Source organism: Anopheles maculipalpis, chromosome 3RL (assembly GCF_943734695.1).
Source record: "Anopheles maculipalpis chromosome 3RL, idAnoMacuDA_375_x, whole genome shotgun sequence".
Classification (NCBI taxonomy): domain Eukaryota; kingdom Metazoa; phylum Arthropoda; class Insecta; order Diptera; family Culicidae; genus Anopheles; species Anopheles maculipalpis.
Window position 1 is genome coordinate 52331480 of NC_064872.1, and position 1153433 is coordinate 53484912.

Below are 1153433 nucleotides of genomic sequence, written 5' to 3' on the forward strand. Positions count from 1 at the left end.
AGAAAATGAGTTACGATAGAGTTTAGCATTTTAACAAGCCGAGTTAGCACCAACCGAAAACTCTAAATGGATATTGTATATGGACAAACAATTTTTAAATAAACGTGATCATGATATTTTAACTGATGGTTTCCATTTTTTTCGCATGTTAAGTACATTGTCTTTAGATCCGAACATCAGAATTCGACACCATCAGTATTTTTTTTATCCGTTTTCATCGAACAAGTTTCACCCATTTTTTACGATTATACTGTTTGCGAAATTCCGTAGTTAGTATAGCAAATTTCCCCTTAATGTATGTAAGATTCCATTATATGATTGTAAAGTTCCACAATGGGCTCGCCATATTCCGCTATCTATTTAAAACACTGCATTCAAATGAATGTAGTTAATGTTAATTATTCAATAATTACATAATATGAAACGGATCCTTTTGAAAGGCAGAAGATTTGGCTTTACTCCATATGCTTTATTCATGAGATTTATATTATATACGGGATATTTACATCCACATATTCACATACTTCATATATAAATACGAGTTTTTCTGTTAACGATAGGCAATCCGGAGTAGGAAAGGCTCCATTTTTTAACCCTTCACCCATAATGAGCCTTCACCGATTATTTCCAGGTTACCAGCTAGGGTATTACTTCAGAAATGCAAGGTATAGACGATTTACCTTCCGAAGAAAATGTCTCGGTGCTGCGCTATGACTACTTGGTACGGTTAGTCAGGTGTCTTAGGTTTACATACACCAGTGGCAACTGCAAGAACTAATGAGACCCTTCCAGTACTCAACGGTGATCTATTGTCTGCCATGCTCCTCCATAAGAGTACTAGCTACCGCTACAGTATAAAGCCGAGACGGCTGCTCCAGCAGACATCCAACCTGGACCGGTAGAACAGGATACCTAAAGGGTTTTATAGGCTCTCTTAGTCAACTTCCATTCCACCACATCCTCGTCGGGCAGAGTCATATCTCTACACAGCCTACACGATCAACTTGTTCTATTCGCCGAAGTATCTCTTCGTTAGAAATTATTAGAGGATTATTAAATGGAACAACGATTACTGACCAGATTTTCACTATGCAGCAAATTTTGGAGAAGATGGCGAAACAGCAGCTACACTCCGACCAATTTGTCTTTACTCTCTTCTTCATTGATTTTAAAGCCGCATATAAAAGCATATAATCCAAACAGCAAGAGTAATGCAGGAAATGCAGATACCATTAGCACTACTGCCAACAAACTGACCGTCTACCAAGCATACCACAGTCTGAGGAACCACTTCGACTCAAAACATTTGTCACGACGGACGAAAATATGTTATATTATACATTAAAAAAATATATATATTTTAATTACAAAAATTATCTACTTACCTACTTATATGAAACCACAACCGCTGGAAAGTCTTGGCCTGCCTGGGCTTCCCTCAGCGATGATATTGCAACGGGCGTCGTTGTTTCTTACTGTCCTCCATTTTAAAGAAGCCTGACCCATAAGAATTCGGGTACGGTCTTATCTCGAACGCAGCTGCAATCTTTTCATCGGTATATCTTGCCCAAGCGCTATAGACTGTAGAGAAAGGTGATTACCTTTCTTCCCAACTGAATATGTATCTTATCGGAAGCTTCCGTACCGTTAAATTGTTCGATAACTTCGTTCAACCATTGCGGAAGACTTACAATGTCTTTATCAGGTTGTTATTGCACTCTTCAACTTTCATTGGACTAGTAATTTCTATAACAAAAAAAATCAAAGCATTTCTTTCACTCTTCAATTCAACACCGAAAACTGGCTTTGACACATTGGTTTACGGAGGATTCACCCTTCTATCGATTTCATATTCAGTTCTATTTTCAGTAAGCTATCAATCCTCATGTTCAAAATAAAAACAAAGTAATAGTTTACATACTGCGATACTGGAACGTAGCAAACTTCATTGCAGGTGGTATGAGATGGTGTTATGGTTATTTTCGTTTAGCTCGTACAACGTCACAATGGCGTTCTTTTTCTCTCTACATTTTCTCATCCGGCACTGTCGTAACGTTTTGCTGAATGTTTGCTAAAGAATCAAACTTCGACAACAAGGCAACATAGAATACTCGTCATTCTAGGGCTTAACACCCAATCGAACGGAAACTAATCAGCAAAATTTTGTACGCCACTGGTGCCAGTGTTGCCGCGAGCCCACAATACGCCATGTATGACTATAAATAAAAAGTGTGCAAAATTCTGCAGCGAGAAACCACAATCAAGTTCATGTTCAGTATAGTCGCCAACAAACTCCACACTGCTCTGTGAGTCGTACTGTATGACACCGATTACCGCTTCCAAACTAAACTTGCTTCACGTAACTGATTGCTATTCAATAAAGAATGATATAAGTGTTCATCACATTCCGCCGTACAATTGCCTGATTAAACACTTAGCATGAATTTACGATTACATACATCCTTTTACAAATGCTGCCTTGCTTTCTTTTTTTTAACACCGGACATTTTTTATCTCATACAAAAGCTCGACTCTTTGTCACTTTGCGATTCGAACCGTACGCTTCGCTCGGTTAGTCAATTAACACACCTTTTTTGCACAATACACATACATATATTCCTTCTAGTTCCCCCTGACATCGTCATGACAGCTGGCATATTAATGGTAGAACATTAAACTAAAGCACAATCTCTGCAGAAGGTTATCAAGGGTTTAGTTCATAACATTCATCGCGTGGATTGTAAATCAGAAAAGTCATCAGGAAAACGGTTTAGTAATGCCAATCTTTGCGACTGTCACTCTTCTTAAACAATACGTCCGGTTCCAGATGCCGGTTATCGACCGGTGTGTGTGTGCGTGTGTGTTAATGCACCGATGTAGAATAGTGGAAAGGAGTTGCTTAGTCAATCTTTACGTTGGAATATATCTTTCGCACAAACAGATTTGTACCGAAGTACCCTACTGTCCCGCAGATGATACCGAGCGCACCGGAAAACAGGGCCATATAGCCGAAATAGAACGCTGTTTGGAACAGACCGTACATCCTGCGAAGGAGATATAAAGAGGATACAATTTTGAACCTCACTAGGAACGGTGAAAAGGAAACTTACTTTGTTTTGAAGAAAAAGTAGTAGAATGAATACATATACACATATATGGACGTGGACGCCGCTGACATGAAGCTGGTCCACTGCCATCGATAATCTTCCGCATTTAGCAGGAAGTAGGTGCAGACAATCGTCACACATACGGTCACGATAATGAGGATCAGGAACACCAGCAGCATGAAACCGTACACGTAGTAGATTTTATACGCCCAAAAAGAAGTGAAGATGAAGTACCTGTGAAAAAAGGAATTAAGCGACGATAATTTCAATTTCAATTTGATTATATTTGAATTTTTTGCCTTACGACTATGCAATGAACTTAAACCTCGCTAACCCTAACCTAAACTATATTGCAGCTTAATCTGGGATAGGAGACGAGGAAAAAAATAATAGACGAGAACGAAAGATTGATAAGGATATATTAAAGTCAAAGAAGTGGGATGGGTGTTAAACTAACGCATTGCAAGCAACAGATGATATTTGCGTCCTACTGCAGTGCGACGCGTAGGTACAAATAGAGAAGGACGAGTACGAAGGGAACGGGAAGGTACATAGAAAGATAACGACGAGAGCAAAGGTGAATCAACACAATCGAGAAAAAGGATGGCAGGGACTGCATGCCGAGCAACATGTCCTCGAAACACGGAAGTGCAGAGCGTCTGATACCAAGGATCTTGCGAACAGCAAACCTTGTAAAGGATCTATGCACACTCTCTATACGATCTATGTGGACCCTTGCCACCGGTGACCAAATCACCGAGCAGTACTCCAGCAACAACCTGACCAACGAGCAGAATAATACCTTAGGGCAGAGAGGATCAGCAAAATTGCAGATAACACGCTTCAAAAATCCCAGCATTTTACGAGCTCTGGTAACAAGGGAGTCGATGTAATAGGTGAAAGTGAGGCCAGCATCCAGCCAAAGAACAAGGTCCCTGACGACAGACATTTGGTTATCAGAGATCTGTTCGGAGGTATTAGGATAAAGAATAGGGGAGAGGGAACGGATAAACGAGATAACTTTACATTTAGTAGGACTCAGAACAAGCACATTGACATCACGCCATGTAGAAAAACGATTAAGAATGTTTTGGAGGACAGAACAATCGTTGAAAGAGATAACAGGATAAAAGATTTTTATGTCATCAGCATTACATAAATAACAATCAAGAGACAAAACAGAGCTAACATCATGAATACAAAGGAAAAACTATAGAGGACTAATGACACTACCTTGCGGTACTCCAGCGTTGGATAGGAATGGAGAGGAGAAGGAAGAATTAAATTAAACACAATATGAGCGATTATAGAGATAATAACGGAAGCTGGAGATAAGAGAGAGGAGAGAGCCAAGTTGAGATAGTTTATGTAGGAGGAGCGGATGAGGAACTAGATCACAAAGCAGCAAAAGACTAGTAGCGCGAATAGGTAACAGAGGAAAGAATACCATCAGGACCAGGCCTAAGCGAGTGCATGAGTTTGATCCGAGTTGACATGACGGCATCGTCATCAGTCAACTCAGATAAGTTATAAAAGTGAAACAAATACTATTGTATTACTGCGGTTACTTACATTTCGATAAATATCGACCCGAATGGTAACACTCCTCCCAGAAGAATAATCACAGCCGGTTCCATAAACCATTTCTTTTCGGGTATAGGACGCGGAACAGCATTCACCCGGCATGGGTAGTCTGGTTGACCGTCCAGGTTCCGGCCAACAATTGTTCCAATGAGTGTTAGTGGCAGAATAACGAATATGCAGATACACGTTACAGCAACCTGAAAACATCAGAGCAACAGGTAAAAAGAAAGGATTTTTGTTTAACAATTTCTACAATTTACACAACAAACATTTCCTCCCACATTACCATTGTTCCGAAGGGAATTGCTCGCGAGGCGTGGTAGTAGATTGCGATAAAGTTAATAAAGAATGCGGTTCCACAGACGAGCGCTGGCACAATAAATGCTGACATGAGCATTTGCTTTATCCATTGCTTGCCTCCCATTCGCGCATACAGAGATCCTCCAAAGTATCCATTAATGGGTGAAGTTGCTGCATAAACAAATATTGTCGTCGACAACATAGATCCGCGCCTATTTGCATAATAATCGAACCGTTACAGAAATAGGAAATGCCACTGCAAAGCCTGACTTCACACAAAACTTACTCCGTGTAAAGTTCTCCCAAGATTGCAAATGTAATCACACACAGCACTACGGATGTTAGTTGATAGCCGGCACCGATTAAGGCAGAAAATAGCATCACATTCGATGCTGGTCGGAATACGTCCCCATGTATCTGTTTCCATCCGTACTCGTCACCAAGATCGCGTTCCTGTTCATCGTACAAAACACAAACTTATACACGTGAATAACAGTCATCGGGGCATTTAATCCTTTTCAACTCACCATATCGTCAGCTTCCTCATCCTTGCTATAACGAGCGTAATCTTTACGTAGCGTGCGCATCAGAATCATGGACACCAGCCCTACAAGGAATATCACCATCATGAAGCTGTTGAAGATGCTAAACCAATGGATGCGATGCTGGAAAAAGTTCGGATCCAGATACTTGTCGAAGCGATCTTCAAACTTGACCGAGCTTGGTTTCCAGTTCACTTCATACGTGAACTTGATCTTTGCCCCTACTCGAAGCAGCTCCTTACGCTCCGGTGTGAGCGTAACGTCCACAATCTGTTTGCCATTGTAGCTGATATCAAACTTTTTGTGGGTATAGATGTAGTACTTCTTTTCTTCCTCCTTTCCTACCACACCCCAAATTGGCAAGTCGTCGATGTACATTTGATACCAGTACTGGTTCTTCACGGCGTATACGAACGCTTTGTGCTTTTCCTCCGATAAATCCACCATACAGATCTCCGTTGGGCTTATGTCATCTGGAAGTAAAAGGGACAAAAATAATAATTCATAATCTTGCGTCATAAAGGCCATCGTCGCAAAGCCACCAAATTTGAACTATTGAAGTTGTATCTTTGTAGTAAAAAACTATATGAAATAATTTGCATTGCACGCGCACTCGACATAAGGAATTAGAACCTATTTAAAGACAATTAAAAGTGCACGACCATGAATACATTAAAAGCGTCAGACAATTATTAGCATTTTTTGTGTATGCCTAATTGTAGCCCTATTTGTGAAAAACCCCAGTTGCATCAGGAGTAAAATGTCTTCAAAAGAGAATGACTGACTCAGAAAAAGGCAAGTTTCTCTTAAGCTGTTCATCGGTCTAGCTGTGTTTCACGTTTTGTCTGGAGCCAGATTCTAGACACCCCGAAAGATGGGCTGTTATTCTATAGGTGTTTTTATGTTACAAATTGTGCTAACGCTGGTTCCAAACATAACAGCACTGGATGAATGTACGTCAGAATTCTCGATAAACGAGGTGCAAACAATATTGAAACACCTTCTTTTCATTAGCTCATAACGCGTCAGGATCGCTTGCTTCGAAGTGCAACGTTTGCTGGAGTCTCGTGAGTGCTGCTCAGTGTCAAAATAGTTCCAAATCCGAACCATGCTCTCCCGAGCAGCTTGATTCGACCTTGAGGAAGATGCGCATGCTTCATCCGCAAACATCAGACGGAAGCTTGTCGACGGCCAACGTTAACGAACATCAAGTCCCGTACCGTTGTTTTACACTGTCCGCATCGGCGGAAAATGGTGACTCGAAGAAAGTATTCTACGCTAAAGGATGCACAACGGCAACGAGTGACCTGTGTGCTGGATGGGTGAAGGAAAAGGGTGCTACTTGTGCGCTTTGCACGGGGAATAACTGCAACACTGCGCCACCGATGGATGTTAGTCATAGCGCAATTAAATTAAACAACAAGAATTGCTCTTCCTCAAATAGCAACCGAGCTGGTGCAGCGAATAGTACGTTCAACTGGATGGTACTAATGATATTGCTGGGAAGTTTGTATACTGAAATCTTTAAACAATGAGTCGGCAATCCAGATTTCAAACCACGGATTATTTAACTGTTGTTTATAATCTAGCATTTCCATTGTAAAACATTTTCGTTCAAAGTTAATGATTGCGTTAAATGATCAACCGAAATTGTTCCTTATTTAACGCGTGGAATTAAGCAATACGGCCTGGCCGTCCTTTATGAATAAAAAAAAATGCTTGGAATTAATAAACAAACTAAAATTAACGAACTCTAAACACTTTATGCCAGCATCGTTAAATGAAGCATGTGACAAGAAAATGTGCAAAATTTAAAGCTATAACAATCCCATCCTTTATGTTTCAAATTTCAATTTCAAATAAAACTATTCCACATGTGCTCTAGTTTTATCATAGAAATTTTCACGACGTCACTGGAAAATAGAATCTCTTACGAACATATTGTTTCGCTATCTACTCCATTAGGCGTGTTATTATAAATTTCCAAATTTTCACAGTAATGTGCGATGAATTGCAGGTTTGTGCATGAATAATGAAGGTAAGTATTGCCAGAATGCTACACAAAACTGCTTGCTACATTCAGTTATCGTTCTGTATGAGTTGATCGCGGGGCTGACACTCGATCATGTTGTAGAGCTACGTTTTGCGCTGTGAAGAAGCAGACGGTACCCTAATTTTTCTACATAATTTACAGTATTCAATTTAATGACACACAAAACTTAGAAGAAAAATCGTCTTGCTCAGAAACATTTTCAAATCGGTCTAGAGATATCGATTTTTGTAACTATTGAACACAATATCAATAGTGGAAAGATATTACTCTAAAAAGAGATTTCATTCGTTTTCTTCGACAAGGAAAGAAAATGTATCAAAAGAATCAACTGCGGCCCAATGATATCTTACACACTCAACGACCTTTTTCGGTGTGTTCTGGGTGAACAGCAAATTTATGACCATTTCTGAATATTATCACAAAATTGACGTGAATCAATTCAAATCTGTTCATGTAGTACTTCTTCTCTACTTTGTCTACTCCTTGGATTGACGAAGGTCTAGGTCACGCCGGCCATCGAATGGTTTATTATACTTGCTGATACCACGTAGTTGGAAAGTTAGTCCTCAGTAAGGGGAAACTTATCAATAGTACTCATAAGGAACTATTAACAAATCATTTGTCAACTAAAATAACTCAACAATTTTAGCAATATTGAAATTTTATCAATTAATCGTTTACACTGCATCACCCTGCAATGTGGATTAATTAACTGTATTCAGTTTTGAAACGGAATTACTTGATGTATTGAATCATTCGATAAGATTTAGTAAAAAAAATGTACTCCACATCTACAACATGCCTTCAATAACACCAAACGACAAATGTTGCAGATTTTATCAATACACTTTATCAACCACTTGAACATCTTCAAAGCAACACGTGTGCTAATATACTTCAAAACATACAATGTATGATTCACGCGTCTTATAAAATTAATCGATTGAGAATGAATTTCATGGCCTGTTGCACCCATCGTCTAACAGTACTAAGAGCGGGAGAGGCACACTGGTCGATGAAAAGGTAACGGAAGTCTGGCTTTGTCCTTCAACATGTCCTATTTACCCATCGATACTACAAACAAAATCTAATGACTACCAGCATTTCCAAAATGAGGACAAGAAGTGTCATAAGCTGCAGGACATAAACATCCGTATGCTACAGTGGCATCCATGAGTCACAACGCAAATCCAACCATCAACAGTATCGAAGTGTCGGACAATTCAAGCACGCTCCCTATCACAGCCAAACGGATTCTGCACTAGAGTGCCGTTGCATATGTTTGTGCGATAAGCACACGAACGATGGAAAAGATATAAATACTGCCAGCGTAGGTTCCAAGGCGGTGCAGTTGCATTTACAATTGCGAGCGATCTGGTCGGCCGTCCTGGTTGTGTGTAATTGAAAAAGTTATTTAAGTAAATATTAAATAATCAGTTTCTAGAAAAAGAACACAGAAAATGGAATCCTACAAGGTGGTTGCGTTCATTTTTGTGCTAGTGTTTGCAAACGGTTAGTTTTGGGAGCGGAATTTTCTGCGAGCGATTTATGAGTGAAATACGGAAAAAAAATTAACACATCCTCACCCATTTTTGCCTTCCTTTTAGGCGCGGCATTAAAATGTCGGAACTGTTTCAGCTCGAAAAGTTTCGACGAATGTGAAAAGATGGGCCTAGTACAAGAGTGCAACGCTACGATCGTCAACGAAAACCATGAAGCGTTCAAGAACGACAATCCCACGCTAACGCAAGGCAACGGGACTGAGTTTCAATGCTATCGGTTTGAAGCTGCTCGGCTCAATCCGAACAACACGGACACGGGATTACGCGGATACGGTCGTGGATGTACATTTCTCAACACTACCTTTTGCAGTGGTTGGGTCAGCAGTATAAATATGACCAGCTGTTTCACCTGTACGACCGATAACTGTGAGCAAAATCCTCCTGCCACAGCAACGCCAGTTCCTAACACAACTACACAACCACCAGGTCAGGGCACTACCACCCCCGCCAACTCCAATCCAACCACCACCACCACCACCACCACCACCACCACCAAGAAACCATCGAATGGAGCAGGTGCAGTAACGCTTAACAGCCTGATCAGTTTAGCATGTCTGAGCATTCTGTTTGCCATGGTGGTGGCGCGATGAAACTTGTTGTCTCAATCTCGATTGTTTAATAAAATGTAAACAACTCATGTTTTCATAGATATAGTCATACGTTGTTCTTTCTTTTCTTTTGCATATAATTCTGCGATAGCGAAACGTAAAGAACATTGTCGAGGGGAATGATACGAATAAGTAATCTCAATACACATTGTATCGGTATTTACGAAAATCAAACTGTGATTTGCACTTGGATCGTTAATAATTTTCTATTGCTGCTACCATTAAGAGAACCAACCGATTAAAAAATGCATGTTCTGAAAGAATTAAACAGTTTAAAAAAAAATTTGGGATAAAGAAAAGTGAATATGAAAATCATCCGACAATAAAAATAGATGAATATTATAATATCGCTCCGGAAAGAAAAAGATCAAAGTATAGTTTTTCAACCTTATCACATCGTTTTGCAAAGGGAAGGTGCCCCCATGAATCAGTAGTCATCAACCTTACGTTATGCTTTGCCCCTTTTCATGTTGGAAGACTGCGCACTATTGTCCCGTATTGAAATAAAATTTAAAATAAATACACCGTATCCCTTTCTCAATAAGCCCAAGACGTACAGGCAGACGTAGAGAGACAGGCTGGTAAACTTGTCTCTCGAATATCTGAGCTCGGTTAAAATCAACCCCTGGGGGCGATGGGAGGCAAGGCTAAATTGAGAAGGGTATAGGCATCACGGGTAACTGGGGTGTCTGAAAGAAGGGGAGGGGGGGGGGGGGTTACCTCAACAGTTAACAAAACTGCCACGAGGGCGCTGGACCAGTCATCCCGTCCCATCACACCCCAATCACTACGAAAAGTCGAAGCATTAAGAAATTGCCCAACTAAGAAATCCGGAACTACGTGGAGGTGATGTACGGATAGGTGATCGCAAATTTGAAGTCGTGTAAAACTTCACCTATCTCGGGTCAAAAGTCAGCATAGAGACCCGAAAACAGCATAGATACGGAGTTGCATACTAGGATGCTGGCGGACAGCCGGTCATTCCACAGCCTGAGGAAACATCTCACCTCAAAAAATCTGTCGTGACGATCGAAGCTGGGACGGTATCGTACCTTTATAGTCTCACATACGCCTCTGAGACATGGACCCTGTCCAAAACAGACGGAGCCCTCTTAGCCGCGTTCGAGAAGAAAATGCTCAGAAAGATCGTTGGCCCCGTATGTGTGAAAAGACAATGGAGGAGCCGGTACAACGACGAATTGTACGAACTTTATGACGACCTCACCGTCGTGCAGCGAATTAGGATCGCCAGGCTCCGATGGGCTGGCCATTTTATGCATGGCACCAGACGACCCAGCTCAGAAAGTCATTTTTGGCCGTCCACACGGACAGAGGAGGCGTGGTAGGCCCAGATTGAGGTGGGGTTATGTCGTGGAATCATCCGCCATCAAGGCCGCGATAACGGATTGGAGGACGACAGCGCGGGACCGTGAGCGGTTCCGGATTCTGCTGCGGCAGGTCAAGACAGCAAACCGGTTGCAGCGTCTGATAAGTAAGTAATTTCAACGCATTTCCATATCTTTTTCTACTCGTCTTGAGGTTTTTTGGACACGTTCCTATTAATAACTGGCTTCTCCTACTAGTTTCTTAGTTCGTTTAGGTATATTAGTATATTTATGACTCTGAGGAACTCTATAAAGCTGTTAATGTCACTTGTTTAAAAATACAAATTTACCGGGTTGTTTAAATAATTGAATTTGAACATAATTTTGAATGAGGGTGCATTGTTAATAATATATAGTAATGAAATAAAATAAAGCTGATGTATTTTTTATAATATTTTTAGCATGATTTAAGTTGAACAACGATGTATCGTCTTGTTTAAAGAAGTACGGTTTGATCTGGGAGAAAAAAAACAAATTCAGAAATATTTTCATCGAATCGAAACAAAATGCTGGTTAAATTTCATGTTTATGCCATACATTTTTAGTAAAATTGTGTGAAAATTGATTTATTTATACACCCTGGTTAATTTGTATATTAAAATAAATTACCGCTTTACACAGTTCCTAAGAGTGTTAACAAACTTTTATACGAGAAATTCATTTTAATTCTAGCATTCAAAAAGGAAATCAACAATCAGTAGTGGAAACCAGAAATATGTTAGAACGTGCCAAAAATTTGCCGAACAAAAAAATTTAAATCGAAACGAGTGAAAGCACCTCACATCAGTCTACATCTATCACTAGCTAGACTCACATTAGTGTACATTGATCTGAATGCCAATCATTTTGTAATTCGTTACTCTTCCTGTAATCAATTAGTGACATTTTTTCCCAACCAACCGGCAAAGAACAAACAGCACGTTTGATAATTAAAATAAAATTCTATACAATTTTCTTTGAGCGCAGATAAATACAAGTAATGTTCATTTCTTTACCGTGCCGTTTTGAGCTGAGATGTAATTTGTAACATCCACATTCATGAAATATTCAGAAAGAGGCATGTTTAAATTCAATCATTAGATTTAAAAACCCAATTCGTCACATTCCGACAAACAACAAACATTGGTATGATAAAAAAGCATTTAACGATTTGTGTAATTTTTTAAACACTAAATTGTTTAACAAATCTCGAGTTTAAAAGCAAATAAATTTGAGGTAAAATATCCTCCACTCTTTAGGGTAAAAGAGCCTTCGCCTGTGGGCCAAGATTCTCACACACTTTAAGCTATTTATATAAAAATTCAAACAATCAAAAACGTTGCGGATCCATCCGGCTAGCGACCGAATCCCAGTATTCGATCCGGATATGTTTCATCGATAGTCATCACCAGTAAAGCAGTGAATGAGATACCAAAAAGTTGACCAACGGCTAGAACGGAAACGGGTATATAGTCCTTGACCCAAATAAGCACTTCGGTGACAAGAACCGATCAAGTGCACGAAGTTACACCTATAACACCTGTGAAATACTTGAAGCCCAAAGAATCAATTCCTATCGCCAGTATAGAGCCAAGTGCTAGTCGTTACAAAACGATTTTTAACACATAGAAATAGAAAGAATTGTTAAACTTAATGTACCCCTAACATGTACCTGATAAGATTTTACATTTTCATGCATTGCTTGCTTTGATTTTATCTATGTGGCTGTCTTGCCATTTTGCTCCATAGGACAAAAAATCACCAAATTTTTTACATTTTTAGAAGCTTATACAATAGATGGATTTGCATTTATTTTTTGTGGGACAATAAGTGTGACATGGCAATTAAAGTACCATCAGTACAAAAACCCCATTTATCATCCCAAAAAAAAAAGTCTACTGATGTAAAAAATTACTTTTACTGAAGCACCGCGATGTTTTTCTTATATTGCACCAAAAACAATAATTGCTATTTGATAACAATTAATCCTCTACGTCATCCGATAAGCCAGAAAGTTTATAGAATAAATTAAATTACCATTTAAATTAATCCTCAAAAGATTGAAAGTAAAATTAATCAAATTAAATTCAAAAAATTATCCGTGATAAGCGTCAAATTCTAAAAAAGTTGAAAACACCAATCCTTTGAAGAATTATACTAAATGTGTGAATAAAATGCTTTTGTTTTACGTTTTTTACAAATACAAAGTAACGTTGAACGAAGTAAATATAAATTCGTTTCAAATAATTAACCCTAACAAGAGGTAACAAGGCAATTCTGCGAGAAAAGAAAAAGTGCCTACTAGACGTACGCATGGTACACAGGAGTGGATCTCCACGTCCTATTGCGATGCATACAGTTCTGGTAATGTTTCCCGGAAAGAAGTTTAACTCTAACGATAAGTTTATTGTTAAGCTATTAAACGCTTTCCACGTTGCACAGGAATTCAGAAGTTCGGTGCTACGCGACACTTTAGCTAAAATACGTCGATGCTTTCTATTCTGTTCTATACTATATTCTGTTTCGTGCGAAAGTAAATTATTTAGCGCTAATGTAAAGTACCAAACTTCCTATTTGGCAGATGCTTTAAATGCTTGACAGATCTTAATTATTCCTTACCTTTAAAATCGATGTCATATCCGCTGAATTCCAGCTCAACTCCCTGGAGTGCCTCGCTCATGGTCTCATGGTAGTGATTGATCGATTGTTTGGCACCGACACAGAATGGGAGCGAGAAATAAGCGTACGTCTCCTGCCGATTGTGATACGGACCGACAGTATTCATCCATAGCACAACTTCCTCATGGTCTTCGTACTAAAAAAAAGTCATATGTATCGAAAAACAGGGTCAAACTAGGCGGCACAGTAACACGGAAGAAACAAACGACATGGCTTGTTTCCAAACCCCAACCATTCTTACCATATGATTATGCTCATCTGCCGCGACATAGGGGACAATCAGCGAGGCAACAACTGCTATGACGTACCACCACCCCACCGTACGATAGGACGACCTCATCTTGGCTTTTCTACGTGCGATCTGCTGCTTACTGCCCGAATGGCTGACACTGGGTTCTATGATCTAACCAGATAGTGATGCACCACCACCCCACATAGGCTAGCTATTGCCGATCGAACCGGAACAACCACGACGGAAAGCTTTGTTTTGGTAGCATCAGTGGGCCTAGCACAACGGAGTACGCAGATTACTGACACATCGCATCCGTCCAATTCGGCCAATGTGCAATATGAGGTTCCGGCAATGGTTCGGAAGGCTGGGAGATGATGGAATTCCGCTCGCACAAGTGTACCCTGGGATTAGCAGCAGTTTCCTGTTCAATGCAACACGCAGATGCGCTTGAGAAGTAGTGAAAATCGTTCTTATTTACTTTGCTCGTTTAATAAACCACACGCAAACTTTTGCTGGCCCGTCGCAAAACATCGGGGCGAAAAACACGTACACAGAAACCGATGTGTCACAAGGTATGTAGAGACAGGTTGTCAAGGGATGACATTTTGATTTCCCATTTTGACAGCTAAATCTTACCCAAGGTAAGCATAGTGGCGATTTGAATTTTGTGAAGGTTTACACAATACCGGTAAATATTTTCAGGAGATCAAATCACATTCGAACAGTTCTCCCGTAGTGAGGCCGACGCTCAAATTAAGAGATGTCCAAGGATTACGGTATGCTAGTAACCACATACCACATACTATTCAGCTATGTGGTAATGGCAAGCCTTTTCGGGTGGCCGGCATGACGTTAGCAGATCGTCAGCTAAAAAGAATCGTTTTGCAGTGTTGGTCGTTTTACAGCAGCAGTCGTCTGGCATTCCGTATTCCCTGGACATATCTTATTATGAGGGTAAGCATATCTTCTCTGACGATTTGGACGGACTGAAGATACTCTAACGCCTTTCATCGTCCACTATTATTCATGTTCAGCCTGCCCGATCGTGGTAAGTCTAATTTTCAGTATTGAGGTTATTATACAGCTTGCTCTCCTCGCCATAGTACTTACGGACATCACATAGTACGAGATATTCCATTTTCTGTCCCTTTTGGTAATTTATTATTGCATACAGACCACATATCAATGAACCCATTTTATTCAGTGTTTGAGGTCAATTTTATTTTACACATTCAGACAAAAAAATCAATATAGTAAACAAACGTTATAACATTTCGCGAATGGCACGCGTCACAATAATATGAACATTCGACTTTCGAGCAGTATTATTAAATCATCGATAACGCACGATGATCAGCTGAAAGAAGAATTCTTTCATTCACATTTCGAGAGATGAGCAAAAGTTGTAAAAAGGGCACAATTAAACACATAGATCTGTTCATAAATAAAACATTCGACAGAAACAAACAAAAAAATTACAAACAAAAATGTTATGAAAACTACAAATTCGCGTGTGTTGCCTCAATAAGTGTGGTGTGTGTTGTCTGTGGTTGTTTAAAACTGAAATTATTCAAACAAATCAAAACCGTTCTCCGACACAGTAATAATTTCACGCCAACCATGAAGTATTCTATCTGTTTTTTTACCCGCAGGACTACTATTATATCACATTACGGTCGACAGTATTATTTACGATTCAAACCGGGAGAATGTTGATGGAACAAATCAGACATACTGGCAGTGTCCTTCCGAAATATCATACAATTCGCCTGCGGTTTCGTTGCATTGTGCATGTAACCCTTGCCTGCTTAAAAAGCCATGCTGGCCTCTTTCCACTGCTGAAAGAACTCTTACAACAGCACAAAATCGCTGATATTTTTCTTCGGCTGGCACAATGATTCTGGCATCAAATCAACCAGTTTGTTAAACAGCAAGCATCGCCTAATCTTCATCTCGAACTGTTGATCAACGGCTCGATTGCGTGGCGTGACACCGCCACCATTCGAACGGGAAGTTGACGGTGTTGCTGTGCTGTTGCTGGCATTCGTCCGACCAGCTTTTCCATCCTCAACAGCTTCCCTTTCGCTACTGTCCGTTTTATGAGCATTAGTACTAGCTTCTTCGGAAGAGACTGATTTTTCAGCTTTGTCAGCGGTTGCCGGAACAGTACCGGGTACTCCAGCTTGAAGTGGCTGCGTTTGCGAGTTGGAGCAATCGCTACTACTCATCGAACTAATGCTGGAAGTGTCGGCTTCTTCGATGCTTTTCGGTGATTCTACGCGCATTACTTTTGCCATGTTTTCCTCTTCCTTGTGGCCATCATCGTCGGCCCGCTGCTGCTTATGTTTGTTACCACCGATCGGTGCATTTGCACCAAGCGAACAGGTGAGCAGACTGGTCGGCTCCGTTTCACCGTCCACCGTGTCGGACTTGAACAGCAACGAGGCGAGCTTGTGGAATTCCTTCAGCTGTACCGGATCGCTATGGTCGATGATGTCGTACAGCTTCGTTTGCAGGTACAGAATAGCCGAGAGGGGATCATTTTTCGTGATCTCTTCGTACTCTTGCTTTCGCAACAGGTATTTACAGTAGCGCAGTATGTTGCCACGGTTCGGTTTCTCCAGCCGCAGCACCCAAAAATCGTCCAACCGGACGTTCGAGTTCGTGCCAGGGTTGCCACCGAACAGGAAATGCACCTGGTTAATGCTGTCGTACACGATCTGGTGTGCGTACCGGGGGCACGGTTCGTGGCAGGTGTTTTGGCTCTTCTGGTAACAGTTTTCTCCGTTCGAGTGTTCGCTCTTGTACACGCAGCACCACTCTTTCTTCGCCAAAGAAAATAGCCAGAAAGAATTGATGTTCAAATCACGCCGTTCCTTTTCCTTGCTAAGACTCTGCAAGTAAAGTAAAGACCGCAAATTTAATAGCCCTCAGCCTTTTACCTACGTAACATGTGGGTAGATAAGACTTAGTCCTAACCATTGTAAACTGATTTTATGGCCATTTCAATTTATTTACTCAACTTAGTTGTCGTCGAGGGCAAAGCAGTGTTTATGATTTACCGTCTTTTCGATTTATTATTTTTAAAATACATTAAACGAAGATTAGCAGAAGAATAGCTTCCAGCTACAAATAAGATTAGCAAAAGAATAGCTTCCAGACCAGACACTAAGGAAAATCGTGCAGTTTTTGAAAAATTATAATAAAAGCGGCCACATATCTTTAAATGAAAGACAAAGCTAAAATAAGGTGCGGAAGAGGTAAATATTTACTTGTTGTTCAGGAGCAGAATTTTGAGCAAAATGGTAATGTCCAGTGAACTCACAAGATGCGGGCTGTAAATTCTGCTAAATCAATGAAAATTCAAACCAGCACAAAAGCCTCAGCAAAATTACCTTTACAGAACAAATATAAGCTCAATAGGAACATTTAGGCGAAAAATACATTTCCCCGAAGAATGAGTGTTAAAATGTGATTTTTTCAGTTTAACATGGTGTTTGATGGTCCCAATCATTGACAACAATGGAGGCATGATTTCCGCATGATTAACCTGATTTAAATATGCTCTTTAACATTGGTGCTGGTTCTTTGATAATTTAGGAACCCGTTTCTTTTGGAAAGAGCTCTCACTGCCGTTGATTTCAAGGACTCACCGATGTCAAAGGGTGTCATTTAAATGTTAAACATAATAATAAACGATCACAACGAGTTTTACATGCGTTGATGGTACGTTTCCTCCGCGGGTAATGCCACGGCTAACAGGCCTGAATTGAGTAAAATCTGGTTTCCACATAAAAACATGAAGGATATGGATGGCCACCACACATATTGCGGATCTGTATCTCGTGGGAAACCTTGAGTCTATTGTTTTGTCACATTTAGAAAAACAACAGAAACAGTTAGACAGGCTTTGATAAGCTGTAATGTCGTAATCCCGAATGCTAAGGACTCATGGAAATGACCACGGTCATTGCAAAAATTGGCCACGTAATCACTGCTTATCGCAATACCACGTACATTCACTGAAAATATCTTGAAAATGCAGCTGGATTTTGTTTTTTTTTTTGTTATTATTTGTGCATCTGATGATCAAAAGCCATGGTGGTGCCATTAAATAGTTAGCAAAAATTTCGACACAATTTATTGAACTAACATTCTAAATCTAAAAAAATCAGAAAAGATTCATACATTTTGAAGATTTCGTCAAAAAACATGGTAGTGCTATTCTTATTTCGCTCAGTGTCAAGCCCCAAAGTAGGCCTGTCTTTCAGCGATTACTTCATTTTCTGGTCTGCAAACGGGAAAAAGTTTGTTTTCTGTTGTGTCGTTCATAGTCACACATCTTCACAAAAATCGGCAAATCTCGGCTTCATTGTAGTTCAAATGCTTCAAACCATCCGATATTTGTGCTGTTCATTTGTAAGCTCAAGCTCATTTTGCACAAAGCGCGAAACAAATACTTAATATTTGTAGGCGATTGTGCAGAATACGGATAAGAATTCTCAAGCCATTGTTTGATTTGAACAGTGTTTTTACCCATAAAAAAATCAATGATCTATACAGACAATCTATACATTAGCACTACAGCTTATTTTGCCCATCGGATATCCCCTGTTTTGGAATCTTACCGTTAAAACATAAATCTCATCCTTTTCGCAATCAATCGTCGCCCGTTGCGTGAATCCCGACTGGGGAACATTTTTCGTGTCCGTGTTGTTGTTCTCGGGAGTCATATTGGAAAGCTCGTTCGTGGCCAGATCGTAGATAAGAAAATCTGTCATGTAGTCCTTTCCTCGCTGACCGCCGAAAATGTACAATTTACGATGTTTCTAGGAACAAAAAAAAAAGAAGAAAAAGCAGTCAAAAATAACTCAACACATGAAAGATTAACCACATGCATCTCGTAATTTGTTGGTTCTCCCTCCGTATCTTGACAACTGGCCAAGCATATTTATAGAAACGAAATGGCCAAAAATCGATACACTCGATTTAGTCGAAATATTTTGGCAACATTGCTTTGATATTAACGAATGAATACAAGTGACCAATAACGCTCTCTCTCTACTGGCTTCCCCGGCCGTATACACTTACATGATGGAATAGCATGGAATGGGTAACCCTCGATCGAATGCTCTGCACGTAAGGGCTGGATGCAGTCGGGTGTTCACAGTCGACGAGTATGTGCGTCCAGGTGTTGGTGCTGATGTGGTACGAAAACAGCCCCGAGTACCGGTACTGGCCCGTCGTTTCCTCCTCATTTCTAAACGACAAAGAAACTCTGTAACTTGTACGTGAAAGTACATGCAAAACGAAAAGCAAGCAGAACGGAAAATAAAATAAAAATACAATTAAACGGCAACATGGTGAATTTAAAAAAAAAATACAGACTTTTAGAGTATACAGGATTTTCGAGGAATTAAGGAAGAGATATTGGTTTATTCAGGTACATTATAGATTCAACCTGATAGTGATGATCGGATCACCACTCGGAATGCTGTCGTTAGTTTGTTCGATATTTTTGTTGACTCAGGCGTTTTTAGTCCTAGCAAACGGTGCTGTAAAATGTCTAGGCAACCCGAACAGTTGTATAAGCTATGGATGCTAGGTTCAAAAACGTGCGAATCTACAACCCTGTGGAACAATTCAATGACAACAATCGAGCAATTCTATATCTCACAGATCGTATCAATAATATACCTGAACAAATCAATATCTCGACGAACTTGTTTGTTATATCCTAGAACACCCTGTTAAGTAACAACATCCTTGAAATGCATGTAAAAGAGAACTGCATGCATACAGGTGCTAATAGGACACAAAACAAAACAACATTTACACTACAGCATACCTCGGTTCTAGGATACGTCCCCCAAACACATAGATCGTCTGCTTGTCCACATCGATACACATCTGATGGTCGAACACTAGCTGCGGCCCACTGACCTGGCTGGTGTCGTTACAGATCAGAAACCACGTCTTGCTAATGGTGTTGTACAGATAAAAGTCGCTATTGATATTTTCTTCCGTGCGTGACGCACTGTCAAGATAGCGGCCGAGCATAAAAATTTGCGAATTTCGCGTATCGTACACCATTTTGTGACAGGCTCGCGGTGTCGGTCCATCCAAAAGTTCCGACCGTTCGTGGATCAATGTCCACCGGTTTGTCTTCACATCGTACGACCATAGATCGCTCAGATCCTCGTTCCCATCCCATCCACCGTACAGATAGATCGTGCTAGTCATGGGATCAATAATCAACTGATGGCCACCACGCCGCCCTGGCCGTGGTTCGTTCTCCGGTGTCAGCTGCAGACTCCATTGGGGTTTGTATTCCTGCCTCTCGAGGTAGTTATCCATTAGGCCATCTGCCAGAAAAGAAGCATAAATCCTCCTTAGAATTAATTCCAACAAAAATAATTCCCCATCACTTACTTTCAATGAACTCCATCAGCATTTCTTCAGTCTTCTTAAAGTCCCCTCTATTTACAAGCATTTCGTGCAATTCCGTCATCCTTTCGTCTTCCAGCTTCACGCCCGTCTCCTCCTGAAGCGCACTAAACGAATTTACGTACCCTTGCTGACGGCAGTGCTTTAGGAAGAGCCGAACGATCTCCACCTCCCGCAGCATGTTGTACTTTCTCAGGTTCGATAAAATAAACATCGAATCCTCGATCCCCAACAGCTCAACGTACCAGATGCAGAAGTTAAAGCTTGGGCCCCATGACAGTAGCGGCACGATCTGAATGAACTTGATCGGCAACAGTTCGCCGGAGTTTGTGCGATGCTTGAGGTTGAATGTTTCCGGCACCGAATCATTACGCAGCCCACTAGAATCGAAGGGAGGAAAGAAACGGTATCAATGATGACTATTCCGGCGAAAGAAGAACGATGTTACCTACCCTTCAAACAACAGTACCATGCGTTCCTCTTCCAGTCCGCCGAGTATTTTGAATTTACGCAAATTGCAGACATGCGTCTTTTCGTACTTTCCAAACTTGATCTTCGTCACGATCGCGGGTCGGTCCAGTTTCAGAATCAAGTATTGTGGCGGCGTGTTGGTATTCGATGACCAGCGCGACGTTTGGTTCGATGGGTTGTCCTCTCTAATATTTCTAAAAAAAAAAAAAAAAAAAAAAAAAAAAAAAAAAGAGTGAGTTTTTTTACCCTGGCAATGTGCACTGGAAGTGGAAACTCCGGAATGGATTCTTGAATCCACTCCGATTCCAACGTATAAAAACCGGATTCAACTCCGGAAAATATATGGATTTAGCTCCGGAGTTAAGTCCGGAGTAATCTGGAGTTTGCTTCGGAGATTACACCGGATTTAAATCCGGAGTGCACTGCGGAATCAACTGAAGGATACTACGGAGATTCTGACAATTTAATTTCGGATTCAAAACCGAAATCGAAATCGCTGTCGACTCCTGAGTAATTCCTGTACCTGTCACCTCCGCATTCTCATCCCTTTCTCCCGTTAGCAATGCCAGGTGTAGACTCCGAAATGTCTCTGAGTCGGATTAATCCGACTTTGGGAAAAGTAAGGATTTACGCATCATCAATTTGCATAAGGACCGTGAAACATTCCGACGCTACCCCAGTACCAGAGATAGTGCCGAATCTTGCTGGCCATTTTTTGTTTGCGGATTTCAAGGATGAGCACGGTGGCCGGGTTGTGGTGGTGTTGGTGATTGATAAATAAATATGCATAACAATGAGCACACCGCCGTTACGAAATTAACCAAACCGGTCAACAACAAACGATGGCAAAGAAGACAGCACAGCGCTACATACGTGCTATTTTTGTACCCTTCACCAATGAACCTGTCCGTTTCAATGCAAATTGCATTCCGTGCGGTTCACCTTCATTCTTCCCCACAACAAACCGTACAAGCGGCACAAGTGTGTGTCTTCAACAAGAGCACAACAAACCGCGGCACCAGCGTACACCAATACACCTGCTGCTGCCTGCTTGCTGGCAGCTTCATCGGCCAGCAAAAATTGATGCGCCATCGCCCCGCACATCGAAACACATCAGACTTAAGCCGTAGGGCACTCGCACGATTCGCGACGGCAAAATCGCGAGAACCAAAATTTGCGATAACGCAAGAATGACTTTTTTTTCTTTCGCATTCTTCATCACCGTTCCACCGTTGCTTATCCGCCACACACTCCCGCCAGGAACTGCCGGCGCCATTCGCTAGCCATGTGGTGGCGGCGGCGTTCCTCATGCAGCAGAATCTCCTACCATCTGTACTTTATCGAACACTTTCGCATACTTACTCTGGGAGATAAGACGATGAATAGCTCGAATATTTGTAGATATCGTAGTCTAGCTTTTTTATGTCCGAGATTGTTCCAGCCATTTCTCTGCAATGCTGGCTTTCCCACTGTATGTGCTGCTGCTGCTGGTGCTTGCTGCTGCTCGGCTCCCGGTTCGAACAGGACTACGTTTCGGTTGCGGCTTTTTGTTGACCACTGTGGCACTGTACTATGTCGGTACCAAACTCACTGAATACGGTACGGAAGCGAGTATTTGCTTGTGGGAGAGAACACTCTTGGGGCGGCACACAAATTGATGAAAAGATGGATTTCTTACCAAACGAAACTGCCACCTTCCGCTCTACGCGATTACCAAGTCGGATATATATTTTACACCAACACCACCACTACCAACACATACAACTTTCCTATCGCACGCTCGTTTGACAGATGTGTGGCAATTAATGGTGCGCTTGTGTGCGTGACATCGAACGGCTGTCATCTGTCGCCCTGTACGCACCGGAAAACTCAATGTTTTGATCTTTTTAATTGCAAAACAGTTTTCATCACACCGCTATCACTGAATTCTATCGTTTTTGCTCCAAGCACTAATCTTCACCATGAATGCTCTTCCGAAGGTTTTCCTGTCCCGTTGGCCGAGCTATACAGTGGTAAGTGGAGCCTGCGTGGCTCGAAAATGAAACCGTACTGAAGCTGTCGCTTTCTATCTTTCCAGAGATCATCTCCGATGTGCGCGGTCCGTTGCTACAGCACTGCCGGTAATGAAACTAAATTTCCCAAGAATGTTATAGAGCATCTCAACACAGCACAGGAACAGCAAACCAATGGGGTTGTATACGACAAAAAACCATTCCGAATGGAGCTGGAAGAAGGTACTACCAATGGTTGCATGTACACTAACGTCTATTACCTAACCCCGAGAATCCAAATCTAAGCTACAATGGCTATTTCTTCTGTTTCAAGGCAAGCGTTATTCCTGGTGTCTTTGCGGACGCTCCAAAGGTCAACCACTATGCGATGGAACACATAAGCTAGTGCAGTACAAAATCACCCAACGGTATGTAGCAAGTGGACGGATATTATATTATCCTTAGTAAAAAAACTCCGTTAATTTATATTTTGGTTTGTGTGTGTGTGCGCACTTTTTAGACCCATTCGGTTTCAAGTGGAAAAATCTGGCACATATTGGCTGTGCAACTGCAAACAGACAAAACATCGACCCTTTTGCGATGGAACGCACAAATGCGAAGAAGTGCAGAAAACCGCTGGCAAGTAGAGTGTATGTGGTCACGTACTCCTCAGCAGCTACTACTGTTGGCATCGAATTTCGCCCTAGTACGAGGGCTTGTTTAGTGGAATAAAAATTAGACACAAAATCATCTTTCTTGCTTGCTTGCTTTCTTACTGGTTTTTCTGCTCACTGTGTGGATCTGCCACTGGTTGCAAAACAGATCGACATTCCGTCAAGGCCTTCTTCTAAAATTTACCAAATGAACCCCTGATAGTGAAGGGTAAATCCTATTTTTCCCGGAGACGGATTAATCCGATTACAAGATTTCACCCTAAGAGTATACCGTTCCCGTTCAATCCTTAAAAGCTGTGATCTTCTTGAATTTTAGATATTTTTGGTTTGATTGCGTTAATGTAACCACTCCAAGGAACTTACATATTTGGAGCGATCGCTTAAAGAAACTTTGAAATGATATTTGGAGAGACGATCATCGCAACGATATTTGCACCGATCGCTCCAAGAAACTTAGAAACGATATTTGGTGCGTCGATCATAGGAAAGATATTTGGTGCAGTTTTTTTAACGGAACTGAGGAGCGATTTTTTAACCTCATGTTGTTCACACCAGAAAAGGAACGATTTCGGTTTTGAATCCGTAGATAACTTCCCAGCAGACTCCGAAGTAATCTTCAGTTGACTCCGGATTCAGAGTAACCTTCAGTTGATTTCACAGTGCACTCCGGAGTTAATATCGGAGATTATTCCGGATTACTTGGGAAAAAACTCCGGAATTCTTCCGAAATTGAATCCAGTTTTTAAAACGTCGATTTCGGCGTGGATTCATGAATCCACTCCGGTGTTCCCACCACTAGAATCTCATTGGGAGTATTTCTCCGAGGAGATCAAGAAAAAGGCTGTTAATTTAATTGAATGAGTCATCATGTAGCAAGCGCGAAACTCGACGTAATTCTTTTAGCAGTTTTTTTTTGTATTTTCAAGTTAAACAAAAACGGGATAATGAAAAGATTGCATTGAGCGCATATTATGAAGTGTTGTTACATTGTTAGAAATTCTCTGAACTTGACTGAACTCAATCTGTACAGTCGGCCTTCATATTTCAACGTAAAAATTTGTATGGATAGGGGTAGAAAACGATGAAAACACAATATACGGTTGGTTGGTTGAGTAATAAATGAAAAGCAAATGCAATTCCTAACTTACATCTTGTGACATGGAAGAAGCGAATACAGAATGTTGTGTACCTTGTATTACAGTAGTAAATGCGTCTATACATTGTGACTATTATTGGTCTTTTTCGTATGCTGACAATATGTCAGACATGAACAGAACGCAAATCAAAACAAGACACACACTCGCACCTGCCAGAATACAGAACAGAATAACTCATTATGCTCGCTCTCATTCACTGATGTAGCGACCGACTGACTTATGTTTTTTTTTTACTAATAACTTCTCCTTTTCTTGGATGACTTATTCCAACGACTGCATGAATCACATTCCAGTTGGTTATCGTTTTTTTTTAAATATTCATCCAATTTCTTTGTTAGCTATGTAACAGGAGCCTTTGAGCTATTATACCTATACAATTGTAATCGATTCCTACAATTAATGTCCCACTCCTTTGCCTTGCTTCGTTTATATTTTTGTTTTATCAAACATTCTTCTTCGGTCTTATGAACTAGTGACAAAAGTCACCATAACGTTACAGAAGATGTTTCAATAATCTAATATCCTGTCGCATTTTATTTTCATTGGTAGATAGGGGAAACAAAAATATAAACTTTCAACATAACTTACACATTAGTTGAGAGAAAATGAAAAAAAAATCTCTTATGGATTGATCTTTTGAATAACACATCAGTACCGAAGCACCGAAAAGTCATGAATGGTGCAGTTTTACCATTTTATTCGTAACACTCTATCCGAAGTTGTGGAAATCATTTACAACGTATAGCTGAGTTAGCGTTACATTTCAACGTAAAAACAGGACAAAGGTAGTAATATAATGTTTAAAAATAATATTCGAATTAATTTGCCCCTTTGGCAGCAGAAATGTAATTGGCAATTCATTGTCCAAGTGTAGATCTTACTTCTTTTCTTTATGCAGCCTAAGCCGCTACACCGAGCAATATAGTCATATGACATATTAATATATTAATGATCAAACTCTTTCCTCAACGTCGCGTTTCTTGCAGTGTTTGTTTTCAGGCTCGATATTCGTTTTTAAAAATATTTTTTTTAATAGCATAGAGAGAATTGGAAAATTAATTCTGGTTTCGAATTGCGCCAATATTGTACACCATTTATAGATAAAGTACACCAAAAAGGACATTCCTCTATGTTGGGAAAGGAAAATTATATTGACGAGAAATATATGCGCGTACGCTGTGAGTTGTTCTCATGTCTTAAAATCTCATTATTATTTTCACTACTCACAGTCAACAATTTTCCTTCTTTAGTGCTCTCGTTGTTATGTGGTTTCTCTAGGACCGTCCAACAATTGCTGAGTAGTGTGTAATCTTGAAAAATAGTGAAGCATACTTACGCTTTCAGCGCGATTTTTTGCTATCTATTGCTTCCAAGAAACGCAAGTATGTGTGAAGTAGTTTAAATGATTAGGTTTAATAATTTACCATTACCAACATTTTTTTTCTCACGTGAAGCCTGCTTTCCCTTTTGCCATTCATTTTGGCGTATTTCCTTTGGGATGCAGCACACCACTGCATCAGCATGTTACGTTCATTCGTTTTTTCTTATTTTTCTATGATCTTTTTCCGTCTCTACACTTCGTTTCAATCGAATGATCACTAACGGCGCAAATGAACTACATTAGCGAAAGCGATCATATCTTCTGCCTGCTGGAGCAATTATTTGACGAGCGGCCGCGCACGAACCGACTCCGAGTTTAATATTCCTCTTCTTCCGGCGGTATTTCATCTGGTGGCGCAAAACCATCCTAAACAAGGATTGAAAGAAAAACAAAACAAAACATTAGAAACGCCAAAAGACTGACAAGCTTTGAAAGCTCGGCGCTAATGTACCTCCGTCGCGTAAAGGATCTCTAGAATTTTTTGAACGAAAGGACTCTGGCTTTGTTCATCATCTTGACAACTGAAAAAAAGGAAGGAAAAGTACATAAAATTAGCTTCTATCGAGTCATCCGTTCAACGCGTTCAACCGTTGCAAAAAAAAAACTTACAGAATTTCGATGTCCCTCAATTTACTGAAATAGAAATCGCGCTCCTTTTCCAGGCCTTCAAAGTTTAGTCTCATATCATTCATTTGTGCGGTAAGTTCCTCAATCTGTTGATTTGTCACACTATTCTGGGAGGACGATTTGCTCGTATTTACATTGACGCCACCTCCAATTCGGCCTGGCGGGCTCTGCACCATCTGTCGGGTGGGTGCAACTTTGGACACTGGATAACGTTAGATATGTTTATGTGTATTTGCAACAGTATGTATGTGTGTACGCGGGTATGTGTGTGTGTGTATGTGTGTGTGTGTGTGTGTGATCATAGTTAGCATCACGGATGGGCCGAATACACGATGATTACGGGATAGGAATGGATTTGTGTCGGGAAGTGCGTTATTCGGTAACATGCAGGATTCCGTTGATAGAGTACCATATTGTTAGGGAGTACCGACATGGATGTACGTCACGATGGATGGACATGTTGCGTCGCAGTCAACAACAGGGACATTCATCATTATTGTAAATGTGTGTAACGTGGGAAGGTGTCGATACGTCATCAGTGTGTGTTAGGTTGGGAAATTGACAACGTTCGAAAGATAAGAAGCAGAAATAAAATGGAAAAGAAAAAAACATACAGTCAATATATTGCACTACTGTTCAAAGAGGTGTTAAAGTCTTCCAGCTGTTCCAGAAAAAAAAACTACTCTACTCCAATATGCACGGTGAAACGAAAGAAAACTAGGAGTATTAGAAGGATTTGCTGCTTTTCTGTGTTGCACAGTGAAACAAAATTGTTGCTCATACATTACATTAGCGCATGCTTTTATAGATTTTTGTACAATGGATTAATCACGGGAAAGAAGATCGTCTTTTTTCATATTTTTAAACTCATTCGAAATTCTGTACACACATCATAATTACCGTAAAATACGCCATATAAGATATTTTATGATACACTTAATCAGATAAAAACCAATATCAACATGATTATTATTAGTAGTGACGGTTTACAAAGCAAGCATTATCCCACAAACAAAATTTCCTACAAGTTAGATGCTGAAAAGGTTTATCTGTACAGCTCCAGAGAAAGATGATAAAATATGGTTAAATTCTATTTCGATTTGCCCTACATATTTTTTTATTTATTTATAATTAATTTTGACGGTCCAGTGCCGTATTGTTCACACCGCTTGTGTTGAACAAATTCTATAATCATATTGATAAGGCATTTCCTTCTTATTCCGTGCCTTATCCCGGGCATACTCGGTTACATATTTTTTTTTTTTTATTCATAAAGGACGGCCCGGCCGTATTGCTAAATTACATAATTTTTACTTGATGTGAAAATTGTAAAAGCAATAATGATTTTGGTAAATACTTGAGATGAAACGATAGACTAGACTAGGTGACTATGTAATAGCTTCAGGTGACATGGTAAACAACCCTTTTATTGTAAAGCACAAAGTCTTGCTTTGAGGTCCAATATGTTGCGAAAGTGCGCGCGTTACAAGGCAATGTACAATCACATCTGATTCGATTACAATATCATCTAATAGCATTGTAGTAAAAAAAGATGTCTACATCAAGCATCTGAGGTGTTTACCAAAACCATGGATGATTTCACATTATCAACAGATAAACCACCCTGTATCATAAAGGTCAGTGTTGTCTAGACCCGAAAAAAAAGTAAATGTTTGACTATACACAGTAGCTGTTTTGTAGATATTTACATAGTATATAAAGCATCCTTGGTTTTGTATCGTATCTCAAAAATAACCTGTAACATGCAGATTTAATAACAATACGGCACTGGACCGTCATAATTAATTATAAATAAATAAAATGCAGATTTAATTCAAATACAGTTGCGAGAAGCAGCGTATGAATATGAAACGAATTACAATGTGCGAAAAAAACTCAAAAAACTTGAATATATAAAATATACATAAATGTAAGAGGATAATCAATCATTCCTACACTGATTTAATATGTTGTCTGGTATTTCGGCAAGTTTATTGTTAATACGAAATTTTATCAATTTTGCCAACCAGGGTAACATATTTTGTCTCTTTTTGAAGCATACAAATCCCTTCAAATTATTCTTTTTTTTTCTGTAATCATGCATTCAAAAAATCACATCGATTTTACAGGTGGAATCCAAAGAAAACAATAAATTTTCACTTTTTAGCACAGGCAGATTAATAACACATGTTCTAACAATTTTAATTTGTCATCAAAGAAATTATCTTTACCGATTCTATCAATTTTTTTCTTCTTTAAAATTTGTTATAATCGCTATGCTTAACATTGGTAATTGCCAAAGCGAAGATAAATACTAGAAATTTAAGGTCCAACATAATCGGACAAGATTGCACTTATAGGTTCACAAACAAACACGCTTGATATTACTGAAATGCGATTGAATATTGTTAAAGAACATTGTAAGCACCATTATAGATAACCTCTTGACAGAGTGAAAGTGAGATCGAATGTGATAAGTAATGTTATGATGTGTGGACATTGCAATTAGGCGCCAACAATTAATTACTAATATTGTATTAGTATCCTAAGATTGAAAAAGGAAAGTGAGGAAATCGTTTAACGAATTGGAGCGATGGCTAGGGCGTTAAATTAGGTAGAGGACTATATGCTTTGTAAATGTAAATAGGTAAGTATAGTAGGAAGGCAACATACTCGGTTTGATTCCAGCACGTGGTGCCGTAGTGCCGATTGCCATTTTACGCGGCGGGGCAACGGCTGACACGCCGTTACCTTTCGGTGCACCTGCACCGGAACCCAAACCCATCGGTAGGTTATCGCGCGCTAATAAAGCATCATACTCTCTACCATCATAGTTTGCGTCGAAGAATTTTTTGAACCATTGCAAAAATTCAAAGTTATCTTGGAAGCGACCCTTAATTAGTTTATCGATTGGAATAATCTAAAAATGAAAAAAGAAAAAAATTAAATTAGAGGATGACAACTTATTATAATTCGATGACCTGCCACCATTTTTGAACGGAATAGTAATGTGAAAAATGAACGAGAAACCGAAAAGCAATCAGCAACGCGAGAGATAAACCAACAAAAACATAATTTTGGTGCAAAAATGGCTTCACATTTCTCACCATAATAATATTTTACCCAATGTGCAGGCACACGCATACATGTCACAGTGTAAAAACAGCTTGTTTTGTAAATGCCACATAATAAATACACCGTATCCTTATGGATTTCCTAACAAACCCCCCCAAAATGCGTGTACAAATCATATGATAAATCAATGTTCCGAATGTTCACACATTAACCTCTGATAACCTGTGTAAGTGATGCACGCGCGACTTTGTTACACGTTGTTTGCAATGTACATTAGATTTAAGCTGGTTGAGACATCTTATTACAATCTTCTCTTTCCCTCACATGAATTGTGTACAACTGAATAAGTTGAACGGATATAATTTTTTCCTAAAATAAAGTTCTCTTATCAGGCTTCACTAATTTTAAGAAATACTGATATTCGTTCAATTTATGATAACTTAAAATAGTATTCGCTTTTACTAATTGTTTGCACCAGCAGCGTCATGTTTCTTTACCGATGCAAACACATAAACGCTGGTAGTCAGCAATGAACGCAACTGAGTCAGAAACATAGAAACTAACTGACAACAACTAATGATCGAAAACGAATGAACAACATTTTGGAGCAGAGAAGTTTTTGTTTAAGAATATAAGGAATAGAAGGAATGGGGATTGTTTTTCTTTTGTCCAGAGATAGCTTCTTTTTTGTTGTAATCATGTATACTACTGTACCGATCGTCCCGCGGTTGGCGGACGCAGCTGGTCTGGTGTGAATTCGGGTGGTCGGCAGTTCACCAACACCCAGCTCGTTCTGTATCGCTCCCTGACCAAGCATGATGCCGCCGCGTGCTTCCAGCGCATCGTACTCCCGGCCGTCGTAGTTTGCATCGAAGAATTTTTTGAACCACTGTAAAAACTCGAAATTATCCTGAAAACGGCCCTTGATCAGCTTGTCCACCGGGATGACCTAGGTTACAACACAGGAAAGGGAAATGAGGAACGGATGGAATAGATGAGAGTAAGAGATACGCTATTTTCCCAAAGATTCATTCTGTCACAACGTTGTTGTTCGATTGTCTTCGATGCTTAGGGAGCCAAAAAACAAAAAAAACGTGATCAAGCTAAATACCACGCTTATCATCATTAGCTTTCAAACGTTTACGTACACACTGCTGCCCTAATGGTGGTGCGTGCATCACAGAATTATTTGGAAACTGGTTGTCAATTCTTACGGTAATCCCACATACGCGGTTGCCAATTTCTTGGAACAGATCAGAATTTTAACGTCACAGCATGTGAGTTATTCTTTAAAAAACCCTTATTTTTTATCTCCTTGGTATTTAGTATTTCGCCCTATTCGACGATATCATACTATACAGATAAATGATATCGACTATACAGACGATATCATTTGAGTACAAATTTTCAAAATATCACCATTGTCCTCGCCCCTTATCGGATCATACCTTATCGACGTTCATCTTCTTGAAAGCGGCCTGCAGGATTTTGAAGTTTTGGATGTATTCGTGCTCGAGGTTGGTGCGAAATTTCACACGCTTCATTGGTACGGATCCGGGAAATAGCATATCCATATACTGGCAATAAGCTGCGCCGGTGCACAGTTCCTCGATCTTGGTAAACTGGGATCGCAGACAATCGTTCACCCACGACAGCATATCATGCCGCGAGAGATTGTCTGTCGTGACGTTGGTCGAATAAACGTTGACGGCCATTGTTCAACTATCGTGTACGGTACTAAAACGAAACAAAAGGGACAAATATTATTGTTGGGAAATTGTATTTAACTAATCAGTAAAGGTAGAACACGGGAGAAGAAGTGTTTCTTAACATTTAAATTTTATCCGCTCATCGAAACCCGAACCAAACAAATACGTATAGCTCCGAATCCAACACTACCATATGCTTTTAGTCGATGGTTAAGCGCGATCAAGTAGATGTTCTCCCGCTGTTACGAAAGTAATCATCTATAACGAGCACTGAACCCAGCATGCTAAAACCGGCACTTACTTTTGTTCCCGTGTCTCGCATGAATCGGCCGAGATAGAACGTTTGGAAGAATGTTCTACTTTTGCTCTTGACATTTTTAGTACGACGCAACGCTAACCGAGGGAATGCAAAAATAAAGAACCTGCTGCCTGCATGCACACCACACCTCAGTCGTTAGGTGCTGTAGCATACTGATGGCGGGCCAGCTCATGCAGAACGCAGACGCATGAATTTAGAGCAGCCAATTTAAAATAATTCTTAAACAGAGAAACGCATAGAAGCATACAAGTATTCTATCGGTACGGTTACTACAACACAACAGCAACAATGTGGGGCAACTGAATAATTACACAGTTTTTTAGTAAAAAAAAAATCTTTTACATGCTCACTTTCTAGTAAACTTGTTAAAGCTTGAGCAGTGTTCCTTGTTATCGACCGCAATTATAGTTTATATCGACCGCAAATTTTTTTATTTAGGCGGATATGAAGCTTCTGGAAATGTTAATTCAATCAATCTATCGCCACATCTCCCATTCATTCTAATCGCACATCTTCATATGCAAACGTTTGTATTCTTTAGGCCGGTTAATAATCCGGTTTTCTTCAAGGAAAGGGAGATCTTTAACGTCCAAACGTCTGCACTGGGACACACAGCGGCGCAAAGGCAGAGTGTTAGATACGGAATAAAATATTTGGAATAAATATTTACGACTGCGGAGGCTGTCTCCGATCGTATTGGCATTCGTTAGTCTTTCGTTTTGTTTTGCTGTGATTTCAAGTTTCTTCTTCGCAGCGGTGATTATATTCAACAACCAATTGCTGTGTCGAACTATGCAAACTTTGCTTTCACTTGTCTCTGTATGCCTCCACATGTACGGCAGCTAGCTTATACAATTATTTGACTTTCCTTTTCATAGTTTTTGGAATAATTAATTCCAAGGAGCAAATAATTTCTTCAAATACTTTACAACAGTGACAGATAAGATGATTAATGAGGTAGATCGTATGGTCTATTGTCCGGTACACTCATCCATCCATCTGTATCTGTACCACAGCTTAAACCATCAAGACAAATTGTTTATCGACTGTTTGCCAATACACTACTAACACACCGCTCAAGCACTCGATGGCTCCGTCAGCAACTCACTTTCATCTTTTGCTATACATGCAGGACACTCCTATGCTTTTGCGTCATCAATCCCTTTCGTTAAATGATAATTCATTCACGACTGTTGTGTCCACTTCCTGATCGCCTATTATAGCGCGCCTCGCGAATGCAACTCTTCCTGGTGCCAAGACGACTTTCTACATTTTCTACATTCCAGTGATGAATGTAATGTCAATTGTAAACGTATATCGTTAACATTACCAGCTCCCAAGTTCTGCATGATAGATAGTTGCATTTAGTTAAAAAAAATTGCTTTTGCAAAAACGAACAAAAATTGTTAAATGGGTTGCGCCCATGAGTATGCAAACAGTATTACATAAATATGTTATTATAGTTCAAATTTATGATAGGTATTAATATTAGTGTGATATAGTAAAAAGGTGTAAATAAAATTGTAATTCGTTTTCAGGTAGAAGAGCCAAGAAGATCCGAAATATATTGAGCTTCGAATCAAAATGCTTACATAGAACACAAATGTTATTGAATTGATAAGTTTTAACAAATATGTACCAAATATACAGAAAATACCATTATATACTAAATAATAATTCATCTCCATACATTTATTGAGTGAGTTCGCTAATAAATCTCCCTTCTAAAGAAGAAAATTGTATTTTCTTACACTTTAATGCAAATTACACTAATTTGCATTAAAACCAAGTAAAATTTGATCAATCGTTTGAGTAGACAGCGCAGCTGATCGATCAGCCGATGAGTCACATTTTAGGTACTGCTATCTGCAATGTGCCGAGGGCATACATTATGATCCCTTATATAGCCTGCGTTCGAACAGGTACGAGGGCTGTGTGCAATCAACCAAATGTTCCATGACATTAATTTGTAAAGGCACATGTTTTATAGGACGAGACGCTCCTACCTCTAAAAGGTATCATAACAAGAACCGCTCCCATACACGGTTGCAATTCTCGCAAGCATCAAACAAAATGCGTTAGCAATCCATTTATATTTTTCCCAGATTGTGCGTTTGGTTGCATTTGGTTTTGCGATTTAATTTATAACTTGAAATCACAAAAAAAAAATAATCGGAAAAAAATAAAAAAAAGCAAACAAACAAACACATTTAAACTTATGTATGCAACAATGCATTTGGTGGAAGCAACACTCCTCCGTCAGATCAACCCTTCCATATTTCGTCAGGGGTACCGCCGTGCATGGTACGCCAAGCCCTACAGGAAATGGTACCGGTTTCAGGTATTGAGTCATATGATTTCTACAGTCGGATGCATCCGCCCGCAAATGCATCTCCCACGCGCGCATCAATGCAATACATATTACATTATGGTCGAATGAAAAACTAAGAACTAGACGAAAAATAATCTAACAAATAAGTAAAATTGATGACATCGTATTGCACACAGATATACTGCAAATAGGATGATAAAAATGGTTACAAAACAATCGTTACATCCACCTGTTTTTATGTCTTCTCAGATTTTTTTTTATGCCTTTTCAAACGACAATAACCACTTTTTTTTTAAATCGTCTTATGTTCCGGTTGACCTACTCTAAATTAGCCAACAAAAGCCCAACTCTTTCCGTCGCCAGTTAGCATTGTTACCAGGTGTCTCAGGTACAAAAGTAAAATTGCAAACAACTATCATCGCTGGCCCGCGTGTATCTGTCGTGCGGCTTTACGATATGCTGACTGTAAATTTTGCGAATGGAAAGCTTAATAAAACTCGATCTATAAACATTGCCCCTTTGGGTGGTGGTTATCTACTGTAGAAATAAAAGAAAAGAACAGAAATTTTGTAAACCACAAAAACACGATGAAGTGCCAACAAGTCAAGCCGTTAATTGTTATAAATAAATGTAATAAAAGACAAACTTTCCATCCATAAAAAGTAGCTTTTCCACCAAATGCCAATAAAGGCTACCGAAAGCGATTGATACAATTGATTCAACGTTTTTTCCTTTTCAATTTCATTACCTTTCTAATTTTAATGCAATTTCTATGCCTGGTATCTTATAAGTTTACTTTTCATCTAATTAAAAGTTCATTTTGCTTTATATATTTTTATTTAATAATTTTCCAAATGAAGTCGGTTAAGCTCTAATGGTTTATACAACCTAAGCTATTCTAAATTACCGAGTTTGCCCGGCATAAGGCAAAGAATAAGGAAGAAATTCCTTTAATCTTTAATTGAATCATGAGCGGTGTTGGCAATATGGCATAATTATAAATTAATTTAATTATAAATAAAATAATTGAGGCGAATATTTTTAAACTATCTTACAGCGAGGCGTAAGACACTATTGAATTGAATAATCTAAAAAAGAACTCATTATCAAATTCATCAGCAGTAGTGCCAAGTCAGTAAAGTATGTGTCAGAATCAAGTGAAACAGCCCTTACATGTTTCGTACGAAAATTTTCACCCGTACGAACATCATCATCAACGACTATATACCGTGCGATCGGTGCCTGTCTGCCGGACGACCGCAAAAGTAGTATGCTCACCTTCCACAACATCGATTGCCAAAATAGCGGAGCATTCGCATCCCGTTCGTTTGCCAGTGTGTGGGGCTGGGGCGGGTGCTATTGCTAACGGTATGTATACGATGATATTGTCTATCATACCGAAACCGAAACCAAAATGCGGCACACACTATAAGGGGGCCACAACAACAAGCCATATGGAAGCCCCCCTCAAGAAAGCAGTAGCTCGAAGTGGCGGTGGAAAGGAAGTGTTTGGGGTCCTGGCATTACTGGTCTAAATTTAAACTCAATCATTACTGCACCAGAAAGTCTTACCAGTGGCTTCCTTACACACCGATCTGGAAAAGCAGATATCCCGTTCTATTTAGATAATTAGGCAAACAACGCGGTGTGTAGCGTACCGTTCCTTTTTAAGCATACTTCACGATTTCTGCCCCGAAAGAAATCAATTGCAGAGCCATCAATTGGGCAGAGAGCGAGATTTTGGATGTTCTGATCGTAACAACATATTCAACAAATTGTGCCACCCAACTGTTTCAACATTCTTTGGGGTACTTTTCTTTTCTGTCGTTACATAAAAGTATGGATCCCAATTCTGGTCTATACTTCCGCTTCTTTGGGCGGCGTTGGAGTCCCTAAATAGCAGGCAACATTATTGGATGACACAAAAGAATTAATTAGAAACAGAAAATATCGCAACAAATTTGGACGTAATTATGCGACATCGAGTCGAACACCCCCCGTGGCCACACGTGCATCAATCTTAAACGGTAAGTAAACAGTTATTCCATCTTATTTTGGTAGTGAAATAAAAAAAGGTGTGAAATTGCTTGATGATATTAGAAAAAAAAAATTAAACACAAGCCCTACCCCTATCAAACTGTTTCAAATCAACGAAAGCAATCGTTCGTGTGTGATTAAAATCAAACTCCTATTCCTTCTGCTCAGGCAGGTTTTTTGCTGCCACAAATCAACAAACGTCTAAGCGAAATGTGTATGTAAGTAGATGTTATTTTTCAAGCATTGCTTCTACCTCATTTCCCGAACCAAACACGCTTATTTCCCGTGCAGATGATGGAGCTGTGGTGCATAGCATGCGTGCACGTTTTTATTCCCGGACCAGAACTTCCGATTTATCGGCTCAGTTTCAGTCAACTGGCTGATGAATCGTGTTACCTTGGAGTGTGTTGAGTCGAAAAATGATGCTTTGGGAAATGTTAATTGATACTTTCCAATACAATTAATTCTTTAAAAAATCACCAAAATAGATAAAGAAAACACGTTTATCTAAGTAATTTTCTATAAGATAATAATTCTGTAAAGAATGTCAAGACCGAGGGCCACAAGGGATTGCAACATGAGAATTTAAGGTTCTCATAAGTGTTTGTGAAATTTCCTCGCTTTGAAATCGCTTTTTGAGAACCTGGCGCGTATGCTGGCTACCTACACGAGGAACAAATGAAACAAAAGTTAAATACACAATTTCGAAATTTTTTGACAGTTTCATATCGATTTCAACAGTTCGGAATCTCGCGTGGCCCGGGGCCTTTAAGTGAATGAGTTAGTCATCGATAGGAAGGTGAAACATGCCGGTTTGCAAAAATTATAAATAGCATTACGCAGAAAATAGTAGATAACATAATGCACATTAGTAAAGGGGTCTCCTACTTGTTTTGTTATGTTTTTATTTTAATATTTTCTTTAAAAAAACGTTACTCCTAAGCATTAGTTGATTTCAAATGAAATCGGTCATAAAAAAACCCACATGTAAATGTTTGAAATTAGATACTATACATCTAGGATTAACTAAAGCAGTATTTGGCCAACTGCTTTAGAGAGCGTTGGACGTTGGGTTCCACCGCATTAATAGAATGCTAGCGTGAAGTTCTGCTAGCCTAGCATAAACAAAACATTTGGCAATGAAGGAATGCAGTATTGCGAGTCATAAATTTATCCTTTCTTAAATCATAAACCAACGTATATACATGGAGAATGATAATTTTAATTGAAAAATACTATTGATAAAATTACATTAATAAAAACAACTAAGAGATTTTTCTATACAAATTTGCCTTGATGGCAGAAGTATATCTAACTTTGAATAATCTAGGTCTTATTTAGAATGACTTATCTAAATTATTAAAACTTTGGTAATAGTCGGAGTAATGTTTTTGTTGTTTACACCCACCCGAATCCTGGTCACAGTTTAATCATTAAAAACCGTAAAATTACTGCAACATAAATAGGTACACAAAAAAAATTTGGCACATTCCAATAGCATGCGGCCGGGAAATGGAAATTCATCAGGAAAACCGTTTCGATCGTGGAAACACACATTTCAGCCAGGGAGCGCTTACACACACGAAGAGCAGCACACGGTCTACACGCATACAGTGAGACACATAGCCATGCCTCTCAACTTCACTACCACATAGCGGTGGATGCGGAATATGCATCAACGCTTGCTATGGTTGTGTGGTGTGTTGCCATCTTACGCCCAAGTCCGACAAAATGCCGATGATGATGAATCATAGCTAAAATCTTCACACTTTCTCGACGGTAAAAGCGCACATCTGACAATTTTTGCACCGAATGCACTATCCAAGGATTTACCACCAGCGTAATTGGGACTTTAGGTGCTGCATAAAATCAAGAACGTGAGCAAAACATTCTTTGAAAAGTTGCAAAACGTTCTTCCTTTTTGCAGCAAGCGAAACCAAAATTACCACATGTTTTTGGGCAGTCAAATTACATCCACACCCATAACATGCGAGTAGTGTCTGTTTAGTGGGTATTATAATAAAAGAAAAATCACATCACAAGCGGAACAATCGTTGGCCTGCTTTGAATATTAGTAGAAAGTAGATATCTCACTGGAACTTTCTCTAAATATCTTCCACTATGTGTTTTTTTTTTTATCTTTACCAATACCATCGCTTCAGTAAGCGGCTGTATGTGAACTGTCTTACGCACGCAAATAGGCGAGAATTGATTGCCGCAACAAATTTTCACAAATATTTGAATCCTGTCTCGATGGTTTACACTAAATTCAACAGTGTGCTTCCGCACAAGGGAACAGTTCACAAAATGCCAAACCCGTCACTTGCCACGATCGTTACAAGAGATTCATCACAATTTAACAGGCCTGCTTTGTTCCACGAATGATGCTGTCCGTCCCACGAAAAGCGTACCTTTGTCCGTAACGTTCAAAACCACACTTATCACAACTGAGACTTTGAAACTTTTCTTTTCGACTGCAGAAGTATTTGCTTTTCCCTCTACCGCTGCTTTCCTTCAACTAGCTTCTTTGCACGCCAATCATTCACACATTCACCCAACGCATACACACACACACATACACTGTTTCTTTACACGCGTGGCGCTTACTCACACGCAGCTGCACAGCCTGGCAGTGATCAAATCGAAGCCTGCAAACGCACTAAAAAAACAGCATTACTGCTGTTACTTTAACCCACTCACACACGACCGAATATACCACAGCAGCAAAACCACCTTTCCAATTTGGTTTTGGAAAACTATCTCTAGCAGAGATTTTTCTCAATCACGATACCTGTGAATTGCACATGGAAGTAAAATGTCATCCGGAACATCCTTTCCCTGCCCACATACGCTCTTCTGGAATGCACACAACTCAAAGACGCCATGTTCAACGGAAACCTAACTATTCCGCATACCACTAGATATTTTACAGCAGAGAAAGCGTAATAAAACTATACCATATGATGAAACTAACCCACCGATGCTTCTCTCCACCGGCAACTTGACACGCAGCAAACACCTTTACACACAACTAACTCGCTTGATTACCGTGCGGAAACACTGTCGACTCGTGTACGGCAAGGCGTGCTTGGGAAAACTGAGCCCGTGTACGAAACGAGAAAACAATTGATCTGAAAACTGTCTGCGTCACACTGTGCCAAAACGCTGCGTATTTGACAGCTATCATTTTCGCTCCTCGTAATCTCTGCACAGTGAGAGGCAATCGGACATTTCGCATAGGATGCTTCTACACAACACGCTATCTCAGCTCAGAGGATTTGAACCAGACCGGAAGAGCTGGGAAGAGGTTTAAAAAGGAAATTTTTGGGTTTTGTAATATAACGGCAGTATAACATCGTGTATTGGTTGACCGGTCCTGAGGTAGAGGTGGTAGTGACGCCGGTCTTCATACGACAGGACCAGCGTTCAAATCCGTACCACGTTCCTCTGTAGTGAGGATTGAATATCCAACTACGTGGTAGCAATAAGTCTCGTAAACCATTAGCCTCCAGTAATCTTTATGGAGCTATACAAGACATACACGACATTAACATACGAAATATGCTTAAAAATTTTGGAAAACCATCACATTATTAATGATGCCTAAAGATGAATAACATGCTTCCTAACAAGCGCACAATATAAATATTACACAAACAAAATATATTTCCCGACAATACGGTGACGAGGCGACATACTTAATAATAAATGAAACAAAATCAACTTCAAACGGTCTTAACAAGATGACGTACTATCATCGTCTATACTCTTTATACAGAAGCAACACGCTAAAAGATAAGCACAGACACCAAAACATAATTAACATGATATACATACAATTATAGAAATAGAAAAGAAATCACAAGAACTATAACTGGGCAAAATGCGTCTCGAAATGTTAAAATAGGAAATAGGCAATTTGTAATAATACGTGTCGTCCTACTTATAGTACATAATAAATAGACAATCAAAAACTACCCATCAATATAGTCAAAAACAAGTTTATGAAATTTGGAAAAAATATATCGGAAGATCCTGGAGCATGAGCAGATCACACTATTTAAATTAGCAATTAAATCATTGAAAAGATAGCCATCTTCAGGGAGCTACAAAACAATTTACAAAATCAATAGCCAGGAAAACAAACAAAACACACAAACCGAAAGACGTACAAGAAATAAGGACGCTTAAGGAACATCCTAACCCTATAACATTCACAGACAGTAGCTAAGTAGAAGAAAAGTGCGGAATAGGTATATATTTCTGTAAGATCGGAAGAAGCCTCAACGATAGAAAAAGCTTTAGAAATAGAAAATTACTTGAGAAATTTTATAACATATTCAGACAGGCAGCATTGGAAAGAGCTAGGAAATCGAAGCCAGAAATCGGATTACCCGTTTTTTTTTTTTGTTTAGTGAAGTACAATTTGCACGTACTGCTGTTATCAAATTTAATAATAAAAAAAGTGAAACAAGCTCACATTAATTTCACAGGCAACGTAAAAAGCTGACTATCTGACAAAAAACTAGTAAAATGAAGACGACAAAAAGGACAAAACCTAAAACCTTCCTCTAGAAGAAATGTAAAACGAATACCGTAGTTTACAATATCTAACTAACGGCACATGACCTGAACAAATGCTGATAGGCAAACACAAAAATGGAGGACAGTACGGAATTTAATTTCAATACGGCAATATGCAAAGAACGAACCAGAAACTGAGATCTAAAAATTTGTAATCGAGTGTTAATGATAAACAGAAAAATAACCACAAAAAAGGACAATTGACTCTATAGACATCCGTAGTCAGATGAAGTAAGCGATTGATTGTACGAATTTAATGTAGACCTAAAGCCGCATTGAAGCATATACATATTTTACTTCCACAGAATGAACTAGACATATAATTTTTTTCCTTCTATTTTTTTCTTTTATTGAACAATTTGTAATACTCTATCGCTTAACAATACTTTGTCTATTCTCTTTGAATGCATTCTCCAAACACTCTAACGCCTTCTGCAGAATATTATCCTTTTGCTGACCACATGTTATTTCACCTTGGGAAACGTCACAGCGCATTAAATCAATCATCGAACGTATAAAATTGGGCTTATGATCGACAAGACGGCACATGAAGTTAATGTAACATTCGGCCGAAACGGAAAAGTATTTGTGGGTGAAGGAAACCAAAACACTGCCCATTTCTTGTTTCACCGTATCTGACGAGCCCTCGGTGCTGTTTAGCAAATCATACACAATTTCCATCGCAATCGCACGGGTAGAATGCATTGCATTGCACATAAACGCGTGCTGTGTGATTGATAGTCCCATTGTACGGATGAAAAGTGCTATTTTTGCGTAGTTTTTCCTACTTACAAGAGTTTCTATCAGCTTTTTTAGCAACTGCATTATTGGAAGCGCATTCGGCTTAGGAAGACACCGTTGAAGATCTACAAACATCGTTACAAAACGGGGCATCGTGTAAAGCACTAACGCTTCGTTGCGGCCACAAAAAAATTGAATCAAAGGTTTAAGTGCGTCGTTAGGATTTTTAAGCTTGGCAAAATGCGGCAACCATTTGTTGATCATGTTGTACGCAGTATCTTCGATCGTTTCATTACCGCTATAGTCCATGTTACCGATAATATCCATAACATTGTGAAAAATTCTTGCCATTTCTTCTACGAATTCGTGCTGTATGTCCCGCTCAGCAAGAACGGAACATGGTAGAAAAAAATGCTGGAATGCTATACTGTATAAACAGCTGTAATTACCCGGTATGTAAAACACATCCGGACATTTGGTCAATGCTAGCACAAGCACAGCAAGTATGCGCCTTCTAATAATACCTTCCGGTTTAGAAAACCATTCGTCAAAATTCTGAAACAAATTATGAAGCTTGTTTTGCATTTCTATCTGTGTAACAGTATCCGATTCCTTATAGCGTTTGGCAATCGAGAGAAAAAATAGTTTCATTGGGATTGCGTTACTTTCGAACAGGTCATATTCTGCTATTTCGCATAAAAATCTGAATTCTTTTAAACTATAAACGGCGCGGGTAAGATCTAGCAAGCTTTCGCGGTCAAAATAAAATCCCAGTTTCAACCACTGCTGGATGATTATACTCTCTCCTATTAATGTTAAACATTTGGAACTTTGGGATAACTCTTTGAGGTAAACTAGCACCTGCTCCGGACAAGCGGTTGGGCAGTTGATGTAGGTAGTAAAAAACGAAGGAATATGAACTAACGTAGTATAACTTAACAATTTTTGTCTAGTCATATGGGCGGCTATTTGCGCAATGCATGATGGAGAGACCTTACTTGAAAACTTTTCCTTCACAAACGGCATAACGTATTGATCCACTGCGTTGAAATACTCATCATCCAAAGGCGCATCCTTACAGTTCAATGAGGCCAATATAACTGGAAAGATAGAAAGAGGTTTTAAATGACATGTGTTATATGTTATTAGCGGACGTATAATTACCTTCGAGAAGCTTCTGTCTCTTTCGCTCAGACGATCGGTTTCGCAGATATTTCAGGATCCACGAGCCAATCAAATGTTTTTCGCCCCGATTGAACGATTTCTTCAACAAAGCCTTTTCGTAGATCAATTGCATGCCTTCGGCAATAATTTTTAGTACAGGTTGCATCCTATTTCCGTACTTTCTGTAGGGTATTTCAATGCTTTGCAAAAATGAAACAATGTGCTCCGTTTTATCGAAGCTCGAACCGGTAAATAACACTAGCAATGCCATGTGAACCTGTGCAGCAACTACTATACGTTTGATTCTCGCTTCGATTGGGAAGTTCGTAGGTCCACATATCAATGGAATCATCTGAATTAGTTTCGATAATCTCGGATAGTCAGTTTCAAAACTTGTAGCACTGATCATTGTAAGAAACATCAACCCGAGGTTGTATATAGCTTGCTCTGTAATATTTTCAAACTTTTTTGGTCCGAGTTTGAGGAAAATGCGATTGAAAATAATTTGCACCTTTCTGTTGAGCGCTTGTGTCGTGCAGTGTCGTATTACCTTACTTAGCATGACGAGAAACAGATGGAAGCTTTTCTGTTGCAGATTTAAATTAACGGGTGTCGTTTCTGATGCTGCAAGTAAGCTTGCTTGTTCAATGTACCCAGCAACAGATTGACTGACACAACTCATAGCTTCCAGAGAATCGTTTTGCGCGATAAAACACGAGTCAAGCCGAACGCTAAAATAATCCCAAACCGCGATCACAATTTCAAATCGTTCCGGCCATAGTGTGGTAATGATCGGGTTCAGCAGGATCAGAAACTCTCTTACTTGCACTTCCTTTACGTTTGATTTTAAAAAGTTTTTCACGATATCATCCATTACGATATTACCGGAAAGCAGTGTCGCTGATGGTTTTTCGCCTTCCAATGTTGGCTTATGTACGAAGAATTTGGATAGTGCATTCATAATCCATATCTTAAACAGATAACCATCGCTGCTTTCCTTCACCGCTGACGGCATGCTCTCGTTAAAACATATCCAGAAGTCAAGTCGTTCCTTCGTTGCTTCCGCCAAAACCATCATGCCAAGCCACATGAGCTTTGTACAGTAACAGGTGTACGGAGTTTTAGCGATAATATTTTCCGCCCCATACATCCGGAACAGATGGTAAGCTAAACTCAGCATATCGGTCATCATTCCACCATATAATCGTCCGAACGTTTTCAGTGGCCTGTTTTCGAACAGTCCGACTAGAAATTCGTCATTCGCAGTCACGGTGCAGTCCTTCACGTCTTTAAGAATCAGCATCAGAAGCCAACGCCATTCCAGCACACCGTGGTAAATTTGGTATCCGCAGATTTCCTTGTCACAAACACTGTTCCATCCGTTCTTTTTGAGAGGCTCCACCAAATCCGGCAGGGCACCCAAGACCAGCGCAATACTTTCGCTTATTACTTGCCCTTCCATGCACGATGCGTTACCTAAAACCAGACGTAAGAATCGTGTAATTTCTAGTCGTTGCACACGAATGTGGTTTGTTGTTTGTCTATCGGAGAATTGCAGCTTTTGGATGCGTTCTCGTGCAGTTTTGGACAAACTGTACACCAACTGTTCGTAAAGCTGGTGCACTTCTATGCCCAATATGGTAGTAGTTTTATCCATTTCAAAGGGCAGACCGAACGATTGTCCTCCATCCTGGGCAAATATTAGTAGACTGTCCGAATTTGATGAACCGTAATCCGACGATCTACAGTCGAATACAGTGTGCCAGTGTTTTACTTGGCTGTTTAACATGGTTTTTACTTCACTTTACTCCATTCAAATAAGGCCTTAGTTATAAAAATATATTTGGCGAGATCCTGTCGGTATAGGAATATAAAATAAATAAATACAATTTGTCTGACTACCAACGATTACCTTCACCGCTGCTAGTAATACTACCTAAGAAACCGATTAGAATATACATATACGACACACGTTCGAGTCTACTGTGCTATAATAGCAGCTTATGAGTTGTTTCAACAGTATTATTTTCTTCAAGGCACTATTAAATACTAGAATAATAAAATTGTTAATAACGTTCTCAACTGCTGCACATCGCAGTAAAAGCGGGAAATACTGCGTCCTCCACCAAACCATAACAAAACAACAAGTGTCAATGTTTGACAGCGTTATGTTTTTAATTTGACAGCCTAGGAACGCTTCTACCGTTAGTTAATAAAGGGTCTTTGCGATTCCGCGATAAAGCCTGTGTGACACCTCGTTACGATTTTTGGGAAAAAGGTAAAATTGAGTTCCAAACAAAGATTTTTTCATTTCAAACATGCTAGGGGCCTGTACACACGGAATGCGTGTTTATTCAATCGGAGGTATGTTGTTTGTTTACATTTAGCTCCTGAATTGTGATTCCGCAGGGAAGTGATTAATTTTTTTTCCTTTCGTTAGGTTTAATTCGTTGTGAAAAATGTATTGCTTTAATTAATTTTTATTTCAGGTGATTGTGCAGTACGTGCCGTGTACGGTTGGTGAAATATATTTTTTTAAAAGTCCGGTCGCGCAGTGATTCTTTCCCAGGCCGGTGCAACTTTCGGTCGGATGATTGTTACCGGAGGTACCGGAGAATGTGTAGGCGCTGTTTAATACATCAGAAGGTGCACCAGAACATTGATCAACATTGCTCTGGAGGGTGTCATGCGAAGCGCGGGCTTCGACATCCGGGGCACGATTTTCATCCGATCTCTCCTATTCCTTGGCTTCGCGGATGACATCGACATCATCGGACGGACAACTGTGGAGTTGTGCGAGGCGTATACCCGACTGAAACGCGAGGCCAATAGAATTGGATTGAGCATCAATGCGACGAAGACAGAATACCTGCTTGCCGGAGGCTCTGACCGTGATAGAGCCCGACTCGGAAGCAGAGTATCAGTTGACGGCGACGATCTCGAGGTGGTAGAGGAGTTCTGCTACCTTGGTACGATCGTAACTTCGGACAACAACTTAAGCAGCGAAATCCGAAGCCGCATTGTTCAGGGGAATCGTGCCTATTACGGACTTCACAAACTTCTGCGATCCAGAAGACTCCAACAACACAAGAAATGCACGATTTACCGCACCTTGATACGTCCGGTAGTCCTCTACGGGTACGAGTTTTGGACTATGCTGACAGAGGACGCCAATGCACTCGCCATTTTCGAACGACGGGTGCTAAGGACTATCTTTGGCGGTGTGTGCGAGAAGGGCGTGTGGCGAAGGAGAATGAACCACGAGCTAGCTGAGCTGTTTGGCGGTGCTGATATCCTGACGGTAGTCAAAGCCGGAAGGATACGGTGGCTGGGGCACGTGATGAGGATGCCGGACTCATGCCCCACCAAGAAGGTGCTCGTCAGCGACTCTTTCGGCACGAGGCGTAGAGGAGCACAGCGAGCTCGTTGGCTGGATCAAGTGGAGTCTAACCTGTCGGAATTCGGATGCAGCCGTGGATGAAGGACTGCAGCCCTAGACCGAGTTTCCTGGAAACTAATTGGAGACTTGGCCATGTCGACACGACGTGCTCAATCTTGAACAGGCCAAATAAGAAGAAGAAAAAGGTGCACCGATGCCAGCGTTAGGAGCGCTGATGTGCCCCAACACCCGGAATATGTTTCCGGACTGCAACTTCCTGCCGGGTGTTTTTTTCCAACTTCCGGATGCAGCAGCAGCGGCTTCTTCGTCGACAGTTCGGCGGATAGCTAACCGCAGCAAACTGAGGAACCTTCCCGTTGAATTCCCAACCCGGAGAACTACTCAAACTATGTTAGCCATCGGAGGTTGCTGTTGAAAAAGTGGTAAGTTTTTTTTGTTACATTGAATGGAGAATAGTTTCCTCTATTAATAGTTTTAAAACTTAACTGTTGCTGCGCAGTAACGGATCTGCGGCCAGGATGTTTACAGGATAAAACCGCATACGGCCGCGATCGGTCGCATGATAGTCGCGTTCTGTGCAGCTTCTGCTTGGCTTAACAATCTTCACACTATGGGGGGACGGTTCGGATGGCATTTGTATCCCGGTCTCGCTGTGTCCAGCCAGCCCTTGTGTCTTTGAATCGGAAATTGAATTTTGCATGTAAGATAGAAAAGAATGAATAATATACATAATCGTGTATCGTGCTGTGAAAGTTCTTTTTGTGAGACATATCCGAAATCATTTATGATGAGATTTGGGCATAATAGTTGCGTGTACATATCACCGTTGAGTGTAATACTGGTCGAAGAACGGTTGAGAAAATATACACGAGAAACTACACGGTGGTTAAACATTTCGATCTAGTGGACCCAGTGTGTTGTTTTTTAAAATTGTTCTACATATTCAATGATGGTATGTCGCGCTGTGTAATCATCTAAAAAGGCTTCATATTGAACACATACTAATGTCATCAAGTATCTATCCTTCTTCGTAATTCTTCTATTGTTTCTAATGGTTTCGTTTCCATTACTAGCTCGGAAGTTAATACCATGGATAAATTCATTATTACTTTGCTAGAAAACAAAACCTTATTGTTACAATAAGGTACACTAAGGTAATAATTTATAAGGCGGAGCGCCTTATAAATTGCCCCTACAAAGGTGAAAGGATTTCGACGCTTTATTGCGTTCGTTTGCGTTTCGAATAAAGTTTGGATTCTAGGCTGGTCAATCACAATGTATGGAGTAATTATCCGAGGGGATAGGTTCGTTCCCGATTGAGTTATCCATCAGGTGAATGCATTTTCTACAGTGCTTCGCCAGGGTCATGTGGCCGAATAACGAATATGTACACCACCCCGTAGTATAAGGATAAACGATGGTTAACGAGCGAACGTTAACACGCATTAAAAGGATTGTTTAAGCAATTAAATAAGATGGACAGCTGTTGCGCAATTCTTTCTTTGTAACATGATAGATTTAAGGGTTTTTAAATGAGATTGATTGATTACGATTATGATAGATTGATTTAATTGTACAACTTTAAATTAAAAAAGGAATCTATTTGCATAAATTTGATGCAATATTATCTGCTTCTATGATGAAAATAGAAGTAATAAAAGTGCACACAAATTATTTCTGCTGTTTTTTTTTTGCTGTCTTATTTTGCCGTTTTTCTTTATTTGTTCGGTTGCATTTATTTATTTCGTTTGCCGAATCAATCTTCCTTTTCGTTTGATTGCACTACTTGAGTGTTTTTATAAATACTTTATTTCAATGCACGAATAAAATATACACCGGAACTGGTTTTCCCACAGTTACTATAATATAAAATATAGAATAAATGATAACTTTGGTGATATAGAAAAGTAAATCATATCTCGTAAGTTAAGAGAATACTAGTTCATTCGAAAATAGTACACTTATTTGATAAGATTGAATAAAAAAGTCTTAATATTCGATAGCGGCTGTAACTTTTTATTTGGCAGCTAACATAAGTAATACCCTTATAAATAAATACATTATAAATTACCATTACTTACTGGGTTATCATTGTATGACATGAATTACTTCTGATTTTCAGCTATCCTGGTACCAAACTTACGGTATCAGGATAGCACTTAAGAACCAAACGATACGGTAAGCGGACGAATTTTTAGCCTTGCTTTAAAACCGCAAAAAGCCGTTCTTTGTGAATATTCGTGAAGTTCACTATCCGAAAAGTTTATGTTGACTAAGTAGCCAACATTCTAAAAATTCGTATCGTGTCGTGGCCGGTTTTAATATCGCATTAAAACTGAGATTCGGGACGAAAAAATCAGCCATCGCAAAGTGATCGATACAACAACCCGCGTGTTCGCTGCTGAAGCCGGGCTCATCGACCTCACATTAAAACGACAGCTGATTAGGAGAAGGACAACGAATCCGTGTTTCACCGCATAAGTTTTACCATCGAAAAATAAGTGCAAGTGAATCGCGAGCTCATCTGTCGCCTTTTCCCGAGGAGGAAGTTCGGGGAATGCGGCGGAGCGCCGCACGACGATATGGCGCATTGCGACGGATGCGAATTATGGTTTCACTTCGAGTGTGCGAATGTGTCGGTTGAAACCATTGCAGAAGATTGGCGGTGTCGCTCATGCCACCCCCCGTTGCCCCCTAGTGAGTCCTCAAATGCTGAAGACGCGTTTGGAGCCGTGACGCGTGAAATGATCGCCTTGAGACAAGAACTAAAGGACGGTCAAGAGAAGATGCGCCAGGAGAAGGAGGCAATGGAGGCGGAACTAACGCGCTTGTATTCACACCTTTACCAGGATCGTAATTGTGGAAAGTGTGACGAGACGCCGAATGACGAAATGTTGCCATGCGCTATCTGCAAGCGATGGTACCATTTTGTATGTGTAAATATTACGAAGCAAATGGTGGATGGAAAATGGCAATGCTGCACGTGCCGTCCTCCATCGCGGTCAAACCTAGCTAACAATAGCGAGGAACTAAGCGCGGTTACGCGAGAGGTGAACGCTCTAAGACTGGAGCTAATTAATCAGCAAAAGCAGTTCCACGAGGAACGAAAAACTATGCAGGATGAGATCAGTAGACTGTCCCATCGCCACGTAGACACCTATGATCATCAAGGCTGCACATTTCGTCCAGGGAATCCAGATGCCCATTCAACGACCCGGCATTTTTCATCTCTAGTAGCCGCACACGAACTGACCAGTAGCCAGTTAGCCGCCAGGAACGTGATCACCGGATAGCTTCCTACCTTTTCAGGAAATCCGGACACGGGTACACGGACGACGAAAACGCATTGCGGTTGCAAGAGTGTCTCAACGGGCGTGCATTAAAAGTGGTGCAGAGACGATTGCAAGAGGCGGAAAACGTGCAGGAAGTAATGAGCACTCTGGAGAGGTATTTTGGACACTCTGAAGTGCTTATTGATGGAGTTATGCAGCAAATCCGTTCTGCTCCTCCGCCGAGACTGGAAAAAATGCAGACCTTGATCGACTACGGCGTATCGGTGGAAGAACTGTGCGCTACTATCAAAGCACGCCGGATGGAGGAGCAGAACCATAATTCGTCACTTATGAAGGAGCTCGTCGATCGCCTTCCACCGTGCCTTAAACTAATGTGGGGTATTCATAAAGAGTCGAAACTAATTTCCTCTTCGTTACAGGAATATGGCAAGTGGATGAGAACAATAACTAATGCGGCCGTATCCGTCACACCGCCACCACAGCAATCTACAAAAAGGAGCGATACAAAATACGTTAACACCCATACGGAGCCACGAACAAACAGACCACCTGTGATAAGTTGCTTTCGTCTTCTACAAATGAAAGATGGGGCTACGTACGACGGTATCGCTTATGTAGAAGGTGTCTCTGGAAGCATCCTGGACGATGCCACATCGCATCACCATGTAACAAGAACGGATGTTCCATGTTCCACCATGAATTGCTGCACGGAGAGACTATCGCCCGCGACTCTATGACAACTTTCGCTCACAACTGCACTTCGGAAAAGTCCTTGCTAAAATACGTTCCAGTAACACTCTACGGCAACGGCAAAAATGTAAACACCTTTGCGCTTCTCGACGATGGTTCTTCCGTTACGCTGATGGACTACGCGTTGTTGGACGAGCTAAACCTGAAAGGCACCCTTAGTCCCATCTACCTGAGCTGGACGGGAAACCAAACAAGAGAAGAGACCCGCTCGCATACAGTTGCCGTTTGCATCTCTGGCGACGACAAGGATGGAAAAAGGTACACGATGCCAAAAGTGCATACCATCTCCAAGTTAGCGCTTCCCACGCAATCATTGCCTTTACCAGAGCTAGCAGAAAAGTACGACCACTTGCAAAAGTCCAACGCTCGCAGCTATCACGAGGTAGCACCGCGGATTCTGATTGGTGTCAACAACTTCTTCCTGACAAGACCACTGAAAACAATCGAAGGAGCTGCCGGGGAACTAATTGCTATCAAAACTCGTCTCGGCTGGGTCGTTTGCGGCCCTCATGACCAGCTTACGAACCAAAAGGATGCAGAATCGCGCGGTTTTCATTTATGTACATGCACTAAATCCGATGAAGATGTCGATGCAATGTTACGTGAAATATTTTCTTCGGAAAAGCACGAGACATGTCGCGCCAATCCCGTTTTGTCCAAAGATCATGAACGAGCCTGCGCCTTATTGGATGCGCATACGAAGTTCGTCGATGACCGGTTCGAAACCGGGCTGCTGTGGCGATCAGACAACGTAAGCTTACCAGACAACCGACGCATGGCTTTGCGCAGAACGGAGTGCCTGGAAAAGCGATTGAGGTGAGATAAGAATCTTGCCGCGGTGATCAATCAGAAACTGGAAGGGGTTGAAAAAAGGGGTCATCATCCGGTGTGAAGCCCCTCCTTCCCTTTGATGATTCCTCTGCCACGCTACGTAGCACATGGGTAGCGTCACAAGTATACGCGAACATTTTGTGGAAGAAGTGGTTGAAGGAGTATTTGCCGACGCTCACGAAACGATCCAAGTGGTTCGAGCCTTCCCCTCCGATTGTTATAGGCGATCTCGTTTTGATAGTAGATGATAACAGCCCACGGAACTGTTGGCCGCGCGGAACAGTAATCGAAACGGTACGATCAAAAGACGGAGAAGTGCGACGCGTAATTATTAAAACGGCAAAAGGGACACGCTTGGAACGACCGTCAGTAAAAGTCGTAGTATTGGACGTCGGACAGAATGCAAAGAAGTGCTAAGGCAAACGTACCTTCGCACGGGGGGAAGTGTTCACAATAACAAGGGTTTATTGCAGTTACGGCGGGAAGCTGCAATAAAAGCGGTGTTAGTCCCAACCAAAACGAACGGGGCAAAACAGCGTGTGTCTTGCTCTAAATCGTCTAGCTCACTTGTTTACACTTATGTACGAGTATTCTGTGACGTCATGAGGTTTTGGATTTGCCGTAACCGTACGATTCTGTGTTTCGTTCACACTCGTATAACTGTTTCATTCGCACTTACAGACGAGATAGGCCGAGCAATGTTTGTTTGCCAACGATATCGATGTTGTGTCTAGATCGTATCGATGCATTGGTTTTACATTTCGCTCAAACTCGTATGTCATTCCTCTCGCACTCACGGACAGTATAGACGGAGTAAATTTTTGTTCTGAAAGGTATCGATACATGTGTGTATACGCCGGGTGTTTTCCCTTGCTTGCACTGCTATACCTCACACACAAACGCATACATACACGCCTCGTACCTTTAAACGCGTAACCGTCTGAAATCACGCCAGACGGCGGAGTAAGTGAAAGCGAAAAAAATATGCTGGTGCCATGAAGTTTGTAACTCTTTGATATTAGAAGAAACATATATTTTTTAAATACAGGAAAAATCATTATCTCACAAAGTATTTAGTTGTTCAGTTCAGTTTTAATAGGTGTTTATTTCTTGGGTGTTGGTCCAGCTGAGAGATCTTTGTAAAATAGTGTTATTTGAAAGTGTTGTTACCGTTTTTGTAATGGCTGACTTAAAACGTCTGCGCAAATCTGGCATGTTTTATCGCCAAGCTGCAAAGTATATGGCGCTGGAACCTACGGGAAAGGATAATCAGGATGCAGGACCAAGCCAACCATGTTAGTTGACTTTATTACACAAGTTTAACGAATATAAAGTTCGATTACATCGTAGTGTTATTGTTATATTATTATTTACAACATACCCAAAATATAGCCACGAGCAATTTAAACCATGAAATGCAGCGCACATCGCCAACCCCAGAACAAAGTCCAGTACCAAATATGAACCAGACCGAAGAAGAATATGTCGAATTGGCTGACTACATCGATTGCTGTTCTTCCTGTGAGATGAGAATGAAATCAACACTGACGATACGTTCAATCAAATTATCGATAAAATGTCAATAGTTGATGGAATTCGTTACTGCGCGCTTTCCACCAACGCGTCGCATAGCTCCATAAACATAATTTGAAAGCTTTTTAAAAAAGCCAACGTTAAAGTTCCTTTAACCGCTAAAACTTTTCTGTGGACAAATCGGAATCCTTCGACGGACTTTAGTACTAACAAAGTAGTTAATACAATTTTTCCCACGTTAACATACCTTTTGCAATTGGAACAGTATTTTCCTTTCCAGTGTCAGTAGCTAACGCACAATATTTCAATATATTTATAAAAAACTGTTTAAACCATACAAAATGCAATTTGAATGTTACCTTTCGATCCTAATACTTTCACAAATTTGTTGTACTCAGATGAAAACGTCATATCATCTGTTTCTTTGTCCAGCGGCATTTTGCTTAAATAGTAAAAGATGATAATGAATAAAGGCGATGCATTACAACACGGTCCACCACGACGATTCTTAACAAAACCATGGATCATTGAAACTCAACAATGATATTCATTATAGTTTGCTAGTTTTGCATTTACCAAATACAAATACAAGAATGTACACAAAAAACACATTTTCTTTAACTTGCGATCCTATATAGCGCATGTAAAACAAAACCTACTCCGATCCACACTAGATTATCACGACTAAAAAGGACCATCGCATCACCGCCGCAGCAAATCATATGGTAAATATGCATTATACACTAATAATCACAGTTCAATTCTCACTTCTCCTGCTCACCTCTAGATATCCAGAAAAAACAGTACTGCATATTTCAATCTCTTCTCTCTACAGTTCAATTCTCACTTCTCCTGCTCACCTCTAGATATCCAGAAAAAACAGTACTGCATATTTCAATCTCTCCTCTACACACAGGCTCAAAAGCAGCTACCTTGATCCATAAGAGAAACAGAGCAAAAAGCATGGAAGAACGAACAAGCAGTGCGAAAGAGAAAAAAACAGCATACACAAATCAATTTTTTTGCACATCTCCATGACGTCAAAAATTTTGTGACGTCATAATTTGTGGTAAACAAAATTGCCCCATCCGTTTCTGACTACGGGGCAATTATCGTGACAAAAGTAGGGCCCCATTTTAGCCCCATTCTTGCAACGACTTTACCTATTTTGTTGTGCTTGGGGTGTGGACGCGTCCGACTTCGTGCCGAAAGAGAGCGAGAGGCCGTGAGAGAGAGATACAAGTATTAGGCAATAAATGCGTAAGCAGCCGTACTCATTTGCTCGTGCACTTAAGAACCAAACGATACGGTAAGCGGACGAATTTTTAGCCTTGCTTTAAACCCGCAAAACGCCGTTCTTTGTGAATATTCGTGAAGTTCCCTATCCGAAAAGTTTATGTTGACTAAGTAGCCAACACTACCTATTGTAAATCTAACCGTATCCAAAATAACCTAAACAAATTTAAACACAATCCTATCTTTTCTTCTGAAAGATCCGCGTGCAACGCTTTTAATCTTTCCCTGCACTGCCATGCCCGCTATTCTATTTTTAATTTTAAGCGTTCCTGCGACCTCTGCCAAAAGTCGCAAAACGTTTTTGTTTATTAAACTGCACATGTGCAGATGCAGATCCAACTGCATTCAGCCAAGAATGCTCGGTTAAATAAAATATATAATGCCTCGTGAAGCCGTTGCTTTATCTCAGAAGCTTTCATTTTTACAAGCAGTATATTTTTTAACTTATTACTTTTCTCTGTGTAAGTTGGATTGTTGTCAAACTCTTTTAACTCCTTTTCGAAAGCTATCTTGGGCAGAGGTTTGGGTGTGGCTATTGTGGTTATGGTACGTTGATGGTTTCTTTTTATATTTTACTGTCCTGCTTTATGAGAATTTGCGATTGCGGTTCGGGGTTTAGTTGTGACGACGAATCATTTTGAAGCAATTCTATTATTTTATTATTCTGCTCTATAATTTGAAGTACAGCATTTGTTAACAAATGAATTTGTTTGCTGTTTTCCAATGCCAACAGTACACATAAGCATTGTCCTGTAGCAGCCTCACACACGACTTCAAGAACACATTTGGAGCTAGGATCCATTGTACATCTTAAATTGTGAATAGGTAAGTTCTTTAATTTACTTTTTATTTATGTTGGACTAATTCTTACAGGACATCGAAAAGGCCAAAAGACAAATAACTTATAAATGAGGACCAACAGAACATCAAAAACCAAAACGATACACAGCAACAAAAAAATACACGCGAGATTTTCGACAATAAAATTATAAAGAAAAATGTCTTTTGAATATCGCATTTTGCGCTTTAGAATAGGTTTATACTATAAGGATCCATGGATTGAAATATTGTGTGGTGACGCCGGTATGCCATGGCGCGCCTGGCGGGTGCACATGGAAAGCGGTTCATTTCATCATTACCTCTCTTTCACTTTTTATGCTCTGTCTCCCTCTTCTCGGACTTATCTTTTGAAGCGAACCCTGCCCTGGTGACAATGAGGTTCATTTCATCATGACCTCTCTTTCATTTTTACGCTCTGTCTTCCTCTTCTCGGACTATGCGTTTGAAGCGAACCCTGGCCTGGTGACAATGAGGTTCATTTCATCATGACTTCTCTTTCATTTTTTATGCTCTGTCTCCCTCTTCTCGGACTTAGCTTTTGAAGCGAACCCTGCCCTGGTGACAATGAGGTTCATTTCATCATGACCTCTCTTTCATTTTTTTATACTCTGTCTCCCTCTGCTCGGACTATGCGTTTGAAGCAAACCCTGCCCTGGTGACAATGAGGTTCATTTCATCATGACCTCGCTTACATTTTTATGCTCTGTCCATGTGAAAACATGTGCTCGTGTCGAAATTGGATGATTTCGAGTGCCAACCACAGGAAGAAAGAAAGCAGCGATACGTGATCCGCTTCTCTTACACGCATACATAACAGGTTGGCTGATAAGTCCCCGGTCTGACAGATAGAATGCGCCGCTAGTATTAAATGCATATTATTTTTATATAGCACCAACCTTCAAATGATTCGTGTCAAAATTTAACGTCTGTATGTCAATTAGTTTGTGAGACAGAGCGTCTTTTGTCAAGCAACTTTTGGTTGCTTGACGAACGAAAAAAGAACGAAGAAGAAAAAAGTGTTGTTCCACCAAGACAACGCACCGTGCCACAAGTCATTGAGAACGATGGCACAAATTCATGAATTGGGCTTCGAATTGCTTCCCCACCCACCGTATTCTCCAGATCTGGCCCCCAGTGACTTTTTCTTGTTCTCAGACCTCAAAAGGATGCTCGCAGGGAAAAAATTTTGCTGCAATGAAGAGGTGGTCGCCGAAACTGAGGCCTATTTTGAGGCAAAACCGAAGGAGTACTGCCAAAATGGTATCAAAAAATTGGAAGGTCGTTATAATCGTTGTATCGCTCTTGAAGGGAACTATGTTGAATAATAAAAACGAATTTTGACAAAAAAATGTGTTTTTCTTTGTTAGACCGGGGACTTATCAGCCAACCTGTTACATACATACATACTTGTACTTCAGCGGTTCATTTCGTCTAGTACTTCGGACTAGCGGTTCATTTCGTCTTGTACTACAGACCAGCGATTCATTTCGGCTGGTTTTGAGTGAACCAACATTTCATGTAGTCTTGTTCTCGAGTGAACGATTTCATACATTTTCTCTCTCGGATTGTTACCAGGGTAGCGTTTGGAGCGAACATAACAATCCGAGAGAGAAAATATATGAAATCCTCTCGGCTTGTTATGGGCTTGTTGGTACAAATCCGTTCACTAGAGAACAAGCCTAAATGAACCGGTGGTTCACTCTAAACCAACCGAAATGAATCGCTAGTCTGAAGTAGAAGACGAAATGAACATCAGACCAGCGGTACATTTCGTCTTATACGAAATGAACCGCTGGTCTGAAGTACAAGCCGAAACGAACCGCTAGTCTGAAGTACAAGACGAAATGAACCGCTGAATTACAAGCCGAAACGAGCTGTACAGGTGCATGTATGTGTCTCCTCTTTGCCTCTTCGTCGGCTTGTTCACGTGACTAGACAGTCGGGTCCTGAAAGTGATAGGATATGGATGTGTGACGTCACTGTGTGATGGTTTAAGTTGATTTCATGTAATAGAATTTGAATTTTTGTTCAATCTCCGGTTGCCGCTAAACTCGATCGCTCCGGGTCCAGATGGCATTCTACCATCCATACTGAAACGCTGCGCCACCGCTGTTGCCCCTATATTAGTCGCAATTTTTCGGGAATCTTTGAGATTGGGTGCAGACCTCCACAGCCATTTTCCAAATTGAAAGGACGCTAAAAATCTTCTTCAATAAAAACCCGAAAATACAAGTGAAACATAAACCAAATACGACCGGACAAAGACTAAACCGACAGGACTAGGACGGACTAATCACGAACGAATAAAAAAGTTTCAAGGTAAGGACTATAGTTTTAAAAAAAAGGAGCCAAAAAAAAACCCACCAGAAAAGGACGCCTTAAGGATGGGGGTCGACGACGACCCGGGTGGAGGTAGGATCTTCGGATCCTACTTCAGCATTCTAAACGAAGAAAGAGGGACAAACAACAAAAAACGGAAAAAAACAAGGCTACACCTAGGAGAAACACAAGACCCAGAAGAAGTATATCTGGTAGTCGAATGCACAACCCCAGGAAAAACCTTAGCCACATACAACCCATTCCTATTCGCAAAAGCGACCGAACTAGCAATCGGAAACAGGCCACTCCAAACCAACCTTCTACGAGACGGCAGAATACTCATAAAAGTAAAAAATAGCAATGAAGCGAAAAAACTAGAGAAATTAAACCTTAAACACGGTGACAACACAACAAATGTAAAAATATATGAGCACGAAGCGCTAAACTCTACCAAAGGTATAGTAAGATGTGATGGCTTCAGGTACCTATCGGAACAAGACATTTTGGAGGGATTAAAGCAACAAAGAGTTACAGAGGTTGTAGTGATGAAAAGAAAAAACATGCAGGGCGAGTACACAAACACCAGAACGGCAATAATCACATTTAAAAGTACAAGGCTGCCAAGATCGATAGAAGTAGGGTTCTACAACGAACAATATATTCCAATGCCAATGCGCTGCATGAACTGCATGCGTTATGGGCATACAAAAAAAAAAAAAAAAAGATGCAACCGGGAAAAAGTGTGTGCTAAGTGTGGAGACGCATATCATGGAGAGTGCAACAAAAACCTTAAGTGTAATGAATGTGGGGAACCACATTCAACACTAGATAAAGAGTGCCCAGTATTCAAGGACGAATACGAAATTAAAAAATCTAAACAGTGAACAGAATAACCATGAAAGAGGCAAGAAGAATAAGAAGGGAAACTGCACCAACAGTACCAAGAATGTACACAAACAGACAATATGCCAGTATCGTGAAAGGAACCCCAAACAATAACAACGCAAATCAACAGAAAAAAGAACAAACCCAAGTAACAAATCCAAACAGACAGAAAATAATGAAAGCCCAACAGAAATGTACCCAACCCAAGAAAAAAAAATGAACACAGAAAATAGAAAAACAAATACAGAAAAACCACAAAAACAAGAATACTACAACACAGGAAAAATGCCAACTCCGGAAAAGAATACCTTCAGTGACACAGACGTCACTCTCAGTGAAACAGAAATCTTCATGAGCCCAGTAGACAAAAACGTAAATCTGGAAATATCCCCATAAAAAAAGTAAAGCAAATCAAAGAAAAAAAAAACCAACAAACACATACACACAAAAAAGAAAAAAAAATTAACACAGGAACCCCATACAAAAAGAAAAACACTAAACACATATAAGCCAACACATAAATACACACAAAACAAATAAAACCATCATAGATAAAATGCATAAAATAAAAATCCTACAAGCAAATATACAAAGTATCAAAAGTAACAAAGAGGAAATAAAACAATTAATAGTAAATGAAGAAGTTCATATAGCGTGCTTCCAAGAAACATGGCTAAAACCAGAACAAAACTTTAGCATACCAGGGTATAACATAATAAGAAAAGATAGAATAGACGGATACGGGGGAAGCTGCATCCTAATTAAAAAACAATTAAAATACAAAGTCAATGAACTTCAAGATGTAACTGGAAACATACAAACAGTTCACATAAATCTCATAGATGGAAACACTCACATAATAACAACATATATTGCACCACAAATCAGCACAATAGAAATGAAAAACCACATAAATAAAATCATCCACAGCACATCAACACACAATAATATAATAATAACAGGAGATTTCAACGCACATCACACTTTCTGGGGAGATGATAAAACAGATAGAAAAGGAGAAATAATAAAGGAGAAAATAGAAAACTCCAACCTAATCATAATCCCAAACAACACATACACACACATACCAACAGACACAAGCAAAAGACAAACATCCATTGACCTCACTATAGCATCAAACGAAATATACAATCTAATCAAGAGAAATATCAGAGACCAACACATAGGACACAGCAACCACAAAACAATAGAAATTATAATAGAAAAAAACGCAAAAATTGAACCACATATAGTATTCAACAACAACAAAATAACAAAAGACATAAACCTTATTGATGAAAAAAAATTAACACCATTAAACAATTCAGCAATCAAGTTAAAAAAATCATTAAAAACAACAAACATAATACACTCTTCAAACTAAAATCATGGTGGAATGAAGAAACTAAAACGGCTATGGAAAACAGAAATGCGGCAAGAAGGGATTTCAATAACAATAGATCCATAGAAAACGCAATAGAATACAGGAAAAAGTCAGTCGTACTAAAACAAAAAGTGAAAAAACAAAAGCAAAATAATTGGGAAAACACCATAAATGAAATAAACGAAAATACAGATCTAAAGGAATTATGGAACTTAGTAGGAAGTATAAATAATAACCAAAAAAATACTCAACAGTCCAATAAAGAAAACAACTTAATACACAACGACAAAACGAAAGCAATAGAGTTCATAAAAACAAATTTCGTTGACAACTCAAGATCCAAATTCAAGATAGATATCAACGTAGTAGAAGAACAAAAAACAGAGCTCATTAATACAGAAATATGGGAAAAAATTCTAAAAAGAAAAAAGAACACAACACCCGGAAGTGACAAAATAACATACAACATGCTAAGAAACATCAACCACAAGACCTTAGAAAAAATTATAGAAGAGGGAAATGCCATGTGGAACAAAGGAGCTATAAAAAAAACCTTAAAGAAATAAAAATTATAGCCATTTGCAAACCCAACAAAGACGCACAACTGATCGAAAACTACAGAACAATAGCATTGATACACACAATAATAAAAATATTCAACTCAGCTGCCTTATTGCAACCAAACAAACACATAGAAAACAACATGATACTCCCACAATTTTCCTTCGGATTCAGAGCAAAAAGGACTATAAATCAATGCATCAATTACATAACCAATGAAATATACCACAATAATAGAATAAACCTAAAAACAGGAATAGCCTTCATAGATCTTGAAAAAGCCTCATCGAAAAATGATTGAATCGCAGATACCTTGCCAGATTACCAGATGGGTTAAAGCATTCATAACAAATGGAACCATAACAATTGAGAGCAACAACCAAACTATAAAAAAACTCATAACAGATGGCCTTCCACAAGGCGACGTCATGTCCCCAACATTATTCAACCTCTATACCAAAGACCTACACAACCAAATAAACAACCCACAAATCAATTTGATACAATATGCGGACGACTTTGCCATTATAGCTCACGGAAAATCACACACAGAATTAGAAAACAACCTCCAAACATCACTAAACAAATTCATCGAGGAAATCACAAAAATAAACTTCACTATAAACACAACAAAAACCAAATTCATGACCTTCAATGAAACAACAAACAGGATAATTCTAATCATTCAAAATAATCCAATCGAGGAAGTCAATACATACAAATACCTAGGAACAATAATAGACAAAAAACTTACATTCAAAAAACACATAGAACACATAAAAAATAAAGCAAATAGTAGACTAAACGTACTGAAAATACTATGCGCCAGGAAAAACAACCTCTACCCACACAAAGCCCTAACAATATATAGAGCAACCATCAGAAACATACTGGAATCAGGGTGCTCTTTCACAAAGAATAGTAATAAAAATAACCAAAACAGCTTAATAACTACAATACACCAAGCAATTAGGAAAGCGACAGGATGCACTAAAACTACACCAATAAATACTCTACACGCCATTGCCGCAGAGATCCCATTCCAAATAAGAAATGAATTTACAACCAAAAAAGAACTGACAAAAAACATAGTATTCTCTAAACCTATAAGGCTACAACTCCTAAAACACCAAAGAACGAAGTACAAAAAAAGAAAGAAAACATACCAAGAAAATTTATTTGAAAAAAACATCCAAATATACACGAACTTATACTTAGCCACAAACAACAATATCCAGGAAAAAATTACAATAGACACGTCACTCACAAACGAAATATGAAAAAAGACTAACAAAGACAAGGAAACAATGAAACAAATAACATTGAAAAAACTAAAACAAAACAATTAAAATAGACCTAATATCTATACGGACGGAAGCATATGCAACGAAACAGCAGGAATAGGAATATACATAAAAACAAAAAACATTCACGCATATTATGACTACAAAATAAAAAACTACGCGTCCATAACCTCGACAGAAATAATTGCTATACACGAAGCGCTTAAGAAGGCAAACGAAATGAATTTATCTCAACCTATAATATATACAGACAGCCTTACAGCATGTAAGATAATACAAAATGCACAAGATGAAATACTAATAGAAGAAATAATATACAACATAATTAAAATAGGAGTAAAACTAAATGCAGAGATAATCTGGATTCCATCTCACACAGGGATAAGAGGTAATGAAATAGCAGATGAGCTTGCCAAAAAAGGCACAATAACAGAGAACATCATTAAAAACAAATTCAGATACACTGACGTCATAAAAATATATCAAAAAGAAATGGAGAAACAGACACAAGAATGGTATAAAAACACAACAACCAGCAAAGGGAAAAAATTCACTGACTTTCAAAAAGACTTCCAATTTGAGTTATGGTACAAACACACAATACTAACAGCCAAGGAAGTAAAAATAGCAAACAAAATATTAACGGGGCATGATTTATCGGAATACTGGCTACACAAAATGAAAATAATTCAGGAAGGTAACTGTGATACGTGCAACACACCAAACACCGGTTGGCATAAAATTTTTGTATGCCCAAAGTTTAACAGACACAAATACATTACCAAAGAAAACCTCATTAAAAACTGGCAACTCACATCCGGAAAGATGATCAAACTAATAATAGACCATTTAGAGAAAAACAAAATAGAAATATAAAAAGCATAGAACAACAAAGAGAACATCGAATTGAGAAAATAATAGACACCGATCACCAACAAAAAAAAAATAATAATAATAATAATACATACAAGCCAAAACCAAACAATAGCCAGTCAGCACAGGACATTATGAACTAAATATGTATATACAAAAAAAAAAAAAACTCAAACACACATCCATACATAGTATTTATTACACAATAGCCATAAAAATTCAGTTTTAACAGTACTCAATTCAGTACTTAATTTATTTTATTTAGTTGAAATCAGAACTAGGAAATAAGATAGGTAAAAATAGGATAAGTTTAGAAAAAAGAAAATAAGAAAACCACACAAAACAATAGGCACACAGATATCCTATCCCTTCCACGAGAAGAGAAGAGGATATTAAAAAGAAAAAAAAAAGAAAAAAAGGGAATACCCAAGAAACAAAATGCAAGGTTTTGGGTTACAAATTAATACCAAAGAGGTTTTTAGGCTATATCAGGAGACCTATTGGTACAAAATCATTTTACAAACAGACACAAACTCTTAGAAACGAACCTCTAGTGCACATTTGTGAACAAATAACGTACAAAGAGAAAATACAAGAGTTTCTAACCACACACAGGAAATAATATATACAAACAAAAAAACAATAGCAATAAAAAAAAAAAAAAAATAAAACAAAAAATAAAGTAAAAATACGTACACAAAAAAACAAAAAAAATATATATACGTAGTAAATAAATAAACAAAAACAACAAACACATACAAATAAACAAATATACACATACAATAAATACACAAACCAACAGGCAAATCTCTCCTTACCATGAACTTAGACACGACAAGACACACAAAAGACATAGAAACGAAGACAGAGACATAAACAAACATAAAAAGAAACAACAACAACAGAAACAGAAAAGCAAGAGAAATGGACACATGTTCTCTCGTTCTACCATGCAGTATGCCTCTGATTATGAGTCTTTGACATCATAGGAGGATACAACCTGCAACCAAGAAGAAGAAGAAGGAGAGATTGGGTGTTTACCCAGGCCTGTTGGAAAACCTCGTGGCTATTTCCGGAACACAAAAAAGACGACAAATCAAACACGTCTAACTACCGCGGCATCACGTCACAAGTGGCGCCACGAGCCACTTCTTGCAGCCGCCTCGAACTACCTCAGCACGTTTGTCCCTAAGCATTCGAGTTCCTTCAATCTAGTTGAGTATATCAGTACCTGCCACAGGACCATCGATGCAAGCCTTCAAATCGATGCGATTTATACGGACATCAAGGCAGCTTTTGACAGTGTTCTGAAGGCTCATGGTCTTCCGGGACTAATGCTGAACTGGATGCAGTCCTACCTCACCGACCCTTCGTGTCGTGTGAAGATGGGGGATCAAGGATCTCGACGTAACAACAGGTCTTCAGGAGTGCCACAAGGGAGCAAACTTGATCTGCTTCTCTTCGTGATATTCTTGAACGACGTCACACGTGTGATTCCTCCTGACAGCCCCTTGATTTACGCTGCAGACGCTTAATTATACCTTCCGATACGCAACCAGGAAGATCAGCTGCATCTCCAGAATGCTCTCAGTGCGTTCCAATCCTGGTGCTGTACGAATGGCTTGGAGATATGCGACAATGGCGTTGTTATTACGTTTGCCAGAAAGCGTAATCCCTTCATCTGCACGTATACCATTAACGACACTGCCCTTGTCCGTAAAAGTTGGGTCAGAGTTCTAGGAGTGCTCCTTGGCGATAAGTTGAGCTTTCATGAACAGCTAGAGCACATCGTCACTAAGGGCAATCAGCTGGTTGGCATTTTGAAGAAGCTTGAGCGCGATCTTACAGACCAGATTGCCGTTAAGAGGGCCATATCTGCAGGTTCGTTGGTTCGCCTGGAATCTATCCAGCGTAAATTTACATGGTTTGCGCTGCGTGGCTGGAGTGTCCAGGTGAACTACAATGGACGTTTCGCGTTACTTCACAACGTAATTGCGTATTGCGTAATATGTGTTGATTTTTAGAAAATGTGCATTAGAGACACCAAACATATCGTTGAATATTTCAATCGGTGGCTTGTACGATGTATAACATTGATAGAATCCAGCAATGGCCATTCAAATATCAACATATTTGAAATACCTCACGTGCTGCCGAGGTGTGTTGCTGAATTTTGTGGCCAGCTGAAGAATGTACTGGACAATGGCATGTATATTTTAGGCAACAATTATGCTATCAAATTAAGGGCCATAATTGCCGATGCAGCAGATAATTATTCAAACTATATTCAAACTTTTGTTTAATTTTTATATTTTCCTCGGTGGCAGAGTGCCATGGTAGAGAATGCTATCAAATTGTGTGCTTGGTAGAGAATGCTGAATGCTGTTGTATGGGTGTTTACAACAATAAATCGAAGAAAGTTGTACGATCTCGTATTTCCCCGTCTGAACACTGTCCTTAGAACTGATGCAGCTTCCAGAAGACAGCAATTGAATAACCACAACAAGGGAACGGCTCCGATGTCCTCTTTTGGGATCTGATTCGTGACATAATTGTAAGTGATCGACTATATTTGTTGCATTTGGAAGTTTTTCGTAAATTGCTTCATACGTGGAAGGACGGAAGCTTATGCGAGATTATTGTATGTGACTGTTATGTACTATCTATTTATTCTAAAAAGCGTAGAAATAGTAGAAATTTAGAAATATCACTACTACATGTATGTCAGTATAAAAGGCTCAAGTCTTATCAGTGAAGGGGCACTTCAATAAAGCACTACACATTGTAGTATAATACACACCGTACATTACAGTGACTTACTGCATCTTCAAGATGAAGCGAAATATGTTGGACCCTGGTCATGTAAATCGATGATGTTCGAAATCGTCAACGGCGAAACGCCCACTGGTTTGAACAGCATCTTTCGAATGCGTTACGAAACATTGCGCCTGCGTTCCGAAACGCACTTTCACCCAAAACCTCGTGTCCGCACGTCAGGTTATCGATAAGTCATGTGGGAGCGTGCGTGAGAGAGAATTTTGTGCGTAAATTCTCTCTCAGTATCCTGGGGAATCGGCTATCGTGGGCTTAGTGCGATCGATCAGCGGATCGATCACGGGATTTGTATACGGTCAGTTGATGAGAATAAACGGGCTTGTTTTTATAACGTTTTTAGAAAAGAAAGTCTCCGTAAAATATTTTGCGTTTCTGCGACTTCGTGAGAAAACAGACCGATTAACACCATTTCATTATACTCCTTTGAGAGTCATTTGGGTTATTTGAAATATCTTCTGCGGGGTGGTTCCACACTCACAGAACAAGTAGTGATGGCATTGTGGGCTCTTGCATAAATTGAAAGCACAAGGTTTTCCCATCCGTAATGCATTCAACACTGCATCTTGGCAGTCCATCGTCGATGCATTGAATGTCAAAAGAGGTTTTGTTTGGTCACGGATTTTCCGGGACTAGCTGTGCAACATACATGTCCTGGAGTGGCCGAAACTACGGAACATGCCGACTTCCACTGCCCACGGCTTGCCGCCATGCGTGGAAAGCTAGAAGTAGAAAAGAAAAAAAAAATTCGATAAAACCTCCTTCTATTTTATATAAAAAATAAATACGTTAGACTGTCATCGAGCCAGGTGCTGCAAAAAGGGCGCAGCCATCGCGATGGTGCCGTAGGTGTCGTAAATCATCCTATCGAAAAAGAATTGTTGGCAATTGTTTGGACAGTCGAGCACTTCAAGCATTACATATATCGCCAAAAATTCATCATATATTCCGATCACAGACCACTTGTATCGATATGCCGACTTAAAGAAATCCAACAATATTTTCACGCTTAAGATTGAGACTACAGGGTCTAAAGAGTGAAATACGATACAACACTATTGACAAAATCTTTGTAAATTCGCCACTACTAAGATAAATTTGTATAGAGAAAACCCTTAGTAGTGGTTACTAAGGCAATTTTGTCAGTAGGGATACGCAAGTATATACACCGTGGGCGCATTGCCGATGCTCGGTCCTATCATTACGTGACAGCGACCGACGCAACTCATTCGGCTTGCATCGACTATCATCGGCTCCACGTGCGGTCACGATCTCACTCTTTCGACGCGACCACCGGATTGTAAGGACGTAGCGCGCCCGTGTCCTATTTTAATGTTTCCAATGAGTGCGTTATTGTAATAAAGTATTATTATTGAACATGTTCTGTGTTTTTAATTTGTGAAGTGGTATTCGCGTTACGAGGTTTTCCAAAGACGTTGCCAGGATTGACGACTCATCGAAGGTGCGATTGTTAATGCGGAAGGTGGAGAGCGCTAGCGCATGAAAGGACGTCAATTATTTTCTTCACCGAAATCCCCGCGTTTTTACGCTCGAGGAAACGATAGCGAAACTAAAGTCGGTATTCGGTAAAACGGAAGTGCTTCTAACCAAACGCTGCAAGTGTCTGCAGCTAACAAAGAAGAAACCGAAGATTTTTTAGTAAATGTATGCCGGGTGAATCGAGCTTGCGTAGTTTTAAAAAAAAAAGCCGTTTGATCGAGGAGCAGATCAAGTGCCTGGTTTTTGTATGCAAACTTTATGAACAAACCAACAAAGATTTCAGCAAATCATAGATGCGATGCTCGACGAATTATGCGACACTTCTGGTTATATGGACGTTGTTGTCGTCGGAGCTAGAACGGAAAGAGTAGAACGAAAATGTCAGCAAGGTGCTCCAGCGTGTTAAGAATTTTGAGATCACGATCAAGGCCGAAAAATGTGCTGCAAAGCTAGCAAAATGTTCGGCCTTGCTAGCAAAGCAAACAAACAGCTGTTCAATGTTAAGCTCACCAAATATTTAGCTTCCTCAACCTCAAAACTTACATTAAGCTTCTTCTGCGATCAGTAAATGCCTTCTAGAAAGCCTTATGAGGGATCGAGTATCCAATAGTGCCCCTAGTCCGTATAATTAGAATGTTAAAAATTATCATACTTGATGGCTCTTCAATTTCCGGCCTTATCGTAACCTAAAATAAAACAATAATCGACTGTGATTAGAAATGATAAAGTTATTCTACTTATTTTTTATACCTACACCACTCCCGGCTGTTTTCTTCACTTTTACCTTGTTGTTTGCGATGGATGCCAAGGAATAGGTGCCAAAGATGTTGCGCATTTTGTGGCAAACCGTCCTCCTTAGCCGCTATCGCAGTCAACGCACTGCTCTTTCAAATTACATTTTTGTAGTTTTTGCCTCAAATCCGGATGCGTTTGCACCTCGGCAATATACTGTAGACTTTTTTCATGACCCTGGAACGAAAAAGAAACTTTTCGGGCGTTTGGTGCTTTGGCTGTGATACATCGTGTGTTCTTTGGATGAAGTTTGCTCTTTTATTGCAACATTTGTCGTGTGTATGCACCTGCGAGAGTGTGAAGAAGAGAGAAGAACATATTATATTCACTGTGTGCTATTTATATCATATCTTACTCGAGTTGTATTTGATCCGTGGTCGTTTGAGGTAAAGAATCATGGTCCTTCGCGTACGGCCGTTGCTCAGTTGTTTGATGATCAATAATTTTCTCGGTTTTAACTACTTGCAGACCGTTTGAAAAATGAAACGCACGTCGATCGATTCGAATGATAAATCCAACAGAAAACGCTTGTTGGTTGATGGACCAAAAGCCACACTTGTTCAGTAATCATCCGCTAATCAACTACAAAAACCGGCACCAAATCGTTCACGCAACCTCTTGATAAGTTTACCAAAACGATGGGAACATGGACAAGCATCAAAACCAGTTATGTATACAGCCACGCTTCCGCATACACCATCCAGTAGTCAGCAACAAAAAGCCTCGCTCCTTCTAACATCGTACAATTGTAAGCCACGAAAAATCACGCTTCTGCCAATACCATCTGCTAGTCAGCAACGTAAACTGACACCAAATCATCCGCGTAACGTTACCGTCAATGTTCCAAAGATAAGACACCAGGGTAACCCGCAGAATCTGTTTGCCTTCAATGTTCGCCTTCAAATACACCCACACTAAGCAATACGGCCTGGCCGTCCTTTATGAATAAAGAAAAAAATACACCCACGCTCCCGCAACCATTCGCAACCACCCGCAACCAGTCAGCTCCCAACCACCCAGCTGTCCACATGTGCCAATGGTCAGTGAGCCAAACAAAATGAATCTAGGAAAATCCGCAAAACCACGTTTGCAACGCCAGATAAATGAGATGAAAGAGACTATGCAAAAAATGGTGATAGAAATGAATAGCCTGAAAAAACAAATTAAACTCATTCAAGCCATTTTATCAAGCAATTTTTAACTCCATTGTAGAAATATCGGCCACCATCAATAGCCGTGATATTCATAGATGTTCTTGGCGTCTGCAATACTGTTCGTGCCCAGGTAAACAAAATACCCGAAAGTGCCCAAGTGCCCGTAAGAAAATTAATGTGCATGTTTCGAAGTGAGATTGGTCAGCTTTGTACGTGAGAGAAAGGGAAAGGGAAAAGACGATGTCGAGTGGGATCGTGGGAAGCTGTTTCATTTCGGATGCCCTCTGTTGAGCTGCGTCAACTGTTTGCTCTCATTCTTTCTGAAGGAATGCCTTAGAATCCTTGCCGCCTTTAGGACGCGTACGTGGACGATCTTTGCGAAGATTTTCATCAGAACCATCGGGATCGAAACACTACAGACAATTTTTAGATAAGAATCAACTGTTGCGTAATGTTGAGTGTTTTAGATCTTTTCGTACCATCGATCAGTATCTTCGCAGACGACTGAAATGCATCAGATTAAATTGTTAGCCGGTCAAATTTGAATATGTTTTGATGAATCCCGAAAAAGCGTACACTCTGGTATTCAGATATACCCTGGAGTTTTTTTTTACGTAGCCGGAGTTATGTTGCGTAGCCCTGTAACCGGGACAATTGACTAGTAAATCTAAAGCGTGACAGTGCCATGATAGAAGCGAAAAGTAAAGAAATCGTGTCGGCTGTACAGTCCCGAGAACAACAGTTCACACGTTCCAATACAACGCAGTCCACAAACAAGTCCAGAAATCCTTGTTTTCAGTGTGGTAATTCGCACTGGGTCTGTGATTGCCCTTTTAACACTAGCAAGTGTAATGCCTGCAACCGGTTTGGGCACAAGCCAGGCTTCTGCAAGCCACGTCAAAATGGAAAGAAATTTAAGACTAAAGGAGGACTGGATACAAGAATCGTTTCGGAGCTAATACCAAAGTCATTACAGTGAATATTTTTAATGTGAATAATCATCGTCGTTTTGTAAATGTCACGCTTAACGCAGATATAGAAACAAATCGGCAGCCCTAGACTACAACCATCATCGGTGATCACGAAAAACGTTTCGGCAGGGCAGCATTCATTAGTACCGTGAGGTTAGGTGAGCGAACAGCGCGGGCTCTAATAAGGTTTACCGGAATGAACTTCCTGCTCCTTGGCAGAGATCTAGTTGATGCGTTAAAGTTAGGTTCAACTCCAATGGACGGATTCTGTAGCCAGGTTAATTCTATTACTGCAACGCAGTTACAGCAACGATATTCTACTGTGTTTTATGGAACAGGAGTTTGCTCGAAAGGAAACATTCAACTAGTATTGAAGGATAATTGTCGCACTGTATTCCGCCCACCGAGACCAGTTGCTTACGCAATGCAAGAAGCTGTAGAAAGCGAGCTGGATCGTTTGGAGCAGCTTGGGATCATCACCCCTGTGATTTTTTCGAATTGGGTAGCGCCGGTGGTTATCGTTAGAAAAGCCAGTGGTGCGATTCTCTTCACGACTCTCTTCATCCTTACGATTACCCTTTGCCCCTACCTGGGGATATTTTTGCGAGGCTGGTGAACTGCATCGTCTTCAGTAAGATCGATTTGTCAAATGCATTTTTACAAAATGAAATAGACTCTCGTTATCCCAAATTGTTGGAATTAATACACACAAAGGATTGTACACTTAAAATCGTTTACTACCTGGCGTTAAGATAGCTCGATCGTAAGGGATTGGCAATCATATTTGCGGTGGTAAAATTCCACAAAATGATTTAGGGCAGACACTTTAATTTACGAACAGATCATCGTCCTCTACTGAGAATATTTGACTCGAAGAAAGGAATGCCCACATACACAGCCAACCGTTTGCAACGTTTTGCTCTTATCTTGCTTGCTTATGACTTCGACATTGAACACGTGCGCACATATGATTTCGGGAATGCAAACATTTTATCAATATTGATTAGCAACCATGAGAAGCCGGAGTCCGAATGCATTGAGGAGATTGAGGAATTGAGGAGGACGTAGATCCCAAGGAGGGACCTGATCATAAAGATGCTCTAAACATCGATCAAGGCTGCATCATTTTTGGAGTGGTAATCCCGAAAATATTACAACAAAGATGCCTTGAACAACTAAATAAGGGTCACTCGGGAATAGTTCGCGTGAAAGCCCTCAAAGGCGTCAATGGATGGAAATAATCGCAGCAAAAGCACCACCGAGAGAGAAAAATGCAGTTTGGCCAAAACCAAATGCGCCTTAGGAGAGAATTCAACGATATTTATTTCTTTGCAGTACTGGATGCGTTTTCTAAGTGGCCAAAAATTCTTAAAACCTCATCTACGACATCGACTGCTACTGTGACAATGCTGCATGGATTAGTATCACGTTTCGGATCACCAGTCACTTTGGTCAGCGACAACTTGCCACAATTCACGAGCAGTACGTTTAAGGAGTTTTGTGATCGGCACGGTATCCATAATATAACAACTCCATTCTACCCACAATCGAACGGTCACAGGCCGAGCGGCTTGTGTTGTTAGATGAAGCGTTGGAGACCTTCTTGCAATCGTATCGATCAAACACCACATCGCTTATTGCAACATAATAAAACACCGGCCAAGATTATGCTGGGTTGTTCCATACGTATCGATTTTGATCTCCTTAGATGCCCAAAAATTGATCCAGTGGAACAGATGGATATCTTACGTAAATTTCAAGTAGGCGAACCGATTTTCTTGAAATATTTTAAGCGTAAGTCTTACAAGTGGATATCTGGCAAAGTGATAAAGCGATTAGGAAATGTAATTGTTGTGTGCGGGTCTATACACCGTGGGTGCTAAGCGCAACGCCGTTACTCGGTCCTGTCACTGTATTACAGGACCCGACGTATCCACTTCGGCGTTGTTCGGCTTACGCACCATCACCGAGGTCTATCTCCATCGTCAGCACCGGTAGCGTAAAGACGGCGGTTCTCGTTGTATTGTAATACAGTAGCAAGTAATCAATTATTTGTGTTTTGTTCTTTTAAATACCATGACCGTATACATTAATTTAATCATGCGACAGAACACAAAAGTAATGTATGAAGTTAGGGCTGCGGATGATAAGATACATAGGCGTCACATTAATAAGCTTAGGAAACGTAATGCAAGTCAAGAAGATCGTACTTCTAATCAACTACCAATGGATGTATTATTAGATGAGTGGAGCTTGCCAAGTATGCGTCAAACAGTAGAACCCACAACGTCGCCTTCGCCACACATTTTATCTGTGACTGACATGCAGGCTCCTCCAATTCAACGTTCATACCATAACCGCCAGCTGGAGTGATCTTCTCGTCGGTCTTCGCGCATTAGAAGACCACCAAGCAGATTAGAATCGTACCATCTAACTTAAATGAGGGGGGGACCGAGATGTTGGGACCGTTGTGCGGCTGCCTGTCCCTGGCTCACAGCTGATGACAGCTGTCGATATCGAGGCGATAGGTGAACGGTCAAAGGACGATTAATCTCTCTCTCCCAGGGACAGGGACAGGGACAGCAACAGTAAATAGAATAGGGCAGCTAAGGGGTGCACGTTGCACTGCGCATACAAAAAGCGTTAGCGTGCTCGAAAAAGTTCTCTCTCTCTCTCTCTCTCACTGTTTCGAACGAACTCTAAACCTGGTGACCCAAAGTTCAGTGTGTAAAATACGCGTTAGTGCATGTGGGTATGGTGCAAAAAACCTACGTGGTCGCATACACTCGCGCGTTCGAACATGTGTTCACGAGCTACCAGGACCAATACAGCCAATGCCGTAAAACGACCTAAGTGCACCGAGACTGAGAGTGAATTGCATCCTTAGTAGTGTTCATCACGAGTGTCTGTGTGTCGTGCGATGCGCCAAAAAACTTTTTCCCCAGCGCCTTCGATTGGTACGGTAAAAAGGACCAGTAGTGTATAGTGTATAGTGCCGCGCGTAACTAGTGTACGTAACAGTGGCGTAAAGCAGCCGAATCAGTCCTAGTGTCGCGTACGCACCGGTCCACGTCAGGTTACAGCGGAGCGGCTCGGATCAGTTGCGGACAGCAACGCGGCGAAACCAGGGCGAAACCGATCCGAACCGAAGGAGCTGACGAACGAAATCGTGTTCGGGTCGGTCGGAGAGCACTGACCGCTGAGAGGAGATAAAAAGCAGGCGCGCGCAAGGAATGGGCCCTTCTTCAACGCGCAGCGGATTAAGCATTCACAGTAAATTTGATTTTTTTTTTGTACATCGGAATTTACCTTTGTGAAATTGGCAAATCTGTGACATCCGAAAGGCGAACAGAAGAAGCTCTGTTGCTGGACGCAACACCTAGATTCGTCCAATTATGTACCACCGAGCGGGTACATACCAAAAGAAGTCAGAGGTTCAAAAAGGGGAAGTGTATGGGCTTACGAGACAAGTAGCTGATTTGACGCAACGTTTGGATGCCGTCCTGGATCAGTTAAATAGGGGACGCATCCGGTCTCGATCACGCAACTGCACACAGTCAAACCAATCCACCAGTATCGCCGCAATCGACTTGTGTTACTATCATCAGCGTTACGTTCAACAGGCACGTAACTGCCGAGCCCCATGCTCATTTGTCAACCGTCAGCAAGGTAACATTATATCTTCGACGTCTGCGTGACAACTCGCGGGAGATTTTCGGCAACAACCAGTCCATTCTGTATCATCGACAACCCATCGCCTCGTCATAGTAGACTGAAAAACAAACCAACCATTTTTGATTGATACTGGTGCCAACGTCGCCGTAATTCCACGAGAGCACAGTCAGTGGTGCTCCCCATAAACCATCGTGTGGAATGAAGCTGTGGAATTTTGTGATCGCCGACGTGCGCACGGCCATTATTGGTGCCGATTTTCTCGAATATTTTCACCTGCTAGTCGACCTTTGCAGCAGATGCCTTGTAGACGCCTTCACTAACCTCCGCACTCCCGGTGTTACTATTTGTAATCCAGGGGAACCAACCGTCAAGGTTTGCGATTCAACGTCACCGATAGCTTCCTTATCAAAGAAATTCCCTGGGTTAACCTCGCCTACCACGGGTAAGCGCGTAACAGATAAGCGAGAGAACAGAGATTCTGTTATGATATTTTAAGTGTTAATAGATTGTAATTTAGTTTGTGTCTTAATACACTGTTTTAAATATTCAACAACTCGGACACCTTAAACCAAAGACACAACACCACTAGATCCCGATTCACCGGGGGACATTCCTAAAACAGCCATCACATCACGACTCCATTCGGGCAGTTCGAGTACACCACGATGGCCAGCGACCTGAGAAACGCGACGCAAACATTTCAAAGGCTCATCTACGATGTTCTTCGAGGACTCGACTTCGTGTTCCCATACATTGACGACATGATCATCGCTTCGCCGACATTAAAAATACACCACGAACACCTGCGTCAATTATTCCAGCGTCGCGAACAACACCATTTGGCCATCAACCCAGTCAAATGCGAATTCAACCGGACCGAAATCGTCTTTTTTAGGACACCTGGTAAATGCAGAAGGGATTCGTCCTCTCCTGGAGCGCTTAGCAGCTATCACTGAGTTAAACAGGCGCACAACGACAGCTTATTGGAGATTACGCCTGGAAACCGAAAAAATGATAAAACGCCCCTAACCTAGACACCCCAGAAGTCCGAAGCATCCAATTCAACTTTTTAAGCAAGGATCAACTTCAACAAGCAGCATTGTTGGCACACACGATCCCGAACCTAGAACTCTCACTTTGAACAGACGAACTTCTGATTTTGCCACCGTAGCCGTATTGCATCAAAGAATCGTCAAAGAGGTTTCTTTTCCAAGAAATTCAAAAAGGTACAGAGGAACTACTCGACCTATGACCGTGAGTTAGCGGCTATTTATCTCGCAGTACACCATTTTCGGTACCAGTTAGAGGGCAGGGAATTCCGTATCTATACGGACCACAAGCCTTTAACGTACGCCTTTAGACAAACGCAAGATAATGCCTCGCCGCGAAGAGCTAGACAGCTTGACTTTATAGCACAATTTTCGACCAATATACACCACGTCTCTGGAGAGCGTAATGTTACAACCGACATGGTTTCACGTATCGAAGTAGTGCGCGCGATACCGATCATTGAGTTCGAACTTTCAGTCGACGAACGGGCCCACGACCCCGAGCTTACCGCTATACTGAACCAGAAGATGCCATCTGATCTGTTCCTCTAAAAGACGCCGATCCCCGGAAGTAACAAAGGGCTGTACGCAGACTTCCGCTGCGGAATAGTACGACCGTCTATCACCAAATCATTCCGCAAACAGCTGCTCCACGCCGTTCACGACATAAATCATCCCGGAGCCACAGTTCGACTGATTTGACTTAGAACGATTTATCTGGCTGGACATCAAAAGGGAGACGAGCGAGTTCGTGAGGAACTGTTTGGCTTGCCAACGTGCTAAGGTCGGACGTCATACCAAAAGCCCGCTCACGCCGTACCCGGCCACGCAGGACAGGTTCAGCCACATCAATGTCCGATTATGTCGGACCTTTCCCAGTTAGTAACGGAAACCGGTATTGCCTGACAATTATCGAACGATTCACTCGTTGGCTTGAAGCAGTGCCGTTACCGGACATCATCACATCAACTATGACCATAGCGTTGCTGTATCATTGGATCGCCAGATTTGGAGTTCCATCTATAGAGTGACAACGGACCAAGGAAGACCGTTAGAGCCGTCGTTATTCAGCGAGTTGAACCAAGCCCTCGGAACGAAACACATACGGGCGACTGAACACCTTCCCTTAATACTGCTTGGCCTTCGCACAACTTTTAAAGAAGACATTTAACCATCACCAGCCGAACTCGTGTATGGTACGATTCAAAACATTCCCGACGAATTTTTCTCCAGGGAACCACAACCAGTATTGGCCCACCAATCCGGCCAATCGCCAGAACACTACGGTGTGCAATGAGCAAAATCCGACCACCTGACACCGTTTGGCACACCAACCGAACTGCTTTTGTCCATCACGATCCAAACCAATGCACCCACGTATTTGTTCGCAAACGGCACCGTCTGTCTCGCTCTAACAATCCCGTATTACGGTCCATACAAAGTACTTACACGAAATCTTTAGTCTTTTCAGATAATGCTGAATCGACCCTCGCTAATATCCGTCGACCGACTGAAACCGGCCTACACAGTTGAGGAAACCAGTACAGCATCCCCGCCTCAACCGTCAAGGGAAACACCACCGACGGACCCGGAGCAGACGTTCCCGACAACCCAACGACCGTCACCTGAGCAACCGGACAAGCATCCACGGTACCCGAGCCGATGTCGCACGATCGGTCCAACACGCCTAGCGCTTCGCCGACGCAGCAGCCTCACGCCGCGCATCCGTCGTTTGCACCGTTGCCCCAGCCACCGGCACCACCATCTATCTTGCGACGCAGAGGACACGATTCATCGACGGGTATTACCAGATATAACCGAAGAATGAATATTCCGTTTCGTTACCGATAACGCCGCTCTAAGGGGAGACTACTGTAGCGACCAGGACGCCACCTGGTGCAAAACGGAGCCGTTTCTCCTTTCATTGCCTGTGACGGAGCCCGAGCCTTAGGAGAGTTGTTGACGATACAGAGACACCTGTTGTGTGCCAAACAACTGATCTACCATCAGTTGTGCGGGGAGTTTGTTGTTTGTGAAGTGCCCGAGTGCGACTTTCTGTGTGCCTGTGCGACGTTAGTGACTGAAATGTGCGCTATGTTTTCGTTAGTTTTCAGTCAATGAATTAGCGTCAGTTGCGTCCATATCTAAGCAAGCACACACTGAGCATACTACGCTTGTGTAAGTGAAAACAGCTTCGAAAGCAAAACCCATCACGCACACTAGCGGTAGCCTGAGCTGTGGCTAAGTGAGGTGGGTCAAGACCCGAAGTGAACGTATGCGTGCGCGCTAGCAACTTAGTGCCTTGTGAGTGTCCTGAGAGTGTGAGTGTCCTGTGAGAGTGAGTGTCCTGAGAGCGTTCAGTGTGGGTGCCGTAAACGTTGTTAAGTGTCAGTGCTTAAGGCTCATATCCACGAAGCGCGATCAAGCATCCCAAATGTGATGAGCAACCACGGCGCGAATCACCCAAATCCTTTGGGTATTACCTCCTTCTTTGGGAGGAGCAATAAAACCGTACGATCACCACCGGTAGGAGATGCCCAGCAGGATGCAGTAGAAACTGGAGATGAAGGTGGTGTGGCAGGTAAGCCAACTTGTGCTGTAGAAGGAGAACTGGTTGTGCTGGAATCGTACAGCAAGATGCCTGCAGAGGATTCCGTGCAAATTTTAAGCCGTGACGAAGGAAGCCATGTTCAGAGGACTGAGCCATTATCGCGTGTTCCGCTGAGCCAGGCTTTTCAAAAAAACATTGAGCTGCAGGAAGCCCTGGAGACTGCCAAGGAATTGCAACTTTTCACAAAGGATCGCAACAACGTCCATGCTCCCATTAAGAAAATGGCGGTGAAGATCTTGGCATCCCTTAGCCGTGTAGAAAGTGACCTGCTCACTTGGAGGCTACGGGCGGAAAAGGCAGAAAAGGCACTCAGCGAGGCTCGAGACGCTCGAAGCCTACCTTCTACACCCTTCTTTCCGTTAGTGGGAGGGTCGAAAAGGGGCATGAAAGACCGAACGCCGGAAGCGGAGGAGGAAGAGGAAGCACAAAAGAAGCAGAAAAAAGGTGAGGCAACAAAGCCTGAAAACAAAACTGTGCTCCAAGAACGATGGACTACAGTAGTGAAACGAAAGCAGCAGAGGGCGTTTCATACCGGCGAAAATACAGCAAAAACACCAACTGGGCATATTGGCATTGAGCCCAAGCCGAGAAAGGATATACGGCCGAAGACGGAGGCGATCATGGTTGGGCTAAACGATAAGGAGTCCTACGCATCAGTTCTCCAGAAGGTGAAAGCAGATCCCAAGCTCAAAACGCTAGCAAAGCAAGTATCGAAGATCAGGCGCTCCAGGGAGGGCAGATCTTTGAACTGAAGACAGAGGATACTGCATGTGGAGCTGACTACAAGGATCTTCAGCAGGATTCGATAGGAGAAGCCGGCCAGGTCACCGTTCGCGGAAATGACGCGACTATTGAATGTCGCGACATAGACGAGGTGACAACAACGGAAATGGTAGAGGGTGTTTTGCGGATGAGATTCGAGCTTGGCAATGTTCGGCTGGAAACAAGAATAAAGCCATCTTTTAACGAGACACGAACAGCCTACATAAAGATGCCTGCTAAGGCAGCATCGCTAGTGGCTGCAGCCGGTGAAGTGGAGATAGACTGGTCTATCTGCCGTGTCCGCATCCTCCCCCAAACAAGGAGGTGTTTCCGCTGCTGGGAGTTCAACCATGTCCAGCGGGATTGCAAGGGCCCTGACAGAAGGGACAACTGTCTTCGCTGCGGAGATAAGGGACATCATGCCCGCACTTGCGTAAAACCAGCCTTATGCCTGGTGTGTGCTCCTGACAACAACGCGCACCAAGTCGGAGGAATGTACTGCATGGCTGCAAGAAAAGCATGGAAATAGTACAAGCAAATCTGAACCACTGCGAGGCTGCGCAGGATCTACTGTGGCAGACGATGCGCGAGGAGAAAGGAGATGTTGCCATCTTGTCGGAGCCATATCGGAAACCAAATGGCAATAACAATTGGGTATCAGACAAGACGGGGATGGCCGTAATCTGCGCGGCGGGAAAATATCCCATTCAGAAGGTGGTCTCTTCGACCTACGAGGGTTTTGTGATCGCAGAAATCAACAGCATTTGTTTCTGCAGCTGCTACGCTCCCCCAAGCTGGGATGAGCAGAGGTTCGAAATAATGCTAGACAACCTCACTTCGGAACTCTGTGGACGAAATACGGTGGTGATTGCGGGAGATTTTAACGCCTGGGTGGTTGAGTGGGGCAGCAGGCACACAAACAGCAGGGGCGATGCGGTTTTGGAGAGCTTCGCCCGCTTGAATCTCGTGTTGGGTAATGTTGGCTCCGTACCTACGTTCACCAGAAACGATAGGTCCTCTATTGTGGACATCACGTTCTGCAGCCCAGTACTGTCGCGTGACCTGAACTGGAGAGTGGATGATACCTACACGCTCAGCGACCACCGTGTGATTAGGTACACTGTCGGAAGAAAAAGGCCGCCCACTCAATGGCCCTCTGTAAGCACTCGTGGTTGGAGATTACAATTCTTTGACGAGGAACTGTTTGTGGAGGCTCTAAGCTTTGGCGGCTTCGGAGAGGTGCAGAACGCCCAAGAGTTGGTATCCGCCCTGGCAGGGGCCTGTGATGCAACGATGCCGAGGAGGAATTTTGCTGGCTGTAGGCGGGCTCCCGTGTATTGGTGGAACGACAGCATCAAAATTCAGCGTGCCGAGTGCATCGCATCCCGGAGAAAGCTACAACGTGAGACATGTCCTGCGATCAGAGAGCGGTTGCGAGTCGACTACGTTACGGCCAGATCAAATCTGAAACGCGAAATAAAGGCGAGTAAACGACGCTGCTTCCTTGAGCTCTGTGCAGAGATCGCCCATAAACCCTGGGGTTTTGCATACAAAACAATTATGCACAAGGTGAAAAGCAGTCGCGAGCCGGTCGAGCGCAGCCCTTCAAAACTTAAGGAGATTGTAGAGCAGCTGTTCCCCACCCACGATCCTCCGGTATTAAGCTCAACGTTCAATACACCGGAGACAGAAGCAGAGCATATAACAACGGCTGAAATCCTGAAGCTAGCGGACCGCCTCAAACCTGGGAAAGCACCCGGTCCTGATGGCATCCCCAACGAGGCAGTGAAGGCAGCGATGCAGGCCTACCCTGAGGTTTTTCGAACGGTGCTTCAGTGTCCTCTATCGACAGGACAATTTCCAGCATTTTGGAAGAAGCAGAAACTGGTGTTGATTCCAAAGCCGGGTAAACCAGCAGGCGATCCGTCAGCCCTTAGGCCATTGAGACTCGTCGACTCCCTGGCTAAGGCACAAGAGATTCCAATCCTGGATCGCTTGGCTGTCTACACTGAAGGACGACACGGCCTTTCAGAGAGGCAGTACGGATTTCGGAAGGGGAGGTCAACGGTCGACGCCATGTTAGCTGTGCTGGAAAGAGGCGATGCCGCGTTCAAACGGAAGAGAGGTGGAGCTCGCTACTGTGCCGTCATCACAATTGATGTTAAGAATGCCTTCAACAGTGCAAGCTGGGCAGCAATTGCGATGGCGCTGGATCGCATGAAGGTTCCCCCGTACCTGTGTAGGCTGCTAAGGAGTTATCTCGACGAACGAGTTCTGCTGTACGACACGGAAGAAGGGCCGAAAACAGCCAAAATAACCGCTGGCGTTCCGCAGGGCTCAGTTCTCGGTCCCACTCTATGGAACGCCATGTATGACGCAGTGCTTACTCTCTCACTCCCGCCCGGAGCAGAGCTCACCGGATTTGCGGACGACATCGCACTGACAGTCACCGGGGAGTCGATAGAAGAGGTTGAAGTGTTGGCTACTGACGCGGTCGGTATGATCGATGCATGGATGCGGGAGGCTCATCTCCAGATAGCTCACTCGAAGACTGAGTTTATCATCATTAGCAGCCATAAAGAAGTGCAGAAGGCGACGATACGAGTTGGCTCGAGCAACATCGAATCTGTACGACACCTCAGGTACCTTGGAGTTACCATCGATGATCGTTTAAACTTCAAGAAACACCTTGAGGAGTCCTGCACGAAGGCGATGAAAATATTCAACGCGTTGGCGTCCTTCATGCCCAATATTGGAGGAGCAAGCAGCAGAATAAGGCGACTTCATTGCAACGTAGCCACTTCAGTGTTGAGATATGGTGCTTTGGGCGCACATTTTGCAGCAGAAGCAGCACCAAGACGCAGTGAACAAAATGCATAGGCGGCTGGCTATGCGAGTCGCTAGTGCCTATCGTACGATCTCGTACGAAGCAGTTTGCGTGATTGCTGGGTTGACGCCTGTGTGCATAACGCTCGAGGAGGACTCAGAGTGCTTCCAAATTGCACGTACGGGGGAACCCAACGCGGGAGCCGCTAGAAAGGCTGCGAGGGCGAACTCCATCATGATGTGGCAGAACAGCTGGTCCAACGCTGTGAACGGTAGGTGGACACACACGCTGATCCCTGATATAGCAGCATGGTTGGACAGGAAGCACGGTGACGTGGACTTCTTTGTCACCCAGATACTTTCTGGCCATGGCTGTTTTAGGCACTACCTGTACAGGTTTCGGCACACGTCTTCACCTCAATGTCCAGCGTGTCCGGATGCAGACGAGACGGCAGAACATGTCATGTTCCGCTGCCCAAGATTCAGCGCAGAACGTCAGCAGCTGAACGGCATATGCGGTACAGAGGTGAGCCAGTCGAACCTGGTGCAGCTGATGTTGCAGAGCAGTGAGTTGTGGGAAGCAGCGTCAACAACGATGCGGCTGATAACGTCCAAACTGCAGCAGTGGTGGAAAGACGACCAGCTACATAGTCGTGCCTAAGCATTAAGCGTTCAGTGTTAAATGGTGTGCTGTTTGTATAGTGAATGTCCGTAAATGTCTGTGAACGTTTGTGTAGTGAACGAGAGTGTTATAGTTGCTAGCGCGTATTAGTCAGACTAAGTGCACAGCACTGCCCCTCCCATGAAGTAATACCGCGTGATCCTGTGGGAGGGTGCATAGGGTCCAAGGAGAGTTTTTTACTGGGTAAAAATCCCATGTCGCCCTATTGGGTGTCTTTATGAAGATTTTAAACTCCTTGTATAAAAAAACACACACACACACACACTCAATGTTTCGGCTTACGCATCGAGTTCGCCACTTCCCTACATAGCACCGCGTGTAGCAACTGAGCTAAAAAGAAGGTTCGAATAAATATACCCCTCGTAACAAACCCTAAATGTCCTAAGTCCTCTGTTGTTTGTCCTGTTTATTAATGATGTCTTCTCTATCCTACCTCCTAATTGCTTCCTCTGCTATGCTGCCGATCTAAAAATATTCCACCCTATCTTCTCCCTGGCCGACTGTTCTATCCTTCATGATATCCTTGATTAGTTTACATCCTTGTGTTTTCATACATCCCTTACACTCTGTCCTGTTAAATGTAGTTCCATTTCATTTAGTCGTTCCCGATCTCCTATTCTGCTCCCTTATGTTCTCAGTGGCGTCAGTGTAAATCGTTTTTCTATTCGATTCTACTCGTCAAAGACCTAGGTCTTTGGATTAACTCTGGTCTTAGTTTTTCGTACCATATGTATGCTGTTTTGGGCAGGACTTGGAGATCACTTGGTTTGTTGAAACTTGTGGCTAGCGATTGTTTTGATTCTCTTTGTCTCAAGGTTCTATTCTGCTCATTGGTTAGGTCATTGCTGGAGTACTGCTCAGCTGTCTGGTCTGAGCGGGTTCGGAGGTATTTCACCTGGCTTGCTACTCATAAAATTTCTGGATAATTCAGCCACTGTTCTACCTCCTAACGAAACCAGATGTCAACTGCTAGGTTTGCGCTCTCTGCAAGATCGCCGCTTCCTTCTCGATCTCCTAGTTTCTCCTGCTCTCCTATCCTCAATCAACTTCTATGTGCCTTGCCGCTCTCTGCGCCCTCGTCCTCCTTTAACAATCCCTAATTATGCGGCGCTCTGTTTGTTTCATTGGTTATTAAGTTAAATTTCTTTGACCGCATAACAGACAGATTAAAATAAATAATATTACTAATAATAATTATAAAAATGATAATACTAATAATAATAATAAAGTAATACTAATAATAATAAAAATACAGAAGCGAACGGAATATCAATTCGAAACAGGGATGCTTTTGTTTTCTTCTGTTGAACCTACTGCATGTGTAAGGTGTCATGGAACAAGTTTATGATAAAACATCTGCCCCTGACAAGCAACCATTCTATGGAATATTATAATTGGAAATATCCTATTCATCACTCAATAGCAATAGCAATAGCAATAGTCTTTTATGAAGAAATGTTAGTAACCCATTTGTTTTACTCACTGCGATGTCTCTCTGTTCAACACAACGATCTGATTGCTGGGGAACCTACAATAATAACAAAAGTTGTTTTTAACGATCATACACAAGCCGCCTTCACACTTACGGTTATTGCGCATTATTGTTAACTAAAGATCCAGTACCGTTCCATCAGCCTACAGCCGTCGTGCAACATCTAGAAAATATTATACAACCATTAATTTAACCTCATACCAGTAGTACCCAGCATGCAAATGGGTTGAAAGAAAAGAAGCCACCGCGCACAAGAATTGATCCGTACCTCTTAATATAACATAAGCTAAAACTTTTGCGGAACCATACTTAGGCTAATGCTCACATAATAAATTCACAAATAACAAATAACAAATTCACGCTAGATAAAAGAACTTTATTCACTGAAAACTGCCATTCCTAATGGCGGAATCTTTAAGCACTCGTATACACTTCACAACGGGGTTTTCTTTCTACTGCACATGTAGAAAACTAGACCGAACCGTTCAGACGTTTCAATCGGAGCTGCCAACATGATCATGCGAGTTGCTTAGAATGTTCGGACGTCTAGCTTCCTTCCCAGAACCACCGATGACCCAAGTAGCAAAACTGTGTGAATTCAAACATTCCCTACAGGCAATAAAATATTTCATGACCGTGTTAATGGGTAATTTGAGGCTTAAAGTATGAAGAAAATCTTCTAAACGTAGGGCAAGCTTACATTTTACACGGATCGAGCACGAATACATTCTCAAAATGCCGTGTTGAAGCGCACAGACCTTTGGCTGTATGTCGCATAGTTTGCTTGCGCTGGTTATAAATATGAGTTTTACAACTTTTTCAGATTGCTGCTGTTGGTTCGATACGCGCAAACAAAAACGATTTGGATAAAGAATACAAAAGAGCCTTAAGTTCCACACGGCGCACTCTCGAGCAAGTTTGCTTGGTAGCAGCACGCAAATAGTACACGCAAAATAATAATATAACTATTAGGTTACAAACAAAAAGAAACTTATTTAAACTTTTTTATGTAAGATTATATATTATGTATAATATAATAAAGTTTCTTCTTCCATCATATTTGAATAATAAATAAGTTTGCTAAAAAAGCGATTTAAAAGAAAAACATACCCTAAGTCCGTTGTGACCTTAATGTCACAAGAGTTTTTCAAAATCAAAATTTCGGGTTCTAGCGATAGTTTGGAAATATGTTTTCACTTTGAGATATTTTTAAGTGTACTTGGCTTCGTCTGGAGGATTTTCTTCACACTTTAAGCCTCAAATTACCCATTAACACGGTCATGAAATATTTTATTGCCTGTAGGGAATGTTTGAATTCACACAGTTTTGCTACTTGGGTCATCGGTGGTTCTGGGAAGGAAGCTAGACGTCCGAACATTCTAAGCAACTCGCATGGTCATGTTGGCAGCTCCGATTGAAACGTCTGAACGGTTCGGTCTAGTTTTCTACATGTGCAGTAGAAAGAAAACCCCGTTGTGAAGTGTATACGAGTGCTTAAAGATTCCGCCATTAGGAATGGCAGTTTTCAGTGAATAAAGTTCTTTTATCTAGCGTGAATTTGTTATTTGTTATTCGTGGATTTATTATGTGAGCATTAGCCTAAGTATGACTACGCAAAAGTGTTAGCTTATATTATATTAAGAGGTACGGATCAATTCTTGTGCGCGGTGGCTTCTTTTCTTTCAATCCATTTGCATGCTGGGTACTACTGGTATGAGGTTAAATTAATGGTTGTATAATATTTTCTAGATGTTGCACGACGGCTGTAGGCTGATGGAACGGTGCTGGAACTTTAGTTAACAATAATGCGCAATAACCGTAAGTGTGAAGGCGGCTTGTGTATGATCGTTAAAAACAATTTCTTATTTCTTTTGTTATTATTGTAGGTTCCCCAGCAATCAGATCTTTGTGTTAAACAGAGATACATCGCAGTGAGTAAAACAAATGGATTACTAACATTTCTTCATAAAAGACATCAGATTGCTATTGAGTGATGAATAGGATATTTCCAATTATAATATTCCATAGAATGGTTGCTTGTCAGGAGCAGATGTTTTATCATTAACACTTTGTTGACTGGCGAGTGTTAGCCAGAACGTGCTGGTATCACCGCATAAATTTGTTGTCTTAGGCGCTGGAAAGCTTAGCGTGTTCCGCCGCACGATGTCATTCATTACCTGAAATCTTTCACACACATAGAAGCATTACACTTCGATACTTGGATATCTCCGCAATGTTTAGTGCTTGGCTCTCCAATCCATATAAAAAAGCGTGTACGAATGCGCTGGACGTAGAGAATGCTAAAAAATGTTCACATCAATTTATTACGAATTTTCTTTATTATTTTGTTATTTTTGATGCAATATGTGGGAATATTATTTCTTTATTTTTGATAAAATATGGGAACAAATTTTTGTAATTCAATTTTTTCGATGAGATTCGAAGAAGCATTTATATGCATGTAATGGCACATCGCATGCTTTACAAATATATCTTGTTTCTTTACGCAAGCCTTGTTGGCTACAAAATTTACATTTTCTGGTTGGCCGTTTTTTAGATTTGTGACAAATTTTTCCAGAACATGTTCTCTCTGTAATTTCTATTGTGGGTTATTTTGAGAGTCCTGTTGTGGTGATAAAACGTTGCTCGACTTATCAGAATCACCCGCACATATCCATTCTCTTGCTACTTCAAGTATAAATTTTCTATAGGGAATTTTCTTGATCCTATCACTATGTGAACGATAACTACGTAAGTGTTGAATAGTGCACAGCTTATAAAAAATGCCAATTTTTTGTATCATTTTATGGTTTTTCTAAAAATGTTGGCCAACATTATAGACTACAACATATACTTGTTGCAATCTAATGCACATTTAGGTTCGAAATTCGCCAAAGTAATAGTTCTCTTGTTATTGTTTGTAGAGTTCATCGATGCATCATGGATAGTTGATATCATGCGAACTTATCGTTTGTCTTTCCACGTTAGTAGCAGAATGGGGCCTTTTGTTACAAATGCAATTTCCCATTTCTGAATTGTCTTTTATTTATCTTTTAGTATTTTTGGCAACTCACGATTTTCCCGAATTGTTCCACAAACATAAGTTTTATTTTTATACAGCATTTCTGCCGTGACAACGCTGTTGTAGTAATTATCTTGGTAAACATGGTACCAATGACCGAAGTACGGTTGTATTACATCAGTAATGGTTCCAATCAATTTTTTCCCGGCACCTGAGTCAATTTCCATGTTTAGAATATAACCAGTGTCACTCTCACTAAGCATTCTTATCAAAATCCCATACTTTATTATTTTGGATGGATTGTATGTTCTAAAGCTAAGTCTTCCTCTCCAAGGTACAAGAGCTTCATCCAGCGATAATTGTTGTTTTGGTGTATATATTGACTGGAATTTAGGGTTGAAATGATCCAATATCTTATCTTCCACAATTTATCGTTTGATCCAATGTTTCGAACATAATTTGCAATGTGAAAGAACCGACGTACCAGCTCAAATCTATTTCGGGCCATGGTTTTTGGAAATATTGGTGTTTCAATCAATGGATCCTTAGACCAATATTCTCTCCAGTGTGATTTTTTAATTTGCACCATCAGCAACACCAATCCAAGAAACATTTTCATTTCGTTCGTAATGACATCTTCATGTAATGGACTTATCGCAGCGCTTTTATAGGATATTATACGCTTGTTTTTTTGGTATAAGTTGGTTTGAGAAACAAATAAATTGAAAAAAAATTATCGCAGACCAATTCCGCATATTTACTAGGAGTCGATCTAGAACACAATTAGATGATTGGCCCAGGCACCTTGTCGAATTGTCGTAAATGTTGTGACTTACCTCGTTCAACCCACTCTTCATCCTCACTGTCACTAAATATAACGTTCATCGCTCGCTTAGTTGGTCTATTATCGTTTTCGTCTTCTTCAGAATCACTAAATATTGATAAAAAGCCGCAAGCGTCAAATTTGTCCAAACCATCGTTATCGTCGTTACGTCCAACCAATAACCAGCTAATAATTGCACGATTGCACTAAAGAAATTCACTAGTATATTCAACTAGCGTTAGCTTAGAACGTATAAACCAGAAAAGAACACAACACAGAAAACTACTACACAAACAGAATTAGCCCGTGTGCATGTATGTGCGCACGCGTCTTTCATCGATGCGCCGGTCTTCAGGACGGACATGTCCGTTCCCCGTCAACAACGTTCGGCTAAGCGAGAACGGATATGTCCGTCCCCCGTCAACAACATTCGGCTAAGCGAGAACGGACATGTCCGTCCCCGTCAAAGTGTTAACTTGTTCCATTGCTCATTACACATGCAGGGTAAACAAGAAAACAAAAGCATCCCTGTTTCGAATTGATATTCCGTTCGCTTCTGTACAATTTGTATATCAAGTACATTTGAAGCAGTACATGAATACAGTTTTAGCAGGAGGCCTACGGCGACCCCTGTTTTGAGCATATGGAGATGGTCGCGGCAGCTAAATGACTAAATGTCTCAGCATTTGCTGCCAGCTGAGCATGTTTTGCACATCGTTCCCTAGCTATCGAATATTTTGTAATGCTACGAGGTCCATGCATTGCGCTGGATGTCATTTAGTTGTAACTGTATTGATGTATTTGAAGGGAAAACTTATTCTGATGAGAGAAAGGTGTACTTCATCGGTCAGCTTTTGAATTTTAAAATTAGCCAAACGTTCTAGAAACTCTTGCAACCGTTTCATCAACCAGTTCAAATATGACTGACCAATTCTTATTGACCATTGTCCACTTCATCCTAGCGTTTGTCTAGTTCACCTTGATCATTGTCTAGAAACGGTGACGGTTGTCTAATTTTATCTATCAATTGTACACTTAATCGTGACCTTTGTCTAGAAATACTCGCATATGTCTATTTCCACTCGGAAGCCCTGTAAAAGTGAAAATTAAATTATTTATCGGGGGTTTAAAATCTAAATGAGCTTTGAATAAACTTTAGAAGCATTTTAGAGAACAGAGAAATCGAACTTCAAATTTTTTATGCACTAGTTAGCTTAATCATAATACCTGCCGAATTACTATAATAGCTCAAAGCAAATCAGACGAAAGTTTCGGTTTGCGAATTTTTCGATATTTTGCTAAATATCTATCTAAATGTCTCCAAAATTTGTATTTCCAAAAAAAAATTGGTGTTTAAAACTCGGTCTAGGGCTGCAGTCCTCCATCCACGGCTGCATCCGATCACCGACAGGTTTGATTTCACATGATCCAGCCAACGGGTTCGCTGTGCTGCTCGTGCCGAACGGGTCGCTGACGTGCACCTTCTTGGTGGGGCATGAGTCCGGCATCCTCATCACGTGCCCCAGGCAAAATATCCTTCCGGTTTTGACTACCGTCAGGATATCAGCACCGCCAAACAGCTCAGCTAGCTCGTGGTTCGTTCTGCTTCGCCACACGCCCTGCTCGCACACACCACCTTTTTTTTTTTTTTGTTAACGGGGAGGGAACCTTCAAAATGTCCCCATCTCGGAAGGTGGTCTGCGGCTACAGACCAACCCTCAAGATGGGGTATGTGGGATTTATCGTGACGCTGGGCCCGTGAAGCGGACCCGGCAGCCGATGCGACCCAACTAAACCACTCCTCGACCTGATCCGAATCCTGCCGATGCGCTGATGTGCGTAGTACTCCATGCAGGTTCGTTTGTGCAATGCACTCATCCCGTTGACGCGCGGTTGCTGCTGCTTCGTGCCTTCCTTTCTGTTGCTGCTGCTGCTCAGACCCGTCCGTCCGTAGCCGTTACTCCCGTTTGGGTCTAAGCTCCTGCTGCTGCTGCTCTGGTTACTCGTCGCTGCTGCTGCTGCTTCCGTTGTAGTTGTCGTCGTGGCAGCGAATATCCTCCTCTAGTAGGAGGACTAGCGGGATAGTACTTGCGACCACGCAAGCTGCATCGTAGGAAACCGTCTGGAAGGCGCTGGCTACTCGGAGTACGAAGGTGAATATCTCTCTGTAGAAGTGTCCGTCCCCTCGATGGTGTCGCGTAACGGACAATGCTATTCCCAACGTTAACCAGGGCTCTCCTTCTGCTGCTTTTGGGGCCACACTTGTTCGGCATCAGAGCGGTCAAGGCATTTGCGATACGCGTTGCCTTGGTGCAGACCTTCTCCAAATGCCGGCCGTAGTGCTGCTTGCGGCAGAGCTCGACGCCGAGGTACTTGAGCGATTCCGTGGAAATGATCGTGTGTCCCCCCGCCTGTAGTTGACCTACTTGCGGGTTGTGATGCGTGCAGAAGATCATGTAGCCGGTCTTTTGATGGGCCAGCTTCAGACCCACTGGATCCATCCAACGTTCGATCATCTCCAGGTTCCTCGTAGCATGGTTGCTGATTTCCTGTGGGTCCCTCCCGATAAGGGTTAACGCCACATCATCCGCAAATCCAATAATGTCCGCACGCTTCCCGGACAGCTCCAGACGTAAAAGGTCGTCGTACATGACATTCCACAGTGTTGGCCCTAGAATCGAACCCTGTGGAACACCTGCCGTCACTGGTAGCGTGACCATTCCTTCGTCCGTCTCGTAATGGAGCGTGCGATTGACGAAGTAGTTCCGCAGCAACGCTCCAGGGTACAACGGCGTGTTTCTTCGCTGCAGAGCTGCTCCAATCGCTGTTCAGTTGGCCGTGTTGAAGGCGTTCTTCACGTCGATTGTCACCATTGCACACAGTAGGTCGCCCTTGCGCTTTTTGTCCAGCGCAACCTTTCCGTTGGCGATCACACTGTTGATGGCGTCCATAGTAGAGCGTCCCTTCCGGAATCCGTATTGGGCATCAGCGAGGCCGCCCGTCGCATCGAGATGCTCCGTAAGTCTGCGGCCGGTACGACGATGCTTCACCCGGTGGTTTCCCGGCCTTGGAGAACAGTACCAACCGTTGCCTCTTCCATTCAACGGGGAAGTGGACGGAATTGATATAGTGTTGGAACGATCTCGAGAAGACGCGTGGAAATGCCGTCATCGCCGCTATCAATGTCACGTTCGGGGTGTTATCGTCTCCAGGGGCACGCTGTGGGTTCAGCGATTTTGCAATGCCCAACAGCTCGTCCTCGGTGACTGGATCCCTAGCCGTGTCCTCGTCCGTCCGTCCTGTCTCTGCTGCTATTGCGGGCCACTCATTGGGCGGTTGCACCGGAAACAGTTCCCTGACGATGTGCTGCAGCTTCGCTGGGTCCCATTCCATCGGTACGCGGGCACCTTCCCACGCCTGCTTCCGAATTTTGTAGCCCAGTCCGAATCCGTGGGGACCCAGCTGTTCCGGAAGTTGTTCACCGTGCTCCTTTTTGCTCCGCTTAACCGCTTGTTCCAGAGCTGCTCTCGCCGCTGTGTACGCTGGCCGCCGATCCTGTTACTGTTCCTCCGTTCGCGCTCTCCTCCCCATCCCGATGTAAGTACGGCGTAGCTGGGAAATCTCGCTGTTCCACCAGTATACCGATCGCCGTCCTCCTCGTGCTGCGGGCAGTCTCGGCATTGTGGCGTCGCAAGCAGTGGCCATTGCCTGCGTCAGCTCGTCCGCCAAGAGGGTGCGGTTGTGGATGTCCAACGACCCGAACATTTCAACAAACAGCTCTTTGTTGAAAAACCGGGTCGCCCATCTACACTCCGTTGTCTGTTGTGTGTTGTCCTGTCCCTGGTTGCGCAGCGCCGTCGTCCTTCCGACCGAAAACTTGATGGTGTTGTGGTCACTCGGATTTTCGTCGCAAACTCGCCAGTTGTTGTCCCCCAGGAGCGACGGGCTGCAGAAGGAAACGTCGACGATGGAACTACGGCCATTGTTGCTGCACCAGGTTGGCCGGTTACCCCGGTTCAACAAGACCAGCCCCAGCGAAGCTAGCGTCCATCACCACCGCTCCTGACCAGGCGTTGACATCCCCGCCGATCACGGTGTCCCGGTTCTGCGGAATAACTGACGCAATCTCGGTCCATTTGCGTCTGAAGTCTTCCACTGTCGAATCGGGACCCACTGGAGCTGGTAAGTACACGGAGCAGAACACAATCCCGCGCATCTCGACCACAACGAAACAATCCCGCCGAATCTCGATGATGCGCTGGATGGGGTACCGTCCTGTCGATACTGCCGCAACTCTGCCCGTCGGGTCCGCGAGTTGCCGTTGTTCTCCGGGATCAGATATGGATCGGAGATCAGCACCAGGTCGCATCCTTCCTGCCGGGCAGTTTGCAGCAGCAAGTCCTGCGCCAACCGGCAGTGGTTGACGTTCTGCTGGAGTATATTATTTTTGGGGAGGCCGTATACTCATCCCAACTACTTGTCGGCAGGGGCGCTGTCCGAACGAATGGCTTATTGCTTCTGGGCCCTTGCAGACGAGACACTTCCGCTCCTCCGTGCATGGTCCTGTGTGCTTCAGTTCCGCACACCGAGGACACCTGCTGGATCGATCCTTTCCGCGGAATTTGATAGCGATGTGACCAAACTCGTAGCACCGGTAGCACTGTCGTTTTGTTTCCACCTTCTTCAGCCTGCAACACTGGCTGAGACCGACTACATGCTGCTTGAGCAGTACGTCGTCGGTCACGGCCACCTCAGGGCAACCGAAGAATGCGACCAGCGTGCCGTAATTGGATTTCACGGTCGTGATCTGGTCGGCATCAATCGCCACTCCCAGGGCTGTGCTCAGGTCCGTCGCAATCTCTTCACTGGTGCAGCTTGGGGGTATATTGGAACACGTGAGGCGAGTTGTGGGGGTCCGTGGTCGGGCTTTTGCCTTGCCCTCCAGTAGACCGGACACTTTTCTCCACATCTCGAGCGTCTCGGTGTGGCTCTCACAGTTGAGTTCCAGTAGGAGATTCCCCTGGAAGTTCATCCTAGCGCGCTGCACCCTTTTTCCTGTCGTCCCCCAGCCTCGTGTTGACGATGCGCAGTGTCTCGTCCAGTGTCGCGTCGTTAGTTGTTTTTAACTCCAACGCGTTCTGGACCCGATGTGCGCGTTGCTTCGGCTGTTTCGGTGGCTGCGGTTGCTGCGGTTGCTTCGGCTGCTGCTGCTGATTTGCGTCAAGTGCTGCTGCCTCCTGCTTCCGCTGCTTCTTCCGTGCCCGTCGCTTTGCCGACTTACTGACCACCTTCGTCCATTCAGATGTCGGTTCCTGTAGTTTGTCCGTTGTCCGTGGTCTTCTGTTTGTTTTGTTTGCGTTGACGTTTGCGTTTGTTGGTCTTTTTGTTTGGCTGTATGTTTGTGTGTTGGTCTGTCGCGTTGTTGGTGGGGGGCAGGGTCGAGGGTGTGTCCGTGATCGTGGCGGTGTCCATTTGACTGTCACATGTCGTTGTGGTCTATTTAGTTGTTTGTGTTTTGGTGTTTGTTTCTGTTTGTGTCTTTGTCATTTTGTTTGCGAAAGTCGAGAGAGTGTCCATTTCTGTATCTTGTGTGTTTTTTGGTTTGTTTGTGAGTGTAGTTTGTATTGTTTCTGGGTTGTCTAACGCTATGTCCGTCTGTGCCTGTCCATGTTTGTTTTCCTTGGTCTTTGGAGTGTAGGCTTCCCACTTCAGCAATAGCTGCTTGTTGGCCTCCAAGAGCAGTGCCGTCATGTGCTACAGTTCCTCAGTCTTCGCATCGGTGGTTCTGGGAGACAGCTGCGTCTCGGGAGATTGAGGGGACGGCTGGGTCTCCACGCGAGAAAACCCTGCCACTTCGCCCTCGCTACCCGCGAGCTGCCGCTCAACCGGTTCCACAGTGAGTTCGTGTCCAGGTTCGTCGGCACATGGCGGTGACTCGGGAACGTCCGTCGTTGCGGTGGCGTCTTGGTTTTGCGTCTCTTTTTCCGTTACCTTGGCAAGCGTATCCAGGACCTTCCTGATGACGGGCTCCCAATCCCTCGGCAGAGTGGAGAAACCCTTGGCCTACTGTCCATCGCGTATCGCACGGACGAAACCAGCCAGCGTTGCAATCGCCCTCTCCACCGGGTCCACGGGGTTAGTGCCAGCAGGGTACCGCTCGAGGAAGACCTCCAAGCTGCGACCAGCAACGGATGCAACCAACGGCCCTGTTCTCTTCTCCATGACCGGCTCAAGACTCGCCTGCCCTGCCAGGCCCCATCCAACCTTTGACGTTTTCAAAGGTGCGGTAGCTTCCGCTATTGGTAGGGCTGGCATGGCCGGCAAGGAGCTTCTAGTCATGCGTCTGGTGAGCAGGGCCTCTTGTCTGGCTGACATCATCGGGGCCGTCGCGCCTGAGCTGAGCCGTCCTCTGGTAGTTACCCGGATCGAGCCCGATAGTCGCTTTGGGGATGCGGTTAGATGCGACTTGGAGTTGTTGCGTGTCAATGGAGACATTATGAATGAAACGAGAGGAGGGAGAAGTGTAGTACCGTTTGATTGGTCGCACACACCACCTAAGTTAGTCCTTAGCACCCACCATTTGAAAATGGGCGAGTGCATTGGCGTCCTCCGTCAGCATAGTCCAAGACTCGTACCCGTAGAGAACTACAGGACGCATCAGTGTGCGATATATCGTAAATTTCCTGTGTTATTGAAGTCTTCTGTATCGCAGGAGTTTGTGGAGTCCGTAGTAGACACGATTCCCCTGAACAACGCGCTTTTGGATTTCGCTGCTTAAGTTGTTGTCCGAAGTTACGATTACTTACGGTTCTATCGTGGTCAGTGTCTCCGGCAAGCAGGTATATTGTCTTCGTCGCATTGATCCTCAATCCAATTCTATTGGTTTCGTCTTGCACTGCACCCCGTTCATAGTGACCCTTAACAGCCATACCAGCCTCGTACCGCATTCAACATTCTGTAGAACTTGCGAGTCCCTCGACTGGTGTAGCTGCTGCATCAGTTGCTCGTTCGACTCGACTCTACAAAGCTGCGCTTTTTGTTCTGGAAGAGCCGGGTTTGCTGCCTTCTCGGTCGTCTGCCGTGTTCCACGTTCTAAAAGGCTGGAGCATGCGGGTGCTAGTGAAGGGAAGTTACAAACGAACCTGGTGAAGGTTCCGTCCCCTTTCTGGTGTGAATGACAGGCTTGAATCAAGGTTCAAAATAATTCGCTCTTCAGTTACGCTCCAAACATCGCTCCTGCGAATATCGCTCCAAATATCGTTCTTCGTTCCATTGAACAATCGTTTCAAAAAGCATTGCTAAGTTCCTTGGAGCGATTGCTCGAAATACCGTACTAATGATCGACACTCCAAATATCGCCTCTATGGTCGACTTTCTATTTATTGTTCCTATGTTCCAAGGAGCGATCGCTCCAAATATCGAAGTTCCTTGCATTGGTTGTCTCTTAGCGCAATCAAATAAAAAATCTCCTCATTACGACAACAACAAAAAGTTTATTTTTTTGCTCACTGCTTAAGCTCATTCAATCTCACATGAAAATTGTTGAATGATGTTTGATCACTGACCGGGTTAATCAATGATTTCCACGCCGAACGATTTGAACTATTTCTACCAAACGTTTAATCCCTGCTAAGGGGCGCACGAATTAAAATTTGTTCTAAGGGAGTTTCCTTTATCATATTCCTTTAGTTTTCATGGTACTGCCAATGCGTGTTAACTTTTTTGCGCTTTTTTTTATTTTTTTATAGAAACGACGTACATCGCATGTTTCATGCTCAGTTAGGAAACTTTTATGTGAACATATTAAATATTTTAAAACAGATTTTTTTTTATTTCGTAATGACGGCCAGGTCGTATTCCTAACACAGAAATTATAACATTGACATTAATATTTCAATTTATCTTGAATTGAGCAAGTGATATCCGAACATTTCTTTGATACCAGGTTCAAAAACCTGTTGGAGCGGTTCGTCTCCTTTTGAGGAGTGAATTGATTCTGCTCGTTCCTTTCTTCGGAACTATTCCCATCACTAGCGGATACGCCCTGCATTCTTCTCGGATATTGCTTGCACTTACCATCAAATCATTCCTTTCTCTGGTTACGTGTCTAGCGGCCAATCGTTCGCACGGCTGTGCTGTTGATGATTTGCTTGCCCATATGTCAGTGGTCATTGAGGGACATCGCCTTGGTGGTGGCGTCCTCCGGCAGCGCTTCCCGAAGCGTGTTCCTGAAGTCCTTCGCCACATCAGCTTGCCCCAGTCGATCTATGTTGAGTCTTGGGGTAGGCTGATAAAGTAACTTATTGGCGGTGCAAAATTTTTGACGTAACTAAATCATAACCAGGAAATGATCTGAGTCGACGTTTGCTCCACTATACATAGGTCCTTACGTTGATAATATCCGAGAAATGCCTTTCATCGATAAGCTGTGGTGATCTCCAGGTGTAACTGTAACGAGGTGCGTGCTGGGAGAAGGTGCTGCGAAAGCCGAGGCTCGTTGACGTTCGTCAGCTGGTGGGCACTGCAACTTCCTATCGTTGGTGTAAATGCCTCCTCTCGTCCGACCTGAGCGTTAAAATCTCTTATGACAATCTTGACATCGTATTATGGATAGCAGCTCCCTCTACAACTGCGCGTAAAAAACTGTTTTTTTTTCGTCATCGGTGCTTCCAAGGTGTGGACTATGTACATTGATAATGCTCAGATTGAACAACCTTCCGCGGATACTCAACCTGCATTTTCATGACTGGAACATTTGATTTCACATCTCACCTTTGACCTGGAACGCCGTACCGAGTATATGCTTTTCTCCACCGCTTTGGTAGATCATGCAATCACTGCGATAGGAGAAAGGCGCTCTGTTTCCTTTCCATTTCGTTCAGAAGAATGCGGGTACTGCCGGGTGTTGTGAGGGATCTGCAGTTCCATGCTTCCAATCGTTGTCCTTGTTCCGTAGCATGGGTCTGATAATGATATAACTATTGTATTTAGTCTTAAATTAAAAGAATCATTAAGCTACTCAAAATGCTCACATTACCCAAATTTCCATTATTTTTAAATTGTTTCAACTTTTAAACACCATAACATGCAAACAGCTTAACTGGAAATTAGAAAAGTTTAAATATTTTTAAATTTTACTAGAACATTCCATCAATCTGGTATCAATATACAGGTTACAGGCTTCTAAAGTTGCAGAGTAAGACGGTTGTGGTTTGCACATATGAATCTAATTTCATTTGAATCGGATTCTTAGAACCGGAAAAATAGGCAATCTAGATCGATTTCCTCACCCAGGTGACCTGGGATGCTTGGAATAGGATTAAAATGTTTTATGATAAAATACTTTGAAATTAAGGTATTGCGCAAGTAGATAGACAACCGAAAAATAAAAATAAACCGGGATTCTAAAATCGTTATTTGAGTGGCTCCCCTGGATATATAGGTTTGTTTGTGTGTTGGTCAAATTGGCGACTAATGACACGAAGACAGTACTTTCCGATTGGCATTAAATTTGACGCAGGATGACCAATAATTTATATTAGCCGTGATGTGTACAAGCAAAACGGGATAGATTATTAAAATATATAGACTTTTCAAGATTATTGACAATACGACGACGTGCCGTCATGCCTAATAATAATAAAAAAAAATTCAAGATATTTTTGTAACCACCGAGTATGCCCAGGATAAGGCAAAGAATAAGCAGGAAATGCCTTACCAATAAGAATGTAAAATTTATTCAACACAAGCGGTGTTGACAAAACGGCACTGAACCATCATAATCAGTTGTAAATAAAAAATAAAATATTTTTGGTCATTGTAATTAATGTGTTACTTTTTTAAATATTCATCTAATATCATGCCCGGTTTCCTTTAAAATTTTGTCACGTTTATGCCTTGCAAAAAAAATTATGTACTTGATTTCAATGTAATCTGATCTACCTATTGAAAAAATGAAAACATCCGATAAAATTGAGAAAGAAATGGAAAAAATATTTTACGTCACACCACGTACATAGTTTTCGGGATAAGCGGCATAAGAAGAGGTAAAGGAGAGGCAAATGAGTAAAGGGCTAAATCCCCAATTCAACTCTCGATTACCATACGAGTACTGTACTGTACCATGCGGCAAGCTGTTGGCGTGTTTTATTCCTTTTTTTTATCATTCCACTATTCCTGTTGAAAAGAGCATGTTTTCATGTATGGTAATCTTAACATAACATATTAGTGGTGCTGACAATACGGCGCAAGCCGTCATGCTTAAAATAAATAAACATTAATGGTGGCAACGTACAGTTCAGTGTGTCTTTACTTAAACATAGTAATTATTTCGAAGACTTTGTAAATGGTGTGACGTAAGCTATTTTTTTCATTTCTTTCTCATTTTCGACATATTTGTTTTTATTTTTTTCAATAACTAGAATAGATTGCAATGAAATCACGTAAAAGAACGATTACGCGAGACATTAACATGGTCAATTTTTTCAGCAAAGTTGCTAAGGAAAATAGACCAGGGATGCTATTAGGAGAAAACTTAAAAAAAGTAATGCGCTAATTACACTTACAAGCAATAATCATAAATAAGCTGTTTATTAAAAAAGTCTATTCCGTTTGCGTTTTGGCTATAGACATCACGGTCAATGTAAAATATGGGCTATTCTGGTACTAATATACCGCTAAAGTACTAATCACACGATGGAAAACGCTGTCATCGGTTTCGGCATCCATCCTTCAAAACGGATTTGACAGATAGATGTCGGACTGAAAATCGGAATTTAGCATGCACAATTCCGATTTGCACTTGGGTGGTAAATATCTGTCAAAAAGAATACGAGGCGTTGTTTTTGTCCCGAATTGTTAGCAAATAGCAAAAGAAAGCATGGTATTTGTCTTGAGATTTTTTACCGCGCATGTCCACAAAAACTATTTTTTGTTCACATTTTGAAATCGGAATACGAAACTTTACAAATATTGTATCACACAAGCGGAAGGCATTTTTCTGTCAAAAGCCCATATTGACAGATGGAATCCAAAATTGGCCGACAGAATTTTCCCCGTGTAATAAACCCTTAATAGGAAAACACTGTCTTCGTGACGTTTTGTACGCCGACCAAAACACACAAAGCTATTTGAAAGCAATCATCAATCCGAATTTCGTACTCTCTACTCAACCCAGCTAACATATTAGTATGGATGAAAATTTTAAAGAGCAAGTTGTGCTCCATGGCTGATGTAATATGATCGCGCACACATGCACTGTCGGACTGCATCGGCTGCAAACGCTGTCACATTGCTCGAGTTGGGAATGTTCGTTCTCCCGAAATCAAGGTGGAAACTTTCGAATCGGTATCGCCTTTGATCATCCAGGCGATCATAGAAATCTGGAAGAGATTTCCCTTACAGGATTGTTAGAGACACTCGATGTCCCCAAGATTTCCCTTACCTTGGGTAGGGGGACTCTCGAAGCTCATGAACTAAAAATGCGATTGGTTTAAAGATAGGTTGTTCTAGTCTTGGCGGTCCGATCAAACACGATCGTCCAAAACTATTTCGCTTTATTTATACCATAATTTTGTTGGGTTTTTTTTTTGACAAATTTCTTGTTATAAAAAAATAAGGTTAACATAATTATTTGTTTTCTGTTGACGTCCGTTCAATTTGGTAATTTTATTAAAGTTGGTTCGGCGTGGGAACCAACATGACGATTTTGGTTCAGCCTCAGCGATAAGTTGTATTTGGAGACGTTCTCTCCTGTTTGGGGTCTCGTTTCTAGTGTGTTATTTTTTAGTTGCTTGTCATGAGTTGTGAGAAGTGCTATTGCTATGTTTGCACATAATGTGTCGTTCGCTCGGCTTAGACTGAACCGCGGTGCGGTTGATTGCTACGCTTGCATAAAATGTGTCGCCTATAATTCCGCTTTGGTTTGATTCGTTGGGTATGCCTAAAGTTATTTATTTTGTGTTTAATTGCTGACCGCTGCCTGTACTCGCAAAAGGTGAGTGTCTGGATGTTTTGAATTAATATCGTATTGCATAGCGTCACACAGTAGCTGGGTACGCTGGTCAATGTTTGGTTGTTTCGTTTTAAGCGTGCGCTTGGTCAAACTGCTAGATGTGCATTTCTTGCGTTCTTGGTTAATGCAGGTTGTTTGTTGAATTGTTGAACTTTTGTTCACCGCATGTTGTTATGTAACGCTTGTCATATGCGAGATAATCTATGCTCTAGTGAGATGTTTAGCAGATATGCTACACAGATGCAATAGCGCATGTTTTTGTGTCGCACGGTGAGTTTTCATGCTACTTTTTGAATATTTCATGTATCACCCTACCTTTGCTGCTATGGAAGCCCAGATCTCCATAACAGCAGTTCGGATCAAAATGGTTACGCACGCTTGATTTGTACAGCAAAACTTTTGTTCTGCACATATGGCATTTTTTCCACTGGCATTTTTCACTTACCCACATCCTTAGGACATTGGCATCAATCCGGTGTTCACCTGCTTTTCCTCACAGCTTCTCTTTGTGCCACCGTTTCGAGTAGCGCAGAAAATCTATTTCCGTTTTAGCTGGTTCTTTCCGCTGATATTCTTACTCAGCATTCAGGGCAATGCTCGGAGTCGGCACTTCGATTTCAAAGCTGACATTGCTGAATTCCTGAAAATGATAGTGAAACACACGAACCACTGTTAATCAATCGTTACCAAATTCTCTGTTTTCACTTGTTTACCTAAACATCTGCAAGCAATCTTCATCGCAATCTTTAGCTGAGTGTCCTCCGATGACTTCTGATTGATTTTTTTTCTGAAAAGATCTGATTTGCAGCAATTGTTAATACACTATGTAATGTATGCTATAGTAAAAGTTCAAATCAAACTTACTTCATTGTTAGAAAAGTAATTGTGAAAAGTCGGGTCCGGTTCTGCTGCTAAACAGCTAAACAGAAAGTGTATTCATCCGATGGTCTTAACACGGCAGGACCGAGTTTCAAACCTCATGCGTAATGTTCTCCCGTAGTGAGGACTAAAATAAAAAAAAAACATATAAAAAATAAGATGGAAATATTCTTGCAAACATTGATTGTAAGCCTGTTGGGGTCATAATTTATCTATAATACCAATTGTTTTATTTTGTACGCTTCTTTTCTTGTGTGCTTCCGGATCCATAACGACGGTTTCCTGGGCACCAAGATTCGGCATTGGAGATGGTTGGCTAGGAGCAAAATGAAAATGAATCAATTTGGATAATTGCGCAACAGTTTCAATATGTCTGGGCCATTCAATATGGATAGGTCGTCTTTTGGTTTTGGTGGCCAAAATAAAACCGAAGCAAAGAAGATCTTGTTTCATCCTATGTTAGCACCATTGAAAAAATATACACCTGTTGTGATGAATCATTCTAAACAAAGCATCAACATTAATCCAAAACACGTCAAGGCCAAATATCAGACAAATAGATCAATGGGAAGCAGTAAATCACCACATTATTGCGAACCGACAACGCCATTCAAAACCATTCCAGTCGAAATTAATCTGAAAAGTACCATGGCAATATAACAATATTTTACATGTAGTCCAAATCCCTTCGAGGCCGTGCTAGGCCAGTCAATACTTTCGCCATCGAAATAAATATCACCTTTGGCTTTCATTGCATTATTTTCACAATTTTCAATTCAATTCAATTCAATTAATTGCTCTTTTAAAGAGCACGTCGTAGTGAAATGGCCCGGTCAACTCGAACTCGATCCCTGGCTGCAGCTTCCCATCCATGTAAGCACCCGATCTCCGACAGGTCACCCTTCACCTGACCCAGCCAACGAACTCGCTGTGCTCCCCGACGCCTCGTACCGAACAAGGGGGTCGCGAATCAGTGTTCGATATATCTCACATTTAGTGCGGTCTCGAAGTCTTCTGGTTCTCATCAGACGGTGAAGGCCGTAGTAGGCACGATTCCCTGCTTACATCATTATCCGAAGTTACGACAGTCCTAAGATAGCAGCCTCCGACAAACCCCGCTTGGTAGCTGCCGACGAAATCTGTAGCAAGGAGGGCAAGTCTGCAGAACAAGATCTGGAACAGGGTCCTATAGGCTGCATTGAGGACTGAAATGGCACCATAGTTCGAGCATCCCAGTCTGTCGCCCTTTTTGTAGACTGGGTGAATGGCGCCCAGCCTCCCCTTCCCCCATTTTTCCTGTTCCCAGATTCTGGTGATCAGCTGGTTCATTTCGAGCGTTTCGTCTGCTGTCTCCTCAGTCGTTTATAGTTTTCCACATTTTGACGGTTTTCATGCTGTAGCATGAGGGTGCATGCTGCAGACTTCTCGGATAGTGCACGAGTGCACTGATCTAAATCAGTGCCTCACGATTTAGTACGTTATGCATTTCGGGGACAGCCAAAACGTCATTGATGCGATACAGAACGTCCTTAATTGTGTAAGTTGGTTGCCAATGGTTTTCTTAAAACATATGAATTTTAATACTTCCTGCTGTACTTATGTTTGGATGGTAGATCTGTTCCTCAAATATGGCTACTGGTGGTTCTGCGGGGTAGCGCGATCCAAACAGCACCGACAGCCGATACATTCCATTTTCCCATACCGTCTACAAGAAGCAAGAAGAGCAGATATTTTATGTTTACCGCTCCTCTACAGCATCTATCCGTACTTACTTTTTCCGGACCGGGGACAAAACACTTCCAATCAAAATAATCAATCGTTCCATTGTCGTTACGTTCCAAACAGGCAGAAAAACCCAAATTACGGTAAGATGCACAGAAATGAAACACGCTGGGAAGTGATATTTGCGCGTTTACTATCCCACTTGTGATCCTTCCGCCATGTCCTATGCTCCTGTTTCAAACGGTCAGCAGCATTCGCCATCCAGATAAGGAATGGCGGTGCTCGAATTGGTGTTGGAAAAAAAAACTTCCGACGCACTGGTCAGCGGACATTGGTTGGAACGAAAACTGAGAAAGATCTGAAACGGGAACAGCACCCTACACGTTTAAATGGTATCACTAACGTATTACATGGCCAATTAGATGGGGATGAACGTCTTCCGTAGCTATGGCAACGGGTACGGTAACTTGTTTTTAAAGCAACGGTACACGGTTCGAGATGTCAAAAAGTTTACGGTTGAAGGAGTGGGGAGGGGGGGGATTTTTTGGAAATTTGCCTCCAAAAGGTTTCGACTCTTCGTAGCGAAAACATGGATAGCTCTCACCTCCCTGCCATTTCCTAAGCATTAACAGATGTTTTAGATGATCGTAAATGACAAAGATGACAGAAAACATGCCTGTACACAAATACTACAATTCCATAAAAGAAACGGTACAGAACATTAATACACAAGGAAACCAAAAACCAGAATACGTTAATAATTGGGAAACTATTCGGCCTGATTGTCAAAGCTAAACGAAAAACATTCCGACGGAAAGACTCTAACCAAACGGAAAGCAAATTTGTATTATGGTCTCCCGTTAGAGTCGACGAATGTTTCGACGACTTTCAGGTTGCTCACTTCATACATTCACAGATGATTTCAATCAAATTATTCCTATCTTGAATTGCTTATTTACAATAGAATCAGTTACTAATGAATAAGTTTAATTTAATAATATGCTTTTTGTGGTGGACATTTTTTCGTGTGGGACTTTCGTGGTTCTTGCTTCAGAATATTCCTGCAAACCACCAAATAAAATTACTAAAACGACTTCAAAATGATTGTCATAACATATCCATGTAAAATATATACACTTTTCTATAGATTTAGGCTTAAACATGGTTTTTACGAATACAAACTATTCTTGGCGTTGCACTTGACTGACGGAAAACTTGTGGTCTATGCAAATTTTCTCAGGCAATGCAAATTTTTTACTTTCCGTTTGACAAAGATCTGTCATCGACTTTTAAACGCCAGATTTAGCCAAACGGAAAGTCATAATACCAAAGTGACAATTATGTGACGTTTGAGAAGACGTTTGCGTTTCACAATCAGGCCTTATATTGAAGTGAACAGCGAATGAAAGTTTGCAGTCCAACCATACACCCAGATCCTTTACAAGTTGGACTCGGGTCAATGGCAAATCGGCTACTTTGTATCTGAACTAATCTGAAATGTACTGCAACTAATCACTGCGCATTTCGGGACAGATAGGAATAAGTTGTTTAACAGACACCACATGTAAAAGTTGTCAAGATGGGATTGTAGGGATAAACAGTCAGAGTATGAGAAATATACGGGAGAACAATATAACATCGTCAGTATAACAAACAAACAAATTTTGAGGTAGGACCTTGCGTAAATCGTTAATAAATAGACATGGTCTTAACACACTTCCTTGGAGTACGCCATAAAGTGAGACATAAAGCATGACGGAAAAGTATTGCTGAACCGAGGTGCCTGCTCGGTAAAGGTGCTGCGAATGCGCATGTGCTTGGAGGAGGATACATTGATAAGCCTGTAGCCGTTTACGTTTGTCAGCTGGTAGGCGCTGAAGCTTCCAATGGTTGGTTTATATGCCTCCTCCCGTCCGACCTGAGCATTAAGGTCTCCGTTGACGATCTTCACATCAAGTTGTGGGCAGCGGTCATACTCCCTCTCCAGCTGCGTAAAGAAGAGCTCCTTGTCGTCATCGGTGCTCCCAGGTGTGGACTGTGCAAATTCTGTGATGCTCAAATTGAAGAACCTGCCATGAATCTTCAACCTGCACATTCGTTCGTTGTCTGGCCACCATGTTACTGGCGCACCATTGTACCCTTCCAGCGCACCACCTAGCTCGAAGCCGCAGGCCTGGTCCTCGTCTAATTGGATTCGGGTGTTTCCATCAGATCAGACCTCTCCCCCAACCTCATTTGTCGTCGAAGGGCCTTCCTTGCTTAATGTCCCTTCGGATCCTAGTAAAGAAGCGACAACCAGCTGCCCTAACATGGAGAACAAACTCTGACCATTCCACCGACTTACCCCCCCCCCCCCCTCCCCCTCCCCCTCCCAAATCACTCAATGTTACTGAATCAGCCACAATTGCACGGACTTTTATCTTAATGAGGGTGTTTTGAAGTTCAACTCATTCACCAGCGGCTGAAGGTATTCCAGAGTCGAACATGGTTTGATTTGATGGGGCTGATGTGAGGCATTGTATGCACATTCATCAAGATCGGCCAAAATGTTGTTCGTGAGCTTTTATGTAAAGGAAGCCCGTCCATCGAAAACGTTAATTGCAGAACTATGTTGGTGGCCAGCTGCACTTTGCTATAAGATAGTTTCAAATGTCAATGAAAATCATCGTTTTATATTAGAATTTATATTTAAAAAAAAACTCACCTTAACGCATATTTCAGGCACTTGCCTACCAAAATTGGCCATCACTAATGTTCACACTATATTGCGCTTCTTTATTTGTATGCAAGAAAGACCGAGCATCTTTTGGGAGGTTAGCCTTGATTTTTAATCGCAAGATTCGTAGCACAATATTTATGGATGAATGGAAAGCATTTGTTTTCAGAGCCCAGAATCGGGCTATGATACATTCTTCCAAAGAGTGAGTTCTTAAGTCAAACCCTAGGATTATATCGCTCTGCGTTGTATGTTTCTCTTCTAGAACGTCATTCATAATAATTTCGGCATCATGCTCTTCCAGCACACCCACTCCATCGGACAAAGAATCACCAAATCGGTCTCTTCTTTGTTGGGTAAATAATCGTGCTCTTTTATGTTGAATTCAAAATGCTTCAAACAAATTTAACTTACCCATTTGAGTGGCAATCAGTTCGTTAAAGTTTTCTTCGATTCCAGCCTCATATGCCGTTCTTTTTCTAATTTGGCAATAGAATTGGCATTTCCTCCTTATTCTTTGCCTTATCCCTTATACTTTTGATGGTCCGGTACTATTGTTGTGGCTATATTGTTTTGATGGTGGTTGATTATATCCGAATTCCGGCTATTGTGGTGTTGTGGCCGTTCTATTGTTGACCTTTGTGATTTGGTCTCGACGTGTTCTCCAGTGCAGTCCAGCAATGACATTCCAAGCTCTAGTCAACTTCCAATCAAAGGATGATCGACAAGCTCTATCCCGCAGCAGCGAAAGCGACTACACTACTTTCGAGACTGAACCCGCCAAACACCCGAACTCGACGTCAACGCTGTCAAACTCAATGTGTCAAAGCTGGACTGGAGTGGAGAACACTGTACTTTCAACAACGCCTGCCTCCCTTTTACGGCAGTGTTGGAATCGCCCTCGAGTGCTGTTACCAGTGAGGAGGTCACTGGTAGCCAACACTTCTCTGATTTCTGTACCCGGTCGTCTGCCGACATTCTCGACTGCGCTTAACAAGGATGGTCTTGCGGTTTCAAATTCCACGCAGAGCCACAGAAGGTGATCCACATCGTGGAATCCGTCACCGCAGCCACATACTTTTGTCTGAGCCAGAGTTATACGCTGTAGATGAGCATTCAACGCAAAATGATTCGACATCAGTCGAGACATCATTCGTATGAACGCCCGGTCTACAGAGAGCCCATCGAACCAAGGCCGCAGGGACACTTGCGGAGAGATCGAGAAAAGAAAACGCCCGAGTTCATCCGCCTCCCACATGCTCTGCCAGCGAGACAGGAAAAGTTGCTGTGGGAAACGAAGGAACTCCTGGGCCGAGATCGGTCGGTCGTAAAAAGCGCCTTCTTGGACGCCTGTTTTGGCCAGTGAGTCTGCCTTTTCATTGCCGGGAATTACAGAATGAGAAGGGACCCAGATTAGCGAGATCCTAAACGGCCTTATCGAACATTGAGCCAAGCAGTTTAATGATTTTGATGGTGAGGAAATTCTTAACAGCCTTCGGAGATCTCAGTGATTAAATAGCACTAAGGCTATCAGTGAAGATGAAGTACTGGTCCGAAGGTCTCGCTGCTATCATCGATAGTGCGTACAAGATTGCGGCTAGTTCTGCGGTGTAAACACTACATGGCTGCCTCAATTTGAAAAATACCTCGGTGAACTCGCTAAAAACACCGAAGCCAGTGCCCTCCTCAGTGGATGATCCATCAGTGTAGTACTGGCTTATTTGGTCTAAATGACCATACTTATTCATGAAAATGCCCGGAACTACCCTCGGGCGAAGATCATTCGGTATGGTCTTAATTTCCTCGCGCATCGAGGAATTTGTTGTTAAAAGGGAACTGTAATTCTCAGGAAGGCCAGCACGATTTAATTTAATGCCTGTGGAGCGCTAGCATGCACTTGTAGGGCAACAAAATCTTTATAAATCTTGAGGATTTTGCTCTTAGAACCTGTCTCTAAAAGCGCTTCAAAATTTTCTTTTATCAAGGGATTTGATACTGAACAACGGACTAGAACACGAAGCGACAGATTTTTTTTTTTTTATTTATAGAGGCTTTGAGTCTTAGAAACTACATTCGCCTCTCTACTGTATATAAAAAAAGGATGGTTTAATCTAATACAAAATTATGGCATATGTGACTTATATATTATGGAAAACTATTAAGCTATTAAACTATGGAAACTATTCTGACATATGGTATCGTATAAGTTTGAACTATTGCTAAAATTTCTTGGTATAAATGACTGATGATTAAAAATCTAATGAGGCGGTTCTGCTGGAGTTTGTCGGGTGATAGGATTGTCGTTAAATCAGTTTCTAGTTGACATGTGGCTCGGTGTGTCGTGTATCCATGGCAATCGGTGAGTATGTGGCGGACGGTGATGTCATCACCACAGAAACTGCAGAGTGGAGGACTGGATTTTTCTAGGAGGTAGGAGTGCGTAAGGCGGGTATGACCTATACGAAGGCGGGAAAGGACTCGTTGGATGTGGCTGGATTCGGTATCTTCCCATGAAGAGGTGTTGTTCTTGATAGGACGGAGTTTGTTGCTGAGGTCTACGTTGTGCCATGTGGAGTTCCAGTGTTGGGAGATGATGGTGTTGGTGAAGCGGATGGCATCTCGGCGAGAAAAGGTGTTGTATGGTTCGTCAGGACGGAGCCGACCTTTGTTGGCAAGTTGGTCGGCTTTCTCGTTTCCGTTGATTCCGGAATGACCCGGAATCCATCAGAAAACGATTGCCGGGGATGCAGGTATGGAGTCTAGGAGCTGGATGTTGGAGTCTTTGGAGTTGTCGTGTTCCAGGGCAGCCAGAACACTGGCACTGTCGCTGAATATGACGTTCGGTCGGTCAGTCTGTAGTCCTTCGTCGGCGGGTAGTTGAATTGCTATCGCTTCGGCGGAAAAGATGGAGGTGTGATTAGGAAGTTTGATGGCGCAGTTGTCTGTGGTGGAATGAATCCCACAGCCGGCTGAGTCCTGATAAACGGAGCCGTCTGTAAAGATATGATGGAAATGTTTGTATTTAGTCTGAATTAAGTGAGTAAAGGTACTATTGGCGATGTGGCTGTTTTTTCCGGTTCCCTGGAGAGAGCTTTTAAGTTCCCAGTCTATGGCAGGTGTACGGATATACCAGGGACGGATTCCCCGGCGGGTGGATAGGATGATCGGTGGTATTTGTTGTTTGGTGAGTGTTTGTAGTTCTGCGTTTGCTCTGGTGATGAGTACAGTAACGTCGAGTCCTTTCTCAAGGATCCGAGCTGCAGCTTCCACTAGTCGGTTGGTGATGACATGTTCCATAGGGAGGAGGCCGCTTTCGCAGAGGAGGTAGTTGATTGGACTTGTGACAAATGCACCAGTGGCATAGCGGATGGCTGTGTGGTAAATAGGTGCTACTCTCTTCTCGAAGGTTGCTCGTTCGCGTGATGTTGATAACTTTTCATCATATAAAAAGACATCAATTTTCGAATCAATATAGTCTTTTTCCCCTGTTTTTTTCCCGTGTCGCTAAAAGGAGAAAAGACTACCATCTCAGTTTTCGTAGCAGAGAACTTGATACCAAGGTTATCAGAACCACTCAGAAAGATTATCCAGAGTGGTTTGTAAAGCCAGTTGTATATCATCGGCGTCTCTGCTTGCAAAAGATATAACGCTGTCGTCTGCTAATTGTCTAAGACTGCAGTTTGGCTCTAGACAAGAGTCTATCTCACTAACGTAAAAGTTATACAACAGGGGGCTCAAGCAGGACCCTTGTGCTAGTCCATGGAAGCTGGTTCGTTTTAGCTGCACGTGACCATTGTTGAAATTCATAGATTTTTCCGACAAAAGGTTGAATAACAAGTTATTCAACTTTGGTCCCAGGCCCGCATTTTCTAACTTTTGACTCAGCTTGTATGGTGAAACTGAGTCGAAAGCCCCCTGTATATTCAGGAAGATAGACCCCATGTTCTGCTTGCGTGCACGGGCAAGCTCTATTTCTGTCACCAAAAGCGCTAAGCAGTACCCCTGGCTCTACGAAAACAAAACTGTGTATCTGATAGAAGGTTGTTTTTTTTCAACCATTCTTCTAACCGTAAGAGAATCATCCTTTCAAGGAGTTTCCTCAGTTACGAAAGTAACGATATTGGCCAATATGAATCGTGTCTTGATGGCGGTTTGCCAGGCTTCAAAATAGTGACAACTTTCACTGCTCTCCATTCTTGCGGGACGCTGTTGAACTCCAACATATTGTTGAAGATTCTTAACAGACGTTTCTTGCCCATGTCGGGAAGATTTTGCAGCAATTTGCTGCTAATCTGATATAGGCCTGCGGAAGAATTTTTGCTTGATAGAAGAGCAAGCGATAGCTCAACCATAGTGAACGGTGAGTCCATGGTAGGGTCACTGCCAGGCGCATTTTGTGCAAAGTTCTGCGCAGGAACGACATCGGGGCAAAGCTTGTGGGCAAATTCATTCAGCGACTCGCCACAAAAGCTTTCGCTCTTGTTGGTGTTATTGCTGTTTCGCATCCTTCTAGCCATTCTCCAAAGCGAATTAAGTGAAGCGGAAGGGTCTAGGTTATTGACGTATCTACGCCAATAGCCCTTTTTCTTCGCCTTCAACAGGTTTTTGCACGATCTCTCCAGTCCTTTATATTTTTCATATAAAGACCTTGAGCCCGTGTCCCGGAATGCTTTAAACGCCTCCCGCTTCTTATTAAAAGCCGCTTGGCAATCCTTGTCCCACCAAGGAGTGGGAGGTTTTTTGAATTTCCTTGCTTGCTGGGAGCGCCTTGTTTGGGTCTCAAGAGCGCATTTGTTTATAACTGAAACAAGTTTTTCGTACTCCTGAACTGGAGACAAATCTTCCAAGTCAAGAAAAAGCGAAGCGGCTACTAATTCACCGTATCTCGTCCAGTCGATGTTCCTCGTTAAGTCACATTTAACGGGGATTCCACCACCTGGACATCCTCGCTTGATGTAGGAAAATACTATCGGCAAGTGGTCACTGCCGATAAGGTCCTGGATCACCTTCCAACTAAAATCCAGGGCCATCGCTGATGGACATAGAGACAGGTCCAGTGCACTCGCCCTACTCTTAGGTGTCTGCATCCTAGTTGCCTCTCCTGAGTTGAGAATTGAAAACCCAGATCTGTCGCAGATGTCTCGGATTATAGGAGCGCGAATGTCATCCTTATCGCAGCTGCAGTCGACTACGTGATAGTTAAAATCTCCCAGCATCAAAAGCGATCCAGGCAAGACTGCTGCTAGATTTCCAAGATCCTCTTTGAACTTTTCAATTTTTTCTTTTTCATTGTTGGCTATCGGGGGGATATAGATTGAGGTAATTGTCACGTGAAGATCGCCAAGTTTTGCCTTGACTGCGACAGTTTCAATAATATCTTGTTCTGGGTTCTGGTGGGGATCAGAGGGGGATTCAGGTGAAAGTGTGACTCTTTCGAACACCAATCAGTACCCCGCCACTCCTTGTAATGCGATCTTCACGGATTATATTATATCCCGGGAAGGTAAGATTAATGTCTTCCGATAGCCAAGTTTCACAGAGGGCAAACACATCGCAGTTGTGCTCTCCCACTAATGCTTTAAAGGAGTCTAGCTTACCAAGCAAACTCCTACAGTTCCATTGTATGATGGTAGGAATTGGAGGAATTAATCGTCCAATCGGACCATCATGCTTAGGAATGGCCATTGAGCCAGCCACGGTTTGATCATCCCCTTCAGGAAAGGAATGACCCAAGTAACGATCATGTGAAAGTGTTGCGGGAGATTGAGGATCATGAGGAGAAACTCTAGGATCTCGGAAAGGGACGGGGTAGGGGTTTTCGAACAACCCCCGGTTGGAAAAGCCAAGCTTTCCAGAGGGGCTTCGGTCCGCGGGGATCGCTTCTTCTTGGGCTCCTTTCTGGCAGTTTGAGGAGCGGGAGTAGAAGGATCAGCGTCTCGAGTTGGGACTGAGGAAGTTGCTTTTGCAAGACGCTGTTGTGCCAAAGCTTTACTTTTTTTAGGACTTGTGTATAAATTGTAGTTGTATACATTATCTATAATGTATACCCAGTAGGGCATTCACCTCGATTCCCTCGATCGCAGGATTTAGAGGGAAGGTCGGTTCATGTATGTGCCTGAATGTCGACTGGTTTTGCATTTCAAAATGGCGTCCGAAAAAAAGTTGCGTTGGCGTTCAAAAACGTTGAACTTACCCCCGTCTTGGTACGCATGTGTGCTGCTACGTATTTGGCATCTCTTTCCTGCCGAAATATTGTTGTTGTATACCATTCTCTGTTTCACATTGTCTCATTCTGCTGCGTTGGATAGATGGGTTTGGGGGTAACAGGATGTAAACACACAACCTGTTGCGTGCTGCTGCATTTTTCTGGCTCTGTGCGGCTTCGGTGTATTTCTGGTGAGGCTGATCTTTCCTTATATCAACCAGCAGTGCATGTGATGCGAGACGGTCATTGATAACAAGATAGTTTGTTCCACTTGCAGGCGGGGAGTTTCCCAGCAAGAACAACAACATCAACAGGAAAATTTTTTGCAGTGGCTTATGTATGTTGAATTGTATTTCTGTTTGCCTAACTTTGCTAAAGGAATTGTATAGTTATGCGCGTAATGTAATGTTTCACACGCTGAGTTGCATCCGACACCTCGGTCCCGTGTTGTACTTCCGTGACTTCCGAGCATCAGCACGTCATCTGATGCATCAGCTCTAAATAAAATTTTAAAATTTACACACCTGTGTTCTATCATTTAAAGAAAGATAACCATAACTGTATATTTCAAGAAAGGAGGATGGTGGTTTGCTTTGTAAAACTATCAACAAACATCGCAAAATATGTCCTACATACATAAAAGCTGCAGACACAGACGGATCTTATATTAGAATGAGCGTCAGCGGAGGGCTGCGAGTTGAGTCGAATCAGTGATCTCTTTCCGGATCTCCTTCCCACTCGTGGTATGTGTGAAAGTGTTAATAAAATTGCGTTTAACTGAAAGGTGCAAATGCCTTCTTCGAAGGTCCTCTCTCCCCGGATCTTGCCAGATAGCTTGATGACGTCATTGGTCGTCAGCAGGTGTAGGATGAACCCGGTGATATGAAGAGTTCAAACCATTTATACGATATGATTTCTCGCCCAGCTCACCCGTTGGGCACAAATTCGGAAAAAAAATATACTCTTGATGTCTATTTGCTAAGTAGCTCCCGTCAAGATCAGCTCGTGCGAGGAGTTGGAGGGCGTTAGGACAATCGGCATTGCAATTGCATGGTATCATCCACTCTACTGATCAGCGCTGGCCTTTGGTTCTTTACGATGGGTAGTCTGGATAAGTAGCCTGGGAGTTTTAACAACCGCTGATTTTCCTTTTGCACTGTGTGCCATTATTATTGGGCTCGTGTAACCGGCATCTCGGTTATGAGGCTGGGGCTGTCGATAATATAATAAATATTGAGCTGTTAAAAGTCCCAAGGTACTTAGTCGCGGGTTGCCGAGACTGGGATGCGCAAGCACAGGAAAAACTGTTTTTATTTTTTTTTATTTGGCAAAGGTCCCAAGGCTACTTGTAGTCATCATTTCCGCGCGTCGCTTCGGATTCACTTTAGGATAATTGTTGGTACATAATATTGAATAGATAGTTTAAACAAAACCTTCTTTTATTACGGGTCTGAGGCACACCTTGAAAAACGCTCCTGCAGATGTTTGTTCTTACGGTTCTTACAGCTCGCTGTTGTTGCTGTTACTTAAGCATAAGCGCTATCCCCTACTGTGCACTTCCTAGTTTCAGGTTCTTTTTTCAAGTACAACAATGACATTCAATAATATAAAGTATGATGAGGCATCAGAGTATATCAACGTCTCTTTCTTCGACTCTCGCTCGTTTAGGTAGACACTCCTGTTCTGCGCTGTACGATTTGTGGCGCTTTATAAAGGTGAATCCTTTGCGCAACGCCAGGCATAAGGATTAAGGGTTCAACCTTTTCTGCCCGTAACCTAAACCGTGAGTGTTGTATTAAATGCAAAAATTAGTACAAGGTAAAGGTAAAGGTAGAACAGGGACACGTGTAAAAGCGCTTGTAAACGAATGCAACTTTCATTTCAGTTAAATGAGAAGTTTCTGATCTCGTGGTTTTTATACACGGCAAATGAAAATTTAAGTGGTTTCCAAGAACTGTCGAATAGCAATACGGCCAGGCAGGCCGTATTGCTCGCCGTTCGGAATACAAGAAGGACTGTCAAATGTTTATTTGTATAGATGCGTGACAAAATCGGTCAAATAACGCAAATCAAATCAATAAGAATACTAATATTCAATTCAAACTTTTGATGCGAGAAATAACACCCAAAGCACAATAAAAGCGAATCTTAGCGACGTCTTACTAACTAACGACCAAAATTCAAATAATTCCATGATCTGACAACTAAATTGAGCAATTGAGTTTCACATATGTCAAATATCAACGAGCAATGAGTGGCGTTAAGTGAAATTTTTGTTTGGCTAACAAAAGACGTTTAGACATGTTAAGAGCTTATGGACACCGATGGAAAACATTTTCATTGGTTTTTGGCATCTATCTTTCAAAACGGGTTCGACAGACAGATGCCGGTCGGAAAATCGGAATTCAGTATGCACAATTCCATTTTCAATATTTGTAAAATAATATACGAAGTGTTGAAGTGTTTTTGTTCCGCATTGAAGGCATAACAGACAATAACATATAATTCGTCGTTCGTAAATTTGTGGAGCGCGTATATCAAAAGGAAAAACTATTTTCCTGTTCAAATTTCGGAAACACAATGCTAATTCTTAAGGTTTGGTTACATGGAGTTAGTGCCGTGTCCAGGATCCAAAACGAATGAACCTGATTTTGCCGAAGACTATGCACACACTACCATAAATCATTGAGCGAAATCAATATGAAGGCGAAGGCCCGCTTGCTTTCTTCCTTTGGCCTGTAGGAGAATAATCCACTAAAAACGGAACCGAAAGCGAGATCGGGCGTGTTCGGTAGTCCATTTTAGAAAAGCCGAATATCAATTCAAAACCCCATTCCATAAACAAAAACCCTAGAGTGTTTTTTTATGTTTTTGTTTTTGCCTGTCATATCCCTAAACAGTTTACTACTTCGTTTAATTGTTGAATGATTTTTCCATCCGAAGAATGATTTTGGTGTAAGCAAGGAATTGTATGCAAATTGTACTCACTTAAACAATTACCAAATCAAAATAAACATTTTTTAACTGGAAGGTTTTCGTTTTTTTGTTTTCTTTGGTCAAAATGACAAAGTGAAAATAGTGGTGCGCTTTTGAAATTACACTCTCGAGAACTATTGTAATCAAACCTGGTTATACAATTTCCTGCTAACAATAGCAATCGCAGCCTGGTAAAGTCTGTAAACCCAACTTAGTTAGAACTCTTTGGGTGGGAACAGTTTTTACAAACTGCATTATACATTTACGTTAGTTACAACATAAAATTACGACAACGTGTCAATTAAATGATGTATTGCTCCGAATGAATAAGGCTGGTATCGTTGCTCGGTGGCATACGATTTTATCGTACGACCAAATTGATAGGGGTGGTCATTGCTCGGCAGATTAGTCGTACCACCATTTTCGGTTTGACGTTTGAATGTAAACAAACGAAGAAGGAAGGCTTTCCTTATTTAAGCACTCTGCTACTAGAGCAGTTTCAAGTTTATGGTTGCAGCACTGATAATTTTGCCTCTCATCGGCAGTTCTGTTAGTGAACACTAAATTTTGGATCGGGCGAAAAACCGTACCACAGGAATTCTAAACTTGCGCTGTGAAGGTAATTAGACTGTTTGGCTCAACATAAGAAACCGCTAGCCATTACAGTTGTATCGGTTTACTGTTTTTTATGAAAAAATATCCTTGTTCGCAAGTCACCTGTTTACATTTCAATTTTTCACTTCCAGAAAAACGTGTTTATACAAGCGAGTTCAATTTGTTGCAGGCCACCGTGCAACGAAATCAATTTTTTTTATTACTAACGTTCAACCTCAGCTGTCAAATCCCATACATTTCCATTGCAATTAATGCCATGCCACCTAGCAATCCCTGCAGGCATACAAGTGCTCGAATTGCGTGCAACCCTCTAATTTTGTGTTATTAGCCGTCAGCCAGAACAAAAATGAGGACGCTTTTGCTCTAGCTGAGAGCAAAATTAGGGGACTTTTGCTATAGGGATGTGAAGTTGTGTAAGTGAGCACACGCAACCCTGTGGTATGTATGTATTGGTAGATACGATGGCATGCATGTATTGGTGAGGTAGGACGGTATGTATTGGTAGAACATAGTAGTTTGAGGTGTGAAAAGATACGTGTAGTTAAAACAAGGTTCTGATTTATTTTATTTTTTTATGAGCTTACTATGTTAATCATACAAACTCTTTTGGCTTCGTTGCATACTAGATGCTTCTATATCCAACACTCCTCCTCAACGAAGACATCTTCATCCTTTAACACCGATTGCCGTTCGATGTCGTTCCAACTTGATTCGTTGAAGTGGCTTCGTCATAATGTCCGCTTCCATTTGATCCGTTGATAAGTAACGTAGCTCGATGATTCCTTTCTGGCGCAAATCTTTGGTGAAGGCATGTTTGGTATCAATATGTTTGGTACGACTATCAATACGATCTGATTCTACCATTTTGATACAAGACTGGTTGTCTTCCCACACGACGATTGGATTCGTTTCTTCTTCACCAAGATCATCACCTAACAGTCGTTTGATCCAAAGTAGTTCTTGGCAACAGACGGACAATGACACGAACTCAGCTTCTGTTGACGAAAGCGAAACACACGTTTGTTTTCTGGTTCCCCAACTTATGAGTCCTCCGCAATATTTGGTCAGAAACCCGGAATTCGACTTTCTGTCATCTTCATTACCGGCCCAATCAGCATCAGCGAAACCTTCGAGTTTTCCATTATCATCGCCTAAGTGTAAACGCAGATCCTTAGTTCCCGACAAATAACGTAGGACACGTTTTGCTTCAGTCCAATCTCGATTAGTCGGATTCGATACCTTCCTGAACAGTAATGACCTACTGCTACAAATATCGGGTCGTGTATTCACCGCAACATACAGCAAACTCCCCACTAACGATCGATACGATTCATTCGTTTCCAGTAATTTCTTCTCCTTTTGCTTTATATACGCGGGATAAAAGCGATGGGTATCTTCGATGGTTTCGAATTTTCATGACCAAACCGAGCAATGACTTTCTCGATGTAATTCTTCTGGTCAAGCGTATAATGTCCTTTGACTTTTTCAACATGTATGCCCAGGAACTGCCGTATATCACCAACCTTTGACACCTTGAATTTCTTTTCAAATGTAGATTGTATGCTGTTGTATTCATCCTCCGAATGAGAAAATATGAGCATATCATCCACGTAGATAAGAATTAAGCAACGCTTACCATTCTTGTTTCTTATATACAGACACGAGTCTGCTTTCCCGGATTGAAAACCCATGTTTCTAAATGTATGATCAATCCATTTGTTCCATACACGTGCTGACTGTTTCAGACCATATATGCTCCGCTTGAGCCGACACACCAGATTTTCTCCCGACTGAAATCCTGGAGGCTGCTTCATATAAACTTCATCAGATAAGTAGCCATACAGATAAGCGCATTTGATGTCCAAGTGCTTTACCACCAAATTCTTCTTAGCAGCTATCGACAGCAAGGCACGAAGAGTGGTTTGTTTCGCCACTGGGACAAAGACTTCATCATAATCCATGCCGAACTGTTGAGAAAATCCTTGTGCGACCAATCTCGCCTTATAGCGTACCACCTCGCCGTTCTCATTTTCTTTAATCTTGTATGTCCACTTACATCCGACAACTTTCTTTCCTGCTGGCAACGGTACTAGCTCCCAGGTCTGATTTTCGATCAAAGAGGCTATCTCCTCCTCCATAGCAGATATCCAAGCCGTTTTATGGACACTCTGCATCGCCTCCAAGTAGCTTCTTGGTTCGCAAGTGTCTTGTTTCGTAACATCGGTTACTTCTGGATACAGCTTCGCTGGTACTCCTTTCGTTGTTCGATTTGACCTTCTCGGTACACATTCGATGTCTTCACATTCGTTAGAATCATTTGCAGGGACATGATCTTCATTTTCTTCAATGATATCACTAGTGGCCGTATCAAACGTTTCATCTTCGCTATCACTTTCTTGATGAAACAATTCCGATTTCTTAGTAGCTGTCTGAAACTCTATTTCCACATTATGATCGGCTTTACTAGTACGTTCGTTTGTTAAACGCTTGGTGTTCTCATCAAACCGAACGTCTCTACTAACAATTACCTTTCGTGTATCTTCGTCAAGCAATCTATATGCCTTGTGCTCCGACGAACAACCTACGAAAGTGAGCCGTTTTGCAGTAGCTGAAAGCTTCCCTCGCTTTTCCTTTGGGATATGCACCCACGCACTGCAACCAAAAACCTTCAAATGTTTGACGTCAGGCTTTACTCCGTACCACAACTCGAATGGTGAACCTGCAACTGATGTTGTAGGCAAGATGTTCTGCAAGTAAACTGCTGTGTTCAACGCTTCAGCCCAATAACATTGCTGCATGTTTGAGTCGGCAAGCATGCATCACACCATCTCCAAAAGATATCGATTCTTTCGCTCTGCAACTCCATTCTGCTGAGGACTGTATCCTGCCGTAAACTGCGCTTAAATGCCTTGTCGTTTGTAGAATTCCCTTAACTTATTCCCGCGATATTCTCCTCCTTGATCCGAACGAATTATCTTCGGATTGCGCCCGAACATATTCCTCGCCATTGCCACGTACTCCCCGATCTTAAGAGCTACTTCCGACTTCTGTCTAAGTAAATACAGAACGCAGTACCTTGAGTGATCGTCGATTACCGTCATGAAATAACGATAACCGGTAACGGAAGCTGTCTCTAATGGTCCACAAACGTCAGTATGAACGAGATCCATCGTCGCCTTCGTGGATGATATCGATTGTTTCGGGAATGGAATTCGTACACTCTTGTTCTTCACACAACAATCACAAGGTTCTTCAATGCCGCACTTATTCATGTTACATCCAGTCGCAAGCTTCTCTTTGTTAATTCGATGCCCGAACCTTTTATGCCATATGTGCTCGCATTCCTGATTGTGGTTACTTCTAGCTGCCAACACGATCTTGTCCGGCTGTTGGAAATTTTATAAGGTTCTCAACGCCCTGTCAGTTAGGAGGCAAGAAGAAGAATAGAAGAAATAAGAAGGATCAGAAAAGGGCAGGATGAGCCTGCCCCGGGATCAGTTAGGGAACGATCGATTCATTCGAAAACGTATCACGAGCGGATAAAGATCGGAAAATTAATATTAGCGCGCGCGAACAGCGGACTAATTTTTTGGCTCTCTTTCTTTCTTTCTCTCTATTGTATCTCAAGAGCTTGGTAATAAAGAAAAGCTCAGTACACTGAAAAGGCAAAAGAAGCCGCTCGTTTTTTAACATTCCAAAAAATTCTCCGACTTCGATAATAGGAACGTGAACGAAAGTAGTGACGCTAATTTTACTTGCACTGGTAACACTTGTTTCGCGGAGCGGAAAGTATAGAAAGCTAGGCGCGCGAGTGAGAAAAAGTGTAAAGTGAAATGGAGCAGAGTAAAGCGAGTCGTATACCGCGAGTAGAGGATACTCTAGTGGCGAGTCCGGAGATGGAACGCGAGGACAGCGGAAACGTTTCCGGCGGGCCAAGCCGATTATCATCAACTCCATCATCGGCCGCCTGCAGCATGCGCTGAGAGGAGCGGCGCTCGAAGCTGTGGGACACCTTTTGTCCTTTCCGGGTGGTTTGAAGGAGGCTATGGCAACCCTGCACGCGCGTTTCGGAAGACCCGATTTGATCGTCGAATCGATGATCGAGAAGATCAGGAGGATGGCACCCCCGAAGGTTGACAGGTTGACAACGGTGGTGGATTTCGGATTCGCAGTGAAGCGTTTGGTGGGAGCGATGACGGCGTCCGGGCTACGAGGCTACATGTACGACGTAGCCCTCTTAAAAGAGTTGGTGAGAAAGCTGCCACCCGTCATATGCATTGACTTTTTTTTTTAATATACATGTACGTGTTTATTTACAGAAATATAACAGATATACAACAGTAACCAGACACGCACTAACGCCCTAGCCGGCGGCCTTCCCAAACGGGCGTTACCGTCGGCCGTAATGCGTTCTGACCCAAACACGCGCATGGGCCAGACGCTTCTCCTAATATTTCATTTTCTCATCATCATCTAGGATGCCAAGGCGTTCTTTTAGGGCCCGAGTATGCTTGGCACTCTCCTCTGAGTTTCGTTTCTTCCTGAATTCTTCTTGTCTTCTCAAGGCGGATGCCTTCCCGGGTTTGTTCTTCGATCCAAACCCCTTGCGTTTTGAGTCCGTAGAGGTTGCAGACGTTGTAGTCTCCTCCGTTACTTTCAAATTCTCAAACTTATTCATGATGAATGAAGCGTAGAGTTCCGTCGAAATCAGACGAAATTTGGATTTCATTTTCTCCTTAATTTAATTTTTATTTTATTTAACATTATTAAAGGCCCATTGGCCACGATAATTAGCGCGCGGATGTCTCCGCCTCGGTAGTGGCAGCCTCTGCGTCCTCCGACATCACGCCACGTCTGCGATCGGCATCGTCTGTTCGCCGCCGTTGACGCAGCGCTTGTTGTTGGGCCAATCTACTCGCCGTGCTCCCTGACGAATGATTGGCCGTTGTCGTCCCCTGAGGCCGTTGGTGCCGAAACGGCTGACACCGAGGTCAGCCTGCTCCGGTTGATAGAAGGTGGATGAATGGTGACTCCACTCACTCTATCGGTTGATAGGTTGCGGCGGTGATCGGCTTCTGCGTGTCGCCTCGCTCGCTCCCGTTCACGCCGATTCGCCCGTCTCCTATCAATTTGCTCCGCAGTCGGTGGCTCCCTGTCTTGGCGCAGTCTCCCCGGACGAACGGGCGGGAGTGTACCCGCTCGCATGCGTTCGCGATACGCCCGCTGCTGTTGGTTTCGCCTCAGCTGTCTACGAAGGAGGACTTCGGCTGAGGGCGGACCAGCGTTGCGCACGTTTCTCCTTGGTTGGGCTACCATAAGACGCGATATGGCAGCCCCTTCGTCCGGGTTGATAGTAGCCAGTCGCTCGTTCCGCTCTCGACGCCTTCTCCGCTGTCCCTCGTTGTGCCGCTCGCGACGGGCCTGTCGTCGTGCTGCTTCCTCCCGTTGGGCGGTTGTGTGGATGTCAGCCATGACCGCCGCGTTCTCCGTAGCCTGGTGCTCCAGCCAGCGTAACTGCAAGAAGCGGCATACTCGCCGTGCCGCTTCCGCTGCTGACTGCCAAGCCTCCGGACTGGTCAACATCCACGGCACCAGCCGTTCGGGAGTAACTGCATCGCCCTCCTCGTCGACCAGCAGTTGAGTTCTCACATCCGCGAACCGTGGGCACACGAACATAACGTGCTCAGCCGACTCGACCACGTTGTCGGCGCAGAATGGGCAGGTCGGGGCAGAGACGAAACCCATGGCGTGCAAGTACTCTCGGAAGAAGCCGTGTCCCGAGAGCACCTGACTCAGGTGGAAATCCACCTCGCCATGTTTCCGACCTACCCAGGCAGTTATGTTCGGCAGGGTGCGATGTGCCTAGCGTACGAAACGGCTCGCCGATGGAAGTGCGGCCTCCTCATCCCATGACGTCTGCCACATCGCCATGGTCGCCGAACGCTCGAGCCTTTTGATCACCTCCTTGTCGATCAGCACTCCCCTTCTCAGAGCCTCCTGGTTGCTCTTGTGTCGACGGGCCATCTCCAACACTTGAAGGTGAAGCGGAATCAGCCCCGCCAATACCACCATCGTCGTATATTTGACGGTTCGGAAGGTTCTCGCCACTCCCTTCGCCAAAGGCCGTTGCAGCTACTCCAGTTTCCGTCTACACCACTGGAGCTTCACCGCCTCCGCCCAGATGGGTGCCGCGTATCTGACGATGGAGTCCGCAATCCCCGCCAGCAGCCTGCGCTTCGCCATCCCCAGTCCGGCATGGTTTGGCATCATGCCGGTGGCCAGCTTCACCACACGGAGTGCCTTTATCGTGGCCTTCTCGACGTGTGGCTTCCACGATAGATGGTCGTGAAGCTGAACCCCGAGGTAGCGGATTGCAGGCTTGGATCGCACCTCCACTCCGTTGATGGATACGGGCACCTCTGGGTGGCCCCTTCTGAGACTGGAGATGAGAACAATCTCCGTCTTCTCCGGGGCCAACTGCAGCCGATGTCGCTACATCCACCCCGAAACAGCTGTAACCGCCTTTATCGTGGCCTTCTCGACGTGTGGCTTCCACGATAGATGGTCGTGAAGCTGAACCCCGAGGTAGCGGATTGCAGGCTTGGATCGCACCTCCACTCCGTTGATGGATACGGGCACCTCTGGGTGGCCCCTTCTGAGACTGGAGATGAGAACAATCTCCGTCTTCTCCGGGGCCAACTGCAGCCGATGTCGCTACATCCACCCCGAAACAGCTGTAACCGCCTCCTCCGCTATTCCAGCCGCCTCCTCCGGTGTGCACCTCCTCGCCAGTACTGCTAGATCGTCTGCGAAGCCGATGATCGTTGCTCCTTCGGGTAGCTGCACATTCAACACGCCGTCGTACAGGATGTTCCACAAAGTGGGACCGAGGATGGATCCCTGTGGAACTCCTGCCGTTACTCGACGTGTTACCGGGCCGGAGCTCGTGTCGTACGTGAGCTCACGGTCCCGGAAGTACTCCTGCAAGATGCGACGCAGTCCTGCTGGTACTCCCTTTGCGTGCAGCGCCTCCGCGATGGCCTGCCAGTCCGCCGAGTTGAACGCATTGCGCACATCCAGCGCAACGACGAGCAGACAACGCTTGTCGCGCCGGTTCGTGCGTCCAAAGCTCATGGCAGATCTGGCAGCTTCGACCACCAGTTCAACCGTCTGAAGGGTGGAGCGACCACATCGGAAGCCGAATTGTCGCTCAGAGAGCATCGGCTCCGTTGGCCTCTCGATGTGGTCGTTAAGGCGGTTCAGCAGCACTCGCTCGAACACCTTGCCAGGTGTATCCAGAAGCATCACCGGTCGCACGGATGACGGCTCGCCTGGCGGTTTCCCCGGTTTGGGGATGAGGACGAGTTTTGCCTTCTTCCACTGGTCCGGGAAGCGGCCCGCATCCAACAGCTCCTGGTATAGCCGGACAAACGTCGATGGGTACGCCCGGATGGCTGCCGTGAGGGCAGCATTGGGCAGTCCGTCCAATCCGGGCGCCTTCCTAGGGTTCAGGCCGGCCGCGATGTCGAGCAACTCCTGCTCAGTGACCGGCCTGATACCGACTCCGTCCGGCTCGATGATGGGCCAGTCGAATGGGGGATGGTCCGGGCAGAGAGCGTCCACGATTCGTCCTAGCGTGGATGGATCGCTCTCACTTGCCACACGGCTGCCACATAGCCGTTTGAGCGCTTCCCCCAGCCACCGACCCGTCTCGTCGTCCTCCAGCTGCTGAGCGTACCGCTCCTTCTTGCTGGCCAAGATGGCTGACGTCAGCCTATGGCGGGCGTCCTGATGGTGCTCGACGGCCTCGGAGTGGGCCACGCTGCCAGCCAATGCGCCAGATGTCCTCTCGCAGTCGGCCAATTTCCGGCGTCCACCAATACGCCGGTTTTCCGGTGTGGCCGACTGCAGGAGAGACTTCCGCCATAGTCTCACTGCACGCGCGGCTCAGGATGCGCGTGAGGCTTTCCGGATCTGTGACCCTCTCCGAGAAACGAGCTGCCTGCAACGCCAGGCGGTACAGCTCGCCATCAAACTGGCGCATTTGCCATCTTCGGCCAGCCGCTCGTACTGCCGGTGCTGCCTCCCTCGTTGCTCGCCGACTGATGGCTGTCGGCCGGTCTCCAACTGCGAAGCGGATGTAACGATGGTCGCTGTACGAGTAAACCCGCAACAGCCTCCACTCCTGCCTCGGATCCCCAATGAGGTCGGAGCGACTGATGGCCGTGCTGGCAAAGGCGACGTCGACAATGCTCGGGCGAGCGACGCCGTTCCCGAGGAAGGTGGCTTCCCCCCCAGGTTCAGGACATCGAGCCCGAGCCCCTCCGCCAGCGCCAGTAGCTCCTCTCCTTTGTTGTTGGAGCGCGTGCTGCCCCAGGCGCTGTTCCACGCGTTGAAATCGCCGACCAAAAGCACGCGGGAAAGCCCTGTAGCCAGCACCTCGATGCGCTCCAAAAGGTCGTCGAATTGGGGCATCCCGAGGCTGGGCGGCGCATAGCAGGCAATGATGCCCGCCACATCGGCCGCCGCGATACCGGAAAAGCCCGTACTCCTTATACGCTGAACTGGGTGGGAGTGGCCGCTGACGATGATGGCGACGTGTTTGTCGCAGTCGACCACCCAGTTCGCGTTTCCGTCCGGTACCGAGTAGAGCTCGCACGCAACCAGTACATCCGCCCGCTCCGTTCTCATGGTATGAAGTGCCAGGTCCTGGGCACTTCTGCTCCGGTTCATATTTAGTTGGTGGACCTGGAGGCTTGAGGCCATCACACGTCCGTCCGTCCTCCTCCTCTGCAGTTGAGCGCGGCAATGCGATGAGGGCCGCCACACCTCATACAGCGTACCTCCTTCGTGCATTGAGCTGCTCGATGGCCGCTCTCGCCGCATCTGATGCAGCACAGGCTCCTGTCCACGCCAGTGCAGAAGGCCGCCAAATGGCCTCTTTCCAGACAGCGGAAGCAGCGTCGTTGAGAGGCCGCCAGCCTCGGAACGCGCTCCATCCGGCAGGCGGCGGTCGATGATCAGGGCTTGTGTCCTGCCCATAATTGCTTCCGCCCCCGCCCGCGCCAGACGAATGCGAGCTCGTTTGGTGGCGTCCGGCAGCTCCCACATCCGTATGGAGGCCACTGTCGGCTCTTTAGCGAGAGCCCCTCTTAGTGCCTCCTTAAGTGTCTCCTCCTGCGTGAGATGGTCGACATTACGGACGATCACCTCCGCCATCTCCGTCAGCACCTTTGCCGTCCCCAGGGCACCGAGGACGCCCTGGATTCGTTCGCAGAGTGCTTTGGAGTCGACCTCACGCGTCAGCTCCATACGGAGATTCCCCTTCGGCGTACGCTTGCCGATGCGGATGAACTTCTGCGCGTCCTCCAGCGCAGGGGCGGTCCTATGCATTGACTGGGCGCGTGCTAGGAGACACTTACCGGAGGTTACGCTGGTGGAGTTTGGCCGATGGATCGGAGATCTAGCGGAAGATCTCTGCGGCGTTATTGATGTAACCCCCGTGACGAGCAGCAGTGACCAGAATCGCCGACAGCCGGAACCTCAAGCTCAGCCATCCCGTAGTCAGCCTCAGCGATTCCAGCCCCATCGACCCCGTCAGTGCAGCCCGATCGACGGCAACCTGTTGGTACTGGGCATGTTCACCCAGCGTACTGCAACACCACGGTTCTGCTGAGAGAGGACCCAGGCAAGAAGGACCCAACTTCGTCAATCGACGCGCCAGCCCTGCTACCCCGTTGTCTTCTGTGCGGCGCCGACTGTTCATCTCTCGCGCAATGTAAGCGGTTTCAAGGAACAACGGTTACCGCCAGGAGGGCCTTCATAAACGAGTGCAGGATATGTCGTAAATGTCTCGGGTACCACGGAGGTCGATGCAGTGCGAAGACGCCGTGTGGCGTAAACGGATGCACCATGCAGCACCACGATCTGCTCCACCTGGATGATCGGACAACTGCTAGCCCCGACCAGCGCGATCCTCGAGCCGACTCAGGTAAGGGAGTAGATCTTAGCATTGCTAAAGTTCTCACCCATTCAGGACTGAAGGATAGCACGCTCCTGAAATACGTGCCCGTGACACTGTATGGACCCAACGGACATGTAGACACATTCGCCTTCTTGGATGACGGGTCTACATCCACCTTCATGGAACACGGACTCCTGCAGGAACTAGGCATCGCCGGAACACCGCACCCGCTGTGTCTACAATGGACGGGAGACGTAACCAGAGAAGAAAAGGATTCCGTTAGATTGACAGTTCGCATATCGGGCCGAAACGAGTCGCAAACGCTGTACGAATTGACTGAGGTCCATACCGTCAAAGAGTTTGCCCTTCCAACGCAGTCCGTCAACATGGCTCAACTGGCTGGCTGCTATGCGCATTTGAGAGGTCTTCCCGTTATGTCGTACGCCTGTGCCTTGCCACGTGTCCTCATAGGCGTCGACAACTGCAACATCACCCGAGCGTTGAAGAGTGTGGATGGGAAGTGTGACGAGCCAGTCGCTTCGAAAACCCGCCTGGGATGGGTTGTCTACGGTCCTTGCTCGGTTGCGAGTGCCGCACCAGGGATACTGAGAGTGGGGGGACGGTTGACGGCGTGCTCGGGCATCAACGAATCCTCCCGGAACTCGATCATTCTTCCCAAACAAGATTATGGGACCGATCTAATAATTCGGGAGTATCACGAGCGATACAAGCACGCAAATCACTATACGGTCTTGAGCGAACTGAGGACGCGGTACCACATCTCTAAGCTACTGGGAGAGTATCGACGCGTGAGGAAAAGCTGTCAGAGATGCAGGGTGCACAACGCGATGCCAGAACCACCGCTAATGGGTAACCTACCGCAACAGCGTGTCGCATTTGCTCAGCGTGCCTTTTCGTTCACAGGAATCGATTATTTCGGCCCGTTCTTAGTGTCCGTCGGCCGCAGAGTCGAGAAACGGTGGGGAGTTTTACTTACCTGCCTCACGTCGAGAGCCATCCATCTCGAGATAGCGGCATCCCTCACCACAGCGTCATGCATACTGGTGATTCGACGATTCATCGCTCGACGCGGTATGCCACTGGAGATATTCAGCGATCGCGGCACAAACTTCGTCGGGACCTCGCGAGAACTGAAGGAAGCGTTGGAGAAGGTTGACCACAACGCGTTGATGACGGAATTTCGTGGCCGGCGAATGAAATGGACGTTCAATCCACCTGGCGCGCCTCACTTCGGCGGCTGCTGGGAGCGCATGGTGCGCTCCGTGAAGAAGGTGTTGAACCAATGTGTATTCCCCAAACGCCCTACGGATGAGGTACTCCTTCCAACCTTCACGGAAATCGAGCTGATCGTTAACTCGAGACCACTTACCTACGTGCCATTGGAAGATGAAACGGCCGAGCCTTTAACGCCGAACCACCTGCTCCTCGGGAGCTCTGATGGGAGCAAACCGCCAGCCGTTTACTGCGACAGTCCCGCAGCCTTGAGATCAACGTGGAGAGCGGCACAGCAGACAGCGGATTCATTCTGGAAGAAGTGGGTTTTAAAATAATTACCTGCTTACTCGTCGAACCAAGTGGTTCGAACCGGTGCGGCCGATCGGGATAGGGAAGTTAGATAGGACTGCACACAAAATAGCAGTCTTGGACGTTACAGTCTAATAGAGAACCGCGAGGTTCCAACGGAGCAAGGAAAAGAAACAACTACGCGACACACAAACACACATACGTACACGACACGTAAATGACAGGACTACACACGTGATAACTGACAGGGTAAAGGAAGTGAAGCCACGGTTTATAGCTTAGATAAGAGAAAGGAGAGGTTGCGTCATCACATAAGGCGGGTTAAGCGTTTCAAGCGTTTACGGGCTCTAGTTGATTAGATGATTCGCAGATAAGTTAAAGGAGAGGTTGGGTCACTACGGCGGGTTAAACGTTTCAAGTGTTTACGGGCTGTAGACGATTAGATTATTCAACCGTGGCACACTTGGGGGGACAAAGTTGGAAACTTTGTAAGGTTCTCAACGCCCTGTCAGTTAGGAGGCAAGAAGAAGAATAGAAGAAATAAGAAGGATCAGAAAAGGGCAGCATGAGCCTGCCCCGGGATCAGTTAGGGAACGATCGATTCATTCGAAAACGTATCACGAGCGGATAAAGATCGGAAAATTAATATTAGCGCGCGCGAACAGCGGACTAATTTTTTGGCTCTCTTTCTTTCTTTCTCTCTATTGTATCTCAAGAGCTTGGTAATAAAGAAAAGCTCAGTACACTGAAAAGGCAAAAGAAGCCGCTCGTTTTTTAACTCCGGCTGTTCCAAAAAGTACAATCCATTGACGGAATGTGCACACGCCACTGTCGCTTTACCGTACATAATTCGACATCCAACATGATCGTCGAACTCCACTCTTGCACCTTTATTAGTTATCTGCGACACCGACAGCAAATTCATGGTTAAACTTGGCGTAAACAACACATCGCTCAACTTGACCTCCCTCGATACTCCGTTTTCGTCACACAACGTAATATTCACAGTACCTATTCCGTCAACTGGAGCTCGTTTTCCATCGGCCAATTTCACCCATTTCACATCGCTGCTTCGCAATTCACTAAAATATTTCCGGTCTGCGACGATATGGCTAGATGCCCCAGAATATACAACCCATAACTTTGAATCGCTGTATCTTTCACTTACCCCGGCAAACGCAAAAGTAACTGTATCGTCCTTCTTTCGATGTATCTTGCCACGTCTGCTGTTGCTTTCCGGAGCTCGAGTCAATTCCGGACAATCCAGCTTCTCGATCTCATCGATCAGCTTCCTTTTCACCAACTCCATCATAAGACCCTCATCAGATCGAGTCTCTAATGCGGTGGTAAAAGTGTCGAACGAACTTGGTAGGCTTCGCAAAATCATCGCGACTTTGAGATTTTCAGCAAATTCTTGTCCGGCATTTTGGAGCTGCTCGTACAGTTCTTCCATCTCGAATAAGTGCTCGGCCATGTCATCGCCTTCCGAAAAACGTTTATCGCAAACCCTTTACAGCAATGACACCTTCGATGTAAGTGCCGTTTTCCTATGATGGTTCTGCAACGATAACCACGCCTCACGTGCTATCTTTGACGAACGAATTTAATCCGTGTTGGTTGTCTTCAATGAGTAGGCCTATTGTCGCTCTGGCCCTGGCTACACCGGCGTCCCAAACATCTTGCGACACTGCTTCCGGCTTCACTCCTGGTTCCACGTAGCACCAAAGATCCTCACGGACCAACAGCAATTCCACTTTGAAGCGCCAGCTGTTGTAGTTACTGTTGTTCAGTTTCACCATACTAAATCGGCCATCCATTCTGGAACAACGATTTTACGAACGTAACGAGACAAATATTCACTTTTCTTCCGAAAAATGCCCTGGGCCCATAACCTGTTAGAACAGAGTAGTTTGAGGCGTGAAAAGATACGTGTAGTTAATACAAGGTTCTGATTTATTATTTTATGAGCTTACTATGTTAATCATACAAACTCTTTTGGCTTCGTTGCATACTAGATGCTTCTATATCCAACAGGAATTTCAAGCGGCATTCTCAGCGAAGAGGGAGGCTTTTGCCCAGTATAGAGCCACTGCCTCCACAGATCTATATGATCAATATAGAGGCCTGGAGCGCAAGTGCAAAAACTTGCTTAAGGCAATAAAGAGAAGCTACTAAGAAAAAAGAGGAGGTATGTAAATAACCTCTGTCCTTCCATTTCGCTCAGTTCGCTACAGAGCATGGCCAAAATGATGCGAAATAGCAGAGCGTCCAACGAGAGCGAAAGAGTTTCCGGGGCATGGCTAGAGCCATTTGCTCAGAAAATCTGCCCAGACTTCGCTCAATCACCTCCTTTTACACAAAGTGCACCTGGTAATGATTACTCAATGTATTAGATGGTCGAGCAATCGTCCGCTTGCACTGTACTCCAACAACAATACCTCGACAGGAATGGATCATGTCAGGAACAATTTCCAGGTTTGGCAAAGAAACGGCTATTGAGGTTTTTCAACATCATGTTGAAGCTTAATACCGTCTCGTTGGAATGGAGGGAGGTGAAGGTTATCGTCCTGTTGAAACCTGGCAAACCTTCATCCGAGTTTGACTCGTATCGATCGATTTCGATGTTGTCGTGTCTGCGAATACTTTTTGAGAAAATGACTCTTTTTAGCTTCGACAATTAACTCGAGTCCAACGTCTTTTTGTCAAGTACCCAATGTACTTGTATACGAAATAGAGCTGGCTCATTCCCGAAAGGAAATGATTTCTTGACATCAAGAGGGCTTTTGACTCAGTGTCAGTGCATGTGCTGTGTCGTAAGTTAGAAGCTGCGGGCTTAAGCATTGTTTCCAGCCTCCTTTCGGAAAAGGTGATGAATTTCGACAACGGCCATCTTTAAATTCGATGGGCCAGTTTCTACGGACTACCATAAGGTTCCTGCTAGAGAACTCTCGAACACTGCATGAGATAGTTTCTAAATGTCAAATCATGAAAACTTTACATGATTTTACCTCCTTACAGATACACCCTAGCACTCAAGCAAATTGGAATCGTGCCAGCTTACCAGTGTCCAGCAGTTCCCGGTTTAGAGTACATACCTCGATAAGAGAGCAAACTAAGTCCATCCCCCCCGATCTTTTTCTTAGGACGGAAATGTCCCAGCATTTTGGTAGAAAAGTATGGCCATTCGACCAGCAACTAATTTTATACTAATGGATCCTCATTAGAGCAGGGCATCGGCTTTCGCGTATACAACATTGTATCCGAAGCATATTTCCAGCTACGCCAGCCATGCCCGATATATGTAGCGGAGCTCGCCGCAATCTTTTACGCCTTGTTGATTTTAAGAGCTTGTCCTCCAGACGAATATTTTATATTCTCCGACAGTTTAAGCGCTGTCGAAGCATTAAAATCTGCGAAGGTTGTTAAGAGCTCGGACTACTTCGTAAAATAAATATTAAAGGTCATTGTTTGAGAAGGCTCATTGTTTGAAAAATCATTCCGGATATCTCTTGTTTGGCTGCCTGCCCATTGCGGTATTGCCGGCAATGAAAAGGCAGACCAATTGGCCAAAAAGGGTGCTTCGGAAGGGTCCTTTTTCGACAGGCTTATCCTACCTCACGAGTACATGCGTGCCCCACAGTCTCTCTGAATGGCTCGGTGGCAGAGTTTGTGGGACACCGATGAGCTCGGGAGGTTTCTATATTCGATCACTCCCCAAGTGTCCTTGAAGCCTTGGTTCCACGGCATCTCAGGTGATCGTGCGTTCATTCGAATGATGTCTAGGCTTAGGTCTAATCATTTCGCTTTGGGCGCGCATCTCCAGCGTATAGGACAGGTCGACTCCAAAGTATGTGACTGCGGCCTCGGATACCACGACATAGATCATCTTCTATGGTCTTGTGTGGAATACGAGGCTGCTCGACCCGCCTTGTTAGACGCAGTCCTTGGCATTGAAAAGTAGCCGAACACTCCAATTCGGGACCTGCTCGGAGACTGCGACGAGGTCTACCTGAGAATTATCTTCCTTTTTTGCCGTGCTAACGGATTATTAGTATGAGATCTATTAGGGAGGCGAGATCTCTCCATGGTTTCGAACAGCCTAAATCTTTTGAAGGCGAATTTTCAACAAATTTCCCCGCTTTAACCGTAAACTTTTTGAAATCTCGAACCGTGTACCGTGACTTTTAAAAAAAGTTACCGTACCCGTCGCCATAGCTACGGAAGACGTTCATCCCCATCTAATTGGCCATGTCATATGTTAGTGATACCATTAAAACGTGTAGGGTGCTGTTCCCGTTTCAGATCTTTCTCAGTTTTCGTTCCAACCAGTGTCCGCTGACCAGTGCGTCGGAAGTTTTTTTTCCAACACCAATTCGTGCACCGCCATTCCTAATCTGGATGGCGGATGCTGCTGACCGTTTGAAACAGGAGCATAGGACATGGCGGAAGGATCACAAGTGGATAAGTAATCGCGCAAATATCACTTCCCAGCGTGCGCAGGGTTTTGCTGCCTGTCCAAAACGTAAAGACAATGGATAGATGTTTTGTCCCCGGTCCGGAAAATGTAAGCACGGATAGATGCTGTAGATGAGCGGCAAACTAAAATATCTGCTCTTCTGGGAAAACTGAAGAAAGCGTGGGAGAGCTTTTTGGCGTAACGCTTCTCTGAAATTTCTTGGTGGGACGACAGCATGGTCACGCTCTCTCGGCCGTTAAATTCGGGTGAGTGAAATGTTTCATCTTATCTTTTCGCGCAGCTCACACGATCGTTTGGAAGGTATGCAATGCGTTGATGGTCGTTTCACGAGAGCGAATCGCAGACGTTCTTCGTCATGTCAGCCACCGATGGGTGACGGTAATATTTTTGTTCTCGTTTTGTTTTTTAATTAATGAATGCATAAATTAGGACTAGGAGATAAGGTGGCCTTTCACGGTTTGCAGAAGGAAATGTCTCCAAACCAATATGACTAGTTTACTAGCCTGTAAATACGATCAGACTGTCCTTTACGAAATAAAAAAAGGTCAAACAATTTTGCATTTGCAACAAAACTATTTAGGCGGGACTAATCATTCTTACTCGATCGTTCGGAGTGTACGGAGTGTTTGGTGTGATTAAGTGCAGTGAATTAAAAAGTGTCTCGTGATGTATAACATAGTAAAAGTGCAGTTTGTCGATGACTTGATCGTGTTAGCTCAGGACAAGGAGAAGTTAGCTAGGGCTATGATGGAGGTAGGACTTTTGGGTCCTGTGTGTCCAGTTGTGCGAGTACTGCGGGCTCGCGATGGAGACAAGGGTGTCGCCTAGGCGGGATCAATTGTAATGGATTTGTGTCTACGGTAGATGTGTTGGTTCCAAATGCAATATCCGCAAAGGTAGTGCATTCGAGAACTCAAATTTATCGTTGGCACAAATCGTGCGTTTTCTCTTCGAGTGGGCTCGCAACTCACTCACGACACACAAATGCCAGGACGCAAAGTTATCAGACCACACGGCGCACAAATGGAATAGGTTAGTTCAGGATAAGTGTAGGGCATCCTTTGAAAAATATGTGAAGCCTATTGGTGGCGACGGACTGACGGTCGAAATAGACGAGTCGGTCGTCACCAAACGGAAGTATAATCGAGGTAGGGTATCCGAGAATAATCAGGTTTGGGTAGTAGGGGGCGTATGAAGGGAAACGAAGCGAGATAGGGAAACACTGCACGCCGTAATCCTGAAGCACGTTAAGCAAGGATCCACAATCGTGACAGATTGCTGGAGAGCTTACAACGGTATCAAGGATTACGGATACCAACACAAAACAGTCAACCACTCGGAGAAATTTGTTAATCCGTTAGATAGGGATGCTAAAACACAGGAGAGGGTGCGTGGAAGTGGTTGAAGAAGGTTTTAGCTAGTAAGGGAACGAACAAGGTAGGTCTGATTGGGTACGTCCGGAAGCACCAATTCAGACGGCAGTATCGTAGTAATGTTTTCGAAGCTACAATACTTGCTTTAAGAGCTGAGTAGGCCCAGCTTAGATAGGCCCAGAACATAGGAGCACAGGAAGTGGTTGACAGATAGGGCCAGGGAAAGAACATTATAGGAGCCCAGATAGTTGATAAGTATAGTGGGTTTAGCTAGCTTGGACAGGTTCTAGGCCCCACTTTTAGCATCAACGGTTCGATAGGCAGGTTTAGTAGGGACTGTTAGTTCGGCGGCAGGCTGTGAAGTGTTTGTCAAGTGATGGTTCCAGCAACACCGGTACAACAGCAGAGACTAAGTATTATTTACGTTCCTTTTATTATTTTTATATCGTTATATGCAGCTTTAATTAATTGTTTTCTTAGGTGGCTGACAAACGCTGAAGTGTGCGCGACATTAAGATGCCAAAAGAAATACCATTTAAAAAAAATAGCAACTAATGCGCGCACAGCTTTAGAACTCCGATCTCTTACCTCCACGTGGTGTCAGCTGGAATGTGAACGTTATGCTTTTAGTACAACGTTCATGTACAGAAAGAGACGGTTGATGATTTTCCATCTTTTCAGAAACATAGCAACAATAGTATACTTCCCAACGCAGCAGGCATGATGCGGGCATTTAGCACTTCAATCGAACGGTAAGTTTCTTTCTAAACTTATGATGTATATTCTTGCCTATATTGAGCTCATTCTAGGAAAATTAACGAATTTCGCGTTGTACTGGGTATGTCTATATTATCGTTTTGAGCGTAAAGCATTCCAGAGCTGAATAACTTTTAAGACAAACTATGCTTTACCGAAGACAAAGGCAAAACGCGTGAATTTATGCTGCATGTTATAATGCTTTTTCATCAATAGCAAGCCTCCAAGACTATTTGTGAACGGCAAATCAGTAAAATGGAAAAATAGTGAAGTTTACTCTTTGGACGTTACACGATTGGTTTTATTGTTCACCAAAAAAAAAATAAAAAAATGCCCTAGGTCATTTCGAAACCGTAATACGAGGGCTGACAATAAAGTAAGGTCTCCAACGATGCAATTTCGCCGGATCACGCGCTAGGCGAAATCTGGCAACACCGCCGTGTTCCTTGGTTCCCCCACTACCACTTTGCTGCTGGGGGAGGCTTTTCCGACCGCTCAGTCTTGGCTGAGCAGCCGTCAACGATGGAGATACCCCTCGCGTCAGCGTCCAAGTGCGAATTGCGTTCTGTAATACGTTTTTTGAGTGCGAAAAAGGTGACACCTATTGAAATCCATCGTCAACTAGTTGAAGTTTACGGGGAAAAGTGTATGGACGTGAGAGGTTAACGTGTGTGTCACAGAACTTGTTTACATTTGTTTTTCCTATCCATCATTCTACTAATAGTCTTCATCGTTTTCAGGATTTGGAAGAATTGGCTATCTAGCTGTAGCACGCACTATTTGCTTTCATGCACCCTTTCGCAACGTAATAACACGAATTACTCCATCCTTTCCTGGGTGTAATTTTAAAATTCTTCCCATTGGCCATAATGTAGGTGGCGCGTTATCTTCCTTGATTATGACAAGTTGTCCCTTTTTTTAGCTCTATCGGGTTTAAAGCAACATTCTTTGCGCGGGCTTGTAATTGTTGCAAATGCACCCTACACCCATGGGTGCCCATATACACTGAAGGTGTTTTTGAATCAGTTCATACTTCTTCAACCGATTAAACGGAGCGTTCCTACGATTTAGTTGTGGTGGTGCTAACATGTGTGAACCTACCAAAAAAAAAAGACCCGGTGTCAGTGGTTCTAAATCAGTGGGGTCACTTGATAACGGAGCTACTAGGGGTCGAGAATTAAGACGTTGCTCTTCCTGAGCCAACAATGTCAACCAACCTTCCTGGGTGAGGCTCACCGTTCCAATCGTCCGCACAATGTGGTGTTTTGCCGATGGTACCGCAGCCTCCCACAATCCACCGAAATTAGGCGCCCGTGGTGGGATAATCTTCTACTTGATCTCGTTGTTTGCGCACCCATTGAAGATGGCGTCGCGATCTGTTTCCTTGCACTTGAGCATCTGGAAGACGCGATACAGCTCATGTGCGGCAACTTTGAAAGTTGTAGCATTGTCCGAATGGATTTCTGCAACTACACCCCTCCGAGCGATCAACCGCCTAAGTGCAGCTAAAAATGCAGAAAAGTTAGATCGGTTACTAGTTCAATATGCACCGCTCTCGTCGAAAAGCTCACAAATATTGCTATGTATGCCTTGGTTGCACTTTGATTGCGAACGGCTAACTTGACCATCACCGGTCCGCAATAATCCATTCGACACACTGCAAACGGCCTTGTCGATGACACTCTTGACGTAGGCAAATCTGCGACAGTTTGCTTCACTAACGCAGGTTTGATCTTGAAGCACTGATGGCAGCGATGAAACGTCGATTTCACTAAGCTGCGTCCTCCAAGAATCCAGAATCGCTGACGAAGTGAGGCGAGTAGAAGCTGTGGTCCAGCATGCAACAGTTTGCATCACAGAGTCAGTAATACTGCAAGCGGGTGTTTTGACGACAACACAATCGGATATTTGGTGTCATCCATCATCTGCGCGTTCCGTTGTCGGCCACCAACACGCAAAGTTCCTGCACTATCAATGAACGGTGATAGCTACCTCAACCGTGAGTGTCGCGGGATCTCTCTGCCTCTCTGAATTGCGTGAAGATCCTCGGGAAAGCAGTCTTGTTGCGCCAGTTGTCTCAAAAAACGTATCTCAGCATGATCTAGCTCATCCCTAGACAATGATGGCACCAACGCGATGAGTTCTGGGAGCGTTGTATATGTTCTGCTCCCCGTAGGTACAACCGATGTCTTCTCCTTTATTTGGCAAAAGTATTGGCTGCAAAAATCGTTGGTAGAGGCTGTTGCGAACTCCACTTGGATCGCTCTCTCCTCTTCAAGGCCAACGATTTCTTCTGCGATAGGAGTTTCTTGTGGCCAATCTGTGGTGACAGATGATGGTGATAGGAACGTTGAGTGAATAACAGAAGAAATCGTTGGAATAATTGCATTGCTAATCGTGCAGCGCACAACTCGAGTCTGGCAATCGAATTGCTATTCGTTAGTAATACAACCTTGGACTTGGCTGTTACAGCCAGCAATAACAGCAGGCACCGTATGCTGCTTGAGAGGCATCCGCGAAGACGTGCATTTGAACGGTTTTGCTGATTAGAAGCGATATGAATCGTGGGGTGCGTAGTTCGCGAAGAGAGTGTAGTGATGAATGAAACCGGCTCCACTTCTGTTGAAGCTTCGATGGTAGCACGCTGTCCCAATCCATTATAACACCATTGTCCTTGAGAGACCATAACTGCTGCATGAATATTTAGGCGACGATTATGGTTGGGCCTAGTACTCCAAGAATATCGTATATCTTAGCGATGTATGATAACACCAACCGCTTTGTTAACGATGCTGCGGCAGGTGGCAGCTCGATGCGAAACCGAATCATGTCTTTGGCTGGTTCCCAGATTAGTCCCAAAGTGGACACAAATTGCGCATTGTTCCATTCGTGAGAGACCAGCTGGGAGTCGTTTAACGAAAAACCGGACGTCGTCTTACACGAAGCATCGAAGACTACTCGGACCTTTCTGGATGTGCTGGATTCGTTTACTACAGCATGAAATTTTATCATGTGGCCTAACCGTCCATACTCTTGCATGAATGATGCGTACGCTTCTCTCATTTGAGGACTACCCTTCAGGCACCGTTCCACCGCTACCAGAAGACGATCTGCTATCTGCCTTGAGGCTCCTAAAATGATACTAGGATAAGATTTATGTGGTAGGCAAATGAAAAACCTTGCTGAATCATCCCGAGTTGTATTGGCGAGGAAATTATTCTTACAGATCTCTTTTTCCACGGATAGAGCGGGCTCATCGGAGATGGTTTCGCTATCCCAGAAACGGGTCATGATGGGTCTACAAAGGAACTTCACTCGTTGCAACATTACATACTCGAGGGGCTTGAGATCGATGCACTGCATTACCGGAAACAACCCATCCCAATTGCGTCTCTACGAGTCACGGCTGGCCAGCGCCTAACGATCACTTACGTCCAGTATGAAGTTCCCAGAATGGATTACCACCGATGATGAGATCCAGATCCTGGTAAAGCCAGGAACATGATAAGTGGGATCTGCAAGTGACACAATCGGTATTCTCCATGTAGAAACGTCCATCAGGGTGGTAGGAATGTCTGCTGTGGGCGCGTCTAAGATGAAAACCTCCATCGGCGTGGCGAAGCGTAGGTCCTTGGATCGAACATTCACGGTGATCGAACCTTGCATCTGCTGCATTGCCTTTCCGATCTCAGAAATACACACATTGACCTTCGTACGACGTGGCACCAGTTTCCAACCAATTGATTCTGATTTAAAATTCGACATCGAATCAGAATCCAGAAGCGCCCTCGCTTCGTGTTTCGCTCCATAATCACCTTCTATGTACACTAGTGCAGTTACGAGTTGTCGTAACGCTTATGAAGGGACGCCCAAGTCACTGCGTAGTTTTCAGTTGTTAAAGTCACATGTCCATATGGCACCGCTGCGTTGCCCTTCAAAAAAGGAAGTAGATATTGAAGTTTGGCAATGGGAGGTAATCCTGCTGAAGCCTCAATCATCGAGACAAAACGATCGCGACATGACAACCATTTTGTGGAATCCCCATCGAACGTAGGTAGTTCGATTTTTGACATCCGAAGATTGGGTGAGTTTGGCAGTCCAAACGCGAGCGTAGAATTTGCCAAAAGTGTAGATTCGTTCAGCGGGTAGGCATCCTTCCGTTGGTTATTTCTGTAGAAGGCCTTAAGGCGCTGACACCGTTCTTCCATATCGATCCTGTCGTTGGTACAGGATTGAATCGCCTCGCTGTTGTAGCATTCCTCCAGCTTTGACACCGCCACAAAAAAGTTACTCCTGTGCTGCTCCAGCCCCTCCAACGCCTCCGGAATCTTGCTTGCATCGCCACTGTTGAAGGCCTCCCTAAACCGCTCAAACGGTTTAATATTCACCAGCGCGATGAGAGCTTTTTGTGCTGAGCAACTTTCAACTTTTTGTCCGTAATTATCACTTCCAAAAACCGAACGAAAATTTCACGAAAATTCGTTTTATCTGTGCGCGTGATCTTTCACCAAATCTTTCTCAACCATTGGTTTGTAAAGTTTTGCGTGTAACCCGTTCGATGTTCTATATGCGACTGTATATTCCATTGTCTAGCGAGTACATGTTACAAGTTGAATTGAATTGATCTAGCTCAATCTTATCAATAACTTTTCTAGTGCAATTCGCGCGATCGTCTTTTTCGTGAAATATGTCATGCAAGATTTCATTCCAATTCCAACACAATCAAATTATCTTGATTTTCATTTTACTGCATAACCAAAGTGTATCAATTCTACGATGCCATCCTGTACCGGGAAAAGGAATTCATTGCATTAACAGTCAGTTCATTTAATAACAGCTAGGTGTGTTCATTTATCAATTTATTTCTTTTTAGTAAAATAGCTACAACATACATTTTTTACTGTCTTTATAGCCTTATGTCGGGTATGCTCGGCAAATAAGGCAAATGCACCTATACAAAAGTTGAATTTAAAACAAATAACACAAACATCTCAGACTTTGTATAGCATGGTATTGTACGCAAGTTACATAATCTACGTTGTTATTAAAAGCAAACACTAAACACTAAAAACTACATCTCGATTACTAAAATTGGTTGGTGTTAATATGTTTTTGACTCTGGCGCTTGCAGGCTGGCTGTTGACGTCGGCTGGTTCGCAAACTAGCTGGTTGGCAGGTTGTTGACGTCGATTTGTCTGTCCCCTGGCTGGCTGCCTTATTCCTTTATTTTATTTGATACTGTATGAACGATCACATTGTAATAATGACTGCAAGAGTACTTTTTGTCTTTGCAATTTCTGTTTTATTTTTGACGTTTGTTATGTTAGCGATTTTTAATCCGTGTATATGGTTGATTATAGACAATACGACGTAGAGCCATTAAATTATAAGCCTTATAATAAATTATAAGGTTGATTTTTTTTTTTATTCATAAAGAATGGCCAGGCCATATTGCTATAAGGTTGATTATCTTCCTTCAAGAAAATTGTGAAAATGCCTATTTACTAAATACCACTGTATATAGCCGGTCATGTATATAGCCTACATAGATCACCGCTGTTGACTTGGTGTGATCTTTTTAGATTAAAAGACACCTTTTTTACACAATCTTTGTAAATCCGCCAACTAAGGCACTATTAAGACAATTTTGTCAATAGCGAATTGATTATGTTGTTCCATTGATATGTTGTTGAAATACGGCTCGTACGGCTACGATGCGTTAGAAGTTACCGAAGGGATAAACGATGTACAGAGTCAACATTATGAATAAATTTCGCGAGTCCTTTCGATATATTGATCTGTTAAAAAAAGATTGATAGTTCTTGGACCCATATATCTTACAAATGGATGCGCAATTCGACTCAAACTTCAGTCTGTCTGTTTACATTCAGTTCATCAAATTATTTACAGTGATATTGCCAAATTAAAATGCGATGAGTAGTTGATTTCTTAAATCGATCCGCAAAATTAAATGTGCTTAGGGGAATATTTCAAAATAACAGTGGATTAATGCAGTTCGAACTTAGCAATTATACAATTGAATTTTGCATTCATTGAAGGGAAATTTGCATCACAACTCGAATATTCAAATATTCATGATACAGCGTGTCGATGTTAACGAACTATTGGATTTCAACATTGGAGCTTCAAACGTTTAGCAGAAAATCCGCATCTCATTATAAACTGCCACAGCAGAAAAGTCACAAATTTTCCTTAACTGAATCCAACATTTAACGGTGTGATTGTAAAGATCCCAAAGAGGCTTGCAATAATCCATTCTAATCATTTAAAAAATTACGGATCAAAAGCCTGTATTTAATGATTTCAGCTGTGGAGAACGTCCAGAGTTGTGCGGAGAGCAGAGATGTTTTTGTAATATTTTTTTATACATTACAGTCCGGATGGTATTTGAACCCCGGTTCTGTCGTGTGACCAACGGGTCGCGCCCTTATTACACACTTGAAGTGGGGTTGACTTATTTTTATTACTGCAGATGTTTACTGCTGAGCTTGCCAAAACCTTCTAACCTGTCCCTGACTATTTTTCACTTTTTATGTGCTTTTGCGCACATAACCCCAATGAGTGAAAACGATTGCTGTTTCTTTTTCTGGTCCTCGATCCTTGATCCTAACAGCGTGGACGCTACAAACTTATGCTATCTGAATCTATACCACTGGAATCAAATCCCATCTAGTGTAAACAAAGTTCTGGCCCATGCAGGTGATTTTTGTCACGAATGCACCAGCATCAATTGGGAAGTTGGTCAAAGAAGTTGCTGATATCCCACACAAGTTTTACAGAAGGAGAAAACGGATGCCTAAGGCTGGTGTCATTGCTCGGTGGCATGCCACTAGTTGCAGGGGAAATCTATGGGATTTGACGTTTGACGTTCAACCTCATATGTCAAATCCCATACATTTGCCTTGCAACTAGTGGCATACCACCGAGCAATGACACCAGCCTAGCATCCTGAACTAGGTCAGGTGATGTTAGGGTTAAATCTATTGCTGTGTCTCTTTTGTTAATATTTGTGCATACAAAGGTCACTTCCTTGTTGTGTATGAGGGATTGCCCCTTTCGAATCAGTAAAATGGTTACCCCATGATTTGTTATGACCATTTGAATCACCTGCTTTTAGTGATTTTCTATGCCTATTTGCTGCATCCAATATTTTTGTTAACGTAACGTTAAAAAAGATTGTTGGCGTTGTTGGTTCGACATATGATCATATTTTTAGTGTGTGTAAGTTTTTAATTTTTATGCCAATTTTCTGAATAAAATTGCTAGGATGATGTACATGTATAGGTTCAAATTTGATTTTTTTGTGTATAAGTATGCTGCTTCCCCCGTTACCATCCTCTCTGGTTTGGTACACATGGTGGTAGTTTGCTATTTTTACATCTTTTACAGTATTTTCTGTAATCCAAATTTCTTGGATGCACACAATGTCTATGTTTTTGGATATTAGGATATGTTTAAGTTCATTGATGTTTTTGAGTAATCCTTGAATGTTTACTTGCATTATTATGAGCTCTGCGCTGGTGAGAGAGGTATTGTGTTATTTTTTTAATTTTTGTTATTTTTTTATTTGTTTAGGTACAATCGTGTCTGTTTGATTCTCTAAGCTAGAGATTGCTCTTTTCCTTAGCAGTAAGTGGCCTCAGTGGGATTTTGGTTCCGTCTTTTGTGGTTATGTAAATGTTTTCGAGGCTATTTCTTAAATTGTCGTTTGTTTTGGTTAGTTTTGTTTCGTCTCTTAAAGTAACGGTCTGTCTGGGTGTTTCGGTGCGTGTGTTTGGGTCTTGTTCTGTGGTATGAAAGTTATCTTTTTTTAGGTTTGTTTGTGTAAGTGTGTGTTTATTTTCTGTTGCGCTCCTAGTAATGTGAGCATAAGAAGTACTTGGTGAGTTTTTTTTTTTTTTTTGTGGGTACTGTAGGGCACTGCCTACGCCGGATTGCCTTTACGTCTTTGTACGTGAGTCTGTTTATCGTTTTAATTTTTTGAATTTCCACCTCGTCCACGAAAACGGGGCACTCCCTGTTAAGTGTATTGTGGTTGACCTCACGTACGTACACCTTTGCACAATTTTTTAGTATGCCCAATTTTGAGACACATGGCGCAACGCATCAGTTTTGGGATATACAAGATCCACGAATATAGGGTAAAGCCCAAAGTCGACTGATCTTGGCACTGTCGTAGTGTTGAAAGTTAATATGGCCGTTTTTGTGTTAATTATTTCATTGTCCACTTTCCTTTTCATTATGTGGTGAACCTCAATGACCTTCTGATTTTTGAGGCCCTGGAGGATATCCTCTTCATTTAAGAACTCGATGCCGGGGCATCTTATCACTCCTTTTGTTGTATTGAGTGTCGGGCGCTCGTATACTTTCACTGCTATGTCACATTTATTGTCTGCTGGATTTTTTCAGCTTGCATTTATTGTTTTTGGATTTTTTCAGCTTTTTCTACAATTTTTCACTTTTCACTTTTATTAGGAGCTTTCCTCCGTGCACTCTGTTCACTTGCTCGAGTTTGCAACCTAGAGCATTTTCGACTATTTTTTGCAGTAGGAATGGGTTCACTTTAGATAGGTCCTTGCCCTCTGTTATTGCTTCCATTTCTCTTCCTCAAGCACGTGTATTGCCTAAGGATGTGTTTGCTTTTGTCCCTACCTTTCGTTTAGGCTCCCCATAGGTCCTCAAAAAAGATTTTGAGGGGTATACCCCCTCCAGGGTCAACGACCGACCCTCATCTTAAAGCACGTCTCTCATTTTGGTGTGTTTTTTGTTATTCTAGGAATTAATTAATTAATCTAGGAAAACGGCACTTTCAGCACGCACTAAGGTATGAAAGAGATTTCACTTGTAGAGTTTCACTATTTTACTCAGTGTTGAGCGTTGGTAACGGTACACTTGAAAACACGTGTCTTTTCTTCAGGATCAAACTGTCGAATGATATCTCTTGAACGCAAAGTGTTTTTGAGCCCAACGATAAACGCTATGAACCGCTCACCGTTCTCTGACCGATTGTGGGTGGTGTAATGCAGCACACCGCACCTATTCATTGCACATATGATAGAGATGTTTCTGGTCCGTAGCTGTGGTACGTTGACAGTGGTCGGCGTTCCTTTAAGAGATCGTCCTTTAAGCGTGCGCATGCTAACAATTAAATCTAACTTCGTCTAGATATATGAGGCCATTGGCTGGGATTTCTCGCGCTATTTCATAAAATTGTATGGCGTACATTTTCCGATCCTCGATGGTCGTCGATATGTTGCGCCGCTCCGTGCTATCAGCTTTACCATCTTCAAGGAGTAGTTGAAGTCTTTTATTTCCCTCGCTATAGTAGTACCGGAAAATCGCACACCGTGTTCTTGAAATAATTTTTCTGCGAGTGATTTTAGCGACACCGTACAATCCTCGTTCATCCAACTGAGAATATCGCTTGTGGTTTGCTCCGACAATACTTTCTGCCTGTTGCCACCTTGTGGCTTGTCATCGACCTGCCATGTTGTTTGGTAATTTTCACAATACCATAAACTGTAGATTATTTAATGTTCAGCATTTGGCTAATGAATGCATGAGATGCTCCATTTTCATACGCCGTTACCACGCGCTCTCTATCTTCGTTGCTCGTAGTCTTTCGTCGTCGAGGTGCTCCTACTGCTCTATTTGTATTTTGATTTTGTTCAGTGTTTTGACTAGCGCTCATGATTGCTGAAATGCAAAATGAGCAAATTTTGTTAGGGTTTTTAGCATGTCTTAGCCCGTAGCTCGATTGTAACTTACTTTACTCTTTCACGGTATGTTCTTGAAGCAAAAGATTACAGACGAAGAAATTATTCCTTTCTTACCAAAGCGCCTGTAACACCTGAAAAAGGAATGGAGTTTTAAACCTGTACATTATTTCAAATGTGGTGCAAATGCTGATGCAAATACGTACATTTACGAAAATGATTGCAAGCACCGAAAATTGACCCACGTAATGATATTTTCATAATGCTCATAAGACACAAAATTTGCAAAAATAAATTCTAGACACCTCGCTTGCTAGACCAACATATTTTTTTTGTATCTAAACGGATTTTACCTAGCATGACTGAACGATGTTTGAACGCATTTGTATATACGTACGTACTGGTTCAAATCTTGAAATTAAAATTTCAATATGTTTTTGGGATACGACTTTTTATTTTTGTCATTTTATGGTAAAAATCAAGCAGTTTATGTTTAACCACTAGTAAAAATATAGTTTTCATTTGGCTTTCGTGCGCAGAAACAAGGCAATTTCATAAAATAATAATGTAAAAATTTTTTTTTGCATTTTCACCTCTTCAATCGGCTAAATATACATTTCCATATATAATATAATTATAATAATATAATTTACATATAAGTGCTCGAGTATTTCATAAGCGCTTGCGATATTCGCTAAAGTTGGTCCGCCGCACGCTATCATTCGCATTTCCCTTTACTCATTCCATCCTATTACGAAAAAAAATTGGTTGTTATTAGTGAAACATGACACAACGATACAAGAACAAACTTTATCATAAAATTTTAATTATGAAGTCATTTCAAATTATCTGTAATGCTACCATTTGTCCACTGCACGGAAGCTTTCGCACACTGTTCTAACGCATATTTGTAATTTTGGAGGCAAACATTTGGCGTTGTCTCTCAATTTTCTTTCGCTCAGTAACTCAGTGAGAATCTTTTGTTCTTTACACTCTCTTTCTTTGCATTTCGTTTGCCTACCCGGTCAATAGTTCTCGTTATTGTTTACCCTCAACAGCTGTACCATTTTCAAGAAGCATTGGCCGTGCTTGCTGCTAACAACAAAACACGTGGTTTTGTGTTTTTTTCTTCTGTATTTCTAGAACATGTTGTATTCACAAATGCCCATGAACCTGATGTATTCCTTTAGTACCTGGTCATAAAAACAATTTCTTTTTTGATTTTAATAATAGTAGATAAATCATAAAAAAGGTGCATAACGTATATTATATTCTGTAAGTGCTTAACTCCTTCAGATGGAACCCTCAGCGGAATGAAGTTCTGCTTGCTATTTTTTATATTTTTTTATAGAGACTTGTATGTTGGCTTAATGATGAAACTCGTCCTGTCTAAATGATTTGTCTCTTTTTACGCGGTAACATACAATTTCCATGATGAGATAGTGGCACAATTATTATTGGACTTCGTTATGCCTGTAAAATTTGCCAAAGAAACACATATCAAACATTCTCATACAATAGATGCGCATAAAAGCTGTCTTAACATTCTTATTTTTGAAAAATAAATCACTAATATACATCACCTAAACGATGCGCACATTTGCCGAAGTAGATGCACGTTATATTCAATATGCAACAAACTTTTACTCACAGTTTTATGCGCCTTGTCCTTGGAAACATACCGACTAAGCTTAATTTAATCTTATTTTCTTTCCTCTTTCGTTCTTCGCGCACGCACGAATGTGTGTTAGTGAGGAATGGTGGAATGAAATGTTCAGTGGCGAGAGGACAAGTAAAAGATAGAAAATTGCCTGTTAAATGTAGAAAAAAAAAGTTTAAATTTATACAACATCTATATCCAACAGGTAGAGAAGATTTACGTAGCAATGTTTCGGTTCGTGGAATGATATCATTACCCTTTGTCAAGTGTAGAAGTATTATTAGAATACATCCGAACGCTTCTCTCGAGAAGCACCATGCTTTTTTGCTTCAAAAATATAGCACCTAATCGTCTTTATAAGAAACGCGCTATTTCCAATAAATTTTACCTACCCTACGTGAGTGTGCGTGTTCAAAAGTTAAAATTTAACGGCTTTCTCATAAGCACAACAGAGCTGGGTAGAGAAATGTGTCCGGCTGTATACCTATGCTATACACACTGTCGCTATTCGCATTATGGCGCAGCTGCTACGGGTAGAAGCAAAAAGGGGACTTTTAATGGTTTTCCTGTTTCTAAAATTGAGCGCCTTTAGGGGTACATGGCACGACACAACCACAGCCATATATTTCGCTACCCGTACTGGAGTCTATATTGGCAAGCGCTGATATTCTTCAGTCAGTTCCGTGTAATCTCTGGGGTCGTTCGGATGTGTGGTTCATAGTGCGCCAAGTACAAACCAGCAGAGATTTGTTTGTACTTGTGAGTGTAGATTACGTCCAGTTTAGTTATTGACCAGATGCAGCCTAAAACAAGTTTCGTACGTGTACAGTGATGTTATAATGTGCGACGTTCTATACTTCGAGGCTCAATCTATGGCTTGACCAGGTTTGTTTAAGATTGTCACTACATGAAAATGTTCAGAAGCTCCGACGGGTATTAGAGGAAACCGCATGGGTAAAGAATCTCTTTCATTCTAGTCGAAAAGGCTGCATGCAGCTAAAGTAACACACATACAGCCAGACAAAATGAGAATATCAAGCGAGTCCCTATACCGCGTCTTTCGCACAAAGCCATTTTATTAGCGCGTGTTTTGTGTTCGCTCATGTTTTATGTGGTGTGGTGTTTCGTGAACGTTTGATTGACTTCTTTTTTGTTTTGATCATAAAGGACGGCCAGGCCGTATTGCTTACAATAGTTTAAAAATAAGATATTCCTTTCATCTTTGCTGGGAGATATTTCCTTCTCCGAGCCGTGAAAGGGGACCATATCCCGGGTGTGCTCGGTTGAGATTGATTAACGTTTTGTGCTATGAACATTGTAGGAAAAGTGAACACTAAACAAAATGTATAAAGCGAAAGACCAAGCGAAGTTAAATTACGTTTGTTGATGGTGTATTCACGCGCTCTTTCTCTCTATATGCTGCATATCCCGATGGCTGCAGTCAAAAACTTAGCGTTAGGTATGTGTTGGTGATACCATACGGTTCCAGCCATAAGCGGTGTTTATATGTGCGCATCAGCCAGCGTGAAAAGATCGTGAATTGCTGTCAGTTTTAGGCCAGTTTTTTGCGTTTCAATGTTTTGCAGAAAATAGTTTGTCAGAACAATTTTTTTTGTTAATTTAAGTTTTGTCTTTTACGTGTAACAGTGCGTGTATAATAATGTAGCCTTATTTTCTTTGTTTTTATTTATAATTCATTGTGCCGGCTCAATGCTCTATTGTCAACACCGCTTGTGATGACTAAATGAAAGACAATTATTTTTTTATATTTTTTTTAAATTTATTTATTTATTTATAATTCATTACGACGGTCTAGTGCCGTATTGTCAACACCGCTTGTGTTGAGTAAATTTAATAATCATATTGATAAGGCATTTCCTCCTTATTCTTTGCCTTATCCCGGGCATACTCAGTTATTATTATTATTGTTATTTATTTATTTATTTATTTATTATTTATCATGCTCAATTGTCCGACAACAACGGCTAACACTAAAGGGTTAACAAGTAACTCAAGTAATTAATGGGAGGAGGAGGTAGAGGATGCTAGGAAGGATTGTGAAGAAAGGATTCACGAAGACGAACACGAAAGTAAGACAGAGACATTGTAGTCAAACACAGGTGGTAAGTGTACCCCAAACAGGGCGTAACGAGCAATTTTTCAACGTGATGTGGAGCGGCAGAAGCGGCTGTCGAACCCCATTCGTGCACCGTTTACGCAAAATTGACTATTCAACAAACAAGTAAAATAAGAGAGTGTTAGGAATTGCAGGCCAAGACCACTCGTGGTTGAAGTACCAAACGAAGAAAAAGAATCATTTCGACTTCCGCACGGGAGAACATTTTTCGACTAGTATGATTTTATTGCACTATTGAACACCCAGGTCCAAGATAAATTAAACCGGCTTTTATTTGGGGGTTTTGACGCTTCGGAGCTGAAATTCTGCATGCAGATGTTCGAAAAATCCAATGTGGGTATAGAGACCAGACGGTCTCGTTCATAAACAATTTGACAATTGTGCTGTTGGAAAATGAATCGGTATTTGGATTCGATCCTTTTTATATGTCTCAACTGGAATACCGATGGGTTGAATAACCTTGTTTTTGTAGCTCAATCGAACCCATTTCTGTCAAATTCGCATCCAATTTGACGAAGCTGTTAGAGCTAAGAGTTCACCTGGTCTCTATACCCTAATTGGAAAAAAAGTTCAATTTTTTGTTCGTTTCGTTCGTTTCGAGTTATTTTGACATGGTCAGCACATCATAAACAATTTCTTGAATTGACTTGTAAGCAATTCTTATTACATAAATTTAAAATCATCACGAAATATCATACCATGCGTAAACACTTATACATTTATTACAATTATAGTGAATAAATCATTCCAGAGAATTCGATTTAACTGTTCGACTGTTCGATAGAAGCTGGCTAAAAATATTATGAATAACAGGCTGAAGTTATCGGATATCAAAAACAGGTAAATAAGCAAAAACTGTGCTTTGATCTTTTAAACTCCTGCTCAAACGAAGAGTACAAGATTTTATATGATGATCCTAAAAAAAATCCTTCTTTTCAGCAGTTATTTGGAGGGTACAAAAGAGAAATTTGGTCATGTGAAACGACGTATCTTAAACTCGCTCGTACTTTTACACGAAATCTTTCGTGATCCGATAAAATCTTTCTATTCCTTGCTTGGTTTCTTAGTTAATGGCACGAGCCAGTATTAGCATACCTGTCTCGCAGTGGACTATAGGACCCTAGTAGATAATTACGGCATTTCGAATGGGAAGTCCACTGGCAAAATCCGATCCCTGCCTCCTCGTGGCGCTGCCGGATGTCGGTCTTGGAGTGTTTCATCCTCTCAGTCAAGACCTAACAAAAGGGACGGTGCTGCTGTCAACTCAAAAGACAGCAGTAGAGCCTACGGACGTTCCTGTACCTGTACCTGTAACGAGGCTTAATACCTCCTGCACTCAGTGTACAGTGATATGACCGTAAGGCTCTGGAGATTGTAACACTGGGCATCAGCATTGGCGTCTTGGGACTAATGCTATGGGCCTGGAGGGTAAGATCTCAATGTCGGAGAAGGGGCTATCCAAGAGCCCAATGGAGTTGGAGTGCTGTGCATCGGGTTTCGGTAGTGGAATCTTGGAGCCATTACTATTGGCCCGAACGTAAGCTTCTAAAAGTGGTAGTGGACGTCCAAGCGTCCAGGAAGTGAACTGTGGCTTTTGTATCGAAACTAGAGTAGTGCACTAGTGTTATTGCCGAGAGTCACGGTTTTACAAGATCCTTGCATCAGGATCATGAGAGAAGGGATCGTGGAACGACCATTAACATCTGGTGGGAGATTGGGAACCTCCTTCCCAGTGGGAAATGGTTTGACCAGATTGATCAACAAGATCCTTGCACGAGGATCATGAGAGGGAGGGATCGTGGAAAGATCATAGATCTGTATGGGAGATTGGGAACCTCCCTACCAGTGGCAAATGATCTCAACGCAAAGGTTCTGGAGATTGTTACACTAGGCATCTGCATTGGTGTCTTGGGACTAATGCTGTGGGCCTGGAGGGTAAGATCACAATGTCGGAGAAGGGGCTACCCAAGAGCCCAATGGAGTGCTCTGCATCGGGTTTCGGTAGTGGAATCTTGGATCCATTACTATTGGCCCGAACGCAAGCTTCGAAAAGTGGTGGCGGACGTCCAAGCGTTCAGGGAACTGAGGCTTTTGTGTCGACACTAGAGTAGTGCACTAGTGTTATTGCCGAGAGTCACGGTTTTACAAGATCCTTGCATCAGGATCATGAGAGAAGGGATCGTGGAACGACCATTAACATCTGGTGGGAGATTGGGAACCTCCTTCCCAGTGGGAAATGGTTTGACCAGATTGATCAACAAGATCCTTGCACGAGGATTATGAGAGGGAGGGATCGCGGAACGATCATAAATCTGTATGGGAGATTGGGAACCTCCCTACCGGTGGCAAATGATCTCAACGCAAAGGTCCTGGAGATTGTTACACTAGGCATCTGCATTGGCGTCTTGGGACTAATGCTGTGGGCCTGGAGGGTAAGATCTCAATGTCGGAGAAGGGGCTACCCAAGAGCCCAATGGAGTGCTCTGCATCGGGTTTCGGTAGTGGAATCTTGGAGCCATTACTATTGGCCCGAACGCAAGCTTCGAAAAGTGGTGGTGACGTCCAAGCGTTCAGAGAACTGTGGCTTTTGTGTCGACACTAGAGTAGTGCACTAGTGTTATTGCCGAGAATCACGGTTTTACAAGATCCTTGCATCAGGATCATGAGAGAAGGGATCGTGGAACGACCATTAACATCTGGTGGGAGATTGGGAACCTCCTTCCCAGTGGGAAATGGTTTGACCAGATTGATCAACAAGATCCTTGCACGAGGATCATGAGAGGGAGGGATCGTGGAAAGATCATAGATCTGTATGGGAGATTGGGAACCTCCCTACCAGTGGCAAATGATCTCAACGCAAAGGTCCTGGAGATTGTTACACTAGGCATCTGCATTGGCGTCTTGGGACTAATGCTGTGGGCCTGGAGGGTAAGATCTCAATGTCGGAGAAGGGGCTACCCAAGAGCCCAATGGAGTGCTCTGCATCGGGTTTCTGTAGTGGAATCTTGGATCCATTACTATTGGCCCGAACGCAAGCTTCGAAAAGTGGTGGCGGATGTCCAAGCGTTCAGGGAACTGAGGCTTTTGTGTCGACACTAGAGTAGTGCACTAGTGTTATTGCCGAGAGTCACGGTTTTACAAGATCCTTGCATCAGGATCACGAGAGAAGGGATCGTGGAACGACCATTAACATCTGGTGGGAGATTGGGAACCTCCTTCCCAGTGGGAAATGGTTTGACCAGATTGATCAACAAGATCCTTGCACGAGGATCATGAGAGGAGGGATCGTGGAACGATCATAAATCTGTATGGGAGATTGGGAACCTCCCTACCAGTGGCAAATGATCTCAACGCAAAGGTCCTGGAGATTGTTACACTAGGCATCTGCATTGGTGTCTTGGGACTAATGCTGTGGGCCTGGAGGGTAAGATCTCAATGTCGGAGAAGGGGCTACCCAAGAGCCCAATGGTGTGCTCTGCATCGGGTTTCGGTAGTGGAATCTTGGATCCATTACTATTGACCCGACTGCAAGCTTCGTAGAGTGGTGGTGGATGTCCAAGCGTTCAGGGAGAACGGTGTACATTGTGCTGCAATACTTCACCAGGGCACTGGTATTGTGGCTCTTACCTCGGGTTTTGTAAGCTTGTGTTATTAAAACGCCTGGAAAATCGTGCGCATAAAGTGCGACAAGAATATAAAATACAAAAAAAAAAAAAACAAAAAAAGAAGGAGGAAGGAGAAAAAATTGAGTAACGTTGTCGTGAACGAGAGAAGATTCTATGATTCTTCAGTTCCTAAGATTATTATGCTATGGGTATCCAAATTGGTGGCTTGGGACCAAAGTTTTAGGCCTGAAGCGTAAAATCTCAACGTCAGAGAAGGGGCTACCCAAGAGCCTGATAGAGTGCTGTGCATCGGGTTTCTGTAGTGGAATCTTGGAGCCATTACTATTGGCCCGAACATAAGCTTCCAAAAGTGGTGGCGGACGTCCAAGCGTTCAGGGAACTGTGGCTTTTGTATCGAAACTAGAGTAGTGCACTAGTGTTATTGCCGAGAGTCACGGTTTTACAAGATCCTTGCATCAGGATCACGAGAGAAGGGATCGTGGAACGACCATTAACATCTGGTGGGAGATTGGGAACCTCCTTCCCAGTGGGAAATGGTTTGACCAGATTGATCAACAAGATCCTTGCACGAGGATCATGAGAGGAGGGATCGTGGAAAGATCATAGATCTGTATGGGAGATTGGGAACCTCCCTACCAGTGGCAAATGATCTCAACGCAAAGGTTCTGGAGATTGTTACACTAGGCATCTGCATTGGCGTCTTGGGACTAATGCTGTGGGCCTGGAGGGTAAGATCTCAATGTCGGAGAAGGGGCTACCCAAGAGCCCAATGGTGTGCTCTGCATCGGGTTTCGGTAGTGGAATCTTGGATCCATTACTATTGGCCCGAACGCAAGCTTCGAAAAGTGGTGGCGGACGTCCAAGCGTTCAGGGAACTGAGGCTTTTGTGTCGACACTAGAGTAGTGCACTAGTGTTTTTGCCGAGAGTCACGGTTTTACAAGATCCTTGCATCAGGATCACGAGAGAAGGGATCGTGGAACGACCATTAACATCTGGTGGGAGATTGGGAACCTCCTTCCCAGTGGGAAATGGTTTGACCAGATTGATCAACAAGATCCTTGCACGAGGATCATGAGAGGAGGGATCGTGGAACGATCATAAATCTGTATGGGAGATTGGGAACCTCCCTACCAGTGGCAAATGATCTCAACGCAAAGGTCCTGGAGATTGTTACACTAGGCATCTGCATTGGTGTCTTGGGACTAATGCTGTGGGCCTGGAGGGTAAGATCTCAATGTCGGAGAAGGGGCTACCCAAGAGCCCAATGGAGTGCTCTGCATCGGGTTTCTGTAGTGGAATCTTGGATCCATTACTATTGGCCCGAACGCAAGCTTCGAAAAGTGGTGGCGGACGTCCAAGCGTTCAGGGAACTGAGGCTTTTGTGTCGACACTAGAGTAGTGCACTAGTGTTATTGCCGAGAGTCACGGTTTTACAAGATCCTTGCATCAGGATCACGAGAGAAGGGATCGTGGAACGACCATTAAAATCTGGTGGGAGATTGGGAACCTCCTTCCCAGTGGGAAATGGTTTGACCAGATTGATCAACAAGATCCTTGCACGAGGATCATGAGAGGAGGGATCGTGGAACGATCATAAATCTGTATGGGAGATTGGGAACCTCCCTACCAGTGGCAAATGATCTCAACGCAAAGGTCCTGGAGATTGTTACACTAGGCATCTGCATTGGTGTCTTGGGACTAATGCTGTGGGCCTGGAGGGTAAGATCTCAATGTCGGAGAAGGGGCTACCCAAGAGCCCAATGGTGTGCTCTGCATCGGGTTTCGGTAGTGGAATCTTGGATCCATTACTATTGACCCGACTGCAAGCTTCGTAGAGTGGTGGTGGATGTCCAAGCGTTCAGGGAGAACGGTGTACATTGTGCTGCAATACTTCACCAGGGCACTGGTATTGTGGCTCTTACCTCGGGTTTTGTAAGCTTGTGTTATTAAAACGCCTGGAAAATCGTGCGCATAAAGTGCGACAAGAATATAAAATACAAAAAAAAAAAAAACAAAAAAAGAAGGAGGAAGGAGAAAATAGTGAGTAACGTTGTCGTGAACGAGAGAAGATTCTATGATTCTTCAGTTCCTAAGATTATTATGCTATGGGTATCCAAATTGGTGGCTTGGGACCAAAGTTTTAGGCCTGAAGCGTAAAATCTCAACGTCAGAGAAGGGGCTACCCAAGAGCCTGATAGAGTGCTGTGCATCGGGTTTCTGTAGTGGAATCTTGGAGCCATTACTATTGGCCCGAACATAAGCTTCCAAAAGTGGTGGCGGACGTCCAAGCGTTCAGGGAACTGTGGCTTTTGTATCGAAACTAGAGTAGTGCACTAGTGTTATTGCCGAGAGTCACGGTTTTACAAGATCCTTGCATCAGGATCACGAGAGAAGGGATCGTGGAACGACCATTAACATCTGGTGGGAGATTGGGAACCTCCTTCCCAGTGGGAAATGGTTTGACCAGATTGATCAACAAGATCCTTGCACGAGGATCATGAGAGGAGGGATCGTGGAAAGATCATAGATCTGTATGGGAGATTGGGAACCTCCCTACCAGTGGCAAATGATCTCAACGCAAAGGTCCTGGAGATTGTTACACTAGGCATCTGCATTGGCGTCTTGGGACTAATGCTGTGGGCCTGGAGGGTAAGATCTCAATGTCGGAGAAGGGGCCACCCAAGAGCCCAATGGTGTGCTCTGCATCGGGTTTCGGTAGTGGAATCTTGGATCCATTACTATTGACCCGACTGCAAGCTTCGAAAAGTGGTGGTGGATGTCCAAGCGTTCAGAGAACTGTGGCTTTTGTTTCGACACTAGAGTAGTGCACTAGTGTTATTGCCGAGAGTCACGGTTTTACAAGATCCTTGCATCAGGATCATGAGAGAAGGGATCGTGGAACGACCATTAACATCTGGTGGGAGATTGGGAACCTCCTTCCCAGTGGGAAATGGTTTGACCAGATTGATCAACAAGATCCTTGCACGAGGATTATGAGAGGGAGGGATCGCGGAACGATCATAAATCTGTATGGGAGATTGGGAACCTCCCTACCAGTGGCAAATGATCTCAACGCAAAGGTCCTGAAGATTGTTACACTAGGCATCTGCATTGGTGTCTTGGGACTAATGCTGTGGGCCTGGAGGGTAAGATCTCAATGTCGGAGAAGGGGCCACCCAAGAGCCCAATGGTGTGTTCTGCATCGGGTTTTGGTAGTGGAATCTTGGAGCCATTACTATTGGCCCGAACGCAAGCTTCGAAAAGTGGTGGCGGACGTCCAAGCGTTCAGGGAACTGAGGCTTTTGTGTCGACACTAGAGTAGTGCACTAGTGTTATTGCCGAGAGTCACGGTTTTACAAGATCCTTGCATCAGGATCACGAGAGAAGGGATCGTGGAACGACCATTAACATCTGGTGGGAGATTGGGAACCTCCTTCCCAGTGGGAAATGGTTTGACCAGATTGATCAACAAGATCCTTGCACGAGGATCATGAGAGGAGGGATCGTGGAACGATCATAAATCTGTATGGGAGATTGGGAACCTCCCTACCAGTGGCAAATGATCTCAACGCAAAGGTCCTGGAGATTGTTACACTAGGCATCTGCATTGGTGTCTTGGGACTAATGCTGTGGGCCTGGAGGGTAAGATCTCAATGTCGGAGAAGGGGCTACCCAAGAGCCCAATGGTGTGCTCTGCATCGGGTTTCGGTAGTGGAATCTTGGAGCCATTACTATTGGCCCGAACGCAAGCTTCGAAAAGTGGTGGTGGACGTCCAAGCGTTCAGAGAACTGTGGCTTTTGTGTCGACACTAGAGTAGTGCACTAGTGTTATTGCCGAGAGTCACGGTTTTACAAGATCCTTGCATCAGGATCATGAGAGAAGGGATCGTGGAAAGACCATTAACATCTGGTGGGAGATTGGGAACCTCCTTCCCAGTGGGAAATGGTTTGACCAGATTGATCAACAAGATCCTTGCACGAGGATCATGAGAGGGAGGGATCGCGGAAAGATCATAGATCTGTATGGGAGATTGGGAACCTCCCTACCAGTGGCAAATGATCTCAACGCAAAGGTCCTGGAGATTGTTACACTAGGCATCTGCATTGGCGTCTTGGGACTAATGCTGTGGGCCTGGAGGGTAAGATCTCAATGTCGGAGAAGGGGCTACCCAAGAGCCCAATGGAGTGCTCTGCATCGGGTTTCTGTAGTGGAATCTTGGATCCATTACTATTGGCCCGAACGCAAGCTTCGAAAAGTGGTGGCGGACGTCCAAGCGTTCAGGGAACTGTGGCTTTTGTATCGAAACTAGAGTAGTGCACTAGTGTTATTGCCGAGAGTCACGGTTTTACAAGATCCTTGCATCAGGATCATGAGAGAAGGGATCGTGGAACGACCATTAACATCTGGTGGGAGATTGGGAACCTCCTTCCCAGTGGGAAATGGTTTGACCAGATTGATCAACAAGATCCTTGCACGAGGATTATGAGAGGGAGGGATCGCGGAACGATCATAAATCTGTATGGGAGATTGGGAACCTCCCTACCAGTGGCAAATGATCTCAACGCAAAGGTCCTGGAGATTGTTACACTAGGCATCTGCATTGGCGTCTTGGGACTAATGCTGTGGGCCTGGAGGGTAAGATCTCAATGTCGGAGAAGGGGCTACCCAAGAGCCCAATGGAGTGCTCTGCATCGGGTTTCGGTAGTGGAATCTTGGAGCCATTACTATTGGCCCGAACGCAAGCTTCGAAAAGTGGTGGCGGACGTCCAAGCGTTCAGAGAACTGTGGCTTTTGTGTCGACACTAGAGTAGTGCACTAGTGTTATTGCCGAGAGTCACGGTTTTACAAGATCCTTGCATCAGGATCACGAGAGAAGGGATCGTGGAACGACCATTAACATCTGGTGGGAGATTGGGAACCTCCTTCCCAGTGGGAAATGGTTTGACCAGATTGATCAACAAGATCCTTGCACGAGGATCATGAGAGGAGGGATCGTGGAACGATCATAAATCTGTATGGGAGATTGGGAACCTCCCTACCAGTGGCAAATGATCTCAACGCAAAGGTCCTGGAGATTGTTACACTAGGCATCTGCATTGGTGTCTTGGGACTAATGCTGTGGGCCTGGAGGGTAAGATCTCAATGTCGGAGAAGGGGCTACCCAAGAGCCCAATGGTGTGCTCTGCATCGGGTTTCGGTAGTGGAATCTTGGATCCATTACTATTGGCCCGAACGCAAGCTTCGAAAAGTGGTGGCGGACGTCCAAGCGTTCAGGGAACTGAGGCTTTTGTGTCGACACTAGAGTAGTGCACTAGTGTTATTGCCGAGAGTCACGGTTTTACAAGATCCTTGCATCAGGATCACGAGAGAAGGGATCGTGGAACGACCATTAACATCTGGTGGGAGATTGGGAACCTCCTTCCCAGTGGGAAATGGTTTGACCAGATTGATCAACAAGATCCTTGCACGAGGATCATGAGAGGAGGGATCGTGGAACGATCATAAATCTGTATGGGAGATTGGGAACCTCCCTACCAGTGGCAAATGATCTCAACGCAAAGGTCCTGGAGATTGTTACACTAGGCATCTGCATTGGTGTCTTGGGACTAATGCTGTGGGCCTGGAGGGTAAGATCTCAATGTCGGAGAAGGGGCTACCCAAGAGCCCAATGGTGTGCTCTGCATCGGGTTTCGGTAGTGGAATCTTGGATCCATTACTATTGACCCGACTGCAAGCTTCGTAGAGTGGTGGTGGATGTCCAAGCGTTCAGGGAGAACGGTGTACATTGTGCTGCAATACTTCACCAGGGCACTGGTATTGTGGCTCTTACCTCGGGTTTTGTAAGCTTGTGTTATTAAAACGCCTGGAAAATCGTGCGCATAAAGTGCGACAAGAATATAAAATACAAAAAAAAAACAAAAAAAGAAGGAGGAAGGAGAAAATAGTGAGTAACGTTGTCGTGAACGAGAGAAGATTCTATGATTCTTCAGTTCCTAAGATTATTATGCTATGGGTATCCAAATTGGTGGCTTGGGACCAAAGTTTTAGGCCTGAAGCGTAAAATCTCAACGTCAGAGAAGGGGCTACCCAAGAGCCTGATAGAGTGCTGTGCATCGGGTTTCTGTAGTGGAATCTTGGAGCCATTACTATTGGCCCGAACATAAGCTTCCAAAAGTGGTGGCGGACGTCCAAGCGTTCAGGGAACTGTGGCTTTTGTATCGAAACTAGAGTAGTGCACTAGTGTTATTGCCGAGAGTCACGGTTTTACAAGATCCTTGCATCAGGATCACGAGAGAAGGGATCGTGGAACGACCATTAACATCTGGTGGGAGATTGGGAACCTCCTTCCCAGTGGGAAATGGTTTGACCAGATTGATCAACAAGATCCTTGCACGAGGATCATGAGAGGAGGGATCGTGGAAAGATCATAGATCTGTATGGGAGATTGGGAACCTCCCTACCAGTGGCAAATGATCTCAACGCAAAGGTCCTGGAGATTGTTACACTAGGCATCTGCATTGGCGTCTTGGGACTAATGCTGTGGGCCTGGAGGGTAAGATCTCAATGTCGGAGAAGGGGCTACCCAAGAGCCCAATGGAGTGCTCTGCATCGGGTTTCTGTAGTGGAATCTTGGATCCATTACTATTGGCCCGAACGCAAGCTTCGAAAAGTGGTGGCGGACGTCCAAGCGTTCAGGGAACTGAGGCTTTTGTGTCGACACTAGAGTAGTGCACTAGTGTTATTGCCGAGAGTCACGGTTTTACAAGATCCTTGCATCAGGATCATGAGAGAAGGGATCGTGGAACGACCATTAACATCTGGTGGGAGATTGGGAACCTCCTTCCCAGTGGGAAATGGTTTGACCAGATTGATCAACAAGATCCTTGCACGAGGATTATGAGAGGGAGGGATCGCGGAACGATCATAAATCTGTATGGGAGATTGGGAACCTCCCTACCAGTGGCAAATGATCTCAACGCAAAGGTCCTGAAGATTGTTACACTAGGCATCTGCATTGGTGTCTTGGGACTAATGCTGTGGGCCTGGAGGGTAAGATCTCAATGTCGGAGAAGGGGCCACCCAAGAGCCCAATGGTGTGTTCTGCATCGGGTTTTGGTAGTGGAATCTTGGAGCCATTACTATTGGCCCGAACGCAAGCTTCCAAAAGTGGTGGCGGACGTCCAAGCGTTCAGGGAACTGAGGCTTTTGTGTCGACACTAGAGTAGTGCACTAGTGTTATTGCCGAGAGTCACGGTTTTACAAGATCCTTGCATCAGGATCACGAGAGAAGGGATCGTGGAACGACCATTAACATCTGGTGGGAGATTGGGAACCTCCTTCCCAGTGGGAAATGGTTTGACCAGATTGATCAACAAGATCCTTGCACGAGGATCATGAGAGGAGGGATCGTGGAACGATCATAAATCTGTATGGGAGATTGGGAACCTCCCTACCAGTGGCAAATGATCTCAACGCAAAGGTCCTGGAGATTGTTACACTAGGCATCTGCATTGGTGTCTTGGGACTAATGCTGTGGGCCTGGAGGGTAAGATCTCAATGTCGGAGAAGGGGCTACCCAAGAGCCCAATGGAGTGCTCTGCATCGGGTTTCTGTAGTGGAATCTTGGATCCATTACTATTGGCCCGAACGCAAGCTTCCAAAAGTGGTGGAGGACGTCCAAGCGTTCAGGGAACTGAGGCTTTTGTGTCGACACTAGAGTAGTGCACTAGTGTTATTGCCGAGAGTCACGGTTTTACAAGATCCTTGCATCAGGATCATGAGAGAAGGGATCGTGGAACGACCATTAACATCTGGTGGGAGATTGGGATCCTCCTTCCCAGTGGGAAATGGTTTGACCAGATTGATCAACAAGATCCTTGCACGAGGATCATGAGAGGGAGGGATCGCGGAACGACCATTAACATCTGGTGGGAGATTGGGAACCTCCTTCCCAGTGGGAAATGGTTTGACCAGATTGATCAACAAGATCCTTGCACGAGGATCATGAGAGGAGGGATCGTGGAAAGATCATAGATCTGTATGGGAGATTGGGAACCTCCCTACCAGTGGCAAATGATCTCAACGCAAAGGTCCTGGAGATTGTTACACTAGACATCTGCATTGGTGTCTTGGGACTAATGCTGTGGGCCTGGAGGGTAAGATCTCAATGTCGGAGAAGGGGCTACCCAAGAGCCCAATGGTGTGCTCTGCATCGGGTTTCGGTAGTGGAATCTTGGAGCCATTACTATTGGCCCGAACGCAAGCTTCGAAAAGTGGTGGTGGACGTCCAAGCGTTCAGAGAACTGTGGCTTTTGTGTCGACACTAGAGTAGTGCACTAGTGTTATTGCCGAGAATCACGGTTTTACAAGATCCTTGCATCAGGATCATGAGAGGAGGGATCGTGGAACGACCATTAACATCTGGTGGGAGATTGGGAACCTCCTTCCCAGTGGGAAATGGTTTGACCAGTTTGATCAACAAGATCCTTGCACGAGGATCATGAGAGGAGGGATCGTGGAAAGATCATAAATCTGTATGGGAGATTGGGAACCTCCCTACCAGTGGCAAATGATCTCAACGCAAAGGTCCTGAAGATTGTTACACTAGGCATCTGCATTGGTGTCTTGGGACTAATGCTGTGGGCCTGGAGGGTAAGATCTCAATGTCGGAGAAGGGGCCACCCAAGAGCCCAATGGTGTGTTCTGCATCGGGTTTTGGTAGTGGAATCTTGGAGCCATTACTATTGGCCCGAACGCAAGCTTCGAAAAGTGGTGGTGGACGTCCAAGCGTTCAGGGAGAACGGTGTACATTGTGCTGCAATACTTCACCAGGGCACTGGTATTGTGGCTCTTACCTCGGGTTTTGTAAGCTCGTGTTATTAAAACGCCTGGAAAATCGTGCGCATAAAGTGCGACAAGAATATAAAATACATAAAAAAACAAAAAAAGAAGGAGGAAGGAGAAAATAGTGAGTAACAAAGAAGTGGAATATCGCCGGGTGCATTTCGGGCAAAAATATAGTTGTTCAAAAAATAAATAAGAAGGAAGAATGTGATTGAATCAAATTTTTTAACTCTGTTTCACAAACATTGGGATATGAACGGATAGTTCATTGATTGTTCAATTTAACGTGCTGCATCATCTTACCCCATTCTCATGTGTACCATTGCTGTTCTTTACTTTGTTTCAAATGTGTAAAATGTAGAGAAGACAGAAGATTATATCAAAATGGTTAGGTTAGCGTGGCATGTGCGTTACTGATTCTGAAGTTGTTTTGTATAGATTTTCATGAAAACATAAGATTCCATAAATGATTTGAAAAGTTCTAGCGCATGGCTATGTTTCAAATGAAGGGCCCAAAATTTCAAAGTTGTTTTTACTTAATTTTGTGATCTCGAATAACTTGCAGATTGTCGGGATGCTTTATACATAATTTGTTTTTTGTTGTTGTTGTGCGAATCGTTACAAATTTATGTCATGTACACGGAGAAATCCATGAATTGCAAAATAGTATGAAATTATAGTAGTAGGTTTGTTAAGATCAGTGCTACAAGATTTTCAAAGACACGCTTCCATAAAAAAAATGTACAACTCCACTCCAGGTACTACTCCAAGTTGAAAAAAGAAAAAAAAGTATAAACAAAATCGTTAGGAAATCTGCAAAAAGCGACGTCTTGCTTGCATCTAGAATCTTTGTGAAGATTGAGGAAATCATGATTATGATGTTACAATAGTTTGAAGCAGTCCAGATCGTTAAGCAAAAAACCTACCTCAACCAGTGATGGCGTGTAAAAATATCATCAATGCTTCGAATAAACCCACATGGTTAAATGTTTCTGGCGAAACAGGTCATCGAATAACAACGCTGCTCGAATATATAGTCACGCATATCCAAGTGCTCAGAAATGATCTTAGTTACTGCGAAACTTTAAAGAGCATTCGAACTGTAGCACCTTCTGAGAACTATTCAGTCCCCAGTAGTTCTGTAGAGAATTATTCGGATGCGGAAATATTAATTCTTTAGTGCAAACATTGAGTAGCCGCGACCATTAGATAGTGAAATTCAAAACTACTTGCTGCACATTGCAATAGGTGAGCACAAAGTATGTAAAGAGAATGTTCTTGAAGTACTCTACAAATGCTATTGGAAATAAAGAATCACTCGAACTGCGACACGCTTCTTCACGGTAGGTGCACCATTATCAGCATGTTTATTTATCATTGTTCTAATTTTATTTTTGTATCACTTTTCCTAGATTCAATGGTTCTACTTATCGTTGGAAAACAGTTAACCAAAGAACTTCAAGTGTTGGAGTTAATAACTTAAAAGGTACATTATTTGTTTAACTTTTTCACGCTTGATTTCGTTTAGGTTGTAAACTAATACTCGTGTTTTTCTCTTCAATTGTTAATAGATCTACTCGAGTACAAATGGATTGAACTGTTACCCACTGCTTCAGTGGGCAACTACAAGAACATCGGTATAACATGATAGCAGTGTACGAATGTGTCCAAAATTCAAAATGAATTTGTTGAGCAAAGGATTGCATACAATTTTGTTTGCGTAACCAATTTTCTACTGCGGATTCGTTGATAATGGTGCAGAAAGCCTTTGGAAATAATGCAGCAATGTAAAAAAAAAGTTTACACTTGGTATAGTGAGTTCCAAAATCGCCGTGAATGTGTCGAAGACAAAAACGTCATGGGAGACCATCAACCTCAACCGACGAAGCACACGTCCAAACAACTAAGGAATCATCATGTTCGCTTCGCTTCGTATGACATCTTCCAAGGATATATTGAACAGTAGACAGGAGTGTCCGTCCCCTTGCGTCAGACCCCTGTGAGATTCGAACGATTACGACAACATGTGCGATACTCTCACTCTACACTGCACCTTGCTCATAAAATTGGAATATGCAAAGGATCAGCGAATACAATTTTGAAGGATATTTTGGGACTGAAATGCGTAAAATCTCGACTGACTACCGGTGGTTTTTGCGTCATGATAATGTGCGCTCGTTCTCGGTAACCATTGTGCGAAAAATTTACATACACACATACATTCACACGTGAATAAACAAAATGATCATGTTTAATTTTTCGGATAGGTCGGTTTTCGAGTGAGGCAAACTAATGGAGAAACGGCATGTTGTTAAATGCAGGTCTACCACAACAACAAAAAAAATAAAGATAAGAAAAGAAGCACAACAAGTATTGTTTACTAAAATGATTTTTATTACTACATGAGGTACCTGAAAAAACTAAAATAACTTGTGACAACCTTGGACAGCACGAATAAGAGAACAGTAACAGATTGAACAATACGAATTTAGTATAACAGTATACTATAGTTTAGTATAGTATAGTCCGCTGGCAAAGTAATGGCCTCTGTTTTTTGGGATGCGCATGGAATAATTTTTATCGATTATCTTGAAAAGGGAAAAACCATCAACAGTGACTATTATATGGCGTTATTGGAGCGTTTGAAGGTCGAAATCGCGGCAAAACGGCCCCATATGAAGAAGAAAAAAGTGTTGTTCCACCAAGACAACGCAACGTGCCACACGTCATTGAGATCGATGGCAAAAACTCATGAATTGGGCTTCGAATTGCTTCCCCACCCACCGTATTCTCCAGATCTGGACCCCAGCCACTTTTTCTTGTTCTCAGACCTCAAAAGGATGCTCGCAGGGAAAAAATTTGGCTGCAATGAAGAGGTGGTCGCCGAAACTGAGGCCTATTTTGAGGCAAAACCGAAGGAGTACTACCAAAATGGTATCAAAAAATTGGAAGGTCGTTATAATCGTTGTATCGCTCTTGAAGGGAACTATATTGAATAATAAAAACGAATTTTGACAAAAAAAAGTGGTTTTCTTTGTTAGACTGGGGACTTATCAGCCAATCTGTTACTTAAAGCACCAGCCATGTACTTGGAAGTATGTATGCAATAAAGAAAATGTCTGAAGCTTTATAGCAAGTGTCGGAAGTTCTAATCAAAGTTCATGTTGTCTACAATGGATTAAAAGCTCATTCATATGAGCATTCAGCTCATATTCTTCTAACAGTTCTGAAGGTGATTTTAGCCTCAATATACGTTATAATGGACGGGCTTGAGGCTATATCCATACCTGACACTGCGTCTGCGTATCCATTTTTGTTGCGTCTGCTATGAATGCCGCTTGGAACCGATAATTGGTGTGCAAGGTTGTTGAATTGTAGGCCCAACAATTAACGTGTCATTTAGTGACAAACCTGTCCATGTCTTGTAGGATCCATCGAATACTACGGGACACTTTGTACTTGTGTTATCCTCTTTTGTCGGTGGTCGCGTTGCAGGCTCTCGTTCCAACCGTCGTTCAATGGCCGGAAATATTCTTAAAGCAATTGATCAGAATTTTCCAAGCCGTCCAATCATGTCTGGTTTATGGGGGGGGGGGGGGGGGGGGGGACAGTTGTTTGCTAGATTTTCCGGTTCGGTCGCGTACCGTTGTCTCAGCATAGAACCTTTCACAATCACTTTCTTTAAGACTCCAACTTGACGTAGCGTTTAAAGCTTCGATTGCGAAGAAGCCTTTCATCAACGTGTTGAGAGATTGACGTATTGTGAAGGACGTTGCTGGAACATGGGTGCATTTCCGCTGAAAATCCTAATAAAATTAGCCTCCTGATGTACGCGGGGCGATGTCTTCGGAGCGATAATCCGCTATCTATGAGGAAATCATAAGAGTTATCCGCTCCTGATAACGTGATAACGGTAGGACTGGAACTGATTTGCATAGACTCGTAATGGTTTGCAGGAAACATGACCGTTTCTGTGGTTTTAATGGTTTGAAATATACGAAGAAAAGATCACACCGGGCTTAGCAGTTTTTATCATCACTTTCTTAGCGGAGTTCCTGCCGTCGAATGCCGTCGAGACCGCTCTTTATAGATGTGATTTTTAAATCTTTCTATTTCACTCACCAACCTATCCTCATCGTCCAAAACCATACCAACATCACATGTAGGTAGGTAGTGAATGATGTCTTCCGCTGGCACTGTTTACACCCATATTTCGATGAACACTTTTACCCTGAATGTTCCATCCCGAGACAGTTGAAGCATAAACTGAGCTCCTTTGTCTGGTTTTTTTGTTCTTGTCTAACGATGACCGATAATTTTAAAAACTTACTGCAGGATCTTCTTCTTGGCTTAACGACCTTTAAGGTCATGCTGGCCATCGAAAATGGCTTCCTAGACTGCCGATGATACCACGTAGTTGGTTAGTCAGACCTCACTACGGGGGGACGGTCCGGATGGGATTTGAACCCCGGTCCTGTCGTTTGAAGACTGGAGCCGCTGTCGCCTATACCACCCGGTCGCCCCTGCAGGGTACGACTACTTATTCTATAGGTTTGAATAGTATTGCTAAAAAAATTCGAGTTGGATTGCTTGGTTCTGCTGGCTCGTTCTTCAAGTTCCGAACTGCTCCAGAACATCACACTGTCTTGTTACGAATCTCATTGTGGCATAAAGCTCGAGAAACTCGTTTTGTCGTAGTGAGCGCTAGCAAAGCTTTATGATTTCCGGTATAAGCACGAGAATATAATGTTGGTGATTATCACGTAGCTTGTTTTATCGATACTAGATAAACTAGTGCATCAACATGGTTTGTGCACGTTTCAACTAAATCACGAAGACCCTGATTACCTGATTCACGCGTTAGGAAATTTAGGCCTTAACAGCCCGTTAATCTGATGCTCTACGATGAACCGGGGAACCGCAATAAACCGCTCTGCCAACAGCTTCCATGCCGGTGCAAAACTGTATACGGTTTCGCATGTTTTAATCTTCTTTTCGTTTTCATATAAGCCATCGCTTGGTCTGGTATAATAGATTATTTTTTATCCCTATTGTAATATTCCACATCTTTTTCTTGTTTTATCTCAATGTTCTTTAAAACTTTTTCTAATATTTTAGGAGTATTATTTGTTGGTGTTATAATTTCAAATGGTGTAAATTTCGTGCAAGAATTAATTGAACTGTTATATTTGAATAACGTAGTTATTCAAATGATTTCGATCGTAGTTATGCTTGGATTCTCGGATTTTGTGATCCGATAAATCTCCAAAAGGTTGAATGGAATCGCTCAACAATGCCATTCATCTCACTTCTGCCTGTTGCTGTTACATAAGATTCTATATTGTAAATGTTTAACAGGTTTGTCATTTCCCCAGAATTAAATGATTTTTCGCCGTCCATTACCAACATCTTGGATGGTTTTATTTTCAGTATCATGTCTCTCAAAGCGGGAATGATATCCACTGTGGCTCTTGATTCTATTTTCCTTGCCTGAGCATACTTTGAAAATTTATCTATGCACGGGAGGAAGTAGTGATTCTCTAAGAAAAGAATGTCTATGTGCATTATTTCTAAAGGTTCCTTGGGTAAAGGGGTATTTTGAATTGGTTGTTTTGAAGAGTTTCTGTCATATTTACATTCATTACATAAGCGACAGTTCATTATAAATTGTTTCACTTTACTAGTAAATTGGGGAAACTAAAATTTCCTTAAAATTTTTGCTTTGTTTTCCTCCAATCTGCGATGGGCTTTATTATGTTCATCGTTTATAATATCCATCTGTCCGGTACTAGATTCTACATCCTCTAGTATTCTTTGAGTGAAACGTATTTTCAAAATATTTTGTTGGCTGAAGTTTTTCTTGTATACTTCCTGTATCTTACCCATTAAGGATTCTGAAGTGAACAATCCGTTCAACTTCGATGGATCAAAATGTTCTTTTAATAGTTTAAGTATATTTTCTTCATTTGTGTTTTGTATTTTTACTGATATTCGTTCAAAATTTGGGAATCGGTGAGATATTTCTACCTTATCTTGTCCTTCTTTTAAAATGACTTGGTGTCTAAAGGCATTTAAAGGAGCCTCTGTTGAAGGAATATAAAAGGTATCGCTCTCTTCTGCAGAATGTTGCGTAGCAGTCATTGAATATACTGCTCGACTTAAGGCATCTGCAACAACGTTCGTTTTTCCAGCCTTATATATTATTTCGTAATCATGCTCTTCTAAGAAAGCTTTCCATCTTTTCAATTTCGAATTGCAGTTTTTCTCTGATAACTTATATACAAGTGGTTGATGATCTGTTAGAATTTTGAATTTTGCTCCATACAGATAGTTTTGCAAAGACTTGATTGCCCAAACTATGGCTAGCATTTCTTTTTCTGGGACTGAGTATGACGCTTCTGTCTTAGTAAGGGTGCGAGATGCAAAGTGGATTGGTTTATCCTTCCCAATCTCACCTTGTGATAAAACTGCACCAAGAGCATAATTTGAAGCATCTGTGGTCAGTATGAATGGTTTGGTATAATCTGGGTGAGTCAAAACATCGGACGACGTGAAAATAGCTTTAATTTTCTTAAAACATTCCAGTTGTTCTGAATTCATTCTTATTTTCTTCTTTTCCGAAGATTTGCTTTCACCTCTTAAAATTTTTGTTAATGGTTTATCCGTTTAGAAAAATCCTTGATAAACCTTCTATAATAGTTTGCCAACCCCTAAAAACTTTCTTAATTCATCGAGTGTTGATGGCTGAGGATAATCCTTGATTCTTTCTACCTTCTTTGGATTGGGCCTTCTTTTCCAATAATGTGTCCGAGGTATTCGACTACTTCGTGTAAGAATTCAGACTTGTCTAACTGAATTTTCAAGTTAGCAGCATTTAATGTAGTGAGAATTTTGTCAAGGTTTTGCATATGTTCCTTAATTGTTTTGCTAAAGACGATCACGTCATCCATATAAATGTAGCAAATTTTTCCTATATATTCTCGAAGAACATCATCAATTACTCGCTGAAAGATGGCGGGTGAATTTTTGAATCCAAATGGCGTTCTCAAAAACTCATATTTGCCATGATTGACGGAAAACGCAGTTTTTTCCATATCTGCCTCTTTCATTTTTATCTCATGAAATCCTGAGGTAAGATCGAGTGTAGAAAAATATTTTTGCCCATTGAGTTGTTCCAGAACATAATTAATTGGAGGTACTGGGTATTTATCGCTAATGGTCTTATCGTTTAATTTTTTTATAGTCTACGACCATCCTAAACTTTTGTATTCCTGACGCATCTTCTTTTTTATCGACAATTAAAATGGGAGAGGATCATACCGATCTCGATGGCCTTATAATTCCGTTATCCAAAAGTGCCTTTACTTGTCTATTTATTTCTTCTGTGTATTCTGCCTTTTATGGGTAAAATTTTTGTTACACAGGTATATTATCAACAGTGTTGATAGAACATTCAACATTCGTGGCACACGTTAACTTTTCATTTGGCTCATAAAATTTATGTGTATGGCGTTTTTATTTTTCAGCAGTACTCCATTCAGTATCTGTTTTTTTGTTGATGTTTAAATGATCCAAACGAAATTCTATAGGATTGCTATCTTCGTGGGCAGCATATGATTGAAAAGGTATTATAAATGGTTTGCCTTGATCGGTCATAATTGTAAGAGTATTAGCTGAAAAGCAGATATTAGCGTTCAGAGTTTTTAAAACATTTGAGCCGATTATACCGCAGAAAAATGGATGAAAGTCTTTCACCAAAAATTGAAATTTCGTCATTGATTTTGGCTCAAAAAATGCATAATCAATGGCTGTTGACACATTGAATTTACCATTGGCACTTTTAATATTATCCATAACAATGTCATATGGTTTTATGTTTTTAGCTCGAAATGCAAATTCTGATGATATTAAATTAATATTAGATCCACTATCTATTAAAAATGGAAATTCTCCCGACGCTGTCCGCAAAATGATGTATGGGAGGAATGGCTTTACCACTTTGCGGAATGGTCTGAAAAATTTGTTTCAGCATATCCCTGGGTATACGCTTCGTCCCTTGGTGGTTGCATATTGGCCCGTTGTGGCTGATATTGCTGATTATAGTCAGCTTCGGGCCTTGCTAGAGGACCTGTATGTTCTTTCGCGGATTTAATTTCGGATAAGTTTTGTTTGTCGCAGCTAACAGTTACCGGTTGATTCGCTTTAGGAAATGGAGATAGCGCAAAAAGCCTTTTCGCCCCCTATTTATTGTGTTTTGAGGAACAGTTGGTTCTCTTGCCATCACCACAACAACAATCTTTTGTGTGCCGCAATCCGCACCTCCGACAAGTCGACTGTCGTAGGATTTACAAAAAAAGTAAAACAATGTTCAACATCCTCCCCCACCTTGACGGATGTCAAAACCGTGATCTTACCAGCATGTGTTCACTCTGTTCACAAAAATTAACTTATTTTCAAAAAGATTTCCAATTTGAGTTATGGTACAAACACACAATATTAACAGCCAAGGAAGTAAAAATAGCAAACAAAATATTAACGGGGCATGATCGATCGGAATACGGGCTACACGAAATGAAAATAATTCAGGAAGGTAACTGTGATACGTGCAACACACCAAACACCGGTTGGCATAACATTTTTGTATGCCCAAAGTTTAACAGACACAAAGACGTTACTAAAGAAAACCTCATAAAAAACTGGCAACTCACATCCGGAAAGATGATCAAACTAATAATAAACCATTTAGAGAAAAACAAAATAGAAATATGAAAAGCATAGAACAACAAAGAGAACATCGAATAGAGAAAACAATAGACATCGATAACCAAAAAAAAAAAAATAATACAAGCCAAAACCAAACAATAACCAGGGCATATATATTTGGTCAGGGTGTTTACTGAAATTAAACCACTTGTTAGTTGTGGTACATATAACACGTTCGATAGGTTAATTGTACATGGTTCACCGTTACTGTTCAAGCATTTGATTTCACCGCTACCAATGCCAGCCACTTCCGTCCTTTTCCCGTTCGCTAGTATTACGTTCGCGATTTTCGGTGCTGAAAGTGTTTGGAAAAATTTCTTGTTGGATGTCATATGTTTCGATGCTCCACTATCGACATACCATTTAGTAGCATTATCATTGCCTATTGTCCAAGCGAATGGTTCATCATCATTTTCCGCCATTTTAGCTGTCTGCAGATTCGTTTTGCCGTTTAGCTGTCTGCAGTTGCGCTTGAGGTGCCCTGTCTTTTTGCAGAATGTGCAAATCTTTTTCTTAGTTGTGTGTGTGTATTCGTCGTTTCGCTCACGATGCGTGTTAGTATATATGCCAGGATGATACTTGTGTTGCACGTAATGTTCCGTTTTCATGGCTTTTCCGTTGTCACTCACACTAATTTCGGATCTTTCTTTCCTCTTTTCTGATTCTGCAAGGAGCTTTGATTTAACCAATTCTAGCGTTAGTTCGTGGATCGGTCCTTGTTCTATGACGGTAACTAAGGTTTCATACGAATCCGGCAAGGAACATAATAACATCGCTGTCTGCCACCGTTTTGGTATTGGTTCACCAGTGGCGTTGATCCTCTGAATAAGATCGGTGTATGTGTGTAGGTGTTGTTCCATGCTTCCTCCTTCAGCTAGTTCGAGGTGTGTCAATCGTTTCAGCAAATGATGATCGGATGTTTTATCATGGTATTTCTTCAATTCGTCCCATGATTCTTTTGCACTTTTGCAGTTACGAATGAGACCGATTTGGTCATCTTCGATGTATAGGCCGATGGTAGCTCGTGCCTTCGAATCTGCTTTTATCCATTCTGGCTTTGGGTCTGCTGGTTTGGGATCGTTTATTACATACCAAATTTCTTCCCGCTGTAGAAACATTTCCATTTTGAACTTCCATGTCTGGTAGTTTGAGTTGGAAAGTTTTTGTAGTGGCAATCTAGTCATTTCCATCTTATAGCTTCTTTCGTTCGTTCTGAACGAGTAATTTCTTTATTAACAGTTTATCTTATTGCTTCAACAACAGATATTATTAGTTAAGCTATTGCCTGGGCCCATAACCTGTTGGCTTATAAGAGTGGAGGAATCTATTCACAGCGAGGTAATGAAAAGTGTACCGGTGCGGTTGATGGTTTTACGCAGACTGAGCTGATACTTTATTCCTATCCTTATTGTGTTAGTATTAGTATTAGTGTAATGCTTGTGATTCGCGCATCATCAATATTTCCAACAATCCCGACCCTAAAATAGAGTTTTCTCAATACATACATATAATAACATTGATAAAACTCGCAGGAGGCAACAATTTGAACGGCCTGACAATTGAAAACGTAAAACAATTTTTACAAAAAAAAAATGCATCATGGTAAAGGTCGATGCGAAGTAAAAACGTTACGGCAAATGGGATTGAAGCGACAAAAGCCAGACACCGAGTAGCAGTCGCAAATTTAAAGGCATGTGTAGAAAACACAGTTAAAAAAAGTCTAGAATTAGTTGGGAACGCTATTTTAGTGGAGCGAACCAAAAAATTAGTTTGCTTTATTTCCTGGTTTTCTAGCGGTACTAATGCCGCTCACGCGTTGTTCAGCCCTTTTATAAACCTATTTCTCGTCCTGGTCCTTCACTCATCGCGGAACTCAGTTATCCCGACCGCGAAGCTTTCTTCCGACTTCGTATTTACGAAGTATACGAATTTCGACATTCAATTCCGACAATGACAGCAGCGGTCGGTGTAAACACCGCTTGTTTACAACAGCATGCGTTTAATGTTATGAGTAGACCCAGACCGTTTTATGGTTTTAGTGCCAGATAAATGCCTTGGTCTCTTTGGCTTTAAGTCTACCAGGCACGCATACATGTGGCATACAATGATTCACTAGACCTAGTTTTGTCCAGAAATAGAATAGTTAGGTTGAATCCAAAGTGATCTCTACTGCGTGATGAATATTATTTAGTGAATAAATTAGTTGTATAGTGCACGTTTTTACGAAGAAAATCGTTACTAACATACGACTGAACATGAAGCTTTTTTTTCTAAATGTTTAATTGAACATTCATTTATTTTGTTTTAAGTATATATTTTCTAGAAGCGTTGAAAACAAAGTTTAAAATAAACTGAACATATCTTTATTATATTGAAAAACTATCTTCTATCTCAATTCTTTATCACTTGGAAAAAGGAAGAGAGCATACATGTTGTACATATACACTTCTTGAAAAAGTTCGTCTTATATCCCATGATCGCTGCTGTCTGTATAATTTGGTCTGTTACAAACATAGTTTTTATTTATATTATTAGTTAAGCGTGTGAAGGAGAGGAGCAAAATTAAAGGTGCATCCCTGATCTATTGAAGCGGCTACCATTTTTCATTTTATGTTTTCAATAGGAATTATGTTTATGGTAGAAGATAAATCTTTTATGTCTCCATAATAGTTAAAGAATATGTCCGAGCTGCATGGATAAGTAAAAGCTGGAGATAATTTTGTCATAGGATAGCCTTCAATTACTAATGTTTCTGACGGATTGATCACACCATTGTATTTAACAATTAGACCATCACGTGTTAAAAACCAACCGTCTCGATTTCCCTCCTTTAGCATAAAGCTGGAAGTAACATTAACAATAGTTTTTCCCTTTCTCATGGATGTTGAAGGAAATCGGTGATCCTGACTCTCGGAAGCATATTTAATTTCTCCATACTCTGTTAATCTCCCTATCAATTGATGTAAAAATTTACTTCCACCTCGTATACAATCTTTAATTAACTTCAACTTGTTTTCAAAAGGGTACATAGAAAAGGTAGATAGTGGTCCAAACCTATTTACTTCTGCTGCAATATGTAAAAGGTTGTGCACATTACTGGTTACATGACCTGCACCATAAACTTTACTGAACTCTTCAACAAACTGTTTAAGTAGTTCTCCAGCATACGTATAATACTGCTTGTAAACCTTGGAAGAGAGCAGTGTAATGGCTACATAGTACAATGTGAAATGATAGAAAGCTTTTTCTGAAATTCTGCCTTTTAAAATTGGTTAAAATGCTAGCATAATGCAAAAATGTACTAAACGCGCTTCCTTTCCAGAATGTTAGATGTTTTAGAGTCCGTAGCTTACGGTGTATCTCTCCTGGTATTTCTATTTTGCTAAGAAGAAATGAAATTTCTTCTTGTTCGTAAGAAGACCATTTAGGAAATGGTGGTAAAAATCCTAATACTAAACCCTTTAACAATTTTTTTGTAACACCTAAATCGATTGCGTGAAGTCTGTCACCTACAACTATGTCTAGTATTACATTTAAGTCATGAATTTCCGATATAGGTGATGGCCGTTTCTGATGTCCTCCAGCTTAGATTCCGCTTCTAAATTCTGCATCCGTTCTGTCTCTTCCTACTCCTTCAAATGTTACCTTTCTTGCGAATTTGTCATGCGTTCCAATCAAAGTGCATTTTGAGCAACCGTGCGCTGCATTGAAATAAGCTGTTCCTGAAAATAAGAGATTAAATTGACATATTTGATATTTATGTTGAACACCAGGGACATTACCTTTTATAAATGCGCGAGCTGGCGAATCTGCAATGATCGCTCTTATGTCAATGTCTATGAATTTCCCATTGATTACTACCCCTTGTAGTGTAACATGATTCAAATCATCGACAAACGGGCGTAGATACCCTTCAGCGTTTTCCGGCTTTGATGTTCCACAGTATGCTCCAAGTACTAAAACTTCAGCTTTAGGATCATTATGTACTTGCATCAATATTGGCCAGAATTTCGATCCTGTTGTGAAGAGGTAGACCATCCATCGACAAATTGATTTTAAAAGCGTCCAAAGCGGGCGTTACTTCTCTATACAAAATCATATCATATATTAACAAACTGATAGAAAATAGACAAATGAAATACTTACTGATAATAATTTCTTAATGCATTCTGGATCCCCTGGTACCAATGCTGTCCACCAGCAATGCTGAATATGTCTTTTCCTACTTGAAGCGGAGTTTTCAGCAGCGTTCTGGAATCCAACGACAGGTAAAAGTCGGTGTTTTCTCGCACCAGATGCAACAATTTGTTCAGCGTGGCGTGAGGCACTTTGCAAGATAATGCCCAGTTTCTTAAAGCGTCACAAAATGACTGGTTTTTGTCGGCATTATGCTCATCGTTATCTTAGTGAATGTATTCGTCAGCCTCATCCTCATCGTCTTCCAAAATGTAGTCAAAAGGCATATTTTCGAAACACGCATCCCCTTCGACATTGATGTTAGCGCTTCCTGTACCTAAAAGCGCGAACTCTGTTTTAGTAATTTCTAGCGAGGAAAACCATTTCTAATACAGTGAAGCAAAGCTTCGGATACATAAGTTGCATTTTCACCTTTTGAATCCGGCCAGAGACTTGAGCTTTGTTCTGAAGCAGCACCACTCGTTTCAGTAAGGTTTTTTTCTTCCCTTTCCTCTTGATACTGCTTCCATAATTGTTTTCCCAGCCTGCTAACCGTCGCACTGGTTTTCCTCGTTTCGAGTTCATAATATAGAACCGAAGGCGTTTAAACTGACGTGAAATAGTTCGGAATGCTATGGCGGTTATTATTTGTAAACAACGACCGATCAAAACAACACTCTTCGTTTTACTCTTTTTCCTATATAATTTGCAATGTTTTTCTAGTTTTCTGAACAGAGCAGTCCAACAAGATCACACACATACACGAGAGTCTCGTACTGTCTCTTTCCTTCCTATGAAGCCATAAGTGTCGCTCTCGTCCCGTGAGTGAATTTCTCCTGGTTTCTCGTTGTTTCATACCGTTTTACCCGTAAAGGTAACTCATTCTGCGGGCTGGGTAGTTTAAAATGAATGTGCCTATGTAGCACCCCACTGTAAACCACGGTACCACGTGGACTTTACCCTGGGTTACAAAATCAAGGAGTGAAAATATAACCGGGGTACAGAGGTAAAAAACAGCACACGGGACACAGTATACGCTAAACAGCACAGCGAAGAAGGGTACAACAACACAAAGGTTTTTTCTCGGCTACAGGATACGAGTAGGGGCACGTTCGACCAGGTCGACTGTCGCAGTAAAAACGATTCGCCTTAGGAAAGCCGGTGACTTCCGTCGTCCCAAAGCGTTATCAGCAGATACGCGGAGTCACTGGTAGGAACTGGCCAGGAATAAGTAAATCTGGTAACGCCAAGAAACTGCGCGAGAGGTTCGGATTCGGTCAGTCCTTCGCGTGATTGGTCGCCGCATCGGCGGATGCTTCACATCTGGTTTTGTTCCCGTCAACAACAGTACGCCAATCAGTTTCCTTACTATCCGCCCGTTTTTTACACCCGATAACTATTTTATATGCAACAGCAGTTGCTGAGGACTCACCAAGCTTAGGAAAACTGTGTGTTACACCTAATTCGGTACATCTGTTTTTTTTTTCTCGAAATCTGCTCACGGCAGTATCACAAAGATCAAGAAAAAGAAGAAGAAGGTGAACATCGAACAATGTTTAGAGCACGAAACCCGGGACATTTTCCCTGGATGTAGTATGATCTGTCCCAGGTGCAAAACATCCCATATTAATGGGTAAGAATCTGGTTTGAGCTATACGCTTACCGCTTCGTTTAAAAAGGATGCCCTGCACGGGTAGATCATTCAGGAAACCATTTTTTTCAGAGCCTTCTTTACCTCCTACTTTGTAAAAACTGCATTCATTACATATGCAGACTTCGTAAATAACACCAATGCCAGTACCACGATTATGTACGCATGCCCTTACAGCTTGGGCAGTTGATCGTTCTTCATCGTTCGTTGGTCGTCAGTTGGAAGCGATCTGTTGAACGCGCCAGACTCAGCGCCGGGATCTTGTGAGTTTGTTGGGCTAACGTGGAGTTTGAGTTATTTTTATCGATCGTGTGTCGTGTAATAGAAAAACAGTATGAGTGAAATGCTAACATAACTAATAATTAGAACAATTGTTCGGAAAAAACGCAGTGAATGACAGAATGCCCAATGTAAATGTTGGGATGACATGCCAGCGGAAAACAAGTGGAAATTAATGAACGAGTTTTAAAGTGTGTGCCAGTGAAATGTTAAGTTCTTTGTAAATTGAAAGCTAAGCACTGTATATATTTGCAAACGCCATCATTAGAAGCCAGTGTAGTATGTGATAGGTTTTGTTCTTTTATCTTTAGAGTGGAGAAACCGTGTATGTTTTAAGTTGAACGTACTAGCGTGGATGTGTTAAATGACACAATTTCAATTGAAAATGGAATACATTCGCATTTTCTCTGTTCCGTATTGTATTTTTAGTTTCATATTTAACGATTATACGTGGTACGCGCTTTTGGAAGTTAGCTGGAAGAAGCGGCTGGTAAAATCCTCTCCCAACCTCCTCATGCGGCTGGAATATGCGAAACACTCTACGCGTGTACCAATATGGAACCAATAGGTTTTTTTTTATAGAATCTGTTGTCGTCATGGGATTTGGGGGTATATCTTCGGCTGATCTGCCGATCGATCGAGTTTTATCGAGTGAAAGGAAAAAGCGGACGCGACTTCTCTCGTTCAGTTTAAGATTGTAAGTCGTTTAATTCTGTTGTGTTATAATTTTGTGACAAAAATAGAACCAATAATGCAACACCGTGTAACCGAGTATGCCCGGGATAAGGCAAAGAATAAGGAGGAAATGCCTTATCAAGAAGATTATAAAATTTACTCAACACAAGCGGTGTTGACAATACGGCACTGGACCGTCATTATTAATTATAAATAAAAAAATTAATTAATGCAACACCGTGAACAGCTACCGTGCGACTGACAATTTTTATTGAATGTATTCAAATATATACAGTGTTGTTTGCGTCTTAAGCCGCGGTCAAACGTAGAACTGCTTTACAGTTTATACATAGAAAGTTGGATACTTGATGTTAGCGACGGAGCCAGGCCAGGCCACGCGAAGGTTTGGCACGAGTTAGCGAAACTATCACTTCGGATTGTAGAGAAGTTAAGAGAAACGAAAGCTTCCTTCTTCTAAGGCGGTTAGGCTGAGAGTGCCGTCCTTTTGCTTTATTCCGATTTAAATATAAGTTTCGTGTTCAAAAGGGATCGGGTGATGAAAGGAAGGATTTAGAGAAAGGACGTAGATAACGGTGATCGTCCGGATGACGATCTTGTGTTGGTTTAGGGCTGATACCGTTGAAGGGATGCTGAATCAGGTACGGACGCTCGATATGTTGGTTTAGGGCTGATACCGTTGTAGGGATGCAGAATCAGGTTCGGACGCTCGATCGACCGGATGACGATGCTGTGTTGGTTTGGGACTGATACCGTTGAACAGTTTTGATAACTGTATCTATGATTCTGCGTTGTTCCGATAACTTGCCCCTCCTTAAATCTGAGGCTCCGTACGAAGGCATTCCTTCATAGTTGGCGGTCTATAGATTGTCGATGTTTGTGATGCTGGTTGTGTATTGATGTTGATATCTGTTCTTTTCTTACATATTTTTGACACAATGTATCCACCGACGGCGATCAATACTATAAACGGAGTGCTTATCAGGCTTGATATCGACCACGTTTTCCATGTGATGCTGTGGGATTCCAAATGGATTTGATTTATCTCCGTTCTTAAATCTTTATGTAGTTCATGTAGATGCTCAAGACTCAATTTAACGATTTTGTCCTGTTGCATCACTTCTATGCCATAGAGAGGAAGATTGATCGGTGACCCCGGAAAACTAATCGTGTTGCTTGAAATAGTTTTGTTATTGAAGAAAATATTACAATCTTCATATGTGACGATGAATGAGCCAGTAAGGTTTCTCTTTTGTATGCCACACGTAGTATCAAATGTGAACCAAACGGATGAACTGATGAGCAAGTGACTTCTATCTAAAGTCAGAACTTCTTGTGTTGGTGGATTCGATACAAAATCGCAAGATGCTGGTTGTCCCTTCATAATTGCCGGTATGCACGACGAGTTGTCTTCTTGTAGATCTTCCGTATTATAAAAGTCCTTATCCAGTGATGCGACAGTAAACATTTGCGATTTATGGGAAAGGTAATAGGGATGAGGAACGTGGATCTGTTTTCCTATATTTTTTATGCCATAGACTTGGATTTTGTTCAGTATGTTTTCGCTTAATCTAGGACAACTGATTATAAACAATAATTCTTTGTTATTCGTCGCTATTTTCGTGTTTGTATATGTTAACGCCTCGGATATCGTATGCACCGTTATGTTTTGCTTTCTAATGTCAACCATTATTAAATCTGCTTCTTTACTATTGAGTATACGTGGATTAGTGATTCCAAGTTTAGCTAGTGCGATGCTATCTGTAATTAGTCCTAATTTTTCAGAAAGATATTTGAGGTTCATCAAGATATATAACGAATGGAATTCTGCTGATGAATCCTTGTATAATTGTAGAGCATCTTTCACACGGAGTAACATTTCTGTTAATTGCATTGTAAGATCTTTGTTAAACCTAACTTGATTATTATTATTTTTAATTAAATCATTCATTGTAGAATTTATTAGTTTTAGATCGCGTCTGGGTTTCCTGCGATAAACTTCCAGACAGTGCCTATTGTGTCCCATCTTTTGCTTCTACGAATTGGTGTAGTAATTTTTAACATTTCAAATACGTTTTCAAGTTCCTCTTCTATAATCCTTGAGAGCTGGTTCCGTTCTAAAAAGCTAAATTCCCTTGAAAGTAGTTTGATATCCTGTCTTATATCGGAAATATTGAAACGGTGAATATAGTAATTATTTCCATTAGATATTCTTGCTTCGCCTCTATGGAAAGCTAGTATGGGGACGTTATCCAGGTTATTCATCGATATATTTTGTGCCTCGGCATGGCATAGGAATCTGTGGAATACAATTATTCATATATAACTTTTAAATCATTCTTATGAATCCTTTTTCCCTGTTTGGTGGTTATTGTCGTTCTGTTGACTCGTTGGATGTCAACTTTTTTGTAAGGTTTTACTAGTTTAACTCTACGCTTCGTTTTCATAAACACCTTTGATTTGGTTGTTATAACCCGTTCTTTTTTATTCTTGTTGTAAGAGCAAATGTCTTTTTCTTGTTTCTTCTTTATGTTATCCCTAACTTTTTGCATAATCGTCATCGTATGTTGGGAAGGTGTTATAATCTCAAACGTCGTGTATTTAGTACTTGAATGAATAGAATTATTATACTTGTGCACTGCGATATTCATTAATTCGATAGGATTGTAGAAAGGATGAACTGACTGTGTTATGCGACAAATTTCTATAAGGGTAGAATGAAATCTCTCTACAACTCCATTCATCTCATAGCAAGCATCTCTTTTTCTGGAACAGAGTATGACTCTTCCGTTTTAGAGAGCGTTCGGGAACTGAAATGAATAGGTTTATCTTTTCCCAGTTCACCTTGTGAAAGGACCGCACCAATTGCGAAATCTGAGGCGTCCGTTGTAAGTATAAACGGCATGCTGTAATCTGGATAAATTAGAATGTCTGACGATGATAATATGTTTTTTAATTTTTCGAAACATTTTATTTGTTCCGTGGAGAGTGTTATTTTGCTATTTGAAGTCGTATTTTTCTCACCTCGTAGGCTATTAGTTAAAGGTTTCGCTATTTTCGCATAGTCCTTAATAAATCTTCTATAATAACCTGTCAATCCCAAAAACGATCTCAATTGTTTGATTGTTTTTGGTAAGGGAAATAATCTTATGGCTTCAATCTTTTTTACATTTGGTTTCAATCCTTCACTTGAAATAATATGTCCTAAAAACTCAATCTCCTTGTGAAGGAATTCGGATTTGTCTAGTTGAACCTTCAGATTGGAAGCATTCAATGTAGAAAGAACTTTATCTAGATTATCTAGAAATGTTCTTTAATTGTTCTACCGAATACAATTACATCATCCATATAGATGTAACAGATTTTGCCTATGTGTTCGCGAAGTATATCATCAATGGCTCTTTGAAAAATGGCTGGTGCATTTTTCAGACCAAATGGCATTCTTGTAAATTCATATTTACCGTTATTAATAGAGAATGCAGTTTTTTCAATATCCTGTGCATTCATCTGAATTTAATGAAATCCTGATGCAAGATCAAGATTTGAAAAGTATTGTTGGCCTCGTAGTTGATCAAGGACATACGAGATTTCTGGCATTGGATACCTATCGCTTATTGTCTTTTCGTTTAATTTTCGGTAATCTATTACCATCCTAAACTTTTTTTCACCAGAAGCATCTGCTTTCTTTGGAACGATCCAGACGGGGGATGTCCAAGCGGATCTGGATGGCCTAATTATTCCATTCTCTAAAATTTTCTTAATTTGTGAATTAACTTCTTCTGTATATGCAGCTGGGTATGGATAGACCCGTTGATGCACCGGTATTTCATCAATTGTATTTATACGGCATTCAACTTTTGTTGCACACGATAACTTTATATTAGGTTCGTAAAAAACTTGTTCATTTTTATACAATACACGAGCTAATTTTTCTTGTTCTGAGAGATCTAAATGATCTAGTCTAAAATCAATCACATTATATTCTTTTTGTTTCGCATACTTCATAAAAGGTATTACAAAAGGTGTTCCCAAATCAGTTGGTATAATCAAACGATTTTCTTCGAAACACAACTTTGTTTTAAGTGTTTTGAGTATGTTATTTATTTATTTATAATTAATTATGACGGTCCAGTGCCGTATTGTTGTGTTTTGAGTATGGTTGTACCTATAATGCCACAAAAAAAATGGATGGAAATCGTGTATGAAGAATTGAAATTTAAGCATAGATTTAGGTTCAAAGAAAGCAATGTCGATTGCTGATTTAATATTGAATTCACCGTTAGCGCTTGTAATTTTAAGGGCTTGGAATTCGTATGGTTTGCTTCTTTTGTAAGATGAAGCCAATTTATACGAAATCAAGTTAATATTCGATCCTGAATCGATTAAAAATGGGTATTCTCCCGTAACTGTTCGCAAGATGATGTATGGAAGGAAAGGTTTCACCATCCTGCGGTCCATTCTAAAAAATTGCTTTCTACTTCAGTTTGTTGATTAGAAGTGCTGCAAAATGTATCTGCGTTCCTAGTTATATCTGTTTCATTGACATGCGGGGACCTTTCTACCTGTATTGCATATCGAGATGCTTCGTATTTTTAACGTTTCCGGTAATCGTTTATTTAGGATGACGAAGCTGGTGGTCCCTAGTTATGAATTACATTTTGGCTATGTTTGTCTCAGCTGATTGTTGAGTTTGTGAGATGTGAGCTTATGATGCTCTTAGATGAACATAGTTTTTTTTTTTAACACATGGATTAGAATGATTGATCGTTGCGTTCGCAACATTCCGGCCCTCGTAAAACTGCAAGTTTTACCAAGATACGCAACGTTTCAGCTATGAAGAAAAATAAGAATGAAAGGTATAATCTAACTATTTGTTATTAACCTAATTAAATGCGTGCAATCATTGACGTTCGCAATCGTTGTTACGCGAAGAGCGCTGCGGTTGAGAGGGTGCATCTGAAGGTGTTGTCATCTCGTTGTTTGCTGGAGGCGCGACGGTTTTAAGTGTGGGATACAGAAACCTTGGTTTACCGCGACACGGGATTGCCTCAATCGTATGCAATTCTTCATTTTGTTGTTCTTCTAGCGGGATGCTGATGTAATTTTGCGGGCTTGCTTCGTTAGCTGCTTGCTGTCTATGGCCGCGATGAGATAGCAGATTTGTCAAGGAGTCCCAAAAGGATGCTAGCAATTGCCATCCTACTCCGTAGATTTCGAATAGAATTCTGCCATGTATTATTGTATCTATTATGAATTTAATAGCTCTGCCACATACATAGATACCGATAGCTGTTGACGTAATGTTTCCGAGCCAAGTAGACCAAGATACTAGTTTAGACCAGTACTTTTCGAACGCGCCGTGAATTACCTTTTCTGATATAAGTGTATCGAAGGTAAATCCTTGTAGATTCGGGTGTTCACCGGTGATCATCTTATGTAGTACTGATGATGCAATTCTTTTATCTCCTTGCTCATACACCATATTTTTCATCTTTTGTAGGCTTTCGGCGTCGTAAACACCGCTCTCCATTAAACTCGGCAATGGTGTATATGTCCAGCTTGTTACAATATCGGTTGTTAGTTGTTGTGGTGCCGTTGTTTCGCGCAAGCGTTGGTCGATTGTATACCATCTTCCACCAATGGTAAATTTTGCTGGCAACAGCGGAGTGCAATCTATTTGCGTGCCTCTTAGTTGTAACATTCGGGTTACTGGAGCTATAAACATTGAACGATTATTGTAGTTTACCGGGATTTCATGATAGCAGTCTTCTTTGCTTTCGTAAGTAACGTAAACTGGTTTACATTCAAGAATGTATAATGCTTCGGCTGCTACAACTGCTGTATATCCAGGACGTTTCACAAGGTTTGTGACGAACTCACTAGGGTTTAATCGAGCCAGAGTTAGCTTAGTTTCCAAAAGTGCCTTATCGATTTTGCACAATTCGGTCATTACTGTGACGTATATATCGTTTAGTTTCTGGCCGAGATAGTTTTCTACCAGAGTGATTTTTGAGTTGAAATAAGTGAATAGGTCGAGGTTTCTTCCATCGACCGCTTTTCGTTTAAATGGCGATTGGTAACCACTTAGCTCAAGGATGAATATTTTTGGATGATCGGTGATGTAGCTATTGAAGCTGCATATTTGTGTAGCGTCTCGAGCTCTTATCGAGAACATATGCTCCTTTGAGATTAAGGTATATACTGTGCTCACTGCAGTTCTTGCATTATCAATGGTTTTGTTCACAGTACCTTCATAGATGATTTCGAAATCGTTTCGCTCGCATTGCCATCGCAGATCCACTTCCCAGGTAAGGTAGCCGTAGTCTGAATCCAAACACGTCGTATGCGCGCAAACAAGACCGCTACGCAGCGTGATTTGATCGTTCTCGAGGTCTGCTGTAGCCACGTAGTCGTATAACCCGATTTCGTACTCGTAGTATACCAACGCGTCTTCCCAAGTGTAGCTCGATGTCCGATACGTTCCTCCGCTGCAAGCTGTTCCTTGAATGCTGCCAACGATCAGTGCTTCCCCCCTTGTGGTGTGATTGCGACGCAATTCCCTAACCTTCGTATTGATTGATAAGGCAACTTCTCCTAAAGTTTGAGCTAATTTACATTCCTGTGGTGTAAATTCTTTAACGATATATTCATAGCTTCGTTCATAATCCGATGTGTGCGAAAAGGCGCCACAATGTTTAATTGATCTGGTGATAATTACTTTGCATTGATGAACGTGAACGATGGTTTTTGGGCTTCTTTGTAATACTTGAATTCGTATTTCTTCAGTCGAAACGTTTTTGGATGGCGGAACGCAGGATGCTACGTCCATAAGGGAGTAGCTAGTGATATTAATATCGTTGTTAGCGCAGTCATACGCTATTAAACCTCTTGTTGATGCCCCAATCGCTTGGGCTGAAAGAAACAAAAATATTAGTATAGCCATGGTAATGGTATTTAATGTAGTGACTTTCGCTTGTGTCGGCTTTTCTTTTAATTTTGCCGCCTCCGGCCCTTGTTTGAAAGCCGACACGTGTGTAGTGTTTGCCATAAAAGTGTTGTTATACCAATTGCAGGGTTTGATTTTTTTCTTTTTTTCTTTTATACCTGCTCGGCTACGATCCTGATTGCGGGACGTTTTTGGTTTTTCGAATATCGCGCCTACAAATTCAGGGTTTTTGTTTTTTATGGCGTTATTTTCATTGGTGTACACGTCAAGAACTGCCACTCCCGTAACTGGGCGACAGTATATGCCCTGAATGGTCTTGATTTTAACGGATCTTACTTGTCCGTCCTTGCTGGGCTGTAGTTCTATTACTCTTCCTTTTAACCAAGTACCGGGTTTCATCGAATTTGTATCTGTAATTATAACAATATCGTCGACCTTAATCGGTTCTGTCAATTTATTCCATTTCGGTCTTTGAGCAATTAGTGGTAAATATTGCTTAACCCATTTGTCCCAAAAAACTTTTCCATAGTGAAGCGCTAGCCTGTAATGTTTACGTTCTAGGCTATGTGTTGGAGTTTCAATCGGAATCGAGTAATTCCCAGCTCTTCCGATAAGAATGTGAAATGGTGTTAACGGTTCATCACATTCTTCGTTGAGAGGAATGTTTGTCAATGGACGAGAATTTAGAATAAATTCGGCTTGTATCAATGCGCTCCGTAGCACTTCAATGGATGGAGCGCGATGTTGTCTACAATGTATCATTTCCTTTAAATTAGATTTGATAATGCGTATCAACCTTTCCCATGATCCCCCAAAATGCGGGGCTATTGGCGGATTAAAGTGCCATGCTATTTGTAACTTCATTGCTTCCCCTTGTTCCATACGTGTGTTAATTTGTTTAACCAGGGATCTTAGTTCGTTGTCTGCGCCCACAAAGTTTGTCCCGTTGTCGCTGTAAACATGTGTTACCGCCCCTCGTCTTCCATGAAAATTAAGAAAGCACATGATGAATGAATCGGTATCCAGTTTCTCAGCCAACTCAATATGGCTTGCTCTTGTGGTCATGCATGTGAATATTACGCCCCAACGTTTTTCTATAGATCTTTTTACAGCTACTTCGAATGGTCCGAAGTAATCTATACCTGTATGAGTGAACGGAAAAACGTATGCTTCTGTTCTACAAGTGGGCAAGGGAGCCATAAGCGGTGTTATTGGCTTTGCTTTAATATTTTTACAGTATCGGCATCTAGCCTTTACGTAGCGAAATGTTGTATTCAAACTGAGTATGAAGTATCTTTGTTGAATAGCTGCTAAGACTATTTTATCCGATTGATGGTAGTATATTTCATGATACCATTGTATGATCAAGCGCGTAATGTGATGATCTTTTGGCAATATAACTGGTATTCTTGCCGATCTTCGGAGGTGTTCCGTGTATTCTAACCGACTTTTAAAACGCATTACGCCATTTTCGTCTAAAATGGGCGTTAACTTTGAAAGTGGTCCAACCGTCGTCAGTCGTCCGTTCTTCTTTATATCCTTTATTTCGTCAGGATAGGCATCTTGCTGAGCTTTTCTGTACAGGATATTTTCGGCACGTATTCGATCTTTCATCGTGTATGCCTTGATGAATGAGGTTTTGTTTAAACCGTAATCGACTATCTTCATTATGGTGGAAATTCTAAATAATATTTTCCACCAGTTGGAAAATGTTTGTTCTTGAATATAGTCCTTTTCATCTCTATGGATGTTGCAGAAGTGCCCTTCTTCATCCGTTTCAACGGTTATATTTTTAGGCCACTCCTTTTGATCTAGTGCCAAACACATTGGCCCCGACAGCCATATTGAAGGTTTCGTTATAACCTTTGTAGCTTCGTCTGCTGGATTCAATTCTGATGGTACCCATCTCCATTGATTCATTGTTGTCGTATCGAGAATTTCCCCGATGCGATGAGCAACAAACGGTTTATATTTTCGGTGAGAGGAATTTATCCATGCCAACACCGTTTTGGAATCGCTCCAAAATGTTGTTTCGGATACCTTGATTCTCATTTCACCTTTTACTGTGTCCAGCAGCCTAACTCCTAATAATGCAGCTTGTAATTCTAAACGAGGTATTGACAGCATCTTTATTGGTGCCACTCGAGATTTGGCGGCGAGGATTTGAACGTGCGGTTTTCCATTATCCGCGCTTCTGGCATAAATAACGGCCGCGAACGCCTTATCGGAAGCGTCTACAAAAACGTGTAGTTCTATTTCCGATGTGGGTGATTTCATGATCCATCTAGGAATACGAATATGTTTGGTTTGCTCGACATATTTCAGCCAAGTGTTCCATATTACAAATAAATTATTTGAAATTGGTACGTCCCATTCATTCGTTTCTTTATGCACCTCCTGCATAAGAATTTTTCCTTGTATCGTGACATTGGATATTAATCCTAATGGATCAAAAAAGCTCATGACAAATGATAGTACCTCTCGTTTGGTAGGAGACCTTAATTTGAGAGACACATCGGCTGGTAGCTTGTCTAATTTTGAATGAAATCCGATGTTATCTTTTTTAGTATTCCAATAAATGCCAAGTATTTTTGATTCCTCGTTTTTGTTTTCTAACACCTTAATGTTATCTGCGTCAATCCTATCACTTGATATGGTATTGAGCAATTCTTTGTTATTTGAGCAAAATTTGGTAATAAAGAAGCCCCCTTCGTCGTGAGCCTTTATAACCTGATCCACGGTTTCTATTGCTTTGTTTATTGAATTAAAGCTGTCATTGTAATCGTCGACATAATGTTGATGTACGATTGGTGTTAATGCTAATGGGTACTTATCCTTCAGCCGTTCAGCGTTGGAATTTTTTGCGGCCTGTGCGCAGGATGGAGAGCAGGTTGAGCCAAAGGTCATTACCTGCATGACGTAAGTGTCCGGACTACGATCTTCGCAGTCTCTCCAAATAAATCTTTGGGTGTTTTGATCCTCCTTGCGGATCTTTATTTGGTGGAACATTTCTTTTATGTCACCACATATAGCATATTTTCCTTCTCGGAATCTTATTAGTATCCCGAATAATGAGGTTGTGCTATCTGGCCCTGATAATAAGGCCGAGTTAAGCGAATGTCCTCTAACCTTTGCGGCTGCATCAAACACTAACCGTGGTTTGGGCGGCATTTTATTTTTATTTATCACTATGAAATGTGGTAGATAAAACGTGTTTGGCGGATTTATTTCGATTTCCCAAGGTTCTAGTTTCCTAGCATAACCTTTTTCTACATAGCTTTTGAAAGTTGTTAATGCCCATTCTTTTGTTCTGGATCCTTTTGCAATTTTTTCTCTAAGCTTATGAGTCTTGACATTGCATTGTCAAGGCTAGTGGGAAATTTATGATTTTCCTGTTTCCATAGCAAGCCGACTTCGTAGCGTCCTTCTTTGAATTTTAGGGTGTTTGCTAGGATTTGTTTCGCCCTTTTTTCTTCTTCCGATTCCGGAAGTTGTTTTATTGGTTTTACACCAAAATCTTCGACAGAGAAATAGTTAGATATCAGTTTTTGGATATCTTCCTGTTCTTGGATAACCATTGAAAAATTTGTACTTTCATTATCCGAGTTCCTTCCGTAAACGAGCCAGCCCAATTTAGTTTTCATTGCAATGGGCTCTCCTTGTTTACCGTATCGATGCTTTAGCCCCATTAATAATTGATTATGTTTTATACCGATTACGATTGTCGGTTGTACATGGTCAAATTCATTAATTGGTAAGTTTTTCAAATAAGGGTACTTAACGCACAATTCGTTATAGTTTAATGTTTGTATTGGCAACATTAAATTTTTGATTGTCCTAACATCTTTTAGGTTGAAAGTCTTTTTTGATGCGCCCCTAATTTTCAAGTTTACGCTTTGACTTCCTTCTTGGTTTGCTTTCGTACCTTGAGTCCAAACCAGTTGAAGTGGAATTTCTTCTCCCGTTAAGGAGAGTTTCCTGGCGATTTTTGCATCTAATAGCGTTAGAGATGAACCCGGATCTAAAAAGGCGTATGTATTAACGGATTTATCCTTATTCATCAATGTTACAGGTAACACTTGATAGTGTGTCGAAGATGGAATCTGTATTCCGTGATGGTTATTAACGGCTTCTTGTTCAACTGCTGGAGTTGTTCCCATAGGATGAAGCATTTTGTGATGTTTTTTTGTACATCCATTAATACCACACTTTTGTGCGCTTCTACAAGCTTCTATTGCATGATTGTTTGATTTTAAACATCCTGCACAAATACGTTTGTCTTTAACTATCTGTTGACGCTCTGTAACATTTTTATTAACTAAGGCGTAACATTTAATAGTTTCGTGTAGCTTGTTGCATATTAAGCAGTTTGCTTTTGGTTTACTGGGTCCCGGTTGGTTAGTCCCTGGTTTTTTCGTCTTTGATTTAATTTCACTTTTTGACTCATGAATGTTAACATGTCCCTTTTGAGTAAGTGATTGCAACGTACTCATAACAGTTGCGGTTTCCGCATAAGGTTTAAGCCATTCGCATAATTCATCTAACGTTTGATTTCTTATGCTGATTTTTTTCTTAGTTACATACTTGACTCTATCAAGTTGTATGTTATAGGGAAGTTTTGATGTTAACTCGAGCACCAATCTATGATCATTAAGATAAGATGGTTCATCCATGAGGTTTACAGTATGCACCAAATTTTCTAGTGCATTTATTAAATCAACGACTATATTCTTGGAATCCTTTTTAATTCGTTGCAAGCCATTTAAGAGTTCTAAGTAAACTAGATCTGTTCCTCCGAACTTTGCTTCTAATCTCTTGATTATTTCGCCAACGTTTTTGGATTCCATCATTAGCTGTTGAACGTGCCTTAATGCGTCTCCGTTCAAAGCTTGTCTTAAACGGTTTAGATTTTCTAAATCCGTAAATTTGCCTTCTTCGTTTGTTTTTTCAAACGTTTGTTTGAAGTTCGTCCATTCTTTTGGATCGCCTCCAAACTTTGGCAATTGCATCAAGGATTGTCTTCGTAGAAGAGTTTCCATGTGCGATGGACCCTGTCTTTCATCCATCATGGATTTGAAAGCATTAAAAAAGTACTCCATTTGTTGTTGCTGGTTATCTACCATTTTTCCTTGGTTGATAACCATTTCCTTCATCGTTGTGTCCATAATGGACTCGTCCATTTTCCTTTCGTTTGCCTTTCCCTCATCCCTTTTTGCAGATGCCTCTATTTCAGATGTCAAACGCTTCAATTCGTATTTGATCTTTTGACATTTAGGGCATAGCCAGCATTCCGCTGGTGTTGGACTGCGTGTCAGTCGAACGCACTGCAAATGGAACCAACGGTCGCATTCGAAGCATTCTGCCATTTCGCTTTCCTCGGTATCAATACCTTGGCATAAGCGGCAGGAACCGTTTGGGTTTTTAACAAAATTAAAAGGCATTTTGAATCCTTGCCTTGCACTGATTTCCTTGCCTTATAATGAGAAGACTGACTTACCTGGATAAGTTGACGCGTTTCCTCTTGTAAATTGGGCAGGAGCTAGAACCGTCTGGAACTGGGATGTCTTCGCTGTGATGATGTCTGCACGGTACTCCTCTGGGTTTCTCGCGTGTGGCGGAACAATGTCTTTCACAATAGTTTTTTTATTTTTTTTTAACCTTTCACAGCACAGCGTAAACACGAATGTTCCGTATTGTGAATACAATAGTTTTAAGCGATAGTGGTGGACACAACACTAAGAACAACGACGATTTTGAAACAAAACGGAGATCGACGATACAACCTTATTGAACTGCACTTTGCTCCTGTTTTATTTCACACTAACTTTTATCTTTCAAGTGATTAGAACACTCTACGGATTGAAATTTTAGACGAATAAGTTCGACACTGGAGTTATAAACACTTTTGAGATTAATTATAACTCCTCTCTGGAGCCACCATGTAAATCACGACACGGGATTTGTTCACGAAGACGTGCTTTTCGAGTAAAATAAAACGCGGACGCGACTGCTCTCGTTCGGTTTAAGATTGTAAGTTCTTTATTTCTACAAATGTATGATCTTATATATTAACAAATTTTAACAGTATTGGTGCTTTTCCTACACGCCGTGAGTGTGTGTTAGTGCCAAGAGTTTGGGAGGTAAAATCCTAGTTTTATCTGAAAATGTTGTTTTATAATTTTTTGTTATCGCTGTCCGATTCGGCCGTTTTAGGGGTATCAATTGAATATATCTGACCATTGCGAGGATAGGGTTTTTTATAGCTTTGCCGATTGCTATAGTTCAAGGAGTTCGATCGTATCGAAGGATCAACTTCCATAGGTACGGGGTAATTATTACGCTGTTGTGTTGAAGGAATCCGTTGATGATTTATGGGCTGACTGGTATATCCTTCAGGGTACATGTTCCTACGTTGTGGAAAATTCCTATACTGAGAAAAATCTCTTGGTGGGAGAGGTGGTCTTTGCTGATTTGTATTAAAAATAGGGCGAGGTGGTGGTGGTGGCACGTAAAGCTCTCGTGGTTTTGGTATGTTATTTACCCTTGTGTCTGATTTAAATGGAGCAGACCTCATATTCATATTGCAATATTCAAGGCAATAGTTATATGCAGCATTTAAGTTACTTGGATGATGATTTTTCAACAAAAAGCAAAGAGGGTTTTCAAGGCCTCTAATAAAACAATCGAGTGCTTTTTCTCTAAAATATGCTATATGTACTTCTGAATTTATAGCATATTTAGGATCAGTCTGAATTTGCGTTACTATTGCAGATAGTAGATCATTCACTCGACTAAAATAACTGCTTAGGGATTCTGAAGATTTCTTACTGATCCCTGTGAGTTCATGATCAAGAGTTTTTAATTCCCTCTTATATTTGTAATAAAGCAGCAATGTTGATTTGATACTAGACCAATCGCCTGTTATGCAGCTAGTATTAAGCACATCTGCCGCTTCTCCTTTAATTTTCCTACGAATTGTTCCCTCAATTACATGATACTCAATGGATTCTCTGGGAAGACGGGCGTACATTCTAAGTACGTTTTCTACTTCTAATATCCATCTCATAAGGCTACTAGCGTTTCCTTCGAAATTTGGAATATCGCGAACATAATCCGGAACTTTTCCGATTTGCAAAAACTCCTCATGGCTCATAGAATTTTCAATAGGGGGATTCATTCTGATTTTATCACACAGTGCGTTTCTTTTTTTCTTCCTATTCGAACAACCTTTTTGCATAAGTTCCTAACGTTTGTCTAACTTGTTTCACTTGTTACTCAACGACACTTTTTTTTTGTAAATTATGCACTTTATAGCCTTATAAGTCAGAATTATAAATAGAAATATAATATATTTTGACTCACGCCAGTATCGCTATCACGAAGATCATGTTCCAGGTTCTGATTTCGGCTGCTCGATGCTTCGGGTGGTCCTAGGCTTCTTCGGAGAGAGATGTCTTCGAGTGCAGATCGAAAGTGGTCCTTCGTCGTTTGTGCAGGGTTGGTATTTTAAATCACCTCACTTTTACTTCAGGTCCCTATTCGGGCGCCAGTAGCGAAACTATCACTTCGGATTGTAGAGAAGTTAAGAGAAACGAAAGCTTCCTTTTTCTAAGGCGGTTAGGCTGAGAGTGCCGTCCTTTTGCTTTATTCCGATTTAAATATAAGTTTCGTGTTCAAAAGGGATCGGGTGATGAAAGGAAGGATTTAGAGAAAGGACGTAGATAACGGTGATCGTCCGGATGACGATCTTGTGTTGGTTTTGGGCTGATACCGTTGAACAGTTTTGATAACTGTATCTATGATTCTGCGTTGTTCCGATAACTCCCGCTTGTTCCTAAGTTCAATCGCTAGCCAGAGTAGACTTCATACGAAAAGGGTTACCGAATTAAGATTTTCAGAACTTCCCGCTAGGTCTCCTCGGTACATCGGGAGCTATGCCGCAGAAGTGGAATTTCTCAATTCTAGTAACGTTCGGATGGGGTAGGAAATCAGAATAAAAATCTGTGTCAAAAAAAAAAAAACAAAATGTTCTCGTTTGAATTCCAGACTAATACTAAATTTTATTCACAAATTTCGTTTCTTATATACTAACAAGATTTCGATTTTCAGAGATTTCGAATGGAATAGAATATACGAGAGAGAAATAGAATCTTTTTATGTAATCTCTGTATGGGCTTCATTAACGGGTTTATCTCGTACCTAGAACATTGTTTCGTTTATTTTCCTAAATTGTACGTGTTTTACCTATTCCGTGGGAGGGATCCTATTTTTGGTTCCTTGGATAGTACGATTGTGCAGCGACCTTTTGTCGTCAACGGTGCATCCAGTTGATGCGACCTGTATTTTAATTGCCCTCGCTTTGCGGTGGTCCGCATGTAGACCTACAGTGGTTGTCAAAATAAAGTACCCACCCCTTGATTTTTTACATTTTTGCCATGATTTTAGTGAGAAATGAAGTTAGAACACTGCACTGCAAATTTTTGTAAAAGCTACTTTTAACGTACTCTAACAGATTCATTACCTAATTATAATAAATAAATTGTTTTGCACGCACCAAAAATAGTTCCATTTATTTTTCTAAAAAAAAGGTTTCAAAAAAAAAGTGCCCACTTCAATTAAGTCAACAAAATATATATTTATTTCACTCACAAAATTTGCTAATATTTTATATGGCCCCCTTTGGCTTTCAGAACCTGCTGAAGGCGTTTCGGCATGCTTTCAACTAAATTTTTTAAATGTTGTTGGTCGATATTCTCCCAGGCGTGTTCCAGGGCTTTAAAATATGTTTCTTTATTTTTCACACCTGTTTTATCAACCCTCGCATCGAGAATCGCCCACAAATTCTCGATGGGGTTGAGGTCTGGGCTTTGCGGAGGCCATTCCATCGGTTTAATCTTACATAAACGGAAGAAGGCCTTCGTTTTGTTCGCTGTGTGTTTCGGGTCATTATCCTGCTGGAAGATGAATTTCTCTTCAATGCCCGTCTTGATGAGAGACACTTCCAGGTTTTCTTGTAGGATGTTAATGTAGGAATCAGAAGTCATAATCCCATCGATTTTGACTAGATTCCCCACACCTGCCCACGAAAAACACCCCCAGACCATCACATTGCCTCCTCCATGCTTTACTGTTCCTTGTATGTGGCGGTCTTGCAACTCCTCACCCGCTCTGCACCATACACGGTCCCGCCGTTTTCGGTTGAACAGTTCGAATTTCGATTCATCTGTCCACAGAACCGTTTTCCAAAATTCTATTGGCTTATCCGCATGGTCTTTTGCAAATTTTAGCCTCTTAGCTTTATTAACCTTGCTAATGAACGGACGTTTCCTAGCAAGCTTGTTGTTGAAACCTTGCGCTTTGATCCGGCGACGAATAGTACTATCAGAAATGGGTAGCCGAAGGGTTTCCTGGATCTGGCGGACAGTCACTTTTGGATTTTTTTTCACCTCTCGAACGATCCTAGTGTCCGTTTTGGAATCCGTTTTGGGTTTCCTGCCTCTGCCTGGCCGATCCACCACTGATCCGAACGTGTTTTGTTTCTGTATGATTTTTCCCACGGCTGCTTTGCTAATATTTGCTTTTTGTGGTGTGGTAACTGCTCTTTAAACAATTAAGGCACAGATTGTAATTATTTGCAAAATCATATCGCTCCTGGATCGTTTTTTGTTTGAACTGATCGCAATTGGGAATCAATTGTGCCCCACTGCACATAGGACATTTTGGTGTCCATTGTGGTTTTTTGCTAACTGGATGTTTGTAAGTTGAATATTTGTTTCTTGATCCTTAATAGCTTTGTTGTTATTCATCGGTGCTCTGGCGTCGTGTATATTAAAGGATGGACGCTCATTTCTTCTTGGCATCAGTCTTATGTTGTTGGCAATTGGAAGTAGCCAACTGGACAAATGAAGAAGGGTTATGAATTCATCATCATCTAATGTTTGTTTGTGCTCAATCCATTTTGTCTGAAGATGGACAGGTATTTTCGCGATTATTTCATCGATTAATCGGTGGTCATAGAGGTAGGCAGTTTTCTTCATGACCTGAAGATTTTATATTGCCTCGCTTAATTTGGGAATCTTGTAATTGTCCACTCGAATTTTGGTAACCTCTTTCAATAGCTCTTGATAAACTAATTGTGGTCTACCATATAATTCTTCTAGCATTGTCATTTTATTTTGATACGTGCTGTGTATCAAGGAATAATGGCCTGACGCTTCATTCTGCGTCTCCTTTTCCGCATCATATTTTCTAGCAGGCTAAACCCAGCTTCTTTTGAGGTTTCGTCAAAGATTTTTTTGAATTTTGGCTAATCTTTTGGCTTTCCATCGAAATATGGAAGATCAATTAATGTTGTACGTTTGATGTATGAAGACTCAGATATGCTGTTTTGCTTTAATACTTCAACTAAAGCTTTGATCGCGGAATCTTGGCTGCGATCTTCGGGTATGGGTATTGATTGAGAAAGATCAACCTTGCACTAGATGCAAATAAACTCATCTTCCTTTGAATGCTTCTTTTCTAAGCCTAAGTGTTGTGTCTTTGGGTTTCGGGTGTCCGAGTTGATTATATTTATCATTTCATTTAAGACACAAACGAATACTAAAATTTATTAGACGTAATTAAAATAACGCACGCACCACACGCAACACACCGAATGCTTCGCTATCTTAAAACTGAGTCTCTCTCGAATCCCTCTCTACCTGGTTGCTTATAGATTGCGCGAGTTAAATTTCGGACGGAATAATGAAGTGTGTTCACTGGTCGAGTGCCGATTAATGAGTGTTCGTTTATTGTCTTGTCTTTGATTGGCTTGGTTTATGGGTAGGAAGGGAGGGGAGGGAGTGTGCCGATCGACAGCGTCGATTTCGTCGATTAGCAAATTTGTTGCTCATGCTGCATTTTTAACCGGTTGGAAACAGCGACGACCACCGATGATGCTAACGCTGCATGTTGATACTTAACTTGCCCCTTCTTAGTTTTGAGGCTCCGTACGAAATATATCTTGCATGGTGGGTGGTTGAAAGCTTCGAAGGTTTTCGAAGTTGGGTGGTTCCGTTGGGCTAGTAACTTGTACTTCGATTCGGCTAGATTTCTTTTTAAGCTGCAGAACGATGAGATAACCGATGAAAATGATGAATGGTAACCCGATGATGAGAGGAGGTGATCACTTCCATGTCCATGTAAAACTGTTTGACTCTAATTTGATTGCTTCTATTTCCTTTCGCATTCCAATGTGCAGGTCGTTTAAGTTATCCAGACTCAATTTAGTTATATTGCTTTTTGAGTGAATCTGTACACCATAGAGAGGAAGATGTATCATTGATCCTGGTAAATCGGTGCGATTATTAGAAATTTCCTTCCCATTCATAAGAATCGTGCCAGATGCATACGTTATTAGGAGTGGCCCGTTTTTTTTTTAAACATTGTTTATTTAAAACAACTTAAAAACTAGCTAAAAAAAGAATAGTGGGGTACATGTAGGGACGACGTACAGGTTTTACAAAGAACACTTAAGGATATTTTCATCAATCACAGCATTGTTGTTTCCAACAATGTGGATGATGTAGTTTGCAAACAAACGTAGGATAGGAATCCTCTTACTTATGCTAATGTGACTTAAAATAGGTAAGAGGAGGGAAGGGAAGTTGAGGTTGTGGTTTGGAACAATGGCTTCCATAGCCTGCATCAGTGTGCTCCAAGCACTAGACACCCTGGAGCACAGGGCAAACTTGTGCTCCAGAGTCTCTGACCGGGAGCAGAATGAACAGGCTGAAGGAGCCCGATTCATCCTGTCGAGCAGCAGTCCGTGTGGCACCTTGTTGTGCACCAGCAAATACAGCATCGAACGTTGGTCGGATGAAAGTTTGTAGCTGGTGACGTTTTTCCAAATCCATCGCCAATCCGTGGAAGGTGACTCCATAGCCACTTTGGAGTCTGAAAGTCTGTCGACCATCATTTGCCGCAAACTTTTGGTTGTGACTGTACCGCATACCGCATACCGGACGCATACCGGATGGTATGCGAGCTGCTGGATTACCATCCGAAGGCACGGATAAGTTGTGGCAATGGAGCCTATATTCGGGGGATTCCCAGCACAATCTATGTGCTGAGCCCCGATTTTCAGGTAACCCTGCTCTGCAACGTACCGATTCACCAGCAACGCTGTTGTGGTAATGGCGGAAATGTGAAGATTGAGTCCACCTCGGTTGCGTGGAAGGGCCAAATGGGTTAATGGGATTCGAAAACCCCCAGATCCGTCCCACAGGTAAGACCGCACCGTCTTGTAGGCCAAATCGATGTCCAGCGATCGTGCGCCACACACCGATGCAACAAACCAAAGCTTGGGCAGAAGGAAAGTGTTCAAAAGCACCACCTTTTGCGCCAAATTGAGGTCTCTAACACGATGCAATCTGACCAAATGACGGAACTGTTGGATCACGTTTTCCCAGTTATGCCCCATGGCCTCCCGTATATTGTTCGTGAACAATATGCCAAGCAGGCGCAATCTTTCTACTTCCCGCAGCCACGGAACATGCATCGGGGTGGTTGTTGGTATGATGTGTCCTATGTCCAGTGCCGTTGTTTTTTCCACGTTCAGCTTCGCCCCAGCGGTTCTGCCAAACGCTTCTATTGTTGTTTTAACCTCCTCGAGTTTGGGAAGGGAGGTTGTCACCACCGAGATGTCGTCAGCATATGCGTATCGATGATACGTAACATCGATCGATACGTGAACCCGAACTACGTGTGATGTGGGTAAACTCTACAAAGTCGCCTTTGAGGACCTCCCAGCTATCACAAATCCCCATAACGTTGACAACATTCCTCAGAGCAGGGCTAATATTTCTCTCGCCCGTTGCGTCCTTTTGATTCAACACGCAGTTGAAATCCCCTGCGAGAATGACATGCTGAGATGCATTACGCAGGTAGTACGCTATGGTGCGATTGAAAAACTCCTCCCGCTCTGACCAACGTTGGCTTCCAGAGGGAGCGTAAACGTTACAGAGTGTGGTAGAATTCTCAAGACGAAGACAGATTATACGTGAGTCTAAACTGCGTTCGACGTGAGAATATTTAAGGTGTTCCCGTATAGCGATCGCTGTTCCACGTTTATCAACATTCACATTCGAGAGCACTTTGTACCCAGGAAGCGCAATGTTGCCATCATGCACTTCTTGTAGGAAAATAATATCTGCGTCAATTGATCGAACAAATGAACGCAGAGTATTTATTTTAGTCGGGTTTGAGATGGTATTTAAATTAATTGAAACTAATGTAAAACTAGCGAATTTCAAAGAACTTTTTTACCCCTCAGTGTGTGTGTTAGTAGCCGTGATTGTCTTTGCATTTTTCGGTGGTCTGCCAGGCTTACGCCTGACTGATTCTCCGATCGATGCGTTAGACGTGACACTGTCAGTCTCGTCTTGGTTTTTACGCTTACCTTTTGTTTCAGCGTCAGGATTTGTGGTAGGAGGTGTGGGGGTAGGATCCCGAGGAGCTTTGAACACAGATACAACTATCGCCGTAGCGCACTCGAGTTCCTTCTGCTGCTCGGTTTCATCGGTGCCACCGTCAGAGCCTTCGGTGCTACGGTCGGTTCCGTCGGTGCCACTGTCGGAGCCTTCGGCGCTACGGTCGGATCCTTCGGTGTCACGCTCAGAGACTTTGGTGCTTCAGTCGGAGCCTTCGGTGTCGCTGTCGGAGCCCTCGGTGCTACGGCTTTGCTAGTGAGCGGTGCACCCGCTACTTTTAGCGTTTTTGCCGGAGCTTTCGGTGGTGCAGTGTTTTTGGGTGCTGTTGCTGTTGCTGCTGCTTTTGTCACTCCAGCATATGATGTGCCTTGCTTAGCCAAGCTACGCTTGCTCTGCATGTATCCCATGCCAGTGTGTTCGGGCATCAAGCAGTAACGGCAGTACGGATTTTGCCCATTATATTTTATGGTGGTGCGCTCTTCCCCGATGGTAATCGTCGGTCCGATTTGGAGTGTCGGTGATTTAAGGATGATCTTCACCGCGATGATCCCAGTTTTTTTCCCCGGCACTTTACTATCCGGACCGTACTCAGTCTCCGTGATAGAGATGATTTTGCCGCAGCAAGACATCGCTGCCTCGATTTCTGCTGCCGTGACATACGGCGGAAGCTCGTGCAGCCGCATTTCCGTTGCACCATCCTCTAGCATAATCGGCAGCGGATATGATGCTCCGTCGATGGTCAGGAAATGCTTCCCCTGATGTTTCGATACGATCTGCTCTGCTTGTTGCATCGTTTCCGTCTCAACGTAAACGATTGCCGTCGACGTGCACATTTGGATCCTCGTGACGACCTCTCCGGCTTCAAGCGTATCGACAATAAAGTCGATCACCTCTGAACGGGAAGGGCGTCTCGGAATCCCTTCGTACACTATTTTTAAAGTGTTTGCCCTAATGGGCCTTGGTTTGATTGTCTCCATGACAATTTGAAACTCTGGTTACGAGATGAAAAAGTACTCTTGCTACTGTAAATGTAGCTAAATCTCACTTCACACTTGGGGTCACACAGAAAACACGTTTGGCTTTTTCGGTTTTCAAGTGGCAATTGAGCCGGTTTATTTCTACGATTTGACATAACAACTGTCACCGGGTTGCATCACTTCGCTTCACTCTCAGCTGTCAGAGGTTGACGTTTGGGCACGAAATTTATAAATTACTACACTACTTGAAAACACACGTCTGCTCGCTGCAGCAGTCAAGAGTCAAATATCATTGATCCTGGTAAATCGGTGCGATTATTAGAAATTTCCTTCCCATTCATAAGAATCGTGCGCGATGCATACGTTATTAGGAGTGGCCCGTTGAAAACTTGTTCTTTTAAACCGCAGTTGGTTGTTATAACAAATGTAGTTGCAGTATTAACCAATAAATGTGTCATGTCCAAGCACATTAGCTCTGCTATTGTTGGTTGATAAACCATGTCGCATTCTGGTTGTTCCTGGTTCAAAATTGCCGAAACACATGATGACTCTTCATCCTGCAGATCTTCAGGTCGATAAATGGCTTTTCCCAGTGACGATACGGTATATATATGGTGTTGATAGGATAGGATATAGGGACTGGGTATATGGACACTTCTATTACCATTTATGACAGGGTACACCTGAATTTTCTTATATATCTTGTCTTCCAACCTAGGGACAGTAATTATTAAAACTAATTCTGAGTTGCTAACAGCAGCCTTTGTAGTCGTGTAAGAAAGGGATTCTATGACTGTATGTATTGGAAGATTATTACGTTTAATGTCTGCTACTATCATATCAATCTCATTTTTGTTAAGGAGCTGTATATTGGTTACTCCTAATTTTGCTAAAGTTATGCTTTCCATTATGATTTTTACCATTTCTGATAAATGTTTTAAGTTAAAGAAAATATTTATGGAATATCAAATATATAAAAATTGTAATAGCTTCCTTTATTTTACCTAGACTGTCGTTCAATCGAGATGCTAAACCTTCATTTATTTTGACTTGAACATTATTATTTATGATAAAATTGTTTAAAGTAGTATTAATTAGTCTTAGATCATCAGCATCTGGATTACCTGCGACAAATTTCCAGACCATTCCTATTGTGTCCCATCGTTTTTGACGGTTAGGTAAAATGGTTTTGAGTTGGCTTATAATTTGATCGAATTCTTCCGTAATAATATGCGTATATTGGTTTTCCATTACCTTTTTGAACTCGGCATGCAATAATTCCACTTCGTTTTGAATATCGGTTACTCGAAATTGGTGAACATAATAATTGTTGCTTGTTGATATCCTAGCTACACCTCTGTCGAAAGCCAGTAGTGGTATTTTCTCTAGACTTAATATTGTAATATTCTGTGCCCATACTGCCAACACTATCCTGTAATATAACAGGGTATCAGATATTAATTATTTTAAGATCATTTTGATGTACCTTTTTTATCTTTAGTAGTAAGTAAGTTGTTTTATTTATCTTTTCAAAATAGATTGATTTAAAGGGTTTAACTTGTTTCATTCTCCTTTTGGTCTTCACGTAAGCTAATGCTGATTCAGGTATCATGGTTTCTACTTTATTTTTGTTAAAGAAATGCAAATCTTTTTCCTGTTTTCGACGCAATTTTTTTTGGACCTGTTCAATAATATCGAAACTTTTCTCTGAAGTATTAATTATTTCAAAAGGATTGAATTTCGTTACCGAATGAATTGAATTATTATATTTATAAACGGTAAGCTCAACGAGATCAAATAATTCCATTAATGGATTGTCTGCTTTAGTTATACGATACATTTCTAGGAATGTTGAGTGAAACCTTTCTACGATTCCGTTTACTTCGCTGTGGCCAGTAGGAGTAACATAGGGAATAATGTTGTATGTGTTAAAGAAGTTCGTTATCTCTCCTGAATTAAACGATTTTTCTCCGTCCATGACAATGCATTCGGGAGGCTTATATTTAAGCAACATTTCCTTCAACACGGGTAACACATCAACAGTTGCCCTAGATTCGATTCTCTTAACCTGTGCGAATTTAGAGAATTTATCAACGCAAGTCAAGAAACAGTTTTTTTTTTCTAGGAAGAGGATATCGATGTGTACAATTTGAAACGGCCGTGTTGGTAAAGGCGTTTCTTGGATTGGTTTTTTAATCGGTTTTCTATTGTATTTGCATTCATTACATGTTACACATGTTTTTATGAAGTTTCTGATGATAGCGGTCATCCTGGGGAAATAATATTTCCTGAGGATTTGCTGCTTGTTTCGACACCTCTGTGTGCCCTATTATGTTCTAGACACACTATATTCATTTGATCTGAATAAGATTCGACGTCCTGAAGTATTGTTTGAGTAAAGCGAATCTTTAAGATATTTTGTCTACCAAAATTGTTTTTATAGACCTCCTGAATTCTTCCCATGATAGATTCAGTAGTTTATAAACCATTTAATTTAGAAGCATTAAAATTATTCTTCAGTATTTTAAGAAGATTTGCTTCGCTTGTATCATCTGTGGTAATAACTATTCTTTTGAAATTATTGAAAATGTTTGTTTCCTCTATTTTATTTTTCCCTTCTTGTATTATTACCTGATGACGGAAGGCGTTTAGAGGACCTTCAGTTGAGGGTATGAAAAGCAAATCACAGTCGAGAGCTGAATGCTGTGTTGCAATCATAGAGCAGCAAATTCGACTTAAAGCGTCGGCTACCACATTTGTCTTCCCTGGTTTATATACGATACTATAATCATGCTGTTCTAGATAGGCCGTCCACCTTTTTAGTTTTACATTTGTATTTTTGTCTGATAATGTAAAAGTAAGAGGTTGGTGATCAGTTAGAATGGTGAATTTTGCACCATATAAATAATTTCCAAATGATTTAAGAGCCCATATAATAGCTAACATTTTTTTTTTTGCTGGAACCGAGTAAGATTCTTCAGTTCTTGACAGAGAACGAGAAGCAAAATGGATTGGCTTGTCCTTTCCTATCTCGCCTTGAGACAGAACTGCTCCGATTGCATAATTGGATGCATCTGTTGTTAGTAAAAAGGGCTTATTGTAATCTGGATATTTGCTTGTCAATCTCAGTACAGAGAAAACATAATAGAGAGCTCCTAAAGCATCAGCAACCATGGGAACCTCTCCATACCATGCTGGAGTTTCCTTTAAACTATCTATTGTTGAGATTTCGAACATCGTGTTCAGTCTAACAAGCTTGTTTTCGTCATTCAATACCAACCCAAACGATATCCAATCATCAGACAGCTGTCCTTCCCAAGTCTCGACAGTCTTATAAATCATCCAGTTTATGTGATCGATTGAAACTAAATGGCCATCCTTAGGTGTAAAGAAAGCGTTGGCTATCGTGTTAATGTCCAACTCTCCCTTTGGTTTAACCAGGGTGATGGACGGCTTCTTTCCAGGGTTCTTGTCAAACCACTCAGAAACGTATTGTATCACAGTAGCTCTCAATGTCCCTGGAGATGGTTTTCTATTTTGCCATTCTTCAGCCATAAAACGTAAAGCCTTTTTTATTGTTTTAATTAGTCTTTCCCAAAAAGTCCTCCAAAATGTGGTGCGGAAGGAGGATTGAAATGCCATGTAATGTCATACTTGATTGCGGCTTCCTTTCCCATTATTTCATCAATTTCTTTTATAATATTTTAAGGGGTTATATAAGGGGTTGACCCTTTTCGGCTGCCCACAAAATTTGTTCCCTTATCGCTGTATATATGTGTGATTTTTCGTCTTCTGTGCTGAAAGTAGCGATCTTCCGTAGCGATGTGCGCTGCTTGCATCAATATTTTTTCATGGATAATAAGATGAATTATCAATCCCAAAGGATAAAAAATACTAAAAATTCAAATACTAAGAAGTTTATGTTTTGTGAGTGTTTCATAGTTGTCTGTTTCCGGTAATTTCAGTTTTCAGTATCCAAATGTATCATCATTGGTATTCCACTGAGCTCCTAATATTTTCTCTACGAGTCCTTTTCTTCCAACACAACAATGCAAGATGGGTTTTGCACTCGGTCACTTGGAATCGATTTTAACAATTCCCTTTTGCTCGAAGTGATATTGCGAATACAAAATCCTCTCTTTTGATGCACTTGAATAACTTGTCTTGTAGTTTCAACAGCTTCGCCTAATGGAAGAACCTATCTAAATAATCGTCAACATAATGTTGCTTCACAATGGCTTCTAGAGCTAACGAAAATGCTTCTTTTTGCCTTAAAGCGTTTCTATTTTTCACCACTTGCTTTGTGCACAGCATTCTTCTCCGGAAGATATTAACGTTTATTAACGTTTTCATAGCCTTGGCTTCAAATCCTCTATCGAGAAATATTTTTTATCATATCATTCATTAGCTGCTCATTCTTGTGAATCATGAAATGATTTGTTTCAATGTAATCTTGTGTGTTATCAGATCCAAAATTATCCATCGTAGTTTTGTGTTTATAGCACTCGTCATCGTCAGGCTTTGACATCACCTTGGAGTGTGGCACAAGTAAATGACTATGTTTCAAGTCGATGAGAATGCCGATGAGAGAAACACATTTCAAGCGTGGATATTTTTTGGCTAGTTGATCTTTATTGATTGATTGTTGGGTTAACTGAAGATTTGCCACTGTTTTAATTTTGTTCTATTTGTATTTGGTTGCCTCAGAATTCCCTTAAATGGCGCACACTAATTGACGACTGGTATTTTCTTTTGTCCCAATATTTTGTGTCCAAGTCATAGTTAGTGGTGCTACTTTGCCACGCAATTTTAATTTGTTTGCTGTTTCTTCCTCAATAAGCGTAAGCGGAGATCCCGGGTCTAAAACTGCTTCTCAAACAAATAAGATATAGCATTAATGTTGTACGGTTGATGTATGAAGACTCAGATATGCTGCTTTGCTTAGATACTTCAACTAAAGCTTTGATCGCGGAGTCTTGGATGCGAATTTCGGGTATTGGTACCGATTGAGACAGATCAACCTTGCACTTGATGCAAATAAATTCATCTTTTTTTGAAGGCTTCTTTTCTAAGCTTAAGCATGATAAATGGAACCATCTTTCCCATTCGTCGCATTGTACCATAGTTGGGTCGGCATTGTCCGGCCTGGTACAGAGTCTGCAATGACCAATAGAATTTTCAACAAAGTTTTTTTTTTTTCCTTTTGAATCCATTCTAATATTAGTTTAAGATTTTTCTTTAACTATCAAATTTAGTTATGACTAATGTCCGTTGTGGTTAAAAAATGTCTGCAAAACAGAAACCTGTCTGTCCAATTGCCCAATCTAAACTGATGTTGCCGTTAGTGGCTTGTTTGCGAATCAGTTCCCTGAACAATCTGAAGGTTGAATCCTAAACAATAATTGTCGCTTGTTCCCTAATTGAGGTACGTCGGTCCTCTGTGTTTAGAATGAAGTTCTTATTTGATTTCAGTTAAAATTTCTCTCTGATTTGAGTGAAGTTCCTATCTGGATTTGTGGTAAGCTCCTCTCTGGAGCCACCAATGTTAGCGACGGAACCAGGCCAGGTCACGTGAAGGTTTGGCCTGCTTGTTCCTAAGTTCAACCGCTTGCCAGAATAGACTTCATACGAAAAGGGTTACCGAATTAAGATTTTCAGAACTTCCCGCTAGGTCTCCTCGGTACATCGGGAGCTATGCCGCAGAAGTGGAATTTCTCTATTCTAGTAACGTTCGGATAGGGTAGGGAATCAGAGTACAAATCTGTGTCAAAGAAAAGTGAAACGTTTCTCGTTTGAGTTCCAGATTAAGATAGCATAGCTTTAGCTCCCTTTTATCTTTGTAATAAAGCAGCAATGTAGATTTGATACTAGATCAATCACATGTTGTCCAGCTAGTATTAAGCACATCTGTCGCTTCTATTTGAATTTCTCTACGAATTATTCCCTCAATTACATGGTACTCAATGGATTCTCTAGGAAGTCGGACTGTACATTCTTTAGGGAATGCCTCCCTTCAAGTTTCGGATTGTTCCGATTATTACGCGTGTTCATTGGTTGACGGTTCACACAAGAGTTCTTTGGTTTTTTATTGCGTTTCTGATTTCGAGTGTCAGACAACTATTGTTTATACAAGGGTGGATTCAGGAGTTGAAGAGTTGAATGAAGGGCTTAAGGTTTAACGGCGGTTTGAATGTACGTGTACGCTACACTACAACGGGTCCTAGGCTTCTTCGGAGAGAGATGTCTTTGAGTGCAGATCGAAAGTGGTTGAGGGTTGGTATTTAGAATCACCTCACTTTGACTTCAGGTCTCTATTCGGGCGCCAGTTAGCGAAACTATCACTTCGGATCGTAAAGGAATTAATTGAAACGAACGCTTCCTCATTTGTTTTATTAAAATTTAAATATAGGTTTTATGTTCAAAAGGGATCGGGTGATGAAAGGAAGGATATAGATGAAGGATGTAGATAATGGAGTTCGTCCGGATGACAATCTTTTTTTGGTTTAGGCTTGATATCGTTGAAGAGATGCAGAATAAGATAGATTCTGCGCATCCGCGCAGAACTTGACGAAAGTTCACGTTTAAACCATTTCGACTAGTGCACTGTTTAGGGCAGTATTCTGCAATCAGGTTAATCGAGCCGCGTGTCGATGAGATGTTGATGTTACTATCATTATACATTATAGGACATAATTTGGATTGACGATTCAGTAACACACACACCAGTGTTCAGTGGTCAAATACCACGGATATTACACTAATGAAAAAAAAATAGAAAATACAATCATTAACCATACAGTAAACAAATCGTGTTTACGCCAACCAAAGTTGTCATTATAGATTATGATGCAGAATGTCAGAGTACGATTCGTTGAAACTAGTGTCGGAAAGGTCGCCTCAGCGAGAGAGATAGAGAGAAAGAGAGAGAGAGAGAGAGAGAAAGAGAGAGAGAGAGAAAGAGAGAGAGAGAAAGAGAGAGAGAGAGAGAAAGAGAGAAAGAGAGAAAGATAGTAAGTCGGATAATGCGAGACATTTGATTCTAAGCTGGGCGTACTAGAAACCTGTAGCAATTTTTACAAACAAAATTATTTTTTATAAATACAAACAATTTAACAATGTAAAGCAAACGGTAAAAAAGAAACAAAAGATAGTTTACAATTACTCACAAAGATGTTACTATAAGAGGCCATAGGACTAGTAAATCCTCATCTTTACCATACGGCTATTCTAGAGAGAAATTTCAACTGTAGTGAGCAGCTGGCAAGACTGAAAGTACAAGAAGAAAGTACATCCACAACTAAATTGAGCAGGTAAGAATCATAAATGTGGGTGTACTTGTACGAGATGTTAATTATATGAATTTTGTTTCTTCCAGACTTCCATACAGAAGTACAAAAATGAAAAATTATGCTTTATGAGAATTTACATCAATCAGAATAACTTAGGAAAAGAGTGTATTAAAATCGTAAGTATGGAATTATGAATCATGTGGTTAGGTTTAAAGCAAATAGTTTAAGGCAAAGAATACATATTGATGATTCGTTTAATTTCAGACACAGATCCCTTTGCACCACCTGTTAATCAAGGCGGCCTACGATACCATATATCGGACCGAACTATGGAACACCATGCTGCAGTACGAATTCCCTGGGAAGCTTGTACAGCTTTTAAGGGCCACTATCGACAGGGTGCAGTGTCGGTGAAGGTGAGAGTATCGAGTATGCTGTAGGAATCGTTCGAATCTCGCCGAGGTCTGAGGCAATTGGGACGGTCTCTCCTGTTTGTTGCTTAACATCGCTCTGGACTATGTCATGCGAAGCGTCGTCGCACATAAATCTAGTGGCGTAATCTCGCTTGGTATATGTCACAAGTTTCCGGACTAAAGAAGCCCTACATCAAACGAGTGCGATGGATTACACTGATGTTTTTGGTGGAATGTCAATGTTATCGTTAATTTTGAAGCCCTCGGTGCAAAAATGATCTTTTGTCGTCTGATCGTGTGTCTCAGACGAGACGTGTCTCATAGCAGGATAAGGATAAACGGCGATCGTACTGAACTGAATGGTTGAATGAATATTCGTACGCACGGCGAGTCCCTAACAACAGGTTATGAAATAAATACGATCGTACTGAGTTAAACTGAACTGATCTGAGCTGAAGCTGATATTTGGACGATCGCTGGAAAATTTTTGGAGACTTAAATGCTGTTGTGAACGCACCATTACGATACGCTGTATTTCGCGTGAACATGCAAAGAGAGAGCTGAATTTAAAGCAGTCTGGATTCATGGATAGGCGACAGCGGCGCCGATCTTGCCATGGCCGATCTTCCACTCGGACCGTAACCCCGTAATGAGGATTAACTATCCAACTACGTGGTATATCAGTTTGGCTTGGCTTACATGGTCGTTAAGCCAAGAAGAAGAAGAAGGATTGATGTATCGATGTTAAATCTACAAAAGTTGGAACATGTTTAATAGTGTTATGTCATGATAACGTTCATGAATAAATTAATATAAGGAAAAAAACAGTTCTTCAATTGTTACGCTGTTACAATTGTTTCTTCTACACGTTTGGTAGATACGTTGTCTACATCATCGATGCCGATGATGTAGACAACGTATCGCACCGCTTTTTTAAACCTTTTGCTTATACGTAAGATAGTGATGTTAGTTATTTTTTAAGGACTATGCTATTGGTAATAACGTATGAAAAATGTACAGCTAAGTAAAAGAAGAGATTTGTTTTAGTGATAGAAGGTTATACATTTTTAGCGTTTCGTATGGAAATGATTGTAAAAGGATAGATTTGACACATGTTTCGCGCGACAGACCTGCCACTTTCACTTTGCCATTTAGTGTAATTAAGTTTTTTATATAAAAATAAATGTAACCATGTGTTAAAAAAACTGTATTATTGTCCAGAAAAATCATTACTTCTATAATCCTACTACCGATCTTTTTGTAATTTCTTGCAGCACATTAGTACATCATTTTTATTTATTTTTCCACTTTTTTGCTTACTTATTTTTGGTTTAGTGAATATTATGAAAATTGTGATTAATATTAAATGGAATGTTCTGAATCACAACTACATGTTTCGATCTGTGTGAGTGGACGAGTCCAGTTCATTGATTTACGTAAAGCAAACGGTCCCTTTCGGGCATGCGCTTAACAAACGAACAAACGATCTGTGTTTTGTTTAATTTTTTTTATGAATGAACAAGCCTTCCACTTCGTGATCTATTTTGGTATTCGCTGGAGCTAACCTACCGCTTTCGGGAAATGTATAATGTAAACAAGCTCGGACATGCCAACGGATTGGGGTAAACAAAAATCCAAAATCGAGTCTTTCTGCCGTACTTACGAATTTTGCATACAGTATCCGTAGAGCAAACGTTCGCCAAACAATTCATTCCAGCAATCATTCGGTTCCGTGTGGTTAGTCAACAAAACAGTGTAAAATGTTGGTACAACTTTTACTTTTTACCACATTGGTAAGGTGCATTGCCAATTCTTTGGCACAAAACGAGTACGCCTGCGAACGATTTAATACAAGCAGTGATGATGGATGGGATTGTGGAATAGTACCTGCTGCGTGCTTAATTTTGACTACGGTCAATTATCGAGTTCCGGAGAAAGAGTTTGCCATCAATTTCCGCTGCAACTTACCACCATTCCGGAACGCACACTCGGATGAAGTTTTCCGTAAGGTTACTAGCTACCGTATGGATGGGAGCAACGCCTGCAGTACGTTTGGGTTTGGACTAGAGTATTTGAGTTTTCCCGAGCGCATAAACTCATTGGTGTTGGACGGGTACTGTTTGCAAACAATAGGGAACGGTACATTTCAAGACTTCCATACATTAGGCCAGTTGGAGCTAACGGGCTGCAAAATACAGCACGCTACAAGTGATGGCTTCCACAGCCTGCCAGTGTTACAGAAACTTGTTATAGAACAAAGTGTATTTTTAAAAATGAATCGTGACGTGTTTGACAACTTTAAACAATTAAAAGAGCTTACAATGGACAACTGCTCGGTGATCCATTTTACTGCCGGTGCGTTGGAAAGCATCGAACGGATCGTTGTGAAAAACAGCGTTGTGCATAATATATCCTCAATATTTGATCATCTTCCATTGATGTTAAAAATCATACATTTTGCTGGTGTACATTCACAACAGAGCTCAAATCTTGTACTGCGATCATCAGATGCAGGAGAAAGTACAGTGCATAATATTACTGTAGTACAGTGTGAGCTTACTTCGGTTGCTGTGAAAAACATGCCGCTGTTGGTTTCGTTAAATTTTTCGAAAAACTCGCTCTCCGAAAGGTCTGTGGAGTTAGTGAATTTGCCTAGATTGGTTAGTTTAGTGTTGAACCACAATGCCTTCGACGCTGTATCGGAAACGTTCCTCAAGTTTGGTTCTTCTTTAGAAGTGATTGATCTTAGCTACAATCAGATATCTTACCTCCATCCACACGCGCTTGATGCCGCACTCTCTTTACGCCTGATGAACCTATCCCACAACCAGCTTTCGACCATGCAAAACACAATACCTGCTGCTCGTCTTGCGCGTATTGACATTGATAGCAATCCATGGGATTGTTCGTGGTTAAATCGTTGTCGATTGTTAAATCCGACGCTCTTCAACATCTTCCGATACAACAAACGCTACGATGTACTGGCCGTGTGGGGTATACCGTGCTTATTGCAAACTACTTCAACGGATCCCAATTTTCCTCCGTTCCAAAGTGAACCAAACGTATCGTCTACATCAGAACCGGTAGTATCTTATCCACAGGGGAAACTTTTCTTACAAGGCAACAAAATATCTATAACTTCCCCTCGGTTCACCGTGCCCAATACATTAATGGTGATAATATCGATATCGGTTGGTGTACTAGTTTCGAACGTTATTATACTGCTTTACAATCGTTATCGGAAAATTATGCAGCAGCCCTTCTACCGGCTACTATCCAAGTCGGTTTCTGCTAGAGATACGGCAACAGAAAAAAGTACTTCCTTTTGGTATGAAGTTCCCGTTTGTGGTGAGTCAAATGCATTGCCGCTGAATCATATTTACGAAGAAATATGTGACACTGAAGCACAGCGCGATATCTATGATGCACTTAACTTCAATCGGGATAAGCAACAGCAATTGGATAGTGCTAGTTCTAGTAAGTAGATCCTTAGTGCAAGTTTGCACTGTAACTTATAGTAAACTCCCTCAACTCCCCTTATAGTATACCACCACTAAGTAACGTTTACAGAAAATCGCTTAGTTTTGTAAATAAATTGAAATACAGTATTTTTTTATCTGATTACTTTGTGTTATTTTTAAAACAACTTGATTGTGTTCAGGTTTTATTATGGAATCATTTATACATAATTTATGAATATCACATTGATATTAGATAGAAATATTCTTTTCAGATTGGGTTTAAATATGAAATACAGGTTCAACACTGAAAATTGGCCACTTACCACGCAGACAGCGAAAGGAATGGTTCGACGAAGAGTGCACTCGTGCACTCTTCATCCGGGAAGAATGAAGCACGCGCCCTCATGCTTCAGCATGAAACCCGTCAGAACGTGGAAAACTACAAACGACCGAGGAGACAGCAGGCCCTGCTCTTCCAGGACAAGAAGCGCCCCATTGAAGAGTTAGATGAAGCTGCCGAGCTCTTCAAGATGGGACCGAAGAGGCTTACCATCGGAATGCACATGCTGATCACGAGAATCTGGGAACCGGAAGAATTACCGGAGGATTGGAAACTGGGCGTCAATCACCCAGTCTACAAAAAGGGCGACATACTGGAATGCTCGAACTATCGTACCATTTCAGTCCTTAATGCCGCCTATAAGCGAAGGTGTGTGAGGCGTACACCCGACTGAAACGTGAAGCAGCAAGAATTGGATTGATGATCAATCCGGCGAAGACGAAATACCTGCTTGCCGGAGGCTTTGATCGTCATAGAGAGCCCGAGCGGGAAGAAGCGTGTCAGTCCACGGCGACAACCTCGAGGTGGTAGAGGAGTTCTGCTATCTTGTGACTGTCGTAACTTCGGATAAAGATGTCAGCAGCGAAATCCGGAGACGCATTGACGCATTGGGCTCGAAATGTGAGATATATCGCACACTGATTCTCCCGGTGGTCTTATATGGTCTTGGACCATCCGAGCGGAGAATGCAAACGCTCTTGGCGTGTTTGAGCGTTGTATCCTCCGGACCATCTTTGGTGGTGTGTTCGAGCATGGAGCGTGGAGAAGAAGGAACCACGGAACCACGAGCTTGCTGAGCTACAAGGAGAACCGGCCATCCTGACGGTAGCAAAAACGGGCAGGATACGATGGCTGGGCCACGTTATGAGGATGCCGGACTCATGCCCCACCAAGAAGGTCAAAGACCCCCAGGGCGGCAGGAGGCGAGCACAGCGAGTTCGTTGGCTGGATCAGGTGAAGGGAGACTTGTCGGAGATCGGGTGCCTACTTGGATGGGAAGCTGCAGCTAGGGATAGAGCTTCCTGGAGATCTATTGTTGACCGGGCCATGTCACTACGACGTGCTCTTTAAAAGAGCAGGCCAACATGGGTGAGTGAGTGAGGTTCAACACGCTCCAAAATAATTAAGATCCAGATACTGTCTAGAATATATTAATTAACTACTACATGTTTTGCTCAGAGAATCTTTTGATCAGTTAAATTGAATGTACTCTGGATGAATCCGAATAATAAAAAAAAAAAAATTTACGTAAATGTTAGGTACCCAGGTACTATCGCCTGAAAATATTTATAAAAAACCTCATTTGTACTGTGCTAAATTAAAATGATGGAAATTTGTATAAACGAAAAAAAGCACTCGAAACATACGCAGATGCACAGTTGTTTGCGTACTATTTTTCTAATGTACTAGGCTGCTTGCTGGCAACTGACATCCGGCTAGTTTATTTGCTAGTTTCGCTAGCTCTTCTCAAAATTCTGAAATTGTTAAATTTCTTTGTGACATCATTTCATTTTGGAATGCTCGAGGAGAAATTTTTACTCCAAATTTAGCCTTTAATGTTTTCTTACAACTTGCAATAGAAGCTTTCAGATTTATAGAGCCACGAGCTGGGCCCGTCAACCTGATTTTTAAAAATGACAATGTATCGCCAACGAGTAAACTGATTATTAAAATTATGTTTTAGGGTTAGTTTTTGTGTATATAGAAGCGATATTTCCACTTCTGTCAGATATGTCTACGACCACAGAGATTCTAACTAAAAAATGGAGAAAATGAGTGTCATTTAATTCATAACCAAGCAACGAATATCGCGAAGGAAGTCATATTCAGTTTGATCTACGCGGGAAAATCAGCTAAAAATAACTGAGCTGTGGGGTGCCTTATGGCTGTTGTATACCGCATGAAGCGTATTCTCCTCGATGGTCAACATGCCATGAAACCAGGAAGTAGTAGTAGTACCTCAAGGGTGATTAAACCCGTGAAAGACAATCTGTAGCGAAACCCAGTGCAAACCATTCGACAGTTGGCAAAAGAGGTCAATACATTCAAAACTTCAATGCAACGAAAGTCCAGGGCACGAGTGAAAAGCAATATAAAAACGGATAGGATCAAAGCTTTACGACTGGAAAGATCGATTATAATGTTGTACATGCACAAGAAGAAGCATCTGATCGGCATGTTCTGTGATGAGAAAGCTTTCACTATTGATCCTGTGTCAAATTCACGCACCGATAGGTTTATTTCGTCGCAGAAGCTTGAGGATGTTCCAGAGAAATTAAAGCTTGAGTTCACAGTTAGCTCTAGTGGATTCAAAATGCCCGCGGGTATCATCAAAGCTGGGTTGAAGGTGAATACGGATATCTATTTGGGCATTTTGAAGGAGAAGTTCATTCCTTGGATAGAAAACAACTTCGATGAGCACCAATTGGTCATTTTTTAATAGGACGGTACGCCGTGTCACACCTCTAAAGAGACACTAGTGTCGACTTCAGTGTCGACGCCCTGAAAGCTTCCTTTGCAAAAATATGGACTTCGATGGCTGATTCAGCCATTCAGAAGGTATCCTTCCAATTATGATCACGCCTGGAGAAAGTGATAGAAATCGAATAATGTGAAGTATGAAGGTTGAATAAACATATCCATAAACTACCTTTATGATGCCATTGACTAATCCAACTGAAAATGATCTTAAAAAGTAGTATATAGATTTTTGCATTTTTTATTGGCCATACTGTATATATTCACCGGGAACTCGATAGATCTCGCGCATGTAAGTAACAAGTAGGTTTTTACAAAACTCCGTTATTGACGTTACACAGCTCCATTCAAAGTTCCCTGTAATAGAAGATTATTAGCAGATTGCAGTAATGACAGACATATAATTATGTGGTTGGTCACAAGTTCACAATAAAAAAATAATTTTTATTGTTTACAAATGGCACCACGCGGTCCCACTTCCTAACAATGACAAAACTAGAAACGAAAATGAGGCTCTAAGCTCTATGTTCCCTGTTCTTTTATACCTATCGCGAAGGGACAAATTATAATCAGGCATTCTTATCGTGGGGAACGGGCTGCTGGACGATCGCCAATCTGCAGAGGGGAGCTGGCTTCCGTTGAACTGTTGAAGGAGAATCGGACTCTCAGGAATGCATCTGTTTCCGTAGGGGAGAAGATTGTCCGTTGGCCGATGACTAACGCGATCGTTCCATTGGGGCTGGATTCTGACGCACGGATGATACTTGTTGAGACATCCATCTTCTGTAGTGAAGAATTTGTTTCTGTTGATCGAAGCGAACGAACGTATGAGAGTCAAAGTTGACTACGCGTGTAACATAATTATATATCAGAACATCTGCTTTTGGAGTGGCCGATTTTTACGGTTATTAGGCATGGACAAACTGAATCTGAACCGTTCGATTCGTTCCAATCTTTCTACTGAATGAACGATTCCCGCTCTCGCTAGGAATGACGATTCTTCTGAATGAATTGTACTGCACCCAATCTTAGATCGTTTTTCCCATGTCCAATGGCTATCCATAATCGGAAAAATAAACACGCTAGAAACAAAAGGGACTGTTGAAAAACTGTAGAAAAGTACGGGTATTTTTAAGAAACCTGTCGTAAACATATCTTGTTTACACCGATGGCCGCTATCATTGTACCGTCTGTCGAAATACGTGTGGGGAAGTTTGTCGGAGACAGATAGTCCTGCGAAGAAAGTGAGAAGAAAGTGGGAAGGGCAAGGATATAAAAGGGCAAAGCGCGTAGGTTAAATGAGACGTTTTTGATTTTCCGAATAACGAAGGATATTTCATGAAAACAATCTTTTTGTTTATAATACATTGGTACACTTTAAATTTGTAAGCGAATTTGCATCACTCTGATTCACAGCTGTGATCATTCTACACCGTTTCTACTCGATAAAGGTCAACTTCTAGCCTTGATAACCGTATGTTTCTAGCAGATCGCCACCAACTGTAAAAAAAATTATAAAAGAAGAATTCCTCACTCAAAAAAATCCTGAACATCATTTACACATAATGTTTTACGTTTTGCTTTGCTGTAACATTTATATATGCGAATTTTAACATACCGGTACCAAGGCAGCATATGATCCCTTGCAATAACGATCACATTGGAAAAATAAGCAATCATCTGGAAAATATATTTAATTGAAATGTAAAATCATCGTTTCAACCGGAATTTACATGTACCTACCACTAGGGATAGGAAGCAGATAACAGCAACTTTTGCGAGCTCTTCTCCAAATGGATCGTGTGGTGAGTGTTGAAAGCGTAGCACGAGCATGCAAACAAGTGTTAGCATGAAACACACAAACGACAGTATTGAGTAAATTAATAGGTCGGACTGGAAGCGAATGAGGGTAAAAATGAGAAACAATCTTCAGCAAAAGCAGAAAAAGTAAGTTTATGTAATTACCATCAAAAGATTGCGATTGTCCGGATTGCGATACCACACTAGTATTGATTCGCAACAACCATAGCTGATAAATATATGAAAAAAAGGTTTTTTTTTCGTAAACAAATCATTTCACAAAATCATGTATTACTTACCGCAGCGTTTCGTGCGTTTGAAAGGTGTGTAAGCATAATTCACAATGCGTTAATCCAGAACGGTTCAACCAAAGCTCCAAACATTCCAGATGCACGTACTTCATCGAGCCCTTGCACAGACAGGGAGATATCATACTTCTGATTGAAAGCATAAGGTGAAACTTAATCAAACACTTTTACCCATTTTTATTCATCTAATCAAACCAACATACCTAACATCATCGGTTGAACCTTGGCAAATACGACACACTACCCAATCGATGCTGCTGCCCCGAGGTTGAGTAGTGGAAATAGTCGAAAGTGATTCATCTCTGCCAATATCGCTAGAATCTGATGATTTACGTATATCATCTTCGGTTAACTTTTCGTTCATAATTTCTTACACTAGAATTTTTCTATACTTTCAATATTGTTCCAATTCAAATATCCGATACCAAATTCTTGTTAAATGGTTATTTGCAAGACAAAGCAAAATACATGTGAGTACTAGATTACCTCAAACAAATTTGACGAACTCATCTGATGAAAAATAAAGCTTGCTTAAAGAAATAAACAAACAGATATTTTATCGCACGAGTTTTTTCACTAGCCACACGAGCGCATCGTCAAGCTTTTGTTTGTTTGTTGTATGTTACCTAGAAGAAAATACCGCCAACCTATACATATCGGACGACGGTGACCGTTGCTATAAAATGACTGAAAAATCGGTTCCCAGATCATCCCATCACGCCAGACCGAATCACTGGACAGGGGGCGTTAGGCAAACACTTTTTAGACGTCGTCGGATCACAGGTGGTCCAATTTTTGTATGGGATTTGACTACGGAATCGGCTGATTTTTCAGTACTGTCCGATGTCGTTCGATACGTAAACGTTAGTTGCGGTTCGATATCGCTCGCAGAAAAGAACCCTCGTCGTGCATTTACTCTCTTACTGGATTACCAGGATTCTAACTTCACTTCAGTTAGAGAGTATAGACGTTTCCAATGAAGAAATTCGTGGTACCGTAGTATCGTAAGTATAAGTTCCGTCAGACTGTATCTAAAGTTGCAACTCCGCAGCTCCTACATCCAGGAACCATGCGTCTATCGCATGGACATCCAGTATGATCGGAAATAGATGGCCCCTCATCTATCAGACGTGTTACCACACAGTCCACTAATCAGGCCCAATGACCGTCAGCTACAGCGGCGGCTACAAGACAACGCCTTAAGTGGGACCTGTAAGCTTACAGCCTCCGTTAGTATGTACTGCGTACTCTTGCGGCTGTTTAGCCCTGCAATCAGGACCACCGTCTTATCTGCAGTCATCCCAGCCGGTCCCACTTCAAGGATAGCCAAGCAGGGCTATGGATTCTCTAATATTTGAGATGGATAAATATCACTTGCTTTCATTTTCTTTACATCGTTGTAGAAAAGGTTTTCACTCCATTATTCCTTTTTCCAAAAGTTTCTGTAACGACATTTTAGATAAAGGAGTACAAGCTAAACTGTGGCGATCGACTGGGGTGTCAGGCGCTAGCTGGAACTTAGTACGCCCAAGGAGCATCTCAACGCGATCGCTACCGAGCGCAGGACAGAGCGCACTTGATCACTAGAGGCCGGGCGGGACGACCTCTAGCGTATATTAGTTCTAGCATATATTATTTAAGATTCAACGAGTTTGACAGCGTTGGCGTCGGGTTCGGGGTGTTAGGCAGGTTCATTCTCGAGTCACTCTTGCTGCGACGGGATGGAGTTTGTCGATCATCCTTAGACTGGACGCTAACCAGAGCGAGCTTGGAATGTCACTGCTGGACTGCGCTGGAGAACACTGTACGCAGCCGAATTCATGTTTGTGCTGTTCAACTCATTTTGCTTGTTTGTTGCAGTCCAGACCGTATCATAATGGTCAACAATAGAACGGCCACAACACCACAATAGCCGGAATTCGGATGCAACCAACCATCATAGAAGTAATAGTTACAGCAATATAGCACCGGACCAAAAACAATCACCACTACAGCATCATCAGCAGCACCTTCACTCTTACAACCCAGCTAAAACCGAGTATGCCCGAGATAAGGCAAATAACAGGTAGGAAATGCCTTGTTAATATTTTGTATATTGCGTATAGTCACCAAAACCGGTGGCAAGGTGGACAATACGGCGGTAAGCCGTGATAGTATAATATAAATAATTTTTTTTAAACTAATAAATAATGCAATTTTGTGATTATTGTAGAACGCGTGTTAATACATGTTTGCTGTTTGAAAACAAAACAAAAAATGCCATAAAAGATAAAAAGCTCGTATAAGTATCCTTGGAAAACTTCAACTATATACCGTGAAGAGCAGAAGGAGGGTCCAAAGCCTCCAAAGCCTAAATTTGAAAAAAATGAACGACTCCTGGGCATAGTAATGGCTTTCATTTGTTAGGGTTTCTGCCATAATAATTTTGTTTTATTTCTCAAAATATCAAAACCAATAGAATTCTCAGATTTTTTTTGAAGTTATGAGAATCAGAAATGGCTATATTCCTTGTAAATTAAACTGTTGGGCCAATTCTGTTTGTTGTTTGTTGTTTCAATCACTATCATAGGAAGATTTCAAATGAGAAATTAGTGTGTGGAAAGTATGGCTTCGATGTTAGTTTTTCAGGCATTATATCCGCTCGTATGCTGATTGATAAAATCCACATAGTATGAAACCTTTGTGAGCACTCCGGGATATGGAGCGATGGCACACGGCTTGATACTCCAAGATACAACGCCTACTTGGAACTGTTTGTACATCAACGGTCCACCAGAGTCTCCCTGGAAATAATGATGATAAATTACGGGGTTTCGCAAAGACTAATAGCATGCAAAGCAGAGACTTCAGAGCAGAGGCCATCAAGTGACTACTTACACTACATTGTCCTTTTCCACCGCCTGGCTCGGCTGCACAAATTTGGGAAGGATAGATGTGGTTACTGTGGATCTGATTGCACTGATCATTTGGCACAGCATAATAATCGATCTGTTGCAAAGTTGTCTGCACTGGCCCATCCGAAGCGTTCCGGCCCCATCCAACGAGTGTCACTATATCAGATTGTAGCGTATCAATCTCGAAGAATCGTTTTGGTAACCGAACAGGTTGCACCTGTTCACTGAACACCAGAGGCTTGCGCAGCTTTAGTAGAGCAATATCATCGATGTAGCTGTCCGACGGATTGTAGTTCGGATGGATCACAACATCCTCAATCGCAAATATGGACTCGTCTTCAGTTCGCGAAATGTTGGTTCTGCCCACCTGCACCGTTTGGTAGAGCGGTGTGGTATAGTCGACGCAGTGGGCAGCCGTAAGAATCCAGAGTTTATTCAAAATGCTGCCACCGCACGAATGTCCACCAGTAGAACCACGAAGAGACACAACAAATGGATAGTTTTCGATTTCCGCATCCGTACCATTGACGATCTTGCTTTGATCGATAGGGCCAGCTGCAGTGCGATGGAATAAAACACCGTCATGAGAATTTTAAACAATTTTATACTATGCGCCAACGCAACGTACCTTGTGCAAAACTGACAAATAAGAAACACACCACCAGTTGTAAAATCATCGTGATCACCACTTCACTTCTCGGACGCCAATAGCGAGATCTTGAAAGTAGCGTGTAACTTAAGTATGCCCAATCATGTTGTCTTATCTCTGATAGCACAATAATCGGTTAACTATGACAGATAAGCGCAGTCTAGGTTTAAATCATGACTATTGTACACTCTTCGCTAAATCTCCATTGTTGATAATCCACCAGTTGATTTTTTACTACGTAAGACCGCAAATCTTATCTGCTCATTGAAATGGAGCTTCTGTATTGTTTAAAAAAAAGTACACAGTAACCCTCATTAGATTTCAATTTCGTATCGTTACGGCACAAAAAAACTTTGTTATTATTAATCTGCAAATCTAGAACTTCACAAGAGCTTTGTTGTAATGTTGTAACTCTATGAGCAGAGGATGTTTTTGTTACACCTATTCTCAGATTACTGTAGGATGCATGATGCGAACTGTGCACAGGTAAATAGAGGTTTAGGTCGTTCCAGTTAGAACTCTTTTCTTCATCAGGCCTGGACAAGCACGAAGAAAATTCATCTTCCCTCTACACCAATACCTTAGCCCCAAAAGCGGCATACCTTTGTCGACATAATAGATATCACCATAGAACCAGCGTAATACTCAAAGCACACTTGAACTTGAACACACCAAAGTACCTGCAATAGTTTAAAATCGTGTTTCCACTTGTCGAGCTCCCATAGTGGGTATCGAATTCGCCGTGTGTGTTTCACGTTTCGTAATGTACAATTTATTTACTTACATTTTACAACCAAAAATTCGATGGATTGTCATGTTCGATACCTCAGCGTTCCACCAGTTGCGAAAAATAAACTGAGTTCGACACCCCAGAGTTTGTTGTGTCGAAAGATGACCTAACGGAACAAACCGAAAACAACTGTGCACAGGCACGATGCCCGTGTTAATGCAACCGTAACACTACAACATTTATAAAATAATTCTTACATTTTTCTTCTTTTTCTTAACTTTAAGGACTACAAGACCACGTCAGCCATCGAGTGTTGTATAGCGGGAGATTCTGTTGAACGCTGGTCCTACCGTGTGAATATATAGTCCCAACAATCGTACCGCCACAATTTGTAGATTATTCGTAACTAATAGTTAAGCTAACCAAGGAATTCGGCCTGGCCGTCATTACGAAAAAAAAGTTAAGCTAACCAAGTCTTAACGCCTTGCAGAAAAGCCATCAAGTGTTGCTTGATTTCATGTGGCAATTAAACTATATTTCATCGCCTCAACTCTTCGCCTTCTTTTCTCGAGGATGAGATCCAGAAGACTTCGAGACCGCACTGTCCGCGCAACAGTGTGTCAGATGACTACTTCGGAATACGAGAAATTTGTGGAGGATTTCGTGCCAACCCGACAGAGGTGAAAACGCTTGTCAAATGTTTCTACAGCTCAAACCAGGACCTGTAAAAAGAGCAATAAATTTTGGAAATCGAACGCAACGCCGCAATGAGAGAAGCGTTTGAAAAAGCGTTGCTTATAACATAGATTGAATAGTAACTTTAGAGAAAACCGTTAGTAAACCGGAAGTAAAAGGAAAACGTAAAAAAAAACTGTTGACTCCCAATAACCCTTCGGTCACAGTGATAAGTTTAGCTCGATTCTATAGTTTAATTGTATGTTACATTTGTGTTGCCGTAAACCACTTTTAAATCCAAAAACGTACAGGTTTTCTTGATTGCTCTTAATTATACTTTTTTTATTGCAAATTTAATCCGGATTTCAGGCGAGAAGAGAAGTAAAACATCTTGACTTCTGTTAGAAAATACCCTTGATGTATAAATCCAATAAAACCCCGAAATTAATCCGATGTCCTTTTATCTCATGTCCAAACTTTCACACTGTATTCCCGGGTAGCCAGGGTTGTCACACCTTGGACTACCGGAATCAGAATTTAATTTGTCCAAACCTATAATTTAACTTTTTAGATTTATAATAGTCCTAAATAACATATAATTATGTTAATTCGTTTTAACATTTCATACTTCACTTAACTAGAACCTAAATTAACCTAACTAAACTATTCTTCTTCTTGGCTTAACGAACTCTAAGGTCATGCCGGCCATCGAAATGGCTTTCTAGACTGCTGATACCACGTAGTTGGTTAGTCAATCCTCACTACGGGGGGACGGTCCGGATGGGATTTGAACACCGGTCCTGCCGTTTAAAGACTGGCGCTGCTGTCGCCTACTCTACCGGGCCGGCCTAACTAAACTATTATTATTATCGGAAAATTCCCTCAATATGTCCTAACTACTCGGGGTAACAAGTATGAATGTCCATGCGCTTCTTTCAGCGCTGCCACTATAGCGCGGTTAGGACGGGTAGAGGCTTTTATATCACATAATTATACATTTAATTGTTGGTGTTATATTCAATAATGCATCGTGTTTTTCTCTTTGACTTAACGACCGTCCAAGGTCACACTGGAATGAGAATGGCTTACTAGACTTGCTAATATACCACGTACTTAGCCAGTCCGTCCTCACACTACGGGGGGACGGTTCAAATGGGATTTGTACCCCGGTCCTACAACTTGAAGATCCGCACCGCTGTCGTCTATACCACTGAGCCACCCCAGCCGGATCTTGCTTTTGTATCACTCAAAAAGATACAGAATTGTTGATTGATTTTAAAGATCTATTGTCAAAGAACAAAGATGACTTCTGGTAAAAGGAAAGAAACACTAAAACGTTAAAAAATAATCTTATTTCGAGTACTATACTGTTATGTAAAACCGTAAAGTGCAACAGCGAAGAATTCTGAAAATTTCATCCAGAGATAATAGAGATTATGACGGACATTATGAGCTTTGATCAACAAAAATTGCTAGCCATGCCTGAGATGAAGTCATGTATGGGCAAATCATTCTTCCGATTTACAAAATTTTAGAGTGTGGAAACTCATTCAAAGTTCGTGATCATTCATACATTCATTCTTTCATACATCCATTCATCCATCACCATTCATACAAGCGAGGTTCAACACATATGTATAAGACAGACAAACATTGGGAGTAGAGGAGGGTGGGGGATCACACTAATAATCCGTTAGCACGGCAAAAGAGAAAGATCACTCTCAGGTAGACCTCGTCACAGTCTTCCAGCAGGTCTCGGATTTTTTTTCTTCCAAAAGACGGCCCTTCCATTGTTTAAAAATGTAACATTGAAAGAGACCACCTCAAATATTACGTAATGCTAAGGAAACCCTAATACCCCCTAAATGTAGGAACGGTTCCTACATTTCACGTCGTTATAATAAATATAGATTTTTTATGGATTTTTTCTTTATTTTGGGATTTTTATCAAGCTTGTTTCACTCTATAAATATCACAAGCGATAAGGATACTGTCGTGGCTGTGACATAGTAATGTGTCAGCTAGGGCGTTCGGGATAATTTCGACAGTCACCTACGGAGAAAAAAAAAAAAAATTTTTCTACATTTAGGGGGTATTAGGGTTTCCTTAGCATTACGTAATATTTGAGGTGGTCTCTTTCAATGTTACGTTTTTAAACAATGGAAGGGCCGTCTTTTGGAAGAAAAAATCCCCAAGTAGAATAACAACGGAATCCAAACATTTTTTAAAATGAAAAATAGCTTGATCGGCTGCATACAACCCTAACATTTTCAGTCCACAGTGGAACATGATTGATGAAATCGAAAGAACTGATGATATGGTTTGATCGTATTAAAGAAATCATCTCCAACACTCGTGTTTGATAATAGGCGCTGCCCGTTGAAACACGCTTTTTAGTACAAAAGCATTTGTATACAATGTTGTGTGCAACTTGAAGATAGCTTTCTACCGGTTGAAACTAAAACTGAAATTGGAATGGTAAAACTTTTTGCATTGTACTTCATTTACTTAATACTCTTATTTACTACTTCATTACTTCATTTGATTCAGTCCGTTTTTATGAACGAGCTTACAAGTATTTAATTTTTCTTTTATCAAAATTCACAATCACACCGAGGCAGTAATAACTACAATTTTTAATGTGCTTTTACCTTTAGATTTCTCTTGATTGTTAGAAATCATAACAATTATGCAATCGAACAGGTTTGCTGTTTTTGTTGTAGTAACAGGCAGTGCCAGCCTGAACAACTGTTCAAACATTTTTCTGCGGTGCTGTATGCACTCTGTTCCAACACGGCAATTCATCTCATTCGCGACTAGCAATCATGTACCATCGATCAGTTCAACCTCAAACATAGAGAAGTAAGTATGGCTTTCAATTTACGTATCTTACTTTGTATCATAAGCTTATGTGGTTGTAACATAACATGTGCAAAAAAATCTTCAGCTAATGAATACTCGACAGAAGACGAACTGGTAAGTTGTGTGTTGGGTACACTTGACAATAAAATTTATTATTTATCTGGCCTACAGTTTCCCATCTACGAGTGTGACGAACGAAGCCGGGACTGGACTATTCGTTGTCTTGTACCTTTGACAAATGCACAAATGTCTGTCGATCTATGCAAAACCGGTGAGGTATGCTTGCTTCGCTTCACACAACCATCAGTTATTAAAATCGTTCCATACTTAGGATCCCGACCAGCAGTTTCTCATACGCTGCGCTAAGGACCTACAAATCCTCGGCCAGTCTTGTCCGCAACCAGGGCCTGTGGTAGATATAGCTAAAAATATGCAGGTTCACAAACCACCACCTATGACGTACGATTCGCCAAACATGCCAAAGGTTGCAAGACAAGCAGCTGGGAGGAATAAAAAAGATAAATTTTCTTTGTGATTTTTGAATGTGATCAGATTCAAATAACCAAATAAAATAAACGATGTGAGTCATATTATCAGACTGGTCAAACGGCTTGAGTTGAAAACGGCGTAGAATGTCTTCGAAATTCTTATTTATTTTCCTTCTTCTTGGCTTAACGACCTTCTCGGTCCCGCCGGCCATCGAATGGTTTACTTAACGTGCTTATAGCACGTAGTTGGGTTTGGCTGCCCTCACTACGGGGGGACGAGCTGGAAGAGATTTGAACCCCGGTCCCACCGAATGAAGATCAGGGCCGTCGTATTCTCCATATTTTAATGATTATGTTTAAGCATAAGTTCTTATGATGTGAATTGGAAAATTAGGTTTCAACAGACACTAGTAATCAGTGGCTGCAAAAGGCGAGGGTAAAACAAACTTCAAATAAGACCTTCAACTTCATTACTGCTTAAAATTAAAATACTTTAAAATATTTTAGTCCAAAACTCAATACTACCCTTTTAAGTAGCTCAAATTGATTGACCTCTAACGTAATAGGTATAGCGAAAAGGCATTTTACTCGTTTGCGCTCCACACACATACACATTGATCGCAAATCGCGTGTATACGCTCTTTTATCGTACGCAGCTTCGTGGAAACATGCGAATGCACGCACAAAGTCAAGTCCTAATGCCGTGTCGTTTTGGGTGAGTATTCTTCAGAAGTGAAACTCTTCACAAGCGTCACTTGCCAAAAACGCATTCCTGCATTACGTGCACTGCAGCAAATGGTGCGTACGCATTTTGGAGGATTAGTGCGTATGCATGGGTCGCATAACAGTGGGATGATGTTTACGATGCACGAATGCTGTTGGCGTGTAGTGCATCGGTTGAGTTGGCTCCACCAAAATTGCATTTCCCGTACCCTGGTTGTATCCTGGTTCATGCGTACCATGGATAAACGGTGCGTAACTTTATTGATGTCGTTAAAAACTAATTATCAGAATGGTCTCTTGTACCAAAGGGAGCAAATGGAGCTTATTTTTAGGGTAACGGTATAGTAACTATGCTTTTTTTCTTACTTGGCACAACTTTTTATAACTATTTTTAATTAATATAGTCAAATAACTTATCCTTTGCTAATCGTGAAGAAAATGCAAGTGCAGATTTGTTTGTATGACGAGTTTTATCCTTTTAGTAATTCCACATAGATTCCACTAATCCAGCAGTTTTGTTGTAAGGATCTTCTGATGTATCAGAAACATACGATGAAACCAAATATGTTTAGTCTAGTGACTATATCGTGACTATATTGTGACTATATTCATCAACTTGTTAATAAGGTATGGAATAGCAAATCGCTGCCTTTTTATTGGAATCTCGACATCATCTATCCCATATACAAGAAGGGAGATATGTTGGAGGACTGCAACAACTACAGGGGTATTACGGTGTTGAATACCGCCTTCAAAATATTCTCCCTAATCCTTCAGGATATGCTTGTCCCATTCGTCGGACGGATAGTTGGAAACTATCAAAGAGGATTCTGAAACGAAAAATCTACCACTGACCAGATCTTAACCATGTGGCAAATCTTGAAGAAGATGGCTGAACAGCAGTTGAACACTTTCCATTTTTTCATGAATTTCAAGGCCGCATATGACCATGAAAGGCCTGCGTCAGGGAGATGGGATCGCCTGTCATCTATTCAACTTGGCGCTAGAGAGGCTCATCCGTGACTCGGAGGTGGAGACTTCGGGGACCATCTTCTATAAGACAACCCAGATCCTGGCATACGCTGATGAGACTGACGCTGAGAGACGGAGTTGCGCGCTAGGATGCTGGTGGCCAGCCAGTCATTCTACAGCCTGAGGAAACATCTCACCTCAACAAACCTGTCGCGAAGGTCGAAGCTGGGACTGTATCGTACCTTTATAGTACCAGTACTCACATTCGCCTCTGAGACATGGACCCTGTCGAAAACAGTAAAAAACAAAACAAACAGTGTCCTTCCGTTTGTGTGGCAGGGCAATGGAGGAGCCGTTACAACGACGAGCGGTACGAACTCACCGTCGTGCGGCGAATAAGGCTCGCCAGGCTCCGATGGGTTGGCCATGTTATACGCATGGTACCGGACGACCTAGCTCAGAAAGTCCTTTTAGGCCGTCCACACGGACAGCGGAGGCGTGGTAGGCCCAGATTGAGGTGGGAGGATGGCATGGAATCATCCGCCATAAAGGCCGGGATAACGGATTAACGGAAGAAGGCGCGAGACCGTGAGTGGTTCCGGACTTTGCTTCGGCAGGATAAGATCGCAAAGCGGTTGTAGCATCTGATAAGTAAGTAAGTAAGTGACTATATCGTAGTGAAAATATGATCAATATCCTAAGAAAGATTTACTTAAGTTTATTAAGTTTGATGAGTCCAATATTTGTTTGATTGATTCTACATGCTTTTTATGTAGCCTTTGTCAGTGCCTAGGATTATCGTCTCACTTGTATTACATAAGAACAGATATTATTCTTAAACATTCGTGTGTTGATGAAAAACAATGCGATGAAGGATTAGATGTTAAGGCAAACGAGAAAAACACGATTAATATAATTTCATAAGAAACACGACACTGGCTAAGCATTATGACACTAGTGAAGGAGGGAGAATATACTGCAAGATATCAGATACAAGAAGACAACTAGTTTTTCATTCCAAAAATATACTGAAGAGAGAAAAAGGGACGGGAATGTTGCAGAAAAAAAACTTAAAGAAAAATGGAATGATAAGGGAGCGTTCTTAAAATACGTAACGCACTTCCTAAACAACTTCCTGTCTTGTTAAGACCACCCCTAAGCTGGGAAAAATTATAAAGACAATCTCTAGATTCATGCAGGAGGTTCTGATAAAAATTTGAAAGAATAGGAAAGAACAGGCATTCCTATTGACAAAATCATTATAAGGCTGGTGTCACTGCTCGATGGCATGCAACTAGTTGCATGGCAAATGTATGGGATTTGACGGATGAGGTTGAACGTCAAACGTCAAATCCCATACATTTCCCTTGCAACTAGTGGCATGCCACCGAGCAATGACACCAGCCTAACTCCGCCTGCTAAGGCACTACTATGGGAAATGTGTATTTAAAAATCCCTGCTTCGTCTTTTTCTTGGCTTAACGACCTCTATGGGCATGACCATAGAGGACCAAAGCCATCGAAATGGCTTTTTAGACTGCCGATACTACGTAGTTGGTTAGTCAGTCCTCAGTAGGGGGGGAACGAGCTGGAAGAGAATTGAACCCCGGTCATGTTTGCAGACCATAGTGTGTTGCTACTAACTTAATAATAAATTTCACGAACTTCATGGTTGTTTAACTTGATGTGCAACGGAATGACATCTTATTGCGGGATTGCAATAAGCATCACATAAATCCTAATTAGAAAGACAAAGATTTTCAGCTTTCTTCCTCGACAAATGTTTTATCGTCACCTTGATCCATTATCACAACCATCTCTAACGAGGGATTCTTCACGTACGTATACCCTTCAGCTGAGATGCGCACTGCGCTATCCTATGCCGTCCATGAACCGAATTTAGAGCCATTCACCGATGGTTTGTGTGTCGGGAAATTGGAAACCATTACCTCGATGGTACGGTTTCCAAGGCAAGCAAAAGCGAACAGTGATTTAGTCAACATTTAGCGTGCGAAGAAGAAAAATAGAAGCAAAGCAAAAAAAAAAACACACTACAACGAGCTAAAGAATGAAGGATCCGAATGGCAAACGGTTGAACGATTGAAAAAAGGAAGCTGGTCGGCAAGTCGAGACAGGTTCGGCGGCACCTTCCCGAGTGCCAGATTTTGCTGACAAGAAACATTCGTGCACGGACGGTGTCCCTTTTTTTGTACGTCTTTCGCCGGGTGTCACATTTTATGGTCAACCGGAAACCACGAAAACTTGGTGTGGGTGAACAAGTGCGTGAATCTGCCGGACGTTACATCAAGGGTACGTAGGAAAAGAAAAGAAACTTGGGATAGTAAAAGCTTGTTGGTGGTGAAAGCTACTTGACATTGTTTCAAGTATGTACTGCTATCGGTGGTATTTAAGGGTGAGTACAGTGGCATTTTAACAAGAAGTAGACATTGTTTCATGTGTTGTTTACTGGTATAATATGAAATAAATATTTAAATTATTAACTTGGAGCTGTTTCAGAAACACATTCCGAGATTTTCCTTCAACTTAAGCTGTTCAGTTCGTGACTACCAAAACAATCGATAACAATCACAATTCTTGAGGTTCGTAGCACACTTCTAACGGTAAGAAAGCAGATCTTATATGGTGACTGCAAAAGAAAAAAAAGAAACAATGCTAAAACTCCAAACATGTACCCTGACCAAAAAGGGGAGAAAAACGTGACTTTTCGCTAACTGAAAGCAACCCGAATCTTCGCAAAGGGTGCTCCAAACGACGCACAGGAAAAATAAAGCCCCCCTCCGCCCGCCCAGATACAGCGAAAAGCGGACCGTGCTCGTTAAACATCGAGACACCGCGCCTGCATGCTTTCGATTCGCAGAAAGTGCGTGATGCTGGAAGTGGCCGTAAATTTGAGCTTCGTCGAAGCTTGGAATCCATTTATTTTGTCGCAACCGCATCGCAACCGCCGCAAAGGAGAACACCGTAAGCGTGGTACTTCGTGCACGTGCACCCGTGCGAAGGTCTTGGTTTGTGTAGTGTTTCAACTTTGCGGTGCTTTTTAATCCACCCCGTACGAACTTTGATTGACGTTTAGCAAAATGTTTTTGAGGTGGTTGGGCTGGGCAGAGTTTTAGCAATGGCATTACCACGAGCGAAAGGAAAAGCGCCCGGATGTCGTAGTGCCGGTCTCTTCGCCGGGTTAGGCACTCATCAGCGGCTGTAGCGGAAATGTTAAGCAGGAAGTTCCTGTCGTACTTCGAGCTTCGTCTCGTTGGGCGATTTTGTGTCTGGCAGGTGGTGTTGCAGCTTCAACATTGCCGGGCAATGGCCCCGTTGGAATTGACTGTACTGATAGATCTGCTGACGCCTGATTCAATCAGCCTGCGAAAACATCGGTGACGTTGGGAATAATTTCGTTGGACTATTAACTGAACAGACCAGTAATATGTTACGCTGTAATAAACCCTCGCTTTGGTGTAAAACGTTAAAGCCAAAAATATTACGAGACGGTCCATCATTGTGCTGTGTAAAACATTGCAAATTAAACACATTGAAGCGGTGTACACGTCACTGGAAGTAGCATTGTGTAAAACGATACAGGACCTGGTAAAATGGTTTGTGAAGAAATTTAACACCGCTTATTGCAACGACTGTTTCTCTCTTACCCATTTGTGTTACATACGTCGATTAGCAGTGTGGAGGGCGGCAAGTTCATTTCACTTGAACTGCACCCATGATTATCGGACAGCGTCGGACGGAATTTCGAGCGGAAATCGTTCGAATGGTAATTTTACACAGTATTGACTTTTGATCCTTTGCCAATACCCGAGGCAACCGAAAGCTTGTTTTGGTACCCTTTTTTCCCTGTTGGTCGACAACGTGGCTCTATGATGGACGAGCAGATGGATTAGTCACGTTGCGGGATTCGATTACATGGATCGATTTTTATATTTTGGCCAATAAGCCCGGCCTGTAGCCTAAACATGGCTGTAAGGGGAAATGTCGCCACACTCGGTAGTTGTTTGCCTTTTTTGGCAGCAATATGGACCAACTTTAATGGGTACGTCCATCAACGACAACAGTTGAAGAACATTATTTATTGTCTTTTTTTTTCTTCCAACAAGTAACCTTTTTACATTAATCGATTCGGTAATTTTTTTTTTCGAGATTTTCGGAAATTGTAGAAATTGTCGCAAACGCTCTTCAAGTCATGATTATGTGTGATCTATTTTTTAGAAGTTTAAAACTACCTTGTCTACGCGTATAATATTTTAAACTACATATCAAGGTGATAAAATTCGTAGTAATTGCCTTAGCAATAACTTCCACCAATAAAACTCATCAAATATTTAACAACACTCAAATGTTTGGTGTTCAAATGCATTATAAATCCTTATCCAACATAGTTCAATCGTTTCGCTTTGACATTTTGTGTGTGTGTGTGTGTGTGTTTTTTTTTCACTCCAATTTCATGGAGCTGGATGATGTCCGAATTGAAATTAAATTGAGCACAAAAGAATGATTGTCAGAGAACAGCAAACCCAGAATGTGGGAAAACAATCGAACGAACAAAGGGCATGAATTATCGAGCAAAGGTAGAAACGACAAGATCAATTCAATATGTCAGAATGGAAATTCTACAAACACAACAAACCTCCAACTCAACAATCCGCCTCCATATTGTCGTGCTGGTTGCAGGCCGTTTCAGTACAAGCACCCAGAACCCAGACCCAGCAAAAGGATATGGGAACTGTAAATGCGGCCGAAAGCGCAAAGATGCTGCCCTATGTTGGAAATTGTAGAAACTGTCCAATGGTACCTCGGGCTCGAGCGTTTCTGTTTGCTTTTCTATGAATTGACCGAAACACAAGGCCTCACGCAGGCACAATTCTAATCTAACCTGCCGGCTAGATAGAAACCAAAGGGGTAGATATTGTTCCCTGCTTTTGTGCCATTCATAAAACAGCCGTTTGCTTGCAGGTAAGCTTCAGGTCAGCGGCGATGCAGCGCGCTACTGTTCCTGCAACGGTGCCAATCGATATCGAAGACGCAATCGTACGTAGCCCGTGCACCGCATGGAGACGCATCGACCTAATAATAATGTCCCGAATCGGTCAAACGAGATGCAGCAGCTACCGTACCGCACCTCCGTGTCGCGTATGTCCCCCTGCGTCCCTTGGTGATAACGGGCAGCTTGATATTCACCACTGAACTAATTGCACGTAGCGTTTGAACGGGTTTTTGGGCCATTTCAAACGGCATGAACAGAACGGGATGCGTCTCCATGCATGCATCTCCGGAAAGTGTTCGTGAGCCGCATTCAGCCACACCGTTCAATGTCATCTACATCGGTCATTCTATCGGTGCGACCGAACAATGGTTTGCACCGGTGTGCATGGTGCATGCAGGTGCACCGGGTTTTTCCGAGTACTTTGTGCAGTGTGTCGAATGCGGCGTGTACGGGCTCGGGGATCCTGTTTCCTGTCAGCAAATCCCCACAGTAGCCGCTAGCAATCGAGACACATCGAGCCGTCGTACGGTCGCGTTTTGGGGGTGTTGATTTTTGCGGTCCACACAACCATCGGCGAAGCGCAGAAAACCGGGGGTGGGGGGGGGGGATTGGGAAAGGGAACCGTTTGAACCAAATTATTGATTAAAATTTGCACCCGCTTTGCATCATTGCGATGCATCCGCAGTGCTGATCACGGCCCGATGGAACGCATGCAAATATGAGAATTGGTTTGCCGCAAAAAAGCAAACCATATTTGACGAACCAGGCTTAAGTCTAACCGCGAACGGAACACCCGGTACGTGGGAATATATTTCCCCACCAAACTATTCTGTTCGGTGCTTTAGTTTCATGTATCGATCTAGAGGGCTGCATCTGCTATAAGGGGATAGTTTTGGTGGTTTAAATTTAAATTTTTTATCGAATATAAGCTGTGAATTCAGCCCAATTGTTATTTCTTTATGTTTTTAAAGCGATAGAATTGGAAGTATTAAAATTACAAACGTTCAGTTCTGCCTAGTTAAATGCAACATCAAATTGTAAGAAACTTTTCAGTTGGCCAAAATGGACTACAGATTTTGCAGGAAACCTAAAATGGGTAAGAATTACGAAGAAATTCTGCAGTAACAGCAATACCATCCTCCAATGTATTGAAATCCCTCACCAGACGTGTGTGCGAATCTGTTTGTGTGTACGAAATTGGATTCATGCTCCCGTCACGATGGCACCCGTTTCCGTTGTCACTTTGTCAGTACGTGAAAATGTTGATTAACGGCATTCTTCTTTTCTCAAACGGGCCACCGAGCGACCCTCATCTCGTTATCTCATAAATTTACATTACACGTATCGCGACCGTAATAATGCAATGTACCTAGTATAGTGCCAGCAGGGAAAGACACCGGTACCGACAGCTTCGTGACGTGAGGATGTTATTCTTCTTGTACGTAGCCTCCGTCCGGACACGTCGGAAGTCGCACGTCTTCAGGTACGATTCGGCGCCGGTTTCGACGTGCGTTCCAGGCGCTCCGCACTAGTGTTCGGAGCAGTGCCGGGATTGGGGTTGTAAGTGGCACCGTATCATGGTCCCTTGTTGCCATTGGAGAGAATTTTCACTGACGGGATGTCATACTGTTGGCACAATCAGTACAAACACCTGAATCAAATGTATGTACGAATAATTTTGCAGACTGTTGCATGCTAGTTTTGAATTTTTATTTTCAAAATAGGAGTAAAAAAAAAAGGAACGGAACGAAATCCGCTCTACAAAATAGAGCGCAATCAAGCATCAACACTGAAAAGGTACAAATTTCGTTTTTCCAATCCACGAGGAAAACCATTTTACAAATACTTTTAACTTTCAAATCCCATCGTACTGTGAACTCGTCTGCACATCTTCTATAATTTGTTCATGGGCAGTATTTTGAGATCATATCGCACATGGCGACGAAACAATTTGGAGCCATTAGATTATGACATATTGGTTCTTTGGAGTACACCAACGGTTCCGGTTCTTTTCCAGCCCATGTGAATCCAGATCCGATTCCGAAGACATGGAAACGAAGTCCGGATTCGTTTGTAATCGTCAGAACCGTCAAAATTGTCAGAACCATCGAAAATCATCGGAACTGTCCGGAACCGTGGGAACTGTCGAAACCGTTGAAAGCATCAGAACCGTTGGAGCTTTCGGAATCGTTGGAACCTTCAAGAATGTTGCGAATCGTAGTCGGCTAGACAATTTAAAAAGTTTTTATGTGTCTATGATTTGCGTTTTTATGTAAAAAAGCGAATGTCAAACAAAATATTTTTTAGAATGACTTTATTTCGAAACCGTCTTTGAATTTAACGCACTGATGCTGATGGTAAAGGTTGGCCAAACAATTCTGCTGGAACCGAGTGCATGTTTATACTCGTACTGGTTGACTATGATTCCGAACATTCTTTCCGGTTCCAACGGTTGCGTGCCGTTCAGACGCAACCGTTCCTAACGGTTCCGATGATTCCGATGGTTACGGACTAACTGCCGTAACTGGTTCAGATTTTTGTGGAATCGTTGGGAATCAGTTCCGCTTTCATACCAATTTTTGTCATCTCTAGCGACAATACAGCACGTTGAGCAGCAGATTGCCTAAGTCGAGACACGAGATGAGTCGAGACTGTCTAAGTTGAGACAGTCAGTTTGTAAGCTAACAGGTTAGCTGATAAGTCCCCGGTCTAACAAAGAAAAACACATTTTTTTTTGTCAAAATTCGTTTTTATTATTCAACATAGTTCCCTTCAAGAGCGATACAACGATTATAACGACCTTCCAAATTTTTGATACCATTTTGGGAGTACTCCTTCGGTTTTGCCTCAAAATAGGCCTCAGTTTCGGCGACCACCTCTTCATTGCAGCCAAACTTTTTCCCTGCGAGCATCCTTTTGAGGTCTGAGAACAAGAAAAAGTCGCTGGGGGCCAGATCTTGAGAATACGGTGGGTGGGGAAGCAATTCGAAGCCCAATTCATAAATTTATGCCATCGTTCTCAATGACTTGTGGCACGGTGCGTTGTCTTGGTGGAACAACACTTTTTTCTTCTTCGTTCTTTTTTCGTTCGTCAAGCAACCAAAAGTTGCTTGACAAAAGACGCTCTGTCTCACAAACTAATTGGCATACAGACGTCAAATTTTGACACGAATCATTTGAAGGTTGGTGCTATATAAAAATAATATGCATTTAATACTAGCGGCGCCATCTATGTGTCAGACCGGGGACTTATCAGCCAACCTGTTAAGGAAGGGCATACAGCGAATTGATGTGTGAAACAAATTTAAAACAATTGTTTTTCTCCTTGAAAAATTGATACTTTTCTTACCATGCTAATGCTACAAACTTTATTCACAGTTGCTATAATGAAGCCTTTCATGCTACTAACATTATATTGTATCAAGGTTTGTAACCAACTCTACCCGGTGGTTTAGGCGACAGCTGCGCCAGTCTTCAAACGGCAGGAACGGGGTTCAAATCCCATCCGTACCGCGTTCCCCCATACTGAGGACTTTCTAACCAACCACGTGTTAGCGGCAAGTCTAGTAAGCCATTCGATGGCCGGCGTGACCTTAGAGGTCGTTAAGCCAAGAAGAAGAACCAACTGCGTTGCAAAGAATTGTAAATGTCGAGAAAAAAATTCTTGTCATTGCCATTACAACATTGCTTCGATTCTCTGGTGACCCTTAGCTACCTTATGCCATTCATTACCGGAGGTTATACGTTATTAGACAACTAAGTACCTTTCTCACAATCACAGGCTATTTTCATCTGGGAAGATTTTATCCAATAATATTGATGCCGAACCCCCACTATCATTCATAAACCTGTATGTCCTCAGTTGTCGTGTCCGAAGTATACTTACAAACACCCTGCGCCCTGAAACCTTGCAGGGCGTTCGGGATAATTGTGACAGTTACATTTTTGTTTATAACTCGTGATCGAGTTGGCATAGGAAAACAAGCAATACGTCATTCGACAGCTAACCAGCACCCCGGATCTTAATCCAATGGATTATTTCGTGTGGGGCGCGGTGGAACGGGACACCAACAGGACCTCCAGCAACACCAAGGCGGAGCTGATGGCGAAAATCAGGTCCGTTTTCGCGGCCCTACCCCGCGAAACTGTCGCCAGGGCTTGTTCCCGGTTCCGGAGACGAGTGGCGGCCGTAATAGAAGCCGAGGGCGGATATTTTGAATAAAATGAATAAAATACATGGTAAGCTACTATTTCTAAAACAAAACAAAAATTACCCGATGATTAATTATGCCATAAATTTTTTTTTTCTTTCTGCGTAGGTGACTGTCAAAATTATCCCGAACGCCCTGATACTCCCGAGCGCCCTGAAGTATACTTACAAACAAATAAGATATGAGCGTTTTTTTAGCTATAACAGGAAGATCCCACTTGTTTGTGTACCATTGAAAGCAAATGTGACGTAATTTTGCTCAGTGTTTTTGTCAGAGTAGCCAAAATGGCAGAAATGCTGCACTAATAGCTTTGTGCTCTTAAAAATATCTGACTCTGAAATTTATGAAATTGTGTTTTAAAATGTATAAATATCACTTCAATCACGGCAAACGCAACGGAAAACGGAAACAAAACAACCATGTGAAGTATGTTTTTGCCAGTATTTATTCTTCGAATACTGCAACGATTTTAAAAACTGCTTGCTACAACATTGAGTAGGGTCCACTTTCGGGTCTATTTGACTGGACGGAACCGTCCGCTCAGGTTTTTTCATTTAATTTTTGTCCCAATACTTCACGCTGCTTCAACAGATGTAAAGCTCCTGCTGCATTATCGGCCGGGAGACGAAACACTGTGTAGTTGGCTGTCTCCGGCGGGTACGGTGTTCGTTTTTCAAGTGCACTTCAAGTCTTTCCGATGCTGAAGAGTTTTTCGGTGCTAGCTCGTTCACCCGCTTTCGGCCATCGTGGATTTGTCACACGCAATGCTAACGACCGCACAAAATGCAAAACAACCCAAGCCCCCAACGCGCGCCGTCATACCTTCTTGACAGCATGTCAGCAAATGTAGATACTTTTCATTCTACGCTTTTCTTGGGATTTCTGTTCGTTTCGCGTTATTTTCTTCCGAAGCCATTGACACGCTGTTTTCCTCGTGTTTGGAGTTTCTACTGTAGTACGCACTCGAGGCGGTCGGTCCCGGTGGAGCTTATATCCATATTTTCTTGCTGAGGTGGTTTATGCTTTGTTTTGCTTTTTGACAGTGATAGTTTGAAATTGTGCAAATAAGTTTGTAGCATTGCGGATTTTGTTGAGCTTAGAAATGTTCACTTTGAAAATGATACAACAGACGAATTAAGCCCATAATCATAAACATGCTGTGACTTGATTTAAAATATCTATTGCTTCTGCTTCATCGCTTAATTTCTTCGAAGGTAATACCAGTCAGACACTGGCTTACGAGGCTTGAAGTTGAATAGTAAGCCCTCACAATGAAAAGGCTATTGGAGCGGAATGCGAAAACTGGCATTACTGTGTGACAATTGACGCCGCTATTGCCTCAACCACCGGAAATATGTTCGAAATTTATTTAAAGTGTATAATGATAATAATAAGAGTTGGTTCATTGACTTACAAAAAATAACCTACAAAACAGTTGTAATCGAAAATCCACAGGTTTGGAACTACTTGACAAAGAGAAAGCCTTTGACACTATTTGGCATCAAATTAAATTTCCCGGAGTACCTAATTAATATTATATTTCCATTTCATATTTCAATATCCCAAAACAAAATTTTAGAGGCCATACTTAAAGTCCCTCCTTGCCATTTAGCCATCAGGTTGTATCGTTTCAAATAAAAATTTAGTACGTGTCTAAGGTAATCTGTAGATTTAAGGATATGAAGCTATCAAACCACTAGTGTATGAAAACAATTTAGTTATGGAAATAATCTTAACGAACTAACTAAAGATAATTTGGGGCAGCCCGTTGGTTCAGGCGATAGCGGCGCCAGTCTTCAAACGGCAGGACCCGAGGTTCAAATCCCATCCAGACCGTCCCTCCGTAATGAGGACTGACTAACCAACTACTTGGTATCGGCTACGGCTACGGCGGCAACTACAGGTCTTTAAGCCAATAAGAAGAAGAAAGATAATTTTGATTTGGAACCCCATTTCAAGTGATTTTTAAATTTAAATTATTGTACACTTTGGTGGTAATATGAAACATTGTGAGCTCGTGTAGTCGTATCAAAATAAAATGACTGGACGAGAATATAAATAAATAGTAATGTTGAAAAACGAGACGCAGTTTCTTTTGCTTTTTCTGTGTAGTTCTTAGAAATAAACCAACAAATTAGTCCGCTGTTCGCGAACGCTTATATTTGTTTTTTCGATCTTTGTCCGCTCGTGATTGATTTTCGACTGTCTCGATCGTTCCCTAGCTGATCCCGGGGCAGGCTCGTCCTGCCCTTTTCTGATCCTTCTTATCGGTCGTTTTCTTCTTGGTGCCTCCTAACTGACAGTGCATTGGGAACCTTATAAAGTTTCCAACAAGTAGCATTCAGGATGTTATACTTGTCGTAAGTTTGCATCCATTAAAAGACAGTCAACATTAGAATCTTATGTGTATAGATGGTGTTAAAAGGTTTTATTTTTATTTCTAAACTCATTCCTAAAAGCAGCGTATAGTTGCAGTTCATCTTATGTTTTTCGGGAATACGGTCATTATATTATACCTGACAGTAACTCAACTCCCGTATCTCCTAATACCCTGGAAACAAACGGTACGTTTCACATCATTTTCGTCTGGATCCATCCAGAGCTCAAGGCGGTCTCTTATGTATTTTCCCGTTCCTTTGTGTTTCCGTTTCTTTTAAATCATCTCCAAACGGGGTATAATTACTCGAGAATTCTACCACACCTTCACCGTGTAGTCGTGTGGATGCAAAGATGCATCATGGAAGAAGAATAACGAGCAACGAAAAAGAGAAACAACAAATCTTTCCGAGATACAACTGCCATACAACCAGGCAGCTCCATCGTGTGCTCGTGGGTTTGTGGATATACATGGTTGCAGAGTATTTCCTTCCCTCATCTGACTGGCTGTGTCAACCGTGGCCCTATGTTGTGACCATGTTTGACAGCAACACAAAAATTATTCATACCTTTTTTTTTATAAAAAGTCCTCATTTACTCATCCCGGGTTAGGGACAAAGTTGTGTGGGTGTTAGAGCAACACTGTATCCATATTTACATACCGTCTCGTTGCATTTCGTGGGGCCAAAAGAAAGAAGGAAAGGAAGAAAAAAACGCCACACAAGCGAATCGGAAAACGATGAAAAGCATATACTTTTGCCGCTGCTTTTGCGCCTCACCATTGCTTGGTAAATACTTTTCCTTTTGCGATTGCTTGCATTATGTTTCGGTGTTTGGAAGGGGGGGGGGCACCCTTGCCGGTTTCGAATTTCATCGACATGTCTCGCACGGCGATGAAAGCATTAACGGTGGAGTCGCATTCCGCCCTTTGGTTCTTTCATTTTCATTATGCTTGCACCGTTCCGGGAGGGGATGTATTTTTCGAATTACTTCTCTTTAGCCCTTCCGTTTGGCCGTTCCGTTGTTGAGCTGAGGACGGTGCATTTTTAATTCCACGACCGAAGCTGAAACGGTTCCTTGTAGCGCTCTGTGGCACCGTTCGTCAGCCACCTTTGCCTCCGGTGGTGCCGCTGAGCGGAAAGGTGAGCCGGTTTGTGGCAACTTCAACGACTCTTACGCCTTTTGCCGTCCGGCGCACACACACACACACGAGCGGAATTGTTTTGTTTTACTTTTCAAGTGCAACGGGTTCGTCATTTTCGAGGGTTTCTTATTTTATTGATTTTTTGTTCCTTGTTTTGCACTTGCCGTACTTCAGAATTGTTTGCCGTCGGTGAAGATTTTGTTTGTCCAATGTGTGATGTAGGGATATGGGTCGATGAAGGATTACCACTGCCAGCAAATGCTATATTTTTGAGAGTGGAATCGTGCAATTCGGCAAAAAGCAGTGGATGATTAAATGTTATAGCGTGGAAATAGGGTATTATTTTGCGCAGCGTTGCAAAGAAGGATTAGCGATTTGAATGATTGTGTGTGGGTGAATCCGATACATTGAGGTTAATTTAATGTTTTACAAACAATGTTTTGGTCTGATGAACTAGATCATGGCCTGTTTTATATTTATATCCTGACAGCTTGAAATCATTTACTTGTCCATGATTTGGTGTTAATCCCATTTTTTTCCTCAATATCTATTCGGCAGTCAATTCACGTAACTTCAATTAAAATTAATCGTTCGTCCACCTTCGAGTTGTGTTGAAAATCATCACTAACTGCTACGTAGATATAAAGCCTGAAGGAATTTCTGCATAACAAAATCCATCACAATGGATGAAGCAGGGAGTTCTAATGCTCATATACATAGGTGTGTGACGTATTGGCTATGGAAAAATAGGCGAAAACATCTTCTTCGATCAATGAAGATCTGTGTCACTCTATTGCCTCTAACAAAAGAGCACCAAGTAGTAGAGTAAGTAGGCATCAGCTTTTCGGTAAGCTGGTCATTTCACGAGAATGGTACCAGACAACCGAACCTGTCAAATCTATTGATCTTTACATTAACAGACGTGTGTTACATTCGACTTGAGATGTATGTATTATTATGCGAACCAGAGGGATCACGTGAGCCAAACGTTATCCGGGGCACCATTAGTGAAACCATTGTCCAAGACCGAAGCGTCCTGGCTGGCACGTATAGATCTACCGATCTAGATTTAGATCTGTCGTTGAACAATGAGCTATAAAGACAATGAAGCAATGGCAATGAAGGCAATGAGGGAGGTACCCCGAGTAGCAGATACCTTGACTTATGGTCCAGGCTACGATCCCAGCAGCGAAGGTCACATCGTGTAAGTCTACGTCGAATAAACCCGAGCCGCACCAAGGACCGGGTAGAGGAAGGCCCATCACACTGAGCTCGAATACTCCATCAGCGATCGAACCTGGAATTAGTACTATAGCGACTTGGTGCAGAGTGGATCATGCTATTGGTTGCTCCTAGCCACGACAGCCTTGCATCAATAAGCACATCTAGAGGCTAAAGAGAAATAAAGGCCCTCAAGTTGTACGGGATTCATCTCATGCAAGCTTGTGTGAAAAATCACGGTAGATTGTGATCATTAAGCGTAGGACATAAAAATTTTATTTAAATAAATCATTATTAAAATGAGGAAAGTTATTTGACATTATTTTCAAGTGTCGCAAAAGCTAGCATATGTATAAGACTAATTTATAAAAACATTTCACTAACTTATTTCATCATTTAAACGTGACAGTTCATACTATAATTAATTAATAGTGAGTTATAATTTAAATGGCTCAATATACGGAAAAAAAATAATATCTAAACATGATTTGAGTAGAAAGTTGATTGAATTACTAAAAATTTATTAAAACTAGCTAAAATAAGCATTTTTTTTTTGCATTTTATAAACCAAAAGTTTTAATATTTTCAATATATCCTACTCAGCCATGTTCACAAACGACTGTGGGGCTTGCATTTGAGTTTGCTGCGTGCAACTTGAGGGCCTATATTACTCTTTAACTCATCTAGATCTTGGAGACAATTTTTCGCACAAGGATCCGTCCGTTTATTTCGTAGCTAAACAATGCAGAGGATCTCGATCGGCTAAAGGTGGAGGAGTCGAGCTCACACAGTGTGCTTGAAGAGTTTGATTGTCCTCAGGCATGCGAATTTTTCGGCAATGTTTTGCATCATTCACGTATAGAAAATTGTCATCAGGTACCACTATTGAACCCTGACATGCATGTGTCCAGCATTACTGCGTATGAACGATCAACCAGATCGGAACCATGTCACCAAGGGAGTTGCTAGATCTAGCCTCTCGAACATTGCAATAAGAACGACATCAGGCGCGTTATCGAAGGCTGCTTTAATGTCCGTAAAAATAGCATCAACCTGGAATAAAGCGAGTAGTTATTTTGTGACAATTACTCATGAACTGCACTTGGTTCGTCGTCTAAAAAGTTTTATTACAAAACCGTGTACTGGAACTCTGATGTAATTGAGTGCTGAGGCTAGTAGATCTGGTGAATTAGATGCTCAAACACTTTAACAGAGGCACAGAACTATGTTTTACTACGGCAGTTAAAAGCCTCGTTTTTGTAGCGTTTTTTGTGGGTATATGTTAAACAAGATTCCTTTCAGGGAGCTGGAAAAACACAGGACAAAACAGGAGCGATGGAAGTAACGCACTGCTTGATGATCGTCGCTGGAATGCAATCTGGGCTTGAAGTGAACGATGACTTAAGACGGCTAATACCTTTGGCAACTTACGAGGCGTTAACGATCGGATATTTTCCGGAACGAAACTGTCATCTGAAGTGTGACATTCTCACATATCTTGTAACGTGGAAGTAGGTAGACCGTTGTAACTAATAGTGACAGAGAGGCCAGATGGCTTTCGTTCATCGTTGACGTAGTTCCATAAGCGTCGGGGATTCTCTCCCCGACGCCGGGGGTTCGTCGTAAATACCAACGATGGCAGGATCTGTTCTAACGCCGTTGTAGTACATTCGTGATGCTGTGCATCCTCGAAGTCGCAGCTCGTTTCACTCATTTACTCAACATCATGCCTAAATCTTCGAGAAATCATCATTGGTATGGTCAATAGTTGAAAAATTAGAACAGAGAATGGTAGAACAAAATGAAATATAGTATTACTATGTTAAAGACATGCAGGTTTGGTGGCGATTTAGACAGGTAGTGATGGGAGTGCTCAGGCCACACTACTAATACTTTAACTGGCTATACCCGATACAGTCGATCAAATCATAACGTCTGCCAGACAGGCCTGTATCTTGCATTTGAATTTGTTTGATCCAAAAATCCTGCATTAATGAAGAACTCCTCTCGCAATAGGTCAAGCGGGTTTATTAACAGATTTGCAATTTCAGTATGTTAGCAAGCATGTTACTGATGATAATATCGGCCAATCGAAAGGCATTTAATGTTATTCAAGTTTTCGGTTATATAATTCAAAACTATATCAATTTTTCGCACATTATAAGACAATGTAGACTGCTTATAATAGGAAACTAGAACAGTTGTTACCCAATTGAGCCCCAGTAATGGTTGTTTGGATGCAAGAAGCTCATAAACAAGTTTTAAAAATTCATTTCATTTAAAAACTTTTCTTTTTTTTCTGCTGAAGAAAATCCTGAACTACGAATACTGCCGCGAACAACAATCTTGCAGATAATGATAAGTGTATCTTAACGACAAAAATTATTCAACTTTCTTTCTTTATCCTTATTTTGTTGCTTCCAACATTCAGCCTAATGCCGGTGGCTTCGCTTGGATGAGCCGCGAATAAAAAGGGTGTCAGTGCTGTGGAAAGTGAGATAGTGAAAATCGATTACGTTTTTTAACGAAGCAAAGTGCACCGGGTGAGAGAAACTTTCCCTGATCATGGCATATTTCTTTTGGCTTGCGTCGTGTTTTCTGCCGGTTATGTATTTTGCTTTGCGCTTTCAGTCTGTTGTAAGGCAGCTTTTTTTGTATGCCTGTATTGCTCCCATATATTCGTCCCTAACGTTGGTGCGTCTTGACGCTAGCTATGCAGCGTCGGATGCAACGAAGCGCATCCGTGAAAGCGACCAGCGCGTCCTGCCGGCGGAAGTAGACGGGAACCGAGGATAAGCACCGAACGCCCGGTGCCGGAAATGTAGCGCCCAAAAGAAGCGTCGAAGTACCGAAGGCAAACGAGCAGACAGACAGACGCAAAAGTCCGCTGCAATTCCGAATGAAAGCACAAAAATCAATTTGACAAGGGAAATTGCATTTCTTCCCGAGCGGGTGGCGAAGACGCGGTAGCGATAACGTCAACGATGACGCGACAAATTGAATTTGACAGAAACGAAGACGAAGAAGCTGCAATGCTTATTTTCGTAGCACGTCTATGTTTCCCTATCACTTATCATCGTCCCATCCCTTTGGCAGCCCTTCGCCGATGACTCACTCGCTGGGTAGATGGGATGGTGGAAGCAATGAGGAACAAGCAATCCTTCTTTTACTCTAACGATGCTGTCACTGGTGCATCGATGCATTGATATCGGGCTGAACGAATAGACGGACAGAAAACGAAGTATCATCGCATGATTCAAACTTTTAGGGTGCTTGTACTGATGCGTTAGCGGAATGTATACAAGATTCGGTTAATGTTAAGTTGCACCTTCCACGGCGGATTAGGATTGATTTGGGTAGTGTGAACGGTAGCCATCTGTTAGTGTACAAAGTTACCGATTGGCGGCTTTTGACAAGTGTTGAAACCTCTTTTACTACTCGATCATATTAACAATAAAATGATGAAGAAGTTTAGCAAAAATTCGAGCGAGTAAGCTCACAAATTCGTATTGACATTTATTTTCACAATACACCTCATAACTTGACGTTTCTTGCTAGGCATGAGGCTGTTTGGGATGACAAATAAATTGCAAACAAATAGCCAAATCTTACGCCTAGTGTTGGCGAAGAATGACATTTCAGACAAGAAATGGAAATTTGATGAAGTTTCAAATAAATTTCTTTTTATAATACAAAAATACATTTGTTTAATGAAAATAATATTTTAAATCATGCATCAACTGTTCTACACAAACGAGACAAGCAATATTTTGATTTTGTAGAAGGTGTTAACGGTGGCAATTTTAGTGAAATTCTTTACTAGGTCATTAAAACTTTGCGAATAAAAATAATCTGTAACTAGATTATTCTCTAATAAAACATAATCAATGATTTTACGATACAGACAGTCTGAAAGAATAATTTCTACAGACAAGTTTTCATTTCTACTTCTTCGAAAGTAGAAAATTCTCGAATAAGATATGAAATTAAAGTGAAAGATTCCCGGAATAAGGCAAGGAATAAGGAGGAAATGCCTTACCATTATGTTTATATAATTCAGTCATCACAAGAGGTGTTAACAATACGGCATTGTACCGTCAAAATTAATTTTAAATAAATAAAATAATTAAGTTTGAAGTTGTGTGCTTCTGCACAGTATTTAATGGTCCAAGTAAATAAAATGTTTTCATGACTTGTTGATGCGTAAATTTTTTTATATAATGTAATGAAACATCTCCATTGAAAATTTGCTGATCGAATAAAAATTTAACCAACGTTTGACTCTTTTTTCGCTAAACCTTTATTAGCTTTCTTCTACTTCTAAAGCGAATCAAAAATAAACCACTGACTTCGAGAAGTAAACAAAGTATTGCAAGAAGACCCTTTTGTCACAGCCCTCCGTTAAAAAAGAGTTTCTGTTTCGATGCGCTACAATAATTTTTGCAACGAAAGCACTCGGGCGAGCATTTTGTTGATAATTTATTGCCTGAAAATGTTAATTCTTCTCTATCTCGTGCACCACGCCAAAATTGCATACTACAAACGTCTTTGCCCAACCGAAGAGCGTGCAGCATGGCCCGCACATAAAGTTGACGCATATTATAACCCTGTACGGTCCTGTTTGTGTGCGCTATCGATAAGCTCAGCAAGCAACTAGCTGCTTGAGCTGCATGATTCATTTACAGTTGGTGGAGTATGCTAGAGAAGGTAAATAATTGGCCAGATAGTGAAATGTATTCCATTGTTTGTGTCGATAATGATGGAAGCCGTCTTTACAGCAAACTCCTCAAGCTTCTCTTCTGACGGTTCAACTAAACGCTATCATCGATCCAATACAATCTTGAACCGTAAACCGATAAGCAACCGATAATCGAAATTCCGTTCGGGGTTTTCCTTTCCTACTTGCTTGCCTGACTTCGATCCTGTGCAGGATTTGGAATTTTTAGTATAAAACGTTTCCGTCAGTGGCAGGCTACATGTCAGTTGAAGTTCAGTAGCAGCTGTGTGTGGGGGTTTGCTGATGGACAAACATTCCCGGTGGATGTTAAGTAGGCACTTGCAGGCAAAGTGACATTCCGATCGTTGACTGCTTTTTCCTACTTTACATTGAGGCCAGGATTATTCAACACACCCACATCACCGCCAGAACTCCCAGCCAAGAGCTCCAATTTATAGTTTCCGTATGTGCTAGTGTGTGTGTGTTCGTATATGTGTCTATATGTGTGATATTGAGTGTGTTTATGTTGTAAGGGTTAAAACAAAAAGCTACACTTCGTAGCTAGTAAAGCTTCTCATTTAGCTGAAAAGGGTGAATATTAATTTCGGCTAAAGGTAAACATTGGGCGCTCTGACGATTTTGAACTATGAAATTCTAGCAATTGGCCACAGCTGCCGAGATGATGGTGCAGCACGCAGCTACGACACGTTTTTGCCAACTCTACCATCCAGAAGTATCCACTTTTGGGGTTGGATATTTAAGGGAAAGTAATATCTTCACCAGTAGCCAGTTAGCACCTGCACCTGAAACGGGCAACTGGATGGAAACCGTACGTACAGCTCAGCACGCTTCCCGGAACGAAACCGAGCAAAGTTTCAAAGTATGCCAAGCATAAGTATTTTTAATAGCAACAGATGTTCTCGAACCGACGCTAGACAACCAATCGAGCGCGAACCTGAAATTGTGATGCGGCAAAGTGAAAGTTAGGTGCGAAATGCTCCAAACCACCCCCACTACCGCTCATGTGTACTCACACACACACACACACACCCATACACGCTATCGAATGCAAAAAGGTACACACGCAGTCTAGAACTGGCACCGTTGCAGGTGGAAAGGACGCACCAAGTCCTACACACATCGCCCGGCTACCATTTTTGGAAAAAGAGAAAGTTTTAATTGCTTCAAGATCAGCATCCGGTCTTAACAGCAACCGGTAGGGGACGTCTGTCCGATGTACAGCTGCTACTACTACCACCACTACTACTACTACTACTACTACTGGGAAATGATTATACGTGGGATCATACGTTGCTTAACCGTGTGCGAGAGTGGTTTCTGTTGCATCAAAGGTAAATTATTTGCATCGCATCGCTTGCGGAAGGTGTCTGCCTTCGTGGTTAGGTGTGCTGGTTCTAGTCACGACCATTGGCTAGACTTCCAGGCGATTGAACTTGGTTAACATTTTAATCCTCCCGAAAGTGTTTTCCTACAGTTGAGAAATCGCCATACAATGCGTTCAATAGCTTATTATTGTATGTGTTTGCAGTGATTGTGTTAGAATAATTTCTTCATCTTGGTTCCACATATTCAGCTTAGTTCCACGAAATTGTCCGAATAGGCTATTTTTGACTGAGCACGTTAACATTTCATGAGAAAGATATTCCAACCAAAGAGGAACGATTTAAATTGATTCTTCAGAAGCTGAAGGCTTCTGTCCCTAGATTAAGATCAACCAAATAAGCCTGCTCAAGCAATTTGTAAAAGTAATTAGTGTTCATCGCTAATCACTTCCTCAGAGCTCCTATACTTTAGATATAAATTTCAAACGTAATCGTGCAGATCGTAGGTCAAAACAGTATGTTTAAGAAAACCAGTGAAGCAAGCAAAGGACATGAAGATATAATCGATTGGTTGTGCCTTTTGATAAATCGTGTTGTTGCGCTGTGTTGCATGAAGCGCTTGGGAAATTATTTAATGCATGTTTTATGCTTCATTCCATTTTGAATCGAGCTCAGCAATCACTCGAATGGTGTTTAGTGCATCTCATTCTTGGTAATTTACAAAATAGGTATGAAATATTTAAATTAGTTGCGTTCCATACTCCTGGTACTGGTAGCAATCCTTTGGAGTAATAATGTTTGTGTTTAATAAAAAGTATGAGAAGCCATCTTTAGTCAACGAAGGTTCGTAGTCGAAAGAGAACGAATCACTTTGTTTCAATTCCTACCCCTACGATTTACAAATAAGTGTTTTCCGCTAATAGATAATTCCTAAACTATGATGTAGAACACTCTCGTTGCAGAACCGGGGACCAAATCCCATCAGGATCGCTGCCACGTATACAATGGCAGCATTGTTTAGCCAACTGTCAGAACACCAATTTATCGGCTGGCTCTAACATCGCTGTTGATAAGTGGTCGAGCAAGTGCTGTACTGTGGACTGTGGAAGGTCAAGATCACCCCGGGGAGGCCGCAGCTAAGGGCAGCTGGGCCTCCTCTCGCACGGGCCTCCAAATGCAAATGAATTAATCTCCAATAGCAAATACCACAAGCCACATGCATCTCCTTCGCTTTTGATATGATCGGTCGTGATCGCTTTCGCTGATGAAATGTACTGGCTATACAACCAATTGGCATTAAAATTTCAGTATGCCTTAACAGATGATTAGGCAATACGAAAAAAGTGTTATTATTAGAACGATAGCGATAACTATCAGCCATTAAATAGCATCTTAATCGCTTAGCGGTGTAACAATAAGTATTTAGTTTACCCATGAGGATGTTAGAAGACGTCCAGCCTTCAGACACTGTAGTATGTATAGTTCAGATACGATCGATAGGAGCCGGTATAGATAAATTACGAACACATTTGTTACTAAAAATTCTAAGGAAAATCATGTGAATTTCAAAATACACATTGACGGATTAAACAAACTACATCATATTAATCCATAGTAATAGTAACGACGCTTCTGTTAGCCGGTCCCAATACGACTGTCTTTATTAAAATCTCAATACTATGGTACATACTATCTAATATATGTACTTACGCCCTTAATACACTTACATAAGGTTAATTTTGACAATACGACGATAAGCCGTCATTTAAAAATGAAAATCTGCTACTTTTTTGGTTTAACAAGCTTCTAAGTTCACGCCGGCCATCGAATGGCTTACTAAGTCCTCACTTTGGGGGGACGGTCCGGATGGGATTTGAACCTTGGGTCCTGCCGTTTGAAGACTGGCGCTGCTGTCGCCTACACCACCGGACTGCCCCAGGGACGCTTACATTCTTACATCTTAGTACTAAACTAACTCTGCATTGACTTATTACACAAATTCTATTGTAAAGGTAACCGGTGATACTGCTGCAATTTCCTTAAACTAAATGTTCATGGAACTATTCCTCTTGAAAAGTACAGTTTTGAAGCATTTATTATGTATAGTCATTTCAATTTATGGTAAAATTAGCAAAATAAAATATAAAATATTACATTTCATTCATTGTAAACTGTAATTACATTTCATTCATTAGTGTTACAAATTTAGAAAACTACTAAAACCTTCGTGAGATGTTCAACTCTCATAGTAACTGAGCTAACTCTTGCTTAAGTTAAAGGAGTTTAAGGAAGCTACTCAAAGCAACAAAGCAACAAATTGTTTACAATCTCTAGTCAATGTTTAAAATCGATTTCCTGATTGATGCAATAATGACATTACATTCCCATTGTACTTCGACGACTTTTCACAAACCAAAAAAATCAATCTGCTCGATGTGGGACTCTTAACTTTACTTTTAAAAGACATATTGCGTTACTGTATTTGTATTTGGTGTGTTATACTTGGTAAATAAGTTAAATTGTTAAATTAAGGGGGGCGGCCCGGTGGTATATGCGACAACGGCGCCGGTCTTCAAACGGCTGGACCGGGGTTCAAATCCCATCCGGACCGTCCTCCCGTAGTGAGGTCTGATTAACCAACTACGTTGTATCGGCAGTCTAGAAAGCCATTTTCGATGGCCAGCATGACCTTAGAGGTCGATAATCCAAGAAGAAGAAGAAGAAGACTTGTTAAATGTGAAGCTAAAAAACATTTCAAACTCAAAAAGCTCAAAAAGTGAGCATGTAAGTAACTACAAAAAAATGTAGTAACATCTACCGTTCATCAAACCGTGCCAATTATCATTTATCTGAAAGATCTCATCTGAACATATTCTCAGCGGTGATCTTTCAAAGCTTTTCGTCTCAACTGTCTGTATTTTTTATCACCATGCAAAAGGAATAAATCTTAAGAAAGTAAACCCCAACCAAGGAAAAGCGTGGAAAGCTCATCTCGATGAAAATAAAAACGCAAGAGAGTAAATTTGCATCAGCCTAGTACGCATGCCCTCTCAATTTCCCCACCACTTGTGCCAGTATTTGACAGCTGACAGATGCTTCCAACTGCCGGAAGCATGTCCGAGCGAAAATTAAAGGTGCTGAAAGTAAAATTTTCAATGCTGTTGAGCAACATTCAGCACGATTGAAGGGTGAAGGTATCTTTCAAATGTATTAAATTATGTATACCAATCAAGAGCTATTTTGGAGCTCTATTGTAGTATTCAAACATTGCGATTACTCAATGTAAAGTAAGTGCTTGATAAAAATCATCTCGTACTAAGTGATCCTTTCCTTATTTTTTCTTTTACTTTTTGTGTCATATACACCGTAGCAGCTATAATAACAATATACAAAAGCTTTCTAGGGATGCTGCGGTGAGAGAGAGAGAGTGAGTAAAAGCTGTATTCAAGCCGAAGAGCACACACGTTTCTCTCTTTTGCAATTTATTCTCGACGGCCCTGCCGTGTACGGTTAAGGATACTCATCGGAAAAACGCTTGCTCCCTCATGCTCATTTTCGCTTTCGCTCGCATATCTCATCTCTCACCACTAGTTTGCCGAAGGAATTGTGCCAATTTTTGCACGCGTGTATGTGTGACCGCTTTCCGGCGGATGTGTAGCGTTCAGGGCAAAAGCTTGCCCGAAGCGAACTGGTCCTCTCAGTCGTGGAGCAAACGTTGTGTCGTTCGGATTGGGAAAGGAAAGAAATGCACTCGCCACTTGAGTGACTCCAGTTGCCAAGCCAACGCGACGCGGGAAACAGGCACAGGGATTCTACCGTACCGCAGGCGGCAATGCGGGTTGGCATCGCGAACGGTAATCAGCAACCCTCGCAGGAAATTTCTTGCGGCAGGTCGACCACTTAACGGGCAAACACGCACCGCTTCGGAAGTTGAGGATACGTTTCCGCCTGTGCTCGGAGCCGTGTGTTAAGTTCAACGTTAGTTCCTTTTTAGTTTCGGTTCTTTTTTTTTGTCACGTTTCATCTAGTGTACGGCAAGAGGCTACATTGGTTCGTGAAGCTGTAGTTGTGAGAGTTTGGAAGTTTACAAGTGAAGTAAAAAAAAAAATCCACTCAAAGCATGTGGTCGCGCTCGTTTATGTCTACGGATAGCTTCACCGGCACTGCACTTTTTCGGGGAGTTTCGTTGGCAATCCTCAAGTGCAAGCAGTGCAGCGTTCCAGTTAATGCCCCGTGCGTACACCAGTCAGTGCGGAGAGACTGTAAAAGATGTTTGTAAGGGTGAGAAATTTATTTAGGCGGGAACGTTTGAAAGAAAAATCGGTGCGATGTGTGCAATGAAAATTTGCGTAAATCAACTGAGAAAATAAATGAAAGAAAAAAAAAATGCTATTCAGTTGTAAAATGTGGTTTAAAGTTCAAATGTGTGTCAAATTAAATTAATTCAAACGATTGCCAAAGCAACAAAAAATACATAGCGAATGCTTATCATTTGATACAGCAGTAGTAAGCATCCATCAATCATTATTTTGATTAAACCCTGTGCAAAGTGACATCAGCTAGTTTTAACTCTCTTCCAGCGTCCTGGTGGATACGAACCCTTCCATAAGAGCGCTCGAAGCTCTACTGTCGACCCAACTAAAACGTACAATGTGAAAGGAAATGCAGAAGTGATAAAGCAATGAGTGAGCAAAGATGTGTGGAAATATCTATCGTACGTGTGCAGCTAGTGTGTTTGTGTGTGTATGTGTGTGTTTGTGTATGTAAATTGTGCAAGTGAATATGTGTAAAACGGTGCATCCTGTGTTCACGTCGAATGCTGCCAGCCAGTAAATAACTATGGTCGCACAATGTTGCACAGTGCTAATGGTCATGCTAATAGAGGGAAACGATTGGTATGTGTGCAGTTGGTAAAAGTGGCCGGTTAAAGTTTTAAACCTTTGATGACGTACGTCCGACCTGCATTCGATTGCATTGAATTGTGATAATTTGTGCTTGGTCAGAAAAGCCCAGAAAAAAAGATTGGAGAAAAGCTAGTGAGTGGAAAAGTGTTACGCCAACAGTGACGGAATTAACATCATGGCACAGGCAAAAAGGATGTGGAATAGCAGAATATCGTTATTATTGGGTTTTCTAATTTTTTCTATAAGATACGGTAAGTGAATGAGCAAAACCTTCAATTTATTTGTGTAATTATTATGAAAATTATTCGTCGTATTAAAAATTCAAATATAAAACAACACTTGCATCGTTCTCGAGATGTTCCACACTTTCAATGAGGAAATTCTGTTATTATATTTCAGCAGTTTGATAAATAAACAAAACTAATTTTCATGAAGATTGGTTTCGGATAAAAACACTTACAGAAGCTTATAGAATAAATGGAACCTTTTTACTCACGTATAGAATTAGTGCAAGCAAGCAAGCTCTTGGCTGACCAATTCAGCCTCTCTAGAGAACGGGAAATTCATTAACTATTTAGAAATATCAAAACAAGTGTCTGATTCACCTTTGAAACTAGTTTCTGCAATTTGAATTACAATTCAGCAATATTTTATCAAAGAAAGCAACGAAAATTGATAGAAACAGCTTTTTACGTAACGTACGAAAGCAAGTTTATGACGCACTTGTGCAAAATTCAACAAACGCACCGAGTACGCATTTTCTGGTGGTATAAAAATTTAATGCAAACCAGCAGAACCACCCACAATGTAAAACTAAAAATAGTCTCAATCCGTAAGGCGGAAGATAAAATGAATGCCAAAAACAAAATCTCATTCTGAGTAGCGATACTTTGTATTGAAAATCGAAACGCAAGAACAACGCAAACGGTTCATAGCTGAATTATTCAATCACTGGGAGAAACACACACATACACAAAAAATGCTGAAACTCTACTGTTTCGATGGCTATAGAAACTATTGCACGAGCATAAAAAAAAACACTGTTCGCCCATTCGCCTGTTCCGTGGCCACAGTCAGCGAAAAATGATGAAATCGGTACTGGCGGTTATTGGATTCCTTTCGTGGTGGAGCAATCGAGATCGTGGGCACCGGGCGACAACTTTTAGGGTAGCTTCTTTGCATGTGAAACACTGCTGGGCACCCGCCGCTCGCATGTAGTAAGTCGCCACGCAATGTTGCAGGAAAGCAAAACACAAACACGAGTTGCCCTGCTCCCGTATCCTGGGGCGCACCGGGCACCGTATAGGTCGGAAGACATTTATTGGCAAGATGTACCGCAAGACTTGTACCGCATGCTGAACATTCGCAGCTTGTGTTTTGGGATTGTAGTGGCAGCAGAACTGCAGCCACCCAATGGATGGTTCAACGAGGTTCGGCAGGAATACGGTTTGCCCCGTCATTCTGCACTAGCCTTACGAGCCGTGTGGCACCGGAACCGTACCGTATTGCGTAACGCACAGTTGGTAAAGCAGTGCTTCCTGCTGTTTGATATCATTTCTGTGATTTGTTGTTAAATCATATCACTGCATGGGGTAAGTGTTTTTCTCTCTCTCCATATTTGGCTATTGTTTGTGAAATGATGAAATAGTTCGTAGAAGTGAAGTTGTTGGCATATGTACTCAATTACCACAAACGAATCTAAACTTTACAGCGAATGCGTCATTCACAGCTTCACAGCTAACTTCAAAACAAGCATCAATGAAAGAAGTTTGTTTGTTAGTTTACAGTCTCTAATGATTTTAGTCGGTTTTTAACAATCAACCATTTTTTAACGAGGGGTCCCTCAAGTCCATCGATCGAATAAATCAAATAAAAATGAAAAAAATGTTCATATTAAATGGCAAATGGCGATCGCACTTTAAGACGAACTTATTCTACAGGGTGTTCAATATATTCAAATACACTTTAAAAACGAGCTCAAACAATGTAATGATAAGATATATTTTTTTTTTTGTATTTTTTTCTTGAAGCCATGTTTATTTACTATCTTTTTGGCACATTAGGAGGGAGCACCCTCCCTTTGTACTTTATCACAAGCTTGAGGCGTTATACTCGCTTTGCTTGGCCAGCATGTATGAGCTTACATAGCAATCAAGGGGATTGAGATCCTGGGAATTGGGTGCCCATTATCTAGAGATCCTGAAAAGCCGGAGTCATAACCTTCTCCAGAACCACTGTTTTGTAGTACGCGGCATTAATTTTGACGTTTTTCTCAATAAAAACCAGTAGAAGCATCCCACGCCTGGATACGGCCCCCACAAACCATCACCGACGCGGCATTCTGGAACCGTAGGATGTTTTTTTGGGACGGGGGGATGCTGACCAACGTCAGCACCCACAGTCGATCATTTTGAACATTGTGCGGCTGTTCCAAAACGAAGAGTTGCTCATTGGAAAACACAAACTCCTGGCCTGCGTGCCGCGAAAGTAGCAATTTGCATCGGTCCAGCCTCTTCTTCTTTGCAGCCTCCGTTACTCCATTTACTTTATGTTTCTTGTACGGCTTGTACCCTAGGTCCTTCGTCATAATAGTATGAGTCGTCCCGATTGTCCCATGCGGATCAGCAGCAGTCTTCCGGATCGAGCGGGTCATTTTTGATGACTGCTGGCGTCCTCGCCGAACGTGGCCGCCCGGATCTTGAACGGTCCTTGGTCGAGCCTGTCTCCCGGTACCAACGGATGGTAGTATAAATAAAATTCCGCTTCACCCCGTAAGATTTCAACCACCGGAATATGTCGCCGGGCTGCTTACTTCCCACAAACAATTTTACTAAAAGATCGCAGCACTCTTTCATCGTGCACAGTGCTTACACACTAAGTGACAGTTATTCGACACCATATGCAACGGTTAGCCTATACATGATACTAAAGCTGACAAAAATATTAATACACAGAATACACAGAGTGCACAATTACAAATCGATGAAAAGTTGTATTGGAACATATTAAACACCCTGTACACAAAATTTATGAAACTCCACTGAAACAATATTTAGTTAGTTAGTTAAGTATATTTTCATTTTAACCACTTTAATCTTACACTTGTGGCTGTGTTCTTAATATTAATGGGTACGAATGCATTTTCTCTCCTCAATGACGTCTTACCTTATTAGCAACGTAGCGGAAGTGAAATTTGGCGATTGTGCGTGTTTTTGTTAAGGGAAAAAAATGTGTTGGAAATTGAAAAACCCTTGAGTTGAAAGGAAACTAAAGCTTTTGTTGCTAACCTATCCTTATTGCTTATAAACTAACAGCATAACAGGGCAAATCTCTTAACATTTCCACCGTTCCGGAAAGGCACCTGGCATCATATGCCGCTTTTGTTTTTCAAAATTCCCCCTGTAGTGAGTAAGTTACAGGGGGTGAATTGTAAAGTGATTAAATACTAAGTGAATTGTAGACGTTTTGTACCAAGGGGGAATTTTAAGAAAGGCTTTTAAAAATTTGTTTTGCAATCTTTGCAGATTTAATTAGTGTGTTGTAGCACAGTTTGACCATACTGGTGATGCATAGGTTTGGGTGAACTAATGATTTGTATAATAACAGTTTGTTATGGAATGAAAGTTTGGATTTTCTGTTGAGGAAGTATTAAATATTTTAGAAGGATAATATATGTATTAGGATAGTATTAAATATTTTCAACCTCAATCCATCGAGAAATAGTCCTAAGTATTTAATGGAGTTTCGTTCGTTTCCGTTAATGTTTGGTAAAGAATATGGCTTTTGATTTCGATATTTGAAATATTATCGCACACGAATTTTAACTTATTGAAAGTACTGTTTCATTTTGCTTATGTTAGGTACCCAGGACATTAATGGCAGTTTATTGAACAATTATAGAGCAAATTACGCCAATTTTTGTTTGATTTACCGGTTTAGCTATGTGTATCACAGAAGTTTACACTTTCCATTTTATTTTTTTTTTCATGTTAATTGCTTTAGGCATATCGAAGGATAACAAATCCTATTCGAAATCCGATCCGAAAATCCGATGCAAAATTAAATCCGATTTGAATCTTTCTAGGAATTGAATCTATGGATGTCTCGAGTCACAAATCTTTTAAAAAAATTAAAACCGTCTCCCCATACGCAGGGATGACTACAGTGCTGGGTATTCAAAATCGGACACCTCGAATTCAGCCATTCTCTCTACATTTCAATGCATTTATTAGTTTCTTAGACTTGTAAAACATCATCAAAAATGTAAAGTGGGCTTCTTTAACTTCTCTTCTACACGGTGATGTGAAAAAAGAATTGAAAAAGCTCTTTTCTACGAAAATAATGGGGAGCAAACGACAAAAGTCTTCATATTGCGCTGGGCATTCAAAGTCGGACACCTTAAAATGTATTTAAAAAAAGCATCGTATTTATTAATATTTAGTAGCATTTACATGAGCATGTATTACAGCATTTGGACCAATGTCAAACGAAAATTTTAATCGATTTTATGCCGTTCTTCGTTCATTATTTTCACCAACCTATTCAAATTGGAAGGCTTGCGTTTTGCAAATTTTTTTATTTTTATTTTTTTTTTCAGTTGGTACCAAACTTGCTCGATTATATTTAGGTCTGGTGACTGTTGAGGAGTTGCTAACACTGATGGGCAGTTGTACAACCACCACATTTGTATCGTCCGTGCCTTATGCATGGAATTATTGTCCTGATAGAACATATAATCATCTGCAATACCCAATTGTTCAACACTTGGCTGAACATTTGCCTTAAGAATTTCGATAGAATGCATAGCATCCATGATTCCACGTATAACACGTGATTTGCCAACTCCTTTTGATGTCATACAGCCCCATAGCATGACGGAGCCTACACCGTGTTTTACTGTTTGAATGGTAAATTTGCCATTAAATACTTCACCAGGTTTTCTATTCGTCCGTGAATAGAACCTACCAAATAGCAATACGGCCAGGCCGTCCCTTATGAATAATAAAAAAAAAGAACCTACCAAAAACAATAATAACATACATGTTTCATTGTATTAAAACTTAGGTTTGAAACGGGTCAGATCTAATAACCTTAGACCAAAATTCAATATTTTTGACCATATACTTTTTGGCAAACTCTAGCAGCCGAAGCACTCTGTTCTTTTCCGATATGACTGTTTTTTTTTTTTTAATTACAGCCCTTCCGAACAAATTTTGTTTTCTTATATAACGCCGAACTGTTGAAGATTCTACATCAATATTACGAATATCTCTGATGTTGTTTTTTATTTCAACTGAGGTCAGGAAGGATTTGTTTAAAATTTGTCGAATAATGTGTCGTCCGTCTTTATTATTAATTTTGCGTTTTGATTTGTTGTTTGGTGTTTTATTAGCAATTCCACCATTTGTTTTTTTTTTCATTTTTGTATTTTTTTTGTGTCGTTGACTGTAGATTTGCTAATATTGATGATTTAACTGATTTTTCTAACACTTCTACCCTTTTCTATGTTAGAAATTATAGTTTTTCTAACTTCAACAGTTGTTTTTCTTCGACATTGTTGAAACGTACTTGTTCTACCAATCACTAAGTTGCTACTGAAAGAAGTGATGCGTTTTAACTTCATATTCGCTTAGTTTGTTCATATCATACGAAAATCCCTACCAAATCTAAGGGTCCGACTTTGAATGCCCAGTGCGATATGAAGACTTTTGTCGTTTGCTGCCCAGTTTTTTCGTAGAAAAGAGCTTTTTCAATTTTGTTTCACTTCACCGTGTAGAAGAGAAGTAAAACAAGCCCACTTTACATTTTTGATGATGTTTTACAAGTCTAAGAAACTAATAAATGTATTGAAATGTAGAGAGAACGACTGAATTAGAAGTGTCCCATTTTGAATACCCAGCACTGTATCTACGGGAAAAACTAAGTCAAGAAAGCCAGTAATGGCAGGCCAAAACCTTGCGAGACTGTAACTTTTAAATAATTTAAAGATGTAATAATTTAAAGTAAAGTATTTCGTTCTGGGGCGGCCCGGTGGTATGGGGGACAGCAGCGTCTGTCTTCAAACGGCATGACCGTGGTATGATATGTGGTATCGAGTAGCCTAGTAAGCCATTCGATGGACGACGTGACCTTAGAGAGGTTGTTGAGCCAAAAAGAATTTGTTCTTAGCCCTTACGATTAGATGTATTACAATCGTTTCTTTGCATCGATAGCGAATAATCATCTCCTAAACCTTAGAATGGTGTTAATATTTCATGTTTTCATATTAGTTTCACTCAAATATTCACACTATTTGTAAGCAGCGTAAGAACCTTTCTATAGAAATATTGGTGTATCTAAAAATATATATTCCTAACAATGAACAAACCCGCGGTCAAAGCAGTTATACAAACACTCGATGAAAAATGTTTTCGATTATAAAACATTTCGGAAGTGAAAAGGGCGAATGCAACGTCCCACAAGACGTGTCCTCCTACAATGCCTTTCAACAATTGGCTGATATTTGATTTCACTCTTTGCAGCCTGCCAAACCTGCCTGCCTCCAACAGACTGCTAATATGTTTATACGCCTCCGGACGAGTGTGGTCTGGCGGAAAAGCACTAAAGCCGCCCACTAGAGTCGGCACCGTTTTGGCATTGGAAGTATTGCTTCAAATAATGGAAAACCCCTTGCGAGCGAGAACAATCCGTTCTGCCTTTTGTTGGCCGGGTGCAGTCGGCAAAAACAAAACATTGCAAAATCGTGAGCTTGAGGAATTCACTTTCTTGCTTTCTTGGATTGGTGAACCGTCTTGCGAATGTAACCGCATGCTGTCGCTCGCTTCTTACAAAACGATGAAAGAGAATTGTGTGTGTGTGTGTATCAGCTAGATTTGGAGTTCGAAGTTGAGTGTGTAACTCTCGCCTTCGCCTTCTTGCAGCGATGCCAGCGTGAATTCTTAAGCGTGCCAAGATAAATATTTGTTGGAAAAACAAACGCATTTCGCAAGTCTTTCTGACTTGCGAAGCTTGTAGGATTTTGACGTCTTTTCTGAGAATTAATTCTTTATTTTTATTTTTTTTTCTGCCAAGGTTTTATGAAAACCCGGTAGAATCAAAATTTAATTTTCCGAATAAAAGATGTCGGTTTGATGATGGATTTGGATCTTGGTATGCGCTTATTTTATCCTTTTAGTTTGGAATGATATTTATCATTTCTAGCTATTAGTAAGCTAAAAATGGTAAGTATTTTATAATCAATTTGAATTAAAATTGCTCCTTAAGATCAAACGCTTAATTAATGCTTAATAAGAGCACAATATGTGGTAAAGCGCACAATATGGAAGTGACAGCCTGATGATCCCAGTAGTGATCATCGGTTGTGAGCATTGGTTTTTCACACAACAGGATTATTTATTTACTTATTTAATTTAGTATGACGGCTCTACACCGTATTGTCGACACCGCTTGTGTGGTGTTGTGGCCGTTCTATTGTTGACCATTATGCTACGGTCTGGACTGCAACAAACAAGCAAAATGAGTTGTCAGTCCAGCAGTGACATTCTGAGCTCGCTCTGGTCAGCGTCCAATCTAAGGATGATCGACAAACTCCATCCCGTCGCAGCAAGAGTGACTCGAGAATGAACCCGCCAAACACCCCGAACCCAACGCCAACGCTGTCAAACTTGTTGTGTCAAGGCTGGACTGGACCAGAGAACACTGTACTATGGGATACGCCTTTCCTCCTTTTTTGCGGTAGAGCTGTAACCGTCCTCGAATACTGTTGAGCCGTTAACGAGTCACCCGTAGCACTACAAAGAAAACACTTAAGTCATAGACAACACAACATTTAACAAAAAAGCAATGGTGGGATAAGATTAAGGATTGAAAGGATACTAGGGATGTGGAATCATAGAAGAAGACCGTTATCTCTGGCGAATCGGAAGATGATCCTCATGTAGGGAAGCTCATTGGTAGCCAACACTTCTCTAATTTCAGTACCCGGTCGTCTGTCGGGCCTCGACTGCGCTCAACAAGGAGGGTCTTGCGGTTTCAAATTCCACGCAGGACCACAGAAGATGATCCACATCGTGGAATCCGTCACCGCAGCTACACACCTTTGTCTGAGCCACAGTTACACGATGTAGATGAGCATTCAACGCAAAATGATTCATCATTCGAATGAATGTATGAGGCTTTGCCAGCGAGACAGGAAAAGTTGCTGTGGAAAACGAAGAAACTCCTGGGCCGAGATTGATCGGTGGTAAAAAAGGCCTTCTTAGACGCTTGTTTTGACCAGTGAGTCTGTCTTTTCATTGCCGGGAATTCCACAATGAGAAGGGACCCAGATTAGCGAGATCCCAAACGCCTCATCGAACATCGAGCCAAGCAGATCAATGATTTTTATGGTAAGGAAATCCTGACTCTTAACAGCCTTGGGTGATCTCAGTGCTTCAATAGCACTAAGGCTATCAGTGAAGATGAACAACATGATTGTTATCACATATTCTCAGTATGCGGAACAGAAAAAACCTAAAATAGCAGTGTCTGAGTTTCTAGTGACAAAATCATTAAAGCGACTTCGAAGCTATTAGAACCAGACTGGAGCAGTACCCCATCTTGTGCTACGATAACTCTGCTGGTGAGGCATTTCTATGTTCTGCTGGATTTAACTTATGTTATCGATGTATACTCCTTAAACACACACTTTTTGATGGCTAGGGCGACGATGGATTTAATTTCAACAAAAGCATTAATCGATCGCACAACGATAAACTATTGTTTAACCTATCTAGTTTTTCCTACGACGATGACGACTATCGTTGTTTTTCGTATGTCTGTTTTTGACAACGAAAATACAACAATAGACATTTGAGCCGTTGAAAAAGTTATAATTAAATTTTGTTTTTATTTTGTAAAGCCATTTAAAAATGTTGCTTCCTTGAACGAAATCAAAATTTCACATATAAAACTCCTCTAACACAGAGTAGCTGCCTGCTGACACAATACTATCTAAGTGAATTGGCCGAAATTCGCGTCATGACAAAACCAACCAGATCATAAAATTTTAACTGTGCAGTCAAACACATCCTGTATTCGGTACAAAACTTCACATTCAGCTTGTCGCTTAAAATCGAAATAAACAAGACAAAACAAAAAAAAACATCGCGATTCAATTCCATAGCGACCCACACCAACGGGCCACCCCACGAAAAAAAGGGTTGATGTTGTTCGAGAGATGGCAATTTTATTTATGATTTGCACTGCGCTTTGACGCGTCTATCCGCAACCCGTCCCATTGGTTTTGGGGAAAAGCTCATAAAACCGTCAACAACCGACCGCAACCGGCACGGAGCATCTTGCGCCGGTACCAGCAGCGAGGGTAGGCCGTATATGCCGCGCGCCGAGACGTAGGCTGGCGTCGTCGGAACAAAGTGCTTGGGGACTTATCTGTGTGTATCGCGTTGTCAAGAAACGATGGTGAAAAAAAAACAATTTTCTTATCCAGCCCTCGCACGAAACCCAAGCATTCATTGTGTGATGGTTTGTGTGCAAGTAAATTTCCCATCGGACCAACTTGGGTTCCACGCTGCCGGCTCTCGCTTGTTCGCTTAGTTCGGCATCCTCACCGAAGGATGCCCAAGCTCTTCATTGTGTTGCGAGACTTTGCTTACTTTTCGTGTTGTTAAGCATTTTTCGCATTTTTGATTCATTTTTCTTCCTTTTATGATAACGCCTTGCAGTCTTTTTTGTTGTTGTTGCTTTGTTTTGGTCGAACAGTCAGAAAACCCATCGAAATCAAACCCACAGGCCACCACCCAAAGGCCCAGTGCGAGGACGGAGGAAGTTGGGGTGAAACTTTTTAAATTAAGCGATTCCAGCCAGAGATTGTCAGAGAAATTTATGTATATTAAACACCAAACCGTTGCTGGGAGGCACAGCCAGTTGAAGTAAATGAGGCAAAAAATGTGAAAAAGAAATTAAAAGACAGTCGGTGTCGGTGTAACGTTGCAGCCATTGGAGGCGTATCGTTTAAATTGTTAGCAATTCGCTATTTATTGATTCGCTGCCATGATATCACATGGTTCGATATTCGAAATCGAGGCAATTGGTTTTAATGAATTTTAATGTGTTTTATTATGCAACTAGCAAATAAGGAGAAAGTTTGTTACAGGTTATTTTTACATACATAGCAACCCATGAAAGACACTAAAAACTTTATAATTTCGGAAGTCAACCTTTTGTTTTTAAATATCAGCCAATGGTTTTCATTGTGTTCTGTCGTAGTAATACGGCAAAAAATCATGAGGATCTCCCGGTCATACCTCAACATCATCAGCTCGGCCGAACATCCATAGATAGTTATGCTGAGTATTTGGTGGGACCAGCTCGGCGTCATCTACTACGAACTTCTGAAACCGGGAGAAACAATCACTGGTGAACGCTACCGGAAATAATTAATGAGTTTAAGCCGAGCACTGCGTGAAAAACGGCCAGAATAATCGGCCACATGTTGCGCAACCTGTGTAAAACTACCTTAATACCCTTTTAGCACCTTGTATGTACTACTTTTTACTTCTGATCGTCTTCGGAACTACACTTGGATTTTATCTCGCGCGAGTTGGTCTAATCTCTTGGACGTACCGGGAACGAATGAATTTTTATCCGGTGCGCCACCGAACGTCTAACGTCTTACGTCTGGTGACGTTGCCTGCCTCACATGGTGACATGGCCCGGTCAACAATGGATCTCCAGGAAACTCGATCCCTGGCTGCAGCTTTCCATCCTTGGAGGCACCCAATCTCCGACAGGTCACCCTTCACCTGATCCAGCCAACGAACTCGCTGTGCTCCTCATCCTCATAACATGCCCCAACCATCGTATCCTGCCGGTCTTTGCTACCATCAGGATGTCCGGTTTTCCGTATAGCTCAGCAATCTCGTGGTTCATCCTTCTCCTCCACACTCCATGATCGAGCACACCGCCAAAGAAGGTCCGGAGGATACGACGCTCAAACACGCCAAGAGCGTTTGCATGATCTGCTCGGATGATCCAAGACTCGTGGCCATATAGGACCACCGGGCGAATCAGTGTGCGATATATCTCACATTTCGTGCGGTCTCGAAGTCTTCTGGATCTCAGCAGACGGTGAAGGCCGTAGTAGGCACGATTCCCCTGAACAATGCGTCTCCGGATTTCGCTGCTGACATCGTTATCCGAAGATACGACAGTCCCAAGATAGCAGAATTCCTCCACTACCTCGAGGTTGTCGCCGTCGACTAACACGCTGCTTCCCACTCGGGCTCTGTCACGATCAGAATCTCCGGCTCTCCGTCCGTCCTCTTGCCTCAGTCTGTCTCCTTGCCTCAGACACCTGTGAGATTCGAACGATTCCGACAGCGTGTCGAACGATTCCGCCTCAATCTCAAAAATAAAAATGCCACTGTAAAACTAAACTTACGAAAAAACAGCCGTTATTTATTTGCGCATCTAATATTTGAATATTTGTTATTGCTTTTAGTTTCGAAATTACGGCCAGAGACTTAGTTGGTTTGTGCGATCTAAGAAAAAAATAAATTATCAATTAATTGCAATGGTCAAAAAATAAAAAAAAGCAGGAAACTGATGGTATTGTTACGGGAAGTTTTAGTTTTTTTTTGTATGACATCCATTGTACACCCCTCAATTAAGCTCAAAATTGATTTGAAACAAGGCTGATTTTTCAAAGTGATTTTTTTACTCATAAAAACGGTCTGCCCTTATGATTCAGCTCAAAATGATATTAATAGCGAGATATTAATAGTAAGAATAGCGTCAACATTTTTCCAATCTACAGCGATGAAAAATTAATGGTGGTGAATCATGTATTAAACAGATAATAAATAAAAAAATGACAGCAAAACTATGTTTTTACCAGTTTTATTATAACGACTAGAGTTGTGTTGAACATTGGAGGTACTGTATACACGAATATTTAATATTTTGTTATCATTTCACAATTCACACAAATATTAGAATCTACAAGAATCTGTAAGAAATTTGTAGGGAACATGTAGCGATAATTGTACTGCTAAACAAATCAGAAAACTTTCAGAAAACTCAGAAAAGAAAGAAGGCATGTAAATAGTGTAGAAATTTAGCCTAACGGAGAAGTAAATCATATTTATTATATGTGGTTGTCATAAGTTGAACTGGAGCGGCCCGGCGGTGTAGGCGAAAATGGCGTCGGTGTTTACGGGGCAGGACTGGGGTTCAAATCCTATACGCACCGTCCCCCCGCTGTGAGGACAGACTTTCCAACTACGTGGTATTGGTGGCAGTCTAGTAAGCCATTTTGGTGGCCGGTATGACCTAGAGGGTCATTTAGTAGAGCAAGAAGAATTTGAATTATAAAATCTTGCAAGAATGTATCTCTAATTGTGTGCGATGCTTTTTATCATGATAATAATATTGTTTGTTAGTAACCTATCACTGTATAAAGAAAAATATCTCGACAATTATGTTGCTTAGTAATGCAAAAATTGTGTTTTTTTTTTATTTTAAAAAAGGTCCGAAGGTCAGACTGGTAGCAGAGACGACACCAGGGCCGGTCTTTATACGACAGGTTCGGGAGAATCGTTTGGGTCGATTAATGCGTAGGTCGTCTTTACCATCGAGCCTCCCGATTTGGAGTGCAGGCAATCTCATTGAAAATTTTAATATAAATATAAAATATCCACAAGTTGTTACATACATAAAAGATACATAAAGGGACATAGCTGAATATTTCATCCGAAAAATTTGTACTGGAAATGATGCGTCACCCCTCCGTCTCATCTTCCCCACTTCCCACAAAATCTTTCGTAACTATAACACAGGAATAAATGAAGAGAAATATTTGGAAAATTCTAGTTTAGAAGAATTTTTTATTTAAAAATATTTTCTTCTTCTTCTTCTTGGTTTAACGTCCTCTAAGGTCACACAGGCCATCAAATGGCTTACTAGGCTCTTCCCGATACCACGCTCCTGGATAGTCAGTCTTCACTACGGGGGGACGGTCCTGTCCTTTGAAGACTTGCGCTGCTGTCGTCTTCTCCAACGGGCCGCCCCGCATTGAACATATTTTAAATTATGTTCCAGACATAATTCATCTGTTTTATTTACATTAAATTTATAAAACTTATTATGTCTGTTACATTTATAAGTCTACCTTTTGTGCTAAACTAATAAGACGAGAGTTAGTTTTTAAGATTAGGAATGTAAAGCTTTTCAAAGACGGAAAATGTTACTGATCATGCTTTCCATTTCTTTTATCAAAAGAGCACATCAAACCATTTAAAAGCTAAACTCTGCCAAGACATCGACAAAGGGAAACCCAATTATCGAACGCAAAAAATGACATTTGTTCCCGCCGTGTGAGATACTTTTCCTTTTCATATACAAGCTCAATTCTATCATCTCATTGCCCGATAGAAAAAAGCAATGCTTTGTAAAACGTGTATTGAAGAATATTTTGAACACCTTCGTAGAAAAGGGAAACACGTCAGAGATAACCGTTTCTAAGGAATACAACCTTTATATCACTGGTTTAGGCCAAATGCATGCAATACACCGCTAGTGTATAGAAGAAAAGATCGGTTCTTTACTACAGTTTTAGCTCACTAAACAACTGTTTGATATTCGTTGAAAACATTCGATTCATTTTGTCCGGTAAACCGGACGCTATCGAGTGGATCGTTACGTCGGGCACTGAATATTCATCCGTTGCAAGCACAGCCCACAATGCCTTCGATGGCAGAAAGCAGAATGCAATTTATTCATTTGATGTCACGTGCAGCATGAATGATATATTATTCAGCAAATATTTACCCTTGCTCCGTTATTTGCAGCTATTTTGCGCACAGAGCATACTATCTGACCATTTTTTGACCGATTCCTCATTCACCAAGTCGTCGAGCAGGTTTCTTCGGGAAGGGTGAATTTTGTATATTGTCACCGCCATTGCACATCACCTGGATTGAATGTAGAAAAATGTTTGGAAGGAGGAATAGCTGGGAACGGTGAGTTAAGAGGTACGAAGGAAAAATGCTCTATAGGTGTTTGCTACCATTTTACTTCCCTATTTCCACTTCCAATATCGTCCGGTATCGGGAGCTCGGGCAGCATCCCGTATGCCTTTGCCCAATGCGATGGACGTGTTATTACACAAGCACACAAACACCACCCTCATATGCCACTCAAGTGGTGCTGCTCGTGTCGAAGCTCGGGATGCTCGTGATTTTTACTGAGATTTTCTCGGTACCATCTTCGGAGGGATAAATACTAAGCAGCGTCTCGCCAGCACCATGCCCTCCCAGTGACATGAGTTCAGCCAATCACAATCGTGAAATGGAGAAAGAAAACGAAAGTCCTATCGAAGCATTCGAGCATTCGGTCGGATGCCATCGTGTGCGCTTCCTTCTCCGGAACGGAATGACATCACGTAAACGAAATGATGTTGCTTAACGGGTGATTGGATTGTGGAGAAATGCTTTGTTGATTCTTCACCGCCCATTTTTTTGTGGGGTATCTCGTGCGAAGAAGGAAGCACAAGGGTCTCTCCAGAGTGTATGATTGTTTTCCACTTTTGGCGTGATTCTTACATTCTGTTTCTCCGTCTTGGTTGTGGCAGTATGGTGCGACACGTGCAGGATGGTGCGCTTTGTAACTAATTCCATTACCGAATTTTGTCACCACAAATCCGATGGCTATCGGTTTGTTTCGCTTTTTGTTCTGTACGTTCTTAATGATGTGGGACGCGTAAATCTATCAAGTCAATCAATGTCTGTTTGTGATAATCGCTCACAATAGGACAGTACGTTCCGTGATATTCAGTCTGATTTACTACAAAGCGATTCCCACCTGCTGGCAAAGCAACCCAGTTTTGCAACGAATCTGTTCCACGTTTCCGCTAACACATGGTTTTCCAGATTACTCTCACCCGCCGAGCAGTTGGCGCACGAAATCGGCAAAAACTGCCAAACGTGTCGTGCTGCGGAAAGGCAGCCGCATGTGGGGGAAAGTCCTCAAAACTTACTTCATGTTACACATGGGCAATGAAAATTTATGAACAGCGAATACCGCTCACAGCGGAAAAGGTTACGCTCAATGGCACGGAACTGTCAAACGAGCAGCAACACGACCATGTCCTCGCTCCCAGTGCGGCTTCCGTACATAGTACGGCGCCCTTCATACGGCGCCAGCTGACTGGCAGAGGTTGCAGCCAAACCGCGAGGACTTTTCCTAACTTTTCCGCGCGACACGCCGGTTCTGGTAGCCGTGTTGCTCGGGTGTCGCCTGGGGCTTCTTTATCATTCGTCTTATCGTAATCTGGAATCGCGCTCGCTGTCTTACACGCCTCGGTGAAAGTTCGCCTCTGCTACGGCTGGGAAACGTACCATCCTAGCCAAGCGTGCACATTGGAACGAATTTTTCGAAATGTTTTGGACAAAATATTCTTTGCTTAGCAGAAATTTAATTGTGCACCTTTAGTGCTTTTATAGAAACAAAACTACGGATTGATATAAAACTAAAAGTAAAATACATAATAAAAACATATTTTACTTGTTGCAATAAAGAAGCTTTCGGTCTTCTCGTTCTTCTGAATCTGATATTCCTTTCTAAATGATTCTTTATTTATTTAACATGAAATATTTTACTACAATTCGTGCAATACTTTTATTGAGTAATGTTTTTCCTTTCGCACACCAACAAACGGTTCACCGTGAGTTTTGTTGGATGTTTGTTGCAAGTTCATCACTGTACTGTTTACCATTCTTCCCAGCCCAAGCATACTAATCCCTCCGCCGTGCGACACCTAGCGGTTAAACTCTGTATCACCACTGGGAGGACCCGTTGTTTGTGCCATGTTCTTTGTCAAAGTTGTTTGATTTTTGGACATTTATTATTCCCACAGCACTGACCTCGCCGTGGCCAAGAATCGCGTTCGTTCATTTGGGGGATGTTGCTCGCTTTTTTTTCTTGCTTTCTTATTACTTTCATTCCCTGATTACTCCCGTGATCCCACACAGTCTAGGTAGAATGTCCAACCGTTTTTTTATGTCTTCTTCTCGTGGATTGGGAACAGTCGCTAGATCTGTTGTATTTTGTCATGATTTTGTTTTTCCTTGCCCTACCTTTCGCGAGCTGCGCCCGTCGGCTGGCAGTACAAATAAGTTCAACCAAGTGACACAGCCTTCGACAAGAAACAATAAAAGTAAAGCAATAAAGCCGAACCGCCAGAAACGAACGTGCACTAGGCGAGTCATAGTGAGATGGCAAGGGACGAGAATCACGGCAGAAATTAAGTTTGTTTTCTTGTTGCGACCAACATCGACAGAGCTTTAGCGCGCCTGGAGCTAGGCAACGTGGTGTTTATTTTTGTTTGCACCGTTTTCCCATCGTTGCCCGAATATGTGCCTCCAAGGAGCAATCAATTAGGTGGCTTCTATCTTTTTATGCTGTTTACTGTTTCGTGTTAGTTTGTCCCACCCGAGAGCTACCCCGCATTGGCTGGGTAAGGATGCTGGTGTCCCAGAACACGGGTGGAGTTTGTCGGTCGGGTCGGTTAGGTACATCCCAAACGTACGTTTGCCTTCGGATATTGTGCCCTGGCGTGCTTCCCCATGCTCAGGTGATGATTGCAATAACGTTGCACATTGGGCAATAAACGGAGGAAATCTCACGGGTAAGATGTGCTTCACAGGTAAATGTTGATTGCTTTTAAGGGATTGGTCAACTTAGCTTGGCGCAACTAGCAAAGCACCAACTCCAACGGCTGGCTTAGAAATTGCGTTCGGTACGTACATTATTCATGCCGCATGCTAAGCACTTATCGCAATATTTATCATCCGAAAATATCCGCAAAACGAGTCCTTTCATCTCACACATCTTATGTGTTTTGTATTGGAAAACTTTAGGACGATTATTACGAGCGCAACGGCACTGTTTGCCTTACCACGCGAACAACTTTGTCTCGGTCGTTTAATTTTCATCTGCCTAATTGCGCGTTAAAATGAATACCACGTGCGCAACAAAAGGTTGGACCGCTGCGTACCTTTTTCCTGGCCTCGTCGCCACCCAGCACCAAGCCCCATACCTCTACAGGTGGTTTGTTCGGCGAAACAAACAATGGATTCGCCTCAAACCATCGTTGGTGAGCGATTTTCTTCGCCAAACAAAAGCCCAACCGTGTTTACCGACCACCTTACCGCGCTGCTAGCCAGAACCGGGTGCAGAAGTACTTATTTTCCTGCAGCGCAGCACCGAGGGAAATCAAGTTTTGCGAGATGGAAGCGAACGGTGGAATGTTGTGTGCGCGTGTGTGCAATGTGATTTACCATCCTGTGACGGTCTATTAAGCTAATACACGACACCGGTACGTGCCCCAAAGGAGACAACACAAAAGGAAAATCGTTCGTATTTCTTTGCCAAACTGTCCATCTAACCACACAACGACGGGATGTCCTGTTGTATGCTTTTTTATTCTGGAGTTTACTTTGATGATTTCAGGGGGGTTTTTTTTATATTGTATACGCTCCTTTTGGACAAAGTAATGTAGGTGAGTGTAGATCAAGCACCAAGCAATCCTTCCAATTGGTTCCACGGATCGGTACTTTACTCACGTCTTAGAGTGAGTCGTAGATTTCTAACTGTCTCTTATGGCGAGTTTATTGTTGGTGGTCAAAAGTCATGAGAAGCGATATGAGAAGGACATGCATAGCTTCTGTAATGTTTCAGGTAATTCCACTTTTTACCTTCTTTAGAAGAAAAATGCATATAAATATAGAACACGCTTGTTTCCGAATACTTTGAATTTGTTTAGCATCATTGCAGCGAAACAACATACGTGCAATTTGCAAGCAACAAACCAACGCCACTTGTTTCAACTAATCCCTTCTTAACCGAGCGTAACCCTCACCAGCACGGTAGACAGCTTTTCTTATGGAAAGGAAAATGGTACCCCCTGGCAGGCAAGCTTGCCGACGCCGAATGCTAACGACCTGCAAAGCAGAAAGGCAGCACATCAATCAATCATCTTAACAGACCTCGCCACGCCGGACGAACCGGCCGGAGTGTGTTGGGCCCGAAAAACATCTTAAGCAAAGCTATCCAAACTTATCCCATGCGAAAGCAGTGCCCAAGAAAAGAGTTTCCGACGATGAGCCGACAATTTGGTGCCTGCTGACTGCTGAACCTCGAGCGCCTTCAGCTTGGACCCGACGTTCATCAATCACGCCCTCAAAAGCCCAAACCTAGGTTCAGCGTTTGTTCCTAGGCGGTGGTTTCGAAACAGCTTCCAGGGGGGGACGATTTTTCCATGGCGCAAATTTCGCTTGCTAGACTAATGGCTGTCATTCAAAGTTGACACATATCACATGTGGTCTTGTGTCTGTGTGGGTTGATAGCAAGGTGCTTTGACCTGTGGTATTTGATCCGAAATCGGCGGTGGTGAAGCGTATCGGATGTGTTTTCGTAATGGAAGGATAAGAGCACAGCCGGGCGTCCAATTACTGTAAACGAAGGATGCTAATGCATTTGAACCCTTGCTGCCGCGTGGCTTACGTTTGGGTGTTCTAAAAGGATTGAAGTACCAAATTTGTCCCTGCTGTGCAAATAAAACGGAAAATCTGTGTGGGAAAGTTATAGAAAATGTACATGTACACATGTCAAACCATTATTTTAAACAATGTAACCGTTCAAAGTGAACACTACTGCTTTTGTCAGTGCTTGAAGAGATCCACAAACGTAAGCCTTGTGCTAAATGCACCTTTTCCGTGGAGAGTATAAAGCCGAGAACGAGCGAGAAAGTGAAAGCGAATGGAGCAAACACATTATTAAGGATAATGCTATTTTTATGATGAGGAACAATTCCGACAACAAGCATCTTCCCATGCGACTAACATCGGAGTGTCTCCGGAGCGTTTTACTTTCGGACCAAACTTTCCTAGTCTGGTCTGGAGCCTAGTGATCCGAGCCGCCGACAGTGGATGGAAAGGATAAAATAAATGGAAACAAGTACTCCCATTTTCCCATCGCTGGGAAAGATTTACGAAATTCAATTTCAACCCTACGGAGGCTTGAAGTATGGTCACAACCTCGACGTTATTGTTAATACGGTACGGGCATGTAATATCAAAAGTAAATACTTGCCCTCACGGAATGGTCCACGAGCTGCAGTTTGCATAAATATGGCAAAAAAAGGGATAAGCGCGATAGTGTGATAATCTTTGTAAGAGAGAAAACCCTTTTTTCTCACGCAACATCCTTATAATGAACGGTGTAGGAAATGTGTGAACGTTATTGTTTATTGGCCATCGACACGATTCATTCGGTTGTCTTGCTTTTCGTAAGAAAATTAAATATTATGGCTAACATTTTGCTAAAACTGTTAGTTACATGGAAGAAAATATTTATTTTTTCATCTCAACCATTTAGGGGCGGATCGTTGGCGTAGGCGACAGCGGTGCCGATCTTCAAACGGCAGGACCGGGGTTCAAATCCCATCCAGATCATCCCCCCGTAGTGTGAGGACTGACTGTCTAAGTACGTGGTATATTGGCAAGTCGGGTAAGCCATTCGATGGCCGACGCGACCTTTGTGGTCGTTAAGCTAAGAAGAAGAAGAAAAAAAGAAGAAGAAGAAAGTCAGAGTCAGAACTTATTTCAAATTATTGAAAACAAAAATCAAGAGAATTTTTCTTTGGCTTTAAAAGTTAACGCCATTCTTTTGTACAACTGAAACAACGATCTAAAAGTTTTGCTGAGTTAAAGTTCAATAATAAATTAAATCGGTTTGATAGGTGTTTTGACATCAAGTCTATAGTAGATGAGATTCGCTTGTAAGAATTGTTGAGCGACTAACTAACAAAAGGACGCCTACAATTGAAGCGGTACCGATAGCTAACAACAAACGTGTCAATGTAAGTGACGGTGAAGCCGTTTTCTCAAGTCATTTCACCGAACGGTAGCAACTGGAATCAATTCCTTCGTAGGTGGCACGAACAGAACTCTCAAAGTACTTCCCGATCGAACCACCGAGACAAGAAGTGCTTCTCGAGTGAAACACAATAGCAATACGATGCTTTTGAAACACCCTTGGATTGGTGTGTGAATATTTTTCCGATAGAAAATCTCAAGTTGCGCCGAGTTCTTTTTTTTTCACCCGTGCTTACATTCCATGTCCGTGCATGCATAAGCAGAAGTACCATGGGCAAAGAAGCCACGGCCACCCTCTCAAGTGGCTTCAGCCCGGTGCTAGATTTCTGTCATACACTTTTGTCCAATTTTATTTTTTCGATCCTTTTAGCGCTTTGTGGCTAGTGGATCAATCTAGCGACACCACTAATAGAACGAACGGATGCGGATCGTAACGAACCCGCCGCGTACAGCAACGTTAAAGGATAGAAATGAAGCGAAGGATTTTACGTTGTGCATGGCTTCTTCGTGTTTGTGACCATCATAGTGATACTGCAGCATCACTTGACGACCATTTTCAATCAAACTACGCTACGAAGATGGTATCGAGCCCTTCAGTTGATGTATTTGTGTATGTACATGACTATAGCATCCAACCATGCAATTTTTCATTCAAAAACCATTCAAAATATCTGCGCATCATCACGTCAGTAGTTGGTCAAGGGAAAAGAAATTTGTTGATCAATATTTCTTATGAAATATGTGTATTACAGGCAAAAATAAATATAAATTAAAAGTAATACGGTGAGGCCGTCATTCAGGAAATAAAAGCAAACAAAATGTATAAATGGAAAAATTTCATGACGATAAGATCACAGACAGCTCCAAACCAGGCTTACAGGATTTTCATTGCAAACAAATAATGGACAATTTTTGGATTCTCTTCAAGATGTATTGAAACATTTTGAGTGAAATTTATGCTAGATAGTAGTTGTCTTCTTCTTCTTCTTCTTCTTGGCTTCTTTTTCTTCTTACCCTGCTCAGGATTGAGCACGTCGTGTCGACATGGCTAGGTCTCCAATTAATTTCCAGGAAACTCGGTCTAGGGGTGCATTCCTCCATCCACGGCTACATCCGATCTCCGACAGGTTAGACTCCACTTGAACCAGCCAACGAGCTCGCTGTGCTCCTCTACGCCTCGTGCCGAATGGCTGCTGGTGGGACATAAGTCCGGCATCCTCATCACGTGCCCCAGCCAACGTATCCTTCCGGCTTTGACTACCGTCAGGATATCAGCACCGCCAAATAGCTCAGCTAGCTCGTGGTTCATTCTTCTTCACCACACGCCCTGCTCGCTGCCATAGATAGCCCTTAGCACCCGCTGTTCGAAAATGGCGTCCTCCGTCAGCATAGTCCAAGACTCGTACCCGAAGAGGACTACCGGACTATCAAGGTGCGGTAAATCGTGCATTTCGTGTGTTGTTGGAGTCTTCTGGATCGCAGGAGTTTGTGGAGTCCGTAGTAGGCACGATTCCTCTGAACAATGCACTTTCGGATTTCGCTGCTTACGTTGTTGTCCGAAGTTACGATCGTACCAAGGTAGCAGAACTCCTCCACCACTTCGAGATCGTCGCCGTTAACTGATACTCTGCTTCCGAGTCGGGTTCTATCATGGTCAGAGCCTCCGGCAAGCAGGTGTTTTGTCTTCGTCGCATTGATGCTCAATCCAATTCTACTGGCCTCGCGTTTCAGTCAGGTGTACGCCTCGTACATGCAGTTGTCCGTCCGATGATGTCGATGTCGTCCGCGAAGCCAAGGAATTGGAGAGATCGGGTGAAAATCGTGCCTCGGATGTCGAAGCCCGCGCTTCGCATGACACTCTCCAGAGCGATGTTGAACAACAAACAGGAGAGTCCGTCTCCTTGCATCAGACCCCGATGAGATTCGAACGATTCCGACAGCATGCTCGAAACTCTCACCTTGCACTGCACCCCGTCCATAGTGGCCTTTAGTAGCCGTACCAGCTTCCCAGGCAATCCGTACTGCTGCATGGTGTTCCATAGTTCGATCCGATCTATGGTATCGTAGGCCGTCTTGAAGTCAATGAACAGGTGGTGCGTAGGGATCTGATGCTCCCGGCATTTTTGGAGGGTTTGCCGTAGAGTGAAGATTTGGTCGGTTGTCGATTTGCCACCAACAAATCCAGCTTGGTAGCTTCCGACGAAATCTGTAGCAAAGGGCTCCAGTCTGCAGAAGAGTGTTCGGGACAGGATCTTATAAGCAGCATTCAGGACTGTGATGGCCTGGAAGTTAGCACAGTCCATCCTGTCGCACTTTTCCATTCGTCCGGTAGTTCCTCCTGATTCCAAATCTTAACAATCAGCCGATGCATGTTGGTGAAAATCCTCTCCAGACCCATCTTGAACAGTTCGGCCACCAGCCCATCACTGCCAGCTGATTTGTTGCATTTCAGCTGTTTGATGGCACTGATGACTTCGTCCAGGGATGGCGGGGGCACCTCTTCATCGTCTTGCTGGCTGTTGTAGTACTGTTGTAACGACCTCTAAAGGTCATGCCGGCCATCGAAATGGCTTACTAGATTGCCGATAATACCACGTAGTTGGTTAGTCAGTCCTCACTACGGGTGGACGGTCCGAATGGGATTTGAACCCCGTTCCCGCCATATGAAGACCGGCGCCGTTGTCGCCTGAACCACCGGGCCGCCCCGTCTTCTTGGCTTAAAAATCTTTAATTAAGGTCACATCAGCCATCTAAGAATATGGCTCTTACTAGACTTAGTTCGATAGTCCCGTCCTCACCACGGATGGATTCCCGGATGGGATTTGAACTCCGGTCCAACCGTTTGAAGACGGCCGCCGCTGTCACCTACACCTCCGAACCGCCTCAAGATAGCAGAGATTGAACAGATAAAAATGTTGAATGATCAGTCTTTGTAAAATATAATCATCTTGCATTTGCCGATTTCATTCTAAGTCGAGAGGGATTTTATATACTATTTTATATGCAAGGAAAATTTAATGATTTGCTAGACTAGGTGCTCTATCCATACTTGGTTTGCGAGATGTCCAAGCCATGTTTGACCTATTTCGGGACTTCGCTCGAAATGTAGTGAGCATGTACAACTGTACAAGCTTGTAAAAATTTCAAAAAAATAATTGATTCAGCAATTATAGAACATCAGTTCTACATGTAAATTTTCCTACTCATTTTCAATGGTGTCCGAAAAGTGTGGCAAAGTCTAGCTCTATTTGTAAATTGTCCACTTCATCTGGAGCAGAGTTTTTAATTTCTTGGTCGATCCTGCTTAGGTTTAAACTAGATAGGACATAATTAATCCATTAGTAGATTTATACTGATTAGTAGTTGCTGCACCAAATAAATAAAAGCTTCTTTTCTTGGCAGAGATTATTGTTTTTTCCAAGACAAAGTACCGATGCATGCAACTGCGAAACCACTGAAGTCATAGTTTTCACATTTTGCGACTCAACACCCACTCAATCAACAAATTAGCGTTATATCCGATTCCCACAAAACTCTCCTTACCACCGTACTGCAGGATGCTTCGATTCGATTTCTTTTTGTCACTTAGGAATTCTTAGCACGATTTCGATGAGAATCGCTTTCGTCGCCACCATAATCTTACCATAGCCAAAAGACAGCACCGAGAAAAAAAGAACATGCCTCCCAACACCAACGAGGATTGGACGGCGACGATTCGCAACAGATGCAGTTCTTGCCAAAAGTCCCACCACCCGTGCTGGCACAGCCATGGGAAGCGTCACCCGTTTTTTCCCCATCTGCACAAAGGCACCTAGCACATGCATTTCTTTAAGATCTGGTTGTCGAGTTTCCTGATCCGGGAACGACTTTTAGTTTCTGACCCTAGCGCACCGTAACATGGCAGCAAGGAGACGCGCACGTACCTAATAAAGTCACCGAGATAAAACTTCTTCGACTCGTCTCAGCGGAAGCACCAGTTCCGGAACTGGTGGAGAAACCAAAAGATGTTACTTGTTGCATGCCGTTCCTCAACAGGATGTAGAAGGAGAGCACCGTAACCGAGGGTTTTGTCTCATTTCGGTGTACGCTAGCTCCGGTTTCCCATCGACGGTTGGGACCTAGACCGCATCACTTTATCACAATCTAGAAAGCTGAAATTTCAGATCACACAGACCGGCTAAAGCAATGCGGAAGTGAATCCTAGTGCAGCTGTAAGCAGGAGAGCAAACGGTTTCAGACAGTGCATTTTTTTTTTGCGTATGTCCAGATTAGTGAGCAAAGCGGCAGATTCTTTGCACCGAACTAGCGGGACCAATGCCGGTGACAAAGTGCGCTGGAAAAAGGATATCCACCCGGAAGCGAGTTTGTAAAGCACTTCGTAAAGCTCGGTAGAGGAGAACAAATGGTGTCGCTTAATCACTCCCGGTGCGAACGGTGCTCGTTGTAATGCGGATATTATTTTTGGCTCGATTCTGAAACGATAAGCTAGCTTCAGCAAATTTTCCATCCACGCTACTGATTGGGAACGTGATGTTGTGCATTTTTAATTGAAATCCAAGAGATAACGCTGAGCTGCTGGCATTTTGCTTTACGTTTCTAAAATTTAGGGCTTTTAAATAAAACCTGTTATGTCAAGTTTAGCGCATATTTCTATCTTTTTTTTTCGTTACGATTGGAGTATAGGCCATTAGAAATAAGATTTTTACTTGTGTACGGACTGGTTATTCACTAATTGTAGCTTTATGCGATTGTGGTATCTTGATTTTCTAACTATCCTAATTTATCTCTTTGATCTTATGTAAGTCACAAGGATCTTGCTCCGGGAGTGGTTTTAAAAAATGACTCGATCTTTTCGCTGGCTGGAACAGAGCAGGTTTTATTTTGCTAGCTTACATTTTACCACCGCAATCCAATGATTACGGAAAGACAAATCAGAAATTTTCGACACGGACTTTAGTAAATCGATATGCCCCCGGACTACTCTTAAAAAGGGGTCATGGAATGTACGCGCTCTAAATAGAGCCACACTGGACATGGACCTTGTAGTACTACAGGAAATGCGATGGCTAGGGAGCGGTTTGCTAAGAGGTTGTGGTAGTCAACGGTACGACATTTATTATGGCTTCCTCGACCGCAAAAACGAGCTCGGAACTAGTTTCGCCGTAGGTCCCTGACTGAAATCCGTTATCATCGGGTTCAGGGCTATAGATGATAGGCTATGCACCCTGCGCATGCGAGGCAAGCTTTTCAACATTAGCCTCACAAACATTCACGCCCCTACCGAAGACAAAGACGAAGAGGAGACGGACCTTTTCTACGGCCGCCTCACCAAAATCATCCTGGGAGTCTTCAATGCAACAGTCGGTAGGGGGCCAATGTCCCGCCGATACATTGGTTGTCACAGTCTACATGAGCACATTGACGACAACGGTAGTAGATTGGTCCGGTTCGCGGTTGCGATCAATTTGGTTGTAGGAAGCACCAAGTTTGCGCGCAGGAACATCCACAAGCTCACTTGGGTGTCCCCGGATCTTCCAACCAGATCGACCACGTGTTGGTAAGCCGCCGAAGACATTCGAGCATGTTAAACGTCAGAACATATCTAGCCTACGTCAGGGAGATAGGCTCGCCTGTCTCCTATTCAACTTCGTGCTATAGAGGGCCATTCGGGAACCATCTTCTATAAGTCAACCAAGATCCTGGCATACGCTGATGATATCGACATCATTGGTTCACCGGCTCTCGCAGGTAGCAAAGGCCTATCAAAGGATTGAGCAGCCGGCAGAAAATCTCGAATTGCAGATTAACGAGGCAAAGACCAAATTGAAGGTGGCACCATCAGCGGCCCTACTAAGAAATCCGGAACTACGAGCTGTACGAACTTTATGACGACCTCACCGCCGTGCAGTCTTTCTCAGCTCAGAAAGTCCTTTTAATCCATCCACATGGACAAAGGTGGCGTGGTAGGCCCAGATTGAGGTGGGTTTATGTCATGGAATCATCCGCCATTAAGGCCGGGATAACGGATTGGCCATCGCCGATGATAAAATTGCTGACACGGTAGTACGAAGTTCTTGAAATTGCTCACAGTCTAGGGCGGCGGTGAGTACAGTGTCCTAGTGTTTCTGATGGATGCATTTATCTTACTCTTCTTATTTTGACTCTACTCTGCCTCCAGAGATCTATGTATGCTATTGTTGGCTACATTGACTTAATTTACCGTCGGACGATTAAGTAATAAGTCCTAATATTAAACCCTTACGTGTTAGCGATTGGTGTCACTACCAACATGCCGCTTCACCACTTTATCTCAACTTTAGCGTTGAGTCGTTCGAAAAAACAACTGTGGAGTTGAGTTCTTTGTTGCTATTCTCTTGGTCAACATAAGAATCCTGGAAAGTCTAATTCGTTGCACATTAAAGAGATGATCACAGCATTTCATCGATTGTCCACAAATCCAACTGATCATCATCGCCAGTTTTAGATCGCAGAGCTGGAGTCTGTAAATTAGAAGCTCGTCTTAGTGGTGAGTCAACAATCTACAACAGTCCGCTTATTGTCCATCGCGACAGGTGTTTTGAATGAAGATGTTGTGTGCCAAATCCATGTTGAGGCCGACGATGAATTTTTATCATATATAGGATTGCATTTTTGACATTACGGCACTGGACCGTCATAATCGATTGTAAATAAATAGGATTGCATTTTAGATCGATTTCCATTCCATGATGTGTATCCACCAGAGTACCAAGATTGCTTTACAGAAGATGGTTCCAAAAGTTTTTTACTTAGAATTTTTAATGCTCATTAGCTTTAGGTTGACTCATTCGCCGTTTTGAGGAATTACTTTTAGTGTAAAAAGCAATGGCGAGGTTTCGAGTGTCCTCAAAATATTTTGCATTATTGACCAAAACGACCATTTTTTGACAAAAACGGAAACGTTATTTCAAATTCATTTTGTAAATTACAATAATTGCTTATGCAATCTAACTTAAACAAAAATTAACAATAAACTTAAGTAAAAAGTACAGTGATCAGTAAAGTAGCTAAAATTTAGCCGAAACCGTGGCTGAACTGTAATTAAATTTATCTAAAAAAACAACTTTTCCTCGGCCATTCGTTGCGATGAAGCAACAGTTTGTCCACATCAAGCATGCAACGAAGCACTCCGTGGATGGTCTTATGATCGCATTATTATTAGTACATAAAGTTAATCAAATAGAAGAATCTGCCAACAGTTCTTCTCTTCAGTGACCCTCTGAAGTCACATTAAAGGACTATTCTGCAAGGCACAAACCACTTCACACCGACCATTCGCAGCCAAAAATCAGCGACTGATTCAACTGTTTCGCGTTGGCTTTTTTTTTGTTTTTCTTCAGCATACGCGCTCTGCTCATGCCATTTATGCACGCCACAGCATCAAACGTTTGGCCTTTGTGTACGTGACAGGCATTGAAAACGCAGCACGACGTTTTCTATTCTGCGAGCGTCTCAAAGTGTCTGTACCGGTTAAAGGAGAGCCTCTGGGATGTGTCCGCCGTTGATGCTGTGGTTATGTACAAGATTTACTAATGATAAAAGAAATATTGTTGTGGAAGAGTGAGATAATCCTTAGTAAACATCTCACAGCGTATTTGTTTCATTTGTCCAACGGATAAGAATTTCACGGTCATTTACGCGGTCTGATGAATATCATTCTCTTTTTTTCTTCAGTGCAAGAAACAGATGTCGTTACTAAAACATTGATGAATCTCTATCGTATACTCACGCTTTACCTGCTAGTTTCTAGTGGTCAACTGGGTGCTCAAAAGAAAGTCAATCCCTTCCTGAGCAAAACAGAAATCGCACGCAAATGCGACGGTCATCGCCGCGGGTGGTCAAAAAGGGCAAGATATGATAAGAACCGGGATCGGCTAATTCCTTTTTCCGAAAGGGAAACTTCCTGCGAAGAATAGGTACCCTTTAAAAGTGAGAGAAGGGACCTTGGATGAAAGGAGAACCCACATCGTACTACTACTGCCTTTCATCGGCTTTTACGAAATCCATCCATTTCCGGCCCCTACCAATCGGGTAGATGCTCTCTTATGCTGGGTGTTTCATATTTTATGCACAGTTTGGTCCACTTTCTACTTTTTTATATTTATTGCCGGAAACCGGAGGTAAAAGGCGATTTTATGGCGGAATGAACATTGCGCTAAGAAAGCTGCCAGGAATGGGAATGGTGAACGCAACAGTCTCATTTTCGCTTGCTGTGAACTTTGTGATCTTTACCGGACCTGGTCTCCACACTAAGAGCGTATTTTGCCTTCCCTTCAATACATTTTATTTCTTAGCTACTTGGCGTATTGCGCCTAGGGTATTGGGCATGTTTTAGTATTTTTGTTTGGTTTTTGCGTTTTTCTGCTTTAGCCATTACTCAACACGAAGGGGCAAAAAAGACAGGCTACCAGCTAACGGAACTCTGGGTGAATAAGAACATCTTTCTTTCAACAGGCCATATTTCTTTCTCCCCGAGTACTTCTTGGCTTTTCTTCAGCGTTTGTAGTAAAGGATGAATAAAAAAAAAAAAAGGTTGCGAATGCCAGAGGAGCGGATGGTGGTCGCGGTAGATCGTCTTAAGCATCCCAATCTCCAACCACAACCATTTGATCATCCGACTGAGGCACTTTGACCACCGGTAGAAAATCGCTCTGCATCGATCTGGAACCAAGTGAAAAAGGCCAAACCCGAAAGAAAGCAAGCGGCACGCTCATCCTCCATGCTTCGCATCTTTCACTCCCGGTTTCCCAGCTTTAGATGAGGGAAACAGATTTTGCACACCCTTAATGGCCTGGAGAATTCAACCGGCAGAAGATCCTACCAGCGCTCCGAGCGTTCCGGGTAAAGCAGGCAGAAGAATGTTGTCGACCGAATCGAGCATGGGCGCGTCATTCCTTGGCACCATTAAGCGTAAAACACGTCGAGCCAGCGCCGACCGCCCAACGCCCAGCAGGATCACGGACGTACAGTGTTGATGGAGAGCGTACTTTTCCAGTTGTTGCACCCGGCAAGCAACAGTTCGCTGCGGCGATGTGGGCGCCATTTTTGCAACGCGTCGCGTGTTGCAATCAGCTTGCCCAACCTTCCGCTGGAATTGGTTTGAAAGTGCGTGGCAACTGATGCTCCCGTTCGCTGGGGAGTAGTTGCGGGGCCGCGGGTGTGCACCATACATCGGAAGATTTATGTACCACGGTACAATAAAACCAACATTTTTACAAGCTACAGTTTGCGCAGCACGAAAAACTAGCGCTTGGAAACGGAGGCTTGGTTTTAAGTTTTTCACCCATCTCTTATTTTGTGGTTAGGTGTAGAAACACGCTAGGAATTATTGCCCGGAAACAACGGAACAGTTTTCACGCCACAGCAGGAAAAAAGGCTAAGAAATATAACGAAATAGTGTGATTTTCTTGTGCAGTTTTATTTTCTTCAGATCACATAGTTGTTCGATTCCTTAAATGCTGTTTGCGTGGCTGAGATGTGCTCTTGTAGAAATTGTGTACAAATACAAACTTGCCAATACCACGTAGTTATATAGTCAGTCTTCAGTACGAGGGGACGGTCCGGATGGGATTTGAACAACGGTCCTGCCGTTTGAAGACCGGCGTCGCTGTCATACCACCGTGCCGCCCCAATGGATTGATACAGTTTTTTTGTTTATTAAGGTATTCTTTGTCGAGTCAAGTTATGCGACCCGGTGGTCAACGCTGTAGCAGCATCGGTCTTCAAGCTACTTTAATGGGTATTGAATCCCATCCCGACTGTCTCTCCGTACACTGAGCCGAATATATGGCTACTAGACTACAATACAGCCGAGGAAGCCATAAATTGCATTTATATTTATTTTAGGATTTGCTTTTCAGTCACTACTACAACTACTTGTTATGTGTCACTGTTTCAAAATATTAGTTAATGGCTGAGTTTAGCTGGTTCTTCTGACGAATAATTCTACTTTCGTATGTAAACCACTCATATGCATTTGAAACAACGATTGTTTAATTATCGTTTCCTAAATTTTCCCATGTGTTCGATCACACTCAGACTGGTGTCATTGCTCGGTGGCATGCTACTAGTTTCAAATGAAATATATGAGATTTGACAGATGAGGTTGAACGTCAAACATCAAATCCCATACATTTCCTTTACAACTAGTGGCATGTCACCGAGCAATGAGACCAGCCTCAAACATCGGAATTCCACTTAACCGTGCTTTCCCGGGATAAGGCACAAACCAGGTATGGAATACCTCGTCATATTTATAGCTAGTCAATACACACATTGTTAACAATACGGTTATGAACCATCATATTGGAAATAAATTTAAAAACCCCTTTTCACCTATCAGGACTCGACTATTGACACAGCGCTAATCCGAATCAGCACTTTTTTTTACAGATTTGCGATTTGTCGATCTTTTTTGTATTTTGTACTCAGTTATATTTCTTAACATAAAGTTTAACTAAAAGACAGACTTATACTATCAGCTATATTTGGTGCAATCACTGAATGGAGCATCAGTACCTGCTGGGGAATTATACATGGTTACAAATAAGAATATAATAAATAAACAAGCTAACATAAACTAAACAATTTTAATAAAAATATAAACAATCAGTAATTAACTAGTTTGTTCAAAACCAATGCATTATACATGATGGATAATGTAAGTTTTTTAACACACGGAATATGAAGTGAATTCAGCGATAAAATTTGGTGTCTAACATAGCACAAGAAGTTGCCCAGCAACGCAAATTGTCAATCGTTTTCCCTCTCATCTACTTACCACAATCAACGAAATTAGGCATGTTAGGCATAAAACATGGCGGTGGAAGCAAAAGATGAGCCTGAAAGCCGTGTACCACTTGCATACTAACTCGAATATTACCGCCCGTTCAACGACCTTCCGCTAGCTCCTTCGTTCGGAACTATTGCAACACACACGGTCGTCGGTCGACACTCCCTTTATCGGAGAGACTTTATAACACGTTCACAACCTACCATGCAGCCTTGCGCCATCGTAAAAGCCACCCGAGAACCATAAACATATTCAATAATATCCACCACACAGTAACGACTCGCTTCCCTTCTCCTCCCTTGTTGTCTCGATGTGTTGTGATGCAGCAAAGAACAAGAACAAACGAAACAGAAACAATAAATGCTTTTGGCTTCGTTTGCCGTTTGCCTGCTCATCTAGGCTCTTTGTGGGAGTGATTAAGTAAAGGCACCCACACTTATGTGATGGTTTTGGTGTGTTGTAACCGTGGGTAACGCTTCGGTTGGTTCTTTATTTCATGTGGTTTATGGTGGCATTTTTATTCGAGCAACTTGATACAATATTACACTTTTCAAATGCTTACACAAACCACAATTAACTTCTAAACTGTGGTTCAATCGCTAACATCATTTTCTTTTAGCAAAAGTATTTTCTTACCACTGATACAACACTAACCCGTGCTGTCATTTTGCTCCACAAATGCATTTGCAGATGTTAACTTTTTTTTATTACTCGTTCACCTGTTACCGTTCTGCAAACTCTGCCAAATTTTCCCATAAAAATCGTCCCAAACAGATGTCGAACAGGAATCCGCCCTCGACAAACCGATACTGCTCATTCATTAATTAAAGCATCTGTACCAAAATCCATACCTTTGTCCAATCACTTCCATCGAGGAACCAGGGAAAGATTTATGACTTTCAATATCGATGCAGATTGTCATCGTACATCACTGGGGATTTTATGCCGACGCATGTGGCAACACTTTTCGCGAACACAGCATGGCAGTGCGGATGCTTAAGCGAACCTTACGGCTGAACCTGACACCTATGTTAAAGTATCGTAAAAGAAATCATATTCATTCGCCCCACTGCCGCACCAGGGTAATGTTTGATGGTGGTCTGGGCAGGTTGAACCAGGTTGGGGGTGCAAAAGGTATATTTGTGAAGGGCGCTAAAATCTTATTTACGGCAATAACTTGCACCTAAACGCTTACAAAACACGTTCACAACAGTGAAATCTACCCATCACCAGGCTTAACGCTCCAGGATCAAACCCCTGGACGTTTTTGGAGCTTTTTTTTCGAAAACCGAAAAATTGTGCGCGAAATGGTGTACAGTCCTTCGTCCTGAGATGGAACCCAAGAAACATGAAGCCGGGGAAGGTGACCAGCTTACCAGTGGGGCGGTACCGGCGCTAGGCAGGAAATTGAGTTTACGAGCTCAATTTCAGCTGTGAAATTACTTAGATAGCGTCAGTGTCAGCCCCGCACGAAGGCCAACCATCGTCGACGAGCTGTAAAAATGTAATTCTCCAACAATTTTCCAACCATATCGTTTCACGGGTGCACGGTCCTCTGGTGCCCACTCTTCGGCGCTGCTGAGCGAGATGACTTGATAGCAAATCGACTCCTGCTGAAGGATTCCCATGCTGTCGCACGGGCAGGTTGAACGAAAACCACCGCAGGCCGTGTTTATAATTCGTAATTTTATTTTTATTTAGATTTATGCACTCCATCGCATCGGTTCCCTCAACCCGACGATGGTTCATTCCACGAATCGCTTGAATTGTTCAACGTAACACGCGAGAACGCGTAATAAAATGGTGGCTGTGCCTAACAACAGTTGCCTCAAAATACACATTCCACCTATCTCGTGGTAAAACACCTTGTGGAGGTAAAGAAAAGTTGTTTTTTTTTTTTATTCAAGTTTGGTTGTTATAGCTTGTCTAGAAGTAGAGAAATGTTTCATACTTCAATCGATTTCACTTATTTATTTCTCCATTCTTTCCTAAACCGGTACTTAATGGAGCCGCCTGGTACGCCGTGCCCGTTGAGGGTGTGCGAGAAATGTAAGATGGTGCGAAAAGATAATATTTCTCGTGCTAGAGCACGCTGTTCGCGGTCGTCTAAATTACCAACATACCATAAAATGAGAAACCATGAGCGTAATATTTATGTGAGCGATTAATCTCCCTCGGCGTTATGCCGGATGAAAGATAGCCACGCGGCTAGGTAATTGATATAACACGTGAAAGGGCCGTTGAAGGAATGTTTTTTTGTTTGTTTTCAAAAACAAGCATTTTAAAACATTTCACAAAATTGAAGTTTTTATTTGTATGTAAGCAGTGGGGCTTCATTTACGGAAAACAAAAAAAAAATAGATAATTATACTACAATAGAATTAGAATCGAGAATAAGGTACAAGAAAATCGAACGATCTATTATTGATTTATCTCTTTGACTGATCAAAGGCTTTATGTTAAAAAAGGCTTTAGCTACCTTTTTTATGTTTTTTTAAGAATACTCCGACCTCTTTATTAGCCTGATTTAAGCACTGCATAATCTCATTACTCGTTTAACTGTCAAGTCTAGTTCGCCATTTCGATGGCTGGCGTGATCTTATAGGTCGTTAATCCAATAAGAAGAAGAAGGACCACATTAATGTTTGATTTGTAAGTTAAAAAAAACTGTGTTCGCAGAATCTCTTTTAACTCGTATTATGCAAATAAGTTACATTTTTTGAGATGGTAATATCCTTACTATCGTTCGTAAAAGATATTTAAAGAACGTATGAATATGGGGGATAAAAATTACCTAAACAAAGATTAAAGGAATACATTAATAATTTGTTATGAAGTTATAAAGTTAGTTTATTCCGGAGAAGTGTTTATTGTAATTTCAATAGTCAATAAGTTTATGAAAAATTATCTACATTCTCTCTCTTCTTGACTTGTTGACTTGCTGATACCACGTAGTTGGGTAGTCAGTCCTCACTACGGGGGGACGGTCCGAATGGGATTTGTACATTGGTCCTACCGTGTAAAGACCGGCGTCGCTGTCGTCTACACTACTGGGCCGCCCTGATCCACATAAATATTTTAAAAAAACATGAAGCACTGGGTCAAGGTTGTGCTCGAACTTTATGATTACGTTGTCAGATGTTAAATTAATCAGATTTATTATAAAGCGTCAGATTCATAACTGTTCAAAACAAAAGATTCAAGATCAGGTATTGAATCCTGTTCGGGCCGTTTACAGGTTCGCAGAACTGATTATTCGATTTGGGTTAAACGAAGCACAGAATAGCCAGAAACGACAGATTAAAATAAGAAAAGTGGAACACTAGGCAAGCTTACATTTACAATCGAAATATTGGCAAACAGTTAACAAAAGTTAAACAAAAAGTAAAAACAGAATACTAAAGTATAAATGTAGGATGGATGTGAAGATGAACCACCCTGTGTTGCATGATGGCAACCCCGATCGAATGACAGCTGAGAACGATTGTACACATACAACCTCACGCTAGAAGAAGGAGAGCACGGAACGATCAGTCGTAGAAAAGAAGTAACGGTGATCGGTTGAAAATCTACTTTGTTGAATAAAGCTACTTTTCTATTTTTTTCCTTCATAAATTTGTATTAAAATTAACCATTTGCCTTTTGTTGGGCATGTGGAACGTTTACTTTATTTTTTTTCTCAGAACTACAACCTGGTTTGCATAGATTGCCAGTTTTCAACACGGAGAAACAGTTCGAATTAAAATTCGTGTTTATCCTACCGTTTGAAACCTTATTACAAGTTAAATTAGTTTATTATGTAAACAGGTGGTCGATTCGCTGTTATATGCTTAAGCTTAGTTTGTTGCTTCATATAAACGGTGTCTGTTTACCATTCGCTATACAAATCCCCACGAAAGCATTTATTTTGGACTTAAATAACACGGGTCATTGACTGATCAATGAGCGTGAAATTATGTGCCGCACGCCATGCCACACAGCACGGGAATATTTTAATGCTGAAGATTTCTTTCCAGTTTCCTTGCCAGGATATCTGTCATCCAATCAGCACACTGGTTTCGTTAGAAGCAAATTGTTTTGCTAACCACGCACAGCAGTTCCATCGATACCAACCCATCATAAGCATTTCATGGGAATATGAAGCGGGACAGTGAAGTTTAAATACGAACCGTGAAAAGTATCGTAGAATACAACCTCATAAAAACAGTTGTGATTAATGGATTAAAATTTAATGCTCCAATTTACGACTTGCTGCCCGTAAAATGGATCCAAACAGGCGAAGAAGTGTAAGGATTTCATATCCTGCGTCAGCAGGATATTTTTGCGTTTTTTGTTTTGTTTCTGCAACACGTTACAAACCCGGCTGAGCAGCGTGGGCAGCGTGTGAAAATTTTATTAAGATCCTTATTCTCATATCGCTGGTAATGGAGGCGCCTGGTTGTCTTCGCCGATTAAAACCGCTGCGGGAAGGAATAGTGAAACAAAAAGGGCACCCACCATGAAGGCAAGATTAATTAATCATTTGTTTTTATTAGCCAAGCCACCGGTAAACTATATCCATGTGCGACAACAGGAAAGCGGTATCCAGCACCGGCAGCAGAAACGAACAGTGCAAAAGTGTGTGGCAGGCTGGTTAGTCCCTCCATCCTGTGCATCGGCCATAAGGCGCACATAAAAACTGGGCCCCTAGGATGGGGTAAGATTAAGAAACACACCACGATGCGTATCTTCCGAATGGATGGCTGGGCAAGCTAAGGTCGCGAAATTGTCGAGCTGAACGCAATCGCAGTTGACGAGTTGACACCCGTGGGCTATTAAGATAAATGCCTTAACCGTAAGGGTGAGAGTGGGTGGTGGTGTTGGTGGTGGTGGTATACAATCTCGAAAATCTTGTCTTCCATTGCGTACAGTGAATGATCCGCGCCGGGTTCGGTGTTCTAGCGCACCCCAGCATACAAACGAAGACGTCATCCGTGTTAATTAGTGCTGTTTGCGTGATAAATGAGCTCTTTTGTGACGGGTGAAAAATGAATTCTGTGCAATTGCTCAAGCAGTCCTAAGAACCTAAGGGCTATGGTGGCACACATTGGAACAGATCTGCACTTTTAAGTAAAGTGGCACTTTAAAAACAGTTTCGTTATTTGCTTAAAGAATATTAAGCGAAGGAAACTACTAGGAAATACGGGAGTTGATGTATATAAAACTGAATATATTTGAAATAAAATTTAGGATGTCTCGGATCATCTTATACGTGCCCATGTCAAATGTAAGGCTGAGTTCTATCATACAAGATTTCAAGAAACATATTAATTTTATAAAATAAAGTTCTGTTTCAACGTCTTTTCGATACGCCAATTAGTCGGCTATACTTACTTACTTATCAGACGCTACAACCGCTTTGAGGACTTGGCCCGCCGCAGCAGAATCCGGAACCGCTCACGGTCCCGCGCCTCAATCTGGGCCTATATCCTACCTCAATCTGGACCTACCACGCCTCCTATGTCCATGTGGACGGCCTAAAAGGACTTTCTGAGTTGGGTCGTCCGGTACCATGCGTATAACATGGCCAGCCCATCGGAGCCTGGCGAGCCCAATTCGCTGCACGACGGTGAGGTCGTCATACAGTTCGTACAGCTCGTCGTTGTAGCGGCTCCTCCATTGCCCTTCCACACAAACGGAAGGACACTGTTTGTTTTGTTTTGTACTGTTTTGGACAGGGTCAATGTCTCAAAGGCGTATGTGAGTACTGGGACTATAAAGGTACGATACAGTCCCAGCTTCGACCGTCGCGACAGGTTTTTTGAGGTGAGATGTTTCCTCATGCTGTAGAATGATTGGCTGGCCACCAGCATCCTAGCGCGCAACTCCGTCTGTATGCACATGATCAATCTGTGCCACCATCACCCACCATCTTTGCCTCGTTAATCTGCAACCCGAGGTTTTCTGCCGGCTGCTCGATCCTTTGGAAGGCCTTTGCTACCTGGGAGAGCCGGTGAACCAATGATGTCTATATCATCAGCGTATGACAGGATTTGGGTTGTCTTATAGAAGATGGTCCCCGAAGTCTCCACCTCCGAGTCACGGATGAGCCTCTCTAGCGCCAAGTTGAATAGATGACAGGCGATCCCATCTCCCTAACGCAGGCCTTTGGTGGTAGCAAAGGATCCTGAGAGTTTTCTATCCACCTTCACCTGGCATGTGACGTTGGTCATGGTCATTCTAACAAGCCTGATCAGTTTGGCAGGGATTGCAAAAAAGCTTATGGCCTCGTAGGGTTTTACCTTGGTCATGCTATCATGTGCGGCCTAGAAATCTATGAAGAGATGGAACGTGTTCAACTGCTGTTCAGGCATCTTCGCCAAGATTTGCCGAATGGTGAAGATCTGGTCAGTGGTAGATTTTCCGTTTCGGAATCCTCTTTGATAGTTTCCAACTATCCGTCCGACGAATGGGACAATCTTATCCTGAAGGATTAGAGAGAATATTTTGTAGGCGGTATTCAACACCGTAATACCCCTGTAGTTGTTGCAATCCAACATATCTCCCTTCTTGTATATGGGATAGATGATGCCGAGATTCCAATCACAAGGCATCGATTCGCTATCCCATACCTCAGTAACAAGTTGATGATTAGTCGGCTATACGCTTTGATTTTCGAAGATCGTGAGCATAACTTTAGTTAGCATCGGAAGCCTGATATGACACTCGGGCTACAAAATCCAATTTTTAAGGCTATCGGAATTTCTTTTGATGTAACGGATTGCGGGTGTCTTCGATGCTTTCTTCAACTCTTGTTCAACTCTTTAATATTGAATTATTTTACAAATGAAGCAAATAGACAATAGTTAAAGAAGCAATTTATCAAACCAGTCGAAATGATAGCGGGTGCGGTAGAGATAGGTACCTTCTTCTTGTTCTTGACTTAACGACCTTCTAAGGTCATGCATGTCATTAAATGGCTTACTTGACTTGCTGATACCACGTAGTTAGATAGTCAGTTCTCACTACGGGGAAACGGTTCAGATGAGATTTGGACGTCTGTGCTGCTGTGTGAAGACCGGCGCAGTTGTCCGCTCTACCATCGGGCCACCCCTGGAGATAGGTATACCACATCTGAATTTTAAATTAATGATACTTTAATACACTTTAATTTAGTGTATAAGTTCAATTAATGTAATTATACATTTACAACTAGGGAAAATTATTAGTATTTTCTATATTTACTTACAAAGTTAGAAAAATTGTAAATGTTAATTTATTTTGTCACTTTGTTCGTTTGTATTTAAAATCTTAAACATTATTTTAAGTATTAACATCATTTTAATTTCGTTTTGCTTTGATAAATTTAATACAACAACTTGACTAAATCTGGTCCAATTTCGGGTTGGTACAAAGCGAACGAATATAGAGAGTTTAATGTCTCGCACGGAGCAAATCAATCGATATTCGTTCTCATCTACCTCAAGCGTTCTTCAACTTGTTCTCCCCAGAAGAAAGATGGGATGCAATTTTTCGCGGCCTCCAAGGCTCGACATGGCATTTATTTTACTATCGCTATTTTCCGAACCAAGAGACACACTCTTCGCACATACCGCAGCACAAAGCGCTTTCTGAAGAGGCAGTATCGCTTCCCGCACGGTGAGCCACCGGAGATAGGAGGAAACACACGTTCGCCTTATGGCCCGACGGCAGTATATATCGCGCCATATAGACACTGGCTGGTTGACGGATGCCGGAAACGGCAAGTCAGCCATTCGTGTGCCTACCAGGCGAGACAATGAACTGTAGCCATATTCTTCTTGATTATACTCGGCGCACAACGAGCGTAAAGAAAAGTGCTGCGTTTGTTGTTGCGGGGGGAAATAAAACAGCGTGGAAATAAGGTGCCTTATGTTTTGCGCACATTGCTTTAAGTTAAATTTGTAAAATGCAAAATCCTTTAGCACACATTGTTGAAAAATTTCATTTACTAAAATGTGCTCCACACTGCGTGTTCCCTGGAAAAGCACGCAGTGCTGCATATTTATAAATATCGCTTTTCATTTTCGCTCTTTATCATCGTTGTTTTTTTGTATCATCTCCGAATGTCCTGCTTTTGCCTTATCGCATCCTGTTTTTTGCTACCGACAGCCCATTTACCAACTAACATACAAAAACCGTCACAAATACATTTACATAAACCAGTCTCCATATACAACAAGCTATCCATGAGATGCTGTGCGGTGCTCCCTATTCCCAACGACACCGTCATCCATTTGCACCTGCACAAACTCTCCCTCTCTCTCTCTCGTTCTGCACAGCCCCTCTGTTACGAGCGTGTTAGATCCACTATCACTCGAAACGGAAAAGCGAAAGGCGAACAATTAAAAAAATATATATGTACGTGCAGCACAACAGATGCCGGGCGGTCACCATAGGCTTTTCGGTGCATCCCGTCGCAGTCTATGTTCGACAAGAGGAGCTGATGCTGGAGTTGAAGTTTTTTATGCAATCCTCTGGGTTATGTTTTTTTTTTTTGCGTCCTCTCTTTCACAATATGCAAGTCTGCTGGTCCACTGTCGGTGGTGCTGGCGGTTGGTTCCAACACGATGTTTAACTTTCGTTGCGCTACAATCGCTCGACGGTTTCGATACCGTTGAAGCTGGCACTTTTAAACCCTTCGGTGCATAGGTCTGTGAGTCCTAGGAGATGTGTTTTAGCTGATCTTTTCAAATATATCGTTGTGAAAACAGACAGAAATGATCCTACGTTTCGAACGCTGCTCAAATTACAAATGTTACACTACATTTATAAATTTTGTAATTATATATTACCTTCCATACTTTGAAGCGTAGTGCATGCAAGAGCCTAATGAGGAACATCATCCACTCTGCTTTTTTATACACCCTTTTTATACCCTTGCGCTTACGATAGCCACTTCAACCAGGTTCTGCAACGACGGTGGGCGATGATCGTGGTCGCGCCGTTCATCGACAAACCGTACACCGACCCGCTATTTCTGCTCAACAAGACAAATGTAGACGTCCCTGTAGCGTGAGGATTCGCTGATACACCGGGACGACTGCACGGTGGACCCATCGTAACGTAAATGCAAATTGCAGACACAAACCGAAACCGGTAGCTACGGGACCGGGTTGAACCGGCGCGTCCGCAGGAGATGCCAGTGCAGTGAACGAAAACCGAGTGTGTCGGGAGGCTGAATGTGAATAGACATTATTCTTGCCACCTATCTGTTCGCTTGTTTCTCTTTCTGGCGCTTTCGTTCCTTGGGCGCAGGACGTTGAGCGAACGATGTGTAACGGATGTGAAATGACGTTGCACAAAAAATGAAGAAGGCTCCCTGTCATTTTCCGACGCAAGGATCCATGGCAGCACCCATCGAATGAACGGAGATTGACGAAGCATGAAGCGAACGAGCCATACATGCATACCAAATTTACCTCGCCCTTCGCTCCTGAGCGAGCGTCTTGTCCCTGCTGGAGGTTGAAGCGGCGTCTCGACTGCCACTTGTCATCATCCGTCGGTATTTTTCTGCTACCGTCTTCTTCATTGCTCTTGAACGTTTATTGACGCTGCTGCTGCTCTGCTTTTGTCGCTACTACCTCTCCACCATTCGGCTTCGGTTGAGTTTAACTCGCATCCTGCCATCAGGGTTTCGTTGATACTCTCAACGTTGGCTTTTCTCATGTATTTTCGTCTTGGTATGCATGAGTAGTTAGGAGATCCGGCAAAGAACAAACGCGGGACTTGCATTGAATCTGATGTAAAAATTGTGCGTGGTTGTGATGTAAAATCCGTAACGAATCACATAACAAAACTTTAGATATTCCAATCATAGGTATGAAAGACTCTCATTAATTTATTAAAAATGGACATGTAGCACACCCTCTTGGTGTAATGATGGCGGCGCTGGTTGATATTTCTAAAGCAAAGGTAAAATACCGCAATCAAAATATGTCTCAGCAGGCAAGACTAACTATCAATACATTCCCCATCATCAAAACGCTCTTACGGATTTACCTTCTTGGACTGCTGCAGACACCGACAGGACCTACCAACATCTTCGTTCCACCTGATTCTAATTCGCATGTCTATTCTACAAGAGCCTGAAAAAGCTGGTCCACTGCACAATTGTGATATTTCTAAAAGGCTTCTTCATCAAAGTTTTGGACAGTACCGACGTCTCCGATTTATTAGAGTAATGAAATTTTTAAGGATCTAGACAGTTCAAAATTCGCCAGGCACGACAGTTGTTTTGAAAATGGGAGTTTCTCCAAGTTGTAGTGTATCGGTTGACATCAACAATCCGTATCTCAATCTTGTGTTCATATCATCTGTATATGCCAGGATGACGAGTAACTATGATCCTCAATGTTTCATCTTTCCAATCTCGGATGGCACTCAAAATCTAACTATCTAACTATTTATAGTTGTGTGAATTGACTAATGTTGGAGATTTGCACATAAAACAGTGATATTGTCTCTTCGTCTCTTCCTTGTTGCCCAATGACCTGCGAGACCACACCGACCTTCTAATGACTTAAGAGACTTATTGTAGTTGGTTAGTCTATCACTAGCAGAGGAGTGCAGAACTATAACAGCCAGCAGGACGATGACGAGGTGCCCCCGCTATCCCTGGACGAAGTCATCAGTGCCATCAAACAGCTGAAAAGCAACAAATCAGCTGGCAGTGATGGGCTGGTGACCGAACTGTTCAAGATGGGTCCGGAGAGGATTTTCACCGTCATGCATCGGCTAATTGTTAAGATTTGGAATCAGGAGGAACTACCGGACGAATGGAAAAGTGCGACAGGATGGACTGTGCTAACTTCCGGGCCATCACAGTCCTGAATGCTGCCTATAAGATCCTGTCCCGAATACTCTTCTGTAGACTGGAGCCCCTTGCTACAGATTTCGTTGGAAACTACCAAGCTGGATTTGCTGGTGGTAAATCGACAACCGACCAAATCTTCACTCTACGGCAAATCCTCCAAAAATGCCGGGAGCATCAGATCCCTACGCACCACCTGTTCATTGACTTCAAGGCGGCCTACGATACCATAGATCGGTATCGATGAACTATGGTATCGTAGGCCGCATTGTTCTGGAAAGGCACATTGTTCTGGAGAATCGTGCCTACTACGGACTCCACAAACTCCTGCGATCCAGAAGATTCCAACAACACACGAAATGCACGATTTACCGCACCTTGATGCGTCCGGTAGTCCTCTACGGGTACGAGTCTTGATCTATGCTGACGGAGGACGCCAATGCACTCGCCATTTTCGAGCGGCGGGTGCTAAGGACTATCTTTGGCAGTGTGTGCGAGCAGGTCGTGTGGCCAAGGAGAATGAACCACGAGCTAGCTGAGCTATTTGGCGGTGCTGATATCCTGACGGTAGTCAAAGCCGGAAGGATACGGTGGCTGGGGCACGTGATGAGGATGCCGGACTCATGCCCCACCAAGAAGGTGCTCGTCAGCGAGCTGGATCAAGTGGAGTCTAACCTGTCGAAGATCGGATGCAGCCTTGGATGGAGGACTGCAGCCCTAGATCGAGTTTCCTGGAAACTGATTAGAGACCTGGCCATGTCAACGAGACGTGCTCAATCTTGAGCAGGCCAAGAAAAGAAGAAGTATGGTACGTACTTGCCGTTATGCCGTAATGCAGTTATGAGCTTGGCTAGCTCCGGCGATACTCTGAATCGATTACGATTCAGTATGTACAATAGTAAATTATAAAAATGCGAATGAATTAGTTTTCTTAAGAATTCAACGTTGACATAAAAAATATATAAAAGATAAATTACATTTTAACTAAGAAAAACCATAAACATTTGTTTGTGTAACATAAGGGCGTAACGCTTCGCAAACGTTAAAGCTTCGATCGATCATCTAGATCCATCACACGGAAGACAAATGTGCCTTGATGTTGATTTGAAGATTATAGAAGGGAATAAAAAACGGAAATAATCTTCGAAAACCGTAAATAAAATAGAATAAAATAAACAAATTGAAAAGTAATGGCTAAATAAAATTGAAAGTAGGAAGCCAAAATCACTTAAGCTCAGAAAACGTGTCTCGATTTTGCGGTTGACTATCACAGGGTTTACTTACAAACCAAAGACTATTTGTAATATTTTAATAGAAATACTCCACTTAGCATACACTCCCTACATCAACAATCAGTCATTTCATATAAAACTTGCATCTTCATCCTCCCAAGGATGTCTGGAAACTTGTACTACCACAGAAAAGTAACTCAGTCGATTCATGAAATCACACCATTTATTTACCAATTTATAAATCTTGCTCGCACCGTTCGTAGCCAAACAAACAGGGAAGCGTGACAGGAGAGTGCATGAAAGAAAAATTATGTAGCCCTTTAAGATCCAAGATGCTCCAGAGTCCTGGTGTCTGACTGCAAAAGTGCCCCACGATAGTTCAGCTGCCTGTACGGCTGTGGACTGGCATCTCGATACGCTTCCCCCTATCCGTTTCATTGAGTGTTTCGGACGAAAAAACGTTGAGGAAGGGCTGTAACGAACGTACGGCCAAAGTACGAGTATCCCCTCTCGCTCGCTAGTTCCAGTTTTGCTGCAACGATGGTGCAACATGCCAAATGCAATCATATTCAAGTGTGGCAAATAGGATGGATAAGGCAAAAAAATAAGAGGAAAACGAACGAAACGAACTAGAACAAACTATTCTTTTTCCTGTTCGCCGCTTCTTCTTCCTTCGATAGACTTGCAACAGAACTCGATGCCACGATCGAAATGGGTATTGTACCGGGACGGTTTCAGTCTCGAATAAGCCACTTACGAATGGAGTTGGAAATTGAAATTGAAATGGCAAAGTTTCGCGTGCGGTCTTGGACTGCACGGTTGTGTGTGCGCTCCGGAGCCACACATCGTTTGTGGGTTCGCCGCTGATGGGCTTTGTGGAGAGAAATAAGGATCTTTGATTGTGAGTAATTGTAATGTGATTAGGTTCCTTCGTCGGTTTGTCTTGCTAGTTTGTTTTGCGGTGGGTTCATTTTTCACCGAAGGATTTTGGCATATATTACTATCATATTTTTACATTTGTTTGGTAGTGATCTGTGAAATTAATTTTATTTTTTGTACCTTTAGAGTTTGTGGCATTTCTTTATTTCTTAATAAATACATTTGTTCACATTTCATTTTGCGATAATATTACAGATGATTAAAATGTACCTACGGTTGTATTCGATCGAATGCGCCTTTGTATGTTGGTAGTACAACAGGTTTAATGATCGTACATGTGCAATGGAGATTTCATAGTCGAGGCCTCTTTTCACCAAACGGCAAAGGTACCCAGGGGCTCTGGATGTTGTGTTTTTGCGTCTATTTATGTGCACTCTACCTCTCCAACAGCCGACATATCTCGTCAACAACTAGCGTCCGACCACTTCAATGTTGTTTCCGTAGCAAGTAACAAACTGCCGCTCGGTTATGCGAAAGCTTGGTCCTAGCGCTCATTTGCACGCTCAACAGCGGTACAATTTTCCATATCCTCGTGGTTGTGCTCCAGAACAAAAAGGTTAGAGAAGGTTCGGAAAAAACCACTCCATTCTACCCTATGTCGGGGTTCCACAGCTGTGGAATTACTGACGGTTCTACGACCTCTGAATGCAACGAGTGCCAGCCAGTGGAATGGAGCGCGAATGAAGTAAAACTTTTTTAATTAATTTTTTCTCTTTCATTTTCACGTACACAAGGATCAGAGGATTGCGGAGTGAAAAAACACACACACACACACACACACACACACACACACAAAACAAACAAATACAAGAGCCGAGAAGCATTCATGAAGGTTGAAGGTTGGTTTTAGTTTTCATATTTGGCGGTTCGCACGATAGGCAAACATCGCATTTTTAACTCGTGTCCAGCGTACGCTAGTGCGCTCCGCATCACTTGGTTGATTTTGTTTGAATTAAGCTAAATGAAGCAAGCAGCAAAACATGGTTACGGGGGAACTGTTTTCCTAGACAGAACAGAACAGATTGTCCGGATATTGTTTTTTGATTGCTATGTTTCAAGCATGTTCTTTTGATAAATTGTGTGCAATATTTGGTTGGGTTCATGCTCGAGAGTATTGAAGTCGCTCTTGCTGCTGCGGGATAGAACTTGCTGATCATTCTTGAATTCGATGCTGACTAGGTAGAGCTGAAACTGTCTCTACTGGACTGTTTGAAGAACACTGTACGCCAGCAGATTCTTCAGGCTCACTGACCTCTGTTAAACAGGACTGGACAACACAACTGCGCATTCTTCACACATCCGAGCACAAACGAGCATGTCCGAACTAAAGCAAAGAATTCACTCACTCACTCTCATTCATGTTGGCCTACTCTTTTAAAAAGCACGTCGTTGTGACATGACCCGATCAATAATAGATCTCCAGGAAACTCGATCCCTGGCTGCAGCTTCCCATCCATTTAGGCATCCGATCTCCGACAGGTCTCCCTTCACCTGATTCAGCCAACGCTGTGCTGTGCTCCCCGAAGCCTCGTGCCGAACTGAGGATCACAAACGAATACCTTCTTGACGGGGCATGAGTTCGACATCCTCATAACAAGGCCCAGTCATCGTATCCTGCCGGTCTTTGCTACCGTCAGGATGTCCGTTTCTCCGTATAGCTCAGCAAGCTCGTAATCTTCAGCTCCTCCTCCACACACCGAACACACCGCCACAGATGGTCCGGAGGATGCGACGCTCAAACACGCCAGAAACGTTTGCATCCTTCGCTCGGATAATCTAAGACTCGTGGCCATATAGGATCACCGGGTGAATCAGTGTGCGATATATCTCACATTTCGTTCGGTCTCGAAGTCTTCTGGATCTCAGCAGACGGTGAAGGCCGTAGTAGACACGATTCCCCTGCACAATGCGTCCCCGTATTTCGCTGCTGATATCGTTATCCGAAGATACGACAGTCCCAAGATAGCAGAATTCCTCCACTACCTCGAGGATGTCGCCGTCGACTAACACGCTGTTTCCCACTCGGGCTCTATCATAATCAGAGCTACCGGCAAGCAGGTATTTCGTCGCATTGATCATCAATCCAATTCTTGCTTGCTTGCAAAGCAAAGAATTAGAACAACCAGATAAACCATATGCAACCAATCTTTGAAAATGACTTTATTTCTCCAACGAGTCAGTAAAGGACATTTTTTTACGTAGTCTAATGTCCGAAATCGCCAGCCTGATACTTCAATGATCAACATCGGCACTTTAACTAAAGAACTTGATTGAAGATGCTCGCCTAGTTTACAACTGGTTGCTCAATATGAGAAAAAAAATTAAACTATTCATGGTTTGAGGTTCAACTATTCATTTAATGAGGCTGAGTCGCAATTAATGCAATTAATGCCTGCTGAGTCGTGTCTCTCAAGTACGCGACCTAGGAGTGACACTTGACACAAAGTTTCCTTTTGACGACCACATTGCAAACTTGGTCAATTCGGCTTATCGGACACTTGGACTTGTCCAAAGACTATCCTCGGATTTCTCCGACCCTCAGTGCTTTAGAACGCGCTTTATTGTGGCTTTGTTGGCGACCGATACTCGGATATGCAAGTGTTGTGGATAAATCCACGAATATTTATTGGTGGATTGATTCTTGGAGTTTCAGACGCGTAATCCCTCCTTTCTGTTATTCCTTTCTATGTCCCATCAAGATCCCTTTGTCCTCGTCCGCCTTTAATGATTCCTGCGCGCCACACAGCACAAACGATCCAATGCTAGTTTGTTTTCGTTATTTAATGCTTTTTCTGACCATTTTGACTTTCGCATATCTCTGTTTTCTTTCCGTTCTAGACTTTCTTTCTCTTTTACTTCTTAATGTTCTTCTACTCTAATTCTTTGCTATTTCTTCGATCCTGGCTCAGGCCATCCGGCCATCAAATGGCTTACTAGACTTGCCGATACCAAGAAGTTGAATAGTCAGTCCTCATTATGGGGGGACGGTCCGGATGGGATTTGAACCCCGGTCCTGCCATGTGTAGACCGGCGCTGCTGTCGCCTACACCACCAAGCCGCCCCTGTTATATATTATTATACATTTAGCATAAATAATATACTTTGTTATTTTAGTAGCTATAAAAATTTGATTATGTGCCATTACATAACATGGAAAAAATCGCACATAAATTAAAGATATCTATGAACAGATTTATTTTGTAATGAAAATGAAGTGTTTAAAACAAATAAATCCGATCCGAATTCGAATATACCGATGAAAACCAATAAAATACAGTCGTTGCGAATCAAAATTAACTATACTGCTAACGTAAATACATATCGGAAAACGTAAAACATGCGTTTAGGAATGTGAGGATTGTTTGCTGATGTATTCACCTAACAAGAGTATTTCAAGGCAGTTTGAGTTTTGCCATGAATATAGGGCAATGTAGACATATGAAGAATACTAACAGCGCCACACATATCCTATCTTCTGTTCCCAGATGAGTTCAAATGGAAATTAACCTAATTTTTGCATCGGTTTGCTTTGCAATCCCAAGGTAGACGTAGGCCGCATTATCAATTCCATTTCTTTTAGACCCTCGCGGATTGCTTTAGATTGTAAAATTACCGAAGCTCTTGCGAACCTTCGCCATGTACGTTCGTCTGAAACTGGGAACGATTCTTAATGTACCATCGAGAAAAGCAGTGACGTTTCGGAAGTATTTGATAGGCAAGTATGTGCTTTGTGGACGATGCCAGCGTATGGGAGCTCAAAATCACCCCCCCCCCCTCCCCCCACTAAATGACTGAAACAGCTTAACATCACTTCTGGAAATTACAAAAAAAAAAAATGCTGCTCAAGGTGTTAAGTTTGATTGCACCTTTTATCCCGTGCTTTCTGGGTCGGAAAGCTTTCGGTACGGTACATTTTCTTCACGTCTTTTCCAGCGGATAGAGCGCGAGAGACACGCCACTCTCATTAGAGTCGAATAACTTTTCGATAGACCCTTCGCTTTCTACCATCTTACGTGCCGAACTGGAACGGGGGACTTTGTGCAACCCTGCGGCGGATAAAGTTGCTCATTAATATTTTACGGTTCATGTAGAATCCTCCCATTGCGAACGGATGGATGGGCATGTTCGTTCGAGGGTGCCTGGTGAAACTCCCACCGGGTATCCTTTATCTCTACCGAGTACGCTCTCGTTTTATCCCACAGCCTATCGCGTCCAGTGCAGAATAATGTCATTCTCGGTAGGAAAGGATTTTCATTCAACATTTTCCACCCGCCTAGTCCCACGGTAACCGGTGGACGTCTATTTTGCTAACATGACCGAAAAAAAAAACCGGCAGCACCCTGCTCTGCCATGTCGTTCCAGGTATGTTTGGGAGTTGCAATGCGGCGGACGTGTGTGTGTTGCTCAATGGAATCGAGATGGAAAAGAATGACAAAAAGAGCAGGAATAACGACAGCAACCTGAATTTTGCGGCTTGGAAAACCGTAAGCGTTAGAGTGAAAACTCAGTGTCCTTTTTTGAGTGAAATGAATCTTTGCCTTTAGGGGAAGAAACCTTTTTAGGAGTTTCATTTTTAATGTTTTTTTTTTCGCTACACTTCCTTTCCAACCAGGGAGTTGAACCGATTTTCAAAGATACACAGAAACTAGGACATTTGAAAAACAATAAATTGGACGGAGTTTTGCGATGAGCTAGTAAATTGGTCTCGGAAAATGTACTTCATATAAAATACATAGCCAAATAGAATCGTGTAAAATATACATCGAAGTACAGAATAGCGATCGGTCCATGTTTGAAATCATGTTAAAGAATCGATCGAATGCATGTTTCAAAGTGGCTACAATCTTGAGAGAACCGAATAGAGAGTCTAGCTTAAGTAAAATTGTTTGTTGTTCTTAATGATAGTGGAAAATGTATGTTTTAAATTTTATTATAAGAAGCCAATATGTAAATATGCAAGATATAAGAAACAAATCTTTGGGCTAAAGAGTAATATAGACCCACAAATAGGCACTCACATGCAAGCTCCACAGTCCTTTTTTAACATGGTTTAGTAGGACAAATTGAAAATATTAAAACTATTGGAATATAAAATCCACAAAAATATTTCAACTAGTTTTAATAGAATTTTAGGGCTAAAGAGTAATGTAGGCCCTCAAGTTGCACGCAGCAAACTAACATGCAAGCTCCACAGTCGTTTGTAAATATGGCTGAGTAGGACATATTGAAAATATTAAAACTATTGGTTTATAAAATCCGAAAAACTCCTATTTCAACTAGTTTCAATAAAGTTTTAGTAATTCTATCATCTTTCTATTCAAATCATGTTTAAATACGCTTTTTTCCGTGTGTTAAGCCATTTAAATTAAAAAAATATGACTAGCTATAGAATTGTTTCAATTTCACTATGAACTGTCTCGTTTAAATTATGAAATAAGTTTGTTAAATATTTTTATAAATGAATCTTATACATAAGCTATCTTTTGCAACACTTAACAATAATTTCAAATAACTTTCCTCATTTTAATAATGATTTATTAAAATAATATTTTTATGTTCTACGAATAATTGTCACAATCTACCGTGATTTTTAGCACAAGCTTGCATGAGATGAATTCCATACAACTTGAGAGCCTTGATTACTCTTTAGCCAATTTTAGTAATTCAATCATCTTTCTACTCAAATCTTGTTTAAATATAATTATTTTTTCCGTATATTTAGCCATTAAGCCAAATTAAAAAATATGACTAACTATAGAATTGTCTGGATTACAGTATGAACTGTCTCGTTTAAATGATAAAATAAGTAAGTTAAATGTTTTCATAAATTAGTCTTATACATGAGCTAGCTTTTGCGACACTTAACAATAATTTCAAATAACTTTTCTCATTTCAATAATGATTTATTTAAATAATATTTTTATGTCCTACGCATAATGGTTACAATCTTTCGTGATTTTTCACACAAGCTTCCATGAGATGAATCCCGTACAACTTGAGGGCCTTGATTACTCTTTAGCCAATTATTCTCATACATAGCTTTTGCGACACTTAACATGAATTTAAAATTAAAATATTTAAATATTTAAAATAGAAAAACTTTCCTCTTTTTATGGCTAGCTAAAGAGTAATATAGGCCTACAAGATGCACCCAACGCACTCACATGCAAGCTCCACAGTCGTTTATGAATATGGCCGAAAAGGACATATTGAAAATTGAAAATTGAAAATGGTTTATAAAATCCAAAAATAATTTTTCTTACTTATTAATAAGATTATTATTATCTTAATTATTTTAGTAAGAAAATAATTTTTCTACTTGAATCATGTTAAGTAATTTTTTTTTCGTACAACTAGCAATTTAAAATGAAAATATGACTCAGTATAGAATTATTGAAATTACAATATGAACTTGCACGTTTAAATGATTAACTAAGTTAGTGAAACATTTTTATAAATGAATCTTATACATAAGAAACCTTTGGGCCACTAAACAATAATTTCAAAGAGCTTTCATCATTTTAATAATGATTCATTTCATTAATATTTTCATGTCCTACGCATAATGGTCATAATCTACCGTGATTTTTAGCACAAGCTTGGATGATATGAATCCCGTACAACCTGTAGGCCGGCCTTTATTACTCTTCAGCCAATCTTTGTTTCATTGTTTTTGTGCTTGATTTGAAAATTATAAAGTACAAATTAGGCAAAGTTAAATAATCGGTTGAATACCTTTACACTTCTTATATCATTTATCTTCTTACATCATTTGCCGCTATATGAAAGTCATCATCTATACGGTCATTAAGTGCTAAAGCACTCATTCGAATTCTTTTTTTTTTTTTTGCACTGGACGTTCAAATATATGCAGCCTCAACTATTTTTACCGACTCCACTCATTGTATTGCTGTTACAGTTTCAAATTACTCTGTTTAATTATGGTCAGCGCAGCAATAATCACACCTGTTAATTACTTTACTGCATTTTCTCTGCAACGAAACTTGACGTACAAGATGGGATGTAATTACTTCAGGGTTACAGTATGCTCTGTGTTTTGGCTTAATGCTCTATCCCAAGCCTGTTACTAGCCACTTTTTCCTTTATGCTAGAAAAAAATTAAAACGCACTACTATTCCCGGAAGGAAACTACATTCATCCACATCTACCGGTATTCGTAACACTCGACGAATCTGATCGATCTGACAGAAGCCATTGGAAGTGGTACGTGACCGCTAAACCAGCAACCATCCGCTTCAAAGAAGTCTGAATTCATCACATTGATAAAATACGAAAAGGAGCTGCGGTGGGGGGACAGAAGAAGCAGCAGGAGCAGCAAACATTCATCTGTGGGTATGAATCATTAAGGATCCATTTCGAAAATTAAAATCGAGCATAACCCCTTAGCAGTGCTCGTTTGATCCCGTGAGAGACCAGCAGAAACACCAAGGCAATGGTAAATTCACCGCTGCGAAATGGTACACCGGATTCTGTGGCTGTGTTGCAATATTTCTAAGCCCGTCCCTCAACTAGAGCGAGCTGATTCGGCCCCACTGCAGGGCTGCTGCGTCTTGCTTTTGAAGTGAAAAAAGAGGAAATGTCGACGAAGTAGAGAAGAAAAAAATTTGGTAAAAACACGAAAAAGCAATAGGATGGAAAATAGTAAAATCCACCACCCGAAACCGAGCCAAGTGTAAATGAGCCGTCCTCCTCGACACATCAACACCATTTGCGGTTGCTCTGAACCGGTTCCCGGGAATGTGGTGCGAGCCCCCGGTGAGAAACCAGGAAGGCGAACAAACACACCGGGTGAAAGCGTGCCGCGTGGAGTCATAGCCAAACATAATTACGGTGTGAAAGTTTTCCACCAAAACCCAAACTTCTTAAAAACTCATTACGGGCTAGACATACAGATCGGGTGGGGTTTTTGTGGTAAACGACGGCACAAGAAAGGATGAGCGAAGGGAGCCGTTCGTCTTTCCACGTTCAGTGATAGTGAAAATGAACATATTGCCATCGGTTTCCATGGGGTAGAATCTGTTTTACCGTTGCGCTGGCAATATACCTCAACCAGTTCGAAACAACCCCGAGCCAGAACCGTATGGATTCGTTGAGAAATTTAGCTCGCCCGGTACCGATCCTTTCTCGAAATGCTTCGCACTGATGCCCCGGTTGCTGTTTGTTTACCGAAAGCATTTAGCTTGGGAATTAATCTTTCCGCCGACTAGAAACAACAAATCCTTCCTCTTCCCCCCGTCCGTTTTTGGAGGCCGTTCGCACCATTCTTCAATCTCGTCGCATCCAGGAATCCTGAGGCTGACTAGTATGCTTGTGGATCTACGCGAGCCACCAGTGGGACACGCTCACTCGCCGGGTGGCATCACGTAATTCAGTTCGTCCGTGTGAAACGGTAAATGCTCTCGTCAGCAGCTCATCACCCTCGCGTCAAGGTGGCAGTCGCCGGGTGTCGTCCAAAAGCACATCGTCTTGGCAGTGCCAAGACAGGGCCGAATTACTTTGCATCAGGTACGTCGTTGATTTGTGCCACGTCAGTGCGTGGGTGTCGCTTTAAGGCTGCGGTAAGGAAGAATGACAACGTGTTCCGACAAAGCTTTGACTAAGGTTTCAGAGAGAAATATTGTTGTACTTGGAAAATTCAGTACACCTGTCTGGAGAAAGCTTCCGCCTGGAGAAAAGTGATGCACAAAAAGAGTAAGACGCTGTTAAAAATATTGTATTAAATTGTTGCGCAGCGTGTGATTCACACTTCCATGCAGGATGTAATCAAGCTTGAACCTGCCATGAGAATTGAAATACCTATAGTTAGTAGCAAAAGTTTTGACTAGGACAATCTTCATGCAATGGTAAGCAATAAAAAAATAACACTATCAGTGATTGATCTCTATTAGGTAGTTAAAATACTTCAAATTTTAAAGATTGTGTGCCGTTTATGTGTAGCATTTTGCGTCTTAACAGAAGCAAACGATCCAATTTCATTAAACTCCCGCTAAGGATAGTTATGTCTTTCCTTGTGTTCTAGGCCTTCAAGGGTAACTAACCGCCAGTTACACTTTGGTATCGATTGTACGATGGGATGCAAGTTTTTAGTGTTCCCACGATCGGACGTTTTACCCCGCAAAGCACTAGTGAAGCTCATTTTCATTGTTGAAGTTATTCATAACATCAATTAAATATTCTGACAGCTCTGAAGTTTGTGTTCTTTTTTTGAGGCCAACAGTCTTAAGACTAGATTTGGTCCAAAAGTTTCTAGTTTTTTGGGCTTGCTTTACCAGTAGTTCATCAAGTGATTAGTAATTGATGATGATGTTAATAATAGTCCGACCTGCACTCCTGCCTAGGATCAAGAAAGATGAATCTATTTAGAAATAACAGGTATTTTTCTGTAAATACCAGTAGGATACAGCTAGCAGTTGTAAAATCCTGTAGAATATAGATTGAAGATCACGGAAGTGACTTGTCTTGCAACTATCACAAACAGCGAATGAATCAGGTCCTTTCTTTCATCATCCAATCCCTTTTAAAAACAAAACCTATATTTAAACCGGAATAAACCAAAGGACGGCACTTTCAGCCAAACCGCCTTAGAAGAAGGAAGCCATCGTCTGTTTTAACTTCTTTACAATCCAAAGCGATAGTTTCGCTAACTCACTCTACGTTTTGCGTAGTTTGTCTGGGCTTCACAGGAATGGCATTGTATGTAAGCGTGAGTTTACAAGTTGAAGACTAGCTAGAGCATCGCATGATTGAGTTGCGTATTAAGTCGACGGATATAAAGTCCCTTTATATCCGTCGTTATTTAACTAAGGTTCTGACCATGTTTGAACCTGCTTGGCAAGCAAAGTATAAGATTTGTTTGTTTTTTTTTTCGTTTTTTATAGAGGCTTTGAGTCTCTGCTGTATACAAAAAGGGGCTAATACTAGTAAAAAGCTATTGCAGATGTGACTTATCTATTTTTAGTAGCTATTGCGATAGAAGTTACTAAAAATTGGAAACTGTTGCTTGAATTTCTCTATACAATTTGGTGATGCTTAAAAATCTAATAAGGCGATTCTGATGTAGTTTTTAGGGGTGATATGATTTTTGCGTAATCGGTGTCTAGTTAGCAGGTGGCTCGGTGGAGATGTGGCGGACAGTGATGTCAACGTCACAGAAGCTGCAGAGTGGAGAATTGGATTTGTTGAGGATGTAGAAATGGGTCAGGCATGAAGGTCCTATTCGAAGGCGGAATAGGACTCGTTGGTGGTGACTGCATTCGGTATCTTCCCATGAAGCGGTGTTGTGTTTGAAGGGGCAAAGATTGTTGCTGACGTCTAGGTTCTGGCAGCTGGTGTTCCAGTGTTGGGAGATTATGGAGTCGATAAAACGGGAGGCGTATCGACGGGAAAGGGTGTTGTGTGCTTCTGCAGCAGAGTATCAGTTGACGGCGATTGTTACCACAAGGTGGTAAAAGCGTTCTGGCAATCGTTACTTCGGATAATAATCTAAGTTTTAAAATCAGAGGAATCATGAATACTATGAGTTGCACAAACTCCTGCAGCTCAGAAGTCATTGATGCTTAAAATGCACTGTATATCATATACGTCAGGCAGGAAAAAAAAGATGAATCATGAGCTAACTAAGCTATTTTGTTAACCAGTTATCCTGAGGATGGTAACATTTGGCACAATACGGTGGTTTGGGTCATGCGATGAGGATGCTGGACTCACCTCCCTTAACCAGCTCTTTGGCTCGATTAAGTCAAGCTGATCCTACCGAAGAACGATTGTTTTTGTGGAAATTTATCCTTCAACGTAATTTGAACGAAAAATTTCATTCCTTGAACGGAAGGCACCTTGTAGACCTGGTCATGTCAAGCTGACATGCAGAATCGAGACCAAACGAAGGAAAAGGAGAAATTTGCTACTTTAGATTTCGTAAGTACTTCCAGTCCGTATTGCTGGCAGTAAAAATTTATCGAGCAATCAATAATTTTTCTCTAAACTAAAACTCTAAACTCTCTAAAGGTAGCGTAACAGACAATTCTATATTTTTAAGTAAATGTACATTATACATACATATGAGATGGTCCGGTGGTAGAGGCGGCAACGGCGACATACTGTACACGACAGGACCAGGGTCACAAGAAGACAGAAAGAAGAAATACATATGTATCGAGGATATTAGGTCCCACCCAGACGATCTTCTCACACGCACTATTAAGTCAAGGATTCCACCAATGACAGACAAAGACCTACTGAGGTTTAAATATCTGCGAAGCAGTGCTGCAAGACGCGCTCCATCTCACCAATTATTTCTCTTCTCGTTGGAACGAATACGAATTGTGATATTTTTTCCCGTGCCAAATATGCACCAATTCTTTACATTCATAATTTCCGCTATCACATTGATAAATGAACGAAAGTTTACTCTTGTTAAATGCCAACAAAAATACGAGGAAAAAGAACAGTAAAAGAGGCAAGTTTGTCGCTATTCAGGTGGACATTGTGTACGATGAGAAAGGGCAAACCGCAACCCAAAACCCCATTTTCTCATCGACGCTTCGGCAAAATGAGTTTGCAGCTTTCGTACGAACTATCGATTGGATGCATACAGCAGTGGTGTGTGCATTTTGTTGCACAATGTAGTTAGTGCATGTGAGGCGTAGCCTTGCTTTGTCGCACTGCTCCTCCGGGTCGCTCTCCGCCCTGTGCCCCTCGTAGTGCGTGCGTGAGTACTTTACATGGGAAGCTGCAGCGTGAAGCGAATACTCAACATGGCAGAAAGTCGAACAAGAATAGAAAGAAAAAAAACACAAATATACATCCCAACCACTCTCGAGATACGACCATCATACGTTAAAGCCTCCGATTCACCAACACCCGTGTACCGGCACTGTTCGAGCTCTGTGCGTACACTCTATTTATTGCCAGTGTTAGTTGTTCAAAAAAAGAAGAAAAGCACACACACCCAAATTTATGAATTTCTGGCTCAAAAGCAACCGCACCAGCGCACATGTGTGCTGCCAGCGCACATGCTATAGGCCTTACCATAAAGAATTGCCCCTTACGCTAGCAGTGGGACCGGGAATGAGGGCCCGGTCGATGAGAAAATACGCAAATCACGCCGCAGAATCAGTAAAAAGCTGGCAAAGTCACAGTCACAGTATCTTCCCAAGGGAGTGGTTGCGGGGAGTGAACTGCGCCACGAACGTCCACTGCGTACGGATGCGTACTATCTTGTGTAAGCCTTTTCATGCGAACCGTTCGTTGGCTGCGTGTAAGTGTGCTTCGGGTATGCACGTGTGCGTGCGTGTTCCGTGTATTGCTGATAACGTTGTGCAGGCTCTACACGCTTAGTACCAACATACAGCACTAGCAGTCGCAATCTCTTTTGAGCCTGCCGCTATTGTTGTGGAGTGTTCATGCCCGCTGAACTATGAAGGACCTTGCCTGAGAGTGTGTGTTGGGGAGAGTGACCCACACACAGGGGCCTTTGAGCTTCAGGTGAGTTATGCACACCAGGACGAAAAGTAAGCTGCAGCTAGCGAGCTTCTGGGCTCGGACGGGAAGCATTCCCAGCTTGTTAATGACTGTGTGTTAGTGCAGTGATGAGCCGCATTTCACGTTCCGTGTGCGTAAACATGGCTAGCAGAACGGGTTGAGGTCCGTGTATTTCATAATTTTGCAAGCGTTGCAATAGTGCTGGTGTGCGTTTAGCGCAACCGCAGCTTCCCTTTTGATGCTGGCCCTTTGACAACGGTACAGGGTTTGGGGGGATATTTACGATTTATCGTAACATCTACATGTACGATTTTCGATTCGCACAGTTTGGATGACAGTTGACGTTGAGGACGCGTGTAGGGCGTTGGATTGGCTAGGGTGAGTACCTCGACATGCAAAGGTCAAACCGAATGCTGCGGTCTATCCTGTGGACAGAGGGAAATCGGCACACTGGTAGAGGATCCGTTTTTTTTTCGTGCTCCCCTACAGGCAGCACAGGGCGTGGTAGCTCGTTGATTTCTGGCCACGCTTATGTGTGAGTATGGGCAGATTGCATCGCTATTTGTTGAGGTCACTTTTTTGCATGTTCACTAGACTCTCTGGGCTCATTCATCAATGCAACGGTAAGGGTGACATTCTCACCACAACATTCAAATTGTGAACCGGCGCGCGGCCTTGATGTTAAAACGATAAATCCTCATTATGGATGCATCGATCACTCGCACACAAGCAAATCATGTGTACTTTAGTACGCATTTTTATTTTTTTCCTTTATTTAACCAAATCATTGCTACACGCACACATGCAGAAACACATGATTGCGAGTGAAGTTGGAGCAGTAAAATGTAGCGTAAATGTCGTTTTTTTATAAATTCAGTGCATTCCTCGCTTGCAGACGCACACACACACACACACACACACACACACACACACACATGTGACTATAACCTTTTACGCCCCAGCTTCCCGGGGGTCAACTACTTTTTGCTTTGGCTTCGTTAGCATTCTCTCACACTCACATACACACACACACACACACACACAACGCTAATAAAAAGCTTTTTTTGTCGCTTGCCAATTTGCTTGCAGGTATCGGGAGTGAAAACGATTGGAGAAAAACTACGTAAATGCGCCTGCTATTTGTGCAACAAAAGGGTGCACTACACTCACACCACTGGGCGCTAGTGTGGGTCGCTGAGAGCGGGGATTAATTTGTGCAATTCCCACGCATGTAGGTCAGTTCGATATCCAGCCTCTGCTGCCGCACCGTACCGTCCGTCATGTGTTGCCAGCTCGCTTGCCATCTCGTTTTTACGCCTGCGATTCCTGTTTGCACGGCAAGTTCCCATCAACCTATGTACCTAAAAGCGCACAGCCTATGTACAAAACTGCACAGCATTCACTGATGCCCGTACGCATCGGACCACAGCGGTTGCCGTCGATGACGCTGCAGTCGAATGCATCTGCATTTTGTGCTCTCCGCAAAGGGAATACCGTGTGCGTACGAAAACTCTCTTTACGTGTGTGTGTGTATGAGTGCCACCACCCACCTACGCACAAAACGATAGTGCGTACGGCTGCGTACGCAAGTGTAGCTTTCATTCTGTGTGACGCACATTCGGCAGGAGCTTGCCCGATGCAACCAATGCTCGGGATGCATCGGGAAGGATGGACATCGCCCGAAAAGCTCACAAACGCTTATGACTGATGATTCGAGGTGAAAAATGCGAATCGAACACTCATACACACAGACAGTTGACCAGCCCATCGTACGCACGTGATCCTTGCCAGCAAACGGACACAAACGGAAGTGAACACAAAATGGAAGCTTTTGCCCTGTTACGCCCGCCGACACGACTTCGAATCCAGGCGGACGAAGCTTTTTACCCCGTGTGTGTATGTGTGTCCGTGTGTAGGGTTTGCTGACCGCAGCATAATTGTGACATTAATATTAAATTGTTTATGAAGGTGATTTGATTTGAAAATGTGCGTCTCAGGTACCAAGGGCGTCCGTCCCCGGTTAGAAAGCAGAGCCCATGGGTAGGGGGCGTGATGAATTATTATTGCTTCCCGTCCCGGAACGCCCGTCGCCATCCCGTTGGTCAGGTTGGGCTTGACCGTGAACGCTGTATACGCTGGTCCGTGCTCTCGGCCCACTTACTCACTGCGCTGGGTAGTCGTGCGTTTGCATGTAATCAATTTTTCATTTTAATCCTGGCAGATTTGATTACGGTGGGAACTGACTGGAAAGGTCCCACGGTTTGTGAGAAAACCATTTTTTTTTTGTCGCTGTGTTTGTGTGACGACCAGGATCGGTGGCGATAGTGTGGTTTGTGAAACATTGCGGAACTGACAGTGCGGGAATCTAATTTATTTTGTTTCAACATTGTAACATCCACAACACTTTAAGCTGCGATAAAAAAAGACTAGGAAATTTTAGGGAAGGGAATACCATTTCTAAAACCTTACCATCTAAAATCAGTCTGAAAATTGCAAAGCAAATTACTGTATTTGGATAAGTTATTAAATTCTACAATAACTCTACACGCATGAATTATTGGAAAATTTGGGAACGGTTTCCCAGGTTCAGGTTCATAATACGGTGCTGAGTTAACATTGGCCGCCAGCCATCGATTAAATGCTCGTTGGAGTATAATTGAAAACGCATTGCAATCAATTTAATCACGATTAGATAGCAGCCTAATCGAAATGGATGAAGCATTTGAGTTTCCAAGCTGTCGTTTCGGTAAGAACTTTCAATCATTGCTTTTTTTATTCCGTAACGATTCGTTTAAACAAATGTCCACAAATTGTTGCGATTGACCATTCGCTATGATTGTCTGAATAGTAATTTTGCGGGTCTCTTAAATTCTTAGATTTCTGCAATCGACAACGGTGTTTTTGAATGATAAATTCCATTTCATCGAACATATTAGTCATGGTTTAAACAGATAAAAACGCATGGCAGTAGAGTATTGGTTCTCTCGTAAATTACTATAGCATTTGAAGGACTCACTTTAACAGTTGTAGTCAGTTGATGACTCATAGCACCAAAAACCTTCCTTAAATTAATTAATACAACAAGATTCCACATTTAATTAAATTAATTTTTTTTTCATTTTGAAACGGTTTGCGTTGTTAGTTTTAGATGTGGTGGCTAATCAATAAAAAGTAAAATAGCTGCAATATTACACCCTTACTCACACGCACCAAAGCACACACCATCCAACTACGAAATCTCCTATCGTGTTGTCACAACATTGCTTGCATGTACGAGCAGCGTGCGAGCAACATGAAATGTCCTGGCTAGCGCCACAAAAAAGAGAAAAACGCAGCAACCTCAAAAAACCCATAAAACCCCGTTGGAGACGCCTCTAAATCTTCCTATTACTTAAGAGCGACAGTCCCGTAGTCCACTTTTATTGCGTATTTCTCCCCAGGAGCTAATAAAATACGAGCAACTCGGCAACGTGCAACGTGCCCAGGAGGAGTTCGGAAGCATTATTTCTCTTCCTGCTTTATGGTTCGTGTGCATCATGCGGTCAGCCGGCTCCCAAATTCGAACCAAACCGTGCCGGAAGAAAATAGACACACGGGGCATGAGCCAAGATTTATAGGCACCTTGCTTTTAATTGCAACTGCACTGGAACCCTCAGCTACCGGGGTTTTCTCATCGATTTGATGATTGTTTTCATCTTCGGCGTACAACGGCCCATTGGTAGTGAATTGGTTTTGCGTAAGCACATTTTCATTGGTAAAATGATTCTGAGTGAAATGGTTAAAACCGTATGATAAGTAAGCTCTAGCAGACACTATAAATCTAGCAATTGAAATTCAAATTTCTAATCTTTTAAATAACGATTCTGCTCCTCAAGGATAACGAGTTTGAGGAAAAGATGTTGATCTCTTCAGCTTCGTCTAACAATGCTGGCTGGTTGGACTGGTTTATTAGCTTAGACCTTCTTCGAACAATTTTTGTCAGGCAGACCAAAGTCTTAAGCTACAAATGAGAAATATTTTATTGTACTTTCAAACGCTGTTATGCAGGAATTAATCTTATCATTGGATATAAACTTAAACAGCAGCAAGCAACATGAGTCAAACATATTAGTCCTAAATGGATTTTATTGGTTCCTCTGGATATTCTGTAGTCCTCATGGGAATTGAGAGATTCAAATAAGAGAGAAAGAAAGAGAAAGAGAGAGTGATAGACTACTTTTTCTTCTTTTTCTTCTTGGCCTGCTCAGGATTGAGCACGTCGCGTAGACAAAGCCAGGTCTCACAATCAATTTCCAGGAAACTCGGTCTAGGGCTGCAGTCCTCCATCCACGGCTACATCCGACCTCCGACAGGTTAGACTCCACTTGAACCAGCCAACGAGTTCGCTGGGCTCTTCTACGCCTCGTGCCGAACGGCTGCTGGTGGGGCATGAGTCCGGCATCCTCATCACGTGCCCCAGCCACCGTATCCTTCCGGCTTTGACTACCGTCAGGATATCAGCACCGCCAAATAGCTCAGCTAGCTCGTGGTTCATTCTCTTTCACCACACACCCTGCTCGCTGCCATAGATAGCCCTTAGCACCCGCTGTTCGAAAATGGCGTCCTCCGTCAGCCATAGTCCAAGTACCTTTAGAGGACTACCGGACGGTGCAGTAAATCGAGCATTTCGTGTGTTGCTGGAGTCTTTCGGATCGCAGGAGTTTGTGGAGTACGTAGTAGGCACGATTCCCCACAACAATGCGCCTTCGGATTTCGCTGCTTACGTTGTTGTACAAAGTTACGATCGTTTTGTCTTCGTCGCATAGATGCTCAATCCAATTCGATTGGAACCCCGGTCACAGCGATCGATCACCCGATCGCTGCCAAAGTCCCTAACGATGTTTTCGACATCATATGCTGTCAGTTACATGACAGCATTGAGCATTCGCTCCCTACCCAACACACTCACTGTAGAACTCATAGAGTTCTTCGTAACGGATCCTCCATTCCACACATACGGGACCAAAAAGCCTGAAGTCATTTGCTGTAAGATGTAAATTTGGACTAAATTGGGACAATTTTGCAATGCTCAACAGAGTTTATGTCTAAATTAATTGTTAATAGAAGGTTTTGTGCGACTTACTCAATCCTATGGTAACCTTCTCCTATATTAGAGAGCACGAAACCAACGAAGTCTATGTTATAATCGAATACCAGGCTCTGAATTGGCTTTTAGAAGATTTATTTATTTATAATTAATAATGACGGTCCAGTGCCGTATTGTCAACACCGCTTGTGTTGAAAAAAAAACAAAATTACAATCATATTGATAAGGCATTTCCTCCCTATTATTTGCCTTATCCCGGGCATACTCGGTTGTGGATGGTTGTGGTGATGGTGTTGATGATGCTGATGATGATGATGATGATGATGATGATGATGATGATGATGATGTATTCGTGGATGATGGTCCGGTTCTATTGCGGTGGCTATTGTAATGATGGTGGTTGGTTGCATCCGAATTCCGGCTATTGTGGTGTTGTGGCTGATCTATTGTTGATCATTTTGTTATGGTCTGGACTGTAACGAACAAATAAACATCGTTAAGACAGCACGAACATTTATTTGTCTGCGTACAGTGCTCTCCAGTGCGTTCCAGCAATGACATTCCAAGCTCAATCTAGTCAACGTCCAATCAAAGGATGATCGACAAGCTCTATCCCGCAGCAGCGAAAGCGACTTCACTACTCCCGAGACTGAGCCCGCCAAACACCCCGAACCCGACGCCAACGCTGTCAAACTCAATGTGTCAAAGCTGGACTGGAGTGGAGAACACTGCACTTTGAACAACGTCTGCCTCCCTTTTACGGCAGTGTTGGAATCACCCTCGAGTGCTGTTGCCCAGTCATCGGATCACCCGTGGCACTACAAAAAATACACTTAAAACATAGACAACACAACATTTAACAAAAAAGGAATGGGGAAATACGAATATGGATTGGAAGGATACTTGGGATGTGGAATCATAGGACAAGACCGTTGTCTCTGGCGAATCGGTGAATGATCCTCATGTAGGGGAGGTCCCTGGTAGCCAACACTTCTCTAATTTCTGTACCCGGTCGTCTGCCGATATTCTCGACTGCGCTCAACAAGGAGGGTCTTGCGGTTTCAAACTCCACGCAAGACCACAGAAGGTGATCCACATCGTGGAATCCGTCACCGCAGCCACATACTTTTGTCTGAGCCAGAGTTATACGCTGTAGATGAGCATTCAACGCAAAATGATTCGACATCAGTCGAGACATCATCCGTATGAACGCCCGGTCCACAGAGAGCCCATCGAACCAAGGCCGCAGGGACACTTGCGGAGAGATCGAGAAGAGAAAACGCCCGAGTTCATCCGCCTCCCACATGCTCTGCCAGCGAGACAGGAAAAGTTGCTGTGGGAAACGAAGGAACTCCTGGGCCGAGATAGGTCGGTCGTAAAAAGCGCCTTCTTGGACGCCTGTTTTGGCCAGTGAGTCTGCCTTCTCATTGCCGGGAATTCCACAATGAGAAGGGACCCAAATTAGCGAGATCCTATACGCCTTATCGAACATTGAGCCAAGCAGTTCAATGATTTTGATGGTGAGGAAATCCTGACTCTTAACAGCCTTCGGAGATCTCAGAGCTTCAATGGCACTAAGGCTATCAGTGAAGATGAAGTACTGGTCCGAAGGTCTCGCTGCTATCATCGATAGTGCGTAAAATATTGCGGCTAGCTCTGCGGTGTAAACACTACATGGCTGCCTCAATTTGAAAAAAGCTTCGGTGAACTCGCTAAAAACACCGAAGCCAGTGCCCTCCTCAGAGGATGATCCATCAGTGTAGTACTGGCTTATTTGGTCTAAATGACTATACTTATTCATGAAAATACCCGGAACTACCCTCGGGCGAAGATCATTAGGTATGGTCTTAATTTCCTCGTGCAATGAGGAATCTGTTATTAAAATGGAACTGTAGTTCTCAGGGAGGGCAGCACGATTTAATGCATGTGGAGCGCTAGGATGCACTTGTAGGACAACAAAATCTTCATAAATCTTGAGGATTTTGCTCTTAGAACCTGTCTCTAGAAGCGCTTCAAAATTTTCTATTATCAAGGGATTTGATACTGAACAACGGACTAGAAGGCGAAGCGACAGCATTTCAAAACGTAGTTTGAGCGGCATCACTCCGGTCATCACTTCTAGGGACATGTTGTGTGTAGATTTCATGCTCCCTAGTGCGAGTCTAAGACAGCGGTACTGTAGCCTTTCGAGCTTGAGTATCAACGTATTGGATGCCCAATGGAAGCATATGCTTCCATATTCCAATACGGATAGTACCGTTGTCTTATACAGTCTCAGGACGTCTGATGGATGTGCGCCCCACCAGAATCCTGTGACTGTCCTTAGAAAGTTGATTCTTTTACTGCATTTTTGCACCAGACGGGTGAAGTGAGTACTCCAGTTTAGCCTAGAATTGAACCATACACCAAGGTATCGAAAATTGTCGGTAATTGATATCTTTTCACCATACAGAAAGACATCAATTTTCGGGTCATATAGCCTTTTCTCCCTGTTTTTTCCCGTATCGCTAAAAGGAGAAAAGACTACCATCTCAGTTTTCGTTGCAGAGAACTTGATACCAAGGTTTTCAGACCACTCGGAAAGATTGTCCAGAGTGGTTTGTAAAGCCAGTTGTATTTCATCGGCGTCTCTGCTTGCAACAGATATAACGCCGTCGTCTGCCAATTGTCTAAGACTGCAGTTTGGCGCTAGACATGAGTCTATCTCACTAACATAAAAGTTATATAACAGTGGGCTCAAGCAGGACCCTTGTGCTAGTCCATGGAAACTGGTCCGTTTTAACTGCACGTGACCATTGTTGAAATTCATAGCTTTTTCCGACAAAAGGTTGAATAACAAGTTATTCAACTTTGGTCCCAGGCCCGCATTTTCTAACTTTTGACTCAGTTTGTATGGAGAAACTGAGTCAAATGCCCCCTGTATGTCAAGGAAGATAGACCCCATGTTCTGCTTGCGTGCACGGGCAAGCTCTATTTCTGTCACCAAAAGCGCTAAACAGTCATTAGTACCCCTGGCTTTACGAAAACCAAACTGAGTACTTGAGAGAAGGTTGTTGGTTTCCAACCATTCTTCTAACCGTAAAAGAATCATCCTTTCAAGGAGTTTCCTCAGACACGAAAGTAATGATATCGGCCGATATGAATCGTGTCTTGATGGCGGTTTGCCAGGCTTCAAAATAGTGACAACTTTCACTTCCCTCCATTCTTGCGGGACGCTGTTGAACTCCAACATATCGTTGAAGATTCTTAACAGACGTTTCTTGCCCATGTCGGGAAGATTTTGCAGCAGCTTGCTGTTGATCTGATCCAGGCCTGGGGAAGAATTTTTGCTTGAAAGGAGAGCAAGCGATAGCTCAACCATAGTGAACGGTGAGTCCATGATAGGGTCACTGCCAGGCGCATTTTGATGAAAGTTCTGCGCAGGAACGAAATCAGGGCAAAGCTTGTGGGCAAATTCATTTAGCCACTCGCCAGAAAAGCTTTCGCTCTCGTTGATGTTGTTGCTCTTTCGCATCCTTCTAGCCATCCTCCAAAGCGAATTAAGTGATGCGGAAGGGTCTAGGTTATTGACGTATCTGCGCCAATAACCCTTTTTCTTCGCCTTCAACAGGTTTTTACACGATCTCTCCAGTCCTTTATATTTTTCATATAAAGACCTTGAGCCCGTGTCCCGGAATGCTTTAAACGCCTCCCGCTTCTTGTTAAAAGCCGCTTGACAATCCTTGTCCCACCAAGGAGTGGGAGGTTTTTTGAATGTCCTTGCTTGGTGGGAGCGCCTTGTTTGGGCTTCAAGAGCGCACTTGTTTATAATTGAAACAAGTTTTTCGTACTCCTGTACTGGAGACAAATCTTCCAAGTCAAGAGAAAGCGAAGCGGCTACTAATTCACCGTATCTCGTCCAGTCGATGTTCCTCGTTAAGTCACATTTAACGGGGATTCCACCTCCTGGACATTCTCCCTTGATGTAGGAAATTTCTATCGGCAAGTGATCACTGCCGATAGGGTCCTGGATCACCTTCCAACTAAAATCCAGGGCCATCGCTGATGGACATAGAGACAGGTCCAGTGCACTCGCCCTACTCTTCGGTGTGTGCATCCTAGTTGCCTCTCCTGAGTTGAGGATTGAAAGCCCAAATCTGTCGCAGATGTCTCGGATAATTGGAGCGCGAATGTCATCCTTATCGCAACCCCAGTCGATTCCATGGGAGTTGAAATCTCCCAGGATCAAAAGTGGTCCAGGCAAGACCGCTGCTAAATTTCCAAGATCCTCTTTGATCTTTTCAATTTTTTCTTTTTCATTGTTGGCTATCGGGGGGATATAAATAGATGCAATTGTCACGTGAAGATCGCTAATTTTTGCCTTGACTGCGACAGTTTCGATCATTTCTTGCCTAGGGGTAGGTATTCTGTTGAAAGCGTGACTCTTTCGAACACCAATTAGTACTCCCCCACCCCTTGTAATGCGATCTTCACGGATTATATTATATCCAGGGAAGGTAAGATTGATTTCTTCCGATAGCCAAGTTTCACAGAGGGCGAACACATCGCAGTTGTGCTCGCCCACTAATGCTTTAAAGGAGTCTAGCTTGCCAAGCAAACTCCTACAGTTCCACTGTAAGATGGTAGCCTTTGGAGGAATTAATCGTCCAATCGGACCATCATGCTTAAGCATGGCCATTGGGCCAGCCACTGTTTGATCATCCCCTTCAGGAAAGGAAGGGCCCAAGTAGCGATCATGTGCAGGTGCTGCGGGAGGTTGAGGGTCATGAGGAGGGACTCTAGGATCTCGGAAAGGGACGGGGTAGGGGTTTTTGGTAAACCCCCGGTTGGAAAAGCCAAGCTTTCCAGAGGGGCTTCGGTCCGGGGAGATCGCTTTTTCTTGGGCTCCTTCCTGGCAATTTGGGGAGCGGGAATGGGATGTTCAGTATCTCGTTTTTGGACTGGGGTGGAAGCGTTAGCTTTGGCGGGACGCTGTTGTGCCAAGGATTTAGTTTTTGTCCTTAGGACTTTCCTTTGTACCTTTTTATAAGGTACTCTCTTCACCGGTCTCAATGGCACCTGTTCGAGTGCAGTCGGGCTGGACTTGCCATTTGCATCTGTACCCAAAACAGCAAAAGGGTTTGATGCGTTTGCTCCCTTTAGAGCATCGCTGTACGATCCGCGTGCCCTTTCGGATATTGTTTTCGTCTGCTCCTTTTGGAGTTTTCGGTACACGGGGCACAAAGCTACCTCGTGCCACTCGTCCCGGCAATGCGAACATTTTTGGGAGGGAGCTTTGCACTCCTCGGTGGCATGTGCCCCTCTACATTTACCACAGCATGTTTTACGGGTGCAAAACGGTTCAGCGTGTCCAATCTGACTGCACTTGGAACAGGTTGCCACCCTTGGTACGTACGGCCGGTCAATGGGTATCCGGAGGCCTTCTAGAATGAGGGCCTGCGGGAGTACCGTACCCTCAAACGTAACCCGGATTGAGGAGGTCGGGACATATTTTTTTTCTGGCTTGCTTGAAGCATCAAGCTTGAAGAGCTTTTTTGCTTCAAGCACTTTTATCTTGGGCGAGTTTGGGGTTTGAAAAACCCCAAAGCCCAATTGCACCACTTCCTCCTCAGGGTAATCGAAATCCTCGATTACGCCGGAAACCTCAACCAGACTACCGGGAATATAAACTCGGTAGTGCTCCGTATATTCTGGGTCAGCCGCAATGACGTTGGCTTGAGCCCGGTCCTTTGCGGTAACCCTGATCTTGTTTGGGCGCATCCGAAAAACATCGGCAACGCCCGGGTACTTTTTGAATAACGATGCCGCGATCGTCCTTACATCGAGTTGTTTAACTCGCGGCATAAAATATACTATTGGCTTACCCTCCCACGACGGCGGGTAAGCACGCGCTCGGTGTTCTGATAGCGGCTCGTTAGTTGCTACCAGCGGGGCACTCTTTGTAAGCGGGGCACTTTTTGTCACCTGGGCACTCTTTGCCAAAGTGACACTACTACAAGTGGCCTTCGATGTCGAAGGCCTTTCGTCCAAGGCAATTTTTTTTGCCGCTGGTGCAACCTTGGGACGCCCTGGCTTTCTTTTCACTTCTTTCGAGTGATCATTCTCCCGATCAGAATCGGAAGCATCCTGCTCTACCGCCATGGTAGGGCCGGAGACAACGGAACGGGTAAAGAAAAAGGGTAACACTTACCGTATCACACGATGCACAAATAAACACACACCGACACACACACACTAACTTGTAGCAGCGCCGATCAAAGCGATAGCGTTGCGTTGATACGCTTGCTTATCGCTACGATCAGCAGACACACACACTAACACCACAGGAGCACACGTCGATCGCCAGTCGATCTATAGGGATAACGGGACACTCTCCGCACGAATATCGGAGTAAGACGGAGACACCGATAGGTGCGTTACGGGTAATCGCGTTGACTACGCATTCGCACTCGAGAACAATAGCCACTCTCTGCCGTATGCAAAATCGACAATGACGCTTCCGAGCGGAATACGTCCTCTCACTACGGAAGCTGGAGGCAGACTCATTGGCTTTTAGAAGATAATATCCAAAATTTACGGATACAAAAGAAGGCAGATGAGTGCAGGGATCCAGCCTGCCATCCTAATTAACAGTTGAGTCGCTTTCTTAATCGCCCTACATAAAATGCACTCAATCTCCATCAGCTCTAGATCTATCCACTCTAGACGGATCTCGAGCTCAAATAGGGTTGCAGCTACCCTGCCTCCTGTCCTGATATTCAGCTGACCCATCGCCAACATCGCTCTGCATAAAACCCGCTGACCAATGATCTAGTAGGTCAGAATTCCAAAAACTTTACCATCGCAATAACCCATAGACGATGGTCAATCGTTCAAAGTGTCAACTTTTTCGATCAATCGATCGAGCTGTCGATGTTCTAGCTGTGAAAGTGCTGGCGACGGTTCAACCGTAGCAAGAAAAATGCCCTAGATAAAACTTACTGACGAATGTCAATCGATTAAAACGTCACCGCTCCAGACTGATCGATCGAATCATTAATGTTCCAGCTTTAGGAACCAGAAACCTGCTGACGATTAATTACACCTGAGAACCTTTGAAAGTTTTGGTTTTATTTATATTATATCATTGCGGCTGACCACTACATTGCCAGAATCATCGAAAGTAATGTTGGGGAAATTCAATGTAGGGTAGATATTAACTTTAAACGATATTGGGTCAATAAAGCGTTCAAATCGGTCATCACTTGTACGGTGGGTATAGTTGTTGTACGTGATCGGTCAGAGTGCAACCGTATCTCTCAGAGTAAGTGTTTTACTTATTTATGTTTGAGGAATATTAACAAGTCAAACCGTTCACAATCCTAGGGATTTAGTCTGGTGGAAGAGGCGGCACCGATCTTCTTACAGCAGTTTCATCCAGAGGTCAAGAATCATCCTGACTGTGGTGAGGACTGAGTGTCCAAACAGTAAAACATTGGACGGCCGGTGTGCGGCGAATGTAGTCTCAGAGACTCAAAGCCTCTATAAATAAACGAAAAAAAAAGTTAAGCAAAGAAAAAAAATTCTTTATTTTTAATACGATATTAATCATGTTCAGAGTTACTTAAAGTGCTGTTATTAACGGCTTTGAAATCAATGAAATAATTATTGATTAATGGTAAATGACAAAAATGAAATCAATGATAAAATTGATCAATACAATAGACCCACTACCAATCCCACTCAATTCTTGACTATGGATGATACTTCAATTTCCTGGTTTAGAGTAATTTATCAAATTAAATGCAAATACCGTGAGCTGTTTCAGTTCATCGACTTCCTAACGTTATACAATCGTGTGTTACATTTGTTTGCATTCAACTTAAAAATATTTTCTAATTATCACTTATGCATGATAGTGTGGATTGTTCAATTATCTTAAAGTGTATTATTATTATTTTTCAAGTACTTTAATGCTGTAACAAGCATCACACAAAAAACATTTACAATTCGTTTTCTGACAGTTCTCTGAAAAAAAAAAAAAGAAATAAATCAATGGCAATGGTAAAGTATTCATCCGTAAACATGCGACCCATCTATAACGAAATGCAAATAATCCGAGCACAGGAATTCGCCTCTAATTATTTATTTACCTTCACTAACCGGGCACAACTGCGCCACCGGAAACGTTCGATTTTCGCCGCCGGTAAAAGGCTGGCAGAGTTTGTTTGCGAAACAAATGCTCTTGTTTATGGTTGCGTTATCGGCGCATCCGCTTCATGGCAAATATTTTGCAAATTAATTACCGCTAAAAACATACTGAGTAATCTTTATAAACCTGTATAAAAGATTGACTTAATATTATTTTAAAATAATTTTTCCATCATGTTCTTTGCTTGCGAAAGGATTTGCTTCTTTTCAAATGCAAAGAAGGAAAGAAAATTGTCATTTTCCCCACGTGGTAAAGCAATTGCTCAAACCTGAATTGCAACGTAGCTGATATCCTAGACTTCTTTGCATATTCTGAATGGCTGGCAATCATGGCAATATCGATACAGAAATAGGCCGCCTATAATGCTCCAATTTCCCAAAACCCTGCACGGCAGATCAAAACGTTTTGCAAAATATGGGTAAAATTGTGTTCACCCATCCCGGTTTCTGAAACCGACCAGGCACATTATCGAATGGAAGAAACTAGACCAATTCAACCAGAAACAGAGACTGAAACGTTAGTCGGCTGATTGAAGGAGGAAGCGAAGAAGGGCGTAGAGGTAATTTTTATTATTAGAACCAACCGGGTTCTACACCAGAGAGCCGTTGATGCGGGCAAAGTGGGACGATTTTCCGGCAAATGGAAAGAAGCGCTAAACACGCTGCACAGAGAAGGAAATCGAGCTATCGAATCCATCTGCAAACCAGTGCCGTTCATTCATATCCTGAAACGACATATTCCCTTGTTCCAACGCCCATCACCCTCAGCACCATCATCATCATCATCATCATCATCATGATCGTTGGGCAAGTCCTGTTTTTGCTTCAACAATTCTTTCAGCCGGGCAAATGGGTTAGCAAAATGCTAGCTCACAGAGTGCCGGACAACGATGGCTAGCTATTACGGGGTGACCAGTTTGCTCTATTGACCAGCTGGCTCTAAGCTTTTACCCCGCAACGTGTCGCTCCGTTGCTTCCAGTGCCGTGTTTGCAACATTTTCCAGCCATCGCGAGCATAACTGAGATTAACGTTTATGTTTCTTGCACGGGAGTTAGGCACAGACAAAAGGGGTCAGCCCCGGGGTTGTTTTATCCTGTACCAGCATATGTCGTTCGAATGACTTGCGTTGAATATGGTTGTTGGGTGATTAGAGTGGGTTAGCATAACACATAAAGAAACGCTCTGTACGAGAAGCATCGTAAGAAATGGGAAAAGATAAAGTACAATGTTTTTTCCCCGGAATATTTAATTGCTTCATAAGGTTTGCATAGCGATACGGCATGGCTGTTTTTTTTCAAATAAAAGAATGTTCGCATAGTATTGCAAGGGTGTACCAAGAAATAGACGAAAACATGGTATGTGGGGAACGATTTATTTTAAAGTTAGTTCATAAATTCAAGTTCATAAAATAGAAATTTTAATAAGCGTCTTAGTTTTGTCGATGTTTTAACTTCGTAATCATGGTCTTACCACGGTTTTAGACTTCAGATTTAGTTTCCTGGTCAAAAGAGAATTTAAAACAATATATCACTAGGGTGGGCAGGTAGTAGATGCGTTAGCGGCGCCGGTCTTCACACAGCAGGACCTAGGATCAAAACCCATCCGTATCGTTCTGCCGTAATGAGGTCTTGACTATTTAACTACGTGGTATCAATGAAGAAGAAGAAAATAAAACAATTTTTCGTGATTTCAAGATCGAAATACGCTAAATGTGTTGAGATGAGGACCTCTTCTTTAACTTCATTTTTTGTTAAGTTTACATGAAGAAAAATTGTCCAATCCATGTGTCATGGAATGATTGTCGGTAACTTGGTGTATCATATTGAAACTGTCACAATCCTTAAAGCTACTCATCCGTTGCTCGTAGTAAATGTTTGTCTTACAACCGCACACATCAATTTACATTCAATTAACTAGCGGTTAGCGTTCATCAATTTGAATACCAGTACATGAGGAATTGCACCGTCGGAATCGTTGTATTGAAACGTACTTCACCACACCGCACAGCACCCTGCTTGTGAACATTTCCTTCACCGTTTCTATTATGGGACGCCCGAATCAGCTCCAAGAATTGTTACGCTAGGACGGGCCTATGTTTCACAAGCTGAATGCATGGAATTTCCGTTTCCGACGCAGGCAGGAAATGACAACGGTAGCAAACGTCAATGGGCGTCGTTCGTTGTTTCTCTCACTGCCGCTGGCTTTGGCTCAAATCCTTTCGCCGAGATCGAGGTTTTAAGCATACAAACAGGACTTAATTATCGTTCCCCGGGAGCACAACTTCAGAGGACTGTGATTGTTGACTTTTAATTAGTTTTACCGATTAAACTTATTTACACGAAATCACAAACAGCCTACGGTTTCGTAAGCTACGCAGTTACCGACGCCTTAAAGTGGCCGGATCGGTTTTCGCTCACAGATGCGAATTCGTTTTCGCTCGAGTTTAAAAATAATACCAAATTCAGCTATTCGATTGCAAATCACCCGACGGCCGAGGATGATGAAATAGAATAGGAAAAGAAAACATTCACTGCGTACCTGAGAGAAAGCCAATTTCGATATTGAATCCCAGCGGGATGCTTGCGCAGCTCCACAGAAAACGCTAATGATTTGGTTTTATTCTTATTTTTGCCTCCTGGCTCACACTGACTGATTGTGCCTTCTTTCATCATTCCAGAATTGACAGCCGCATTCGACTCTCATCTCCGGGGACCATCGTTTGTGATGGAGCCTCCTTCCCGGCTCGAGTTTTCCAACTCCTCCGGCGGCTGGCTGGACTGCTCTGCCTCCGGAAGTCCACAGCCCTCAATCGACTGGCTGTCGGTGGACGGGACGTCCGTCGGCGATGTCGGAGGTGTCCGGCGTGTCCTGCGCAACGGAACGCTGGTGCTGCTACCGTTTCCTGCTGCCGCCTACCGGCAAGACATCCATAGTACAATCTATCGATGCGTAGCGTCGAACACCGTCGGACGGGTCATCTCACGGGATGTACAAGTCCGGGCAGGTAAGTTCATCGACAGCTTTCACCGTACCACGGGTACGGTTCAATTTCCGCTGAAATGGCGTTAAACCACGTGCACGTAAAGCAACGACGGACTAAGGGAATCACGAATCGCATCAACGAACACAAAGACACACTCGCACACAGCCGACCGCCGACAATGAACCCCCCCAAGAACAAGGGACTAGACGCGGATGGTACCGGCGACGGGTAACTTTTCCGGTTCCGCTCGAACACGCTCTCAATCACATTATAAACGAGAAAATCTCGTGCTACGTGATTGGAATTAATTCCGGAATTTTTACTCTCTTAATCTTCGAATCTTTCCTCACACCCGCGGGGCTACGGCTGGAATCGACAGCAGTGCCAAACGCAGGACGCGGCTTGCGCGGACGGTGCGAGGACATTCCGTGCAATGCAATGCGCCGTTGTTTGTGTTGTTTCGTGGCGACCTTTCTTTTGGCCCACGCAACCATCCTCGCTCCATCGGGTGGTTGGTACCGTTCGTGCTATAGCATCGTGAGAAGTTTTGCCATCCCGGTTTCAACTCTACCGCGCTTTCTTGCAGACTTAAACGGTGTGACGGATGGCGTGACTTGACAAGAACGTGACGTGAGCATTGCCCGGAGCATTGGCTATATTTGTTGACCCCCAGCGAAACATCCTCGGAAAATGGTTTAAAGAATGAAAACCGTTCAGTTTTCAAAGATTGGAAAAAATAGATTTACCAAAACTTTTAATTTGAATTTCGCTCCATGGTAAGCGTGGATTTTATCGTAACTTGCTTAGATACATTAATTCTCAACATTTGTGTAAATACTTTTGTTCAAGTACTTTTGATCATCGCCTTATAGATTTATTTTATGGCAAAAGGGGCTTTTTTTAAAAATGTCTGTTCGTTTCAAGTTGTTTGGCACCCATCAGTGTTGATAAATACTATGTTCAAATGTTAGAAATATTATTATATCGCTGTATCCTCGACCATTAAAAGTTATGCTTATGATCTCTAATGCACCTTGCTAAAGTTTTAGTTCGAAATAACATAGAGCGACGTACAAATAAAATAATAAAAACGCAAAATATTGCTTGTGACACGTAAAATGGGTATATTCACGTTTAAATACATTTATAGCTTCAGCTACATTTTGAATTTATATCTCAATTTTGGTTTCGTTTTGAAATGATCAATTCTTTGTCTATTGCCAATAGGTAACGTAGGCAACGTTACAATAAAATGACAAAAATTTTCAAAACAAAAAGAAAAATTCAACTGTTTATTACTGTATGAGCATATCTGCTTTTTTTATAAAAAAAATGTTCATTTAAAACAACTTAAAAACTAGGGAAGGAAAGTGTAGGTTGTGGTTTGGGACGATGGCTTCCTTAGCCATGGCTTCCATTCCATGGCTAAACATTTTATTACTGTTATAGAAATAAATGATCTTTCTAGTTGTTGTTCTTGGATTAACGACCTCTAAGGTCACGCCGGCCATCAAATGGCTTACTATAGCCTTGCCGATAACTATGTTGTTGGATAGTCTGTCCTCACTACGTGAGGACGGTCCGAATAGGGTTTGAAACCCAGTCCTGTTCCGTAAAAAACGACGCCTTTGTCGCCTACAACACCGGCCCGGGGATTGATTCTAGGAAATGATTTTCTATGCTATAATTTCAGATAGACACTGCATTAAATTTAAGTAACTAACATTTCGTCACGATTGCAAGCAATGTATAATTTGCTATTTTGACCAAGCTCCCGTAAAAAAAAAAACGAATATTAAAAATAGTACTAACCGGTACAATCGACTAGCGCCCAAGTAGCAAGCAGAAATAAGCAGTGGTGGTAGAGGCGACTACAAAGCTGACCTACAGACGGGCAGGATCGGGGGTCAAATCTCGATCCCGAAAAATGTGGAATGACTATCCAACTACGCGGTTATCCGTACATCTAGTAAGGCATTCGATGGCCGACGTGACCTTAGCAGGTCGTCAATCCAAGGAGAATAAGAATAACAAGAAGAAGAAATCGACACGTTTACAAACTACAAGAATCTAAATTTCTTCTTCTAAATGAAAAAGTACTTGTAAGCTGATTTCTGAACCGTGCAGTCATACGAACAGACAAAACAGAACTAATTTAAACTTACAAAACAAGACCGCAATCCATCCAACTTACAATGGAAATGTGACACTACTTCTTCTTCTTCTTGGCATAACGACCTCTAAGGTCATGCCGGTCATTGAAATGGCTTACTAGACTGCCGATTCCACATATTTGGTTAGTCAGTCCTCAGTACGGGGGTACGGTCCGGATGGGATTTGAACCTCGGGTCCTACCGTTTGAAAACCGGCGCCGCTGTCGCCTACACCACCGGGCCGTCCCTGACACTACTGTTTACGACAAAACCTTATGCTCTTATACTCGCCAACTAGAAAAGCTATTGAGCAATATAACTGTGGCATCCTTTTTGTCTGGTACTGTTAAAACAACCTACAAACAAGACCACATACACTTACAAAGTACACTACGTACTCTGACGTACACTTATATTACACACACTTTACTACACATTAATTTTATCTCTTAACTAAAAATTAAATTAGTCTGATTCAAACTATTAACACGAGCGTTCACTCTTTATTACCAGAAGCACTCTTCATTACCAAAAGTAATCCGAACGCGCATTTTATGAAAAGTGAAAAGAATATTAAACCACTATACCGATAAGAAAAAAATATTAAGATTAAGGTTAAAAGTTTAATTCACTCTTCAATCATTTTTAGGTTACAAATGCATTAATACTTCGATTCGTACTTCCTTTTCTGAAGATCTCTAACTAAAATGTACAAAACACAAAAATTATTCGTATAGTATACGAACGAACAATTAATTCGTGGAATATACGAACCATTACCTCATTTTAAACATTTATTAAGTATTGCGGTCTTCTGCTACTTCCAGCTTCTGTATGGTTTTAATAAGCATCGATGCAATAAACATTCGCCTTTACGTTCCATCAAACAGTCCATGGCTTTAATCATGGACTGCATACTGTAAAATTGATCAGAAGCAACCGAGAAATTTATTATGTAATGAGAATACAAAAGACGATTGCACATAATGTGACGTATCCTGATGCTCCATAACCTCTTCTAATATTTCCGTATTTTTGTACTAATGAAGAGAGACAAACACATTCTACAAAGTACACATTCTGGTCAACTAACGAAATTTGACGACTCTTTAAAGAATTGTTTTACTACCTTTATTAGCATTGAAAATCTTTTCCATTTACGGAAGTGAATCCTGACCGGTGATTGTTCATAACATTAAATAAATATTACTATGCTCACTTGGAATAATGTTTGTAAAATTTAGAATCATTCCCATTGTCATGCAAAACCTAACGGATCAAACATAAACAATGGGGAAAAAACTAGACTTCGTATAAAAAAAGTTCAACCTTTGCGAACCTAACTAACACCAGCTCAAGCAAATTAGGCAACTCAACTGGTATAGTTGAGCGTTTCGGATGCAAAACTTCGAGCGGTGGTAGTTATTCCATCCGCAACGAAATTACAACTTGCAGCTTCACATACGAGCATCAGGCGCATGATTCCGAGTCCGAACTGATTTTATTGATGCCTTCTGAAGCGAATTCCTCCTCCCTACCCAGGTTCCGGCGCACGCCAGGATGTCATTTGGTCCGGATTTCAGCCCGAAGCCAGTGTGCAAGAAGCAACCTGAATATATGGCATGGTCGATGGTAGCGTGCATAGAAGGAAATTCGCTTTTATCCCCTTTCGTGGATTCGCTTCTCCCGTGGACGTAGTTTACGCCGCTGCCTTGCAAGAATTTTGCATAATTGGATAATGAATCGGGACGGAGTAAATTGATGAAATGGTTGGCTGCTGAACGGATTAAGCGCTAAAAAATGTCTAGCGCTGGTGGGAAATAAAGTCGAACGGGGAATTTTTGCCCTGCCTTCTTCCACCGTACTCCGTTTCCTCTCTTTGGTGTAACTAGAAAGCGGTTTTTTTTTTTTGGTCGGTATTCATTGGCACTGGCTGGACTAGCTTCATGGTGGGCGTTTGTGGGCCCAGATGAAAAGCTCCAAACGACAGAGGAATGAACCTGCTCGCCGTAATTGAATTTCTAAAGCGTGTACAGCACGGACTGTTGGATGCAGTAGTGCACAAGAAAGCAAAACCAGCAGCAAAACAAAAAAAAAATACTAAACAAAACTTCGTACGGTTGTTCGTGGTGTTACACCGGCACAGGTACCGCTTTTTGGACAAACGTTAAAAAATCATTAAAATTAAAAAAGAGCTTCAACAAACAAAAACTCAAAAGAAGAATTTACTCATAGCCAAAGTAAAAAGAGAAGTATCTAGAACTATGAAAACATTCATTTTCAACCAAACCAAAAAATAAACGAAGGAAAAGGTAAACGAAAAAAGCACAGTGCAGTTGTGGAATGCAAAAATCGTTATCGTTAGTCTAGGAAACTGTAAACTGCACATTTGATGTGTGCTCGCAAAATATTGCCTTTTTAGGAAATTTATGTGGTATTTATGAATCAGATATACTTAAAAAGATATTAAATATTAGTTTAAAATGGTTAGTTTCCAACTCGTATACACCACTAGAAATAGAAAATATATTTGCCGTTTCGAAATTTATTAAAAAGCTTTGTTTTCCAGCAAACCTTTGCCTTTGCTCCCTTTACTTAAGCTTCTTTTCATTAAGAACAAAACCGCCACTCCTTGCACCGTCCGTTTGGAGTCAGCCGTACCAAGCAGCATAAAAAGTTTTAATATTCAAAGCAACGATGTTTTGGTGTACTTGAAAAGAACACTTGCAGCGATGTTTGTCGAGGCAATAGTAGCAGTGTTTGGTATGTGTTCGTTAAAGTTGAATATTTGTAATTAAACCCCGCAAACGAAACGAGATAAAAATGTTACACAACATAAGCACAATGGCGTCGAAAACCACAAGCGAATGACCATAGCAAAGCAGCGCTACAGAATGAAATTGAAAAGAAACGGACAAAAAAAACCACTGACTTGAGGACCACAAAAACAAGGATATGGAAAAAAACTCATACACACACACTTTGCTGCATTGGGGTATGCTCGATGCCCAGCCACCGATTATGGTGGCGCTGGGGTGTGTAAAGAAAAATCTAACCAGTTGGAAACACGTCGAGAAGTCATCTAATGAACCAACACCGGTTGGGCTTCACCGGAATCACCGGTTGGCGCCCTGTTCCGGTCGTTCAAAAGGAATGAATTTGTTTTGCCAAGGCTATTGCACTTCTCCTGCCACGACCTGCAAAGATGATGGCCTGGTAGCCAGAGCATCATAGCAAAATGGGTGGAAACCGTTGCCCACGCATTTTGTTGTTTTTTTTTTACGAAGGCAAGAGCAGTTCCCTTCTGCCTGCTCGGTGCCATTTTCGGTTTTGCTCGTTTCCCGCCATTTTGTGCAATGAGGCCGGTGTGCCTGTGAATGACTACAAGTCAGCTTTTATTTGGCGCGTCTCACGAGCCACAGATTCGTGCATTTGGCATGGTGGGGAATAACGCGCGCAAAGGATAACGACCAGCGTCAACGGGCTAGTGCTTCGCTCACGCTAATTACTTCGTAGCTTGGGCTGAGCAACGCTAAAACCATCGCTGAAACAGTTTTTCCCATGCAAACCTTTCGGGCGCTTTTCATCCGACGGCTAGGTGGAGTCCTTTTACTTCCATCCAACCGACTTGGCACAGTGCGCTGCGAAGGTTTAATTACTCGACGGTGTTCCCCGCCATTCCTGCTAGGAAACGACTTTCTTTGGGCGGTTTGTTTCACTCCCGCCAAACTCGTGCTTCTTTTTGTCCGCCGAGACGAATCGTTAGTATCGTCGACAGGAATGTGTATTGTACTGCATTGCAGGTTAAAAGATGTAAAGCAACTTACTGATAAAATAAGATTTGTTGTGTAAAGCTATAAGATAAAGTATGTTATGTACGAAGAGATCCATTTCCATTTTTCATATCAAGAAAATAAGTATATAACAGATAATTTGTAAGTTTGCTCTCAGCTATAAGGTAAACAGTAAAATAAAATTAAGCAAATATTCAGAAACTCAACCTTGCGAACACTTCCTTCTTAATTTTTGAAACTGCGACAGCCATTACCACTGGTTAATTGGCCAGTCCTGTGTACTAAGAAAACAGTTTGAACGAGAATCGATACTCCCTGTCCTATCGTATGCAAACTAGTGATGGGAATAACAACTCATTTCAAGAAATTAATTCACACTTACTCACTCCCTATTGAGATCAAATATTTTTCACTGCTCTTTTGGGAGGAATAGTGTGGATAACAAGGAAGATCTCTCAAAACGATGTCACGCCTGCAGTGGCGGATCAAGGTGTTTGGAAACCACGGCGGAATGGATATTAGGGCCGGACAACTCCTTGCGCTTCGAACCCTGAAACAGCCTTCAAAACTTTGGTCTGAATCCTAAAAGAGTTTTAAATCTCTTTGCGATTCAAATCTCTCTACCGGCTAGCAACTCACTCAGAGTGAGTTTTATTATAAAGACTCCCAAAGAATTGAAGAAAAAAATCTTTGCAATTCGTATCTAAAGTGAGTTGTTAACACTCTTTGTGGACAGTTTATTCAATCTGTTTTTTACTCACTCACTCTCTTACTCACTCATGTTGGTCTGCTCTTTTAAAGAGCAGGTCGTCGTGACATGGCCTGCTCAACAATAGATTTCCAGGAAGTTCGATCCCTAGCTGCAGCTTCCCATCCGTGTAGGCAGCCGACCTCCGACAGGTCTTCCTTCACCTGATCCAGCCAACGAACTCACTGTGCTCCCCGAAGCCTAGTGCCGAACTGGGGGTCGCTGACGAATACCGTCTTGGCGGGGCATGAGTGCGGTATCCTCATAACATGCCCCAGCCATCGTATCCTGCCGGTCTTTGCTAACGTCAGAATGTCCGGTTCTCCGTATAGCTCAACAAGCTCCTTCTTCACACTCCATGCTCGAACACACCGCCAAAGGTGGTCCGGAGGATGCGACGCTTAAAAACGCCAAGAGCGTTTGCATCCTCCGCTCGGATGGTCCAAGACTCGCGGCCATATAGGACCATCGGGCGAATCAGTGTACGATATATCTCACATTTCGTTCGGTCTCGAAGTCTTTTGCATCCCAGTGAAGGAGAAGGTGAAGGTGAAGGCCTTAGTAGGCACGATTCCATTGAACACTGCGTCTCCGGATTTCGCTGCTGACATCGTTATCCGAAGTTACGACAGTCCCAAGATAGCAGCCTCCAACAAACCCAGCTTGGTAGCTGCCGACGAAATCTGTAGCTAGGGGGGCAAGTCTGCAGAATAAGTTCTGGAACAGGGTCTTATAGGCGACATTAAGGACTTAAATGGCACGATAGTTCGAGCATTCCAGTCTGTCGCCCTTTTTGTAGACTGGGTGAATGACGCCCAGTTTCCACTCCTGCGGTAATTCTTCCTGTTCCCACATTCTCGTGATCAGCTTGGGCATTTCGACGGTAAGCCTCTCCGGTCCCATTTTGAAGAGCTCGGTAGCCAGTCCATCAGTACCAGCAGCCTTGTTGCTTTTAAGCTGCTTGATGGCGGTGGCAACCTCATCCAGAGATGGCGGAGGCACTTCGTCTTCTGCACTATTGCTGTGACTTATGTTGTTGCTGCTGTGTTGCTGCTGCTGCTGGCTTGTTCTGCTACTTGCACCAACCTCTCCTGTCTCTGCTCCGTTCAGGTGAATCTGTTTTTTAGAAAGATTTAAATCACTCATTCACTCTTACTCAGTACGTACAATACTAGTGCAGTCCATGGCCACTGTCGCCTCGGCCACCGGACCTATGAACAGATCTGACAAACATTTATTTCAGACATTTTGTGATAATTGACCGTAGCGAAAAGAACAATAACATGTGCACGTAGTTTTTTTTAATGTTTTACTCTATAAAAGACTCTGTTAAAGATTCCAAATTAGAAACATTCATAAAATGTCAGAGATCGTACTTGCTATTTTTAAGCTTATTTACTGTAATCTACCAATCCGCTTAGAGCCAACGTTACACATGCCATCAACGAAAATGTTCACTGCGCCAGTCCACTTGAGTTTGACATTACTGCTGCGTATGACGATAATATTATGCAAATAGTGCAAAACAAGAGTAATCTTGTAATGAGTGTCGTATAAAAACTCTAGTCAAACCAAGAGGATTTGTGTATGATGTGAACATAAGTGAGTGCAAACCTTCTTCAGATATTCACTCATAGGCTTAGTACCTAATTAACTCTTTGCTCCAAAACCATGATATGGTTGGATGCAATTAGGGTATTTCAAGTTACCATTATCTTAATACATGATTACTTTATTACTTACTTACTTATCAGGCGCTACAACCACCTTGCGGTCTTGCCCTGCCGCAGCAGAGTACGGAACCGCTCACGGTCCCGCGCCGTCGTCCGCCAAATATATGATTACAGTCATTTTTATTTTAAACTTTTCATTTGTCAACTTTTGCTGCAACTATAGGCCTGATTGTCAAAGCCAAATGGAAAACTTTCGAACGGAAAGACTCTAACCAAACGGAAAGAAAATTTGTATTATGGTCACCCGTTAGAGTCGACGAATGTTTCATCGACTTTGCTTTGTTCATACATTCACAGGTGATTTCATTCGAATAAAACATATACTTAAATGCTATTTTTGACTAGAATCATGTACTAATGAATCAGTTTGGTTTAATAATATGCTTTTTGTGGCGGACATTTTTTTTGTGGTGGACTCTTGTGGTTCTTCCTTCGGAATAATTCGTGCAAACCACCAAATAAAATCACTAAAACGACTTCAAAATGATTGTCATAACATATCCACGTAAAATATATACACTTTTATATAGATTTAGGCTTAAACATGTTTTTTTACGAATGCAAACTATTCTTTCCGTTGCACTTGACTGACGGAAAACTTTCGGTCGAACGCGCGATTCCGTTTGGTTAAGGCAATGCAAAATTTAGACTTTCCGTTCGACAAACATCTGTCATCGACTTTTAAACGCCTGATTTATCCAAATGGAAAGTCATGTAATACCAAAGTGACAATTATGTGCTGTTTGAGAAGACGTTTGGGTTCCACAATCAGACCTTATATGTTTCCTAATATACTTACCGCTGAACTAAATTATTGTCTTACAATTATGTTCATTTTCTAAGCCAAGCAGTATCCATTAAATCAATATTTCATAGAACGATTTTGCATACAAAATGATTCACTGCTGTCCTCGAAATCATCTCACAAAGATGATAGCAAAAAAAAAAAATCCTTAACATTGGTCTTGTTAAAGTAAGATCAGGAGAAAGAATATTTCAAAAAACCCAATCATATCACCCCAAGGGGTCAACTGGATGAAAAAGATACACACCTTTTCTACTTCACCGTCCGTGCCGAACTCATAGCTAAAACGGAGAACAACACAAAAACACTCATGGCTGGATATCAGGTGTACACCATTGATTATGACGAATGTAACGAAATAATAAAGATCCGTTTTATTTTTCGTAATATGATTGGGTTTTTCGCCGACTGTCCTGTACAATCGTACCGCGTACAGTGGGAAGGGTTTCCGAAACCCTCTCGTTGTATCCTTCCTTTGCTGGCAAACACAAAGAGGTGCGGTGCGCTTGTTACGCTGACGAAAAGAGACCCAATTTTACTAACTTTTTTATGACAGGCATAGAGAGAACATAGAAAATTGTCCCATACATAGGAAAACGAGGGTTCTACCTTCATTCCGAGGGTCTTTGAAAAGGTTGATTGGTTCCTTGAAGGACCGCCGCCCGAGACGCCCAGTTTCATAAAATAGATCCAATTCCTTATTCTCTTGATGGACTCATCAACACGTTCCATTGTCGTTAACCGTTTGAGGATCAAAACTCATCAAACATTTCGCAGTTGTTAGTAGGAGTAGAAGCAAAAATTGTTTCCCTGCAGCTATTTCAAATTGTTCGAAAAAAAAAACGAATATTCAATTTTTTTCTTATTGTCTGACAATACTTTTAGAATACTACCATTTGCCTTTGAAACATACATCACTGTCAGTTGTGTTGATTGACATGTGGACAACATTTAATGTTCGAACTCCGCTTTCGCTTGATATCATCGTAATCAGTTTTTATTTTCTTCACTCTCTTCCAGTCGTTGCTCAAGCGTACAAAGTTGACGTTGAAGTGCTGGCAGCTTCCCGCGGCTGTACCGCGATCCTGCGTTGTGTAGTGCCTAATTTTGTTAAGGAGTTAGTAAGGGTCGTTTCCTGGGTGCAGGAACCGGCATTCTACATTTATCCATCGCTGCAAGGAGGTAAGCAAGCCGGTCGGCAAGCTGTCTGATAATGTTGTTGGCCCTAAAGTACGCTTTCTGTCACTGCTCTAGATGGAAAGTACCACCTGCTACCGACGGGGGAGCTGCTGATACACAATTTAGAGTATAACGATCGCTACCCATCCTACCGGTGCCGGACGATGCACAAGCTTACGAGGCAGGTCGTCACAAGCAATTCGGCCAAAATACGCATGAACGGTAAGTAACGTCTGGGTAATTTAGTGTTTATTCTTTTGGTATTTAGGTATCCAGGGTAAGAAATTGGAAAACCAATTGTTAATTGAAGTGTTTTACAATTTTTGTCTTAAGATCGAACAGAAATCTGACATCAGACTACTAAGACATATTGATACATTAAGCCATCTTTTTCCTTCCGTTTGAACTTGATAATTGTTTATCTCATGGTTTGAGTAAAACATCGTCTGCTGGAAATATACCAAAACCAATACAATCTCCATTTAAAGTTATGAAAAACGACAGTGAATATTATTTTTATTTTCACCCAATCCTTCACAATGTCCAAATCTTCTACACGAACCAAGAATGGACATAATGTGTAACATCTCGCACCCAAGCTACGATGCGTTTGAGTTGGAAGAAAATAAAAAAGAACCAATGCTACACACTTCCAAAGATCCAAACACTCTTGTACTTGGGTAAAAACTCCATCAACCATGCACTGTACACTGGACGGCATGACAGTTCCGACGAGAAGGATTCGTTTCCGTTCACCAACCTCGATCCGCATCGGACGACGTCCGTTTTCTACCGTTCCCACCATAAACCGGCTTATGTCAGCTTGCGTAAGCGATGGATGCTTGGAGCACAGGCGCAGGCGACGGCCATCGGTAGGTCGGGTTTTGGTGTAGAGTGATGGCCCCAGCCCTCCTTAATGGGATGATAGTGGACTGAAAGCGAAAACAAATGAAACAAAATACGAACCACTTCATGCAATTGCATCAATGCTTTCTCGGGCTTCCGGTTGCTTTTCTGGGCTGGTCCTTTCCATCCTTGTTGCCCGTGCATTGCCGCCAAGAGCTCTGTTAGCAAATGTTTTAAGCTGCTTTTTCCCTTGTGTCCCGAACCGGAAGCGGCAACTCTCGTCGTCGTTGCCGAAAAGCTTGCCGCACAACATTTATTTCACGCTTCATCATAACAATGGGATTAAATCTTCAATGTAACAGCTTCACTGGTTGAGAAACGGTACCCCGGTACGAAGGTGGCATTTAGGAAAGGAAAACTACTGGTAGTAAATGCGCCAAAAAAAAGGAACTATGCGTCCTTGTAGCTACAGACTCACGACCGTTAGCAGTGACCATCAAAAACAGGTACCGTTGGCCTATTTTGTTTTTGTTTGACGACGGTAACCCAAAAGACAATATTTGAATATGATTATTTCAACAAGAATTGTTCCTTATTGCAGTTGTCGTTATGTCTTAAAGGTAATTCTTTTAAAAATAATCATCCTTGGACGTAGTCTAAAAAACATTAGAGTTTCATAATATAAAAAGAAGTCAGAGTATCGCGGGTAACGCCACTGAAAAAAGCACAATTAGAAAAAAGTACTTTACATAAAAGACAATTGTAATATGAGCAAAACAAAAGAAAAATTCGCTTTCAGTCAGTACGAGTGTGTCTGCACAGTTCCAACTGGAACTGAAAAGCAGCGAAACATAATTATCGGCGCAATCAGACTCTTTTCAACAATCGTCCAAACTAAGTTACCTACTTACGGATACAAAAGAAATCCCTACTCTAATAGCTCGCTCGGCTCTTCTCTACAAGGGCTTAATGAATGCCGACGGCGAACGGTGTTAAACGATTTCGTCAAGTGTGCTGCCCATACCCAGCCCACACACCCACAAACACACTTTTGTTTGATCTTGAGCAGACGGGATTTCTTCAACATACTCTTTTGTCCATTGCAGAACAACGAGGAATAGTTTCGCCGAGTGTCGTCGAGCATACGTCGCATGTTTCCGTTTCGCAGGACGAAGGAGCAGTGTTGCTGTGTGTTGCCCAAGGTTGTCCGTCACCAGAATATCGGTAAGCAGCGTTTTTTTTTCTTCATTTTAAACTTTTTTTTTGTCAGCATACTATGTATGTGTTACAGTGCATGTTATCTGAATAATCTGTACCTACAGGAATAATTATACTTGATGAAATGTTGCAGTGAACCACACTAGCTAGCGATTCGGAAACGATAACCAATGAACAATGCTTATCAATATCATTTTCGTTTTCAATTTTGCTCCTTTGTGGAACAGTCATATCTTTCTTTTTGACGACAGTTTTTAAAATTAAATTTTTCGTATGTATTTTATTACAAGAAATAAAATTTTGTTATAAAATCTTTGGGGTTTTCAAGGAAACTTTCATTTTAAATAAGTTGAAAATAAGACATCCTAAATGTAATTAGTAAGGTCTTTCGATGTCGTCAGAAAACTCTATGAAGAAAAATATTTAATTTCTAAATTAATATTCCCCGAATAACAGAGAGTCTCTTGATAACTTCGATTTCTTAATTCATTCCCTGAATACTGGTATGAAACCAGATTGAAGTCAAAAAGGTCACTTAGTTCATTCAATACTCGCAAAATTTCCGTAATAGAGTCATTTGATCCGAAGCGTGTGTTTCTGAAGTCTGGTCTTAATAAAGTTCGGTTCCTTAATGTGAACAAATGGTCCTCAAAATCACTTCGATGTGGATTACAACTTTGGCTTTATTGATTGATTGAATATTGCTAAACAAGCGAGTCTCTGCGAAGAATCCTTGATCGTTAATGGGCGGTGCAGTGAGTGTTAAGTCGTTTTTGTTGCCGTATTCAAGCTCCGATCAACACTTTCGTTCTCGACTAGCAACTTGTCAGCTGAGTCACAGCCTTCAACCACACGGGTATCGGGTTAGAGAATAATCTTACCTTCAATTGGCAAATCGGATAGGTAGTCAGTAAAGTCTGGATGATCCCAAGCCTTCTTAAACATATTCTTCTTCTAATGTCACGCCGGCCACGCATCGGCTGCCGGGTCCGCTAAACGGGCCCACCGTCACGATAAAATCCACATACACCATCTTGAGGGTTGGCCTGTAACCGCAGGCCACCTTCCAAGATGACCTTTTGAAGGTTCCCTCCCCGTTAACAAAAAAAAGGTCACGCCGGCCATCGAATGGCTTACTAGACTTACCGATAACCACGTAGTTGGATATTCATTCCTCACTATGGGGGAACGGTTCGAATGGGATTTGAACCCCGATCCTGTCGTGTAAAGATAAACATATTACTCTTGATTTTTCGGACCTCCTGTGCTTAAAGACGAAGTACCGCTTGGTGGTTCGAGCAATGCTGAAGTACCAGTTCTGTTGTGTCCCACCAAAAGGACTCTTTTCCTCCGTTAACAATTTTTTTTTTTTTTTTCGTAATGACGGTCAGGTCGTATTCCTTGAAACAAATCTTATATCGAGCTTTACACTTCATTAAACTTATATCATATTTTGAGGGTAGACATATCCTTCTCCCTCAATTCAAGAGCACCTTGTCCCGGGTGAGCTCGGTTGTGGATGTTGTTGCTGCCAGGTATGGTTATAAAGTTGTCCTCTCAATGTCTGCTAAGGGGTATCGTGCCGTGGAGATCAATTGGCTCCCAAGAAAACCCCATTTGTTGTGGATACTCTGTGATGTTCGCCACACCATATTGTTGCCAACATTAGCATGTTATGGCTGGCGGCCCCACCATCGGCAGAACGCACGAGTCCAAAAGCCACTACAACTTTGTGAAGCTACAGTAGCATCTAACTCACGGATTCCGCCAACTGTAAAGCCGCCAGTCACAACTACACGTCGTCCAAACCTAATTCAATTGGTTCAGTGATCTAATGTTGTCGCTGGTGACCCTGACGCCAGTAAAACGCAAGAAGCAAGGACGTAACAAACTACAATCCGCTAAAAGGTCGATAGTGCGTACAATCTACGGGAAGAGGAAGGGATCAAAGAACGATTCCCATTTCTTTGGCGAAGTCAAACAGAATCCGCGCATATTCGTAGTCTTTCTGTCCCAGTATATCGCGCATAGACACCGCCGGGGATCTTCCTGATGCCCGAGCCAGCTGCTAAGAGTCCGGGTCTAGCCGCATCGAACTCCACGCATGACCAGAGGATGTGATCAATGTCCTGGTATCCGTTGCTACAGCTACAAACCTTGGAGTCAGCGCATAATGGTTCGACCAGGGACGCAGGGAAACCCGTGGTGAAATGGAGTGCAGGAACCTCCCAAGTTCGTCCTCATCCCACAAGCTCTGCCAGCGGGCCATGCACAGCTGTTTTGGGGTGCGAAGAAATTCGTGACGGGGAATCGATCCCTCAAAAAATGCTGCCATTGGAGGCACCTCGCGTTAAGAATCCTTATCACTGCTTCATTACACGTTGGGTACTGTCCGGATTTGCTGAAGTAGTTTCAAACCCATGCTCATACTTCCTGTCTTACTTTGCTTCGCCTGAATCATATCGATGTTAAAGCATATCTGTCATTCATACTATTTTCAATTTCCTCGCGTATTCTTTGCAATCTTTCCGCCTTATGGATCTCTTAAGGCAGGTTATATTTGGTATCACATATGTTCGATGGACACCGTTTGTGCTTCTCCCGCGCTGGTCTTTGACTCCATCTTTCCTTCATGGGTTAGCTGCGTTTGAAAATAAAAGGTTAAGTTTTATTTATTTATATTATTTTATTCCTTGTGGTGACTATATGCAATGTACAAAATATTTACAAGGCTTTTCTTCCCTGTTATTTGCCTTATCCCGGGCATACTCGGTTTTAGCGGGGTTGTAAGACCGTAGTTGCTGCTGATGATGATGTAGAGGTGATTGTTTTTGGCCCGGTACTATTGCTGTAACTATTCCTTCCATGGTGGTTGGTTGCATCTTATCTATGCTTCTATGGTGCTTGCAAAAAGTTTTTCATATAACAAGACGATTATGTCGTCTTTGTAAAGTTAATGGCTTGGTTAAATCTAACGCTAAATTGTTTAATCGGAACCAAGCAAACTAGTCCAAATCGAATTTCGCCTAATATAATTCGCCCCAATATTGTGCCATTGACAAGAGCGTAATTTATTCATTCCATCAATCCACCATATAATCACTCCCACGACGTCTTCCAATCTGTGACGGAACTAGGTGCCGGAAAATATATTTTCTACGTGCCTGAAACATTGACAAAAATGCACCAAACACACCAATAACACCAACAGCCGATGTTTTCCATCAATTTCTTCCGATTATCACATTCCGCAACATAATTCGCATACATTTCCTTTCGATTCGATAGACGATCTCCCCCACCGCACTGATTGCCTTGCCAGCGCCTCACGTACGTCTCGTGCGTTTGTCTTGGGTTTTGTTTTATTTTTGCTTTATTTTATTTTATACCACTGCCACAGCATCTGCCCGTGCCGTGCTCATGTTTGCTTGTTGGATTGACAGCGCCGGAGAAAAATTAATTCAGTAGAGCGTCTGAGAAATCTCCGCACTGATTTCCATTGCAAATTATATCACGATAGGGATTATTCTACTGTACCGGCTGGGCCGAGGAAAAAATCGGTCCATGGTTGCAATTTTATTTTCGTTGGCGAAATGGTCGACGTTGGTTGTTTTTTAGTACAAAAAACAGAAAATAATTTATTGAAAATTTATCTATTCTTTAACGGTTGAGCTCAATGAAATTAGTATATGTAAATGTATTGTATATTTTGCACCGAATACATTTTTACTACACTTTAGCGCAGGAAGTAGTGGAACACATCCTTTCTAGCCCAACGCGAATCCGTGTTGTCCACTTGGGATAATTTAAAACGAATGACAAGCGTCTGTTTCCTAGCCTCATCATGATTAATTGGATTTGGCAATTTTCATTCCTTTTTGCTGGTTTCTTCTCTCCCTGGTCTCCTCATTTCCATCGCCACCCGCTAATGATACACACCATACACTCGTTACGTTTGAGTGTTTTCAGATCAGTTGAGTTGTTTTTCGTGAGGTTAAATTTATCCAACATTTTAATTTTGCCACCATTTTGCTCCACGTCATGCCCGAATCAACCTATCTCCGTCAAGCGTGCGAGGGTCAAATGGATGGATGGCACAACGGCACGTCATCATCAAACGTCAATTTGGGTTTTGGGGTGCAAGTGACCGACCCAAACTGTGGCCCAACCTCGATACTTCAATCTGCTGCTCCATCGTAAGCCTTTTGTATGAGTTCGTTTATTGTTTTGCTTTTTTTGTGATAAACCATTATCCAGCTATCGGCGCCAGCTGGCTCTTACTGGCAATCAAGCATCGGTGTTAGTGTGTTGGAAAGTGAAAAAAGGAAAATATTTGGGTTACCAAATCCGAAGACGGCTTCCTACCGACTCTCAATGCTCCAACTCAGCAGTGCTCGTTAGCACTGCTGGTTGAATTGTTGTGCAACATTTTAATTCTTCACTGCAAAAGCAAAGTCCGTTTTCTTGTGTTGGTCATCATTTGCTGAAACATGAAAACGAATCGTTAATTTATAATCCTCTTGTTCATCAAGATTCGACTATTCCCGCGCTGGTGCGGCAACCTGAAACGGCTAACCATTTTGTTTTACCTCGATTAACACGAACGAAGTCCCGGCGACAAACGGTTGCCTGGCTCTAATCACCTCGGCTCAAGTTCATCAGCTTAGTGCTTAACCCTTGATTGCACAAAGCGCTCATCTGCCTTGCCCGTCGGCACCCATCGCCTCGGCAGTCTGCGAGCCGATCATGGCCGGCAGCATCAACTGCAATTATATTCATTTCCGCCCGTTCGTAAATGATTGCTAATTACGGTTGGCGGAACAAGGCATCGTTTCCATTCACGACACGGTTCCATTCGCCCGAATCTTCCCGATCCTTCCGCAGGGCACAGCGGGACTGCGACCTATCCTGGCAAAGTAGATCGTGTCGGAAATGGGAAAAGTTTGCACTCATTTTCCGTAAATCGCAAATGGCGTTTTTGTTTCGAGGCCTTAAAGTTTATTGGCTTAAGCGTTTCGTTGTGCAAAACGGGGTAAAAAAGGGGGTTCAAGACACGGTTTCGCGTCTTAACAAAGCTCACATCATTCAGCGCTTTACGAGCATCGTAAAATATTTTGGCTGTAAGGGTTTTTGTAAAACCCTTAACTTTGAAAATGGGGAATATAACACGTACGTTTGTTTTTCTATAAATTTTAAACTATTTTCCTATTGTATTGCTGCTGTGACTGAACGCTACGCTCAGCCGTATGAAGCTCATTAAGAGCTTAGCAGCACGCCTTCAGTCAAAAGTTTATCAAATAATTCGACAAGCTGATGAACGTTTGTTCCCGTTTAGCAGTTCTCACGTTTTTCTTCCTACAGCAAATGAAATCAGACAAGAAAAATGGAACCACACCGATAGAAAGTTGCCGAGACAAAAACGATCAGAATCAATCGAAAAGTACTTATCGGAAATGAAATCGAGAACTTTTTATTCGGTTCTCTACTTCCCGATTCGACTCACCGTGTTTCCTGGTCTTATCAAATTTGAAAACGAAAAACAAACCACAAACTTGCCGACTCTCAAGTTTTAAGCCTTCAGCTTTCGTGTTATCCTTGTTTTTTCTCTCGCCTGCACAGTAAAGTTGCCGTTCGACGTTCAATAGAGAAGGACAAGAAAAAACCCCTTAAGCATGGCGTTCTCGTTCCTGAGCATGCGGGAGTAATCTTTTTCAGCTTTTGTAGAGCAAACTTTTCACTACGCAGGTTCTATTCTACCATTGCTAGAAAGAAGAAGCGGAGCAGTAGATGACAAAACAAAAAACAAACAAAAAATCCGTTCTCCATTCTGGCTGGTTCTGTGTTTTTAGTCATGTTTCCCGTAGCGTTCTCATGCGCAGCATTCTTCCCGCCACTTCCCGTCCCCGTCGATATGTAAAGGTTGGGTTTTCTCTCTCCCTCTGTCATTGTTTGTCGAGCTCAATCGGACGGAAATTAATTTGAACATTCGATTGACTGCGAGACGACAAGCTGTGAAATCGACTTCTTGATGGTTGTAATCGAACTCAGCAGACAAAGTTCTCTCGCTTTTTTTTTCGCTACACATTTCGTGGAAGTTACTAAAAGTTCTTCTTGGATGTGGGTCGAATTATTGAAAACTTTTTTACAGCACAACTGTAACGGGTACTTTCTCGTACATGCTACTACTGCCCTGGCGCTGCGAAGCATATTCTTTTACAAGTAGGAAAAATTTCAATTGTCTCTTTTCTTTAAAACGCAAATATTTGTTTTAATTAATGCTCTTCCAAAATGCAGATCACAGATGTTTCTTAATCGCTGTAACCAAATCTCCAGAACTAAGCTACTAAGCTACTAAGCGTTGGTGTTAACCATTTTTTTGTCCCGTATAAGGAACAAGTAAAAAAAGCCTTGTCAAATGGACTTCTTTTACGGTGGCTGATCTGTCATCTGTAGGGTGTTGATCTCCGAGAGGTTTGGCAGTCCTCTGTTCGGGAATGCTGATAATTAGGCGCTCTCGCCTACCAAATGTTTATCACAGGCATCCTGGCGGTTACATCTACACACGTCATCTTAACACTTAATTTCAATTTAGTCCAACAACGCTTAATCCACCGTGAGATTTGCATGCTTAGGATTCAGCAGAATCCCTTTTTTTAGCATCGCATGCTTTGAGTAGATTACTACAGCACTTCGTCATGTTTATAATACTTTTTAATACAGGTGACAACTTTTGAGAGGGACCTAGCTTTTCATCAGAACTGGCAGAACATTATTTTCACTGAACAAATTATATGCCAAAGTTCGCTCAATATGAAACCATTTCAACGTGCACCTCATCTATGGTAATGTTGTGCTACCCCGATTTGCTTCTTAATCGTAGTGTAATAGGGAAGAAGAATTGCATTCACGGTCGCCATGTAATAGAGAAGAAGATGTTTATACAATCGGACTTGTGCGGACCAGTGAAATGAGACATCACACGGGTTTAAGTTGTGTCTTAAGCACGACCAGTTACGTCGTTCCGGCATCTGTCCACTGACTGGCCCAGAAGAACTCCGCGAGCTTAATCCTCTCGGATGGTGGTCTAGTTCTTTATTTATACCCAGTTTTATAGTTGGTGTTACATTAATTGTTGTTGCTTTCATTATCTTACTTCCTTTTCTCTAGCTAGCGTGTGTTTAGGGTTCTTGATTTTCCGTATTCAAATAACTCAACTGAGTGTGTCAAGGTTCTTGGTTTATTATTATTATTATTATTATTATTATTATTATTATTATTATTATTATTATTATTATTATTATTATTATTATTATTATTATTATTATTATTATTATTATTATTATTATTATTATTATTATTATTATTATTATTATTATTATTATTATTATTATTATTATTATTATTATTATTATTATTATTATTATTATTATTATTATTATTATTATTATTATTATTATTATTATTATTATTATTATTATTATTATTATTATTATTATTATTATTATTATTATTATTATTATTATTATTATTATTATTATTATTATTAATTTATTTACTGGACCGTAATCATCAAATGTAAATAAAAAATTATTAATTTATTTATTTCATCGAGCATTCAAGTGTCTTAATGAATACATACAAGTGTCTTAACCTAAAGAGACAAATTGAACAATGGTGGACGCTTACGTCGACACTCACAAAACGCAAATTGAGACATACTAAATTCATACATGTTTTCATTAAATATGGTATTCATACATGAAGTTTACATTAAATACGGTACACATTGCGTTGACTGGGTCCGATTGCCCAAAAGTAATCCTGAAGCGAGCAGTCCGGATTATGTCTGGCTGTCTTAGACTCCTAGAGGGCACAAAAAAGTTAACGGAGCTAAGGAGAGCTGAAACATCTATTTCGTTGCCGATCAAACCAGCTACAAACATACACTGAGCTGTCGAACGACGAACTGCCAGTGGTTGGGGTCCCGAAGAGAAGACATCGAGTGGTATAGTCTGGGCGTCGATCATAGGGTCTACTTGGGAGGACTCTAATGGCAAATCGCGTAACTTTTCTTTGTATTGTTTCTATGCATTCTATTTCTATGTAGGATCGCGAAACTCCTTTGTCATACGAAATACAATGCCTAGCATCTGATTACCACGGTTAATTAGATTTGTCATGTGAGGTTTAAAGCTGAGTTGCTTGTCAAGAAGAATCCCTAAGTCTCTAACACACTAAGGACGTTGAAGTAAACTATAGTCAATATTGTAATCAAATAGGATAGTAGTGCTGCATCTCGAAAAGGACATTACTTGACATTTACCGACGGAAAATGACAATGCATTTCTACGGCACCATAAACTAAAAACATCCATCGCTTGTTGTAACCGAGCACAATCTCCACTATCTTTCACCGTGGTGAACAGCTTTACATCATACGCATACATCAGTATGTTAAAATCAGCTAATAGTTTTGCAGCATCATTGATGTAGAGCAGGCCGAGGATGCTGCCTTGAGGAACACCAGAGTGAAGGCACGTGACACACTATCCCCACGCTTAATACTGTATGATCGATCAGATAGATAGGATTTGATCCATTTGACCATACTATAGTCAAAACCTAGCTTCTGTAATTTTGCCACAAGAATAGGATGAGACAATGAGATATCCACTAAGCAGTACATCGTCTTTAAGCATAGGAGGTCCGAAAAATCAGAAATAATATGTTTAAGCAGGGGGTGGCCCGGTGGTGTAGGCGACAGCGGCGCCAATCTTTATACGGCAAGATCGGGGTTCAAATCCCATTCGAACCGTTCCCTCATAGTGAGGAATGTATATCCAACTATGTGGTTATCGGTAAGACTAATAAGCCATTCGATGGTCGGCGTGACCTAGTAGGTGGTTAAGCCAAGAAGAAGAAGGAGATTTTCTTGCCCAAAAAGTCAGACCCCAAGCCAAGGTCTGAAATGACTTATAGAACATGTATGAGTATCGTATGGTTTTTTCCAGCGTCAGCATGTATAAAAAGGGCAAGCCTATCAGCCTGACAATCGTTCAATATGATAGCAAAGGTCTCAGAGAGTTTATCCTTATCTTGACATATGATTAATGCCCTTTTAATTTTATCAATGACTCTGGTTGACTTTTCCGAACTTCCAAATCGATCATTTATTCACTGGAGATAGATAAGGAATATAAATTTTGTGTAACAATCTTTTCTAACATTTTTTTAAAACATAAAAATAACCTATTTGGAAGCTTAATGTCTACGTCTCTCTCCCAAAGCAGTTGGCAAAGTTTCAATTCCAAAGAAAGCAAATAAATCAAATTATTCGATTTTCAAAAAAAAACACCTGCTTAGAATAAACAAAATTATCATCTTTATTAATATAATTTTTAATTAACTTTCCTTCCAGATGGTACACTCACAACGGTCCCGAACCAATTCCCGTCTCCTCCGGGCCTCGGATACGATTGCTCGGTCCTGTACTAGCAATCGAAGCCGTTACCGCTGAGGACGGTGGAGTATACAAATGTTCCGCATCGAATGCAGGCGGTGAAGCCAGCGCTGATCTGCGGCTCACCGTATCCACACCGATCCACGTGGAAATCACTCCGAACGTGCTCAGTGTGCATATGGGTGGAACGGCGGAATTTCGCTGCCTGGTCACCGCCAATGGTATGTCGGCGGGTCCGCAACACATCACCTGGTTTAAGGATGGCCGCCAACTGCCTAGTTCCGGGCGTGTCGGTGATACACTGCAAGTGACCGGTGTAACGCGCGAAGACAAGGGCATGTATCAGTGTGTGGTCCGTCGGCAAGAAGGTGATTCATTCCAGGCATCTGCCGAGCTACAGCTGGGAGGTAAGTGCACCGTGACAAAGCTCAAGAATCTTTGTTCTAGAAAAATGTAAATAGATTAGATTGGATTGCGCCCGGCACGGTTTTCTTACGACCGACCCAAATTAGCTTCGTAACTCATTAAACGCCATCGGTTATTAGGAAAGTAATCGGATTAAACGAGGGCTAGTTACCATCCAACCTAAATAACTTGCAGGTAAGGTACGGAAGGATAAAAACGATCTTTGTCCGTTATTATTTTTCCTCCTTTCCACCAGCACACGGAGAGCAAATGATTTTGTTCTGTGAAATTCATTTTCATATTTCACACTTTTTATGTGTTTTCTTAATAATCCTTACCTGTCTTCAGCTATTTGCAAGTCAGCTCCTGAAAGAGAAACATTTTAAATTACATTCGTATCTTCGTGGGCTGTGTGAAGTGAAATTGATTCGATGCTCAGTGAAGGTAGTACTTTTTTTCTCCAAAATTCACTCTTTAAATTCCTGAACATTCTCCGAACAACGAACCAAACGATAACTACAACGTGACATGGACAAACGTTTCCGTTGCCTCACGGTAAACAGTGCCGGATTTACGCTTTGCCAAGGGTCAGATCCGTAATTTTCGTCTGTTGTCTCCATCTCCGACGACCGTTTCGCGAATGTTTGCCGTTTGTGTTTGCTTTTTTTTTTTGGGGCTCGTCTGTAGGTTTGTTTTTTAATGGCTATAATTTTTCCAACCAAACCGTGGAGGGATTTATTAACACTTCCACGCCGCTGGAAGGCAAACCGAGCGCGTAGGTCTGGCGTTAGAAAAGATTTAACACACATTTGGTCGGGAGAAGGAGCACCAAAAAAAAAAAAACATCAAAATAGATGAGGTTTCGCCGTATCCTTCGACTGGTAATTTCCTGCTACGGTGTGGTTGCAACCGCAAATTATTTCCACACCAACGTACACCGACGTTTCGTTTATCGTGTCGCGAACAAGGCCAAGGCAGGTTGGGGTTTTGGAAATTCCTCTTTTTTGGTTATTAGATTTTTTTTCGCCTTTCACTTCAACGAAAACCAACTTATTTATGATAATTATTATCCGGCCTGCTGGATGGTGTTGGTAATGCTCTTTTTCTCGTCCTCGTATTTTGTAGACGCACCACCTTCGCTGGTGTACAGCTTCATCGAACAAACGCTACAGCCCGGTCCGGCCGTTTCGCTGAAATGCTCTGCCCAGGGAAACCCAACGCCACAAATCTCATGGACGCTGGATGGATTTCCGCTACCAACAAATGGCAGGTAAGCCACAAAGCAATTATTTTCTTCCAAGTACATTTAGCTAATCTATAGGTATATTAGCAAATTTGATGTTCTGAAGATAGCGACGTCTATGCAACTTGTTGACCGTGTTGTCTTCATAACTGATAGTAGTTATGAAACTTTTACAATACTTTGATAAACATTCTTGTAACAAGATTTTATCATTATTCAATGAACAATATATGTACATTGCATTGTATGTAGACATTGAAACAATTTGTTTCATTTTATTGGTCCATACATTGTAATTTGGATAAAACCGTTAAGAAGCTATATTTTTAAAATATTTACATGCAGTTCCAAGCAGCCCTACGATTATTGACATCTGACTAATACACGGTCATGGCTAAAGGATGATGCAATGCGAGCTTCCTATGAAGGCTTGTTCAAAATGTTGTAATGGTCGCTTCTTAGCTTACTAGAGAGTCTCTCTTCGGTCGGCAACGAGTTCATCGCTCCGATTTGATTTACAAGTAGCATCACCTGCTTATTCTTTGTTATTGTTAAATGGAAGAATTAGATTTAAAATATGAACGGTGAATTTCGAATCTCACAGGGGTCTGAGGCAAGGGGACGGAATCTCCTGTCTATTGTTCAATATAGCATTGGAAGTCGTCATAAGAAGCACGAGGCTAGACAACGACATCCGTGGCACGATTCTCTATCGGTCTCTTCATTTTTTTGGCTTGGCGGATGACATTTATATCGTTGGCAAGACGACAGCGAAGGTGTGTGAGGCGTACACCCGACTGAAACGTGAAGCAGCAAGAATTGGATTGATGATCATTGCAACGAAGACGAAATATCTGCTTGTCGGAGTCTCTGATCGTGACAGAGCCCGAGTAGGAAGCAGCGTGTTAGTCGACGGCGACAACCTCGAGGTAGTGGAGGAATTCTGCTATCTTGAGACTGTCGTAACTTCGGATAACGATGTCAGCAGCGAAATCCGGGGACGCATTCTTCAGGGGAATCGTACCTACTACGGCCTTCACCGTCTGCTGAGATCCAGAAGACTTCGAGACCGCACGAAATGTGAGATATATCGCACACTGATTCGCCCGGTAGTCCTATATGGCCACGAGTCTTGGATGATCCGAGCGGATCATGCAAACGCTCTTGGCGTGTTTGAGCGTCGCATCCTCCGGACCATCTTTGGCGGTGTGTTCGAGCATGGAGTGTGGAGAAGAAGGATGAACCACGAGCTTGCTGAGCTATACGGAGAACCGGACATCCCGACGGTAGCAAAGACCGGCAGGATACGATGGCTGGGCCTTGTTATGAGGATGCCGGACTCATGCCCCGCCAAGAAGGAATACATCAGGACTTGCTAGCGATCGGGTGCCTATATGGATGGGAAGCTGCAGCCAGGGATTTTCCGGGCCATTTCACGACGACGTGCTCTTTAAAAGAGCAGGCCAACATGATGATGATGATGACGGCGAATTTTATATTCCAGTGGTATTTTCTATATTTTTACCCCATCCAGGAGGATGTACTGACTCCTGGAACTAACCTGTACAGCTAAACATTTTCATACAATACATTCGAGGCAATTCGCGAAAGTTTCTGCTGTATTCAAAGGGGGCAATAGTGTTGAGAACAATCAATTCCCTGTTCTTTTTTTTTTCTTCATGACTTAACGACCTACTCACGCCGGTCCTCGGATGGCTTACTAAGGTTGCTGATACCATGTAATTGGATAGTCAGTGCTCATTACTGGAAAATGATCTGGATGAGATTTAAACACCTGTCCAGCCTTGTGAAGATCTGTGCTGTTTTATTATTAACGAATGTTGATATATTTCAAATTCGGTCAGTGATAAGACAAACATTATTTGTGAAACATTATTATTTTAATTTGGTTATCATTACTTCATTCATATCTGTTTTGTTATTTAAAATGTTATAAGATCATTGAAATTGAAGAAGTAATGGAAATAGCCCAAAATTGTCCTGCCTGAAGTATGAATGAAAGTATTTTCCATTCTCTGCAGGCTATAGCAGATGTGAAATCTGGAATTAAACGTCTCGAAGAACATTTCGCTAGTAGTTGGCAAAAGCGATAAATAAACTGGTAGCTACTTAAGCAAACACATGCCTCGTGGGTATGTTTGATTTGGTCACTAAAAATATTTCGTTCTCCAACAAACGTAAACCTCATGCCAAACCAAAGCAGAAATGGTAAAATGGAAGGATTTTCCAAACTCCGCTCCCTTGTTCCGCTTTACCATAGCCGCAACGTTGGAGACGATTCATTTCTATTTCACATTTTCTCATTTTCCCGTGGCCGTATTTGAATAATCTCGTTTATCTTCATGTTTGCTGTAGCAGACATTGACGGGACGTTTGAGTGGTCGGGATGGGATTCAATTTTTTTCCCCATTCACCCTGCCCGCCGGCCAAGTAGCGCCCACCACCTACCGACGCCTTTCGTACGGGGCGCACTACTGGGCGCACTGATACCAGCGAAAGACCTTTGCCATCATCGCCAGCCACCGTCGTAACGGTTCCGAGAATGATGGGTTTTTACTAAGGGAATCATTTTTTCTAATTTCCTTCATGCCTTTCCCAACTTCCGGTAAGCGTCATTTAACGGCATCTTGTGCTCGGCCGGATGGTGCACCATGCGTTGCGCGGCGCTGGGTTCAACGAAGAGGTAGAGCGAGGGAGGAGAGGGTGGGGACGGGAGCAAAGCATATTAACCTTCCGGTATGGTAAAATCTGTATTGGCATTGTGCTATAATATAATAAAACAAAATGCAGAACATGCTCCCTGTAGTATGTGTGCTTAACATATTCATCATAAACGTAAATGTAGTTATTACTTAAAACCTAACCTATATTTTAACCGTGTTAGTACTTCAGGTGGTTCTGATATCGTAGAATTTACACACTTCAATCATAAAACTAAGTATTTCTGTATAAATAGTTTAAAAATGTAGCGAATTCCTCTTGTAGCGAACAAACATTCACTTATGACACCTTTAACTCAATTCCTGTTTCATCGTAATTCTTCAAAATAGCGAACCACTATACAGCAAGAACAAAACATCCAAGGATTCGAGGAGCCTCAAATAAAATAGCGTCAAAAAAAATCCCAATGCGCCTTTAACCCCAGCGGGACGATACACGATACAGGATCCCATTTCCCCAAATGGATTCTAAATCAAATAAAATTTATTAGTTCGTATGGAAATCAATCTTCGCCCGACCGTTAACCATCATGTACCGAAGTTTCCCCTACGTTTCAACACGCTCCACCAAGCTCCGAAGATTGGACGGATCGAAGGGATTTCGTACACGTTCACTTCAATCGCCGTGTACAGCGTTTCCTTCTTCTCACACGCTAGCCAATGGATTGGAATGCTTTCGCATTTACTAAACTTCCGGCAGCCGGATATCGGACCCCGCACGGAAACGGTTGTACGGTAGTAAGTTCCCGAACAGTCCTTCCCAATGCGGAACGGAACCGCGAAGTCCGTGTGGATGGACTATTGTGATTAATTAGTTTCTGTTCAAACGTTCCCCGAGCACTGCGCCGGTTGCTCGATACGATATACGCTCTGTTTATTGAAGTTCGCGCGTCCCGTCCAGGCACAGCCGGCGTCGTCCAGCTGATGGAGCACGAAGAAGAATGCTTGCTGAAAGCACCGGGAACCAACGTAGCTTGCCCAGTAACGGCGAAACTTAGAAACTCATGTTGCTCATGGACAGCGAATCCTAAATTAATGACTTTTCCATGATGCGCTCGGCACGGGACGTGACCACAGTAAACGTTCAGCTAGTCGTTTTTTCCTCCCCCCGCAGCACTCCAAAGCATCGTACTCTGAACGGCTTCATTTCATGAGTTTCATTTTGATCGATAGCCCAGTGTTTGAGGTTGACGTTGGGATGTTTTTCTTGATGTCGTGTCGGTGCCGGTAAACGTGCTGCAGTTGATCCAAACGTATAATGAAAGTAAGGAACGGAAAGGGAAAAATGAGGGCCCGTAAAAAAAGTTTAAACATATCCGGAGAATGTGTAGATGTACTCGGCTGTGAGGTAGCGGCGCACAAGAGGTGCCAGGAGTACCAAAAAAAAAACACACACACACACACACCCACATTTGAAAGCTCGTCAAAAGCGAAGGACACTCCTTTCCTGCTCCAGAGAGTTCTTTCCTTAACTCTCGAGCACACCCTGTGACGAGGGTCGCATTTAAGTGCCATTTGATCTGTGGTTGATTGATTGATGGGCTTCTGGCCCCGATCCCAAGCCTAATGAACCGGTGGCAGAGAAATTAAGCTGGCCTCGATTTTAATAAAGCACAACCAAACATTGTACATTGGGAATGAAATTAAAACATCCTGCATCCGTTTTCGAATTCTCTTTCTCTGCGTATCTCTTTCGCTTTTTCGGTTCAGTTTCTCACTTGCTTTCACGCTAAAGTTACGACAATCAGCATGAAAAACCGTTCGCAATAAATCTAACCCAGATACTAGCAGCCATAAGTTGCGAATAAAAATCAAATCAACGATTAATAACACTTTGCGCAATTAAAGACGTGCCTTAACGATTTTGGGACCATCCCAAGACCATCTATTAGTTAACTTGATAGCGCTCCAAGTTGCTCGGTTTCGGCCGTCCCAATCGTTTGACATGCCTCCGTGCCTAATTTCCGTATCAATCTGTCGCGCTGCAAGAATGTAACGCCTCTCCAAGGCGCCCGCAACAAGGGGGATTTCGCGAGTTTTGCGAGTGACAATTTACCATGGCAAATTTTAATCGCATAATCGTTAAAATCTAGCCTCTGCTAAATTCAATTTGTTGTCCTCTACATGCCTTCACCGTCCCCATCGATTTTTTCCTGAGATGCTTTTCATTTCCCCTACACAAACACATCGCTAAAAGGTGTTTCAAATGTCGTCGAGCGGTTTCCGGCTCGCTTCAAAGCCCACCGTAGTGAGTTGGTCCCGCTGGATGCGTAAAATGAAATGTAACGGAATATTTCAGCATGATAATTTAATTACACCGCACCGTGCACCGTGAAGCATCCTCCCCGCGACCGACGGCTACATAATCCGTGACCGAAGGAAAACACACTTCGCTCACTTCGCACCTCGGCTGGAGCTATTTTATGTTGTCGGGAGAGGGTGAAGATGGCAAGCCCGGATCTATCCTAGCCGAACTGTTGAGCTGTAAAGGTGTTTTCCGATGTGTATGTGCGCCCCATTTGGCAAATAACCTGCATTTAGCAGGTACACGACTTTTTGAAACGAAGTTTGCTGTTTACAGATACCCCTGCCTTTGCCTTTTTTTGTGCGATGCTTGTGGATGAATGCTAAACGGTGTTGGGAAAATATTTTCATAAGCACAGAAACCGCTTTTAGCGCCTGTTCAGGTTGGTGCAGGAATGCGCAAGCTACTGCTGTGCAGTAATGTCTTGTAATCCTAATTTGTGTATGCCAACAAAACAAAAAAGAAATTTTATAATTTTGAACACTTTATTGAGCGCTTCATATTTTTTGAAGCCATGGCCGAAGCAGATTATTTGGAACCACGAATTTTCAATATTAGCCTGTACGTAAGGCAGCAGTAAAACTTCAACTTAAATACCATCGAGGGAAGGTTAATGTGTCTTTCATTAGAAATTAAATACGCTCCTCCTAAAAGCCTCCCTGTATTTTATCATAATTTTTTTTTTAGAAGAAAAACATCCACTATAAATGTGGGGCATACATTCCACCACGTTTATGACTCTACGATACGTTTTCGATATCCTTGACACAAGCCTCTTGGGAGCCGGCACACTGTGGACCTGCACAAAACTGCATACAACCGACAGTTCGTTATGTTAGTAACACTTTCTCAAAAAAAGCATCCTCCCTTTAGGACATTACCTAAGGATGCGGTCCAAGCAGCACAGCCATTTCACATCGAACAGCCCAATATGGGGCACCATGTGCATGGAGGCAGTACATGAAACTATTTTTTATCCGGCTCAATGTTCCCTGTTTCGTTCTTCTTCGCTCCGACCACCACGCGGTAGTGTTTTGGCCTGCGATAAACTTTTTATCTGCAAAACCCTCGTGTGCATTGGACAAGAAGCGGCACACGAAGCTACCTTTGGTGAAGGATGTGCCTGGTTTGTGTTTCCGTTCGTGCCAACAACCCGCAACCCGAGTGTTCTGCATGGTGAGAGCTGATAAACTGTACACATGCTTGTATCTACAGTACTTGCTGCTTGTTCCGGAGGGTGGGAAACGGAAAAGCAATGGATAGGATGTGCTTGTTAATATTCGACACAATTTAAGGCGACATTCTTAGAGACCGTGTGTTAGGGCTGTACGATCGATCGGAGGCGAAATGGTCTGGAATCCATGGTAATGGTGATGTAAGCTGATTATATTTTAAATAACTCAAATTCCATTTAAAACAATAAATACTAACCAATTCATATTGCATTGTTTATTATTTTCGCTGTAGCATTCTGTAATGTAGTTCAAAATAACACCTTGAAACTGATGCTGATAAAGCATTATGCGTATTTTGTTCGGTTGCGTTTTATTATTGTGTGTTTCGACTTAATTTATAATATCTATAATGGCGATCTTCGTTATTTAATGTCGATTAAAGATTTTTAATTTATTTATTTATTTACCTTTGATTATTACAGTCCAGTGCCGTATTGTCAACACCTTTGTGTTGAGTAGATTTTCACATATTGATAACGCATTTCCTCCTTATTCTTTGCCTTATCCCGGGCATACTCGGTTGATTAAAGGTTTTTAATAATTTAAAAAATTTTTAACTTCAATGCAGTATCATTTCTGTATTTTCTCTTGATTTCATTTGTCACTGGATACTGCGTAATGTGGAACGGTCTGAAAGGCATTAGATAGGGGCTGCCGTGTAAAAGACCAGAACCGCTATCTCTGCTCTTCTGGGCAGCCCCAGAAGTTTGATATTCTCTGACGCGTACCGTAAATTAAATTGGTCAATCAACTTTTTGTATCGTATAGGTTTCGACCAACATTCTGTTAGGTTATATCTATGTATATCTGTTAACAAATAACACATTTCTTTGTTAAGTCGATGTACATAAAAATGTAACAGCCGCATGAAAAAAAACCGACGTCACTACCATTGGGCTAGTGCAAAACTAGTGATTTCTCATCACTAGGTTCTGCGCCTATCAGCGGAACAATCGAACACAGGTTTTTATAAAACCACAAAATAGGTATTTTGCACCGACATTTTGCTGTTCATCTTCTTCTTCTTCTTGGCTTAAAAACCTCTAAGGTCATGCCGGCCATTGAAATGGCTTACTAGACTCTCCGATACCACGTAGTTGGATAGTCAGCCCTCACTACGGGGAAACGGTCCGGATGGGATTTGAAACCTCGGTCCTGCCGTTTGAAGGCCGACGCCGCTGTCGCCTACACCACCGGGCAACCACACCGGGCGTTGGTTAAAGTTACATTTTTTTATTCCGATGGAACGGGCTGGCCGTATTGCTTTTAACTAATTTACATATAAAAACTCCTTTCACATAGCAATACTTTAGCAGGCCGTCTTTTATGAATAAAAAAAAACTCCTTTCACATTAGTTGGGAGACATATCCTCCTCCAATCCGTGAAAGGGCACATTATCCCGGGTGTGCTCGGTTGTTTGGCTTCGTGGTGATCCGTCATCCAAAAATCAAGTCCTATTCTTTGCGAGAGTCTTTATCGTGTGTCGACACCTCACTTTCTCTCTTCTTGGCTTAATTAGTTTCTCAGACAACGATTACATCGCAGTCGTGAGAAAATAGAACTAAAATAATTTATAACACATTGCAATCCTACTGCGAAAAAACCTCATTTAATGTCACAAAATGCACGAGAAGTTGCCACACAGTTTGTCCAACTTAAGTGTTGGGATCTTTTGTGAGAGTTCCATCGTCCATTTAGTTAGGAGGTGGATAGGAACAACACGAATAGAAATAAGAACCTTAAATTAACACATTTGGAGTGGATTTTTTTTTTTTGGTTATTTGCATAGATGTTTTAATTAAGCAGTAAAATAATAGGATTCATCCTTTTTTGGTTCGTTCAATTTGAGAAGCTCATAACACCATTTATAAATCTATTGCCATACGTTATGTCTCTTGCATGGACTGCTTCTATTCCCCCAACATTCCACTGTGAAATGTTCATTTGTGCTATGAACTGCACCGTTCCGGCTGCTCGCTCAGGCTGCTAATAGCAGTGTAATCATAATCAACATCATTATCATCACACCGTTCTCACCTTCTGCGAAATCGTTTATATTGAAATTATGCACTTTACCGCATATTTTGTCACGTCACAAAGCTCCACGATGTGTCCGCCGGAAGCGTGTCGCTGGCAATTTCAATTCAACAATGAAGCTATAGCGAATTCATGAGAACAACTTAATCGAACTCATTGTGCATTGTGCAGCACTGCACACTGCAGGCTGCATATGGTACGGAACTTGGTGTTCCATCCAGCCAGCTTGTCCTAGTAAAAACTTTTCACCCAGCTTCAGGTGAAGCATGAGAGAGAAAAGGGGTAACATGGCATACGGATTTCTTGCACTTTACGCGTACTGCAACTTTCACGATCAACGCGACCGGAAGACGGTGCTTCGTTGGCCCTGCTGCTCTAGCGATCCAAACAACTAGATCTGTAAGGTTTTTCTGCCTTCTCCCGCAGAGTCAGTTAGACAGTCAGATTTCATACGATTTCCAAGCGCGAAGCACTGAATACAATGGTGGCAATGACTAACTTTTACGTTACCAAAGAAAAAGACAATCTACAACAATGAACCAAGGCTGACAAGGTTAGCCCGTCGTTGTCATTTTTGTGAAGCGTTCACAATGCTCCCGGCTAGACGGCTAAAGATTTCTGCCCTAAAGAAACAGTCCCCTTACGCTCAGGGCCTCTAAGTCATCGGTGAGAAGTGATAAAAAATAGACCTCAAGCCTCACACTACCCATAACCCAGCTGCATCTGCTACAATACCAACGTTATCAACAAAAAAAAAAACCCCTCCGGCGTGCAGGGTTTGTGGGAAAGTAGAAGCAAAGTCAAACATAAAATCGGTGTTGGTAAAAGTTGCAAACTAATTTAAATTCTCCCAGCAGCACCAAAGAGTTGTCTGCGTGACGCCAATGGAAAACTTTGGGCGAACGTTGAACGAACCGAACACGGCAGACGAGTTACCTACTGGCAGGAAGAGTTGACTTCAGCGCTCTCAGCTAATAATGGATAGCAACGTTTTCATTCTGCTCCCTTAAACCTTGCGTCTTGGCGTGTCACCGATTTGGCCACTCTTTCCAACCATCGGTTCCGAACAAGGAATCTCAAGAACCTCCAGCTTACCGACAGTACAGTCCCGCAGACACATCCACAGACTCAGTCAGTAAATGTCCTCCAGCGGCAACACAACCGAAGATCCAATTATAATAGGATTCGGATTAAACTTAAATATTTCATCTTTACACGTTACCTTACACCAAAATTCAACAGTCAAAAGTGTCTCAGGTGATGACGATGGTACTTCGCATCACCACCATTCCCGGATGGTTAGACCACAGACGCTACAGTATGAAACGAAGGTTCGGGCGGTTCCTGATTCATAACTTTCCATACCATCATTTGCACTGGCAGGCACTAAGTGGCAGTACCATCCGGGGCCAGGATGAATCATCTCGCAAAACAGAACGGCACAGTGGAGGACGTATACCTTTCCCGAAAATCTTCACATTATTCGAGTTTAGAATCGGTAGGCATCAAAGGGACGGTGACAGTCCTGGGGAAGGAAAGTTTGTGAAATGAGTGTGAATATTTTGCGCTTTTGCGGTGCCTTAAAACACCCGACTTCAAATTAACTTCTACCAGACCCAAATCGGTTTGTGGTGCACCGTGTCGAGAATAGGGTCGTGTAGGTTGTGGTCAGAAAACACATGGGAGGGCGTGTGTGTGTGTATTGCAGTGAAAAGTATCGTCGTGTATCCTACGCTTAATTAGTTACCGCAAAAGGGAACATAAGTAAGATAGGTCCAACATAAAGTAACATTCAGTTTCAGTTAACTTCCTGGGCTATCCGTTAAAGGACAGTTCGATAAGTTAGTCTGTTCTACAAGACGATAGAACAGTTGTCGAGGCTCACACAACGCAAGTGTCACTTTTATCAGCTTTAGAACGGCTTAACAGCACTCTCTCTCTCTCTCCCGTTATTTCTCCCGTAGGTTTATGATCGGTCAGTACGTAACCGTTCACGGTGACGTTATCAGCCATGTCAACATTAGCCACGTGATGGTAGAGGACGGTGGCGAGTACTCGTGTGCCGCAGAAAACCGTGCCGGGAAAACATCTCACTCCGCCAGACTCAACATCTACGGTAAGGAAAGGGCGTTGGCAACCTGGGCAGACAACTCGTTAACCGAGCTCTAATGCAATTGACAGGATTACCGTACATTCGCCTCATACCGAAAGTGACGGCCGTTGCTGGCCATACACTGTATCTGAAATGCCCCGTAGCGGGCTATCCGATCGAGGAAATCCACTGGGAGCGGGGTGGTCGTGAGCTGCCGGAAGATATGCGCCAAAAGGTACAATCGGACGGAACGCTCGAGATCAAGGAGGTGCAGAAATCGCTCGACTCCGGTGTCTACACATGCTGGGCACGTAACAAACAGGGCCACAGTGCGAGACGTAGCGGCGAAGTGGCTGTCATAGGTTAGTATCCTACAAGCGGCAATCGCTTGCTAATCGTTTTTAGTATTTTTCCAACTAGCATTATGCAGCGTAGTTAGCGAGCTTCTCTTCTCATCAATCAACTGAACGGATCGGAGCACACTTTGCAGCACTTGGCACATCAAGTTAATGCGCTCAGGATTGAAAGGACATTCCTGAATCTGAACGCTTCTAGTAATCACCTTTCTCCTACCGAACACCTTTTGCAGTCCCGCCCAAGTTGAACCCGTTTCATTCGTCCATTCTTTCGCTGAACGTGGGCGATCGGGCCTCGATCACCTGTTCCGTCATCAAGGGTGACATTCCGCTCACCATAACCTGGCGCAAGGATGGTCGCCCGATCGATCCTACCCAGCGCATGTCCGTGACGCAGGTGGACCAGTACAACTCTATACTGCTGATCGAGAATCTGTCCGCCGACCATACCGGCAATTATTCGTGTGTGGTCCGTAACACTGCCGCCGAAACCGAGGGCCATCAGTCGCTGCTGGTGAATGGTAACTGTATCGTGCCTAATACTGACTCACGTGTTTTCTTTGTTCTTTTTTCTTGTTTCTTTTCCTTTCCTTACCGTCTCTCACTTTGTCGCTCTCTTCGGTTGTCATGTTGAATTTTCGGTTGTGCCACTCAACTACTACTACTACTACTACTACTACTCCTACTACTACTACCTCTACTACAACTATCATCAACACCACCATCAATACTATTTCTTCTACTACCATCTACCGTGTTGTCACTAATAATCTATCGCCAATGTATCAATATTGGTGGAACACAAATATGAACGCACATCGTTAAACGACATCTTCTCGATCCGGCCACCTTCCGGGTGTTGTATAAACGTTCAAACGAAAATCTCTTACAAACGGCCCTACCTTGGCTGTGCCAGTTCCTCCAAACATTGAGCCGTTCTCCTTCCAAGACGGCCTGGCCGAGGGTATGCGGACGCGCACCGTGTGCGGCGTGTCCAAGGGTGATCCACCGTTAACGCTCAAGTGGCTGAAGGATGGCGATCCGCTGCTGTCCACACTGCTCGGCGCCAACGTGTCCACCCTTGACCAATACTCGTCCCTCCTTAACATTCCCTCCCTCTCGGCGGCGCATTCCGGCGACTATACGTGCGTGGCCAGCAATCCGGCGGCCGAAGTGAAGTTCACGGCGTCGTTACAGGTAAAAGGTAAAGTAAAGTACTCGCCACTTGGTTTGCCACTCACTTCACCAGCAAAACCGCTATTTATACCACACACGTACACACCTTTTGCCAAATAGTTGTTGCCTCTCTTGTTGCACCATAATCCAAACGAAAACAAAGCATCGCATACACGCATACAGTGCTAGCGCAGCACTGTATGGTCATGTGCCAGTATATAACCTTCCGCTAGCTAATGTACCGATCACTACTGCTGCTGTTTGTTGTCACTCGATACAGTGTAAGTTTGCCCGGGAAGTGTTTGCTTTAGCACGCTCAAGCGGTTTAGTCGATGGCACACGCGTACCCGTCTGCATTGGTGCTAATATAAATTCGCTGCCTACAGCTTCGCCTCGAGATCTCTGCGTCTCTCTAACGATTGCATTACGCGCGACAAACACACGCGTAGCAGTAGTAGTTTGTGATCCGTGCAACGTCAGCTGTATTGCCCACTTTTACGTTACCACACTTTCGTTTCGCTCCGCAAGCAAGCATTAACCGTTTGATATATCAATACTTACTTACACACGAATGCGAGCATTTAATGCCTACATAATCACCACTTGTGTGTCCCCTTCCCAGTTGCTTTAGCACGCAGTGGGTTTGCGGCCGATCACCAGGTAATTGTTTTGTGCACCGAACAAATAATGTTTTAATTTTTTTTGTTTTTACACTTTAGTTGCGGAGACAAAGTGTGTGTGTGCGGTGGCATTTATCGCTGCTCATTGCTTTGTTCTCTTATTATGTTTTACATTTTTTTGCTTTCTAGGTTTGAGCATCCAATTTTTATTTTTGTTTTAATGCTTACTAATATTGGTATCTGTGCGTCGGTAACGAATGTTTTAGGTTTGTTTTGTATTAGCTGCTGAAACATGAAGTCTAAGTTTGAATTCTAAGTTGTTCAAATAAAAAAAAAAAAACATTTTATGTAGAAAGAAGAGTTTAGAGGTCCAAAGACTTCTACGCAACCTTCCTAATATGTCTGTAGTGCAGATAAGTTTGTTTAGGATATCAGTTAATCGTTTTATATTCTTATTTTCAATACTTTTTGCTGTAAGCATCGGAATTCTTTTATTCCTTTGTTGACTCATTGACATTTTTACTTTTTGTTTGTTATACAGCTTTAGTTCTTAATGTTTTTATTATTTTATAGCATCGATGCGCAGTTATTTTATACATTGATCGTTTTATTTCATTAACACAACCAATACAACACTTACACACTGCAAAGCTGTGTTCTAACACAACTCCAGAAAGTATTTACTCATTATTATACGATCAGGCTCGTTTCAGGCGTAACAATTTTATTTTTTTTTTTTTTTGCAATATATAACATAATATATAACAATTAGAACGAATTTGAAACAAAACTAACGAAAGTGGCTCTCGAAACCACCGTTTTATTTTTTAAACCGATTTATTGCTATACTGTAGCCTTACTTTCAAATGTATACCTTATTTGCGATTTCTATCCACTAAAAAAGAGCACTAGTGAATGTTAAAGCACCCGGTTTTCTTTAGAGTTTAAATTATTTTAGCTACTTTCTTTTTATTTGGTTTTTGGGACTCAAATCTTGCAACAGTTTTTGTTTTTTTAGTTTTAGAATTTGGAACAGAAGGCCTCCGCAAACCCAACCACACCCACAAACGCTAACCCTGTTGTACTAATTACTAGCAACCACCACCACCAAACATCACCACTGTATTGCCGTATTAGCTGACCACCTTGTATGCATTTGTTTGAAGCACCCCCAAGCGCTAAATGTTTGTTATTATTTTCCTGCCAAATGTCTTCTTTTCATAATACTGTGTGTGTGTGTGTGTGTGTGTGTGTTTTGACTGGCTTCACCACCACCACCTCGAACTCCAGGCACCTAATGTTGTTTCCTGCAATGAAAGTAATATATTTATAATAATCCCACGCCATTTTGCACCACGCTACTGTAACTACGCTTCACGTTTGATACACCGACTGATGTGTGCAGCTTTTGCAATGCATTGTATTTTGGCCTTACCGCACCACAACACCACCGTAAAAGCCTTTCCTGAATATATTTATATATTTTTTTTACGCACTTAACCATTGTTATAGTCCAATTCATCCATCGCTAACTGGCTGGAAATGGGTGCTTGGATGGAATTTGTATCGTGGCAACGTGTTGCCAATGAAAAATCCCCGTTCAAATTACCTTTACAATACCTGGAAAATGACGGACAAAGAACACTCTTTAAGCGAAAACAGCTCTCCTTCGTCGTTAAATTGAATGTTCCAGATTCTGTTCCATAGTGCATTCATTTCTGTAACGATCCTTGGCAAATGTTTGATTTTAAATCGTACCTTCGCTAACTTTGTTTATATTACTTTCAGTTATTTTTTCGAACACTTCATCAAAACAACCAAAAATCTAAAAAAAAAAACTTCCCGTAGTATTAGAACACAGCTTTTACATAAAACACACAGCCTTTGCCTATATAAGTTGTGCATTCCGATTTTCTTGTTTGTTTGTTTTCGTTTCGGTAAACACAGCAGTCCATGAATGTTAAATAACGAATAACAGTTCTATGTTTCTTTGTGTAGCATTTTGCTCTTCCTTTCTATCATTCCCGAACGTTTTGATAGTGGCGTAGTAAGTAAAGCAACTACTTAAAAAAAAAAAACCGTCCAATCCTCAACAGCAGTAATATTTTCGCATGTACAAGCAAAAACTGTACAAGCTGCAATAAAACTTGTTTTTTTTTCTATCCAGCCATGTGCTCTGAAGCAATACAGACGAGCAGAATATTTATTGGCCATAGTTTTCCACACTATGGCTCCGAAATTCCACAATTTCGCAAAACCACAATGCGACAAACGCTTAACGGTTGAGGGTTTTTATTTTCTCTCGGGTGGATAGTTTTACATTCACCAAAAACAAAACCGCAGATTTCTTCGTAAAAAGTTCAAACAGGCCGCCAAAAAAATAAAAGAAAAACTGTATCCGAACATGGTCGAATTATAAATAACAAAGGCAACTCTCGAGAAATCCTTCCTGACAAATAACAATCGTGTTCGTGTTTGTTCTTTTTTTTTGTGTACTTTCCATAAACAGTAGGAGTTATCAACAATATCCAGCAAGTAGCTGCTTTCGTCTGAGTTTCAAAATCGAAAATGTGTGTATGTGTGTATTTGTGCCTTCAATTATGTTGCTGATCTTGTCTCAGTTTTTTTTTGTTGTTGTTGTGTTTGGCTTCCGTTCACAAAAAAGGGACTGTTTTCGCCAATCGACGCCAAAGACATACACCATCCTCCTATAAGCCATTTGCTGCAAAAATAGCATTTTATTCTGTATGTGTGTGTGTGTGCGTGAGTGAGTGTGTAATTTTTCCGTTTTTTTTATTCATTTTCTTGCAAACTACGGCAAAAAGCACAACAATGTTAGCGAATACGAATTCCAACCAAATCGGGTTCGGTATCCGTTCCAGCCATCGCACGCCTCCCCGCACTATTGTCTTTATCTCTCTCTCTGTCTCTCTCCCACATTGCTTTCCCACCGTTCCGCCTCAGTGTGTTAACGCACCCCCTCGCCCACGTAGTTGCCAAGCCAAGGCCCCAAGGCTGGCCCCTGGAAGCTGCCGAAGCCTAAATAGGAGGAGCCTCACAACCGCACCTACCCTTTGTTCGATGTGCCCTCATCAGTGAAGAAACCCATTCCCTGCCCGTGGTTTCGTAGCTCGAAAGCTCGCCAGATCGTTAAATTGCACCGCGTGACGCTTACATTAAGTTCCACCGCCACCACCGCCTAGGATTCGGTTACTGTTGCATCGGTATTAGTGAGTGAGTTGGCGCGGGTCGCACCGATACTTAATATATGTGCAGTTGTGCGCTTCTTCGTTGCATCGTCTTTCTTAATTCCTTAACAGGATACATTCTAACCGTGTCGGTCACCGACCCGTAGAATACTGCTACCTGTCCGCTGACTGCTCTGCTTAAGGGAAAGGTAAAGACTCCATTACTCCATGATTTCCGTCCCTGCAGGCAAAGCCCGGCCGATGTCATTATAATGACACAAACCTCTAATGAATCTATCCGGCATCCCATCCGTAAAATCGTTGTCGTCGTCGTCGTCGGTTTCCCCCATGACACCGGATGACGTGATGCATAAATTTTAAAAAATGCATACCGCTGCACAAAGAGCACGCTGAAGGGTGCGCCGAGCTCTCTCTCTCTCTCTCTGACACGCTATTTGTTCACATTCACGGCGCTCTACGCCGTGCATCACCATTCGTTTGAAACGTAAAGCTCTGCCAACACAGCAAATAGGCGGCTTTTAATCATCAACGGAGGTTTCTGCTAAATTGGAACCAACTGGTTCCACACTGGCACGGGTGGAAAACCTAGAGAAAGCTTAACATCGGAAAATATCATCATTTTTCTGTTGCTTTCTCTCATGCATTGGGTTGTGGGCCGACGCCGTAGGTTTTATTTTCGGCTCTTATATTTTGCTGACTGACGATGAGCATTTTATTTTTTTTGTGACAAAATTTGTTCCCTCTTTTTTTGGGGTGGCAATCGTTTCCTGAAATTAATAGCGAAATAAAAATGCAAAAATCTGCACCCGCCTTCCAATTCTAGGATCGGGTTTGACTCGGTAACTTCCTCGAGTGGAAATTAGCGAAAAAAAAAGGGTCATAAATTGTAAGCTTCAAACTGCGCTACATCCGTCGCTGTTTATTCACTTTAACCGATGCAACCGTCAGTGATCCTAGCCTTACATGTTTCATTTACTTTTCCTTTTTTTAAACACATCTTCACTTCACTGGGTCTCTCTCTTTCTCTGTTTCAATCTATCAAAAACTTCCTATCCTTCACAGTTCAACCTGCTACACGAAAACTTTCGCTATCTACCTATTTCTATTTTGCACACACTTTTCACTCTCAAATTTCTTTGCACATACTATTACTATATCTACTCTATATCCTGTACGATTCATATGCACCCCACGCACTTGCCTTGTTTAGCGATCGTGTGTGTTTCAATTTTATGCAAAAAACTAATCATCATATCAATTTTAAAAATGCTTAGAAGTTACAAAAGACTTTGTTTTGACTATATTCAATTGAAAACTACACTTTCGATAAAACAATTATAATTTTAAAAAATGTGTATATGTTTGCTGTATGGTACACAATCCTCCTATTGCACATAGTATCGATAACAGCAAAGCTTTTGCTATTTTCCTTCCTGCCCTAACAAACAATCATTCTCGGCACTTAGTTAATGAAGTTTTTCTTCCATACCTACTTCAAAACATTCTTTTTTTTTTGAAACATTTTTATTTTCTTTACCTAACTTTTATTTGAAAACCAAAAAAAACTCGGCAAATGTTTTCCTGCAGAAACCAATTTCCTGTGCTTTCCTTTCTGTACAAAAACTCCAGTTATAAATCGAAGCAATGGAAGATTTTTCACGTCGCGTGCTACTGCAGTAAATGGTGAACAGCGCACACAGGGCATACGGTAATAATTTATCATCTGTTCCGAATACTTTTGATTAATATTTAATCTCGGTTGAGCTCGCAGCCTGGCAGCGAGTAAATGATTTTTGTGAGTATTTTTATACTTCTTGTTTTTTGTTTTATCCCCCCATTTTTCCACCATGAATGGGCTCCTACACAGGGGGGAGGGGATCCTACATCTCAATACTTCAGTGAAATGGAACTCGTTTTCGAAAAATTAACCCCGTGGTCCGTAGTTCGCTCCTCAACCCTGCTTAATGAGCATTTATTTATTTTGAAATTCAATCAGGCAAGTATTAATTATCGGGCTAATAGAACAAAAAGTCACACCAACCGATGCCGCACGCAACACATTCCGTCCGGTACAGTGCAACAAAAAAGCACTCAAAAGAGAACGCACAAAAAACGATTACACGCTTCAGCGTGCGGCTCAAACACTCGCATGCAATCAAATCCATTTGCAATGGGACAGTTTATTAATGACGTTTTATTGGCCGTTTTAGTAGATGCTTATCGTTGGCAGAAGTTGTCTCGCTGTGGTAATTTTGGTTTGCACTTTGAAGTGTTGATTTCGTTGCAGTTTTTTTTTTTTAACTCCCACTAAACTAAGATAACATCAAACACAACGTAAACCAGATAGCTCATGGCAAATCGATTAGCTGCACTAGCAAAACGGGTGTTTTCATGCTGCCGATTCTTGCTAACCACTGGGTCGGAATCACGATTCCGATCCGATCCCACCCAAGAATAGTTCCGATCCGACCCGAAAGAATGATTCTGGATAGTTGCGGAATCAAAAACGAGTCCGGACCCATTATGAGTCGTCTACATTGAAGTTGCAATGGCAGCATTGGCTGCAGCCATGAGTTCTGATGCTATATTATGAAGGGTTTCTTTTTATTTAGGAGTTTGAAAGGTTAAGGAATGTAATTATTATTGAACTTTTACCTTCGGAAACAACCCCCCCCCCACCCCCCGTCTGGTGGAAATGGAAAACAGATACATAGAAAAATAATACGAAAAATTAAACCGGAGCGCGAAGTAATAATACAGACTCGGCTCCGACCTCAGAGCGTTCCTACATGATCCGATCCGGCAAATGGTCGGAGCTTCCCATTTCTACTTCACGGATTACTTTACGGGACACTAAGAGAGTATCGTAGAAAGCTTATTTTGTGTTAGGGTGCGATTTTTTTTTTCGGGCAAAGTTGTCAATTCATCCTCTTGAAATATTTTGGGCCTTCCATCGCGAACAGTTCCCTCAAAAATCACTGCTTCGACAGCGTCCAAACTACCCGCAACACTTTGTTCTGCTAAGAGCAGTGGAAATCAAATCCAAGGTCGACTCCCCTTAAGCTAGACTGACTACCCAGCAACGGAGAAAATAAAGTCATCGAAAGCCAGAAAGGCAGGTTGACTGGCGTCCTCTCGAAGATGTAGAGTCCAAAAATAAACACTTCAGGCAATTGTTCTTTCAATAAATAGGCGACCATCGATTAAAATGGTTGGTATGACCGACGAAAATAATATAACAGAATTCTTGCTAACCACGCACTTATTATGATTGCAGCTAGCATTACTGCTTGTCCCCGGAGTGACCCACTAGCGCAAACCAAATCACCATGCAAAAAGACAGTAATAACAATCAATAAGCTCAGCTAATGCTCCCCATTATTAGTCAGAAATTAATAAAACAAACCCCTTGCCAACCTGCTGTTTTTTGCCATACCCGCCAATGTGTGAGTGCATGATTGTTTTTCCCGCCATTTTGCCGCTCTTCCGCGTTCCTGGCGTGGGCTTTATCGTGAAGGCGACCCGACCAATCGATGGCTACCTTCATTCGTTATCGATGGAGGCTTATGTATGCTATTTTTTTTTTTTTTTGTCGTTTCATTTTCGTCCGCATTTACGCTACCTAATGGAACGAAAATTCACGCACGCAAGCACGCACGGCTCATAAAAATGCACTCTCAACGTTTCGATGGTTTGCTGCACCGTGGCTTTTCCACGAAAGCCACACCCATACCAAGTTTTTCTATATTTTTTTATCTGCTGTGGTACAGCATTTCTGCCCAACTGCACTTGAATGCACCGAAGTACAAACGCGTCATGAAAAGTTATCGATCGAACAGCACCAGATGAAAGGCGCTATGTGTGTGTGTGTGTGTAGCAGTGAGATAGGTTTTTCCTCGCTGTTTTTGTTTTCTTATATTTTCCCCTTTGTATCCCGTTTCCCGTGGTTTTCATTTACCCGTTGAAATCCATTCAAGCGTCCCGGTGTATCATTTGCCTGTTTTGTTTGACTTTCTTTCATGATTTTCGCGCTTTGTTTGGCTGTACGTGATAAGTGAACGGAGCCTTTACGGTGCTTTACGGAGTGTGACTGCAAAGCGCGCGTTGCCAAACCACAAATATATAGTGCAATTTTTATTTTTTGTTTTTCGGTTGGTCATCAGCCGGTTCGTTTGTGCTGCAGTTTTATTTTTCTACTGATAAAAAATACTGACGCATCCACCACAGTTTGCAAACGCCTGCACATGTTTGTCGTATTTCTATTCATTTAATTCGTGCGGTACAGCTAACAGGGCGTTTAATGAAAGGAATGTTATGCAATATGGTGAACCAGAGTTAGAAAGCATTGTTAAACTACAAACAGCGTAGAATTATTCATATTTATCTGTATTCAATTTGCACTCCTGTAGTACACATCCTATGGCCCACGTATGCAATTTGAAGAAACGATGGAGACGCCTGGTGTTTTTTTTTGTATTGTTTTTTAAGAATTATCCACCATTGGTTTAACAATATTGTAAGTTCTTAAAACTAATCGTAGTGGTTGGGGTAGATAGGGAAGGAAAACACTTATGAGGAAGCTGGAAAACGGAGGCGTGAATGGAAAGAAGTTAGGGAAAGGCCAAAATCGAACAGAGAACGGATCACGGGCACCTATTGCCGTACGGCGAGTTTCTACAAAGATGAGAGGGTGTGGGCGCAATTGATGCATGGGTACATAAAACCCAATTGAGGACAGAAGTGGAGAAACATCACAATTATTAAGGAGTAGGGAAGCAATGAAAGAGGCTTGGGCATGAGATCGGCGTGTCTCAAGAGTTTCCAGACCAAGTAATTGACAACGCCTCAAATAAGGCGGAATAGCATCATATGGTATTCGTAGACATTTGCAGATCGCAAAACGGGCAAATGCCATTTGGATGCGTTCGATTCGAGCAATATCCGAAGCAGTCGTTGGAGTCCAAATGATAGACGCATATTCTAGGATCGACCTAACCATTGAACAGTACAGTGCTCTTAGGCATCCCGGATCAGAGAATTCAGATGCTAGGCGCCAAATCAAACCTAGACACTTGCTCGCTTTTGGTACGATTGTATTCAAGTGATCAGCGATTGAAAGTTTGTAGTCCAACCAGACACCCAGATCCTTTACAAGTTGGACCCGGGTCAATGGCAAATCGGCTACTTGATCGTGTCGGATCGGATCGCGAAGTCTACTGAAGTTGTCAAGATGCGATTGTAGGGACAAACAGTCAGAGTGAGAGAATATACGGAAGAAACAAATCTTTAACTGTTCCGAGTTATCTAACAACTATCGATTATTCAACGATCAGTGGAAATAGAACAGTTAAATATAGGAGTAAAACATGCCATAGCAGTCTGTTTGCAATTATATGTATGCAAAGTAATTTCTATGCTACTTTTTTTTAAACTAATTGTGAGTGTAGTGACTCTATTCGGCACGATTTTTCCGATAGCACATCAACAACATCATGCAAAAAACAAACACAACAGGATTTTTGAAAATAACTGAAAGCTATCAGACAAGCAATACAGATACATTAAGAAATTTTCTCCCATTAGCGCTCGGGAAATCATAACTTCTAGACACAACACAGCCCATCCAAATATTGTAATGGATAAGATGAGATATAATAATTATTGCTGCTAGTTAAAACCGTAATAATAGAGTAAATACATGCAGAACACTAATTTATAAAAATTTTCTACCCAATCTGCGCTAATGTGGCGAAAGAAAATTCGCTAACTGTCTGGAACCAATCTGATATGGTATTTGGTGAAGTAATGGAGGCGCCTGGTGTATCGAGCCCTTAAATGAATATCAATCAAGCGCTGTTGTATCTACTAGCAGACTACTTACTACATTGAATTATGATGGAAATAAGTTTCAAATACATTAACAACATATTTGACGTTACTATGCAACAAGTGAAATACGCTGACTAGCTTTGAGAATCAACTCATTGATCATTTTTAACCGCAAGCTAGTAAAGGTTTGTTAATCTCTCTCAAACTGATGTCGTTTTTCTTCTTCTTCTTCTTGGCTTAACGACCTCTAAGGTAACGCCGGCCTCATCATATGGCTTACTAGACTGCCAATATCACGTAGTTTGATAGTCAGTCCTCATACTACAGGGGGACGGTCTTGACGGGATTTTAACCCCGGTCCTGTCGTTTGAAGACCGGCGCCGCTGTCGCCTAGACCATCGGGCCGCCCTATGTCGTTGATGTCGTTGTTATGTTCTTTATTTAATTCATTACAGCTATTTCTATTTACAAAATGGCTGATGTTGTTTCACGGTAGTAACGGGCGCTCTGGGTCGGAATCACGATTCCGATCCGATCCCACCCAAGAATAGTTCCGATCCGACCCGAAAGAATGATTCTGGATAGTTGAGGAATCAAAAACGAGTCCGGACCCATTATGAGTCGTCTACATTGAAGTTGCAACGGCAGCATTGGCTGCAGTCATGAGTTCTGATGCTATATTATGAAGGGTTTCTTTTTATTTAGGAGTTTGAAAGGTTAGGAATGTAATTATTATTGAACTTTTACCTTCGGAAACACCCCCCCCCCCCACCCCCCGTCTGGTGGAAATGGAAAACGGATACATAGAAAAATAATACGAAAAATTAAACCGGAGCTCGAAATAATAATCCAGACTCGGCTCCGACCTCAGAGCGTTCCTACATGATCCGATCCGGCAAATGGTCGGAGCTTCCCATTTCTACTTCACGGATTACTTTACGGGACACTAAGAGAGTATCGTAGAAAGCTTATTTTGTGTTAGGGTGCGATTTTTTTTTTCGGGCAAAGTTGTCAATTCATCCTCTTGAAATATTTTGGGCCTTCCATCGCGAACAGTTCCCTCAAAAATCACTGCTTCGACAGCGTCCAAACTACCCGCAACACTTTGTTCTGCTAAGAGCAGTGGAAATCGAATCCAAGGTCGACTCTCCTTAAGCTAGACTGACAACCCAGCAACGGAGAAAATAAAGTCAACGAAAGCCAGAAAGGCAGGTTGGTTGGCTACCTCTCGAAGACGTAGAGTCCAAAAGTAAACACTTCAGGCAATTGTTCTTTCAATAAATAGGCGACCGTCGATTGAAATGGTTGGTATGACCGACGAAAATAATATAACAGAAATTTACTGAGCTGCATTAGTTCAGTTTTACTATTGAGCTATATGTATTAGTACAACTTAATTACCAGCAAACCAGTACTAGGTGTCTGTTATTCGGACTGGAATTCCTCAAACACAGGCGAAAGACGGTTCAGTGCATTTTTTTACGTAAGTCTGTTAGCAAATACATAGACGCCGCTTCACATATTCTTGAGAAATTTTACTTTAAGCCTCCTATTAAGAATTGAAAATTGAAGAATTAACGATCCTCTTTCAAATATGATTACATCTTATCTTACTGTAAATAACGCATTTGATCTCAACAATAGCTTAAATAATCTTAAATCTTAAATTTTTACTGTTTTCTGTAAAGATTTTCGTTAATGATTGTTATATTTTTTATACACTTATGCAGGTCGCATTAGGGTAGATAACTTTATGTTTTAAATTATAATAACAAACAACTCTTTCATAGTCAAATAAGAATAAAAGTACAACCTGTCTCGAATATTTAATGCGTTACAGATTTCAATGAGCGATTCCCTTTTGTTTCTAAATTTTCACTTATCCAGTATCAAACTATTCGAAGGGTACCAATTTGGGGTCTTATTAAATACGTTAATTGCATTTAATATAACCCATAAAATGTCAAACGATGCTACAAGCTATTGCCACAGCTTTTAGTGAAATTATAGCTTCCTGCACTGTATGCTTACGTCCACAAGAATATAAACTGGCCCGCAGTAGGTAATTGGCATAACTGTAACTCGTAAAATACATCACCGTGCATGTAGAACTTGTTGCCCATTATCGTGCGCATACAACCGCAAAGAAATGCTAAGTGTCGTAAAAACCAGAATTCTATTGCAATGTTTGCCGCCATAACCAAAGTATATTGCCTGTTTGCTTTCAAAATAATTATCCTTTTAACTATCATCGTTCTTTGCTCTCCGTATATTGTATACCTAAACAATGGTACTGTTGTCAACTTTTTTTTTATTTTATGCTTAATTTTTTTCGCTTCAAGTTTTAAATAATTTTCCTCGTATCAATACCAATCGCCAAATCATGATAAAAATCACAAGATAAAAAAAAAACCGTATCTACAACATACTAAACTTCTTGTCCCTGAAGCTCTATTACAGTCTGGAAATCAATAGCACAACCCGCATCGCCAATAGATGCTGTTCTACCCGATCAAGTTTATGCCATTCTCATGCAGTGCTAATACCGTAAAGAATAACTTTTCGCCACCGGTACGGTCAAGAAAGTTTCACAAGGGCTTTTCTGGCTAGACGAGCGAACGAAAACAACAGCAAACAAAAAACACTAAAACAGATGTCAAACCGATCAAGAGAAAACAAACCGAGTACACTTGTAGCTTTGCTTTGAATATGTCATAATACTTGAGGAAGAAAAGTTTCGATTCGTTTATTTTCTATTTCGCTTATCCGGAGCCATCTTCTAGAGGCTTGTGTTGTGTGTGTGTGTGTATGTTACGTGTTTATGATTTTTCGCTTTCAAACTGCCGTTATAGCTAGAGCAGAGGCAAAATAGCAGTCCACCATTTATTGCACCCGCACCGCACCTGCACTAATCTTCCACCCGACCCCGGTCGGATAGAAATAATGCTGTACCAAAATTTAACAAAATATATCACTACCACTTTGCAAACCAACAATAAACAAAAGCCAGAGCAAGCCATTCCCCCGGTTCCATCGTCGGGATCGACACTGTCCCGGCCTGCCTGTAACCATTTTCCGTCACCCAAAACTCCCCCAAAAAAAAAGAAACCCTGCACCATTTGCCCGAGAAAAACATGATCGAAAATCTACGAACAACTTTTGCTACGGCAAAGGTTTGCCTCTTTTGCTCGCCTTCCACTAACGATAAACTTTTCTTTCCGCCACTTACCGGCACCGCCGCGCACTGGTACCGGTTGGGGTTTCTTCTTTCTTTCTCTCTTGTACTTTCCAACTCGGTAACGCACACTCGGTTGTGTCATTTTTACCCCGCACACTTTCCATGACACCCGGTGGGGCCACTCGTTGGTTCCTGCGAAATTACCTCCCGCATCCACGACCACAACCGAAAACCCGTACTCAATGGAACGGATAAAATCGTCCTACTTTCCACGGTGTGTCTGCCACGCAGTTCCACCCCGTTGGGTAGTTGAGCCGACGGACGTGAGTGTCGAACGGAACCGCCATATTATGCTTCACTGCCAGGCTCAGGGAGTCCCCGTTCCGACGATTCTTTGGAAGAAAGCAACAGGTGAGTGATTTGGGACGATCAAGAGCGCCGTTTTTTTTTTTTTTTTGTTGGTCCTGCTCAAGTTTTCGTAGACATTGGGGTCGTCGAGTACGGGACAGCATTTATCGTGGTTCCCGGGTTTTTTTCTTCCCATCCCTTAAGCTAGTGCTTGGTTAACACAGAAAAGGTCCCCACACTTTCGGGACCTGCTCGTAAATCACTTCCATCAACATCAGTTTTCCCTTTTTTGCCAAACCAAGTACTGCCCAAGGCGTGCAAATTTTGGTGCTGCCTGTAGGGAAGGGCATAGAAGGGGAGGGCAAAATACACCGGGAACTCATTATAACTCAATTTCACTCTTCCGTCCATTCCGTAATCTGTGTTTATTTTACGTTCCCCCTTTCCCGCTGCTGACTCGGTGTGACTTATTTTTCAACGCCTTAAGGAAGCAAATCCGGTGACTATGAGGAGGTACGGGAGCGACCGTATACGAAGCTTCTTGCCAACGGGTCGCTATTGCTGCAGCACGTCAAGGAAGACAGGGAGGGTTTTTACCTCTGTCAGGCAAACAACGGCATAGGAACCGGCATCGGGAAAGTTATTCAACTTAAGGTCAACTGTAAGTATTGCCTAGTGTCGGGAATAATTTTATTGGATCTAAATTACGCGCCATATTTGGCTAGTTGGAAGCTGGAATTGGCAATAATCACATTGTTTACAGATCAATTCTTCCTTCGCTGGAAACAGAATCTCGAAGAGTAGCCAATCATGTTCGAGCTATTGCTGGACACTGCTCAAGAAGAAGTGGATATTTTACAGGGAATCCTGTAAAGAAACAATCCAAGCATATTTCAGCAATTTTTTAACCAGTTATATTTCCGATTTGTCCTCTTGAGCTGTTCAGTGAAAGCGTCCTGTTATACCTACACACAGTCCATTTAATCTTGCGCAGAACCTAGCATTGGTATGAACTTCGCATGTTCTGTCTCAGAAATCAGGAATCAGATGAAAACATCCAGATATTGTAAAGCCTAACACGAAGAATACGATCACCATTTGCGATGTTGTGCCTACTAACGGTAAACCCCACAATTTGAATAACACTCTCTCTTTTTTCAGCTTCCCCTTACTTTGCCGGTCAATCCAAGATGGTCACCGTGAAGAAAGGTGACACAGCAATCATGCAGTGTGAGGTGAAAGGTGATAAACCAATCAACGTTGTTTGGTTGCGCAACGGGAAACATGAACTGAACCCATCGACGAACTATCGCGTCTCCATTAAACAAGACGCCACACCGGAAGGAATTTCGGCCGAAGTGCAAATTTCGAACGTGGATAGCAGCGATAGCGGTGCGTACTTCTGTCAAGCCAGCAATCTTTACGGTCGTGATCAGCAGCTGGTACAGCTACAGGTACAAGAACCGCCACAACCTCCTTCCTCACTCGAAGCCGCAACCGTCTCAAGCCGTGTGGTGAATCTGAAGTGGCAACCGCGCGGTGGTGACGCTGCGGAAGTTTCCAAGTACATTGTCGAGTACCGTGAGATCGATCGACAGTGGCAGTACATCGAGATATCCGATCCGCCCGCCTATTCGACCATCATCGAGAACCTCAAACCAGCGACCAACTATGTGTTCAGAATTATCGCCGAAGGACCAGCCGGCCGGAGCTCACCGAGTCAGGAGCTGTTCATCAAAACCGACCCGCAACGACCGGCCGGGCCGCCGCTCAATCTCGGCGCTAGACCAATCTCCTCCACCGAAATACTTATCAGCTGGATGCCACCGTCGTACGAGTTGCGGCACGGCGAAATACAAGGCTACAACATCGGTTACCGTTCGATGCATGCCACCACTAACAGCTACAACTTCACCTCCATCTCGGGCGATGGTGAGGACGGTACCGGCGAGCTATTGCTAGGCAATTTGGCCAAATACACGCGCTACACCATCGTTGCACAGGCATTTAATCAGGTGGGACCCGGTCCACTTTCCGAACCAGTTACCGCTCAAACGATGGAAGATGTACCGAGCAAACCACCAGAGGACATCCGTTGCATGGCGCAAAGTTCCACCTCAATTCAGGTGTCTTGGCAACCGCCACAAGCACACCATACGAACGGACTTCTGCAGGGCTACAAGGTATTCTATGAGTGTGCCACCGAGGATGCCATCAGTAGTGGTGAGATGGAAACGCGCAAGACCACTTCGTTGACGATACACCTGTCAAACTTGAGAAAGTTCTCCAACTACAGCATCCAGGTGCTGGCATACACTCGCATGGGAGACGGTGTGATTTCTCCGCCTTCTTTCTGCCACACGGACGAAGATGCGCCCGAAGCACCGGCAGATATCAAGATCGCGATCAGCTCACCATCATCGCTTTACGTGTCTTGGCTTCCTCCGCGAGATCCAAACGGCATCATAACGAAGTACAACCTTTACATGCGCGCTGTTAATGGCAGGGAAGAGTTGAACAACGACAAACGTAATCTACAAGCTCACCAGCACCATTTCGAAGCGAAACAGCTGCAAAGCCACACCGAGTACCAGTTCTGGGTATCGGCCTCAACGCGAGTTGGTGAAGGCAAGAGCTCACGTGTCGTTTCCCAACTCACGTCAAACCGTGTCCCGGCTAAGATCGTCTCGTTTGGCGGACTTACCATACGTCCCTGGAAGTCGTCTGCGTCGCTAAACTGCATGGCCGTCGGACAGCCGAGACGCGAGTGGTTCAAAGGAGACACGCTGTTACGTCCCGGCACACAGCATAACATTCAACTGCTCGATTCTGGTGAAATTATAGTCACGATGTTGCAGACAAGTGACACCGGTAACTACACCTGCCAGGTGGACAACGGTATCGGTACGGACCGACTAACGCACAATCTGCTCGTACAAGTTCCTCCCGGACCACCGGTACTGTATGTAACTAGTGCAACATCTAGCAGCATCCTACTGCACTGGAAGATCGGTTCGACCGGTAATGCGCCGATCACAGCATTCTCGCTTCACTACCGCCGAGTGCACGGGAATCTCGAGGAGATGCAACTATCCCGGCACGCCTCTAGCCACGATCTTAAGGGACTGTTCTGCGGCAGTACCTATCAGGTGTACCTGGTGGCACACAACAAGATCGGTTCGTCCTCCGCCAGCACCACGCTGAACGTAAAAACACAAGGCCAACCACCGGGCATACCGCCCGACTCCGTACTAATTGCACCGAACTCAACCTCCGTCGTGCTCCGGTTAAATGGATGGCCCGACAATGGCTGTCCGATCATGTACTTTGTGCTGCAGTATCGTTCCGTTTCCACCGGGCTGGATGACGAGTGGCATCTGGTATCGAATGCGCTCAAACCGCAGCGACGCTTCACACTGTCCGGACTGTTACCGTCGACCATGTACCGGTTAAAGATGGAGGCACACAACGTAGCCGGTTCGACCAATGCCGAATATACGTTCTGGACGCTCACCAAAGACGGAGGTACAGTGACAAACAACTGGGCGCCCAACATTGAAACGTGATCGCTTACAGTGACTGTAATTGTTGTTTCCTTTGCATTACAGACCCACCACCACCAGAACTAGTACAAAGAGGACATCGTTCTCAAATTTTTTATAACAATATTCAACTCCTGATACCAATCATCATCACTATCACCGCCACCATCATTTGCATCGCGTTTACAGTAGTTTGTTACAAATATCGTAAGTATACGTAAGATTTTATTTCGTCATATTAAAAGGTTGTAAACGTAATCGAATAATTTGATCAGGTCAAAGAGGCCGCCAGCGAAAGGACACGATGGAAAGTCAGCAAACGACCGATGCACAACGGGATCGCTACTATGCTACGATTCATAAGGTAGCACTGCAAGCTGGTGACAAAATACCAGGTAAGTAGTGTAAATCCTGTAATGCCCCTATTGTTTTGGATTTTGTAAATATTCAAATCAATCGATAAAGTTAACCGTTTAATCATTTGTCCATCGATCATATAGCACTTCAATTACTAAGGTTTCGCCATTTTTTTCGTATTGCTTTCAGAAACATCCGAAGATATCTCTCCGTATGCTACGTTCCAGCTTTCGGAAGCTAGCACGCTTGCCCAACCACACCACAGCGGACCAGCAAACACATTGCTCCATTCTTTCATGTACCATGAACGCGCCATGACCGAGGGTTGTGCCTCGCCACCACCAGCAGCGGTACTGAGACTTCACAATCAATCACCATACTACAATATTGTGCGTTTTTTTACTTCTTCTATCCCGACATAAACACACGTACAAGCACACACACACACTGATTGGCTATTGAATGGCTTCTTTTTTTTTTGGTTCAATGGGTTTGTGTTTGTGATTTGATTTGATGGTAACGATTAATGAGTTGGCGATCCCTTCCATTCCTGTTCAACCCTTTAGTATTCCGGACAAAAGAAGAAATTCAAATTTAAACACAGAAACATTAGCAGACACAGATAGGCACGGTACGCGCGTGTACTGTCGTTTCTGCTTCCAGCTGCCTATCCCAAGCCTCCTCCTCTCCTCATCCTTTGTTGCGTTTGCGGTTTGTTTCGACCTCAGTTTGGTAGCGTTATGTGTTACTGCTTTAGTTTGACATTTGTGTAGCATGGCCAGGTGTAGTAGTGGCATGCGCAACACCATACACTTAACCAGCACGGGTGTGACCGTGTAAGGCGTAATGATGCTAACAACTCTTTCCTTCCCGTGTGCTTCGCTGCAGAACTCGTCCAAGGGCCGCCGAAGACACTCGCGCAAAACGGAACCCGAAAGCGAGGAGTCAGATTCGGACCCAGATCAGTTAACGTCGAGCAGAACCGAATCGTCCAACCAGCTGGACGCGAAGATGAAGCACAGTAAGGAACTGGACGTGGCAGCTGGCGGCCCAGGCGACCACGGCTATAACCCGAACCACTATATGCGTTCTATTCCAGGTCTCATATATCACGGCACGCAATCGAGCACATCGTCCGATTTATCGCCGATGTCCGAACAAAAGTCCTTACCTCGGCGTGGCCGTTCAAGGTACCATCATCTTCACCTTCATAACACTAACACCACACCAAGACACAAGCCCTCCAAAGCTCAGTCACCACTAGCGTCACCCCGTAGTAGTTGCCAGAACGATAACGTCCCGATACAACTTCCCCGCATGCCGTCCCAGTTTCGTCCCATACACAGTAGTAGAACAATCGGCTCCACCAACTCTCGTCTGTCTCCCAACTGTTGATGAAATGGGTGTGCATGTGAGTGCGCGCTGGGCCATACCCAGCGGTGCACAAGGAAAGGAGCATCACGGCGCTCAACTTGTTGAAACTATGCATATAGCTACTAAGAAATCTGCTAAATCGAAACCAAATCGAAAGTTAGTCGACTGATTAGGCAAGGATATTCTGTTATCACATTAGAGTACAAGCAGCAACAGCAGCAGCATCAGCAGCAGCAGTAGCACCAAAACTGTCTCGCCAAAAAAAAAAAATTATCCGCAAAAAAGGGCTCCGTACCATTGATCATACGAAAAAAAAAACAAAACTGAGATGAAAGCTAACAAAAAAAAATGGTGCCTGAAGAGCAAATCGATTGATCAGAGCAGCTAGCTAAGATGTAGTTGGATACGATCAACACAGTGCCACCTATCGTCACTAACACACCTGTGTCACTTGTCCAGAAAATATAGTAGTCAAAACCAAAAAAGTATACACATCCTTCACCATGATCACCACCACATCCCTTCATCATCAAAACCTACAATATATGATCGTTCCGCATAGCAATTGATCACTAAAACGACTCTACCTTCTTCTCGGTTTCGATACCAACTACTACTACTACAACTACAACTTCTACCACTACTTCTACTACTACTACTACCACTACTACTACTACTACTACTGCCTACTCATCACCTGTTTGTTGTTGCGTCATCTCTCAAAAACTTCAAAAATTAAATAATCAAAACCAAACGATTGTAAATTCGCTTACTGCTATGGCTATGATAAATGAATCTTAAAACAAAACAAAACGAATGCACTGACAATTTGATGTACAATAATTCGGAACCCCACTTTACACATGCGGCGATCCTTCAAACACAAACCTAACTACTTAAAAGTCAAAGTCAAACGCATCACATCTACATGCCCCGGGGTACGATGCGATCGTTGCTGACACCGCTCCATCTGCCGGACGGTAGTGCACCGGGCGGTGGTCCCCTGTTCCATCAGGTCCCGATCGAGGGTGGCACGCCCGACCGGATCGAGCTGTCCGAGGCCGAGTGTGACATTGACACAATCAAGAAGCTCAAGCTGGGCATGCGTTCATCGCTCTGGTCGAGACCGAACCAGAGCAACAGCACTGCCGCCGGTGCTACCGGTGGGGCCAATGGTAACAGCAGCAGCAGCAACAACAACAACAACAATAATGGCAGCGGAAGCAACAACAACAACAACAATAACAACAACGGCAACAGTGGAATCGTTGGTAGCATCATGAGCGGGACCGCCGGTGGCAATCCGACCGGGCATCCATCCGATTACTCGATCGCGGTATAAACCCGCTAGTTAGAGTTTGCGGACTGCACGGACGACGAAGATCCAAAATCAAAATGGGAACCCGTTGCATGCCGGAGAAGTGATGAGGTTTATTCCGTTTTAATTGTATAAGAAGCCCACAAAGCACGTGCTAGACGGTCATGAGGTAGAGTAGGGTAATGAACGAACAACTACTAGCGTGCCCCATCAATGCATCACATCTTCTGTAGCTCTTTAGACAGTGACCTTTTCCACACTATTCCCGGTTGCTACCACCGATATACACAGTGTGCACTGGTGGAGCACTCAATCAAAACTAGATAATGTTTTATATACACTAAACGAACGTTTGCACTATACACTAACAACAACTCAACACAGGTAAGGTTGCAAGAGATCATGCAGCTCTAGTGATGCAAGCATCAACCATTTCTTAGGCTAGGCTAGTGTCAAAACTAAATCTTACCTAGTTCATACGTGGACAAATGCATCTTAGACAATTATTGGTGCGTCACGTCAGCTACAGTGTGCGAGGATCGCGAGCAAAATGTTTTTTTTTTTTGAAAATGGCAACTATTGTGTTTTCCTACGCCACACTACTTCTAGTCTGTTTACAAACCTGATAACGCGTGTGCCAATAGTACTTCCTTTGCTCTTATTCGTTGCCTTCGTACCTACTGTATAAGTCCCAAAAACAAAAAAAAAGCTTTAACTACGTTATCGGTGTATAGAACTAATTACTAAATGCTACCCAATTTGATTGGCCGTTAACTTTCGAGGCGCCAGCGTGCTCTAGACATGGTTTGAAAATTGTATCTCTTCTCCCTATCCTCAGTTATCGAGGGTGTTCATTTCGCTAGGGCACAATTATTGGACCCGCAGAGGAGTCGCATGCATTGAAACGATGCACGATAATGAACGATTCAAAGTAACACTACTAACTACAACTACTTCTAGTACTACTGCAAGGATTTTGTAATCTGTGTATAAAGACTGAATTTTCATCACCACTACACTCTTAACTTTTAAAAACAGGCAGCAGTTAGTAGTACGGTGCCAGACGTAAAATATGCGAGCAACTAGCAAAAACCACGAACAAAAACCCGTCTCTCATTGAGATCCAACTGGTATGTTCCTTAGCTGTTTCGCGTGCTGCTGTTGTTCGTCCAGCACGGGTGAACACATTTAGTGAAGCCGTAGTCAGTTCCCTTTGTCTCTCTTGCCATTCGAATATCCGCTACAATCGCAGAACAGGGCGGCCGATAATGCATCGAATGCTTGCATTACAGTACATATATGGTTGCCCGTGAGTGTCCGATGTGTCCCCTTAAGTGCGGTGTGCAGGGTCACGGGACACGGGAGCTAAGGATTTGTTCGATAGAGCGGGTACCAGAGCGGGAGCGTGTATACCACAATCAAATTTACAAAATGGCCAACAGCTATAGGCTTTGAGCGATTTGCAAGCAGGAGCGCGTAGTGCGTAGTAGCAAACATCCGTACGTAGACTAGGAAAAATGCATTACAAAAAATCCGTTCAGTGACTACACAATGTCAATCTCGTATTGGTTCTTAACCCTGAGCGATGGAATTCTTCCTGCGTACATTAGAGATGTAGATCAAGATACAGCAACGTTTTTCTTTTTGCCCTTTAATAAACGTAATAGACAAGGAAACTACTTTCAAATATACGTTGCAAAAGCAAGACACAGCGAATACTGTTTTAGCACCAAAAAACAAAAAATAGAAACGAAGGTAAACACCCAAAGCCATGTTGTGCAGACAACTGTTGGCAAGTTTTTTAATATGTTTTTGTTATATTTTTTACTAGCGGCTTTTGTGCCAATGAAACGATGAACATTCCAAGCTCAATGCAAATGAAGATCGGGATAAATAGTTACAGTAAACGGTATTATTTACTGCTACTCTTTGCTACTTCAATTTTTACAGACATATGCTTTTCTATACACACTGCTGCTTTTTTTTTTTTTTGCTACCAGAACTCAATCATTTGGCACGGACATTGTACGTTTCGTCCGGCCATTTCGGATGTTGGTTTATTGTGTGTGAATTGGATAGCGATTTTTTTTTTATACTATGTACTCTTGTTAAATACCTTCGAAAGTCAGGAATTTATATGTCGATTAGTCGTGTTTACAGACATACGCTGCTTAGAGGAAAGGAAGAACAACCTATGTCTAACGGTAGACATAATTCACCAGGAAGCTCATGCACAAATAATTACCCCGTTACATAAGATAAAGTTAGTTTAATCCAATCGTAGCCAACAAAAAATAAAGTGTGTGGAACCCGGTAGCTAAACGTTAGAAGGCCAAACATCGAACTGTACGAATTTATTGATGAGCAAAACCAAGCCTATTCACAGCAATTCAGTATGTAGATGGAATGAAGTGAATGCAAAACAGCAGACAACTCATATTTAATGCGATATAACTTATATACCATAGTATCGTCCACGGGACGTAAATTATACAATTCTCCCAATCAATGTGCTGCACATTCAGAAACATTGTTCCATGAATTTGTTAAGCATCAGACACCACAGGCAACAGGTGGGATCTTGGTCGCAAATGTTAGACCATAATCACATACCTCATTTAAAGTTATTTTTTTCATTTAATTTAATTTAATTTAATTAGTTACTTGTATTATTATATATTATTTATTTGTTTTGTATGCCTTATGGGTTTTACAAATTTAATTCAAAAATTTCGAGAATTTTTAAACATAGGCGACAGTGGTGTCGATCTTCACGTGGCAGGATAAGGGTTCAAATCCCATCCAGGACTGACTATAAAATTACGTAGAATCAGCAAGTCTAGTAACCCAAGGGATGGCCGGCGCGACCTGATAGGTCTCGGCTAAGATAAACCAATATTTTGCAACTTTGTTGATTGCATTTATGGTTTCAACGTCTTCTCAGATCAAACTACTTTTTGTGTCTTCTCTTGCAGAGAATTACACGTCTTTTAAATGTGGGCTTTGGACATCGGCGACCACGTATGTATTTTAAAAGTTCACAATCTGCTTGGGTACGATCGTTTGCAATCTCGTGCTTTAACGTATGTACCAAAATTGCATAATTGAATTGAATTGATTTTTTTTATATTTAACAGCTGCTATTTTACTGTCATGTGAAATCCTACTCGCTTAGAGATTTTCAAAGATGTATGCTGTAATCAAAAGATTTAAAAGTTTAGAATTAGGACTACGAACAAGCATTAATCTAAAGTAGTTAACTGAAATAAGTCATTATTGCGCTTGGACCCTATAAGCGGACTGAGCGGCCGCGTGGAGCCCCACCTCGAAAGGGGCCCAAGTTGAAGTCCAAAACGAATTGTTTTTTCACTGCTGCCAGCAAAGACCCCTGCCCGTGGCGCGAAACTACCGTCATTGCGTTAGGCGGTCGTTATGGGGCCCGAGAGCTGCCTCGTATTAGGCGCCTCGCAGCAGAGGGGTGGCGATGTTTGAATGTCCACATAATAGAGACGATGGAGGGTGCAGCTTGTCAATTGCATCTTTCCCCTTCCCTTCCCACTTACCCACTCAGCACATTCAACGATGCTTCTTGGTGGCAAGATGTCTTCACAGGACATTAAAGACACCACTCTCCCCATGGCCTGTTGTATTCCGATGTCCATTCCGCCAAACGCATTCAAACAGCTTGATCCACCACAGTCCTTCGACCACATAATATTCGGCACTTAGGGCCGTTAGAGGGCTAGATTCGGCTCTGGCGACACCTAATCATTTACGCATTTTTCCCGCTGCACCCAGTAAAATTACATTGATAATGTTTCGTTTTGCTAGTAATCTTATTTTTCCAGTTATTTTTTTTATGATTTCTAAAAGCGATATTAAGACCCTACCTGCTGCAAAATAGAGATAAAATGCAATAACATGAACAAAATCAACACACAACCGTTACTACATCGATCCCGCAAAAATCACGCCATACAGCAAAACCGTTTCGGCATATCTTTTTCGGCCAATTTGTACAAATACGTACTAGGATAGTATGTGCAAACAAAGCAAAAATCTGTTAGGAGAGGTGAGAGATGAGAAAAAAAGACATGAACTACAACAACAAACAAACAAAAAGGTGATCAAAATTAAAAGCAAATTTTTACACAAACACAATACAAAAAAAAACGAAAACTAAATAATAAAGCAGGGCCCGTAGTACTTGTAAGCTAACATGACTAACAAAATCATACAAAATGCCAAACAAAAAGCATTAATTCACACCGTAAATGAAGAACAAATCAACTACTGCCCTACACGAATTGTGCGCGGTGAAACCAAACGCGAACAGAACAAAAGAAACCTAATAGCAACAACTTTTAATTATAGTTATGTGCAGACGAATGTGGGCTGAGTCCAAATGGGCGTTGACGCATCAAAATGTAAGGTATATTGTAGGTAATAAATAGATATGTATAAAAAAAAACGTATAAATGTGTGAACAGAAAACGGCAGCAAGGAGTCAAAGACGGTAAAAAGGTTAAACCATCTCGTTGTGTCTGATAGATTGAATGTTTCTGTTGATAATGTAAAGAAACAGCTACGATTGATTACAAATGAACAAAGAAATATAGATTTAACTAGGAGAGTGTGGAACACGGGCATGTAACTCGCAGCTGAGGTGCAAAGTTACTTGATGTCGGAGCAAAGCAAGCAAAATACAAAAACCGATCAAATAATAATTGAGATGTACGTTACACAATATAAAAAAAAGTAGCCAATAGTGGAGCCAGTACTAAATAATTCCAACAGACCTTCTTCTGTTTTCCCTCAAAGCAGTAAATAGCAAAAAAAAAAAAAAAAAAAACGGGACGAAAACAAACAGTGATGCCCACAAAGTAAAACCTCAAAATAAAAGCCAACCGGACTACCCGAAGAAACTAATTCCACTAGATTGTGAGGCCATCATTCAGCTAACAGACATTTAGTGTCGTAGTGTATAATCATTGACTACACAATTCCAAACCCAAATTCAACTATTAAAACACTGTCTAACGGTATCAAAACAAAACAAAGGGACGAAATGATAAAAGTTCCCATGCTGAACAAAACATTCCACAAAGATATGGAAATAAAGTGAACATTAAATTAAATGTACGACACAAAGAATGGATCATACAGCAAAATTGTCACAATAGGATGCAAATGTGCGTAACATACAAGCAAAGAAAAGACAGGAAACAAAGAAACTTAAAAGTAACGTGTTAATAAAAAAAAAGACATTGTTTGTATTTAATTCACCTGATCATCTCATACACCGAAACATATGATTATATGCAGATTATTATTCACTCACGACCCAACACTAGCTCTGATGTTCTTCTTATAAGATTGGTCAAGAAGCATTTTGAAAGCTGCTTCAAATGTTTAAAATATTTAACTCTTTCTTTTAACGAAAATCCTTGCCTTTATGCTAGTATTTTCCCTCAAGTATAAAAGCCTGATAGGCTATATGCTATAATACTGTCCTTTAATTATTCCGTTTTTACTGTCTTTTATATATCCTATAAATTGTTCTTCTTATTTCCTTTTTGACCTTATGATCTCCTAAGGTCGGTCACGCCAGTCATCTAATGGCTGACTAGACTTGATGAAATCACGTAGTTCGATAGTCAGCCCTCACTACGGGGGAACGGTCCTGATTTGAGTCCAGGTCCTGGTCCGCGTGAAGATCGGCACCGTTGTCGCCCTACCAACGTGCCTCGCCGACGCTGATGCCGTTTGTTCTTGCCTGTGCTTGTTGGAAAGCATTTAAGTTCATGGTACTTGCGTCTCTGGCATTGTTTGGTCGCCAATCCCAGGAAATTTGGCTTAACTGCCGTTGATAGTCTTGATCGTACCCTACAGCGCATTGAAAGATAAACTGAGTATCAAGTTGCTTTGGAAAATATCCAAAATCATTTTTTGTTGGCCAAACTCCACAAAACGTGGGTTTCCTTCTACCTAACCGGAGGCCACCGGAAATTAAGACTCCTGGTCGTTTTTTACTTTCACCAGCACCTCTGCAAATCCCCAGAGTAATTATGCAGTCACAATATGACCTTCTTCTACTCGATCCTTGACGCGGAATGAGTCCATTCATCGAAATGGCTTACAAGACAAGCTAATGCTAATACCTCGTAGTTGGTTAGTCAGTCCTTACTACGGGGGGACGGTCCGGATAGGATTTGAACCCCGGTCCCGCCGTTTGCAGACCGGTGCCGCTGTCGCCTCAACCACCGGGCTGCCCCTAACTAGACGCATACGTCATGATCAATATCCTGTTTGCCTTTGTTGCTTCAAATTCCTTCTCGATCTGTATGAGTTTTAATCTTTCATTGCCTCATTTACAAATACGCTTTCTTTTCAATTTCACGCAATCCATTCTAGCCTTCTCATAACTCAGAGACAATGTAAAGTTGAAGAACTTTATGGTTCTAAGCTAAAGTAACAGATTGTTTATCAACTATCAACGGTCAACTATAATCAAGTAGAATGTGGAACAAAATGAAATACCTTGATAAAAAGACAAAAGCTCCCAAAATGTATGTTCTGGATAAATATCAAAACAATACTTAACCAAACTTTAACCGTTAAACAATCGCTTCGCTTTATTCGACCTTATCGATCTTTCTTTGCCTTGTCCTCACCAATACTTGATCCTCGGGCTTCTTCAAACTTGAAATCGATCGGTTTGTCGTATCCCATTATTTTGATGTAATGTGTAGGATCGGCGAATAGCTGTGGGTCCACAAAGAGCGCTTTGTTTTTCACTAAAAATGTCGTAAACAATCCGCCCACTTCCGGCACGGTCACATCTTCCACTTTGAATTGTGTCTAAAATGATATAAATTTGCATTAAAACAGGCAAAGTAATTTTTACGCGCAGTTCCATTGAATGGATATTTTACCTTTTCCCGCTGCAGGAAAAACGTGATCGTGGTAGCGGTGTATAGTTGATTCTGTGGGTCATAATGCAGCTCTGTGATGTATCGTTTCGTTACCAAATGCAACAGTATCGGTGTAACAAAGGTGAAAAAACCGGCAAAGCCACAAACTGCCACTATCATTGGCATGCCGCCTACTTTGCTAGCTTGCTCGAGCAGAATCGGTTGCGCAACGATGCCACCTATGCTGGTGGCTAGCGAGAATACCTTCACCGCACGTATTTGTGGCGTCAGACTTCCGTAGTATATTCTGTCGGCCGGATTCTCATCTGCGGTAGGTTTGTTTGATTCTGGAACACCAGCAGCACGTGTTGTTTTCGTACACAGCGTCCGGGCGGATAGTGCTGTACCGAGCCGTTTGTGAAGTTCACAGAAACGTTCCGACGAAATTGGGTGCATTGGTGCTCGAACCGCAGTGTAGCTTGGCATCACACGAACGATGCCGACAGCACGCGGCAGCACCAACCGCAGAGAATGCATGCTAAATTTGTGTTTTACTATATTAGTGTAACGATAAAAACTGATTCTTGTCTACCGGCAACCAGCGGCACAAACACAAAGGACACGAACGACCGAAATTGTATAATCTTTATTATTGTGTCAAATTGACAGCTGAGCTCGATAGTTGGATCGGATGTTTTCAAGTTTAGTTCATCAGTGGTCGCTAGATGATTAATTGACAACCAATATGATTTTAAAAAAAATTCAAATTTTTTTTCAGAATTTTTCCTTTATTTTCGTTTCATTTTACAGTCCAGTTGAAATATATTAATTTGATAATCAAGAAATTGAAAAAAAATAAAATTACATCTCATTATATTAAATTTAAATTCCTCAATATCTCGCCCTTTTTCATCAATTTAGTAAAGAAAAGCAAAATATTCAAAAATGTTGCTTTCAATACACAATATACAAGCAGTTAAACAAAGTTAATAATACATTACAACAAAATTTTAAACAAAAACATTGAATGACTAAAAGCTTGGGTCACCCTGTACTAACGAAACGGAACGCTCCTCGCTCTCGGAGCGGATTGTTCCGAAACTTTCATATCAACGTTGAGCGGTACATCACTAGCGTTCGTTTCTCTATAAAAATACGTCAACAATCCGGTTATTTACCTTCAATTGTTTCAAGCTCGGCTTACAATTCGGTTGTGCCAAGTGTTGTGCTACTCGTCCTACTACTGTGCCTTCTAGTGGGTTTTCCGCTTCCGTTGTTTCCACCAAGCGCACCGGTTCCACCCATTCGCGTTGTGACAGTGAAGTAAAAGCAAAACTCATCAACAATGTCGCGCAATCCGGCCGAAAACCAGCTTAATGCGTTCAAGGATGCCCAAAAGGTAAGAAAGAGAGTGAAATGTTTGGCCATTTCATTGTCGTGTCCTGACAATATCGAACTTTGAAGCACAAACCCAAAGCTTCGGCGCAAACATCCATTACCATTTTTTGTTGTTGTTCCATGGTTTGGCGAACAACACGGGAGGCACACGACAACGAAAAATGGCACCGTACGGTTAATCTTTATTCATCAAGTGGCGATTCTCGAATGGCGAAAATTGTAGAACGCAAAGCATACAGTGAGCATTGTACCGTCCGATCGTAGGGTATAGATTATGAGTAAGGAGAGTGCTGCTGCGAAGAAAACTGCGCAGTGTAGTAAGGCTGGAATTAAAGACTGAACGACCGTGCTGGAATCAACACGTCTCTCTTTAGCGTTGTAAATTCATGGGATCTTACGACCCAATGCCATTGGACGGTGAAAACCTTGATCAGTTGGTAAATCTGTTTTTGTTGGCTTACAAGCGGGAAAAAAGCTTTCAAATAGCCTGACTGTTCAACCTCAATCGGACGGTTGATACATTCGATCATGTAATACGATGCTGTTGTACGGTTATCGTTGCATAAAGTGTTTGTTTGGTCAATTTGATTTTAGTATTTTGTAGTTAAACTACTTAGTGAAGTATAAACTGCACCACAAAAAAAAGAAGTCTTCCTGTATGAAATTTTATCTTCTCCTCCCCATATCTTACATAGAAATGTAAATAAAACCATCACAAGTGGGTGCATCTGGAAATGATAACGCCATTTTCAAATATTTACCCCAGTACACACAGAGGGACTGCGCATCTCACCCCACTCACCCGCCCGACACTACCTTGCTACTAGTCAGTCGGCAGCCATCGATAGCATGATTTGCAAAATTAGCAGGCAAGAACTGTGAATCACTTAACGACAGCCGGCCCCATGCCCTAACACACTAGCAAGCCAAAAGCTGACCGACTGATGATGAAATAGGTTCCGGTTCGATGATGGTTCAAGCTCCTGCCAAGCAAATGCATAATCTATTGAAAAACAAATCCTTGCAGCTGAAATTGCTGCGCAATGATTTAACTAAACCGTTACACCTCGATAGAGCAGATCACTGAGATATTAAATTAACCAATTCCTCACCGTTGGTTGGTTGATTTATTCCGATGATTTGATTGTTTGGATAACCTTCATAAGACACGGAATCACGTACAAGAATCGTAATCAGAAGGGCGGAACAAATAATTACACGATTGCGAAATTGCTTGGTGGTGAGAGCTTTGGAAGTTATTGGAACAGTTAATTTATTAAGTAGGATTCACTAGCCGCTACATGTCATGTATCGATGATGATGGCGTGCATTTGTTCTGAAAAGAACTCGAAAACCGTTTTATAATTTATTCGCATTGATAGCTTAATTGCAAGCCGATCAGCTGCAGCTAAACAAACTTACATGTGATTACTAATGCGATGGCTACCTACTGATGCAGGTGTGATTAATTATAGTTCGCAGCGGAATAGATACAAAACTCTTTGTGTCGGTTGAATGCAAAAGAATGCATTACACATCGACTGTACATCATCCGACGGTAATTCGAGAATAATATGCATCAATCACGCGATTTCGCAGTACATTTTTCATTTCATGCAATTTTTACCGCAAGCTGCTATCTTAACACCTTAAGACGATGTAATCAATTAGCCGGGATGTACAGATTTTCGCTTCATTGTGCTAGACATTAAGCAACCGAACAAGCACAGTTTCACAATCTTAATATTGTAACCGCTGGAATGTGCTTTATCCAATAGCTGTATTTATTGAATAGTAAAGTTCTAACTTTAATTGTTACAAAATAAGCATTCAATCAACATTAGCAATACATTGATGAGTGATGAGACGGCTATTAAAACATGACAAAAAAACACGCACTAGTCGGACCAATCGTCCAAACCGAGAAGATAATTATGACCGAACCGATGGGTGAAATGTGATTAACAAAAGGTTATTTTTATGCTGTTGCCTATAAAGTCATTGCGCTCGATGATCTGGTTAAATATAATTACAGCACAAACCGCGCCATCGCGATCGGAACTTTACGTGAGCATCGAAAGCTACACTGACCACATCAGTTAAGATCACTTCGGAGCCGTTTATGTCAATGATAGAGTTAATCGCTCGTGGTGCATATCAACTTCCATGGCGCGATGGTTAGATATCAAAGTCCTTCTCATATCGGTACGTGCACAAACTTGCCGTAGTTTGTGTGCTTGTGCGTATAACCCGGCGTTTCGCAGAGAGCTTCAACCCCCCCACCCATTATCGTACCGGTGATACAAGATAACGCGCCCATTTAATGAGCCCCTGCTGTACCTCTTAAGATTGTCGATAGTCTGTAACGACCTGTCACATAACACCAAGCGACCAGTACTTAACCCTCCTGCGTGCTAAAGAAACATGAACTTACCGCAAAACGGATTTCTCCAATCAGTCAACCGGGACTGAGTAGAGGGACGAGTAAATAAGTTTCTTTATCAAATTTGGGACAGTTTACGAAGGTACGGGTAAGGTTTTTTTTTTCAATGTCTTCATCCCCGATAAATAAGGGAATGGTCGATTCTCCGAACGTAAAGTGCTGACCTACTGATAAGCTCTAATCTGCTACCGGGATGTATAGATGACGGTTTTGTTTAGATTTGCTTGGGGGGTCTTAATTGTTGGCCTCTGGTCAATAGGTTAAACCACGGTTGACAGCTGTGAAAGTTTCGTCAAGCTAGCGAAATTAACAAATGTTCAGCAATTTGAAACGTCTAGGGCCAATCGTCTCTGGCTGGCGAGTTGAAGCTGAGATAGAGCTTATCATTCTTTGTTTTGAACAACAAGAAACTTTACCAATATCAATTTGAGGATGCTGCTGCTCCATTGGACAGCCCAATCCGGTTGATGGTTTGTAGTATCAGCATTTCGTATGAGGTAGCTTGTATGGATGAATTACAGTATGGCAAAACAGTCCCAGGGCGATCAATCAAGAACTGTATGCTGTTTGATATGCTGGCAAAGGTGGCCTATTAACACTGGTCTTTTATACTTAGTTGCATGCAAAAAAAAAACTAAATGACTTAGCAAATCTGTTAACCATATTGACTCGTTTTCTCCTTTTTCGCACTTTACAGCCCAGCGATGGTACTTGCGTTTTTGTCATTTCTTTTCTGCGGCCGTGCCACCGTTGGAACTGTGTGGCGTTGTTGAATCAACAATGATAAGTGTGGAGCTGTGGCATGAGTTTGGAATTATCAATCATCTTCCTTTGGGTTCAAAATGGCCTCCACATTGCTCACAGCTGTGGTTGTGAGATGTGTTATGTAGCATCACAGAAAAATAAGACAATCGTACGGCGCTTTGTGTGAAAACTAATCACCCTTCGGTTACTTTCTGACATTGAAGCACAGAATTGATTGAAGAATGCTGAGTATGCTCGATTGTGGAGCAAGAAAACTGGACGCGGACATGTGTATGGCAATGTTTCTAAAATACTGCTCTCACAGTGTGCAATGTGGCCTTCCTTTGATGCTTATTTGTACCGCAAATTCCAAAGAAGAAACTTCAGTTTTAGAGGTGACGTGCTAAAACGAGTTCTGTGCCTGGCAAATTCTTCACATGCAAGAATTGTGGAGAATGTTTACGGTTTTTTTAATTACATGTGAACGAAATACAACTTGTAGGGACAGGTATTAATGATTGGCCTTTGATTTGGTTGGGCGAGTTGCAACTATCTGAAGGATTCTTATCAGCTTGAATCCTGTGTGTGGTGTGCGGTATTTGGCACTCCTTCCTCTAAAAGCATTAGTTTTTCTTTGTATGTTATTATTATGAACAAAAATATATTAACATCATCATACTAAAATAAAAACATTGCAATGATTATAATTATAATAAGCTCCTTCCTCAGTAAATTGTTGTCGCTGTACCACGCATCTAGAAAAAAAAATCTGTGTGCAAGAAACATCGGTCGGCTGGAAATGCAATCGCGAGAAAATTGTTAACAAGCGCAAGCTCCAACAGCTTGAGTAACAGACCCGACGCATGCGTTTCCCTTGACTTGGCAATACAGCGAAGAATTCGAGCAGTTGTTGATCTAAAAAAAAAATTTTAAAAAATATTTCAAAATGCTCGCTACCCTCTCATACAGCAGCGACTCATTGAGATGTTAAGCGTGACCGGTTTGGGGGTTGTTTTCTCCCTATTTAAGTTGCTGTTTTTACGCTCCGATCATAATGTCGAGGAATCGGTTAGTGGCGGCGGCAATCCTCTCAGGAACCGGTACGACTGCAAGTGCGAGCTTGTGTGCGCCTCACATTTTGCCTTGGGCATATGAATATAATTGTAGCATTAATGTTTTTATTGGTGCCCTGGTTGCTAATAAGATAATTAAATGACTTTTGTTAGAAGAAATAAAATAAATGAGATATATTTAAGCATCATCGAATAACTTGCAAGGAGGTTAAAGTTCATGGCGTGATTTAGCATGAGAAGTTCTAGTGTACCGTGTGCAAAGAATTCATACATTTTCTAAGCCAGCAAATTTTTGATAAGATAATTTGCTAAAACTGAAAACACCTCTGCACGCGTTTGTCCACACGATGCAAAATATAGTTATTGTCTTGTTTAGCTCTGCTGGTGACCTTTTTTTAAGTAAACCTTCTTTTGTGATAAGATAAAGCACACCTCAGTTCAATGATGTTACATGTTTTTCGACGAGCAACACATTGGACGATCCACAACAGTCTCTGTGCATGCATACCTGGCGGGCTGTGGTAAAGAGCGTGTGCATGCAGTGTTTTGTAATTCCTTTTTTGCTTGTTTATGTAATTCTATTGTACTATCATTTTTTCCGCTAAAGCGTGTGTCTTTCTGCGCCGTCATTTAAACGGGGTCGATTTCTTTGGCTTTATTACAGCTATATTTTTCGGAGATTACATATGTACTCGCGACAAAGCTCTGATAAGATTTGGTCGAATAGACGTGATAGCGTAGCGCACACACCACAACAATCGAATCAATTGCTGCAACACAACAATCCCCAACCAACATGGAGTTTATTTGTTTGGCACCCCGGTAACAAGAGCCGCGCTAATGGCAGCCTTTTCTTTGACATTCCCTTGATCACATAGAGCACGCGAATTGATAATGTATGATAAAATGGTTATTGGGCGTTTTTTTGTATATTTGATCAAAATGTGAGTTACAAACCGGCATGCTTCAATCTCGTGCAGTGTTCAGCGAACCGTCCCGGCATGCTAAATGTGTACAGTGCTAACTGTTAGCACCCACAATGCGTTTTTGTTAACTGGTCAAATAATTTGCTAACCGACTTTCAAGGATCGCAGACAAGCGAGCAGACGCAGACATGCAAGCAGACGCAGACGATGCACTTAGACGAGCTATAGAGCAAAAAAAAAAAGAAATCTGGCAATCGAAGCTTTCGTTCCAAAGGGTGTCGGTTCCACGTTGCTTCCTGTGTTGCGCTGGCTGTGCTGTCCAGCCAGGGTCAAATTTAAATATCCCTTGCCCCAGCGCACAGCAAACAAAAGCTACGCTACTTAACGATATACATAAGCACGATGCTCTAGTTTGAATATGTTGCATGTCGTTTGGATGGACGGCCTCTGGTGCATTCTGCCGCAAAAACAGGGGTAGAAGAATGGTAGTAAGATGCAAATGTAACACACCGTGAAGGTTGCTTTTAATTGTGGTTAAGTTTAAACTGCGCAGGGTTTATTAGTGCTGTGTTGCTGCAGTTATAAAGATGACTCCTTTGTGTGTTTTGTTGTTAAGTAGTGATTTTCTTGTCATAATTTGTGTCAGATAGGGAAACACGTAAAAAAAGTGTCACTTAAATATTGTTTTGTTTTTGTTGTTTTCCTTAAGTACTAGTTAGGATATTTCGAATATTAACGTAGCTTACGTTTTATGACGATTTAAAAAAATGAAGCTTTTTCTTGCGAGGATCATGTGTTCTAACGAACCTCCAAAACATCGATTGTCTTGGGTATTAAGTTTTCTAGCGAATTGTAAATACTGCAAAGCGGAAGTTACAGTGAGTGGTGCAATCTTTGAGATGGTAGATCTTAAAAAAAGCAGGACAAACTCCAAATCGCAATCCTTAATCTTATAGAGATTATAAAGTAAAAAAAAAGACGATAAAATAAATAAATAAAATAAATAAGGTATCACATGGCTATCGATTAATTTGGAGTTGATATCTTTAAATCCGACTCCGTACTGCCCAAATTAAAATACCAATATAAGTTTGTGGGAAGTACTCCAAGGGAGACTACAATCAGTGTTTTTGTACAATGCTTCTTGAACGTAGGCATTTTACCAACATTGAGCAATAGTTGGATAATCATCGACGTCCAAAGTTAGTCTATCTTTCCATTTTTAGTAGATTTACACTCCCCAATATTTGCTCATCGTTCCATTCAATCTGACTTACAGTAAAAGTTTTTCAAGTTATTACACTTAGAGCGGCTTTTGTACAATTTTAACCGATATGTGTATCGATAAATGGGTTTAAATAGTGATTCCTCTTTAACATTTTAAATTTTTGACCACAAGCACCCTTTGTGCGTCCCTAATAAAACACCCACGGTGAATGGCTATTGCTCTCTTAGCACAGAAAACCGCTGTGCACTGCATTCGAAAGTCACGCGCGAATTCTGTTTGCGCGTGAGGAACCCACGGTTACAGTCGCGTGAACGCACCTGGAATCTATCTGGGTCAGTCATTTTTTTCCCTCTTCTACGTTTTAGTTACCCTGGTTAAGCATGCCGTTGAGCTGATGAACTGGGCAAGATCTTGGCATCGTTCAAGATCGTATTGGAAATTGAGCATTTTCATCCTTTCTAACTTGTTGTCGGATTAGTTGGACATGTCTAGCTGATTAGAATGATGCGTGCGTAAGAAATTAGAGTCAATGAAAATGGAGCATTGATTCAGTGATGAGATGTAGAGAAATCGTAGTTAAATTTATGAGTGTTTTGGTCTTGACTTTTACCATTTTATCATTTCGTGTTATCGTTGCAGGAAAAGACGACGGCTACCATGAGCCATGGTGCTCCCGTCGGTACGAAGACCGCCTCCCAGACGGCCGGTCCACGTGGCCCGGTTTTGCTTCAGGACGTTCACCTAATCGACGAGCTGGCCCACTTTGACCGTGAGCGTATTCCGGAGCGTGTTGTGCACGCTAAGGGTGCCGGTGCTTTCGGCTACTTTGAGGTCACGAACGACATCACCAAGTACTGTGCCGCGAAGTTGTTCGAGAAGGTTGGCAAGAAAACGCCACTGGCCGTGCGTTTCTCTACCGTGGGTGGTGAGAGCGGATCTGCTGATACCGTGCGTGACCCGCGTGGTTTTGCCGTCAAGTTCTACACGGACGATGGTGTGTGGGATATGGTGGGCAACAATACGCCCATCTTCTTCATCCGCGATCCGGTGCTGTTCCCGAGCTTCATTCACACCCAGAAACGCAACCCGGCCACCCATCTGAAGGACCCGGACATGTTCTGGGATTTCATTTCACTTCGACCGGAGACGACGCATCAAGTCATGTTCCTGTTCTCCGACCGTGGTACTCCGGACGGCTACCGTTTCATGAATGGATACGGTTCGCATACCTACAAGCTGGTTAACGCTGACGGCAAGCCAGTGTACTGCAAGTTCCACTTCAAAACGGACCAGGGTATCAAGAACCTGGACACGTCTCGTGCCGATGAGCTGTCCGGCAGCGATCCGGACTACAGTATTCGTGATCTTTACAATGCGATTGCTAAGAAAGACTTCCCGAGCTGGACACTGAAGATCCAGGTGATGACCTTCGAGCAGGCCGAAAAGGTTCCGTACAATCCGTTCGATCTGACCAAGGTTTGGCCCCAGAACGAATTCCCGCTAATTCCAGTCGGTCGCATGGTGCTCGATCGCAACCCGAGCAACTATTTCGCCGAGGTTGAGCAGGCTGCCTTTGCCCCATCTCACCTCGTGCCCGGTATCGAACCATCCCCAGACAAGATGCTGCAGGCGCGTCTCTTCGCGTACGCCGACACGCACCGTCATCGCGTGGGTGCCAATTACTTGATGCTGCCGGTCAACTGTCCCTATCGCGTGCCCGTTCGCAACTACCAACGCGACGGACCGATGAACTGCACCGACAATCAGGGTGGTGCCCCGAACTACTTCCCGAACTCCTTCAGCGGCCCGCAGACGTGCCCAGTGGCGCATAAGCTGCAGAACTCGCCGTTTAAGCTGTCTGGCGATGTAGATCGCTATGAAGTTCCGGAAGATGACGATTTCTCGCAGCCGGCTGCATTCTACCGTCGCGTGCTAGATGATGCTGGCCGCAAGCGGTTGGTTAACAACATTGTGGGACACTTGAAGAACGCTTCGCCGTTCTTGCAAGAGCGTGCGGTAAAGAATTTCGCCATGGTCGATGCCGATTTTGGCCGTCAGCTGTCGGAGGGACTGAAGCTGCACCGTTCGGCCAGTTTGTAAATGATAATTACTCTTTAACCGATTACGCAAAGCATTCGGTATCGTGTAACATTTGATGATGAACCGGTGAAAAGGTTAAGAAAGTGGGTCGGCTTCTTACGAAACTATCGGAAATCATTTTGTTTCGAATCTATATCAACAACTGGAACAAGGGGGCCGTTATATGTTTTTTTTTCTGTATTTTCGATATGTTCATTGTATTCCACGCTCAACTGCTGAAAATCCAGTATAAATGTGCTCGAGTGCAATATTCATGTGCGCGTGCCAGTCACTCGTATATTTGTTATTTTTGTAAACAATTTTACGGAATAAATAAAATCTGGTGGTTTTATAAAAATACAAAACAGTTTTTCAAATCTCCACCAAATCAGTTCCCCGAGTTCCGGAATAAAGATACCACATAGTGACGGTTTTCAAGAGTTTCAAGTCTTTTAAATACTCCGTAACATTATCCTATGATCCCCAATAACTGTTGGTTTTATGCAATAACGTTATAAAATGTTCGTATGGTAAATAAAGATAAAAAAAATCAGTTTTTCCTTACTGCGCCTAAATGTAGATAACGCTGCTTGCAAACTGTCGGAGTCGGATTATCCGTGCTTTGAAATATGGACGACATTTTTGATTCGCTTTGTCGGAGGCCCATTGTTCGTATTCGAAAAAAGAGGTAAGTTCAAACTTAATAATTGTAACTATAACATTGTTTGACAATTTATTACCATAATAATGTGTCCATCAGTAAAATAAATCCTATAATTGCATATTTAACAAAAGATACATTTTTGTTGGAAGATCAAGACATGAAACATGCGTTTATATCTTAAGAGTGCGGTTTAAGCTCAAAACTCATCATTAGTTTGACATCAATAAGAAGAGGAACCCACCGTGTTTCAAAATAATTACAGCACATAATATTGACCGATACGTGGAACCACGACCTACCATTGTCCGATCCAAATGAAGTGTGTCCGACAATGTGCGTGTATGTGTACAATTATTGCTTTTAGGGTGAAAAGGCGCAGGCAACAAACAGCAGCATTAGCGTATAGCATTAGCTTTGACGGGTATCTGTGGCACACTACAGTGGCACACCACAGTGGATGGGAATGTCAAAACGCGCTTTGTTTCCGAAAGTGTTCCGCTCAAAGGTTGATAACCGTGTCCAGTGATCTGCCGTGCAGGGCTTCTGATAAAGATTCCCGGAAGAGCTGTGCTACATGTTTGTGTGGAAACCCAAAACTCCCGGAATCTGCGTTTCGCTCGTTTTGCGTTTGGTTTGTGACAAGTGGGTTTGAGCGTCGTGCGCGACACCACACACTGCGTAGTGGTGGTTCGAGACTTTCCCGTTAAAACTTTTGCAGCCTGCCTCGCACCGGTGAGTGCTGTTGAAGCGTCCGCTTAGTGCAAGCCTACCCCGTTGGTGTTTTTGTAGCGCACGATTGTCCACGCGCCAGCATCGGGTGAGAGCGCGCCGCCCGAAAACACACGCACACACACACACGCACGCACATACACGCACACAGTGGTAGAACGGTACGGGATCGGGAAACCAGAAAATCCGAATTTGTGTGTTGGAAATACCGCGCGCGCGTTCGCTCGCTCGCTCGCTCGCTCGTCGTCGTCGTTGGTATTCGTAGAGGCGCGATTATCGGTCGTCGGTTGGTCGATTCGGACGTTGTCGCTCCGCTGAGGGCGCAGCAAAACAACACATCTCGAACAGCGATCCGCACCTGTACCTTCCAACCTCCACCCTTCCCCTTCCCCAACAGTTCCGTCACGCACGCACCAGCACGGGAGGAATCCCTTTTTGTGTGTTCCTACGCGTACACATACGCACGCGCCCCAGCTAGCGAGAACTCCACCAGGCGGCAGTAGCAGCAACAGCAGCAGTTGGCAGGCAGGCGCACATACAGGAGAAAACTCCAATACATCCCGTAGCCTCGTCTGTCGCTTTGTCCCCGTGGCAGTACAGGATCAACGCCGAGGACGGAAGCAAAATTCCGCTGAAAATATCTCCGTCCGTTCGGCCGACAGGCTCTGGGAGGCTTTCGGTTTCTGTCATCATCATCGTCGGTCGTCGTAACACCGAACGTGTTAGCGGACGTGAAGCGGATTCGGCGAAATCATCCTTCGCAATTTTGATTGTCCTTGCTGCTGCTGTGTAGTCAAACTTCTCGTTCGTCCCCACCGGAAAGCCACACTTCAATGGATTCGGAGATTCCGGAACTTTCGGACGAAGCCGAGGAACACGTCAAACTCGACAACGGTGAAGAGGTAATGTATAAATCAGTGCAGATGCTGCTCCCGTGCAGTTGCATTCGTTGCTACGAATATCCCCCTCCGCCCATGTCCTCGAGCTGGGGGGAGTGGGGGAGAAGCAGAAGAACAGTGCGAAAAGTCGATAAACATAGGAACAATGGTTATGGAGACTTGCTGTGATGTAGCTGCTGTTTGACGTGTTTTTGACAGTTGTGTGTTTTGCTTTTAGCTGTGAAAATAATAGTGTGTGACTTTGTCAACATCCAGGATGGTCGTGTCTTGATAAAAGCGTTCCCCTGGTCGTTGGGCAGGTTAGTGTAAATGTGTAAACCTTCAAAAGCGTTGGATACGCCTTGGGCTGAAAAGTCCTTCCTCACTAAGCGGAAAAGCTTCTCCACGGATGAAGGCAAACCTGCCGCTGAACAACACAACGGCAGCAAGCGAAAGACCCATTCCCGCCTAGCCCCACCAGATCCGCGATTGCTTGACAACAGAGACAAAAACAACAACACACAAAAAACCGACCGACCATGCCGCCCGATCGGGTGAGATCGATCGGACAGTGCACACGGAGTTACGAACAGGGAACGTCCGAATATGTCGGTCAAATCTCGGCCGCTGCATTGGCATCAACATCATCAGCAGCAACACCCTCGAGTAGGAACATAACGCGAAAGGCAAACGAACACGCGTATAGCAATCGGGGTGGCTCTGTGTGTCCCCGAACGAGACGACACCAGCACACAAACACAAGCACACATGCTCACGCAATCCTCTCCCTTTGTTCCCTCTCTTGACACATCAGCAGCATCGCGAGCCGCGCGGTCGAATCGTTATGCTGCGATCATCGTGCGTCCGTCGTTTCCTATCGCAGCGGAACTTTTTTTTTCTCCTTGGGACAGCATCGACATTTCTCAACTGGAGTCGCCAGTCGGCAGTCGGAACCAGCGACAAAGCGTTGCTAGATTTGTGTCCCCTGATGGGGTGAGCAACAAATATACTGCACGCGTGGCTTTCCTTTCCGTCCGCTAGTTTGTCTCGTCTAAACGTAATCGGACAGTAAGTGTGACGTAAGTCGCGCTGTGGGCCGCCCGGGATTGTCTCTCGAAGGAACTGGGTTTGTAAAATCTGTCTAACGAGAGTGAGAAAATGTTTGGCTCATTGATTGTTATTGGTGTAGGCTTTTGGTAAATGCAATACGATAGGATAGGTTAGCATTTAAAATTATGACGGACGCAAACAGCCTCATAGTACCATCTATTGGTATCTCTGAGGTGTTATTTGTTGCAGTAGCCAAGAGACGCTGATTTTAAAATTGACCTGAAAACAAAGCCCTTCAACAGTGTTACACTCTACCACCGTTGGGTGCGCATGGGTTGTATGTGTGCAATATGCGTGTGCGCACAAGAGAGTATAAATTTCCAGTCTTTGAAGTTATAACCTCTAGCGAAAAATGCCATACAAAAAATGGCTTGCTTGAGTACTCGCCACCTACCATTAATCTACCTCCGATAAGACCTTATTAACTATGAGCTGAAGTGTAAAGGGTCAACGGCGAGAAACAGAGGCTATTACATGCAAACGTAATGAAACTTTAAAATACTGATTTGTTACACTCGATACACTTTTGTCGATTTCGATGCAGCTTCAGATTTTATTTGCACAATTCGTTTGCAAAATTGCGTACTTTAAGGGATAGAATGACCAGATGAAATGAGCTTGGTCATGATGGTAGAAGAGGCCGTCTTGGATTTGTATGCATTTTTCATTGATACCTAAGGCGAATGGTCGCTAACAATATACGCACACATCAACATAAAGAAACCGCGAAGAAGCAATTCTAGAGCGAACGAAACATCATCGCCCAGCTCTCAGCGGCGAGAAGGCTACCTGTTCATCTCCCGCACTGATGTAAGAGCAACTTTGCGATCGGTTAAGGCTTATGATTGTGTTCTCTGTTTTGTTCACTGTCTGGTGATGCACAGCACACAGAACGAGATGCTCTAAGGTCGGCCGCGTACCCTTTGCGGCTGACGGATGATCGGTCTCTGTCTCGAAGATCTCAGGACAGTTCTCGCTGGATCATCGCGGCAAATATACCCGCTCAACTGCATTCTGGAGTGTTTTTCTTACGTTAGACGTTCGTATTTTTCTTCGTCTTGCCTCCACTTCTCTACGGGGTTCCCTTTCCGCGGTTCTTGGTGTACACACCGTGTATACCGTTTGATATAGGGTATGGCCCGTTCGGAAATGGTCGTGAAATGTGGTCGGGTCGGGTCGGTCGGATTTCGCTTTCTGCCTATGTTCGTTCCGTCCCGTTTTCGGGTGGCCGTCGGTGGGTTTGTTTACGTTTTTTTTATCGCCTTCGGTGGCAGTGCGTCTAGATTCGCCCTTGCGTTAGCCCTCTTTCGCTCCGAGTGATTCCCCACACCCTCCCCCAAAGACTTCACGACGGTACGCGACAACACCTGTCCGATCAGCAAACGCTTTGGCAGAGTGGAGTTTTGGCCCGACCGTGACTAACCGAAAAATCTGTGATGGCCTTCGGGACTGAACAAATTTATGAAACACCCGACAGCCAACGGTGGCAACATTAGCCAGGGAGTGGGGAGGGACTGCTGCTGCTGCTTGCATTCGGTTGTAGTATCGGTTCAATCGGCCACAAAGACAACTACTCCGTCGTCGCGGCCATGTGTTCACTCGGCTCGTTCAAGATATGCTTCTGTACGTTTCCAGCTGATCGCACGAAGAACGCGAACTCATCCCAGCTTCGTGCCATAGATTGTGCCCGCCACGATTCCGTCCGCACGTATTTCGTATATACAACGCGCGAACATCTTCGCTCCATACGCACATGTGCACGTGGCTTGCGCCACACACGACGTTGTCCGTTTGCGTAAAGCGCAGAGCCCGTCGAGCGTATTCGCACCAACCAAATAAGTACACACGCGGCCCACCATCGACGATCTTCTCGTTCGACATGGTGCATGAATCAGCGACAGCGAGATGCAGTCCTTTCGGGTCACAATCGTGTGTCAAAGGTCAGGTTTGACCAACGCGCAACCAAGGAAGGTGAACGAAAGTGGAGCACATTTTGGGCACAGTCAAGGATTGCCTTGCAGTCGTCGGTCCATTGCATTCGACAGCTATTTTCGAGACGTTGGCGAATGAATGTTTGTTGCCTTCAACGAGCGCTGCAGAGAGTTAGCGCAACTGACGGTACTTGCTGCGGCTTTCATTTTTAACTTGTTCTCGATAGTACGAACTTTCGAATGAGTCTATTTTTCCTCAACCCGCTACCGTACGTCGCTGGCGACGCGTGGCGAACGGCTCGTTACTTTCACTTCCAAGCATTTACTTCCTCTCTCGATGCCCCCCCCTGCTATTCTGATGCTTTCAGATAAATGCTTCCCGAGCACTCGAAGGCAAACATGCGCAGTGTATGGCTTTGTCAGCAAGCGAACACGACTTCGATTGAAATAGATATTGGGTCTCGCGCTGATATTCGTGTCTCGATGAGTACTCCATGCTTATCGATACAGTTGCAAAAATGCATTACTATGTTTACAATGCTACGGTTATGTTGTTGAGAGATGCATTAGCTCCGCAATAGAAAACAAGCAACAGGAATACAATTTCCTACAGGGTCAACCTGAATTTTTAACTATTAATTTTAGTGTTCAATTGTTTTTATATCAGTATGAATACTACTTCATTCCATGAGTAAAAAAATTAATGCAAAATTAGTGATCTCAAGTTTGTTTGCCCTAAGATATCGCCAAGTGTGTAGGATTCAATTTGTGCCCAGTAATCACAAATAAACATTGTATAAATAAGTATGTAGACGAATATTCTAAGCAATGGAAATTGTTAAGTGAGATTCTAAGGACCAAAGACTGCAATAATGCAATAAAATTAGTCCGGGTGGAGATTGCTCGGTATCCGGTAAATGCTACATAAAAGCAAGCTTGCTGCACAGAATCATCAAGAAAATTTTTTACAGTTTTTAGAACCAACAAGAACTACAACAAGCTTTCCTTTTTAAAAATAACAGACAAATGATAATCCTGTTCAAACACAAGTTGTTCGTCGTTGATTGTAAATTGTCATTGGAGGTTCAAAAAAAAAGTCGTCATACTTAAAATAAATAAATATCGGAATTTTACATCACAACGTGCTTTGCTAGGTAGCGTACTACTTACTTCTCTGCAGATCGCATCCTAAGTCATTAACTCTCGTTTATTTGTATGGACTCGTGGTTCATGGAAATCTATCAATCCTGACCTTAACCCGATGGGTTATTCAAATTGGATGTATGGTTAGGCACAGATTAGTAAAACATTCCACCCTGGTGTAAAGATCCTACTTAAACAAGCATTCGGTCTGCCACAGTTAATGTCAAAAGACCTCGTTCTGCAGACTATTCAAGCTTCATGTGTCGTTTTAAAAATATGTTCGTTGAACATGGAAAACGAATAGAGTAATTTCGTTTGAGCACTGTGTGAATCATTAATGAAATTTTATGTCAATGTACCAAAAAAAAGCTGACCTTCGAAGGAGTAGCACAGCTTATTCTTGGCTTAACGATCTTCTAGGTCACGCCGGCCGTCGAATGACTTTCCGGCGCCATTGTCGACTCAGCACCAGAATTGTAGCACAAATAATGTTAAATAAAGTTGTATGGCATTGCCTTATGCTTACAATTACAGTTAAATCACTTACAAAGCTAGGTTAATCTAATGGCTGATCTTCTATCTTCTTTTGTAGGTTGCATTGCCTCCACGCACACGCCTGGTGGCCACTACCGACGTTCAGCAAGGAAATACAGTAGTACAGGTGCCAGTATCACTTCCGGTTGGTACACTAATTGGTGGAGCTACCTTCAACGTTCTCACCACCGAACAAATACAACACTTTAAACCAATGATTTGCGTCGACAACAACGGATTCGTCTCGAGCAGTACGGTGGTCGGAGATTTGGGCAACGAACTGAAACAGACACATATCGTGATCCAGCAGCAGAGTTCCTCCGACAACAACAACCAGCAGCAGGATGACTCGGGGCTGGTGGAAAGCGGCCAGTCGCAGAACAATTCGCAGCAATCCTCACAGCAACAAACCACCCAGGAGTACCGTGTCGAGGGTAACAGTGCACTAGCGAACCATTTGGCCAACGTGGAGATATTGCAGGTGCGCTGTAAAACCACGACCGGTGAACTGTACAAAAGCCGGCTAGGTTCGGGCGGGCGGGGGAAATGCATCAAGCATAAGGACGGTTGGTACACGCCGAGTGAGTTCGAAAACATCTGTGGCAGAGGCTCGAGCAAAGACTGGAAACGATCGATAAGGTATGGTGGACGTAGCTTGCAGACGCTCATCGACGAAGGTATCCTAACGCCGCACGCCACTAGCTGCACCTGTTCTGCGTGCTGTGACGATGAGTCTGGAGAAAGTGAGTATTTTGTAAATATAAAGATAATTTGTAGTATTTTTTGTGTTACTATTATTTGTATTCCATCAAGTTACATACACATGTTTTCAGTTATAATAATGTTGTATCTTCCATTTTAGCTGCAACTGGTCCCGTGCGTCTTTTCACACCTTACAAGCGCCGACGAAGAAACCAAAGTGAACACGAACCACCCCAGCTGGACAAAAAGAAGCGCATCGTCGTCACGACGGGTTCGGCCACGTCAACCGGCGCGAACGCCACCAGCACATCTGGCACCATTGTTAACAGCAACAACAATTCTACCAGCAACAACAACGCAGCACACACCAACAATGCCATCATTAGCAGCAATAGTACCACCACGACGAACAATACCGCCATAAATAATCAGCAGCAGGTAGCTGTGCAAGCAGCACAAGTGCATGCGGCCACACGGCAACAGCTACATCAAGCGACCGCCACAATAAATGCAACTCCCATCATTACCAACAATACGAGCACCACAACGACCACTACGACGGTGAAGGTTGTGCAGCAGGAACAGCAGCAGGAGCTGCAGAACGAATTGATCACAACCAAAGAGGAACCGTGGCAAACGTTAACGGAGGGAATCGACTCAACGACAGAATTCGTGGACCAACAAACTCAATGTAAGCTTATGTTTTTAATATCCGTCCCGGAGAAATGGTCTTTACCGGGTTTATCAGCCCATAGAACAGGCATTAGAATAGCAGCAGAATAATGCAGGATTTAAGATGTACAACATTTTCCGATTTTAACACACATTGCATCAGTGTTGCTTCGCTGTTTCAATCGATAAAACATAGGGTTTTGTTTAATATGCCGGCGGATTCGGCACTTTTCCGGATTGGATTCGGAACGGTTCGGGTGTTCTGTTTAGCATTTGCGATTAATTTCTCCAGGCGCTTGGATTGTTTATCACTCATTACAAAATATCCAATCAAACAACTCACCATTGTCTGATAAACATAGCATGATTGTTATTGACAAAATCAGTCAACTAACACACTGCTAAGACAAATTTGTATTGAAAAATCCTTTTTTTCTTTGCAGTGTTAGCTGAAGCTAATTTACCATTCGAAAGGATGAAATCGTTCTGCACGCAGCTCATGAAAATGGTGCAGGAAATGCGAAAATGCATTGTGGAAACGCAGGAGATGCATAACCGCCAGCTGGAATGTATGCAACGGGAACGGGATGCCGCAATACTTACCGTGACACAACTCGAACAGGAGCAAAGCATCAACAGCAACTGCATTCCCCCGGGATCTATCCATGCGAATAAAAAGGTAAGAACACGGCATTAACATTGAGCTGTGATTCGTTGATTCTCGCCCGATTGTACTAAGACTTGCATGGCTTATCTTCTCTCCGTAGTGCGCCAACTGTAACCGAGAAGCTTTGGCCGAATGTTCGCTGTGCCGGAGGACACCGTACTGTTCGACGTTCTGTCAGCGCAAAGACTGGATAACGCACCAGAACGAGTGTGTGCGCAGTACGCAGGAACCAACGCATCAGATAATGCTAATAGTGGACGAAACGCAATAGCCTTTAATGTTCTAATCGGACCAACCCGCAAGGGTAAAGCTTGATCGACGTGTGCAAATCTAACAAATCGATCGGCTGGACTCCGATGAAGGACAAACAGGATACTTCCTTGGTAAACCGATAACACGCTACGCGGCGTGGGATGTGTTGGATAGTATACTATCTAGTAAAATATTACTTTCCGTAAATTTTCACTAGATAGTAAACTATTCACGTCAACCGAGCAAATCAGCTTGGTATTGTAAAAAGTGAGATTGAATCGCATTGCATTGGCATCGGGTTTTCAGAAATATTAAATTGAATTTTTGCGTATGATTGTTGTTCATCATATGTATTCTATTTTCGTTTTATGTTGCAAGCACTTATCACCGATGCCAGTGTACAGAGTGTAAGCACAATTCTTCAGAACTGAGCTTTTGCTCAACAATGGAGAGGTGTAAAGGTTGAGAAGTCGAACCAAGACTAAATGTACTTTCTTCTCGTTTCCATGGTGAAACGATGAAAGCAAAAAGCAATGCTAAAACACTTTTCGATTGATGCTCTAGAGAGACACATGAACTAATCAAATGATACAATGAAAATTGCATCGTAATTGAAATAGACGTGCTAAAGTTACTTCCTTGCGAGTACTTTTCAACGAAGTGTTAAGGAGTGTTTCGCTCCTTGCAATTGTATGATAATGTCTAGATATTGTAAAGATCGTACATATTTTATAGTAATATTATTGTACTTTTACGCCTATGTTTTGTTATGTTAGATCAATTAAAACCAATCATTACATGTATGTAATTGGATGTATATTTAAGTAGAAGAAAGTATCCTTAGTTTTGCGGCACGCCCACATAACGTACAAGAATGATTTTATTTTAAAAATACTTCTTTTTCTTTGAGCCCCTTTGGTGGTAGGAAATGGAGTACGAGTTGTAGTATCACGGTACATATATACTTCCGATTGGGCAGATAAAAATCATCGTTGGTACCTTCGCATGCGTGTAAAAGGAAAGATTATTTTAGATTTAGGCATCTGGTTAGATAATTTTAACGAAAGCGAAGGAATAAGGGGAAAGGAAGAGTTCCAGGGTGCACAAGAAATTTGTATTAACTTGTAGTTCGAAAGATAGAGCCGTGGAAAGACTGTAGTCACGTAGTAAGGTAAGATGAGAGGGGGTTTTTATGCGTTCGTTTGAAAACAAAATGAATGATTAAAAAGTGGTAAAAGATTTTTCTTTCGTAGTTGTTGTCTTGTAGTATAATTTTCCTGATAAGTTGCTGATTCGTTTACCATATCGTTTGCTTTATTTTGTTCTCCTTCTTTCTTTGTGATGGTAGTTTGCTTATACTTCGTATATCAGCAATCGTTTTTTTTTTATTGTGCTTGGTTTAAATGTTCTTTGGAAATTGAAAAGATTTGTAGATTTTAAGGCAATACACGCGAAGTGTCTAGTGAAAGATTTTCTTAAACTAATTGTATCTCTACCACAACCTTCCTTACTAACTTAAGGCAATGTAGGCGATAACCTACACGGAAGCAAAATGAACTGAATATTTAGAACGTCGTCCGTTGTTTCCCCGCTTTTTGGTTCCTGTGTTCTCGTATTCATTCACTAACTGTACAGTAATGCATAAGAAAATCGGTAGTAAAATATCGTTCGAACCTTCCTATTTTTGGTTCACCATCATCTGCATGCAATACAACATTTTGATGCATTGTAAAACCAAAATCAATCACATTTGAAATATTGATGTATTTCTTCGTGCGAATTTTCTTACAAAATAGTGTCGTAGCGAATTAGTGCATAACCATTACAATGACCAAACGAATGATGAACATACTACTGTACCACTGCACACGGTAACACACCTACTTACCATTTGTTAATATTTTGTTAATTTATGTCTGTCTTACAACGGATTACTTATTGTTCGTTTATTTCAATTCATCACCTTACTGTAATGTGCAAAGACGGCGTAAAGAATAGCAGAGGGGACCGAACGACAAAGGAAGGACAATTAATTTAAAGCAAAAACGGTCTTGCAATACGTGCAATAGACGATAGTTTCCCTCATCTGTTCATGCGTGTGCAATGATCCAACCGGTATGCGTTATATCCATATTTACGCTGCAAAGATTTAGTTCGTAAAGAGTTTAGCAACAGGGTGTCAAGTATCTCGTGCGATAAACGAAATTTTATACAATGAAATGCAATTATAGATGTGAATATTTGAATGTAGCGTGAACTAAGAAAACAACATACTTTAGCTAAATACAGGATCTAAATTAGATTGCTGGTGTCATACGAAAAAAGAAATAAATATTTGAAAATCTTAAACAATGTGTATCTATTGAACTGAATAGGTTTGGTACGAAAAGATGTTTTTAAACTCGTTTACCATTTTTGATTTGGGTAAATTGTAATAGGGCTTCCTTCATGGCTGAAAGATCTAACTAAAACTGTGTCAGGCCGGCCACCGCGAATGGTTTTTTGTAACTTAACTTATCAATACCACGTAGTAACTACTACGAGGGAAAGGTTCGAGATGATATTTGATTCCTTGTCATGCCATGCCGTCTGTCGTCTCTACCATTAAACCTGTAAAACTAAATTACTAAAAAAAATCAGGTTATGTTGGTTGCAAACCACTGGACATGCAATAACAATTTCACAGATGCTCAACAAAATATCACACAAGACGTGTTGGTTTGCTAACCTTTGGCGAATTAATTATTGTAAATTACTGCATCCCTTCAAAAAAATTTCCTTTTAATTGAAATAAACACTTTTTACAATTAAAAACTGTTTTAAAAGAATCACAAATATTCATTTTCAAGTTAACCTCACTTGTAGTACTGAACTCGTAGTTGAAAACAAAGCTAATGATTGTTTTGATGGTGCTGGATGGTTTTGGGCTGGTGTAAATAATTTATTTTTATTTCCTTTAGCATACAGCTCAGTACGGTACGGTACCAGTTCCCTGTTCTACCTCGAATATTCCCTACCATGTCGAAGATTTATCATGGTGTCGTAAACGCGGCCGACAAATTTGTCCCTAACGCATTACGGCCACTCTGGAACCATGCGGCAGGTAAGCTAGTTGGCCCATCTGCGATGCCGTTTATGTAACATCCGTCCAATTGTGTTGAATTTTGGCAATACTGGCTAACTTGGGTTGTTCTTCTTGTATGCTCCACAGGACCGAAAACAGTTTTCTTCTGGGCACCCGTGTTCAAATGGGTATGTTTGAGCGTCGTCGGTAGCTTCCAATGTGTGGAAGCGATCGTGATTGTACCAAGCGACCTTATACAGGTTTTGTTTATTTTTAGGGTTTAGTCGTAGCCGGATTGAGTGACCTTCGTCGTCCCGCAGATCAGCTGTCAATTTCGCAGTCTGCCTCATTGGCAGCGACCGGAATTATTTGGTCCCGGTACTCGTTGGTTATCATTCCCAAAAATTGGGGCTTGTTCTCCGTGAACTTGTTTGTGGCCGGTACGCAAATATTGCAATTGTATCGCGCCTGGGACTTCTCCCGCAAAGCACCGAAAGCTGCTGCATAGATCAATTTGCGAATGAGTTGTACTATCTCAATCCTGAATGTAAAAAAATGAACACAGTAGTGTTTATAAAACACTGCTGATTTTGTACACCTTTTATTCTGCTTGAACTGTACAGTGCAAACTTGTTGTAAATGATATTAGAATGTGTACAGTATAAATAAATGCACAAAAGATAAAACAGTCATGTAAATGGAATCTGTTTGAAACTGTTAATGGGATTGTGAAAGAACAACTATATGACTTTTATTTTCAATTCGAGCGTCTTAAAATTCTTCGATTTGCCGAAGCCACTACATGACAAGAAAATTACAGGTGCAAAAGAAATAGTGCGACGAGTCAACTTTAAATCCCTGATCAATGATATAAAAAAAAAAACACCCAATGCATTACCAAACCAGCAAAAATAGACACAAAATCATCCACAATGGTTACGGAAACCGGTGCAATTGACATAGAAAATAAAATGTAATGTATGCATGTATATCAATGCCCTATAAAGTCAGCCCGGGAAACTAAAGCTGGCTCGACGCACCCAATAATTTGCATTTCTCTGCATAAGTTTATAAATTATGTCTCAATACTTTCGTCTAGCTAATGTAAAATTTTCAATATTTTCGTTACTAGAATTCTTATACTTATGAATAAACAAGTTTTTTTTTTTTTTTGTTAATAGCACAAGCGTCGCGGACTAGTGGCCACGTGGGGCCCCGAGCTTAAGCAACAACCGAATTGGTTATCGTAAAAAGTGGCTGATCTATACGTATGTTTCGAAGCACATGGACAAATTGGCATAATATGCATAATTTAAAGGGTCTGTGCAAGGAGCATGGTAACAATCATCAAGGGAAACCCGTGGTACTTAAACTTGTACAATCGCGCTTAAAAAGTTCGAGGAAATTTTATTAGCCCGGAAAGAGTACTTCGAGGATAGAAAACTAACGCAAGAACATTTTACTTTACGCCATGGAGATCATCCTCAGGAATCTGACCTCACTGAGTAGCACAGCTTCAATCGACAGAATCACGTTTGCGGTGGTTGGACAACAATGACATGTGTCGAAAGGTTTCCCTAAGAGTTGGTGATCTACACGGGTGGACGACGTTGTCCAGGGGCGTAGCGTTTGAGGTAGTGTACGACGAGATTTGTTGAGTGCCATAGACTGTTCAAACGAAATCGACACGATCTGATCACATTGGAGAATACTTGTTGACCATTTACTGGTTATATAATGATGTATAACGATTCAACCTTAATATGTCCGGTAGTCCTCTCTGGGTACGAGTTTTAGACTATGCTGATGGAGGACGGAGGACGCCAACGCACTCGCCATTTTCGAACGGCGGGTGCTAAGGACTATCTTTGGCGATGTGTGCGAGCAGGGCGTGTGGGGAAGGAGAATGAACCATGAGCTAGTTGAGCTGTTTGGTGGTGCTGATATCCTGACGGTAGTCAAAGCCGGAAGGATGATGAGGATGCCGGACTCATGCCCCAACATGAAGGTGCTCATCAGCGACCCGTTCGGCACGAGGAGTTGAGGAGCACAGCGAGCTCGTTGGCTGGATCAAGTGGAGTCTAACCTGTCGGAGATCGGGTGTAGCCGTGCATGGAGGACTGCAGCCCTAGACCGAGTTTCATGGAAACTGATTGGAGACCTGGCCATGTCGACGCAATGTGCTCAATCCTGAGCACTTAAACAAATCCATTTCACGGCTAACTTGTTCATTCTAGTCCTTATTGGCATAAGGATATTCTAGGTCACGTCTGCTTACTAGACTTGATAATACACCATACCACGGGGGGGTACGGTTCGGATGGGATTTGAACCCTGATTCTGCCATGCGAAAACTGGTTTCATCTCTGGGCCAACTCGCTTGTTCATTATATTCACCAAAACTCAATCAGATTGATGGAAAAGTAAGGCTTTTCCTGCAAAATCATTTAGAGTAACTTCAATAAGTTTGGCCATCTTCCTTAGAGAGCTGTTGGAGGTATAGTTGTTAGACAACTATGAGTAAAACAAGATAAGACAACCCAAAAATGGTAGATCACGAATTTCCGAGGCTTTCGTACAACAGAGCAAAATGTAGCAGTATGAACAATCGAAGATGTGATGCAGAGTTATCTACATTTTACAGCGTCCGACATTACAGAGACAGTATAATTTCTGTATTATAACTTAACGATTTTAAAGCGATTACACAATGTTGCTACATCATTAACTGACATTAAACGAAAAAACGAAACGATAGAGATGCAAAATATTGCAATTCTCAAAGATTAATAAACGAAACTGCTCCTCAATATCAACGTAAAAAAAACTTATTTTGAAGCAATGTTGATTACTTTTGTAAAATATCATTCATCTAAATCATATCTCTCGGTATAGCCCCATGACTCTGTTTAAAGCATGCACAATTACTTAAGAGAGAAATATATTTAAAGTCGGTGTCGGTGTCCTCTTGATTAAAATATCGCCCTTTCGTATGGTTTGCACCTGCGATCAGCATAACGGATGCCCCATCTGCAGGAATAACAATAATAGTAACAGACTGCCCAAATGTTCTGGCCAGCGGTGGGCGTGACTACAGCATTCCCTTGTCCAATGGCAAAGTCAGGATGCTGTATTTTTCAAGATGGCTGCCGAGTCGTCCCAACACAAATGATGCTTCAGGATATGCCAGGACCAGTCTGCTGGATGTTTTCGTTCAGTAGGAGTTTGAAGCCCAGTGGCAGTGGATGCATGAATTAAGGGTTGAAACTCGAAATTTGTAGCGAAAAATAAAACAAGCATAATTGCAGAGAGAGCCGAAGGACTTAAGCGTGCAATAGTGTTGTGATTTGGTGCAAAAGGACTGTTAACCTGTGACAATAGAAAAAAAGCATTGTGTTAAATTGTGCCACAAATAACATTTTGAGGACATTTCAAAGTAATTATGTGTGCCATTAAGTGGATTTGAATAGTGTGTTGAGTTCTTACGGTATTTGGAAGTTAAGCAGCTTTATATTTCATGCATTAAGGTCAACACTTTCCCTATGTATTTGAAGAAAAAAAAGTTAGAAATCAATTAAAAATAAAAAAAGGTGTACAAGTGTGTGTAATCATTATCAAGGATCTATATTGAACGCATAAGGGAAATTTTGTATTAAGAATGAACATTAATTATAGCTTCAGTGGCATCCTTCAAATATTTCCAGATCAAACAATGACTTGAATGTTAATTCTCCTTTTTGAATGATACTAAATGCAGCCTTAATAAACTAAAAATAAAACTAGCTTTTTTTACAAAAGCATTAGAAACCATTTCCTTTATTATTATAGCATTATAATGGTATCTTATGCGCTCTTATATTATCTTATTTTACGTTAAAATAGTTTTGGAATGTTCGAAGAACAGTATCCAGCTATGAAAATAATAATCTCCTAACAACACTCTTCACTACGCACAAATTATGAATAGTTAATACATTTTTCTAAGACCACCAATAGATTAAATCCATTGGAAAGAGAGGATTAATGTTTCGCGGTTCTAACCTAACATCGTCTCTTCAATCCATGTCTTCCACTTGAGCTTTGATCATTGTTCAAAACATCCGTCGTTAGAAAGCGTTTACCGATTCACCCCTAGTAATTGCAACTAATCTGTTCGATTGCAGATGGTTTATCAGATGAAGAACCCGATGGAACTTTCTTCCTGTGCTGTAGGCGTACGGAAGCCACGAACAAAAAGCTCCCAAATGTGCTCCGCGAGTGACGATCATCTTCCCGCCGGACAAGCCCCAGTGTACGGTAGTGTGGGTCCGGTCAGACAGCGCAAGCAGCAAGATCCAGCCGTTCAGACGGAGTTTTCCAACCTAACACGCGAGGAACGGCGCCGGCGACGGCGGGCCACACTGAAATACCGCACAGCACACGCCACCCGGGAAAGGATTCGGGTCGAGGCATTCAACGTTGCGTTTTCCGAGCTAAGAAAGTTGCTTCCTACGCTGCCACCGGATAAGAAACTGTCGAAAATAGAGATACTGAAGCTGGCCATCTGTTACATCTCCTATCTGAATCATGTGCTGGACGCTTGATTTTGCTTTTGTTGTTCTAATTCTAAGTTGCAATACATAATTTTTGAATCTCTATAAAACAACTCGTCTGTAGTATGTGTGTTCGGAAACGGAAAGAAATCATGTTTCACGACATGGTCGTAGTTCTGGTGTCCTATTACTGAAGTGAAGCGAGTTGGAAGAAATTGTTTCGGATAGACAAGTGTTTGAAGTAGGTACAGCTTAATCGTCCAAGTGTGTTGTGGCTAGTGAGGTGGTTTATATTCTTAATACCCAAATAATTACCGATTTTTTATTGAAAAACTGTAAACAAAACGGTTTATTGGTAGAACCCGTGCAGGTTAGTCTCAGCCACTACTTCTTCTTGGTTTTAAAGACCTTACGAGACTTAGTGGCATGACGGCATGTTGGATAGACAGTCCTCACCACGAAGGAATGTTTGGGGCTTCAGCTCAGACCCATTCTGAGCCGGAGATCCGACGCGCCCGTTCGGTCCGCTTATCACGAGGGAAAAATGAATTCCGTTTCTTTGCATTCAAATACGAATTATCATGACTTCCGTTTTTGTGCAAAATATTTTTCTCCTACTTACATGACCTTTAAACTCAGAAAGTTTTGGCTGTCTCTAATTATCTTGAGATTAGAGGATATTTACTACAGCTTCATTAGTGTTCAAATTGGTGGAATTTCACAGATTCTGTTGTGGATTTCAACACTTTAAGACTTTAAGTTCTAGTTCAGAGCATGACGAAAGTACACATGTAAATATGTGAAAAGTAATCGTCTTCTTTTTCGTTTATGACACTGGCATCTCGAAGGTTTGACTTGGCTTATTATTTTTTGTTTCTTGGAGTTTGATATTAGTGGTGGACTGGACCACTCAGTCCTGCATAAGGGGTAACGGCCCGGATGCAATACGATACCTGTTCCTGCCATGCGAAAGATCGGCGTACTTCATCAATTTCTGGACATGATCATATAGAACATATAGAAATTATTTCTGCAGCTAAAAGGAAACCATAATTAGGATTGCAAGATAGGACTCTTGGGGCCGAAACTAGTCTAAAATTCATTGATAAGTACTCGCATGATCGCGTTGGCTCGGCTCCCGAATTGCTCGCTGCTCCTTACAGGATGATGGACAGTGGAGAGAGGATTCTGTTCTGGACCGTCGCGATGGATGGAAGTACCAGTTTGATCTGAGTCGTGTTTGTACCGTGTCGTTGCATCAATCTTATCTACCGTGATCGAACAAATCCTGAGTGTTTTGGTACGAACAATTGAGGCAATAATGAATTATCAGACGAGCTATGAAGGGACAAGGGATGAAGGAAGTTAGAAGAAACAATTGGTAACCGAACGGCACAGAAAGCACTTGTTTTCCTACTAGGCTACTCTGTGAATTCCTTCCCATCACCCTTTCAGAGTGAATATCTCACACTAACATTTTATTTATTTATTTATTCACAATTGATTATTACGGTCCAGCGCCGCATTGTCAACACCGCGTGTGTTGAATAGATTTTAACAGATTTATAAGGCATTTACTCCTTATTCTTTGCCTCATCTAGGGCATACTCGGTTATACACTAACATTTTGATGGAGAAAGAATTATTTAACACACAAGAAGAGGAAAATAAGTATCAAAGTCACAAGATCACCAGGAAGGCTTAAAATATATAAGGAGTTATCGATCTTTGCTCAAAGTATTGCCTTTTTTCCCATTTGTACGCGTTTCAGGTGTCCAACGACATATCCAACTGAGAAAATAAAGATCGTTGGTCGAAAAACGTGTTATAAAAATTTAAAAATTTGATTAATCTCTTTCAAAAATCTTTACAGAAAATACCCCAAAATATCATCACTGTTTTGTATCTTTCAATTGATCTAATTTTTGTTGCCGTGAAATAATGATCAATAACCGATTGATTTTGTAGGGTCTCTGTGTTGCTTGGGAGTACATATAGAAAATAGTATCCAACGCATTTTAAATAAAAATTACTTGCATTTATTTATTTAATCCGATTTTTCGACTGAGCAAGACTATTAGCAACATACCAATGCACTTTCAGCGGAATCTTAAACGTTGAATGGATTTGTTTGAAAATATTTTTATGAGAAATATTTGCAGAATCGCCATTCTGAAGCGAAGATATTAAAATTTTAAACTAAACCTACCACATTTTTTCTGATTTCTCCAACTAATGTACATATTGATATAATGCACCACAATCCAAAACCATTAAATCTGCTGCACCTGTACAGAAATTTAAAAATTCATCAAATTTATCCTGATTCCAATTCTCAATTATCAAGATTATTAATGATCTGTAATAATCTCACTATTTATGGGTGACACAAAAGGAATATCATTTGGGGGTAACGGAAAAAAAACAACACGTCTCGAACCATATTGGCATAAGATCTCTCCCAGGAGATCTTCGAATGTTTCGTTTTTATTTTGCTTTCGCATCAGACACTATAAGTAAAACGGGGCAATTGACACAATCCGCTATTGGTGAAAATCGACAAATCAAAAGTCATTGACTAAGGGTGTAAATGGGTGTGTGGTGTGTGATAAACACACACACACACGTTTGTGTGTACGTGATAAGGGCTATGAATAATTGAGCTGATGTAATTTGGATAGATATCCCTTCCCAAACTACACGGATGAACCTATTGATATACGGTCTTGAGCAATGGATATTTCCTCTTCTCGATCGGTTTATTGTAGGCCTGCTGGTAGACGCTGATGAGCCGCCAGTAGTCCGGGTAGCCGGAACCCTTCTTCCAGAAGGCAAACGGTGGCGCCAGCGTATCGATTACGTAGTTCTTCTTGGTGTAGGGTTCTCGCGGTTTGGGAATGTGCAGCAGTTTTTTGTAGTCGGCCGGTTTACGCTGGTGGCCATTGGGTCCGGTATCGAAACTGCTCAGCGTGCCGGACACGTTGCTTTGCGGTATGCCCGCCTTAAAAGCGCACCGATACTCCTGGTGGAAATTGTACGGAAATTCCTCCGGCACAAACTTGTGACAGAAGCGTTCAATGCGTTCCGCGTGCTTGGCCGCCGCTTCGTGCATCTTGCGTTCTATCGAGTTGGCGCTACCTCCTTGGCGTTGAAGTTCCGCAAGCTCCTTGCCCTGCGACGAACCATGCGAACGTGCTGAGCCACGGACTGCTGGCAGGTTGTTGTTGTTGATCTCCATCGTGGTAGAATCGTCGTGTTGTTTCTGTTGCTGCTGCTGTAGATGTTCCTGTTGTCGCTCACGTCCACTGCCATTCTTTCGATGCTGCTGCTGATGTTGCCGTGCTGCATTCGGAGATTTGGAGGACCGGGCAGAACTGTTGCCACACTTGCAACGATTGCTGGTCGGACGCACCAGACGCTTGTGCTGTCGAATAACGTCACGGTCGAAAAAGTCCTCCTCGCCCAAAGTGTTGGAAAAGACGCCTCCAGCGTGTACCACTGCAAAAGGGTGTGGAATTAAACAAAAGGGTTTGCAAACGACAAACAATAACCATCCGAAATGGCATTGATTTGTGGCGTGAGGTTTATTTGAGCGTTCCCTCGGGGACGCTGCTTAACGTGACTTACCCGCGGGAAGGTTTAGGTCTTTGGCAGGTTCGACCACCTCGAATATTGGCGGTGCAACCGAAGGTTTCGACCCGTCCATGTAGGTTTGCGAGCGGGGCTCATGTTTGGTGCGGAACTCCCACCCGATCGCCAAATCCATCGCACCGACCTTCTTCTTCACGCGCATACTTTCCGGCCGCTCGGGTGTGTCCAACGCGCTAGGCACCTTCGGTATGACGCCACACGTTTTTGGTCGATACACGCGATACTTGGTACACTTGGTCGGTCCTGCTTTGTAGTTTTTGCAACCGACGCCTAAAGAAATTATAAAAATTAAACGCAGGGAAAGATTCGGTGTATGGCTCCTACTCACCGGTAGCGTACGGTCCAACGCTTAGCTCCATGCCGGGATTGGGAAAGCCGGCTGCCTGCGCTTTCCGAAATGCAATATCGATCACTGCATCCGGTAGCGGCTGATGCTCGAGGTTTTCCTGTGCCATTTTCCGCGCCGTTTGAAAGTTGCAAATGGCCGGAATGAACTGGGACTTGGTGGCGGCAGACTGAGCACCGAACGACCGTTGATGCCGATGGTGAGCTGTTTCCTCGCTCTGCGTTGGTTCGGGACGTGGGCCCTCGCCGGACTCTAGCAGTTTTAGGTCGCGAAACCGGCTTATCATGTCCGGGGAATGTGTGCCGTTCATTTTGTCCTCAACGGTAGGTACTCTAGGATAAGGAGCTGTAATAAAACTGAAAGGATACTGGAATGAAAAGGTTCCTTGAAGCTACCACACAAAAGGAAAAGCGTCCAGTGCCTGTTTGTGCAGGAATTATCAGTCTAATCTTATTAATCTAAAGTTATTAATAAAGACCGTAAAGAGGGATAGCTGATAGTAGACAAGGAACATCCAGGTCATGGGAAAGAAGTTTCGCTATGAAGCAGGAACGGAACAGGGAATGTCGAGTTTCTATGGTTCTATGTAACCCAAGAAATCGACACGAGCAGGGTATGACAGGAGAGCTGTATGGTAGCCTGCAAGCAAGTGACAAATAGCTACGCGCAGTATACTCTCTCTAATCTTTGCAGTACACTCTCCAGTCTGGCTATTGCGGTGGAGTCTTGTGGGGACCAGACATCGTTGGCGTAGTCCAGATCGTGGATTATGGATCGGACCCAGCAACAAATCAAGGTCTTCAGGCTGAGAGGATCTCTGAGCTTGGAGGAATGTCTGACCATAAGACCCAAGGATTTATTGGACTTGGCAATAACATGGTCAACGTGTACACTAACAGAGAGAGTCTCATCCAGCCACACTCCACAGCCAAGTATTTTATGGAGGTTACTCGACTTTTGAGAGTGTAGCTGTATGGAATCTTGCAAGATCTCCTAAACGAAATCACACAACATTTATCGGGACATAATAACATACCATTACTACGTCACCAAACGTAAAAACTTTTAACTCTTCTCGTCTATCCAACAATATCGTGAATCAAGGACCTCCTCCCTTGGAGAGCACTTCAAGAGTTCCTCAACAATTATTATTCATCTGATTTCTTCTTCTTGGTTTAATCTACTGGGCTACGTCGGCCATCGAATGGCTTACTAGACTTCCTGATATTAATAAATTGGATAATTAGTCCTTATTACGAGGGAATTCACCTGATTTTTTTTTAATTTTATCAAAGAACCTTCAAACCTTTTTTTGTTGTTTATTTTATAGATATTTTGGGTCATTAAGACCTCATTAGCCTCTTTCCGGTATATGGTTACATGTAAGGTTACAAATTAATGCAGATATGGCTTACTTTTAATCTAAGACTGCTGCTGATATGGTTCGTTTATTGTGAAAGCTATAGAGATAAAAATTTAACTTAAAATTTAAATTTCAAGCTATTGATGCGAAGAAAACGGGTGAGAAGGTAGGAGTATGTTAGGCGGGTATGACCAGTACGAAGGCGGGAAAGGACCCGTTGGATGAGACTGGATTCGGCATCGCGGTGTGACAGGGTGTTGTGTGGTTCGGCTGGACGGAGTCGACCTTCGTTGGCAAGTTGGGCGGCTTTCTCGTTACCATGAATATCGGAATGAACCGGAATCCAACGGAAAACGATTTCGGGTAAGGAAGGGATTTAGTCAACACACTGGCACTGTCGGAACCGTTCACACTGCTTTCGTGACAATACAATGGTACTTTATACAGGAAAAGAAGGATTAGATTGCACGTTTTGACATTCTAATGGCCAGAAAAATGTAGATGGAAAAAACCTGCTTTTCGATTTTATTTGAACTTAGCTTCGATCGTTCCCCTGAAGGAACGAAACGAACCTAATAGATTCACAACGAAATTTACGTCACTAATTTTTAAAATATTTTCGATAGCAATAAAAATACTCTCGCCTACTGAGATTTGAGTTTGCCTACTGAGATGAGATTTGTTTAAATGTCCAAAGAATTTCATACTGAACCTCTCAAACTATAAAATAACTTACCCTATTTCGGCACGTTACTTGGCCTTAGTTCTTAACTGTACAAATACTATTTAAATTGAAGAGTAAACAATTTTTAAGCATTGGTGCTATCTCATACAAACGCTTCATGCAAGAAAGCTAGGCGCAACATAAAAAAAACTTAATTATGGCTTTACAATTTTGTAGATTAAATTCCACGGCAACAATATTCCATTCCGTCCTTGCGTTGATTGATGACGGAGTACGTCCTGGGAAGTGTTGATTAGAACCATCCCATAAGAATACTCGTTTCGGTCACAACGAGACCAAAATAGAGACATCCTCCGCCCCGCCCGGTGTAATTGTAATTGAATGTTGTATCCCATTTTCATTCCAGCAATTCACACGCACTTATCAGCCGTTCCTAATTCGACACCAGCGCACTATGGCGACGGCCAGCCCATCCCGGCTTGACTTTCACACGCGCCGCTGTCAACACTTTGAGTTGTTGGGAGCGTGCAGTGTGTGTGTGTGTGCGTGTGTAGGTGCATAATTTACTTACACCCAACAATTGGCACCACCATGACCATGACGGATCGGATGCTATCCGGTTTCATGCCATTCGCGGTTACCTCAGATTCAGCATCAGACAATTCTAACCCCTCCTCGGTTCCGTTTAGCAGCGGGGCGCTTCGGGTTCACGAGGGTGCAGGTGTTAGTGCCTAAACTGATCCTGATCGTCTCTAAACCAAACGACCGACCAATTACATCGTAATTATGGGCGTTTGCATTCATAGACCGTACCGTCGTCGTCGTGGTAAATTTCGTTTCCGTGAATTAAAGTTTGCACATTCAAAAAATACCAACTCCACACCCTCGCTCTCGCGTGACACAAGGCCAACATTGGTCTCGAGGGGGAAGGATGCGCTATAAGAGTTCCCAAGTTAATCCCGAAATCAACACGTGTTTCAATTACCCAACAGGATCGTTCGGTGGTACCGAGGGTGCGTAAGCACAACAACAGAAATGCTGTAGGATGTAGCAAGCATTCGGTAACAGTTTTTACAATAGAAAAATATGCTAACGATTTGTTTTTTAGTAAATCGTACAAACAATTTTTCTTTTTTCATAAGAATTCCATTGGAATATTAATATTTTTTTCTCCAAACAGTGGCGATTTCGAATGTTCACACACAGGTTCTTAAAGTTGCTGTGTTGCAATGTCAGCCCAAGATGTCCCTGCAAAACAGGTTCACCGCAAGTGCTGGACGAGTTCTGTGTACACATGGCACCGGTAGCTTCTGTTTGCCGTATCCATCGAAGCTAGTGCTGCAGCTGGTACAACGAACCCGGTGGATGCGCATCCGCGTCGGGCGAAACACTTTTAGAGACACATGTGCACACACAGCGGAATCCGAAAGGACACACAACCTGCCAAAATGGGATTTCACAATCTGTCTAGGGAGCAATTTATCACTACCGGATTTTTCGGTCCGCCCCTTCGACACTTCGTCTGTAATTGTTTGAAGTATCGCTGCTACAAAAGGGCGTGAAGTGTGTGTGTGTGTGGGTTTATATGCTTAAGGATTGTTAAATAAGAAACAATTGGTTCACAGCGAGAGAGCAGCGCTTTAGCAACGATTCCGTAGGGGTCAGCTCAGCACCCTCCGCACAGTTGGGAAATTATTTGGCGGAAAATTACCATCATTACATTAGAATGGTCCCGCTCAATCGACCCGGGCGACGCAATCGATACGTCCAAAACACTATCGGATGGTGTCATCAAAAGGTGAAGGTGGTCCATATCGGTTTTCAATTAAAGTGCGCCTCAATGTCCACTTTGTATTCGCATGAAGAGCGCAAAAAAAAAAAAAAACAGATTCCACTACTTACCCTTCCCGTTGGAGGTTAAACAACTTACAAACGTTGGTCAGTACGGTCAATACGAAAACTCAATTAACGACCGAAACGAAACAGTACATTACATTTAAAAACAAAATCAAATTTGCAAGACACAATTTCACAACACTATTCGGTGCTCGAAAGGTGCGTCCGACACACACTGCGGTAACGGGCCACCACACCAAAACCCGTAGCCGCTGTAGCGTTATGTTGTAGCGAAAAGAAATTGATTTTCCTTGGCGGAAGCGCGACACCGTGTTGTGGAACGATAAACAATGCGCCGTTGCCGTGGGTTATCAGTGGAAGTTGCTCAAAACTTCGTACCTTCCGTTGGAGCGCTTTGCCCGGACATGGGCAGCACACGGCGGGAAATGGTTTGTATCGGGTGTATGTTGGTATTTTATCCCTCTTTTGATCATTCAGGGAAGATGATAATAACATTCCTTCATCCTGCAGATAACTGATATGCTATTATTATTAAATGCTTTAAAAACTTACATTTTCTAAGTATTAGAACTTATTTTACAGTTGAAAAACACTTGCACTTGCAGCAGTTTTAAAAATCCATTTTTAACAACATGACTACGCAAAATACACCCTAGATAGAAGGGAAATGTTACGAGCTAGACTGGTTCTAATTCTATTAGCATTTCGTCTGCATGGTTAAGCTCTCATACAGTTTCGATGGATTACACTCTCGCGCCTCTTTACATAAAAAAGGGCGTCCTAGCTAACAACATGTCCGAAAGGGGGAACTTTCGCTTGCTTGCAGCTAGGATAATTGTCTCCCTACCAAGGGGTGGGTCGATAAGCTAACCAGTGGGCGTTATAAGTTTGGATTGAAAACGGTGTTTATTTATAATTATTTTTTTCTGCCCTCCTCGGCATAGATAAATGATAGTTCTACTCGTCGGTAATCCACGAAATCTTCTGGACATATGTTTGATACTTTTTTTTTTTGAGACCATATTTCATGCTCGGTTTAGTGCTAAATATAATTGTATGCAAATTTGTAAAGACGAATGTCTTCCTTCATATTTATATTTGATGCATGAAAACATAATTTTGTGTCTTTCGTAATTCTAGACCATCTTCTTTTTCTTCTTCTTCTTCTTCTTCTTCTTCTTCTTCTTCTTCTTCTTCTTGGTCTGCTCAGGATTGAGCACGTCGTGTCGACATGGCCAGGTCTCCAATCAGTTTCTAAGAAACTCGGTCTAGGGCTGCAGCCCTCCATCCACGGCTGCATCCGATCACCGACAGGTTAAACTCCATTTGATCCATTCAACGAGCTCGCTGTGCTCCTCTACGCCTCGTTCCGAACTAGGGGTCGCTGGCGAGCACCTTCTTCGTATACATCGTATCCTGCCGGTCTTTGCTACCGTCAGGATGTCTGGTTCTCCATATAGCTCAACAAGCTCGTGGTTCATTCTCCTTCGCCACACGACCTGCTTGCACACACCGCCAAAGATAGTCCTTAGCAATCGCCGTTCGAAAATTTCGAGTGCATTGGCGTCCTCCGTCAGCATAGTCCAAGACTCATACCCGTAGAGAATTACAGGACGCATCAGTGTGTGATATATCGTACATTTCGTGTGTTGTTGGAGTCTTCTGGATCGCAGGAGTTTGTGGAGTCCGTAGTAGGCACGATTCCCCTGAACAATGTGCCTTCGGATTTCACTGCCTACGTTGTTGTCCGATGTTTCGATCGTATCAAGCTAGCAGAACTCCTCTACCACCTTGAGATCGTCGCCGTCAAGATCATCATCGCGCTTCCGAGTCAAGCTCTATCCATTTCTATTACAAAGCCAAGGAATTGCAGAGATCGGTTGAAAATCGTGCCCCGGATATCGAAGCCCGCGCTTCGCATGACACCCTCCAGAGCAATGTTGAACAACAAACAGGAGAGTCCGTCTCCTTGCTTTCCTTGATTCCGACAGCATGCTCGAAACTTTCACCTTGCACTGCACCCCGTCCATAGTGGCCCTTAACAGCCGTACTAGCTTCCCAGGGAACCCGTACTGCTGCATGGTGTTCCATAGTTCGATCCGATCTATGGTATCGTAGGCCACCTTGAAGTCAATGAACAGGTAGTGCGTAGGGATCTGATGCTCCCGGCATTTTCGGAGGATCTGCCGTAGAGTAAAAATTTCCGTAAATTTCCGTAAATTCTAGGCCATCCTAATTAAACATAAAAATATTATCATTTTTAAAACTGCAAGTATAAGTTGAATGAAGGAAACATTACTAACTCTGAATGTAAAATTCAGATGTAAAATGTTGATTTGATGAGTTTGGAGTCTCATAGTACAATGTTTTATATATTGTTGAGTATAGCCACATCCAATAATTGTAAACTTAAATGGGCATTAAAAATTTATGCATTTAAAGGGTACTAAAAATGTTTTTTTTCTGCTCTTCTTCTCCCAATATTCATGAGTAACTCTGCTTACGATTGTAGACTTCCATATTTATGACATTTGGGTCTCCAAATGTGCAGGGGGCCACGGCACGGCAGAACTGAGGATTAATTATTCTCCGGACGACTTTTCCGTACTAAGAAAGAGTAAAGAACAAGAATGAGTAGTTGTGTGGGCAATCAGGGGCCACAAATCGTTAGGCCAGATATTTAAAATTTGGATCCGTTCCGATTTGATGTTTGATACAGTGCTCCTGTTGTAGAAAAATGTTTTATTCATCATAGTAATGGGTCTTCATTCAGAGAAGTATCAGTCCTTAAATATCGCGATACTAACAGCAGTATTGAAGAAAATCGCTGTCTTCTCTAGACTCTAGACGAGTGCATGTAAGGGCCACAAAACAGGGGTCCCAGTGTTGGGAACCTTGCAGTAGTAGCTCGTTGCAGGAAATCTTATTCGGAACTCCTGATGTTCGTTTTGGGGCCGCGGTGCAGCTTGTCTCAATTGCAAATTTGTTCAACAAAACATATATTTTCTTCTAGTTACTTACTTAACTTTGTGGTCTTGGCCTGCCGTAGCAGAATCCGGAACCGTTCACGGTCCCGGATATCCCGGCCTTCATGACGGATGATTCCACGCCATCCTCCCACCTCAATCTGGGCCTACCACGCCTCCTTTGTCCGTGTGGATGGCCTAAAAGGACTTTCTGAGCTGGGTCGTCCGGTGCCATGCGTATAACAGTGCCAGCCCATCGGAGCCTGGCGAGCCTAATTCGCTGCACGACTGTGAGGTCGTCATACAGTTCGTACAGCTCGTCGTTGTAGCGGCTCCTCCATTTTCCTTCCACACATAAGGGGCCAACAATCCTTCTGTATGCATCATCCTCTCAGAGGACTTCGTCTGTTTTGGACAGGGTCCATGTCTCAGAGGCGTATGTGAGTACTGGGACTATAAAGGTACGATACAGTTCCAGCTTCGACCGTCGTGACAGGTTTTTTGAGGTGAGATGGCTGTAGAATGACCGGCTAGCCGCCAACATCCTAGCGCGCAACTCCGTCTCTATGCTGTTTCAGGTGTTTATTTTTGACCCGAGATAGGTGAAGTTTTGGACGACTTCACCTATCCGTACATCACCCCCACGTAGTTTAGGATTTCTTAATAGGGTTGCTGATGGTGCCACCATCAATTTGGTCTTTGCCTCGTTAATCTGCAACCCGAGGTTTTCTGCCGCCTGCTCGATCCTTTGGTAGGCCTTTGCTACCTTGGAGAGCCGCAGCCGGAATGATGTCTATATCATCAGCGTATGCCAGGTTCTGGGTTGACTTATAGAAGATAGTTCCCGAAGTCTCCACCTCCAAGCCACGGATGGCCCTTTCTAGCGCCAAGTTGAATAGGAGACAGGCGAGCTCATCTCCCCGACGCAGGCCTTTAGTGGTAGCAAAGGACCCTGAGAGTTTTCCATCAACCTTCACCTGGCATGTGACGTTGGTAGAAATGTTTTTGGTTCTAGAATTTGCATAGAATTAACATATTAACTGTCTTTGCAAGTTTCCTCATGCAGCGTTATTTGATCACGTTTGATAGGCATTTGATGTGCTCTAGACGAGCAGCATATTCCTTCTGCATGGTGTACGTATCAATACCGAATAGTTTTGGTACGTCTCACGCAACATTGAGTGACCGAGCTAATAGTTGACCAGGAATTTTAATTGCAGTAATGAATTCTCTGTTCGTGAACATGAATAATACATTTAAAAGACATGCTTTTGGGCGTACTCGGATCTATTAAAAAGCTATAAAGATTTACGATTTCCAGTTATTAAGGCACAGTGGCTGCTTCCAGAGGGATTTGTGATTAACTGTTGTTAACGTTTTGAAAATAGTTCTTCAAATAATCATACAAATAATATACCCAAGTGTTAAAATTGCAATTTAAACATGGTAAAATACCTAAAAAACATCTCAAAGCTTCCCCAAACTGAACACAGCAGTGAAAAGTGGGCTGTCATCAATAGTAAACTAACACAACAACAAAACGGATATGCACCAGGCTCAGAACAAGCGCACAAAATTGAAGGAGTCCTAAAGAACAAACTTTTAATCAACTATCGCTTGCGTAAGGCAGTAGATAACAGCACAATTAATGGTATAAAATATCTCGGAACGCGCTGCAACACCTACGAAAGGCAAGAGGAGCAATTCTGACGAATGTTGAAAATAGCGGCCTTTATATCGGGGAGTTTATTCTTCCTTTTTGCAGAAGCTTTTGGGTGCTGGTGTTGTGTGCATCGTTTGCCTCGATGATTCTTATCCTGCTGCTTACGATAGACACTTACGATGAGACGATCAGCGTAAATCCGGACACATCGTATCTGCGTTGGAACAGCACCTTTCCCGCCATATCGCTTTGTTACGCAAAAGGACGAACCAATCAAATTTCGAACTTTCTTAAGGAACATTGGGCGGTTACTAATTTCACGCCACCGAAAAGGTAGGATGGGAAAGTGTCGTGGTTTTTAATGAAGAATCTTTCATACTGATGTGTTTCATCCCAACATTCCAGCTCGAATTACTTGTGGCCAAAAATGGCTCAAACGTACTTGTTTGTCAGTCCGAACAGTAATTTGGATGAGGATATTACTGCCATATGTGCAGGGCTAAACAGTACGTGCAATCTCAATTTGAAAGTGATGAAAAATAGGGTAAATTGCTACTGTATTTCTCGTTCCTGCCATTCACTTCCTCATTCCAATGTCAATGGGGGCATTTTTTCCCAATTTGTATATTTTCAGTTTCTTCCATCCGATTGTAAAGATGTTCTTTTCGATGTAAAGTTCGTGGGGAAGCCGTTTGATTGTAATCTTATATTTCGATACACCTTGACGGAGATGGGAAATTGTTTTACTGCTAATAGCATATTTGATCAGTAAGTTTTGTTTGTCACCGGTTGGTGGAGTTGAAAGATCTTAAGAGTTAAGAGATCTACTCTACAAAGAGTCCTAGAGTTGAAGAGAAGTCGAATCGTCTAATTTTTTTTCCAGATCCCCGGAAACGTTTGAACATTTGCCGTTGAAATTTAACGTACGGACCCGCAGAAGGAGTTTGGAGTTTCGTTATCGAAACCACGACACAATCAACTACATGGTGATCAAGTGATTCAACGAGCTGTTTCTACTAATGTCTAAACATGCACCTTTACACCTTTTTTTTTACAGATGTACATACACAGCCCAGAAGATTATCCAAACTTTGTTGAACCATTCTATGCACTCAGAAAATCTGGCTTCGTTTCCCACTTCATGTTGCAGGTAAATGCTGTCACATTGTTGTATTCCTTGTGTTGTTATTAATATTTTTTATCGTTGTCCGTAATTTTCACAACTCTAGATTACGGAAACAGTAAACCAACCCGAGGTAAAGGATGAACCGATTGATAAACGGAAATGTAGATTCCCCGAGGAAAGACTCTCGCCTGCGCTGGCGTACAGCTTTTCGCAGTGCTTTCTCTACAATCGTATAAATTTAGAGTTGAAGTTGTGCAATTGTACCATTCCAACTTCGCCCAAAGAATGTATGAAAATGCACCCCCTAACTGTGTGGATTTTAATTGGTTTTAAAATGTGTGTTTTTTTTCATTTTTTTAGATGAAAAGTTTTACTGCGATTTAAAAGGACTGCTGTGCATTAACAAGGGTATGCGACTTTAAGTCGAAATGTGAGTAAACATTTTGTAATGAATTGGGTTATTTTTTGTACTTTTGAAGTAAACGTAAAGCAGTTAACTAAACACGTGCACACCGTACACAAAGATCTTTCATGCATGCAAGCGTGCGAATCGCTGGAAACGCACGTGATTGGGTATGTGTGTGAGTTATTTAAATGACTTTTAAGTAAGTCTATTACACACCTCAATATCATTCTCTTTCGTGTTTAGTGAAACTTATAACCCTACCAACGTAAGTTCCGAAGCTGGAAAAGTGATCCTGGAAGTGTTGAATGTACCAATTTTCCGCTACCAAAGGCGAGTGATTAGAAATAAACTAGATTTTGTTGGTAAGCATACCTTTACGCGTCCAATATCGTATCGGATTGAAATGTAAGCGTTGTTTTTAGTTTCTTTAGGTGGCATAGGTGGTTTGTTCTTTGGGGTCTCATTGATAAGCATCATTGAGCTGGTGTACAACATGTTCTTCAAGCCGTACCATCTTAAAGTGAAGTTTACTACAAACTAATACATTAAAAACGTGTAGCTTAAAATATAAAAAAAAACTATTTTTATAACATTTGAGATGCTTAATGAATAAATATTGGTCGCAGAATCAAATTTCTCCATGCATGTCGTCATTACCAACCGTCTTCGTTTAAATTCACCACGTGTTCCTCTCTCTCTCTCTCACTCTCTTTCTCACGCACACATTTAAACAAATCTCTATTTCCTTCATCCAACACAACCACTTGACAATTTACAAATGTCATAACAATCTCACAGTAAACAAGTGAAACCGGCACGAAATGAATGCTCTCGGAAGATGCTGCAAATATCGGTTGCCCGCATTTATCGGCACATATGCAACGAGCAAAGGTGCATCTCGTGTATTTATACGCTCTCAATGCTATAAAGCCGTTAATAGGCGTGCAGTGACCGAGTTTAAAAATTTACGCCGTGACCCTCCGAAGGAATCTTCCGGCGCTGGCAGTGGAAGAACTTTAGCCCAAGCACTGCACGCTCGGATACGTGCCACTGGTCCGATAACGGTGGCAACTTACATGCGAGAGGTGCTGCTCAATCCGGCGGGTGGATATTACAGCACGAAGCAAAATGTGTTCGGCACAAGTGGAGATTTCATTACGGCGCCGGAAATTGGACAGATTTTTGGTGAGGTAGGTAGTGGTCCGACCAATTACAAAGCGTTCAGATAATACTAGAATCGTGTTTTCTTCTAGCTCGTTGCCGTTTGGTGTATAAATGAGTTGCAAAAGTTCAACTATGATGGACACATTCAACTCATCGAACTTGGTCCAGGCAAGGGAACACTGATGCAGGACGTATTGCGCGTATTCGAACGATTCGGTCTGTCGACAGATCGCATCAGTGTCCATTTGGTAGAAATGAGTTCCAATTTACAGCGCCTTCAAGCAGAACGACTTTGCAGCAGTACCGTGCATCGTACGGCCGCTGATCAAGTAGAGTCCTACGTGCAGGAAGGAACAACTAGTTCCGGTATTAATATTCGATGGTACAACGATATCGTAGAGGTCCCGAAAGGGTTTTCCATCATACTGGCAAACGAGTTCTTCGATGCTCTTCCAGTGCACGTGTTTTGCAAAGAACCGAAAGAGGGAGGTGCTTTTTGGAAGGAAATTTTGATTGATATTAATGCAGACCAGAACGAGCCGAGTTTTCGGTTCATCCAATCGAACAAGGCAACCCCGTACTCGGTTGTGTTCGGAAAGCGGTTTGAAAGCAAGGCACAGCTTTTGAAGAATCGAGCCCGCATTGAAGTTTCATTTGAAACGGAACAGATAGCTCAAAATATTGCCAAACGCGTCGACGAGCATGGAGGATTTGGTCTCATAATTGACTATGGCCACGAAGGTGATAAAACCGATACACTAAGGGTAGGTAGAAGTATAAAATCTGATAATGGAGTTATTAATTTCACATTTCCATACTTAAGTCATTCAAAAGCCACAAGCTTCATGATCCTCTGCAAGATCCGGGCAGCGCCGATTTGACGGTTGATATCGATTTCGGATTTCTGAAGCACTTTCTGGAGCAGGACGACAAAGCGATAGCGCTAGGACCCGTTAGCCAAGGATTGTTCCTGGAAACTATGGAAGGGTCAGCACGGTTAAAGGTGGGCTAACATTAATAGCATAAATCGCTAGAATTTGGATAGTAATAAGAAAACCATTTCACTTTTTTTAGACCTTGCTAAGTTCAACCACAGACGACCAGTATCGGAAACTATTAACCGAAGGTTACGATGAACTCACAAACCCAGCTAAAATGGGAGAACGCTTTAAGCTACTGGCAGTTTTTCCAGCATCACTGAAACAGTTTCTTGCATCCTCGAACAAAGTGGTAGGATTCGATGCAAAAACGTGATCCGCACCCTTGTCGCCCAGGTGCTGCTGTTAATGGAAGAAATGAATTGTTAACTGAATAAAGAAAAATAAATCATAATCGGACTGTTTTCTCAGTTTAAGTATTATTTTTCAGAAGCTATTATTTACGTTACATTTTCTGTTACATGGAAAACCAAAATATCTTTCCGATCAATCTTGCGTTTGCCGTCGAAATACCGAAATTCATCCTTTTTTCACCATTTACACAATCACGTTATGCAAGCTTCACATTATTCTATTTTAAATACGAACCCGACGCTCAAACGCACTATCCCTTCAGTTTTTAGTGAGTGTGGTCTGTCTGAGATTGTGTTGTGTAAAGAATCTTCCCTTACCTTACAGGTGTTTATGCACGATCGTATTTTTTTTTTAATCTGAATGTGTATCTTTTGGTGTGAGTTGTGTACCATTTACATTCTAGGATTTATGTGTTCTTGGTGTGCTGTTCTCTTAGTGCTTATAAATTCCGTGACTACGATCGACTTGAACCCAGTTTACAGTTTTTTCCCCCCATGAGTAACAACTGCTGGACCAATGCTTATGCCCTCAGCCCTTCTACGGTCAACCATTGATTTACCCGCTTTTTGTTATTGGACAAAAAGATAGAATTTCAGTACGAGTACGTGCTCGAGGATGTGCGGTAGCAAACTAAGAGAGCAATAAGCTTGTAAATTCTGCATCACAATCAACTTAAGCACGAATGAGAAATTATAGGAGTATATGAGTACATTGACTAGGCTATGAAATAATCGCATTTGCCCTGCTAACCCAAATTTTTAACCCATATGGAACATTGACGCTTACTTTAAAGATTAAACATTGTGCAGTGCTGTTAAGTCTAAATAAGTTAACTATAAATTAATGTGAAATCCCACAAGTTTGTTAATTGGTATAACCTAAAAAGCTAAATAAATGAAATCTCGAATGATGAAAATAAATCTCAAAACATTGTAACTGCTTTGTAACTGGTAAGCTAATGCTCCAAAAGCATTCAGTAAACGCCGGACGTTAGTTGAAAATGTCGGCTTAAATTTGCTCTTCATACACTCGACCAGCTCGAAGATCACATTCAGTTTAAATACTTTAAGTGACAATGATAATTCATCGATCCGCTATTACTGGTGATGTGCTGGGGCGATGACAATGCATCCTATTGCTCCAACCACGAACTGGTAACGGAGTTCGGACTCTTCAACTGCAACGGATAGAGTAATTGTAGAGTGTAAAAATACTAACAGCATTTAAAGATGAAAATTAAAACTTACACTGATGTTGAATTGTTGTAGCGTCTTTTCTAAACCGTTAGCATTACCAGCAAAATATGCGGCTATAGCGTTGTGGAAGAGCAGCAACTGTTTGTGCATAACTTTAATCTAAAAATGAACCAAATTGCGTGATTAATAAAACATTTAACAGCTCTGGTGTAAACTTACTCTATTTTCTTCGAGGAATTGCATCTTTACTACAATGTCCGAGCGTAGCTTCTCGTACTGGTCCTTACATTTTTCGTACTTTTTCTGTACCTCATCGTTGGAATACTTCTGCTGCGGTTCACTGCCACCCGTTCGCTGCTGCTCCATATCCACCCGGTAAGCATCGTACTCTACGCGGGCCAACTCGTACTGTCTAATGGTGATTAGTGTGTCATCGATGGTCTTATTGCACAGTGTATTTATGGACGATATGAAAAAGTTCAGCGCGTTCAACAGCAGCTCGCCATTTTTCGTTAAAATTCGCTGCGTTTCGGCATTTCGCAGAAACTCTTCCTGCAGTTCCGGACTTTTCTGTGCCAGATCGGCAAACGTTTCCGACAGCAGGCTCTGCGTTTGCATGCAGTTGTAAAAGTGGGACGTGAATGCACGCGACAAACGTAATATGCTTAAATATTTCTTCTGTGTTTCCTTCAGCTGATCGATTTGTGCTTCCAGCTCGAGATCGACTGTGCGGGTCGATTTGCCCAACTTTTCCAGCATGATCTGTTTGGTGCATTTGTACGTGGTAATGCTCCAGTTACGGAACGTATCGAGCTTGGACGATCCGTTCTTGATGTACGCCGATTCGTCCTCCAGACTGACGGACGTCGGCGACGTTAAGCTGTGATTGCTTACGTTGCGCAGGGTTAGCGTGGTCGAGTGCTTGATTGTTTGCTGCTCGGACCCGGAATGCACGACGTCGGTGCTATCGTTCATGGACGGAGTGTTTTTCAACATTTCGTGTATACTTTTTTCGCTCGATTTGTTCATGTTTCTAGGGTACGGCCACTTCCTGTCTGGGTGAGCAACAAAGAATCACACAAATCGATCCTGCAGCTGAACCTGCAGAAAAGAGGTACAATCAGAGCCAAAATTATAGCCACAAATTAAAGAGAGGGAATTGATTCGGTCTTACTGCCGTTTTGAATACCTTTGCCTTTGCTTTCACTGAGTTTCTTGAGGCTGAAAATCACAAGCTAATGAGATTTTTTCGTTTTGTGTATACTTCGCGACAAACGTCATCCTTCACGGCTCCGTTTTTCTACGCCTGCGCACTCCGGTCGCTGTCTCCGGATTGTCGCGGAACCATCCTTATGTCGTTTCATCAATTGGATTTTAAAACTACAGTTGGGAAATCATCATTCCAGCAAAGAAATGGTTGAAACTTCGTACCGAAAAAATTATTCTGATAAGATAATGTGAGGTTTTTAATTCGAAAATAGTTAAATAAATGGTTGTTCTTGAGACAGCTATGAAATACAACTTTGGCTTCATGTATTCAAACTCAAAGAAATATGAGTTTTTTAATGATTGTACTGTTTAATGCAAGACAATACTGAAATATATAACGCATAACAAATATGGTAATCCGAACAACATTGATTTTTTCAGAAAGAAATGAAAAATTAAAAACAAGGATGATCCCGATTTTGTGTGGCTTTACCAATGTGCTAAAACATATTTCACCACTACAATGAAAGGTTTGTTTATGTTGCCTATTTCATCTACGCTTTTAGGTTGATTTAAAAACAGTCAAAATCAAGACCGGCCAATCATTTTTTTCTCTGGAACAGATTACGGATTAACTTCTAATGTTTATTTCTTGCTGTTACCCTATCAGTCAGAACAAAGAATGCAAAGCTGCCATCAATTTATTTCTCAAAAAATGCAACGTTCAACGGTTCAATCTTTTACACATAGCAAGTTTTCTTAATCTAAGATTACATGAAATCAGTTCTCTTGCACGTGTTACCGTTCGTATATGATCTACTTCAATGAATGGAACGTAGCGGGTTTGCATTTCGCTGTACCTTTGTTTGGATTTCGTTTCATCATCGCATTGCAAATTGCTACGTAACATGCCCGAATCTGTCGTAACTCCAGTGTATATGTTGCGATATTTTAGGATGCCGGTAATCTCAACGTGGCTACCTTCACGAATGCTCCCACAGTAATTGTCGAGGCACAGCTCAACACTGCTTGTTCCATCAGGTAGCTGCAACGCACTAAAACCAAATGCAAGAGTAGAATTAATCGTCGTTTGTACAACTAAACCAAGCATACAACTTACGGTGGCAAATCAGGAACGCTTAGCGACTCTAGCTTATCGCCAGTACAGGAAAGCCTTCCAATGACCGAACACTTTCCATAATGTCCATGTGCTGGATGCTCTACGAGTGCAATTTCTTCAACCAGCATATTCTTATAATGCTCACAGAACGAAATATTTGAAGAGGATGACGTGCATGCTTTACTTTCAGATTCTTTCATACTGCAATTTGTTTGATGAAACCCGCGCAAATGCAATATGTATACAAACACTGCACGTATGTATTGGTCTTGTCATCGCTCAAGCGTCAGATTGGTGATGTTCAAACGTCATCGAGTTGTGGACAAAACAAAAGATTTTCAACATCGTACGCCATCTTGCTGCGAATAGCCAGCTGTGCTTTGATCGAGCAATTTCGTAATCATTCACTGCTTTTTGGACAGAAATTAAGCGTTTAACATGTACGTTACCGTGCAGCCTTGAGTGCAATCGTGGTAAAGAACTGAGTGTTAGCCTTTTCCCCATAACTTTCTCGCAGGATTCGTCGTGGTGGTCGTGACAGCCGTAGCGCTGAAAGAAGTGGCCGCAGTTTTGGAGCAGCCACATCCAGCTTGATGCGTCGCAACGACCGCAATGGTGGCCGGGTGGAGAAGCGCTTCGATCGCATGGAGCGCAATGGAGAAAATTTGCGTAGCATCCGATGGGATCAGGTAAACTTGGAAGCGTTTCAGAAAAATTTCTTCCAACCCGCTAGCAGCGTTCTGACCCGTTCGCGGGCCGAGGTGAACCAGTATCTGGACAAGAACGAGATTACCGTGTACGGAAAGAATGTGCCTGCCCCGATCCTACACTTCCACGAGAGTGGCTTTCCCCAGTACATGCTGGACGAGTTTCAGCGGCAGAGTTTTAAGGAACCGACCTTCATCCAGGCGGTCGGTTGGTCGATTGCGATGAGTGGACGCGATATGGTCGGAATCGCCAAAACGGGCAGCGGCAAAACGCTGGCCTACATTTTGCCCGCCTTGGTGCACATCAGCAACCAGCCGCGAATTGTACGGGGCGATGGCCCGATAGCGCTCGTGCTGGCTCCAACGCGCGAGCTAGCGCAACAAATCAAACAGGTTTGCGACGATTTTGGACGTCGTATGGGTATCTACAATACGTGCGTGTTTGGCGGAGCTTCGAAATATCCGCAGGAAAGTGACCTTCGGCGTGGGGTGGAGATCGTGATTGCTACGCCGGGACGGTTGATTGATTTTCTTGAGCGCGAAACTACCAACTTGCGGCGCTGTACGTATCTCGTGCTGGATGAGGCCGACCGTATGCTGGACATGGGCTTCGAACCGCAAATACGGAAGATTATTTCACAAATCCGCCCCGACCGTCAGGTGCTGATGTGGTCCGCCACCTGGCCGAAAGAGATTCGCAAACTGGCGGAAGAGTTCTTGCGGGACTACATTCAGATCAACATCGGTTCCCTAAATCTGGCCGCAAACGAAAACATTCTGCAAATAATAGACTGCTGCGAGGAGTATGAGAAGGAAAACCGTCTGTTTAAGTTGCTGGAGCAAATATCGTCGCAGAACGATGGCAAAACGATAATTTTCGTAGAAACGAAGCGCAAGGTGGACAAGATCGTAAACGTTATCCGTCGGCAGGGTTGGCGGGCGGATGGTATCCATGGGGACAAGTCGCAAAAGGATCGCGATTACGTACTGAACACATTCCGTCGCTCGACCAATGGCATCCTGGTAGCCACTGATGTTGCCTCTCGCGGTCTAGGTGAGAAATACTGTTACAGAGTAGGCCCGTAGCGGCCTCTCGCGGCCGCGCTAGAACTGTCGTATTTATGTTTTTTTCCTTTGGTTGCTCTTATGTTTGGGTAGCTATGTAGCTCAGGGAAAGAATGTCCTGTGCGGTTTGATTTTTAGTTTGAAATGTGTCGTGTTGTAATTGATAGTGGGAACTCCGGAATGGATTCATAAATCCACTCCGACTCTTACGTATAAAAAACCGGATTCAACTCCGGAGTTTACTTTAGAGTAATACGGAGTTAAATCTGGAGTCGACTTCGGAGTAATCCGGAGTTATCTGCGGAATCAACTGAAGGTTACTCTGGATTACTGCGGATTAATACGGCTCCTTGAAAAATGAGAATTTAGCCATAACTAGTTGTAACTCAGTAATTAGGTCAGTCGTTGTTGGCAGTGCGAGAACGAACTTGCATAAATGAAAGCTTAATCTTCGTTTCTCATGCAAACGATACGGTGGATCTCTCGCTCGGAACATTCCAGTGTTTTCGCAACGAACCCTCGGCACAACAACGTAACGCATGTTTCAAAGCGTTCTCATTTGCACTCGACGTGCGGAATCCATGGCTCCCAGGAATCCAAATCCACCACAGGGACGGAAGCACAGCATTTACCAGTCGCATTTGACAATCGTTAATACGCTAGAAAATATTCCGTTTATTCTTGTTTCTTTTTCCAGAATTGCATCTCAACTGGCGGGGCACGGTTTAAAGATGATTGTCGATGCGATGTGTTTCCGTTCGTTAAAAGTAGGGTTCCGTTCGTCGAGCATTCACTTATCAGTCACGCCTTTCGCCTGACACTGGCCAGATAAACCTTCAATCGCCGCGAGATCCCGGATACCGTTCTGTGTTGGGTGGATCTCTAGGGGGTGGAATCTAGCGAATTCGTCCCATCCGATCGTTTATCTATTGCGACGTTAGTTGAGATGCGTATCGTGAACGTAATGCGCGCCAGTTCCTAGCAGTAAATAGGTGTCTCATTATTAGCACTATTAAAATTGACCACACGCAAGGTTCAGTTCTGGTAGAATCATCCGATCGTCTACACCAAAGCGATCGTCGTCCTATAAACTCGATGACATCGCGTCATCGCCAATGGCTCCTAATGATCGCCAACGGAGTCAATTGGCGACGTGCACGTAGAAACAGTAGTGGCTGCATCATGTTACCCCATGGTGGAGACACGTGTTAGGGCCTGTGTTAGATACGGTCAAGCGGCGTTGACGAGATCAGCGTGGGATGGATGGAGATGGCACGTTTTGGGATGACAGCCTGGAAAGTCAATATCTATAGGTAAGTGGCCATCTCCTCTGTAGCACAACTCTTCCAACAATTGACCGTATGTTAAAAGGCCAGGTATGTTTGCTGTTAGGTATAACATTTTTTTGGGAAACTGTTTCATTCATTCTGCATTCGTTGGTGCACACGTTCAGGTTCATGTCGCAATATTGCGAGCGATTTGCAGATAGCTTCAGTATTAGGAATTCTTTAATATAAGGCTTCTTTTAAGATAGTGTAGCAAATTCATAGCATAGCGAATGGTATGGCTGACAGGCGTGTTGTATGAAAAGTAAGCAGTACAAGCACGCAGATACATTTGAATGTAACACATTGCTTCAAGGAACTGTCCGCGCATTAGTAGATGTTTATTTTTCTCTAAAAAATGGTAAACGCTGGAACAGCAGGGTATTTGCGTATTTTAAAATATTTCCTCCTATAGTATTCGATTGAAAGCTAACGGCATTTTGGTGTAGTTCAAAGTGTAATGTTTTCAATGCCGCAAACAATTTCAATTGTTGATATGTGTGATTCCAGAGGAATGGAATCAACCGTACCATCCGGAATCGTTGGAAGTCCTGAACTGGTTCCGATGTTTTGTGAAATCGTCCGGAATCAGTTCCGCCTTTTTTCTACTTTTTCCCATCTTTAGTTGATATCCTTGTCCATGGATATCAGTACCATGAAGCATAAAATCAAATTATGATTATGCGACAAATCTTTAAATTTTCTTATTTTCCCATTTTATATAAATAGATAAAGCCAAAATTACTTAAATGAAATTTTCATATCGAAAGTATTATACAAATACGCGATTACCTGTGCTCCAAATGCTTCCGTGTGACGCCAAAGATGGATATGGAGCTAAAATGTTGCTATTGCTTCAATACAGTGGCGAATTCGTTCTATTCTCTTCCCTAGACGTGCTGTAACGCACAGCGTAAGGCTTGCTGGCATTGATTTCCTATAACCAATTTTCTATTAAGCTGGGACACCCTTCAATTGCAATGACTGACCGAATTTTCTAACTGTTTTATGTTGTGTAAGTTTTGCATCGTTTGATGTTGGTTTTACGCTATTGACTGTACTTCTGGGAGATACATGGCATGGTTTGGGTGATTTGTATTCTTTCCCTTTAGCTATCTTTGCGATAAGAGTATATTTCAAATTTAAATTTTAATACATTTTATTGTTCTAAACTCTTGTGTCCTTCTGAAGATGTGGACGATGTAAAGTTCGTTATCAATTTCGATTTTCCGAACAACACCGAAGATTATGTGCATCGCATTGGCAGAACAGGACGCTCAACTAACAAGGGTACATCGTATACCTTCTTTACCCCGGCCAATTCGTCTAAAGCACCCGATCTTATCAGTGTGCTGCAGGATGCCAACCAGGTAGGAACATTTTTAACATAGGTTTCCAAGGCTTTGCTGGCTCTTAATGTGTTAATATTTTCATTGGCCTACAGTACATAAATCCGGAGCTACAGGAATATGCTCGTGGAAGCGGCCGTTATCGCGGAGGAGGTGGACGCATGCGTGGAAACATGAGCGGTGGCCGCGATCGTGGCATGGGACCACGCAATGGAAGAATGGGAGGCGGAGGTGGCGGTCGGTTCGGTGATTCAAGGATGGGACGTGATGACGGGGGATATCGCAATGGAAATGATGATCGCAATAACAAGTATCCCCGTCGAGATGAGTTCAACCGAAACGATCGTGATCACCGTGATGGAGGCTCACGTCCCGTTAGCGGTTACAACTCTAGTGCAGGATCTCGTGGCGCTCCCAATGGTATGGGCATGAGCTCGAATGGTTACGGGGCCGGGAGCTCGGTTGCTCCGTACGGAGTGGATGACCGTAATTACGGTGGACATTACGGCAGTCAGTCACATGGAGCTTACGCCGGAAGTGGATACAGTGCGCAAGGTTCCGTTCCTCGTCGTCCCGATACGGATCGTACGCGAGCTCCAGCCAGTGCTGCCATCGGATTAGCTCCCACACCTTCAATGCCCAGCGCAATCGCTTACGCTCATCCCGCCATGGCACTAGGCGGACCATATGCGGCCGGTGTAGGATATCAGTTCTCTGCCCCACCTCCAGCACCAATGGGACGTTCCGATGGGTACCCGCCGCGAGGAGTAATGCCTCCGATGGCCTCGGGTGGTATATAAAAAGGACTCGCGCCAGCAACATTACTATCTAATCGCGCGCACTTATACTCTCGCCTTCTGACTTATCAATGGACTGCAGACTAGTGTTTGTATCCATGTAGTGAAGGCAGGATGTGCGAGATGAGCTCTTGTATATGAACAAAACCTCATAAAATCGTGACAATTTGTTTCGGCTGTATTATAATTTTAAATTTCATTACGGTACATGATACTAAATCCTTTTTAACATTACCCAAGTGTTTAATCACATTATTGAAAGCGAGAGCGATGATATGCGACAAAACGCGTTTAATTTTATCTCTTAAGTTTAATTGAAACTCATATTCATAATTATAATCATTATCAATTCCCGGAAGAATATAAATAAATAACATTCGATTAGTTTTAATATTTAAAATTCTAGAGTTTATGATTATTGCACCTTATTTACGATTGTCTAAATTGTGTTTGTAGTAGTTTGGCTGATAACAAACGATGCTCCTACCCTGTACATCTCCATCTGAGGCCCGATTCCAACCGGGGACCCCAGTCCGCTTATAGGAAGAAATGAGTATGTTCGAGCAACTTTGTCGTCTAATGTTTCCGGAACAATATAATTGGGGAATTGTGAATTTGACGATATTGTGCAAAGAGACGATCGTGATTCGTGGTAGCTGTTGAGGATTAATTCGTTCCCTGATCAGCAGAATGAAGAATGAGTAAACTACATGAGGCAATGCAATGCAGCAGCAGAATTTGTGTGTTGAGAAAAAGTTTACTTATTATACATGGGGACGGCCCGATGGCAAAGGAGACAACGGCGCCGGTCTTCACATGACAGGATCGGGGATCGAATTCCATCCGTTCCCTCATAGTAATCTTCGTGGTTTCAACAAGCCATTCGATGGCGCCGCCGTGACCTAGTCACGACCAGCCAAGAACCATGCTAGCATGATTCATTAAAAGAACAAAACTACCATGGTTTATTTATATACAACTTAATCTAACTTCCACAACTAAACAAACAGCATTTAACGAAATCTTATCCAGCTCTACAGTTTACGAATCCTCATCATCGTTGATCAACCTGGACAAATATCATCCAGCACTCGAAATGAAGCTATCGGTTCCATTAACCTCAACAATCTCTAACGGTCAAAATCATAGGAACTTTGTCAGAAACGAAATCAGACGCTATAATATTCGAAGACTTGACTATTCTGGACTTGAACGAATCTTAGCGAACGTGTACCTACATTTCATCGAATCTGCCCCTACAATTGACGACGCTGTTACTCAACTGAACAATGTTATCCTTACATCCTTTTCCTCGTGCTGTCCTCTCTTGCCTCCTTCTCCCAACGCGGTTTGGTCTAACAGATCCCTAAAAGCTCTTAAAGCCGACAAGAAGCGCGCACTTCTTGCTTTTAGGCACACTTGTTCATCGCATGCCATGCGCGTGTACAAATGCGCTTCCACGGCATACTGTATCTTTAATAGGGCATGTTATAGATCTTACCTAGTGCGCCGTCAAACTAAATTTGCCTCTGACCCTCGATCATTCTGGCGTTTTGCCAATGCCCGTCGCAAATCCAATGGCATTCCTTCCTCAATCTCTCTAGGCGATGATGTGGCTGATCCTCCCGCTGGCTGTAGTGAACTATTCGCGAGACATTTTTCAGGCGTGTTCGTTGACCCATGTAGCAGTACAGTGTCTCCCCCTGATGCTTTGGCCTACAGGTCTAGTAACTTCATTAGCTGCAACAACGTAGAAATAGATGAAAATGCGGTTTCAAGGGCTCTAATGAAACTAAAATTATCTTTCTCACCTGGGCCAGATGGCATACCACCATGTGTCTTGAAGAAATGTCAAATTTTCGTCCCAATTCTGTTTCGTCTTTTTTCAAGATCGCTCAGAGAGGGAAGTTTTCCAGCCGTCTGGAAAACGGCCTGGATCTGTCCAATTTTTAAAAAGGGAAATCGTTCAGTCGCGTTCAATTTCCGTTGCATTGCCATCCTCTGTGCTATGTCCAAAGTGTGTGAATCCCTTGTTCAATCCTTTATCCTTCCCGTAGTGTCTAATTGCATTTCTCCGCACCAGCATGGCTTTATGCCCAAACGTTCTACCTCGACAAGTCTTATGTGTCTGTTATTATATCCAACATTGTCTGTAAACTTCAAGTAGACACTATACATATACTGACTTCAAAGCAGCTTTTGCTAGTTTGCCACATGACTTGGGTTTGGAGGACCAATCTTGTCCTTGATCGGGTCCTTTCTTGCGAATCGATCTTATTCAGACAGATTGGAACACTCGTTTTTATCTTCATTTGTGGGCTTGTCTGGCGTTCCTGAGGGAAGTGCACTTAGTCCTATCCTTTTTACCCTATTCATCAATGACTGCATCAATGTTCTTCCAACTGATGGACACCTTCTTTTTGCTGATGATTTAAAAATCTTTCTCCCCGTGTCTTCGTCTTCCGACTGTCGATCTCTCCAACGCTCTATTAGTGACTTTTCTGTTTGGTGTTTGAAAAATGGGTTGGTGCTCTGCCCCCCTAAATGTTGTGTAGTCTCTTTCGGGAGGCCTTCTGCTGACCGGCTGTTATGGAACTGCTCCTTATTCGGCACCGTGAAAGATCTTGGGGTCTGGTTGGATGAGGGACTCTCATTTGATGAATACATTAACCATGTAGTTAATAAAGCTAATACTGACAATACGGCACTGGACCGTCATATTCAATTGTAAATAAATAAATAAATAAATAATAAAGCTAATAAAGCACTAGGCCTAATTTTCCGCATGGCTTCTGAGATCAGAGATCCTTTATGTTTAAAGGCACTGTACTGTTGCTGGGTTCGCTCCGTTCTGGATTATGCAAGCGTAGTGTGGACCCCGCCGGAGAAATTGCTATGTATGGAAATAGAGAGGGTTCAGAGGAAGTTTACGCGCCTCGCTGTCCGCAGATTTCTACACGGTTACACAGTTCCTGTGCCCTCATATTCTTTCCGCTGCCGTATGTTGGGTCTAATAGATATTAGATTCCGCCATTCGCACGCGCAGTCCTACTTCATCGCCTGTATCCTTTCTTCTGAACTCGACGTTCCTTCACTTTTATTTTCTATATCCCTGTATGTCCCTTCTCGTCGACTTCGTGATAGACCACCCATATTTATCCCTTCTTGCCGTTCGGTTTTTGACCAGAATGATCCTTGGTTAAGATGTTGCGTCTCTTTCAACAGAGATCACGAGCTGTTCGACTTCAACTTTCCTATTTCCCACTTCCGAACCCGCCTTCTAGAGTCCACTACCTTTACCCCATAAAAGTTATTTATCTATGTAGCCCAGAGAGGCAGACAATTTGAATTAAAACAAATATATTAATAAATAATTGTGAACAAGAATTCAAATGTGTTTATATGTTTGCTTGGAAAACAAATTTCCAAATCTTTTGATGAGTTTACGTTATGGGAAATTTTGATTTTTTTGGAACCTTACTGTCCGACGACACAAAATCGGTGCCCCATATGCTTAAGATGAATGCTACTTATCCACCGCCATTTATCTGCCAAAAAATGGAAGAAAAAACAAAGGCAAACCATATTGGTGAAGCTTGAGCAAAAAAAAGGACCCAAGCCCCTGTGCCTCGTTTGATGTAAGCAAAAGGCCGAAGCGCTTGATAAGAACCACCGCCGCTGAACGATGCATATATAATGCAATAATCTAGCTTAGGAAACTTTTCACTTGGCGAAGTTCCAGGATTAGACGATAGCAGGCAACCAGTGCAAACGGGAACAGCGATAGCGGTTGGATAAGAGTGCGCACTCGAGATGGGAAAACCCAAAAAAAAATATATATATACGAAAAAATAGTGAAGCATAACGCCATGAAATGAACGGACTGGCGAACGGCATGCATTAAGCCCAGGTACCGAAAGCACCGCAGGTGTCAACCCAGCACGAGCCAGTCGGCGTGCCTTCGGTAAAGCAACCTCTGCATTCCCAGTGTCAGCTTGATTCGGCCCGGCACAGGAGCAAACTGGGTAGCCAGCATTGTGCGATAAAAGTTTACTACTTGCATGATAAGATAGGGAAAAACGCGCGATGACACACCGAGCTCGGTTTCACACTGCAATATCTGGAGACTCTCGTTTGTAGGAGGGGGGGTCGCAAGATTTTGCCGGGCCACACGGTATATGCGGTCGGATGTTGGAACTCCGGAGAAAAATCTTCTCCACATCCTCTTTGTATATGCGGGAAGCAGGTCACCATTTTGCGGCCGAATCCTACTTTACACCAGGTACGGTACGGTACCGAGGGTTGTCTTCCTTCGCAGTGCCGTTCCTAGCGCTGTGTTGTTTATTCTTGCATTTTTCATATCCTGGTGGCATTTTTGCTGATGCTTGTAAAGCGCTGGAAAGTGGAGAGCTTAGTTAAAGCGGCAAAGTGGCTGTACGCCACGGTGCTCCGAGAACAAAGCGTAGATTGTGCAAATGTGCGATGGGGCAGCAGTCGTGCGATAGAAAGCATCGGCGTTTCGGTCGAAATGCACTTACGGAGTGGAGATTAAACAACAGAACAGAAAGCAACTACTACAACCTACCGAAAAAAAAACAGCAGAAGAAAGCACAAATAAATGCCGTGAAACGAAAAGTAATACGTGGCACGTTAATATTTTATTCAATAAAAGGGATAGCCTCTCACTACACGGCGCAAGGCACTTGTCGGGCGGGTGGCGGAGATCTGAAATAGAACGACTGCGATGGAAAGTTTAACCATTCCGGACACTCGGTTACCATGTGGTGCTTTAGCATGGTCAAAAGAGCGTTTTGCGTACATACACTCCACCAAGGCGATGGTGTAGGTTGGCCGAAAATTAAAAAAGCGTATGGTGATGTCCGGACCGTTGTTTTACAATTATTACCATGCTTTCTAGTACTTGATGGTTTTCACACTAGCATGGGACAACAGGTGAAGATCGTATAAGATGTGCTACGAAGGTCGATGGCATTTGCTAATTGAGCTGTACTTCATTTGTGTAAGCTCCATGGGGCTGCTGATTTGAATCCTTTGTGATCCATCATGCATTGTTTTATTTTGCATTTTCGTTATAACTTTATTAGTGGCATTATTTGCTTAGTAAATCCCGCCAAAAAGGAACTAGTAAATACTATAAAAAGAAACTATATTTAATGTTTTGTTACGCTTGCTGTTTTGCAAGATTGGAATTTTATCTTAACGATCATCGTAACTTGGTGCGCTAATTGGAGTTATAGAGTATGTGACGATTCGGTGGCCCGGTGATCTTCACCGGGAAAAACCGGGGTTAAAATCACATACGGACGGTTTATCTGTTCTATTCAATTACGTGGTATTAGCTTTTCTAGTAAGCCATTAGATGACAGGTGTGACCTAGTAGTAGGTCGTTAAGCCAAGAAGATGATAGCAAATGATTTGGTGAAAACAGGTTAATTGCTGTAAAGATTCGATTGGTCTTAGGTAAAACAGTTATGATTGAGTCTTGGACCCTCTTAAAAAGTGAAAAAAAGCTCAGTAGCTTAAATTATTCAAGCTTAGTCCTTTATATCATACATCGACCTAAACTCGTTAAGGTGGCCGATCATGTCATGATAACGACACCAGACAACCCAGCCCGTTAAGTCTTCTTAAGTTTGCACATGGACAAAGTAGCCGAAGTAGTCCTACAACCAGATGGAGCAATTCTTGACCGTGAGTGGAACCGAAGACTTCTGTAGAAAATCACGAAGTGCAGAACCATTTAATTTTCCGCCACAAACTTTTTCACAAAACATTTTATTTGATTTCGTAGCTCATTTTACCTCCAACACGAATAAGATAATGAATCCTAATCGGTTCCGAATCCAATCGAATCCCAATCGATTCCATCAATAAAGTTCCAATCTGATTCGCCTCTATCCAGGGATTGAATTTTCGAATTTTCCGAGCCCTAAATCTGCCAACACTTCTTCTTCTTCTTCTTCTTCTTCTTCTTCTTCTTCTTCTTTTTGGCCAGCTCAGCCATCGTATCCTTCCAGCTTCGATTACTGTCAGGATATCAGGCCCGCCAAACAGCTCAGCTAGCTCGTGGGTCATTCTCCTTCGCCATACGCCCTGCTTGCACACACCGCCAAGAATTGGTGTCTTCCGTCAGCATAGTCCAAGACTCGTACCCAAAGAGGACTACCGGACGTATCAAAGTGCGGTAAATCGAGAATTTCGTGTGTTGTTGGAGTCTTCTGGATCGCAGGAGTTTGTGGAGTCCGTAGTAGATACGATTCTCCTGAACAATGTGCCTTCGGATTTCACTGCTTACGTTATTGTCCGAAGTTACGATCGTATCAAGGTAGCAGAACTCATCTACCACCTTGAGATCGTCAACGTCAACTGCTTCTCTGCTTCCTAGTCGGGCTCTATCACGGTCAGAGCCTCCGGCAAGCAGGTATTTTGTCTTCGTCGCCGCCGCAGGTGTCCGTCCGATGATGTCGATGTTATCGGCAAAGCCAAGGAATTGGAAAGATCGGGTGAAAATCGTGCCCCGGATGTCGCAGTCCGCGCTTCGCATGACACCCTCCAGAGCGATGTTGAACAACAAACAGGAGAGTCCGTATCTTTGCCTCAGACCCCGGTGAGTTCGAACGATTCCGACAGCATGCTCGACACTCTCACTTTGCACTGCACCCCGTCCATAGTGGCCTTTAGCAGCCGTACCAGCTTCCCAGGGAATCCGTACTGCTGCATGATGTTCCATAGTTCGTTCCGATCTATGGTATCGTAGGCCACCTTGAAGTCAATGAACAGGTGGTGCGTAGGGATCTGGTGCTCCCGGCATTTTTGGAGGATTTGCCATAGAGTGAAGATTTGGTCGGTTGTCGATTTACCACCAACAAATACAGCTTGGTAGTTTCCAACGAATTCTGTAGCAAGGGGCTCCAGTCTGCAGAAGAGTATTCGGGACAGGATCTTATAGGCTGCATTCAGGACTGTGATGGCCCGGAAATTAGCACAGTCCATCCTGTCGCCCTTTTTGTTCACCGTGTGTATGACACCCAGTTTCCACTCCTCCGGTAGTTCTTCCTGATCCCAAATCTTAACAATCAACCGATACATGATGGCAGAAAACCTCTCCGGACTCACCTTGCACAGTTCGGCCACCAGCCAATCGTTGCCTGCTGATTTGTTGCATTTCAGCTGTTTGATGGCACTGATGACTTCGTCCAGGGATGGCGGGGGCACTTCGTCATCGTCCTGCTGGCTGTTGTAGTACTGATCTCTTCTACCGCCCCGTGCCACATTCAACATCCTGTAGAACTTGCGAGTTTCCCCCGACTAGGATAACTGCTGTATCAGTTGTTCGTCCGAATCTTCGAAGCTGCGCTTCTTCTCCTGCCTCCTCTGTCGTCTGAAGTGTTCCACGTTCTGCCGGGTCTCGCGCTGGAGCATGCGGGTACGCGCTGCGTTCTTCACTCATCATCCACTCATTATCAAACCATTCCTTCCCCTGGGTACGTGTCACGCGACCAAAGATATATATCGTTATTGACATAAATGTTAGTAGCTTTAGCAGAACCTGGGCATTTTGCATTCCAAAAAGGCAAAACAGGCTACACGAGAATTTAAAAAAAATTGTATTAAAGTCAATTTAAAGTGAAAGACTCCTTATACTTTATTGAAATTTTTTTTCTTTGTATTATTTATTTAAAGCAGCAATCAAATCTCCTACACATTTGATGTTCATGCAGGTTTCATGCACATCTTCATATGAAAAGATTCTTCGCAAAAATACAGTTTCTTTGAAGTGTCCTGTTGATGAGGTTTTTTTTTCTTCATGCCATTCTGTTCCATTTACTCCTGGGCGCCGAGAAAGATTGCGAAAAACACAATTTGTAGTATCATTTTATTGCAAAACTGTGCGAACAAAAAGTCCGTCGCCGGGCGTGCAAGATGAGATTTTTCAGCACCAGCAGCGTGTCTCGCACATTGGACAAACTTTGTGTTCCGTTCAATATCGTTTAGCGTCGAATGGTCCGCTACTAACCGGTGTGACCTTCCCATTCCGAACCGGAGTACTTTCCGGTTGGGGAGGGGACGAAGCAAAATGGCAATGTATAGAAAAATCCCATCGATACCAAATGGCACCTACGGACAATTTTAACCCGATTTTTTGTGGACCCTTTGTTCCATCTGCCGGGAGCGTGTTCGGTCACGCAACCCGATTGCTTTCCCGGTCTGGTGAATGACGGCGAAATTAAATTCGTGAAAGCACCATTAAAATAAAATTAATTCGCAAGTAGCGACACCGGAGAGCACTCGCGCAAACGCCTCGCGCGCGCACACACACACACAGAAACCGCCCACCAGAAGATTGGTGAGGCGTTTCGGACTAGTTTTGCCCCATCGCTTTTGTGTATGGTCTGCCAATTGCCTGCACACTTTGGCTTCCGGTCGAATTCTGAATCCTAGGCCATTTTCCGGTTTCCTGTTCCGGTTTTCCAGAAAGCCCCGTCGAGCTGGCGGGAGGTAATGCTCGGAAAGTTGCAATTTTTTTGTCAGGATTGAAATTTTTCAAAATTCCAATACACTCCAATGTGGCTGATGGGTGGTCGGTGGACGCGCTGGGCGATGGGTGCGGTAATTTTAATTCAAACGACACCTGAGGTAGCGTTCACCGGCAGAGGTTTCCACACATGCAGAGCAATTCCCTTCATGTGGTCACACCGCTGCTCGACGAAAACGCCACGGGGTGTATAAAGTGTTATGCCGGGCTTTAAGGGATTATCGTTCGGTTCGTTTTGTCGCTCGAACGTTCAACGCTAACCGGTAACGCAACGCTTCCCATTTTTGGGGTTTGGTTGGTTTTACGGATCGGTTGAAATTGTATCCACCTACAGACCTACTAACTACGTCTTCGTTGGCCGTTCGTCGGAGAAGTAAAACACGTATAAAAAAGGAAACATTAACACGTTCAAGCCGTTGATTCGTCCCCCATCTTTCCAACGAAAACAACAGCAACAAAAAAAAGCCGCTAACTACGGCGATGGATCGAATGGATGGTGGAAAAATGCTCGTTAAGACTGAGTGACCGACCCGTTCGGATCGGTGCGGTGGTGGTGTGTAATGGGTAGGATTTAATGAATATTGAATTGATGTGGTAAATAATGGTGGAAATCGTACCATTTCACCGGATGCCAGATTTATCTCCTTTGATGCTAGTAGGGCGAAGGTGTTTCCGCGATGATAATAGGATTATACGCACAAGAATAATGCCCTTAATTAGCCAATCATATGCACCGCCGGTTGGATGCATCGCCAGGCAGGAGCTCACACACGGTACACACGATCGTGAACTTTCTGGGCAGAGTTTAATCGTTGTTAATCATGGTTATGATTGAAGTTGGGTTGCGGTTGTTGCGGATGTTGCGTCAACTGTTGGTGGCTTTTTCCCTTGCAAGAGAAATTAATACTTCCTGTATCTGAGTAAATGTGAACTTTTGTTATTTTTTTTTGTTGAGAATGTTCTTTTTCTTCTTGGCTTAACGGCCTTCGAGGTCATGCAGGCTAGGCCATCTAATGACTTAAGTGATTTATTGATACCTCGTAGTTGGTTGATAGTCAGTCCTCACTATGGGGGTATGGTCCAGATGGGAACCTGGGGAAATTTGCCTAGTGAAGACTGGCAAGTACAATGTATGATGTTTATTGTCTTTGGTCATATTGTATTAAGTACTAGTATTACGATTTCGAATAATGGTGCTATAAAAAGAGCAAACCACTCATGTTGGCCTGCTCTTTTAAAGAGCACGTCGTCGTGGCATGGCCCGGTCAACAATAAATCTCCAGGAAGTTTGATCCCTGGCTGCAGCTTCCCATGTAGGCACCCGATCTCCGACAGGTCTCTCTTCACCTGATCCAGCCAACGAACTCCCTGTGCTCTCCGACGCCTCGTGCCGAACTGGAATCGTTGACGAATACCTTCTTGGCGGGGCATGAGTCCGGCATCCTCATAACATGCCCCAGCCATCGCATCCTGCCGGTCTTTGCTACCGTCAGGATGTCCGGTTCTCCGTGTAGCTTAGCAAGCTCGTTGTACATCCTTCTCCTTCACACTCCATGCTCGAACACACCGCCAAAGATGGTCCGGGCGAATCAGTGTGCGATATATCTCACATTTCGTGCGGTCTCGAAGTCTTCTGGATCTCAGCAGACGGTGAAGGCCTTAGTAGGCACGATTCCCTTGAACAATGCTTCTCTGGATTTCGCTGCTGACATCGTTATTCGAAGTTACGACAGTCTCAAGATATTAGAACTCCTCTACCACCTCGAGGTTGTCGCCGTCGACTGACACGCTGCTTCCCACTCGGGCTTTATGACGATCAGAGACTCCGGCAAGCAGGTATTTCGTCTTCGTCGCATTGATCATCAATCCAATTCTTGCTGCCTCACGTTTCAGTCGGGTGTACGCCTCACACACCTTCGCTGTTGTCTTGCCAACGATGTCAATGTCATCGGCGAAGCCAAGAAATTGAAGAGACCGGTAGAGAATCGTGCTGCGGATATTGTTGTCTAGCCCCGCGCTTCGTATGACACCTTCCGAGGCTATATTGAACAGTAGACAGGAGAGTCCGTGCTCTTGCCTCAGAGTCCTGTGAGATTCGAACGATTCCAACAGCATGTTCGATACTCTCACTGTGCACTGCACCCCATTCATGGTGGCCTTTAACAGCCGGATCAGCTTTCCAGGAAAGTAGCTCATTTCAATCTATGGTATCGTAGGCCACCTTGAAGTCGATAAACAGGTGGTGCGTAGGGATCTGGCGCTCTCGGCACATCTGGAGGAACTGCCGAAGGGTGAAGATTTGGTCGGTGGTGGATTTGGCTCCTACAAGCCCCGCTTGGTAGCTGCCGACGAAATCTGTAGCAAGGGAGGCAAGTCTGCAGAATAAGATCTGGAACAGGGTCTTATAGGCGACATTAAGGACTGAAATGGCACAAAAGTTCGAGTGTTCCAGTCTGTTGCCCTTTTTGTAGACTGGGTGAATGACGCCCAGTTTCCACTCCTCCGGTAATTCTTCCTGTTCCCAGATTCTCGTGATCAGCTTGGGCATTTCGACGGTAAGCCTCTCGGCGTTGACAATCTCATCCAGAGATGGCGGAGGCACTTCGTCTACTGCACTGTTGCTGTCACTGATGCTGTTGCTGCTGTTGGCTTGTTCTGCTACTTGCACTAACCTCTTCTGTTTCTGCTCCGTTCAGGTGTTCTTCGAAGTATTAAGGCCTCGAGTCGCTAAACATGTGGAATTGCAACACCCAGAGGAATTTTTGTGCGATCTTTCCTTGTTAGCCTATTGTCCTGCTGTAATCGCTTCGTGCAAGATCGAGACGTAGATCTCCGAATCTGATGGCGATTTGGAAGATTGTAAATTTTGATTCAAAACCGCACACAAACGGCTATCGAAAACTAAACCCTACAACAGTATTCGTTTTTTGCAACAAAATCTATGTTTTTTGTCCCGCTTCAAAAGGGCGTCACGCGTTCCGTTGAATTTGATAAATAAATCAAATAAATTAAACAAATAGTAAAAAGTTATATGGTTTACCGCTCCTAGCACAGATTCTGATAGAGAATCGGCTTACATAAATCACAGATAAAATAAATCTGTTCGGGCATTTGTGACAGCTTTTGATGGCTCAGCGATAGATTAAAACTCCGTATTAATCGTTGCAATTGATAGGATCTAATATCGATGCCGCGCTAACATTCTCCTTATGACATGTATGAATAATGTTTTCCAAACATAGAAGAAAACGGGCTTTCAAGATCTTCTGAGTACCTCCCATAATTAAAACCTTCCTACATGTATTTGACTTGACAGCAAGCAGCTAAATGAAAAAAGATTCAATCAGTTTTAAGAAGTATTTTTTATGTGAAATTTCAATTTAAGGAAAGGGCAAAATCCTTTCCAGAAGAGATAATCGTTAGAAAGGATTTCACTGTTTATGAAAAACTTTCAAAACTTAACAAAACTCTCTACGAAAGAAACCTTAGCTGAAGAAAATAAGAGAGCATCAATAATGACTTGCATAAGGATGTTGCCTTAAAAAAGCTGGCCACCAAAACTTCCCAAGAAAACTCGTTACCCAACGACCTGAAAAGTTAAACCACACAAATGCCTAACATTGCTCCCGATAGACGTGCTCGGTTGCCCTAGCCCGAGCACATGAAATCGAACACCAGCACTTGAATGCGACTGGCATCGGTGCTCCGGCAAAGGGTAAATCCGGGTGTTCGGTGAGTGTAATTAATAAGTTTCGCTAGCCGGTACAAGCCGCTCATTCCGTATGCGAAGAAGTTTCGCTCAAGAAAACTATACATCACGCCAAAAAACACCGCCAGCAGCCACGGTCAACAAATCAAACCCACAAGCCATGTCGCTTTTTCCGGGTGAGCCCGATGAATAATTAACTTTCCAATTTACGGTATTCCCCCAGCGGACTCTGGGACACCGGATCCCATTTGGCTCGTTGTGATGCTGTTGAATGTTTTATCCTTTCCATTTGCTGCCGGCGTCAGCGATACTAACAGCAATACTCACAAGTAAACAGCATCAATCTTAATCACAGGTAATTAGGGTACATCAATTTTGCACTGAATTAATAGAGGTTTGTGGGCGTACTAGCTTCCAAACGAGCCATAAGGGAGGGCCGTGCGAAATGAGCGTTTTCGGCTGTGTGCCTGAGCTGAGCGGTGCTCTTCGGTGTTGCATAGCTTCTAGGTTGAATCTAGGTCGGCGCGAAAAGGCAAGACGGGCTGTCCTCGGTGCGCAATCGGAGACGATACACTGGCAGCGGCAGCAGTTTGACCAGCCTTTGTTCAGTGCGGTAGGTAATAAAATATGTAGTTTATGTATCAATATTCAAAATCGTATTAAGATAAATGCCAATTTTGAATGAGTTAGTAGGAATTGAATTAGGAACTAGTTTACCACAGAGGAAATAAGTAGGAAACTTGTTTGCGTCATATAAATAAGCTTGCTGTCGTCACAGACTTTAGCTGTTGGAATTCTAATTGTACAAACAAACTCTACAATATTCCTCATAGTTTCAGCAGTTTCAGCTGGAGGGATCGAAGTCGTTATTTATTCATTTTTCCCTATTTTTTCACCATTATGTACTGGATATATTCCAGAATTCCGAAACTAAAAGCGTGTAGTTAACAGTTTTTTTTATGTTCTTAGAAATTTTCCTCCATTTGTAACAAGTTTATGGTACTTGCTGTGAGCACTGTATTGAATCTATACGATAATTGCTGAAGCTCGTCTTTGATCTCTCGTGGATGCGATGATTCGATCCCACGATCAGCGCTCTCCTTAACTCACTCACTCTGGTTACACACACATATCATACTATGGCCATTTACTGTCATGGCTAAGTGGCTGAGAGTGCGTCGATGCTTCTCTTGGGGCCAGATCAGGTTCGCCTGTATTTACCAGAATACACAACAGAACTCCATAATTTACAACAACCAATTCGCTTTGGGCTTCTGCTCGGGGCTCCTTTGCGGGGTAGGGGCGCGGCCCCTTAGTTCACTTATAGGAAGTTCCGCCGCTGTTTCGACTGATTAAATATATTTTGTTGAGAATATCTTAAAGAAAAGAATTAAACTAGCAGAAATTGTAAGTAATTTTTATGTAAATTGAATATTTTTTATCAAAATAATTGTATTAATAATTTAGTTCAAGAAAAGTAGGTAAAAAAACTTGTTTTACCTTAAAAATTTAGCAATTTTTTCTGCATCCTTGGGAATTATATTACTCTTGTAATCATATATTGACTTGCATTCATTCAAAATGATATATCTGCATGGAATTTATGAGGTCTATATTTTATCTCATTGAATTGTGTAACATTAGTTTTGAAAACGATATAGTTACGCATGCGGCATTGTGGTGAGGCGACATCGACACTGTCTACACATGGCAGGACCGGAGTTCAAATCCCTTTCGAACCGTTCCTACGTAGTGAGGATTGATTACCCAACTACGTGGTATCGGCAAGTCTAGTGAGCCAGATGGTTGGCGTGACCAAGTAGGTTGTTAAATCAAGAAGAAGTAGAAGAAGAAGGAGAAGAAGAAAAAAAAAAGAATAAGAAGAAGAGAAGGATAATTACACATGGGATAGAACTAGGCAATACTTAGGAAACGCTTTCTCAAATACTTCTGAATTGATATCCTGATTGCAGGTAATCGTAAATAAACTATGCCCGACTTTTCTAACCATTTAATCAAAGTGCTGCGCCGAGACAATCTAGTAACAGGGCGAAGGCACGAAAATCGGGCAGTACCAAGGGCATAGTTGCCAGGCGAATACTTGATCTTTATTAAGATTTCCTCCTCGGTAACAAAAAAAAAAAAAACAAATCAAAAATTGTTTTGAATTAGTTTATTATATTGTAAGTCTGAATCAATTCATTTCAAAGCCACAAACGGAAGCAAATAAAAACTTTCTTGACGCTTAAAATAAATAATATAAAATATTCTAGACGCTTTTCTACAAAAAAATCTGATAACATCTGGTACGGAAATATACCATAATGCAACCATGGTTAGAGGCAAACATGGTAGGCTATGAATGCAAGAACTTTTTTCAGGGAAACAAAATTCGCAGTGTCGGTGTAGCAAAATTCTAAAACAGTGGTATTAGTATAAAAAAAAATAAAAAAAAATCTGTAAAATTTTGCTGAAAAAATGAGAGAAATAGTTGTGTTTCATCTGGGACAGTGCGGCAACCGTGTGGCGGAAAACTTTTGGGAGTACATTTGCGACGAACACTGCCTAAACACACAAGGTCAGTTTGTAGGACAACACTACCTGCCGCTACAGCGCATCAATGTGTACTTTGACGAGTCACCATGCTGCAATTTCGTGCCTCGAGCAATCTTTGCCGACCTGGAACCAAGCACGTTGAACTATCTTCGCTGCAGCCGTTACGGGTGCCTGTTCTCGCCGGAAAGCTTCATCACCGGTAAAACGAGTGCGGGTAACAACTGGGCCCGTGGTTACCATACGGAAGGAGCCGAGCTGTTGGACCAGATAGAGGACTGCACACGGCGAATGGTGGAAGGATGCGATTGTCTGCAAGGTTTTCAGCTGGTACACTCGATCGGCGGAGGTACCGGGTCCGGGCTGGGGACGCTACTGCTGGAGACACTGAAGGACCACTTCGCGGGGAAGATCACCAACACGTTCAGTGTCATACCATCGCCGAAAGTATCGGAAGTCGTGGTGGAACCGTACAATTCCGTCTTCGCTCTCAGTTCAATGATTCGTTCGAGTGATGAGACGTTCTGCCTGGACAACGAAGCTTTGTACGATATTTGCGTGAAAACGCTTCGAATGCCGGTACCGGATTTGGACGATTTGAATCATCTGATTGCATCGGCGATGGCCGGGATTACTTGCAGCTTTCGGTACCCGGGTCAACTGAACTCGGACCTGAGGAAGCTGCTGACAAACATGGTACCGTACCGAAGGTTACACTTTTTCGTGCCTGGCATTGCGCCACTGTGTGCAAGGGATTCGGAATGCTATCGCCAAACGACGGTACCGGAGCTGGTGTATCAGCTGTTCAGCAACAGCAATCTGATGGCTGCGTGTGATCCACAGCTCGGCACGTTCCTAACAGCGGCAGCAATCTTTCGCGGTCGTCTATCGACACGCACGGTCGAGGAGCATATGAGTGATGTGCGGCTGAAGAAGCAGCTATCGTTCAGTAACTTCATCCCGAACAACGTCAAATCGGCTATTTGTGATGTGCCACCGCGCGGTATGAAAATCGCGGCCACGTTCATTGCCAACACGACGTCCATCACGCAGCTGTTTCGTCGCATCACCGGTCAGTTCGGGACCATGCTCAGACAGCGTGCCTTTTTGCATTGGTACACCGGTGAAGGCATGGACGAGGGTGAGTTTACCGAGATGGAAAGTAAACTGACGGAGTTGGTGGAAGAGTACGATAGCTACAAGGAGGAAGGCCAGGTAAAGGATGAAGTTGAAGATGAAGATGAAGAGGAATAGAATGGAACTAATGGCTAGGAAATAAATTTTAGCACATTCTCAATCATATTACTATTTCTCTTTGCTGAGGACAATAATGTAAAATTTATTAATATTGAAACGAACTTATTTATGTTCTCTCAAACATCCCCAACTTTGTAAAGAACCGAGTGACACGAATGGTTGGGAATTGTTGGGTTCTCCAAAAAACAGGTATAAATATCGGTCGCATAATTTTGCAACCTATCAACCTAAAGCTTCGACTGATGGGACACCCGAGACTACGGCCAAAATCAAACTACCACGCCTTGTGCGGCTATTGTTCGAAGGGGGTGATTTCGGATGTGCAATTTATTATCATTTCGTGTCAGTGTCCTTTTTTTTCGGTGCCACCGCTTTGGGAGATCAGTGAGCGAGCGGCCGTACAGATATCTTGCTGGAAAAGTTGACCACCGGATAGTCACCAAAACGCAATGTAGCTAATGGAACGTTCCGGTGAAGAAAGAAGCAACGTACAGCCAAGATATAATAATTCCCGTGCCGAGTCAGCGATGAATATCCGACATCATTTATAACGAGGCGCCTTATAACGAAGTCAAACGGCGACCCGATGAAGATCGCAAATGGCAGTCAGTCGGGTCGGTGGGTGGGAGGGATAGTATGACGAATGGCTTTTAATTACACATATTGACCGATCCGTTTCAGGGCACACGCCAGAGTGGAATAGGTTAGCGAAATTGAGTGTACTTTTGCTGCCCGATGGTTGTGGGTGGGCCGGTGGTTTATGAAATATGAGGTTGCATTTAGGGAAAATTAATCTTTCGTCGGTTAGGAACGGATGCCGCCCAGTTGGCATGCGGTTACGGGCTGGCCGGACCTTGTACAGCACGACGTGTTGACAATTAAGCAGAGAAAAATGCTTAACCTTCTGGGGTTTTGTAAGAAAGTGTTCGGAAACGACAATATTAAAACACCATTTTTCTAGCTAAATCGTCCTTTTATTGCGTTGAAGCTTCTGCACAATAGGGTGAAGTGGTTGTTTGGATGTTTGCGAGCTAACGGAAATACTCATGATGAACGAAAATTTAATACTTCGAGCAATAATGCGTGTTCTACGAAACAAAACAAAAACCAATAAGTATATACGTTTTGTGACTATTAGCTTCACTTCTAGGAAATCTTACAGTGCAAGCAACAACTTTAAAAAATGACAAAAAAAGGTAAATTTGTAAAATTGACCCAGCAGGAATTTGACTCATATTTTCATTCATTAAAAACTGTGGCATACCTGACACGTGGGTGCGAATATATTTCAACCTGTTTCTGTTACACTCCATGGGCTGTAATATGGCGGTGCTGCAGAGAATGAAATCATAAATTCAGTTAATTTTTATTGGAAAACTTAAATATGATTACTGAAGTTATAATTAACAAAAACAAGTACCGCACGAGCATGCAAATTGATGGTTTTCACAGCGTAAAAACCGATAAGATTGGGTGGGTCTGGCTTTTTTTTTTTTGTTTATCCCCTTTCCCTTTTGGTTCACTGTTCACCCGACCTGGGTACCCATGTACCGCGTGCGTCACTGAACATGAAGGACACTAGATTACGCAAAGAGTGTGCTTTATTACGGGGTAGGTTTCATGAAATTAACTGTACCTGTGCTTTTTATGGGAAATGAATATTCACCAAAACACGTAGCAAGTGAGCTGATGGCACACTCGTCTCTACTCGGGAAGTACAGGGCCTCCCTCCCTTTAGTTGTAATTTGTGGTGATGGCGATGGGTGGTAGTTGGATGAGCTTCACTTTAAAATGCAAAATATGTTCCGTTAGAGCACAGAAGGTGATTTTATTTCAATACCGTATGGAGTGGGAAAGTGTTGTGACAAGTGTTGTGTTTTTTTGGTTTGAATGTTAATATTTGATTGAAATAGGTTATAGGCAGACATAACACAACAAAATAAGAAACAGTTTCAAAAACTAATGGAAGTAAATATTATCATAAAAGTAACATTGTTCAAAAAATATAACACAAGTGATCAAACTCAAAATACTTGTATGAATTACGAATTGAATTTTGTTTATCGAAATGGGTTGTCCTTGCCGTCTTGCTTGCCATTTCTGAATACTTTGGTTTCATTTTATTTGTTACAGAAGCTTTAACAGGATCTGCCTTTACACAACAGGACTCGCGGTCAAATCGCTTCGGGATCTTCTTCAATTGAGCAGGACTGACTAGCTAGCTACGGAGAGCCACTAATAACAGGCAAAATTAAGATCTTGTTAAGGTTGTAGAGTCAAAGAAGAAGAGTGTGGCGGGGAAGAAGAAACTCGAATTTATAATACCGGACCAATATCCTTCTTTTATCTGACTGTCCAGGCAGTCTGAAGATTCTAGATGAGAATCTCTTCTTCCTGGTGCAGCGACCCGGCTTTCTCGACATGGATTCACCGAGTGTTCACCAAGCAGATCGCGCCGTCAGCGCATTGGTTGCGATCGCTGACACGGTGACACATGTCCTTGCGTATGCTACCCATCGATCGCGCGATACTTTGGAAACGCGTCGTCAGCCATCGTTCTATCCGTCCCCAACCGTAAACTATGTCGGCATCAACGACCGAGCTGACCTACTGGCGATGTTGCCGAAACTACGAAGCGACGAAGCTCCAGGCAGCTGAGGCGATTGACCGATGGAGAGGTTATTTGTTAATGTAGGTTAGGTTAAGTTTATATCAACCGTAACCGGGCTTTTAATAAAGGCAGTTGGTAGAAGATGTTTTGTAGAGACGCGTTCGATGTTTCATTTTCCACCTTCTCTACACTGGAACGTTGCAGACATCGAGGTCTTACCTTTGGTAGGGGGACTCTTGATGCTCATTGGATATCATTGGATATCCCTTACAGGCATGTTGGAGGTTTGAGGCCTTACCTTGGGTAGGGGGACACTCAAACCTCTAGAAAGAATTGAACGCAAGCTTTAACTTGTTGCACCTTCTTTCTAGACTGCGAAAGTAACTGTAATCAGACCAGCGTATTTCCCATACGCAGTTGTGTGTTGAATTGAACAAAACAACTATTAACGCGTTGAATTAAGTTAGCTAGCAAAAATCAATGGTAAAATTAATATTCCTACCAAAAGGAAATTTTTGGCAAAACAGTTCCATCCCCTGCACACAACAATATTTTGAACACCTATAAAAGCCTCCAACCTATCTTATACCCATGTGTGGTCATAATAATTGCACAAACAATCATTCGTTCAAAAGTGTGAAAAATGTGGTCTACAATAGACGATTGAGCATAAATAAACAAAATGCAAACCAGTGATAGTGATAGTGAAAAAACTGGATCAACTTGACAAGTGCACTGCAGGAAAATGGCGTAAGAATATATACTTTAAAAGAGCTCAGCAAACCAGCATTAACATTAAGTACGAACTCCGAGAAACTGAAAATTATAAAAGCTTTATGAACTACATAGAACTAATAGTGTATTGTATTATATTGTTGCTTATTAAAAACAGTTTGCAACAGTTTGCTCATGTATATAAGAATATACTCTTTGAAAATTTAGAAGTAAAACTAGAAATAAATGTATTTTTTTATCGTAAGAACGGCCTTACCATATTGCTTGACTAATGAATACCACGTAGTGAGGCTAGTAAATCCTTACTGCGGGGGGACGGTCCGGATGGGATTTGAACCCCAGTACTGCCGTTTGAAGACCGACGGCGATGTCGCCTACACCACCGAGCCACCTCGAGAAATAAATGTATTGCTTTATAAAAAAAATTGAGAGTGGCCTGGCCGTATTGCTATAGAAAAAATAATGTTAAAAATGTTATAAAGAAAAAACAATTGCTATTGAAAATGCTTTGAAATTTTACTGACAATTTCGAGCGTTCCAACAAATCATGTTGACTTTCCGGTTATTGCTCTTGAATCGATCTATTTTCAATTTATTTCATTTTAAAATCAATTTATTGAAAAATTGTTTTGAAATGAATGTTACTTAGTTCTCTATCAGTCTCTTCAATTTCTTGGCTTCGCGTATGACATTGACATCGTTGGCAAGACAACAGCGAAGGTGTGTGAGGCGTACACCCGACTGAAACGTGAGACAGCAAGAATTGGATTGATGATCAATGCGACGAAGACAATGTACCTGCTTGCCGGAGACTCTGATCGTCATAAAGCCCGAGTGGGAAGCAGCGTGTTAGTCGACGGCAACAACCTCGAGGTGGTAGAGGAGTTCTGATATATTGGGACTGTAGTAACTTCGGATAAAGATGTCAGCAGCGAAATCCAGAGAAGCATTGTTCAAGGAAATCGTGCCTACTAAGGCCTTCACCGTCTGCTGAGTTCCAGAAATGTGTATATCATACATCGCACACTGATTCGCCCGGTGGTCCTATATGGCCATGAGTCTTGGACCTTCCGAGCGGAGGATACAAACGTTCTTGGCGTGTTTGAGCGTCGCATCCTCCGGACCATCTTTTGCGGTGTGTTCGAGCATGGAGTGTGGAGGAAAAGGATGAACCACGAGCTTGCTGAGCTATACGGAGAACCGGACATCCTGACGGTAGCAAAGACCGGCAGGATACGATGGCTGGGCCATGTTATGAGGATGCAGGACTCATGCCCCGCCAAGAAGGTATTCGTCAGCGACCCTCAGTTCGGCACGAGGCGTCGGGAAGCATAGCGAGTTCGTTGGCTGGATCAGGTGAAGGGTGACCTGTCGGAGATCGGGTGCCTACATGGGAAGCTGCAGCCAGGGATCTAGTTTCCTATTGTTGACCGGGCCATGTCATGACGACGTGCTCTTTGAGTGCTTAGTATTTCTCTGTAGTCCATATAGAAGAATTTTAATTTTGGTTTGATTAATCAGTGTTCTGTACATAGAACTCATTTTAAACTTTACGACATAATAACAAATTTTGCATAATTTTTACTCCATCCTGACATGTACTATTACGAGTATCACTTCTACATATTACAGTTTACAGCACGAAACCGATTTAGCTACCTCCAAATTGATTCTTATTTGTAATGGTACTTCCAAACAATCACTTGTGTCGCTCGTATGCTTTTTACGCAAACATTTGAAGAAAGCATGTAAATATCGTTAGGATCGTTCACATATCACATTGCTGGTAGGAAAATATTTACCGTCAATCAGAAAGCAAATTGAATCAAAATAATGTTTTCTCCCCCCTTCGGATCACTTTCGTTTGTCGGATGTGCCCGGCAGCAAAGATGACATCGAACAGAACCGTAGCAAAGACCCTTCTACGAAGGGTTTTCAATCGTGTTTTCTAATACATAAAAATCTCAGTGTCTTTTTCGCGTGTGCAAGAAATAATCAGAAGTACATGCTGCACGCGTAGATCATTTGGTTCCTTTAAACAATTCGACTCGTGTAAGGGAAATTTATTAAAATTTCGACGAACATACAAGTTATCGTGCGTTACAATTGTTAAACTCATTCTGCTAAATTGACTTCAAAGCGTTACCGATGGTTCGCAAAAAATGGAACGTAATCACCAGAGATTTAATCCCATAACATACATTTCCCGTCTGGCTTGTGGCAGCATTGCGTGAGCGGTGGATAAAACATTCCGTTTTCATTCAATTAGTGTTTACCGCTTGTCAATAGCCGTTGCTCCTTTTACATACACTAGGAAAACGTGCGGTGACATCGGTTTTACGGTAGGTTGATTCGCAATGTTTGTTTTACAGTCGTACAATCGGTTGCCAAACGTACCGTACCGTGTCTGTGTATGTGTTTTGCGCGGTTAAGGAGAGGAAAAACGCGTATCAATTGGTTTGCAAATGATGGTTTGACGGAACTCGGTACGTGCTATGTGCTAATAAAACGCTTTGGTTTCGTTTCTTTTCTCTTTTCCTGCGCTTACCTTCTTGCCGATGCACAAATTTGATGGCAAAGCACGTAGCTGCTTGTGTTCAATGTAACTTAATCTGGCAGTCATATTACAGATATTGTGTACATAACAGTGGAAACAATTGAGAAAGCATTTGAAACGGATGACACAAGAATGCAAACATTTTACACAATCTGTACTTCAGCTTATGGCATATTCAGACTTATATTATTTGTCACAGAATAATGAGTACAATTTTTTGTGTGATAAAAATGCTCTTGTGAATATTTGTAAAATAAATACCACTGTATAGGTATGGCTTAAATTTGATCAATTGATACAAACATAAACCATGATTAATAATAGATCGTTGGATATGCAAAAACTGACAACAAACATGGTTAGATTAACTAAAGCGATTGTTAATAACCAAACTTTTGCTTTTTTTTTTTTGCTTTTTCTGTGTAGCTTATTTTATTGGTAAGATCTTAGAAATAAACCAAAAAATGAGTCCGCTGTTTGCGCGCGCTTATATTCGTTTTTTTCCGATCGTTGTCCGCTCGTGATTGATTTTCGACTGATCTATCGTTCCCTAACTGATTCCAGGGCTGGCTCATCCTGCCCTTTTCTGATCCTTCTTTTCTTTCCTTTTCTTCTTGGCTCCCCTTAACAGACAGGGCGTTGGGAAGCTGATAATGTTTCCAAAAACGATAATTTAGATTTTTTTTTTTCGTTTATTTCTAGAGGTTTTTAGTCTCTGAGACTTTTATTCAACACAAGACCTTCAAGACAATATGGCACTGGACCTTCATAATCAATTGTAAATAAATAAATAAATAAATAAATCGTCTCTGAGACTACATTCGCCTTTCTACTGTATGCGAAAAATGGTTAATACTAAAACAAAACTATTGCTGGTGTGGCTTATCCATTATTTGTAATTCTTGCGGTTTTTTTTATTCATAAAGGACGGCCAGGATTATAGGATAGGATTGTCGCGTAATCGGTGTCTAGTTGGCTGGTGGCTCGGTGAGGATGTGTCGGAAGGTGAAGTTAACGCCACAGAAGCTGCAGAGTGGAGGACTGGATTTGTTGAGGATGTAGGAATGGGTCAGACATGAAGGTCCTATTCGAAGGTGGAATAGGACTCGTTGGTGGTGACTGCATTCGGCATCTTCCCATGAAGCGGTGTTGTGCTTGATGGGCAAAGTGTGTTGCTGAGGTCTAGGTTGTGCCAGGTGGAGTTCCAGTGTTGGTGAAGCGGATGGCATCACGGCGTGAAAGGGTGTTGTATGGTTCGTCAGGACGAAGCCGACCATCGTTGGCAAGTTGATCGGCTTTCTCGGTTCCGTTGATTCCAGAATGACCCGAACAGAAAACGATTGTCGGGGATGCAGTTCTGTAGTCTATGACCTGAACTAAACTGGGGGTCTTTGGAGGTGTCGTGTTCCAAAGAGACCAGAACGCTGGCACTCTCTTTAGAATGTGAACTGTTTGGTATGAGATTTGAATGACAACTGTCAAGTTTGATTTAATTTTTACAATTAATTTATTTATTGTCAAGTGTGTTAGTTTATTTATTTATTTATAATTAATTATGACGGTCCAGTGCCGTTCAAGCATGTTAGTATTTACATGATTAATGTTAGTTTGCGAGATGCAGCTTATAAGTTTTTCAGCGCTGTTGTCGTAATGTATGCTAAGAGGCAGGTGTTTAAGCTGAATAATTAATATGTTAAGCGCCAAGGCTAGTGGTTCGAACAAACTTACATACTAATCAACTACTAAAAAACTGGTCAAACTGCTTTACAAAATAACTTATCATCCTTCAACTTACTTTATAAAATAACTTAAAAACTAGGTTGTGTACCAGTTGGTGAGTTGAGGCTTCTACTGATGCTTGTAGCCGGTTAATGATGTTGTCTGCTATGTCGTCAAATGGTGCTGTGTTGGCTTCATCCTAGAGCTCCTCAAGCCGTGTCCAGCGAGGAGCGTGCAGGATGAGTCGGAGGAATGTATTGCAGCTAGTTTGTACCTTTCGCAGATTCGTCCTCGCACAGGAATGCCGCACGTTGCTGTGGGCAGGACGATCTGTTTGTAGATGGCTAGCTTGTTTTTTGGTTGGAGCTTGGAGTGTCTATTGATGAGTGGATATAACTTCCTCAATAATATGAGTAAGCGGATGGATGCATCCGGTTATGGTGATGGAACAGCATTCAGTTGTCAATAGTGACTCCGAGGTACTGGATCGTGGATCTCCACGGCAACCGGATGCTGTCTAAGGTGGTATTGTGTGTTTGTGGGTTGTAGAGCCGGTTTGTCAGACGATGAGGGATGATCATCGCCTGAGTCTTGGCGTGGTTGATTTTAATTTTCCAGTCGGTAGCGTACTGTTGGATTATGGACAGTGAATGTTGGGCGCTGTTCCTCAACTCTGCAGGTGTCCTACCCTTCGTCGCGATGGCCTTGTCGTCTGCGAAAAAGAACATGTGCACACCAGCAGGAAGGACCGGTAGGTCTGCCCTGCGAAACACCAGCTGGTACTGCAGTTTTACCGGAGGTGGCCGATGAAACAACGATCCGGAACGTTCGCTGTTTTAGATAGTTGTGCAGAATCTTTACCAGGTGCTGTCAGGTTTGAGCCTCTAATTCACTTTTATACCCCTTTTCGCGCATAACCTGACTATGCGTTGGGTGAAGAGAGACCGCAATGCAAGGAAGAGTTGCGCCTGCAAAGGTGTGCATCCCGACCAATGCGACCACAGCCTAATTCTTGCGAACTCTTTACGATCGGTGCCGGTACGCTATTGTCTTCCTTGCATCCGGTCTTTCTGCATGCGGTTTGTTATGTAAATTATGTGTTGCAGAAAATCCCAATACATATGGGGGTATAAAAGGGATGTTAAGCAGAACCTAGGCTATGTTTGGGACAGTGTGGTATAGCTTAGGCCTTAACAGTGTGTATTAAGAGGGTAAATCTGCTATTGGCAATGTGGCTGCTTTTTCTGGTTCCCCGGAGAGAGCGTTTAAGTTTCAAGTCTATGTGCGTCGATTCCTTTCCCAAGGATCCGAGCAGAAGCTGCGACGAGTCGGGATGGTGATTATGTGTTGCATAGGAAGAAGTCCGCTTTCGCATAACAGGGAATCAATCGGGCTGGTGACAAGTGCACTAGTGGCATAGCGGATAGCTTTGTGGTAATTGGGTGCTACCTTCTCCTCCAAGGTTGCTTGCTCGCGAGAAGCAATCTCGATGCCATAGAGTAGTTTGGGCAGGGAGCAAGGTGTTAATGATGCGGTTTTGAGTTAAGCGGGAGGCTTTGTCGAGCATACGGAACAGCTTCAGCCAGTTGTTTGCTTCCGTCTTAACAAATTTTTAAACTAAAAGGTGATAATAATATCTTGAAAGTCTGTAAATGCGGCCAATTATTCCAGGATTTTCAATTATATGTTAATGTGTATTCTAACAATTTCATAATGCATAAGGTTAACTACTATGGGTTTGATTAATCCTTTGAAAAGACTTTTGTGTTTTTGTGCAGCAAATGTTTAACAACGAAGTCTGCTTCAGGAAAAAAATATGTAAAATAAAGAGCAGCAGGAAGTAAAGAGAAAGAACACAATTCAATGAATAATTCCTTTTAAACTGTTTCATGCTTAGCAAAGGCAAAATATAAATTCTGCGACCAACTGTTGAGAAGGTAAATTGCATTATCCGGATTAAAGGACTACGCTGACAACAGCAGCAGTCTCATGGTCCGAGCCTTAGCTCTGCTAATAGTACTTCCACTTAGTTTCTAACACACCACTGACACGTCCAAAGGATGGTCAGCTGAAATAAAAAATAATACACCGCCAGCCGAAAACGGTTACCTTTAGCAACAGTGGCGGAAGTGGCATAGCTCCGAAAACACACGTACAGCGGACAAAAAGCCAAAGATGTAGGAAAAAAAAATCAACCCCAGCGAAAAGCAAACAAACCACAAGTCAGCATGTTGAGTAGCAATTGCAGTTTTGTGCTTTAGTCTGACTAGCTTTACTTACGATGTTCACACATTTATAATGCATTATCACCACAGCAAGTCATGAAATATTTATAATCTCATTATTTTTGTATGTCACGGTAGGCTAGCGGCAAATGGTGGGCATTTTATGCTGTCGGCTGCATACGAGCCCGCATGAAAGTGGCATTCGAAAATGGTAACATTCCCACCGTTGAGCAGGTCGTATGATTTCAAGTGCATTTGCGAATACCCGACGGGTTGGACTTTAAATGAAGTTGTCTCCAAATGTATAACTTTTCAATTTCGTAGAGTGATATGAAATTTCAGAAATTGTACGTTTTTCATTTTTGTAAGCTAATAAATTGGACTAAATTTTACGAACGCTTAAACAATTAACTCACTAACTTCTTTAATGTTCGAAATAGCTATTGTCGTACTAATTGTTTCGTTCGTGGAAGCTTCACGCTCGCATTTCAAGCAAACAACGTGCTCCACAACGGCTGAGCTCTGTGTGCACTTTCCGGCACAAAGGCACACCAAACAGTGCTCGAATATAATGATTCTCCCAACGTGAAGGGTTGCTAATGGCAATCCAAACAAATTCAAACAATTGAGCATAATTCACGGAAACGGCATATCGATGAAAAAGAAGAGCGAAAAAAAAAAACGAGTACACTCGAAACCTGGCAAAAGTTTATACAACGAGCGAGTCTGTGGTTTCGGCTGCTTCACAATTGCATCGCAAGCCATTTCTAAAGTTTAACGGGTTTGATATTTGGTTCGTTTGAGCAGTGGCGAACCAGAAGCAGTCTACGGCACTAAGGGACAGAAAGTTTGAGCGGCGAGCTGCTTTTCCGCTTAGAAAGCAGGTAAATTGAGTTTTCAAAAGTAGGATTTCTTAAGTTTGTGGTGTGCGCTGCGCGGCACTACATCGAACATGACGCTGCAACGACAAACTTCCAGGCGGAAGTAATCCGCGAGCAATTGCATACCAAATCATTAGTACGTTTCTTTCAATGGTTTCTAATGCAACATGAAACGACTTCTGTGTGAGTTTCTTTGGCCGTGCAAAGGAAGGAAGTGAAAAACTTCTGTGCTGCTAGAAAACGCCCCTCAGCTCGCCCGAACCCGATTGACATTAGATAAATGTGCAGCAGCTAGGGACATGAATGAAACTAGCACAATGATTGTGCCCGGCGTGGAGGGCGGAGTTGAAGTGTGATAAAGACGGTACCAAACTTTTCTGCTGTATGACTCGCATCTACAAGTGTTTTCTAGCTCTATGTGGTAGCTCACTTGTTTCTAAATTGTGTCGATTAGTCTTTTTCTTCTAAATTTGCTCAGATTTTAGTTTTGTATGTACTGGTAGGATTGTAAGGCTTTAGAAAATAAAGTTTTTATTTCATTTTCATGTTATTTTTAGTTTGTTTGATTGTTTTGTGGTATAGGACATTAATTTTAATCCTGCTTCAAAATTATAATCAGTTTGTTAATATTTGTTCTACTTTCTTTTATTTTACAGTATGACGACTATGTATATAAACAAGATTATTAGGGCATTTCTTTCATATTTTTTTGCCTTATCCCGGGCATGCTTGGCTGTGGGTGAATGTTTAGTGGGTGGTTGATGTCCTGGTCGATTTTGGTTGTTGTTGGTAAATGTCTTCGTTGATTGATCATGGTTGAGTGTTTTCAGTTTGGCTGTTGTGGTGTGTTGTGGCTATTTTTGGTGACCTTATGATGTTCGGGTCTGGACTGTAATAAAACAAGCAGAGTTATTTGAACAGCACAAACATGGATTCGGCTGCGTACAGTGTTCTCCAGTGCAGTCTAGAAATGACATTCTAAGCTAGCTCTGGCTAGCGTCCAATCTAAGAGTGATCGACAAGCGACTCGAGAATGAACCCGCCAAACACCCCGAACCCAACGCCAACGCTGTCAAACTTGTTGTGACAAGGCTGGACTGGACCAGAGAACACTGTACTGTAAATAACGCCTGCCTCCCTTTAACGGCAGTGTTGGAATCACTCCCGAGTGCTGTTATCTCGTCATCAGATCACCCGTGGCACTACAAAAAATTCACTTAAGACATAGACAGCATTTTACAAAGAAGGATTGAAAGGATACTAGGGATGTGGAATCACAGGACAAGACCGTTGTCTCTGGCAAATCGGAAGATGAGCCTCATGTAGGGGAGGTCACTGGTGGCCAACACTTCTCTAATTTCTGTACCCGTTCGTCTGCCGACATTCTCGACTGCACTCAACAAGGAGGGTCTTGCGGTTTCAAATTCCACAGAGGACCCCAGAAGGTGATCCCCATCGTGGAATCCGTCACCGAAGCCACACACTTTTGTATGGGCCAGAGTTATACGCTGTAGATGAGCATTCAATGCAAAATGATTCGACATCAGTCGAGACATCATTCGTATGAATGCTCGGTCTACAGAGAACCCATTGAACCAAGGCCGAAGGGACACTTGTGGAGAGATCGTGTAAAGGAAACGCCCGAGTTCATCCGCCTCCCACATGCTCTACCAGCGAGACAGGAAAAGGTGCTGTGGGAAACGAAGGAACTCCTGGGCCGAGATCGGTCTGTCAGGCTAAAGAGTAATAAAGGCCCTCAAGTTGTACGGGATTCATCTCATGCAAGCTTGTGTGAAAAATCACGGTTGATTGTGACCGTTATACGTAGGACATAAACATATTATTTAATTAAATCATTATTAAAATTAAGAAAAATATTTGAAATTATTGTTTAGTGTCGCAAAAGCTAGCGTATGTTGAAATCTAATGTATAAAAACATTTCACTAACTTATTTCATCATTTAAACGGGACAGTTCATACTTTAATCGAAATAATTCTATAGTGAGTCATATTTTTTTATTTAAATTGCTCAATATACGGATCCTAGTCAAAATAAGATTTTCAGGATTTTATAAACCGATAGTTTAAATATTTTCAATATGTCCTACTCAACCATGTTCACAAACGGCTGTGGAGGTTGCATGCGAGTTTGCTGCGTTCAACTTATTACTCTTTATATTATTTACGCCTATATTACTCTTTAGCCCTCTGTCGTAAAAAGCACCTTCTTGGACGCCTGTTTTGGCCAGTGAGTCAGCCTTCTGGGGGGGGGGGGGGGGGGGGGGTTTCTGGTTACCATGATTATTATGTCTTATATCACAAAAATTGCTTCAGTTTTTGCTCCATCACCTCTTAAGCAGATGTTGGGATCTATTTATTTACACCATGTAGCTGAACAATCCATCCTACTTTCGGTGAGAAGGTACATGAGTTACATTTAGCTGAACAATATCACTTTCATGCTCTCAAAAAAAAATTGTTTCAAAATTTTAATGATCTGTTGATTAAATCGTGAAAATGTCGGATATTGTAATCCTAATACCGAGATAAGTGTTGGCTACCGTAGACATCAGCTAAATGTAACTCATTGAATGATTCGCCAGAGACAACGGTCTTATTCTATGAATCCTTTCCTAGGAATACTCTTCTGTTTCTGTAATGATGGATAGCATGTTTTTTTGTAACATGTTGTGTTTGTGTCTTTGTCATAGGAAATTTTTAGTAATACTAAGGGTATTCTGTTGACAAACGAACTTCATTCGGGAACAACGTCGATAACGCCGTTAAAAGGAAGCAAGCTTATTTAACCATAATAGGCAACGTAATCGGACGGCAGTGGATTTTGCTATACTTTTTTTTACAAATCGTTTCCCAGATTAACAGATCGCGGCAGACCGGGTGACGTCGGATAGCTCGCTGCCATTGTTGTCATTTGCAACAAAGTAGGTCTAGCGCCTCTACGCCATGAAGTAGAGGCACTAGACCTTTACACGGCAGGACTGAGTGTTCAATCTAATCAGGGAACGTACTCCCTTAGTGCGGATTCACTATTCAACTACACCATTAGCATTGTGAATTAGTAAAACACATGAACCACAATAAGACCTGGATAACAACCCCGAAACGGATAGACAAATAACACGAAAGAAATGCTTCGCTATGTGAATCTTGTAATAAGTCAACATATTCGATTTGGACTTAAAAATTTAAATAAATTAAATTAACTAAATCAACAACTAGGCGTCTCCATTGTGTTACATTCATTCGTTATAATAGTCGTTTCATGAATAACCAGGCGTCTCCATATTCGGAGTTCCAAAAACTCGAAATTATTTGCATAGAAATAAAAAAAATATCACCTTTTTAAATCAAAAGGTTTTTTTGAAAAACCTGGTATGCAGTTTAACTATAAAATAGTATTGACAATCTCTATTTTACAAATTTAAAAATTCTAATACATCAGACAGGTAAACAAAATACTTCAGAAAAATTGCACACAATCCTGATAGATCATGCTTCGTGTGATTGAAGTGTTGCTGATACATTTTGATATTCATCACCAGCCGCAAATGCGGAAGTACTCGTAGATATGTAACCCTTCCTCATGTTTCCCTTCATAGCATTCATACAGGGGGGAAAAAGCGAAGCAGACCACAACAAAAAAACCCGGTTTCCAAGTAAGCTACATGCACGATTGTTCATAAACAGTTGCAACCAGCAACGGTCTTGTACCTTTTGGTCGTAAAATTTATCTGACGCTTCAATTCACGCAGATGTACGGCGATCGATGGAGGGACGCGGGGTAAAGGAGGGGGGGCAAAAAGAGCGTTTCGCAGAAGGATGAAATGTAGGCAAAATGTTGATATAAAATGCACGCACTGGCAGTTACAGTTGCTGGTGGAAAGAAGGTCCCATAATCTTGGTACGTGCTCGGAATATGAGAGCAGGGGGAAGGGAAAAAAAAGGAAACAAACTTTAGTAGCAGCCACCGGCCAGATAGCACATGATAATGTTGTGGTCAATGAAGAACCAAGAACGAGAAAGGAAGAAATCTGCAGCTTTTTTTTGTTGCTGTTGCTGTTGCCGACCTCAAGTTATGTTGGTAGTGCCACTGTCTTTCCTACTAAAAGTCTTCACTTGAGGGATTTTTTTTTTTGTGTACCATTAATCCTACAGGTATTCTTCATCGCTGTGCAGCCGTAGCTTGAGGTTCGCCTTTGTTTATGTTCTTCAATATGTTACATCTGTCGTACGCTTGGTGCAAGCAGACGACGGTAGCAATGAGACGTAACATGTTAGTTCTATTTGCTGATTGGTGGTTTTAATATTGATGAAATGTGGTTTGTCTGGCCGATTGTTGAAATGTTTTTGTATTTTTTTTTCTCGAGAGGAAATTTTAAACAATGGGCCTTGAGACGGCTCGATATGTTTTACATCAATCAAAATGATTAAGTATGAAAATGAACCCGTGCCAAGAAGTATGTTTCCAGCCAGAGACTTTTCACAGCGTGTGCATGTTTAGAAGCAGCAGACTTAAAATTAATCTTACGTGTGGACAAGGTGCTAAGAAACTTTCGGGGAAACTTTCCAGCTCCGTTTGTAAGAATAACATTTCCAACTGTTTGATGAGGGTTGAGCAAACTCCAGGTTGGGAAGGTTTTGGAAGAATCGGTCGGTACTACCAACATACTTGAAAAGCAAAGAACAGCCAATCTTCTTATTCTAAAAATAAATGGAGCTTGTTTTGTCACCAATCGATGATTTTTTAGTAAATCTTTAAAAAAATAAGAAACTCTTTTACAGAGATAATAGCAATTATCATGATTTGGAGATAAAATCAAGATTTGTTCGATCTCATTACAATTATTCCATTAGATCAAAGCTAGGCGGTTTGTGGTTTGAGATGTGATGAAAAAAATAATTTTCAATTTACCAAGCTAGAACACTGGTGAAAAATAAGATAATCTCCTTACTTACGCCTAAGATGTTCGCTCCGATAGCCAGCGATGCAAACAATTTGGTAATTTAGTCAAGCATATTGAGAGATAATTTGTGTGACCGATAAAGCCATCCCTGCGGTTGAGGATTATTCACAAACACAAAAGCCAACAGAATATGTCATAAGCCCTTATTAACTGTCCCGTATCTTTTCTTTTCTCCATCCGCATCTTTGCATGCCCGTTTGTTCAAAGGCATAGCATAGCTTTTTCAGTAAGGGGCGGGCTTGTTTTTTTTTTTCGTTCTTTCTCGAATGCTTGTTGCTGGTGGACACTTATCATGGGACAATCGTGAGAAGGGGCCGCAGTGCCGTCACTATCTTCCATCAAAAAACCCGTCCGGAAATTATGAAACTTTCCGCCAAGTGTAAGGTAAGGAAACTTGCACGGAATCCGTGATGGCATCCGTATTTTTCTTTTTACCGTGGCATTTCTTAGCGAGCGTGCGAGCGTCTCGGCACCCCGGCCGTCTCTTCATCAGTACACAAAAGGACGTAGTGGCCGCACATTGCTTAGCAGTGAACCTTCCCTGCCAGCAACAGGCACTCGATGACATTACCCGCATTTATGCGAAGAGAATGGAGGCAACAAAAAAATAAAATAAAGCGAAAGCAAGAGAAAGGCAGGCATCAGCATCAACTGCATCGTGGTCCCGGCCTGGTGATGGGAGTAGCATTATGCTGCAGAGAGAAAAAAAAAAATGGAATCCGGGAACAAAAGAGCGTAAGGAACAAAACCCACCGGGTACTTTGGGTCCATTGTCAGCGGTATGATCTGGTCGCTCGCTTTTCTTGGCTAAACTGATTGCTATAATAGTAGTGGTCTGTGCATTTCTGGAAAATTAAAAGATTTTTCTGTGTGTGTGTTTTTTTTCTACCCTCTTTTTCCGTGAGCTTTTCTTTGACAGATAGGGTTTGGTGGTTTTGTATCTTTTTGACGGCTGTAGCTGATAGCCGGCAAATGAACAGTCCGGATGCAGATAGCTTGCTTGTTTGTTTGCTTGCTTGCTTGTTGGCAAACGCCGGACCATTCATCGTTGCCTCGAGCACCTTGGGTACGTAATCATTTAAGCAGTCAGGCAGTATCGCGAGCCCACAATCGGTAGGATAATGGTGGAGAAAACCGTTCTTTCTTTTTGCTTGCCAAGCAGTGCGAATGAGAATATAAGTCGTTTGTTCCGTTTTGCATTCTTTATTCCTTCTAAGTAATAAAGAATGGGATGGTTCTAGTGTTAGAGTAATTATTATAAACGAATGGCTAAAAATTGCTGTATATTCTACTACAATTAAGCACTTCTTCCAATATTGTGTACGTGCAATTGATTCATTCGAAACTTGTTACATTTATATAGAAAATTAGTTCAAAATAAAACTTGATTTTCACATTTCTCATTCATTAGATTATATGACTTGGTATCGTAATACGGTATACAATTTCTTACTATAAGAGCACATGGACACTTACTTACATCCACTGGAACCGAATAGTATTTGTGTGCTGTGGTAGTGTGCCATCTGTGTCGGATCGTAAATTCCGCAATACAAGTTAATTACTAAACCATTACTTCGTGTGTAGCGGGAAGGAATAGGTTAGGTTACCCAGTGAGTAGTTACGTGTTCTTGCAACCAAAAATCTAGTTCCCTCGACCAACCGTTGCTGTCACGATGCGTACTTTCCATCGAGAACACATTTTGTACCGGGTGTATAGTTTTGCGCCATGCTGGCAAATGTGTTCGCTACTTAAGGGTTTTGCTGAATATCGTTCGGTTCAGCAGTTGTTGCATGGGAGGGTTAAACCTCCGAGGATTCGGTTAGTTATGATAGCATCGTGCCTAAGCCGAACATTAACATTAATATAATTAAGGCGGTGCAAGGCAGAATCGGAAGGTAAATAAATCTTAGTTGCTAGTTTGTGTACGATTGGCTAACTCTGTACCGAACTGAGACGCGTTACGAATGGGATCGAATGGGATTTTGTGGAATGAAGCCGTCGGGAAACGATTTTATTTTCTTTGTTAGAATGAAAGAAAAGTGTTGAAAGTAATGAACCATTTTAAAGATGAAATAATGCATGCATGTGTGCGAGTAATTGTGATAAACGGGGAAAATTGTTCTCACTTAAACTTCATGTCCATTATTATTTCAAAATTAAATCGTAATACATTACGTAAGTAAAGCATATGTTCCAATCTTCTAGTGATTGAGTGGCCTTGTATTAGTCGACTACTTCCCCGAACATAAGCTTCAATTGAAAATTATTTGAATATTAAACTTCAAACTAAGAAATTTCAAATACACATAATGATAGGATGTATCGGCTTTAATTGGGTATTACGCACTAAAATAATTACATGAAAAAAGAATATTTAAGTATTTCAATTAACTTTTCGATAATCCAATACAATCGTTACACTCATCGTAGAGGGTATTACATATTTCCTTCCAGTAGTATAGCCAGGCTGGCTGTAATATAAGTTGAATATCCTTTAATCTTTTTTTCGATACCTTGGTGTATGGTTTAATTCAAGGCTAAACTGGAGTACACACTTCACTCATCTGGTGCAAAAATGCAGTAAAAGATTCAACTTTCTAAGGACAGTCACAGGATTCTGGTGGGGCGCACATCCATCAGACGTCCTGAGACTGTATAAGACAACGGTACTATCCGTATTGGAATATGGAAGCATATGCTTCCATTGGGCATCCAATACGTTGATACTCAAGCTTGAAAGGCTACAGTACCGCTGTCTTAGACTCGCACTAGGGAGCATGAAATCCACACACAACATGTCCCTAGAAGTGATGACCGGAGTGATGCCGCTCAAACTACGTTTTGAAATGCTGTCGCTTCGCCTGCTAGTCCGTTGTTCAGTATCAAATCCCTTGATAATAGAACATTTTGAAGCGCTTCTAGAGACAGGTTCTAAGAGCAAAACCTTAAAGATCTACGAAGATTTTGTTGCCCTACAAGTGCATCCTAGCGCTCCACAGGCATTAAATCGTGCTGCCCTTCCTGAGAACTACAGTTCCATTTTGATAACAGATTCCTCGATGCGCGAGGAAATTAAGACCATACCGAATGATCTTCGCCCGAGGGTAGTTCCGGGTATTTTCATGAATAAGTATGGTCATTTAGACCAAATAAGCCAGTAATACACTGATGGATCATCCTCTGAGGAGGGCACTGGCTTCGGTGTTTTTAGCGAGTCCACCGAAGCATTTTTCAAATTGAGGCAGCCATGTAGTGTTTACACCGCAGAGCTAGCCGCAATATTTTACGCACTATCGATGATAGCAGCGAGACCTTCGGACCAGTACTTCATCTTCACTGATAGCCTTAGTGCTATTGAAGCTCTGAGATCTCCGAAGGCTGTTAAGAGTCAGGATTTCCTCACCATAAAAATCATTGAACTGCTTGGCTCAATGTTCGATAAGGCGTTTAGGATCTCGCTAATTTGGGTCCCTTCTCATTGTGGAATTCCCGGCAAAGAGAAGGCAGACTCATTAGCCAAAACAAGCGTCAAAGAAGGCGCTTTTTACGATCGACCTATCTTGGCCCAGGAGTTCCTTCGTTTTCCACGGCAATTTGTCCTGTCTCGCTGGCAGAGCATGTGGGAGGCGGATGAACTCGGGCGTTTTCTCTTCTCGATCTCTCCGCAAGTGTTCCTTTGGCCTTGGTTCAATGGGATCTCTGTAGACCGGGCATCCATACGAATGATGTCTCGACTGATGTCGAATCATTTTGCATTGAATGCTCATCTACAGCGTATAACTCTGGCCCAGACAAAAGTGTGTGGCTGCGGTGACGGATTCCACGATGTGGATCACCTTCTGTTGTCCTGCTTCGAATTTGAGTAAGGTAATATCACTTCTTAGATTTGAGTGAGTGATTGACTTGATTAGGATTTGAGTGAGTTAAGTAAGGTTGTATCACTTCTGGAGATAAGTTTTGGAGATAAGATTTATTTTTATGTTTGTTTGTTTTGCCTAGCCGCGTAGATTTCATGATTTAAAAACATTTAAAGCTTTCTAACTTTCCGTTTTGTACCATCAAAACATGATTACATTATCAAAATTTACTTATTTATGTTTGTGTATTATGGTTTACCATCTTAATGTCACTACAGCTTGTGAGGACTGCGTTACATGTAAGAAATTAACAAGACATTTCCTCTCTGTTATTTGTCTTATCCCGAGCATGTTCTGTTGTATGCTGATATTTTTAATTTTTAGTTTTAATTTTAGTTTAAGTATTACGGCTCGGTGTCGTATTATCAGCTTATTTATAGCTGATTTTGTATATACGAGGGCTGACAATAAAGTAAGGTCTCCAACGCTGCAACTTCGCCGGATCACGCGCTAGGCGAAATCTGGCAACACCGCCGTGTTCCTTGGTTCCCCCACTACCACTTTGCTGCTGGGTGAGGCTTCCCCGACCGCTCAGTCTTGGCTGAGCAGCCGTCAACGATGGAGGTACCCCTCGCGTCAGCGTCCAAGTGCAAATTGCGTTCTGTAAAACGTTTTTTGAGTGCGGAAAAGGTGACACCTATTGAAATCCATCGTCAACTAGTTGAAGTTTACGGGGAAAAGTGTATGGACATAAAAAACGTGCGTAAGTGGAGCCGCGAGTTCAGTTTCGGGCGCACTAATGTTCACGACGAGTAGAGAAGTGGCCGACCGTCGGTCTCGGATGCGATTGTTCAAGCAGTGGAGGCAGAAATGCTCAAAAACCGCCGTGCGACAATTAGGGACTTGGAAGAGAAGCTTGGAGGAGTGTGTAGCAGCGAAACAATCCGTCATATCCTTGTGAACAACTTGCAGTATCACAAAGTTTCTGCCCGATGGGTGCCGAAACAGCTGAGGAGGAGTGAAATTTCACCACGACAACGCGCGCCCGCACACAGCCAACGTTACCCTTGACCTGATCAAGAAATTTGGCTGGGACATCATCGATCAACCTCCCTATAGTCCCGGCGTGGCCCCAAGTAACTACCACATGTTCCCCGCCCTGAAAAAACATCTCGCAGGGAAGAAGTTTGAAAGTGACGCGGAGGTTCAGAAAGAGGTCAACACCTGGCTGCGCGAGGCGGACGGAGAGTGGTATTCTGCCGGCATAGACAAGATCATCGTGCGGATGCGCAAGGTGTTGGAAAAAAATGGCGATTATGTAGAAAAGTAGCCAAGACCTTGGCCTTTCCAACGGTGTTTCGCTTTTTGTAAATAAATGTCATTTTCTATGAAAAAAAAATTGGAGACCTTACTTTATTGTCAGCCCTCGTATTTCTCAAGGCATTCTCTTCTTTTTTTGCTTTTCACCCGAGCATACTGGATTGACATTTTTATATTAGGTGTGCAAATAAATAACGGCCGTTTTTCCAAAAGTTTATTTTTAATCGTGGCATTTTTATTTTTAGAAGTAGGGTCCATCAAAGTATTGGCCATTATTATTTATTACTTTTTTCCACCTGTCGTTTAAATCGCGGATTCCTTTGCGGAAAAATGATACGTTTTTCGACACAATCCTGGTATCCAACCAATTCTGGATCCTGTTCATAGGAGGAGAACTGCTGGTCTGTCAATCCATGTGCCATGGATCGGAACAGATGGAAATCCGATGGAAACAGATGGAAATCAGATCCGGTGAATACGGTGGGTGCGGTAAAACATCCCATTTGAGGGTATTAAGGTAGTTTTTTGCAGGTTGCGCAACATGTGGCCGAGCATTGTTATGCAGCAGAATAACTTTGTCATGGCGTGAAGAGTATTCTGGCCGTTTTTCACGCAGTGCTCGACTTAAACTCATCAATTGTTTCCGGTAGCGTTCACCAGTGATTGTTTCTCCCGATTTCAGAAGTTCGTAGTAGATGACACCGAGCTGATCCCACCAAATACTCAGCATAACTTTCGAGCTTTGTATTTTCGGCCGAGCTGATTATGACCGGGGGATTTTTTGCGCTTAGGATTGCTGAACAAAATCCACTTCTCGTCTCCCGTCACAATTATGTGCAGGATCTCGTTTGTGTTGTGTCGCTGGACAAGCAATTCACACATGAAAAGTCTGCGTTTAATGTCCCGCGGCTTTAACTCGTGTGGTATCTATTTGCCCTCCTTCCCTCCTAGGCATGACACCATGCCTAACGCATTCAGCAGTGATGATATGGCCTGACGAGTTACTCAAAGCACGGCTGCAAGCTCTTCTTGCGTTTGGCAGTGATTTTCCTCCAGTAAAGCCGTCAATTTTTCGTCGGCGAACGTTTAAGGCCTTCCTTCACGTTGAGCATCCTCCACGGCGAAAAAACCCCTTCGAAAGCGTCGAAACCAATCCCGACACCTTGTTTCGCTTAGAGCAGCATCGCCGTAAACACTCGAAAGCTCTCGATACGCTTCGGCTGACGTTTTCTTCGCTCAAAGCAAAACAGCAACACCTACCGCATATGGCAGTTATCCGGCTCAAAATCAGACATTTTCAAAAACTACTTTTACTTTTACTCGCACGAAATAATCACTAATCTGTTTACACAGTCATTCCCGAACTTGATTTGTGACGTTTGTAAACGTCAAAATCGCGCCATAGTCCACAGTGGCCCCATCGATTTTAAAACGGCCGTTATTTATTTTTGGACCTTATACGTTGTAGTATCATATTTGTTCTTGTTTTGAAATTGGAGCCATAAATGTAAAAAATGCAACCGAGATGGTTTATACATAGTTTAGCTTAATCCTAGGATTATTTCCCGAAAACTTAATTTCCTTAATGACTCAAAAAAAATAAATAAATAAATAAATTAATATCACGAACTAAGTAAACTAAGTTAAAGTAAACATTTGAAGCTCAATCCATACTGTCTAAAATAATTTTCAATGTAGTTTAAGGTATTTTTCAAGGAAGCAAAAGTACATTCTTTTAGCAATGAAAATGCAAGGGCTTGAGTACTCGCAAAATCTAGGTTTTCTATGCCCACGGAAAATTTGCTTAATAATCTCAAATTTCCTATCTGCACATTATTTCCATAGTTTTTCTCAGATTATATTACTATCTAAACAGCTAGCTGGATAACAGCTGCAAACCTTAAAAGTCCGAAATCAATAAACTGATACATTGCCACGGGATGAAATCTGAACCGTGCTGATACACCTTTCCTGGAAGGGCCAGCGGCAAGGTATGACTTCTTGATTTCCGATGGGCAGCAGCAAGCGAGCAGTAAGCAAGGATACCATTTTTAACCGTTGGGCGGCGATACTTAGGCGCAGCTGATGGTCCATAAAGTACGAAATAAAACACACACCATGCACACGAGGTGCATGGTTTCGTAGCGTGTCGTATTTTTTCTTCTCTTCCGCTTACTAGCACAGCTCCGCATTAGTGGAACGAAGTGTAAAGTGTAGCATAACTTCTATTTTTTGTTTGCTGGATGTACCCTACTCCAGAATCAGGGTACCATCAAGCACGCGGCTACAGTGGCTACGTACTTTTTCCCTTTTCACCATGTGTTCCGTTTGGTAGGCGCTAGGAAGTTAGGCTTGGGCTCTTGCTCTTTTACAGCAGTGTGAGAGCACCGAGCTGCTCGGCGTGTGTGTGTGTGTGTCTTGGGCCGTGGAACTGCTGCCACATAAAAATCGGACCAAAAAAGGTGAAACATCATGCGAAGAGGAACCAGCGCTGGCAGCAGTCACACCGCGTGTCTGGCGCTGTCATCATTGTTGTTGATGGCCAAACATTACGATCATGATTATTATGTTGCGAGCGTCAAAGGCATACATCATTTTATATGGGTTTTACTTCATCATCCTGTGCGCAAGATGTACTGCCATTTGTGCTTCCCGTCGGCGGACGGTTTCGTGTGGAAAGTGAAAAGCGTAAACTTAGATACAAACACGCAACAGTGCAAGTGTGCGTGTGCGAGGCAGGGATGCGATTCAGACAGGCGAAACATACATAAAAAAGGAGCCGAGCAACCAACGAGGTTCTGTACGGCCGCTCCGTCGTGTCAGGATCAGCCAAAATTCTGCCACCTCGGCAGGCCTTCAGCGCTGGCTGTTGTGCTTATTCATTTCCTCGATCCGGAATCCGGGTGAAACGAAAAGTGTTTCACCGTGGCTGCCGAGTGGCAGTGTTTACTTTTCATTATACAAATAGATATCAAATATTAATAATGCATTCGTTGTAGCGAATGAAGATGTATTTGTTTAGCGGTGGCAGTAGTGCTAGTGCACCCACCCTCCACTAACAATGATTGATTGTCCTCTTCAGGATGTTTATGCGAACAAAGCCGGCACACGGCATTTCGACAGAGAAACCACCGCACCATGCCAGGCCGCTGCGTTTGGCATGCAAAGATGCTTTGATCAATCGTTTCTCCGCAGCCCGAAGGCGCTCTAGGCGCTTTCGGGTGAAAGTGATTTGCCCAATGCGTTGCCACCTTTCTTATCAGCGGGTAAAATGAGTGTCATAACCATAACAATCAGTTTTATGGCAACGGGCATATATTGTAACAAGCTGACTGTTACGCTTCCGCAAGCACATGGGGGGTACATGGGGACGAAAAAGCTTTTCCGGGTGACGGCACAGTTCGTAAAAGTTCAAGTGGTTGAAGTGATCGTGAGTTACGGAAAATAATGGTCCAGGTTTTTCAAATGTCTTCATACGGAAGGAACAAGCTCAATGGGTCGGGGAGAGTAAGATTTTTCCCAAACTTTTGCCTTCTGATTGAGCATACTGTTTTTTGGAGTTTTTTTTTTATGGTTTATTGTTGTAAGATTTTGTTAAGAAATGATTGATACATGTTCATATCAACGATTTTTAATTAACAACTAATTGAATAAATTATGTGTCCGCTTCCTCTTATCACTTCCTCTTCCGATATTTCAATACATCCAGGGCAAAATTTAGTTTAGAAAATAATTCTGCTGATGGTTGTTGTTTATGTCCGGTCAACTTGTTCGTTAACTTTTCTCATTACATTCCCAATCGTCCCGGCAACGGGTCATCATTTCACCGAGCACATGAGAGAGCTGCAATTTTTCGAAAATTAATTGAAAACAATGCGGTTTGCCGTGCATCGCCCAGAATCGCCCCAGCCATTGGAAAATAATTAAAACTTAGCTTCCCGGTGTCAATAGAATTGGAACGGGCGCTTCTTTATGACAGAGCAGCAGCAAAGGGTGAAACGCGAGAATAGCATGCCGGCTCGGGTCGGTATGAAAACCCCACAACAATTTCCATCACTGTGTTTCTCCCCTGAACCTTCGCATTCGCAGACTCCGATGCAATATCTCACCATGTGGGAAGGGCTTGTGTATGGCTGAGCGAGGGTCCTCCCACAGGCCATCCAGAAAAACAGAAAACTTCCCAAGCCTTAGTTCGAGCTACTCTCGGTAGCCGCTTTTGACCATATGTTTACGGCAACTAAATTGCGAACACCACTGTTGAATGGTGGTGTGAGAGTGTGCACGTGTGTGTTTGTGAGGTTTAGGGAACATGCTGAAAACTATGGCAGTTTTAAACTATGGAACGTAATATCTAGTAAACCGATGATAAAGAGGGAGGAACAGCACGGGACAAAAGAAGATAAATGGAAATATTACTCCGATGAGGCACGTTTTTCGTGCCGTCAAGCGTATGAAGTTTGTCTCAAGGGCTTAGAAGAGAAACGAGGGGAAAAAGGGAAAATGAAATACGGCACAAAATATGGAGGAATGTACAAATATTTTCGTTACTCTCGAAGGAACGTAGAACACAAAAAAAAAAACTTTAAACATTTATTACATCAGTTTCCGGCTGTACGTTTGTAAATGTTTTGCTGCACTGAGCACCGCTGAATGGCAAAATGAAAATGTAGTATTTTTGTTTAGTTTCGAGTTCTCGCCAAATATGATGGTGGAAAATGGGTGTACCTGCACTTGGTAAATATATCCTTTGGGATGCTTTATTTTGAATAGTGCGTATTGTGTGCGTTGTTTTCAATATTTTATCTAAAAAAAGTCCACTGCCAATTATGTCAGATTTAATGCTGGTGCTAAAAAAAAAGCTGAGTATAAACCTGTATGACGCCACATCGGTAGCCGGAAGATAAATTAGCGTAAGAAGTAGCGCATAAAATAACGTCTATTTTAGTTTATCTAATTTGACCTGGGATAAACTATTTACCGCTGCTTTACGTGCCGGGATCAGAGACTGTATCAAAGAGAGCGCCCGGTTAAAATATCCGGTTATCCAGTATAATTAGATTTTTCTCGATTCCGCATAAATTAAGTGGGCAGGCAAAAATGCCCGCAAGATGACAGCTGTCGTCCTTTGTAGTCGGCATTGTGTTGGTTGTACAGTAAATTTTACCCACCACTGCTGCCATCTCACCAACGATTGTGCCCCACCAGTCCAGCAGACTGACGCTGGTGGACCCTGCTGAACCCCATCTTCAGCCTACGGCTCGTCGCCCGCACCGCGGCATTGCACCGCGACCAAGAACCCTCCGGAACACTCTGGCCAGGTCAGTCTCGTTAACGCTCCTTGGGGGATGACAACACGGGACCGTGGCCGTGTTCGCGTTGTTGAGTAATTTAATTCAACACAATTGGTGAATAAACAACGTGACAGCAGCAGCAGCAGCAGCAGCAACAGCATCAGCACCAGCAGGCAGTAAAAGCAACCGCTGCAGAAGCTTTGGCGACCTGCTCGAAAAGTGGTGTCCGCCTCCGCGAGTGAGCTGAGTGGGAAAATGCTTCGGGTTACATGGACGGTTTTCGGTTTCGGCGGCGGCTGAGTGACGTGGCAAGTGGACGAATATAATTATACGGCAAACTGACACTGGCAGCAGCAGCAGCAGCAGTGCCGGTGCGTTCGACTACCGGCTGATTACCGCCGGGGGGATATTCATGAAAATTATGTAATAAGGAAGCACTCGATCCAAAGCCATCCGCTTTCCTCCTCCATCCGGGCCCACGGGAGGAACCTTTTTTGGGTGCGGAGGGGGAGAAAGGAAGCACAAAGTAGACAGCGCACAACGCAATTACTTAATCGGTTTGTTTGAGCAAATAGCATTTGTGGCATCAAACATACCTGGAGCCCGGTCCAATCGTCAGCGTTACCAATAAATGTAAACTAATTATTGTGAATGTAAATAGAGTGTTTTTGCTCTGTTTGATAAACACTTTGAGCTAATATGCGTTTTGTAAGCGAAGAGTAATATTTTTCAACGTGTGTGTGATTTGTTTGTGGCAGAAATAGTTGATCAGCACGGATAGCTAATCATGAAACTGTATTCTAAGTAAATTTAAAATAATATTTAAAATGACGAAAAATAAAATGTACAATGATCAAAAATAAAATCATGAAAATATAAAATAATTAAAAATAAAGAATACAGTTTGCCATCCAGTGTCATCCATCGCTACGTACCAATATGCACGTTAATCATTCAGCTTATTTAACATTCATTGCCCTTTGATCCCATGTTCTACTTGATATGCATGAGTGCTGTTAAACGAAGAAGTTATAGTGCTATAGTGACCACTCTGCAGTCCGGTCGAAGCGTGCTCTAACGTGCCAGGCAAAGTTTATTGCAAACTTTTCGCAAAATTCTTCATATATTAAACAGCTTTGTGATTTCGTCATACATCTTTATTGTGTTGCTTTTTCAATTTTGCGAATCAATGATTCGGAAGATAAGTTTGTAACGTGTCAGTGTGCCCTTTGATGAGAAAAAGTCTACTTTACAACCGTTCAAGTGTTCAAGAGTACCGGAACAAGGGAATGGGGTTGGAGCCTTGTTTGAAACTATCCATTTCGGAAGGATGGATGCCTGTCGTTCGATCCGGTGTTTGTTTACCCTGGATACTAGGCATTGCACAATTGCGAAGTGCAAGATGCTTGAACCGAAATCAATATCATGTCAATGTATAAGTAATGAAGTTTTACTGCCAGCAGCGTTTGCTTACCTAGGTGGCCACCCCGGTGAAGTGGAGTTTTGAAAAGAAAGTGAAGAATTTTGCAAACAATGCTGCTGTACGGGGGTGGCGCTAGAGTTGCTGCATTGTTTGTTGTTGATGCCTCTTGTTTGTTGTTGACTTGCCTCTACAGTAGAGGATCAAGGCGTTCTGCTTTCTTAACACTCATCTCGAGCAACCCCGCTGACACACTGGTTATGGTAATATTGGTTTGTTACGATGCATTTTGAAAATATTAAGCAAAGGCTAGGATAATTATATTCTAAATCTAGAATGTTTGCTACTGTTTATTGAAAGTGTCACTAATGTTATTTGGCGATTTGAATTTTTATGATAATTTCAGGAATCATCCCAGAAACATTAGTGTTACTGATCTTCTTCTTCTTTTTCTTGATTGAACGACCTCTAAGGTCACGCCGATCTTCAGATGGCTTACTAGACTTACCGATACCATGAAGTTGTACTGTCCCCCCGCAGTGAGGACTGACTCCGGATGGGATTTGAACCCTGGTCCTGTCATTTGAAGATCGGCGCCGCTGTCGCCTATGCCACCAGGTTCCCATAAGGGAATGGGAAATGGTTATTTGAACTTATTTGAACGAAAAATGAAAACTGTCGCAGTGTACATCTTGCGGTAGAGGTCAGATCATTCTTATCACCTACAAAATCGTGGATCAATGGCAGTTGTTTTGCTAGAGAGAGTCACATGTTCCAAACATCAGCTCTCTCTCCATGCTCCGCAGCTTCCCATCCATGTAGGCACCCGATCTCCGACAGGTCTCCCTTCACCTGATCCAGCCAACAAACTTGCTGTGGTTCCCGACACCTCGTGCCGAACTAGGGGTCGCTGACGAATACCTTCTTGGCGGGGCATGAGTCCGGCATCCTCATAACATGCTCCAGCCATCGTATTCTGCCGGTCTCCGTATAGCTCAGCAAGCTCGTGGTTCATCCTTCTTCTCCACACTCCATGCTCGAACACACCGCCAAAGATGGTCCGGATGATGTGACGCTCAAACACGCCAAGAGCGTTTGCATCCTCCGCTCGGATGATCCAAGACTCGTGGCCATATAGGACCACCGGGCGAATCAGTGTGCGATGTATGATATACACATTTCTGGAACTCAGCAGAAGGTGAAGGCCTTAGTAGGCACGATTCCCTTGAACAATGCTTCTCTGGATTTCGCTGCTGACATCGTTATCCGAAGTTACGACAGTCCCAAGATATCAGAACTCCTCTGATTCCTCGAGGTTGTCGCCGTTGATGAACACGCTGCTTTCCACTCGGGCTCCATCGCGATCAGAGCCTCCGGCAAGCAGGTATTTCGTTTTCGTCGCATTGATCATCAATCCAATTCTTGCTACTCTACTTTTTTTAGTCGGGTATACGCCTCACACACCTTCGCTGTTGTCTTGCCAACGATGTCAATGTCATCCGCGAATTCAAGAAATTGAAGAGATCGGTAGAGAGTCGTGCTTCGGATATCGTTGTCTAGCACCGCGCTTCGTACGACACCTTCCAAGACTATATTGAACAGTAGACTATAGGAGGAGGAGACTATATTTAGGAGGCTTTAATATAGGAGGCTATATTGAACAAACATCAGCAGACTTAAAAAAAAAAAACAAATGAAATAAGCGTTAGAATTAGATTAGCTACTTTTAATGCTGTTATCGTTATATCATAATTTTACAGAAATAGCATGCAAATTGCATCATAAACCAAGGCAAAAGCCGTGGATGGTCAACCGCTATAACGCCACTAGACATAACCAAGGTCTGTGATAGTGTATGGCACTGTGAACTCTTGCATAAATTGAAAGCACATGGTTTTCCAATCAGCATTGTTAAAAAACATTCTAAGCTACTTGTGTAACCGCAGTTCATTTGTCAGCGGTTTATTTAGGCTCAAAAATATTAGAACACTATACCAACAGTGCAAGTGTTCCATAGGGGAGTGTCTTAGGACCTCTCCTATACAACTGTTATATCGAAAGCGCAATTAGGCTCAACTCAACGAAAAGAAGGACCAATACTATTCCACAACAAACCTATTTCCGGGACCACTACGGAATTGTATATCGGTGTTACTTTAGACAAGCAGCTCAAATTGACCTTTAAGACACATATTGCAAACACCAAATTCAAAACATGCGGCCTTCTCCTTAACTTATATCCTCTAATCAAGCGACAGTCCTCTCTTAGAATGGAGAGTAAACTTACCATGTACAAACCGGTTATACTCCCTACAGTCCTATATGGATCCAATATCTGGTGGTCTTGCTCCAGCAGGAGTATGCTTGTTTTACAGAGAATTCACAACAAATTCCTTAAAAATGATAATCAACCACCCACTAAGATGCACTGCACAGTTTCACAAAGAAGCTGGGATCATGCTTATCAGACAACTGATTGAGAAAAACCTTGAGAACTTTAAATCTGAAAGTTTGTTACCAGACTTTAGGTTAATGCGAACTCAAATCATAGATGAAAAGATAGGAGTGAGAATTATAAGAAATATGTACATATTGTAAATATTGTCTAGTTGTAAATAGGATGATAAAGAAAGGCTAGAGGGATTATGAGACAGGCTAGATTGGTTAGTTACTTACTTACTTACTTATCAGGCGCTACAACCGCTTTACGGTCTTGGCCTGCCGCAGCAGAATCCGGAACCACTCACGGTCCCGCGCCGTCGTCCGCCAATCCGTTATCCCGGCCTTGATGGCGAATTATTCCACGCCATCCTCCCACCTCAATCTGGGCCTACTACGCCTCCTTTGTCCGTGTGGACGGCCTAAAAGGACTTTCTGAGCTTGGTCGTCCGGTGCCATGCGTAGAACATGAAGAGCCCATCGTAGCCTGGCGAGCCTAACTCGCTGGTGAGGTCGTCATACAGTTCGTACAGCTCGTCGTTGTAGCGGCTCCTCCATTGCCCTTCCACACATACGGAAGGACACTGTTTGTTTTGTTTTGTGCTGTTTTGGACAGGGTCCATGTCTCAGAGGCGTATGTACCTATAAAGGTACGGTACTGTCCCCGGTTCGACCGTCGCGACATGTTTTTTGAAGTGAGATGTTTCCTCAGGCTGTAGAATGATCGGCTGTCCGCCAGCATCCTAGCGCGCAGCTCCGTCTCTATGCCCATCATCAATCTGTGCCACAATCAATTTGGTCTTTGCCTCGTTAATCTGCAATCCGAGGTTTTCTGCCACCTGCTCGATTCTTTGGTAGACCTCTGCTACCTGGGAGAGCCGCAGACCAGTGATGTCTATATCATCAGCGTATGCCAGGATCTGGGTTGACTTATAGAAGATGGCTCCCGAAGTCTCCACTTCCATGTCACGGATGGCTCTTTCTAGCGCCAAGTTGAATAGGAGACAGGCGAGCTCATCTCCCCGACGCAGGCCTTTAGTGGTAGCAAAGAACCCTGAGAGTTTTCCATCCACCGTCACCTTAGTGAATTTTCTGGTGAATTTTCTGATTTTAATATCAAAAGAGGCAAAAGAGAACCACAGCGTAAACACTTTTTAGAAGGAATCCTGAATACCTGTTCAAACTGAACTAAAACATGTAAAATTTAATTATTATTATATATTTTTATTTTTTTTTAAACTGCAGCAAAAAGGAGTTACAGAAGAGCACTTATTTAATCATTTTTTAAAGTAATAAAAGTTTAAAGTAACTTTCGATGTCTAGATTCTAGCATTTTTAACCTTAATCTTTTTTGATATAAAATTGGATTGTGTGATTGGATTGAATAATCTTAACTTAAGAGAGGCAAATGTAGTCTCAAAGACTCAAAGCCTCTATAAATAAACGAATAAAAACCAAATGAATTGGACAATCTTAACTAGTGAACAAACTTTTGAACCTATCTTTAACCAGTATGTAGTCTTCACATTTTTCAATCCGCAGGAAATCACGTAGGGAATACGAAAGCAGTCCAATGCATAGTTGAATAGACAATGATTAGTTATTTATTAAATGAATTAAAAGTTATATCGTAATGTACGTTCTACATATTTTGTTGTCATATTAGATAAAATATGTACTCAAAATTAGCTAATTATGCATCAAGAATATCATCGATGCGATGTTTATTGATTATGTCTAATATACGAACGTAAGTAACGTCATACGTAAGTAATTCAATTTCAAGTGCAGATTTTTTATACCCCTTTAACAGTTACATATTTCATCAGCTCACTTGAGACACTCCACTCATGATCTGCTAGAAGTGAAAATAAATATCCGTCTAATGAACACCTGGACTAAGGAGTGAGAATAATTTAATTAAAAATATAATATTCTCATTTATTTCATTTCCATGCAGCGCTGAACCCTGTCCCTTCAGCAGCATACTTTACTGTCATTACGTACGGGTTCTTGCGCGAATTCTCTTGTGCGCGTTAACTTTCAAGAAAGTCCAACCGTAAGACGATAGCAGCCGCTTCAGCTACGAGCTCTCCCCAGATGTTGCCCGAGCCGTGTGGCATCGGTTGGTGGTAATGGAGCTCGGGTCCCGTACGCGCGCCACCGTTCCTCCAGCAGATGAAGTGCACTCTATCTCGTCCCAATCGACATTGAGTAATGTCACACTTTTGCACTTTTCGTGCTCATGTCCGCGTACCATTTGCAGTTGGTAAAGTTTGTCCCAAGTTCGAGGAGCTTTTTTTTTTATATTTTGACTGTGCCTTTCGCGCTGTACGTCTTCACGCGTCTGTTATCAATTGTCGTCTTCTTAAATCTTGTCTTTCCCATTAGCTTTTGTGACACGATAAAATTGCACAGAGCACCATACCGTGTACGGTTTGCTGTTGCTATCGGGGCGAGGGATCGAGCGTTTTTAGACCGTGTCGTCTTGTAAGGCTTCTAAACGACTGACTGTGCAAAGGTGCAGATGGATTACGTGCTAAGTAGCGCCTCGTAGATCACCGGTCATTGCAGAGGTACATCAGTTATAAGCACTTCTCGCGCTGGAGGCTGCCACCAGCACAATCACTTGGTGTTGTGGAAAATTAATGATAGTACAAAGTAGTAGTGTAGCATAAGGCCCAACCAAAAAAAAATGCCGAAGAAGCTGAAAGAATTTAGATGTTGTTTACCGACTTAGATTATCGTTACAAGACTATGAATATTTTGAATTACTTTTCCAACGCACATCAATACCATCGAAAATATGCATTCGATCGCATCGTTCGTATTGAGGGCAACCGGGCTCGATGGTTGCATAATTGGACAAGAATGTTGGTAGCAGCTCAAGAAACCATTGTGTGTCGGGGGAAAACAGCAAACAGGATACGGCTACAGGCAACGGGAAAACAATTCCTCGGTTATCCGTGCAGATTTAATGCAAAGTTCAAACAAATTTAATAGTCGAAGAACTTTTACTCTTTTCTTCGCCCACCGCACCCGAGTTGCTGTTTGTCTGCGAAAGAGAACAGAAAGATATGCCAATGGCAAGGGGCAAACGAACCAGGGTTTCGGACTGGCAGGGTGTTCGGAAGTTCTGGTTCTCGTTCACCCCGGATCTGAAGCATATTGACACAAGAATTTATCCCATTGCCTACCCTGGCGCTGCAGGACCGTACCACATTTATCCGCCAAGCGTTTGGGTTTAGCTTCGTAATAGTTATTCCATTCCTGGAAGTATCCTTTTCAAACATTCATTGTTTCATCGTGTTCGATTGCCTGCGCACGGGAAACCCGTTTGGGTGCGCTTTCCATTGTTCCACAATACTTTGTTAGTTTGACACCATAATCCAAAAATCAGATCACCGTATGTGCAACGAAATGTTCATACTATACTAGGCCAAGTAAGGGGAACAAACATTCCGTTCCGGCTGCCACATGCAAATGTTGAGATTTTGTTTTTTTCGATTCTTTTGCAGAGCGTTGTGATGTAGATACACAGACTGACGGTGGCGAAGCGTTACCATGCTCAATTGTAGATAGTTTTTGGTAGAATATAGCATTATGAATTCCGTGCAAACGAGCTGAATGTTTCACTTTTTCTTCTCTTTTATTGATCATTTTGCGTTTTTAGGGTATGAGCTATGTTTGAAGAGAAGTACGGAATATTTGTGTCGTTGTCAGTTTTATAAAATAAAGATATTTTAAAATAAAATCATTAGTTGAGGAAACCACGAGGTAACAGGTTGGCTGATAAGTCCCCGGTTTGACACATAGAATGCGTCGCTAGTATTAAATGCATATTATTTTTATATAGCACCAACCTTCAAATGATTCGTGTCAAAATTTGACGTCTGTATGTCAATTAGTTTGTGAGACAGAGCGTCTTTTGTCAAGCAACTTTTGGTTGCTTGACGAACGAAAAAAGAACGAAGAAGAAAAAAAGTGTTGCTTCACCAAGACAACGCACCGTGCCACAAGTCATTGAGAACGATGGCAAAAATTCATGAATTGGGCTTCGAATTGCTTCCCCACCCACCGTATTCTCAGAATACGTAATAGTTATTCTCAGACCTCAAAAGGATGCTCGCAGGGGAAAAAAATTGGCTGCAATGAAGAGGTGGTCGCCGAAACTGAGGCCTATTTTGAGGCAAAACCGAAGGAGTACTACCAAAATGGTATCAAAAAATGGTTGTGAGGTCGTTATAATCGTCGTATCGCTTTTGAAGGGAACTATGTTGAATAATAAAAACGAATTTTGACAAAAAAAAAATGTGTTTTTCTTTGTTAGACCGGGGACTTATCAGCCAACCTGTTATATGTGGATTAAATAACATAGTCCTTCTTCTTCTTTTTGGCTTATCGACCTCTAAGGTCACGCCGGCCATCGAATGGCTCACTAGACTTACCGATACTACGTAGTTGGATAGTCCAACTACAGACCGTCTCCCCGTTGTGAGGGCTTCACAACGAGGGGACGGTCCGGATGAGATTTGAACCCCGGTCCTGACGTGTGAAGACCGACGCCGCTTTCACCTACACCAACAGGCCGCCCCTATCATGGGTTATGGTTACTAATTACTACTATGTTCTAGTTTCAGTTCATTGACTTCAAGATTTCTTGAAATGTGCGTTTCGATTGAATTTTCAAGGTCCTAACTCATCTGTTTGTTTGAGTGTTAATTATTTTATTATGTTCTCTCGCGTGTGCGTCCTGCTTGGTAAAGTACCCGCACTCTTAAGCTACCTTTAGTATATAAGAATAGTATATACAGTACAGCCCTCGAGGCAAACATAGCTTAGATTGAATAATAAAAATAATCATACTGATCATAAAAGTGCTTTTAAGAACAAGTTCATCAGTAAATGCTTTTATAATAGAATAATGTAACATTGGTTTATTCTCATTTTCCGTCTTCACATATGAGTCTTTTTTCGAGTTTGGAGACAGTTTGTTTGGAGACATTTTTTATCTAACTAACCTAATTTCACCTTACTAACTAACTAACCAAACTTTCAATTATTAACTAAGATTACTTTGAAAAATATCCTTGATATGGATGTGAGGTAAGTTTAGACAATTATATCTTATTTTTTCGCTTGAAATTATTATTATGCCCTTCGAAGACAAGATATTGCTTTTACTATATAAATTTACTTATCTTGTTCTAGAGGGAGCATTTAATAGCATTCTAAGAACCCTATTCAAGGCGACCTGAATTTTATTTAGGTTAGTACTGGCACACGTCTGTCATACAGTTTTTGCATATGTTGCTGGCAGAAGAAAAACTAATATATCGTATATATCCATTCTGACAAATTTAATCTTACAATAGTGGCTGTGATCTTAATATTAATGGGTACGAATGCATCTTCTCTCCTCATTGGCATTTAACCTTATTAGCAACGTGGTTGAATGTTAAGGGAAAAAATGTGTTGGAAATTGAAAAACCCTTGAGTTGAGAGAAAACTAAAGCTTTTGTTGCTAACCTATCCTTATTGCTAGCACTTAATTTAAACAAATACTTACAATTAATTTGGACGACACGCTTATAAACTAACAGCTTGAGTGGGCTCAAATCTCTTAGCATTTCCACCGTGCCGGAAAGGCGCTTGGCATCATATGACGCTTTTTATTTTTTCAATATTTGCTCTGTAGTGAGTAAGTTACATTCTAAGTGAATTGTAGACTTTTTGTACCAAGGGGGAATTTAAAGAATGGTTTTTAAAAATTTGGTTTGAGATCTTTGCAGATTTAATTTGTGTGTTGGAGCACAGTTTGACCATACTGGTGATGCATAGGCGAACTCATGTTTTGTATAATAACAATTTGTTGTCGAATGAAAAAATATTAAATATTTTCAACCGCAACTTTCTATCGAGAAATGGTCCTAAGTATTTAATCGAGCTTGACCATGCAATTTCATAACGTTAATTTTTAAATTCGTACAAGGAAATTTGCGGGAGCTTGTGTATATTGTATAGAGTATGGCTTCAGATTTAGCGCCGTTAACTTTAAGTTTCCACTTTTTACAGTATTTAGAGTACTTTATAAGGGCTTTGTATAGTGTTTTAATCACCGTCTGCGGGTGCTGATGATGATAGTGCGACATCATCAGCGTAAAAGTATTGTTCGCAATTCGGCATGATTGGAATATCTGACTTGTATATATTAAAAAACAGTGGGGACAGGACACTTCCCTGCGGTACCCCTGCCGATGCCCGGCGTAGGGGTTTGATGTTGAATTCGCGATGTGTATTTTGTTACACCGATTTGAGATGAATGAATCTATGATATTAATTAAATACTCCGGGAAGTTTAGTTTGATAAGTTTGAATATTAGTCCTTGGTGTCAAATGGAATCAAACCCTTTTTCTGTATCGAGTAGCACTACTGCTGTTGATGTCCTGTGTTGTCTGTTGTGTCTGATAGTGTTTGTTATTCTATGTAATTGATTAGTAGTTGAGATAGACGGTCCGGAATCCAAATTGACTTGGTGGGATTATGTTGATATTGTTTGTGTGCAACTATAATCGGTATTCTATAAGTTTTTCAAAGATTTTTCCTAAACAGCTCAGTGAAACTGATAGGTCTATGATTTTGAGGGAGGCTGTGGTCTTTGCCAGATTTAGGTATAGCAATAACTTTGGCTATTTTCCAAGCATTCGGAAAGCAGCCCAGATGTAGACAACCATTTACATATAATTGAATTTAGAAATATAATTGCTTTCGGAGGTAGCCTTTTGAGAACGTTGTTATTTATCTTCTCAAAAACAGTTGATTTTCTAGTTTTCAATTGGTTTAAGATATGGGAACTTTTTTGTGTTTGGTGGAGGATAATTAAATTGAATTTTGATTATTATTATTTTCATCTGAGCAAAAATTACGTATCGTAACATTGACTTGACGTTCTATTGTACTGATAGGGCTATTGGTTACGTCATGGGCTGATTCAAATACATTTTTAAGCACCTCTCATTTTTCGTTTGAAGTGATAAAAGTTTGGTTATTGTTTTACGAAACGTGGATTGATTGTTGATTGTTTTTAATTATTTTGAGGCAGCATTTCGCTATTCTGAAAATTTTAGGTCAATTTGTTTTTTTTTTAGGAAATAATAAGAGCGTTTTAGAGTGATATTGAGCCTATGTCTTTGCCATTTTTTCCTAAATGTGTTGCGAAGTTTAATGAGCGAGAGAATATCTGAAGGGATAATTGGGTTGTATTTTTCCTGGAGATTTTAATGGAACTGCAGTGTCGTGCGCTGATAGTATTGTTGATGTGAGTTTTTCAATCATGTTGTCTATTTGTTCATGTGGATTAATATTATTGAAGTAAATATCTGATGGGTTTATTCTAGAGTTAATGTATTGTTTGAATAATGGCCAGTTTGCGTTGCTATAGTCATACAACAATTGTTCGGGTTCAAGGATGGTAAATGGTCGGATGAAAATTGCGTTGAAGTTTTCAATTTGGAAAGATTAAGACTATTTTTAACACCACCTAATTACATCATATACATGGTCGCGGAATAATAGCTTTTTATCGAACAAAATTCCAAATTCCTTTCTCTCGGTGACCATGGGATGGTGGAGTCGGCGAGTTTTAGGAAATGGGAACCTGGATTTATTTTGGGTTTTGGCGCATTTTGTGTGGTAAGATCTTTGCTTGCGCTTTGACTTAATTTATCTTAACTTTCCACCTATTTAAATGTGTGGTATTACTCTATTTATTATACAAATCAGAAGAACTTAACGTGGTACCTTCTTGGCGGAATTTTTACACTCGCGGACTTTTATTACAGTTGGTCAGAGTTTCGCTTTATCTTGTTCAAGTTTATCTGTGCCATCCTAAATTCTATTCCGCTATTTATACTAAAAACTATCAATCTAATCAATCTAGCTTAAATTATTTACTTCCTATGTATCTTGAATTCTTTGCCTCTCAATGCCTAATTTCCTACGCTACCTATGCAATTCTTATCTTTAAGTATTATCTATCCTATTCTAACCTATACTAACAATCTTCTACCAATCACAATCTTACTATCACACAATATCTTAATATGATTCTATAATCACTATTTTGCTATATCTTTTGCTATAACTATTGCTATAATATATCTATAGATGGTGTTGCCTATTTGCAGGCGCCACAAATGCTTTATATAAATTATATTATACATAAATATGAGGAAACATATAATTACAGGACTGGACCTCACACTATAAACACGCTCACGCATTTGTGCGTGACATTTGTCCGTCCATCGTGTGGTGCAGACCAGAATTTATTCAATTTGTTACCTCTACCAAATAATCATCTTGTAATTATAAGTTTAGTCATTCATTTAAAGTTTTAATATTTGTGTAACATCTTCTTTTGTGGAGAAGTTTGAAAATTAAAACCAATATAGTTGTTTTTTTTTTGCAAATTGAAAAGAATATCTAATAATTCCAGAGGAAAGGAATTTGAAGAAAATAAGAGGATTTTTTTTCTAAAGACTAGAAAATTCCATCACCTTCTCAGCTTCTTTTGAAGAGTCTACACATGAAAGCAGTTATGCTAAGTATCGTGCTTCTCTTATGGAACAGGTTCATTAATGTTCTCTTGTATCGGCGTAAGACTCTTACACTGTCTTACACTGTTCAAGCATCCAGAAAGAGCAATACACCCATTGAACGTGCAGAGCGTGGGGTCACAAATATTACTCTCGTTGAAAGTAAATCAAGAAGCAATCAACTTCCAATTTACCACCGTTTTACAACCACTTTCTCATATACACAACCAATAAATGGCAAAATGTGCCACGGAGCAAAGCTAGGGGGTAAACGTTTACGCACCAGGTTCAAGTATCGTTACGTTTTGCCCATCGCACAGCGCTATTCAGCTTCAATGGACTGGAATCGTGCGGTTTTAGCCCTCGGGAAGCTGTAGTGCCAAGATTGGGACGAAGATATTTCCAATTTGATCCCTGCGCCGGAGAGTCCCCATCGCGGGCGAGTTGGTACGTCCGTAGGATGCCAGCGATGGGTGCCGATGGACCGAAACTCTTCTCGGTTTAATTTTCTTCACTTCAAAATCATTCTCCATTTGGTCGATTCGGAACGCACAGACACCGCCAGCGGACGCTCATCCATTTGTATCGCATCAGTTGGAACAATATACTTATTTATTAGATCCGTCGGGAAATGTGTGGCAGTGAATCAGCGCGAATAGCATCACCAAGCACCATGACGAAGCGAAAAGTTTTATAATTATCCGTGCACTATTGTTGTCGAACGTTTGGCGGGTGCTATTGAAAATTTCTTCAATTGCAACGTCCTGCTGCATTCGCTGCAGCGCAAAACTTCGACGAATCCATGGTGGGTTGTGTTGGGAAATTTCAATTTTCCACGAAAATACTGGTTGATCTCGTTTCGAGAAGCACCTAATGCGCGTCCCTTTGTGTTCTTTTCGGGCATTATGTGCCCTGCATGCATACCGGTGTCTGTTGGTTGAATTTCTCCACCGTCCACCAATTCGGGTGCCTCGGGCTGGAACAGAAGAAATACTTCGGCCAGCTGGGGATTGGTAAATTTCGTACGTGCATTTATTTGTAGGTTCAGCGCTGTGCGCCTGTGTATCGCGTAACAAACTCGAGTGAAAATCATGCATGAATTTTGGATACGACCAAACGTGCACGGTTGTTATTTCCTCCAACATAACGCCATTGCAGCGCGATTATTTTGCACAGTGACATTGAATGGTTGCAGCAGCTGACGGAGCAGAAACTCGCAGAAGGCAGCTGCGGATCAGCTTTTCCATGAAGAAATTTCCATAAATATAAAATTGATATTATTTTTTTGCCTGATCCTCCGTTTCGTATGTCCCGTCAGTGTTTTACGCTGCGAGGCCCATCTCTCAACGCTCGGGAACCATCTTCTCCAGAACCAGACAGCAAGCCACAACATTCGTTTACCGAATGGACCGGGATTCGTAGCAAGCAGCCTTAGCCATGGTGACGCGGTGCAGTGGTGCAAACGAGCAAGAAAGAAAGCTGGCAAAGGTAGGGCGAGCGGGCATCAAGAGACATGTGGTAATAAATTGTGATAAATGATGTCTACCGCTAGGATACCCGTTGGTGGTGCAACTGTTGGCAACGCATTAGCAATGCAGTTCTGCATGAGCCGCGGGAGAGAAGGAGCAGTAAGCGGACGACGGGGAGGAACATCAAGAAAGAGTGGTAAAACAATTCTCTGACGGGTTTAGGCACTTGCCCTTTTTCCAGACAACCGCCCGGTCACCTCTGACATGGGAAAGTTGATAACGTCAGCTCTTTTGTTTCTCCAAGCCTGAGCAGAGACAAAGTGTTTGCTGGTGCGAGCGATTTCAATTCAATGAGTTACGACAACCGCCCACGTGAAGCTTTCGTGCGAAAGGGTTGTGGTTTTTTTCATAAAATTATGTTAGAAATTGTGGACGAATTGATAGTGATTAAATTAATAGAAAAACTTTTATTTGAAATAGCTAGTTTATGTACACAAACTTTCAAGGCATGATAAGTGCAATAAATTATTGAATTTTTGAAAATATAAAAAGATCAATAATTAAATCCTCGACCACTGATATAAAATACCCCAAAACTTTAGCGAATCATCATAAATAGACACAAAATTCTACCAAATAGATACGGAAGTCGTTGCGATTGATATAGAACACCAACATAAAAATGATTTGTATCTAAACGGATTTTACCTAGCATGACAGAACGATGTTTGAACGCATTTGTATATACGTCCCGGTTCAAATCTTGAATTCAAATTTTAATATGTTTTTGGGATACGATTTTTTATTTTTGTTATGTCATGGTAAAAACCAAGCAGTTTATGCTTAACTTCTATGTTTTCATTTGGTTTTCGTGCGCAAAAACAAAGTAATTTCATAAAATAGTAATGTAAAACAGTTTGTTTACATTTTCAACTCTTCAACTGGCTAATATACATTTTCCATATCAATCGCAACGACTTCCGTATCTATTTGGTACAATTTTGTGTCTATTTATGCTGATTCGCTAAAGTTTTGGGGTATTTTATATCAGTGTCCGAGGATTTCATAAGCGCTTGCGAGATTCGCTAAAGTTGTTCCGCCGTACGCTATCATTTGCGTTTCCCTGTAAATGATATTCAGTTCAAACGTTCGAAATGGCATTTCTTGCAGCAAACTCATAACCCCGAGGCTTTAAGCAATCAAGACTCTGAGCTAGCGGTTGCACAGATCCTGTTACACAATCGCTTTGAGAATGTCTCACTTTTGAAGCGCTACACCAGTGAGCGCCACGTCAGGAACATTAATTTCATTATGATTTCATTAAAACCACTACTAATCCGTCAAGCGATACGGAAGACAACGCCACAGAAAATGTGAACGAACCCCGATTCCAAATCTCAGCCCCCCCCCCCCCCTCCCCCCTTCCGGATTTATAGGGTGAAAATGGCGGCAAGAATACTGCGCCACCGTTCTCGGTTATGATCTTGACCTGCTGGAATGACGGAAATTACCCGAAAACCCGTGAAGGTGCCGCCCAGCCCACGGTCGGCAGTTTTCCAGCGCTTCGGGCCGAACGGGGTTGTAGCTTTTAAAGTTCCATTAAAAAGTTACGAGGGTAAATATCATTAGCCGGCGCTGATGACCGAAACCGCGGGGCCAGAAAGGCACACAGTGTGGGCAAAAAGTAAAAATGGAAAGGAGGAAAAAAAGCTCTGCAACACCGACATAAACCAAGACATCCCACCACGCTTCGTTGGATGCTGGCAAAGCGTACGTAGGACGTTTGCAGTGTGGTGTGTGAATGACGCGGTTTTAAATTTGGTTAAGCATCCGAACCGACGGCCTTGGGCGTTTGCGCCCAGGAAGTCCGGAAATACGCCTGGACCCACTTCGGATTGGTTTGAGCGTTCGCAGAATGGGACGAAGAACAATGTTCATCATCATCATCAGCATGACGACGCACGATGAATGCAGGTGAATGTGGCTTTAATGGATTAACATGGCGACATGAAAACAAGGGGGTTGGGTGGGTGGTGTTCCAGAATGGTGGCAACGAACGAAGAACGAAGCTATGAAACCAAATAGATCACCGTTTATGTGAAGGAGGTTTTTCGATCTACCTATTTTCTATAACTGCGTTAATAATAGCTCGCTATGGAAAATATGAAATTGTTATTAAAAAAAAAATAAAATAAAAATATGTTAGTTTGCATTCTCTTACCAAATACTAAACTCCAAGCTGTAATCTACATTGTACAACAAAGCTGTTTATCTTTAATATTATCGATGAAATTGAACGGATTCATGTTTAATTAACGACTAATAGGTCAAACCGGCCATTGATTTACATACTAGACTTAATTATACCAAGTAGATAGATAGATGAAGTTCTCTCTGTGGAGGAACGGTCCAGACGGGATTCGAACACTGTTCCTGCGTCACACTTAAGTTTCCCTGGAAATCCTCGATTTTGCTCGAGAAAACCTTTTTGGACAAGGAACAACATAACCATGTACATCGGTACAATCAACTACAAGGTGTTTTGGTTAATGAGGTTCAGTGAACAATGTGCTTTTATTGTCTATGAAGTCACAACTCTTAGATCGCATCAATTTTCTTTACGTGACAGACCCAATAAGCTGATTTTGAACAGTCCGCAATATAATCGATGAACCGCTGGATCGGTGCAATTTCCTGTTAGCCCATAAGTATTACGTTGATTAAGATTTTTTTTTAACATTTACAAAACAGTTTTTATTACAACAAAAGCGCTAAGGATTTTACAGTTCATGTAGTCTAGTAACATTATTAGTTAAATATTATTTGTTTTAAATGATACTTATCAACAAAATTCCAATTCGTAACTTCATTATTTTAATTATCATAATAGAGTTGATGAATGCAGACATGACATTTATATTCTCCAGCTCTGGCTTAATCAGCTGTGCAAATGTCGATAGAACCATTTGTTTTTCCACAATTATTTAACAAAATAATTTCCAAATATTTCCTCCCGCTTTACAGTCTTTGAACTTATGTTGCATATTTTCAGTCGTTCCGCATTTCTGGCAGTTCGCAATTGCACTCATACCAAATTTATGCTTTAGCTCCTGGCTGAATATTTTTTCGTTTACTATAAGGTAATAGTGACTTCTTTGTTTCGAGTTCATTGAGTTACTATTAATATTCTTCCATGTCTTTTTCCATTTCAAATATGTGTTATGTGTTTGTACATTATGTGAATTCAGCATCATTTTGTGTATTGCTTTTGCACATGACTGTTCAACCGTCTTTTAGTCTAGATAAGCCAGTTCAATTATTAGAGTTCTTAAGCATGGGAAAAATGTTGGAATGTTTGAAGCATTGGACGGATTGTCATATTTTAGATGGCTATTTGTATGTGGCATAAATTGTTTTTCTTTGAAAAGCACGATTAATAAACAATGAGTTTAGTTTTAGTGCAGGAACTAGAAGGTTTAGCCCTGCTTTTGATTTAGGTAAGTCGAGTTGATTCATTTTTACGCGAGGTCCTCCCGGATTACATATAAATGGCCCTAGCAGTAGTAGTTATACGTCCTAATAAGTATTTGCTGATGGTCAATATTGACCCTACATACCATAATTTCGACGTGAGATATGTGTTTGCTAAAATAACTTTTTGCTGTAAGTTCCCTTTTTTGTGTTGCCTTATTCATTGCGCAAATTTATGGGTTGTTGCTTCTCAGTTTAATTTTAAGGAATCTTAGGCAATTAGTGAATATTATACCAAGGATTTTGATTTTATACGTATTTTCATGTCATTCAATAACAATTTTGATGATGTTTAATCTTGCTCCGGATATGACACTACAGTCATGGGATATTAAGATAGTAAATATTTCCGATGAAAATAGCATAAATAAAATTCTGTAGATTCGGCTGCTCCTTCACTCACTCACTTCAATCAATTCTCATTATTTTCAAATTTGCGTCGGATGGTGTGTTTGCAGATTTCCAAGAACGAGCCACATTATTGCAAAAAAATAAAACCACCCTGTCCACCATCCATCCTAGTTTCGTTTGTTTTGTCCCGGTCGGACAGACGGTCCGAACTCTGTAACTGTATGGTTGTTTTATCACTTGAGTTGCTAAACCCCTGGCCGGCCGAAACCTTCAACTCGGTGCTAGTAAAACGATCAACATTTACTGCTTTCTGATGCATTATCCGATTAAGGCACTTTGGGACGTGCACACGAATGTGTGTGTGTGTAGTAAGCGCACATGTGGTCAGCATCGGGTCGTAAGAGCTGTGTGGCAGTGTTTCAGTTTTAATTATCACTCTCAAAACTCGAAGATGTGGTCGCTGCTAAGCGACTTCAGTAGCTTAGAATCAGTGTCCGGAATGGTCTGCTGGGTCTGTGGTCCGTTGCCAGACCGGATGACCTCATGTTTGTGGTCAAGACGAGGAAGCCCTCACTAGCGCCGGGTCGCACTAGCGCTAACGCTCAGCACGGTGAACGATAGTACCAAATCGCGGTCGGTTGGAATGGAAGTGGAGGCGGGCATCACTTGCTACTGCTAGGCACTCCGGTTAGGTATAGGTCGGCAAAGTTGAGTTAGTGGAGTTAGGTCCTCGGGCCGCTCACGGGCACGCTCGGTGTGGGTGTTTGACAGTGCGAAAGGGCTTTCTAAAGCCAACACTGACGTAAGTTATTAATTTATGTGTGCAAGTTGTATCGTTTAATGCGACACCGGAGCCTCGCCGAATGCAACAACGGCCACAGTTATGGGGCACTTACTATCGGTCCCCCATTTCCTCCAGACGGTGCTTACGCATTTGGCTTCCGGCGTTTTCCACGGGACCAGTGTGTGCCGGTGTGGTGTGCGCTTCGGTATGTAAATGGTGCGGCTGGAAAAGTTTGTCATCTGGTGAATGAGTAAGCTGCCGGTAAACTGACAGCGGCGCAAATCTAACGACCTTCCTCACGCCGTTTTGGAAGCTCCGGTAGCTGGGCGAGGCGATAAGATTAAAATATCACTTTTCATGACAAATTGATGGCACAAGTTTCGAAAACTGCAGCGCCGGGGAAGGTGAACGGCGTGGCAAACCATACGAAGGAATTAGTATTACTCGGGTTAGAAGGTAACATGGTTAGAGGATGAATTTATGGCCAATGCCAAAAACCAGGACTGTTCTTCGGAAGAGTGCTTTGTTTTTGCATAAATATGACAACATCGGATAAGTGAAGGTGGATTAGAGTCGTTCAGGGTCGATTAGTTGACCATATGGGTTCGTTAAGCTGCCGACTGTCGGTGCTATTGTCCATTCACTTTACTTGAAGCAATAATCTGTTCTGTACCATAAGCATGTTATCTTCGTCAGCAAAATAATGCCGAAAGGTATATCTGGTTCCTTTTTATTTAGCCATTAAATCATCACCGTCTTCCCATGCGCTAACGCTAATTGAGCAAAACGTTTCCCTTCCCTTGCGACAGCAATTCTTTCGTCGCATGAAATTAAACAGAAGCAAAAGTAAACGCCTATTTGCGACTGTTGGTTTGCTCGCTTCCATGTACAACAGCATGTCAAATGTTACAGCCATTCAATAACTGCTATTTTAATTATTCAAACGCTCATAACAGCACGGTCCGTTTGTTCAATGGTTGGCCCCGTCGGTTGATTCCGTGGTTAGTCAAGTGGGTAGCCCGCCAGCCCGAATTGGGACACGGCAGGGATGAAATCAATACACCTGCGACTGCAGCTTACACTCGTCGCAAATTTCACAGTCAAACGGGTCCGAAAAGCGCCAACAGTCTCCTCCCCAGAGGGATGAGGTTGCCCATGTGTTGTGCGATGGTGAATTGATTGAAATTTATTGTGGTTTTGGAACAAAAGGAATGTGTGAAGTATTTATTATTGATAGGTCGGCAAAGGCACACAGCATCGACCAGAGGCATACAATGAATGGATGAATGAACGAGTGAATGGAACGGGAGCAACAACAAAAAAAAAAAAAGGATTCTGAAAAAGGAACCGCAACACAGATCAATACCTTTAACAACAATGAAATACTGCATTAACACTGCAACGGTTGGTGCTGGGTGTAAGTAATCAGCACCCAAAATGGACTCTAATGTATTGTTAAAGGCAGTTTTTTTTTTAGGTTACAGTTTTATCGTATCAAATGAAGCAAAAAGAGGAGAATTTCGTATTAGTTAATATTGGAAAAAAAGTCGAATTTAACACAACTTTGTACAAGAACAATAAAAACCTTTCTAATGTATTGAAAGGTGGAAATTAATTTGCTGGAAACAAAACACAAAAATCGTGTTCGATGCCCTTCTACCTCACTGAACTCTCACTGCAAAAACAATCTTCAGAAAACATGAAAACTTTTTAATTTAGCAAACGTGCACGATTTTGTCCCCGGCCGGCATGATCTAGTGTGACAAAGTACTTTCAGATTTGGTTGATGGTGGGTAGCGTACAGCAGGAAGAAAAAAGTCTTTCTTCTATCGTCAGAGTTCATGCTACGCGGCTACGGCAAGCTTCTCAAACGCGAGCATTCTTTGAATTATGCTACCAAAGCAGCTAAGACCTCTGGTGGCAAAGGTTAAGCTCAGCTAAAGATGAGCATCCCGCTTGGAAAGAAAAAAAGAAAGCAGACGGAATGATGGGAAATCGATGGGGAAAACTTTTCCATTTCGTCGCCCATTTCGTCGGGATTCGCTTTATCGATAAAAGATAAAATCATCATCAAAACGCCACCCTCATCGCATCGCAAGGTACGCACCGCACTTACCATTACCGAATCTGTGGATTCATCCTTTTTTAAAGTTGGTCTTCTCCTCCGGAGAGGAAAGGCTAACGTCTCATTCTGCCCTTCTGCGGTCTTTGGATTCGGCTGAGAAAGGTCTCTTCCGGATAGGACTATCCGGTGCGTTCGACGAATGGAGAAGCGTTTGCGGCACGCTCAGAATGGCAAAATTTGCCTCTGTCCAAATATTTACTTTCAATTCCCGGCACAACAGCGACAACAGTGGCAACCTTGTCTTCGAGCGGTGCGTGTGGGAATCAATTTGCAGGTAGTCAAAGTAGTCATCAAACGCCACCGGTTGTGGTGGGGCGATGGGCGGCTGGCATCGGGACGGGTAGATGCTGTTGAAGTTTGAGTGGTTGTGATTTATAAGTTTAGATTAGTTTACTCGGTGATAGACTGGCGGCAGGATCGAAACCGTATAAATACTTTGTTGGTCGTTTTTGTTGCTACATTTTGAGGAGAAATTGATACATGCTTTGGGACGTGTTGCAACATCAAATGGAGTTTGAAGGGAAAGTAGAAAATTCACTTATTTGAACAACGGTGGAGAGTAGTAGGGAGTTTAAAACACAATCTTAGTCACACATATTTTGTTAATTTGTCATGTTCATGTTATAATATTAGTGTTTATTCGTCTACCCTCCAAATAGGATATAAGTTGAATGAGTTATAAAGCTAGATGTAAGATTAGATTTTAAGGAAATACGGCTTGGCCGTTTTAACGAAAAAAAAAAAAATAAAAGTGTGTTGAATTTTGAATGTTTTTGGATGACTATTTCTAGATTCTTCGAGTTCTTTTTCTTCTTGGCTTAACGACCGGTTTACCAGACTTGCTAATATCACGTATTTGGATAGTCAGCTCTCACTATGGGTGGACGGTCCGGATGGGATTTGAACCCCGGTTCTGCCGTTTGCAGACCTACACCGATGTTGCATGCACCAACGTTTAGGCTCGTCGACTTATTTTTACGAGTTATTGTAGATTTGACAGCGTTCGGATTATTTGGGGATGATCCGGATGGGATTCGATTCCCCCTTCCTGCTATGAAATATTATAAAATTAAATACAATCATTACTTTCGGTCTTTTAGCGGATATAAAAAGAGGCATTGTTAAACTAATATTCAAATGCATTTGCATTTTTTAAGTATTTATTTACAATTGATTATGACGGTCCTGTGCCGTGGTGGTGTCGGCAAGTCTAGTAAGCCATCTGATGGTCGGCACGACCTTAGAAGATCGTTTAGCTAAGACGGCGTGCAACAGATAACTTAACTTTTCATAATGTGTGAACATTTCTACAAATTTAAAGTGAAGTGAATTGCATTGTAGATGCAATGAATGAAAATCCGTAAATCAAAGAAATTTTAATCATATTACTCCCGCATCATACTAATCATAGAACAGTTCTTTTTTTTTATTTCGTAATGACGGCCAGGCCGTATTCCTTAAAATGTAATCTTATATCGAGCTTAACAATTCATCCAACTTATATCCTATTTTGAGGGCAGACATTTCCTTCTCCCTCAATTCAAGTGCACCTTATCCCGGGTGAGCTCGGTTGTGGATGTTGTTGCTGCCAGGTATGGTTCTAAAGTTGTCCTCTCTATGTCTGCTAAGGGGTTGACGCCTCTTTGGAGCATCGTGCCGTGGAGACTAACTACTGCCTCCCGAGAAAACTCCTTTTCTTGTGGATACTCCTTGGTGTTCATCACACCATATAATTGCCAGCATTTGGAGGCTATGGCTGGCGGCCTCACCATCGGCAGAACGCACGAGTCCGAAAGCCACTACAACTTTGTGAAGCTACAGTAGCATCTAACTCACGCATTCCGCCAACAGTAAAGCCGCCAGTCACAACTACACGTCTTCCAAGCCTAATTCATTTGGTTCAGTGATCTTTTGTTGTCGCTGGTGACCCTGACGCCAGTAAAACGCAAGAAGCAAGGACATAACAACTCAAAATCCGCTAATAGGACGATAGTGCGTGCAATCTACGGGAAGGGGAAGGGATTTAAGGACGATTCCCATCTCTTTTGCGAAGTCAAACAGAATCGGCGCATATTTGTAGTCCTTCTGTCCCTGGATATCACGCATAGGCACCGCCGGGGATCTTCCTGATGCCCGAACGGCTGCTAAGAGTCCGGGTCTAGCCGCATCGAACTTCACGCATGACCAGAGGATGTGGTCAATGTCGTGGTATTCGTTGCTACAGCTACAAACCTTGCGAAGAAACTCGTGAGGGGGAATCGACCTCTCAAAAATGCTGCCATCGGAGGCGCCTCGTTTGACCAAGGAGTCTGCGTTTTCATTGCCGGGGATCCCGCAATGAGCAGGCAGCCATATAAGCGATATCCATTCCTGTCGTTGCTCTATTGAACAGAGAGCTTAGAATATTCAGTATATTTTCTGTATAAAGTACTCAGAGCTCTTTAATGCCTCGACGGATTACAGTGCTTCGATATCGCTGAGGCTATCAGTAAATATGAAATACTGGTCCGGAGGATTCGTACTTATCATGAGCAGTGCGCGAAAAATAGCAGCCAGCTCAGCTACATATATAGAGCATGGCTGTCTAAGCTTGTGGAAAGCTTCGCGACATGTGTTAAATACACCGCTGGGATGCTGCCTCCAGCGAAGATCATTTGGAATGTTCTTCGTGTCCTCTCGCATGGAGGTGTCGACTACTAAAAGGGAATTGTAGGACTCTGGTAAAGAAGGGCGGTTTATTGCTTTAGTGGTACTAGGGTTTGCCTGGAGAGATACAAAATCATGATATAGCGTCATGATTTTGTACTTACAGCCTGTCTCTAGTAGCGATTTGAAGTTTTCAATCACTAGTTTAATGCCGATAACAGTTCTTATTATCTATGAAAATTATTCAAGTTGTATTCCTGCTGTGGTCATCATGGTGATGAAATAATCTTTTTTTTTTAATATCCTTTTTTCCAATTTGTAGTATTCACAGTCAATTTCTATTTTAAGATAACATTCCTTATCCAAACATATGATTGAATGGTATAGGACACAAACCTTACGAAATAATGGCAGTGAATTAATAGTGATATCGAAACTTATCCCACATTCAAAGAAGCTGTGGTGACCATATTACTTCGTAACAGAACGCAGACCGTTACAAATTGTTGACGATGTTGAGAAACAAAAAGGAAAACGAAAATCTCGAAACGAAAACCCCATAACAAGGATTGCACTCTCTTTGGTACTATATACGGTCTCGAAAAATGCAAAACAAACAGTCGCAAAAACCCAGCTAGCCCAGCTTAAAAAGAAAATCACAATTTGGTCCATTGGAAATTGTCCCTTCGCGAGTTGCGCTCGCTTTTGCTCGGCTGCGAGAAGAATGGATTCAACCTCCGGCATTGTCTTGCTTGACAGAATGCATGAATCCAGCATGAAAGCTTTGCAGTCATGAAATTGAGCATTGTAGACTTTGTTGTCCAATTCTCGTCGTCGTTTACCATCCCTCAACTCGTTCCATCCCTGTAGTCGAGGCCTTCGCTTTGTGATTGTTATTCTGGTTCAGGTGAGCGCAGCGGTAAAACATCATTATTTATACATTGGTCGAGTATCGATTTTACACAAGTATCTTCAGGCCAACTCGTGGTTGTTACGTTTGAGAGCAGTGGAGCATCGGGTTAGAAGTGGACTGGGTGTAGGAATGCAGAGTTCAGGAAGCGGCCAAGAAGTTCGCTCTTTGGAATGTGGCAGGAGCAGAGCGGCTAGTGATGGGGAGTGAGTGGAAGTGAATGGATATTAAAGCGTTTTATTTGAGATTCTGCATCAACTTTACAGGAGCTGTACGGTTCGGGCATCCCGGTGGGGTTTTCGTCCGATGGATCGATTCTGTGTGATTGAATTTTGATAGGGGTCAAGTGGGATAGCCTTATCGCAAAGTTTGATCTTGGGATTAGCAAAGTGTCCAGCCAAATGATACAAATCGACGCTGGTGCTGTTAGGATATTGAAAAACTTTGACCCAGTAGTAGTGGACAATGTTGTGCGTCCTGTTTCATCTCATCTAAGTGAAACAATTGCAAACACGATGATCGACAGGATATAGTGGCAGTTACCAACCCTGCGCTGTAATAGAATTGAGCCGGTGATCCACTATTACAAACGCCAACTTTTGATTTAATTCCTTCCGTTATCACAGGGCAGATTATGCAGCTTACGAACCCCGTTCATCATGCCCGTACTACAGACAGATCGGAGCGAACGCTCAGTCGGTTGGGTAAGGCTTTCGTCCGGATATGCATAAATAATGCAGCCATCGTGCAGCTTCGACGGCACACAAATAACATTACATGTTTCCCCGATAAGAGCGGGAAGTGTTTCGAGATGATCCAAGTTTTATCGCTCCCGCCGTATAAACCCATACGGTGTGCATACTTTAACGTTTTTAAGAGCCCTGACAGGAGTAAACTATCAGGACACGTACTCCCCGACCGTCGATACATAAACCTTAATGTTGGCTGCCAGAACTTTCTTCGTTCTAGCCGTTCGGGGAAGTCGTTCCAGGGACGTGACGTCGTCGACGGGGTGGTGTTTAGAGGCGGAGTGTTGTCGATGTTGTGTTTCGCAGCATTTATTGTACAACTAGTGAGCGATACGAGCGCCTGAAAGTTGCACACTTGCAGCAGCAGTACCAGCAGTAGACTGTTCATCCTGTCGTAAGTGCATCGATGCAATAAAGAAGAGATAACACGTGGAGTGCATCATGCTGCTGCTGCTGCTGCTGCTGCTACGGCTGCGTGCTGTGTGGAAATGTTCGAAGCTACTCGTCCGGACACGTTTCGGCGAAGGATGCTTTCGAATTCGAACCGCAGTCATCGACGTCTGCACGGGTCAGCGTATATAGTAAATGTGTGTTGGTGTATGTGCTGGCACTAGTGTGCGTCTGTATGTTTGTGTCCGTAGACTGAAGTGCAATTATTTGCGACATGAAGTGACTGTCGCTAGTCCGCATGTTGGTCATGTCATGGTAGCTAACGTGTTGGAATTAAGGAAATGTTCAAACTCGACATTTATCAGCTAGGGCATGGAACAAATGAAATAAAAATCCTCGCACCTCCTCCACTTCTCCCGTGCTCTCTCCTGCTACCCCATCTTGTAAGCACCAACATGTTTTGAGATTGGGATCGGTGCTGAAATAGCAAAAGACTCACACAAAAAAGCTCCTCTTCTTTGATCGTTATCGTAGGAGAAGGCACCCTTGGTGCTACATGGTTGCGATTAGTATCGGTGGAGTGTGGCGTTCTTAGACAATCGAGGGAGCAGGGTTTCATCTTCATCATCATCAGCACCATCATCACCGCCATCGTTAGAGTTATGGACGTCACAATATTTTGTGTAAAATTATGTGATAAATTCATCACCTTTTTTCGCCTCTGTTTCATCGCCCCGAGGAAGGCGTCGCTAGAGATTAATCGTAACGGTAGGCATCATCACCGGGTTGATCCATATCGGATGAGATAAATTTTAGCAATGCGTCGCACGTCCAACGAGGTCCGGGAGCATCCGTTATCCACTCGTGGGGCTCCCTGTTTCGCGCCACCTCGGGGAAGGCGTGCTACAGACATCCTTGCGGGAAAGGCACCATAAATTAGGCTTAGCTGTGTTCGCTCGTCAGCGGGACCACTTTTCTTGGATTATCACTCACAATGACAAATACGGCACTAGCGCAGAGCTCTAGCATAGCAAATTAATGCTCATTTTATCTTTTCGCTGGCGCGAACTAACTGCGATGGGTTTTGTCTTCCACGCGATGGTACACCGCGATGAATGCTGGGTTAACTACGGTAGTCTAGCATCAGTATCAACAATCGCGACGGATGATGCTGTACAAATGAGCAACATTTAAGAGCTTCGGGTGTGAACAAGTTCTGCCTACATTAAGTCAATTGTTACGTACTATTTTAGCACACAGTAAGCGGTGAAAAGAATACAGTTTGTGGATATTTGGATGCATAAAAAAAAATACAAATACTTACGAACTACACTTAAATTATTAACATTGGAAATTTTATTTCATCATTTAATGAGCGAAGAATAGACTAGAAAATAACTCGAATCCCAAATCGTAGCAAAGAGCTTTGATTAAGGCTAGGCTTAGAACAAACTGCAACGTAACAGGTTGGCTGATAAGTCCCCGATCTAAGAAAGAAAAACACATTTTTTTGTCAAAATTCGTTTTTATTATTCAACACAGTTCCCTTCAAGAGCGACACAACGATTATAACGACCTTTCAATTTTTTGATACCATTTTGGTAGCACTCCTTCGTTTTTGCCTCAAAATAGGCCTCAGTTTCGGCGACCACCTCTTCATTGCAGCCAATTTTTTTCCCTGCGAGCATCCTTTTGAGGTCTGAGAACAAGAAAAAGTCGCTGGGGGCCAGATCTGGAGAATACGGTGGGTGGGGAAGCAATTCGAAGCCCAATTCATGAATTTTTGCCATCGTTCTCAATGACTTGTGGCACGGTGCGTTGTCTTGGTGGAACAACACTTTTTTTCTTCTTCGTTCTTTTTTCGTTCGTCAAGCAACCAAAAGTTGCTTGACAAAAGACGCTCTGTCTCACAAACTAATTGACATACAGACGTCAAATTTTGACACGAATCATTTGAAGGTTGGTGCTATATAAAAATAATATGCATTTAATACTAGCGGCGCATTCTATGTGTCAGACCGGGGACTTATCAGCCAACCTGTTAACACATTGAGTCTGATAAAAAGATCAGCACATCATTATCACATGTTTGCTAAAATTAGCTTCTGTCAAATCCAGCACAATAACACGAAACACATGAAATGTTTTGTAACGCATCGCGACCCTAATTAGTTATTGAACTGATGATAACAGTGTTAGTTTGATGTGTGAGCTGACACACGTGAAAATGGTGTTCATTTTGTCACCTGTCGGCTATGATTATGCCCATATTTAATCTCTAAATTTTCACTCCTCCCCGCACGGGGTCACGTTTCAGCCGCAGGGCCAGGGCCAGTAATGCGAACATTAATCTCATAATGCTTAAAAATGCCATTATGAAAACATGAAACCCTATACGTAAGTAGTTGATGTAATAAAGCTAGTTAATAGGTATGACAACCGATTAAGTTCTGGATTGAAACAACATTGTACCGGTATGTGAATAGATTTTGGACATGACGCCTCATTGTGGTGATATTATTTGAGCATACAAGATCACGACAAAAAAAAAAAAAAAAATAAAGCAAGACGTCACTGTGAGACAGCCAGCAAATGCATCATGGTTAGAATAACAGAGAAACATTTTCAATAATAAATTTCACTGAAAAAAAAAACCTCCACTCCGTTTGCCCTTTGGAAAATGTGCGTTTCGAATTCAATTCGTTTGTCATGTATGATGTATTTCTCATCATCTTAAATGTATGTAAATTCTCGCACACATGTTTTTTTTTGCCTTCTCTCGTGCAGCCTACGTAGTCTATTTGATTCCTCGCACAATTGTACCTGTCAGGTTGGGGGCGAATTCTTCACCGCGAAGGTGGTACCATTCCTATTGGAGAAGTTCCTGCCTGATTGCTTCGAAACCAACCAGCGAAAAAGGAACGTTCGGTTTCCTTCGCTTGCCATAAGTGCAGCGTAATGCCGCATAATCCATTCTCGCCCGACTGTGCCCTGCCCGAGCGATCATACTCAAGGTGACGTATCGTGACATTCAAACTGACACAAACCATCAATCATGGAGGCCCACGTAAACATATGCTCCCGACCCTACTGCTCTTTCATGCACAGCACGCCGGTACCGTCTCGGATGCTGGGAAGCAACGGTTTCGGGTGGAGAAAAAAAATGTGAACCCGGAATATTCGTTACGCCGCCGGTGCGCCTGTGTGCAAGTGGAGAGAGACTTTTTCAACAGGATAAAAGAAGTGTTTCTTCCATTTTATAGCTCCAGCTTGTCGAGGTTCGGTTCCGTTACACCGTTGCTGATGGGCGTGCGAGCTTTGTAAAGCGGAGGGCGATGAGAGTGATCGTGCACGCAGTCGAGGCACGATAGCGATACATGGCGTAAATGTGCTCTAGATGACAAAGCATAAATCATAAAATGATGTACGCCTCCGACATCAACGGCGACAAAATAATCATGATCACGAGGTTTATCACCGGTGTAGTAGCAATAACGTCAATGCCACCGCTCTAGTAGGGGGAGGAGGGGTTGCTCACTACCGTTTGATACTGGAAGAAACGGTTTTGACGTTTGTTTGAAGCGTTGGTGAAAATTCGCTGACTCCTCCTCGTGGTGGTGGTTTGCGTGCCGGTTAGTACGTACTGATATTATAGCTTTTTGAAACGTGCCCTGTGTAATGTAATCACCTTTCTGGGGGTTTTCTGGTAAGCAAAACTTCGGAACAAGATGCTTTTTTTTCAAGAGGTGAGGAAAATGAACAAATATTATGTTCATAAATAGCCACTTTAAGGCATGATGGTTTGATGAATCTTGTGAACGGTAAAAAATTAACGAGTCGAGTGACTGATGAATAGTGTAATGATTTTTTTAGTAGTACTATATAATATATAAACTGGACTTCATTACACGTTACACTATTAGTCAAACAAAACCGTACAATTGATCAATGTTTTTGAAAAAAAAATTCTATTCCAAATTTTTCCCAATCTGAACAATTTGATGATTTTAAGTCATAGTAAATACAACGATTCATAACATTGTTTCTTTTCGTCTTATTTTGTATTGTGTAAAAACTAATTATCCTTGTTATTATCGTCAGTGTTGTCATCCTTGTCATCAATGTGTGTAATAAGGGTTGTTACTAATTTGAAGATTTTCAAAGATTTGACTACAACTGCTTTCTTGACATATTTCCAACTACGCCAGCCATGCTCGATATATGTAGCGGAGCTCGCCGCAATCTTTTACGCCTTGTTGACTATAAGTGCTTGTCCTCCAGACGAATATTTTATATTCTCCGACAGTTTAAGAGCTGTCGAAGCATTAAAATCTGTTATTAAGAGCCCGGACTACTTCGGAAAAGAAATATTAAAGGTCTTAAGCTCAATGTTTGAGAAATCATTCCGGATATCTCTTGTTGGGCTGCCTGCACATTTCGGTATTGACGCAAAGAAAAGGCAGACTTATTGGCCAAAAAGGGTGCTTCGGAAGGTTCCTTTTTCGACAGGCTTATCCTACCTCACGAGTACATGCGTGCCCCACAGTCTCTCTGCATGGCTCGGTGGCAGAGTTTGTGGGACACCGATGAGCTCGGGAGGTTTCTATATTCGATCACTCCCCAAGTGTACTGCCTTGGTTCCACAGCATCTTAGGTGATCGTGCGTTCATTCGAATGTTGGCTAGGCTTAGGTCTAATCATTTTGCTTTGGGCGCGCATCTCCAGCGTATAGGACAGGCGGACTCCGCTGTCATCAGGACTACGAAGCATGGAAACGCACCTCGGGATAAGGTGACCTCACACGAGAAGACCCTCGCTATAAACACGACAGGATGACGGAACATACGCAACGGAATAACCGAGCAAACGCGGGATATGGTGCCCTTTCACGGCTCGGACAAGGAAATGTCTCCCAGCAAAGATGAAAGGAGTATCTAACTTTTAAGTTGATTGTAAGAAATACGGCCTGGCCGTCCGTTTTTGAATAAAAAAAACTGCTTTCTTGATAGCTTTCCATTTGGTGATGACCCACTGACACACTTCTGGAATGGCGGGTTCTCTGAAGGAGAAAGGTTCAAATCTGACTTTTATATCAAGTTGTCTGCATATATCGAAAAGTATTTTATGTCTGCTTAAGTAAGGGGATTACCAATTACTCATTACCCCTTATTAACCTTAATTTCGTTATGGTCATTTTTGAACGATATAATACTTATTTTACACACTGAAATACGATAGATGAGACGATAGAGGGAGGCACTTTCAGCAAACTTAATTTATGTTTTATTCTTTTGACAATTTTCTTCAATTTACCTATTTAAACTATGTTACTTTAAAGTCAGCCAGCTTCGATTTTATATTCGTTTTCTGTATAACTTTTGTGAGAGAATGCTCATGCTCAACCAATGACTAGGAAATTTCTGAAAGAACGCAAACTAACAATCAAAAGTTTTAAAATGGCTGACACTTTTTCCTCGTCCTGGCATGGATATATCAAATGACGAAACGGTATGATCATTAATTGATTGCAGGGTGGTGTTACTATTTTGTTCATGTCTGTAGATATTAAAATTTGGTAATATGATTGTAAAAATATTTTAAGTATTAATTTATTTAATTTATTTTGACGGCTCTACGTATTGTCAAATTTTATTTTAAGTATTAAATTAGGGTAAAAACAATGTTGCTTTTAAAAAGCTTGATGTCTTAAGCAGACAATACGTTTTTTTTTGTAACATTTTTGAACATTCATACATTTTTGAATAAGAGGATTCCTATCCTACAAACAAACGTAGGATAGAAATCCTCTTATTTATGCTAATGTGACTTAAAATAAAGGTCACAGGAGGGAAGGGAAGTTGAGGTTGTGGTTTGGAACAATGGCTTCCATAGCCTGCATCAGTGTGCTCCAAGCACTAGACAACCTAGAGCACAGGGCAATCTTGTGCTGCAGAATCTCTGGCTGGCAGCAGAATGAGCAAGCTGGTGGAGCCCGATTCATCCTGTCGAACAGCAGTACGTGTGGCACCTTGTTGAGCACCAGCAAATACAGTATCGAGCGTCGTTCAGATGAAAGTATGTAGGTGGTGAAGTTTTTTTTTTTTTTCAAATCCATCGCACAATCCGTGGAAGGTGACTCCATAGCCACTTTGAAGTCTGGAAGCCTGTCGACCATCATTTGCCGCAAACTTTTAGTTGAGACTGTAGGTACCGGATGGTATGCGAGTTGCTGGATTGCCGCCCGAAGGCACGGATATGTTGCGGCAATGGAGCTTATCCATTGCTGGGAGATTCCCAGCACAAACGATGTGCTGAGCCCCGATTTTTAGCCATTCCTGTTCAGCAACGTACTATTTCATCAGCAGCGTTGTTGTAGCAATGGCGTGAATGTGAAGATTGAGTCCTGAGACCTTGAATGCGTGGAAGTTATTAGAAAGTCCTGCTATTATAAATCTAGCCGAAGTAAATTTCCATCAGATCATTGAATTGATCATAATCAGAATTTACGTGTAACTCTTTGCATTGATGAATTTAATGAAGCCGCAAACCACACAGTCTCTTCCATTAATGCTTTTTAAATACCTACTCAACGACGATCCTGATCCTGACGAACTACAGCATGATGCAGCTGGCACGTTTCATCATGTTAAATACTCAGTAACGAGATTAACAGCATAGTGGAAGAATATGATCACTTTTCATTTCCCTTGCTGCAATGTTTTCGATTTCGATGCGGGCACATTTCCCCGAGCTCGAGCCAAATGGAAAATGACAGCTCATTACCTAGTCAAGTTTGCACCGTATCACGTGCGCTCTTCGATGAGTCTGCCATCGTTCATTTTATGATCCGCGCACAATTCAGCACACGAAAATGCCTTATAATAATGCACAGACACAGGCAGAACGCCCCTTTGGCTTGGCCGCGGTAAGGTTTTGTGTGCAAAATCTCATCCTTTATCGCCTGTACCGTATCACATCAAACCGGTGCTCGCTTACTTGGAAAGGTCTTGATGACGGGTGTGAACGACGCCCGCTCGCTTCTTGACAGTCTGTCAACTCAACCCTTACGATGACTTGACTCAATTTCGTCTCACCGGTACGCCACCAACAAGGCACACATGGGTAAGGGTAAGAAGGAGGTAAGTGAAATCCTATCACTTTCCTCGAGAGCAACTTCCTCCGATTTTAGTGTTCTTGGTTCCGTAAAATCCGTTGTACCGTATCGTGTTTCTGCGTGTGCGGTGCGCCAGCGAAAGGCAATTGCGAGACTCGTGTTTCGCGTGTGCGTATGTCCTTGTTGGGTTATACCGGTCTCGGAGTGGCGGAGTTTTGTGTCGTTTAAGAGATTGGGTTTTGTAATTGAATCGTTTCGCGGAGTGCCAGAATACACTGTACAAGGGGGGGGGGGGGGGGGGGGGGGGTCGTAAGCAGCAGAAAAGAAACCAGATTCCACGCAGCTTAAATACGCCATATCCAGTGCTTGGATGAATTTCAGCCTTGTTAATTAGAACGATACGCCTCAGTATCAAGTTGCGAGAATGTTTTCATATTATCCTACACGCAAGTCATAGAAGGGTGAAGCGTAGAACGCTTATGTGTTTGAAACCAATCCCGTGCCGTGAATGTGCCGTTTAAGAAATGTTGCCAGCATTACCGGCACTTGAGATTGGCGTTATACAGCTTGGAAACATACTGCATGATAGCTCATTTTAAAGCAAATATTAACTGAAAGTGAAAACTCTTCAAATCGAGTACATCAATCAGGGGAATGAGTATTGGAAAATGTGTTTTTCCATACACACTTGAGTTTAAAACTCATCGCAACTATCGAAATTTCCTTCTGGTTGGGTGCCTCGTAAAGATATTTATTTATTCAAGAATTATATCATAGTTGCTTTAAAAAAATTCTCCAGATGACCCTCAATATATGAATGCATTAACAAACTTTATACTGCAAACGAATGCGAGTATAAATTAAAAAAAACTTGCAAACGAGCGCGACAAAAAGGAAAAAGTTAGAAAAGCTCAAGAGATCGTTTTGACACGTGTTCCAATATTTCGCTGCTACTTAAGTTCTTTGTTCGTAGACAAAGTTAGCATCCAATTTTATAAACATCCTGTTGCCAATCGAGCTTGATGTGTCCTCTTACGTAAAACTTGTTGTTTCACTTCCTATTCACTATCACTAGCTGAAATCAACCGGACCTATCAAATCAAACTTGTCCAAAAATATCAAAATCCAGCCCAGCGGCAATGGCCATTTCGAAGGCTCATCCTGAATAGCCACATCACTTTGGGCAACGGCTCGGCACGGTGAGGCCGAGCGGCAGGGTTCGCTGAAGGAAACGGAAAGTTTTGCGTCTTTTGTCGAAACAAACCCATTGCAAAAGTTAGCCACCGGAAGGCAGTTGCTTTCTCGCCCTTCCGTCCGCCAGCACACAACACCTCAGCGTATGCAGTCGTGGGCAATGAGGAAAAGAGTTTCGGCCACCGGGGGGTTTATTCGGTTGGTATTTCCATCGAGCCTTGGTAGCGTAGCACTTGCCACCCTAATGATGGCGCCGTAGATGATACCGATGATGTCCCGAGACGGTGGTCGGGTACGGGACGTAGCGATGCTCCTGATGATTATGATGATGAAGAACAATCTAATTAAGCCTGCCTCATTTTACGCTTCTGGGCGGCTCAGGGGACCGGTCAGGGGGTACAGTTCCTTTTGCTTTTCCCTTCCATAGCGAGGGACGACTGTGGTGGCAGAGGACGCAAAAATTGGGTTACTTTAGCGTGAGTTTTATGTTAAGTGCTTCTTTTGAAGTGGAAGACTCGAAGCCAGCCAACGCCAGCAGCAGGGGTTCTAGTGAGGTGTGAACAGTTTTTCTCACACCGGGAGCCGATCGTTCGTGTCGGTGGTGGGAAAGTTCTTAAATGAAGTGCAAAATGAAGAGTATTAATTTTAACTTACACCCAAACGCCCAACGTATTGTTGGGCGAAAAAGGGGGGTTTGTTTTGTTTGTTGTTGTGGGAAAACACATCATCATCATCAACGCTTTTTGTTCTGGGTACTGTACAATGCTGGAAGAATTTAGAAACAGACATAATCACAAGAAAACTGCATTCTTCTTTAACATCTTATTTCAAGAGGAATGTGCAGTAAATAAAAATAATGTAATTAACACAATATTTGTTCCAAAGAACGCCACACGCAAGCAAAACGCTTTGTATTGACCAACATTTTATTTTCATCGATAACGAGCCCAATAAAACTGTTCCGACAATTGCTAACGAACCACCGACGAACCACAATGCGTGCCCAGTACGTGTCGGCTAACTGACATGACCCACATACCGGCAATGATGCTTTTTCGGACACGTCCGAAGATTATGGGCATTTTCTTTCGCACACAATGTCGTGCAATACGTGTGTTTCGTTAAAATCTTTTCCCATGATGACCCTTTATTTGCCAACGACAATGGTGAAAGCGGAGAATAAAACAAATCGATGTTTCAATTTTCATGAAAATTCAAACAATGGGTTGTATCCGATATGAAATGGGTATGCTACAAAAAATAAAGCAGGGAATTCCATGTGCTTGCTTTTTCGTGGAAACTATACGAAACAGAACGTAAAGAAGAAGCTTTATAATTCTTTGTCGGAAATTTGTGCTGTCAGTGCCACTACTTGTTCATCACGAATGATACAATTTTTGGTTGATTTAATTAATTAAAATAAATTTCTTCGTCTACATGAACATCGCATTGTTTACGTTATTGTAGTGTCGTAAGTATAGGTAGTATGTAAGTGTCTAGTGTAAGCGTTAGATGTAAGTACATGTACGTATAAGTAAGAAGGAGAATAAATCAGACAGTCTTAAAACAGCACTTGATGGAGCAACATCTAACTCCATAACAGTGGGCGACGAGGATAAAGCGAACGTAAAAGTCAAATGATTAGTCATGTCGTTAATCGGTGAAATCGAACCATTTGTCATGGGTCAAAGCATCAAGGAGTACTTGGAAAGAATAGATATTTTTACCAAGTGAACGAAGTCGGAACCATCGAAGAAAACAATAATGTTGTTAACCTTGGGTGGAGCGTCGCTGTACAGTCTTATATCAAAGCTGGTGTTACCTGAACAGCCAAAGACGGTAAACTACGAGAAGCTGTGCGTTAAGCTACAAGACCAGCTGGAACAGAAAGTCAACGTAGCGGCAGAACGTTTCCACTTCAGAAACTGTCTACAAAAGGATCAGTCCGTGGCGGAGTACATAGTAGAACTAAAAGCGCTCGCACAATAGTGTAAGTTCACGTGTTGTTTAGCGGAAAGCTTGCGAGATCAACTAGTAGCTGGTGTTCGAGACGAAGTATTGAGAAAACGTCTTCTACGAGAATCGGACTTAACATTCGTGAGTGCAGAAAATATAGCCAGACCGTGGGAAGCTGCTGATGAACAAAACGAAACATGTGCATCGAAAGAGAAACAGAGGGAAATGACGCTGGTTAAGTGTGCTCCAAAACAAAGCGTCGGTCCGAAAGTGCACTACTACCGTGGAAGCAGTACATCTTTACATCAACAGAGCAGAGCGCATAACCAAGAAATCAAGTGTTACAGATGTGGAAGATCACATAATCCACAGACATGTCCTGCGCGTTTGTGGCAGTGTTCCAACTGCAAGAAATATGGTCATGTGTCGTCGTGTTGCCGAAGTAAGAATGTGCAGCAGTTTGATGTCGGAACAATAAAAAATCAATGGTATAGACATTGCGTTTGAGATAGACTGCGGTGCGTGCAATACAGTCATACCAGAGAATGTGTACCGGAAAAAATTAGCTAATATCGAATTAGAACAAACACATTTGCGTTTTATTACTGCATCAGGTCAAAGTTTAACACCGTTAGGTGAAATGCGTATAAATGTAAGCACAAAAAGTGAAACGATCAGTTTAGAAATCACAGTAATTCCAACTGGAAACAAAGGGAATCCTCTACTAGGGATTGATGCATTAGACATATTATTTCCAAATTGGAGAAAAAGTTTCAATTTAAATCAAATTGATACAGATAAATGGATTTATGAGATGAAAAAGATGTTTCCGAATCTAACAAATAATAATCATAAAGAAGCGATAGAAGGATTCGAAGCTAATTATGTATTCAGTCCCGGTTGCTCTAATAGAAAAAGTAGAAGCAAACCTAGATAAATTAGTGGATGATGGTATATTAGTACCAACACATATACATTAATAGCGAAATTAAACCCTAGGAAAGGACATGAAAGACAAACATCGAGTAAGGAAGAGTCAAGAGGACTAAATCCAATGGTGTAATATCAAGATCATTGTAAAGAAGAAGAAGAAGTCTATTACAAAAACCACTTTAAGGAACACGTGAGATGGATTCCAGCGATAATAAAGCAGATAAGTAGTCTAAGATATTTAATAAGTCTAAATGGAGTAGTACGAATGGTACATGCAAATCAAATAAGGAAAAAGGATAATAAAATGTATAAAAATGTTGTTGTAATACCAAGAAATGAAAATGCGTCATATAAAAGGAAAAGGAGTGAGTTTAGTCCTCCACTAAACTCCAGTTCTCCAATGTTAATTTTGATGGTGCTCATCAATTAATTGGTAGTTTTAAAATTTTATTTACATTCTGCATTTTTTCAAATCGTGCTACCGGTCGGGGTCGATCCGGTGGTAAAGGAGCCAGCGTTTCCGGCCTTTGTACGTCAAAGCTAATGATTGAGCTGAAAGTAAATGGATCAAAAACACTGAAGTGACAGCCCTGGTCCTCATGTGACTGTAGTGTCCAATAAGGAAAAAGGATATCACGAAGTCCACACTGAACTATTCGTGAAATCTGACATTTTGTACTTTTTGTGGAATAAAGTAGCTAAAAATATTGTCTAAAGTTGAATAATAATTACTGCTTTGCTTGAACAAACATATGCTTCGTTAATTACCTTTCCATTGATAATCATTGGTCAATCTTTTGCAATTCGGCATATCCATAAGACTCTTTCGGTGGCGCATACATGCATGAGGAAGTCAATTGAATAGTTTTAAGTATGCTAATTGAAACATTGTAGGTCCATTGAACCGCAAGAAACTTTATTCAACAAGATCTTTTCGCCTACCTTCGCCTCTTGGTTGTTAACCCGACAATTAAATTAAAGGTTTGACTGACGAACAGTGCCCTTTTATCTGTAAGATATAGTGACAGATGATGCTACGCCTTGAGACTTGACTTCGGGGACTCGTGTTACACCTCCTTGGGGGTCATTTCCTTAGACGAAGTATTGTATTCGCCGACGACTATGCGACTAGGATCCATTGATCAACCTTCACGGTTGAGGACGAAATCTATTGGCAGGTTAACTTTCATAGGTTACGAGGAGCTTCGTTAGATGAGGCCAAAACGAATATGCTTTTACGCCTAGAGGATTTCTTGAAAAATGAACGATCCAGCCTAATACATTGAATACGTCGTCTCTTTGCCCCTATAACGACGGAGTTTCTTGGGCGATGAGGTGGCATCCACTCGCTCCGATCCGCTACAGTATCTTGTAGTTCTATTTTCCGGATCTAGGTCATTTTTAAATTGTAGAGTATAATGGTGGTGGAAATTATGTAGGCTTAAAGACAAAGATGGTATTGAACATCCTCAACTTATTTCATGTATTTTACGTGATGAATTTATGCTTAATTTGAATTGTAACCCGTAGCAAAAGAATCTTGTATTTATTTTATTTAAAGACAAAAGTGACTTAGAATGCTTTTCATGTGATGCTGTTTAGTAGCAGTCTTATATTGAGGACGTAAAATTTCATTTAAAAAATATTTTTAAACGAACCGGCAAGGTTCTTAAAAACATTCTAGGTGAAACTTTGATGAAAATGATAAAGATGAAGGAAAAATTAAGTTTCTTCTTTGGGGTTCAAGGTGGGTTCAAGCTTTTCATTTGCTTACTATTTTCAAATGCCACCGTTACGGACAAACATTTCTTTAAGATCAAATTTCTGCAATAGTCAACGCAATGTACGAAACATAAAATGTTCTCCCTACAGTTCGTAAAGTATTTTCTTCCTGCTCCAACAAGGTTTTTCGAAACACGCTCAAAGTGACGCTTAGTTTGACGGTGGTCTTCACGCTTCATCTTACGTTCTGTGTTTACTTGGAGTCGCTTTGGCAAGTAAAGCAACAATTCGATCGAATCGGACAATCGGAAAAGAAAACTCTTCCGGTTTCGTATTCCATACTTTTGCTTTAAACTTCTTTACAGATCCACCTTACTCGTTTGCCGTCGTACCAGCGGAGGTGGTTTTCAAATTGAATCTAAAGCTTTTTAGACGCGTAGCAGAAAGTATTGTGTTTGAGTTTTTATTTTACGGAGCCAGCGAAGGAAGATGCCCTGATTTGATCACCGCAAACTTATTCGATTGCTAAGCACTTAGCTAAGGTACTTGCTCAAGAGCGCTAGTCGAGTGTGTTTTGCAATTGTTTCGAGAAATGGTTGAAACGTTTAAAACGTACGCTTTTGTTACAAGTCTTTTAGAGAGTTTGAAAGAAATATTAATTTAGAAGCTTGAAATCACGGCTCACAAATGGTATTGTGGCTTTATTTTTAGTGTCAGTGTATTATTTTAACAATTTATTGTCACGTTTAAAAGTAAAAGCAAAAGGAGTAGGATCAGGAAGTACTTTAAGTTTATTACAGCAAAAATTTTCTTCAATGTCAATTTTTTTATAAAAAAGGTTATTTAAAAGCCTTTTGTTTTTAAAACAAGTAGAGAATAAGTCAAAAAATGCGTTATCAAAAAAAAAGAAAATATGTAACAAATATAAAAAATATAACAAAGAGAAAATACATATCTAGATTATCACAAAGGTTAAACTATTTTTATTTTTGTAGGGTTTTTTTAAATAAACATTACATTTTCCAATAATTTTTTTTCTCGGTTGTTCCTGAATTTTTATATGTAAAAAATTCAAATGCGCCTAAACATTTGTAAATATTCGCGTAGAATAGTATAAAAAATTTTACGCTATTTTAAAACTTTCAGCTATCTTTTCTGCTTAATACAACAAGAGCTCGTATAGTTCTTTGAAGGACTGGCTAAGAAATGCATCACAAGATCCTGCCAATGTTTTTCTTTCCTCAATAGAACGGATAAAGCTTTTAACGTCTTTTAAGTTAATACAATTGTATTCACATTACCAACGACTGACTATCTAGCTACGTGGAATTTATGAGTCTGGAAAGATATTGAATGCTTTGCAAACCGAAGAACATTGTTAAGCAAGAAGAACGAATAAAAAGAATGATTCATAGGGTTTAGCCGGACCATAACTGGACTATGGACCTCGTTCTCAATTGTTTTTAAGATTAAGAGGATTCTTTTTATGCGTAGTTCAACAGAAATACTTTATTCTTATTATTGCTAATGCGCCATCGTTTTAATGTCTTCGCTTTTTTCTACCTACAGGTATCCCATTTAATTATTAGATATGTGAAAAAAGTGCATAAAAATCATAAAAAATCCTATCCAGAGTTGACTTTCGTACAGCTTTTTTGTACCTGTTGTATGAAAGAAAATCCTTACGATCTGTTGTTTTTGGTTTTTGGAATGCAGTTCTAGCGGGTCTGTTCTAAACATTTCATTACTTCATTTTGTTCCCCTGCTGTGAGTTCCACCATGAACCGAATTCATGCAAAAATGAACACGCATTCATCCATTCAAAGGCTAAAAGATGCTGAATGCATTCGTGTCATCGAAAAGGCGTCTGCGCAACGGATGCTGTACTCGTCAAGTCTCCTTCATTTCTCCACCCAAGGATTGGGCCCGAACGCGGCGTTGTACCGTAGGTATGCCGGTTGCCGGTTGTTTGAATTCTCCCCCGACCCGGTATATTACCGACGGTGTACCGAACGCTAGTGCACCAACGAATCCTGCCGAGGGTGCAGATTGTGTTCCAAACTGTTGGTCTTTCGTTAGCCGAGCTGCATCCAGTCCCATGTTCGGCAACCCGAACGGAAGCGATTGAGTGTTATCTGTCTGCGTTGAGGCCGAGCAGTCACACGGATGTTGGTAAATAGCTTTTCTTGGTCAAATTCCTTCAGTCGTCTCGAAACTTTCACCGCCGCTGGGAATGCTTTCGAAGAGCACGCACAGACACCGTGGCTGATGCGTTCTTCGTGATCGTGTTTCGGCCATGCACTTTGTGGTATTGTACTGTAGTGAAGTTAGCTCGTATGGTTCACAGGTTCACACTATTTGGTGACATTTCAGGCGTGGTTAGTGTAACACGTCACAGTTCGCCACACATTTCTGCCCTGGTCGCGTAATGTGGATTTGTGCAGTGCAAATGCATCCAAAAATGGAAAGAAGTTTGTGCCGTGCGAATTGTCTCTGCTTTTGGAAGGGTGATATGTGTGTATGTGTTGGTGTAGAGTAAAAAAGTAGATCGTGAGTATCAGCAAGTTCTGGCCCGTTTCTTGCTTTTGTGCGTAAGGGTTTTGGATACCACCACCATCATCATCATCATCATCATCATCATCATCATTTGCATCCTACTTTTGCTTTTGCTACAGCTGCATACCATCCTTCCATGCAGCGTTCGAATTCGAATTCCGGATCCTCTGCCATGGTTTCGACGATGAAACACAGCAAGCAAAAAGTGCATCCTCATCGCGCGCGCCATCCTGCCTCATCGTGCTTGGTGCATCGTTCCGCGCATAAATAGCAATGACGGTAGTTTACGCTGATGATGCTGTGATTTGTTGCTGCCGTTGCCTTTTAGTCTTTTGTCGGTGCTTGTTACCCCTTCGCATCCGTTTGGTCCATGCTTTGGCGATTTTTTGTTCATTGCTGCTATTATTTATTTGTTCTTTCTGTTTCTTTTGTGTGATTCTTTTTTGATTTAAAATGTTTTCCACTTTTGGAACGATTTTTTTTTTTTGTAACAAATAAAACTACCCACTGTTATACATTGCGTAGACGCTAGCTAGCGTGCTGGAATGTGGAGGGAAAATGTTTTGAAACAGAACGAGAGTGAAATTTACCGAGCGAGCCAAAAAGGCTCTACTTGTGTGTAGTGTAAAGAAGATAAATGAAAATGCACAACAACGAAACAAAAACGCACATAAGTGTTTGTGCAACACAGCACCGGCAATGTCAATGCGTCGTCGGGAAACGGCTCGTGCACAGCAGCAGAGTGCGACGGAAGGAAACAGCGAACCGCCAATCATAATTGTTTCCGGACCCCAAAACTGACTGGGAAAGGGTGGAGGATGGTCTGCACAAAAAGTTTTCCTTTCAGTTTTGCTAGAGCTATAGTCTCCGATTGTGACTGTGCGCATACATGGTGGAAAATTAATTACAATCCAACGATACTGTAGAATGAGCGTTTGCGTTTGATTTTAAGTAAAACAAATGCAAAAGCAAAGAGAAATGCATCCTTTTGCCAACATGCGTCGAGGCAATGCGAGCACAGTTTAATCGAACAAAATGTTGTTTGTTTGGCTGTAGTGCGCCAAGTGATGCTTTGGTGTAGCGAATCGGTTGAATAAAACATGAAACAAAAATGCTACAACCGAATTTAAATGCGTAAAGATGTGAAGCAGTCAAACTAGACACAAGCCACCAAAGCTGATATTGAAACAGTGCATGCAACTCCGGTATATTTATTTTATATTGTTTGTTCACCACAGTGAAGTGCATTGTTAAGTGCAGGCAACAGTGAATGAGAAAAGTATTTAAAATCGTGAGAAACCTTGGTAAAATTTTATCCTGCGTAGGATGCGAGTGAATGTTTGCTGAGTTTCCATCGGAGTGAAGAGGAATAGATCCACTGCTGATGGGAGTAAAGAAGTGTTTGAAAATATTTGGAATTGGAATATAGAGTGAATTAAAGATTTGATTGCATTGACCAAGTAAGGAATGATCCAGGTAAGTTGAAACGGTAGAAAAAGTCAACAGACAAAGGTCCATAACCGATTGTATTGACGACAAAAGAAACAACAATAGTAATAGTTGAAGAACAAAGTAGAATGAAAAAATTCTCATATTTTAGTACAAATCAGCGGAATTCAATTCCAATCATTGGTTTAAACTGTTCTTAAGCTTAGAATATATAAAAATAAATAAAATATAAGGAATTCGTTCATAAAAATATTGGTTTTAGTGCCAAAAAAGGCTTAAGAGAGTTCTTATAACATTATGGATAAAATCATTAAAAGTTTATTTAAAAATGACTTAATGGCTAAATGATTTAAAAATTAAACTAAACTAAATACACAGACGCTAAACCGGACGACAATCGATAGGCTTCAGTCAAACTAGACATTGCAGAAACAACATACAGAAAGGAAAAACTACTACGCGGATGGAATGAACGAATCAAAGAATTGTAGGAGAAGGCGTTGGAAAGACTGATGAGAAAGATGAAATTCAAATAGGTGAAAAGCATTGTTAAACGCCTGAAAACATAGAAGTAGAGGATCACTGGAACCATACATCGTCCGTCTCGAAGGGATAAACAAAAAATTCCGCTGCCGCAGCACATGAGATGGAGCGTACATATGAATTCTAGATAAGAGAGCAGGCGAGTCAATATCGTTTTTTTAGCAAACCACTTATAAAAGATGCTGGAGAGAAAGCACGGCGATCGTGTAGCGACATTAAGCAAAGTAACCTGCAACGTGCAGGGTACGAAGGAAGGATATTTGACGATCTACCTAAAAAGCGTTTCACTGCTAACTGCGTAAAATTTCACTGGACTTTTTCAACTCTAGTGCTCCAAGTCTGACTAGTCGGGCACCAAACAATGATTGCGTATTCGAGAATAGGTCGAACCAAGCTGCAGTACAGAGCTTTGAGACAAAGTGGTTCCCGAACATCCTTAGTCATCGTACAGATCATTCCTAAAACCTTGTTAGCTCGGCTGACAGTGTAATCGATGTGATCATTGAATGTTAACTTATCGTCTAGGAGAACCCCAAGGTCATGAACAACATTCACACGAATTTAGGACCACAGAATCCAACATATAATTGAACATAATACTTTTTTTTAGAGCGAGAAAAAGATATACAGGAACATTTATCAATACTTAAGGAAAGAAAATTAACGGAACACCAGGAGGAGAAACTGTCTAGGGAGGATTGTAAGGACGAGCACGAATCAAGATCGGTTATACGACAAAAAAATTTTATGTCATCTACAAACATTAAGTGAGCCGATGAAGGAAGAACATAACTAACATCGTTAACAAACAGAAGAAAAAGAAGGGGACTCAACACACTACCTTGGGGAACCCCAGACGAGCAGTGAAACTCAAATGAAACACGTGATTTAAACTTAACTCTGCTTACACGATCTTGTAAGAACGACTGTAAGAAACCCCAATCGTTTCAGTTTGGCTAAAAGCAATGCATGTGGTATTTTGTCAAACACAGCTTTAAAATCAGTGTATACTGTATCAAATTGGAGGCCTCTATCAATGCTGGTTAAAGCAGAGGAAACAAAATCAACCAGATTAGTGGAAGTGGAACGACCAGGCATGAAGCCATGCTGAGTGGGACTAATCCAAGAATTGACTTGACCCATCAGTTGGGTGCGTATTACCGATTCAAATACTTTACTAAAGGCAGACTGATTTGTAATACCTCGATAATTATGGATGTCAGTTCGATCACCCTTTTTAAACAGGGGCCTTATCCATGTAATTTTCCAAGCGTTTGGAAAAGTACCCAAGGATAAAGATCGCTCAAAGAGAAGAGTAAGAGGATAGGCAAGAGACTCACGACAATAAAACAAGGCTGCAGCGGGAATACCATCAGGACCTGGGCCATACGATGGTTAACACAAGCAACACTAATAGGGAATGATTCGACAGCTAATATTTTCTCAGGAATATATGAAAGACTAGCTTCCAAGCATCGCGTGCCCGATAATGGTTTATCAAAAACACTAGAGAAATGGTTGGTGAAAAGATTACAAATGTCAACTGGCTTGCATATCGCCTAGGTACATATTGCAAGGAAAGCCGTTGTTTTTTCAACTAGAATTTATGTAACGTCAAAACGACCGTTTAAATTATATTCTGTAAGTTTTTGTTTTTAAGAAATCGTTCGGTCATATTTGAGTATTTCATAATTCCAGGCATGAAAGAACAAAGGAAAAATGTTCTTACATTTGAGGTGATAATTAAATACAATAAAATGTCAAACAACAAGTAATTCAAACATTTTTTTTTAAAAAACAAAATTTTAATTGAAAACTTTTTAAAACTGATGATAATACAGAACAGAGTGTTCGATAGAAATCTGATGTGAACATTGAACAGTGAACATTTAATAAACATCAAACCGAAGCCCGAACCGAACAGAGGTTCAACTCCCATCCGGTCCGTTCCTCCCAAATGAGGTTTAAATGTGATATCAACTATTTGGTATAAATAAGATTAGTAAACCATTCGAGGACCCGCATGATTTAGCAGGTCATTAATCCGAGAAGAAATTCCAAATTTGTCATGTTTATCTATCTTTTTATTACAGTTATAATTTATTTGGAAAATGAATCCCAAACCTAAAATTAATGTTCTCATTTTTAATTTAAAAAAAAAACATTTCTTTATAATATATTTTGCTCAACGAAAAACACTTATCTAAAATAGAAATGCATCCATTTGATTGCACGTTCCGTCTACAACTTCAAAACGACTGATCCGTTTAGCAAATACTTCGTTCCTGTTTTCATGCAGTATAATGCACACTTAAACTACTCTCAACGCAGATTACGCACTACTTCAAGCTTGATTCTAGCTCACTTAAGCGCCATAATAAACAATGCCCTGCTGTACAAACGAGTGTTTGGCCGTTGCGTGCATCTCGGCCGAACAAGCGTTGCTAGACAATTAAATCGAATTTGTTTTCACTCGGATTCGGCGGGTTGTTTATTCAGTTATTAGTGGTGGTAAAAACAAATATTTCCGATTATTATTCCAATACGTACGGTCGTTTATTGCACCTAAAATAGAACGGGACTCGGGCACCCGTTTTCAGCTCGATGCATTTTCGGGCTTTCGGACTTAGCCTGTTTCCGGCTGTTCCGGGACAAACTTCCACCAACGTGACGCGAACCGTTACGGTTGAAGGTAGTGGTGCGGCCGAGTTCGATAATTTGAAATACTTTTTGTGTGGCTTCGCTGGTTTCCCGCCGATCGTCGATGGGTGTTTCACAATTTCCCGCTACCTCGGTAGAATGGATTGGTGGGCTATGTTGTGGAGGTTTTATTGTTTTATCTTTCCTCAATTATGGAAATAAATGTAAATATAAAAGTTCAGCAGATATCTAGAACCGGTGGGAGAGATTATTGCTCGATGGAAGGAAGCGTCTAAACGTGGCGTGACATGGAATGGTGCGATGACCTGTAATTGCACCAAAGTCTAAAATCGCTGTTAGGGATGTCCTTGTGGGGTTGGCAGGCGATAAAACTGGTCGTATTCGGTTTCCAGCGCTCGTGCTAGCGGATGGAAGCGACCATGTGTGCGTGGTTGTAAGATCGATTTGCAATGAAACCGCAACAATGGCTCCTGTTGGCAGGTACGATAGTCGGTGCTTTTGGTAAGCTGATGATGATGATGACGATGACGAAGCCAGACTGTTGAAAATGGCGGTGAATGGATACCGCCGAACGTTCTGTCACCGTCCGATGAGTTCGATAGATTTTCAGATCGAATCAAACTGTAACACTCGAAAACAATGTCGTCGGAAAACACACATCACTTCCAAGGGAATGAATAAAACGACACTAAGCAACTTTTACACCACAAACAGAAACTGTGCCATGCAGATTGGTCACGAACGAATGGATTTCGCCACAGCCCAGAATTTGCGGCCGAGATAAAATCCTTTTTTACAGCACCTCCGTGGTGGTTAGCTTGTTTGTTTGTTGATTATTTCGCGCAGGATCCCCCCCGATGTTCGATCAATGCCTTTCAAGGAATGGATCCATCGAGAGGCCGATGGGGATAGAGCGAGCATCCCTCGCAACGCCATGCACATGGTATGAATAATTTAAATTTAATGCATCAAATATCGATTTCAAGCCCTTCGAACCGTGGAAGTTGGATTGTGGTTGGACTAGGGCGAAGATAACGGAAAGGGTTTCCATATGGGAAGATAATAAAGTTAAAGTCGGATGTAGTGTCGTGGAGTTTTAGAAACATTCTGCTTGTTTGTTGAGGTTTAGAATATCTTAACATTAAATTGCATAATGAATTTTATTTATTTTATTTATTTTTGAGTACTATGAAATACTGCATCTGCATTTCAATAATTATCGCCTTGTATAATGAATTAACTCTATGAAATGTCATTCATCAGTCATTTGTATGGATAATTAAAAATATTTATAAACTGCATATTAATGTTACAAAATGATTGATTTGTTTCATCAGGTTTAAAGAGACCTGTTCCGTTTGTTTTTTCTCTTTTTCCGTCCTATAAATTTGCTGCACTTTTCGAGAGCAAGAAGTTTGTCGATGTTATTGCGGTGCAATGAAAAATGTTTGGCATTTTTTAATTAGTTTCCACCGGTTTGCTCTGCGTTGGTTCACCGCACTAAAGGAGAACATTATTTGTGTGCATTGCTTTGTGCAGTAGCAGCAGCACATAACTATGGTATGATGAACATTTCACCAGCACCTGAAGATAAATAATTTAAATTGCTTCCTAGAGAGTAGAGCAGGTGAACTATTTTATGCATGATTTGTACAACAATGCAATACATTTTTGAAATGCTGCAATAAGAAATGTTGACTTTCTGTTTCCCGAAGACGGAGTAAATGCTAAGATAATTTTTCTGAAATATGCACATTCACTTCAAGAAATTTTGCATTCCATGTTTCTTGGATGCATAAAATCAACAAAAATGTGTTTTTCTTTTCGTTTTCCGGCTACGGAAGCCACACTAATTCGAATCGTATGAGGTTGGATTCATCTTAAAGAGATCTGATTAAAAATATCTCTCCATCGATCGGATCGGATTCGAAAAGGGAAAACACACCATTTGTGCCGGAAGCCATTTCACGCTTCGCATCATCTCCGGCACTGCGTCACCTCGTGGAAGGAAGCGGAAGAAAAGTAGCAAAAAAACAAAAAAACTACAAGCTAAGCTGCTGCGCCACGCCATGCGATTTATGAAATATTCATAAACTCTCCGGCTGGAAATCCTTCGTAAACGGGCACGTACGGTACGGGTCCGGGCACCGGTGCCTTCCTTTTTGCTGCCGGTCTGATGCTGTTAGCCCTGCCCTGTTGCCCAGTGCCGGAAGATATTTAAACCTGCACATTTACATATGTAAGCGAACGAAACCGATGTTCTTCGAATTGTGTTTTCATGTCCCTTTTTGCATTCCCGAACAAGCGAGTAATGTTCACGTGCGTTTGGTTTTAGCAAAACCCTTTAGAGAAATCGATTTCGGTTCGACCCGTGTTTCTTCCGGCCGATGTGTGAGTGTGTGTGGTGGCAATCGAATTCATTGTCAGCTTGATTCAGTCCGGAAAAGTGAGATGCAGATGAGTTTGGATCCTTGGAATCGGTGCACACAACAATCAGCAGGAATAAATGAATATATTTTTCTAAACTGGGTTTTTGTTTTTTCCGTATTAAATCGAATCGCACACGAGTGATGAGTTTGATTGAAGAGGAATTTTTAAAATTATTTAAATTACTGACAGTTGGTAAAACTACATATGCATGAAGAGCTTGACAGGAGGACTTCCGTTTGTTTACCGCAGTAAAATAAAATTGATTTCAATCTTGACGTAATACATTCAACGGAAAAAAATTAAAATACTATACTAATAAAACACAATAAATCCCTGAAATACAGCATTTAGGCCATTTGATGACCGGAGTGACCTAGACGATCGTTCAGCTAAGAAGAAGAAGAAGATCATTCAGCACAAAGATATGGTCTCTTAAGAAAAATAGATTCAATTTCACGATGGCTTAGAATTGAAGATTTATTTCCACTTTGAGTTTTACTCTTGATCGAAAATGTTGGAAATAGTGATTGAATAACTAATTAACATTTTTCAATACCATTCCATTTGTGTAGAGAGTCGAAAATATCTTGTTGAAAAAAGATTCCAGCAACATTCCAGGAAGACAGGAACAGTGTTGTGTCACCGAAAAATGTAGCAGAAACTGACGAGGATTACCTTACCGAGGATGTAAGCATCCGTCGCTAGTGAGTCAATCACGTGGAGGGATGATCTACTTGGATCAAACGGATAGGCTTTTTCTTGAGTCGACCAGAACTAGTTCCTGTCAGTAGATCCGCATATTTGTTGATAACTCGTAGGGATCCCGGGCTTCACCAGTTTCGCTAAAGTATGAGTGGTAACCTGCTTTCCTGGACACCAGCCAGGAGAAGTTTTTGACCGCGGATCATAGCTCAACCGGCGACGATTCCCCCTATTTCTTACAATGGAGCGGGGAAGATCTACGGAATGATGGGGGAATGCGGGAATGATATCCGTAGGGAAGGCAAAAGGGAAATTTTTTTTCCGAACTTCAGGGACTCGTGTTGACCTGTCGGAGTGTTAACTTTTTTTTTCCTGGACTAGAAAGGACACAGTGGGAAGGACACCGCCATACAAACGTCGTTTAAAAATTAAATTTTGAAGTTATATTTTTGTTTTTGGTGGCAAGTTCCCCTTTGTTTGATGATCCCTTCTCATAATGTGGCTATCGGTGATGAAGTTCTCTTAATAATTTCTCCAATATGACACAATATTGAGTAAACCATTGCAGCCATTATATCCCAGTTAAAGTTTTCCTATTTCTTCTTCTTGGCTTAACGACCTCTGAGGTCAAACCACCGGATAGTTAGTCCTCACTACGGGGGAACGGTCCGGATGGGATTTGAACTTCGGTCCTTCCGTTTAAAGACCGGTGCCGATGTCGCATACATCACCGCCCATAGTTCTCCTACTGTTTAATGAAAATTGCAATATACGCGCTATTCATAGCAATTAAAGCGCTATTTAACAGCATACATAAATCAAGTACATTTTGACTTCTATTATCATGCTCAGTTTTGCCAAGTCAGAAAAATGCACGACGGCATGCATTATACGCAGAGTACTTCATCAACGGTACACTGACAATACTTGACATACGATACGCTGTTTAGCTGTCAAATACGCTTGTCCTGGCTTGAAAAATTCTTTCACTTTTTCGGATCCGAAAACGAATTTTCGCTCTTTTCACGTATAAATCGTCGTACAAAAAAAATATTGGCAAGAGTTAAACTTTAATTTAATTGACAAAATGTAGGATAAATGAAGGATTTACATGTGGTACATAGTTCACGAGTTAACTGAAGTGCTAAAAAATTTTTTTATGCCAAAACTTAAAACAATTAAAATTTAAGAAACAGTATCAGTTTTCACCCTTTCATTGCAATCTATCGTTTGATTATTTTTGTATTTGTATTTGTTGAATGTTCTAGCTTCAATTGTTTATTACTCAAAAGTGTTTTAATGTAAACAATTGTTTTTTTTTGCTTTAATTGCTTCGAGAAAATACAATTGAAATTTCAGAATCATACATGTGGCTTTCCGAATTTTTGTACAAGCATTTGCCCACTGTGCAGTATAAATATTTTATAACGGACACGGGTCTTCCACGTCTTTCGGAATCTTGCCAAGGTGAAACTTCTACCGGTTCTGCAATACACTCAATAACTTACGTTGCTTGTTTTTGTGAAACGTTGTGATCGAAGGATCACAGCTTCAACCTAAACGGTGCAAAACAATTCTGGAAAAGAAGTATTTTGTTATAAAAGCTGTTGGAGCCACTGCCTTGCATGTTCGACAATTCGACGAACCTTATCCAATATTTTTGAATACAAGACGAAATAGCAACTGATCGCGAAGCATGAGAATACACGGAAAAATGCAAATAAATCCATTTGTGACATTGGTTAGTTCTTTTTTCATCTCTGTATAAAAAGTTATTGTATTTGTAACAACGCAAGCGTCAATCAGAGCGTTGAACGTATGAATAGCGGCTGATACTCTTCTTATCTTAATTTATACTTGCGGCAGTTACCCAGAAGTGAAGAAGTAACCTACCTCCCTCTAGCCCAATTCTGCATCAAGTTCATTCATTTGATTAAAAATATAAAACTTTTACACGAAACATAAACCATCAAGGTAATCGCGTCTTTTTTTATTTTCTTTTCAGAATTTAACTTTTCTGCAGTTTGGTAACGCCGCGTAATTTGCGCTCCGGATCTAACAAAAAAACTTTGCTCATCAGCAAGGAAATGGAATTCACTCAGAAAACGGCGTGCACGAAAACGTGATCTTTGATCTTAAGTGCAGCATAATCAACCGCAAACTCAACCAAGTGCACAGTGCAAATGAGCATCGGATGCTGGGCGATAGTTGTGTGCATGTGACTTAGTGACAGCGAGCGTTCACAAGATGATAATCCTACAGACAGTCAAACTAATTGTACTTGCCCTCAAGCTACTACCCAAGCGATTTACGCATCGGAATGTACTGTTTATGATATATTTGGTAACTCTCGTCACACACGGTAAGTTCGAACAGCTCCAACCAAACGTCAAGTCATGCTCTCACTACTCCTCACTGGAGCCGACAGTTTCGTGTCCAGTTGCGCTCCACCCTAGTCGTTTAATGAAGATAGAAAAGCCCCGTTTACTGACCCGTGACAAGAAATCTTCCGTAGCACCATTTCGTCCGAACGGGGAATGTTCTGTTAAGCCCAATTATTCTGATTCCGTAATGAATTCGGCACTCTTCAAACCATCTGTTGAAATTCCGTGCCGTTCGTTAGCTGCCGGCGGCGGAAAAGTTTGTCCGAATTTGCTACTGCCGTGCACAATCTTGGCGCAGAATGACCCCCAAGTCCTGGGCATCATTTGGCATGGCACAGCAAGCGTCAAATGGAACTTTGAGAGAGATAGATTTAATTAGATTCTTTCCTACTTTCTTGCTCGTCTTGCGCTGGCCGAGAATATAATCGTCTTCTGCAGCATCGCCATGATTGCTCTCGAGACTATCATCATTATGGTCAACTTTTGGTACCGATGGTCTTATAGTTGCTGCAATGTAGCTCGTAATGGAACGATTCTTAAGCAGTTTCTAATAATACCTTTGTTTCTGCATTTGTGTTTGGATTGTCACGAAACATTTGTGGTTTGTGTGGACTGCTTCGTGGAAGAAAATTTAAATTTTTAATGCACAAAAAATTGATAAAGTTATAATTCACATTTTAATATGTATTGAATAACAACTATTTAACAATTTCACCAAAATATTTCATTTCTTAATTAAAATCAGCAAAAAAATCTACAATGGACTCTTGATAGACTGAGAAAGGCTTAATTTGCGTTAAGAATTGCTTGTTTAACAAATTACCTAGCTAACTAAATACAAAAATACAACGAATTATCTAGTAAATACAACAACCTAGACACTTCATAGCACTGAGAACAACGCTACAGTAAATTTCGCAACGAAATGTGACCGGTTCCAATGCATTACTTTATCAACTTAATTTTAGTGCAAACTAATGTACTCATTAGCAAGACAGAGTAGCAAGTGCAAAAAACTCACCGGCAAAGAAAACATTGAAAACGGGAAAAAGCGGACAAAAAAAAGCCCGATTGAAACACCTCGAGAACTAGAATGGTTGGGGGGCTAGATTTCTATGAATTACCACTTTTCCGCTTTACGAAACAAAGGCAAGCAGAACGTGCAAAACCGAAGCAATTCCCGTTGAAGAATGGTAACATTTATTCATCCTAACGAACCTCTCCTGCTCGGTTTACCGGTCATCAGACTACTACTACACACGGCACAGGGCACATTTGCAGTAAGCGCCATTTAGTGATGTTTCATACGAACCTAGCGACTGGCCAAAGGGAGCAGGAATAATGCGGGAAGACGACACTTACGTTTGCCTACAAGGGGTTGAAGCAAGGCCCCACCAAAAACGGAACGTACCACACACACACACACGCACACATAGAGACCAAGTGGGGAGATAGATAGTGGAAAATATATGAATTCTGGTCGAATGCAAATGCAGAGAACATAATTTATCTTCACCAGAGTTGGAAGGTGAAATATGTTTGCCGGAGGACACCAAAACCAAAACCTTGTGCCACTTGTTGTCTGAACAGGTACCGTCGGCAGTGCCGTCCGAGCACAGGGCAAGCGAGGTTCCAGAAGCAAATGCCAAGATCAACGATTATATCGTTCAAAGGTACTCTGGATGTCTAGGTCTAGGCCGAACGATGGCCCGAACCACGAACTGTAGTGATGCACCGTACGACCGCTTCTCTATCTATCTGCCGTTCTATCGCTCCATCATCGTCATCATCTTGAAGCGAAAATACAGGCGTTGGTGAGGTGAAAATTTAAAGGTAAACACGCTTCCGTCCTCCTTGCTGCCTGCATGTTCGTTGTTCTCCGTGTGCTGCTGTCCGTGTGCGGCCGGAGCGACAAGAAAACTGTGGCCATTCTCGCCTAGGTTTGGGTACGCTTGGTCCTGTATGGGTATGTCGTTGGCAGGATGCCGAACTTTTGTCAGTTCCGTAAGCAAAGGAGAGGGTCGATGGGCCAAAGTGTCGGTGGAGGCCGATTCTGGAAAACCTGTTTGCTATCACCGCCACAATGATGAGGAGAATATTTAGTATGTACATAAATGCAGAACACCAGAACCCCGGCATCGGCATATGTACCGTTCGCACAGTGCGGTGGTCTCGCCTCAGCTTCTTGTACTGTAGTTGCTGCGTTGATTGTAGAATCACTTTTGTCGCAGAGGAGCGGTTTCGTCCGTCCGCTTTTCCGGCAGTGCGGGCAAACAACGGCAACCGCGAAACCGTTCACTTTCCCACTTTGGGACTGAGGTTTGGCGTGTCGAACGATTCGAAAAATTATCACCTCCGTCTCGATGCACGATGGCAACGGGCTACGAACCGTACGGTCCTTTGCAAAAGCCCCCTGCCAGAAGAAAGCCGTTCAGAGTTTCTGCACAGACAGCTTGCCACCGCAGCCCATGGCTTTTGACAATTATGAAAGTTTTGGATGGCGAGCAACACGATAAAATTCCGGAATCTTCCGTTTGAAGTGGCGAACTCTCCGTCCAAACGCGCTTGGAACTTCATTAGCGAGATGGCACTATCACGGTGGTGAAAAATGATCGTCCAAAAATACCCGCTGCAACGATTTTTCCCGTTCCCCCCGTGCCGAGTGTGGTACTTCTAGCTGTTGAAGACTGCAAGCGCAGTCAAAAGGGGATTGAAACTGACCGGTGGGGCGTTTATAAATTCATGGTACTGCTCTTTCGGTGGTCGTTATGCAACGCGATAATAAATATTGCAGGCAACTATTACACGATGGCGAAGCGAATGGTTGACGCTTGATGCGGCTTCTGGTATGATTATTTTGTTCTTTGAAGCTTTTTGGAGAAAATAATGGAATTTCAAATGTTGGCAAGCTTGTTTTTAACTTTAGCAGTATTACACATTCGGTAATAATGAGAAAGAGGGGCCATTTTTTATTTTTATAAAACAAAGAGCAGAGCTCGGACATTGCAATGTTATTGTTCTTGCGCCAAGTACACGCCATGAGCAGTGTGATACGTTTTGTTGAATGCCAATTTGCGACTTTTCTCGTTACGAATTTTGATATGCTCTTGCACAACAATCGAATGGTCGGTCTGACAATGTCACGCCCGACATTACACATTCTAAGTAGTAATCCTTTAGTGTGGAAAACTGTCCGATCAGAAACCTTCCTTCAACTATTCATTATTTAAGTCCAAATTTCGTGAGCCTATAGTGTCAAATAGGAAAAAAAGTTCTTTTTTGCCAAAAAAATGTGGGAATTTTTATTTTTCTTAATCCGTAAAAGCGGCTGGGCTGTGCTGCTAGCCAATTCTTATTGTTTAAAAATATAGAACAGAAAATATGATTCAAATAAGTTCGAAACTGTAACAAAAACGTCGGTCCTGTTCATAGCTAGAGTGTTATTTGTGATTCCTGGAGTCTGTTGAAAAATGTGGGTACTTTTCCACACTTGGCAAACGTTGTTTTCCAATTTCCAGGAGGTGCATTCGAATTTTTGTTGCAGTTTGTTCTTCATTTTTCTTCTCGCTTCATTGTTTGATTTGTATCGCTGCAAGGAGAAACCTTCCTTATAAAGATCTGCTGTCATCAAAAATTCGCTTAAACATTATGAAATTTAATACCATGTAACTGTAATATTTTTCAGTTATGACTTGTGTCTACCACATATTTTATTTGTATTGATATTCTTGTCTTTTAAAGTAAGAAAATAAAGTCAGCCAAATAGCATTGAAACATTAAATAAATTATGTTGATTAGCTGCTTTAATAAAGCCCAATTTATAATATTCTTATCCTTTGCTTTACTCCCAAAAATGTTCTTTTGATTGCATCTTAAAGACGGTCCAATTCTATTGCTTGCTAATGTTGCAAAGCGAAAACAAGATTAATGTATCGATGTTTCGATTAGATCTATCAATTGAAATGCCAATTAGTGCAGAACGCTTGCTCGCCATGGAATCAACGTAATGAAATGTAAGACTAATGACTGAAGGAAAGAAGAGACAGCATTTACATCTCCAACCATTGTAAGTGAAAGAGTAAAATCACGATCGAACGGGTTGTTACAAAAGAAGGATGTAAATCTGCTACAGATGGCAGCTGATTGATGTATGAATTAATCGTGCGCTACGAAAGAACAAAACAAAGCGGTTTGGAAATCGTCTAGGTTGAGATAACTCGGTTATAATGTTAGTCCATCTGGACCTGTTTGTGTGCAATTATGTTTTAAACAAAAAGAAAAGCAAATCATGTATCGTTTTATTAACATTGCAGTGTGAAAGCTAAACCGCTCGCTTCAATGGGAAAGATGGCAGCGAAACGATTACGCCGAACGAAGCTAATCGAAATCAACCACACTGGCGGCAGATTTACCAACGAAACCTTGCCATCTCAGCCATACCACATATCTCTTCTATGAATTTTTCACTCTTTTCTCCTATCGTTCGTTTAAAAATATCTTTCAAGAGCCGATTGTTTAGCCACCACAATGGTACACTTCAGCACAACAACAAGCCACAGCGAGAAATAACAATTGTGAATTTTGCTGCTGTGTTTTGCTGCTCCTTTGTGCTGTCTCATTTTGCCCCACCGACGCCGGATCGCATCCCCAGACAGGGAAAAGGCAGTCATTGTTCTTAAGTTTCAGTCGTTTTGAACAAACTACAAGAGCGATATCTGTTCGGCGTAAAAGAGCAGCGCGTAAAAAGATACAGACCGTTTAAAATGCGCTCCTGCCCTACTGGCGGCGTTGTTTGTTTTCGGTGCTTTTCCGGGGCGGGCTTCATTTGAAGCGCGCCACTATCGCAAGCAGGACCATCTTCTGGAAAATGTTCATTTAGAAGTGCTAAAGAGTCCTCGTTGCTTTGCGGGAAAGAATGCAAAAGCACCATTGACCTAAACATAAAATAGTTTCTCCTGCACTTGTGCTCGGCATTTGCTGCTAATAAGACATTTTTCCCGCGAACCACCAGCAACACCATTTTCTCCTCTGGTTGTGGCTGTCGGTGAGCCGTTGCATTTCGTAGAACTCGGAAACACAAAGAGATCCATCAGGCAAAGAGTTTCATTCATTGCTGTCGTCAGACCATTGCTTTTTCATCTTCACAAGGAGTGTTTATGCATTTTTCAACCCACTTTGGAAGGCTTATCCTGTTTGGTAAAAATGCAAAAAAGCACCTTCCAGCTGCCAGGACTTGTGTGTGGAGCACAATGTGTGTGTGTGTGCGTGGGTGCAATATCGATCACAGCACTTGAATGTCACAGCAATCGAACCGTTTCTCGAGGTTACGGTCTTAGCATTCAATTTAGCGCGCGGCATGGGAGGATGGTTGTTTATGCACTCGTAAAAGCAATATCAATATTTGGACTTGACTGGCACCCGTGTTGAAGCACGCTTCCTGCTTTACACCTTCGGCGTGCACGTGTCGCGTATCCACCAGGCCCCTAGTCCTAACTGAAAGGCGTCGGGATCTTATCGGAGTACATAAATCATGCGAGTTTCCATTTTACGAGATGCAATATATTTCCGGCAATCCGACACGTTGTGTGAGTGTGTTTATCGGTGGCATTAGCGGGTGCGAGTAATGCAACACTTCTGGCCAATAGTTGTCGGCCCCTCCGATTGCCCGTTAGCGTATATGCACGGATTGACCCAGATTAGATTTGTTTGAAACGAACTCTCTGTCAATAATCGATTACTTGCACACACTTGCGGTGATCCCCGGTGAAGTTGTGTGGAACCTTTAAGAAACAAAAAAAAAATGGTTGTCTTGGTTAAAGTGTTACTTGTCATTTTTATAAGCATGATATCAAGTATTCTCATCCGCACAGTTAGACCAACCATTCTGCAAACTAAATCCAACCGCGACGGTGCGTATGCTCTTACTTCTTTCCACTTTTCTTCGGAGCATCCGGCAACGCTTGCTTTATCTGCTCACCCATAAATAATAGGCCGACAATCCGTACCAGGGCGCACCGTGCACATCCTTTTGATAATCATTTAAATGTGTAATCCGTGTGTGACATGGTCGCGCTCACAGTAACAACGCTTACCGAGGACCGCCAATAATGCATGATGCTCACGTACCGCCCATAAAGAGCAGCTGTTACCGTTTTCGCTTTCCGGTGAAGAGATCCCACTCGACTCACGCTTAAGTCCTTCGTACATCAGAGCAGCTCTTTGCTGAAGTGGGGCAGAAGGTGATATGAAGAAGAAGAAAAAATAGGGAAAATATGCAACCGATGTGTGAGGGGGATAATACTGCGAGTACTGCCAGTTGTTAAATGTGGCCGGAGGTTGGACTATTATGATGTTTTCGGGAGAGGTTAAATGGTCGCATGAAATTTGCCTAAAACTTCCGACAGGGTAAAGTATCTGTGAAAGTTTGGCGATATATCAAGTGTATTCTTCTCTTACCTCCTGGTTGTTGCTTATTCAGCTAAAGTAGATGTGTCAAACAAAATGTTAGTTAAGAGCATAAAGAGCTGAAAGTAAGGAAAGCATTTAGAATTTGTTCTATCGATAATACTCTCAAATGATAAAAAAGAGTCTATCTAAACTACCTGAAATTAGAACCAATGTAATCGGGGTTCAAATCCCAACCGGACCGTTCACCCGTAGTGAGGACTGCCCGCTACGTCGTGCTACGTCGTATCAGTAAGTCTATTAAGCTTTTCGATGACTTCGATGATGAAATAGTGACGAACTAGTTTGTTTCTCTGTACGAGCATTACATCTGTTTTATTACAAGGTCATACTCTAATGAGAACACAATTGCTAAGCGTTGTTTTGCGTTATTTTGATATGAGCTCTATTGAAACAAGTGTATACATTGTGTAGATGTCTCTAATCATTGCTGTAATCAGTAACTGCAGTTGTCAACAGAAGCCATTTGATGATGATTAGATTTTTCTCCATATTCGTAAATTAAATTAAAAAAGAATGATACAACACAAGTTTGAGACACGCGCACGTAAAAGTGGATGAATCGACGACATTTGGAAGAGGACGCTATGGGCGCACCATCTGGGAAGTCACAACAGATTCATATACATTTTTTTTCGTTCATTTATGGAGGCTTTGAGTCTTAGTCTAGTTTGAGTCTACATTCTACTCTCTGCTGTATAAATAAGTGGTATAATCTAATACAAAGCTATAGCAGGTGTGGGTCAAATATTAAGGTACATTATTGCGATTATGGCATATGATAATGAATGAGTTGAAACTATTGCTTAAATTTCTCTATATAAATGAGTGATCCGTAAAAATGGAATAAGGCGGTTCCGCTAAAGTTTGTCGGGTGATAGAATTGTCGTGTAATCGGTGTCTAGTTGACAGGTGGCTCGGTGTGTCGTGTATCCATGGCAATCGGTGAGGATGTGGCGGACGGTGATGTCAACACCACAGAAGCTGCAGAGTGGTGGACTAGATTTTTCTAGTAGGTACGAGTGTGTAAGTCGGGTATGACCTATACGAAGGCGGGAAAGGACTCGCTGGATGTGGCCGGATTCGGTATCTTCCCATGAAGAGGTGTTGTACTTGATGAGAAGGAGTTTGTTGCTTAAGCCCAGGTTGTGCCATGTGAAGTTCCAGTGTTGGGAGATAAGGGTGTTGGTGAAGCGGATGGTATCTCGGCGTGAAAGGGTGTTGTGTGGTTCATCAGAGCGGAGTCGACCATTGTAGGCAAGTTGATCGGCTTTTTCGTTACCGCGGATTCCGGAGTGACCCAGAATCCAACAGAAAACGATTTCGGGTGAGGAAGGGATGCCGTCAAGGAGTTGAATGTGGGGGTCTTTGGAGGTGCCGTGTTCCAACGCAGCCAGAACACTGGTACTGTCGGTGAAGATGACGTTCGGTCGGTTGGTCGGTCTGTAGTCCTTCGTCGGAGGCTAATTGAATCGATATTGCTTGGGTGGAGAAGATGGAAGTGTGGTTAGGGAGTTTGATGGCGCAGTTATCATTGGCAGAATGAATCCCACAGCCGGCTGAGTCCAGATGAGCGGAGCTGTCTGTAAAGATATGATGAAAATGTTTGTATTTATTCTGTATTAAGTGGGTAAATTACTATTGGCGATGTGGCTGTTTTTTCCGGTTCTCCGGAGAGAGCGTTTGAGTTCCCAGTCTATGGCAGGTGTACGGTGGTACCAGGGACGAATTCCCTGGCTGGTGGATTGGATGATCGGTGGTAGTTGTTGGTTGGTGAGTGTCTGTAGTTTTGTGTTTGCGCTGGTGATGATTGCAGTTACGTCGAGTCCTTTCTCTAGGATCCGAGCTGCAGCTGCGACTAGTCGGTTGGTGATGATGTGTTGCATAGGAAGGAGGCTGCTTTCGCAGAGGAGGGAGTTAATCAGGCTGGCGACGACTACATAGCGTGACTTATTTCAGTTTAATTGAATTTCCCTTCTTCGGTAGGTAGTCCCTTAAACCACTCGTTGATATAACTGGAGCTGGTCATATGTATGTTTCAGTGATGTTCTTAAATGTTACGAATCAGTTCTAATGGCTGGTTCTTGATTTGCTATATAAAGAATACTTAGGAATGGCCGTGATATGGGGTGGGGCTCATTTTCCTCGGTGAAATCATGTGTGCGAATCGATGGAATTTTCAAAATGCTCGTCGCTGCCTCCACTGTCTCGTATCTTTTTACTTTAGTTTCTAAGCCCAAGTTTTTTCAGAGTTAAAATATCGTAAAGCTAATTTTTGTCCTTCTCAAACCTGTGCTGAGGTAAGACGTAGGACTTACCATCGTCAATGCTGCTAATAAACAGGTGTAAAGAGCAGTTTTGAGTGAGTTTCGGAAAATTTTAACGTGGAAATATTATATCCACATCGGATCAGAACCTCCTGACCAGAAAATGGGAGCGGCCCGCTACAAAAATTAGTTTTTTTTTCAAAATTTTTATATTTTAAGTTTATGCGCCTGCAATAGTACGATTGTATAATCGATTTCATGTGGCTCTTTTGTTTTGCTTATTGAAATGTTAAAATATTAAAATAAATTATCTACTTTAGCTTCGCAATGACAAGATGTCTAGGACTAGATGTCTTGGACTCACTGGGTTAGGACCAATTATAAGCTTAAGCTACGATAATGCATAGACAAGTGAGTCTTTTAGATTGCAACACTCCTACAAGGACAGTTAGATAAATAGTAAAGAAGTTGGTCATGATTAAAAACCATGCCTTCTGCTCCGTGCTGAGGAATCTTCGGTTTTGCTCGTTCTGCACCATTCCGACAGTACAAAATGCTCGAAGGTGGATGTTTCTGCTTTGCCTGTGCTTGCTGCGTACAACAATGGCAGATAATTCTATCTACCTTATTGCAGGAAGATGCAATAAATTTCAAATCACCCGTGAATGATTCAGTTTCTTCGAATGAACAGCAGTGCTGTTGTTGGAAGCTAAGGCTTTCGTGGCGATTTGTGTGCATTTCTCTAACTTCTTCCTTTGGTAAGAAGGTTTTTGTTGTTGTTGTGTTTGGATAAATATAGGGTAGAGATGAGAGTGGTAATCCCATTGGGAGAAGGGAGAAGGCAGCCAGTAGAAGCCTCAAGACGTACGGTGCAGCTTAGTTTAGATTTTAGCAATTGAAAGCCAACGGAAAACTAATATTTAAAGATTTCCCTCAAAATTATTTGCTTTATTTCACTGAAGAAAGCTTTTGTTTCTTTGCTGTAAATTGAGGTATGCTTTAAAACGAACATGTAAAATTGTACTTCGTAGTACTTCGCCGACACGAAACGAAACAAATTGTAAATTTCGGAAAGAAGAAACAGTACAGATCCGCCTTGAGATTGGGTGGCGAACGAACGGGTAGTTGTCACTTGCAGACGGCCAAAATTGTAGGCAAAACATAGTAAAAGTATAAAAAAAGATCCCGCTTCCACACAGCTCCACACGCACACACCGCAAGCGCATAATGACAAGATTGTCCCGGTGTGATGGAAAACGAACCCGAAATGTGTCACATCGCTCTTGTCACAAAACGGTCGGACAGGAGCGGAATAAACGGATGGAATTATCCTGCAGCATCGTTCGGGAGGTATTTCGGTGTCGTTGCAGCGGATCAACGGTGGACTGTTGTTCCATGCAATTCTTTGAAATGTGCTCCATTTAGAGGTTGGTGTTTCGGGTTGCTATTGTTGTTGTTCCACTTTATTCTGGGGTGCCCAGTACGCTTCTGCTCAGCCGGCGACTGGAGGGGTTTTGCCGGCGAGATAAATGGACGGGACACAACGCTTTTGGCCGAGGCTCATGTCCGGTTGCCGGTTGCAATTTCGAATGCAACTAACGAACTCGCACGAACAAGTTCCGCTCGAGCAGTCGAGCAGCAGTCGGTCGGTTGGTGCCTTTTTTTTTTCGCACGCCAGTCTGCAAGACAACGCATGTAATAGTGAGATTGTGTGAGGGTTGGTGCGGTGTGCTTAGAAGTGTTTGAAATAAGGGCAGCAAAAAATTACTTTAAATAAATCATCCTCAAAACAGTTGCATAAGTCCGTCCGTCCGTCCGTCAGCCGGTCAAGTGCCGGTGTGTATGACAGTGTGCAGAAACCATTCACAAGGCGGCACCAAACAAACGTAGTAAGCGTCCAATGTCAGCACTATCCAACAGCGCTAGCACTCTTCCATTTTGGACAGTTTGGTGTTGGTTTGTTTTGTCCTAGCTTCAGCATTTGCTCCGTGAGTTCTTGAGGCGTAGAGAAAGACATATTTCTCCTTCCCATCCTTACCCGCTCAAGTGCTACACCGTCCACCCCGAATCGTACCAATTTTTATTCGCTTTATAGCAAACGGTACCGGCGCACCATCTGCCAGATGGGTAATCTTTTATCGTGTACCCTTTTTGCGATGCACAGTACAAATGTTCATTCGTATCGAAGAAAGCGCACACACACACACACACATACACTCAGAGGCGTGCCGCAGCTGGAAGGATACGACCCAACATTACCTTGGTTGTTCGGGTGTTTGCAACTGTTTCGCATTCCATTTCGCAAAACACCACACCGTTTCATATAAATATCGATTGGCCCGTTTGGGGGCGTCCGTGTCGAACGGGATGGAATAATTTTGGAAGCGATCGGTGACCTTTGATATGTTATTTCAGTATTATCCCCGCATTTCGGATTGTTCCATCGTTACGATTCTAGTCTGTTTTCTTGCTTCATATCGGTCCTATTTTTTATTCCTTCTTTCGGGGATTTCTCCCTTTCCTTAGTGATGATGGATGAACCAAGATTTGCTCAACCTATTCCGAACGTTACCGTTGCTGTGGGACGAGATGCTAACCTGCCCTGTGTAGTGGAACATTTGGGTACCTACAAGGTAAGTCTATTGATGTGAAAGTCATAGGAAGGGTCAGCATGACTATTAATAAACGGTTCGTGTGAAGCAAGAGGTAGAACAAATTTTGTGTTGGTTGGTGCTAAACTTTTTACTTATTGTTTACTGACGTTTTTTTTTTATTTTTGTGAGTCAATATTAAAAGCGACAAGAATATGGTGTAAAAGAGAGATGAGCAATCTGTTTGAGGTTCGGAACATACTCGAAAGGGCTGACGTGCTGGATTGTGAGTTATATTGATGTGTTATCGAATTCTGTCTTACATTGGTATTTTGGGAAGTAAAATAAAATTAAATGTTGAAAGGAAATTAGAAATAATTTAGAAATTGCCTCAGTGCACCTTCTTATACAGAAATTAGACATTTTCAATGTTTTTCATTACATGAAATAATTTTGTCAACCGATTTCTCCCAGAGAGAAAGTGTTCTTTCACGGTTTGGAGTAGGAAATGCCTTCAGGCTAAGGTGAAAGGAGCTTTATTTATAGCTTAATTAATTGCACTCATGAATTTAAAAAATAGTATTAATAATTTTAGTATGCCTCACTAATAATTTCATATCCGTACAATTCATTTTCAGCTAAAAAGAGATTGAAAGGATGTTTTCCTCTGAATTTATGAACATTTCAGTTTTTGGCTTAGAAGCTATAGTGTTGTGCAGAGATTTTTAATTTCAAAATATATTTTCGATTCGTTTAGTATTCGATTATTATCGAAATTATTCGATTTATAGGTTTCCAGGTTTATTTACAACTCCTAAATGTTATATTTTTTATTTAATTTGCCGTACAAAACCATATGTTGAGTAATACGTGAACAATCACACACACACTTTGTATGGTTGTGAAGCTTTTGAAAAAACTTGTGATATTTTATATTTTATATAGAAGTTTACATATATGTTTATAATGGTACATCGTAAACGCAAACATTTATTAATTTTTTAAATATATTTTAGAAATCACTTTACTTTTACCATTCAAGTAATATTTCTGTTTGCTTAACTTTGTTAAGGATAATTATAAACCGTTGTTTAAAAATTTTATTTTAGAATGTAAGTAAGCTTTTTGATCGAAATGTTTAGTCTTGTTTTGAAATATTAAATTCCGCCATGCTATTGGCTTATGACTTGAAATCTTCCCTTTTTAGCGCCGGAAAACGATAATGCTTCGTTTCTGAAAACGATACAAAATAGGATATGATGTTGAATAAAAATGTGTGCTTACAATTAACAACTTACCAAAAAAAAGGCTTAAAATATAACTCTCACAGTGGTGCAAAAGCTGAATTTAAATATTGCAAAAGTAGCGATGAGCTTAGGATTTCGGCCAACTATTAGCTCCTGTACACGTGCAGTTACATATCATAATAAAAGCTTTTAACGTTTCATGCTATGAAATGAAACCTGACAACGCTAATAGCATCCGCTATTATTAGCTTAGCAATAAATAAAAAGTAAACCGCTTTGACATAAGCTCCTTTATGATGAGCCACATGCATTACGTTCCATCATAACTTTTACTCACTGAAAATAAAGAACCAGTTTTACGTCGTACGTTACAATTCCTCGTCATAAATTGATTGCTCATTTTCAGTAACTAGGAAAAAAAGATGAATGTACTTTAAATAAATTTAACAATAGCTAAATAAATAAATAAATAACGGCCACATTGGCCGTTCTAACGAAAAATGAAATTCATGTTCAATAAGTCGAACGGTGTAGAGGTGTGCATGTCATAATAATCTATCTACTCAACAGGTCGCATGGATACATATCGATCGGCAGATGATTTTGACGATACACCGACACGTTATCTCGCGCATCCCGCGGTACAGCGTGACGTACGATAATTCCAACACATGGCTGCTTCACGTTAGCCAAGCCCAGCAGGACGATCGGGGCTATTACATGTGCCAAGTGAACACAAATCCCATGATTAGCCAAGTCGGTTACCTGCAAGTAGTCGGTAAGTGTGCCAGAATGTTCCTTTCCCTCCATCGGGGCCATTCGTTCGATCGGAAGCGGCAGCAGCCTTTCATAATGTAATCCAATTGACTTCCGATCGGGTGAGCTTCAATGGAGAAAACTTTATCGTATCGTATTTAGTTCGGTTGTATGGCTTTTGGCGTTCCCTTCCGTCGCACACACTGTACAGCGAGATATGTTTGCTTGGCTTGCTTGTTTGCCGGCAATGTGTCGATTACATCTTGGGCGTTCACCGTGTTCTGCTGATACGCTGCTGATGGAGCCAAGTCGTTTCGCGGGTGCATATTTGCAAAAGGGGCAAAATTGCTTTACACATCTTGTTTTTGATCAAATTGGAGTATGTACTTTCACTTTAAAGTGTGCCTTGTGAACGCGCTTTTCGATGTACAGATTCCACAGTAACTGTAGCAAACAGTACTTTAGACAAATTGGACGTTTGAAAAAGGCAGAGCAATTATTTATTTTGAAGTTAAGCAAATATGAATGAATGATTGCAGTAAATTAAACGCTTGAAAAGGGAATATTTTGCGTTACTCAAAGTAATTGAATCATCAATTTCAAAACTAACAAAATTGTAAAACGTGTGTTTCAATGTAAAGTTCAAAATACAATATTGCAACAGACTTAAAGCGAAGGAAATAAAAATATCTTATCAGCTCGAACGATTGAAGCGCTCAACAATTTATTTCCCTTTTACGGCTTTCTTTACAAAGTGCCTCCCAACATCCTGGACATCGAAAGTACTCCGTCGTCTGTGGCCGTGCGAGAAAATCAAAATATCAACATGACATGTCGTGCCGATGGATTCCCCACGCCCAAGATCATCTGGCGACGCGAAGACGGCCAGAGCATTACCGTCGAGCGGAAGAATAAAGGTAAGCGAAGGACAGCGTGTCCGCGGATGGGTGGCAGCTGCCGGCGACCGAAAGTATCTGTCGAATGCAGCATTCCGCTCTAAGCAGCTTATCTGCTGTACGAAGATAACATCAAACGCAGCGCCGGGGGACCAAGATAAATGGGTTTTTGATTGTTTTTACAACCAGTATTTGACGGACTGACCTTAATCGAAAGCCAACCGAAGCTAGCCGACTATCGGTTGATGGTGAACCGTTTAGCTTTGCGATCGGTTCGATGCACTCTAATCGATTCAGAAATCCGACGGGAATCCTTCAGTCCTGCCGGCAGAATGTTGAATGGAAATGCTTGACGAATAATTTCCGCGCGATTGGGTACGTTTACACGATCGGATCGGACCGATTATCGCTGGTCTGGGACTAATCTTCAACATTCAAAGAACCGCTATCGTCCACACCGGGACGTGCATGCGTGTTATCACTCGGTGAAGAATCTGCAGAGTGTGCTGAATGCTGCCGCTGTCAACACGAGTTGTACTACGGTACGGGCGCACGGTCGGAAATACGCACTAATCTTCAAATAACTTAATTTCTCGCCCCTTACTTACGCATCGTGTGCCGATCCTGGTCACGGGCGCCGGAAACCGCAGTGATGGTGTACGACGGTGAGGTTCTTCATCTGACGAAAGTAAGCCGCAACGAAATGGGCGCTTATCTCTGCATCGCCACTAATGGTGTGCCACCGTCGGTGTCTAAGCGGATTATCCTTGATGTGGAGTGTAAGTATGCTTTTATTTATTCATAAGTGTATTAGCAAATTAAATTCATACGCCAAACTTGGACCATACCGGCAGCGGCGTAATGTAAGTTTGCGAGATTTTCCTTACGCTCTGGGTAGAATCTTTCACTGCCAGAATGTCCTGAATGATGGCAGGAGAATCAACCATTATCTGCACAGTCACGTGGAGGCTGTGCAGAAGATTTGGTTTCGGTTAATGGGCGCTTGGTTGTTTTCTAGAAAATTGCGTTAGCTTGCTAAGCGTCTTAGAACGTACTATAAAAGATATGATGTGCAGAGGAGCTTCATTTTACCAGGAAAAAAAAAAAACGGAAAAAGAGAGTATGTAAAAAGGTGCATTTCAAGTAATTCCAAACATCCTAACTTTTGTTTCAGTTTCACCGATGATTTGGGTGCCTAATCAACTAGTTGGCGCACCACTCTCGACTGATGTTACCATTGACTGTCACACCGAAGCTCATCCAAGGTAAATTGTTGTTTAATGGGAGTGTTATACGACAGGCTAGAGTTTTCACATATTTTTAAAAATTTTAGGTGTTTTTTTTCTATACATCTTTTACACAGTTTTTCTGAGAAATCAAGTCTCTTGTTTCTGACTCTTTTACTCTAGTTCGTAGTTGGGTTTGTTTTCTTCAGAATAGCCAGCAGTGCCTCAAAACTAATTGATTTAATTATATACTAGTTGAACCATAATATTGAGCTAAGTATTTAAATCGATTCGTCAATACATGGTTTCGATCCGTATAATCGAAATGTACTATCACTTAAGGGAATATTTTAAATGAATGTTTGAATGCTGCAAGTTCATTTTGGAACTTAACAACAATATAATGGAATGATGCATTTGCTTAGAGGGGAGTTGGCATCGCGACTGTTGAATTTAGCAATCAGTAATGATGAACTGAAACAGTAATTAGAACAGCTTTCCCTCTGCTGATGATGATACGTCCTGCTGTTGTGAACAAACTACTGAAGACAATTTTTCATTTTTCTGGTTTAATAGAAGAGAATGAAACGCTCAGCAGAAATTCAACAAAGAAAGAAACTGCAATTTTTCACTTATTCAATGTAAGATTCTATGCGCTTGAGCCACATGGACCGCAAACCTAAAGCACAAACTCAAGCGTAGTATCAAAATGTTGGTTTTTAAACTATGGTTTTTAGCGCTTCTTGTAGTCCAAAATATTTTAGCTCGGCTCTACGCTTACGGTGGATTAAAGCAGGGAGCAGAAAAAACGGATAAAATTGATTTTAAATTTCATTTCATTTCATTTCATTTCATATGTTTGCCCTTGGCTATACAAGTATTCTAATGTCTAATCTTAAACTAATCTAAACCTAAACGATACGCAGAATAAGTTGCAGCATTAGAAAAAAAGAAAACAGAAAATAGGGAAGTGAAGGAAAGATTAGGAACTGGGAACGGAAAGCAGGTAGAGATATGTTGAAATCAAAGTGATGGGACGAGGAATTAAACATTTTGATGGCAATAAGGAGAGGATCTTTACGGCCCACCGCATAGCGACGTGAGGCAACAAAAAAATGGGGAACGATTTCGAAGGGCGCGGAAGGGAACATATAGAGGGATTTGCATGAGCAAACGGAACGGTGATCTTCAAGCGACGCAAGACCAAGCAACCGGCCCTCGTAACAGGGCAGAGCAGAGGATCGATCGCCAAGAATTTTCCGGAGAGCAAACCTGGTGAAGGACCTCTGCACCCGCTCTATTCGATCAATGTGAATGCTTGCCGACGGGGATCAGATAACCGAGCCATACTCCAGCATTAATCTGACCAGTGAACAAAACAAAGTCTTCAAACAACAAGCATTGGTTTAAGTACACCAAGAGTCCTCTTCGACTTGCTGACTATGGAGTCAATCTGGTGAGGGAAAGTGAGCCCCGTGTCGAGCCTTAGCTCAAGTCCTTAATGACTGAAACACGCTCAACCAGAACGCTGGTCAAGGGAAGAAGGATGATCAAAAGAGGTGCGAGACCGGGTAAACGTAATAACACCACATTTTGTCGAACCGAGGGAAAGACGGTTGCGGTTACAAGGGTCAAGGATAGATTGAAAAACAGCACAGTCAGGAGGAGAGGATTTAGGATAGAAGATTTTTAAGTCATCAGCAAAACAGAGAAAACAATCAGGTGGAAGGACTTTACTGACATCATTGATATACAAAACAAATAACTTAAGACTTAAGACTTAAGTTATTTGTTTGTACTGACTTAAGGACTTAAGACACTTCCTTGAGGAAGAAGAAAAGGAACCTTTCAAGGAGATTTGGGGCGGTCCGGTAGTGTAGGCGACAGAGGCGCCGGTCTTCAAACGGCAGGACCGGGATTCAAATCCCATCCGGGGACCGTCCCCCCGTAGTGAGGGTTGACTAACCAACTACGTGGTATCGGCAGTCCAGAAAGCCATTTCGATGGCCGGCATGACCTTAGAGGTCGTTAAGCCAAGAAGAAGAGGAAGAAGAAGAAGAAGAAGAAGAAGAAGAATAAGAAGAAGAAGAAGAAGAAAGGAGACTCAATAACTACGATTACACAGGAAAGAACTAAACGAGGCAAGTAAGGAGGTATGGATGCCAAGACAAGATTAAATAACAACTAAGTTTTATTATTCATAAAACTGTCGTAAAACTAGTAAATATCCGTAGTTATTCTACGGATGCTTCTTCTTCTTCTTCTTTCGTAGCAGGAACGATTTGTTTACACAGGTTTGCGCTCAACGTCTATCAAAACCAAAAATGAGTTTGACACAAGCTTATGACATGACTGCAAAGTTTCACGACGAGTTTGCAATATTCAATCATCCATTTGGAAAATTCCACTGAGTGATTCAAAAGATCCATTATATTGATCGAAACCTTGTATGTCGATTCGATGGATTGAACATAATGGCAAGTAAATAAGACTATCTTGATCTTTTAAGTGCTCAGGGCTTAGGTGATAGAGGCGACAACTACGTCAGGCTTAACAAAGCAGGACCAGGGTTCAAATCCTCCATCCGGATCGTTCCCCCGTAGTGAGGACTGACTATCCAACTTAAGGTTGTTAGGCCTAGAAAAGGAATAAGAGATAGTCTTTTTACGTATTTTTATCGAAGTACTGAGCATTACTTTGAAGAAATAATTAACAGTAACCTCAAACAAATTTATCCAAATCATTTGTTTGTTTAATAACTGGCTCAATAATTTCACTATCTGGACAGGACACCCACAGGTAGATGAAAACAGGTATATTTTATGTGTGTCGCAAATTTTATTGTTGATGTTATTAAAAAATGTATTGTATAATAGCAAAAGCAGTATAAATAAGTTTCTTTGAGGCTAGCGAATTGTATAAGAGTTACAATATTACAATTTTTAATACGAAATTGCTCAGCATACGAATAACGATCATTAGAATTGGGAAAACAATAATTTTTCACCTACTTTGACACAATACAAAAACATCCTCTAACTATCCTCAATGTAATCCAGCGCTGATTAAAGTGATAACAATTTAAATTACGCTACTACGTCCTTATTTTCATGTATTTACAGAGCTATCATCTACTGGGTTTACAACTCGGTGATGGTACTACCGAGCAAAAAATACATCATTGACTACAACGAAAACTCGTACCGGTATGTATCGCATCCGATTACCACGCGCCACGTTACCCGCGAGCGAGCATGTTATAATGAGATAATCGCTGCAACATAATCGTTCTCGTTCAATTCGCTCGTTTTCCTTCCCCCGTCTCATCTAACCGACCCCAGGGCGCACATGAAGCTAACCATCAAAGGCTTATCAATGGGCGATTTTGGCAACTATCGCTGCATATCGAAAAACTCGCTCGGTGAAACGGAGGGTTCGATTCGCGTTTACGGTAAGTGTTTGGCTACCCTTTTCGGTGGCTGTGGTGGTTTTAATTGGTTTCTTTGGATCGCTGTAATCGGCAATCGTAGTGTTTAGCAGGTAATTTTGAATATTGCTCCCAGGGTGTTCCATAAAAGGGGGTAGAAAAGATCTCCCATTAGCTCTATCTATCGGCCAAAAAAAAAAAAAAAACGATGCACTTTTGCGAGCAATGGTCTTAATATTTATGGCTCTGTATCTAACATCCTTTTCGTTGGTTCTGTTTCTTCCTCTTCTACTGCTTCATCTAGAAATTCCACTTCCATCAACACCATCGAAGCAAATTACTCACGTGACGGAGCCGAAGGAGAGTAAGTAGATTGAATTAAGTGCTCGCCAGTAGTTTGGATAAGTTCCAGACCAAAACCGCACATTTCGTTCGTTCGGGTTTTACCCCTGCTGCACCAGCACTGCCCTGCCCTTGTGTCGCATTGGCACACTCTGCTGACTTTATGTGTCGAAGTACATTCAATTTTTATACACTCTTTCATTCCCTCTTCTTCGTATGATTTTGTTTCGTACATTTTTCGACACTTCTTTGGTGGTAGTGTTTTTTTTGTTTTGTTTGTATTTTGCTCAGTTTTTCTTCTTTTTTTTGTGTCACGTCGATTGGTTTTGTTTGTCGGAAAAACTCTCACTGGCTGCTAGCACCTCGGGTGTATTAATTTGTGCGATAACTTCGGCGCACTTTGTGCTGGTGTGTGTGTGTGTGTGCGCCTGTTTTACACTCATTTTCTCTCGTCTTCTTTCAACTTCAACCTCCATCCCGCTAACTGCAGCGAGCCCGGCCGTGGTGTCACGTAATGAAACCATTAAGGTCGCCAGCCAACCTGAGGTCCTGTTTCCGATGAAGAACGACGAAGGCTACGCTCAACGCTCACCGAACGGGATCCCTTTCGAGCGCAAGGGATCGCTTGCCATCGGGCAAAGTTTCTCCTACACCGACATGCCACCGAAAGAGTTCGGTGTATCTAATGGTAAAGTGTTTGTTGACTTGACGTTGGGAACTCAACCCACCGTGTCTGTTTTCCCAGCGTGTTCTTCGCTTCTGTTTTCTTCCAACCTCGCTTCGTGGTAAAGCATATCCTTTAGTCTTTTTTTGTTTGTTTTTGCTGGATTTTAGAGTTTCTTGTGTTCATTTGAGTTTATTTTTTTGCGACTCATACTTTGCTACACTTTTGCGCCCTTTGGCGAGGATTGCGTTTGTTTTTTTTTTTTTTTTTTTTTTTTTGTAACAACGTTGGATTGGAGGGTTTTGGATATTCAGTTTTTGTTTCTTACATTCACTCATCTTGGTTTATTGGTTTTTACATTTTTCTCGAATTTTTCATTTTCGCAAAACAAAAGTACTTTAAACTCGTTTCATTCTTCCCGGAGGCACCGGGGAGGGCCCAGCTTTAGTCTAAAGCAAAACAAAAAAAAAAACAAAAAAAGAAAATGTATACCTCACGACCGATCTCCGGTTAGCCGTGAAGCTGCTTTTCACTGATGCCCGGTGTTTCCCTTAATGCATTCCATCGATTGCAGATGCGCGTAGTGGCTTCGGAGTGTTCTCGCTGCTATCGCTAACGACGAGCATGGTACCTTCGACGCTGATAGTGCTGTGTCATCAACGGTGCGAGAGCTGGCTGTTTCTGTAATTTGCAATTCAGCGACCGCGACCCGGGACAGCTTGGAGGGCTGCTTTGCCACTTCTTGCTTCAGCTGAAGCAGTTGTAACGCATGGGTCGCACGACAGGACGGACATATTCCATGTGTCCACATTTGCTCATATCACTCCTACCGCGGGAGAAACATATCCCCGATTTGGCAGATTGGATCGATCGGGAAGATAAGGGAGCGATAATCAACGCGATGTTCGCGAAAGGCTGAGAGCAAATCTGTATCATAAATTAAACCCACGATGTTCTGCTTAGATAAGAACGCTGCTAAGATAAACAATAACTAGATTACCAATCATGATCATAAGTTTTATGTTGTGTTTTCTGTTTCCTTTTGTGAATCGCTTTCATCAATCCCCTCAATCACACTTTCAATGATACAAGCATTGTTACATACTGACACTATCAAATAGCTTTAACTTAACGAATTATTCCATTCGTTAGCAGAATGTTATGTCCTTGCTGGTTTGCCGTATGCTTTGTATCGATTTTGTAAATTATATTTACCCCTGACCCCTCTTTGTTGTAGGATTGATCTAGTGCGGGGCTAAGCATATGATATTGTTCCACCCTAGAAGAGATTATAGGAGAATGTTGTATAATAGCAAAACGGCTTAACTCTTTTTCGAGTTTGTTAATCATATCGAAGACGTTGGAAAAAGAATGAATTGGCGTATGGCAAGCGTGTACGTTCTTCTCCTTTTCTGGTAAATATTGAACCATTGATCGCTGATGTTGAAAAAATAGAAAAACATAACTACAGAAAAAAAGATGGCGTGAAGGCGTTTTACGAGGAAGGCCCAATGTGTACATATTTAAACCCAACTTAAGCAGTGTAAGTGATCCTGGTTCGGAATGCTACAAGGACCATGTGACGAAGGTTGATATACATATATATGAGGATAACAAATCTACTAGCGACTAGCATTATCGAGCGCGATCGAGGCAACGCACCGTGTAATTATCAGCTGCATAGGCGAGCATATTGTTAGGTTATTTGTTATGTTAATATTTCGGTCAACATTTAGCTCAAGCGTTCACCGGCAAATTGATGGACAGGCCGGGTGGCAGGCTCATGGTTGCGTGAAGCGATGCAAAATACTTAGAAATATATTTGAAATAATAAAAAAAGACTATAAATAAGTGTTTGTTTTGTTTGGTTTTTTAACTCTTTTAAAACACGATCATAAATGTTTTTTGGGTTGTAATTTTGAGATACTTTTCTTCTGGTAAGATATGATGGAACATTAAAATATGATTGAATTGAATACACTCACAACTGTATTACTCGCTACAAAACAATTCCAAACAATGGGAGAAATCATCCTCCATTTTCAAAACAATTCTCAGCAAAAGTAAAGTGCCTGAAATAAGGAAAAAAAAGTAGTGGCAAAAATCTTTCCCTTAGCACCACAAAGAACAATGCACCGGGTTGGAAAATTGAATGAAATGGAAGCGTTTCGAGCGTCCGCGTGGCATGGGTCGTAGCGGTCGGCCGAACCTCTAAGAAACAGGTGCGAAATGAAACGAGCTTTTCAAGGTTCGTTGCAATTCAAGTGAAAGTTTTTCCTTACGACAGCAAACCGATCGCAATTCCACCCTCCCATTGCCACCCCGGACGGTGTGGAAATCTGCACGGCGAAGAAACAGAATAAAGTGTCTTGTTTTGCCGGCATTGCCATCTTCCTGCTTCATTCGCACGCTTATCGGCTGGCAAACGGGTGTCGTGGTGGGTAGCAAAACAACCGGTAGAAAGCATTTCCATGTCGTTTTTCTTCGGACAGGCTTCACTGAACGATGACGCTCCGCAGGAGAGTGGCAGGGAGGGACAGCGCCGAGACACGCACCGTCGTCGAGATGCAAACTTTAAAGTTTTATTTCGCGCTTCGCTGCAGGGCAGAATGCGAACGAGAAGCGAATGCACTTTAATTCGATTCGCCGATATTGATTACATTGCTTACGTCTGGGCGTGATGGTAATGGTGATGGTGCTGATGATGTTGCCGGTAAGGTTGTGGTGCTTATAAATTGCGTTAAATATTGATGAAGCTGTGGTGCTTAGCCGGTGTCTGAGAAAATCAATTAAAACGTAGGTTGGTGTTTAAATTTTAATTTTCCAAACCCTTTCCTTTCAACGTACCCGACGGTTGTTTCGCTTATGAGAACTTGAGAATGGTGAGGTTAAAAACTATTTAGAAAAAAAGTGTATGTGTGTGTATGTGGGTGTATGTTAGCAACTCCGTTTTCCGGATGGGTAGGTCTGGTGGTAATATGATTCTTTGCGAGAAAACTCCAAATTAAATGTTTGGTCTGCTTCAGTCAACGGGCCGTGCTCTCTTTAGTGGAAAGTTTAGTGGAAAACATTTTTAAAAACTTTCCACCCAGCTTATCCCCCATTTCTTCCACGCTGCTAGTAGTGTGTAGTAAAGTGCTTCTCATCCACTTCGGGACAAAAAGGAAAACTTTACTTTACTAAAGGTGAATAATTAAGTAGCCGAACCGTTGCTTGTTCTACCACTCGGAACCTTGCTCTCAAATTCCATTCCCGTGTTAGATTACTGGCGTGGTAGTGTGAAGGTGTGTGTGTGTGTTTGTTTTTGGTGTGAGAGTGGGTATTGTGCTTTCCGGTGCGTTTCCCCTTAGTTGAAATCTGCCCGTTTTGGCCTAAAAGCTACCAGCACGATGCTATCGAGCTTCGTGCATCACGCGCTCGAAATGTTCATTCTTTTTCAAGTTGCACCATCTTCGCGTTCTGCTCTTTTGCGTTTCGGTAGGAGCCAATCTTGGTTCACGGCGGAGGTTCTCCAGGGCTGGGCACAAGACAGAGGGAAAGGGAAAGCACGAGGGCAGAAAAAATGGTGCTTTTATCCGTGCCAGTCGAGGCAGTCGAACGAAGTGAAGAGTTCATTAATCTAAATCTCTTAAACCACAGTACATAAATAAAACATTAATACTGGAGAGCGGCTCGTACTAGTTGTTGGTAGCCAGTTTGCAATCGAGTTTTGGGATTCGTTTGGGAAAGCATGAAAGCAAATTGGTAGGGTGAGAGAATTGAGAATTTCCACAGTTTGAAACGGCCCGGCGTGCCCTACTGCGACGAGTGCTTCGCTCGTGCCTCCAAAACGAATGACTGCTGTTTGTGCTGCTGCTGCTGCTGTAGCGATTCTTGAACGTTGAAGGAAAAATATTTATGACTCTCAAGATCGCCACAACCACTTACTGATTGTTTTTGTGTTGCTTTTTCGTCTAGTGTTGAATAAGTGCACAGAGAGGAGGATGATTTGTGCGATGTTGCTTTGGATAAGATGGAAACGTTTGCATGGCATGTTCGAACACCAAGTGCATGAAACTGATATCAGCTTAAGTTTCAATAATCCGTGATTTTTTCAATTTTTTTACATTTTTTAAACGTGTTTAAAGGTGCCTTTTGCAAGACAATTGAAATCAGTTCGTATGTATCGTTCAAACTATTTACGGAGAGATTGTCAATCTTTGCACGATCAAATCATTTGTGAAGCGTTCCTCAGTACTGTTCACTTTACTGTTTTTTTTTACTTCAAGAGAGATGGCTGCATGTTCACTGCCATAAAGCATGAAATTTGAAGCATTTTATGAGCGATAATGATTTGAATGACTACTCATACAATGTCCCTAGAAGTGATGTCCGGAGTGATACCGCTAGAACTACTTTTTTAGCAGCTATCGCTTCGCCTGCTACTGACATCCACAATATCCAACCTACTAGTGATTGAAAACTTCAAATCGCTACTAGAGACAGGCTGTAAGTGCAAAATCATGAAGCTATATCATGATTTTGCATCTCTCCAGGCAAACGCTAGTACCACTAAAGCAATAAACCGCGCCACTTTACCAGAGTCCTATAATTTCCTTTTAGTAGTCGACACCTCCATGCGAGAGGACACGAAGAACATTCCAAATGATCTTCGCTGGAGGACAGTTCCTAGCATTTTTGGGGATGAGTATGGCTATCCAAATCCACAACACTGCTACACAGACGGATCCTCTTCGGAAGCGGGCACGGGCTTCGGTGTATTTAACACATGCCCCGAAGCTTTCCAGAAGCTTAGGCAGCCATGCTCTATATATGTAGCTGAGCTGGCTGCTATTTTTAGCGCACTGCTAATGGTAAGCGCGAATCCTCCGGACCAGTATTTCATATTTACTGATAGCCTCAGCGCTGTCGAAGCACTGAAATCCGTCGAGGCATTAAAGAGCTCCGACTACTTGATACAAAAAACACTGAATATTCTAAGCTCTCTGTTCAATAGAGCAACGACAGGAATGGATATCGCTTATATGGCTGCCTGCTCATTGCGGGATCCCCGGCAATGAAAACGCAGACTCCTTGGTCAAACGAGGCGCCTCCGATGGCAGCATTTTTGAGAGGTCGATTCCCCCTCACGAGTTTCTTCGCAAGGTTTGTAGCTGTAGCAACGTGTACCACGACATTGACCACATCCTCTGGTCATGCGTGGAGTTCGATGCGGCCAGACCCGGACTCTTAGCAGCCGTTCGGGCATCAGGAAGATCCCCGGCGGTGCCTATGCGCGATATCCAGGGACAGAAGGACTACGAATATGCACGGATTCTGTTTCACTTCGCCAAAGAGATGGGAATCGTCCTTAAATCCCTTCCCCTCTCCCTTCTCGTAGATTGTACGCACTATCGTCCTATTAGCGGATTTTGAGTTATTATGTCCTTGCTTCTTTCGTTTTACTGGCGTCAGGGTCACCAGCGACAACAAAAGATCACTGAACCAATTGAATTAGGTTTGGACGACGTGTAGTTGTGACTGGCGGCTTTACTGTTGGCGGAATCCGTGAGTTAGATGCTACTGTAGCTTCACAAAGTTGTAGTGGCTTTCGGACTCGTGCGTTCTGCCGATGGTGAGGCCGCCAGCCACAACATCCAAATGCTGGCAACGATATGGTGTGGTGAACATCACAGATTATCCACAACAAAAGGGGGTTTCTTGGGACCCAATTTTTAGTCTCCACGGCACGATGCTCCAAGCAGGCGCTATCGGAAACAGCGAAGACAACATCTGAACCATACCTGGCAGTAACAACATCAACAACCGAGCTCACCCGGGATAAGGTGCGCTTGAATTGAGGAAGAAGGAAATGACCCTTCAAATAGGATATACGTTGAATGAGTTGCAAAGCTAGATATAAGATTGTATTTTAAGGAAAACGGTCTGGCCGTCATTACGAAATAAAAAAAATGATTAGAATGACACTATAATTAAACAGAGAGAGCTCAACCGAATGTGCTAACTAGTTTTAGCTCAATGGACTTTGGAATCAACTTAAATAAAAATCTGACGAAGTAGAATTTCTATTACAAAATGAAATGCTTCTTTCTGGGAGGGGGAGGAAATTGAGGGAAGGCTCTTGTCAAAATAAATGTTAAACTTGAATATCAATAAGGAAAAAACATGGTTTAAATATAGTAAATGTGCACACATAGCCAAGTATCCCCTTAAGCAAACGTAATTGTTCAACATGCACCAGGCGCCTCCATCGAAACTTACATGTTATCACAATTTCATGAACAACTGAAAGAAGCCATTGATGATTTTAAGTAAAGATGAATGTATTTACTAGTAGTGATTATGCCTTTTTTAATCTTCGCATGTTAACCCTCTTTTCATATTAATTTCTGAAGAAAATAGTTCATAATCTGCGTACGGTATATTAGTAATTTTCTCTATAGACTTCTCTATGGGTAGTTATTTATTTTATTTTTACGGAACGTTCTCCGGTAGAAAGGGTTCACTATTTGGGTACGTGATGCAAATATGCTTAATCGTCTAAGTTTTTGATGAAGCCACCGTGCCCTTGGCATCTTCGTGGTGGTGCATGTGTCTGGTGTCCTTATTCCCCTTTTCCCTCAATCTTTTCGGTTTTGCTACTCCATCAAGCAGCTGAATTAGTTTATTCAATGCCTTAACTTACATCTCACAGTCCTCAACACCGACTACGCAAAATTGTCGAAGAAATTGACTTCTTCCATTAATATAGCCCTAGAAGCATCAGTTTCACCCATTTTGAATATTACAACATTGCCTTTGGATTTCGCTGCTTATGTTATGTGTTTAACCAATGTGCTGCATGCCAGATGGGCTCTACCATGGTCGGAAACACCAGCAATCAGGTACTTTACTTTCATCGCATTGACCCTCTATCCAATCCAATGGATCTTGCCTTTAGATCGGTTGTATTCCTAGAAAATCCGGCTGATAATGTTAATATCATACGCGAAGTTGAGGAAATTTGGACATGGGTAAAAATTGAAATCCCTGGTGTCGAAGCCTATACTTGAACAGCCTAAAGTAGAGTCTGTCTCGTTGCTTCAGTCCCGGATGTGCGCCACGTCCGTCCGCGACGTCGTACTAGCTTTCCAGCTTTTTACAGCTTTTCCGTACTGCAGAATTCCGTTTCTTCATAGCTCATTTATCATGTTTACAGCTCATAGCCCGATCATTCGTATTGTGTATGTGTATATCGTGTAATACCCCCTTGAAATCAATAAACAGATGGTGCGTGGAGATCTGATGCTCCAGGCGTTTCTGGAGGATAAATCGCAGTATGATAACATAATCATGAACTTCAGTATTGAAGAAAACGCTTGGATGGCATTCGCGTCTACCTAGCGTAAATAATTGTGAGTTATTATTACAGTGTGAGTAAGGATACTTCTATGAATACTTTGCAGAATTTTAACAAAAACTTCCGAGAACTGAATCATGATTCTTTGTGATGGATATCTCTAATATCGAAAGTTTCTCAATGTATAAATATTTTGGGTTTGAATAAAAAGCACGGTTTAAGGCATTTCCAAAGTTGTGATTGTTCTTGCTTCTAAGAATATTGAATAACACGATCACGCTTTATAACGAATGCAGCATTCTACATACACTACTGACCAGGTGAAATACAGAGATGTATGTCAGTGACAATGTCAACATACGTATTGTGCTGATTGAAGGGCCCTTACATCTCTTTCAGCGTGACTGCATCGCCGTTAACGTAGATGGTGTCAGAAATGATGCGCGTGTTGGTGTTTTATTGAGTTTTCAATTTCGAATCATTCCCAGCCCTGACCCGTAATCGGTTATCTTCCAAATATGACAGCCCAAATGGACATCGAAACAATCGGCTAAAACATGCATCAAATGCGGGTCTGCTTTGAGCACACAAAGCAGGCAGCACCCGGTCCTGTTGTTGCTAGGAGGTGCTGGCTTTCTACGCAATGAGTTTTATAGTTGACGCCTTTGACGATGATGTCCTGGTGCTGTTTGTTTCCGGTGTACGCACCGGTAGCGGCGTCCAACCGAAGGACATCATACACCCAGTATACACACCGGTACGGTACCAAGTGCCACAATGGCAAGACCAAGGTGTACGTATATGTGCGTGTGTGTGTAAACGTACACCTCTACCAGTCACTCGTTCACCATTCGGCCATCGACCATCACGCAGGTAGATTTGGGGACGATAACGAAGAGTAATGCCCTCCGTGCGAATTCTCCCATACAGGAGTTTACAAGTGGTGGCTGAATTTGACAGGCATACGGACCATGGAACGTGTAACATGGCACGGAAAATAAACCATTCGCCCTCGGGTCAGCTAGCGAACTGGAGGGACGGTCTGCTACGATGACATGTGAAGTGCAGTGTGAAGTGCTGAGCGAGTACAAAGTTTAAATAGGATTTAGGAGATGATTTTCAGACGATGAAATTATCCCCCATCTGCCCGTACCGGGGTGAGGAACGGGGCCAAATCTTGAAGCCCAATGCTGCCAAGCGAGCTTCGAGACCCGTGCTGTCGCGTAGGACGGCTATTCCGGGCAGGGCGGTGCGTAACGTGGGCCGGCCTTTGTCCTTTTGTTTTATCCTCGTTGGTGAGGGATTGCAGGCCTTCGCCGCCCTAGGGTCCGAGGGCTTTGTTAGACGACGAGCATAATCGAATGTCGCTGGTGATAAATGCCAGCTGCATGCATATACGTGTCTTCAAGGAATAGCGAAGCACTCCCCTGTGCCGTTTTGATGAATGGCACTTGAACAGTGGTGGATTGAGTGGTGGGAAATAATTGTTCCTACAACGTCAATATCAGTATGCTCGCGCAGTAATGCTCAACTCCATTCGGGGTTGAAATGAACGACCTAACGAGGATGCTCGGAACAAGTTCGTACATCGATGCAGAGTGTTGATTGGCATAAAGGAAATCGTACTTAGGTACTAATGTGTTGTTTGTTTAAAGTGTTTTTCACCATAATTATCTTCTCCAATTGTAAAAGAATGTTTATGAATCTTTCTTTCAGCGCATGGGGACAACATAATAATCGAAAAAATTGTGAAAATGGAAAAAGTGTGATTCAGATCAGTCGAAGAATCGTTTTCTTGATTCACGTTGGAATTTTATAGATTGGTGTGGATCTTGCATTCGAATGTTGAACGCGTTTACTGCGTCCGTCCATGTACAATTTTGTGAATCGTTTTTTTATTTATGAAGAAAATTGTTACGCTGTTCTGCTTCCCTGTAAGATCTTGAAAGGAATTATGGGTCATGGAATTTATAAGCCTCTGTTGGAAATTTTATATGGTTAAAAACGCCCTGTAAGTTACGAGGCGCCAAGTAGAAAAGGAGATATAAGAAGGATCAGAAAAGGGCCGGACGAGCCTGCCCCGGGATCAGTTAGAGAACGATCGAGCCAGTCGAAACCAATCACGAGCGGATAAAGATCGGAAAAACAGTTTTTTAGTTTATTTCTAAGAACTTTCCAATAAAATAAGCTACACAGAAAAAGCAAAAGAAGCCGCGTCTCGTTTTTCAACAACCTCCCTGAAAAGTTCAAGACTTTCCTACAATTCCTACAATTTAATCAACATCAGCCCCAGGTGGCCTGATGGTGTTTACGACAGCGGCGCCGGTCTTCATACGCCAAGACCGGGGTTCAAAACCCATCCAAACCGTCCCCCTCGTAGCGAGAACTGGCGATCCAACTACGGATGTATCAGCATGCATGCATTTCTTCCTTCTTCTTGGCTTAACGACCTCTAAGGTCATGCCGGCCTTCAAAATGGCTTACTAGACTGCCGATACCACGTAGTTCGTTAGTCAGTCCTCACTACGGAGGGACGGTCTGGATGGGATTTGATCCCCGGTCCTGGCATTTGAAAACCGGCGCCGCTGTCACCTGCACCTTCGGGCCTCCCCTAGCAAAGCATGTCCAGTAAGCCATTTTGATGACCGGTGTTGCGTGCGCGAAGCTAACCTCGCGGCGCTTTTCTCTAGACAGGCGCAGGTCACGCCGACTAGAGAGCAATAAGTTTTGACTCGTTTCGTTTGGGTTGAAAAATGCCTCTCTTTATTTCATAGCGTATCCGTTTTATACCTAATTATTGCTGACCGATCGTGGTCAGCAGTTTTACATATGAGTTTCTTATTTCCTATTGTCGCGCCTACCTTTCGTCGCATTTGTCTATCTCTAAATACTGCTCACCAAATTGAAGGCAGCAATTTACCCGTACTTTTGGGTGCCTAGCAACATATTACTTTGTCTTTATTGCTGACCGTTCGCGGTCAGCAATTCTACACTTCAATCTGCCGCTCGCTTGATCGCATTTTTTTATAATGTTTTTTGCGGTGGCGACATCCCCGCCCCCGTAATTCCTCGTAGAGGTGTTACAATGCAATCTCTTCTGATGTTCTGAATGGGGGGGGTCCATGCTTATGGGTAAAAGATCTGTACATGATATAGCTTATTGAAAGCGTTAGGCTGCAAGCGGCAATTGATAGGGCGATAATCAGGGGTATAATTAAAAGCTGTTCTACTCCTTTGTCGTGCTCTTTTTCGGTATCTGGGATAATTTTTCTTAGAGGTTTGAAATAATTCCCGTATAGCTCGTCCTTAACTACCAGTGTTGGTTGAATTTCTATTTGAGGCGTTTGAATCTTGCAATCTTGCGTTAGTAGTATTATTCCAACATTGTAGGTTGGGTGTGTGTGCGTTTCGTTACATTTTATGAAAATTTCGCTTGTATTTGTTGTAAAAAAGAGGAATTTGTTTGATTGTTTGAGTTTTACAATATTAATGATATCTGTCTTGATTTGCCTAACGTTACAGTTCTGATCGTTTTTCTCATGGAGGAATACTGACGCAACACAATCTGGTTTTCTTTGAATGATTGTTTCTGTAGTTATGTAGTGGGTTCCGTTTAGTTTAGTTGTTTCTTTGGGATAGAGAAAATTATTCTCATTTATCGCTATAAATGTTTGAGTCGCGTCTATAGTGATGAGTTTTTTCAAGTCTGGTATCGGAATTATGTTAAACATTTCGAGCTGTTGTCGAAGAATAATTGAATTTTTGATCAGCAGAATTATTTCTCCGTTTTCGATTTTCTTGCCGGCTATTTGAGGCCTGTCCAAGACCGTGTGATCCTTTGATATCCTTTCATTTATTTTGCTCACTATACGCTCTTCATCACTGATGCCGAGGGGGATTGTTTCTATGGCATTATATTTGTTTATGAGTTCTTGCACTAATGTAGTCGTTAGCATTATTGTTTCTTGGAAGAACTTTGTTAAAGCGTCTCTTTTGTTAACGCTAAACTTTTTCTTTAGTTCGTCCAAACCGTTATTCAGTCCGTCTAGTCTTACGTGGAGTTCGTTGGCCATTTCGTCATGTTGTTTGTTTGCTCGGGCCAATTTTTCTGACACATGTGTAATTTTCTCATCTTCGGAGGCTCTTAGGAGAGCTAGCTGCTCATCCACGCCATCTCCCCCAAATAACAAATCCTTCAAGAAACCGAAGATTCCATTGGATCGCTTCATTCTTGATCGAACCGAATCTCTGATCAGCTGAATTGCATAACTGCATTCACGCTGGAGTGTGTCTTTTGTTGAGTCGAAACTGTCCAAGTAGTCATCGACGTAGTGATTATTTATTATTGCGTTTGTAGCTTTGCGGTATTTTTCCTTAAAGGTTAGTGCGTTATGATTCTTTGCATATTGTGCACATGCCGGGGAGCAAGTTGCTCCAAACGTCATTACGTTCATCACATAGACGTCTGGAGTGTCGCTTGGAGAATTCCTGAATAGGAATCTTTGCGCGCATTGATCTTCATCGCGGATCCGAACCTGATGGAACATTTCCTGTATGTCCCCTGAGCAGGCTACTGGAAATTCTCTAAAACGTATTAGGACGCCCAAGAGAGATGATGTAGCGTCTGGGCCAGCTAATAATTGTGAGTTCAATGAGATACCTTGGTTTTTTGCTGCGGCATCGAATACTAGCCTTGGCTTAGGTATCGGCTTGTTATGATTAATTACGACAAAATGTGGTATATAGTTTATTTTACCACTGGTGTCTAACAGCTCGTAGGGAGTAGCCTTTCGGGCGTACCCTTCTGCAATTTGCTTGCAGTACCACTCTTTTAAACTTTTATCTTCAGCCATTTTCCTTTCTTGACCTTTCAGCCTCCTCAAAGCTTGATCATAACTATTAGGAAGTGAAATGTTCGGGTTCTTCCATAGTAGGCCTATTTCATATTGGACTCCATTGTATTTCAAAGAGTCTGCCATCAATTTAGTGGCAAGCTCGTCATTCTTTGAGCCTGATGGGTGATTATTTGCTCTTACCCCAAACTCTTCTGTAGAGAAGAACCCCTTCATGAGGTCTCTGATTGATTTTTCCTCTTCTTCCTTCGTCTCCACCACGGTAAAAAGATGGTGATTCTTTGGTTCGCTATTTTTACCAGTTTTGCCAAATACAACCCACCCCAGTCGTGTTAGATATGCTACGGGGTTATCAGGTCCACCAGTGCGACATTGCATCGCCTGAGTATAATAGGCGTGTGGTAATCCGAGTAGGATCGTTGGTGTGGCATAATTGTAACTTTGAATGAATGCTCCTCTTAGATACCCAAACTTCTTTTTTAGTTCAGCCGTGTTGATGCTCTGCTTCGGAAGATCTAATTCTCTTACTGAGCGCACGTTTTTGATATCTAGCAGTCTTCCATTTGTCCCTTGGATTTGAAGGGCTATGGTCACGCTTTGGTCTTCAACTTGATTATGTCCGTTTGTCCAAGCGAGTGTTAGCGGTTTTATTGGTGCCTGCGCGTTTAAACGAAGTTGGATCTCTTCAGATATTAAACTGGTAGAAGATCCCGGATCGATGAAAGCATATGTTTTTACCAAGTTATTTCCACTGTACAAGGTAACAGGGATTATTTGAAAAAGGTAGTCGGCCGAGTGCTGTTGGTAGTTCAAACGATTTTGGACAGGGGCAGAAAATCTATTATTGTGTAAGATCGTGTTATGGCTTCGGCCACATCCCGCAATCGTGCATTGTGGGGCTAGGCGGCATCTTTCTGCGGTGTGGTTCATGTATTTGCAACAATTGCTGCAAATTCTCTTTCTGGAGAGGATTCTCCACCTCTCGTCTATGGGACTGTTTATCAGCTGTCTACAAGAGGTGGTTTCGTGCGCTCTATTGCAGACTAAACAAGAATTCTCTCTGAATGGTCTGACCACAGAGTGATGAGAGTTATGGTTGCTTTGTTTATCATACTTATTTTCTGTTGTCATTAGCGCTGCCGCTAGATCCTCATACGTTTTGAGGAATTCTGAAAGGTTCTTTAGTGTTTTTAATTGCCCTGGAGTTTTAATGGTATCTGTGATCCATTTGTTTTTAATATTTGAAGGTAGTTTAGCCGTTAGGTCCTTTAGGAGTCTCTGGTCGTTTAAGTATCCCTCATGTTTGAGAATGGTCATATTGTCGACCATGTTATGAAGGGTGTTTGTGAAATCAATGACTGTGGATGGCTGTTCCATTGTCACTTGTTTCACCTTAAATAGGTCCTTCAGGAGAGCCGAATATATTTGGTCAGGGTTGCCAAAAAGCTTCTCCAGACGTTTTAGGATTATGTCAACATTTTCGGGGTTTATTAATAAACCCTCGACAGCCCTAAGAGCGTCGCCCCTTAAATATTTCTGTAACCTGTTAACATTTTCAAGGTTAGAAAATTGGCCAGCTTTTGTTGTTTCAGCAAAAGTAATCTTAAATCTTGGCCAAATTTTATGGTTTCCATCAAATATGGGAAGCTCGATTAGGCTCTTTTTTGACGAATTTGTCCAGGCCTTAACCATTGAGCTTATACTCTCTGTCAGCTCTTTTATATCGTCTCGTGAGTTGCTAGTGTCTTGTGTTTCTATTGTTTGTTCGTGCTCCAACGTTTTTCTGAGCTTTTCTATTTCTTTATCCCCCTCAGCTTCCCTTTTCAGTGCCCTGTCTCTTTCGTCCTTAAACTCTCTTAAGAGCTTTTCTGCGTCCTTTAACGCTTGTCGTGTACGATCTCTTTCTAATTCTCCCTCCTTGCATTTGGGGCACTGGTAGTTTTTTTGTGAAGATTTTATCCCTAAACAAGTGATGTGAAACCATCGGTCGCACAATACACATCCTACCATCTTAGCCTTTTCGTCTGGGTCACTGCAAAGCTTGCAGTGACCGTTGGGATTATTTTTATATTCCATTTTACTCACTCAGTTTTTTATAAACTCTCTGGTCTCTTGGTGCACGTCCACCGAGGAGTCTTCCGCCTCAGCTGTTGTTCTTTCACGACGCGATGCTCGCTGGACCGTTCGTCCACGTGAATATGGTTTACTACTTCACGATCTAGGTTGAGCCGTCCGCTCTACCACGTCCGCCCGCTGTAGGTTGAGCCGTCCGCTTTACCTCGTCCGCCAGACGCAATTGGAGCCGTCCGCTCTACCACGTCCGCCCGCTGTAGGTTGAGCCGTCCGCTCTACCTCGTCCGCCAGACGCAATTGGAGCCGTCCCCTCTACCACGTCCGCCCGCTGTAGGTGGAGCCGTCCGCTCTACTTCGTCCGCGTGATGCAAGTGGAGCCGTCCGCTCTACCGACACTGCACTATTCACTTTTTTTTTTTGTTTTTTATCGACACTGGTCAATACTTCACTTTTCTACCGGTTCAGGTTGAGCAGTCCGCTCAACTTTGCGCTGTTCGTGACTTGCTCACTCACTGCTTGGTTGGATTTGATTGCCGCCTATGCGGTCCTTGCATGCCGCTGTTGCGGTGTTATTATGCCGTCGTTACGGTCTTATTGTGCCGTCGTTGCGGTCTTATTTTGCCGTCTGCGGTCTTACTTTGCCGCTTGTGCGGTCTTATTGTGCCGTCGTTGCGGTCTTATTTTGCCGTCTTTACGGTCTTACTTTGCCGCCTGTGCGGTCTTTTGAACTGATACCGAACTTTTACCGGAACACTCACGAACTGTTAGGCTGAACTTCATGCAGCGGTCGCACTTTCACGGTTACACGTTGCACTTGTCGGGCCGTTCGTTTATACTTCAAATCGCGTAGAAGTTGGTTCTCGAACTGCGGTCGCCCTATTCACGGTTATTTGATGCACCTTTCGCGCGGTCCGTAGATTCACTTATCGCGTAGATTTCGGTTGGCAGAACTTAGCGTTGCGTTTGCACTTTCACGGTTTACGCGTTACACTTTGTCGGGCCGTCCGAGGTGAGTCACTTCACCAAACTGGCGTAGAACTTAGGCCAAGGAAACGAGTCAAAGGGAGAGTTTGATGTTCCTCTCTGGAGCCACCATTTGTTGCGTGCGCGAAGCTAACCTCGCGGCGCTTTTCTCTAGACAGGCGCAGGTCACGCCGACTAGAGAGCAATAAGTTTTGACTCGTTTCGTTTGGGTTGAAAAATGCCTCTCTTTATTTCATAGCGTATCCGTTTTATACCTAATTATTGCTGACCGATCGTGGTCAGCAGTTTTACATATGAGTTTCTTATTTCCTATTGTCGCGCCTACCTTTCGTCGCATTTGTCTATCTCTAAATACTGCTCACCAAATTGAAGGCAGCAATTTACCCGTACTTTTGGGTGCCTAGCAACATATTACTTTGTCTTTATTGCTGACCGTTCGCGGTCAGCAATTCTACACTTCAATCTGCCGCTCGCTTGATCGCATTTTTTTATAATGTTTTTTGCGGTGGCGACAACCGGTATGACCTTAGAGGATCAATATCAGATTTTCGATGTAGCAATTTTCTGGACATTTTCAACAGGAGACAGGAGAATAATCTTGTGAATAAGATAATTAGACAAATCTAGATATATTGACTGGCAGAACGATATCATACAACATTTCTCAGGCAAAATAAAAGCTGTTGCTTTAACGCAGATGCTGATGGTGACCGAAAACAAACAACGTTTCTCATCACATAGATTTGGCGAGTTAGCGGAGCATTATCTAGAACTTATGAGGAACTAAGATAAGATCGTTGATAAATAATGTGAATACGACAAGGACTAACGCCGTGTGAGACGGATCTCTTTTCATGAATTTACGCCCTGCCAGATCAGTCCAGCCATCTAATGTCTTACTAGACTTTTATTTTGGTTTTCAGATGCTTGGCCGTATTGCTTTTCACTAGAATGTTTAAACCAAGTTGAACAGTTATTCCTCATTACAGGAAAACAGGTCAGATAGGATTTGGACTCTAGTTCTGCCATGTGAATATCGGCGCCACTATCGTCTCGATCACCGATACCGCCCCGGAGTGTTTTATTACAGGCTCTTAAAAAGCATATATAAAATTATGTATGAAGCATTCACTATCTCGGCATTGTTGCTATAAGCAAACGACCTTCGAAATGGCAATTTATGACTTGAACATTTTACAATCATTTCATACCACATTAGCAATTGTAACCTTTTGCGCGTGTACGCCGTGTTTCACATGTGTCGAGAAATATTTATGTTTGTTTCTAATTTACCCACCCACGACTACCACCGATGTCACCACAAGCTACGCTCTGATCTTTTTTCATTGTCTGCATAAAAGCATATTTTTTAACTCAACTCATACGACAATAAATCATGTAAGATGGTAATAAAGTCATTCAATAACCGTTTTCCACATCCACATGGGCAGATTCAGCTGCTTTTGTAGAGCAGAAGGCGTGTCCGACACCGCTATTCCGATCTTCACTAGCCAACCTTTGACGATGGCTTTTGATTTAAACCATTCCTGAAAACATTCCCGATTGGTGTAGCGAAAAACAACGAGCCGTCCGTAGCCGAACCGTAGCAGTTGCACCTCCGTCCGGATTCGGTTGTGCATGGAACAGCGAGCTGAACGGGGTTAATAAAATAAATGGATGATGTATAACTATGTTAATAAATGGATTTTTGCGCCTTTTTACAACCTGTGCGAAACCGAACAGGTCCATATTTCATGTGTGAAGCGTTCCACTGGCGAGCAAAGGAAAGTGGGAGCGCTATCACGACGGACCGACCGAGGACGAGCGGCTCGTGCAATCGAAAGAAAGTTCAGAAAAATTGTACACATCAGTGCACGAGGTACGGGCAGCATGTTAATTCATGTGCCAATTATTCCATAAATCTTCCAACGGATGAATTGAGTTTCACTGGAACAGTCCACCGTCTGTGTTGTGATCGGTATCGGTTGCACGCTAGCGTAGTGGAATGTTATTGCGGTCTGTTGGATGTGGATTGGCGAACAAGCACAGTCAATCAACATCGGAACCTGTTTGTTGACTTCTTTTGTGTAAAATCGGACGCTTTTGTCACTTTTGTTGTTTATTTTTTTGTAACTCGTGCTTTATTTTAAGAACGACATTTTTAATGTAATCTTATCATCAACTTTGATCGCAAATTCAAATAAAACTACGTTCAAAATGCTAACTGCAAACATATACCAAGCGACCTTAGCCTTAGTTCTCATGATTGCATGATGTCATGAAGTTCTCCGACCGGAGTTTTCCCCAAAACTTCGGAGGTATGTTACTAAGAAAGTCTCTTTGTTCGTCGTCACATCCATGACGCAAAGATATGTTGTGTAAGCGCCATCAACTGCTAATTTTCAGTGACTGTCGCAAAGTTCGTTGGCTTTTATGTAACAATGTCCAGCTTGTCAAGATTATTTTGCACCATTTAGACGAATACTTCGACTTCAGTATGCAAGTTGGCCAGAGATAAAACCACTAGCCAATCAAGCTTTGGTTTCCTGGTGAGTAGTTGTGTGAGTCAGATGGGATTTGAACACCGGCCCTGTCCTGTGAAAATTTGTCGTCTCAACTATCTGACAGCTCCAATGACAGAATAGAAATGCAATTGCTGTAAAACTTGACTTGGTTTTAATTTGTCATCAGGAAGTGCCTGATCAAATGCAACTTCTCCCCTCAGGGAAAAAAACTCATAGTACACAAGAATCATCAATTGAAGATACTGGGCTATTTTGTTGACTGTTGCAAATTAATTCGCTATATAATTTTGATTGCACATAATTTGGAATACGTACAAAAAACAATGTGTTGTTGGTGGGTCGCCCTTTCAAAAAATTGTTTGAATCATTTTGAGTTTTCAAGTTAACACTAGATCATAAATAAGAAACCTCAAAAGCGTACTATCGTAAGAAAAGCATCTTTCAGTAGCAAACCGGCACCTTCAATGGTGGTTCAATCGTACGGAAGTTTGTGTAAAAAGCTTGTGTGATGTGCCACCAGCATCCGGTAACGCTTCAATTAGCAGATATTGCATAAACATCTCCATCGAGCCACCAGCAAACGCAAATGGAGTGAAAGAAGTGCATCTGACAGTGAAAGGCAAATAAATTTCCTGTAAACGATGAAGATACACTTTTCAAAACATGGCCCGGATATCTTCAGCAGGCAGATACGATGCAGAAAACCCGGCCACCACACACCACACCTCCGCCACCGTCCAGTAAAGAATCTTGTTGTTGAAAGTATTTTTCTCACTGCCCCCAAGGGTGTTGCTGCAGTTTACTTGCAGCTCGCCATTTATTCCGACATCTTTGTGTGGGTGTGTGTGTGTGCATACTGCAACGGTGGTGGTAGTTTGTGGGTGGGTGCTAGTTTTCAGAAAGTTGTTGATGATGTTGCTTTTACCGATTTTTCCTCCTTTTTTTTCTTACTTGGAAAAAAACTCATTTTACCTCCCTTTACCAAGCAACGAAACGCCTTCTTGCGAAAGCGTTTGTGCATCTTTTTACCGGTGGACTTTTCTCTGCCCACCAGACACAGCGTGGAAGCTATCGTTTCAATCGGTTTATCCTGGTATCCGTGGCGCACGTTCTTGAACCTGGTGTAATCGAGTGGGGCATTTAAAATATTTATCGAAATGCACCCAGTCAGATGTAGTGTAAGCGTTTGCCGACTGCTGCTGATGCTGCTGCTGCCATGCATTCTTTCGAGATGTGCGCTTTCTCGGTTCTCGCATACGGAAACAGCTCGGTCCAGTCCGGCACATGCACGAAACGTGTTTTGAAAAATAAAACAACACTATCAAGAAATTGAAAGAGCAAAAGATAAATTTTAATCTATCAGATCTGCAACCATCGCGTGCAGTGGCCGTATCTGTCCAGAGAGCGTGAGCATCCTCAATAGTTTATCGGGGGCAGGAAAAGCGAAATAAATTCGTTCGTTTTCTGTATTGTTGCAGGTGTGCGCAAGAATGTGATGATGACTCAACTTGGCTCTCTTCCTGAGGCTGGCTTAAACACAACGGTAGAAGAGTTGCAATAGAAGCTGAAGTCAACATGCTACCAGCACAATGCTTTATTAGTCTGCTGACAGGAAAACAAATAGATGAAAGGTATTATTGGCTTTTTTGTAATGCTGCTAGTGCTCAAAGTTTGACGAGCGATATAGAAATTAATCTTGCAAAAGTTTATACATAAAAGGTCATCTTTGAAAAAGCAACTAAGAATTGATGTTTTTTTTTTGGATGGCAAAACAAACAAAAATATCAACTATTTTACAACTGAATTTCAATTTTAAAATAAGCTCTTCAACTCACATTCACTTTGATGCCGTTATCGTTCTGAGTTAGCAAACAAAATCACCACCAGGAACAATTGAATGACACACAAGGCAAACATTTCTCCAATCACGGCCGAATCGATTGCAGTGCTACCGCAAATCGCTGTTACATTCCATTTGCATTTGATATCGGTGTAATTGAGCATTCTTTGCTTTGAAGCTCTGCTCTCCTAATCAGCACAGTTAGCCGTTCCTGTCCCGTATCGTTGCAGTTCGCAACTATTGCTACAGCTTCGTTGCAGGTCCGGGAAATGCATGCCAAGCAGATGATGCTCTTTCCAAAGCCTTTACATAAGTTTCCCGATCACGCATTTCTGCCGCATACGGTGACAAAGAACTTTAGTTCGTTTCCGGTTTGAAATGGTGGTTGATGTGCACAAATATGGGTACATTGCTCGCTTATGGTGATTGTTGTTTGTGAAGTGTGTTTCCATAAACGATGTTCTTATGCTGCAATCGCTGCAATCCGAGAACTTTATTTGTGTGTTTCAGCCATGTTTGGTATCAATGATCAATGGTAGAAATGTAGGAACTACATAAATAGTAGGAACAGTTGGAAGTGTAAGATCGATTACGGTTAAAGCAATCAACAAACGTAAATAGTTGGAACAAATAATGCTGTTATAGTGCATACAATTTGAAAAGGTTATAGACAAAGAATAGCAAATTTTTGCATATTTGTGTAATATAAATCTTCACATAGTCGAATCTGAAGAAATACCGAAAAAAGTTTACAATGAAAGCATCATATAGTGACACTTCCTATGTTAAACCTTTTTTTAAACTTTGGTTCCTTTGGGCTTAAGGATCCCAAATGTCTTCTTCTTCCTCTTCTTCTTGGCTTAAAGTCCTGTAAGGTCACCCCGGCCTTTGAAATGGCTTACTAGACTTGCCGATACAACTCAGTTGGATAGTCAAGTCCTCGTTACGAGGGAACGGCCTGGATGGGATTTGAACCCCGGTCCTGCTGTTTGAAAACCGGCGCCGTTGTCGCCTATACCACCGGAGCGCCCCGGTGCAGCCAGGGATCGAGTTTCTTGGAGATCTATTGTTGACCGGGACATGTCACGACGACGTGCTCTTTGAAAGAGCAGGCCAACATGATGACGATGAAATAATCATTAATCATTAATTTGGTTTATCGATGGACGGACCACAAGGCCTACCGAATGGCGTAAAAGTATATAAAGAATATCGGGCAGAAATACGGGCAAGCGCGTAAAAATTGATGGCCGAAAGTAGCTCGGGGTATTCAACACGGCCATTTAACAGACCCGCCGCGAACAGTCTCCTTGCGTTCCCCTAGAGCAGCCCCTAGAGCAAAGGATACCTCTAGGGGCTCTCATTTGTTTTTTTTTTTTTTGTGGCGTGATGTGTAATTAGAGTCTATCTGATAGCAGTATGTATACGACCTACGGAAATATGTTTTTAACAAGATTGAAAATAATAAGAACTTTTTGCCAACACATTTTAATTGCTGAGCTACCATATGATAATTACATTTTCTTAACTTAAAGTGCTGCAAGATCATGAAAGCCATCGAATGGATTACCTGCTGATACAACGTAGTTGGATAGTCAGAACTTGATCCTACCGCATGAATTCTGTCGGCGTCGCACTAGCTCTTCAAATCATCACTACTACTAGAAAAACTCCCGAACAGGCATTCCTATAGTTCGTAGTTGGGAATGACTTGATGTCCGTGTCTTCTTCTTCTTCTTCTTCTCTTCTTGGATTAACTCAATAGGCGCACTATACAGGGTTCCAGTAGCCAGTCCATAAAACAGGCTGATAGAGATTATTTTTTGATATTTATTTATTTATTTGTTTTAATTCAAATTGTCTGTCTCTCCGGGCTACACAATGTAAATCCTTAAACTAGGGTAGGGGGGGGGGGGGGAATAATGATGAGGAGTCATTATAAGTAAAGGATTTTTAAGGGGTAAAGGTAGTGGACTCTAGAAGGCGGGTTCGGAAGTGGGAAATAGGAAAGTTGAAGTCGAACAGCTCGTGATCTCTGTTGAAAGAGACGCAACATCTTAACCAAGGATCATTCTGGTCAAAAACCGAACGGCGGGAAGGGATAAATATGGGTAGTCTATCACAAAGTCGACGAGAAGGGACATTCAGAGGTATAGAAAATAGAAGTGAAGGAACGTCGAGTTCAGAGGAAAGGATACAGGCGATGAAGCAGGACTGTGCGTGCGAATGGCGGGATCTAATATCTATTAGACACAACATACGGCAGCGGAGAGAATATGAGGGCACAGGAACGGTGTAACCGTGTAAAAATCTGCGGACAGCGAGGCGCGTAAACTTCCTCTGAACCCTCTTTATTCTCTGCATAGCGATTTCTCCGGCTGGGGCCCACACTACGCTTGCATAATCCAGAACGGAGCGAACCCAGTACAGTGCCAGTGCCTTTAAACATAAAAGATCTTTGATCTCAGAAGCCATGCGGAAAATTAGACTTGTGCTCTATTAGATTTATTAACTACCTGGTTAATGTGTTCATCAAATGAGAGTCCCTCATCCAACCAGACCCCAAGATCATTCACGGTGCCGCATAAGAAGCAGTTCCTTAACAGCCGGTCAGCAGAAGGCCTCCCGAAAGAGACGACACAACATTTAGGGGGACAGAGCACCAACCCATTTTTCAAACACCAAACAGAAAAGTCACTAAGAGAGCGTTGGAGAGATCGACAGTCGGAAGACGAAGACACGGGGAGAAAGATTTTTAAATCATCGGCAAAAAGAAGGTGTCCATCAGTTGGAAGAACATTGATGCAGTCATTGATGAATAGGGTAAAAAGGATAGGACTAAGTGCACTTCCCTCAGGAACGCCAGACAAGCCCACAAATGAAGATAAAAACGAGTGTTCCAATCTGACTGAATAAGATCGATTCGCAAGAAAGGACCCGATCCAGGACAAAATTGGTCCTCCAAACCCAAGTCATGTGGCAAACTAGCAAAAGCTGCTTTGAAGTCAGTATATGTAGTGTCTACTTGACGTTTACAGACAATGTTGGATATAATAACAGACACATAAGACTTGTCGAGGTAGAACGTTTGGGCATAAAGCCATGCTGGTGCGGAGAAATGCAATTAGACACTACGGGAAGGATAAAGGATTGAACAAGGGATTCACACACTTTGGACATAGCACAGAGGTTGGCAAACAACGGAAATTGGACGCGACTGAACGATTTCCCTTCTTAAAAATTGGACAGATCCAGGCCGTTTTCCAGACGGCTGGAAAACTTCCCTCTCTGAGCGATCTTGGAAAAAGATGAAACAGAATTGGAATGAAAATTTGGCATTTCTTCAAGACACATGATGGTATGCCATCTGGCCCGGGTGAGAAAGATAATTTTAGTTTCATTAGAGCCCTTGAAACCGCATTTTCATCTATTTCTACGGTGTTGCAGCTAATGACGTTACTAGACATGTAGGCCAAAGCATCAGTAGGAGACACTGTGCTGCTACATGGGTCAACGAACACGCCTGAAAAATGTCTCGCGAATAGTTCACTACAGCCAGCGGGCGTATCAGCCACATCATCGCCTAGAGAGATTGAGGAAGGAATGCCATTGGATTTGCGACGGGCATTGGCAAAACGCCAGAGTGATCGAGGGTCAGAGGCAAATTTAGTTTGAAGATATAGATACGATATGCCGTGGAAGCATATTTGTACACATGCATGGCATGCGATGAACAAGTGTACCTAAAAGCACGAAGTGCGCGCTTCTTGTCGGCTTTAAGAGCTTTTAGGGATCTGTTAGACCAAACCGCGTTGGGAGAAGGAGGCAAGAGAGGACAGCACGAGGAAAAGGATGTAAGGATAACATAGTTCAGTTGAGTAACAGCGTCGTCAATTGTAGGGGCAGATTCGATGAAATGTAGGTCCACGTTCGCTAAGATTCGTTTACGTCCTGAATAGTCAAGTCTTCGAAAATTATAGCGTCTGATTTCGTTTCTGACCAAGTTCCTATGGTTTTGACCGATATGAATGCCGAATCAAAGCCGATGGCCATGATCAAGGTATGTCCAAATTACCAAATCTGACGACGTAATTTTATTAAAAGTCGAACGTTCTAAATTATCTCACGTTCTCAAGTTCGAAAGTTCTTAAATTTTTAAAGTTCCCAAAAGGGTTGATTTATTTTATTTGAAGTATTTCTCAACAGTTATAACGAGCTACTTTTAGTGATGATGCGTCACACCAATAATTTCCACAAACACTTTGACTTCTTCAATGCAACGTACAAACGTGGATTGCAGGTCTTGTTTTATTTCCTAGAACAGGTTTTAGCAACATTAAATTCCACGATTACTTTTGCAGGAAAACATTTCGTTAGTTCCCTGAAATTCGTGCAAGTAATGAAATAAGTTAGCATATCAAGCTCTAGCTCAGTTTCTGTGTACAGCTCACGAGAAATCTAATTACAGTATGCAAAAGATGGACAACCAATTTGTCTGCTTACGCCTCATCTAACATGGCCAACGTAAAAACCAACTTTTATCGACGTAAACAAACGTTGCAGAAAACAAAACCATTCGGCAAAACTTTCCATCACTTATTCAACAATGTCAAAGCGTGTGCTTATACATTATTCATCACAGATAAACCCAATTGCCAATTCACCCGTTGCGCGTGCACTTCGTCGACGCGCCGATTCGTTGCGATTCACTTTCTGGCCCGATTCCCTCCATCTGCCCCTGACCAACGTGCAAGGCATTAGGTCGTGTTACGGGACAGCAAAAGCTCGTACGGTTGAATTATTTTCACGGATCGTCAAACAACCGTTTGGCCAAAAACAAAGCACTTGGCTCAGCATTGGACCGAACGTACCCCGGGGGGCAATGGTTGCTAAGATTGTTTTCCTTGCTCGGTTGGAATCTATAATAGTCGTCTTTCTGTCAAAATTCTTAATTGAAAGCGCCACTGGCAGGCTGGGGTTTTTGAAATGATCCCTCCGAGTTTTACCGTATTTCAGTGCCGTTTACCACGAATCTGAAATCCTTTTACAAAGCTTCATCAAGCGTATGTTTTTTTTTTTTGTGTGGATATTTTATTATTTTTGTTGTTGTAATTTTCTTTCGCCTTTCGCGACCATAAAGACGTTTTGCAATAATGTGAGGAAAATGAATCGCCCTGTAGAGTGGTGGCGCTGGCGGTCACTTTGGTTTGAAATGTGTCCACCATTTTCTACGCTAATGAATTTTAATTACTTGGAACATTTCAATTATACAAATTGCTTATTATTCCGTCCAGGTTCCGTCCAGGTTCTCCCACTGATGGAGGCGCCCAGTCACTCTCAGTCGACTTTGGGCCCACAAGGACTCCTCTGCTACGGCGATGGGTCGGAGCTATGCCAGTGACCCGAATCGGACGATGGCGATGAGTGCGTTCCGGTCGGAGGGCAACCAATGGAACCTTCAGCAAATCGTTTCACCATCAAGCATCATTGTTATGGTTGTTATTATGCATTTTTGTTCCACCGTTGAACGTGGGGACCGAAAGGAAATGGCATCATTTTGGCACGTTATTAAATTTAGGGAATGCTTGCGAGCAACGTGAGTTGTTCCGTTCGGTAGGGAAAATCAATCGATTTATTTTTATTAAACAGTTTTCGGGTGACAGAAGCGCTAGGGGACGTAATTACTTTTTCGTTAACGGTAGCGTTAGGGTGCTACGGCACGGACTATGATTCGATGTGGCAACAATTTAATGTTTGTCGATTAGATGATTATTTGTACGTTCAGTCATATTAATAAGTACATTATGTGAACGAATGTTCTACGTGCTAAATAAACCAAGTCACGTACAATTTATCCTTATTGTAAGAAATGAGCATACACCAAACGTGGTGAACTTAAAGTGAAGCATTTTAAAGTGTAAAGAAAAAATAATCGAAAGCTTTTATCCAAAGCTTCAACGCTTATTGGTAATAATATTTCGCTTCAGAATATAAACAAATAACCATCGGTTTGATTGCTAACCGCTTCGCACATTAGTTCGACAAACGCTAATCGTTGCAATCTCAGGGGGACGATCTCTGATCCGTTCTGTTTTATTGGCCATTGATAAAGCTAACGGGTAGCGCGATACGACTGCATTTCCGATACCACGTTTCGAGTCACAGATGCGCAATGAAATTCATCCTCAACGCCTCGCCATTGACTCCCGACACTAGCCCTAACAACTGCCAACACTCGAACAATTGGCAGGGAGGGTAGAGGACGTAAAGTTGAGCCTATTATGTATCGGCAGGATGTAAATTATTGCACCACCACCGACAGAGACACAAATGGACCCCCGCGAAGGTGCAAGCATCGGCTATGCGGCGATGATATGATTTGGTAAATGTAAAATTTAATTAGATTGATCATCTGATAATGGCAAAGGATGTGGCAAAGGATTATGGGATAAAACGTTGGTTGATTGCGGTTCATGTTGCTGTTTTGCCAGTGGCGTACGGCTGGCAATAAGGTACGGTTTTAGATTTATTCGCTTCCATTACTATCTGAAACAAATGAGCTGTAGTTTGTGTACTTCGGTCCGGCCGGCCGGTTTATCAATCGATATTATGAGTGCGTCAGGGGCAGCCGCATTGTGACTGATTGTGAGTGCAATGCGATAATTCCATTCAAAGCAACAAATAGTTTTCGATTAAGCTCATCACGGTCAATAATGGGCCTTGGCAAAATTAGTGCTACTGCACTTATTATGGCTTTGATTGTAGTAACGCAGTCAGATCTAATTAAAATCTTAATATACTGGTCAACTGAGAGCGTTCGGTTCACTGCATGCAAAATTTACAATGTAAAACTTTTAAGGACAAAATTGACCTAAGAGAATGGTTGTTTAACGCACGTTCCTCTGCTGTTTTTTTTGTCTTTCAATGAATACTCACTTATCAAACACAACTTTGCAACACATTAACTCAATGTTCGGTATCAAAAAGCTACGAATTATTTTTCTTTAATAAAAAATATATTTACCCATTTGCCGAACTATACGTTTCCAACGATACAATAAAATTATTTCGTTTCATACAGGTACCAACATTAAATTGATGGATTTACATTTGCAAAAAGCCATAATAATAAAAATGAAAAATCAACATGATTTGTGGGTTAACTTCAACGGGCTCATACGCACATCATGATGAGACACACACGTACTATACGGTTTGATGATGGTTTATATGGCTTTAAATCACCATCACATGGCATGGCTACGGAAATTGAGTTCAACTTTGCACACGACAGCATCGTCACATAAAAAAAAAAATGCCATCCCTTCAACAAAAAGTCATCAACTCAGCTGCTATTAGCTGCTGAGAATGAACTTTTTTTATGAGCGTTACAATATTAACCGTAACCAACAGTATGAGTGGCTGTTATCAGAAATCATGTTTATCATGTGAAGTGATTTTTATACAGATGTTAAAGATTGTTTTACATAAAGCATGAGCATAAGCGTGCTAAATAGATACCGTGATTTCCGTGCAGCATTATACAACTTGTTTTCGCAGTTTTTTTTTCCGGGAAAATAGGTAAATGCATAACAACGGTCATGGAGCGGTATATTGGTGAATTACGCATGACAGCATCGATAACTCCCTCGGTAGTGAAGATTGACTTTGGAGACATATTTGGTATTTGGTATAAAAAATGCTAGGGATGGTGGATCAACATTTATTTTGACAATCTTTTTTACCAAACATGTTTTTGTTCATGTGTATTCTAAAACAAGAAAAATTGTTTACTGGAATCAGTAGATTATGTTTTAGAAGTCTTCCAACCATGAGTAAAATGAGCAGTCTATTCGTACTTCCTGTTTAATGGGTCTTTTGTATCGAGTTCTTAAAGTTCTCTAAGTCGTCTAAGTTGCTTCAACATCCTTGTGCGGTCTCGTGCGGTAAACTGCGGTCTACTGCGGTAGAAGATTTGTATTCACGGTCGCTATGTCGCAGCGCCGATGCAGAATACCGCACATGATTTCCCAGAGACCTAGAAACTCTCTATTCTTCAAAGGAATCCAAATGTACAATAGGATGCCATCGGAAATTAAAGATGCGAGCAACCTGTTCCAGTTTAGACGCGGATGTGCCGATTATGTAAAACAAACTGTGTAATGTGAGCTTTATGTCATTGGTGTATGTAGTTGTCCTTCGTGACTTTATCTAGTGTAACTGCAGTTGTCATCACGATCTCGTTGATGATGATAAGATTATAGATTGTTTGAATTATTAATATGAAAAAAAATAATTGAATGAGACAACATAGTTTGAGACACGCGCGCGTATAAGTGGACATTCAAGGGATGCCCGTGGATTCGTTTTTCATGCAGTCTGGCAAGGTAACTGCGAGATTCATGCATGGATGTTGTACGTGGCCAATCTCTGAGGCACATTAGATTCTCCTGTCCCGGAAGGTAGTTCTCTGACACCATGTTGGTGTTGGAGATCTGGCCATACGCATGGAACAGTGTGTTCTAAAAGGTGGTAGACCGTTACCCATCAATGGTAGCCGGGAGGCAACTTTAACGGACACTAGGGAACTAGGATCTTAGGGCTGGGATTGTATGAAATCCAATGGATACCGTAGAGTGTTCCTAGATGCCACCACTTACCGCCTTTTTTTTTGACATGGATATTCAAAAAATGTATTAGAGTTTAAATATCTTAAAGATAGTTTCGTCCTTCTCAAACCTGTGTTGGGGTAAGAGGTGGGACTTATCATCATCATCATGTGGTGGGGAAGAAGTATTTCGGACTTATAATAGCGACGAGAACGAGTATCTTTCTTTTATCTGACTGTCCAGGCAGTCTGAAAATTCTAGATGAGAATCTCTTCTTACTGGAACGTTGGAGACATCGAGGCCTTATTTTTGGTAGAGGGACTCTCGATGCTCATTGGCGGAGCAAGTCGGCCAGGCGACTTTGGATATTCAGAAAGAGGCTTGTTGAAGCCTTACATTGGGTAGGAGATCAGTACGAACAGGCAAACCGCCGTAGATCAGTTAGGATCTAGAATTGAACTATGTAGGATAAACGCGATAGGACGACAGTTGAACACACACAAAATGAACTGGACTAGGAAGGATTTCATGTAATTACAAATGAACAGGACGAGTATCAAACGATCAATCAAACGCGAAACACTAATTTTCAAGTACACCGAAAGAACGTGCACGTAAGACGAACATTCGTGAGATTTCACACACAAACCACTAGAAAGAATTGAAAAATTTGAAGAATCGCGGAGCGATCGATTGCTACACTTGCAAGAAATGTGTCGCTATTATTGAACTGATCGATCGGAGCGATGCGTTCAATTGCTGAGTCTGTCTTAAATGTGCCGCATATCATGAAGTTACTTGTTTTGTGTTTTGTTGTTTTGTGTTGCTGACCACTCTCTAAACTCACTGGTTGTTTTGAACTGATATCATATTGCATTGCGTCACTCGCTACCCGGGTGCGCTGGTCAGTGTTTGAATATTCATGTTAAGGCGTGCGCGTGGTCAAAATAGCTGAAATAGTGCTTCTTGGCTAGTGCAGGTTATTTGTCAAATTGATTAATTTCTGCTCACCGTATAATGCTACGTAACGCTTGTTGTATGCGAGATAATGTATACTCTAGTGAGATGTTTAGCAGATATGCTACACTCGTCTACAAACAGTCCTCAACTTTTAAGGAACCTCACATAGCATGACGCCACTCCTGCCATAAGATCTCGTCATTTAAGCGGCCCCAATGGGCGTGCCGATGGCTATTCCAAGAGAACCCTTCGAAGAATCTCTACTTTACTAGAGATTATTATTAATATCGAAATCATCGTCCTGATTTCGTCTCACCATTCAAGGATTTTTTTTTTCTTTTAGGAAATTATGTTTCTACTGATTAACCAGTAGCTATCTCGACTCCCACGGATCTAACAGTGGGCGGAGTAGTCGATCGTCTAAGGTCCTGACAACTGCTTGCTACAAGTTATCTAATAAAAGGGGCCCCGCGTTAGTTGTCGGTTCGTAGAGCCTCGCACGTATATGTAGGGGCCTTTGGATTCTCCTAGATACTTATATTCTCCTCCACTATATCGCTTTGGATACCATCTACCGCTACCGCTGATTATGAGCGCAAACGTGATAAATTCTGCCAGGTTTTTATATTCAGTTTCCACTAAGATATCACAGATTTCATGGTTGGAAAGAACTGTCCTGAGTATCAGGAAGAGGTTTAATAATCTGAAAGTAATTTCTTAAAATGACAACCAGGATTGTCGCAGCAGATAACCTCATTGAGGTCCTGACAAAACTATCTTCCCGATATCTTCACAATCCGTGTTCTATTTGCTTCGCCTAGAACAGTAACCTGACTCTCTTGAATGCTGTTTGATCAGTGATCTTCTAGTATGCACTTATGTACATTTTCCTCACATGTAATACATTGAATAGGATTTACCTAATAATTTTACACACTGCAAGATCCCGCACGATTTTCCTTAATAGGCTGTCTGAGGTTGGTCACAAATATCTTTACACATATCTTGAACTTCTTTCCGTTCACACGTAAATAGCATGCTGTTTTATAACTATTTAGATTAGGTTAATTACTCATTAGGACACATTAGTGTAACCGCAACAAAGACAAATTATAAATATGTATAGTTGGTATTATAATTTTATACGTGCTCATTCATTTTTAGACGACTTGAAATTGAAAGCCAGCCTAACACTGAAGTTGCCATAGAAACCTTTCCCCATCAAACATTTCTACCAACTTGTCAAACGCATATTAGTTCGTTGATAACTATCGCTTTACACTTTGCAAAGTGCCAACCGTCGATTGTTGAAATATGATTTCACCAGAATACCACATTCATTTTATACCGAGCTTAAAGGCAAGCAAAAACAACGTGCGGTACGGTTTGTGAGTGTTGATTGAATCCATTCGGTATTGACAGCACCGGCCAATCAGCAAACGGGCAATGGTAAAGCGATTAGTTGTTTGATCAGGAAACCACATCAACTCGGTTCGAACAGGGCAATTGCGCTCGTATCGCATTTGTAATCACCTCATGGTGGCAAAGTCAGGAGGCTGGAACGTCGGGTTTTCCGTTCCGTCTGCTTCGAAGCGAAACTCTCCCCCGTTTTCACGGATGTCCGGCGCTGATAGCTGGCGTGCCGGTCCAGAAATGAACAAATTAATTAATTGCAGCATTAGCATACAACTGGCCAGGCCGTGTGAACAAAATTCACATTCGACTGCGTGATTCATATTTGATTGTCGTATTTTCTCGAATCATTAGTTCGATGTTATCTATTTATTGGACGCAAGATGGGTCGGCATCTTCCGGCCGTTAAATCGACAGGCAAGTCTTATGGATATTTAATTATTTAGAAAGCCTGGACGTAGTTTGACTTGTTCTTCCCAACAATGTGCGACAAGAGATGTGATGTATTTAGAATGGTATCTACGGTTATTGTCCCAGTGGAATGTTTTATGAGTCATCCAGGCGAAACAGACGCTTTAACTAGCTCTGATAATTATACTGAACTTCTTCAAATTTATAATATTTAAAATAGTAAATGTTTAACACATTATTGAACTCTTTTTTGTTTAACAATCATGTTTGCTGATTCGTCATAGTTCTAGCATCTCAATTGCTACAATCTAGTTCAAACCGTACAAACGTGAGTCATTTTATTGTTTGTTCCCTGTTCCGCAGTGCCATGCTCATCCTCACTGACCAAATTTACTGCACCGAGCGTCTCACCCATCACCGTAAGCAAGAGAGCTACTAAAAGTCTTAAGTTTATCTTCAGCGAGTCCGCACGGAGCCATTATTCGCTGTATCGGTACGGCAAAGGTTGGCAAGTCAGGCTAACCGAAAGCCGTGGAAAGTTATTTGCAGCAAAAGCTTCAACTCAACAAGACGGGCGATGATGTTGCGGGTTCCTCCTGGTTGGCCATTTATTGATTCCCGTCCAACCATGCGATGCGGTTCGAAGTAAATTAGCGTCAGAAGATTAGGTTCCATTATCCTTCGCTTAAGGGGGATTTACTTTCGGCGAGTTTTGGCCTCTGCCACGCTATGCGGAGGATTAAGCCGAACTAGACACCGGAACCGGGGAATGGCAATTCAATTCGGGTTTGTTCATTTTGCGGATTGTTAGTCGGCGCACTGCCTTTTTGTTTCGTTCCGAACGATGCTGCTGCTGCTGCTGCTGCATTGTAGGTTATTGGTATGCGGACCTGTCTGATTGGATTTGGTTCAGATTTGACATTTAGTAACGTTGAATGTTCAACCAAAAGCGACAGTTCGTTGTCCATATAGGGAAAGCCAGATAAAAAGGGAGACCAAAAATATATCGTGAATTTTACCTACTGCATACGGATTGTGGAATTTATGCAACTTAAGCAGATTGGGAAAATTCCCCAAATTGTTCACTGTAACTATCTTTTCTATATGTAATTATTGAGAACCAAGGTTTCACTAAGGTTTTCATAGTGCAAGGCTGCAAACGATGCTTATATTTGATTTGCTGAGGATTTGAGTATTTTTGATTTATAAAATTTTATAACAAAAATCTACCAAGCTCAAGATTATCCAGTTTACTTTAAAACCAGACCCAGAGACCCAAAGATAAGTAAGGTTTCTTCTTGTTCTTTGGCATTACAATCTCTAGAGGTCTCGATCTGCCATTACTGTCAGTCCTATGCACGGAGAGACTCTTCTTTAGCCTCTAGATCACATCAAGATAAAGAAGATGTGACGCGAAAACGGCATCGAAAAATTGACGGGAGGAGTTTTTTTTTTTTTTTTTTTATTCATAAGGGACGGCCAGGCCGTATTGCTAACGGGAGGAGTTGATAGTCAAACAATTGCAACATGCGCTCTAAGGAAAAGATAATACTTACCATAACTCCATTTACCTCCGAACAACCTTGGGTGGCCCGGTGGTGTAGGCGATAGCGGCGCCAGTCTTCAAACGGCAGGACCGGAGTTTGAATCCTATCCGGACCCGTCCCCCCGTAATGAGGATTGACTAACCAGCTACGTGGTATCTGCAGTATAGTAAGCCATTTTCGATGGCCGGCAGGACCTTAGATGTCGTTAAGCCAAGAAGAAGCAGACCTCCGAACAAATGCTATAATATCTTTGTCCTAAAATAATGTGTTTAAAACATTTACATGTGCTTTTAACCTCTGTTTTTCACCAAAATCTGAGCTATCACTAGGTTTTTTTTTTAAATAATGTCTGCAAACGCACAAAAGATATTATACCGAAAATTATCCTGCCTCCAGATTATGTTGCAAAATTGTCTTGAAAAGCATTCTCTGCCCCAGCTACTACCACCCAAAACCGGTACGGTAAAAACCGTCCGAAAGAAGTCTCCACTAAGTAGGTTAATAGCGCGACGAACGGACGATGAAGAAAACGTAAAGCAAATACCAAAGACCAAAACGTTTGGCTCGCCGGAATGTGGCATCTGGGAATAAAAGCTCCATTAATCAACAGCAACCATGCGGTATCGTAACGAGTCTGCCCTCCATAAGCTCCCCCACCAGCAGCAAGTTCTCCATTCTCAGGCCTTTCTCTTCCGTTCACGTTCGAACGAGTTGCTTAGTTCTCCAGTGTGTTTACGTCTTTCGTGTGATTTTTTTTTGTGTGTGTGTGCCGTTGTTGTTTGTTAGCTTATTCTTCCATTTCGCGTCTCTTTTTCTGCATCAGATCGCAAGGGATACCGCCAGGATGTTGTCTTAGAGACTGATGCTGCTACGGAGGGTTTTAGGATCGGTTTTTGCATTTTGGTCTCGGCATCACACCATCGGCCGTCGGTCTTGGGAGTGGACGGGTGTAGTGAAGCGCAAAAGCGACTTTGCCAATTTGAAGCCGCGAGTTTCGGGCAAACCCATCGACACAACTGCGTTTGCACTACTTGTACGTACGGGTCTTGGGGCTTCCTACCGGAGGGCTTCATACACTTCAGCTACACGGGAGTTACTTTCGATGCATTTTTTATAAGCAAGCACATAAAAGATATTACCCGATATAACTCTTTTTTCGTGTTCCCTTGCTTCGACTCACTGCCATAAGATTTTTCACCCAAAAGACCCACAAACGGGCGTGTGAATGTGCAAGCGACGGAAAAATGGAGGGACGCGCACCGGGCAGTGCGAGCATCTTCGCTGGTATGTATACATGACCAATGCTCGGAACATGAAATCGGATTCTGCCAGCTGAGCACCACCGTTGGCGTTGGCCGCAGTTAGCAGAATGCTTCCGCCAACGGCTTTTCTGGAAGCTGTTCCGATTCCGACCATAATTCACCTTTTTCTTTTGAGCTTTCGAGCAAGAAATTTATATTCAGTAGTAGTTTCGTTTTATTACCTTCTTTAGTTTTTGTAGGTCTGTACGTGCATCGGTGTGTATGTGAGAAAGCATAAAGGATTTTAAAGAAACTAGGTGAGCGAGCTAAACGCGCCAGCATACGGTCAGTGTTGTGTTTCATTTGCAATTTAAACATTTTACCGCGAGGCGTGGTGGACGCCCCGGTGCCATGTGGGCTGCCTGATTAACCTCACCGGGTTCTGTTTGTGCACGGGTACGGCAGCTGCCATCGGCGCTGCGGTTTGGTTGGCCGTGATGAAAAGGGTTACAACTTGTTCACGTGATGTATCGGTTGTTTTTACTGAATGGATCACACATTCCACCCATCAATCACCCTTAATATGGTCCATTTGGAAGCTGCACATCGAACGGACTGACAGCTTCGGTTCGGCATTTTGAATCCATCCCTCTCTTGACAGTGAGCTCTGCCTCACTTATGGAGCGCCATCTATCATATATTTACGGTTTACACAAAAAAAAGAAATCGTACCTTACCCCTTTTATTTTATTTTTTTCGGTATTGCCTTGCTAGAATAGATCCATCAAGATATTATAGGCATGTGTGTGCTTTTTTTGTTGTATTAAAAAAAACAGTACCATATGTGCTTGGTTTGAATGTGAAAATTAGCTTGACCCACTTCGTACCTCGCTTTGTTTGTGATCCATCAATTTTAGGTTCAATTTTCGATGTTTTAAACAATTGCTCCCCCAGGCTGGGCATTGGAATTCATCTTCGTTACATGGCAGTCACAGAAGAGGTTTCAAATTTGCAGTATGAAGCACAGCAAAAAAATAAATTTTGCAGCTTGAAATTTGATGTCTGAGGCTCTAGACAAAAATTCACAGATGCCAGGTTTTTTTCCAGCTGAATAAAACAATGTCAAATCCGATAGTGTCCGATCTACGGCTTGTCCGATATGAGGTTTATTATCCATACCAATTTACATAATTGCTTCCACGTCAAAACAACAATTGATCAACATTAACGTCTTATTAACATGATTTGAACGGTTCTGTAATCTTTTTGAAGCACCTGCTCTTTTTCATATCACATGCGATATGATACCAACGTTAATAATGCTGTCCTTAATTCTTCATCCTAAGGTTTGACGCAACCTTATCTACTACAACTTTCTCTGCTGCAACGACAATTAACGGTCCAGTATTCTTGGGATAGTAAATTCGCATCCGGTATCATCACAGCAGATTTTTTGTTAACTCCTCACTGTATAAATTGCAGCAAAATTCACATAAACTTGAACTTATGTGAGCACAAGCACAGGAGCATTTGCCGCACCTTTTTCCTGCACGCACCTTGGTTCAGCTTCACCTGGAGATCACCTGGTATTCCAAAATCGACCACGTTCTAATCGACGGAAGGCATTTATCGGATATTATCGACGTGAAAACGTACAGAGGCGCAAACGTCGACTGTGGTCATCAGAAACTCTCTGTGGTCAACAACCAACGGAGCAAGGCTACCCCAAGCCTCAATCTGGATCAGCTGAGGCATGCTGATGTGGCAGAGGGATATACGGCATCGCTCTGGGAACCGCTCTCGGACGACAATCCCGCATTGCCCCTAGGAGACCACTGGCGTATGGCGGAACGAGCCATCAGCACCGCAGCCGAACTGAAAATTGCCCGCTTACCACGCAGCCAGCGAAAGGAATGGTTCGACGAAGAGTGCATTCGTGCAATTTCCGAGAAGAATGCAGCACGCGCCCCTCGAGCTTCAGCATGAAACCCGTCAGAATGTGAAAAACTACAAACGACTGAGGAGACAGCAGACCCTGCGCTTTCAAGAAGACAGGGTCAGCTACAAGAAGCGCCGCTTTGAAGAGTCAGATGAAAAGCTGCTGGAGCAGCTCTCTCAGTCGGGGGACGCCCGCTAGTTTTACAGGAGGTTGAAACACGGGCACGGTGTGGATTTGCTCCTAAAACCGCGATGTACCGGGACGCAGACGGAAATCTCCTGACAGCAGAAACGGAAAGTGATCGAAAGGTGGAAGTACTACTTCAAAGGACACCTGAACGGACAGAGCAGAGCAGGAGAGGTTGGTGCAAGTAGCAAAACAAGCCAACAGCAGCAACAACATTAGTGACAGCAACAGTGCAGAAGACAAAGTGATTCCGCCATCTTTGGATGAGGTTGCCAGCGCCATCAAGCAGCTTAAAAGCAAGAAAGCTACCTCTTCAAGATGGGGCCGGAGAGGCCTATAATGCAGCGGCACCACTTTCGTGGAAAGCTGATCCGGTTGTTAAAGGCCACCATGAATGGGGTGCAGTGCAGAGTGAGAGTATCGAACACCCTTGTCGGAATCGTTCGAATCTCACACGGGTCTGAGGCAAGGGGATGGATTCTCCTGTCTACTGTTCAATATAGCCTTGGAAGGTGTCATACGAGGCGAGGGGCTAGACAACGATACCCGAAGCACGATTCTATATCGCTCTCTTCAATTTCTTTGCTTCGCGGATGACATTGATACCGTTGGCAAGACAACAGCGAAGGTGTGTGAGGCGTACACCAGGCTGAAAGAATTGAAATGATGATCAATGCGACGAAGACGAAATACCTGATTCCCGGAGGCTCTGATCGTGATAGAGCCCGAGTGGGAAGCAGCGTGTTAGCCGACAGCGACATCCTCGAGGTAGTAGAGGAGTTCTCTTATCTTGGCCTACTACGGCCTTCACCGTCTGCTGAGATCCAGAAGGCTTCGAGGCCGCACGAAATTTGAGTCACACGAGTCTTGGACCATCCGAGCGGAGGATGCAAACGCTCTTGGCGTGTTTGAGTGTCGCATCCTCCGGACGACGTGCTCTTTAAAAGAGCAGGCCTGTTTTTTTTCAGGCTAAATGAACTTTTTCACGCAGTCATCGAACGACTGACTTGGCTCATTGTACCACTCATACCACTTTGTTGGAGAGTCAATCCTCACTACGGGGGGACGGTCCGGGTGGGATTTGAACTTCGATTATGCAGCGTGAAAATCGGCTCCGCTGTCGCCCTTACCACCGGACTGCTCTATTTTACATTCTTATAAGAGATTATTGGTAAGCATCACACACGATTTTGAAGCGGAAAACCAACCTTACTACCGCAAACGTAGGAAAACTTGGCATAGTAGAATCAACACTCCTATGAGTTTTTCAATGATTTCGCAATCGGATTATACCACATAGAATAGCCAGGTTTACTAGGCTTATTAGACGGGGCTGGATCATCAAGAATCAGAAAGACCTCCAAGTTGATCGAGCACATGATAGACACATTCAAAACTCGGTGGCCTTTTCGAGGACCATCTTATGTAAACCAATGAATAAAACAGATATCATTGGCCCGAGGCACTCTTATGACATCTCGGTTTTCTAAGGTCCTCGGATTACAAAGGTAACTTTTGCGAACAACATCTTCTGTGATGTGCGTTGGCCATATCAACTAGCTTAGTGTCACATGTGCGGTAAAGCTTGCTGATCTATGACGCATTCGTGTTGAGAGTTACTGAAATGTATTGAAACTGGTCCAGGATCTCAGATTTGTGCTCTCTGGAAGGATAAAATATCCTCTGCAAGCTGTCAACAATATGACCGTAGCTACTATTGGCTGAAATAGCAGTCTGTGGTACTTTTGGCACCAATAAAGAGTTTTAGTCGGTAATAATTCATTACAACCTACTTTTTATCCTTTTTCTGCACAACGTAATATTTTGTTAAGGTTAAAAGGTTGAAACGTCTACATTATAATAAACTAAAGTAAATCCTGAAACCTTAACAAAGTAGTGATGCGATACGAGTGGGTTTAACATATTTGTGAATGGTTACAGTAAGCTCAGTCTATCATTAAACGATTCCTGCAAATGGACACTGCACAATTACATTTAGCAACACGTTAAACAACTATTACTGCACGACCACGATACAATTACATGTGTGGTCGATGTATAAACGTTGTTACGTTATTTACATACTGCTAGTTAGAGTCTGTGCGCGCGTTACGGATAAATGCAGCTATTGTCAATGAACGTACCCCAACGTACGACCGAATTGGTGGTCCGATACATGATTCTTAACCGCCATGCTGCGCTATCCCATTATCTTGGAGCTTTGGTAGCATTTGCATACCGGCCGGTAAATCCCCCAAGGCCTAACACGATACTAACAGCACTTCCGTGTGGCGTATATCGCTAAATCAATGCATTTTGTAACAGTGATCGCGCTTGCATAATTGCATGGTGCATAATCGATAGCCAGTAGTCGGCAGACGGGAAAATTTATTCACACCATCCTTTACAGGTTGCTGACTGAGCGATGCGAATGCAGCCCTAGTTGGGTCTGGGGCCGGGCTCCGTAAGGTCAGGCGCAATTCTCCCGCCGTCGGTTTGAAAGTGTTTGCTTTTTTAATTGATTAAATGCAGCACAAAAGCCTGAGTGTATGAGTGCTTATGAGATATGAGAAACTAAACAGTAATTACATTCAAGCGTACTTCACGTTTTGATAAACTATGAAACATGTACAATACAATACCATTCATATGTTCTAAAACACTGTGTATTCATTATTTGAAACCATATAAACGGCTATAACTCTAAAACTACATTTGATCTAAGGAACCGGCCATAAATTGCGTAGCGCTTGTGTTACAGAGGGAAAAAGGGGAACTCCACTTTGTGTAATGTGGCAGAAAATCAAATGTACTAAAAATTCGGGATACTTATATGTACTTTATTCAGAAAGATTACACTGAAACAGTGCACAAGCATAATATTATTAAAATTTATTTTATTAAAGCCCCGAAGTCGAATGTTTCCTATTTTTGTATCATTTTTTTTGCTACATTCTACAAATTACTGCATTATGGTGCATCTATGGTTAAACATAACAATCATTCTGTTATCAATAAGAAGTAGGACGCACAGGAATGATACAGATTAAAGTCACACGACGCGACATGTACACTTCAAAACGATCACAAACACCGTAGAATTCTCAACACATAACCAGAAAGGGATCAAAGGAACCAAAATTCGTACGACGCTCCTCTACGTGAAGTAATGGTCCGAAGTCCGAAGCGATCTCGCCGGTACAGTTGAATTGAAGTAACAGCTCCAATGGGATGGGAATGGGACAGTCCTGTCATATGAATGCCTAGCGATATGAGGTGATCGGCACCTCACAGCCATGACAGCATCCTTATTTCTCGCAATATTTGCGAGAAATAATAAAATAAACATGATAATTTAAACAAAAATGTCTGTAAACATGAAATGCTTGAACAGGCAGTCACGTAATTTTTGGAGACAATTTGTTCCAGCGATACGTTTTTAATTTTTCAGATAGGCGAAGTTGGTTAGTTGATGCCCGAAAAATCCCTATTGAAACGTTACGTTATTTATGTACGATCATATGAAGCACGACCATCGGCAGATGACAGCGCTAGACCTTGTGTGGTATGAAGGATTTCTGTTTCAGACCAAGATGTTATCACCCGAAGTTGTAGAGCCCATCACGAAGAATAATTAGCTAAACAATTAATTAATTTAAAATCTCATACACTGTTTAACCTATAACCTTTAAATAATGTATAAATAATAAGTAATAACGTTTAAAGTAATCCATATTTTGAATTTACATTTTTTATTGCTGCTTTGTGGTATAAAATATTATAAATATAATTACTTGTACATCAAACTAACTGAGTAGAAAAATATTCTACTTGCTTAGTTCAGATTGCATAATATCTCATAATTGAATGTGTATAAATAATGTATAGGACTTACGATAGGCAAATATACTATTATTTTAAAATTACATTACTTTTGGGAGAGAAACAAAAACCGTAACTCCTCTCAAGTCACCATGGTCGTGTAAGTGGGTGTTCTTTTTTCTGAATGCTCGATAGCTTAAAACAAATGTATTTGTGCTCCAGGTTCTGGCATTCCGATTGCTTACACTTGGACCGGGCTTTCACCAAGTATCGTCGATTAACATAAATGAACACCGAAAGTAGCGAGTCGTGTTGCGAACGAAGCAATCATTTGCACAGCTTTGCAAACCTCCGCCCCCCGAAACAACATTACCAACTGCTATTTTTCTACGCGTATCTGGAGATGGCCACTTGCCGAGGTAAGATTTCTTCCAGCGCCAGTTCGCGGGAAGAGCTGAAACAGCTCGATAAATAAACTGCTCCCGGTGAGGATGGGGTGAGCCAGAAATGAAAAATAAGCTTTTATTTTTCTCCCTCTAGTGCGGGCCAGGGAAAAACTGGCACTTGGAGCGATGAAAAAAAGGGTAATGACGGAACCGCTTGTTAGGAAGGTCAACTGCGGCCGAACCTGAGCGGTAAAGCGGTGCGGTGCGAATACGAAAGAAATGATACAACAGCAACAGCAAGTGCAATGTTGTTGAAGTTTTCGTTCGCAATTTCACGGTGCAAATGTAAACGGAAGCGATCGCTTGCCAAGCCTTGCCCTTCCAACAAGCACACTGCACAAGTCGTTCGAGAGTGGCATGGGGCCGAGTGGCTGGTTTTTCATTTTTGGCCGCTATTATTAGCATTAAGCATAAATTTGCCCGCTATCATTATGCAGTCACGCCGGATCGTTTCGCCACTATGCGTCTCATTTGTTGCCATTTCTTCAGACGTTTACACTACACAGCTCGACGACGAACTGTTTTACATAATGAGTGGCCAAAGTGTTTCTTTTTGGCCTCACGGGTAAAACTTTGCTCCCGGTGTCAAAAAATTACCTTTTGACAATCTAATAATTTACCTATCGAAGCTGAAACCGTTTAGCGGGAAAGTGTTTTCCGTTAGCCAGGCTAGATTTCGAAGAAAGCTTTCATAAAACTTACTTCCAGAAAACGCGTAAAGTTGTACTGGGAACTGGAGTCTGCAAAGTCACTTTATTTGTAACCGTTCCACCATTTGACGCACCTTTCGCGCTAGGCTAATTCCGGGCTAGGTGGGCGTAACTCTCGGGCATGGTAAAAGTCATCGTTTTGCAACAGATTTACCTTTTGCGGGTTGTTATGTTCTGAATTTTGCCGTGTGCACTACTATCGCACTACTGTGTGTATCGCGAGTGACAGATGGAGGTGACCTGAGCCACTAGTTTCTTAACGATGGGCTTAAAGTTTCGTCTCACTTTGCATAAGTCGACAGTAAGCCCACCGCCAATTTCATATTGCGGCGGACGACGGTGGATCGTCGCCAAACTAAAACGCGTTGGTAAGGGAAGATAATATTCTTAGAAAAGTTTGTGAGTATGAATAATGGGGTCTTTTGCAGATATTTCTTGCAAACAGCCGACCGCAAGTCCGTCCTGGTCGTGGAATGATATTGTCTTATGCAGAAGAATTCATTTTGAAAGCAATTTATAATAAAATTACCATGTATCTTTTCGGCATCTTTTTTCATTTAGAAACTTTTGTGCTTGTACTAGTACGTATAAACCATTTTTATTACCAACTCTTTAGAATCAGATTTTTAAGAAGAGAGATCATACAACTTTTAACTTCAAGTTTAATTTTGATTTTTAATCTCCAAATCTCTGCTAGAAACAAATCCTTGACTAACCCGAATTTATCTTGTAGGGCTACGGCCTACTCCGGGAAGAGAATTTCAATCCCAGCTCAAGCTTCGAGACACTGCCGGAGAACGCTCTGAAGTGTCTTACTTCAGCTACCCGTCAAGGACCTTGGTAAGATTTTAGAACTAGTCAGACTCGGGATACGAAATGAATTCTACTCCAAAAGCCTTTGCTGAAGATTCTTCTCTAAACTTATTTATTCCATCGATTTCCTTGTCGAGCGCCACCGTGCTCCGTTAATGATGTATAAATTTTGTGTCACTCAACTCATATAGTAATTCAAATATGGTTATGGTAGTTCCTACTTTTACGCATAGATGGCGTTAGTTTGTGTGTTCGTGTAAGGCGAATTGCCTATCTCCTGGCGTGTTAAATATCCAACATATCTAATGAAATTTTTTATTTGGTTTTAGTAAGCTTAGCCCCAGCAATACTAATAAGCCTATTTCATTTGCTCCATACAATACTCAATTATCAAAACTAAACCACACTTCTCACCGCTGCTAATAGCACCAACTTTAAATGTGCAAACAACGCTGTTTAATTGAATTATTTATGGAACAGTGTTTGATTGCACCGACTATCACCCGCCAACCAACCGGCTCTCCCACTGCAACAACCAAACCAACTAAACTGCCCTAGACCACGCAAAACGCAATCATCCCTTGAATCTTCATAATTGGCTAGACTTCCCTTCTGTTTTTTGCCCGGAAACAGCAACAAGTCGATAAGTACCACAAAAATGTACACCATGCCCGGTCATCGACAGAAGCAGGTTGCTTTTGGCCAGAGTCCAAGAATTTCGTTCGCATGTTTCATGGTCAGAGTCGGGTCCGTCTGGTGAACTAATGCCCTGGCTTTCTATGCGGCGGGAGAGGTCGCAAAGAATGCCCGTACCGTCTCCGACACATTCTTTATCGCTTGTTGGCGTTGGTTGGCTAGCTCCGGAGCGATTTAAGCTAGCTGACAGCGAACCGTGGCCAGTGAAACATGAAGCGTCGCGTGCCGATAGAAAACAGTGCTGTGAATGGACGTGGTTCTTAAAATACTATGGAAAACAGGAGAGCTCCAAAATTAATGTTCAACACTCCGGTTGACCTGTGAACTAGTTCAAGGGTGATATATTTTGATAAACTAAATAAATATGCAAAACAACACAATATCGTTTCTATAATGAAGACAATGTCATATCTAATGCGAATCATCGCAAAACCTTAAAAAAACCAGTCAAAGTTTAAGTGATCTAAAACTTCCTTTATTTATTTTTTTATTTATTTATAACTAATTATGCCGGTCCAGTGCCGTATTGTCAACATCGATTGTGTTGAATAAATTTTATAATTATATTGATAAGGCATTTCCCCCTTATTTTTTGCCTTATCCCGGGCATACTCGGTTGTGGTTGTGGTGATGGTGATGGTGATGATGATGATGGTGATGATGGTGATGTATTGGTGGATGTTGTGAGTTTTGACGGTCCGGTTCTATTGTTGTGGCTATTGTAATGATGGTGGTTGGTTGCATCCGAATTCCGGCTATTGTGGTGTTGTGGCTGTTCTATTGTTGACCATTTTGCTACGGTCTGGACAGCAATAAGCAAATAAACATTGTTAAGACAGCTCGAACATTTATTTGTCTGCGTACCGTGTTCTCCAGTGCAGTCCAGCAATGACATTCCAAGCTCAATCTAGTCAACGTCCAATCAAAGGATGATCGACAATCTCTAGTGACTTCACTACTCTCGAGACTGAACCCGCCAACCACCCCAAACCGGCAGTGTTCGAATCACCCTCGAGTGCTGTTGCCTAGTCATCGGATCACCCGTGGCACTACAAAAAATACACTTAAAACATAGACAACACAGCATTTAACAAAAAAGGAATGGTGGAATACGAATAAGGATTGGAAGGATCGGAAGATCATCCTCATGTAGGGGAGGTCACTGGTGGCCAACACTTCTCTAATTTCTGTACCAAGTCGTCTGCCGATATTCTCGACTGCGCTCAAGAAGGAGGGTCTTGCGGTTTCAAATTCCTCGCAGGACCCCAGAAGGTGATCCCCATCGTGGAATCCGTCACCGAAGCCACACACTTTTGTCTGAGCCAGAGTTATACGCTGTAGATGAGCATTCAATGCAAAATGATTCGACATCAGCCGAGAAACTTGGGGAGAGATCGAGAAAAGGAAACGCCCGAGTTCATCAGCCTCCCACAAGGCCTGCCAGCGAGACAGGAAAAGTTGCTGTGGAAAACGAAGGAACTCCTGGGCCGAGATAGGTCCTAAAACTTCCTTTATATTTGATAAGAATTCTGCTCCGATATCGAGATACACAAAACAGTACCGGTTACCAACTGATAATACTGTAACTTGAAGAGACTTGTTGCTTGAATTCCTGTATGAAGAGTGGACTGTGCAGAAATATTAACTATCCTTGTATCTATTCACTTGTGAAGAAAGCGGGCACGAGAGACTTCAAAATCAAAATTTCAGATTCTCATGAGTGTTTTTCCCATAGAGATCACCTTTTCAGAACCTGGTGCATACACAAGCTATCTACATGGGGCAATGAACAAAAAACTGGAATCACAATTTTGAGATATTTTTACAGTTTCTAATCGATTTACAAAGTTTGAAATTTCCCGTGGCCCGGGGCCTTGAGACATGAGCTCTATCCTAAACTATCCCACATTTCTGCAACAGATTAAACTGCCAGGTCAGACTGATCACATCAAGACATCAAGAAGAGTTTTGTACATCCGTGTACATCGAGAGAAGAGGCGTGGTAGGCCCAAATCAAGATTGAGTGATGGTAATATGAAATTTCATATTTCTATTATTCATGCCTTCAAAGTGCCTGAGAATGCCTCTGTTACCGAATTCTACAGAAATTCTCAATTTTAAAAAGCCTTAGAAATATAAACAAGCTCTCTAGAGGACACTAGCAAACATCTGGCATGATATATTTTTCACAGATTCGCACAGCACCAACAATGTAAAAAAGCAAAAGCTGCCCTGACTAACATTGTACGGCGGAGCATTGTCTTCGAGCATTATAGAGACACGAAATAACTGTGGCAGGGGGCCACACGAAAAAAAAAGCCAGCAAGCAAAAGTGACAAGCAACAAATTGTGCTGGAAAATAAAAGTAACGCATCAAGTGCCGCTCTGTGCACCCTGGCAAACGAAGTGTCAAACACCTTGTTAGGGTAGAAAATTAAGAGAAATTAATTTAACTAAATGAAAAAGCTCAACTGTCACATCCAGTTGACGCAGGTACTCGGCGCGTACTACCGACTGTGGCACAATAAATCCCGGCGGGCAATCAATTAAGCATGTTTTCTTGTGTGTAATGATGCCGTTGCGGCAGTCATTTGCTTCTCGGGGGAAAATGTGTAACGCTCCTTTATTGTTGTACGGGGCGCTGGAGATGAAAAGGATACGTTGAAGCGAGCTTATGGAAGGGCGCGAGCGGTTCTTTGATGGTGGAATAAGGATTAAGAAAAATATGGCTCACTTTACTACACAATAGCATTTACATTAACTATCAAGGTGAGGATTAATCAGTGTTTTCGTTTTAGTTTTATGAAAAATAGTTAAACAAAATATGAGACCAGAAAAAGTGGTGCTATTCTCGCGAAAATAAAGCCAACATGTCATAAAGAGTTTTTAATATATTTGCATTAAGCATCATTCGGTCTAGATTCATTATTTATTACAAAATTACATTGCAGGGCACATTTATCCGCTGACTGCTAACGAATGGAGCGTTCAAGTTTGAGCCAATAAGCGTTGACCGGTACAGGCTCATTTCAAAATGTACTGCCATGCACAAATATCAATCCAGAGCTACTGAGGCAAAAGTATGTAAACTATCAAGCCAGCTTTCCCTGGCCTTAGCAGAGTTTCCACTGCCACTGCCGCTTTCGTAACAGAAGTCATTCAAGATGGGAAATTGTTTTCTTACCGCATGCAACCCAGTCGTTGTGAGGAAAATATTAAGGGATCTGTGAAAGTGAGCATGCATGCAAGTATGTATTATGCATACGAAACGTTCTCAATCCATACGGTGTGTCCCTGCTGCGATGTAGCATGTACGCGCTCCGCATGCTGCAGTATGCTGTCACTCTCCGGTGATGCTTATGCCACTGACAGGAATTGTTTGCAACTGTCTGCATTGTGATAAGAAAATGAGAAATGGGTAGCAGGATTTTCTGAGCATGAGGCAAAATTGATATAATATTCCGTACGACAGGCGGCGGGTGATCACAAACCGATGGACACGAATGCACACTGACTTATGTCGGCCCGATCGCCATTTATGCTAAGTTTGTGAGAAGTAATAGTCAGACTGCTGTCAGGCCAATAGGTTGTATTCATGTTGTATAATTATTATTTAAAGTCGATCTGATCATTTTCTACAGGCATTTTACTGATGAATTAATAAACTGCAGCTATTTTAAAACATTTTATTTTTTCTTAAACACTCAATCAATCAAGATACGAACTATTCCTAATTCCATGAGAAAATTCATTTGCATTGCACTATTACAATGGCCACGTCAATGTCAAAACCACGCCAATCCATTTTACCAAAGTGATAAATTTAACCCAACAACGATTGCAGCTACATTTTCTGTGGAAATGTAATATTAACGCAAATTAATCGCCCATCAACAGTCCATCAAAACCAAATTCAATCCGGACCGGTCCCTATTACGGGGCCGGACTCCGAATTTCAACTGCCTAACCTAATCAAAATCTAATTTTGCGATACGTTTGAAGTTGCCACTTCGGCACAACCACTACCAGCCGTTCGCGTCGAAGCGAACGTTTCGAAGTCTTGGCCCTTGACGAAGAGGTTTTTTTTGTTGTTGTTGTGAATGTCTGGTTCTTTTCCATCTCGTAATCATGGTTTCTCACCACCCTTACTGCTTAGACTCGCTGCAGATACTCGGGACAGATGTCAGTGAGTCTGACGAGTGTCTGATTGGTAGCAGCTGTTGCTTCTGTTATCATTCAAAGCTGTCATGTATGGAGATGGATAAGACATCGGGCCACGGACTGGCCTGTTGTCTGGTGGGATGGACCTTCGTGGACTCTGGCCTCGTGGATCCCGATTGCCGAATCGTCTGGTGCGGTAGAATCGTAATCGAATCAAGCTGTGCACAGAACAAATCTGCCCGGAAGTGATAATTCTCGTCAATGATGGGCCTAGTGTTCGACAAGGTAGCAGCATTCAGATTACATTCGGCCAGACAGACAGACAGACAGGTTGCGGTTGTGTTGTACACAGCATTATGCCCTTGGTACCATTTTGCTCCTGTTCCTGATGATGCTGGAGGTGTGGCAAGGAATTGCTAGTTGCAAAACGCTCATTAACATGTGGATTGTGTAATTTTGTGTCAGCGGGTGGAAAATTGCAAAAGTACAACAGGTCTACAAACGTTCCTTTAAAAAATGTGTGGACGAGAAATTTAACCACCCAGATTAACTATCCAGAACATAAATACAAAACATAAATAAAGTAGTGCCACTGATAGGCACTCAAAAACTTCCTTGTTAAAGTTATTTTATTAACCTATAACATTTTGTGACGCATCATCGGCTTGCCAAACTAACGACTTAGCTGGAGATTAAATAGACGGCTGCATGGCACAGTGGCGCTAACCCTCGCCATGCATTCTCCAGTGAGGATGAATGGTGTTAGGACTGGACTTCCTGATTCAATTTTCTTGTTTGCATTGGTTTGCATTTGCCTCGCAAACCATGTTCGTATGTATCCGTTTTGCCGCGAATGGGTGAGTGTATCATCGTCGTCGTGGTTTTTCCGTCTATTTTTTTACTTCTTCTCGGAATGCTTTCGATTTGATCATTCTCCCGGGAATCATCTGTTTGCTTATTCACGTAGCTAGTTCGAGGGTACCCGGTCACGATCGTCACCAGTTTCCATTGGCTTCGAAATTCAAACAGAGCAGTTTCATCGAATATATTGACATAAGAAATTGAATTTTTTGCTAACGTTTCCGAGCGGTAGTCTTTGTGTTATCGTGTGACCCATATTTTACACCAGTGTACACCATAGCCTGTCGGTAGGATATTGTCTGATGAACTTTAGAAGAGCCATTGTCTTTAAGTCGAAAAAAAAATAGTGAAATTTTGCTCATCGCGTTGCGTTTTAGTTTATTAACATAAATGCATTTGTATGATTAACACCACTCCCGTGTAACTCGTAACGTAACTTCTCATCACCAACAACACCAGTGTTACAATCAGACCAGAACATCAACGCTGCGCTGAATTCTGCCTGTTTACCTTTTGCAATCCGCAATCCAAGTGTTAGGAAGCAAATAACAAAACAGCCGAAACATCAAGAGCGCTTGAGTGTACCGCTTGATGATATTCTTTCCGTTACCGTCAAACGACAAACAACATTTCAATAGAGCGGAAGGTGTTTTTGAATCACCTTCAAGCACATATTGACGAGACAATCTCATCCCGCATCGATGAAAAGATCCAACACCGCATAAGTACTAACGGATGTCGGGGCTCCGGAAGTGAAAAGCTTTAAAAAGGGATGTTTATTTTGTTCCCAAATCACCCCTAAAGCACACCTTCTACACACATGCGCTTACACACACACGCACTGCACGCATTGCGAAAAAGAGATACAATCTTCAATCTACCCTTCAGCAGGGTAGCCTATCTGTGTTGTACAGGGTTGAAGTTGAAGCTGCCAAGCAAGACAGTTGGGTTGGCCCTCTGCTTAACTTTATTTCAACCATTCGCTCCACAATTTGGTGCACCGTGCAAGCATGCCAAGCAGTCCAGGATGGGTAGCTGTAACATGATTTTTTTGACATTATGAAGATACCTAACGGGTCTTAACAGGAGTTTTGTTTACGGCCAACGATGATAGGCTAATAGAAAAGGGGAAAAAATGCACGTTAATTTTAAGGTATCTATTTCTCGTTTATCGATTTCACAAATTGGTTGTTTTTAAATGTTTCTAATTTATTTTAAAAATGTAAAAGTTGAGAAGCCACTCTTTTACTGGACAAGACCAATATCAAATATCTCCTGGTCTGTTTTTTTATACGAAAACAATATTTTACTACAAATAAATCTTTTTCTTAGCTTAACAACATTTGAGGTCACGTCTGCCTTCTAATGGCTTACTAGACTTGCTGATACTATATTATTGTTGGATAGTCAGTCCTCACAACGAACGGTCGTGATGGGTTTTAAAAACTCAGATAATGTCGTGTGAAGACCGGCGCCACGTTAAGTCACACATTAGATGATTAGATGATTGGTTTATCTCTGGCCAAGCTCTTATTAATAATACGGCTCAGTAGTATTCACCAATACAAGTGACTTCTTTCTTCAGCTATTTACAAATTTCCTAGAACTCTCGATCACCCTTATTCGTATTTTTCTATTTAAATACAAGAAAAGTGTTTATTTTCACAATCCAGCATGTTTTCCTACAAACACCCTTCCCACCAAACACTTACGTAAGGACCAATTCGATTAGGTCTCAATATCCGATGGCCTATTTTAGCTTCTTCTTGGCTTAACGTCCTCTAAGGTCATGCCGGCCATCGAAATGGCTTACTAGACTGCCGATAGATATACCACGTAGTTGGTTAGTCAAATCCTCGCTACGGGGTGGACGGTCCCGGATGGGATTTGAACCCCGGTCCTGCTGTTTGAAGACCGGTGCCGCTGTCGCTTACACCACCGGTCCGGTGGTGTAAGCGACATATAGGCCGCCCATATAGGCCGCCGCCTATTTTAGCTAAACATGCTGAATAATATCGCAGGAGAGAGCTTCGCTCTTGCCTAAAGCCCGTTTTGGTATTGAATGTGTCCTTTCGCATTTTGAGTTCCTCGAATAAGCTCAAGAGACGCTTTGAAACATTCTTTAAATTTGCACAATCCGTTGCAACAATAATTTATTTTTTAAGCAAACGTTCGGGGACGGTCCGGTGGTATAGGCGACAGCGACGCCGGTCTTCAAACGGCAGGACCGTGGTTCAAATTCAGATTCGATGACGATCAAACTATGTGATATCGGAGAATCTAGTAAGTCATTTCGAAGGCCGGCGTAACCTAGAAGGTCGCGTTAAGCCATGAAGAAGTAGTTAACTTTGTGCAATATTAAGAGGCAGAATTTGTGGAGCATGACTTTTATTTAAAGTTTTAAAACAATTTACTTTGCACAATGGTTTTTGCCGCTAGCAATCTACTTGCAAGAGTCTGACTAAGGCGTTGCTTAATCTTTCTACAGCTGTGTTTTGCAAGAAATTAAAACATCCTTGTCACCGAGCTCGGTAAGCAAATGTACTAAAATCAACGAACCCAAGACACAGTGGAGCGAGATTCTACTGCCGTGTGTAAAGATATGCTAATGTTGAGGCTAAAGGTTACCGTGATGGGGAAAATAAACGATATGGCACAGGAAGGAAGGAAACGGTAGGTAAAAACTAAAATACCAAATCTAACACATTCATGGCACCTCCTATTCAAGGTAGACGTGTTATGAGTGGGACGGGTGTGCTCGAACCGACCAGCATTCTAATTAAAACCTAAACATTTTGCATTTGGTTTAATCTCTTCTTATTCCTGTAACCACCGAAGAGGATGTACTAAGCACCGAGATTAACTTCAACAAGAGTAGCAAATGCAGGAGGAATGGGAAGTTATAATGTTATGATTTGGTGCAAGCTAGACTTAAGCGTAAACAGTTTTTACTTTTACCATCTAAGAAGCCAACAGAGAGAACTGAAATAAATAACAGTCTACAAAACATCTCATCCATACTAAAAATTCAGCAATTTATTCTTTGCATCAATTCGATTACTCACAAAGTCCTCCGAACCTTTTTTTGCTGTGCAAATTATTAAACCGGTAATTTACTATGCCCTTTTGGTCTTATCATCATTTTCGACGTTTTCAGTGCGTAGTGATGCCCTCGAAAAGTGGACCATTCCATCGCAGTCGCATATTCTTTCGTTTCTCCTCGCAGATATTTTCCATTCAGATTGCTGTAAAAACACATTCGAAATACGTTAGGTTAAGCTTTCCAGCATTGTTTCACTAATTTACCTTGAATGGCAGTTACTGTACCACCATGCTCCAGCAAATGTAACTGCGCACTGATTTTCCCACGTGTCATTATCCGCATCAAACGTTGAAAACTTCATATTTTTAGTGCCACTGAAGGAATCGCCCGCCGTGCCAGAGTATGCACCTATCTTCGTCACAACATACTTCTGGTCCTCGTGGCCAATTTCGAACAGATCGTACTTTGCAATCGTTTTGTTGCCTTCGAAATCTTCCAACAGTACTATCAGCTCGTGTGGAATCGACACCGTTAGATGATAAATGCGATCCAGCCCCAACCAAAACTCTCCCTCCAGATTGCCGAATCCGTTCTTATATTCCTTCCAATTACGATAAAAGTTTGTCGATCCATCAAACCGATGTTGTATCACAATCCATCCTCCGGACTCGTACTCTTGATCGCACAACACAGTTATCGGTTGCTTGAAGGGCTTTTCGGGTTGAATTTCGTACACGCCGGACGATGGAACAGCACTGCAGAATTTGTACACGATTCTTTTTTCTGATTGATTTGCTATCTGAAGGAGGCGATCTTCGAGCACGTTAAACTTTGTCATGATCATTTCGAATGCAAACCCATCCTTGATTACATCTGATGTATCTAAGCTTGAAGCACATTGTATACCAATGCTGAATGTTAACGCAAACAGTAAACTAATGTTGAACATGTTGATAACACTGGCAAAGCTGTAACAATGACGCCAACGGCTAAATGTTGACCTTCTTATATTTATCATTTGGTCAACGGGAAAGCCAAAATAACCATTTGGCTGGCACAGGAAACATACACTTACATTATGCTGAACCGTTACGGACTCAAAGGAACGATATTCATGATAGCGTAATGTAGAAAAGTATCACAATCGTAAACTCAATAGCAAAATTTTAATCAATTGCAATTATCCAGTGCAAAATTGTGTTTCACATATGAAGTAAATTAATGATTCCATTTTTTCCAATGCATTTTACATGTACATAAACCATTTGATGCATTCTAAATACAAGTTAACAAAGTAGGATTTTATCAATTAGCCCCTTCATTCATTACCACTTTTCATTCTCTGAAAAAAACACACATAATCACATTCGGTTGCTTTTTAGTTAGGTCTGTTAATTTTTGCATTCGCATGCTAGTTCAGAGCATCATTATACAAACACAAACACAAATATAGCCTCAAAACAAGCATTCTTTGTGTGCATTGCAACGTTTTGGAAGGTCAAGTTCTCAACAACGCATACACTAACGGAAAACAGATTTTATCTTGGCTCTGAGAGTCATCAGGAAGTTACAGTAGCTGATATTTGCTGGTAGCTGGTCGCTCACAAATGTTCTAATAAGATCACATAATAATGACCGTAACGTAAATATCATTCTGAAATCACAGTTGGGCGGAAGAATTCACAGTGACTGTTATAATATCACAAATGGTATATAGATCTCTAAATCGTTAGATCATTCAGCAACAGGTGTATCGCTGTTTCCTGCAACAACAGAAAATGAAACAGATCTGAGCATGATCCCCGACTTTGATGTCCGACTGTGATTTCTATTTATATGTAAGTTGATACTAATGCTAGGCCTAGAGTCGCTAAACCTGCGAAACTGCAACGCCCGGAGGCTGTTTATTGTGGGACTCCTGGACAACCGGATCGATGCTCGATGATCTCGACGAACGATCTTGTCGAGATCGATCTGCTCGACGTAGAGGATCGCCGTACCCGATTTGGCGCCTCTGATTCGTTTGCCGTGTGTCGTGCCGTGAATTCAATGTTGTCTGTGATCGACACCAACCAGTCATGGCGCGCGCCTTGTTTTTAAACTGTATGCGCCGTGTGCGACCCACTTCTTAACTTATCTCGTCTACGTTTATTCATGTTTTGTGCTCTTTTTGTATCGCTCCGCTTCAAAGGGGCCTCTCGCGATCCGTTGAATGTAAACCAAATATACAAATAACAGTAATGGCAAAACTACACCCTTTCTTCTATAACCACCTACCCGTGTAGGCAGGTCAAATGAAGATCTTACTACTGTGTCCGTAAAATAAAGTGAATTTGGGTTTTTTTTCTAAAATGGTTTGTTTTTATTAGACCAAATGAAGGACATCTCCTTCGAAGTAATCCCCTTCCGATGCAATGCACCTCTTCCACCTCTTCTTCCACTCTTCGAAACAGCTGGAAAACGCGGATGCTGGGATGTCCTTTAGTTCCGCCGTCGCTGCGGCTTCTATCTCCTCAATAGTGTGAAAAAGGTGTCCCCGAAGCGACCGTTTTAGCTTGTTGAACAGCCAGAAGTCGGCTGGTGCCGAAGCTGGCGAATACGACGGTTGCGGAACAATATGGGTGCCAGTTGTTGCGAAAAACTCCCTCAACATGATGGCCGTATTGGAGCTCACATTATCTTGGTGCAAAAACCAGCTGTTGTTTTTAAACAAATCTGGCCGCCTTCTTCGGATGGAGGTTCCGAAAGGTCTCGTATCGTCAACCGATGATTGTTGACCACCAAATCCGTGATTTGGACGACATGGGTCGATCGAGGTGGATGGTCTCCCCGGACGGTCCCTTCTTCGACCTTCTCACGGTCATTCTTGAAAAACACTGTACCATTTGTACACATTTTTGTTCGACATAGATTCTTCACCGAACGCTTTTTGTAACATCCGCAATGTTTCCGCAGCGTTTATTTCATTGCGCAAACTTAATTTGATACATGCGCGCTGCTCCACAAGCTTGGATATGGTCAATATGGACAAAAACACTTAGCGCAGCTCCGAAAACAAATTGTCACTCCCAGCCGGGTTGATCTTGTGTCTTGAAACGTGGCAGAACTGTCTATAACATACATATTGACAAACGAAAAATAAAAACAAAGGGCTTCTTTTTTGGCGCGAAATTTGACATCCAATGTCACCTTACTTTTCGAGCACAGTTGTACATTCTGTATTACAAAGGATTAGAAAGCTAGACTCTTGTGATCGGTTCGTCGCATTTGCTTTACATTTTTTAAGAAAGTTGAGGTTACATCTTGAATTTCTAATTAAAAAATTAGTCTTCGATTTTTGTTGTGTTTTCATAGCTGTTAACATCCATATTTACATTAGCGAATCAAGCGTCAAACATACTTTTTGTACTTAAAAATGCCTTTTTCATTTTTTCGTTTTTATTGATTTCTTCTTCTATTTATTTAATTTATGAGTTAGCGACCATATTGCTACATTTAAGCTAAAATTTTGCATAAAATAGTGTGAAAATTAAATGACTACCATCAAATTAAGTCTTAGCACTTTTGTTATCTTCAACAAATCAATTTTTACCGACAATAAAGATAAACGAAGTTGTGTCGGATGGTATGATTCCAAATAGTTCAAACAAAAGGTATGATTTGGTTCTGTACAATTCAAGTATTTTCTTCAACAAACGCAAGTGAAAACGAGCACAGTATTTTCACCCCGTATGCGTATACCGAATATGCATTAAAACTATTCCAAAATAAGCTCCGTGAAAGTTACTATTACGTTGCAAAATAAAATAATTCAGATTCGTGCACTGCGGTTAGTGCACAATTTGTTTTTGTGCAAAAAAAAGCTAAAAAATAGAGAAGCAAAAAACTAGTGATGAATAGTTTTTGGAATTCTCGATTAAATATTATTAGCTTGAAACCTTATCATGCTTGAAAATGTCATGCAAATACGACGGGTAAATGAAATGATACTAATTCAAAAAATCCTGCAAAATGCAAACTCCCACACAACATGTATGATCTGGTCGTTATAGACAGGTCGTTATAGGAGTGACGGGTACATATGGAATATTGAATAAAAAATATATTTAAAAAATCGGTTTTTTATTTGTAGCGGAAAACAAAGTTGCTCTAGGTATAACCTAAAGCAAGTCGATAATCTCACAGGTTGGCTGATAAGTCCCCGGTCTAACAAAGAAAAACACATTTTTTTTGTCAAAATTCGTTTTTATTATTCAACATAGTTCCCTTCAAGAGCAATACAACGATTATAACGACCTTCCAATTTTTTGATACCATTTTGGTAGCACTCCTTCGGTTTTGACTCAAAATAGGCCTCAGTTTCGGCGCCCACCTCTTCATTGCAGCCAAATTTTTTCCCTGCGAGCATCCTTTTGAGCTCTGAGAACAAGAAAAAGTCGCTGGGGGCCAGATCTGGAGAATACGGTGGGTGGGGAAGCAATTCGAAGCCCAATTCATAAATTTTTGCCATCGTTCTCAATGACTTGTGGCACGGTGCGTTGTCTTGGTGGAACAACACTTTTTTCTTCTTCGTTCTTTTTTCGTTCGTCAAGCAACCAAAAGTTGCTTGACAAAAGACGCTCTGTCTCACAAACTAATTGACATACAGACGTCAAATTTTGACACGAATCATTTGAAGGTTGGTGCTATATAAAAATGATATGCATTTAATACTAGCGGCTCATTCTATGTGTCAGACCGTGGACTTATCAGCCAACCTGTTCCATTATATCAAATGTCATTAAGATTTGAAGCTGCATTTCATTATCATTCATCATAAGCGGGGCTTCCCGGTGGTGTAGGCGACAGCGGCGCCGGTCTTCAAACGGCAGGACCGAGGTTCAAATCCCATCCGGACCGTCCCCCCGTAGTTAGGGCTGACTAACCAACTGACTATATTCGATAGCCGGCACGACCTTGGATGGTCGTGAAACCAATAATAATAATAAGAAGAAAAAGAATAAATACTTCCTGTCTAATAAACTATGAATGTATCTAAACAGATTCAATTGATTATATGTAAATAATATTATATATATTATTGTAGATTATAGATTATATGTAAAAGTTAAATATTTCGTTTATATTATCCAAATTTGACAGAAATACTCTTCGTTGCTCCAATTAAAACTGCTAATCCGCAACCTAGGTGGTAGCTTTTCTCCTTCTTATATCATCTTAGATAAGATTTTATTCATTGTGTTGAAAGTTTTTACAGACACACGCATTCGACAATATGCCTTATGGGTGGCTGTAAAATGTTGCTTCAAAGCAAAAGGCTTTTTTTGTGTACCTAAGAAGATTCATTTAATTATTTCAAGTTTTGTTCAAGTTAGTGCCAAAAAGGTTAAAGTTTATTGAATTTGAAAATGACTATTTTATAACATATTACAATGCGGCTCGGTCTCATGAAGCTGTGGGTCTTATCATCATTTTAGCTGACCTCAGTGAATAATGATATCCTCGGAAATCTTTCCAAACCATTCCAGTGGCGAATTCTTTCGTTTCTCCTCGCAGGTATTTGCCGTTCAGATTGCTGTGGAGTTAAACAAAAAAATGTCGACATATTTTCGTTGTTTATCGTTGTAACAACTATTTCAGGTTTTAATCACTAATTACCTTGAGTGGCAATCCTTGTACCACCATGCACCGGAGTAACCTACTGCACAGTTACCACCCCACAAATCATTATCCGAATCTAAGGTCGTAAATTTCATTCCTTTTGCATCTCCTAGACAATCCCCTGCCGACCCCGAGTATCCATCTATTTTTGTAAGGTTATATTTCAAGCTCTCGTCTCCAATTTGAAACTGATTATACCAAGCAAACGTTTTGTTGCCGTCGAAATCATCCAGCAACACTACCAACTCATACGGTCGGGACATTGTCAGGTGATAAATATGATCCAGTCCCAACCAAAACTCTCCATCCAGGTTGCCAAAGCCATTCTTATACTCCTGCCAACCGCGGTAGAAATTAGTCGATCCGTCAAACCGATGTTGTATCACAATCCATCCTCCTGAAGCGTACTCTTGATCGCACAACACAGTTATCGGTTCCTTGAAAGGCTTTTCCGGTTGAATTTTGTACACACCGGAAAATGGCGTATTTCGGCAGGACCTGTACACCATCTCCTCTGTACAGTTGCACTGGGGCTGCTTTATGCTTTCGATGAGGGAGCTTATATCATTCAGCTTACGTTCAATTTGAAGGTCCCCTTCTACGATACGATATTCCAACGTGTTCAGCTTGCTAAGAACCATTTCGATTGCATATAAACATTCATCTGGCGTTAAGAGTAGTGCATTGTTAGCATCCTGCGCTGTAAGATGATCACACCACACAAGTATAACAACTAGCAGACACTTTTTGAACATGATGCGACCGCAATAATACACCTCAATACACTGTCGTGATGCTACTATAGACAACTTGATTATATATATACTTCCATGCCGGTGCAATTTGTTTCTCAATGATTTTCAAGATAGACCGCAGTAGTGATAAGACAATCTTATCGGATTGATTGGCAATCTTATTTGCAATTGATTTTTTTTTCTTATTGCTAAAAATCCCCTTTTGTTTTACGGCTCGCACGTTGTAATCATGATAATTTATTTCAAAAAGAAAGTAAAAAATAGACTGAAGGGGAGGGAGGGTGTTTACTTCACAATCAAGTTTAACAGTCTATGAATTTGCTTTGATGTTTGTTTTGAGTGTTACTAGAGTAATACAAGTATAATAATAGTTACTTTCAATAACTTTAAAAACTTGAAACGGATTTTTTTATTTCGTTATTTTAATATAGCATTTTGTGTATTGTGTATGCAAGCTGATCAACTATTATTAAACTAAGCTAAAGCGTAGCTTTCAAAACAACTTCCACTCAATAATGCCACCGTGTAAGCTGCTGCACCAACTGCCATCATCACCATCTCCCATTATCCGCATCAAATATAGAAAGCATAAAATGCTCTGTCTCTTCTAATGCATCACTAGGAATCCCGCAATACGGGCAGACCGTCTGTGTTGAGAAAAAACCCAGCTATTCCCGATACTCACCCTATTTTTGTGATAACATTCTTTTGGTCTTGGTTGCCTATCTCGAACTGATCGCATTTCGCGTATAATGTGATGCCATCGTTGTCCTCCAATAGAAATAAAATCCCCTGAAGACCCGACAGGATGTCAGCTACGGTGAATACCTTCTAGCCAAAACCCTCCCTGCCAGCCTGCAGTTCGCAAACCAAACCTCAGGGGCATTTTGTTACTACAACCGATCATATGCAAATGTTTGAGTGGTTGCTAAAGCCTATATAACCAATATATGCTCTCGCAATCAGTTGTCTCTGAGCTCAGAAAGTCCTAAAAGGACTTTCTGAGCTGGGTCGTCCGTTACCATGCGTATAACATGGCCAGCCCATCGGAGCCTGGTGAGCCTAATTCGCTGCACGACTCCATTTGCTGCAGTTTTTCGAACGCGGCTAAGATGGCTTCGTCTGTTTTGGACAGGGTCCATATCTCAGAGGCGTATGTGAGTACTGGGACTATAAAGGTACGATACAGTCCCAGGTTCGACCGTCGCGACAGGTTTTTTTGAGGTGAGATGTTTCCTCATGCTGTAGAATGACCGGCTGGCCACCAGCATCCTAGCGCGCAACTCCGTCTATATGCACACGATCAATCTGTGCCACCATCACCCACCATCTTTGCCTCGTTAATCTGCATCTCGATGTTTTCTGCCACCTGCTCGATCCTTTGGTGGCAGACCTCTGCCACCTGGGAGAGCCGCAGACCAATGATGTCTATATCATCAGTGCATGCCAGGATCTGGGTTGACTTATAGAAGATGGTTCCCGAAGTCTCCACCTCCAAGTCACGGATGGCCCTTTCTAGCGCCAAGTTGAATAGATGACAGGTGATCCCATCTCCCTGACGCAGGCCTTTGGTTTTAGCAAAGGACCCTGAGAGTTTTTCATCAACCTTCACCTGGCATGTGACGTTGATCATGGTCTGAACAGAATTGTGAATTTCGGATGGACGCTGCAAATAATTACCATTTCGTTTGGTGGATAAATACGGAAGAGAGTGAATTTATTATTCGTGCCGGTATTTATAATATTTGGTTGAGTGCCTCTGGCACTCACTGTTTGAAGCGTGGGGAAACTTAACGAAACCGATCGTCCTGTCGGTATCCTGGTCGCTGTCACTGGCGTTGTGTAAACATGGTCATTCTAACAAGCCTGATCAGTTCTCATGGCCTCGTAAAAATCTCATGGCCTCGTAATAGTTTTACCCTGACTATGCTATCATATGCGGCCTTGAAATCTATGAAGAGATTGTAAGTGTTCAACTGCTGTTTAGCCATCTTCTCCAAGGTATGCCGCATGGGGAAGATCTGGTCAATGGAAGTATTCCGTTTCGGAATCCTCTTTGATAGTTTCCAACTATCTGTTCGACGAATGGAACAAACTTATCCTGAAAGACACATTTTCCGAATGTGTTTGTAGAGTTATGTTACATAGAAAAGTTTTACATGTTGCGCATAGAAATTGTCAAAATGTGAGTAAAATTATACAAAATTGTTCAAAATACAAGGCTCATTATTCTCTACAACATGCTAGCTACATACATATATTATTGCTATCTCTACTTTTTTTTTGTTTTATTTCGTTATGCTAAGAATCGTATGTAGATGCAAGTTGGTTAAACATTATTTAAGCATTTCAGTTTCGACATTTTACATATTCCAATTTAGACTCATACTGTACTGTATGTCTAATCTTACTCTAAAATGCGAATAGTTCAACACTTTTTTCGTGTTTCTGATACAATCCTTTACTATTTGTTATATGTTCGTCGTAATTAAAAAATATATACATACATGTAATGTTTTTTTTTATTAATAGGGCAAATAATAAGGAGAAAATTCCTTATTATTATGATTATACAATTAGGTCATCACATGCGGTGTTGACAATACGGCATTGTATCGTCATCATTAATTATAAATATATAAAGTAACCCAGAGTATATTAAAATTCTAGTGACAAAGAGTTAAAAGAAACAGAATATTTATCTCTAAGATTTTCATGAACTTTGATGATGGCAGGTGGGACCAATACATATGTGGCATCCTTTTTGTCCGGTACTGTAGCACTCACTATCCGGCACTAACGGTACTAACGATCCGATGCGACACTTACACTAACAGAGCGGTACTCACTTGGTGTACCACACTTACGCTACGCTAATTTTATCTTTAATAATAAAATAGTTTTAGTCTCAATCGAACCTTTATCGCGGCCACAACTAATTCTTCCTCCCTTCCGCAATCCGAAAAACGTAGAAAACTAAAGTAGTGGAAAGAACACTAAACATACGACTAGCTATCCAGCTACGAGTCGGGACGGGCATCACACTATGGGCGGAGTTGGTGGTAGCCAGGAGCCTCGTCGGTCAAGAACCTCGTTAGTTTTAGTATACAAATGGTCGCAAAAGTACCTTTTCTCGCCTAAGTGTCGCCTAGAGCAGGATTCTTCGTATAAATTGTCTCGTAAAAAAGGCCTCATGTAAGGAGCTCGTATCTCCTGTCAACACTTTTGATTTTTACGAGGCTCGATATCCATTCCGCTAAAGGCCGCCACTGCTAAAATGTTTAATACAAAATCAAGGAAAATTGGTGAAGGGCTCTCGAGATTGTAAAAGCAAGAGGAAGAAGACTTTCTTTTTTATTAAGATTGTCCTGGCTGTATTGCTAAGGCAGCAATGTTTGTAGATAAATAATAGTGATGACAATAGTCTCTCCAAACTCATTTCTTGGCTTAACGACTTACTAAGTCACGAAGGCCATCGAGTGGTTATTAAACTTGTTGATTCCACATTGTTGGAACTCCGGCCCTGCCGTATGAAGATCGGCACCGGTGTCGTCTCTTTACTGGGCAATTTTTATTTAAGTGTTATCTTAAAACTAGGAATTAATTCTAAAAATTTAACAAGAAAAAAGGATTGACGTTGCATTTTATTTTCAAGATCAAAACAATAGCTTACAATGATCTCCTTTCTATGGTACACGTGTTCATATTTGTTTGCTAATAATGAATTATTGTTGCTGCTCCATTGTCTACTGAACATTTCTTCGTTTAAGCACCGTAAAGATATACTACATATGATACACATTGTTATCAGTATTTGGGTTTAATCATCATTTTTGAGATTTTTAGCGAATAATGATATCCTCTCAATGATTTCCAAACCATACCCGTTGCATATTCGACAGTCGGGCCACGCAAGTATTTTCCATTAAGGTTGCTGAAAGAATGAAACCATACTTAGTTTTAGAAAAATGCTACTTCTAACCGTACATTTTTCTCTTACCTATTGTGACATCCTTTATACCACCAGGCACCATGGTAAACTTCTGCACAGTTAGTGTGATGTATATCGTTGTCAGAATCATACGTAGAAAACTTTGCTGCTTTTGCATCTCCAAAGGAGTCACCTGCCGTTCCCGAATATCCATCTATAACGGTTAGTGCATACTTTTTGTCTTCGGTTCCTATTTGAAACTGATCGTATTTGGCATATGATTTATTGCCATCAAAGTCCTCTAACAGAATCACCAGCTCATGGGGACCCGAATTGGTTAGCTGATAAATAAGATCCAGCCCTAACCAGAACTCTCCCTCCAGGTTGCCAAATCCTTCCTTATACTCCTGCCAACCGCGGTAGAAGTTCATCGATCCGTCAAACCGATGTTGTATCACAATCCATCCTCCCGACTCGTATTCTTGATCGCACAACACAGTTATCGGTTTTTTGAAAGGCTTTTCCGGTTGAATCGTGTACACTCCAGACACCGAAAAAGGTAGCTTGTTGCAAGACGCATAATTGCGACTTTGACTGATTGTAGTCATACTTTCTCCATTAAAAGGGTATATCGTTGAATTGCAACATCCCTGGGAAAGGTAATCTTTCAACTGGGAATTCGTAACCAAAAGTTTCTGCTCAGCTACAACACTTGAAAGATCACGTTGAATTGGGGTGAGATTTTTTTCAATGAACCTTCCATTTAGTTGTAGTTGATTTAATGCATCGGCCGATAGCTTTGCCGTCCAAGCTAAATTCTCGACATTCTTAATGAGATTATCTATTTTTGAACTCAAAATGGCAAATTTTTCCTCTGTAGCCAATTTACGGTCGATCAGTTGATGCTCTAGCGCTTGCAGTTTCACAATAACCAATTCAAACGCGAATCCACCTGAAGGCGCACTTGATAATGCGGCTGACTGACACTGGGACTTTATTACATTGCACATCAGTAGTAACAATAATAGGCCAGCCTTTTTCGACATGATGATAATTCAAGTGAAAATTTGCTACTGAGTGAACAGCTGCCAAGCTTTGCAGATTATGTTGAGCAGTGATGATTAACCGGCTCAAATAAAATTTCTAATCTTATACGATCTTTCAAACCATGAACGCAAAGAATATTTTGAATGTGTATTCCAGTCTCACTGATAAAGAAATTGCTCATGCTACTACACTGCTATCTTCCTGGCTAGAGATAACTCTGGTGACTGATTTATTGTGATGATCGCAACTTCCTTTTTTTATGCCCGCGCTTATTACAATAATATTTAAACATTCACTATCGTTTGTTTGTAAATGACTGCGAGCAGTATTCACACAAATACAGCAAATATGAAATATAAGTCACACTAAAAAAAATGTGTTCCTGTGTTCCAGGGGAATCCCCGGATCAGTAGCGGATTTAAGGTACCTTGTAGGGGCGCTCGAAACCGCCGTAAATTCAGCAGCATCGATGAGATAGGGACTCCCGCCTTCTATTGCGTGTGGGGCCTTTAAGTGAAAAAATGGCAAAATGGATTATATTTGTTACCGGACCTATACCTAAAACAGTAAGGTATCAAATATGTTGGGGTTTGCTTAGAACGAGTAGCTAGAAATTAAATAATTGCTATCTCTTTTAGCACACATAAACACATTGAAATTATGAACCATCCACATATTTTAAATCATCCCAAACCTCTAAAGATTTTAACATGAGTGCAAGGATGCTTTTTAAAAAATCGTCAAAACATTCGTAATGTTTACAAAAATAGCAAAAAATATACATCTTACGGTTCAACTATTTTCTTAAAAAACGGATTGTATTGCAGTTTTAAACGTAGCTCAAAAACAACATTCTAGGTGGCGCTATAAGCAGTAAGGGGAATATCAGAATGTTGAATTCTTAACTTTAATTTAGCAACAATTTGCTTTTTTCGTGGTTCCTCGAGAGTCACGATTTTTCTATTAAGTAAATAAAAACCTGCTCTTGATTAAAATTGAATTAACCCTGCTCAATATGATTAAACAAAAATAAATATTTTTTATATTCAAGCGTTCCAGTTCCATATTACTGACTCTTGAAGCTGACATCATGAACGCATCAAATGCCATTTTCTCCGAAATGCACGCGGCTTCCTGTCATGGGCTTGCTGTCATCGGTGCCCATTTCTTTTTCAGCGCATTGTCCACGAGGTAAGTCGCACAATTGAGGGCGGAAAAAATAATTTTATATTTTGCATCGGTACATCTCCATGTATCCCGTTTGTTACTTGTTCTTATGATTAATTATTTGTAGAAGTGTGTATTAATCGTTGATATTCTCTTTTCTTTCCAGGTTAGTATCATTAATTTCATCGCACAACTTCCGGCTATGCCCAGCTACTGTCTGCCGCTCGACAAGAGCTGCGGTAGGATAGCCCGATGATGTGACTTCTGATCAACAATTGTTTGATTTCGTTGCTAGGGTCTATCCTCAATCGTTTGAAACATGGGGGCATACAGATACGTCCAGGAGCTGTACCGCAAGAAGCAGAGCGATGTGATGCGCTATCTGCTGCGTATTCGCGTTTGGCAGTACCGCCAAATGACCAGATTCCACCGTGCGCCTCGTCCGTCTCGCCCGGACAAGGCCCGCCGTCTGGGATACAAGGCCAAGCAGGGCTTCTCCATCTTCCGCATTCGTGTCCGCCGTGGTGGCCGCAAACGCCCGGTCCCGAAGGGTTGCACGTACGGCAAACCTAAGAGCCATGGTGTCAACCAGCTCAAGCCGTACCGTTGCCTGCAGTCCGTCGCAGAGGTAAGTGCAAGAATATGCAATGCTATTGAAACGATGCTTTGCAGAACACATGAGCTTATTAGCGCTGTAATGATGATAGTTACCATTTTTCACGCGATGATCAAGAATCATATGAGGCTCGAATCTTCCTTGGATGTCTGACACGTGCAACATAACCTCAAAAAATGCTAACATATTGTTTTGATGCCACCGGTAGTTGTGACACGCGTTAATTTTGCTTTGCTCTTTATCATCCCCGACAGGAACGTGTTGGTCGTCGTCAGGGAGGTCTGCGCGTACTGAACTCGTACTGGGTTGCTCAGGATGCTGCCCACAAGTACTACGAGGTCATTATGGTTGATCCGGCCCACAACGCCATCCGTCGTGACGCGAACGTGAACTGGATTTGTAACGCCGTGCACAAGCACCGTGAGCTTCGTGGTCTTACTTCTGCTGGAAAGAGCTCGCGCGGTCTGGGCAAGGGCTACCGCTACTCCCAGACCAATGGTGGATCCCGACGTGCCTGCTGGCGTCGTCGTAACCGCCTGCACATGCGACGATACCGTTAAGGTAAATCACATTACACTGTGGCAAGTTCGGTGGATGTTTGAAAGGCAAGTTGTATTTTCAATCCACGTAATAAAAACCCTCTGTTGGTAATAATCAACATAACTTGGAGATGTATTGTGATGAACAACCGCTTTGGGAAAGAAATCGATCTATAATTGATAGTGTTCAGCTGTAGAACTAATTAATGGAGATGAAGAACAAATCGGGCATCTAACAAAGTAACATAAATTATGTGTACTCTGGTAAAGGGAATACTCTTGAAACATCGAAATTTTTTCAATTAATCAATATGCAATAAGATTAGGCCGTTCTAACGGACTAAAAAATGTACTATTTATTTTCAAGTGAGCGAAGTTAAAATTAATTAAATTTTTAAATTGAAGCTCAAATTTCGAAAAATTATCTTTAGTGAGCTTCTTTCACAGGAACTAATATTTCGAACAAAAAAAACTTTTTTTCATATAAAGTTCGTTAAAAGCAATAATTGCATATTTTCAGTTTTGAATACTTAATCTGAACAACACCAAAAAAAGAACATTTCCTTCTATAAAAACCCTGGGTGATTACGGAATTACGGTGAAAGTATATTTTTTCCAGTACTATCGAAAAGGTCAATTTGGACAAAACAGAAAGGCTCACACATAATTTGAGACATTAATTTTACTTAACGCTGAAGTAAAACAGTGTATTTTAAGGTTGTTTGCGTTTTTTTTTTTTCATTTATTTATATGGGTGTGGCGTTTGTAAATCTACATTCGACTCTGGAATTGGTTGACGGTGGTTGCTCCAATAAATTTATATTTGATTATTACATGTATAAAGTCCAGGACGGCTCGACATCAGACGATACATTTTCAAATTTAAATTAGTGCGCTGTTTTTCGTCTTCGCAAAGCCCCATAGCATTTCCCAAAACAATTTCCGCTTATGGCTTCAGAAGGGTTAGATTCGCCTCTGGTCATTACAAAAAATCCTGTAGTGATTCGCTAAAAGGCTCCCTGAAGCTCTCTCAATTGTGTATTTTGAAGTCAAAGCTGTTTAATGTTCTGGACATCGATAGTTAACTGTTGACGTTCTTCTTGAACTTTTAGTTTAACATTTCAGAATATGAACATGTAAAAATTGCATCATATTCAAAGTGGGCTTCGATATATTATTTACGCACGTCTTTACGTGATGGCGTTGCGCTAAATAGCAAAGATTGATATCGGAATTATGAAATATTTTACAGTTTTACATCAATTTAAACAGTTTGAAATTATCCGCGACCCGTGGTCTCTACAGAGCCGTACAAATTAAAAAGCAGATTTTGGGAAATTGGTTTTTCATCAGTGACTTATACAGCTCGCTGTGGTTCTCTAAGCCTCATGCCGGACGGGACAAGTACCTTCCTAGTGGAGCATGAGTCCAACAAACTTGTATGTCCCTATCATATCCTTCTGGATTTAGCAACCGTCAAGACATTTGCACCATAACGGTACGCGGAGTAAGGGTTCGCGTGGGTCTTCAAAGCTACAAAGAAACTGTTCCCCAGTCAGCAGATTCAATGTGATGAGGGCTCCCAACTTCGATTCCTCTTAGGACCTTCGAGGGGCTAAATCAATAACAGTCGTTTTCTTAGAGACTGCTAAAAGTTCTCCATAATATCAGGAATTCAGAATATCTATTTTACACAAACAAAATACAAATAGAACAAAAGTTGATACTTGCTTTGTTCTTTTGAGTCTTGCTTTCGTTCTAATATAATGCATCTTTCTACATGAAAAAATCAATTCATGTTTGCACATTCCTTATGGACGACAAAATGTAGTCACATGTAGTCAAATGACAAAAATCTACTTACTGATTTTGTTTGTCCCTAGGTACAATCCTTCAATAGAAGGAACGGAACGAATCTAAAAGCCGTATCAGACGTGGCAATAATAGGCTCCGAAACAAATTCACATCGTTACTTCGCCAAGAATAGGCCTAATAGTAACTGCCACCTATAAATGGTGAGTTTAGCGTCCTCTGTCAGCATAGCCTATGTTCCGTATCCATAGAGGTCTGCCAGAGACGTCTTAGCGAGAGAATATTTTTTAAATGCGGATTAATGCTAGCCATCGTACCTACCCTGTCAAATACAGCAACATACTTTCTCATTCTTTTCCCTCAGGAGTAAGAGGTACCTCAAGTAAGTGTCCTTAGTCCTCTGCTGTTTGTTCTGTTTATCAACGATTTATGTTCTGCTTTACCTTCCGACTGTTATGTGTGCTGTGCTGACGACTTAAAACTTTTGCCACCTATTTCTTTCTCAATTGACTGTATATAAATTACAACTAATGTTAGACCGTTTCTCCTACAGGTGCGAATGTAAATTCCTTACTTTACGTCCGGAAAAATGTAACGTCATCTCGCTTCACTGTTCACGTAATGCCACAACATTTCCCAATTGCTTGAATATTTTCCAGGAGTCACAATTTTTTTTTTATTGCGGATCTCGGACCTCTTTCTTGACTGTGGTCTGACCTTTCACCCCCAAATTAATTTCGTTTTTGGTACTGCTCGTAGAAACCTTGGCGTTCTACTGGTCGTTGGTTAGGTCGAGACTGGAATACTGTTCAGTTGGCTGGTCTCCCACATCAAGGATTCACATCGAACGTGTTGAGCAGGTTCAGATGTTCTTCAACAGGTTCGTTTTCCGTAAACACCTCGGTGATAACTTCTCTGGCCTGCATGATTACGAATCCAGGTGCCGTACCTTGGGCCTGGAAACGTTGGAGCTCCGCCGTACGATTGCTCAACCATCTTTTATTGCTGTGCCTCTCTTAGACTGCACCAATGCCCCTAATCTGCTCTCTGCAATTACTGTTTGCATTCCCACTCGTGTGCTCCGTCTACGTCCTCTCCTAAAAAACCGTAGTCGGCCGTAACAATCATCTGGTGCGTGCCATGCTTCTGATCAGTTCCTCGTGTAATTAGTTTGATTTTAGCTTCCCATATATCCCCACCGTGCTTGTCTCCGCCTTCCTACCATCCTCTCCCATAATTCTTTCTGCCACACCAAACATGTTCTACTTTCAATTCCAATGTTCATAAGCATGGTTGTAGAGTAGTTTTTGTAGCGTTAGAGCAGACAAAATTTAAAAAATATCTACAAAATCATCATATGCAAGCATGTAACTTTTTGATGTGTGTAAAGTAATTCAAAAGCCACTCCAGTAGTTGTGTTTTATAACTACTTTTTATCCATCTCCTTAAAAACCCTTCAACATTTTTAAGTCAGACACTATAATAACCGACCAATACGATAAAGTAAGTAAGGAGTAACTTTTCTTGCAAATCGTCAGTAAAATCCATAATACTCTGTAACTGTCATATGACATCAATATTTAATTCTACTGTGATATTTCCTTTGCTTAAGCCGTTCATGTTTATGATTTTTTTGAAATGCTTTTAAATGTTATCGAAATATTTGTAACCAGAATTTTTGTTTTATTTTAGTGCCATTTACGAAACACCCGATCCAATCCTAATCTGAAGTACGTTGAAATTCAAATCCTCACATTCTAATGAACACGTGCCAAAGCGTAACTCATTCCCCAACGCTGTACAGTTCATTCGTTCATTCGATCAGTGAAATGAACGCGATGCAATAATGCACCGTGTTGGGAAACAAAGTCATCTTGGCACATGCCCAGTTGATGCTGCATATCGGCCGCAAGGGGAAACACAGCTGGGTATCCTTACGAACGGTGTACGAATTGAGCAGTCCCGGAATGTTTTCGGGCTCTATCGTGATCCAAAATGATAGTAGCCAGGAAAGTTTTGGTCCACCTTAGTCGCACGTTGGCGTTTGCGGGATGTGCAAGGATAAAGCGGATTTTTACGAAGTTCTATGTTCAATGCTATCGAAACACGTCGCGTTAGTCGCTCGTGTTCCTCAACATGCCATACCTTTGTTTATCCTTTTTTAAGGGGTTGGTGTTGATAAAGCGGTAATGCTGTTAACGAAAGTTGAACTAAAATGTTTGGGAAAAAATTATCAAATTTAATCATAAATAAACATAATAATTATGTTACAGCTAAGATAGATATAAGATTTGTTGCAAGCGATGCACTGGCCAAACAATTGTTGTTTGTAGTTGAGTGTGGAGATGTGTTTCGGGCTGCACAGTAAAATACAACGAAATAATTGGCAACGCTTCCACAAATGCATGCCTGAAACTGTTGGCTTTCATTAAACATGCTAAAAGATAAAACTAGACTAATCGAGTGGATGGTGAGTTTTAACAGCGAACGTACCATAACTCGCTCGCAATCACTCCCAGGCCAGTGCGATGCAACGGGACACGCTAGGTGTGTGTGTATGTGTATGTGGCATAACAGGTGCAAAGTGAAACGAGCATTTTCAGGGTTCGTTTACTTCTAATGAAAGCTTGCCGACTGTCCGGATGCCACGGTAATGCGAATAATCTGACCGAGCAGGTGGTGTGGCCAGAAACAGGAAGCAGCGTTTCGTTTTTCTATTTTCCATCGCGGTGGAGAAATCGTACAGTTGTGTGCATTCTTTATTTTGTCTATCCTGCTCTCCCTCAGCTATCGTAACTGGTTCGTGCCTTTTTTTGTTGTTGTCGCTAGTTTTCGTTCGTTCCTACCCGTTGAAAGCATTGCTGCATGTCTATGCAGTTTTCTTTTGCATAGGAACATAGCCGAAGATGTGCTTGAGGTGCGCGAAAACAATGAGGCAAGGAAGGACAAAGACACGAAGCCAGCCGCCCATCGTGTTGTCTGTTTCGTGTAAATGAAAATAATTTAATTGAAGCAAAATCGCTGCACTTTAATTAAATGCAAACAAGGCAGTGATTGCTCTGCGGATGGTATTATCGATTCGGTGGAAGCTTTTGATCATCGCCGCTGGGAAAATGCTTCTGCTGGATGGTTTAAAGTGGAGGAATGTGTAACGTATTTTGAATTATGTTTTTGATCATTCGTGGACAATCTAAGTACGTAATAGTTCGTTATCATCTAGTTTGGTGATACACAAAATAGAAGCTCAATCCCTTTGGTTATAATTACATTACAATTTCGTTGGAATAGCGTTTCCCCAAAAATAATTAGTAATTAGTCATTTTTGAGCAATTAAAAAAATCTAATTTTTCCGTGTTTTTTATTTCATCCTAAATATCTGGTTGCGAAAAAATATTAACAATAAAAGGGACCAGTTTAACCAGTTCCAAAGATGCTGTACCTTCAGGACAGTTAATTAAGCGAGTACGCTGGTGTCCCTTTTCCCGCAGGATGAAAAGAACTGAACCATCCAACAAAAAATTATGCAGAAATTGTTTGTTGTTCCTATTTGTCCAGTCCGTTGCTGGAGAAAGTGACATAATTAACACTGTTTGGCTGATGATTTTAGCGTAACATCGTTTAGCTAAGGCTTTTGATCTGAAAAAAAAGATTCTCGTGACTTTAAAACAACCACTTAGCTTTTAAGACAGCTTCTCAATTTCTTGGTCTTTTAAACTACTCTTCAAGGTGGATGAATTGATATATCTGCAGTCGCAAAAGGAAAGATGCAACTCCAATCGATTGCATCAATTAATTGAGTTGCACACTTTTGTATCACAAAGAACGAACTCTCTTTGATCACGTAAGGATGCCGTTTACTGGAGCGTGACTGTGCGTTTTAGTAGGAAAATGCTATTAATGCAATACCAGCAACTTCAAGGTTTAGCTCATTTGTGTGCATTGTGCTCTTATCACCTCTATCGAATCAATAAATATTTCAAGCCATGTGGAAAATATACAACTCTCGCGTTAATAGCCATTATATCCTTATATCCATAGGAAAAAAACGTATTGTGCAAGATCTAATCTAATTAATAAACCAGTGTGTCTACGAGGCGATAATTTTGCAAATGACAGCTGAAGCACCTGTTAGCATATTGCATATTGATTAAATATTCATTAAAGGGCTTGACTTTGAGTGCCAGTAGCAGTTGGTTACCATCGCATTGAACGCTATCTGAAATGAATTCATACTACTGAACACACTTGACAAACGGTGCATGATTATATCAAATTTAAAAAAATCTGCTATGAAAAAAAAATTGTCTTATGAGGATTTCTGGTACATTATTGGAGTTTATCTCACCTCAATAAACCTGTCGAAACGGTCGAACCTGGGACTGTATCGTACCTTTATAGTCCCAGTACTCACATACGCCTCTGAGACATGGACCCTGTCCAAAAAAGACGAAGCCCTCTTAGCCGCATTCGAGAGGAAGATACTCAGAAGGATCGTTGGCTCCGTATGTGTGGAAGGACAATGGGCTTGCCATGTTATACGCATGGCACCGGACGACCCAGCTCAGAAAGTCCTTTTAGGCCGTCTACACAGACAGAGGAGGCGTAGTAGGCCCAGATCGAGGTGGAAGGATGGCGTGGAATCATTCGCCATCAAGGCCGCGATAACGGATTGGCGAACGAAGGCGCTAGACCGTGAGCGGTTCCGGACTCTGGCCAAGACCGCAAAGCGGTTGTAGCGCCTGATAAGTAAATAAGTAACACATTTGTCAATTCCAAACCCAAAAACCAAATAATGGGGTCCTTTTTGGCGACCTTGGGCCGAGACGAGAGAAATTAATTCAGTCAAAGAGCATAGTTTTACTTAAGAAAGTCTTTTATTTTAATCCCCGTTTCTCTGTCCCATGTGCGTCATTTTCATAGACATACATGTAAGTTTGTTGGACTGAAATTAACACCGAATATGTATATTTTCCTCATTTGGGTCATGTTAGTTTGTAACACTGAAAGCCGATAGGATTTTTTTTTATTCATAAAGGACGGCCAGGCCGTATTGCTTACAATAAACTTAAAAGTAAAATACTCCTTTCATCTTTGCTGGAAGACATTTCCTTCTCCGAGCTGTGAAAGAGCACCATATCCCGGGTGTGCTCGGTTGTTCCGTCGCGTATGTTTCGTCATCCAAAGCCAAAGTCGTGTTCATAGCGAGAGTCTTATCGTGTGAGGGCACCTTATCCCGGGGTGTGGGCGGGCGTTTCCATGCACACTAATAATCCGTTAGTACGGCAAAAAGGAAAGATCGTTCAAAGGTAGACCTCGTCGCAGTCTCCCAGCAGGTCCCGAATCGGAGTGTTTGGCAACTTTCCAAAGCCCCGGACTGCATCTAACAAGGCGAGTCGAGCAGCCTCGTACTCCACACAGCACCATAGAAGATGATCTATGTCGTGGTATCCGAGGACGCAGCCACATACTTTGTTGTCGACCTGTCCTATACGCTGGAGATGCGCGCCCAAAGCAAAATGATTAGACCTAAGCCTAGCCAACATTCGAATGAACGCACGATCACCTGAGATGCCGTGGAACCAAGGCTTCAAGTGCACTTGGGGAGTGATCGAATATAGAAACCTCCCGGGCTCATCGGTGTCCCACAAATTCTGCCACCGAGCCATGTAGAGAGACTCTGTGGCACGCATGTACTCGTGACGTAGGATAAACCTGTCGAAAAAGAACCCTTTCGAAGCACCCTTTTTGGCCAATTGGTCTGCCTTTTCATTGCCGGCAATACCGCAATGGGCAGGCAGCATGTTAGATGAATAGAAGATGTTAAAAGTTGAACAATATTCCGATGGTTGGTCCCTTAAACAGAGGTCAAAGTTTAAGCGACCTTTTCTAAATAACCAAAATTTAAATTTAAAATGTAACTAAATTTAACTTACAATATGGATCTTGTGCGGCCCGATGGACAACGCGACAATGGTGCCAATCTTCATATGGCAAGACCGGGGTTCAAATCTCATCCGGACCGTTCCTCCGTAGTGAGGTCTGACTATCCATATTATATGGTATTAGAATTCTTAGCAAGTCATTCGATTATCGCCATGAACCACTAGGGTCATTACGCCAAGAAGAAGAAGAAGAAGAAGATGGACCATTGTAGTGTTGGACAAAATGCTGTTTTGCTCGCAATCGATTCCGGAGCGCTCCAAAGTTTCCGGAATCGAGAGCGCTCCAAAATTTCCTGATAGGTTCAGAATTTGGAACCCGAATTAGTTCAGGAATTAGTTCCGCAATTGGTTCTAGGAATCGGAGTAAGCTCTTAGAAAGAGAATCGATTCCGTAATCGGTTTCACGAATCGTGATCTGTTCTGGTATTGGTTCCGAAGTCGATTTTACAATTTATTTTAGAATTTCCTCCGGAATTATTCCGGGTTTGATTTCGTAAATAGTTTCTGAACAGAAACTATGCAAATCCGACTACGAGTGCCCATCACTAAACTTTTGGATAGATTGTTTCATTTGAGGACATTTATAGATTTCCTTCTAATGAGTGTTGGGATAAATGCTGGCGCTCTAAACACTCTAATTTCCTGAGTTACATAAAACCAACAACCGATGTCTGGGAATATTTTCAGTCGAGCCAGGACCAAAAGATCTTCTCCAGGCTGCGCATTGGACACACGAACCAGACCCACAAATATAGAATAGAAAAATCAACCCCTCCACTATGTTGCTTTTTTGGTGTAACTATTACAGTAAGCCACTTGCTGGTCGACTGCTACGGCTACACGACACAACGCCTTAAGAACAATATTGCGCACAACATAGATTCCATCCTCTCAAATAACCCAACATGCCAAACAAACCTCCTCAAATTCCTCAAATCAACCGACCTGTACAAACGAAATTTAGAAATTTAATACTTCAATAGTTACTTCAGTTACAAAAAAAGAGGCGAATCCCGTCTAAAGACGCAAAACCTGTATAAGAAAAAAAAACAACAGCAACATTCTAATGAGTGTTGACACTGCCGGTTTCTGGTTAACGTGTTGGGAATATTTTAATATATGTTTTAAGGACTATATTAAAGTGGGTAGTGGAAGGCCAACGAAGCTACCTTTATGAATATATTCGTACGTTATAAAGATAGGTTGAATATATACTTTAATAATTTGCAAAACAACTATATTTATATTCCTTCCTATTTGTCACTGAACGTAGTTCGCTTCATTGTAAAGTCCGCTGAAAGGCATTTAGATTTTAGGTTATTCAATCAAATCATCATCCTCAAATTCAATCAAGAATCAAATTCTTCCCATAGAAATGTTCTCGGTTCTTTGTGAATCTTTACGGAATCTCGGCAAGTGGTTAGGAATCATCTGAAGAAGTTTGTATCTGTGTCCGCTGTACAAGAAGCATACTCCAGCTAGAGCAAGTCCTCCAGATGCTGCTGAACCCATATAAGATTACTGGAAGTATGATTTGTTTGTGCAAGATGCTCCTTATGAAGGGCTTTAGTCTAGGAAGGAGACTATTGACAAATACTGTATTTTAAGCTTTCTATGTAAGGTTTTCTATGTTATCTAATGTACCGTCTATTGGGATTGTTGTGGATGAATATTTGTCTATGGCTATCGAATGGCTTATTACATTTGTCGATCGTTGGATAGTCAGTCCTCACTAAGGGAGGACGCTCAGGAAGGGATTTGATCCCCGGTTCTGCCCGTTTGAAGACCGACCGATGTCTCCAATGTCTCCTACACCACCGGGCCGCCAGTATCCAGCAGTTTACAGTCTTTAAATCGTTTTAAAATCAGTTTTTATATCGTTTAAATATTTTATACAACTATAAACGCCATTTTGGAGATCAGATTGTACATAGTAGATCAATTGGCTGTACAATATTGGAATCCCATCTGCATAAAGCGACAGACGAGAGTATTGTTTCAAAGATGGAACGTTAGCAGTGAAACAGTTGTACAGCAGAGGTCTTACAAGGCTCCTCTGTTGAACACATGCATTGTTGGGGTAGGTCTCTGATCGGGTTGGGGATGCTTCGGGATGCTTTTTATGATTCTTAATAAGTGCAGTATAACCTACGAGTACAGTGGCCCGGTGGTAATGCAACAACGGCGCCGTTCTTCACACAGCAGGAACGGGGTTCAAATCTATTCCGGATCTCTCCCATGTAGGGAGGGGCTGTACCTATCCAGCAAGGTGGTTTCGGCAAATCTAGTAAGCCGTTAGATAGCCTAGACCTATAAGGTAGTTAAAACAAGATGAAAAAAGTACAACCTACTCGTCGTGTCGGCCCGTCAAAGGCTTACGAGACATGTTATAAATACCAAGTACCTTAATCGATAGAACTCACTGTGGGGAATCATTGTGGAAGGGATTTAAACGCCTATCCTGCCTTGTAAACATCGATGCCACTATCGCCACACTGCCGGACAGACCCAAAGGATCCCAAATATTCGAATTACATGTATTTCACCCTGACCATATTGAAGGCGCCCTAGGCTGTATAACAAACCTTCAGTACAAAATAAATTATTGTGGTCTCGAATGTTGCCATGAAGTATTTATCTAATTAGGCGCACACCAACATGCTGCATGGAATTTTATTTTGAATTGATTAATCGAATTCTCAACCAATCATATTATTTTCAATTTTTAACAATGTTAAGCGTTAATTAACATTTGGCACTTAATTATACACACCATGGACCAGATTGACCAGATTTCATTTTAGCTTAGGTTAGTAATTAAATTATAGATAGTTAACTTAAAACGACCAAATCTTTCAACACTTTTGAAAGTATGTGAATAATTTTTAAGTCCTTTTGTATTGTATATGGTTGATGTTGCAGTAATTGATAAGGAAAATAAAATTCCTCTGTTTAGCGCTGTTTTCTGTTCTATTTTTGGGGAACTTATGGCATAATAAATTAACTTATTATGAGTAGATGACATTTCGTTTTAAATGTGCAAACAAATTACAAAAACCAAAAGGCTCCATCTCATAAACTCGAATACTAGTTTGTTCATTTGAAGAGTCCTCTTGTATACTTTCGATTATCTCAACGCACAACACCAGCCAAACAATGCACTCCACCTATGAATGCCTTTACGCACCCAACTCGTATATAATTCGGTACAGCCTCATCGAACCGGGAGATTCAACGGGATGTGCAATCTTGCATTTTATCATGAATTAATTAGTTTCGAAGCAGGTCCCACTGAGAGTATGCGTGGCAGATCAGCTGCCCTTCCCGTTACCGAGTGCGTGCCGGTGTGTGTGTGTGTATCTTTGGTCTCTTAACCGGCAGAACTTCCTCGTTTGAATGTTCGGTCGCATTTCGCAATTGTTTGGCCGTTGTTGTTGTTGTCCAGCAATCCCACGCTGGAGCAACAATTTAGCCACCTACGACGATCGTAACGAATTTGGTACGCCCACCGCACGGCATACATTTCCGGGCATTCGGAAATAAATAGGCATTTATATGCAAGCTCCAAAGATTGCAACCGGTCGTCGAAAATTAATGGAAGGGATTCCGTGTGCAGTTTCCCGGTAGTAGCTCGTAGTTTTTCCCTCTTGACGCTCCCATGCTGCGTCCGCTCCAAATCGAACCAAATCCAACCGTGCGAATGTTCGTACACCAACATTGGTTAGCCACTGCGGGGCTCGTTTATGAAAAGGCAGACGAAGAAGTCATTTCCATCATCAGTTGATCTGCTTTTAATTATATCACTCCCAGCGACTCGCTGCTAAACTACGCAAATTTGGTCGCAATTGCGTCAGTGATTCCAATGTGCTTGCACGGAATGCGTAGCGGTTGAACGATTGCAGCAAGCATTTCCAGGGATTAGGGCAGAATGATTTGCTTCGACAATGTATCTTTCTAATCGTCAATCTGTATCAATTGTTTCGCACGTGTTCTCTAACGTAGTGGAATTAACGACGTCTACAATGAAGCGCCGAGATTACCGCGGGAGACATTTTAAACAAATTATTGGACAAGGGTTTCGATGAGACATTAATACGTAAACCGGCAAATTATTGCAGATTTTCTGCTAGTACTTACAACAATTCATTTTTTTGAAAGCTTTTGCGTATTATTCAGTCCTCTTGAGGTGCCTATGTTCAACCTTAAACAATTAACAATGATTTCACCTTAACCTAACTTAAGCCTCAGATTCAATTTAACAGCTCATCTCCTTATCCGTCTGGAGCGGATGAATTCATATTAAATTCAACGTAAATTAATCACTTCTCAGCGCTCAATCACGGAAAAGTGAGCGCTGTAGCCATCTTCAAAGGGTGGATGGCATTTGAACATAACTCCTTTAAGAATTACAATTTCAACAACACCGTTAAGCTGTTCCGTTGCATCATTTCAGTTTAATTCATTTCATTCCGGAAAGCAAATTGTATTACGTGATCTAAACCTGTGTTTAATCGCTTTCATGTTTCAAATCTGTTTTATTGTTAATAGTTTTAGTTAGTAAAACAAGTTTGTTTATTTTATTCATGTAAAACGGCGTGATTAGCAATACGGCCAGGCAGTTTCTATAAAAAAAATAAGAAAACGGCCTGGTTACTTTACTTAGATTTATATTGCTTACTTAGCTTATGAATAAAACTAAATGATAGAAAATTTGAAAACCTAAACAAAAGATACTCGGCTTTTGTGGTGAATCATTGATACTTTAATAGAGATCAATTTTTAAAGTTAATCCTGCTCTAGAAACATACTGATGTTATCGACAACATTAGTTGTCAAGTATCATTAGTTTATGATACTTGTCGGTCACGCCGGCCATCGAATGACTTACCAGACTTATTGGTACGACGTAGCTCGAAAGTCAATCCTTTCTGCGGGGAAACGGTCCGGATGGGACTTTACCGCCGGTTCTGCCGTGTGAAAGCTAGCGACGTTGTTAGTCTTACTACCTCACTCTCTCACTCATGTTAACCTGCTCTTTTAAAGAGCACGTCGACGTGACCCGGTCAACAATAGATGCCCAGGAAACTACATCCCTGGCTGCAGCTTCCCATCCATGTAGGCACCCGATCTCCGACAAGTCTCCATTCATCTGATCCAGCCAACGAACTCGCTGTGCTCCCCAACACCGACGCCTGGGGGTCACTGACGAATACCTTCTTTTCGCGGCATGAGTCCGGCATCCTCATAACATGGCCCAGCCATCGTATCCTGCCGGTCTTTGCTACCGTCAGGATATCCGGTTCTCCGTATAGCTCAGCAAGCACGTGGTTCATCCTTCTCCTCCACACTCCATGCTCGAACACACAGCCAAAGATGGTCCGGAGTATACGACGCTCAAACACGCCAAGAGCGTTTGCATCCTCCGTTCGGATGGTCCTAGACTCGTGTCCATATAGGACCATCGGGCGAGTCTGTGAGCGATAAAACTCACATTCCGTGCGGTCCCCAACCCTTCTGGATCACAGCAGACGGTGAAGGCCGTAGTAGGCACGATTCCCCTGAACAATGCGTCTCCGGATTTCGCTGCTGACATCGTTATCCGTAGTTACGTCAGTCCCAAGATAGCAGAACTCCTGTACCACATCGAGGTTGTCGCCATCAATTAACACGCTGCTTCCCACTCGGGATCTATAACGATCAGATCCTCCGGCAAGCAGGTATTTCGTCTTCGTCGCATTGATCATCTATCCAATTCTTGCTGATTCACGTTTCAGTCGGGTGTACGCCTCACATACCTTCGCTGTCTTCTTGCCAACGATGTCAATGTCATTCGCAAAGCCACGGATATCGTTGTCTAGCCCCGTGCTTCGTTTGACAATTATCAAGGCTATATTGAACAGTAGACAGGATATTACGTCCCCTTGCCTCAGATCCCTGTGAGATTCGAACGATTCCGACAGCGTGTTCGATACTCTCACTCTACACTGCACCCCATTCATGGTGGCCTTTAACAGCCGGATCAGCTTTTCAGGAAAGTGGTGCCGCTGCATTATGTTCCATAGCTCATTTCGTTCAATGGTATCGTAGGCCACCTTGAAGTCTATAAACAGGTGGTGCGTAGGGATCTGGCGCTCTTGGCACTTTTAGAGGATTTGAGGATTTGAGTCCTTTGCCGAAGAGTGACGATTTGGTCGGTGGTGGTTTTACCTCCAAAAAAACCCAGCTTGGTAACTGCCTACGAAATCTGAAGGAAGGGAGGCAAGTCTGCAGAACAAGATCTGGGACAGGGTCTTATAGGCTGCATTGAGGACTGAAATTGCACGATAGTTCGAGCAGTCCAGTTTTTCGCCCTTTTTGTAGTCTGGGTGAATGACGCCCAGTTTCCACTCCTCCGGCAATTCTTCATGTTCCCAGATTCTCGTAATCAGCTTGGGCATTTTGACGGTAAGCCTCTCCGGTCCCATCTTGAAGAGCTCGTCAGCCAGTCCATCACTACCAGCAGCCTTGTTGCTTTTAAGCTGCTTGATGGCGGTGGCAATCTCATCCAGAGATGGCGGAGGCACTTCGTCTACTGCACTGTTGCTGTCACTGATGTTGTTGCTGCTGTTGGCTTGTTCGGCTACTTGCACCAACCTATCCTATCCGCCGCTATTGAGATATTTATTTTTATTTGTTTGTTCATTTTTAACTCTTTTTTATTTGTTTATTTATGCATACACATACATATAGAGTCAACTAGTTGCCAGCTCAACTCACTGCGGTTTAATTTTAATCGCAATACAACTAATTAATTTTGTTTACTGTATTCCTAAATAACATCGCTCTCGTGGGTGTCATGCGAAGCGTGGACTTCGACATTTTCACCCGATCTTTCCAATTGCTTGGCGGATGACATTGACATCATCGTTGGTAGAGGGCGACGATCTCGAGGTGGTAGAGGAGTTCTGCTACTTTGGTACGATCGTAACTTCGAACAACAATGTAAGCAACGATTTCGGCTACGGCTCACTACGGGCTCCACAAACTCCTGCGATCCAGAAGACTCCAACAACACACAAAATGCACGATTTTCCGCGGTAGTCCTCTACGGGTACGAGTCTTGGACTATGCTAACGGAGGACGCCAATGCACTCGTCATTTTCGAACGGCGGGTGCTAAGGACTATCTTTGACGGTGTGTGCGAACAGGGCATGTGGCGAAGTAGAATAAACCACGAGCTAGCTGAGCTGTTGGGCGGTGCTGATATCCTGACGGTAGTCAAAGCCGGAAGGATGATGAGGATGCCGGACTCATGCCCCACCAAGAAGGTGCTCGTCAGCGACTCGTTCGAACGAGGCGTAGAGGAGCACAGCGAGCTCGTTGGCTGGATCAAGTGGAGTCTAACCTGTCGGAGATCGGATGCAGCAGTGGATGGTGGACTGCATCCCTAGACCGAGTTTCCTGGAAACGGATTGACGAGCTGGGCATGTCTACACGACGTGCTCAACCCCGGCGGTATTGTGTTAGGATTCATTCCTTGGCATTCGTCGAAGTACGTAGCGTGTGAATTTAACGAAATCTTACCAGACGAAATCTTATAGACCTCATATTGGACCTAAAGAAATGGTGAATATTTGCGGGTTGAGAGAAAGTTTCGCATTAACCTTAGTTATGCCAGGACGAAGGAAGTTTTTATGTAGACTGTTACCTTGGTCTATGCCCAGATCGGTATCTAAAAGTCTTAACTATTATCAATTAAATTTAATTACTAGTGGTTACAACATGTTTTATTTGCATACTGTCTACTCACATCATTTAGTCAGACTACATTTAATAAATCAAGCTACACATTGGTTATGGATCGTTAACATGTATCTATCAAAAGTGTCAAGATGGATTCGTACGGCATTAAAAAAAAAACAGTAGATGAAAGCACTTTTGAACGGCGTCCAATAACAACAACCAAAAGAAAATATCAAAACCCTATGGTACTCTACCCAACTCACTCTACTTGTGGCAACTATCGACAAAGTTTTCAATATGTTTTCCATCAAACTCATTACGGAGTCTAGAGGTTTGCGAAAAGTACATCAAACGGCACGGCTCTCTATAGTGCGTCCGACGAATGGAAATGGCCCCCGGGAGCGTACCGATTCACTCGAAGTAAACCAACCTAAACGTTGGCAGAAAGGCGTACGCTGTGCATGAAAGCTTCCAGCGAGTTACAAATATTTGAATATTATGATGCCGGAGCACAAATAAATCAAAACATTTACAGATTTATGGTACCCAGGCTGGCCGCACTGCCGGGCAAGTCGTCAGCGAAGATAGCAAAGAAAGCACCACCGTCAGCGGTTTATCGCGAATGAATGTACCGGAGTGGTATTGAAATCTATTGGGAATTTCCAAGACGCAGAACGCGTTCTAAGGGATTGTCAATTTTCGAAGATTATTTTCCCAGCCCGTTTCCGACCAGTCCACGGTATGCGGGGAACGGATTGAAGGAAGCTCATTGTTAGCGAGCAAAGTGTTGAACCCATTTCAAAGCCCGAAACGGAACCCATCGTCGGTTCCGTGGCTTTGGTAGGACACCGTTGTAGTAGCTGGTTTGGTGGCCACATCCAATTTGGACGAAAGAAAATGATCCGTTTAATGCTACTTTTGTTACACGATTCGGTGGGGTTTTGGTTGCGGTTGGCTGTGGCTCGCCTGTCGGCGTTCGGCGAGTTTTGTGACATAATACGGGCACGGAAATGACTTCGATCTCCCGTAACCCTACGACTGGATGGGAGAATCTGTTGGATCTATGTTACATTTTTCAATTGTGTGACAAGCACTTTGATGTGACGATGCTTCATCAGGATCCCTTTCCTTGGGATACATCCTCATCGTCATCACAATCAAAACATAATTATCTCCGATAAGCTTCTAATTCTGCTGTATATGTGGGGTGTTCTAAAGACATCCTTTAACGATTGAAAAAGAAGGAATACGCAAACTTTGCAATATGTTGGGGTTTCCGTACCTTTTCTTGAAAGTATTATTTATCGGTTTCCAAAAAAAAAATCACCTATAAAGAGGCTGATTCTTTACGTTCTAATGAATATAACAGTTGGTAATTCTTAATAAAGGTCATTATCATTTCGTATAAACGATATCGCCATTATCCGCAAAAAAAGAAAAGCCATCGAAAACGACATCTTTTCCCATCTGTTCTACAATCGTTCGTTGTTCTACAATTTCGCTGACCGAAGTACCGCCTGAACCCTGAATGGCTAACATAATCTAACACTGCAAGTGGCGATTGTTTGTTGCGTGATTGGACCGCAATTGAAGCACGATCGACGCAAAGCTACCGTTACGGTGGCAATAAAAATCATTTCCAGTGCCGGTCAACACGTCCACGTTTTCGTCATTGAAACGGCCTTCCGCATGCGGAAACTTTTCTCCACAAAATGGCAAAAATATCACCGCTACGAGCTGGTGGGCTCGAAAGAATACCACTGGGAAGGAAACAAACCGCCGAAGGACATTTTCGCGACAATACGCACCTTCGGGGTTGGATAAACAACGCTTCACTTCGAATGTCACCTGACAGGTTTGCTGATCTAGCACACGCAGTGGGCAATATTGTTATGCTCGCTCAGGGAAAATTGGAACGTTGCCGTAATCGATGAACGTGATTGGCATTGCAGATGTTCGGGTTAAAGTGTCATAGCTTTAGTTGCAGGCACTTTTAGACCACGCACTAAATTTGATTCTTTTGATTTAAGGATTATTTTATTGGATGTTTCGTGTATCCGAGTAAAATATAATTGAACAATACGTTTTAATGTATGAAGAGTATCTTCCTCTGAAAGGATGTTAAGAATATAATTTTTATTTATGCATTATAGTTCTCAAACATGTTTTATATTATACCATACTATTGGTAATGCTTAATAAACAGGTTCAGTCTACATAGTTAATCTGACATCAACTTTTGAACATAGTTAATATAATATGTTACCCAAAACATCCACTAGCGCTGATGACTTGTAAACCCAGAAAAGTCCTGGTGTCATGACAGCTATAATCCTTTATTTAAATTTTATTAATGCCGATCATCGATAACGTTTGGTTCACTTGAGTTTAGTGAAATGTATCAAAAAGGTTTTGTTTTGCTTAATGTTTAATTGAACAATTGAGCACTTCTTTATTTTTCACAATATTAACGGTATTAACTTTCAAATCATATTTTTTTGACGCGAATCTACTATCACAAAAACCTTCTTTTTTAATTTTAAAACCTGAAACAGATATATCAACCTATGTAACAAATTTTAAACGAAAATGCTTATATAAAGGAAGCGGAATAAAAATTAAAACTGTGCTCCCTGTTAGATTTCTGACGTATATTTGGTTGTGTATTGATTTATTTACAGTTAGTTCCCAATGAAGTTGATATACAAAAAGCTGCGTTTATTTTTGGTTTATTTCATAGCAAATGATCTAGTTCAGTATGTTATGTTTGGAGAAAAGGCAATCGCCAAAACATATCATGATGTAGCCCTCTTTTCTTATTAAATCGGGAAATAAATCTTGTTTAGTGACTACTAGTCTTGTGCAGCAATTTCTGCCAATCAAAAAACTTTAATCGTCCAAATTGACACAGCATCAAAAAAGAATGAATTTAATATCGGCACAGAATATGTCTTTTCAGAAAATAAAATTCAAAAAGTGGTCTTTTCTTTAGAAATTTGTGATATTTACTTTATTTAATGCAAATGGCTGCCTGAGGCCCTCATAAAAAGATAAGTTAACATAGATAAGTTCTCATACCACGAAAAAAAGTTTAATTGGTTGTTTTGCTGTATGATAGGCATCTATTAATCGAGAGACAAAATTGTCGTCATATAAATGGTTTACAAACATTTCAACACAAAGGTTTTGATTGTATTAACATTTTCAACAAAAAAAAAAACAAAAGTAATTCAATAAATTTCAAAACGATTATCAAAAAATCATGAAAGTACTATTTGTATTTCGCTCAGTGTGTTCTCAGTGTCTCAGGATTAGACCCACCAAGCTCCGCTGTTCTGCTAGTCATGTCATGAGAATGGCACTGGATGACTCAGCCCGTAAAGTGAGCATTTTTAAGTGTATCCAGATGGACAGAGGAGGCATGATAGATGTAGGGCTTCTACTGTAGGTCAATAGCATAAAGCAATTGAAGCTCATGATAGGCAGGTGAGTCAATATTCGCAGAACAAAATATACAAACATGTTGTAAAGTGGATTAGTATTTCACTAGATGTTTCAAGTCTCTTTAGATAAACCGATCCTAGATAACTGGATGAATATATATATTTATATGTTTATATAACTGAAAATCGGCCACTTATCACGCAGACAGCGAAAGGAATGGTTCGATGAAGAGTGCACTCGTGCACTCTCCGAGAAGAATGCAGCACGCGCCCTCATGCTTCAGCATGAAACCTGTCAAAATGTGGAAAACTACAAACGACTGAGGAGACAGCAGACCCTGCTCTTTCAGGATAAGAAGCGCCGCTTTGAAGAGTCAGATGAAAAGCTGCTGAACAGCTCTCTCAGTCGCCCAGGGGAACGCCCGCTCGTTTTACAGGAGGTTGAAAGAGGCACGGAGAGTATTTACTCCTAAAACCGCGATGTGCCGGGATGCAGACGGAAATCTCCTGACAGACGAGCGGAAAGTGATCGAAAGATGGAAATGCTACTTCGAAAGACACCTGAACGGAGCAGAGAGAGGAGAGGTCGAAACAAGTAGCAGAACAAGCCAACAGCAGCAGCAACACAGCAGCAACAACATCAGTGACACCAACAGTGTAGAAGATGAAGTGCCTCCGCCATCTCTGGATGAGGTTGCCACCGCCATCAAGCAGCTTAAAAGCAACAAGGCTGCTGGTACTGATGGACTGCCTTACCTTCAAAATGCCCAAGCTGATCACGAGAATCTGGGAACAGGAAGAATTGCCGGAGGAGTGGAAACTGGGCGTCATTCACCCAGACTACAAAAAGGGCGACAAACTGGAATGCTCGAACTATCGTGCCATTTCAGTCCTCAATGCCGCCTATAAGACCCTGTCCCAGATCTTGTTCTGCAGACTTGCCTCCCTTGCTACAGATTTCGTCGGCAGTTACCAAGCGGGGTTTGTTGGAGACAAGTCCACCACCAATCAAATCGTCACTCTTCGGCAGATCCTCCAGAAGTGCCGAGAGCGCCAGATCCCTACACACCACCTGTTTATCGATTTCAAGGCGGCCTGCGATACCATAGATTGAAATTAGCTACTTTCCTGGAAAACTGATCCGGGTGTTAAAGACCACCAAGAATGGGGTGCAGTGCAGAGTGAGAGTATCGAACATGCTGTCGGAATCGTTTGAATCTCACAGGGCTCTGAGTCAAGAGCACGGACTCTCCTGTCTACTGTTCAATATAGCCTCGGAAGGTGTCATACGAAGCGCGGGGCTAGACAACAATATCCGCAGCACAATTCTCTACCGGTCTCTTCAATTTCTTGGCTTCGCCGATGACATTGACATCGTTGGCAAGAAGACAGCGAAGGTGTGTGAGGCGTACACCCGACTGAAACGTGAATCAGCAAGGATTGGATTGATGATCAATGCGACGAAGACGAAATACCTGCTTGCCGGAGGATCTGATCGTGATAGAGCCCGAGTGGGAAGCAGCGTGTTAATTGATGGCGACAACCTCGATGTGGTAGAGGAGTTCTGCTATCTTGGGGCTGTCGTAACTTCGGATAACGATGTCAGCAGCGAAATCCGGAGACGCATTCTTCAGGGGAATCGTGCCTACTACGGCCTTCACCGTCTGCTGTGATCCAGAAGGCTTGGAGAACGCACGAAATGTGAGTTTTATCGCACTCTGATTTGCCCGGTAGACATATGGCCACAAGTCTTGGACCATCCGAGCGGAGGATGCAAGCGCTCTTGGCGTGTTTGAGCGTCGTATCCTCCGGATCATCTTTGGAGGTGTGTTCGATCATGGAGTGTGGAGAAGAAGGATGAACCACGAGCTTGCTGAGCTATACGGAGAACCGGACATCCTGACGGTAGCAAAGACCAGCAGGATACGATGGCTGGGCCATGTTATGAGGATGCCGGACTCATACCCCGCCAAGAAGGTATTCGTCAGCGACCCCCATTTCAGCGCGAGGCGTCGTGGAGCACAGCGAGTTCGTTGGCTGGATCAGATGAACGGAGTCCTGTCGGAGATCGGATGCCTAAATGGATGGGAAGCTGCTTCAACTGCTGCTCGCTTATATATTTCAACCATTACTTTTCGACTAATTTTCCTTTACTTTATGGGAAATTCATTAGAATGGAGATATGTTGTGGCAAAAATATCATTTAAATAGCTAATAATCTCGGTCCAAAGAAAGGATAACTTAAATGTACCAATTTACATGTCCGACATCGTCCATCGTTCTGTTAAAGTCCATCATCATGAACTCATTTTCTATAACAATGACATGGGAAATATTTCTAAATAAACCTGCTTTCCACCATCGCTACATAAAAGCAAAAAATTTTGCTCAGTATGATTTTCAACTCACAAAATAAACACACTGAATAATAAACGTCTCCAAACGCCTCTTTCTTATTACCATCGATACAATTATTTCGAAACACAACGCACCACACCCCACTAAATTCCCAAGGGAAGCTAGCTCAATTGAAAGTTGACAGTGTACGTGCAAATGTTTATTTACACACTCAAGCCTCATTGTCTTGCAAGATTAAGCGAACTTCAACTCGCAGTTAAACCGGCATTATTTGACAGAATGGATTTGTTTCGCTTTTTGCTTTCGGTTTTTCCTTGCTTTCTTTCCTTTCATTTCCCTTCGACAACCTACAACGACAGGGACAACCTGTGGGAAATATGGAACCGTAGACATTCTGCCAGTGTTCTTTCTGCCCCCTGTTCGGGCGTCTGACCACCGAGAGCCACACTGACCTACGCGAAACCCAACAGGAAAGTGACGGTAAAGTTCAAAACCCACCCCGGCCCACCAGCACTGAAGCAGCAAGTATCGGATATCGTAGAGCAAAGATCTTAACAGCCAATAAATTTATTTCCTGGCTCGGTTTCGTTGCTTCCTTTGTGCGGTTCGGTACGGCGTACAGTGTCTTCTCCGTCCGTGTCCCAAAGCTGTCCCGTTTTCGGAGTTCTCTTACCTGCGTCGCTTTTACCTTACCACTGGCCGACCATCGTTTGGGAAAGCTTATTTTAGACACACATTTTCTCTCTCTGTCTTTCACGTTCTTTCTCCATTTCCCACACTTCACCATTCTCGGCTCAGTTGCAACTGTGGGTTTTCCCAGTGGAAACTTTGGTCGGCAAAAGTTTTGCTTCTGCTCGGTATCCAAATCGAAACGCTTATAAAATGGTCTAATTATGCCTTAGCTCGTAATGAGCTTAATTTTTTCAAAGAACAAAGCTCGGGCCTTTAAAGTCACCGGGCGGATAGATAAATGGTTTGCCTCACGCTTAGCTATAAATTCCCCTGGCAGCTGAGCCAGGGAGCTAACACGCCCGGCTACGGTGTGCGTAGTTTTTGGGATTACGCTCTTTAAAGGGAGGCGACATCATTTTTTTTTTTTTTGCTTCCAAAGCAAAGCAAAACATCTCCATTTAGCAATTCTATCTGTGAAAGTAAGTTGAAACATTACGCTCGTTAGTCGGAAGACAGGGAGCGCATTTTGGTGGGTTCATATAGAAATTTAATTAGAATGGAAAGTCTGATAACGCTGATAACAACATTTTTATTATCTTTAAGCAAAACGGCTAAAGCGCACATTACAAATAGAAATCTCGAAAATTTTATGCGCTTGGGATATGTCCTCAATCATAATTTTGAATGGAATGCTGAAACTCAGACATGATCAACTAGTGGCCCGCGGGCCGCAGGCGGCCCGGGAGTGGGTTTTATCCGGCCCACGAAACTATTTAGGCTTTAAGACAAGCGTCTTAGCATCAGAAGCGATTAGTTCGATATAAGATAAGCTGCAAGAATCAATCGTGCAAATTTCTATCATTCATTGCATTTTCCATCAACATAACTTAATTTGGAACTGATAAACTGATGGAACGACTGAACAACATCAAATCAGAAGCTCGTGCATCAAATCACCAGCAGTTTAAGGCATTTCGATAATGAATGTGAATGTGGCAATGTAATTTATTTATTATTTTGAGATTCGTTTGCTAACCAAAGGTGATGTTCTGAAACGATTATGTAATTTGCAAAAAAAAAAAAAAATTGTTGAGGATAAAAAGCTATGCCACCCCTTCCCACAAATACGAGGTTCAATATGGTTGGAAGTCTTTGATTTTTTAATTCAGGAAATTTTTGCTTCGCCATTTCATGTGGATGCTTAACAAATAGACGCACAACTGTAAATTGAAACAACAATTGAAAAATTGATATGTATCTTAAAAGTGATCTTTCACATGTTTATTAAAAAATTTATAATTTGTTTTGATCAACATATGATTGTGAACATCTACAGGAACGAGTTTCCAAAATGTTCAACTAAATATTATAACATCAAAAATAAACTACGTAAATTTGTTGAACATGGGCTGAATTTCACAATCTTGTTATTGCCTGAAGTGCAATATCAGGAGGTTTTATTTTGTTGGCGATCACTGTATATACAGTGATATTGCAAGAATGGAATATCAATGCAACCTGCAGTACGGCCAGCTAACATCTTTTAATTTGGGATGTGGCCCGAAGTTCCAAAAGGTTGCTCTTCGCTACTCTAACTTATTGTGATAATTAGTCAGTTCCTGACATGGAGTTCTTCATAATAAACCCTTTCAAGGTTTGAAAAAAAAGTGTCTGTATTACAATAGTTCTGTACAACATTTACTTTTTGTAGCTCATCGTATATTGCCGAAATCACATCCTTCCATGAAACTTTTTTTTTTCTAGAACGGAAGCGAAGGCATAAGAATATCTCTGCAGTATCAACTGCATCTCTGCAGGCTTTTGCGCGTTGTCATGTTGGTCAAACCTTCAAATTTGTCCATATCGTTTTCGGTATTTGCAGGCTTCAGACATCTTCAACCAAGCCTCGAGGGCGGTCCGGTTGTTAGGCGACAACGGCGCCTGTCTTCACAATGCAGGACCGGGGTTCTACTCCCTTCCGGACGGTTCCCACTCGTAGTGAGGAACTACGTAATATCTGCAAGTCCAGTAAGCCATCCGATCGCCGGCATGACCTAGGATATAGGGTCATTTAGTGAAGAAGACGAAGAAGAATCAAGCTTCAGGCCGATCCATTCGAATATCCGTGTTTGTAGACAGAAGTTTAACGACTCAAAATCATTGAATCATCTATCGATGATTATTCGACAAAAGCGCTCATTGGTGTAAGAAAGGTACAATAATATCTTGAGGAGAAGAGTTTAGACATACTTTGGCTTTATGAAACTGTGTTCTGGTAAAAAATAGTCCTGTTTATTTCTCATGGTTAATACAAAACATCGAATGTAGTAAATATGCATAACACTAGTCGAACAACGTTCTCTCCAAATTGTTTCCAGCTTGATGCTGGTTAATCTTCTTCTTGTTGGCTTAACGATCGTGGGGTCGCGCCGGCCATCGAATGTCTTACAAGACTTGCTGATACCACGTAGTTGGATAGTCAGTTCTCACTAGGGGGAACGGTTCGAATTGGATTTAAGCCCCGGTCCTGCCGTTTGAAGACCGCAATGCTCGCACTATCGTGCCATTTCAGTCCTCAATGCAGTCTATAAGACCCTGTCCTAGATCTTGTTTTGCAGACTTGCCCCCCTTGCAACAGATTTCGTCGGCAACTACCAAGCTGTGTTTGTTGGAGGTTGCTATCTTGGGACTGTCGTAACTTCGGATAACGATGTCAGCAGCGAAATCCGGAGACGCATTGTTCTGCGGAGTCGTGCCTGCTACGGCCTTCACCGTCTGATGAGATCCAGAAGACTTCGAGACCATGTACGAAATGTGAAATATATCGCACACTGATTCGCCCGGGGGTCTTATATGACCACGAGTCTTGGACCATCCGAACGGAGGATGCAAGCACTCTTGGCGTGTTTGAGCGTCGCATACTCCGGACCATCTTTGGCTAGGTGTTCGAGCATGGAGTGTGGAGGAGAAGGATGAACCACGAACTTGCTGAGCTACACGGTAGACGGTATGGTAGCAAAGACCAGCAGGATACGATGGCTGGGGCATGTTATGAGGATGACGAACTCATGCCCGCCAAGAAGGTATTCGTCTGCGACCCCCAGTTCGGTACGAGGCGTCGTGAAGTACAGCGACTTCGTTGGCTGGATCAGGTGAAGAGAGACCTGTCGGATATCGGGTGCCTACATGGATGGGAAGCTGCAGCCAGGGATCGAGTTTCCTGGTGATCTATTGTTGACCGGGTCATGTCATGACGACGTGTTCTTTAAAAGAGCAGGCCAACATGAGTAAGTGAGAGAGTGATATGTTTTTTCATTGGTAATTCAGGCGCCGAAGTCTAAACCACTGGACCGCCCGATGCTTGATAAAATAAACAAAATTGAATCTTTATAAAATGAGTATTAACTCTTAAACACTTTCATCTACCAAGTTTTGGTGGTTTAATGCACCTTTTCAATGGTGCATTGTATTGAAAAAAGATCCTCGGAAGACAATTACATTATCCATATAATTGTTTAATAACAGTTGGGTGTTGATAATCCCATCCGAATCGTACCCTCATAATGAGGAAACTGCTATCCAACTACGTAGTATCAGCAAGTCTAACAAAGCAAAAGATAATCGGTTTGACCAAGGGCCATCGCTGAGCCTAGAAGAAGAAACCTACAATGAAGATTGACTGTTAAGAATATTCTGTTTTGCTATTCGTGCATTTTTTATACAAAAAATAGCTGCAAAAAAAAACAGATAGAAATTGCCCCCACCTGGCATGTGACTAGCAACTGATCAATTCTCTGCCAGGCAATTCAGAACAAATATCTCACATCGACTGAAAAGACACAGCCAGACCGCGTTCTACCTTACACCTCTACCTACACCAATTTCGTTCCACACTAACGCTTTCGGGGGTGTTTGTATGTTTAGCAAGCATGGTGCGGTTTTGCATGTGTGGGAATCTGACTTCTTGCCACTGGTGCGCTGCCTGACGGTGTTGCTAGCCCGATCGACCTTCTGCCGAAACGCACAGCAACTGATGAAAGGCCAACCCAACAAGGTAGCAATCGAAGAGATTGAATTGCTAACTTTACCGTACGGAACCCTGGGACACTGTGGTACACCGCGCGGGTAAAACAAGCCCACTGGGGGAGGGTGGTGTTGGCCCCAAACTGCATGCATAAATATGCTCGTTGACATGCAGAACCGCACTATGAGCCGAAACGCCGAATGGAGGCGCCCGGTTCTTTAGCAACATTGCAAAAGAGTGGTGCGCTTTGACATCCCATACTTGATTCATGGTTTCCTTTCAGCATCAAACAACAGTTGCCACGTGCCTGGTGCTGCCTAGTGCTGCCCTTGTTTTGCCCACATCGCAAAGTAACGCATGCCACCAACTGTGCAGCAATAACTTCGTCATTCGATGGCGATGGTTCGTTTCGTGGGCGAATCATTCTATGGTGCTGATGCTGCTGCTGTTGCTGCTACTGCTGCCGAAATCATTAGCAATGCATTAAATTTTATCAAAGTATTACGATCGTCTAACGAAGTTGGTGATAAGTTTTGCGGTTTTGTTACACTGCACCGGACCCAACCAGTTCTGGTGCCTGCCGACCCTTTTCCGCTTCGTCGCCGTGCTGCTCATTTGGTCGGGTGGTGAAACCGAAAAGTAAATGGCATTGCAGCGGGACTGGGTAGGCAGGTTCGGTGGAAAGAGTTTTGATTTTATTATGTTACTCTTCAAATTGCTGTGCAGCTCTTGGTGGGAAAAGTTTCGCTAGCGCCGCATGTGGAAATGCTGAAGCGTGTTGCAGTATCGGCCGACTGGTGGGCAAGATGATGGTTTGCCTTCACATGCCGGAGGCACTTCAACAAATGGTTTGCTGGTTTATTTGCACTTCGATTTCGATCATGAATATTTATGCATCTTTAGTGTATATATGTATGTGTGTGTATGAGCACGATTTTTCTTGTCCCATTGACGTGTACCTCATGCTGATAAAAGTGCATCGAAGCTTGGAAGCATCTTTATTTTTTGTTCACATTTTAAGCTGCAAGAAAGCTGATTGTGTGAGACACACTTGCCGCCTTTTGGATGCCACATTCTTGCATGTGTCTCGTTGTTAATGTGATTATGCGAAGTAATTACTATGTCATAACCTTTTTCCAGGAACGTCGGCAATTATTTTCAAGCACTAGGGCCGAGCAAAGGCGCAACTTTCGCTGCCCGGGCCGCTTCGAAACCCAGCCCGTTCCTTGCTGCGAAGAGCGAGCACACTTTATACTTCAACGAAACAGAAATGGGATGCAAGTAAGTAACTTCCTGTGTTTTATTTTATTAACCGTACGTATACCTACCATCCACTGACGCGAACGGATATTTGCCAAGGAACGGTGGTACGGTGTATTGCAAGACACACGGCCCGCTCCTCGATGCTGCTAGGCTCGTGCAGTGAGTGGGATATCTTTGGAGAATTCATCATTTATGCAAGACGTGATTGCTCCGTAAACGATGTTTTTTGCTTGTTTGTTTCGTTCTTTCCACCACGCTTTAACATGATAACACATGGAACGAGACGGCAGTGCGAATTGGGAGGGAGTGGTGCTCCAAAATATCTGATGAAAAGAAAAGTTTAATAGCTTTTCGTCGTGTGTTCAACTTTTAAAGTCATTTAATGTTTGTACATTTTAACCGACACGAAGGGATATCGCTCGAAAACTGGCATGAATGGAGCAGCAAACGAGCAGAGAAAGAGACAGAGCCGTGTCTTTAATTAATTTAAAAGTTAAAGCCTTATGATTAGAACATGTTTCAAGTGAGTTGAATTTTACTTTTATTAATTTACTACATCAAAGCACCTGCAACTCAAAAACTTTATGTCAAACATCGTGTAATTTGTCATTTAATTTGAATCTACATCTTGGTGAGTCGGTGTGCCACCTTCCTTGCCCACAAAACAACGTCAACGATGTGTTTTTAAGTCGTCTAAACACCCTTAAATACTTAAGGCTTGGGTTTCATTTATCAACAGCAACTGATATGATGTGTCTAGGGAGCAGAGCAAAAAATCCCAGGACTTTCTTACATCTAATAATCCCTTTTCTTTTGACGACCCAGCAGTATAAGGCCTCGCAAATAAGGGACACATAGAAAAAAAACCCCTTTAAAAGCCCCCTACAACGGTCGCCTGGATGATGGTCAGCGAAGTAGAATTTAATATTCAAGGGTTATTAATTTTCCAAACCTTCTGTCCATCACCGTTGAAGCGTAATTTGTCCTGCAGCTTGCAGCCGATCCTTTTCGCCCCCGGAGAAAGGCTTGATGGAGTTGCCGTGCTGGGGACTATCCTTTCCCCCATTCGCATCGAAATTAGCCCATTGCGTCCGGCCGCTCGTGGGATTATTAGCAGCCAGAGGGAAGTTATTGAAATAGAAGTAACTTTGATTGATTATTACATCCCGTTGTCACACGATGCGATGAGGTTGCTCTGCTAATGATAGCTATAAGACTTATCCTCACCAGTGCGGTCATTCATCGTGCCGTTCGATGATTGTGTTCGTTTATATCCTTTTAATCAGGTCTCAGGTCGTGAGTGTGTGTTGATGAGAAAAGTTAAAACATGGCATTAGTGTCCGCTTGGACATTACTCACCGAACGGACTGTGCAAATCACTACCCACATTTCGTGTGACGTCAACTCTATATCCATCCAAGTCTTACATTCGATATTTAATAACATTGTTTCCACATTGTTCTTATCTTACTCGCCGCTTTTCTTATCCAGCGCTTTCTTTTACAAACAAAACCATACTTCAAACACTTCAAAGGAAGCGGGCGGACAACATTTTGCTGGCCCCATTTCACGTAATCAAAACTGCACTCGAAGAAATGAATGCGAAAGATCATCAGCATCGGGATTCGCGAGACATAAACAATATCCCCGCGAATATTGCTTTATGATAATCTCGAGTGCAAACGAAGTGAAACGAAGAACCAACAATGGTTCTGCCCTTCAAACCGTAAGCTGGCGTCCGCAGCGATTTTCTGCGTTCGAATCGTCCGCAGCACTTGACCGCGTTTCTGCTGCCGCAGGATGCTGTGGAAGTAAGGTGAAAATGTTTCCCATCGAGCAAGCGGGAAAGCGGGCAACCGAGGAGAATACGTTTTCGAGTGTTTTCTTTATCAAGGTCTTTTTTTTTTTTTGGACACTTCATAGGACACTTGAAAAGTGCGCCTTACCATTAGAATCTGGTGATTTTTATTAATACATTTTTGTATGTACTCCAGCTGTTGGTTAAATCTTAAGCTGCTATCTATCCATCTTCTTCCCTTTTTTTCATTCTTTTCTGCTCCTCTCAACGATAACAGCACCAAAAAACACCCCAAAAAAAAAATGGCGTACAATATGGTGGTGGAAATCGCACAATAATCTCAAGTCACTTCACTTTGTGGGCATGCCTGGTGTAGTACTCGCGCCAGCCTGATTGCTTGCCTACGTTGCCCACCATGGGCGCGGTGACTTTGCCGCTTTCGCCCACCGTCCGTCCAGTTGGGGATCATCCCTCATGAGTGCCTCGTTCGTATTCAACTTTTCGTCCCTCTCCTATCCTCTCTGGTGGATGAAGAATTCCTCTTACTGTCAAATCGTCGCCGGGATTATGCTTCATTATCCACCGATTAAGAGAGTTGTTAGCTGGCCAGGATTTGCTGGCGATTGCTCTAAATGGAAGCAACACAATTTCCTCGACGACCGCTACAATCATCCGGTCCTTGCTATCAATTCTTGCCTTCTTCTTCTTGCCCCGAGCCCCTAGCCACGGCCTAATCAACTTGTTCGGTCACCTTTCTAGGCTTGGGGTGGCTCCCATCCACATTCCACGGTGCAACGGTGGCAAGAAACACATGGCGAAGCAGGATACTGCGTATGAGGCAGTTAATAATTTAATCTTTTGGCCCTTCCCCAAAGGTCACTGCGGAAGCCACTCAAGGAGTCTTGGTCGCAAAACATTCTTCTGCTCCGCGGCTACCGCAGGAAGGCACACCTGGAGCGGCGACCCCCTGCAGGAGGGTTCGCCCGTTCGGACACCAGATGTGTGATGGTTTATGTGTCCGTTTTGCGGTAAGCTGCTGGTTCGTTATGTTTCGGCGTTCCTCGGCGGGGTTTGATAAATGTATGTTTGGCCGTTTGTGTGCTGCACCCAGCCATGTTCCCACCTTCCGACGCCCGGCCAAGGGAACCAATTCCATTTGAATACCTCACGGGGTTGCGATGATTCATGGTAAAAGCCCGGGTGCCCAATCCCAGTCACATCGCCCCTCACGTAAGGAGGGCGGCCCCAAAGGAGCTGGCGAACGCACAAGGGTGCACTCGGGCAGGTCGTGGGATTCTGCTGGCTGGACCGAAAACCCCCGGTCAGCTTGGCATATTTCACTTCGTACCTTTTTATGTCATCCTCGGGATTATTGGAAAACGTTTTATGACAAAGGAATCCCCCAATCTAATTTATATCCGACTACACACATGTGCCCGGACGGTCGGAAACGGCTGACAGAAGCAATAAGCGACCATTTTCTGCTCGGTGTCTCCGGCGAAAGGAAAACTAGGCAACAGACGGAAACTGAGCGAACCCAGTTGGGAAGAAGCAAAGTTGGGACTGTTTTCCATCGATTAGGATGATTAAGACGAGAGATGTAGCATACATACGGATAAACATACAGGCAGGCAGACGTACCTAATGTGCGTGGGTCGGATGGTTCAATGTGTGGACTGACTTTCAGGAGTTAACGATCGTTCTTGTACTGCGTTTACTTCAAATGGTAGTTTACCGTAGAGTTTCTTGAAGTACAAAATAATAGCTTGGAAAATCATTCTAATTATTGTGCTATTTATTCTGTTATTAGGACAACCAGGAGAAAAACAGAGCATTGAAAGTTTGATTACGACGTTAATAGACAGAATCTATTGTTTTTTTATTTCATTCTGCTCTTTTATATCTAAATTTAAATTCGTTATAGTACCGTCGTCTTATCGTAAAGTAAAACATGGCCAATAAAGACTCTGTTAGGGACTCTCTCTCTCTCCCTATGACCGGCTCAAGCGCCCGCCATCCACCACAAATCTCTAGCTCTCAGTGACATTTTGTCAGGCGCATCAATTTTAAGCTCATTAAAGTTTTCGTCAATCTTTAAACGCACCCAAGAATCATTCGCCCTCTCGGCACCCTGACAGGTCTTGAACTGCTTACGCGACATAATCACCACCAACCGCTGCTTAATGCAGCAGAAGAGATATTTGAATCCTCGTGAAAATCCCCCATGCCAGCCATGCCGATAAGATCTTGACCCGGACTAAAGGAACATAAACAAGCCATAAAACGGCAGTCCGGAACCGATTTCGGGAACGGAACACCCTACGCGTTACTTCAACCTACGCCCACCTTCGTTGGCTTCTTTTGCAATGTGTTTAGGAATTTGCCCGTCCTTTTTCCTCCTTGCCCCAACCGAACGCCCAAAGTAAACCAGCTTGACGAGCGCTTAACATCTTTCTTTCGTTGTGTTATCGGGATGAAGAAGATGACGATGATGATGATGATGGTGATGTGGTGCCAGTTTTTGGTTAAAGTCGACAACATGACACCATGGCACATGCATTCACACACAAACACACACGGAAAAACTTCCACTTCCTCATCGTTTCAGCGGGTGAATGACTGCTGAAATCTTTTGTAAACTCCACCCATAGAGAATGGGAACTGCTACCGGGGTTCATAAAATCTAATCGGAAAGTGCCGGAAGGTAGGCGAAAGTGAGGCAACGCGTCGACGGCGCGTACAACTCCTGGCACCGGAAGGAAATGGTGGGGATGTTTTTGAAATCGACAACCGCGCTGCTAGAAAGTGGTGGTTTATCCCTTCGCATCAAGTACCAGCAATCCAGCATCACCGTTGAGGGGGGAGAGGGGTTTCGTTGAGCCGCATCTCATTGCTCTGCAGCAAACTAACAGACCCCATCAGTGTGATAACTGTCGACATGATAATGGGCTGCGCCGGTAATCTAGGCGTTTTAGATTAGCGAAACCGCAACCCACGGTCCGATACGGTCGCGGAACAAAACTTTATCTTACGCACCATTTTGTGCCACCGTTTGGAGCGTGCCGTTGTGCTCGGGGGTCGAAATAATCAATTATGGACATGATTTATAACTTCATCGCTGCCGGGGATGGTACGATACGAAGTGGATATTATTTTTTCTTCCATGTTCTGCAAATGTACTGGCAGATATGCTTCAGACATCCTGGCAGCCGGATCTAATTGGCGAAAAACCAACGGAAGCAACAACCAACAAAAAAAAATCGGTTAGGAACAAACCGAGGACTTCTATTAAATCGAACCAAGCGAATGAACTAAAACAATCGTTGGCTGAGGTTGGCGCTGGGCCGAGGTTAACTTGAAGGCAACTTTGTGAAGAATAAATCTACAAAAAGATAGCACCCAAAACGTATGGCCCATAAATCACACTTTGCAGAAAGGGAAATTTATACGCCATCCTGCCGTATCGGTTTCCTTTACGCGTCCCTCACCTGGTACGAAAGACAAAACGGCCGATCAAAAGAAAATACCAGTATTTCCTCAATTACCTTCCATCTCCGTCCGGTTGCAGCGTGTGGCTGTGATATAACTCATGCGAAATAGGTTTCGTGGGTAGAATTGATTTTCCTTTCCCATCATAATCATCATCATCATCATCATCACCGTCACCCACACCGTATGACTTTGTGCGTTCTTGGGAGGCTTTTGGGGAACTGGTGATTGTAATGGGAATTATTATTAATTTCCACCGGGGAATAATCATTTCTGTATTATTAAAAATCGTTGTCGTATGCACAAAAATACCATACGTGCCGTGTGACGCGGGCACCCGTTACAAATGGCAAATGGCGGGTAAGGTGTTTGGTTTGATTCATTTGCGACCCGCTGCGCTTACATGCTGTTTTAATGTGGAATGCTTTCTGGCACACAAATATTTGAATGTTGCATGAGCTATTTGACGAATGACTCTGTGACGAGGACATTTTCGGTTGATAGTTACAGTAAACATTTATGTTGCAAACTGCAAACATAGCCTGTTTATAACGCTGTCCTTTAATCAATGTTTAATTAAAAAAACTTTTACAAATGAAGGCTTAATAAAAATAATGCTTTTTCGTCATCCGTCAAAGTCATTTGGTAATGCAAGAGAGGAGTCTAACGAATGATGAAACACATGAAATGAGGCACATTTTTACATGATTGATTGTTTCAATTTGAGCAGCAATTCTTTTATTGATATTTTTTATCAAATCGAGCAATTACATAAAATATCAGGTGAACAAATTTAAATCTTTTTCTCAGAATGGAACGAGGATCCCGACGAACTTATGTCACATTTAAAGTCCCCTCCACCAAATATCGATCCTACTGCCGTGGGTTTATCGATCATTGCAAATAAAATGTAGTGAAGCTCATTTGAATTTTAGCTTGTTTGCGTATAGTTGTTATACACCTAAAAATAACGTTTATACTCATCGGCTGCAAAAGGATTTTAAAAGGACATTAAAAGCTTGAAAATTCTGTATAAAAAAAATAAAAATGCGTTCTGATGCAGTTTGTCAGGTGAAGAAATAGTGGCGTATTCGGTATTCAGTTTTTAGGGCTCTTGGTTTGTCGTCAACGCCCCACAAACTGCAGAGTCTGTGAGTCTGAGACTGGATTTGTCAAGGATGTCTGAATGGGTCAGACGCGTTTCTATTGCTTATGAATCTACATTGGTGAATGTTGTGTTCCAATGTTGGGAGACTATTGTGCTGGTGTAACAGATGGCATCACTGCGGGAAAGGGTGTGTTTTTTGGCAAGATGAAACTCTTACCTCGTTTCCGCGAATCAAGTGTCAAGTGTGTTAGTCTAATATGGAATGGATCCCACAGCCGACAAAGTCCTGATCAACGGAGCCGCTTATAAAGATATGATAAAAATGTTTGTATTTAGTCTGTATCAAATGGGTAAAGGTAACATTCGCAAAGTAACTGGTAACTGGTTTTTCTGGTTCTATGTATACGTTTGAGTTCCTAGTCTATTGCAGGTATACGGACCACCGTACCAGGGACGTAATTCCCGGCGGATGGATTGAATGATCGAGAGTAGGTTGAAGTTGGTGAGGGTCTGTAGTTCGCTGTTGGCTTTGGTGCTGAGCGCAATTGATTCTTTTCTCTCCTCAAATTTTTCTCGCTAGCGGTAATCAATCTCGATACTGGTAGAATAGTTGGTCCGGAGCCAGGTGTTCATGACGCGTTGAGCGAGAGCATCCTCAACAGGTTCAGCCGTTTGTCTGCTTCCTTGCTGTTCCTGTTAAAATGATGAATAAAAGGCAGGAGTCTGTCGAAAGTTGCACCAAGTATGTAATTTACTGACAATCAGCTGCGAGGTAAAAATATTTGATGTAAAAATCTCTATTTTTTGTGAAGAACATACAGGCGTTATGTCCTTGTCGCTTTTGTGCCATAAAGGAACGACGCGTCCATTTACGGACCGGTTTAAGTGTTATCGTTGGTTTCCGATATTTGCCGCGAGAGGGCTTAGTGCGGTCGGTCCCACATGAACGAGATCCGGCCTTTTCGATCCTGATCCTGGCCGAGCAAGTGGGCGAATTTTTAGTTATGCGTAAAATAAAGAAAATAGAACTAAAGAAACCCTGTTTATCGAACTTTAAAACAGTCGGTCAGGAGGGGCGAGAGCAACAGTCCTCCTATAACTCCTTCTGTTGTTCTATAACTCTGTTAACTTTCGCAGTCTTCGGCTACTGTCTTTGCGCTGGACAACACACACACACGAAGTCAAAAAGATATTTTAATACCTCTCTATGTTATATAGGGGGTCATCATAGTAGTAAACCAGGTGAATATGTAATATATTTGAACGACGATCCTGGAGACCCTGAGAAATTATCCGATTCTGTAATCCATAAAAATTACTCTCTTCAGAGGTGAACAGATGTCGATCGACTTTTGGGGTTGTGACCTCAATTACTCTTTTTAACTTTTTTTTCCTTTACGACAGGACTTTTAGAATTACAATGAACAAAAATCTTAATTTTTAATCCTTCAATTATTCACTGCAGTTTTAAAGCAACGCTTATAGACTTGTATTTTGTCAATCTTTACACGGTAGGATCAACAAACAAGTCAAGGAAGCCAGTAAATGCAGGGTCTCTGGAAGTAATAGGGCAAAAAAATAAGAACCAATTTCTGTAATGAGTCCTTCCTCAACTGAATTCCGCTCGTATTTATTTATTTGCAGCGATTTTCAGCTTGAGCTATTATTATTTGGTATCTTTAAAATTATTATTATACTTTTCTTTCTCAAAAATATAAATAATTTAAAGACATCGTGCATTGTGCTTTTGATACCTTTTTCCTGCAGGTTCAATCAGTATGAATATCTATCCGTAATGCGTGCATATTGTGTTTATGACCACAGTTTACACCAAACACTTCTAGCAAACGCAAACGTGCCAGTAGTATGTTTCTACTCTTTTCAAGTTCCCAATCACAAACAACATAATAAAATATGAACATACAACGATACGTGGCAGCAAATTTCCCGGAAAAAAGGCACCAAAAGAAAGCGTTACACAGTGTTCGTATGCGTTCTGAGTTTTTTTTTTTCTTTTGCATCATTTCGATGATACGACACCAGCTTTCTCGTCATTTTCACCATCGGATTTTTTCGATACCCCAGTGCCTGAGTGGAGAAAAGTGCAGCATACACACAACAACAAAAACTAACCCGTTAAACATCAGCAAAATGAAAGTACGAGAGGAAGAACGGAGTTTGAATGTTTGTTGACGGAAGTGTCAAAGGTAGCGAGATCGTGTCACGCCTCCACCATCGACGCAGCTACAACGCAAATGGCGCTTACTTCCGGGGGTGCCATGTAACTTCATTCGTACGGGGTTCCACACAAAAACCGCCTCGAGCGAAACACACATATTCACCTCATGATTGTGCTTCATTTATGGCGTTTTCCCCCGACCATCTTTATCGGTTGGTGGGGTATAGATGATAGGCGCATAAAAGTAAACGATGGAGGAGGTTTAACCATCCACTCGACTTGCACAACGGCACACACTCAGATACACACATTACAGACACAAACAAAACACCCAACAGTAACAGTGGAAACTGTTCCCTCCGGAGATTCCACGGCAAGAGTCGTTTGCCTTCCGCAGGCAGCCTTTCGCCGGAGGCTGTGATGTTGAAAGAAGAGTGTTTATTCTGCTCCCAAGACACTTCGGCTTCGAGTGTCCTTTGCCGCTTCTATGGCATCCCGGCCACCCTAAGCACTCTCCCCCCCCCCCCCTCCCCCTCCCGTGGAACAATTCGCTACAACACGCGTTTCCCAGCCTCGCAAAAAAAAACGGTACACAGCGCTCCGACACGGAGCATGTGTTCTTTTCGTTTTGGTTTTCATTTTTTTCCTTCATCTGTTTGCTATTTACTTACCTTTGCGCGGCTGTTCATGAAGCAAGCTGAGCACCAACGCATAGCTACAAAAGCGCGAAACAACGTGCCACCAAAGCCTGTTTCGCGATGTAATCCGGTATAGGCCCCATGCTCAGCAGCAGCAGCTCAGAAGCGGTAACAAATATGGAAATTCACCTACGACCCGTAAAGCTACCTGGTCCTTGGACTCATCCTATCGCTCTTTACCCAACATTCCCACCGGAGTTGAACGTTTCCAATTTCCCACCCCTTCTTCGGGCTGTGTGTCGCACCCGTAAGCACGTCCCGTTCCCGTACGAGAACCGTCCACCGGCAGACGGAAAAGTCAGACCGAAAACATCAACTAAATCTAATTCAAAGTTTACATTATCTCCCACTTCGCAAACGCATTACGGCCAAACCATCAGCATCATGGTACGATTTATGTTTATCATGTGGTGATTTCTGAGACGTGATGAATTTGTTTGCATGGCGGGTTAACCTAAGGAACGGGTGCGCTGGTTTTCTGCTGCACGTATGTGGTACCGGCACTGCTTAATGGCGTTTTGTTTCGACGGATTTCAAAGGATATTTGCTTGCTGTAAGGTACAGCAGTTCGCAGAACGATGTGGCAGCTGTTTTACAGGGTAAAGTAGGTAAAGCAGACGGGACGTTGTCGGCGCTGCTTTTCAAGATCTCTTCATCACAGCAGAACGACAAGCAGATGGAAAGAGTGGACACTTACGTACACTGTTACAGCAATAATGTTGAAAATATGCTCCATTTTGGTGTGGCGTTATCTAGCACTGTCTTAAATTTAAGACCTATTGAACACTGTCTATTTATTCTACACAAGGCTGATGTGCACACCTGACTTACTGATTAGCAGGGTACCACCTCTGCTCTGGGTACCTCCTATTCATGTAGGTTAATTGCGTGATTTTTCATAATTATCAATGCGAAGTTTGAAGCATCTGTCAGTGACATGAAATGGAGTATGGTTGTGATAACATCAATAGAATTGCAGGATGCTTACCTATCTAAAGTATTTCAATGAAATCGTAAATCACCTACAATCTGGATATGATTTTCATTCATCTTTAAGACTTTATGGAAGCATTTCCAAACTTTCAAACGCACACCTTTACCAACCAGAACGATCGCTAATTTACAATGCACAGTTATTTGACACCACGAAACACACGAGCAGTGCGGTAACAACACATTCTCAATAAATCTACCTCACCGCAGGGAACAGCAGCAGACTTTTACGACCATGGACTTTGATTTATCATGCAACGCTCCAAAATTACTCTTCACCCAGAGGTAAGAGTAATTGCTGCCCCGAAATGCCTTAATGCCAGCTCTGACGAGATCAATACTGCCATTGATGGGTACCAGTTCGATGGTTTCAGTACAGCATTTGTTAGTGCTACAATTTCGGGCACAATCTACTCAATCTATTGACACGAGCATGGCTATATGTTTACGCAATCACGTCAATTGGACATTCTGAGGATATTTATGAGCTTTTTCGGTACTTTTCAAAAGGTCACTCTGTCCCCGGCAACATGACTCGTTTATCCAAACATTGGAAAATTGGAGCAGAACAGTTTAATGACAAAAAAGCTAATAAAATATTTTTTTTTGCGATATCTGACTAAAAAAATACGTAAAGGCGACTAATGGTGCATATTGAATATTTGTTTTTGAAGATGGATGGTTTTTACGGCTTATTTTTGCAAGGAACTATAACTAGTTGTGGCAGTATATAGGACCTTTAAATTTGTACTAGTTTCAAAACTAATTCGTACAACATCGAACAAAACTTATACACAAATTTTGTATTGCGGATGAATCAGTTACGTATGTGGAGCATAGTCTCATCGGCTATTAGTTACATTTTTTCAAACACACAGAAGTGTATGTGAAATATATTTATTTGATTTCTCGTATCTAGCCAGTCCCCAACTTATAACGCACACACATACATATATTATTCTATGGTTGAACTTTTAAGAAGTATGCTGTCATACCTGATAAGCTAGACACTTCACATGAAGCACTATTATCGACAGTTCAGCGGTTAGTCACAATTCATCGTTCGTTGTTGAAACACATTTGCACGGGAAGTGAAGCCAATGAATGTGTGCACGCCAAAATACGAAGCTGACAATGTGGATAACAACGGTCGAATTGTGTAAGTGTGATGTGCGTTTGCATGAATCGGTTTTTTCCAGTTCATTTAATATATCTTCTTTTTTACAGAGCGCAAAACTCGTCTGTTTCGGACATCATTTCCTCATCGGTCGTGCATAACATTGTATTAGTTGATGATGCTCATTACGATATGCGACATGAACAGCGTGGTGTGGCAGTCATATTCAATCATAAGCATTTCTTCCACCTAAACAAACGCCATGGCACTGAAACGGATTGTAGCAACATCCGGCAAGTGCTGTCCGACCTACAGTTTGAGGTGCGTGTGTATGACGATCTAATGCGAAACGAATTAATACAGGTGCTGGACGATCTAGCGGGAGAGGATCACAAGAATAGAGACTGTTTACTGGTGGTGATTATGACACATGGCGAGGATGACATGTTGAACGCGAAAGATCGCACCTTTCGCGTTGATCGTCTGTGGGAAAATTTCATCGGCAAGGCGTGTCCATCGTTGCTGGGCAAACCAAAGCTATTTTTCATACAGGCGTGCCGAGGCAACAGCTACGATACCGGTGTTTGTCTGGATCATGCCGTCAAGCAAACTGCTAAAACCGTTTCAACAACATCCGCAAGAGAATTGCACCAACCAAGCATACAGCCAGGGCGATCAAAATCGATTCAATATGCCATTCCATCGATGGCCGATTTGTTGGTGATGTACTCTACCTACAAAGGTCATTATTCGTGGCGAAATTCTACGCGAGGATCATGGTTCATTCAGGCACTTTGTGATGAACTGCGCATGCATGGAAACAGTAAAGAACTGCTGCAACTACTGACTACTGTATCACGCAAAGTTGCCTACGAATTTGAATCCCACGTACCCCAGAACAATGTTATGAACAGCAAGAAACAAATGCCCTGTATCGTTTCAATGCTTACGAAATTAGTATATTTTCCCAGGAAGTAATAAAGCTGCATCGTAAAAGTGTAAGAAACAGATAATAAACTTGCATTGTAAGCAACACCGTAATCAAGAGTACACATACACTGTTCAAGTCACAATTTGAGAATACTAACCTCGATTAATTTATTGATTAATTTAGCAGATTTGTAGTCGTTACTCGTCGGCGGAATTTTAACGCCCCAGGGACAACATTAGAACGCAGGGCAAGCCAAATGGGTGTGCAAAGCTGTCTGCGTCAAGCTTAAAAGACGTTTTGCAGAGGCCCTTTACGAAGAAGCCATTCCCGGTTTTCTCAAATGGATTACGTTCGCATTAAGCAGCCATTTCTACCGAGCCTACCCGGGATAAGGTGCATTTTATTTGTGGACGAAGGATCTCTTACATATGTATATTTTTAAGGACATACGGTAAAGCCTTATGAGACTGTTCGAGAATGTCTCCAAAACGGTATTCTGTTCATTATTTACAATCAATCTTTATTGCAAAAGTTTCTTCACAGGAAAGTACACCAACTTCGTTAGCATCGAAACAACCGAGGGCATCTGTTTCATGGCATGCATCGCATCACTCTGGGGAACGTTTGATTGATAATCATAGGCAACCCTGCGCGAAACAGCTGTCAGCAGCTGCAACAGCTCCATGTGCCGCCAATTCAATTCCAATTCCGCACACAGTGCCTGTATGAATCAGGAACCACCAACGGGATTGCGCCACGACACATGCCCTTTGTACGATGAGTACATCACCAATAGATCGGCCGTTGTCGGAATAACATATTTATGTGAGGCAGAAGTATCTGTATCTACATAGCCATTACCCAGCTGCACTCCCTTATCGAACGCGGTGCCTCGGCAGGCTTGCACAAAGAACAACTTTGGTTTACCGAGCAGCGTTGGGCATGCATCGCCCATAAAGTGTTCAAACAGAATGTCTACTTTATAGGGCTGATCGTACGCATAAAGTACGTCATCATCGCCATGTGTCATGATCATTACCAACAAACAATCACCTTCCGAGTGATCCTCGCTGGCAAGTTCTTTTAAAACACGGCAAAGCTGCGCAAAAGGCAGATCTTCGTAAACACGCACATCAAACTGCATATTAGTGAGGACTGTAATTGCGGTACTGCAATCCCTGCTGCTTCCTTCACGTTTGCTCATCAGCTTAAAATTCTCATGGTGTAAAATGATGGCCATCCCACGGCGTGGATTGCTTGTGTCGTACTCTTCCTCCAATGTGTCGGTAGCATTCTGCCTATTCATCAAAGGTTGCACTTGCTCAGGTGGTGCCAACGCATTGCTCCTACTAAATAGTACAGAACAATTTAGATACCTTACAAGAATAATTCTATATTACATTACTCACATCCTATTTCCATCCCTAATGTGGTCAGTTGTGTGTTCAGCCGAAAATGAACTCATCATTTCACGAGTTCTTTCTTACCACCCTGATAGCACCTTTCTCTACTACTGATATGACATATTTTTAACTACACTATGGAGCCTCAACATCATCGAAGCTTCTTATCAATTATGCAGGGGTTTTCTTGCCATGATTTGGAATGTACATTTTTTTAGTTATTAAATTATTAAGTTGCTGTAAAGTTTCTTTCAAATTAACAAACTTGCTATCGTAAAATTACCAGATGTACTGAATATAAACATTTTTGAGTAGTTTTTAACATACGGATGGTTTATTATTTTTTTTTTTTTTATTCGTGAAGGACGGCCAGGCTGTATTGCTTACAATAAACTTAAAAATAAGATACTTCTTTCATCTTTGCTGGGAGACATTTCCTTCTTCGAGCTGTGAAAAGGCACCATATCCCGGGTGTGCTTGGTTGTTCCGTTGCGTATATTCCGTCATCCAAATCCAAAGTCGTGTTCATATCGAGGGTCTTATCGTGTGAGGGCAGCTTATCCTAGGGTATGTCAGGCGTTTCCAAGCCAGATTTTCGTGGTCCCAGAGCGTGCGTTTCGTGGTCCAGATGGTAGCGGGGGTCTTGATCGTTTTCCATTTCGAAGGTTCCTTTACTATGTTTGATCTTGAAGTCACGTTCGTGTCCTTCATCTCCCCGTCGCTGGTTTGTCCATCCATAGCATCGGCCGGTGCAACTTTTTCCATATGTATTGTACCCAACCCTTCACGCATCGTACTCATTCATTCATTCATCATCATTCATACAAGCGAGGTACAACATATATAAGACAGACAAACAGTGGAGTTTTGTATTGTTGAAGATGACTAAAAATAATGCTTCTCGTCTAATACAATTTCACAAATTTGCCAAAACTTTGTCTTGAAAGGCCAGTAAAATCACGACCTCACGACCATTATTAAACAGAGGAAAAACATTACATTCAAAAAGGATTTTTATAGTAATGGAAAGTTGAGCAAACAAAAACATTATTTGCTGTGTCATTTTTTTTCTTTTTATTTATATTAATAAGCAAATAATTTTTAATTTATTTGTTTCAATTCATTTTATTCGCATTTACGTTCTGAACAGCGAAACGAGTAACCCTGCCAATGTCAACATCGATTCTTATCAATGCAAACTTCCACTTCAAGTTATCCTTCGAATGCCATACATCATTAGAACTTTACTTTCATGTTTGTTTTTTTTTTTCAACAAAAATATAATAGTATTATGATGTAATATTTATTTGTGTTATTGCATTTGTGCTATGACTCACAATCAGTATCAAGAATTACTTACTGCTTAACTTTAGAGAAACGTATTCATGGCGAATAAAAAACTGTTATTACCTTACGTTCTTCATTTTACTATGCGGTATGCGATATTTACGATTTGCAGGTGCGAGAGGAGCATAAATGGTGCAATTCGTGTATTAAATGAGACAAATCGAACTTATCTTACATTTTCTCTGTCATTTTTGCCTCCTACCTTTTCAAACATCTTCACTATTATGACAAATGTACCAAAAAAGCTTGTTGATGAGAGCTTCAATACATAATTTTTTAGGGCCACCATTCCTCTTCAAGGTGAACTTCCGTCGACCCTGCCCTCCTGACCCTGAGTGGGGGTCAGGTGTTATCAACGCTGTACATTTCTTATTGCTCTCACTATTCTCACGTTAGCTACATGTTTTTGCATCACTTTTCCACGCCCATAAGCAAATCGAAACGTGCAAGGCGCAGCAAATAAATCCCCAACCGTAGAAAAAAAACGGCAATACGTGCGATTCTTTGGCAGGGAATATGGCCATCTTCTACTACGGGCAAGCGTGGCGTATTTGAGCAGCATTAAAACGAGGCTGCAAACGTATGCCCTTCACAATATGGCTAGCGTACCGTGAGCGTTTCCCACGTCAGCTCAATCCTTTAGGAAATATTTCAAGAACGTCGCTTTTCATTCGGTGCGCCACATCACCGCTGCATTGGGCAACGCAAGACAGCCCATGCCCATGCTGCTTCGCATTCCCATCTATTCCCATCGTGATCGTCATAGAGGTAAATTCTGCTGAAAAAGTTCCCTTCGCCAGCGTGGAAGTCACAGTCGGCGGGCAGTCCTAGCGGGAACTTGCACACCGCACAACAAGGGAGCCATCTGTCGAAAGGAACACCATTCCCATTTGCTCAGTGCACTCCCTCCAGGGAGCGCTGGTGGATTGTTCGAAAGTGAAATATTGTTTCAAGGATTGGACAAGAATGCCAGCCCGGCGAAAGTGAGCAACCAGAGTATAAACTCTCACGCTCGAACACTCAACAAGGCACGGCCCTGGGCAAAAGGCTTTCCTTTTTTTTTTGCTTGCTTGCTGCTACAACGCCGACCGAGCTGGAATTAAAGCGGCAAGAAAGACAAATCCGGAAATCGATTTTGCCCAAAGCCTCCTTCGCCAGCGAATCCATTGTCGGGGCAGATGACAGGCAGGAAAAATGGACCCATGATCCGGATAAATGTGAAGCGAGTGCAAAACTGTAGGCGACAAAAAAGAAACAAATGCATCAGATGCTCGTTGCTTAGCAGAAAGCGAACTTCAAGGTATGCTACAGTGCTCCAGGATAACCGGATAGAATCAATGCCCATTACGGTGAGAAAAAAAAAAGTGAGTTCATTTACGCAACTAACTCTCCGGCCTCGGGAAGGCACTACCGGACATCCGAAGCAGACTCGGAATGTACCGTAGGGCTAACGCAGCAGGATCTTCTACTGGAGATGCACATCTCTGCGTCGTCAGCGTACGATCGAGTTGACAAATGCCAGTGTCCCACCCTGGGCGCTGGTTTACACGTGCCGGAAGCAGTCGAGATCATCGACGCGCGAAGAACTTCATTATGTGACACTAATTAATCCCAAGCCACCCGTTGTAAGCGGTACGGAAGAACATTATCATAATTTTATTGCGTCGTTAACGAATCCTCACGATACGAACGCCTCGGATTGCGTACTTTGTCGTCGTAGTCGTTACCGTCTCGCACAATCCGAAGGTGAGATGAGCTGATGGTTCCTTCATTAGAGCACCCACCCCTTCGGTGGAGAAATCTCGTACCGACACCTTCACAGTCGCATTGCTGACCCTCCGGAGGTGGTAATTCTGCAAGAGAGCAGAAAGTAATCCCAGTCCGAGGATGGTGTGCTAATGCGCTGAGGAGGAGTTTAATGTTTGTACATTAAACACACTAATTATGCTTGTGCCCTTGCTAGTCGTTTCGTTCTCTACGGTCGGTTAATGATACCGCGATAGGTAGACGCGACGATGTTGCATACAAATCTCTATGATATGTTTTCTACAATGACGTTAGCCACACATTGGACATCATTTTGGTACTATTTATGTTGTACAAAAAAAACGAAAATATTTTCTACGAAAGCGATGTGATTAATAATTAAATATGTGATCGTAGATTATGTTTGAAAATCTGTTTAAATAAAAATCTGTAAATACTGTTGACACTCACTTAGATCACAAAGTTTCCAAATCTTCAACCGGTATTTTTTCTTAAACATCCGTATCTGCAAAATTTTCAAACTATGGATACTTTCAGATTGTTTCAAATAACTACAGATAGTTATTTTTCCTTACTTTGAATTGCATTAGGAGTGGTAGTCGAGGTAGTAACGGCGAAGGTCTTGACACCTCCTTCCCAAGCCTAGGACTGACTATCCTCCCAGTGGCGGATTAACCAATGGGCGGAGATGGCAGCCACCAAGGGACTCGCCAACCAGGGGGGCCTCGCCAACCAGGTGAGCCTCACCGACCAGGGGCCCTCTTCTAACAGGAGGGGTCGAATTATGAGGATGAAGGTCCTCTCAGCACTTCTACTTCTGATAAAACCCCGCAACAGCATGGTGTTGGGCCCACAATATCCATTCCCACAAACTTCTTCATCCGCCACTGTATCCAACGGGCAAAACGAAGTTAAGAAAAATCATAAAAGTCTGGCCACCCTCGTGGTTTTAGGACCAAAAAAAGGGAAGAAGTATTTTTGAATATGTGCATACGCAATCATAGATTCAGATATTGTATGTCTTTTCTAAGATCTAATGAGTATATCCCAATTTACGTTCTGAATGTAAACCTCTTCTTCTGTTTGTATTAATCTTTTCATTCATGTTTGCATCCATAGGAGTGGTTTCATGTCCTAATAAACCATTTTAAACTTTTTTCCCTTTAACCCATTTTAATCCTTTAAACTTGTTCGTGAAAGGACACAACGTGAAAACATGTCTGTCCTTGCCATCTTTAGCACTTAAGTTTGATTTAAAGCGTTCAAGTAACAGGGCATTCATCGATCGAACCCTCCTGCTTTAGCGTGCCCGTACTTCGGCGCTCCTGCCAACAAGTTAACACTTGACATTGATCGGATACTCGAATCGATTGGCAAAACGTAGCGAGTACGAAAATCTGATACCCCAGCAAAAATATACAACCGTTGCAAGGGCACGCCAATGGTTTTGACCGACGTTGTTGATCTTTCTACCCGGCACTATCCAAAAAGAACCTAGCTGCAAACTACGCATCCAACATTCCAAGTTTATATCATCATCTATCAGACGAGCAACCGTCAACTGCTGTGTGCATCCAGTGTGGGGACTTGAAATGCCAAATAAAACATCATAACATCAATCAAAGCCCCAAACGGTGGCATCCAATCTTGTGCAGTGCAGCTCCTTTCGCTCCAAAAATTCTTGGTGCATTCGAATGTATCGGCATGTAGAGTAGCGTGATGCTCGCCAGGTTGTTCAGGTTTGCCTCAAGTACGGTAGAACGGATGGTGTTAGTAGATACATTTGATTCACCCTTTCCGGACCTAATCAGCCAAAAGCAGGTTAGCTTTTCCGTTGACGATGACGGTATCGCGTATACCACTAACAGCATCCGACCGGACTTGTTTCCACCGTGCGAGTCGATATGTCAGCTATCATTAGATGGAAAAGAATCGAAAAGTTTAAAAGCTCACACGACTGCGCTTTGGTGCATCCAAAAAAGGAATTTTTGATTGATGCAAGCTGAAACATTTCTGCCGCACAGTCACCTGTTATAAACTACCATTTTGATTGCTACCGTTGACATGTATCAATGTTGGATCATTGCTCGTTTTTTCGTACTGGCTTTTGCACGAGTTAACAAACACGGGGGTTGGGGTTGGATTCGGATTCCTCGGACAGAGTAACGTTGTTGTTTAAGAGCTGAACTGAGAGTGAATGTATTTCTAAATTTCATCCTTAAATATAATAAACTATTTCTATTTCACAATATGAGGAAACAGGATGGAAGGGTTAAGGATTCGTTGTTTCGCTGCTTGCTTGATGGTGGCTTGGAGTACCTGTTGTACGACGGTTTATCAGGGAATTCCAATACGGGTCTAGGGCTGCATATGTCTGAATAGCCAGGGTACAGATGACCAGGTAAAGGTGCATGGCGATAGTTGTTGAATTTTTTTACAACAGGCTGGATGTGAAGGACATTTTAGGATGTTAATGTCTTGCAGCTGAACGGATGCTTATGTATCTGTAGCCTCTTCTTCCGGTAGATATCATAGGAGAGGGTACATCCGGTGGAAGGGTTGTGGCGACGAGCGTTAACTCACGCAGGACTGAGTACAGGGGTAAGGTTAAAGTCAAGCTGATGGAAGCCATAGATTACAGGGTTCAATCGATAACTTCAGACTCTTTTAAATTTATTTTCTTATTAACATTCGAGTATATACCAATAAGGCCGTGTTTAAAGAACAATCTGGTGAATAAAAATATATATTTCAAATCCCTTTTTCACCTTCACTTTTCATGGTGATGTTCTTAGAGTGAAGAATTAGAGCGATATTGGATGAACCCTTTTCAAATCATGTGTGACAAAACATCATTTTCACCGACAATGCATGACAAAACCCGCAAGAGACTCGTAACAGTATTCTCATGCAGCAGTAAAAAATCAATAAAACGGCACCAGGTGGTTATTCGAAATAGTTTCAACAAGAATCATTAGTTCTGGTGCTTAGTGAGCAAGTAGATGCACCATTAACCCTTAGTACCCACACGCCTTTGGCGTAAATTGACCATGTTATTGGAAGTAAATTAGGAGGCGAATGTGGTCTCAAAGAACCAAAGCACAAAGCCCAAACCAACATTTACAAAGTCTTTTCAAATGTTCAACGAGTTACTTTATTTATAATTTCATTCGATTCAATGCTTTTGCTTCAACGGAAAGTTCTATTCACAGCAATATTTATTAAAATATCACACCAGAACAAAAACGGTAGATAAATTGATTTTTAATGCACCCGTCAATTTGAGTAAAATATAGAGCGCCTGGCTAGCTGGCAGTATCGAAAACGCCCGCAGCAAAACTGTCGGTACAAGGACAGGACATGCAATGGAAGCTAGCCGCACATGCCGTCAGGTTGAGGCGGCAAGATAGAGTCGTTGCCTAATCCTGGCTTTACAATTTTCGTACCATATCGGGATGCCGTCTTTCAGTGTATAGTGCAGCGCCGGAAAACTGTCATGGGAAAATGTTCAAATACACTGCGAAAAACTTTGCGCAACATTCTTTACCCGTAACCTGACCTGACATTAAGCTTCTTTGCAAAAGTTTATCACCTCGTGGCATGCAGCGGTAGCCAACGGACGCGTCCGAGAAAATATACATAAAACCCTCGTCCCCAATCGTCCAGAAACGGTACCGGGACGCAACGGTAAACGGCACTTAGAGTAAAACAAATGATAAAATAAGCTCAAGAGGTGAAAGTTTTAGCACTCGTGCTTGTATCACCTTGCCTTGGCCGGGTGGCAATGATTGGCGTAATGGACCAAATAGAAACCCTTAAATGCTTAATCCTGGTTAGGTGTTTTTTTTACCGAGTCTCACCGACGATGCTGTGGGATGTGACACTTTATGAAGCCACTTAAAGTTAATAAACAATAAGGATCCTTATTTAACGATCGTTTGAGGATTGAACTATTTCTTGTGTACTGATAATTTTGAAAACATCTTTTTTAAATTTTTGGTTAATCCTTTCTTATTTTCCATTGGATGGAACACCAAAACGGACCGCTGGTTTTATTTCAATTTTTGTTGAATGCAACTTATGGCATTAAAGGTTTCGGGTGGAGACCAGCTGTTCGGATCGAGAATAGATTGAGCTGCATGGAAGGGGCTTGGCTCCATCTGTGTTGAATTTCCATCGAACTCGTCGAAGCTTTCGGTCGGTGATGGTGATTGCATTCGACATTCGATAAAAGAAATACCAGGCGTGATACCATGTGGGAATAAGATCAAATTTCCATCTGCATAGCATTACGTCTACTATCCGGTCAATGCCAAAATCATTCGCTTTTCCGCCCGCGCTGCTTACCAACGTTTCCTGCCACGCCACGAGACGTGGCTCTGAGTGTTTCACAGCCTACACACTGCTGGATTTGGTGGGCGATTCGTAACATCTTAGAACGGCTTTGACTCCCTTAAGGCCCGCTTCTAGACAGCACCAGCCACAGCCACGACGAGGATGATGGTGATGATGATGCTCGGAAGAGTGCATTTTAAATAATGTATTCTTCATTATCATATGTTTCGTAGCTTTTCCGTCTCGTTTGTTTGGTGGTGCGCTCTGGTTCGCTTTCGGACCCCAGCCAGGGGTTTTTGTCAGCTCAGATTGGGATAGTACAATACTTGGAGACAGCTATTGTGACGATGAATATTTCAACGCTCAAACCTAACACCCTCCAACACATACGCAAATACTACCAGCAAAGCGCTTATGGTTACCATATCCACATAAATCACATATGAACATCCACTTTCTGCGTACACATTCGTTCCAGCTGGCAAACCGCAGCTGGCGGAAAATGTTGGAATGGGCGAACCACGAATGTAGGGATTCTTTTTTTCTGGTATCGCTTATCTTGAACGCTGGTGGTTGCTAGTGGTGTGTAAGTCAATGCTGCGTACCTCAACCATTGATTCATGTTTATGAAGCAGGTCATGAATGTTAAGTCTCGCGCTTGTTTCGTGCGTACTGTGTATCTTTAAAACCATTGGGTGAACCTTACATTGCAAACGAGACATTCTAATCTCAAACGTTGATAGCTGAAAACAAGTATATAATGCATAATTTTCTCAATCGTTTGTTCTGTTTTGCAGACTCTTTATGAATGATTTTGATATTTGAAAACAAAAAATCATTGAAACAAAAATTAAAGCAATGTTTCAACAAATTGAACGAACCTCAATTTAGAAGAAAATAATTTCAAACTTCAAGTTTGCTTGCACACAGGAAAAATATGTTTTGATTACATTGAAATTGTTGGAAAATGGAAATCTAGCGAACGGGTTTACCTATCGAGTTCTCAAAACATTCTCCTGCACAAATCCAGGAGCTCTAGCTCACTATGTTTATTCTGACTTTAGAACACCGCATAGACAAATAGTCTGTTCGGTAAATGGAAATGGAGCTACTTAAATCCACCAAACAAGAGCTGTTGAGGCGGTGCATCAGTGAATTATCTATAAAACGTGTAATGTTTTAGCACTTCTAGTGATTATTAAAGCATGCTAACAAACTATACGCTTCCCTCACCAAACGAACACACGTAAAGTAAACTCCGGTGCAGCTCCGGAAGTTATTTGCTGCATATTTTTATGAGTGAACGCTCCAATTCACCCCAAGAGAGGAGTCAAATTTTAGTATCAGTTGAAGCAAATCCCATTCTCTTTCCCGCTTTCGTTCTCATAATATCGATGAAGAACTCACGCTTTTTTTTTTGCTTACCCTTATTTCAACCAGTGGATAGCTACTCTACTGTAAAATTGAACTCATTCATCGCTTTCCCGCTAAACACTGTGGTTTGCCCGGGGTTTAGGCTATCGAGCCGGCTAGCCTCTGATTGAATCCCACAAAACCCATCTGCCCCTCGCTATCGCTCGTTCGAACGGAACCGAGCGAAAGGTTTGAAAAGTGCCGTTTTCTATCTTCACTCAGAAATTGATGGCATCTTACGGTCAGAAGCTAACGAAATCGATCCCCCACTGCTACCATTGCAGTCTTGCCTTTGACTAGCGCTCGTCCTCGTCCTTTGATAAAATGTGATTTTCTCCGTGCAAATATTTGCTTCTTCGAAAGAAATTGACATTTTCTATTCATTCATCTCACTGCGGGATGTGATGCATAAGAGTGTACGTCTTGGTACACTCCGATTGCGACGACCACGGCGCCGACAGATACATCCGCTTTCGTATGCGTTAGGTAGCCACACGATCGTAAAAATGGTGCCTTCATGATGAAATTGCTGCTTCACTTCCCTGTACACAATATCTATGTAAACTTCTTCGGTTCGTTTGCTGGCCCACTTCCTGTCACGTGGTTTTCTAGATTTTCCATCTTCATAAAATGCATCTGAAGCGGGCAGAGTTTCTCCGATCTTTGCAAATCTACCAAAGAGCTAGTCTAATCGATGAGCTTCACACAGGGAAGCTATTTTGCCGGAGTTAGCTTTCCTGGCATCCACCAAATCACAACAACTATTCGTGCCAAATATGGGCAACTTCTGATGTTTCGTTCTTACAGCAATGTTTTGGCTGCCGTCCGTAAAAACTCATCAAAAGTTTGTAGAAACCGAAACTGAAATATCCACCGGCTATGGCATACGGAGCAAGCCCAACAGCAACAGCAGCAGCAGCTTGCTTGTTTGCGAAGCACTCAGACGCGTTGGCAGTAAGTGGTTTACCCTAAGGTTTGTCTAACGATCCGCAAAGAGTGGCAAAGTATACAAAACTCTTCCCAAACGTTGGCTGGACTATTTCGTGAATGTGCCAACCGGGGTTCATCAAGACGTCCGGTTGTAATGAACTCTACCCGGCATGGGACATAGGTGTTGAATGCACGCAGCAACACAACACAGCTTTGTTCTGTTTGCTGTGTGCTCTGCAATGTGCCACGTCTTGTGTGAAATACCATGCGTCTCCATTTCACAGCAAGGCAATCGGGACGAGGATAAGGAAGGATTACTTTAAACTGCTATGTTCAAAGCTGAAGCTCGGTGGATGATCGGCAAGTAAAATTGTCTTGTGCTACAAAAATTGTTGATTCAAATCAAGACTTAGCTAAGCCTGTCCAATGTAAGTAAGCCACACCATTCAGCAATAATAAGTTAATATAATAAGCAACTGGATTTTCAAAACCTAAATATTTTTTCTATATTTTGTTGTTTGATGCCTTAACACTTTTTTTGCCAGAACAAAGTCATTATTGAACTCAATAAAAGCATAAATATTTATTCTGTATTTCCTGCAAAATAGTTGTAGGGCAACTGTTTAATTTTTTTTAAATATCAACGATAATTTAAACAACAAACAGTCGATGTCTCCAAAAACTTCCCAACAATTAGTAAAAATTAAGCTCGGATAGCAACGTGGTTAGTTCGTCTAATGATTATATGTGAAACGGACACATTTAAACCACAAGCCTAATCCTGCCACGTTTGCATGGAAAGATTAAGTGCTTATATCCCCTCTGTTGCATCTTTTGCTAATCCATAATTACCTGTAATGGTGTTAACATGTCGTCTTACGCTCAAAATGGCATTTCACCGTGATATGCACCATTACCATTCCAAACTAGGAACTGCATCCGATGCCAGGAAAGCAGTGTCAAGCACTGTCCCAACAGTGCCATTTCTTACCATCATGCGGGCCGAGTCTCTGAGGACGCACGAAAGTTTGCCAGATTTTCCAACAGTGCCTGCCTGCCAGTTGCTAGCCACGATGGGACCCTCTTTCAAGTTGAAACATTTAGCAAACCACGTTCGGAGCGAACTGGGACGAGCGATAGAGAGAGGGAGAGAGTCGAAACAGAAAAAAAAGTTCCGTGTCCTGTGTATGGAGATTTATTGTGTCGATAGCAGATCCACAACGTCAAGCCAGAAGCACCAACCTGGGACCATTCGGGTGCTTCAGCTGCAACGCTCATCCAGGATAGCTTAATTACAGTCACCGTGCTTTAGCCATTCTTCGGCGCGCTTAATACGGTTGCCATAAATCTTCCAGCCTGTCGAATGCGCTTTGAATAAATGTCTCCTTTGAACCGTGAACGAATGTCAAACTACCAACCGAGACATAGCCGAGACACCCGGTGGAAACCCGGCCCAAAACCGAGTGCTATCTTACCCCCATTTGAGCCATCAACAGTGTTTGGTTTTCGTTTATCACTTGGTAACCGCTGGAAGGTGACACTGGTTCGTGTTTTTGTGTGTCAGGCACAGGTTATCTATCCTTTGGCGAGCAATTTTCTCAGACGAACCAAAACAAACTGATGGTCGACCTTACGGCCGACCGAACGATTTACGATCATCGCGCAAATGCAACGGCCAGCGTGATTCCCCCGTTGCGTCGCCGAACACGGAAGCTCGCGTGCAAAATAAAATAAAAAACACTTCACAAATCCGTTGTGACATCACTATCTCGTCGTTCAATCTGCAAAACCGCAATAAAATGGAGGAGAATCGAAACCCAACTACAGACTACAATACTACCCCCAAGTTCTCTGTCCGTTTCTCCTAGGTCGATTGATGGTATTTGCTTTCCATGCGAAGAATGAATTACGGGATTTGCTTGGGCGACGAACGATTGATATTAAACGCCAAATAAAACACTTTAATATCAATTTCCTTGATCCCCGTCGGCACTCGGCCCGCTTCATCGGAGGACACACGCGCAACAAGCAGTAAATGCTGAAAAAGGCTCGGTCGGGAGACAGAAAAAATAAATCAATACACGTGTTTGCGGATTGTGCTCTCACCAACCGGGAGCTGTTAATCCCAAAACAAAGAGATTTCATGTAATTTTCAACTATAATTTGTCGATACAAATGCTATAAATTCAAGTGACAATAGTTAAACTTCTGTTGACTATGAGAGTTTCCATTTTTCATTCAATTCATTACAAAAAAAACTGAAAAGCTCGAAAACTAAATAACTGTCATCAACAAAAGAAACAGTGTTCGCTACAAGCCATTGAATAACCGACATGATGCAACTAATGTCACATGTAAACAGCTCTCCTCAAGATTGAGTTCTTTGTTTTCCTTCCATTTCAAAGTTTGCAACATATATTATGCCCCTGACATTAGCCGCAACCTAATCTGGATAAGCAAAAAACAATCTACCACAACCGAGCACAACAATGTTTCATAGTTCCAATTTTAGCTGGCAGCATTCATTCGCAGCCACTCAACCCACCGGTCTACCATTCGCCATGGTTTTGCCCCTTTTCTTCGACGCCGAAGATAAGTTATTATAACCGTCCCAGATGAGCCCAGTTTAATATGGACTCAATTTCTGCATTGCAGCTTTTTTCGAGCACAATCAACATCAACATGCGCTTTCGTAAATAATGCAAACGGAGGGAACGCTCTTTGTTAGGGCGCTTTGGGCGGGCCGGGTAGAGCTGGTGGTGTGGCTGGACCACACGATATCGTTTTCGATGATGAGACGGTTTGTTTTTGAGATTGGTGCTTCCATGCTGCGGATAGTTTCGGATTTCCACTCCTTTCTATGAATCTTACTTGCTAAGAAAACAATCTCCCGTGCTGGAAGGTAGCAATGCGCAAAGAATTCACATGTGTATGAGCAGCCCATAAAGCTCATACCCTAGTCTCCGAATGGCTTGTAATATTTTAAAAAGTAAAGCACACACTACTGACACTGTGCAAATACTGAATTGCATTGAAAATAACGTTTCCATAAAAAAACATATTTTTTTCGGATAGCGAGTTTTGAAAAGTTAAAATAGATGCTTGTTTTTGAGAAAGCTTCACCTCGAAGATGGCCATTTAAGCTTAATTGCAAAAACATTCTACCCTTTTGGAGCGGTCTTCCAGCAGTCAACCGGATGGTTAACAAAAACATGCATTTAGGCCTATTTATTAACACTTTTTTATTATATTTATATTTATAATTCCTCCTCAGTTTTCGGGTCAAAATTATTGGAAAATATTGTACGCTGAAAGTTAGTGCAGAGATTCTCGATAAGACGCAGCTGGAAAACGTTGGGTGCGTTAACCAACTTAGGTGCCACATTGATGTTCAGCCACCATCTCCTCCAAAGATGGCTTCACCTGTTATTCAACGCCAGATCCGGCCAAAACACCATGTCTTTGACAGGCATTTTGTACTAAAAATTTCCCCGTTCTTGATCAATTCGGAGCGAAAGAAGGGCGGTTTTGACATTCCCTTCTCGCTGATTGTCAACCACATCAGCAGCTTTTTGGAGAACTAGAATTGTCAAATGAGCTTCACCTCGGAACTCCCTCCCTTCCGAAAAGTGAAGTGAAGTGAAGTACCCTGAAAGGCATTGCCACCCAGGGTGAGGTAGGACTCGTCGCAATTAGCTGGGAAATTGGAGTTCATCATCTTAACCATCCGCAGTGGTCGAGAATTCCGCTTCCTGACGTGTATGTCCATGTACACCAGGTACCATTGGGCCAGTTGTACCGACTTTCCAGCAAAGTGCCCTTAGCTATTTAACCCCTTTTCCCTTGGTTTTCCGCTTCATCTTCCTTTTCCAGCTTCTTGTTTCTATGGGTCGGTGGCCGTCCGGTACCGGACTTTCTTTCGATGGTCTGACTGCTGTCCAATAGTGTCAAGATGTTGTAGATGCCGTAACAGGTGTATCTGGCGTCCATAAAGTACTGCACGATATCCGTTTTCGATGCGGCGGTGTGCCGTACTCTGATCGTGCATACTTCTGCACGGAGTTCTCTTACTATTTTGCCTTCACGGTTAGATGTCCACTGATAGAGCTGTCAAATTTTGTTCCATCGGTTTCATCGGTGGAAGGTAAAACCATGATAATTCTGCAATTTTTGTCCACTTTTTTAATGCAAATATTTAGAAATAGTATAAGTATAGTATAGTATAGGAATGATGCAATATTGAATAATATTGATTAATAATAAAACAATAGTCCGGACTGACTATGCAATGAATATTGGATAGGACAGACCTCAAGAGTAGTGAGGACTGATTATCCAATGACGAGATATTATCGACAAGTCTAGTATTAAGCCATTCGATGGCCGGCGGGACCTAAGAGGTCGTTAAGCCACGAAGAAGACCTAGTATGTTGTTAAGCCAAGTAGAAGAAGAAGATGTAACAAGAATCTATTAATTTTGTGTGCCGTTCTATGTCCATGGTTGACATCTCCAAAGATCTTAAAAATAAATCTTTTGATATTCCAGCTCTATTCTATGCATAATGCTTATAATAGTAATTTGAGATTATTTTGAAATTTACAGTGGAAAAGAAAACAATTTTCGAATGTCTGACCCACAACCAAACAAATTTAAAAAAACTTAAAACCAATAGCTGCAATAGTTAATTGAACTGAATAGAAAATGCATTTCAGTTTTTAACGGGAAACACCTAATATTCACTATGGTACATGGATAATAAATTCAAGTTCAGATTTTGTTGTATTTAATTTAATAAAAACTAAACTCATTCCCCACCTCTCCTTACCATATTTGCCAGAGTCGTTATCTAAACCATGAGTGCAAGAAAAAGAAATTATTCAGAATTGCATTCACGACGTTCCAATTTACACTTTGCACGGTGAGTGTAAGAAAGTAAAATAACTACCCTCGTATAAAACTTTCCCTCACAAACCGTGCACAGTCCACATATTTCCCGGTATCTACCTTTTGAAAAATTAAATCCTTACATCCTTCACCCGGCACAAATGGGGTCGGAAATATTCTTTTCCATAAGCATAAACGATGATAGTATCACTTACAGCATCCTGACTCGACGAGCATCCTCGAGACGATTCCAAAAGTTTGCTGCAAGCCCGGTGCCACTGAGAGCCCTAGACGTAGCAACACAGGGATGATAAAAAAAAGCGCAACCAGCAATCTCAAGCCGTTCGTTCCAGCGGCCTGAGACCTTTCGGAAAAAGGGAAATCTCGCACACACACGCAAACCTTCACCAGAACGGTTCCATTAAAAGCGAATGCTAAAGTAAGCGACGACCGTCGCCAGCACGGAAACCCGAACGGAACCGTTTTTCTAGAAAAGTGAAAAAGAATATGGGCCCAGCAATGCTGTCGCCATTCGCTTCTTCGTGCCCGTCAATGCTGGCGGAATGAAGATCATAAAACGTAAGCCCTGAGCAATGTCACTTTAATCCAGCACCGATCTCGAGCAAACTTGCCTGCCTCGTCTGCAGCCCAGTTGGAACTCTGTCCTTCCTATTTCATTTATGCCATAAAATATGAGCATACACTACACGGGATTCCGTGACGGGGGTGCTGCGTAAGAATCACAAAGTATTGTGAACAAGAGCGTTTATTTTTACATTCCTTCCATCGCTCTTGATGTGTCGTCGCTGGTGCAAAGCACGTGCAACATCCAACACTCGCAGGGTGGCCCACTCGCATACCACCTTTTGACATGACGCAGGGTGATGGTAAGCTTTCGCCAGTGAAGAAAAGCTTACCGAGCTATGAGAGTAAGAAGAAAGTGTTTTTGAACGATAACAATATGCTAAAGTGGCCTGGTATTTCTTTAATCAGTTTCTGTAATGTGTAATATTTGTTGACAATTGTAACAGTTTATTACGATCATCAGTATATTGCAGAGGAAAATATAGGCTGTATTATAGTATATCGGCCATCTGATAAAATGCTCAAAGAGGTGAATGTAGTTTGAGAGACTGAAAGCTTCTATTCTAATGGCACATTAAAATATAGATCATGTGGTTCAAAAATTCTAATGGCACATTAAAGGTTTTAACTAAACAGATTTAGAAACTACATTCGTTCCTCAACAAAACACACTAGGCTTTGACGCAACGATCTGCGCTTGCATGCTAGATCCCTGGAGCTCAAGCTTTACAGCCGGCTGAATCACTTATCTATTAGTGCAGCTGATGATAACGCTGTAGGTTTTGCAGGATTTGAAAATAGTTAATCTTCTCGAATAAAAATTACTAGTGACGAGGGACACTGCTGGACTAAAGAGCTACGTGAGCAAATCAAATTGTAGAATTTGGAACAATGGTGGTGTGCAAATGATTTCCAACAGGTGTGTATGCCAACTATCAAAGAGGATTCCGAAACGGAATACTTCCACTGATCAGATCTTCCCCATGCGGCATATGTTGAAGAAGATGGCTGAACAGCAGTTGAACACGTACCATCTCTTCATAGATTTCAAGGCCGCATATGACAGCATAGCCAGGGTAAAACTCTACGATGCCATGAGATCTTTTGGAATCCCGGGCAAACTGATCAGGCTTGTTAGAATGACCATGATCAACGTCACATGCCAGGTGAAGGTGGATGGAAAACTCTCAGGGTCCTTTGCTATCACCAAAGGCATGCGTCAGGGAGATGGGCTCGCCTGTCTCCTATTCAACTTGGCGCTAGAAAGGGTCATCCGTGACTTGGAGGTGGAGACTTCGGGAACCATCTTCTATAAGTCACCCTAGATCCTGGCATACACTGATGATATATCATATATACTGATGACATCATTGGTCTGCGTCTCTTCCAGGTAGCAGAGACCTACCAAAGGATCCAGAAGGCGGCAGAAAACCTCGGGTTGCAGATTAACGAGGAAAAGACCAAATTGATGGCGGCACAGATTGATGATGGGCATAGAGACGGAGTTGTGCGCAAGGATGCTGGCGGCCAGCCGGTCATCCTACAGCCTGAGGAAACATCTCACCTCAAAAAACATGTCGCGACGGTCGAACCTGGGACTGTAACGTACCTTTGTAGTCGCAGTACTCACATACGCCTCTGAGACATGGACCTTGTCCAAAAAAGATGAAGCCCTCTTAGCCGCGTTCGACAGGCAGACGCTCAGAAGGATCGTTGGCCCCGTATGTGTGGAAGGACAATGGAGGAGCCGCTACAACGACGAGCTGTACGAACTGTATGACGACATCACCGTCGTGCAGCAAATTAGGCTCCCAAGTCTCCGATGGGAATGAGGGCGACTCGGTGGTATAGGTGACAGCGGCGCCGGTCTTCAAACGGCAGGACCGTCTCCCCGTAGTGAGGACTGACTAACCAACTACGTGGTATCGGCAGTCTAGTAAGCCATTTCGATGGCCGGCATGACCTTAGAGTTCGTTATGCCAAGAAGAAGAAGAAGGCTCCGATGGGCTGGCCATGTTATACGCATGACACCGGACGACCCAACTCAGAAAAAGTCCCTTTAGCTCTTCCACACCGACCGAGGAGGCGTGGTAGGCCCAGATTGAGGTGGAATCATCCGCAATCAAGGCTGGGATAATGGATTGGCGGACGACGGCGCGGAACCGTGAGCGGTTCTGGAATCTGCTGCGGAAGGCCAAGACCAGAAAGCGGTTGTAGCGCCTGATAAGTAAGTAAGTAAGAGTATGCCATGTTCATGCATCCTGAAAAAGTCACTGGTGGATTTGGTATTTCTAGCCGAAACTTTTAATGAATTCGTTGGTGCAACCACACTTAACAAGCTTTCTTTTTTTTCTTTAAGCATTACAACCTTGCCTATCATGCACAATACCACTTCATGGGAAGATACCGAACCCAGCCATCCTCAATGAATCCTATTCCGCCTTCGAAAAGGACATACACGCCTGACCCATTGCCATTCTCTGTAGCTTCTGTGGCGTTGACCTTACCGTCTGCCACATCCTCGCTGAGTACCATGGATACAAGACACAACCTGTCACCTGCCAAATACACACCATTTACGCGACAAACCTTTCACCCGACAAACAGAAATTTAAGCAAAATTTTTACCTTTTTATGAGCCATAATCGCAAAAGTTTTTAATGTTTGATAAGCCACATCCGCAATAGTTTTGTATTATTATCAACCGATTTTTAAACACAGTACAGAGGGAAATATAGTGTCAGAGAAAGTCCAACGCCTCTATAAAAAAAACAACAACCAAAATTACATCTTCTTTAATCCTTATCCTAAGATTTTAAGCTTGTTTGACCAGTGGAGTGGCAGATCAAACGTCTTGGAGATTCTAAGAATAATGGAAGTTGAGCAATGAGAAAAGGCCCGTTTATAGTAAGATATGCATTTGTAGATATGGGTATATGGATGTAGATATGGGAATATGGGTATCCTTTTTTAGCCCCTTATTCCATGCTATTCCTGATTTATTTTTACTTAATTGATTGGTACTCAGTCTTGCTTACGGGAGGCGGCGGCTCGGGTGGGATAATGCACTCGTCCATACCATATGACAACTGGGGCCAAGAACAAGATCGATCACTCTCCTGCCCGAATCCTCAACGGTATGTGGATCTGAATGATCTGAGAATCAAATAAAACTGTACGAAAAACTCGTAAAACTTTTTCTTATGAGGTTGCAGGACTGTGCCATTTAGCAGCGAACTGCTGATTCCCTCAAAATCAACGTTACACAAGCTATCAACTCAGCTTAGATTGCATTCGATTTATGCGCCAGAGTATTGGCGATTTGAACCACTTCCGAACTTCGAAAAACAGACTTCGAAACTAGACTAGACCACACCTTCTAACTACCGGGGGCTGAATATCCAGCTAGGTAGTATCAAAAATCCTAGTAAGTCATTTGATGGACAGTATGACTTAGTAGGTCATAAAGTCAAGGAGAAGAAGAAGATGCACACCAGATGATCCGATCGATTACGAGGCTTCAAAATGTCGTTTCCTTTATTAACCTTTAACGATTTAAAGTGTAAAATGTGATTTGTGTAGTATCGATGTCATACATGTTAGAAGCTCAATTCCACAATACTTGGTACAAAATTTGTATCATTATTTGTGTGAATTCAGTGTTCTTATTGCAAGAGTATTCCAGGACACTACAGCATTGATTAACATAGCTAACATCATGTAAAAAGAGTTGAACAATAAACACACTCCAACGAGTATCGATTGAGGCAAGCCCTCAACACATAATTTGCCACATTAAACTGTTTTGTGTCAAGCACTTTGGATTCAGATTTAACATCCTTCCAGCCCATAAATAGAATCGAATGACCTGCTTTTTTATCGCCGAACAATTTCTTGACAGAATGCCCGCAAGACGATGCAGGTAGCACTCCAAAGAAGAAAAAAAAGAAGCAATATCAAATCGAACAAATGCCTTGACCGAGTTCTTCCTTTTTTAACGATCAGTTACCAACGACTGCAAATTTTACGAGACCTCATTAAACTCGACGCCCAATGCAGCCGCCGGACTTGGTTCGTTTGCCGTTGGCCTGTGCTCTCTCAATCTCTCCGTTTCTCCTTTCTACATTTAAGTGGATCAATCCACCGACCCCGGGATTCGAACTTACGATAATCTTATTTATCATTCGTTGTCGCCACATTTATCTCTCGCTGGCAAACAAAGGAACGGTGTTTGCAGGAAAGCAATGTAGCAACAGCAAAAAATAAAACTTTACCAAATCTTGCTCCCTGTCCGGTGTGATGAAGGTACAACTATCGTAACTCCATCACGCTCCAAGAAAAACAAAACCATCCCATCGCGTTTCGTGTGCCCTGTGCAGGATGGGGTGCTGCGATATTGCAAACACCTTGGTAATAATTTATTGACTCGCCGAAATTGCGTGCAATTCGCCTGACGCGGGGTTCAGCTCACCTACTAGCGCACTCTGCCACCATTAATTAATCACGAAATCTTACCCGGCCGAAGAAAACTTTGCCCAAACATCACTCTTATTTCATTCCGGTAATTCATTCTACGTTCTGACGTTAGGTTTGGCTGCGGTCGGGGTTCGGTTCACGATGGTCGCTCCCGGAAGACTGGACCATGGGGTGACTGGCAAACCTACAATATTGATAAACTTTCCCTTGTTTTCGTGTTTTGCAAACGGGACTAGATGAACTTGAAGGGTTCATCGTTTTACTCATGTTTTTATTTTTTCGGCCAATGTATTATTTTGCTTGTCAACCCCCGTTAGAAGTGGGGCTAATTTATATGCCTGCCGAAAAAAGGCACCGTTCGTGAGGTGGAGTTGTACGGTGCGTGATTTCTATTTATCTTTTGCGAATCGTATGCTACTAATTTGAAGATTTATTTTATTGCTATTGGCTAAGAAGGGTCCGGACACTACACAATAATCTCATATGAATATTAATTTAATGCGATTTCAATCTTGATGAATCAAATCAATTGCTTTGGTAAGATTCATTCACCCTTAATTCCTCTATCATCACTTCCACACTTTCTCTTTGCTGATATGTTTATCTTTCGCATAACGTTCTCTCCCTCAGTTGGAGGCCTCCTCCGGAACGGAAGATAAGGGTTAAAAGTAAATATTTACCTATCAAGATCAGCCGAGACAGCCCCGGCCACGCTATTTGCAAACAAACAAGCGAGGTGGTGGGTCCCTTTTCCGCTTCAACCCTTCATTCGGTAACGTTTGTTACACACCACATTAATTAAATATTCATTAAAGCCCACAGACGCAGACCGACAGTTCGGACAATCAACGTGGGGTGAAACTAATGAGAATTTTCCACGGACACTGACCGGTGTGCCAGGGACTAAAGACGACTCGCTCGCTCGCTCTCTCTCTCTCTCTCTCTCTCTCTCTCTTTCTCTGTTAATCTCTTAATTCGATTTTATACCGCGCCGCATCGCTATCCGGCTGAGCTTCCCGTGCTTCCTTACAGCCTACTCTACCAGCCCTTCTCTTGTCCACCGCATATTCGTAAGTGCTGTCCGCACTTTTCCCATTTTCTCTCATTTAATCTGAATCGATTCCCACTCAATCACTTGAACTCACGCCCGTCAAAAACATGACGCCGTAGCCGGAACCATTTCCAATCGACAATCGGGTTTGCCCATTTCTTTTGCCGCTAATGGGATTTTTCGTCACACGTTTCGCTGGCAATGAACGTGGTAGCGCCCCATCGCCCTCTGTTGATTGGGTGAAGCGCGATAATGTAGTACGCTGTACGCAAAACAGTAAGGATTTTGCATTGATTGTATTTAGCTGCACGCGACCGACAGATGTATACGTGCGAAGGTAAATTTTGTTGCCAACATTTGTTCCAATTAACAGCTTGATGTTTTCATCAATTTTCATTAAATTGTTGGCTTTTTTTACCATTGGATGTGTTTATATTTGCATGCAATAATAGTATTTTTAATTAAGTTAATAAATTACTATTTAATAAACAAACTGAAGTATAAAATAGAAGTGTAGCTCTAAACTTGGGGGCGGCTAGATGGTGTAGGCGACAGTGGCGCTGATCTTCAAACGGCATGACCGGGGTTTCAAATCCCATCCGGACCGTCCCTCCGTAGTGAGAGAGTGACTTATAGAATGACACCTGATATTATCAGCAACTCTAAGTAAACCATTCGATAGCCAAGAAAAAGAAACTTTTTAGCTCTCTCGCATACAAACAACCTATATCAAATCACACAAAGATTTCCGCTGCAAATGATTTTGTTAACTTCCTGTAGATAAGCAATCGTTTCCAAAGTTAATCTTACAAAATAAACTCTCTGTTTTTCCTACAGAGTAGCTCATTTCATAGAATTTACTTTTCATAGCCTTTAACTTTTGCTTCGAATTATTTCGGATTTTCTCCGTGGCACAAATCAAGCCTCAAAATCCTCGCCTTATTTCATGCTAGTCACTACCCTGGAGTACCATTTTGGGCGGTTACTGTACGATAGAAGGACTTCAAACAAACAGAAAAAAGCACCCAAATTCGCCACACTGAAACGAGAACTATCTTGTCGTTTTACAAGTGCTACATTCAATCGACACTAGTGGCCTCACAAGCCTTCCGTGTGATACTCTCCCCTATCATTCCGAGCGGTAGCTGAGCATCACCAGATTCGGTAGCGCACTTGCAGCAGGGTACGCCTCGTGTACGTTCGTTAAAAATGGAAAATAACACTCTCATGCTTAAGTTTGCAAATACCAACGCTACCTGCATTGAGCCCCTAGCTTAGCAAGGTGATACGAGCAAACGGGATTTCACTGGCCGTATAAATGGAGGCGCATGGTTGTGCATCGTGGTGATTTTACCGACTTCCGATGCATGCCTCTATGCATGCCCCTGGTGTGAGGATTTTTCAGGGTTCCCTGGTTTTGCTACGTGCGGATTACACCGGAAATCCAGATGTCGAACAACTCTAACGAACCTCCAAAGCATTACCAGCCGCTTTGCATACTGCTACGAGTCTTCGGAGCGGAACATCTTCAGCTGATAGCGGCGTGAAAGGGATGACTGCCACGCCGGCTAAATCTGCTTTCATCTCACCAACTCACCACCGGTGAAACGCCCGAATACTCAATCGCTTTTTCCAGAAGCTCGAGCACCTTTGCTCGATGCTGTTACCCGAAGTCAAAAGGCTCCTCAACTGGGCAGGGGAACTTCTCGCACGCTTGTACACATTCCTTAAATTCTTATCCCTCCCTCACCCAATCAATGTTCCCTGTGTCCCAGGAAATGCTATGGCTGGTCGAATCCTCAACATCCTATCGAAACCCGGATCAGTTCGTCTTTATTGCACACTGGTGCAGTATGGTTCACTTCAACGACGCTTCCCACCCATGCACGCGGTGTACAATATTTCTTTTTTATTACCATCATGCATCTTAGCGCCATCGACTACTACCACCATGATAACAACTACCACCGACAACACACTTCTGGACAAATGCTTCGACACAAAGGTTAAGAGATGCACACTTCGGAAGCTGCCAGCTTTTGCGTGCCGCCACTCATTCTCAGTGGCGGACGACCGCGTGCAACCTATCGCGCACACTAACGGCCAGCGTCACTTTACGAGCAGAATATATCCACATTGCTTATGCTCTTTTTGAACCCTCTTTTTTCCACGGATGGGGTGGAGGGGATGCTTCTTAAGATGGGACTTACCGGAACGTTACGATAGTTCCAGCTTCTTACAAAAGCCGTCGATTGAACTGGATGGTGTTTGCACATTTGATGGTTGCATTCCGGCCAGCAACGGCCAGCTGGTCGTTCGTTCGTCTGCTGCTGCTGCTGCACGTAACGGTTGTTAGATAAATATTTAATGCTTGCATTTTTGTTGTTTGCTTTTTTTTTGGATGCTCTTAATTCTGCAAAAAAATGTCTGTATAGTCTCTAGTCCGCATTTCAAACATTGCACCGGCAATGGCAATCTTATTACATATTTATCAGCCCGGTTGGCTTCATAGTTTATGATGTATGTATTCTACTGTATCGTACTGCTTTTCGAAGGACGAGCTTTGGTGAGCACTGGCAACACGATGGATGCTCCCAAGGGCTTCTTTTTTTTACGACCATCAAACAAAGATATCGTTTCAAGTGTGGTTGGTACACACAAAGTTTTTAATTGTACTGTTTGTTATGTATTTATTCTTATTTTTAAAATTTGTTGGAAAATAGATTGTCACAATTGCGAAAAGATGCTCGTTACAGTTGGTATCAAATATACAGGGCATTGACATAATTTAACGCTTTTAATTAGCACAATTACAATTTGCTTTTCCAAACCACATTTGCTTATCAGATAGTATGCTTCTAAAAATCAACCCTCCCGTAGATTCCTTACCATGTCCTAATTTTCTAAAACTCTCTTACCATTAATGATTGAACAGTGCAAACGTATAACGAACGGGATAATTTCATCCCTCAGTTCAGCCCATTTCCTAGCTGAATAAAACATTCGATTAGTTGTCATACATCAATCCTTCATATCCTACATCCGGACTGCGCTGTTTCAGCATCTAAATGCCTCGGCCGGGTGGATGCAAAAACCCAACCCCACAGGGGGTAGCGCACACACCATATTCCCAACTTTGCGCCAACTATTTCCAATCGAAAATTCAATTAAATTTATTTCAAACAGTTCCGGTGTTCCGGATATGAGGCCGCACTATCACTGCCCAGCAGTAGCCATGGAAGCAGGCAGCGACAGCTTTCGCTTACGGCGAGTCACGGCTACAATCGTCATGCAGCACGCGCCCTCGCATTTCACTCGATGGGACACCATCGAGACACGCGCAACTACAATGCATCAACGGGTTGCACCTCTTCCAGGTCAGTCTGCATGGTAACGGCACGGAAAACGGTCAGTGGGCAGGGGACGGGGACACAAAAATCCAATATCCATTTGCCGTCAAACGGTGCGGCTTAGGATCGATTCAATTTTCACCGGACGCTAAAGAACGTCTAGCTGAAACCTTAGGCCTTCGCCCAAATTTAGTCAAGCGCTCAAATCCACTCCAAAACTACTGACACTTTCTAAATCCACTCGCTCTCTCTCTCCCTATCTATCCGGCATACCTTGGATGAATGCATTTCGTTCGCTGCACGTCCCGTCGGCGTACCGGGCTGGCTGAGTGCCCAACCAGCTGAAGACTGTTTTGCCCGCCCAGTCCATCGCACAGCTTGCGGCTGTAACAAACTGTTTCCGCTTACCAGATGCTTTCCATCGCACACATTCCGATGCGGAGATAAACTTGTCAAATGCGAAAAGCTTAAAGAGACATGCGCTTCTTCACACGCAACACTTTGGAGGACATTTTTGTACGTGAAGATGCCCGGTGCTTAGGTTCAGGACTGGCAGGCGCTTAAAAATGGTACCGTTTGCTTCGTTGCTGATTCTATCTACAATAAAGTGAAAATTAAGGTCAAACCAGCTTCAATGTGCTTGATGATTGTTTATTATTCTACTCTTTATTAAGTTGTCTTGATTTGTATTTTTTTCAATTTCTACTACTTAAGCATATTTATGTATGATTTAAATTCATGCTAATAGTTTATTATATGTATTTTTCATTACTTGCTCTTCATTCTATTACTCTGATTGATGAAGTTCCAGAATATTTACATAAAGCTAAGCATCTTTTGTTCTCTATTACAGTACTAATGTGATTGTTTTTGTTCTTCTTCGCTTAACGAACTCTAAAGGTCATGCCGGCCATCGAAATGGCTTACTAGACTGCCGATACCACGTAGTTGGTTACTCAGGCTTTAATACGGGGGGACGGTCTGGTTGGGATTTGAACACCGGTCCTGCCGTTTGAAAACTGGCGGCGCTGTCGCCTACACCATCGGGCCGCCCCGATTGTTTTTGTTACTGTTTCTTAATAAAACTGTTTGCCTCTCGAGCTATACAATCTTAAACTTAATCTAGTTTTAAACCCAGGAGCTATAGCAAATTGAAGGAAACAGATTAAACACTGAGACAGGATCGATGAAAAAAGCAAAGAATTGGAATAGAAGGAACGTTAATAAATAAAGGATGAAGAAATTTTAGAACGCAAAGATGACAGAGAGATTCCAAAATGATCAGAATAGGCATTGAAATGGCGGAAACAAACTAGCAGTGGATCGTTTGAGCCAAATACTGTGCGGCACAAAGGAAAGGTGTACGAAGACTAGGGGATCAAGGCCATAATACAGCGTTCTCTAACACTGAGGGTTGAAAACTCCAAGGATAGTCTTCTGACAAGTCCAAGCGTCCTGTAAGCCAGAGATCAACTAGCGTGATATATGCAGGGTATACTAATTACTTATTGATCTTTCAGGTGACTTCACGCAATTCTAATTCAAAATTTCAATTACACACAAGTTCAGAACGACAACATTCTCCTAAAACATGAAAAGAATTCCCCTCACACTCTTGACTCACCTTTCAAACACCATACAAAAGATACACTGCTAAAGCACTCTGCATCGATTTAAGAACAATCCGCACCGGAAATGGCGATGAAATCTGACTGCCTGAGCTATTCAACGTACAACAATTCCGTATCATTCCTGCCAGCTTCTGTCACTAAGCTATGCTGCTTCGTCATCATTACAAAACGATTCCGTCCCAGCCGCCGGCGACATCCGTGCCGATGACGTTCGATCCGATGGCAGAGGATTTCGGCGAACAGCACGCAAACGGACAGAACGATTCCGCCGCACAGCAGCACGAACGCCGACACTACCGCATCCAAACCGACGATCAAATCGGTTGGGGCAATCTGGCGAACGCATTTCGGTTTCGGTTCCTGCCAAACGTGTCTCTGCCGCTGCATTAATCCCGCTTCATTCAACCGGCGTAATCTGTGAGTTTAGTCCGGCGGATTTAGTGGCCCCCGTGAACGAAGGGCCATAGGACACCGAGATAATCCCGATACCGTTACGGTACGTCAGCATGGCAGGAAAAAAAAATGTGGCGAGAAAACACATGCGAAAAGAAGAAAAAAAAACGATACAAAACGAAACCAGAACAAACATCAACCCTCACCATCAAAGCTTGAAACTGCCAACACGAAGCACACACAAAAAATGCATTTCCACTCAGCTGAAGCAGGTGCACAGTGCAAAAGCGAATGAAGACAACACGTAGAATGGGAAAACAAAATAAAAACACACAACAACAACTAAAAAACTACAGACAACTACTAGCCCCGGTATCGCGATAGTTCGCGCTGACAGAGTAAAAACCAATTGGCCACAGTCTATCGGGAAGGACACAGAACCTTCGCCGCCACACCCAAACCCAACGGTACACGACCTCGCCGAAGCACAAGAATGACTTGCCACGGCCAAACAGCCTTTCACTATGACGAAAGTCAGGTGAAGCGTTATTGAAACTATGATTGAAATCGAGCATAAAACTCGGCATCCTTCAAACATCCGAAAGGTACAAACTCCGGTGGTGAAACGTTAAGAAATAGTGCCGATCACCCCAGCTCACAGCGACATTTTGTGGCTTCCACCGTTTTTTGTGGGGTTTTTGAGGAGACTTGATTTTTTTGCCTCAACTTTAGAGAGATTTCTTTTTCAAATAAATTACTAATCTAGTTCTATCGGTGAAGTTGATTAGTGAAATTAGTCGACGAGCAACTCCATATAGGAGATGTCTATATTTCTGTTAACTTACTGTCGTTCTAAAAATCCTCTAAAATGTCCATCTTTGCAAGCATGAAGCAAATAAATCTTTCCCATCGCTGTCCTGAAACTTTTACCCGAAACACTCACAAAAATGATAAGAATCATATCAAAAACAATGCTTTGTGCTGGGTTAATAATACCCTGCTGGGAAGGCAAGGCAACACTAAGCCCTACCACCAACAGACAGTTTTGCAAGCGTCCTAGGCTGGTATGGCCTGAAAGCGTGCTAATAGGTGTGTGTGTGCCGGTGTGCAATTTACCACCCAAACCCCCAACGCATCATCCCCATAACCTTACCCGTATGTTATGACATCGCGATACGGTGAGTTTTTCTGTACGATCGCCACCATCCACTGCGACCAGACGGGGAACATATCAATTTCACTCAGTTCGCAAATTTCCCGCTCGCTGAACGTCAACCGGATGATGCGGTAGGCGGCCGAAATGGCCACGTGAAAAGCGTAACCACCGTCCCGCACCAGCTGCAGACCGTCGGCCGCCGCTAGAAAGTGGGACTCGTTGCGTCCCATTTTTGGCTCGTAGTACTCGATCCGGGTCCGGTGCAGTTCCAGCGAATCAGCATCGGTCGTGCGCTGGTACGGCGAAGGAGAAGCCCGAGTGGTGAGTATTTGGAGTGTTTTTAAGGACAATTTTGGAGGTTCCATCGAAAACAAAGCAATCCCCCACAGCACACACACAGGAGAAAGAGTGCAAATGGAAACTATCAGAACGACATTGGGTTTCCCGCTTAAAGCACACACAAAAAAAAAGCGCTACAACCATAAATGCGAGCACTTTCGATGCGGAACATTCAACGCGCGTCCCTCGTAGCGTAAACGGAAAATGTGAAAGAACGATCGGTACCACACACACAAAGGTGGTAGTACCGGTGAATGCTGCAGTCGAACTGGTCATTGTTTTAATACTTTTTTTTTTTTGGAGTCCGAGTCCGGTTTGGGTCCGGAAAAAAAATGCCGGACAGCGTGACCGTGCCACCGTTTCGGCAGTTTTGGTTGTGCATGGGTGGATAGCTGGATGGATGGATGCATGGACGGATGTATTTGTGCTTCCCATCTAATCTATTTGCGTACACGCTCTCCTAATCTATTTGCACTGCACAGCTGGAGATGTGTGCTTGCGTGTATTCCGAGGTGCGATCTAGCGTGAATGGCAGCGTGGTTGATGCAACTGAAAATATTTGCATTTTCTCTCTCCCTCTCTCTCTCTTTCGCTCTACTCTGACAACTCCGATTCGTGTCTTTTGGACCACATTTAGTGTTTTTCTTTGTTTTCGTTGCATTCACCATTTTGCCATTCCCGGACATCTTCGCCCCAAATTGGTTCGGCTGGAGATAGTTTGCGAAGGCACAAAGTACCGAGTCCAAGAACTGTGGGACTTTATTCGAAGCGGAAAGGAAAAACAATAATGGCGCCTGTGCCGGACAACTTTTGCCAAGGTGATCACACACTTTCTTGGGTGTATTTCCGAAGCTGCTCGTTGATCGGATGCCGGATCAACCTATCGACCGGGCGCCCCCGCCTGACCAGTGGGCAGATAGCATAAATTTCAATCAAACACTAACCACAAAGTAATCTCTGGAATAGGGAATATCCTCGATCCCGAGCGTTAGCCGGCTGTCAATCAAATTCCTCAACGTTTTTATGCTCTTCGGTTGCTCCATTAGCAGCGTGCCGACGATGCTGGCCGAGTAGTACTGGTACATGAGGTAGCCGAAGAGCAGGATGAAAAATGACGTACATCTGCCGGATGATAGGTGCGGTATCTCGGATAATCCTGTTAAATGGAACGAAAATAATACGAGAAAAAAGCATTTCACACAACTGAGGTATATTCCACCGGCGGGACATTAGAGGGTGGGGTGTTGATGGTGGCGGAAAACTGATACAAGCTTTATGGGTTTACACAATACGGCCACTAGACTTCACATCACACCGTCCAGTGTGAACCGATCGTGGGTTGTTTATTGAATGTGGCATCGCACGTTGTGCAGTCTGTGAGGGAAGGCTTTTCGAAGCTATTAGCGTAAGTCAACCTTTGTTAGTTGAAAGGTTAAACTACATCATTCACCACGCTACTGTGTGTTCAACAGTGATGAAACTAATTTTCTCAAACCTCCAACAAAAAACATTCTTTCGATGTGCTGCAAAACTTGCTAATAATTTTGTAAAATGATAAGCCCAATAGACATAATTTCAAATTAATTCTTTCCTCAAGATCAACCATCGGCAAGGCCGGGAGGCAACGAATGTCGAACGGAACGTTCATCCTCATCCGTTATGTTACATGTGCCCCACTGCCCCACTGCTTCCAAGGAAGTGTTTCCGCTTTCGTCCGGATGTGCTCCAGATGATTGATATTCGCCGTGTCAAGAAATGTTGCTTGTCAGTTTCAGCTTCACATGCGAAACACAAAACGAACTGACAGCGTAACAATACCGCGAATCAAGCGATGCGGCAAACGGTTTGGGGTGGTTAAACTTTTCAAATCATACCAACAGGCAGTGTGAGTGGGTAATGTGAGTTTATCTTTATTTGCCGAAACTTCATTTTCTCATTCTCTGCGGTAACCGGGGAGGATCGTGCAGGATGTGTTGGAAGAGTTGAAAACCGAACAATAATAACGCCTGAATCAATCATTTCGATTGAGCTTTTATTTGTTTTTGCTTTACAAGACTCTTGGTACGGTGGTACGTTGGTTGCAAATGTGTAGTTAATAATGGAATTTTCTTTTAGCTGGAAGTTCTTATTCTTTAGCTTCTTTCTTATCATCAAATACATTATCTACTCTTCAAAGTAGTAAAATAACGTTTGAATATGGTTTCCAGTTTTTTATATTGCATTTTTTTTGTAATAAAATTCTAGCAAGTAGTTTAGGAGTAAGGAAGAGTGGGTAAAGTTTTTCATTAATTCAAAATTGCTCATTAATCAATTTGTAACTCTATGGAAAACAATTCAAACAAATTAAAATGAGGGGTAAAGATTTACCACATAACCTCTTTCAAGGCGTTCCAGTGGTCGAAGTGATAGAAACACCATACTTCACAAAGCCAAAGCCCAAACCAAAAACCTTCCGGATCGTTCGTCCGTATTGAGGATTGATCGCTCCCGTATCCCGTAGTTAATACCGGGGAACACTAAGGAAATTTACTTACTTACTTAGCAAGCGCTACAACAACGTAGCGGTCTTGGCCTACTGCAGAAATCCTCTAAACCGGCTAAACCATTATACCGGTCTTACTGTGGACGACCTAAAAAGACTTTATTGGCTGGGTCGTCTAGCGCCATTCAAATGACATGACCAACCCACCGGAGCCTGGAGAGTCTTATGGGATGTACGACAGTGAGTTCATCGTACATCTCGTGGAACTCGACATTGAAGCGGCTCCTTCATCGTCTTCCCACACATACAGGGCCAAAAATCCTTCTGATCACCTTCCTCTCGAACGCGGCTAACGAGCGAGGGTTTTGTCAGTTCTAGTAAGATTCCATCTCTCAGAGGCGTATGTGAGTACCGGGACTGTAAAAGTTCTATATAGTCCCAACTTCGATCGTCGCGTGATGTTTTGAGTAGAACAGTTTCCTCAGAAAGTAGAAAACCGGGTCACCCCTGCGTAAGTCGGGATTTGTTAGCAGAGTCGCTGGTGATGCCACTATCAATTTGGTTTTAGCTTCGTTAATCTCCAACCCGAGGTTTCCTGCAGCCTGCTCGATCCTGCCAGGATCTGGATTGATTTGTTGAAGATGGTCTGCGTAGTTTCCACCTCCAAGTCGTGGATGGCGCTCTCTAGCGCTAGATTGAAGAGTAGACAGGCTAGCTCATCTCCTTGGTGCAGTCCCTTGGTTGTAGCAAAGACCCCCGAGAGGTTACCATCCACCATCACCTGACATGTAACATTGGTCATTGTCATTTGTACTAGTCTGGTAAGTTTGGGCGGAATTTCAAATGAGCTCATTGCTTCGTACATTTTAACCCTGGCTATGCCATCGTATACGGCCTTGAAGTCGATAAGGAGATGGAAAGAGTGGTGCTGCTGCTCCGTCATCTTATCCAAGATCTGCCGCATGGTGAATATCTGATCAGTGGTAGATTTCCCGTTTCAGAGCGGAGCGGAGTGAACGGCAGAGCTGGTAAAGGGCCCCGAATCCACATAGCCATCAATGTTGATGTTGTGTTGTCTGCCATCTCTAAGCTTAAACACTCCTTTTCCCCAGGTTCTGATGGTATCCCGTCCTCATTGTTTAAAGAAATGTTCAATGTTTTTCGCTCCCTTACTGTGCCGTGTTTTCGGTAGGTCTTTGAAAGACGGTTCGATTCCCTTGATCTGGAAAAAAGCATCGTTAATCCCGATCTTCAAGAAGGGTGACCGCTGTTTATTCACAAATTATCGTGGTGTTTCGTTACTATGCGCTCCTTCCAAGGTTCTTGAGTCGATTGTTCATTCCTCTGTTTTGTCTCGTGCACTTAACGTTATTTCCCAGCATCAGCATGGCTTTATGCGTAAACGGTCCACATCCACTAACCTCATGTCTCTTGTCTCTACTGTCTTCAATCATATGGCTTCCGGCCGTCAGGTTGATGTCATATATACCGATTTCAAGGGAGCCTTTGACAGTATTCCTATCGAATTATTGATTATGAAATTAATCAAACTTGGTTTTGGTGAGCCATTACTTTCATGGCTCAAGTCTTATCTTTACGGCAGAAGTTACAGCGTCAGAGTTGAGGACTTTCTCTCCGACTCCTTCGAAGCCATGCCTGGGGTTCCTAAAGGAAGCGTACTCAGTCCTCTTCTTTTTCCTTTGTTTGTCGACGACTGTGTCCTCGTCCGTCGATTGTTTGAATCTCCAATCCTTCCTTAATTCCTTCTTTACCTGGTGTTGCTCCAATGGTCTAGTGCTTTGCCTTGATAAATGTTGATTTTTATCGTTCGGTCGCTCTTCGAGGAAAATACTGTGGGATTACTCCTTTTGTGGAATTCAATTATCAAGAGTTACCTCTACTATAGATCTTGGGGTCTGGCTTATTTATTCTTTCTTTTATTATTCGTTTGTCCTCTGAAATCAGGAACCCTCTATGTCTCAAATCTCTGTACTGTTGCTGGGTTCGATCAATTCTAGAATACGCTTCAGTAGTTTGGTCACCAGCTGGCCAGACAGCGATGGATAGGATAGAGAGGGTACAGCGGAAATTTACCCGTGTTGCTGTTCGCCGTTGTCTAACCGGATACACTGAAGCGGTCCCCTCTTATCCTCTCCGTTGTCGACTTGTCTCCTCTCCAATGACATCGATGATCTCGCGCTTTTAACTTTGATTCCTTTGTATGATCCCTCCCGTCATCTACGAGACAGACCTCCTCCCTTTATTCCGTCTCGTAGTACACGCCATGGCCAGAATGACCCTTTCATACGAGCGCTGGCGGCCTTTAATGACTCTTATCACCTATTTGATTTTGGTATCCCGGTATCCCGATTCCGCGCTCTTCTACGTGATTACTCTTCCTTTTCTACTTCTTAGGCTAGTAATATATTTGTAAAACCCACGCGGCATACAAATTAAGATATAAATAAAATAAAATAGACCTTCCTCCCTCCCGGTCAGCAGATTTAATGTAATAGAGGCCCTCAACTTGCATTGCGCTTAGGGCCTCCGAGGGGCTAAATCCGCCACTGCAGATACTGCTTGATCTTAAGATATTCGGGGATGGATAATAATCCCTTGTTGGTTGACGCTGAGGTCAGTTGGGGTGTGTTAAATTTAATTAATTTAAATAAACAAAGTGCAACACCTTATTATGAAGCTAATTTACCACATTGATAATGGGAAGGTTTTTCGAAAAGCAACGAAAAAAGAACGGAACGAAATGAACGTATCAGATCGGGAAAAAAGCATCGGAACGGAACGAGTTTGAAAAAAAGGTCGCTACGAAACTATTTTGCTAGATTCGAACCGGAGCGGAAAAACGGCTCGCGTAAAAACCCCAGATTTTTTCGCTAAAACCTTCCACTATCTATACGGAAAGACCTCCCTTACGAATAGAACAAAAACCTTCCATTAACCAAATAAATAAAACTTTCCATTGCTAAACAGTTTGCACTTTATCCTTCTATAAACCATTCTTAACTTTACCGATGTAATCAATTTACGTCTAATCCACACCTTTGCCTTATGGTAATGAAACCACAGCGTAACATTTTCAAAACTGCTGCTCCGAAATTTGAACGGATCGAACGATTTGCAATGTATGTTTTCACACAAAAGTTAACACAATGTGTGGCGCAACGAGCAAAATCAGAAACATTCAAATCCGTACCATCGCTTCCAGCCATAGCTTTCTAGCGAACCAGAAACTTTTCAAAAACCCGTGCACCATCCACCAACACAACAATGGCAACAACTATAACAGAAGAAGAAGAAAAAAAAGCAGATAAAGGAGAAAAAATCCATTTGCTAAGTTACCTTGTTGACACACGCCTCCGAGAAAGAGTAAAATGCTTTTCGATACCTTTTCCGCTTTATAATTGCATTTGGCGCCGTCGTTTCCGTCTCCCGGATGGAATCGATGCGTCGACGATATGTTTGCTGGGACGGTCTTGTTATGGCAATTGTGTGCCGTGGATCCAGCAGCAGCAGCAGCAGCAGCAGCGCCACCGCCATTGCAACGTACGAGCTGACGACAATCCACCGGATATAGCCAGTGGCATATTTTCCATCGCCAACGAGATGAGCCGGCTGCATCCGTGGTGCTGTGTTGATACCGAAATAGGGGAACCAAACCAAAGAAACTTGACTGTTATTCGACATGTAGTGTGCACCGACCAAAAAAAAAAAAAAAGACTACACTCGAGAGCTCGAGAAATGGAGACGACTACAGGACCAGGACAACATGGAGAACGAAAATAGCAACAACAACGCCACACGGTACACCATTTTGATCATCGTTAGTTTTCTTCGGCAATAGGGGACACCATTAAAAAAGATGCATCAGTTCGATACGGCAAACTTTGCATTTGCTGATTGAAATGAAAAATGTTACTTGTAATAATGATTTTCTTCCGGTGAACGGGCAATACCAATTCCTACGCCCCCCCCCCCAGGGGTACTTCCACACACGACGTAGTAGATCTGCTTGATTCAAGGTACACATGATCGGTCCTTTTAAAAAAGGGAACAGCCACAAAGCTGCAAGTTGAAACATTGTTCCACAACCGATTGCACTCGCGCACAAAAGGTAAATCTCATTCCACTAATGATGCAGCCCAAAACTGATGCATCCGATCAAGCATCAATGTTAAGCACCCCGGGAAGAAGCTGGCAGATATGCAGGCAAATCTCACGAAACTAGTAAAACCACCGTACACACAATCAATGCTAGGACAAACGGCATTGGTAAGTTTATTTTTAAAAAAGGCTTTCCAACAATTGTTGGGCATTGAATTAAGTTAAGTGATGGCCGCAGCACACATCGAAAATTCAATTCTATGTAGCTCGAAAAGTTCAAACTCATTTGCAAATTAATTTTAGATTATTGCTTCAAAAAGTCCTGCTTTTACGATTTTTCTATTACAAATTTCAAGTTTTAGGTCACAGTTTTTGGACACAAAGTGATACATTTCGTGATCCTTTTTTTCGCACTTCTGCACGTGTGATGTTGCTTATTGCAAATGTAATCTCATCACAACGGCATACAACAACACACGGGCATGGTGCTGTGCCTTTGCCAACTCGTTTCATTTCACAATGCCCTAGAATCTGTACGACAACTCCCATCAGCACAAACAATAACAAACTTGGCAAGCGGATCTTTTGCACCTACCGATTGTCTGCCGCTGCGTTTGATGCACCTCCGAAAGCCGGCACATCATCATCATTATCATTGTAACTGATGCCTGCCATTGCTGGGTGCCAATAGTTACGCCGCATCGGTGACAGCTTACGATGGCTTAAAAGCGATCCATCCAGGCACGTTTCCGGCGACACGTTTCTTACCGCGAGGCTTGCTGCACCGGTCCCGGCCAGGGGGAAGATTGTCCCAGCTTTGCTCCATATTGTTCCGTGTGCGGTGTTTGCTGCAGCAACGACATTATTGCTACGAAGCGGGCGTGTTGCAGCATGTGATGTTGTCTTTCGTGTTGTACGGGAAGTGAGCGTGGAGCTTCCTTCGACAACTATAAGAAATAGCGCAAATCGATGAATAAATGGTTGCAATTTAACGTGCATTATAGGCTCTTTGTTGCATATCTTATGCCATGTTTTTGCATCAAACATTTAAAGCTGAACAGATAAGCTATTGATGCACAAGAATAAAATATTTTGAAGCTAAATTTTGAATTTTTGAAGATTTTTTTTTTCTAATTTACTGTAAGACATTTCCTCTTTCATGTAATTTTTTCACTCGTCCAAAGCTTCCAATAATAAAGCTTACCTGCATCTTCGACGAAGAAGCTCAAGCACAAAACCATCACCAAGACTGAACCGCAGGCAACCATCAAGTACCAAACGATTATTTCGAATGGCAGCAAAAACGGATTCTTTACCGCATCGTTGCGCGGCGGATGGCGAAAGATGAAGCAGGGCCTGTAACATTTCGACAATATCGAAAGAGAAGCAAAGAATTGATAGCGGAAGATACTAAGCAGGAAAAAAAAGGGCACCATACTAACCGTTCTATGAAGGTGCGGGTAGTGTAGCTGACGACCCGATGCCGTTCCTGGCGAAAGTACATGGGCGAACCGCCGAGATCGACCTCTCGGCGAGACAACGCACCGATCATACCGTCAAACTTACCGTTCCGCAAATATCCCCAACTCTTGGTGCGCCAGTTGACGAAGCTGCCCACGGTCACCGGCACGGTCCAGCAGTGCAGTGTCGGGAGAAGGACAAGTTTGATGACTTTAGTAAGGAAGTTTGCAATATCCCGTACCCACTCGACGCCCTCTGCTGCCAGGGCTGCCACAATCGGTGGTTGAAAAGTTGCACCGTGCGAACAAAAACGCCACCGCACCGCACCCCCGGAAAACTGTCAAACACGGTTCGACTCTTGACGCCAGTGCGCCACTTTATCAAGGGCTGGACATCGCCAGACCGTACGCTCGCTTAACCTAACCCACTTCATCGACAAACATCATCATCATCATCGAACAGATCTGCCGTGGCTGGAGCGTCATAATAATCATCAATCATGTGTGAAAAGTTAAACCACAAGCAGCAGCAGCAGCAGCTCAACAATTCGTCTCCCCGTCCAGCTTCCTTAATGAATCGAACTTTACCCCCACCGTGACAGCGCAAGGACTTACGTAAAGTTGTAGAAGTCCTTCAGCATGCTCATCAGGCCGTAGTTGTAGCGATGGACGGAATCGAGATGGGTGTTCTGTGGCGTCGTAAGGTACCGCTCGAACGGTTGATGTGGTTTCTGTGTCACCACGGTCATTATCTTTAGCTTCAGCCCGTCCATGTTCCGTCGGCGGACCACAGTCGTTTCGCGCTTCTCTATCTGCAGCCCTTCGGTTGCAGAGTATCTGCCCAGCGATTCTATTTTCAATTTACCGCCACTGATGAAACCAGGATTCCTGTACAGAAACGAGACTGGCAATGTAGGGCGATGGCGGTATAAATGCAGACTTGGCTAAGCTACGCTCGGCAATTTTTACTCTACCTTGACATTGCAAAAAAGCAAAAAACAAATTGTATTTAAGTCGTCAGAACAAAGAAAAACGAGAGTATTAGCTTTCGCAACGAATTATTGAATGAAAATGAAATTTTAAAAAACTACAAAATTCTTGTGCATAAAGAAAAAGTGAATAATTGATAGGAAAAAAAAAATATTTTAAATAAGCGAATTGGTAGGTACGTCAAATATTTCAAACAAAACCAGTTAGAACAACCAAACAAAATGAGAACAAAACATTTGAAATCATAATGTAATATGACGGATGTAGTAAACCATTTAATCTAATTTTATATTAAGTGTATCTTGTTCTAAACCTTACTTTTATATTTATTGTATCTTAGCTTATCCTTCACTTGTCTCACTTCAACTCATAAATCAAAAACTGCAACGAAGATAATGCAGCAGTTTAAATATTTGTTCAGTAAACATCCAATTAGACGCCTGAGTGAATATACAGAATTGTTCGTAGCTGTGACAAGATATAGTTTTCACTGTAATCATTTTTTTTTTTACTAATCAAACAAAATTGATTGCAATCTTATAATATTTCCACCAGTTCAAATCTAAAGCCCTTGTAACATATCTACTAAACATCTCACTAGAATATACATTATCTCGCATAAAGCGGTACGTAGCAATTATACGGTGAGTAGAAATTCACCAATTTAACAAAGTGGTCAGCAACACAAAACAACAAAACACAAAACAAATAACTTCATGCATATCGAGCCATAGCAAGCAAAATGCAACAGCAAAAAGAACCACAAGAAAATAATAACAATTAAGTGAACAATAAGAAACAATTTTTGGTTACAAAAAACGAGCAAATACTATTGTAAGAATTGGGTATAAATAAAGTTGTCTTCTGGGTCCCGACAAGCCATCCCCCGAGCAGTCTAGAGAGAAGGTACAACAAGCTAAACCTTGCGTTCAATTCTTTCTAAACCATGCGTTCAAAAGTTTGAGTGTCCCCCTACCCAAGGTAAGGCCTCAAACCTCCAACCTGTAAAGAATATTCCTTCTGAACATCCAAAGTCGCCTAACCGACTTGCTCCGCCGATGAGCATCGAGAGTCCGTCCCCCTACCAAAGGTAAGGCCTCGATGTTTCCAACGCTCCAGTAAGAAGAGATTCTCATCTAGAATCTTCAGACTGCCTGGACAGTCAGATAAAAGAAAGATATTGGTCCGCACAGTTAGCAAATGTTCTTCCCCACCACATGGCGACCGTGAATGCAATTCTTCTTCTCCTTCTCCACCACACCCTCAAAGCAGAAAGAAACAAAATATATAAAAAAAACTTTGAATTACACAAAAAACTGGGACAAAAAAATCTCGAATCATGAAGCTCAAAACACAATTATTTTTTTATGAAAAATTCAAAACTTAACAAAAAACTAGCTTTTGAGGCGATCCTTCATCACCATTATTTGGGACAAAAGTGCCGCACACTTTTCGCTGATTTTATTGAGCGTTGTGCTATCACTAACGTAAACATGTTTAGTCACAAACTCGAGATCTTAATTCCAGATTGGAATTAATATTCCGATCGACTTCACTAAGGCTTGAATCATAAAATTCGTACTTTTTCATTACTAGTTCACAGTAAAACAGATCTTCCAGCTGTGTTCTAGTAGGTGTGGGGGTCCCGAAAAAGGGTGGTTAGGGAGTAAATTTTGATCGGCAATTAGATCCGTAACCGAAAAGAGCACTCCGGTGACACGAACCGCATTAGAACACGAAGTTTTACCGTTAACACAATAAAATGCAAGAAACCCAAAGAGACAAATCCTAAGGCCAGTGAGGAGCTAAGTTCTGGTCGTTATCAAACGATTTTTAAAACTCAGTAGAGGTGGAATTGGTGACCACACATTAACCCCAAAACATACTCCTGGATAACTTTATTTAATTTTTAATTCAAATTGTCTGCCTTTCCGGGCTACGCAATGTAAATCCTTAAACTATGGTATGGGGGGGGGGGGGGGGATAATGATGAGGAGTCATTAGAGGTAAAGGACTTTTATGGGGTAAAGGTAGAGGACTCTAGAAGGCGGGTTCGGAAGTGGGAAATAGGAAAGTTGAAGTCGAACAGCTCGTGATCTCTGTTGAAAGAGACGCAACATCTTAACCAAGGATCATTCTGGTCAAAAACCGAACGGCGGGAAGGGATAAATATGGGTGGTCTATCACGAAGTCGACGAGAAGGGACATACAGGGGTATAGAAAATAAAAGTGACGGGACGTCGAGTTCAGAAGAAAGGATACAGGCGATGAAGTAGGACTGCGCGTGCGAATGGCGGAATCTACTTCCTCTAACTTCCTCTGAATCCTCTCTATTTCCCTACGTAGAAATTTCTCCGGCTGGGGTCCACACTACGCTTGCATAATCCAGAACGGAGCGAACCCAGTACAGTGCCAGTGCCTTTAAACATAAAGGATCTCTGATCTCAGAAGCCATTCGGAAAATTAGGACTAGTGCTCTATTAGCTTTATTAACTACATGGTTAATGTATTCATCAAATGAGAGTCCCTCATCCAACAAGACCCCAAGATCTTTTACGGTGTTTATTCTACTTATTTGGGTGCCGCATAAGGAGTAGTTCCATAACAGCCGGTCCACAGAAGGCCTCCCGAAAGAGACGACACAACATTTAGGGGGGCAGAGCACCAACCCATTGTTCAAACACCAAACAGAATTTTAGTTTCTTTAGAGCCTTTGAAACCACATTTTCATCTATTTCTACGGTGTTGCAGCTAATGACGTTACTAGGCGTGTAGGCCAAAGCATCAGGAGGAGACACTGTACTGCTACATGGGTCAACGAACACGCCTGAAAAATGTCTCGCGAGTAGTTCACTACAGCCAGCGGACGTATCAGCCACATCATCGCCTAGAGAGATTGAGGAAGGAATGCCATTGGATTTGCGACGGGCATTGGCAAAACGCCAGAATGATCGAGGGTCAGAGGAAAATTTAGTTTGAAGGCGCACTAGGTAAGGCCTATAACATGCCCTATTATAGATACGGTATGCCGTGGAAGCGTATTTGGAAGCGTATACAGTAATGAAACAGCAATACGGACAGGCCGTCCTTCTGGAAATAAGTATATAAAAAGTAAAATAAAAAAATACAGTACAGTGAAGAAATACAGTGAAGCATCTGATCTGATAACTTTTTCCTTAATTTCCTATAATTTTATCTAGCTGACCGTTCTTATCGATGGCACTCTTGCCCTAATACGCAAAAAACCATCACATTTTCCACAATCGTTTTTAAGACTTTCATAAAATGCATTATTTTTGCATTTTTTTTTTCTGGGACTGATTAATAGGAGAAAAGTAAGTGTAAAATGATAATGAAAGCAAATTCAGCTTATAAAAAAAACCATGTTTAAGTAGGTTACATCATAAATTACTTAACGTGCTTAACACTTGCCGCAATTTTCGCTACCATTATGGGGCCTTTATAAATTGCGTAACGCCTAAAATCATGATTTTTTTAAACTCCCCTCCTATCGTTACAAAACGTAGCGCTTGAAGGGACCCCCTTCCAATATTGCCTTACGCTAATGGGCTAACATCCCCTCCTCTCTCCCTCCCTTCAAGCGTTACGTAATGGACGACTAGCCCCCCCCCCCCCCCCCCCCCCTGAAGAGTATGTTAAGTGTTCAGTGTAACCAGAACTACCGATTTATCTGTATATCTAGCCTACTGAGCCACAGATGAGCACCCTCAAACTACAGATTTTTCATAATTCCTACCAAAATCTTTTGATATTGGGAAAAGAGGGAGTCAAGTTTTTTTTATTTTCTCTCAAAATAATCTGGTTACTCTGGCTGAGTTACAAAATAATGCATTTTATCTGATCCATTTCTTCGTACTAGCTCATCTTACCATGTATATAATTAGAAGTAAATAAGAGTTACAAGTAAATCATGAGAAAGTTGAACGAATGAAGTTGACGAATGAACTCAGTGATTTTGTACACCAATCATACATAACTCTCTTCGTTCACACACCACCAATCATACATGGCCCTCTTCTATTCGTCGTTTCCGTAGTGTAGCGGTTATCACGTCTGCTTCACACGCAGAAGGTCCCCGGTTCGAACCCGGGCGGAAACATGATATATTTTTGTTTTGCCGGCCATAATTGACTCATACCAGCACACTTTCTACTCTATAGTCGACTGTAAATTGTTCTATTCTGTCCGAAGCACTATTTGTATTGGTTTATTTGCACGCACCGATAACGGCTAATCGGGCCAGCTAGTGAAAAACGAAAGATTATGAATGCTGTGGGCATACACGTTGGTGCGCATACACGTGGAAGAAGCAGGCGAAGGTGCTAACCGATAATGACAAGCGAGAGAGAGAGAGAGAGACGTGCCAGCACCACTTTCAACCAGTGTTACCGAAAGGATACGTGTGCAACACGTCCAAACAATGGAAACGGATGATTACCAGAGATCATAGAGTGTGAATCCCCGATAGGATGTATCCGTCGGCCTTGCAACGGTTATTTCTGCATTGATGCTAACGTTCATTGTTGCTAACAGTTCGAAGGTATCGCCCTTGGCATTCGCTCGGGTGTTGACGCTACTAGCTGTCGGACCAGGGTCGTTCGTCCTACTGCTCTCCAGCACAGTATCGTTGACGAAGGATTGCATCGTGCCGACCGGTTTGCCCGCACTGGACACTGCACTATTCTTGACCGTAAATCCAGTAGTCGAAAAGTGGGCAGGAATGCCTGCGGCCATCTTTTTGCCATCCACGATGCTATTGTAATTTTTATCAATTATCAGCCAATGGAATGATGCGTTGAAAAGTTCATATTGTGAGGCCTGTGGGGTGTGGGCACAGTATTAATAGGGAAAATTAGCATGTTTTGATCCACGTGGTAAGGACAAACTTTGCCGAAGAATGATTAAGATTGATTATAGTGAGGTACGAATAATTGTCTCATTTAATGGTAATTTTACTATAATCTGTTTGCTGATTTTCAAATTGCAGAATCAAGTCACAAAAAATGAATTGTAAATGGAACAATTACAAACATCAGAAATATTAATCCCGGATCGGTTAGTAGAATTGCAAGTTACTGATGATACCCAGTTCCAGCTACAATTGCACCGTCCACTTATTGCAACGACACCCGTTAACTTCTCCCATAACGTCAGTCACCGTTAAGTAAAGCCTATTACCACTATAGAATATCATTGCGCTTTTATCGAAAGAGCACACCCCGAGATCCTCTTTTACGCACGCTGCTTATGTGAGAGGAAAGTATTGTACCCTGGACCAAAGCACCACATGTTATTCATAGCCAACGGTTCGCTACGACGAACCATTAGGATAAACAACCGGCTCACCTGTCCCAGAACATCCGGTGCGCTTTCGCAAGCCATATCGAGCAGCACAAATTGATGAAATTCAAGCGACTGTCGAAGAGTGCTCGAAAACCGCTCGTGCTCAGCCGTGTCCATGCCAAGTGACGAGCTTGGGTCCGTCGACACCGTCCTTACGCGTACGCCGGCGGTGGTCAATTGCGATAAAACCTTGTAAATGAGCAATAACTTCTGATCACACCCGAAAACGATGCCCTGCTTTAAGCCTTTATGGTCACGTATAAAGCGAAGCACAAATGTAGCAACTGTTTCACTGTAATCGTTGCTCTTAACAGCACTCTTTGCTCCGTACACAAACCCTACCACCGTCGGTAGGATTATCAATGCGAAGCCCCACAGTATTACACGATTGCCCTGCCAATGATGCATTGTACTTGCCAGATGCATCCGTTGCACAGAAACAACACACTAACCAAGCGCAGTAAGGATGATTGGGTGATTGAGGTCCCATTTATACCTGCTGCCAGACACTACGAGCGGAAATAGGGGCAAAATTATTCCATCACCAGTCAGTCGTAATCGTTCGACATCTTGCATGAATGATGAGGGATACTCCCGCCAATAATAATGGCGAAGGACGAAGCGTACGCGAAATCAAGCTGTTTAAATTAGCAATTACTTGGCTGCCATAATTGTGGTGGTCGCTCTCGACCATCCAAATGATTATCCTATCAATTTTTGGCGTTTATTGACATCATGAGCATGTTAGATGACCATTGGACATGTTTATAAAATATGTAATACCTAAGAGATTATAAACGGGAAATAATCATGTTGAAAAATCATGTTTTTCTGTTAATTTCAACAGTTTTCGTACGAACATTTCTTATATTTTCTTATATTTAGAAGAATTACTAGATGTGCAGATTATTCATTTTCCAATATTCTTCTATGAAAAGTTAAATAATCCTTTCCACACACTGGAATAACTATTCGGCTATGGATGAAATCAAGTCAAGTAAGCTAGAACCTGCTGCGTTTGTAGGGAGAAACAAGCAGATAAAGTGTTAGTATAATGTTTTATCTGCCTGAAAACGTAAAAGATCGTTTCTTAACTCTATTTTTTTATGCAATATCAATTGCACTGTACGAAGCATGCCCGGGATAAGGCAATAAAAAAACTAGGAGGAAATCCCTTGAAGAATTTTTACAACTCAGAAGCTCAAGAAGAGTTCAGAATACGGCACAGGGCCGTAATACTTGACAAAAATATTTTTAAAAAAACAACAGCATTGGGGAAAAATAATAAAAGGATCCGAGATTGTCATCAAAAATAACTCTAGGGATCTTTTGTGTCATTCGGACAATCAGCCATCTCATACAAGGAGGTACTTTGGAGGTACTATAGATTGGACAATAAGGCTCCTTACTACAAGCTCTCTCTAGATAAATAAGGCTTGAACATGGATGTCAAATATGTCTGTTTGACTAAAATTTCTCTTAGCATATGATGCCTCTTCGACCACCTGAAAGACGAAGTTCCTTAGCCGACCAGAAAACGAGGTCATATGGTAGACGAAATCTTTTGGACGATCTTTAATGGTGGAACCCTTCCCTTCCTTAAACTACGACCAACAACGAGCAACAACAAAAAATGCTTCTGTTCCACACACCCCCCAACACAAGATGATAAGTGAGGTGAGCATTGTGATATTATATTTTCTAATGTATATACTCATCCCCAACAAAACTATACGAACGAACCAACTAAAACTTTACACTGATTATATTTATTACGTTAATATCATTTCGGTTTATTAGACGATTTTGCCCTAGCGTTAAATCAGATTCATTTCATGAGGGTTCAACTCAGACTAACATTATAAAGCAAACGTTTTGTCAAATTTTATCCTCGCAATAACACGATGGCCAGCACGCACATGGCACATAACCTCCGCGAGCATAAATCAACTCTCGTATCCGAATAATGTGTGTTAATAGTACTGCATACGTGCGAACCGGTGAACCCCCAACGTCCACGCACAAACCAAGATTATTTAAAAACTACAACCATTTACCAACGCAGTTTAGCCAGTTGTTACCACTCTATTCGTCGTGAGAAACTAATCCAGTGAATTAAGGTGAGGTAAGATAAAGAATATTGGGAGAGCAGTGCATAAGTAAACAGAACCAAACTATCGATGAACAATAACGAAAAATTTAGTACACATACGATACTCGTTAATTGTGTTAACCACATCCTAAGCTTTTCATAATACACACACACACACACATGCACTTAATGAATGTGAGAATTCGAAGTGCATCGAAAAACGCTTATAATAAGCACACACTCGACGTTTAGGGTTTTCCTTGTTTGTTTGTTTGTTTGTTTGTTTGTTTTTTTTTCTGAACTTTAACGAGCCTAATTTACCAACCGCCTGTTAAAATCAATCCATCTCTTCAATTCGCTCTGCATGGGCTAACGCTGAAAATCAGTGACTATTCGCGTAGCACATAGTAAAGGGGTAGTAGTGGTGGTGGTAGTAAAGTAGCTCAAGTTTCAAGAACACAAGAGGACACCGATAGTCTCGTATTGAAGCATATTGGATTTGGAATCGTTAAGCACACACATATTCGACATATTCTTCCTTCCACCATGGTTCCATTTCCTTTTCCTCCTCCTTACAATTTTACCACTCGATGTATCAGTGTACACAGACGTGTGTACTGCCGCCATTAAACGCTGGCTTATCGCCTGTGTCGTCCCAGATACGCTTTACAGTGTGGGCACGTATGATGTACATCCATACATTCGTCAATGCAGCACGGTATTAGGCAACATCCCAACCAGCATCTAAAATTGGTAACAACAAAAAAAAACACAAACACATTAATTTAGTCTAGGGCAATACGGCGCAAGCCGCCATACTTAAAATAAATTTTAAAAAACATTATTTTTGTCTACATCAATTAGCCTTAATGTACTTAATGTTTAAAAATAATCTTTAATAATCCATTACATATAGATACAGATAACAGCCGAACTACTACTACTTTGGCATTTTCCCTGTCTCTGTCAAGTTAGGTTAAGCCATAACTATAATTGTAAGATATAAGATTCCCAGCATAGTCATGTGCAAATATAGAGATTTCTTTTATTCACAAGGCCTTGGCGTATTAGCAATACGTAGGCGAAATATCTGAAACTAAACTGAAATTAGAATCTTGGATAATTTTAGCCTGCCTTTTCAATGTTCCTATAAGTCAATCATTTGTCTGCTACAACTCTAGATATATCTACAATCTTATCACAACATCTTGTTCTTCATGGCTTGGCGACCTGACATGCAGGTTGGCTTACACTAAACTTAATGTTACGAAATAGTTGGTCCATATGAGATTCGATACGTTCCTGCCGTGTGAAGAGTGGCTCACCATTAAATTATATTTTGCCTGCTTTAGTTCCCATTCCTATCTGTCATTGTATTCTAACCACTCTATCTTCTCCACCCAAGCATTAGCGATTCAATTAGCCTCCGACGAAGGACTACAGACCGACCGACCGACCGAACGTCATCTTCACCGGCAGTGCTAGTGTTATGGCTGCGTTGGAACACGGCACTTCCAAAGACCCCCACATTCAACTCCTTGACGACATCCCTTCCTCACCCGAAATCGTTTTATGTTGGATTCTGGGTCACTCCGGAATCCGCGGTAACGAAAAAGCCGGTCAACTTGCCTACAACGGTCGACTCCGCTCTGATGAACCACACAACACCCTTTCACGCCGAGATGCAATCCGCTTCACCAACACCCTTATCTACCAACACTGACAACAAACTCCTTCCCATCAAGCGCAACACCGCTTCATGAGAAGATACCGAATCAAGCCACATCAAGCGCAACACCGCTTCATGAGAAGATACCGAACCAAACCACATCCAGCGAGTCCTTTCCCGCCTTCGTATAGGTCATTCCTTCCTTTCACACTCCTACCTCCTAGAACAATCTAGTCCTCCACTGCTTCTGTGATGTTGACATCATCATCCGCCACATCCTCACCGATTGCCATGGATACACGACACACCGAGCCACCCGCCAACTAGACACCGATTACACGACAATTCTATCACCCGACAAACTTAATCAGAACCGTCTTATTGGATTTTCACGCATGAGTCAATTATATAGAAAAATTTAAGCAACACTTTTAACTTATCCATTATCCATTATCATCCATTGTCATTATAGTGTTCTTTCATATTTAACCGCAATAGTTTTGTATTAGATTATATCACTTATTTATACAGTATAGAGGCAAATGTAGTCTCTAAGACTCTAAGCCTCTATAAATAAATTTGAAAAAAATTATATTATATTCAAACGAAGCATGCAGATTTTTGTAACATTCCTGGAAATGCCTGGAAAAAACATTACCATTAATGCTACACTAACGAATTTGTGAATTATAATTGGTCGTTTCTATTAATAAAAAGATTCAAGAAAAAATAAATTACAATTACATAAATTGTATGCAACCGAGCATGTCCGGGATATGGTAAAAAACAAGGAAGAAATGCTTTGTAATTTTTTTGTTTAAATCAGCTAAAGAAGGGCTGAGAATACGTCACCGAGCCGTATTATACAAAAACTAAGTATTTCGTTTTTTCCATTCCGATTTGTTGTTAGTTTGTATATTGATACTGGTAGCAACATAGCGCTTGTTCTACAGCGCACTTGGAAAATTTCGATATGAGAAAATGTATACTAATATCAAGACGATTCCGATCTGTAATGACTCATTTTAGCGTTGCAACTAGTTTATGTAAAATTGCATGGCCAATTGGTGAACATGTTTACAAAAGACAAGGGTTTGAGTAAACTGCTCCACCAAAACACATCCACGAAATTGAAACGGTTATAGGATTTAATCTAGGAACTTATGGCATAGGTCTTATGGCATCGAAAGTGCTCAAGAGAAGCTCCTAAGGTATGAAAACTAAAAAGAAAAGGTTCCATAACCGAGTGTACGCCTAGCATGATGAAATAAATCCGTAAGAAAGTTGCTTACAATCCGAAAAATGTATGCAGAGATGCATCAACAAAGAACAAACTTCCACATCTAGAATTGAATTGATAACATTTACAGGAACTGGGTACGAAAAATACATTTCCTGATTTCTAAGCAAATGAAAATCCTCTTTTCCGACTTGAAACTCGGCAGTATTGATGTTGTCTAAGAGAGCCGGACTTAGTTTTTAAAACTCAAATTGCATCCAATAGTAGCACAAACTGGTCTAATTAATCATAGAAACTTGGGATGCTGGCGAGAAGATTTAAACTGCACCTGTCAACCGTGGAGCAAGACATTGCGCTGTTGTTAAGCTTGGAGTTCAATGTTTTAAAATTGAACGAAAGTGTTAATATCGATTTCGCAATTCGGAGACCAATCCAAGTAACACGATTACCTAGATTAAGGTCTATTCGTTGAAGATCAAGTTTCAATGGCGATTCCTTAACAGTGACTGTACTATTTTGAGGTGTTCTATTTGACCGTTCTACGAAACATAAGTCACCAAAATATCTCAGCCTAATATACTCTAAAATCTTTTACAAAACACACGAGCTGATCGAAGTGGAAGGTCTATCTTTTGAACATATACACTAAGCGTAGGAAAAAATAATTTTAGTTACAGGTATCGGGATGCGATTCTTGTACCACAATTTTGTAGTAATTCCTGACGTCCCTGCATGAATTACTAATTCAAATCATCGATTGCAGATTTTATTGTAAACCGTTGTTCAGTTCCTATCCTTTTCCTAAAAACATTTCACTAAATTCGTATTATCTTAAGGTGAATTTTCTGAAAAGACACAAACGAATGTCAGTACGCGTGCGCAACATTAAACTCACCCGAACAGTGCGATCAGGAAACCGGACACGTAAGCGATCATTCCCGGCGATGTCGTCGTCTTGGTGTTAACTTCCGAATGGCAACTGGGGCATATCATATGCGTCGATTGTGGCCCAATCGGTACGACTGTGGTCACAATCTGGGCCCCGGTCAGTACCGGTTGCTGTGGTGTGAACGGGCTGGACGGGGGCACACCTCCCACAGCCTGCGCATAGCTCGGTGGTGCGGATGGCGGTGGCACGAACCCGTACGGTGGTGGTCCATCTTTAGTCATCTACAATGAGCAATTTTGAGAAAATCGTTCAAAAGGTAACATTAATTAGGATATTGGCAACGTCTGAGTTAAGCTAATTAAAGAATGTTGTAGTTATTGGTGCTAATGAAATAACAGTTTTGTGTCCATTGGCTGGCATACGAACTGGAATCTTTGATGTTACCAAAATTGTAATATTAGTAAAACTTGTTCAAAAAGGAAAAAGGAAGTTGAGGTCACATGTTATACATACAATCCGTTTAAATTGTCGCTTGGTAAGCACGCAACCCTCAAGAGCATGTGTTGGATGTTGCATTACTATAGCTCCAAAGTCACGCATAGCCTTTGTTGGCTACTTCCCTTTGGGGCCTCGTGACTTTTATGACTGGAAAAGACCCTAAAAAATCACATGCTTTCTTTGTGGAACAAAATCAATTGTGAAACAACATTGGCTAGAGTGAATTGGTTCAACATTCAAGAAGCTTATATGATTGATTTAGTCTTAAATCAAATAAGCCTGATTCATCTGTTTCAAAATAACAGTAAAACACATTAAACAGCTCTTAAATACCCTGATGACTCTGTGTAGATTGTATTCTGTACAAGCTAACGGCAAAAGCGCCGGGAAGATAACGAAGCGTTGAAATACATTCTACAGATAAGAGTAAATGGTGAAATGGCAAACGAACTAACGACACCCAAAAGATCGGCATCACTGCCAATCGCGTTTTGCTTTACCTCGCAAGGGAAATTTTATTCTTGTGTGTAAATTATCAACAAAATTTCGACACAACTCCCACACGCACACACACACATATATGTATATGCGCGTACAAGGCCATTGCCAGTGTCCCTTCCCACTTCACACCTTCTACCGACGCTCCGGTCCAATTTCGCATCCGAAGGTCTCGCTCGCACCTAATAGAACTTTACAGAACTCCCTGGCAAACTCTCCGCCTTTGTGACCCTGCAGCGTCTTCAAACCTTACTGAATAGCGGTGGTACTGCTCAACCCGATCAGGAGGGGCAGGTTCAATAATTAGCGTTTTGCCTTTGCACGCGTTCTTGTTGTTTTATTCAATAAGCACAGGTGTGAGCATGACATGGCCCACACAGCACAGCAGCTCAGAGAAACAACAACAACAAAAAACAAGGTCCACAGCAACAACAACGCAGCCCTGATAGATGCTATTGCTTCCAGACGCCATGGTTTACTTTGACTGGTTGACGTAATTCGCACCGTACTGATTCCCACTCTTTGTGAACCATGCACCGTAATTTTCATCATGATCAGCAAGCTCCAAGCCGCACAAACGTGTCTCCTTTTTTGTGGAAGCGCTTATCAAACGTAATCCAATCCACCACCACACCTATTGTTGGCCAATCAATCGGTGCAGATTTCGTAGCCATTTCTTGCACACTCCAACCCCAAACGTCCTCTTGCATTGTGAGGATGTGTTAGGATGATGTTATTACCTTTGAAATTAAATTATCCTAAGTGCAGCTGAGGTGACGTTCAGCCTGTTGTTCTGATGTGGCGAATTTGTGTCGCTTTCGTGACACCCTTCCACACTGTCCAGCGGAATGTTAATGTAGCAAAACTGTTCCGATCGAACACGGATCTGACCAATTTACTACGCCAATTTTCTTCGAAACTTCGAGCTCACACACAGAACGCTTCAGCACTCGCTTGTTGAAAACACTCGAGAGCTAAGGCAGCGACGACACACACAAAAAATGGTTGCACGCACTCTTTTCAATGCTTCTTCACTGGTTGTGTATATATGACTTCATAGCTTGTATTTTTAGCGCTATGTTTCGTGAGTTTTTTTTTTTTAATTTGTTTCGCTACGAACCTCCTCTCGCTGCTTGAAACTGCGTTGTAAACAGGCCGGTAGGAAAGAGAGGAGAGGACATTTCCTTGTTGGGAAAGCTGTCAAACGATTAACACCCATCGAACATTTTAATGACATTTTATGAGAAAATAAAATAATAGTTCTTACTTAAAAAAAATAAATTCTATTAATGTTTTTAATTAAGAATTATCGATATTTTTCATAGTGAAACAGAGGAGAAATTTACTATTGAAGATTCCATATTGTTACTTTGGGGACGACCGTTTTTCAACGCAACTAATGGAATGAATCTTTATAGAATGATCATAAAATTGGAAAAAAAAACCTTTTGTTCTGCAGTTTTGATTGGTCTTCATTATTTCTCTCTATTTTTTAAATAAATTACAAAATCGTTATTAAAAATCCCACAGCTCATCTCGAGAAATTTCCCGCAGTACACGATTCACGGAATCCCACAGTAAAGTACGAGGCCTTCACATCAACCCTTGGAAGCACCGGCCATTTGACATTGCAGTAGAAACGTTGTCGCAAAAGAAAACAACTTCTTTTCTCTCCTCAGATTGGTAGTGAACCTGTATCTAAATCTAAACATGTGCAGCGTTGATAATACCAAACGTATTGCATCCTTTCTGAAGGTGCCACTTGGTAAAGTGGGTTACAATTCCGAAAAAGTAAGTACGTTTCCAATATCTCAACGAAGCAATTGACTAACGTGCAGTGTTTCCCTGCAGATCCTAACCAGAACCAAATCTGCCCAAGAACCGAGCATTTCCGGATTTTCATCCATCATTCAATCGTTGGTAAGAGAATCGGAAAAACCCTCAGTACGACAGACTCATTCGGACATCGAAACAGAATGCCAAATACTGCAATGGCTCGATTATGCCGTCCTGTTTGTGGCTCCATCTAACAAGGATAAACACACCGCCAAGAGTCTCCTGGAAGTATGTTCTCCACCCGTATCGGATATTAGTTTTCTTACTAACGGAATTCTTTTTTCAAGGAACTTAACTTTTACCTGCAAAGCCGTTCCTATCTGGTAAACGATACGCTCAGCGTGGCGGATGTTGTGGTTTACCACACGATTCACGAAACTATGGTACGTAGCCATAGTTTGACAGAAGGCGTCGACTATTGCCTGCAAATCGAAATATCCATGCCTCTTTTTACATCTTCTCTACATTGCAGGCAAATCTTCAACCACTGGAGAAAGAAAGCTTCCTGAATGTGTCGCGCTGGTTTCGTCATCTTCAGCAATTGGAAGAAGTTCGTCAAGGTAAAATTCTTCTCAACTTTTCCACGCTACAGTTATTGGAATGGGCCACCGGTACTCACACGTAAACTTGAAAAAAAAAACGAAGATCTCTTTACAAAAGACATAGCACGGTCGTTTAACTTGCTTCTCCACATTTTGCAAATTGACTAGTAAACGAACTTGGCAGCGTGTGATGCACACGAAAGTACAGTAACTTCCTTTGTCATGTCCGAATTCAAAGCAGTTGCGCAAATTGCTATGTAATAAATTATTTGAATCTTACCATACTTTTGCATTGTTACAATTATTGATCTTAGTAGTCATTATCATTCATATTTTTTGTAAAATTAATCATCTCTTATCAATGTATCCATAGCCATTTAAAGTGAATTGAATTAAATTTGGGTATTGATATGAAATGATTGCGTATAATTGGCAATTTTTAATATCAAGATATTAAGCACCAAAACCAAAACCGATAACCAAAAGTATTCGACCCGTTGACTAACCTTCAATTTTTCTTGGCACCTTGATTGTTTCGCATCCTGATTTTATTCCCTGTTTGCAAATTGATTAAAAACTATAAACTACATTGATAACAGATTTTCAATGTTCCTGCCAATGCTATGCTAATGTCTCTCTGGACTGGGCCAAAGCAGTAACAGTCTAACCACCGAAATCGCTTTGAATGGCGGGAACCTTCGTGCAAAAGGTCTCCGTGCAACTTGTTAACCGATATAGCCGGTTATGGAAATTTTTTTAAAAGGCCAACTTGAACTCTTGTCTGTTGACCGTCCCTCCCATAGAAGTTTTGCATATAATGTTCTATAGTCTTTTCTTACATGTCCTAGTGATCTACCAAACCTTCTTTTGTTTATGGTATCATATGGTATAATATAAGCTACATATTATACATTTCCTTGGAGTGATACCTCCCGGAACTAGATTAGAACTGTGGAACCATTTCATAGAACCCATTTTTATTCCTAATTAATGTATGCTTCAAGTTTCTCAACATATTCTCTCTTCAAAGCAAAATCTAAACCCGACTAATAGGGTACAGATTCCAGCCATTGAATAGAGTTGGGAAACTCTTCCAATTTAGTAGAAACTTACAATAAAATCAAGACTACATTATCTAATGGTTCTAGGGCTGCAAGACTTTGGTTTAAAAAAAAATCATCCGATAAAAATATCCTAGAGAACGTTGAACATTGCTGTACAAAGCCCAACCTCCATGTTTCAAATGAAGTCGCCTAAATGAGATACATATATTTGCGTTTGTAGACACTTCATTCAACTACTTTCAAGATGAAGTAGCAACTGATCGTCAAACTTCTGCTTTTTTGTAAGACAGCCATGGTCAAAGTACCAAGTAATTTCTGTAAAGCCACCCGGAAATGATCTATCTGCCATTTTACAGCTAGGCAGGGAATGATCTGCCCAGGACGCACATTGTATACCACAGCTATCTATAACGGTATTGATAACCAACAGGTACAAGGTGAAAGCATCATATAAGCCACGTAATAAATACAAGTAGTACGCACTCTCAGATTTGATATGACTTTTCAGTGGTAGTATCAATTTGCTTTACAAATGTAATTGTGAAACGGTCCGGAGATCGAGAAGATAGCGGAAACGGTATTCACAATACAGTTTCGGGTATCAAATCTAATTCGTCTGTAATGGGAACTGACTATCGAACTACCTGGTATTAGTGTATGCAAATTAAACCATTAGATGGCCGGTATGCTCTAGCTAGCAAATCATTAAGCCAAGAAGATGAACATGTATTTGTCAACAGCAGACTAAAAATTAAAATTGAAAACTCAATTTCAAAATGGCGCATAAGGTTATGTAGAACCGCACTTCGAACTAGCTGGTAGATTGAATCGCTCCTGTATATAGCATGAGATAACGTGTGTTTAAGAACAACGCGAAACACTTTCCGAATCCCGCCGAAAGATGTTACCGGATCTTCATCTGTACCCTGCCGATGCGCTTCGTGCTATATATTTTATTGCATTGAAGCATAACAACTGCGCGTGTAACCCGATTGGAGCCGCCGGTACGCATCGTTTTCGTCCAATTCTCAAGAGCATCGTCGTGAGACAAACCAAATGGTGAATCAGTTCGATTCATAACCCACGGACATATTGCAACGGCTTTTCAAGCACGACGTTCTGTGGACGCGCAGTGTGTGCAGTAGCGGCGATTTTCCTACCAACCTTTCCTAACTTCTAGCTGCACTTTGCCTGGGCTCTTGAAGCAGGAAAAGAAAGGAAAAAAAAAGAGAAAAAAAAACATCTGCATTCCGGGTGTTTGCGTCGTCATTTTGCCGGCAGTTTTCCTTTCCTCCCCCCGCGCGCTTGTAACTCCAACCATATACATATGTTGGACGCGTTTCAGTTCATTTGCTCAGCTGCCCCCCTCCTCGCGCCATCCGAAGGCCCAATGGTGTCGGGCCCCACAGTCGGTCGTGTCCATGCTGCTGTGGCTTGCGTATGGTAAACGCATCTGTTCTGAACATTTCTCCACCACTTCGCATGGGTGCTGGTGGTTTCGCGCTCCAGCGTGGTGTGTTTCTGTTACACACTAGTTCAGCACCCTTCGACTTATCTTCCAGCCCAGCGTACGCTCATATTGTGATGTCCGTACCGCTTTTAATCGCGCGCGCACTCCTCCTTCTCTCTCGCGTATCGCACAAGTCGACCGCGTGTAGCACCACGCAAGACTTAAGAACCATCTCTAACGGGTGTCTGCGTCTTCGGAGGCGTTCTTTCGTTTTCATATTTATCACTCTCACTTTCGCATTCATCCCCCCGTTTGGATTCTGCTGTTTGTCCGGCACAACAGTTCTGGCTGAATCGCTGGGATGATCATGTGACGCTAGTAGCGTGCACGTTTGGCTTGAACCTGTGTTTGCACTATCAAAAATTCGGTTTGTCTGCTGCTGCCAAAACAAAGTTTCGTGCCAATGATTGTACGCATCGCATATTGCCTTGTTATGAGAATCGTTTTCATCCGTGGTTAATCAATTAGGATCACCCACAAAACTAGGCCGATCGCTTCCGGAGTGATCGCGCATCGGTTCGAGTGTGAGCCTGCCATTAGTGTCAAGCAATGGAAGTTCCATTGTCTGGAGGATCTTAGTGTGTGGATTTAGTGTGGTCAAGTGTGATGAATAAGCAAATTACTAATTACTTCCATACGATCGAAGCCAATGAGCACACCGTGTTTAAGTGAAAACAGAAAAATAGTGCGTCTTAGCCATGAGCAACTACTCGGTCGGAAATCGCAGCGATGCATTCTCCACAGAAGCGGATGGAGTATTCTGCTCCACTGAAATATCGATCGTGGCTGCATCGAGCGCTACATTAATTGCTGCACTTGGAACAATCGGTTTGTTTGTTGTCTATTTTTATAAGTCTAACCACTTTCGGCCCACTCACGGGGTCCGTTCGTGTACAAGACGCGCCTCTTGCTTAGTTTTCCGTTTTAATCACAATTTTGTTTGTTGAACTGTTGGCTAATAGGAAATGTGACGACGTTACTAGCACTAGGCCGTAACCGTGCCGTGCGCCAACGACGGCGGCAACCAACAACCGCCTTCGTTATGTCGCTCGCTACCGCAGATTTATTGTTTTGTGTAGCCGTTATGCCGCTCATGGCACTTCGGTACGGTCGACGAAGATGGCCCTTCATTTCCAACAGCTTGTGGTGCAGACTGTTCCCGGTGGCACTGTACGGTACGGTAGCCACATCCGTGTTGAGCTTGGTGGCACTTACCGTCAATCGGTATGTACTGATCGTACATCCGAGTTGGTATGGATCGATCTATCGAACGGCCGGTATGGTCCCGCTTCAGTTGGCCGTTTGTTGGGCCATCCCGTATGGTTTAATGGTGAGTAGGATTTCTTTCATGTGAGAAGTTCGGTCTTGTTAAATTTCTAAAAGAAATTATCTTCAGGCTCTGCCACTATTTGAATTGTGGGGACGTCTAGGGTTTGATCGTCGTACATTCTCCTGCACAGTTTTACCTTCAATCACATCAACGGGCAAATTTTCCGCCAGTCCTAAGAAATTCATCTTCATCGTTGGATTTGCACTGCCATTCTGTGCTATTGTGCTGTGCTACACTGCCATCATCAGTGCAGTTCGACGGCAGCGACGGAACATGCAAAGATATACGGTGAAAAGTTCAATTTCGGCTACCACTACGCCCGGCAGTATTGCTGCCGCGGCCAGCAATGATGATGACGAGAGGCATCTTACAAGAACAACGGCTGCTATATTCGGATGTTTCATGATCTGCTTTCTGCCGCTTACGATCGCCAACGTGCTGTTGGAAGACGCTGAGTCTACTGGAGAGGCTGGTGATATTCATGTGCTGGCATCGATTTTGACATGGCATTCGGCCGTACTTAATCCCTTCATTTATGCGCTGGGTAGTCGACACTATCGGTTAGTATATGTGTTCTTAACTTAATATTACTACACCCATAAAATGATTTATCTATTATAATGAGTATTCCTTTTTATCTTAGTAATGCTTACTGGGCCGTTCTTCGGTGTTCTGATTGCAAAAGCACAGAAACCCAGCGAAGGATTACCTTCCACCGGCATCAATCGGCCATGATGACTCCAGGCGTAACGAAATCTACTAAAATCGGAAATTGTGCAGCTGATAATACGGGGAGTGGAACCCAAAATAATTCGGATGTATGACGAATGGACAAAAACAAAACTGACTGTATGCAAAGTGGAAAATTCCAGTGCATAAATCAATAAAAAAACACACACAATTTGATGTAAGAAATAGTTTATCTCCTTGGTGGACAAGTGGTAAAACAAAATCAAATAATATTAATAGTTGATTGAAAGCATTATCGGTTATTGTATCCTTCGAAGGGTACTTTCAGATTATGGGCTCTAAAGCCGTACAATACGTCTTCCACTCGACACAACCTTGTTTAGAATCCAATTCCAACAGTTTCCCAGAAGGTAGGACTGACTAGCCTGACTCTCGAGATTGTAGTTAAAAAAATAGGTAATAGTAAAAAATAAATAGGGATCCTTCCATGACGATTTTGATACTGCAATATAACAATAATATTATAAGTGAGTTCTTAAATAGCTATAATAAAATATATCCCTAAGGCTGCGCGGGAAATTTCAAAAACAAAATCTCAAGGCCCAGTACCACCGGTAATTTCAGATTGTTGAAATCGATGCGTAACTATAAAAAAAACCTCAAAATTTCAGCCTTTTCTCCATTATCCCGTGTATGCACCGGATTCTCAAAAAGCGATTTCAAAGCGAGAAATTTTCTCAAACACCCATGAGAACCTGAAATTCTCATTTTGAAATGAGAATTTGCGCGTGGCCCGCAGGCTTGACAGTTCGACATAGATTTCAACAGTTTGAAATTTCTCGTGGTCCTGGGCCTTGAGAACGTATCTTTTATCGGAGGAAATGGTTTACTTGTGGTGTTCAGATAGGATAGATCGGTGTCCTATGATTATGTGTCGCCACCCGTGTATCAATCGTCTGAAGTCCTTGACCCATACGTTAGATATAAATTGGTAACATTAAAAAAACTTCAAATGTAGTGAATAATATGAACATTTTTCCATCAAAATCGTTTTACACAAAATATACAAAAAGAGCACTTATTCAATATTTCTTAATTGTAATAACGTGATAATATCTGTCGGGCTTCAAAGTACGGAAAGGCAAATCTTTTTTTTACTATTTTTGTTTGTTTATTTATAGAAACTTTGAGCGGAAAATTTATTTGAGCTTAATTTCACCTCTCTCCCATGCCCACCTTTCCCATTCATAAATTCTATTTTGCAACGCCGAAATTGAAACTGTAGTGTAACCACGGCCGAACATTTGCTAACGTGTGTGGCGTGCTTAAGCCTACATTCGTTTGACAATCGTCGTAAAAGCACAAACCAAAACAAACCAAAGCAGCATCGTTCCTCGGTTTGGTCTGGGCAAATCAAATGCGATCATTCCTCGGACAAACGATCTTGCATCGCAGGACGCAAGCGTTAGTTAAGTTCAAGTTAAACCAGCCTATAATTTTATTTGATCGTTGAAAAATCGGTTATTTTTAGTGTCGTGAAGCCCAGCGAGTTTCATGGTGGCGTGGTATTGTACGCAGCGATAAGTGCGTAAAAGTGTAAACAATCCAGCAATTCACGTGTGTTGTTAGGATTTGTTATTGCCCTGCGTGAAAGATCATCTGTTGGTGCATATTTGTTGTAGGTATTAAGTCGTTGTAAACTAGCAGTAAGCGATGCATCATCGCATTTGCAACTGATGCCATTACTAATAGCATCGTCACCTTTTCTAGAAAGCTAGAAACGATCATAGTTCCGATTGTTACTCATTATAAATGCGATATTTATTTCCGGAGGCTTGCGTCATCTTTAAACCATGGCCAATAAAGCATCAACGGATGGAGTTGATTTTCAACGGCAGCTTCTATCCTACATAGTTGGACTGGTACACGATAAATATGAATACTCCATAATGTACGAAGGAAATGATCAAATCTACGGTGCTATGGATGATGTGATTCTGAAAATCAACCCCAATGCCAATGCCGAGGACAGCGTGAACAGAGGAGGTCTCTACTTTTTCCAAGCGAAACAGAAACAGGATGTAACATATACGAGATCCATTCAGGATTTACTGCACGACAAAAAAGATAATATAGAGAAGTACATTACGACCTACAGCATGTATAAAAAATCGCTCGCTCGCAAGCTGGACGGTATGCCTACGAAGATGATTTATTGGACATCGAATGATTTTCACCAAACTACCAAAGAATTTCTCGAACAATACGCCACTACTGAGCCACATCTCGCTCTTACGATAGAAAGTATCAGCAAGTACTCGATAAAACATTGGAAAGCTCTCTTTATGTTCGATATTGCACAAAACCTAGCTTGTCACGCCGGTTCGTCCAAGAAAAAGATTGATCCAAAGCCATTCAATTATCTGAACGGATCGATAGCAAAAGCGCTAGCTCACGAAATTCTTGTACCAGTGGAAGAATCGACACTTACGGAAAACCAGGAAGCGACTCCGAAAGTAAAATTTCGGGCAGCATTCCTACAAGACGCTCCAAGCCTCTCCGAGAATGCAAAACAATTCCGAAAAAGTTTTAACATCGCTTGCAAAATGCTCTACACAAATCCCAACAATCCAACGTTTGATATCAATAGTTTAAGCTCAAAAACGTTTTCCACCAATGCGTTCAGCGTGGGAACGACCAATACCAGCCCTGAGCCGTTCAGTTTCGCATACAAAGGGTTGGAAGAGGAGGAACTGGATTGGTTCTTCGAACATTTCGTTTTTTACGTTAAAATACCCAAAGGCGAACGAATGATTAAAGCGATACAGGATTTATTAAACGATCGATTCAACAGGGAAATGTTTGAAAAATATTTAGTAACGGAACCACAGAGGCTTCAAACATTAGCCGAAAAGGATAAAAATCTGCAACAGCCGGACGGTTTCCTCTCCAAGTCATACGTACAGTCGGTAATGGATATGATTGAGCTTAAACGCAAACTTACCGTTCAGCCGCCGAAAGGAATAATTTTCAAAAAGGAGAATATCGAACAACTTGAAGACAAGATTATATCTTTTTTTGCTGCAAACTCCAATTGCCGCTCGTTGGTGGTAGTTTCCACATCGATGGTAGAATGGACAGCAGCACGAATAAGGGAAAAATTCGAACAATCGTTAGTCGTAAGCAATGGTCCAGATTTTCAGCAACTGGTAGAAGCATTAAACGCTATCCAATATGTACCGTTCGGAGGGTGCCTAATTAACGGAGAGGTAAAATATATCATACTGTTGGATCTACCGGATATAGATGATTGTTCGAGAAGAATCGTGCAACAGCTAGCAGGTGTGAAGGTCATAGAAATAGTACGTATTGCTGCTAATAATTTATGTACAGTTTTAATAGATGAAATAGAACTCGGTGACGTAGAAGTAGATCCCGAACAGGTTGAAATCAAGCACGTCGCTATTGACGAAAAAAAGATAGTTATTGCAAAATACTTAAAAGCTAATATTATTGACAGTGTGAAGAAAATTGAAGAATTGAGCACTCTTACCGATATAATAGTAAAGTCGGAAGTCTATAAACCCGACGAGGAACATTACATTAAACGTAATTTTATTGCAGCGGGTGGAGAGATAATTACAGAAAGGGAGTCGCTGCTTACTTCAGCTGTGTCAATTATTTGTGGCACCTCAGGCCATGGGAAAACCATGGAACTGTTACAGATTACCGAACTAACACAAACGAGCGATGGAATAGTATGCCTTTATCTTAGAGCCAATACAATTGCCAAAAGTATTATACAAGCTAGTAATGTATCGTCGAGGGATGGATTTGATTTGCTGTTAAAGCTATTAAATATTACCCCCGATACTGAAAATGAAGTTGTTCTTGCAATAGTTAAACAATGTCTTGAGCAGATGCAAACCGTTTGCCTGCTGGTGGATGGATTTGACGAAATAGTGGAGAAATATGAGGAAATTGTAGTAAAATTTCTCCAGAAGATGTTACAGTACGGAAATTGTCGCTTGGTAATCGCCACCAGGGATGAATCGGTACCGGTTTTGAAAAAGGCCTTCAAGAAAGCTTCCTTCTACACCTTGGCATCGTTTTCGTACGAAACCTATTTCAGACAGTTGTGGCTAAGCGATCCAAACGAGCTTACTCCGGACTTGGAACAAAATGTGGAAATTTTCCTAACCAAGTTTGATCAGCTATTAAAAGGTGCGGGATGGAAATCGTTTCTGGAGGTGCCTCAACTGTGCAAAATTATGGGAACAATATACCATGATCGTATTCGCAAGCCCAACATTCAGTGGCACACGAATTATGAAGTCGGATCGATTTACGATACATTTGTAGAAAGCAAGTTAGAAAACACTTTACGCGGAAGGTTCGACGAAATGGACAAGCTGCACGTATGGGCAAGTGAGTTGATCAGAAAAGAGTACTACATGAAACACGCACAGCTGGCGTATGAACTAGAGTACAACTGCTATAGCGATTTAAAGTACTGCGAACAATTGCAACGTTTTGGACTGATGATGATACAGTACGATTCGTCGAGAAGTGTCAATTTTATGCACCGCACCGTGATGGATTACTTCCTGGTGCGCTATTGTTTGTTGGAAGATATCGGGAAGGAAGAGTTTCACTACTTTTTAAAGCGATATTTTTGTGTTTCGCGAGCAAACATAGCCGATAAGTTTATCGATTTCTTCATGCACGATACGGACTATCTTTCGGCAAACAAAAAAGAGATCATCCGCTCATACTTGTACAGCGGCATCCTGCCAATGTGCATTCGAATGGCGTTAAATAATGCCACTTTCAACACCCTAAGATTACTACTGCTGGTTGCGCCCAAAGAGTTATTAACACAGTTATGTTTTCGATTTGGAGCTTCCAGTAGTCTGCAGGGGAAAAAGTTAAACACGAACAACAGCAACGACATTAACCTGAAGCGGCTCGGAGAAAAGCAAACGATCTTGTTGCTAGAGACCCTGAAAGCATGTGATGATGAGTATGCTGATGATTATGATCAGGAAATTGAGTACCACAGCATACTTCAACGCATGTTGTTCGAAGCGAATCCAGACGAGGAAGATACATTGGAGGTTGCGATAAGGAAACCATTCCCAGAAGTTTTTGATTGGGTTGTGGCGTACTGCACGGCGCATTACACTCCGGAAACAAAACGTTATCTAATAGACCGTATGCCAAGATATGCCCGGGCAATGATCAGACACTGTTATGCAGAAAATAAAGAACAAATTATTGATAAGTTATTAGCGTTATGTCAGGATACGTTCCCTATTGAAAGTGTCCGACAATGTCTTCACAGCTTCGATTTGCTAGAAGAACTTATTGTGAGCATTGAAATAGTTTCGCAAGGAAAAGTGTTTAAGGAGGATGATCGCTTAGATTTGACACAAAAGATTCTCTCACTCTTGGAACGTTACGGGTGTCAAGAAACTTTGGCGGCTATGAAGCAAAAGTCCAAAGAAAAGGTAGAATCATTACAAAACGAAAGCATTAAATCAATGTTGAAACAATGGATGGAAGTGGGATAATCAGGTCTTGTCTGTCTACATAGGATGTAAGAAATAAAAATAAGTTATTCTTCTTCTGAATGCCTTAATGTAATTACCATTTATCTTAATAGTCCTGTCGAGTGTTATGGAATCGCCGAGTGACAGACGGCATTACCAACTACTCCATGGAGGTGCCCTATGTAAGATATACAATGTAAAAAGATTCGCGACGGGTGTCTTGAAACAGTGCACACAATTAAATCGATCAATCAAGCACTTAACAACAAAAAGAACTAATAAATATAAGCAATGTATATTGATTGCAATAAACCATCATCATACTATACCGTATCAAGTACGTTTTACAAGAAAGTGTGATCGAGGATTTATCGCGGAGTGATATAATGGTTGTTACACTAGGAATTTCTTACAATACTATATCTTCGCATGAATATAAGCAAAAAAAAATCAATTTGAATAAAATTCATTAAATTATTATTCAAATGGGAAAAAGCACAAAGTTTCACAAACATATCTCTACTCCCTATCACGTTGCCTTGTGGTAATTTTCCGGATCTTTATCCATATCCATCAAAAAGAAGTTTTTCGTTTTTTTTCACTTGAAAGGTCGCCTATTTTATCAATTTATCCTTTTTCTGTCCGCGGAACTGCTAAGCTTGGTATGCTTGGGATCCACCAAAATCCCTAGATGCTTCGTTTATTCCAGGTTATGGGACGGTACCGCTTCACCATATGTGTGTTAGTTTAATGCAGGTGGCATCTTTTAGGAGGCTACTTGTATTACTAACCCCGCTGGTGACTGCTATCCTTTTCATAGACTGTGAACCACAATTTCTGTTGAAAGTTCCTGCCGGTTAAAATTGTCAAACGATCAAATCTAAGCTTCCTCTCCATAGACTTATCCTTCTCATGAAGTGCCCGAATCTTGAAGGCGCCGACAAAACTTATCAGGTTCGTAAGAATGATAATGATCAACATCAACTTGGCTTCAAAGTGATATTTTCCTATTGTTATATAAGATATCCTATTGTTTTAAATGATGCTCAAACATATGATGAAATTCAAGCGATCTTGCAAAAGGAAACAACTAATTTTAACGAAGGAAACAACAGCTCAAGCGATCAACAAAAATGTCGTGTATTTTAATAAAATAGATTCGTAGAAAAGATAATAAATTTACGCAGGACGATGTATAGATGTATTTGAAGCATCTTTGAAGAAGCTGCCCGAAAATTCGTCTCTCTTAAGCCAACGGTAAGTATTGTTTACAGTGTAGATATTGAGATAAGCTCAAGAGTTCTGGTTACAATCGGTCATACTACAGCCTAATGTAATTATTTTACTTTGTACAGAACTCACATACGCCTAAGTGATACTTTTTTTTATTTATTTTATAGAGACTTTGTACCTATTGGTTGTCATTCGCCACTTGGACACGACTAGGAGACACGAGTTTTGTCAAAGGCTGGCAAAACGCTTCTAATGATAGGAAGATTATCAGTCAGGTTTTTGAGTAATAAAATTACTATTGTAATGATATTAATGTTACTACTATCCTGAGAGTAATCTTTCTCTTCTGCCGTGCTAACGGATTATTAGTGTGATCCCCTTCCCCCCCACTACTCCCACTGTTTGTCTGTCTTATATATGTTGTACCTCGCTTGTATGAATGATGATGGATGAATGGATGAATGAATGAATGAATGTATGAATGAGTACGATGCGTGAAGGGTTGGGTACCATATGGAAGCAGTTGCAGCGGCCAATGCTATGGATGGACATCCCAGCGAAAGGGAGAGGAAGACTTCAAGATTGGACACAATCAGGAATCTTCGAAATGGAAAACGATCAAGACCCCCGCTACCACCTGGACCACGAGCATGGAAACGCCTGACATACCCCGGGATAAGTTACCCTCACATGATAAGACCCTCGCTAGGAACACGACTTTGGCTTTGGATGACGGAACTTACGCAACGGAACAACCGAGCACACCCGGGATATGGTGCCCTTTCACAGCTCGGAGAAGGAAATGTCTCCCAGCAAAGAGGAAAGGAGTATACTAATTTTAAGTTTATTGTAAGCAATACGGCCTGGCCGTCCCTTATGAATAAAAAAAAAAAAAAAAATGTTACTACTATGGACAATACGGCACTGGACCGTAATAATCAATTGTAAATAATATTACTACTATAACTATTGTATAACGTATTCATTCAATAGGTTTATGTTATGAGAATTACATCAGACAACCCAACTGGTAAAATATTTTTAGGCCCATTGAAGGACATTGAACACCAAAAAAGCGTGGTTTATGGATAATCAACGAGGTTTATGGATCATGAGTATCGGTGGCATATAGTATCGAGTCCATGACTGTATGATTAGTCCTAAGTATTAGAAAACGGTACAGATGAGATGTGATTCGGTTAAAGTTATTAAAAACGGTTATAAACGATACATAATAGCCGAATAAACTGTGGCGCAACTGTCAAATTCAATCTCGATGATTATTTTTGCTGTCGCACAGTGGAATACGTTTGCTTCGGCACACCTCAGCACGAGTAATCTTGTCCTGGCGTAACAGTTTGACACTTTGGGCAAGCCATCTTTGACAGCGTCTACGTAAACAAACTGTGTGGGGGCTTTTCAGAACACAACTGTTGCATTTACGAGGTTTTTCTTACTCAAAATGTCCAAACAATTTGTTGGATTTTCTGACGATGATATCTTTAAGATTACCCGGCAGGCCGGTGGTAAAGAATCGGGTAAATAGTTATAGTTATTGTACGGTGTTATGTGCGTGAAATTTTGAACGAAATAGGTCATATTTTTTCTAGCTAAGGAATTGTCGCGTCCCCACAACAACAGGCAACCAAAAGTACCGCCTGGCGCGGTGAAATTTGTTCCACAACCAACAACGGCAAATAGTGGCGACCTTAGTACAGTCAGCTGCGTCGACTCAAGCATTTATCCTCAGCATCCACTTCAACAAGCTGTTGCCTTTAAACCATTGCCGGTTATGATGAACGCTCCAGAGGACGAATCGATTTTAGTGCTGCCGAATGCATCAACCTTAGGCAGGAATCCGGAACCATCTTCCGTTGCTTGCAGTGCACCGGGTGTGGCTGGTTTGCGGACGAATCTTAACGATGTGCTAACTCCGTTCAAAGGCATGTCGCTGAAGGATTTTGAACAGCAGCGAAAAATGATGGAAGAACAGAATAGGCAAAAGCGAGACATTCTTCATAAAGCGATAGAGCAACAGTAAGATCACGTGAATCATCCGCGATATGCAGTTTGAACATTCGTAACCATTGCGTTTTTTTTTTCAGTGCTCAAAAAACAGCAGCAGAAGCGAACAAAATTCAGGAGATAAAATCAGAACTCAGCAAACTAGACTCCGAGCTGGCATCGGATGTAGCAATTTTACGCAAACAAATCGATGCGGCCAGTATGCACTTCTCCAACGTTGAGTAAGTCGATCGTTCTTTATGATGGTGTATGTGAGTTCTAAACGAAATTCTTATTTTTTACAGAAAAAATTATCTTACTATAGAGAACCTTTTCCTGAAAGCCAAGGTAGAACTCCACCAAGCTTTGGAAAAGAAGGAAATGCTAACCGAACATCTGTGTGCAATCATATCCCACAACGAGGAACGGAAAGCGAAACGTTTGTCCGAGTTGATGGAGAAGGTAGGTATTTCGGTGAACGATAATTTTGATGATACGATCAATGGAAATAGTACCGGTGCAACGGACGCTACGACGGAACCAGACAGCACCCAATCGCCACACAATTAACTAACGCTCCCTGATAGATAAGTTAAATTCACGCTGTGATACGGCTTACGGAAGGTGACACAGCGCACTAACAAACAACCAAATCTGATGACAGGAAAAGAAATCTCGTTAAAATGTAGTCCTTTGGACTGTCCCTTTTTTATTAGTACTTCCAAAGCTATAAGACTATTGGGCACTATTCCACGACACTTCTTGCCTCTGATGCATTTTAACCATTAATCTATTGTTTGCATTTTAAATCCAGCTTTCTCTTGCAACAAGGAACAGATAAAGGTAACATGGAAAAAGCAATGTTAGAATTAAGAATGGATAGTACTCATGGGCACACACTCTAAAGTATTGTTAGAATATTGCAATTTATGAATCAAGCCTAGGCAACAGGAGAATACGGCGAACTAAACGGACAATAAACGATATTATATCTATTTTCTATGACACTTTACATGCAAAGTACTCCATTTTAAAAACCTGCAGAAACGAGTGGTAGTAACATTTCCGGAGAGGAATAAAACAAGTTTAGCTAATTTATTGGCATCGTACGAGGTACTTCACAGGTATATACTTTTATCTATCTCTATACAAAAAGTGTCCAGGCATTTACACAAACCAGTTTTAAAGGCAATCAATTGTACAATTATTGTGATTGAGAAATATATTGCTTTTCAATCGAATTTGTCTTTTTTAACGTATTTTTTTTCATAATCAATGATAATTCTTAAGTGCTCCTTTAGCTTATCTCCCGAAGAACCAATAAAGTCATTACCAACCATCACGGCGAAAGCACTGCAATCATCACTCGTAGAAAAGAAATCATTGATATCGATGTTTATGGTCGCATTTACGAACGGATGGAAAACAGGAACGCAATGCAGAAAATCTTAGCGAATGAGCGAAAGCAAAACTGAAAGTGAATCCTCCAGCAAATAAGCTTCGCGTCACATGTTTGATGCGGCAGGGAAGCGTTGCGTTGGAATTGACAAAATGCACCTAATGAGCGACTGATGACGCTAGCCTACGGAGAGCAGTCTATGCAACCAGCCAGCTGTACTAGTTTAGCGAACTGTTGCAAGTCTTTCTAGAGCGTCTTTGCCATTGCGGTATTGCAGATTGGACGGGGGTCGGACCCAATCATTGCACACAGGTGCAAGCAGTAGTAGTGTATTTACTTGTACTACCAGTTTTGCCATCCGCTGCGACGCCGACATCATTAAAACTGCATTCGATTGAGAATGAGAGTTTCTGTGTTGGGTATTAGAGCTATGTCGCTTATCGTTAATAGCTGAACATTGCCCCGGATTGAGGATCGCATTGCTTCCTCAACGGTTTGTTGCATAAAGCTGAAGTTCGATATGGTGACACCTTTGAAGTTGTATACGCAGCGCTCGACTGTAAAAGTTAAAGAAAAATTGAAAGGAAAACAATTAATTTTCTGGTTAAAAATTTGACTTTTTCGCATATAGTTGGATATTGTGCTTGAAACTACGATCGATTGTTGAGAAGAAAAAGTAACAAATATGGCATGTATTAACGAACAAGAACTCAATCGTTTGAAATTGCTGTACTGTACAAACATGTATGAACAATTAGTGATTTAAATAGACATTACAACACACACACACACACACACACACACACACACACACACACACACACACACACACACACACACACACACACACACACACAAACAAACTGCAACTGACTTCAAGTTCAAAACGACTTTTTTGCTGCTCGAACAGAACTGCATCTCTCTCTCTCTCTCTCTCTCTATCTCTACTACTGCATCGCTCTCTGAAGAGGAACCGCTCTCTCAAGGTGTAAAGCTTATTCAGCGCGGTCTACACATATTCTGCTCACGTTGAAGAGTCGTTTTGTAGAAATGTGGGATACTCTTGGATGGATGTAAGTTTTATTTGGCTGATGATAAATGGTGTGGGCTAATCGTAATCGTTTCGTATGGTTTAAACGAGTACTAATAAGTGATATAAATTTTGGGAAGTTTTATCTTTTCCGCTATGAACCTGTTGAGAGTGTGTGAGATCCACCAGTGCGTTGAAGTCCTCGAAATTTTAACAATCATCACATTATTTAAATAAGGTAATTAAAAACATTTGATTCGGTGCAATTGGTAGGATTATTTTCTAGACTTTGTTTGAATGCAGTACTCGTTCTGGCTCCTCTGATCCGTTTACTGTCATTTGTAAAATGTGTTGAACCAGGCCTGTCGCGGGTCGTCTTTTCTCAAAAGTATACGTCCTATTACCCTGATACAAAACAACTGCTCCAATAGGAAATTATAGACCTCATCTTAATCCAAACATCCTCGTAAAAAATCGAAGCGTTTTTCTCAAAAGAACGTAGCAAATCTTGTAGGTTCTTTGAACCTACTTGCACAAAAAAGGGTCACAGTGTCTGTGCAGGAGTTGTCAATTTCGTTTTTCGTCTACCCAACAATTTCGTGAATCAAGAACCTTCCTTCCTTAGAGAGCGCCGCAAGTTCCACAAAATATATATTTTCACCTGTTTTCTTTTTGTTGGCTTAACGACCCAATAGGTCACGCCTGCCATCGAATAGCTTACTAGTCTTGCTGATACCACGTAGTAGGATTGGCAGTCCTCACTACGCGACACCGGCCCAGATGGGATTCACCTGATTTTACAATACCCAATTAACACTGTAAAACTCGCTTAGAGTTTGAGCGGTACTTTCGTTCTATGGTAATGAAGCTTTATTTAGGGAAAAGTATGTACGTTTTAACACTCTAACGGGCAGAACAATTTAGGTGCAAAAAATCTGTTTTGTGTTTTAATTTGAACCTAGATTCGATATCTCTACTCTCGACGCACTTAGTGTTTTCAAATACTTTATAATGAGTGGTCTTTTAACAAATAATTATGTGCACAATTTATTACAGTTTTCAACCACGTTAATGTGAAATTATTTCCATAAATCTATCGGTGCACTATAGACCGTTAGACGAAGCTTGTCATTTAAATGAGTTACCTCCATTCTCTTAACCTGGTGGCACAGGTGGCTTCGTTAAGCTGTTTTTACATGGATTTGATTGCAAACTTTTTCCATTTCATTCTCTGCTATGTTTCACGCTACCTTAGCAACACACGGAGAGCAACAGCACACGGTGTCGCTCTCTCAACAAGCTCGGTATGTGTGTAAGCTGCACTTTAGCTGCTCAGGTGTACCGGAGAGAAAAAAAAAACCTGTGCGTGCGATCTCCTCCACAGCGCAGAGTTCGTGTACACACACTTTCATTTTATTCGCGTGCCTCGTCGGTTGTGTTTCGGTCCGGTCTCGGTGCGTGTGTCCTTCGTGCATGCCGGAATCTTCAGCGCAAATCAAAACAATTGAAATCGAATAAAATACGATTCCGTTCCTTAGTGGTGTGTAAGCTAACAAGTGAAGTGAAATAATTGTGTGAATTTTTTCAATATTATTTTGTTTCTGTAACTGCATTCTCAACAGCAAAGAGAATTGTTAACCGAATGGAAAAGGATGCTCCTAAGTGTATGCAGTTTTTATTATTGTGCAGTGTGCGTTTTCCGGTTTCCCGTGTCGTCCCAGCGCTGTGTGTCGTTCTCTGTTGCTTTTGAGTGCGTTTAACAAGAAAAAAAAAGCGCCGAATCGTTCTTGGCAAATGTTTTTAACGTGAGAAAAATCGTTCGCAAAACCGAAACGTGCTCCGCGTGCCGCGCTTATCGCAAGTGTGTGTGTTTGTGGCGTAACGATATTTCCAGCCAAGTCAAGTGGGTAAGGTTTTATTTCTTCTATACCCCCCTGTGCTAGCTTTGCTAGCTTCTAGCGTGTTGGTGCAGCAGTCAGTCTGTTGGTTTGGTGGTGTTGTTTTTGTGGCTCCCATATGCCGCTTTTGCGGTGTCCGGGACTTTTAAAAGTAACAAATGCAGAACACTATTTTTACGATAATTGCGTGCCTTTTGGCGGGTACTTTTTTTTTGTTCTCTCCGATGGATAACAGCAAAGAGATCAAGAGCCGTTCTGTTTGCGGGTAGATTACTTTATTGACGCGACATTTGTGCGGCGATGGTGGTGAAGGAATTTTTTGAAATGTGACGAAATAAGTTTCGAGCAAAGCTTTTACGTAGGTTCTGTGCATGTTCTTGTAGTAAAAAATAAAACACCAGATTGTTGCAGCTGTTTAAACATTACTAAGAAACAATGTATTTCAAGTGTGTGTGTCGATGCAAGCAAGGTTCCGTTCTATCTGCAAACCATTCTATTATTTTGAAATTTTCGTCGAGCTCTGATTGTGTTTGCTCAACAATCAATAGCGTTATCCTTGCGCCGTACAAATGTCTGATAAGACAATAGAAGAAAACGTGATCACTGCAAGACACTTGTCAAGCTTGTGGTGGTGTAGATTGATGATCACGGCGCAATCAATATCATCAACATCTTTCGCGTCACTTAGGCTTTGAAGAAGCCCATAAAACCTTCGCCGTCAATAGCGATGTGTTAGAGCAAGCGGTTACGTCGAATCGGAACATCCGTCTCCATGGGGCGCTCTACCACACACTTACCACGCGTATCGATAGCAAGTGTGTGCGAGATCGAGGCAAACAAAAGCTCCACGAGGCTGTGCCACACTAAACAGCGGATGTGAAAATCGATTGCTTCATCTACCGTCTGACGTGGATTCGAAGTGTCACACCATCGTAGTTTTGGCCGATCGGTTGGCAACCGGAGGGCCCTCCAATAAGCCACATTTTGTATCTAATGAGCCGGCTGCTCTGTGTTGCTCTGGCGCCCAATGCGTGACGATCGATCACACCAGTAAAGCAATCCAGCAATCGGTCGAAAACGGTGTCGATGCGAGGCTATTTATTTGTGCAATTGTGGTACTTGCGAGTCGTCAGCGGACTGCTAACGGACAGACCGAAAAACCAATGATCCTGTGAAGTTTACACGACGCACAAGCAAGCGGGGCATACATGTTGCAATGAACCTGCTTCGGTCAATCATTGAGCCGATGGCATAATTTTGAACCTCTCATCGAGCAAACTGGAATCAGGCGGCGTTGTGAGACGAACGAAGGTAAGATGACATTTAAAAAAATATTTTTTTTTTCCACATTTACAGGATATCTGAGCAATTTTTGACCCTCTCGTATAGTTTTTTTTACCGAAAGATCCCAAAAAAAATTGCATTTTTTTACGCGTTTCATATATATTTGTTTTTATTATTTATTTACAATTGATTATGACGGTCCAGTGCCGTATTGTCATATATTTGTTTTTGTCCCGCAAATTTTTGGCACGTCTCAATATATTTATATATATGATTTTTTATTTCCTTTTGGTATGCAAGGACTAAGATTGAATTTGTAAAAAATTTATAAAAAGCACTCGGACGAACTCTATAGATAAAACTGTAAATATAACTTGTTTCAAGTTCTAGTATACCAAAACGAAATAAAAAATCAATAGGAGAAAACAAAAAGATATGGCAATGTGTTAGAAAATTGTAGGACAAGAACACATATGTATATCTGGGAACGCGTCAAAAAACCTCGGAACGAAAACAAAAATATATGGGCAAGCGTACAAAAATCTCGAGATATCCTGTGTTACATTATCCTGACCACAGATATGAAATTTATTCATGTACACGAGATTCAGTGCTTCTTCCGTTCAAATATGTATAGCATTCAAAAAATTACTGTTTAGTGTCTTATTTTTGTTTCTCTTTATCACTACAATAACTTGAATTACCCGTAAATGTACAGTAACTTTGGAAATAATGCATTTACAAGTCTGAAATAAGCCTTCATATTTTATTTACTTCTTCTGCTTAGCTTATTAGTGGGTTATTAGGCTTGAACTGTTACAATTTAAGTTGAACAGCCAGTACTCTGCCAATAAATGTACGAGAGAGAATGGTCCAAATGGGATTTGATACACGGTTTTACTGCGTAAAGACCAGTGCAACTGACAGGACTCGGCCATCGGATCCCATTTCTTCACTTTGTCATATTTAAAGTAAACCTCGTAGGTCTTCTTTAACTTTAAAAACGATTCTTTTGCATTTCCCCATATTTTGAGGATGAAAAACCTTGACGCCTTGCTACCTAATTTATGACATAAACATAATATTGGAAAACCTTGAATTTTTACCCGAAATGAGAATAAGTTTTTTGTTGTTGTTGTATTCCTTGAATTATATTATTTATACCCTTCCGAGAAGGTCATGCAACACACAACATCACGAAGGAATGATGCACTGCAGAGTTAGAGTCTATTGTTAACGATGCTAACCACACCACACAACAAACTAATCGTGAAGAATCGAACAAGAAAACAACCAAATTTTGTATCCGCATCCCGTCCCTTGTTGGCTTTTGGACGTGGCGGGTTAAATGGGAATCAAAATTCCGTAGACGAAAGGAACAAACAACAATAAAAAAACTCTGCCCCACTAGGAAGCGTGTGTTTAAATTGAAGGTGAAAACGCTATCATCCTTGAACCGGTTTTGTACGCTGGTGTGTTCCTCCTAACACAGGCCAAAAGTATTGCAATGCCCTTAAGGAAACCCTTTCATCATCGTAATGAGATTAAGACCTTCTAGCAGCAGCTTTGCTGTTCAATTTAGCCTTGGCGATAGCAATTTCAAATCTCCGTGTTTTTCAAACAGGTAAAAGAAGGCTTTTCTTAGGCATTTAAAAAAAAACATCGACATTTTTTGGGATTTCCAGATTCTTCTTTTCTTTGGAGTACAGAACAAAAAATAAAGCGTTGGATTATGAATACGGTAGACATTTAAATTTATTTTTTACTAAAAAAAATATTTTAATTTTTATTTTTGCATACTCCAAAATAAAGAAAACTAAGCTATATCACCCAAATGTGACTTAAACCAAATGTTTCACTCGGTTGCCTCTTTGTGTGTACCATCGTTTTGAAAGGGCAAACTGCTAAAAAGGTAGAAATTGGATAAAATCTTCAATCTTTTTCCGGCACAGGAAACGAATTCGGTCAGCAGGTGATCGTCGCTACTGCCAATAAAGAAGCCCTTGTTGCTCTTCTGCCTTTCTTGATGGTGATGGTGTTTCCTTATGGGTGTTGGTACTGGTCAACGCTGTGCTGTCTCAACTCAGGGTTCCTTACAATTTCGGGTGCAGAACACTGTCCTACGATGGGTCTTTCTGCTGTGTACTGTACGCCGAGGGTGGTTCCTTCTTTAAGGCTTTCCGAAGCTTCTTTTCGTTCCGTATTGCATCTCGCTTCCTCTTCCGGCGGCGTCATCTTTCACCGCGTTGCGGGATGTGATGCGTGAACGCACGAAGTAATTATGAATTATTCACCAGTGTTCTACTGCATCGTTCTTCAACGTTCTTTTTTTTCTTTCTTTTATCTTCCTACCGATGGTCTCTGGCTTCTTCTATGTTCCAGCTCCAGTCCCTAACGTCCATGAGGACGTCCATTGCGCTCGTTCCCTGGAGAGGGAGTTGTAGCAACGTAGTGTGACACATTACGAGGCAAACTGTTTACCCGTCATGCTGAATGTTTGAAAAAGGTAAATATAGTGACGATCACCGTAGGGAAAGGGATACCCAGTGTGTACCGGTACCGGCGAGATAGTTCAGGGCAAGTCAAATTGAGTAAACGGACGCGCATGCATTGGTTCACTTCCGGGTGAAACAAATTCTCCCACACCACAGATCGGCGCAGGTGCATCGTGGGCAGGAAATACTTCTTCACCAGACGAGCACACTGCATTCAGTGCGTTGGGCATTTGTTTGAAGCGACAAACACCAATTGGATTGAAATCAAAATTGATTTTTGTTTTTTTTTTTTCGGTTGAAATCGATGAGACATCCGTTGCTGCTCTCTCATCTCTACGGAAGGTCACTACCGGAACGGCTAGTTTGACATATGGGGTCAGGTGGCTTCCTTTTTACCCCCCCAATCGATTTCGCATAAACATGCAATACGCACACAATCGTGTACGGGGAAACACTCCTATGCCGGAGGTTCGATGACAATCCAATTTGTAGCCTTACCGAACCTTACCGAATTCGGGAGCTTTTTACGGTTGGTCACCCTTCAGATAGCCCCGTTTAACCCACGAATGGTTAATGGTGAATTCCTTCGTGTATTTGAGTTCATATTTGATGTGACTATTGATCCGCTGAGGTTGTAGTTTAGTCATAAAATCGAAGCGCTCGTATGGAGCCTTAGTCTTCTTTATGGCTTGGTTTATGTCGACGTCTAGCGAGATGCATGCATGTGTATCTTTCCTTTTGTAAATTGGTCTGAATGATTTAAAATCAGCGTAAATTCGTCCTTTATACGGTGCTTTAACTATGTGAAGAATAGCTGTAATTCGATCGTTTACAGCGATAGAACACTATTTTTTTTAAATAGAAAACAAACCTTACTGCTGGTATTTTATATTCGTACGTTTTGAAAAGGTTCTATTACACAAAACCGATCGGGCTGAATGATTAAACGATCAAAACAGCACATTTTCCTTGTGTTTGTAAAGAAAACAAACGGATAAAGGGTCTGTTTTGTTTTGTTTTTCTTATATGAAAGGAAACCCCCCGGGAAGGCCTCTGAAATACGTTTACCAGAATGGGGTTCCGACCGCTTACGATGTGCATAGTTTATTGTTTTAATTGGACAGGAGGAAGCCCGCCATGTGCGTCTTGTGTTTCCCAAAACATACGGTTTATCCGTTACCTCCTGTGGGGGATCCATCGGGTTGATCGTTTTACCGAATTGATGGTCGAGTCATCGAGCGATTAAATTCGTCCTTTTCCATTCACATTGGATTACATTTCACGGCTGCGGTTTGAAAGGCGTAGCTAGGACCCTGCGATTGAACTAATTCTGATAGTTTGCTGAAAAAACTTTACAATACATAATAATACATAACTCATAATGTTTTAAAATAAAAAAACGTAGAATTTCCTGATGAAGATCAAAACAAAACTCAAAAAATTAAAAACAAAATCATCAACACTCTTAACGGTAGGTAGCCGCTAAATGTGTATTCATTAGTACATCTTCAGAAGAATATCGAATTACACGGTCTACATAGGAAGAAGTGGTCAAACATTCACTTCCATCAAACAGTCAAGAACTGGCTGGCGCAAACCACAATTTTTGCTACGGTCATCATACTTATAAACCAATTAATTTCCAGCCGACGATGAGCGAGCGGCGGGACTCGCTGATGAGGCGCGAGGTATGTCTTGCTTTTTTTTTGTTCGGAAAGGGGTTCCGACCCGACCCGACGGTCCGCGTCCAATCCAACCACCGGAACGAAGATGAGCCTCCGCGCTGCCTTTAACCGTACGGCTTAAAGTTGTAGTTTCGGACCTCCGCCTGTCTTCTACCTGGTGTGAGACGGCAGAAAGAAGTGATCGAACGGCGTAAAACGGTCTACCCCCCCCCCCCGCCGGCAATGGTCAATGTAAGGAAGCAATCGAAACAAGTAGCCAAACCGCGCGGCGGAGCAAGTTCACGGACCGCCTTTCTGCCCATATTGCGGTGGCCGTTGCCCGTTCCGAAGGTTTCAATGCCGGGGTCTTGCGGATGAGTCAATCGGAAGACGCACGGCTGGCGAATTGAATGTTAATTGTTTGCTGCTTTGTTTGGGATGGCATCATTAGCATACAAAACAGGACGCGTCGTTGCAGTGTGTGCCATGCATCATGTGACAAACGTCCGCACTCAACTTGATCTACTTTTCCTTCCGATTGCATCGTATGCATGACTCCGCGTTCCGAGGGCCCGTCAAGAGGGCTCTTCCTGGAAGTGGTGTGCATTCCGTTGGCGATTGGAGAGCGATGTTTGCTTCAAATCTTCTACAACCCGCGTTCTATGTTTGCCCAACCAGAGTAAAATAGTACGCGCTTCATTGAATCGAATTATCATTCACCAAACACACGGCGAGCATCAATTCATCGCGTTCACGGATGCGTGAGGTTTGGTGTCATCGGTTGGGCGGAAGGTTATTTGCAATTACCATCAATTCCCTAACATGCCGAGTGGGCCAAAGCTTCAAAACGAAACAAATCACGGGGGGGAAGGTGCGAAAGTGCGAGGTGTTGTGTTCGTGGTTCTTCCTTACGGAAATACTCCATAGAAGCAACACCCATTTAACACCTCGTCCGCTTATGCTTTTGCTAGTTCGGTTCCTCCATTCCACAGCGATGATCCCCGGCAACCATCGGTTCGTGGGGTGAGGTGAATAAATTAGCGATCGTAGGCCCTTGCATTGGCGTTCCAATTGGAGCACCACCGTGTAGGAGGCAAAGCACTCTGCCCTGGAGCTTCGATCGGATAGCTTCTTTTACCCCAACGGTTCACCGTTTTTGGCCACCTTATTGTACGCGAATCGACACGACGATGCACACGCGAATAATTGTTGATTTACCTTTCCACCAGCGCCACCCAATCGTCAGTGATTTATTGCCACGCGGAACGGTTAATCGTTTGATGATAGTAAAGTGATTGGTTCGTTTCAACTGACCCGTACAATTTTCCCATGAACCGCCGCCAACAGTTTGGCGAATGTGGTGCATCCATTCTCGGATGGCTTCCCCACTTACTCAAGAGGCCACAGAAAGAAGCATGCTTTGGCACGGAAAAATCGGTAAAGCATCATCAGGCTTAACTTGGACTTGGATGACTCTGGGAGTTGACTGAATAAGATGGCTCCGTTTCGCGGGGTTTATCTAGTGCCGTAGAATAACGACTAGTTGAGCGGGATGTAATATTGGTCTTTTTCCCCGATTGCACCACAAAATACCTTACGTAAGCGGGCGAGAAATTCGAACGGAAAAACTAAGTTATTCACAGCGTAATGATAAAGTAGGTTTCTTCTGAGATTTTATTTAATTATATCCCCGTAAGCTATGATTCATAGAAAAGCTGTAGCTGTCTTGTTAGCCTCATACAGATGGGTTGAGCAATCGCATGGATGGAATTGTTCCGTGTATTCTTAAACAATTCAGTAGAGCAGGGGTTTGCAAAATCCGGCCCGCGAGCCAAACCCGATAATTGGAAACACTCATAATAATCAAATACCTAGCACATCAACAAGCATTTTTTAATAAATTAGTCAGGAATAGTCCTTCCCGAACTGTTTCTTACAAATTTTCAACGTACAAATCGAAGCGTTCTTCCAGAAACATTGTTGAAAATGGGATCGGGAAACGGCAGGATGCGCCTGTCATGGAGTTGGTGAGCTAGCGAGCGATCAGTTTATTCATAGAGGCTTTGAGTCTTAGAGACTACATTCGCCTCTCTACTGTATAAAAAAATGTCTTTAATCTAATACAAAACTATCGTATATGTGGCTTAAATATTATGGAAAACTTTTGCGATTATGGCATATGGTATCGGATAACTTTAAACTATTGCTTAAATTTCTTTGCATAAATGACTGATGCGTAAAAATCTAATGAGGCGGTTCTGCTAGAGTTTGTCGGGTGATAGGATTGTCGTTAAATCAGTTTCTAGTTGACAGGTGGCTCGGTGTGTCGTGTATCCATGGCAATCGGTGAGGATGTGGCGGACGGTGATGTCAACACCACAGAAGCAGAGTGAAGGACTCGTTGGATGTGGCTGGATTCGACATCTTCCCATGAAGAGGTGGTTTGCTTGATAGGACGGAGCTTGTTGCTGAGGTCTACGTTGTGCCATGAGGAGTCCCAGTGTTGGGAGATGATGGTGTTGGTGAAGCGGATGGCATCACAGCGTGAAAGGGTGTTGTATGGTTTGTCAGGACGGAGCCGACCATCGTTGGCAAGTTGGTCGGCTTTCTCGTTTCCATTGATTCCGGAATGCCCCGGAATCCAACAGAAATTGTCGGGGACGCAGGTATGGAGTCTAGGAGCTGGATGTGGGGATCTTTGGAGGTGCCGTGTTCCAGGGCAGCCAGAACACTGGCACTGTCGGTGAAGATGACGTTCGGTCGGTCAGTCTGTAGTCCTTCGTCGGCGGAAAAGATGGAGGTGTGATTAGAAAGTTTGATGGCGCAGTTGTCCGTGGTGGAGTGGATCCCACAGCCGGCTAAGTCCAGATGAACGGAACCGTCTGTAAAGATATGATGGAAATAATTGTATTTAGTCTCTATTAAGTGGGTGTCTTTACCCTATGTGGCTGCTATTTCCGGTTCCCCGGAGAGAGCTTTTAAGTTCCCAGTCTATGGCAGGTTGTTGGTTGGTGAGTGTCTGTAGTTCTGCGTTTGCTCTGGTGATGATTGCAGTTACGTCAAGTCCTTTCTCAAGGATCCGAGCTGCAGCTTCCACTAGTCGGTTGGTGATATGTTCCATAGAAAGGAGTCCGCTTTCGCATAAGAGGGAATCAATCGGGCTGGTGACAAGTGCACCAGTGGCATAGCGGATGGCTGTGTGGTAAATAGGTGCTACTCTCTTGTCGAAGGTTGCTCGTTCGCGTGAAATAATCTCAATGCGGTTTTGTGTTGTAAGCGAGCGATCAGTCATTAGCAAAAGAATAACGAGTAGTTAACGAGCAAAAGCACACTAAAACGCTGACAAATGTTTACATAAATACAATTGTAAAATAAACTGCCTCACAGTTGAGGCGCCACGCGACTTGAGGAATCCTCGGAATCTTGGGGACATAAAAATATTTTCTTTTTTAGAAATATTTTCTTTGTGGCTTAATGATCTTCCCTAAGGTCACGCAGAATCTCATCGAATCTCCTACTAGAATTGCCGAAACCACGCATTTGAATAGCTAGTCTCTCATTACGGTGGAACGGTCCGGATGGGATTTGAATACTGGTCCTTCCGTTTGAAGACATATTTATTAAATCCAACATGAAAGATCTTCACAATGACACATTATGTAACATCCTGTATCTTGTATTAGAACGATCAAAGCAAAATAAATTTAAAAAATTATAACGTTCAGTCGGATTGCATCAATAGCTCACTCCGCAATCCGGAAACCCTGTAATGAGGTGTTCGGAAAAGATTTTGTCCTGCCACAATAAAGCTGATTTTAATTAAGAAACTTTTCCTAAGGTCGTCTGACTTGCACAATAATTTTGTCGAACGATAATCAGACACGAACGTCCAGTGCCGGAGAATGTGTGCACAAGAATTTCCATAAATCTATCGTCGCATATTGGCAGATGACCGTTCATGGAGGGGAAGACACGCGTTTGCCAGATTCTTCGGGAGGAAGTTTTTAATAAGCTTTCACAAACAAATCCATGCTCTGACACCGGAGAGACGCGAGCACATGCACGCCACGTTACCCACGTGGTAATCGATAAAGTTTTACCGGTGCTCGTGACCTGCGTGTGTTCAGGGAACCGTGGATGCTTTGCGACACCGTTTAGCCCTCGCTAGGAGATGTGTGGTGTGAGAGTTGCTAATTTGTTTTCAGCATAAATCAATTGTGAAGAAGTTGTGCCCGAGGACACCAAGAACTTGCAGAAGAATTGGTGGATGATTTTTGCTGAAAGGTCGTTTGTACTTAAGGCAAAACAATGTTTTCCGTAGACATCTGTAGAATCTTTTTGATAATGTAGATTCGTTTTATGTTTATGAATTACTGAAAACAGTAAACTTTTTCAGAAAAGTTTCGTATCCACATCCCCACCGAGTACATAAAGCGTTAGGCTTGATAGGTTTTTTGTTGAAAACAAATCTACGGTCCAATAACTGCCCAAATTTACGTTAAATTACTTTCGATGGAGGGTCAAATAAAACACACACCCCACCTGTGATCGTTGAACCTACCCTCTTATTACAGTGACGAGCCACAAGGGTCACGCGAAGGTGTGTTGTGGTGCGAAAACAGCCAAACCGCGCACAAGCACATCGTCAGGCACGCGGCATTGAGTCTCATTTAGATGTGGCGCTTGTTGTGCTGCGTGAATAGATGGGGCGAGGGGGGGGGGGGGGCTGCGTATGACGTGAATGGGAGACTATTAGGATGGAAGTCGCCACCTGCTTGCGCCACCTCGTGTGATGTCCACTGAGAGTGCGTCTCGGGACTGAAGCGTAATGAGCGTAACTCATCATTTGATGTGGATTGCGTTTCTGCGACGGCTGTAGGGCGTCTCGCAGGGTTGGGAAGAACATAAGGAGGTGGTGGAGAAGGTTGGAAAATAATCGTTTACATTGTGCATACACAAACACACGCATACAATTGTTGGCATTCTGGGGAGCTGTGTGTATGTGTGTGTTTAAGGGTAGTTTGTTGTTTTCGTCTCGAAGCTCGATCGTAGCTTCCACCTACACGCACGCAGAAAATCCGCTCGCAAACGCAACAGTTTCGAGCGGGGTGGGCTTTTGGTCCGAAAGTTCCATTGTTCACGGCCTCTGCCAAAAGATGCAACAAACACGTAAATTGTTCTTTACGCTCTTTACCTCTTTCCCATGGAGACCCATCTCCACTGCTGGGGTAAAGTACACGCGCAATTGGTTCATGTGAGTATGGGAATAATTGATTGTGGAGAACTTTTTTTTTTGTAGTTTCCCCAGCTAACCTAAACATTTCAGGCCGAGGTTGCTGCAAGAGTATGAAAGTTTTAAGATGTGAAAAATGCATCAATTGAGAACTTGAATTGAAGAATTGAGAATTGAGGATTGAGAATCTACTTGCGGCTCTTCTGGAAATAACACTGAGATTGTTCTGAGGATTAATGAGGGTTTCTGATGACTTAATTCTTAAGACTTATGTCCTATCGATTTCTTTCATTTTCCACCAATCTTTGTGTTTAACTTCTTCTTCTTGGCCTGTTCAGGACTGAGCACGTCATGTCGACATGGCCAGGTCTCCAATTAGTTTCCAGGAAACTCGGTCTAGGGCTGCAGTCCTACATCCACGGCTGCATCCGATCTCCGACAGGTTTGACAGCACTTGATCCAGCCAACGAGCTCGCTGTGCTCCTCTACGCCTCGTGCCGAACGGCTGATGGTGGGGCATGAGTTCGGCATCTTCATCACGTGCCCCAGCCAACGTATCTTTCCGGCTTTGACTACCGTCAGGATATCAGCACCGCCAAACAGCTCAGATAGCTCGTGGTTCATTCTCCTTCGCCACACGCCCTGCCCGCTCACATCGCCAAAGATAGTCCTTAGCACCCGCCGTTCGAAAATGGCGAGTGCATTGGCGTCCTCCGTCAGCGTAGTCCAAGACTCGTACCCTTAGAGGACTTCCGGACGTATGGTGCGGTAAATCGTGTATTTCGTGTGTTGTTGGAGTCTTCTGGATCGCAGGAGCTTGTAGAGTACGTAGTAGGCACGATTCCCCTGAACAATGCGCCTTCGGATTTCGCTGCTTACGTTGTTGTCCGAAGTTACGATCGTACCAAGGTAGCAGAACTCCTCTACCACCTCGAGATCGTCGCCGTCAACTGATACTATGCTTCCGAATTCCGGGCTCTATCACGGTCAGAGGTTCCAACCTGACAAATCAGGTATTTTATCTTCGTCGCATTGATGCTCAATTCCATTCTATTGGCATCGCGTTCCAGTCGGGTGTACCCCTCGTACATCGCTGCAGGTGTTCGTCAGGTGATGTCGATGTCATCGGCAAAGCGAAGGAATTGGAGAGATCGGGTGGAAATCGTGCTCCGGATGTTGAAGCCCGCGCTTCGCATGACACCCTCCAGAGCGATGTTGAACAACAAAACAGGAGAGTCCGTCTCCTTGCCTCAGACCCCGGTGAGATTCGAACAATTCCGATAGCATGCTCGAAACTCTCACCTTGCACTGCACCCCGTCCATAGTCCTTTAGCAGCCGTACCAGCTTCCCAGGGAACTCGTACTGCTGCATGGTGTTCCATAGTTCGGTCCGATCTATGGTATCGTAGGCCGCCTTGAAGTCAATGAACAGGTAGTGCGTAGGGATCTGATGCTCCCGGCATTTTTGGAGGATCTGCCGTAGAGTGAAGATTTGGTCGGTTGTCGATTTGCCTCCAATAAATCCAGCTTGATAGCTTCCGATGAAATCTGTAGCAAGGGGCTCCAGTCTGCAGAAGAATATTCGGGACAGGATCTTATAGGCAGCATTCAGGACTGTGATGGCCCGGAAGTAAGCACAGTCCATCCTGTCGCCCTTTTTGTTCACCGTGTGTATGGCACCCAGTTTCCATTCGTCCGGTAGTTCTTCCTGATCCCAAATCTTAACAATCAGCCGATGCATGATGGCGGAAAACCTCTCCGGACTCACCTTGCACAGTTCGGCCACCAGCCCATCGCTGCCAGCTGATTTGTTGCATTTCAGCTGTTTGATGGCACTGATGACTTCGTCCAGAGATGGTGGGGGTACCTCGTCATCGTCATGCTGGCTGTCGTAGTTCTGCACTCCTCTGCTTCCTGCGCCTAGTTCTTTGTGTTTAAAGAACCACTTAGTGTAGTGCAGTTTCAGCCAAGATAAGCTTATACGTACCGTTAGATAAGCTTTCTGCTTCTATCATTTGATTCACTGCGAGTTGTGATTGTCTGTCGTAGTGTTTCCATTTTCCAAATTGTTCCCAAAACCACACAGAGATTCCACACCCCGGATGGAGTGTTATTAAATATGGAGCGACAATGGATTGTGTGAATTCGTTCGGTAAACATACATATCAGCATCAGCTTGAGGCAAATCGGGTCGCCAACGAAAGGGGAAGTGTTTCTGCAGAAGGGAAAGCAGTGGAATATGCATGGTTGGGTCGACCTCATTGACACTTGCCGTCGGGCGCGACACTCTTCGTCCTTGCCGGTTTCTTCCCAACGTTAAGCGTTTCCTTTCTCGTGTTGTGTGGTACAATTCTGCTCGGACGTACGTAGCTGCAAATGATGCTAATGATTTCTCTCCCTTTTCGTGCGGCGGCTCTCCTCGTCATCTTAGTCACCGCTTTCCGTAGAATGACACCAGTAGAGGGAATCACGGTAAACGACAGCGGTGCACTGTGCACGGTGAAATCGTCTAATCATCCACCTCGGGATAACCTGTTTCTGGCTCCAGCTCATTGCCAGATCGGTCACACCTCAGACAAGGTCAACTGGTTGATGGAATGGCGAGGTTGGCGCGGCAAAGTAGGATGCATTCCGTTTCGCGACGAATGTTGACGATTATCAACCGATGACGATCATCTTCCGCTTCAGGTGCGGCAGTTCGCATTCCCGCATTCGTGCCAACTGCATTCGGCTGCAAGTTGCAATAGAAAAACCAATCGCGCTTCCAGTGTAGCGTGTCGGAGCGTTTCCGGCTGATCGTACCTACATGGCTATAACATCATTTGCCCTTCTGACCACTCCCCCCCTCCGTTGGCAGCCACCGACTCCGCTTCGTTCATCGTTACCAACTACGATAAGATGGCGCATTGGTCCGACTGTAAATATGGACCCGGGTGTTGGTGTCATGTTTCCGGGGGAGCTGTTTCCGAATCGGAAACATCACTGCCAGGCAGCAGCGTGCTCGAGAGGTTAAACTGATTGTGTTTATCGATTGGTCCTAATCTCACCTGCTGCTCGGATGCGATGTGATGTGAGTGAGGGTGGCACCACCCTCACTCACGTAAGATTGAGATCACAGTGTCACTGGGCTAATGATCGGCTTTTCACTTCCAATCGAGTCCAGCGCTTCTTTCATTCGAGCTGACCTCAAGTCCATTTCTCCGCCTTATTTCTAGTGTCCATTTCGAAAAAAAAAACTCTCACCTCTCACCGCCCACTCAGTGACGGAAGGTAGAGTAATTGCGAGCCAACTTATCGTTGCAAATTTGGTCGAATGAACCTGTCGAATGGTGATTTCAGCGCGCCACCATCAACAACCACCGCCGCCACCACCATCAGCATGTAAATCTTTCAGTTTTGCTTTCGTTTTACCTTCGGATATGCTTCCGGTGGTGATGATAGCCGATGATGGTGGTGCTAGCTCACCTTCGAGGCGTGTGCGTGATTTTGTGATTTTTACTGACATGCAGTCCATATTTCGCTTTATGGCCTATTGTTCCACACGGTCCTACGTGGCTACAAATAGAACTGAAGCGTGCCGCGTGCAATCGGTCACGATTGTGGGGCAGTTCATGGCACATGTTTCCAGTTTGAAATACGGTTTCACCTAGCTCGGTCTAGCTTTGTCACCAGAAACATGTTCTGATTGATTCGGATATGGATGGTTGGGGTTTAATTACTCAGAATGTTTATAGTAAAACAACAGGTTGATTTAACTAATGTATCATGTTAAGGGTTATTAAGTAGTACCAACAATTCTTCCGAGATCTTCAACGTATACACATTTTTTTTATTGATAAAGGACGTCCAGGCCGTATTGCTAACGTATACACATTTAAGTTGTAAAGAAAACTACGAAGCTAATAACCTGAAATACTTGGTGAAGGCTTATGGAGGCTTTAGTCCATAAAGTAAACGACAGTGCTCAGGGTTTCCGATGAAAGTGTTTGTGGGTTAGTAATTATGGTGTCCTTCATGATAAAATAGGAGTAGTATTAATAAAGCTGTACATTAAATTCATTACAGTATTAACTAAGTATGATCCTTTACAGGGTTCCGATGCACGCAATGGAATTGCTTAGGGGAATATTCCAAATGGAGAATGGAATTAATTATTACGAGCTCGTTGTGGAAATTTACAATCATGTAATGGAATTTTGCATTCATTGAGAAGAAATTTGCCACACGACTATAGAATTTTGCAATGAGCGATGGGTAAAGAAGCTGTGATTAAAGCAACTTTTTCAATTATATTTTACGTTAAACCCGTTCAATCGTGAATAATACGGCGTACTGATGACAACGAATTATTGGATGGCATTTTTCATTTTGCTTTTTTAGCATGAGAGCTCCAAACGCTCGGCAAAAAATCCACAGCTGGTTACAAATTGCCACAGTTGAGTTGCAAATTTCCCCTAACTGAATGCAATGTTTCACTACATCGTTGCAAAGTTCTCAAAGAAACTGGCAATATTCCATTTGAAATAATCGAACAATTCTACTGAGCGATCTTAAAGTTCCATTATACGGATCGAAACCCTGTAATATTCTTAAACTACCATTTGAGTAACAGCGAAAAGCATTCAGAAAATGTGAAGAATAAAATTTGAAATAAGTTGTAATCAAACCATTCTTAACTATTATAGTAAGAGTGTGTATACATATAGTCATCAGTGGAAATTTTGTTTTTGCTAGGAATCAGTAAAGAACTAACTGGGCAAAAGACAAAAACAAAACAGACAGAAAATGCCCTATTATTCTAGTTTATCTGCATAATCACCACATGGGATGTTGACAATTACGGCACAAACCGTCATACTTACAATAAATTAAAACAAATGAGTAAAGAACGACTAGAAACTTTATATATTCCTGTTGTTCAACTGTCAGCAAGCAGGGAAAGCAGTATTTTTTATTGAGCACCAATAATTCGTCTAAAAGATACTCTAATCGACTCCGGCGCCAGTCTTCACACGGCAGGACCAAATCCCATGCGGACCGTACCTCCGTATGAGGACTGACTATCCAACTACGTGATACCAGCAAGTCTCGCAAGCCAATCTATAGCCAGCATGAGCTAATAGGTCGCTAAGCCCAGAAGAAAACAAGCAGAATGAGTAAAGAACAATCAGAGACTTTATACAGAGTTTCTAAGTAGAACTAGACAAATGCGAGGCATTTCTAGACAACGCTCAAGATGAACTGGACAACCGTCGCCCTTTTCTCGACAGTGGTCAAGTTGAACTGGACATACGCTAGGTTGAAGTGGGCAATCGTCATATGCAGATCATATTTGAAATGGTTAGTGAAACGGTTTAAAGCGTTTCGAAAACGCTTAGCAATTTTTTCAATCAAAAAATAGCTGCTGAAATACACATATTTGCTAATTTCCAATTTTAAATAATTCCCCAACGTGCGTATATTTTCACACCAAATATATTTACGATCCGAATACATGGTTTTGTTTAAAAATGTGAAGTAAAAATAAATTATTTGTATTTCTGTTCATAATCACTGAATCGAGTTCTTGTAGCTGTTGTCATGGATATTTTACAGAATCCAAACTATAAAATTAGACGTACAAAAATTAATTTACATTTGTTTTACCACTTTCAAACATGCTCAAAGAACAAACTATATTAATGTTATTATTGAATGCATGTTATACATGTGTATTTACAAAAAAATTGTATTTCAACGGTTACTTTCCAAATATTTACCAAGCGTTTCCGAAACGCTACCAACTGTTTCACCAACCATTTCTAATATGACTGTCCAGTTCTACTTGACGATTGCCCACTTCTACCTAGCGTTTGTCCAGTTCAACTAGACCACTGTCGAGAAAGGGCGACGGTTGTCCAGTTCATCTTGAGCGTTGTCTAGAAATGCCTCGCACTTGTCTAGTTCTACTCAGAAACCCTGTAATTCCTGCAGTTGAACTATCATCGAGCATAGTAATAATTTTAATTGACCAAAAACATTTGACTGAAAAGATACTTAAATGATATTTCTAGATAATTTTAAGCTAAGGTTTCAAAAAAAATGTAGATCGGTGGATGTCTAGCAAACCTCACTCAGCAATGGAATTTTTAAGCCCACAGTACGCCCGTTTTACTTTGTTCATGACCAGTCACGCGTTCTTCAGTTACTACAAGCAAATATGCGACATTGTATGGTTAGCTATACACATTCTATAAATGTTAGTACGAATGTCACGTTTTACTCATTACTGGCATCGATTCTGGAGACTCATGCCACTTGTCCATCATTATGTCACATGTATTTCTATTCCATTGTACCAATCGTAACGTTTGATGTGTTTTTCTGTGATGTACTGTTGAGATTGTTCAATGAAACATTATCTGACAAATATGAAACTATGCCCCAACGCAGCAGTTGTTAAATATAACTGAAATAAAACCAAAATATTGATTACGAGTTACCCAAACGAATGCATTTTCGATTCCGTATTTTGCTTTTTACAGCTTCTATCGATACGTTTCGAAAAAGCTTCCGGTGTGATGAGTGTTATGTTACGATATTTGTGTACACACATTCAACATGCGCTTATTTGATGTATGTTTTTTTTTTCATCTCTGTTTTTCTTTGCAGTTTTCATCCTCAACTGTGGTCTGTTGCTGGGATATACCCTTTATGGATGCAAAAATGCCGCACCAATTCCTATATGCCTGTGTCTCGTCCGAACGAAAAGAACTTCCGCGTCCGGTTTCGCGAAACACAAACAACAGAAGACGGAAAAACTAAACACGGCTATGAAGACATCTCAAAATAACGCCCACCGTTGCAAAATCTTCTTGCTTTGCCAACAATTAAGTGCATCTTCAACGTTATTGTTTACCAGCTATACCCGCCCGGCCCGCGCGTGTTCATTGATCGCGCACCACCCACTTCAAGATGCTGGCGGGGGAGCGCCGACGATGGTGTGAAGCCCGTTTTCCTTTAGCAAAAGCATCCGTAATCCCGACGTAATTGAGTTATCCGAGCTTGCGCATTGCTTCGTCACGATCGTGCTATTGTGTGTATATGTATGTGTGTTTTGGGTTGAAGAAGGAAGGGAACAACTTAAGGGTTATGACATCAGCTGCGGGTCGATTGTGTTTTATGTTCACACGTGATATTTTTGGAGGGCATAATTGAGACTAGGGTGGAGAGTAGAAGACGACTAGGTGTAAGAAAGAATTGAAACATACCGGCAAGCGTATGCAGATTAAGCCTAAATTGGTCACAAATAGTTTTACCAATGAAAAGAATCAAATGTTTCGGAATTGCGGTTATTTACCAACTTTATATACACTTTGCTTTAATTTTACACGTAGTAGAGTACAATGTCGTAGATATTACTTTTGTCTGATTTTTCCTGTTTTGCTTCAATTTTATGTAACGCCATCTGCGATCACAGGGCACAAAAGAAAAGTTCTTATTTTATCTTAGCCAAAATATTGCTGTGGGAGAATAAAAGTTTACTGCACTAGTACACGTGGGCTGTATTCAAAGCTCCACTACTCCCTGTCTCCCCCATGGACCAGCTTAAAGCATGAGAAAAAAGCGATTTTTTCCATTGCTGTCATGCGACATACTCAGAGAGGGTTTTCCCGCACCTTTTTTCGAGGTACGTTTTTATAGTGAGCATTTATAGACGTTGAATTAATCATGCAATGGGTTGTGAACGGAGCTGACCGGGTTGGGCTGTCCCTTTCTTACGGTGCTGCATCATTCCACCTTTCAACCAGCGCCGTTCTGGACCTTATGTATGTGTTTTTGCTGTGGAGCTATTGTTTAGAGAACACCTCCGTCGCCCCCTCCCGGTGTATGCAGACAAAGGCGTCAACGTATTTCCTCAAAACATCCCCGCACAGTTTCTTTTTTGGATACTCACTAAACGTAAAACGTAAAAAAAAAAGACAGCAGCACAAGAAAAACACCGGCATCTCCTATGTGGGACTTCTGTTCGTTTTGCTGTCAACGAAACACCTCCAAACTATTGCAAAACTGCCACCAACACACGCCATACCTAGCCAGCCAGCATATTGCGACAACCGACCATTTTCCCAGCGGTTCCATAATTCCTCTCCGATTTTTCCAGGAATGGTTGATGTTTTTGCGAAAACAACATGGTGGTGATGTGCTCTGCCCCACAGTTTTGTTGTGATCGGCCCACAGTGCCGATAAAGTGTAAGCGAAAGTGAACCAACAACTAATCCGAAACATAAAAAAAGCAAGTGAGAACAAATCCGGAAAGATCTTTCAAATTTTGTGCTAATTTTGAAAAAGTTTCGCAAAGATCCGAGTCGGGGCTTAGTGTGGTACGAAGTTTAAATTAAATCCCCAAAGTGTATGTGTTGATGTGTATGTGCTTTCCCATCATCAAGGCGACCTTGCTAACCACAGTGCGCGTCGATCGAATTCTATCACCTCCGCCAAAGTTCTCGGGCACCTTTCACCAGTGACAACATGAAATGGAAAAATAAGGAGCCAAAACAGTCGGTAAGTGGTGTTGGTTACCCTGACCATTGGATGAAATTACGCAAGACAGCAACTGAAATGTTATGCAAACCCTCCCGACGGTGCAATGAATTCCGTTGGATATAAAAATTCTAGCGAAAAATGCACCATATCGATTGAAGTTGGCTATCATAGTGTTCGTTTCGGTTTTCGCCTCTTTGTGGGAGGGTTTGTCGATACATTTTACGAGCTGTTGACATGAAAAATGCTGACATTCACCTTGACGCGAAGGTCATTTCCATGTTTTTGGAGAGTGGGGCATGCGAAATCAATTGGCACCTAATGGCACAACTATGGCACGTTTTGTACGGTGGTACACTTGCGGAAACATTGCTTTGCAATTAAAACATCTTGTCAAATTAAATTGGGGGTTATTGGTACAGAATGTAAGTGCATTTTGTTAACATGGTTCGTACTGTCCTGTGATAGCCATTATCTTACGTGCAATTTTGTGATAACAATGCGTCTTTCTAATTGACAATTTTATACGCAAATTGTAAAGGAAAGTAAGAGTTTTATGGAGACTTTTGTGGTATATTTTAAATGGCTTGTTTGGTTAGGAGGGCGAACAGTGACTGACAAAACTATAAGACCATAATATTCATCTTATCTTAAGTAGCAGCGTCGGTCTTCACAAGACCGTTTATTATATCCCATCCGAACAGTCTTCACTTACGTCGAGCTGACTATCCAGCTACGGATAAAATCAAATAATTAAGCGATTATGGTAGACCAATGGTTTAAGTCCATATTACATCGTGATAGATATTAGGAATTGGCACGTCAAAGCGTGTTTGAAGGAAGTTACCGTGGCTCGAAAAAATAAAATGGTCCAGCAAAAGAAGTAGTTCTGTCAAGAACGAGAATTCGGCTCTCAAAGTTTATAATCGAAGGTAAACATAAAACAAGTTATTATTTTCACACGGCAGCTAAGTTGTGCAGATTTAATAATCGATTAAGCTTTATTGAACGCTTCTTTTTAAAATATGAAGAGGTGTTTCATAGAAAATTATGTATTTTTTTCCAAGCATGATACTTGATATCTGCCACACGGAATCTTCTTTGAAATGAAAAGAATGACAGAAAAATTCCGGAATCATTGCTGTTAGTGCAAGAAAATGAGTAAACAAAATAACTATCACCGAGCATGCCCGGTATAAGGCAAAGTATTGTTCGCTGTTTCGGTCATCATCATACTTAATAATACAATCAAATAATCAAAGTAACTAGTATAATTACATACTCGTGTTTAAGTTAAAATGTATACAGGAGAAGGATATGTTCAAGAGAGATCGTAAGGTAAATTTTGTTGTTTGACGTATTTTTTCTATATTGTCACAAGAGTGGCAAACAGTGAATCGCACTATTGATCTAACAATAATCCTTTTTTTTTTCTTCTTCAAGATACTTTACAAAAACACAAACAAATTAAACATCTGCACCAAAACCTCACTGCTGCGTTGCTGCAGAATTCGGTTGTCTTATTATATTGTCCATCACTGTTTGTTTTATGAATACAGCCATATCACAGGTTTGATCGTTTTAAACCAAAAAAATAGAATTAGAAGCTCTACAGTCTTTCTAATCTATACTTCACCCATCTTTAACTAAATGACGTTTGATGCATAAAAGATGATCCTCTCAGTGTGATGTTTTCAAATTTCTTGTAAGTTGCCTGTAAACACGATCACGCGCACACCCCGCCACCATTGCTTGCTCAGCTGACTTATTGACTAACAATGGCTACTAAACAACCTTCTCGCATGCGAACCGAGCCCATCGTTCACCGCTCGAGTGGCTATTCCAATCCCGCTTCCAGGGGCGTTGGGTGGTGAGGCTTATCACTCACTTTAGCATGGCGTCCGTAGTTGCATCGAGTGATGTTTTGAGCTTCATTAAGCAGCCGTTTCCGAAATGGCTTCTTTTTCGCTTTCTATCGGAAAGACTTGCCTCATCGGCACACATCGATTGGAGCAGTGAGTGATGTTTTCATGTGGATTACGTTACGTTGTAAACTTTGTGGGAAAAAAGTCAAACAAACAGTACTGCACCTCAGCCCGGATGCCAACCGAATGTTGTTAAAGTGAATATTTTGTACTGAACAGTAAAAAAAAGGCCGATTTGCAAGACGTGTCGATGAAAACAATCATGCCAACATCGTTTACCAAAGCTCTGAGGATCGTTTTCATGTTTTTGATAAGAGCGTTTGAATTTGATTTGATTGCTCTGAGGACCCTTTGCTGTGCCGTGAGTGAGAGTGGAAGTTTTGAGTGCATCGCCTTCAAGGAATTGGTATGTTTTTTAAAAGGTGCACAACCAGCATATATGACCGAACGCGGCCGCGGCATCGCACCATCTCGCCCTCGTGTTGTCGAGCATGATTTGTACACGCTGATTACACGTGCACGGTCCATTAAAAGAACATTTTCCAGTCTGGCTCACTCGACCGGATTAGGGATTGAGGGCTTTGTGGGGTGACGCCTTGCACCACGCGCGCAATATCCAATAAATTCCAGTAAATTGAAACCCACACACACACACACAACGGACATGAGCATCGAACATCGAAAAGTGAAAATTCCTCCCGGCAAATGGTTGTGTTACGGTTCATCCAACATGATGTTGTACTCGCGCGAGCACTTGTTCCGATTAATGGGGGGGGGGGGGGGGGGGAATCGCACGTCAACATCACCTCAGGTGACTGTCCTTCGGCGGACAATCGATTCGGCTGTGTGGCTTGGCTTTGGTGTGGAATGTGGAAACCGGATGATTAAGCTCTTGGTCGTTCCCGACGCACTTTCGCCACTTCCCCATTGTTGGCGGCCACTCATGGGCGTGCTTTGCGTAAAATCTACCTTGTGGTTCCTTTCCGGAAGCGACACAGAAGACATCCTACTTACTGGCACGAGAAATGCGAACGATTTGTATTTCTTTTTTCGTTCTTCCGTTGCTGCTAAATGTATTTAAGTTTTTGTCCTTCAATGTGTACCACGTGATATTGATTCAGTGTTTCACTTTTCCGCATTTAACCCTGGGTTGGTTGGTGTCTTGAGGCAATCGAACGAGAACAACATACGTAGACCACACACACGGAAACCCTGCTTGTGCAAGAAGAGGCCTAGCTATAGGTAACATAACAGTTACTTTTTACCCCAAACCCTTAAGTAGACCTTTTTTTTGTTTTATTCGGATCGATGCCTGTTCCTTTCGATGTTCCTTTGGTTCGTGCCAAGCGTGTGTTTGGCTAACGCGAAGCACGAACCGGGAAACGCTCGTTTTACCGGCACCGGCCGTAGCATGTGAGCTCATTGGGGACGAAAGTGAGTTTCCTTTATGGTAACTGCTTGTTTGTGGCTTATACTAAATGAAACTAGTTGCATAATCGCGCACAACAACGAATGTGCAACGTTTGGTGCCTGGAAAGATTTATTTTCCACACAGTTGTCTAAAATACACCAATTTTATGTTGCGTCTTTTGCTTTGGAATACAAACAATTCAAGCTACTTTTCGATCGCAGAAGGAACCTTTCAGAATGCAATTCCATTCTACTTTGTCAGCAATTAAAATTCAATTTCCTTGCATGATGTGAATCCTTCTCAACGACTTCCTACCTTTGCACCCGGTGCAGAACGTGTTACCCGATGCATTGATCGTTTTTCATCGGGCCACATGCTCTCGCATCATAACCGAATCCTTAAAAGGTAGCTGCAGGAGAAGCTTCTTGCCCCTAGAGTTGCCCCATTTGCCAGCTCACGTTGCCACTTTGGAAGAAAAGTTTTACCAAACCATCCGTTCGGAGGGTTTAGCATTCACAGCAGGTAATCACCGAACGGGGAAAGGATCTGTGGCCCGGAAAATGATAGTGTTTTCCAACTGGGGCACACTTCCTTATGCATTTAGGTTTGCAGGGAAACAGAAACTTCGATAGCAGCGAGATGTTTTATCCACCTCCTCCTGGATAGCTGACTAGAGATGGGGGGCGAATAGGAAAAAGCATCCGTGCACGTACTCGGTGTCTGGGACAAGGAAAATGCTACCGCTCTGCCACAAAACTGGGGAAGTAGGATAAAACTCGTGTTAGCTTCTGATTTTCGCAAATGAATATTCAGAGCAGCCTTATACTACCCTATCCTATTACGCGGGGTGTTAGTAGGGTGCAGTTGCCCTTCTTCTGCAGCAAGTTTTCTTCCGCCTGGACGATTCGCACGTGATCGATTTGCTGCATTCCGCACTCTCCCTTTGCGGCTGGGTTCAGCGCTGCAAGGTGAATCGCGCTGCTCTTAATCTAATATGTGCCGACAAGGCTAAAATACACGCATGAGAAATCGCCCGCTAACTTGTAACGCCCTCGCTGTTAGCTGGCTTGGGGAGAAATGATCGTTTTGCATTAATAACCCTACGAATGAATGTTTTGCTGAACGAAGAAGCTTGTTAATTGATCGACGCATCTGACAATTAAGGACACTCTTACACTGCTGTTCAGCAGGCGTAACACCTTTCAATGATCATCGTGGGTTTGATTGATTGAGGATGCGGATCATGTTACCAGTAAGCAAGTGTAGCTCGATTTGCGTGTGGAATGCTAATTGTCTGCATGTAGCTATTTTGTGTGTTATTATTATTATGTTTAGTATTTTTTTAGATTCTCAAATTCCTGATTTCTAGCATCAGAGTCGGCGTATCGTATCCAAGAATTTATCTTTAGATTTAGCTGTTTGAGCCTTGGTCCTTGTGGCAATCGCTTCAAATAACTTACTTGCTTACTTATCAGGCGCTACAATAGGTTTGCGGTCTTAGCCTGCCGCAGCAGAATCCGGAACCGCTCACGGTCCCGCGCCGTCGTCCGCCAATCCGTTATCCCGGTTGATGGCGGATGATTCCACGCCATCCTCTCACCTCAATGAGGGCGTACCACGCCCCCTCTGTCCGTGTGGACGGCCTAAAAGCACTTTCTGAGCTTGGTCGTCCGGTGCCATGCGTATAACATGGAGAACCCATCGTAGCCTGGCGAGCCTAACTCGCTGGTGAGGTCGTCATACAGTTCGTACAGCTCGTCGTTGTAGCGGTTCCTCCATTGCCCTTCCACACATGCGAAAGGACACTGTTTGTTTTGTTTTGTGCTGTTTTGGACAGGGTCCATGTCTCAGAGGCGTATGTGAGTACTGGGACTATAAAGGTACGATACAGTCGTAGTTTTGACCGGAGATAGGTGAAGTTTTGGACCACTTCAAGTTTGTGGTCCCCTACCCATACATCACCCCCACATAGATCCGAATTTCTTTCTTTGCCTCGTTCATCTGCAACCCGAGGTTTTCTGCCGCCTGCACGATCCTTTGGTAGGCCTTTGCTACCTGGGAGAGCCGCAGCCGCAATGATGTCTATATCATCAGCGTGTGCCATCTTCTGGGTTGACTTATAGACGATGCTTCCCGAAGTCTCCACCTCCGAGTCACGGATGGCCCTCGCTAGTGCCAAGTTGAATAGGATACAGGCAAGCTCATCTCCCTGACGCAGGCCTTTGGTGGTAGCAAAGGACCCTGAGAGTTTTCCATCCAACTTCACCTGGCATGAGACGATGGTCTAACAAGCCTGATCAGTTTGGTCGGGATTCCAAAAGAGCTCATGGCCTCATAGAGATTTACCCTGGCTGTGCTATCATATGCGGCATTGAAATCTATTAAGAGGTGTTACGTGTTCAACTGCTGTTCAGCCATCTTCTCCAAGATTTGTCGTATGGTGAAGATCTGGTCAGTGGTAGATTTTCCTAACGTGACTTCAAATAATGAGGTTAAGGGTAAGAATCAAAACTCTGCCAACATTTATTGTCACCTGTGCGAGAATAGTTGGAAATGTGCGATGGTCATTGCTAAGGTTTTAGCTAGCTGTTGAAGAACCGGCTGAGAAGAGGTTTAGTAAATATTTGGTGAATTCTCCTTAGTTGCAGGATATCTGAAAAAAATATGGATAGTTATAGTCTTCTTCTTCGGCTATGGCTCACTAAACAAAGTTGGATGCTGGACGTTGGATATTTGGATAGTTAGTCCTCAATACGGGTCCATATGTGTCCTCATGTGTCCACATATGGTCCAGATGTGATTTGATCCTCAATTCTACGGCGAGGAGATCGGCGCTGCAGCCACCTGCTCTGAATGGAACAATTCATATAAAGGATTCTAATACACCAAAATCATCATCCAAAGCTAATACCGTTTTTTATATACGTCAATACGCACCACTTCCTATTATTATTCCCAGCAATTATCGAGCAAAAAAGTGTTAAATATGTTTCCCTTACTTTCTGTTTATTCACAGATCTCTAGTGTTACGTCGATGTCATTCTTATCAGACGAAAACCTCACCTTTCACCGTTTCTCCGATGGAACCATCTCGTTCACATCTGAGCGTAAAAAATCGATGCAAAACGTACTAGACGGTGGAGGAGGCGGTGCACCCATGATGACCATGATCAACGGTTCCAACCCAAAACAGACTGTTCCAGCTTCGGCGGCCATCGGAGCCGGCGATAACCACCGCACCATGAACGGCGCAGGAGGACAAACTCACACTATCGAGCGGACGCGAAAACACTCCTACACACAGGCAACGACGGGATCGTCCCCGATCTGGACGACAAATGCATCCTTCAACAACTACACCACCAACACCATCACCAACAGCAACCGACGGCATGCAGGCCGCCCGCATAGCATTGCACCCGGTGGCGAAGCTACCGATGGCGAAGGCGGTGGCTCCACAACGACAGCCGGCATTCCGACGCTGGGCGATCTGCGCTACCTATCCTCGCCCTCGACGAATCCGAACAACTCGAGCGTGATTCAGAACGGGTCTACCGTGAAGCTCATCTCTACCAAAGTCAGCGCCAACACCGTTGCACCAAGCGATGATCAGTCAAACAAGCAGGTACGTGTCCGTGTTTGTCTCCTTTCTGCTACCACCACCCAGTAGAAGCTTCTGCGTTACAATCGTTACTGCACTACGATACACTCGGATTGATTCGCTACACGTGTCGGTCAGCAATTTTTGCCCGTTGTCGTTTTGGGCCAAACAATTCCAACGGTTCCTGAACACCGTGTGATGGATGCGATACGCTATCCGAACCGTTTCTGCACAAGAAGTGACACAGTGAATATGCGTTCGGCACCCTCGGCAGCATCGGTTACACTGTGTGTCGCAGTTCCGCTGCGGCTCGCCGGTGGTCATTCGTTCTTTCGTGTTGCTTCTTTCGTACGGTTAGCGTAACACCATTGGGAAGGCGCCGAGTTCCGTTAGAGTGGCGAATCTGGTGGTCCAACCGGGTGGACCATCTTTTATTCATAGAACTTTTTTTCGCCGACAGCAGCGGGCACAACCCTGAAGCGACGGCGAGCGTTTCGGGCGATTGCATGGCAGGAGGACTGGGTGAAATATTAATGCCACAGAACGACCCAAAGGCGCTGGTCGTAATCTTGAGGAGGTGCTTTCATTTGGTTGCTTTACGATCGGTGTTGTTTCGGGTAAATTTTCGTACGTCGTTTTACATTAGAACATGGAACGGGTTACACATTTCGGCCGGGCAGATTCGATTGCTTGCGAGGGGTTTTGAGCCATTGCAATAACGGTCGTCACATCGGTTGATTATTTCACCGTAATTGTTGGAGGAGGAGTTGTTCATGATTCAGAACATAGAAACAACGTTCTAAAGTTTTACAGCCCGAATAACGTAATCGTGGCACACCGTTATATCCGTTCGTCTCAGGGGAAGCAATTCTCATTGCCAAAGCACTCGTCTTTTTATGGCATAATACAACATTTTATTCATAGGAATATTTCAGTCTTCTCGTTAGTCTGTTATAGAACTAGAAGCGGATAAATCCTTGCTTATTTTTAAATATTTTGGTTACAGTATTTATGTACACTATGTAGAAGTATGTATGTTGCATCAGGCTGACGTTAAAGGAGGAACCCCTAATCGAGAGTTGAAGCAATTCTGACTTGCAAGCATGTATGCTGATTAGTGTCTCTTCAAACATTTTCACATGTCGCATGTTTTGACGGGATTGTACTCTACACTAAGGACCTCTAACTCCAATGTTTACTTATCGTATAAGTTTGCGGAGACGTCGAGCCACTCAAATGATTTTCGACGAGGTTACACTACACTACAGTCATTCTGTAAGAAACTTCTTATGCATTGATTTAAATAAATACGCTCAACACTTCCAATTATAGACTTCCGATGCATTGCAGCGCATCAAACCTTGATGCGAAAAGAGTAGAATACTTTACTCTTAACTAGCTCATGAAAACCATTTCACAAGCATTCATAACCGATGACTTGTGTGAAGATTTATTTAATGTTGTGTTACTACAGTGTTTTAACACTAGAACCGCCAATGGGACATTTTTGTCCCATCGCACTCGAAAAAGATCTGTTTTTGATTTGATTTTTTTTTTACTTTTACTTATTTTTAACGATCTTTCGAATGCGCCTATTCAAAATTGCGTATCCCATATGGTATACTTAAAAAAAAATTATTTCTAACCTAAAACCGCCGTATGGGACATATTTGTCGCCATAGGCAAAATATGTTGTGATGGCTGTGCTGTGAATAAGTGTCAGATGTACATCTGCAAGTCTGTACGCCTTTTCGTGACAATGCATGTCATTACGAATAGAACAATAAAAGAGCACAAATTTTTTCGGTATCATCAATCGGCTAGTCTATATAAGCACCATTTTTTTTAGGAAAATCAAAACCTGAAACTGTGTCTTTACACTACTCGATCAAGTACGGAGTGGATGTAGTTGACCAAATGTGTAGAAAGTACTACGTGAAAAGTGCTAGTAGAGAGTGACCTGTTTCTTCATATTTTAATATTCTGGAATTGGCGGGAATCAATGCTTGGGCCTTGTACAAAAAACTAACAATAGAAAAGATATCTAGACGCAATTTTTTGTTTTAAGCTAGGCGAAGAACTTGCCAAAGAGTACGCTGAAAATAATAGCGTCAACGCTAACTTGCCTGTGTCAGGTGCTGGAGGTTCTCGTCAGCGCAGCCTGATGCCAAGAACCCGAAAGATGTGTTATAGATGATTGAAATAATTATTCTAGGTGTTCCTTTTGCCTTCGATCAAAGGTTTGTCCTCTTCTTTTGATCCTTTAGAGCTGTACTGACATCGATTTTTTGTAATGTTTCTAAAAGGAGTCACAGATGCTCGCGTAGACCCAAACAGCTTAAAACAAAAGATTTGTTTTACTATCGTAAAAATCCTACTTATCACTTGATTCTTTAAATAATTTATAGCTCTAAGCTTAGATTTACTATCGTTCAATCCTACAAGGAGGAATTATAAGCGTTTATCACTAAATGTCCTATAATGTTATATTAGTGTAAAGAAAACTGGCCTTAATATCCACTTTTCAGATATCCAGGATGGGCAGTTGATATGATCAAACGACTACCTTAATTTGATTTTATTATCAAATTGAGTTGCTAACAAAGCTTTACTATACGTAATTATGATCTTTATGAATTATTTTACCACAAGAAACCTTTAGGTAATAATAAACATGTAGAAATATGTGTACATAACGTATGGGGCAAAATTGTCCCATATAGCGGTTCTAGTAAGGATGAAAAGCCCGGTCAAACATTTCAGCTGCTCAGAACATTTTTTTTAAACAGTAGAATCAGAACCTTCGGATTGTGGTAAAACCGAGCACAACAAAGCACATCAAATAACGCCAACACCGCCTTGGTTCTACAAAATAAAACGTGTCCAACTGTGCGGTCGAGTGTGCCTTCAGTTGATAAGCAGAACCTGCTGCCATCCTATCGGCGATGCGTGCCCAGTGGCATAATACCGTGCGCGAGGAGCAGCAGGAGAGCCATAAATTCATAGAAAGCTTCTTTTTTTTTTTGCCCTCCACTAAGCTCTCTCACCATACTTCACGTGCGTCGTAGAACGCAATAACTTACGGAGGATCGGCAAACCAAACACCGAACATGTCCGCCATCGAATGTCGAGTTTCATCATGACGGAGATGGAAAGGATGACGCTTTTCTATTTCATCAACGTGTCCGGAATTGCCTTTGCACCACCCACCCCACCCACTGAAGAGTGAGATATTAGTGCACACGGTATTGGTTTTTGCGGTTTTTTTTATTGTACGACGGAATCAATCAAGGTTGATTGGGACGGGTTTTGTACTTGCCTGGCACTATCATGTTGCACGCTCTGATTTGTGTGTTGCATAAATTTGCCACATTACGGACGCCACATAAGGCCTCGAAAGGCTACACTAATGAGAGTTTATTGTTGAACGTTTATTTGGTGATTAGTGTACTGAAGAATTGGGTTTAAATTTGTCGATTAATTTTTTTGTTGGAAAAATATTGTTTTCAAATTTAAAAATCTTTTTAAATATTTATAAATCTGCTTGATTTGAATTAGCTCACTGACCATCAGCAGAGGCTTATTGTGTAACGTTCGCATTACTCACATGGGAATTAAAGCTTAACCCAACCGTATGGCAACGTGTCCAATCGTAGGTGTCAATTTACAGTATCAGTAATTTTCTGCCTCATAAACTCCACTTCAAAACTAAACCCCCCCAGACGATAACGGGGGAAAGGGGGACAAAAGAGCACTCGCTCGCTTATATGCGGTCAATAAAATCTGCACCAGAAAAACGGACGCCTCAACGGCAGCAGCACCAGCAGCATCACCATTGAGCACAGAAAGCGAGAGTAAGTGTGCAATGAGGCGACTGTGGGAGAGTTTTTGTACGGATGGTACGGATGATGAATGACGGGAAGGTGGTCCAGGGAGGGCGCGCCATGGCACGCTGTGGTGCACAGAGAAAAACCCATTCATTCGTCCAACCACACGCACCGTGTCTATTTGTAGGCCCCGTTTCGTGATAATTTTCATATCTGCCCACTTTCCTCACCGGTTCCCAGCATAATGCGCTCTCGTTCATGCGTCTGTTCATTTGTAAGAGTGCTGATTTGCGGCCAGAAGAAAACTTAACTCATCACCGATTCTAGGGCAGGTGGTCGGCATTACTTTGTTTTTCCTACGCTTTTTTTTTTGTTGGTGGCGTGAAATAAAGCACAGTATTTGATGACTTGTACGTTCACCTTCCTAACCTTACCGTTGTGCCCACCTGACCAATTGGTCATGGGTAGGAACGTGGTAGCACCAAGCGTTAGACACAACTATTTGGAGGACTATTGTGGACCCAACGGAAGGGCGGCCCTACACAAACACCTTGCACAGTTAATCTTCCAAATGTAAACATCGCATCATTAAAGATATCCGCTGGCTGCGTGGTGGCAGACCGCCACTCTCATTGCCCTTCGCTTTACTTAGTGGGCGGTATCGCATTGAATTACTGCGCGCTCATCCAAGACAAATGGAGAAAAAGGCAAAAGGTGGTAGAGAAATTGCTCCGGCGCCAATTGTCGAGATCTCGAGCTTGGTTTCGATTTTAAATGCACCTCTTGACCTATTCTCTCCGGTCCGGTCTGTAAAAAGCCTCACTTTTGGTAATGATATGATCGATGCACATTTCAAATTCCCGAGCCAAAGGCACAGATGTAGGCTCTTTGCCGTTGATGTTCATTTTCAGTGTGAGAAATCCACATTCCACAACTAAACATTGCATGCTTTATGCGTGTTTGGGTGGTTTTACGTAGCAAACATACTTTCACTGGTTCAAAGCGAGATAAAAACAAAACAAAAACAAACGAATTGCAACGATTGCTGGTGGCTTCCCTTTGCTAGACCATCACTTAACAAAGAAAGAATTTGTTTCGCATTCCTCGCAAGGCGCACACACCGAACGCATCGAACTATGGCGACGTTCTTCGCGATAGAGACAATAGAGATGCCCGTTGCCGGTGCTCGTTATCTTTGGAAAAGAATTACAAACAAGATAAATAAAACCTCGAGTTTCATTGCTCGATAGTTCCATCGAACGCAGCCGCTGGTATGCGTTTGTGTACAAGATCATGTGCAACAGGTTATTTCGCTTGCGACGTAGTGAAAATGGTTAAAATATCTTTCAATAGTTTAGCTTTACAGAACCGTATTGGTTGTGAGGACGATAAACCAAACAAACAAGTGATTCATTTTGCATTTTTTTATCTTGCCATTTGCCTCATTAATGTGTAGTTTCTCGAATATAGAGCTATTTAAAACATTATTATCGCTGTGTACCTCTTCAATATACAAGAGTTGACGTACAAGGGCTCACTTAAACAAGATCATTCAATGTCATAAATGCAAGAATTTAACCATCAAACATGTGAGGACTCCTGTCGATATCTACCGTTGCTGTTTATTTTACTTATATTTACTCGTTTTATTGCATTTTTATTCATCAATCACGACCTGGCCGTATTGCTACGATAAGCAGTTTACTATCAACAAATCGAACATTACTCACTTGCACAAATTCTCCCGTGGATGACTCTAGAATCTGCACCACATAGATCATTTTATACCTGGATAACAAGAATAGAACTTCCACTAGATGCACTGGTGCACGATCACCCTTCATGACACCGCCATAGGTCGAGTAACTTCCGTGAAAGACTTCGGAGTGTGGCTAGACGAGACCCTCACTTTTAACGTACATGTTGATCATGTTGTGGCCAAGTCCAACAAAAAGCTCTGGGTCTGATTGTTGGACTGTCCTCAGAACTTTGAGATCCCTTATGCCTGAAGGCTTTGTTCTGTTGCTGGGTCCGATCCACCTTGGACTACGCCGCCGTTGTCTGGTCTCCCCCGGGCTCGACGGCAATGGCCAGGCAGGCTGGAGAAGGTGCAGCGAAAATTCACCCGAGTAGCTGTTGGTCGCTTCCTTGCAGGTTATCAACTGACCCCTCCATCCTATCCTGTACGCTGTCGGCTTCTTGGGCTGGACTCTATAGAAGCCCGACACTCTCACCTCCGATCATGCTTTATTGCAAGTCTCCTCTCCAATGATCTGGATGTTCCTTCTCTTCTGTCAATCATCCCTCGAGCGCGAGAGCGCTATCGGCCTTCAAGAACGCGTACCACCTGCTCGACTCCAATGTCTTTGTGTCCCATTTTCGTTCTCGTCTACGTGACTCCACTTCCTTGCATCCTCGTTAGTGTCGTGTGCAATTTTTTCAACTCCCCTATCATCCTCCTCACCATCCTTAGTTCCTAAGACAATTTTTGTGTAGCCCACGAGGCAGACAAAATATCAACCTAAAATAAATAAAATAAAGTAAATAAAATAAATCACCCCCAGGCTTATTTTAGACTGGAGGCTGGAGATCCCATATTGGTTGTGAGCTTGAACATTCCTATAAGAAGAGATTTATATTATGAAAATTACCTGTTAAAATCCTTTTAACCAGTTCTAAAAGTCTAGTCAAAATATTCATTTTATTCTCCACATTGTGTAGAGTGTTAATTCGCACTAAATGCTGTCAGGCAACTTAAAAGTATACATAAAAAAGATATATTTTAATAAACTGTCATTTGACAGCCCTGTGTCCTAGCGATCCTCTCAACTATCCTTTTTTTAGAATAATTTTTCGTTCCTTTTTTAGCAAAGCTTTTTAGCTGTTTGGTTTCAAAAGAGTCAAAAGAGGTCAAAAGAGTCAAAAGAGGTCAAAAGAGTCAAGGAACTGGAATGAAAGATTTGCTCGTACTGTGATTTTTATACTTAAACAAAAAAAAATTATATGTGTCTCTAGTGCAGCAGTGACTAACAGATTTTTTTTATCACAAGGAACATTATCCATTTCAAGACGGGAAGAAACTGATTATTTATGCTCAGCAAAACGTTTAATTTTACGATAATCATGACCAAGCTCTCATCTGATTGCCGTAAGACGAAATAATCGAGCAATATTTAAGCCTTCGAGTAATCGTGAATAGTTTATTTGTCATCACCGTCCTAAGTTTGTCTATTTAATCAAGGCAAAGCAATCGTTCTATATTGAAATGCACATTAAAAGTAGCTTTTTAAGGGACCCGAATTGATATTGAAAACCACAAAGTCTTTCTTTTCGATTTGTTCCATGCTCAGGCTCGTAACTCATCCACACTACCACACACATTACTAACCCGTCATTAGCCCTATCACCCGACAATGTGTCGATTGTATCACATCTCAACAGCGAACACATTTGTTCCCCCAAAGCTAACAGCTAAACAAAACGCATGTACCGTAAAATCGGAAGTTTTGTTTTTTTCTTAATGTTTGGCAAGTGTTTTTTTTGGTTGTGTCTATTGCCTGTTGCGTACTCAAATGTACGTCATGCAGCATTTCACTACCAGAAATAGCTTTTGTGTGTGAGGGTTTCTTCACATCCTCCGAGTGGGTGAGAAAATTTGGATGCATACTCCTCCTTGCATCGCGTGCATTGATTACAGCCACAGAGTGCCATTAGTGTGGGCACTTTCTTGCGTCAAGATTATTGGTTTTGAATTATTTGCCAGCTTCGATCGATCGATATCACCGCATCCATTACAGCACGAAATGATGCCAGCCAGCGAGCCGGGTGGTTGGTTGGTGGGCTGGGGCTCGTCTTTAATGCTGCGACATGCTGCGGCGAGCTTATTAGACGCGAATCCGGGACGAAACACAACAAAAAAAGGCCCAATGTTGTGGACTGAGTCGGCAAAATACAGCAAGGCATGATCCACACCTCCGTCCCCGTTTGACAAGAGCCGAGTGAGTGTTCAATTGTGATCATGATGTGGTTGCATACCTCATTTCTTAATTGTATGAAGCATGCGTGGGCTTCACTTTCCTTCTATGAGGCTTTTTTTTTTTTGTTTTTTGAAATACCATTCCGCGCTATTATTACTCGCTCTTACGCATATCGATCCGAGGGCGCGCGCGCTCGCGTACATTACACCAATTGGAAGTAAGGCAAAAACTAAACATAAGAACCCGCGTTCAAGTCGCTGGCTGGCTGCTGGGCAGTGATCGTGTTGCAGTTTGTGTTTTGCCCGGGAGCTTCAATTTTTTTCTACTACACATACGTACCCCGGCGGTGGTCATCTCAGTTTCGCTTCGTACACTTATGAGGCAACGAGATATGCTGGCTTCTGGCTGCTGGTGGTACGTGCTTTGAATTGTTTCATCTGGTTTCGGTGCCACCCGTCGTCGCGCCTGGGGCCGGCGTTTTCATTATCCTCGTTTTCTCCCTCGGGGACGGCAGCAGGCCGGAGGAAATATGAGCCCACACGCTGGTTTGTTTGTGCCTTTTTTCTCACCACATTTCCTCACTTTCTATGGCTTTCTGAGGCTGTATAAGGCTTGGTGTTGGGTGGTGGGTTGGCTGTTATTGCGCGCACATTTGCATTTGCTAGAAAAGCTGTATGCGGTAGCAGCACCAGCTATCGGTTATGATTTGGTCTAGTTTGATTGATGGCAAAATTGGACAACCTTGTTTCCTGACGCGCGAGAGTCATTGCATTGCATGTGCTGGGGATTTTTTTTGTATGTGTCTGCTTGCTGTTTGCTGATGTCAGATGAGCTGACCCGAACACGACAAAGCTCATCAACTTTCGAGCGAACACTGAATTGGTTCATTTCGTGTGATATGTAATCGATGTGACATTTCCCAAATAACGAAAAAGATAGGACGCTTTTTCGAGTGATTGTGTGTAGAAATGCAGACTCATGATTTGTCTCAGAAATAGTTTATTCCTTTTTATTTGTTGCATAGTTTTTGTTTGTCCCTGTAAAAACAGTGTAAAGAATACTAATCCCTAGAACAGCGAACGTTTTTTTTTTGTGAATAGAATCTCCACACAGTTCTAAATAAAGGTTGCTCATTGATTGATGATATCCTTTCCATTCTGTGCACAAAGTTTTGATATTTTGTTGGAACCATTTCAAAAATACTTTCCACCATGTCTAGCCAATTCTTTGTTCTCCTTTCTCCTAGTTGATGCCATGCCATCCTGTCGCTTCTTTAGTTGTTCTTTTTTTTTTTCGTTGGCAAAGCCATCCTAATGATATCTACTATAAGCTCTCGTTTGTCCAAATTCCGGTGCCATAACAGCAGCAGCATACAAGCGAATCATCGCAGGATATTTTTAAGCAACAAAAAATAAACCAAGGATCAATAATCACCCACCCACGGAACAAAAATGAGGCTATTCGAGCCATGTTGGTGTGCTAACAAACTCAAACACGAACGGAAAAAAAACCTTTCTATTGAACGCAAATCCTCGTCTAAACATTCCGGTATCTATTCCCCAGATGGTTTTCGTCGCTCGGTCGCTCTTTTCCCCCTAATGGGGGATAAAGCTTGAGCTGCATTCGCCTCCAAACTCCCAAAACCCACGCGCCACGTTGTGCGAAAAGTTTATTTTTCTTGTTAAACAAATTAATAATGAGATTGGGATATGCTTTTACACAGCGCTTGATTGAGACGTTATTCCAGGTATGTTTGACACTGGCGAGCGCAATCCTTCGACACGGTGGGTTCGGGCTTGCGATGGAAACCGTGGGCGATGGTTGCAGACGAGGATTATTTCGAGGATGCTGCTGTCTGTCTGTTCGTGATGGATGAATGTGTATTGCAAAATTGTGATTTTTCCGTTAAATAAACAGTATTGACGTTAAATGAAAAATCAAATCAATTTATAGCATCAAATAGAAATGGATTGTTTATGTACAGAACAACTCAGAAAAGTAAGCTGAAAATACCTCATCAGGTCCAAATCATCACGATTCAAATGCAAAATTTGGTTCGATAAGGTTAATGTAAAGTTTTTATGGGAATGCGATAGCAATTCCATTAGGAATTAGGCAACCTCTCCCACTGTTGGTTGGTGCTGCTTATTACCGTACTTCCAACTACCGTCGCCGGTGATTACCTGGCTGGTTCGGTTTATTTTCAATTAGGTAATTACTTATGGCTTTTACGTGCTGTTTGTTGCCTTTTTTGAACAAACCCCACACGAAACCCCAACAAACCAAGGGTGGTGTCTCTGTGATATGGTTCTGAAAACATCGCCAGTGCCGTTGAAACAACGCAATTAAGTTTATTTGCGTTGGGAAGTGATAAAGCATTCCTCTTTGATCGTGATCAAACGAAGAAGCTGCCGATGGTTGATACGATTACTGCCGGTTTTCTGTAATGTATAGGACCCCCCCGAATCTACCACTCATGGATGTCATGAAAAAAATTGCAAATCGACACAATTAGCACTACCTTTGCCGTAGTGCTCAGGACAAAAATATCGACCTGCTTCCTGATTCGTAAACATGACGTCACTTTTTAGCTACGAGACGCCATGCACGGTGGGGTCATTTAAGGGTCGTTTGGATGAATGATTTATCATGTTTCACGATGAGGCTCGGTTGTTGTTGGAGAAGCAAAGATTCCAACCATCTTCTCAAAGTCACGATCAGCCGCACGCGGGGCTTAACACTTCCAAGACAAAAGCATGAGTTCATTCATGGGCCATTGAAAAGATGAATCGTCTGGCTCGCAGCAGCAGGGCCGCTTCTCGGCGCAAGTCATCGGGTCAGCTATGCTTCGTTACGTCACGATGTCCGGTTGGAAAACTGGATTTTTTGGTGTCCGTTCCAAGAAGCGCGCCGTACAGCACGTAATACGCGCGGTGGTAACCAGCGGCTTTTAATGGGCTATATTTTGTTTTCCAAACGGACGATGGAACAACGCGTCACGAATCGAACAAGATCAAAACAAAACAGGATACTAAATGAAATTTTAAGCATGCGTGTTTATTTATTTGAGCAAAGGAAACCACAAGGGTATTTGTTGGTGTATCGTACAATAATGGACGTGCTGGTTGGATGAAACAAAATTACTGGAAATAATTTTATTTTCCACATTAAAATGTTGTATTTATTATACTACATCTTTTTTAAAGGTTTTGTAAACCTATTCTACAAAAATATGGTAGCTAAATAGATTGAAGTAAACATTTATATGTTAATTTACCCAACCGAGTCGAGAAGAATATAAAGAAGTGCATAGTTTAAATGTTAAATAACACACGTTCAGTATAACACACAAAAAACTTGTAGCTAATAAATATAATAAAATCTACAAGAGTATCAAAGCATGCCATGCACATTGCATACTTTCAAGCGCATTGCAGAATTGCGCAGTTAAAGTATGCAATCGTGTTTGTGTTTTAAAACATGAAGCATTGCTCTACCAGAATGTAAGCGCCTAAAGGTATGCAGCGTAGGAAACATTTGATCTGGTTATAAGTTTTGACAACCAGATGGTAGTAGTAATGCTTGTAAAATTCATTTGAATAGCTCTACGTTTTATTCCACATGATTACTAGCGGATGTTATTTTTATATTTCATTTCAAAAATGGTTTTACAATTATTTTACAATAACAGACAGCATGTGCAGTAATACACAAAATTAAGCTTTATTAGGATAAATTAAAATAGAAACATATCAAGAGACACTTTGTCTAGGTAATGCGTTTTATTACAAATTATGTTTTGAAATCTGGAAAATGGAAGCAAAAACCTTTTAAAACTAATTCACCATTGACACGCGACTGACTTTTGCCACCATGGCCGTTACTAACTGCTTGGTGCAATAAAAAACTTTCATGTCTTAATTGTAAGCATAAATACTTGCTATCTGACACGGAAGCATGCTAAAAGCTAGCGAAAAATAAAAACTTATTTCCATTTTTCCACGATCACTCCACGGTTCCTTATGAGATTTTTCCCCCGGAATGATTTTTCTACGATGTGTGTGATCATTTCAGGCAGTACTTCTGCCTTTGCATGGTATTTCGCTGATTCGTTGGTTGGTTGGTGCGCTCTCTCGATTCTCAACATCGGAAGACGAAACTGCAGGAGAAAAAGGAATAAATACATCAGCCAGACTAAGTGGGTCAATGTAATTTCAACCCACAACCAGCTTACTATCCATTCCGCCCGGGACGAAAAGGACTGGCTCAGACATTCTTGGTCGAGATTCATCAGTCTTTGCTGCCCCGGGATATGTTCTACTAGTTTTTAATGATTCTAGTTACGGTCGCTTCATTATCGTGCCATCGGATTTCGCGCCCCGATCTCTGCCGAGAGAGAAAGAGGAAAAGAAAACAAAAAAAAAAACACAGAAAGCTCCACACAGGATAATTACGATTTAATGGGCATCCGAAGCTTTGTGGATAGAAGTTTTTTTTTAAATTTTATTTCTCCGCGGGCAGTTTCCACCACATGCATTTTGCTACATTTTGGTGTGAGGGATTTTAACTGGATTCTTCAAATTACAATCATTAGGGAAAACGATAACGATTTTTCTTACACAAAATGGTATGATTTACGTTCGAGCACATTTAATGAGACCACACTCGGATCGTTATGGCCCGTACGGGATTCAGATTGATCGCACAAACATTCGAGAGAAGTTTCAAAATGATTTTTGATGTACAGTAAATGTAATATAATTTGGATGACATTTTAAATCGTCGTCTTGATTTTAGAAGCCCACCAACCGCTTGAAGCAATGGTTTGTTTGACGTTTTATTTTACATTTGAATCTACCTCATCACGTTAAAAACTTTTACCGGATATGCAAATCACCCATTCACGTTGGTGACTTCTCCAATGCATTACCAAACACGCCGGACTCCGGAGATTTATCATGTTTGCCTGAAAGCATCTCCAACGCTCTGCCTTTGTAAGCATCTCCTGTTTTTGGTTTGGTGTTTAATGCTTATATAATGAACCCATTTCGGTATCTTAATAAATGGTTTATGTGGTGTATTATTCCAAACAAACCGCCTTTAAAATCAACAACATAATGCGAGGTGTGATGGTTTAGTTCTTTTCCATGTACGCCGCATTGCGTAGACGGGTGACCAAAAGCGTGTTACGGACCGGCTTTGTAATCGCTCCCGTTCCGGCATTAGGCTACACAGAGACTAGAAACGAACAGACTTCAGTACAACCGTCCGTCAGACACGGTTAATCGATGAATCGAACCACTTGTTAGCTATTTTCGAAGGATGTCCCAATGTGTGCCTTCCATGTTTGTGCTACCATTTGCTGGCAGTTCTTTTTCTCCTGTCTCTTGGTTGGTGCGATGTTTTCTTTAACTCTATCCCTCGGACTGCGTTGCACCAAACTGCATTGCCTAAAAGCGACCTACCCATCCGAAGCGCTTGCTGAAGGTTGGTCAAATATTGCCAAACATTCCAAGCTTCCAAACGGTGCGATGGTGTAAACCCAATCACAACAAACACGCTCGAATGGGCAGCTCAATCGCTTGCAGTCTGCTGGTGCGTGGTGCTTTTGCTTTCTTTTGGGTCGGAATATTTTGCCCAATTTTTTCCTCTTCTCCATTATCAACATGCAGGCTCAACGGATGAGAGACAAGCTGATGCTGGGTACGATTTGGGGTAGGAAAAGCCACAGTGGTTCCTGTAGCACCTCATAATGGAACAATAATTTCACTGTCGATTGTTTGAAAAGAGCTCAAAAATGGTTGCGTTTTCTAAATTAAATTAAAGCTTCACTTTTCCTCTTTGTTTCAAACTAGTTCCTCTTCCCTTTCGGTACCCGGTGCAGTTTCTCCTCCGCCACTGTTTGGTTGCGATTTTGGTTATAATAATGTTTCATTTTCACTCGATCTACATCATTCGCACGCAACACAATACTACTACGCAGGGATGGATAAGTGAGTAGCGACGAGGCAATAGAAATTGAAGGTGTCCACCAACACGACGCCCCTAACAACAGCATGCAACGAACGGAACGAAAGATCTTTATTGCAACCAAGTGTGCATTAGATCAGGTGCGATAGTAATCTGCAGTAAGATTTTCCGAATTGTAGGTTAAATGCGTGTATCTAATTTTCTACCGACTAAATCTCAACACACAAAAGCTAACCTTTTCACATACGGCGACTGCGTTTGACTGTCGTTGAATAGAATTTAAATTTAAATTTAAAAATCCACAACCATCACCACCACCAATCATATCGCTGCTGCTATCTTGTACGCCACCGGTGTGTGTGTGTGTGTCTCGTGTGGAGCAGCTGCGCGCACTGCTCATTGTCACCCTCACACAGCTCAAAAGTTAATTGAATTACTTTACGTACACTCTTGCACCGCGCATATAGCATCAACAAACGAACGCGCCCCAACGCGATGGTGGATAGAATTTAAGTACGCTTGGAGACAAACACCCGGGCCATGCACGTGGGAGTTTGTCGCCCATGAAGGATGAACCTCATAATGTAGTGAAATCTTCTTTCTCACACCCACCAGAGAAGGCGCCAGTGTCGGGTGTTACGTTGAGATAGAAGATTCAAAGCATCTATGTACGCGGCAGTGCAATAAGTCGCTCCAGAGATCGAGGGGAGTCTACGCGTTGCAGGTGAACCGCAAACATCAAATGACCTTTTTTTTTTAATCGTCCACCGCGCACCGTACGATGGCTGCAGTCGCGTAAACGCTAAACAGTGAAAATGCATCTCATAAAGCGATAAAAAATCGTGGGATTCGGGACGCACGCGAGAAGTTGTTGTGTCTTCCTGCGTGCACTGTTCCACCTGATGATGGGCGATGGCTTATTTAATGGGCGGGAATGGGAAAGGTTGAGTCCTTCACCGACACCCAGCAGGCAGACCGGCGAGGAAATCTCATTTGCTTACGGAGGTTTTGCTTTTAAACTTCCACCCCATTTGTACAGCCCAACAACCAAACGCATCGTATCGTCGCCTAATGGTTAGATTATACAAATTTCTACATCCTACAATCCAAAATCAACGACGACGAGGACAACGACGACGGACAAAAATTTGGGAGAAAGTTGATCAATCCTAACCCTACGGTTTACGAAAGATTCGATTGATTTTTTTGTTTTTGTTTTGTTGCTCTCTCTCTCTCTGTCTGTGGCCACAAGGCCACTTCTGCTTTAGAGCATTTGCTGTTTCCGGTGCGTTGGTTTGGGAGCAGTGTGGCGCACCGTTGTGCACCTTCGTAAATTTAAAGCTATGAAGCAGGAAGTTATATTACGACACACCGTGCGATGGGGCGTTTGGAATGCGTGTTGACAAAAGTCAACACCGGTGCGGAATGATGATGCTTGCGTGATGATATAATTTGACCGAGGTGAAGAAATTTTCCCCAAATTCGGCATTTATGACACAAGAATCGATTGAGCTTTGCTTCTGTTTATGGTACTGAAGAATCAGTACGATGCTGATTATCAATACGATGAATGCAATGTATCTAAATTGGTTGTAGGTATTTATAAAGGAATAAGTATAAAATTGATTCTTGACTACTTGACTTGTAGTTGGATGTGGGACTCGTAATTGCCATAATAATTTATTCTCATTTTAACTTTAATCTTATATCAAAGTAGTAAAATAGCTTGAGATTCTGTTTAGAACACGATATAAGAGAAATATCCCTTTAAATCTAATACTTCACCTGATAAGAGGAAATACAGATTGCTTGGTAGATCAATTTCAAACGCTCAACAAATTCGCAAAAACGCTAGACGTTTGTCGATAGATCTCTGTTGCTGTCTGGGTGTTTCCTCGAATGAAAAATCTTTCCTTGGAATTACTTATTATTAAAATAGCTTCCGATGAAAATTCCCATACTTTCGTTGATCTTTTCGAACCAACATCTAAAATCAAGTTAAGCAAACGTGCTGCTTTTATTCAATCTTATCAATCAATTTTTCTTAGCAAAAGTACCTTGTCCTGAGCGAAAATTGCAGACTTCACAATTGGGTCGGTTGCCAGTAAAATGAAGAACTGAATCTGCAGTGATTGACAACACATTGAGACCCTACTGCTGTTGTATTTATTCATTTTACTAATTAAGTTTAAGCTTTACGGCTCGTTGTCGCGTATTCTAAGCTCTTGTGAAGCTGATTTTGTAAAGATTTCTCAAGTCAGTTCCGGGTTGTTTTTTTTTTTTACATTCTCTCGGACATGCTCGGTTACACCTGCTATTGTACATAACGTAAAAATTAGATTGTGAAGCCAATTTTCAACAAATCAACCTATTTTTTTGTAGTAAAATTAAGTTAAACATTTTGAGAAATCGTTCCTATCATTGAATTAATCATTAAATCGTTCCTTAGCCTCGTTTTGCCATTCAAATGTAATTATGGCCGATGCCATTTTTTTTGGCTAGAAACAGCCTGAGATTTTTTAGATAGAACAGCCTGACCGTATTGCTATGGCCAAAGCACAGAAGACTTTAAAATAAATCCATTTATCTATGTTAGAATTCAAATTATTATTTTTTTGTTTTGTTTTAACTATAAAGAAGTAGACATTTCCACTTTAGAATCGATTCATAGCTTTGATTATAACAAAGTATGTTAAGGTCTTAAAATTTTAAACCTTTTTTCAGATTTTAAATTCTTATGCGATCATTTATGAACTTGTGGATACAATTGGTATTCTAGTAGTTGGTATAGATAATTCAAATGTTGATGAACATTCTACTAAATTTTGGTAAATTTATACCAAATATAAGCATCGAAAGCATTAGTTTCGGAGGCAAAAGTGGTCTTAATCTATTTTCCATTTTTGAAATTAAAATTTTGTCACAGTGGTTTTTGTTTGTTAAAATTTAAATCATTAAATTAACTTATTGGGTGGGCCCAACGGTGTAGACGATAGCGGCGCTGGTCTTCAAACGGCAGGACCGGGGTTTAAATCCCAACCGGACCGTCCCCCCGTAGTGAAGACTGACTAACCAACTACGTGGTATCGGCAGTCTAGAAAGCCATTTTCGATGGCCGGCATGATCTTAGAGGTCGTTAAGCCAAGAAGAAGAAGACATTTTTAAGGAACCAAAAACCAGGACTCAAAAATTGTAAAAATGTGACAAAATTTATATTTATCACTGTAGGATTTAAATTCATGGGACGACCTGATGATCTACAAAGTCGGTAGTGGCTTGGGTCTTTCGCACGACAGGGCAAAATCTTTTCCACAGAGATACAGACTATTCAGCAATGACCATAACAAGTCAAGAAAGAACTGGTGGTTCTTCTCGATTATGTCCTAGAGCCAAAAATATAGCTTTTAGTATTGAAAATGTGCCATATTTCTGCTATATTTCATGGATATAAAATGTTCTCGTATAGAAGACTGCATCATGTATCACGGTTATGTTTTAAGCTGTCTTAAAAGTTGCTTTAATTAGCAGCAAAGTAACAGCCTTATTTCAAATTCGCCTCAGTTTCGTTAGGTTCCAACTGCAAACGCTTTTCACAGTTTCACAGCTACAACAATTCTTTGCACACCGCCAGAACCTGCGTTCTGGCACAAAGCCGACCAATAACTGTGCATTGGTAGATGCATTCACAATTTACCAACGCATCGCTAATTGCGGTATGGTCCATTCGCGCGAACACCACCCATCAACACCTTTCTGCCCCCCTATTGGGACACGGTGCAATCCATCCATTGGCGGCACACACGAGCGAAGCAAAGGAATCGGTATCGAATCTGGCAATAACCACAAACACGCACGCACCGTCCGATTTGCAGTCGGTTTCGAGCGAATGTATCGATGCAGAAAGACTCAATGTTCAAGCTTCTTTTTTTTAAAGCTGTTTTGGGGGTTTTAACTGGTGGTGGTGAGGGTTACTGGGTGGTATTGGATTACAAGTCCGGCAGAATGCACCACACTCAATGAAACACGTGTGGGCGCCGATGGGGGATCGGTTTTAGTGGAATGCGTCGGAGGAATCGCCGGTCCACGTCTTCTGCCCACGGATGGTGGCGCTGAAATAGGATACTTAAGGTGGACTTTTGATGGGCGCTATTGTTATTGTTAGGTAGTGGGTTGCGTTGGTATGTATGATAGGGGTTTTTGTGTTTGTTGGAAATAGTATGAAAATTACCAGCACAGAGAAGATTTTAAAGTTTGCACTTTATTGTAAATAAATTCCTAGAAACAAATATTTCAACCATTTTTAGACACACTGAGCTGATCTGGAAAATTGGATCTAAGCTCCCGTTATTCTTTTTCTAGACCTTTTTACAATTTAAAAATCAATGTTACTACACCAAAATTAATCAAAATTTATTAATCTATCAGCAATATTTACTCATTTCAATTGCATACGAAACAAAACAAACAATGTAAAAGTTGTTTCACAAACCAATTACCCATTATCAACTCATATTTCACTTCTATGCAAATTAATGCTTCATTTTTTGTCTCATTATCCCATTCATTTACAATTAGGCAAATCGCAGCGCAGGGTAAAAGGGAAATAGAATTAAATCATTCAGGTACACCACACCACCCTAACATACTGGTTGATGCAGGGCGTTTGGGAGGGGTTTTTTTTTTTTTTGAAGGGGAATGAGAAGTAAACCGGCGCCACCCCTCTCACAAACATAAACACCTAAGTAATTGTGGTAAATCCATCAGCACATCAGCCAAATGCGGCCGGAAGCTTGCGAAATGTTGTGGTGCTGCTGCTGCTGCTGCGCATACACTGTATCAATTCCAAGCCGAGCGCGTATAAAGAAGAAAATGAAAAACACACACAAACACACACACACCGAGCAACAATAAACGCATCCAAACCTGACCCACTTGTGCTGGGAAATGGGTTTTGCGCCTGTTGTTGATTTCCCTTTCCAAGTTTGTTGTTGATTTTGGTTTTCTTTTTGCTTGTTACATTTCTTCCAAGCTCTTCATATTCTTTCGGCAACCCGGCAGCCCATGGAGAGAGGGAACGTTGCTTATGCGATCTGTCACCGATCGTCGTTGTATGTCGATTGTTAGTTTTACTTTGAACCCTCGCGGCTTAGTCGCAGCTATGTCTCTGTGTTGTCCTGTTAGCCTGTGACAGGTCGATCGACAAGGTGCGTGTGTCATCAGGCGTGAAAGTCAACCACTTTGGTTAGTTGGTCACTAGGGGAGGGGGGAGGGGAGAGCCTTCTTTACTTCTCCAATCATGCAGTTCAAGCACAATCGTCCACGTCTGGGTTTACACGAATGCTTAGCAACTGTTGCTTGGGAGATATTCAAAAAAAATCGCTGAGCTTTGCTATCAACGCACTCTCGCGCTCTCTGCTGTGGCTGTTTCGCAGAGCAGAAACTGTAATTGCATTCTCACACACAAGCAAAGCTTCACTCCACAAAAGTGCATTGGAAAACGTGGCTTTTTGCTTCGGGCGAATGGGGGAATATTCTTTCGTGTTGTTGGTGCAGATTGAGTTTTTCTCCTCTTCACTAAGAGCGCTTTCATTCAAACCCACCGCCCTCCCCCCAATGTTGGAATGGCGGCCGGGGCAGGAAGTGTGGGCTTTAGCCTTCTCGCGTTTCTTGGCGTGCGCCATGCTCCGTGACCACACCGGCACAAACGACGCACACACAGAGCGGGGCACAGTAAGAGCCGTGCTCGGCTCGAGCCTACCGGCCGGGGCGGCCTTTGGTTCAGTTTTCTCTCGCGTACGGATGGTGCAGCATCGTGCCGTTGTTCGCTGCGTCGCGTTGTTTGGCGGTTCAGTTTTCGGCAAACTAAATAGTGACCGCGTGTGCCAAGCAGCAACAAGCCACCCAATGAGGTGGAACGTTGCGAAAAAAAAAAAAAAACATGCACCGGGAGGCCCCCAAGAAGGTCGGCCGAAAAGTTGAATAAATAAAGTGTCCATAAAAGTGGTTCAAGGTTTTTGGAAATTTTCTTCCAATTTTCTACACTCACGGTACAATGCTGTTGGTTCGCGTTGAGTGGTAAAACAAGTGCAGTATTATTACCGACATTATGAGATCGAAGCGAATAGCTCCCAGTGGTTGTTCGTGTGTCCTCGGGAATATTTCTTACAATTGCCGCAGGGCAATAGTATGTGCATGTGCTGAAGTGAAAAAAATGCCAACGAATGTAAAGGTCATATACGATCCTTGAGCCAGCGCAGCACCGCGACGATTGGCGACGATCAATTGAGCTGCAGAAAGTGCAGCAAGTGCATTTTTGCCTTCACATCGATCAGTGTACTGTATATGTGTTTGTGCTTAAAATAGTCATAGTGTTTGTGAATATTAAAATAAAGGAGTTAATTTTGGATGATTTTCACCCGTTAATCGTTCTATTCCTACACTCCAATCCATTCCTGTCCGGCGTTTTGAACGTGAAACGAAAAACTATTATTGTTTTGTTTATGTTAACCACGCCGACAGAAGATCTGATCCCTCGGCCACCACCACAAATCACCTCCACGCTGAGCAGAGCAGCGAAAAGAAAGCCCACGAAAGCGGCCTTGCCAAAAGCGCCACATAATTAAAACTAAGCTTAAACATTAAACGTGACGTGTGTTGCTGAACCCTCCCCAGTCTGAGAGGAGGTGGGAGGGTGGCAATGGAGAAATGTGCCTTGTAGTTTAATGTTTGAAATTTCGTGCAAAACCGTAATGAGCCATCATCAAACCGAGAGTAGATCGTTATGAACCTCGACTGTTAGTAATTAATTTGTGCGGTTCGGAAGCTGATCACTTTCGGATCAGGTAGCGATCGGGCGGTAGTTTTTTTTTTTGTGTTACAACAGCAATTAATCCTGTAAAAGTTTTTCTTTTTGTGCCAATATTTTATAACGAAGAAGAAACAAATGTATAAGTTTAGCATTCAATTTTTAATTGCGTAATGTACTTGTAAAAAGTTTGATTGAGTCCTTATGGGATTTTGACTGGACAGCTTTACAGTCAAGTCTAAAAAAAAGCAAGCTTATACTTAGAGACAGTTTAAGCTTTTTATAAAGCCACGATTTGCACATTCTTTAGAAATTCTTTCTCTCTTTCTTTCACCAAGGTACCTGTGGATCATGAATTTATAAGAGCACTTTTTTGATAAGATCTTGTCTCGATTATAACAGTTTTATTGCAGCTTTCGAAAGAAAAATTACTGCAATGCAAAGCTATAAAAGGCAAGAGTAAATAGTGCACCGCAACTGGAAGTGGAACAATTCTCATCGATTCTTCCCGGTTGACGATTATAACGCTGGCCAGAAACTTTACCTTCTTGTGAAACTGTTCGCTCAGCCCAATATCGGGACTTTCGTTTTATGGCTGTGATTTTGTTTTTTGGTTTTTGTTCAAACCATTTTCCTCCCTATTAATCGCAAACAGAGTTACAACGATGAGTGTTGCTGAAAGATTTCCCATGGATTGTGGCTGGCTGCAGTGGGCTTATTCATAGCTTTATCAACTAACTTTGCTTCGCAAAAGCATTAAACACAAGAGGTACAACCACAAGAGGACAAGAGGATTTAAAATATATTTCAAACCCATCTAAGGCATTTAATTACTTTATCAGCAGATAATTAGCCTGTTTTCCCCCTGTATGTTAATAAAATATTTACGGCGTTTTTGTACATAAATACAATGCCGCTGGTACAATGCGGATGAAAGTGTAACATGTTTTTGCTTTGCGGTGGCTCTATTGTTTTGCTGCACGAGACTGCAGGCCGTCTTTTCATACATTGCAGTATGCAATAAATCTGTTTGAAGAGTTCCGTAGTGGTTTTGGGGTGCGGCAGTGGCCCTGAGGCCATTTGCAGTCTCGAGACACATCTCGAGGAAGAGGTTTTTGAGGCCTGATTTATAACGTTTCAAAAATTGTTTGGAATTTTAAAATAATGTTTGTTATAATGTGGTAAAATCCATTAACAAAAAGCGCTGTATGATGACGCAATTTCGCAACCATTCCAATGAATGAATGTATTAGTCAAGAACCAGTTTTTTTTTTCTTCTCGAGAGTCCTTTCATGCACTCCCTGCCTCCAGCTACAAGTTAAAGATAGTTTGCAGCATTGTAACACCCCGTTCCCGGTTCGAAGCTAGTTAGTTCAATCATGTGTGAAGCTTTCTAAAGTTGCTATAGTCACCCACCATTGTTCGCACTCCCTTTGCTCCTCTCCTCCCTTCTAAACCACAATAACGGGGCAGACAGCATTAAAGTTCAAGTTCTGCTTATTCGCATGACAATTACAACTTAATTCCGCAAATTCCACGCACGGAATCTGACTGCACGGAAATATACAGGAAGTTAGAAAGCGTCCTCCAACAGCACACAACCGATCATACAGAAAGTCAGCAGTGATCAGCGCAAATACGTGGGAGTGTTTCATTCCCCAATACCGGTGACCTCCTCACGAAGATGTGGGCTTTTGTTTTCCATACTCCGCAACGCGGAACTATTCGGCACTTTTGACGCCTTGGTGCATTGAGTGTGTGTTTCGAAGGCTAACTTTCGACACCGCCGGCCACCCCAACGATCTAACGAACTCGTGTGTAGGAGCATCAGTGATGGTAGTCGATGGTCTGCGTTTATTCGATTGGAATTCATCTCCATACTCTACACCAGTCTCCGGTCCAGGTCCAGATGGACGTTTAGAATAGCACAGCAGGAAGTTTGTATTTGTTGTTAGAGTGGCGTTCGTTCGCCCACAAGCAGGGAGGGTTAGCTGTCCACTGGACTCTGAATTTGAGCAATCAGCCGGCTACGCTCTCACAGGTACGGCTCAGTACACACCTGAAGCTACGACAACAACTTGTAGATGGAGAGATAGGCACAACGACAACACTGGTCCGATGCTGCCACTGTAACCATTTTTCATGCATCGGCGAGTTTGATCTCAATATGCATACCACCATCGGCCGGGTCCGTCATCAGCTGATGCATGGAAGTTGGCCTTCCCCGTCCTTTTCTGGAGCGCCACAGGAGATTGCTAGCAGTGGGAAGAGATGAGGTACAACAAAAGCATCCAATTTCTCACATCCGTCGGTTTCGTACGTCTTTGCTGCGCACCGTTGCACATTAGGCCGGAACCGATGCGGGCGGGAACTGTGGGTGTACAGACGGTGCGGTGTCACTCGTAACGACAAATTTATTGTCACACTCAAGAAAAAGAAGGAAAAAGGCACACTTATTGTGGAACAAATCGTGTGTCCTGCTTTAGATGGCAAAATACCGGAGACTCACAGTTTTTTTTATGATTAGGAACGTTTATCGTGGGAATCTTTAGTAATTAGATGCAAATGTATTTTGTTTTCTTATTTTGTTATGTTCTTCCCATAGAATATTATGATTCAAATGTGGATGTTATGATCATTTTTGTATACTGTTTGGAATGCTATCATTTTTATTATAATCTGTAAAAGAGTTCAAGATCGTCTCTGCCGTCTTAACGTTTGCTTTAGGACAAATATGCTGGTTTTACACTATTTGCTGTATTTTTGGGGGTGGCTAACGTGAAGAACTGACGCTCCCTAAGTGCTTGGGTGTCTCTGTCATAACCTAAAATATTTGGAGTACGCCGTCAACGTCTTGAGTACAAGATGGTTTCCTTCAAGATAGCTTCGGATCCTATAAAAAGAGTTGGATATCATGCCGTGTCCCATTATCAGTTGAATTTAAGCTAAAAGATGCCTAAAACAGTCAAGAAACTACGTCTTTACGTCGGATATGTTCACTCTGTAGGCTCTATATAACAGGTTGGCTGATAAGTCCCCGGTCTGACACATAGATGGCGCCGCTAGTATTAAATGCATATTATTTTTATATAGTACCAACCTTCAAATGATTCGTGTCAAAATTTGACGTCTGTATGTCAATTAGTTTGTGAGACAGAGCGTCTTTTGTCAAGCAACTTTTGGTTGCTTGACGAACGAAAAAAGAACGAAGAAGAAAAAAGTGTTGTTCCACCAAGCCAACGCACCGTGCCTCAAGTCATTTAGAACGATGGCAAAAATTTATGAATTGGGCTTCGAATTGCTTCCCCACCCACCGTATTCTCCAGATCTGGCCCCCAGCGACTTTTTCTTGTTCTCAGACCTCAAAAGGATGCTCGCAGGGGAAAAACTTGGCTGCAATGAAGAGGTGGCCGCCGAAACTGAGGCCTATTTTGAGGCAAAACCGAAGGAGTACTACCAAAATGGTATCAAAAAATTGGAAGGTCGTTATAATCGTTGTATCGCTCTTGAAGGGAACTATGTTGAATAATAAAAACGAATTTTGACAAAAAAATGTGTTTTTCTTTGTTAGACCGGGGACTTATCAGCCAACCTGTTACCGAGCGAAATAGTAGAAGATCAAGCTCCTACCGGATTATACCCGATGCGAGTTCTGCCTTCAGTATAACATCTGATAAGGGTAAGATTTTGGTCAGAACACAGTCTTCTAGCAAATGTCGTGCAACTGATGAACAGAGACTTTATCGTTTGCTGTTTTTTTTTTCATTATGAATAATACATTTGCCTCGTCGTCGATCAAAAAGGCTTTCTCCTGAGTTTAGCAACCACCAAAGGACATTTTAAGGCAAACCTTTCAAAAACAATCATAGCCAAGCTCACAGGCAATTGCCGAGAGGTCTCATATGAAGAGAGATATGTCAATATTTCTTGAACGTAAGGATTCGAGCAAATTCTATTCCACCGATTCATCTGTTCCATCTCCTTTTTGATTCATGAATCATGATCAAAAAGCACTTTTCGAACTGGGTTGTTTGGTATCATTTTCATATCTTAAACTTAGCTACCATTACTCAACCGAAAAAGGAAGCTCTACTACGGTTCGTAATGGTTTTTGCTTAATTAGTCATCTGCTAGACAACAATCAAATGATTGATTAAATTAATAAACCATTTTCTCCCTTAATCCCTCTTAATTGTGAGCCTAACAGTTTATGACGACCTGCTGACTTAGGTCCAGTTTGAAACTGCTCACAAAGGCATGCAACTCTTAGCAATCACTGATAACGATCATCTAATGAAAACGTTATATCCCGATGGTGGTAGGTGGGTCCCCTGAACAATATCTAGGCTCACAAAATATCCGCCTCGAAGTGGCGTGATTGAAAATAGTTTTGTTGTGCTGCAATTTTCTTACCCTTTGTTTCCAGCATTGTGTTGTGCCTCATCGGTGGCCACCCTATTGCTACTTTCGTTCGCCAATTTGTTTTGCGCCCTCCGGTAAAGTGCGCTGCACCGCACTGCTTCTTATCGGAACCAATCGAGTAGACTTTCCGCACAGGATACACTTGGTGTACTTTCGAACAGTTCGTGTAAACGTTAAATCTTGGACAGCTCTTGGACAGCTTGGATGAGCTGGCATGCAGTTGCAGGCTGCACGCTGTGATGTTATGATACGAAGATGCATGACTAAAGTGATTGGTGTTGTTGGTGGCCAGCGGTGTTCAATCCGTGTACCACGGGAATGGATGCTGGGTTGGAATGGAGCTTTTGCTTTATACGTCGTTTGTCTTTTGCCTTTCCAGTCGTTTTTTCGCTGCCGTGAGTGTTGTTTCCTTTCCTGTTAGCACTTTGTCGTTGTGATGCTTATTATTGAACGGTGTGTGAAAATGTGATTAGTGCCATCGTGGAACACTAGATGGCACACACTAGTGAGACAAAGTGTGAATGAGAAGTAAAGCAAAAATTGCGTCCTCGTTATGCTCCAGAATTGATAATTATGTCGCGCTGTCATCGAACTCAACGAGTCGCACTTGCCGCACCAATCGATGGCAATAAATGGAAGAAGGTGCACTGCATCGGTGAAATGTTGCCGTACCATCGTCGCTGGGCTAAGGTCATTGGAGCACCCGAAAGCGTATTGTTATCGGTAGTGCATGGGCAGAACGAATCGTGGTGCAATTCCACCAAGTGCATCGGATCGACCGATCATCACCGGATCACCGGGAATGCTAATCACCGTGGCCCTGTGACCAGACGAGCGTGAAGCAATCTTCGCGGAGACACAGAGCCTCCCAATGGCCATTGTTTTGTTTTTTTTTTGTAGCTACTTCTTCGATGTGGCTATGAAATTGAGATGAGGCCACGCGGCGGTTAAGCGCGAGAGCAAAAGTGTGGAAGAAAAGTGTCGATACATGCGCATGTGTGTGTGTGTATGTGCCAACGCTTAACCAGTCCGACTGGGAAACCCTCCGCAATCGGGTGAAGTCAATAGACGAAAAACAATCACTTGTCGATGCGACGCAAACACAGGCTTAAAAGCACACCATAATTACCGTGAGTTGAAGGAGGTGAAATGTAATCGGCATCCGTAGTAGATCGTTCCCCTGTTTCGCGAGTGTACGCGATTTGGTTTGTTTTGTTCCCTCGGCAAACAAATGGAGTGTCAACAAACTATTGCACACGTAATCTAAGCCCACAAACCGGAACCGTTCACAACATTTGGGGCGACAAAAAAAAAAGCATCACCGAAAAAAGTGAAATAAAAAAAAAACATTTACAAACGATTAGCGCGGAAGCGAACCGTACGCACGCTTCGACAGCTGTTTTGTAAAAATTATTATGTGCCAATGTTAGTAAAAGTTTTAATTTAACTATCTCCTCTCCCTCGTTGGGACAAAAAAAACACCATCCCGTTTCGGTGAAGTTTGGTGTGGACAGTTTTATACAGACAGATAGGCAGTAGTTAGTGGTAAGAACGGCCATTATATTGGCCCTTAGTTTTTACAACGTACAACCGCACACGTTCGATCAGTAACAATGAGGAAAATGGACGTCAACAATGCAAAATATTTGCTCGATTATCTCTACTACACGAGAGATGACGAGCAGTTTCGTTTCTACAAGAAGGTAAGCAATGGAACCGTCTGTAAATCGCAATACTTGCAATGGGATTGTAGCTTGGAAAGAGTTGTTCGAAACTGCGAACATGTTCAAGATTTGTTTTAGTTCAAGATTAGAGCAAGATTTACTTTGTGTCTGCAGAGTTCGTGTTCAGTGCAAGGGCTGCACAAACTCCGATACCGTGGTCGTGGAGCGATATCAAAAGGATTGGCGGGAATAGAGGTGCAGGATACCGGTCTTGGTATCCCTTAGTATGGCCGATCATACGGCAGGATCGGATGATTATCCAATTACGTGGTACCGGCAAGTCTTTCGGCAATCCATTAGATAACCGGCGTGATCTTAGAAGGTCGTTAAGCCAAGAAGCAGAAAATAACTTTCAAGAAATCCGTTTGCCATGTCCAATTTTGTTCAGTAAGTTTTGCTGTGATCATGAATTTCTTTGAGCAATATATTAGCCTTCTTATCTTCCTGTTGAGATTGCTAGCAGACAACTCATACTGCTCTTTGAACGATATTTATCTTTTTATTTATTTTCTTTTATATTTTTTGTTAACTACAAGCAAAAGAATTACGAAAAAAATAATTACAGAACAAGAAACTCAAGACTTAGTATGTCGTTAATTGAAAAATTAGTCAAAAATCAAATTGTCTTTTTCGAAGCAAAAATCGTGATAATATGTTTGATATAATACTTTTTTTTTGGCTTAACGACATACAGGGCGTTCGGGATAATTTTGACAATCACCTACGGAGAAAGAAAAAAAAATTTATGGCAAAATCAATCATCAGGGAATTTTTTTGTTTGTTTGTTTTAGAAATAGTAGCTTACCATGTATTTTATTCATTTTATTCAAAATATCCGCCCTCGGCTTCTATTACGGCCTCCACCCGTCTCCGGAACCGGCTACAAGCCCTGGCGACAGTTTCGCGGGGTTGGGCCGCGAAAACGGACCTGAGCTCCGCCTTGGTGTTGCTGGAGGTTCTGTTGATGTCCCGTTCCACCGCGTCCCACACGAAATAATCCATTGGATTAAGATCCGGGGAGCTGGGAGGCGCGGTGAAGCCGTAGAAATTGGTCGCCAACCACTTTATCGTTTTGGAGGCTGTATGGCAAGAAGCGGAATCCTGCTGGAACACGTACGGTCTGCCGTTCGCCACTCTCGTGATCCAAGGCTTTACGACGGTGTCCAGCATCGAAATGTACCCGTCCGCGTTCAGCCTCAGCCCCTGCTCGAAAAAGTGGGGCAGCATCACGTCCCCTTCCGATGACACGCAGGAAAACACCATCACCGTCTGGGTGAACTTGGTTTGCGGCACCCGTGGCACGTCCGCCGGGCAGTAAGCCAGCCACCGGTTGTTCTGGGTGTTAACCTTCTGGTCCTGGCAGAAGTTTTTCTCATCAGAGAAAAACCACAACGTGCCAGGCTCCACGGGATGCTTTAGCAAGTTGAGCAGCTTCTTGGCGTTCCCCAACCGACGCTCGCGGCCCTTCTCTGTCAACAACTGACCTCTTCCGCGCTTGTAAGAGAAGTACCGGAGGTCATCATTCAGGACCATTTTCATCGTGGATGGTGCCACCCCCATCTCACGTGCCAACGGCCGAATTCCGATCCCCGGATTTTCCATCACGCACGCCTGGAGGTCAGCCAGGAAAGCGTAAGTCCGCACGCAATCCCGCCGCTGAGAATGTGGTTTTCGTGCTGCCACCGATTCGTCGTCGTCGCTGTTTTCTCCCAGCTTACTCCGGATCGCCTTCACCGTGTTCAGCGAACACTCCTCGCACTGCATGATGTCGCGGTTGTCGCGTCCGGCGCGGATCATCATGATGCATGTGATCCGCTTCCACAATGTCCTCTTTTTTTGGTATTTTTTTTTATCACGGGATGTTTTCGCTGCTTGTTCCGTACACTTTTAGCTGTCGAATGACGTTATTGCTTGTTTTCCTATGCCAACTCCATCACGAGTTATAAACTAAAATGTAACTGTCAAAATTATCCCGAACGCGCCCTGTAATAGGCCATGCAAGCCATTACATGGCTTACTAGATTTGTTGATAACTCGTAGTTGGATAGAAAGTCCTCACTACGGGGAAACGGTCCGGATCGTATTTGAACCCCGGTTCTGTCATATGAAGACCGGCGCCATTGTCGCCACACCAGCCCGGCGGTGGCACTACTAGGCAATACAACTTATCTAGATTTTGGTTTTGAAAAATGGCATTGTTCTTTTTATTGATCTTTAGCATTTTTTATTTATTTATTTTAAGTATGACGGCTTGCACCGTAGTGTCACACTCTTTAGTATTTGTTATTTATCTTCTACAATGAATGATAAAATTCTTTTAAAACATACGTCCATCCTACATCCAGAGTCCAACAATTATAAATTCGTTCGAAGCTAAAAAGAACTCAGCATAAATTTTGATATTTTTCATTTAATATTTATTTTCATTTATATATTATAAATTAACTCTGACGTATTGATAGCAATGCGGATGGCTATCGGAATCGGCTTCTTATGACAGGTTTAAGCCCATCTGATGGAACTATTGAATCACTCAGCCGAAATTTTCAAACCGACAGTGGAAAAATTTAAGCTTTTTTATGGATGTTTACATTAAAAAGCTTGTGGAATATCGTATTCAGTTAGGGGAAAATCGACTGTGGAACTATCCAATTTGCTATGAATTTTCTATCGAGCGTTTGGTGCTCTTCTGTAAAACCCGGGGAAGTAAAAAAAATCAATAGTGTGTTTACAGCACCACTCCGTATCAATGTGCCAATGCCTCACCACGGCAATATTGAGCGGATTTTGTCGCTATCATTATATGTAAAAGTAGTTCTAATTACAGTCTAAAAGCCTGTAAAAGCTGAAGTAAAAAAAAGTATTTAGCAGTAAGATAGAAATTCAAATAAATTAAATTTTTATTGCAGGCCGCTTCGGGTACATAGGAAATAAATGTGTTCGAACTACAAGCATAACATTTCTATAAATTACCTTATTGTACATAAGCAGTTATCTTCAGGTACAGACACATTTAAACCCCAAAGCGTATTTTTCCACAATCTGCTTCTATCGGTAAACTGTGTCAAGAGCATCATTTTTTAATATGAAATGTGGTGTTATTATATAAAATATTATACCCTAATGAATTTATGATATACTCCATCGATGCACAGAAGCTTTTATAAATAATTTATTTGCTGATTGTTAAATAATTATTGCCACCATTCCCCAGCGCCAGTTCGCCGTGTGAACTATCATTGAAGTCTTTCGTTTTCTTCTCGTTTCTCTCCCACTCACAGTCAAGATCATCTATATTCCGCGGTGTGATACTATGTCTCTGCTTGAACCTTACCTTCGCCAACGTGGTCCGGTTCCCGCGGGAACTGCAGCTGCATGGATCTGCCTTCCTAGTACCTTACGTTATACTGCTCCTTCTAGTCGGCCTCCCGGTGGTACTGCTCGAAATATCGCTGGGCCAGTTTCTCGGCCAAGGTTCGGCACACATGTGGCGGGCAGCTCCCTTTCTGAAGGGTAAGTTGTTTAGTAGAATTTGTCAGAAAGTTACCCTTATACTTACCAATAAATAATTAGATATTGTACTGTAAAACGAAAGAAACTAATAATTATATACATAAAAATCTGTATTCATTCGCTTAACTTTTAAAAGATTTTTTTTAAATCTTCGATTTCAAACTCTTTTACATATCAAACATTAGCTAGTGTTGTCATTTTGTTACATAGTTTCTTTTTCTTACTAAAACATCAATCATAAAAAATCGATACTTAACACCAATCACACTTTGTCTAATTTATTGTGAACCGTTTATGTTCGATCTTAATCGATTACCCTTATGCAACAGTTGTTATATACCATTCCGATTTGTTGAAATTCGCCATCAACAGGTGCCAGTTTGGTGGGACGTATTGCTTCGTGGCTGGCGGCGATATGGACATCGATGCAATCCGTGATTGCACTGCTCTACATCGGAATGCTAGCATTCAAATCTGTGCCATTGCGGGAGTGCTCGAAATCGGTTACGATCAACCCGCAAGCCATTTATGTGAGTCATTCCGTTCGGATCACCCAAACCTTCCCGGCTGATCAAAACTAAGCAATTTTGTCCATATTTTTTTTAACACTACTTCGCTTCTTTCTCTTGCAGAATGGATACGACGTACAGCAAAGCAGTGGACAGGAATGTTTGAAGTAAGCGTTCTCTCCCAAACCCCAATTCATACGCACGTACTTGCGTATTCACCGATTGTTTGACACAGTTTGGTACAAAAAAAAACCTTCTTCTTACTTTCACCTTCCAGATTAACATTTCTCCGTCCAGTGTGGAGAAGCTCGCTGTACTTTGGTTTGCTGGCGTTGAGTCTGATACTGCTGTGGGTCATATCGATGGTGTGGTAGGTATTGATGACTCACCATGGTGAGGCGGTACGAAACAATGACCCTACCTGTAACTTATATTCCTCTTTACGTGGTTCGTTGTTACAGTACGCACAGCGGGAAAATCAATCGCCGATCGATTTACCTGTTCGGCTTTGTAGCGCTCGTAGTGCTGATCTTCGAAACCGGCTGGGAAGTGACGAAAGCGATCAACGAGCAATACTTCCCCGATCTGTGGCCCTTCCATCCGGAATCGTTTGCAGACAGCACGGTGTGGTTTAATGCGCTGGTGCAGGTGATCTACTCGCTGAACATTGGTTTCGGAGCGGTCCCGGTACTGACGGGCAAGTTCCTCTACAAAGGGGATGCGATTAAGTAAGTGTGGTTTTCTTTTCGGACATAACGCCACATCAGTATAAGCTCATTCGATCCTAATTCCTTTCTTTCTTATTAAAACAACAGGACCTCATTCGTGTACATGTTCTTCAACATACTCATAACGGCGATCGCAGTGTTGTTCTACGTGTTTCAATTCAACAACAGCTTCACCGAGTCACATCCCTTTTATCCGGAGCTGAGCACCCTTACCGTGATATACGATCGAGCAATCAGCGTACAGGAGTCGGACCCAACGCTCCAGCGGCTTATACCAGCGCTGTCCTACACGATGATCTTCATTTCGTCGTTAGTATCGATCGTCATCTACATTTACACTTCGACCCGGATCATCCGGAAGCATCCGAACTACACGGTGTGTCTGGCGGGTTTGGTGGTTGCTATTGCCGGTCTGCTCTGTCCCAACTACATCTTCCCGCGCATCCTTGATACCCGCATCGTAGGTTCGCTGGCCGTGTGTGCAATGATATTTGAGATTATCCTCATCATCTGGGTGTATGGATCGAAGAATCTGTACACCGATCTCGAGTTCTCGCTTGGCCGGCCGGTGCTGAAGGCGTGGCTGTTTATCTGGGGCTTCATTCCGGTGCTGCTGATGGCGCTGCTTTGCTGGTGGTCGATCACGTACTATGACAGTGATCTGCTGATCGACTACTTCCCCAAGTGGTTACCGGTTGTGTTTAGTTTGACGGTGATTGTGCTGCTGGCTTGTGTCGAAATCAGTAAGCAGGTTGACTACAACGTATTCAGCATGATACATGGGGCAACTAAACCGTCAAAGGATTGGGGTCCAGCCGATCCACTGGTACGTCACGCCTGGAAGCAGTGGAAATCCGTCTGCGAAGATACGGGCGAGCGTGACTTTACGCTGCGACGACGTGGCACTAAAGACTACACCAACTCGATCAAAAAGGGCCAGTACACGCACTCGCATAAGTACGGTGCATCCTCAAACCGTAACCTCTCGACGGCGGGAAGCAATTCGCCAAACTACAGTGGATCCGTGTTTGGTGATTCGGCCATCGAAGAAGACATGAGTGTGGAAAAGTATCCGCACTACAACAAACACTCCTCCCAGCAGCAGCAGCACACGACGGGAGTTCATGGGGCTTACGGTTTGGATACACCACCCCCGTTACCACCGCTTCCACTTACAGAAACTACCGACGACAGTTCGCCACGCATTTCGGCCAGCTCGCGAAAGTCTTCCCGTGCGACGGATCACACCAAGCGCACGCCAAGCGAACGAAGCCAAGCGGATCTGTTGCCCAATTTGCGCAAAACGTCCGACAACAGCTTCGGATCGCGTATCGACATTATGCCCACGGACGACGAAGTAACGACCGCGTTCGGGCGCAGTACCGCCATCGTGCGCAATCCGCTTGCTAAAGGAGGTCACCAAAATCATCAGAATCTAGCCGCAGCACGGCACTATCACCATCACCATCATCTAAGCTCAGCACCGAACGGCAACGGTATGGTGCCGGTTCACAGTAGTAGTGCCAAACAGAATGCCGTATCCTACCATCAGGATGGTGGTGGACCGGCACCGAGAAGCAACGGTACGTCCACCGATAATGACCGACTGCCGGGATACAATCGGGACATTTTCATCAGCAATGGGCACGCACCGACCGGTGGTGGCGATCATATCTGTTGGCGGAAGTTTTCGATCAATTCGGAAGAATACTCGACGGAGCTGTAAAAGGGGAAGTGAGGATGCTTCCTGTTAATGTTAATGTTACTGTTACAGTTTTCTTTTTTCTTTGTTCGTTTCGTATTCTTTTGTTGCATGCGTTTAACGTTTCGTTTTGTACATAGTAGACAAGTGCTAGCTAGACGAGCAAAAGATAAAACTAAAAAAAAAAAACACTTCGCCTACAACCGGTACCCTCTGAGGCCCTAGAGAGGTTGGCAATGGGGGTATCCGGATGAGGGGGCAGGTAATGTAGGCAAGGGACTGATTTCATGTGGGCATGTGTTCGTTCATAAGTGGGGAAAGGGTTAGAGAAGGACGGGTTTTTCGTTAATAAGAAGCGAAAAAAAAAGATCGTTTGTGGATCGGGTTCGTTGTATTACTATTTATTCGAATAGCAGAATCCTCATTCGAATGGGCGTGGAAAAATAAAATTTGCATGCCAAGTAGAATCGTTTAAGCTTAAAATAAAATATAAAACTTGAAACCACACAAAATACACTGTCTGTGCGTCATCGTTACCAATGCGAGAGAATTGTGCTTGGGAGCGGTCTTTTCGATGGCTTTACTCGAGAAACTGTCACAAAATTGAGTGATTCAATGTAAAGAAAGGCATCAATTTTGCAGCACTTAAATAGCCGTTAAGTAGTGTTTGTTGGCAGCGATGAAGGAGCTGATGTGCAAACAACTGGTTTAAAGTAATATAGCTGTGTTTAAGTAATCGGGTGTACTGAAGAATTGTAGCATTCCTAAAATTCAATGGACAACCAATACAATTTGTTCACCTGCTTTTGAGGTAAATATTACGTTATCGTTGATATATTTCACGGGAATTATTGTACATAACCGATGGGTATGAGTGCGATCGGCGCTGGAAGCGAGCGGCTTAGAAGCGGATAATAATAAAATGGTTACGTTGAAAATGCTGCTTGAGTGTGTAACGTTTTCTTGAAATCCGTAAATAAACGTAGAATTTGAAATTGAAATTAAATTAAGTAGATCATTTTATGGAATAAATTTCGCTCGAGTTTTGTGTTCAAAAAGTATTCTACAAATATATTTCGACTCGCTCCTGAGCATCCTTACGGCAATTACCTAATTATCTTGGTTTTCATATAAGGTAGCATCGTAAAAGTGGATACAATTTACTAATGTAATAAAATTGCAACTAGGTTTGAATATCTGTTAGAAGTATTTCAGCATAGCTCTTGATAACGCTAGACCGTAGACGCTTTTGGAAATTTGGTGCAGGCCGAACGCACAACGTCATCCGACATTTCGTCCCAGATCTTAAACAACCATCTCTTGAATGCGTCCAAATTCAAATTTTTAACCTCGCCCAACTTGCCAAGCATATGCTGAAGTCCGGATATGCTGAAGTCCAACGGGTTCAAATCTGGAAACGCATCAGGCCATTCCGATGCTCTTATGAAACATGACAAATGCTCCTTGTGCTACTCCTGAACGATCGTATCACCAAACAGCTCAGCTAGCTCGTGGGTTATTCTCCTTCGCCACCACCTAACCGCATCCGGTAAGCAGGTATTTTATCTTCGTCGGATCAATCCTCAATCCAATTCTACTGGCCTCGCGTTTCAGTCGGGTGTACGCCTTGCACACCGCAGCAGATGTCCGTCTGACGATGTCAATGTCATCAGTAACGCTAGGAATTTCAATTAACAGGTGAAAATTGTGCCTTGGATGTCAAAACCCGCGCTGTGCATAACATATAAGAGACAACACTTTTTGGAGGTCCAGGTCTTTCTCTAGAATTGAGAAGATCTAGAGAACAAAGATCCCTAACTTTACCAAATTTACCAAAAACCAATATTATCAGACATTCCACTTCCTAGAAGGTAATGGCTATAAGTATTTCAAGTCATCTAACGCAATATTTTATTGTACATAAGACACATGATAGAAAAACTACTGCAGAGTTGAGTGGATCGTTTGGACACGGAGTTATCACATGAAAAAAATATAAAATAAATCATTTCCTTAAGGCTTTTGTTATACAATTAAGCACACCTTCAGGTGCCAATGTGCATTAGTGCAGTTTATTTCATGCCAGAATAGATTTACAACAGCGGCGCAGCAACGTTTACATTGATTTGCACCAACGGCGATGGCGGTTGACGGCGTGGTGCTGATTCCGGTTGGGGACCGGACGGGGATTCCGGCCTATCGCGATCACCACGGCGAGCAAGATCCTCCGATGGCTTTCGTCCACCTGGTCGGTTTCCTTTGCGCTTTTCTAATTCATTTTTGTTTCTGTCATCTGGATTTGGCTTCGCAACTTTACCATTTTGCTCCTTTTCTTCACGCGAATCGTCCTCTTTCGGTGACTGGTCAGGTTTCGGCTGCTGTTTCCCCTTTTCCTTATCGTCCTCTTTGGGTTGTTGATCAGGCTTTTGCTGCTGTTTCCCCTTTTCCTTATCGTCCTCTTTGGGTTGTTGGTCAGGCTTCGGCTGCTGTTTCTCCTTTTCCTTATCGTCCTCTTTGGGTTGTTGATCAGGCTTCTGCTGCTGTTTCTCCTTTTCCTTATCGTCCTCTTTGGGTTGTTGATCAGGCTTCTGCTGCTGTTTTTCCTTTTCCTTATCGTCTTCTTTGGGTTGTTGGTCAGGCTTTTGCTGCTGTTTTTCCTTTTCCTTATCGTCTTCTTTGGGTTGTTGATCAGGCTTCTGCTGCTCCTTTTCCGTTTCCTTACCGTCCGCTTTCGGTTGCTGATCAGGATTTTCCGACTTTTCTTGTTCTTTCTCGATTGGCTGTTGTTCTTGCTCCTCCTTATCGTTGTCTTCTAGTTGTTGATCAGGTTTCTGCTGCTCCTTTTGCTTATCATCTGCTTTCGGTTGTTGGTCAGGATTTTCCGACGTTTCTTGTTCTTTTTCGATTGGCTTTTCAGCATCAACTTCGGGCTCCTCTATTGGTTGTGGGGCCTTATCTTCCAGTGGCTTTTCTTGTTGCGGTTGTAGCAGCTGCCACAGACGTTCGTCCACCTCATTAAACCGATCGCTCGATGAGTCCTCCAAACGTCTGGCAAACAGGCGCCTTAGAAATTCATCCGAAATACGGTCAGTTCCGTACAAAAAATTAGGACCGTAAAATGGATATTGATTGACGGAGGATGCTTTACGGTTCGATTCCAATGGCTTCGCGGATACGATGGCCGCAAGCGCCACCACCAACAATACAGTAGCTTGTTTCATTTTATACAACTTTGCGTATCTTTTTTCGATAGAACTACTGGTTGCTACTGATATCGATTCGCTTGCGAAAGTCTCTTTTTATACGCTCGTCTGCTGTTAAAGACGATACTATCAATACTTAGGAAATGCAATCAACTTAAAGGAGACATCATTATCCAAACACTTCCAGATACTTGGTACAGTTATTTCCCAGAGCAAATCAGAGTTCGGGTAACAGCTGTTAAGATACAGATATTTATTTGCACACCCTTAAGAGTGATGCGTAAACGGACTTTCCTCTTGGGCCGCGTGCTCCAATCACGTTTTAGTAAATGCTGTGTATGCAGATGATAAATATTTTTAAAAACCATTCGTCATTCTTCGTTACCCTGCAAAGATCACGTTTTACAAGTTGTTACTATTTTTGCATTGTAGTAGAGCTTCAGATGATTTTTGAAGCGATGGCACTTAAAATAACTTTTGTCATAAAAAAATTCCCAAACAAAACATTTTCAAGTAGGCTGTTAAAAGTTTGTATACTTATTGTGTTTGTAGTATAAACCATATCAACGTCCTATAAAAAAAGATGCTTATCTTCACCCGACATCAGTAGCTTATACATATTTCGAGTAGTGGTATCAGTAAACGAAAAAATGTCAAAACTAATCGTTCTCTTGGTCATAGGCCTAAGTGCAGTTGTTATTTCAAAGCCATACCAAAATGAGAAGCAGCTTAGAAACGCTGCTTTCCTGCACTCGGATAGATTTTCGGATAACTATTTGATTCAGCTTTATGAAAGATTTCTTCAGATTCACCCAGCCAAACGTCCCGATCTCAAAGATTCGCTAGTCTACGATTCTAGAAGGATATCCCATCAAAAACTCAAGGATGACGAGCGACCCGAAATAAGGACCCCGGAGAAGGATACTTTGAATGTCGATGATCAAGAACGAAATCATCCTAAACTAGACAGAGCAACTTCTGAAAAGAATGAGTTGCAGCTACCTGCAGCACGTGGAAAACTACCTCAGGCAGCAGATTCGAGTAGTACCTGGTACCGTCCTAACAGAATGGATAGACAGGACAAACCGAGAGCCCACCATGAGCAAGAGGTTGAAAAATTGCTTAAAAAGGAAAACCCACGTGGCTCAGCTGTAGTTCAAATTAATGTTAATATATCTCCAGCTTCGAACAATCTAAAAATTTAAAAGAGTAGATAATCACGACCAAAAATAAAATGAACAGTACGAGAATTAACGATACAATTGTTTAGTAGATTAACGGCACGGCAATAAAAGCAGAATTTGCTGGCTGTGACTTCCGTTGCCATTCTCCTACCATGACATTATCCTCTCGATCAGAGTCCAAGTCTCATAATGATATTCCAGTACTCTAACTATCTTCTTCATTATACACTTTTCGATTGCAATAGAAATTTGAATATTCATCAGTTATTATCAAGTATCAGGTACATAAATATCTATGCTGTGGATCGAGCTTATTCTTTCCAAAGTTAGGCGAAATATTAAAAGACTGCTGATCGACATTTATTCGCTGTCTTTGCTGACATTTGCACTCCCGGATTAGGTGGCAGCCTAGAGTCTAGCCGTCAAGGAAAAATTTAAAGTTTTTTTTTGCTAAATTTTTATTGCTAAATTTGAAGAATTAAAGGGTGTAAAAGATCTAGTTTTCTTGGCTTAACGATCTAGGCTTGCTAGACTTGCTGATACCACTTAGTTGGATAGTCAGTCTTCATTAGCAATGAAGATCAGTGCATCTGTCACCACTACAACCTCTACCTGAGCAGTCACAAGTAAGAACCAGTAGGGACTCTCAAATTCTATTCTGTCTAGCACCTTCAAAAACTCTTGATTCGCTACTGAGTGAAAGTCTAGGATTGCAAAAGTATCCCAGATGGAAAACTCTTCCCACAATCATATTATTGTTGTGGAAGAACAGCTTGTTTTCTTCATCTTGGCTTAACGACCCACTAGGTCATGCCGGTCATTGATTTTCTTACTAGGCCTGTTTATACCACTTAGTTGGATAATCGGTCCCCAGTACGGGGAAACGACTCAGATTGGATTTGACTGCCTGTTTGGGGCTTCTTGTCATAATTGCGAATATTGAAAAGAAAATTCGAAAGACCTCTTTTTCTTCAAGCACTACCGAGTGCTTGCGGAAATTGATCTATTTTTTACTAGACTCCGAGAGGCGTATTCAGCCCTTCTGAGGCCCTTAGTGTAAAATTTTTGTTTAGGCCCTTTCGTGGAGTGCCCAGTAATTCAACATCATGTTACGAAGGGGTGAAGGCGAAATTGAAAGTGAACGGATATCCCGGGCCCATTAGTATCAAAATCAAAAGTGTTGACCAGGGGACAAGGGGGGGGGGGGGGGGGGGGCTTCAAACCGCCAGTATTTACAACAACCTAGGGCTTCCTTCCGAGCCGGGCCACACCCGGCCGCTCTGTCCGCTTACAAGAATATCTACTTCTGTAGACTCCTGCTACATACAAGAGCCTCAATCCAGACTCAAAAAAATATAAAAAAAGCACAGGATTTAAATTGGCCTATAGAAGATGACCCTACAAATTAGATAAAGCCCTAATTGAATAGTGCAGTACCATAGAGTATCTTTTGTCTTGAATATGTGGTAGATGATGCCAAGATCGTGACGCTTTTCCGTAGTTGAGTAATAATTTGATGGAATTATGGATGGATTTGGAATGAATTGCCGAGCTCCTATTTTGCCTTGCACTGTTAAAATAAAATATGATGTAAGTGATTAACACAATGCTATACTACATGCCAGTTCCGAAATCTATGCATACTGACCATTACATTTATTATTGAGAGCTTTAAACATCGGATGGAATTATTGGAAAAAAGTCAAAACATAGACACAATTTCATGCGAGGCTAATAATAACCAGCATTATTTATTTAAACATGATTTAGATGCTTCCATGTTACAATTACTGACCACAAAAAATAAGATACTTTAGACACTTCCCTACCCAATCGGCATGGCCTTCGCACGTTTTCCACCAGTAATCACACACAAAGTACACACAGATGGGACAGACATACATCAAAATAGTGCTATTTGAGAGTGTCTTAGGAGACACTTTCCGCTCGCCATTCAACCGGCAACGAGCTTTTGGAGCTGATCACTAATTTCCGTCGAATCGATATCCTTGGCGGCGGAATTCTGTGTCTCGCCCCCAGCGGCGGACGGCCTGCTGCACACCTTCTTGTGGGTAAACCAATGTAACCGTTGGCACTGTCGATCGCAGTACTGAACCTCCTTACACTTGGAACACTTTTTGTCCGGCTTTTCCTCCCCACAGGAGCTGCAAAATGTGATCGTGTCCTGGAAACCGCGCTGCCCGTTAATAGCCGCCCGAACAATATCGAGCGCCGGGGCCAGGTTTTCCTTGCTGGTAAGCTGTGCCACCATCTGCCGGAAGATGGTGCAGTTTCGGAATGGAAACTCGCGCACACACTCTCGCACAAGCGCCTCCACGTAATCCAACGTACCGTCCTTGTTCGGTTTCAGCACTCGCTTGGCAAACAGTTCGACGAAATCTGTCTTTGGGTCTTGTTGTGCATCGCGCCGAGAGTTTATGTAGTCACGATGCTTCACAATTTCTCCCATGATGTACCCGAGATAATGGTACTTAAAGGCCATGACCTCGTTCACCTCGCCGCGCCGTTTCATCTCATACTCCATCATCTCTGTCAGCACCGTCCGGAGGTTTTCCATGTCCGAAGAAAACAGACCGTACTTCTGCAGATTTAACAGTATCCGCACTGGGTGAACGTTAACTTGCATTATGAAGTTATGAAACGGTTCGAGCAGAACCGCCGGCAACAAAGGTTCCTTTTCGCCTCGTGCCATCGTATAACGATCGACCTCCTTCAGAGGGACGAAATTGTTGATCGTCCCGACCGCTTCATGGTTCGCGACAAACGCACCCATTTGGGCCGGTGTTCGACCGACGGAATTGATCGCCTTAGGATCGGCTCCGGCCAGCAGCAGCTTCAAGCATACCTCCGCATTACCGGAAAGCGCACCGAAGTGCAATGCCGTGTAGTTATACTCGTGCTTGCTCGAGTTCACATCCGCTCCCTGGTCAAGCAGCAGTTGCACCGCTTCCTTGTTGCCCTTGTACGCAGCGTGCTGCAACGGCGTCATGCCATTCTCGTCCACAAAGTCAACGCAGGATTTGAACTGCGACAGCAGCAATCGCAACTCACTATTTTCATTCTTCGCAATGCGATTAAATATTGCCTGCTGGTCTGCCGTCAGAACCACCTTCGGAATGGTGGAGGTTGCATCGGTGGTTGCCTTTGAAGCATCTTGTGCAGGGTTCGGTTGTTCAGATGACATGTTTTCGTAATTGTGCTGCAGGTGTTAGAGAACAATTGTTAGCTTAATATCACGAATTTTTCGGCCTCTACGTTAGGTTAAAATAAGTGATCACTTCTTTTCTTTGCTACTCACATACACAATTCGCCCACAAACATGCGCTTTGAAGATTTTGACAGCTGCCTCAAGTGGATAGTGGTTCCGCGTGCAATGCAAAATATTTGACAATTGGTAGAAGCAATTATTTTCAAATGTATGGTTACTTTCAAATGTGCTCAATCACTAAACATACATTTGTATTTGAACAGTCTAATCTCAAGAACATCTGCGTGAGAGTTTACTCAAAACAAAAACAAAACAAAAACTTCAGTATTACAGTTATAGCGTGCATATTTTATTACATTCATCAAAACATTCCATTTTATCCTATCAGTCAATAATTTGCACTAATCTGACTAATAAAGCATCATTGCATGAAGTAATATTAAGTAGCTTGATGAGTATACATCAATGTTTAATGTAAGCGATAGCTAATTTATTGTTGGAATAGATAGAATGGGAAAGCTGCTTTGGACAACAAATATTAGTACATATACATTTACAGTGAGATTGTAATTCTTTGATCAAATAGCGATAGCATCTTTCAGGCTAGATTGTTCCTTTTGTCTTGCACATTAAGTGTCCTTAACATATTTTTTTATACTGTCTATCACACCACGTTCAATCGTAAAATCCAGTCACATTAACAGAACTCCAGTTGGCCTGCAAGAAAACAAATGGAAAGGATAAATTAAAGCTATTTCAGCGCACTCAAAAACTCTTCTCACACTTCTCACTTACCTGAATACCAAGAATCCATCCAGTACCTGCTGGATTCAATGGCGTAATACCGCTACGCTTGCATACGTAGCCCGATTGGGACACGGCAAACACGTGCTCGCCGACGGACACATTTTTGAAGCCGCTATTCCCTTCGTAGTGCGGAGGATCGTTCAAAACGTTTGGCAATAACTGCCAATGGCTACCCTCAGGGAATGTGCCATTAATTTCCTTTCGCACCGAAAGCCGTCCAACCGTGTCCAGCGCCCAGATGCCACACGTACCGACCGAAATCTGTTTAAAACTAACGCCTCCCGGAGGCTCAATCATCTGCCACTTGTTTCCGAGCGGGTTTTCTACCGTAATACCACAGCGCAGGAATGCACTACCATTTTTACCGACTGTCCAAACTTTGTTGTCGTAGATACTAATACTGGATAACGGTTGATCGCATGGGACGTGTTCCCAACCGATACCCTAAAATAAAGTATCATACAAATTAACCTTTTTATCACAGTTTTCCCCACTTTTGGCGCACAAACTTACGGCTGGTTGAGATTGCGATACGCCCCGACGGTACAGCACATCTCCATTCGCTGCAATTGCCCACACCGTAATGGTACAGTCCGCATCATCACTGTCCGGTTGCAGTGCCACATCCACCACCTTCGTGTTGCCAATCTCCTGCCAGGGTCCGCTGGTCGTTAGGCGACACTTGCGATACCAACGGCGTCGTCGAACGTAGTCAGTAAACTGTTTCTTCGCATGATACGAAGCGGGAAAATCGACCGCATACTGCCAACCGTCCCGATCAACACCACCGGGATTGTGGAAGTCCACCATCCAATCGCTAATCCACTGCCAGTGCATCGACAGCAGTTTGGCGTGCTCTTTGCTACGCTTATGCTTGCCCGTTATGTCGCTCCACATGTGCCTATCCGTTGGCAGTCCGGTCGAGGAAAAGCCGGACAATGGGTTCCATCGCTGATTTTCGTAGATGTAATAATTCTGCGTATCCGTCATCACGTTAATACCTTGGCTGCTCGTTTCTAGTCCTTTCAAAAACGCTCCACCCCAACCGCCGGTGTACACCCATGCCGTATTATCGTACCCAACACCCCACACGACTCCGGCCTTGCACGATACGACCCGCTTCATATGGCCACCGATCTGCCGCCAGTACACATCCTTCAGCGGTATAATGATTTTTGGACTATCGTACACGATCTGCAAAATCTTTACCCGTCCACTGCTGTACAGGCTGCAGACAGTGTCCGGTGCGAGCCCGCTACGATAGTGAAACTTGGGATGTTCTTTTCCGTTCACCTTCACCCGGAACCCGTCGGTATCGCTGTAGATTTCCAGCTTAAACTCAGCTCCCGGTGCAAACGTTACCAGCCGGTCGCGTATTTCATCCTCGCTCCAGGCGGACGCAGCCATCGAGTTAAACACTGTGAGATTCTCGTTGAATCTAGGATTTATATGCAACGGAATGTTGCGTTGCGTTTCCAGCTTATGGCGCAAGCGAACGGTCGGATGGCCCTGCAGATCAAACCGCACCTGGTCAGCGTCGTCGTAAATGAAGCCGGAAATTTCCAATCGCGATCCGATGAGCATCCTGAACGAAAGACATAACACGTATCATCAACCTTCGTTTCAAGGATCAAAATTACCCCCTTTCTTCCATTACCACCCACCTGGGTGGCTCAGTAAAGTGTGAGAGAAGTTAAATACAACTTACCCATTGTGAAGCGCTGTTAAGTACGGTGTTTCGGTCGCTTTGAGATCAATCCGTTGGCGATAGCTTTTTGCTTCCTGTTCCCACTGTTGCGATTCCAGATTGATCGGATCAAACACGAACACGTCACCCATTCCGGACGTTATCCATACCGAGCGTATCGATGGGCGTCCCTGTACCTCGTTAATCTGGCAGCAGACGGAGGTAAGATGCGAGATCCAATCTTCCAAATCCGTATCACCGCTGAACTGCAGCTTCAACGGTGAAGAACCCGGCGGTAAGCGAGGAGCGTGGATGGCAAGCCGAGGTGAACCAGGTTCGCTGCAGCACATGATGCACGTAATCTCGGACAGAGAAAACTGCATCTTCGTCGTGATGCCGTCCGAGTTGAGCACGGTCAGCGTACCGGAGTCGGGCCCCGTGCCTTGATTGTTCACCCACTCGAGCTCTATCAGACAGTCCTCGAATGGGTGGCCCGACTTAGCGCAGCGAGCCTCACCCGATTTAACCCACGAGCTCATTTCAATTGCTTTTTCATAATGGGCAAAGGCACCGCTCTCTACCTCATTGGCCGGTAAACGTTTCTTCAAGTCGTCCAGCAGCTGCAGGCGCCAGGTTTGGTTCAATTCTTCCGATGCGTTTTGTGAAAAGTTATCATTGAACCAGTTTGGAAGTAGGGCCGGATCTACGCTAACTGCCCCAGCAGAACAGCCTACCCATTGTACCTCACAGTCAGTCCAATTTTGAGACCCGCCATGATCCTCACACTCCCCAAAGACACCGGAATCGCGCGAAGTTTCACCCTCAAACACGCTCGAATCGGTTTCGGGATGTGCCTCGGTACCGACGACGGATCCAACCGAACGTACTGGACTCCAGGCCCGAGAATTTTTCAGCTGCTTGCCAGAAATCTCGTACACCTCATTGCTGACTGGTACACTCGTCCCGGCCACACTTTCCAGTGATACTTTCTGCGTTAGCTTGCTCTCTACCAGACTTCCAACGTGTTGCTGTTTCGCTTCCAGCTGAGCCGCCAGTGCATCGGGAGAAAGCTCCGGTTTGTGCCACAGTTCCGGGCGATTTTTAACGTTTGCCGTCGGTGCGGAACGAGACGTTTCCTCTATACCACCTGTCGTCCCACCACCACCTACAGCGCCCGCATTGCCCGTTTCTTGCTGCAATCGTTCCTTGTACAGACTGTTCAAGCTACGATGCTTGGTCGTCGTCGGTGAGCTGGTTCCGCTTTGTCGACTGGAGAACGAAAAATTACTCGACGTACGGCTCAGTTGCATCGGCAGTTGAATGAGACGCCATTTTTTCCCTGTCGGATCTGTGGCCGAAACACCGGACCGGAAGTAAAGTGCCCGATCTTCGGACCCTACCGCAAACACCTGATCGTTGGCCGCAACGGAAATGTGTGAAATGTTGCCAACCATCTCCACCCAGCCACTTCCGATGGCAGCATCCTCGCTGACACCGGACGCTTCACCGTGTACGCCCCGCCGGAACCACACATGATTGTCGTTCGTCACACACCACACGGAATTGGTGCCGACAGCAACCTGGGTAATTTTGAGGTTCGTTCCCGGCGGTTTCACCTCCAACCAAGTGCTTCCGGTGAGGGTATCGCGCGTGATGCCGGCACGTACAATCGCACGTCCATTGTACAGGACCGCCCACACGAGTCCCGTCGCTCCGACAGAAATTTGTGACACCTCACAGCCCGATGGGGTGGTAACGGCCGTCCAGCGCAATCCTTCCGGAGCCGTCGTACTAACGCCCGACCGATACATTACGCGTCCATGCGCTGTAACGGCCCACACAAGCAGCATGCCCGGCGACGCGCCGGGCACATTTGCGCCACCGATGGAAACGTCGATGAACGGTTCTTGCGTCGGATCTTTGTGTAGTGGTGCAACCGCACACCAGGAGTTCAAAGCACAGTACCGCCTGAAGCGTACCCATTTCCGGCGACGGACGCACGATTTCCAGTTTTTCTGTGGATGGTAAGTGGCGGGAAAATCGACCGCGTACGTCCATCCATCGTGGTCGAGTGGCTGTCCGTCGAGGGTAAGATCGAGCTGCCATTCACCTTCCCACTGCCATGCCATCGATGGCAGACGAACCTTGTCGATGTTCCGATCGACAGTTCCGTCGGCGTTTGAGAAGTGATACCGATCCGTTGGTAGGAGACGGTTGGAAAACCCTTCTATCGGTAGCCAGCGTTCATTTTCGTACGCTTCCTCCTTGATCCGTATCGGCACATCCAGTCCGTGAACATGCACGTACACCTGTCGATCGCCTCCGATGGCCCACATGAAATGAGGCACAACACAGATTTTTTTAAACTCCAGCCCAAGGTACAGGAACTCGCGCCAGGCAGACCCGGACGTGGACAGTGCATAGACGCGACCTTCATTGCTGTTTGCAAATAGCAGTGTACTTGGCATGGTTCGATCGTTCCCTCTTATTATGGACAGTGCGTGTCGCTTTTATCCTTGAACCAATGCGATGATGCTGAGGCGCTGTAAGATTGTACGTGACACAATCGCACAAAAGCGAGTATCCTTGTCGCGAATAATCGATAGCCGAGATCGATCTCGTAAGTTTTTTTTTTCACAAGATTACGCTAGCACACAAAAACACTGATTATAGCCAAAGCATTGCGAGCGTTATGTTAATCACGTTTTGTAACAATGTTTAGACACAGCCACTAGCGCGGGACTAGTAATTTATCATCGTATTTAAATAGTCACACACCACCCTCCACCACACAGAGTTTGGAAAATTTTCGTTTGACAGAACTTAAACAATTCTCATCGCTGCCCTGTCGGAAAAAGCACACTGCTTCATGAATGTAAACAAACAATTCACAATGGGCGTTCCATCTACCTTGTTGCGGGCAGCATATTTTACACAATTACTCACTATTGCATTTTGAAATCGAAGAAGAAATATTATTTAACAAAAAAGATCTATAAATTATTTGGTAGATGAAATAAAAAAGATAAATAATGACTCAAATTTCAAACAAAAGATCCCCGTTGTGCTGTTCGTGTGTGTTCGTTACGGTAGTTGACAACCGCATGTAAACAGTAAACAAACAGAAACGAAACAGTTTTTTGGCATAGGTGTTCTTTTAATTGCACGTCGCTTCGTTTGTAACTTTTTACTCATATTTTGCTTTGGAAATTCTATTAAAGCTAAGCCAGATTTCTATGCTTACAAGATCTCTGACCTTCAACAGATAAACTGCACGTTGTAACTGACGTTTGAAATCGCGAAAAGCGTGACTCATCCACTAAATGCAACCAGCGCTTGCAGATCTACGCGGTGTACTGATGTTTCAGTACTGTATACAATACCTCGAGTGTCGTTATATGACGCAACGGGATGCTCATTGCAATATTAAATGCAATACCTTCGATATAAAACACACGGCTGTCCAACGAAGGAGCTCCAGTAGTCAATGGCCTGTGATTTTCGACACTGCAGGTGGTGTACGGTCTAATTCGACGAGACATAACGACGATGGATAGAAGGAAACTGAACACGATTCACTTCAAGGAAGATTTGCTGCACTGGTGTGCGGCCAACGATTGGCCGAAAGAAGTGCACAAGCGTCTGCAGAATGGAGATAATCCTTATCGTCCCAACAAGGATGGACTGTCGCCCATGCATGCGGCAATTGCGCACAACGCAACCTCAGTAGTGAAAATATTACTAGAACGATACGAATCGGATGTAGCGATCGTGAAAGATCACATGCAGAACAGATTCCTGTGGAAAGCGGAAAATAATTGCTGGAATAAACGACCCATCCTGATCGCCTGTACGCAGGAAGAACGAGACCAAGTGCATCTGTTAGCCAGCTCCTGTCCATCGGGGATCCCGTTCAATGTACAAGTGTTTGTACTATTTCAAACGCCCTACAACGGAACACAATTAGTTGCGCTCGATGTGAATGGTTCTGCGGAAAAACAATTTGCTGTACTGGAGTGCATCAACAAGCTTCTACCAAACGGCGTGCTGTCACTCGACCGAACGGATTTACGAAAAGATTGCTTCACCTACCTGCAGACCGCTTGTCTGCACAGTCGTCAAGCGCTAATTCCATTGCTAATAGCACACGGGTCACAACTTTCCGCTACAGGTGATCGTGAAACTATCCCTTTAATGACAGCCTGCCGTACTGTGAAACTACCCATCGTCGAACAGCTGTTAACAAAATACGTAAACCGTTACGATCCCACCGTGTTGGACAGTCAGCAGCGTAATGTGTTTCACATCTGCTTAGAATTGAATAACCATAAATTGATAGATTATGTGCTGAAATCGTTGATCAAGTACCGGCAAGCACAGTTTGGTGAAACGGAATCGGAAGCGTTCAATCGGATTTTCCCCTACAAATGTGAGGAATACAGTTACATGACCACGTGGTCACTTATTCGGCCAAATGCAAAGGAGTTGTGTTCCAAGTATGTGGTCGACTATCGACTAGATCTGTCGTACAGCGATGGTGACTTTCTGCACGTAATGGAATTGCTCCAGAAGAAGGTAGCACTTGAGTACTGTTTCGAGGAAATTCGTCGTAATCCGGCTATTTTAAAGCTGAACAAGAAACAAGATCACGAACAAAATGTACTGCACCAGCTTTATCGATATGATCATCTCGATTTTGTTAAGGAGATGTATGAGCAGCATCCCGAAGTAAAGCCTTGGTTTGAAACCAAAGAGGCTTTTGTGATTCTTCGAATTACCTTAACCCATAGGGACATCCAGAAGCTAAAACTTATCCTAGAGCATCATACAGCTTACCTTAGCTCTAATCCCGCCGAACTGGAAGAATTTGCTATTGGCCAAACTTGGTTCGATAGGGCGGTGTACAGGGAACCGTTTGCTTTACTCGCAGCAGCATTTCCGGAAAAGCAGGATGTGATGAAGGAAACCATGTCGCGCGCAGCTGAACTACAGCGATCCCAATGTGAGTACGATTGCAGGAGCGTTTTCACAGAAAAACACACGAACAAAGCACAATAGATCCACTCACTCTTCCATATTCCTCCACAGCTTTCACGGACAGATTTAATGCGTTGAAAAAAGCATTCAACCTAGCACTAGAATCGCTTAAAGAAGATCACATACTGTTACCGAGCTTGTTGGATGACCGCAAAAGGAATGTTCTTCATCAAGCGATAGAATGGGATGAAATAGAGATGATCAAGAATTTACTCGCGTGTGGAATAGACTTGAACCAGCGAGACGGCGAAGGAAATTTGCCAATCTTTTTCGTCCGCAGTATTGCTGCGTTTGATATACTGTACGAAAAGATGTCCGTTGATTTGAAGACCACCAATGATAAAGGATACAACCTTCTCCATCACTGTAGCCGAGTGGGAAGTCACAATGGAGAAGCGATACTAACGAAGCTTTTGCAGCTAGGTTTCGATATAAATCAGCGCTCACTAGATGGTAATGTGCCTTTATCGATTGCCACTTGCTGTTCTTCCGTCCGGTTTTTGCTCTCCAACGGTGCAAATGTTGAGCTCGTTAATGGAGAAGCTTTAGTGAAGACACTTAGCGGCAAGCTGTACTGTGCGGCATGGGCACTGTTACTAAAAATTGCACACCTATCTTGGTTCAAAGAAATTGCCCACGCTTTCCTGCCCTGGATGCTTGGGAACCAAAATCGCGATTTTTTCTCCTGTAGCAGCGGACACTATTTGGAAGAGTATCCGGATATAAGAAAAACACTGTTTGATAGTCTATATCGTCATTCGCAGCACGAAGCTGCCGCCTTTTTCCTAAAAGTATGCCATCGTTCGATCAATTGCTGCGCAAGATGGTTCCTGGATTATGGATATGAAATTGACCTGGAGGTGAGAGATGATTATGGCTATACTCCACTCTTAGGATTGCTCAGTTACATGGAGGAACCAAATCTGGACGTTATAGAGCGATTGCTGCAGAAAGGTGCTAATGTGAATGCTAGAGACGATCGAGGACGCAACTCGTTGCTTACGCTCGTGTTCAACTTTAGATCGGCACAATGGAATGGTCACACGCTAAAGAGCATCGAACTATTGCTCGACCATGGGGCAGAAATTAATGTTCAGGATGAGGATGGAAATTCAGCATTGCATCTAGCATTTGCTGATATGCATCTAGACATGGCACAGCTGCTATTGTCACGAGGAGCCAATAGGAAACTTAAAAACAAAGCGAACAAACTACCACATCAGATGATGGTTAAAAATATGCAAGCTTTGTTAGCTTTCTTAGGCTAGAGGTTTTAATATTTTGAGGAAAACAGAGAGAGAGAGAGAGAGAGAGAGAGAGAGAGAGAGAGAGAGCATTTGAACCAATTTCATAGTATACACCAAAGTACAACTATGCGCAGTACAAAATCGAAAAGTATTTTAGCAATAACACATAAAGGGCACGGTGGTAAGGCGACAACGACGCTGATCTTAACACGTTAAGACGGGGGCTCCAATCTAGTTTGGACCGTCCTCCCTTAGTGAGGACTGACTATCCAACTGCGTGGTACTAAGGCTAGTGGACTATTAGATGACCAGCATGACCAAGAAGGTCGTTAAGTCAAGAAAACGAAGATTATGAATATAAAACTTTCCGTATGGGAAGCAAAAACGGCTAATTGTTTAGTATCTTTCACGTTCTTATTCTTGTTGCGCATTATTGAGATATGTACCTAGTCTCCTATCCTGTTTCCCAGGATTGCATCAGAATACTTTCAAAGTCTAGTAGCTAAGCTAGGTCGAAGTTCATTCACCTTCATCACACGCTTTGCTCGTTGCTGTTACAAAGTGACAAGTACAATCGGGACTTTCACTGCTTTCATGGTCCAGGACATGAACCCGCAGAGGACCACCGCAGCGGCATCATCAATGTGAGATTTATCGAGAATTTTTTGTGGTGCTGGAATCGTCGGGATAGCGTGAGCTTGTGCAGTCTACTATTGTCAAAATTGGATGCTTAGCTTATTACCCGAAGGCATGATCGTACCAAGGAGGTAGGACCCCTCTACCACCTCGCACTTTTCGATATGTACTGATATTCTACTTTCCAATCGGGCTCCAACATCACCATCTGCAGTGCCGTCAACAAAGCAGATTTTCGTCGCCGGAACGTCTAATAAAACGATACTGATCTAGATCCTAATGGATCATATATAGGCAAAAAGGTTTAGTGGGATTGTGCTTTAGGTGTTATTTCTTTTAACCCAGTTTTTACTCGCATACTAGTTCCTAATGATCATTCCCGAATTCGCACAATCAATGTGAGCCGTTAGTTTTTACTCTTCACTGCTAATGGAAAAAACCATACCGACGACACCGATTATATGTACCGTGCACAATTACATTTATCAGCATGCCGGAAACAACGTTGTAGTGAGTGTTGTGGTTGGACCAACCCCTTGTGTTGATTCCCATATGGCGTATGCTGTGAAATCGTTCTTGTCCCCTTGGTGGCATTTACGTTTCAGAACATTATCAACATTGGGCCCGGCGTTATCAGCCTCGTTTCGTCAGTCGCGTCTCACTCTTCCTGTAGTTATCTCGCTTTCATGCTTAAGAATTCGTGCATAGTTCTACCGAAGATGGAGAGAGACGGTTGCACAGCATTCATGTTTAATGCATCGGTCGTATGGCCAACAGCAGCAGCCTCTCGGTGCCAGGGGCAATCCCTTCAGTTAGTCTCTGTCTGGACGTGAACTGGTTCGCTCGGAAAGGAGTGAGCAAACAACAACCGGAGCTTAACGCAAAAACCAATGTGTTAAATGAAGCAACACGGACGTCTGATAGGTGCACCAGGTTCCTGTGTTTAAAGTTGCTGGTGGCGCGTGATTTCGATCAACTCTTATTAGCTTTTATAAATTGAGTTCTAGTGAAAGTACATATATAGTGGGCTAACAGTGTAGAATCGAAAATTGCTAACAGCTGCAAAAGTGGCCACCACGGCAAGCGATGTTTAGATACAGCCATCCGTCTTATTTTATTCTTCTGTGCTCGATTGCACTAGGTAATCTGCTATCGATGATTTAAAACGATCGTTAAATGTTAATGTTGTATCAGCCACCAAACATTTGAATAGTTGTGTTCGATGGTTCTCATTGCTCTGAAGACACATGCACATAACATAACACTTAAGTGCCTCCCTACCCGAGTAAAATAATTATCTCGCTTATCAAGTCTAACGGCTAGTTTCCTGTTTCTGTCCCGCGTCTCGGAACTCTTACAGTGGCGGTACTTATCAGGTCAACGCAGAGCTGCGATCTGGACCAAACGCAACACGGATGCCGGATAGATAACGGTCAGTGCACTTGTGCGTTTGGCTGCAAATCGGAATTTCGCTACGCCACGCGGAAGGAGTGCCAAGATGCGCTGAAGGTTCGTAACTTCGTATCGTAGAGGGGGAGGGTTCGGTTGCGATAGCAGACTGACCGAGCCGATTTTGTTTTGTGTTCCCCTTACTCCCCAGGGTCGCACTAGCGACATCTGCAACCGTCAGCCGTGCATGAATGGTGGAACGTGTACGCAAGTTACGACCATGCCACAGTACAAATGCCGCTGCGAAGGAACTGGCTACTGGGGCAACCGATGTCATCGCAGTAAGTAGAGAGTGCATCCTCCGTCCATGGTGCATCGGGCTTATCGGTCTGTTGTCTTCTTCTTTTTTTTCTTCACTTCTGCAGTGTGCCCCAAGCCCGATCAACTCCCGCCCGGCACGAAATTCCCGCACGAGTGTGTCGTTATTTAAGTACTGGGTTCTATTGTTAGCCTTTACGCGTTACATAGTTAAACCATTACATCAGTATACAAAGCGAATCTCTAGAGAGAAGTTCACTTTTAGTACAATCGTAAAATACAGCGGTTCTTTATAAAACAAAATAGCCATTTTGCTGCATCATCAAACAGTTGAGTATTGGTGCACTAACGAAAATATTAACATACCTTACGTGTTCCCGTTTCCAACGGTTGTTCATAGATTTAAGGTGAGCCTTCTCAACTTTGTTGGGCAACGGTGGAACAGTTGAGGCAAATTAGTAAAAAAAAACGCTGTAAAGATGGAATAAACTGCTACAGGAACTGATACAAAAACACATACATATTGGTAGTAAAAATGTCCTCGCGCACCACAATAGCATGTACAGCGAAAAGTTTGAATCAAACTCTTTGTTAAAGTATAAATTCTTATAATAAATATTCAGCTGGAAATGTGTGTGAATTTTCCAGGGTCTGAAAAGAAGGGAAGGGATACAAAGAATTGAGAAAAAAAGAAAATCGAATGTTATTAGAATATGTGTCTTTTACTTACTTTCCAATCAGATATCTCGACCTTTCGCCTTACCTGCTGTTGCTGTCGGGAACGTACCAGATATAGGCATTCGCCGTTGGTGGGTCCATCACGCGAAGCGAAGATCGATCCCGGACTCTCGAGCGTTCCTTACTACCAGGATTACGAGTTTCTATCAGTGTATTCGTGTACCTGCTGAAAACGTGTTTGGACGATGTGCGTCATCAGTTGCGCTCAGGTCAAAGAGTTAGCCTTGTTAACCGGTTAACCGAGTGAGCCGGCGAAGATTTTTTCTAATTATTCCGACAAACCGGGAAGCCATATTGAAATGCGGGATCCACCGCCCCTAGGGAAGGCATAGGTAAAACTTTTCCCGAATCCGAAAGAGAACCTCGCAAAGATTTGCACTTCCTTCCTTCCAGGTTGATGGCCTAAAAAGACGGGTTGAGTCATCCCTTGCCGATTTCATGCTATGTTCAGATCACCTTACAGTTTAAAGAACTCATTAATGCCATTCCTCATTCACGGTTCTATAAACCCTAAATATCTTTCTCTCGTAAGAGTATTAAGCAGCTTCCGTCATCAGTAACTCAACATCTACATATGGCAGTCGGTACTTCCTTTTCACTCCAGATTTTGATTGAAGTTTTGGACGACTACAGACTCATTCTTAGCAGTTAGCAGGGACGTTGTACCGACAGCATTTCAAAGTTTTCTCATTAAACTGCAACCCCTCCTGTTTTGCTCATTCCTTTGGCAAGCTTCTACTGCACAGAAGAAGTTCAAACCTCGTTGGTTTGAAGTGTATGTCTTCAGCGTATGCCTGGATTTGGGTTAACTTATAGAAGACGGAACCCATAATTTCCATCTCAAAGCACACTTCTAATGTTGACTGCTTGTTTGACCGTTAATAAATTACACAATTGACGATATTGAATGAACTCTAGATGTCATCACGTTATAGAATGGAGAACATATATTAAATTAGAAGCGCGACAGAAATACTTTGTGTAATGCTTATCTTGTTGTTGTTTTTTTGTCTGTTTGCTTGCTTGGTTTATTGGTTACATCAGAGTTTTGCGTTCTTACTTCGTTCAGTTACAATGTTGTTGTATTGGTTTCATGTTTTTTTTGGTTGTTGTATTTTTTACAAATTTTACATTTTTTTGTTCTTTTTCATTTTTGTTTTTTTGTTCATTTGTTGTTTTTTATTCACCTGTAGAATTATAGTTATGTTCATTCAATGGATGCTGGTTCTTACGTGTCCATTTATCATTTTCCGCTTTGTTTCTTTGCTTTGTTAAATTTTTGTTACCATTGCTTACACTTTTACCGCTTGTAGAACAGAAGAGTTCTGGCGGAACGATCCATAAACGAACTCTTGTGTGGCACAGTCTGACGATGGGTGTAGGCCGAAAATGTGATCCATTTCAAGCAACAAACTGAGCGATTCTGAAGGATCATTCATGCTTCATCAAGCAGATACATTGCTGGATGTGGATCAATTTTCCCAAAGCCATAGCATCAGTCCGCTAGCAGATGGTCTCAGTTCAACCCATCAGCAGGGTCCACCCACCGTACAGGATTTCTGGTGTCTGCAGAGTTCTTGATTTTCAGCTTTTTTTCTTGTTCGTTTTTTGTTTTAGAATCGCTTTGCATAGCAGTCCAATAGAAGGGGCCCATCTATTTATATAGCCAAAGCGCGACTTACGTACTACACAATACGCGCCGTTACAATACGATAAAAAGGGGGAAAATGGGGAATTTGGTTGCGACAATCAAAAACGTAAAAAAGAAAACACAAAACCAACCAAATATAAATATTAGAACACTGCCCTACTACTACGGCGGAGCATGATTGCATTTACCAACAAGCTTTTGTTTCGTTTACGTTCACCCCTGCGTGTAAACTTGTCACTTCATTTGATCCCGAAATGTTAATAACTGTTGTATTACTTTATCGTTTTTGTTTGGTTTGTTTTTGTATGTGTTTTAGCTTAAAGTTTAACTTTAAAGCCTTCCTTTTCATTCTGCAATTATTGTTTGTATGTTAGTAGTGTTTGCTTTTAGTTTTATAGTTTATAGTTGCTGTTTTTCTTTCTTCTTTTTTTTGCGCTCCCCCTTTAACATTATGCCCGAATATCGCGTACATTTCAAGCGTTATGCGCCGCCAGCTTAATCTCATCCTTCCTTGAGCCAGCTTAATCTCATCCTTTCTTGACAAGCCTTTCAAACACGGCTTCTTTTCTATATGCCTCGAGAATACAATATTTATGCTCATGTCGCATTGTTGTTAGTTGGTTTGGTTTTTGAAGAAGCATATATTGTACGTTTCTACACCACGCGCGTCTTCTCTCTCTTGATCGGTCTCTTACTGTTCACTTTTGCCAATTATTGATCTATAAAAATAATTAAAATCCTATACGAGAGAGTTCTTCAAAGCCCGCGAGTTCCAGTGTACGTGTATATGTCTGTATGTGTGTTTGTGTGAGGATTTATAGCTGAGTATGTTCGTGTGTGTTGTTAACATATTGTATTGGTTTACTTTTACTGTTCATTGCTTCCTAGCTTTTCTGCCACTCGTATAGGGGAGGAGGGGGGTGGGGGGGCTGGATAGTAGTATTAGTTTAGTAGTCGAATTTTTAAAACGCAAGATCGTTAGTTTTAAACACATTTTTTGTGTTTCTTTCCGCAGCTATCAGTACAACAGTAATTACGCATTCGTATTCATATTGCTGAGCATATCAGGCGCGACTTTCGCTGAATGTGGTGTGTAGGTTGTTTGTTAATCTTTTATCCATCCCGTTGCCTTAGTGTTGTATTCTCTCATATTTCCTTCTACTAATATGCTAACGTTCGTCTACCCTATACCATTCGTATGTTTTGCGTTTTGCATTGTTTTAGTATCAATTTGTTGCACAGACTAGATCATGTTTATAAGAGGAAATATGCGTTGGGATACGTGTTTCTTTCAATAGCCTTTTCCATCGGTTTCTTAACGCAGTTGTATTTCCCTTTTCCGTTTGTTTCGGCTTTTCCTGCTTGGTTACAACACACACATGACTTCTCGTGTCTTGTAGCGTTTCACAATGAAAACATAATCAAGGCTTAAATTATTGTACAGGCGCGTTTACTAAAAGCAAGAGTTTAAAAATAAACATAACCACGTATGATAATAGTACGATTCGTTTCTCTTCTATGTATGCTATTATCTCCGCCTTAGCTCTTTTTATCAATAGTTGATGCACAGACTATCTTTTCTTTTGTTTTGTTGCCTTTTCTTTTTTTTTGTTGCCAGATGCGTTTTGTAATGTGTTTACGAATATTTACCCTCAACCTATTGATAATAAATGGAAATTATCAATTTAAAGTTATCCTTCCTCAAAAAAAACCAAACGCATGCAACTGTTTAAAAAAATTTACATGCGACTTACGTGCTGGGACCGCGTTACCATCGCTATCTATTAATTTCCATTCCAAATTAGGATATAATCTTCAATAAAAAGAAGACAAACATATGCCTCACGTCCACCTTTACACGAACAGAGTTAGGGTGAAGGAGAGGAGTTCACCGCACTTATTAAAGAACATATTTGGTAGAATGGAAGAAGGTGGACGAATGATTTGGTACTTGTGGTAATATAGAGTAACAGCAGAATTGAAACGAAAAGAAGAATACATGCATGTTTTCATTTGACGACAGTGATGAATTAGATTCATACTTAATTAGTAAGCATCTTAAAGGTAATGTTTTTTTTTTTTGTTTGTAGAATTTAACGTTCAAAACTGATTGGTTTGTGTGTTTTTTTTTCACAATTTTCATGTCAAAACTGTTCTTTTGATTCCTTTTTTTTCTTTGTTCGTTTGTCGAAATGTACATGAATGTTTTCGCGGTTAGATTCAAACAGTTGACGACGTTGTATTAACTAAACAGTTTCAAACTCTACACATAAAAAAAAATCAAATCCCATTCGGACTGTCCCCCCCTGTAAGCCGGATTGACTATCCAGGTTAGAGGTGAATCAAATCAAAGAAGCCAGAAATAGCTGTTCAAGAGTTATTGAGGTTTATAATGCCAAAGAAAAGAATGATTTTTTCCTAAATCTACGCAAAATCGATAAAAGATTCTCTTCACTTCATGGACGAACAACATCGGTTCATTTGATGCATTGTTAATTCATTTAGACTATGATCCACCACACGAATCAAACTAAAAAAATCGGTTTCGGTTGTGCCACTTTTGTTACAAGTAACGAATATCGATAGCACAGATAATCTGATGATGGCATATGACATATCAGAAATGAAGAATGCACTCTTCACTTTCCACATGATGATGCTAAACATAATAACTAATTCCTTGTTCAACGACAATACAAGATAAGAGTAATGTAAATATACGTTTAATCTTCGGGCACATTTGTTTTCAGATAAGGTATCCTGTTGTTTGTTTATGAATGTTAAAATTAGACTTCGATGTAAATTAGGCTCCACAAACAACTAAGGTTTCACGAAAAAAAAATGTTTTGCTTTAAACGAACGGGTATCTTTTTCTTATTATTTCTCTCTCTCTCTCTCTCTCTCTCTCTCTCTCTCTCGCTTTCTCTTTTAATTTTTTAATTCACACATTTTGTTTATGTTGGCAGTGCGAAAAAAAAATCAACGCAACAACGAACGTATTATTTTGCTTCGTTTCGCAGGCAATAACCAGAGAACAAAGTGCTTTGCTTTCCATCACACGTTCAACTGTTCCAGTGACAATATAGGTTTTTTCTTCTTCTGTGTAGTTGTTTCCTGTTTCCTTCTCTTCTGTACCGCAGATTGTTTGTTTTTTGTGTGTTGCTATTGAGTCACTTAATGTTTAAGTTTAAATTCATGAAATAAACAACCTTAAAAGATTTATTCTTGTTTTGTTTAACTTTTGTATGAAACCAAGAAAAAACGGATAAAGGAAACGGATAAAAATGATAACATACACATAAAAGTAGGTTTAAATTTATTACAATTTTTAAATTTTGTTTCCGTTTTACTATTCATTTGACTCACTTTTACCTATAATAACACGGGAAAGAAATACAATAAATAAAAATAAAACAATGGTAAAAACGAAATACTACCGCCGGCCTTTGTATCGTTCGTTTGAAGCGAACTTGAAATACGGTAGTTTTAAACATATTTACTTACCGACTAAACGAGGAGCTCTGGCAGATGGAAGGAAGCCTTTCGTACCATCCGGACCTTTCGGTGCACGAATGACAGTTAAGCGAGGTCCGCTATCATCGACGGAGTTCAGCTTGATACGGGAAATCAGTCGTTCCGGCCGTGGTCCATTAGCATCATTTATTTTAACAACATTGCATGCCGAAGTTTTACCGTTACGCTGGACGCAAGAAAAAACAATCTTGGTTAGATCATGTTACAAATTGTTATAGAAAATAACAGCAAAGCATTTATATTTTTTTTGGGAGCAATACTTGAATCGAGGCTACATTTTGTTTAAAGCTATGATGATGGTACGCATACTATACACTTGCCTGATTAGTGACGATGGAAAATTCCACCGTATCACCCAGATAGAGGTTAGCGTTGCCCTGAACATCAGACATGTGGAAAAACAGCTTTTTTCCTTCCTCCACTTCGAAATCCAAAAATCCAAACTGCCCCTTAATTGAATCAACCTTTGCCTGCTTTTTAGTACGAACGGGAGCAATCTGGGAACGAAATCGTTAATATAATCGTTAATTGTACGATTATATACATCTTCTGGTAAATAAAGCCTATCATCTACCAGTACGTACCTCCATTGCACGATTTAGCTCATCGATCTTGAACGTTACCACATCATCTTTCTGCAGCAGATCGCGATGGTTCTTCAAACTAGTAATACCGAACTCATGCGTTGACAGCGTGTCGCCATGTTCGTTCTTCACCTGTACCAGCCCACTGTACTCCACCTGCTCCGGATTGATACAGCGTAACGGGCGCAGTACAGATCCATTGAAGCTTGACGGTAGAACTTTAGGCTGCTGAATTGTGCCTTTCGGCAGTACCTTAACGTTCTCTGCCGGGATGCAATTGCCGGCATTGATGGCATTACGGGTAGAGAGCGTGTATTCCACTTCCTGACCCAATTCTAGAGTATTGCTATTACCGATAAAGTTACTAAAGTGGAAAAACACTTCCTGATCGTGCTCAACCGTTTCAATGAAACCAAAATTTTCCTAAGAAAACGATAAAATAGGAAACATTCCATTGATTAGTCATCAATCGTAATAAATCTAGTAGAATTTTTTGTTCTCTCCCCCAACTAACTAACCTTCAAAACTGCAATGAATCCATGTTGAATTTTTCCCGGTTTTATGTTACCATTGGTGTAGTTGGACTTCGTTACCGAGTTGCCATTGGTTCTGGAACCGTTAGTAAGAGCAGAGTTTGGTGATTGCGACGATTGAACAGAGCCAATCGTAAGCTGCGTATCTACAGCAATTGGAGATTGCTGCTGCAATGGTTGTTGTTGGAGCAGAAGTGGCTGCTGTTGCAGTGCCTGATGCGTGTTGGAAGTGATCTCCACAATGTTCGTTGCGATCAACTCTTTGTTACGTTTAACCTATAATTACATTTAAAAAAAAAACAGTAGTTTATATCAACCTGCACTCACTGCATCCATCAACGGATAATAAGCCATGCGATAGTTATACCTGACAAATATTGAATCTGACTTTATCACCCACACGTGGTGGCTTATCACAATCTTTCAAGAAATACATTATAGTCTTTTTGTTTGGGCCGTAGGTAATAACGCCACCCTCGGTGCGTTCTTGAGATTTGATAGGACTTTTCGGTGCCTCGCGTGACACGACGCCTTCAATGTTGCTCTCGATAAGCGTCTCGAATTTAACCGTGCCAATCAGCAAATGCTTGATACGGATTGCGCTCTGACGGTTGTTGGCGAAGCTAGAGCCAGGATCCTGAATGACGGTAAACTCAACTTCGTCATCAATGCAAATTTCGCGACTCTGCAACAACAATAAAATGGTATGAAAAAAAAACCAATTAGCAACAAAGCGAAATGACATTATGTAGCTTCAACAAATTTCTCTCACCGTATCCAGCACTTCCGTAAAATGGAAAAATAATCGAACACTGCGTTCGACGCAGCGCAAAAAACCGAATCCTTCCTTCAGCGAAGCCACAACGCCTTGTTCGCGCTTTTCACCGCTCACTTGGAATGTTTCGTCCAGCAGAGAGATTGAGGTGGCCCGTTGCAGCTGATCGCGACGGTCGGTCGCTAGCAAAAACTGTACCCAATCACCGTGGCGCAGCGTGTAGTCACCCTTCTGATCCTTGTCACCGAATGGCACTTCTACCTCCGAGTGATCGGCAGCACGATAACGTATACGTCCCGGGAGCGGATCGTTTGTTTGCTGGCGAGCAGGATTATTGCGATCAAGCGGCTTTAGCACCTGTCCCTTGTAGATGGTTGTATCGACATCCTCGAAGATAACTGATCCGGGTGGCAAACGGGCAATATTGCAAGCTACCTCTTTTCCCTGGTAAAAAGATGCGAAAACGATACACATTTTTGTAATGCATTTTCAGCTGAAAGAGATTAATTTCTCACATCAAACTTACATTTCTGGTTTGAATAATAAATTCCACATCATCACCAGGACGAAGTTCGATAGTATTGTCCGCCTCGGAGAAATGGAAAAAGATTTCTTTCACCACATCTGCCCGCTCTATAAAGCCGAACGTATCCTTCATAGAGCACACCACACCACGATACTTTACCGGATGAGCCGGGTTTTCCAGTCGAATGTGACAAGCTCCGAGGTTACCTCTGCAAAAAGAAAACAACGATCAAAATTATAAAACAGATCAAATTCATACTCAAGATTGATAAATTGCCATTATTACCTTTGATTCGTAGCTATCTGAAAGCTAACCTTGTCACCGGAACGTAGCGAAACGTTCCCTTCGACATCATCTTTGGTATACGGTAGGAAGAAACATTCGCCCCGGTTTTCGTAGCTAATCCGCCCAGTTGTAGTGTCGCTCGAAGTTGTCGAGCTAGTGGTACCGGACGGGGCCGAATCGCACTTCAGCTCGGTCGTAACGGTGCCGGTAACGCGCTCCTCCGACAATACTACCTCCGGTGCGATTTTCGTAACCTGGCTAGCGATCGGCTTCCCGGTGCGTCTATCGTACGTCATCTCGAACTCCACCGGATCACCTATCTTCAGATGTTCGATATTGCCACCAAACTGCGAGAAGTGGAAGAAGAGTCGAGCCTGTCGCTCACAGCACTGAATAAACCCGTACGAATGCTGTGAAGAGGAATGAGGACAAACATGTATCAAACTGAAATGCTTACACCCGTGAAAGCAGAAATCATACGTACTAGCAATTTTTCAATGATGCCAGTTTCGCGCGTTCCCTGGCTAGCGTCGACACCATTGGTGGTCTGGCCGGTCGAGTAAGCATTGTTCGCATTGCTCATGTTATTCGGTACGCTCATCATGGCGTTCGCATTGAACACCCCGATGGTGCCCGTTGTGCCAGCGTTACCCAGCACACTCATCGCATCGCCACCGCCAAACACACCTTGATTCGGGGCCGCCATCGTGGTCGTTTCGATGCTGAAGGTACCGATCGGTGGGAATACATTCGATGGATTTATGGACTGCCGTGGAGCAGGAGGTTGGTTCGTTTGGCCACTATAAAACACGTCGCCCCTTGGGCCGTATGCAACGTAATCCATGAAGGATGCTGGAAGGAAAAGACAATAACTATCAATTAGCATAAAATATTAACAGACAATTTTCACTACTATTCGTTACGAATATAATGTTAGAAAACTAGACTTTACATTGCTTACATTTTTTTCCAAATTCTCAAAGTCCTCATAACAATCAATAATTTAACGCCATCTTCTGCTATGTGCGCTTTTTTCATATCATGGCCAACTATGAGCAGATGGGTTTGATAGTACGGCGCAAGCCGTCATACTTAAAATAAATGAACAAAATAACATGAATAGATGAGTTGCCTTGACAATGTGAGGCACTGATCCATAAGCGGAGCTCACTTTTTAACAAATCTCTACAGTTAAGAAGCTTTCCAGCTCTTTGGAAATCGTTGTGGATGTTCAAGGTTTTTGAAAAATCAGACAGCAGTGATATTTTGCAACTATCATAGAACCTAATTTAGTTGGATTTCTTATCAATTGCTACTCAAATTTAGACAAACGAAATCAAATGCCTAAATATGGTTAAACTGACAAAATATAGAGTCAACAAAGTAGACTCTAGTAGACTGGTTTCATAGTATTCGGTTAGATAGAAGTGTACAAGGCACTAGGCACTATCCTCGACAACAGATTAACACTTCAAAACTATCTTGACCTGCTCATTTCGAAAGCTTTGCGTGTTCTAGGATTTATGCGTCGTTTGAACAAAGATTCCAAGGACCATCTCTGTTTGAAAACATTTTATTTTACAATTAATGTGCAGTAGATCATTAAGAGGTAGGCAACTACTAAGACCAGACATTAGAAGTAGAACATTTTGTGCTAGCGACCCGATCATGCAAATGGTGGACGCATATAACAATCAAGAATCGAAACTGATTTCCATCTGACGACTAATCAACTCAAAAGTAGTTTAAGACAACTTCCTTAACGTTTCTTCTATGCTGTTTGTTACTGTTTATTTATATCAACATGCATTCATTGTGTTCTTGTTTTCCGGTATAGGTCTCTTAGTTTTAAAGTTTTCTGTATGTGTTATGTTATGTATATCTATAAGCTAGTAATGTATTGGTAACAAAGTTCGTCGTCTAATTTACTTACCATCGGCAGAACGGAAAGGCTTCGTTTGGCTTCCCATGCTGATACGAAACAAATATTCTCCCGTCTTTTTAATGAATCTGAGCTGGTGCAGAAGAATTAATCAATCAGCCAACGAGACGAGCGTTGTCTTTATCGACGATTTTTTTTTCTTGCGTGAACACTACTCCGAGGGTGGACTAATAGTGAACCACAGTGTACCAAATCAGACACTTTTTCGTAGTATTAAAAAAAATGATTCTCTGTCCGGAGGGTCGACTCTTCTTCCACTTCACCCGTTCACAAATCGATGTTCAATGATGGACTAATGTTTGACGCTTAATAGATTTGTTGTACGCAAATCAATACTACAACTAAAACTGAAAAAAGTCTATTCGTTCACCGTTAGCGCTTTGGTTCCGTTCCGTTTCCGTTGTTACTACTTTTTTGTGGAGCGTTTTTTTTACGATCGTTGATCAAGATTTTTCCTCTTCTGTACGCCGCCCCACACATAAACTTCACAATGCTTTACTTTGCTGCCTTTATTTCGGGCACAACACTCACACGTTTGACAATTTCGTTTCACAATTTGTTAGCAATGTTTTTATAGTTCACTTGATTTGCCTCTCATACGTGTCTTCTACTACACACAACACTCATCTTACGCTAGCTTTTCTGATGATTTTATTACTTTTAGTTTAGTAGTTTTGCATTGTTTGTTTGTTTTTTTTTGTTTATCGCTTAGTTTGGTTTCCGTTTTTTATTCACAAATCAGCCTTATCAGATAATCGTGTGTAGGTTTTGCGTATGTATGTGTGTGTTTGTTGGATTTAATGTGTGTTTATATGCTTATGTTGCAATTACACAGTTGTTGGGGTTTTCGCCTTGCTTCTCGGAGCTGTTGTTGCTATCCTTTGCTTAGTTTTAGCAAATGCAAATCTATCACCGTACGTTTGGGTTGGTGGATATAAGAATACGTTAAGCAAGAATTTCACTAGTCACTAGTCAGGACCGACCGGAAATACACATTTTTTTATCGTTTCGATGGGAACCAATGAGCGAAGAGAAGTGACCGTTTGAGGCCGGTTTTACAAGAATGCGAGAACTTTTTTAAATCTCGGCTTGATTAGGAATAAGCGATTATTCCTACTTCAAATGTTCATTTATTACTTCACGCTTGTTGGGATTTTCGAATCACTTACTTAACTTTTACTTTACACAATTTTTTTCACCAAATTTGTTGATGGCTTTTTCTACAGTAAGGATTGGATGCGTAACGTTGCGAAAGAGGTGAGTGCTTAGCATCAATCGGGTACGTTGTTGCAGCTTTAAATTTTACCGGCAAAGCATGCGTTGCTACGATGAACCACAGAAGTTTGAATTGAATTCACAGAAAATCACACTTCAATTTCATTTACTACTACTATTCTTTATTGTTCCACTGTTGTTGCTGGTTTTGGTTTTGGGCTCCAAAATGTTTTGAATATTTTATGCACACGGCCAATTGTTTTGGCGCAGGTCACCGAATTTATACAACAAATAGCGGGGCGGGGATATATGAAATTATATGCAGAGATTCAACACGCAACGCGGAACGACGTTTTTCACCGGTTCGAAGGATGCGGATGCAGGGATAGGATTGGGCATCGGAACGAATCTTCACGGATGCACTGGTAGAATTAATCGTGTGTGCTCTTATTGTTCGTACCAACGCGGAACGGCAATTATCCTTCAACGCACGATTTCATGTAATACACACACTTGACGAAGTAGCCGAGTTGCGCTAATGCTCATCAAAATGCGTTGCGATTTACTTTGCTATTCGAACAACAAGTCCATGACGATTTTTTAGTGTCCTTTGCGCACACCCACTATGCTACGATTTTTATTTGTATTTGTCTGCCTTGTGTTGTTTTGGTTACGGTAAGCCTAACTTAGTTTCACTTTAATAAACATATGCTTACTTTGTTATATTTTTTTTAAATTTTATCACAGAATGGTTTTATTTGTATGTTTTCTCTATCACTCCCGCTATATCTTTTGACTTTTTTTTTGCGTGTTTCCACTGTTTCGAACACCGCTGCCACAGTCGCTGCGGTTGTTGTTTTTTTTTAAAGACAGTCTTGCTTTTCCCGTTTCCCGCTCTACCACCAACAAGTCTTGCGTGTCGCCTTATGTACGCACGTTATCAGTCCTTTTTTTCTTCTTCTTCAAACGATCCACACGATATCTTATCCGTAGGCGAATTCACGTTTTGTAGCACTGTTTTAACGCACACCGCGCTCGGTGATCTGAACGAGCAAAAGGATCAGTTTGACAGGATGTTTTTAATCATGCCTGGCCGCTCTAAGCGGGGCTCGTTCGTAATGGTTTTGTTTCGTCTGCTAGTCAGTGTTCTAACATGGGGAAGTATACTTATGTGCGTGTTTTATTTTTCTTCTCTCTTCACTAGACACTGGGAAGTTCGGAGATTGAATAATTTTCGCCCATAAAGTGTAGCTCAGCTATGATGTAAACTAGTATGTTTGCAAAGCGACAAATATTGCTGTACGTTGTATTTGAAGTAGGTTTTCCTCCTTGTGTCACCAATTTTCACTACTTTCGATTTTTTTATTGTTGGATGCACTTTGGAAACTACGGCACTGTTTGATTACACTTTCGTGATGTTTTCCAACAAAAAAACGGATCTTGGTACTGCGAACGCGAATTTTTCGTTTTGTATTTTTCACCGTAGCACAAAACTGCTCGTTATGAATCCCGTTTGCTATATGATCGATGTGAATGTGAGTTTGTACTTGTATATTACACGTGAGAATTCGGGGTTCACAAATACTTTTTTCCAACGCACATATTACACTTCACAAAACCCGTACGCACCCGCTAACAACCGGTACGCCTTGTTTACATCCGCTATATTTCTGTTGAGAGTCAAAACGGAACAAAGCTAAATGGTTAGACAAAACGATGATAAATTTGAGGTTCGATTTTTGGCTACTCACGTTCACATAAAACTCCAAACAAAAGAAACCGAACTGAACTGAACTCTAATTGAGCACGTTCCGGCTGCTCGTAAGGTGCTGTCGCGCGATCTGTTCGAATTGTGTGTATTATGATGTTGCGTGGTACAAAATCGCTTAAGACGTCGTGTGTGAATTTGCTTTTGGTGTTACTACTCGTGTTGCATTTACTTCAAACGCTTCCTTCCCGGCGTACTGTTTTGGTCGTCAAGCAAATATCGGTTCCTGCTGTCTGTGGTGGTTAATGTTGCTGTAAATTTTTTTTTTGTGACTGCTACTATGGCTAGATTGATGTCGTTTGTTCCTCGTTTTTTTTTTCTTGTTTTGTTTCAATGTTGCTGATCTTATTAATTAATATGACTGCTGATCTTTCGTTCCACCTTCCGGTCTTTCGAGGTGTCGCGCAAACAAACGCTGCCTTCGTGATAGGGTATTAACACCGTCTGGGTTCTCGATCGACTATTTCGCAACTGGACTGTGGTCGGTTGCCGCTGTAGAATCACTACCGTCGTTTCTATGTTACCCCTTGCGCGCCTGCTTCGCTTGCTTGCGTGCGGAACCAAAATGTCGTGAATGCGTGCTAGGTTGTCCTTTGTGTTTGTAATTTTTACGGGGTTTTGCAGGGATGTTTCTGTGGTACGGAATGCTTTGCTATTGGCCTCACTTCCTCTCTCTTCCTTTCTTTCGGCGAATATTCAACCGTATGAGCACACAAACCGCAAGCACTCACACTTTTCAACTACTTCGAGTTGTTCAAGTAGATTGAGATAAGCGCTTTCCGCCTTAACTTCTGCTGCGTATTATTAGTTTCGTTTCCCGTCCCTGTGGTCGTGAATTAGCATATACCGCATATGATTCTTTTCCGTGCTGTTCCGTAGCTCGTTTTGACGAAATAAAAAAAGATGAAAACTGGAGATCACAATTTTTTACGGTTCATAAGGCTTTATATGCTTAGTGTGTGTGTGTATTATTTCACGCTCGTTCCTTTCTGTGTTCGCTTGCTATTATTGGTAGATCGTTGACGCAGCTCGTCCTTTTGCACTTTTGCACAGTTCATGCGAATTGAAAACGTCGAATTACGATTGCTTGTGCATCGCCTTTCATCGCCTCTGCCCCGTTTTTATTGCGGATGCATATGCCTCCTCCTGCTAGGAATAGCTCAGCTTCGCTTTTGAATTTTCTTGGCTAACGCTTTTTTGTCGTCTTCCTTTTTTTGGTAAAAATTGTTGAGTATTTTTCCAGTTGTGATTCTTCAAAGAAACAATATTGATGAGTGTTGTTTGATTTTTGCAGCTGTTTTTTGTTGGTTTTGGAGTTGTTGGTAGATGTAGATTCGATTATACTGCTCTTTAGTCTAAAATAGCGGTTTAGTTACACAAGCTGTAAAAGAGAAGAACGCAAACAAGAAGAGATTTAGAACAATGAAGAAGCCTCGCAATCGGAAGATTTGTCATGCACGGGCTGCTCCCTAGGGTGGTGTTGGTTCGGTGGCGGTAGTCGCGGCAGGTGGTAAAGTGGTTGCAAAAGTGTGCAGCTTCGTCGTTTCACAGTGCGTGTGAAAGCTTTGACGGCTCCAATTTCTCCATTTTTTTCATCTTCGTTCACACACACACGCGCGACCCATCTCGCTTGCACGCACACACGTGTCCCTTCTATTGTCTCTTTCATTCATTCATCTATTTTTTCGGTACTATCGCTAGCACAAGGAATGGGTTTCACTTTTTCAATCCACGATACTGGTTGCGAATCGAACTGAACAGAAAATCTAACTATCGCACATTGTTAACTGTGAGCTTAACTAGATTTTGCGAGTATTTTTGTTGATGTACATACTAATTTACAAGCACAATTTTGATAAAGAAAAGACTTACCACGACCAAGCACACACTAACGACACAGTCAGCCATGTCATTTTTGTACTTGCTTCAGCGGCCGCCAGATGGCACTTGCGTATCGATTGCAATGACTGGGTCGGTTCATGATGTATTTGGCATATTGTATGAAAGCTTTCGCTTTAATTAATTATGAATATTATGATGTCCTCTTTATCAAAGGAATGCATTGTACATGAAAGCGACACGGTTAGAAGCATTTTATTACCCCAACGTCATTTTACTACTTTACTAAATAAGAGTGAATGCGTTGCCGAAATTGTTGAATGTCATATTGGATTGAAATTTGAAATTTTCGACATGCGGCACGGATAATCGAAATATTGTCAAACCGTTCGATTGGTTCAAAAAATGTACGTTGCATGGTACTCTTTCACCGCGTACGTAATATGTTTCTATTAAATTTGACTTAGAATTTACATACTAAAGAAATGTGATTTATTTCTTCTAACATCGCTCATCAAAGATGTTTCATAATCTTCAGTCGAATTTACGCTTAATTCTACAATGCCTTTCCCTAACGGTTCTGCATTGGTACTACAGCGCCGAAATCGTTTCCTTTTCTCGAAAAAGATCTCTCGTTTTCTCAGTTCCCTTCATACGAACAGTGCTACAGACTGTAAGGGCGTCACTGTTCCTATACGTGTGGGGAGGAGGGTAATAACTTTCTTTTATAAAAAATAATCGTCTTTCTATATCTATGGAATGTGTCAACAGTGCTAATCAGCAGTTTTTAAGAAACGAAAGTTAAACATCAATGCTGATTGCAGTTATATCTGGATACATCGTTTCACTTCACTGGTATGATATAAAGGAATAAATGGTAAATAAATGCTTATTGGCTTATGTAAAACGATTATCAGGATCTAATCAGTACAGAAAATGTGTAAAATTAGGTAACCCGCTACATTTACAGACAAATGCTTAGCAATGACTAATGCACCCGACTTGTATCGCTTAAAACTGCAAAGCCGTTGTATTGTAAATTTGTTCGTGTTTAAGCTGATCGGCCCTATATCTATTGCGGTATTAATATCCATCCTTTTTGCGTCCATCCCTTCTTACTATTGCTAATAGGATCCGGTGCTTAGTTGTGACTGTTGTAAATTAATCAATTAAACGATAGTTATTATCTTCTACTACACCAAACACATCACCACTCATCGATTGTACTCAACAAACATTCCATTTCGAGGTTATCAGTGCATTAGATTGCCGTACTCGTTAAGGAATGTGGCTGCTTCGAAGTCGTGTAGATTTTCCGTTGCACCACGATTATGCTGCTGCTCGCCGCCAAGTAGTGCTTCAGCATCTTCATCATAGCATCGCATTGGATATACCACACCGTCACCCATGCTGAAAAAGAAAAAAAAAACATGAAACCTCCTTATCGCAGCTCAACACCAATAACACCAACTTTTTCTAACTTCAATAACGTAAAGTGTGAGTGTAAAGTCGACAAAATTAACTTGTAACCATCGTGGGTTAATTAAACCCATTTGAAATTTTTATTTCAAGTCCTTACAAAAAAATACCGTGTTTATCAAATACTTTTGCAGGAAGATAATTATGACAATCCTTTGCTCGTACACGATTTATCTCACCTGCATAATCGTTAATTAGGTAGAAAAAAATGAAAGCAATATTATTAGCGCACTTAAAGGCAGTTTTACTTCCTACAGTCCAGCGTTCCACTTATGCTGTTATTCTGTCATTTGTACCTTAAGTCGTAGTTTTATTAAGTTTGGAAACGTTCGAAATCTATAATTTCCACATATTCTGCGATCGTTCATTAATTGTAAACGTAGTAGAAAGGCAGAAACATAGTTGTTTATGTAATATGTATATATCTATAAACTGAGGTTCTTATGACTAATCCTACGAAGAACAAAAATGTCTAGTTTTGATTACAAAATCCCACTAGCAGCTCTATTATTCAAGAGAGTAAGGCGATGCACAAAAGATGCAGAATTAGATGGTTTAGTGAGTATGACCCACGAGTGAGCAAAATTTAAAGGGGAGTTTTAATGCTTTATAACCATACTTTACAGGTCTCTGTCTACTAGCAACGATTAGCGCTATTTACTAAAGAGGTTGGGAGGATGCGAGGCTCTCTTTGGTTTCCTGCAGTCCCAAAGTGCCGTTTGTGCTGAGCTCGAGTCGACGGTGACCCCCGCCGTCCTTCGTTTCGTCGACGTGTTCTAGAACGATCGTTTGAGGAAGTTGGGGAACATCTACCCCAACCGTGCCATTCGCAACCGCACCGTTATAATTTTGATTGCCGCCGGTGATGGCGGTCAGTGGCGCTACCGGCGACCCAACTTCATGCGGTGAATTCGACGCTAAATGGTGCGACTGGGTGGGAAACAATATTCCATCCCCAAGGCTACAAATGAACGAAAAGGCAAACAGAGATATTCGGTCAAGTGGATGAAGTGGCATTTTAAAGACAAAGAGCGAGAGAGAGAGAGAGAGAGAGAGAGAGAGAGAGAGAGAGATAGAGAGAGAGGGATTCGAAGAAGGATTTTACACGCGGTTTACAAAAAAAAAGATATAAATGGAACAAATATTTTAACCTAATTAGTTCAAATGTTAAGCAGATCCCAACCAGGATATCGTAGTGTCCTGACCCATATTTCACCAGTTCATAGATAGTGCTAGGGCACTTTCATCAACATGCATAAGGATATATTTGGTATTTATGTCCCAAAACATTGTATGTACATAAAAAATCGATGTAAAGTGGGTTAAGTTCTGAATGGAAAATTATTAATCAAAGCTGTTGCGTTTTTTTTTTGTTCCACAGGATTAGTCACAAAACTCATTTTTGATCATTCAACATTTTCTAAGTGTACTTGTACTAAATAATTGCTTTACAACTAACAAACGATGCATAGCAGCATAGCAAAAATATATTGAAAAGTATTCAAAAAGGGGAAAGCTGGACAGTTAACCGAGCGATCGTAGCCAGTTGATCAGGGAGCACCGTTGCCCGTTTCCTTATCGAACAAATTTAAAGGAATGTTTAACACAATTGTTAGAGATGATTCAATACAGAAGAAAACGATCGTGCTCGAATGCAAGTGCAAAAATATTGTACCCCAATATTCACCGAGTATTGAGTGAAAATGTAAACTACCAACGAAACAAATTTAAGCGCACAAAGCAGACCTACCTTGTATACACTGGAACGAACCACAATCGCCAATCGTCGCCAAACACTTCCTGGAAGTTGTTCAGCTTTCCCAAGCTGAAACCATTCTTATCCGGTCCACCGTATCGGAAAATTGGTGTACGAAACGATTCTAAAATGAAAATGTAGCATAGCATAAGAAACTGGATCATTTGTTTTCATAGCTAACAAAAATTGAAATTTACCTAAAGTTGTCCTATTTAGCAGTACCAGATAAACGTGATAGCCGAAAAGGCTGACCAAACTGATCGCAAACATGATAGAAACAAAAAACAGGAACAAAATGTGAAATCTTCCATCGATTTTTCCCTACAATGCGAGAAACGGCAGTTAGAAAAGGTAATTGAACCCTTTGCAAGAGGACTTTTCCCTTACCGTCCACAGTAACTCCATGTAGGGAATGGTACTGCAGGCTACATACAAACAGTATAGCAGCGCATATCCCAGAAAAAGAATAAAGTATTTGTAGTTCGTAAAATTGATACAGTTGTTCACCCACGGACAGTGGTGATCTAGCTTGAGCACGCACACACCACACACGCTGCAGTGATGTGCCCGATCCGGTTTGATCAGCCGACATTTGTCGCAAAAGCGCACGGTTGCATTTAATGTTCTCGTCACCACGGGAAGCTCCTTTGCAAACGATTCCAGTATCTGCTTCTGTTCCTCTTCATTCGTGGCACGCACTATTCGGTCTAGTTCTGCGCGCGGAACGCGAAACTGAAACAGGTACAAATAGTGAAAGGTTTATTGTTATCTTATCGCCAACCATTTACGATCCGCGAACGTTACTCAGCGTATACGCGGTGCAGTGGAGCGCAAACAGCGTTATAAGCAGCGAAGCTATGAGTAATCGAAACCTTAAGCCTCACTTACCCTGGAGGGAACTCTCCCAATGTCGGTGAATACTGTCTGGTAGTACGACCACAGAAACATAACCAGTACGCCATGGTAGAAGAGCAGGAACAATATCCTCTGAACAATGTTGGTGACGGTAACTGGATGCACAGAATGGTTAGAGAAAGGTTAATAAAACTGCACCTTTAAACTGAAAGCGGTGCTTACTCACAGAACGAAAGTTGTATCACAAACGCGTAGTATGACCAACCGATCACAGATGCGATGAATAGCACCGGAAACCATTTCATCGTACGAACGCAGCACACGCAACGCTCATTTCGTTCGCCATCGAACGTGGTTCGATGGTAATCATAGTTGTTTCCGTGAGCCATCGACATCTTGTAATCCTGTCCTCGTCACTGTACACCTGCGGCCTTCTATGGGTAGGATCGACGGTGACGATCCTTTTGCAGCACTTTCCTTGGTCGCCACAGTGATACGGAATGTGATGCTATCTGATGGTCGTGAATTTTACTTCCGATCGGCAATTTCGAAACGGAAAATGCGTTCCTAGTTTACTGCAGAAACCGATAAACAACGACAAAACTTTGCTGAAATTCCCATAATATTAAGAAATCTGAATGTCAGCTTCTTTTTGTTTTGCCAGTGTCAACCAAGGTGTGTAAAATAAAGCTGTGCCCTACTCTGAGTTTGTACACAAAATGGATTGCTTTTGTTGTTTATTCTGCCGTACAAGAGTTTCCATTTCGGCCCTGAAAGCAATACAGGAGAAAGCGTTCCATTTTTAAAAGTTTTGAGATCGAAAATTGTGTTGTGGATCGCGAAAGAAACGCGAAACGAAGGAATTATGTTTGTAAAGTAAAGTTTGGCAGCTACAACATGAGCGTCATATTCATAAAAGTGTAGACGCGGCTTATCAAATGTTTACCGCAAGCGGGTTTGAAATCGAATATTTGACAAATGGTTGTTTTCGAAGTGCAATTTTGACATTTGGGGCAAATGACCAAATTTGAACTAATATTTACAAACTGAAATTAAATTTTGCATTACATCGTTATTTGGCAACATCTCCAGATCATCAGATGTTGATGAAAAAACTGAGGAACGGAATTTATTCCATTGTGTATTATATTCGACAGTTCAAGTACAATTCAGTACAAACTATAGGTGATGGGTTTTGGTTTGGTAAAACCAGCATAAAACCCCATCCTGAACACTGCTCCATAAGCAGGACTAAAATTTCAGCAAAACTAAAAGATGGACAAGCCAAATAAGACTTTCCATGCCGTGGTGTAGTTGTAATGCCAGAGTAGAAGATGCACTTTTGTATCTTGGATAATTTCAACGAAGGTCTCGAACGTATTGCAACATATTGAAGCAGTTTATTAATATTTTTATTTAGATATATATTTAGATTATCCGGATTCCATTATCTTAAAATGGAACCAATACTGACTATAAACACAACATTTTCAACCATTTGTGCTTTGCACCACACTGTACTAGGGTAACAGCAATCCGCTCCTAATCAAACCTGGGGTCAAATGGAAGCTAGTAGTTGTAGGCTTTTTAGTAGAGATATGGCCAAAAAGAGCCGATGTGATAAGAAGAAGCAAACAGCAAAAGCATAAAATCCCATGGATAAAAACCACCGGAGCGTAAAAGAGAGCGCACCGTTCCTCTGGAGGGCTCGGAGGCTTCCAGCACAGATTGCTACGTTCTGGCGCAAGAAATCTTTCAGCTAGCCCTAGCATGCCATCACCTTCCGGAGCGAGCAAGAGAGCAGCAGCACCAGAGCGAGAGACCGCGAGAAATGAAAACGCAAGAGCATGCGTGAGAGAGCGCAATAGGTCGGTCGGAAACGGAACGCTGAGAGAGTGAAGCTGCAGACTGGATCCGAAAGAGATAGCGGCTTCACTGCTAGAAGTGAAGTGAAAGCTGCCAGCCGTGCGTGCGAGCTGTGAAAAAGTGACCACCTTGTGAAGGTTGTTTTATTTTTTCTTTGCCGCCATTGCAGCGCCTTCCGGTCGTACTTTCGTGCTTCCGGTCGTATCTGGTGCAGTTTTACCTGTCTCGGTTTATGGTGTCAAAAAGTCGCTGTTCGGTCAGCGTGTTCAGGGAGGTGTTGGATTGCGCTGCGAGTTGCAGGATCGAAGCAGTCTTCGTGCGTGTATGTGTGTGTATGTGTGTTTGGAGTTGGTTGGTATTCCCGATCGCAGCAGGTTGCATTTGTTCTTCAAATAATAGTGGTCCCAAATTTTGCGTGTGCGTTAGTTCGTTGCTTCTTGAAATTGTGCTGGCGGAGGTGGTACAGTTCGAATGCCCTGGAGTACATTCCCGGAGTGGGTATGATAAGCGCCGTCGCCGCCGCCGCATTGTTCTTCCGACAAAACGTTGATCCTAAAGCACCGAAAAGCTGTTGTGCGGTATCCGTTTTGCATGCCCAAAAGGGAATGAAAATTGTGAAAATTTGAAAATCGATTCCGGTGTGTTTTTTTTTTTTTGGACAGGTGGTAGAGATCGAATCTCTCCCCAAAACTCCCTTGGGGCTGAAGAAAACTGCCGTCCCTTTGCGAAGCGAAGGAAACACACACAACATTTTGAGCAGTGTACCGTGCGCGAGAGTTGAGAGAAGAACAGCCAGCCGTGGGAGAGCGAGCCGTGATTCAAAGGAAATCACTTTTGACATCAGGTGTGCTGGTGCGTGTGGGTGTATGTGTGTGTGTATATGGTTGGTAAAGGTGCGCTCACGGTGCTGTGTGCGTTTGTCACGTTTGCGTCGTTGCCGAAGTGTGCGCGTGTCGCGTTTTTGGTTGGTTGCGCTTTTGTAAACGTGTGTGAGTGCGGCTTAGCCCCCCTTTGCCACTCTCCAACGGTCGGTGTCGTAAAGCCTAGCATGATTTGGTCCCACTTCGGCCACCGACTTCAACACGCTTGGTGCCTGTTTGATAGCTGCGTGTAATAGTGTGCATGTGTTCCGTGCATGTGTGTTGGATATTTGCGCTATCCCCCCCTCCCATCATTCTCTTGGCCTGCTTCGTGCGAAAGTTGTTTCGATTGATAAATTTTCTTTCCGAGAGCAGCAACCAACGCAGTGAGAGCGGGAGCCCAAGCAAACCAGCTTTCCAGGGGATGATGTGTAACAAGTTGTGAGAAGCCCGGATCTTACCGGGAAAAAAGCGAACCTCAGCTTCTCGGTGCGGAGTGCAAAACTCTGTGAGCTTGAAGAAAATCTTCCAAAAACTGTGAGCCCGCTAGAGAAGGAAACTTTTTTTTTTCCTCCACCAATAGTACCGTGCGTGGAAGAAGAAAGTGAAATTAGGTTTTAATTGATGTTTTTATTTTTTCACCAGCAATCGTTCTTTGATAGTGCAGTATTTTTAATCCCATTGACCACACAGGATTGAGCTTCCTTGAAAGCTCCAAAACAGTGCGTGTTTTGATAGTGAGCCTAGTGATTGTTAGCGAAGTGTGTGAAGTGCGTGAAGTGTGTCGTAGTGTCTATGCAACTAATTCTTTAAATTAAAAACACAATAAACTGTCGAATCAAAAGGGAAACAGTAAAGGATATTGTGTGCGCCATCGCCATCTTTAAGTAGCGGACAAAAAGGTAAATCGCTCGATCTCACAAAAATACTACACCTTAGGCTCCTCTTGTGTTTTCTTGTTTAATTTATGTCCTTCAAACCTTGTCCTGTGCCATACGAAACGTAGGGCTTTCTGTGAATCGGAGACTTGAACGGGTATTTTCCGGGTTAAATTTTATGTTTCGTCTACCTACTGTGCCCTTTGCATGCTGTTGATCGAATGGTTACCTTAGAAATGCGTGTGTATGCGTACGATACACGCTAGTGCTATGCACACTTTCATACGACTATGTCCAGGTGTACTAGGACGAAAAGCAATCGCTGTAAATGGCTTCATTGACAAAAAAAAACAGTAAATGTGTAGGAGAGTGAGAAAGAAAGAGTGATGAAAAAGTGAGAACGAGAAAAGAAGAGAGAAGGAGAGAAACGACATTGCTAATAAGGATAGGAGAGGGTTTAAAGGTGACAAAGTTGAGTAAATAGCAGGTGGGCAAAACTTTTGAAAATTTGTATTATCATACAAAAGGGTAACATAAAAAGTAAAGTCTTTTTAAGAAATTTTTCATTTCAAATAGTCTCATGAGACTTGTATAGTAAAAAAAACTGTACATCCACTACTTTACCTGGTCCAAAAACTTTATTTATCCTGACCAACCACGGGGCCTCTCGGAGAAGAAATGTCCAGCCTCAAGTATTAGACCCAGTGATGCTAGTAGGCAAACCGATGGTTATGGATGTAGTTGTTGTGAGCTGATGAAGTGTTAGTAATAGGAAAACCAAACAAATTTTCATTCCACACAGTACGCACAGGTGTGTGCTTTTACAAGTTCTGATATATCCTTTTCACCAATACAAATGCAGCACCAAGACCAGACCGATAGCTTAAACTGGCTGGTCCTTAGCATATATATAAATGTAAAAAAAATCTTCATATTTTCGGAGCATGAACTTTTTTGAATAGATAACTAAAATGTTATTAGTTTTTGAAAGACAAAGAAAAACTCGTCGAACAGGGCAAGGTTTAAAGAAAATTGGTAAATTGTTATACCTTTTCCCAATTTAAGCAATGCGTCTTGGTGTAATAGAAGCCAAAGTCAATCTTCTTTTTTGGTATTAAATCTCGAGATGTTTTGTCTTTCCATTTCTGGTCTGGTCCATGTCTTGATTTTATTCGTAGCTATGCAATTACAGGGTTTCAGAGGCTAGGTTGAAGTGGACAAACGTCAAGAAGAACTGGACAGTCATATTTGAAATGGTTGGTAAAACAGTTGGAAGTTGGATTTTGAAAGTAACCGTTGAAATACACATTTTTTGTAATTTACATGCATAACATGCAGTCAATAATAACATTAATATAGTTTGTACTTTGAACATGTTTGAAAGCGGTAAAACAAATGTATATGAATTTTTGTACGTCTAATTTTATATTTTTGAATATTCGATCCAACCACTTTAACCTAGCGTTTGCCCAGTTTGACTTGACCACTGTCGAGAAAGGGCGACGATTGTCCAGTTCAACCTGCCCGCTGTCCAGTTCATCTTTAGCGTTGTCTAGAAATACCTCGCACTTGTCTAGTTCTACTCAGAAACCCTGTAATCCAGCCTTCGGGATAAGCTCTGGATGGGGTTCATTCATTTAATAGATAGAGATAGGATAATGAGGTAGAGTGTTTCTGCCATTAAGTATCTCTTTAAACTTCCCAAAAGCTCTTGTATGTGGTTTAGAATGCTACCGACATCCTTCTTCTTATTTGTCTTGGGTTCTTCACCTCGTAGTAGCTGAAGAGTCAGGTCAGTACTGTGTACGGGGAGACGGTTCGTCCGGGATTCGATATCTGATCCTGCCGCGTGAAGACCTGCACCGGTTACGCTTCTACCATCGAACCTCTCCATGCAAGCCGATAATCAATCAATACAAAAAGATAGTTTATGTGCTGAGAGTTCTATTTACAGAAAAAAGTGTTCAAAACTGTCACCGTATATGTTTTTCGACTTTGTTGTATTTCTTTAAACTCATACGATACTGCATTATTCGGCATTGGTGACCTTTTGCGGTGTGCTGTTTCCGCATTTCCATTAATAGATGCGTTCAATATTTTATAAAAGCTTTCCTGCTTAGCTACTTTTACCACCCATCCCGCTCATGCCGAAACCCTCCCTGGAAGGCGATCCAGAATCTCGTGAAAGTCGCCTCCATGCATGCGCCATGCGAACGATGTATTGCGGAATGTTCTTATTTCCTGCTGCATTTCCTTTTCAATTTCCCTTTGATATTTTTGTCTTTGGCTGTGGTTTACCTCTCATCGGCGTTACGTTCCGTAAGGTGGTTCCGCGTCTGTATGCCCAGTGTCAGGTGGTCCAACATCGTCGTCAACTGGAAGCGAAGGACAATCGTCGACGTCGTCGGTGTTCCCCCGGTCGATTTCCATTTTTTTTTATATGTGCTGCTGGGTGGATAGAGAGCTGTAAAAAGATTTGCTAGCGACCATTTAATTTCCCTGCCAGCCGTAGTCAGCCATTCGGTTGCTCACAGAGACGAAGGTCAGTTTTGGTGGTGAGCGAGGCTTTGTTTTGCATAACAAAAAGGACTTGCGCATGGACGTTGGACGTGCGGTTGTATTGGAAGGTGCGTGCGTAATTAGGACAAGGTAACGGCGTGGCCGTGAAGGCCTGTGGGCATCATCTGCCCGGAAATCCATACCACTTGGAATGGAACCATGGGTCCGGGCGGATGGTGTGCTGAATTCTTGATGGCGCAAGGGACGAAACATAAACCTGTCAACCGGACTATAAACGCGAATCTTTCGCCAAAGTTTTTGTTTTGCTCCGTTCCTTTTTTAAAAGGGCCAAAAGGAATGCGCCACAGTCGCGACATTTGGACTGGGGGGGGAAAGGTTACGTGAATATTTCATCAGGAGTAAGTTTATGTTCTGAAAGCGGTAACATGCCCGCACCGCTGCATCACTTCCGGAAGGCACTTTGTTGCGAGGACGCAGATTTACCGAGTCCGCCGATGGGGACGTTTCGATAACAGACGGTTTGTTGGGGGTACGCTCATAAATTTAGTACCAGAAACGGAACGCGCAGTACAGGCAATGCCTAGTCAATGGGACGAAGAATGTTTCTTTGTACCAGGCCAGTTAAGGTTGTCTTGCTATTGGAGGAAAAAAACTTAAAAAGCTAAAATGTCGAGGAAAGCGTGACAATGAATGACAGCAAAAAGTGTGCTGTGTATTGTAGCGCAACGGAAATTTCCTAAGAAATTCTATGTACAACTCAAGCACCCGCAGCTCGCTCAGTCAAAATGCATTCTTGGATTGCATTTTTGCCGTTCCCTGTTTCGTGTTGCGGGTCATTCATTTCAACTAAAAATAGTTTTGTGTCTCGTGAAGTACATTAGAGCAGGAATCAGCGGCTGAAGTGTTCACACTATTGCCTGGGTGCATATGGGGTGGAAGAAACAAAAAAAAAGGTAGTCGAAATGTCACGGGTGTGCTCTACATGCGTCATTTTGACGAAATAGGTTCACTTTATCCCCCCCCCCCCCAAAAAAAAAGAAGAAGAAGCAGAGTGCCAAAAAAACGAACCATCATTGAGCAAGAAAGACGGTAAGGTGGTGCTTGCTGATAGGGCATGATGATTGAATCGGTACTTGCGCAAAGGCCTAACGGCTTTCGGTGTTCATCATTTATGCAACACTGAAAGGTGAAACTGTGAAAAGTGGTACCGCTTTTCGGAGGGCATCAACTTTTAGCTGCACTAAAACTGCGGCACATATTGCACATATAGTTTGATAAAGCAAAATGTGCTTTTTTGGCGCCGGCGTTGCGGGCGAACCCAACGAAAGGGCGCCCAAACCACGTGTTTTTCCCACGGGTGTGTCTTGTTCGCACTCAGCCAGAACGAAGAAACTGATTATGCTGAAAATCTCCCTTCGTTTCGTTCGGCACATACACACACAAACACACACTGATCCCTAAAATCTTTTCAATTGGATCAGTGGCCCTGAATGATTTTGTTGACGGGCAGCTTTATGCACGAAAAGAGCATTAAAAATGGATACTTGCTCTCCGAAGGGCCGTACACCGTTGTCCTGCCTGCCTGCTTGCCTCGGTTGGCACAGGAGTAGCCGTAACGTCTGCTATCGATCGAATGGCCGGGGTTTTTGCAGCGAAGAAGTAGTCCAAATACTCCATTTTTTTCTCCTATTGTGGGGCGCTCCATATACCTTAAGGGAAATACGAATTGACACACGCATCGACAACACACGGGGTTTCGAGAGTATTTTTGCGGTTGGTTGGTGACCATTCGAATGCGACGATGTGAAGAGGCCACCGTATCCGTCCGACGAAGAAGCATTCAATATGCAAAAAAGGGTACACACAAACACAAACAAAAAAACGAGAGCTTTAACTTTTGGGCTGCCTTCGATCGGTTAGGGATTTCGCCTCAAATGGTTGGCAACTTTGGCAGATTATAGTGGGGTGATCGTGTGTCCCGGTTTCTCCCTATCAGCATCATTCGGAGGTGTGATTATGATGACTCATCTATTGCAAGATTATCACATCAAACTGTGTTGCCAGAGGGTGAAGGATTTTCGGTTGAAATCATGATGATTCCTAATGGTCAATCCGATTCGTGAACAGTGGTGGACGTGTAACGGGGAAACCGTTTTGCCTTGATGACGAGTGAATCAAGTCACTGTTTGTGGTGCTGACAAGAGTACACGCAAAAAAAGGAGTCCCAAACCTTCATAAAGTTCCTGCCCTTCTTGGCTTGGCTCGGTAAAAGTAAAAACATGTTATCCTACAATCGTGAAATATTACAACCAGCGGTACCATGGTGCGGTAGCAACAACATCTTGTTTCATCATTATTCTTCGTGTTTCCGTTTCTTTTTTCCGGCCAAGAGCATTCGTCTCAGTGCCACTTGAGCGTGTGTGAGCATGCACACTAAAAACAACGGGTAAAGAACAAACTCAAAGCAAAAAAAAAAAAAAAATTAAAATAACTTCAATGTGGCGTGAAACGTCGTATTGTTGCTGCTTGTTACTCGGCTCACTCTCTGCAGCGGGATGCTGTTGGCGTTGCTGTGCGCGCCCAATGTAATGCCCATAAGCAGAGTTGTGGCATCATGATAGTGAGCTCCGGTGGTTGTGGACGAACGAACATATATATGAGGCTGCTAAACGTACCTTCGGCACAGCAGGTTGTAGAAAAATCTTTCCAAACACAAACCAGACACTGAAATTGGACTGAAAGAGCTTGGGAAAGGTAGGCAAGGAAGGTGTTAAGGTATGTGGTTGGAGCCTTTCTGAAGAAGGAAACAAATTGGTGCACATGATGTGCTGTTGCACATTTCAGCATGGCGAGTGTAAGAGTTTTTATTGTCACAGTTTTAAGCGCTTGGTACGACATGTCAATGTTTTGAGGCATGGTTTTGTAGTTTTTGGCTTATTTTGTTAACGATGCTTGTCCAGCGTTTTGTACGCATTGAAGCATGCCTGGAGGCGGTAGATGGGAGATGTATGGATTTTGCATTAAGAACACGAACACGAAATATCGATTGAACAGAACGCTGTAGATAAAGCTTATTCCTAACAACGCATTAAGGACAAGGATGGCAAGATAGGCAAAATAATTTAAATATGTTCTCAGTTGTAAAATTTGCTTGCTTGGGATCGTATACAGGGTGTTCAATAAGTTCGAATACAACTTTTCATCGATTTGTAATTGTGCACTCTGTGTATTCTGTGTATTAATATTTTTGTCAGCTTTAGTATCATGTATAGGCTAACCGTTGCATATGGTGTCGACTAACTGTCACTTAGTGTGTAAGCACTGTGCACGATGGAAAAGTACTGCGATCTTTTAGTAAAATTGTTTTCGGGAAGTAAGCTGCCCAGCGACATATTCCGGCGGTTGAAATCTCACGGGGTAAAGCGGATTTTTATTTATACTACCATCCGTCGGTACCGGGATATCAACTCGACCAAGGACCGTACAAGATCCGGGCGGCCACGTTCTGCGAGGACACCAGCAGTCATTAAAGTGTTGAGGGAGCGGATCCGTCGAAAAATGATCCACTCGCTCAGGAAGACTGCTGCTGATATGAATGTGTCAATCGGGACGACTCACACTATTATAACGAAGGACCTAGGGTACAAGCCGTACAAGAAACGTAAAGTACAACATGGAGTAACGGAAGCTGCAAAGAAGTAGAGGCTGGACAGATGCAAATTAATACTTTCGCGCCACGCAGGTCAGGAGTTTGTGTTTTCCAATGAGAAACTCTTCCTTTTTTAGTAGTCTCACAATAGTAAAAATGATCGACTGTGGTCGCCTACGCTGGCCAGCATCCCTCCGTCCCAAATAAACATCCTACGGTTCCAGAATGCCGCGTCGGTGATGGTTTGGGGGGGCCGTATCCAGGCGTGGGATGCTTCTACTGGTTTTTATTGAGAAAAACGTCAAAATTAATGCCGCGTACTACAAAACCGAGGTTCTGGAGAAGGTTATGACTCCGGCTTTTCAGGATCTCTAGATAATGGCCACCCAATTCCCCGGATCTCAATCCCCTTGATTGCTTTGTGAGGTCATACATGCTGGCCAAGCAAAGCGAGTATAAAGTGAACACAGTCGACCAATTCAAGAACGTTATTTCCAAGATCTGGGACGAACAGGTGCTTGCCGTTTGCGATTCGTTTGAAAAACGTCTCAAGCTCGTGATAAAGTACAAAGGGAGGGTGCTCCCTCCTGATATGATACTAAATATCCAAAAAGATACTAAATAAACATGGCTTCAAGAAAAAATACTCAAAAAATTATATCTTATGTTTACATTTTTGGAGCTCATTTTGAAAGTGTATTCGAATATATTGAACACCCTGTATAGCGCATATCGCACATTATTTATTGAATAGCGATGAAATTCGCCAGTTTATGCGATGTACGTTTCGCACAGAGGTGGAAAAGAATAATATGAAAGACCAGGGGGGGGGGGGGGGGGGGAGGTAGAAATGGTTGCCCACCCAAAACCAAACTGTCCAGGGCATCTCACGCGTTGAACATGATGATAAATTCATTATTAGCCATCCGCCCAGAACTCCCAGCGCGGCTGACACAAAATGGTTCGAGGTCGAGAACTTGCCATCAGCAAATTCCAAGACGTTCTGGTCGGTTGGTTGGTCGAAAGCGGTGAAACGAAACTACTTCCCAACGCGCAAATGCCAGGGGAAATTTGGGCGCTATCCTTTTTCCGGGATGTTTCTGGGCCGTGGAAAAAGGTACTCCTCCTCGTTACTGTGCGGAGGAGGCTCCTGTACGATATGGGATAGTTTTCTTTTGTTGAGCCACCATTATGCTTACCCACGGTTGTGCTGTGCTGCTGGTAAATAATGAAAATTTAGGAAGGTCGCGAAATTTACGACACCGATCCCAAGCATCAAGCTTCCTTACATTGTTGTCATTGTGGTAAACGATCTTGAAGTGCTCTACATGGCAAGCAAGCGCAAAGAAAGGTAGGATGGGTACAGGGGGCTATCGAGGGGGTTGAGGGCCCTGTTATGGAGTAGAAGTTGCGACATGAGTATTGCTGGCGCGACCGTTATCTCACGAGTTTTAAGTACTTTCTACCAACGTGAAGTGCTGTTTCGCGTTTGCAAGCATTTGTCGTGAGTCTCACGAACTTACTGTCTACTGTTGAAAAGCCTGCCAGCGAAGCATAAGTTTTGCTGTGGATGTGTCACAGTATGATAATGTAAAGAAAAACTGTTATAAAATGCAATTAACCGGAAGCGATTCCACTCACCAATTTTCACGCTGTGTTTTTTCAGAATTTGTGTGACGCTTCTCTGTGTCTGTGTATGGCTGTCGGTTCCTTGACAGTTCCTTCGTCATATATTCTATAAAGATCTGTTTTGAAACTGCCGCAGCAACAGACTCTCATATATTGTGTTCCATGCAACTAACGTTCTACGTGTGGAAGGTCACTGGAAGGTTGTTTTTATTTTCCGTTGATTTGATAAATATACAAAGCCCAACAGTTGCTAATGGTAGTACCATATTAAATCTCACTCCTACAGTGCAGAGAAAATAACAAACTTGGGTAATTTATGGAACAGTTTAAAAACGGTCATAAGACCAACTCCGACAGCTTCACTCCAACAGCAAATGTTGTGCAGACCGATCATTGGAAACGATAGAAGCAGCTCCTCACACCGGCAGGGTAAGAAGCTTCATCGAACTCATCACGAACGTCTTGTACGAATTAGAATCAACAATCGACGGGTGGCTATCTGCTGCACTGGAGTGGAAGTGTAGCTTTAAAAAAAGAAAAATGCGTAAATTTATAGTTTCAACCTCCCTCGCGTACAGACGTTCGATTTTTTTTCGATGGGTAAAGAAAATAAAATTAAGCAAAAAAAAAAAATGCTTGGATGAGGATTGATCCACGCACTTTCGCGTTTGTATAAACAATCGAAATGATTTGGACTCGGTTGGCAAATGCTCTCTGTAAGAGCACGGTTTCGTGGAGAGTATTTAGTTTAGTTCATTTAGAAAAATGACTCCCCCTTAGCCGATAGGTTACATGATGGGTTAAGTAATACAGCTACAGACCATCAGGCTGCATGAAAGCAAATAATTCTCTAGTCTACGAGGTGTTTGAAATGATTCAGTTCCCAGTAGCGTTGGACGGACTTATGTAAACGTGCGGGATGCTGTGCTAGCTTTAGCACGAAGGCCAGCCAGGAACGAAAGATGTCTACGAGAGTTTCTCAATGAGCGGTGCCTTTTCGCTAAGCGGAAGCCGGAGAGCGATACGTCGCGGTTTGCCCGTTGCAAATAAATCCGTCGTGACGACGCATTCATGTCTCACGTGCTAATGTGTTCTTATTTGTGACGCAATTATAACCCTCTACCGGCCGTTAGGACGTTTGGACGGGTAGGTTTGTACCATTTCAAGCATAACCCATGTTTGGCAGGAAAGCGCTATTGGATGGTAGAATATCTCACACCGGCAACACAACGGTGTCGTGCAAGCCAAATTAACCCATTTTGACCATCATGTGACCAGCACAAGCAAGAGAAGGGGGGCGGGCGCGCGCGGGTAACGGGCGCGAAAGGGGTGAAGGCTGCATAGGTGGGGGTGAGAGTTAAGCGTAATGAGTGTGAGATCGACACAAGTGTGTGCCGTGTAGTGGAGTCGGTACGACCACGTGCATCGTTTTGCTCTTATCATCGACCGAGATTCTTATACACACAGATGCTAGTTCGCATGTGTTGCTGTGTTGTCATTATGGCGTCCGATAAGGAATTAAAATTATGATACCATGCGTAGATTCCCCATTTGCACAGCGGCAAAGTAAAGGATGATGGTGCTTCACGAACGCAACACGAAAGTCCTCTCATTGTGAGTGGGCTCAACTGCGTGGTTCCTAATTTTTATGTGCTTCCAGAGCTCCAGTTCGAGGTGTGTATGGGTACAGCATACGGCTTTTTCAGTGCTGGCTCCTCGTGTCTTATCTCGTTCATCTGCGGCTATACCATTTCCACTCGCTCGCTACTGATTCGCTTCACTCAGCCGGACTCACTGGCTATTTAGCGCTGCCACTGTTGTGCTCTGTCTACCTCGTGAAGGTAAGCATCTCGTACACCTTGTGCGGCTCTTTGGTGCATCTGGTTTGTCTGTAATGCTGTGACTCGGCATGAGACTCGGAATGTCAGGGAGATGACTTAAGCTGCTGTACTAGCGCTGTCTGTAGTGGTGTTGGTGGGCTTGGCGTACGTGTCAAGTAGACGTCAGGTGACTGTTGTCATTCAACACGTTAGAGAGATTCGTCGACAAGCAAGTCGTTACCATTTGGTTTAGGGTTGGCCTACTCACGATTTCTCTTAGTAATTGGTCATGTGTTTGAGCAGGATGCTGTATATTGAAATGGAGATCATGCAAGAACCTTAGGATATCAGCCAGTTTGAGACAGTTTTAATATATAATAAATGTATTTACTGGAAACGTTTGATATGGCTTTCAGCAAATCACAAAATGATGAAAGGAAACACGGTACCCAGTGTGTGTGTGTGTGCTAGCGGGAAAGATGGGTGGCAAAAATAAATAGTCTACGAGCAATAAAACAATTCGATTGTTTACGCAAACATTCTTCCGATTCGACTGGCAAACGGGCGCGGGAGGCTTACGAGTTTTGCATCACGCAGCATTTGTCAGAGGGAAGGTCAGTTTGATGCTGGCGAGTGAGATGGCGAGAGCCGGTGGAACATGGGGCCCAACCGCCGGCGCCGCTGGTACGCGTTGGAGGGCAGTGTAATTGTAGGAAATAAAGCGTTGGAATCTATGTTATTGACTGTGTTTTAACAGCTTCTGCCGACCGGCTAAATGGTACCTTCTCGCTGCTCTGGTTTTACACGAGTGATTTCTCTGTGCTTGCGCTCTTCAAACGGCCTGTGTATCGATTATCGAACGCTTCGTGATGTCATGGTACAGAAATGATACCGTCGACGGGATGGTAGAAGAAGTGGTGCACTCATTCGGTTTGGTCGTTTTGCCTCGTACGTGCTTCAAGCCCAGGTTCTAAGACGTCCCTCGGCAAGATGTATGGTGCCTTCGTGATTTTAAGCTAGTTTCAGTGCACGAAGGCGCGCGTGTGGAGGAACACACGTTCCGGAAAATGCTTTGGAGAAGAGCAAAACAATTTAGCTGTAGAATTTGCTCAAACACGCCACGCCAGTGGTGTACGTATCGAGAAACACGTACATTATTTTTAATTTATGTATCTGCCGTAATAGTTTCGTAAAACATTCACAACAACGATGTGTTGTTATCGTGTGAAAATTGAATGCAATAATATTATGTAGTTTCTGATGGTTTTCTAAATGAAATCGAATTAAAAACACTCTTTGAGGTATCCCTTTGTCCGAAAATCGATCGATGAAACATAACTAAAAACCCCGACAAATTGGACAACATCCGCGGTTTCTAAGCAACAATCTTCCTAATCAAATAAATTGATTGTAAAATCAACTTGGCAGTATGCTAAGCATCCTGCAATATTGAACCGTGCACCATCGCATCTGCTAATAGAAAACAATTGCTTAGACACTTAGCGCTACATAAAGTCGACCCCTTGCTGAAATATCTCAACTCGTTCGGTTTTAATCCGACTCTAGGTAGAGTAGCAAAGTAAAATCGGATAACCATTCTTCGGCATCGCTCTGGACATGATTGCGAATTTAATTAAACTCAATTAATCGACTCGAGGTTTGGTTGCCGAGGGAAACAAGAGCCGTTTCGTTACCGGGTCTCGTTTGTCTTTTATCGAAGGCCCTGGGAGATTAGATCGAAATCGGGATTATTAGTTGTTAGGGCGCGATGGACAAGGGCAAGGGAGGGTTGAGGATGGAATCCTGGTGTCATGACTTTTCTACTTAATTGTTCCACTGTGATTTCCTGTTGCATGTCGGACGTGATTTGCTAGACGTATGAGAGGGTTTTTGACTGATTCTGTTGACTTGGTTGTTAAGTCGAGGGAAATTTCACACTTTACACATCCAGAGTTAAATGGCTTAATTGTTCTAATGCGTTGATTGCTTTTACCTACTCTTCTCCCGTCCCATTCTACAGTACGCAAGAACAAACGAACTATGTCGAGTCAACAGAAGCATCGAATTCAGGTACCCGACGGGCTAAGGGATGTGCTGCTGGAGTTCTCGATAGCGTATTTGCTCGAGCAGCCGGGCGATGTGATCGATTACGCGGTCACGTTCTTCACAAAGCTGCAGGAAGACCGCAAAACAACGATGATCACGTCAGCCGAACCAACCTCGCCGGACGAGAGCATAATGTCACACGACGAAGGTAAGTGTTGTTGGGTAATTTACGTTTGTTGAGCTTTAATTAAAACCCTGCCGTGGTGCGTTTCTGCAAGCTGATAACGAGTACCATTCGCGACGTTATTTTCATTCACGACGAGGCTTTAAAATGTAATGCAACTGTTTTCAGTATTAAGCGAAATGAGCGGTAGTGCCGTGTTCTAAAGCATGCGCTCTACCGCGGCCAATATTCACGTTGATGGAAATGAAAATTTTCACCGTGTTGTGTGTCTCTGCGTGTGTGTGTGTGTTTGTCTGTTTGTTGGTATCCATGTGTTGGTTCGTTTAGTTGGCAAGTGTTCGCTGCCAGCTTTCTATCCAATTTGGCACGCTTCTAGCCAACAGTGCCACAACGACTTCGGCCGGCTCTAGGCTGTCCTGCTTTTCAAGGATATCCCAAAACATGATTATGCCCTATATTCGCTTCACACTCTCCCCCACGAATGGACGTTTGCCCATGTGTGGGTGCGTTTTTTTTTTGGGTTTTTTAATAGAAGATTTGGTAAAATTATTGATTTTTTGTTTTTCGTATAGAAACCTACGACGCAAAGGGAGAATAATAAATTGTTTATAAGAATACGCCGTCGGGCTGGTGAGATGTGAAAATCACCACTTTCGTAAAAGCCTGAAGAGCGGTTTGACGCTGATAGCAGACGAATTGGTTGGTGGTAGGAAAACTGGGAAAAGCAAAACTACGAAAAGAGCGTCATTGGCTAGAACAATGTACGCATCGAAATTTTTCCTATTTTCTGCATACATTTCCGACGTTTTCCTAAGGTCTCTTCGTAACATTTGCACGTTTCGCGCATCCACGTTCGTATGTAAGGTCTTCAGGTTAATCTCCATCGCCGTTCGCGCACGTCAAAAGATGCGGCCGGTGAAGACGTTCGCACCACCGTGCACGTCGGCATGCCCCCATGTGGTGGTAGGTTGCTTGGTCTTGCTTGGCGTGAGAACAGGGAGCTAGGAGTGGGTCCAATGGTCCCGCATACATGCGTCACGATATTATACGTTCGCGCGTGGAACCATATGTTCGTGAATGATTGTTTACACCCTGGGTTTTGCGGATCTTACAGCGCACAATGCGTTGTAAGATAAGAACACAACACGACCTGTATGCCTATCCTGGTGGTGTTACACAAAGTATTCATTTTGCAATTTATTGCATCGTGTCTTTACTGCCGGGTTTCGTGTCGTCTTGGGAATGAAACCAGTTGGCCGTTGCGAGTGTTAGGATGGGAATGGTTTAATTTTGACTGGTTTTGGCAATCCTGTTCATATGTTAGTAAGCAGACGATTGTGTGAGATGGGGATTGGCGGCGGGTGTTGATGTAAAACAAGCACAACTCGTCCTTCCTTCGTGTAAAATGCTCTTACTGTTTAGTATCTGCTTTAGAGTACGTACATCAAACGCGTCTTACTTGCAGAGGCTCACCATGTTTGCCGTTCATATTGTTTCAATGTTACACCGGTTGGATCGCAAGCTACTCCGGATACAATGGCATCATTCATAGGCCTCTTCGCTTACATTTCCATTGCTTAACTCCCCCTTAAAGTATTTGTTCAGCAGGCGGGAGTATGAAACCGTACTCAGAAGTAGAGGGAAAGGTTTATGCACAAACAGAAGTGCGTACGTTCCGGGAGTGAAGAAGTCTTTACTGAATCAGCTGCCTTATCTTACTGGCGAGTTATATTTGTGTTGATCGATTGGTTCATAAGCTCATTCTGCCACTCAAGCAGACAATTGGTGCTATAGAAGCGTACCTTCTTGAACGAGTTTTTAGTACAGTGCTAGAACGCTTAATTTTTATCGAATGTGATGTGTTATATGCCCGCCAAGCTTTCGATAGATTTTCCCTCAGCTGCGACTATTCCTCTCAATTTTCATCTAAATTTTAGGTAATAGCTCATTCACTACCATTGCGAAACATAATATCAAATATTTGTATAAAAATTTTGATCAGATAAAGCCAAGAAGGCGATTAGTGAGAAGTGAGAATATGAAAAGATCGGTCTGGAAATGGATCGGAGGAAGCCCTGATGCCCAAGACCTACATATTAGGCCTGTTTGCCAAAGCCAAACGGAAAACTCTCCGACGGAAAGACTCTAACGAAATGGAAATTAAATTTGTATTATGGTCATTCGTTAGAGTCAACGAATGTTTCGTCGACTTTTTGCATACATTCATACAGGAACAGGTCGCTCAGTTCATATATTCACAGTTGGTTTCAATCGAGTTATACCTATCTTTAAATGCTAATTTTAGAAAAGAATCAGTAATTAATTAATTAGTTTGGTTTTGTGATATACTTTTTGTTGGTATTTAAACTACCGTTGGTTTTTTTTTCGAAGAGGTTTGACGTTTCGATATTCGAACTGAGCAAACGTCACGTTGCGCGAAGAAGAAACAGTTTCAGTACCAAAAACACAACGTAGGGCAGAGGCCACCAGAGCAGGATTTTTGTAAAAGAGAGCGAAATAAAGAGTTCACGAAGTAACTAACACTTTTTGTGGTGGACATTTTTTCGTGACGGACTTTCGTGGTTCTTGCTTCAGAATAATTCCTGCAAACCACCAAATAGAATCCCTAAAACGACTTCAAAATGATTGTCATAACATACTATACTTTCCGTTGCACTTGACTGACGGAAAACTTTTGGTCTAACGCGCGTTTCCGTTTTGCTCAGGCAATTCAATTTTTTTACTTTCCGTTTGGCAAAGACCTGTCATCGACTTTTAAACGTCTGATTTTGCCAAACGGATAGCCAAACGGAAAGTTATAATACCAAAGTGACAATTATGTGACGTTTGAGAAGACGTTTGCATTTCACAATCAGGCCTATTATCTACCGAACGATGAATGATTTAATCCAGGGGTCTCCAAACTAATAATTCCATGCGGCCCGCAAAACTTTCGATTTCGATTTTTAACGATGATTTTGTTAATAACAGTAACAGTTTTCAGCAATACACACACATTGTCTCAGAGATCCCTTTCTGATGATTTGTCTCGTACTTTGTACAATACAAAAAAAGTAATTTCAGTCCAGGAAAGTTTTCAACTCAAGTTGATATCATCACTCACTTGCTTGAGGTGGTGAAACATATACGCTCTATTAGCATAAACGAAATAGCTACACAGTTTGCGCATTAAGTCAACTATTCACTCCCGATTTATGGGAATCCAGCCAGACCCGTGGATATTTTCGCCAAGCTGCGTTAAAACTTTTGCGTTGTGCGCTAAATATTTAGATATTAGCTGTGTACTTCATCCCGTAGTTAAAATAGTGAATTTCATTCGAACACACGGTCCGAATCATAGACAGTTTAGAAGCTTGTTGAAAGACAATGAACCAGATTATCCAGATTATGCCTTATAACACAGCAGTACGATGGTGGAAAACTTTTCACAAGAATGCTTGATTTAAGAAAGGATGTTACGAAATTTTTAGAAACAAAGGGCAAACCAGAACCGTTGCTACGAGATGAAAACTGGCTATGGAAATTGGCATTTGCAGCAGACATAACAACTCACTTGAATTTGCTGGATCTTAAACTTCAAGGACAGGACAATCTTATTTCCGACTTGTACACTCATATTAAGGCATTCAGACTAAAACTCAGGTTATTTTTACAACAGCTACAGATAATAAGCTTAACACATTTTCCAGAGTGTCAAAAATTTAAAAAACAAGCAAAGGCAGAATAGCCAGTTGATTATGCATTTGATTTAATAACTAACCTGCAAAAGCAGTTCAGTGAAAAGTTTTCTGAAGTAGACGAAACGGCTTCAGAAATTAGATTTTTTTCAAAATCCATTCGAAGCAGTTGTTTTGGATCGTCCCAATGAATTGCAGTTGGAGTTGATCGAAATTGAAGCGGATGATAACCTGAAAGATAAATTCAAAGAAGGACTAATTGATTTATACACATTTTTGCCGAAAAATGATTTTCCAAACATGAGGAATTTTGCATGTCAGTACATTTCACTGTTAGGAACAACATATTAAGTGCGAACAAACATTTTCTCGAATGAAATACGTAAAGAATAGTTTGAGATCCTACTTAATGGACAAACACATGGAATCTACACTTACGATAGGAACGTCAAATTTGAAACCCGAATTATCCGCAATTAAAGCATCCAAGAAGCGATGCCATCATTCGCATTAGTTTCAAATGATTAATACAGAAAAGTACAAATTGAATTCAACTAAAACGTTTAAGAAATAAAGACAATGTGAAACACAGTGGCAATGCAAAATAAAGAACTATAAAGACAAGAATGAACAACAAATATTGTAGTATAATTTTGCATTGAACCAATTTTATAAAAAAGTTTCAAACCAGCTTTTTCATTATTTAAAATTATAATTATTTTCTCAAACAACCACATCCGACACCACCCCCTCCGACCCATCCCCTCCCTTCCCTCACCATCCAAATTTAATGCAATATTATTTTTGCAGATGATGGCCCCCAGCTGCGGCTATTCCACTCAAAGAAGTTTGGAGACCCCTGTGTTAGAGTATTGAGTCCGAAGATTCCATATGATTCAAACATAACCATGATATACGGCTTTCCGATATGTTTAAAACAAATTAGCATCGATCATTGAAGTCCTAGTTATGTCCGCCAAATGCCAAGGGCGCCCGATATACGTCAATTTGTTTTCAGACTGCAGCCTCAATTCGTGGACCGGATTGGACTAGAACTAAATGAAAAATAACTTCATTTTCATCGATTGATTTTGCTCGTTCCATTGCCGCCCTTTGCCATGCCCGTGGAGCTCTGTAAACACTACGAGCTTAAGTGTTCCTCGCATGTCGATTAGGATGTTAGTGTGATCTATCGGGAGCGGCAGTTGGATGGCGTCTCTCAGTGCGTCCTCTCTGTCGCATCAACCAGACGGTCGCCAAGCGAAGCAACGTCCCAATCAATTGCCTAGTTTCGCGCACAATCGTTCTGTTTCGCTAAAATATTCAATTAAGAATAGATAAACACAATCAGTGGAAAACGCAACCATTGAACGTGGCCGCGGAAGGGCTCCAACGGGGCGGGGCAGGTTGTGGGTATAGGGCAATTAGTGTTATTATTGGTGAGCTGAGAACTCTCCGGGGTTCTTTAGGCACGCAGCCATGTTCGGCATGAAGATGTCGTTAGTTGTCAATTGGCCTGAAGCACGGGGGACCCGTGGCTGCCCTATATCCTTGAACCAATCTCAATTGCTACGGCAAAGTACCGGAGGAGCTAAATTTAAAAGTGTGCGCTTTGCTTTGCCGCGAGACAGACTCTATCTGATTCTATTATTCGATTTTACGGCAGTGATTTTGCTTTTTGCGTCACCAGCGTGTAAACCTACGACCTTTGTGTGTGTGTGTGGGAGGGAGGGGGCGGGGAGGATCATAAAACTTGATTGTATTAGAAAAAGTTATTTACAGTGAAGTGGGCTTTGCACGTCTATTCATCGTTCTCTGTCGAAGTAGCTTAATTAATTAGCAATAATTCTCTAGATTCGAACTCAAAACACCCACAGTTTTGTTTGCTTGTGTTGAGGTGTTCAATGGCAACACTACCATTATGCGATAATCATGCTCAGGCAGCTGCTGAGTCTTGGGACTAGAATCTGAATCATGTGGAGCCAATAGTGCGTGCGTCGTTGATATGCATCGCACGTTTTTCTCAAGTTGCCGTGCGGTGCTCGATGCACGTCCTCGCTAAGTTGCACCATCGATGCATCGGTCTCGCCCTCGATCAGGATTGCGGAGTAGTGATATATTACTTGCTTAATCACTTCTATTTGCTGGCTAGTTGCTGCATCTACACGTGCCCATGTACATTCAGGACGCGTACCAGTGAGCCAGCCGTGCAAAGCTAACGTGTACGCTGTTTGATCTACTTGATTCGATAGCAATAAATGGATTCCCGCAAAAGCTCAGGTTGGAGGTGCATTGCAACCAAACAACGACGGTGAAAAAACTGTCTTCGAAAAGGGTACGAGGAAGGTTACGGCTAATGATGCTGGTGATGAAGATTGATGAATCTATCCGTTTTCCGTTGATATTGCTAGCGCCATCGATGGTAAAAGTTGCCCGTCGTCCACTGCAGGAGAGCATGCAACGCAAGCTGGCGCGATAAAATTGTTGAATAATCAAGACATCATGTTTGTAGTGTGTTGCGTTGTAAATATTGTATTCTTTTTTTAAAATATGCTGCAGAACTTTGCTAATTAGTGTCTAACGTATTATAGGAATTATTTTCCCAAAAAGCAATTGCTTTAACGCTTAGTTGGGGGAATGTATTCTCCAAAGTGGACTTATCCAAGAAAGCACAACATGTGCATGCTTATTTCTTGACTTGACTTGATTAATTATGTTCTTATTTTGTGGTTCCTTCTATATTGTTGTCATCAGAACTCTGCAGAAATGTTGCGATCTGCTAGCAAAGATAGTTGCTTTTCGTTTAGGTCACACGACCCTTACGAGCTAAACCGTGCGGTCGTTGTTTGCGTCGCGTAATTCTTGTGCGTGTGGCCTGATTTGGTCATGCGACCGATGCAAAAGCTGTTCAACCGGGCAGACGGGGTGAATTTATAATTTCGCGAACCGAGAGCCTCGGTACCGGTTTGGTGTCGAGTCCTCATTACATCGCGCCACTGGTATATCTTGCGAATGCGCTTGCACGGGTATGACATCGAGCAAGCAAGCAACCAACTACCAACGGACGGATATGCGTTGAAAAGGGGGGGAGAGTCGTCGAGTGCACCAAGTCCGGTTTTAAACGTTGTTGTTTAAATTGGGATTGACCGAGCGCGAGGGCACAATATGCATCGGTGTGGTAGTCGCAGTCTTTCTCGTACGATGGGCACTGTGTCTGAGCATGTCACAACATCAAGATCATGCATGCAACCTGCGCTTGGCGGCGATCGTGTCACCAGAAGGCGCGCGTATGTAGATTGTAATCAAACACATCTTTCGGAACAATTTGTCCCAGTCCCCGTCGATGATAGGAAAAGACTACAAATTAGCTGGACGATTTATTGCTTCTGGCGATGGATTACAAAATACTTTAACTGTTCAGTAGGTAACAGACACAGGGAAATGGAAAAGATAATGTGCGGCGGGCCAAAAAAATCCTCGACCACAGATATAGAAACCCCAAATATTTTAGCGAATCAGCAGAAATAGATACAAAATCATCCAAAATGGTTATGGAAGCCGGTGCGATTGATATGGAAAATGTATACTAGCCGGTTGAAGAGTCGAAAATGTAAACAAACTTTTTTACAATAATTACCTAGTTTCTGCGCGCGAAAACCAAATGAAAATTGAATTCAAATGGTGATACATTAAAAAATATTTGGTTTTTACCAACGAACGACAAAAATTAAAAATCCGCATCCCAAAAACATGCTAATATTCGAGCTTATTCATTTTATTCAAAATATCCGCCCTCGGCTTCTATTATGTCCTCCACCCGTCTCCGGAACCGGAAACAAGCCCTGGCGACAGTTTCGCGGGATAGGGCCGCGAAAACGGACCTGAGCTCCGCCTCGGTGTTGCTTGAGGTTCTGTCTGGCACTTTATCGTTTTGGAGGCTGTATGGCACGAAGCGGAATCCTGCTGGAACACGTACGGTCTGCCGTTGGCCACTCTCGCGATCCAAGGCTTTACGACGGTGTCCAGCATGGAAATGTACCCGTCCGCGTTCAGCCTCAGCCCCTGCACGAAAAAGTGGGGCGGCATCACGTCCCCTTCCGATGGCACGCAGGAAAACACCATCACCGTCTGGGGGAACTTGGTTTGCGGCACCCGTGGCACGTCCGCCGGGCAGTAAGCCAGCCACCGGTTGTTCTGGGTGTTAACCGTGTCGGCGGTTGTCGCGTCCGGCGCGGATCATCATGATGTATGTGATCCGCCTCCACAATGTAGTCTTTTTTGGCATTTTTTATCACGGGATGTTTTCGCTGCTTGTTCCGTACACAAAAGTGTGCGCTGTCGAATGACGAATTGCTTGTTTTCCTATGCCAACTCCATCACGAGTTATAAACAAAAATGTAACTGTCAAAATTACCCCGAACGCCCTGTATATGTTTTTGTGAATATTATGTATTGCAAGTATTATCAAAATAGCAACGTGTGTTAATTATTGTTGCTTTTTATTATAAAATATTAACGTAAAAAAGTTTGTTAACATTTTCAACTCTTAAACTACATAATATACATTTTCCATATCAATCGCACCGGCTTCCGTAACTATTTTGGATGATTTTTGGATGATTTGGTTGCTAAAACTTTGTAGTCTTAAGAAATGTACAACTTGGACGGCTCTCTTACACATTCAAACTTCAATGTGTGTGAATTGGATCAATTTTATGGATTTATTTCTAACCCTTTTTTGTTTTGTTTCTTTATAAAAAAATATTCTTCGTCTTTTGTTAGGTAATTTCAATAAGTTATTTTTGGGAAAGCGTCCGTTTTTATGAGTCGTTTTGAAGCACATAAAAGATTCGTATAGCACACGAATCTCCCCTCGACAGAGGCACATCACACTGTTTGGAAGGCTGTAATTCAGTGTAGAAGAGTGGTTGAATATTTCATACACTCAATGTGTGTATTTGCTATCCAATACCAAGCGATGGCTACCTACCGGCAAACATAGCACGGTGGGATGGTTTTTCAAATCAAGCGATTGAGTTTGATTTGATATGAAGCAGGATTTATGCGTGGATGAATGCTATTTCCTTCCCAGCTGCTCCCGGTGGATGGCGAGTTTGTGCGTGAAAAAGGGGGAAACAGCGTTCTTTGCGAGTTGAAAGAATCTATCATGAAGGTGTGATAACATATATTTTCAACCGGAGACAGTTACATAATCCATTGCCGAATGCTCTCGACACTTCCACCGTCTTTTCACAGCTGCTGATGCTTATTTATTCAGAGATTTGGTTCAGTGTTTTTTTCTTTTTATTATTTCCTTCCTCGTGCTTCGTGCAAATTATGTTTCATGAGAGCATTTTTTGTTGCTTCCTTCTGGCTATTCGTTTGCGCAAAATACATTATCGGAAGCCTTGCTGATAGACACGAAAATTGGACGAAAAAGTCAAGGAAAAATTGTTGCTTCTACTCAGCGTTCGGTATTGATTTAGAAACGGTCGGTCGAAAAATGAAGCAGCAGCCGAATGGAGCCTCCCGTTTTTCATAATGCGACGAGAGAGTCCATAATGATTGATGATTAGAGAAGCGGGAAGCTGTGCGCAAAGCAAATGATGTTTGTTGCAAAGTCAAAGGTCTACTTGTTGCATATTGAACGCAAGCGGAACTGATTGCGAGGGATGAAATATATCGAAGATTGTTTGTCATGCTGTTGAAGATATGTCTGTGCTGATATGAGGATGTAGAAGAAGCGACAAATGTGTATTTGCCTTTTGGGAAACGATGACTAGTCACGATGACTTCCTAGTTTTGTATCTACGTCGGTATTCTTATCCGGATTATAGATTACGGTTCATGTTGCCTTACGTTTGCGTCTTCATTGCTCGAAATATAGGAAAAGTTTATTTATTACAGTGAATGTAAATGTAAATTTTCTACCCAAAATTAACTTTACCCTCAGTTATAAGCTCTGTGGATAAGTTTGAAGTATTGCGTCGAGTTTTATATTTCTACTGGACAGCAACGTTCAGTTGTTGAAGGACCTTCCTAATGCTCACAACTTCCGATATCCTGCTGCCGGACGGCAAACGCTTGTATCGGAACGCTTTGATGAACAGTTTCCGACTACATGTCCGACTACGCAAAAAGTTGGCCTCAAATTTGGCTGCACTGAAGCGACGGACGAGTATATCGCCAAAGTAGAAAGTTTAATTACCTCCAAAATGGGCGCTCGCGAGTGTAGCTCGCGCACTGCCCACGACATCGGTCCGGCTGTACTTCAAACGAGCACATAAAAGCAATTTAAAGATGGCAACCGGGAGGGACCCGAAATGAGCGGCCGCCCGGTCCAGTGTGGTTGGTAGGTTGCCATTTATTCTTTTTGTCCCTTCTAGTTGCGTGTTTTTTGGAGTAGAGAGGCGAAAAAATGACTGTTGTCATAATTGGAGTTTATGTGTCTTCTTGTGACCTATTAATAGTGCCGTAGATGTTCGGCCGCGGCTATCAGGCAGCGTAGATTGGTTTAATAGTACTTAGGTACGCAGTGATGCAACCAACGTGAACGCTGGTTGGGTTGGTGAGATTATGATAAAAAATAGAAGCGTTAAAGCGTACACCTTGTCGCATTTGTTACATGGTGAAGGTCAACGGAATATAACAGTGTAATGCGGTCCTGGTCGCAGATACCTGTGGCATGCAGGCCTGTGATAGCATGCTTGAATAATCTTCTTCAGTACGATTTCGATCGAAACGAAGCTGAAGCAACTTAAAAGGATATTATGAGGAGCGTTCAGTATTAAAGGAAATAAAGGTTTACCCCGTGCGTATTCATGGCTTGAAGGGTGGCAAGCACCGTGAACGTATTTTGGTTTCTCGGTGGTATTATATCTTACAGTCGAGATAGATATCTGTCACCGTTCGCGGGAAAGTGGTCTGAAGGTACTATGTATTTCCCTCCCATTCGCAGTAGCAATGAACCATGTAAGCATAGATTTACATCGAGCCATGTTGGTGTAGTATCTAGCACAGGAGTATGTATAATGTCTGCTCTTGTTGGCTTCCTCGCTCATTGGAACCTGGTGGTAGGGGTGCTTGTTGAAAACTGTAGCTTTTGAAAAGCACGCAGAGTGTAGACACCCACCAAGCAAAGGATGACTGATGAGGATGCCTGTCGGGTAAAAGTGAAACGAACCGAAGAGTTTAATATTTTCCCCATGTCTCACTCGTTGCAAGCGACTGGGGCGTTTGTTTCATTTTTTGTAGTTGCTTTATTTATTTATTTGTTCACTTCGCTCGGACAGGATTTTTCACTCCAGTGACCGTATCCCTTTGACCGGGTCGAAGCAACAGGCAGGGAACTTTTTTTTTCTCCACTCGCCAGAGCTCCAAGTGGACAAGGACGATGGTTTTGCTATCTTTCCCAGACTCCGAGCGGGAGATCCTGAAGAGCATTTCGCCGGGCAAGGGAGTCAGATATTGATTTCTGTACTACATTGCCGTACCGCCTGCCGACGATGGCCTCGGATGTGGTGCCGTATAGCGTGTTTACTTCATTCCGTCCAGCAGCAATTACCGACTCCACACGTCGTTCCATTGCAGGACGCAACACACTCCTTGTCGGCAGAAGTTTCCCCCGCAGCTCTCTGCTAACCTCGGGGGGGTGTGCCGGGTTTGGTCCGAATCGTTCGGAAAAGATCGACTTCTTTGAGTACCGTGTGGTCAGTCGCACGAAGGAGCTTGCAGTGATCGGTCATACAGAAAGGTTTCAGGAACGTCGTCCGACCAACGGGGTTTGGCTGTTTTCGGTTTGCATGGGTCTGTGCAGGCGTATATGGGCATCATCGTTCAATCGAAAGATTCGTTAATGGTCTGTACGGTTGATTTGGGGTTCGTGCAGATCAAGCTTTTCAATCATCCTCCGGTCCGGTACGAAATGACAGTGAAACACATCGTGGTAGACGTACGAAAAATGGTTGACATCCGATCGACCCGAACCAGTAAAACTGTGCAACACGTGGGCTACGGAGAGCTGAGTGAGGCCCTGCATCGTACGCCCGATCGCGGACTGGTTGCGTTCCGGCCAGTTGGGCAGAAAGAGTGATGTGTGTGTGTGTGTGTTTGTTTCATTATTCAATTCGTTGTGAATATGGTGTTTAGTCTGCCCCCCTGTCAATATGTATGTAGGCGGACCTTTAAAAGGCAGGGAGTTCGTAAGGTTTGGTGAAACAGGTTTCTTTTTTTTCTTTTTGCACAATGAAACATGGCAAATGCGTTTCGGGCCCGGCAGTTGCTTTATTTGAATTGTGCTCTTTTAGCAAAGTGAACTCAATCCTGAATGCATTGTGTCGTAGGAAGAATGGTGTCATTGCAGTGGACAGATGACTTGTTAGTGTTTTATCGAATGTGCAGCTGTACAGAGGTGTTTACCTTAAGCTGTAGTGCAGTAGTAATAGTCTGAGTAGAAGTGATGTTTAGTGCATATTATTTAACACGGCAGGTGACATGTTTGCTACATATGTTGAATGTGTAAAATGTTTGATTGAATAAATTTGGCCCATTTTTGAGGTGCGCCTATTTAATTTTTTTTTGTGCGTCGAAAATGGCCCCGGAAATCGTTAAAAGTAATTATTAAAGAATGAGGAATTAATCACAAATGTTAAATGGATCGAAAACACTGGAAAGTGTTTGGGCGGATTTTTCGAAAGAAATCTCGAGGTGAGATCAGACTTGTTGAAATTATCGCACAGTCAAATTTTATGTTTCAAAATTATCGCACAAAAATCTATAAAGTTACTGTGGCTTCTGCTGTGTTGTTATAAAAGTCATACTGTAGTAGCTGCTTAAAACATTTACTGTATAGAAAATTAAGTCCAGTAAACCGTCCTTCTTGAATGAAAAGAAATATTGTGAATCGTTTTTTTTTATTAGAATCATTTTAATACTGATGTACGTTTGCGCACTATTAAACGTTAAGATAAGATCATGATTAAGCATCCATAGTTGACATATTATCTTCACATTCGTTTGAATCTAGTGTTAAGCTCTTCACATTTAAAAAATCTGTATTTTTTGCCGTGTGTTTGGATGTGTTTTCCTGTGTTAACTGTGGAGTACTTTCGGCACCGTCAGATTAGCAGCACACAACGCACAACTTACACTCGGCTCGGGTAAAAGGATATAAGCACCCCTGCACTAGAAAGCAACATGTCCGTACAGACACAAAACTACGACGTGCTGTCGTCCGTAAACGGTAAGCAAACTGGGCTTGGTGCCGCATCTTTCGATGGAATAATTATGGGATAAGTGCAGCAATCATGTACACCGCTTGATGGACCATTTTCTCGACAATTAAAGCCCAACAACCGGAGATTACATTAGTGGTCGTAATAAGAAATCAGGATCTGATGGAATGGTTTTAATTAGATGGATAATTTCGGCAATTCCTGTGCTTTTCTCCCGTTCGTTTCGATTTAAAACTCAAACAAACCGGGGGCTGCTGAGGCTATCTTCAGCATTATGTCTTTCAAGCAATTGAATTTGCAACATTAGGCATAAGTACGTCGAATTAGAAGCACTGTGACAATGTTATCTGGTGGTATTTTCAGACTTATTGAGACTGATAGCTCGCAGTTCCACTGACAGCAAGCGCTGCTCGTCGTACGTGCGGGTGTGGTTTTCCACTTTACAATGTCGTTGTTTCGACTTGTCGCCCCGCTATCAGGGGGGGGGGGGGGGGGCGCGCAATGGCCGATGTTATCAGCAGTTGAACACCACCAACAACCACTTTTATTATGGTAAATATTTGTGATAACGGGCGCGCGCGCGCTCGCTCGACATGTACTTTTGGCTGTCTTTGCACTACCGGAACATGGAAGAAAACGGCAAGCGGTGGTGCTGTGACACGGGATGTTGTAACTAGCAGCCAATTTTTATCCGACCTGTTGCTTCCGACTAGTGAAACGATCGAAAATGAACCAAGTGTTAGGGGATGGGGAAAAAATTATACGATATTTGATAAGGTTGTGACAGTGTGTAAATATTGATAAGCGAGTCGCGCGGAAAGAGGCGCTCTCTACCCATAAGAAGGGGGTGGCATCTTGTCAAGTGTATCAGATAGCTGCTTTGGAACGATAATTGTATTTGCTCAGGAAGATTGATAACGATCGAATGGTAATACACTGGACCATTGTTTTCTAGTAATGATTGTTGATTTAACTTATCAAAAAAAGGGAAATCATTGCGTAAATCGCGACAAACTTTTAATTAACGATTTGTTTTAGTTAGGATGTGCCTATCGTGTTTGGTGATATATTAACAGACTATTTCGTATCATTATGTTACTTTGTTCGTATAAAAGTTGATAAATTGCGTTGTAACAATAAATGTAGTCTCACAAAATGCACAAGCTGTATGTAGAACATCGCACTATGATACTCAGTTGGTGTGGAGTGAGTAGATGATGCTCATTGAACCGATCTGTTTCGTTGCTCCTACGGCTACATTTACGCTGGGATTAATTATGGAATCCTGTCGCTAGTGGGCAATCATGCCCAAGCACGGTAGAGGTTTCGTCGGCGATGAGCGGTTCGGAGATTCCGGAGAATATCCTGTTCGAAGCGCGTAATATGCTCAACCAATGGAGCGTTATAACTCAACCTTACATATGCGTACAGTTAATTGGAGGTTGAAGAGTGTGTAGGTCGTGGATCGACACAGCCAATGGAATGCAACTATCGTTCGAGGTTACAGGCAATAGAATGGAGCAAAATTTGCGCCCTGTGTCTCGGGGTTGATTAGATAAGCTTGTGATATGTGTGAGGTACAGTTAAACATAGGCATACGCCTCATTAGCGGTAGCTGTACGAGTATTCGCCACGTACAAGCGTGGGAAACTAAATAGATGCAGCAAACTGCAACCAATACACGACTGTGGGTGGTGGTTAGAAATTACGTTCATTCACTTGAATTAGTACCAACATTTCAATTATCACCCCTCGACGCTCGAGCCAACACAACCAACACAATCATATGGGTATGGGTGATTGTGTGATTGTGTGCCTGTCTACGTCCAGCGATCTCACACCGAGCGCGTTTGCACATGTTGCATCTGCATCCGTTATGTATTACATCGCGCATCATCGACCAGCGACTCGCTGCCGTACGTCCAACCTCCGCCCCGGTCGGTTGGATTGGGTTTGACACGAACACTTCTACCTTGACGTCGCACGTCGGCGGCACTGATTTGCTTTAATTGCTTTGCATTTTGAGCGGTTAGCAGATTTTAAATTTAGATAAAGTGCCCTGCTCGATGCTGTTCGCGGATGCATAGGGCTAGAACACGGACAGACACCACCGCACTGCACTGTTAGTGTTGTTGCCGGTTAGTGTTAGCTAAGCGCCTGGGAAAGCCTTCGATTCTAGGTCAATGTATTTTTCTTTTATTCAGTGTTGTTACTATCTATCACCATGAGAAGGGTGCATGGGTGTTATTTGTCAAGTTTACTAGCGATATAAAAGCGGCATAAAAATAGACGAGCAGATAACGCATTCCACACATATGCTGCTATGAAAATGCTATAAAAATGCCTTGAAATCATAGGTTTAAAATGGTTGCTACATGTTTTGGGAATCTTGACAGACAAGCAACATAATTAACTCATTCCTAATAAACAAACTAATTACTTATACCAGGATTTTGATTGTTTCTCGCTATAGATACTTCTAAAAAGTCCAATGAATGTAATCCTCTGGACGTGGTGAATGTAGGAGGATGCGATAGAACGCCGACAAACAGAAAAAAAGAAATTTCCCCCACGGGTGGTAGCCTATAATGCTTCCAGTGAGAGCGGAGGAAGCGGAGTCCAGGATGCAGTCCGTCTGACGGCACTGGGAAAAATGCACCGATCAAGTGAGACATGAAAAGCGAAAACCCACGACGAACGTTTGCCGGTTGCCTTTCAGTCCCCAGCAAATCCTTGTATTTGTGTTGTGATTCTGAAAGGAGCGACACTCAACTCGGTGTTAGTTCCCGTCGTGTAAAGCAACAGCTGAAAGCTTTGTGCGTTGGTTGTTTTGTGAAACAAAGAGAATGAAAATTTATGCTTCACTTTGCGGCAGACTCTACACCACTGCGTTCACCACGGCAGCTTTTGCTGTTACGTTTTCTTTTAAGGGCTGCTGCAGCAACACCAGCGTTTAAATTGCCGTCCGTTAAGCCGTGGCACGGTGGTTACGGGATGATTAAGAATAAAAAAAAGTTATGTCCTCAGCCACTCATTTGTTCGGGGCACCAAGTTAGCGCTGTGGACACACTGTTACGGACAGCTGTGGCTATGGTGAGCCATTGGCAAGGGGACAGACAGATAAAAGTATTATACAATTTACAACGCAGCATTTAATTGCCTGACATACGATGAATCAGTGTTATTACTGTTAATCTTGGTCTGTCGGCTACCGCTCTGCGCCCCCGGTGAATCAGACGATCCGATGTAAGGATTACTTCCGATCGTTAGTGAACGGGGAACAGGATGGTACGAATTGGGCAAGATTTTTAAAAGTTACATAGTTTTTGTAATAGTTAACATGTTCACAATCCATCGTATGTTACAGAAACTTCTGAATTTGGAATTTGCATAATTATACGTATTGTTGGCTTTAATACCACTATCTTCGGTATCTTTGGATGTCTCTAACAAGAGCATGTGTATGTGTTTATGTGGTTCAATAATAGCTGAAATATCGTTCAACTTTCTTTTCATAAGCTGAAATATCAATATGTTCTTATATTTGATATGCATAGCTAAAAATAAGTTCTTAAAAAGTATCAATATCACCAATGGTAAACTATATTTTTGTCTTATGTCCTACTTTTTTCCAGAACCACTAGTGAATCGATATGCATCGCGTAGGAAATCTGTGTTTGCGGAAACATACGATCCTGAAAATGACGACGAAGACGAGGGTGCCCGAGCAATCTTTCCCAAAACGGACGAACAGCGAGCCCGGTTGTGTGATTCAGTCAAAAACATTCTCCTTTTCCGATCGCTGGATAAAGAACAGGTATGTTTAGCTATAACACGTTATACTGGATATGTTTCTTGAGGTTTCCTTTTTTAAATCTTAAAAAAAAAGGGCATGATGACGCCCTTAACGTCGATTTTACATTTTGTCAGAAGTGTGTAAAATATAAAAATCCGGATATAAATCAATTTCCAATCTAATATTGTGTGGATTAAATTTCAAAGTACCAAGCGTGCCCAGTACAAATATTCCAAGCTCGTATAAAATCTGCACTGACCGTTCTAAAAGGTTTTTTTTTTAACCTGTATTGATTATCATGTTCAAGCGAATAATTTACGCTTTGAAGCTGAGGTAAAAAACAAATTTCATGGGTGACCGGTGATACCGTCGCTTCCAGTGCGTTATCGCAGGACATTTTACGACCAATCTTTTACTTCGCCTCGGAAACTTTTTCAATTACAATCTTTATGACTACCTGGCTTGCAAAGAGCACGAGGCGCAAGATGATCGAATTGTATCTGCGATAGGAGGTTCTATGGAGAGTCTAAGGTAATACCGTATCTCTCGACAGTGTCCAGACCGCTTCCATTCCATTTTGTCTATGTGTCGTTCGTGGCGTCGGTTCCTGGCTGGTTGAAGATTGGTCGGCTTATAATATATGCAATTTTAATGGACAAAGTTACTAACTGCCTAATGGAGTTTGTCGTACGTCCATCCAGGGCAACCGAGTTGACGGAAATCTAGTTTATTGGCCGTCAAATGTCGTAATAGGGTTTCGTTTCATTACTGTAGTCCAGTCTTTAGCGCTGGAACATCCCTGTGGGCACTTAGCACAGTACAATAATAACATGTTTGACCGATTTTCTGCTGATTGTGAATAATTTCTAACAAAAATAATGCTTGTGTATCGGACGTCAGTTGAACCATGACATGTAATATGTATTTTTGCTTCGTTTCAGATGAACGAGGTTCTGGATGCGATGTTCGAAAAGATAGTTCAAGCTAAAGACTACATCATCAAGCAGGGTGACGATGGCGACAACTTTTACGTCATAGAATCGTAAGTAGAAAAGAAGCGAAGAATATATTTTTGGGGTAAGAAAATGTATGAATGCATGAATGAATGAAATATGATGATTATTTCTACAGCGGCATCTATAATGCATACGTAGGCGAAGACCAAAAGCACATACATACGTATGATAACAGAGGAAGCTTCGGTGAGCTGGCTTTGCTGTACAACATGCCAAGGTAAGTGTCGTTAGTGAAGTAGTATGTAAATCAATCCATGATTATGCTCTTCACAATTATCCATTACTACACACAGGGCCGCGACCATTCAAGCCGTAACTGATGGAAAATTGTGGGCAATGGATCGTCAAACATTCCGAAGAATTTTGCTTAAATCTGCATTCCGGAAACGGAAAATGTATGAAGCACTTCTGGACGCTGTTCCGATGTTGAAGGCACTGCAGGTAATGCAATGGTGTAGTGGTATAACCGTGTCGCAAAATTTACAACAAGTTTGGTTTGTTTATACTTTTTTTTATTAAAGAACTATGAACGGATGAATTTGGCTGATGCTCTGATACCTCAAACATATACTAAAGGCGACCGAATTATCAAGCAAGGTACGTAGAATAGATTTTTATATACGTATATTATATATGTGTTTTATACGTAGCGCTACCAGTGCACATACTGACGATGGTTTTACTTGCTTTCCAGGCGATGCTGCCGACGGCATGTACTTTATTGAGGATGGTAAAGTGTCCATTCGCATCCAGCAGGATGCAGGCGAGGTAGAAATTTCCAATTTAGAAAAGGGAGGATACTTTGGCGAGCTGGCACTTGTGACACATAGGCCACGGGCCGCTTCCGCATACGCAGTCGACAATGTAAAAGTGGCATGTGAGTATTGTTTGAAGAGTTTACCCTGAACTGCAGCGCAATCTAGCACGGCGGTTAGCAGCAAATAGAAGAGAGAATTTCTATGTGGCTAGTGATTGCAAGGCATGAAAATTAGATTATCGATTGCTATTAACTTCCTAGGATGGTTGTTTGTGTGAAGTAGTGCTTCAGCTTCAACAATGCCTCTTTAATATTGTGTTGGTAGCAGCGGTTCTGTTGTTTTTATTTAACATTGCATTAATTGTTTCTTTTTTTTAATATTTTTGCATGATGGTTTTCATTTACATATTCCGTTCAATTCCATGTGTGACGCGTGTGTTTCTCTTCAAACTCCTGCAAAACGGGACCCGTTCCACATCACACACAAACACGCACATGCATAATTAATTTTACTCACATCGGCACACACTCATTTAATTTCACTCCGATCACAAACACAAATTTAATCCTTTTCAATCGTCATAAACTTCAATTGATAACTGACAATTTTAATGATTCGGCACTTTAAACGATTACAGTTTTGGAGACAGAATGTTTTGAACGATTACTCGGAAACTGTATCGATGTGTTGCTCCGCAGTATGCAGCATTATCGTTACGTTGATGATGCGGTTTATGAAATGATTCGAGAGGCCTGCCAAAGAGCTTAAATCGTTCAGATAATATGTTTGCTGTATTTTCATGTTCTATGCGGAGAATCATTCTAATACTTTCAACTGAGACTCACTAATGATTTCGTCATAGCTGCTAATATGATTTGTAATCATAATTGTCATGGTCAAAATTGTCATTTTATTTTTGATATTATTTTCAATTTAAACGCGATACGGCCAGGCCGTTCCAATGAAATAAAGAAAAGAAATTGACGTACTAAAATAAATATTAATTCTAACCTACAATACTTATTCTAATGCATTTGTCGTGTTCAAAACAGAGTATTTGTAACGTTATATATTAACATTATAGTAACTTGAAACAAAAGCAGAAATTTTTTATCTAGTCTATCCAGTCGTTACGGTCTGACGGGTGTTTAAAATTTGTTTTGCTATATGGAGTGTTTTAAGTCATAATCTTGTTTCCATCCATCCATTACCGAATATGGAATCATTGATTTTTCATTTTCGTTGACTGCTTGGCTGGTTGCTTCAGCGAGTAAACCCATTTAAGGGTGTTTTTCTTTTGTTGAGGACCTAGTTGTTCTCACTGCATCAATGGCGTTGTTTGAAAGAAAACACAAGAAACCAAAGACTTGGTTAAAATTAAGAATTAAAAATGTTTATTTAAATTTTTTTTACTTGAAATTTCATACTGACGTCCAGTAGAAATTTTCTTTCTGTCGGTTGAATCTAACTCAATCGCAACTGTACGAGTATTAGTACTCGTTGTAACTTTAATAAAATAGGAAAACACACGAAACATCACATCATACCATGCTATACTCACACTCTATATATAATAACACTCACTAACATTGTCGCCATAATTTGCCGGAAAAGGTAAGCGTTAAGCATTTACTTTTTTTTTATCACCATTGGTTCCTAAATCAATATGTATTGCATTGATTTGAATTCACAAAAAAACAGTATAGTATTGTAAGTAGTACGTAAGAATGCACTGACTGTTGATTGGTTTACTATGTTATTTGAAAAATTCACTCTTGTGTGTAGTATAAAACAGTTCTGTAATATTTTCCTCTTACCCAACATTTCAGATGTATAACGTCGTGTATGAAATTTCTTCAGAATTATAATTATGCTCCTATTGCTTTAAATTTCAGTTTTGGATGTGGACGCATTTGAACGTTTGCTCGGACCGTGCATGAATATCATGAAGCGCAACATTGGGGACTATGAAACGCAGCTAGTTAAAATTTTCGGCAGCAAAAACAACATTACCGACATCCGATAAAGCGTTGCTTGCCAGGAACTTATGAAGAAGGGAATGCTATGCAACTAGAAATATACGCTGCAAAAAAAAACTCTGTTAAACTGTACGACCCATGCTATCGAGAAAGATCGAGTGACAAAAAGCGCCATAATTTTAGATGGAAATATCTTTTGGACTTGAGATGTAAAGCTGTTGTTAAGCAAGTTTGCATAGTGAAGAAGAAAAGCGAGAAAAGCAAGCAAGTTCTCGTAGCTTTCCCCCCCAACTGTACGGATGGAGACCGATGGGTTAAAAAAACCGAGCATTGAAAAGAGAGCCTACCTGCCACTTAATCCAAATTACATCACATTGCGAGCAGCAACGCATAGATAATGTTACTTGATACTTGAAACCAAATTAGCTGCCGCTCGTGATTGTGAAGCACAAAAAGCATCGACCGAGCGGCAATACACGAGGGAAGAAAGCATTGCCATTGTAAACGAAAGCAAAATTCGGTAACAAGCGATCTTTAGGTTTTGTAGCGACGCTGATTGATCAACAAACAACGCGACGGACTTGAAGGTAGAGGGGATGATAAAGATATAGAGTAAACATATTTTTTGCTGAAAGGATAAAAAAAAGAGATACATATTCGAAAAAATCACCACCGCTGCCGTATGCATCAGATACAAGCAAATAAGTGAAATGCATCATGATGAAGAAGTAGTAAGACCACATGCATGCATGCTCTTTAGCCGGATTGATCTGATGCGCAAAGTATATTTAAAGTAATGTGTAGAGTCTGTTGTGGACGGCGTGATTTTGCGTGACTTCTTATCTGTATTATAGCGGACATAGCTATAAAGCTAAGCTCTGATGCTGGATATTCAGATCACGACAAGCTGCTGGTCGAGAAGAAGAGGCGTGTGTGTGTGTGTATGTGTAGTGAGTAAGTTACATCGTGAACATGTATCTAGGATTTATGATATAACATGGAAATATTTTTTCTTACTCATTATGTCGTGTTGCTCGATATAGTAATCATAAACCGGTTGAACTGTGTGTATGTTAAGCAGCTATTCAAAATCAGTTGAAATGAAGCGGCAGGAAAACCCGTTTGTATCAGGAACGCAAGCGCGCATTAACGGTTGGGTTTTTGGCCTCAGTTCAGGTAGTGTGTTGTGTTGTTGTTTCCTTGTATGCTAATTTATTTGTACGGTTTTTGTGTTATTTATTGTACTAAAAAAGTGGAAGAGAAACAAAATGTGAACGAATCACACGCGCGCGCTGGTTTACCGCTGGTTGGATGTCAATCATAGGATTGTTAAATTAGTATTATTTTTCAATGATGGCCAACAATAAGAGATGATGAACGGACTGTAACGGCGTTTCATGGTGTAAAAATAATAAAAAAAGCAAGTAATGGAATGATTTCTTTGCAACTTACTGTTGGCGAAAATGCAGTACAATGCAGCCTGTGCATCCGTTACAACATCAGTGGCTGCGTACCAACTAATTCTGTTAGAAACACATAATGAATGAGACGTATCGATTATAATGGCCACCATATTGCACACACGACACGTATCATATAGCATCCACATGCGATTATAAACATGCCATAAAACGAAATAAAATAGCTAGTAAGCAGTAATACTTGTAATGTGAGGAAGCGTATTATGGTGAAAGCAAAAATATGGTAGCACAATGCATCCAGCTGCGTAGGTTCGCTTACTAGAAAAACAATTGAAATTAATATCATATTATGTATGGATTTTTTTTCGGCAACGAGTGTTGCAGTTCCCGACTTGTTATATGATGGAGACGTGTAAAGAAATATGTTTCAAACAGGCGTCTTCAATTTACATTGTATTATTTTGGCAATTATTTTCATGTTTTAGCGTTTGACAGGACGATTTCATGGGAAGAATACTTCACCAAAAATTGACACAACAGTTACTGACGGTGTTTGTGCGCTTGTTTGATTCTTGTTTTTTTTCTTGGTCTTTTTTGGAAATAGGAGCACAATATGTAAAATGCATAATATGTACAAGGAAGGATAAAACGAGTGACGGATATTATGATATTAGTATTTTTATGGGTCACTATAGCGGACAGTTGCTCCCATACCCTTAACAAGTATGAAGTTTGCAAAGGAATGGGTTCACACACAAACACTTTTCAGCGACATTTACAAATATATACTCTAAAAAGCGTTTTCGAAGAATCTCTCACCAACACACGGGATTTATAATGTTTTTTTTATTTTTACATCTACAATCTCCCGCCCCTCCCTTCCGTTGTGCTTTTTCTACAAAACCTTTCTTAATGCGCTTTGAACGGTTTCAAGTAGCACAGAACACAGCCAACGCGTCCTAATGAATCAACACATAAAAACGGATATAATCAAACAAGCAGCAGCGAGTATGGAGTATTGATTTGAATTTTGCATGTTTTGTTTTACCATTCAACATATCATGTGGTAGCATTTGTACACGATGCATATTAATGAGAAGGAACAACATTTTGGCCCTATTTCCCGGAATTCATACCGCATCAAATCTTACCAGCGCCTTGGGATGGGTCCTATGTAAACCGTATGCTATGTATGTCCCGATGGCCATATACAGGGCGCCGTGTATATGGCATATTAGTGTAGGCATCAATCGTAGAGATGTGAGACGAAAACGCTCGGACAGCAGAGTTCCCAGGGTTGCGCGCGTTCAACTGCTCTTATAAACGAATTGATAATAGAATGCTGTGCAATCTTACTGAAACAAGAACCAAATATTTCCTACAACCCTCCCCCCTGCGGGCGAGCTTTTTTGACAAACAGCCCCAACACAATCGTAAAAGTAAACGTAGTAAATGGATCTATCTCTATCGCAACACCCGCGTCTGTAACTGTCCACAGTACCTCTTGAAGAATGAAAACTAAAATCAGCGCTAAACGTAAAAAAAAAGATCAAAAGAAGGCAGATGAAGATGAGGTGGTGAAATCATAAATATAAAAAAAAACAAAACAAAAAAAAAAAGCTTAACGAAGAAGATATTGTGCAAAACCAGAAATCCTGAGGAGTGTAGGAGTGGAAATGTAAACAAATAATAAAACTCGTTGACATCTTAAATGTGCCCTTTTATCCAAGAGATGATATACACATACACATAAAATGAGATGAAATATCCTTAATCTTACTTAGTCGCACGACACAACAAACAAGGCTACGACACGCAAGCAAAGCAAGCAAGCAAGCAGTTACGTTCTTATAAAATTGGTAGAACTCTGTGTTCCCACAAAGTGGCTGAGAACGAACAATGGCCAAGAAAGGGAAGGGTAGAAATGTTTGTGCTCGCGCGCGTGTTTGTATCAGTGCGAAGGAAAAGTTGAAAAGTTATGCCTGAGGCATTCGGTAAGCGGGAGAAATAGGGAAAGTATTTTCGATCTTCTACACTTCTAGTATGTTTTTTTTTAAATTTCGTTAGGTATATGAAGAGCTTATAATGAAGAAGGAGTGGTGAAGAAAAATAATCAGACGTATCTTGCAATATGCAGCAGCTGTGCGTGTCTCAGTGACATTCAAATGTGACGATGTGTATGTTTTGCGAGTCCGGATGAAAAGGCAGTGAGTGCCCCATTATCAGTTACGCAGAGATCATTATGTGTGCACAATGTGAGGAATGTGAATCAGCCATGCTTTTTTTTTGTATCCAATTCTTCAAAATAGTCAAACAGCATGGAACTAATAGTGCGAAAGCAGCGCGCTCGAGAAAGCACAACACCGCACAGTGTGAAGCATTGAGGCATTGTGTGGTTCGTTTTTGTTTTTCCCACACAGAAGGCAACATGCACAATCGGTGCAATAAACAATATAATTACACTGCTTCCCAGTGCAGCAAAGTCCATGCAGCAAAATTGATCGCCATGTGTGGTGAGCTAGAAAGGTTTGGCGCATATTTAGCACCGGGTGCAAAACAATTGTTCCATCATAAAGAGAGCGCTGCACGGAAAATGCTGGTCATTTTCGTTTTTAGCGTTGTTTAGTTAATTACTAATTTTACGACCCATTTAATGGTTGAAGCATCTTCGGCTAGCGTTATGTTTCGTAGAATGGAAAACGTTCAAATTATCCGTAGCTTTTTGGTAGTATCCTTCGTATGATTGTTTTGCTTAGTTTTACGTTTATCACGAGTAAAAAGTTTGGCGCATAGAAAAAAAAACGAAAAGAAAAAATAAAACTCACAAATGTTATATTGTAATGTAGGTTATGTGCAGCTTTTACTTCAAACTTAAATGATAAGTTAATATAAAAAACGCGAGTTGCTTTTCTCCTGTAGAGTTTGATTTCTATATCAAGGTATGTAGGGAAAAGGTCAAATATTAAATTGAACACCCTTACTTGAACGAAACTGATTGGTTTACGTGAAGAAAAAATGTAGGCTCTCCACCAACAATGCATCCCCCCGCATTGAAAGTTTTTTTTCTTACATTCACTTATATATTAATGTTGTTATTTCGTTTGTATCTTTTCTACTTTCCGGTAAAGATGAAAAGTGACGTAAAATTCCATTTTGCTAAAAATTATCAGCAGTGGCTCTATGCTTCCCCTAAACGCGTGAATAAAAACCTACATAAATCGGAACCGGAATTGGTTTACAAATGCCACTACTTCTTACTTGCTTATGTGTGTACGATTCGGTACGTTCGGAGAGGAAGAAATGTAGCAAAAAAAAAGGAAAAAATAAACAAAAACACATAACACATGAATCAAGTGTAGTTAACAGCATGATTTCGTTAACGGTACGATCTTTACGTTGCTAATTTTAAAGACAGAAAAGGAAATCACTGAAGCAAAACAACAAAACCAACAACACAACATATGCGTAACAAAACAAATGAAAATCAAGAAAACAATGAAAATTAACAAAAAAAAAAAAACCAAAACAAAAACATGTTGCTGTCTCGTTAATGAAGGTGTCGTATTTAATGAAATAAAAAGAAATAAAAATGAAAGTAGAAACAAATCATACCGCCAATGTGTACAAAGCCCTTACTGTGTATGTTTCGATTAAATTGATGCAAGAAAGTGTGACAATGATGACATATTTTAATAACGCGTAACACACAGCGTTGTTTCAGAGATACAGAAACTACAGAAACAGAAACAGAAGAGGGAAGACCTCTCCCGTAGTGTGGGCTGATTATCCAAACACTTGGTATCAATAAGTCGGTGAGCCATACGGTGACCGGCATAATTTGGTCTTTAATTTTTGTATTGATGATTATTATTTTTTAATTATTAACTCATTATCATTTGCTTTAATGATACTTTCAATCAGTATTGCGTTCTTTTGGGAGATTCCCTAAGGTGATTCTTTCTCTGGTCTATCTCCAGCGGTGACGACTACAAGAGACCAGATTAGTCCAGAATAGGATGGACCCAAACAGCGGTACAACGCCCTAAAGTTCATGAGGATCGCGAACCTTAGGCGCCATGTTGGTGATGATTGCTAATACTTTGCTGGCCCACCGACACAGCTAGCGTCTCCAGGTGTATGCTGTACAGCCAACAAGCCGTGTCTCTTTTATTAATTTTATAGAAGTTTAGAGTCTTTAAGACATCATTTTGCGGTATTTGGCTACATGCGAAAGTTACGAAGTCTGTGTATTTGAGCAAAACCCTGACGGGAGATAAACTTGACGAAACACGATCGTGTGTTCGTTTAGCTGGGACTCTCTCGAAGTAACGCTCGGGATGAGAGGAGCGGCTCTTGGAAGCTTCTAGAGCCCCTAATGACATGCCTAATACACATATTATAAACATGGGTGCATTAGTTTTGAAAAAAATTCTTCTTTGTACAAACCGGTAAATATCAAAACCAGATCGGCAATCGGTTAGGATATGGCGAACCGTGATGTCAACGCCATTGAAGCTGTAGGCACTCTGGACTAGTTCTGTCTAGGAGATAAGAGAGTGAAAAGCAGCTGGAATCGAGAGTTTCCCATGGTACGATGTTGTGCTTGATGGTGCGATGTTTGGTGCTGTATTCTAGGCGAAGTAGTGTATTTTAGACTGCTCGTGTTGGTGAATCGGATGGCATCTCGGCGTGAAACGGTGTTGTGTTGTTCGACTGAACAGAGAAGAACCTTCATTGGCAAGTTGGTTATCTTGTCGTCAAGGGGCTATATGTGAGGATTTTTGGAGATGCCGTGCCCGTGATCCGCTATCCCTAGCAGATGGACTGAATGATCTATAGTAGCTGGTGGTTGATAATGAGTTAAAATTCGATGTTAGCTCTGATGATAAGGGCATTTTTGTTGATTCGTTTTTTAAGAATCTGACCTGCAGCTGCTACGATTCTATTTGTGACTATGAGGCGAAAAAGATATAGTTTTCGCAGAGGGACCCAGCCGTGGCGATGCCAAAATCGCGCTTGATCAAACCCATTAACGATGGTTATTGACTAGTTGCTCGAGCAGGTCAGTAAACCGTTAACATCGTGATCAAGAATGATGACTGAAGATGCCATACTTAAACTAGCATTGCTTTCGTTGTAGTATGATGGAACTTTATACAGGAAAAAATGTGTTAAACCAAACAAAACTTACAAGACTCACAATGGAGACGCCTAGTACATTTTGATCTGCTGTTAGTGGTGTTGGAAATTTGGTTGGTAACAAAGGGCCTTACGCGTTCTGGAACGACCAACATCAATTACAATAAATTAAATAACTTCAACAAAATTCGCGTAATATAACAATAATCTTATTGCTCACAAATTTAAAGTATGAGGAGGTGAAGGCAGGTCGTTCAACATCAAACAAAAATTCACAATGGAGACGCCTAGTACTTATGATCAGCTGTTATTAAGCAAAAAGTCAAACAACTTTGTAATAACGCCACCGCAGTTGCCCCCATGTTAGTCACAATTTTTCGGGGATCTTTGAGATTGCTTGTTTACCCCGCCCTTTTGGAAAACCTCGTGGTTATTTTCGGTACACAAAAAAGGCGACAAATCAAACGCGTCTACCTATCACGGTATCATATCACTTTGCGCCAAGGCAAAAATTTTCGAGCTGCTCATGTACGAGCCTCTTCTTGTTGCTGCCTCGAACTATCTTAGCTCCGCTCAGACCATCGACCAGACCCATCGATGCAGGCCTTTAAATCGATGCGATTTATAAGGACATCAAGCCGTCTTTCGACTGTGTTCCGCATTCGTTGCTGCTCGCTTAGCTACAGGTTGTTGGTCTTCCGGGTCAAATGCTGAACTGACCCGGACCCGGTCCTACATCACCGACCGTTCGTATCGTGTGAAGATGGGGGACCAAACCTCTCGAAGCATCAACGGGGCTTCAGGAGAGCCAGAAGGGAGCAACATTGGTCCGCTTCTCTTCGTGATGTTCTTGAACGATGTCACAGGTGTGCTTCCTCTTGATAGCCAACTGCTTTACGCGGATGACGCGAAATTGTACCTTCCGATACGTAACCAGCTCAGAACAGTTGGTTATGTATGAAGATCAGCTGCATCTCCAGAATGCTCTCAGTGCGTTATAATTCTGGTGCTGTACGAATGGCTTGGAGGCATGCGTCAATAAGTGCCACCGTCAATCCGTGGTGTGATGGTCCAAATCGGCACGCTCGCTGGCTCGCCTAGAATCCATCCAGACATTTTGACATTTTGTCCCAGGTCTACTTGACCATCGCATCGATTCGCCGGCGCTGCTCTCTGAAATCAACATTTAGTCCCCGGTGCAAGGCGCTCCGTGCTCCGTCAAGAAGTGATCCGTCAAGATCACTTCTTGACGTAGCGGAACGTCGTACTCGTTTTGGCGCCTCTGATCCGTTCCTCGTCATGTGCCGTGTATTCAACGCCGTGTGTGATCGTTTTGAACCGGACCTGTCGTGCTCTGCGTTCCTTAATTGTAAACGTACAGTGCGACCCTTTACTTATTTCTTCATTTTAAGTATGACATCCAAACTCTAAACATAAAACGTCAAAAAAAAACGCTTCAAGTGAGCCACATATGGTCTGTAAAATTTAATAAAAGAAAATAAGTAATGAATTATTATTATACACTTTAGTATTATATTGTTTACAATTAATTATACAGCGATGACGGTCTTCATACAGGATTGGAGTTCAACTCCCATCCGGAGCATGGCCTCGTAGTGTGGACTGACTAACCAACTACGTGGTATCGGGTAATCTAGTAAGCCGTTCGATGGTCGGAGTGACCTAGAAGGTCGTTAAATCAAGAAGAACAAGTATTAATTATACATCACACTACAATAAATAGTTACAAGCGGATAGATGGGTTTTGTTTGTTAATAGCTGTTAAAAAAACTTTTTATTTATTTAACGCCGCATGTGGAGGCTAATTACAAATTGCGCAAGGCATTTAATCCTTGGATTTTACCTTACCCCGGCAACACTTCTTCTTCTTCTTCTTCTTGGTCTGCTCAGGATTGAGCACATGGCCAGGTCTCCAATCAGTTTCTAGGAAACTCAGTCTAGGGCTGTAGTCTTCCATCCACGGCTGCATCCGATCTCCAATAGGTTTGACTTACCCACCTGACTCAGTCAACGACCTCATCACGTGCCCCAGACAACAGCTACCAAACAGCTCAGCTAGCTCGTGGTTCATTCTCCTTCGCCACACGCCCTGTTCGCACACACCGCCAAAGATAGTCCTTAGCACCCGCCGTTAGAAAATGGCGAGTGCATTGGCGTCCTCCGTTAGCATAGGCACACTTAGTTGTATTGAATAGATTTATTAAGTATGATGGTTTGGTTATTCCGGTTGAACCTGCTCTGGTGATTGTTTTTACTATAAATAAAGAACTTTAGCAATACGGCCTGGCCGTTCTATATTAATAAAAAATAAATGAATAAAGAATTTCAATAAAATTTATCTTAATTCAATTGCTAATTTTAATCTTGATGAATTTCTAATGGCGTTTTTCTCCCGTTTTACCAAAACAATATTTTCCTTTATTCAAAAATTTCAACATTTTGTGCTTTAAGTGGTTTTTAAATTTTTTGTAAACCTCATGGATATAAGATTCTCATGTTCAGCTTTGTTCTTAGATCAAAACCTTTATCCAGATAATGGAAATCCAAAACGATTTTCCTGGTAACTTCTGGCCCTTTGTCACATTCATCCGCACCCACTGTGAATTGGGCGAAAATTTTCGAAATAGCCGACAGATATTTCTCTGTCGGCATGTTTTCGAAAATTTACTCACTTGCGCATGCGCCGTTGTTTGGCAAGACTTTAGTTGTTTATGAGAAGGCAAGACGCTGACCTGCAGCGTTGACTGCATATCCCACATTATAGTTACAATTGTGAAGCATAAAAGTGTTCTGAGAGGTTTCTGAGCAGTGTTTAATATGGCAAGTAAGAAAATTATAGAACGTGCCAGAGCCGCTCTACTCGACACCGACGATCTTCAGTTCGACGAAGATAGCGAAATTGAGGATGAAGAATACACCGATGAAGAGAATGATGATGAGAATGGAGACGAAAATGTAGCATCAAAAAATGGTGAAAATGATACAGACCAACACGAAAAGGAAGGTGAAAAGGTGTTAGCGACCAAGTCCGATAAGAAGGTAATGTTGTACTGTGAAATGGTGTAAATGGTTGGACATAATATCAAACGTGACGCATTTTTCATAGGACCAACCCAAAGGCAAGAAATCATCCAAGGGCGTTGGTAAGAAGGTAAAGGGTTTTATTAACGCCGCAGCGGATCCATTCGGTGAGTCATCGTGGTTTTAGCCGGTAGCGCATGGTCACTCGAGATTCTTCAATCCACATTTTTATTGTAGGCATTCGAAAAACCGATTGGAAGTTCGGCTTAAATCTAGGCTTCCAGGCATCGAGCCAGAAAGATCGTGGCGAGAAAGGAACGGATGATAACGATGGAAATCCCAGTAATACGGTGAGTGGTGAGCGGTCTAGTGTTGTGCCAATATCACCCGATGCGAAGCGACTTAAAATTGTAAGTAATTTAGGTCCATTAATAAGCTGCGATACTGTTCAGCGTTTTCTTTCCTATTTCACAGTTGGAAAAAGAAAATGTGTCGCTGGAAAAGCTGGCCAACAAATATCTCGATGGTACGGAAAGGTTAATCGTCGTAAATCGCCGGCACTAATGTTCTTCTCTTTCAGGATGCATCCAATTGAGGCAAAAAGTTGCCGAATTTTCTAAGGTATGTTTGGATGGTAAAAACGATTTAAGCAAGTACATTAATTATGAATATTACAACAGGTGGAGGAACAGCTCACTGCGGCGCAAGCTGATAAGGATATTCTCAAAGCAGGTGCGTATGCTGTTATGTCTCGGGTCAGGCAAGTACCATAACCTTTACACGTGTTTTTTTGCTTCAGAATTGCTTCAACTTAAAAAACTTCATCAAGACTCCAAATTGAATGCGGAAACACAAAACACGAAACATCGGAACGAAGTAACGCGACTGAATTCAGAGCTAAATCTTGCTAACGAATCACTCGAAAAGGTAAAATGAATCAAAGACAATTGGTAATGAATGTAATTGAACTAAAAGAGCTAACTTTCTTTTTTGTTAGCAGATGAGAATAACGAATGAAAAGCAATTGAACGAAATGGGTCGATTGAAAAAAGGCAAGTAAAGTAAAGTAGTAGTGGTACGATACAGTACATATAAAGCAAAAAGTATGAAACTTTTTTGTAGAGTTGGAAACTATGGCAAACGAAAAAAAGGACTTGGTAAAACAATTCGAAAATACGGAAACATCTCTGCGCTCGGAAGTGAAGCAACTAAAAGAGGGCTTGCAAAAGGCAGAACAGGAAAAAGCCGCACAAGCTGAGCTTATTCTTGAGGTACGTAATTTTAAAATGAGTAACAATGTGCTTAGTACTTGTAGATAACTCTATCGATCTACTTTTAGATTCAAGCTAACACGCAAAAGGCAGAAGCCCAGATCAGTGCATCCAACACAAAGAACATGGAACTTGAACAAAAACTGCGAGCGACAGTAAATGAAAGAAACAGCAGCAACTCACTGTTAGAATCGTCCAGAGCAAAAATAGTGGAGCTGAAACGTGCGATACAGATGTAAGAACATATGCCTTTACATGTAATAGAAATATCGCTGCTTCAATTTAAGCGTTATTTTATTCCCAGCCTGGAATCGGATGCCTCTACAACGACTACGGCTCAAACTCAAAGTGGTGGAACGTTCTCCTGTCCCATATGTGGCGCACAGTTCAGCAGCTTGGCGAATATGCAGCTCCACGCAGAGGATTGCGATGGGTGAATGCGATGTGCTCGATTATATCGGTGAATCCCGTGGGAGTACTTTTGAACGCTTTTACCTTTACAGTGTTACAGTCTGTGAACCTTTTTATTGTTTAATAACTCAAAACGACACCCTCACATGCACTACCGTCTTTTAGAATTTCTTTCTTTCGAATATTAGTTTGATGTTACATTACCTCAAGTGATCGAAACTACTTATAGCGTTAATAAAACCACGAGAACAAGGTTAAGGTTAGTGCTTCAGGTAGTTGTGAGTGGCGCCATCTATTGGTGAGAAGTTTCGTCAGTTAAAAACAAATGAGTTTCTAAGATTTTTACAAGTGGTGTTGGGATTTGTGTTGGGAAAGTGTTCCTCCCTCACGAATACTGAAACGTAATTTCCATTGATTTCTGTTAGGTTACGATATTGCAATATTGGAAATTGGAAATAATTTCTTAACTTGATGCTGCATGTTCCATCCAACCGATTACATATACATGCGCAACTGTAAAATTTGGTCTAAGTAAAATATGGACCTATACGTTGAAAAAACGGATTAAAATGTCATACAAAAATGAGTTTATTTTAAAATCAAAATGTCAAATTAAAATGTCATACGGAGATTGGATTTAAATGTCAAATGGGTGGTGGGAAGGAGATTCAATCAACCCAAACCCAACCAAAACGAACGGGGCAAAACAGCGTGTGTCTTGCTCTAAATCGTCTAGCTCACTTGTTTACACTTATGTACGAGTATTCTGTGACGTCATGATCTTTGGATTTGCCGTAACCGTACGATTCTGTGTTTCGTTCACACTCGTATAACTGTTTCATTCGCACTTACAGACGAGATAGGCCGAGCAATGTTTGTTTGCCAACGATATCGATGTTGTGTCTAGATCGTATCGATGCATTGGTTTTACATTTCGCTCAAACTCGTATGTCATTCCTCTCGCACTCACGGACAGTATAGACGGAGTAAATTTTTGTTCTGAAAGGTATCGATACATGTGTGTATACGCCGGGTGTTTTCCCTTGCTTGCACTGCTATACCTCACACACAAACGCATACATACACGCCTCGTACCTTTAAACGCGTAACCGTCTGAAATCACGCCAGACGGCGGAGTAAGTGAAAGCGAAAAAAATATTCTGGTGCCATGAAGTTTGTAACTCTTTGATATTAGAAGAAACATATATTTTTTAAATACAGGAAAAATCATTATCTCACAAAGTATTTAGTTGTTCAGTTCAGTTTTAATAGGTGTTTATTTCTTGGGTGTTGGTCCAGCTGAGAGATCTTTGTAAAATAGTGTTATTTGAAAGTGTTGTTACCGTTTTTGTAATGGCTGACTTAAAACGTCTGCGCAAATCTGGCATGTTTTATCGCCAAGCTGCAAAGTATATGGCGCTGGAACCTACGGGAAAGGATAATCAGGATGCAGGACCAAGCCAACCATGTTAGTTGACTTTATTACACAAGTTTAACGAATATAAAGTTCGATTACATCGTAGTGTTATTGTTATATTATTATTTACAACATACCCAAAATATAGCCACGAGCAATTTAAACCATGAAATGCAGCGCACATCGCCAACCCCAGAACAAAGTCCAGTACCAAATATGAACCAGACCGAAGAAGAATATGTCGAATTGGCTGACTACATCGATTGCTGTTCTTCCTGTGAGATGAGAATGAAATCAACACTGACGATACGTTCAATCAAATTATCGATAAAATGTCAATAGTTGATGGAATTCGTTACTGCGCGCTTTCCACCAACGCGTCGCATAGCTCCATAAACATAATTTGAAAGCTTTTTAAAAAAGCCAACGTTAAAGTTCCTTTAACCGCTAAAACTTTTCTGTGGACAAATCGGAATCCTTCGACGGACTTTAGTACTAACAAAGTAGTTAATACAATTTTTCCCACGTTAACATACCTTTTGCAATTGGAACAGTATTTTCCTTTCCAGTGTCAGTAGCTAACGCACAATATTTCAATATATTTATAAAAAGCTGTTTAAACCATACAAAATGCAATTTGAATGCTACCTTTCGATCGATCCTTGACAAATTGGTTGTACTCAGATGAAAACGTCATATCATCTGTTTCTTTGTCCAGCGGCATTTTGCTTAAATAGTAAAAGATGATAATGAATAAAGGCGATGCATTACATCACGGTCCACCACGACGATTCTTAACAAAACCATGGATCATTGAAACTCAACAATGATATTCATTATAGTTTGCTAGTTTTGCATTTACCAAATACAAATACAAGAATGTACACAAAAAACACATTTTCTTTAACTTGCGATCCTATATAGCGCATGTAAAACAAAACCTACTCCGATCCACACTAGATTATCACGACTAAAAAGGACCATCGCATCACCGCCGCAGCAAATCATATGGTAAATATGCATTATACACTAATAATCACAGTTCAATTCTCACTTCTCCTGCTCACCTCTAGATATCCAGAAAAAACAGTACTGCATATTTCAATCTCTTCTCTCTACAGTTCAATTCTCACTTCTCCTGCTCACCTCTAGATATCCAGAAAAAACAGTACTGCATATTTCAATCTCTCCTCTACACACAGGCTCAAAAGCAGCTACCTTGATCCATAAGAGAAACAGAGCAAAAAGCATGGAAGAACGAACAAGCAGTGCGAAAGAGAAAAAAACAGCATACACAAATCAATTTTTTTGCACATCTTCTGACGTCAAAAATTTTGTGACGTCATAATTTGTGGTAAACAAAATTGCCCCATCCGTTTCTGACTACGGGGCAATTATCGTGGCAAAAGTAGGGCCCCATTTTAGCCCCATTCTTGCAACGACTTTACCTATTTTGTTGTGCTTGGGAACACAACAAAATAGGTAAAGTCGTTGCAAGAATGGGGCTAAAATGGGGCCCTACTTTTGCCACGATAATTGCCCCGTAGTCAGAAACGGATGGGGCAATTTTGTTTACCACAAATTATGACGTCACAAAATTTTTGACGTCAGAAGATGTGCAAAAAAATTGATTTGTGTATGCTGTTTTTTTCTCTTTCGCACTGCTTGTTCGTTCTTCCATGCTTTTTGCTCTGTTTCTCTTATGGATCAAGGTAGCTGCTTTTGAGCCTGTGTGTAGAGGAGAGATTGAAATATGCAGTACTGTTTTTTCTGGATATCTAGAGGTGAGCAGGAGAAGTGAGAATTGAACTGTAGAGAGAAGAGATTGAAATATGCAGTACTGTTTTTTCTGGATATCTAGAGGTGAGCAGGAGAAGTGAGAATTGAACTGTGATTATTAGTGTATAATGCATATTTACCATATGATTTGCTGCGGCGGTGATGCGATGGTCCTTTTTAGTCGTGATAATCTAGTGTGGATCGGAGTAGGTTTTGTTTTACATGCGCTATATAGGATCGCAAGTTAAAGAAAATGTGTTTTTTGTGTACATTCTTGTATTTGTATTTGGTAAATGCAAAACTAGCAAACTATAATGAATATCATTGTTGAGTTTCAATGATCCATGGTTTTGTTAAGAATCGTCGTGGTGGACCGTGATGTAATGCATCGCCTTTATTCATTATCATCTTTTACTATTTAAGCAAAATGCCGCTGGACAAAGAAACAGATGATATGACGTTTTCATCTGAGTACAACCAATTTGTCAAGGATCGATCGAAAGGTAGCATTCAAATTGCATTTTGTATGGTTTAAACAGCTTTTTATAAATATATTGAAATATTGTGCGTTAGCTACTGACACTGGAAAGGAAAATACTGTTCCAATTGCAAAAGGTATGTTAACGTGGGAAAAATTGTATTAACTACTTTGTTAGTACTAAAGTCCGTCGAAGGATTCCGATTTGTCCACAGAAAAGTTTTAGCGGTTAAAGGAACTTTAACGTTGGCTTTTTTAAAAAGCTTTCAAATTATGTTTATGGAGCTATGCGACGCGTTGGTGGAAAGCGCGCAGTAACGAATTCCATCAACTATTGACATTTTATCGATAATTTGATTGAACGTATCGTCAGTGTTGATTTCATTCTCATCTCACAGGAAGAACAGCAATCGATGTAGTCAGCCAATTCGACATATTCTTCTTCGGTCTGGTTCATATTTGGTACTGGACTTTGTTCTGGGGTTGGCGATGTGCGCTGCATTTCATGGTTTAAATTGCTCGTGGCTATATTTTGGGTATGTTGTAAATAATAATATAACAATAACACTACGATGTAATCGAACTTTATATTCGTTAAACTTGTGTAATAAAGTCAACTAACATGGTTGGCTTGGTCCTGCATCCTGATTATCCTTTCCCGTAGGTTCCAGCGCCATATACTTTGCAGCTTGGCGATAAAACATGCCAGATTTGCGCAGACGTTTTAAGTCAGCCATTACAAAAACGGTAACAACACTTTCAAATAACACTATTTTACAAAGATCTCTCAGCTGGACCAACACCCAAGAAATAAACACCTATTAAAACTGAACTGAACAACTAAATACTTTGTGAGATAATGATTTTTCCTGTATTTAAAAAATATATGTTTCTTCTAATATCAAAGAGTTACAAACTTCATGGCACCAGAATATTTTTTTCGCTTTCACTTACTCCGCCGTCTGGCGTGATTTCAGACGGTTACGCGTTTAAAGGTACGAGGCGTGTATGTATGCGTTTGTGTGTGAGGTATAGCAGTGCAAGCAAGGGAAAACACCCGGCGTATACACACATGTATCGATACCTTTCAGAACAAAAATTTACTCCGTCTATACTGTCCGTGAGTGCGAGAGGAATGACATACGAGTTTGAGCGAAATGTAAAACCAATGCATCGATACGATCTAGACACAACATCGATATCGTTGGCAAACAAACATTGCTCGGCCTATCTCGTCTGTAAGTGCGAATGAAACAGTTATACGAGTGTGAACGAAACACAGAATCGTACGGTTACGGCAAATCCAAAGATCATGACTTCACAGAATACTCGTACATAAGTGTAAACAAGTGAGCTAGACGATTTAGAGCAAGACACACGCTGTTTTGCCCCGTTCGTTTTGGTTGGGAAGTAAAGCATATTTGTTAGGAGTTTCCTTATGTGTTTGTTAATACTTTATTATTATTATTTCTTCTTACTTCGGTGTGTTGACGAAAAGCATAAGCTCGGCGGGCGTTTCTGGTCATAGGTGAGATGAAAAAGCGGGTGTGCGGGTAAGTGGCCGATCAACACAAGGATGAGTAGGTTGAGGATACGCAGAAGGTTTTTCAGTCTGAGCAGTCTGAGCTCATCGGTGAGATGCTAAAGGGAGTGATTGGATGTTGGCTGACCAAGGTTGAAGTTCTTCAATCTAAGCATTATCAATACAGATAGTCGGTTCCTTGGAAACACCGACGATAAGGAGTTGAAGAGTGCGAAGACCGCTGTCCACAACAAGGCATTAAAATTGTCATCAGAGTTCAACGCTCAGAATATACAGGACGAGGCATTTAAACCCACAATAGGAAGTTTTAGTACCCACCAGCCAGATGAAGGACAACGGGCTTCGCCTACTCGAAACCCATGACCATTCCTACATGATCTGCTTGCAGCACACACCGCAGACATATTTCCAGATAGACCACGTTCTCATTGATGGAAGGCGTTTCTCGGATGTTATCGACGTAAGGAAATATAGAGGAGCAAACGTCGATTCAGTTCATTTCCTGGTTTTGATAAAGTTCTACAACAGAAACTTTAGATCGGCTGAGGTAAGCTACGCTTCAGCGCACGAAGACTCGGCAGAATGTGGAAAACTGAGAACGCAGCAGATCCGAATCTTCCAGGACAAAAGCAACTGCTGCTACGACTGCCAGCTTGACGTTGATGAGGTGCACCCGCCATCCGTGAACGAATTCATCAGTGCCTAACAGATGAAATGTAACAAATCAGCTGACAACGATGAGCTGGCAGCCGAACTGTTCAAGATGGGTCCAGAGAGGCTTGTCGCCATCATGCATCGGCTGATTGTTAAGATTTGGGATCAGGAAGAATTACCGGACGATTGGAAACTGGGTGTCATACACCCGGTGTACAAAAAGGGCCACAGGTTGGACTGTGCTAACTTCCGGGCCATCACAGTCCTGAATGCTGCCTGTGAGATACTGTCCCGAACACTCTTCTGCAGAATGGAGCCCCTTGCTACAGATTTCGTCGAAAGCTATCAAGCTGGATTTGTTGGAAGCAAATCGATAACCGACCAAATTTTTACTCCACGGCAGATCGTCCAAAAATGGCAGGCATGTAGTGTTTACACCGCAAAGCTAGCTGCAATCTTGTACTTCATCTTCACTGATAGCCTTAGTGCTATTGAAGTTCTAAGATCTTCGAAGGCTGACAAGAGTCAGGATTTCCTTACCATCAAAACATTGAACTGCTTGGCTCAATGTTCGATAAGGCGTTTAGGATATCGCTAATTTGGGTCCCTTCTCATTGTGGAATTTCCGGCAATGAGAAGACTGACTCACTGGCCAAAACAGGCGTCCAAGACGGCACTTTTTACAACCGACCAATCTCGGAGTTCCTTCGTTTTCCACAGCAACTATTCCTGTATCGCTGGCAGAGCATATGGGAGGCGGATGAACTCGGGCGTTTTCTTTTCTCGATCTCTCCGCAAGTGTCCCTGCGGCCTTGGTTCGATGGGCCGTCTGTAAACCAGGCATTCATACGAATGATGCCTCGACTGATGTCCAATCATTTTGCGTTGAATGCTCATCTACAGCGTATAACTCTGGCTCAGACAAAAATGTGTGGCTACGGTGTCGGATTCCACGATATGGATCACCTGAATCACCGTGGTCCTGCGTGGAATTTGAAACCGAAAGACCCTCCTTGTTGAGCGCAGTCGAGAATATCGGCAGACGACCGGGTACTGAAATCAGAGAAGTGTTAGCTACCAGTGACCTCCCCTACATGAGGATCATCTTCCTTTTCGCCAGAGACAACGCTATTATCCTATGGCTCCGCATCCCTAGTATCCTTTCAATCCTTCTTTGTTAAATGCTGTCTATGTCTTAAGTGTATTTTTTGTAGTGCCACGGGTGATCTGATGACGAGACAACAGCACTCGGGAGTGATTCCAACTCTGCCGTAAAAGGGAGGCAGGCGTTATTTACAGTACATTGTTCTCTAGTCCAATCCAGCCTTGCCACAACAAGTTTGACAGCGTTGACGTTGGGTTTGGGGTGTTTGCTAGGTTCATTCTCGAGTCGCTCTTGCTGCTACGGGATGGAACTTGTCGATCACTCTTAGATTCGACGCTGACCAGCTTGGAACGTCACTGCTGGACTGCACTGGAAAACACTGTACGCAGGCGAATTCATCTTTGTGATGTTCAAATAACTCTGCTAGAACCCAAACCCGCAAATCATGAGGTCAACAAAATAATAGACACAACACACCACAATAGCCAAACTAAAAACACTCAACCATGATCAATAGAACAGCCGCACCAAAACTACCGGATCACCAAATACATCTACCAACAACAACCAAAATAGACCAGGACATCAATCACCCACTCAATATCCACTCACCACCGAGCATGCCCGGGATAAGGAAAAAACTCAGGGAGGAAATTCCCTGGTAATCTAGTTTATAAAAGCAGTCATCACATGCGGTGTTGCCAATACGGCGCAAGGCGTCATACTTAAAATAAATAAATAAATAAATAAATAAGAACCTCCCAAAAAGCCGGGAGCTTCAGATCCCTACGCACTACCTGTTCATTGACTTCAAGGCGGCCTACGATACCATAGATCGGACCGAACTATGGAACACCATGCAGCAGTACGGGTTCCCTGGGAAGTTGGTACGGCTGCTAAAGGCCACTATGAACGGGGTGCAGTGCAACGTGAGAGTTTCGAGCATGCTGTCGGAATCGTTCGAATCTCACCGGGGTCTGAGGCAAGGAGACGGACTCTCCTGTTTGTTGTTCAACATCGCTCTGGAGGGTGTCATGCGAAGCGCGGGCTTCGACATCCGGGGCACGATCTTAACCCGATCTTTCGAATGACAAGTCATATGGGATTTGATTGAGGGTCTATGCGACGCAGACAAGGTACCTGCTTTCCAGGTTGCAATTGTGATAGAGTCCGTTTGAAAAGCAAAGTAACAGTAGATGGCGAAATCCTGCCAAAGGCTGACTTGGTACGATCGTATCTTCAGGCAACGAATTCGTATCGTTCCACTTCCGGTAGTCCTCCACGGGTATTGGACTATGCTGACAGAGGACACCAAAGTTACTGGCCATTTTCGAACGGGAGTAAAAAGGTAAAGGTAGTCAAAGACGGAAGGATATGATGGGTAGTGATCAAGTGGAGTAAAATCTGTCGGAGATTGGATGCAGCCATAGTTACGGGTCTTGACGATCGCGTTAGACGTGAAGACGTATTCGGATCTGTATTACTCTAATGAAGGTAGATGACAATTTTTTTTATGTTTCTTTCCTTTATTAAGTGCGTTTTCCATAGTTCTGTATGTGTTCTTCTTTAGATGATGAATTAATGTGTTTTTGCTAACTGCTCCTGTTCTCGGTTCGTTTGTCTGAACGTGTTTAGCTGCTGCTTCTGCATTTGAACGTAAACGTAAACGATACACAATGATTTGTCTATTTGTTTTCCTTTTGTTTTACGTTCGCTCTAGGTTTGCTTAATTATTCTTCTCCCATTACGACAAACTTGGGCAATCGAATGCACTGCACAGTTGTACAAAAAAACTTTGGTTTTTTTTAAATTTCCTTCTCAAATGTGCATGATGGCGAACGTTAACGACCGTTGGCATCGTCGGCCCCATTATCGAACCCTCTGTCTGTCTGTCTGTCTGCCTGTACAATGTAGTTACATGCGTCATTGGCGCACACTAAAACTGTGAGTGGGGGGAGAAGCTCTCCGATGGGCGATTGGATCTCGAACGGGATTGGCAATATTATCTGTATACAAAATAGAAATATATTTCATACAAACATGTGCTCAATTAGGCGCAAACGTCGCCTTTACTCGATTACCACGTGCGCCACCGTGCCGCATGCTGTTTTTGCAGACCGTTTTTCCGGTCTGCCTTTAACTGTATGCTGTATGTTTGTATTGAGTTGTACCACACACCTTCGCTTCACCAAAAAAACACTCATGTGTACGTGAAGACTTGGATTTACGAAGTGTATAAAGATTTTTTTCCGGTGATCTTAACATGCGGTCCGTTTTTGTTTTATTATTTTTCACTATAGACAATGGTTATGCTTAACTTAATGTAAACACGAACACGGGTACAATAAGCTTTTCATGTCTAGATTACTGTTTTCTTGTTACTCTTCAACGGGTTGAAAATGAGGAATTATTCCTTGCTTAACGAACGTAGCAAACGTAAAATTGAATTTCTGCTTGTCACACCCTAACAGACGGGAAGCCAGTGTGTAGTTAATTGCTGCGCGCTTAGCACTACCTAAATTGAACGGTTGCTATCCAGTGCTACTACAATGGCATCTCGCTGGCATGTCATGCCGATCTGTCATGCTGTTTCTCTTAGTAACCGGCAGCTGCTACTTGACATAACGTAAATGCCTTCTGACACCACACTCACGGCTTTGTTTGGTCTACTTTGATCTACTTCCGTGTGTGATTTCCATCCTTTTTTCTTGATCATTCCTGTGAACGTGTGCGTGTGCTTGCACAGCATCTGGTTGCGCCTTGTAATTTACTACTTGTTTAAGCATTGTTTACACTACAACTTCTCCGTTATGCAAATTGTGTACTTGAATTTGTGTGTGTGTGTATGTGTTTTTTTCATTTTATTTGTTTCTCTTGTTGTATTAAAAAAGAAGCTCTATTTGTATGATTGCCATGCATTCCTAATTTCATTTTCATTACGACACTAAATGTTACCTTCCCTCCATCGATTCTGCTTGCTCTCGCGTACAATGTATGCATCTTTACTACTACTCGTCGTGGCCAAAATGTAAGTAACTCTTTTGTGCCAGTTACCACAAGTTGCCTCATTTTTCTTTTGCTAGTAATTATTACAATAAACAGGGTTTTCCGCATTTTATTTCTTGCGTTGCGCTGCTATGGTTTCCCCATTTGCCTGTCAGCTCTCACGACTCGCACTCACGCATTTCTTTTTCCACATTTCCTTTCAAATCAAAACGTACGAAAAAGCCAAATTCAAACGTTAAATGCACGGGATGGGTTGTTTGCTTTTAGTTCCCTATTGCAATTATTATGTGGTGGCTTAGTATGGGATTTTTACATTATGTTCTTGCATGTTTTACTTTTGTTCTTGTTCGGTTCATTGTTTCCTGTTCCATTGTTAGCGTGCTGCTACTAACATCGTCATGTACGGAAGAGTTAGTTTTAGGTGTTTGTATGTATATGTTTGCACACAAAAACAAAAGCCTGACGGCAAATGTTACTGTTTTTTCTCCTCCTTCAAATGCCACCGTCTGTGTGTATCCGTGTATGATTACTATACACCAATTTATAGAACGATCTTAAGCACACACACAAAACACACAGAAGAAGAAGCAAATCACATTTAAGAATTATTTTTTTCCGTTTCGTTTGCGTTCAACGAACGATTTCTTCGAACACACATAATTCAATCGTTTGTTCATACTTCTGCGGTGGTGATGGTGCCTTTTAAGGTGCATGTAGAATATCTTTCAAAAAGTGCCTTTTATCTTTTTTTGTGATCAATCGTGCCCTAAAAACAAACCAACACGCTTAAAACTGTAATTTTAATGCATCATTTTCACAGGGCAAGGCATTAAGTATTATATCGGTGCACAAATTCACACGCAGAAATTTTGGCTTTGCTGTGTTTTTAAAGTTCGAAGAATGATTGTTTTAATAAAATTTGAATTTAAAGTGCATTTTGGGCACCCATACAACGAACGAATGGCGCACACGTGCGATAATGCTTTCAAATAACTTTTACGTATCTTCGTGGTGCAAAAGTCCTTGCGATGGTGTTTGTAAATTGGCGTGACAAAATTGTTTAAAAATTTCCTTTTCGAAAATGTGCATCATCAGTTTGTGAGCTTTAAATTTTATCACTTCTCCACCTATCCCAACGAATGAAAAACGCGATCGAGCATCCTCGCGCTCCTTTCACTGTGACTGTAATATTTCCAATTGATCGTTCCATTTGATGATGTGTTTGTAAGTGTAGGTTTCTGTTTTTTGGGCTTCATTAAATTACACGCAAATCTTTATTATAAATGGGCAAATGTGTTTTTAGTTGTATGTATGTGGTTGTTTTCATTTTTTGTTCTTTGTTTGGTTGGCGATAGATATGTTGTATCTTCTTAATATATAAAGAGCTTACATTCCAGAGTACAACGGTTATTAAGTGGAATAATATGTATATATTGAATATCTTTTTAATGTTTCCAGCAAATAGAAAAAACTTGGGCAAAACTTGGCACAACTTTCACATTTTTGAAAAATTCCTGTATTCCGGTTTATTTTGGTTTTGTTCGGGTGTTCTTTCGCACTTTCCTTTCTATTCTCCATTGCATATATGTTCGTGTTGCACACACTGTCCGGAGGGGGTTTGCAGTAATTAGGTGTTTTATGAAGTGTGTCCGCGCGGACCATGCACAATTTACTATCGGGTGACGATGGAAGAAGCCGTGCCGTGAGATTACGGGGAAGAATGATGTTTTGGTTTCGATTTACATGCAACATAACGTTTCGAAATAGTTTTAACATCTTCAGCTTGCTACCATTGCCATTGCGGATCTCCCTCCCTTTTGTAGATCTTATGAGAACTGAGTGCGATCGTCATCAGCTTCTACTTTCGCTTCTGCTACAAGTACTTTGCTAAGAATATGCGTGTGTATAAAAAAACTACTTTTTTCCACTAGTGTGTACGGTTTTTTTTTATCATTTGTTGCTCCTTGTGTCATGGTTGTAATATATGCTTTTCTTCTTTCTATTTTGTTTTACGCCTCATTTCAACTATATTTTCTAACATTCTCTTCTCCGCTTTCTCCGTTTCTGACTGGTTGGCAAGTATTTGCGTTATTTTCTTGTTTGTTCACTGTTATTGTTTTGCTTTCTCTTTCTTTGTGATACTTTTTCTGTTGCCTTATTTGTTCTGTTTTACTTCTCCATTGTTTTTTTTTTCTGTTTTCTTCCAACCAATCAAAGATTTCTCAATCGATCTTTTGCGTTTTCTGCAACTACTAACATCCTTTCCCTTTGCATGCCAACGTCCACTTCTTCCATTCTGCTGAGCAGCTACTTCAGGTCTATGTTTGTTGCATGAATTTGCATTAATATATATGTATATATAATTTATTATGTTTTTTTTTGTCTTGTTTTGTTATCGATTTGTATATTGTGTATATATTCAATTTCTATATATTTAATTTATCATTTTCACTAAACGACTCACACACCTTGCCGACATGCAAGATGTACACATGCATTCAGCAACATCCCTCAAATGCTTTTGGCACCAGCTTACCTTTCACTTCCCTTCCCATTAATTGCCCTAAACTGTATATGATAAGTATAAAACATTTCAATTAAATGTAAAGCTTCTTTTATATCTCTCGTGTGTTTTCTTTTCTCTTTGTGTTGTTGTTTGTATTGTATTGTAAATTATGACAAGACTCAATAATATTACACCGGTATTGACTCAAAATATTTCTCCCTCGTCATTTTCTTGTTTTTGTTTGCTTGTTTGCTTCTTCTTGTCTTGTATATGCGTGTTGTTTGCGGTTGTTTTTCACTTTCCAAGAAGTTATTATTTTCCTTTCGGCTTATGATTTTCTTTTTACAAATTTGCACTACATGTGAGCGTGTGTTTGTGTGTTGTACATTTCGAAAAAACAGAGATTTTTATAATATTTTTTTCCGCCTTTTTTGTGGGTCTTCCTTAAAGGGTTCTTACTCCATAGCTTGGTATAGAAATAATGCTGTCACGAGAGGAAGGCGGAAGACGAAAATAATGTGGAAAAGGTTCGTCATATGGGTAAATAATAATCGGATGGAAGTAAAACATATAAAACAGTACCTGGAGTAGTAGTTGTTCCGTTATTGATACTCAAATTGCTTTGTCTGTTGAAACCTCGTTTTCGCTTTGTTTTTAATTTTCTCGTTTATATTATCATTTGAGTTGTCCCATGTTGCCACATGTCTGCATTTCTGTTGGTCACAGCAGACAACATTAAACGAAACATATAATATTGCTGAAAAAATAGTAACAATAATTAGGCTGAACAAATAATTGAAAAAAAAAGACTAAACCAAAAACAAGAGGAAAAACACAACACTCCAACAATTTAACGAAGAAGACTTTTATTGAATTGAAGTACAGAAAAAAGAAACGGTAATTATGATATAATTAGAAAAGAAAAAGGAGTACAAAATATAGAATAAAAATATACGAGAAAGGGAAAGCAAAAAACGAATCTACTTAAGTAAAAATCGATAAAACGAAGTTATTTAAAAGTGTTCATGCGAGTGTGTATGTGTGTGTGTGTGTGAGTGTTTGCTGGTGGTGGACATCTTAAGCCACTCTCCCCTATCATAATAACACTTTACAAAATATAGTTCTTACGAATAATTTAACCGTAGAAACGCGAAGCGAAGGGACACAGATGGCTGCACAACTTATACAAAGGAAGTGAATAAAATTTTGAAATTAATTCAGTCTCAATTGCTCGTGTAAAGTTTGTTCGCAAACGGAAAAAAGAAACGGGCGGCTGGTTTTTTCAAAATTTGCTAGATGGCAAGGGTGTTGGTGGTGGTGATGGTGATTTTTTGTCAATATGTTTATATGCTTTCATAAACAATCGATGGTCATCAGAAGCATCATCAGAGCGCATGTGCCTTCAGGGATCATTTGATGGATTGGATTGTTTCGCTTGCGATGTTAGAGTGTTAGTTTGTTATGTTGAAACAAATAGCCACACTTAAGTATAGTATAAAGCTCTTTACACGGTTGTTACGTTATCTAAACATTATCTGTTTCGTTTGCTATACACATCCTTTACCTTGCTTTACATTTGGTTCAACAACAATCGCTGTGGTTGCACTGGATGATTAAGGATGATCGTGTTGGTGGTTTTTGTTCTAAAAAAAAACATTGCACATCAATTATGTTTATTCTTATCAACGCAAATTTCAAAAATCAAACATACAAAACAAACTACCAATATACGCTGCTTTCTACGTTCTGTTTGCCATTTGTATCGATTGTTCACTCGTTTGCTACACTATTAATATTCTAAATTAAACCCAACCGGTTTTGATACACATTTCACTACCACTCGCTAAGTTTTCTCTCACTTGTAAAGCACTTTTCTCGAAAAGAGTTTTATCTTTTAATTTGCTTATTTGTAGCTTTTCCTCTTTTTTTTTTTACTGTTTTGCTTTTGTGTTCTACTTTTCTGGTGGAATCTTTTCAGTCAACTTTCTTATATACGTGTTTTAATTGTTTTTAAGTATGTTACTTTTAACTTGGCACAAGTTTTTGTTTTATTGTTTCCCAGATAGATCTCTGGGTCTTCCCAAACTAAACACACAAATGAGAAAAAAAAGGATAGGAATGACTATCGATTCCAATGCTAAATCTGCTCGTTTTCAGCATAAACAAAAGTTTAAAGACACCACACGCAAGTTGATAACGGTGCGGGAAGTCATGAAATTTAAATGCTCGGGATGAATTTGATCACCCAAAAAATATACATTTGCGTCAGTGTATATGAGCCACCGTGAGCTGATCCTTCTTTTTTCACGGTCGATCATTAGCTCTAATTGTTTGTGGGTTTAGATGATACATACGGCAGAGCTAATACCTACGAAAGGGATGACTTTTCTTTATTATTTAGTTTGGTCTACGTACGCGTCTAAATGAGTGATTTTATCGTCCAATAGAAACAGGGAAGCCTGTGCAATTGCATCGTTGGAAGGGATGCACGAGCAGGTGTACACGTGGTTATAAGTATGATTCATGCCAAGCATATATAGTAAACTGTATGTGAGACGAAATGACGCAGAGACAGATACAGATACAGCAGAATGGTGGACTAATCCAACTAATCGAGAACGAGAACGAATAAAGTATTTTTTTTTTTTTGCTGTTAGCTTTAGAACTATTATTTACACATAAAGGGACGTGGTTTAGATATATATGCTCGCGCCAATCGTCGCGTCTTTCCCGGTAGTGGTTTTTGTTCTTGCGTGCTGACAAACACACACACACACAACATGAGCCGATGTTTGTTGGTTTTACAATTGTGGTGGATATATAGAGTTCGTGGAGGTGTGTTGCGGTGTGTCGGTGTGTGTAGGTGTGTGAATATGATCAGCAAAAATTCACAAAGGCATAGGAGGGCCTGACAGCTGGGTTGTGTTTCCACAACGATGGAATTGTTCGCTTGTTTGTCGCTTTATTATTTGTTGTCTTTTCTATCTTTCTTGGCGAAAGGAGGTATTAGTACACTCAATAGATTCAACATTTTGGAAATAAAACTTCATCACAAGCTGTTGATAGCTGCTGAGATTAGTACAGAGCTTAGAGAAGGATTTGGAGATGTGTAGATTAACACTTATGCCAGAAGCACATCACAAGAGGGAGACAATTAAAATGGAGATTAAAAGCCGTACACAATCGCATATTGGGGGAACGGACAGGCAATGGGCGCGTAACGTTATTAAAAAAAAAGGTTTAAAGGTAACAAAAAAAAAAAAAACTTTCGTAATGTTTGCTCTTCACATTAAAACAAGTAACCAAAGAAAGGAACTATTCCAATACCCTCCAGCTAACGTGTTTTTGTTAGATTTAGCTTGATGTGTGTTTAGTTTTGTTGCCCTTCCTTATCCTCTTGTCCCGTTGATTTCCCCCCCCTTTTTTTGTTTTGAATTCATTTCATCCTTTCCCATTTTTTCACATATTCGTCAGTTCTCGCGCGCTAAGCGTTACGAAATACTTGTTTTGCCGCCGTGTTTGTAAGTGTTTTAGTGTGTGTGTGTGTTTTTTTTTTTTTTGCACTAATTTTTTCTATCATCGGTGTGTTTGTGTGTGTTGTTTTGTTTGTTTGTTCGTTTGCTTGTTTCTTTGCAACGCTTCTCTGTTTAGCTTTTGTTTCGTTTTCTTGTTACATCTACCACTAAAATCACAGCCCTTTATGCGTTCTTAGTGAAAAAATGAAAACAATGTACAAAATTCATCACATATATCACTTATAATCATCATCACCATCGTGTATTCTCTTGTATGTGTGCTTGTCCCACACTGTGGTTGAGTTTTTCTTTGCATTCTTGTGTGTTGTAAATGTTTTGTATACAAAGAAACTTGCAGTGTCCGCCAATGTCATACAAATATTCTTTTTGTAAAAAAGACCCATTAATTTAAAATAAAATTAACAAATATTTCAAAACAGTTCTAAATTCCTTATGAAATGCTCAGTACAAAAAAAAAAAACTAAGATAAAAACATGAAAATAAAGGCATTTTAAAACAAAGCAACGAATGTGACGGTTGTATCTGCTTGCACTTTCCAAATTGAATGATTTTTTTCTCTGCTATAGCTTGAAACACTTCGAGCTTTGTTAAAAACAAACATAAAATGTCAAAATATAAAACAAAAACCAAATTCTACTTCTTTATGTATTTTAATGCACCGTATGCTGCAGTCCACAGTGTGTTCTATAAGTTACCCTCCCACGACGTGCCCTTCTTCGGTAGTTGTTTGTTTTGTTTGTCAGTTTGTGTTCTTAAGTGTAATGTAAGTATGGTTTGATGATTTTTTTATGAAATTTCTTTGGTTATTGATCCCTTAGTCGATTACTTTAACACTTTATTGTTGCCTTTATACTGTGGGTGTGTGTGTGTGTGTTGCCTCCTTTCGAGTAAACGAAACAAAAAGGCGTACACACATACTGTTTCTGCTTTCTAGACTGTCCACTAGTTACCCCACTCACACTGAACGCGTCTATCTATCCAATTGGTTTTCCAGCCTGTAGTTCATAATCAGCTAGCTTCTGCTGCTAAGTTTATCATTTAATTGTTTGTTTGCTTTTTTGCGAATGTTTTTGCTAAGTGTTTTGTTCATCTCTTTTCCGCACACCTTTACAGAGATGTATCCCTTTGCTCCTGCTATTGCTTGCCTTATATATACTCACACACACACACGCGCGCGCACACATGTGTCGATATGCAAGCTTACTTACAATGTGTTACCTTAAATAACGTTCAATAATATTAACATGTAGATTTGGGTTTTGCTATTTGCTTGCCTTCTCTTGTACTCCATCATGCACGTACACGTGCACAGCATCAGTTGTATCAGTTACGAAATTGTCTAATGTGTTTTTTTGAAGTTCAATACTATTATCAATCGTACACAGCGCACACCAAAAACACACACATACATCCATATCAACAGTTGTGATTTAATTAAAAAAAAAAACTCGAGAACTCGGAAAACGATTGTGTTGTGTGTGGCAATGCTTTTTCTTTCACACCATACCTATTATCGAGTCCCGTAAACTAATGCTTTCAGGACTTACAAGATTAGATGCTGTGTTTGTGCATCTTATTTTCCGATTTTTTTGTGTGTGTGTGTTCGTGCGTGTGTTAATCGTGAAACGTGTTGTGAAAACATTGTCAGCAACAAATTTTCTACTGTACGGCGGCGTATGTCTACGGTGGTTTTGTCGCTTGTCTACCCACGTAGGTTTCTATTGTACCCAGCTACACTACATAACACACACACACACACACGCACGGGCAAGGTTTGAATACTAGGCGCCTCCATTATGTTGTGGATGTGCGCTGATTTTGCTAAATTTTTCACATTCTCTATCGCGCTATTGTTTTGAAGTCACGTCCGCTTCCGGTTCCGATTCCAGAAGGAAGGTAAAGCTCTTAATCTTGATTGACATAATTTGGTGCCACACGCCACACACCTACTGCTCGCTACTAAGCGTTGTGACACGATGGCTGGTGCGGTCTTTGCGACTTACTTGATCGTGTGTATAGATCATCCATTTAAAAAAAAAATGCGACCCGCATGTGTTCGGGATCCTTTTGCTCCCCTCTGCTGGGTTTGCTTAAAGAAAGGAAATTTTAGATAATTATTCTAACCCATCCAGAATTTTGTTAATAATTGTTTCTTTATGCTGTGTTATAAATGAGATTCATACGGGTGAGTGACTCTCGGCGCTCTTTTTTTCGCCTGTATTCCTTGCTGCTGGTGCTGCGCTAGGGTGCATCATATACATGTTTTAAAATGTGATGTAAGGATTCTTTCTTTGCTTTGCTACAAGTGGATATAAAACTGGTGCATATTAAACAACAAATATTCTGGAAACTTGTTTGCTTCACATTCCTGTTCAATCGGTGACACCTTTGCTTTAATTTTTGTTTAAGTGCATATTGCTTTTCGAATAAATTCTTCCGGTCGGTTTAGTCGGAGCGCAGGAAAACTCTATCGTGCCCCCTACTTCCTGCGTACATCTTCAAACAAGGTCGGGTATTAAAACAGTTCGTTCACAACAAGGGTTAGTAATATTACCGATTAGTAAGCTAATATTAAAACGGCTGTTCGTTTTGCACTAGAAGAAGCACCACTAATCTTCCACTCTGCTACTCTAACAATTTTACATAATGCTTAACAAATGTACAACTTATAAAGTGTTTCTATTGTTAGCTACGAGTGCAGACTTCACAAGCAGAAATGAAACTAAAATGATGTGTGATGTTGATCTGTTGGCCACACTATAGAAAAAGAAACCTTGCCGCGGCAAACAGATACGTCCCCAGCCGTGGGGCAGTAGCCAACTATAATTGTTCAGCGCATCGTGATATTTTTTGCATCATAATTTGAGTTGATATGTAAATGGAGATGAATTAGAGAAGGAGAGGGGAACATAATTGAATTGATTTAAAAATTGGAAACGATTCGTCGGATAATACGGTATATGAGAGATATGATGGTAGGTATATGTAATTTTCTTTTTGTTTAATTGCTTTACGTGTAAAGTTTTATTATTGTTGCTTCATTTGTATGTATGTGTGTGTGTATGCAGGTGTGTGTATGTGTAGGTGTGTGTGTGTGTACAAATATTATAAAATAAGTCATCGCGTTTTTTTTTGTTGATGTTACGCGCACTGGGGGATTGATAAACGAACGATATGGATATGAGCCTTTCGTCGTGGCGCTGTATGCGACGACTACGCGCAACGGAGCGTACCCTTATGTAAATGATGTCCCGCGCGTCCCTGCGTGAATTGAGCCCCGTCATGTTTCTAAATATATGTATATGATTATATAAATGGTTATTACAAGGCATAAGACTTCTAAGTGTTTAAGATTACAACATTAAATAAATTCGTTCACTACTACTCTTGAGCCATTTATCGTGGGAAAAAGGGGGGAAAAAGTGCGCGTGCAAACACAGTAGTATAAATGGGTTTTTTTGTTTGTTTGTTTGTTTATAATTTTAATCTAGTCCAACACTAATATTAAATACGCGCCATCTTTTCATTTGCTTTTCCATCCTCACCGTGAGGTTCACCTCACACGCGTTCACCGTGTGTCATGTGTCCACACACGGGGCGACAGGTCACATTATCTCTACTTTTAACAGTGTTTGCTTTACCCGAATGCCACCACACAGGTACAACACACAACACTATCAGTTTGAAAAAGAGAGAGAGAGAGTAACACCGTATTTTTAACCCTGTTTTCCAGACATCGAAAATTCGACAGGTGCCGGCCCTGATTGATTGTGTTTTTTTTTTTTGTTGTTTCTTTAAATCTCTTTCGTTTGTAACGTCGAATGCCGTTTTCCCGTTTTGTCTCGCCCAATGTATTTATTTCGCTATATAGCCTTTGTCTGCAATTTTCTACACCGTCAGCGCATTTGATTTGCTCCGTGTCTTATTACTCTAAAGAGTGCTTTTTTTTTTGTTTGCTAGTTTGGATGCGCCCTCTCCCAATCTATCATTGGGCGTCATAACATTGTTTGTTTTGTGTTTTGCGAATCTAAGCGAGATTGGTCTAAATTAGAAGCGCATGGATCACACACCACGAAACGGGCAACCAAAATTACACTAATAATGTCTTTTCATGGATGAAACATATATCGCTCCGGAGAAGTTCCAAATGTCGAATGCATACGAAAAAAGGCGTTTTGCTGTTGCTCTACGCTATGATGTTTTGAAATAACATATTCCACGAAAAACATTGTAACCATTCAGGAGCATTACTAAGGAATAACGGGGGAAAGTGAGATAAGATAGATAATCTCGGAAACCGACCGAATTTCAGTCGATTGCTGCAATCCACTAGCTTCACGCGCCTTCCGCTATTTCCGGCTAGTTTTCTAGTTTTATTTTTATTTATTTTTGGCACTTACGTTTCACTTAAGTAATTTAATTCTTAGCGCAAAGCTCCATCTCAAACACGCTCAAAATACTATTCTCAGTGTCGAGTTTCCCCGCTAATCAACTACAAATATTGGCCACACACTGTGCTGCTGTGTGCTGAAGCATCAATGTGTGATGCAGCACGCTAAATTAAAACACAACGTACTACAAAACGTGAACCATTCTTCCAACCACAGGCTTGGAAGAATCGTCGGTCTTCGTCGGTCGGACGAAACACACACGCACGCACACTTCAGTTATCGCTAGCAGAGCAGTAAACAAAAAGTGCAGAGAGCATTTTGGCTTCAAACAAAGGGAAATGGATATCGAGAAGCTTTATCTCAACAACTTGCGACCTATTTGTTTTATGTTTTTTTTTCCTTCACAAATAATGAATTTAGTTGGCCCATGCGTCACAACAATCAGCAGCACACAAACATTGATACCGATAAAAAAAAAAACATTAACAATCTTTGAACATTACAAATGTCTTTTTCGTCTTACACGTTATACGCTAAGAGTTTTGTTTTGTTGTTTGCATCGATGAATGATATAACGAATAAAAAGCACCAAAGCAATGCAAAAACAAAACATTTAGAAAAAACGTATCCTAATCGAGCAATTGTTTTAAAATTAGTTTACTTAGTTGTACTAAACCACATTTTTGTTTGGCTTTTGCCTAATCTTTTTTTTTTTTGTTGTTGTGTATAAGAAAGGTCCTTCTCCTTTATAGTCTCTTTCGAAAAAAAAAAAAAAAAACGAATGTCCAAATGCATATTGTATTATGCTGGCGGCATTCCTTTTTCTACCAGTAGTAGGACAAAAATGAACGAAGGGAAATTTTACAAATGTGTTAAAGTTGAGAAACTCCACACGATATGTTCGTTTCACTAAACACGATATGGTTTTTTTTGCTTTCTTTTGCTTGCTGTTTGCTTCATGTTCGTCATTTCGTCCGTTTTTCCTCTTCTTTCGTTCGGCTTATTATGCATCTATTTCATACAGCTTTTAACGCATTATGAGATTTTTCCGTCACAGCGTTAACACATCTTCGTATACATTCACTAACGTTTTCACCGCTTTACAAATCCTTTCTTCTCTGTTGTTTGTAATGGTTAGAATAATCGTTCTTGTTTAAGTTGCTTGATTCACTCGATTCGAGCCGATTGACAGTTACTATAATTTTACTATCTTGTAACCGTATAGAAGCACAAAGGTGTGTGTGTTTTCTATCTTTTCCAAATGCCGTCCTAAAAGTGAAACGAAAGAACAAAACCAACGTGATAGCTATTGCTAGTCATCCCACAAAAGTGATGGTGCTAACGCGAAAAGAATTAAATGTTACGCGTGTGTTATCATTGCATCATTTTTGCCACATTTTTCTAGTGTATTCACACACACACACACACACAACTACGCTAGTGCGCCCCTTTCACCACTCCCAAAATCGTCGGTTTTCTTCTCTATTTCCCTACGCTAATGTACTTCTCAAGCCGATGAATATACTCTGTGAAATCCTGCTCATTAACATTATCTGCCCAGCAGTGTAAACTTGGGACGGCCACTAAAAAAAAAAACGATAAGAAAACAATAAAAAACAAAACAATTTACAATAAAAAAGACAAAACTTATTCCTAAACTAAATCAATTTCCGTATGCCGACCATGCTAAAGTTAATTGAACTATACCGATAAATGTGATGTATATCTTTTGCTCTCTATCTCTCTGTTTTCTTCCCCATCGCACAGCGCCAACACAGCAGTCATCCCACACTGTGGTGCTACATTAACTACGCAGCAGCAATGATTGATTTTAATTTTCATTTGTTTGTTGCTTACAACGACACTCACCGGATTATCAGATCACCGCTTACTTCAAAACAAACTAATAAGTGATTGCAATGCATCTTTCGGCACGATATGCCTCTCTTGACTTTCCTCACATTTCCTAGTTTTTTTTTGCTTAATTCGCAGCACTACCAGTGTCTTCTATTCGGAAGAATTATTTTATAACGTTCGCGATCACGCTTCATATCCTGGTTGCACTTTAATATGGTGATGTTACGAGTGTTGTCCATTCTTCCGATACCGATGGCGTATGGCGTCTCTCTACTGTTGCGCATTACTTCCGATCTAGATTGAGGCCGTAACGCAGAAACGGAAACGCAACTGGGCCGACCGCCGGTGTCATGCCGTTGTAGCCGATGCCGGCTGCTGTGCCCGGTCCGGATGCGGCCGCTGCTGCAGCTGCTGCTGCTGCCGCTGCCGCCGCCACCGCATTCCCATTCCGCACGCTGGCCGCTGCCGCCATCGTGGTGGTTGTCATCGGTCGGAGGATACTGCTGCTGTTGCCGCCGCCATTGCTACCACCATCACCACTTCTAAAGCTGAGAGGGAGAAGAGAGCGAAAGTTTTTAATGGATCGGCGCTTTGACGATGTGATTCGGGGTGATGTAGTGATAGCCTGGGATTGGCATTCCGGCAGTTTCCATCGAAATTCTGAAAGTAAAAGTTTTACGGGAGCATACGTGGCGTTTTGCGAAAAATAGGTGTACATTGCGTGTATGTGTGTGATCGTTTGAGAGAGAAAGAGAGCGAGATATAGTTTTGAATTTGAATTTGGTTTTGTTTCAATGATGCATTGGAAAGGGTTGGAGTTTTTTTTTAGAGTCATCATTATGGGGACAATTAAAACATACAATTTTGATAATGTAAAAGCAAGGACAAAATATGAGTGCACGTATTGGAAAGAAAACGGAAAAACGGGGACAAAGGGATTAAAAGAGAACATAGAAAGAAGAGAAAGAGAGAGAGAGAGACAGAAAGAGAGAGAGAGAGAAAGAGAAAAAGAGAAAAAATGATATATTTTTTTGTATTTATATTCGTATTTGTCAAATATTGCAAAATGGTGGCGCGCTTGTACAGACTGATCACTCAATGCAAAACAGTTCATTATTAAAAAGAATGAACGTTGTAAAATACAATTATTGTTTCAATTAATCAGTGTTGTAGTAGTAGTAGTAGGGGTTCCATCAAGTAATGTGAAATAATGGTACAATCGGAGTGAAAATATCTAAGTCGATAGGTAGAGAATTATATATATACTTCACAAAACGGGATATACACGAGTGGAACGTTCTATGTTAAACAAATCTAGCAAAACACGCTGTATCCTCTATCGGCAAGCTTATTTAATTTATAGATTAAATTAAAGACAAACTATTAGAACGAGGTGAAAATCAACAAAGTGAAAAACAGACTCGCTGATATATTACAACTAGAAACGAACGAACGAAATCGGGTTTTTCAATTTCAACTAAGATGCTAAGATTTTGCTACTATGCAGCTCTAATTGTAATACAATTTTAATTATTGTCTTATGAGTTAGAATTACTACAATGAACTCAAACTGTGTGTCTATTGACTTTTGGTCTCTAAGTTCTGTTCGTTCCGGGTTTGAGCCTATAATTTGTTACTGCTTTACTGCAGTGGTCGAATTTATAGAAATTTTTTATTGAAATTTTGTTGCTGAGTTTCAAATGTGTAAAAAAATTTATCAAAAATTTGGTTAATAAACGCATATTATCGTATACCAGCAGGAAAACGACGTAATACTGAAAACCCATAGAACTCAGCTAAATGCGCTCTTGTATTCAATATAGGATATTTCAATAATAAGAGTCTGTATCGCGAAAGCTTTTATTCGATTTGTTCTCGATTTCAAACTAAGCCTAAAAGCGCAAAAACTAGAACAATGTGAAAATGTAAAGTAATTAAAGACAATAGTAAAAAAAAACTACTTACTAAATAAAGCCATATCGGCAAACGAATTATTAAGTATTGGAATGTAAACGACTAAAACGATTAAAATAGTAACCAAAAAAATCTTTCGATTGAGCACAAGAAGAACTAAAACGGATAATCAAATCATTCTCAACGGATAGCTGTAATAGGCTGCGGATAGGCGGTAGATGAGTAACGCGTACAAGGTACAAGTTGGAAGCACGCGCACGCACAATACTAGAAAATGGTATGACGACGACGACTGCGGTAGCCAGATAGTTATGTTTGCTGGTTTAAGGTGTATTGCTGACGGTAAAACTGGTGTGTTGGTGGTGGTGGTGGTTTTGATGGCTTGCCTTGGCACAAAACATGATCAAGAACTAAGTAAGATAAATTGTTAGAGGATTCGGGACGAATAAATCTAAACAGGGGAAACCATGGAACAGGGCGCACACACACACACACACTAGCACAGTTCAGAAACCGTGGAACAATAATGAATGGGGAGCAAAACAGGAAAAACTAGGTGGTGGAAAATGAAGAAAAAAAAAGATAAAGATAAATAACGTTACCGAGTTTTCTAAATGGGACCAAAAAGGAAGTAAAACGACAGACAGCATATTTAAAGAAGTAAAATAAAAACTAAAAGATACTATGTATATAGTAACAGTAGAAGAAAAAGTTGTACAGAGAGCGGTAAAACAAAATATATGAATTATTAATTTCTTACCAGAGAGGAACGAGGTTCATGATTACTTTAAGAGGATTGATTTGAGCTGGTTTTTTGGAACTCATTGGCATGGCATTGATTGGTTTTAGTTTGACGGTGAATATTTGGACTATTTTGGACGTACGGTGGTGGTGGTTTTGGTTGGTTTTGGTTTTTGGTTATTGGCACATTTTGTTGGACGGGTGATGGTGGTGGTGGTGGTTGTTGTTGTTGGTAGACACGCTATAAAAATGGGAAGAGGAAACGGATCGTTTGTTTTGCACATTGATGATAATAACACATAAAACGGATGCAAACACTCGCACAGTAGTACTCTTCTGTGGTTTGTGGTGTGCGTTGGCTATTACTGGATGGCAATTTATGCAGAGTTAACAATGGTATTAATGATTAAAGCAAACAGAAGCTAATGCGTTGAAGTTAGACGATGCATCAGAGTGAGGTTATTTGATAGGAAATTAATCATTATCTAATTGAAATGTTAATATTGATAGTGGTTTCGATTGTGATTCTAATTTATGCTTTTTAAACAAATTTCAATGATCGCAAAGAATGCCAAGTTTAATATACTTGCACTACTTTCCTCACGCTGTACGTGGAATTGCATAAGTGATAAAAAAAAATGCGATATGTTTTGAACAAACAAAAACAACAACTTTTTGAACCAAAAAAGTAAAAGGGCATAGCTATTCTAACATAGGAAATTGTGATATGTTTGCAAACTTTTATGCACGATGGACGGACGAACAGTACGAACGATGGAATGATGATGGTTTTTATGTGGTGTTTAATCCTAAACTTGGGTATGAGTTTACTGAAAAATATAGATGCACCATTACCGGATAGGATGTGTATTATGATGGATGTGGATGTTGGACAGCGAAGCTATGCTTTTCGAAATCCAGCTACATTGTCTAGGAAGACGGTTATGGTTGGCTCACATATGTTGGTTGAATTGAAGCTGCACGTTGGTTGTCGCGAATAAAGGATGGGATAAATCATATAACGAAACAAACGCCTGCAGATATCATTGCAACGAAATCAAAGGATGATAGTGAGACTTGATGGCTTGATGGATTTGTATACTAAATGAGATGAAATGTATGACCAGTCTTCCACAGGATGTTGAAGTATGTTTTATTAGTGTCAAAATATGCATAATGAAACGTTTGATACTCGGTGCATCGTGACACTGCCGGTTAGACTGCAATGCCGTTTTAGGGATATTAGTAAGCATTTTTTTCGGTGTTATATTTTTACGAATAAAGAGCATAATGTATGTAGAATTTGCGAATTCTGCGAACATATGGTGAGCACATTTTTTAATCTTTGTATCTCGCAAAACAACAAAAGACTCATTTATAGGCGCGAAATCGGGGGTGTGCGTGAAGCATTGTTTTTTTTTTTAATGAATTTTAGGAAATAGTTGGTTGTCAATAGAAGCGGGGATTGATGCGTTTTTAATTGGTTGATGGTTTTTTGCTCGGGATTTGGTTTTTCGTTCTTTCAGTCTAGTGATGGAGTATTATGGCTGTGAATTCATCCGATATGGTGCACGCACATACAAGAACTCTGCACACACACACACACATACATCGGGGTAGAAGGATATGTAGAGAGCATTATGTGTGATTTTGGATATTTATTGGTTTGGTTTGTAAAAGGTGGCACGGTGTGGTGTAGTAGAAAGGTCGGAACGATCGGAATTGTGGACTTGAATGAGGAGATGACGTGTAGGATATTCCCATTTGTTCGTTGAAGAAGGCGAATTTGCATATTTCCCGCGCTGATCATCGCTGAACGATGCACGGAACGAAGATTACGCTGGCTTTTGCTGAAATTGGAGTTGCATTAGTGAACTAATCCCTTCTTTTTTATCCTCTAAGATGGACAGGAGTATCGAGGAGGTGATTCTCAAAGTTTACTAGCAAACGGAAACGTTTTTTGCACATCCACCACGTGAATTTAATGCCAAACAATGTTGGGGAGAATTTTTTGAAAACTAATTTACCATTTTTACGCACTCCCCGGTCAATGTGCGTTTTGATGAAATATTATTTGGCAGTGGAGGAGTTACAAACACGTGTATGTTTGCTTAAGGTTCTTAGCACTTAAATAATGTAAATGTGAACCCTGACTGAAAAAAAAACGCTTGACCCATTTTTGGTTCGACTTAACTCAAATCTATTCCTTTATTCGCTTTGAATTTCCTCTGCTTGACTTTTTTTCTCTTTTTCATCGATTATACATACTGTTGGAAGTCTTTATTTAAGGGAGGTTTTGCTCTAAACGTTCTTTAAACTGTATGTTTGCAATGTACTACATGTGTGTAATATGTGTCTGATTCTTTGCTTCTTTGCGGATATACGCTTGTCTGTTGGGGGGGTTCTATTAACTTTTTGCCAACACTTACAATGACATATGCCTTTTTTTGTGGGGCATTTGGTTGGATGCATTTTCTAAACGAATCTAAACAACAATTGCTGTGTTATACAAGTACTATAGGCTAAATGTCAAGAGTTGTGTGATATACTTTTTGGCTTGTGAAAGAATAATACGTAAATGGGGGGGTTCGGTTGTATCTTCTTACGGGTTTCCGTTTTCTCCTACTCAAAAAGGGCGCGTTGCAGAGCTTGTCAGTGTAGGAAGATGAACATTCAATCTGAGTTTAAGTATGCAACAGACATATAAAATCGTAAATATGTGTGTTTGGTTGTATGTATGTGTATTATTATGGTATTTGTATAGAGGTAAAAATTGTGTGATTTACGAAGTCAAGAGTGTTGTGTTATTGATAATGCTGTAATTGTGAGCACATTCTTATCAAGCTACAAATGGGTACCTTCAACGGTTTGTTTCACTATAGCTAACCATCCTGATATCATTCTCGAATCTCTTACCCACTGAGGTAAACTAGAGCAATATAGTTTCATATTTTAAAACAAAACTTCCACACAATGATGTAAACTGAAATTCCCTACGTCTCGTTAAAATCTTAAAATAATGTCGGCTTCGCCTATGCCTGTATAAGTAAGTTCAAACTATCGGTTTGCGCTGGTCTTTGCACCAAGTGTATTTACCAACTAGCTCTAACACACCTGGGGCTGCCAGCGTACGTCTGCCAATGCAATTAAAACTCTGGACTAAAATATTACATAAAAATGAGCGCGTAGTAGCTCAACTCAATCTGTCATTACATCTCTGGTTTCAATTCAAATAGAGTCAGCGGGCTTTGGCCTGCAGACTGCTTCAGGGATTAGAATATTTGTACTATACCTGCGCCTTTTACAATATGTCCGATCGGTGATCGGAGCAGGTGTTGCGAAACTGCTTTTTGTAAAGCATAAGACATACGTAAAGACTTATCTGTGAGACCGTCATGATGTGTCGTGAAAACACATGTTGGGGAAATACAGTGACGGATAATAGTTTACGGCCACCTGATGTTGTGCATAACGTAAAAATGAGATTGTGAAGCCAATTTCCAACGAATCAATCTAATTTTTTGTAAAATTTAGTTCAACGTTTTGAGAAAACGTTCCTTTATTCAATAAACATTAAATTGTAAAATCTCTGTTTTCATTCTGACGAAGATATGGCCATAGCACATAAGACCAATCCAACCCATCAACCAATTTTAAAATTCAAACAACGAATCTTCATATTTTTGGGCATCTCAAATTTTGAAAACTTTTCAGAACTTTTTTATTCTTTGGCAGTCATTGAAGACAGCAATACGGCCTGGACGTTCTACCAGGAATAAAAAAAATCATTTATGAACTTACGGATAAAAACAAAGTTTCTATGAATAGCTCAGATGCTGATAAACAATCTGCCAAATTTTGGTATAGTTATAATAAGTAGAAGTATCGCAAGCAGTAGTTTAAAAATTGAATATAAAAGTGGTGTTCATCCATTGTCCGTCACTGCATATCATCTATAAGAAAAATGGCTATGGATAGTTAAAGTTTCAGGCCAAGAACTATATTAGTTTGAAACCCAAATAAGATGCAAGAAGAAAGATCAGAAGAAAATGAAAAATACTACTGTCACTGATGCATACAATATTAGAATTCTAGAATTTTGGTATAGCTCAGACCATGGATTCGATTGTTAGAAGAATCAATATAACATGCATGTCAAAGGAAAGTTAATTTGGAACTTTAACGTCAACCGAAACATTCTTCCTAGGGTAAGCTCTAATTTAGTCACAAATTTTCCTTAATTACTGAGCTCGAGAGATTCTTTGTGTATCTCTTTATGTTTAATCAGTGCTGCTTTTCAAGCGCGTTCAACACAATAAGTATACAAGCACACGGTCGGGTTAAATTTTCTAGGGTTCTTTTACCCTGACGACGCGAAGTACCGCGTTCAATACCGTGAGGTAAGCCCTATTGATCGCAATGCAATGTTGTGCACTCGTAACAAAGTTGGTCGAAATTCCAGCGAACATTTGAAATGGTGGTATAATTACCCAAAGCAAAGGGGTGCAGCAGTCCATTAAATCGTACAAACACACACACGCACGCACACGATTCGATCCCCAGTGAGTTAATTTGATCCGGCGGCCTTAGCCGTAATCCAAAATAGGATTCTTTCCAAATCTGGTTGTGCAAATTTAATTCCGATGCGATCAAGGGATGACTGACGCGTGGATGGTGACACCTCCTTGTTTCTTCTCTTCGCATCTAGCGCGAGAACAACATTGCATGGAGCCAATCCTTCTGCACATGTGACAGCCTGACTGATTGCTGCTGACTGGTGCGACTGGGAGAACATACTATGTGGTGTGTAAGTGCAAAGTGTAACTAACGCAAAACTAACACCACTAAAAATAGCCACAGTAATCTGAAATTAAAATTCGAATCATTTCGCATCAACATTTGTTGAAGTTGTCCTGTTGACAGTAGGTACACGAAATTGCGATACAACACACAGCGCTTTACGTAATTTGTTTTTGCTACATTTTTCTTCTATCGTACAGTGTAGAAACACAGCACACAGCACAGTAGAATGCAATGGTTGGAGATAGAGAGCGGTATTTGTCCTCCGGTTGACAGCGCTGGCTGGCTTTACTTGTTCTTCCGTCCCAAGGCCGCAACGCACGCAGCATACAATCTCCCTGGTCTGTCTATATATCTAAGAACCCAACCATGGATCTCCTTTTCTTTGCTAATGTTTGAGATTATACGCAATTGCGGACGTAGGAGCGTTTGTCGTTCTAACCAACTTCTTCCAATTGCCTCACCAAAGAGCCAAATTTGGATGTGAAGCTGCTTATTTTTAGCGCGTGCAGCTGTGCAAGCATGGCAAATGGAGACGAACTTATGTAGAATTAAAGTACAGCAAAAACAACAAAAACTAATGACAAATTTGCAAACGGTTTAAAATTAATCCATCGCAAAATCAGTTCTCTGCTGGTAAAGGATTGTTTCGTCGTTTGCACATAAAGTGGTACCGGGATTTTTGAAAACTGTCATCGTGATGGTGCAACGGCGGTGTATTAATGCTATTCCTATTATTGAGAACCTAGAAAATTATCCTTCCACTCGATACATCACTATGAGCCTTTGTACTGTACTGAATAGCATATTCTCATTTTTTTCATGGTGGATGCAAGTGAAACACAACGAACAAAAAAGGAAGAATACATAGCAAACGGCAGGTTGAGTACATTCCAGCCAAGCCACGCCAGGCGCAGCAGCCGCAAAGAGTATTAAAAACGGGGGAAACGTTTAAAAGTTCTTATCGAATTAATATCTAAAAATAAAACCCCACCAAGCATCGTCAACGCAAGGCTAGGCAGAGCAACACAAAAATTCTGCATGTTAGGAAAAGTATGTTGCTTCACATACTTGTTTGCTTCTTTATTCCACTTTCTCCAGATCAGAAATGGCACCGTGGATAGACAGCAACAGTTACGTAGCAGACACAGTAATGTTATCGACCGCTGCCGAACAGGGAAGCAAATGGAGGCGAATTGTTTGAGAACATAATTAAAATACAACAAATAACTTCATAGCAGTTCCAGGTCTTTAAGGCGGCGTTCTAGTGTACTGCTGTAAACCAACAGCCATGAACGTTAGGTTGATTAAAATCAAAAGCTGTAACTGTAAGTATAGCTTTCGCAACAAATAATTCAAACAAGCTATCTTTCGCTTTACCTGCCTGTTTGCAGTGTAATGTCTCCACGGGCAGTGCAATGTTTGAATAAAAAAATAAAAAAAAGTACGATCGATAAACTGACATAGGACGAATGAAACCTATAAAATGTATAATAGGTCTTTATTCCTTTCTGGGTTTGCCGCAAGATATATGCGTTTTCTTCTCGCACAAAACTAAATTCATCCCCGTGTAGATGCACAACACGAGGTTCCTAATCGAGTTCATACCTTTCATAGAAGTGTTTCTAAAACTTATTCGACAAACCGTTAAAAAGAATCTGCGTGTGTATGCGTGTTCATGTTCATGTTGCATTATGATATTGTTGTTGCCTTTACAATCCTTAGTATTCGCTTAAATTTCAATCAAAACCATCCTATCTTATGTATCAACTTAGTCACTTACACTAGGTACTATATAGTGTAGGACCCTAATATAATGCATCCTAAATAGCAGAACCCCCGGTGTGGAACCTAACTACCGAAAGTGTTCTTACATAACTACTAATAGTAAGTTAGTACGCGAGCATTCTTCCTGCTTGCTATCGTACCATTTTCTTATACCTTTCGCTCAATGGTGCTTATGAAAACTTGTAAATTCTGTCGTTACATTGTCTTATTTGCCTTCTGACAAGCCCTCGCCCACTCTCCCTCCCCCTGCCAACTACTGGCTGTGCATTTGTCGTCCCGCTGTATCGCGCGCTGCTACCTGTCTCTTGTTCTTTTCAGGACGACACTTTAGCTCTAGTAGGGACTGAACTTATTGCGTTCACTTTTCTTACTGCTGTCACCGTTCATGCTGTTGTTGGTGTTGGGAGAGCGCATACGCGTGGTCTTGGGTCGATTTACACCGGTCGTCTGGATCGGTGCTACCGCGGCGGCCCCACTAGACAGATTGCCGATCAGATCGGTCAGACTACCGAGAGCGGACAGACTGTTCAGTGCATTTAATGTGCCCGGTTTGGCTAGCAGCTGCGCCAACGGTATCGCGGTAGCTAGTGGGTTTGTGACTGCCGCCGCAGCAGCAGCGGCCGCATTCGCACCGGTCGCGCCCGTTCCGGCGACGCCCGAATTTGCGGCTGCTGCTGCAGCAGCGGAAGCCGCCGCGGTAAGCGTGGCTGCGGCCGATGGTGGTACGATACCGGCCGTGGCCGGCTGTGCACCTGTCACCTGTGCGGTGGCCGCAGCGGCGGCGGCAGCAGCAGCTGCGCCTGCTTCGTCACCTAAATTCGCCTTCTGAAGCTCGACGCTGTGGGAGGATAAGGAGGAAGTTTGTTAGGTTTGAGAAGAGAGAGAGAGAGAGACAGAGAGAAAGAGTAGAAAAAGAAACGTGTAAAGGATATTTAGAGGCAACGGACGGACGGACGGACGGAAGGATCATTGATAGAAACACAGAACAGAGATGTTGAAACCAGGAGAGCGGAGCATAAATTGAATTGTATAAGGATAATGCGGTTGGTTTGTGTTCCGGAAGGATGCTTGTGTTTTGGTATGTAAGTAACAATACCGATGTAGTGATGCACGTTACGATCATTATCGGAAGGTTAGTGAAGGGAGCATTGAGTTAGGGATGCAGTGCTTGTGTCCAACCAAGATAATAGGCAACATTATGTTCTTGTTGTTTCAAATTGAACTCAAGTTGTGTTGCAGCATCGTCGGAATTATGGAGGAAATTTTGGGACAGTACGTAATAAGCAATTAAAATTCGCATATCTGGAAAGTAGAACTGTGCAAGATTTAGAAGCATTGATGATTTACTCGTTTGAAAAATTGTAAGAGCACATAACACTCAACATTAATTTCATCGTTAATTTCGTGCTGAAAAGGCTCAGTTGCACATAAAAAAAATTATTGCACTGGCATTCAATTAAATTCTATCAAAAATTAAAAGTGTTGGTGACAAAAACACACAATTGCTTAGGCAAAGTTGAGGCTAGCGCCGATAAAACAAAAATCATCCGCATCAAAAATAAGCAGCATCCTGGACATATAATTCAAAATAAGATCTTTGACAGTGGTATTTTAGTCGCTTCTTGTGACAGTGTTGAGTAACGCGCATTCGATCATAATACACTCACACAACAATGATGCAACATTCGCCATCACATGGTGAATCAAAGGATTTTTCTTGTATGTGATTAAATATTGTTAATTTTTAACTACCGCAAAACACATGATTAGATTCGAATAAATTAATTCATAAGTAATCAAACTATGCATTAGTCTTATTATTTTTATTTCTTTAAGGAAGGACTGGGGCCGTATTGCTCAAAAGATGGAAGCAGTACAAGAAATAGTTGTAGTAATTAGCGCATACATGGCTACCTATGCTCACGGCAGCAACCTTGCTAGGAAATAAAAGTTTTTGTAATATAGCACCTAAGCATGCGCATGAAACCAACAAAAAATCCTCTTAAAAAACAATAATAATACGAAAGTGTACAAGTGCAAACCAAGGTACAAAACAAAATCAAAAATATTATTTGTAGAATGGGAAGAAACGATGATATAAAATAACATAGCATAGATATTAACAAATGATTGTGAAAATAAAAATAAAAAATAAAATAAAAATGAATCAAACAACTTGTGGAACAGCTTTTATGCATTTCAGTATGCTATAAAGAGACGAATCAATTCAAATGTCTCCTAGTCTTTATAAGAAAAACCAAATCATACAATTATTTTCAATGTGTTTTTTTATAAAGAAGGATTGAAAGGATTTACCATTTACTTTTGCCTTGCATTGCAAATTATGTCAGACAGAAATAGATAATTCAAAGGAAAAACAAAAATGACATTTACAATGCTTAAAAACTGAACTCGAAATTGAATTTTTTAATTATAAACAGTTGGTTAATTTTTGTTTATCATACGAGCGCATGTCTATAAATTGCAGCTATAATTGGTGTTATTGGCACTACATAAACAAAGTAATTCAGCTGCTATACTGCACATAAACTGCGAGGATGTGCATAAATTTCAATGTCAGTTAATAAATAATCACATTATAGAAGCACCTCCACCAAATGTGTGATATTTAACTGCTCCACCCAACACTGTACAGCGTGGCAGAGCATGGAAAATGGGCCACTAATATCTTATTAGTGTGTTAATAATGATGGTAAATGGCAATGAGATGGAATCATGACTGTTGTTGTTTTTTTTTCATCGTGGAAGAAAAAAAAAAAAGGAAAGACGGTATGAGAAATCCAGGATTTTACTGTTGGGAGGCTTCTAAAGGTGGATTGGATAGAAGTGTTCTCTCTCGCTCCGTAAGCCGGAAACGCCGGGAATGGGTTAAGGAACATCAACACACCACGGAGAAGGAGCGACACAGTACAGTAGCTGATGGTATAGGAAACATGTGCACAACAAAATCCTTGCAGTTCACTTGGAAACGGTGCCGTGCGTATGGGACAGATTAAGGGGTAAGGGTAACCACACAATAGTATATCACAGATCGCGAAGAAAATCGGACAGACAGAAACGGGGGGAAAGGTTGCGTCTTAAAAGGATTTATTCATTTCGCAGAACACTGGAGCTCTAGAGTGCGATTGATGTTGAGAGCAAATGAAATGGATATTTCTTTCGTGAGGAGAAAAAGGAAATTAGGAAACACGTAATTAGTTGGGGAGTAGCACGCATGGTAAGGGTGGTGGTTATGAGATGAAGAAAGTCGTCGTACGTCGTCTTTAGATTCGAAGGAAAAGAGGAATTGTTATCGAACTGGAACTATAATATCCTACGCAACACAAAAAAAATATATATATCAGCCACAGGGAGCAAAACAAAAAGAATAGAAAAGGAATACCCCACAACCACGAATCACGAAAATGAGCAGCTCCTAGAAAGGACCTTCGATCGATACCGAGTGGAGCCATATCAAATCCATATCGAAAAAATGTCGACCTATCGATTGTCGAGCAGCACCGTGAGTGGACAACTTAAAGTAGTGTTGATCATAAAACAGGGAAATGTGTTACGGAACTCAACAACAGTAAGGTGGGCAGAGTGTAAGAGAGTGGAGGGAAAAACGACAGAGAAATAGAGATAGCATTTTAGCACAAGGCACAGAGGAGCACAGAAGATATGACAATATGAGAAGAGTTCCTCTGCCTTGGGGGGTTGGATACTGTTGGCGGAAACCGTTAGTCAACAGTACACCGACCGGCTTCCCATCCAAAATACGAAACAACCTTGCCGGATACCGTCGATCGGTAGTAACGGTAGTAATATTAGAAAGTAAAGACCTAAGTATATGAAAGAGCAAAACGGATCACCTACCTCATGTTGATCAGATACTGGGCAAGTGCGACTGAGTCCGGGTTGCCGGTGATGGTGATCGTTCGGTCCGTGTTGCCGCTGTCGCGCTCCTCACAGTTGGAAATGCGTATCATGGCGCCAGAGATCTGGCGAATCTCTGCAATCTTGGTGCCACCCTTACCAATAATGCAACCTATCAGGTCATTTGGCACGGTCATTTCATGTGATTGCGACTGAACTGGGGCTACGTTGCGGTTGTTGTTGGTTCGCAGTTGAGAACCGGCCAAAGCGGCGAGAGCTGCGTGGGATATGAATTGAAACGCATTAGCTTAAGTACTGTAACAAGTCGGTTTTGTTAGAACATTCGTTTTGAACAATGAAGAACAAAACAAATGGAGAAAAATTATGCTGGTTGCACCATTGCAATAGGTACATCAGTAGGTCACACTCTGGTGGACACAAAAACTCTTCGTTTGGGTATCGTAATTAATAGCAGAACGCGATGCAAATACTTACCAGTTGGATTAAGTCCACCAGTGTTGGAGGGAATCGCGCCAGCTAATCCAAGTGCTGCTAGACCCGCAAGCGGATTTTTAGCGATTCCCGAAACCTAGAATTAAAGTTAGAGTGATCGAAAATGGTTAATCGTCTTTAAGAATCATCTACGGCAATATTCATGAAGAGTATGTTTGGTTTGGTTCATATTACTTTCATAAATCTATTTTGTGCAAACATGTTATTCCTGCTCAGGGATAGTAAGATTTTTAAAAGATTGCATAGACGCTAATATGTGTATGTTGAACTAACAACCAACACCATTACACCAACGAACCGGTAGACAATTTTCCCACTTTAAAAACAACAAATATCAACAGTGCGATGTAAATGCAACATGGCAACTAAGAAGCAATCCATTTAACATAGTTAAATTCAATCACATAATAACAATATAAATTACACCATTGAGACATGTAAAAAGAAAACAATAATTCTACTAAATATTAAAGTGCATAAAAGTAGGAAAACATTGAATACAAAACAGTGTTGTCATCTGCTTCGAAAATTGCAGAATAACTGTACTTTTTCAGTACAAGGAAAACAAAATGTGTATCAAATAAATCTTCAAAATTTTTGACAAATTATCTGCTTCGGCTTTACTCAAAACCAGATGCCAAACTATTTGAAGCAAAATTAAATTTAAATACCAAATTTTGTTCCGAATTTTAACATTTTTAATCGACGCAAACAAACGAAGAACTGTTAAGAAAAATATTAGAAGTGAGATATTGCTTAATCGTGTTAGATACATAACCAAGGAATAGTAAAGTTAAAATTGTTATTGTTAAAGTATAAAAAGGAATTGTACAGGTGTGATTACCACCAAAAGAAAAATACAATTACTGTATTAACATATTCAGAGCCTGTTCGCTGCTGAAAGTCTTACATTAAAAATATGGGAACATATGTACAATAGCGTATTAATTCAAAGCAACATTTTAATTAACATACGGTTTTAGCTATGCGAACGAATGAAGTAGTTGCTACATTACTAAAAAGGACACAATATACAAAGGAGCATAACGATGAGTTTTTGGAACTGGAACCATATCAGATCGTAGATTCTCGAGAAGGGGGTGTAGTAGTTTCGCAATTGGTATTAGTCTTCAATGGGCGTGTTTGGGACAAAACAGAAGTAAAGCTTGGTTCAGTGGAACAAATCTTGATTTGCTGGGGGGTTCTAGCGAACTACAAGCTAATCTAAATCTATTGACTAGAGAAATTAATATTTCGAACTTGCTAGGCAACATAAACTGTCTAAGCAATTGCATTCTTCACTGCGCTACCCAGGGAACGAGGGAGCTGTACGAGGATCACATTCATCAAACGCGCTCTTTGTTGGATTGAGTACACAGTTTAACAGTATCTACACATGAAGGAACAATAGATTAGAGAGGACACATTCGCAAAGCGATGGAACGGTTTGCCAGTATTATTACTGCCCAGTAGAATACGGGAATCGGAAGGGATAGTTGAACATGTTACTCAAAGCCACCGATGATAGTTAGGTACTAAGGTACGTTGAAGACACGTGTTACACGTGGGGTCACATTCTGCTGGACAAAAGGTCGTTGGTTGGTGAAAGTGAAAGAAATGGGGAACAATAAGGGGTGGCAAGAAGTAAGGGTTGAGGGGGGTGGTTTTATGGGTTGCCGGTTTGGTGTGAGAGGATTTTGCTTGGGTTGGATGGAGAGAGAGAGAGAGAGAGAGTAAGTTACTGCCAGGCAAAATCAGCACCAATCAAAAACGATTAAACTCACATCAGGTATCGGTTGTAGATGATGTGGAGGTATCGCTCCCTGTAGATGTGTTCCTTTTAGTAATGGATCGGCTAAACCGGAGATGCCCGCATGCAAGCCACCGGTAATGGCTAGTGGATATACTGTGCAGGTCTAAACGAACGATTTATGAGATAGTTATGTAGATAGAGAGATAGATAGAGAAAGAGAAAGATACAAAACAGATAGAAAGACATAGTGTGCGGCAAAATGTTCAGGTGGAGTATTTTGCAATGGTTTGTTTGTTTTGTTTTTTTACTTTCGTATTTTTCGTTCCCTTTGCTCAAGAGTGGTTATCGTTGTAAAATCAATTTGCAATAGAAACAAAAAGAATGACATAAAGGACAGCGATACGTTCGATCGATCGTTTTCCGTTGAGAAGGAAAATTAACACATCCATAAGGTAATAGAAAAAAATGTTATAGGAAGATGCAAAGTGCAACGGTTTTAAGAATTAAGAGAAACACGGAAAAGGTAAACGCATAAAATCAGAGTAGAGATATAGCAAAACAAAAATGGCAATGGCACTATGTTACTGAGTGAAGGTAAAGCATTCATTAAAAGTAGCCCTTGGGATTAGCAAAACAATTTAATGAGCTTCAGATGTTCGACAGTAGTGTTGGGTTTGGCTTGCACTTGAAGTAAATAATAGTAACTTTTAGCATCAACAAATAAAACAACAGCAACAGTATAGAACAACAGAACACAACGGGACAACGAGAAACACAAGATATCTTTTATCGCACATGTATATAGAAGGAGCATCAGTCTTGAGCAGTAAACTATTTGTTACAATGTAATATAGGTGTAACTGTAGCCCGAAAGCAGGTATAGCGCGGCATGTATAGTTCTTAAAATGGTGACAAACAGCAACAGACAAATAATAAGGCGATAACTAAATAAGAAATTTCGTCTTAAGTACAGTTAGATAATACGATAAGTTTCTAAAGAAAAATGTATCTCTCTGCTCCGTTTACACAGGACACATATTCAAATGGAAATAATTTCGAAATGTAAGATCAATCAACAGAGCCTCATTGCAACGACAGAGATGGAAAGAGATTGCTCTACAAAAGATAAAAACCGAACAATAGTACATCAATGCCGTTAAACCATTATACATACCTCCTGTGCCGGGACGGCGTAGTTACCCTGAATGGTGTACGCCTGGCCGTTTGCCACTATTACCGGCCCATTCACCTGTGGCTTTGGCCGATACGGAATTGTGGCACCCTTCGGTGGTGACTGAAAGGAAACGAGGAAGAAAATTAGAAATGTTGGTTTAGAGCATCGATTCTATTGTAGTTTGTGTAAGGTCGGCCGGCCCGGTATGCCTAGTAAGTTATCATGCTGTTGCAAGAAAATTAGATGAATAGAATTCCGATTGAGTAGTCCCCCCCTCTCGAGGTTCACCACATTCATTAGATGCTAACACATCGATATTTGCTGTGGGTCGCATTCCTATTGTTTGTTCTGCTTCTGCGTTCTACGCAGAGCTCACAGGGTACATTCATGTATAAATTTTCAATTGTTCTTCACTGAACATCAATACTAAATTATAGAAAAAAATGAAGAACAAATAGAAAATATAGTTTGCAATCAAGAAAGTTTAAAGATGTTCACATCAAGCATCTGCTGCTCTAGAAAGAAAAAAGAAATTTCCCTGAAGAATACCTAGAATATTCAAATTGATGACGTCAGCACCAACAAACCTACTTACATGTAGCTTCACAGATCCGAAACATAAATCAAGTATTATTGGCACAGCACTGGGTGCGCTCCAAGTCGCGATGGTAATTAATAATGGACATCGATACCAAATTCACTTATCCGCCAATTACTTTTATGCTTTACGTAACAAGGCGTGCCAATCATGCGTTAATGTTCCCATCTGTGACTGTCGGTGAAATATGACGGGCAAGCTGAACCGACACACAGGTTCTCCACCACACTTTTTGAAACATTTTGCTTGAAAAAGCGTCATAGCTGCCGAGTGAAACGTCTTGCATTGAAGCACACAAGCTAGATCCCACAGTGCTGAGGTAGCAATTACAAATTACAGACCACGCTGGAGCTACTGTGCGCGTAAAAGTTAGTGATTAATTATTCACCGGGTACATTAGGACCGGCGTACTACTAACGCAATGCAACGGGTCTCGCATATGCATACACACACCCTGCCTTCCAGGTTATAAAATGTGCCCTGTGATTTTTCCTCCCCATTAATTAACGTCGGTTTTCCACCTTTCCGCACATAACTATGCGGCTGGTGCTAGCAAAAACTAGGCTACAACGTGTACCAGCTTGCATTCGGTCACGTTCGGGTGTTGTGCACCTCGTTATGTCAAAATTTTCGTCTAGTTTTGGTCAACGGTCGAATAACTGCTACTCTGCTAGTGGATGGATCTCAACCGCATTGAAAATGGCCACTGACGAAAAGGGAACAAAGTTCGTGGAAATAAACAGATTGGTTGAAGGGTTGTATATGTGGCACTACTACTGCTGTGATTTGAATGCTATTGCTAGTCTAACAAAAGCTGTTACCAGCAGGGTTATTAGCGGTAAGGAATGGCTATACAAAAGGACCGATAAGGGGAAAAGAGTGAAAGGTTAGGGATGGAGGGTGGTAGAGTGCAAAATTTAATTATGAGCACCATTTTTTTTTTTGCGTTCTTGAATTACAAATAGAGCCCTCAGAACAAGAGCATGGGAGCAACGAGCAAGGAACACAGCACCAGGATATGTGTAACAGCTGCAAACCACATTAAAGGTCACATAACACCCTTTTCGGACTAGTCTGCTTAACATGGCAAAACCTGTGGTCAAAAGCTTTCTAATCTGCAAATTGAAATATTTTGCTGAGCCCAAATTCCATCACGCAAAACCCAACAACCCTCCAAGGGATCACCCTCTCTCCCTCGCTCGTGCCACAGGGACAATAATGAAAGGGGTTTCCGTTTGGTTTATTAATAAGAATGTCATATAAAAATATGTTTCTCCTCTGTTTTCTGCACACCACACACATACACCATAATACCTGGCGGGTGTGTGTGTGTGTGTGTGGTGACAATTCAACAAGGCGACACCTGTAACGTATGAATAATTTACAACATGTGCGGTTTGTCGTCGAGTTATAGGATACCTTTATGTGTCTGTTTTTCGATAGGAAAAAAGTGGTACAATGTTAACCCGTGACAGAGGGTGGTATTATCGGTTTAGTTTGCGGTGTCAATCAAAGAGTTATAAGTGGAGTTGCACTTATTTAGCAAATTAGTGATTCCATCGAAATGCGAAATGGTTTGTTGAAAAAATTGCAAAATTTAAAAAAACGCGTTTTATCTTACAGACCAAACGTATTTGTATCATTTTTTTTTCCTATTAATAATACTAGTTTAGACACATTGAGTTCAATCTTCAGTTTACTGTTATTATTTGAGCCAAATTTACAGAAACTGTATCAATTCTCTTAATTCAAACTATTTTTATTTGACACTAAATGTTATTCGCAATTAATTGAGTTCGTTTTACCAACTCTTGCTGCATTTGTTCAACAGTTTGCAAAAAAGTTAAAGTTGCTTCATCAAAATACGAAATGTGCGTATTATTTCTGTCAGTAGCAACGATTGATATTATGTCGGGAATTTATTTTCTCTATCCCAATAACGAAGAAAAAAAATCTATCTCTATTTCGAGTTCACGAGTAATACAAGCTCGTGAACAAAAAATCCCTAAATCCCATTTGTTATTATAACTTCATAATCAGCTAGTGGCAGTGAAATGGTATAATTAACGAGGCTTCTTTTCATTTTGCACCTTACTCGTAATTGCCAGGTGGTTAGGATCGAGAAGCGCCTTCCCGTGCTAAGGGAGCGAAAAATACGAATTTCGCCCATCAAAGATTTTCCGTTGTGTGTGTCTGTGTGGCAGAGAGCTGCAGGTAGAGTGTTTTCACATTTTTATCAGTAACTGGACAAATAAGCTGAACAAACTACGGACCCAGACCGTCAAAAACATTGAAGAAAATAACCATTAGTTTTTAATGGAAAGTGAGATCGGTTTTGTCTGTAAGGCAAAATTGAAAGAAAAGAAGAAAAAAAACGCACACATTGTTGTCCCCCAGTTTGCTTGCCCTCCATCACGAAAATCCATCGTTACATTATTAATTATCTTCCACGGCCAAGGCTCGAGAGAAGCGATTGCTATTCTGCTTACACGCAAAAGATCATTGAAAAGTTTTCCTGCAAGGCGTCTGCTGGCTGCTGTCTGGATGAGGATGTCGGTGAAAGAGCTGCCGCGATGGGGACAGAGTTGTAGTGTCGGCGGGTAGCCCAGCCTCATCATCCCCAGCAGAACTCCGAATAATCGTACCGCACCATTCGAAATTACTTCATTAAATAAATTGCGAGTTAACACTAAGCGGATTATTTCTTTCCCATTCGCTTACAAACACACCGGCACTCATCCACAATCGTTTCCTTCTTCCGAAGAAAAACGAAGGCCGCCTGCAGCCTTCAGAGCGCGCGCGCCCCAGCGAAATAAAGTAGTAAACCACTACCATTCCCAGGACGATGATGATGGAAGTGTCTATCCAGGAAATTTCCAACGAAACCAAGTAGTAAACGACGAGCACGGACGAGCGGCGACCAACGGTGGAATGTGATGGCATACGGCTAAAAATGGTTCAACTGATAAGCTGGGCACAGACACATGCGGCGTACGGGCGAAAACCACTCACGAAAATATTGCTGCTTGCGGGCGAAAACCAACAACAACAAAAAAAGTATCCACGAGAAATAATTTCTATAAAATTCGCAGCTCATTTTTCGACCACCTACTTCACTTTGGTTTCAGTCGTTTGCGCAATTCATTCTGCTTGTGAAAAACCTTCTTCCACCAGCGATTCAACCACCATCAGATATGTGCTGAGGCAGCGGGCGGGGAAGGACCTGATTTCGACTGTGCCAAATGCCATTTCAGAAAGAAGATTCAGCCACATTTCTTCAACAGTAAAAGTTGGCAGCACGAAAACTGTACAGTCATTTATATTATCATCCAAACGAAATGGAAAGATCGTCGCCAAACTTTGGGTTGGCACACAGTGGGCAAAGCGGCAAAGGAAACGGATTTGCGTTTTTGAACGCTTTTTCTAACAAAGGTTTTTGGGGAAAAGGTGAAAAGCTTGCAATCTTGCCGTTGTGTGAAACGAAATTTCGTAGCTTTTTGGTTTTCAAGCCTCGATTTTTGCTCTTTCACATCTGCTTTACCATCTTGAGTAAGTGTAAAGTGTTTAAAATGATTTTCTTTTTACAAATACCATACGTTTCTACGGATCATACTGGTTAAATATGATCTTGTTTATGCTCTACCAAATTTAAACGGTTTAGCAACAGTATTTTTTTATAATGTGTACAATAGACTGTGACAAACCGGGCTATCCAAAAGCGGAAGTGAACATTTTCATCAAAACCCTCTTCAGAATAGGTAGGAATTTGAACGCAACCCATTAACAATCCCTACCGTGAAAGAATGTCGCGAATAATGGTCCTGAATTCGGACGGTGACACGACGCATTGCACGTATCCGCCACGCACGGACATGCAATGCAAGTGTAACCGGGGAGGGGGGATAAATTAATCATCGTGAAAGTAGTTCGCTGCAGCATGACAGCGCAACACGGGAAAAGTGCAAGTGCCCTTTGCGACGAAAATTTATTGTTGTCGTTCGGCATGTATATGCGCATCTGCACGGTGAAACTATCAAGAAGCACGGGTCGCCATTATGGTTGAGCAATGCAAAAGATCGCACACCATTAGTCGTGGTCGCCTGCTGTCGTCGTCTGAAGTGAAAATGCACACCGAGAGATCAATGACGGCAATGCGTGCAGGACATTAGGGGTTCCAATTAGAGATTCTAAATTGGTCAACATTAAATTACAAAATCGAGGAAGCACAACTTAGTTAAATGCCACACCTTTAAACGAAACAAAGGTGAGCCAAGAACCGAAAGTTGTAGCTTAATGTAGCTTGTACAAATCGTGAGGATCATTTTTGTTTTTGGCCATACAATTTCTAGCCTGTGATTGATGACATTTTATTTTACTTTATTTCACATGTAGTTGGATGGACTCCTGACTGACTCCGGATTTAATGCTCAATTTAATGTGTTTAAATAAAGCAGCAATCGTAGGTACTTACCTCCAGCATGACACAGCATATGTGATAGATGCATTGCGTGATTGCTTCAGCGGAGCCACTCAACGTAACGGCACGTTCCGTCGAGTTTGGCAACATTTCGCTTGCAACTTGTATCGAGCAGCCGGTGATTTCCCGAATTTCTTTGATTTTGGAGCCACCCTTTCCTGTATGATGCAACAAAAAATAACAAATAAAAAAGGATGCGGTTATCAAAATTGATAAGACATACGGGCTTGACCGTTTTAATGATTCACAACAGATAAATATCAATCAAACTTACCGATCAACGAGCCACACTGACTAGCTGGTACAATCAGACGAATTGGAATTTGTGGTTTGCCCTGTGAGTTCGTTTGGTCTTGAAACTGGGAACACCACTGTCGCAGGGAGAAGAAAAACAATGATAAAACACAGTTTATTATGTGCTGAAAATAATTTAACAACAGCTCAACATACCTCTTCGAACTTCTTCGTGATTAGTGTAAAGGCTTTGTAGATCGCACTTCTGGATCCGGAGACCGTCACGATTCGTTCCGGGCACGAGCAGTCTGATATGTTGATTTTTGCACCGGACTGGTAGGAAGGTTAGCGGAAAGCAGAAGAGTGAAGAGAAAAAAAAATTAGAAAACTTTATTTAATTATGGACACTTAAAGTGCCGGAACAGTGTTGACCCGGACCCCCGCGCCCGCTCATCGCAGACAGTAAGGGAAAACGCTTCAGGCACCTTTATTACTCGTGGTGTGCAGGAACCAGGACGTAAGAGAAAGAAAGACAGAGAAAAAAGCATAACCACCTTGCGCCTCCAGCATCACAGCAAAGAGGAACAACAAACTCTAAACAACATTTCGGGAACGACAAAACTTTATGATTTGGCGATTTTGGGATGGGCACACACACACACACAGGAAAACGACAATGTAGGTAGTATCCCCGGAGTGGTCGTTTCGATGAAAAAACATCACCAAACAAGCCTCCTAAACCGAAAGTATCTCGATTGGATACCAAAGAACGAAAAAAAAAAGGCAGACGACCAACAGAGGTTGAAAATATCCAGCAGCAAATCAAATGCTTGAGCATAAAAAGGCCAAAAGTTTTCTCGCTTCACTCTGGTTGTACGCAGCGCGCGGTCCTTGCCTGGCCCGAAAACGAACAAAGATGTTTATATTCCGGTGAAAAGTTCATGGCCAGAAGCGCTCCCTCTTTTCCCTTTACATTTCTTCGGGGAGGGGTTTTTTTTTTTAGTTTGACACATTCATTCTCGCAGCAAGTCGGACTTCTGTTGACGCGCAATTTTTAAAAGATTTCCGCTTTAATTCAAGCTCCGTTTATTTGAAGGTTGTGCTAAGCCGATGAAATGATTGTTTAGGCGGGTGGCATCTTTTCGTCCCGCTATTGCTCAACTTGCAAACGACGGTGACGCCTGAGGGGACGGGAGAGCTCGCCGTCTAATAAGACATGGCTGTTAATATGATTTTTATTCTATTTTAAGTAGTTGTTTAATGAACAAGACTTAAAGAATTATATATTATAGCAAATGTATTGCTGTAAAAATGATGCAGATCTTAGATAATTCTCTTTCTCGTTCTCTGCCAGCGATAATTCTCGCGTTCTCTGCGAGCAATATCTTAGCCTAGGCTTACAGCATTATTCACATCCTATAAAGGTGTGTGCACGTGATCAAACATGCTGCCATTGGTATGAGATTTTAATAATATTTTCTTCCCAGTGGTTTGTGGTAAAAGGATACGGAACCCTATCGATGCGCACCGTATTGCATTGAAGGTAGGAGCAGACAACGGAAACCCAAGCAGTGTACGTACATACATACATATATAGCCAGGAATTTCGATAATGGGATTATTTCATTTCCCTTTCACAGAGCAACATAACTATAGGAACTAGTTCTTCATTCGTTCGAAGAATGAATCCATATTAGCGTTCCTGTGTGCTAGCAAGCAGCAAATGTAACAAGAAACCGAAAAGGATGTATCTACGAATGGTTTCTCCAGCATTTCGTCGCGCAAGGCATTAATGCATATCGCATTCCATTGCTACGTTTTGATTGCGCTTTTTTTTAGTGAGAAAAGCAGTTCCCCACATGTTCTAGGGTTGGCTTTACTGCTATCTTCCCTTCGCTTCCAAGTCCCCTATCAGTTGGGTGAAAGTCAAAGAAAGAAAGAAAAAAAACTGATTGTAAATGAGCTTAACTATCGTTTCCGTTCTGAAGTGTAGCTTCTCATCTGCTTTGCTTTGACCTTAAGTTGGAAGTTATAAAGGACAACAGTTGGGCACAACTCTATTCTTCTTCAAGCACATAATACTACGCAAAAGAGCGAAACAGGAGCCCTTCTTATAATTTTGGGTTCTCGTAAGCAACCGCCATTGTGTTGCGAAAGGAAGAAGATCATGAACGGTGGCACAGTAATGATACCTATTTAACGATAGCTGACAACAGAAACAAATTATGAGGCCACTAATTAGGTCCACCAAATATACTTCTTGCGGTGATGGTGGCGGCTTTTTGTTCGATTTTATGTGCATAACATAAAGCCCGGAAATTGTATAGGTTGAATAGTCTTTTTAACAAGTTTTTTAGCTCGCGACTAATTTCGTCGAACAAGACAGGCAGACCGGAGCTTGTGTTGTGTGAAGTTAAATAACGTTGCGTGCCATTATAATGTTACATGGACGAGAAGACAATTGAAAATATGTAGATTTATCGTTAAACGCTAATCAAGAACAACACTTTTACTACAAAAATTGGGATAAGCAGGAATGGCGAACAAGTTTTGATTCACCAATTCAAATAGAATTGACCTTTAAGTGTAAAAAGTGTTTCAATCTTTTATAGATGCTTCATTCGATTCGAACACGAATGCTCAAAAGCAAAATCGATGTTTTCAACACACGGAGAAATAAGCTTATCATACATGAAATATTCGCAACGTGACATATGGCCATCGAACACCGTTATTGGATCATGCTCGAAACACACAAAAAAAGGTAAAGAATGTAAAAGATTCAGGTGGAAGAGTGCGAGATTTATTTCACACAACTCTGCACTTTACGTTATCGTCCAGGACAGTTTCGATAAAAGGATGTGCAAAATCTGTTTCTTCGCGCAGTGGATCGAAAGAAAATGAAGGAATGGAATGAAAACAAAGTAAATCGTCTGGCATCCGAAACAATAGTGTATATGCGCGATGGCAGCGGAAATCGAATCGCTTTTCCATTTTTGTCAAGTACTTACCTCTTCTCTGAACCGCTTGACGATCTCTCCCTTTTTCCCGATAATGCTTCCGACTTCCTGCACAGAGAAAGAGAAAGAAAACGAAGAATGAAAAGAAAACATCAATTTAAGAATAATTCGAAGCGACGCATGTTTATTCTACAAGTGATATAAGCGAATCCCTTCCCCCAATCTGGTCTTTTTTGCACAAAGAACCAACCATTTCTTGTGGTTCCGGCAATGTTTAGAACAATCGAAAGGTTTATTGATCTACAAATTGCTTATGTCACGCTGTGTGTGTGTGTGTATGTCAAAGGCATGATTTTGTAGGGTTAATTATGAACGAGTGTGTTAGGTGGCGACCAGTGGAATCAACTGGAGAAAACGTGCGTTCTCGGGGCAGAGTAATGTTAGCGGGCGGAACAACTTAATTACCCACATGTTGCATATGGCACCTTGCATGATTAATTATCCATACGTTCTACCTTATGTGATTATTAATACTTTTTATTGCGCTCATAACCGTTTCCCTTGTGGGGGCCAGAGAATCGAGAAATTCAACAAATATGCTACCGGGTATAGGTCAAAATGAGAAAGGTAGTAAATCATTTGTTACAGGCCTTTTTTTCTTCATAACTTTAAGCTTTACCAAAATTTCACCATAAGATAATAAATCATGAAGTGATTAATATTTAATTCGATAAACTGATTATGTGCTTGCTGGATACGCTTAAACATTTGCATTATATTTTGGGAGCTGTTTTAATTGCAATATCGAATATACCACAACTCAATCGATAGCAAGAGTACGCATAATATTGCAGAAAGCAAGACAATTTTATAAAAACAGAAGTTATTCAGCTAATTATCTTCAAACTCTGCTACATTGTTGGTTTAGTTGGTTAAATATATTATGGATTATCATGATGCTCCAGAGGATTTGTACTTTTAAACGTAAACCATAACTGTAACAACGATAGTTTCTGTAGTTTATCCAAATTTAAGACAATGTAAGCCCTATTAACCACCAGCTTTCCTTCTTCATGGTTAGCATCGGATGCACAACTTAGATATTCCAAGTTGGTTATGATTCTGTCCTTTTAGAATTTTTTTGTTATTTCCTTTTAGACGGTCTATCTCTGTTGAAAAGAATTATAGCTACATGAATTGGAATTAGTACACATCTTCAACGTATAGGTAGCGCCGACTCCAAGGTTTGTAGCAGTAGCAATGGATACCACGACATTAACCACATCCTCTGGTCATGCGTGGAGTTCGATGCGGCTAGACCCGGACTTTTAGCAGCTGGTTTGGGCATCAAGAAGATCCTCGGCGGTGCCGATGCGCGATATCCTGGGACATGAATTCGCGGATTTTGTTTCACTTCGCCAAAGAGAAACGATGGGAATCGTCCTTTGATCCCTTCCCCTTCCCATAGATTGTACGCATTATCGTCATATTAGCGGATTGTAGTTTGTTATGTCCTTGCCTCTTGCGTTTTGCTGGCGTCAGGGATGTCAGCAACAACATTAGATCACTGAACCAATTGAATTAGGTTTGGACGACGTGTATTTGTGACTGGCGCCTTTACTGCTGCCAGCCATAACATGCTAATGCTGGCAACTATATGGTGTGGTGAACATCAAGGAGTATCCACAAGAAAAGGAGGTTTTCTTGGGAGCCAATTGTTAGTTTCCACGGCACGATACTCCAAATACCTGGCAGCAACAACATCCACAACCGAGCTCACCCAGGATAACGTGCACTTGAATTGAGGGAGAAGGAAATGACTACCCTCAAAAAATTGTTAAGCCAGATATAAGATAAGATTTTAAGGAATACGGCCAGGCCGTCATCACTAAAAAAATAAAATGGAATTAGTAATCGATTTTGAGATTGACTTTAGAGAAAAGTCTATTATGAAAAGAAAATCCCGAAAAATGTACTAGATATTCGAACCTGCTCTAGAGAACACAAAATGTTATCACTCAAAGAATGCTAGCCTGCTGCCTACTGAAATACTGACTTCTTCTGACCATTTTTATGTTTCCTTCAGGATTCTTTAAGAATTAAGCTTACATTTACTTTAAGCCTGATTGTCAAAGCCAAACGGAAAACTTTCGAACGGAAAGACTCAAACCAAAAGTAAAGGAAATTTGTTTTATGGTCACCCGTTAGAGTCGACGAATGTTTCATCGACATCGACGTAAATAAATAACTAAACAAATAAAATAAATACATTCACAGATGATTTCAATAGAATTATACCTATCTTTGATTGCTAATTTTCACTAGAATCAGTAACTAATGAATTATTTTGGTTTAATAATATACTTTTTGTGGTGGACATTTTCTCGTGGCGGACTTTAGTGGTTCTTGCTTCAGAATAATTCCTACAAATCACCAAATACAATTACTAAAACTATTTCAAAATGATTGTCATAAGATATCCACGTAAAATATATACACTTTTCTATAGATTTACGCTAAAAAATGGTTTTTATGAATGCAAACTATACTTTCCGTTGCACTTTACTGTCGGATAACTTTTCTAACGCGCGTTTCGTTTCGCTCAGGCAATGCAATTTTTTTACTTTCCGTTTGACAAAGATCTGTCATCGACTTTTAAACGTCTTGTTTAGCCAAACGGATAGGCAAACGGAAAGTCGTAATGCCAAAGTGACAATTATGTGACGTTTGAGAAGGCGTTTGCGTTTCACAATCAGGCCAGGCCTTATGTAGAAACCTGAAAAATTTAGAATTTACGAAGAGTAGTAGGTCAGTTCTTAGCACTAGGAGACGATTTGGATAACGACCACCATTGCCATCTCTACCTACGAACCACTCTTCTTCTAATCGTAATATTTTATTACACACGAACAAACAGATCCTTGCAGAATTCGCCAACAAAACGAACCTTCAAGGGACGGAATAGTTCTCAAAGCTGTGAATTCACTACTGCTCGATTTGCGAACGGCGTCTCTCGTCTCTATTCATTTATTTTAACCAGCAAAGAGTTAAAAATGGATCAGCAGCTGTCAGCTTTGGCCGGGTAATCTTATTTTAATTGCATACACTTATGCAATTGTTTTCATAGTTCCGCATGTGTAATACACTGTCTGCAAGAAGGGCCGAAGGTACGGTTAGATGCAGTCTATGGTGCATTTCTCTTTTAGGTTGTGTTGCACAGCAAAATAGAACGTCTGTCTGTAACGAACTTTCTAGCATTGGCCATCTACTTTACAACCGTAGCTACATTTATTTCGTATCCCGCAAACGAACCATGGCATAAGAATGGCTTCCTTCGTAAGGCACTACATACAATGTTCGGTGTAAAGAAATAGATTGTCTGAAGATTAGAACACAGCAAGGTGTGCTAAACAGTAGCATGAATTGCTTTAGCTTTGTTTCTTCTTGTTTGATTCAGCATCAACCCATTAAAATTCGTTCAGAAATAGTTTAATAATGTTAAAACCATGAACGCCCTTGTTTACAAAGCATCCATGGCTATGAGAGAATTTCTCAATTTTAAAACTTTGCTGGAACTGGAATTTCTTTACCTACCGGAAGTGTGCGCATAGTCTGTCAAACTAATAGAAATTTAATGCAGCCAGCAACATTAAATGTTCAACAACGTTGGTAGCACAATTTTTGAAGCAAATCACAAGGGAAATGGAAAAGTTTGCCCCAAAATCGATGATCAAAAAACTTAACCAACCAGCAATTTAAACGCACTTAATTTGTTGTTAGCCTCATCCGATTTAAATTAACCAGAAAATACGTGTCGTACCCGAAAACCCGCCTCCAACACACAGCACCCGCAGCCGACTCCGACATCCCACGAACTATTAATATAAAACGTCTACACTCAGATTAATAATAAAAAAACGAAGCATCCGCAACGCACGCGATGTAACTTTTTGCTTGACACACAATCATTTTACTCAAATCGGTAGAATAAAGAGCACGCAAAAAAAAGAAGAAAAACCGCTCACAGCTCAAGTGAAACTTTCTAACGCCGGGGCCAAACAAGACAAGGTGCAGGTACAGGTTCAGCTTTTATCTCCGGTTATTTAATTTTCAGTTATGCAAATGCTCATGTTTATTTAATGTTTTCCCTTTTATCCAGGCGTATCCGGTTTTTTTTTTTGTTGTTGCTTTTTCGGTAGAGTCCATTCCAACCGCCCATTCCTTCCCGCAAACACGGGATCAAAATTTCAGGTACGTCGCCTTACCATTCCAAAGAAACGGGGGGCATTGCACAGTACAACCCCAGCATCCAATCACCGCGCGCGTGGACTACCCGTTTACATCGCGAATATACTGAACGACCGAACCGTTTTTCGTTCCCGGATTTCCGCCGGAGAATATCAAGACAGCGGTCGGTGGTGGCCCGCAACAAACACGGGAAAACAAGGAAGCACGGGGTTTTGCAAGGAAAATTTTGTTTCGCTGATCGTTGGGGGAGTAGTGTGTATCTGGTAGAATGAGAAAAGAAGAAAGACAAAAAAATGTCCAACGGAATTGGCCATTTTCTGTTGTAAATTCTGTTTTCTTTCGTTACTTTCAGGTCGCTTAACGGGTTTCTAAGTTTTATCCATACATTTTCCCTTGACTCATTTCGCTCCTTTTTATTTGTTTCTAGACTTACACGTCGTTCCTATTGACTTAAGCTGCTGATTTTGAGTGTTCTACGAGAAGGACGACTTCCTAAAACAATCACAAGGATAATAATTGTATAATAACAAAATGCTTTTACTAATTTAATAGTTGAAAAATCTGGTTCATATAATGACCACTAACAATAATATTCTTCATTGTTTCTTGCCTTAACGACATTCTAGGCCATGCCGGTCAACGAATGCCTCACTAAGACTTGCTGATATCCCGTAGTATCAAGTCCTCACTACGAGGGAACAGTCCGGATGGGATTTAAATCCCCGTCCTGCCGTGAGAAAACCAGCACCGTTTTAGCCTAACCACCAATTCCCGTCCCAATATCCAATAATTCCTGCTTAAGGCAGGTTTCTACTTTTTAATCACAAAAATAACTGACTGTTACAATCTTTGTTCACTTTGCAAACAAACGTACATCAGCAAAAGCCTCAAGAAAAATGTTACAACGAGCAGGGTCCGTTAATAATTATTAGTTCATTTTTTATCTCATTTTATAGGATAAAGAAAAACCGAACCCCGGACCGAACCAAAATGGATAAAGCATGAATTAATCAGGAAAACCCTTTTTCCCGCGATTAATTTTCGAACCGGAATAACTTCATTCGTCCTGGGGCAACGCTTCCCAAACAACAATACACCTCTAAACTTTGGTAATAAATAAAAAAAAAAAGTATGTATACACAAAATTGCTACACCGTGACACAGATGAAAAAGGGCTCCCCTACAGCCCTCTGTTTCACCAAGCCCAGTCCTGCCGCCAGCAGCAGACTGGGACACATGCTGCTGCTGCTGCTGCACCATACTGCTCATTAGGCGGCAGAAAAGGAGCGAGCGCACACTGGCAAAGTGCGTAAAATGGTGACCATTTGGGGGATTCGTGCAGAAAAGCGCAGAATGAATTAATACTTTATGCTTCTTCAGGTTGGTTAAAATTTATTTCAATTTTCACGCAACGCCGCATTCGCAAGCGGCGTCATAATCTCGGGAGGCTACACTGAAAGCGTCAGTCCAAAGGTAGTAGTCGGTGAGTAGACGCGAGACGATCGGGGTTTGTCCAGGAAAAGCCTTATTTTCGCTTCCTCATCCTTGCACCACACAGCTACATCACATCATCGCCATGGCAGAGAAACCTTTCGCCAGCCGTTCTGTTTTTATTATATCTTTTTTTTTTGCTGTTGGCTGTTTTGGTTCCCTGCCTGCCTTCCAACGAAATATGCTGACACTCGCGTCTTGCGCTGAGTCGAAGCAGTTAGGGACCGTTAACCTTAACCCCGAACACGCGTAAACGAAAGCAAAGGCTTGTGTGTGCACAGCTTGCCTGCCGATGGTGTGTCCTGGTGCGGCCCACACGCGCCGCCTGTTGGACACACGATCCCCATAAATATTCACTCCGGTAATAAGCCAAACAATTTAGTATGAATTATGGCTCTCCTGTTTCTACCCTGCAGGCTGGGTAATGGGAAAAACTGTGTTCTGTGTCACTCCACAGACTCCGGATCCTTGCTTTTACACGGGGGCACGCTCGTACAAACACAACGAAGTGTCCTTTTGCCACAGTGAAAAGGTGATTTAGCAAGGACGAGCGCGGGAGCGCGCGCGCTCGTCCGTCACTCTACCCTAGCTATCGGTGGTGGTCTTGTCGACACATGCCTTCGATGCTGGTTTGTGGTTGTACCATGTTGGGAGACCGTAATCCCAGTGGACCAGTAGAATTTTTGTGTTTTTCCATCTCGTGCCACTCAGAACACAACCGTATACTATTATTCCACTCATTCGTGCAAACGTTCTACTTTAACGTCGGATTTCAGTTCCGGAAGCCAGCCAACCAGAACGATCGCACGTGACGTGCTCTTGTCCAATGCGATAGATATGGCGGGAGATTTTTATCAGAATGGAACGTAAGCCCTAGGAGGCATCGTACCGGATCCATTCGCCATGCTAAGTGGGACGACTTTAAATCAGCAGTGCATTTACCCATGGTCGGTCGTGCTGCTGCTCGTCCAAACCAGAACCAGAACAGTTACCTCCGAAGCGGGACGATGATTGACTATTTTTCTTCATGTCAAACATGCCCTCGAAATTAATTTGCTTTCATATGCTTTGACCAGTGCGCAGATTAGAAGAACTCCTATATAGCTCGGAAAGAAAGAAGATACGTTTCTACCCATATTGACCTGCTTTTTCCATTCGTACAACCTCATCACTTGCCTTGAGCACTGAATCATTAATGTTGTTTTCAAACAGACGCTATCCATTTCCCAACACGGTCTACAAGGTACGCGGTAGCATCTTTCGGTGTGTGGTGTCCAGCTAATTTGTAACCGGTTTTATAGTTGAACGTGATTTGCTCGAAACTTAGAACGGTATTGGGGATGGAAATGATTGCACTGCGTTAGCAGAAGCGAAAACCGGAAAAAAGCTCTGGAATCATTTACAGTTTTCCACCGCATTCTTACATCGACAAGTATATCCCCAACGGGAAAGATATCGCGGTCAATTAATGCGCGTCTTTTCCATCACGTGTACATTACTATTACAATTGGGAACAAGAGAAGAACGCAAAAAAAAAAAAAATCATCCCATTTGTCGTGTTTTACACGGAATCAAGAAAATGATGCCACCTTAAAATGGTGTTTCTCTTTACGGGTTTTGTGAAAACAGGTAAACTCGGCCACGAATGAGCAGATCCCAAGAAAGGAAAATCGTGATCGCGCTGCTCTGCACGCCAAATCGCACGAAGATGGTATGCCGGCCGCGCTGATGATAAGCAATAAAGGGAGAGAAAAAAGTAGTGTCGAACTAACCACAAGACATGCAACATATTTTACTGAAACTGGCAGCTACGTGCAATAGGTTCGCGTGAGAAAATAAATTGTATTAGTTTCTGAACCGCAAACGAGTTAATCGAATGCTAAAAAATCGTTGTCAGTGATGAATATGAATGTCGGACGGATCGTTAGTTTGGATTTGATAAATCAGTCGTTATATTTTATGGCGTAATTTGATCGGTAAGGCACCAGGATCCGACGGAATCGTAGCTGAACTGGTCAAAAACGGGGGTGCCTCTATAGAAAATGAGGTTCATCAACTTGTTACTGAGGTATCGGATAGCGAATCGATGCCTTGTGATTGGAATCTCGGCATCGGCATCTATCCCATATACAAGAAGGAAGATATGTTGGTGGACTGCAACAACTACAGGGGTATTACGGTGTTGAATACCGCCTTTAAAATATTCTCCCTAATCCTTCAGGATAAGCTTGTTCCATTCGTTGAGCAGATAGTTGGAAACTATCAAAGAGGATGCCGAAACGGAAAATCTACCACTGACCAGATCTTCACCATGCGGCTAATCTTGGAGAAGATGGCTAAACAGCAGTTGAACACCATCTCTTCATGAATTTCAAAGCCGCATTTGACAGCATAGCCAGGGTAAAACTCTACGAGGCCATGAGCTCTTTTGGAATCCCGGCTTAACTGATCAGCCTTGTTTGAATGACCATGACCAACGTCTCATGCCAGGTGATGGTGGATAGAAAACTCTCAGGGTCCTTTGCTACCATTAAAGGTCTGTGTCAAGGAGATGGGCTCGCCTGTCTCCTATTCAACTTGGCGCTAGATAGGGCCATCCGTGACTCGGAGGTGGAGACTTCGGGAACCATCTTCTACAAGTAAACCCAGATCCTGGCTTACGCTGACGATATAGACATCATTAGTCTGCGGCTCTCCCAGGTAGCAGAGGCCTACCAAAGGATCGAGCAAGCGGCAGAAAACCTCGGGTTGCAGACTAACGAGGCAAAGACCAAATTTATGGTGGCACCATCAGCGGTCCTACAAAGAAATCCTTAATTACGTGGGGGTGGGGGTGAAGGATAGGTGACCGCAAATTTGAAGTTGTCGAAAACTTCACCTATCTCGGACCAAAAGACAGCACCGAAAACACCATAGAGACGGAGTTGCGCGCTAGGATGCTGGCGGCCAGTCTGTCATTCTACAGCCTGAGGAAACATCTCATCTCAAAAAAACCTGTCGCGACGGTTCAAGCTGGGACTGTATCGTACCTTTATAATCCCAGTACTCACATACGCCTCTGAGACATAGACCCTGTCCAAAACAGACGAAGCCCTCTTAACCGCGTTCGAGAGGAAGATGCTCAGAAGGATCGTTGGCAACGTATGTGTGGAAGGACAATGGAGGAGCCGATACAACGACGAGCTGTACGAACTGTATGACGACCTCACCGTCGTGCGGCGACTAAGTCGCTCGCCAGGCTCCGATGGGCTGACCATGTTATACGCATGGCACCGGACGACCCAGCTCAGAAAATCCTTTTAGGCCGTCCACACGGACATAGGAGGCATGGTAGGCCCAGATTGAGGTAGGAGAATGGCGTGGATTCATCCGTCATCAAGGCCGGTATAACGAATTTTCGGACGACGGTGCGGGACCGTGAGCGGTTCCGGATTCTGCTATAGCAGGCCACCAATACCGTAAAGCGGTTGTATCGCCTGATGAGTAAGTAAGTAAGTAATTTGATCGGTGTATGTTTCCATTTGATGTTAGTTATAGCCATAAATAATAATTAAGAAAATAACGTTAAATTATTCATAATAACTTATGTCTTTACAAATACGAATCAGCTTTCCATAACAATCGTTGGATGACATCGATGGCTTATCAACCATTAATCTTACCATGACGTTGAATTTTCATCATATTTTCCATTTTCTTCATTACCTGAAATGAAAGAAGAGAAAAAACAAGCGTTATTATTTTTAAGCACTTATTTCCAGATAGACTGAGAGGTCACACACGTGAACACGTGATCGAATTTCGGCCCTGTAAACGCTGCCATACTTCTCAAGCATTGACAGGTGCACATTACAGAAAGTGAAATTTTATCATCACAGGAGATGATCTATGATTCGACCGTGCAGCCAGTACACATGAGATGGAAACCGTTTATCCACTGATGAACGAAATACCCTCTCTATTCGTCGATGGAGTAATAAATGGTACCAAGGAGTAACAATTTTATTGCTGAATTCTGTCATCGTGCCGTTCTCACACCAATGTAGCACTATGCCTGCCCTCCTCAGGAGGTGGTGCGCGCACGTTGGAGATAAATTTAGAATAGCGTCGTCTGGCCGGTTTACTGCTTTTCGCCACGGCCAAGATAGTATGCGCGACTTTCTTCTTCCAATCGTGTCCCAACTCACAGCCACTTTTCTATGCTGAAACTCCAATCTTTCACCCGTATTCCCACCCGGCTTGCAGCGGCCGTAAAGTAATACACACCTTGATGTTTTCTGGTAGATATTTATAAACAAAAACTCGAGGTTCGCGCGTCCGCGAATATAATTATCATTCTGCGTTCTTTGATATGTTTTACGTATTTTTTTATATAAACATATTTATCTCTTTTTCCCGCAGCATTCTCTTAGTCCCATTTTTTTCTTCTAAGAAACCTGTTCCGGCAACAGCAGCAAACACGCACCGACACTTTAACAACCACATGCATCACATGCTGTTAGTAACAGCGTTTGGCAGCTGTAAACCGCCGGGTATATAAAGCAAGACGTCGGAAGAAATCCCCACTTTAACGGCCAGAAAATTTCTCATACTTGTACACTTTAACGGGAGAACGCGGAAACCACTCCATGTTGGAAAGCGATGCATCAGCAAGCAATAAGAACATGTTGACAATAAACGAATTTAGAATATACTTTTTCGGTATGAGTTATTCTTGAAAAGGTACTTCTACTTGTAGCAGCTACGAATATTTTTCGATACAATTTTGCTCTAATAACCAATTACGGATTGTGCCACCTCAAAAAACATCCCAAACACACCACGCACAGTGAGCGAATCGAACACACATTGATGAATGGCGATCTGAAAAGACGTTTGCAATAACATGCCCCATCAAATTGGAAGCAATCGGGCTGGAAAAGATGTTGCTAATGAGCGGGAATCAAGAGATATAATTCTCATTGATTTTCAAAAAGGCAGTCAAACTTTATCGACGCTAACGCTTGCGGCACTTGAACTTGATGCCGACACACAATTACCCTTATTCACATAATTATCGAAGCGATGATAGTATCGGCACATTGCGTATGTATCTCGTTTGCAAATGAGCGACCTAAGGTGCTATTTCGTTTCGAAGCCGTTTCACCCCACGAGGCTTGGCGTTGTAGACTCGGTGATAGACTCGGAGCAGATTTTCGACGAGCACGAGCGTGATTAAGCGCACTGTTTTGGTTGGGATGCCACGATGCTCCCCGGGACACGGTGGCGTTACATCCCGGTAACTGACAAAACATGCTAAAATTCGGTACCAGTCAGTTCCGTACACCGACGAATCAATAGCGTGTACGAATACGGCGTAGTACATAGGGCGCTTATTGGCGGAAAATTGGATACGCAGGAGACGAATTAAGATCTGCCATTGGCGGTTCTTCCTGTCGCTCGATCCGTGTCTGCTCTGTGTGCTCTTAGAATGGTGTGGCGTCTCTCTCCAGAAGATTTCTATTCCGGGGCTGGGAGGGCAATGATGGTGAAGCACGTGCAGGAAATTAGGCTGTAGGAAGCAATTTGTAAACCTGTGTCACCTCCCCAACAGACAACATTGGCTAGAAACGAATATCCTTGTGTTCGCACAAACGTTAGACGTAATTTATGGCAGTTTATTAACTGTGCAACGTAACGTTGTAAAGTTTGAGAAATTGAGTGTTTAATGATGATTATTTAAGCAAGGAACAAAATTTTTCTTACGCAAAAAAGTGTTGTTAAAAAACCGCATATTTTAAAATAAATTTTCACAACATTCTTGCCTTGCAAATTTAAAAACTTTTTGCACATTGCACAACAAATTGGCTGCAGCGCGGTCTTACTAAACTAAATGGCCGACATTATCCAGAAATTCTAACGCCGAAATCCAATCCAATCTACCGAACGATAAGCTAGGTAGTAATTAATTACAAATCACTTCCATCCTCAGACTGTCAAACGCGTCTTCTTCCCCAAACGCTGTGCGCGTCGTAATGAAGTAATACTTCCTACGCTAAATAATAAATTCAAATCACTGCACAGTGTCGTGGCTTAATGATGTGATGCGCAAGGATTTTCCAGAATGATTGATGAAATAAATTTCACTTTAATTTGGCGGAGGCTTAACTTTAAGCAATCCATATTTTTGTCCTCCTTAAACATGGACAAAAATTAGCTGCAAACGTGTAATAGCTTATTTTTACTCTTGGAATACGCCACGTGGCCAATGATTAATACATGTTTGAAACGCACCCGGTAGCGTCTCCAGTGGAAGAATCAATATTATATACGTTCGATGGGAATTATCAGGCTTTCTGTTTCTGTTACTGATTACCTTCCCCGCCATTGATTATGACCAATGGCGAGAAGGTTTCAATTCGCCCACATGTCCTCATCTTTGCATCCGGTTACTTGAGTTACACAATACGAGACATTGAAAATGTGTACATAAAACAAGAGGCTTTTTACTATTCAAATTCCACCGTTTTGTTACTCCTCTTTGATCGTTACCCAATTGAGTCCGACGCACAGAAAAAACTCCAACTTTGGAAACGTTAAATGCCGCTCGCTTCTGTGCTGGCGCTGCTTTTTAATTATGGGAAACACATCAGGTTACGAAAACATTACTTCTTATGCCGAAGCCCGGAGCTTGAAACCGTACAACAAAACCAAACACCCGAAAAAAACATTCCTTTGAAAATTATATTCCACTTTTTCGGTTTCTGCGCCTTTCCAAACATTGCTAGTCAATTTTACATCGTCGTCGAAAGGTCCTCCACAATTGTGTGGGCGTTTTTCGGGGAGGAGAAGTTCCAAGGATCCGCAAATGTTGGCGATTCTAGGCCTAGGCTGCGTGTTTAGCCTCCCTTTAGAAGCATTGTCTCTGCCCTAAAGGTTGACTTTTTTCTCGCTTACGCTTCACAAAGCAGCAGAGAGTGTGGTGGTTTTTGAAGCGTTATCAAACCGGCGCGCGTCCCTCCCTCTCGGGTACACGCTTGAACAATTTTCAGTTCACTCGCCCGTCTACTGTGGACGTTTGGCTGCTGGTTTCAATTTTTGCAGCTGCCCTCGAACAAGACCGTAATAGAAGAAGAAGATACATCAATTTGGTGTACTTTGCGAAGACGACCTGGTGACAGCAGGCGGCCGATTCTGTACAAAACCCTCCCTTTTTTGCTTTGCCAAACATGAAAAATAATGGTAACAAAGTTCGTTTTGAACATGATCGAAAATAGCTAGAGGATTGACAAATAAAATGTTCGTAACGCTCGAGGAAAAGTGTGATATGGGGACCTGATCCGTTTTGGAAATGTACAAGCAGTGACATCCGAAGTTCTATAGTTTTCTTTTACGAAAATTTGATGTCCACGTACACAGTGTAGACGGAGAGGAATCTTGTACCAGCATCAAGTTCAAAACGGTCAGAGGAATAAATTACTATTCAATTTAATAGTGATTCATACACGCAATAAAGTACCCAAAAAGAGTTATATTCTTCGAAATTCATTTTACATGTACGACAAGTGCCTGCCGTAATGCATAGACCGCAATTGCCGGTACTATTACACATGAGACGGCATTCGGGGCTCTAAGCCAGCCGAAAGTGCTCCGCAAAATGTTTAGCTTCAACCACACATTAATCCAGGATAATTGGTTTTCTTCCAACTAACACACACACACATCCCCTAAGCGTGTTCCCCAAACACCACCGGGGCGACGACGATATTTCAAACGCCGAAGAGATCCCAAACATTCATCACACCAGAGAGAACGACCGTTTTGTGATATAGGGATCCTGATTTTGGGATCCAGTTAAGGGATGGTTCATTGACGTACTTAGTCGGATGTACTACTACTAGCACTCCCGTGAGCAAAACTTCACCATTCGGTCGCTTTCTGGCTCCTCTAACACAGCCCAGAAAATGCAAAATATTAGGCTCATATTGTTGACCAGAACTTGGCCACCAGGAAACTGTACAACCAACCAACATCTGGCAAACAAACTGCTGATGGTGATATGGTTCAAAGTGCCGGAAAGTGTTATCCGCCCCGATTATGAGATGCTAGAGAACTTTTACTCGGTCACCCAGTCCCCAAAGCGGTCGGTCTGGCAAAAGGGACAGCAGAAATACCTTCCCATGTACTAGTGCCGCTTTCCGTACAAAACGACACGAAAATGCAATAAGTCCCCGCAATACTTTCTTCGTGCCAGAGCAGCCAACCAGCAAGTGCTTCAACTACGACGGGTGGGGCAGGACTCACCAGAGGTAAATGAATTCTAAAATGAAAATGAAAGGTTCAGAAATAACCACAAGGCGAAATGTGTGTAATTTTCCTGACCTAGGAAAAACGGATAGTTCAGTGAAATGTCTACCACCCCGTCGGGAGGGACTGTTATGGTACCACCACTAGAATGAGATTTCTTCTGCGGTTTGAAACCAGGCTTATGGCTAATTTGTGAAAATAACGCAAAATAAAGCCTGAAGAGCAGCACAGTCATGTCTAAAGTAGCAGTTTGTATTGAATTTTTGGTGATCTCATGTTTAAAATTCAAATTTGTATAGAAAAAAGAATTACATCCTGTAAATTATTTCACACAAAGCATTGTTAAGAAAACGCATCTCTTAATAGGGGAAAAATGTTACACATCTTCTTAAAGGGCGCCCCCGCTATCTAGGGAACAAATGAGACTGCCTCAAAAAAGGAAAGAGAAAAGTTGCGAGCAGAGCAGAGCTCGATTTGGCAAAGCATCTGTGAATGTTTCGAAAAATTGGCGACACAAAACGACGAAAACAAACAATCAACAACAACAACGAAAAAGTACAATGAGGCGAAAATAAGAAAAAAAAAGTTAATTAAAAAAGTTTCGATACGTAAACCGAGAGAAATATCGTTTATACCTTTTGCTATGTGTATATAACGGCGAGAGCATTCCCAGACCATGCCAAAAGCACTCCCATTTGCGCGTCTGTCGTGTGAAGAAAGGACTTGCCTAGGGCACCCACACCGCCCAGGTAGCTTCAGGTTGGGTTGGTGGTTGTACCAGAGACAGCAACTCAGCAGCCACTCCTCCGCTCACACATTCTAGACCTGTGACTTTCCTATCGATGACGATATCGTTGCGGTTGACTGGCTGGGCTGGGATGGAAGATGTTTGTTGTGTTCTTTCATTTTATTCACGATATTATGCTACGTGGTGGTGGTGCAAACGGAAAACCTGTTACCGTGCCCTTCCCCGCCCGCGCGTATTGGAGTTTCGCTTCCGGGCCAGCTGCTGCTGTTGCGCTTTCCTTTGCCAAAAATGTGCTCCCTTCGAAGGGAACTGAAAACCACGCGCATTCGATTTTTGCCACATAACATTCGTGTAACTGGAATGCTATATTTATGGTATTTTGTATTTAAAAAAAAAACAAAAACACTTTCCTAACATACAGAGAGATGGGCGATGCGAAATGAAATTCGCATACACAAAACCATCTTCAAAAAACCTACGCAACATGAACAGTAGTTAAGAAGCATCGATGTACGAAACAAATTGTTGTTGTCTCGAATGCCATCCTGTCATCTGATGCTAATTCCAACGTAGTCTCTTCCTTGTAAGGAAGTTTGTATTTGAATCGTGTCTGCCTGCACCGAACCGGTACATTGAAGGAAAATGTCAAATGTTTTCCTATCTGCCACATCCCACGAACAGTTGCCCTTATATGGGAAAGCATCCGCCATCGTGATGCACATCAAGAAGGCTTCAATACTCACCGCTGCATACACACATTTGAGGCAATGCAAACTGCACCACCACCGAACGATACCGGGATGTTGCAGCCAGCGTGATGTAATCGCAACAAATCAAGTTATTCGTTATCAGTTCTTCAGAGGAAGAGAAGCTTAGTGGAAAGGCCGAAAATCGTGGATTGTTGGAGACGCAATCGTATGCCCTGCCAACTGCTAACAATCTTGTGCAGTGGCAGCAGCAGCTAACCCTGATCCTGCCGCCTGCAGCAAACCTCTTCCACCCTGATGGTGATCTCTTAATCGAGCTGATCAATAGGTGCAATTGGGAGAGGACTGGCATGTACCGTCGTTTACAATCGATACGGTCCGAGTGCTGCTTTCGACAGTCGAAGATAACGTGACGATACTCGATTGCTTACCGAGTTATGTTGCCAAGTCGAAACGGTACAGTCAGCAAATGGAGATGGTCGATTACGAGCCCACAGAGCGCACTTGTTCATAAAGCTGGCCGAACACAGAGGAGAGCGTGTGTGTGTGCGCGCGCGCGCGCGCGCACGAAACGTACGGTGGTCGATGGAGCATCAATTATTTACCGTCCAATGGGTTGCAGTGCAAGACGCATCAGCATCTCATTTGTGTAATATGATGATATGGTAGTGCTGGGCGCAAGACACGAATGGTCGGAGGATTATGCGATCCCACCTGTGCAGGACCCGTGTGCCAGGAGCATGATTACGATAAGTGGAACAACAACATCCACTGGACGGCTGGATTTATGGGTATCTGTAATTCAGAGAAATCGTGAGTACTAAGCGCCTACTAGCTGTACTTCTTGGACAATAAATAGTACCTTTCGTTGATTGCTTAAGTCGTACACAACGATCCGAATTGCTTCGTCCGTTTTCTTTAAAGAATATTAGTAAAAGCAGCCAATAATTATGCTTATTTTGGAGGGTTGTAGGATTTTTACAAATTTATTTTCATTTTTCTTGTGTCAGCATTACTCTGCAAATCATAATCATAGAGAGAATACGTCAAAACTCAACCATCAACAATTTGTGGAGTCTAAGAACAAATGGATAGGCAAACCGTTTGCACAGGATAAGATAATCTTGTTCTTCCTTCAATAAGAAACCAGCTACGCCATTTGATATACGCAATGCAATATCCCTTGTTGCTCTTCTGCGTTAACTTGGCCAGAGTAATCCAAGAGGAAAGCAATTAGTTGATTGTTTTTGTGCTGTTAGTAGCATTCCTTCATCTTTGCGGACTTCAATCCAACTTCAAGCGGTTCTGGGAAAGAAAGGCCCATCATCATATTTTTCGAACCGCTATACACATCATCACAGAATGTAGAACAAAAGCGTAAAAACCTGCTCGTCGAATAGAACTTGCTCTTGGGTAGAAAATCTTGTTGAGGGACAGGTTAAATAGCTCTGCTATCGTAAAACCAGTTCCAGTTTTAATCGTATCATAATTATCGTTAGACTTCATAGCCAATGTTTGACGTAGGATTGATTGGTGTAGAGCAGTTTGTAGAAGATTTAAACAACAATTTATCGCACAAGCTAGTTATATCTCTCACATCCATGCAAATATATGTAAACACCGGGGCAAATTGTACCAGAAAACGTCTAAGCTAACATTTACCTTTAGTCTGGGGCAAAATAATTGGAACAGGATGCCCGCTCAAATATACCGTCGGGTAAGGGTTACACCGGGCCAAGGGTACGGTTGATATGTACTAGGGACTATTAGCAAAAAATCAACATAGACAAGCACAATCCTCTGGTTGATGGTTGTGTTCCTTCGAATTTCTGCTAGCGTTCTGGACCGTTCGAATGGTTGTACCGATAAATGAACGAGAACGTTTCATAAATGTTTTTTTCTTTCTTCTACTGATTCTACTTTCTGCGAACTTCCTTCAGGGTCTGCAAGCTTCAAATCGATCGGAATGAACTTTCCAATTATGGAAAGGAATGAATCCAATTCAATTAAGCAACGGCGAATCTCCGCACGATATCGATGCTTCCCAGCTTGCCACCAGCACATTTCATGGTCCCTCTTTTTGTCGTTCGGCGTTTCTTATCAACGAAATGCAAATATTGTACAAGCGCTGGCAGAAGAGCTATCTCCCGCAGATCGAGCTGTAAAGCTACGGTTGAACAAGGATATTATCACCAATTGCAGAAAGTGCAGTGCTTTTGGTATCGAAAAAGCGCTCCACTTTATCTTCCAACTACATCACGATTTGTTGTACGCATGTAATGAGATGTGCTAGGCGATAGGATTGCCTTTTTTTGTGTGTGCAGCGATTGTAGTACGTGATGGACATGAAGTTGCTATAAAAATGGACGGTAAACGTCAAAATGTTGATATTAGAATCATGCAATTCGTGATGTTTTCGAACTTTGTAAAACTATACAATTTACCAAAATCTACCGCCACCACAGAGTGCCGGTTAACATCAGACAGAAAGAGCTAGAGAGAGAGAGCCGTAGAACAATCCGCACAAAAGGCAGTAATTAGATTATGAAATTAAATTTTTCAATTTTAATTTACACCCCATTTGCACGACACATTAGATTTAATTACGGGCAAACAACACTCTCTTACCCGGTGGCGGCTACTAGCCAGTCGGCGGTCCAACGAAACCGAGAATCCATTCCGTATCCGGAAAGAGTGGAGCGATAACGAATTCCAATGTACAAATAGAGTGTACGCCACACTCTTGCACACTTTTGCGTTTCAGTGTTCGCGACACCGCTTCCTTCTGCCGTGTTCAGCTTAACAGGGACGGTCGCTGGGTGATGTTGCGAAGGGGGAGGGTCTGTTGTGTGCTGCACACGTTCCTTAAATTGGAAAGGATTTTTGCAAAAATCACATATGCCAGCTTTTCCGTAATTCAATTGCCGGTGAATCCGTAAAAATGCGCCCATACTTTGTGTACGGCCAGCTCTCCCTCCCTGTCGGTGCTTTGGGCTGGCACCGGGGGGCCAGCCAGGCCTCAGCCAGGATAGACGAAAGGGTGTTATTATATATCATCGCGTACACATGATGCGAACGCTACTTAACAGGAATCAGTCAACAGTGAAAAGTCATAAAGTAGTCAAGCTCAACCAGGAGTTAACCAAATTTAATTAAACCCAACAGCGTTTACGGAGGTTGCGAGAGCGTACAACATGCAGATGGATGTATGCAGCAGACGCATAGTATAGCACTATCCGGGCACATACATAGCTGTAAAGTTATTTAAACAGTTTGCCTTTTATTTTATTATTTCATATTTCAAAACTCAACCATCTGGATGACTTGGATATCAGTTTTACTAATAAATTAACTGCATCATGTGTGCATGCGAAACATGAAAGTTAAGTAATCGAATCTATTGTTTTATGTCTGCGGAGGCGGCATAATCGATAACACCTGACAACGTTACGTTTGTACTTATGTATATGAAACAGAAAAAAAAACCTTAAGGATTTTAAAACGCCTGCAAGTGACAGGCTGAAGGTACATCATGGCAAGGCACGTATGCTACTGACGGTTCCATCTGCGCTTATCATTGTGAAACGATGGTAGTGTCCTGTTTTTGTGACAGGCACATTACCTTGATATTCCTTGATGACATAACGATAGCAACAAAAAAAAAAGGAACTGTTGAAGTTAGTAATGGATAAAAGCCGTTTCCTTTCAATATGGTGCACATAGCTCTACACGCATTTTAATAATTGTTCACTTTTGAATCAAAGCATATTTAGCCAAAAAGCGCTCATTCTGATCTGTAAACCACCAACGAAGACTACCTATGACACACAGACGTGCACATGCTTCAAGTTGGCGTGCAATTCAATTAATTTAATTAACCATAAATCACAGAGCACACGATCACCTTGACACAAACTTTCACCGCCATCACACCGCAGGCATCGCGAGTGCCGGTGTGTGTGTGTGTTTTTTGGGCGAAAGGAGAGCTCCACATTTCACACAGGAACATGGTACCATCATCATCATCATCTAAGCCCGCACACGGGATTAGTGATCAGCGCATTCCACCGTTGGACCGAATTCCGCTTGCATTTAATTAGAATTCGCTGATCGCGTCACTGGCACAAGGAAATGCTATAGTGGTGAAAATAGTGTGGCGGCATTTGATGTGTGCAGCAACAAAAGATTCTAGAGCTCGAAATTCATAGCCCAACCATTAAGCCATAACCGCTCCTCGTCCGCGAATAAGCACACGCTTCACTGCGAGCACATTATTTCGCCCATCATTTAAAGGTGATGCGCAGACGGGAGAACAAGTGCATTCTGTAGACGTTGGCCGCTGTTTTGATGCCTTGTCTAGACTAGCTTCAGTAGTGGCCACCTTTAGCGCGGAAACTCTCTGCGAAAGGTGCTTCTCGCACGGCATTTAGTCCAAAAGGACGGTATTAATTCGACGTCACCGAATTTTGCATAGTTCAGCCAAAATTTGAAACACGCCCTTCGAGGGTTCCTCCTCGCCAAACTAGGTACGTTTTACTCGTGCTCTAACTATACAAAAAAAAAATGCTTGCTGTACATACGCTTTTCGCAACACGCGGTGGTGCGCACAGTGGAAAAGGTACCGGACCCCAGAAGAAGGCAGACTGATCAGACCGCAAATGAAACCAGACAGTAGCTGTCTCCCGAGCTGTGATGACAAATACACACATACCTGCAATGATATACTACATTTTTCATAAGCAATGAAATAAAAGCAACATGCTATGCTATAAGAGTGATCTCGTTGCCATCGCACACACCAACTGGGGGAGTGCCCGAGCCACTCGGCCCACAGAGAGTCATCTCGAGCGCAACACACAACAGCGTCTCAACGGTGGCGGGAATGATCTGTTTTATTTTTTTTTATTTCGCGCCACACGACTAATTAACGGAATAGTCCTTTGGATTTAATTTTAGAAACAAGCCAAGTTACAGGCACATGTATTTGGCATTTTCGTCGCCGTGATTGCAACAACATACGCAAATGGTGCTGCTGTTGTTAGTTGAATCGACCACACCTTGGCTAAAACTATTCCGGCGAAACAAGCTGCACGTTACAGAAACAAAACAACCGCGAGGGCGAATGGCGATTACTTACAAAGGCGCAGTGTGGTGGTAAACACTATCTGCTACAATATGCCTGATTATCTATTACAAACGGAAAAGTCTCAAGGCAAAAGCTGGTCAATACAAACGGAAAAAAATTGCATTATGAAACCATTCCTGTGACAGGCAAGTTTCGTTAGGCGTTTTTTTTTCGTTATGCATTCAAAATCAATCTGTCAAAGTGATGAAACCAACAAAAACAAAACCAAAAGTGTAAACTAAGAGTTCTTGTTGAGAATATATGTTGCATTGTAGTTGATATTCAGAATATCAAATTGATTTTTTAAATCATGTGAGCGATGATAGCAGTACTGAGGTTGAAAGAACGGAAGATATTACTAAACAAACGTCGGCTGCTTCGTAGTATGTTCGACCCTTTGGAACTTACTAAACAAGCGTCAGTTTATCCTGTGAAACTTTTGTGCAAAACGTTTTTGATATGGTCTCGAGGTTGTTCCTTTCAGATTTATGAAAATCGAAAAAAAAATTTCCTCGATATTATATATCAGATTGAGTCAAAGTTTCCGTCTGTAAGGGCAAAAGGACTCACACCAAAAGAAATATTGGCTGCTACTCAGCGGGTTTCTTGCGGATCAACTTAACAAGTGTTTAAATATTTTGGAAGAAACGGTACCGCCCAAAAACGTTCAATTAGAAATGGAACCAAACGAGCAGCAAGATGCCCGACGATATTTTCTTTCCGCCTTAGTGGCATCCCTAGCTTTCTGAATTAAAATGCTCACATTTTGGTTGGGAATGCAAAAAAAAAAAAAAACACGAACTGGAAACACACAGGAACGGGTGAGTTTGGGGCCTTTCAGTTTCAAATAGCTGACAAATACGAGTCTCCGTTTGTGTTAGAGAATGCAAATTCTTGACAGTGTACTTGTAAGTTTGCCTTTCGTTAAGTTTTTTTTTTTCAACAGACAACACAAACGGCTGTCATAATTCGAATCTTCCGTGTGTGACAACTTGTCTTGACAATTTGTATGTGATAATCAGGCCTAATACAGATAGTAAAACTGAACATTGAAAAATTAACCGTGTTTGCTTTATAGAGTAGCTTCACGATCCTGTGTCTCTCCGCACTGGATCTTGATCAGTTTGAAACATTTAGCAATGCCAATAACCATGTCAACGGGCAAGAGTTTTACAAAAGAACACTAAAATTAATTTCAATTTCAACACCACATGCGTCATTTCTCCGAGCGTAAGCGTTAGATGCAAAAGAAAACAAGTCCGCTTCAACGTGCAAAAAGGAATGTAACGCATAAAGTGGTACAGAAAATGTAAGATAGTTTGATAAAAAAAATCCCACAATTTACAGCTTCTATGCAAAAGCCAACCTGCCCACTTTCATTACCAGCAAGGAGAACCCACATCATAATCATCACCGAGCTTCAACTACCCTTTCCGCATGGAAGGCGAACGAACAGCAGGACCCTCTTTATGCTCCGGGATTTCTACCTTTCAAACATGCATAAACTCTTGAGCAATGATATCCTCCTCCCAACAGTATTCCGTTCCGCCGACCCACCTTCACCAAGCATTGCTGTACGTGAGCGAGTGGATATGGAAGTGCTAAAGGGACCATCATCTCACTCACGCTCGTGTGCCACACCAAGCTACAAACACCATCCGTCCTATTTCTCTATTGCTCCTTTGTGTAGTGTTCCTAGGGTTCCACCATCCTGATCTGATGTTTCGTTTGGCCATCGTCCTTTAACTTTGGAGTTACCCTACTCATTTCCAAACCCAGCCGGGCGACGGAGGAAAAACCCGGGACCGGAAAGGAATCCTTTTGATGGTGAGCGTACGACGATGATCATGAAAATGATGAACCTGATGATAGGAGCACCAGCACCATGGGGCTAAGGGCCTCCGCTCTCACTGTCTGACCGAGAGAATCATGGCGCATTGGGAACTTCTGTCGCTTCTACCTCTGCGTCCTTTATTGCAGACTATATGTATAAAACATATCCATCATGGAGACCACGAGACATACACTTTTTTTCGTTTTCCGTTTCTTTTTTTCACTCTCTCCCTCTTTCTCTCTCTCTCGATGAGTGGCACGGAAATCGTGAAGAACCCTCACTAGCAACGAGATGTGTGCTACGCCTCGGTGGCAGAGAAGTGACAAGAGAAGCTGAAAACCCACCGCCGCGCGCCGATGTATGAGACCGTTTTCCCCCCTCCGCGTTGCGTTGCGTACAGTAACAGTGTTCCAGCGCGCACACATCTCGGCGAACTGCTTCAAGTGCTGTATAATTAAAGAGTCTTCTTTTTGCCTACACGGCAAAATCTTCACAGCTGCTAAATGAAAAGAACGAGCACGCCGCACACTCAGCCACGCGCGGGTGAGGGGATTTCGGTACCATTCTCTTACCCACCTTCCTTCCTTTGGGCAGCAACCTGACTCGAGGGGAGTGCCGTTTTTCGCGAGATAATCGAAGGATGACATTTTACAGAATGTCTTTCAGTTAGTATTTGGCACGTGAAACGCTCTTCGGTTCTGATAAAAAAATGTTTTTTTTTTCCACACTGATGAGGGAACCAGTGAATTTTTGTTAAATTTTGTAAAATACACGATAATAATGAAAGGATGGATCACTGATAGGACTGATAGGACGCAAAATATGTAAAAATGAATATAAATGGATGATAATCATACAAACATTTATAAAGAAACGAAAAGAATGTTTCACCCTCAAATAAACCTAAAATAAGATCATTTGATCATAGTGTTTTTAGACGTACACAAAGCAAACTCGATCGTAGATTCATCTCTATCGGGCCCCCAAAAACCTACCTTTCCTTGCATGATGAGTCGAATGGTGAGAGTAACTGCCGGATCATCGGACAGATTGATGTCCCCGATCTTGACCATTTTGGAGTCCTCCATTTCGGCGAAGGATTCAATGATGCTTGCTTCGAAGGTGGTTATTTTGACTGATTTTAAGCACACTGCTCACTGGATATAATATAAAGCGTTCTCACTGGTTTCTTGGTTGGCCGCAGTCACTGTTACCGGGAGTTACGGGATTCTTAGTTTGTTCTTTTTCTACACTTTGTAATGCTGCTTGAACGCTGTGCTTAATAAGAAAACGTTGAAACTGGTACGCTGCAGAACTGAACAAATTGCGAATGGTAGGTAAATCGGAATGTGCCAAGAACTTCACTTTGGATTCAATTTGCAATAAATGTTCAGTTGACAGATTGTTCATGAAAAGAACATAAAGTAAATGCCATAATTGTGTACACCACAATCTACAGATACAGTCGGACAAACTTTTACTCCACGTTAAGCTGCACACTCACATATAAACAATGTCTTTTTTTTTTGCTATAAAGTCCGAAGTGCAATTGATGTTCTGATTTAATTACACATCAAACGATGCTATAAAACAGCGCGCAGCAGTACAAAAAATAATAATAGCACAAGAAAGGGACCAAAGTTGATTAATTAAAAACATCCTCCAGAAAATAGGCGAAAGTGACTTTTCGCTTTTCTGTCGCCTGCCACTTTTCTTGAACATCTCGCATCATCCAAACACACATACCACGTCCTTTCCGATACTAACTCACTGAACGCGCCTTGACAAAGTGGCACACAAAAGCAAAATGTGTCCTTGCAAACATTCCGGATAGAGTTCGCAAAGCCTTTCGGGATTTTTGCTACGTTGTCATCGCGCCCAAGATAGATTAAATAAATTAAAAGTAAATCTAGCTCCATGTTTCGTCACTCCTATTCTCTAGCCAAAACAGGGGAAAAAAGGACTAACGACTGAGCCTAAAAGTGAGGGGGGGGGGGGGGGGGGGGGGGGGAGGAGTGTAGCTCCCGATCTCGATTTAGATGAGTTTTTCGCTAGTCTTTAAACCAACTTAAAAAGATGGGTTGAAAAAAGTTTGTATTTTTGTTGCTTGTTGTTGATATTGCTATTACTTTCTTGGCATTTTTCAACGTGCCACCATTACACGGTCAGTGACATTTGCCCTCATCTAGCTCAAAAACTGGGGGGGGGGATAATCTGATGATGCGGAAAATTACGCTCCAACATCATCACCTACATCAGATCAAATTATCCCTATAGAGAGATAGAGAGAGAAGACGGTACAAAAAAGCAACATAATAGCTAACTATGAATGATATGGAATATTGACAACTTTAAGATCGCTGAGAATAATTTCTATTGTAAATAGTAAAATGTCTATTTTAAAAATTGAATCAAATCATTTCACACATTTAATACGATGCCAAACTATTTCTTTGACATTTTCCCTAGTCTGATTTTTAAATTTAAATTTTAAATGCTATTCCTAAGCATGTTTAGTGGTCGGTTTTGAACACACGCTTTACATTTCCGGCACCGAATACGCATGCACGTGAAGCTCTTAATCGTAAAAACGATTTACACGAAGTAAAACATCCTTCCCGTCTGCAACACCGCCCAAGGACCAAGGTAAACGGAACAGTAAACCCCGGGCTGGGATACAAAAAAAAAATGAGAATTGGTAAATTGCATCGAAATTGGGTTTAATGGCAAACAGTTTGTCCGGAAGCTAAAGTTTTCAGCAAGGTGCCGCGCCACAGAAGAGACGTCTTCTACGACGGGCCGGAGTAGGACGTGGTGTGGTGGAAAAAGGTGCGTGATTTAATAGCGCGTGTGTTTCTTCCTTTGGTGAAGGTGAAGCTATCATGCTGGACACGGTGGTATCTGGTATATGTACAATCACACACACAACATATGCCGCTAAGCAGGAAGATTGGCGGAAGTAAGCAAGGCAGTACTGTCGACGAAAATGATAAAGCAACGGCCCATTTTGGGCGAAACTAAATGGATCGATTCAATTATGCGGCGATACGAGATGAATATTAAAAAACCTTATCCATTCTATCCGCAAATTTTACGAGATACTTTCATTTTTACACGCGCCCGTATCTGTTGGGTGTTTGGCCACTGATTATAGAACTTTTGCAACGCGCCTCTCTAAATGTTTGTTCTGTCAGTCTCTGCAGGCGGACGCGGACGTTGGTAAAGGAGTGTGATTGGTGCGCAAGGAATCCCCCAGAACTGTTTCTTAGTGGTCGATTTATACACTGCCGGGAGGGAGGGTTTTTTCTCTTTAAACTTTCGTGTTACAAATCTACTTTGCTTTGTTTGTGTGCACTTATTTTTTTGTTTTGTGGTAAGCAGGTATGTTTTACGGGTGGCTGACGATTTTAAGCAGGGGCTAAGCACTTCCACTACCACACCATCACCCAGGGGCTGATATTCAGGTTGGCGCCGGCCACACCGTTGATGGTCTTGTTTGGGATGGATCGAGGGTTAATTCGTCTGGAAGAAAACGGAAAGAAAAGTACGTGTCAAAATAGGAAGGAACAAGGATGAAATTTGGATTAGTATCTAATCTACAACACATTAAAACATCAATCAACTCCAAGCAAATACCGCACAAACATACTGAACTTATTGTACTAAACTGCTACGAAGGTAGGAAAGGCTTGGCTGGGCGGAACCGGGCAAGAAAGCACACGTGTGAAGAATTAATACGCCCCCCGTGTCTTGTGTTTGAAAAACCGCGGAAAGGGAAAGATAGTTGCAATCGATTAAGCAATGGGTGTATAAATCGAGATCATCAAATTGGTTCAGTAAATAATGGTCCTGCCGTGCGCGCTTCTACAAGCCATCCCATACATCAAAGTTCAGCTCCCAGGGAGCGGTTCTAACCGTTGCTGATGATTGCGAATGTTGAAGAAATAGAAATATATCCCCTTTTATCAAAAAAGGATTACGTACAGCAGACGTAGAAGGTAACATTTGCGAAGAACGGGTGGTTTGTTGCTGCTATTGGATCAAAAAGTCCTTCGAATAATACTGTTGGCCATGGAGCAGTGTTCCTATCACTAACGTTCGGAAGGAAGGTTTTAACATTTTTTACAACAATTCTTCAAAGTTTTTCTAAAATTGTGTTTCCTTGAAGGACTGTTCGGCACACCCAGAAGATTAAATCGACAAGACAGAAAGGGCTGAAGCCAAAAATAAAGAAATCCAATACATATGATAAGATGTTATCAATTCCTTTCAGTCTCAATGCTTTGATGTTGTGCAAAGCTCCTTCTTTGTTTTATTTTTGACATAAAAACGGATTTCATCAATGCACTAATAAGCTGGGATTGTAATAACAGGCAGGATATATCTTTCTACATGTGGTTGGGAATATCGTTCTTGTCAGTATTATCATTTATAGATAAAAAAAATATTATAAAATACAAATTGATGCACTGATTCGTCGGCTAGATGCAGAATCTATGTGCCTAAATGTACTAAAAGAAATAGACATAATTGAGCACTACAACGCTGGCTGCTATTTATATGAGATACCTCCAAAACGTGGTTTTTGACCGCTTCAACATCATCTTCTGAGGACAAAAATCGTTGACCACGAATTTATTTTGTTGATACGAATTTATTTTCTTGAAGTCAGGGCTATAGGGCGGATGATCCATCGATTCGACGTTTTGACCGGTCAAATAAGCGATGGTGAGAGCTCGCATTGATGATGACCCGTCTTCTGTTGTTCGTTTTTCGAATTTTTCCAAAGACTTCTGGCAAACAAATTATGGTGTACCGTTCAGAATTGATCGTCCTGCGTTCTGCAAGTGGAACAGTCGCCTCATGACCAGTTTTGCTGAAGAAACAGGCGACCGTTTGCTTCGAAGTGCTACTTCCACGGATAACTTTCGTTGGATTTGGTTCGAGGTTGAAGACCCACACGGTCTTCAACCACGCGGTTCAACCATGACGATCTTATAAACATCTATTGATGCACCATGATCGTATTTTTTCAAAATTTCTTTTTTTTTAGCGATTGTAAACTTGTGCGGGCTCCAACGATAAGTAATTTTGTTTGCGGCCAGGAGTTTGAGCAAAATTGTGTTTATGCTGGTGGAAGAAATGCCCATAGATGCCTCTATCTCGCAGTATGTCACATGACGATCTTGTGCAATTAGATCTTTAAGGGCATCGATGTTTTCAGTCACAACGGATGTTCGTTTTTGGACGATCTTCTCGAAATTCGTCATTTAGCGTACGTCGGCCACGATTAAATTCATTATACCAATTTTTAACAGTGCTATAGGATGGTACTTCATCGCCATAGAAAAATTTGAGTTTACCAAAGCAAGTGTCAATTTCAATTTCAACAAAATCAATTGTCAGGAATTTCAACAAAAAACCCTGGTATTGATATTTTTTAAAGCATAATCTAGGCTTAACGTATTTGTAACTAACAAATCACAATTAAAACTATTTTATACTACGGAACCTTACACTAAAGAAATAGAAAAAAAAAGTTTGCTTAGAGCAAAAAGGAAGATAAAATATCAAATAAATAATTCACGTTTGTGCAGTCCTTTTCCTTGGCGTAAGGTTAATTCTTCTAAAATTATATTTACACTTGCAGTTTCCGATAAATTCAGCAATGGTTGGCCTATTTGAAATCATATGAATATCAACTGTGCTATACCACGGTGGTAGGTTGAGAATTCGATTTATACATTTATTTTGCAGTACTTGCAGTACTTCTTTATGCGTGACAGAGCACAGCCTCCCCATACGGGTGACGCGTATAGAACGATTGGTCTGATTATTGCTTTGTAAAGTAAAAATTATTCTTTGAGTTTAGTTTTGAGTTTTTGTTTATAAAACAGTAAAGTGATTTCATAACCTTTTCCCCGTTAATAAGTTTTTGCTCGGTGTGATTGTTAAATGTCAATCTTTTGTCTAAATAAACTCCTAGATATTGAGCATTGTTACTCCATGCAATCTCCGAGTTGTTTATTTTGAGATTCTTGTAAGGTTTTTTTCCTTTGACTAGTGAATCGTGAGAAAAATATCAATTCTGTTTTGTTTTCGTTGATTTTAAGCTTCCACGCGCTGCAATAGGCAATATATTTCTTGATTCCAAGGTTTAAGTTTCGCACAATAGCTGCGGGTTTGCGAGCGGAGGAGCTAATAGCAAAATCATCCGCAAATGCAAAACGTTTGACAGAATTGATTGAAGGAATATCTGATGTAAATATGTTGAAAAGTGACGGAGATAAAACACTATCTTGCGGCAAGCCCGCTAGGGGTTTAAAAGGATCAGAAAAGGAAGATTTAACTTGTACTTGACAATGTCGGTTTGAAAAGAAAGAGTCGATCAAACGGTTATCTTTTGCTGGAAAGTTCAGATTCATAAGTTTATAGATAAGTCCACAATGTCACACAGGCTTCAAACGCTTTTTCGAGGTCAAGAAGCACTAACCCATTTGATTTTTTGAGGAAACGTTTATTTTTCACTGTTTTTGTTAACCTGATTAACTGATCCGTAATTGACAAGTTTTTTTGGAATCCGAATTGATATTGCGGAATTAAATTCTGGGTGTGTACATGAGTGTTTAAGAGTTTTTCGATGAGCTTCTCAAAAATAAGCCTGCTGAGCAAGGCAGCTCAGCAGGCTTATTGGTCTATAATTCGTTAGATTACTGCGATCCTTATTGGGTTTTGCAATTGAAAATATTTTTGCTCTTTTCCAAGTTGCCGGAAAATAACTTATTTTATGGCAACTGTCAAACAATTGTTTTTAATGCTTGACATTTGTCTTTATCAGTCGAATAGGTTTTATTGTTCGACACTAACGTAGGTATAGAGTTTGATTCAGATTTCAAGTTTTTACCCAAGCTTTGTTTCGAAAAGATTTGATCTCGTTTTTTATTCCGTTAGCTAATTTATTATAGAGCATTTTGAACAGATGGTTTCTTCTCTCTCTATCTCTTTGCCATTTTCTTCTAACTATGTAACTTATTTTAATTTTTGCTAATATACAGTCTGAAAGAATAACCTTGTAATGGTCAGGTGTCGTTAGTGGGACTAATAGACTATGCGCTTTGTTAATCAATCTAGTGATAAACTTAATCATAGCATGGTTTATATCGCTTAAGTTAAGCGTAGTTACGTTAATCTTTTCATCTCAGAATTTCTCAAAACAATACCAATTTGCAAGAGAATAATCAAGTTTTTATTTCGAAAGCAACCGGTAGATGATCAGAGTCAAGGTTGGTGACTGTGTGCAGTGAGGTTAAATCGTGGAAATTATTGGTCAGTACAAGATCAAGTGTAGAAGGGGATCATTTTGCATCGTGTGGATAATATGCAGGACTTTGAGGATGAAAAATGGAAAAAAATCCTCTTTGAACTTCCTCAAAAAGGGTCTTTCCTATCCCGTTAGATCTTGCGCAGTTCAATAAATTATGACTGGCATTGAAATCTCCACAGATAATAAAACTAGGCTTCAGAGGCTGCATAGAGTTTTAATGTCATATCTGAAAGTATCGCAATCGGTATTTGAACCGGGGTTATAAATAGAAATTATGTTTAAATTAACAAACCAGGTCGTTATTGAGATACCTATCGGTAATATTAATATATTAGATTGCATCTGGCAACATTTCTTGTGGCCTAGGCCAGAAATATATGTAACAGCCCACGTATCCATAACGATCAGATCAGAAAATCAGCTCGTCAATGCACCACGTTAGGAATCAATTGCTGATACTGTACCCTAAAGTTGGGTCTCTTATGATAAGCTCTAGTACAGTTTAGGAATCTAATACTTTCTATTTTTAACTTTCAATTTAATCCTATTCCGCTCATAAAGACACAGAGAACGATATTACGCGTCTTTTATGTCATATTAAAAACGAAAACTAATCGTATGATTAAGACAACAACCATATCCAAACAACACAGTTTGGCTGTTTTTTCAAGCAGAAACTTTGGAAAACTATTCATTTTGTGCTAGAGAAAATATTTGCAATAAAAATATAACGCACCATAATGGGTCATAAAAGTTCGGTATGAGCATAACACACCGTGTTATTTGAATAAGAATTGGCGTTTTTTGCTTTCCAGTATCATACCAAATTCGACGGTTGGTTTTTCGTGCGCTCACGAGTCGACGTATCGCGCGCGCACATGTCACCAAGCACCCACCCATAACCGTGAAACCACTGAAACCGGCAAAAAGTCACATGGCAAGTTATGGTGTGCGAGCGAGCGCATGTTGTTCTGCTTCTCGATTTCTTCCAATTCCGATGCAAAAGAAAAACAAGAACCTTTGCACCGGATGGGATAGGAATTGGTTAAGTTATGTGAGATGGGGCCTGATCCAAACCGACGACTATTGGGACTATAGTGCTGTTGGACGAGCGCGCCTGTGGACCCCATACCAAACTCTACAGAAAACGATGGAATACGCGTCGAAAAAATGTGCAAAAAAAAAAACGCACACATGAATGAGAGACGCAGCAGCAAGTGTGGCAGCTTTCGCGACTGAGCCGGTATCAAGTTAATACCGTTACATGAACTAACCGAACGAATAGCCGTAAAAACAAAACCAGAAGAACCGAACGAAACAGCCAACCGATTTTCTTCCCCTACCGAGTTGGGTGGTAGCAGACCGGCCAGGCGCATGGGATGATCACGACTGCTGAAAAAGACGCACCAAATAAGTTGCACACGAGGGGGCAACAGTATTGAAAACAATGCAAAAAAAAACAAAAAAACGTTAGTACTAGAACATATTTGGCATGACAGACAAAAGAACATGATTGCGACAAATGATCGTACGTTGCATAAAATGCGACCAGAGCATACGTGGGTACGTTGACAAAAAGTGGTTGCATGTATCGGGGAATATTCGCACAAAATGGATTAATACTTGAAAAATGTCACTAAAACCCAAAGACAAGAGTGCAGACGGTAAAGGTTTTTGATTCTTTACTAACTGCTACAAAACTGCAAAGCCAAAGGATAATGCTACAATCAATTGCTGGCAAAACGCAAACATCTCCACGGCAAAATTGCACACATCTGAATAATCCCTGTTGAGGCGTCCAGAGAAGAGAAGGGCCAACCAAAATGGCCAACCCCCACCAGTAGTACTCTCGGTTGCATCAACACATCACACATACACGCTACGTGGCCTGAGATATGCGCTGGATAAAGACGAACCGTCTTCATAAAAGGAAATGGAAAGCGAAACAACAAAACGTCAACATCATTGGATTTTGTTTTCTCCCCTTTCAAAAAAATTTAAACCAAGTGCAGCATGCAGGACATGCTAACAAATGAAAAGGGAGTGGATGTGATTGCTTGCCCACAACAAATAAGATACACAAATTAGGAGGGGAACAACTAGAAAGATTGTTAAAAGTTATGCATTTCTGAATTTAATACGTAAGGTCGCTTAACACTAGAACTACCGCGATTTTGACGTTTGCAACTCTACCGCGTCCAGTTAAAATAAATATTTTTTTATGATCTGACTAATATCTTCATATTTTTTTAAATTTATTTTTTATTTCAATACACATTTGATTGATTGTTTCTTACAGGAAAATGCAAATGATAGCGTGCGGCGGACCAACTTTAGAGAATATCGCAAGCCGCTTATGAAATCCTCGACCACTGATATGGAAACCCCCAATACTTTAGCGAATTAGCACAAATAGACACAAAATCCTAACAAAATAGATACGGAAGTCGTTGCGATTGATATGGAAAATGTATACTAACCGGTTTGAGAGTTGAAAAATGTAAACAAGCTTTTTTACGTTAACATTTTTCATGCACAATTAATACACGTTGCAATTTTTATAATGTTTGCAGTACATAACAATTCACAAAAACATATTATATTTATATATTTGATAAAACTGTACGCAGTGCGCTTTCTAGACGAACATAAAATATTGTTTGTGCCTAAACGCTGAACGGTTTTTGAACGCATTTATATATACACACTGGTTCAAATCTCGAATACGACTATTAGCATGCTTTTGGGATATGGTTTTTTAAAAATATTTCTGTCGTTTGATGTAAAAACCAAATGCTTTTTAAATTATCTGGTATTTATTTGGTTTTCGTGCTCAGAAACTAGGTAATTTAAAAAAAAAAGTAAAAAAGTTTGTTTACATTTTCGACTCTTCAACCGGCTAGTATACATTTTCCATTTCAATCGCACCGGCTTCCGTAACTATTTTGAATGATTTTGTATGTATTTCTGCTGATTCGCTAAAGCATTAGGGGTTTCTATATTGCAGTTGTCGAGGATTTCATAAGCACTTGCGCTATTCTTTAAAGTTGACCCGCCCGCGTAAAATACACCAGCATTGAAAAACAAATTGATCAAAGCATCATTGTACTGTAGCCATGTTACTTATAAAATTTTTAAATCATACTTTACTTGTTATACATTATATATAATCTTATAATTATTCTGCAAGGACCCGACGTCTGTCGTTTATCCTTATACCGACATAATAGGGCTTTAGAAGATCCGGATCGGTTGGTTAGATCCTCGTACAGCGTATTGCCATTGATTTGGCACGAAACACTCGATACTTACACCAAAGAAACAATGTACCAGAGCTTCGGATCGGATTCGGAGGATCGATCCAAGTTCAATTTGTATTTTTGCCAGCAACATTTTCATTCTTGTTTGTGTAACGTTAGTTAAACTTTTTGTGAGGATTTCGCATTGAAGTACGCTGTTCATCGTCCCACAAATCACTAGTTAAAATGACTGGTTAAGGTAGATTTGCTCATGACGTAACTTAATATCCTTATTTGGTTAGATTTTTAATTTTTTAATTCATACAAATGAACATCCCGTGTTAAACGTGTAAAAGTCATGCATCAACATCGACAGAATTGTTTAACTATGAAGAATAAATTCACTTGAAAGGGATAAAACCAATCAAAAAGACTGGTCCGGTAATTCTAGTGTTAAAAAGGGAAACTTCTTATTGCTACACTAGTGTGAATAAGGCTTTTGCGATGTCATAAAATTGTTCTAATAACATGACGCTTCATAATTAGTCGCTTTGTCCTGGTCATTTCTGGCTCATGGCCCGGAGTCAAGGAAAACTGTTTTCGAGGGAGATGGAGACCAGAGGCCAGAAAATAGAATTAACGTTCAGCGAGTTTAAATAAGATTTCCAAGATTGTACAAAAAAAGCCAAGATTCAAGAACACAAGTACATATGGAGGGACATTGGATGTATAAATTCTGATTTTATATTCGATCGGAGAGTAAGCATGCAAGTTAAATTATCGGGACATCAGGCTTGGTCCAGTTTTGCCTGCTGAAATATTTAATTGCTCAACTTCGAAAAGGCTTCAGAAGTTTTTTAGCAGAAGAAGACCAACAACATTCTGCAAAACCTAAGTTTGATAAGGCTTACAAATAAGATCCTTTCTGAATATGATGTGAGCGATATTAATGCAAAGATGTTTTATATACCACTGTTTGTTAATTTTAGTGTATTCTTGCTCATCCGGATCGCACAATATAATCGACCGAAGGTTTCACCAGGTATTGCTTGATGGTCCTGTGGACAAATTTCGACTTAACTTCAACAAGAGACTTTAGCAGACTGAATAAGTTCACAATACAGAAACAAACTCTTTTTTGCTATATCCCAGTACTCGATAGCAAATAGAAAAATGGATTATTTTAACCTATCAGCCTAATTTTATTCACAACCACAATATCAAATGCCCTCGCTATTCCTTTGGATTTCCTAAAAGGTGCGTGCTTCCTAAACACTGTAAAACACAGTCATTTACAACATCAGAAACATCAACTAGATAAGCATCGTTTCTAATTCAACGCAATAAACTCACACATAACGACAGCAGCAACCAGAAGCTTTGATTCCCTAACTTTGTGCGCATGATGACGCACCGTTTGAGCGTATGTCATCGGTTCGATTTTACATGCTGAAACTTATCGATCACATTGTTGATAACAAAGCGAGCGTGCAACTGGTAGTGGGTATGATAATGGTTTTTGTAAACACAGCAACAGGTCGCTAACCTTATCTAGGGACAGCAAAAAAAAAGCGACTCACACGAACGATGTGTCAAAAAATATATTCAAATCACCCGTGTGCGTACGGTGCGTAACCACAAACTCTTTGTATTCGATTTAATTAATTGTAAACATCAGAACATCTATTTTAGGACAACAAATCAGTCTCAATTAATCTAGTTTCTGCACTATGAAAACCACAAAACCGTTTTAAAAAGCTAGAAAAGATTTATTTTTCCACGTTTGAATCAATCACCCCGCGCTGTGTCTATTCGCTATGGGGGGCAAAAAGAAGAAAAAAAAACTGGACATCCGTCGTGAGCTTATGCGATAACAACGTAGTAGCTCGCTTCCCGGTCACAAGAGGCGTATCGCGCTGGTTTGGGTTTGTAAAAAAAAGCAACAAAAACGCACACACAATCGACAACAAATGAAACAAAGGCCAATGCATAAGAGAGTGGACGCACATGCATCTTTGTCGAAGCATAGAGGGCACATTCCACTACTTGCGGCAGAAGAAATGTGACCATTTGAAAGAAACCGGCCAGTGTTTGTGTGTCGTTTCCTGATATCGGTGTACGGCACAGTACGCGAAAGATTTCTTCCCCTAAAAGTGGATCAAGCGCGCGAGGCATTCATCATACGCTTCCCAGTCCTAAGATTGGTGATGACAATGGCCACCATACACCAGCATGCGCCATCGAGCAGTATGTCAGAGGCACTGTGGACACGCGAAGGTTGGAAGAGGGGCCCCCCACTGTTGTAAGTAAAGGAAAGAAAGAAATAAAAACTGTAGAGAATAAATCCTCTTATCGCCTTACGTTCGCAGCCACTGCTGCAACAACACCACACCCGTCAATGCCGCACATGTATATCCTCTCGTTCCTCCGGTTTGGTTTTTTGTCCCTCTTTTACAGGCTTCTGGATTTGGTCACATACACGGGGCGGCTTGCGTTCCATGTTTCGATCGATGTCCAGCGCCACCACCGGTGTCCACCAGGCAGGCTAGAGTACAGAACGTCAGTGGACGATCATCATCAAATGCTGAGGTGCATCTGTGCACAGCTTATGGCATTATGAGCCGGATATGGTATGGTCGGAGAAAACCAACCCCGAGAAAGAAGCCCCCAGGGTTTGTCGCGCTAGGGAATCAAGGGAAGCCCTACAAGGGGCGGATATACAGGGACCGTTTCTGCTTCTTCTGGTACTTCTCCTCCACACATGTCGCCTCGCGCAACTACGCACATTGTGGAGCACATTGCATCGTCCGAGACGTGTCCAAGCGAGGCTTCTAAAATCAATACACACTCACCAGTGGCGCGGGATACCAGCGAACTTTTGTCAAAGGAATGTGTGTCTGCCCAACCGTTTGGACCGCTCGACAGCAACCTGTTTCCGACCAGCGGACCGATTCCCGGCCCACCGCCTTTACACAGCTGCCTCGGCTCGTGGGGCAAATAATCGACTAAAATTTCTCCATGGCATACTTTGACGATTGATTTGAACAAAGCAATGCAGCTACATGTACCCTCAACCTATCGGTGTACCTTTGCCAAAATATGAGTCCTTGCTGCATGCCACACCAGCCCAGGTCCTGTGCATCGGAAGCACACGCTGCATAAGTGTCGTATATTTCTACCGATTTCCGACTGGTGCATTTGTACTGATGCAACAACAAAGCTAGCAGCATACATTCAAATGCTACCCCTCTTAGCAGGCCCAACACCGCACAACGACGGTCAAAAACTCGATAACCGCTTTACGATAACATGCGGCCCTCTTTCGCTTTGTGCAGCAAAACACCATCCCATCGTCATCTGCATGATTTTGGCACCGGGTTCGGGCAGCACGCTGCACAATGTGACCGCAGACCGTACGCGATAAAGTGTAATACACATTATGGAATGAGAAGAACAAAAACAACAACAAAAAACAGTTAAACAAACCAGTGCAGCCAGGCGGTTCCCGGCCAAATGGACACGCGGCTCTGGGGAGAGCTCGACTTTCCCAAACCGGTCACATTCCTTCCGGTCGTCAATATCAGGCAAATAAGAGACGACATTTAGCGGAATGGAGATTCTGTTCGGTACTTGCCTCGACGTGGAACTGTGTGGCACATCGGGAGCAGTAGTAGTATAAATCGGTTGCCAGTAAAAACCAATTGCGCGGCGCGGCAATCATTATACACCAAACACCGGTGAGAAAGATTCATGAAGAAACTGTCACAAGTGGAGTGATGCTGCTGCCGTGGCTTCAACCGATTATTTCGTCGAGGACGTGCACGGCATGTGCGTCCCCCCGTGCCTGGTTGGCGGTAACAACAAGCCCTTCATCTTCCTGTTGTTACCTCCCCGAAAACAACATCTTCACACGATGGTGCAAAACCGAAGAAAGAGGGAAACTGCGAATGAGCGGACCAAAAAGGACAGCCGACAAACTGATTTCGTTCCAAATACGTATGGCCACCGGGAGGGGGGAAGGGAACGGTTTGCGCTGGCATTCAACCACACAGACTCGGGTCGCACACGTCACATCCGTTGGGGGTATATAGGCGGGCTGTAAGCCGCGCCACCGAGATTCTGTGATTGATTTTCCCCGCTGTACACTGGCACCGAGTCAGCTTTTCTTCGCTACATTGCCCGTCGCTTACTTTTAGCCATCGATACCGCAAACTCACTCCGCTCATTGCATGAATGGGCACCGCGCACGCTGGTTGCTATGCCGAGAAGAATATGTCATGCCAGGAAATGAAAAAAAAATGTGGGAGAGATGCACTTACCCGAAGAAAACGGAATATTGTGACAATGGTAGTGGTGTCCTTACGAACGCTCTTTTCAACCACCAACCAAGCGAAGCGTCTGCTACTGGTTTTTCCTTTTTCGATCCGCAAAACGGAACCGGCAAACGTAGGAAAATGCAATCGATCCGCTATCCGCGCACATACACACATACACACGTCCATATACACAAACACACTATGGAAACGTCAAACCCGACATTGCAAAGGAACGCGACGGCAATCGAAACAAAACATTTATCACCCCGTAAACCACCGCGCGGCACACCATACAGAGTATATATGCATGTGTGTGTGTGCGGAGAGACAGTTCTTTTGATTTTGTGACGCGAAAGGAATCGGGAACAACAGTCCGGCAACACCACTAAGCGAAACGTAGAAGAAGCCAAAACGCGATTCACTGCGTCTCGAGAACCCGCGATTTCATGCCACCAGCAGCAGCAGCAGCAGCCCAAACGCTGAACTCACTGCGTGTAAAAGGAGCGAGAGCGAACGAGAGAGCGCATACAGCGGATCCAGATTGGGGTTCGCTGGCAGCGAGAGTGAGCGAGTGATGACAACGTTTTTTTTTTGCGGTTTCCACACACAAGCGCGCACGAAATATTTCACCAAGAAATGGCCGCACACGGTTTGTGGCTGTGGTGCATGTGCCGAATTTGAGAAGCGGCAATGATGTGAACGGGTTTGCGCCGCGTGCGTTCTAGGCTCGATTTTCTTGCGACGGTTTCGTGTTCTTAGATTCCTGTTCCTTGGATTAGATTACTCTTCTCAACATTCACGATTTGATCTCAATAACTGCACGCGCGAGAAGCGGGCACCGGGTTCTGTCGCACTAGAAGCAGTTCCTATCTCGCTTCATAATCCTTGCCGTTCCTTCCCTAGTCGAACTATCTTTCACGGAACAATCACGTTATATTTGTGCGTCACAGCATTCTAGAACGGGTAGAACGTTGCGCCGCCACGCTCTCTGGCATGGCAAGTGAATGTTCTGCAAAAACACTTACACCGCATGTGTCACACTTTCTTTGCAATTATCTCACTTTCGTCCAGCACTAATGCGGGATAGGGGGAACTTTTCGCTATTATCACTGTATCGAACAAGTTTCTTGGCATAACGCCCGCTACCCGAAACGAACCGAGGAAGCTTCGCGCACTTGTGTTGCGGTGAGACGGTAGCGAAAAATCGAAACGAAGCTCGAGAAAATCGACCGTCCGTCGTGTCACACACGCTGCTGCCCGCTGGCACCGAAAAGCGGAAGAAAAAGTTGGGAAACTTGTACCGAAAAACTGTACCACCCGCAGTTGCAATCTCACCGGAAAACTGGAGGATGGTGTGATCGGTTTTCCACTGTGCCGATGTGTGTGGTGTTTTAAAAAACTACTATTTTCGGGGATTAATGAGAGAAATGTGGGGAAGCGTGTGTAGCTCAAAACAAAGATAATACAAAACTAGCGAGTGGGTCTAGGGAAAACACACTCGCATCTACGTACGGCAAACGGGACAACGCGATTCAGTGACAGACAAGATGGCACGCACACCAGCAGCCACATACACAGAGCGACGGGTATAGCGGTGTGTGCGCTACGTTACCGTACGGTCATATTGTGTATGCGCAATAACGCCTTGCACCACTACAAGGAGAAAACAGCGGCTGCTTGAAAATGATCGATGCGTTTTTGTTTCATCGTTGAATGCTCGAGATAAAATGAATCGAGATGCAGCTGGAAATTAGTCAGTTAAATACACAGAAAGCATATAAAAACATTGTTGGCATGTTTCCTACACTATTTATATAACGTGTTTCTGAAAATATGGTAAATCTCTACTGATAAATGGGCTGGTTTGTAATTGATGTCAAGCTGGTTTGATATCGGGTTTGTATCTCGCCAATTTGTATCAAGAAAATTTCGAAAAGGATTCATTCGTCAAGCAAATAATTATGCTACGAATTCAATCCAACTCCAACAAGTCGTTAAAAAGAATTCGTAATAGCAAAGCAATAGCATAATTACGAAGATAAACCGTAAACGGTATGTTCAAAACGTATTCATAACTTTTTATTTTATTTGTGATCATAGTAATAGCTGACTTTTTTAAAAGCTATTGTGTGGGGGATGTAATGATTATGTTCGTACCACGTGGGTGCTCTATCACGGTCCAGTTCATTTGCTCAAAAGAAATTTCTAACTCTCGTCTATTAAATCTGAAGCAGGACTGCTAGCCTCCCATCAATTGTTAAACAATCAGGGCCATTTTAGCGTGAAATGTAATCTAGATGATGATTTTCTGCCCCGCCAGCATGGAGAGTGGGAACCATTGGAAAAGGAAGTAAAGTAAGGCAAAAAAGTACTTCTCTCCGGGTTTTGGCGCGAGAAAAAAAGGTGAGTTTACCCAAAGGGCATGACGACGAAATTGCTTTCTTTGCAACCCGTGCGTTTGCCGCGGTTTGAAGGACTACGAAGCGGTTACCAAACCACGCGATAGTTCAATAAGGATGTCTGTCCTGCACGCTTGTTTCACCTTGCCGTGTGCCGTGTGCTATTATATTTTGTCCTGCAAGTGGGAGCATGTCGATGCGGAACGAAAGAAGGTAGCACAACGAGAAAGGACCGTTTTTATCATGACGAACGTGCCATTCGCGAAATATCGGAAAAATTGCTGCATAAGCTTATATTTTGATCCCTTCACTTTCCTTTACCCAATATATCTTCCTATCTGGTGTGCTGGTTCAAACGCAGCAAAAAAAAAAAAACTACGCGGTGGACGGTTAACAGTTCTTTTTTTGCTCACCTTAGGAGTTCCGTCCCTCCATTCTGTCCGACGAATTCATCCGACGTTCGGCGATCAGTGCTTAGGGAAATCGAATGCTCCAAAACGAGTGCTACTCACGAGATAGAAAAGCTTTCCACCTCGTCGAACATTCCGGGGCTGCCGGCTAGGCGATGCTGCTTTCCGTCGGGTTTTCGTCGATTAAACAATCGAACGTGGAAACCGATTGGGCAGTGTACACGGGCAATTCAGGAAGCATAACAAAACGACAAAAGATTTCAGCACGAGCCGGTGGAAGGCGAATGATATTTTGAGTAAATACTTTGTGCTTAATTTTTTCCGCCAATGTTATTTCAGCAAATAAATCTGTGGTATGACGGAAATTGAATTTGCGTTTGTCTGGCACGTTTGTTCGTGAGAAACAAACGAAGAACGATGCAAAAATGTTTGCTCGGTGAGAACGCGCTGATTTGCAAAACATAAAAAAGAAAACTGTACATGCAAATATATGCTGGAAACATGCAGCACGTGAAAGTGGATGATTTCATTTTTGAGTATATAAGCATTTGTATCTGGGATTAGAAAAATGCTTGAAAAGTACAAGTAGCTAGTGCTGCAAGTGTTTGAAAATATTGTTGATAAAGATGTACTTGTTTGAGACTTAAACGGATCAACTACACGGTCAGTTAGAGTTTAAAATTTTGCCAGAATCTAAATCCGCCACTGAGGACCTATTCTTAACGAACATTGAATGGCTTAACTATACTTATTCAAATCTCGTAGTTGAATAGTCAGTCCTCATTTGAAACTGATGACGTCTTTACCACCGGACCACCCGCTTTAATTAGGAGAGTATCCTCTTTAATTAGGAAAGAGGACACATCTTTGCGGATCTGGAGAGGTAAATTCATTCATAGTCATGTCTAAGCCTTCCAGTAGCGCGAGAAAACAATTATTGTCTAACTCTAGTTGAGCTCTAGACCCTTTATTTGTGTACTTATGCTTCTATGCATTACGATCTGTTAGGTCACGCAGGCCATTCAATTTCTAGGTTTATTTATAATCGGATATTGAGTCTTTGTTACGGGAGAACAATACCAGGTCCTACCATGTGAAAGGCCGGCGCCATTACTGTCCTGCTCACCAGATCACCACAATGGTCTATTACTCATGATTTATCCTTAACCGAGGCTTGCCTTAAATTTATATTATGCATTTAGATGATTGTTTTAGCTATAAATGTTAGTTTCAGAGATCTGTGTATTCGATTTCATTTGATTTCCTGAAATAATACTCACATCCAACAAATCCAACATTATTATGGAATGGATAGTACTATATGTTGTTTAAGTTTAATTTGAAATATCACCTAAAGTAATATAAAAAAAGGTTTCTATTGAGAGGTCCTAACGTACCAAGTTCAACGATATCTTTTTCTCGAAAAGAGAAATATTATTTACTGCAAACGGCCAGCTTTAAGTCAGTAGCAATTTAGGCAACTGGGGTTTGAAACTTAGGTTAGACATTTTTGCTTGCTTTACCAGAAATTCTGCAGAATTCCACGGCCCAATCTGCCCAAAAACATGATATATCTCGCTTGTTCGCTCAACTACAGACTTTAACTCCTTGATGTGCCATTCAGCAGTTTGGACCAATAGACTGTTTACAAGACTATCACTTATATACACCATGATTTCGTCGTATTAGGTATGTAATTTATCTTTGCTCACACTAAGGTATCGATCTTTGGTATCATAGACATTACATTTGCTCAAATAACATTCAAAGGTAAGCTTCTATCACATGAAATATTCATTTGAGAATATTGACCAATGTTCACTTGAAAGAAAGTTTAAAATTTCACTAACGAATACGTCACATGAGCAGATTCTATTGCAGTAATGACCCAGTGACAGCAATGTGCAAATGAGTTTGGCGACTGAATGATATTTCACTGAGGTGGATCAATATGACAGCTCGACAGTCAATACTACGGACAGGGTGAGAGTCTGAGTAGAACTCAACACCTGGTCCTGCAGTATAGAATCATACGCTACTGTATCCTGGGCACTGGATCGGATTTGTTATCAATTCAGGAAATTGTGATAATGGTAATAAATAGTAACAAAAAGAAATTTTTAACACTCAAATTTATCCATGTTTTTTTTAAATAATTAAAAGGACTGATGCAAATCATTATATATCATGTACGGTTTAATTTATCTTCTGGAAAACCTTCACTTCAAAATGAACTGTTTTTCTATATAACTTTGAGCGTAAAAAAGTCAAACCGCAGCATACCCTCAACCTGACACCTGTTGTGCAACCGTGAATATGTACAAATGCTCCAGAGATACCATACAACAAATCGTTTTCAACAGATCGAGAGGGTAAAACCAATAAAAAAAGGGAGAATATACACCAGTAAACAAATGGGTCAAATACCACGGCATCATCTATGATGGCAGTATCGTAGCATCGCGAATCGCGGAAAGCAAATCGCAACAAACGACTATCGATATCCGGATGATTAATATGTCCCTTTATCCGACCAGTAATCCTTGCAATATGTGCTCCAGCCTCGGCTAGCCAAACATACTTAACACTCGCTTCGTTCCAACTGTAAGCTCAGACAAAGCTGGGCACGGGCGGTCCAGAAGTCGCATAAAACCTAATAAAAGTGAATTCTTCACCCTGCCCAGTTTCAGCCATCGCTCAGCTCTCCGTAGACATCCGAGTCTGTGCTAATTTATGATTCATTCTGATCCATACGCTTTGAAAAGTCATGCCAGCTTGTAGCGGATAAATGGATACGGTGACGAAACACAGGCGGAAGGAGACAGGCTGGCCGGGAATGTTGGGAAGATCCGAACAAGTATATCACTGTTCGTGTGACGTTGCCTATTTCATTTATTTTTGTTGTGTCAGTGACGAAGGGTGGCGACTGGCGTACATCGTTCCGAAAAACGTTTCGTTTCGAGTAGCGTGGCGGTTGGCAGAGCGCAAGGACATCAACGTGATTTCAATTTTGTCGCCTTCTGCTGGCGCACTTTTGTGTCCCGCTACTTTTGTATCTTGCCCACAGCATCTGCTGCCCGCGGATAGGTAGGACCGTTATCGCTATGCCCACCGGAGTATCGCGGCGTCTTGCACCGGGGGATGGTGCCTGCCATCTTCTGGGCTTAATGTGTCTTCGGGAACAAAACGTCGCACAGACGGCTAACATCTGATGGCACCGCCAGTTGAAGTGACGGATTGTGTGTGACGGCAGCTCGCACTAGAGCTGCTACATTTAATCAGCGCCCGGGTGTTTATTGCTATCGGTGGATGGTGTCATTGCTTTTGTTTCGTCCTTTATTTGTCACCAAACAGTGGCGGGTGGCGTAATGAGCAGTTAAAGTTTCAATAAAAGGGCAAGTTTAAAATGTACTCGGCCGGTTCTTCTTTTTCGCTTGCACCGACGGGGACGGATAACAAATCCGGTCGCCATTAAACAGAAACCTTAAGCTCAAATGTTACGAAGGTGACCGGAGGTGATTCCACCGGTGGTGAAGGTTGGCCAGGTTTGGTGGAAACACGGGGGTCATGCTTAATTTATGGCTCATTCATTAAAGATTTCGTCACTAATGCGCAATCGCGTTCTGCGATAAATTAGCTTGATGCGAGGGATGTTGGAGAGTTTGTGCCATTCTTTGTTCCCGTTACAGCACTTCATCTTCTTCAAACTTGTAAAAATTCCCTACTTTTTAGAGACGAAACGAAGCAGAGGGGAAGCTTGCTTTTAAAAGCGTTTGAAGGAACTCTTGCACGGTTTATGTTTGATGCGTGGAATGTGAACAGTATTTGGTTTAGTTTATTGCTTCGGGATGCTATTAATTTATTTTACAACAACACGAGTTCGTGATTGTTTGTAAGATTGCAGTAGTATAATTAATAGATTTAGCTTAACTTGAAACAAATTTGAATGAAATGCTGGAATGAAGGTTATATTTACTTTTTTCCTTTGTGATTTTTTTTTATATTTCTAGGCACATACCAGCATTGATGCCTGGATCGATTCGGTTTTTTTGTTGTTTTATCGTTTTCTCCCTTGCGACAAAAGAAAAGCCTGGACGAGAAACCATTTATTATTATCGTGGTGCCGTTTATGTAAACTTAAACCAAAAGTAAACGCAAAATCACAACCGAAGCAAGTACAAGATGATGTTCTGTCCTTGTGCCATGTTCGCTCTTTAACGCACAACCTTAGGCAAGGAGTTGGGACCGGTGTTTAAACATCAAACATTTGCACCCTTGGTCTTGGTGGGAGTGCATAAGCGAAACCCGGCTAGCAGCAACCGAGAACCAGCACTGGAGGTTGTCAAGAAACATCACCGATCAACATCAATCTCGTCCCCCAATTTTGACAGGAAGTCCACCACATCGTTGGATGCTGGTATGCGTGCCCCGAGCGCGTAAGGACGCTCGAACGCGAAATGCGGGCGTCCCTGTACCGAGGTTGAGTGGTAGAATTTTATTTTCCCCAATACCAACACACGGCACGCGTGCACGGAGTAAAGTGGAAAACAGAATCTCGAAGCATCGGACAAAGATGCCAAAACAAAAAAAATGGCTGAAGTAATAATAATACGCTTTGACATTGGATCGGAAAGCACGAGCCAACCACTCACTCTGCGGGGTCTGCTGCGTCATTGTGCAGCCTCGCACTGAAGCGCTATTGCCGGCAGGATCTGTCCTTTTCGGAGTTTTTGTTGCTGCTGTCGTCTCGATGTACCCCACTTTGCATGCTTGCTGCTCTGGCCCTTGTGTCAATGCGGTGCGACACGCACAAGAAAAACTTACAATCAAACGACACGACAATGGGCTCCGCTCGCTGCATACACACGGCGCCGGTGGTGACAATATCTTGAGAATTCTTTCACACTTTTCCGGACTTTGCGTTCGGGCTTTATTTCGTTATCTGGTGCCGGAGCGGAGCGATAGTAAGGAATGATGCTTCCCATCGCTAACCCGTGAAAGATGGTTATAAAACATGGCAACTTGTTCGTTGATTCTTAACAGTCAGCCACACTTCAACACCTTTTTTTCCCGGTAAGCTATCGGATAAGCGGAATCGGATGCTTTTGCTGCACTATTGTTTGACTACAAAAGCGTTGCATATTAGTCTGTTTATCTTCTTAGTTGGTGCTGATTTTTGCTATTAAAGTTACCTTTTCTTTTGCTTTATTTAATATTGTAAATTTATTATTAAAGCTACAATGTTATCCAAAGCGTAGCTCTATTAAGAACGGGCCAATTTCGTTCAAGTATTACATCAAACAAATTAATAACAAAATCCTGGTTCAACATTTTAAGCAAACAAATGGTTCAAAAATTTCATTCCACGTCTATGGCGATGAAGTTTCACCCATTTTACGTCGACATCATAGCCTTTTTTGGTTGAGAAAAAATGGTTGTGAAATATTTGGTTCGGCACATATTACATTACATCTACATAAAGTTGGGAAATTTTTTGCTAATGTCTGCATCCATCAAATACGTCATGCGCAGAGTTGATGATGCATTTTGCTACCGGAGAGAAGCAGCCGTGTGCAAAAGGTGCATTATTTTTGTTTGACTGTTAGCATTTCTGCTGAAAGTTCGCCCATCGCAGGGGGTGCACAGCAGAACCTCAAAGGAACGGCACGGAACAAATATTTGTTTAAAAATGAATACCTGAAAATGCAGTGAGGATTTGTTTGGGGCTTTGTTTGATGTTGTGTGTTTTATGGTAAATGTGACATAGTTTTTTTTTTCGTTTATTGTTTGCTACTATAAGCTTTTCCTAAAATGCAAATCATTAAAATGGCATGCAAATTGTTCTTCCTTTTTTTGTGTGCAATGGGCAGATTAATGAGCTTCGTAATGCGGTGGACCTTGTAAAAGAGAAAGAAACACGTAACGGAAAAACAAAAGCAGATAAATGAGACCGCTCGACAAAGTTCTGAAGCCGGATTCGACAAATGGAACACAATCGTACACATACGCAACGCACCAATATTCATTCGAAACGCTTTTCGGTATCAAATATATCACAAATCCTTCCCACATAAGCCTCTTACCAAACATAAAGGATATAGTCGACCTTTTTCGTCGTTTTTCGCCGGAATCATCCAAACCCCTCACCCTGTACGGTTGCCTAGCTTCATCCCCGCGTGTCCTCTGGCTGAGGAAAAATATTGAAAAGTTTTTGCCTCAAGGCTGGCGGCTACCCTACCCTCAACGACCCGGGAGAAGTTTGGGAGCCGAGACAATAGGACCGGGGGTCTAGTTTGACGATTTTAGAGCCTACAGACGCACGCAAACACAGCGAGCTGATGCTGCTGCTGCTGATGATGATACTGATGATGACGACGTTGTAGATGTCGGAAAGTCAGAATAATAACCTGCTCACCGGTTCGGAATCGGTTCGTAGTGTTTGCTTCGTCAATGTCGCGGCGACTGTTTGTCGTTTCAGTTGAGAAACGGCGGTGCCATTTAAGCATGGCAGCACCAGCAGTTTGTTCGCACAGGTAAGCATTCGATCCTGAAGCAAAAATAACATGCATCTTGGCTGTGGTATTTTGAGGGGATCGGTTTCGAGACACCGGGCTCGTGTCGAATTGCTGCCATCTTTTTCCCTGTTCAACTTAGTGTTTCACCGTGGAAGCCGGAAAATGTCGTCTATTTCGCAGGAGGTTGCGGTCGGAGCGTGTCTGATTAAATTTTCAACAAAACTGCCAACATAAGCTTAAATCATTAGGCAATATTGCACTCGGCGCGGTTCGGGCCGTGCCGTTGGGTACGTGACAAGTGTCAGCTTATACTAATTGAAGGCTTAGCGCTGTGTTTCGGATGGATGCTGACGTGATGGTGACATCTCCATGATATCGTTTTTCGATTAGATAGAAAGTTTTTCTTTTATGTTTACAACCAGCTCAACTAGCTGATTAACGTCAATTTGGATGAATTGTGTTAAGCGAACGGTCATTTGGATGAATTGTGTTAAGCGAACGGTCCGGCATAGTGATAGTTCTTTGTTGATTTTTTACATGGATTTTCATTCGATTGTTTTACGGGGTTTCCTAGGCATCCTAAAAATTTTTGACGTTTTCCATTCATTTTTGTTTCCTTTCTGAAATTTTTAACGCTTTTCCATGTTTGTCTGATATCATTTATTGGGTTTTACAAGTTTTTAAATATTTTTTAATATTTTTTATTCCAATTGTTTTTGCCTTAAAGGTTTTTTTTTTACCGTTTTCTAAATATATTCCAATTTGTCGTAATGTGTTTCAAAACACCTGTTCATCATTTGAAAATAAAAAAAAAACTTTAAAACGCCCTTAAACATGCTTTAGTTAGTTGAAAGAATAAAGTTACTCGTACATGTATTACCTTTGCTCATGAAAAAACAATATAAATATTATTTTAGCTAGCCGCCAAATACCTTGTTCCCTCTTCGGATATTATCGACGTGAAAACGTACAGAGGCGCAAACGTCGACTGTGGTCATCAGAAACTCTCTGTGGTCAACAACCAACGGAGCAAGCCTACCCCAAGGCTCAATCTGCATCAGCTGAGGCATGCTGATGTGGCGGAGGGATGTACGGCAACGCTCTGAGAAGCGCTCTCGGACAACAATCCCGCATTGCCCCTAGGAGACCACTGGCGTATGGCGGAACGAGCCATCAGCACCGCAGCCGAACTGAAAATTGGCCGCTTACCACGCAGACAGCGAAAGGAATGGTTCGACGAAGAGTGCATTCGTGCAATCTCCGAGAAGAATGCAGCACGCGCCCCTCGAGCTTCAGCATGAAACCCGTCAGAATGTGAAAAACTACAAACGACTGAGGAGACAGCAGACCCTGCTCTTCCAGGACAAGAAGCGCCGCTTTGAAGAGTCAGATGAAAAGCTCCTAGAGCAGCTCTCTCAGTCGGGGGACGCCCGCTAGTTTTACAGGAGGTTGAAACACGGGCACGGAGTGGATTTGGTCCTAAAACCGCGATGTACCGGGACGCAGACGGAAATCTCCTGACAGCGGAAGCGAAAGATGATCGAAAGGTGGAAGTACTAGTTCAAAGGACACCTGAACGGACAGAGCAGAGCAGGAGAGGTTGGCGCAAGTAGCAAAACAAGCCAACAGCAGCAACAACATTAGTGACAGCAACACGAAGTGATTCCGCCATCTTTGGATGAGGTTGCCAGCGCCATCAAGCAGCTTAAAAGCAAGAAGGCTACCTCTTCAAGATGGGGCCGGAGAGGCTTATAATGCAGCGGCACCACTTTCGTGGAAAGCTGATCCGGTTGTTAAAGGCCACCATGAATGGGGTGCAGTGCAGAGTGAGAGTATCGAACACCCTTGTCGGAATCGTACGAATCTTACAGGGGTCTGGGGCAAGGGGATGGATTCTCCTGTCTACTGCTCTATATAGCCTTGGAAGGTGTTATACGAGGCGTGGGGCTAGACAACGATATCCGAGGCACGATACTTTACTGGTCTCTTCAATTTATTGACTTTGCGGATGACATTGACATCGTTGGCAAGACGACAGCGAAGGTGCCTCACACACCTTCACCCGACTAAAACGTGAAGCAGCAAGAATTGGATTGATGATATATGCGACGAAGACGAAATACCTGCTTGCCGGAGGCTCTGATCGTGATAGAGGAGTTCTGCTATCTTGGGTCTGTCGAAACTTCGGATAACGATGTCAGCAGCGAAATACGGAGACGCATTGTTCAGGGGAATCGTGCCTACTACGGCCTTCACCGTCTGCTGAGATCCAGAAGACTTCGAGACCGCACGAAATGTGAGATATATCGCACACTGATTCACCCGGTAGTCATATGGCCACGAGTCTTGGACAATCCGAGCGGAGGATGCAAACGCTCTTGGCGTGTTTGAGCGTCGCATCTTCCGGACCATCTTTGGCGGTGTGTTCGGTGTGTGCAGGAGGAGCTGAATATTACGAGCTTGCTGAGCTATACGGAGAACCGGACATTCTGACGGTAGCAAAGACCGGCAGGATACGATGGCTGGGACATGTTATGAGGATGCCGGACTCATGCCCCGCCAAGAAGATATTCGTCAGTGACCCCCAGTTCGGCACGAGGCATCGGAGAGCACAGCGAGTTCGTTGGCTGGATTAGGTGAAGGGTGACCCGTCGGAGATCGAGAGCCTACGTGGATGGGAAGCTGCAGCCAGGGATCGAGTTTCCTGGAGGTCTATTGTTGACCGGGCCGTGTGACGACGACGTGCTCTTTAAAAGAGCAGGCCAACATGAGAGAGAGTGAGAGAGAGAGAGAGAGAGAGAGAGAGAGAGAGAGACCTTGTTCCCTTACATAGAACTAATATTAGGAAAATATTGTGTTTTGTTTCGGTACAAGTAATTCTATGAAATTTTTAAGAAAAACAGACAAAAAAATTCCAATAAAAATCAAATCAAATAAAACAAATAAAATAACAAATAAAAAAACATAATAAATACCCAGATACATCGTCAAAAACTGCGAGATGGAAAAAATATTCAAAATTTAAAATAATCCCGGAGTGAAGCGGAAAATTAAATGGAAAAACGTCAGAATTTTTTGGGACAAAACCATAACTGTTTGCTTCAACTTCCGGATAAGCAATCTTCCGGAAGCCTTCCTGCGCCATTTTCAGCATATCAAAACAATTGACAATTTTCAAGTCATGTACGACTTTTGGTTTCAACAATAAATTTTTGAAATTCAACTAAAAATGCATTTGTGCTGTACGTAAGCCTTAAATTTCAATGAAAAAAAGAATTAAGAATTATTTTATTTATTTATTTATTTATTTATAATTAATTATGACGGTCCAGTGCCGTATTGCTCACACCGCTTGTGTTGAACAAATTCTATACTCATATTGATAAGGCATTTCCTCCTTATTCCTTGCCCGGGATAAGCATACTCGGTCAGTAATTAAGAATTATTTATTTTATGATAATTATATTCTTTGCCAATACGTAAGTGAACCGGCACATCGGATAAAAATAAAAACAATCCTTTAGAAATAAACCGGAAACAAACAAACAATAAAAAAGCTCTGAGTTTTGAACCACTTGAAAGTTACAAGCAATAAAGCACATTGAACTGTCAATGATCGGGAAGGATAACACAGTCCGTATGATTATTCAACGTGCACACTCCACTGGTACACCTCCAGTCCGGATCGTCAGGTCGTTAAATGGTTGCTTTATAATGTTCAATTAGCATATCTCATCAATATTCTTCCACCGCACACCAACACCGGTGTGCGTACCAGCACAGTCCCCACGGCACAGTCGATCCCTTCGACGACGTTCATTATAGGTGGTACGTTTTTCCTTTACTTGCCCCCCCCCCCCACCCCCCCCACCCCCACTTCGCGCCTCGGGGGTGTTCGGGTGAATTGAAAAGGAATGAATTATGCTAAGTTTCATTGCGATACGAAGACGTAGAACCGGAGACCTCATGCACTCCGTCTCGTACGAATGATAAGGTGACCCCGGTGGGTTTGGATGATGGTGGTTCCGATTCCGACACTGGCACCAAAGAGCAGATCCGTTGCTCGAAGGGAAATTTAAACAACTGTGTCAATGGCGCTAGAGAAGCTCATTAATGGATTTCCTGGTGGAGTTCTGGCAGATTCGCTGTGCAAATGCAGCACGGCTGGCCAACCGGTTTGGATAGGATGGGGTAGAATTCGCAAACTTTCGCTCACGCTCAAGTACACAATAAAGAAAATAAAAGATGCATGACACACTAATGGATGGTAGAATGGATGCTACATAAAATATGTGTGTTTTGTTTAGTTTCTAAAAATATTCTTACGTCATGTAAGTTCAACCATTTTCATTTAAAGTGTTTAAACGTAGTTTCATTTTTGAAAATATACGCATATATGGTCTGTGGCTGGGTACTCTCCCAGCTATTCAGTTACGCTTTGAAAGCGTATTTCTCTGCGGATGAAGGCGTACGCAATTCAATTAGAAAACGATTTTCCACACATTTGATTTATCCCGTATGGTTCCCTAACGCTTCCGAAGCATAAACACTCTCACAAACTGCAAAGAGCGACAAACAAAATCAAAGCACTTACATTTCCCATTCCTTGGGGGAAAAAGTTGCTTTGGCGCGTCATAACGTTGACGACCTTGATAAATAATTCCACCCGAATGGAACTTACCAAAGCGGCAGGGCAGTTTAAAATGGGCGGGATATATGTGTGTGTGTGAGTATACGAGTGCTTTTTTTCTGCTTCTTCTTTGTTTTAACTTGTGCCTTCCCTCAGGTTATAGTATCTCCGGTGTGTTCGATCGTAAGGCAGAGTGTAAACACCTCATATTTGCACGATGAGTGGGCCATTTATGGGCTACCGGTTTCCACCCCATGCTCCGTCCTCAGGGCGACCCAACTGGCACCCAAGTGCTACCGGTACGACTTTGGGGATTTCACTATCGCGACATCAACGCAAACAACGCACCCGTATTAGGTTGTTTGTGAAGTATTCGAACAATATTTCCACCAGATTGCGTCTTATCAACTCAATCTCACCACACACGTGCGCTTTCCCCGTATCCGGGTTGCTCTTTTTATCCCACTGACGACACTGTCTATCCGTCTCCTCTCGATGGGTTTCCCTGTTGACGCTCAAATATCTGCCCTCCCCGAACGGAAGCACATCCTGCCACGGTTGTGGCGGTATTACGTTTGACGCTAAAGGTCGAGACGGGAGTCGAGAGTGGAATATTAATTCAAGGAAGAAACAACGTATGAAGAACAGATTGCTTATGGCGTTTGCTGCTTCCGAACTTGCAGCTTTGGTAGTAGCAGTTGTGTCGAAAGAGAGGGAGAGAGAGAGAGAGAAAAATAGAGCGAGAGCTAGAGAGAGAGAGAGAGAGAGAACCGTACCATGGTGGGGCCATTCCTGGTGGGACCTGAAAATAAACAACGTTCTTAAAATGGTTGCACTCGTACGGCGGTCCGTTTGAAGCTACCGAAGAAGTTGAGAACATCTGGGTTGACGTTTTGGTGAATGTGTGCCGAGAGATTTTCGTTTTGATAGCATGCTCGGGCACAGATATTCAAATCGATTCGCAGCTCGTACACAGCACGAAACACGGCAAGGGTTAGCAAAAATAACAACCACCAACAAAAAAAAAAAGAAACGAAGATGAAACCTTAAATCCTCCCAATCAATGAAGCTCGCAGCTCCTGTACTCGGTGATCAACTTCCAAGCTTCAGGGAGCTGGGGCATATTGTTGTTATGTGCGAATTTTAAGAACTGTTTTGCTCCCGACCGCTTCGCTTGCCGGTTTTCCGCTTTGTGCTCTGCCAAATTTTGTGGCCAAACAAAACATAGAAATAAACATGAATACAAAAAAAAAAAACCCAACAACCAACGAGTATAAGGATGAGAACTGCTTATATTTATCACCATCGTAGTGACAAATTTATTCCCCCGAGGGAGTAGATACGGTGGATACCATAACGGAGGACCACAGGAGGGCTGGATAACGCGGAGGGAAAATAAACTGACAATTGAATTAAGGAACCTAGGACGTTTACGTTCTCTGGCACGAAAGCCGTCCAGATCCGTCGGAGTCAAATGCCGATGGTGTGAAGTACGTCGACGACTAGGTACCGGGGTAGGCAGGTTTATCAAAACCGAATGTTGGAGAAGATGAAAAATGTGTGGCAACGAACTGGCCGGGTGAGCGAACAAGTGGTAACAGCCCTGGAAAAAAGGGGTTTTCTTGGTAGGTTACTTTGCCGGTTGCCTTCTCGCAGTGGAACACGCAGTGCTGAAGGTGTGGTGTATGACCAAAGCAGTGTGCACGTTTTTGAGGATGCCCCTGCTGGGAGTTTCGTTTTTCAATCTCGAGGCTGTTTTTTCGGGGTCTAACTGCAAGAATGCAGACGATTTAGTTTGTTTTCTTTAGGTGGGTGTCTTTATGTATGTGTGTGTGTGTTTAGTTGTTAAACATAGCGGTCTTAAGAAAACCAAGTCTAATTGAGAGTTGATGGTACTGTTAATTTGCTAATGGCTTCAAGGAATAAGGTACCCGTTCTTCGTATTTTCGGAAGAAAATGCTGGTCGATGTTGCTAGGAAAGTAAGTCCAATATTTCATAATATTAGTCTTTCTAAGAATGTTGAAGTTTCTCTCAATTCTAATTTGAATTGTGACAAAAGCACAATTATAAGCTATTTTAAAACATTAATTAAGTTATAGTTCTCTTATAGCCTTGAAAGAAAGATCATCTACAGCTATAAGCGCTTTATGTTCGTTGTTTTTTCGCTTCGAACTCTTATTCTACTTGTTGACCGATCATAACACAGCTCCACAACCATTAAATCATATTGGCCAATCAGCCAATTCGGACTACGTCTTCGTTAAGCTCGGAAAGCACTCATATTTCCGATGACATACAATGCCCAAGAGAGAAATTAGCACAATTCCACCGAAGCAAAAGTGTACCAAAGTATCGGCCAGTGATAGTTTTCCCCCAGGGCCAACGCTACAGTCAACGATCGGACATCAGTATCGAGTGAGAGATTGTTGATGAGTGCACCATTTCACTCCCTTGAACCGTCTCTACCGTCACCGATGCTCCCGGAGTGGTTTGCTACTTTTCAATGATCATTTTTGGCCACCGCCACCCACACGCTAACAGACAGGAAGGAAGTCCGGAAGGAAGGAAGGAAATGTGTTGACAGGAACACCCCAGGAACATCCCAGGAACACGGCACTTTCTGTGGCGTACACTCAAACATGGGCCTTTATCAAAACCGCTCCGTATCTGCTGCAAGACGTGAGCAATTTGAAACGTCGGATAAATTACCACGATGTATCAAGAGCATTCTCCTGTTGGGGCCGTGCGGTGACGATGGCACGAGCGTCCACCATTGCCATGGACCACACGTAGTCCTTCGGGTGTAAACAAAATATAATAAATCTTTATTAAAGTCACCCTCTGGAGGGTTTTGCGGAAATTACCTTTCGGTGCACAGCGGCAACGACGTGGCGGATGTAAAAAGGGAGCGGATGTATCGAACGAGGCTTTATGATACACCTTCGGCGTATGAGGAATGTTTACCCTTCATTGTCCGGTCGGACGGTGTGGAGCCTTTTGGAGCAAGAGAACGCGCCGTTTTGGTCAATTGCGGTCAAACACATAAGTCATTCTGGTGTCATCGGTGAAAGTTAATTAAGATGATCAACGGACGAGCGCGTGGCAGGATGCCATTGATTTACTCCTGGATTAGGATACTGGTGATAGCCTGTGTGTGTGTGTGTATTTGAGTGTGTGAAGTAGAGAAAGGGCTTTTGGTTTGCTTTGTCGGGCTTCAAAGTACCATTGCGGGATGTGCAAGCAATCAATGAGAAATCTGTCCGTTGAAGAAAGGCGTTTGCATTGTTATGCTTATAAATCGGTATCAAATGAAACAAATCCACTGATTTCTTATGATTCTCTCACCCAACACACGCACAAGCATGGATCAGATAAATGTGGGTGATTTGTTTAGAAAAAAATGAGAAAGGAGCTTCTTAAGATAGCTCTATGGATTAAATTTTTCAATCTTTAAGACGTCGCCTAAACTACTGAGAAGCAGACTGGGTGAGATTCCAACGCATCACAGAAGATACTATCCACGCTTAAGTTTCACTTATTACGACATACGACATCGATGCGGCTATAACTGGGTTCGAAACCCTTCTGAACAACGCGGTAAGTTCTTGCGTCCCCCGCGTTGAAATAAGAGCAAAACTCATCCAACTTGATCGTGAAACAAAAGAATTGATCTCTGAAAAGAACATGCTTCGTAGGCAATACCAAAAGACAGGAAATAGGGCCTTCTATTCTACCTTCCGTCAGGCGGCCAAACTAATCGAACATAGGCTTAGGTGTCATAACAACCAAAAATTTTCAGAGATGGTTAGGAATCTTCGATAAATTCTCTTCCTTTCTGGCGTATTGCTGAAATCCTGCGCACTAAGCCTAAACCCATTCCTCCTCTGAAAGGCAATCCAACTCTGTGCTTTACCCCACAAGAAAAAGAATACTTGTTAGGCAAAGTTTTTGCTTGTTCACATATCATCAGCGTAACAATGACCAGTCCGCATGAAAACACCGTACAGAATAGCATTGATGAAATCAATTCCTATTCCGACCCTGCTTTAGGCATAAACAGGACCTCACTAAGAGAGATTGAAATACAGCGTTTCCTTCAAGGCACCAGGGCCAGATGGCTTTTACAACATCTGCCTAAAACATCTTGGATCCAACTCTCTAACCCTACTTACCAACATCTTCAATCGATGCCTTGGGTTAGGATATTTCTCAACCCGATGGAAACATGCAAAGGTTATCCCTATCAGGAAACGTGGAAAAGACCCCTGTATGGCTTTCAGCTATAGGCCTATCTCGTCATTGTGCGTGCTTAGCAAAATCCTGGAACGCATTATCTATATCAGAATGGAAGATCATTGCTCTGAACATAACACCCTGACTGAGAAGCTCAATTCGGGTTTAGGAAAGGACACTCCACGGCACATCAGCTACAATGCTTGGTTAACATCATAAACCAAGGCAAAAGCCGTGGATGATGAACCGCTATAACGCTATAACTTGACATAACCAAGGCCTTTGATAATGTGTGGCACTGTGGGCTCTTGCTTAAATTGAAAGCACAAGGTTTTCCAATTTACATTTTAAAAATAATTCAAAGCTACATTTGTAGCCGAACGTTAGCAGTGCATTTGGGCTCAATAATATCGGAGCTCTATGCCAACAGTGCAGGTGTATCACAGGAGAGCGTCCTAAGAACTCTTCTGTACAATTGTTACATCGTTCATGTTTAAAACAACACACACATCTTGCACTTTATACAGATGACACTGCAGTATTGTATAGCGCTTCGGTCTATGCAAGGCTTCATTCTGGCCTCCAAAAAGGAGTGGATAGCTACCTAAAATATCACAGCGACTGGAAAATACTGGTTAACAGTAGTAAAACGCAAGGTATTGTTCTACCATATCGAGAGCGCACTCTGGCTACAATTCAACGAAAAGTAAGACTTGTACTAATCAACAACAACCCCGTTTCCTGGACCCCTACGGTTCGTTATCTTGGCGTTACCTTAGACAACCGCCTTACCTTTAAAGCACATATCGAAAACATCAAATCCAAAACATGCGGCCTTCTCCTTATATCCTTATATCCTTATATCCTCTCATCAAGTGACGGTCCTCTCTTACAATAGATAGTAAATTCATACTGTACAAACAGGTTATACTTCCTGCAATCCTATATGGATCTAACATCTGGGGGTCTTGCTCCAGCAGGAGTATGCTTGTTGTACAGAGGATTCAAAATAAATTCCTTAAAATGATCCTCAACCAATCTCCAAGGTATCGCACTGCACAGCTTCTCAAAGAAGCTGGAACCCTGCCTATCAGGAATCAGATCACAAAAAATCTTGAAAAGCTTAAATCTAAAAGTCTATTATCCGAGTTTAAACTAATCCGATTCCTATTCATAGGCGATCCCTAGGCTAGGTAGGCTAGATATTTTAAATAACATTTACACTACAAAATAATGTATGGGATTATTCCATTCATGAAGGCCCTAAGCTAACCTTCCACCATCATACTAGGTTCAGGAAAAAGAAAAACCATAAATTCATCCTTTTGGTGAATTTTCTCTAAATCCAAAAGATTCCAAAGAAAACCACAGTGTAAAAACTTACGAGAAGGAAACCTGAGTACTTGTTCAAATCGAGCTAAAAAATGTAAGTTGAATTATTGTGAAATAGACCCTATTTTTGTTAAAAAAAAATCTCTAAGACGTCTTTTATAATGATTTGTGGTCTCAAGGTAAATATCTATTTACTTAATATGCATTCGATGATACAATACGGCACTGGACCGTAATAATCAAATATAAATAAAATGTATTTGATGATAACTCTCATAGCCACCTCTCGCATAACTCTCATCGAGGCTCCTGGACATCTGTACAACGTGTGAGTGATAGGTTTCCTACAACGGGCGCCAACACGAACATCAGGTTGCCCGAGTGCGATCCCATGCTACGAAGCAACTACTGCCAAACAACCAGAGGTGCCTATTACAAGGCACTTTGTACGCAGCTGTCGTGACTCTAGGCGGTTGCTTACTTCGCCCACCGTTAGATCCTCTGCTGGATATAGAACGAATGGATCCGGTTCTTCGTAAGCGGTTGTTGCTAGAAAAGTTATAGTTGGAATTCTTTCCATCAAAGACGAGTCTAACTTCTGAAATATATGTTTCCCGAGTGGTGTCTTTTGTTCATTATACATGATTGTCAAATAGGCAATATAATCTTAAACTTGGAAACCACGTCATCTCATCCAGAATATCCTGCAGCAGATTCAGCAGATTTTACGACTGTAAAACTTACAGGCAGCAAGACATAGTCCTACGTACTGTTAGAACACATAGAATGGTCTTACAATACTGTTGAATACCGAAATTTGTCCCTCATTGATTTTTTTCGTCTTTCTCCAAAATTGAAAAGTAATTGTTTTTAACTCATCGCGAACAGCTTTACTTTTTCGTATTATTTTGCTCAGAGATAAAGATCAGTCAGCTCAGCTACGTTCTACTGTGTTCGTTCTTGACGTATTTTGACTGTACATTGGGTGAATGCTAAGAACACAGGGATATCACCATAGCTATTGCATGCAGAATCGTAAATCACGGTCTATTTTATAAACGCAAACATTGGCTACTACTATACTAAATTTGAAAGTACATTTCTTCTTGGCTTAACGACCTCTAAGGTCATGCCGGTTATCGAAATGGCTTACTAGATTGCCGATACCACGTAGTTGGTTAGTCAGTCCTCACTATGGGGGGACGATCCGGATGGGAATTGAACCCCGGTCCTGTCGTTTGAAGACCGGCGCCGCTGTCGCCTACGCCACCGGGCCGCCCCATGGAAAGTACATTTACAAAAAGTATTATTTATTTATTTTGCTCCAATATGACGACTCAAAGCTGTACTATAAAAATCTAAATATGATCCCGTAGAAGCGGATCTTGTATACTTTGCTAAGTTAAGTATTTGTTCGTGATGAATGTGCTAATGTTGGAACCAGTAGACCATGTACATGAAAAGCATATTGCAGAAACATTGCCAAATGGTCATCGCTACGGTTACTCTCGTGCACAGAAGGAAAGAAACAAAAATTAGTTTGTGAAAAACTTGGAAAGTTTCATCCACGTGTGTACGGCGGTGTACGGTGCCGACATACACATTGGAGAGATTCACAGAAAAGGTACGCCCAGCAAGCGTCCGCTAAGGGTCCCCGTTCTGTTGGGTACGGTACGGCCTCTGAGGAGAAAGTCTCGCCGGACAGAGAAGGTTTTCAATTACCGAATGAACTGCAGCAGAAAGGTAAGCTTTTGTACGTGGAGTTGTGGAGTGAGTTGGTTGGTTTCGGTTTGGTATACGTTGCTCCAACGCTTTTGTCTAAATGGAAGCCATTTGTAAGTGCAAACCAAAATTTGTTGGAGCATATTTTTGCAACACATCTAATCGTTCTCGGCTTTCTTGGTAAAACCATCAATCGAACCGTAATGTTGGGTGTGCTGTATGGAAAAATAACAAGCCGGATGGTTGTTTTCCTGGCCAGTTTTTAAACAACTAAACCATTCCACTGAATGTGTCCGGTCGAATACACCGCGCAAAGTACGATAAATCTAAGGTAGAACAGTTTTTTAATCACTCAACGTCAGCCTTCCACCCCTTCCTGCAACTCCCGGTCCAACGTGAACACAGTAATTACATTGCAAGGGCAGACATTATCATCACCATTAATGCAGCGAACGAAAGGAAGCACCAACACAAAAGGTTCCAAAAGCATACTTACGTCCCGGCGTGGTGCAGCAGCTGGTTCCAGGATAAATCATTCCTGCGTGAGCTTTTTTTTTCTTCCTTCACTCTCTTTCGCTCATCTTCCCGCTTGCAGCGAAATGATTCATCTCAGTTCAAGGATCAGAGCTTCCGGACCGATCCAGCAAACCGTGGTAGATCTCATCGTCTCATTATGCACGGCATCGGTAACAAGAGCGAGAGCGGAAGGGAAGACGCTGGCGGCACTGGGTGGCACACAACTTTTCGACTTCGATGACGGAAAAGCTAAATGGGGCAGTATTTTTCTGTCCGCTTTTCGGCGTAGCCTTGTGCTTTCGGTCCAGGATGCAAAAGGCTTCTGGTGCAATGTTGCATGTGTGCCCAGCGCTTCGTCCGTTTAGCGGCACTGTGGCCTGTGTGCGAAGCTAAACTTTCTTTGCGTACCATACAAGTACCAGGCAAGCATATCATCACTGTCCGTACTGGCGGCGAGCGGAGAATGCTTCAGCAGTCAAATAGTGAATTAAAAAGATAAACTTTTACCAAACAGTATCCATCAGTCTAGCCGGTCCCGGTCACCCGGTTTCGACAGGGACCACGTTTTTATTCATCTAGATAAATTGAGCTCATTGTTCTTCATCAGAAGCACGATGTAAATTTTCGTTACAACACTGAGAACTAGAATCGGTGTTTCGTTGCCGTCCGGCCTGCGGGATCTGTATCGAAAAAGGGATCCGGGTTCGTGAGACCCTAAAAAAGTTCGGGGAGGGGTTTTTTTTCTTCCAACCCCACATGCCACATGTTTAAACTGCCCTTCGGCAATGTCAGAAGCAGAGCTTTTCGGCGTAGGTAGTAAACCCCGTTGCGTTGCGAGTAAATGCTCGGAAAGTATCGGATTACATTACCGCTCCGATGTTTGTTGTTGCAAGCGTGGGCATGTATAATTTTACACGCCCGGGGTTTTGTGTGGAGCTCGCTGTAAGGTTAAAGCGCAATATTATTGCAAAACACGGAGCGATAAGGGTCGGAGCTTGGCCTTTTTCAAGCGTTTAAGCATTTCGTTTAATGGGCCGAAGCCTATGGCCGTGGATAATAAAAAGCACCGCTGGGTGATGCGAGAGCTTTCGTGATTAAAACAATCAGCACTCGAGGGGGATATCGAGATTTCTACCTTGATTCTAATTATAAGCAATGGATTATTATACAATTTACAGCGAATATGCTTTCCGGCAGCGCTAATGAAACCATTTAGACAAAGTACCACCCTGTTTTACCCGCCCCAAACCATGGTTAGGCTGGTTTTACTTAGCATACCTGCTGATACCTGATACTTGCTGTCTTCAAAACAAAGTTAAACCGTAAAGCGCTTCTTTTTCCCAGCCGAGTGAAAAAGGGTGAAAAATGCAAATTAACAAACATTTGCCCGCTGTTACACGCCTACCAATGCAGGATGCGGTGCGGGCATGCTTGGCCAGGAGGTGTGGGAACGGGTGAAAATGTAGCAAATATAATTACTCCCGAAACGCACCGGGGTTCTCGGTGCTTTCCGTTTCATTACTACTCATTAGGGAGCCGCTGAACATGATGCAAGCAGGCGGTGAAGAAGATACGGCCACCTGTGAAAGGAAGCGGCAGCCGTTTTGTGATTCCGACCCCCGCGTGAAGGCGGTTGACTTTGGGAACACAATTAGCCAAAAACATCTGCCGCGAAGCTAAGTGCCGCTTCCTGCTTCTCCCGGGGAAGTCCGGTGAGGACGCATAAGTCGCACAGTTTCTTCACCGGAAGCCACCGTTTGGCACTGTAATGGTGGAAAGCTTTCTTCTCATTTCCATAAGCCACAAATCGCTGTCCCGGCCCGTTTGAGGGGGTGTCGTGGTGGGACAGTGATTGGGATCAGAAGTGTCGCCAGCGAAATTTGTAATTTAATGCATGTGTATTAGCACGCGATGAGGATGCTCGATGCTGACGACAAACGCGGAACAAAAGGCAGTGCCGAATTTGCAACAGTCGGCAAAATGCGCACTTATTTCGGTTAGGTTTGGCACACTCGAAAGGGGTCCTGCAGCGTAGGAAATCATTTAGTTTTCTTCGTGCATGGTGTAGTTGGTGGTGTGACTTCTTTGAAGGAAGATTATTAGCAGTTTTCTGGAGCTGGAAAGAGACTCGCCGCGCTTGTCGTGGCGCAAACTTTGCCGTCGCGTGTTGTTTCGTGGGCCAAGGTGATCATTCTTGATTTCTGTCAAACGGATAATGGTGTAGGGTTGTTGGGGATTGGTGAACCATTAGGAAATTTCTAATTTGTCCCCGCCTCTGGGTTGTCTTGTTTCAGCCAAGATAGTGTGGTACATCATTTTGAGAAGTTTTATCGAAATCTTAGTACAAATTATGTAATAGAAGTAAGCTTGAAGCAAGCAGTGGTAAATAAATTACTTAAATGGTTTAATCATACTAATTAAACGTTTTGAAGGCGTTTTTATGTGGCAACATTTTTATCTATGTGGAATTGCTTTGAAACAATAGAATTTTTTTTATATTTTAAAAAAATATATTTATCATCACAGAACTTCTTGGGAAGTAATAAAATCTAATAAACAAATTAATCAGTTGAAGTCTGTCACTAATTGATTCAACATTAACGATTAACATCATACGTTAATGTTCGTTACAATGAAGCCTTAATCGTTTCTAAAGAAGTGCTAGCCGGTTGTCCCTTTTCAGGATAATCCTTAGACCAACCAGTGACTTGAGGGAATACACTTACGCTTTGACAAACAGTTAAGGATCACCAGAGCCTCGAAATTAAATTGGGCCGCCAGGCTTCGACGAGATGGTGATGCCATTAGAATGAGACCGGACGACGCAGTTCGTGAAATGTTTGAGGCCCTCTTCACACATCCATACCTGAAGGAACATTGTCTATTAAACAATGTTGTAAACTTTACCAAGTTATGAAGATGATTTTGTACCGTCCATAAACAAATGCATAAGACACGCAAGTCCATTAGCTAAATGAATATACCGTAGCTGTGTGCAGCGGTGTTTATGTTTGATGCACAATTCAAACACGAACAAGTGAACGTTAAGAAAAACGCTTACAATTGTTTGGGAAAATAAAAAAGTTCTCACAAAACGGAAGCAAACAAACAAACTCGCTTCTTTTCATTGCGAGACTGCTAAACCCTTTTCCGGTACAGACTGTAGGTAATGTTCGGCCTAGACGCGATTGCGTTGTTGGTCATATTTCTTACATGTTTGAGCAAGTGTGTATGAGTTGTTTTTTTTTTCAACAAGGCATCATTCGCGTTCGTACATGTACGACGCTTGTATCCGTATGTGAAAAACGGCACGGATGAAGGAGACCATCGCTAAAAGGCCGCAAACAACCGAAAAATTGTGTGGCTGTGTGTGATGGAAATTCTTCGCTAATGGAAAAAATGCATCACGCGCCGTAAATGCATCTCGCTCGATCCGCGCGCGTTGAATCTATTGAATGTGATTTAGCAAGCACTTGAGGCCAAGCTGTTGGTGCAATGGAACAAGATGCTTAGAGAAATTGTAAGACATTTTCAAATGGCCTTTGAAATGCGTTGAATTACTCTGCCAGAGCTGTAGACTTCGGGAAAAATGTTTGTCAGCGAAGAAATGTTTGACGGAAGCGATCCTATCACAGAAAAAGATTTTATTTGTGTGATTCTTTTTCCGCTTCCACACTCACTCGGTGCCTTTGCTTATTGGGCCGCAATAACTACCATTAAACCATTTCCAAAGAAAGATTGGCAATGGCGTATCCATTTCACGGCCGGCATTTTGTAAAAGTTGGCGGAAAGCCTACACAGCCAACCGTACCTTTCGGATGCCGCTCGTGCTCCGTTCTGCACAAACATAACATCACGCCTGCATGTCGCACAAGTATGCCAAGGCGGGACCGATGTGCTGGATGCATCGTTCACACGTGCACGATATGACAGAAGTTTTGGTACGTGACTGTCCTTTGTTGTCGTCCACAAACATGCAGCTGTGAAACTATAAACGCTACACTTCTTTTCCTGAAGCATTGCAATCTTGCTGCTGGCTGGATGTGTTGCTTCTTGTGCCCGCTTGCGCTCGAGATGTATCTATTTCCGGTTTGATAGGATATGAGCGTCCCCATTAGAAGCTGACTACCGTGGATGGTTGGAAACTTTTACACAAAACATCTGTAAGTGTCCTTCGGAGGTGGGTAAGTCGACAAAGCGAACTGTGTGTGAGTGTTTTTATTCTTCACTTCAAATACCAAACCGTAAGTGATGAATGTGCTATCCTTGCGATGTCTGTAAATGGATCTATTTTAAGAACGCATAGCGCTCGTTTGCGGACGTTGTTTTGAAGGCAGAACCAATGAGACGATATCAAAATCTTTGGAGCTTTTGTATGGCTATTTTCGTATTTTTTTTTTGGTATAATTCTAGCCACCGTCTAGTCATTGGAGCTTACGTTTTACTGTGAACTTATTGTATCGTAACACTGAAAGCGTAGAGATTAGGTAGTGTAGTGGAACATTTATGGTGCTGTGTTGGTGCTGTCTATTTTTTTCCGGTGCTGACATCATTAACAGTTTTTAAAATCAATTTTTCTATGTGTAAGAGTAAAACACGCAGATCAACCGTACATTCTCCTTTATCTGATGGTTGTCTACTGCTCTTGGATACGTCGATCTCGCGGATTTTTCCTTCGAGATTCGCTCTTCCTGATGAATTCTACGCTGGATTAAGATTGGATCCGATGTAAACGATGGTTTTCCAAACATTGAAGTACAGCTCAAACGTATACATGATGATTCAATTTAATTTAATTCACATCACCTCACGCTGCTCCGGTCTATCTGCAGTGACGTTTCGTCTCAATTTTTATTCACAAATAAGCTAAGTCTTTGGGGCGGCCCGGTTATGTAGGCGACAGCGGCGTCGGTCTTCAAACGACAGGACCGGGGTTCAAATCCCATCCGGACCGTCCCCCCGCAGTTAGGACTAACCAACTACGTGGTATCGGCAAGTCTTAGAGAGCCATTTTTTGATGGCCGGGCATGACCTTAGAGGGCGTTATGCCAAGAAGAATAAGAACAAGCTAAATCTTTTTTTCCGAAATACAATTTTCACGGTTTCCACAAATGTCCTTTTTATTCAAGTTTATCAACGTCAATCTATCAATTCAATTTACTATTAACGTAAAGAGTGCATGGAAGAGAGTTTCTATAGCGGATTTTTTCTCCACTGCTTGAAAGGGTATTCGGTGGCTTGGTGCGCTCGATCAGCGGATGAATATGCTCTCTGTTATTACAACTGCCGAGCCAAACGGACTTACCGAAAATATGCTATTGGTATCCGAAAGTACTTCGATCGGTTTCGCATCGTTTCGTGCTACGATGGTCACGTGCAAAACACATTGTTTGCTTGCAATTTAAACCTTTTGAGATACTCATTATGTGGCATCTATTTCGCGGATTCAAGCATATAATCTCTCCTGATTAGCATAGGGTTTTACCCAATCGGAGCATTAACACAAACTTGCTATGATTATTAAGTTCCTGCTATCCATTGCTTGGCAGTGGTAAACAAGTTGATGTTGTGTACACGGACATTTAAGCTGCTTTTGACTGCCTTCTAACCTTTCTATATATTGTATCGTCGATGCATTATTTCGATAGCTCTCGAGATACTTAACTAATAGGAACATTGTATGAAAAATGTACGCATCGTTTCTTGTCCCTTACACCAAATCTTCAGGGATACCACAAAGCACTATTCTCGGACCTTTGCTGTTTGTTATTATTACAATTAATCGTCAATCTGTTTTCTAATTTTCATAAACTATTGTATGCTGATGGTTGAAAGATATTTGTACCGTGGACCAACTAACCATTATGACTCTGTTACCCTTCAACTGTCTGTTCGTCTTTTTTTCTTGATGTACTTTGATTCTCATGAGTGTCAACGCACAAATTACGTTTAAATGTTTTGCTACAGATTAGATTCATATCCTCGAACCAAATTGACATTGCAAAAACATTACGAAATCACTGTGTCCAAAGCGTACCATTTATTATGGGATTGTAACGACCCACACAATCGAAAATATTGTATGTTTACTTAAATGTTACCAACCAACACCAAAAGATCAATGCTATAATCCACCACAGAATGGATACAGAAAAAATAAAAATAAATACTCACGTTTTTGGTTGCAATCTTGGTTTTCGCGATGTATTGTAAGAAGGATATGTTCTTCTTACAAGATGCTTCAATTCGAACTAAAATCGCTCGAACGCAGACAAGCGTCGGCTCAGTGTGTGTTTTTTTTAACGAAAGCTTACCAGGGGATTGATTGACTCCCCGTGAATTCTAGCAAAAACCAACTTTCAGGCTCTAAGACGGTTTTTAAAACCCCGGCCACTATTGATTGCTGAATTTATAATAACAGAATTTGGCTCAAAGGCGCGTACCCCTCAATAACACTGTGGATAATGAATTAGCGCAGATAATCTCACGGTGGCAAAGATAGAGGCGATAGTGGTGCTGATCTCTACCGTAGCAAGGACTAAGTCATCAAACCAAGAATAAGAGTTTGAAGTTAATTCTGTGGGGAATTTTTGGAAATGTATCTTGTACTGTTTCGGGTTTTGTAAAAAAAGATGATTAATGTTCTGCCTTTATACTACTTGCGAATAGTTATTTTGGTCATATAAGATTAATTTTTTCACTACACTTTTTAAAATTATGATAGAACGTCCCGGCCGTACTTAAATTATAACTTACATGAATAAAAAAGTTAAAAATATATAAAGTTAAAAAAATAATGAATGAAATTAAGGTAGCTTTATGTAAGATGCCCGATGCCATCTGTTTCTATCTTTGAGTCACCGTTGTATATAAGTAATATTTGGCTTTTGAATTGAATAATCATTTTACAAAAAGGAATTGAATTACAACTTAAGCTTGACTTGCTACACACACTTTTTGACTAGACTATATCTTAAACCCTCATTCCGTCTCCAACCACCGAGCGATTAAGACGTTTTTTAAAGCGCTCCTAGGCGACGAAATAGGCGAGATTGCGATAACATCAAAGCCGTTGACCCAGAAATCACGCATCGTAAGTGAGAGAGTGAAACAAGTGCGAAGCGAACCGTGTGTTTGGTGTCCAGTTGTGCTCTCCGTGCATAGTTGTCCACGTGCAGTGTTGTGTGTGTAGGTGAGAGAGCGGTGTCGCGTATAAGTACTCTCGCTACTTGCGCGGTATACTACTTCTCTCACTAAGTGCCGTCCGGTAAGTTATCCTTACGTATCGTGTCATCCCTCTCTCTCTCATTTGTTCTGTGTTGATCCGTTAGCACCGGCTCTACCATGGAGGTAGAGCCGAACGATGGATCAGAAACGTGCTTCATTACAGTGAAGCGCAAAAATTCTGATCCAGGACTAACGGCCAAGAAGAGAACGGTTTTGTCTCACGGGGCCTCGTCGGCGTCTCCCGCAGTGGAGCCGAAACCGAGAAGCAGGGCTTATCATGCATCCTATAAAGGGGTGCATGATATTTTCTTCATGCCCAGGAATAAACCCCTGGATGTAAGATCGATCACAGCATCGATCTATAAAAAATATCCAGGGGTCCTGGATGTTCTTCGGCTGCGTCCGAACAAGTTGCGGGTCTCTGCAAAAGACCGGGCTCAGGCCAACATGATAGCGGCCGACCCGTCCTTTACGGAGGATTACCGGGTATATATACCCGGTGGATTGGTGGAAATCATCGGTGTTGTAGATGATTTCGAATACCCCCTTGAGGACATCCTAAAATACGGAGAGGGGGCATTTTTGCACCAATCAACTCCTCGTGCCAAGGTCCTTGAAGTAAAAAAATTGTACGCTTCAAGCTTGGTTGACGGAAAGAAGGTGTATCGCGAGACATCCTCGCTCCGAATCACCTTCGAGGGTACAGTCCTGCCAAATTCCCTTCTTTTTGAGGGACTTCGAGTACCAATCCGTCGACCATTTGTTTCTAAAATCGCGACTTGCATTAACTGCAGTCAGATTGGGCATTCCGCTCCTTATTGCACGAATGCAACAAAATGCAGTAAGTGCAAAGGAGCGCACTCCACATTAGAGTGCAAGTCCGCAGCCGAAAAGTGTCTGCATTGCAATCAGCAATGGCACGAGGTAAACTCCTGTCCTGTCTACCGTAGAAGACAGGCAGAGCACAAGCGGGCCACAATAAAAAGTGCCAGGGGATCGTACGCCGATGTTTTGGAGACGGCCCCAAGCGTGAATCCGTTCGATACGCTCTCAGAAGCAGCGGAAAACGAATCGTTGCCCAATCTGGCTCCACTCACGGGAGTAAAACGATCGATCTTCCCAAGGTTGCCAACAAAAAAGACCTTAAAAAAGGTACAATCTTTACCCAAAAAGGGACCACGGCGTCACGTGGAAACAACGCCACTCCCCCCTCGGGACAAACCCACACGTGATTCTCGTAGTATTCCCTCCCAATCCCGTGAAAAACCGAGTCCCAAAAACCTGGCGTTCCCAAGTGAACCCAGATCCTTCTCCCAGATCCCTAGCCTAACAGAGATTCTCCAATCTCTGATTGAGTCCCTCCACCTCCCGCAACCACTTGCGGGTATGATCCCTTTGGCTTTCCCTTTCCTAAGAGGAATGGTCAAACAATGGCTGCAACAATGGCCTTGTCTTAGTATGATGGTCCGTATGGACGAATAATACGTCCAATGGCTACCATACTACAATGGAACTGCAGAAGTTTTATTGGAAAAATAGACCTACTCAAAATTTTATTAGGGCATCATAATTGCAATGTGTTTGCCCTAAGCGAAACTTGGCTCTCACCAGAAAAACAAATAACCTTCCCGGGATATAACATCATACGTCAAGATCGTTTTGACCCAACTAGTAATAGGCGTGGTGGGGGAGTATTAATTGGTATTCGAAGTAGTCACAGCTTCAGCAGAGTACCCCTCCCTACACCCGAGGGCATCGAATATGTCGCGATCCAGGCAAAGCTAGGAAATCTTGACGTTTCTATTGCTTCTATTTATATCCCACCGGGAGCCAACATTGACTCTGAGAAGATCAAAAAGGATCTTGAAACGCTAGCTACGGTTCTACCAAAGCCGTTTTTTATCCTAGGCGATTTTAACGCTCATGGGCAAGATTGGGGATGCTTGCACGATGATAACCGTGCACCAATCATTAGGGATTTCTGCGACACATTTAGGTTGACTATTCTAAACTCTGGTGAAGCAACTAGGGTGTCATCACCTATGGCACGGAATAGCGCAATAGACCTATCTCTATGTACGTCATCCTTAGGGTTGGATTCAACATGGAAGGTTATCCAAGACCCGCTTGGCAGTGACCATCTGCCAATCAAGATCTCTATTATCAATGGGATTCGTTCAGCCGATCCAGTTCCCGTCGAATGTGACTTGACGAGGAACATCGACTGGACGAAATACGGCGATCTAATGTCTGCTTGGCTACGCCGTATTGAACCCAGTTTCTCTCCAAACGAGGAGCACAAAAATCTCGTTTTAGCGATAAATGAGTGCGCCCTTGGTGCCCAAACAAGGCCGCCCCCACAGGCAAGGAATTTCTTTAGACCCCCTACTCCTTGGTGGGATGCGGATTGTCAAGCGGCATTCTCAGCGAAGAGGAAGGCTTTTGCCCAGTATAGAGCCACTGCCTCCACAGATCTATATGATCAATATAGAGGACTGGAGCGCAAGTGCAAAAACTTGCTTAAAGCAAAAAAGAGAAGCTACTGGAGGAGGTATGTAAATAACCTCTGTCCTTCCACTTCGCTCAGTTCGCTACAGAGCATGGCGAGAAGGATGCGAAATAGCAGAGCGTCCAACGAGAGCGAAAGAGTTTCCGGGGCATGGCTAGAGCCATTTGCTCAGAAAATCTGCGCAGACTTCGCTCAAGCACCTCCTTTCACTCAGAGTGCTCCTGGTAGTGATTCCTCAATGGATTCCCCCTTCACAATGGTCGAGTTTTCGCTTGCACTGTACTCCAACAACAATTCCTCGCCAGGAATGGATCGTATCAGGAACAAGTTGCTCCATAACCTTCCAGATCTGGCGAAGAAACGGCTATTGAGGCTTTTCAACATCATGTTGGAGCTTAATACCGTCCCGTTGGAATGGAGGGAGGTGAAGGTTATCGCCCTGTTGAAACCTGGCAAACCCGCATCAGAGTTCGACTCGTATCGACCGATTTCGATGTTGTCGTGTCTGCGAAAACTTTTTGAGAAAATGATTCTTTTTAGATTGGACAACTGGCTCGAGTCAAACGGCCTTTTGTCAAGTACCCAATTTGGATTTCGCAAAGGCAAGGGTACCAACGACTGCTTGGCACTTCTTGTATCCGAAATAGAGCTGGCGCATTCCCGAAAGGAAATGATGGCCTCTCTATTTCTTGACATCAAGGGGGCTTTTGACTCAGTGTCAGTACATGTGCTGTGTCAAAAGTTAGAAGCTGCGGGCTTAAGCCCGAAATTAAATAACATCGTATTTAACCTCCTTTCGGAAAAGGCGATGAATTTCGATAACGGCCATCTAAAAATTCGAAGAGCCAGTTTCTATGGACTACCACAAGGGTCCTGCCTGAGTCCCTTGCTGTACAACTTTTATGTCAACGATATAGATACATGCCTAGCTCCCGGATGCAGCTTACGGCAATTGGCGGACGACGGTGTTGTATCAGTCGCCAGCAACAACATCGCAGATCTTCAAAGGCCTTTGCAAACCACACTGGACAACCTAGAAGTGTGGGCCAGAAACCTAGGTATCGAGTTTTCGCCCGAGAAAACAGAAATGCTCATTTTCTCGTTTTTCTACGACACAGAGAATAATAGACGCAATAATTTGATAAACCCCCATTTTGATATACATATGTATAACAAAAAGATATCCATTGCCAGATCTTTTCGATACCTAGGCGTTTGGTTCGATAGCAAGAATGTGTGGAGGGCACATATTGACTATCTCGTCAAAAAATGCACTAGAAGAATCAATTTTCTCAGAACAATTACAGGATTCTGGTGGGGTGCACACCCATCAGATATCCTTAAGCTATATAAGACAACGATACTGTCCGTCTTGGAATATGGATGCATATGCTTCCATTGGGCATCCAAGTCGCATTTGATCCGTCTTGAACGTATCCAGTACCGTTGCCTTAGAATCGCATTGGGTTGTATGAAATCAACCCACACGATGTCGCTCGAAGTGATGTGTGGAGTGATGCCGCTTCCGCTCCGTTTTGAGCTACTGTCGCTTCGCCTTCTCGTACGCTCTACAGTATCAAACCCATTGATAATCGAGAACTTTCGAACACTGCATGAGATAGGTTCTAAATGTAAAATCATGAAAACCTTTCATGATTTTACTTCCTTACAGGTACACCCTAGCACTCAAGCTAATTCAAATCGTGCCAGCTTACCAGGGTCCTGCAGTTCCCGGTTTAGAGTAGACACCTCGTTGAGAGAGCAAATCAAGTCTATCCCCGATAGTCTTCGCAGGACAGCAATTCCCAGCATTTTTGTGGAAAAGTATGGCCATTGTAACAGCAACCATTTTTATACTGACGGATCCTCATCAGAGCAGGGCATCGGTTTTGGCGTATATAACATTGTATCCGAGGCATATTTCCAACTACGCCAGCCATGCTCGATATATGTAGCGGAGCTCGCCGCAATCTTTTACGCCTTGTTGATTATAAGTGCTTGTCCTCTAGACAAATGTTTTATATTCTCCGACAGTTTAAGCGCTGTCGAAGCATTAAAATCTGTGAAGGCTATTAAGAGTCCGGACTACTTCGCAAAAGAAATATTAAAGATCTTAAGCTCATTGTTTGAGAAATCATTCCGGATATCTCTTGTTTGGCTGCCTGCACATTTCGGTATCTTCGGCAATGAAAAGGCAGACCAATTGGCCAAAAAGGGTACTTCGGAAGGGTTCTTTTTCGACAGGCTTATCTTACCTCACGAGTACATGCGTGCCCCACAGTCTCTCTGCATGGCTCGGTGGCAGAGTTTGTGGGACACCGATGAGCTCGGTTTCTATATTCGATCACTCCACAAGTGTCCTTGAAGCCATCGTTCCACGGCATCTCAGGTGATCGTGCGTTCATTCGAATGATGTCTAGGCTTAGGTCTAATCATTTCGCTTTGGGCGCGCATCTCCAGCGTATAGGACAGGTCCTATACGCTAGACTCCAAAGTATGTGGCTGCGGCCTCGGATACCACGACATAGATCATCTTCTATGGTCTTGTGTGGAATACGAGGCTGCTCGACCCGCCTTGTTAGACGCAGTCCGGGGCATTGGAAAGTTGCCGGATACTCCAATTCGGGACCTGCTGGGAGACTGCGACGAGGTCTACCTGAGAGTAATCTTTCTCTTCTGCCGTGCTAACGGATTATTAGTGTGATCCCCTTCCCCCCCACTACTCCCACTGTTTGTCTGTCTTATATATGTTGTACCTCGCTTGTATGAATGATGATGGATGAATGGATGAATGAATGAATGAATGTATGAATGAGTACGATGCGTGAAGGGTTGGGTACCATATGGAAGCAGTTGCAGCGGCCAATGCTATGGATGGACATCCCAGCGAAAGGGAGAGGAAGACTTCAAGATTGGACACAATCAGGAACCTTCGAAATGGAAAACGATCAAGACCCCCGCTACCATCTGGATCACGAGCATGGAAACGCCTGACATACCCCGGGATAAGTTACCCTCACACGATAAGACCCTCGCTAGGAACACGACTTTGGCTTTGGATGACGGAACTTACGCAACGGAACAAATGAGCACACCCGGGATATGGTGCCCTTTCACAGCTCGGAGAAGGAAATGTCTCCCAGCAAAGAGGAAAGGAGTATACTAATTTTAAGTTTATTGTAAGCAATACGGCCTGGCCGTCCCTGATGAATAAAAAAAAAAAAAAAAAAATATCTTAAACCCTGGTATAACGATTTGATTCAAACGATTTGTAGGATTTTTTTTCTTCCTTATTATATGTAAACTATTCTTCCATCACATTTTAAACAACATAATTATTTACACACAATAAAAACTTTTACTAAGAACTGTCTACTTCTCGAAGTAATGAAAGTGCATTCATGCGAGAAGCGTGCACCGGCTAAAGGTCCTCCAGCACGCCAGAGAAAATCTTCGGTGAACTTTTCAACTTTTCGACTCGCCTCGACATAAGTTATGCAATTTATAGTTGAAATGCACCTGGTGTTTATTTGGGAACTTTGTCGTTTTACTATGATACGATTTGAAATTTGGTTGGCCGTGGTCCTTTGCTGTGTTTCTCGTTCCACGAGCAAGATGGCAGACATTTACTGTTTATGATGGTGCGAATATCAATTGGATGGATGGCAGTGGTATAGTTTGTTGTGGAAAAGTTTTAACCAGCACAGTCACTACTCTACACGCAACGAAGAGGTATAAGGGTGTTTGTGTTCAGAGCATCTTCAAATGGCGATTCATCCGTTTCGAGCATGGCTCAAAGTATCTTTTGCATGCTTCGTTCAAAAAGTGCGACCCGGGTAGGGTTAGGCTGAACAGGCTATCAAAATTAGCTTAATGGCTTGTAAATTCTTGTAAAAAAAAGAATGTAGTAATGCTATATTGAAATTTAATTACATTGAAATATTTACATAGCATCGTTCCTAAAAGATGTATTTGTTCTGAGTCACATCCCATAGATATCACACTCTGAGTTTAATTGATTAATTTAGATATTAAAATTACATGATGATGTAATGTGATGCGATGTAACCACAAAACTGTAATCACCGGTGAATATTGAAGCTGCCATCTACACCTGTTTAATTTTGAATTTAATCCAATCCAATATTTTAGACGTTAATGGAATTCAACAACTGTGCATTGATGACATTAGGCCTGATTGTCAAAGCCAAACGGAAAACTTTCCAACGGAAAGACTCTAACCAAACAGAAAGGAAATTTGTATTATGTTCACCCGTTAGAGTCGACGAATGTTTCATCGACTTTTTGCATACGTAAATAAATAAATAAACAAATAAAATAAATATATTCACAGATGATTTCATTCGAATCAAACCTATCCTTAAATGCTAATTATGACTAGAATCATTAACTAATGAATCAGTTTGGTTTAATAATATACTTTTTGTGGTGGAAATTTTTTCATGAAGGGCTCTCGTGGTTCTTACTTCAGAATATTTTCTATAAATCACCAAATAAAATCACTAAAACGACTTCAAAATGATTGTCCTAATATATTCACGTAAAATATATACACTTTTCTATCGATTTACGCTTAAACATGGTTGTTATTGGTGCAAACTATACTTTCCGCTGCACTTGACTGACGGAAACTGCACTTGGTCTAATGTGCGTTTCCGTTTGGCTCAGACAATGCAAATTTTGTACTTTCCGTTTGTTAAAGATTTTTTTTTCGTAGAAACGGCCTGGCTGTATTGACTTATGTATACCACGTCGTGAGGTAAATCAGTCCTCACTACGAGGAGACGGTCCGGATGGGATTTGAACCCTGGTCCTGTCGTTTGAAGACCGGCGCCTCTGTCGCATGGACCACCAGGCCGCTCCAAATTTGTCAAAGATCTGTCAAAAATCTGTTTGTCAAAGATCTGTTATCGACATTTAAACGTCTGATTTAGCCAAACGGATAGCCAAACGGAAAGTAATAATAAAAAAGTGACAATTATGTGACGTTTGAGAAGACGTTTGGGTTTTACAATCAGGCCTATTATCACTCGCATTCTCTAAGCCATTTCTGTTAATATTCTGCTCTTAGCCAATGTTTTCAAATTACTTTATAAGCATTGAGCCATTTAACAGGGAGAGAAGGATGATATCTTTTAGTTTTCCATAAGTTCATGGATTTAAATATGTTAATACTGAGCATGAACAATTATCAAGACTAATGCCACTAAGACTAATATCACTGCTTGGTTGTACTCGAACCAGTCGTGCAGTCGATGGGTCCCTTCCATGATTGTACGGCTGGGTCTTTTGCGACTGATCACTGATGCTTGATTAAACCCACGGCCTCTTTCGTTAGAATTAAATATTTTAACATTATCTTTAGATAATTCGTTCATCTGTGAATGTTCAATCCTGTGAATGGGTGGGGGTGGGGGTTGGGTGGGGCATCATAATCATTATTTTTATTTACTCTGTTTTTAGTTCATTATTATTTTACTTTAATTGATTCAGATTTGAAAAACTAAATAGCCGAAAATATGAAATAATTTGTATAAAGATAAACTATTAAACAAGGACAAAACTCAAACTCATTTTTACTTTCATCGCTATCATCTCTAAAAAAACGATAGCAAAAGAGGTTTTAAAGTTTCTAAATTGATTCGCTCTCCATTTTTTCTATCCCTTTTTTCACCAGCCTGAGGAACAGCGGCAAAGAGATAAGCTTTCGATGAACTAAAGAATCAATTCACATCCATGTACTTATGGCTTTTTGTGCCGTAGAGAGAAAAAAAAAATACACAACACATGGAGGAAAATAAAAATGCTTGTAAAAACAGACAATTCACTTCTTGTTTTCACCCCGTGCAGTAAGGACACATCAAGAAGCACAGCTTATCGTTGATCTCCTTGGTGAATAGTGGTTATTTGTTCTTGGGTTTGACTTCAGACTAATTCTGTACATGAGTTTTATTTTTCCATGGCGATGCAAAAATGGTGAGTTGAAAAGTTTGTTCCAATAAATAGAAAGTGTGTTTAACGAATGTGTGTAACGAAACATTGAGAAAAAGCAAATGTGAACGATGTTAAAATTTCTATCCTAATGTCTAAATTTGTAATGTTTTTGTACACTTACTTCTTTAAATAAAACTCACATTAATGCTTATTATAAATAAAAACTTTTACCATGCCAAGAAGGCATATGTAACACGTAGTGTTAAATGTGTTCGACCAGTTGATTTTCATTCGTCCCACTGGGGTTGCAAAATTATTCGACAAACTTTTCGTCGTTTTTCCATCTACCCCATACTGTTTCATATCTCCGCAGCAACATAAAAACACTTGCACACACACAGACACACATGAACCATGAACCAAGCTCGCCGGTCGGTGAATTACGAGGAAATAACGAGAGCAGAAAAACGGCACCCAGTGGCAAGAGATCGTACGTTGAAATTGATTATTATGAGATTTTCTCCCCAGAAACGCAAAAAGTGGAATGATGTATATTCGAGTGGTTTATTCAAGTGTGCATAAGACGGTAGCGATGGCGGAGCTCAGATGGAGGTGCCTGGTGCTTCACGAAAGATAGAGTGCGATGGGAAGAGTGCGAGAGAGCGAGCGAGCGAGCGAGCGACAGAGATAGAGTGGAGAAAGAAAAAAAAGATTCGAAACGCCCAATGATGCTCCGTCACTGACGATGATGCTGATGGACTGGAAGCCGTACTTGAATCGGTATTTTCCGTGCCCGGCAAAAGGATGTGAATGCCTGGTGTGGATTTTCTTATGTTTCACCGTACGTCGCACATTGGGGTTGCAGGATCACCTGACGTGTATTTTCGTTTTATTTGCCCCCACATCGCTTTTACTCCATACGATTCAGGCGAGCGAGGCATGATTGGGGTAAAAAGCGAAAGAGAGAGGCGCGTGTTTAGTATTTCACCCCGGGATCAAGCGTTCCAACAATTGTGTGAGCTTTCGAATCATCATCGCCGGGCACTTATGTACGTGTTATTTTATATGTTTTTCAATTTTCCTAAGTATTCTTTTGTATGTTTTGTAATGTCATATAAACTTAAGTTAATTGGACAACATCGGACGGATGGTGCGTCGCAGTTTGTGTTGCGTCGTTGAAGAGTTTTACGACAAGCAGTTTTATTTTCGTTACCGACCTCGGCCGGTATTGTTGTTTTTGAAGGCACCGGGGTTTTTATGGATCTTAAATTATGATGGGCCGACATTACCGTAGCAACAGTACCTGCGTTTCTAGCACACCACCGTAATCGTCAACTTGAGCACTTGAAGACGAGACCCGTTTTTCATGAGACCGTGTGACTTTTCCTTTGATTTATTTACTTTTGTAGCACACATGACGGCGAAGAGTGTTATTTTGTTGCGGGAAGGAGAAAAACGGAACACAAATGAGACAGATTTGTGTGTTGAGTCGTTGTGTGAAATGTGTTATCCAGCTTAATTAGGATAAGAGTATTTTGGGCAAGGAATACAGTTTAAAGCCACCGCTTCCATAGGTGAATTGAGATAAATTGAGGAATATTTGTTTGGCAAAGTTTGGAGCACCACATGTTGCTTTGGAAGAATTTTAATTATGGCGAAGTCTTTTTGTCTAATAAATATTTCGAAGTTCTTTGTCTAGAATTCTGTAGAATTTTTTAATTTCATGAAGAACGGCCTGGCCGTATTGCTACATTTGCAAAACAAACTACTAAGTTGATTTTATTTCATCAAATCTCACAAATATTAGAATTAAAAATTAAAAGTATTTCCAAGCTTGTACGCTAGAGACGTGAAGCCTTTGTTAAAGATCCATTTTTTTTAAATTATATCAACTTTGCAACATTCCATTATGGTGACCTGATGTCAAACGGTACAAACCAACCCATAAGCATAAGCATTAGTCGTGTCTTTTGACTTTGTTTGCACCTTTGCATCGTTCCCCCGTTCGTTCTTATCATCGATAAAGCTTCTCAGCCAGGCAGACGTTTACAGCAATTATGTGGCAAGCATCGCAGATCGCAAGGATGCGAAGAAACTCACTCAGGTTGACAATTTCCTTTCCGTGTCCGTGATGTGCGAAACAAAAAGGAATAAAAAGTGGTATAAGAAAATGGCTAAAAGCTTGTCTAATTGAATTTTCTTTCCTATAATTTACCGTAAAATGATTCACTCTTACATCAGAACGAATGTCAGGGAGCGAAGACGATCAAAAAATGAGGATGAAAGAGGGAGAGAGAGAGAGGAAGGAACAAAGAAGAAGCGAACAGAAAGCCGGGCAAGCTGTAGGATCTTGCTATTTCATTTTGATTTTTCGTGATTCACCACTTTTTATTCAATTTTACATTCCACACACCATCACGCGGCACCGTCTGTAGCGCTTCGTTTTTTTTTTGTGGAGCTGATAATGCTGCTGGATCATGGACATGGGAGCGTGAAGCGAACGAACCTAACTCTTCGCGGCTATTATCACTTACTTACTGTCATAATGGTTTGATCCTTTTTTTATGCCCCTGCGGGTTGCTTAACGGTGTCGGTCTTTTAAGCGGACTTGAAGTGAAGAAAGTTGATCGAGTCATAACGTGCACAATGCATGCGGAACAAAATGCGTCCCGGTCCGAACCGTACAGAAACAATGAGCTGACCGCTCTGGACGCATAATGAGTCTACTCTACTTACCGCCAGTGACGCAAAGCTGCCGTAGGTCTGAAAGTAAAAGAAAGGCAAAATGAATAATAAAGTACATCTATAAATCACGAGTCTATGAGCTATGGCGAGATTGCGTATAAGGATTCATTCAAGTCTACGGGGCACTGGAAGATGGGTTGGCGATTTACCGAGCAGGGATCGGAAAGATGGGGGGAGGGGGGGGGAATAATTAGATTGAGCTCCTAATGCCTCCGTTACGACTGTTGCTCGACCGACACACTTCCGGTGTGCCATTTCGTATCGGGCGATTAGCAAAGTTAACCACCCAAAACTGGACCGGAGAGTGGAGGGCGGGCCGCAGAAAACCCCAGGTTAATTTCCGTTTGACTTAACCTCATCCCATTCGCGGCGTCGGAGTGGGAGAAAATGAGAGTGGGAAGGCGTAAAAAAGGTTAAGCATCAAGATGGTCGTGATGCATTGTGTGGCATTCGCGTCGATTGGAAGGGACAGACTGAAGTGTGTGATTTTTCGCAATCCACAACGGGCGTGAGTTCACATTCCAGGCACGGACGTACGTGCTCGTCGCGACACCAGGATACGTTACTTCGGTACCACGGATTGGGTGTGTTTGGACATGGAAGGTTGATTTATATTCCAAGCATGACAGCGATCACTTTCGGAGCTTCGAGACTAATAGGCACGGGCTTGAGGGCCCTTGAGGTAGATCAAGATGATGCCAGCCGCAAAAGGGAAACTAGGTAAAGGATACCTTGTTTAACACATGCACAGCATCGCACTGAGACACGCTGCTTGTTTTAAATATGTTTGACGTTTAACAATTGAGTCGATGGACGGTGTGCAGTTTCTCTCGATGAAGATTGGGCATGTAAACGATGCTAAAGGGAACGACCCGGCAGGGGATGTATAAATGTCAAATGAAATCTCATTTTGGATATTAGATTTTGCTGGATGATTTCTAATGTTTAGAGCCAGAGTTTAGCATTAGTAAGCATGCTTTGGTTTCATATAATTAGGAGCATCAATTTTTAAGAAATTAAAAAGTCAAATAACATTTTAAAGTTCATTCAAGGGCTGTCTGGTGGAAGAGGTAAAACCGCCACTGGTCCCGTGGCAAGAACTGACTAACCAACTTTGTGGTATCGATAAGACTAATACGCCATTAGACGACTTGTATGATAGTGGGTCGTAAAGCCAATAAGAAGACAACAATAGTAAAACACTGGCACGAATGAAAGAGTTTATTATAGCGTTGAAACCCATTTCTGAACCTCAAATAATGCTAAGGAAAATCGACTCAATTCTACTGCTTTCCCCTTCTTATCCACCAAAGTATTTGCATTGGATCAATATATTTAGTTTATGAGGCATCATCAGGACTGACTAACCTCACTACGTGGTATTCATAAGTCACGCAATACGGCCAAGCCGTTTTTACGAGGAAAAAATCATCAGAAATTCAGGTTTGCATAAATCTGAACAGAAATTTTTACCTTGCAAAGGATATTTAACAAATTAAACTTCTTTTTTCTCATAGAACGGCTTGGCCGAATTGCTAAGAAACTGAATTGAGACTTGACGTACCTAAATGTATGTCTCAAAGTGTCTCAAGCCGTTTGGCTGACCAATTTGGACAATTTGCGATACCTTGGTGTATGGTTTAATTCAAGGCTAAACTGGAGTACACACTTCACCCATCTGGTGCAAAAATGCAGTAAGAGAATCAACTTTTTAAGGATAGTCACAGGATTCTGGTGGGGCGCACATCAATCAGACGTCCTGAGACTGTATAAGACAACGAAACTGTCCGTCTTGATATATGGATGCATATGATTCCATTGGGCATCCAATACGTTGGTACTCAAGCTTGAAAGGCTACAGTACCGCTGTCTTAGACTCGCACTAGGGAGCATGAAATCTACACACAACATGTCCCTAGAAGTGATGACCGGAGTGATGCCGCTCAAACTACGTTTTGAAATGCTGTCGCTTCGCCTTCTAGTCCGTTGTTCAGTATCAAATCCCTTGATAATAGAAAATTTTGAAGCGCTTATAGAGACAGGTTCTAAGAGCAAAATCCTCAAGATTTATGAAGATTTTGTTGCCCTACAAGTGCATCCTAGCGCTCCACAGGCATTAAATCGTGCTGCCCTTCCTGAGAACTACAGTTCCATTTTAAAAACAGATTCCTCGATGCGCGAGGAAATTAAGACCATAAGAGTGTAGTTCCGGGCATTTTCATGAACAAGTATGGTCATTTAGACCAAATAAGCCAGTACTACACTGATGGATCATCCTCTGAGGAGGGCACTGGCTTCGGTGTTTTTAGCGAGCCCACCGAAGCTCTTTTCAAATTGAGGCAGCCATGTAGTGTTTACACCGCAGAGAATTTACGCACTATCGATGATAGCAGCGAGACCTTCGGACCAGTACTTCATCTTCACTGATAGCCTTAGTACTATTGAAGCTCTGAGATCTCCGAAAGCTGTTAAGAGTCAGGATTTCCTCACCATCAAAATCATAGAACTGCTTGGCTCAATGTTCGATAAAGCGTTTAGGATCTCGCTAATTTGGGTCCCTTCTCATCGTGGAATTCTCGGCAATGAGAAGGCAGACTCACTGGCCAAAGAAGGCGCTTTTTACGACCGACCTATCACGGCCCAGGAGTTCCTTCGATTCCCACAGCAACTTTTCCTGTCTCGCTGGCAGAGCATGTGGGAGGCGGATGAACTCGGGCGTTTTCTCTTCTCGATCTCTCCGCAAGTGTCCCTGCGGCCATGGTTCGATGGGCTCTCTGTAGATCGGGCATTCATACGAATGATGTCTCGACTGATGTCGAATCATTTTGCGTTGAATGTTCATCTACAGCGTACAACTCTGGCTCAGACAAAAGTGTGTGGCTGCGGTGACGGACTCCACGATGTGGATCACCTTCTGTGGTCCTGCGTGGAATTTGAAACCGTAAGACCCTCCTTGTTGAGCGCAGTCGAGAATATCGGCTTACGAACGGGTACTGAAATTAGAGAAGTGTTGGCTACCAAGGACCTCCCCTACATGAGGATCATTCACCGATTCGCCAGAGACAACGGTCTTGTCCTATGATTCCACATCCCAAGTATCCTTCCAATCCTTATTCGTATTCCCCCATTCCTTTTTTGTTAAATGTTGTGTTGTCTAAGTCTGATGTGTATTTTTTGTAGTGCCACGGGTGATTCGATGACTGGGCAACAGTAATCGAGGGCGATTCGAACACTGCCGTAAAAGGGAGGCAGGCGTTGTTACAGTACAGTGTTCTCCACTCCAGTCCAGCTTTGACACATTGAGTTTGACAGCGTTGGCGTCGGGTTCGGGATGTTCGGCGGGCTCAGTCTCGAGAGTAGTGAAGTCGCTTTCGCTGCTGCGGGATAGAGCTTGTCGATCATCCTTTGATTGGACGTTGACTGGATTGAGCTTGGAATGTCATTGCTGGACTGCACTGGAGAACACTGTACGCAGACAAATAAATGTTCGTGCTGTCTTAACAATGTTTATTTGTTTGTTACAGTCGAGACAAAATCACAAAGGTCAACTATAGAACAACACCACAAGAGCCGGAATTCGGATGTAACCAACCATCATCAAAACAATAGCCACAACAATAGAACCGGACCATCAAAACGCACATCATCGACGAATACATCATCATCATCATCATCATCATCATCACCATCACCATCACCTTAACCATAACCGAGTATGCCCGGGATAAGGCAAATAATAAGGAGGAAAAGCCTTATCAATATGATTATAAAATTTATTCAACCCAAGCAGTGTTGACAATACGGCACTGGACCGTCATAAGACAAATAATAAGGAGGAAAAGCCTTATCAATATGATTATAAAATTTATTCAACCCAAGCAGTGTTGACAATACGGCACTGGACCGTCATAATTAATTATAAATAAATAAATAAAAAATATGACAACTAACTAGAAAAGGGAAATGAACAAAATCTTACCAAATGAATTTTATTATTATGTTTCACTTGCTATTCATATCTATCTCATTCTCTCATAACTCAAATTAATACACTGTCTGACTTTAATAACATTCATTGGGTAGCTTTTGTGAGCACTAACAACAAATAGCAATACCAATCGCTACAACTAGCCCTAGTGTCCTATGCTCGCAATAATAACAGCTTCGACTTCTGCACAAATATTGACACAGTTCAAAGTTAAATAGGAAAACCGAACAGCGCCGGTGATCTATTAGTGGCACGAAGAGCGAAAACTGTCATCGCGTAACTGCTGCGAAGTATCCCTCCACCCTACTCAAACCATCGTCCTCTACCAACGGTCAATATTTGGTTTGCGAGTGAAACCACGAGTGCAAATAAATTTAATGATTTGTAGCCAATCCAAAGCGACCGAGTCACGAGCCTGCCAAAGACCGCCTGTCCGGTACAGTCCCTTATGGGTTTGACTTAATGAAAGTGATTGCGGCGGCGGAGCTGTCATGCGAGCCTCTGAGCTGAATGCAACCGACCGTAACGCGGTTAACGAGAACTCTTGAGAAATGTTCACCGACGGTCGTAGAGTGATGAGCCCGGGAAAATAAGCGAGCAAGAGAAGAAGAAGAAGAAGTAAAAACACTTTTTTAAATGTTCATCCTTATTAGCACGAAGATGTCCGAAAGTAAGGGACGCGACGCGACCTGCCCACAGCACCTGGCTTCAATTGTACTTCCGAGAAGCACTGACAGCAACACAAACTGTCAACTGCCGAATGTATTTCTAGGATTCTCGTAGTGCCACTTTTGCTCGGACATGGATCGGTGGTTCCAAAGTTGGTGACATTTTGCTCGAAATTCCTAGGACATTTCAATGAATCATAGCGCAGTAATTTAGCAATAGAACAAAAACCGATGGATTTGGATCGAGTGAAAAGACTCTTTTCAATTGGTACAAAAAAAAACCAACTATCATCCTGAAAAGAGCATCGCTTGGCATGTTCCATTTGTGCACGCGACGTTCGATAGAGGCAATCTAAAATTTATGCTGCATTAAAAGATAGAAATGACAATTTTAGTGGAAGCACAACCATCACCCGTACCTTGTCCTCCCGAACGACCCGTACCATTAGTTTTTAGCACGAAAGCCTGAAAGATGTCAGGCCAGGAGCTTTCCGCGAGTCGTAGGTTGATAATGTTCAACTTTTCCCAGTGCCGCAACCCCCCGTCACAGAAACCCGGTACCCTGCCGGCCTGCCGATGAACAGGGAAGTGTCGACTCGTCTGACTCGTTGACTATTTTGTAAAATGTTGCCCCAAAAGTCAGGACAACAGAGCGCCCCTGAGGGGGTGGCTGGAGAAGATGTTCTGAATCCGGGGGGAACGGGAGGCTGAAACATAAATTGATTTTGCTTGTTTCGTGCGACAGTCTCGTTATTATTCAATTACGGACTGAAACTTTCCAAGCTTCGCTGTTTCAATTTCATACATTTCCCACCAGCCTCCACCGCCCCATTTCTTTGTTTCTTTTTCCCCCCGTTCCCATACGATGCTGTTGTAAATCCTCGCCGGTTTCGTTCACCGGCTGGTTTGCTATCTATTCGGCGCGGTTCATGTCACTGTTTTTCCTTTCCTGTAATGATCTTTGCCTTTGGCAAGTGTACACAGGCATAAGCATCACTAGCAGGATGGTGTATATATGCCTAACGGAACGGAACGGGCGCATACGGCTGTGGCTGTGGCGGTGCATATGGGGAACTCTTTGTTCGATTCAACTTTCCAGCCACATCCATCTTATGGCAGCCGCTCCGAAGAGGATGCGGAATATTTTACAAGCTACAAAGGAGCTCACGTAAACTTGCAATCGAAGCGACAAGTCGGTGATTGCTATACTGTGTGTGTGTGTGTGTGTGCCATTTCCGTCGTGCGGCTCGACCGCAAAGCGAAGGCACATCGGAAACAGCTCACAGCCACAGCTCAAACGAACACGGAGGGAGTAGAAAGCAAGCCAACCTGTAAACTATGTAAAAACAAGCGCCTGGAAGGGGTGGTGAGGGTTTTCTGGCACAACGAACAATTTTGATTTTGATAGCGTAATTCAGGAAAAGAGCAGCTACATCGGTTTGGTGCGTTTTGGGGAAGTTGATAATTATTTCACACAGTCCGTTGCACCGATCGATAATATGGCATCGAGGATTGCAACTAAAAGGTGTTGGGAACGGAGAAAATCAGTACATGATGTTATGGGAAATTGATGTAGCAGGTATAGTGTAAAAACTTGCAAAGTAATACTGTTCTTCATATGAACTGCTTCATGTTATCTTAATTTGTTGTCTGACTCAACAGCATTTAATTTTCGATGTCGATGAAAAAATACAATATTAAAGATAAATTAAAAGATGCCATTTTGTACCAATTCCATTGCGTTAATCGATAGGAAACGAACGTTAAAGAATCGTTTTGGAAAGCAGTGTTGTTGGATGGATGTTGGAAACAGGCTTGAGGCATTAGAACAGTGTTGTCATATTTGTCATTTGTTTATTGCATGAATTAGTTTTGGTGTTATCTGACATTCGTTGTGATGATGTTGATAGTGTTGAGAGCGTTTCCATTTCTTAGCCAACTCCAACGATGGTGACAGTTAACATGTACGTGGCCCAGAAAGGTTTAAAGAAAGCTGAGTTGACGAAAATTCTCGACAAGACTCGCTACTGGGCAAGATACACTAGATCTAGAAAAAAGCTTTCGACTCGGTATGGCACGACGGTTTGCTGTTTAAAATAATCAGTTATGATCAGCCTCAAGGTAATGGGCTGTCTCTTTTCTTATTTAATATTTTCTCGAGTCTTCTTCTTCTTGGCCTGCTCAAGATTGAGCTCGTCGCGTCGACATGGCCAGGTCTCCAATCAGTTTCCAGGAAACTCCATCTAAGGCTGCAGTCCTCCATCTGCGGCTGCATCCGATTTTCGACAGGCTCCGAAAAAAATGTGAGAAATCTCATGAAAGTCCGTTTTATCTGTGCGCGTGTTCTTTCACGAAATCGTTTGATGGGCTAAAGAGTAATAAAGGCCCTCAAGTTGCACGCAGCAAACTCACACGCAAGCTCCACAGTCGTTTGTGAACATGACTGAGTAGGACATATTGAAAATATTTAATCTATTGGTTTATAAAATCCAAAACAATCTTATTTTAACTAGTTTTAATAAAGTTTTAGTAATTCAATCACCTTTCTACTCAAATCATGTTTAAATATTATTTTTTCCGAACATTGAGCCATTTAAATTAAAAAATATGACTCACTACAGCATTCTTTCGATTACAGTATAAACTGTCTGGTTTAAATGATGAAATGAGTTAGTGAAATGTTTTTTTACATTAGTCTTATTCAAAAACTAGCTTTTGCGACACTCAACAATAATTTAAAATAATTTTCCTCATTTTAATAATGATTTATTTAAATAATATTTTTATGTCCTACGAATAATGGTCACAATCAACCGTGATTTTTCACACAAGCTTGCATGAGATGAATCCCAAACAACTTGAGGGCCTTACTCTTTAGCCCATTCCAATTAATTCCAACATTTCCGGCCAGCAAAGAAGGAACTTCTTTAACTAATCTAATAAATTCAATGTGGACCTTTTTCTGAATTCTTTGTAATTTCTAATTCAATAAAGTGATTAGCTGAGCTAGTGCAATAGAGGTTAACGTGTGTGTCACAGAACTTGCTTACATTTGTATTTCCTATCCATCATTACACTAATTGCCTTCACCATCATCAGGATTTGGAAGAATTGCCAATCTAGCTGTAGCACGCAATATTTCCTTTCCGGCACCCGTTCGCAACGTAACAACACGAATTACTCCATCCTTTCCTGGGTGTAGTTTTGAAATTCTTCTCAATGGCCATAATGTAGGTGGCGCGTGTTCTTCCTTGATTTCGACAAGCTGTCCCTCTCTTAGCTCTATCGGTTTTAAAGCAACATTCTTTGCGCGGGCTTGTAATTTTTGCATATATTCGGGATACCACCGTGCCCATATATGTATACTGAAGGTGTTTTTGGACTAGTTCATACTCCTTCAACCGATTAGACCGAGCGTTCCTACGATCAATCTGTTCAAATCCTGAAGTCAAGAAACTGTCGCGTGCGATTTCGAGTGATCTCCCTAAAATGAAGAGTGTCAAGTGTCAAGCCAAGTTAGCACGGCACTGGATGAAGAGTGTCAAGACGGCACTGGACCGTCATAATCAATTGTAAATAAAATAAATAAAAAAGGAACAATTTATGGTTACTAAAAACGAACTATTGTAACTGTAAACTATTATAAGAATTGGCTATATATGAGGCGGCCTAGAGAGAAGGTAGAACAAGCTAAACCTTGCGTTCAATTCTTTCTAGAGGTTTGAGTGTTCCCCTACCCAAGGTAAGGCCTCAAACCTCCAACATGCCTGTAAGGGATATTCCTTCTGAACATCCAAAGTCGCCTGGCCGACTTGCTGCGCCGATGAGCATCGAGAGTCACCCTACCAAAGGTAAGGCCTCGATGTCTTCAACGTTCCAGTAAGGAATATTCTCATCTAGAATCTTCAGACTGCCTGGACAGTCAAATAGAAGAAAGATATTGGTCTGCACAGCTAGCAATCACGTTGTTCCGTTCTCGTCGCAATTATAAGTCCAAAATTCTTCTTCTCCACCACATTGCAACCGCCCGAGTAATTTCTTCTTCACCACCACATAACAAAATGCATGAACAGCGCAGAGAGAATCCTACGCAACCTTGAATACAGATTCAAATCTAACGGTAGTTTAGATTAGATTAAGCTAGTATTTCTTAATACTTTTTTCTTTTTTTCTTCTTTTAACTGTCTTACGTTATGTAATTAGCTTGTTTGTGTGCGAACAACGGTGAGACAGAATCTTGACGAGGGGCAATCCGTCAAGTGAGTAGTGAATTCACTATAGTGAGAAGGGCATGAGTGTCACTAGCATGAGTGACACTCAAATAATTATAATTACTGCAAATTTAGTTAATAAAAACCTCTTTACTTTTGTACTTATGGCAAAATGGTAACAAATTTCTCCGTGCAAAACACGCCCGAAAGATCTGCGAACACGCTCGATTAAACAAAGCTTATCTTTAAAAAGGGTTGTTTCAGATTTTTCCCTCATTCTGCTTTAAAAACAACATTCAAAATGCGCCAAAACAACCAGGGCCAATTAGAAAACAATACTGCAACCTATAATACACAATATAGCTAATAAATATGATAAATGAATGAATGAATCCCGCCAAGACTCCAGCCTTCTTATTGTTGGGAACATAATATGAAAATGTTAAGTCTAGACTGGTAAACCTTTGATGCAGAAGTTTTTTAAGAATAATATTTATAATATATCAGCGATAAAAACGACACAATAGCAGCTTAACTGGGACAAACTTATGTCCCAGTTATGAAACAGTTTTGAAATCAAAGACTGAACATAGTTATTTCGATCGCTTGAGCAGAGACTAATTGAATGAAATTTCTTCACAATCAATCGGTTTGCTTTATGTATAGATTACATCATGGAGCAACGTGATGAAACGATTTTTTACTTGACATAAATAATGAATAATCCATCGCAAAATGCCAAACGAATGCCAGCAAATTAATGTACTTCATATTTAATTTACACAGACAGGTTGCAGCATTCTTTTAATCAATTAATTCTACTCGCCTCGAAATGATTAATTAACTCCATCATAAGCCTTTTCATCTTTCCGCACAGAGCAGCGCAAAGGTTAGCCAAAACCCTCGACAGTGGCCCTTGCCTAACAAAATTGCATTGTTTTGTCGTTTTTCATTGCTGTTCCACCCTGACCATATGCTGATTGCTTTCTGTTTCAGTCGGGTGAATTTACGAAGCGGACAAAAATTGGTTTCATGGCTTCATTCATGTGGTTTTTGCGAGATTGCTTTCACCTGGTTCAGGTCTTTCTTTGGCAATCTTTTCTATTAGGGACTCCCAGCGGTAACAAAGCACCACAAAGGCACGAAAAATAAAGGACAAAAAAAAAACGGTATAGAATACAATCTCTGACATCCGCTTTCCCAGTGAGCGATAGGTTGTGACAGCCAGTGTCCGCGGGCATTATTTTCAATTTTGATTTATTTTTCTTACCCAATGAAACTGAGCAAAAACCAATCTGGTGGTTATGTTACGATTTAGTCGTATTTGCAACGAACTGTGTCGGAGCGAAACGGGTAAAGTGAAATGCGAAACTGCAAGTTTCCACATTTCTTAATGCAACCATTAAGAGAGGCATCCAATTGGCAGTAAGCAGGGACAGGTGATGCTGAGCTGTAGACGAGACACACTGATGCACACATTCCCTTTGCTTGCGAGCCCCGACCCGCTTTAGCCATTGTTGTGCTTCTGTCTGAAGATGTGTTGGGGGAGGAGACGAGCTCGGGGAAACAACCCCACTCGAGTGACACTTCGCCAAGACAGATCGTGACTGGGAGTAAAAATACAACCTTATAAATCTGTAATGCCGCTAGAATATTGCTTGTTACAAGTCGTGCCTGCTGAGGTTTAGCATTCTTCCCCTTGCGTTCCACCGTCCCCGGGAGCGCATCACTCGTATCCCTTTTATGCCCAACCGGAAGGACCATTACCGGGGCGATACTTTCATTCTTTATCACCCGCACCGTTAGTATTCATCTTCATGTCTGGAATACTTCTATTAGCCTGTTCGTCTTGGTCTCGGGCTCGGGCCATCGGTCGTTTCACGCAACCGGTAGCTCTGTATCGTGGTGCGAGCAACAGAGATTGTTGGAAGAAACGGCATCATTGGCCGCTCCATTTCTCTGTCCCAGCTCTACAGCCGTCGCCTCGTGGCGTAATGAAAGGAAGACGCAACGTCTGCTCTAGCGCCATTCGGATGGATCCGAAAGAACCTTAGACGAATATTATTAAAAGGCGGCGCGACTTTCCGTCCTACCACCAGGAACGGGAAGGGTGTATTTTTCTTTTTTTTTATCCAATTTTTCTTTACATCACTAAAAGATTGTGGTACCGGGAAATAATGCGTGTACTAAACATAAAAAAAGCGGTTACCCGTTAAAGCAGGATGCCACGCTGTACGGGACGGATGAAATACTAACCTGTAGCGCTACGTAGCAGCACGCACGCACGAGCTCACACTTTTCAAGACGCGGTCGGTGGAATTGGAAACGCAAATGCTTTACTCCGTTTACCACACATTACCCCCCGCCGGGCATGCAGAAAATGCGAAGACATTAAGTGTTCGTGATAAGAAATAATTATTATTCCTTTATGACTCCATTTTATTCCTCCAGTTTCGGGCGAGCGAAAACATGGAGCAGCCGCGCGAAAAGATGCTATTGCTGGGCCCTCCTGACGTACGGCCCTTTACGAGTACCGAATGGGGAAGCTCGTAAAGGGCCTTGGCCCATTATTGTGGGTAACGTGTACCTGAGGTTATTGTTTTGGTGTTGGTGTTCGAGCACGCAGCGCGTAATTGAATTATTGAAAAGTATTATAAATTGAATGAAATGTACACCGGAATGGTATGTTACAAATAATTGTTATCGTGCAAGCTCCTGTCGAGACAGTTCGTCGAAATGGGTTCCGATGTTTTGTGCCGGGCTGAAAGGTTGCGCTGAGTGAGAGGAATTTAAATGGAAAGCGATAAAATTACATACACTGCGGGGTGCTGGTTGGGGCGATTTCAGTAAAGTTTTATTTTACATTTCGTGACATTTCAGCAGCATGTCAGGCTTTTTTTTGTCAGAAGCTGGCAAATATGTGCAAACAATTAATTTAAGCAGCTGAAATGAAATTCTTGAAGCTGGTCGCTCTCAACACAGTACGGGAGAACATATTGATTGTTAGGAGTTTCGAGATCCATCAAAGAATGCCGACATGTTAATTAGCCAATATCGCTCACGGGCCAAAGGCCAAATTCTTTCTCTCTGTATGAAGGGATGAAAGCGCAATGGCTACGTTTAAATTTGTGTTTCCCAGCTTCATAACACGCCGTAATCGAAATTGTGCAGGCAAGTATTTATAACCGTACGGCGTATGACTGATGGCAGTACAAAGAAACGTACAGGGACCGATAGAATCGCGCCAGGAACTAAATGCATTGATCTGACGTAAAATCAATATGCATCGAGAATCGGTTGTGGTGGTACCACAGAGCAGCAGCAGCAGGAGCAGCGTTTATTAAAACAGCAAAAACAGCTAGCAGCGAATGAGTTTCCGTTACCAGGAGAAACTTAATGTGGCGCGGGTCTGTTGTGATGATGGGTTGGCGTGCATTATATCGCACTACCCCAAACGCAGGAGTGACGTAGTAATCCTGACGGTGCGTTAAAGCTAGATGGATAATTAATCCACACTGACAAAGCTGGTTCGTGCTAGCGCACACCACACCACAGCAAAGCAATGGTGCAATTATTTTCTTCCACAAATTTGCGGTCAAAGGTACAGTACGTTTATGGGCCACAGGTTTTTGGGGGGTAAGTTTTGGTGAATCATGCCGGCGGTTGTTTCCTTTCCTACTGTGCATCAAGCATTATTTGCAGATGTACCAAAAACACAGACACACACACACACAATTTCTCTGAATGTTATTTGTAAAACGAATAGAAAGTACCGTGCTTTACCTTTGCTTGTCATAGCAAAACAATTTTTAATGGAAACATTTTAAAATACATTTAATGGAAAAATACGGCAAACCGATTAGTGCGCTTCACTGGCACACATGGCACACCACTAGCAGGACGAGCGAGAGACAGAGCGCTGAGATTAGTTTTTCCCCTTAGCAGTTGACACTGGCCATTCCTTCCTTCCGATGTCAAACCAGTATGTCTATGACAGGTGCAGACTGCTAGTGTGGGGCCTGCTTTTTAGTGGCACAAAATGACGTACAAAGCATTCGGAGACAAAATGAAGCGTATTGATAAATAAATGCATGTGTGTGTGTGTGTGTGTGTGTCCGTGCATAGTGAACAGGTCGTGCAATACAAACAATCCGAGCACCCATGCACCTTGCTGTACCTCCTCTTCGGGATGCTTTATCGAATGCTGAAAGGTGAACCAAATCCCCTTCGATGCGTTGCTGTGGTGCAACGGCAATGTACTGATGCTGACCGGTAGTGGGCAGAGAAGTGGGAGATCTAAATTCAATTTTCTGATAATTTGATTGAGTGGTTGTTTGCAATGTTTTTAGTAGCGAACAATGGCTGTCAATCTGTGTTTTGCAAGTCCTTCACTCATCGAAACCGATGGGATGGGTAATGGGTAAGTTTTTCTACGCTTCTCAGTAGCTTCATGATGTGACCAGACTAACGCTCTTTCACCATTGGCCTTGTGGTTCATTTAGTTGGGTTAGTGCACCAGAGTTGGCCTAGTAACGCCTGGAGAATGGCGAAGGGTAGTTGTACGAGGAAAAAACCTGTATTTTAATTAATATTTTACATACATCGATTCAGGGGTGACAAACTTACATCTTTCCTTTGTTATTCCAAAACGGCATATTTTTGTGCGTTTAAACCATTAAGTAAGATTAAAGGTTTTATGTGAATTATCAATGTTGTATAAAACACATTTGCGTCTAGATAAATAGCTTATTACAGGTTAAATTTTTAAGGACCTAACAGTAATACTTTATATCAGATTTGTAAATCCAGGAGATAGGTTACATTTTAGTCTGTAAAGCACAATTTAAGCACGTTTGTTGTTAAATCGTGCATCATAAAAAATAACATTTAAATGAAATCGAGAATCAAAATGACGCATGCGGCCAACGAATCTCCTGCATTAAGCCTGCAAAGGTATGACAAGCGACAGTTGAATCCTGAACGATTGCCCTATAGGTATTTTAGTATTTGACCCAAGGATCATCAAAAACATGAAGTCCTCCAAAAAGTATGCATCCTCAAAAAATCATTATTTGATGTACATTTGCGTCCGCGTCATTTGCGTCTTTAGTTTATTAGCAATAGCCTATGAGTTGAAATGAATTTGACAATTGTTCGCTCGAATTATTTTTAACGTACGCTTTTATGTACGGTTTCTTAACCCTCAAAATTTCAATTAGCTTTTTTTGTTAATATTTGATGCGTAATAACCCCTGACATCCTCAGAACGTCCAATACAATCATGTGAGGGGCCATGTATTCATAGTGGGCTCTTTCAGTCATCAGATTGGCTTTATTGTTTTATCATTTGCTTTATATTTTAGATAACAAAATTGCCTTCCATCATGATGAACAAGATTTTCCTTGCATTCATGTGAAATGCGTCAAGCGTGTGCTTAACTTTGGTAATCATATTGAAACTGTTTTGAAAATACATAAGTTACTTAACAAAATAGTTTTTACAGAATCGCATACTAAACACAAATGGAAATGCATTTTTAATTGGAGAGGGTATACTATTAATAAACGAACTCGGCACTGTTCCCAATGGTCCGTGCGATAATCATGTTCATATGTGCAGGGCGCACAAACCTACGGTGCCTACATGATGCATAAGCACACTAGCAAGCTTACCTGTACACAGCCGGGTAGAGCCTCCGGAGTGTATGGGATTGCAGAAACCGGGAAACGTCAAATAGAAGGTAGAAAAATAAAACCCCTCTCTTTTCCACCGATACCATTCCATTACATGCCTGCAGACTGGTTCCCCCCCCCCCCCACCACAGTTCCCAGTAAATGCATTCATTACAATGGCTGACAGCCTGCCCGACGGGTAGCCGTAGGCTAGGCGGCAAGCGTACTGACGTGCTGCGCGTTTGATAAATATGTACCACAATTGCCAAAGCGCAGTCAAGCCAAGCCACACACGGGGATCATGGCACCCATCGGCTCATCCTGGGTGCACACAGCTAAACACCGGTGAGTGTACAGCATGCAAGCAAGCGCAACCCTTTGCAGCTGCCGAGGTGGAAGAGCACCGTCTTCAGCTCACTATATAGCACCGCTCGGTGCTCTCGGTGCTGTTGCACATGGGTACATATTTACCAAAACCAAACAACGCCTGAATGCACACCGAAGCAGCTTCAGTACAAAGTCGCCGCCGACGAAAAGGATTCCCATTTTATGCTCTTTCTTTCATCTGAGCTCCCCACATGGGGCTCGTTCTCGCTTTGCCTCCCTTTGCCGCACGTTCTACACATTCTACCTAGCTAGCGGAGTCTGTTTTGCCAGTTAGATTCGTAGCAAACCGATTTTCCGATTTCCATTTCCCATGATCCACTGCATCATGTCCAACCGGTCGCTTGTCCATCGTCGCAGGCCGGCACAGACACTGAAAGACTGTGCAAACAGAAGCGCTAAGCATACGTGCAGGCTCGTACCCTCATATGGCACTTGCATGCTGACATATTGCCCTTGTTGATGATGTTGTTGATGATGATGGCCGGCGGTGGTGTTGCTGCCGGTGCTGCTGCAACTACTACTGGAGCTGCTGCATACTGCATGGACATGGAGTTGTTGAGTAGACGATGAGGAACGCGACCGAGAACGAACTCGTCAGCGTGTGGTTGCTATGGAAGTTGTGACTGGCGGGCGATTTTTAGACGAGTGCTGATACGAAATGAAAATGTCCACTGGAGGACTCGGTGGCGCATGAGACAAGGAAGCAAGCAAAGGGATATCCAAGGGTGGTGGGTTTTTTTTTTGCCAGCACAGAGGTTGGCGTCCTAAGCGGTGGAATTAAAATATCTCCTTGTCAACTTTCGTTCTAGTTTTATGTTCGTTTGTTTTCCTTTTTTTTATCGTCGGTTTTCCGTGTGCTCCCCCCCTTTTTTTTTGTTCGGAGCGCCTCGGTGCAACATCTCTTGACACTCGACACCCGCCGAGAGGCTCCAGTAATACAGCAAGCCTCCAACGATTTCGTGTTCATACAAGCCCTTGTCAACTCTCCAGTTGACAACCGGGTGCACTGTTACGGGTACAGAGTGGAAGAGGAATGTCATCACTGCTGATAAAAAGAACAGGAACACAGACCCAGGCTCGGACGATATTGCGTTGTGTTCGCAACGGACATGGCGTTCGCGTTGGCGCTGGTTTGGGCCTCATCCTGCTCCTGGGACGGCCAATGCGGCAAGTTGGATCAATGTTTGCACCGGCTAAATGAAACTCTCGCACCCGGTCCGATGGACAAATAGATAAAAAACCTCAGCTTACAATCTTTCGTTTCATCGGGCACGCTACAAATCCGCTTGCTGCACCGCTTCGCGAAAAGGTGTAAAGCTGGACAAGGTGGGAAAAAGTGTGCCCATGAATGCCTACATAAAGCTTGCGCCGCACAATCCATCATCATCGTCATCATCAACATCAAAATCATTACAGTGTGCAGTACAGCGTCATCGATCCGTTACATTTCCTGGCTGCATCGACTTTGCTGCCTCACTGCGCTTTCCCCCGACATGATGTTAAGATAATATGACGGCTTAATAATTGATAGACTCTCGACGGCGCTGCGGGCTTGTGTTCGTTGCATTGTCCGGCGCGGGTGGATGCTGCCTAATGCCAGCTAATGGGTACGTGAAATCTCCATTAAGCACGCATACATTTAACAACTTAATTAACATTCAATTGCGAGTAGTACATACGGTCCATCATACACCCGGTGTTGGAAGCTCTCGGGAGACTATCCAAGACACTACCACCAGCAAGTAGTGCAGCATAAAGTTGCTGACGTCGCTCGTTGTTGACTGGGCTTAATGCACGGCCGGTAGCCAGACCGTACACCGAAACTCGTTCGAGGCACGGATTAAACAATCATGTAGCAAAGTTGTTCGTTAAGTCTCTGGAACTTGCAAAGTCGGTTCTTGGCGTAGGTTAAAAACTGAAATGCAAAGGTTTACCGCGAGTGGTAGGGAGCGAATCGTTAAGAGCATTTCTTATAAAATGGTAATTTTTGGAGAACGAGATAGGTTGTGAGGTTAGTGTATGGAGAGGCCTGATTGGGAGTAAACACACGCACAGTTAAGCTTTTAAGATTCTCTCGGGATACGAGCATAAACCTGTCTTAGGGGCAAGTTTACAAAATTGGAGCAAACAGATAAATTGACAAGTTTGAGGTTTTTTGGTTGGACGGAAAAAATGGATGTTTTTTAAGGTTTTACCCAAAAAAATCTATGTAAGTAATAGTGGATTATTCCATAACAAACTTTTGTATCTGCAAGCCGTAGCTATATTGTAAGAGCTCACATTTGGTGGCAGTATATAAAATTATTAAATTTTTCTATTTATTTAGTTCCAACACGACGGTGTATGGTCTTATATATAACATAAAGTTGCAGGACGATACAAAAGTTTTTTCCTTTTCGTTAGCGTAAGTAAGATCGAGGATCTGAGCGTTGATTTTAGCACCTCAAGTACCGTATCATACTTTAACCGATTAGAGACCGGCCCTCCCCGTATCCCAACAGTGCTGCGTGTAATCGTACAATCTTTGCTGGCACGCTAAGGGCAGACTAACTGTGAGAAAATAGCCAAGTGCTTAGCGTTTCAATTTCAGTCCAACCGGAAGGAATGCCGCTTTCATGTTGCGGGCAAAGGAAATCTACTCCATATCTTATATCCCACGTCATGCAGGTAAGGTCGGAAGGAGATATTTTCTTAGACGGTGGATAAATTTACCGAGCCCCGAACAACTGCCAGTGCGACGTGTTGGTGCGCGTAGCAAACAAAACGAACCGGAGAAGAAATCCCGTTCCTTTCACTGGTGAGCTAGTTTCGCTGTGATGTGAGGAAAGAATAACGATGACGACCCAGAAGACGCGCACCATACCAACCGCACGCTAGTGTCAAGTGGAGTAAAATAATATTATTTTATGGCATAATAACGATTATGTATAAATAGGCGAGCGCTCATGCTCGAAACAGTAATGACGATAATGTCGGTAATGACGATTGCTTTGCGACCGTTTTAGGCTCCGAGCAGCGTCATGCTGCACGTTGCATCTCGGTGTCGTGGTAGATTTGGCCGTTGAAAGTGCTGCTGCACTGGCTAGATGAGCGTGTGGATTACGCTCAGTGAGGTGGAAGTTTTCTGCTGTATCTGCCTCGGAACAGGCAGCTCGCTGAACGATGCAGCGCCAGTACGAGGGCAGTAGAGTTAAAGCTTCCTCCAAGGACAAACCGTTGGAACGAGCGCATTGTGGATGCGGTTGCCCGGACGGAAAGGGTATCGTGCGGTTTTTGTCCATCCGATTACGCTTTATCATAAGAGCGTGACTAAGCACCGGTCGAGAGTGGCGAACTTGAACAGCTTTTCGAGCTTTGTGGCGGCTCGCAGGCATGAAGGTGTATCTTTGCGCATTGCATGCACAGCCAGCAACCAGACGTCATAGTATCAGCAGCAGCATGGCAGGCGCTACGATTCGAACGGGCCTCAGTGGCTTACCTTGTCGGGCTTAGCCCTTGTCCCTTTTGCTCGTGGAGCTGATTAGAGAAGCGGCTCGGCGAGATTACACCAATTGAATTTTTCAATGTTGATTATCAGCCTCATGTGCACACCGGCTGCACACTGTGCCAATCAAATTGCACGCGCAATCATGCCCCGTCCCGGCGAGACGATGTGGGAATGTTTCGTAAGCACTAGCCGTGAAGGATAGTAATTAATTAGAATCATATCATATTTCCAGGACTTGAGGTGAATCGTGCGAATCGTGTCGAGGATGTATGTAGCCAAACTAGAACATTGGCCTGGAGCAGCTGTTCGGTAAGTACATGCAATTAATTCGCTGTCACTACGTTGAGTAGTCCATCATTAAATCGTGACCGGAGATAAATTGAGTCATACATTGGGTCGTGTTCACGGTGCCTGTTTAAGCTTCGCACGAAGGACAAAGCTAATCAGTTGCCAATGATGCAGGATGCACAATTACACCTTGTTGGTTAGCGTCAGTGTTGGCCGTCGGTGGTCAGTATCTTAGTGCAATGGTTACGTGACGGCAAACAGTAGACGTACATGGCTCGTAATGTTTTGCTCGCACTGGAATGAGAATTGTGTCTTACAGAGATACTTAGTGTAACATAAAATGTCTTTAATTATACAGAAACTAATTTTGTGGGGTTCACTAGGGGTTCTTAATTGTGTTACCATTGCTCTCTTAAAAATGAATGTTTATAGAAAGATATTTTGATAATGAGAGGCAGATAAATAATGGGATATTTAAACGAAGATTAATGATTTTTTTGTAGTTTTATTTATTAAATTATTTAAAGAATTGACGATTATTTTTACTAACATGCCAATGACTTGTTGCTTTAGAAAAAGCCTAAATTATGAAATATTCTTACTTTCTTATGTTTCGAGCGTTTGGTTTGCGTACAAGGCTACCAAAATCTTAAAAACCACCTACGGTTTTCCGGGAGCGAAAAAAAAATCAAAAGAAAGCCAATTCTTTTTCAAAGAACCATCAACACCAAAAGTTTGACTTTTTTGTTCTTTGTCAATCGTTGTTTGTTTTATTATACGAAAAAATCATACAAATCGTACGATGAAAGTCATGCAAGATAATTGAACGATACTCATTTTCCGAACATTACAAATAGTGTAAATGTAGCTCAAGAGCAACACGTGAAACACAAGTAAAGAATAATTTTTTTTAAAATTTTGTTACAAAGCACCATGCGCCTCCATTTTGAAATATTGAAGAACAACCATGCGTCTCCATTTATCACATATTGAAAAAAAAGCAATAATACTGTTCGATCTTCCACGTGCGTATCTCAAAGTATTATGATGTATTTAATTTATATAATAAAGCATCAAATTAATTAAATGCACATGCATATTTGTGATTGTATTTAAAAAATGAGAAATAAGAATGTTCAAATTCAACTCCGAGTTTGATGTTTGATGATGAAAATGTTATAACTATTAGGCATGTGGATATACTAAACTCTCTTACGAAAACGAACAGCATAAGGCGCTTATTATTAAAGCGAAAAAGCATCCAAATAATTTCCAGCTGGGGCCTATGATGACCTAACCCAGTTTTATGTAAGTGCGTTGTCGTTTCGAGGCTCGAATGCTGCTTAATCTTCATACAAATTGACATTTAAACAAACCAACGCCACGTAAGATCAGATTATATCAACGGTGCTGTGAAAATATCAACATACGATTTGTAGTAAAAAATAACTTCCCATTCTTGGCTTAATGAGCTTGGCTACTAAGACGCATCGGCGATCAAGTAGTCAGTTCTCATAACAAGGGAACCGATGGAAAGGATTTGAACTCTGGACCTGCCATGTGAAGATCGGCGTCGCTGTCCCCTCTACCTCCGAAATTATATCTATTTGGTGTTTTTATCACTTCGATCTGCATACTATGCGGATAGAGAGCCATGTGAAGCCATGCATAAAAGTTTATCCATAATAAGTTTTCCAAAAATGTTTAAGTTTATGATTGATTTGGTTCCAATCTGTTGATTTTATATAACAAACGTCTCACGCTTTGGGATCAGTTTACCCGTTTCGGTGAAACTCCTTGTGATTACTCGACTGTTTGGCAGATGTTGGCTAGTGTGGCTTTTTTTTTGGATTTTCGCACTGAACTCATCAAGACCCAATGGTCATGATTTATTAGATTAAATTAGTAGATAGTAGTATTAGTAGTAGTAGATTTTAAATTAAATTAGTTGAAAGTATCCCATTCTGGGGTACTGTAGCAGATGTAGCATTCCATCTGGATCATTTTCTCGCAGTGAGTATCAACAAGCCTAGTGAACCATTTGAATGCCTGCCTGACCTACGAGTTCGTTAAGCCAAGAAGATGAAGATGCCGTTCGATTAGGCTCTATTGCGTCTTTGATCGTTGCAATTGCTGTGGTTGTCTGCTTCTGTTTTTAATTTTTCATTTAGGTGACGTTGCACAAACTAACGTGATTTCGTTGGTATGAATTTAGCATTTTAAGCATTTTAAGCTCAACTTAAAGTCTAACGATAACTGTCAATTACATCAATCTGTGACTGGTTTTGGCACCGTTTCCATTGAAAATAATTTTGCGATCTGCGATACCAATCTCAACCCTGCGCGGTGTGACAGCTTAATGAAAATATTTTTAAAAAAGCTCACCACAACCCGCACCCCATGCGGCGGGCGAATGTCAATCTTCCTCACAGTGGAATCTAGGAAAACGTGGCTTTTTTTTTCGTCAAGCTTTTATTTCACCACCCAATTTGAATGGAAGGCAAATTACATCGCGCAGCGCCAGGATGCAAAATTCAATGAAAAATATACAATCCACTCGGTAAATATGCTGCTCGCTTCGGCATCAGGGGACAAGTTCACTCAATTAACTTTCCGAAAGTGCCGTATCGTACGGTGCGGTGTTTATGACACGGAGCAGATTCTTTTCCATCATGTTTACTGCGCGACCAGCGGCCTCTTCCTGCGCGAAAGGTGCCACAGAGTGGTGGGAGAAGCAACAGCGGGAGGGTGGGTGAGTGTGGAAAGTGGCAGGAGCTTTTGATATCTTTTTTATCGCTTACCGCTGCCGAGTACCGCTTAGGTTGTTCCTTGAAATGAAACAAATTGAACGCTAGCGTCCTTCTCCGGATTTTTTTTTAAGTAGCGAAACACTTTGATGGAATGTCAGCGAGCGGAGCAGATGTGCCTATGTTGTTTTCGTGCAATTTTTTATATGTATTTCATCCACCGCTGTCATTCAACCCACATGAAAATGTCAAGTATTTTGTTGTGTTAATATATCTTCTTTTCGCTGGCGTTTGGATTTTCTTATCACTTACCGTGGCCTAAAGCTTTTGATGGTTCAGCATAAATAAAAATCATGTCTTAGCAAGGATTTGCATGTTCTCGGTTTTGATCGGCGAACGGCAATCGGATAAACGTTGCGGTGTGTCAAGCGTTCTGTTCAAACAATCTATCATAATATTCCGTGATATTTTTGAAGGTATCGTTCTTAGGGCATTGAATTTCGTGTAATGATGCATTTTTAATAAACATTTAGACCGCCCAAAGAGTCAGCTTTGACGTATCAATTTTTAGTTGAAATTATGTACTTATGGAAATGAGTTTAGAAACCAAGAAAAGAGGTTGTGCTACAGCACTAGTATGGTGAAACATGCTTTCCTTTTTAAGGCCCATGCATCTAGTCAAACGTGAAAGCAAAACTTGCTAAAAGACTTTTATTTACCGAGCAAATGTTGAGGTATCAAAACCAGCGAATAATTCGTAGCCTAACTTTTAGGGACGAATTTTGTACCAATTCGTACGTACAAACTTGTTGTTGATTTATTAAAAAAAAAAAACCCATCACATACAGATAACGTAGTCTACTGACCATGTGTCAGTGCTTGAAAAAAAAGAAAGCGAAAAGAAAACAGCATCAACCCTTGGGATACTGCGTAGGAATTTATTTGGAAAGAGTAAATTTTGTGCCTAATGCTTGTTGCTGTTTATCTTGCTGCCGAGGTGCCGGTGGCGTAGAATTATTCGACAACATCAAATTGACGTAAAATGAAAGCCATGTGTAGTGGAAAAGGATGCAAAAAAATAATTCAGAGAGAAAATAGAAGCACACCAAACTTCTTCACCCGCTCGCATTGTGCCAGTGTCGTGTGAGATGAGCCTACAAACGTAAAGTACGTTTCAATAAGTCATTCCCATCTCTGATTACCGACCATTTGGGGCTGATGAAAAATTCAGCAGGGTAACATTCAATCAGCTAACAAATTATCCGTAGAAAAGTTATTATTTTGTAAGGTTTACTTTCATGACGATACTTGTATTGTAAAGTGTGTTGCGTGTGTTTGTTTGGGATATTCCCTGGATGCTTTGTTGGCATCATTGCCAGTGGTGTGCATAAATTTGTGCAGTACTGTAGCCGTGGCGTACTGAAATAGTATTGTGAGTCGATGGATCAGGCACGTGTTTTGAGAAGCTTTTTGGACTGAGGAGTGCGTAGTTTTGGTGGTTTATTTTAAACTGTGAGAGGATAAATCCATTTAAGAAAAATTTTATTAAATTGTATAAGTAAGATTTTTTTTTTATTCTTAACGACAAAGAACATGTGACTTAGAAACCTTCACGTGGTAGATAGTAAATAAAAAATCTTTGTTGAAGCAATTATTTACCCAAGTACTGCTTACGAGATTAGCTTTTTTTATCCAGCTAGCGCTAGGGCTGTCGAGCATTCGATGCAAGAACACGGGTTTTTTTTCCTACCCTCATTGTTCTCGTATATCCTTTTCAGACGGCATATCCTTTCAAAATCGACACAAGGTTGCGCCGCCATAGACGTTATGTAGAAATAAAAAGGCAAGACCCAGCATCGCTTTTCCAAACGCTTGCCAACCACACTTCTCGCTTGCTTCGGTACCTTAGGGTGCTCCGTGCGGAGAGCCTTCGCTTTTACACCGACCATATTTTTCGTTAAAAAAGTATATTTACGCATACTGAATATTTAATGCCCCGCAGAGGTTCCTCGCTTAGGTATGGGTGAGCTGAACGGAACCAGGAAGCGGGAGGGATGAAACGGAGAAACTGCTGGCACGACCAGCAGCACCAGCGAGTGGATCTGCTTTCTTTTCTGCTGAGGTTGGTTCGGATGACTTGATTCTTGCGGCACTCGGGTGGTCGAGCGAAAGTATCGAGCGTACAAAGCGTTCCAGTTTCTTTACAGCAGGGAACTGTCAGCTTTGGTACTGCAGGAACTACCAGCACGGCGGCCGGTTCGGGTCCACCTGGTTTCTTTTTAAACGCACGAAAGCGAAGAAAAAGGGATCCTTTGAGAGTAGATTACGCAGTGGGTGGGCGAACGAGTGTCAGCGAGAAGTCAGAGATCACAGACGGTTGTTGTTATTGTTGTTCCTGTGTTTGTCAGTTTTACAGCCTCGCACGGTTGTAGAATCCTTTCGCAGTTGTAGCGCTGGGTGAAACTCTGATACCGTCGCACAACAGATGGTGTACGGCAGGATCGAAGGAGCAAATTTGGTTACAATTTACACTATAATTCGAAATAATAAATATTTCTCCGCCACCGTGTGTCGGCACCGCCGGCAGAACCATTTTATTCAAATTGATGCTTTGATGAAATTGAATATTCGCACCGAGCAGTGTTGTTTCGGGTTGGGGTTGCTTTTGTATTCATGACTTTGGTGCAATAGATGGGTGGAGAGAAAGATAAAATATGATACGAATGCGATGGATGTGTGTGTGTTACGGGTCGTATATTGTAGAGCACAGGTACTTGACGTGCCTTACTGTACCTAGGCATATTTAGTTTTTATAGTAAATGTTGTGAAAAATGTGCTCGTTTCTTGATTATTTCTTACATATTAGATTTCCCGGTACAATATAATACTAGCAGAAGGGTTTAAAGGAATAACATAGGTTCGTCCATTGAATGTTTCATATCAGCTACAGAATAGGCTAGCAACCTAAAGAACCAAAAGCTGATGAAATGCGTGGAAAATATTTGCCATTTTTGGGTGTCATGATGTGTATTTACAATAAGAGCTAAATATAATATTTTAAATGTTTTGAGTGACTGCACAAAACGGTTTTCATCCGCATTAATTTAATTAATTATAAAATAATCGAAAACAAAACCAAAATGAACACATGTATTGGAAAAATAAATTAATGGATTTAGAGGATTAAGCATTGAATTATCATGTGATCTAACGATATACCTCACTGTCCATCATCTTTCGCATTATGACTGTTACTTATGGACAGAATATGAAAGTGATCGGTACAAACAGTCAAGTGCATCCAGAACATGCTAAAGAAAGCTTGTGATTAAAAAAAAAATCTGTTATTCCTTTTTCGAACAAGGAGACCGAAGATACCTGTCCTCAGAAGAGATTAACATATAGATTTTGGGCAAAATTCAACCAACCAGGGTGAGATGCTACCTGATGCTATAATTTAGAAGCAGCCGAAAATAATAGACGTACTAAAATTTTCAACAACATTTTACATTTCTGTTAAGAACTCTCTCAGCATCCGATTAATGACAAGAATCATTTATAGCAACAGTTCAGTTATATCAAATGGCTTATTTACACATTCCTTTATACACGAAACCAGTCTTATTGCTCAAATCATTCTATCCTTTATAAATAATTTCTAATACACAGGTTGAAGAATTTTTAGTTACAAGAAACAATAGAACAAACGAAATAAAGGAATGTTTTTTCTTCAAGCTTACGATCAACTGGAGTGTTCGCCGATCCGATTTCTGGGTAGTTTCAACTGCGGGTCAGACTTTTTTTTCGCCCCCGAGAACGTGATCAGTATCGAGTCTGTCCTCATTAGAGAGATCGAGGTGGGTCGTGCGATGGATAGTTTTATTCTCCAGGACCTGATCGCATTTCGGCTTCAGTACTGATCAATTACTTTCAAGTTTTTACTCCTGTATTTTGTTCTCTTTTCTAGTGCTTCTTCTCTGCTTCCTTACAATCAGAATATCTGCTTTGTTAATCCCAAAATTAAGAAAAGTGATCGAAATATGGTTTCCGAATACAGAGAAATATCTAGCGAATGTGCTAGTAGCAAAGAGTTTGAATCTGTTGTTCAAAAATTGAAGTTGTTCCATGTGCGACCTTATGTCAGTCTGCCGCAAAACGCCTTTATGCATGGCCGACCAAATTCGACTGACAGTTTGTTACAGCATCATATAAACATTTAACAGGTGGAGGACAGTTAATTAATGTTAATTAAACAGAGATTAATGTTATTTACACTGATTTTGAGGCGACCGAGTGTGTTTCAGCCTTCTGCTTTCGAAACTCTCCAAATCGGGCGTTAAAGCAGACTAAATGCAATGGAGGGAGTCATATCTCTCAAGTCGTAGTTATCGTGCCCGGTTCAAGTCGTGTCTGCCTGAACCATTCTGTAGTCCGTCCCGGAGTTCCCCAGGGAAGTGTGCTTAGCCCTCTCCTGTTTATGTTAATTGTAAATGATGATGGGTCCTTTATCCTTCCTGAACTCGGTCAATTGCTGTATGCAGATGAGATAAAAATATTCCTCCCTAGGCTGTTTTTTTTATGTGCTTTTTCTTCGTGGTGCGATACTAAGTTTCTAACCTTGTGCTCCGACAAATGTTTCGTTATATCCTACATCCTTACCTTGAATATAACAAATTTCACTTACTGTCTGACCATGTGTGAGCTTGAACGTGTGTCCGTGGTGTATGATTTGGCTGTTAGTTTTGACACCCATTTGACATTCCACTTATGCTCAACGAACAAAAAACGCCCTAAAGACAGTTTATTTTATTCTTAGAAATTACACTGATTTTACCGATCAAATACTTTTAGTACACTAAACTTTTAAATACACTAATGTATTGTGAGCTCCTTCCAGAGTACTCTGTAGTAGAGAAAGTGCAGTACTACTTTACTACGGTGAGGTTCATAAAGGCTACCTTTAACAGGTTCGTCCTAATCGGACTCTCTCTTCTTACCAAATTTGATGTCAAATCCTGTACCTTGACACTCTTGCAAGCAGACGAGTTAGATCCCAGTTGTTGTTCATTGGTTCTCCCTTAATCGGAGAGACAGACGCCCGACACCTACTCTACAGTGTTTCCTTGCTCGTATGTCCCATGCCGAATCCTTCGCTCGCGTGATCCGCTGTTCATCTAGTTACGCCGCTTTAGGTTCGCTTCTGACAAACTGGGACTTGTTAGTATGCCAAGCTTTGCTTTCCATTACCCCTTTTTTCGATTTAAAACAATCGTTAAGTTCCTCTTTTCTTTGTAACCTTATTTTCGTGCTTTCTTTCCACTATTGCATTCCTAGCATGTTTTTATCACTATTCCTATATTCTGACTAATTGTGATCATTGGTAAGGGATTAATTTTAATCCTATTACAGTGCAGTGTTGTGCGTAATTAGTTTTTATTTATTATTTTTCTTAGTTCGCCCATACGTTTTTGAATTTTAGCAATAGAGTGGTATTAATCAAAATATAAATACGAATACAAAACATTGCTGATTAACCTAGTTACTCCAATAACTCATGTAAGTCACTCATGGCAGCCCGATGATAGAGTCGCCAGTCTTTAGATGGTAGAACTGGGGTTCAAATCCCAAATCAGTCTAGTAGTTTCAAGTCTCTAAAGCCACTAGACGACTGACATAACCTGGAAGGTTTTAATCCAGGAAGAGAGAGAATAAAAACATATGTTGATTTGACGGAAATGTCAAAAATTCTCGTGAGGTTTTTTAACGCCTTCAACTCCAAAATTTGCCATAAGACCGATTGTCTTTTTTCTCAGGTTTTGTTTCTCAGCTGCGTTTTTGGGCTTTCTGTGAGTCATCTGTATGATCTCATCATCATGCAGCGAATTGGATTAATTGGGCTCCGGAGGGCTGGTCATGTCATGAAAATGACGCCGGATGACCCAGTCTGCAGAGTGTTTTTAGGTTGTCCACATGGAGTTGTGGTACACCCAAACTGAGATGGAGTTTTTCCGTTGAAGACCGATTTTTTGGATATTCTGCGAAGCGGTTATAACTACAACAAAAAACAACTAAGCTCGTTTGGTTGTCAATTTCAAATGTAAGACACAAAAAGTGTAATTCCTCTACTAAAAGTAGAAAAAGTAAAACTAACTTTGACCAAATTTCAAAGACATTATTCAGCACTTTTAAAAGAAGTGAAATTTGCACTTCACCTGTGCGTAAAAATTAGCCTCAAGCCTCCGAAACGCTGCCATACTTCTGCCGTAATTTGAGCAACCTTTTTCGTCAAAAATATTAAGCAAGAAAGACAGGTGTACGCAGTGGTTGTATGAGATAAAACGATAAATAGAAGAAAGAAGATTTTGAGGTTGTGATGATAGTACAACCGCGCCAGAAACATGAGACTTATTGGAACGGTTCACTGAAGAACCATTGATGTCTAATTTAAGGTGGCGGGAGGTCAGTGAATTTTTCAGCGAAATGGTTCACAGAACCAATGTTTATCAGTTTTCCATCATTACTCCGGTTTCCTGTTACTGGAGTATGCAACGAAGACAAAGAGATAGATAATGCTCTCTTGTAAGCGTGATCGGGGACGGGACGTCGGGTACCGTCATCAATGTCGAAAGCTGGGTTAATTTCTTCTGGATAGGAATTTGCTGGTGCTAATTACTCAACAACAATGTGCCGAAGCCGAAAAAGTGTGTTTCGGTCGAGATCAGATGCTTCAATCGATCTAAATTTTCACTAGATTAGCTGTATGCCGCATTCTGCGGAAGGAGGCCATTCAATCAATGCTGTCCGGAAGCGAAGGGATTAATCATCTACGGGAATATTCGGGATGACAAAGAGGGTTTGAATTTAGACGGCTTAAAGCTTTAGAATATGCTTCAAGTAAAATTTTCGGTACGAAATCCATGAATTTCGTATGCTCGATCAGGCGCAACACGCAAGCGTGGCTGCGAGGAGTCGACAGGAGCTACTTTCCTCGAACGTGAAAGCTGACCGAAAGAGCAAATTTGGGCTGAAACTGGGAACCGGGCACTCTCCAGTGAATATATTTTCCGGCAAAGTTCAGGTAGCTTGCGTTACTTTTGACGTGTTTATTGCAAAATATTGATTTACAGTTCGTGGACGCTGGCGAAGTAAAATGGACATTTTGACCAAAAAATCCTGAATAGAGCAGTTTTTTAAAGCTTTATTTACACTCCATTTTTTTCGGAAGTGAAGAAAAGACAGTGTTAGAGTAAGACAGTGATGATGCAAAAGAGGAAAGTACAGAGTCTAAACTAAAATCATCAAAGGGTCCACGTTTTTCCGTTTTGAGGCAGTTTCGTGAGTGTTTCATTTCGGAAAGATTTGCCACAGCCACTTTCTTCGATGCTTAAGGCTGTCTAGCTTACGTTTACCTATGCTGCTGTCGTTTCGTTCTACGCTGGTAGGAAAACCCGGAGCTCACAGGACGGGAAAAGCGTATCTGTTTTATGGCTTAGATGTTTACCCAACTGTGCGACGTTCCCTGGCGAGTAGAATTTCTACCATCACCACCGTAACGTCAGCTCCGTGCCAATGAAGTGATGTAATGTAATGGGCCAATAGTGGAAGCGGAGTTATCCGGAGGTTGGGCAATATATCCTCCCAGAACACCACGGAACGGTTTCGGGATGGCGAAAATGGAAGAAATATTTGTGATGGGAAATTTGTGTACTTCGCTAGCAGCCAGACTCCTTTTCATCTTGCAATCTTAAATTTGTGTTGTGCCTTCGGAGCTTGCAATAGGTTTGGGCTCGGAGCACAGGTAGGCCGATAGTCTTGAACTCAAACAGCAAAGTTGCGTCTGTTCGTGCTTACCTTTATCCACCGGCTTTTTTTTTCTTGCTTCAACCGAAGCGAAGAACGGCCGTGGTAAGAGGGTACGGTTGTTTTATGGACAAACCTAGCGCAAGAAAGCAAACTTAGAAAGTCGTTTCACAGGCTAGAGCATTCCATTTCCGCTTCGATCAATTCCTCCCGCACATGCTTTTACTCGCCTTCCCTCCGAGCGTCCCCACGCTTACCCACGAGCAAAGTGCGCATTTTCTTTTTATCTCGACCATGAAACACCTTTTGCCGGTGCAAATCCGCCGGTGGTTGCGTTAACCATCCGTACCATCACCGTTCGAACCATAATCAGAACGGATCGAACCGTTCCAGAACGGTCCATTGCCCTCGGGTCTCTGGGAACGGCGGGGCTACAATCGCTGGAAGGAAAGTCAGTGGGACCGCAGAGCATTTGTGTGCTGCTTCGGAGAGAAACCTGAACCAGAAGCCAGCGTCAGCGGTGCCGGAACGAGCGTACAAATGTGCAGTGTGTGACTTGAAAAGGAAAAGAGCAACTCGCCAGTTCGCACTGATTGCTACTTGCTACTAGCGGCTCCATCGTTGACGGTGAGTTTCCATCTTCCATTCGCCGGCCGAACGTTTGCTACGGCTGGACGGAAACGCAACGGACGGAAACCGGCCACCATCGGCTCGCGGTAAGAGGGAAGCGAAAGTAAATGGTAAGGTGAAAAACAAACCCACCGACCAACGGATGAGGAGTGAAAATAATAATAAATCTATAAATATCACGGATTAAGGAAAGAAATTTGTTTTCTCCGATTGCTTGCACCGTGCCGAGAGGCCCATTTGCTGCTCGACGGGATGGGTGGGAATATCCTTTTGCCGAGCGAACGAAATGGTTCGTTTCGCCGTCGATTCGATTACCATCTAGCGATATTTAAGCATGGTTAAACTTACGGGGTGTGGGAGTAGAAGGAGCTACAGAAGGCAGTAGGAGAGGTTTGCTGAGAAATCCGTTCGACTTTGAGGCACGTTCATCAAAGATGAATGGTTGGAGCTACCTGGTATGCGCTAGATGTCAGTGCTTGGAGGTGTAAATTTACAGCTTTTTATCATACAATCAAACGAGCGTCAACCTACGTCAGTTTAAAGCACACTTCGACATAAGGGTGGTCATTGAAATTACGTTCCTAAGTTATGAGATTTAATTGATTTGAGCACTAATTAAACTAATTTTTCTTAATTTTGAATGTTCTACTGTTTTAATATAAGGGATGGGTCGGTGGTGTAGGCAACAACTACACCAGTCTTTAAACGGCGGGACCGGGATTCAAATCCCATCCGAACCGTTCCCTCGTAGTGAGGACTGATAAGTAAGCCATATCGATGACCGGCATGACCTTAGAGGTCGTTAAGCCAAGAAGAAGACTGTTCTAATATCGCGATCCAGTGATCGAACTGAAATCGGCATATATCTTCATATGGCAGAACTGGGAATTAAATCCCATCCGGATCACTTCCTCGTAGTGAGGAGTAACTATTCAAGTTCGTGGTATCAATAAGCCTATCAAGACATTAAGATGACCGGCATAACACAAAGGATTGTTAAGCGAAAAACAAGATGGTGTAAATGTTTGGCTTCGTGTTGGACGCGCGATGAATAAGGTTGATAAAAACTTACGGAAACAGAATACGGCTAATTATTCATTTGTTATCCTTTCCGAACGAGAATGTTTAATTCAAATGGTCCTCCTGTGTCTGGGTTTGTATTTAGGTTTCCATTAGCAAGTCGGTGAAAATGAAATGGATCAATATAAACAGTAGATAATTGTCGTTACTTAACACATCATTCCTCTTTTTGCTAACAACAAAAATAAATAACAGAATAGCTTAAAGCTTTAACCTTTCCAAAGGATTAATCTTGCATCTTTAATCTGCCCAGTGTGATCAAAGGTAGATATTTTGGAACAAAAGTTTGTGTTTTGTACCAGAGCGTCAGTCATGATTCGGTTAACGTTTCATAGTTAATTACAATTTCGTTCACCAAAAGTATGTTGACATGCTTTTGTTTCACTCGAGTTTGTAAATAATATGATACTATATGGAATGTGGCATCATATGTTTCATGATGTAATGGAACTTACCTTGTGTAACAAGATCTGATACGGTGGAAATGTGAGTTTAAAAAGCGGTAGCAAAGAATGTCTGCCTTAAACTCACAAGTTGAGACGAGGAATTCTTAAACCAGGCGTATACTTTTCCACTGTAAAATGACTGTTCGTTTGCTTTTGTTAGGTTTTCACTACTAGCCACAATCGCACACAATTACCAATGAAACATTCACTCAAGTAACACGTGTTATACTTTTTGTTTCAAACATTACTTCAAGCATTAATTCGGTTGGTTCTAATCCTTAATGTGTCACAGTAAATTTACTTCTGCCGTTTTATGTCGAGAATAATCCTTATCAGCGAGTTACTTCACACGAATTGAAACAACACTCAATGACTTCACACAATGGTTAACAACTTTCACTCAATTGACCATTTTGACGATGGAACGTGACGATGACCTTAGGCAATGGTCCTACCCTGTCAGGATTGTTTCGGTTAAGATGATTGCACACGTCTCAACGTTTATTACACACACACTGTAATCGAATGCTTGATTCATTTATAAAACCTTTTTAATAATGTTATCGGGGGGTGGATTTTTAAATAATTGCCGTTGTGCATGTCGGACGGGATTGAATGTTTTGTCGACGAATGTTTGGATAATTTGAATGACTTTTTGTGTAATAGCAATTTTTAATATTATTCTGCGTTCACTGATACAAGGGAATCAAAATTACCGTAGATGGATTCCGCTCACACTGTTGATTTGTTTGCAAGGAGCAGATTCTTCAAACCGTTCACAATGAACACTACAATTTGAAGCGATTTTACTATCACGTGGTAGAATTGCGCCGAGGGTTAGGATTGGGCTGCAGATAGGTAACACACACGTAGCCCACAAACTAGCAAACTGCCAATCTGTGATCAGAAATGAAGACGGGGTTCGAGAACGAGTCGATATATTATCGTGAAACGAATCATCGACGTTTATGGTCGGAGATGCACAATGAATGCGCGATACACGCGAAACCGCAATCCGGCTCGGTTCACTATTGCACACTGGTGATAATGTGCGCACTTGGGAGCGTTGCTTTGGGTTGGATGCGAGTTGGTCAAGAGGACGATGTAATGGGAACGGTGTAATGGAAACTGTTGTGGTTTTGTTGGTTTGGCGGAATAAGAAAATTGATCAAAAGCGTTCAGCGCGCGCGGCCGTACGGGTCAGAACTGCACAGAAGACTGAAGCGCTCGGATCGGTACCGAGAAGGAAATCTCATCTCAACGCAGTACGCTAACTTCCAGCATCCAGCATCGGTGATGCTCTTGTACGGCATCATTACGTCCCTTCCTTCACCTTCAATCCCTCCAGCAGAAGCTCGTGTCGTGTAACGTACTGGGCGCCTCCATGCGCCTCCATCGGCTTTACTCCTCGAGGCCGGAGAACCGGGTTCGTTTTTCGTCTCTCTTGTTTCGGATCGTTTTTTTTTTATTGCTTCAGCCACATGGCATGGTGCTGTTCGTGGGACAGGTCGGTCGGTTCGTAGTTGGTTCGGTTCGTTTTGGTCCCTTCGTCCTTCGGAATTCCGTCATCCGTCTTCAACCAGTGCAACCGACAGGAAGCCGGTTTTTCTGCCTGTTAACTTCATTTGTCCGTAACGTCGCTTTAGACGGTGTAAAAAGGTGCGAATGAAAGGCACGATCCAGGTGTTTCGAAACGGAAGATGAGCGCTACATCCCGCCAAACTCTCGGGACATCCATGCCGGCAGCTGCCAAACGGAGATGCCAAAAAAGCTCTCCATGTGATGTGGAGCTTTCGTGACTTCGGTGAAAGCTCCGAATAGACGAACAGGTGAAGGGAAAAACAGCTGTCAGTTTGTGGTTCAATGCACAGTGCATGGAACAGAGTGAGAACACCGGACGTCCGCACGTTGTACCTCGTGGTTTGGCACTGTCTTTTTGCGCTGGTGTTAGTGTGTGGAGTGGTGCTTTCGGCTCTTTACTTGCTTCGCCGTCCCGTACTGCTACGGTTGCCGACGATATACAGGTGTGTGCGCTGTAAATTTACAACAAACTGTACATTTAAGCGTACGAGGAGTTTAAGGCGAGTAAGCACGCTGACAGGAGAGCAAAACCAGAGCAAGATGGAAAGACCAGTTCAACAGCCGTGCGTAACGTTGTGGGGTTGGAGGTGCTCCGAAACAATGTAGAGCCCGTCACGAATACCGAGTGAAGAGTTATGTGCAGCATAGTCTATCTCGTAAAATTTTCCTCTCGTGCCCCTGCTCACCCGGCTGCTCGCAAGACATGCATTTTCACTTCGGGAGTCTATCACTTGCCACTGTTCCCACCTGAACCCCCACGCCGGATGCGTCGATGCGTTTGTGGAATGATTTCCCTTGTAAGTTATTTCAACCAAATTGTTTTGCATACGTCAACCGTCGCTTGGGAAGAGAAGCAGCTCACGGCTAACCCAAGCGTTGTGTCGGAGAGGCAGTGAAAGGAAGGTTGGGCGAATATAGAGGAGTGGATGATAAGCGGATGCAGTGCATGTATGTACGATTCGCGGAAATTAACTGCGGCAAGCTAATCGATTAAGGGTACTGTAGTTTTTTTTTTGCTATACACACTACCCACCGGGATATAGAGTTTTGTTTAAGAGTCAAAATCGAACAGTTAAGTGAGCATAGGCTTTGAAGTGTTGCAATGTTATAAAATCCCATTGTAAATGTGTAAAGCCTTTTGAATAGAAATCTCAATCAATGAAGCCGAATGATAGCTAGCCGGTACGTATAAAACATCCTTTACAGTATATGGCCGACAGTAAACTTATATAATGCATCGATTGTAATCATTGTAAAACAAAACAAAATCTCGCTATCTGCCCGAGTTTTGACACTAACTAACAACAAAAAGGTGAATAGAAAATAAAATATGACTACATACATTTCGCTAGACATTGATATTGTCGTAATATATTTCAAAAACCTTCTGTTGGTTAATTATAATAATTAGTATTTTGTTCGTGTGTCCCAATTTATAAACACGGCACACGAAAAGCTATCCATCGGCTAAGGAACAATAAGGCACCCGGAACCGAAGGAATCGTAGACGAACTGATAAAAAACGGGGGTGCCTCACTAGAAAATGGGGTTCATCAACTTGTTACTGAGGTATGGGATAGCGAATCGCCGAAGAGAGCGAATCAGATAGTGAGCCTTGTAACTGGAATCTCGGAATCATCTATCCCATATACAAGAAGGGATGTATGTTGAACTGCAACAACTACAGCGTTCTCCCTAATCCTTCAGGATAAGCTTGGTCCTCTCTCAGGGTCCTCTCAGGGTCCTTTGCTACCACCAAAGGCCTGCGTCAGGGAGATTGATTCGCCTGTCTCCTATTCAACTTGCCGCTAAAGGTCCATCCGTGACTTGGTGAGGGAGTCTTTGGGAACCATCTTCTATAAGTCAACCCAGATACGCTGGCATACGCTGATGATACAGACATCATTGGTCTGCGGCTCTCCCAGGTAGCAGAGGCCTACCAAAGGATCGAGAAGGCGACAGAAAACCTCGGGTTGCTGATTAACGAGGTAAAGACCGGAACTTAGTGGAAAAAAAATCCGGAACTACGTGAGGGTGATGTACGGGTAGGGGACCGCAAATTTGAAGTCGTCCATAACATCAACTATCTCGAGTCAAAAGTCACCACCGAAAACAGCATAGAGACGGAGTTGCGCGCTAGAATGCTGGCGGCCAGCCGGTCATTCTACAACCTGAGGAAGCATTTCACCTAAAAAAACCTGTCGTGACGATTGAAGCTGGAACTGTATCGTACCTTCATAGTCCCAGTACTCACATACGCCTCTGAGACGTGGACCCTGTCCAAAACAGACAAAGCCCTCTTAGCCGCGTTCGAGAGGAAGATGCTCAGAAGGATCGTTGGTTCCGTATGTGTGGAAAGACAATGGGCTGGCCATGTTATACGCATGGCATCGGACAACCCAGCTCAGAAAGTCCTTTTAAACCGTCCACACGGACAGAGGAGGCGTTGTAGGCCCAGATTGAGGAGGAAGTATGGCGTGGAATCATCCGCCATCAAGGCCGTGATAACAGATTGGCGGACGACGGCGCGGGAGACCAAGACCACAAAACGATTATAGCACCTGATAATTAAGTAAGTAAGTATTATTTTGTTCTACTCATAGAAAATAAAAACAGCGTACTTTAAAAAGGATTATATTGAAAATCATATTCACAATGATAATCGGTGTATACAGCTTAAGTTTTATTTTCTTTGATTGTAACTTTAAAGCTTGAAGCTCGTTTGATGAGCCTGGAGGAAAGAAAAATAAAAAACAGTAACGATTATTCTTCTTCAACTTGGCTTAACGATATACTAGGTCACGCCGGTCTAGTAGGGCATACGAGACTTGCTGATACCATATAGTTGGATAGTCAGACCTCACTGAGGGTAGAAACGACCTGGAAAGGATTTGAACTCCGGTCTTGCAAGCGTACCAGCGTCGCTCCTTAATTGTAAGGAGCGACGCATAAGATTAATTGAGAATTAAGATCTTATGCGTTACGCAATATTGTATGATTACATGTTTTCGAGAAACACATAATATCTACAATTTCTGTGAAACTTTAAATTTAATTCAACCATATTCAACGGTCCAACCAAAGCTGGTTAACTCATATTGCATTGAACTGCAGTCCTGCCGTTTGAAGACCGGCACCGTGATCGCCTATACCACCGTGCCGCCTCTTATAACATATTTGGAACAAAACATGTATTACAATTTTTAAGACAAATCGATAGAGCTAGATAATAGAGTAAAATTGATATCAATATTTAGTTACAGTTGTGAATCTGATTTTCTATATTTTTGAGATAGACTAGTTTACTATATTTTGAACTGCACTTGTCAATATGAATTGCTTTAAAGTTTTAATCTTTATCTTGATTTACTTGTATTTGTTTAAACATGTGTCATTCTTGGAACGATATGACAGGTCCTTCATACTTCCGTTCACTAGACATATTCATACCAAAACGATGGAAGAATAGTCAGGTTTGGGGTACACGATGACGCACTAAAGAACGAGACTGATGCCCATTTATATTTAAAAAAATGATACCTAAGCGTGTATGCAAATTTGTCCGGTGGTCTCTATACTTTCTCCATACGCTAAGAACACTTCAATCTATATATTTGCGAAACTGCACCGTACAAACTACAGCGCTCTGTTATCGATCCGTATCAGTCTGACCTTTGCAACCATGATGTTTCCGTCACCCAGTGGGGTGAGCTACATAATATTGCATTCCTAACCTATTGTGTACGGTGATGATGTAAAGTGCAGGTGCGTTTGCGTTTCAAAAACCGCTCAGCCTCACCTCCAAACACAGGCTCCAAAGCATTCCCGCTAAGGAATTCAGTTCGTTTCAATGATTCGCCTGATCGGGAAAGGCCTATCTCTTGCCGCGTCCTCATCCACCCAATGTCTCGTGCGCTGGGTAACCAAACACAAATAATGTACCCGTAGTGCAGCGTGCAGGAACAACTTCATTCATCGCCACGGGAGCGTATCGCGGCCGTCAGGTTTTGGGCTGCAAAATAAACAAATGGCAGCGCGGAAGCATTTGCTGCTGGGTGATAAAGCCATGCGGTTGCCGTGTAGGTTGAGATGACGGGTTGCCCGTTCCATCGGGAAATGCTGAAGGGCACATATCGCGCATAAACTAAAGGGGAGCATAAAGTGCGCGAAAGTGGGAAAATGCTGCGATGAAAGCCCAATACAACGGTTTATGGTTAGCTGTTTTACAACATCCTCAAAACACAAACTTCATCATCACACACGTCACACAACGTGTGCCAATGAATCACAGCCGTGCGCTCGGTTCGATAGGATTTATACTAGACGGCTGCATTTTCGGAGCTCCAGTGCACACTAGGCAGCTCTACATCGGAAAAGCTTTACTTTCAGCATCATCACCACCACTTCCGGCTGCGGATTTCCACCCGTTTTCTCCCGGTGTGCGGTTCTATAAGAACTTTCGCTCGCTCTCTCTCTCTCTCTCTCTCTCTCTCTCTCTCTCGCTGTGCCTAGTTCAATCCTAACTCTCCGTTGTGCTTGTGCACCCCTTCCATGCTACCCTTTCCGGTGCAAGTGAAAGGACATTCACATATGAACACCCGGAAGTGTGTCTATGCAAACCGATCAGACATTCGGCGAATGGGAAGACTAGATGAGGGTTGTAAGCGAAAATAAAAAAGGTAAGTTAAACAATGTTTTTCGTTGAATAGAAGGACGTATGCTTCAAAATGATAACAGTGAGCTTAAAATGAAACCTGGAACCTAGCACAGTACAAAGCACGTCGATGTTCGATGGCAAAGGTTTGAGCTTGGTGAATGAAGAGAAGAGGTAATACAAATGGAAAAAAATAAAACACTACAAACACAACGACAGTGAGCCGGAAGCCACGTGTATGAGCGAGCAAAAGCGGCATGTGCGCGGTACAAAAATATGCAATGCAATTTAAATGAAATATTTCGATATTATTCTCCGTCTCTTTCGCTATAACTAGCTCTTTCGTTTATTCTCGCAGTTCAATATCGTTGTATGGAGGGGTTTTTTTTTGTATTATAGAATGGCAGACACTGATGCCAATATTCACGTAGCACACCCACCGGTGAGGGATGCTGGAAGTGATGAAGCAGGTGGTAGAAGGTTTTATTGATATTTAATGTATCGAAAATAGGTTTCCTCCGCACGTCCATCTCGCACCACACATGTTGGCACGATGGGTTGCAGTAGAGTGGTTATGCAAAACGGTAGTAATAACCGATTACCGCGAATCGAAGTTGCCGAAAAAAAAAAAGATGAACGACACAAAAACAAAGTGAAAATGGGCCGGGAATGAAACAATTACACCTGGACGCAAAAAAAAACGGAGTGAAAAATAAACCCCAATAGCAAAACAATACAAACGGCCGCAGATAACAGATAATAGAAATAAATTCATCCCTATAAAGGGATATATGAGTCGCTTCTAATGGGTTTGCGGTATCGAGAGCGTCAGATGGAAGGATGAAAACAGAAAATATTCCAACCGCAGGTGACTGGATTCGGGCGTTTATCCAATCGGCCCATCCAGAGGCGGCAAGCCCCTAGTGAAGCTTTTCAGTAGGCCTTAATTAAGGCATTACAAAATGAAATGCTCCAATTGACACCCATTACTACGGGAGAGAAACCACGGCCGAACGAGGGGATGGAATGAGAATGTAATAATACGAATGTTAACATCCTCAACGTTGTTTGTACCTTCGTCAAGCTGAGCTCCGAGTGCTTCGAGAGGGATCCTACACTTCACCACGTACACAGTGCCGTACAACCAACCATCAAACACAAACGCACATACACATAGACAGCATTCGCCATTGTTTGCCCGACGCTCAATGGGTTCGTGAGCGAGTGGCGCGAGTGGTTACATGACCCAAATTCATCCAATCGAAGAATTTATTCAAATGAAAAGATTATGCTACTTCAGCGACCTTTGTTCCCGGACCCGGTCTGACCGGTCGGTTCGAGTCCGACAACAGGGAGGCTCGATGATGTTCCGGGCAACCTCTTCCGCAAGGCTTACCGTCCACTCAACAGCGCTCGTAGCATTGGGAAGGAAGCAAGGTAAGCGATGATGGAACAGTAGAGTTTGAATTTAATATCTCTTGGCCAGCACGGGAGCCTCACCGGCTCCCGTGCTGGCACGAGAATCCAACAGTGTTCGTATGCACACAAAACGGACACGATAAAAGGTTTTTGATTTCGTTAAAACAGTGCTGTTGGGCCACCGAGGTTCGGTTCGGACGATGAGAGGCACGAGCCACGAATCCTTGCAGTATCTTTTATTTCTTCGTATGGGTAAAAGGTACTGTTGGGGTAATATTCGAGAATTGTTACCATAGGAATATCGGTGCCGACCGGCTAATGTATCAATGTTGCTGCCTTCCATTACGTTGTTGGTTCCGAGAAAGTTGTTCAGTAATTGATGAACTTTTTGATCAATACGAAATGTATTTTTGTTGTGTCTATCAACCAGGCATAATTCTATCCGACTGTTGGAGAAAAATTTACTTGCAGTTGAGTATTGATGGAGGCAATTTCGGAAAATTTGAAGGACTTTTTTCAAAAATAATTCATGATTGTTGAGGATTATAAATAGAAATAGGTTTAAATTTGAAACGGAAATAAATCATTTTGGCATTCTGCACATGGATTTTTAAAGCCACATATCCGTTCCTGTGCATGAGGGATGGATTATTCCTTTTTGTGAAATAGTTGTAAAAACATTGAGAAAAAACTGTTTTTCCAAGACGAGAGTCCGAGAGAGATTAATAATTCGTAAAAAATGCCTTTTGAGTTGTTCAATTTACTGAGTTTATTTTTCATTTAACTTTTAAATAATTCGTCCTTGCCATCAAAGTTTTGCTAAACCATGATGTAATGTACCGTAATGTTTAGAAATGAGCTGAAGAACATTTTTGTTATTGAGAATTACTTAAAATTCAAATAAATAATATTTTAATATATAACTGAAAGACTATATTTTGTCCTGTAGAAAAAGTTAAGGACAAAGTTTAACAAAATATTAGATAGGAGGGTACGAAAAAATCTTTTTATTTTATTAGTTATTTCATTATAAAAGAACGCAACTCAGCTACACTCAGCCACGCCAGCAAAGCCAAAAGATGACACCGGCCTCGCGCAGACACGCCACTGTGGGAACTGCATCGCGCACCTGACGATGCAGAAACTGGACACCGGCGCACGTGGAACTGCAGCGTGACCAACCGGCCCACCAAAAACTATAAGTAGGGACAGATTAGATCAGGAGCAGGGCAGTTACGATGAAGCTTTGAATTAAGGCAGTCTAACTTTAGCGTTAGACTTGACGGTAAAAAAAATCTTGTTTTAGCCATTCGACTAGAGAAATAATTGAACTTATATTTAATATAATTCGATTCAAGTTGGATTTTCATCTTTTCCTATTTGCAACAATTTGTTTACTGGATAATAAAGTTATACAATGGTTCTTCTTATTTGGCTCAATCACGAGAGTTATTGGTATTCGTTATGCTTAGCAGAGTAGTAAATTCTTCCAGGGTAATTTTACAATTTTCACCGTACAGTTTTCATCTTAACAAACATTTTAGCAAATTAAAGATCTAGTTCTTTTGTAAATTATGCATTTAAATCCATCCTTGAGATTGGCAAGTATCATCTTATAAACTAATAAATGTCTGAGTAATCAACATTACCTATTAATCGTTATTTAAAATAACTAATAAAGAATAAAAGGTGATATAAGGTGGTAGAGGCGACAGCGACGCCATTGTTCATCTGAACCGTTCCCTCGTAGTACTGACTATTAACACTACAACTATCGGATCCGTCATTCTGCAGATGTTGATGCATGATTTTTCCACCTTGAATTGGATGTTCACTTGTATGTATTTAAAAATTAAACATCTAATCTAATATCGATATTAAGTTAATTAATATCAAAAAGGACAATTCTACCTCAACCAGTCATTTTGATGGTGGTGGTTTCAATGCGAAATCCACTTAAAAAATAATTACATATATGAACGAAAAATGTACTCCTTGCAAGATGACTATAAAATAATATATTTTATGCAGCAAATAAAGTATGATTTAAGCATTTTATAAGTAACAGGGCTGAGTAACAAGGCTGCAGTAAAATAATGCTATGATCATTTATATGTGAACGTTTAGCATCTTCGAGGTTGCAACACAGTAGGATAAATTATTGACTTATTTAGTTTGGTGGTTTTTTTGATGCAGATGTAAGAAACAACCAATCAAATGTGTTTTAAGACAATAAAAGTATTAAGACAATGTGTATTAAGAAAAATCGCGGCAGTTCTAGTGTTAAACTACGTGTTATAAAAGAGTGTAGTAAGCCATTCGATGGTTTTTTTTATAAAACATTTATTAAAAAGAACATAAAAAAACCTTAAATTCTAGTTTACAATTTAAAGAAAACAAAAACTGGATATGAAAAACAACTACAAGGTTACAATGAACATTTAAAGACTTCCACATCAATCACAGCATTGCTGTTTCCAACAATGTGGATAATGTAGTTAGCAAACAAACGTAGGATTGGGATCCGCTTACATTTACTAACATTTGTTAGAACAGGTAAGCGGAGGGATTGGAATGAGGGAGTAAGGTAGGGCTCGACGTTTTGGACAGCTTGCATAAGAATACTCCAGGCTGTGGACACTCTGGAACACAAAGCAAATTTGTGTTAAATTGTATCCACCTGGGAGCACTCTGCGCAAGCTGAGGATCCACGATTCATCCTGGAAAATAGCTCTCCGTGAGTTATTTTATTGTGTGCCAGCAAGTAAAAGACTGATCTCTGTTTGGAGGACAGCCGTTTCGAACCGATGTTGCCCCACACTAGTCGCCAGTTTACGGTTGGAGATTCCTGCTCGACCTTTGTGTCGGGAAGCCTCTCAACTAACATCCGACGAATTGCTAGGGCGGTGATCTTATTTGTTGTGCTTGGTATGTATGCCAGCTGCATGACAACCTTTCTGAGGCACGGGTAAGTTGTTGGAACAGGGTTGATGTTTGGCGGGTTTCCCGCGTACAAAATTTGCTGGCCACCGACTCGCAGATAGTCCTGTTCTGCAACGTACCTGCTGGTCAGCAGCGCCTGGGTGTTGATGGCCGGAATATGCAGATTTAGCCCTCCACGGTTGCGGGGTAACGAATGCCTCCAGATCCTAGTCAAAGGAATGACCCAATTGTCAGTGAGACCTTTGCTATGTCAATGGCTCTGGTGCCACATACAGATACAACGTACCATAGCTTATGCAGAAGAAACCCATTTAATAGGGCTATCCTCTGCATAAGGTTCAAGTCTCTCATACGGTGAAGCCAGACCAAACGCCGGAATTGTTTGATCACGATGTCCCAGTTGTGTCCCACCGCTTCACGAACGTTGTTGGTGAAGAGGATGCCGAGAATTCGCAACCTTTCCACAGTCCTCAGCCAAGGAATAGTGATGGTGTTGTTAACCGTGACATGTCCAACATCAAGTGCTTCGGTTTTTCTGACGTTGAGTGTGGCACCGGAAATGGTTGGTCTGTCCTAGAAGTTCGTCAATATCGAACGGTCGAACGGAAAATAACTGAGTAGACCCGGAATAATGTAAGAAATAGTTTTTCGACTACACAGTTATCGTACACTACACGTGATCGTAAGGTATGTAGTAGTAGGGAGTTAATTTGTGAATGTGCATTCATATTTCTTAATTGGTAATCCTAATCTCTCAACAGGCAGTCGCGAGCAATAACTAATATCGCAGTCAAAGAGCTGAGCACAATTGCCAAATTGCTCAGCTTTGGATTGAATATTGGATCATTTTTTATCGTATAAGATTGCCAGCAAGACCAATTGATGATAGAAGACGGAAGAGAAAATGTATATTTCAAAAAAAGTTACATTGAAAATAATCTTATTGATCGACTGGAAGGTCCAGTCCAAACTAGTGTTCCACTTGAAACACAGGCAAACTTTTGCTCAATAAACATGTCATTTCACGGTCCACCTTCACAATAAAATAGAACCTATCGATTGAAATCAACAAATCTCAGATATAAACGTAGCTATTGCATCGTTAATGTGGAAAATTGTATCAAACAATCGGATCCGGGGAGCGGCCCGGTGGTGTACGCGACATTGGCGTCGGTCTTCAAACGGCAGGACCGGGGTTCAAAACCCATCCGGACCGTCCCCCCGTAGTGAGGACTGACTATCCAACTACGTGGTATCGGCAGTCTAGAAATCCATTTTCGATGGCGCCGGCATGACCTTAGAGATCGTTACGCCAAGAAGAAGAAGAATAATCGGACCCTATACTTATCAGGAATAAGCAACAAAAAAGAATAAGTATAAAGCGCAGTACAGGCTATAGAGCCGTGCAGGCAATCGACAAAGCAATGTTGAAAAATTGATGAGTTTTTTATATACCGATCAAAATATTTTTACCACACCAACAAGTAGACAAATCAACTTCCATTACGCAGCATGACTGACCTGCCCTAAACGAGCAATCTATCATTTGTCTTGCTATAGCTACAAAAACTCCGTGCTGTACAATAACTACACCTGTACATGCTTCTGGAATGTGAAGTTTCTTTTCTTTTAGCAAAATTTATGACATTTATTAAGCAATCGTACGATGAAGATTAATGGTCTCGGCGAGTAAAATGGGAATATTTCCCGGTGGCTCGGGACTCTGACCAAAAGTTTACCTACCTGTTCGAGGTTTTTGTTATGGCTGTTTACGCCCATCATGCTGGCGAGTGTCTCTGGGGATTTCCAAATACGTATATAGCCTCCGTACCGGTTCGGGTTTCGGTAAAGTGCAAAAGTCTTTCACGAAATTCGATTATGCTTGCCCGTTGTTGCGAACCAGTAAAGGGATATGTTGGAGGAGCCGGCCTAAAAAGTATCGATTGAATTTGCACCAAATGTTTGGTGAGATTTTATTCATTTTTTTTTTACTTCCTTTCTTGTGGAACGTAGTAGATACACGGAGAAGAGAGTATCGATTCTACTTCTGGTTGGGAGGGACAATCAGCGTTATGTTGAATTGTTGCCTGGTCGGTTGCGAGTCAGGTTTTTGCTGAGCAAGAATAAAGGTAGGAAAAATGGGAACGAGTCAAAGTGTGTAAAAATGAAAGAACGCAACAAACGGAGCAGTTAATAAATATACGTTCATCAAAGTAGTATTACCGACGGTGATTTGTTCTTTTACTGTTTACGTGACAAACAGGCCATCAACTGATCGCAGCTTCAATCCCCGAAACCGTCGCAGTATATTTTGATGTTTGGGAAAGTAGACAGCAAAGTTTAGCTTTTAGCAAACAGATAGAATGGCGCAAGTATGATGATGGAACGCAACAAAAAACTTTGTGAAAGTCAGATGACTTTGAGTGGCGAGCTGCTGGTGTCTACCTTGAATCGATATCATCATCTCGTATGCTTCATAAAAAAATCATTCCCATAATATATGATATCAATCAAATTATCTACTTTTGGCCATCAATAATTGACCATTTGCTCGCTGGTAACGCCGGCATGTGGGAAATGTGGAATCTCCGTCCCACCGAAGCTATCGTTTGCCTGTGGCACGCAGACAAAGGCATTGCAGGAAAGGAAACATCGAAAAAGCCTCTACAGCAACCATTTTTCTCTTCCGGCCATTGATGGGACGAACTGAGAAGGGCTCACAAAAGCAGAGAATGTCATGCCAACGAAGTGGGATAAAAGTCTTTTCCTCTTTTGCACGCGCCGTGGCAATGGTCCTTGCTGTAGTCGAATACAGCACGTCACATCCTACGCGACCATCCATGTATTCGCGAATTTGACTGAATATTGAAAAGCGAGCCTGCATGATACTTCTTTTGATATGGAGTGACAAGACGATTGAAAAAAGAAAAACAAATAATTGCAATGATTGATGTCTTTGGAACGCTTCAATCAACAGCAACGTTTGACAGAAGTATGCAAGTCAGTGTAGGTCCCTATCGTTGTCGGGCAATGGCGGTGCATTTTTGCTTTGTATTCATTCGGTAAAAGTGAGAAGTTATTTAACGATACTGCCGTTGACGTTTTATGAAGTGCCCTACATATTGCCGTGGCCGTTGTCAAGGAATATTCGAGACTACATTTGTGAGTTACTATTGTTATGCCTGATGTTATACTATTTTGACAGAGGATCGTTAGTAAATGCAACAATTTTTTTATGCACAGAAGACACCCCAAGACATTTAATAACTCGGGGTTTTTATGTGGAATTTTGGAGATCAAGCTATTGAAATTGTTGCTATGTTTGTGGCTCAGCGGCCACAGACATCTTGGGTTTGGATCAATTCGACTTTATGCTGGATTGAAGGTAAATTTGAAATTAAGCATAGCAAAAATAAGTAAAGGTACGCCTATAACACGACCTTAAAACATTTAATTGAGATTTAGAATGCCTTCGATTTTTGCAGTCTTCATGTGATATTTTAGAAAATGATTCAAAGTTATAGTCAATCTTTGTTAATAAATGATTTTCAAAGAAATGTCCACCAAGTTTAAAATGATTTCATTACAGACAACTAAAACAAAAGTGAGAATTTTGGTTGACTTGATATTCTTGCAGATTGATAGTGGATCAAGGGTGGCTTCTTCTATTTCTTCTTTCGTTTTAAACGGATCTAGATAGTTAGTCCTACGTTTGAGCAGTCTGTCCGGATGGGTTTCGATACCCGGTCCTGTCGAGTGAAACCTGGAACTGTAATCGCTTGTGCCACTTAATTGCCCATGCATGGCTGGACGGAAGAGTGGATTAACTCGTGTTAAGATCATCGCAAAGAAGGTCAATTCTAGTCCAACAGTGTGTAAATTGTCGAAGTATTGTTAGTGTTGCTGACGGGAAAAAAAGCGGATGCAAAGCATCCGCCGTTCGAATCCGAAACTCTCACGCAGTTTCCGCCGGATCGAATCCGAAACTCTCACGCAGTTTCTTGGCGTTACCAGATTTACTTGGATCAGACGGATAGGTTTATTCCTTATTGGACTAGGCCTGTTCCTACCAGTGGATTTGCGTATCTGCTGATAACGCGTTGGGACGACTAGAGTCACCGACTTACCTGAAGCGAAGCGGGTATCACCAAAGTTCGGCTAGCAACGATTTCCCGGATCTCAGGCCGTTTGGGCGAAACCAGCTCTCCCAAGTCAGGTGAGTTAACCTTTTTTCCTGGACTTGCCAGGAGAAGTTTTTAACCGCGGACACAGCACAGCCGATGATTTATCCTCCTAATTCTTCCGACGGAGTGGGGACCCACTACTAGAGTGCGGGACCAACATTCAGAGGGAAGGCAAAGAAGAAACTTACTCGACTTGATCACTTGATCGATGTCCCAACTTGATCACTTGATCGATGTTACCAAGGTGAGAAGGCATGATTTATTTTCCTTCTTTGTTTAGCTACGCTTAAATATCGCGTTTCGCTCTCTTCAGATTTGTCGGGAATTCTTTCGATTAGCAACCTGCACGCATATCGATTTCCTAAAGATTACATTGTTTCTTTTCGCCAATATTGATACGGTCGCTCATCAACTTACGCTGCGTTGACGTTATGCTATAATGTAAACATTAGCCGCTGGAGCGATCGCGCATCTCTTATGCTGGACCGTATAGGTTCGTCTGCTCGTTCCTGTTCTTGTTTATGTTTGTCGTCGCGCGCTTACGCCGATTGCCTATATTTTTGATACGTAGATTATTCCGGCTTTGTTGATTGATTGTAGCTGTTTGGAATAGAATTAAATCAAGTATCTGACTGATCCAATAGGTATACAATGATGCCCAATCAGTTGTTGCATTTACCGCGGAACAATAATATATTATGAGACGCTAAATAATCTCCTGAATATCTGGCTTAACCACCTATTAGGTCACGAAATCTATCCAATGGCTGACGAGAATTTCATCTACTAAGGAATTCGATATTTATAGTTTTGTCGTGTTGAAACCGCATCCATCTCAATTAGCGGACTGTCCTCTTATAAAAATTGTGTATTACAAAAAATAACTTCTCTTCTTCTTCTTGGCCTGCTCAAGATTGAGCACGTCGCGTCGATATGGCCAGGTCCCCAATCAGTTTCCAGGAAACTCGATCTAGGGCTGCAGTCCTCCATCCACGGCTGCATCCGAGCTCCGACAGATTAGACTACACTTGATCCAGTCAACGAGCTCGCTGTGCTCCTCTACGCCGAACGTATCCTTGCTGCTTTGACTACCGTCTGGATATCAGTACCGCCAAACAGCTCAGCTAGCTCGTGGTTCATTCTCCTTCGCCATACGCCCTGCCCGCTCACACCGCTAAAGATAGTCCTTAACACCCGCCGTTCGAAGATGGCGAGTGCATTGGCGTCCTCCGTCAGTATAGTCCAAGACTCGTACCCGTAAAGGACTACCGGACGTATCAAGGAGCGGTAAATCGTACAATTTGTGTGTTGTTGGAGTCTTCTGGATCGCAGGAGTTTGTGGAGTTCGTAATAGGCACGATTCTTCTGAACAATGCGCCTTCGGACTTCGCTGCTTACGTTGTTGTCCGAAGTTACGATCGTACCAAGATAGCAGGACTCCTCTACCACCTCGAAATCGTCGCCGTCAACTGATACTCTGCTTCCGAATCGGGCTCTATCACGGTCAGAGGTTCCAACCTGACAAATCAGGTATTTTGTCTTCGTCGAATTGATGCTCAATGAAATTCTATTGGCCTCGCGTTTCAGTCGGGTGTACGTCTCGTACACCGCCGCAGGTGTCCGTCCGATGATGTCGATGTCATCCGCGAAGCCAAGGAATTGGAGAGATCGGGTTAAATTCGTGCCCCGGATGTCGAAGCCCGCGCTTCGCATGACACCCTCCAGACCTCCAGAGTTGAACAACAAACAGGAGAGTCCGTCTACTTGCCTCAGACCCCGGTGAGATTCGAACGATTCCGACAGCATGCTCGAAACTCTCACCTTGCACTGCACCCCATTCATAGTGGCCTTCAGCAGCCGTACCAGCTTCCCAGGGAATCCGTACTGCTGCATGGTGTTCCATAGTTCGGTCCGATAAAATAACAATAAATGTAATTTAAGATCTCTTAATTTGAAAAAAACAAATCTGTTTTGAGATAACCTGTGTCCGTCGTATGTCATTCTGACTATACAAGGGCATAACAGCTGAAAAAAAGATAAAACGTAACAAATTATAAATTTGTTCTTTTCTTCCATGGAATTCTCCGAAAACTCAAATAAAAAAACCGCTGTCGGTGTCTTCAAAAGTGTGAATGGTACAATGTTTTAATACAATATGAAAATATCACAGTTTAGTACTGCAGCAAACAGTGCTGCAGTAGATATCATGTTTGTGTGACGTTAGCTGATCTGCTAATGAAGAAGCTATCAGTTCATCAAACTGACAATCTACACAGGGGAATGTACGTCTACCATTATGCATTTTTAATTCACTATCACATTTGAGTGATATCAAGCTGTTGATTCATGGATTTTGGCACTGTTCTATTAACGATGTCAGCTAGACACTTCTTAACGAAGCGCAATTTAGTCAGCAAATGTTGCACATCCCAGTGAAGTCCTCCGCGTTAGCCTACACACACACACACACACATACATTTTAACAGGCAGGAAGGTTTGGAATTGCATTCAAACATTTGCCTTTGCTAGTAGTATGATGATTGACAGAAAGTACACCACTGGCAGACCAGTAGCCTGCAGAGGCGGCTAGGCTAGGTTAATGCAATTATCAGTGCTATTAAATTATGAGTGAAAGCAAATTCAATTTCCTGCCCCCGTCCTGTTTTGCAGCTGGAAGAATTTAAAAAGAGCCTGTAACCGGGACCGGGGCTCGTCATTGATGCTTCCTGTTGCAACAGTAGCCATGTGGCAGTGTGCAAGATATAACGATTTTTCAGTGCATGTTGCTGCCGCTTTGATGATTGTGAGTGGACCGGACCGCACTGGACACGTGTTGGGTGCCAGTGGGTCGATATTGCACTCCGTTAGGTAGTGTGATTGCCAAGCGTTTGGTCAAACGGTTGAAGAATGACTAACGATGCGGAAAATGTGGCAGGTACGCTTGGGGTGGGCGATGGCTACATGAGCGGCAATGACCATTGATGAGCTGTTGCAATATCAAAGACGTGGGGCATGCTCATCATGATTAGCTTTGAAACACTTTGAAATGCTGCATCTAACCATCGATGCTTTAAATAACGACATGTGCAGCCCATGCCAATGGCCGTAGGCAGTTTAATTACTAATCGTCATAACAACTGAGCTGTTCATTGGGATTGAATGAGCAATCTGTTGCTTGCTCCATTTGGATATTTGTGAGGAGAGTGTTTGCTATAAAGTTCTACATGAGTTCACTGGAAATAAATATTTGTTTTCAACAAATATTTGTTTTCAAAATGAATGGTTTATTTGACTGTGTAGATATATCTTAAAAAGAAAATGGTGATCATTGAGGATTGACGACTTAAGCAGCATAGTTGTTTAGTCATAATTTATTACATTTTATTTTTAATATAGACGATTGCAAAACTATTTTAACCTGCAAAGTCAACTAGGAATAGAACAGGTTTGTAATGCTAGTTATTCAGATAATGTTAAGCAATTGATTCTCAAAGTTCCACCTATTGACATAACTAACATGTTTATGGTAGTTAACTGACATGTTTTGTAATGTTTCGTTAACCTCAACATAAGAAGTCTTATCCTTTCGTTATTCACATTTTACCGGCTGTTTTCTTTCGTTCCTGGAATTGTGTCCAGATTTTCTAGTCAAGAACATGAAACATTTTAAATTAGTTTCATACTGGACCTGAAACACTGTGAAAGCTGCAATAGATGCATGAGTCTTTAACCATATTTTGATGGACATGACAATGCTTTTTCCTCTCGTGCAAACCTACGATCACTCCTAGCCGGCATAATCCCGACACCAGGGACAGAATGACAGGATCGTACGAGCCGTGCTGGCTGAATCCAGGACGTGAGCTTCATTTTGTCTCGATGCAACAGCAGCACCAGCAGTAAACCATAAACTCATCATCCTGCAAACCGGTGTGGAACAAACGGAACCGGGCAGAAACCGAGATATGAAGTTTTCATATGGAAAATAGAAATGCCCAACAATCGACCGACGACACCATTGCCTTAGCGGGCGTTTGCCAACATAAATGATGCCGTCTTTCCACCTTCACCCGAGCATGTTCGAACCTCACGATGAATCTGTCAACTTTGGCCATCCGTCTGGCATCAGCGGGCTGCTCTTTGCTTTCCTTTTTCTTCACTTCACTCGTCCACATGTCTATGGTGCAAACCTGGGCTGTCATTGGGCATTAATATCACTGTGCTGTGGTGGTAACTATATTTTTCCAAACTAATGGAAACATTTATTTCACTTACGGGATACTGAACGGCATAACGGGAGGACGTTTGGAGGGAAGAACGAGACCAGAAGTGGAAATACATACCAATGGATAGGATGCCTAGTGAAAGAGATGCAACATGTCCCATTCTAGGTGTCACAAGAGTTGTACATGTATTATATGGGGAAGGTTCCTGTCTACCCCACTGGGAACGTCACGGAACGACCTTTTCAATCGTGCAGTTTGGTCGCACGGATGAATGGATAAACCTGCCGAAATACCTTCGTCACGAAACCTGTGCCCCGCTTCGTGTTCTTCACATTCGTCCGCTTACCTGTGTGAGAAATCGAAGTATCGATGACATGCGTCACCTTTACGCACACCTCTGCGAAGGATTTAGGACCGACCGGGTCTCCTACTGAGATTTCATTCCCCGTGCTTCGTATCCGTAAGGCTTTAACTATGGTTGCAAAAAATGCCATGATTCTCGCATTTGGAGAGCTTTCGTAACCTGCCCCTAGATCGAGTGCACTAAAATCGGGATATTGAATACCAATTCAGCACGGCGTAGCTGAGCCTCTATCCAGACTAATGCGCTAGAAAAGGGAGACTCAGTGAAAAGAGAGAAAAAGAGAGAGACGCGTACAATATAAAAGAGAAACAAAGCATTGTTATGCTATCAGCTATGTTTTGGTTCAATTAAAATCCTTTTCTATGTCATCACGAAACAGAAACAGTTCCCCTTTTTTTGTTGCAAGTCCAGGAGCAGCTCAGAGTGAAGGCGAACCATTATGCGTGATGGGATTTGTGTATTTTCTAAAGCAAAACATGACGGATGTTAGTTGATTAAGGGGAAGAACAGGATTTCAATTTAATTGGTTCAGAATCGGTTTTCAGCCATCCGAACCTGAGCTCGTAAATAATGGAAGTAAGTGAAGCGTATAGAGCGAAAAAAATGTGTTCAGGTAGCTTTACGTATGATAAGTTAAAGAAAAGGATGCAACACAGTGAAAGTTTTGGCAAGAGTTAATGTTTAAAATAGTACATACAGGGTGTGCGGGCTAAATTTGACACCTGGTGTTTGGGTTTATATCTCAGGGTTGAGTTGACGTATCGAAATGATTAATATGTCATTCGATTGCTAAAAATTGTGCGAACAAGTGTAAAAAATGTCTAGCTCCGTAAATATGTGGAACCCGTCCGTTTTGTACAAGCGCGTAACGTGTGTTATGATGCCGAAATTCGCAAGGCGGCGATGTGTTCGCTGAACACCGTAAAAACAATACGCGTACAGCTCGAGGAGTGTGGTGAAGACGTGGATAGTGTTATTGTTCGCAAACAGCATAGCAGGCGGTCGGATTGTGTGCGGACCGACGCGTTCCTGGCCGGATTGCAGCAGCGGGCGACGGCCGATCCCGGCGTCGGCATCCGGGCCCTGGCGCGAGACGTTGGCGTGGCCCCGAGCACCGTCAAGGTGGCGTTAAATGAGGACCTGCGGTACGCGTCGTACAAGCGACTTAGGGGACAGTTCATAACAGCAAAAACGCGCGAAAAGCGGCTTGCCAACGCTAAGCGCTTGCTGAGCTGGATGAAGCACCCGGCGCAGCCAGGCACGTTGTGGTTCTTCTATGACGAGAAGAACTTTTGTCAAGACCAGAAGCACAACGTGCAGAACAACCGAACAAAAAATGCGGCAAACATGCTAAGCTTAACTTTGTAGAAATTTTTTTTAAATATTTAACATAAATTTTATAAAAATTCCTTTCCTAATCCCTCAGAAACTGTCAAATGTATCTCGAACACCCTGTGAGATATATTAAAATGAATCTTATGAATCAATTATTGTAAATGAACTGATAAATCAATTAATTGAGGCAGTTTCTGACTGTGCGAGAGCGGTCCGAATGGGATTCTACATATGAACTAAATTGAACTGCTTTAAAAGCAACAATATACAAAATTTTGCAAACCAACAATGCAAAGGTAAAGGTAGATTATGATGTTTTGTAACAGCTAAAAACATATTAATTTTGCCATAGAACTCGGCCATAAAATTAAATTGACAAAACACAGTAAAATGAGCTGAATTTTCATTAGGCAAACTTGTCTATCGTTTGCTTCATAGTTAATCGAACAGTCACCCTCATTTGTTGAAAATCTTGTACCAAGTGTTCATTAGCATCTTCCGGCTGTTCCTCGCAAGCGATGTCAAGTAGGTTGCTATTAATTTTAAAGTCGTTTTTATCACTCTCGCTGTAACCCAGCATTAGAGGGTATTTAGGGGCTCTAAAAAATCATGAATCAGCATTTACCCAGCCAATAACAGTGCACCACCACACTTGCCTCGACGCTCCCTATCGCTACCCCAGTAGCTGCCTATCAGCAGCCGAGGTCCACCTTGGCATGCAAAACAGATGCCATCAAACAGACTCATTTTAATTAATTAATTAATAATTCACACAACAATACTCTCCGAGCGGTTCCTAAGACTTTGGTCGTGAGCGTGCCATAGAGACACACCTGGCGTCTCGCAACCGTATCAAAGATCATGAGCCACTGCGAAAAGGGGGATCTTTGAATTCAATCTTTACTCGCATTGTCACCCGGAAGCTGGAATGGTTGGAGCGAGCAACTTGATGCTTCCTACTCTCGCTGATGCTGCAATAAGTTTTCTGCTGTTGGACGAGTGTACTTTGTTTGTTTAGATACGGACTATGAGTGAACAGACGGTGAGATAGGGAGAGACAGTTTCGGGTTCTTTAAATGATTATCTGAACTGTTAGCTCCCCAACAGGTTTGTGCACGAAGCATTCGATCCTATCCTTGAGCTTCAATGAAGGTAGGCAGGCATCCCTACTGCTTCAGTTTCTTCCCATTCACTCCATCACTCCTACACGACCGAATTGCCTGCCTATATCGGACTCATTTCAGCTGGCGCTGTTGGATGTTTGCTGCAATTTTGTGCCTGTGAAAGGAAGCCAATTAAAATGGAAAAACTTGTCTCTACTTTTGAACTTATGCTGACTATTATTCTGCCAAGTGTATTACAATAACAAAAGAGGAAAATTAGTGCTCGCCAGAACCACAAGCTCCGGCCACAGTTGTGCTGGTACTTGCGGGACCGTTACAATGCGGAGCCATGCGTTCGGGGATGACAAAACCCCGGCCAGCAATCTCTGGTATCGAAAAGGGGGCAAAGGGAAAAGGCGGGAGGGCGTGCACAGTCGCTAGGTTGGGGCGGAAGGATTGACAACAGGAAATCGGGTCGTGTCAAGCGGGAAACTTTACCGGAGAACTCACAATGAACCTGCGGTGCCTGCCAGAGAGCAGGCATCTAGGTTTAACTTACTACTTCAGCCGCAAACTTCTTCAGCTTTCTCGTTACAAAGCACCGGAGATGAAAGGAAGGATAGTTGCCTGTACACTATCACTAGTTTAATTTTTATGCAGATGTGTTCCGATTTTATGAGCACTTTTCAGTGGCTCATCTTTCGATTCTAGTAGTTATAAAATGGTGGCAAAGTAAGGCCGAACCAGTGTTCAATAATAAAATTTGTGTTAATTGCAGCGACAAATTGAACATTGCGGTAAAGTCTGTTCAAAAACAATAAATCATAACAACTTGTCTAGAGCTGCTTCCGGAACGCAGTCGTAAGAAGAAGTGATTGTCGTAATATACGTGTTGTTTTGGGTTGCTGAGCCACAGTGAAAAACTTCAACAACACAAATCCTCACAAAGCCAAACTGTGGGTAAAATTTGCTTAGATAGTGATTTTGATCGGATAATCAAGTTAGAGTGAAGTTGAAACACACAGCACAACATAAACTGCTTCGCACTGCCGCCCTTTACTGCTTTATGCACTTTAGCCCGTTTGGATTCGGCGAAATGTAGGGTTTTTGTTGAGCAGCAAAAACTAGCCGAAAGAGCACTGAGAAAAAGCACCTAAGTGATATTCTATTCCGCTGTTCCGCCTAGCACGGAAACCATATCCGTGTCCCAGTGTCACGCTATTTCATGAACGTAGTGATTCCTCTGTACGCGGTAGTTCTTAGGTTTTTAGCAGAACTTGTTGAAGGGGTTAGGAGGCTCTCGTGCCTGTACACTCGGATCCACTGCTGCTGTGCCGACCTACGAAAATGGTAACGAAAATGTAGTTTCGTTTTTCCACTCTTTGCAAACTGAACGCTTCAGCAGAGCTGCCAAATTCCGCCGAAGCCACCGACACGGATCATAGGACGATGTTGGCGGCAAGTATGTAGATTACATATTTTTGCGCCCGAACGAGTTTTACTCACGCCTTGTGGTAAGAGGATTTGCGTTCAGTTTCCGTGGACCATCGAATGTCTCGTTTGGGTTTGAAAGGTAGTTGGGAAAGATACACCTTTTTTTTCGTTTTTACTATCGAAATATTTACGATTGAAATAATAAAGTTTGACAAAAATTGTTCGACTAATTTTAAATGTAAAACAACTACATACTGCTGTACATTCTCTGGATGAAAATCTGTAAAGCTTCTAGACACCTGAAGCTCACTCAAAACTCCCAAGAATCATTGAAATGTTTTATTAGATTACAAACAAAACTAATTAAAAAACTAATCAAATCGTCCCAACCGTAATCGTGCACTAGATTTGCTAAATTAAAATGTAATCGACATTAAAATAATTACCCGCCATCACCTAGTGGATGTGGTGGATGCTACCGGGTGTTGCGGAAAATTCAAACTTGAAAAACTTTTCTGCCCGAGCGAGCGAGGCTTGGAAAGCGCTTACCGCTAGCTGTGGGACAAGAAGGAACGTGTCTCCCCAGTACTATCTGCCGAAAGAACCGATAGACATCAGGGGAAAACATATAAAAAAGAACATTTGATGATCGTCGTTTTCACCTTTATTTAATGCCGTGTTTGAAATTGGGTTCGTTGTGTTAGATTTAAAAAAAAACTGGTAAAATATTTTCATTGAAGACGTATTTAAAGATAATCAACTTAATCGATTATTACAACAGTAACAATGCAACAATGAGATACTTGAGCTATATAGATATTCTGTGTTGAAGAAACAATCTGAAGTTTTCGGTACTTTCAAACACAACAATTTCTTAATTCGACAATTAAACTATTTATCTCAATTTTCACGCCAAAATAAACTGCTCACCCGATAAGAAAGTAAACAAGACGCGCATTTGTTGCAGAATATGATTCGAGGGCAAAGGAATCATGCACCCAGCAGCCATTAAGAGGGATTTACGGGACTATAATTGCCAAGCGCGCTGCAAATTATACCACTGGACTAGCAAATTTCCCGGAAGTTGTAGAGCAAAGTTTTGGCGTTTTTTGTGTTGGTTTTGTCATTTTTTTTTTTTGGTGTTGCCTGTTTACTGCAGCTGTGTTCTGGATGCCGTTGTTAGCATTGTGGGTAGGCAGGATAAATTAAACCCCAATAGAGCTGAGCAACTTTTAGCGCTCAAGTCAGGTTGATGAGTTTTTATGTTCCTGTCAATTTGAGGCTGTTTTAAAGCAGTTTTACTGGATGTAATGTATTTTATTGTTACTTTTGAATCCATCTTTAATTTTTGCTGTAACCTTTATGAACGATTAAATCTAAAGATCATCACTAAAAATTTAAAGATGGGTAGAAGGCTTAGTCTTAGTCCACAAAATTCGTTGTATTAAGTTACTTCGTTGTTTTGAATAAGTTTATTCAAAACCTAACAAAACCTAACAAATTAACGCTAAGACAGCTGTCAAATTGGCGTACGGGCTAAAGAGTAGTAAAGGACCTCAAGTTGTACTGGATTCATATCATGCAAGCTTGTGTGAAAAACCACGTGAGATCGTGACCATTTCGCGTAGAATATGAAAATATTATTTCAATAAATCATTATTCTGTGGAACAACTGCGTCATCAACCTTCCTAATCACACCTCCATCTTTTCCGCCGAAGCAATAGCAATTCAACTAGCCGCCGACGAAGGACTACAGACTGACCGACCGAACGTCATCTTCAGCGACAGTGCCAGTGTTCTGGCTGCCCTGGAACACGGCACCTCCAAAGACCCACACATCCAGCTCCTAGACTCCATACCTGCATCCCCGACACTCGTTTTTTGTTGTATTCCGGGTCATTCCGGAATCAACGGAAACGAGAAAGCCGACCAACTTGCCAACAATGGACGGCTCCGTAATGACGAATCCGCTTCACCAACACTGGAACTCCACATGGCACAACGTAGATCTCAGCAACAAGCTCCGTCCTATCAAGCAAACCACCTCTTCATGGGAAGATGTCGAATCCAGCCACATCCAACGAGTCCTTCACTCTGCCTCTGTGGTGTTGACATCACCGTCCGCCACATCCTCACCGATTGCCATGGATACACGAAACACCGAGCCACCTGCCAGCTAGAAACTGATTTAACGACAATCCTATCACCCAACAAACTCCAGCAGAACCGTCTCATTAGATTTTTACGCATCAGTTATTTATGCAAAGAAATTTAAGCAATAGTTTAAACTTATCCATTATCATATGCCATAATCGCAATAAGTTTTCTTTATATTTAAGCCACATATACGATAATTTTGTATTAGATTAGAACTTCCTTTTTTATACAGTAGAGAGACGAATGTAGTCTCTAAGACTCAAAGCCTCTATAAATAAATGAAAAGAAAATCAATCATTATTTAAATGAGGAATGTTGTTTGAAAAATTTTTTTGGTGTCGTGAAAGCTAACTTATGTATAAGATTAACTAAAAAAAATTATTTACTCATTTAATTATTTAAACCAGCCTGTTCATACTGCAATTTAATTAATTCTATATTCAGCCCTATTTTAAATTTCAATGACTAATTTTATGAAAAAAAAATTTACTAAGCATGATTTAAGTAGAGAGTTTTTTTCTGACCAAGACTATTTTAAAACTAGTTAAAGTTAACTAGTTGCGGGCATTCTCATGAACAAGTATGGTCATTTAGACCAAATAAGCCAGTACTACACTGATGGATCATCCTCTGATGAGGGCACTGGCTTCGGTGTTTTTAGCGAGTCCACCGAAGCTCTTTTCAAATTGAGGCAGCCATGTAGTGTTTACACTGCAGAGCTAGCCGCAATATTTTACGCACTATCGATGATAGCAGCGAGACCTTCGGACCAGTACTTCATCTTCACTGATAGCCTGAATGCTATTGAAGCTCTGAGATCTCCGAAAGCTGTTAAAAGCCAGGATTTCCTCACCATAAAAATCATGGAACTGCTTGGCTCAATGTTCGATAAGGCGTATAGGATCTCGTTAATTTGGGTCCCTTCTCATTGTGGAATACCCGGTAATGAGAAGGCTGACTCACTGGCCAAAACAGGCGTCAAAGAAGGCGCTTTTTACGACCGACCTATCTCGGCCCAGGATTTCCTTCGTTTCCCACAGCTACTTTTCAATGGGCTCTCTGTAGACCGGGCGTTCATACGAATGTTGTCTCGACTGATGTCGAATCATTTTGCGTTGAATGCTCATCTACAGCGTATAACTCTGGCCCAGACAAAAGTGTGTGGCTGCGGTGACGGATTCCACGATGTGGATCACCTTCTGTGGTCCTGCGTGGAATTTAAACAACTAGACCCTCCTTGTTGAGCGCAGTCGAGAATATCGGCAGACGACCGGGTTCAGAAATTAGAGAAGTGTTGGCCACCAAGGACCTCCCCTACATGAGGATCTTCTTCCGATTCGCCAGAGATAACGGTATTGTCCTATGATTCCACATCCCAAGTATCCTTCCAATCCTTATTCGTATTCCACCATTCCTTTTTTGTTAAATGTTGTGTTGTCCATGTCTTAAGTGTATTTTTTGTAGTACCACGGGTGATCCGATGACTGGGCAACAGCATTCGAGGGCGATTCCAACACTGCCGTAAAAAGGAGGCAGGCGTTGTTCAAAGTGCAGTGTTCTCCACTCCAGTCTAGTTTTGACACATTGAGTTTGACAGTGTTGGCGTCGGGTTCGGGGTGTTTGGCGGGTTCAGTCTCGTGAGTAGTGAAGTCGCTTTCGCTGCTGCGGGATAGAGCTTGTCGATCGTTCTTTGATTGGACGTTGACTAGATTGAGCTTGGAATGTCATTGCTGGACTGCACTGGAGAACACGGTACGCAGACAAATAAATGTTCGTGCTGTCTTAACAATGTTTATTTGTTTGTTACAGTCGAGACAAAACCACAAAGGTCAACAATAGAACACCAACACCACAATAGCCGGAATTCGGATGCAACCAACCATCAACAAAACAATAGCCACAACAATAGAACCGGACCATTAAAACGCACATCATCCACGAATACATCATCATCATCATCATCATCACCATCACCACAACCATAACCGAGTATGCCCGGGATAAGGCAAATAATAAGGAGGAAAAGCCTTATCAATATGATTATAAAATTTATTTAACCCAAGCAGTGTTGACAATACGGCACTGGACCGTCATAATTAATTATAATAAAAAAAATAAAAAAATAATATAAATACAAAATAAAATAAGACTTTCTGGATTTTATAAACCAATAGTTTTAATATTTTCAATATGCCCTACTCAGCCATGTTCACAAACGACTGTGGAGCTTGCATGTGAGTGCGTTGCTTGCAACTTGTGGGCCTATATTACTCTTTAGCCAATAATTTTACTATTCGTCGCTAGGTAGCAATGCATCTGAAATAATCTTATGAGAGATTTGCATAAAAAGTTGGCCATTATAAGTTTAGACAATTGTTTCTTTGTTTAAAGAAAAAACGCGATTATTCAAATGTACATCAGTAATCAATTTACCGATTTGTTTTGCATCATTTGTCTACAGTTTTATATGACACAAAACAGTACTCTAATAGACTGTGCTTATCTATCATTATTTTACAGCAACACTTTGCTAGTTGAAAACCCCTAGGTTTTCGATGTTTTCCATCACCAACTGCTGTTCTTTAAACGCAAAGAAAGCTACAAAAATCCGTCTGCCGAGGCTCAACGACACTTTTTCGTGCCTGACCAAAAAGCACTTTGCAATCTTCATTCCAGCTGATGGCGATAGATGATGGCACACAGGCTTACGAACACACAATAACATCGAGCAAAATGCAGTCTCAGCCGGCGGATGTGCTCTTAGTGCGCTTAGCAAGAGTGTGAGTGGGCGACTTTTTTCTTCCCCAGAACGGAACTGTGTTTCTTAGCCACCGGAGACGAAGCTTCACCCTCTCCCCCAGCACAGCAAGTGCCGGAGCGTGTAAGGACACGTTTGAGAAATTTCCGGTGGTAAACGGAAAGCATGCCAAAAAAAAAACGTTACACTCACACGAAAACCAATACAGAATACACGAACCAAAACAGCGAGGAAGAAGGGAGCAAAAATTTAACAAAAAGTAAATATGACACGCTGTCAAAATGCCACGGAAATGATATCGTTAGGCAAAATTTGCTCAATATCTACGGACTGTGCTTGTGCTCGCCCCAGCCCCGACAGTATTACGTCACGCGAGTCACCAGATGCAGAAAAGCAACGAGTGCAGCTGGAACTGGCTGCGCCGGAAGTGTTCCCATCGGGTGTTCCGATGTTGCCGTGCATGCTGTGATCGGGGTTGTCGGGTGTACCGAAATTGACTGTGATGAATTATTGCAATCACGGGTAGAGCATAGAGCTAGACGTGCGGCACGCATCGCTTCTGGAGCAGTTTCTCCCGACAAGGGATCAAAATTACGACATCTTCATCCCTTGGTTGGATTTAATTTTACACCACGTTCATGTTGCGCAAAGTTTTGGTTTGTTTTTATTTTGTAACATTGCATCGTTTTCAATCAATGATACAACACACTTTGGGACCATCACAATCGAAAACCAAGCCGGAGGGAATGGAGTTGGACCTCAAACTCCAAAACAAGCAACAGCCTGTTTAATTCCTTCTGTGTTGAAAAGATTTATACAAGAAACACAAAAGCATCACCAAACTGAATGAAAACAGACGAGTGTGGAAAAGTTTACGGGTTGCCATTGGTTTGCAAATGGCGGGTTTCCGACAGCGACAGAGTGTCGATTATAATTACTTCATCAAACAAACCATGCATGATCATTAAAAGTTTTATTAATTCACATTGCAATATCGGTGGTTCGATAGGGAGGCCACCTAGGCGAAGAAGCAGGATGGCATACCGAATGCCACCAACTCGTTTGTGTTCTGTTGTTCAATCGCAGCAAGTGGCAAAAATCGGCAGCAAAAGTTTAAGCGTACCATTTTTTATGGCTCACTCTCCTCTTCTCCCTCTCTAGCCCAGAAACTTCCCCCGCAGAACTGAGAGCTTTCGGCAGACTGGTTGTTAGGAGGTATAAACACGCCAAAAACTCACTCACTGGCGGGTGTTGATTCACGTTTAGCGTCCAATAACATGGCACTTTCCGAACGCCAATCCTCAGTTGTAGCCGTAACGGTGTTAGATACGATAAAATGGTTGCCTCTTGCCGAACGTTACCTGTACATTGTACCGCTAGAGGAAAATCTAGAGCGTTAGCATGAACCATTCGTACCACGCTGATGAAAGTGACGCAAATAGTTAGGCGTTGCTATCAGCGAAAAAAAAAAGGACGTGTCGAAAATATTTTAATATTTTTTCGACTTCCTTTTAGCGTACCGGTTTTTAGCCAGCTTGTCCTTGTAGACTGGGCGATATGGATGACTTGTTTTTGTACAGTGTTTTTCTCACGCTTTCTCCCACACACACACACACACACACACAACATCGAAGCTTGCTCACGCGCACCGAGAAAATTGTTTGCGCTGACAGCAAAATTAAGAACAACAACTTAATGACAGTGATTAATACTGGGGTAGGTGAAAAATAATTAAAAAAGTGCTCCGCTGGTGGTGGCGCACATAGTTTTTGGGGGGCAACGCTCGGCAACATAGAAGCACGAGTGCCAATAGCAGGTGTGAGCGGTGCATTTCTTTGGCGAAAAACTTGATTAATTTGGGATAGTTTCGAAAAGGGAAAGAGAGCACAGGAGTGCCTTCGATTATTTCACCCTTTTTTGCCTTAGTTCCGGTGAAATTTAACTTTTAATTAATAGTACGTGAGGGGTGGTGATAACGCTTAGGATGTTTTTTTTTGTGTCTGTGTGTGGCTATATTCTTCTAACCAAACTTTGTGTAAAGTGTAAATTAGGAACTCAATTATATGGTAGGCGTGATTGATGTGATCAATTTTTTTCAAGTAATGTTTGCAATGGAGAGTTTCGTATGATTTATTACAAAACAATTTTTATACAAGCTGTATTTGAAATTTGGGCTAAAGAGTAATAAAGGCCCTCAAGTTGTACGGGATTCTTCTCATGCAAGCTTGTGTGAAAAATCACGGTAGATTGTGACCATTATTCGTAGGGCATAAAAATATTATTTAAATAAATCATTATTCAAATGAGGAAAATTATTTGAAATTATTGTTTAGTGTCGCAAAAGCTAGCTTATGTATAAGACTAATTTATAAAAACATTTCACTAACTTATTTCATCATTTAAACGTGCCTGTTCATACTGTAATTGAAATAATTCTATAGTGATTCATATTTTTTAATTTAAATGGCAAAACATACGAAATAAATTAATATTTAAACATGAATTGAGTAGAAAGTTGATTGTATTACAAAAATTTCATTAAAACTAGTTAAAATAAGATTTTTTTGGATTTTATATACCAATAGTTTTAATATTTGAAATATGTCCTACTCAGCCATGTTCACAAACGACTATGGAGCTTGCATGTGACTTTGCTGCGTGCAACTTGAGGGCCTATATTACTCTTTAGACGCTGAGTGCAATGAGCTTGGAAATGAAGCAAACGTTTTAAAGCTACAGATTAAAACAAAGACAAAGACTATTTTTTACTATTAGAACTATTATAATATATGAAATCATAAACATGGAAAAATAAACATTATTAGTTAAGAGTAACGGAATATTAGTTAATAAGTCCAGCAATGGCAATCCTTAGTAATGGAGAATGTAGAAGTGTAAAAAAAGTAAAACAATCTTCAAATCTTTAACGATTTTGATATTTAAGCAGCGCCATAGCAGCAATAGCAGTTTAGTATATAGTTACCCCTGAGTGCCCTATTGAAGGCTAGAAAACTATAATTTCGCAGCTATTACATCGAATTCGTACAAGTTTTCTATGTCCGCATGTAAGTTTAAATTTTTACTTCTGTGTCCGAAAAATAAAATGACTGCGTTTTTTGTCTTAAATGGTTTTTTATTAGGCCTAGTGAAGGTCATCAAAGGCCTTCGAAGTAATCTCCTTCCGCACCTCTTCCACCTCTTCTCCCACTACTCGAAGCAGGTGGAAAAAGCGGATACTGTGATGTCCTTTAGTTCCGCCGTCGCTGCAGCTTCTATTTCCTCGATAGTGTCAAAACGGTGTCCCCGAAGTGACCGTTTTAGCATGTTGAACAGTCAGAAGTCGCCTGGTGCCAAATCTAGCGATTACGACGTTTGCGTAACAATATGGGTGCCAGTTGTCGCGTTTTTTTATGCATGCGCGCTGCTCCAAAAACTTGGACATGATTAATATGGACAAAAACACTTGACGCAGCTCGGAAAACAAATTGTCACTTCTAACCGGGTTGATGTTGTGACATGAAACGTGGCAGAACTTTCAAAAATATACATATTGAGAAACGAAAAATAAAAACAGTGGGCTTCTTTTGGTGCGCGAATTTTGACATCTAATGTCACCTTACTTTTCGAACCCAGATATACTACTGTGTTCGAAAAGTAAGGTCTGTCACAAAAAGTGACAGACTTTTTCATGCTAACTTTCGATTGCTTGCAGTCCTGAATGCTGTCTAAATCTTGTTCCGGATACTCTACAGCAGACTTGCTACAGATTAAATTGAAAATTACTAAGTTTAATGTGTTGCAGGGCCATACCAAAGATGAAGGTGTCAAACATGGTTTTGGAATCGTTCGAATTTCATTGGGGGTTGTAGTAAGGGGACAAACCCTCGTGTTTGCTGTTTTGTTGTTTCCTGGATACAGTTTACACCGTATTCACGGCGACTATCTTGAGGTAATATTGAGATGTTGAGAAAATTGAGATATGCAGCGAAATATGGAGGTGTATTGTTCAGCAGAATCAAAGCCTGTAGAGGTTCCACAAAGTATTAAATCCGAATTATCAATACTAAATACAGCAAGAAAAATAAGTTTATGTAAAAATATGCAAAAAATAGGAAAAAGACAACTTCGGAGGATTGCGAGTTAAACAACTCGATGTAAGGACGATCGCGGCATCGTTATTTAAAAAGTACCCGGGCGTTGCCGATGTTTTTCGGATGCGCCCAAACAAGATCAGGGTTACCGCAAAGGACCGGGCTCAAGCCAACGTCATTGCGGCTGACCCAGAATATACGGAGCACTATCGTGTTTATATTCCCGGTAGTTTGGTTGAGGTTTCCGGCGTAATCGAGGATTTCGATTACCCTGAGGAGGAAGTGGTGCAATTGGGCTTTGGGGTTTTTCAAACCCCTAACTCGCCCAAGATAAAAGTGCTTGAAGCAAAAAAGCTCTTCAAGCTTGATGCTTCAAGCAAGCAAGAAAAAAAATACATTCCGACTTCCTCAATCAGGGTTACGTTTGAGGGTACGGTACTCCCGCAGGCCCTCATTCTAGAAGGCCTCCGGATACCCATTGACCGGCCGTACGTACCAAGGGTGGCCACCTGTTCAAAGTGCAGTCGGATTGGGCATGCCGATCCGTTTTGCACTCGCAAAACTTCCTGTGGAAAATGCAGAGGGGCACATGCCACCGATGAGTGCAAAGCCCCTTCCCAGAAATGCTCGCATTGTCGGGATGAGTGGCATGAGGTAGCTTTGTGCCCCGTGTACCGAAAACTCCAAAAGGAGCAGACGAAAACAATTTCCGAGAGGGCACGCGGATCGTACAGCGATGCTCTAAAGGGAGCAAACGCATCAAACCCTTTTGCTGTTTTGGGTACAGATGCAAATGACACGTCCAGCCCGACTGCACTTGAACAGGTGCCATTGAGACCAGTGAAGAGAGTACCTTATAAAAAGGTACAAAGGAAAGTCCTAAGGACAAAAACTAAATCCTTGGCACAACAGCGTCTCGCCAAAGCTAAAGCTTCCACCCCAGTCCAGAAACGAGATGCTGAACAACCCATTCCCGCTCCCCAAACTGCCAGGAAGGAGCCCAAGAAAAAGCGATCCCCCCGGACCGAAGCCCCTCTGGAAAGCTTGGCTTTTCCAATCGGGGGTTCTCCGAAAACCCCTACCCCGTCCCTTTCCGAGATCCTAGAGTCCCTCCTCATGACCCTCAACCTCCCGCAGCACCTGCACATGATCGCTACTTGGGCCCTTCCTTTCCTGAAGGGGATGATCAAACAGTGGCTGGCCCAATGGCCATGCTTAAGCATGATGGTCCGATTGGACGATTAATTCCTCCAAGGGCCACCATCTTACAGTGGAACTGTAGGAGTTTGCTTGGCAAGCTAGACTCCTTTAAAGCATTAGTGGGCGAGCACAACAGCGATGTGTTCGCCCTCTGTGAAACTTGGCTATCGGAAGACATAAATCTTACCTTCCCAGGATATAATATAATCCGTGAAGATCGCATTACAAGGGGTGGGGGAGTACTAATTGGTGTTCGAAAGAGTCACGCTTTCAGCAGAATACCTACCCCTAGGCAAGAAATTATCGAAACTGTCGCAGTAAAGGCAAAAATTGGCGATCTTCACGTGACAATTGCATCCATTTATATCCCCCCGATAGCCAACAATGAAAATGAAAAAATTGAAAAGTTCAAAGAGGATCTTGGAAATTTAGCAGCGGTCTTGCCTGGACCACTTTTGATCCTGGGAGATTTCAACTCCCATGGAATCGACTGGGGCTGCGATAAGGATGACATTCGCGCTCCAATTATCCGAGACATCTGCGACAGATTCGGGTTTTCAATCCTCAACTCAGGAGAGGCAACTAGGATGCACACACCGAAGAGTAGGGCGAGTGCACTGGACTTGTCTCTATGTCCATCAGCGATGGCCCTGGATTTTAGTTGGAAGGTGATCCAGGACCCTATCGGTAGTGACCACTTGCCGATAGAAATTTCCTACATCAAGGGAGGATGTCCAGAAGGTGGAATCCCCGTTAAATGTGACTTAACGAGGTACATCGACTGGACGAGATACGGTGAATTAGTAGCCGCTTCGCTTTCTCTTGACTTGGAAGATTTGTCTCCAGCTCAGGAGTACGAAAAACTTGTTTCCATTATAAACAAGTGCGCTCTTGAAGCCCAAACAAGGCGCTCCCACCAAGCAAGGACATTCAAAAAACCTCCCACTCCTTGGTGGGACAAGGATTGCCAAGCGGCTTTTAATAAGAAGCGGGAGGCGTTTAAAGCATTCCGGGACACGGGCTCAAGGTCTTTATATGAAAAATATAAAGGACTGGAGAGATCGTGCAAAAACCTGTTGAAGGCGAAGAAAAAGGGCTATTGGCGTAGATACGTCAATAACCTAGACCCTTCCGCTTCACTTAATTCGCTTTGGAGGATGGCTAGAAGGATGCGAAACAGTAACAACATCAACGAGAGCGAAAGCTTTTCTGACGAGTGGCTAAATGAATTTGCCCACAAGCTCTGCCCCGATTTCGTTCCTGCGCAGAATTTTCATCAAAATGCGCCTGGCAGTGACCCTATCATGGACTCACCGTTCACTATGGTTGAACTATCGCTTGCCCTCCTTTCAAGCAAAAATTCTTCCCCAGGTCTGGATCAGATCAACAGCAAACTGCTGCAAAATCTTCCCGACATGGGCAAGAAACGTTTGTTAAGAATCTTCAACGATATGTTGGAGTTCAACAGCGTCCCGCAAGAATGGAGGGAAGTGAAAGTTGTCACTATTTTGAAGCCTGGCAAACCGCCATCAAGACACGATTCATATCGACCGATATCATTACTTTCGTGTCTGAGGAAACTCCTTGAAAGGATGATTCTTTTACGGTTAGAAGAATGGTTGGAAACCAACAACCTTCTCTCAAGTACTCAGTTTGGTTTTCGTAAAGCCAGGGGTACTAATGACTGTTTAGCGCTTTTGGTGACTGAAATAGAGCTTGCCCGTGCACGCAAGCAGAACATGGGGTCTATCTTCCTTGACATACAGGGGGCATTTGACTCAGTTTCTCCATACAAACTGAGTCAAAAGTTAGAAAATGCGGGCCTGGGACCAAAGTTGAATAACTTATTATTCAACCTTTTGTCGGAAAAAGTAATGAATTTCAACAATGGTCACGTGCAGTTAAAACGGACCAGTTTCCATGGACTAGCACAAGGGTCCTGCTTGAGCCCCCTGTTGTATAACTTTTATGTTAGTGAGATAGACTCTTGTCTAGCGCCAAACTGCAGTCTTAGACAATTGGCAGACGACGGCGTTATATCTGTTGCAAGCAGAGACGCCGACGAAATACAACTGGCTTTACAAACCACTCTGGACAATCTTTCCGAGTGGTCTGAAAACCTTGGTATCAAGTTCTCTGCAACGAAAACTGAGATGGTAGTCTTTTCTCCTTTTAGCGATACGGGAAAAAACAGGGAGAAAAGGCTATATGACCCGAAAATTGATGTCTTTCTGTATGGTGAAAAGATATCAATTACCGACAATTTTCGATACCTTGGTGTATGGTTCAATTCTAGGCTAAACTGGAGTACTCATTTCACCCGTCTGGTGCAAAAATGCAGTAAAAGAATCAACTTTCTAAGGACAGTCACAGGATTCTGGTGGGGCGCACATCCATCAGACGTCCTGAGACTGTATAAGACAACGGTACTATCCGTATTGGAATATGGAAGCATATGCTTCCATTGGGCATCCAATACGTTGATACTCAAGCTTGAAAGGCTACAGTACCGCTGTCTTAGACTCGCACTAGGGAGCATGAAATCCACACACAACATGTCCCTAGAAGTGATGACCGGAGTGATGCCGCTCAAACTACGTTTTGAAATGCTGTCGCTTCGCCTTCTAGTCCGTTGTTCAGTATCAAATCCCTTGATAATAGAAAATTTTGAAGCGCTTCTAGAGACAGGTTCTAAGAGCAAAATCCTCAAGATTTATGAAGATTTTGTTGCCCTACAAGTGCATCCTAGCGCTCCACAGGCATTAAATCGTGCTGCCCTTCCTGAGAACTACAGTTCCATTTTAATAACAGATTCCTCATTGCACGAGGAAATTAAGACCATACCTAATGATCTTCGCCCGAAGGTAGTTCCGGGTATTTTCATGAACAAGTATGGTCATTTAGACCAAATAAGCCAGTACTACACTGATGGATCATCCTCTGAGGAGGGCACTGGCTTCGGTGTTTTTAGCGAGTCCACCGAAGCATTTTTCAAATTGAGGCAGCCATGTAGTGTCTACACCGTAGAGCTAGCCGCAATATTTTACGCACTATCGATGATAGCAGCGAGACCTTCGGACCAGTACTTCATCTTCACTGATAGCCTGAGTGCTATTGAAGCTCTGAGATCTCCGAAGGCTGTTAAGAGTCAGGATTTCCTCACCATAAAAATCATTGAACTGCTTGGCTCAATGTTCGAAAATGCGTATAAGATCTCGCTAATTTGGGTCCCTTCTCATTGTGGAATTCCCGGCAATGAGAAGGCAGACTCATTGGCCAAAACAGGCGTCCAAGAAGGCGCTTTTTACGACCGACCTATCTTGGCCCAGGAGTTCCTTCGTTTCCCACAGCAACTTTTCCTGTCTCGCTGGCAGAGCATGTGGGAGGCGGATGAACTCGGGCGTTTTCTCTTCTCGATCTCTCCGCAAGTGTCCCTGCGGCCATGGTTCGATGGGCTCTCTGTAGATCGGGCATTCATACGAATGATGTCTCGACTGATGTCGAATCATTTTGCGTTGAATGCTCATCTACAGCGTATAACTCTGGCTCAGACAAAAGTGTGTGGCTACGGTGACGGATTCCACGATGTGGATCACCTTCTGTGGTCCTGCGTGGAATTTGAAACCGCAAGACCCTCCTTGATGAGCGCAGTCGAGAATATCGGCAGACGAACGGGTACAGAAATTAGAGAAGTGTTGGCTACCAGTGACCTCCCCTACATGAGGATCATTTACCGATTCGCCAGAGACAACGGTCTTGTCCTATGATTCCACATCCCTAGTATCCTTCCAATCCTTATTCGTATTCCCCAATTCCTTTTTTGTTAAATGTTGTGTTGTCTATGTTTTAAGTGTATTTTTTGTAGTGCCACGGGTGATCCGATGACTGGGCAACAGCACTCGAGGGTGATTCCAACACTGCCGTAAAAGGGAGGCAGGCGTTGTTGAAAGTGCAGTGTTCTCCACTCCAGTCCAGTTTTGGCACATTGAGTTTGATAGTGTTGGCGTCGGGTTCGGGGTGTTTGGCGGGCTCAGTCTCGGGAGTAGTGAAGTCGCTTTCGCTGCTGCGGGATAGAGCTTGTCAATCATCCTTTGATTGGACGTTGACTAGAATGAGCTTGGAATGTCATTGCTGGACTGCACTGGAGAACACGGTACGCAGACAAATAAATGTTCGTGCTGTCTTAACGATGTCTATTTGTTCGTTACAGTCCAGACCATATCGTAAAGATCAACAATAGAACGGCCACAACACCACCGGAATTCGGATATAATGAACCTCCATCATCACATAGACACAACAATAGTCCTGGACCATCAAAACGCACAACATCCACCAATAGATCATCATCATCATCATCATCATCATTATCATCGTCATCATCATCATCATCATCATCATCATCATCATCATCATCATCATCACCACAACCACCCACAACCGAGTATGCCCGGGATAAGGCAAAGAATAAGGAGGAAATGCCTTATCAATATAATTGTACTTTTTTTTTTCAACACAAGTGGTGTTGACAATACGGCACTGGACCGTCATATTCAATTGTAAATAAATAAACAACTTCGGAGGTGGAAGAGACGACAGCGGCGTTGGTCTCCACACGGCAGGATCAGAGTTCAAATCGTATCCGGACGATTTCTCCGTAGTGAAGACTGTCTATCCAACTACGTGGTATCAATAATTCTAATAATTCCGTCCTGACCTTTTTTACGTACGCAAAACTGACTATCCAGTTACGCATAAACTAAGGTAAGGAAATTATTAAAATATTGTTCATGCATCCCTTTTTTTCCCCTTCACACTGCAATTTTCAGTACCTCTGATGAATTTGGTGATCCAGGAAAAGTTATAAATGTTATCCACTCTTAAACAAACTGAAAAAAAAATGAAAAACAAAATATTGTCATCAAAGAACGAAAAGATGTATTGCACCAACATGCGATCAAACCTGCAAACTGCGAATTGATAAACTTTCCAACCACCGCATTAAAAGACTTTTTTTTCGCAAGATACATTAACACATGACTCACGGGATTTGTGGTAAGATTGAATCACGATAAGCATTTAAATACCGTTTTACTTGCTTCACTCCCTGTGACACTGGTGAAGTAATGCGAAAAAACCTACTCGGATGGTTGATAAACGAGGACCGAACCACCGTGGATGGATCGTGATATGTCAGTGTCGATGGAGCCGCCTGGTACCTTGTAGCAGAGGACGTGAAGCACTAGCGACAGTATGCCGATGAGTGTTTTCAGGCATGTAGTTTTTATTTCAAAGAGCATCATTTTATGCTCCAAATAATAATATCAAAGCACGCTTTTCTAGATACCTGCACATTGCCGGGGAGCTATTAATCCGGTTAGGTGAAGCCGGAACCCTGGAACGCGTCCAGGCAAGTTTGGAAGCGTCTGTCGGCGAAACGCCGTGTGGTGGGGTACTATGCACGGGCACTATGTGTGTGTGTGTGTGAGTTTTTTTTTTTAATTTTTGCTACTCTTGTTGTTGTTTGGATCTTTTTCCCTCGACATCATAGGACCATGAACTCCTGTAAATGTATCCATATTAGTGTCGGCTGAATGGGTTTTATTTATAAATGCTTCCCTCTGATACATCACGGCTGAACGGTCGGGACGGGGTTTCGGACCTCTTTGGAACCAGAACCATGCAGTTCTCACAGCCAAACACACACACACACACACACACACACACACACACACACACACGCGCGCAGACTAGTGAGACACCAAGGAAGAAGAGCGTTAATACGAGTGTTCCCGTTGCTTGGCACATTCCATTGAAGCAAGAAGCAGCTATCCAAACTCATCGGTGTACTTTCTACCTGGTGTGTATACAGGTTGATGGTGGGCAGGGACAAAGTGCGGGCCTAAACGTGCATGAAGAAGGAAAAAAATAGCCACAGGAAATCGGATACATATGATAAACGCCACAATGTATGTAGATGGGGCGGGCAGGTTTCCACCAAGCGTAACGAAACATAAGCACAGAAAACTGCCGGCAGTCGGTGTGTAGTGCTTACGGATCAGAATAAGCTCATCCTAAACATCCACAGGTGCGGAGGTGTGCTGGCGTTAGCTGAGCTGCTCCGTCCGAGAATGTGCCCAATGCCTACCGGAAAACCCTCCAGTTGTGTGTGTGTGTGGATTGTGCAGAAATTACTGTTGTTGCCTGGCGAAAGGTCGTTTTCTTGTGCAGCTGAAATGTTTACCGGAGATGTCCTTATTACCTTATTTCTTTTCATGAGCCTCGGAAAGACATGGAAGGTGATACACAAAAATAAAAACCTCTGCAACAGCTACTTAAGCATACCGAGCGCAAACTGACTCATTGAACGGCGTCTATCAGTACATTTCCGCCGGGTACTTTTTGCCTATCATCTCTCTTCACGCATACACACACCGAGTGAGTGAGAAGTGGGCACACACCAATAGCCAACAGTGATATTAACACATATTCTAGGCAGAGCAAACATACCTTCTTCCACCCATAATTATCTCATATTTTATTTAAACCTTAATTAAAATGCTGTGTTTTCGAGGGCAAGAGGCAAACCGTGCTTACTGTCAGGGTGTAGTCATTGTGGCGTACCGCCTCGCTTTATTCACCGAGATGCGATACAGGGTGTGCAGTGTGTCACACAGCACTGGCAATGATCAATTCCGGTTGCGTTCTGTGACAAGGTTTTCATCTTAGCTTTTTAACGGTACACCTGTAGCGGAGGTTGGAAAGTTATATTAAAGTAAGAAAATATTTCGCCTAATGCGTAGACAAAAAAACGTAGCTGACCTTTGTGGCGTTGGTAATTTATTCAGTTAGTTAGCAGTGACATTAAGAAGTCTACATGCTAACGGCTGCTAGTTGTAAGAAGGCATGGAAGTATGGAAGAGACATCGTAACAAGAGTCACAAATATGTTAGACTACTTTACAAGAAAGGTAGATAGAGTCAAGGAATCTTATATTTCTGAGCTCATTCCCTAGTTCTCTTGTAAAACGCAAAATGGTGTTTGTTTTTGTAGGTTTAGGTCTAGCATGAGTAATAAACACTTTTTGTAAATTACTGAGAAGAAATTCAACTGTTGAAATATCCAGTATTCTAGCATTTTCAGTTATCTTTGAAGAAGAAATAATGCTACGGTGTTACTGATGAATCTTGAGCATGTAAATGAATATTACTTACTTAACAGGCGCTACACCCGCTTTGCGATCTTGGCCTGCCGCAGCAGAGTCCGGAACCGCTTTCGTTCCCAAGGCGTCGTCCGCCAATCCGTTATCCGGTCCTTGATGGCGGATGATTTCACGCCATCCTCTCACCTCAATCTGGGCCTACCACACCTCCTCTGTCCGTGTGGACGGCCGTGAAGGAGTTTCTGAGCTGGGTTGTCCGATTCCATGCGTACAACATGGCCAGCCCATCGGAGCTTAATTCTCTGCACGACGGTGAGGTCGTCATACAGTTCGTACAGCTCGTCGTTGTAGCGGCTCATCCATTGTCCTTCCACATATACGTGGCCAGCAATCCTTCCGAGCATCTTCCTGTGTAATTGAATATAATTGATGTAAAATGTAACAGTATGTGAAAGCGGGGAGTTGTACGTATTTTACACACTTTTTTCATAAATTGTTCATGTCTAATTTGTGTACTTTGTGTGAATTTGTGTACTATTAATTGTTATTTAATGTTTACCATAGTTTTGATTTGCTTTATTATAGCATGAAAATATCAATCAACAATTTATTTTATTTTCAATAATTTAATTCAAACTAACATAACATTTTAAAAATAACTTGGAAACTTTTTATGTTCCTTAGCATTCTGTGATTTGAGCTGCCTCTTTCTGTATTAACTTTTCGAACAAAGATGAAATACGAATTATGCTATTAGTAACAGCTTTTTCATGAACAAAAGGAGCCAACATTATATAATAAATATTATGTAAACTACATTTGCATACTGGTATTGAATGAAAGCAGCTAAACCTGAGAGCTTTTGCGTAAGCTTGATTTGTAAGCTCCGATTTGTGGTAGCTTAAAGTAAGGACGAAGCTTCCGTTGTGTACTAAAAAGGCGTTGGTATTGTCTCTAAGCAAATACATTTCCAGGTAATTTTTCTACTACTGATTTTAAAATAAGATATTTTTAAATTTAAACCATATATTCCTGTTACTCCTTTATACAGCGTGGTAACAGCACTCAGTTATTTAGTGTAGAATTATTTAAGCAGTTCAATATACGAAACGTTTTGTTTTCCTTTGGAAGTAATTTGATCTTAGAAGTACCATGAAAGACAAAGTGTTTGACACCTAGGTTGAGTAAATTTTCAACTGACTTGTGCATGACTCAATCAATCAAAATGTGTTTTAAATTTGTCCATTTGAAGGACTGCAAATAGAACCGATTGCAGAACCTACTTGCAGGACGGAATCAACAAAACGCACAGTAAACAAATCGCTCGATTATGCCTTTCAACTCATTCTCCGGCTCGTGTATGTCAATATTTAGCAAAGCAAGGAAGAAAAAACAACATGAAATTGTTGTTTTATTTATAATTCACTATCTTGCTCTGCGTTGCCTCGTATCTCGCTCGCTTCTCTCACATGAGCGTATGCTTCTCGTAAGCGACGTTTCGCTATCCTATTACATCTGACGTTAGCGTTATTTACATGAAACCGATATGTGGCGCCTGGTGGACCAGCCTGCTAATTTATTGTTATTATGCTGCTCTTCTCAGTGGAGCTTCAGTCAAGTGTAACGTTATCTCCATCTCGTACAGACCACGCTCACGGAGGCTTCCATGAAGGGCCGTCGTCCACTTCTGTCGCCGGATACGAAACGGGGCGCTGCTAGGATAACGTACGCTGGATACAACGTACGCCCGTAGCATTGTTTCATACGCACAGGACCGCACCTTGAGCGGCAATCTACTCACCCAAGTTACATTTTGTTTGCCCGTTTTGCTGTGCTGTGTGACAGTTTGCAAACAAACCAAAACACATGTCATTTGCGTGATAATAAACATAGCATTCACCTTGCACGTTAAACTGCCTTCCTGAGTGAGCTGGTTGGTGAGGTGGTGAGAAAATCATAACATCTCACCGGGTGGAAAATTGGGAGAACGCGTGAGCGGCTGAGAATGAATGGGTCCCGTGCTTGCTCACGGAGACTGTAGGCGAGGGAAAACTTTATCGCACAGGAAAAGCCCGTCAGTTCACACTGTACTACTTTCCAAGCAGCACATACCAGTTGACGCTGGGGCACTCTTCGCATACACTCTTCTTTCTTGCCACTGAAACACTGGTGAAAAAAAAAGAAAAGAAAAACAGGCACCAATTACTTTCCTGCTCCGAGCAGTCACAGTCATTTTCCTTCATCGCAATTATTCGCGCACCGTTTGTGTGGTAACGGGCAGTGAGTTTTTTTTTTATCAGAAGCCAAAAATCAATTTCGACGCAAGGATAGAAAGTAAAAGTTCACATTCGCCTTAGCCTTCCCGTTCTTTCCTTTTCTGCCTCGCATGGTATCTCTCCCATGCTTCTTGTGTTCTTGTGTGTCCATTGTCAGGAAGTGAGCCAAGAAGAAAGTTTAGCGAAATCGCCCCGAGACAGTGATTTGTGTGACATTTTCGGTCGGTAAGAAGTGAGAAAATAAAGAATCAAACCTACTTCACACACCGAAGAAAGGTGAACTACATACACGCACACACACACATACACACGAAAACACAGACACACATACACATGTGCATGAGCGCGTTCACGCATACACCGTGTAGCGATATTGTGCCCTCTAATAAGTTTATCGGGGACGAAAACGAAAAAAAGCATCCCGCGAGTGTGCAGAGCAAATGCCAGCGAAAGCGATCCGATAGCAATGGCGCCATCGCACGTACGGTGTAGCATTTTTGGGGTGAAATTATCCGTAAGAACGTTGTGTGCGCGTAGTGTAGTGTAGTAGCCTCGCGGGCACCCAGGTTCGGCTGTATGCGTGCGGATTCGTTCGAATGCTGCTGAAAGTGATGATCGATTTATGTAATGTCCAGGCAGCGATGCACGGATTCGGCCTGTGATGTGATCGTTGGAGGAAGATGATGTTGTGTAGGTGTCAGCAGCAGCAGCAGCAGTAGCAGTAGCAGTGGTTCGAGTGTGTGCGTGTGTATGGACATTTCGTGGTGGATAAGAAGGCTCGGTTCGATTGGATTTGGCTCTGCTCGTAAAATCGATTACACCTTTGCCCAATGATAACGCTACGTGACTGGCAACCCTTTTACGGAGCTGTAACAAATTTTCACGATAGTTTTGTTTTAGATGAATTTATGCAAAGTGCTGGAAAGAATTTAAGTTTGGGGTAAAAGTTTATTATAACATGTATTGCACACAACAATTTCTCTGCCGAGAGGATTTAGTAAGTCATTTTATCGTAAAGATGAAGAGTTTAAAATTAATATTATCTAAAGCAAATCCCTCACGGAAATGGTTATCTACATAGTAGTAGACTTTTAAGTCAATCTACTATGCTATCGAAATCCTTCCTAAAACCCTTAAATCTCTTGGGAGGTTAAGTTTTCAGGAATAGCATCGGATCTGTCTATTATCATGGACAACATTGTTGCATTGCATTATGTAACCGGAATGCTTTTGCAACCACGGTGACGGATGACGGTCTAATCATTTTAAAATGTATCCCGAATTTGGGGTCACAGAAGATGCTATAAAAACAGGTCCATTTTTAAGGGGGCATTGTGTGTGCTCGTTTCTGGCAGGCTGCTGTCAAGTGCCTGCCCCGTTTGCCTATTTCATTCCCGTCCGCGCACACCATCCAAAGCCTGGCATGTGAGAGTTGGTATGCAACTCTGAGCATCTGGTTGGGCATGTGCAGTGCGAACCACCAGACGGTACGTAGCAGAGCAATACGATTTGGAGAGTTTGTACCACGGCAGAGAGTTCGGACATAGTGAGAACGAGAATTCCTGTCCATCCTGCGCTTCGGTTCGCTGGGAGGTGGAATAACATTCTGGAAAAAATAACATACCGGCTTCCATGACACAGCAACACGACGGGAGCCTTCCCAATCTAAATCGACCACTCTGATAGTAGCGAAAATACTCCGGGTCGTGTAGATGTTGCGAATGAAAATAACTCTACCGATCGAACTGCGTTGACGTAAGCGAATGACTGGTGGAAGAAGAAATCTATTTTATTTTCGGGCATTTGTCTGAGCTGTAGAGCTGCACGACACACAGTCCTGCTTGGACGGTACGGTGTTAAGTACTGCTAGCGGCTCATCCTTATCTGCACTGGATTAGCACCGGTACCGAAAGGGAGTTTTCTTCTACCGATAGCACCGGCCGAAAGTTTGTTGGAGCCCTTCCAGGAAGATCTTGTTGCTCTTCTGCCCTGTCTGCCACGTTTGGCCCGGTTCTGACCGCCCAACAAATCTAGGCTGTCCCAAAAAAAAAAAAATGACGGCAATTTAACGCCCGTTCAAGCTTGTTGAACCCCCGGAGGGCAATGGGTCGTGTGCCTCCTGTTGATGATGTGACCAAACGATACCGTCGTTTGTAGCTTCTCAGCCTCTAGGCCACCGTTCCAAACGGTATGAGACAATGCCGGAAAATGAAGCCGGATGTACGCCGTACCGTACGGTACCGTGCGATGTAGGTCAGCTGGCGGCTAAATTGGGGTAAGGCGTGCGATTGTTGTATCGTGGTGGGCGGGTATGTGTTCTGTGTGGCTCTTCCGCTGCCACTAACTACGTTAGGAAGATGGAGCAAGGAAGGAAATACTTCATTTCGTTTTCCTACTATCTCTGGCTGTATGACCTTAGGCTTGCTTTTTTTTTTGTATCTACGCTAGTGCAGCAAACTACTATTCGCCGGAAGGGTCTTATTTTAGGAGTCCACTGTGAGCGATGTACATGCAGTGGTGTTAAAGGTATCGTGTCGCTACAAGGACTCCCGTAAAGCCGTCGAGTACGGGCTCGACCGTAAAGCAGCGTGAGCAAGGTGGATTATAATTAAGTGTTTAATCTCAAGACCGGTCATGAGCGTGAAGGTGCGTGATTGGTCATAAACTAATGAGTTTGTCTCGCAGTAGAAAATCGTAGGTACCATTTGCATCAAAGAAGAAGCTTATTCTACGGACGGGAGGGAAAATAATGAATCCTAGACGTATTTTTTCGCTACCAAAAGGATTGAAGACCGGGAAGACCGTTGGGTTTCATAGAGACTTTAAATTAATTTCATGTCAACATAATGAGGTTCGAAGATGGTTTTCTGGTGGTCGAATATGTACTTAAATAGGATTTAAATATTCATGGGATGGGAGAAATTGTCATCCAACGCGGAATAGAATCAGCAAGTCTAGTATTAGATGGCCGACATCACGTTAAGTCAAGAAGTAGAGGATGTATATTTCATATCTAGAATAGACATGGATTCTCACATACAAGAACAATATTATCGTATTCTAGAGGATATCTATAAAAGTTGGAATTGTGTTAAAAATTAATGATTTCTGAACTTAAACTTTAAGACTAGTCTGATGGATATTTGCTAGGTTTGGACGAACACTTTAACTAATCGGCTTAAGTGTTTGCGTGAAGAACATTGGTGATCATGGATAAACGTAATGGACATGTGTGTTATAACGTTGAACGATAAAACTAAGTCAATATTCCTTTCCTTCTCGTGACAGACGTCATGAAGAGCGAACCAGAATGTAGCCTTACCCGTCTATTCTTCGGTTTCCTACAGATGTGATTACGAAAAACATGTAAAGAATGCAATTGCAAGTGAGTTCCGCAGTTTGCTTGCGCAAAGTGCACCCTCAACAACACCACCACCACCACCAACACTACCGTCAGTGAAGTGAAACGTCACCGGTTCCCTTGCTACGGTGGAGCCTCGCACCATCAGTCACCGCCTAAGATTGCATGCGTTGTTAAATGAGTCTCCCGTCACGCAATGCCCAAACTGGTGTAATTCATCAAAGATGATAGTGAGTTTCTTCCCCGACAGTGTCTGGGGATGTACAGTGAAGCAGCACCAAAAGCAGAAACACCTCCTGTACCATAAGATCATCTACACCCTCATTAGCGATAAGTACAAAAATCGAATCCTGCGAAAGTCGTCCTTTGCGCTGCTGTATTTGTCGTACGTGTTTATTAAGATGCTTCCGGTGACGCTCGCGATCGAAACGCACACGGGCACCAAATCGCTCACCTCGCTGGCGGTCAAAGCGCGCCCGCTACCCGAGATGGTGGCACCGTCGCTCGACGACGAGGACGACGACTATTTCGACGACTATGTGGATGAGTACGATATAGTGAACAATAAATCGGGTAAGTGAGTCATTGATTCAGAACGAATTTCACTTTTATTAAAAATATTCTTTAAACATTTTAAAGAACTCTACTGCAAATACTGTCTCCAGCTTGAGAGACGAAAGCTGAAAGTCAAAGTCTTTATACATAAATAAAAGCAGATAAGATAAGATTGTAGAGTGTTCTTGAGGAAAAATATGTTTCTTCCTTAGATGTGTTTCTATGTTTATTTATTTGCAATCTGGATTTCTATTTATATGAAATTTAATCTAGTCCGGGTTCAACTTATGTAACAGATAGTAGGAACACTCGAACAAGAGAATCTGATTCATGAGCTTCCCATAGCTTCCATTTCTGGAGCTTGAGGCAGTATGGTTCTTCTCATATGGCTTTATTTTATTTCAAGCCACACGGTTTCAACACGGTTCGGAAGACTTTTTGATGTATTTTTTAAAATGTTTGTTAAACATTTCCCCCCCATCATTGTTTGCCCAATCTCACGTTTCGCTCGACCGATATGCTATTATTAGACAAAGCATGCAAAGCTTGTAACGGTCAGGAGGTAGCAAATCCTTCGTTCTAGACGAGTGTGACTGCCTTCTCGGTACAGTTGAAAGAAATTGCGTTCGTAACAAATCCAATAAGGCTCGAGTACTTGTGATCCTTTATCCGCAAGATGACGAATAAATAATCTAATTTTCGTTTCTTCCGGTTGAATTCACCCGAAGTTGTGCGATATTGTCGTGGAAATGGTGAATATTTGGTTGTACAAATGGTTTGATACATCCGTTTCCGAAGAACGCCCGTTCCCTTCGATATGAAGAACGATTTGTCTAAGAAACTGAGTATTTCGTAAACGTTTTGATACGCTCTTTTCACTATTAATAGTATGAGATTATATTATCTTTGATGTGTGAGCTCTGTAGGAATATGGCTAACTTTTTTCAAAAAAAAAATTCTATTTCGTCTAGCGATTTGTTGAAAGATCTGCTCAAAACTGTGTGTGTGCAATATTTCCTTTCGATCGTATTGCCGCAGTGAAACGAAAATAAATAAATGAAGAGTTTATTGGATTTGTAATTATCTAGTTTTACTTAATTCAGCCCGTGCGGCGTTTCTTTTCAACATATACAATATTACATCAGTCAAACATCGGAAAACCTATGCCCATCGTTAACACACAAGACGACAAGGCGAACACTTACTCTCGCATACGGAGCCGATCGCGTGTAAGTGAGCAAAAGAGCAAACGAGAGCAACTGTGGAGAGCAGTAGAGATGGCAAACTGGTGAGAAAAAAAGCTCTCGTGAGGATTGAACTTTTCATGCTGTCACGCTATTTGAACGCGATGCGATTATAAACTCTCGCCCCAAACCCAGTACGCCATGGGATCCACCGGGGGACCACTGCCACTGCTTTCATGCCTTATCGTGTTTTGATCGTTTTAATGATTGCCTTTTATTGCTGCGTGTTAAAACGCCGAGATCGGCCGCATCGCCGGCGCCGGGTGTTGTTGTGGTTAGTCACTCATTAAGCGAACAAGCACGTTGTCAGCTAAACAGGATGTACATTAGATGAATGTTTAATGCTGTCCGCAATTATGTTAAAGCAGCACCGGTAACAGGACACGCTTATATCGAAGGGGTTGTAATGTGGGAGATAACACGGTACGGCCCGGATTTAGTGCTATCTATGTTGATTCGCGTATTGGACATGCGTGTGAGAACTGTTTTGAAACGAATAAAAATACATCATCATAGGTGATGTTTTGCGGGTGTAAAGTATTTGCTAAATTGTAGAGGAAGATCATTCTTTTTCCAAAAGATTGGTTCCTACGTCTTTATAAAACTTGGCACACGACAACAATCAATTTGGATTGTAAGTATCGCCCCACGCTTGTTTATCTTGTCCACATGCCAGCACCTTCGATAAAGTAATGGGTTTCCGCAAATTGCAAGTGACAACATTAGACGATAATATGGTCCCGCGGTAGCCGGGTTTGGTAATAGTTGACCTAAATATTTGTCACGCTTCTTACATTTTGTAGCAACATTTGGCAACGGTCCAGCGTATCCAGCGAAGCGTTCCAACCGTGTGCCCTACCAAGGAAAGCCACCTGACAAAGATAATAAAAACCTGAATTATGACGTACATTGTAACTATTCTGGCGTTTATTTTTGGTTGTAATCTTTTCCATTTTTGTTTTTGAATCAAAATGCATTATTCATCAGGGAAATTGCGTTACGAGTGTAATCGACTTCAACACGTTGAAGGGCTTCTAGGTTTCGGCAAGTTGTTGAATTTATCGTCCCGGCTGGGTAGGAAAGCAAAGCTCGTATCGCTGCAAAAGTAAATCGCCTTTTCACTCGTCAATCGATCAAATCAACATCAACCGCAAACAATCGCTGGTACGATTAATTGCCATTCTATACTCCTCGTTTTGTTTGGCTTCATTTCAGCGAAGGGAATGTACGTTGGGGCACCGTGCGAGTTTACGTGCCACGCCAAGCTACATCACGTGTACTGTGATCCTACGACTAACACCTGCAGCTGCGAAAAAGATTACGTCGTGCTGATTGGAATACTGAAAGGATGTGCCAAGCGTAAGTTTTCCCACGGCCAGCCAGCCGGCCACTAGCTCACATTTTCGTCCTTATTTCGTCTCCTTGAACTCTCTCCCTCTCACTCTCTCTCTCTCTCTGGCACGAGGTTCCGGGGTCCCGACAGCTAAGACCCGGAAATGCCAATGTTTCCGCTTTCCTGTTCCATTTATTTTCTTTTCACCTTCTGTGCGGAAAACCCTCCGTTTCTTCCCACATGCTTGCACCCTACCTTTGCTCGGACGGTGCTTGCTTGACCACTGCGGTGGGTTGACCGCAGACGAAATGAACGTTTTATGAGCGGGACGGTTTGGCCCAAGGCCAGCAAATTCTCAAATTATCCTCATTGCGAGAACGAAGGGGGGGGGGAGGGGGGAAACACCACACATGATGGAAAACATTCGCCCTAGAACGTTTCAACCTTCCCGTTTTAAGTCGGCAAACATTGCTTCAAATGTCTTCACGTACGAATGTACGTCGAATGCCATTTCAGGCGTATCGTGTTTCGTTTGATTTGCACATTTACAGCTTGCCAACATGCTAACAAAACGTTAAAATAGAAAACCAAACAGGCGAATAATTCGCGCAAAGTTTGTTTGCAGCATACAAAGCAAGCAAACACGAGCGAATGGCATTTGAATCGAATGTTTGACGATTTTAAAATTTCAGTGGAGCGTTTAACATGAAAAATAATGAAGAAAAATAAATCAAATTAAAAAAACTGTTTACATCCTTTTTTCTCCACACACGTTAGCCAAAAAACTTGGGGAACAATGCTTCTACGATCAGACTTGCATCTACAACGATGAGCATGCGCTGTGCGTGCAGATCGTCCACAATGCCATCTGTCAGTGTGCGCCCGGTTTCCACTCCGTTAGCTATTCGAAGCCAACGAAACGTGTCTTCTGCACACAAGGTAAGTGGTAATTGGAGCATCCCGGGTGCGCCCGTGCTGCAGGATGCAGTCCAGCCGCAGTAGTCACTCGTGGTTTGTGTAAGCAAAGTGTCATTAAGTAGCGCGGATACAAAGGCGAGCCGAGAATAATGCTGTCGTGCCGGTACGCTTGACATGCAACGTTACTAAGACCGAGGACGGTTCGTGCTGGTGTGCACGATAATGTCAAGATGTTGATAAATTTCGTTTGGGAGTCGCAACTGCAACGATAAACAGAGTGCTGTCGCATTTTTTCGTTGCAATGTTTCATGTGATTTTGTTTAAAATGTTTAACGGTTTTAAATAGGTGAATAAGACCATTTTATTTTGTAAAAGGCATTTTAAGGGCATTTGAAGTTTATGGGATAGAGAATGAACAATTTACTTGATTTTTCGTGCAAAATATATAAGTTTTAAAAAAAAAGAAGATATCATAGAACCCATCGTAAAATAGACTTTGATACAATTTTGAAAATTTTGTTGGCAAACACAGTCCTTGTACGTGACGTCATTAAATGAGACCCGTGATCTAATTTTTAATTTAAAATATAAAGGTTTTTCGGCTAAAGAGTAATAAACGCCCTTAAGTTGTACGGGATTCTTCTCATGCAAGCTTGTGTGAAAAATCACGGTAGATTGTGACCATTATGCGTAGGACAAAAAAATATTATTCAAATAAATCATTATTAAAATGAGGAAAGTTATTTGAAATTATTGTCAAGTGTCGCAAAAGCTAGCATATGTATAGGACTAATTTATAAAAACATTTCACTAACTCATTTCATCATTTAAACGTGCCTGTTCATACTGTAATTGAAATAATTCTATAGTGAGCCATATTTTTTTATTTAAATGGAAAAATATACGGAAAAAAATATTTAAACATCATTTGAGTAGAAAGTTGATTGAATAACTAAAACTTTATTAAAACTAGTTAGAAAAAGATTTTTTTGGACTTTATAATCCAATAGTTTTAATATTTTCAATATGTCCTACTCAGCCATGTTCACAAATGACTGTGGAGCTTGCATGTGAGTTTGCTGCATGCAACTTGAGGGCCTATATTACTCTTTAGCCCATAAATTAACTGCAACTTGCGAACAGCGACAAGAACGATTTTAAATATTTCATTGCAAAAGTGGAAATAATTTCTCAGATTTTATTTAGTAACGGTTACACGATCCTCTTCAATAGGATTTTTTTGTAAAAATTGTTTCTAACCCCCTGATAGTCCACAATCTATCTTGCTCAACCTGTGCGCCTCGCGGTGTCATTTCCGTTAGATATCCGATGTTTGATTTATGCTAAAAAAGAATTCTTTGCTGCGGCAAACCAGACAACCGGCGATAATAGTTCGATTTACGTCCACCATCTGCCCGTGCCGGTTTATAGACGAACTGAAAACAGTTTCCCCGTACCACAGCAATGACATGAGTTGGCAGAGGTCCAAACGTTGTCTGGGAGTCTTATGGTTACAAAAAAACAAAAAGAATCGTAGAACAATAGTAAAATGACCATAATCCAAGAGTTTAACAGCTGTTACACACATGCAAGAAGGAAATGGGCATACTTACATACACAAACACACACACAAACCACAGTGACAAGCATGGCATTCCATCGTGGCAGCACGGCGTTGCGGCGTCCCGGCATCCGCATCAATCGTTTAACATTTTAATCTACTTCACAGACATGGCCAGCATAACTGCGGATCTTCCGACGCTGTTCGGTGTCACGAGCGGCATTGCCGTGCTGGCGGGGCTCATTTGCATGGTGCTGCATTTATTTAGCAAAACAAAATATCCTCGACCTAGGCATTTCGGTGATGCGAACCTCGCACCGCCGATCCTCTTTTCCAGTGATACAGGTACGGTATGACCCCACCACCTTCCCCCATTTGCGGGGAGGGACAGTTCTGGACCATTTGCTGGAGATATCAGTAGATTCTCTCTCTCTCTTGCTCGGTGTCCCGGTTTTGGCTATTTTTATCATTTGTCCGCGTGTCATAGGCTGTCCGTTTCGCTTTCTTTTCAGTCCGACTGCCCAATTCTCCCCGTTTTCTTTTCCTATTCGTTGACATCCTTCCGTTCCGGCTTTTGCTTACCATGCCAATTCGCAAAGACCTTGGACTGCCACTGGTAACGCTAGTGGCATTTCGTTTTTAGTTCCATTTCCGGAAGGCTGCTTCAGTGTTGCAGGTTCTGGTCCGGTAGTGGTTTGCTTGTTCGATCGTGTTCTAAACAGTGTGGTTGTTTCTTTTTATGACCATTTATCCAACGATTTTTGTGATCGTATGACATTTCAACTACGGGCTCCAACCGAACCGGGTCGACTATCTTTTGTTGGTGTGGTTTTAAAATTTGGGTCTTAAAAATTAAATGAAACAAACAATAAAAACCGATAGGACTAGTTTTGCTGCATGCTGGAACATTAGACGTTTCTTCTTTTGGTTATCGCTTCTTTCGCTAGTTTAAGTAGTTTTGCCAATGGTATCACTAATATTTGGAATTTTTTATAAACCACTATCAATACATGAAGAACGAATGGAGGCGCATGGTAAAGTCGAATTGGGCGATCTTCCACGGGGTTTAGCTTTAACTTGCATTGAAAGGCCATTGATGGCAAGGGAGAGTTTGGCACATTGTATTTCACACACATTAACACAGTTATTTGTACACATAATAGAAAAAGAAAAAGACACATTCCCACCTAACGTATGTCGTACTTCCGTTGCCGTAGCCGTTGCGTACGCTGATTGATATTTTAACGCAATTTAGCTCCATTCTGTTACCGACTCCGTGCTGGCTATCTGTTTCTCTCTATTTATCTCTCTTTCTCTCCATTTCATGCTGACCATGTTTTCCGCTCAAAATACACACTCACACATCACGATGCGATAACACCGGTTTCGGGCGCCCCGGTACGAAACATCCCGTAAATACCCGTTTGCTAAACAATCTTCACCCGCTGCCACGGAATGGGAACGGGCATGCCAAACGCAGGGATACCATTGACAATACAGTCGGCAAGACCGTCATCTCGTTCCAGTCAGCGCTCGAGCGGTTCCATCGGTTCCTATGGCAATCGGCGACCGTCCAGTGCGCCGCTGCACGGCTCCAAAGGGGTCCTGGTCTCGACCTCCCGTACAGGTGCGGCCCGATCTGCCGCCATATTGCTTGTATCATGTCACATATCTGCAATTAGAAATAGTAAATCCACTAGTACCGATTCCCAGCACCCCAGCAGCTATCTGAGCGACGACAATATGACCAAATATCTCGAGCGCCAGCTGGAGCACCAGAAGCAGCTGCTCTACCTGGACATACCGTCGCTCAGAACGCACAATAAGTTGTTTTCCAAGTTTTGCAAAGCCACCGCGCTGATCGGCAGCAACCACACGAACGTGAACGTCGGCAGGGACAATGGGACCGGGGCCGGGCATGCGGCCGGCGGCAGCAGCAGCGCCGGCGGGGGCAGCAACGGCCAGTACCACGCACCGTACCATTACGGTACCTCCACCAACGATGATTCGAGCTTCGACGACGAGGACGGACACGGTACGGCCGACCCGTTCGTCAATCACTGCTACAGCTACGATCTGCACGACAGCATCGAGCTGGGCGCGCTGCCGACACCTGCGAGCGAGGTGGCAAACGTTGCGGTAAAACACATTCACTCCATCCAGGCTCTCTATCTCTATCCTCCTCAAAACAAAACCAAAAACAACACTAAAATCCGCCTACCCAATGACTGTCTCGTACGATAAACCGGACATTCTCCCAGCCCGGACATTCTCCCCTGTATTCCACACTGCTACTATTCGGTTCCCGTCCTACGTCAAATTCCAACTCGGTCCTGCTCCGGTCCGTTTCACCACTGTCCGGAAGTGGACGAACACTCCTTCCCCTAGTGTACATGTATCCGTGTGTTTAGATGTTGCGTTACATTTGAGTTCTTTCCTTTTGGTTTCCTTTGGTTTTTTTCCTCTATACTACTCAGTGTGCGGTATCATTATTGTCCTATCCTTTCCCTACCTGCGCTACTTTCCCCTTATACTCCAGGTTTTCAGTGGTGTGACGTGCAGCCAATTGTAGTTCTGCCTCTATTGAACAGTGCTCTAGCTGGTAGGACCCTGCTGAAAAGCAATCGTAGCTCAATAGAACAGTAATTACAGATACTAGCCGGGTGTTGTACATAGCGTCTATATTCTTGGGCGCTTTTATCCGAACGGTATCATAATGGCCCAGTGGGTTAGTATGTTTACCTAAATGCTGCCGGACCACCACAATCTGTCACTATTTATCAACACGTTAGGAATAAAGGATTTCTACAGGGTTGGAAAGCGTTTTATTGCTTTTTAATTGCTTACGGAAATCCATTATAAAGTGTGTGGAGCGTAGGGCTTTTATACGTTAAATCAACAATGGTATGACCAACTAATCGATTCGTTTGATGATATTAGTGATTGATCAATTAGTTTGTTTGTAAATAGCAATGCAGTACAACATCTGCAGTATAAATAAAGAACAACAAAGAGGCTGTAGGGGCGACCCGGTGGTGTAGGACTGGGGTTCAAATCCCATCCGGACCGTCCCCCCGTAGTGAGGGCTGACTATCCAATTACGTGGTATCGGCAGTCTAGTAAGCCATTTCGATGCCCGGCATGACCTTAGAGGTCGTTAAGCCAAGGAAAAGAAGAAGAATAACTTTGGCTGTCGATGAGAATATAAAAGTTCTATAGTGAAATACATCCCAGAAGCATTCTACAACAATATCTCTTCTCGTGTGGCGCTATGCCAGTTTCATATTTGTTTCACCTCTTTCTAGATCTTGACGATCGCTTTTTCTTGAGAATAAAATGGTTAGATAATGGGTTTGTAAAATCGATCTCTACCGACATCAACGCTCATATTGAGTGATTGTCACAATGTGAGATCCGTCCCAGATATCGCTGTCGAGTTTGTTACAATAATGGATTTTTTTGTCTTAATAACGGTCAGTTCGTATTCCTTAAAATCTAGTCTTAAATCTAGCTTAACAATTCATTAAACTTATATACTATTTTGAGGGTAGTCTTCTCCCTCAATTCAAGTACACCTTATCCCGGATGAGCTAAGGGGCTAAGGGGCGCTATCCCCTGCTAAGGGGATAGCGCCTCTTTGGAGCAGCGAGCCGTGGACACTATCAATTGGCTCCCAAGAAAACCTCCTTTGTTGTGGCTACTCTGTGGTGTTCGCCACACCACATATCGTTGCCAGCCAGAGTCCGAAAGCCACTACAACTTTGTGAAGCTACAGTAGCATCCAACTCACGCATTCCGCCAACAGTTAAATCGCCAGTCACAACTTCACGTCGTCCAAACCTAATTCAATTGGTTCAGTGATCAAATGTTGTCTCTGACGACCCTGACGTCAGCAAAACGCAAGAAGCAAGGACATAACAAACTACAATCCGCGAATAGGACGATAGTGCGTACAATCTACGGGAAGGGGAAGGGATCAAAGGACGATTCCCATCTCTTTGGCGAAGTCAAACAGAATCCGCTCATATTCGCAGTCCTTTTGGTGACAGGATACCGCGCATCGGCACTGCCGGGGATCTTCCTGATGTCCGAATGGCTGCTAAGAGTCCGGGTCTAGACCCGTACTCTTGGCTCGTATGCGCTAGCGCATCGAACTCCACACATGATCAGAGGATGTGGCAAATGTCGTAGTATCCGTTGCTACAGCTACAAAGCTTGGAGTCGGCGCTGCCTATACGTTGAAGATGTGCATTCATCGCATAATGGTTCGACATAAGTCTCGACATCATGCGAATAAACGCACGATCTACCGGGAGCCCGTGAAACCAGGGACGCAGGGAAACCTGTGGTGAGATGGAGTGCTGGAACCTCCCGAGTTCGTCCTCATGCTCTCACATGCTCTGCCAGCGAGCCATGCACAGCTGTTGTTGGGTGTGAAGTAACTCGTGAGAGGAATTCGACCCTTCAAAAATGCTTCCATCGGAGACACCTCGTTTGGCCAAAGAGTCTGCTTTTGCATTGCCGGGGATCTTGCAATGAGCAGGCAACCATATAAGCGATATTCGGAATGCTTTATTGGACAAAGAGCTTAGAATATTCAGTATTTTTTGTATAAAGTAATCAGAGCTCTTTAATGCCTCGACGGATTTCAGTGATTTGACAGCGCTGAGGTTATCAGTAAATATACAATAATGTATATTTCAACTACGTTCTTTTCAGTGGTTAAATGGATGATGTGCCTATAAGATCAAAACGTCAGAAAGACAAAATAAACTTCTTCGTCTTTTGTACTCGATATCTTCTTTTGATTTCCTTTACTCTACCATACCCGTAATTGAAAAGTCAGTCCTGATTGGGATGTGCCTCAATTTTCCAAACATCGTCTCTAATGTAGAAAATTCGTAATATGAACAAAGCTTCAAATGCAGTTTTACAACTTTCCTTTTAAAATAACTAGTTAAAATCAATCAAATCGACCTTCTTATTTTATCGGTACATAATATACCCGCCAGAGGTCCATGGATCGATCTATCTTTCAAATCAGTCAATTTTTATTATAGCTTATTTTAGTACTCAATGAATTAATTGAACAATACAATATTAAGATAAATAGTTTTACACAGCTCGAAAATTAGTCTGAGAAGAATTCTAACATTATTTCGTCTTATTTGAACCTGTGCAATTCTGTTTCATTTCGGACTCTTGTCCGACTATTGCACTACGACTCCATGCAGAGATGCAACAGATACTACCCGCTAATAATAGTGCAATGTATTAGTATAAAATGAATTAAAGCTAATCATATCGATCAATCAATTAATGTACCAACAAGCATTCCAATTGAGGCACACAATTTGTTCACGAAACACGAAACACATGCCATGCGAAACATCGTTTAGTTGCTGATTTCCCACACCTGCCAATACTACAGCAGGTGGCTATTCCGTTTGGTGTGTTGTGTTTTGTTGTGTGACCAATTTGCGGAAGCGAAGTGCAATTGCGTGCTCGGCGTGTCCCTTGGAAAAAAAAACACACACACACAACCAACACACTGGCAAGATTGTGGTACAGCAGGGATTGGAAACGAGTGTAGAGTGAAACGTGCAACCAACAGCACAAAACATGCAACCGCAACAATTGTCAAGGATGTTTCGTTCTGGTCGGCTAAACTTTATGTTTCTTTGCCACGGGAATCCAGCCCTGTAGAGTTTGCTGTTTTCTTTTCCCTCCCCCCTCTTCTTCTTCTTCTTCCTCCTCCTCTTTCTCCTCCTTCTTCTTATGTTGTATCGTTAATGTTGTTGATGTTGTTGTGTTGTGTTCATGTTGCAAAAGACGGTTGTCCTTCACACATTTCTATGTTTTCCATCGCTAGGGTAGTAGTGGACAACTGCCGACTAAACTTCATTTTTGACAATAGGTGTGTACGTTTCTTGAACGTTGTGCATAGTTGTTTTGGTGTGTTTTGGTGGTGTGTGCTCGTAGCTCGTATCGTACTGTGTCCTTTAGTGTTTGATCATTAAACCGTCTGTGTCCGTTTTTGTTCCGTTCCGCAAGGGAAGCGTAAGTTTCTGTTTTTCCTTTTTACCACCTTCAATGGCGAACTAATTTCAGAAGTGTTTCATGCATATAAGCAATATGGCGAAATGATTTACGTAAATACACACAAATACACAAATCTGGTAATGAAACTGACATCTACAAGCTGTTGTCATTGTTTTCTGTTTTCTGTTCTTCTTCTCTCTTCATATGGCTTTATTGGTTTTCCTGACTAGTTCTACAACTCTTTTTATTATGTTAAGCTTCACTTCTTTTCTAGTTTATTATTTTTTTTTATCACCTACTGACTGTTTCTCTTCTTCGTTTTATAAATTTATGTTGTTTTAGCTTTATTTTAATATTTTCTACTTCCACCAGCTACGAAGCATCTGCTAGCTCACGTCTTCATGCTTCCTACGCTGTTTACTAATGTTCATTACCATCTTTACTTCTGCTATTTGCTTATCGACACGACATTACACACCTACAGACACATCTGCTCAAGTTTATTGTGTTACTTTTATGCTTTAGTTTGATTCTATCATGCAATTAACGTGTTTTATTGTATAATTTTCATCTGTTTTGTGCAGCCGAGCTAGCTTGATCGATAAAATATATGTTCATGGATTGTTTTTGTTTCATTTTTAAATCATTTTAGAAATGCATTAAACTGTCTTGCTGGTAAATTATTTACATTAAAGGTTCTTTACCATGCCGTACATGAAATGATTTTTAATTCTTATTAATGAATAAAATCGAAATGATGTTTTAAAAGTATTTTTAGTTTTAATAAGGTTAGAAAGATTTACAGCTAGTTCAATAAATTATTGTTTAATTTTCGATTCTAAAACTTAGTAAACTAGTTTAAGTTTACCATCTGTTTACCAAATCACCCCATACTAATTACAAAGATTGTTCAAATCGTCGATTCTTAAACTGCTACCATCCTACTGACTGCAGCAATAAAATGTCAAGCTAATTGTTGGAAGAGAGCACCCTCTGCGCTGTTGTATTATAATTTCATTTGCACATCCTTTTTGTCACTTCTGTTCGTAATATGGTACCATGCATTGTTTTGTGTAGCACCGCCAGGCTTGTCAGCATTTCACAAGTGCAAAATCTGAACGTACTTTCTCTTCTATTTATCACTATCGATGGTTGCTCACCTGCTCAAACCAATTCGAACGCGTAAAATGCACACGCCATTGGTTCATTGTCACTAAAAGCAAAAAGAAATCAAACCAACAGCAGCGTGTCGGTCACGTGTCGTTCACGTCAGTAATTGTGTAACTATTGTTTTCCCCCCCTTTTTTTTCTCGAATCTTACCCAATTACGCTCGGCACACCGACTGCAGGTTCCCGAAGACCAAGTTTAGCTTCCGTGCACAGTACGAGCTCATCCGTGCGAAGCTACAGTATGCGCCGGTTCGAGCAGGAGATTCAGCAGAAGGAGCTACGGCAGGAGATGAAACGGCATCTGGCCCGGCTCCAGGAGCAGCAGCAGTTACAGAAGATCAAACCGAACATCATCATCGGTGATGTGATATCGTGCCCTATGAACAAACCGATACTGACGACACCCAGCCCGATGACACCGAACTCGGTCGACGACATACTACCGTCGGTGGACGAGACGCAGGAGGTTGTATTTGCCACTAAAAAAACCGGTTTTTTTATTTTTTGGCAAATGGACTAACAACGTGCTCCATTTCTTCCTTGCATTACAGTTCTCGCCAAACCTTAGCCAACGATCGGTTAGCGATAGTACGGGCGGATGCTTTGATGGACCGTGCAGCTCGACGGAATTGTTGAAATAGTTGAAACGAACGTCGAATGGTGATTGTAGGCAAATGTTATATAGACGAACCATTTTATGGAAATTTTTAGACCAATAAGCAAACAAAAACAGTAAACCGAACAAACCTACGACAAATGGCGTACGGCCGGCAAGCGAGTCATCGGTGAGCACAATGATGATATGGTCGCGCGAAACTTCACCACCCATGCCTGCGAAAACAAATTCAGGCGATAGAATTCGCGGAGAAAGGTTGGGCATCATCGGCTGCAGAGCTGCGATCGTGTTAAAATGGATCGAATTATTTCAATTCAGCGTTGTGCACTGGTAAACATTAACGTTCCTTTCTGGTAATTGGTAAAATTTTGTGTATTTAAATTAAGTTAGAGTACCTATTGATTCTATAGAGTATACGCACGGTCATGAAGCATAGAGTGAGTTGCGACAGCAAAGCAATGCCACAATGCCTTATTGATCAGTGCATTTGTTGGCATTTGGTTCTATGCAAGTAATAAGTAAAAATAACCATTTTAGTAACATCCAGGAATGCACTTACGAATGTAAGAAAAGCAGTATATAATTTAACTCCAAGGTTACGTCAGTACCTTTTATGTGATAATTCCCCAATAATTTACTCCGGATCGTAGCAGTACGTATGATCGAGATCGAGCACTCTCCAAACGCACCAATCGTTCCAGAAATGTCGCTGAAACCAGCAGAAAACGGCCTCACCATACGTGTGCGTGGGAAGATTGTTGTATCATTCTTATGACTAATCATTAAAACAAAACCCCCGAATACGCATTAGCCGCGCACCACCACCAGCACCAGCAGCAGCAGCAGCAAAAAGTGCCATCCTTTTGTCTGCCATAGCCGGTATCTCCACCAGCGCATAAGCTCTTTCTCTCTTAACAGGTAACAGGATAGTTTAAACACACACACAGTAACAAAAGTGGTTCAGTGGTTCAAATTGCCCATACTTAACGTTGCAACAGTTATGCAAGTAGCCTTTTTGACCGGACGGTGCAACCGGGTACGGTAATGTTTTTTAACTTCATCTTCTCTATATTCAACCGTTTGAGCGCGTTTTGTAACAACGATTTCGATTTGCATACGAAAGCCCAACTAACTCTAGTTACGATTTAAAAAAAAAACCACTTACTAAGGCAAAGCAACTTTAATTCCAGACGTTTCAATAGTATTTTTATGTAGAAACAGCAGATGCAACAAGACAGTAAAAAAAAAAATTAGTAGCAAAGCAGTTAATATGCCAGCAGATGCGGAGAACAGGCGAATGTGTGAGTGTTTGTATGTGCCCCGAGCGTGCGAGTACGAGTGAAGGTTGTGTACCAGTGTGTACACAACCTCCGGCAGAATGATGGTGGCAAAGACGAATCCTTAAATCAGAAGAAGAAAACAAAACAAAACCCCGATTAAAAAAAAAAGAAACAACCCAGTAACTTAGCACGTTCATGTTGACTTCAATGTTGTATTAATATTAAGCAAGTAATAAACATCAACGGATTATTCGTGCTCAGCCTTAGGCAAACATTATAAATTGATAAGATTCTCAGGATCAGGTTTGTTGGTCGCGAGAAGTGTGTGTGCGAAGTGGACGTGCTATACATATATATATATATATAAATAAACATATACATCTGCTGGCAAACCAAACAGGAAGAGGAGGGAAAAGAATCCGATACGTTAGCGTGAATGAATTGATTAAGAAATTATTCTAAAATACCAACCATTACTTTATACAAGTAGCGTGGTAGCTATTGTAAAGGCGTATTCCGTTGAGGCGGGAGTGTGATGAAATTGAATGTGAAATTGTTGGCCAGTGTGCTATGCTAAGCTATCCTTCCAGTTATTGAGGCGTCCCCAATTGAAGTAAAGCGAGTATGATTCTCCTGTCTGTTTTTATGTCAGGGTTTTCTTCTGATCTATTAGGTGTACTTGGAGTTTTGAGGTTTTTTAAAGAATTTTTTATTCATATTGAGCAAAAAGATTTGATATGAGATAAGATAAGTGATGTTTAGTATTTCTTCAACTTTTAAATTCTTCTTCAAAGAATTTTATTTACTTACCTCTACCCAGATCCTTGAATTATGAATTTTCTTGAACAAATCATTGTATTCCGAAGCTTCTGGAAATTAAGTCGTGTAAAAATGGCGAAAGCCAGTGGCGGATCAAGACATTTAGAGGTCCGACAGAAGGCTGGGATAAGGATTGGAGACATAAAAATTATGAACATAGGTTTCTTCAACAAGGTGGAAGGGCCAGACCATTGATCTTCAATAAGGTTTCTCCGATGAGGCTCGTTTTACAAGATCTCTTGCACGAGGTCTCTGGTGGCATAAATAATCTCGCCACTGAAAAAACCTGGATCTTCTTCAAGGGTCTACAAGGTGTGATCATGTCTTGACCCATTCTGTAACCACTCTCGTGAAATGTTGTGCTCATGAAGGTTATTCTTCTGCTTCTTGGCTTAACTATCTTGTAAGGTCACTAAAAGGCCATCGAATGTCGTACTAGACTTGCCGATACCACGTAGTTGGATAGTCTCCTCACTACGGAGAAACGGTACGGATGAGCTTTGAAACCTGGTGCTGCCGTGTGAAGACCGGCGCAGTTGTCACCGTACCACCAGACAGCCCTTGGCTAATGCTTTTCAAGAAGTTTATCAATCCCACCAAAACTATAGCATAATTATGCCTGAGATGGACACCATTTTTTATGGAGGCCATTTATTTCTTCATGTTTTGACGGGGATCTTCATGATCACTTGCATTTGCAACTCCAGAAAATGCTTTGAATTTGAAAGATGAGCACAACAACGTGTTTTCCGATACAACCAATAATGTGAGGCAGTTAAAGTTGAAACAATTTCTAGTACACCTAATAAATTCAACTGTTTTGTTCTATATATCAATTATACAAAATTTGGAATCTAAACTGTACGTTGTTCTTTTGCAACTAAATTTTCGTTTGTCTATAAATTCAGCTGCGTGTATGTACCATTAAAAGTCGGAAATTCAAAGAATTCAAGCATCAAATTCTAAAAGCGACAGCTTACTGGTAAGCGTGTTATGGCACTGATGCAGAACAATTTATTTGACTAATTTCTGCTAACTTTTAAGAATAAATCATGCTTTTCTTCTGCTATCTTAGCTTCCCACACACTTCTTCCGTATGTACAAAATGTTAAATGTTTAGGCGTTATCAAAATCTTCCCACTTCTTTGTATCCAGCTGTTGCAGCATGTTGATAAATTCTAATAGCGTACATTTTTAATTAGGATTAAAAGAGCAAACAGAAAATGCAGTTATAATATTTATTTTCGTAAAGGGAGAAACGTACTACCGGTTAAGGAATATTACATTAGGTTACAAAAAATGAGAACGCATGCAGTAACATGAAAAGGAAGAAACATTTGATTGTCTTTTATGGTTTGAATTGGTTCTTGAACCAAAAAAAAAAACTATACTCCGCGTAACGAAACAACATAAAAGCGATGGATGAACTGGAGGTGCAAACGAAGAAGCAAATCCTCTTTCTATACAAACAAAAAAGACACGTCAAATGCATTGATATTATAAATTTAATATTGAAAATAGACTGATATATCTATAGATGAGGCGAAGATTGGAATTACCTTATCGAGTGACGAGATGAACTCACAAACACACACACACACACAGTCGAATGGCACAGTTCTTGAAATCTCTAGGTAAGAGAGAACGAATCAAACAAAACACGACCAGGCTTCATATGGTTCACGAGATACTGAGACCGTTTAATAAGCAAGTAACGAGCAGACAAGCTACCAGAACGCTTCTCTTTCCTTAGGCAAAGCCGTGAGGGAAAGCGCATCAATGTTAGCGTCGTTTGTACTTTGAGAAGCAAATAGGAAAACGTGGAAAAATCGAGATCCCACGAAAAGATTAAACCATACGCCGCAGCATCTTTACCGTACGCAAAAAGGAAAACAGCCGAAAACAAAAACAGACGCTACAAGTTGCTGCCAGTTGCTTTTAAATAGCTTGTGCGTAAGCTCCGTTGAAAAAAAAAAGCTTCTGTGTGCGCCCACGTGTCTCTTGACGGATGTGAGAAAGCATTGCTTTGTGTCTTTTTCTTTTGTTTTTTTGGTGCCTCTCGTTTACCCAACACGTACAAAAAAAAGGGAACGTTCTAATCAAACAAACAAGTTGTCGTACGAAAGCAATTCAAACAAGTTGCATAAAGGTCCAGCGGGACTAATTCAAACAATCGCAATGGAGGAACCAAGCAAAAATGTCGTCACAAAATCAAACACCCGTAACAAACTTGAACAAAATAACTCCTCACCAACAGGAAGAAATAGGTGGATGTAGGTGCGCACGAGACAGTAATTTGTTTTCAGGCCTCGGAAACAAAGGAAAAATGGATGAATAAAATGATTTTTGTTTAACAGTTTTCACCTTCTTAACGGTGTATCTCATTTATTATGCTTCAAGTCTCCATCCCGCTTCCTTAGTCCACTTCCTCTATCGTCGGTCCAGCGCCGGAAGTTGGTGGAGCACCACCTGCACCGGGCATGCCACCACCGGGCATACCACCACCCGGCATACCACCCGCTCCCTGGTACAGCTTTTGAATGATGGGATTGCACACCGCCTCGAGCTCCTTCTGCTTGTGCTCGAACTCCTCCTTCTCGGCGGTCTGGTTACCGTCCAGCCAAGCGATAGTGGCATTACACTTGTCCATGATCAACGTTTTGTCCGCGTCCGGGATCTTGTCCTTAATGTTCGCGTCCTCCATCGTCGACTTCATGTTGAAGCAGTACGCCTCGAGCGCGTTCTTGGCGGTAATCTTTTCCCGCTGCTTCTCATCCTCGTTGCGGAACTTTTCCGCCTCGTTCACCATCCGATCGATGTCCTCCTTGCTGAGGCGACCCTTGTCGTTGGTGATGGTGATACGGTTCTCCTTGTTGGTGGACTTTTCGATGGCCGACACGTTCATGATGCCGTTCGCATCGATATCGAACGTTACCTCAATCTGGGGCACGCCACGCGGTGCGGGCGGAATTCCGCTCAGCTCGAACTTGCCCAGCAGATTGTTGTCCTTCGTCATCGCACGCTCACCCTCAAACACCTGGATCAGCACACCGGGCTGGTTGTCCGAGTAGGTGGTAAATGTTTGCGTCTGTTTCGTCGGAATCGTAGTGTTGCGCTTGATCAGCACCGTCATCACACCGCCCGCCGTTTCAATGCCCAGCGAGAGTGGCGTCACGTCCAGCAGCAGCAGATCCTGTACCGCTTCCGACGTATCACCCTGCAGAATGGCGGCCTGGACGGCTGCACCGTACGCAACGGCCTCATCCGGATTGATGGATTTGTTCAGCTCCTTGCCGTTGAAAAAGTCCTGCAGCAGCTTCTGCACCTTGGGAATACGGGTCGAACCACCAACGAGCACAATGTCGTGAATGCTTGCCTTATCCATCTTCGCATCGCGCAGTGCCTTCGATACCGGTTCCATCGTGTCGCGGAACAGATCCGAGTTAAGCTCCTCGAAGCGAGCTCTCGTGATGGAAGTGTAAAAATCGATACCCTCGAACAATGAGTCAATCTCGATGCTGGCTTGGGTCGACGCGGAAAGAGTACGCTTTGCCCGCTCGCACGCCGTACGCAGCCGGCGCAGGGCACGCTTGTTGCTCGTAATGTCCTTCTTGTGCTTGCGCTTGAACTCTTCCACAAAGTGGGACACCATGCGGTTGTCAAAGTCTTCACCACCAAGGTGAGTATCGCCGGCCGTGGACTTGACCTCAAAAATGCCATCCTCAATGGTAAGGATCGAAACGTCGAAAGTGCCACCGCCCAGATCGAAGATCAGCACATTTCGCTCGCCGGATCCCTTCTTGTCCAAACCGTACGCAATGGCCGCCGCCGTCGGTTCGTTGATGATACGCAGCACATTCAATCCGGCGATCGCACCGGCATCCTTCGTTGCCTGACGCTGCGAGTCGTTAAAGTAGGCCGGAACGGTAATGACTGCATTGGCGATGCTTTTGCCCAGGTACGCTTCGGCCGTTTCCTTCATCTTGGTCAGAACCATGGACGAGACTTCCTCCGGGAAGAAAGATTTCTTCTCACCCTTATATTCTACCTGTAGCTTCGGTTTGCCACCGTCACTGATGACTTCAAACGGCCAATGTTTCATGTCGCTCTGTACTGTGGGGTCGTCAAATTTACGACCAATTAAGCGCTTTGCATCTACAAGAAGAGAACGAGAGCGTGTCATGGTGGATTGTTAGAATTTTGCTTTCATTTTCATGCCATGCCAATTTGGTACATTCTGCTCGGGAAATCAGAACCCCGTAACTTACCAAAAATGGTGTTGTTTGGATTCATGGCCACCTGGTTCTTGGCAGCATCGCCAATCAACCGTTCCGAGTCGGTGAATGCCACGTAGGACGGGGTGGTCCGGTTTCCCTGATCATTAGCAATAATGTCCACCTTTCCGTGCTGGAACACACCGACGCACGAGTAGGTCGTGCCAAGATCTATGCCGACAGCTGGTATCTTTGCCATTTCTAGAAGGAAGAGAATCACCGAAGGGACGGTCGACCACGTTAGAAAATTTTCTCCTCGTTCACGCAACACACATGACTCGACTCTGGTGGCGACTATTTTTAGACGCACTGTCTAAAGGTCAGTTTATGTGCTGAAATTATCCAGCTGGTGCATAAAATGTATTTAACGACATCGGTAGAAATTGTCACACCATAAGCTAAGACCACTGCGCACTTGTTTAGTCAATTTCGATGTAAAAACTCAACTTACCTACAACAGTTGCTCTTTGTTTCTGATACTTTTAAAGATAAATTTGTCGGCTTTGCACGTGCTTTTCACACTTCCTGGCGAGCACTAATTGCCTAGCAGTCTTGTCCGTTCCGTGTTCAATAGTCGACTAAACCGGCGGTCGCTTCGTACGTTCGCTTAAAATAGTATTGAGTTGATTATATCACATAAGCGTGCGCGAACTGCCGCTAGTGTGACGGAAATAGTGACGGAATTCACGATCGTCTCTGGCCCCACGCGGTCGAAGAAGAAAAAGAAAACCCCGAACGGATTTCATTGCTCGTCTCAAAAGGATTCTAGAATGATCGTCATCAAACCGATGTTGATGAACAATGTTTCGCCTGTCCCATTCTTCGTGCCGCACCGGAAAGAAGGTGGGTTTAATCGTGCAAGAAAACGCTAGAAGTGGTCCAAGAACTCGTTGATCTCATTCTAGACGTATGGTGGGGTGAGGGGAGAGAGGAGGGGAGAGACCGGGACAATGTTTATCGCATCGCAACAGTGTGCAACCTACGCGCATCTTTGTGACCACGTGTTTGTGGACAGATGTGGGTGCGTATATTTTCTTTAAATTAGTCCAACAAAAATGGTTTAACAAATGGACTAATGGACACGAGGGTACGGTGTTAAAAGGTTATGTAGAATGGTAAGAAAATCAAGCAGGAATGTATAGAGGAGAACTACATCGAAGACGGCGGTGAGGGGCTTAAAGGGAGATGTATGAGAGGTAGAAGGCAATTGCGGACAAGAAGAGTATGCCTAGTGATAAGCGGTAAGAAAGCGCTGAACAGCCACGCGAATGAATTTTTGTAAAATAGTCATCTAGTCTGGCCATCGAGGATGAGGACGCGGACGCCTGGCGATGACAAACTTAAACTGGACGAGAAGACAAAGGAAAAAGCCGGATTTTAAATCCGGCGACATCAAATAGAGAGGAATCTTAGGACAATTTGGAGACTACAATAAGTACTCTCTTTAAAACAGTAAGAATATTTTCAAAACGTATAGAATTTTTTTTCTCTGGAGGCCAGTCTTTACATGACAGGCCCGGAGTTTAAATGCCATCCGGACCGTTCCCCTCTAGTGAGAACTGAGTATCCAACTACGAGTTACTAGCAAGTCTGGTAAGCGATTAGATAGCCGGCGTGACCTAGTTGACCGTTAAGATGCCAAGAACAAGAAAAATTAAGAATATTTTGGGCAAGAGGATTGTTCCGTTCGTGGTTCCAAACTGACTTTATGCGACACTAACAATGACGGTCACAAAAACGTGGCGCCTTTGTCAGGCGACATGTGTTCACATAGGGTACATCCTACCACAGGATATATGGTAGGATGGTGTTTTACAAATAATGTTGCTCTCGGGACCAAAAGCTGCCAGTGTGTGAGTCGATCACGTCAATTGATGATCGATCATCCCTCATCGACAGTTAACCGCTACATTGTCAGATCTGCTTGGACCATTCGGATAAGATAGTGATAGGGGTTGGGGCGACATTCGGCACCAGTTTCGCCAAGGTCGGAATGTTTTCTAGATTTTTTGTTCAGCACTACCAAGGAGAACCGTGGTTTTTAACCGACAGAGCGTACGGGACCGACAACTGTAGGGAAACCTCAGCGGAAACTTCTCCCGATTCTCAGGGCTGGCCTGGTGTCCACAGCTTCACTTAGGTCGGAGTGTTAACTTTTGTTTCCTGGACTAGACAAGAGAATTATTTACATCGATCGATCTCTCCTAATTCTGCCGACGGAGCGGGGAAGCACTATTGGTGTGCCAAAGGGGTAACTTTTCCCGAATCTGAAAGAGATCCTTCCAAAGAAACTCAACCAAAGATTTGTAAAATCTTTGGTTGAGTTTCAAGCGTAAGTGAATTTTATACACAACGGTTTGTTCTTATATAATGGTCCCTCGAATGATGTTGTCGAAGCGAGAAAGAAAAAAATATATTTGCAGGATTTTGCTGATGTTTTCTTTCGAGATGCAGTAACATAGTCATCAATTTCAAATGATTAAAATTAACCATTAAAAGCATCGTGTAACGCTTTTGCTGGGCCATTGACCCGTCCGATCGTGCTCGTTCTTGTTGGCCTTATTGTTAATTTTCATGTTTCAGCCACACATGATGTTGACAATACGGCGACGTGGCGTCGTACTTAATAGTAAATAAATTACATAAACCTATATGAAAATAACAACATGAATTTATTTTTTAGAGTAAAATGGTTCTTTATTGACAGTTTTTCTCGGTGAAATCATTTCTACACTAATGACTTACTTGGTTTAACTCACTTGGGTCGAGGCGATAGAAAAAAGAAATCATACTACTACAAACATAAAACAAAAAACCACAACAAAATACACACTTGTGTCGTTTCAAGGCATAACTATGTACGAAACATAAAAAAAAGAAAAACACTATGCACAGTGGAAAAATTAAAACTAATATCTGATTGACGATGGTTATGCTATGCTAGAAAGAAATGCTCGCGACGATGCAACGATTTGGATGATTGTTTATTCCTCCGCTATTTACATCGCTGTACTGTATCCACATCCACACACAGAGAGATCGGTGGTAATGGACGATGATCGTTTCGGTATGATTGGCTCACGATTTGGTAAAGTACGACTGGTAAACCATACCGAGCGAGCTGGCAGCGAACCAGATAAAGCAACTCCACCACGTTGCGAACCCAAACAGTCCACGGTACACATCTTTGGTGAAGATTGATTTAAGATTTTGCAACGACAGCTGGAAGTTTTGGGCAGTGGTGAGTATGTTTGCTTCTACAGGCACTGGCTCACCTTCCGGGGTAATGCCTTGAAATTCGTGCGCTTCAACGGCTGCCTTTTCGCTCGCTATCGTAGCCAGTATCGTCTTTTCGTACTCCACATCGGCGGAACATTCGTCCAGTGGAAGAGACTGCTTCAGCACACCGTTCCACGTGTATTCGCCGAGCGTTTTGTACATGAGGGCAAAGAACAAGCACATCAAGATAGGTGCCACGTACTGCAGTGTCACGACGCAGAGGTAGTAGAAGATGGATGATATTTTCTTCTGCAACTCGACGTTCGTTATGCGGCCAGCTTCCTTCTTTTGCTCCTCGACACGATCGTACGCAAGGTTGAGGTAGGCTTGTAGATAGACGGGCATCAGCAGGAAACGTAGTACGACCGCAACAACTACCGCACCGAGACGGATCGTTTCGAACGCTTCTGTCGATAGACTGCAAAGGAAATGATGGGTTAGAAAAATCGATCGATATGAAATGTACGAAAATAATTCTTACATAGGTGAGCTCATGCCGGAGAAAACGCGTCCCGTAAGATAATCCCGAGCCAGTGGTTTAACCCACAAGATAACCAGCAGGAATGGCATTGCGAAGCTAACATTTAACAGCAGTTTCAACCATAGACGATCATTACAAAATCTGCAAAAAAGACCAAGTGTTACCAAGCAAGCTCTACTCGGGATACTTATAAATGGATCTACCTCAATGAGTCCCAGTGCATACGAGCCATACGTAATCCGGGGAAGGTAAACAACGCTCCTAAGATGCCGCAACTGACGGCAATGAAAAACTTTACCACAATCTTCGACGCAGGACCACTGCAACGGAAACAAAAACAAATTACAATACTTTAACTTCAGGACAGCTTACGCATAGAACTTACGAGGAATTAAGCCCCTGACCCTCGAGGAAGCTTGACGCGCTGCTGTTAAAGCTGTGATATGCTTTATCCAGGCCCACCTCCAGCGTGTGCTCTGGCACGATCAAAATAATCATAGCGATCAGCAGGTAAGCTAGCCCGGTAACGATGCATGTCGATCGTTCACCGATTGATTCCTCACTTTTAAAGTATTGCACCGTTAGCGAGGCAAGCAGTTTGCTATTTGGGATAATATTGTTAAGGAATATTCAAATTCAAACATGTCTTGAACGTAGTGTCTATGACCAAAACAACTGTACGTTGTTCTACCGCCCATTCCCCATTCTACACGTCACGTTTGTTGAAATTTTCTAGAAAAAGGAGGATTCTTGTTGTCAAACTTTTAAAATTTAATTGAGGATTTTAAAAACCGTTTTCTGTTATTTTTTGCATCTGTAGCTTTAAACAAATCATACTTTTTGTTTAGGAATATGCATTTTCCCTATTATAGAACCACTAATTCATGCTTATCCCAAAGTTAAAAGCAAATAATTCAATTATTACACATCATCAAATTAGATTGACTTTTTCGACAAACGCCAATTAATTATTTTTTTCGGTTAATAAAAATGCGGTCTATTGGATAATACCTCCCCGAGCCGGTAAAAATGGTAAACTACAAAAAATAAATAAAAAATGTTGATTAACTAGTGTTGGATGATTATTCAAACAGTTTTTTTGTTCGTAATTATTTATATTAATGGCTTATTATTAGAGAGGCGAATGTAGTCTCACAGACTCCAAGGCTCTAAAAATAAACGAAAAAATGACTCATTATTAAGTTATTAATGCTGCAAAGTAAAGCGATTGGTTTCTTTGGAACAGGCTGATAAGTATTTTAGCCAAATTAGGAATATATGCAAACAATTAATGTAATACGATCAGTATGAAATATTAGAAGCATTATATTATTAATATGAATATTACTTTACTTTGTAACAAAATATGTTTAAAAGAAACTTTTACGCCTGATTTAAGCAAAATAAATAAGTTTATCAGCACAAAGGTTGCCAATTTTCTGAGCATCACTTTAGTTTGGTATCAATTAGCTATCGTAGCTTCAGTTTTAAAGCAAAAAAAGGGGGAATTTTTAAAATTCTTAACTAAATGCTTATTAGGTAAACAACAAACAACCAAACTGTTGCTGATAATTTCAAATGAAATTCGACGGGCTGGTTAAAATATATAAGCTTTACAATCCGAAAAATAGCTAGTTCTCCAAAGAAAACGTATGGTCTACACGAACCTAGGTGGTCGTATATGTACGGGGTATTAATAGAAAAAATCCAAATGAAAATATTTCTAATCATTCAAAAGGTGAAAAACACATTGGTCTGTGCATTCGATAAATTTCAAGTAATATAAATATAAATTTTAGCAATACGGCCTGGCCGTCCCTTATGAATAAAAAAAAATATATATAAATTTCCCAATCAAATAATATTAAGGAATTAATGTGCGTCTTTGACAATAGGGTTCATATAACAGGGGGTTGTTTGAAAAGGATACAAGGCAAAAAACACAACCAGAAGGCACCACACCATGCTTAGATTGATCTCCTCTTTGAGTGGGTAGAAGAAATGGTAGACCTAAAAGAGAAAAGGAATATTTCATTAGTTCCAACGTATAGGAAAGATGAAAAAAAAACCTCCCGTGCTTACCTCCGATACGGTGTAAACGATAACGGAGTATAAACTAAAGTCGACCAGCCACTGATACTCGGTGTAGAAGCGTAAATGCACAATATCGTACGGTGAGATGGGAACCGTGTCTAACCGTACGTCCAGACTGCGCGGTATATGGAATGTCGATGATCTTTCGCCATTCGCCTGATGCCCGTTGCGTTTGTCCTTCTTGCCCTTGCCGCCCTTTTCTCGCGGCACACCCGACAGCTTCCGGAGCTCATCGTCCGTCGGATGTAGGTAGCGTGTTAGCCCGGTAGAACAGAGTATCCATTTGGCTAAAGAAAAGTGTGGACTCAGCTTCTGAATAACGCTGACCATGATCAGCGTGATAACTAGTTGTGCGCCAAGCAGTGCCTGCAATGGGTGGAAAATAGTGAAATTATCGCAGTTAATCTAATTCATCGACATGAGTATCTGCCCAGACATGCCGGTGAACGCCATGCCTGAATGCATCTAGGAAGCTATTAATTTAGCACTAATTATAGAACCATGCTGCGCTAAAAATAGGTCACCCGAATCGGGCGTTTCTTAGGCGGCTTTTATGAACCTGTCTGATGTCTCGAGATCGTACCATCGTGTGCTGTAGCCTATCCTAGAAAAATGCGTGTGTCAACGATTTGAGCTTATCGGCATTACTAATAACTAGCGGTGGGACGTGTAATGACCGATCCCTGGAGCGAACACGTTTTAATGCACAGCTTCACTAAACACGGGACGGCTTATTTGGAGCTTCTTCACGTAACAACCACTTTATACTGCGGCAATGTTTTGATGAGCCTTGGATGACAACTAGCGGCCTTCGGGAATGAGCGCGGTCAACGCGAATAACAAGTTGTAAGAGGATATTTATATAAAAATTAAAGAAAATTCACAATTTCATACTGAAAATTAGACAACTTAATTAAAACATATAATTATTAAGATTAAGAACGACATGTCTATTGAATGAATCTTACTTCAAGTATTAAACCCGGCTATAAACGGAATAACAATTCGATGAAATAATTTAAATGCATCAGTACACCCGTTAAATACATTTGGTTGCAGAAAACTTTCCCATTAATATGCATTGAAAAGAGATAAAATTTGTGTTAAGATATTATAAATACATTCATAAATACATGATAAAATGGCACACCAAATGTATAAAGAATATGTACATTGCGCAGACACTATGGCCAACGGTTTGTACTTGATGGAAAACTGAACGGATTTTGGACGCACTGGTTTAAGAACGTTCATATTTAATATGTGGATTCTGGCAAGAACAACGTGTCAGCTCGAATTTCAGAATCAAGATACGAAAATGGACAAGGATTTCGTTTGAGTGCCAACACTGTAGCACCGGAGGGTAACAGACGACGACGCATCGAGGAGAACCGTGATTGAAAACGTTTATCTGTACGAATCACAATCAGCAATCTATAAGCTATAACGCGATCTTGACCTGCTAAAGAAATCCTGGATACCGCCCACGCAAACCTGAATAATATAAAGAAAATAAACCAATAAATATTCTTAAAAATTGTAAAAAAAAACTGTAAACAAACTACAATGAAACAACATTGCAATACTTTAATAAGAAGCTATATCTAGCGAGTTTATTTCATATTCGAAATAAGAAATATTGCCAAATGACGATTACAATATGTAATGTGGTTTTGCTTGAATACGTTTGTTCATTTTTCGAGTTTTACGATTAAATGCTTTTAATTCCGTACGAGTGTAGAACCCTTGCACCGCGAATGAGGCTCTAATTGTACGCATTTTTTCGATAAAGAACTCGTTCGTTTTCCTAATTGTTCTAATTATAAATGCATCGCACGTGGAAAGCGCACGTGTGTTCCCACATGAATGCAATAAATAAATGTGCTTTAAAATACCGGAAGAAACATTAAACAATTCTTGCAGAGACAAACAAGAATGAGAGAGTAAGAGAGAGAAAGTGTGTGTGAGTGAGGCGAATTTCTACGAGCTGCAAGATTTTGGTCACTTCGGAGGGGTCGATCGAGAAAAAAATATGTGTGTGTATGTATCTTTTCTAATGCATCAGCTGTTCCTGCTTGTATACCGCATGATAAGCGTTACGGATGAGAGCGTACGGGAAGCAGGATTCTAGCAGATCCATCGTAAGGAATGGTGACTCCTGTACAATCTGATCCAGCAGCAGATAGATGGATTCACGATTTTTGATTGCCTCTTTGTCCGATTCCTGACCGAGGCGCAGCAACGACGAGCTGGCAAGTGCCAGGAATTCCTTCATCCGATCCTCGATATCATTCTGCCCGCAGATGGTAAACATGGCGCCGAAGATGTTGTTGATCGCGACCGCCATACAGTGCGTATTGTTTGTGTGCGCTTCCAGCGACGCGCGGTAGAAGGAGTTTTCGTTTTTGGCCAACTTTGGAATGCTTACTGCGACAAACACCATCAGCAGACAAATGTTCAGATGATCGCCGTCGTCCGGTTCGGACTTTTGTGCCTTCAGTGCGTTCGAAAGGGCCGGATCGACCTTACACTTTAATCCGGCAGCCGATGCCATCTCGGACACAGTCTTCAGTGGATCACCGCCCGGCACGTGCTCCTGAAAATCCTTGATCGACGAAAGCAGAAACGGTACACGCTGCTCCAACACATCCACCAGCGCTTCCTGGGCCAGCTGGCGGAAGCTCAAGATCACGCCGATGATCGTCATGCGCTGCAGCAGATTGTCGACCTGCTGCAGTCGCTTGAACTGTTCCTTCATTATCTCCGGCTTGTCAAAGTTGCTACGAAGAATCATCAGCACCTCTTTGTTCTGCACGACCAGTCGCTTTAGTTCCTGCACCTGATTAGCGATGTGCCACATGAGCGATTCGTTCAGCAGCTTTATTCCGTACGGACCGATCAGCTCCGCCAGTGCACGCAGCTCGTTAAAGTCGGAAAATTCCTCCGGATTAAACGGAATGTAGCCCTCGGGTGATATCGATACGAAGGCTTTCTGGTTCAGCGAAAACACTATATTGCCGCCACTGACCTTCCGTAGCAGCGCATCCGAGTACCAGGTGTTGTACAGTGCAGCGATCGTCTTCTCGCCGTGACTATCCTGTGGTTGAGTTTGCTGCAGCAAGCAATTGTTGAACACGCGCGTAATATCGATATGCACGTAGTTCTCCACCGTTTGCAGCACATTCATGTACGCTCGGACCGAAGCCAACAACTCCGATGGTTTGGCAATCTCCGACGTATCAGGACTGTACATAACCATACCGACAAGTGCACGGGAAAAGCGTGTCTCCAGATGCTGGCACAGATATTCCCGTGGTGCAAATGCGTACTCCCAAACGTTGACCGTCGGGCAGTAGTTGATCGCATAGCACAGCTCAGTCAGTGCCATATGCAGCTTGTCCATCGTGGTAAGCAGCTCGCGCGTCTTACGATAGCTTTCATCACCCGGACGTCGAATATCGTCCATGTGCTTCTTATTCTTGTCTTTCTTCTTACGGTTAGCGGCAGCCGAAAGGATCTTCGCACAGTGCTTCGGAAGTAGCGCATCCGCCATCATGCACTGCTCGTCGCAGATGGTCGTAATAATGTTTTTCGCCTCCTTAGCCATCTCGTCCAGAAACATGTTCACCACCGACAACGATCGTTCGCGGATGTGGTGCCGCTCCTCGGGACACATCTCGTGCGTACAGTTCTGGAAGTGGCTGCAGATCAATGGGAACGCAATGATGTACCGATTTTGGGCCGGAAACTCCAAGCACATGTGGAACTGGTCTTCGAACATTTTGTTGTAGAAGCAGAAGATGGACAGATCGGACGTTTCCACCAGCGATTCGTCCAGAAAGTCGACCATCTTCGTGTGGAACACCATCGAGTCTAGCAGCCGGGCCAGATCGGGGAAGTCCGTAATGCGTACAGCCGATTTTGCGCTCATGAACGTTTGCAGCCGGAACCAATCGAGTCGGAACGCGCGAAAATCAAACACTTCATTATCTTCAACCTGCTTCACCGACAGGCTAGTAGCCGTTTTGTACAGCGACGATAGGATAATGCTCTCGTCTTCCGGACACATCTGAAGCTGTTGCATTTTGTAGTTCAAATCGATTGCATCGTACCCCGACAGGTATTGGACATAGTAGCGTTGCATCACCTGGCTGTACTTGCGTACCAACGCCCGCAGTTCTTCCATGTGGAATAACAGTTCGGGCAAGTGTCTATCAACCAGGTCTTCGGTCGATTTACCTTTGCTCTTCACAACCGGTGGATTATCGTTGTGCCGCAGTAGCCATAGGATTTCATCTCGCGCGTAGCAAAGCCCAATAAACACAAGCAACGCCTTCGGACCCAACAAACCCGGCTGGTCCGTCATGATGAGTGCCAGTTCCTTCAGCGCCGTACGCAGAAACTTGCGCCGTTCACGATGCAACAGTGCTGCCTTCTGAATGGCCTGGTTGTAGCATTCTTTAACCTCCGATATGCGCTTACCGTAGCCCTTTATACCCTCAAAGTTGGTCTGCACGTACTGGTGTATGTAGATCACCTCGTCGCGGAACAATGCCACAACCCAGCTTGAATCAAGGGCCGAAATCCACATATTGCTAATCAGCCCTGGCTGAATCAGTGCCTGATGGTTCAGCATCAGCCCAAAAATTACCCACCGATCAAGCGTTTCGAGCGATATGTACTCGCACGACATCGTATCCGTTTTGGTCGCCTTCAGCAGCATCGCCGGCGTACCGATCAGGCTCAGCACCTGCAACTCGCGCCACTTTTCCGCACTCAGGTTGCGCATGGAGTAAATTTTGGTTAGCGAATTAATCGCACTACCCAGCAGCTTGTTGTGCGTAATGAACTCTTCGGCCAGCTTCTTTATAGGCATATCGTAATCGATGATCATTTGGCCGAGCCGTGGGAACGCTTGATCGCTCTGGCTGTGCTGCATCTCGTACGCCGCATTAAACAACCCGAGCACCGCTTTCCGATCCTCCACACGGGACAGCAAAATCATTAGCGACACATACGTCGTCACCAGATCGAGGTAGTTCTTCGTCAGCTCGAAGTTGAGCGTTATGTCGAGATGGATCTGCAGCGCATCCATCGTAGTAAGAATTTCACACACATTGTCCTTAAAGTCGAGCAGATCGACGAAGGTGTAGTAGTAGAGGGAGAGCGATTTGATGATCTCCGACTTGATGCTTGCGATCGCGGTCAGACCCTTGATGTCGATATTGGGAAACCGCTTCACGATGAATTTTATCGAAGATTCTAATGACTTTTCCGACAGGAAGCCGGGCTTGGACTTGGTGTCACCGCACGCCTTCTTGATGTTGTAGATGCGCGTCAGTATGCCGACACCGCGATCATTCAATATGATCAACTTTTCGGCGATTTTTTGCTGGTTTGGATTTAGCTGGCGTGCCATGGTTTACGGTTGCTTGTTGCTTGTGTTTATGCTGCAAACGGGTCCGATCTCATTCGCCGCCTTCCTTGTTAGCGCATTGCCCTGGCTGATAACACGTTATGAACCTGCAACCTGGGAGATGGGGAAACAAGCGTGCATAGAATGGAAAGAATGTTAATCAACGGAAACGGTAGTGGCTGCTGCTTAAACCCAATAATCATTGGACCGGGAAGTGGACGGTGCGTGCGTGTGGAGCTCGCACTACTCTGAATTTAACAATTTCTCCCATCCGTTTTTGCCCTCGTTGCAGTGCCCGCATCTCATAACCCTGCCAGCAACGAATGTGTATGCATAATATGTTACTCATCTATACACAAGGCGGGGGATGATTTTATTTTCTTTTCGCTCGTATCGGCGAGGAATCATAACTTCAGAAGGGGGCGGTGGAAGCGGAGGGAAACAAAAACTGGGCGAGTCCATGACGAGCTTTGCTATCATCAGGCCGCTGATGTCACATTTACACCCGGTTCCTTCACGATCGATGCTTTGCTTTCAATGTGCATCGAAACAAACAATTACCTGGTACGTTTATAAACACTTTTTTGGTAGATTTTCTGTTTCTAGCGTTAGTAAAACACTTTGTATTTTCAGTACCTCAATCAGCATCCGTGAATGCTCACCACACAAACACAAACGTCACGAGTGTATAAAAAACGCTTGACGTGTGCTGTCAGACTTCGGCAAGTTTTGGTAGAAGAAGAAAACCTCGGGTGTTCGTGTTGCAGTGTGAAAAGGATTTTCACACACAGGTCAACTTCAAGTAAATAGATACTCTGTTTGAAATATTGCCTGAAATTATATTTGAAAAATAAAATTGTAATTTATGAATTTTCACTCGGATTATCATAAGCCTTGTGAATTTGCCACAGATTAGGAAATGAACCACTGTGGTAAGGCATCGCGGACGCTAGCGCCACCTATTAGCATATCGTGATGTTGAAGGTTTTGTCTGTGCTGCAAGCACATGCTTATTTGGGCGATGAATTTATAAAAACACGACGAAGCGTAAAAATCTACAGACTATAATAACGCAGTATGCCACAGGTTTACTTAAAACATAAATGTATTGACAACTAGTGGTACCTTGTGGGCCTACTTTATATTTATTAAAAAATAAGAAATGAAGCTGAAAATGCTATGTTTTTCGTTCTTTCATACCTATCGCGATGTAAAATGTTCAGACATCCAAGAGTGGAACGGAGAAGTTACATCCGTGGATCGGTGAGAAGTTTGCCCTTGATGATCAACAGCTCTGATCACGCATGTAACATAATTATAGTTTATAAAAAAATTACAATTTAATTTTAAGTTACCCAATAAAAATGACCATGAATGTATTAATAAGTTACAAAATATGAATCTTCGTTTTATAACGGTAGTTAAGCGGTGGAAGCGACATTCTTTCTTTTCATCAGAATGGCGCTCAATGTACTGTAAAGGAGGTCCGAAATGGTAGAGCTATGTAGGTCGAAAATTGCACAGCCGCAACAATTTGCCAGCAGATATTAGGTCCGATGGTCTGTAGATTCGTTGTACACTAACAAACCCTGGTCATAATCGGATATTGGTTCCTGTGAAACTACTCCGTGCAGCAATAAAGCATCTCACATGGTTCGCTGAAATGTACAGTAAGCGTTGATTTGGTAGAAGACACGGAATACGTCTTGGTTGTGTGGTTTACACCATCTGATCGGCCAGCCAACTATGCAAAACATTATCAATCAGATAAGCTCCAACTTGACACATGGAAAGCTGTACAATGCCCAATAAATATATTCACAACATGTCCAACGAGAACCCTACTTAGGGAGCAAGAATCCTGGTAGAAGACAGGTTAATTGACTGCCTTCGGTCCCGTTTACCGAATAGGGATAGTAGAAAACGCTAGAAAACTCTATATATTGGGCTAGGATGATACTAGCAATTCCGGTTATTTGTCGTTAGTTCCACTCATCGTGACAAAAGGCCTGACTATCTGACTGTGTTGCGAAGGAAGCGGAATAGTTTTTGACGGCATAGGATATGTAGAAGTGATGGGAAAGCTTAATTTTTTTTCGGAGATGAACGGGACGATCCTGATTGGGTCTTTGAAGCTACTTTAAAAAAATGAGTAGCGTCACAGTGCTGTTTTACGGGAGTAATCAGCTTAGTTTTCTTGTCTACACAACACAATCGTGGATCAAGGACTTTCCTTCGGCAGAGAGAAGCGCATGTTACAAAAAACAAATTTTTACTTGATTTTTTAGCAAACAAACAGAACAAGTGTTAATGCTTTTATGGTTACTTTGCACAGTTTTGCTGAGCTTTGCTTTCGTTGTAATATCTTCTCTTCTTCTTGGCTTAACGACCTCCGAATTCACACCGACCCTGGAGTGGTTTACTAGACTTGTATATACCATGTAGTTGGATAGTCAGTCTTTATTACGGGGGAACGGTCCGAATGGGATATGAATCCCGGTCCTGCCGTGTGAAGACCGACGCCGTTGTCGCTTATACCACCCGCCCCGTGCAGTAATATAATGGCGCTTTATATCGAATGAAAGGAATTAGAATGCACAGTTTAACACGTTCGGTACCAAGGATTATTCAGTCGATTTTTTCTCACGAAAAGTAAACGTGAGAATGCATCTCCTTCGCACAATAGAGGTTTCTTATAGGCAAATATTCATATACGTGCCATGGTATCGAACGTGTTAACATACTCTTGGACTGAAAATGGACTGTTCCAATGAAAGATCGGAGCTTAACACGTAGATAAATTGAGAAAATTAGTCATCCACTCTATAAAAATCGCCACATGGACATTTCCGATTTGCATGAATTCAATTTGTAATAAGTAGTAACACATCTTAAGAGAGCGACGGTATATAAGGATGAGAGATGGATGGCTTTCGAAGCAAAGTTATTAAAATTTGTTATAAATGATCTCTAATTATTAAAAAAAAACAAAAATCCCGCCAGGGATGTTTAACAGTTTGTTTGTATTATATTATCTTAACAATCCTTGTTTATTTTCTTCAAATCAATTAAGAAATAATTCTGTCTTTAACTTAAATTTTAAGGGGTGGTTCGATGGCAAGACAATTTACGTTTAGATAGGAATTGTTAATAAATGTTAGTTCATTTGTCTTACCGATAATTCTATACATTTTTTAGTAATGAAAATATAAATTGGAAAAAAAAGAACAACAATCGAACTAATACCTTCGTTAAATTATCAAACAGAATAAATTCCAAACTCATTTTTACAGATAGATATTGCTTATGATTGATGTAAAATGTTAAATACTGTACGTCAGGGTCTGCGCAACAAAACATAAATTATACACTTAAAATAATATTATAACAAATTCCTTACATTATCAATACAAATCTACATTAACGCAGTGAAACGTAAAACCGAACCGTAATCGGAAACGGCGTATTCGAATTCAAATCAAGATAAGTCCCACCATCAACGGTATCATCATCGTATCGCATTCATCACAAAATCGCGTAACCTCTCTTTACTCAAATTCAAATTGGTTGAAAGAGTTAATCCATCGCCTTCAAGGACGAAACGGCGTTCACTCTCTGACTCAACCATTCACTCAATAATCCGTCGGTCAGACCAACAACGCAGAAAGTTGGTCGTCATCTTTTTCTTCCTGCCCGTACTACACGGACAGACAGTCTGGCAGGCAAAAAAAGGGCAACCATTCGAATTCCGACCGGAATCCATTATTATTCGCTCTTGGGTCCTGGGGCGTCCCCTACCGCACAAAACGTGCTTATCAATATTCTTTGCTGACCGAAAGAGAAAAGAACTGGAAATATTCGAAGCAAACTGTGCACGGCACTGGGAAGGTTTGAATGGTACAAGCCATGGACGGATCTGGTGAAAGTGAGTGGGAAAGTTATGATCTGCTGCTTAAAAACACATCTCCCGGCACGGTATCTTGAATATTTAATTTTATTTATTTGTTTCCGTTCCTGCGAGAGGGGCAACTCGCCTCCCGGCTTTCGGTTTTGTCCACAATTTTGTTGCAAAAATGTTGGTTCATTTTGTACCAATTTTTGAACGGTAAGCCGAGAATAGCGTTCACACAAAAACAATAATAGTAGCATAACAGCCCAAACACACAAGAGAGAGAATCGGCGAAGTGGTCGAACCACTCGAGAGGCACCAACCAACCTTCGAGACATGAATGGAATTATCAACCGATTTCAGTTTTTTCAGCTTCTTTCGGTTTATGGTTGCGTTTTTTTTCTTCTCTGTTTTACCTCCCAAGATTGGAAAAAAGGTCGCATTTATCCGAGCGAAAGCGGCATACCGTTTGTGAGGTATCTGTTGAGTTGATCTTGGGCCGGAAAATGATTACGAATTTAACGGTAACCCTCTGCGCGGACCGTGGACAGTATGGAGAGGGTGTATTGTCGCTGAAGCTGTATTGGGACAATCTTCTCCGGCATCCACTTCAGGAGTGGATTTTATCATTGACATCGTTGACGAGCCAGAACGACGATGTGAATACATCAGTGGATGGCCGACGTGGGGTCGACGGTCTCGTCATTCAGTTTTGCCAGGGCCAAACGGGCTAGATTTCGTCTTCATAGGGCCAGTAGTATTTTTTACTGTATTGGGCCAGTCCAACTACGAGCGATTTGCAATCGGGTGTTGGGACGAAAGCAACGTTCAACAGGCAGTTCCTGTGGTTAATAAAGATTTTGTGAGTTTGTGAAAGAAATTGGCTGTGTAATTCAGCTGTTCGTAAGAACTGCACGCCGACCATCAGATGGCGTACTAGACTTGCCAATACCACGTAGTTGGATAGTGAATCCTCACTACGGGGGGATGACCCGGATGGGATTTGAACTCCGGTCCTGCCGTATGAAGACCGGCGCCGTTGTCGCCTGTACCACCGGGCCACCCTACGCCAGGATGTAAGTAGTTTACTCCAAGATGTAGTTGAACGAAAACTGCTGAGCAAAACTTCGACTCATATTCACTCCATATTTCTTACATTTACCAGTTCATCAATTTAATTTTAAAAATGATTAATCATACTTTACAATCGCTGCATATTATCTTTGTCGCTTTCAATAACTACTAAAGGGTTTGAGGAGTTTTTTTCGTTAACTTTTCCATTTCTCAATCATCGCAATTCTGGTGGCTTGTTTGGTAAAGTGCAATGGTTGTTACACGATAGGAATGGATGTCGAACCTCATCTGAACCATTTTTCAGAATGCAAGATTGACTAAGCAGCGACGGGTAAACTGACAGTTCTTCTTGGCTTAACGCCCTTCTAAGTCATTCCGGTTATCTAATGGCTTGTTGATATCACGTAGTTGGATAGTCAGTCCTCGCTATGGGTGTTCCGGATGGGATTTGTACCGTTCATGACCGAACCTAACAGTTAAGGAAACCAGAAATTGTAGGCCAACATCTCTCGAGGGACTTGAGACAATGTAGAAGAAAAAAAAAAGTAAAGCTTAGTTTTAATTCATATTTCACGTAGCTGAATAGTTAGTTTTTATTTATTTCTGTTTCCGTTCTGTTTGATTGAACTCAAAATGTCTGATTTACTCAAATAAGTCAAAATAATCTTTTCGATCTTTCGAGGCGGCGGGTGATGGTGGTGGTTTTGGGGGTGTTGGTGGTGGTGATAACGACTACAGTTTTCATACGGCAGGACCGGGGCTCGAATCCCATCCGGACTCTTCCCCCGTAGTGAGGACTGACTATACAACTAGGCAGTCTATAGTAACCCATTTGATGGCCGGCGAGGCCTAAGAAGGTCGTTAAACCAAGAAGAAGATTAATATTTTCAATGTTTCGTATTTTACAGATTGTAGTTTTGCATATTAATTATTCGAAGTATTATTGGAAGTGCTATGCCCGGGATAAGGCAAAGAATAAGGAGGAAATGCCTTATCAAGATGATTATAAAATTTACTCAACACAAGCGGTGTTGACAATACGGCACTGGACCGTCATTATTAATTATAAATAAAATAAATAAATAAAATATTATTGGAAGTGCTACTTCAACATACAACTAAACGGAGCAGATGCAGGAGGCACCGAACTAGGCGCAGGAAGCAGAGGAGTGCAAAACTACGACAGCCAGCATGACGATGACGAGGTATCCCCGCCATCCCTGGACGAAGTCATCAGTGCCATCAAGCAACTGAAATGCAACAAATCAGCTGGCAGCGATGGATCAGCCAGGGCTGAACTGTTCAAAATGGGTCCGGAGAGGTTTTCCGCCATCATGCATCGACTGATTGTTAAGATTTGGGATCAGGAAGAACTACCGGATGAATGGAAACTGGGTGCCATACACCCGGTGTACAAAAAGGCCGACAGGATGGACTGTGCTAACTTCCGGGCCATCACAGTCCTGAATGCTGCCTATAAGATCCTGTCCCGAATACTCTTCTGCAGACTAGAGCCCCTTGCTACAGATTTCGTCGGAAGCTACCAAGCTGGATTTTTTGGAGGCAAATCGACAACGGACCATATCTTCACTTTACGGCAGATCCTACAAAAATGCCGGGAGCACCAGATCCCTACGCACCACCTGTTCATTGACTTCAAGGCGGCCTACGATACCAGTGATCGGACCGAACTATGGAACACCATGCAGCAGTACGGGTTCCCTGGGAAGCTGGTACGGCTGCTAAAGGACACTATGGACGGGGTGCAGTGCAAGGTGAGAGTTTCGAGCATGCTGTCGGAATCGTCGAATCTCACCGGGGTCTGAGGCAAGGAGACGGACTCTCCTGTTTGTTGTTCAACATTGCTCTGGAAGGTGTCATGCGAAGCGTGAGCTTCGACATCCGGGGCACGAATTTAACACGATCTCTCCAATTCCTTGGCTTTGCCGATGACATCGACATCATCGGACGGACACCTGCGGCGGTGTACGAGGCGTACACCCGACTGAAACTCGAGGCCATTGAATTTCATTGAGGATCAATGCGACGAAGACAAAATACCTGCTTGCCGAAGGCTCTGACCGTGATAGAGCCCGACTCGGAAGCAGAGTATCAGTTGACGGCGACGATTTCGAGGTGGTAGAGGAGTTCTGCTACTTTGGTACGATCGTAACTTCGGACAACAACGTAAACAGCGAAATCCGAAGGCGCATTGTTCAGGGAAATCGTGCCTAATACGGACTCCACAAACTCCTGCGATCCAAAAGACTCCAAAAACACACGAAATGCACGATTTACCGCACCTTGATACGTCCGGTAGTCCTATACGGGTACGAGTTTTGAACTATGCTGACGGAGGACGCCAATGCACTCGCCATTTTCGAGCGACGGGTGTTAAGTCCGGCTGCCTGCGCTGGGACACGTGATGAGGATGCCGGACTCATGCCCCACCAAGAAGGTGCTCGTCAAAGACCCGTTCGGCACGAGGCGTAGAGGAGCACAGCGAGCTCGTTGACTGGATCAAGTGGAGTCTAATCTGTCGGAGATCAGACGCAGCCGTGGATGAAGGACTGCAGCCCTAGATCGAGTTTCCTGGAAACTGATTTGAGACCTGGCCATGTCGACGCGACGTGCTCAATCTTGAGTGGAAGAAGAAGAAAAAAGAAGTTTTGCATTTTAAATTATGCGCAACAATATTCTGAGTACTGAATTTTTGACCAATCTAGAATCATAATAAAACTACAGTCAATTACTTTATAGATTGTAAATGCAACTCAAATCAAACAGAACTCAAACTTTACAAAACAGAAAATGAGGCATGTTCTTAAAGAAAACTTTGGTAAAATAATTTGTAAAAATGTAAAAGTGGGCACATGAAGTAGATATGCTACAAATCCACGTTAAAAGGAAATTATTTGACAAAAATTACATTTAGTTAGATTTAGTGCCTCCGGAGACCTGCCGGAGATCTTGGTCTGTGAATACTGGCTTTGACTTGATTATACCCGTAGCTAAGTCCTGGCTTCATGGCGACGGTCTGCACGGCACTCGATATCCGGTATTGCCGTGTGCGGACCGGCGCCGCTGCCGTTTCGTTCACCGAACTGCATTGTGTAGGTTGTCTGCTCTACATAATGTCTTGCTTAAACCCTCACCAAAAGGATACCAGCTCTCTTATGATAAGCGATCGTAATTAAAGAGCCAATCAAAAGTAGATCACGATTGTTTGCTGCCCAATTTCAATTCATCTTGCTCATCCAAACCGTGGATGGAGGTCTTATCAGACCAAGTTTGAAAACGATCGATTCGGGTGAGAGATTTTCACATGAAAGTTCGACCGACCGTACGGCTAACGATGTAAAGTTTGGATGTGAAAATAATTAACTTGAGATGAAAACAGGCCTACGAGAGGCGAGCTCCTAACCAACAAACATTCAGTGAAGTAAATTTGTACATTTAGTAGATTTGGTGGAATTTATTTATTTACAATTGATTATAACGGTCCAGTGCCGTATTGTCAAGACCGCTTGTGTTGAATAGAATTTGGTAGAATTTAGTTTAAAAAGAAAATTTGGAGTATCAAGTACAGTAATATGTAATTGGTAAAATTCCATTGGTGTGATAATACATTCATTAATCTTTGAACACATCCAGAGCACCGAATGGGTGGGAAATGCAAATGAGGACCCCTATGACAGATTGCATCGTCTATCGCAAATCCCCGACCGTTGCGATTGCTTGCGGTGGTGGTGTTCTTTGGAAAATTGGGCTCGCGAGACACCGCGATGCGTGATTATGGACGGTATTGTTATTATTGTCATGAGCAGGTCGATGAATTTCTAGGACCACCATGGCTGCAATGCACAGAACCGAGCCCGCCAAACACCACGGCATAAGGGGAAGTATGCGTATGCAGATAGGCGAATTTTCCACCATCCTGCGGCCGAACTGCCGCTCGTAAATCATTTGGCAATAATGTGCTGTAATTAATAATAAATTATAATGTGAAAGCTTTAAAAACAATTATAAAATTATTGCCTATCCGAAGAAGGAGCGCTTCGATGGTTCAAGACACACGGCCCATACACGGCGAGCCGCGGAATTTGTGCGCTACAAGACTGATAATGGCCGAATCCTGGGGACATGCATCGTTCGGTCGGAATCGATCGATCGAAGGATACGTTTATTGGGTGGGATTACCGTGGACAAAGCCATGCATCATGTGCGAACGGCGGAGATTGTCTTCTTCGGCTTCGGTCCCGAACCTCGACAGCCCAAACAAGTGTTTCTATAAACCGATCGCACGCCTGCACAATACACACAGCCACACAACACACACACGCTTCCCTATAGCTGTCAAAACAGCAAGCACGGAGGAGCTCCTTCTCTAGTCCTAGGCCGGTACGGCCCGCATAGTATGTTCCCCGAGAGTGCAGACTGTTGTTCCACTTGGCCGGGCTTGCTGGCCCATTGCACGCTATCGGATCGGTCCGCTGCCAGGACTCGTTCGAACGGCAATGCATTATTATGATTGTTATGTTATCATTTAATTATGCTCTACCAACATTGGCATTATATTACTGTAAATTAATTCTCAATAGACCATTTAAAACGAAAAAGCCAAAACCTCCCTGGTCGGTTAGTTTGGTCGGCTCGGTCAGTTGGTTGGTTGGTTCGGTCGGTCGGAGTACTTGGATACGCCTACTCGGTGTGGCTGCCCCCGGTGTCCCTTTGCTCTTTGCGAGCGGGGTCAGCGGAGGAGGACGGGGGGGCCACAATTGCCATGGGAAAAGTTTGTTGCAAAGAAGAAAATTATTTGTCGAAACTGTTGTTTGGCGAGGCGCGCAGGCAGTGGCACGAGAGCAACAACGGATTGGCCCGTAACGAATGGTCCTGCGGGTTCGGGTCTGCTGTTTGAGTGTAGCATAATTCATGCAAATCGTTTTGAAAATATAGTTCTCATTTTGCCAATACATTCTTCTTTCAAACACTGCCGGGGCCGGATGCGAGGTTCCTTTATTGATGAATTGCACCGGCCACCTCCATCGGAGCTTGGGTGTCTGGAACAACAACAACAGGAAGCACAAGGCAGAGTAATCATGGCGCTGGGCCCGGTAAGCGTTGGGTTCCCGAACCACACTGCCCGGTAGTTAGTAGGCGAGTTTAATATCACGGACGACATCGGCCCGAACACACATCAGGAAGTCTATTATGTTTCGCCAAACATTGCATATTCGTTTACTGTTACTGAGCCGCGCTGCATTGTGGGGTGTTGTGCAGTTTGGCAAAGTTCTGCCAACCATTTGCCGACCTGGTTTTGGTCAAACTCAGATTTCAAAAGAGCCTACAGCAGGGAAGGTTGGACCGAGGAGGAACGTTTGTTCATTAAAAAGAGGCTACAATATTGCGGACCATATCAAGATTGTGTGTTATATGTGGGTGAAATATGCACGTGAAACATTTGTTTTACATGTGTGTGGCTCGGTGTGGTTTTTGTTTCAGTGTTCAGATCCACAATAACTGGGGTGGATTTATTCTTCGAGTGAATTACAAATCGATACTTCGACCGAATACAATTTGAACGAGATGGTCGATCATGAAGTGCATGATATGATGATGTTGCTGAGGTTTATAATACAGTATCATAAATATCGGTTTTCTATAACTTTTAATTATAACTACGCCATATGATAGCTAGAAGTACACTTTCCAATTGGTGTACTTTTAAGATACGTTCGTTTTACGGTATTTTCGCTGTAATATGTTTAAGGCATAAGCCTTAAAGGTAAGGCAATTTAAGCTGTAATTGTTTAAAAAAGTGTAGGCCCGGTGATAGCAGCAAGTATGTATAGTGAGCCATTTTATGTCCGACGTGATCTGGTAGGTCGATAAGCCAAGCCAACCTCATTGTTCTTATATACAATCATTGTATGCATTCATCAATGGGGTGCCAGTAGACAGATAATGTGTTATTGTCTCGTTGTTTATAGAGCGGAGCCTTTTTGCATTCTGACTAGTCATGTACTAAATGTCTTAAATAAATTTCAATTTCTTTGGAACCTTTGGTACAAAGAAGTTTTTATTGTTATTGTTGTTACTAATTTATTCAACTCTATGGACTGCGAGTATCCTCCTTGAAGCATTCTCCTTCATTTTCGTCACAGATTACAAGTAGCAGGACGCAGAGCACGATTACTATTAAAAAACGCCGAACGCAACATGTAGGTTTTTTTCTTTATTTATAGAGGCTTTGAGTCTTAGAGACTTCATTCGCGTCTCTACTGTATAAATAAAAGATGGTTTAATCTAATACAAAACTATCGTTTATGTGGCTTAAATATTAAGGAAAAATATTGCGATTATGGCATATGGTATCGGACAAGTTTAAACTATTGCTTAAATTTCTTGGTATAAATTACTGATGCGTAAAAATCTAATGAGGCGGTTCTGCTGGAGTTTTTCGGGTGATAGGATTGTCGTTAAATCAGTTTCTAGCTGGCAGCTGGCTCAGTGTGTCGTGTATCCATGGCAATCGGTGAGGATGTGGCGAACGGTGATGTCAACACCACAGAAGCTGCAGAGTGGAGGACTGGATTTTTCTAGGAGGTAGGAGTGCGTAAGGCGGGTATGACCTATACGAAGGCGGAAAAGGACTCGTGGGATGTGGCTGGATTCGGTATCTTCCCATGAAGAGGTGTTGCGCTTGATAGGACGGAGTTTGTTGCTGAGATCTACGTTGTGCCATGTGGAGTTCCAGTGTTGGTAAAGCGGATGGCATCACGGCGTGAAAGAGTGTTGTATTGTTCGTCAGGACGGAGCCATCCGTTGTTGCCAAGTTGGTCGGCTTTCTCCTTTCCGTTGATTCCGGAATGACCCGGAATCCAACAGAAGACGATTGTCGGGGACGCAGGTATGGAGTCTAGGGGCTGGACGTGGATGAGTCTTTGGAGGTGCCGTGTTTCAGGGCATCCAGAACACTGGCACTGTCGCTGAAGATGACGTTCGGTCGGTCAGTCTGTAGTCCTTCGTCGGCGACTAGTTGAATTGCCATTGCTTCGGCGGAAAAGATGGAGGTGTGATTAGGAAGTTTGATGGCGCAGTTGTCTGTGGTGGAGTGAATCCCACATCCGGCTGAGTCCCGATGAACGGAACCGTCTGTAAAGATATGATGAAAATGTTTGTATTTAGTCTGAATTAAGTGAGTAAAGGTACTATTGGCGATGTGGCTGTTTTTTTCCGATTCCCCGGAGGGAGCTTTTAAGATCCCAGTCTATGGCAGGTGTACGGAGATACCAGGGATGAATTCCCCGGCGGGTGAATTGGATGATCGGTGGTAGTTGTTGGTTGTCTGTAGTTCTGCGTTTGCTCTGGTGATGAGTGCAGTTACGTCGAGTCCTTTCTCAAGGATCCGAGCTGCAGCTTCCACTAGTCATTTGGTGATGACATTTTCCATAGGGAGGAGGCCACTTTCGCAGAGGAGGGAGTTGATCGGACTGGTGATTAATGCACCAGTGGCATAGCGGATGGCTGTGTAGTAAATAGGTGCTACTCTCTTCTTGAAGTTTGGGTAGGAGCCAGGCATTGATGATGCGGTTTTGTGTTATACGGGAGACTCGAGCTTTGCCGGTTCCGAGCATCCGGAACAGGTTCAGCTGGTTGTTTGCTTGCTTCTTAACCCTTTTAGGGTGAGGTATAAAGGACAGGCGAGTGTCGAAAGTTACGCCGAGTATGTCGGCAGTCCGTGCGTTGGGTATTTGTGTGTTGTTGTATTTGATCGGTCGTTGATTTGCACAAAGAGTGTGTTTACAAATGTGAAGGATTTTCGATTTAGTGTGGGATATTTCATAACCCGACCCTCTCGACCACTGTCGAATCCCATTAACCCCTGTTTGCAGGAGTTTACGGGATTCGCAAGCGGAACGAGAAGACGAGGCCAGAATAATATCGTCAGCGTAAATGAATGCTTGGATTTCTGTAGGAATAGAGAAAAACAGAGATACCTCGCTAATGAGGAAAAGGGTGGGAGAGAGAGAATGGCCCCTTGTGGGACGCCATTCTTTAATGTCTAGTGGTTGGATAATTCGGTTCCTATTAATACTCTAAATGTCCGGTCCGTGAGGAAGATTTCATTGAACTTGGTTAGAAGCCCACCAAAGCCCCAGCGGGACAGCTGTAGAAAGAAAACATGTTAGGTTCAAAACGATCACACATAGCGTTAAACTCACGGCACTTGGCAAGAAACGGATCAGAGAAACTAAAACGAGTACGGCGTTTCTCTAAGTCAAGTAACATTCTCGATCTCGACCGTGGATCTCGCCTCACAGGAGCGATCTCGTCGGGGCGTACAGATTAAGTCCTGCGAGCAGTGGCGGCGAGTCGATCCAATAGTCAAGTATCCCTGCGACGAAATGTGTCTACGCATTTCAGTTCCGTTGTATCAGCGAATCGAGGCCAAGTGACGCACAACATCCGTCGTAGTTTGGCTGGGCTACCCAGGAGCGCAAAACAAACCTTGAGAATCTGCTCTGTATTGATTCTAGTCGTGCGTATTCCACCACAGATCGAACTAGGGAGCAATACCGCATCTTGGTCGAGACCGAATCATTAATGTCACGGGCAAGCAGTTTCAGCAGTCCCAAGAGCTGATTACCCTAAGCGGTAATGTGATCAAGCAGATCATGAAAAGTTAGCTTGTGATCAAAGAGCATCCTAAAATCCCTGTCACAATTTTTGCGCTCGAGGAGCAAACGTAGAGTGCGTATTCATAGATCAGGGGGTTTGGTTTCCTTGCAAAAGAGACGACAATCTGGCGTAAAGCAGATGGCTAGGAAGAGGGGCGGACCGAGATTGCTCCCTTGTGGCATCCCCGAAGCAGCATGTGGTATGGGGCGGTGAAGTATGGGAACCCTTTTTTGTGCGGTAGTATCGGTCGCTATGACAGAATGGTCCGTCTCATAATCTTCTCAACTAGTAATCAAACCTTTGAAGGCCTTTCATGGTGCTCCCTCAAGAGTTGGCAGATCACTTGGAGTAAATCACCTTTGAGCTCAAGAAAATCTCAAGAAAATCAAACTTACAGCTACGAGCAAAGAGTGTTGTCTAGGAAGGCCATACACCCATACACGAATAGGCCATACACGATTGACTCACATCCAGAGAAAAGGAGAAATACGGACTAGGTGAGTACCTAGAGGTCTCCAACAACACCTATTTCTTGGTTAACGGTTTGTTGAACCACTAAACTAATCTCGGTCACTCCTCTTTCATTATGAATTCGATGCAGCTGCAAGCCGGTAAGGATCATCCAAGATTGTGCACTGTTTCTGCTGCAGTGCTTCATAACGAGAATGTTGACCATAAGACACCTCCTCCGCCATCTCCGTTCCATTTGTAATTTTTTTATTAAGTCCAACATAGAGTCCTACCTTTTTTGTATCAGACCAATCCTCGGGATATGGAACAATTTTCGTAAAGGATTAGAGTATAACTATATTGAATTCAGCGCAAAATGTGAATGTACTCACGCACGTCTAAATAAAGGACAGCTGCTGAATTTATTTGCAGCAATTGAACAATTGAATATTTTAAAGCAAACTGTTCACGATCGAGCGATAAAAACAAGCGCAAGTTTACTGTTCGACTGTTATTTTTACATCCCGCTATCTAAGCACTTTTGGGCCATCGTTCTATTTTCTCTAGAAAATAGAAGCAGATGATTGTTTACCAGTTTCTTCTGGTGGTGAGACGACAAAATTAATGAGCCAACGCTTCCTCTCTAAAGCCGCTCCGCACAGAAAGCGCACTTTCCGGCCAACGTTCTTAAATGGAGTTGAAGGATTATCTAGGATTTAAGGACTTCTCCGGAGCCGGCCACGCGTTCACCACCAGCGCGTTTACATCATCAGCCCAGGCCGCCGTACCCATGACGCTTCACTTCTTTCACTCCATCATGCTAACCGTGCTGCATCATATTAACATTTGTGACGCTTTAGGGATTTTGGCATGCTTAGCGATGGGCTTAGCTAGGTATTGCTTGCCTGTGTGAGTGTGACCATCAGTGTGTGTTTGAGTGTTCATCCTCGTTGGGATGGAGGGCAGAGAGCAAAACTAGTAGCGGCAGCTAGTAGTAGCTCGATGTGCACATTATCATAATAACATTAAGCATTTCATTATCCCCGTTTGTTGGTGGGATGGCTAACAAGTAAGCTGGTTGGGGTTTTCGGTAGATGTTCTAATCCCGACACATGTTCCACCGCTCAGAAACGCTCCGGCGGCTGTGCTGGTGGAAGGTTACAAGCGCGTACACACGTTCCCATACATAAAAAGCGTAATTAATTGATAATTAATAAAATCCGATGGTATACTCGATAATTGTGCCAGCACACGGGCAGGCGATGTAGATATGGATTTCAATTTAGCCGCCACCGTAAGCCGTGCATTTAAAATCAATTTTCTTCACCTAACCGAAATTGCGGCCAGCGCCGGGTGTCAAAATTAAATCCAACACCTTAAAGATGAGGTAGAATTAGTGTTGGTGGTTGTAAATCGAGGATAATGGATGCTTCAGTTCTTCCGAAGTTGGTAAGCTTATGTTCTCAAAAATATGTATAAAATAAAACGCAACAACAGAGTCGCGATTAGTGCTCAAAATAAATCACAACATGTGTTTAATTTACACTAAAACATTGCACAAAACTTATACCATTACATAGTTTTTGAACATCGACATCAGCACAATTTCAACGACAGTTAGATGTACTGCATCGGCTAGACCGTTTGACCAAGCAATTATGCCATTAATTTATTACAATCGTTCAACTTTGGCTAAAGGTGAATTCCGGCCGGCATCGAACATCGAACCGGAAAGTCTAACAAAGAATGACATATTTGCAAGCAGTTTTAAGAATTCTTCTTTCCGTTTGCAGATACCACCAGTTTGGCTGTCCACCGTCCCGTCCAGTTGGCGCAGTGGTCAAAGCGGATGAATGAATCATTTCGGATGCACGGCCCTTGCCAAAACGTTTGGACGGTTTCGGGATGATTCTGGACTAGCATTTGGCAAGGTGATGAAAAAGTGTAATAAATTGTTCGGATAACTGTAGCCAAACAAAACCATACACCAGCGCCATATGTGACGTAATAAATATTCAATTTTTCCGGTATGAGATACGTTCGGGGGGTTAGCACAAAAAAAAAAGAAACTAACGAACTAAAATAGAGACACAGTTTAGAGAAAAAGGCCGACAATAACTGGAACGGCCAGCAAGTCGGTAGACCAGGACAATGAAGAAAACTTTCACCCAGAACAAGTTCGGCCCATTGTAACAGGGTACGGTTGTCTCGCTTGCTCGCATCTCTGTCGCTGTGTCCGTTTTGGCAATGGGATAGTTTTGGGAGATCCGGGACGCTGCATACGGCTTTCCAGAGGCGGACGAGGCGGCGAGGGACGCGAATCCGATTTTCCACTCTTAGGCACAGGCACAGTTTGTGTCCAGTTTGTTTTTCAAATTGATGGTGAAAAGTTGGCCAACGTTTGCCAAGTACTTGCCTTGCCCTGGCTCGATGATGCGTTATTTTTCGGGCCCGGTCCCGTGCTTCCCGTGGCAAATGGGATTTCCATTGTGGCGATGCCGACGCCGAATAACGGGCGTGCTCATCCTTTTGTTTGGTAAAAATAACGAGCGGTAAGCAACAGACAGTCCCGGGCCAGGATGTGAACGTTGCCTGCCTGTTGTTGGTGTTGGGTGCCTGTTGGATGCGAGGCCATATTTTTCTGCACCTTCCCCTACCCCCCCCCCCCCTTCCCCCTTTCCCCTCTCCCGAGTGGATTGGAAATGTTTGCTCCCAGGCTCAGCGGATGACAGCGGAAGGAAAAATGCCATTTAAATAAAATTAAACTGGAAACTATGGAAACATTTATAGCTAATTGTTGCTTTTTCGGAGCAAATTGATGGCTGGCCGGTACAAGCGGAGACCTTGCGCCTGGTGCTAGCCGGCTTAGGGAATTTTGGGCCGGGAGTGGGGGTCCATTGTTCTTTTATGAGTTTCCCGGTGAATGGGTATCCGGGAGAGTAAAAAATCTCGATTTTTATTTTCTCCCCGTTGACTCGGTATTGGGTCGGCATGGAGACGCCCAGTTATGGGCAAGGGGGTGTTATTAGTCGTCCAATTATGGTGATAGGCAAACCGACAGAATTTATTTGAATTTCTTCATGATTTTCACAAAACTCTCGCAACCGGTCACGCTAATGAGCCCTTTTGATTTAGTGAAGATGGTTATTAAGGGGCAATTAGGCGTGGACTTGGAGTGCTTCGATGAAGATTTAGTGAGTGCGATCAGGTTTTGTTTTGTATGTTTTGATGGAATTTTAATACTAGTTGCTACTAGTGCTTACACATGAATGGAAATATGTATTTTATTATTGTACTGTTATTCTTTCATTGATTGCTGTTTGCCTAATAAATCACACAACTGTTTTCCTAGGATGAGTTTAAACCTAACCTCACACTAACTCTGGCAGGAAAAAAAGGACGAAGACCGTTAATTATTGGCCAACTCAAATAAGATTTAACATCACATGGATGGTAAGAGTAGTTTCACAAAGAAGCTAGTGAAAGAAGAACATATGAAGTAGGTTTACACAGATCACAGATCATAACTAACTCTTATACTGTACAGTATCTATGCTGCTGATTGGATTCACTTTTTACTGCAAAAGCACCGCTGCTAATTGGTTAAACCGTTGTGATTGGACGTGAGAAACAGATTACCACCGCCTCATTCACTCCACTGCACGATCCATCCCAAGAAGGGATGGATCGTGCTGAGTGGATGTTGCAACACAAATAATGAATACATGCTGATAGTTAATTTTTGAAGCATGCCCTCGTACGGTACCAGTCTTGAGCAGTATTTTTGCAACCCACATCCAATTGCCAACTGGATTTGACAGCATTGAATGGAAATGCATCGATGAAGTTGATCTATTGAGAGTTTTTGTGTGTTACGGTTGAGGTCGAACGATAAAAAGCCGATCACCCTTCCCCTTCCTACTGGGTTGGTTTCAATGTTCCACCAGCTACCAACAGCTGGTGCCGAACGCTAATGACCGAAGGGGCTGAAAGGATGTAGGCACTCGATGAAATGCTTCGGCAGAACACACCCGCTGCAAGGGCACTGCCAGCTGGTAAAAAGCGATGATGTTGCAGTGCGCGCGATTCGATGCGTTTGCATTTCATGCAGCGGGCATGAATATTTAATTAGCATCTTGACGGATGAAATATGCTTGGAAATGTAAATTAATAAAGTTTGATCTTGATTTCTGCTCGCACGGTGCCTAGCTTACATGGTGCTGGCATGTTTGTGTATGATATGCTACCCACAAATCTTCTCCATCGGTGGCCGTGGGGATGGTAGGTCGGTTGGTCGGTTGGTCGGTGTGTAACAACGGCTAGGCAGTGCGGGCATGCAAAGGATGCGAAAGTATATGAATAAATTTTATTGAAGTCTTATTTTGCGAAGTCAAACAGACGGTCGGTGCTGCTCTCGCTCAGTTTGGCTAGAGCACAGGTTTGCTAGCACTGAGTGACGTGTGCTTGATGTGGAGCAAATCGTCTTCAACCGAGCTGGGGCGCTTTGTAATTAAATGCATGCATTATAATTAACTACGCTGTGAAAACATTGGCAACGTTAGTGCATGTTTCTGGATGTGTGTTGAGAAAGTTGCACCACACAAAGGCGTCGTCGGATGGGATCGGATGGGTGGTGGATTACATCGACAATGTTGGGTTTGATGCCGGTTGGAGGTTGTAAAAGATATGCTTTGATTTAATGATAGCCGCCAAGTTTGAAGGGCTCGAAAGTGTGAGACCGCATGTAAGATTAAGATATTTGCTTTTATGAATTCAGTAGCTGTGATGCGCAGTCGGTTGTGTTTTATAACGCATGTCTTGTCGTGTGGGGTTCCGTTTCTCGATTAGGTAAAATATCTTCCTTATGCTGTTTTTGCATATGCAAGCGATGGCTTAATTGCGATAGATAATTGTTTTCGGATGATTTAATTGCTGCTTTTATTGCTTTTATGAAGGGGATCGAAATTAAACGATTGTTACTAAATCATTGAAGCAATACCATCGTCAATCAACTGTCTTAAATGGAAGCTTAAAATAAATAGAGATAAATTTCAAATTTCAGTTTCACGAGTGCAAATAAAATTCCAACCACACAACCTCATATAAAAAACACACCTATACCTTGGAAGGAAAATGTTAAGTATCTTGGCTTATTACTAGACAAAAGATTCACGTTTAGACATCGTACAGAAAACACAATTAACAAATGTGAAAAAAATCTTTCGTGTACTGTTCTCATTTCTAAACAGAAGGTCACAGCTAAGTTTTAAAAAACAAACTATTGCTATATTCTGCTTTAATTTTGTTTTTATAAAACATTGTTTATTTAAAACAACTAAAAACAAGTTTACAAAAGAAAAGTGGGGTACATATAGGGACGACGTGCAAGTTTTACAAAAAAAACATTGAAGGATATTTTCATCAATCACAGTTCCAACAATGTAGATGATGTAATTTGCAAACAAACGTAGGATGGGAATCCTCTTACTTAGGCTAGTATGACTTAAAATAGGTAAGAGGAGGGTAGGGAAGTTAAGGTTGTGGTTTGGGACTATGGCTTCCATAGCCAGCATCAGTATGCTCCAAGCACTAGACACCCTAGAGCACAGGTCAAACTTGTGCTCCAGAGTCTCCGATTCATCCTGTCAAGCAGGAGTCCGTGTGGCACCTTGTTGTGCACTAGTAGATACATCGAGCGTTGTTCAGTTGAAAGTCTGTAGCTGGTAACGTTTTCCCAGATCCATCGCCAACCCGCGGAAGGCTTTGAAGTCTGGAAGTCTGTCGACCATCATATGCGAGCTGCTGAATTTCCGCCCGAAGGCACGGATACGTTGTGGCAATGGAGCCTATATTCGGGGTATTCCCAAGGGCCAATTGGGTTGATGGGTTTCAAAAACCCCCAGATCCATCCCACAGGTAAGACCGCACCGTTTTGGAGGCCAAATCGATGTCCATCGATCGTGCGCCACATACCGATGCAACAAACCAAAGCTTGGGCAGAAGGAAAGTGTTCAAAAGCACACCCTTTTGCGCCAAATTGAGGTCTCTAACACGGTGCAACCTGACTAAATGGCGGAACTGTTGGATTACGTTTTCCCAGTTATGCCCCATGGCCTCCCGTATATTGTTAGTGAACAATATGTCAAGCAGGCGCAATCTTTCAACTTCCCGCAACCACGGAACATGCATCGGGGTGGTTGTTGGTGTAATGGGTCCTATGTCCAATGCCGATGTTTTTTCCACGTTGTCAACACCGAGATCCTGATCGTAACAAATACTTTCTAATCTGGAGATGAGCGGATTAAGGTAAAGGACAAACAGGTGCATGGATAAAAGATCGCCCTGTCTGACAGAGCAGCGTATGGGAAACGACGGAGAAAGGTTTACATTTACATAATCAAATCATCAATCATAACACACGCCTTCCCTGTTTGGGTAATGTGCGTTAAAACACACAAAAATACGTTTAAAATCTGTCAGAACAAATATCTAAAAACCATATTAATTGTTCCTCCATGGTACAGGACATACTCAGTACACAGAAGGTGTAACATAAATACCATCGAACAATACATAATGAAATTAACAAGAAATCCCATGAACTTCAACACAATAACTGGCTAAATAACCAATTCTCCTCATTCTCCTTTTACTCCCACATTTCCCACACCGGTATGGTTCCCCGAAACCCAAACCTGGGTTTTTATAAGTCAATGCAATTCTATAGACTTGAAAAAGAAATAAAAACTAGAATAAAAATAGAGTAAGATAGGATAAATACGTAAAAACTAGGATATAAACTAGATTAAGCATAGATTTATGTATTTATAATTTGTTTATTCATTTGGGGATTTTTTGCGAACAAATTTTTTCCCCACGAAACATTTTTAAACGCCGGATCGCTAAATTTAACGTTCAAAATCGACAAGGTCAAAAATAACTTACCAATAACGAGGAAAGACGAGATCGAACCCGTTAAAATAATGTATTTTTTGTTTATTGTACACATTGATTTTCACTCGAATACATTTTTATTTTTATTTTTTTTTTATTCATAAGGGACGGACTCGAATAAATTATTACTATTATTACTACTACTACCATCGTCAATTAATCCTTAAGTAGGGGTAAAAGTTGATCATATGAAATTACTAGAGTCTTTTAAATTTATTTTTTTCTCCTTTTACTTCTTTGATTATGTAAAGTTCGTTTGATTTGTAGCTAGATAGTAGAGTCTTTAGAGAATTATAAGGACACGAGGTCCGGACGGTATTCGATGCGCGGTCCTGTCTTGTAAAGACCGAAGCAGCTTATTAGCGATGTCTTTTATAGGAATTCTCTATATGCTCAAAGCTCTCAGGATTATACAGCTCGTTTATAGAAAGGTCCATTCCTGTGAATGTTTCCTTCATTTCCCTTTCAATGTTCTTGATTGTAGCTGATTTTTTGACAATCTTTATATTTCACTAGCAGGTTCACACATTATAACAAGCTTAATACTTTCTGGGAATGCTACCGGAAACTTTCTAAAATCACATCCGGACAGTTGCTCCGCAGTGAGGAACATCTACCTTAATCGTTTATCTTCTTTCAAGCATATCTGTGTTGAGAGTTCGCAATCGCAGAATCATAAATGGCTCTCTTGAAACATTCTTAAAGCTAAAGCGATTACTTCGTTGGGTTTGTTAGTAAGTGATAGGGCACACATGACGGATAAAATTTAAAAACACAAATCGTGACGTACATGGTTCGAAACGATGAGAAACAGCGTTGAGTTCCTGTCATATGACCTGAAAAGGTCACAAAAGATCTAATCCGGAGCGATCACGCCGGGGCAGTCTGGAAAGAAGCGTCCACGAGTCGATCCGGTGGTCAAAAATTTCCGCCACTAACGATCTCTGTTCGTTGCAGTTACTCTGCTGCAACGATTTGATGCTCAATAGTGCGCAGTGAACTTCATAATGCGCCTGAGGTGTCCAAGAGCGCATAGCAAACCGGATAAATTAGCGCCGGATGACCTCTAAGCGAAGTCGGAGGCATCCTTCGGTCTTCAATTTAGCCGAAATTACTTCGTCAAGTCGGTGAAATCCTCCGGTCTTGAAAGTTTGAGTCGGAGGTATCCTCCGGTCTCAATCCGTTGAAAGGGACAGGGGCCCGGCTCAGCAGCACGAGGCTAGGGGACGTGTTGCAGTAGCACACCACATCACGGACGCGTGTTCCATTAAAAACCGCACTACGCAGCAATACAGACCGGGTCGTCGAGGCCTCGCGCTAATTGTTTCAGCAGGCCTTTTAGCAGCTTCCCCTTGGTGAGCTACGTGTTCTAGCTGGACCTGGAAGCTCAACTTACTGTCAAGCAGCACTCCTAAATCTCTGACACAGCCTTTTCGTTCCGATTCGTTCCCCAATCAGAAACCCGAAAGTTATAGATTTTAACTACAGCAAATAGTTGTCTGTATCTATTTGGATATAATATTCTCCAGTTCTGTATCCTTATCCTATTTTCAAGCCAAATTGTTAAGCCTTGAATGTTTGGTTAGATCTTTGTTAAAAATCTATAATAATAACAACTCACGATTCGGATTGTTCAACCTGGCTAGCTGAAACTGTTGTGTCGGGCATGATAAACAATAATATGCTTCAAACATTTGGAAATTCGCCTGCAGAAGGACAAGCTGTTTATTTTTAATCCTGAACATTGTGTTTAATAGATTATCATTTTAAAAACTTTCCATAAAAAATTATTTTCGTTTATTCAAATGAAACCACTCAAACACGCAGCATTGTTGGCTGCGCTACAACACTATACATGTATTGGTCCTTTATTTTTTATAAATCACAAAGAAAACAACTACAAATCCTGTGGCGGTGAAAACATGGAACCCCATCGAACGCAATTCGTGTTCGTATGAATTTAAAATTTCTTCTCAAACCCGCCATGCTGCTACATCCATCCATCATCATGTCGGGCGAAATGGAGGTTGGACTTTGATTTGTGTTTCAATTTTTCTTATTCATTATTCAATTTGAAAAGTTTCGTGTAGCGTTTACGAAGCGATGGTTTATTTCAACCATTTTAGCGCCACCGCGCACCGCTTGTGCCTGGAAGTGTTCTTCGCACGATCCATTTAGCTGGCCGTGCTCTCGGTCGGCCGTTCGCTTGCATTGGGCGCTCGCGAGCATGCGAGCCAAACAACAACAACAGCCGAGGCGAAATGGAAAATGTAAAAAGGGAAAAACACAAAAATTGAAAACAGGACAAACACAACCATCCCAAACTGGCAAACAAAATAAAGAATAAAAAAAAAACTGTCCTGAGGAATATGCGTACTCATCTTCTGCGTGTGGGTGTTCGTTGGGCATTCGTTCAACGAAGCCTCAAACTTTATGCATGAAGTGATGTGTATGAGCGTAGGCATATCGCGCCCATTTTGGGTTGAATGTTTTCGGAGCGCCCGTTACACGCTACATGCCCCGCATTTCCTTCCCAGCCCATTTCTATAGTGCTCCATAAATCTTGAAGCCCTTTTGGTCGCGTGGAAAACGGGACATCTCATTCACCGATGGTGCGCACTGTTGTTGATGTTTGTGTGTGTGTGTTTGTGCGTGTGTATGTGTGCTGTAGTGCTTGCCGGAAAAAGAAAACCCGACCGCTTTACGCTGGGATGAGCTATCACTAACAATAGCGCAACGAAATGCCGGGTACCTCGTTCGCGGAAAAGGTGGGCTGTGCTTTTGGTCGAACAATCCTGTTTACATATTAACATCAAGCGAATAACATTTATTCTCAAATCCCATCCCGTCTGAAGCTCGCGCCGTTCGAAACATGCAAAAGGGATGCCGTTCTATCCGAGCATACCCAGATGGATGCCAAAGTACGCGTACGGAGCAGTATTTGCTCTTCCACGAATGAGTACTACCGGCGTATGCGAGGGTAAGGAGTTGGCGAAATTCCTCCCCAATGCGAAACGCATGGCACTGGTAAGTCCTCGCCCTCGGGGAGAAACTGGCGGACAGATGTCAGGTTCATTTTTTTTATTTTGCTGCGTGATCCATGATCCACCGTGTGCTGCGTGTGGGTCCGTTTGTAGCCGAGGTCGGCTTAACCGATCGAAAGGACGTAAAATGCTTTGAAATGAATTATGCCACTTGGCCCTTAGAAGCCGTTTTTGAGCGATGGATTCGCATTGTTTTCATGCTGTGATCGGCTTCAAGTTAAGAACGAATACACACGATTTCAGAGACCTTCATTGTGGAGAGCGCGAGGGCAGGGTGTGGGTTTCCATTTGAAAACAAACAGAAAGTGTTTCAAACGGTGAATGTAAATTGACATGGAAATCATGTCGGTTTTTATGCATGCATATGGAAATGTGAAAGCGTGCGATTGACCGGTTGAAAATGTGTTTGGAATGTAAAGTATGTAAGGGAAGGTAGATTGCTACCGTACTTTACGGAGCAAAGTGGCGACCTTTTTATTATGTTAACGCGTAAGCAATGCACCCCGAATGGTGAGAAGAATCAGGAAGGATGTCTCAAAGACGGTACTGCTGTGCAATCAACAGAAATTTGTATAAATTTACGATTTATTTAGCAGCTTTTTTCAGGTATTTCCTAGAATTGGATTACACTTATAAAATTACACGCATTGATGGAATATATCCGTCACCATTTTCCGTTGTAAATCACTATTTTACGTGTGCTGTCTTTATTTCTTCACTTCCCCCTTTATCCTTGACGCTATTGTAAAACCCTTGAGGGAAACAGTTATGACGAATAAAATAAGAAGAAATAGTATTGCGACCGTATTGCATCCGAGACTCGAAGGTGGAGACTTTGGGAACCATCTTCTACAAGTAAACCCAGATCCTGGCATACGCTGATGATATAGACATCATTGCGGCTGTGGCTCTCCCAGGTAGCAGAGGCCTACCAAAGGATCTAGCAGGCGGCAGAAAATCACGGGTTGCAGATTAATGCGGCACAGACCAAATTGATGGTGACACAGATTTGAAGTCATCCAAAACTTCACCTATCTAGGGTCAAAAGTCATCACCGAAAACAGCATAAAGACGGAGTTGCGCGATAAGATGCTGGCGGACAACCAATCATTCTACAACCTGAGAAAACATCTCACTTCAAAAAACCTGTCGCGAAGGTCGAAGCTGGGACTGTACCGTACCTTTATAGTCCCAGTACTCACATACGGTTCTGAAACATGGACCCTGTCCAAAACAGACGAAGTCCTCTTAGCTGCGTTCGAGAAGAAGATGCTCAGAAGGATCGTTGGCTCCGTATGTGAGGAAAGACAATGGGCTGGCCATGTTATACGCATGGCACCAGACGACCCAGCTCAGAAAGTCCTTTTAGGCCGTTCACACAGACAGAGGAGGCGTAGTAGGCCCAGATTGAGGTGGGAGGATGGCGTGGAATCATCCGCCATCATGGCCGGGATAACGGATTGGCGGACGACGGCGCGGGACCGTGAGTGGTTCTGGACTCTGCTGCGGCAGGCCAAGACCGTAAAGCGGTTGAAGCGCCTGGTAAGTAAGTATTACAACAACCGTTTTATGGGAAGATATCGAATCCAGCCACCATTAACGAGTCCTATCCCGCCTTCGAATAGGACATGCACGTCTGACCCACTCCTACATCCTCAACAAATCCAGTTCTCCACTCTGCAGCTTCTAAGGCGTTGACATTACTGTCCGCCACATCCTCACCGATTGCCACGGGTAAAATTTAGACGGAGTTTAAAATAACAGACAAACCACATCCGCAATAGTTTTGTATTAGTATTAACCACTTTTTGTATACAGTAGAGAAGCGAATGTAGTTTCAAAGACCCGAAGACTCTTTGAATAAAATTAAAAAAGAGTATTACAACACTTTTTGTACATAAAATTACAAGTTAAATATATTTGATTGCAGCAGATTCTTGAACCCTGTTTTTATCCAAAATTTTTGTGTCAACCTCTTCTTCTTCTACTTTTTCTACTTCTTCTTGGCTTAATGACCTTTGAGGTCACGCCGGTCATTGAATGGCTTTCTGAACTTCCCGATACCACGTAGCTGGATAGTCAGTCCACAGTACGGGGGGACGATCCGGATGGGATTTGAACCCTGGCCCAGACGTTTGAAGATCAGCGAAGCTGTCACTGAATAACTCCAGATTATTCACTGAATAATCCAGTCATCCTAAGGGAGACATATCTAGGATTCATCTAGATCTTAAACTTTTCCAGGTGTTAGTTTTATTTTGTTAAGGTTTGATCGTTGATCACATAACCTAAAAATACCATTAAAAATAATCATTATTTTAACGTTCAAAAGATTGAATATTGATCAATTTACATACGCTGGTTAAGAATACGCGGATACTACTTAGCCATCGAGCCCTAGGATGAAGTTCAAATATTCTATAAGTCAATTATTTATAAATTTTTTTTTATTCGCAAGGAACGGCCTGGCCTTATTAATGCTTGCTGGATAATTATTATCATGTTTTTTTTTGGAGAACATTCTTTTTATTGTTCTTCTTGGCTTAACGACCTTTTAAGGACGATCTTTCTAGACTTGCCGATATCACATAGTTGGATATTCAGTTCACACTACGGGAAGACGATCCGAATGAGATTTAAACCCCAGTCCTGTCATATGAAGACAGGCGCCGTAATCGCTATACCACCGGGTCGGAGATGAACCGTTGTATGAACCAAAGAAGAAACATTTATTAGCAAATAAAAACTTTAGTTTTGAAAGAAACAAAACCTTAAGAGACTTACCTTTTCTGGCACTTCAGTATTTATATATTTTTTTAGACTTGCTATCAGGAATCATTCAGAAACAATTAACAAAAGGACTAGGATAACATTTTCAAAAATAATCTTTACAAAATGTTATCATGTATTGCGTTTAAAGCAATGACATGCGATGAAACACCGCATCAGTCACGCTCTATTGTCTTGCTGTTTCTGCTTTCCGCTAACAAAAGCAACCATATTACACATAAGAATTCATTTCTTTTATTTAATGTTTTCACTTGGGGCACTTTTTGTGATGCTCGGGCCCGTTCTTAGGCACACCTCGAGCATATTATCCTCACCACGGTCAGCTGGTACGTACGTGTCGCCGTACCCGTCAGTGGCCAGTGTGGCACGCAAAAAAAAAAGCTGCTTCGGATGGGCTTTGAGCAGGCCATAAATTGTTTATGTCGTTGTGTAAAGATTTATACGCTGGAAAATGATTTACGTCCCAGTGAGTGGTGAGGAAAGAAGACGAAAAAACGGAAAAAAGTAACTGTTTCCCTGGGCATTCCCTTCGGGAATTTCAGCCGACGGGGGTCGAGTCGAAACCGCTCCACAGTTGATTTGGGAATGCATTCGATTAAGGTTTTTCCTTCCCGCCCATGTAATGGTGATTTTTATGCTTCCTTTTCATGGGCATCTTGGGTGGTGTTTGTAAAACGAAAGTAAAAGTGTCTTGGGAAATCGCTTTCTGTTGATGTTTCCATGTTTTACAATCACACACGATCACGTTATGACACGTCGCACCGAGCGATGACATGAGATATGTTGTTGGATTGCTTGTGCGTCACAAGGGCCTGAAAACCGAAGTCTTGTGGAAAATGGTAAACGAAACCGTGTTCCACATTTAAGCTTGTATAATGTTAAATTATTTGCGAACAAAACCACTGCTGGTAACGGGGAGCTTGTAGGTGGAGATGGGCATTGGTTAAAACATGATTCTAATAAAAATACGATACAACGAACGTACAAAACCATATGCAAACCACCAAAACCAAAAATTTCATGATACTATGGCATGTAATGCGTGACGTTTGTGTAGGTCAGCTGGGGCATATGAGTGGGTGAGGCAAATGTATCCCCATACTTTAGCAAAAGCTGAGATGTGGTCTGTTTGTGTGCAACATCCATACGCCGGAAATGTGCCGTAACATGGGCACAAATGTTCTGCGGTCGATGCGTAATCACGAGCCACAAAACGCGTTGGGACAAGGCTGCTTGGTGCTGCTAACAAAGTAACGAATAATTCGATACAAGCGGTTTTGGGCGATCGTTTTGACCGAGTGCATCATTTGCAGCCGGCCGGTCGGTTCGCGATGATGCGTTTTCGGTTAACCGCAGCCAATGCACGTCATTGCGACGCGTGTGGTAGCTGAAGTCGGGCGCTGAATAAAATTGTAAGTTGCGAAGGGATGCTTTAGATTTGCGTACTTTTGTTCTCATCGATTGGGTTGTATCTTGCAGGAAAGAAGGTTTGATGATTTGTTTGGAACTCGCAAGCTGCGAGAGATCTATTTTAATAAATATGATTGATTTACTATCACTCAGATCATGACTTTGAGTGATTTATTATTTTATTCGTTGTTATGAAATTGCATGCAGTCGTAACTGAATATTGCTTAAACGAATTATTAAGGGAGTAATAATTTTCTCAATTCTCAAGCAAAATGGACATGAATTTGCAGTTATTCTTCTTACTAATATCTATTCAATTTTCTTCTGATCACGGCAGAATCAGGGTTTAAATTACATCCGGGCCGGGGACATCACCCGGAAGTACCCGCATTCTTTCGGACGAAGTGAGGGCGTGCGGCTTCGGAGTAGAAGCACTCCAGGAGGTGCGGTGGAAAGGAGTAACAGAGCGTCCCTACCGCAGTGATTGCATGATCTACCAAAGCGGTGGAGAAAAGCATGAACTCGGTACGGCGTTCCTGTTCATAGGTGAGATGCGAAAACGAGTGATCGGGTGGTGGCCGATCAATGAACGGATGTGCAGGTTGAGGATCCTCGGAAGGTTCTTCAATCTGAGCATGTGCATAGTCCGCACCTTGGAAGCACCGATGACGATAAAGACAGTTTTTATACGCAGTTGGAGAGGGAGTACGACCACTGCCCACAACACGACGTCAAGATTGTCATCGGAAATTTTAACGCTCAGGCCGGACGGGAGGAAGTTTTTAAAACCCCGATAGGATATAGTTTCAGTGCCCACCAGCTTAAGCCCCCGATGGTTTCAGTGCCCACTAAATGACGAACGACAACGGGCCTTGGCTCGAGAACTTCGCTTCCTCCTAGCACATGACCATTCGCAGCACCTTCTTCCAGGACGCGCCTCGCTTCAGTTACACCTGGAGATCATCACAACAGACATACTCCCCAATGGACCTCGTTCTTATCGATGGAAGGCACTTCTCGGATATTATCGAAGTAAGGACCTATAAAGGAGCAAACGTCGACTCAGATAATTTCTATCAGATCATTAAGTTGCACCAAAAACTCTGTGTCGCCAATAAGCTGCGCTTTCAGCCTACCCCAAGGCTCAACATAGATCGGCAGAGATCCCTACGCACCACCTGTTTTGACTACCACCAGTTTTGACTCGGGTCAAGGCAGCCTACGATACCATAGATCGGACCGAACTATGGAACACCATGCAGCTTAACGGATTGCCTGGGAAGCTGGTACGTCTGCTAAGGGCCACTATGAACGGGGTGCAGTGCGAGGTGAGAGTGTCGAGCATGCTGTCGGAATCGTTCGAATCTCACCGGGGTCTGAGGCAAGGAGACGGACTCTCCTGTTTGTTGTTCAACATCGCTCTGGAGGGTGTCGATTTCCACCCGATCTCTCCAATTCCTTGGCTTTGCCGATGACATCGACATCATCGCACGGACACCTGCGGCGGTGTACGAGGCGTACACCCGTCTGAAACGCGAGGTCAATAGAATTGGATTGAGCATCAATGCGACGAAGACAAAATACCTGCTTGCTGGAGGCTCTGACCGTGATAGAGCCCGACTCGGAAGCAGAGTATCAGTTGACGGCGACGATCTCGAGGTGGTAGAGGAATTCTGCTACCTTGGTACAATCGTAGCTTCGGACAACAACGTAAGCAGCGAAGTCCGAAGGCGCATTGTTCAGGGGAATCGTGCCTACTACGGACTCCACAAGCTCCTGCGATCCAGAAGACTTCAAAAACACACGAAATGTACAATTTACCGCACCTTGATACGTCAGGTAGTCCTCTACGGGCACGAGTCTTGGACTATGCTGACGGATGACGCCAATTCTCTCGCCATTTTCGAACAGCGGGTGCTAAGGACTATCTTTGGCGGAGTGTGCGAGCAGGGCGTATGGCGAAGGAGAATGAACCACGAGCTAGCTGAGCTGTTTGGCGGTGCTGATATCCTGACGGAAGTCAAAGCCGGAAGGATACGTTGGCTGGTGCATGTAACGAGGATGTTGGACTCATGCCCCACCAAGAAGGTGCTCGTCAACCACCCGTTCGGCACGATGCGTAGAGGAGCACAGCGAGCTCGTTGGCTGTATTAAGTCGAGTCCAACCTGTCGGAGATCGGATGCAGCCGTGGATAGAGGACTGCAGCTCTAGACCGAGTTTCCTGGAAACTGATTGGAGACCTGGCCATGTCGACACGCCGTGCTCAATCCTGAGCAGGCCAAGAAGAAGAAGATAACCGTTTTGTCGGTTATTCTAAACCCTAGATGAAAAATTTTATAACAAGAAAACCTTTAAACGATTATTTTTAAATTATTGATTCCGTCAATATTTTTAGCGATAAAATGGTTGAACAGTACTATGAAATCGGACCGGGAAAATCGGGATTGTTTGACTAACTTCCTCCCTATCGTAACAAAACGTAACGTTGGAAGGGATCCACAAGTAATATTACGTAACGCTAATGAACACTCCCCCCCCCCCCCCTTTTCACATGCTTACAGTTTTACTTAAATATAAGTTTATTTATTATTTATTTATTTATGTATGTATGACGGCTCTACGCCGTGTTGTCAACACTGCTTTCGAGGATAACGTTATAAACATAAAAAAGTTATAAATAATAAATTACAAACATGTCACAAGGCATTTCCTCCTTGTTCTTAGCATGATTTGCCTTACCCCGGGCATGCTCGGTTAAAATATAAAGTTCAGTTAATTTTTTATCTCAAATATTACGAAAGTCATTTGCTCAGGGATGGAAGCGACAGCGGCACCGGTCTTTACACGCTACGAAGATGTATTTTTTACTCTAACATAGAGCTATGATACATAAAACGATGAGACATTCGATCAACTTTCATTAAATGGATTATAATGAAGTAATATCATAATTTTGGAGCAATCGACATAAGTTAAACAAACGTGTCCCGAATATTAGTTGCATATTACTTTATGTTACGGAATACAAAGCGGCCCCATTTTTCATTTTTTAAAACCCCTTTTTCATTTTTCAGCATTTTTGTTTTACTTAAGATCTTTGCGAAACAATATTTTAAAGTCCAGTAGTTTTTCAAATGAAAGCTGAACAATATATAAACTAGTCAGTCAAAGTTTCTAAATTATCCAAAAATAAGTCACTACTCCTGTCGCTTAAAAATAAATGTTCGTGAAGCTATTTTTGATATCATCTGCTGTGATCTGATGAAAGGGAATATTTTCGTAGTAATTCGAGAATATTTTTCGACAGCCTTGCTACTATTTTTTATGTTTTAGTTACTTTGAATGGTTTTGTAAGGAATTTGTTGTACCACGAATGCTAAGTTGTATGTGTTTGATGATTAATTTGAACTGCACATGGCACCACAGCTCAAATACTTCCCTGCTGCAGCTTTTTTACATTTTTCTTATTAAAAATATCGCACACATTTCATAATTTATTAATTGATTAATTGATTCGATTCGATCTCCCGTAAATTTTAGTCCACGAGCGCAATAAATTCAGCAATTATTATTATTTTTCTGATTACTGTTACGCCAACCAGCGTGTGCATTCTGACCGTGCCAAGTTTAATTGCGGACGAAATTGTGCAGAAATAAATGTAGCACAAAAAAAAAAGAATGCAACGCATGCATCGAAAGGTCAACGAGCGGGTAAATCAGCTTCGAGGCATGAAAAGTGTTTCGTTCGTTCGGTGTGTTACGTTGTTTCATAATGAATCATACTGCTGACCGGTAGCAGCAGTCGGTGGGTGGACCGGAGGCGTGAAAAATGAAGCCAACTCGCAAAAGGCGAATGCAAGTGTGAGACCACGTCGATGCACAGGTGGAAGTGGCATGCCTTAAGCCACTTGGCTCGAGCCCGCCCAATGTAAACCCTTTCCGCTCGGTTGGTGGTGGTGGTGGTGCAGAAAGTTGTGGACAGGGCTAGGGAATGCTTTCCGATTTATCGTTGCCCGAGGGTGCCAAATGTGCTCCCGGCCGTCCGATGGGTTGAGAGGTTGTTTCCATAATTTTTCAACTTAGTACACCTGATGGAAATGAATTTCACGTGCTGGCAAGATATTCATCAGCGCAGCTCGCACGCTGTTTCCCCGGAGAACTAATGGTCGCCCGGGTGGCAGCAAAACTTTCAGCAAGAATTCCGAAAGTGTGCCCGTTTATGGCAGCTCAAGCGGTGGTGGGACAAGAATTTATATCCCTCAAACATGATATGCCACTCGAGCGCCGAAGCTACGGTGGTTGGGCGAGTTGGGCTAGAACAAAACGAAGCTGGCCGCACGCGGCGCAAGCAACAATTGAGCAACTTTCCTGGCCCATAAATAAATAGACAGTGCAATTTGCGTGCGCTTTGGAGTGCGAATGTGTGCGGCCAGTCGGGACGCATGACAAGATCGGGCGAACATGCGAACGATGTGGCCCTTCCGAAGGATGTGGTCCGTGTCTCCCTTCGCAGATGGCCAGAGTTTGTGTGTGTGTGTGTGTGAGATGGTAGTATAAATCATAATTCCGAAAGTGCAATAATTTCTCCACGCTTGGATTATGGCTTTTCCGTTCTGGTTTTTATCTCGCCCCGCAGAATGTATCGGCTTGAAGACATCCTGTCAGTAAGGGGCAGAGACAACGCGAAGGAAGTATGGAGCAGCGCAAAAGGATAATGCTTTTTTTTTGTTGTTGCTTCACCCTATCCATTCCGATGCGATGTGGGAAACAAAACTACACCGAGCCGGAATGGAATTGGTAAGAATTGGTATAGCAACTATGGCACAAATAATTTTCCTTACTACTGGTTCGCACGAGATCCAGCAAAAGAATGGAATGCCGGACAGCGACGAGCGATATAACAACAAGTTTTTGTTGTTGTGGGAAATATGATGAATGAGTAAAAGTATTTCATCGTAAGGAGATAAGTTCCGGAATGTAAGTGTTGCATTATGGCTGTCGTATTCAGCAACGTATAATTGAATTTGTAGTGCGTGTAAGAATGTTTTTTTTTCGATACCTAACCACTCAGGTTAGATAAGGCACCTCCACCATAGGTATACAGAGCAACAAAGTGGCGTTTTGTTTATGACAAAGATGACGAGTTATTATAAAGAATTGAACTTCCTACAGATGTTATAGTGGAAGCGATCCCAGCTGCCAACACAAAGGAATCTATTTATTTCTTCTTATGCTAGACCAAGGCGAGGATCAAGACTTTAGATTAATAAAGTTGAAATAGGATCGCTCGCATGTATTTTTCTTATCACACAACTCGTGCATTCGTGATCACACTTTCCGGTTGAGGTAGGATTGATAAGTTACTGTTAGCACTTATTTGCCTTTGTAGATGCAACATGATCGTCCAGGTGATTTCTCCATACTAGAACGTTGGAGTCGTTGAGGCCTTGGCTTATGTAAGGGGATCCGAAAAACTCTTGAACAGAATTGGACGTAAGAATTGTGGATTCGTATCGAGTCTAAGCTCAAAAACTAACTTCTCGTTGGCCGGGGTGGATAGCTTTATGTATGTAAAATACTTCATAGAGCTTGACGTACAGTTCATTTTACTTAATTTAAGTAAAGTAGGTGGTATGTTATATCAAAAACATTTTAATCATTCGTATGGTTAAAATGCTCAATAACTTCGTTGGACTTGGTGTCGAATTTCGTCGGCATGTTGGATGGACTGGCGCTATTGCTTTGCTAGTTCGAATTAGATTTTTTTTTGTAAAGCTGTAGTGTTAAAAAACTTCCTTACACTTACTTTTAACATGGATACATGAACTTAAGGTTCTTGGCACTAGCCAATGTGTCGGATTGCTTTGCAAAATTATGGTTCGATTTGGATTTAATTGTTTGTTTCCGTTTCTTGTAATGGCCGCCATTTCAATATGACAGCCTAGCATCGAGAGAGTGAGCTACTGCTGTAACTTCTGTAACTTCTGTAACAATACGCAGCAATATCGTTTTTAAATTTGATTTTTCAGTTTTGAAAGAATTGCTAAAGCATCGCTGAAGTATGATTTTCTCAAATGTAGTTGGCGCTGATCACCACTATCTCGAAGGTTTCAATACGAATAAACTTGTCATTTGAGCAATACGGCCGTTTTTGATGCATAAAAAACTCTCATCTGTGTAGGACGAGAAATCTACCCCTCCGAAGATATGTCAATTTGACAGCGGGTTGCCTGAGCTAGACACAAACGTCAACGAAGAAAAGTTGTAGCGTGCGCGTCGAAGAAGCAAAGCAGAGTTGTGGCTTGAATAAACTCATCCAATTGCTCTTTTCCCTTTCTATATTACATTTGTACTACAAAATGCTGCGTGATGCCTTAATGCTCAGGTCATTAAAATTTCCTCTTCTTTACTTAGCTACTAGGCAGTGATGACTTTAACGGTAATCGGAGTGATCGACCGCGTCGGATCCCGGGCTGGTAAGGGGTGAGAGAAGAAGTGTAGCGAGTATCTTCCTTCCCAAGAGAACCTTCCCTCCCGGTCAGTAGATTCCATGTGATTGGAGCCCTGAACTTCCATTCCACTAAGGGCCTCCGAGGAGAAAAATCCGCCACTGCTATACGTAGACTATCGTTCTTGCTCAGGACGATCTCGGCGGAACGTATACTCTAAGGCAAGATAGCATCGCACTGCGTCCGGCGTAATACACTTCCAGAGGGTCACTGTAGAACTGAAGCCTGTTACAAAACCGATCGTGAAAGCATTTCGATGAAAACCGGGTCAGTAAAGCCGCGTGTTAGTTGCTTAAGCCAGCCGATCAGTTGTTTGCACTTAGCGACAACGTGTTTTAGCTGGTCGTGGAAATTCAACGCATACTGGGAGATGAGAGATCCAGCCAATATTCTCCCTCCGCACATATCCTTTTGTAGCTTATGCCAATCCATACACATTGATGAAACAGTACTTATTAACTCAAGTTGATTGGCACAAGCATTCAACCATAAGTCTTTTTAATTTGATTTAATAAATCATTAAATTTGCAACAATTTTGATTATCGTTTCGTTCAGGTTTGCATCTAAACCCAGGCCAAAATCAATCAACGTAATAAACCAGTACGTAAAAATGTAAATTGTATGATGTTGAAAACATTGTAATGTTAAGAGAAGCTGTAATTTATATTGCAATGGTAGTTTTTCCTTACATTTTTATCTGTTATTACTCAAGCCTGTTGGTTGAAAACCATCTCTTCTTTTCACATAAATCCACTGTACAAAATGATGATGATTAATATTTTATTGCAACAAATTCCACATTCGATTCACTTTCGCTTAAAACACAACTCTCCGTTACACGCGTTCCACTCGCAACAGGCATTGCCTGTTTCTTTAGTACTTCGTCAACGTATCTGCCAACCCTGCCAGAAATGGCAATCATTTGTGTAGTACAAGACACGTGCGCTTAGGCTCCCGCTGACGACAAGTGCTGCAATCGTCGAATGCACCGTGCCCAAAAACACGGCTCACACAACCCTTACACGAGACCTGGTCGACTGGTTTGACTTGGCTGCCGGAAGCATCAGTCAGTCGTTGCAGAGCACGAAGACATTAAAAATTGCTTTCGGAATACATTCGGGTGGGTGTATATTATGATTAATAACTGCAACTCTTTTGTTCACCGCGATTCCGCCATAGATGTGCAGTTGGGGAGAGAGAGAGAGAGAGCAGGCAGGATGAGAGGAACTGGAAGGATGAGTGGAAGGAATCAAGGGTGATGAGTAAAGGGAAGATGGCACTTCCGCTCACATGGGACTGATGGGCAATCTCGGGCAAAAGTGTATCACGATGTGATGTGATGTATCGTTGCCGTTTTGATTTATGATGCAAAAATAGTTCTTTTTCGAGCATTTGGGCAGTACGGGCAAACGCCAGGATCCGTGTTTCCCGTGTTCCGAAGGGGCGGATCAGGTCGTTGTTTTCAGGGCAGCAGTGTGTGTGTCCGGGTATGTGTGTTTGAAGCGGTGGGCAACGAGTCGGTTATGTTTTTAGGTGCGCTAGGGCAGAATATGATGTGCTCGTTCGAAGCGTTCATTCGGATGCATTGCAGCTTAGCCCTGGTCTCGTTGCTGACTATGTTGGCAAGTGTTTAGTGAAATTCGACACAAGAATACGCCCGCGCAGACCACCGTCTAGGAGAGTGATGACTGGGGAGATGACCGGGACGGGGCGTTGGCATGTATGTGGCAGTGTTATAAAGCTTTTTGTCAGCGGTAGATTAACGACAGTAGCTGTCGTGCTATTTGGCGGTATGTTTTCGGGGGACTGTAATAGATGAACGATCGTTTCGGGGTAATGATCGCTGGAAATATCAGCAGCAAAAGCATTCGCTCTCCCATCCTGACAGTGACAGCAAGTGCCATAAGAGAAACAATATTTTTTCCAATTTCACCAAACCTATATACTGGTGCACGCCAGACGCCCCATCGCACTGGCCCGTGCCGACGGAAGGTGGTGCGGAAATGAGATTTTGATTATACTCTCCTCCCCAAGGGGAAATGGATTGCACGGCGGGTACACAAATTGATGTTTATGGTTGCAAATTATGTAATGTGTCGGATGTAGTCAGATTTTTTTTTAAGCCCACCAAGATTGTCTATCACCGCTCGTTTCACGTGACGCGAGCGAACGGTACCGGGTTGTGGTGTTTGTGAAGCTAAAACCCGTTGGTCGTCATGCATGCAGGAATAGTTAGGAAAATAGGAATAGAAATAGGAAGGAATGTTATATTATGATAGAATGTAAAATAGAAACGTTTATGCCAATCTACAAGAGATGTTTAGTTGCTAACACTAAAGTTTCCATTTAAACAACTGTTTCAAAATAGGTCTCGGCGACCATCAGCTTTAAAGAAGCGCCGGTAATTTATTGTCCAAATCCAAACGCTGTCTGGAAGCTGGTTCAATGATTCAATTAAAAATTTTATGAACATGTAGAGTACAGGTTACTAATCCATCGATAGTCTTAACGATCGTATCATTAAGGCGTGAAGTGCGCCTGGCACGTCATTGAGCATATGCTGCATGTCATTAGCAACCTGTTACCGGCGATGAACATTGAATAGTGTTGTCAACATGAATCAGATGCAAGATTCATTCGGCGATGCTTGTATCAAAAGTAGAAAGGTAAGCCCGACGCTTCCGACGATTATCCGATTGGATACCGTGTGCACTGAGGATTAGAATCCATCATTAGGGCAAGTCATTAAATCAACAACCCCTAACCGGGGCCGTGGCTCTTATCCACGGCAAGAAGAAACACAGCACTGCTCATGGTGAAAAGTGTCACTTTAATTAATAACCAGATTAAAATCCATGTTTGACGAATGCGTTTGAATGATTTATGATGATTGAAAGCAAGTGAAGCGTGTTGTGTTTAATTTCTTTCGATCACTTTGGATCGAAAATGTTGTTGCAGAGTGTGTTCAATTAAATAACATTTGGATTGAGTATGATTTGATGTCGCAAGCGGTACAGGGTGGAAGATTCAGAAAGACAAGTATTTGGTTAAGATGCTGTTTAACTTATATCTTTTGCTGCGTGTGTGTGCTTTTCATACAGTTTTCTTCACCGCAAAGGACGCGTTGCTTAAGCACAACGGTGTGTGCAGCCGATACGTTTAAAAAATAATTATTTCTACCCGCAAATCTGGCTGGCACTTTTTCTGCCCTTTTGATTGAATAAACTTGGCACGAAATATGGCACGGAAAAGTTTTCCAATCAATATTTACCACTGGCATAAGCATTTTTCGTCCATTGTTCTGCGAGTGTTCTGCGGAAGCAACCGGCGCGGGCTGCAACTGTCTCCCACTCAGGGATAGGTTTGCGCTGGATTCTGGTATCTGATACTCTGCTTAATGGGAATAAAAATAAAGAGCAGAACAGAGAAAAAGCAAGAAAAACAAGAAAAACGAAATGAGCTGGATCGTACACAAAACGCAATGATTAAAACGTTGCAGAAGAAGAACGGCATCCGAAACGGCATTAAGTGTAAAAAATGACTTTTTCCAACTTTGGCAAGCGGAAAAGTTGTATTGTTATGAATTGCTTTTCAAATTCTTTACGAGGTCAGGGAGAAATCGGTTAGAACGAAAAGTTGCTTCAACATTAATAGTTGGTAGGATAAATGAGTGAGTGGGTAAAGAAGGAGTGGTAGATTGAGGAAGTAGAATGCTGAAGGATAGCGGTAGAGAAGAGTTCCCAGCGCAAACATTCAATGAGAAATCAGTGGTGCAGAGCGGCAAGAATGTTAGTTATTAGTTATTTATCCTTTTTTTCTGACGCTTTTTTTCTGTTATTTTCTGGTTGAAAATACCACAAAGAACTCATAAGATGTATTGAAGGAGATAATTTTAAACCAGTTACGAATCACATGGTGCCTGACTATCGGCAATTGTAAGAAAACGATGCTTTACGATGTGATGTTTCTTTCGTAGTCGCTGCTATTGAGGAAGGATATTGAAAAAAAATATTGGAGTTATGCTTCACTTTTTTTTACGTTGGATGCAATGATACGCGAGAAGGTCTGGAGTAAAAAGTAGTATATGTAGCAGTTACTGAAATGCTAAATTGGTTTCTATAATTCTTTAACAAGACATTCTCACGTACTGCACACAGGAGCATAAAACACCGATGAACGAAAACAGAACACTATGAAACATAGGCAGATGACTCTAGCGAAGTTTTTAACGAGGACAGGACAGCAAAAGAGGATGGAGAGGACAATGAAGTCTCCACAACTTGTTTCTCCTCAACTTCTCCTTTTTCGTCAAATAGGAAGAGGAACGGTATGATACTTTATGTGCGATGGATTCCTTAGAAAACTGGTACCAATTAATGATGGAAAATTAGGATTAAAAGATCTCTGGCTTCAGCAAAGGGTCTTCTCTTTGCTAGGATATGACAAAATCGCATGTTTTTCGCAGTACTCTTTTTGTTTTGTTGAAGAGTAACAACGCAATCTGGGGAGAGTAATAACATTCTGGGACATAATTAAGGACAGCCACCACAGGAAGATTCCAGCGTTGGTTTATGATATGTTCGAAGTATGCAAGTAGCTACAATTCTTAACATAATTTTGTACAGAAGGAACGGTTGTCACTTACACTACGTAACATTTCTTCTATGCTTAACAACCCGCTTGGTCACCATGTGTGGTTGAAACAATGAACATTAATAGTAAGACATTTCCTCCTTATTCTTTGCCTTATCCCGGGCATGATCGGTTGTTGTCCAGGTCTATTGGTTGTTGTGTGTTGTATTCCGCAGGTGGATGCAGTTGTTTTATATTTGGTACAATTAGTATGAATATTGCAGCGATGGAAGTTTGCTTCTGGGTTGAATATTGTGGTTAGCCATCACTATTTTGTACCTCTTCAGCCTTTGGACTGTAAACAAAAAAAAAACATTGTTATGACAGCACAAACAATTATTTTCCTGCTTCCTATTCTTCGATCAGTCCAGGAGTGACAGTTCTAGATCAACCTGGTCAGAAATGGATCCAAGAATGATCGGTCATCTAATCCACATTTGTAAACACACTCCCTGTACAAACCGACGACCGATCAAATACAACAACACACAAATACCGAACGTACGGACTGCCGACATACTCGGCGTAACCTTCGACACTCGTCTTTCCTTTATTCCTCACTCTAACAGGGTTAAGAAGGAAGCAACCGGCAATCTCCTTGAAAAAGGACTCGACGTAACTGCACTCATCACCAGAGCAAACGCAGAACTACAGACAACCAACAACTACCACCGATCATCCAATCCACCCGCCGGGGAATTCGTCCCTGGTATCTCCGTACACCTACCATAGACTGGAAACTTAAAAGCTCTCTCCGGGGAACCGGAAAAAAACAGCCACATCGCCAATAGTACCTTTACTCACAAAAAACCGACTAAATACAAACATTTCCATACAATACGGCACTGGACCGTAATAATCAATTATAAATAAATAAAATAAACAAACATTTCCATCATATCTTTACAGACGGTTCCGTTCATCGGGACTCACCCGGATGTGGGATTCACTCCATCACAGACAACTGCGCCATCAACCTTCCTAATCACATTTCCATCTTTTCCGTCGAAGCAATAGCAATTCAACTAGCCGCCGACGAAGGACTACAGACTGACCAACCGAACGTCGTCTTCAGCGACAATGCCAGTGTTCTGGATGCCCTGGAACACGGCACCTCCAAAGACTCATCCACATCCAGCTCCTAGACTCCATACCTGCGTCCCCGACAATCGTCTTCTGTTGGATTCCGGGTCATTCCGGAATCAACGGAAAAGAGAAAGCCGACCAACTTGCCAACGATGATCGGGTCCTTCCTGACGAACCGTACAACGACCTTTCACGCCGTGATGCCATCCGCTTTACCAACACTGGAACTCCACATGGCACAACGTAGATCTCAGCAACAAACTCCGTCCTATCAAGCGCAACACCTCTTCATGGGAAGATGTCAATTCCAGCCACATCCAACGAGTCCTTTCCCGCCTTCGTATAGGTCATAACCGCCTTACACACACCTGCCTCCTAGAAAAATCCAGTCCTTCACTCTGCAGCTTCTGTGACATCACCGTCCGCCTCACCTCACATCCTCACCGATTGCCATGGATACACGATACATCGAGCCACCTGCCAACTAGAAACTGATTCAACCACAATTCTATCACCCGACAAACTTCAGCAGAATCGCTTCATTAGATTTTTACGCATCAGTAATTTATACAAAGAAATTTAAGCAATAGTTTAAACTTATCCGATACCATATGCCATAATCGCAATATTTTTCCATAATATTTAAGCCACATATACGATAGTTTTGTATTAGGTTAAACCATCTTTTTTTTATACAGAAATACAGACGCAACAAACTCACCTACATTGTATGAGATTAAAAGAAAGGCCCTTGAAAGAAAGGTAGACGCAATAAATTCGTCTACATTATAGAAGAGCGTAACGGAGCCTTGAAACAACAATGTAATATAACGTAGGAAAAGGAAAGGAATCATATCGCTAGAGTGTCGCATCGACAGATCTGATTTATAATATTCTAGCCCTTGACTCGCTGATCGGCATAGGCGCGTGACGACAAACATAAACAAGAACAGGCACGATTAGACGAACCTATAACAGGTTCCCTGATAAGTCCCCGGTCTGACACATAGAATGCGCCGCTAGTATTAAATGCATATTATTTTTATATAGCACCAACCTTCAAATGATTCGTGTCAAAATTTGACGTCTGTATGTCAATTAGTTTGTGAGACAGAGCGTCTTTTGTCAAGCAACTTTTGGTTGCTTGACGAACGAAAAAAGAACGAAGAAGAAAAAAGTGTTGTTCCACCAAGACAACGCACCGTGCCACAAGTCATTGAGAACGATGGCAAAAATTCATGAATTGGGCTTCGAATTGCTTCCCCACCCACCGTATTCTCCAGATCTGGCCCCCAGCGACTTTTTCTTGTTCTCAGACCTCAAAAAGATGCTCGCAGGGAAAAAATTTGGCTGTTGGGAAAAAATTTGGATGTTAGTCCCGCACTCCAGTAGTGCCTCTCCACTCCGTCGGAAGAATTAGCAGAATAAATCATCGGCTGTGATTCGTCCGCGATTAAAAACTTCTCGTGGCAAGTCCAGGAAAAAAGGTTAACTCACCTGACTTGGCAGAGCTGGTTTCGCCCAAACGGCCTGAGATCCGGGAATCCGTTGCTAGCCGAACTTTGATGACACCCGCTTCGCCTCAGGAAAGTCGGTGACTCCCGTCGTCCGAACGCGTTATCAGCAGATACGCAAATCCACTGGTAGGAACTGGCCTGGTCGAATAAGGAATAAGCCTATCCGTCTAATCCAAGCCTATACGTCTGGTAACGCCAAGAAACTGCGCGAGAGTTTCGGATTCGGTCAGTCCCTCGCGGGCCGGTTTTGTTCCAGTCAGCAACAAATGGTATTACTAATATGCAATACTTTCACCAACTAAGGTAGAATAGAAAATTGAAAGAAACCTTGGATTTTGTTGATCTCAATAGTTTGATCTCTTACCATATCATGTTGATGAAATAGGTTGTATTGCGGGAGGGAAAAATATGCAAGTGTGGCTTTACGAATGTTCAACTTCAGTTGTCCTGACTGCTTACCAAAACTTAATCGGGCTCTAATTTGAATAGTTAAGACCAGCGTTAAGCTTGGACAAAATATTTTCAAAGTAAGGAAAAAGAGCAAGAGTTAAAGTAACTCGTAATTTAATATGGTCAGTTATGTTTTAATATTAATTCATCACATGTTATGTTAAAGCCCAGATGTATTTTTTTGAATACTCATAATAAGAAAGAATTACTAAATTTATTAATATTTCGTTCCGCGGAATGTCAGTGTGCACCGTGGGTTAAACTCATGGTTTCGGCAAGTACTTTTCACTTGTTTACGTGGCGCGTTTCGATCGCACATACCCCACAGTAATGTAAATACGTTGGCACAAACAAGTACAAAAAATGCATACAATTCCCTCATGGCCGCTTCATGTGAGCGTGTGTGTGTCTCAATGCACAAAGTAAAGATTCAGATTTTTTTTGTCCACCCACACGGCAGTGTGCTGATGTTAGTGTACTTCAGGGAATTTTCCTTTGCACAAAAATTCACGAGTCAAATTAAAACTCCGCGAGTGGTTCATTTATGGCGTAAAAGAGTTTTCGCTTGCACCAACCACTGCTGCATCTTTGCGCCTGCCCATACCGCAGATTCATAATGTGCAGTGGGAAATACGCAAATACAACAAAACAAAAAATCAAAACCATACCACCCACTTGCGAAAGGGATCCCAAGTACCTTTACAAATAGAGAAAAGTGAGGCGAAAATAGAAAAAAGAGTGTGCTGAGTACAAATTCTAGCAACGAACGTTCCCTTCCCAATTTAAAATGTTTAGTTCAGAAGACATGAATGAAAATAATTTCAATTGCACACTTGATGTTGGCGCACTTTTCCCGCAACGTTTCACCGAATTAATGGCGACGCTGAGTGAAGTTGTTTTTTCGGGACGGCAGAAAAAAGGAAGCGAGAAGTGAAGTAAAAGTACAAACGCAAATGACATGAGTGGAGTGTGCACGGTGATTTGCTGTGTGGGTAAAATGTGAAATGATGCATTTTTGTTGTTGTGCACTGTAATGCACTGCACGGATGAGTATGAGTACACAGCAAAACTATTTTCAATGTAAACGCACTGTTTGGTTGTGCGTACGCGTGTGTTTGATGGCGTTTACTGCGGTAAATGGTGTATCAATGGTTCATTGGCTTTTGCACGTGAGTCACCAGGCACCACGTGCAATCGCGCTTTGGTGGGGCTTTCGCGTTTGATAAAATGTAGTGAAGCACCCCGAAGGCATTCCATTTTACGATTACAAAGTGAACGCTGGACTTACTCGTAACCCCAAAGCCAACCGTTCAGAAACGCGGAGTGCGGCGTGCGCCAAACGGAGGGCATTAATGAACATTCTCTTTGATCACGGGCCGGCTGATGGCGTTAGTGAATCGAAATTAACATTCCAACGCGTCGGCATAAGCAGGCCTGCCACTGATAGGCCGCGGTAAGCGAGTAAAACGCACGTGCGCCCTCGCCTGCCGCCAGCATGCAATGATATTAATCATTGAGACGGAAATAAAGCCCGACGGGGAGCTTTCGGGCCGAGTGGGTTAGCGCCCGGGTCGCACATCCGGTAGGCAGGCTGCAAAACATAATTAATCATCCCGCAGAAAGGAGCCGCGCAGAAATTACCGTAGCACCCGAGAGCGCATTCCTGCTGGGATAGTCTACTGTTGTTGTCCGTTGTTGGCCGCACGCACGAAACTGCCCGGCCTGGCTCCCGGCTGTGGATGTTTATCAAAACACGAGAATTTACATATAAATACACGAAATGTTTGGCTAGTTGTCCATCACAAAGAGGAATGGAGCCCATGTTTTATGATGTTTCATTGATTATCTTCCAACCGAGCGGACCGTTACGAAATGCGCGTCCAGCGCGTCCTGGAATGCACGAGTGTCTGTGCTAATAAATACGAAGATGGGAACCGCTCATGAATATGTAACCGGGCCTGCCAAGAAGCCGTCGCACTGGCTCGGTTAAAGTCACCGTGCGAAATGCAAGGATGAATGGTTGCTTTATTATCGCCAGAAGACAGATACATTGAGCAGGGTCCCCTGGATTGCATCGCGTCCTGGAACGCGGCCTTTGTCGACACACACGCGCGTGCAGCAATAGTGGGCAATAGTTTATTGCTTCATAGCTCAACGAGTGCATCATAATTGGCCCTAATGTATCCTCGGTCTCGCAGTACACGGAAAGATGTGCTAAATCACTGCCAGATCGGATGATACAAACAATGGGTATAACCGTATCTGCGTATGAATCATAAATTAAAAGCAAAAAATAGTTTCATGAGGCACAACCCGAAGTAGCTTAGTTTTGGGACGGTTTTGGAAGTAATCTAACTAATTGAAGCCATTGAAACTAAAACGAGCGACAATAGGATTCGTGAATACGGGGAGATAAATCAGTTGAAAAAGTATATCACGCATTAGATAATAAACTATGCCAAAACTGAACGTAATAGATAACATCAGAGTAATTACAGGGTGGTAGCCGGTAGGATGATGTTAGCCTCAACCTTTTATTGCAACAATGGTTTTGGAATTAATAAATTTTCTTTCTACAATGTGTTTGTTCAGAAGAAGCTTCAAGTAAAATATAAAATTTATATACACAATAAGCGCAAGTGGAAGCTTTCAAGAACATTCTAAATAATCTATTGAATCACGCATATAAGGTGTCCAACATAATTCCACCGAGGAAGGTTGATCCCATTTTTAGCGAGTTAAGAGGACTGTTACCTTCGGGTTAACGTTTTTTAGTACGGTGCGAATAGTTAGTACGACGCGGTAGGAATGGGTTAGTTAAATGAGACTGTAGTGTTCACATATCGTCTGACAAAGGTTCTACGTTTTTGTGACCGTCTCTGTATTCCTGATATTCGAAAATCACGACGTTGGACTAGCATTCGCTGGATGGTGTATTGAGAAGAATAGTTAAGTAAGATATTGCTAGAGCAGAACAGTTTGATAAGGATTAGGAAAATAGGTTAGTAACGATTCAGCAATAGAACGCAAATGAAATCTGATATCTCCGATCGACAAAGCAGGATCAATAAAATTGTGCTAAACCACTAACGCAACAAGACAATGAGTTGGTTGAGGTAAAAAAAAGATGAATCTAAATATCTGCTCTTGAGGATTTTCGCGTATAATATAAAGACCCAAAGGTAGCCACCCACAGCGTGCCACACTCCACCTCTGTCCTACCACACTTCGTAGTCCACTTAAACAACACCTCATGCCTTTACTTCCGACAGGCAGTAACATTTTAAACGCCGATGGCGCGAGAATCTGCTTTCCAATTTGTAACTGAACTGACCAACTGCTGGCTCAGGCCGTTTCGGGAAAATATAAGTTTTGGTGCGCTGCTAATGGCCTGGTGTCATGCGTCGAGAAGTGCATTTCCATAACTTTTAACAGAAAGAGTGACATACTGTTTTAAGCTTACAAGTGCCAGGGTCCTTGGAATGCTCCTTGGCGATAAGCTGAGATTAGACTGACCGGAGCACATCCTATCCTAGCCTCGTATACGACTTCGTCAAAACGCTCTACTGCTCGCTAGTCCTATCAATAGTAGAGTACGTATCCGTAGTGTGGTGGGTTTCGGTAGCTTTATCCCTGGCGCTCCGGGAGTCCATCACAAAATACGTTCCTGGTGGATTTTCGTACATAATATCGGCACTAGACGCTGTGCTTTGACAGGTCCGCCCTCTGTCGTACAACCGCTCAAACTCGAAGCCTTCGTAACAAATAAATGACTAATAGAAATTCAAGTGATGTAAAATTTGAAAAATGTCGCCTTTGTAAGGTTGCGCGATACAACTTTATTTCCTGTGATCGGTCCTGCAGTTCGTACTCGCCGGCGGTCCAAGGATAACAGAGCGAACAATCGGCGCATCCGATCGTTCGTGTCTATGGTTCTCTAATCCTAACTTATATTATTACAAGTAAGTAACTCTACACTTACTCTCCACTCTACCACCGGCGCGGCCCGGTGGTGTAGGCGACAGCGGCGCCGGTCTTCGAACGGCACGACCGGGGTTCAAATCCCATTCGTACCGTCCCCCCGTAGTGAGACCTGACTATCCAACTACGTGGTAACGGAGAGTCTTGAAAGCCATTTTTCGAAGGCCGGCATACCTTAACGACCGTTAAGCCAATAAGAAAAAAAAAACAGGAAAAAAAACTCTACACTATGTTACAACATAAGTCGCCAGTCACTACACCTACAACACTGGGGCGCCCTAATCTTCGTTTATAAACCAGCAAATATTATGATGCAACTGATTTAGTTTTTTAAATTAAATGTCAGGCCACGTAGTTGATGCTTTTGATGAGATTAACATAAATAGTATCGTCAGTAAAAAGATTGTTATCTCAAGATTTAAAAATATGTTTTTGTCATTCATGGTCATGAATATAAATTGGTCCAATAATTAGTCAATAACATTATTCTTCTTGGCTTAACGACCTCTAAAGTCACGCCGGCCTGCGAATGGCTTACTAGACTCCTCCGATACCACGTAGTTGGATAGTCAAGTCCTAACAACGGGGGACGCGATCCGGATGGGATTTGAACTCCGTCCTGCCGTATGAAGCCCGGCGCCGTTGTCGTAGGCATCACCGGACACCCAATGAATTATATTATTAAAGTTGTTAATATTAGATCAGTATCATACTTCTATAGCATTGTGGTTAATTTTTACGAAAGTTTAATGCAGATTATTTATTAATTAAGATAGTAAACTACGAACCGATAACATCATTGCTCAAATATTCTTATTGATTCAACAAATTAGCATAGTAGATGAAAATTAAATTTATAAAAAAGTTTAAATGAAGAAACTCGAACTACGAACTAAGACGTTTCGCGGATTGCCGTTGGTGATTTTATTTATTTATTTTTTTAGAAGTTCGGATTGTCACGTTTAGTTTTCATCTTTTAAAGCTCATTTCCCCGAGCTAATTCTAGGTGCAAAAAAAAAAAAAAACAGTTTTCTGAGCTGAACCGTGCAGAAAAGGTTGAATAAATAATATCTTAGTTACTGTTGTTACCGATGAAAAAAGCTATCTAAAACCCCTTTCCGGGATTAGCTGGCATCCGTCTGGAGGCAACTCGCGGGTAGAAATGTGGCAAATAAATAAGCAAAGAGACACGGCATGAAAAAGTAGAAAAAAGAGAAAAAAAACCAGCACGAAACACACTCAAGGGCAGCTGAATAATTGAAGTTCAACAAATTAAAGCCAACGCCAGATTAGCATTCATTATATTTCCATAATATAACAACTATTATGAGCTCATAAAAATTTCTTGCACAAACCTTCTTGCCAGTGGATTGCCGGACGGACGAACCGCGGAGAGGTGAACAGGCCATCGAGGTGGGAGAGTGAACGCCGTAATCCTCCAAGCCGGTTTGCCGATGAATTTCGAAGCCATCGGATGCAGACGACGGAACCAGTGAACGCCTTGGAGGTTGCGTTTTGCAACCGTGGCGGCGTGTTAAGTTTATTTTGGCAAATCTAGTCGAGATTTCGTCTGCTCCTCTGCTTTGCCCTCAGGTTGGGTGCGACGAATCCGAGCGCAGGGGATTATTTCATTATTATTAGCAGCGTTGGGGTTGTACAAGTGCTTAGCGCGTTTGGCTGGCACTATCCAAACCCTTTCGTCGCTTGCCACCCGGTTCCCCTGTTTCCTTGCAGGTGGTTGCTCGTAGGTTTTGCTTAATGGGGGGTTTTTTTTTCCTCGGGCATACTCGTGGCCGTCATATTTGGAAGCGTTGCTGTTGCGCCAACGATTCTCCTGAACGGTGGCAATGATTTTTCGGGCGCAAAGCATAGATTGGTCGAGGTTGGTCAGGGTTTGAAGTGATTTTTCTAATTAAATCAAGATTGATTCACGTTGTACTTGAGCAAAGTCGAGAAGTTTTGGGCAGCGTTCCACGGAAGAAACGCTGGAGAGTGAGGTTGAATCCATCCGGCACACAAACACACACAAACGTTCGCTCTGCCCACCATTGCGTTGGGTTTTAGTGTAGTGGTTTTATTCGATGTCGCTTTTTGCTCGGTTACCCGTTGGATGTTGTTTGAGGTTCGCTCGGCGAGGTAAACGATGCGTAAAATCAACACCCAAGAGAAGGCGGCAACGACAGTCTACATCCCACAATCAGGACACGCTACTACACCGGTCGGTAAGATTGCAAGCCCTTAATTATAGCGATCCATAAATCGCTCAAACCGAGACAGTTACACGATTGAAAGTTTCCGCTCTTGGTTGATTCTAGGGAGGTGTTCTTATTTCATTCTTATGCCGCCTACATCCTTTTCGGTGGCGAGTTTTTTCTCTCCACGGTATGGTCGCGTGGATGAGTTCTGATTCTGTGTCAACTCAAATACACTTGCCTGTGGGACGCGTGCAGCCGTCTTTACGTAACGTGGTAGGGTCAGCAGTACCATGCATGGATACATGGAGCTTGTGTGGATACGAACAGTGGCACCCAAACGGAGCAACCAAAACATTACGTACCGTTTTGCAAGTGACAAAAAGCGGCGAAATTTTAGAATCGATCGTAATATTTTACCGCTTTCTTGGAGACAGCGAAACCCGGAGAGAGCAAGATTTATGTTTATTCCTGCGAGTATGCGTATGCGGCCATACAGTGTAGTCACTGACGTGTAGGCAATGCTGCCCGGGAAAATGGGATGGAGTGACGGTAGCTCAGCAAGAAGTCAGTTGACATATTTATCAAGCGACCGGCGGTATCCGATCTGAGGCGGAACTTACTTACTGCACTTTCACGGCACTCGAAGCACAACCGGATTAGGCCTACCCAGTGGGATGATGCGAAGACGAAACAGGACAAGTGTAATCTTGATTAATGTAAGGGACTTCGCTAGAGACCCTGCTTGCCGGAATGGTTATTTCTACCAAGCGCAGGAAGTTCAAATAGAAGGAGAAAGACTTTTTTGCGTTGGCCTTCAGTAGAGTTTGATAAGAGAGTGTGAGTGCGAGTGAGGAAGAGAAAGAGATAATAGAGGGAGACATAGAGTGGAAGAAGTTGGACTGCGTAAGACACTGTGAGCTTAGAAGATCGGTGAAGACGAATCACTTTTGGAACCGCTAATGCTTCCCAGCAGAAATTGGTGAAGGTGAAGTAAAGTTCGACAACACAAACTTTGTCCAATTTGATGTAACTGGACCATCATGACGTATCGCAACGTTGGGTAATGAAAGTTTGAGCGAAAGCTTTTGCAGCGTTGGCAACTGGACCATTGGCCTTTGATTAATATCCAAAGTTTCTCGATTACACTGCGTAAAAGATTGCTCAGCGTAGCATCGCACAGGACGAATATTAAAGATAGTCTCCGAACGATCTGCCGATTATATTTAATCTAACACGAATCCTAATCACAAGCAGATAAACAAGAAATCATATGCTATCAAGCATACGTAGGAGGTCGATGGACAACCAAGAACACAAGGAAAACAGATGGAATTGGGATGATATCATTGATTGCAATGGAATCTGTTCCGATGCCACTGGCATGGAAAGGATTTTAATAAACTTGTCAAGAAAATGCACAGGGAACGTTACGCCCAAGTGGCACTTTTAAAATAAAGTCCCTTTGGGCGGAAATCGGGTGTCAGTGTCGAGCACACGGCACTGTCTACATCGACTCGTCCGCCCCCCGAATGGGTTCAGTTGGAGTTTCTTATGGCCAGTCACAGTCTCACATCATCATGCGTCTTGCAGTAGTCCGTGCAACGTACTCCCGTCCCGGTTTCACATTCACCGCTCATTTACATTCATCTTGGGGTTGAAAGTCTATGAATTCTTTGCTGAAATTAGGCACAACGTCATTTGTGGATGTTCGTAGAGCATTAACATTCTCCCAGGGCATGCCAGAAGAATGAGCATTCGGCAGCAATACGATCCCTCCACAGTTGGCCCCGAGCCCGATGACTTGTCCGACTTCAGCTTCGGTTACTTCCACCTCGGCAGCTGTGATTGTCATTTATCCTGGCGTTTTAGACACCGCAACGCTACAGACACCGGCAGCTGCCTCTCTGACCGGCGTCCGGGTTGCCGGAGAGGGGGGGGGGGGGGGGGGGGGGGGTAGTCCGTTGTACGATCACACTAACAAGAGACGACAGTTTCGGTTCCCAAGCTCGAGCAAAACCAAAAATAGTATTATTACGTAATTAAGAAAATACTTTCCTCATTAGACGAGACACAGATGTTACAGGCCACTCGAGACAATCTTTCTCGCATTGTGTTTGCTTGGTGGAGATGGCGGCAGTCATCATTAAAAGCTCGGTTGACGGTGGATGAAAGCGGAGCGAAACATTTAACGGTTTTTAGCCTGGTTGGCACCGAGTGAACTTGTGCTACGAACCGAAGTGGTGCGGTATCGAGTGCGGTGCCCGGTGTGATGGGTGTTGCACGAGCAGCTCGTTTGTTTTGGGTTGCTCCGAGACCGAACGGAATTAGTCTCCTACTTAGCAGTTCAACATGCCATAGCTCAGTGTTACCAATTAGCTTCTTTCCGGTGCTTTTTTTTATGAAATTCTAGTGAAATTTAAGAAGTGAAGCATAAATAGGGATGAGAGAAATTAAACTGATTGTCAAGGTCCATGACATAAACGGAACATGTGTAATACGTCAGATGGGTGCAAGATAAACACATTCAGTGTTGCACTTTTTAATTCACTCGGTTACTCAACATGGAACATGAAATCTCTTCTTCTGTTTGGTGGCTTCACGAACTTCTAGGTCCAATCGGCCATCTAATGGTTTTGCGAAACTTGCTGTTACCACATAGCTGGATAGTAGTCAGTCCTCACTACGAGGAAGCGATCTGGATGGGATATGAACCCCGTTACTGCCATGGGAAGATCGACGCCTTTGATGCCTCTATCGCCGGATCGCCCATATTTTATGTCTTCTTCTTCTTCTTCTTGACTTAACGGTCATGCCGGCCATCGAAATGGCTTACTAGTCTGCCGATACCACGTAGTTGGTTAGTCAGTCCTCACTACGGGGGGACGGCCTGGATGGGATTTGAACCTCAGTCCCACCGTATAAAGACCGACCCCGTTGTCACCTGTACCACCAAGCTGCACCGGTATCGTATGTATTGGGTAAATTAGAGTGATTTGAATTTGTACACGCTGTTATGGCCACCGAAACTTGAATCAATATTTCCTTACGAATTTAACAAACTTATATTACGATGGAGACTGTGTCTCTAGTGTAATTCAACAAGTTTTCCCCACAAATTGATATATTTTTTATAGAAAGGCAAAGATTGTATTCGTATCGTATTGCTAGAATTGTTATTATAAGGTAAAAAAATAACTTTAGTTTGTATCTCATTCTTGATTTTAAAGTAATATTGGATTTCTATTTGAAATATTCAAAATATGTAGTTTACTTAGATTTATTTGTAAAACTTTATCATTAACGTTTTAAAAAACTGTATATTTAAATCGACAAGTTGAAGGAAAAGTGTACACTTCGTTCCCATCTAACCAATGAGCATGTTTAGTTTCCAATTTCGTGCCAACCCCGAAGATAATCGCCCAAACGGTTGTCTGTGGCATTGAAAGCACTTTGCTGCACATTAAAATAACGCTTGCCAGTACGCTGCTGTCGTTGATGGAAGTGGAAAGCGCACGGTGGTGGTTATACCATGAACAACTCTTTTTTATCGTTACTGGCTTTACGTGTTGTAAGGCGTTACGGGGAAGTAAGTGCTTTTTTTCTGCTTGTTTCTGCCCCACAAGAAAACCTCCAATTTGAACAGAGCTGTGTGTGATGGGGCTCTGCTTGGCAAGAGTGCAATGCCAGCGCGTGTTGCATGTACGACGAACGCCTTGAAGACACGGACTTCCCGGTTGGCCATTGGTCGCACGGTGAGCAGATAATGGAAGCTTCTCAATCTTTTGGGACAGCACCAACTCTTTCGCATGTGAAGGGCAAACAAAACACAACCAGAAGAAAACGCTTGTTTCAAGCGTTTCAAGCGGAAACAAGAAAAAAAGCGCTTGTTTCCATCGTGCTGATGAAACGGTAAGATAGGTTTACAGAAAATGGAAGAAAAACAACAGCATTTCATCCGTTGCGAAAGTGCACGGTGACAGAAGCACGGCACACAGTGTTGGGAAAAGGGGAGCGAGAGACAACATATATATCAGCAAGGAAAGAAAGCAGACCACAAAAGGAGTGGTCCGAGTGGACGCTAACCGTAACGCTGTGCCATTATATTTGGGTAGTTTATTTCTTACGTACTAGCAGGGACTGTGCGAACCGCAGATGACGCGGGAATGTAATGCGGTAAAGTAGTCTTATTTGATTAGAGAATTTACTAACCTCAGATGTCATTATTATGTTGGATTTTGGTGTGTTGTATCGAGTAACTCGTTACTGCAAGAGGGAAGAGTTCCTGTTTCTTATTTGAAAGTCTTTGTTGTTAAGACAAAGCACTAGATACCAAGGTACAAGAAAGTACAGTATTTTACTAGGTTAAAGTTTACAGTTTTGCTCCACTTTTGCAGTAGTTGATCTTTTATAAAACTAAAAACGCCTGTCTTAAAGCTGGACCTACACGCAATCTTCATTTTCCCCATGCAGCTTTCATAATTTAAGAATGTTTGATTAATTACAAACAGGCCTCGGTAGAAAATAAAAGGATTTAGATGCTTACCAAGTGCTTGCGATAAGTGTGAAGGACGGATAAGCGCTCCCGTCTGTTTACCTTGAGGATGATGTGTCAGAAAGATTGCGGTTAACTTTCGGCTGTATTCTTCCGAGCCGAATGATAAGAAAGTACAAACAATAAGCATCTCTTTGTGTGCGTGTGTGTGTGTGTATATAGTATGCTTCGCATCCACCAGGATCAGGGCCTTAATTTCCTCGCATGATGGTGATGGCAACGGATGAAACAGCGGCCCTGGTGGCAAATGTTTTGTTAGCCCCGGTTTCTTGGCACTACTGTGCGAATTCCGGCGTGCATACGATTCAACACCATGAGCTTCAATTAATTTTGAAAATGAAATATGCCAGCGGTAATGGGAAGTAATTTATATCTTTGATTGGATTATTTATGTTTAGGCATGCGGTTAAGCAGAGTGTGGGTCGGTGCGGGACGTTCGTGCGGTGGCGGGGTAGCCCGGGGTTTTTGGTTCAAAGCCAGCTGCTGAGGATACCATTTAGGATGTCTTGGTTTTGTTATCGTGGAAATTATCTCATTTTTCTTACGTCCACCGAGCTACGCCCCTTTTTCTTTCTTCGACTTCTTTCCATAGAGAATCGACCGATGGAGGCGCCCGGTTCCTGACATGGCATGAAGGGTGCGGGCACCGAAAGAACGTGAAAAGTTGCCAATATATATATTGTTTCCATCTGTAGCGAAAACCTTCCCTCCCCGGATGATCTCGTGCGTGGCAATCATGGTCAGAATTACAGGCGCACTTGGGAATTTGTCGTCAGCGGTGGCATTGGAACGAAGGCTAATGACAGGTAGCAAACGTGGCAGTGTGGAGCATGGTCGTTTATCGTTGGAGGACGGATGAAGGGAACGGGAATGAGAGGGAAAATCAACACTTTGCTCGCGTTTGCGTTTGATGAGTTTCTACATTAATAATTTACTTTATCGCCTCGGAAACGCTCCCCCATCGTCACACGTTCGCAACCGCTAATATGTGATGCGTTTAATTGGCCAACACAGCCGTCGGCTGGTGATGGTTGATTTGTGGTCACCACTTAGTAATGCTAATAAGGACGGTTTATAACACTTTTAACAGCGCGCAACGGAGCATCCGGTTGGGAGGAATATTTCCTCACTTATCACCAGGTTTGACATTTGCACTGTATGTGGTATTGATGCATTTTAAATGATTTTTTTACACTTGTTTTTTAACGCCTCAAAGCAATGAGCAATAAATAGTGATTTAGAGTTACATGTCCCAATTCAAAACGTAAAACACATTTTTTATTTTTCAGAAATACTATTTTTAAGCTTGAATATTATTTCGTTCTTGTGGTTGTAGACTTCAATTTTGTTAATTGACATTTCAACAGTTTTAGTAACATGGCTAGGCCGTTCCAGCGTAATAAGAAAAACCAATAGTCATGGAACACAGAGCGTATTTTAGCCCCGAGTCAGAAGAAATAGAAAATTGAATAACGCTGTGTAAAATCAGAATTCGAGCTGTGCAAGATCAACATTCAAAAGTAAAATCCAAATTGGGATCTGGCCCGGTTGCCAAGACAGGACATTGAATCTCACCCGGATCTCTGCAAGTGAGACAGAAGTTCCAACCATGGATCAAACGAAGCCAAGGAGAGCCATTAAATAGCATGCCAATAAGACCTAGAGAGGTTTTAGAGCGAAAGAAAACGAAATAAAACAGGAGATAATCAAAATTAACATTAAGTTAGACAATGCAAGATAAACTAAAAAAGTTTTTTCAGCCTTTCAGACTAAATTCGTCTCTCTGCTATATAAATATTTGGTATAATCTAATACAAAACTATTGCAGGTGTTTTTTAAATATTATGGAACACTATTGCGATTATGGCATATGATGACGGAAGGAATTGATAACGTATGTATCATGTAAAAAATAAAAAAATGGATTATTATCCCTTGTTTTTCACTCTTCTGTTTTGGCTGTGCATGCATAAAAATATGTGTTTCCCGTATCCTGATGTTGAAAATTATTGCTAAGAATATTTTAGACATTGACAGGTTTTTTCTGCCGTCATGTAAAAGTAATATAAATTTTAAGATTTTTTAATTTTTTGTGTGTTTTTCAGAAAATATTTTAACACAGGGTTTCTGATTAGAACTAGACAAGTGCGAGGCATTTCTAGACAACGGCTAAGATGAACTGGACAGCTGGAGAGTAGGTTGAACTGGACAACCGTCACTCTTTCTTGAAAGTGGTCAAGTTGAACTAGACAAACGTCAAGTAGAACTGGACAGTCATATTTGAAATGGTTGGTGGAACCGTTTTGATGAGTTTCGGAAACGCTTGGCAAATTTAAAAATTAAAAAAATTACTACATAAAATACACATTTTTTTTAAACTTACAATTCTAAATAATTCGCAAACGTACGTATACTTTCACACCGACATAAATAAAAAACAGAATGCATGGTTTTCTTTAAAATTCTGAGGTAGAAATAAAATATTTGCAATACTTGTTCAAAATTTTATCTTTTAACAGAAGATGAC

General features: G+C 42.1%; 51 protein-coding genes, 2 long non-coding RNA genes, 1 other non-coding gene and 5 pseudogenes across 70 annotated transcripts in view; 30 read left to right on the plus strand and 29 right to left on the minus strand.

Annotated features, from left to right (window-relative positions):
- Nucleotides 1-2848: 2848 nt before the first annotated feature.
- LOC126561913 (transmembrane 9 superfamily member 3) lies at nt 2849-14170 on the minus strand. Its single transcript, XM_050218282.1, has 8 exons — nt 14041-14170; nt 13740-13935; nt 5519-6006; nt 5278-5444; nt 4978-5203; nt 4680-4888; nt 3111-3341; nt 2849-3044 (listed from the first exon to the last, which is right to left on the minus strand). The coding sequence occupies exons 1-8, from the start codon at nt 14137-14139 to the stop codon at nt 2900-2902; spliced, it is 1761 nt and encodes a 586-aa protein (XP_050074239.1). The 5' UTR covers nt 14140-14170; the 3' UTR covers nt 2849-2899.
- On the plus strand, nt 6294-7068 carry LOC126562941 (uncharacterized; annotated as a pseudogene).
- Nucleotides 14171-15873: 1703 nt separating the features above from the next.
- On the minus strand, nt 15874-22404 carry LOC126561607 (muskelin). The gene is made up of 7 exons (XM_050217866.1): nt 22312-22404; nt 20931-21143; nt 20464-20858; nt 19880-20396; nt 19123-19315; nt 18660-18860; nt 15874-16925 (listed from the first exon to the last, which is right to left on the minus strand). Exons 1-7 carry the CDS (start codon nt 22392-22394, stop codon nt 15882-15884), a joined length of 2646 nt encoding a protein of 881 aa, XP_050073823.1. The 5' UTR covers nt 22395-22404; the 3' UTR covers nt 15874-15881.
- A 506-nt stretch (nt 22405-22910) lies between these two features.
- LOC126560762 (CDGSH iron-sulfur domain-containing protein 3, mitochondrial) lies at nt 22911-23587 on the plus strand. The gene is made up of 4 exons (XM_050216715.1): nt 22911-22961; nt 23027-23183; nt 23275-23368; nt 23461-23587. Exons 1-4 carry the CDS (start codon nt 22911-22913, stop codon nt 23585-23587), a joined length of 429 nt encoding a protein of 142 aa, XP_050072672.1.
- A 2880-nt stretch (nt 23588-26467) lies between these two features.
- LOC126562759 (microtubule-associated protein RP/EB family member 1) lies at nt 26468-31582 on the minus strand. 4 transcript variants are annotated; one of them, XM_050219339.1, is made up of 5 exons: nt 31303-31582; nt 29453-29699; nt 26762-26972; nt 26604-26673; nt 26468-26518 (listed from the first exon to the last, which is right to left on the minus strand). In XM_050219339.1, exons 1-5 carry the CDS (start codon nt 31567-31569, stop codon nt 26468-26470), a joined length of 846 nt encoding a protein of 281 aa, XP_050075296.1. In that variant the 5' UTR covers nt 31570-31582. The 4 variants fall into 4 exon arrangements, with proteins under 4 accessions (XP_050075296.1, XP_050075295.1, XP_050075298.1 ...); XM_050219338.1 differs by having other exon boundaries at nt 26762-26981; XM_050219341.1 differs by lacking the exon at nt 29453-29699 and adding an exon at nt 30569-30803.
- A 9622-nt stretch (nt 31583-41204) lies between these two features.
- Nucleotides 41205-44529, minus strand: LOC126560763 (protein MMS22-like). Its single transcript, XM_050216717.1, has 2 exons — nt 42741-44529; nt 41205-42676 (listed from the first exon to the last, which is right to left on the minus strand). Exons 1-2 carry the CDS (start codon nt 44527-44529, stop codon nt 41205-41207), a joined length of 3261 nt encoding a protein of 1086 aa, XP_050072674.1.
- Nucleotides 44530-80958: 36429 nt separating this feature from the next.
- Nucleotides 80959-86262, minus strand: LOC126560764 (piggyBac transposable element-derived protein 2-like). The gene is given in 5 exon segments (XM_050216718.1): nt 80959-81004; nt 85474-85760; nt 85832-86109; nt 86112-86149; nt 86228-86262. Coding segments are annotated over 5 exon segments (684 nt in total).
- Nucleotides 86263-89758: 3496 nt separating this feature from the next.
- On the minus strand, nt 89759-91169 carry LOC126560765 (uncharacterized; annotated as a pseudogene).
- Nucleotides 91170-91347: 178 nt separating this feature from the next.
- LOC126560766 (uncharacterized) lies at nt 91348-94839 on the plus strand (annotated as a pseudogene).
- A 55819-nt stretch (nt 94840-150658) lies between these two features.
- LOC126563699 (uncharacterized) lies at nt 150659-157509 on the plus strand. Its single transcript, XR_007607070.1, has 3 exons — nt 150659-150711; nt 153195-153355; nt 157374-157509. It is a non-coding gene; the product is annotated as an uncharacterized LOC126563699 (long non-coding RNA).
- A 16314-nt stretch (nt 157510-173823) lies between these two features.
- On the minus strand, nt 173824-200620 carry LOC126562097 (uncharacterized; annotated as a pseudogene).
- Nucleotides 200621-203863: 3243 nt separating this feature from the next.
- LOC126560768 (uncharacterized) lies at nt 203864-208344 on the plus strand. Its single transcript, XM_050216719.1, has 3 exons — nt 203864-205580; nt 205895-206066; nt 208140-208344. The coding sequence occupies exons 1-3, from the start codon at nt 203864-203866 to the stop codon at nt 208342-208344; spliced, it is 2094 nt and encodes a 697-aa protein (XP_050072676.1).
- Nucleotides 208345-209809: 1465 nt separating this feature from the next.
- Nucleotides 209810-210854, minus strand: LOC126563116 (E3 ubiquitin-protein ligase MARCHF2-like). Its single transcript, XM_050219737.1, has 6 exons — nt 210694-210854; nt 210482-210616; nt 210348-210411; nt 210126-210275; nt 210001-210062; nt 209810-209882 (listed from the first exon to the last, which is right to left on the minus strand). Exons 1-6 carry the CDS (start codon nt 210852-210854, stop codon nt 209810-209812), a joined length of 645 nt encoding a protein of 214 aa, XP_050075694.1.
- Nucleotides 210855-213114: 2260 nt separating this feature from the next.
- LOC126562827 (chymotrypsin-2-like) lies at nt 213115-214133 on the minus strand. Its single transcript, XM_050219413.1, has 3 exons — nt 214013-214133; nt 213368-213939; nt 213115-213273 (listed from the first exon to the last, which is right to left on the minus strand). Exons 1-3 carry the CDS (start codon nt 214059-214061, stop codon nt 213115-213117), a joined length of 780 nt encoding a protein of 259 aa, XP_050075370.1. The 5' UTR covers nt 214062-214133.
- A 4173-nt stretch (nt 214134-218306) lies between these two features.
- LOC126563287 (uncharacterized) lies at nt 218307-218835 on the plus strand. Its single transcript, XM_050219917.1, has 3 exons — nt 218307-218414; nt 218472-218576; nt 218632-218835. The coding sequence occupies exons 1-3, from the start codon at nt 218307-218309 to the stop codon at nt 218833-218835; spliced, it is 417 nt and encodes a 138-aa protein (XP_050075874.1).
- Nucleotides 218836-245583: 26748 nt separating this feature from the next.
- On the plus strand, nt 245584-373263 carry LOC126561292 (cell adhesion molecule Dscam2). 5 transcript variants are annotated; one of them, XM_050217329.1, is made up of 18 exons: nt 245584-245660; nt 317632-317958; nt 328191-328352; nt 328425-328571; nt 330302-330419; nt 339832-340280; nt 341404-341548; nt 351805-351956; nt 352022-352294; nt 352522-352809; nt 366592-366711; nt 367136-367309; nt 367810-370173; nt 370257-370397; nt 370466-370585; nt 370737-370936; nt 371436-371737; nt 372825-373263. In XM_050217329.1, exons 1-18 carry the CDS (start codon nt 245585-245587, stop codon nt 373261-373263), a joined length of 5997 nt encoding a protein of 1998 aa, XP_050073286.1. In that variant the 5' UTR covers nt 245584. The 5 variants fall into 5 exon arrangements, with proteins under 5 accessions (XP_050073286.1, XP_050073287.1, XP_050073290.1 ...); XM_050217330.1 differs by lacking the exon at nt 352522-352809 and adding an exon at nt 353205-353492; XM_050217333.1 differs by lacking the exon at nt 372825-373263 and having other exon boundaries at nt 371436-371568; nt 371647-371971.
- Nucleotides 345725-791591, minus strand: LOC126561389 (tectonin beta-propeller repeat-containing protein). Its single transcript, XM_050217501.1, has 5 exons — nt 789040-791591; nt 787845-788916; nt 787320-787775; nt 787169-787241; nt 345725-345734 (listed from the first exon to the last, which is right to left on the minus strand). The coding sequence occupies exons 1-4, from the start codon at nt 791484-791486 to the stop codon at nt 787200-787202; spliced, it is 4017 nt and encodes a 1338-aa protein (XP_050073458.1). The 5' UTR covers nt 791487-791591; the 3' UTR covers nt 345725-345734; nt 787169-787199.
- Nucleotides 379849-380690, minus strand: LOC126562887 (transmembrane protein 70 homolog, mitochondrial). The gene is made up of 2 exons (XM_050219485.1): nt 380175-380690; nt 379849-380100 (listed from the first exon to the last, which is right to left on the minus strand). Exons 1-2 carry the CDS (start codon nt 380688-380690, stop codon nt 379885-379887), a joined length of 732 nt encoding a protein of 243 aa, XP_050075442.1. The 3' UTR covers nt 379849-379884.
- LOC126563311 (LITAF domain-containing protein-like) lies at nt 381416-698794 on the minus strand. 2 transcript variants are annotated; one of them, XM_050219943.1, is made up of 3 exons: nt 698518-698794; nt 695345-695457; nt 381416-381426 (listed from the first exon to the last, which is right to left on the minus strand). In XM_050219943.1, exons 1-2 carry the CDS (start codon nt 698790-698792, stop codon nt 695352-695354), a joined length of 381 nt encoding a protein of 126 aa, XP_050075900.1. In that variant the 5' UTR covers nt 698793-698794; the 3' UTR covers nt 381416-381426; nt 695345-695351. The 2 variants fall into 2 exon arrangements, with proteins under 2 accessions (XP_050075900.1, XP_050075899.1); XM_050219942.1 differs by lacking the exon at nt 381416-381426 and having other exon boundaries at nt 695284-695457.
- LOC126562091 (catalase-like) lies at nt 381454-390066 on the plus strand. The gene is made up of 2 exons (XM_050218508.1): nt 381454-381552; nt 388605-390066. The coding sequence occupies exons 1-2, from the start codon at nt 381499-381501 to the stop codon at nt 390063-390065; spliced, it is 1515 nt and encodes a 504-aa protein (XP_050074465.1). The 5' UTR covers nt 381454-381498; the 3' UTR covers nt 390066.
- Nucleotides 392248-399441, plus strand: LOC126561949 (deformed epidermal autoregulatory factor 1). Its single transcript, XM_050218337.1, has 5 exons — nt 392248-392339; nt 397092-397776; nt 397896-398426; nt 398851-399086; nt 399175-399441. The coding sequence occupies exons 1-5, from the start codon at nt 392271-392273 to the stop codon at nt 399343-399345; spliced, it is 1692 nt and encodes a 563-aa protein (XP_050074294.1). The 5' UTR covers nt 392248-392270; the 3' UTR covers nt 399346-399441.
- LOC126563330 (mitochondrial pyruvate carrier 2-like) lies at nt 402317-402901 on the plus strand. Its single transcript, XM_050219962.1, has 3 exons — nt 402317-402429; nt 402538-402578; nt 402668-402901. Exons 1-3 carry the CDS (start codon nt 402345-402347, stop codon nt 402896-402898), a joined length of 357 nt encoding a protein of 118 aa, XP_050075919.1. The 5' UTR covers nt 402317-402344; the 3' UTR covers nt 402899-402901.
- LOC126563257 (helix-loop-helix protein 1) lies at nt 406554-407012 on the plus strand. Its single transcript, XM_050219888.1, has one exon. It carries the CDS (start codon nt 406554-406556, stop codon nt 406971-406973), a length of 420 nt encoding a protein of 139 aa, XP_050075845.1. The 3' UTR covers nt 406974-407012.
- LOC126562216 (uncharacterized) lies at nt 409633-411229 on the minus strand. Its single transcript, XM_050218660.1, has 3 exons — nt 410902-411229; nt 410550-410843; nt 409633-410420 (listed from the first exon to the last, which is right to left on the minus strand). The coding sequence occupies exons 1-3, from the start codon at nt 411227-411229 to the stop codon at nt 409633-409635; spliced, it is 1410 nt and encodes a 469-aa protein (XP_050074617.1).
- Nucleotides 419881-421526, plus strand: LOC126560769 (pickpocket protein 11-like). Its single transcript, XM_050216720.1, has 7 exons — nt 419881-419997; nt 420511-420603; nt 420683-420866; nt 420940-420987; nt 421059-421152; nt 421229-421347; nt 421408-421526. Exons 1-7 carry the CDS (start codon nt 419881-419883, stop codon nt 421524-421526), a joined length of 774 nt encoding a protein of 257 aa, XP_050072677.1.
- On the plus strand, nt 421807-681624 carry LOC126562199 (protein arginine methyltransferase NDUFAF7 homolog, mitochondrial). Its single transcript, XM_050218643.1, has 5 exons — nt 421807-422175; nt 422239-422913; nt 422973-423152; nt 423224-423423; nt 681612-681624. The coding sequence occupies exons 1-4, from the start codon at nt 421807-421809 to the stop codon at nt 423401-423403; spliced, it is 1404 nt and encodes a 467-aa protein (XP_050074600.1). The 3' UTR covers nt 423404-423423; nt 681612-681624.
- LOC126562620 (arfaptin-2) lies at nt 424482-425725 on the minus strand. The gene is made up of 3 exons (XM_050219173.1): nt 424857-425725; nt 424689-424796; nt 424482-424618 (listed from the first exon to the last, which is right to left on the minus strand). Exons 1-3 carry the CDS (start codon nt 425664-425666, stop codon nt 424574-424576), a joined length of 963 nt encoding a protein of 320 aa, XP_050075130.1. The 5' UTR covers nt 425667-425725; the 3' UTR covers nt 424482-424573.
- Nucleotides 426571-427166, minus strand: LOC126560770 (uncharacterized). The gene is made up of 2 exons (XM_050216721.1): nt 426967-427166; nt 426571-426901 (listed from the first exon to the last, which is right to left on the minus strand). The coding sequence occupies exons 1-2, from the start codon at nt 427164-427166 to the stop codon at nt 426571-426573; spliced, it is 531 nt and encodes a 176-aa protein (XP_050072678.1).
- Nucleotides 427266-432212, plus strand: LOC126561743 (uncharacterized). Its single transcript, XM_050218053.1, has 4 exons — nt 427266-427406; nt 427484-428727; nt 431255-431433; nt 431508-432212. Coding segments are annotated over exons 1-4 (2130 nt in total). The 5' UTR covers nt 427266-427404.
- On the plus strand, nt 446954-448282 carry LOC126562272 (tubulin beta chain-like). Its single transcript, XM_050218732.1, has one exon. It carries the CDS (start codon nt 446954-446956, stop codon nt 448280-448282), a length of 1329 nt encoding a protein of 442 aa, XP_050074689.1.
- Nucleotides 509872-510654, plus strand: LOC126560771 (uncharacterized; annotated as a pseudogene).
- LOC126562231 (lachesin) lies at nt 525287-546108 on the plus strand. Its single transcript, XM_050218678.1, has 11 exons — nt 525287-525505; nt 536786-536892; nt 538668-538875; nt 539609-539770; nt 540400-540528; nt 540924-541014; nt 544098-544181; nt 544317-544426; nt 544707-544766; nt 545235-545432; nt 545983-546108. The coding sequence occupies exons 1-11, from the start codon at nt 525391-525393 to the stop codon at nt 546093-546095; spliced, it is 1377 nt and encodes a 458-aa protein (XP_050074635.1). The 5' UTR covers nt 525287-525390; the 3' UTR covers nt 546096-546108.
- On the minus strand, nt 595938-596844 carry LOC126560772 (ficolin-1-like). Its single transcript, XM_050216723.1, has 2 exons — nt 596144-596844; nt 595938-596082 (listed from the first exon to the last, which is right to left on the minus strand). The coding sequence occupies exons 1-2, from the start codon at nt 596827-596829 to the stop codon at nt 595938-595940; spliced, it is 831 nt and encodes a 276-aa protein (XP_050072680.1). The 5' UTR covers nt 596830-596844.
- On the minus strand, nt 601326-602296 carry LOC126562741 (ficolin-2-like). The gene is made up of 2 exons (XM_050219318.1): nt 601539-602296; nt 601326-601455 (listed from the first exon to the last, which is right to left on the minus strand). The coding sequence occupies exons 1-2, from the start codon at nt 602294-602296 to the stop codon at nt 601326-601328; spliced, it is 888 nt and encodes a 295-aa protein (XP_050075275.1).
- Nucleotides 606104-607273, minus strand: LOC126562500 (ficolin-1-like). Its single transcript, XM_050219021.1, has 2 exons — nt 606297-607273; nt 606104-606230 (listed from the first exon to the last, which is right to left on the minus strand). Exons 1-2 carry the CDS (start codon nt 607271-607273, stop codon nt 606104-606106), a joined length of 1104 nt encoding a protein of 367 aa, XP_050074978.1.
- LOC126563023 (60S ribosomal protein L15) lies at nt 608390-609718 on the plus strand. The gene is made up of 3 exons (XM_050219630.1): nt 608390-608465; nt 608737-609069; nt 609312-609718. The coding sequence occupies exons 2-3, from the start codon at nt 608761-608763 to the stop codon at nt 609615-609617; spliced, it is 615 nt and encodes a 204-aa protein (XP_050075587.1). The 5' UTR covers nt 608390-608465; nt 608737-608760; the 3' UTR covers nt 609618-609718.
- LOC126562693 (caspase-1-like) lies at nt 648198-649192 on the plus strand. Its single transcript, XM_050219259.1, has 2 exons — nt 648198-648256; nt 648325-649192. The coding sequence occupies exons 1-2, from the start codon at nt 648198-648200 to the stop codon at nt 649190-649192; spliced, it is 927 nt and encodes a 308-aa protein (XP_050075216.1).
- On the minus strand, nt 649876-652084 carry LOC126560773 (caspase-like). Its single transcript, XM_050216724.1, has 2 exons — nt 652071-652084; nt 649876-650491 (listed from the first exon to the last, which is right to left on the minus strand). Exons 1-2 carry the CDS (start codon nt 652082-652084, stop codon nt 649876-649878), a joined length of 630 nt encoding a protein of 209 aa, XP_050072681.1.
- LOC126560774 (ionotropic receptor 75a-like) lies at nt 676409-693197 on the minus strand. Its single transcript, XM_050216725.1, is given in 10 exon segments — nt 676409-676733; nt 677865-678160; nt 679151-679362; nt 684046-684332; nt 685576-685675; nt 686012-686163; nt 686250-686417; nt 686883-687155; nt 691717-692096; nt 692625-693197. Coding segments are annotated over 10 exon segments (2766 nt in total).
- Trnav-cac (transfer RNA valine (anticodon CAC)) lies at nt 691305-691377 on the plus strand. The gene has a single exon. It is a non-coding gene; the product is annotated as a tRNA-Val (tRNA).
- LOC126563117 (eukaryotic translation elongation factor 1 epsilon-1) lies at nt 701213-701968 on the plus strand. The gene is made up of 4 exons (XM_050219739.1): nt 701213-701298; nt 701359-701571; nt 701631-701726; nt 701816-701968. The coding sequence occupies exons 1-4, from the start codon at nt 701218-701220 to the stop codon at nt 701966-701968; spliced, it is 543 nt and encodes a 180-aa protein (XP_050075696.1). The 5' UTR covers nt 701213-701217.
- On the plus strand, nt 705158-706613 carry LOC126563645 (protein trapped in endoderm-1-like). Its single transcript, XM_050220290.1, has 4 exons — nt 705158-705287; nt 705422-705789; nt 705856-706349; nt 706433-706613. The coding sequence occupies exons 1-4, from the start codon at nt 705158-705160 to the stop codon at nt 706611-706613; spliced, it is 1173 nt and encodes a 390-aa protein (XP_050076247.1).
- Nucleotides 708333-712052, plus strand: LOC126560775 (uncharacterized). Its single transcript, XM_050216726.1, has one exon. It carries the CDS (start codon nt 708333-708335, stop codon nt 712050-712052), a length of 3720 nt encoding a protein of 1239 aa, XP_050072683.1.
- LOC126562690 (RAB6-interacting golgin) lies at nt 714657-716094 on the plus strand. Its single transcript, XM_050219256.1, has 4 exons — nt 714657-714802; nt 714875-715301; nt 715370-715510; nt 715574-716094. The coding sequence occupies exons 1-4, from the start codon at nt 714727-714729 to the stop codon at nt 715836-715838; spliced, it is 909 nt and encodes a 302-aa protein (XP_050075213.1). The 5' UTR covers nt 714657-714726; the 3' UTR covers nt 715839-716094.
- On the plus strand, nt 738760-778937 carry LOC126561516 (sodium- and chloride-dependent neutral and basic amino acid transporter B(0+)). Of its 2 annotated transcripts, XM_050217713.1 has the most exons (8): nt 738760-738815; nt 745147-745755; nt 775738-775969; nt 776342-776499; nt 776602-776645; nt 776756-776848; nt 776940-777206; nt 777294-778937. In XM_050217713.1, exons 1-8 carry the CDS (start codon nt 738783-738785, stop codon nt 778930-778932), a joined length of 3075 nt encoding a protein of 1024 aa, XP_050073670.1. In that variant the 5' UTR covers nt 738760-738782; the 3' UTR covers nt 778933-778937. The 2 variants fall into 2 exon arrangements, with proteins under 2 accessions (XP_050073670.1, XP_050073671.1); XM_050217714.1 differs by lacking the exons at nt 738760-738815; nt 745147-745755 and adding an exon at nt 772340-772435.
- LOC126562356 (ankyrin repeat and MYND domain-containing protein 2) lies at nt 785250-786515 on the minus strand. The gene has a single exon (XM_050218831.1). It carries the CDS (start codon nt 786498-786500, stop codon nt 785250-785252), a length of 1251 nt encoding a protein of 416 aa, XP_050074788.1. The 5' UTR covers nt 786501-786515.
- A 707-nt stretch (nt 791592-792298) lies between the features above and the next one.
- On the plus strand, nt 792299-795323 carry LOC126561602 (uncharacterized). Its single transcript, XM_050217848.1, has 2 exons — nt 792299-794020; nt 794107-795323. Exons 1-2 carry the CDS (start codon nt 792568-792570, stop codon nt 795321-795323), a joined length of 2670 nt encoding a protein of 889 aa, XP_050073805.1. The 5' UTR covers nt 792299-792567.
- A 1675-nt stretch (nt 795324-796998) lies between these two features.
- On the plus strand, nt 796999-797889 carry LOC126563284 (neurogenic locus notch homolog protein 2-like). The gene is made up of 4 exons (XM_050219913.1): nt 796999-797079; nt 797299-797447; nt 797539-797668; nt 797753-797889. Exons 1-4 carry the CDS (start codon nt 797025-797027, stop codon nt 797815-797817), a joined length of 399 nt encoding a protein of 132 aa, XP_050075870.1. The 5' UTR covers nt 796999-797024; the 3' UTR covers nt 797818-797889.
- Nucleotides 797890-803378: 5489 nt separating this feature from the next.
- On the minus strand, nt 803379-803875 carry LOC126560776 (cold shock domain-containing protein E1-like). Its single transcript, XM_050216727.1, has 3 exons — nt 803858-803875; nt 803539-803755; nt 803379-803406 (listed from the first exon to the last, which is right to left on the minus strand). Exons 1-3 carry the CDS (start codon nt 803873-803875, stop codon nt 803384-803386), a joined length of 258 nt encoding a protein of 85 aa, XP_050072684.1. The 3' UTR covers nt 803379-803383.
- LOC126561746 (cold shock domain-containing protein E1) lies at nt 803873-808275 on the minus strand. Its single transcript, XM_050218055.1, has 9 exons — nt 808205-808275; nt 806756-807123; nt 806272-806681; nt 805987-806194; nt 805458-805904; nt 805053-805370; nt 804671-804961; nt 804153-804575; nt 803873-804065 (listed from the first exon to the last, which is right to left on the minus strand). The coding sequence occupies exons 1-9, from the start codon at nt 808239-808241 to the stop codon at nt 803877-803879; spliced, it is 2691 nt and encodes an 896-aa protein (XP_050074012.1). The 5' UTR covers nt 808242-808275; the 3' UTR covers nt 803873-803876.
- A 4112-nt stretch (nt 808276-812387) lies between these two features.
- LOC126563700 (uncharacterized) lies at nt 812388-813147 on the minus strand. The gene is made up of 2 exons (XR_007607071.1): nt 813069-813147; nt 812388-812577 (listed from the first exon to the last, which is right to left on the minus strand). It is a non-coding gene; the product is annotated as an uncharacterized LOC126563700 (long non-coding RNA).
- A 1106-nt stretch (nt 813148-814253) lies between these two features.
- Nucleotides 814254-817638, minus strand: LOC126562413 (palmitoyltransferase ZDHHC15-like). Of its 2 annotated transcripts, none has more exons than XM_050218924.1 (6): nt 817352-817638; nt 817159-817280; nt 816658-817002; nt 816468-816591; nt 816265-816394; nt 814254-814445 (listed from the first exon to the last, which is right to left on the minus strand). In XM_050218924.1, exons 1-6 carry the CDS (start codon nt 817518-817520, stop codon nt 814289-814291), a joined length of 1047 nt encoding a protein of 348 aa, XP_050074881.1. In that variant the 5' UTR covers nt 817521-817638; the 3' UTR covers nt 814254-814288. The 2 variants fall into 2 exon arrangements, with proteins under 2 accessions (XP_050074881.1, XP_050074880.1); XM_050218923.1 differs by lacking the exon at nt 814254-814445 and adding an exon at nt 815175-815475.
- Nucleotides 817639-820688: 3050 nt separating this feature from the next.
- LOC126562467 (cAMP-dependent protein kinase type II regulatory subunit) lies at nt 820689-853119 on the plus strand. Of its 2 annotated transcripts, none has more exons than XM_050218979.1 (9): nt 820689-820753; nt 832368-832601; nt 849144-849325; nt 850246-850346; nt 850436-850537; nt 850614-850761; nt 850842-850917; nt 851015-851197; nt 852974-853119. In XM_050218979.1, exons 2-9 carry the CDS (start codon nt 832388-832390, stop codon nt 853102-853104), a joined length of 1137 nt encoding a protein of 378 aa, XP_050074936.1. In that variant the 5' UTR covers nt 820689-820753; nt 832368-832387; the 3' UTR covers nt 853105-853119. The 2 variants fall into 2 exon arrangements, with proteins under 2 accessions (XP_050074936.1, XP_050074937.1); XM_050218980.1 differs by lacking the exon at nt 852974-853119 and adding an exon at nt 851716-851859.
- A 9336-nt stretch (nt 853120-862455) lies between these two features.
- On the plus strand, nt 862456-864367 carry LOC126562534 (tropomyosin-like). Its single transcript, XM_050219078.1, has 11 exons — nt 862456-862677; nt 862745-862826; nt 862897-863069; nt 863134-863185; nt 863240-863280; nt 863340-863391; nt 863459-863586; nt 863660-863711; nt 863782-863930; nt 863999-864165; nt 864235-864367. The coding sequence occupies exons 1-11, from the start codon at nt 862456-862458 to the stop codon at nt 864365-864367; spliced, it is 1251 nt and encodes a 416-aa protein (XP_050075035.1).
- A 22656-nt stretch (nt 864368-887023) lies between these two features.
- Nucleotides 887024-945495, minus strand: LOC126561980 (poly(rC)-binding protein 3). 4 transcript variants are annotated; one of them, XM_050218377.1, is made up of 11 exons: nt 945486-945495; nt 934876-935068; nt 911493-911549; nt 908698-908814; nt 908522-908618; nt 908242-908405; nt 903173-903292; nt 902030-902161; nt 900228-900321; nt 899733-900009; nt 896155-896694 (listed from the first exon to the last, which is right to left on the minus strand). In XM_050218377.1, exons 2-11 carry the CDS (start codon nt 934966-934968, stop codon nt 896190-896192), a joined length of 1656 nt encoding a protein of 551 aa, XP_050074334.1. In that variant the 5' UTR covers nt 934969-935068; nt 945486-945495; the 3' UTR covers nt 896155-896189. The 4 variants fall into 4 exon arrangements, with proteins under 4 accessions (XP_050074337.1, XP_050074334.1, XP_050074336.1 ...); XM_050218380.1 differs by lacking the exons at nt 896155-896694; nt 902030-902161; nt 945486-945495 and adding an exon at nt 887024-887273; XM_050218379.1 differs by lacking the exons at nt 902030-902161; nt 945486-945495 and having other exon boundaries at nt 899733-899955.
- Nucleotides 945496-1066658: 121163 nt separating this feature from the next.
- On the plus strand, nt 1066659-1080156 carry LOC126562096 (uncharacterized). Of its 3 annotated transcripts, none has more exons than XM_050218516.1 (7): nt 1066659-1067180; nt 1069622-1069765; nt 1070517-1070678; nt 1072387-1072563; nt 1073699-1074253; nt 1079610-1079896; nt 1079982-1080156. In XM_050218516.1, exons 1-7 carry the CDS (start codon nt 1066832-1066834, stop codon nt 1080069-1080071), a joined length of 1764 nt encoding a protein of 587 aa, XP_050074473.1. In that variant the 5' UTR covers nt 1066659-1066831; the 3' UTR covers nt 1080072-1080156. The 3 variants fall into 3 exon arrangements, with proteins under 3 accessions (XP_050074473.1, XP_050074470.1, XP_050074469.1); XM_050218513.1 differs by having other exon boundaries at nt 1073699-1073845; XM_050218512.1 differs by lacking the exon at nt 1079982-1080156 and having other exon boundaries at nt 1073699-1074357; nt 1079610-1079778.
- A 4405-nt stretch (nt 1080157-1084561) lies between these two features.
- LOC126561828 (heat shock 70 kDa protein cognate 4-like) lies at nt 1084562-1086618 on the minus strand. Its single transcript, XM_050218160.1, has 2 exons — nt 1086414-1086618; nt 1084562-1086300 (listed from the first exon to the last, which is right to left on the minus strand). Exons 1-2 carry the CDS (start codon nt 1086616-1086618, stop codon nt 1084562-1084564), a joined length of 1944 nt encoding a protein of 647 aa, XP_050074117.1.
- A 2879-nt stretch (nt 1086619-1089497) lies between these two features.
- Nucleotides 1089498-1153433, minus strand: part of LOC126562092 (transmembrane protein 161B) — a 496042-nt gene continuing 432106 nt past the window's right edge. Inside the window, exons 2-7 of the mRNA XM_050218509.1 lie at nt 1092262-1092639; nt 1092110-1092189; nt 1090565-1090780; nt 1090383-1090499; nt 1090180-1090320; nt 1089498-1090116 (exon numbers count right to left, since the gene is read on the minus strand). Coding sequence (XP_050074466.1) covers nt 1089498-1090116; nt 1090180-1090320; nt 1090383-1090499; nt 1090565-1090780; nt 1092110-1092189; nt 1092262-1092603 — 1515 coding nt within the window. The 5' untranslated portion in view covers nt 1092604-1092639. The remainder of the gene's footprint in view (nt 1090117-1090179; nt 1090321-1090382; nt 1090500-1090564; nt 1090781-1092109; nt 1092190-1092261; nt 1092640-1153433) is intronic.
- LOC126561480 (membrane-associated protein Hem) lies at nt 1094322-1097750 on the minus strand. Its single transcript, XM_050217653.1, has one exon. The coding sequence runs from the start codon at nt 1097690-1097692 to the stop codon at nt 1094327-1094329; it is 3366 nt and encodes a 1121-aa protein (XP_050073610.1). The 5' UTR covers nt 1097693-1097750; the 3' UTR covers nt 1094322-1094326.

Bases quoted from the DNA above. Each gene is read 5' to 3' on its own strand.
- LOC126562216 (XM_050218660.1), bottom strand. From the start codon at position 411,229: ATGAACGGCACACATTCCCCGGACATGATAAGCCGGTTTCGCGACCTA. The intron at 410,844-410,901 runs GTGAGTAGGAGC...TAATTTCTTTAG, and splicing joins CGTTGGACCGTACGCTACCG to GCGTCGGTTGCAAAAACTAC. The intron at 410,421-410,549 runs GTAAGTCACGTT...ACCCTTTTGCAG, and splicing joins AGACCTAAACCTTCCCGCGG to TGGTACACGCTGGAGGCGTC.
- LOC126562356 (XM_050218831.1), bottom strand. From the start codon at position 786,500: ATGTCATCTGAACAACCGAACCCTGCACAAGATGCTTCAAAGGCAACC.
- LOC126561516 (XM_050217713.1), top strand. From the start codon at position 738,783: ATGAAATGGAAAAATAAGGAGCCAAAACAGTCG. The intron at 776,500-776,601 runs GTGAGTCATTCC...TTTCTCTTGCAG, and splicing joins TCAACCCGCAAGCCATTTAT to AATGGATACGACGTACAGCA. The intron at 776,849-776,939 runs GTAGGTATTGAT...TCGTTGTTACAG, and splicing joins TGGGTCATATCGATGGTGTG to TACGCACAGCGGGAAAATCA.
- LOC126561480 (XM_050217653.1), bottom strand. From the start codon at position 1,097,692: ATGGCACGCCAGCTAAATCCAAACCAGCAAAAAATCGCCGAAAAGTTG.
- LOC126563023 (XM_050219630.1), top strand. From the start codon at position 608,761: ATGGGGGCATACAGATACGTCCAGGAGCTGTACCGCAAGAAGCAGAGC. The intron at 609,070-609,311 runs GTAAGTGCAAGA...CATCCCCGACAG, and splicing joins GCCTGCAGTCCGTCGCAGAG to GAACGTGTTGGTCGTCGTCA.
- LOC126563330 (XM_050219962.1), top strand. From the start codon at position 402,345: ATGTCGAAGATTTATCATGGTGTCGTAAACGCGGCCGACAAATTTGTC. The intron at 402,430-402,537 runs GTAAGCTAGTTG...TATGCTCCACAG, and splicing joins ACTCTGGAACCATGCGGCAG to GACCGAAAACAGTTTTCTTC. The intron at 402,579-402,667 runs GTATGTTTGAGC...GTTTATTTTTAG, and splicing joins GGGCACCCGTGTTCAAATGG to GGTTTAGTCGTAGCCGGATT.
- LOC126562231 (XM_050218678.1), top strand. From the start codon at position 525,391: ATGATAATCCTACAGACAGTCAAACTAATTGTACTTGCCCTCAAGCTA. The intron at 536,893-538,667 runs GTAAGTCTATTG...TCTACTCAACAG, and splicing joins AACATTTGGGTACCTACAAG to GTCGCATGGATACATATCGA. The intron at 541,015-544,097 runs GTAAATTGTTGT...ATGTATTTACAG, and splicing joins CACACCGAAGCTCATCCAAG to AGCTATCATCTACTGGGTTT.
- LOC126562620 (XM_050219173.1), bottom strand. From the start codon at position 425,666: ATGAACAAATCGAGCGAAAAAAGTATACACGAAATGTTGAAAAACACT. The intron at 424,797-424,856 runs GTAAGTTTACAC...GTTCATTTTTAG, and splicing joins AATTCCTCGAAGAAAATAGA to ATTAAAGTTATGCACAAACA. The intron at 424,619-424,688 runs GTAAGTTTTAAT...TATCCGTTGCAG, and splicing joins TACAACAATTCAACATCAGT to TTGAAGAGTCCGAACTCCGT.
- LOC126562091 (XM_050218508.1), top strand. From the start codon at position 381,499: ATGTCGCGCAATCCGGCCGAAAACCAGCTTAATGCGTTCAAGGATGCC. The intron at 381,553-388,604 runs GTAAGAAAGAGA...TTATCGTTGCAG, and splicing joins CGTTCAAGGATGCCCAAAAG to GAAAAGACGACGGCTACCAT.
- LOC126560775 (XM_050216726.1), top strand. From the start codon at position 708,333: ATGGCCAATAAAGCATCAACGGATGGAGTTGATTTTCAACGGCAGCTT.
- LOC126560763 (XM_050216717.1), bottom strand. From the start codon at position 44,529: ATGTTAAACAGCCAAGTAAAACACTGGCACACTGTATTCGACTGTAGA. The intron at 42,677-42,740 runs GTAATTATACGT...CTATCTTTCCAG, and splicing joins GAGACAGAAGCTTCTCGAAG to TTATATTGGCCTCATTGAAC.
- LOC126561828 (XM_050218160.1), bottom strand. From the start codon at position 1,086,618: ATGGCAAAGATACCAGCTGTCGGCATAGATCTTGGCACGACCTACTCG. The intron at 1,086,301-1,086,413 runs GTAAGTTACGGG...CTCTTCTTGTAG, and splicing joins TCCAAACAACACCATTTTTG to ATGCAAAGCGCTTAATTGGT.
- LOC126561913 (XM_050218282.1), bottom strand. From the start codon at position 14,139: ATGAGGTCGTCCTATCGTACGGTGGGGTGGTGGTACGTCATAGCAGTT. The intron at 6,007-13,739 runs GTAAGGAATAAT...TTTTACTTCCAG, and splicing joins ATATGACATCGATTTTAAAG to ATGACATAAGCCCAACGGAG. The intron at 3,342-4,679 runs GTAAGTAACCGC...CTTTTTTCACAG, and splicing joins GGGTCGATATTTATCGAAAT to GTACTTCATCTTCACTTCTT.
- LOC126562887 (XM_050219485.1), bottom strand. From the start codon at position 380,690: ATGCATTCTCTGCGGTTGGTGCTGCCGCGTGCTGTCGGCATCGTTCGT. The intron at 380,101-380,174 runs GTAAAATATCCA...ATATCATTTTAG, and splicing joins TTTTCCTGCAGCGGGAAAAG to ACACAATTCAAAGTGGAAGA.
- LOC126561389 (XM_050217501.1), bottom strand. From the start codon at position 791,486: ATGCCAAGTACACTGCTATTTGCAAACAGCAATGAAGGTCGCGTCTAT. The intron at 788,917-789,039 runs GTAAGTTGTATT...TCTTTCGTTCAG, and splicing joins TTAACAGCGCTTCACAATGG to GATGCTCATCGGATCGCGAT. The intron at 787,776-787,844 runs GTAAGTTTGTGC...ACTTTATTTTAG, and splicing joins TATCGCAATCTCAACCAGCC to GGTATCGGTTGGGAACACGT.
- LOC126561980 (XM_050218377.1), bottom strand. From the start codon at position 934,968: ATGGAGGACTCCAAAATGGTCAAGATCGGGGACATCAATCTGTCCGAT. The intron at 903,293-908,241 runs GTAAGTACCTAC...GTTTCCTTTCAG, and splicing joins TATGCTGTGTCATGCTGGAG to TCACCACCGAAGGGTGCCAC. The intron at 900,010-900,227 runs GTAAGTATTTGC...TATCCCACGCAG, and splicing joins TGGTGGACTTAATCCAACTG to CTCTCGCCGCTTTGGCCGGT.
- LOC126562199 (XM_050218643.1), top strand. From the start codon at position 421,807: ATGAATGCTCTCGGAAGATGCTGCAAATATCGGTTGCCCGCATTTATC. The intron at 422,914-422,972 runs GTAGGTAGAAGT...TCCATACTTAAG, and splicing joins ATAAAACCGATACACTAAGG to TCATTCAAAAGCCACAAGCT. The intron at 423,153-423,223 runs GTGGGCTAACAT...CACTTTTTTTAG, and splicing joins AAGGGTCAGCACGGTTAAAG to ACCTTGCTAAGTTCAACCAC.
- LOC126561746 (XM_050218055.1), bottom strand. From the start codon at position 808,241: ATGGGAAGCCAAACGAAGCCTTTCCGTTCTGCCGATG. The intron at 804,962-805,052 runs GTATAACTATCG...ATGTAATTATAG, and splicing joins TCAGATTCAATATTTGTCAG to GTTAAACGTAACAAAGAGTT. The intron at 804,066-804,152 runs GTACGTACTGGT...TTTCGTTCCCAG, and splicing joins AGCTAAATCGTGCAATGGAG to ATTGCTCCCGTTCGTACTAA.
- LOC126563311 (XM_050219943.1), bottom strand. From the start codon at position 698,792: ATGACTAAAGATGGACCACCACCGTACGGGTTCGTGCCACCGCCATCC. The intron at 695,458-698,517 runs GTGAGTTTAATG...TACCAATTTTAG, and splicing joins TTCCTGATCGCACTGTTCGG to ATGCTGGTTGGGATGTTGCC.
- LOC126560776 (XM_050216727.1), bottom strand. The intron at 803,407-803,538 runs GTAAGTAAATAT...GTGTTATTATAG, and splicing joins CAGAGCTCCTCGTTTAGTCG to GTAAAAGTGAGTCAAATGAA.
- LOC126561743 (XM_050218053.1), top strand. The intron at 428,728-431,254 runs GTGAGAAATACT...GTCCTTCTGAAG, and splicing joins TGTTGCCTCTCGCGGTCTAG to ATGTGGACGATGTAAAGTTC. The intron at 431,434-431,507 runs GTAGGAACATTT...ATTGGCCTACAG, and splicing joins TGCTGCAGGATGCCAACCAG to TACATAAATCCGGAGCTACA.
- LOC126560768 (XM_050216719.1), top strand. From the start codon at position 203,864: ATGTTGGTACAACTTTTACTTTTTACCACATTGGTAAGGTGCATTGCC. The intron at 205,581-205,894 runs GTAAGTAGATCC...CTTACCACGCAG, and splicing joins ATTGGATAGTGCTAGTTCTA to ACAGCGAAAGGAATGGTTCG. The intron at 206,067-208,139 runs GTTAGATGAAGC...ACGCACCGATAG, and splicing joins AAGAAGCGCCCCATTGAAGA to GTTTATTTCGTCGCAGAAGC.
- LOC126562413 (XM_050218923.1), bottom strand. From the start codon at position 817,520: ATGTCGATGGCTCACGGAAACAACTATGATTACCATCGAACCACGTTC. The intron at 817,281-817,351 runs GTGAGTAAGCAC...CTGTGCATCCAG, and splicing joins TGTGATACAACTTTCGTTCT to TTACCGTCACCAACATTGTT. The intron at 816,395-816,467 runs GTAAATTTCAAT...TTTTCATTTTAG, and splicing joins GCTAAATAGGACAACTTTAG to AATCGTTTCGTACACCAATT.
- LOC126562693 (XM_050219259.1), top strand. From the start codon at position 648,198: ATGAATGTGTGCACGCCAAAATACGAAGCTGACAATGTGGATAACAAC. The intron at 648,257-648,324 runs GTAAGTGTGATG...TCTTTTTTACAG, and splicing joins GATAACAACGGTCGAATTGT to AGCGCAAAACTCGTCTGTTT.
- LOC126561607 (XM_050217866.1), bottom strand. From the start codon at position 22,394: ATGGCTGGAACAATCTCGGACATAAAAAAGCTAGACTACGATATCTAC. The intron at 21,144-22,311 runs GTAAGTATGCGA...TTTTTTTTTTAG, and splicing joins TCATCGTCTTATCTCCCAGA to AAATATTAGAGAGGACAACC. The intron at 16,926-18,659 runs GTAAGATTCCAA...CTTTACTTGCAG, and splicing joins ATGAGATTTATGTTTTAACG to AGTCTTAGCAAGGAAAAGGA.
- LOC126562741 (XM_050219318.1), bottom strand. From the start codon at position 602,296: ATGTTCAAAAAGTGTCTGCTAGTTGTTATACTTGTGTGGTGTGATCAT. The intron at 601,456-601,538 runs GTAATTAGTGAT...TTAACTCCACAG, and splicing joins TACAAGGATTGCCACTCAAG to CAATCTGAACGGCAAATACC.
- LOC126562690 (XM_050219256.1), top strand. From the start codon at position 714,727: ATGTCCAAACAATTTGTTGGATTTTCTGACGATGATATCTTTAAGATT. The intron at 714,803-714,874 runs GTAAATAGTTAT...TATTTTTTCTAG, and splicing joins GGCCGGTGGTAAAGAATCGG to CTAAGGAATTGTCGCGTCCC. The intron at 715,511-715,573 runs GTAAGTCGATCG...TATTTTTTACAG, and splicing joins ATGCACTTCTCCAACGTTGA to AAAAAATTATCTTACTATAG.
- LOC126563284 (XM_050219913.1), top strand. From the start codon at position 797,025: ATGTTTAGATACAGCCATCCGTCTTATTTTATTCTTCTGTGCTCGATT. The intron at 797,080-797,298 runs GTAATCTGCTAT...GAACTCTTACAG, and splicing joins TCTGTGCTCGATTGCACTAG to TGGCGGTACTTATCAGGTCA. The intron at 797,448-797,538 runs GTTCGTAACTTC...CTTACTCCCCAG, and splicing joins AGTGCCAAGATGCGCTGAAG to GGTCGCACTAGCGACATCTG.
- LOC126562467 (XM_050218979.1), top strand. From the start codon at position 832,388: ATGTCGAGTCAACAGAAGCATCGAATTCAGGTACCCGACGGGCTAAGG. The intron at 850,538-850,613 runs GTAAGTGTCGTT...TACTACACACAG, and splicing joins TTGCTGTACAACATGCCAAG to GGCCGCGACCATTCAAGCCG. The intron at 850,762-850,841 runs GTAATGCAATGG...TTTTTATTAAAG, and splicing joins CGATGTTGAAGGCACTGCAG to AACTATGAACGGATGAATTT.
- LOC126563257 (XM_050219888.1), top strand. From the start codon at position 406,554: ATGGTTTATCAGATGAAGAACCCGATGGAACTTTCTTCCTGTGCTGTA.
- LOC126561949 (XM_050218337.1), top strand. From the start codon at position 392,271: ATGGATTCGGAGATTCCGGAACTTTCGGACGAAGCCGAGGAACACGTC. The intron at 392,340-397,091 runs GTAATGTATAAA...CTTCTTTTGTAG, and splicing joins AACTCGACAACGGTGAAGAG to GTTGCATTGCCTCCACGCAC. The intron at 399,087-399,174 runs GTAAGAACACGG...TTCTCTCCGTAG, and splicing joins CTATCCATGCGAATAAAAAG to TGCGCCAACTGTAACCGAGA.
- LOC126560762 (XM_050216715.1), top strand. From the start codon at position 22,911: ATGAATGCTCTTCCGAAGGTTTTCCTGTCCCGTTGGCCGAGCTATACA. The intron at 22,962-23,026 runs GTAAGTGGAGCC...CTATCTTTCCAG, and splicing joins GTTGGCCGAGCTATACAGTG to AGATCATCTCCGATGTGCGC. The intron at 23,369-23,460 runs GTATGTAGCAAG...CGCACTTTTTAG, and splicing joins CAGTACAAAATCACCCAACG to ACCCATTCGGTTTCAAGTGG.
- LOC126563116 (XM_050219737.1), bottom strand. From the start codon at position 210,854: ATGAACGAAAAGTTAACCGAAGATGATATACGTAAATCATCAGATTCT. The intron at 210,617-210,693 runs GTATGTTGGTTT...TTCAATCAGAAG, and splicing joins GGTTCAACCGATGATGTTAG to TATGATATCTCCCTGTCTGT. The intron at 210,412-210,481 runs GTAAGTAATACA...TATATTTATCAG, and splicing joins CAAACGCACGAAACGCTGCG to CTATGGTTGTTGCGAATCAA.
- LOC126562500 (XM_050219021.1), bottom strand. From the start codon at position 607,273: ATGTCGAAAAAGGCTGGCCTATTATTGTTACTACTGATGTGCAATGTA. The intron at 606,231-606,296 runs GTAAGAGAAAAA...TCATTCTTTCAG, and splicing joins TATAAAGGATGTCACAATAG to CAACCTTAATGGAAAATACT.
- LOC126560769 (XM_050216720.1), top strand. From the start codon at position 419,881: ATGGCTCAAACGTACTTGTTTGTCAGTCCGAACAGTAATTTGGATGAG. The intron at 420,604-420,682 runs GTAAATGCTGTC...TCACAACTCTAG, and splicing joins TTTCCCACTTCATGTTGCAG to ATTACGGAAACAGTAAACCA. The intron at 420,988-421,058 runs GTATGCGACTTT...GTACTTTTGAAG, and splicing joins ACTGCTGTGCATTAACAAGG to TAAACGTAAAGCAGTTAACT.
- LOC126563645 (XM_050220290.1), top strand. From the start codon at position 705,158: ATGAGCAACTACTCGGTCGGAAATCGCAGCGATGCATTCTCCACAGAA. The intron at 705,790-705,855 runs GTGAGTAGGATT...AATTATCTTCAG, and splicing joins CCATCCCGTATGGTTTAATG to GCTCTGCCACTATTTGAATT. The intron at 706,350-706,432 runs GTTAGTATATGT...TTTTTATCTTAG, and splicing joins CTGGGTAGTCGACACTATCG to TAATGCTTACTGGGCCGTTC.
- LOC126562827 (XM_050219413.1), bottom strand. From the start codon at position 214,061: ATGATTTTACAACTGGTGGTGTGTTTCTTATTTGTCAGTTTTGCACAA. The intron at 213,940-214,012 runs GTACGTTGCGTT...ATCGCACTGCAG, and splicing joins ATTTGTCAGTTTTGCACAAG to CTGGCCCTATCGATCAAAGC. The intron at 213,274-213,367 runs GTAAGTAGTCAC...CATTATTTCCAG, and splicing joins GTGGAAAAGGACAATGTAGT to GGAGACTCTGGTGGACCGTT.
- LOC126561292 (XM_050217329.1), top strand. From the start codon at position 245,585: ATGGCACAGGCAAAAAGGATGTGGAATAGCAGAATATCGTTATTATTG. The intron at 317,959-328,190 runs GTAAGTTCATCG...ACTCTCTTCCAG, and splicing joins GGATGTACAAGTCCGGGCAG to TCGTTGCTCAAGCGTACAAA. The intron at 352,810-366,591 runs GTAACTGTATCG...TCTGCCACGCAG, and splicing joins TCAGTCGCTGCTGGTGAATG to TTCCACCCCGTTGGGTAGTT.
- LOC126562759 (XM_050219338.1), bottom strand. From the start codon at position 31,569: ATGGCCGTCAACGTTTATTCGACCAACGTCACGACAGACAATCTCTCG. The intron at 26,982-29,452 runs GTATGTTGCCTT...AACGTTATCCAG, and splicing joins ACGTGCTGGAATCAAACCGA to TGTCCAAAGTTGCACCCACC. The intron at 26,674-26,761 runs GTAAGTTTTTTT...CCTTTTTTTCAG, and splicing joins TTGAGGGACATCGAAATTCT to TTGTCAAGATGATGAACAAA.
- LOC126561602 (XM_050217848.1), top strand. From the start codon at position 792,568: ATGGATAGAAGGAAACTGAACACGATTCACTTCAAGGAAGATTTGCTG. The intron at 794,021-794,106 runs GTGAGTACGATT...ATTCCTCCACAG, and splicing joins TGAACTACAGCGATCCCAAT to CTTTCACGGACAGATTTAAT.
- LOC126560770 (XM_050216721.1), bottom strand. From the start codon at position 427,166: ATGAAAGAATCTGAAAGTAAAGCATGCACGTCATCCTCTTCAAATATT. The intron at 426,902-426,966 runs GTAAGTTGTATG...ATTTGGTTTTAG, and splicing joins AGCGTTCCTGATTTGCCACC to TGCGTTGCAGCTACCTGATG.
- LOC126563117 (XM_050219739.1), top strand. From the start codon at position 701,218: ATGTGCAGCGTTGATAATACCAAACGTATTGCATCCTTTCTGAAGGTG. The intron at 701,299-701,358 runs GTAAGTACGTTT...GTTTCCCTGCAG, and splicing joins TGGGTTACAATTCCGAAAAA to ATCCTAACCAGAACCAAATC. The intron at 701,572-701,630 runs GTATGTTCTCCA...TCTTTTTTCAAG, and splicing joins CCGCCAAGAGTCTCCTGGAA to GAACTTAACTTTTACCTGCA.
- LOC126560772 (XM_050216723.1), bottom strand. From the start codon at position 596,829: ATGTTCAACATTAGTTTACTGTTTGCGTTAACATTCAGCATTGGTATA. The intron at 596,083-596,143 runs GTAAATTAGTGA...GTGTTTTTACAG, and splicing joins TACAGTAACTGCCATTCAAG to CAATCTGAATGGAAAATATC.
- LOC126562272 (XM_050218732.1), top strand. From the start codon at position 446,954: ATGAGAGAAATAGTTGTGTTTCATCTGGGACAGTGCGGCAACCGTGTG.
- LOC126562534 (XM_050219078.1), top strand. From the start codon at position 862,456: ATGGCAAGTAAGAAAATTATAGAACGTGCCAGAGCCGCTCTACTCGAC. The intron at 863,392-863,458 runs GTGCGTATGCTG...TTTTTGCTTCAG, and splicing joins TAAGGATATTCTCAAAGCAG to AATTGCTTCAACTTAAAAAA. The intron at 863,587-863,659 runs GTAAAATGAATC...TTTTGTTAGCAG, and splicing joins CTAACGAATCACTCGAAAAG to ATGAGAATAACGAATGAAAA.
- LOC126562096 (XM_050218516.1), top strand. From the start codon at position 1,066,832: ATGATAGTGAGTTTCTTCCCCGACAGTGTCTGGGGATGTACAGTGAAG. The intron at 1,069,766-1,070,516 runs GTAAGTTTTCCC...CACACACGTTAG, and splicing joins ACTGAAAGGATGTGCCAAGC to CCAAAAAACTTGGGGAACAA. The intron at 1,074,254-1,079,609 runs GTACGGCCGACC...CACCGACTGCAG, and splicing joins CGACGACGAGGACGGACACG to GTTCCCGAAGACCAAGTTTA.
- LOC126563287 (XM_050219917.1), top strand. From the start codon at position 218,307: ATGGCTTTCAATTTACGTATCTTACTTTGTATCATAAGCTTATGTGGT. The intron at 218,415-218,471 runs GTAAGTTGTGTG...TCTGGCCTACAG, and splicing joins ACTCGACAGAAGACGAACTG to TTTCCCATCTACGAGTGTGA. The intron at 218,577-218,631 runs GTATGCTTGCTT...TTCCATACTTAG, and splicing joins ATCTATGCAAAACCGGTGAG to GATCCCGACCAGCAGTTTCT.